This window comes from Phalangium opilio, unplaced genomic scaffold (genome assembly GCF_054372755.1).
Source record: "Phalangium opilio isolate 3A_F unplaced genomic scaffold, DU_Popi_V2 ptg000002l_1, whole genome shotgun sequence".
NCBI classification, from domain to species: domain Eukaryota; kingdom Metazoa; phylum Arthropoda; class Arachnida; order Opiliones; family Phalangiidae; genus Phalangium; species Phalangium opilio.
Window position 1 is genome coordinate 333,076 of NW_028324144.1, and position 941,247 is coordinate 1,274,322.

Genomic DNA, 941,247 nt, shown 5'->3' on the forward strand with positions numbered 1-941,247 from the left:
GGGTTTGTTATATAGATTATTTTAATTGTATTCCAGCCGTTTAATTAAAGAGATAGTCATCGCTTTTAGAAATTAATAAAGCCCCTGGCAGAGACTGACGATGACGAACGCGACGTTAAGCCTAACTCGAGTCGTAAATTTCAAATGTCAACGTCACGCTCTAAAATTTTGGCGCGAACTTAATCAAAGCCCCTAGTTTCGTGCGTGAACCCAATTTGCGTAAATTAACTGCCGACGCTGGACCAATGTTCTGGTAGCGTGGAGTAAAAACGAAGGAGGGGAAGTAGGCCTAATAAAAATGTTTTAAAATGGAAATCTGCTGACGAGTTTTCTCATTGTTTTTGCGGATCAGAAAGGCTTTAACGCGGAAAATTTAAGTGATCGATAAGTTTAAAGACAAACTCTTGGAAGGAGCCCCCTTTTCGGAAACGAGAGCGACGTTTCTGTCAACATTTTTAAAATTTTGATGGAGCTAATGTTACCTAAGCTATAATTTATTAAGATATTGATTAACTCCCTCTTAAATATTCCACTACATTAAGGTAGTAACTCGAATAAATTTACGGCGTTTTTGCCCCGAGGTCAAAGGTTTTATTGGATGGGTCGGCTCGGCTGGCTCCGACAAGCGATAAAACCTAAACGCTAGAACCCTCAATCTCTTCTAATAGTAATGATTTTTTGTGGCAAAGAGATAAAGGTTACAGTCTTGGAAGAAATGGAAAAATCAATAGAAACGCTGTTCAAAAAACGTCCCTTTCAAGATTGCCATATTTTGCTCATATTTGGCCCTGTCGCCAAAATATCACCGACCCGTTCAAGGTCTAATATCCTCGTGTCGAGTGCGGTCAACACTTTCTAGATTTGCACGTAAATTGTCTCGTTCGAGAGGAAGAGAAACACGTGGCCGCCAGTGACCGACGGGGCAAAGGTCCAACCCCCCACCCCCTTGGAAAAATATAGGCCTTTGTTGTAATAGAGGAAGTGGGTTCAAGGTTTCAATTTTTCGACCGTAAAAAAGAGGGAACAATACTTTGCGGAGAGGATTAAGATATAAGATTGAATAAGACACGGATTCGATACGCGTCTTCCTTCAAAATCGGGTTGGATCGTTGACACAAGGGGAAGCTCCTTGACACTTCCGGAAAGCTTAACAGACACTCGAGGACACGCGTTAAAAGTTTAAAACTTGAAATACACTAATTAAAACTCTGGTGAGGCGGAGGTCCTTGCCACTCGAGAGGAACCTAACGCGCAGGCGGATTCCTATCCATGTTTTAACAATCTTCGAGGCTGAAGCTAGCGGTAACTACACTCGACTAATAAGAGAAGTACCGTGGTTGCGCGGAAAAACAGGCCAAAATGCCACTAAAAGAATCGAATGAAGACAAGAAAAAAAGGGGGGTATTTTTTGCCTGGTTCTCTTTGGGGAAACAATGGATTAGTTTTCCAGGCTGCCGATTCCGCTCGAGGAAAACCTACTGGGAAGACAACTACACCCCCGCTTCCTCCTCCACTTTTTCTAACCAAACTCAATTTCTTTTTGCCAAAGTTCTCCGTTACAACCTTTCTGCCTGACTGACCCACTTTTTCCGCCTCCCTCTACGGCATCAAGAACGTTTAATTAGAAAAAGGATAGATCACGTTTCCCAAAAAGAATTTAATTTAAAGATATTTAATTATTTACTTTTCTTTGTTTTGATGAAAGTAAATGGGAAAAGCCAGCTTACAGGCTGAAATCCTCTTACGCGTTTTCCCATAGCGCCTGCGAAAATGTTTTACCCGCCGTACATTGGTGCTCGTGCTTGTGGGTGAAGCGCGGATTTAGAGGCAATGATGAATCGTATCATACGTAAACTAATAGAAAAATGTTCGGTGTAAGTATGTGAAAAGATTTTCTCTGATTCAAAGGCTTAGTTGTCAAACGAACTTTGAAAAAAAAAATATCTTGTATGTTCCTTAGTTGCCCTTTCTTTCTCAACACGTATTAAAAAAAATCTGCCTTTCATTCGGTTGTAATCTTTTAAAATCCTTTCTTGTATTTTTTTTAGAGATCAGGAACTATTTTTTCTTCCGCTGACTCGAGAAAAAGAAGCAAATTTGGGAAGTAAAAAAGAAGCGCTTTCTGTCATTGGAAGAGAAGGAAGGAAGTAAGAAAAAAACCGCGAAATAAAAGAGATAATATTTTTTCTTTTCATCTCTTATTCGAAATTGAGAGAGAGAGCCGAATTTCCCGGGAAAATCATTTGCATATGAATTTGGCGGGAAAAGCTTGCCCGTACTGTCTTCGGAGTAATGATTAATTTAAGGTTATATTTATTCAAAAGTAAAGCGGCAGTTGCTTGCCATTGAGTGACATCGAGCTTATGAGAAAATTCGCCGGAGTGCCAACAGCTAGGCAATTTTTTACTCTCGTCATTTGCGAGAGATTTTCGTCATCTGAGGTTGAGATAAAACGCGTTGAAATAGCCTCGCACTCGTTGCAAACTCCGGCTGATTATGGAAAAAGTGGTATCAGTCTGGTCGACGCCTTAAACTTCTTAATAAGCTGGCTTAGTAATAATAATAAAAGAAGCATTTGGAACAACCCCCCTCCCCAATCCTCTCTAGGCCTCCGGTTTTACCTTAAACCTTAAGACTACTTTACAGTTTGGTCCCGGTTTCCCTCCCCTGTCTCGTAAAAAAGTCTAATCGTTTTTCCCAACCTTTTAGGAGTTTTACGACTTTCCCGACCGACTAATTTTCAAAACCTTTACGAGACTCTCTTTTTTTATCCCGCGACAAATTAGTTTTAGTACAGGGAAAGGCGGAGAAGTGTTTGAAGAATAATAATTTCGCATAAGTAAAGGTTTAAAGCGTATAATCTTTATCAGAAGTATATAATACTTCTCTACTTCTCTTCTATTATCCCCTTCTATAGAGTATTACGCAACTTATTTTAGTTTATTTTACGGTTGATGTAAGTTTATCTAGTTGACTAGCACTGTACACACCAAAAGAGATTTTACAAATAGGAAAATGTAGGATGGAAACGGGATGAGAGCGGTCCGGTACTCCAAACAAAAAACTGCTTGATATTTAAAGGTCTTGAATACTGGCAGCCCTGCTCCAGCTGAGATTCTCGACTCGCGGTGGACACGCAACGACAACAATCGCTATCACTAAGCCTTTTTTTATTAACTAATTAATGTTATTTTAATTTAGATTTAGCGAAAGTAAATAAATAAAACACCAAAATGGTGTTAGCAGATTTAGGAAGGAAGATTACTTCCGCCTTGCGTTCTTTAAGCAATGCTACGATAATTAATAAAGAGGTAAGAAAATTAGGCCTACTGACGTAAACAGATGTAATCTCGTAAGCCTTGGTCAAATATTTAAAATTAATTTTAATTAATAGGTTCTAGATTCTATGCTAAAAGAAATATGTACCGCATTACTGGAAGCCGATGTAAATATCCTACTCGTCAAAAAATTAAGAGAAAATGTCAGGTAAATGAATAAAAATAGCGGAAATGTATGTAGCATGATGTAATGTAACGGTGGTGCCGTTGTTTCGTACCAGGTCTGTCATAGATTTTGACGAAATGGCCGCTGGCCTAAACAAACGTCGTATGATACAATCAGCCGTCTTCAAAGAATTAGTTAAAGTAAGTTATTAACCGGTTAATCATTTTGAAAATTTTGAAACTAACACTGTAGTTAGCTCGTAGATCCAGGTGTTAAAGCCTGGACTCCGACAAAAGGCAAACCCAATGTCATTATGTTTGTAGGTCTTCAAGGTAGCGGTAAAACTACAACTTGTACTAAAGTACGTTACTATAAAGCTTCAGATAGAAACCCCATTAAGTTAAGTTCAATTAAAATATATTTTAAAATTTAAATAGTTGGCATACTATTATCTGAAAAAAGGATGGAAAACGTGTCTAGTTTGCGCTGACACATTTCGCGCTGGTGCCTTTGACCAGTTGAAACAGAATGCTACGAAAGCTAGAATACCCTTTTACGGCAGTTACACCGAAGTTGACCCAGTTATTATCGCCCAGGAAGGTGTGGATAAGTTCAAAAATGAGGGATTTGAAATTATCGTGGTGGACACGAGTGGACGGCACAAACAACAAGATTCCCTTTTTGAAGAAATGTTACAGGTCTCCAATGCTGTGGTAAGTAAAAAATGGAAGGGGAATTCGCGCTGATCATGAATAATTTCAAATTTGGTCACAATTAGACACCCGATAATGTTATATTCGTAATGGACGCGTCTATTGGTCAAGCTTGCGAAGCTCAAGCCAGAGCTTTTAAAGAGAAAGTAGATGTAGCTTCCGTTATTGTCACTAAATTAGATGGTCACGCCAAAGGCGGTGGAGCTCTCAGCGCGTAAGATCTGTTTAAATAGATACCATTCTGGAGCTCTTTTAAAACTGTTCCTCGTTGCAGTGTGGCGGCCACGAGTAGTCCTATTATATTTATCGGTACCGGAGAACACGTGGACGATTTTGAACCCTTCAAAGTCAAACCGTTTGTCAGTAAATTATTAGGAATGGGTGATATTGAGGGACTGATTGATAAAGTTAACGAACTGAAATTAGACGATAATGAGGAGTTAATAGAGAAATTAAAACACGGTTTGTTTGTTTAAAAAAATGTTTGTAAATACACGGAGACGACGGTTTAAGTCACCTTTGTTAACGTTTTGCAGGTGAATTTACCCTTCGAGATATGTACGAACAATTCCAGAACATCATGAAAATGGGCCCTTTTAGTCAAATTATGGTAATTAAAATAAAATTTCTAATTAGCCTTATTCCTTATCAGCGCCACCTACCCATAGCGGTGACTTTGAGAACTACTGTAAGCGGCAAGCCAATCAGATGTCGCTAAAATCTGGTGACGTCATTTTTGGTAAGACCCGAGAGTGCCAGTCAGTGACGTCACCAGATTTTAGCGACATCTGATTGGCTTGCCGCTTACAGTAGTTCTCAAAGTCACCGCTATGGGTAGGTGGCGCTGATCAGGAATAAGGCTAATTAAAACGCCAGATTAAAATCATTTATTAATTTTTTTGCAGAATATGATTCCCGGTTTCAGCACGGATTTTATGACGAAAGGAAATGAACAAGAATCAATGGCGCGGCTTAAAAAACTCATGACAATCATGGACAGCATGAACGATCAAGGTTTTAATTGATTGATTGGTCTTAATTAATGTTTATTAATTATTATTAAACTTTAATTTTGTTGTATAACAGAATTAGATCATAGGGAAGGTGCCAAACTGTTTTCTCGTCAAGCCGGTCGCGTGGTGCGCGTGGCGAGAGGGTCCGGAGTGACCAGTCGCGAAGTGCAAGAACTCCTTTCCCAATATACCAAGTTTGCCCAAATGGTCAAGAAAATGGGCGGAATTAAAGGCCTCTTCAAAGGTCAGAGGGGTAAATATTCTGGGAAAACAAAAGAACCGAGTTTCTCCGTTTTTCATTTTCTTTCTATCGCTTTTTTTGGAAATAGTTTTAACGCTTTGGGCGCCACTAAGATTCTTTGGACTTTATTTTTATTTATTTTACTAATTTTAATTAAGTTTGATGCCGATTGTCATTACGATTGGGACTGATTACTAAGTTTGTTTAAATTTGAAAAAATTTCAAGGTGGAGATATGGCCAAGAACGTAAATCCAGCGCAAATGGCCAAATTAAATCAACAGATGGCCAAAATGATGGATCCGAGGGTCTTGCATCAAATGGGTAAGACTTCCAAAGAGATTTGTTCATTTTTGTGAGTATTTAGTTTAATTGAGTACCCGGCGCCTCGGAGAGTTATTCCCGAGTACCCGGCGCCTCGGAGAGTTATTCCCGAGTACCCGGCGCCTCGGAAAGTTATTACCGAGTACCCGGCGCCTCGGAGAGTTATTACCGAGTACCCGGCGCCTCGGAAAGTTATTACCGAGTACCCGGCGCCTCGGAAAGTTATTACCGAGTACCCGGCGCCTCGGAAAGTTATTACCGAGTACCCGGCGCCTTGGAAAGTTATTACCGAGTACCCGGCGCCTCGGAAAGTTAATTACCGAGTACCCGGCGCCTCGGAAAGTTAATTACCGAGTACCCGGCGCCTCGGAAAGTTAATTACCGAGTACCCGGCGCCTCGGAAAGTTAATTACCGAGTACCCGGCGCCTCGGAAAGTTAATTACCGAGTACCCGGCGCCTCGGAAAGTTAATTACCGAGTACCCGGCGCCTCGGAAAGTTAATTACCGAGTACCCGGCGCCTCGGAAAGTTAATTACCGAGTACCCGGCGCCTCGGAAAGTTAATTACCGAGTACCCGGCGCCTCGGAAAGTTAATTACCGAGTACCCGGCGCCTCGGAAAGTTAATTACCGAGTACCCGGCGCCTCGGAAAGTTAATTACCGAGTACCCGGCGCCTCGGAAAGTTAATTACCGAGTACCCGGCGCCTCGGAAAGTTAATTACCGAGTACCCGGCGCCTCGGAAAGTTAATTACCGAGTACCCGGCGCCTCGGAAAGTTAATTCCCGAGTACCCGGCGCCTCGGAGAGTTAATTCCCGAGTACCCGGCGCCTCGCGGAAATTAATAAAATTGCTAGTCTAAATTATATCGGATCATGGCGTTTGAAATTGGCCTAAAATGTAATTGAAATGAATTTTAAAAGTCCCAAACCTATAATTTGCCATTTTAGGCGGAGTAAACGGCCTTCAAAGTATGATGAGACAACTTCAAGGCGCGGGAGCCGGTGGTTTAGGCAACTTGATGGGAGGCATGGGCAAGTGATAACACCGAAGGTAATTAAAAACAACAACAATTTGGACAATTAAAGGCGGGCGGCCTAGGGGCGCCAACCAACCAACCAACTTTGTATAAAGAAATCCAATAATAAGTCTTCAAAGAAAAAAAAAGTAAAAAGGGCTATAAAAATTAATTATAAGGTGGAGAGATGATAAAAGTAAACCAAATTACGATACGATTTAAATGAAGAATGAATTTGTACATTTTAATTAATTTTTCTTCTACTTCGAATTTCTTTCTTTTCTTGAAATGGTTCAAACTTTTTCACCTCGGGACTTATGAACATTTAGAAATTTATTTTAGACTCTTGTTTTGCCCTAAAAATTAATTAACCTTAAACTGGTGGTTAATGCCAATTAACCAGTTTTAGCGCAAACCAAGTTTCAATTCTTTCCCCCTCCCCTGAAAAATCTCGTTGTACAAACAAACAAACAAAGAAACAAACGGAAACGAAAGTTATTATAAAGTAACCTTTAAAAATTTATACACTGAAAATAAAGACGGAGAAACTTGTCATTTGCAATTTGGTACAAGTTTACTTTTAGGAATGGGAGCATTTATTTTATTTTTTACAATGAGAATCGTCAAGGTCGTCTTTCGCGTTCTCTTTCACGCTGTTCTCTTGGCGACGAATTCCGAGATTGTCCGCCTATGAATACGTCCTTCTCGCGCGTTATGTTCGTCTAAGAGTTTGACGCCTTCCTCCCATGACCAGAATAAACGCGTCGTGAAACAAGCTCTGAAATATTTATACACCAAATTAACGCGTTAATTAAGTTAAATTATGACGCGATAGAACACCAGATTAACGCGTCTCGTTGTGACGCGGAAAAATTATATACTAACTTGAAATTAGCTTTTGATCCTTTGGGCCAATCGTATCGCGATTCTTTAGATTTGGTATTGAATCTATAGGAAGTGTTATTCTTCTTGCTGATGGCTTGAATCCACGGATCCGCCACTGATTTAATCAGAAAAACTCCGATTGGTAAAAAGTGATGGGTGTTGGGCATGGTGTAACATAACCGACGATTGTTACTCGACCCCTTAACTAAAGTCATTTGTAATCTAATTAGAAAAGAAAGCCACGGTTAAACGACACTGCGAATCAAATTAATTTTCAAAATGGCGTCACCTTTCGAATATATCGTCAATTTTGTGTAATTGAAAGACTTCCTTAACCCTAATTGGTACGTGATCGGTTCGAGTTGGTTTATAAACCGCCTTGACTAGTTTCTCAGCTTGCTTCATTCTACAATCATTAAAAGTTAATTACCATTTTGTTTTCCCACTAATTACCCCCTTAATTACGCAAACCTTTCTTCAAAACCTAAATGTCTAAAATTTTCTCCTCCGATGAATAAGACGTCTATGATATGAATGGCGGTGATTTTACGTTGAGCTCTGCTCTATTTTAATACATTACATTAATTACTTTGAATTATATTTAAGTTAATTTAATTTTCTTTACTTCTCCTTTTAGTTCGTGAACTATTTCTCCGTAAATTAAGGTATCAGCCGGTAATTCAAAGGTAATGTCTAGTTTCATCCACGAAGGGGTTGTCGTTGAGCAATCCCATTTGTAGATGTGATGCCTCTAAAGTATTCGCTTATTAATTGATTAACGTTAATTAAGGGTGGAAAAGGATGGTGGCGGTAATTACCCCTAAACCTAGAAAGAATCCCTTATCACTCCTGTTATTGCCAGCCCCCAATACGATGCAATGATAATCGTAAACGCTGTGTATTGTTTTGAGATTTGACAGAGTTAGTTCGTCCGCTTTGTGATTCATAAACTCGTATGAATCGCCTTGCATTAACTCGCGAAATTTGGCATTTGGGTCGGGACGCGGAGGCGCCGATCGCATTTTATCCGGAATCTAATAAGCATTAACTTAAGTTTAATACTTAAATTAAATATTAAGTTGTAGAAGAGTTTTAGAACAAAATAATTGCGGAATAGTTGGAAAAATCAACAAAGGTATAAAAGGGCTGTTCCATTTTGGGGTTAACTGTTCCGTATTAAGGGGTGTTCCATTTTGCGGTGGGGCTAACTGTTCCGTATTAAGGGGTGTTCCATTTTGGGGTGGGGCTAACTGTTCCGTATTAAGGGGTGTTCCATTTTGGGGTTCACTGTTTCGTATTAAGGGGTGTTCCATTTTGGGGTTCACTGTTTCGTATTAAGGGGTGTTCCATTTTGGGGTTAACTGTTCCGTGTTAAGGGGTGTTCCATTTTGGGGTTAACTGTTTCGTATTAAGGGTGTTCCATTTTGGGGTTAACTGTTTCGTATTAAGGGGTGTTCCATTTTGGGGTGGGGTTAACTGTTTCGTATTAAGGGGTGTTCCATTTTGGGGTTAACTGTTCCGTATTAAGGGGTGTTCCATTTTGGGGTTAACTGTTCCGTATTAAGGGGTGTTCCATTTTGGGGTTAACTGTTCCGTATTAAGGGGTGTTCCATTTTGGGGTTAACTGTTCCGTATTAAGGGGTGTTCCATTTTGGGGTTCACTGATTCGTATTAAGGGGTGTTCCATTTTGGGGCTCACTGTTCCGTGTTAGGTGTGTTTCATTTTAGGCCTAATTGTTACACGTCCACGCTTAAATCTTACCTTCCACTTTATTAGACTTTCTTTTCTTAATGCGCTTTGTCTAGCTTCGTATAAATCTCTGAAAAAGAGACATTTAAGAACCGCCAAACTTTGATAGACAGAAGTTAAAAGAGAGATGGGTTTTTACGCATTTTGAGCAAAGGCCTTTATCTTCGCCAAACTGACGACCTGCCATTCCCCGATTGTATTATTCGATTCCGTAATATAGTTAAAAAAATCGTGATCGTCTCTCAAGATGGCCATCGGAACAATTTCGACTATATCTTCTCCTTTGGGCAATTTACTTAATTGACAATTAACCTCGAACATGTAATCGTCAATATCTTTCGTCCCCTCGCGTTTCCATTTGCAAATAACGTATCTGTCAAAATAATTCAATATTAGCCCTTAATTATTCGGGGGGGGGGGGTCAAAGTTGAGAGTAACCTTTCGGAATTGGCGGGTCGACTCGTATTCGGTTTATGAATGCAAACTTTCTTAAAAGCTCGGTAAAGAAGGTAAACTAATCCGACGCTAAACGGAGTGAAGATGTCGAAGAGTTTGCAAACAAAATGGCCGTCTATAAACGCAAAATTTGCAAATTAGTAGTGATAACCACCCAGATAGAGATGAATCCAAGATGGCCGCCCGGATTGGTTTGCGGAAGCCATCCATCTTGGATTCGTCTCTATCTGGGTGGTTATCACTACTGAAATTATTTTAATAATTACTGGTTTGAAGAATTGAAAGCGCGCAAAGAAATTGGCAAAGATAAAGTTGTTTGGAAAGAATTTCTTGAATATTCTCTTGACCCTCGACGGAAAATCCGCCGTCAGCCATGACAAAATGAACCCCTTTACCACCGGTATTTTCCAAAACAAAGCGGCGAAATTCTCTCAAGTTTTCCGGTTTAAAAATATCGCCGTCCCCATTTACTCCGTTTACCCCTTTTTAAAATAATTTTAGTTAAATTTCTAATGAGTTAGGGTTCTTATTCTTTGTACCATAATGAGGTTCGAATGATTCTGGCGGCCCGGAGAAAAATTCGCCCAGTTTGAAGTCATTCGATCCGCGTAATGTGAAACCGAATCCTTTACAATGCCATTTAAGACGCCATAAAATGTATTCGGAAAAACCGCCAGGGCCCGCGCAAATATCGGCAAAGTATAATAGGTCTTCGGGACCAACTAGAGGCTTCTGTTTTTTATTTTTTTATTTAGGAGAGAACTTAACTTAATTAACGCTTGTATAATTAAGTTCTTTGGGTGTAATTTAATCACCTCGTCTTCGTCTTTCGGTTGCGTGAACATAAAATCAAAAACGGCGTCCATATTAGCCATTTTCATGGCTGCTCTATTTTGAAAGATAACTCCGCGGATTGTTTCAAAAGGGTTTGAACGCGTTCGCGCTTTTCTCATTTCTTCCGGTTCTAATTCGTCAAAAACTGACTGAAATTTACCCCAAAATTAAAATGATTAACAGGCCTAAATTAATATTATTTTAAGGTACTTAAAGACAGACTTTTAAACCAATTATATCCTTCAAAATTTGCGGACTACAAAAATTTATTTCATCATCGATAGTTAGTTTTTCCTGAAGGTGGAAATATAAATTTAGTCTTCTTAACCACGTGATTTATGACGTATCATCATTTTACCTTCCCTTCTACGACCCATTTCCTTAGATCCTTAATATTTGGGGGGTCTAAATTACATTCGGGCATCCACATAATTTCCTCATCAACGGTAACGTGTTCATCCTCGGCATTCCATTCAACTTTACTGGGCTCTAAGCCCTTTATTTTTAAACCGAGACCCCTTCTTCCTCTTTGTTGGGATGTTTCGATGATGTCCCTTCTTCCTTGACCGTGTTTTCCCAAACCTTCCCCCGGTTTGAAACCCATTTTGGCCTAAAGACCCGTGCCCTTAACGTTAGCACCCTTATTCTCAAATTCTCCGTGTATTTTGTTTGTTTTACCATCATATCTTTAGCGACTCCGTTATAAATTCCGTCGGTGGCAAAATTTGAGGTAGAATGGGAGCCATGAATGGCGCTTTTTTGAGGGGATGGACTTTTAAACCTAGCTGTTTCCCCCGGTATGGGCATGCTGCTATAATTAGGGGATGAGAACCCGCTAGCGCTACCGGTACTTTCAGACTCAGTGTTATTGTCATCGCTGTCGCTGGAAGAACCTGTTAAGGATTTATTTTTTACCATGCCCAAGTTTTAGCCCTCTTTTTTTATCATTGTAGTATACTTTTAGCGGTTTCCGTTTCAGGGGGAGGTTCGCTGTACTTTCTTTTCTTGGGTAAAGTAGCTGAGGGAATGGGGTTGTTGCTTGAGGAATCGGTACTAGGTGAGACGTGGGGTCGTTTTTTAGGAACCTGTATGATCGTCGACGGACGCGGGGTATGTTTTTGCTTTTGAGGAGGTTCGTCGTCCGAACTTGACTCTGAAGATGACAACACAACAGCGTGTGTTTCCACTTTTCCAAGTAATTTTATTAAAAAGTGAGTACTTACCACTCAAAGTGCCTTTTGGGAAAAAATCCATCTTGCTCTTTACTTTTTTATTTTATTTACTTATTGTTTTGTTAAGTAATATTTATTACAAAATAAACATTGTTTTTCACGAAAAGCAAAATATCAATATCACACGCTGCTTCTCAGGGTCAAGATCACGTGGGGTCAACAGTCAATGGTTGGTGCTGGATATAAGCCTCAAACTTCCTATCAGGTACCGTCACTTCGCGGACTGGATTAGGGAGTTTAGGACTTCGTATTAGGATAATTTTTTAGTAGTCAAATTGGCTAGTAAGCTCATGAATTTCGATTTATTTTACTAGTCAAATAAGGCTACATAAGCGTATTTTTTTAGTAGTCAAGTTGACTAGTAACTTGGGTTGATGTTTTACGTTCAGCCCTGTGCGTTACAACTCTGTCAGCTCGGCTGTCTGCTTAATACTTTTTCGTCTGCATCTTGTCTTACAACCACATGGCTTCCCAATTTTTATAAATTTCCTTAATTTGGGGTATTATTGATTAGATTAGAAATAATAGTAAAAGTCAGTCATATTTGAAGTCATTATTACTTAATATTTCATTGTAATAGTCTGTCAAATGTTTTATTTGTAAACCTTAAGCCTTGGCCATGAAAATAATTACAGTTACGAAGTTTATGCTAAATATCTCGATTAAGAATAAATTTAACTTTACAAATAAGTATCATTCAAAGTCGGGAGTGTACGGATTCAAACCGTACACGAAACAAAATGAAAGTATACGAGTGTCAAGCGAAGACATTAAAAATAGGAATGATAATTGTAGTTTGTATAGTCTGATTCAAGCTTATCGTCAACACGGACACAAACTAGCTAAAATTGACCCTTTAGGATTAAAGAGGGCTATGTAAGCTTTTATTTTACTCCTCATCTTGCGTAGTGTCTCGCGTATAACACTGTCATTATCACCTATCACTTCCAGAAATGCTCCTGAACTAGACGCGTCCCAATATGGCATAGATTCTTCTAAGTTATCGCAAAAGGTCACCCCAAATGGTTTAGTTAGTGGCTTAGATCCGAATGAAAGGCATACGGTACACCATATCGTAGAGTTTCTCAAGGCTACCTACACTGGAACTATCAGCGCTGAATTTATGCACATACCCGTAATTATTTTTCATAGCTTAATTAATTTGCGCGTAAATAAATTAATTATTCAAGAAATTCTCAATAGGATTTAAATGAAAGGGAATGGTTAGCGGAACAATTTGAATCACTACCCAACGTTGTTCTTTCTGAAAATGCCAAAAAAATTATCGCTACAGATTTAATTAAAAATCAGGTTATTTGTAATTAACACTGTAAGGTTAATGAGAAGTTTAATTGAACAAAGGTATATTGTAGGTTTTTGAAAACTTTGTGCAAACTAAATTCTCAACAGTTAAAAGGTATAGCGGTGAAGGATCTGATAGTTTGATTACCTTCTTCTCGGAATTGCTTAACGTTGCTCCTGAAAGTAAACATCGGAATTATTAAACTAATCTATCAAATTAATGTTAATTATGCATTATTATTATTTCTTGACATAAGATGACATTAATAACATTGTAATTGGAATCCCACATCGTGGGCGACTTAGTTTAATGACTACACTACTAGAATACCCTCCCGTTGCCATTTTTCAAAAGGTTAATTAATTAGCTTAACGAATTAATTGTGATTAATTTATTTAAAAAAATAAATTAATGTAAATCAAATTTAGATGAAAGGTTTCTCCGAATTACCACCGGGATCTTTTGGAACTGGAGATGTTCTATCCCATTTATGTAATTTAAATACGCGTTATTAATTATAATTAATTATATTTAATTTTATACTAAACCTTCCCATTAATTATAGTTACGTCCACTAATTTGCCAAATGGCGTCCACGTCATGTTGTTGCCAAATCCCTCCCATTTAGAAGTAATTAAATTGAATAACAAATTTAAAATTAATTAGGCTTGAACCTTATTTAATTAAATTAAATTAAATTAATTAATATTAGGCTGTTAGTCCAGTGGCAGTCGGGAAAGCCCGAGGTAGACTTCAATCATTGAAAGCCGCGGATTACGCAAGTCCGAAGGACTCTGATAATTGGACATCGCCAGTTTTACCTGTTCAAGTACACGGAGATGGTTCCTTCTCTGGACAGGTAATTAATAATTATCTCTCTTAATTTATTAGAGGTCTATTGTACTTGTACTTGTACTTGTACTTGTCTTTAAGTAAGAATTAAAGATTAGTTAGCGAGTGCGGGGGCGGAAATGGATAGTAATTAAGGGAGTTATTTAATTCTTTGCAGGGAATTGTGACTGAAACGTTAGCCATGGCTAATTTACCCCATTTTAGTATCGGAGGATCGCTACATTTGATTGTTAACAATCAATTGGGCTTCACTACGCCTCAAAATCGAGGAAATTCTTCCTTGTATTGTAGCGACGCCATGAAAATGATTGGGGCTCCCGTTTTTCACGTTAACGGAGATTGTCCCGAAGTATTAACCTTTAATTAATTTGATTTTAGTTTAATTTAATTAAACTAATTGAAAAAAAATTGGCGTTCGTTCAAAGGACGTAGCTAAAGTCGTCCAGTTAGCCCTGAAGTATCGTACTAAATTCAACAAGGACGTATTGGTTGATTTAGTTTGTTTCCGTCGCTACGGCCACAATGAACTCGATGACCCGACTTACACGAATCCAGTTATTTATTCGGAAATTTACTCGCGTCCACAAACTTGCCCCGATTTATACGCCAATAAATTAATTGTAATTAATTAACCTAATTTTAATTGTACATCAGAAAAGAAAATAATTCCCTTTAATTATAATTAACTTTAATTAGTCGGAAGGAATTTGGTCCCAAAACGATTTACAAGACGTTATTTCTTCGCATACTTCTTTACTAAATAGTCATTATAAAGAAATTGGTTCTTTTCAACCTCAGGTAAGTAAGATTAACGATTAATTTTAATTAACTGGGGCTCAGAAACATATCTAATTTAGCCGACTAAAGTTTTGGGACGTTGGGAAGGAACCTCTAATCCTCCAACGTCAATCACGAAATGGGAGACGGGGCTTCCGGAAGATTTGTTGCGTTATATCGGCGCCAAATCGGTTCAAGTTCCGGAAGGATTCGTGAGTTATTTAAGTAATATATTTAAGTTCCTTTTAATGTTTAATGTTTAATTTTAATTTCTGTAGAAAGTCCATCCTAATTTACGACGAGTTTTGTTGACGGAGCGTCCCAAAAAACTCTCGGAAGGTTCCAAAATCGATTGGGCGACCGCGGAAGCGTTGGCCATTGGTTCCCTACTCTATCAAGGGTTTAACGTCCGTCTTAGCGGTCAGGATGTGGGGCGGGGAACGTTCTCTCATCGACACGCCATGATTGTTGACCAAGAAACGGACGAAATTGTCATCCCTTTGAACGATTTAGTCGAGAATCAGACGGGTTTTCTGGAAGTGGCCAATTCCTTGTTATCGGAGGAAGCTGTCTTGGCCTTTGAATACGGAATGAGCATCGAAAGCCCAAATAATTTGATCATTTGGGAAGCTCAATTTGGCGATTTCTTTAACGGAGCCCAGATTATTTTGGATAATTTTATCAGCGGTGGGGAAAGTGAGTGGGACTTAAATTTATTGTTGTGACGTCAGTGTCTAGGGCTTAGCTTTGACAGTGGGAGTGGGTAACCATGTTTGGGTGGTTTTATTTTGCAAATAGCGTGGGTGACGTCACACTAAGGCTTCTATTAGTTCTTTTATGGTCTCTTAATTTTTCAGCTAAATGGCTTTATCAAAGTGGTTTGGTCATGCTATTACCACACGGGATGGACGGCGCCGGTCCCGAACATTCCTCCTCTCATTTTGAAAGATTTCTTCAAGTAAGCCGCTTCAACTTTGACCCTAATTAGGCAGCTTAAGGGGGCTTAAGGACCACTAATTATGTTTCCAAATGCAGATGTGCGACAGTCACGAAGAAGAAATTGACGGTGACGATCGCAATTGGAGTATCGTCTTCCCGACAACACCCGCTCAATATTTTCATCTTTTGAGAAGGCAGATGGTTCGGAACTTTAGGAAACCCTTAGTGGTTGTTGGACCCAAGATGCTCTTGAGGTTACCGGCCGCCGCCTCCCCTTTGAGCGATTTTACCGCCAAAAATACCTTTTCACCCGTTTTGAGTGACCCCCTTTGGAGTTCCAACGCTGATAAGGTGGAAACGGTCATCCTGTGCAGCGGGAAACATTTTTACGAGCTTCAGAAAGAACGAGAATTGAGAGGAAGAACTAACGATACCGCCATCATAAGATTAGAAGTAATTAATTAAGGTTTAATGTTAATTAAATTAAATTAAGATAGATATTTAATTCAATGTCCGCCCGTCCCCCCTCTTCCCCCATAAGGCATTATGTCCATTTCCAGCTGGGGAAATTTCCCAGGAGCTTCAAAAGTATAAAAACGCCAAGAGTAAGTGTGTTAATTACTTAAATTTAATTGCAATTAAGACCCGCTAATTAATGTTAATTAACAATAGAATATATATGGAGTCAAGAAGAACATAGAAATATGGGAGCCTGGACTTTTGTTAGACCAAGATTTCAGAGTTTATTAAGCTGCAACGTCAGTTTAATTATTATTATTATTTTAATTGCGATTAAATTAATCCGCATTTATCTCTTTAGCTAAAATACGCTGGAAGAAAAGAATTATCAGTCGCCGCTGTTGGTATCGGAATTTTGCACCAAAAAGAAGCTCAACAAGTCATGAATGACACATTTTCAAAGTAGTATTCAACACTTTTTATTCAATTTTGTTTCAAGGGGGTTTAGAGGGATAATTAATATTTACAATCATTAATTAATTTCCATTTTACAAATCTTTTGTAATTTGAGCTCGTTAAAAGAGTAATATGAAATATAACTATAATTAGTGCCAAAAACTGTTTATATTAATGTTTTACAAATAAAAATATATATTTTGCATATGGTTACCGAGTTAATTAATTTATTTATTTATTTAGTCTTTGGTTCAACTCGGGGGGAACATTTTGATTGGTTTTTGCCCCCCCCCCTTAGTAGAAAAAATGCGCCATTAGGGGTGACAATGTTTCAAACAATATCAAAGTAATTTAACACGCTGTAAGTATATCTTGGAAGGAAAACGTAAGTCGTGTAAGTAGACATGGCCACAAACGTTAATAGAACGGTATCTGGTTGGTTAAAGTTAAGTAAATTAAGATAATTATATAATATCATTCGTATTGCGGATTTGGGGGGGGGAAGCATGCCCCACCCACAAAACACACGACTTTTTAAGCCTTGGCTTCAATTTTTAAAGGATACTGAATAGACGTTTCTCCCATGGTTCTAACATGTATAACGCCGTTTCTAGTTCATACGTAAAATATAAAAACTTGACTTTATCGATAGCTTTCCTTATAATCGACATTTTAATTAGTATTTCGCTGTGAATCGGTTTCACGCTTAGGAATGTCACACTAACTTAATTATAGCAGACGGCAATTACGATTACCACCGATCACGTGACTAAAATGGAATAGGGGTCAAGGTTGAAACTCGAATCTCCGGTCTAGTTTGAGTTCGTCGGTGCCGTGGTACGAATGTAGTTGAATTTCAGTGTTTAATCGTGCAAAAGAAGTTAAATATTGGATTACAACTTGTAAAGATAAATAAGAACGTCTCTGTGGATTGATTCTGGTACTGTGTACTTTATTTTGTTATATTTTGGGGATTTTCGTAACAAATGTGGCCGCTTTCGACTTTCGAGTTTGGTTTTTTAAGCCTTGGCCGATGACTTTCAACTTGTTAGCTATAAATTGTTACAACCTTAAAAAACAAAAAAAATAATAAACTATCTTCCAGTACAACACACTGTATATTTTTGTAAATACTTTGTTATAGTGGTGGTCAATAGGCCATATGGGCCTTCAGACCTGCACCAACAAATAAATGAATCAACTTTATAGTTGTTAAGGTGCCACCGTGCCAGTCTTTGAAAGTTTGATCATTTTAAGGTTGTAACATTGTATAGAAAATGGAAAGGACAATATTGCGCAACACTGTGTTTGTATTTCGTAATATATAGTGCATTGGTGACGCGGCCACCGATGTCAAATTTAAAAATATAAGAAAAACTCGTGGCATGAAAAAAGTTTATTTCAAGATAGAAATTCAATTCTTGAGATTAAATGGTTAATCTTATCAGTGGGGTCTGTTCTTTCTTTCTTTCTTTTACTATAATGAAAATCAAACTGAACGAACAGGGTTCATTGGAAGTTATTAACTAAAAACTAAGGGAAATTTATAATTTTTTGTAAAATTCATTGAAATCAGGGGAATTTTTGGGGTTAGTCAGCAACTGTTTCAATAGACCAATCATTGCAGGGCCCCCCAGCCAAATTTCGAAGATATTTATAGGAATTATAGGTTTTTTTTGATGGAAATATAGGGTTTTATAGGACGGTTTTCCAGAATTATAGGGTTTAATAGGACGGTTTTCCAGAATTATAGGGTTTAATAGGACGGTTTTCCAGAATTATAGGATTATATGGACACTAAAATATTATTAAAGAACCAGTACCGCAAACGGGGGGGGGGGGGTAATTAAGCGAAATGTTCAAAAACATACCGTCCATAGGCTCATAACTCTGGTTCTACTAGAGATACGGGGATGTCCTTTGAGTATGTTATAGTCCAATTTGTCCCCCATCCAACCATACTATAAACTTAGGGCTACGACAAACAGGGACCGAGTAATTAAGCAAAACGTGAACAAACAAACCCCTCCATAGGAAAAGCATTTGACCCAACTTTGGAGGCTCGTAACTCTGGTTCTAGTAGACATATAGGGATGTCCTTTGAGTATGTTATAGTCCAATTTGTCCCCCATCCAACCATACTAAGAACATAGGGCTACGACAAACAGGGACCGAGTAATTAAGCAAAACGTAAACAATCAAACCCCTCCATAGGAAAAGCATTTGACCCAACTTTGGAGGCTCGTAACTCTGGTTCTAGTAGACATATAGGGATGTCCTTTGAGTATGTTATAGTCCAATTTGTCCCCCATCCAACCATACTAAAGACTTGGAATTAAGACAAGCAGGTGACGAGTAATTGAGCAAAATGTTCGTCAACATGATATCGTCTCACTTATTGTTATTATGTTACTTATGATTTTCAACACTAAACTTTGGAGGCTCGTAACTCTTGTTCTACTAGAGATACGGGGATGTCCTTTGAGTATGTTATAGTCCTCTTTGCTCCCCATCCAAGGATACTTTAAATTTGAGGATACCTCAATATCGTCGTCAACTTATTTTTTGTCTCACTTATTGTTATTAGGTTACTTTTGATTTTTAACAATACACTTTGGAGGCTCGTAACTCTGGTTCTACTAGAGATACGGGGATGTCCTTTGAGTATGTTATAGTCCAATTTGTCCCCCATCCAACCACACTAAAAACTTAGGGCTACGCCAAACAGGGGCCGAGTAATTAACCAAAACGTAAACAAACAACCCCCCTCCATAGGAATAGCGTTAGACTATACTTTGGAGGCTCGTAACTCTGGTTCTACTAGAGATACGGGGATATCCTTTGAGTATGCTGTAGTCCTGTTTTCCCCCCATATACCGAGCTATTTTTAACAAGGTAGCTACAATACTAAGGAAACCATCCCCATTTTATGATATATTTTAGACCAGAGTCCTGGTTTAACCGATGGGTTGCTTAAAATGAACGCAAAGTTCAAAATTATAGAATTTTATAGGACAGTTTTAAAAATATAGGATATTATAGGACAGTTTTAAAAATATAGGATATTATAGGACAGTTTTAAAAATATAGGATATTATAGGACAGTTTTAAAAATATAGGATATTATAGAACCTGTGGGGGCCCTGCCAAATCAATTAATACCAGAAGTAAAGCAAACACTATAGGGGTGGGTAATTTTTATCAGTTATCATTTGAAGTCAAACAACCTAAATGTTTCCAAACAATATGCAATATCTAATTTAGATGGGGGAAAAATGTACGGGTACAGTCAAATCAAGGACCCGATAGATAGGGATAGATAGCCGCAAACTTTAGTTTATCTTTGCCAAATATATATTTTGGGAATTGACATTTTCTGATAATGCTCGTTGTATTGTTTTACAATTAAAAGGGCACGACGAAAGTTAACTGTGTCTTCTCCTTTCCCACCCAGTCTGTCCTGACTGTCCTCCCTTATTATTATTCTCTCACTCTCTCTCTTTCTCTGTCTCTATTTCGAGTCTAAACGCGGTCCATTTTTTTACAGGACATTTCAAAATTTAAAAAAAATTAATCGTGGTTGTTTTAACTTCTCTGGGAAATTTTTCTTATTTCTTTCCGATTTGTAAAATGCGCTATCCCGCTCCTCCACTATCGCTTAATTGAGCGCAAAGGGATGGCTTCGGTCGCTTCTTCTTTCAGTCTATTTTGGTATTGGCAATATTCCTATAATATAGAAGATCAATAAAGAATAATGGAAATTCCCCAAAACTTCACTTTAATCAACTCTTTGATCTTCCGAGTTCGGTAGGGATATTTATTAACATCATCTTACCGCGGCATGATTTTAATTATTTATCATTTCTCTTGACTAATATAAATTCGCCGAATTTTGTTTAAAGTAGATATAGTTACCGTTTTAATTTATTTAACTTACGTTGAGTTTGCGTTTTAGTTGATTTAGTTTAGTTAAAGTAACCCGCTCGATAAATGAACGTAGTTTAGTTCGAAACCCGAACGGAAAATTTAATAATCTCTCGAGTTTTCTCCGAGCTTAAATCTTTTTCTGGCAAATCTTTTTTCTATCCTCTGAATCTTTGGTTTCTGTTAAAACCTTCTTGGCCCCTTCCCCCCCCCCGAACCCCCGAAAAATAAAGAATGCTGTGGTCAACGCGTTCTTTTAAACTGCACGAGTTGTTCAAGTTTTGGCGGCGCAATTCGACCACGACAACGACAACCAGCTCGTTGCATAGTTTGTTACCATCGGGACGGGCATCTTTCGAACAATCGGTCGTACGACGAAAGATACTGGTCATTTTGGAAAAACCCTACAGCGGTCAAGCCACTCTAACGCAGCCAGGACATTGTCTTTCTCAGAATCAAAGTCGACTGCTTTTGGACATGAAAGATGAAAATAATCTCTTGAACGAACATGAAGAGGAACACTCCAATTCGAGTTCTTATAAAAGAAACCAAGTTGAACTTCGTAACTCCGACGTCGAAGATAAGACGCTTGTCAAGAAATCAAAAACCACGGAAGAAACTGTAGCAAACTTTGATCCCAACAAAGTTTCGGCGTACAGCGTTGTTCAATCCATGGCCACGAACCCTTATTCCATGATGGCCGCCGGCGGAAGCTCGACTTCCGGTTCCAGTTCCAGTTTGTCTTTGGACCCCAGCAGCGTCGCCATTTACGACGGAAGTGGATTTGTCGATCCAAATGTTTATTACTTGCAAAAGAAATCTGGTAATTGTTTTGGGTGTTTTTAATTAGACCACGAACCACGGATTACAGTAAAAACTGTAAACGTTTACGTTTTTAGAATGGTTGAATGCCATACTGGAACGCGTTAGAGTTTGGGATATGACATCGACTGGTTTGAAAAACGAATCTTCTCCGAGCACCCAATCTAGTAGTTCGGGTGCTCACCACAAAAAACTGGACTTTAAATTAATGTCGTACAATATTCTGGCCCAAGAATTATTAGAACAGAATAGCTATTTGTATTATCACTGCGACGACCGCGTTCTCAATTGGGAATACCGTAGCGCTAATTTACTTAAAGAAATGATTCAATCAGACTCTGATGTAAGTTGAAGTTGCGAAAAAACCTTTGCTGCGTCCAGGTGCGCGATGTATTGAATAAATCATGTTAATTTCTTAGATTTTATGTCTTCAAGAGATGCAACAAAATCATTACGAGGGCTTTTTTAAACCCGAAATGTCCAAATTAGGTTTCGAGAGCGTTTACAAAAAGAGAACGGGCGATAAGAACGACGGATGCGCAATTTTCTATCGCCGTTCGACCTTTCATTTAGAATCCTACAAAACAATAGAATTTAATCAACCCAGCGTTAGGTTATTAGATAGAGACAACGTCGCCTTGATCGCCGTCTTCAGACCCATTTTGGAAAATGGAGAAATTTGCGATAAAGAAGATGACCCCAAATTGTGCGTGGCCACCACACATCTTCTCTTCAATCCCAGGTAAGATGTGAGCCGGTTTTTACCACCGTGGTAATTTTTTAACCTTTCGCTTGACCTTTACGTAGACGCGGAGATATCAAGCTGGCTCAATTACAGATCTTATTGGCGGAACTGGACAAAGTATCTTTTAAGAGAACTTCCTCTAATTCTGGTCGACCCTGTTATAACCCGACAATTTTATGCGGGGACATGAACAGCGAACCTTATTCGCCTTTATACAAGTTCGTTACAAAGGGACATTTGAATTATTGCGGATTACAAATCGGCGACATCTCGGGTCAAACGGAGGGCGTCAGTCGAGGACGGAAGATGGGTTACGACGAGTTTCAATTGGCCCCTTTGGGAATCACCTCCGGAAGTCAGTATCACGATATCACCAAAGATAGGGAAGTGACCAAGTGCGAAATTGAGTAAGTAATAACGCGTCCGTTCCGTTTTTAGATCGTTAGTCCTTAGGTAATTAGGCTTACAATTATGGTAATTAATTTAGCACTGAGATTCGGCCCAGTTCCAGCGACCAAGCGGGTCAATTACGTCATAATTTGAACTTGTTGTCCGCGTACGAACACCGCGATTCAAACGGAGTCCCTTTTATCACGACTCAACATACAAAAGCGCGTTGCACCGTTGATTATATCTTTTACTCCAACTCGAAAAAGTGTTCCTCTAAAAATAAGAGAGATCAAAGCAGCAGCCCCAGCCCCAAAAAGACTAGTTCAAACGACCCCTTGACCTTATTGGGAACCTATCGATTGCTATCGTATTACGACTCTGATTCCGTCGGGGGGCTTCCCAATGCCGCCCAATCTTCCGACCACATTTCACTCGTGGCCAAATTTCGTTTGAAAATTCACAACAGATCCTGAAAAGAGAGAAAATTCACTCTCTTTTTTGTTAAACACGTTCTTTTCTTTGTCAACATTTTTATTTAAAATAATAATATTTTTCATTTTTATTTTTCCGTATTAAACGTGATTTTTAACAACAAGAACAGTTTTCAGCCGGGATTACAATTATTCTTTACAAGTTAAGAATTTTCTCTGTTACAAAACAAAAAAGTGTTATGAAAACTTCGTCAATGTAAAATAAATAAATAAAGAATGCTATTTTAAGAGTTTAAAATGCTAAACTTTGTTAAAGCTTAGCTAGAAATAATTAAATTTGCGTTAAAAACGGAAAAATTTGCGCCACGTGCGTTTAAAAATGGCGGGAAGTAAGTTCCACGTGCGTTTAATATTGGCGGGAAATGAGTTCCACGTGCGTTTAATATTGGCGGGAAATAAGGTCCACGTGCGTTTAATATTGGCGGGAATATAGCTGCATCACAGCGTGCCGTCAAAAAACTCAAATTTGGCGCTTTATTATTTTCATCAATAGATGGCGTCTCTAGCTTTTCTCTCTCTCTTGGCTTCGGGTTTAAAGTCCGGTTTGAACTTTTCGCCCCCCTATTTCCCACATGGGACGGGTGCGAGGGGGTTAAATGGGGGAGGGGAAAATTAATAAAAACTCGTAATGTAACTTGTTGATCCTGTTTTTGTTTCGTCCGTCAGAACCGTAACGCGTTGTAAAAACGAAATTTCTTTGTTTTGAAAAAAAATTAACGCCAATTTATATAATTAGTATGAGCTTTTAATATCGCTTATTAAAACCTCAGTGTAATTTTAACTATTTTAAACGAAAGTGAACGCAGTTTTTTAACCTAACGGGTCGTGTGGTGTCGTGTAGTGCTGTGTTGTGTGACGATTAAGCCTCGGCTAATGAATGAATGAGATTCGTAATAGGATTATAGGAGGACCAGAGTAAGTGTGAACTTTTTGACAACAAAGATGACAGCTGATAAGACCAAGGGTTAAGACTAAGTGCCGCGACTGTGATCTTAGCAGGGATTTAAATTAATTTGCGCGTTTCTTTCGACGTTGGAGCGTAATTGGTGAGTTTTATTATTAAATTTTTGGCGATTTATGTAACGGGAAATCGGGATTGCGAGTAAAATAAAACCAACGGTGGGTAGTTCCTGCTACCAAAATATTAGTACACACCCCCTTTCACCCAACCAGAACCAAAGAGTATTACGTAACCAGTAGAGGAAGGTTATATTTACAAATTCTACGACTTTAAGCCATTGCTTTTCGTTTTTTTTTTTCAAACTGGTTCAGTATAAACTTACGAGATAGCTTATATTATGCAGGTTATAATGATTGTGGGTTACGAATTAACGCTACAATTATTTTTTGCAATATTATAATCAATATGGGTTTGCGAGGAAGTTTGCGTTTTCTTATAGAGTAGTGGCACTCCGTGTTAACTACCCATAGAGCTTAATACAGTCAAAGGCAAGTAGGTGCCATTACTCTATAAATTATCTTTCAAATTACGTCATATCATGCTTAAAGCGATAGTCGCAACCAGTCTTTCATTTATGTATAATTTTAAAACCTAGATAAATAGCAAATTAAAAATGCATATCGAGTTTGCTTCATCCATAGGCGGGCGCAGTTTAGTATCTCTACGCTCGTAACCCACGTGTTCCCTCCCAAAAAAGGCGCGGAACTATTTAACGATTAATCCCCTTAACTACGCGATAAAACCTTAATATTTTTTGATAAGACTGGCGTTAAAAACCTCCATAAAACAAAAAAAAATATATATATACCAACGGTTTTTTAGGAAGAAATTCAAGAATTCGACAGAGAAATAATTCTCAATGTAAAAAATATAACCAATTATACTTTGACCTGAACAGTAAAACTCGCGATATGGAAAACTTACTGGTACAAAACGATATGAACATTAACGGGGGGTTAAAACTCGATAACCCCGACCAAAATAATAACAATAATAATAATCGCAAAATACGCCATGACCAAATCACGCTCGGATTTGAACACGACGACACGGACGCGTTCTCGGACCTATACTTTTGGCGCCACGAAATTCCGGCCATTTCTGATAGGGAGATCGCGACGATATCGTCTATTCTAACCGACGGGAATTTTAATGATAAATCCGAAGATTGTAAAAGCGAAGAATTTAAAGAAATCCTAGGCGTTCACGACCTTGAATACCGCGAAAAATGTAAACGAAATTTCGGTGGCTGCCGCGATGGTGTTTTTAACGGGGATAATCATCGTAATGGTAATGGTAGTACCCACACGAGAGCGCCGACGCGCGATGGATTATTATTACTAGCATCGGTTGCTAAGGGCAACGGCCTTAACAACTCTACCGGAAAAGACACGCCTTCCAGAAGAGAAGCCGAAGAAGAATTAGGGAACAACAACGTTGTTCCACGCGACTCGATCGATTTCGCGGCCAGCCAACCTACGACGTATAACTCGCCGCCGCTCCTCGTTTCTTCATCGTCATCTTCAGTTCACCGTGACGCCGCGAAACAATCGGACATCGAGACGGAAACATGTAGTCCTTCTTTAGGATATTCCACGGAAACCCGGAACGCACCTTTCATACTTGACGATATGGGTAACTTGAGCAGTCAACAGGGTGATAAAAAGCACAAAGGTCACGTACAGGAGAAGAATCTAGATGGTGGTGGCCTTACCAAATCTCAGGGAAGCCCCGGACGGTTCAGGTTGGGTCGCGGAGACAAATCTCCCGGAGCTAAGAAGAAAAATGAACCGGTCGTCCCTAGTCGACTGGCCGTTAACGATAACCAATCTAGCGGTTCATCCAGAGACAGTTTACAAACGCGACAGAAACGACAGACGACAACAACAAACGCGACCACGCCTAATAACAGAACGACTTTAACGGGCAGCGAGCGGTCGCCCAGTCCCGAGAGTTCCATTTCGAGTATGTACGTCGATACTGTTAGTCACCTACCGACGCCCGATGAGGTGGCTTCCGAGAAATACGTCGACGAAGACTCGGTGTCTGACGTGACTTTACCCGAAGAATCCAGAACTCTGGAAAGTTCCCAAGCGGGCAGTTTGAGTGATATTACGGTCATCCTGGATGAACACTTGTCAAAAACAACCTATAGTTCGAGTTACGCCGGAAATAATAATTACGTCACGTGTAGTAATAATAGGTGGGTTACCGAAAAGTTCAATTGGAAAAACACGCCATTACGGGGGTACGATTGCGTCATAGCCTTCCTCCCCCTACCACCCCCACTATTCGGGAAGCATCAACACGGTTAAAATGTGTCCCGTAAATGTCTTAGCCGCTCTGAAGAAGTCGTACTCCCGTAACTACTGTACGTGCGGTTTTCAATTGAATTTTTTGACCATATCTCCATTTCGCAGCCTATCCACGACTTCTTCTCCCCCAAATTCGACGGAAGAATTATCCAGGACACCACCCCGTCGGTCAACCACCACGACAAAATCGTGTCCGGTCACCCCTGACGCGTCAGATACGTCAAATATCTACCATCCTTTATCCAGGAGAACGCGTTACAATAGCGAAAGCGATTCGAATTCGAATCAATTCGGTTGCTCTAATGGTGCTAGGACAGTCTCCCAAGAAGTTATCGCCGAAAGTCCTCGAGGATCCACCGGGGACTTGTCTTCCGGTGGCGGTAGTATCCCGTCTTCACCCTTCACGGTGACGCAGCATAAGAAAGTGGTGCTAGCCCCGCATAAATTTAGTACCCCCTCGACTAAACGCGATCGCGCCGAGTCGGACATAACGAATACTTCGGCGTGTCAATCGGAACCGAGACCCTCGGTACGAAGACATTCTTCCTACGGTGACGTACCGCCTTTAGACGGTAATGTCCTACGTAAAGTCGCTTCCTTGACATTGGACAAAGCCACCATCGAATCGAGCGTCAAAAGACCTAAAGTTGTACCCGAAAAGTTGGATTTTAGTCTCTACGAAAAGTTTGAAGGTTCGTTAAAAATCACTTAATGGTTTTGCAAGAAGGGTACCTGGCCCGGCCGACATACGCGCTGGTTATAGCTATCTTAACAGGGGGTCGCCTTTAGTTAAGAAGGCGTCTTTTTCTAACTTAATAATCGTCCCACCACTTGACACCTCCGTCTTTTATTTCTACTTAAACTATTTCTATTTCAGTGTAGGTAATATATAGTTCCTTAGATCATTGTAAAGTTCGGAAGTGTAGGTAATATCATAGTTCCTTAGATGATTGTAAAGTTCGGAAGTGTAGGTAATATCATAGTTCCTTAGATCATTGTAAAGTTCGGAAGTGTAGGTAATATATAGTTCCTTAGATGATTGTAAAGTTCGGAAGTGTAGGTAATATCATAGTTCCTTAGATCATTGTAAAGTTCGGAAGTGTAGGTAATATATAGTTCCTTAGATGATTGTAAAGTTCGGAAGTGTAGGTAATATCATAGTTCCTTAGATGATTGTAAAGTTCGGAAGTGTAGGTAATATCATAGTTCCTTAGATGATTGTAAAGTTCGGAAGTGTAGGTAATATCATAGTTCCTTAGATCATTGTAAAGTTCGGAAGTGTAGGTAATATATAGTTCCTTAGATGATTGTAAAGTTCGGAAGTGTAGGTAATATCATAGTTCCTTAGATGATTGTAAAGTTCGGAAGTGTAGGTAATATCATAGTTCCTTAGATGATTGTAAAGTTCGGAAGTGTAGGTAATATCATAGTTCCTTAGATGATTGTAAAGTTCGGAAGTGTAGGTAATATCATAGTTCCTTAGATGATTGTAAAGTTCGGAAGTGTAGGTAATATCATAGTTCCTTAGATCATTGTAAAGTTCGGAAGTGTAGGTAATATCATAGTTCCTTAGATGATTGTAAAGTTCGGAAGTGTAGGTAATATATAGTTCCTTAGATCATTGTAAAGTTCGGAAGTGTAGGTAATATATAGTTCCTTAGATCATTGTAAAGTTCGGAAGTGTAGGTAATATAGTTCTTTAGATCATTGGTACGCTCGGTTGAACTATTGACCCTTCTTGTTCAATCAATCAATCGGGAGCCGGGTTATCCCGGAGATTTAATGATTTTCGCGACGCAGGTCAAATGCTTTTAAATTGGCTGTATTCGGCCTTCCCCGATGAACATTACATTCGTAAGAGCATGAAGAAAAGAGATCTGAAAATCATTCTCGCTCAAATCTGTACTTATTTTTTGGCCGCTGGTGTCGTCAGACAAATTGAGGACGAAAATGCTCCCCTCGAAAATCTATTTAGGGTAAGTCGAACTTGAATCCAAGAACCCTTTTGGTGCTTTTTATCCCTTTTACTTCGACCAATGATTTCGCGCCGTGAAAGGGAATTTTATTTTAGACAAAAGAAGTCGTTTTGTTTTTAAGAAAATTACTTTGAAAGTCAAAAAACCTTGGATAATTTAAAGAGTTTCAAGTTCAGCTTCGTTGAGAATATCTTTTTTTCAAACTTATTTGTTTAGGTTGGTTAATCATGCCTTAATATTTGTCCCCCTTCATTTTCTGTTTTGTTCCTACGTTGTTATTTAAATTCAAGATTTCTTAGATTTCCCATAAAATCTTATCCACTTTATTTCCGTCAATTTGTTTAACGTTTAATCTAAATCTTAGTTTAATCCGAATGTAATTACCTCCTTTTGAACCGTATTAAACGGGTGCTGTCAAACGCGACCAATGCGTGTTTTCTTTCAGTGACGCGTTTTAGAGACGTCAAAGGTGTAGCCAGGTCCATTAACGAAGTGTTTCTTTGTCCGTGTTTCGGAATAGCCCGACTTAATGTATTATTGGACGCACTCGGAGATAAGTTCCTGTACGCCGACTTCGATGCCGGGAAAGTTGTCCCTGTCAGCTTGGCCTCCGCCTTGTTCCGAAGAGGATGCCAAATCCGGATTACGCTACACCGAGGCTGGTCAGTTTTAACTTTTGTAGTTACTCGGCAGTTACGGACGGTACTCTGGGGACGTTGACAAGGGAACCGCTTGGTTTATCTCGTTAGAATTTCAGAGGTTTATCATGGGTTTACGGAAAGAACATCGACAAACTTTACGTCAAGTTCAAAGCGAGCAAGACGAAGCCGTGAAAGGAATTAAGGGGAACCAGGAGTCGCTTTTAACGGAGCTTAAACGGAAGGTGGTTGACTTGGAAAGGGAGGTCGAAAAATATCAAACATTGGCTAGCATCGAAGAATTGACTAGACGTGCCACGGATGACGATTCCACTGATGAAAACGCCGCCACCATTACCACCACCAAAGTTTCGAGGCCTTTTGAAGTGGCCCGACAGTTGAGTTTCGAAAATCTGAAATCCAAACCGGAAATCGTCGCTACTTGCACGCAAACTGAATCGGTGCCGTCGTGTACTCGAGAATGCCAGACCATTGTTAAACCAGAGTTGGTCCTTGTCGAAATAGCCATTCAAACTGAGGAAGAAATTGCGGAGAAAGCGGAGGAAATCATCGCGGCGGCGGCAGTTGGAACGCAAACAGACCCATGGACTTCTTCGCCAGCCGCAACTACCTCGCCTCCTACTGCACCTCTTCCGGCTACTGTACCTCCACCACCACCACCCCCTCCCCCAATGCCTGGAATGATTCCACCTCCACCCCCAATGCCTGCGAGCAACATTCCACCTCCTCCTCCGATGCCTTCAATGATACCACCCCCTCCTCCGATGCCTGGGAGCAATATTCCACCTCCACCCCCAATGCCCGGAATGGGTGGTCCACCTCCACCACCTCCAATGCCCGGAATGATTCCGCCCCCTCCCCCGATGCCTGGAATGGGTGGTCCACCTCCTCCTCCTCCAATGCCCGGCATGGGTGGTCCACCTCCTCCTCCTCCAATGCCCGGCATGGGTGGTCCACCTCCTCCTCCTCCAATGCCCGGCATGGGTGGTCCACCTCCTCCTCCTCCAATGCCCGGCATGGGTGGTCCACCTCCTCCTCCTCCAATGCCCGGCATGGGTGGTCCTCCTCCTCCTCCACCGATGCCCGGTTCGGGACTAGCACCTGGTTTTGGCTGTCCTCCACCACCGCCTCCACCTGGTCCGACGGCTGGATTTTCCGGTTGTGGTCCACTTCCGCCACCTCTACCCGCGCAACCCACAGGTACGGCTGCCGGGCCCAATCCTCTACCGGCTCCTCCAGTGGGAGGCTGGTACGGAGCTTACGCCGGAGGTATTTTAACTATACAATTTAGATCCGAGATAGTTGGGAATGCCGTAGCGGTGTATATAAACCCCAGTGGTAAAACCCAACCCAGTCAGTTGTTCGTGTAGATTCCCGTAGTTAGATCGGACCCGACTTGAATTTTTTCAGTTAGAAGTTAAACTTTGTCAGAGGATAGAAATCTGTTTATCGTATACATCTTAGAATTTCACAAAAAAGTTCCCCTCTCTGTCTTATCATTGAAATCATAAGTTTATAAGTGATATGTTCCTTCTATAAGTATAACACTACCTATACTAGTTCGCAATGCTACTGGGAGACTTACAGTACTCGAGATAACTAGTTCGAGAAGGAGAACGACGGAAGCGAGTAAATTGAAGTCCTAAGTACGCTCGGTGGTGGTTAATTAATTTTGCATGCAGGACCAAGTTCCATCTAGGCACTCCTATTTAGTCTGCATTACTAAGCCCAAATTTGACAGCAGCGCCTCACTCACTGCAGGCCCCCCTCGCTTTACCCTGAATCTATGACCTACCTCACTCACTCACTTCAAAATTACAACAAGCTCCAGTTTCTAAGTTACCAACCAGACATTACAAACTTATGGATGGAACATATCTTATGAACTTATGTTGAAATGAAGGTTTTTTTGGCTGGCTTAGCTCTGGAGAGCCCGAAGCGAAACGTGTCGCAAATAATAATAGGCCTATAAATTTATCGCTTTTAAAATCGTTATCATCGAACACATTGTTGGGTTATAATTAATTAGGAAGGCGCGGTGCTGGCGGTGTATTTTTAATATCTTGATAAGCTTCATTAAGTCGAGGGTTCTTTCTTTCCCAGCCCATTGTTTTAGTAATTAAGGCGGGCAAAATCTTAAGGGGGCTTCGGCCTTACCACAATTCATTTATTTATTGTCTTTTCGTAAGAGAAAATGGTTAAAAAATCTTTAGTTTCAAATTTTAAATTGAACTTGAGAAAAATAAATTCGATAATAGTCTGGGATTTTGAAAATGAGCGTCAGGGTGAATCTTAGGGAGAAACGCGTGAATATTGAATTTAAGAATTCCCGTGGAAACCCTACGTTAGCGTCTAAATGACTTAAGTACTTAAATGGCTTAATTTTAACCAATTACAGCGCGTAAACCGTTATTAGAAGCCGTCAAAGATATCAAACCCTTATTTTGGACGCGAATTCAAGTTCCGTCAACAGTTGAAACGTACGACATTATTTTCCCTTAGTTTCTAGTCTCTGAGCGGCTTAGCCTCTCGGAGACTATACCGTAAAGGGGTCACCTAAAGGTTAATTAACTCCCGATTTAATAGAACTTCGGAATCGCTTTGGGTTGAACTAGACGAAACGATGCCGGATGATTTGGACGAATTTAAAACTTTATTTTCGCGTCAAATAACCGAGAAAAAACCCGTAGCTAAAAAACAGTCCAAAACGAAAGAAGTTAGTGTTTAGTTTATTTTATTTAAGTTTAATCCGGATTAAAATTAAGGCCCGATTATTGGCTTGTCAAGGTGGCTAAACTGTTAGACCAAAAACGATCTCAAAACCTGGGAATCTTTATCAATTCGCCAAATTTGCGTCTCGATTCCACTAGTCAATCGGAACGATCCATTATCACGGAAATCGAGAACGCCGTTTACAATTTTGACACGTCCGTCGTCAACTTAGACGCCTTACAACAAATTTACGAAGTGGTTCGTACCCTACCAATTCTTATATAGCTTACCCCCTTCTATTCTTACGCATTCTTGAGCGCGGTCTTCTTAACCCCTCTATAGAGAGCCACGCCCGATGAACTTCAAATGATCAAAAGTTACGTTGAAAAAAATTCCGAAGTCCCACTCGACAAACCGGAACAGTAAGTGTACTTGTGGTTTGTCGGCTTTGTTCGTTAGTGGTGTTAGGCCTAGTAATTAATCGATTTGTTTTAATCGAGGTTTCTTTACGATATATCGCAAATTCCGGAATTCGCGGACCGCGTTACTTGTATCATGTTTCAGTCTAATTTCGCCGAAACCATAAGTGGAATCGAAAACAAATTGAATAACTTGAAAGTCATTTGCGAGGTAGGTGTCTTATCTTTAACTACTCCTGCTCTGGTTGGTGTAGACGCGCGTAATTAGTACCCTTGGATAGGGGACAGTCTCGCCTACGATTCCCTCCCAAGTTTTTCCCCGTTCTGACCTTCCAAAGTCGGTCAGCAATGACCAACTGCCCGTAATTAGTACCCTTGGATAGGGGACATTCCCGCCTACACCCTTCAAGTTTTTCCCCGTTCTGACCCTCCAAAGTCGGTCATTTTGCTGACCAACTGCCCGTAATTAGTACCCTCGGATAGGGGACAGTCCGGTCTATCATTCCCTCCAAGTTTTTCCCCGTTCTGACCTTCCAAAGTCGGTCATTTTGCTGACCAACCGCCCGTAATCCGATTTCAGTTTGTTATGACGGGAGATAGCGTTAAAAAGGTCTTCGGTATTATCTTGGCGTTGGGCAATTACATGAACGCGGGTAACAGAAGTCGCGGTCAAGCGGATGGCTTCGGACTGGAGATTCTGGGTAAACTGAAGGACGTCAAGAGCAAGGATAATTCCGTGACGTTACTTCATTACATCGTACAAACCTACGTTCGCAAATTCCAACAAGAGGAAAATTTGGACAACGCCAAGTTTCCCTTACCCGAACCGTTGGAAGTTGACAAAGCGACGATGGTCAACTTTGAGGACGTGGCCAATGACTTGAAGAAACTTCAAGTACAAGTAAAGGGTTGCGAAGCCAAAGTCAAAAAGGTCCTGGAATTATCCGACGAAGAACACCAACAACCTTTTCGGGACAAGATGGAGGAGTTCCTGAAAAAGGCCAACGCAGAACAAAAAGAACAGGAGGAAAACTTGGCCGAAACGAAATCGAAGTAATTCAATTTAATAATTACTCTGATCTTTATATTGGAGTGACGTCATGTTTTTTGCGTCTACTCGAAGGTTTATGAAGGTTAAAGCGTTCTTTAGTTGGAAAGCCAAATCAAACAACGAGAATGAATGGCCCAAAGAGTTCTTTACGCCTTGGGTTCCGTTTTGTAGCGATTTTAAAAAGTTGTGGAAGAAAGAACTCGAGAGGAAAGTCAAAGAGGAGTAAGCCTTATGCCTTTTGTTGCCAGCTTGTTTTTGTTAACTCTTAACAAATGGACGTTCATTGATTGGTTTAGTGTGGAGTTGGCCAAAAAGAAGGTGCAAGAAATGAAGAGAGAAAAGAAAGCCAGCGTCGTCAAAGTGGCCGGAAAACCAACTGGACTCGTGAGTAATCTGTTTCATCATTTAATACTTGTCGCTAAGCCTACTTTTGAATCTCTAAGCCTACTTTTCTTTTAATACTAGTCGCTAAGCCTACCTTCGAATCTCTAAGCCTACTTTTCATTTAATGCTAGTCGCTAAGCCTACTTTTGAATCTCTAAGCCTACTTTTCATTTAATACTAGTCGCTAAGCCTACTTTTGAATCTCTAAGCCTACTTTTCATTTAATACTAGTCGCTAAGCCTACTTTTGAATCTCTAAGCCTACTTTTCATTTAATACTAGTCGCTAAGCCTACTTTTGAATCTCTAAGCCTACTTTTCATTTAATACTAGTCGCTAAGCCTACTTTTGAATCTCTAAGCCTACTTTTCATTTAATACTAGTCGCTAAGCCTACTTTTGAATCTCTAAGCCTACTTTTCATTTAATACTAGTCGCTAAGCCTACTTTTGAATCTCTAAGCCTACTTTTCATTTAATACTAGTCGCTAAGCCTACTTTTGAATCTCTAAGCCTACTTTTCATTTAATACTAGTCGCTAAGCCTACTTTTGAATCTCTAAGCCTACATTTAATGGTAGTCGCTAAGCCTACTTTTGAATCGCGTCTGTTAAGCACTTAAGCCTATTTATCTTTCGGAATCCTATAGTTTTAAGGCCAATTGTTAAGCCTAAATTCCCGCTGGTTTTTTACGTGTGTAGAAAGCGAAATTGGCAAAGAAAGGGATGTTAAGCGTGGATAATCCTTCGAAATAATTAAAAAGTCGTCGTAATAATTTATATTCCTGAGCAGCTAAAACAAAAAAGTGAGAGAGTATTTTATAATAGGTCACATTTTTCTATCCAAAAAAAAAAGTTTACAAAAACTAACCCAATAGCGTTCTTAACTTAAATTTTATTATTTTTTATCATTCTGTATTTTAAATTTATTGACTGTTAGTTTAATTAAAGTAAATGTTAATTACTAATCCCGTACGAAAACTGTGATATCCACGTTTGTAATTCATATGACATGACTTGTTGTTAATATAGTCGAGATTAATATATTTCAAATGACTATTAATTAATGTATTTAATGACGATTTGAGATTTTATAATTAACAATAAACGAAATTAACTCGAGAGATATAATACATTTTTTTTAACTGACGAGAGTGACGATCCCCTCGGTTTACCAACCCGTGACGTCACAAACGCAAAATATCGGAAGTTATATGGGGAAGAAACTGAACTGTTTTCGGTTTTTATTTTGAACTACTTTATTTATACCTTGATTGATATTTTTTTTTACGTTTTAAAATAATACTGACTAATTACAATTAAGCGATAATTAACGTTAATGAATCACAGACATTTATGGAATGGCACAAAAAAGTCAAAATTTACGCGTTTCTTTGTTCGTTTTTAAAAACAATGGAGTAAGACTGGTAACAGGTACATTTCTAAAGTAGCCTACTCGTCAATTAGAATTAACTCGAAAATTAAAAGCAATTTTAATTAAGAAATGAGAGAAATTAATTAAAGAGTAGAAGAAAGATCATCATAGCCAAGGCCTAGCTCGGCGAACTTAATTAATAATACGAGGAAAAAACACTGGCCTCATCATTCATAGATGGCGTAGTTGTGGTAATATTTTTATACAAACACAAAATGGCACCGGGTTTGGTTTCCGTGAAGGCGCGAGTATAGTTTCATAGTCACGTGGTCTTAATAGACCGATTAATGTTTGTACCCTGTTTTAATTAACCGTAGTCAACTTGGATTTTTACCGCGTAATTTCTCCTTGACATCGACACTTTTGTACCCTGAGTACTTTCTTAGTTCTGGTGGGAGGAACCAATCCGGGGCACCGTAAGGTGACGTCAATCCACGCCGTTTTATGCGGTTTGCAAAACGCGCACGATTGAAAAGCGTTCTTAGAAACGTCGTCGCTTCCCGTTAGGGGTATGTAGAAAGAGTTACACTGTCCGTAGCAGAAGTTATTTATTATGGTCTTTGTACGACAACCCGGTTCGCGGATTTTTTGTTTCAAAGGATCGGTTCGACACCAATCGCGTTTAACGTGACTCGCTTTCGTGATAACTAAAGCTTGTTTATTTGATTTTAACAAATCGTCACTAGGCTTAACGTTTTTCGGCTTATTTTTATAGACGCGTAGGTTTTTAGGCTTTTCCGGTTTGTCCGTCGCTAAGCCTAATCGTTCTTCGTTACGTTGCAACGCCACAAAAGCGTCAAAACTCCAACGCGCGCGTGATTTTTCATTTTCCCGCCATTTTCGGCTTCTCTGACGTCGCAGTCTTCTGATTCGTCGACATTTTTTATCGCTACCGCATCTTACACGATGTAAAGCGCCATCTGCTGGCGCCCTTTTCTTTTCATTTTGTTCTGAGACGGACTGACCGCCGCCTCCGTTCATGGTACGAATGAGGCCCGCGTCGAAGGCCTTTTGATCGAATGGACCAATTTTGACGTCGACGTTAGGGTTCGTCAGGCTGTCCGTTCGTAAAGCCGTTAAAATGACCGAACCTCCGACCTCTTCCGGTTTAATTTTAGTAGTGTCTTTCGGGAAGAAACGCGGTTCCATCTTTGAATACTTTTTTAGGGGCGCGATTTCGGGGTCAGCGCGTGTTTCGGCTACCAAGAGAAACGAGGCTAGGACCAGCTGGATCCACATGGACCCTCCGCAACTCGGATCCAGTCTCCGTAATGAAGGTAACATTGTTTTATCTGTTAATTAAAAATAAAATTTATTGACAATTAGTCTTAGTAAGGGTGCGGAAGTGTACTTAAGTAATTGGCTAAATTCCTCTCAAAATTCCTCAACTTGACCTCTAGCCTTCGGTACAACCCGTTTGACCTCTCATTGGCTTAATTTTCGCATTTACACGAATATTTTTTTTCTTTTTTAAACCAAACCCTAAATTCTCGAGCCGATTTTAAAATAGGCCTTCCCCTTTAATAATTCATTTGGTAAATTCCTCGTCCGACATTTATTAGCCATTTTACGGGTCACTTTTAATAAATATTTTAAAACAACCCCAAAAACCGCAGCGGCGCCCCATCATCTTTTTTTGGTCACGCAATAAAATTGGCGCCAACTTAAAACCTTTTTTGGCGCGACTATCTCTGATCTCTCCCATCCAAAGCAAATAGCGCGCGCCGAGCTCGCGCCTTTTCTCTCTGTATCGCGCGCGCACGAAGCATCTTCCGAGGGGTTCGACACTATTACTATTTAAAAAAATTCCCATACACTATAAAAGGTCGTAACCTTACTGACCCCGGTTGTCACTGTAGTATACGACCCCTCGATTAAGTCTAAAGCGCGCGCGATTGAACCCAACCTTCTTCGGGCGTAGGAGGTTAATTTAAATAAAGAATAAAATATACTAGCGACTTCACCACCCCGCGAGTAAATAGAGAAGGTAAGCAGCCAGCGGGGCCTGGGACCCCACCTAGGCTTTTCGTGATAAAAAACGCTTTAACAAATGTTAAGGGCCAGCGCGCGTGCCCGAAACGTTTAAAATCCCTCTTAAAACGGAGGATTTTAGGCTTAAGTATTTGTATAGTCGAAATAATTTCAAGATGCCGCGGCATTCCTAAGAAAATGCAACGGGAAATTTAACGGTTTGGCGTAGGTCACGACAAGGTGCGCGTGCTTTAATTTTAAATAAAATATAAAATTGGCATTAACGTGGAGGATGTTATTGTACATATCTCAAGGTGTTGGCACACTTTTAGCAGGCGCGGTTGTCGATGGTGTACGGGGGTAAACCCGCGGTTTGATTTGAAATGACAGTATATTGTTGTTTAAAACCGCAGCCCTCGCGAAGATGGTATAACAATTCTTTTAAGGGTATTGTCCTATTTCGTAATTGAAGCCCTACTCGTACGTAGGAAGCAGCGATTAGTTTATCCTTGTCTACAAGTTGACTATAGTTGACTACGAGTATCGCTAACGATGCTGGGTGTTGTTGTTATTACGGCCATCTTTTTTATGTTTTGGTTTTTTTAAAGATTATCGTTTCAAACATTCGGATCTTCCTTTTTAGCGTATTTTTTTTCTTTCAACGATATATAGTCTTTCTTTTTTAGTTGTAATGACGCCTACATAACCTAAGTGGATAATAACTATACACGTAGCAGCCTCGGTTAAACAGATGTGCCTTGAAAAATATTTAATTGCTCCCCATAGTTTTTTTCGCGCTGTTTTCTTTCGTTACCTATAGACACGAGAGCTCATTCAAAGTATTCGCCGATTTTAACCCCGAAATTCACCATATTTCATTCGACACTAACCATATGACCCCGTCCCCCGAATTTAACCCTTTTGCCCCCTGTATGACCACCTTGAAATGGACCATAATATACCCCCGAAAGCGACCGTAATATACCCCCGAAAGCGACCGTAATATACCCCCGAAAGCGACCGTAATATACCCCCGAAAGCGACCGTAATATACCCCCGAAAGCGACCGTAATATACCCCCGAAAGCGACCGTAATATACCCCCGAAAGCGACCGTAATATACCCCCGAAAGCGACCGTAATATACCCCCGAAAAGAGTTATAATACCCCGAAATCTACTAGAATACCCTCGAAAAGAGTTATAATACCCCCGAAAAGAACTATAATACCCCCGAAATCTACTAAAATACCCTCGAAAAGAGTTATAATACCCCCGAAAAGAACTATTATACCCCCGAAAAGAACTATTATACCCCCGAAAAGAACTATAATACCCCCGAAAAGAACTATAATACCCCCGAAAAGAGTTATAATACCCCCGAAAAGAACTATTATACCCCCGAAAAGAACTATAATACCCCCGAAAAGAACTATTATACCCCCGAAAAGAACTATTATACCCCCGAAAAGAACTATTATACCCCCGAAAAGAACTATTATACCCCCGAAAAGAACTATTATACCCCCGAAAAGAACTATTATACCCCCGAAAAGAACTATTATACCCCCGAAAAGAACTATTATAACCCGAAAAGAACTATTATACCCCCGAAAAGAACTATTATACCCCCGAAAAGAACTATTATACCCCCGAAAAGAACTATAATACCCCCGAAAAGAACTATAATACCCCCGAAAAGAACTATAATACCCCCGAAAAGAACTATAATACCCCCGAAAAGAACTATATTAACCCAAAATAAGGTACGTCCCCCCCCCCCACTATACATTTCCAATATATTTTTTCTTATACAAGAAAGGAAACTGATATTGCTTTGATATTGTACCCTTTTTTTTCTCTTCTCCAAATCTTGGTGAACTTTATGTAACGCGAACCGCTGCTATACTTAAGAGGGCCACAATAGAATTATAAAGAATTATTCAAATTTTGTCGGCGAAGATGAAAGGCGAAATATTTTAAAGCTAATCAAGCAAACCAAAGAAGAACTGGGGATTTCTTCCCATGTTTGCTTCAAAAAATTCTGATCCCAATTTGGTATGACGTAAAAAATTTCCGCCGAGGAAGGGGGGTGGGTGGGGGTTTAAACCTCGAGGTAACGGATACTCGCCTTTAAATCGTAAGTTTTCAACGTAACAGAATGAAGTAAGGAAGAGTATCCGAGCCCGCGGATTATAGTGGTCACATTGCGTGGGCATTTTGTTCGTGAATTTTTTTTTCTTCGCAAACTCTTACTACATTTAAAAAATGCGAACAGATGGTCGCCGCATTTTCAACTTAGATTAAATTAATTTTATCTTTTTTTATTATTTTTTAAAGGTATCATTTATTTTAGTTGACCATTTTTGGTGATAATTTGCTTCTCGGGTGCGTGTCATTTTTATTTGGCTAAACCTTTAATGGTTTTTCTTTTTTGTCCCGTCTTATTACGATTTACCATCTGTTAATTGTTTACACCGTGTTTTCAGTTTAATTGACAAACTAATTGTAATTATTTTTGGTTGTTTTGTTTGGATTATTATAAATGAATGCAGTTTTAAGGATATTCTTAAATCTTTCATTGACAAATCGAGATCAAATTATATAATGATCGTTCGTGATTGCGCGGTTATTGCATCCTCTACTAAATTGGTAGTTTTTAAAATATCTTTATAATTAGATAAAAACTGCAAATTATTGCTTGCAAACTAGGCTAATCTTTCCCAGAAATAATAGCGCAATTTCATATTGAAACTAATTTAATCTTTCGATAAATTGAATCTCAAATTTTTTTAAGTTGAAATGAACTCGGTTTGACGCGGAACTAATCGCCAATTGTGGCTTTGAAATTAATTTGAATTCAAGTTTTCGTTTTCCAAATTAATCGCGATTAACCTAAGACGCGAAAAATAAATTGTAAATAAGTTAAACTTACCGAAAGCTGTTGCGAATCATAACCCGAACGGTTTTCATTAAACTATACCTAACTTAAATCGCGTTAAATGCAAAAATCGCTTTGAAACTGTTCTAAGTTTTGGAATTGGAAGCGAATAACAAACAATCGGGAATATCTTTGGTTGGTCCGATCCGAATGAGTTAGAAAGAAGCTGTGTAAGATTGCTCGTCTCATCTCCTTTGCAGTTCAGCAGGAGTGAATTGAGGATGAGGAAGAATCTAGCATCCTATAGGGATGTACTGTACACACGCGGAGACAGTCTCTCTAACCCCTCTCCTCTCCTCTCCTCTCCTGAGCGCGTCTCCTCCTCCCCGCATATAGTCAGTCTCTCGGTGATCCCTGGAGACTCTATACCCTTTTCTTCTTAAAATCTTTGCCCGGGGATCTCTCATTTCCACCAGAAAGTAGCCCCGAAAAGAACACCGCCGCGGCCCAACACGCGTAATAAAAGGAAAAGAAAAAAGACCGAATTCATTCATTTCACCCATGAATCTCTCGGAGTCCGCCTCTTTGCATTTGGGACCACGAACTAATCTGTTATGGACCCCAGTAATACTGGATTAGTAATAGAGCTATCACATTTGTGACGTCAGTGCCAAGGTAAAACGTCATGTTTGGCACCGTTTGGGTTCTATGGGCAAATAGCGTGGGTGGCTCTAGCTACTCTGGCCAACAAGTGTCTGGCAACACTTTGCCCTTCGGCCGTATTCGCGAAATGTTAAAATAAATTCATACTAAAAGCTTTTAACCCAAAAAAGAAAAATTGCTCCTCACCTGTCGTAATAAAATGGAAAGGGGCGACGGAGCTCGACTGCGATTGTATTTGTATTCCTCAGTTTCTTGTAAAATCCCTGGAACTGTCGCCGGCGCGAACTGAACAAAGACGACCTCGTTGGTGGTTTAACTCCAAGGTCTCCGAAAGCGAAATTACCTTTCCATCGCAACGCCAGGAATATCCAACGGTCGAACGATGCCCATCGGTCGTTGGGGCATCGTTGGAAGACTAGGCCTAAATGTTTTAAAGGCGCTTTGACCCAAATTATCACGAGACTATCCGCGGCTAGTTTGAGTCAATTTCCGGAATGCAACGAGGACCCGAAAGTATCTTTGGGACTCTTAGAGGTTGCGAACAAAAAAACAAAAGCTAAAGATAACCGAAAAGTCTTCTATCGTGGTGTGTCTGTCTAGTCCGAAAGTCGGTCGTACCACTCTTTTAGCTCTTTCTGACGTGAGAATTCTCCGAGGAATTATTGATGCTGATCCCGAAGGATGCTCCCAAAGTTTTATCCGACTCTCGACTAGGCGCTAATAATAATAAATAAAAATTTTCTCTCTTTGCTTGGCCCTGTAGGGAGAGAAACTGAGGAGAGAGAGGGAAGGCTGGTTGGTTGGCTTATAAGCTAAGGCGATCTACTCTCTCTCTCTCTCTCTTGGAAGGTTGGTTGGTGGCGACGTGATCCCACTCATTCGTAATCCCGGCGCTCTCTCTCTCTCTCTCTCTCTCTCTCTCTCTCTCTCTCTCTCTCTCTCTTTCTCTTTCTCTCTCTCTCTCTCTCTCGTCTCGAGCAAAAAGAGAGACACGTGCCCTAGACTTTCCCCACTTTGTTAATGTTAAAAGACGCGTGCCGTAAGCGCCAAAAACGTTGAAAAACACATTTCCAACCGAGGGGCTCATCGCTACAAAACATTTTTCAACTTTATTTGGGACATCTTTTCACTCCAATACTTGGGTAACGAGTACGGAGGGGTGCATTTATTGGTCAGGCAAAATCAAGGAATTTTCTAATGAACAATTACCAGCGAGCTTTCCTTATCAGTTTCAATTTCACTGATTGTAGGCTAGTTTATACGTCGATTGGTTGATACGAACATGAAATCGTCCACATTAGTATTTACTCGTAACGGAATATGAAACCTCGAGCTCCCAAGGTTGGTGCACGATGGAGACTTAGTGTTTATCCCCTCGTGTTAGCGTCGGGCGCCAACGTTGATTTCCATAGAGGAACTACGCGTTGAGAAGGATAGGTTGGAAGTCGGGGGTCGCCCGCTCGCCGCACCCCACACACACACCGCTGCACCAAACACCAATGTTTGATTGAAGGCGATGTGACTCCTTAAATATATATAACTATAGCCTCGGATCGCGTTGCGCTGTTGCATCATGGGAAACTTTAGATTCCCTTTTATTTTGCACCACTCTGGTTGTTGTTTGCCCTTCGTAAGAGGGTTCAAAAATTGGGTAATTAAACTTTTCTCGTAATTAGGGAAGACATACTGAGGGAGATTTCTCGCCCCGCGTTTAATTTTTTGGCGGGATATTTTAGAGAGAGAGTTTAAGGTATTTTGATGGTGCGCGAATGGGCATTGCATTAGGGCCTCCCCGCTGCGTGACGCGATGGGTCCGAGGGGAGTTACCATGCAGCGTCTACCTGGGGAGGGGTGGTTTCGTTTCCTTATAGTAGATGGATCTGTAGATCTCTATCCATCCTTCCCTTCTGGTATTTTAAACATTTTTACATTATGATTATTGAGGGATTGGCGCCATGGCATAACACGCCGTCTACTGGCAACCCGCGAATCCCAGACGAATTTACCTTTGGGCCTTTTTTATACTCGGCACCCGAAAACCCCTCCTTACTTTTATAATAGGATTCCAACGCCAGAGATTTAGACCTATATAGAGGAACATGCGTTCGTCCAGCTTATAAATCCTTCATAGGGGACTAGAAAAGTCCACATTGCAAAAATATTCCACGAGCGTCGAGGAAATTAAGAATATTAGTGACCACGGGCATATCCTGATCATTCTTAATTTAATTTCAAAGTAATTAGTGTTTTAAAACTTGGTTAGGTCAGGGTAGGTACAAGTATACCCCAAGTTCACCGCGGTCTTCTCGTGGAAAGCAATTATTTCTCCGCTGGTCCTCTTTAGAATTATAAAGTCCCTGACTTTAGATATAGGAACATGGGAGTAAACGCACCGCCAAAAAGGCCCCAGGATCAAATTGGACCTTATAAGCTTTATGATTGACGCCAAACATAGAGATAGTTTGATACGGATATAGCCAACCCACCCAACCAACCAACCGCCTTGGTGACGTCGAAACAGAGCTTATCCGCTAAATCCCTACTTGTACTATATTAAACAAGGTCTTAATTTCAAATTGCACTTGACAAACGTTGGGAGGTTCAAGAGCAAACCTGAGAGAGGATGGAGAGCAAATCTGGATGTTGTTGTAGCAGCATAGCAAGGCACGTGCCACGCAATCTCCATTATTTCCTCTAGTTGATTTATTTATTTCGGGCCATAAATTCACTCTAATTCTTTTTAATGTTATTCCGATGATAAGAAAAAATAATTCCGCTTCGGGGGGGCTTTTGTTTTTGATTCGAAGAAAGAGGATGAATTTTTGAAATGATGATAGCCATAGTACTCAACACGCGGCGAAAGCTAAGTATTCTCTTTCTCTGATGCACTATTTTAAACGATTGCCGTCGGTATTTTTCAATGCTGCTGGAAGGAAGAAATAAGAGAAAGAGAAAATATATGGGGTAATTATCTCGGTAATTAGGCGTTTTAATTCTACTCTTCTTTTTTATATTATTCGTTCTATTAATTATAAGCGATACCGGTATGTCACGTGACGTAATACCCAGAGTGAGAGAGTGAAAGGGGACCTCCCCGTATTTTACCACAGAAAGTGAAAGTTTTCGGTTTAAAGAGATACTGATGGTGAAATATCTTTTAAGAATTATTTTCTAAACGTTCCAAAGTTTTAAGTTTTAATTACTCGAGATCCGATGGATGTAAGGACCGAGTCCTTGGTGGTACCTGACGTAGAGAGACGTCATACATCCGGAGCGCCTCCCATTGGCATGTCCCTAGCCTGGCTTAATTACTTATCCAAGTGCTGGTATCTTTTACAATGCCCGCGTACGTCATGATTGGTCTTAGCGTCAATATCCCTTTAAACGGTGTTTGGAATATAGCTGTCGATTTGACTTCTAAATGAGAGGTGGTTGGGGTCAAACGCCTGTCGTTAAATAAGAATTTGTCTCTTTTCAATTTCGTCATAAACTATTAATTTCAAATTTATTAGCGGCGTGTATAAATTCGTGTTTTGGTTAATCATAGACACGCTTATGTCGTATAATATTCCGTATATAATTATCGTCTTACCCGGCCCATAGAGTCAAGTCGCGCTCTAGAGTATCAAGCCAACCCCGTCCCAGGGAGACCAGGACGGCGCCCGTCTCCCCAACCAAAAAGAATTACCAATTCCATCATCAGAAGGTATAAATGAAGGAATTTGTTAATAATGCCCTGGAATTTCTGTATTAAAACATTCGGCCACGTTTAATTATAACGTTTAGACCCCCCCCCCCCCCAATATTTCGTGAAATATGGTAGATTTATCTAGGGGCCATTTTAAAGTGAATATAACTCGATGAATTAACAAGTGGTATTCTATTGGTTTTCGTCAATTTTTTATATCATTTCGTAGGGACTTGGATTCCCGGGCTCAGGAATTTTGATATTATCAAATCGGGGCGTTTAATAGGAAAATATCTTTTATATAAAAAGTTTCTTGGCGAATTCCGAATTTTTATTTACCCCTTTCGGGCTTTGTTTTAAGAAGCTGATAGGAACCGCGAACAATCGTATTTTTCTCTCTCTCTCGTCTGACTGAGAGCGAGAATTCGAATTGAATGACCTTTTAGAATAAAAGGCGCCAAACCCTGCACGGTCCACCCCCAACTCAAAAATACCATGGCGAATTTTATGATTCCGCAAAAAAACAATGAAGAGCCCGTGATGCATTTTCTCGATTGACTATAGCTTTTATGGAAATCACGTGTCACTTTCATCACGTGATGCATCCGGCAGCGTGAATTTTCATTTTTAATTTCGTTAAAATTTAGTTAGTGAGACTATAACAGGCGCCCGTCCTTTTTGGTTCGACAACTACGTCTTTACCAAGTGCTCTTGATTATGTTTATGATCCTGTTCAACGTCAAGAGCAGTTTACGGCTTTAACGATTTCCAGTATTAATTATTTATTGAATTAACTTAAGATTTTTAATTAAAGCGTTAATTATTAAGATTAAAATTAGTTTCTCGCGTTTAATAACTAAATATTAACCAAATAAGAATTTTATTCGTGTTTTAATGGTTTATTTTCTCTAGTACATGTCCTTTTACGGTATAGGTTTGAGCTATGTGACGTAATGTTTAAAAATAGCCGTGACGCTGATAAAATGGGAGGTTTTTTTTCTTCTTTTAAATAGATAATTCTAATTAATAGTTGTACAATCATTGACCCTATCATCTTTCTTTTCTCGAGATAAACTTTGAACCCCTTTCGGCCCACGCGAGCCAAACACGATGATACCAGAAAGAAGTTCTCCCTTCACCCCTCTACGCGTGGGAAAATTCAACGCTAAGCCTAAATGCCTTATTTATTAAACAATCTGATTAAATAAATAAGTTTTAAGAGCATTTTGAAGATTAGCGATTGGTAAATTCCTCTTTTTAAAAATGCCAATTGAAGTATTTGTTCTTACGATGCGATTTTGGTTGGAAAAATGTATCGCGTTACTTCTTGTTCTTTGGCGCTGGCATTTCGCCTCCCACGTGAAATTTAAAACCCGGTCGGGGTTAGAGAAAGGTCGAAGAAGGTTAGGTGACCTCCCGTGACCCCTAACACCGAATAATAATAAAAATATAGGGGGTGTTTTAAAAAACATCTTTTTTTTCTTTTTGCGAGTGGGTGAAATTGGAAAGTTAACTCGTATTGAATGGAGACTAGTCGGCGCCCATCGTGCTTGCTTGTTATTTTTTCTTTCTTACCCTTTCTGATTTTTACGATCGATACTGGCTTTTTAAACGAAAGGTTTTAAACTCCTACGTAACTTGAACCCGCGAATCGAAAGAAGATTTAAGTATAGGTAGACTTTCCCGCCAAAATACAGTACCCATTTCGATAGCAGAGACGAGTGGGCAGAAAGGTCTACGCGAGTATGTCGTTTCACCTTTCCTTGACGACCGCTTCAACTGTCCTAAGCCTAATTAGAAAGAAGTATCGGAATTAATGGCGCCCAGACTTTTGGGTGGATTGACGCGTCCCGCTAAGGGTGCCCGACAAAACAAACTGGCTCTTCGAGATTGCTTTAATTTTAATTAAAAGTTCAGACTTCTGTCGTCGGGTCGGATACGCGCCCCCCAAAGAGTTAGTTCCGACTTCCGAGTGTAAATCGTCCACTCGAACTATATTTCGAAGAAAACGCCTCGCTAAAAAATCTCATTCCTCGTCATTGACCTTTAAAAAAGGTCACGGACTATGAAATTTTCCAAATGAGGACAACTATCCGGCAACCCTTTCCTTAATCTCGGAGTTGTTACATTCCCCGAAATTGACACATTGATAAATACTAACATTGTCGCCAAAATTCTTCTATCTCTTATCGCCTTGTCTCGCATTTTGGCAACCTGTTGAACCTAGGCAAGGTGTATCCGCCATCGTAACGTTAATAACGGGAAAACCATAAGTATGACATTATGTCTTAAACCCCTCGATAACCGTCATATCATTACTTGGAGGGTGTTTATACCTATTGGTTGCGCGACGCACAATCCAGGGGTTGATCTATTCTACCCCTAAGCAACAAAATGTTTTGTCAAGTTGGGTTAGTGGGAAACATTTTTCACTCCTTATTTCATGGTGTTCACGTCGCACTTACAGTTGTTGGGTTACTTCCGCCGTAACGTATATATGCAAATTAGTTCTCGGGGGACAACCTCGATCGGGTGTTTTTCGACGGCTCCTTTAAAAATGATGGACGATATGTTTATACCAATCTTTTTAACTCGATAGTTATAGGTCAGGGTTGCTTTACGAGTTTCTATATAAAAAAGTATTTAAAACGGGATATAAATTACGTCTCGCTTTCTTCCTAATTAAAAAAGGGACAAATTCCAACCGCACCAAAATTTAAAATTATCTTTTCAATTAATAGATTTACGATTTTAAATAGGAAAATATTTTCCCAAACATTTTTCTTTTTTTTGCTTAAATATTTATTTAAAAAACTTTCTGGCGCCAAGAAACTTTACTGAATTTAGTTTTAGAGTTTAAATAAGCTCGCACGATCGCCTTAGAATTTGTTTAGATCTTAAACGCCTTTTAGAATGTTTACGAGACAACTTTTACAAATATTTATTTTTTCCCCCCCATGCAGTAGCTTTAGGCGCGAATGCCATTTACCAATTTTATCCGTATCAAATTTTGGATGAACCTGAAAACTTTGGTAATACAAACGCCTGGTTTTTAGGCCAATGTAGTGAATCTCCCCTCGGATCTCATTCGTTTAAGTCTAGGGTTTCGTTGGAAATTAACCTCGGTGGTTAAAATCAGTGTTTTTGAAGGTGTGTAAGTCGACGCGATTTTAAAACAACTTACTCGAGAACCGCGAGTAATGAAGTACTCTAAATATCAGACAAAGAGGCTAATTGTTTTCAAACGCATTCCGAAATAAACGTTTTCTCAAATGTTCTCCTAATGAGTTTGCGCGCGAGAAATAAAAACCCAAGAACGAATTTTTTTAAAACTAAAAATACTTTCGCCAAATTTTATCTCCGAGCGAAAAGGGTTAGAGGATTTAAAGGCCTAATGAAACGGCGTGCCGGTGAACCGATTCCAACTGAACCGCTAACCTTTGTCAGTCTACGGTCTCTCGGCTTAATCAACTTCCTGCTGGGAACTTAGATAGAATTCCGAGGCCGCTTCCAAATTTCCTAGTTTCTAGTGACCTTTAAACTTATTCCTAGATAATTAGCGAAAACTATTTCGCAGTGTTTACTTAGGACGTACCATTCTTTAGTTTCATACGCGGTAATGGCAATTTGTAGCTTTGATTGCGCGGTAAGATTACGCTGATTGCCATTACTCTCCGTCTTCAGTATGGGCGCGTACGTTTAATTCTTTAGAAGAATTTAATTTGGAAAATAGGCGTTTTTAGGCCTAGTTGAGGGTGGGAATCGGCCAACTCTCTAATTAAATTCTAACAGACTATCCGGGCCGCCCGAAATGCTTAAAACTAATTTTGAACATTGGCAAAAAAAAGAAAAAAAAGGGTGGGAGTAGGAGGATTGTTTCGCTATTATAAATTTCTGAGCCGTCAAAGGTTGCTCGGCTCGAGTCTGCAGGGTCTTCGTTGAAACGAGGAAGGTTCCTTTTCGAGGTGCGCTTCTCCGAGAGGCTGTTTTTGCGTTGACGCGAATACCACGGCAGCGAGTGTATCTATCTAATTTGTAAATGGTACGCGCAGTGCCCGAAATATATAGTCTATAAGTGGCGCCGTTTGAACGCGGCGTAAAGTCGCGTCTTTCCGGCTGCTTTCGTCTAAGTTGGCGCCCGACGCCGCCACCGTCTTGTTTTCATCTCGTCCGCGTCTTCTTCTTCGTCTTGTTCTTCCTCCTCCTCCAGAAGATGAGAGAGAGGAATATAATTTCCAGAGGAATTCCAACGTTTTCACGTTTATTATTAGTTAGAGCTTGAGAATCAGAGGCGGCGGGGCCAGATCCGAGGACGAAGACCCGTCCAAGTTGAGGCCGTACGTGCATGGTAGCCAGGCCTTCTTAATTCTCTTCGATTGACCGACTTATTCAGGGACATTCCCTCCCTCGATAGGTCAAGAACTGACTTATTTGTATTTCTTTGGCGGCTCCCGCGGGAGCCACTCGGAAGATACCAAATATTTCAGTGGGAATTAAGTTTCGTCTCGTTAGTAGTGTCGCGTCTCTCGAGGTCCAAATGGCCTTAAACAGTTCCTCCTTCTCTTTTAGGTGTCAAAGAAATAACTGTCTTAAAGTTGAAAGTGGCATACATAGATCGAGCGCCACATTGTCGCTCTTCAAAGTGAAAACAGTTTCCTGTCAGGCGCTCTATATCAAAATTCTTCCTCTTTTTCGCATTGTCACTAAGTTGACTCCGGTTCATTTCCGGTTCAGTTGATTTACAAGCCCCCTTTTTTCTTAATTGAATTAAATTTATGATTGTTGCGATAATTATTTTCCGCCCGCCACTTCCGAAAAAACGGACCAATTTCCCTGCAAATTTCTTCTTCCCTTTTATGTTATCTCAAATTTCTTAGAAAAACAACAAGTTTCTGAATCTAAATGTCTATTTTCCCAACGCCTAAATTAAAAAATAACTCGCGTTTTACCTTCCCTTTGGCCACGAGTTACGTCACGAAACAGACGGTCCGGCTTCTACCAACGTGAAGTAATATGATTGGTTGATTTTTCATCAAAAACGCGAGAAAAAATGGCTACCACGTGGTGAGTAATTTTTTCCCGGCGAAGTCATTAAAAACTATTTTCTAATTAATCTAAGCCTCTTAAAATAATTTTTAAGCGTTAGTTTTATTACGTAAGTCCCGAAATTTGTATAAATCGCGCTGAATTAAGCTTGAGAAATTTACACCGAGGCTTAATCGATAGATTATAAGAGTTGAGCGGGGCTTCTGACTGTTGTGTCATTGTATGTATAGTCTGATATGAGACGGAGTTTTTTTCGATACTCCCTATAATTAATCAAACTTTTCTATCGATTTCTTGAATAAATAGATAGTTCTACGTAGACACGGCGAACGTTGAAGGTTCTTTAAGCTTCATTTCTGTATTTTTCTAGCGGCATTATGAGACCTTTAAAAATATTAGCCATTTTGACTCTTTTGTGTTGCGTGAACTCCGTTGATCGAGGAAATTTTAAAACATGCGATCAAAGCAGTTTTTGCAAGTAAGTACGGTTAAAATTTAAGCCTAAATAATAAAATATTAAAACTGTTTTAAAACCAAGGCGTCATCGCAATTTACAAGCGGGAACGTCTCCTTATTTCCTACAAATGAACAGCATTCGCGAGAGTGATAAGAAAATCGAGGGTAATTTAGTACACAGCTCGTCGGGTTTAGTTTTAAAGATGGAACTGTTTATACTGGACGACGGCATAGCTCATTTACGTATTGACGAACTAAACCCGATTCGTCCTCGTTTCGAGCCAAAAGACGCCTTCGCTAAACCTCCCAAAGAAGGCTCTTATAAAGTGACTAAAAAAGACGCGGAAATGATCGAGATTACTTTCGGAGATAATAAGGCCGTCGTGACCTCCTCACCTTTTAGAGTTGATTTATATTCTCGGGATCAGTTAGTTATTAGCGCTAATCCGCGGGGATTGTTGAAGTTTGAACACTTTAGACTTAAAACTCCGGCTGGTGGCGGCGGAAACGCTGACGAAGCTGGTGACGGAGAAAATAAAGTTGAGGAAGTAAAACCTTTACCTGAGGAAGAAAATCAGGAGGGAATGTGGGAGGAAAGTTTTAAAGGTCATCAGGATACCAAACCCTATGGTTAGATTGTCTTAAAACATTTTAATTAGTTAGTTTTAATTAATTTTAACTTGTATGTAATAAGGACCGTCTTCGGTTGGGATGGATTTCTCTTTTGTTGGCTTTGAACACGTTTACGGAATTCCCGAACACGCTGATACCTTTGCTCTTAAACAAACCAAGTATGATTAATTTAAATTAATCATTAATTTAATGAAATATTTGGTTTGTTTAATAAATAAATTAAAATGTAATTCAGGGGAATGTCTGAACCGTATCGGCTGTACAACTTGGACGTCTTTGAGTACGAACTTAATAATCCTATGGCTCTTTATGGTCAAATTCCATTTATGGTTGCTCACAGGTATTAACCGTCCGTAAATCAGTAATTAGTATATAGTTAATTAACCACATTCGCGCCTCATTCGATCAGTGCCTCAAGAACAGTTGGACTTTTATGGCTGAACGCGGCCGAGACTTGGGTTGATATCGAGGCCGCTAACAAACGAGTAATTGATTTAATTTAATCGGTGTTTTTGTGTGTGTTTGTAACTAATATTTTAGCTAGGGAGAAAAAACAAAAAGAAATTCCGTTTTTCTTAATGACTAATCCATAATTAATTAATTAATTAATTAATGTGTTTTCCGATTCGTTAAGTGTATTGTTAAGTCACGAGTTAGCTGCCTCGTTTCTCTTTCCTTAACTTTGTCAATCTAGGGTTTGGTTTCATCTATCGTTGACTACGTTAAGGGCACCGAACCAACGGTGGAACGAGAAACGCATTGGATCTCCGAGAGTGGCGTCTTGAACGCCTATTTCTTATTGGGACCCGGACCCAAGGACGTCATGCGTCAATACACGCTGGATTTAAGCGGCACCACTCCTTTACCGCCTCTATTCGCCGTCGCTTACCATCAGAGTCGATGGAATTACAACGACCAAGAAGACGTCAGGAATGTCGACGCTGGATTTGACGAGCACGATATTCCTTATGACGTCATTTGGTTAGACGTTGACCACACTGATAATAGAAAGTATGACGCAATGAGAGTTCGTCAAAGATACATTTGCGTTAAAACGCGCGTACCTTTAACCTTTCGTAGGTATTTTACGTGGGAACCTCACAAGTTTCCGACACCCGAGATTATGTTGAATAATATAACTGGGAAAGGTCGTAAAATGGTGACCTTAATTGACCCTCACATCAAGCGGGAGAGTTCTTATTACATTCATAGCGAAGCCGCTTCCAAAGGATACTACGTTAAGAATAAAAACGGGGAAGATTACGACGGTTGGTGTTGGCCCGGATCTTCGGGATACCTCGATTTCTTAAACCCCGAAGTCCGCGATTGGTGGGCCGAGAAATTCGCCCTGGATCAATACAAGGGCTCAACCTTGTCTCTCTTCACTTGGAACGATATGAACGAACCCTCGGTCTTCAACGGACCCGAGATTACAATGCCCAAAGACAACCGTCACTTCGGGAACTGGGAACATCGCGACGTTCACGGAATTTACGGAATGTATTTGGTACGTTTGCGTTTGGACCTTCGTTCTGATCCTGATGAGACCGGGGTTGGTTTAATGGTACCGTTTGGTTTTGTTTCGTTAGCCAATGTCCACCTATAAGGGTCACTTACTGCGATCGAATGGACAACACCGGCCTTTCATTTTATCCCGCGCTTTCTTTGTCGGATCTCAACGTTTCGGGGCCGTTTGGACGGGAGATAACACGGCCGATTGGGGTCATTTGGCCATCAGCATTCCCATGCTCTTAAGTTTGAGCGTGACCGGGATGGCCTTCTCCGGCGCTGACGTCGGCGGGTTCTTCGGGAATCCCGATACGGAACTCTTAGTTCGATGGTATCAGGTAAATAATAACTTAGTAAGAGTTATTCAAGGTGGTTCAAGCCCCGCCCACGTTGTTGTCACTGTCCTTGTCCTTAGGCCGGGGCGTACCAACCTTTCTACCGAGCTCACGCCCATTTAGACTCGAAACGTCGGGAACCTTGGTTGTACGACACGCAGGTCAAACTGCGCATCAGAGAAGCCATTCGTAAACGCTATTCCTACTTACCATTTTGGTACACGCTTTTCTACGAGAACGAACTGACGGGAATCGCTCCGTTACGTCCCATCTGGATGGAATTCCCTCAAGACGAACAGGGATTCACGAAACAAACGGAACACTTAGTGGGCAACGCCATGTTGGTCAGTCCCGTCGTGGAACAAGGCGTCTCTTCCATAACCATTTATTTCCCTGGAGGAAGTGACGAGGTGCGTAGTAAGACCATGGTCAAGGACAGGTGGATGGACGTTGGTCATTTCTTCTTCTTTTTGGAATAGGTTTGGTACGATTTAGAGAAACGTACAAAGTTCGCGGGAGGAACGACGAATCAGTACCGTGTAACTATGGATAGCATTCCCGCTTTTCAAAGGGGAGGGACAATTATCCCCAAGAAGGAACGGATTAGACGAAGCGCCTCATTGGGTGTCGATGATCCCTACACTTTGGACGTTGCCTTGAAGAAAGTCGTGAGTATTTTTATTAGAATTAAACATCGTTATTCGTTAATGATTAATTAATTTAATTAATGTTAAAGGACGGGAGCGATTTTGCAAATGGGACTCTTTACTTAGACGACGGATTTTCAACTCATTATAGAAACGGGGACCATTTATACCTAAAACTTACCTACAAAAATAATATACTTTCTTCTAAGTACGATTTGATTTAATTTAATTTAATTTAATTCGTTTAATGTTAAATATTTAATTAACGGTGGCGGATTAATTTCTGTATAGAATATTAGAAGGACCTGGTAATTTTCCGGTGAAATCGTGGCTGGAAAGAGTCAGAATCATTGGAATTACGTCAATGCCCAAAACAATACACATCAACTCTCATAGTAATTTCATTCTTTTAATTACGCTTTTAATTATTTTTAATTTTCAATTCCTTTAATTTGTTTTATCGCGTTTTTAATTTGTTTTTTGTGTTTTTAATTTGTTTTATCGCGTTTTTAATTAGTTTTATCGCGTTTTTAATTAGTTTTATCGCGTTTTTAATTAGTTTTATCGCGTTTTTAATTTGTTTTATCGCGTTTTTAATTAGTTTTATCGCGTTTTTAATTAGTTTTATCGCGTTTTTAATTTGTTTTATCGCGTTTTTAATTCTATTAGTCGAGTTTTTAATTCTATTAGTCGAGTTTTTAATTCTATTAGTCGAGTTTTTAATTCTATTAGTCGAGTTTTTAATTCTATTAGTCGAGTTTTTGATTCTATTAGTCGAGTTTTTAATTCTATTAGTCGAGTTTTTGATTCTATTAGTCGAGTTTTTAATTCGTTTTTTGCGTTTTTAATTTGTTTTATCGCGTTTTTAATTTGTTTTATCGCGTTTTTAATTTGTTTTATCGCGTTTTTAATTTGTTTTATCGCGTTTTTAATTCGTTTTATCGCGTTTTTAATTTGTTTTTTGCGTTTTTAATTTGTTTTATCGCGTTTTTAATTTGTTTTATCGCGTTTTTAATTCGTTTTATCGCGTTTTTAATTTGTTTTTTGCGTTTTTAATTTGTTTTATCGCGTTTTTAATTTGTTTTATCGCGTTTTTAATTTGTTTTATCGCGTTTTTAATTTGTTTTATCGCGTTTTTAATTTGTTTTTTGCGTTTTTAATTCTTTTAGTCGCGTGTTTAATTCTTTTAGTCGCGTTTTTAATTCGTTTTATCGCGTTTTTAATTCGTTTTATCGCGTTTTTAATTTGTTTTAATCGCGTTTTTAATTTGTTTTAATCGCGTTTTTAATTGTTTTTATCGCGTTTTTAGTTATTTTAACGAATTAATTTCGATTATTTCAGGTTTAGGAAAACAAGAGCTTAGATTTTCCTACGATAAAGCGGAGCAGATTTTAGTTGTCAGGCGACCGGGAGCGAACATGGCTGAGGAGTTTAACATCGAACTCGGCTTTTAAATTTAATTTAGGAAAAGGGAAAAATTAATTAAAGCAATCAAGAAATCATGAAAATGTTGCGTGTCTTAATAAACGAAAACGACAAATAAATAATTCAACACCACAAAACAATTAAGAAATCATCTTCTTTTTCCCCCCAAACACTCACTTTTTTGGTACTGGCTTCTTCAAACGTTAAAACACCACCGCAATTTTGGGAAATAATTTCAAAAAATATTAATTAAATAAATGAACAACAAACAACAACAAAAATGGAACCGCTGTGATATAGTATTTCATGGTTAACTATTAATTGTTTATCCTAATTGAAATTAAACACCACGCTCCTTGAAACTTTCCGTTAATTCCATTATTTCTACCTTTTCCAACTATTTTTTCCATTTTTTTGTGTCAAACCATTGCCAATTAAATGATTATTTTAAATGGAGTGAAAGATTAATTAATGTGAAAATTATTCCCTTTTTTTTCGATTTATTTGTCATGTTATAAACTTAAAAAGAATAAAAATGACGTTAAAATTTTACAACATCAAGTTTCATCTCCCGTCTATTTTAGGGTTTATCTATCCTCCTTGGTATTAAAGTCGTCTGCTAAAATTATAGCCGGCTCCAGGCGGGCGCCGGCCGGCGTTTTGAATTTTCTTTGTTTAGGGGTTCCGTTACTGGTAGTGATTAGAGTGGGATTTAAATTATATTTAAGTTAAATATGCAAATGTTTTACATCGGATATTCGTTTGCCCTTGTCTAATCTCAGTTTTTCAAAAATGTATCGGGTAATTTATAAATACCCTGCTATTTAGTACTGAGATTGAATGCGTCAACCTAAGCCTCGGCTGACTCCTAGAGATTGGAAATTTTAAATTTTCGCAGTTAAGGTAAATATTTAAGACTGACACGCTTTATAATTACTGTTAATATTTTTTTAGTTTAAAAATATTAAGATAGTCGATTTTATATTACAGTTTGGTGGAGCAACGCGGCTTCTAACTTCGAATTGGTAATTTTCAACTCAAAAGTGTGACCGAGGCTTAATAATTCAAAAACAAAATGGTCATCAAGTTCATCGAGAACGATGGATTAGTTTTAATTCAACTACTAGAGCGAAAAATTACCATTTACGAGAAAAAGGTAAGCAAAATTTTATTTCATTTGGAATGATTAAGAATGTTCATAGTCTGAATATACGACATTGTCATTGTCAAACTTGGTATTCGCGTAATGAGGCGGTCTAGATATCACCTGGATTAATGACGCGACTAAATTGTAATTTATTTAAGCTTTTATATTAATTAAAATGAGTAACCGAAACCCATTTAGTGGTTTGCATTCGGTCAAACATAGTGTCAACTTTTCAATTAAGGTTTTTCTAAAACCCAATGGACCGTGGTAAATAATGGTCATTTATCTGGGAATTTATTTTACAAAGTACTTAAAAACCCCCGCAGTACCTTAATCCTCTCTCTCGGTCTCGGTCTCTCTGTGAAGCATTATCAATCAAGTACTTGCCATTTTATTTTTTTCCCCTTAAAATATCCGTGGGCAATATATTTTAAAAGTGTCTTTTGACAGTTTGTATAGTCTAGACCGTGCAGACTCAGAGAGTGATGTCGAGTATCTCTACACGTAATCATTCATAATTTTGAGAAGGCATAACCTTTTTTGGGTCTATATCGGAGCTTAAAAACCCCCATTTCACGCTGAAAACGAGTCAAAATCATGATTAATTGAAAGTTAATTAGATCTGGAACAAAATCCCGACTGTGAGGAATATTTTTAAAACGCGCTAGGCCTAGCTTGGCTTCCGGGAATTAGTTTTACGAATCTCACTCTTAATTTATTCCGCCAACCCGAACGCGTATAAATTCTTCAAACGGTACGGAACTGTGTAGTTCTAGTTCCTGATTAAAGACATTACCATTTTTATGGCGAAATACTTTGATCAGTTTGACGAAATATGTAAAGTTTGAATTTATCGCGATGGCGTCTTCGAGTCCTAATAACTTTCCTCCGGTTCCTTGTAAATAATATCCGACGGAAAAATATGAAATATTCATAAGGGAAAGGTAGTAAATTCAACTCGAAGTTATCGAACTTATTTTTCGGACTCTAATTTTTTTACCATGGATTTTATCAGGGATAGTTTTAATTTTAGAAGTAGGAATGGAGAACAGAGTAATGTGGGCGCGCGTCAAAGTCCCGGGCCCCCTGGTTTTATAAAGCCTATTAGGGGAGGGGGTGGGCATGAAAAACTGGTAGGTTACTTGCTTCGTGATACTCCGACAAAGACAATAAGCTTAGCGTTCCAGTATATCAAGGTCATTCTAAAATAATTTACTTCTTCGCCGTTCCTCCATCTCCGAAAAATTGCCAAGTCCAAGTCATTCTTTCTTTCAAGCATTCGTAAAAATATATATACGGCATAGATATTAAAAAAAACCGTGTCGATGCATTATCGCGTATAATTCGAGCCACACACGATGAACGACGACAATTTGGGGACCAATTCAATGATAAGTAATTTTCTAAAATCGAAAACCGATTGAAAAGTCGCGTGTATCACCATCGTGTACCCCATTCAAATACTTTGAATTTCAATCTCGATAGGGAGTTACTTTTAACAAGGGTTTCTACGAGATTCTAGATCCCTTTCAAGGTTGCAAGCAACCGAATCGAGAAATGCCTTGTATTGAATAATGAAATAAAAGAGATTCGACGACTATAGAGTATAGAGAAATATTTTGGGACTATTAAAGGTCCAATCTTTCGTGGCAATCTTTTTCAATCCGAAGGACTGAACCGCGCCGCGTCAAAAATTTAATTTGTCTGTGAACTTATCAAAATTAATGACGTTGGCTACGTTAGAGATTAGCCATTGGCCAAACACGCCTCTCGCGGTAGCCAAATCTCGCGTCTTAGTTGTCCCCGGCCATTCTAAGCGGGCAATGCTTCCCAAGTTATTTCTTTACTGTAAAGTGGGACAGGTGCGACGGCATTCGTGTATAGTAATGTGTTTTTTGGACCCACCAGATCGACTTTTTTCATTACGCTTAATAATCTAATGATTGGGTAAAAAAATGCCAGCACCAATTGAAATAAATTAGAAAGAAAACGGTCGGAGGCTCGCTTGATTCTTCAGCCTGTCAGTCCTTGTTCATGAGCTAGAGAATATGGAATGCGATGTAGCTTATTGGTCAGGAGCCCTGGGAGTGAAATAGGACTATATACTCATTAATCCTATCGAGAGGACGTTTATAAACATTTTGCTTAATTACTCGGGCCCTGATTGTTGTAACACCAATTATTTGATACCGTTGGAAAGGGGAGAAATTGGGCTATGACATACTGGAAGGTTATCCCGTATCTCTTATAGAACCAGAGTTACAGAGTGTCGTAAATATAAGTCCATGTTAGTTCTATAGAGAGGACGTTTATGAACATTTTGCTTAATATTCGAGCAATGATTGGTGTAATCCAAAGTGTTTATAGTATGGATGGAAAGGGGAATAATAGTACTGGAACATGTCGCGACATCTTATTTAGATACCTCCGATAAAAATGAGTTGGGTCCAGCAGTAGTAGATACTGAAATTGAGTGTCGGCTTTACTTTTAAGTGAGTAATGAAATGGCGGGTTAAACGCTTAGTTTCGCGCTTCTTTCTAAAATTTCGCCGCTATTAAAATTTCCCATCATCCCCAAATGAACTTTTAATTTTTCTCGCCGGCTCACCTAATCGGGCAACCGGCAGTTATCGAGTCGACTAATCTAAAGTCTTCCCAATACAAAAAAAGCAATGACTACTGTCAGAGTTTAAGCCCAAAGCCATTAACTTTAATGGATTTAGATTATCTTTATACAAACCGAATATATATATTCGAGCCAGCCAGCTTTATAATTATTATTTCGGGGTTGCCGCCGCCACAGTGACTATAGAAATCCTGCAAAAGATTTTCAAAATGGATGTTAAATGGTTAAGGAATTTTATTATAGAGCCAAGAAGTGATATCTATAGTTTATTAGGGAGAAGGTATAAATTCGCCCCACATTTATAATCTAGCTTTAACTCCAGTCCAAAAGTCGTAGGTCCGGACTGTTAATCCCCGCCGCCTTTAAATTACAACCAGCAGCATCTCATTGGTTCTTGAAAACTCACGTCAGAGCGACGCGAATGAGTACGAAAATTACTTTTATCACGGAGCTTATATCACTTCTTGATAGAGCTATCTCAGTTGTGACGTCGGTACCTAGGTAAAACGTCACGGGTTTAGCTTTGGCAGTGGGCGGCCATGTTTGGTGGTACCACTTTTGGTTCTATGGGCAAATAACATAGGTGACGTCACACAAAGGCTTCTGGGATAGCTTTATTGCCTTAAAAGTCAGGGAATTTCATCTTGGTTTGGTATTTACTATCACGAAGTATTTATTATATTTCCAAGTTCGTTTTACTGGTCACTTTTAAATCCACGACATTCTGGCCAATCTACGAGTAAAAGTGAAAGTTCAAATTGGCCAGGGAATGTTTGAAGTGAAAATTATGTGACGAAGAAAGTTTATTTAATGAAATTGAGTCGTATAATCGTTAAATGATCTAGGCCTAGTTCTAATATTTCATTCGGCAATCCGCCTTCGTCCATATTTCATCCAAAAGCGTTGATCGCTCTTAATTTAAAATTTGTTTTTCAAATTTATCCCTTATCGAGTGTATAGCTACCATATTCCTTCCAGAGGAGGCCCCTCCCCCCCCCCCCGCCGCCGGAGACAATTTTCTGAAGTTTTTTCTTAAATTTTTCAACGTAATATTAAGAATTTGCGCATCGCAAAGAGCCGATTTTATCGCGAAAATAATTTTAAGAGAAGGATTTTTTTTTATCAAAAACGAGTTTAGGTTTTAAGACGAGAGTTGTTCCAAGTTTGAAATTATTACCTCTCCGAGTGACGTATGTCACGGAGAGGTTCTAATTTCGACGTGTCTGTGTGTCTGTCTGTCTGTCTGTCCGTTGTTACACCCACGTGACCGCGTTCGCAGTTTGCAAATCGGAGCAAACGTGTATTCAATTTCCAGACCGCATATACAGTCCCGGAAATTGTATTCCACTTACAGGCTATTACTCCATTGCCTGTCTAACAACTCTGTTCATTTGTCCACCCCACATGGACACCAGTCTCAACTTACTGGCTTCTAAACACCACCATCTTCTAGTCTTTCGCCCATTCCACATGGACACCAGTCTGTACTTACTGGCTTCTAAACACCACCACCTTCTCGTCTTTGTCCATTCCACATGGACACCACCAGTCTGTACACCTGGCTTCTAACATCACCATCTTCTGGTCTTTGTTTTTGTCCATCCCACATGGACACCAGTCTGTACACCTGGCTTCTAACACCACCATCTTCTGGTCTTTGTTTTTGTCCATCCCACATGGACACCAGTCTGTACACCTGGCTTCTAACACCACCATCATCCTTAAGGTTAAGACATACGCGGCGATCGGCTAGGGTTACGAGAAACGTCTAGCCTTCCATTGGAGGGGTCCAAGGGGTGCTTATTTGCGAAAAAAAAGGTATCGCCGAAAGAAAAATTCTCTCTCCTCTCCGGGCCGTCGCGAGTGACGTAGCTGGATCCCAACAGCCTTTGGGAAGTAGATTTTTGGGGGTATTACGCGGATTTCAAAAATGTCTGTCTTAGCAAAATGCGTGAAGTGGAATATTTTTCTTCTCCCGCTTCCTTTCTTGCGTTTCACCCAGAGTAGTTAAATTTATGAATTTTATCCTGATATGCGTTCTCATCTTTATGTAATTAAAATTATTTCTCTTGGGTGTTGAGGAAATAATTTAAAAATAGACAGATTACAATTGAATTGATGTTCAATCTTAATTCTTAATGGAAAGTTGTAGCTAAGCCTTGGCCGCTATAATTTATGAAATTTAGAGTTTAATAGTAATACCACTCTTGTATTGCTTGAAATTAGCATAAAAGGGGTCCTTTTAATCCTTTATGGTTACCTTATTTAAAACTTGAAAAACTTTCAAAGCTCGAAATTTTTAATTTTCATTTTTAAGCAACCGCCGTAGGAGTCAGGACGCGGCAAGTCCCCCGGTCCCCGGCCAAACAAACTTCGCACTCGCTCGTTACTGGGTTCTCGCCTCTCGGCTTCCCGCGTTTAAGTTTCCTCCTATAGGAGGAACGGGCCATTATTCGAGAGGATGCTCAAACGCGAAGTCTTGTTTCCTTTGGTTCCCCGGGATCCAACCACGTCATAAGCAGGGAAAAAACCAAAGTATTGCCCCCCCGTTTTTTGAGCCAGATTTTTCGTTTTAAAAAACGGCTTTATAAGCCAACCTTATAATACGAAGTTTCTATAAGAACCTTGGGAGGGGTCTTCCTCCAAGGTTCACGCAATTGCGGTTGTTCTTGCTTTTAACTGTAGTTCGACACCCTTATATACTACCTAATTTAGTAAGGCGAAGCAACCGGCGTATGCTTCATTTCAAACGCCAATATTAGTCAAGTCTCTGAAGAATGTTTAATTGTTCTTTATCAAAACGATGTAACGCTCAATAAGGCCAACAACTAACGAAGAAAATATTAAATATTAATTATATTTATTTTAATATTTAAGATAATCTCTTTTCTCAATTCAAAATTAATACGGAAAGACTTAAAAAGTAGTCTATTTTTTTGTCTGTGTGTGTCTGTCCGTTGTCACACTAGTGCGCCGAGTTAACAGTTCGCGTTGTTTTGATGTGTTAAGAAATCCTACAGAACCTTGATATTCACTTTATCCATAATATAAAGTGAATATGTGGAAATCTTTTTCGTAATTACGATGCATTTAGTACTTTTGTAGCTTTAAAGCTCTGTTTCATTTTGATATTCCAAGGATGTTTTTTAATATTATTATTTGAAATGGCTGTTTATATATTACTTAAGCTATACTAATCTGTATATAGAATAATCCTTGGTTTAGTTATTTCAAGAAGGAAGCCAAGGCCTGGATTCTATCGGGTAAATCAAGTTTGATCCGCAATAAGCTTAGTGAACCAAAGAGTAAATAATTGAGACCTGAGGTGGAGTAAACTTTGGGTTTTGATTATCGTGTCTGTAATGAAGGGACATTAACGGTTCAGAGTGAGCTGAAAGTTAAATACACGTTTAAATAATCAGTTTTAGATTTTATAATAGAAGAAATCATCATGGTAGCAATTAGATCAGTGAAAGGGCTAATCGTTATCGGGTTAGTGGTATGCATCAGAGAATAAAATTTAACATTGTACTTATATTATTTGTAAATAATGATTTGAAACCTAGTATTAGCGGATGATTATATATTTTGACAATGTAGGGAAAACTATTCAATGATTTAAGCCTCGTTAGACAAAACAAAGCGAAAAAATGTTGCTCTAGTATTTCGATATTGAGTCGTATACTAGTCTTTTCCCCTACTCGGAGAGGTAATATTTTGGTTTTCCCAACTTGTATAAGTTTGATTTCGGTAGTTGGAAAATGAGCTTTAACACCACCACCACACCACCGTATTGGGGTGAAAAAACGGGCACCCAAAAATTACTTATTAAAAATATATTTCTTTCCTAGCCGGTGGTCCTAAATTAAATAAAAAGGATCTTGGGCGAAATTATAAAATTAAAAAAAACCTAATTAAAATTTTGATTTACGCGCGAATTTAAAATAAAAATAAATTTTCCGTCGAAATAATTTTTTTTTTTTTTCAAATTCCGTATCAACTTTTTTGTTTTTCTAAAAATTTATTAGTTTGAATCAGAATTAGGATTCGGTTTGTTTTTAATTTTCCACGGTAAGGAGTTTTTAGTCTCGATTATTAATGATAACGGGAGCTACTTTGAAAATCATTAATTATTATTTTTAAAAAATTTTCATTTTTTTTTCCATTGATTTTCGTCCAAATCTATTATCGCTAATATTTTTTAATTAAAATCTGAAGATGAGGCTGAAAAGTTAGAGCGTTAAGATTAAGATGGCTATTTTCGTAATCAACCCAAAGCCCCCGAAACAAAGGGAAGACCAAACTCTTTTCCTACCAGAATTATATACACCAGGGATAGATTTAATTTTAGAAGTAGTTATGGAGAACAGATCGGTAATGTTTGCGCGCGTCAAAGTCCTAGACCCCCTTCCACGGGACGGAGGGGTATGAAGGAAGAGGCGGGTCATAGCGACAGAGGTAAAAAAGGAATTACGTATTTTTCCCCGCAACGTTATCAAAACGTAGTTTAAGTGAGCAGCCAATAAGATATAAATTAAACTTTTCGTTACGTGTTGAAGGGAGGGGCTCTATACTGGGTGGTCTATGAGTCGGACTGAAGTAAATACTAACCGTTAGACTCCATTCCTACTTATAAAATTAAATCTATCCCTGTATACACCAAGCATTTACTTTTTATCTCGGGTTTTTGGCTTTCACCTTCTCTTTAATTTCTTTTAATTTCACGACGAGAGTTGAAAATAATTTATAACGGGGCCGATAATTATTTTCGATATTTTTTAGGCAAAATTGAAAAATATCGTCGGCTATTTTTATAATATAAACAGTGTCGATGATAAAATCGATTATTTTGCCCCGAAAAGAAATAGAGAGAGGCCCCGTTCCGATTGGCTCTTAATGTTTTTTAATTACAAAATGGGGTGAAGGAGGGGGGGCAGGGGGTTCGAAGAAGAAGAAGAAAATGAATTAAAAGACGAAACGTTTCTTAATGGGCGGTCTGCGGTTAATTAATCTGCCCGTCAGAAGGGTGTCACCCAAGGTCGAAAGAAGGTCACACCGCGTACCATTTTATTAATGAATTGGGTGGCTACCCCGATTTCTTCCTTCCTTCCTTTCTTTCTTTCTTTCTTTCTTTCCATCGACTTAAAAATCCTCAAAGGACCGCTACCAAATTCACGCCGTGGGTGTGGGGGCGAATTTCGCAAATATTCTGGCATTCCAAGGAATGTTTTGAATTTTGGGTTTTACTCCAAAACAAACCGCTTCAAATTTCAAAATGAAATGAATTGAATTAACCAACCTTCGGTTTCAAATTGAAATTTTGGTTGAAACAGGGATAGATTTAATTTTAGAAGTAGGAATGGAGAACAGATCGGTTATATCTGGGCGCACGTCAAAGTCCCTGACCCCCTTCCACGGGACGGGGGGGGGCATGAAAGAAGCTAGGCGGGAGGGTCATAGCAACAGAGGTAAACAAGGAATTACGTCACTATTTTTCGCCGTCCCCGTCAGTAACGTCATCAAAACGTAGTTTAAGTGAGCCGCCAATAAGATAATTTAAACTTTTCGTTATCCGTTTTTGAGGGAGGGGCTCTATACTGGGGGGGCTATATAATAACTGAAGTAAATACTAACCGTTAGACTCCATTCCTACTTCTAAAATTAAATCTATCCCTGGTTGAAAAACTGGCAATTACGAAACAAATTTGATTCAAAACTATTTTTATTCTCTATACAAATATGTTTTTATACAAAATTAGACAAATATACATTTTTTTTCGTTGACATTTTTAAATTTCACTTTAACGAGAGATCGTATATTTATTTATATAATTTTTATGTTTTTTTCAAAATGTTCTAATATTGCCTTAAAATTTACATAGTTGTTAAAAGGACATATTTGAAAAAATAAATTGACCTCGGTTTACATACAATTTTGCAAAAAACATTATGGACAAAACGAAAGGGACAAAACCACTACTTTTAAACCATAAAACATATCACAAGTTATACGACTACTTTTACATCCAACTGGCATTTTCGATACCACTAGCCAATTACCCTTCATTTGAATAAGAAAATTGGGTTCTATTAAATACAACGCGCCTTTTAATTTCTCGGATATTTAATCGAAACTTCAGAGAAATTAAAAATTAAGAACACTGCGTTTAAAAGAACGAATTTTCTTCAAATTTATTTTAGGTTCTGATAGATACTTCTACGAGTGAATTTCCCAAGTACTTGCAGGCGTTGTTTCACCCCCAAGTACTTGGGAACCTTTGGTTTGGAAGTGTCTAAAAGAACGTACTTAGGTGGTAATTGGCTACGATATCAAAGTCCCCTAGTTGGCGATTTTTATATTGCCCCAAAAAATTAAAAAGAATGGTTCGTAATTAACTAAACCGTTCTAGTTAACTTTTTTAAAAAGACCTAAATAAATAAGACGAAAGACAATATTACATTTAACTACGAAATTAATTAGTTTTAAAGGAAAGTAATTGAAATTTCTTAACGCGGGACAAACATGCAGGACGTAATTTTAATTAAATACTATTCATTTTGGTCACCGTCTTTTAATTGGTCTACTAATTGAAAAATCGAGCCTTCGTTAATTAGCCGGGATTTTTCAATTAGTGGAGGTAGTAGTCATAGATATCAAATATTTGAATATAAATAAATAAATATTTTAGATATCTATGGAGTTTTCTCACTGTTAACACGGTGATCAAAATGAATGTAATTTAAGTAACGAATCCTAAGTTTTTTTGCTTAGGATTTGGTACCTTCTAGAGTCGCTAGGAGAGTAAAGACAGACCTAATCGGTAGACGAGACAATTTCACGGATAGATCCTTCAAAGATGCCCAAAATTTCCCAGCCTATATTCCCCTAAACTACTTCTTAAAACCTTATTTATTTTTTTTTTGGATTTTTTTATTTTTTTATGATTTTATCTTTGATCAAACTTTGAGCCAATCCATTTTGTCCAATCAGAGGGAGAGAGAGAGAGAACTCGTGGGCTCTGAATGGACGAAACGAAGCGCCAAGTTTGTAAAGAGAAACTACTTTAACTAAATTGATAAAACTTTTCGTCATAAATTAGTTTTAAAACTGTTGACTCCCCCTTTGATTTGTTTTAGTCGCGACCAACTTGTTTAGTAGTAGGACTTGACGGCAACGTGGGCGGGAGCTTGGGCGTAAAGTGGGGCAGCGGCGTAATAGCCAACTGGGGCGGCGCTGTAGACGGCGGAATGGCGAACGGCTCTAGAGGTGTCGTCTCTGAAAAGTGGAGCGCCGCCAGCTTGGGAACCTTGTTGGGATTGAGATTGGCCTTGTTGTTGGGGTTCAGCTCGGACCGGAACGGCTTGTTCTAATTGTCTACCCTGTGAAAGACCAAATGGACATCGTGGAATTAATTCTTGATACTATGAGATGCCTTCCGTTGTTATATCTTACCTGAGGTTGGGGTTCGGCTGGGCTTTGAACGGCTTGAGCCAAAGATCTGAATTGGGGAACGGACGATCGGGAATTAGCTTGGGCAGCAGCCGCGGCTTCTTGTTGACGTTGGAGAGCGGTGGCCATGCGGAAAAGGGGGATACGTTGACCGAAAGGAACATCTTGGGGTTGGGCTTGTTGTTGTTGTTGGGGTTGAGCTTGGGCTTGGGCTTGGGGTTGAGGAGCGGCGGAACGGATCAAGGCTTCAATCTCTTCGTTGCGACGTTGTTGGTCCTCTTGCTGTCTTTGAACTTGCATCATGGCCATCATGGCGGCGACTTCTTGGGCGGATGGTCCGCTTGCTAATTGTGCAAAATAATATTTATTTCTTGGACAACTTTTGGAGAGGTAGACTTGTCTAATAGACTTACGAGTTGGAGCTGGTTGTGGGGCGAGAGTGGTTTGTGAGGCGGGTGGAGGAGTTGGTCCGGCAGCGCTACGAAGAGCTGGTTGTTGTTCTTGTTGTTGTTGTTGCTGTTGACCTTGAGCCAATCGTCGAAGGTTGTCAGCGGTTGGGGAAGGTGGAAGGACAAAGTTGATGGGAGCTTGACGGAAGAAAGAGTTGTAGGTCAAAGCTTGGGAGCGTTGAGACGCGGCTGGTTGGGCGGATCGGAGAGCTGGTTGTTCTTGAGCGGCTTGTTGTTGGGCAGGTTGGGCTTGAGTAGGTTGTGGGGCGGCTGATCTGTAGGTTTGGAAGGTATTTAGTACATAAGTACTAAAAAAGGATTTGTTACAGTTTACCTCAGGGATAGTTCAGCTTGGGCCTGTTGTTGTTGTTGTTGTTGTTCTTGGGCTTCTTGTTGGGATTGTTCTTGTTGAGAAGATTGACTAGAGGCGGAAGCGCTACGTTGAGCTGGTTGCTCATCAATTCGGTTGGAACGAAGGAGAGCTGGGGCGTATCCGTATCCGTAAGTAGCGTAGGCGGGGGCAGCGGCGTAGGTGGCGACAGCTGGAGCGTGGGCGTAAGTGGCCAATGGTTGGGCGGCGTAGGTAGCGACGGCTGGAGCGTGAGCGTAAGTAGCCACTGGTTGGGCGGCGTAAGCGGCCACAGTTGGAGCGTGGTAGGCGTGGGCGTAAGTGGCAACTGGGGCGGCGGCACGGACAACCGGGGTGACGGTCCTAACGGCAACAGCTGGAGCCGAGTGAATAACGGGAGTTACGGTCCTAACGGCGACAGCGGGTGCGGCGTGGACAGCAACGGCTGGGGCTACGGCCTTAACGGCTACTGGAGCAACGGCTCGAACTCCGATAGGTTCGTCGTACTTGGTAATAGCGGTTGAGGCTGGTTCGCTGGTTTGGGTTCCGGGCTCGTTGGTGTCAATACCGACACGGAAACCGCCAGCGTCGGCGATGTAACTGACTCTCCTGATGCGACCATCGATGTCGGACAAAGCGTAGGTTCCGTACTTGTTACCGAAAGAGTCTCCGCGTTCGGTACGTTCGTTGGTAGCTCCGAATGGGTCCACTATCTCGTAGTGAAATTCGTAGTTACCAACTTCCTGTAAAAGTAATCGGGGTTTCGTTGTTTAGTACTTGAGCCAGAACTACCGACTGTCCATATACTTTATTTTCTAAACCCAAAGATAAGTTAAGTACTTGAGGAAGCTACCATTAAAGGGGGCTGTCCATAAATTTAGGTTTTAAACCCTAAGATGACAGTGATAACTTCGGTTGAACTACTTTAATTTCGAGAAAAAGGGTGCCTCCAAGTCTCCCCGCGCCCCGAAAGAGATTTCTTAAACGGAGAAGGGGTACTTATTTCGTAACTTCTCATCCCCCCTCCGTCCCTCGATTGAAGAGATTTAAAAGAATAAATACTTTGTAAACTAGTATATCTGGTCACGATATCAATATGATATTTTGCCAGTAGGTAATATTCTAAAGCAGATCAAAATCTCAATTCGAAACGTTCATCTTAAATAGATTCTCGCGGAAGTTTCAATGAATATAAGGATCACTTTGTTTCGCTATTATTATAGTGTTTTTTTATTTTTTTAAAGAGAAACTCTTAAGTTAAAAGCTTTTTCGTGCCCTCGAGGTATCAGATCATTTCGAAATTGTAGTACTTAAATTTTATATATTCCGCGTTCCGATTTTGTTATTTTATTTTTTTTTTAAATTTCGGTTTTATTGGATTGGATTGTTATCAAGGTCAGGTTTAACTCCGAGCCATTTTCCCGTTTTCATTTTTATGACAATTTAATAATTAGTTGCGGTTTTGAATTTTTTTTTAATTGGGGTTGGATTTTAAGTAATGTTTTTCTTTTTACTTACGTCTTGGGTGCTGGTTCGGCTACTGACACCACCATTAGCGACAACTCCGGCTTTGGCAACGCCGGCCAAAGCGCAAAGGGCCAGTAATAACTAATGGGCGAAATTAATTAACGTAATTAATTATTGTTTGCTAAAAATTAAGTTTTATTATTTCTGAATTTTTTTTTTCATCTTTCGAGCAGTGTTAACGTAATTAACTAAAATGGGTGAAGTTTGAAGACGCGTATTGGTCTAAATTTCCGAGTTAATTGGCTATCAACTTGGTCCAAATTTTTCACATGTATTGGCCGCTAAATTAGTTTAAATTTCTAACTATATTGGCCATGGAATTAGTTTAAATTTCTAACTATATTGGCCATGGAATTATTTTAAATTTAAAATTAAATTGCTTTGGAATTATTCTAAAAACTAGAGAATTTTTCTAGAAATTCTTCTAAAACTCAAGACTTTTTCTAGAAATGTTTCTAAAACTCAAGACCTTTTCTAGAAATGTTTCTAAAACTCGAGACTTTTTCTAGAAATTTTTGTAAAACTCGAGACTTTCTAGAAATTATTCTAAAACTCGAGACTTTTTCTAGAAATGTTTCTAAAACTCGAGACTTTTTCCAAAAATTATTCTAAAACTCGAGACTTTTTCCAAAAATTATTCTAAAACTCGAGACTTTTTCCAAAAATTATTCTAAAACTCAGGCTTAATCCAAAAATTATTCTAAAATTCGGACTTGTTTCTAGAAATTATTCTAAAATTCGGACTTGTTTCTAGAAATTATTCTAAAATTCAGAAATTTTTTAGAAATTATTCTAAAATTCAGACATTACCTAGAAATAATTCTAAAATTCAGACTCAAAAACTACATTAGCTACGAAATTACTATAAAAATTCCACACTCAAAAATAATCTACATCTGAAACTAAATAAACACTTTTGCAAAAATTAAAATAAAAAGCAAATATAAAGATTGATTTTTCTCTTACCTTAAAATTCATTCTTGGATAACAAAAATAGTCCAGACCAAAAATTAATCGGCGAAAAATTAAATAAAAAAATAATAATTTAATTAATATAAAATATTTAAAATTTTAAATGAATGCAATGTTACGCACTGGGTAGAAGTGAAGGTAGAAAGTAGAAAGATTAGAGCAAATTCTCAATGTTTTTAACCGCGTCTGGTTAATTTTAAGAAAATGGGAAGAAAGGAGAACTCGCCGTTGTCTCCTTTGGTAGGAAGAGATGCTTTATTCCGAGTTGGGTCTTATGGGGGTTTATGAAGGAAGGGGTTACTCTTTATATACCCTGGCAGATTTCCTATCCCGACAATGTTTATACCCTACCACTCCCAAAAATGTCCGGGGTGGAGCACTCAGGAAGCCAAGGGGGGAAGGGGGAGGGCAAGGGGTTGAACCCACCAATTAGTTAAAATAACCCTGCCCCCCCCCCCGCTCCATTATTTCAACCATTTTTATTATTTTATAAATTTGAAATATATTAAACTGGGGGGGCCGAAAATTTATTTAAAAAAAAATTTCTTAAAAATATTTTTCTGCTTAAAATCTTTTTTTTACTCTCTTGAGGGAGAAGCACAGAGAGAGAAAGAGAGAGGGAGAGAGAATCTGATCCCGTTAGTTAAAGAGTAAATTTCTAACGGAAAAAGAGAAAGTAGAACAATTTTCTTTCCCCCATCCCAAAATCTTTACTTTCATCTTTATCTACCTGGAATATTTTTTATATAACTTTTTTTCTTTTCGCTGTATCCCAGACTTTGAGAGCGAGAGGAGGGGATGGATACATTTCTTGCCGTTACCTCTAAGAGGCTGAAATTTTAGGGGGTGAAAAAATTTATCGAAAATGTTCAGTGTAAAAAAAGTTGTTAGCGTATTAGAGCCAATACCAGAAAAGGGTTCACTGGTTCACCTTGCAAAGTGCCGTCTCTGTCTATACCCACATTGGTTAAGGGGCGGACCCCGCCGCCACCGACCAACTTATTTCAACCCCCCCCCCCAATTTATTACTTAGGTTTAAGTATTAAGTTTTAATTTTTTTTTGTTCAATTATTTCAACGTAGGCGTTTATGGGGTGAAATATTTTTTTTTATTGAAATTAAGTTTTTTGTTTAATTTACCTTCAGGGTTAATTATTTTAATTGAATATTGCAATTATTTAGATTTGATTAAAAGTGGGTGGTCATACTACCTGGGAATCGTGCATGGAAAAATCCGGAATAGTCAGGGATTTTTGAATTATTATTATTTTTAGGGAATTTTAAAAAAATTTATTTTTAAAGTCAGAGAATTTCGTTATTAGTTGTTGGTAATTTTTCCATAGTTGTCTACTAAGTTAAATTTGGCATTGGTCATTTTTAAAAACAATACTCTGATTTTTCTACATTACAAATCAATGAAAATTAATTTTATTTTCAGGGAAGGAAGGGATTTTAGACAATCAGGGAAAACCTGGAAAAGTCAGGGAATTCTTGAAGGAAAAAATCTGTGTCTGTCATATTATAGAGAAATATATAATATTAATTTTAAAGGGAACTTATGACTCTTGGTCTAAATTCTAAGTAGGATAGTGTTGCAATTTTATTTATAAATATATATGACCTTTGAACCTTCCAAAATTTTATAAAGCCCCAAAGAGTTTCCGTTATCCCACGGATAGTAAGTTTTAACAGACATAGTTGAAATATTTTGGGGGTTACACCTTCTCCGGTTCGGGTTGGTTATACTTATTATGTTTTTGTAAAGTCGATGTTCTCGGTTGGTGACTAATATGTTGAAGGAGTATGTTGCCCTCGGGTTGCTAAAGTGACGCTTGCTTGCACCTACGGCTATACCCTCACCACCAAAGTTCAAATGAATTTGTTTTTCTAATATAATGCACACAGAGAGCGGCGGCACCTTTTTAAAAGGGTAATTTTTCGTCAGCTTAAGATCGCTAACATTCGAGTGTCTTGCTTTCATAATTTCTTAAACCGGTTCTCTCAATATTAATTATCGGTAAAACCAAGCCGCTAAAAGACTATAATAACACCCGCTAATTTAGAGGTCCCGGGTTGTAGATAATAATAGGGGGTATCTTGACTTGTGGTTATTGCACCCATCTAATCAATATTAATCGAGATACCGGCTGACCTTTTGAACCCCGCTCAATTTCTCTTTCTCAAATCTTGGCTCGAGCGGAGCTTCGTCAGAGAGACAGAGATGATTGTTCTTGTACGAAGCATGGCAGGCCAATTGGATTGAATAAGCCTTGGCGTTTATAAATTTACATTTAAAAGGGTTTAACTTATAAATATGCGACGGGGATTTTATGTTCCGTAATGATAGGCTTAAGAGAAATTTCACGTGTATTTTACGAGCGTCTATGTTCGCTCTTATCATGTCAGCTAGTGTTTTAGGTTTAACCGTAATAAGGGGTCATTATAGCTTGACCCCAAACACTCCGCCAATCTATGTCGAGGCCTCTTTTTAGTTTGTTCTCAATTTTTCTTCTCCAATGAAAAGGGCCGATTTTCATTTCAAAGTGATAGTGAAATCGTTTTAAATTTATTTCGATTTGAGATTCAAGAATCTAATTACGTATAGCGCTCGATCGTAACCTCTTGAAATTATAATAAGTAAGTTAGGCTGAAGTAAAATAGAATGATTTATTAATCTTGGAAAATGGCGACTGGGTCGTCTTTAACCAAATTTCTCCGCGTAGAGTTTAGTCATTTCACTGTTCCTTTAGAACGAGGGCAAGGTATCATCTCTTTAATGGTTAGAACATAATCTTTGGCTCTCGGAGTCAGTTGAGTCGAGGAGCTTTCTCAAATTTCAACAATGGGTTGGTTTGTTTTGTTGTTAAGTGGTGGGTTGCGATGGTGTCCGCGTCGGTCCTCGATACTTATTGAACGGGAATCGATTCTTTTCATCTGTCAATCGCGATATTGAAGATAAACTATTCGCTTGATTTAACGATTAAGATTAAGATTAAGATCTTTCCGGCGGAATAAAAAACAAGACCTTGCAGACTCAAATTCTCTTATTGAAAATATTCACTGAAAATTCTTTAGCACTTTCTTCGGTCGATTCTGCATGGACTCGAATTTCCTTTCTACTCAAAATTTTGATTGATTTATTGCTTTGAAATTCGAGCCGAGAGAGAAAAAAAAAAGAATTTACACCTGTACAATAAATATCTGGAGTAATTTTGACACTAATGTAGGAGTGTATATAAGATTTTGAATTCGTAGTGAACAGCCCCTCGATGATAACCCTTGAACAGTTGTAAGCGATAGTTCAAGGGAGCGAGTTGAAAGTCTCAAATGTCAATACGTCAAGTCTTTTAAAAATATCGATTCGAGTGACGTGTACCAGTTATAATCCTTTATTAACGACCCATCCGTAACTTTAAACTTTAATTTAGATTATATTTTGTTGTTATTCTTTTGGGTGGATGGATGAAACGCTTCCTCCAAATTCGCAGCGTGGGCTTCTCGAGGAACCGGGAAAATAATTAAAAAAATATATTTGTCAAAATATTGATGATTTTGGTCCTCAAAGAATTTTATCCCTCAATATGTCACACGCTGAGATTATGAAATAATTTCGGATTATGAAATAAAACCAGTTCGTCAAAATAAGGGGGTCGAACACTCGCCCGAAATTAATATAACGTTATATTACTCGGTATCTTTAAAAAGAACATGTCCATCCTCTCGATATAACTTGAATATCCCAACCTACATTCTTTAGTACAGTATGTCAAAAAATATCAGAATGATGTTAGTTATTTTTAAAATGTTTCGTAGAGCGAAAGATACGTCTATTTTTTGGCCTATTGCCACGCCCCCCCTTTAGTTTTATCTAATCAATAATTTGAAACGTTTTAAACTCCCAAAATGCGCAAACCACTTTGTCGGTTTTGATACCAAAGAGAGGAAGGAGTTAATTTTTCTAAATTGAGACATAAGTGTCGTTTTAAAATTCGGTTTATGCAAATGGCTTATTTTATTTCCAAGTAATTACAAATGTAATTAGATATTTATATATTTAAAGCGTATGAGGGAATAATTTCAGCTGAAACTTGATATTTTTTAAAATATTATTATGCAGAAACGGCCGCTATGATATCGTTCCAAGATCGAGCGAGGCAGCACGTGATTATGTCAAGGAATCAAGGCGACATTCAACGAACTGTGTAAGTAGAAACTTTTCTCACCTATCATTTAAAGTGTTAGAGTCACCAAAAATCGCTATTTTTAAAACTGAAAGGTTTTATTCCCGTCTGAAAGATCAAATCTTTCTGATTCAGAATATCTATTTATATAATGCATTATAATTTTCCAAATATTATTAAAACCCCGACTTTCGGAACCTACTCGCAGAATTTTTTCAAACTATTTTGACAGTTAAATTTCGCGGTACCCCTGGTGACGTCACGATTCGAGCGCGCGTGAGCATGCGGCACGCGCGACTCTGCAAGTCCTATTTTTTTATTGATAGGTGGTGCTTTCAAAGCGATCGAATTTGACGCGCGCGCGATGTTTAAAAATTAGGCTTAGCTCTCGTAATGAAATCTGTCTCGCGCTGGTCAACCTCTTATGACGTCACCAGGGGTATAATTCCGTTTAAATGAGGTATGTGAAATATCAATTTTCTTTTTCATATTACAAAATGAATAAATTTCTATAAGACTTTTTACCTTGGATCTACTGTTATTATAACCCAATTGATGTTTTGAAACGAAAATTAGCCACTTTTCAAAAAACGTGGCACTAACACTTTAAAGCGAGTAAAAGAAAGTTAAGTCGTTAGCGTGAACGAAAGCCTGGCGTAGTGCCCAGTATGTTATGATGTTTACAACGCCGAGCAGTACTCTCTCACTTTGTATTTGTCATTGGTATAAAATAACCCTTAACACACACTTGACGCGCGTACCTAAACTGTAGGTTCTAGAAACGTTTACCTGAATGAACCCGGGTGACCTTTGTACTAATACCCACGCGTGCAATGATTCCCAATATTTCACCACAATCCGTCACTCGAAATTCTTCAAAATCTTAAACCCCAAGTAGGAAAAGAATTATCTCGGGGCTCTCTCTATGGTATTTGAGTTTATCCGTGTTGGTAACCGATTCCCACGTCATGATTATAGAGGCGGATCATTACGAGGTGGTTGTTTTGTGGTCGGAAATCAGACGGCATTTTTGAAAGACATATTTCCCCAGAATAATTTTTTTTTTCTCAAAAGGTGAACCGACATAGATAATTGATAAGCCGATATGGGGAGGTGCCCACTCTCTCGTATCTGGTATAGCGCCTAATTACTCATTATTTTGACAAGACTAGTGTCCGGATATACTTTAGATCTTATAGAGAAACCCCCTTGTAGATCTAGCTGCAGGTTCAGCGGAAAATTCAGTTTTAAAGGCCGAGATCCGAGTGAAAACCGATCCAAAGCGTCGGAATAACAATGGGCAGGACATGATGCCGATGCAAAATTTTGAAAGGTTCTAAATTGGCTAAATGGAAGCCGTTCAAAGCTGCTTCAGGCGAATTGTAGATGAACAATAGCCCACTTTGATGTAACTGAACTTAGAGAAGGACAAGGTGGGCGTTGGATCAACCGCCTTGTATGTCCCGAGACTGAGGCGTCGAAATGGTCTATGTCGAGTGTCCCCGTGTTAGTCCGACGCTCTCTCGGTTTTCAGTTTGCTTAGAAGTTGGAACCCTTTTCGTTGGAACTGGTCCTTAATTCACCACCAGTGGTATCAGACCCACGGAATGGATACTAGCTTGACGTAGACGTTTCCCGTTTATTAAATAAATTTCAACGTGTAGCTCTCGAGTTTGTACTAAGAGTTACCGTACACTTTTGAAGCGTAATTTAAACGTAACTCTATTGGGTGCGTACGGGTACATTACGCGTTGGCGTACGCGTTATGCGTCTCTAGTTTCTTCAACTCTCCTGTATGGTATCTTGTATGTACATTATCTTCTGGTTATCTTAAAGTTGTAACTAAGATGGATTAGGTTTTTGCGTTAGGCGTTCCGTGAAAAATAATAATATTAAAAACATTATAAATTTAACCGCCGGGTAATTATCATTTAAATGAGCTTAAGATAACCCTCTGATTAAGGAAATATTTCACGTGGTTCCTCCAATTTGAGGCGGAGACATACATACACACTTTGAATTGAATTTTTTTTAGAATATAGACATTTATGGATTACCCTAACTTTGTTTCTTATATAATTCCGATGTTATCTCGCGTAGTATTGTTGGAATCGAATTTCATTAAATTTCCAGATTAATTTTTTTTAATATATTTTTAAATTAACCCTAAAATAATGATAACTATTATAATTAGTAATACTTAGTACTTAAAGTCTTCCGACGTCTATAATTTAACAAAACAAAACTCGATGTAATATCGCGTCTTTTAAAACCATTTAAATGTAATTTAAAACACCGTTATTAACCCAAATTTAAGCTCCGAAACTGAAATGAAAACAGTGTTTAGCTAGTAACCTTCACCAGCCTTAAATTATTTTCTTTCCACCGCGGTTTGTTTAAACCCTAATTAAATTAATTTAATACTGGCTGAAACTGCGCATTTTAGAACATGTAGATAAGAATAGAATCCCCGAATGTTTATAATTTATGTTTGGCTGGCTTCATGAAGAAGAAATTTGCACCAAATTGAATTGAACCGAGTCCACGATTTTCGACTTTATAATAAATTGAAACGTGATATAGTTCTGCTGCTATAAATCTACATTAGAATAATGCAACGTACGCTATTTAAATTTTATCTGGATAAATATATACATAGGCGTAATTACCGTATTAGCAAGCGCATCGTGATTTTAATATTATTATTGTATCGCCCGAAATGGATGTAGGAATGCGCGGGCTTCCTGTATCGCGGCGCCATTAAATCATATCTATTATTCGAAGAAATTCACGAATTTCCCATAAATTGTCTAAACCTCATCGCCGATACCCTTTTCTTATCAAGTTCAGTGTTGCCAGGGGTTAGAAAAGTCGGGGAATCTAAAATGGACCGAATAGGCCTGGGAATGTTCGAATATTTACGATAAATACGTTTTAAAATATTATTTTACGAATTAAGAGTTTACTCGATCGTAATAATCTTGACAAATATACTCTTAAAATTTACGACTAATTTTTTTTTTGCCTTTAACATTCTGGGTAAATCTGAGATCAGGCAGACAAAGAAATGTCTTAACGTATATCTTAAATTGAATTACGATATCAAAATATCCTAAATATTTTGATATAAAGTAAAATAAATATGTCAGAATTGTATCTATGCAGAGATATCCATTTCGGGTTTTTAGTCTCGTCGTTTTAATACGATGGCGTTATTAATTTTGCCCGTGTCGTAGTAGTAGTAGTAGTAGATGTGGCGTTTCAGTTTCGTTTTCATTATTTTGGGAGCGAGGAAATTCTTAAAGGAAAGAATAACTACTATTTTTGCCGGAACAGTATAGAATCATTTAGAGTATTGCTTGAGTTGGATTGAAGTACCAACAATCAATGGGCCATCTTGTTAAAAGCCGAGGAATGCAATTTGTTTTGAATGTGTAAAAATGATGTAGGATCGGTTTCCATTTCCGTCCTACGCGATGTTTTTCTCAGGGAGGTGTTTTTCTTTTGACGAATATTTGGGATAAATTTGAACCCAAAAATCGCTCTTCGAAAGCTGAACACTGGAGTCGAATGCATTTAGGCTTAAATACGAATGTGTTTCGGGAGTGGCGACTCTCGGCGGGAAATCCCATTCCTGTCAAGAAAAAGGCGCCAAATGAAAGACATCCTTTACCCGCAGTGATATCTTAACTAACGCGTGCTGTTGCTGCTGTTGGATGGAGGCCCTTTGCAGAAAAACACCTTTTTTTCTTACACCCTGGGATTAGGTTTCTAGGTGGCAAAAATAAGATATCGAAGCCCATCGCCTACCCTTTACTACGCGTTGATTTTGCCTAATCATTGTAAGGAAATAGGCTGGCGATTGGCTTTGCCGCGAGTTGTTGTAATTCTTCAATTCTCATAGAAAAAATCTTGATCCCAAATATTTGACGTTTTATTTGAAAGGACTTTGAGTTAAAAATGTTTAATCCCCGATTTCGATTTCTTGGCCCACTTCTTATTTTTCTCTCTCTCTTAGATTATAATCGAAATTCGAGAAAGAGTAAACTTCCTTAGACTGTCATTGTTAAGAAAATACGTTAAAAGCCTTTTAAATGATTTAAGATTCTGTTTCAACAACTTCCGGATGCTCGATGTAAGATAATCGATGGTTGTTTGTCAAAAATATCGACTTGAAAAATCGATCTTTAGAGCACGTTACCGTTAACCGTTTTCGAAAACAGAAGCTTAATTTTGAATGACGAAAAAATTTGGATTGAATAATTTATTGTCGTGACGTAATTTACTTTAATATTTGGATATAAAATTTTATTTAATGACTAAAAACCAGTTTAATTAGTTCAGCGTGTTAAACCGTGAAATTTCCAATTTCGGTTTTTTTTTCTCTTGTACGAGAGATAGAGATACAATGCATCTTGCATGCTAATTACGCAATTTATATAATAATTATAAATCTATTAATATTTTAAAACGGAATATTAGAAGCTGCATTCCCGTTATTAGTGGTGGGGAATTTTTGGAGCCGGGTTCTCCCCAATTAAGAAAGCGAAAGGTCGTCTCATTTTACGGTAGAAAATATTTCTAGCTTTAAGAAAATTATTATTGAAATTAGGAGAGAGAATAACCTTGAAAGATAATGAGTTATTTAGTGAAAAAAACTGGTCCTCTGATTAGTTAAGGGAATTTTGGATTTTAGGCATGTCGGATTTGTAGTATAGAAAGCAACTAGCCCAGTGGAAGTAGACTGGATCTTCGCGGATTGATCCAACAACATATCACGTCCTCAATCCCCCGACCTCCATGACGTGTTTGTTTGTCGTAATCAGGGCCTCGTCAATACAGTGCCGATTGCACGTGCCTAGAGGCCCTGGAGTTCAGGGCCCCCCGATGGTCAGCCATAAGCTCTCGGCCGTCATATCGCAGTATGGCCCCGAACGCCTAGTGCCTAGGGGCCCCCGAGGGTGTTGATCCGACACTGCTCTTCGTCCCAATCCATTATGGTTTGTGTGAAAATGTCGGCGGCGTTGAGGAACGCTAGCTCGTGTCCCCGAGGGCGTCCTCGGCGCTATTCCCCAATGAATTACCAATTGGTTCGATCGATTAAAATCGCTGCTCCGAAATGATAGCGACTGGAATGATCTGGTCTAGCTTCTTTAATTACTTAATTTACGTCAACCTACGCGCCCAGATCAAACTACATTGATAGGCGCCGCGTTTAACATTACATTACGAGCGTGGGAATTTAATTAAGCATCATTTGTATATACGTTTTTTACAAGAGCCATATTTTATATCGGGCGAAAAAGAATATAATTAGACCATTCCCGAAGGTTTAATTGATTCCTTAATTATCCATAAATACTAGTAATATCGTTCTTTATAAGGATGATTGTCGATACGTGACCGATATGTCTAAATAATCAACCAAAAATTAACCTATTGCGTATGTAGAGAGTAGGTCAAATCAAGGATATCGAAGAGGGTTTATAATTAATCGATATGTATAATTTTTAAAAGAATCGATAGGACTAAAAATGAGGAAGAATTGTTTGTACAATCGCGTGTATCGTTAGTTAACCCGGTATAGAATCGATTAGGTCGATCGTGCCTCGTAAACACATTCCCACCCTATCGATTTTAGAAGAATTTTGATTACATTCGTGTTAATATCGTTAAGCAAATGAGGGAGAGGGAGAGAGTTCTAATTTTTTAATTTGGTTTAAGCGTTAACTTTTTAATCGGTAATGTCCATCTAACTCGATTATTTGCGTGAACCACGCTCGTGAAACACCACGGATATCGCGATGACCGGCGTGAATGCATGGGCGCGCTTGATAATGACTCCCTTAATTTCTTACGAAATATTAATACGGCTCGCGTATTTCAAAGCACGCACCTATAATTCCTTCCCCAAGTGCTCTTGACTTTAAAAAGTAAAAATACATTACGCGTAGAGTCAATTAAAATTATAAAAAATGATTTTTAAAAGGCGAGCGTATCCCCCGATCTGCGGCAGCTGAGATTTGACCCTCCTAAAACTATAATAAAAATAAAATCCTGGAGAACGAGATTCCACGTATTTCGCCTTGAAATTTCAAACGATATATTTCTTAACTCTACTTACATCTTTTGTTTTCATAATATTATCACCCTTACTCGATTATGAACCAAAAAAAAGTAACCCTAATCCATAATTTTCAGGGAGGCCCCCCAAACTCCCTTCTTTCTACACAATAAAGAACACACGCCATACAGACCCACGCAGTTAATGAATTGTAGCGCCGAGTTAATTTTTTGCTCCAAACTCCGTAGTTTCAATTCAGAAAAGATTCCGGGCCTTTAGATATTTCAGTTGCTGAATTTACCTGTTACCCACTCAACCCTTGCAGTTTGCACTTGTTTCCTAAAGGGGCTCACCGGAGCTGTTGGGGTCAAGTCCGTCCTAAGTTCTGGGAATGGCGCAACCGTCGTGCTAACCAACAGTTTGAGCACCCCTTTATCTCAACAGCTCCGGCGGGTCCCTTTAAACAACGCCAGCCTATGTTTAGGCAATTTGCATTGACCTTCCAACCTCTTTTAAGACAGGAGGAACCTAACCTAACTAGCACCTCCATTCAACTTCATAATGAATTTTAGTTTTACTTTTGTTCTCGACTACTTGGTGCAATTTTTGGGAATAGTCCTTAATTTAGGTAGCTTGAATATGTACTTTAGAAATATAATATAAGGTCGGTATATATTATTCTCTGGATGGATTCTCCTGGTTTGTCTTTCGTGTTTAGAATAAGGCTTGAGAGCAGCACCCCTCCCTTCATTTAATTCTGGTCTATCCGTCATTTCTTAGTTAACGCGACGAAAGCTTAGAACTATACTCTTATATTTCATCATTCCCGCTTTAATCTCAATTAACTGACTAAATAAGAACGCCACCGTCCGAAGAAAGAGTCTGAGCTGGAAACACACCCATTCCTAGTTCCTACACAATCTTACCTTGAATATAATGTATAATTTTTTTTTTATTTTAAAGAAACCATTATTGCGATATTCAATTTTTTATCCGCATTATTAAATATGATATTCACCCTTTTTGGAATTATTATTGTGGTAATAAAGGATGAAGTAGGGTATTGGGCTTAAGAATATGTATTTAATATTATACGTAGCTTAACTTTAACTCTATTAATTGGGATAAGTTGAAATTAACTCCTTTCGTGCACCTTTTTTAATATTTAAAGATAAAGAAAAACCGCAGTGAAACGTACATATGATCGATCGAATGGGTGTTGTAGAAAATTTAAGAATTTTGACTTGGAATACAAATTAATGTCTATTTTTTTAATAGTAGTAGTAGGATTATTCTACTATAATTTAGTGGTTTTCCTCCTACGTTCAGTCAATTTGTTTTATGTATGTCCTTTTATTGTTTTCGAATTTGTTTGTTTATGTTTGGAAAAATTACCTTAATTACTCGAAGTTACCTTTGACCTTCAAATAACTCGGGCTTCAGATTTTTGAAATGTCACTTGGTCACCACCACGGTGGCCGATGTTTTTAATCAGTTAAAAATGAATTTAATTATCGTCCAAGTTGCCGTGACTGAGTAACGGCTTAAGCAACATTATTATCACATTGAGCCTTTGACCCCAAAGTGACCTGTATTTCCTTATTATAACATTAATTCCAAATAGTACTAGTAGGGGAAATTATACTGAATTTTAGTAGAATCACCCCATTTAGTCTTGAAACGCGATTAAATTAATTCGCTTCGCAAATTAACATTTTAATCGGCGTATAGCGAAACTCGTGAATTTTCTTGTTTGAACAGAATTTTAAAAACCGCAGATTTCGGATAATACTTAAGTAAATCATTTTTAAACTAAAACGAGTTTGTAGGAAAAGTAACGGCGTAATAATACGCGATATAAAATCAGTTAAGAAAGAAAATAGTTCGGTTGAACCGACTGTGTCCCTCCTGTTCATTCTTGGCAAATTTTGGAGTAATTAATGGATAAATTTGAGGGCGAGTTAGAACAATGATCAAAGAAATTAATATATTCAGTCCGGGTTAACCCCGCCGCGTGGAATCCTCCCACTAAACCGCGATAAGAAGCTTTTTTGCTTTTATAACAATTTAATCGACCACATTTTCAACAAGGATTTTTTTTATTTTTTGAAACAAATTTGATCAAGGTTTTCGTTTCTATTAAAAATTGTGTGTGCGCAACGCCTAAGTTGGGAATTTCTGTGAGAGTTGTTAGGGGGGTGGAGGGGGCGTTCCCGGGCCATTGTTTCGCAACCTTTGCCTAGCTAACAACGTGTCTCTCGAATTATAATCTCTGACAGCTACAACGCGGCTGCTATATTGATTTTTAATTTTGAAAAATGACTCCTTTTAAATGGGGATTAATAGAGCAATGTTATGTTGTAGTGTTCAAGGGGGTGACCTTTCCTTGGGTGGAGTTATTCATCCCGACCGCTATCAACAGTGTTCTTATTATTAATTCTTTTCACAAATGCGCGCCGCGGTTTCGACATGATGTAGTTAACATTATTTGGGAACCGTTTTTAGGGGTCAATTTCAAATAAAAGGGAAACTGAACCTATAAGATTCTAATTTAATACAGTTTATTTCGAGACTAAAGGGTCTTTTCAGACCGTACAACTTTTTGACTCATTTAGATGAGTCAACTTGAGTTGGGTCGTGTGAACAGAAGTTATACAAGTTGAATCCCCAAATTAATAAAAAATTTATCACTGACCAATGTTTGGTGGTTCAACTCTTATACCCATCTAGTTGAGTCAAAGGTTTAGTGTCTGCATGTGGCTAAGAATTAAGATGTCAAATTAAGTTTTATTTTCATATATATAGTCAAGATGGTCGTGGATTTGTAAAAGCAACTCGTCTGCGTTCTGACTTTCGCTTTAATATATTAGATTACTTTCATCGTCTCTTTAAGTTCCATATTTGTAATAAAAAAAGTGTATAAAAGTGTATCTTTAGGGGCCAAACCCGATCTTGGGAAATAGAGTTAGTGCCGCGGCGCCTATTAATGATCGAAGTTGCTTCATTTTTTCTACAATTTTGACGTGCCCGAGAAAAAAAATCCAGGGAGACTTAATTACAGGTTACGTTACGTTTAATCTAATTATATCATACCGTAAAAAACACCCTAGCGTTTTACTTTTCCAAATTGAACTTCAATCTCAGAATTTTTAAATGAATTTCATTTCAATATATTCATTTAATGATATTAAATGGATATCTCTGAGAACGATTTATATACACTCCATCACAAACTATTATTACATACATATTTCGTACTTTTATCAGTCTCAATTTTTTGTCGAATAAAACTCGATTAATATCGTCGTCAAATCGATCTTTTGAAACTCAAAATATATCGATCAGTTTCTTTCTTTTTTACAATGAAAGAAAATTGAATCGACCTTATATATGTTCAAAAGTCTCAATTTTTAATCGAATGAAAAAGAATGACACTCGATTAATATCGTCTTTTTGAAAATCAAAATATATCGATCAGTTTCTTTCTTTTTTTACAATAAAAGAAAATCGAAACGACCTTACAAAAAGTCGAGCTTATAGGCCTATTTGAAAGAGTTTCGAGGCGTGGTTCTCGAATCTTCATTTGCGCGAGCGAGCTATAAATTTGGTGGGGGGCCAAATTTTTTTAATTATTTTCATTTGGTTTTTAACACAATTCTATAGAAAAGCGAGTGCCAACTTTTGCTAATTAAGGCAGGCGCCTACCAGGGCCTACAGGGCCCGGGTGTGTTGATACCTCCGCTTGATTTAGCGGATTCCGGCTTAAAGGGATAGTGGAAAGTCAAATGAATTACGCTTTATTTATTACCAGCATGAACTTTGGAATTGTAAACCGAAATAGAGTACGCGGTCATCTTATAGGGGAATGCATAAATTATTAACCTCAAACCCTACCTTAAGCAATCGCTGGTCACTTTGAAATTAATCAATTTGGAAATTACGACCTTGATAAAATGCGTACCCTCTTTTACCCGAAAACCCCCACGCGATCGCCAGAGTCCCAGTTGTCCTGCCCCTTATAGGCTCCTCTATAAGATGACCAAATGTACACACGTCGAGCATCTTCCCTTTGAGAAGAAGATCACGGCAAAGCCATTAAAGACTTGGATTGGATTTAATAGGAAATTGCGAGTAAGATTAATGGGTTACCTTCGCGGATAATGTTTTATGACTTTGTCTCGGCTACCCAAGTTACCTAAACCTCGACTGAACCGAGATGGAAATTTAGAAATTCTTAAATTTCGCGTCCAGTTAGTGACTAGTGTAGAAATACAAGCTTTTATGTCTAGTGAGGAAATAGTTCTATCAGCCGCAACGTGAAGGCGATAAGAACTTTGTACTTTTCAGAATTTATCGCTTGAAATAAAATGAAAAGGCTTAAAAATGCTTTTAAGGAATGGATACTCGTTTTTTATCAATACCGGTTCGAGGAGATTATTCGAATCGAGTTGACATTAGCGATTGAGAGATTGCCTAGCTCCGATCCTGTCAACCCGCTAGTTAGCGTGTATACTCTCTTAGCGTCTTGACACTCGCTATACGACCAGAAAAAAGAATTGATTTTAAAACCAACCGGTTTTCAATTTTAAGATTGGGATTCGAGCGTTTGACAATGTTCCCGGGTGAATTTGTCAAAATGTAACCGCGTATTCATTACGAGACATCTCGAAAATGTCGACAGTGTTTTGTTTATTTATTTGATACGCTCTTTCCTTAATATCCGACCCCTCGTTAATTTTGATTTCTATATACTCTGTTGAAATTTGTAAAAATGATATCTCTTGTGGAAACGCTTTTAAAATGTTTGATTTCTTTTTTCATAATTCGACCCGTTTTCTTTAAAAAGATAATTATTTTCGTAATTGGGTCTTAATCAAATTTTTTAACTAATAAAAATTTATAGATAGAATTTAAGGCGAGGTTTTTCTAGTTTGACGTCTAGTGTCAGAATTTTTATCGCGACTTGTCTTGTTAAGCCCCTCGTGACCCGCGCACGTAATTGGTCACGCTATCAAAACGAAACTTAATTTGTGCACTTTAAAAATATGACAGCTATGCCTACGAGCTTCGACTAAAATTCCTCCAAGATGAGCCCTCAACTCAAGGAATTAATAAAACTTGTCCAATTTTGTAATGCTGGAATGGAAATCTTCAAACGAAAACAAAATTATTGACCTAGTTTAAGAGTTGACTGTGTCAACATAAATTACAATATTTTGTGTCAAAAGGTTTTTCAATTCTTTTTTTTTTTATTCTCCAAAATTATCATTGTACAATTAATATTAACAATAACTAAAAAACACCACCCTCTTAAAAGTTCAATAGCGTCGGAAAATATTACGTAAGAAAGGTCTCGGCGAATTTTAGGAATTTTAACCAAGTCAGGGAATTTGATTTTAGTCAGGAAAATTTCTGGCGTTTGGGAAAATATAAATATTAAACTTTCAATAATTACTTCGTAAACGCTTGTTAATAATTATAAACAATAATATTCCTTTCAAATATACCTTTAATAACATTGACAAATAACCTTTGACCTATAAGAAAGGGTCAGGGAGAATTAGGGGAAAACCTTGAAAAGTCTGTGAGGGAATTTGAATCTATAAATTCAGATTCTGTTTCGATAACGTCAAATTAATGGACTTTACTAAGTTCAGAATTAAAACCGTACTAAACCACTCCTTTAACCGAAAAAGAGTGTGCTCGCTTTTGACATTCGGCGTAGGTCGCTAAAATACAGATTACGTAAAAAAATGGTCCACTTCACCAATCTCGCGTACCTATAGGCCTTATTCCTTAAAAAAATAAGATAGTTTGATTTCTAGAGGAGAATTTTTTTATCCCAGAAAACCTTTCGTAATATGAAATATATTTCGGGTAATAATTATACTCTATCACATATTTTTTTGGTGCCTCGTAATCATTTTCAAGGTTACGTAATAACTTCAATGTTATAGGAATGAAAATGTAGAAAGGCGATCACGTGATGTGACGTATTGAACCCCCGGGGATGTGATGGTCCTATTGGAGCGAAACGAAGCGCAGTGCGCACCCTCTTCCTTTCTTTCTTTCATCTTTCTTTTAGCCCTCCCAAAAATTGGATGAGACCAGCACTACCTCCAAGCCCGGGCTACTTTTTAATAAGAACCTTTAGCACTCTCCCCCGGTAGTTAAATATATTGTTAAAACGGACCGTGAAACAAGCTTTTACTTAACACGCCGCGATCTTCCCAGAATTAACCGCAATTTAGTCTCATCTCGCGATTTTAATTAACAAGTTCCTTCGCTTGTATTTATACTAAAGTTAATTTTAAGTGATATTTATACGTCAAGAATTTAGAGACGCGTACCTTGTTGTGATATTGGATTACCAACATTTAAAATATAATAGAAACTTTTCGGAATTCGTCGAAGTTGATTGTTACGTAAAGTTACGCCTCCCAAATTGTTTCTCTAGTTTTCGTTTAAAAAAATTGAGGTATTTACACTTGAAATTGAGTTACAATTCGAAGCGTAGACTTGAAAATTGCGAATGAACGATTGTATAGTCAATAAGAGAAAATGTTACCCACCCAATTCCGAGAGATATCGAATTGTTTATGACCTTTCCGCAAATTTAGGCGTGTGTTCCTGTAAGAATGGGAATCGTGTGGGCTTCTTCGCCCAGCTATATAGTTTAATGTCGTTAAATTAATTCTAAAACACCGTATTTGTTTTACCATAAGTTTATAAGTGATATGTTCCTTCCATAGGTATGACACTACTTTCAGCTCGACCTAGTTCGAGGAGAACGACGGAAGCAAGAATTGAAATCCTACACTCGGTGGTTAATTTTGTAGGACCTCCATTTAGGTCCTATTTAGTCTGCATTACTAAGCCCTAATTTGACATTAACGCCTGACCAGGCCTCCCTCGCTTTACCCCGAATCTATGACCTACCTCACTCACTTCGTGACAAGCTCCCAGTGACAAACTTATGGATGAAACATATCACTTATGAACTTACGGTTTTACGGATAGATTGATAAGGATGATCTTAAATTTATCGCGTTGAACTTGGTTCGGATGTAGGTTTTACAGCGTACGTGAGCTGATTTCCATATTTATAAATAACGAAAACAATGGCTATTTGTTTTTAAGCATCGGAAATAATTTGTGTGTATGTGTGTATTTGTAAGTCGGCGGCGGCCGGGGGTTAACCGTTGGAAAGGGTGTGTACCGGTTTCTGTAAATCCTTTACTCGGATTATTATGACATCTTGTACAATTAGAATTTAAGAAAAGCCACGGGCCAACTGAGCCCAACCCATCATTAACTTTAATCTTTTAAGGCACTGAAAGATCTCTCTTCGTCCCTCTCACTCCACTCTTAAAACTAAAGAGATTTTAAATGGTTTTCTAGCCAGGATCCCCCGTTTCTAAGGTTGTTTCCTTACCTTTCCCTCTCATATTTTTTCTTTCTTGTTTTTCAATGGCGCCCGCTAGCTTTTTCTTCTTTTTTAGCCATGGCGCAATTTATTCGAATCACGTTGGGACACCCGCGTAAAATTCGGTTTACCAGATAAGCAAGCCTTTTTAAACAATTCGAAAATGAATTTATTGTAGGCATACTGCCATTTAATATTAATGTACATACGAGACTTCTTTGATTTTTATTTCTTCGAAGAAAATTGAATTTATTGCACGTGCGTAAGTTTGTTTTTCGAAGAAAATTGAATTTATTGCACGTGCGTAAGTTTGTTTTTCGAAGAAAATTGAATTTATCGCACGTGCGTAAGTTTGTTTTTCGAAGAAAATTGAATTTATCGCACGTGCGTAAGTTTGTTTTTCGAAGAAAATTGAATTTATCGCACGTGCGTAAGTTTGTTTTTTGAGAAAGTCAATTTACTGCACGTGTTTTATGTTTGTTTTTGTAGAAAGTCAATTTATTGCACGCGCATATGTTTGTTTATTGAGTTTCTTTGGAACAAAAGTAATGTTTACTTATATAAACTATTGAAATTTTTGATCGGAGCTTTTTAAAGCCTTAATAGGATGTTCTAAATGTTGGTTCATTTCATAGATATATCTATAAAAGAATTTGTATAATTTTTCTAATAATGGCCGGCGTCAGTCAGGGTCGGGGAGCGTTAATGGGTATTATTAGACGATGTGTTATTAACCGTACGTGAACCACGTTTATTTCTTCTATTATAGGGAAGCTAACATTTCATTAATCACGATTTATATAAACCAATTTTTGGAGGCGTTCGTTATAAATTAGCGCTTTCATTAATAATGAATTCTATTGAATCCCCACTCTACATGTATATACACAATAGGTTGCGGCTTTCGCAAGACAGTTAATAACTTCATTAAATGCCCTTAGGTTTAACAGTTTACTTTTAAGGATTATCGTTGCCGTGTACCTTGATTATGTAGTAAGCTTACGAATATTGGGATATTCGTGACCCGAGCGCGTTTACCAACTCGATCTCAATTTTTTTATATTTTATAAATGTTGGGTCAATCTCGGTTAAGCTTAATCTCTCTCTCTTTTAAAAGTGTAACCAATAAAATAAAAATGAAATAGATTGTGTAGTAACTTAAATTAATGGAAGCGTTTTTAATCCCGTTTTTTTAAAAAAGGAGAAATAACACTTTGAGATAAATAAATTTTCCTAGAAACTTTTTTATCTTCGTTCTCATATTTGATAATTTGACTTTAAAGAGCTTTATACGCAGTTTTCTTTTATTATTATTATTAAATTTCTTGACGGGTTTGAGAAATGGCTCGTATGTCCAGATATCGAGTTTAAGATTCGACACATCAGTACATAGCTCTTCTCTGATTTGAATTTGGTTCCCAAGATGTTGACTCATCACTCTTACTGTCAGACATCGGGTTAGAATTTAGCCAGCAGCTGGCTCGCGTTAGTATCAGACATAAGGTAAGGATGGCGTCGGCTACGGGTCATACCGTATTGGCTTATAAAGACTAGCTTCAAAATTATAACTAATTCGGATCAAATATTAAATTCGAAACTATTAGAGTATGATACTTAAAAGTACTTGAAACCGGATCAATGTATTTGCGCCAGCTCTTATTTAGATACTTGAAAGGATCAAGTACTTTTTATCGTGTAAAATACTTGATAGACAAGCTTAAAATATTAAGTAAGTTGGGCCCGATTTATAAAGAACTTGAAGGGGGATCTGTTTTTCTTTGAAATCTGTTGTTGAGAAACGATTATCGCTGACTAAAGAGAATAGAAATTATCCCGGCTGTACTTTTCCCTGTTATAGCAAAGTCCTCCTCCCACACGAATCTTGAATAGGTGTGCCAACCATGTTATTAAATACAACCAAAAGAAAAAAGAAAAATCCGTTTTGGCGGTGAACAAAATGAATAGCTTCGCGTTAAACCGATGAAGTTTAGCGATTTTTCTTCCCATGACCGCAGCCTTTAGAATTCAACCGATAGCTCTCGGAAAATTTGTAAAACCATTATTTTATAAATTATTTTTATCATATTATTATTTTCAAGGTTTACTAGGCGCGTGCCCTATTGTAGTATCGGTCCCCTTTTCCAAGGGTTTCCGACACTATTTCTGTATTTGGAAAATTTACTCGTGGAACTTGGGGGTAAAAGGCTCGGTAAAAGGTCAGGGATTTTCTTTGCTCTGTCAAACCATACTAAATATGGGCTGGACGTGACCAAGTGGACTGTGGTCAACAGCTATAATTAGTCAGGGATAACTTGGAAATGTTCAAAGGTCGAATTTCATACCAAATCGTTAGTGATTTAAAATGGCAATTACCTAGTCAGGCGACTAAATCAGTTCATATTCACTTCTTAAAGGTTGGGTTTTTTAAGTATATTGAAGAGTTGAGATCTAGAAAAATGCGTGGTTATATTCAGTTTTTGTTTAAAACTATATAATAAAAAATTAATTTTAAAATTGGTAATATAATCGACATGTAGCAGCTTGCTCTGACCTTGCTACACATCAATTGCGTTTTACCTGGGATAAAATAAAGGATAATTTATGGTTTCGGTTTTATTCCATTTTATTTTTTATATTCTTTCAAAAGGGGTGCATGAATAATGGGCGGACTTAACACCCTGAATTGGCTATACTTAAAATCTAACAAGGAATTTTTATGTGTAAAGCCCAATTCTAAAGGAGCGAAAACATTTCATGTAAAATATTTGGATCTCCTTTGTACACTTATAATTTTAATAATACCCTTAGAGCATGTTATATAATATTAAATTTTTTAAAAGGCTATGCCTATAATTCTATAAATGAAATTTAAATCTAGTTTAAATTAAAGGCGTTGATTCGAAGCGTGAAATTTGCAATCAAACGTGGTTTAATTCTTAATTATTCATCGATATTTTTAATTATCATAATTAAAAATTCAATTATTGGAAGCCTTGGCTCGATACTAAATAAACGAAGCGATTAATATTTAATATTCCAAAAGACATTCGTTGAAACTACGTGTTGAATTTCCTCAATTTAGCGCCTCGTTACAAATACAAACCGAATTAAAACTATTATGAAGAAAAAAGGTACTTAATTAAATGTTAAAATAATTTGATAAAACACCTTTGGCGCAACACGTTTTCTATTCCGAAATTAATTTAATCAAAGACTATGATCGTTAACGAAGGGGACATTCTTTCTTACACCCTTTACAAGCTCTAGGACTTGTGTTTTTTATATAAAGGAAAAAAACCTCTCAAGTCCTTCAAATTGAAATCTTACAATAATATTTTAACTTCAAGGTTAAGAGATATATTTTAATTAAGCGGTTTTACAAATACGACGCGCAAAATTTGCGACCTTCGTTTGTCACGAAAAATATTCGATAATAAAATTTCGCCGTCGCCAAACAACTCAAATATTATGAATTCATTCAAAAATTGTCACTTTAAAATTAGTATGTTTTTAATTACTAATATTATTGAATTTACAATTTGCAAAGAGTGAAACTTATGGCGAATATAGATTTTCGAATAGCCTAATATATCGCCATCTTAATTAAAATAATTTTAATCACTGATAGAACGACACATTTTGATCGCGAATTTCCAAGGTTGCGGTAAAATTTGAAAAATTCATCTTTTAATATCGGAAACAACCAACGCCCAAGTTTGAATCCACAATGAATAAGTGTACAATTAACCAGGAACCTTTTCTCCCAAAAATATTAACCGTTCAAAGAAACCTTGAGAGGGAGAACGTTTTTTATGTTAAACCGCCGCGACTTCCATCATTCTCTTTTCTTGTAATTTTTCTCAATCAACGTAATATTGCGGTTGCAAAATTTAAAATACCGCCGTGGTAAATTACCCCCGAAGTTCTTCCTTCGAATTTATACGTCATTTCTTCAGTTTTTGTTCACTTTGTTTCGGTTTAATCTAGTTTAGGGCCAATTAAAGTTTCACTGTCATGTATAAACTTAAAAAATTAGATCATAATGGCTCTCTAATATTTTTACTATAAGGCGCTCACGTATTATGGGATATGGTAGACTATAATTACAGTTTCGTGGAAACTTAAATAGGGTTCGCTATCAACGCCCCGATCTTTATGGAACTTTTTAAGATGTTTTCTTCGCCTTAAATACTCTTTAAACAAAAGACTCGCGTAAAAACTCAACATCCTTGACATTACAGACCAATTTTAATTCCATCTCAACCTAATTTAACATTAAACTTAAATGGACTTCGTGGGGTGCTCGTTAGTTAACTTGGATGGGTAATTAGACCTAGCTCTTTATGGCGTCAACGATACAAATTGAACCTTCCACTTTAAAAAACATTACCTTGTTAAGATATGCGTGCAAAGTTGTATAAGCTAGCCCCGCCCCTAAAAGGACATCCGGATAATTATAGGGCCCGCGTGTGCATGTCGAAGAGGAATTGTGTCCCTTGAAAATAACCGAGTGTCCACGTTAAATGTCATCGAGTTAAGATTGAACCCCTTAATTATATAGTATTTCACTCTAATAAATTCGGGGCAAGCCTAAATTTAAATCACCTTATCGCTCAGAGCGAAACGTTAATTTTGTTGCGTAAGATTTGATAATACCGTAGCGTGGCATCGTCTATCTATTCCGAACTTGTCATCGTATGTCCGACATTCTGAACTCGATTGGAACCCAAAAAAGATCAGAAAACCACGAAGCAACGTTACTTTATCCGTGGTTTTAATCTGAAAGTTATTCCCAAAATCTTTTTGATCTTTCATCCTGGTTTTTGATGGACAAGCGTATCGCGAATCATGCATGCTTTTGTTAGACAAATATTTTTTGAATGCTAAAGATAATTTTGACACATAACTCTCTCTCTCTCGTTCTCTACGCGGTAGGTTGTATTTTCAAACATTTCAAAGTTAAAAGCTTATTGTATAGATTTAGATAAGTGATTTTTCTCTCTGTTTTTTTTTCTTAAATTGAAAGTTAAGTCCATTGTCGAGGGAACAAATTTTTTGAAAGCGAGGCCCGCGCGCCTCAAACTTATCCCTTTTTCGATTTCCCCTTCTCTTTTTCTACGTCTTTCTTTCTTTTAAAATGACTCCAGATGAAAATTGCCGATACCGATCTAAAATTTATTCCCCTTTTTTAAAAAAAAATTAGTATCTCGAGTTTAAATTGAAAATCTGACATATTGCTTGTAGATCTAATTCCGAGGGACAAACCACCAGTAGGGGTATATATAATTTCGTAATTTACACGAGGTGAATGTGAAGTATATCCATAAGTTCATAAGATATGTTCCATCCATAAGTTTGTCACTGGTAACTTAGAAACTGGAGCTTGTAATTTTGAAGTGAGTGAGGTAGGTCATAGATTCTGGGTAAAGCGAGGGAGGCCTGGTCAGGCGCTGCTGTCAAATTTGGGTAGGACCTAGATGGAAGTCCTCCATGCAAAATTAACTACCACCGAGTGTAGGACTTCAATTCTCGCTTCCGTCGTTCTCGAACTAACTCGAGCCGTAAGTCTCTCAGTAGCATAACGAAGTATAGGTAGTGGCGTACTTATGGAAGGAACATATCACTTATAAACTTATGGTTGTTTCAGAAAACTGTAAAATATATATTTCTTAAATTAATGTTGGCGTATTTTTCCAAGTCATATAACGAATTATCCCATAAGGGTATAAAATGCGAGAGTTATAGTTATAAGAAGAATGTGTCACTTGTCGTTTGCACCCTGCTGGACAATATTCGGAATATTCCGCGTCAATTCGAGGCACGTTTCGACTCTTACATTAATAATTTACATAAAATTTACATGCAAAAATTGGTTCCACGCCTCTGAATTCAAAATTTTCAATTCGTAAAATGCATTAAGAGTCTCTAACAGACCCAAAAGCAATTGGATATAAAATGAATGAAAACCAAATCTTTTTTTTTTCTAAACCGAAGGTGTAAAACGTTAAACGTTATCAATCATATCTACATCCTGTTAAGTATACATCTCTAATCACGTGATCTCTCTCACTAGCGTACGCTTTTAACAGAGTTTTCCCCCAAATTATAGAGTCTCTAGAGAAAGTTTTGAAGACGTTATTTTAATATTAATCAGAAATAGCCATAGGTGGTCCGAATTTAAAAACCATTTAAAATGATCGTAATACAGGGAGTTGGTTAACCTAGAACTATACTTAAAACGTTTCTTAATTGAAAAGTTTAAATTAATTATTTGCCATTAAAATTGTACTTCTTTAATGGGATTATTGACCGCTTAGAAAAAGTATCTTTTTAAATACCTACCTGGTTTGCTTTAAAGTTATTTAAGGCAATCTACGCTTCAATCAAGCTGTTCAAAAAGATTCCAATTACTATATAGGAAATCCTTTTAAACCGCGTTGGTTAGGTCATAGGTAAAATTTCAATTATTACACGCAAGAGCTGTCTCTCGCGGTCGAATTCACACCCTTTAATTCGTTTTAAAGGTGTTAATAATTAACTGTTAACTCGATCCAGTTTGGATTGCCAGTATATATGTTCTTTCTTGGCCCCTGACGCCATCCATGTGTTGACGCCGACTTAAATCCAAGAACAGTCAGTTGAGTTGGTGGCGGCTCTGATTTTTGTGACGGGTTAATTGGCTCGGATCTGTATTTATTTTTCTCTCTTTCAAGTGGAGTATTATTTTTTTTTGAAGAGGTCAAGAGTTCATTCTACGGTTCTATCCGAACTGTATATAAAGAGAAAAGTATATACGTTTTAAAATTTGCCCGGAGCAATTTTAACAAATTGAATTCCGTTCTCAGGAGGAGTGCATTGGGTTTATTCTTTATTCTTAAAGGATTAGATTGAATTCGTTAAGGTCGACAACTCTTGTCTGTTTCAATTTGAAATATTTAATAATTTTATCGTATGTATGTGTGGTGTAAAAACCGCAGCCTGCGACACATTTTGGGTTGGCAGTCGCTAGAAATCGTTGACCGAAAGGTTTACAAGATTCAACCAAATTCTCAATTTGTTATATATTATTTCAAAAGTAATTTGCCTATCAAATTCTTAAACATTCTGGTTCGTTCAGACATAAGTTACTGTATTAATTTCTACTAATTTGCTGACATAAATCCTTATCCTAAAATTGTTGTTTTGAAATTGTCGACTTGAGTTTGTTGATTTAATGGAATAGTCGCCTCTTTTCTGCCATTATAATATATTAATTATGTTAATATAACGTCGGCTAGGCTTCAATCTCACTTTTCTCTGTATAAAACAATCTATTGGAACGGATGAGATGTAAATTTTTGCGTAATCCGTATTTAATCCCGTGATACATCGATGATAGAGAAGAGAGCGTAATTTCAACCAAAGTGTGGCGTAACCAGGTGTATACGAAATTGATATTCTAAAATGGTCCTGTCATCTTTTAGCGCTCTCGCTCGGCGGCACCTCGAGGATTGTATCGCGGCTCCTCTCTTAAGGAAATGGGACGTCCCCGTCATTATATTAAGACTATTATCCCCCAATTTTTTCATCTCGATTTAATGTTGATGCTATATAATCTATATAGATATTCAATTTATTTTTAGCCCCTAATTTCGTTATGATGGGTCGCCTTAAATGATAGTGGTTGTTTTTCTTTTCTTTTTGAAACCCGTTTTCTAAAATATCTTCAATAATATTGTAAATGGATGTGTAATTTCAATTCGAAATATTCCCATTATTCTATCGAATATCTTTCGAATTATTAAGAAGAAACAACATTGGCCTTAATGGTTATTTCCCTTAATAAACCCTTACTCGCTTTATCATATATTTTAGATTATAGTTGTTCAAACTAATGAAAAGCTATAGATAGTTTACACGCATGCATGGTGGCTTCGTACCATTTACACCAGAATGCCATCAGGATACCAGGAGGACAAAAGCGGATGGGTTTCTGTCCTCCAGGTAGCCTTGCCTCCTGGAGTAAATAGTATGAATCCTCCTGGTGTGTAACTATCTATAATTGAAATTTTAATAGTAAAGTAGGCTTAGGATTTATTTTGAAATTTAGTAATAGATCCACGGAGTATTTTATTGAAAACTGCGAACGGTGTTTCTCTCACGGAGAACGCTACATTTTAATCGCGGGTCAATCTGACTGGAATCATATTCCGCGAATGAATAATCCGTCGTGGTAAATTTAGTTGTTTCGTGTTGTTCCACGAGATTGTTATTAAAGCGTAATATCTAAACTCCGGCTTATCGATCAATGTCCTGCAGAAACTCCTTTAGTTTTTTGCCCGATTAAACTTACTCGATAAAAGAAAGTTCCCCTAATTTCGCTCTCTTGTATAATAACTGTAATATTGGCCTGAAAAAATTTCAGAAACGTTTATTAAACTGATTATACTCTAGCGTAAAGGCGATGAGTTACATCACATCCCCCTCCTTCCCTATACTACAACACACTCCCTCGTTATATAAACCTCACCCACTAAAATTTGGATTATAAACTGGACATTTTGGAAGTTCGCAACTGGAAGTTTGACTGTTACGTCGTTTTCAAATTAAAGTTCAAATATTGGTCAGGGAAAGTGACTATATATTCTCAGTGAAAACCCAGAAAGTCAGGGAATTTAGGCTACCATGGTTCCTTTTACTTCGAGTTACGTATTTCTAAGTTTATGTTGGACGCCGTTAAGTTTGGCCCACTAGGCAATTCGTGCCGTGAAAAAGTTTTCTTGGCGAATAGAAAAAGGTTTTCAAGATAGCGAAAAATTCTTTAAACTATTCCATATTCGACAGTGATCGATTGTTAGAATCGAGTGTTTAAAAGAAAAATCAGGCTGGCAAATAAATCGTGACCCTATCGATTGAAATCATTAAGAATCGTGCGTACCTTTTTTACGCCAATATATTTGTCTTAAGAGTTAAGCGTATGATTTGCTAATTACGAGGCTTAATTAACTAAAACCTTATCGATAGTTTTAAATATCGGGGAAAAACGATTTTTATCTTATAACCTCGGTGGCCTAACAACCATTTATTTCCACAAAAATGTATCGAATTCTTTTTTGCTTAAAATTACGTGTTCTTTTAAAATTTGAAATTCGAGTCAATCCGTAGGCTAAATACGGTTTGCTTAATCTTTATTTTTGACTAAATAACTTCATTTAAAAATTAGGCGTTACTAATATGTACGTTTATAGCGAAACCGATTCTTAATTGAATTATCAATTCTTGAATTTCGAAATGAAAGAATCGACGTAGGTCGAACGCCGTTTAAAGATTTCACGGTTTCCGTAATCGCCTTAAAACCGATATGAATTCCTCTATCTGATTCACTTACAAAGATGTAACGAGATTAAACCTAAACTAAGTTGTAGATTCCATAGGCGTTTAAAGCTTCGAACGCATTACAGCATTCAATTCGAATTTAATAGGATTAAGTTTTTGTAGTTGGCATTCGAATTAAGATATAGGACCAACCATAATTCTTACAAATGTTTTTAATTCTTTTTCCCCAGTAATTATGATAGATGATCTTTCTTACATTTCCAGGGATTCATTTTACAGTTTTGTGTCGAAATGGTTGTATACGCCGCGTTGTACCAGTTACAACTTACCTGGTTTTGTAACTAAAATTGCGAGATTGAAATATTTCGTTTCGAAATTAAATTTTTTTTCCAAAACGAATAGCGTATCATTTCGAAATTAAAAATTAACACCGTAACGTCGTATGTTTAATACGGTTAAGGTGTAAAAGTTACGTGAAATTGCCTTTTAATCCGTAGTTACCTCCTTGCGTTTCTGGCAATTGTGTACATACATATATTTTAATACATTGGAACTTGTGTTTGTTGCAGGGAGATTAACGATATTTGAGCGTGTCTGTTGCGTGTTGTATAGGGCGTACTGTAATATCAAATATTCTCTCTCTCTCTCTCTCTCTCTCTCCCTCTCTCGGGGGTAATTAAGACGAAATCACAAATAGAAGTATGTTTTTCTTTTTATGGTAAAATTTGATCTCTTCGATGTCGGTAATTCTCTTTTGAAGAAGACGAGACGAGTTGACACGTGACTTCTTCGAGTTTCAAGTTTTCAAGTTTGCCTTGCTTCAAAACCCCCATTTTAATTATAGACTGAAAAAATTCTGTCAAAACTTTTTAAATGCAAGTTGTACACTAGACCGGGTCACGCTGCATGCGTGGCTCTAGCACTCTGTAATTATGATGTTTTCTCTATATGCTTTTCTTAAAACATCCTCCCCATTTCGTACCTCATTTAGTCAGAAGACAGATATCTAGCTATACTATCTCTCTATATGGCAATAGTTGGCGTTACCATGGATATTCTTCCTACAGAAGTCACTTAAAATTTTGGAATTCCTTTACAATTTAAAGTCTGCATCGAATTAGTTTTAAGTGAAAGTCAGAACAGTGTTTTAAGAGTGTGTTTGTTGGATTACTTCGGTTCCGAATAACCCTAGATAGAATCAGATATGAACTTGCAAACATTTAAATTCATTAAATATATGCAAATGAGGTCTCTAAAATAGCGGCGTGTTTTTACGAACTAGATGCATAAATTATGGTTTAAGTTTAAATTCGTGAAGTCAAAATACTTAAAATTCGAAATAAATAATTTCTTATCTGTACATACGGATCTTTGCGTGTGGATAATTACAGGTGTAATCTGGTGTAATGCATCATGGTGGTCCCCCAATTTACCAATTTATTTTAGTGTCCTTGCAGAAATATAATGAGTCGTGTGTGGTCAAGTTGATTTCAATTTGTTTGTTTTGAATATAGATTTTATATAGTGATTGATTACGGGTCCCGAGTTGGCTTAATTCACCCATGAATAGACCCTTTCAATGTTGTCTTCCCCATGGAGGGCGCTGTCACGTCAAGCCATACGCTTTTACCTAATAAATATTTAATTACTCTGATCTATAATTACTTTGGGGGAAAAAATTCGGTATTATTTTGGCGTCATCTTTGACATCGCGTTTGACAATGATTGAGAGATTAAATAAAAAAATTGCAAAACCAATCAGTTTTTAATAGATAATGATTGGAAGTTAATTACGAAGGCGGTTGTCATGGATACGAATTACTTGTCAAGATTGAATGAAAATGTTTACGTCAAATTATCAACTTCTTTTTTTCTTCTTTTCTAAAGAAATAAGTTGACGGAGACCCAAATTATATCCTCGTGACCTTTTTTGCGTAATTAACTTTAAAATCTTATCGTTAATTTTTTAATTTATGAAAACATTTCAATATTTCGTCATCGTGGCCCCTCCCTTTTTGGAAAATTTCGACCTACATGGATTGTAAATTTGATTGGTTAAAAGGATATATGCTCGGAATTCTGTCTTATACATACAAAAATGAATGTAGCGTAGGCTAAATGTACTTCTTTTTATTACAAATTTTGCGTAATCTTTTTTATCGGTTGTTGTAGCCACACCTACCTACCACGTACGCGCGCGTGCGCCCCTCTCCTCGGCCGGCCGTCAAATTTCTTTGAAACGAAAAGGGTCACTTTTGACTTATTAAGAAAGATTGACGCCCGACGGCTCCTAATTTCGCTTCAAATCATTTTGCAACCACAAGAAAGAATAGGAGAGTTAAACGGTCCACCCCTGGACCCACCACCACTCCCGAGTCCAAAGAAAGGACACACACTATCCTTACCTTACCTAAACTCTCTCCTACATTTATTACCTTCTGGACTTACGAGGTTTAATTGTGGAAGAATTGCATTTAGATTTTTCAAAGAGAAAGGTGCAACGGTTACGTAACAACATATAATCATTTGAGATGTCGTGGTATAATAAAATTGTAGACTGAAATTCATTTCTAAACATTGATCGTGCTCTTTTCACGTTGCAACATGTTTGAAATCTTGCTTTTTTGAAAATGTTCTTTATAGAAATCTAGTCTAGTATTAAATTTTGACGTTGCAGTCACGGAGCTTCGTGGACTTTTTCGTGATTAGCTGCTAACAATTGTCTTCGGTTAATTTGAGTCGGGTTCCTTTTTTTTAATTTGGCGTATTTTTAATTGGAGGGGTTCAGGGATAAATCGTGGATGCCTCGTAATTCTTGTCGATATATACATTTGGGTGGTTTCGAATTTCACTCTGGAATTAAGACACGCGTCATAACATACTCCGTAGCTGATTTGAAGGCCTAAATTCCCAACCAACAAGATGTTGAAGGTTTAATCGTGATTAAGTATGCCCAATAATAGCTTATGTCTAGCTGATCGAACCAATTTCATCACCCGCTAGTCGAGACCTGGTGTGTCTACGCTTTCAACAAGCGTATAATCATAAGTTTATAAGTGATATGTTCCTTCCATAAGTATGACACTACCTATGCTTCGTAATGCTACTGAGAGACTTGGAGCTCGAGCTATAGTTCAAGGGAGAAAGACGGAAGCGAGAATTGAAGTCCTAATGCACTCGGTGGTTAATTTTGCAGGACTTCCATCTAGTCCTATTTAGTCTGACAGCGCTGACAAGCCCTCAGTAACCAGTGACAAACTTATGGAACAGATCTTATGAGCTTTGGTATGACGAACTTGAAGATATAGTATTTATTTAATTTCCAATTATCGTAAGAGTTAACTTTTAAAAGTTATAACGTGTATAATAAGTTTCGAGCCCCAGTGCAGGAAAGGCTTAGCAATAAAGGTTTTTAAAAGTACCATTTTGTCGGTTATAAATGGCGCCCTTTTGTAACTACGCGGCTCTAGCTAACGATTATATTGTCGAGAAAATGAGAGTGGCGCGTTTTTTGCCACCACTTCGAGTTAAGAGTAATTCTCGTGGTCATTACTCAAACGCTTAAAACTAAATCACTCGATCCTAAGCGCGTATCCTCATCTCCAGCCGAGCACGTCCCAAATTCTAAAGAATGTATTTGGCGGACCCCAACCAACCTAGCTCTCTCCTTTCCTATATTACCGTGTTCGAAATTACGCCACTCCATTTCAACTCTACTTTCATTAGTTAAGTTCAAAACTGTTACGCGTTTGACTGTGAAGAATAACCCCGGCTCCTTACCAATTTACTTTAAATGATTAGTTGTTTGCAAGCTTAGCTTGGCTTTACACGAGTAGTATTGGCAACCAGCCTTATCTTACTGTTGAGTTTAATACGGTTAAAGGTAAAAGGCGGGATTACTCTTTGGTTACAGTCAATTTTAAGGGAGGGGATATAAACTGCGTTAAAAAGCTTATTAATCTTAGTGGTGATTACGCCTACAGCCAAACTGAGAGTGATTATCCCCTCGATTTTGAGGGGATAATCGCGTGGAAATTTTATTTATTACTCTGGTTAATTTTTATGTAATATTTGTTAGTCATAAAAGGTGTTTTGAAATATTTCTTCAGTTGAATTTTATCTATGGACTAAGTTTGCCTAAATACAATCTTCGTGTTATATCTGTGAACTTAATGTATTTCCACTTTATCTATTAGTTATCAATATTTGCTACCTAGAAAATAATATTTAAAAGTGTTTTAGGGCAAAACGTTTCTTTCTGGCTTCTATTTTGACCTCTTAATGTTGAAATCGTGTATTTTACGATCATTAACGCGTCTAGAAGTTATACTTTCATTTCGATTAAGTTTTAATTAATTATAAAAATACTTCATCTCCTCCCAGAAATAATATTTCAACCCCCTAAGCCACTATTACGAAATTATTGCGATTAAAAATTTAAAATCGATATTTTTTATTAATTAGAAAATATTCAATATTTGATTAATTATATTTCAATAATGGGAATTTTCCCGGGGATTTAATTGGGTGGAGTTATTTAAAATTGATAATAAATAAATAAAAATAAAACACACTTTTCCTGTTTTGGCATTTTGTATATTTTGTAAAAACTAGAACGGGTCCCCGCGCCGCCGCAAACAACTTCAACCAATCAGACAACTTTGTTTTTTATTATTTACAAATATTTTATTTTCTAATTAAACCTCCGAGGTATACCAATATTTTCAAGTTGTTTATTTGTTAGTTCGGATTCATCGTAAACAGACGCGGCTTTTTGCCTTTACCATGCAGTAAACTAAAGTTCCGAAACTCTAGGCCTAACCAGCTGGCCAGGATTTTGGATTAAAAGTGTTCCTTTATTTGGATTAAGTGTTTTTTCATAGGATATACGCGTTTCGAAATGGATTAAATACCAAAATTAAGGTTTTCACGTGGATTTAAAAGAAAAAGTTGGTGTTTAAGGATATCCTCGGTGTCTTGTGTTTTGCTAGAATATTTTTACGTGTAATTGTACAGCGATATAGTCCAGGTTTTTGGCCAAGGAAGGAAGTAATTGCGAGCCAATACGGAAGAATTCCTTTGAGAAACGCAAACGATTAGCTTTGACTTCCAAGATGAAGATATCAAAAACATATTTACCGGAGCACGTTTTTTAATCAGTTTAGAATCAATGCGTTTCTTTTGTTGCGCCGGGGAAAAAGAATTTAAGGAACGGATGCTGCGATCCGCCCACCAATTTATTACGGGAAATATTTTACTAACCACGAAAAACTAATTCAACTTCAACTCGTGATTAATGCCCCGCGTTTCCACTATAGACCCAGCCGGGGGGGGGGGGGGGTTATCCCTAGTTCTACTCGAGTAAAAAATGTGTTATTACATCTTTTCATATTTTTCCGCCTCAGTAGACCTCAATATATTAACCCCCGAATGGTTTTATTGCCCAACTAAATTGCCAACAGCATTTTACCGTTTACTCTCGCCGTTTACATCATACGCGCGGTTTTACAATTGGCGTATTCTTACTGGTATTGCGCGACTTGCATGGGTGAATATTTGTGTTCACCATATCCGTATAATACTGTTCTTCAGCGTAATTACTGGACTCCGATTGTTGGAACCCCAAGTATTTGGTATCTTTAGAAAGAGGAGAAATAGGACTATAACATACTCAAAGGACTTCCCCGTATCTCTTGTAGAACCGGAGTTAAAAGGTGTCGTTTAAATAAGCCCATTTTAATCCTATGGAGAGGACGTTTATGATCATTTTGCTTAATCACTCGATCGGACCCCGGTTGTCGTAACCCCAAGTTTTTAGTATCGTTGGAAAGGGGAGAAGTGGGGCTATAAAAGGCTCGAAGGACTTTCCAGTATCTCTTATAGAACCAGAGTTGTAGCATTCTCCAAAATGGTGTGTAAATAAGGAATTTTCTATAAGCGAATATTGATCATTTTGTCCCCAATTGTTGTAATTACCCGAAGCTAAATCCGCTCGGGATTCGGGAATTACCGAGTGTGTTTCAATGCTGACTTTAAATAGATAATAATCTATTAGTTTGTAATTAAGTAGCCTATAGTATTTTACTTCTTGGGTTTTTAGGGCGTCGATGTCTCTGATAATTTAGTAATAAATTACGCGATTGAACTTGTTAGCTAAGGAAGCAATTCTCGAGGTTATTTCGACATGATAACTGGGCGGCGGCGGTGTGGCCGGGTCAATTTGTTGTCGTCTACGTGGAACTCAATGTAATGTTCTGGTGGTCCCTCCTTAGGGCGGCTATCTATTTCGCAAATTGATTTCGTCTTGGGCCACCCATACAATTCCGTTACGCCAATTAAATCGATATTTAAACCTTGGAGGTAGACGCCGCTGCTGCCGATTTCACTTTCCAAATGTATGCGCGCAATAATACGTAATGTAAATTCCAAATGAATTAAGAAAGTAGTTATCGCCTACTAAAGTTGGGATGTTTTTTTTTTTCAAGGAGGTTTTTTGGGGGAAATAAATGGGTTAGTTTATTTTATAATTAAATGCGTAAGATGGTCATCGATTTGGGGGGAAATGTGGGCGGAAACGCCACGTTAAGGTTTTAGATGAAAAATAACGTAAGTCCGTTTGTGGCCAATTTATGTAATGGGAGATTGAGGTGTGCTGTCTGCGCTCGCCTATTACATGTCAATGAATTGCAACCATGGTACTCTAATATATGTCCTATAGAGCAATGTTTTTAAACTTGAGGACACTATAGTGTTCTACAAAAAAAGCAGCTTGTCCCACAGTCATCCTCTTCCAATCTCATTGTATTCACTGCAAGATGGCCGAACACATCTTTACTCGTCTACTAAGGCTAGGCGAATACCGTGTCGAACATTCGGTGCTCGAAAGAGCTTCGTATCTATTCAGAGAACATTTGATTTTGGTAGTTACGAGGTTTTAGCGGCTAGAATGTCCGCTCTGTCTTTATCTGTTGCGGCCCATCGTTAGAAATGAAAAATTTGTCGCGGCCTACCAAGCAACCAACTGGCTTCCAGAAGTCGAAAGGAATTCTATTTAGTTTGGCAATTAATTAAGATTAGAACGAGATCGGTTCTCATGGGCCGACTTTACAATTTCAAAAGCTTTTTTTTCTTAACTCCCTGACTTTCAATTAATCTATCGGTGAATTCGACCTTAAATGTATACGTGTAACGCGTACGGCAAGCGCCTGGCTTCGGTGTACGTTTCTCCATTATCTTGTCAAGCCTATTTTTCCCGCAAATCTTTGAAACGAATGCGCTTAGTTTTTTATTTTATTTAAGGCTAATGAATGGATTATATTCTTCTAGAAATTTTGAGCGATATCTTGTTTGGCATCTCTTTACTCGAGCAATTAATAATAAGTCCGGGTTAAGAGAGAAATATACTCGAGAAATGCGTGGCTTTTAAGCTCTTCAATCATTATTATACATGAGATATAAAACCCAGAGAATTAGGTCCATTATCTTTCCGCCGCCGCTTTAAGTTCTTATAGGTACTTAAATGCGTTCCAATAATTGTTGGCCGCGCAATCGAGGCGTTTCCACGTTTATTTCACCTGAAAAATCACTCCAGAAAATGTCCGAATTTTCACTTTTTAAATTAACTTTTTCTTTATCTTTAAACTAATGCATTTTTATTTTATTTTTTATTTTAATTTTAAAATCACGTGATTTTTGAGAAACCTTTTTAATAATGAAATAAAAAAAGATCAAATGAAAATCGAAAAGCTCATGACAAGCGAATCGGACAGTTTTCAAATTAGAAATCCATAAAATCATAGTTGGCCCAATATAAATTGATGAAGGCGCCGAGAGGCTATTCACTCCGTGTTGGTTATTTCTCCACCTAATGTTCCGTAGGCATTACTGTCAGTGGAAGAAATCGTGGTATATAGTTAGGCTCACCTTTATTAAAAAAGTTTTCACAATTTTTATGGGTTTCTAATCGAAATATTGGACTCTTTTTAAGAGTAGTCGGTCACACCCTGTCAATAAATGATTATTTTGATGTCAAGTGGGCCGATTTAGTTTTTGGGATAAAATTGATTACTTTAAATTTGAAAAGTAAATAAGGCGATGGCTTTCCAAACTAGATCTACCATTTAAGTAACCAGTAGTAGGTAGGGATGCAGGGATCATTTGCGTGGTTTGGTTTGTACTAAAAGAGTCCCAAAGTAATTAAGTCCTTGGCAATTCGAACTAATTGTAGAACAATTGCTTAAACCGAGATGTTCACGAAAAACGTCTCATTTGGATCACGCTTTGTCCCAACACTAACCAAAAAATAATTAGGTAGTCAATTCATTATCTTTGCGTTTGACCCTCGAACCCAAAATCACCATGCACGGCTCGATCCACTTCAAGCGGTCTCTGTTTGCGGAGATCAGTTAGGTAAAAGGTAATTAGGGTTGTATCGAGGCGTTGATAGGCGGACTGTCACTTTATTTATAAATTCGTCGTTGAAACGTTGGTAATCTTGTCCGGAAAGGTGCACTCCTCCACTCCTCCGAGGGTCCCTGCAGGATTAGCTATGGGAATTAACGCGCCTTGTCTCGATTTTTCCTGGTTCACTTTTGGGTGCGGTTTCCTTCTCAAGATTCTCCCGACCGATGCCTTCCGAGATTTCTCTGACAGCTATATATTAATAATGGGATCTACTTAACTTACCTTACACGGTTCTTGTATCTGAAATAAACTCATCGTCAACTGTATTCCATATGGGGATACCACCAAAGCTACAAATATTTACGTGTCCTGTTGTAAGTGGTAATACATGCTCCTAGTTGTATTACCATTACGAAGTTTTCAATTTATTTTCAATGACTCTAATGATATGCTATGGGTCAGTCGGGATCTTACAACCTTTACTGAAGGTGTCAAGTTGTAGTCGTTTTAAAAGCGTGTTGACCACAAGCTGGTCCTCAATATTCGCCAGTTAGTTATCAGATACGTTAGCGTAAATCCTTCTCTAAACTCTTGTTTCATTTAGCGGAAGGATACGGTATATTAATTTCAACGTAGTCTCCGATAATACAAGGTGAAATTGTTTTATCGTGATTATTCAATTAAAAGGGCTAAGTTATCGATAGGTTTAAATATAGCTGATTGTTTGACTTTGGATTCAACTATGAAATCTTGGCTCTCAAGGAATGCACGTACGGAAATGATTTGGGGCAAACTCACGAATTGAAGAAGGTTATAATAATAATAATAATAGAGTATCGAGTGTCTTTAATTTTCTTCTTATTATAAGCATCGTGTTCAAATAATGGCCACTCGTTTCTTATCATCCCTGGGATTTGTATCATTATCGCGATAATCATTGTAATGGGGAGAAAAGCTATCACTTTAGCGGCGTGAAAATGGTTTAACAGATTTACGTGTTTATTTTAAGGTAATTCGATATCCCCTCTAGGCCAGCGAGACTCCCGAGAGTACTTTTCCAACATAATTTATTAAGCCTAATTAATGATTCGAAGCGGACTTCGCTAAGCCTACTTTTGAATTTGTCGAGAATATTTTTAAGCCTACTTTTGAATTTGTGGAGAATATTGTTAAGCCTACTTTTGAATTTGTGGAGAATGTTGTTAAGCCTACTTTTGAATTTGTCGAGAATATCGTTAAGCCTACTTTTGAATTTGTCGAGAATATTGTTAAGCCTACTTTTGAATTTGTCGAGAATATTGTTAAGCCTACTTTTGAATTTGTCGATAATATCGTTAAACCTATTTTTAAAATTGTGGAAAATATTGTTAAGCCTACTTTTGAATGTGAGGACTGAGGCGGACTTCTCTAAACCGCCTTTTCAAAAAGAGTACCGTTTAAACTCTATTTTTAAATTTCCAAGTTTATAATTATAATTCAGTGTTGGGATTTAAAGCTAATTATTATTTATGAGTAATTTCGAGTCATTTAAAATATATTATTTATGCAAATTCAATCTATCCATCTTTTCAGAGACGATTATGAAACGTCAGGGACGAAAATAACGAATTTCTTTGGCTTCCAGAAAAGAGTTTGACGAGATTATTCACCTTGCATACTAAGTACTTCCTTCTCCTCTGTATAATCCTCCCTGTCATCTTCCCATTCCCGAGCAGCGCTACAAACGCTCGGTTTACCAGGAAAATTGAAAAATAAACATTTGACATGAAAAAACGTCTCAAATTTAATTGCCTTTTAATTTATTGTCTCAAACTTTAAGGGGGAACTGTCCTACTAAAGTTAATTTAGTTATACCGAAATAAATCTTTAAAAATAATTTCTAATTAACTTTTTGTCATCAACTGAAATTTGAGCGAAATGTTTTGACAAGATCAAAGGTTTAAGGAAAGACTTTTCGCAAATTCAAAATAAAAAAGGGTACAGAAATGACACCCCGTGTTATTTTTCAATTGAGTCTAATTAATAACGGCACGCAATTGCCATCACCCTCATATACGATAAAAATCCCGCCAATTTCATAAATATACCGTACTAATGCGCCATCTGTTGATTTTCTATTGAAACTATATTAATTACCAATTATTCTTACTTAAATCATCCGTAATAAACTAGTTATTATTATTAAATTATAGTATAAATTATTTTGCGAAATTAATTAATATATAATTAAATTAAATAGTTGCCATTTTGTTTTGCAGGATGGCGCCACAAACGTTAATAAATGGCGAAAAAATCGAAACTTTCGCTGAGAGCCGGTTACGCAATTATTTTCGCTCACGCCGGCCTTGAGCAGCTGAGAAAAATCTGGGGTTGTTCCCATCTGATCTGTCATGAATTCTACGTAATACACAGGTAAACTATTCACGCTTGAATTATCGTCTATTTTTAAGCCTTTTTTAAACAAAACCCTACTTAACAAATTTACTAAAACCTAAACATTATAAAACGCTAATTAATAATTATAAATTCTTTATGTGAAATCCCTACTACGAAAATTTACGTTAAGGTGTAGAAATACCTACCTGTAAAACCACTAATATCAACTCCTGCTAATATATATTTGCACGTTCGCTTGAATTTCAGGTACTAGGTACATGTTTAAAAATAAAAGATCCTAGATTTTATAACATTATAAAACAAAAGTTATTTAAGTCCGTACCACCACAATTAAAACCCATTTTTGAATACCGAATTATGAAAACACGTTTTGGCGTCTGTTTTAGTATTCAAAGGGTTGTTTGTACCTGCGGCTATAGGGTGTTAGTGCGCAGGAGCAGTACCGTAAAAATGCGCGCGACGCATGCTATATTGCCGGGCGACAAACGAGTTTCAGTCAATTTTATTGTTATAAGAAAAATATTTTAATTGTATCTCATATCCATTGTGTTCATTTTACGGTGTCCGATGTAAGATTTTCATTATGGTATCTTCCAATTAATTAACGTAAGTTCATGTACATGTACTCTTAGCGATGTATGAATCACTGGTGAATGTCTGTCTGTCTGCTATACCGCTATAGCGTCATTGAGCTAGTGTTTTCATTACCCACGCGGTCGTGGTCCTTCAGTCGAGAGGTCGAACGCTTGTCAAAAAAACCTAAGGTTATCTAATCTAAATAGAAGTCGTGACGAATGGTAAGTGTTCGGTCTCTCGCTCGGTTGAAGTAGCGTTTGGCGTAATCACTTAACGAGTTACGACAACGCTCTTTCTCTCTCGTACCACGAGTTGTAAGTGTAAAGTTAAATTCTCCGATGCGAGAAATCTGTTATTTATATAAGTTTTGAAATCAAACGCCATGCAGATATTTTGCGGTGGTAAACCCTTTCTTTATCTGGTAACGTAATGCAATGTGTTAATACTAATAATCCAAGCGGAACCAAAATTATATGGTGTCGTTTCGCTAAACTGATTTTAAAACGGGAAAGTTGAGAGAGAGTTTTTAAAAAAAAGGAATTAACCAATAACCTAGATCCTAAAGCCTTCCTTCCTTCCGTCAATTACCCCCAAAACGATTAGAAATTGAATTCCTTTTCCCTCATTTAAAGTCTTCATCGAAAGGGAATTAAGGGGGGATGAATATCTAATGTTAAATGACCTAAGAAATAAAGTAGTACCGATATCTATTTATTTATTTATTCGTCTATTAGATCCTGCAGGAAGATTTTTAGATTTGAATTTTTAGCTACTACAATTTTGAAAATAATCAAAATATCGTAATGGGCGTTCCGGGCTTAAATTGAGGATGGTAATTTACTTAAAAAGCATCATTTCCTGTTCGCAAAGTTCGCTAATTCAATCTTATCTCGAAACAAAACTAAAGTAACGAGTTACGAGCATGCGCGGATATTCCTTAATTCAAAACAAAACCGGTTCAAAACTTGAACAAATTTCACTCTGAATTTTTACCGTCTATATAGGCTAGGGCGTATTTAAATCTTATAGGGTTATTCCCCCGCTACGTAATAGTTTATTCTGCAAGTAGAAATTTTAAATTTTGTATTAAGAAATTTGACAGGAAAAGAGAGCCCACTCACCTTGGTTAGAGATACCGATGGCCACGTTCTAAAGGGAATGTATTCGGTATTCGTCGCTCGGCAAGAGGCGAATACCGCGGTGATTCATTATCGAATTTAAACGAGACGTCGAAACGTGCGAGTGTCTTGTTGATTTGAATATTTCCAAACCCGTTAGAAACGTCAATAAATTAGAATTAATGCGAGCGACGTACGTGCGTGTCACAGTACCTTGAAAGAACCGTTAGGCTGTCAAACTGGTCCACGGGATTTATTTGGGCGGGGGGGTATTAAAAAATTGAGAACGACCAGCTAGCAGCTCTTCAGTCCACGGACTAGGAAGTGGTCTCTTCCGAAATCCGCACCGCTACATTAAGAAATTTAACCGAAAAAATATAATGCGGTTTTAAAGTCCGCTACGTCTGGTTGAACGCGATATTCTAGAGTTGGTGGCATTTTCACTGTTTCATTTTCAGAAAGAGAAAGTATGGAGTTGTTAGCGTTGTTAAAGAGAACTTTGGGTCGCGTTTAGTTTTAACAATTCGCTTAATTAAGCATTCGTATTAAGTCTGTGTTTTCGAGGACCTTTCGAAGGTCACCACCCCTTTGGCGTTATATTTGTATTCGGTTTCTCGGCGTTAATCGCGTGCGCAGATCATGGGTTACCTTAAGATTTGGTTTCTTTGTCTCGTCGCTTTCGTCTTAGTCAAAGTCGTTAATGTGAAAATTTTGACGTTGAATTTGGGATACATTATTTAAAGGTCCCCTGTTTATGGTTGGTGACAAATACTTATGCGGCGTTGCTGATATTGTCGGGAAAAGAAGAGTGAAATTCGAGTCTGGTAAGAAATTGGCCATTGCTTAATTCAATTACGTCTTGAGCGTTTCTAAATATTCTCACAAGAAATCTCGTGTCTCGTGAGCGTTTTTAAATATTCTCACGAGAAATCTCGTGTCTCGTGAGCGTTTCTAAATATTCTCACAAGAAATCTCTTGTCTCGTGAGCGTTTCTAAATATTCTCACGAGAAATCTCTTGTCTCGTGAGCGTTTCTAAATATTCTCACGAGAAATCTCTTGTCTCGTGAGCGTTTCTAAATATTCTCACGAGAAATCTCTTGTCTCGTGAGCGTTTCTAAATATTCTCACGAGAAATCTCGTGTCTCGTGAGCGTTTCTAAATATTCTCACGAGAAATCTCGTGTCTCGTGAGCGTTTACATTCTCACGAGTAATGAATCTATGCCAAGCTTTTCTTAATTTAACCCACTAACGTAAGAGTGTAATGTTTTACGTACGAAAAACCTAAACAACTCGGAGTTATTAAGAAGCGAAGTGTTTCTCTCTCGCCTCTGTGGTCCCTACTCGGGAAAATGTGTCCCGAAATAGCATCTTTATTTTAAATAGGGCGATCTTTTCTTTAGGATTCCGTGTGGGTTGCTCCGGAAACCGCAATCCGTTGGCATTGAAGCTAGTTGATCTCTACCTGATTTCATCACGGACTAAGCGGGCCAGAATATAGCGAGACATATCTTGCCAGCACGTACGAGCCAAAGAAGCCATTCTCGGATTCTTAAAGATGGGACATTCGAAAACTTCTTGAAATTTAAACTATATATCAACAACAAAGCTCTTCTTTTCCCGGAAAACATTATCATTCGTAAGTACGTGCCTCTCTTTGCTATCACTCGAGTACCACCTACCTGTTCTTTATTTTGTCAAAGTGTCGTTTGTCTAACTGGGTTAAGAAATGTTAGGCTAGCCAATGTTTTTCTATCAAATTTTTCAGTAAGATTTCAGAGATATTTTAATTAGAAATTAGCATAATCCGGGTTGCAAAAAACTCAAGGATTTTCATAGTGGCTGTGATAAATAAAAGTACCAGGGGAAATTGATGACTTTTCGACTGTCAGGGAGTGAGTTTTGAGTTTAAAAAAATCTGTGGCAACCCTGATAATTGAATTTAACATATTTGAGAATATTTTTGTTACTCAAAGATAAGAAAGTATTTAAGTCTTTAGAAAATAAGAAGCAAGGCCGCCCAGTTTATTAATTCCCTCTTTAATCAATGACCTTCTTGCGATCATTTTTCCAAAACAGATAAATCTCCATCTCCATCTACATCTTCATTCAGTCATATCAAGCCAAGTACTTAAGTTTTTTTACAAGCAATAAAAGATGGCGTACGAGGAAAGAATAGTTCCGATCAGACTCGATCACTTGGACCACCAAGAACGGGATTTTGAAAACCGATATCAACGCATGTTAACCGACGTGGTCGGCAATTTGATTAAAGGCGCCATCAACAAGACTCTCTTCGGTGGAGGAGGCGATAATCAGGACAATAGACAATCATCAGGTGGGGGTGGATTTAACCCCTTTGGGGGAGGAGGATTCAATCCATTCGGAGGTGGTGGGGGTGGAGGAGGCGGAGGTGGATTCAATCCGTTCGGAGGAGGAGGAGGCGGAGGTGGACTACCATTCGGAGGAGGAGGAGGCGGTGGTGGAGGGGGAGGTGGATCGTTCCTGGGGAATCTGGGCAAAGGCCTTATCGGATCAATCGTGAATGAAGCCACCAAGGACATCTTCGGAGGAGGAGGAGGTGGCGGTGGAGGTGGACGGCAAGGAAACTTCCGTAAGTTCATGGGAACTCACGAGGGTTTCATTCCTCCCAAACCTCCCGCAAATACCATCAAGGTAAGAATACCCTTTTAACTCTTTATTCGCTTAATTGACAAAGGTATTTAGATGAAGATGCTAATTTAGATCTAGCTACCGGTTTGATAAAATTCTTTGGAACATAGCCCGCCTTCCTTTAAACAAGAAAAAATTAACATTGAAAATGAGGTTTTCCTACGAGAATTTTTGGTAGTTTAGCCTAATTGCCAAAAGTCTTATTCATTCAGTATGAATAAGCGCCTATTTCTCACGAATATTTTACGACAATGCATAAACCACAATCCGCGCTCTAGCAAGGGGGTCGTGAGGATTCTAGTACGATCCGTATTTTGTCTGGTATATTAAGGTCACTCTTTAAAAGTAGACGGGAGAGTGAATGGAATTAATGTGTGTTCCAAGGGGCTCACAGCGTACCCTAATATGGTCGCAAAAAAATAAATTCTTAATTTGTTGATCCTTTTTGTAATTAAAAAAAATAACTCTATTTATCTTTTTCAATATACAGTATATTAGGCCAATATTGTTACACGCAAAATTACTCTTTTATTGCGTAATGAAATCTTACCTTTCTGTGGTAACCACGAGAAACTTTGATATTAGAAAAAGGGGGGTATGTTAAACCAATTGGAAAGATAAAGACTAGTGTGTTTTTTCTTTTGCCTTAATCACTTATCAACGTCAATTAAGACTTGACTATCTCGACCATGCATTTAATATAAAGATAGAGACGAAGGGAAAACCGGTCACGAGTAAAAGGTGGAGTAGAGAGGGTGCGGGTGTGCGGGGGTATTTTCTTCCAATGAACAAAGCAATTATGAAATGATAAAAGTTTAAAAATAAAATAATAAAATTTACCCTTTGCAAGGTCGAGAAATCCACGAGTTTTAAAAAATAATAATAATCGGACCCTTGCTTCGCTGCGAATAATCAAAAGGGGGTTTGGTTGAAATAACAGGTGTTTCCGGTTGTGACGTCAACACAAAACAAACCCCTTTTCCTCCCTCCCCCCGGTACCGAACTCCACTGTGAATATTAACCTTTATTCTCAGTTGTATTGTGGATACTAGCTAATGAGCGAATGTCCTACCCCCCCCCCCCGGCTTCATTCTCCGCGCGTGAACGCATTTTCAACTATGATGTCACGCGGAGGGAAAGGATACTTACTTGCCCTTAATTGCAAAAAAAAACTACTCCTTGATTGCGAAAATTCGAATGATGTGGTTATGTTTATTCAACCAGCTAAACTACCAAGCGTTGCCTTTAATAGCCAGGGGTTCTCGGACCCAACCTTGAGGAAATCCATCGAACCACTGCAGTTAAGACCGAGACATACATACGAACCACTTCTGAAATAACGTGATTTCTGGCGAAGCGTTCGACCCCTTGTTGGTTATGATAGTAGAATAGTAAAGAAAGGCATCGCGGGGGAGAGAAATTTCGTTGGAACGCGAGCAGACGATGCTAGAGTTAGTCGGCGTTAGCTTTGATAAAACGGTAAAACGCCTGCGTGTCGGTCGGGTCGCTATCGATTTCGTCTCCGTGGTACTCGTTCAATTGTAAAGGCACTATCCAACTCCGGGGTCCCCCGTTTTCACCCGGCGCCGCGTACTTCGCGTTGAAGGTCCGTCAGGGACGGTGGTCTGCCTAAACCACTCTTAACTCGGACCAGAGAGAGAGCGAGAGAGTCCATCCATTTTGCAATGTCCTCGGACCCGACCGGACTTTAATGCAGCAGCGATAAACGCGGCCTTTAATGGCTAGGGTTAATTTAACTGTCCGTAGGCTTTCCGTTAGTATTAGAGCTTAGGAAACAGTTTTACCAACGTTTAACCGCAGCCGGAATAATTTAATCGAAATAATTTGATCGTTTAATTGAACAATTCGCGATTATGCCTTATCAGTATCAACGCAAAGGAAAACCCATCTCCGTCTTTAAGGTATTGTACCATTTATTGTATTAACGCTCGATTTCTTACGCATGCATGGGTTCATTGATAAATCCATTCAGTCAGATCGGACACGAGGGTACTGTCATCGTAGTACTTGTAGTAGTGGTGTAGTACGTGAGAGGGGGGCGTGGTTAGTAACGTATGAACAATAAGTATGGCCCTTCGGAATGCTAAACAATGTTCGTTCAATTTGCGTGAAAACGCGAACATTGGGCAATTGCAATTGCAACCCTAAAACCTTCCGAGCCATATCCTTGGGTGGGACTTAGCATGGGTTGCTTGAACCACGAAAGTCAATTGTCATGTTTTGCACGTAAACGCACTTATTGCGGTTATGTCACTTACGATAGTATGGATTGCAATTTGACAATCGTTTTTTTTATCGTCGTAGGCCAACCACGTTGCTGGTAGACGTTATTGTAGTAGTTATCTGTATCTTTTAGCCGCATTGCGAATTTTTGTTAAGCCTTTCTGGTTTTCGCTTGTTATTGGCGTCAAGTCGCGTTAGGCTTAAATAACTAACGGCTTAATGGGCCATTGTCATTCAGTCTCATACCTGTATATGCAAAATTGCGTTCCATTTTCATATTTACTCGTGATGAATGATAATTTTTCACGGGGTATACCTAAGCATACTACGACAAATAATATTTATAGCGGAAAATATGAGTCACTAGGTTTTTTGGTGTATTCTAATCTTTCCCCTAAGTGACAAGTCAATAAATTAAGCTGCGGTACTTAATCGGATGTTTAGTTTAGAGGGAAATTGAGGTTGGAATTCCGCTGACAAACAGTTCGAAATTAATTGCGTTTTGATAACGAAATTCAATTAGAAATTAATTAAACATGTCATATTCTTACAAAATACTCGAGTAATCTAATCACTCGATACCGAAGTGATGTGAATGTTTTAGAGAAGTTAAGAAACGTTTCCCCTAAGTTCATAAGGTATGTTGGCCATAAGTTTGTTACTGGTTACTGAGATCTTGTCATGAAGTGGCCTAGTTAGGTCATAGATTGGCGCTGTCAAAGGCTTCGTAATGCTGACTAAATAGGATAGGAAGATGAAAGTCCTGCAAAATTAACCACAGAGTGTAGGACTTCAATTATGGCTTGTGGTTTTCGAACTAGCTCTAGCTGTAAGTCTCTACCATATTACTTATGGAACATATCTTTTAAACTTATGGTTTCCTAAACTGACTGGGCGAAACCAGAGCTATTATTTCTAAGAATATCTACACTGTCCTTGCCAAACCCACGCTCAATGTTAAAATTTCTTTCAAATTACGGAATAAATTCAAGATTAGTGTAAGGGTATGATTGTGGCGCATTCTCAGAGGTGATATGTCATTCCCCCCCCCCCGAACCGCTTCTTTCTTTTAAATAACCCTTGTCTTAGGATATCTTTTATCTTTTCCGACTTGATTTCCATCTCATCACTCTAAACCGGAAGAACTGACGTGGGAGTTAATTTTAAATACTGACCTAAGAGAGAGAAGAGAAGAGATTCATTCAATGTTAATTAGTTTAATTAACTAATACTAAATGTGGGTGGTATAGTTTAATATTAATTATAATAAAAGAGAATTAAAACTAATTCTAAGAAGAATATGGTGGGTAAAATAAATCTGGGTTAACACTATCCTGACTTAACCTTAATTGTTGTTGGGGGGGGGGGGGAAAGGTGGAGAAATTTTAGAAAGTGAAAAACATTCTTTGTGCTTGTGAAAGTCACTGGATTCTATGTAAGTGTAATTAATATACCTGTATGTATGTACAGGCGCGGTTGTCGGCTAATGGTTCGTTGAACAGGAATTTTTTCGTGCCTATATGTAATTACGCCACGGCGGGACTGTAAACCTTTTCGACATAGATACCTCTGTAATGTTTGCGCGCATTTAAATACAAACGTCTAACGGAAATATTTTCCATAACGTTGAAGTTATGAACAATCATTGATGCAACTTCTAGCTTAGAGGACAGAGATGAGACGGAGGAGAATTGGTTATAGACTATGGTGCCGAGATGAACGTCTCCCTCGCACACGCCCCCTACTTTTGGTGGTAGGGAATTGTTAAGCGCTTCCCCGCCAAAAAGCCATTTAAAAATATAAGAGAGTTCTCGTAAATTAGCTTCCATTTTTAAGACAAAAGGGGGCATACGACCCTTTCAAAACGCCACTTAGGATGCTGGGAGAACTTTCTGAGGGTAAATGGGGGGGGACACAGGCTACGTTACAGGCATAAAGATTTCTACTCCATCTCGTCTCTTCTCTATCCTCAAACCGTCTAGGTATAGAATTGTCTACAGGAAAATGACGTGTTAAAATTTCAAAGCGATATGATTATGTTTTAATTGAAATAAAGATTGACGATCTGTTGTATACGGATTCTGCAATTCTAAAAAGAACCGGCAAATTAGTCATCTTCTTTTGTTTATCACCTATAAATAAATGATCACTTTGAAATTAATCGCGAGTGACCTTACCAGGTAACAAGACATATTGAAAATATCTACGCGCCTAGTTTTAAACGATGATACCAGAAGTTAACCCTAATCTTAATTTCATCGCTCCATCGTACCGGGAGAGAATATTTTGTCTCTCCCAGTCTTCCTATATAATGATTATGAGTCTCATAAACCCTAAAGCTGAACGTGCCGGAAATACCCATTGCAAACTAAACAGTATCCTTAAATATTCAATATCGGCTTAATAACGAGGTAGAGAGAGATATTGGTAAAACTGGTTTAATGCCTGCGGGTCTCTATTGTTTAGCCAGGGAAGATAATCAAATTTATGGTGTACATGTCGCTATGGAGACACACTCTCGCTTATCAATAAGTAAACATCCCATTGACATCGCGCGTTCTCGTGCATTTTTTTCCCTTACTTCCTGGATGTTCCTATGATTGAAGCCTACAGTTTTAGGCGAACACGCCCTTGTATCTTATGGCATCATTTTTAAACTCGATGCGGATAAAATATTTATTGGTTCTCCATTATCATCTCGCGTTGGCAGGGTTTGAGACGCGTCATACCTTCATCGTGTCTCAACGCGATAACGCGACTACATCAAAACTAAACCTATCATTTTATTAAAACACATAATATTGAATTTTGGAGTTAAAATGTAATAATTTGTACCATTCCTAAGATTTTGGTTCAAGATAACGTTGTTTCTTAGCTTCGTTACCGTTGTACTTCGCGATTGGGAACTTGGGATGGACTTTAGGGCGTTGCTTATTTTTGCATGGCGTTGTGATTAGTCAATGGCATTACTACGCCTTTGGGTACGCTAATCTCTGTGGTAGAACCACGCGGGTGCCGTATCTCCCTCGGTGTTATCGTGTCGGAAATCATTAAGTTAAAAGCGTCCCATCGAAACGGGGTCGAGGCTCAACGGGGAATTCGAATTCAACCTTTAGGCTTCCGATTGGGGTTAATTCCGCTCTGTTTTTCTTTAGTCTACCATATATTATTTCGATTTGTTTATAATATCAAACTCGGTACGGGTACTCTAAGAGCTCATTTGCCTAATTGATTAGTACCTCCTTATTTTCACGCCTTGTCAAAAGTTGAAATTTTAATTTTTATCAGAACATTGTTATCTGATATTATTAATAGGATAAGAAACATTAATTGTAGCTTTCAACGCCTCCAAAATATTTCTGTGCTAGGGTTACGACCTGTCGGGGTTCGGGTTCAGTTCGAGATCTTGCGAAAATATTACACACTTTGTGACATATTTAAACTCGTTAATTCCGTATCAAAAATGACATATTTATTCTGTTTACGGAAGCTCAAGGCGAACCGGGTGTAAATTTCCCTTAGCAAAAACAATGCCAGCACAATTTCCCGTCGGTTTGAAATCGTAAATCTTGATTTGTCGCGTTCATATGCATTCGATATATAGTTATGTCTTTCCCTCATTATCAAAAACCAGTAATCCCAATAAAAAAGCTGGTGGTTGTCAATCAAGTCTGACTCTACCTCCAGGCCTACTGCCAGCTGAGACTGGTTCCTTTAATAGTTTATAATTATTATTATAAAAAATCCACAAGGTTAATCTTGCCCGGGACTATCTATCGTAGTTCCCCCTTGGGGATGGGGGAAATCATAGGCATTTAAAATACGATTTGGGAGTGAGAAAAATCTTTTCAAATTTAACATCCTTTTGTTCGAGAAACGAGGAAAAAGTGGTAGTACCACAAATGCGGTACATGTGTGTGTGCAACTTGGAGATAAGGGTTCTTCTGGCTGGCTTACTAACTGAAGCCCGCGCAACTACATTGTAAAGTATACGGGAACCTCGTTTTTAATCTAGATTAACTTCATTTGTTAAAGCTAGTTGACAGACGCCCTGTACGCGTCAGGGAAGGGTAGAGTCGGTGCTGCTTGAGGTAATAGTTAGTTAGGTTAAGAGAAGCTAGCGGAGAAGTCGCGGGTTACCATCTGAAAAGACCGTTTTAATTTTGAGTGTATTTTAAGATTGAATTGGTATTTTGGTTAGCTCGGATTCGTAACGAGAAAAAGTGCAATTTTTTTCGATAACGTTACTGTATTTTGATTGGTTAATAGTTCTTTATCAACACCTGTTCCATCGCGAATTTCACTTGACAGTGTCGTCATAGGATAGTTTTAGTTTCGTCAATCTTTAGGTCTGTCGCAAACCCAAGCTGTAACAACGAAATATTGTTAATTTCGAAAAAACTGACAAGTTAGGCGATAGACGTAAATTTGCGCTAAGCCAGCACAGTAGATAGTTGCGATAAAGTAGACGGTCAAAATGGTGGAGAGATACAAGAATGGTTATAACGTATTTAAAAACAATAATAATCAAAATCTGAATATAAGCGTTGGTAGGCCTAGTGCCAGTATTTTTAAACCACCGAAGATCACCACCACCATCGTATCAACCAAAACCAGCCCGAAATTATTGGAATTACCTAAGAATGTCATCAAGGTTTGATTTTTACTTTTGACATTTGTATTGACAAATTATATCCATTGTCAAAAGATAATTTTTAATCGCTTAGGATTTAATATTGACAGTCGTTTTATGTAACAGCGATAAGGCGTTTAATTAGCTATGGGGTTACGGTTTCAACTCTTGCTAATTGATGATAAGAATTATTAGGGTTTTATCTCCCTTTAGAAGTAAAGTAAGGCCTTATCAAAGTTACAAATTCATCGCCAGAATTCATGGAAACGTTGTTTTTCTGGTTCGATAATATGTTTGACAACTTCGGATTGCGATGTATCGGATTATACTGTAGGGTTGAGTTAGTGTCGTGGGAAATTAACACGTCAAATAGTTCTGATGATGATGTCTCGAAGTAGCTCGCTGTTCGCTAGCTTAGAATCTCCGCGAATTTGGGTAACTTGACAAATTTGAAATTACTTAAACCAAACCCTGTATTTCTACATTGGGATAAAGTCGTTCGCATTCGTTCCACATTGGCAATTTACTCCGGGACTAATTAATTTGGAGTCTATTTGGATTCCACCCAAAATAAACTTTGACCCGTTTCCTTGGCGCACCCATTCTTTGATAAAAGAGTGAAAGGATGTCGCTTGTTAATCCGTGGCGCGTTGCCAGGCAAATCACTCAAGGGGGGCTTCCTTCGAAATTTTTCAATTAATCGAAAATCGCTCTATTTCGTTTCGATGAAGACCTTTCGGTCTCGCTGTATTTTGTAAGCTGACTTAATAGCGGACACTTGTAACAAATATATATTTTTTTACGATGTCTTTCGTACAGTTTGGCGAACGAGGGTCCGGTTTCAAAGCCAGAGGTCAAGTCCAGGATTTCGAGAAGATCCGAGAGAACTGTCTGGCCGAAGGATCCCTCTACGAAGACCCCTCATTTCCGGCCAATGACGCTAGTGTATTTTATAGTCGGACTCCGCCCAGACCTTTCGAATGGAAAAGGCCGCATGTATGTATTGTAGCTTTTAATTTGTGTTATCTAAATATGTTCGAGAAAAAAAATGGAACAAACGCTTAAAGAAGAAGTTCGGATGCTGATTTGACAGAAATGTGTAAAAACAGATTTGTTGTTCTTAAAATAGTAAAGGGGGAATATCGGTCTCGTTTTTATAAAACTACCGAGACATCTGTTCATAATCTTCCAGTAAAAATATTTAATCTTTAGGCTACAACCTCGTTGATAAAAAATACCCAGAAGCGAATTTTTTTTTGTCAGAAAACATTTAAAACAAAACCGCTAATTATCGCGCAAGTTTTACAAGCCTTATTATAAAATTACCTTTTAATACACGTCCACGGTTGCCAACGGAAAAACCTGAATCTATAACAAAGAAAATAAATGTTTTGTGATAAACTCGCGAAGGTCACTTAAGATTCGGTCTAGCGTCTGAACCTTTTATTATCCACTTTGAAAACGCGAATTCCATTTGACTTAACCTTGATCGAGGAGTAATTTTTTTATCTCAATGGATGCAGTATTAGAAATTTTGAAACTAAATTGATGCTTTTAACGTATCTAAAGGTCAGATAGGTGATAAAATCAGACTTGGCTCCAAACGATGTAGAGGCGTTTTATGACAAACTCGGTGACTGACTTTGTCATCGTGATGATGGTGGTGGTAGTAAAAGTGATCTACTTTTTTATTATTTTATTTTAGGAGCTTTGCGACAATCCTAAGTTGTTTGTGGAAGGCGCTAGTCGTTTCGATGTCGTTCAAGGAGAATTGGGTTAGTTAGGTTCAGAGACCCTGGAGTCCTTGCGTAGATAGTTGTGTGTGTTTAACTGGTTTATGGGTGATACTTAAATAGGAGACTGTTGGTTACTCGCCGCCGTGGCCAACTTAACATTAAATCAGGAATTATTCTTCCGTGTCGTCCCCGATGACCAGTCCTTCGTGGATGGCAAATACGCCGGGGTTTTTCACTTCCGGTTCTGGCAATACGGTCGATGGGTCGACGTGGTTGTCGATGACCGTTTGCCAACTTACCACGGTCGCCTCATTTTCATGCATTCTAAGGATAGCAACGAATTTTGGAGCGCTTTATTAGAGAAAGCTTACGCCAAGTATGGCTTTAGATAGTTAATTAGTACGGTCCGCGAGTACTCGAGATTTAATGTCCGGGGGTGTTTCAGATTACACGGGTCATATGAATCTCTGAAGGGTGGCACCACTTGCGAAGCCATGGAAGATTTTACCGGGGGAGTTACTGAATTCTACGAAATAGAAAAAGCCCCGCCCAATTTGTTTCGTATCATGCTAAAAGCCTACGAAAGATGGTCCCTGATTGGATGTTCCATAGAAGTAGGCCTAGATATTAATTATAGTAACGAAACCATAGCGGCGTCTTGATAATTGGTTACTCGCGCGTGTGTTTAGCCCGATCCGACTGTAGTGGAGTTAGAATTGCCAAATGGTCTTATTAGAGGACACGCGTACAGCGTGACAGCCGTTAGGATGGTGGAAGTTTCGACTCCCAGGGTGAGCGGCAAGATACCACTCTTGCGAATTAGGAACCCCTGGGGAAACGAATGCGAATGGAGGGGTGCGTGGAGCGACAAGTAAGTCAGTCCCCGACTCCAAAGACAAAAGAAAAAGCTTTTAAACTATCCAAATCCAATAAGGTCTCCAGAATGGCAAGTCGTTAATGAAAACGAGAGACAAGAACTGGGATTAGTCTTTGAATCTGACGGAGAATTTTGGTCCGTTGATTTAAATTAACTTGAAAATTAGGTTAGGCTTAGGTTTTAATGTTTTTGCGCGTGTACAGGATGTCCTACAAGGACTTTGTCAATAACTTCCAACGAATCGAGATCTGTAACTTGAGTCCAGACGCCTTGGACGAAGCAGAATGTTTGACTAGCGAGGGAAAGAACAAGAAATGGGAAACGCAAATGTTCGAGGGCAATTGGGTCAAGAACTGTTCCGCCGGCGGATGCAGAAATTTTCTAGGTATCTTAAACGCCAGCTTAAAGACGCCAGTTTACCTTCAGGGCTTAATGGATAATCATCACTTGTAGAGACATTTTGGATGAACCCCCAATATCGCATCACACTCGAAGATGTGGATGACGACGATGATGACGAATTGTGCACCGTCATCATCGGATTAATGCAAAAGAACAGAAGAGCCCAGAGGAAAATGGGTCGAGATTGTCTAACCATCGGATACGCCATTTACAACGTAAGTGTACTCCCCAAATCCCCCTTTGAAAGTAATGGCCTAAAACGTACGTCATCGTGATGTTGATGTCGCAGCTGAAAGACCCGGACAACTTACCTAAACCATTGGACCGTCGCTTCTTCAAGTACAACGCTTCCACTGCCAAATCACCATCGTTCATCAACTTGCGTGAAGTATGCGGACGATTCAAGTTACCACCGGGGACGTATTGCATCGTGCCATCAACCTTTGACCCTAATGAAGAAGGGGACTTTGTCTTGCGAGTCTTCACGGAGAAAAAGAACATCATGAAGTGCGTAATTACTTTAAGCTCTCTGATTGGCCCGGATTATAATGACGTACGCTTTTACACCAATTAGCGAATACGACCAAGACAATGAGATCACGACACCGGACGAAGAGGTCAAAACGGATGAGGAAAATGAGGAGGAGAAAGAGAAATCGGACGCGGTCAAATCCTTCTTCGCCAAATTGGCCGGCGAAGATATGGAAGTCGATTGTTACGAGTTGCAAGAGATTCTCAACTTTTCTCTTAAAAAAGGTACAACTTTTCGTCCGCTTTGTTATGTCTTTTGATACGGGGGAGGTATTTAATTTAATTTAATTTAATTAAGTTTAATTTTATCTCAGCACGGAATAGCTTTAAATGTAGAATTTTTTTAATATAAGCTTAGCATCGTACGATATTTTAAATATATTAGTTGAGTTACCGAAATCTAATTGGAAGGTTATTAATTAATTTTAATTAATTCCAATTAGATTTAATCAACTGATTTTAATTTTGTTTCTATTCGCCTTACGCCTGATCTTAATGAACCACGTAAGACCAATATTAACGGGGCAAGGGGTTGGGGGGGGGGGAGTCCGAGTTTAAATGGCTTCAGTCAGTAATTTTGTTGTTAATTTTAATCACGATTTTTAAACATTCGTTTTTTCTTTCCCAAATCCCTCTTTTTCCCGTGGATTCCGTTGGTTTAAAATTATCCCAAATTTTTTTGGCTTTTACCCATTCAAAAATTACCAAAATTTCCAAATAAAAATAAAAAAAACCAAACCAAAACCAAACAAACCAATTTTCCAAAAACCAAAATGTTTTTTATATTCAATGTCATCCCGATATCCTGACAAAAATCTTGACAGACTTTGGTAAGGTTCTTTCAACAATGTTGTTACCCAATAAACTAACATTGACTTGTCGAGTATCGTTAACCCTAAAAAATCACGTGATCACATCTTGCACGAAAATCGCGCACCGATGTCGCACGAACACGTTTCCGCCATATTGCATGACTGTGCAGTTTTTTTATTCCTTTATTCCAAAATCACGATTAACACAATTAGTTCGTCTCTTGTAGAAATAATTTCTTCTCCTTTCCCTCGTAGTTCTCTCTCTACTCTATAGTTATGATTATGACGCTTGACGAAAACTTTAATTACTATTTATTTAATTAAGATTAGTTTTAACTAATTACTCTTTTTTTATAAACTTAATTCTTCAGAGTTTACATTCGAAGGATTTTCCTTGGATGTCTGTCGTAGCATGATCGCTACTTGCGACGTAAGTTTCGTTTTTTTGACACCGACCAAGGCTTAGTGAAAAAAATTTAGACCAAGGCTTAACAAAAGTCTAATCTTTAAAATAGGTTGATAGATCTGGTAAATTAGGTTACGAGGAATTTATGAATCTATGGATCGATATTAGAACGTGGAAAGTAAGAAATTCTAAATAATAGGCTTAGTGAATATAACGTAATCGCTAAGCCTAATTATCGACGCCATTTTGGTTCTAGAACGTTTTTAAGAAATTCGATCATGACACTTCAGGCTCTCTAAGTACTTTGGAATTGCGGTTAGCCTTACATTCAGCTGGTAATTATTGTTAGGCCTATTTCAACCTACAATTTTAATGTTAATTAATTTAATTGAAATTAAATTAGGCTATCGCGTCAATGGCAGCGTTTTAAGAATATTAGTCTTGAGATACGGTAAAAATGGCCGCATGAGTTTCGACGATTTTATCACGTGCGCCATTAAATTGAAAACAACCATCGGTAGGGCTAAATTCTTATTGGTCAATGAAAAAAAAACCGCGAAATTTAAACAATTATTTCATTAATTACGTAGAAAATTTCAAGGACAAAGATCCGGGTAAATTAGGGCGTGCCACTTTTACCATGGATGAAGTAATTATGTCTTACTTATTCTTCTCTAAGAAATAAGAATTAGGCTTAACAAATTGGTTCAACTTAACATTACAGTGGATAGAGAAAACAATGTATTGCTAAAAGGAAAGGAGGGGGGAACTGAATCGATTTGAATCCAGCCACGTGATCGTTATTATTTTATTAAAACTTTATCAAAGGAAAATAATAGTTTGAAATTATAAATATATACCGAAATATCCACAACAAATTAATTAATTAATTACGATACAAATATTAATTATAAAATTCATAAAAAGTAATTAAGGTTTCTTCCAAAACAGTATTACACTTCCAAGCCAATGGTTGGTTGTTTGGTTAAATTTTTAAACCAATTACGTCGCTTGTTTAGTAACCTTTTGACCCCTGCCTTCCCGCCGCCATTTTTAAAAATCTCGCGATGTTTTTAAGCCTTAACCTTGTTACTTAGCAAGGTTATTTAATGGAGATTAGAACACGTGAAATAATTTAATTTAATTTGGGTTGGAAATGAATTAAGACTAATTGAGTGAATCAGCTGGTCCAATTGGAAGTACTTTGAATGAATTAATGAATTGTGGATCTGCCTTACACGTGATAGTGACAGTGGTGCCTGCCAATATCTATTTGTTGCCCAAATTATATATTATATTATATTTTTAACGCCCCCTTTATCCCCCCTAAATAAATTTAGCTAGAATATAGCCTAATTATAGTATAATTAATAGGAAAATTAATAGGAAAATTCGTGTATCGAGTCAATTATTTTTTAAAATGTGGACATAAATTGTTTTTCTTTGTTATTCTGTACATGTTGTTTTAATTAAAAATATATTTCACTGAAAAATTCTCCTTGTTTTGTCCCGTCATATATTTCAATCTTAGAAAGGGTAATGTTTCTTAGAGAAAACGCCTTTGTCTAAACTTGACTACACTGCCTTCTGAGGTTGAATTCAATTATTGTTAATGTTTTTCTATCATAAACTACTACTCCTTAGGTGGGGGTGTTTTTCCTAGCATAATAGGTGGGGTTTTTTTTCCCCTAGCATAATAGGTGGGTTTTTTTCCCCTAGCATAATAGGTGGGGTTTTTTTCCCCTAGCATAATAGGTGGGGTTTTTTTCCCCTAGCATAATAGGTGGGGTTTTTTTCCCTAGCTTAATAGGTGGGGTTTTTTTTCCCTAGCATAATAGGTGGGGGTTTTTTTTCCCTAGCATAATAAGTGAGGTTTTTTTCCCCCAGCATAATAGGTGGAGGTTTTTTCCCCTAACATAATAGGTGGGGTTTTTTTTCCCCCTAACATAATAAGTGAGGTTTTTTTACCCCAGCATAATAGGTGGAGGTTTTTTCCCCTAACATAATAGGTGGGGTTTTTTTTCCCTAGCTTAATAGGTGGGGTTTTTTTTCCCTAGCATAATAAGTGAGGTTTTTTCCCCCAGCATAATAGGTGGAGGTTTTTTCCCCTAACATAATAGGTGGGGTTTTTTTTCCCTAGCTTAATAGGTGGGGTTTTTTTTCCCTAGCATAATAAGTGAGGTTTTTTCCCCCAGCATAATAGGTGGAGGTTTTTTCCCCCAGCATAATAGGTGGAGGTTTTTTCCCCCTAACATAATAGGTGGGGTTTTTTTCTCCCTACCATAATAGCTGGGGTTTTTTCTCCCTACCATAATAGCTGGGGTTATTTTCCCCTTCCATTACAGGTGGGGTTTTTCCCATTTATAACAGGTGGGTTTTTTTAATCATAAGTGAATCAATTAATTCTTTAAAATTGTGATATACTTTTTATTCTCAAACACAAATTAATTTTGCATATTACAAGTAAGACTGTTTGTTTGTGTTTTTGGCCTTAAGAGTTATGAAACACAATTAAGTTCATAATTTCAACTAAACTAACCTGAATTTAGTTAAAAGACAACGAAAATACTTACCACTCACAAAATTACATAAGAAAAACAAAAAAAAAACAGGATAAGCAAGATTCTACTCTCATTTGCATTAAGAAATTAATAAATGTTAAATGTTAATTTGTTTTTAATAGAAAAATGGTGAAACTAATGAAAAAGGTATCGAGTTGTTCATTTTTAGGGGGAAAAGAGTTTTTAGTTTTTAGCCCGGTCTTTGAGCCGCTTGTCTTCTAAGCAATATGTATATCTTTTCTTTAATCCATTCTTTGTTGTAAGGGGCGTAGGTATTGGTCATTTTTTGGTAACTAAATATTACAAGTGGACAACTAAGTACTTGACCATTCAAAGAGAGAAATTTGATAGAAATACTTACACCAAACAACTGAGGTCAGAGAGTTGGTCAATGAAATCAAATAACTGACTGATGTCATAGGTAATGCTGGGTGTGTTAGGGTTCTGACGCTTGAGATGTTCTTCGTAGATATGACAAACTCCTAAGGTAGTTTAAAATCATGTTGGTTAGTTAGGGTTTTTTATGGATGGACACACAAACAAATGTTGATTGTTTATTTATTTAATTAATTACCTTCCATGCAATCATTAACTGATTCGTAATCCGTAAACGTCCGCGTCTCCGGTTTCCCCGGTTGAAGAAGTAGAATCGTGTGAGACTAAAAAAGAGTAAACACAAAGAAAAAGATAAATTTATCAGCCTTAATTCGAATTTCCCCATAAATTTAATGTAAAATGAGCCAAGGCTTAAAGTAATTTTAAACTAATACGCGTCCTATTAAATATAATCATTTTTAAATATCATGCCATTTAAATTACCATTTTGCTTCGTATTTATCCTTGTTTGCGGCTAATTTAACTACTTAATTAAACTTAAATTAAGTTTAAATTTGCAGGCGAAACTTTCAAGCGGTACAACGCGTTGCACAGCACTAACTTTGGAACATACAATGCTATCAAAATGGGCTGTACATAACCTCATTCAAAAAGATGCGAATGCGATTCTTAGATTCAAAGTTAATTTAAATTAGTTTCATGACTAACCATTTAAAGTAGTTGGTTTATTTAATTATAATATATTATTTTTTACCTTCTTTAGTTCCTGTCAATTAATATAATTAAGATAATTCAAATTTTTATAGTGAAAAGGATGTGTACTTATATTCAGCCCTTATCAAATCTATGTTGAAATTAATAGATGTCGCTGATTGGCTAACTATTTTTCCCACGCTGTCAGCTCCGTCTAGGGCCGACAACGTGTTATTTTTTCAGCAGCCAGTCACGCAATGTCGACGAATTTGATGACAAAAGTAACTTTTTTGACGAGGAAAAGTGTTAACTATCCTGGCTAGCTTACGTGTCATTTTCTAAATACGTATTATAATTAAACGCGAGTGAGTAGTTATTTAAAATTAAAATTTAAATGAATAAAAACGATAGAATGATCTAAATCATGACACGAACAAGTACCACCACCCGATGCAAAGTGTTAGGGTCATTTAATTTGACCCATAAAAACTAGTAAAAAACTGCAATAAGGATTGGAGAAATTGGACATTTTTTATAGTTTTCATTCCATATTTACGCGTAAACAATCATGGAATCGGTTATTTTCCTATTTTTCCTGTCGATCGCGATGTTTTTCGGGAGTTACGTAGCTGGTATGATACCCATCATATTCACCTTATCAGGGGTAAGTAACACCTTAATCATCATCTTTGGTTGCCATAAATGAAGTTAATTAAAATAGTAGCGTAACAAACGTAAATATTTTAGACGACACTCAGATTTGTGTCTGTTCTTGGAGCAGGTTTACTCGTGGGAACCTCCTTAGCGGTTATAATTCCCGAGGGAATAAATACCCTTTTTTCCTCTCAAATTGGTACTTATTCTGGCTAAAGTTTAACGAAGTTTCTAGAGCTAATTAACCTTAATTAACGCATAATTTAAGCGCAACCAGTGACTAAAGTTGTTGCTGCGGCCGCAATTGCTGCAAAATCAACGGTAGAAGTTAAGGGAGGGGAAGAACACCATCACGAACACGGAGATCATAATGGTGTTGCTTCTATAAAAGCTTTACAAGAAGCTCATTCTGTTATTGGAATTACGCTAGTTTTGGGTTTCATATTTATGTTATTAGTTGATCAAATTGGCAATTTTCTCAGTAATCGGAGATCTCTTAGCGGTAATTAATTAAATCTATTTATTTATTTTAAATTAATTTAATGCATAATTAATTAATGTTTTATAATAAATTGACAGATACGGAAAGCGGTTCTTTAAATAAACAAAAATCTAAAATAACAGCGACACTCGGTTTAGTAGTTCACGCGGCCGCTGATGGAATAGCCCTCGGAGCTGCCGCTACAACTTCTCATACTGATATCGAAATGATTGTTTTTGTAGCTATCATGTTGCACAAAGTAATTAATTAATAATTGCAAGTTAGGAACCTTTAATTTAATGTAAATTAATTAATTAATTTAATTAATTATTTTAGGCACCGGCTGCATTCGGTTTGGTGACATTTTTAATGCATGAAGGATTAGACCGAATGCGAATACGGAAGCATTTACTGATCTTTTCATTATCCGCTCCTTTAACGGCACTTATCACCTATTTTGGTATTAGCCAAGTAAGTCTACACCCCTTCTTCCCTCCCTGGGTTCATAAATATTGACCTATTGACCTATGAACCCCCCATGTTTGAATTTAGTCCGCAAAGGAGGCGTTATCCAATTACAATGCAACTGGGGTGGCTATGCTCTTCAGTGCTGGTACCTTCCTTTACGTGGCGACTGTTCACGTTCTTCCCGAAATCTCCAGTCATTCTGGTCATTCCCACGGGGGGCCACCCCCCTCTCCAAGTTCCGATTCCTCTAACGGGGGTTTCACCAAAATGGAACTGTTTGCCATTTGCGCGGGCGCCCTTCTACCCGCTTTCCTCACTGTAGGACATCATCATTAATACCAGAAACCAAATAATATTTTTTTAAAGCCCCCCCACCCCGTGGCCCCCCACCTTTGAAATAAAAAAATCCCCCCCAAAAATGCCCCCCCCCCTAAAAGTGAAATAATATTATTCAAAAGTAATTAATATAACCAAAATGTTTTAAGAATTTCATCCAATTTCGGTAATTAAGATTAATTAGGATTAAGTTAATTATGCGTGACTTAAAAATAATAAAAAACCAAATGAATTAATTAGAAAATTAATTTTAATTTGGAACCAAAAATTTGTTTTAAAATGTTTTTTTTTTTTTTTGGATTTAATTGGTAATTTAAATATTAATTGAAAGTAATTAATTTCCTTTCAGACACAAAGAAACGATATAAAATTTTACCAAAAAAAAATTAATTAAAAGTTTTATTAGGTTAATGTTGGTCTCATCATTTTTATTTAATCAAGACAACTTTCAATTTTTTTTCTTTCAGGAATATTGAATGAAGGTAAGGAATAAAAAAAACCACACCCATTTCTTTTGATTGTTTGAAAACTGACCAATGGGTGTGGTGGTCAAATAATGATAAATTACTATCTTCGCCTCAGCCCTCAACACGCCATCATTAATCTTTTCTTTACGAAAAAAAAAATATTTTTTTTATTCAAATTTGGCGCGGGAAATTAGTTTAATTTTTCACGGGTAGATGGCGGGCTTTTATTGTTTAGGCGGGATTATTTTTTATTTCAAACAATTTTCAAGGTCAGGAAATCGAAAGGATTTTTCAAAGTAATTATTTAATCTGGTTAGGGCTAGTTATTTCCGAAATTTTTAACATATTAGATGAATCAAAAGGCGCCAGAAAACATCGTAAAAGAGGCGCAAATCGGTTGGAATATAATTAAAAAATACGTTTTTTAGAATTAGGCTTAAGAAACCAAATTCAATTTTTAGGCCTATTTTCTATTTTCAAGGTGTGGAATACTTATTTTCACTTTCTATTGTTAGTCAGGAGTTCTTAATAACCCTTGCCCCCTTTTATGAACATCGGGGTTTAGAATTGAGCTTATCGATCAAACTCGACCTTTAACCCTTTCTTTCAACGCCAATTAAGGCTCCACGTGGATTAAGTTGTTGATTTTAAAGTAATCAAGGGATGTAGTCTAAGGTCCCCGCCATCTAATTTTTTGATCCCGGCGACGATTAAGCGGAGAAATATTTTGACAGGCGATATTTTTAGTGGTAAAACAACATGAATGAAAAAAACAACAAAAAAACGCAAAGTCTAGAGGAAAGAGAATCATCCGCCCACTAGCCAACTAGATTAAAAGTCACTACGCCAGCTATTTCGCTTTTTAGTACGATTCTTTTTAGTGGAAAATCAAAGAACCACACCCATTTCTTAGACCATCCATATTTCGGGGGTTTTTAAAGAAAAATAGGCTTAGATACCTATATGTCGCTTCTTCTGTGAGCTGATTTTTTAGTAAATAGGAAGTTAACTTAGTTCTAACTTCCCGGCATGCTTCGTCAAAACAAAAAAAAATATGCCGGGTGTGGCGTTGCGTAACGTAACGTCTTGTTTCAACGATGGCAGCTCATCCTAGCGGCCGCCGCTAAAAACACATTTCTTCCACTAGGATTTGGGTTGCTTGCACGGAGCGTCTGTCCACTATCGGTGTTTCGAGCTTGGCTTCAGTCGCGAACGCATTAAGATAGACCTAGTTAAAAATTTTACGCGAATTTCGCTTCGCGCCAACTTAAATAAGTCGGTTTTTTCGGCGGGATTTTCGGCTCGGTGTCAACGGATTAAGTGTGCCCGTCGACAATTATTTGAATTGAAAGTTTAGGACATATTTTCGTAAGTATTTTTCAAATTTATGTCGTAGTGTTATGGAGTATCGTTGCCATGGTAGTGTTTTTAGCCCAAAGTTATTTGCATTGAAAAACTGGTTTTGTTACTGGCGTAGTCTCATTTACGCGCGCTTCATTTGAAACGGCGCGAAATTTTATACTGTGAGGGGTCGCTCACTTCACTTCCCGCGCCGTTTTAATGCCCTTTCGATTTCCACGGAGTAATTTTATCGGAGTGAAAATTAAAATACATTACGTTACAGCTGGGTCTCCTTAAATATTTCTCCATGGTGGGTTAATTTATTTCAATATAAATTCATGGAAAATTTAAAAGGAGGTTTGGGACTCTCGGGGGCATTTTTTGTGTTAAACTTGTTTTAATAGGTCAACAACTTAAGATCACATTTTTTTCTACGGAATTAATTAACGCTGTTTAATTTGATCTACCGTTGTTAATTAGCGTCTTTTTCCAACAACCTAATATTATTATATTTCTAAGAACAAACGCTACGCTAACTTTTCCCCAATTATAGAAAGGATTATTCTAATTAGGCCTAATTAACCAAATTAATTTCCCTTTTTCTTTCCCTATAGATAAAAATAGAGATGCCATTTCTGAGAAAGAAACCGCCCGCTAATTTATAATTATTTATTTAATTATTAATTAAACGTTTATCAAATTACCAGATAATTTTGTAATATTATATCATCTTTTTGAAATTAATAAATACAAACTTTTAAAATTGATGATCTTTCCTTAATGTAGGTCACTAAATCTTAATTTTAATTAATATTTTACTCTTACATAACAAACAAACCTAAGATCTGGAAATTTTCAAAACGGTAGGCCAAATAAATTTTCAAAGATACGCTGAAACGTTTAGACGATTTCTAAGGTGGTTTCACTGTGGGGGCGTGGTTTAATTTCATAGCGCGTTGGAAACGTAACCGAATAACTTACTAGAGGCGGCGGTATTTATTTAAGGTCTGCCAGACCATATTTCGCTGGCGACAGTTTATTTTTACGTCAGCGAATTCCACCACGCAACGGTTTTACGACACGGCAAACTCAGCGAAACGCGATGAAAGCTACCACTGATGCGAAAAATTTTAAATTATTATTTTAAAGAATTTTTTTACTGTCTTCTAAACAGCCGGATTAACTGAGTTTCCCGTTTTGAAATTTGCAAGGGTGTAAAGGGTTAGTTTGAAATCAACAACCACACACTGGTCTTATAATAAACCATATTGGCTGGGGATAGGGAAACCGTTTATGGTATATCAAGGTCGTTCTAAATTTGATATCTCCGTGTAAAGCTATAGGCCTGGGAAGGGGGTAAAGTAAATTACTCTTAAAATGACTTATTTCGCTGGTCCACTTTGGAATTATTAGGTTAGGTCATGACAGTGGGGTCATAGGTGAGATTAGGCTTAGCTAATTTAAAAATATGATGATGATAAGAAGAGTGGCGTGTGCCTTTGAAATATAGACGCGTCAGTTTTGTTTGTCATTTCGTTTAAAAATTTCAGTCGCCAGTGCCAATGACAAAAATAACTCGAGTGCCGCATCCGTGAATTCTGTCTACCAGTAAGTCATTGAAACCGAACGACAGTAGAGGCGGCTAACTCTAGTAGTTTCGCCCTACTTCTTAATTAACCTAATTGAAATTAAATTCGCCTCGGAATCATCGCTTACTTCTAGAAGAAGCTAAATTATTTACTTCCGATTAAAGAAATTAATTACGAATTTTATCAAAAGATATTTCCGGAAATGGCTATTTGCGATTTGAGAATCGTTATCCGTTATAGTCTCTTAGAACATTGGAAAGCCTTAAAAATATGGACGCGCGTGGGCTTTTACTTAACGCGTAATTTGAAGAATAAACAGGAGTTAATTAAGTACTAAGTTGCAACTAAGTAATTTGAGACTGAAGATTGTAGCCCGGAGCCCCCTCTTGCAGTCATAATCAGATGAAACTAGTGTCAGATACGCTGTTTTCTCGTGGCTTCGTTACAAGTATGAAAATTAAAAAATAAATATTAATTATTCTTTGCAGGGTTGGGCGGTGCCTGGCCATTTATAAATAATTAACAAGCTATTAATTAGGTAACCATTAATGATTTTCTTGTACGTGGCGCGCTCGATAACGACGAGTACCGGATAATTATGTTTGGGGCACAGAAACCGTAATCAATAAGTTGTTTATAATAAGTACCATTTTATCGAACAAGTATATAATGGTGCCGCTAGAAAATGTGTATTTAATAACTAACGATATAGTCATATTTAAATTCCACCGGTGTTATTACGTTTAATTATAGAGATCTATTGGTTAATTCATTACGTTTTTAATTACAATATTAAAGAGTTAGTCAAAAACATAATTTTGTCATCAAAGTCTAATTAGCCAGGCTTGTTAATCCTCCTTAAATTCAGTGTCAAGCTCGGGCGGCACTCGGAATTATTTTTAACATTATCTTTAATTCAGAGGAAATTAAAGCCAGTCGAAAACAAAAAATTAAATGTCAGTCTGACAATATTTCTTTAATGTTTGTTAACTTTATCGCGCGTAATCCGATCCGATTTAGAGAACGTTGAATCTTTCTTGAAAAGTGATAAAAATTAAAAATAATGTGGTACGCTTTGGGAGCCTGCTGCTGGAAGAAAGTCGAAAATCCGTTAAATCTATTCGAAAATGGGAGTCGAGGGTGGAAGGCCTTTAAAAACCGAGCGTAGGTTGTAAAATCCCTCGTTTAAATATATATTTCAAAAGAAGTTAGCTATACCTTAGTCAGTCTTTCATAAGTTAATATGTTCCATAAGCATGATACTTCCTATACTTCGTGATGCTAGAGACTTACTGAAACCTAGTTCGAGAACGACTAGTCACTACACTCGGTGGTTAATTTTGCAGGACTTCCGTCTAGGTCCTATTTAGTCTGCATTACTAAGCCCAAATTTGACAGCAGCGCCTCACCAGGCCTCCCTCGCTTTACCCAGAATCTATGACGTACGTCCCTCACTTCATGACAAACTCCAGTTTCTAAGTTACCAGTGACAAACTTATGGCTAACATATCTTATGAGCTTATGGTCTTTGGGTTGGGGTTTGAAAGTGGAGATCGCGCGTAGGGAGCTCTAGAACTTTAAATCGCTTCGACGTCGAGGCAGGGAAGATGCTGATCAAAAACCTAATTTTAGCTCTCTCTTTCTCGCGCCTCGCACTCGCTATTTTTGGGGATCAGACTCAAACCTCTTTACGTAAGACCCCTCTATCCCGAAAGTCTCCGCGACTCAAAAACGAGTACGTCACCCGCACCTAGACGACTTTAATTTCAAGTTTAAATCTCGCTTAAACTTGTACCATAAAGTAACCCTTAAGCCTAATTCGAAACTGATAATTTTTCTCGAGTCAACTTGAAAGATCACGAGTTTAAAGCGCTGGCGTTGACGTACACGGTTATAATTGAGTGAGAGAAAACGTCTAGCGTATCTCTAGACGTAAAGATGGCACGAGCACTTTTTCAATTTTGAATTTCAAATTAGGCCTAACACGAAAGTTGTAGGATAGGATACTGCTACTTTAAATCCACTCTTAGCAGAACTCTTGTTAGTGTAATGATCCCTTAATTTAAACATTAGTAATTAAATGCCGCTTATCTCTCCCTTCATCGTACCATAGGAACGAAACTGCTGGGAGGTAAAGTCCCTTCCATTCTCATTAAACCAAGGTCTCCGAGACTAAACTAAATTGCTTGGACTTAAAGCTGAGACTGGCGCTTTTCTTGCCAAAATATCAAGAGAGGGTTAGGCAAACTTTCCCCAGCTCTTGTTTGTTTCGTTTAAGGTCCTCGGAGTTCATCCCTAGAAAAGACTCCACCTACAAATTAACGCGACTTCGATCGGATCTATTATAGACGTAATGACCTTCTGGGTGTGGCGCCATTTTCCAAATAAAATTGGCGCGCCCACTGTCCGAGAATTATAGACAAATTAAATCGTCTAAAGCTGACTTACACCATCTTTATTTACTTATGAGTACGCGTGTTGACTTTAGGTAGTAGTCGTTTAAGTCAAGAAGGTGGTGGTGCTTTTTAATTCTTTTTAACAGCTTTGAAATGTAAAGAGTCTTGTTCTGGCATTCTTGCACCCGGGCACTCTTGACAAATTAAGACTACGCGGCTGGAACTTCTAATACATCTTAATGCCTTCAATATTTTACTTTCAAGTCAGCTTGAAAAAACCTTTAGTAAGCTTATGGGCACGAGACGAGTTTTTCTCGTTATTTTTTTGATGATTTTTTTCTTCTTCTCTATTTTAATTTGGCAGTAATCTTTAGAAAAATCGGTCCCTTTGAAGTAAATAAGACCAAAGTTATCTAAGGAAGTAGGCCTATGCTTAAGGTGGGCGAGGGTGTTACGCGTAATGATATTGAACATTATCTTCGGTGTTATTTACTTCCGTTTATTTTTCGAGCCTCCGGGGGCTCTTTTATTTGGTGTAATTCTAAAATACATCTCGTACATTTTTTTCAGAATTTCACATCCGCCTACTACAACGAGATACTGTACCACGAGGATGTGAGATTTTCGTTGTCCCGAGGAATAATCCCGAATACTTGATTCGAGTCTTACCAATTCAAAGAATCGGATATCCGGGAAATTGGTTCTAAAGGCAGCAAGCGCCTTGACGCTGGGCAACAATCTGGCGATGTACTTGGTCCCGACGACTTAGAAGAAGAACCCGAGAGAAGGACAGTTCCCGCCACCACCATGGCGTGGCAACCGAACCGACGAGGGTCCGGATCGGGCTCCAATTACGCCAGTGACTCTGACACTGGCGGAGGACATCGCGGAAGTCCTTGGAATCCTCAAATCCAGTTCGTTCCGCCGGAACAGACCCAATGGGTCGGCTTGGAACAGGCCTACTCGACGCAGGCCCAGGATGACGAGCGAGAAGATGAACCCCAAGGACCATCCTTGGCCGAAATCGTCGCTAATCAATCCCAAGAATACGTCGACGAAAAGGAATTAGAGTTTCGACACACCATACAACAACTAGCCGGTAAGTACTTCAGCTTGTATCGATTCTATTTTGGAGCTCTGCCAAAATTGACCGCGGCTTTTTGTACCGAGAAAATTGATTGCGTGGCTAGTATCAACTGAATGTTTACGGCCAATCGACCAAAAAGAAAAAAGAGATCTAAGATAAGTTTATCGACGGAGACTCAATTGCAGATAGATTTGAAGAGAATTGTTTGACAGATATTAGTCATGTTCTTGCGGTAGGCGGGACACTGAACCGTAAATAAGGCCTAAATATTTAACCATTAGATTACGTTTAGGATATGTTAGTGACCATAAATTCAAGTGACTTATAATTATAAAGTTGTTGCAAGAAATGCAATTCAGTTCAACGCGCCCTAAATGTCTGACAAAGTATACATTCACGGAAACGTAACCTACTACGATATGATAAAAATGAGCCCTAACAGTTGTCAGACGTCTAATTAAAAGCTCGCGGAGTAAAATTGGCTCCCAATCATATTTTTTTTTGTGGTCCTGCAGGAGTCGAAAGTCCCATGTTAACTGAGAGCGTAGGCTGATGAGTCTTTTTCTCGCTACATCTTACTCTTAATTCTAGGCCCTCGATGCAAATACTGTTCCCGAGAGTGTATGCATGAGACTCTGTCATGTCATGTAGAGGTTTTTACTCTCTTTAAGTTAGTAGGAAAAGTCAAAGGCGCGCGCTATTTTGGTGGACAGCCAACATTAACCAGGTTTTCAAAAAGTTTCAACCGCGTTTTAAAGGATGGATGAGATAGTATCAATTGGACTTAACTCTTCTTATAACATCGCCACGAACCGCCGTACGCGTTACCATTACTAGAGACAGTACCCTTGGCGTAATTTCAATTATAATTAAGACTTTGAAACGATTCTGAATTATTAATTATTTTAGCATCCCTTTGATAGAGAAAGAATAGGTCTTGGGGGTTTTTCAAACTTGGCTAACTGCATCGCGTCTAAAAATGTTTTCAAGCCAGCCTAATTTCTGTAGTAAAAATGTTTCTAAAGATCTGCCAACTAAGACAATCGCGTATGGCTGCAGACCACGTTTTATAAAACGACCCATATTCCAAAGGTCTTCACACTTAACATCGCAACTTCCGGATCTTAAGCGTCGGGGATTCCTCTTACCTTATGACAACATTTGTAGTCATTGCAAACGATGCAACACGAATTAACATGATCGTGGTTGAACTTAAACTGTTTGCGCAAGTACTTTTACTACTTGTACCCATATTTGGTGGGTGCCGATGTTTAAGTAGATTCTATTTAAGGCTACGAGATTGGTGGTAATGTTGTCTCGTAACAAGGTGCACGCACGCTCTCGATGCCAGGGGGGTTTAAGTACGCCTCTAAATAACAAACAACACCCTTGTTTAAGTCTGGTTTCGGTTGGTGTTTTGTGGGGGGTTCATTCGGGGGGAGGGGAAAGCCAACGTAGAATCCCATAAATATTTGACAGAATTAGGCTTAGCTAGTTCCGACTGGCTCGATCTCTTTCGAGTAAACCCGAATCTCAGAAAGAACTATTCTATTTTAGGCCTTTTTAAGAGGACCCCGAATAGGTAACAAATTTCGTGATAAGAGGCGATAACCGAATGGTGTTTTAATTAGTTTTAAACGAACTTAGAATAAATTACGATTATCTTAAACGAACGTGCAATTTTTTGGTTGCCGCTTTCAACTTGATAAAAATCGCGAACAGCATTTTGTACACGCTAATTTGGCATGTTTAGGAAATTTATCTTTAAAGAATTAACGATATAGTCTTTGAAAGTTCTCGCCCTAAAAGTTTATTTGACGCGCATTGGCGAAAAACACGAAAGAGCAAATTCCAAAAGAGTTAAAAGTGTCTGTGTCTGATAAGCTCGCTCGGAACGTGGTTTGACTAGACATTTGCGTAAATATAACAACTTTAAAAGAAACCACTCTGGTTGCTTAAATCGAGTTCTTCCGATTCTGTGACGTAACGTATTCGGAGCTACTCTCTCGCGATGCTTCTTCGAAAAGTACATTTTTAATCTTTTACGTAACTCGCTAAAAATAGTACTAATTTCCTCCTCTTTGAAGTATAAGGAGATTAATGTCTACCCCGAGTTGCTTGCGCCGCGCGTGCAGCTTAAGCCTAACCTAAATTATAGGATAGTTTTATAGTCTGATGTCATTTACAGGGATGTAGAATTCATCAAATTGCGTCAGTTTCCGTTATAGATACGTATTAACACCCTGTACATTATAGGTTTAAAAGGTACGTTCCCTCTATAAGTATGACGCTTCCTATACAGTTCGTATACTGAGAGACTTACAGCTCAGGATAACTAGTTCGAGAACGAGAGCGAGAATTGAAGTCCTACACTAGGTGGTTAATTTTGCATCTTACTTAGTATGCGTCTGCATTACTAAGCCTTTGACAGAAGCGTCTCACCAGGCGTATGTCGCTTTACCTTGAATCTATGACCTACCTCACTCGGTTTGTAACCAGTGACAAACTTATGGATGGAGCATATTTTATTAACTTATGGTACATACATCCGTTGATGCTTTTTATTTATCCTTGAACTATAAAGTTTGAAAAAAAAATAATTCTTATCTTTTTAAGTTTGAAATAATTATCACGCGAACCGAGATTTGCCCAATAAATTCTGACCTTTAAATTGAGCAATAAAACCAACTCGTCACCTTTTAAAGAAACAAAGTCTACGACCCCATTTTAAGTGTCAAAACGTTTCTCCGATAAGATTACGAGAAAGTTAATTTATTCTGACGATTTATTCAATTTCAACACGAATATTACCTTAATTCAAACATTATGAAGTTTTTTTTTATACCAGGCGGTTTTAATTAAGAAATCTCGGAAATGTCTAGGTCGGTTAGCTATATTAAGTTGAAATCGTGATACGGTAATCGAAGCTCCCAATCACGATTTTTCTCTCTCTCATAATGGCGCCGGTATTGGGTTTGCCACCGCGTTTAAAAGCAATGAAGTACTTCCGGTTTCTCGGCCCTCACTTAACCTTTTACAGCCCTAGACTCATCACGCGCATGCACGATCGTGTTCTTAATTAAATTGAATTTAATTTCTTAAACCAATTCCAATAATAATATTATTAAATATACAAAGGACAGTATTTGAAAGTATCTTTTTAAATAGTTCAAAGAAATCAAAGTAGTAGTAGTAAAATTTGAAGTAGATGAAATATTTTGGCTGAATATCAGGTTTTTTATTTCAAGTGAGGACTGAATGTTCTTCTCTCAAACTGAGAGAGAGGTCGGTCACTTGCCCTCATCGGTGTACGCGGCTGTACCTTAGACTGGACTAAATGGATTAGGCTGAATCTTTAAAAGCCCTACATTTGCCAGAGCTTACACGAATGCCATAATATCACATAATTGATGAGTCCCTCGTTTTCTGCTAATATAAATAGTATCAGTTTATCCTCCCTTTAAACGACGGGAAGGGAGAGTACTGAGACGAAAGAAGCTCGAGATTTCGATCTCTTCTCTCCTTTCTTTCTCCAGCAGACGTTTCTAACCCTTTTCCTGGATTTTTAAGACATCTCTTTCTCTCGGTCTCTCTAAGCGGCATCCAAATGCCATTTGACGCAACAACAACCTAACCTACTTTGGGTGACGTAAATACTGTGCCACGATGTTGGATTTCCCTGGCCCCTTCCTGGCCCTCTATGGGGAGCTAAAAGTTCAGTAGGGGGTGTTTATTTACCTAACTATTCACTCTTTTGGCAAGGACATCTGCATTTTAAACGTGTCCTTTGAATAATAGGCCCATACACCAAGAAGAAGAATACCGTCTTTTTAGTACATTTGAATTCAGTCTCTCTCTCGCTCGCTACGTGGTTTGTTTGAACAAATATATATCTTCGGGTTCCAAGTTCTAACCAAACTTTAGTCTGTTTAAAATGATTACGAAATTATTTCCAAACGTGGGCGACCCTTTTTAATGATTGATAATTTTTTATACTTTATATAACCGCTAAGCCTTTTACTTTTTAGGGTTTTTTTTTTGGGCTTAAGGAAGATATGTTTCGGTTGGTTTATGGGTCGCGTAATTACCTAATAAGCGGTTTTCTCCGTTTATGATCTTTATTTGGAACGAGTTTTATTATAATTAAGTCTACAGTACGGTGGAATTTAGAACTAAGCCTAATTAGCGATACTTCAATTGTTATTTAAAATATTTTAGATGTACAAAAATTCATTAAAGTGTAGTTATTCACTTATGGTTTGATCTGAACTTTAGCCAGTGTACACTCGTTATTCGGCGAGTCGCGAGCGACCTTGCGCCGAATTTTAAAGGGATTATAAAGAAGTCATCGGTGGGTGGGTAAAAATGATATGAAATACGTGATAGGCACGTGGTCGAGGAAAGGCGTGCTGTTGCAATCTAGCGATATCTTGGTGTCACGTGGTGCCGATGCCTTCTTCGCAATCAATTTAATCTCGTAATAAATTCACTCTCACCAGCGAAAGTTCGGTACTTGGCAAGTAGCGAATGCCAATGGCGCCAACGGCTTTTTACGTTAAAGCGTTGAAATAGAAATTATATATCTACATTACGTTTAAGGATTTTTAATCGTTTTGAATTTCTTTAAGATTGTAATCTATAATTAGTCACGGATTACGGAGCTCCTAATTAAAAATGTCTCTTTGATTTTATTATATTCGACCTTCGTCCATGGAAAAAGAAAAATGAGCGTGTCCCAGCTCCGCCACCCTTTTTTGTCTTCCTTTCAACCAGTTTTTACGTCTGGACCCAAAAGGATTAGAAACGGGAAAAATTGGGGAAATAATTGTAGGCATCCCGTTCTTTCATAAAAAGAAATGTATAATTAATCGTTTTATAGAGTATCGGCACCCCAACTTAAATTCGCCGTAACCCTAATACAGTCAAAGGCGGAGAGACGACGTTACTCCATTTTAGCCTAGAGAAATTTAAACAAAGGGTGGTCTTCGTTTTCAATAATAATAATACTGGCATTTCGGAGGTCGTATAGTAACAAACTTAAAACTTCTAGCAGAAGCCTATTCCTAATCCCCCAGTATGTTAAGTATTAATTCTTATTGAGAATTTATGAATAATTAAAATTAGTGACACCATTTCAACATCCGATAATGTTGTTTAAATGGGCGTCTTGAAATTTACATCGAAATCAGCGTAGGAGTGGCGTAAAATAATCAGTCAATTTCCACGTAAAATTCAGTAACGCCGAACGCGATTGCGCAAAATGAAACCTATATCCTTAATTTGAATGAAACGTCGGGTGCAAAGGTCAAACTCTTTCGTTACGTTATACCAACTCGAGTTAAAAATTGCGTGGGTTTCGTACGACTAGGCCTAGCCTTTTCGGAATTACTTGAATGATTTGAAAGACAAGGAAATCTCGAGTCAGGGAAAATTAGCTGACAACAGAATGATTTCCCTTATCACGGAAAGAATGCATTTCGCAATTATTATTTTCTCATTAATCAAATTCGTTAAAGATGATTGTAAGACAAATGGAGGGAGTGGTGAAGACCTTATAAGCCATTTTAAACGATATGACGTGAAAGTGAGTTACATTTGGGTGAGGTTATTTATTAGGTTAGATCCGGAGAAGAAGTTGCTTTAAAAATACCTCTCCGAGAAATATGTTTAGCCAACTAGGTTTTCAACCTATTTTTAGCTCTCGCGTGGCGTCTCCGTGATAGATCAGTCTCTTAACTTAGTCTCCAACCTTACTTCTTTCCCCCCATAACACGAGAGGCTAACCAACCAATGGTCAACTATTTCTATAGTTAACTTCGTCGATAGTCCACTGATTCTGGCGAATGTCCCCTCGGCTTAGAGAATAACCCTTTTGGCTGATAGCGTTGAAAGCAATCGCGCCTATCCCTATATTCGAGTACATCTTGTACCGGTGGTCCGTGCTATGGTATCCGTCCTCAGAGGTCGCTCTCAATTTGAACTGGTCCTTCCGACGAAATTCCAAGAATGATTTTTAAATGTTTTTTCTTTATCGTTGGAAGATTGGTATCAAGGACCTGTTATTCGGGGGATGGGTGAGGGGGATGCCCATCAGGGGTTTGCGGTCGGGACCAGTAGGGTCACGTGATGCTGAGACGGCTGCTGGTAACAGGTTTTCTTTTTATACCTGACGTAACAATCGTCTAACGGAGAAATTGCATGCCCACACTTGGTAACTGGCTAAGATACCAAGTTGTAAAATTCTTAAATATTTCGTATTTCGGGCACATACACTTTAGGCGCGGGGCTTCAACCATTTCGCTCTAATAACACTGTATATTTTAAACGAGGCGTACTTTAGAAATACGTTAACCGAATTCTAAATTAACTCTAGGTCACGTGGTCTACTCGGGGCTCGATTATATATACTTTTTATTAGGACTCGGTTATCCTTCAAAATATTATTAGTCACACTCTTAATTTAATTACGATTAATTTCATTTCTCGTGAATTAAACTGTGGTTTAAATCCAGTATGCTTTCTATCATAAGTTAAGTTTATAAGTGATATGTTCCATAAGTATGACACTACCTATACAAGTTCGTAATGCTACTGAGAGACTTACAGCTCGAGATAACTAGTTCGAGAACGACGGAAGCGAGAATTGAAGTCCTACACTCGGTAACAAGCTCTCAGTAAGCAGTGACAAATTTATGGGGACATATCTTATGAGCTTATGATTCTATCAAAATTAACCATTATTTTAAATGTCAAAGTATTTGACACTTAATTAGTTTTATGTTCGGTAATGATTAAAAATAAACGGTGACGTATGTCTCTTGATATTTTAAATCTGTGTGTGGTTGTGTTGGTTAGGGTGTCACACGCGGTTTATTGAAATTTATTTGAGAACCCACGCTTTTTAAATAACGTTGATTTATCTGGCTGCTACCTCCTATTCGTTTGGGAAAAATTTAAATAGCAATTGAAATTCAAGTTGCCCTTTCTCGAATATCTGGCGCCAGAATTATGTTTCTTAACAGTTTGCGTTTCTCAAGCTGACATCAGTCAGTTTCTACGGGAAAAACCTTGAAAACCAGGTTTAAGTTAACTGTTTTGAAAAGCAATTTTAGCTTTTATTTATATCAATTAGGTCGGAGTATTTATAATTATAGTATTTCGAGTTATGATTGATTATTTTTATTTATTAAGAACCCCTTAAATTTGGCCTTTAAATCCCCCGCTTTAATTCCGTTAAATTTTAAAAACATTTACAACAAATTTTCAATTTTCCATAAAATTAGAAAATAGTTCATTATCTAATAACTAACTTAATGAATATTAACCACGTCGTACAGCGTCATTTCAAAAGTCTGCCCTACTAACAATTAAAGTACATTTAAAATTAATTTCTTTCATTTCTTAAAAATTATATAAAAAAACTCCAGTAAACTTTTTTAATTAACTAACTAATTAAAACTAAATTATTAAATATGTATTATCATTTAAAAGGCGCCCGTTTAGATGGAGCTATCTTCGCAAAATCCTCTAAACAGCTGATCCCAAATCCGAAGGCGCGAGAGATTTAAAAAATAACAAGATGGTATACATATAGAGGCCCTCTCCATTAGAGAGGGACGCTACGTTTCATCTGCCTTCCTCTCTCGACATGTAATTGAAATAACCAAACTATTCCCAATATTGAAACTGTAGATTTAAGTGACTTAGTTTAGAATTAGCCGTGTAGTTTCGCATGAACAAGTTGTCCACTCTCATCTCAAAACTCTGGTTAGGTTGCCATGTATTATAAACAACATAAGTTTATAAGATATGTTCCATGATAAGTATGACACTACCTACACAAGTTCGTATTGCTACTGAGAGACTTACAGCTCTACAGCTCGAGCTAATTCGAGAACGACGGAAGCGAGAATTGCAGACTACACTCGGTGGTTAATTTTGCATGCAGGACTTCCATCTAGTCCAATTTAGTCTGCATTACTAAGCCCAAATTTGACAGCAGCGCCTCATGCACCAGGCCTCCCTCGCTTTACCTCCTCAAATCTATGACCTACCTCACTCACTCACTTCACGACAAGCTCCAGTTTCTAAGTAACCAGTGACAAACTTATGTAAGGAACATATCTTATGAACTTATGATGGATGGTACGACGCGATCGTATTGATTCTAGTCCCGGTGTATGGGTTGAGGGTCCGTGGAGAGCGTAGTAGCATAAATGGATCGATATCATTGGAGGAGGAGAAGGAATCGCGTAAAATAAGGTCTGTACCCAGAATGTTCCGTTTCCCCGCGCAACGCGGAAGTCTTCCACGTAGAACCAGCACCACCACCAGCACCCATCCTTTCCCATAATGCGTATCGCGCTGCGGAGCATGGCGGAGCAGCCAGCTCACGCGCAATCCAAGAAATGTCGGCTACTCCAAACGCCGCCGCTCTTTAATTAAACTAAAATTAAAATTAAACTAAATCATCCTTTAAAGGTTAAAGAAGGCGATTGATTAGTCGGTGTTCGTGTCTCGGTGTTGTCCATCCAATGACTTTAAAGGGACTCGCAAGGAAGTCGGTATTTTGGGGAACACCGGTCGTGACTCGAGCGAATTAGTACCACTTTTAAGAGGCAGGTGGCGGTCAATCACGCCCGTAATTGCGACCGACAAGCTAACTTGCAGACGCCAAAAATTCCCGCCCCCTTCCTTTTGATAAGTTATTCTTCATTGTGATTTAACCCATCGCGAAAATTTTCCGGCTTAATTTTCGCTCAGTCATAAAAAACCCGCGCTAGTGAACGGTCGCTGATTCGGTCCAAACGTTGATATCGTGTTATAATGCGCTGAAATATTGTAGGTGTTTTCGTCACAGGGGGTTTGAAAATATTAATCGTCGCTTACCCCCTCCCCCTTCCTCCCCCCTGTCGTTTAGTTTCCGATAAGAAATCTCAATTTATTTATCTATCGTTTAATGACTACCGTGTTCGTACGATTTCTTACTTGGTAGGACTTCAGTATGTCGAGATTGCAAGCCGGTGATATTGTTTTATAGCTTGGCGCGAGTTATGGATAGAAATGATTTAACAAAGTCATTACCTTCGACGCCCCTAATTGACAATGCCAATTTAACCCTGGTTAATACGACGCCCAGATCGCCGCGTTTGCCCAGAAGTTCCCAAGTGGCTTCTATCATCGCCAGTCATAATATTCAGAATGGACCCATCGATGTCTGTTCCAATAGGCAATACGAAAAACACGTGGCGCAAGCCAGAGGTAATTGCCATTATATTGTCTTCTTAGTTCTTACATTGTCATTCTCAGTATTGCCTAAAAATTGGTGGGACATGCCCACATTATAGCCCAATGCACTAAAAAACTGGTATTTTTAGTCAAAATAAACACGTTAAAATCCTTAATATCTTTGCGTTAACCTAACCTAATACACGCGAAAACAAACAAGGTATTTGCAATTACTGTTTTGATAAATTATATTTGTACATTATCAAATGAAATTACGTTAAAATCAATATGGCAACCCATTTTATCATTTCATAAGGCCTTAAAACTCTCTAAACAGCGTTCCGCTGATGCTATTAAAGTAGTTGTACAAACATAATGTAGTGTGACCTACAAATTCATAGTGAAATGAAAACGGCAAATGTTCCCAGCTGTAGCAACCCTAACCCTAACGCCGGTTATAAGCTCAATCGATTTAGAAAGTGTGTACTGTTCGGTAAAATGACCCATATTTTGATCATACGACTAACCTTTCCGTAACCTGAGCTTATAAATACGCTTGTATCCTATCATTTCCAGTATAAGGATATTGACCCTCCCCCCACCTTGCAATGCCTGACTAAACACTTTCTAGTCAATGGGAAAAGACCACGGAAGCCTTATTACACTACGAATGTCGCGAGAGATTGGACAGTACACCCCTCTTAGTATGAATGCTAGCTAGTAATTCCCACTGTAGTCCTTTATTATTATTATTATTACGGTTGAAGTATCCATCCCCTCGAATAGAATGTAAAACCCTCTCCATCTCAATATCGGAAACAATCGGTTAACAATTTTCAAAGCCGGCGGCGATGGTGGTGGCGTCTACGACTGCGGTGAAACAATGTAATTGAAAGAGAGTAATCTGACACACTAACTTCCTCCTCCGTTGTTAGCCTATCAAAATTGCCGGGTTATTATTTTCCTAGGAGGGTTGGGAAAAGGTGGTACTGCTGTGTTTATTTACTATACCTGGGCTTTCGTTTTTATATCAAAGTCATTCGAGCAAATCGCGGTCGAGTCGACTACAGTTTGACAATTTAAGTTGACACTGCGAGTGAAGTTGCCCGTTTAAATACTCTGTTTGAAAAAGAGAATAGTTGACGTGACACGAGCGAGAATGTATAGGCGAAACGTGACTGGAATCTTCATTTTGCCTTAACTTTCTACTGCAAATGGACTATGCTTTTTTTTTTGAGGAATTTACGCGTCTTGCCTTTGAATTTCTCAAATGTCTTCTAGACTTTGAATGTTTGCGAAGTTTTTAGTTTCGTAATTGACGGCTTACTCAGGGTTGAACCAGATTTTTCATTTCAAAATTTTAAATTATTCATTTTGCCTGGCTACTTCTAATTTCTACTTCATTTATTTTCTGTTACTTCCTCTACTAATTACCTCTAAACTAATAAGAAATTTTCCTTGACTTTTATTATGACACACAGTCACAGTGGCAACCCTGTTAGTTATTTACTTATTTGTGAGGCAAGTTTTAGTAATATTTCACAACGCGGAACTTCGGTTTCCAATAAATATGTTTAACTTTTTTTTTTGTTAAGATTTCGATTTTTGGGTCGTCAATATTTATTGGCAGATTAGAAATATAATTGTTATTGATTGATTGATGTTATCTACTATTTTACCTTTTTCTTCATTCTAAAGGAAAGTACCATTGATAAGATAGTGACAGTATGTTGTAGATTTTCCGAACCCCTTCACTATTCAAACCCCCTCGGAATTCAACTTTAATCGAGTTGATTATTTGAATATATCATTCGTAAATGCATTACTATAAGTTTATATGTTCCTTCCATAAGTATGACACTACTATATGCTTTGTAATGTTACTGAGAGACTTACAGCTCGAGAAAACTAGTTCATTTAGAACGACGGAAGCGAGAATTGAAGTCCTACACTCGGTGGTGGTTAATTTTGCAGCTAGGACTTCATCTAGGTCCTATTTAGTCTGCATTGCTAAGCCTTTGACAGCAACGCCTCACCAGGCCTCCCTCGCTTTACCCCGAATCTATGACCTACCTCACTCACTTCAAAATTACAAGCTCCAGTTTCTGAGTTACTATTGACAAACTTATGGAAGGAACATATCACTTATGAACTTATCTCGTTACTTTTAAGTACGATAAGAATTTTTCGTTCATTAGTACAACATTAGTTATTTTCTTTCTGTTAACTTGGTTGTGTGCGACTTTCTTCGTGAACTTTCATTAATTACATCATCGAAAAATGCTTACTACACACAGCCGCCACTTTTTGTTCCTACTATAGTTTACAATTAGTCGACAAAAAAAGGTAGGCCTATGACTTGAACTTGGCATACGGACAAAAACTATACCATGGCTTTCTCCGTCATGCTGTATCCGTGAATTTCTATAGAAATGGTCCGAATGTGCTTATAAAACTAGTCTACTGTTCGCGGTTTTTACGCCAAATTAAGTTTTCCACTCTCGCGCTTCACAGTGCATTGGCCTTTAAGAGCTTCGAGGATTTTATTTCAAGTTACACGATAATGTATTAAAAATAAGCGTAGAATATAAGTTTGGGTATACATTACCAGTTCATTGACAAAATTATTATTGCGAGACTTTGCCTTTAAACCACAAAATACCTTAGACCCATTTAATTTTAGCTTAGGTTTCTTTTTTCCTAAAAATGAATTTATTAATATTAATAAAAAATCAGTACAATTTTAACGATTTTTTAATTGCTTTACTAATTAAGAGATATCTCTCAATTTTAGAATTTCACGCATGATGCCATTAGGTATGGTGTGTTTGTGTGTGGCGGTGGACGATTTTTTTATATTAAAATTGAAATATTATATTAATTTAATCTGGTTTGTCGAGGCTCGTAATTATTACAAAAATATTAAAAGATTTACGAGAAGCCGAAGTACTTCGACGTAACCTTGAGCTTGGTGTCAATCCCCACTGAAATAATATTTATAGAGCTCGAATTGGCTTTGATATTTTATCCGTTTTAAGTTAGGCCTAGTTGATAAGAATAAATATCGCTATAAATGTTTATAAGCCTCGTACGAAATTTCCAGAACTATTTTTTGATTCTTAATAACTTAATGCGGTGGTGTTTATAATATCCTTAAATTCTCCCTTATCTCACTATGAGGAATTACGTCAACCTTATACTAGACTTGATTGTAAAATAATAATTCGAGGGGTAACCAACCAACTCGCTCTAAAGTTATTATTGGTTTACGAAATTCTGTTAATTTCTTCGTTGTAAAATTTAAAGTACTAAAAAGTGGCGTACCTCTCGAATAACTATAGTTCGTATGGAGTTAAATTATAGTGAAATATCTTTGACGTTTTAATTATAACCTTGAAAAAAAAGCTTGGCTATGGAATTTAACGCTAGATTAGGTGTTAAGTGTTAATTGATAACGAAACTCGTTCATTAAAAAGCAAACTGAAATAATTATTCACAAAGATTTTTTTAATTTTAATTTTAACGCAAAATATTTATCGAGAAAAATTTATACTACTACTACTCTTTAAGGAATCTAATCTAAAATTCCAAGCTCCCTTTTTTCACTATTTGCTGAATCTCGGTAGCTAAATATGCATATTTAATTTTTGCTTTAAATATTTATGATAATTTGAATTAATTATCAACTTTTGATTATCATAATAAACCATCTGTCCCTGAGAAAAACCAACCAACGTAGATTGCAGACATCTCTGGGAGATTTCGTGAATCTCGACGCTAAAAAAGCGTGAATTGAGATTAGAAATAACAAATAAGTCTGTTAACAGATTTCCAATGATGGTGGTCATTTATTTCTAATATCACCTAATGTAACTGTACTATTGTTTTAAAGTTAACTGCTTTTTGAAGGTAGGAAGGCAAAAAACAATCCATGAATAATCATTAATGGGCTAAGTCTCTTGTTAGTAGTGCACGGTAAATATTAGAATTTAAAAGTAAAAAAAAAAAAAAAACATTTTCGTTTTCGTGATTTTTTTTCACCTGCGAGCTTCGGTCACGCAGCGGGGGTGGACCATAAACTTAAAATTAAGGTAGCTATAGTTACCTGTAGTTGCGGCCGATCCTTAGTTAGTCTTACCATTGAAGAAGTTACGTTACATCATAATTGCAAATACGAAATTGATTGGTGGTAGTTATTTGATTTAAGTTTTAAAAAATGTTACGAATTTTCCAGCCCTTTTTATCCACGAAAGCAAAGTGTACTGTATTTGAACTCTTGAAGATTTGGCACCTGCGGGTTTCCTAAAAGCGCTTCTCGAGTTTGCGTTTGATTTTAGCACGACTTTAAAATGTTTGATTAATGATTATGCAAATTGTTTGAGTAACCTTTTTAAGGGTTCAGTGTCTACCTGTTTTTTTGATAGGCTAGGACGACGGTGGCAAGTTTAATTTAACAATACGTGTTAATTGAAATTAGTTGCTTAATGACACATCGTTGATTTAGATGTTAGTTACGTTTTCTCACTATTCCTATTTGTTATTTCCATTTGTCTTAGTTATAAATGAGGTGGTATAGATGGGTGGGCCTAAAAGAAAACGTCATTAGACTAATTTGTAAATTCTCGGCAACACCCCGCTTATAAAACTAACAAACTAAATTTATGCAAAGTTGCCTGTCAAAAAGTGTATGTATGTAAAAATGTAGCGAAAGACGGCTAGTGGCTCATCAATCAGAATCTTTCGTAAGAGATTTCCGGTGAATAATTGAAAAGACGTTAAATTTTTGGGCTTTCGTAACTTTTCCACACCCTAAACTTTCTTCCATTCACGCGTTATCTAACTAACCCTTGTATTCATTCGCCTTTGGGCTTATATTGAATCCCTTAATGATTTATTAATCACTCGGCGCGCAATTATTACTTCGTATAGACCTTTGTATCGTGCCACCATATTTTCTCCTAATCGCTGTAATCGAGGGGTCTAACACTAACCAGCCTATTCCGGGAGTATCGTTCTTCTACGCAGTACAAAATCGACTTTTCAGTTTAATATCGATATTGCATTGGCGTGTTTAAGGTTTTTGCTTTTTTCGGTACAATTTTTCTGATATAAAAATGACCAGGGTTTTATAAAAAGCGTGCTTAGGGTGAATCTTCGGCTATAATATGCCCTAGTTTCCCGTTTTTACCGTGTGGTTTTTTTTTTCAATCGTTGGGATCCGCCCAAATTTTCATCATGTCCGATGGTGAAAGTTAAGAATTTATTCGATACTACCATGACAATTGAACCAAACATTCGTATGCGGAATCACTAAAACCAGAACTTTATAGGACAAGTGAAAATGTCTTTTAAGTTTAAATACTCCCTCTGAAACCTAGTCTTGATTTGCTAATAATCTTCCGTGTCTGGAACGATAAATTTATAGCAAACTCTTTGACCTTTGACCTATAGATGGTCCAAAACCTGCATGGCTATTTTAGAACTGACCCCATTGTAACGAAGGCGTTTTCCCTTTCCCCCGAAAAAAGGGAAAGATGCTGGCCCTGCGTGCCGAGTGATTTAGTGAATCTCCCCTTCATTATCCATTATCCGGACAAGCGGACCATTTGGTCAATCCCCAAATTTATTCTCTGGCCGCCAACTCATCCTTCTTATTCTATATGATAATACACCCCCCGGCTCCGCTCCGAGGACCAGGTGACTGTCTTTAGGAATAAAGGTGTGACCATCTGGCTTTGGTCCGCGCGTTTTAGTAACCTCCCACGCATTTAATGATGTCTTCGATTGTGGGAGAACAATAAAGGGCTGTTATTCTGGTTACGCGTTTATAAGTTTTTCTAAATCATTAATTATAATTCTCGCTTCGGATAATTGCTTTAATCCAAAGGGTTGTTCGTAGGAAACGTCTTTATTATTAATTAAAGTTTTTCTTATTTAGTTGTATGCCTATATCAATTGTTTTTGTTTACAGAGGAGCAAGAAAGAGTTCAAAAGAAAGTATTTACTAATTGGGTCAATCATTTCTTAGCCCAGGTATAAGTACCTAATTAATCGTTCTTGAAATTGGTGTGACACGTTTTACAACTTGGTATAATGTTTTTAGCATCAACCACCAATTGGGATATCCGATTTGGTGGAAGACTTGAGAGATGGCACCGTACTTATCGCTTTGTTGGACGTCTTGGCCAACGAAAAATTGGTCAGTTTTTAACCGGGTTAAATGTCCATTAAACTAAATTAATCTTGCTGTGGAAATATTTGTATTAATTAGCACGCTGAAAAAGGTCGCAGACTACGCCGACCACATTTTCTCAGTAACGTCAACACTGTTCTGAGATTTTTGGAACGGAGGAGAGTCAAGCTCGTTAATATAAACGCGACCGATATTGTAGATGGGAAACCAGCCATTGTTCTTGGTCTGGTTTGGACCATCATTCTATGCTTCCAAGTACCCCGGATTTTTTTTTTTGGGTTTTTTACGTAACTGTTCTAATTGGGTGATTGCGTTTTAGATCGAAGAAAATACTCGACTACTGGCGGAGCAATATGGCCGCGTGGCGGTCAGTAGTTCTAGTAGCGTTGACAGCGTCGGATTGAGCGCCCAAGCCGGTGTCAGTCCGATGCCCAGTCCAGATGCCGGTCGGGCCAAGATAGGGGCTACGCCCACCGGAGTCGCCACTTCAACGCCAGCTAAAAAAACTTCAGTAGCCGAAAAGTGGAAGGGCGGTGCCAGGAAAGCTTTGTTACAATGGGTTAAAAATAGCATTAGCCAGTAAGTAACGTTTAAAAGCCGTCATCCGGGTTGACGAGGTTGGTACTTATCCCTTTTGTTCTCGTCAGACGTTTTGGCATTCAAGTCAATGACTTTGGAAAGAGTTGGCGAGACGGAATGGCTTTCTTAGCCATGATTCAACGCATTAAACCGGGACTGGTGAATTTCGAAGCCTTAAGACAAGCCTCTAACTTGGCGCGTCTAGAGTTGGCCTTCCGATTGGCCGATACCGAATTGGGTATCGGTCGTTGGTTGGATCCCGAAGACGTCGATGTCCCTCACCCTGACGAGAAGTCAATCATGACCTACGTGGCCCAATTTCTCCAAAAATATCCCGAGACTTACGCGGCCCAAGAACCCGAAACGACCGCCACTAGCGCCCCTTCTCTGCTAACCGCTTCCCACTCGCCCACCCTTCCCACACCTCCGACCCCGAGAACGAACGACATCGATATATTGGCCAATTGGCTCGATAGAGCCGAAGCCGTTTTGGCCAACACCAATCAACCGGTTACTAACTTCCAATGGGAATACGCTGTAAGTTAAGCTAACCTACTCCCTCCCGTTTAAGAACTTGGGCGCTTCGCCTAAAGTCCTTTATCTCGCAGCAATTTAAAACGTTCGTCCAAGACAAAGAATCGCAACAAGATCTTTACGACAAACTCCGCCACAAGTCCATCCAATCGCCGAGTCACGTACCGGACTCGGCGTTGCGTCAAGCTTGGCCCAAATTGGATCAACGTTGGCGAAACGTCGAAGAAGGCATCACGCGATGGAGATGGAAACTGGACAGTAGTATCTCCGTGCCCGGTTTCCGCCAAATCGCCGAATGGATCACTCAAGCGGAGCGCCACTTGGGAACCGAGTGTCTTCCCAAAGGAAACAGAACCGATCTCAATCGGTTGGTTCGATCTCGGCTCGAGGAACATCAAGTAAAAATTCCCAACTATCGATGGTAGAGAAACGAAGTTACAAAATGTTTTTCTCTATTTACCTAGACCTTTTTCCGAGATCTCGAAGGTATTCATCAACGTTTTAGGCAGCTACAGAGCACGCCGGAAGTCCAACAAATGGTTCCGGAACACGTTCAAGATTTAGCCGATCGCCTCAGGAAAGTTACGATTGGCGCTCAGCAAAGAGGCCTTTTACTGCAATGGGAAGTCTTAAAAATAGAACTCCTCGAATTGATCTCGTCCGTCGAAACCAATCTAAAATGTTGGGATGTAAAATACGGTCGACAAGCTGATGTTCAAGCCTTATTCGAACAGAATCAGGTACTGTTAAAATACGTACAACCTTCACCATGTAGGCTAAAACTAACCTCCATTCGAATTTGATTGCAGGACCTTGTCGAAAGGAGAAAAGTCTTCCAAGAATTTGAACGCGTCTTTTCCGAGTTGGAAAGAACGGCCGAGGCCTACCAAAAAGTGGCCAGCAAAGATTTTAAAGAGATTGAAAACATGGGTAAGTTCCTGAGTTACGTCAATGATCAATGGAAAATTCTCTCGCAGCAATTGCATTCGGCCGAGAGTGGCGTCCGAGACGTCGTCATTCATTGGGAACGCTATCTCAACGGGAAAAGTCCGCTCTCTGATTGGATGACGCGAGCCGAACGCGTCGTTAACCTTACCGAAGACGAGAAATTAGTAAGTCCTACCCGAAGAGTTGTCCCTAAATTGGAAGTGAACTGACGCGTTTTTCTTGGCAGGAATTTTTTCAAGATCTTCCAACTTGGCAAGATTGCGTTGGTTCCGTCCTAGAAGCCGGCGAGTTCCTAGTGGCCGTGTGCCGCGAAGACGTCTCCTTGGAAATTAGGAAACAAATCCAAGAGATTCGTAGGCGATGGGAATCATTGTATCCCAAGATCCAAGAGTACTTAACTGCCGGCGAGGCTCTTCGAGCCAGGCACCAGTACCAGAAAGATTTAGTTCAACTACAACAGTTTGTGATAAGAATTCGTCACCTGTTATCGACTCAATTGAAATGCAACCCCGCCGAACTACGGGACGCTAGCGTCAAGTTAAAAGAAGCCACCATCGACCTCGACAATTACCATAAAGTTTACAAGGGAGCCTCGAAGAAAGCTCAAGCCTTGGTCAGGGATCTGACGCCGGTGGAAGTCGAAAGCGTCATGGAAAGCCTTAAAAAGGTACATTCATTTTAAAGGAATTTCCCCGATAGCGTTACGCTACTTGATATTATCGAAGTGCTTCGAAATTTAATTTATTTTCTAGTACTCGAAATATTCTAGAAATTTCATTGATAACGATTGATTGTGTTTTATCTTTTTTTGACGCGGGGGAAGTATTCTGATATCGTTCTTGTTTACAGACAAAAGACGAAATGATTACAATAAAGTCTAACGTGTCAAATCGCATTCAAGTCGTCACGCAGTTGATAGAAAACATGGAAGCGTTAATCCCCGGAATGGCGGAAGTTTCCGCTTGGTTGGACGAAGCGGAAGCGCTTTTGTCCTCCTACATCGTTCCTAGCAATCCTGATCAAATCAATACTCAACTCGATAAACACAAAACCTTCTTCTCGCGAGTCAAGTACTTCAAATCCTTGCTCGAATCCAAGAATAAAATTTATCGCTCGATCGTCGAAGACGCCGCTTCGACTCAAGTCACTGACACGGCCGAAGTCCAACTGAAAATGAAGTTCCTTAACGACCGTTTCACCGTAAGTACCCTTAATTATAGTTATCCTAAATTAATGTCATTGACACGTTCTGATCGTTAAAGGGATGCGTTACTTTGGCCCAAGAATGGGAGCAAGCCATGGAAGAGGCGTCCGAAAGATGGAAACAGTTTAATGACAGCGTTTTAGCTGCCAAAGAGTGGCTTCAAATGGCCGAAAAGTTGATCGTCGAAAGAGCGTCTGGCGAGAAACAAATTCAGGCCCAAAAAGACTTTTTCGATCTTCCTCACGATCATATCATGACAAACGTCTTGACTTCCGGCGGAAACGTCATGGCTACGCTACCGGACATAAGCCAAATCCCCGTCCAGGAAACTGTCAAGTCTCTTAAAGAAAGATGGGACGTAAGTAATCGTTGAAAGCGACTAAAGTTAACTCTATTTTCACGAGGCTCTTACCTATTTTTAGGCTGTTCACCGTGAAATGCCGCAACGCATACTTGTCCAGGAGTTTTACTTGATTGAACAGCAGTTTTCACGTGAAATTCATACGATAGAAGTAGAGCTTAATAATGAACAGCAACGTCTTGATCAAGGGTCCGATATGGACAGCGTCTTGAAACAGCACAAGGAGTTCTTCCAAACTGGTTCCGCAATGTCTTCCATTCAAGATAGTCTCACCAAGATGCACGAACTCTGCGAGAAGTACCAGACCATCGTCCCGGATGGCGGTACCTTGACTCAAAGTTATTCCCGATACTGTCAAGTCTGGGAGGATACTGTGAAAAGAATCGGGACTGTCCACGCTCAAATGGATAAATTAATGGAAGATTGGCAAGAGTACTGCGCCAAATTTAACGCCGTTTTGACCTGGATGGATGAAGTCGACGCTAGCGCCAAGGCCTTAACCACCGACTTGTCGACGGAATCAGAGTTTGACGTTCTCAAGGAAAGATTCGAAGCCATTTGCGCCAACGTCGACTCTAAACGCGGCGAAATTAAGTGGTTGGTACAAAAACTAGAAGCGATGTTGCCAAAGTTACCGGCCGATGACGCCGTTATCGAGAAAGAGAGACTGGACGCCTTACTCTCGAGGTACAAGACCTTGGTACCCGTTATTGAGACGACTGTATCATACACGGAAACGGTCTCCAAATGTTTCGTCTTCCGACAAGAGGTTCATCAATTTGGCGAATGGTTGAAAGGAATCAAAGAGGCGGCCGAAAACGTCGAGGACGTGGCCCACGATGACCTCGGTAAACTTCAGGAGTCGATTGAAAAGCAGCGGGCAGTCGTCTCCCAGTTGGAAGCCGAACATAATAAAATGCGAGCTAGCATTCATAAAGGGAAGGAGTTAGTTAAAGACCCCAAAGCCCCCGCTTTCATCACTTCCGACGTTTCCAATCTAGAAATGCATTGGGAGGAATTCTACCAAAAATCCAAAGAAAAACTCCAAAAACTTCAAGACGCCGAAAAGTCTTGGAACGACTACGAACAACAAAAGAATGAGATTTTACGGTTGTTGAAAGAAGCCGAGGAATTACTGAAAAGTATTCCAACAGCGCCATCCCCAACCACCTTGGACATCGACCTGAAAGCCAAACAGGAAGCCAGCATCAGGTTACGCGAAGCCACTGAAGAAATGCTCAGAAGATTAAGAGAATTGAGCGAAGATTTGAGAAAGCAAGTGTCTCCCGAACAAGTACCTTTACTCGAGAAGGAAGTAGTCGAGATGGAGCAACAAGTCCGCATGGTCTTAACCACTATGAAAGAGAGAATCATTTACTTGGAGAAAAGCACTCAGAAGTGGACCAACTTTAACTGTAAACTAGACGAGTTTATGAAATGGTTGGATAAAGCGCAAGGTGTCTTGGAAAACATCGTATCTGACGCGACGCCCATGGATGAGAAACTACTTTTAGCGGAAGCCTTGGTCGCCGAAATAGAGAAACAGAGGTACGTCTTGGACAACCTGGAAAGCGAGAGTAAGGAACTGGCCGAAGAACAACCCGACAACAGTAGCGTTCAGGAATTGAACAGCCAATTGGGAACCTTACGGGAGAAGTTGGATTTGATAGAAGTGACTACAGTCGCTCAGAAGACCACCATTTCTAGAAAGATCGCCACCGCGGAAAAGGCCCAAACAATGCTTCAACCAGAATTCACGGAAATCGAGCAAGCGGAAGCCAGAATACAAGATGGTATCCCGAAGGTCGTTAACCTCGAGGACGCTACCGAACGTATTGTTCAATTAGAGGTCAGCTTCCAAACGTCATTTTCATTAACCCGCCGTATTTAATATGATTATTATTTTCCAGGAGTTCCAAGAGCATTGTAGAAGAAAAGTCGCCGACTTATCGGACACGATTATCACCATCGAAAGCGAAGACAGCGAAGCGTCCAAAGACTTCCAAGAGTTGCAAGATCGTTGGCAAGTCTTGGTCGACACCTTAACTCAATGGATAAAAAGTCTGCGGAACACTGTTAAGCGCTGGGAGGAATTGGAGACACAAGTGGAAGAAACTACCACTTGGATCACGAAAACGGAACAGAAAGCCGTCGAGGAACCCGTTTTGGATACGGCCATTTTGAAAAAGTTGGAAACTCAAAAGGACGAGTTAAAGGTAGGCGTAATTTCATTCTTTCTCGAGTGTTATTGAACTAAGGGCTAGTAATACAATAAGTCTAGAATGCGAGAGACTCTTTGACTCGCTGCTGTCTCAGCTCAGGCGCTTAGTTTATTAAAAGATCCCCCTAATTTTTTTCTTCTTTACTCTTTGAAAATTCGCTGCGAAAGATTCTGTATGAAAGTCTATCAGATGAAGCTAGCTAGGCTCGGTTTTTTTTTGCCGAGCCACGACTTAGGCTCTTTTAAAAGCTGACACAGCTCCATACACGTCTTCCTCTCCGTCTCCTTCGCTGTTGATATATTTTTAGAAAATAAGGTGGTGGGGATGGCAAGAAGAACAGCGCGAGGCGGGAAGGCTTTCGGTTCACTAAATTTTGTTTTGAGATTTTTTTCTCATTTTGAAGCTCGTATTTTTTTTATTATAAATAAGGGTTGGGTTGTTGGTGGTTGTAGAACTATAATTAAATGAGGCCACTGTTTAGGGGAAAGGAAGCTATCATATCGTTACTTCTCTAGCGGGTTCCGTCACCATTCGACGTTCGAGACACGTGAATACTAGTTGCCGCGATTTCCGTTAAATTATGCTATTTGGAATTTAAAAACGCTAGATAAAAATGTGAAAGGGAAAGAGAAGTACGTTTATTTATTTATTATTTTTGGGGTAATTGATTAGATTTATGTCATGTTTACCATTCCTTTTCGGTCTTTCGATTCTACTTTTGTCGCAATAATTATTTTTGGCTTGTAGAATTTGGTGGTGCAAGTCACCGAACGCCAGCAGCAACTCGGCGCTCTTCAAAAATCTTGGGATGGGTTAGCGGCCGCGATGGCGCAAAAGGCGCTGGCCACCGTTCAAGGTCGTCTAGCCGATCTGCGACAACGTACCGACGAGGCTAATGAACTGTTCCAAAGTAATTTGGCTCGCGTGGCCGGAGTGGTACGGGATCGCGAAGACTTACTTCAACGTATCGCCCAATTTACCACCTGGGTGGACGACGTCAAGTCGCGAACCGAGAAGGTAGAGGGCGTGGTCACCCCTCATACGGAACCCGTCGTTAAACAATTACAAGCGCTTCAATCCGAAACGGTTGAGAAACGAGAACTATTCAATACTATTTACAATGACGTTAAGAAACTTGACGAGACTTGCGAGGAGAGCGAGTTGGTTCAAGTGCGGGATAGTTATTCGCACTTATCAGCCGCGTACCAGAAAACCGAAGATCTACTGGAAGATAAAACTCACACCTTAAACCTTCTGATCGAGTTTCAAAATTGGTTGCGCGATCTGAAGGAACAGTTGGAGTTATGTTTGCAAAGAATCGAATCGGCGCCCGTCACGCGTCAAACTCTCAACGAAGTCGAGGAGGAAGTCAAGACAATTAGGACGCAAATTGAAGAGAAACGACCCGGCGCTCTTCAGTTGGACGAGAAGTTAAACAAGGCCGGATTGAAATTAAAAGATTCGTCCGATAAAAATCAGACCGTGGTCGAGTTACTGGATAGTTTGGACACTTTCATACTAAAGGTTGACAGGACGTTTAGTGAAAAGACGCGAGAGTTAAGCAAATTAGACAGCCAATGGAAAGAGTTCCAAGATAAAGTCAAGGAAGTCAACGATTGGTTGAATAACTTGGACGATCGACTGAAAAAAGAACCAATAACGTCAGAGTCTTACGAAGAAGTTAACGTTCTCGCTAAGCGCTTTAAAGAGTTCGAAGATAGTCTACCGACTTACCAGTCCAAGAACGAGGAGGCTCACCAACAAGGACATTCTCTGATTGATTCGGACGCTTCGTCTTTCGGTACCGTTCAAAGCACTCTGTCCAGTTTGGATAAGAATTGGGAACGCGTCACCAGCGAGGTCACCGGTAAAGTTAAATTACTAACGACCATCGATGACCTGTGGAAAGAATGCAGGCGCTTGGAAGCGGAACTAAGAAAGATTCTGAACTCGGCCGAAGAAGCCGCCAAAAAACCCGATATCGTTTTGTCCGATCAGACCCAAGTTGAACAAAATTTGGAGAAAGTCAAAGTGAGTTTATTTTCGGCCATGTTTGAAACTCCCAACTAATTTTACAATTGCTATTACGTTTAGGCCGCTTGCGATTCTATGAAGTCGAAACGCTCAACGATGGAAAGCTTCGCCCAAAAATCTATGGAATTAGCCGATAAGATGACTATAGTCGAGACCATGAATCCATCTAAAGTCAGGGAGAACTTTAAAGAAGTTCAGGACAATTGGCAACGCATTTGGGATCTATTATTGCAAAAACTTCAAAACTTGGAATCTCAACTGGTTCTTTGGCAGCAGCTGGCCGACTGCAAGGAAGAGCTAATCACGTGGTTGTCGGATGTCTGCGACGGAATGTCGGCTCAAGTTGAAAGCATGTCCGATAAAGAAAATGCTCAGGGCATTCTAGACAGATACAAGGTGCGCCGCGCGATAGTTAGCGGAAACCATTTTGGAAGATTAAAATTATTTTTCATTGCAGACCGAATTAGCTAGTCACCAGCCCAATTTGTCCAACATCTCGGCCAAATGCGCGGCGCTCTCGAAACTTAATGACGACAAACCAATCGAAACCTTAAACTCTCTACAATCAGTTTTAAAATCTTATTTCGATCAAGCGGCCGAAATGTCAGCCGCCTTAGAGAAATTACTGGGACAAGTAGCCGGCGAGGAAAGCGAAATTAAACTCGAGATCGGCGCTATCAACGATTGGTTGAAACATACCAAAGAAGCCGTCACGTTGTGCGATGACAGTAGCGGAGACGACGAAGTCATTTTCCAGAGATTCGAAAAATGTCGCGTAAGTTCAATAACAATTTAGTCGGGATTTAGTTCTGGTTTAAATTTATTTTAAATTGACGTTACAGCGATTAGACTCGGACATTGTGGCTCACGCCTCGGACATCGAAGAGATTTCGAATAAGTTGCAGACACTCAAAAAAGAACATTCTACTTTAGACATTAGTGGTCTACAGAAGGAAGTTAATGGTTTGCAAAAACGGTCAGTTAAATTTGAATAGCCTGATTTGAAAGTATGAAAGTTTGAACTGAGATGATTATTTTTTATGTTTATTAAAGATACGACTCGTTGATGTCGCAAGCCCATAAAGTGCAATTCAATTTGTTCTCGATCCTGGAACGTCATTACCATAATACTTTACAAGACTTTCAACAATGGGTTCTCGGTCAAACGGAAAAGATCATGTGGTGCAAACCCGATCTGGCTGGAGATCGTTTTAGCTTGGAAGCCAAGATGACCACGCTTGAAGTATGAAATAAAATATATAATGAAATTGTTTAGCCGATGGTAATTTTGATTTTACGAATAGGAACTGGAGGGTAACTTGCCGCAAGGCGAAGAGAAGAAACTACTTTTAGAAACGGCGACTAGCGCCATTTTGAGGGCGGTTCCGGCCGAAAGGCATCAGGAACTTCGCGTTGAAAGCGACCAAGCCTTTGCCGAATGGGATTCTTTTTCGAAAAACTTGGAATCAACCAAAAGTCACTTGCAAAAGTCCTTAGCCACTTGGAAACGTTACGAGAATTCTTTGGAGTCGTTAAGTTCTTGGTTACGAGACACCGAAGCGAAGGTTAAAAGCGAAACATCGCCCCAACTTGAATTGGAAAGTCTCGAGCAAAGAATTAACAACATCAAAGCCCTTCAAGAAGACGTTACCAAACGTCGAAGCTCTCTAGAGAGTTTGACTCAGTTAAGCCAAGAAATTTCAAAGGAAAGCCCCGAATCCCGAGTCGCTTCCCAGGTTGGACAATTACAAAGCAGGTTCAACAACCTAGAGAGACTTCTGGAAGAATCTCTTAAACGAACCCACCAGTTCTTGAAGAACCAAACAGCCTACGATCAAGCCAAAACTGATCTCCGCGCCTGGTTGACCATAATGGAAAGAAAACTCGGAACTTCCATGGACACTACCGGTGATCGTAACGCCTTAAACGAACGTCTGGAGACTCTGAAAGATCTACTTAACCGCAAGGAACACAGTTTGGTTCTTCTCAACGCCGTAGTTGACAAAGGAGAATCTATTTACCCGAACATGAGTGCCGATGGACGCGACCAAGTGCGATCGGAAATCCGATCGTTGCGCGAGGAATGGGAAAGTCAATGGTCCAAGGCCAACGAAATCATTAAGGCCATCGAGTGTTCGCTCATGGCTTGGAGCACCTTCGAAGACAGTTGTCAACAGGTTACAAACTGGTTGGCCGAGATTTCCTCTAAAGTCAAGGACCAACTGGAGTTGCAACCGACATTATTCGACAAGAAAGCTCAACTTCAACAACTGAAATCGGTGTCCTCGGACGTGGCCTCTCATCAGCCTTTAATTCAAAAACTGAGAGAAAAAGCGGCGGAATTGGTCGATACCACAGCCGTACAACAAGTAGACGATCTTCAGAGTGGCTGCGATAAGATTTGGACCACTTTGAAGAGTAATATCAAAACCAGCGAAGATCACGTTCATAATCACGAAACTTACCAGGAAAAATTGGAATCGTTCCGAGAATGGATGCATTCGTTTAGATCTACGATTGACGTCACCCAAGAACATATGGATGTTGAAACTCAAAAGGCGAAAGTTGAATCCATTTCGGTAAGCCTCGGTTAAATTCTTTTTTTTTCTTAGGTAATTGAAATATAAACTTGGCATTACAATTGCAGGGCGTGATATCCAAGAAAGAAGAAGGCGATAGAACTCTGCAAGGTTTGATGTCCCACATGAACGCCATTCTTGATGAAACGAGCGAGCCCGGTCATCCCGCTATCTTACAAGAATATCAGTCCGTCAGCGACGAATGGTCCAGATTCTTGGACCAATGTGAAAAATCGAAGAAAGCGTTAACCGCGGATTTGGCCGAATTGGAACAATGCCGCGTTGACTTGTCGACTTTCGAGGAATGGTTGGTCGTCAAAGAAACTCAAGTACGCGAACAACCCTTGAAAAATACCTTGGAAGCGAAACAGCAACAAGCCGAAAAACTTAAAGCTCTGGACGAAGAGATCAGAGAGAAAGAAGGAGATACCACTAAACTGAACGGGCAAGTAGAAAAACTTCATGGCGATATAACAGTCGCCGCACAATTGTCCAAGTTGAGCAGTCGTTACCAATCTTTGAAGAACTCGGCCAAAGAACTCGTTCGCAAATGGAAAATGTACGTCAAGGAACACCAAGACTTTGAAACTAAAATACAAGAAGCCGATAAATGGTTGACTGGATTGGAAGCCAAATACTCCAAGCTATCCGAACTGGAAGGCGACAAGAACGCTCTGCAACAACAGAAAGCCAAACTCGAAGCTCTCAATGATCAACTGATCCAAGAGAACTTTGAAGGTCTTTTAGAAGCCGGAGAAAAACTCTATCCGCACACTTCCCCCGATGGTCGGGAAACTATTCGCCAAACATTGAGGTCCTTGAGGAATCGCTGGGAAGCTTTGACGGAAAACGTGGCGTCCATGCTGCGTCGTTTGGAAACTTGCCTTCAGCAACTCGAATCCTTTTCGCAAGGTCAAGAACAGTTGCAAAAGTGGTTGAAAGACACGGAACAATTGGTCGAACACAATACGGACCAGAAATGCACGCTACAAGAAAAGAAAGCTCAACTTCAATCGCACAAGGTACTCGTACAAGACGTCCTGGCGCACAAACCTCAGATCGATAACGTCTGCGAAAAAGCTGAACAACTTTGCCAAATCACCGGAGACAATCGCGCTCAAAAGTTTGTGGATAACATGAGAGAGGCTTACAAAAGCATGTGCGCCAAAGCCAAGATGCTACTCGAACAATTGGACGAATGCGCGCAAGAACATCAAAGCTACTTGGACCTTTGCAAAGAGTTCCAAGATTGGCTAGCTCAGTGTCAATCGAAACTGCAGGAATGTCGGGACACCATGGGTGAAAAGAAAACGGTTCAAAACCGATTGGAAGCCTTGCAAGAATTGAGGAACACCGAGAGCGAAGGCGATCAGAAACTAAAAGCCTTGACTGAAAAGTGCCAACGAGTTTGTAGTAACACTGCCGATCACGGCGCCGATGTACTTCGAAAGGAGGTTCAAGATCTGAAGGATTCGTGGAGCAGACACGTCACTTCTACTTCGGAAGTGCAGCACAATTTGGAAAACGTCATACAACAGTGGACGGGTTACGAGGAGCAATTGGACAAGTTATCCAATTGGTTCCGAGACACTGAAGCCGCCGTTAAACAACCGCAGTTGCAATCGACTTCCGAAGAGAAGAATAAATTACTTAAAACGATACAGGTATATTTTCCATCAGTCTCAACTTTAAGTTTAATGTCTCTAATGTAGTTGATTATCTTCCAGACCTTAAAAGAAGACATAACGAAGAAACAGCAAACGGTCGATAGTTTCACCGATCAAGCTCACGCCTTGCTGCAAGCTTCCGGTGTTGAATTAATCAGAGGTCAAATCACTCAATGCAATACGAGATATCAAGCTCTACTTAGTAACGTTAGAGTAAGTACATTAAAATTGAATTTAAATTAATATTTAAGTTAACCGCGGGTGATATTTTTTAGTCCTTGTTGACCCGATGGGAAAGCATAGCCGAAGATCACCAGAACTACTTGAAGATGGTCGAAGAATGTTCTAAATGGATCAACGAGGGCAGCGAGACGCTCAAGTTCTTGAAAGATGATGGGAAACTTGAAGATAAAATGCGCAAACTGAAACCTCTAGTCGCTGACAAATCGCGAGGCGAGCATTTATTAAACCAAACCATCAGATCGGGCGAGCGGTTGTACCAGGACACAGCCGCCACAGGCCGGGATCAGATTCGTCAAGAATTGAGACAATTGCGAGATCGCTACGACGTCTTTGTCCAAGAATTAGGCGATACTCAGAAACAACTAGAAACCCGAAACCATCAATGGACAACTTTCATTGACATCATGAAACAAATGCTGAACTTCTTAGACACGATGGAAAAGTCCGTTCAAGAAGACTTGGGAAAATTACCCCCTCTTCAGAACGTTCGAGAAAAGTTGCAAAAATACAAGAACTACAGCAACGAGATTGCCTCTTACAAAAGACTCTTGGAATCGCTGCAAGACAAAGCTGAAACTATGAAAGCCCTCGGAGACGCCGATGAAATGTTTTCCAAATTGTCTAGCGCCACATCCCGCTTCGACAAACTAGTAGAGAACGTCAAAGACTTGTCCAACAAATACGAAAAAGCTAGCGTATTGGGACAAGAGTACGAAGAACAAAAGGAACAATACGCCGTTTGGTTACAACAAGTACAGGACAAGCTACTTCTCTGCAGTGACTGTAGCGGAAGTCGCGCCGCGCTTCAAGCTCGTTTGGACAAACTTCAAGAGGTCGAAGATCAAATACCGGAAGGCCAAAGCCTCCTGACCACCTTGGTGGAGACGATTCAGAAGTTGGAAGAGTTAGTCTCGCCTCACGATAGAGACGATTTGGAACAATACAGATCGGCCATTGGTCAAGATCATTGGAGGTTAACGAGCACCATCGAATCCACCAGAAGACAAATCGAAAATTATCTTCAACAGTGGTCGACCTACGAAGAACAGTACCACAACTTAGCTGGTTGGCTAGAAGTTGCCGAAGCTGTTATCAAAAATTTCACACTGAAAACAACTTTAGATGAGAAACAAGAACAGCTAAAACAATATCAGGTAAATTTTTTATTTCTCATTAAAATCTTTAAGGTGGTTGGTTTAATTTTTGACAATAACTGATAAAGGGTTTCATTTTTGATATTAACTCACGAGGATTTATTTTTTGACATTAACTGATTAGGATTTTTATTTAACAAAAGTTTTTGGTATTATAATTTGAATTCCTACGCATGTTTTGTTTTTGAAACTTCACTGACTTTGGTTTACGGGTTCTTTCACTGGGATTTATTTCACCGATGTGGAGTGGCACGATTTTATTCTTTTGTTTTATTTATTTTTCCCCGATCTTTTGCTTTCGGCATGTAATTATTTCGGTAGACTGTAGTGGATGATTTGCAAGTGAACTACAACACAGCTCCTAAACTTTTAGAGGTAGCTGAGGCTCTAGAGAATGTGAGTAATTCAGTTTTCGTAATCAACCCGATTCCCATCAATGTCATTAGACTTAAAATCCCTGTTCTAAGTCTAATGGCGTTCTGAAGAAATAGGGTTGATTAATCAGTTTGAGTTTGGAGAGGTTTTCTTTGTACTTTGAATTGAAATTGACAGTAAAATTCGAAAAACCAACAGGACCTCCTTAAAGAACTGAAAGGCGGGGAGCACAACGTTGATAAATTATCCGACGAATCGCAAGAATTAATCGAAGCCAGCGGAGAAATTCGCATTTCCATCGCCGTGGCTCAAATCACCACCAGGTTCCAATCCCTATTAGCAACGTGCAAGGAATTGGTCCGCAAGTGCGAACAGCACGTCGAAGACCACGTCCAATTCCAACAGAAGCGGGACACTTGCTCGCAATGGCTCGGCGATTCGACCGAGAAAGCGGCCGACATTCAAGCCATGCCTTGCGGAAATCGAGAGGCCTTGCAGAAGAAATACGTCAAGAATAAGGAACTGTTGCAAATTCGTAACGAGGGTTTGAATCTATTGAACGCTACGGTGCAATGCGGCGAGCGCTTGCAAGTCGGAACTTCACCCGAAGGTTGGGATGAAACTCAAACTCTCTTGCAGAATCTACAAGCGCAGTACGAGAAAATTTTCGAGGGTTCCGCTCGACTGGATAGGTCGTTACAATCCACTCTTTTCCTTTGGTCGGAGTACGAAGAGTTGGCGCAAAGATCACTGGCCTGGTTAGACACGACCAGTAAACAATTGTCCGAAACTAAACCTCAACTGGTAACCACTTTGGACGAAAAGAAGGCGCAACTCAAAACGTACAAAGTAAGTTTGCTCTCTTATAACCGTTACGGGTTATTCCTTCGAGGCTGATGGCATTTTTATTTTCAGACTCTTTTACAAGACGTTATTAATCACCAACAAAACATCGAAGACGTTCACGTGAAAGCGGAAGCCTTGTCCGATCGGGACGAAGATGTTGATAAGATCTTGAAAGACATGATTCAACGTCACAAGGACTTATTGGAAAAGGCGACATCCTACGTTCAACAATACGAAGACATCGTTGCCCAACACGAAGAATTCACCAAGCGAGTCTCTGAAATCTTGGATTTCTTAAACGCGACTCAAACCACGATCGCCATGTGTTCCGACACGGCTCTCGACCGAATCTCTTTGCTAAGTAACCTAGAACGCGTCAAGGCCATCGAAGCTAGTTTCGCCGACGAAGAGCCGAAACTTCGCGCCACCGAACAGCAACTCGAGCGTGTCCTCGAAGGAACTTTATCAGTCGGACACAATACCGTCCGGGCTGATTTACTGGCTGTCAAACAACAATGGGAGGTGACGAAGGACATGGCCTCCGCTACCGAAGCTTCTTTAGTGGCTTTGGTAGATCAGTGGCGAGAATACGAGGAAAGAGTCGAGGAAGTTCAGTCTTGGATGCGGGACATGGAAGCGTCCTTGCATATCATTCCTTTGGGAGCCAGTCTCTTCGAGAAACGCGAACAGCTAGAAAAACTGAAAGGAGTTCAAGGCGAGATACGCGCCAAGGAGTTGGAGATTGACGCCGTAACTGACAAGATTCAACAATTACAAAGAGGTCCCAGCGCTCGGCGAATGAGTCAGTTGAGCGAATTGGGTATCCGTTATCAACAGCTAGTATCAAACACCAGGGTAACGTATCCAATTGTAGTAGTATTCGTTCATTTCCTCGTTAGACTTACGAAAATAATTTTGTAGGAGGTTGTGGCGAGATGGTCTCAGTACGTCAACGACCATCAAGAATTCGATAACCAACTATCGGAGTGTCTTCACCAGATGAACTCGGACACGGAAAAACTTCGCGGTGGTAAAATAATAGACGGAACCATCGACGAATTGGAATCTAAGTTGGCCGTGGTTCAAGACATTACCGTCAGGAAAGATGAACTTCACGCTAAAGTTCAGAGCGCCATGGAACAATCTCAAGTAGTTTTGGTTGGAACGGCGCCATTGGGTCATCAACCCATCACCGAATCCGTTCAAAATCTTCAAGAAAAGTACAACGCTTTAGTCGCCGATTTAGCCTCGACTCGAGCCTCCTTGGACGAAAGCCTCCACGTATGGCGGGCCTTCATGGAATTGGTTCGACAAACCGCCAGAACCGTTGACAACCTGGAAGCTAGTTTGAAAGACGCTAGTCAACCTCAAGCCACGTTGGCCGAAAAGAAAGCCCAGCTCGACCGCGTCAAAGTAAGTAAAATAATACAAAAATGAACCGACAAAACTTAATTCGTTATTTTTAATTACTTCAGAGTCTAAGTCACAAAGCTAATCAAGAAAAACTGGAAGTAGATCAATTAACCCATAGAATGACGGAGTTACTGGACGCGGGCCACGAAAGCAGTTACACGACCCAAGCCGCTGATGTCATAGCGAAATACCACACTTTAACCGAGTCGATTCACAGTCAAGTTGGTCAAAATGAACAAAACTATAAAGATCATTTGGCGTTCAAGAACAGTTGCGACGATTTGGTTTCCTGGATGCGTCAACTCAGAGAAAAGGTGCCACCGCTAACCAGATCACTCAGTGACCGATTAAATTTGGAGGCCAGCGTTTCCTCATTGGAGGATCTCATTGCCAAAAAGACTCAAGGTAAATTAAAGCTGGACACGATGCTGCATTGCGGTCAAGTATCGACCACTTCGAGCTCCGAATCGGGCAAGAAATTAATCGGATCCGACGTGGAAACTTTGCAAACCGACTTTAACCATCTCTTCGGAGAAATCCAAGAAATGAAAGAAAAGTTGGAGAGCGTTTTCATCCAGTTGCGCGAGTTTAAAGACGAATACGAACGCGTCGGTGAATGGCTTCAACTTATGGACGGCGAAGTTAAGGCCCAAAAGGCCACCTTGAAGTCGTCCCTCGAAGAGAAGGAAGCCGCCGCCAAGTACTGTAAAGTAAGTCGTTTGTAGACGAGTTTAATCACATGAACTGGCGCTTTAACTATCGTGATATTTCCAGGGTTTGATGGAAGAATTAGAGAAAGGTAAAGACACGGTCGACAAGTTAACTGTCCTGGCTCAAGGACTCTTAATGTCGCATTTGGACTCTTACGTCCGTAACCAATTAACAGTCGTCAACAACCGATATCAAGTCATTGTCAATTTGGCCAAGGCAGGATTTTTTTCTTTTATATTTTTTGCAAATATACTCTCGTATATTCCAGTAAAAATCCTCAAGGTTTTCAAAAAATGATCTTTTAATCCCTAAATTTTTTAACCCAAAAGACGTGATATTTTCTGACCAAATTATCAATATTTTTATGCCAAAAAAAAAAAAAGAAAAAACAATTCAATATTTGAATGAATATATTTATTTATGGTTTTTATAAAACTTTGATATTTTACTGGTATATTTTATACTCCAATAATAAATGTTTTGCTTTTACTTTTTTCATAATTTTTTGCACCATATATTTTTTGATTAAATTGCATACGTTTGAAATGAATATAACTTGTCTCGTTAATTTTTTTTAAAGGATGTCGTAAGTAAAATAGTTCAGAACCACGAATTACATCAGCAGTTCCGCGAGAAGTTGATTGAAAGTAAAAAGTGGATTGATAATGCAACGGCCAACCTCGAGAAATGTATTTCTACCAACGGTAGTAAAGAAGAAATTGAGGCGCAACAAACCAAAATACAAGTTAGTTTTTAAGCCTATTTATTTTAGTTTTTTTTCTTCTGTTTTTCTAAGCCTAAAACTCACGCGTCCACTACAGGAAATATCTAAGAAACAAGAAGAGGGTCAGGCATTGGTCCACACGACCTTAACTTGCGGTGATAAGGCCCAAAGAACAACTCATCCTTCGGGTAAAGATAAAATTGCCATGGAGATGCACGACTTGCAGTCGCATTGGGATCGATTGGTCGCTAGCATTTCGGACCGTAAAGTCTCGTTGGAGACTGCTCTACTTCAATGGGCTGATTTACGTTCCGCCGAGGCCAGAATCGCGCAATGGCTACAAGACCATCAAAATCAACTGGAACAAGTCAAGAAGATTCAAGTCACACCATTGGCCAAAGAAAATGTCACTCAACGAAGGGCCAAATTACGGAAAGCTAATGTAAGAACGCGCTTAATTTAATATCCATTAATAAGTAGTAGTTAACGATTAACTACTTATTTACAGAGCTTAGTCCAAGACATTGAATCCTTCGAACCTATGATTAAGTCCATCAACGCCAAGGCGAAGGAATTGACTCAAAAACCGACTATCAGCTCGATTGGCGAGCAGTACCAAACTTTGGCGGATAAAGCCAAAGCTTACGCCGAAGAACAAAAATCTCAATTGGACAACTTCCAAGAGTTTGTCGAAGCCTGTAACGAATTCCATCGGTGGTTGAACGCGGCCAAAGAAAAACTAAGCAAGTGTTCGCAAGCCTCTGGAGACCGCGAAATCTTGAAGGACAAAACCAACAAGTTGAAAGTACTTGAAACGGAACAAGAAGATGGTCTGACAAAATTGTGCTTCGCTTTAAAACACGGGGAAGCTGCTAAAACCGCCCTGAAAGACGACGGAGAACAGCGCATGATCGAGGGTGAAATGAAGAGCCTGCAAGTCGAGTACGATCAGTTCAAAAAGTCCGTCAACGAGATGAGAGACACTATCGATATCGGCGTTATCAAATGGAACGAGTACGAGGAACAGTTCGCGCTGTGCGCTAACTGGTTAGCGGAAATGGAGCCCTTGGTACAGTCATTCATGGCCCCCCAAAAGGATATGAATACGAAACGGGCCAAGCTGGAAGCCTTCCAGAGTCACTTGCAGACCATATTCGATTGGCAAGGAGAGTTTGACAAACTGAACTTGCGAGCTCAGATGTTGTTGGAAACTTATTCGGACTCTAGCATTTCCAACGCCTTCACCCAATTATCGGCCAAGTACAGCGCCCTTCTTTCTCAATCGAAGGAAGTGATGCACCTATTGGAACAACGCTTCCAAGAACACCAACAACAACAATGCATTTGCGGAGAGTTGGGAGAGTTTATCGAAGTGGCCCACGAAAGGTTGAAGGAATGCACCCGACCCACTAATAATATAGACGATCTCAATACCCGTTTGAACAACTTGAAAACGCTGTCCGGAAGTATGGAACAAGGGCAGAATAAGATTCAGTACTTGGTCGAGTTGACCGAAAAGGTTATTCAGAATACAGACTCGAGCGGAGCCAGTAGCATCCAAGAGGATACGGATAACTTGAAAGCCGACTTTGAGAAACTGGTCAAGGAGATTACGGAAGCCAGGGTGGCCTTGACCAATAAGGCTGGCGAATTGAACGAGTTCATCAAGATCTTAAAGTTGTTCCAGTCCTGGTTGGAAGAAGTTGAAAGCAGCATCGATACCGAGGATAAGTTGGAAGTCGGTTCCTTGTCAGAGAAAAAAGCATTGTGGGAGAAAAATATGTCGATTCAAAAAGATTTTGAACGTCACCAAGAAACGGCTGAAAAGTTGAAGGCCATGGTCGAACATAATCCTCAATTCTCCAAAGAAGCCAACAACAGTTTGGAACAGTATCGTAAACTCTACGATATCGTCAAGAACACGGTTTTGTCTCTGGAAGGCGAAGTTAAACTTTACGAACAGTACAAGAACGCCTGGAGAGACGCGGAAACTTGGTTGAGAGAAACCAGGTTGAAGTTGCAACGCTGCGCCGACTGTTCGGGCGATAGACAAGCCGTTCAAGAAAAAATGAACCAATACACCAGAATTAAGGACTCGTTACACTTCACCGAGGAAATTGTCCAAAAGGCCATAGAGTTGGGTAAACTGGTCAAGCAAAGTTTGAACCAAGTTGGCCGAGAGCGCGTCGACCAAGAAATAGAGCATCTGCAAATGGATTGGGAACTGATTCAGTCCATCATCAAGGAAATCGAGAAAACTCTTTCGCAGTGTCTTCACGCTTGGTCCGAATTCGAAGCCGCTTATTGCAACATGAACGAATGGTTGAGTCGTTTCGATAATATGGTCCGCTCGGCCATTTCCGAAGCGCCATCTCAAGGACGGGAACAACAACACTTCGAATACCTCAAGGGTTTGTTAGAGGAAGCCAACTACCACAAATCCGACTTGGAACAAGTTAACGAATCATGCGAGGCCTTACTTCACATTACGTCTCACGCCACTATTCGAGACCAAGCGGTCGCCCAAGCTACCGTTTATTCTTCGTTAGTGACCAATCTGACCGAGGCTATTTCCAGGCTGCAAAAACTGATCAACTACCAGGGAGAATACAGCAAGGTGAAAACCGACTACACCGATTGGTTGGAAACCCAGAATAGAATCCTCAATAACAACAAAGATTTGAGAGGAAGCCAAGAAACTATCGAGACTAGGTTGCAAAACGTTAAGGCTTTGACGTCCGTACTTTCGGAAGGTCAGCAACTTTTGACCGTTACCTCCGAAGCCGGAACTAGAATGTTGTCCAGTCTTCCCGAATCGGGACAAGCTAATTTACGAAGCGAGATGGACAGTCTGCGCGACCAGCTTTCGAAATTCGCCGAGAAAGTATCGGAAGTTGTTAGTACTTTGACCTCGGTACTGACCAGATGGCAGGAATTAAGCCAAAACAGCGAGGCCTTCGAAGAATGGATGAAAAAGGTCGAACAGAGCTTGGAAACCAAACCATCCACTAAAGGAAACATCGTCGAAATCAAAACCCTGCAGGAACATTATAAGGTAAATAATCCATCCTTATTCTATAGAACTTGATTAAGTACGCGTTTTTCCTAATAATTTTTATCTCGCAGCACACGAACGAAGACATTGCTATACATATCCCTCAACTGGCCGAGCTCCAAACGGAAGCCAAAGAGTTGGCGATAAAAACTGGGGAAGATATCAAGGGCAAGTATTTGGGAGATCTGAAACACAGACTGGACAATCTTGCCAAAAAATGCCAAGGTATTCTTCACAAGTTGGACTCGGAATTAAGTAACTTGCAACAATATCAACAAGCTTTGCAAGAAACGGAAAAATGGCTTTTGCAAATGTCCTTCAATTTGATGGCGCACCATTCGCTACAAATATCTACTTTACAACAAACCCAACAAGAAATTAAGAAGCACGAGGTAGATCTATTTGTTCCCAAAATTTTAAATATTTAACTATTTAACACGTACATTTTTCCTGTTAGATTGTCATGGAAGAGATACGTTTGTATCAGAATACGGTTGATGACGTGAAATCTAAGGGCCGAAACTTGATTGAAACATACCGGGTCCAAGAACCGAGCGTTGAAGAACAGATTGAGCAACAATTGACCAATATTCAACACAGTTATAACTCCCTACTGGACAGTGGCCGACAAATTCAGACGAGGCTCGATGAAGCGTTTAAGAAGTTCCAGTCGTACGAGGAAACTTTGGACATGTGCGATCAAGTACTGACCGCGATGGAGCCTGAATTGTCAGCCGAAATAGACCTATCTACCATGACGGTGGAAGCCGCCAAAGAAAAATTGGAGGGCTCCAAAGTACTTCTTAGTAAATTATTGGTAACGAAACAACAGCTGCAACAAGCCATCCAGTCGTGCGTCGAGGCAACCGCTTCCCTTAGCCGGCCTTCGAGTCCCGAGGTCGGAACGGTGGCCGCCCTACCCGAGAGAGAAGCCTCCATCAAGATTCGTTTACAAGATTTGATCGAACAGGCCGAGTCCCTTGTCTTGGCACTGACTAATTCCATTCACGAATGGGAAGACGCTGAACAACTTAAGGAAGACGTCAATGAATGGATTATTCAACAGAAGAGCGTGGTCCACGAAGTTCATGCCACTCCCGTTTCTTACCAACCGGAATTGCTGCAAGGAAAACTGCAACGTCTGGAGGAGATCAAATTAGAGATTAACGACAAGATGTCTTTGGTAGACGAGGCCGAATTGAAGGAGCAAATCATTCAACGACCCGAAGCGAAAAAGAAGGACTTGAAACAAAGTCTCAGGGAATTGGAAGAACAGCTAGCCGAAGCCTTGGCCAATCAAAACGCCAAGATCGTGGCTTTGGACGAACTGCTCTTCTTGAAGGCCGAAGTTGAGGCTAAGACGAAGAACATCGAAGAGCGAATGGAAGCCGCCGAGAAGATGGATGTCTCCACTACTCGTCAACGGCAACAAGCTCTGCGAGAAATCATGTCTCAACTCGACTCCCTATTGTCGGACATCGAGTCCTTGAAAGATAAGCTTCGAGACGTCAAAAAGTACCTCAACGAAGAGGATCAAGAGAAGCAGGAGCAGGACATCCGGTCGTACGAACGAAAGGCCAAGGACTTACAGAAACGAGGAATGAGAAGAGCTCAGAGTCTGGATTTGATTCAATCCAACTTCGAGAGTGTGACAACCGAACTTTCCGCCACTCAGGAATGGGTGGAGGAGAAATTAGCGGACTTGCAGTCTGCACTCCCTCCTGGATATCAAAGCCAGAAGGTCGATGGTGCCCTGCACAATGCCAGAGTAAGTCGTTGACCAGTTCTCTTTATTTTATAGAACATTTATTTAAAACGCTTTGCTTTCTCCACAGTCTTTACAGAGAGAAATCGAAGATAAGGAGGTCATCATCCAATCGTCTAAGAAGAGGGTCAACTCCCTGATTGCCGACCTCGAGAGCCAAGAGGTTGAAGAACTCAAGAAACAAATCGACGCGCTGAACGCCAAGTTCCAAGAGCTATGCGCCGCCTTGAAAAATCACACGGACAACCTGCTTAACTTGTTGAACAAAAGCTTGCAATTCGAAAACGCTCTTGAACAAGTTAAGCGTTGGCTCAGGGAGAAGGAAGAGACCGTCGTTAACGTCGAAACCGCAACACCCAAAGCGGAAAAGAGCAAAAAGCAAATACTTATATGCGAGGTAAGTTATAATTTTGAAGCATTTAAAGGGACTACAAAGAAGGCATCGGCGGGTGGGTAAAAATTATTTGAAATACGTCACAGACATCACGTGATGCCAAGATACAAAGACTCCTCATGGAGTGGAACTGGACATCTAGTCCTTGTTTTTCGCGAGATTGCAGCGCCAATTCCATGAAGTGATGGTTTTCGAAATAAAACGAACTGAGCTTCTTTGAACCACGCCTCTCCTTGATCACGTGCCTCTGACGTATTTCAAATAATTTTTACCCACCCGCCGATGCCTTCTTTGCAGTCCCTTTAATGTGTCAAGGTATATTTACGTTCGAATTCTTCCACCAGACGACGGAAACTGAGATAAAAACTTTTGAGGAGATGACCATTGTCGGAATCGCGAGACAGTCTAAAGATCTGGAACCACAGTGTACGGAAGAAGACCTTTCGTCTCTTCGTTCAGCCATCAACGGTAAGTTTAATCACGAATTAATTGATCCCTATGGTATTTGACTCTTAATTCGAACACCCGCTATTCAGATATCCAAGCCAAATTGGAAGAGTTAAAAGGTCTGTTGGAAAGAAAAGTCCAGGCTCTCAGAGACATTTTGTCCAAACAAGTTAAATACGAGGAAAAACTGGAATCAGTTCATAGTTGGCTTTTCCAAGCGGAAATGTCGGTGGCCTCGGAATTGAGGACCGTTTCGACAATCGAAGTTGTCGAAGAACAACGGGAAATGTATTCGAAACTCTCTGAAGAAATTCACAAGATGGCTGAAGATATCGAACAATTACTGAACTCGGCCGATGCCTTTATCAACAAACTCAAGGAATCGGATCGCTTGCTTATGGAAGACGAACTTCGCAAAGTTCAAGACAGATACAACAGGTTGAAAGACTCCATCCGCGAACGATTGTCGATGCTAGACGAGGCTTTGGCTGCCCAGCGAGAGCTTCTCAACCAAATACAAAAGAGCGCCGAACTCTTGGAAAAACTTAATTCCGAGTACAACGCTTTATGTCAACCAATCGGAATCGCCGTAGACGCCGCCAAAGAAACCATGTTGGCTTGCCAAGACTTGAGGAAACGCGTCGTCGATGTTCAATCTCAATTAGAAAACTTGAAGCCGACGCCCCAACTTGTCGAGGACCTTAATAACTTACAACATCAATACGCCGAATTGTCCAAGTCCGTTCAAGATCAGCAAACCAAGGCTAAACAATCGGTTATTCAACGTGAGCAATTCCACGCTAGTATTAAAGATATCAATGACACTATATCCAAGTGCAATGATACCATGAATAACATCGAGCAGTCGGACAAAGGAACGATGGACAAATTGAACAAATATCAGTCATTGCTGGATCAAATTACGGAATGCGAGGCGAAGTTAACCGTCGCGCGGGACAAGGGAGAACAGATAGGCAGCGAAGTTTCCGCTTCGGATCGCAACTCCATTATGGACGAGTTACAAAGATTAAAGGCGTTCCTCAATGGTTTGAAGAAGGCCGTTCAAAAACTAAAAGCCAAACACGAGAGCATCATGGCCGAGCAACAGAAACTAATCGATGATTTGGAAGCTATTTTAGAGAAACTGCACAAAGACGAGGCCTCGATCAAGAATCGACCTTTGCTGACCTTGGACAGCGAAGGTGTTCAAAGCGAACTAGCCAAACACCAAGAAGCCGCGGAAGAAATCACCAATCGTTTAGAAACGGCTAAGAAGATCGCCGACCGCGTCTTGGAAGAGCTGCAACCGGAAGTCTTCACCGAAGTACTTCAAGAACACTTGAGCGAGATTAAACTCTTGCGCGAAACTCTACCACGAGATCTCAACGAAAGAAAGACTTACTTAACGGACGCTTTGAACGATCGACAACAGTTCGTGGCCTCCAAGCAAGATTTGAGCCAATGGTTAGAAAAAGGACGCAAACGATTAAAAACGTCCGAAGAAGGAGTCGACTTCCAGGGACTCGAAGAGGAGATGAAGCAACATCAAGTGAGTTGATTTTTTTAGGTCACCATTGAATACTAGTTATAACGCTAAGCCTAACTTTGGTTTATTTTTTTAAGGAGTTCTTCTCGGACGGAAGTATTTGGGAACAACACTTGTCCGGGACAAAAGAAATCGCTAACCGAATCAGGCCGACATTACTAGAAGAACAAAAACCCGTTTTAGATCGACAGATTAGCACTTTAGCTCAAGAACTTAACCAATTATTGGTCAATGCCGATAAGATGTTCGACACTTTGGAAAAGAAGCAACGAATCTGGAGCGATTACCTTTCTGCCGTCAACAAAGTCAAAAGTATCTTAGACAACACAAAACTACCGGAAGAACGTCCGGCCACCTTAGCCGCCATCCGAAGTAGTTTGCAAAACATTACTCGTTACTTGACGGAAGTCCGCAAGAACCAGGAAGTGGTCAACGACTTAAACAACAAAGCCAGGAACGTGGACAGATTGGCTAACGAGTCGTGTCGGAATACGGTCAGTCGACAAGTGGCCGGAATAAACCAACAATGGCAGGAAGTGTACGCTCAGCTGGAATCTCAGTTAGCCGCTCTGACCGAAATTTTGAACCAATGGGAAGTTTACACTCAAGTAATGACCAAAGTTCAATCGTGGTTGAGCGAAATGGAACAAAAAACAGAAACTTTACAAGCCTCGAATGACACCACCGAAAACGACATTAAGGTAAGCTAATAAATCCCTTAATTTTAATGGAGCGTGTTGTAACTTATTACAAAATACGCGAAGCGTGCGTGGGTGATACGTATTACGGCGGAGGTCTAAAGGTCTAGAATCTTTTAATCGCGATGTTTTTCAAGCGATAACTTTTTTGACAAACTTGATTTGAAATGGGGTAAACATCCTGATGCCACGGGCAATAAACCACTTTTATAAAATAAAACTCTATGACTATATTACGAAATCTATTGAAAGAAACGGGATATTACTTTTTTTCTGGGATCTAACATTCTAATCAACAAATTCGTTTTCAAGGACACTTTTTATCCCGTCTACGATAATTTTAAGCGATGAGTTCATAGTGTGTGGGCGAACATTTCTTCGCTACGGGGTTTTAGTGTGACAGTTGATATTAATTTTAGTAAAATATCAAGTTTAGATTTGAGCGAATGGGAACAAACGAGAGAGGCACCGGCGTTGCATTCGGGAATCGGGGGTGGCCCCTTTTACAGACTTGTTGTGTACCATTTCGCAAACAGAAAACCCGTATACCGGCCCGATGAATTAATTCATTTACACCAAGAATAATTTACATTTATAATATAGATTCGTATCTCTTTATAAAAAAACCGTAAAATCTTTTTAATATACATTAATTTCCGATAGTCTGTATTGAATATTTTTGGGAGGTTTGAATCAATTCTTTGTTGTTACGCAAAAAGTGAAAGTGGGTTAGAGAGAGAAAATTCGCGCTCGGCGAATTTCATTTGGAACTAAATCTACCTAAATGAAAATATTGAAAATACATAGAGAAGAAGGGATATTGGATATTGCCTGTCTCTGTCAATATGACCGGTATGCCAAAAGATTTCCAAAGACTAATTTAATGGGTCCGGGACCTTTTATACGCGTCATCGTTTAAAAATAAATTTCTTCTTTCTTTCTTTCCTAAATTTTTTTTCTCTCGACTTTATTTTTGCGTAGAGTTTGTTGGCTGCCGCCGAAGTTCAGAAAAGCTCCGTTAGCGACGTCGAGAACTTGGCGTCCGCTGTCCTCGCTTACTTGAGCTCCGCGTCCAACGCCGGCACCGAAGGACTTAAACAAGTACAACAGGAAATACAAACTCTTCAGCAAAGATACCAAAAGTAAGTTCTCTCTTCCAATTCTACGCGTGTACGGACTAGCTTCATTCACCTGAACTCGTACCCCAAGATGGCTTTTTACCATCCTCCGCTTAGTTTAAGCTTAATTTATAAGGGACTTTTTAAATAATTCAAGTTAAAGAATGATAATTAAATTATTATTAAGGATAAGCGTATCTTTTATATTTAAAGCGCCAATTGGGCTATTTTCAGAACCAAGAAATATACGCCTATATATATTTTAATTTAGGAGTACTTTTATATTTGAAAAATGTTTATAAAGATACAGAATGTTTACGCTACATAGGAAAATCATAATTCTAGATATGTTCGGTCTTTAAAAGGACCCAGCGTGTATTTTAAAATATAAAATTGGAACGGAGTAAAATTTTTCTCCACTTTGCTCAGGCCGTAGGAATTCCCTGCTTATGTTGATGTCGCTAAAATAGCTGCACCACCGACATTCAAAACTTCTCTCTTATTGCAACTTTGAAAGTACTTAGAAAGAATCGGTGTCAGGCGCGCGCGTACCATCAGCATCTTCTAGATTTGTTTTGGCGGGTAAATAGAAGAAAGATTTTGGATGACGGCCAATCAGAACACTATTTTTTGAGGTCCTTTTTAAAAAGTTCTAATTACGTAAAGTGTTTAATTATTCTTAATTTTTCTATAATTGGGCGTAATTCCGCGGTATGTTATTATAATATATACAACCTTGGTGGGATCTTAGCATCGTTAAGTTCATTTAAAATTTAAATTAACCAGTTACCTAAATCGTGAGGGTGAATTTCACGTTATTTATTTTAAATATTTATATTATAATATTAGTATGAAAATTTATTTATTTAAACGCTGTAACGAATTTAAAATTATAAATAGATTTTAAGTTCGTAGGTACAAAGTTCGATTTTTTTAAGAAAGTTTAATAGCTACTAAAGAATAAGTTAGGGGCCAAATAGCCATTGACTCGTTGCAAGTTCGTTAATGTCGTGCCAAACGAATTTTTCAATGATACGTAATTTATTTTATAAAATCGAAGATTAGCTTTTTTAAATGACGCCTTGAATATTTATTTTTTTGGAGAAGATCCAAAGTGGTTGTCTTTGTTTTTTACGCTTCCTGGGAGCTAAGTCTTCTTTAGTACGAGGTCGAGAGAGATGAGAGAGAATGACGTGTGGGCGATGATTTAAAAAGAACCTTTCTAGACTGGCTCTTACGAGCGCTCGTTTTGTGTCTTTGAACAGCTTGCTGAGTCGTTTAGGAGCCTTCTTGCAAGAAGCGCGAGAAGAAAAGGCTGCCCTCGAGGCTTTAGAAGCTGAGCTCTCCGCCGTTAGAATCGCTCTACAAAACATGGATAGTGACGTGAAGAATTTGGACGTTTACGACGTGGACGTTGACGCTGTTGAATCTACGATTAACGTAAGTACTTGCTTGAATTCCTCGGACCTTGGAGGAAATATTCGAAGGTATTTCCGCTTTTCCCATATAGCAAATGAAAGAGCACGTCGGTGGTTTGAGTCGCCAAGTAACGACGGTAGCCGATGAAGCCCGTCGTCGTTACCAAGACAGGCGTCGAACCATCCCGGAAGCGATTAGTAAAGCCTTGTCCTCTTTGGAAATATTATCGGAATCCGTTGTCTCGGGCATGGAAGATAAGGAACGCGAGTTCAAGCGAGCGAGGACGGCGAGATTTGATTACGTCTCGGGCGTCGAAAAAATCGCCGAATGGTTGCAAAAGGCCCAAGAGCGACTTCAAGACAAGAGTTCCGTGCCATCAGTAGCCAAAGAATTGGTTGGCGAGATTTGTTCCGAGTTGCCCTCCATTAAGGACTTGATGTCCGTAGTTCGACGCGACGGCCAAATTCTGATCGACAATAGCGCCGAAGAGACTGACAGAGAAATGATCAGAGGAACTATGGCCTCTTTGACGGAACAGCTGGATCAAGTCGAGAGCTGGGCCTCCGAAAGAAGACAGGAAGTCGAGGAAGCGCTCGAATCCTGGCAACGCTTTTTGGAATGTCACAACGCTCTGACAGATTGGACAACTAAAATAAACGCCTTGCTCGATCAAGAAGTCGATATGACGACCTTAGGCCAAACGAAGTACAGACTCGGTGAATGCCAGGTAAATAAATGCTTTAGAAATTATTATTGTTTCTATTGCTTGACTAAAGCGCGCGGTACTAATTCTCGTAGAACGTGGCCAGGGAAGTTCCGCAAGCTCAAAGATACTTGACGGACATGACGAGGCACTTGGGTAAAGTTGCCGAAGCGTGTAGCGCCGGGAAATTGCCCGATCACTTGGAATCGGCGGAACATATTTTGGGCAAAACGGAAAACCGTCTTCAGGAGGAAGTGGCTCTTTTGCAAGAGATGGTCGAAGAATGGGAGCAATGCGACAAGAAGGTCAAAGAAGTGACCGCTTGGCTCGAAAAGGCGAAAGCCAATCTCGACGCGCCTCATAATAAACGAAAAACACTTCACGAACAATTAGTTCTTAGAGAGGTAAGTCCTTTTTGGTTTTATCTCTAAGCGGTTTCGGTTGTGGTTTGAAAATCTTTGACGCGTTTTAGAAAATGATGGCCGATATAACGATTCAAAGAACGAAAATCCTGATGTCGGTCGAGAAGTTGCAAGTGCACTTCAGAGCCCGAGCCATCGGGGAAACCCAGATATCCAGTCGAGCCGGTTCTCTGCAGAGCGACTTGAGTCAATTACAGACTTCTATCGCGCAACAGAGGTCCACTTTATCGGCGTGCGTCGCCCAAGAGGAACAGTATCAACAAGATGCCCAACATTTGCGCCACTTGGTGTCGCAGGTCGAACACCAACTTAAAATGGCGTCAGGTACCGCCTATACGCCCGAAGACCGAGAGAGCCAGAGGTCATTACAAAACGTGAGTACATTCCCACCTTACTTTTATAGTAGGATAAGCCCTACTTAATTAAGAAAAGCGCTTGCGTACTTCGAATTAGGATTTAGGCAAAGTGTATTGTTTTTTGTACACACGAGACATTTTTATCAGCGAATAATAGTTGAGATTTTATTTTTTGTATCTCTTCGTTCTACAATCGATGTTAAGCCTATTTCTTTTCCTACAATTGAAATAATTCTATAGCTTTGGCCTTTTTTGTCACTTCCCCCCTTTCTTTCACTTATCTCTTAAATGGCAAAATCGGAAATATAGGCGCTTAAAGATCAGATTAAGCGTTACCAAAATCAAATTCTCGTCATACAAGAGAAAATTAAGAAATTGCAACAGAGGCGAACGCCCGATCAGGATCCTTTCAAATTGAAAGTAGAACCTTCGGCGTCCGGAGGACTGTCCGTCCCTCCGAGGATTAGGACACCGTCCCCGTCTCCTTTCGGGAGATCGGCCTCGAGAGGTCCGCCTCAAGTTCAACCGGAGCGCAAAGCCTCGCCTCTGGTCCGAAAGGAGTCGCCTCAACTGCCGATTCCGCCTTCGAGTCGACGAAGGTCCAAGAGCCCCGAGGACAAGTCCAAGAAAGCCGAGAGGAAATCTAGGGCGCCCAAACCTCAAAGCGCCACTCCTCCTAAACCACCGGTAATTGTCCTTCCTGTTCAGGAAGTAGTTACGGTGGATGATATTGTTACCACCACTACCGATACGAATAAATCTCCTACGCCTCCTATAGAGGCTGAGCCACAAATGCCACAATTACCTCAAAGCCCGCCCCCAGTAGTTATAACGGAAACGTTCGCGACTGCGGCTAGTGTCGAGCCCGAACCAACACCTACAATTCCCGTCGAATCGATAATTGTCCCTAGTAGCGCGACTTCCGTCTCGACGGAAATCCCCGAACCAGTTAGTGAAGATATCGCGAAGGAAGATGCATCGGCTTTCGTACGCGTCACGCGAAAAACGGAAACCAAGAAGAGCCGATCGAGTCAGCAAGTCAGAGCCGAATCGGACGAAAGACCCCCGAATATTAGTGGAAAACCGCGAGAAGAAGGGAACGCCATTCATAGGCCCGAACCGAGTCGAAGAGGAGCTCCGATTGCGAAAAAGAAGCAAAGGAAGACTTCCGACTCGAGTGACAAGGGTCGTGGCAAACGAATTGAAGGCTTTCCGTCTCACGTCTCGGAAACGGAAACTTCCGACGATGCCAGATCCACGCCAACTTCGCCTTCTTCGCCCGAATTGACCCGCTCGGCTTCCAGCGGAAGTGGAATCAATGTATGGGCGAATATCGGCCAATTAGGCAAACCTTCTTACGCGGACATCTTGTCCGGAAGAGCCAGTCCTCGACCGGAAACTCCACCGGGAACCATCAAGGAAATACCCGAAGAGGAAATGGATTACGAAGAGAGTAGAGTAGGTGACGCGCTTCAATCGCACCATCCTCAAATTGACGACGAACCGGACGCCTCGGAATATTCCTCCGAAGCGGAATTGCATTTAGATAACCCACAGGCCGATGAAGTTACCATTACGGAAATTCCGCAAAGTGATCTGTTGGGAATCCACGAAGAAGTCGAGCCCTCGGACATTCAAGAAGTTGTCTCGAGGGACTCTCCAGCTCCCACTCACTTTCGACAATACTCGGAAAGCGTAATGACCTCCTATACTAGTACTAGCGGAGACGGTCGAACCGAATCGACCGTCAAGAGAGAAGTACATCAGGTCACTAGCTCGACTTCGGATAGCGAAGGGGGTCAATTGAAAACTATGACCTACGCCCAAGTGGCTCGTCGGCCTAGTCCCGTACCACCGTCCGTCATGCGCTCTCCCTCGCCCGGTTCAATCTTCGATTTTGGGCGTTCCGGCTCCCCGGCCCAACCACCTTCCCCGTCTCCTAGACGGGAGAAGCAAAGTGGCGGGACTAAGAGAAGACCTCAAAGCGCCCAAGGTTCATCCGGAAGGCCGGAACGTCCTGGCAGATTGTCGGAAGATACGGACGCTCGAAATAGACCGAAGCATCATCCCGAACCCAAGAAAGATTGGTGGGAAGATGTAGAAGATAAGGAAGAAGAAGAGAGGCTCCGTCAAGGCGATCAACAGCAGGATGGAGCGACCGGTTCAGAGACCGGGTCAAAAAACGCGTATAAGCCTCTGTCTAGCCAGGAGGAGGGCGCCACGGGACGCTCGCTAGACGGGGGCGGATTGGATAAAGATAAGACCACTCCTCCCTGTACCGCGCTAAATACCACGGAGGCGACGCCCGGGACTGGCGCAACCGCCAGGTCCGAGTCGAGTAGCGTGGAGGGACGCGAACCTACATCGAGTTCGCTGGACAAGCCGTCGTCACGAAAGGAAACCCCCGAAGTTGACCAGGAGTCTAAAACTGACAAAACCAAAAAGAAGAAACCACCCAAGAAACGTAAAAATAAGGATGAAGAAGAAAAAGGTGTTCAACAACAGGAAGGAGGAGGAGGAGGTGGTGGTAGCGGTCCGTCCGAAGCGGGTCCTCGAGACGGACAAGTAGCTACCGCCGGAAAGAAAGGAAGCAGGAACCGTAAGGTAAAGAAAAATCAACGGGAATCCCCTTTAAAGGTAACGTCGGTTAATGAAAAGGCATCGTTATTACTTAATAGTGAGATGAAGGAGGAAATCGGACCCGAGTCCGATAATCGTCCAGTCGACCGTGATATTATTTTCAGACAAGAGTTGAATGAGGACGAAGGAGATTTGAAAAACCAAGGAAACAACAATTACACTATAGATACCGAGCGAATTATGTCAACAAATTATGTCGATAGATCAAATTACCACCAAGATAATGATAAAGATAAGCCTAGCGATAACGATTATCTAAATATTCAAGATTTGGAAGGCGGCGGCGGCGGCGATATAAAGACGACTAACATCGAATCGGCTTCGTTAATAAACGGCAATACTCGGTTGAACGACGATAATTTAGTTAATATCGGGCTTTTAGAGGTTTGTTGTGGCGAATCCCATCTAGGAGAGGACCCTACAGATCAATCAACATTACAGGTTGGAAATCCTGCCTGCAAATTCTTAAAAAAAAATTCATAAGAAATCTTGAATCCCTTTTTTGAAAATCCTTCCATGACTAAAAATTATTAAACTCGTAATCTAGAGTTCTCGAAAACTAACAAATTAAGTGTTTTTGTTGGTTTTTTTGCAGTGATATAAATATTCTGTTGATTAATAATGTTTTTTATATACTAATCATTTCCGCGATTTAAGTGTGCCGGAAACGACGCATGCGCATTGTTTTGGCACAAAACCTATTTTTTTGCGGCATAAGTAGCAAACATCCGGTTCATTTTAATACGGATCGGAGAGTTTGAAAGTGTATTAGAGCTGCGCTTTGCGAGAGAAATTTGAGTAATAGCTAGGATAATATTACGTACAAGGGTGTGTCCGTCAATTTATCCACCAGTGACTTATGTTTTGACACACCCAAAATCATTTCAACTTGATTGTTTTTGACAGCGCTACTCAAATTTTTCTATTGAATTTTGATTTGCGTATTTTTGAAGCATTTTTGGCCGCTTTTGTATTCTTATTAGATTATAAACTTCGGAACTAACACGATTTTACGATATTTTATTTTTAGGACCAGTTTAACATATCGGAAACTGATGGCGTATCCGTAGAGTCGGAAACGGAACTACGGAAAAGCGTCGCTTTTACTAACACCGCGGCCCCTGAACCCGTAATATCGGGCGACCATTTTCCCTTAGCAGATCCTACAGAGTCATCCGAGATGTCCTCGTTCCAATATTCCCAACAAAGTAGTTCCCAGTTTGAGTCCCCTCCCGAAGATGAAGAACATCGAGAGGTTGCGAGTACCGACCTCCAAGATCCCAATGTTACGTCATCAGCTACCGTCGTTCAACTATCGCAACAAAGTTCTCGGCAAATTAAAACGAAAATTTTGACATCTAAAACGAGAGTAGTGCAACGCGTCATCAAGAGGACTATTAGAACGGTCAACGGTCAAACATTCGTCGAAGAAACGGAGGAGCTACTTCCGGCGGTCGAAACGATGTCCACCGTCGCTTCGACCGACAGCAGCGCTAGTATGTCTAGTAGCTTCAACGTTTCCCGCTACGAAACCGGTTCCGAACCTCAACACGAAAGTGTCGTCCAATCAGCGTCATCGTCTTCTAGCACTCAACTCGTCCAAGGAAGCCTCGCTTCCGGTCAATCTTTACAGGGAGAGACGACGCCGGAAGCATATTTAGTTCACGAACCAGATGACACCGTGTCCGAATCCTCGAGCCTCGAATCTTACCAAACAGCGGCCGTTTCTCAACAACAACGAAGTCAAACATCTTCCAGTTCATTCGAATCTTCCAGTTTTCAAAGCAGCCAAGTTCGAACTCAAAGATCGGTTCAAGTCACTAGTGTCCAACAACGTCGGCTTTTCTCTACGACGGCGACTGGCGAAGTTATCAATCAAGATGAAGTTGATTTCGCGCGTCCCACTTCGGGAGACCAACCGACAGTGACGTATCCCGAAGAAAGAGAAAGTTTTAACACCTTAGATAGTGATACCCAAAGCCAAGGCATCTCGACATACTTCAAGAGTGCGTCTCAGACCTTTTCGTCGTCAGTCGTTTCTAAATCTTCCACGATGTCTCCAAATAATGTTCCTGTTGAATTCACTCCCTCGGAGATGCCGGAGGTAGAAAGGGCGGCTCCCGAAGAAGATGAACAATTTTACGTCTTACAAGGTGACCCGAACAGTCAAGGGTTCGCCCATTTTAAATCCAGGCAAGAAGAGTACGAGAGCCCGGATAAGACGAGTTACGTCAAAAGCGCCGCCCAGAGTTTTTCATCGACGGTTGTAACTAAGTCATCCTCCGAAGCGAATCTGCCATTCGAAATATCCGAAATGGTCGATAGACAATCCGAGCCAGCCCCCGTTTTTGAAAGTCGGCCTTTATCTCCCAGCTTGCAATCTACAACGGGACCAAAAGAAGTGGAAGAATTCTACGTTCTGCAAGGGGACCCCAACCAACAGGGTTTCGCGCATTTAAAATCTCGCCAAGAAGAGTTTCAAAGCGAGGATAATACGAGCCATTTTAAATCCAGCTCCCAAAGTTTCTCAGTAGTCACCAGTAGCGTCGAACAACAACACCCAGATTCGGAACAAAGGACATCTCCTACCGCACCAATTCAAGAGAAAGACGGCAGTCAGACCGAATTGGATTCTCAATCGAATGAAGCCGAATCAAGCGAACAACCCAACCTTATTGCCATGCCATCACCAACGGTAGAATCTTCCACTCAGGTTCAACTACTTATTCACGTTCCAAGTAGTCCATCGTCGGAAACTTATCCTCAAGACACGGCGTCTTTAGTTATTAAACCTCCGGAGCAGACTTATTACGCCGAAGCTGTCAAATCTGAGGAGGAAGACGTGGGCTTGAAAATACGAATGTACGGCCAACCGGAAGTAATCAACACTGTTCTTACCAGCTACGAGGTTCCGGTTGAGGTACCCGAGGCTCCCGCCACGTCACTAATGACGCCCGAAGGCCCGTTATCCCCGGAGCAGAGGATTAGCGCTTCCGATAGAAGTGGTCAGAAAATTTCTTTGGAAGAAAAAATATACTCTCTCATTAAACCAACAATGGATTTGATTCAGCAAAATACGAACGATGAACAAGATTTAACTACCCAGGATTCCCAGTTGAGTCCTAAAGAACGAGAAAATCTCTCCGACTTAAAAGAAGAAGATTCCGAAGAGGCTTTGAAAAAGAAAAGAAGTAAATCTAAGAAGAAATCCAAAACGGAAGGGGTCCAAGCTACGCCTGACCTTGTCCTTGGCACTGACGGTCCCTCTACCACTGAGAAATCTCTGGAAACACCGAAGGACGCCCTTCTAGATGAACGGAAATCCAAGCCCACGAAGGACAAGAATTCTAAAGATAAAAAGTCAACAAAACCTAAGAAGAACAAGAAAAGCGAATCAGAAACGGAACCTGAGCCGGAAGTACCGCGTAATTCAACGGAAGAATGTTGGACCGAAGAACTCAATAGAAAACTGACGAATCTAAGAATGATCGAAGATCAGATATCGGCAAATTTAAAAGAGACTGAACCAGAACCCCGAGTGTCTCAAGAAGAAGCTGTTTTGACCCAGTCAGAAACCCCATCGACGAAGTCTAAAACCAAGTCAAAGAAATCTAAAAAAACTAGTCAGAAACCAAACAACGCTCTTGATAGTATGTCTTCGTCAGTACTTGAACTAGATACATCCGAAGTGGACGAGAAAATCACGAAAACAAAGATTAAAAAGTCTAAATCGAAGAAAGATAAAAACGAAGTTCCTAAACCATCTGATTCCAAAGAAATCGTAGAAACTAACGTAACGCCAGTAACTGCCCCCGTCTTTGATACTAAACCAACCGACGATATTATTCAGCAAACGGAAACCGTACCAGACTTGAAAACGCAGATAGTTGAGGATGACTTGTTATTCATAGACGAGGACACCCCAAAAAGTACACCCAAGTCTAAAAAATCCAACAAAATTAAAAAGGGTATTGCCAGAAAACCATTAGATAGTGAATCGGCGCAATCGGAAATCACTGATGTTGACGAAAAGCCGAAGGAAGTTGAAAATATCGAAACAGAGAAGAATAAAGACAAAAAGTCGAAAAAGTCCAAGAAGTTAAAATCGTCTACCGATACTAAAGAACACGCTCGAGAAAAGCTGGCAACTTCACTAACATCCCAGCAAGATATAGCCCCTGCTGAACAAGACCTGCCAGTCAAGGAGGAAACCTCGCCAGAAACCGCGATATCATCAGGACAAGATCAAAACGCCAAGGAGGAAACCCCACCAGTTACCGTGATGTCATCGGAACAAGATCAACTAGTCTTGGGCAAAATGTCGCGAGAAACAGTTTTATCATCAGAAGCGGAAAAACGAGTTAAGAAGAAAACCCCTCCGGTAGAAGAAACCTTGATACGATCGGAACAAGATCAACCAGGTAATGAGAAGAGTCCTCCGAGGACCGGAATGCCATCGCAGCAATTCAAGGATGAAACACCACCACCACCACAAACCGTGGAGAAGCCCTCGCCAGAAACCGTCTTGCCATCGGAACAAGACCAACCTCTCAAGGAGAAAACACCTCCGGAAACCGCGACACCGTTGGAACAACAACCAGAAGTCAAGGAGAAAACTCCGATAGAAACCGTTTTACCATCAAAACCGGACAAACGAGTTAAGGAGAAAACGACTGAGGAACATCAAATATCAGTCAAGGAGAAAACGACTGAGGAACATCAAATATCAGTCAAGGAGAAAACTCCCCCAATAGCCATGGAACAAGACCAACGAGTCAAGGATAAAACGCCGCCAGAAACCGTGGTACGATCGAAAGACGACCACCCTATCGAGGAGAAAACCCCTCCTGGAACGATGATACCATCGGAAAAAGAACCGGAAGTCAAGGAGAAAACTCCCTCAGAAATCGAAGTACCATCGAAACAAGACAAACGAGCCAAGAAAAAAACCAGGTCAGAAACCGTAATGTCATCGGGTCAAGATAAACCAGTCAAGGAAAAAGCCGAACCAGAAACTGTTGTAGGATCAGCAGGTGCCCACCCTATCAAGGAGAAAACCCCTCCTGTAACCATGATACCATCGGAACAAGAACCAGAAGTCAAGGAGAAAACCCCTCTTGCAACCATGATACCATCGGAACAAGAACCAGAAGTCAAGGAAAAAACACCTTCAGAAACCGTAGTACCATCGAAACAAGACAAACGAGTCAAAAAGAAAACCCGATCAGAAACAGAGATATCATCGGATCAAGATCAACCAGTCAAGGAAAAAATCCCGCCAGAAACAGTTGTACGATCGGAAGGCGCCCACCCTATCAAGGAGAAAACACCTCCTGTAACCATGATACCATCGGAACAAGAACCAGAAGTCAAGGAGAAAACACCTCCTGTAACCATGATACCATCGGAACAAGAACCAGAAGTCAAGGAGAAAACACCCTCAGAAACCGTAGTACCATCGAAACAGGACAAACGAGTCAAGAAAAAAACCAGGTCAGAAACCGTGATGTCATCGGATCAAGATCAAGCAGTCAAGGAAAAAACCCCGCCAGAAACCGTTGTAGGATCAGAAGACGCCCACCCTATCGAGGAGAAAACCCCGCCAGAAACCGTTGTAGGATCAGAAGACGCCCACCCTATCGAGGAGAAAACCCCTCCTGTAACCATGATACCATCGGAAAAAGAACCGGAAGTCCAGGAGAAAACACCTTCAGAAACCGTAGTACCATCGAAACAAGACAAACGAGGTAAAAAGAAAACCCGATCAGAAACAGAGATATCATCAGATCAACGTCAACTAATCAAGGAAAAAACCGAGCCAGAAACCGTTTTACCATCGAAACCAGACAAACGAGTTAAAAAGAAAAAGTCTCACGAAACCGCGTTACAAGTCAAGGAGAAAACTCCGCCAGGAACCATGATACCATCGGAACAAGACCAAGGAGTCAAGGGCGAAGGCCTGCCTGAAGCCGTGTTATCACCGGAACAAGAACAACCAGTCAAAGAGACAAGGGTGCCATTGGATCAAGCGAAGGAGAAAAACGCTCCTGAAATAATCATAGAGCAACCACCTGAATCGGAGGTTTTACCGTCGACAAAGTCTGTTGCTAAGACTAAAGTCAAGAAAAGCAGAAAGAGCAATCGATCTTCAGAATCCGCGCCCGAACTCGCGGAAGGCAATTTGAGCTCAGTATCAGAGGCAAAAGTTAGTGACGTAGCCGAAGACAAAGGTGACGCTAAATACCGTCTGGATAAGAAATCGGATTCTCAGAGCGAGGAAAAATCTAAACACAAGAAGAAATCTAGAGATAAAACAAAAAGCGAAAGTGGCGAAACGAAATCGTCCAAGAAATCGCGACCTCAGACGGAAAGCGACAGGGGTCATAAAGACATCGCCACCGTCGAGTATCCTTCCCTTCAACCGAGACAAGATGAGACTTACGATGACGCGTGGAAAAGTGATAACATCGCGTCCCCATTCGAACTCTCTAAGAAGGAAAAAGTACTAAGAACGGTGTCCACAGATAGCGATAACGAAAAACCGAGAGAGATTGGAAAGATGGTGGTTTTGAAGAAAAAGTCCAAAGTAAGTCGAACCAAATCAGCTCCGGATACAAACGGTAATGTCGAAGTTAAAGTTACGACCGAGGAAGAAACCAGCGATGTTACGGTCGACCCAGAACCAGAAGTATCGCTTGAACGTGTCAAAACGGAACCCGTTATTGTTGGCGAAATAAAGAAAACTGACTCAACTCCGAAACTAGTCAAGAAAAAATCCAGTAAGAAGAAGAAGTCGAGCGATCCCGGAACATCCGAAGTTACGGCTACTCATAAGCCATTAACCGTTACTCCCTCTATAGAAACGGATGAGAGTATTTCGTCCGCTGTAGTACCGGAACGTCCTGAATTGGTTCAGCCGGTAGAAATTGAACACTTGCAGGTGATCAAAGAAGGTGTTGTAGTTGATTCGGATAGCCCAAAGGAAACCGTGGTTAAAAAGGGATCTTCCAAGAAAAAGACCAAGGACAAGAAGGACAAAGACGCGATGACGTCATCGGAGGGTACGGCTGAAAAGAAAAAGACATCGAAGAAGAAGAAAACTACTAAGAAGAAGGATGAGGCATCGCCCGAAATATCGAATGGTAACTCGTTTGGAGAACACCCTGTCTTGTCGAAGCAACAATCACAAGATACCGAGTACGATTGTTTATCGATAAACTTGGATCAATCCGTTGACGACCTAAGAATCGATTCGAAACAAACAACGCTGCAAACTTTAACCAGGAAACTTGCCGAAGAAACGCTTCAGATGTTAAATCAGGCTGATAAAATAGACGTTAACGAAATTGCAGCCACACCCGAAGTAATTGAGACTAAAGTCGAAGGCATCGATACCAATCTTAAAGAAACGCTTATAAAGGTGACCGCCCCTGAAGAGGTAGCCGTCGTAAATGAAACTGCGGCGCTTCCTATTGTCGAAGTGAAGGAATTACCACGTAAAGGTGAGAAAGAAAAACTGGCGAAACCAAGCTCTAAACCTCCGTCCAAAGGATCTCTGGCGGGTATATTAGATTTTGGTGATCTGGAAAACTCCGAGTACTTGGAGACTGATAGTGTTTCTGACAAGTTTTATCAAGAACCCAATTTGGAAGAAGAGTTACAAATGGACATGTGTTTGGCATTAAAATCCGAAATATCCGAATCGATAGAAACGGACAGTCTTTCGGAAAAAGCTGTTAAGATGGCGGAAGACGTTCTGCAATCGGATCTCGTTGACTCCCTGGAGGCTCAGATTCCCGAAGACTTACCAGCTACGTCCGAAGCGAAATTTGAAACTAGTATCCCTGACGCCGACAGTTCCGACAAACAACTGGACAAGAAGAAGAAAAAGAAAAAGAAACATTCGGACAAACGCCCAACGCGGGACGCTGCAGTCAATAAGGAACAATTCTTAAAGGAACAGTACTCGTCTACCGATGAACGCGAACGGGAATTGACATCGGACGAACGTACTAGCGAATCTTTTTCAACTGGCAAAAAGAAGAAATCCAAGAAAATTAAAACCAAGGATAGGAAATCTCCAACTTCTTCCGAACTGATCGACGCTCGCCTAGAACAAAGTGAAAATGAGGAACGAAGATTGGAGTCTCTGGTATCTCCATCGAACGACTCGGTGGTTCAAGAAATTTCCCAACAACCGACTGAAAATATCGTTCATTCTAAAGAATCTGACGTGGATAGTGGCCTTCAAAGTCCCGAAAATTTTCCGGAACAATCTCAGACTTTATCCAAACCCGACATTCATAGTGAAGAGCTTGTAGTGTCACCTCCTAAAGTTATTGACACTCTTCGAGACTTTGCTCTTCCGGATGCGAAAGATGAGTTACCCGACGTTGATTTAATTGATCAGACAATATTACTCGAATCTGCGCCAGTGGAGCCATCAGCGATCGTAAGAGTGACGGAAGAAATTGAAGAAGCTTCCAAACAGGAAGAGAACTCCAAGACCGTCTCGATCGAAACGGACAGTTTATCCGAAGTTCCTGAGATGGAAGCGTCATTTTTGCCCGAAGATTCCTTGAACATGAGCAAAAAGAAAAAGAAACCGAAGAAACGTAAAAGCAGATTTCCAATTGAAGAAATAGATTTCCGAGACCCTTCCGCCGTTGATTTGCCGTCCGAAGCTGGTCAAAGTCAAACGACCTCGAAAACCGACTCCCTAAAACAAAGCTTCTCGGAGGATAAAGATGACACGACGGCCGAAAGTCTGGGACCCATCTCCGAGGATAGACCCTCTTCAATAGAATTAGAAGAACTTAAACCAAGAGAGCAGAGCGTATTATTAAAAGTCAAAACCGACGTCTCGGAAGACGCGAGTAGAACACTCGAAGGCCAAGATTATTCTGGGTTCTCGTCTCTCCAAGAATACGAATCCCTGACCGTCCAAGAAAGTGTACGAATGACGAAAGACCTTGAACATCTGGCTAATCAGATCGTTGAAGAAGCTCTGGACATAGATGCCGCTCAAATCAGGAGGGCGTCGTTGACCAGTGATACGAAAGGAGGGCTCGCGAGTGCCTACGATGACCAAAAGATTATTTCTCATTACTACAACGTACTTACGAGCGACGTTCAAGACTCGTATCGCGTTGAAAATGAATCATTAGCTAGTGTACCTCAAACTAAACGGGAAACTCTGGACGAGCACGTACAGAGATCACCACAAATTGAACTGGAAATTGTTCCGCAGTTGCTTGAAACCGAACGGGATTCGAAAGAAAATCAACGGTCACAGCAAATAGAGAAACAATTAGTTTTGGAACGGGATGAACCCAAGGATGAGTCGCGTGTTGATGAACCTAAGAAAGAACAGATTCAGAAACTAGAAGCAACATTAGAACAGGTATATCAAGTTGAGGCTCTGAAATTGGAGGAAATTCAATCGCAACCAGAAATGATTCAACAATTACAGTCTGTTGAGATTCTTAGTGAATCCATTCAACCGGTCGATTTTGGTTCTCAACCAACTGATTCGTCACCACCCGTCGATTTTACATCTCAACCAACTGATTCGTCACCACCCGTCGATTTTACATCTCAACCAACTGATTCGTCACCACCCGTCGATTTTACATCTCAACCAACTGATTCGTCACCACCCGTCGATTTTACATCTCAACCAGTTTATTCGTCACCACCGGTCGAATTTGGTTCTCAACCAACTGATTCGTCACTACCCGTCGATTTTACATCTCAACCAACTGATTCGTCACCACCCGTCGGTTTTACATCTCAACCAACTGATTCGTCACCACCCGTCGATTTTACATCTCAATCAACTGTTTCGGTACCTCCCGTCGATTCTATATCTCAGTCAGCTGATTCGTCATCAAAGGTCGATTTTACAACTCAACCAGTTGATTCTTCACCACCGGTCGATTTTACATCTCAAGTAGTTGATTCGTTACCAACGGTTGATTTTACAACTCAACCAGTTGATTCGTTACCAAGGGTCGATTTTACAACTCAACCAGTTGATTCGTTACCACCGGTCGATTTTATATCTCAACCAGTTGATTCGTTACCTTCTGTTGATCTGAAACTCGAACCCGTTGAACAACTTCATGAAATTGAACTTGAAAAAGAGCAGTTCGAACCGTTACAGCAGGTACAACTTGAAACGGTATTATTTCAACAGCAGCCAAGGGAAGAATCGCCATTAAACGAAAGCATTAATGAGAAAAGTGACGAAGATAAACTCAGCCCCGTAACCGAAAATCAGACGAAACAAATCGAGTCAGTATCCCAAAATCTTCGAGAAGCTTACCAAGCCGTCGATGAAATCAAGAAAGTTGTTCAAATTCCCGTCTTAACTCGGATGCCGGTTGAAGACTTGCAAAATAATTACCAAGAATTAAGCGCCTTAAAAGAAAAAATCCAGTTTTATCGCATTCGTCTTCAAGAAATAACTACGACCTTGGAAGAAGTCGTGACGGATGAAAACGTATTGATTATGATTCGTAAAGAGCTCTTGGTCATAACATCATACTTGGAAGAAACGTGGACTTTGATTGAGACGCGTGAGAGTGTTCTCAATCAGACCATCAAAGTTCAAATGGAAAAAGAGTTGGAGGAGAATCAATCCATGGAAGAGCTGGAGAGTCAAATTAATACCGAAAATAGCCCAGAGGGACGAGCAACTCTCAAAGAACAATTCGACCGTAAAAAAGTAAGTTATTTTTATTATCTAATTAAGTAATATGGCAATGAAAATTACCCTTTTACTTATTAGAATTTGCGAGAAAAGCGACGCCGGCAATTACATCTTCTAGCTAACATCCACGAATTGGTATCATCGAGGGATTCTATACCTAAAAAGCATGATGGCATTCAAGAACAGACTGCCGAGAAGAGATCGCAAACTGATCAGGATTTATTGGAGCATCGTCTTGCCATTCTGGCTCAGAGTGTGAGGACCCCCCACTCCTCTCGTTCAACTAATTTGCAGGTGCCTTGTTTTGACGCGCGAGCTTTTTTGTTTTTACCCTGTACAGTACTGAGAAAGCGCCGCTAGCTTAGTTTCATTTTTTTAATCTAACAAACAGCTTTCCACAGCGCTAAAGTCCTTTGTTTGTCACTGTAAAAAATATCAATGAAACGTTTTTTCTAAAATTGTTTTAAATTTTCAGGATTACGCTGAATGGCTAACAGTACCATCTCAGTTACCCGAAGCCACGACTTACGAGGACCGACTCGATACTAAAATAGAAACGCTAGAACGTTTTTTGACAACGACAGTTACCTCTACGACCATCATAGAGGAATACATCTACATACTGGAGATCGTCAAGGAATGGTTGGAAGTCATCGAATATCGTACTATCGTTGCTCAAACTACCAGCCTGGAATCGGGAATTCAACAGTTTGAAGGAATTGACAATGAAACCGCTCGGATTGTCCAGAGGTTATCGAGACTGTCGGAGGTCACTTCGAAAATCGTCGGCTCCCTCAGTGACGAGGCTAAAACCACCATCGCGGACTCTCTCGTTGGTACGCAATGTAGAATCGAACTGGTTCAAAACAAGACCAAAGACGCCTGTCAACGTCAAACCGATAATATTTGTCGTAACGATCGATTGAAAAACGAAATCGATTCGTTAAAAAGGGTGGTCGACAACGAGTTGACTTCTATCGAAGAAGCGGCTGATAGTTTTTCGGGAGCCGATGAACTTCCGGTTGTAGCGGTAAGTATCATATAATTTTTTAATCTCGTACTATAAGTTTGGCGACTAATTTTTATACTATGTTTGTCTAGAGTGTATCTGCCAGACTGGACACTCTTCAAGATCAATACGACAAAGTGAAACTAGAATGTCTTCAGGCCCAACTTCGTACACCCGCTATTCAAGTACCCGAGCTAGTAACGTTGGACAACCAATTATCGGCTTTGCAAAAGCAAGTGCTCGAAAGGAAGAAAGCCAGCTCGGAAAAGAAGTCCAAGAGAGACTTTACTCGTTACGAAGAGCAGTTCCTTACCGTCACCGATTTGTTAAGTCATTCCCAATCTTGGCTACAGTTGTCCCTGGTTGTTAATGACGCCGATGAGTTGCAAGCTTACATCGGCCAACTACAGAGGATATTCCAAAACACTCAGCTGAGAGCGGCCCAACTTCAATCTACTTTCGACTCCTTGGATCCCGATTCTTCGACGAAACGTTTGAAAGAACATCGTCAGTTAGTCGCTTCGGTTCACGAACTGTTACAAGAAGCGGGCGATCGGGCGACGCGCTTGCAAAACTGCGTCCTGGTTTGGCTTCAGTTGAACGAGGCTCTCAAAAAGGGTGTCACCTTCGTCAACGAGGCTTACGATCGCGTTGCCAGCCAGTGTCCGGTTACTTACGAGAACCTCGAATCCTTGATCGCCATGTATCAGGTAGAAATAACTTAATTATATCAACGTTCGTGCACAAATTAAAGCCTAGGTTTTTTCTTTGTATAAAGAATTTAGAGAATGAAATGGAAGAAAACATTCCGCAAATGTTACGAATTCATCGTTTGAGGAACCGATTCCTTCAACATTCGGCCAACGTGGTCAATTGTCCCAATTTGGACCGACAGATCGAAGATTTCAGATACCAATGGCGTCATTTATGCCGACAAACTCGAATTCAGCTGAAGCAAATGAGGGCCTTCAAGAGCGAATGGAACGATTTCCAACAAGATCTCGATGAGCTCGGTGATTGGCTGGATCGTGCCAACGCCAAAGCCAATCGCTCCTCTTCCTCCGCCAACAAGAAGAAAAACAAGAAACTTAAAGTGGATCATGTCGCCACGAATCTGATGGAAATCGGGGTAAGTGATAAAAGCATTTTAATTTTTACAAAACTCAAATAAGCCTAACTCTTATACCTTTACGCCACAGAAAATAAAGAAGGAACAGATAGAGAAGAACTGCCAATATCAGCAAGTAGAGAAAGCCCTGAACCTGGCGAGAAGATTAAAAATCCATACATCGGAAGACGCGTCCGAATTGCAACGACGTTTGGAAAAGAAATGGAAAGATTTGGAGAAACTTTGCGAATCCGCGGAAGAGAACGGCTTCAAGTTAATCATTGATGGCAAAGTGAGCCGCGAAGATTGTATCTCCAACGCAACCAGCTTTTTGGACAATAAAAACGAAAATATCGAAGAACTGAAAGGTTGGGACATCGGATCCTTCTCGGACGCTCAGCTATGTCTCTCAAAATGGAAGGAATTACTAGTGGAATTGGAAATTCAGTTGAGAATCCTGGAGACGTTTCAAAACACGGAAGAAGTGGACGAAACGGTGGTAACTCTTATCAACCGAGTTAATCAGTACGTTGCCACGGTGTCCACCGAGCTTAGCGCTCAAGAGAAACTCGTCTCAAAATACGACAAGTTGGAAGAATCGGTAGTTTGCCTTACTTCTTGGTTGGAAGAAACTCTGGCCTCACTCGAAAAGACCAAGGACGGTTTGTCGTCAACCAAAATCGATGGAATTAACGCGGAGTTGGATAATTTGGAGAAGTTACGTCAAGAGATTACCGATGATCGTGAGGCTCAGTACCAAGAATGTCGCGCTCTCGTCACCCAAGTCGAGGACGAAAGTAAACACGACATGATTAAAGAACACGCCAGGGAGTTACTTCACAGAGTGACCTCTTTATGGGACAAGACTAGAAGGAAAATCAACGAGTTAGAGAGCGAAGCTAAAAGATTCCAGGATCAATGGGAGGCGTATCAAGCGGCGGGAGTGGCTATGGAAGCTTTCGTTTTGGAACAAGAACAACAATATGTCGCTTGTTCAACCCCCGTGACGCGTTTAGACCAAATAGTTCTGAATCTGACCATCCTTCAAGACGCGCTCAGGCAATTCGAAGAAACTCGCCAACTTCTTGACAACTTCAATTCGGCCAACTCGGACGCTATGACCATGTCCAGTATGCCGTTGCAAATACAACTGACGAAGGAATCGGAGGAAGCAAATCGTAGATGGATGTTGGCCGAGATTAATTTAAGGACGTTGCTGCGACGTTATCAAGACTTGTGTTCTACCTGGAGTACTTTCGAATCGCAATTGTTCACGGTTGAGATCTGGATTAGCGACGTTGGATTACAATTACGACACTCGTCTTCGACCGCGGAGGAATTGGACAGTTTGGAACGTGATGGGTCAACGACGGAAAAAGAATTGTTATTGGCCGTTAGCAATCGCGAGGACATGAACGAGTCGGAGTTAATGGGAAGCCCGGCTTCCAACGAATTGGACACTCGAATTCGCGCTTCTCAGAGAAGCTTAAATCGCGTTATGAACGTTATTCAAAGAAAGGCCCTCGATTTTCGCAACGCCAATAAAAAACAGCAATCCTGGAGCGAAGATTTGAAACGTCTAGAAGATCATATAAGTCAAACTGAATCTTACGTAGCCGAACCCATTCCCGAACCCTCGGAACTTAGCCTAAAGGAAGCCGAGCATACCTTGTACTCCATGGCTGGACATCAAGCCGATCTGTTCCTACTGAAGGATATGTTGAGCAGGCAAAGACAACCGGACGCTTCTTTAGTCGCCGGAGTTGTTGATCTACTATCGCGTTGGCGAAAGCTCAGGGATAATTTAGGAGAACGCTACCAGACTATGGTCGTCAGAAACGATTCCCTCGACACGCGGGACATCCTAACCAAGTGTGAAACGTTAATGGATATTCTTAGCAGAGTTAACGAGGAATTGGGCAACGATTTACCCCGTCTTTACGGAGACGCTCTCAAAGATCTAAGTCGCTTACAGGTTTTGGAATTTATTTTCAACTGTCACGCCGCGACGCTGCAGTCCGTCCTTAACGAAGGCAATCTTTTCATATCATCTATGGAATCGGAAAACTCCAGAAACGCTTTGTCCGACGCTTTGATTCGCCTTCCCCAAGAATGGCGCGATACTGAAGCCGCCATTGTTCAGAGACTAGAATCTTTACTCGAAATTGTAAATTGGTGGCAAACCTACTTAACAGCCCAACAGAAACTAACGATTTGGATAATGGACGTTGAAACTGTAAAAGAAGATCTAATTGGTCAAGACAACGCCGTTACTTTAAGTCGGATCGAGGATGATTTAACTAAAATCCAAGTAAGTTTTTTAAATAAATTTTTACTTTGTGTGAAAATGAGTGTCAATGATTTCTATCCGTTCTTCAGAACGTTCTTCGAGAGTGTGAGGAAAAAGAGCGGCTTAACGTTGATATGAAGGACGCCGGGACGAGGTTATCGACAATCTTAGACGCTAACGCCTACGAATCTCTGGAAGCTAACCACGCGACTTTACGAGATAAACTGTTCTCCTTAACTATGCAATTAAGGGAAAAATCCGAGGTATTGCTGCTCTTAAAACGCGAGCGAGACCAACTGGAGCAGAATGTCAAGGTAGTTGAGGAGAACGTCCAACAATGTGGCGAACGATTGAAAACGAGCGCGTTTCCGGCTAATCTGGAAGAAAAAATGGAAAAATGCCAAGTTGAAAAGGAGAACTTGGCTCAAATCCATTCGACCATTATGAACCTTGAGAAGGATTCTTCGAAACTAGAGAGTTCCATTAGCATCGATGACGCGGCCCTGTATCGTTCGCGCCTCGATCGATTATACGAATTGTGGTCCATTTCGTTCCATCAACTTCGTTTGATCTCGGAACGTTTAAGCAAAGAAAACGAGGAACGCCACCGAATGACCAGTGACTGCGCCATCTTACAAAGATGGATAAAACGCCTTTTCGAAAAGATGGATCAAGCTGATAGTTTGGAATCTGACGCGCGTCAAAAAGTTCTCGAACAAGTAAGTTCATTTTTTATCTATTCCGTTATTAACACCTAATTAATTTATGAACCTATTTTTTCCCCTAAGGACCTACAACCCGAAGTAGAAGACAAAAATGACGTTTTCGAACAGATAGTGAAAAGGGGCAACCGAACGCTCCAAGACTTTGCCGGGAGTGAAGATACTTTAGCCATTCAATCGGAACTGGCGGAAGTAACGTCTTCCTGGGCTCAACTGCGGGATCGCTTGAAAATTAGCCTCGAATCAGTCAAGGGCTTGAAAGACGCTCGCGATAACATCAGAGAAAAACTTTACGAAATTCGTTCCTTCTTAGAAGAAACTGAGGTGAACTTGCAGAAAGAAATCACATTTTCGCAATGCACTGACGAGGAAGCCAATAGTCTTGTGGATGAGGCTCGGGTCAGTTCCTTTTTAAATGAACAGTTCAGCCTCGTGGAGAGTGTCGTACTAATTTCTAAACTTTTACAGTTAATTCAAGATGAAATTGGAAGCCAGGGTGAACGGCTGTCTAATTTGGAAAGTCAACTTAACGATTTGAAAACGAGATTCCAAGGCGATTCTCAAATGGACGCTTTAGACGGAGAGTTTTTGGAAATCAGAGCTAAATACGAATCCGTTTTAACTTTGAGCAGCCATAAACTCTTCCGGATCAGAGACATCTGGACAAAATTGAAAATTACCCTCGAATCTTTAGAAAAATTGGAAAATTGGTTAACTTTGAAGGAAAAAGAGAGTTCGGATCCGAAATCTGACGCCTCTTTATATACCATCGAAGTTATGAGAGAGGAACTGAAAAAATACGAGGTAATTAACGTCAATCGCCATCGGTTTTTACTTGTACTTGATGACCTCTATCTTGTTTCAGTCGTTATGCCATTCCGTTCAAGACAACGCGTCTCTCCTAGAGGAGGCGGCCAACTGTTACCGGGAGCTGACTAGAAGCGCCGGCGTCATCGCCTTCTTAGCGCGTGGCCGTTTCCAATCGGTCAACTCTCGGTGGGACGAGCTTTTCCAAAGAATTCAAACCGTCTTGGAAAGACTAAGACACAACCTGGAAGTATGGGACGAGTACGAGAATCAGAGAGAAACCTTGATGGTCTGGTTGGCGGAAATCGACCTCTACGTCACTCAAACGGAACACGAAACTGAAGTGGAACCCGAGTGCAAAATTAAAACTTTGGAGAAGTATCTCTTGGAGATGGAGAACAACGATTGTAAGTTGCGCTTTTTGGAAACCAGCGCTCTCTATTTGATCGAACGCGGTTCCGCCAGCGATTCGGACGATGTTCAAAGCAAGTTGAAAGAGGTTCAACTGTACTGGGAGGAAATAAGTCGAAGACTAATGGATGACATTGAGAAATTTAAGCTTATTCGAAGCGACAAAAGACTAGCCGAAACTATTCAAAAGGAGATAAGCCACGAGCCCTTATTTAAAAGCGAAAGTTCATCTTCGTCGACGGCATTCCCGTCTTCGGACATGACCGACGCCGAAAGTTTGACTTCCCAAATGGAAGGCGTCGAAGAAGCGTCATCACGCGCTTCCGAAGAGGATAGTCTGGCTCGCGAATTCACCTCGGCTCTCGACGAAGCTCGAGAACGATTAGACGTTCTGCAAAGAATGCTCAGATCTCCAACGCCACCCACACCCAACCGGGACTCGGATCCTTCAAGCGGTGACTATGTAAGTCAAAGTTAAATAAATTTTTGGCCAGGTTTAACCATCTTATATTCGTAGACTCGGCTACTGGCGGCTTGTCATTCTACGATGGACGTCGTTCAACACTTGGACGAGTCCGTTAAACAGCGTGATTCGAGCCCATCTTTGGTAGGAGAAACGGCCAGAGGTAAGTCGGTTCGAATTGGTATGAACGTAACGATTATCAATTCGTCTTTTTGGTTTCTTTTCTAGAAGTAATATCTCTATGGAAAAAACTGCAATCTGACGCCATTGAGAAAGAACGTCGTGTTCAGGCAGCGACTGATAGATGGAATTCAATTTTGCGAGAACTGGACGAGTTGGAAGCTTGGATTTCGTACGCGGAGAGTTTAAGGGAAGGTTGGAACAATCCACCGGGTGACGTCGAGAAATTGGATTCTCTCATTAAAATCCATAAGGAGTTCCTGTTGGAAATGGAGAAGCGTAACGGCGACACCTTGTCCATAAATTTAAGCAGCCAGGAAATTCTACGCAAAATCGCGGCGCGTCGTGACCAACACCGGGATGATGATGATGATTGCTCTTCGTCCGTGGACAGCGAAAACGAGCGCTACTTAATCGATCGTTTGAAGATAGTGAACCGTCGATGGGAAGGGATCTGTCACGCCGCCGTCGCTTGGCAAAATTACCTTCAAACGGCGCTCCTTCGTTGTTCCGAGTTCGAAGAGATGGTCCAAGAACTTACACTATGGTTAGACGACCGTGAGACGAAGGCGCGTGACATGACCATGGTTGAAAACGAGCTTCTAGACCAGAATGTCATTTCCATTCGATACAATAAATTCAAGGTAAGTGTCACGATTATTTCACGATAGATGCGAATTTATTTAAGTTTAATATCGATGGTTTGTAGGAATTACTGTTGGAACTGGACCGATGCGAACCTAAACTGGAGTCTTTAAGAAGAACGTGCGGACAACTGTTCGTGGCCACTCCGATCGCGGGTGCCCTGGCGGAGATGTCCGCCGAGGACGGCGCTACTAAAGCTAGCAGCGGCGCCTCTTTGGAAAGTGAAAGCGATCCATCTGGCGCCATCGGCAACGCCAGGTTGCAGTTGGACGTTATCACGGACCGACTCAAATCATTGCGTGACATTTGTTCCTCGCAAGTGAAAACTTTGCAGGAATTCGTCGAGGTTGACGAAAGCGATAAGGTAAGTGTACCCGAGACGCGTTAACCTTTGGCCAAAATGCTTAACAACTAAACTTTCTTTTAGTTTGGGGCAACGGGAATGGTCAGCGAACTTGCTGAAGAAGACACTAAAGACGAAAACTTGGATGAAACGGAAGAACCCCCTTCTAGATTCGCGAGGTGTTACCGGTACGTGGCGCGTGTGGCCAGAGCCTCTCTTCCAATTCAAGCCCTGATGTTATTACTCCTGGGCGTGGCCAGTTTACTTCCGATGGCCGAAGAGGACTTTAGTTGCGTTTTGACCAATAACTTTGCGCGTTCCTTCGACCCTATGCTAAGATACCCCAACGGACCCCCGCCCGTATAAAAAACATCAATTAAATTGACCTTAATGACCTTTATCTGGACTCGGAACGGTACCGTGCTCTTTCGGCGCGCCTAGAAAAAAAGAAAGGTAAAATTTGAACCTCGAGCTTGACTGTGATTATTTTTAAAAAGAAAAGAAAAAAAAAAGCGAAAAATTTCCCCAGATTATTTAGAAAGCTAAATTACTCTAATTAATTAAAAAACATAGATTTGCAGGGTTTTTAAAAAAAGGGGAGCATTTATCGAAATCTCACCTAATTTGTAAGTGCCATGAATTTTTTTTTTTTGTTTGAAATATTAATTCATAATAAATATTACGCCCCCTCCCGAGAGAAAATGGATTTTATACATTCTAGTTGAAAAAGGTTCTTGTTAGCTTGTCGAAAGAATTTAAAAAGTATAATCTATCTTAGAGAGTTTGTTTTTATTTTATTTTTGGGTGCCTATGCAATCGGATTCGTGTTAGTTGAAAATGTGTTAATGAAAAGCCGATTTGTATCATAATTAGTTTATACATTCTCGCCTTAATCTACCTACTATAGTAAGGAAATCGTGCGGGAAAATTCAACGCAATTTTGGAAACGAAAAAACCAAGTATCCACGGTCTTTGTATAATTTGTAATAAACTTAAGAATGCCTACTAACTAATAAATACGTTACAGTTTTGAAAATGTCGCTTCATTTTTACTACGGGTCGTTACGTAAGACTTCAGATGGACGTAAAACAAGTTCCTCTGGACCCTTGTTAAGTATTGGGAAAGGAATTCACTGTCAAATTTTTGGTTAATTTGATGGACAGCTGTAGCGAAGCCCATTTTATTTGGGGGAAGAGGATCGGGAATGCGATCAAGAATTTAGTGTTTTATTTTAGTGTGTTTTATTCCAGATTTAGTGTATTTAATTTTATTGTCGTGCAGCTTAGTTCTTCCATGGTTGGAGCTTCGGTGAGCGGAATCGAAATGAATGTAATGTAATGAGTTTAAAATGAACGTTTATTTTAAACGTAATAATGCGTTTGTTGGGCGTAGTTTAGGAACCTACACTAAAACTAGAATAAAATACACTAAAACTAGAATAAAATACACTAAAACTGGAATAAAACACACTAAAACTGGAATAAAATACGCTAAAACTAGAATAAAATACGCTAAAACTAGAATAAAACACACTAAAACTAGAATAAAATACGCTAAAACTAGAATAAAATACGCTAAAACTAGAATAAAATACGCTAAAACTAGAATAAAACACACTAAAACTGGAATAAAACACACTAAAACTAGAATAAAACACACTAAAACTAGAATAAAATACACTAAAACTAGAATAAAATACACTAAAACTAGAATAAAACACACTAAAACTAGAATAAAATACACTAAAACTGGAATAAAACACACTAAAACTGGAATAAAATACACTAAAACTGGAATAAAATACGCTAAAACTAGAATAAAATACGCTAAAACTAGAATAAAATACGCTAAAACTAGAATAAAATACGCTAAAACTAGAATAAAATACGCTAAAACTAGAATAAAACACACTAAAACTAGAATAAAATACACTAAAACTGGAATAAAACACACTAAAACTGGAATAAAATACACTAAAACTGGAATAAAATACGCTAAAACTAGAATAAAATACGCTAAAACTAGAATAAAATACGCTAAAACTAGAATAAAATACGCTAAAACTAGAATAAAACACACTAAAACTGGAATAAAACACACTAAAACTAGAATAAAACACACTAAAACTAGAATAAAACACACTAAAACTGGAATAAAATAAAACAGTGTTGGCTCTCGTTGCGTGCAGTCGCATGTTTTTGCTCCGTGCTCTACTTTAGTTTACTACCGTCGTTAAGCCTTAGGCTCTTTTACCGCTCTTCGTAGTTTTTTCCCTCCGGCCATGTATGTCGTTAATGGCGATGTACGCCAAGGAAAAGATCCACCTGATAAACCAAGATATCAACGTCCAAGACCGCCGGTAATGACCAGAGACCATGCGGTCATTTTTAACACCACACCAGAAATCAGTGCTATCGAATACGCGATCGCGATCAACCAAATCATCGGTAAAGCGAATACAATTCATTGCGGTAGAATATCAAAAGGTAGGGCCTTGGCCTATCTAAAAACCCCAGAAATGGCCGAAGAACTGTCAATGACAGGTTTTGAAATAAATAATATGCAGATTAATGTTGAACGTTTAACCAAATCTTCCGAAAAACTAATAATTTCAAATATAATGCCCGAAATACCAAATGACTTTATTAAACCAATGATAAACAATTTTGCCAAAATCACCTCCGAAATCACCGAAATCTACGTCAACCCTACAACAGAGCAACAAGAACTTTTAGGCGGACCGGTTTTTAGCTTCAAAAGACAGGTTTATGCGCTAATAGAAAAGGAAATCCCAGAAAGAATCAATTTCAAATATGAAAATCAAAACTATGTGATCTTCTTCGAAAAAGCGGGCTCAAAAATTTGTGATTTTTGCGAAAAGCGAGGACATTTGGCTGATCACTGCTACAAAAAGAAAACACACGACAAGGAGAATAACCCAACCATTGATGACCAAGATCCACACTTATCACAACCGGATAACGAGAGTGAAACAGAAGAGCAACAACAAACGTATGCACAAATTACAAATCCCGACACCTGCACACCCCAAGGACATAATAATTGTAGTCAATCTGATGACTCCAATTCAACAACCCCAAAAAACAACCTAATTGGAAACCCCATAAACTGGGCCGACACCCCTTTTCTGGACAGCAGCCAAAGAACCTCACCGACACCCAGAAACAAACGCCTCTTTCCACCTGCAACTCCGCCACAGGATACTATTAACCTTGAAAAACAAACTGTTAAAAAACCTAAAATACAGGTTCTTGAAACCCCCCCACCAACACTGTCTCAAGAAATGCTTACAACCTTTTTGGAAGAAGTCCGTTGGAAAAAACAACCAAAACTTTGTGCTGCAAAATACACTACTAATTATATAAGTCTAGCAAACCAAATAAATTTTGAACGCCTAGCTAAAGAAAGAGACACTACCGAGAGAATCAGACTAGCAAAACTTGTAGATAACTTAAAGAAATCCTAATGAGTTTTAAAATTATAACACATAATACCAAAGGACTAAATAATAACATTAAATATCTTAACGAATGTAATCTAATGGATAACACAAACTCCCCCTTAGCCTTCTGGCAAGAAACATTTTTAACCAAAAACATTTTTCCAAACTATTTTTTAAACAAATACTCGCATAGTTTTAACGGTTTAACAAACCATCAAGCAGGTGTTTCAGCAACACATAACAATCGTTTCTTTAATGCAAACTCGATTAAAATCGAAAGTGAAATAATTGTACAAGGTTATCTACAGTATACTTTCTTAAATTTTACCAATGTTAATTTAGTTGTCTCCATTTATAATGTTTATATGCCACAATCCAATTTTAAAGCTCTAGAACTGATTGATAAGATTATTACCCATGTTGAGAACAAGGATATAACAAATATAATAGTACTTGGTGATTTTAACTGTACATTAGATTCTACACTTGATAGGTACAATACAGCTGAAAGACGTAGTAAACTAGTCAACAAAATGAAGTGTCTTGTAGGAACCTATGACTTAATTGATGTATACCGTAAACTTTTCCCCAAAAGTCAAGAAATGACATGGCAAAGTTTCTCTGATCAAAATCAAAAAGCTCGATTAGATCGTGTCTACGTTTCACCCACCCTATGGCCAATGGTGAAAAACATAAAGATAGTCCAAGGCATGACAATTTCAGACCATTCACCAATAATCCTAGAACTAGAAATCAAGCAGTTAAATAGAAACAACTTAAGTGACACATGGTGCTTTAATAACTCTTTACTAATTGACTCTAAATTCGAAAATGTGTTTAAACACTTTTGGACCAATCGGTTAGAATTACTACCCCAATTTGAAGAAAACATGTTATCTTGGTGGGAAAAAACCAAATTTTTATTAAAAAAAATGACAAAAGAATATTCGCAAAATAGTAGTTTAAAACGAAAGGAAGAATCGAGATGCATTTCTGAAAAATTGCTAAGCGGGAGAGTGAAGTCCGAACAAGAAAAGATCTCACTCCTTAAACGACTAGAGGAACTAGAAGCAAACAAAATCGAAGGCATAATCACCCGTACCAAAATAAAGACTGCAGTCGCAGCTAAATATCCTTCCAAGAAACTAATAAGAATTGAAGAAAATCAAATTGAAAAAGTCACAAGCGTCAAAAATGAAAAAGGGGAGGAAACATCAACGCAGAAAGAACTATATACTGAAATCGTCAGACATTTTGAGTCCTGCTTCCAAGACGAAGAGACGGAGAATTGTCAGGATTACATATCAATATTACCCCGTCTAAGCGAAGAGGATACCAAGGTCTGCAATAGCGCCCTTTCGAAACAGGAAGTCGACGAAGTTGTAAAGAATCTAGCCAGAAATAAATCCCCCGGCAGAGATGGCATAACCAACGAATTCTACACGCACTTCTGGCCTATTATTGGAAATACCCTCTGGCTAATTTTTACACAGTTACTAGGCCAACAACAAATCCCTAGCTCCTTTACCATCGCTGTTATAAAACTTATATACAAAAAAGGGGACCCAAAACTTCTAAACAACTGGAGGCCGATTTCGTTACTAAATTCAGATTTCAAAATTCTTTCAAAATGTCTGGCAAATAGAATCGGTACCAAGATTAATAAAATTATCGACTATGACCAAACGTCGAGTATACCGAAAAGGAGTATTACATCCAATCTAAATATAATGAGAGATGTAATCCACCACTACAGCTTCAACTCTAGCGAAAATTTAGCGATAGTAGCGCTCGACCAAGCGAAAGCCTTTGACCGGGTAAAACACAAGTACCTATATGAAATCCTGAAACACGTTGGTCTTGGAGACAAAATAGCAAATTACATTCAAGCCGTATACTCATCAGCCGAAGCATGCGTGAAAGTGAATAATATTCTCTCGGCAAAATTTAAAGTCTCCAAAGGCATCCGCCAAGGCGACCCAATGTCAAGCTTCCTATTCAATTTGTCAATAGAACCTCTGTTATGCCATCTCCGAAGTAAACTACGAGAAGACTCTATAAATCTACCTTTCATCCCGAGACCATTAACTACTCTATCCTTCGCTGATGACCTCAACACTTTTATCACCACAGACCAAGGCTTTACGATTCTTTCAGAAGAATGTGCCAATTACTCGAGAATGAGTAACGCCAAGTTTAACCTAGCAAAAAGCAACGGATTATGGCTCGGAGGGTGGAAAAATAGAACGGATCTCCCGATAAACGTACAATGGAACAATGATCAAATAAAGTCCTTAGGCGTCACCTTCTGCACGAAAGAAAATATTCTAAACAAGCACGTAAATATGGTAGCAGACGAAATAACAACCTCAATGGAAAACATTTCTACCTCAGTCTTTGGCCTGTCATACAAAAACAGAGCGCAGTTATGTAACATCCTCCTCAGCAAACTATTCTACACCTTACCAGTACTGTTCACACCGAAAGAACTATCCAAGAGAATATTACACGAATGCGCCAAACTAATCTGGACTAACGACAGACACTGGTTAAATATGGACGATATCCAACAGAAGATAGGCCAGGGAGGTTTCGGGTTAATAACCCTAACAAAAAGATGGGAAAATTTCGCCTTTAATAAGTTACAACGTCACATTGAGGGACTTTACCACCCCATAGAAGGAGCCTTCCTAGATCATTATTTAAAACAAACGAACATATATAAATTTGGTTTAAACGTTCTTAGCTTCCCAGACATAGAATTCAACTATGATTTTTGTCCAAAATATTACAAGGATCTATTCATGTTTTGGAAAACGATCCCAATACGTTTAACAAAACCCACAAACATACAGAGTTTTTTAAACTTACCTATTTTAAATAACCCTTTGATTAAATTGGACTTTTATCATCCAAAATGGAAAACACCAGGCTTTCAACTTATCAGGGACATCTACGACCACCAAAACAATTGTTTTAGAAATCCCTTTATTGATGTAGGACTAAGACCCCAAACAGAGCGCTCCCTTACCAATCAGTTCCTTAAGATTTCAAAATTATGTAAAGAAAAGATAGAGCTTTTTTGTCTGCCGAGCAAAACTAACCCACCCCAAGAAAAGACAATTTGTGAGATGGAACTTTACTTGGATGATAAGTATGTCAGCCTTGAAAAAATAACAAAAACCCAATTTAAAGAACTTACCAACCCACATTCAGAACAATTAAAAAACAGATTTCTCGCGATTTTTGAGAGTCCAAACAATATTAAACTTAAGTTAAATCCCATATGGCATCCGTGTTTTTTCCCAAAGGAAAACAGTATTCTTTGGAGAATAACCATAGGCAATATAACGTTACCAGTTTTAGCATCTAGATTGTATAATCTTAGTCCCCAATGTCCATTCTGTGAAAAAGAGCAAGGAAATATCAAGCATATATTTTTTAACTGTGGGATAACCCAGAGCTTTTTAACAAAAATTACAACCTTTATACAAATATTCAATCCTAATTTTAAATTAATAAACAAAATGTACTGGCTGTATTGTGGTGAAGAAATAGCATATTTTAAAATCATAATCATTATTTTAAATATAGCAAAACTTTCAATTTATTTTACATATCAAACTAGAATGAATATAAAAGAAGTAGACCCTGAAATTATGTTAGTTAACTATTTTAACAAGAAACTATTACTATGTATTTTAACCGAATATGAATTTTATGAAAGAAATGACAAAATAGCTTTTAAACTTTTTATAGAATCGGGAATTTGTAAATTGGAGGGTAGGAAAGTGAAAATGAAAGTAACCTTGTAAAAGTAGCTTTATAATAAAAAAAAAAATAAAAAAAAAAAAAAAAAAAAAAAAAAAAAAAAAAAAAAAAAAAACTAGAATAAAATACACTAAAACTAGAATAAAATACACTAAAACTAGAATAAAACACACTAAAACTAGAATAAAATACACTAAAACTGGAATAAAACACACTAAAACTGGAATAAAATACACTAAAACTGGAATAAAATACGCTAAAACTAGAATAAAATACGCTAAAACTAGAATAAAATACGCTAAAACTAGAATAAAATACGCTAAAACTAGAATAAAATACGCTAAAACTAGAATAAAACACACTAAAACTAGAATAAAATACGCTAAAACTAGAATAAAATACGCTAAAACTAGAATAAAATACACTAAAACTAGAATAAAATACACTAAAACTAGAATAAAACACACTAAAACTGGAATAAAATACACTAAAACTGGAATAAAATACGCTAAAACTAGAATAAAATACGCTAAAACTAGAATAAAATACGCTAAAACTAGAATAAAATACGCTAAAACTAGAATAAAATACGCTAAAACTAGAATAAAACACACTAAAACTAGAATAAAATACGCTAAAACTAGAATAAAATACGCTAAAACTAGAATAAAATACACTAAAACTAGAATAAAATACACTAAAACTAGAATAAAACACACTAAAACTAGAATAAAATACACTAAAACTACAATAAAATACACTAAAACCACAATAAAACACTAACACTACAATAAAATGCACTGAAACTAAAATAAAACACACTAAAACTAGAATAAAATAGACTAAAACTAGAATAAAACACACTAAAACTAGAATAAAATAGACTAAAACTACAATAAAATACTAAAACTACAATAAAATACAATAAAACACTAAAACTACAATAAAATACACTAAAACTACATAAAAACCACTCAAACTACAATTTAACACACTAAAATACACTAAAACTATAATAAAACGCACTAAAATACAATAAAACTGCAATAAAACACATTGAAATGCACTAAAACTACAACAGAACACACTAAAATACACTAAATCTCGAATAAAACACACTAAAATTACAATAAATTCTTGATCGCATAAGTTTATAAGATATTTTCCATAAGTATGACACTACCTATACTTCGTAATGCTTCTGAGATACATACAGCTCAAGCTAGTTCTAGCACAACAACGGTAGCGAGAATTGAAGTCCTACACTCGGTGGTTAATTTTGCAGGTCTTCCATCTAGCTCCTATTTATTCCGCATTACTAAGCCCAAATTTGACAGCAGCGCCTCATCCACCAGGGCCTCCCTCGCTTTACCTCGAATCTATGACCTACCTCCTATACTTCGTAACAAACCCTACACTAACCAGTGATAAACTTACGGCCAACATATCTTATGAACTTATGTTCTCGGCTATACAACATGGCTAGCCCCTTTTTTTGGCCTCCGACGAAGGGCGAGTGTGCGCCCGCCAAAAACACCCCCTTCTTTGGCGAAGGCTAAAAAAAGGGACCAGCACCACTACCCGGTTCAAGGGGGTTCCGAGGAATAGCCCCTCAAAATATCTCCATTCTACAACACTCGAAGACCAGCTTCGCAAAGAAAATATTGTAAACTCACCTCTAGCATGCAGGGTTCCCATTTTCGAAAACGCTTCCACGAAAGTCCACAATTCCTTCCAATTAAGTTCATTAGGCCCACTAAAATTTCACAAGGAAAACAGTGATACAACTAAAGAGAACTCCGTGGAAAAAACCTCTTCTTTATTTGACCTAAAATTAGGCCTACAAAGCATCGCGAGTACATCCGCGTTTTGACAACAATCTATTAGATGAATAATTTTAAAATGTTAGGTTATCTTAGTTTAAACTGCACGCTTTACCTCAACCCCGGGTCTTAATCTTAATTCTTAACGCCTCTTCATGGAAAAAAGGGGTTTTATTCTGTGTCCAGTGCGGGACCCGTGGGTTTCTTGGGGAATCCCTCTTGTTCCCTAAAGATGAGTCATAGATTTTGGTATGAAAAATTCCCGTGGAAATATGTCTTTCACTTTCTCGCAAATGAGCTTTAGAATGAAGGTGAAGGTTCAAAGGTTACTGTCAGACCAAATTAGTGGCATAATTTTCTTATTTTTCGTTACGGAGAGTATCGGTTCAGTTCAGTTATCATTTTAATCCAGAGGGGGTAACGAAACAACCTAAAAATAAATATTTGATCAGTCATGCATTAAGTTAGTGAAGTAAAATTAGGGTCATGACCCTTAAATTATTAAGGCCCATTTAAACAAATACACCTTTTATACAATACTTACTAAGCGCCGGTTGTATTATGGTCCGAGTTCCTTCGTTCATCTTGTTTCATATTTCATTCTCGCTTCTCGAGTCTTCATCGCAGACGTATTTAGGAATATAGGGAATAAAACTGAAGTCAAGAAGACATTGCGCATTGTGTTTTTCAAAGGATCTTTCAGTCATATTCAAAAACGACTGTTCTCTCCGGTTGTCTCTCTTTTCCAACTTCTTTCGAATCCTTGTCCTCTGCAGCGGAATGCGAAATCCTTTTTTCCCCATAAGGAAAGCCATGGAGGTCGCCTTGACGCGCGGTGCAAACTGAAATTGAAAAACACTTTGCCTCGGATTGACATTTTTTATAGTCAAGTCGCAGAATATTATTTGATTTTATATACGTGAACCCGAGACAAAATGGAGTTACCTGAAGAGAACTTCTAAAGCGAATTCAATTTTGTCAAAGAAAATCCCAGTCGAGTCTTGAACTTCTTTCGGCTTTTTTTTTTTAAAGAACTTCTTTTGGGTGTTTTTTTTTTATTTTTTTTTGTAGATTTTTCTATTGTTAATAAACGTGCGCCATTTTGCCTATTTCTGTGTATTACAGAAATATACAGAAATAGTTACCGGCTCTCCCCACGGGGAGGTATGGCGCTCCGATTTAGAGAGTCATTTTCATAATTTACAAGGAGCATTATTATTATTTGTTTTTAAAACGCGTATTAAAATCTAATTCCCAAACGCCGTATTTCCACTCCGCGCTTAATCATCCTCGATAACAGATATTCTAATTATGAAAAACGGATTTATGTACTTACATAAATCCGTTTTTGTTATTATAAATTAAAATTGCTAAAATAGATTAAATTAGTTAAATCGCGATGTACACTAATTACAACTTTTTTTAAAAAATCTATGTAGGCCTACTTTCCGTTTAAATTTAGTTTGTAAATAACTCAAAAATCAGAATCTTAAATATTTTTCAGCAAATAAACTCGGGCGGGAGTTCCGCTTCGAAAAATACGAAATTGGAGGGGTTTTTAAATATTAAACGCGCCATGGTATTTATTAATAAATAATGATCGCCAAGAAACAACTTGTAGCATTTTTCATTAAATTAATTGAAAAGCGCCGTGGGGTTGTAGTTATACTTAATCAAATAAAACTGCACACGAAATATCACGTGACAAAGTTGGATGTATAGATCTCATTTCTTCCGAAAAAAAAAACCCGGAAATGTTTCTGAGAAAATTCCCCTTTTCTAAATACGCTTTTCCAAAATCAATTAACATTAGATAGACACTAAATAACTTAAAGGTTAACCAAACTTAACCGTATAGATTACTAGAGATGGGCCAATACCAGTTTAATCGATACCGATACATCGGTTTAGCCGTATCGGTATGGCGTGATTTTTGCCGTGTTTTTCATTAAGGAAGGTTCCTTTTTGCGGCCTCAACTCGCGAGTGGCTAAAATAATCATTTATAACATAACATAATTAAGTTAATTACTATATAATACATTCATATATTGTTTAGAAAGAAAATAAAACTAAACATTTCGGTGCTGAGATTGATACATTAAGATCTAAATAATTACTAGACACACAGTACAGATCCCTTTTTATAAAACCTACAAAGAAATATACTATAATGCAGCCATTTTGGTTTTCTTTCGTATTTCAGGTAAAGAAGACAGACTATCGAGATGCAACAAAAAAAAATGGCGATTGTATGCGTGTCCTCTTCTGGTTACCAATGTCACGCGTGGGGGTCAAATTCAGGCGGGCGGGCGGGGTTAGGAGTGAGTGCTCGGACCAGCGAAGCCGGAATGGTCCTTCCCTCTATGAAACGATGTCCCCGCCTTCTCCGTCTAGCCGCGGGGGATAAAGGCGCCCCCGATAAAGTAATCTCGCTAGCGCGCGGGGTGAAACGTACAAAAGGGGAGGACAGCCAGCCTTCTGGTCATCTCACGCCAGCGACATTGCTCCCATATACGTCTCTGGAAACGGGAAAGCCTACCCGGCCCCTCTACCTACCATCCACCAAGTACACACAGAGAGAGAGAGCCACTGGCAAAACTGGGACCGACTAAAAGCCTGGGACTTGCGCGTAAGAGTATCTTCGAGGAGAGAGGCCGAAGCCAGCCAGCAGCGAGTGGATACGATTCTCTCTAGGTTTCCCGCTGGTCACGAAACATTACGTTTCTTATAGATGGGTCGACGTTGAATCCAGCAGTAGCAGCGGCCAAGGCAACGTCGGATTCTAGCCACTAGGGGTCCCATCCTCCCATTTTCTAGACAAACTCTTTATAATGGAACAGTTACTGAATAGAATGATGCCTATAGCTCCATTCTCCTTCCAAACCTAAAACAGCAGCATAAAAAAAAAAGATATCAGAGTTTAAAGTTTCCTCGACATTTTTTTCTTACTTCTCTCTTTTCTTATCCGCAAGAAGTTGGCCTAATTCGCTCAGGAATATTTGAGGATTCTTGTTTAACCCCTTTTGTAATACCTGATATTACGACTCCCGTTTGATGTACCTAATATTTATGGAAGAAATGAATTCCCACTTAAGAAAAAGAGTAAAACGCGATTAAAAATTTCGTCATTAGTGAAAGTTACCAGGGAAAGAAAATAATCTTCTTTTCTTTAAGTAATTCTTTCTTCGAAACTATTAATGCTTCATTAGCTTCATCTACGAGTATTCCCAAACGGAAAATAACTTTTAAACACAGGTTTTTTCCTTTGTTGGGGAAGGGGTATGTTCAAGTAGAAAGCCTGTTGTGGCCCTAACAGTGATATAATTTGAAGAAATATTCAAAGTTAAGCCTAATTTTTGAGTTTTAAAAGTTAAGCCTAATTTTGAGTTTTAAAAGTTAAGCCTAATTATTGAGTTTTAAAAGTTAAGCCTAATTTTTGAGTCTCAAAAGTTAAGCCTAATTTTTGAGTTTTAAATGTTAAGCCTAATTTTTGAGTTTTAAAAGTTAAGCCTAATTTTTGAGTTTTAAAAGTTAAGCCTAATTTTCGAGTTTTAAAAGTTAAGCCTAATTTTCGAGTTTTAAAAGTTAAGCCTAACTTTCGAGTTTTAAAAGTTAAGCCTAATTTTGATGGTTGGCGCGCTTTCAACAGTTGCTAAAATTAAAGCACGTGATTAGCGAATACAATAGGACATAATTCTCTCGCTTTTATAAATTAGGGCTTTGCCACGCATGCACGTAGCAAAAAAGCAGGCGGCGGCGGTTTCTATTTATTACAGAGTGAATTCTAGTTCGGGTTTATTCTCTTATGGGAAGTCAATTTTTTTCTTCGGAGAATTATTTGAATGTTGTCATCTCGTCGACCAAGATTTTTTCCTTTTTTTTTCTTTCCTTCTCGGTAAACCCTGGTCTTCCTCCTCTGGTCCTCCTTCCTTAGTAGAATGGTGTCTTTTTCTAGAGTTTTCTTTTATAGTTGTATCGTGCAAGTACGGCGGGCTGTCGACGTCGAGGGAGCGCCAAAAGTTTGTTTCAGAGAGTGTGTGTAAGCTTTAGGAGGCGAAAATACTCCAATCAATCTCCTTTGCCCGGTTATCTCTTAAGGCGTAGCGGCTTTCTCTCTCTCTCTCCCTAGCTCTTTCTTTCTCTCTCAGCGGGTTTAGTTCACGGCGACTTTTTGAGATCACCAAAAACTGCGCACCGAGGAGAGAGAAAGAGAGAACTGACTGGAGGGGGACGAATAAGCGCGCCAAAAAGAGAATAGGATTGCAAAAGAAGAAAAAAAAAATGCCCAAGAAGAATATGAGAGTGTGTGAAATAAATTAGTTTTTTTTTATTTCTTTGGAACAGCGAAAATTTAACCCCTAGTCGTCGTGTGGTGCTTGAAAAAAAAGTTAAGATTGCACTTTTCGTCACTACACAGTTTATTTTATTTATTTGTGGTTTAATTTTGTTGACGAGGCTTAAAGAAATTTGTAAACTGTAAAGAAGATTCGGTTTTTCCGGGGAAATTTAGACAAAGCTAGTCTCGGCATTTAAAGTAACTGCGTTTAAATTTAATAAAATTCCAGAGGAGATCTCATTTTAACACTACGCAAAGATGTTAATTAAATACAATAATCCTCAGGGTATATTGCTCCTGAACTAAACTCACAACGCTTTGGGATATTTTACTTGATCTAATATAATATCTGGAATATTAAACCCAATTTTTAATCAAAATTCAGTTAGTTATAAAATACAAATACAGTGGGAAGAAGCCACCTTCCAGAGGCGAGAGTTACGTGTATTTTCCCATAGCCCCTGTAGAAATGTTTTACCCGCTGCACATCAGTGCTCAGGGAAAAGCTACCCACCAGGCGTCATTGAAAAATATTAACGTTTTGGGAAAACAAGTATATAATATAATTAAAATTTGACAAAAACAACGCTTCTAAATTCGTTTCGAATACCTTTTCAAGAATTTAAATAAGTAACCGGGAATAAAATTAAAAATATAATAGGACATGTCACTTATGCCACCGCAAAAGGGAAAAGGGAGCTAGATAGGTAAAAAGCCGACCGGAGCTCATTGTCTAAAATGAGATGGCTGGCTATTGTTAACCTGGGTGCTAATGGGGGAAATACCCCCGACTCCCCCCTCTTCTTCTCTAGCGCTACTCCGTTGTGGATTTTTTTAAAGCCTTCCAGGTTCATTTTGTTCTCATCGACACGTCGCTAACACGCCAATTTCAAAGCGAACCACCCTCTCCCCCGGTATGGCCGCCAAGAAGTTTTAGCTCCAAAGAAATAAAACTGTTCAGATGGGAAACATAAAGGGGAAATCAGAGGGGAGGTGCCCCCCGCTACATCCTCTGTCCACGACACAGAAACGCCGTACCCCCTAACTCCATGCATGCACCGTTACCAAGAAAGAAGACCAGTCACACTTTTGCCCTAGTGTATGCGCCTGTCTCTGTGAGTGTATGTGTATGAGTGTGAGAGAAAAAGTCGCCTTTAAAGGGAAGGTAAAATGAGAAACAAGTGATTTTTTATCGATTCTTAGACCAGAATTTTTTAGAATGATTTTAAATTAAAATTATAGCTTGAGATTTCGTAAATAAGTTGAAATTAGCACCTCCGACCAATCGCGTAGCGCCCCGCTTTCTTGTTAACAAAATTCACGTGATAGGCTCTATATCTCGCGCCACGATTGTCAAATCTTGAGCATGGAATTCATCAAATTCGAGACTATTTAAATCACTAAGCTTCGAATTAAATCTTGGAAATTTTGCAGGAAGAAAAGGTGATAGGTTATGCAGTCAGACGAGCTTCTCTTTGAAAACACGGTGAGAGAGAAAAGGTGTCAAACAAACACGATATAGACTGAGAGAACTCTAGTTCTTTAACTACTAATCTAGCTGGGGCGAAGTGGCTGGCATGGCGTATATTATTTTAGCTGTTGGCTGGGCTGGCTTTGCCCTTTGTTCGCTAATTAAAGAATGGGAGTGAGAGACACGACTCCGATGAAGTACCCAACCGCCGCCACCACGCACTCTTTTACTCTTTTTTTTTCTTCATCATCATCATCCTCGCATTTTCTTTCTCTCATATCTTCCGTCACAGTGACGGAGGCAGAAGGACAGGGACAGGGACAGGAGGGTGGTTCCTTTGTATTATAGGAAACTATAGCGGAGAGAGCAGCCAAATTTGGGTCTCTCTCGCGCTACCTCAATCTCAGTATAGCCCTAACTCTTACGTACAAAGAAGTGTGTTTTGTCGCGCAGGTGGTTTTGAAAACCCCCAACTTTACTATCGGCATTTTTGGGTGAAAGGGTGCATTGGGTGGGTTGGTAGCGCGGTCCCTTCCTGGGAACTCTTTCTATTAAAAGGGAACAGGTACCACCCACTTCTTTTGGGAACAAATTTTCCTACTTTTTTCCATGGAAGAATGGGATGTAATCGTTCAATTCCTTTTAAAAAAGAGCCGAGGAGAACGTCAAAAATTTCCCGAGAAAAACAGACAGAGCTGCAGAGTTTAAATTACAGTTTTCCTCCGCCTTGATGGACCACGCGTCCGTCTTTTTAACGGCACGGATTTGTTTTAACAGTCAAGGTTTTAGGGGTTTTATGTTTTTGTTTGAGGTGCGTTGGACACCAAGTTTTAGAATAAATATTATTTCCAACGTAAATTAGCATCATTTGATCATAAAAACTTGAAAGTACTCCACGTGGTCTTAGAAAATTTCTGCATGGGGTTTAATTTCTCAAATTATCCGCAATGGGGTGGATTTCCCTGATTATTTCCCGTGATTTTCCCTGACCTTTTTAAGTCGGTTGCCAATATTAAGAGGGATATTTGTTATAAACGAGTAAACTTTCAAATTGGACAACTCAACCGCGGGGCTTATCGTAACAATCGCAATCAACATTGAAATCTTCCGAAACTAGAAAAGAAATAATCCAAACTAAGTAACTAACTAACTAAAACAAATTTCGCCGAGTTTGTTAAAAATCCCTAAAACAAGCTAAGCTAACCTTTTAGAGAAATCGACCGGGATTATACAGGTATTAACTATAGCAGAATCGAATTTCAAAAACAATTAGAAATACGATTAAGAACAAGATGGCCCCGGCCATATTAACGTTTTGCCTTGGCTAGCTAAATTTATTGTAAGGTGACCCCGGCCTATATACTTTACGGTTATTTTTTCTTTTAATTATCAAATATCATTCCAATTATGAACAAAAATAATCTAGCTTGATTTTGGGTTATAGATTATGAAACAAGTAAATAACCAACTTCTGTCCTATGAAATGGAACAATTTTCTTGATATTTTTGTTGCAAACCTAATATTTGTGGGATAATTGATGCGTTTGGGTACTAAAATTATTCATTGATTGCACGCTTATGCAATATGCAATATGCAACAAGCGCTTAGAATTAGCCCCGAGTCATGTTCTCTTGAAACTTGAAGCAATAGAAATGAAGTAATTTGCATAAGCCCTAAAGAACAACGCTAGACGGGACACGGAAACGGATGGTGGAGATAAAGATCCTTTTTGTTTATGATGTACTAAGCGTTAATTAATCAGAGAAGCTGGAACCGAAAAAACTTACAAAAATCTCATAATATTTGTGCCAAAAAAGTTAATTTAAAAACAATTTTATATATTTTAATTTAGTATAAAACAATTTTAGAACTAAAAATGGGGTTGACGGGACGCCCAGCCTGCCAGCCAGGGTCGGACCAATACTTTTCCGAACCTCTAAAACGCGCGAAACTAAAAACTTAGTAAGGAAATAATTTATAAATAAAAATGTGGTAGAAGGTACGCCCAGCCTGCCAGGCAGGGTCGGACCAATACTTTTCCGAACCTCTAAAACTCGCGAAAGTAAAAACTTAGTGAGGAAATTTTTCTCAGATTCCGCGCCTAGAACGAAAAGTTTCACTAGTGCCATCGTCCGGAGAAAACGCGAAGCTTGATCTAGGTGAAACAAAAATGGCAGGCCTGAGACCTGTAGCATCAACGGCAGTGTATGTGACGTTTAAACTTATAATTAAGTGCCTAATGAAAATTAGTACTCGAAATTTTTTGCAATGAATGAACCACAATTTTCAGAAGAGAATATTTTCAAAAATGGTAAGTGTTGAAAACCTAATCACCCTAATATTAACCAGATTAGTTATGTAAACTCTTAAGCCTTGGTCATAACACGAGTATAAAATTGGTCATACTGTTTTGTTTTGTTTAGTACCTGTTGCTCTCTCTCTCTTGTGAAAATTGCTACGAGTATTACACATATTTTCCAAAAGATCCTACTGAAAAAATTCGAAAAGCTCTTCAGTCAAACTTTAAGGGAAATGAATTCACACAGTATGGAATTATAAACGAAAAAAACTCTTGTTGCTTTAAAAAAGAGTCTAATTTAAAAGTAACGAAGATTGGTTTGAAGTCAACCCTTCTTATCGATTCTTGGGGTGTTCCCCTGACGGTCTAGTCAACGATAATTTGGTCGAAATGAAGTGTCCAGTCATTGGTGAAAAAGGAAACTTAGAAACAGTCCTCAAGAAAACTCCTTACGTAATCAAGAAGGACAGAACATTTTCTTTGAAACCCAAACAAATGTATTATGGGCAAGTGCAACTTAGTTTGGCCCTTTTAGGACTTCAAAGTTGTCATTATGTAATTTATTCAAACTGGAAGATGATTGTTTTGTTATATGTGCCTAAAGACCAAAAATTTATTAACAATCAATTAACCAAGATTACAAATTACTTATTTCAAAAGGTTTTTTTGCTTATTTTAATTACTACATTCCAAATTATTTGAAATGGAAAAATAATGGAGCAAATAAGGCTGAAGTGATATTTTTAAGTTCCTTAAAATGTGATAGAATCTTACAAATTTATTAAATAAAATTGTTTTACAAAATTTCACGAGTCTTGGGTGCATTATTCATTTGCATTTTTTTTCACGGGTTTTAGCAAGCTTGGGAACTGCGTAAGAGTTAATTTAAAATGATTTGAGGTCTGAACTTTACTTATTCCAAACAAAGCTGATAGAGCGGTGAATGAAATGCCAAGTTTTAGTTTCATGAGTGTCAAAAATACCCTATCTCGAGACTCGTAGTTTCCCCCATTCTTGGCCCTCTCTACCTTATTTGTCCATGAAAAAGGGGTATGAATTTACTGTTAATATTTTTAATGATTGCATCAAATAGACCAGTACTCTTTAATCCTGTTAATGAAATTATAGAGGGGGCATTCAATATTCCATTAGAAGCATTAACATAACATGTATGATTTTCCAAGGTGTTGACCATAATGCATTTACAGGGTTGCCACGGAATATTCAAAACCAAATTCCCTGACTTTTCCAGGTTTTCCCTGACCTTTTTCTGAGATTTTCCCTGACCTTTTCGGCCGAAAGTGTAAATGTTTACAGCACGTTTTAAGTGGTGCTTATAATTAAATAAAGTCTCTACATTTAAGTTTTCCAATGTATTTTTCACACCAAAAAGATTAAGAACCATTTTCACCTAAATGATTAAGAAAAATTTTATCTAGGATATAAATAACAGTCTGAGAGATTTCTTTAGAGAGCATTAACTTTACAAAAACAATTCTAGACATTTTTTAGGATTGCTCTAGAGTTCACTCTGTGTTAAGAGAGGATGAGAAGAAACTTTCATTACTCTTTCAATAAAGACTTATCCCCAGAAATTTTACCTACTAAAATAAAATTCCCTGACTTTTCCCTGACTTTGCTGAAATTTTTCAAATTCCCTGACTTTTCCCTGACCTTTTTGGCCCATTTTCAAATTCCCTGACCCGTGGCAACCCTGATTTATCATTGGGGTTTGGAGTGGTGCATTTGTCGGTCGTAGTTTCCTCGGTAGTTTGTTGAACAGCATCAATCCCCAATCTTTCAGCTAGAATTTCTGCGTCTGCTGGTCCATTTATTTCAGCTGTTTCACTTGCATGCAAAGTTGGAGATTGTGAGAGCTGATTCCTTTTTTTTTCAGTCTTTCCAATCTCCCATTAGCCTTGAACTATTGTTGTTGATCATGTTTCCTTAACGGGAGTTTTTTGGAAGGAACAGCCAAAGGTCCAAGTCTGGGAGGGTAACTTAACTTATCTACAATAATAACTCTAATTATAATTGGTTTTAAATTAATATTATACGCTTAAAACATACCTGAATGTTCATATTTCGGAATGAAGGGAGCAGACAACCATGGACTTGGTGTGTGGTTTACCCATTTTTAAAGCTATATCCCATTGTTTCGACAATTTAACGTCGCGCGGAAATTGGTGAAAGCGGACACCTCTCATTATTTATACACCCATACACGCTGCAGTATTTAACCATTGTTTAATTACGTTTAAATAAACAGCAAATCTGACAAAAACTAGCCAAATTATCGTTGAGCAGATAGTTGAGTTGTTGATTTAATTTTATAATTATCTTTGAGCAATTCAATTTAATTAACTTTAATTAAACCATGAGTATGTTGATTGCGTTTGTCATTAATGGTATCGCCGGAATCAAGTTACATTTAAACACCTGATTAAACTAATCATCGATCATCCACCTTGCAATAGGCAGACTAGACGGAGTTCGCAAACTTCGCAGTCTATTTATGACATCTCATGTTGCCCTCTATTGAATCTCTCAACAACTATCGTTAAATTTATTACTTAAATAATATAATTTTTTTTAAATATAATAATCATATTAGCTAATTATAATTATTTAACTTTAAATGAGTATGTTTCATTGATTTAAATCGCATTGCTAAAAATTATTGGCGGGCGCTAGGCAGTCATTCTCTCTACTCTCTCTCCTCTCCCACTTACAAAATCCAGCCGCAGCTGGTTGCCGCGCGTCGGGAAGGGGAGGGTGGGTGGGGATCCACAAACTTCTACCTCTCTCTACTCTACAGTCTAACTTAACTCGGGTTTTGTACTAAGCAAGCGTGGCTTCGTGGTAACGCGCTCGCTCGGCCGTCTTCACTGACGTCTCGTATGGATTAGGACATGGCAGGTTCAAACCCCGGCACCGACGGGAAAAATAATTTCAATTGAAATTAAATACGTTACGCCACCTATGAGGTGTAAGGTGAACTACGGATGAATTTCGAGTCGAAAATTCGCGGGAAATTTGAAATTTAAAAAGTTTATTTATGAAGAATCTTATTATGCGGTTACACCAAATCCAGCCAGCCGTCCAGCCAACAGAGGGCGGAACAATAGTTTTCCAGCTCTAAAGAGCGGCAAAACTAAAAACCTGTTTTATTTTTAGAGGAAGATTGAAAGGGCAGCGCAGGCGCAACAGGCTTAAAAACAAAGTCGATTAAAACACTCTTAAGAAACGAGGCGCTAGAGATCCTTAAAGTAAAAAATGTTAATTTCGTGCTCGCTAAAAATCAAGAAGCGATCGCCTTTTAAAAAGCAAAATACTCTCGACCAAGACTAGAGCGGGGTGAAATAAAAATAACATTTATGGAGATTTTTTTTTATCTTGTCGGCTTTTGTAAGAAGAACATTACGTTAAGACTTAAGGTCGTGTTAATACCCCTCCCCCTTCCCATCATGCACCCCTTCCCCCCCCCCGACAAGCCCTTTCAAAAATAATGCCCATTTAAACGCGTAAAGTAAAATTATCCTATCTAATTTTTGACAAATTCTTATTAGATTTGATAAACACGTAACACTTTTTTGTAAACTATTTAGAAAGGTTTATAAATTTGGTAAATGTTTCGAACATTCAAATATAGTTAATTAAGTTTCCTAACGATTAATTTTAATCACGAGCCCTTAATTAGTAACTAAATTAATAAAAACTATATCTTTGCATGGACAAAGATTAGAAAAATTAAAGATGATAAGTGAACAGAAATTGAATTTTGTACATTCACGTTTTTTTTTTTTTTTTTTTTTGGCAAAGATGCCTTAAAAGGATTTCATCCATGCACTGTCTGATACAGTTTAAAAAATAATTAAGATGAAATTCTGCAAAATATATCGAATGATATTCGTACACGAGAGAGGCGTTTCGTTATAGTGTAAATAAAATATAACCCTCCCCTTCTGGATCTGGAAGGAATCCAAGGATATGTCAAAGTAATAAGATTTTGTCTCTCTCGAAGACCCGACGCTATGAAAAGGAATTTTGTATATATATATACATATATATATACATATATATACACCTAAATAAAACGTACGTGACCCTTCTACCCCATCCCCCTTATCCCCCTTCTTGACATGAAATCTTATAGAGCGACTTGAATAAATCACATATAAAATTCTTGCTTCCTAATATTTCTAGCCGTTAGGCTTAGATCCCTCGACCCTATGTCCCTATCTATACCTGAGAGTGTAGAAAGTGACAAAGCTGCTGGTACAGTGATATCAAAATACCGCCCAATAAGAACTTAGAAGACGACGACCTACTCGGTGAAGCGCGCGAGGCATTCCGGGTAAAGGTAAGAAGGGAAATTAAGCCTAGGGGCATGATGCTAGCGCGCGAATGGTATGGTACCGGCTCCTATTTCTTTGAAAGGTTTCGGATTAAAATAGAAGACAACCGCGTATAAGTTCAATCGGAGTTAGTAATAACATACTATTAGGTATTCTTATTACAACGCAACATCGTGTTTATGGCAAATTCCGACACCGTCTGCATGGTTATGTGTAAAATTACCAATTCATACTTGGAAAGTTGAATCACATATAATAATATACTTTCTTTGGTTTTTTGATTGCGATATTCCTAGTTGAAGTCCCTGCATGAGATATCTCGGTCCCTGAGTAAGGAAGGAAGGAACGGGTTTGATTCTTTTAGCGTAATGTCCCCCTATCTATACACGCTTCTCCATGCACAACAGTATAAGCGGTAAACATAAAAGTAATCCTATATGGGCAACAAGTCGCTGTGGAGAGCGGAGTATATACATTTTTCTGTATAGTACCTGTAAGATACTGACTGCAGCGCCAAGGCCCGTATAATATACACTGAGTGCGGTACTGCATTTTGCATAAAAGATGTACATACGAATTGTCGCTAACTTATGTATACGGGGAGCTAGGTGTGCAGCTTCATATTTGCGTCGTTATGTTTATACACACTGAAGAATAAAGAATACGTAATTTCGAAAACACTCTTCTCTCTCTCTCGCTTTGAATTCTTACAAATATTTATTGTTTGTTTCTTGGACTCCGTATACAGTATATACACTATATAGTCATTTTGCATTTTTAAAATATATTCATACAGAGAATATGTTTTAATTTTATTTCAAATGAGAGAGAGTGTATGTACTGATTCATTTACTTATAATTATAAAAGGGGCGGACTTCCTTGACTCGGATATATGCCTAACAACGGAAAACAAATCTCGGAAACTAAATTTTATTTCATTCGAAATTAAGAGCAATTAGGCCAATAAAATAAAGAATATACGGAAATTCAGAAATTGATCAAAAACTTGTTGTGAGACGGAAGAAGTTTGGAGTTTGCGCGAGAAAATTTATCACATCACATGACGTACTTTCTGAGACAATTAAAGACTTATTATAACTTCATTAGGCTTAATTGCTCATAATACTCTCTAATAATTATTTCTTAGTTTAGTTCTTTCAAATAAAAAATAAAACTTCAACTGCGAATCTTTACAAGTTACAACCTTTAAAATTCAAGCTACCTAAATTCAAAAAACTATATAAAAATCTTCCTTCGACTTGCGTCGCAACTTTTTAAAACATTACATTTATCCTATATAAAGCTCATCTTGAATGAATAATTCAAACGTTAGATAATTAAACTAAACTTAGAACCTAAATTTTTAACCCCTGCATAGCATTTCTCGTTTTTCCCGAACGCAGTCTGTAAAATAACACTCTTGAAATAACTCAACAATTCCATACTATTTAATAGCGTCTTCCTTTCATCTTTCAAGATTACAACTACAAGTCTATATATAGGTAACAAGATCTCCCTGCAAGTTATTTTTTTCGCTTCAAACTTTACTTCTTCGAATCTTTTCCCCCGTTTTGAACTAATTCTCTTAAAGTTAAGATTTCCTCGGAAAATCCGAAAGCTCACTTTTTTTGGTTCTTCTTAACGGGGAGCTAAATTTCTTTAAGGAGAAAGTCGCTTAAAAATAATTACGGGTTCACGAGTTATCTCAAAGTTTCCATCCTTTCATCAAATTAATCATTAAAATGTTATCCCTTAGCTCCAAGGGAATCCAAGCAACATACCAAGGAAAAAAAAGCGGAGGTTCTTTCAACGGGGAATTAAGTTTTTCAATAGAGAGTGAAATTAAGAGTGGAATAATTCAGTTCACCTTTCCTTTAGGATCTAGCTCGCTTGCTGAGTGTTTAGTTCGTACACCAATTTTATCTTGTAAACTTTTCGAGAGATTTAATACGGAAGGGAATAAAAAATACTCGAAAGAGGTGCTTTGAAAATTAAACACTGCGCTGGAAAAAAAAATACAAACAGGACTATATACACCTTGTTCGGTAATTTCCCAAGGGAAATTATTTTTATAGCCTTTACCATCGACGCTAGAAGATGCGTCGACTGAAAGAGTGGCCGGTCCACACATGCTTCGACAATATTTCACTGGTTTTCCTTTTTTTTTTTAACTATAGCAAACGACTTTTCAGAGATGCATTTTTGATTTTACGTTTGCTTTGCATTTACAGCGTGGCTCGGATCTCTAATTTCTTTTAGTTTTGTGACGAGTATGACTGTGACAATTTTAACCCCCACCATACGCGCATTACATTGAAACGTTAAGTCGTTTTTCATTGGTAAGTCGCATCACAGCTTTTGGACACGTGTTTTTCTCTTCAAAGGTCATTTACTGACGTCGACTAGCAATTTTTAATCTCAAAACTAAACAACTTCCACAAATATTTAAAATTTAAAAAACCCAGAGCTATATTCATACGCATGCGCCATATTTAGTTGATGGAAAAACTATGCCCGCCATTCAAAACGTCATCAAATGTCGTTTTTACCTTTTTTTTGAAAATCCAAAAAAAAAATAAAAATGTAATAATTAAGAGATTTTTATTACTAGAGTTTAAATCTCTTTTGTTTAAAATATCACGTTTAGGAAAAAGGAAAAAATACTTCGGCAGCCGCGGTCTCAATTTTTGAGATAATATAAAAAAAGTGTCCATAAATTTGGATGGAAATTGAGAATAGGGTCCCCGTATTTGAAAGTTTTGTCAAAAAATTGCCAATTGCGACAAAAAAGACCATACATAAAATATCAATGTCATTGACTATTAAGGGAAAATGGAACCACATATAACCGAGGGAATGGATACTAAACGTGCCTACTTTTGATCGTTCCCAGTATGTTTTAACCCCCCCCCCCCCGTGATAGCCCCCCGCCCACGATTTGTATATATATAGAATCCGTCGCAAAGTTTTCTCCATTGTCACGTCTCCGAGAATAAATAGATTCCGCGGAATATCCCTAACATTATTCTTTCAACCATCCATTCTTCGATATAGTAGAGTTAGTGTTAGACAGGCTATAGCTACGTCGCCCCAGCAGACATTGCGCGAGCGGGGCGCGATGATACTCTAATAAGCTTTTGGAATTGTTCAAAAGGTTCCCGCGCGCCTAGCTCACCCTTTTTTTAGCCTTTTATACAAAAAAGAAAACCCCCTCTCACCCCCAGAGCTGTCTGGTCGCCCACCGCGCCTGGCTGTATGCGTGGCGTGGGGATATACCCAAATCGAAAAACTTTTTTGGGGCATTTTGAGCAACGTACCACCGCATGCACTATCAATCTAGTGTAGTTATATAAGATAGTAGCACCCTTTCTACCCCGGACCAACCAGATATTCCAAGGGTGCATGCCCCGAATATCGAATGTGTCGCGAAGAGATAGACCTTTTTACGCCGAAAAAATCCCCCCAGATCTAAGAGGGGGGAGGAGGGGTTTAGTGCACGGACCCAATTCAAAGCCGAATTCGCCAGAATTAACTAAAGGTACCTTCACAATGATGGTGCACGGGGATGTAGTTTCGGATACGCAAATTTGAAATCTTTTTCATGGATAGGTGAAGAGATGTCCTTCAAATTGTAAGTTAGCAGTTCATTCGTGTAATAACAGTGGCTGTTGAAGACAGCGTGCAACATTTTGTCCATACAGAATAATTTATCAAACCTAAACTTACAAACCTCGGACGCTAACCTATCGCAACTAAGACACCATTGGTACTACGGAGTTCTCGTTGGTACCGTCTCATCTCCGTGTTTGTCAAGGCACCTTGAGTACAGTACTTAGTGCGTTGAAACCCCGAGGATAGTAGGGTACTGGTGCGCCCATTCTATAAGGGTTGAATTCGCTTTAGCTCTTTGCCCGCGCGCGCCGCGTGTCCCTGGTGGTGGTGACGGGTTAGAAAACTGAAGGAACGTTCGGTATGGAAACCTTTCTCTCTCTCCTGATTTGAAAAAAAATAAATGTAGAATTTAGAGGGGAAGGGGGTGGGGGTTGGTGAGAAGGAAATGTCTGGGGGTCAAGAAGGGAGAACTACTGCACGCGTTAAAAATCGATAGTTAAATATCCAAAGGCTTAAATCCATCGAGGAGGACCGACCCACCATCCCTCGCCCCACCGTCAACTCTTGCAAAGAGAGTGAGAGAGGAGACATCGCCCACCCTTGCTACCACCACCCCCCTCTCCCGCACACTCAAAGCCCATAGGCAGTTTTACCTCCCGCGCTAAGGTATTAGATAGTTTTTTTCTTCTTTCGTTGCTGGCAACTCTCCCCTAGCTAGCCGCTATACCATCTACTTCCTCACTCTTTCTCTCTTAGTGGCGCGCTAGCCATTAGAATCTAAAGGCCCATTCGGACTACTGGACTGACTACCACTATATATCGCGGACGTCTTCGAGGAACTAGTGCCTTGGTCGTTTCGTTTTGCACCTTCATTTACTTAAGTTTCAAAATTATGAAAAGAACTTGAAAAACTTAAGCCTAATTCGAAATGAAAACGAAAAAGCACGTGGGGTTTTTTCTCGCGCCATGATCCAAACTTGAACTTGAATGATGTTACGTCCAGTGGTGAGCTTGACATTTCGGTCAAATTCATCAACTCAGTAATGACATCGACTTTAGGGTTAAAACCTTAACTTTTAAAGTTCATCGACCTAATTGTCATTCGAAATTTGGTACATTAAGACCAGAAACTATGGAATCTTAGTTATCCAAGAATTTTACTGACAATTAGTGAAATTTCTAAGAATTTGAATGGGATATAATTATTTTGATCAATTCTCATTACGACCCAGAAATCTAGCCTGAAATCAATCCATCAATATTAATTGCTTATAATTTAAGTTACTTAGCCGCGAGCTCAATATATCGAAGTGTTTACCAAAGGCACAATGCCCTATATTTTAACTCGTAAATCACTCTACGCGTAAACAATTAATCTACAACAATCAAGTATTTACTTACGGGGTAACCCATCGAATTAAAATGGAAATTTTTAGCATTTAAGAATCATTATTTTGAAAGAAAGAAAAAAAGAGGCCAAGGATAAAGAATTTTAATGGGCAATAGTCGAGTCCGAATGGGCCTTAAAAATGGGTTGTAATCTGGGCTGGGGGTAGAGCCCCCTAGAAGGGTGAGGAGGAGAGGAGTTGAATCCGGGGGAATGAAAGGCGATGGGTGGGCGGATGGATGGGCAAAAAGGAATTGCTAGGGAAACAGTGCCAACGTCCAAGCTTCAATTTCTTTTCTAACCCTAAACTCCCTCTTTTCTCTCTCCCTCTCTCTCTCGTGTCCTCCTGGTGCGCCCCCGCTATATACGTATGTACAGTCCTCAGTCCCGAATTTCCTCACCCGTTCATTTCCCCTTCGGCTTTCCCAATCAATAAAAAACCCTTTTTTCGTCCAGACGAGTATAGGAATCTCTCATCCTAAAAAAAGAGGTCGAACATTCAGCCCAAAATGACCCGAAATTCTTCGTAAACCCTAACGAAAAGTTTCAATTACACATATCCAGCCCCTCATACATACACACACACACGCAGAAAGAGAATTGGGGGTCTGTCCTGCCTCTAAAAATCCCAAAAAACCCAACCCACCCACATCGCTCTCTCTCATCTGAATCCGCAGCACCAGTCCACCCCTTCTTTTTAGGCCTCGGTTAAAAAAAGGATTTTTGAATTCGATAGGGTGAGAGGCTAGCTATCTTTTTCTTTCTTTTTTTTTCCTACTTCTCTTTCCTAGTACTACTTTTTTTTAGTTTTTTTTTCCTTTCCAAGATTGAAGGGGTGGTATTCGGAGAGAGAGAGAGAGAAGCTCGCCTGCAATGTACCCCTTCCATCTACTACAGGGCTTCCCTGCCGTACAGCAGTGCCAAAAACTAACGCGAGAAGCTCTCTTACAATTCCTATTTTAAAACCGGCGAGAATCTACGATTTCCCGATGTATTGGGTTCATTACCCAGGGTTGGAATGCAGATTCTTTAATGCTTATGTTTTCAATTACTTATTTCTATATTTTAATGCGTAGACATATCGTGTAAAATTAGTACTCAAAGTAAAAATACTTGAAAACATTTGCTCCCCTTGACCAGGAGCTGGACAAGAGCTAGGCCTACTTTCTTCTACGTATTAATGCACCTTCGCGTCTAGCTTCACCATAAGTTCATAAGTGATATGTTCCTTCCATAAGCATGACCACTTCCTATACTTCGTTATGCTAGAGACTTACAGCTCGAGCTAGTTCGAGAACGACAAGCGAGAATTGCAGACTGCACTCGGTGGTTAATTTTCCTATTTAGTCTGCATTACTAAGCCTTTGACAGCGCCTCACCAAGAGTCTATGACCCACGTCACTTCACGACAAGCTTTCAGTAATTAGTGACAAACTTAGTTATGGTTTCACTAAAGGGTTTTTGCCAAATAATTGGCCAGCGAGCTAAGATAAAGTTTACTTGACCATTGACTTAAAGAAGGGTTTGACATCTAACATTTCTGGGGGCGAATGATGCGTTTGCTAGCTCCCCTTGTTTTTACTCCTAGCCTGGATTTCAATAGTGTATAGCTAGCGTAACGGGGATCCTGAATATACAGGGTTGTGTATACATAGATGAGAATGAGTGGAGAGAAAAAAATTTCTGTACAGAGTGCATATCAAAGCAGCTTCCTTGCTACATTTTTTTCTTCTCTTCTTTTTCGTTTTTGTAGGTGGGTGGGTGGGCGGGTTGGGCGAAGCTATGCCCGTTTAATATGCTTGGCTAGTTCTTCGGTCGCGGGTCCGAAGAAGGAAATCAGGAGTCTGGGGGGGCGGGGTAGGGGCAAGAGGGAGCCCCGAAACGAAGAGAGAGAGAGAAAAAATGCAAAAGAGTAAAAAAAGGGACCCGGCCCTAGCTTGGTCCCTTTAAAAGAAACCGACCCTGGCTCTGACGACTAGAAAATGGATGAAAAAATAGCCCCCCCCCCTTCCCCGAAACTTACAGTGAGTGGTTCGCGTATGCTGGCCACGAGATGGAGCGCGTGCGAACCGACATAGATATCGTCAAAAACGCCAGCACCATCTAGGGCCAAACACGGTGTATTTAACGATATATTCCCGATGTCTATGCCCCCAGTACAAAAGGGATAGGTTTTTTCCTAAACTGGAGATACTATAGTATAGGGGGCGAGGGCCCCAGCCTTTTACAGTACTCTGCTACAAAAAAAAATTCGGGTTTTTTTTCATCTCTTCTTATTTTTCTACTAGACATACGGCACGGTATGCTACTATGAGAAGAAGTTCCTCTTCCATTTGGGGTGGTCCGAAAGGCGTTAATGTGAAGGCACGTGGAAGGAGCCACCAATAGGGGGGGATAGCCCCCCGGGCGGCAGGCGGTGGGGACGCGACTATGCAGATCTATCGGCTGCAGAGTCCAGCCATCCGAGAGTTAGAAAGATCCCTATCGTCATCATACCCTTTTTCTTTTCCTACAGTTTTTTTAACCCCTACCAGCCCTTTCTCTCTCTCTCCCTCTCCCTCCCTTTCTCTCTTTTGCTCTGAGAGAGAGAGAGAGAGAAGAGCGAAAAAACTCTTGGTTGAAAAAAAAACTGACTTGGAGAAGTGAGTATATTAGAATACTGGTTTTTTTCATACTTAATTTTAGTAGCACGTCTAAAATTGGTAGGTTACCATCTTAAAGTGGAGCCATTTGGTCTCTCTCCAGTATCTGTGTTTTACGCTTCTATTGGTTCGCATCTAAAATTATGGAAAGTGCTTGAATTATCGGGGTTTACGAGGGGCCAGTCACTCGGAGCAATAGGTAAAAGATCTATTAGAGAGTCACAGCGATAAAATAATTTCATGAAATCCGAGAGTGATTACCCCCTCGGTTGTACTAGGAACTAAAGGGTAAAGTTACCAACCAACCAAACTTATCTTTTAAAGTTAAACTTTTGAAAAGTAAAGAAGACGCTAATATTAAAGTTAGGTAAAGCCTATGTATTCATAGAATGGTTCCGGATATTGTCGATAGATGGCGCTCGAGCATCGCTAAGAAACTATTTCTCTGGTATTTTGTCTTCAGGAAGGAATTTTGATTTTTCATCGGACTGAGAAAAACGGAGGGGGGAACATATTGTCATTATGCAAAATAGCATAGGGAACTAGCATGAATTACAAATATCGTTTTAACCACACTGGGCTTTCGGTGATAAGGTAGGTACGAAATAAATAATTAAGATTAATTTTTAGATTAAGTTTATTTAAGGTTAAAATAATTTGTTTTTTTATCAAATTTAATCTCGGTTTATTTATTTATTCTAGACGCCCTGTTGATTTTGGAATCCAATTAATTTCTCAAGTTGAATTATTAATGATTTATCTTGTTTAAGACGACCCCCGTAAGAAGTAAGCAAGCGGGGGTTCATTTTGGGGGTTCAGCGCGCTTTTTATTGAAGAAGGGTGCAGCGCCGAGCCTTGATTGGATTCGCCTGGAATGATTTCAAAGTCCAGCTGCGCGAATACGCGTTAGTTTAAACAACGCAAGCTCTTTTTTATTCTCTCCATCTACGCTTAAGTGCCATTGACCCCTTTTTATCTAACGCCTCTATTTCGGACACGTTAAATGGCTACATCCCCGCGCCTGTGCTGTAAACACGTATTCGGTACTTTACGATTAGCAAATATTCGTCTCGCTCTTCGACATAGAGTTCAGTATGTAGATATCGTAATTTGGCGAACATTTATATGGTGGGATGGACGATATTCGGGCATTACGATCACACCGAATAAGAAGGACACACTCATTTGGACGACAAGCTTTAGTTTGAAATAATTTATATTCAATTTTGTCGCTGTTGTTACAAACAAATTACATTTTAAACTTTTCTCGAATACTTCATTTACAAGTATCATAAGTTCATAGGATATGTTCCGTTCCATAAGTTTGTCATTGGTTACAAACTGGAGCTTGTCATGAAGTGAGTGAGGTAGGTCATAGATTCAGGGTATAAAGCGAGGGAGGCCTAGCTGGTGAGGCGCTGCTGTCAAATTTGGGCTTAGTATTGCAGACTAAATAGGACCTAGATGGAAGTCCAGCAAAATTAACCACCACCGAGTGTAGGACTTTAATTGACTCGCTTCCGTCGTTCTCCTTAGAACTAGTTATCTCGAGCTGTAAGTCTCTCAGTAGCATTACGAATCGTATAGGTAGTGTCATACTTATCGTGTAACATATCTTATAAACTTATTAATTATTAATAAATTCGGCTATTTGCAAAATAAATAAATTTGACCCCTTGGTATATACCTATAATTGAATTGAAAATCTATTCACGTCAGATTCCCAAATTTGACCGTTTTGGTTTGAATTTATTTATTTTTTGTCACGGCTACTTAAATAGGGGATTGTAAAAAAGAAAGAGGTCACGTGAAAGTGTTTTCAGTACTGCCAGATAACTTTAAAAACAAGGCTGGACATATTCAAAACGTCCTACTACACCCCGTCCCCCGCCCATAATCTTTTTTTTTTTTTTGGTGGGACAAGGCCTAACTTTTGTGTATTTGGATTTGGGCGCTGCAGATAATTAAACCTTTTAATTTAAAACTGAAGTTGAGTTTTTCTTTTCAATATGAAGTACGTAGCATTGCATTGATGTTCATTTTATATAAATAAAGGCAAAAACGGATTTATGGGATAAGAACGTCAGATCGTAGCTTTAGCCTCTAGTACCATCCTCGCATACTTTATTGAGAAACTTCGTCTGCTTATATTTTGACTCGACCCACAAATTCGATCTCTAGAAGTAGCTATATACAGAATTTGTGGGTAGAGTCAAAATATAAGCAGACGAAGTTTCTCAATAAAGTATGCGAGGATGGGGAGTGAATTCGCTAACTCCGACGTTCTTATCCCATAAATCCGTTTTTGATAAAGGTCCAACTATAAGAATCCATAACGATATTTTTAATCCAGCCTTGGTTCTTAAAGTTGACCTAAAGGAGCGTCTGCTCAAAGGTTCAAAGCAGCTGCACCACGTGACGAAACACTTTTTAGTGCCTTCCCCCCTATTTGTTTCCCCTCCTAATCTTTTTTACAATCCCCTATTGTACTTGACGAGGAAATTCCTTCAATCTTTTTATTACGTAGTTAAAAAATCTATCTGGGAACGAAAAAGAAATAAAGCGTATCAAAACGGACTCATTTCAATGTGTTTCTCCCACGAATGTCGCGGCCGCGCCACGCTATAATAGTTCTTACTCTTTCTTGGCGACAAAATCCTTTCCCGCTTGGACGGAAACGTTGCGTACATTTCGAGTGGACATTTTTCTCTCTCTCGGACTTTTTTCCCACGTGAAATTTAATGACTATTAAATATGAGAATGGACTCGCGGCAAAGACCGAATCGCCGCGCTTTTACCCGTTTCAATAAGGAAAAAAGACGGGTCATCCTGCTGCAAAAACTCACGCAAGGACATATGAAGCGATTCTTAAGCGCCTTGTCCGTGCTTAAGAATTTTAAATTGTTTCCCCCAAAAACATCCATTTTCTCATCGCGGTCCAGTAAATACTTTAATACACCTATCGGCTTACGATTCTATCTAGTGGTTAACCCCTCGTTGCAAATAAATAAATTAATTAAAAACAAAGGATGGACGTAATACAACGTGGCTTAAGATTTTATCTAGTGGTTAGACCCTCGTTGCAAATAATAAATAAATAAATTAAAAACAAAGGATGGACGTTGGAAGGCGATTAAGTTGGGAGAGATGGGAAGCGACGGAAAGGGACAATGGAGACAAGCCGCGGTATTTGACGGAGGCGCGGCCGCCAAAGACATTCCGAATGTCGGATCGGCCGTCTCTCCCGCCGTACACATTCGAGTATTCATCGCTAATAAACAGTTTCACGCGTCACTGAACAATGATTATACGACGCGACGCAATTATAACAAAAGTAACTCAATCATAATAAGCCAGCGGAAGTATGACAGTTAACAGAGAACCAATCAATTTAGGTGGCAACTATAGGCTATACGTAATAGCAATTAACCATGGAGGCATACTTATAACTCTCAAGTCACTAATTTTATTACGTGAGTGACATACATAAAAAGCTATGTAGTGAACAAATTCGGTTACGTTGAAAAATGGACTCTAATTAATTAAACCTTTTTGGCATGTGGTCATTAAAAAGAGATACGATGGTCAGCCCTTTAACTATAGCTATACAAAAGACGATCGGGGTTGAAACCGAAGGAATTGAATGGCTTAGCTTTTTCTATAACTAAACTCATTGTTTCAAATCTGTTATTATTTTAAAAATGTAAAGAGAGAGGGGATGCAAGGGTTTGCGGTGAGAAAGACATGGACACATGGACATTATTCTTATAACTTTTTTTTTTATCTTCCCGAAAGAAAAAGTGTGGGAAGCTCATTTTGACCGAAGCTTAAGTTTGTCCATGCGTGTAATATATAATCTTTCCTATAATTCAGACATTTCTTTTAAACTGAACCAACGACGAACCAAATTTAAGAATAGTTTTCTTAGATCATCATACGTGGATCTTAAACACTATACCCTACAAAAGGGGATCGGAATTAAAACTAGGGATCAGGATTCTAGTATTTCAAGGTCATTATGAATTTAAATATCATTTCATAGCGCTTAAGACGTTATTATTATTAGAGCTATAGAAGCGTGGATTGAATTAAGTAAAAAATGTTTAATCTGTATTAATTGTTTCTGCAGGACATAATTTCAAAAAATATTTTCAAAGTGATTGCTATTTAGAGATAGGCATGAGGGGTAGTAAAACTGTATTCCCCCTAATCTCACTGTGAATATACAGTCTGTATAGTCCTCTTCAGATATACACCTATATAGTCTATTATATATATGGTGGTATTAGTAATTAGAGACGATCACGCAATGAAGCGGTGCATGGTGGTTGTCAATTAGACCATTTAGAACGTGCACTCTCCCCATGAAGAGAAGTAATAAAAAAGTGGTGAAAAGAGTGAAATTTTGGTAGAAAAAATGCTTTTGGGATAGAGATGAGGGTAATTTAAGAAGATGTCCATTAATAGGGTTGATTATTATGAACGAGTGTTTATCGGCGTTGCCGCGCACCGTTATAATCGTCAGCTCGCTCGCTTTGATGCTTCAAGGCTTTTTAAGCCATTCTTACGCCTTCCTGAACTTGGATTAAAAGGGGTTCCAAGTGCAACCAGCTCCCTTACCCCTTTCCCACCCCTTCCCGGCAACTCCTCTAGATCGCTTCTCTTAAATTCAAAAGTATATCATTTGAAGTTACGTTCGATTTATTCGCAGCTAGTAGAAACTTGGAGAAGGTAAGTTTCATACTGGAGTTGCGTATTTAGCTATTTAAAAATTACATCGTGCATCATTCAGTGCAGCCCGCCACCTCTCGGTGGAAATATATTTACTAGGTTAGTCACGTTGCTATAACCAAGTGGCGCTTAAAGCTTACGGCCAACCTAAGCCCGAGATACTATATGCATGGACGAACAGTATTGGTTCGTCCATGCTTTATGGGTAAATTGTTTATGGCCATACGTCGGTAGAGTCCTCTCGTGTTAGAACTATAAAGTATAATTTCTACTCCGGTATCAACTTCCCTCCTCCATTGTAGAAACAAATTTTGTAACCTTTAACAAATATTAAAAGCACCGCAAATTAATGTTGTACTTATTTGACTTCAAGTTACGTACTGACGCTATTATCATAAAAGAGTTGAAAAAAAAATTATACAAAAAACAGTGGGGGAGAGGAGAGGGGGAGGAGGGGAGTGTAATTTTGCATTGGCCCTAACGAGGACGAGAATGAACCAAAAGGATGGGGAGAACTTTTCTGGGGTGATTACACCCAAGCCTGAAGATGAAGAAGAAGAAGAAAGCCCCCTGTCTCTATAGCTACCGAATTTTGAATATAAAAAAAAAATCCCAACCAACCACCCCCAAGTAGCGAAGGGGGGTGGGTTGTGAGGGAGGGTTTATTTCGCTTCTTGGTAATGAACTAGACTAGCTTCTTCTTCTTTCTACAAGCGACTGTCTCTCGAATTAAGACTTTAAACGGACTTAGATGAGCTTTAACAGAGATCGCGACCTCCCTATCCCCCTATCCAACTAGCTTCTCTTAAGTACGTGCGGGGGCACTACCCCCCTACTCTCTCCGCGCAATTAATAGCTTGTCTTTGTTGAAAACAATCCCTTAAAGTTCATATACCTCTTTTAAAATTCTCTCTATAGTTCAGTTTAATTTCAGTGAAATGCAGTATTATTTAATCGCGGTGCTAGGGGTTTTGGATGCGTTAATTATTTTATTTAATTTAAAGAGATATAATTAGTGCAATAAAAAGATGGTTGCTAAATTCTAGCAAATTTAATTTGAACTTTTAAATCAAATTCTATAACGAAATAAGCCTTAAGAGTTGACCACATGGTCATGGCAAAGATAAGGTGAGGGGCTATTCTCGCAAATACCAGTCGTTAGGCTTAGCGGAACGAATAGGTCAAATCCACCTACGCATTGGGTGACCCGTGCCCATGAAGGTTAATTTAAAAGAGGTACCTTGAAGGTCAAGGGTCGCCAGATCGAAAGACATATACCCAACCTTCGTTGTTTACATGTTAAATTTTGAATGAAAATAATTGTAAATTTGAATTCCGCGTTAGGCCTACATTCTTAAGTCTCAAAATTGAAATGTATATCTTCGTTAAGACACTACAGACCGAGACGCGGTGTCCCGTAGCGTAGCATATACTTTAGTGTGGCGATAAAAGACAACTTTACAAGTTAAAGATAACACGCTATTTTAGGGGGACGCGCGGACGCGGTTCCGGACTTCGGGCCTTGTCTATAAAATTTAACATTTTTGAACCTAAAATTGAAATCGAAAGGATAAAAAGTTCCCCATGCAGGAATAAGTGTTATGCGGGTACATTATCCAAATGAGTAGGTACACAACAGAACCCAATTAACCCGAAGACATATATATAACCCAGCAACTCCAGTTTCATTCTTCCAACTAAATTAACTTAAGGGATCTTTAAACTTTGTTTTCATTTACTTCTTATCGAATTCAATCCATGTATTTTTTTCTTGGGATATTTTGGACTGGCATTTTCCGAAGAAGTGTCTGATGGCTAGTGGAACCAATTGCACGCTTTAGCGCATTTTTTAGCAAAGTTTTTTTTTTGGGGAAAATGTTTGGTCGGTGGCGGTAGCGGGGGTGTGGGGGGGGGGGAATCCCCCGGCCAATTTCGATTCGAGTTTATACGGAAAATAAGAAAAAATTAATCGCGGCGGCGCGCGGTTTTCTCGACTCTAAATTTGCTCGGAGATTTTCTCCCGTCGGAAAATAGCCAGGGGTCATCGGTCCGTTTAACCGCCCATAAAAAACATTTATTTCTTATTTCCACGCTCAAAATTCCTCCCCAAAAGATGTGCGCGCGCCGTACGCAGCTTTTTATTTAAGAGATAATAAAATGGGCAATTTAAAAATAAATACAAAATAGAAATTGGCCGCCAAGCGAAACGTTCTTCGAACTCAAGCGAACTTTTATAGATTTTGGCCCCGTGACACCTAACTAATATTAATTCGAAAAGAATGCCCCTTTTATAATTAAGAATTGAACGCGATGCATGGTCTGCAAATATTTCGGATGCTGCATGGGATCTTTAATTGAAGGAATGTTTGAATAGTAGCGTTTTAGAGTTAACGTGGATCCTAAATTCGCATTTCAGAAGGTCAGAACTCGACTTCTATGATCTCTTATCTTTTATAGAAGCCGGAGAAATTATACTTGAGCACCGGTCACTACTTAATTCCCTTTATAAAGATACTAAATACTAGGGGTCGAGTAATTAAAGATTGAACAGGATTCAATTTTGACCGTCTGTATACAACCTATTCGTTATTATTATGAAGGCTTACGGCATTACTGATAAATATTTTGAGTTCCTTTGCATGGTATTACAAAGTAGAGTGTACACAAGGAATACGCGAGTGACTGTATAGTTACTATAGTATTTTCTAATCTTGACCCCAACGCGCGCCTTAAACACATCCCAGAAACTTCACTTCGTAATACAAAGAGCAATTTGGTTAACAAAGAAGTATTTGCGCTAATTAAGCAAGAGTTAGACTAACTCATTATAACAAACTTAAAATAATGACATCACTCCTGGGATCGAGGTTGCGATACAACGCGTTATAATTGAACCAGCACCAAAATAAACGGTAAATGACATCTTACCAAGAACCATAAGGACCACGAAGTCACTCCTTTTCATCCAGAAGATTGAGAGGGATGAATGGCCAATTGCATGCATTGTCCTGATGGTTGACCATCTCGTACGTATATAGATCCCGCATTTGGAACTGTATCTTCAACGTCCGCTCGGTTCGCTCGCGTGCCACGTATTTCGTCGCGTATCCGTGGTTAAAATCTACAGTAGATTGGAAAGTAGGTCAGATTATGAAGGAAATAGCAGACGTTCTCGTCCAGGGATGAAAAACTACCGTTAGGAGAGGAGTGGGCCCCGGTGTCCCTCGAAGCTAACGGGGCGTTTTTTTCTTTCTCTATTTTAAATAGGGGGCCCGCTAAAATTTTAAAATGTAAAGTATATAGGCCTACACCCAAAAAAATGGTAGTTCAATAGGGCTGCGTGCATGGAGTGTTTAAAATTGTATGACGGGTTTTCAGCGTACGCGGAAAGAAGCGCTTGATCTTAACATCTGCGGGCCTCGAGATTTTTTATTTTAAAGTTATTGAATGTTTTGGACACTGGTATGGCCTAAAAACGGTCCGAAGTGGATTGTCCCAGGCAGGGTCCGCCCGATTTAAGAGAAAACTGAAAATTTAACCCAAAAACGTTTGTGGGATTTTTAGGGCACAGATCCGGTGTGTATGTGTGCATCCCGGGATCGCCAGCCAGTCTTATATATTCAAATAAACGCGCTTTTGAAAGTGAGCTCGAATAAAAGAAACTCACTGTTTTTTTTGTTCAGATCTATTCACAAATAATCTATCTTAAAATAGGACAGATGCTTTACAGAATTACTTGTACTTGTTGTATATAAGAAAGAATTCATGGGAAGAAATTAACATTGAAGTTTCGAGATCTCGTGTCCGGTCTTTCTTAGAGGACGTGTGATCTTCTTGACTGTTTCCTTCAAATAATAAAGCTTAGTGATAGGTACAAGTCACCAAGGACTTTGAGATCTCATGTCCGGTCTTAGAGGACATGGTCTTGACTGTTTCCTTCAAATAATAAAGCTTAGTGATAGATAGTCACCAAGGACTTTGAGATCTCATGTCCTGATGTCTTAGAATATTGTTTAGAATCCTTTGAACAGTTATAAGGCTTCGAAGATACTTTCAAATGACCATGGTAACTTGGTAAGCCATACGGTTTCGTAACATTACGCCTTGGTCAATTGAAGATTTCAAACCAGCGATCGACTTTTTCTATATGTTATAGTATGGCATGGTATCATTAATAATTCGTTATATGTTGGAAAGATATGTCTTGATTGAGTGTGATTCATAGTGGTGGAGACCGCCGCCATGGTGCACGCGTGTTCAGTTTGAAAGGGGGCGTGTTACCGCGTATCCCCGCGTTGGTTCCCTTCTTTCTTTCTTTGTATTGACAACATCCGATATAGTTAAAAAAGATTGCGTCAAAGGCGATGCACGATTGATCATTAGTCCACCCCCCTTCTCCTTTTGACTCTTTTTCTTTTGCGTCATCAAAAGAAGGAACCAAGTAAAAAATATGCAACGAGTTATTGATGATCCAGAGCAAACAAGCCATAGTCCATCACCGCCGACTGTATTGTCCATATAATGCAGGCTCACCCCCGCGCGGCATGTATATTGAAAAGGAATTCATTCATTTGCCAACGAGAAATCAACCATGGATGAACACGAACTATTTACAATTACGTTTGCCTAAAGCTTAATTCATCCCATCACCATTTCCAGTTGAATCGTTAGTTATTTGAAGAGAGACTGTTCCCTATAGGCTATAGTTGGTATAGTTACGCGATGCAATCTGATTTAAGATATTTGGATTGGGATTTTGGCAAAGATATACGTGCATGCGCTTTTTGTTCCGGCGCCCCAGGGTAGAAGATTCGATTACGACCAATAAATTGTTAACTAAAATAATTTGGAAATGAAAGGGGTAAAGTCTGGGGTCTTCCGCGGAAACGCGTTAGTAAAAACGAAGAAAAGACAGTGAAGGGGGTTGAAATAAACGTTGGGGAGGGCCGGTCGGCGTGGTGCATGCAAGCAGGCAGAGGCACCGACGAAGCGAATTCATTTCCGGTCGCGGTGTTCGTTTCTTGAGGCGTCGGAAACGACAAAATCGCCAAATGGCAAAAACGTTTTAGGATTTGGCAAAAACTTTTTCTTCCCGGCGCGTCTAAAACAAAGTACTTTCTCCGTTGGCCCAGCATGCAACGCGCCAAGCAAAACACCCCTTTCGTACCCAACTCAACGACGACCCGACTGTCTAGGAAATTAAGTGATGGACGCCATTTCCTAATTCCTCCGATAAAAGGAAAGGGTTTTCAGCAAACCTTCAACTTAACCTACACAGTCATTTTTAGAGTCCATCATTTAATTTCACGGGCTCGACAATTAACTGAAATATCTTACCTTAATTAGAGGATGATGAACCGTCCCAAGTCTTAGCGTTCAACTTTGCAGTTAATGTCTTTAAGTTAGTTTAATTGAAATTAATCAGGTGGTAGAATCACGGCGGTTAATTAGATGATGAACAGTCCCAAGTCTTATCGTTCAACTTTACAGTTAATGTCTTTAAGTTTAGTTTAATTGAAATTAATCAGGCGGTAGAATCACGGCGTTACTGCTCGACTCGAAGGTTAGAAAGCGACTAATTAGAAAAATTAAAATTAATTTTTTCGGATAGCAGAGCGACGTGAACTGGCTTCAACGAAGTCTCGCGCTAAACTGACGAAATAGGCTAGAAATTAGGCCAAATTTTTTTATAATCGCAATTAGGCCTACTTAAACATTACTCCGTGATAACGGGAACCATAAGGATAATAGGTCAGAGACAAGGAGTAATAAATATCGGAGGAACAATTGGTGAAATTAGGCTTATAATAAATAAACTGAGGTCGGTTGTTTTCCATTCCATTATGATTTTTAATTTATAAATCTCAATCCATAAATAAAATTTTGTCTTCACAACATATTTAATATACATGTACATGCAGACATGTTACACGGGGGTAACAAAGAATAACCTCTAATACTGCGCCATCTAGCGTTGTTTTCATTAACCTGTAGCCAATCAGATATTAAAAAATTTATTTTTTTTCTTAAATTTATTTTATAAATCATCACCGTGTGGTACGGTTATACATCTTCGGATCATGAGGTTTACTGTTTATTTATTCATTTATTTATTTATTTATGTTGGATAAATACGCAATTGGTCGTCGTGAAAAATAATCAAGAAAAAAAAATAAAACAATTCAAAAAACAATTAAAAAAAAATTGAAAATACATAAAGATTTTTGCACTTGACGTTTGGCCAGAAGTTTTTTCATTTCATTTCATTTATAAGTCATTTCTCTTATAATTCTATTTATATAATAATAATAATAATAATAAAATGAATAATTATCTTAATTAATTTTTATTTAATTTTACCCTTATATTCGCGATTATTTTTTAACCAAATTTAATTTATTTATTTATTTATTTTTTTTTATTTTTTGGTTAAACGATAATGAAAAAAAAAATTACAATACATATTCAAGGGTAATTCATTCTAAATTCATATAATAATAATTAAGAGATTAAAAAGATTGAAAATAGAAAAAAATGAAAATAACAAACAAACAAAGAAAGATTACGCGGAGATAAACACGAGTAAACAAATCAAATACGATATTGAATTCATACGTAATAGAAAAACAAAAGTTTAATTAAAATTATTTCTTTTTAACACTAGAAGTTATTTTCCGTTTATAAAAAAATCAAACATTATTACGTCATGTTTAAAAAAAAACAACGAAGAAAAACAGTCTTTGAAAAAACAAAAAAAATCTATCATTTCACTCAAAATTAATTAAATTAAATTAAACACGAAAAATTAATTATATTTAATTAATTAATTAATTAATTAACTCGCGCACGCCCCTTACTTAAAAATCCAACGCGAGCTAAATTTTTAATCCTTTTTTATTTCCGTTTTATTTTTTAAGAACTATGTCTGCAAATACCTATATATATTTTATTCGGAATTATTTTAAACGCCCTTTTTACAAGTTCACATTTTTGTCTAAAAAGTCTCTCTTTGGATAGAAAATAAAAAAAGCAAATAAAAAGTTTAAGAAGAAAAATTTCTATAAATTTCTCCGATCTTTTAAAAAATTTAATTTTTTTTTATTTTATAAAAATGAGCGACCCGCGTCAGGAAAAATTAATTTTTTAAAAATAGCAAAAGGTCACCGGATTGAACAGTCCCGAATTTTTAAACGTAAACCGACACCTCGAATCGCTTAATAATATTTAAATAATAGTTGGAAGAATTTATAGTTCATTTAATTTGGCAATTGTTTCTTTTAAGCGATTAAGAGGCGGAGCTACGTTTTAATTATCGGAACCAGGGGTCTGACGCGGATCCCATTTTTATTATTATTCATTAGGAGATGTTTTAATTACGTTTTTATTATCAAAAAATTGATCTTAAACCCCTAATTTTAATTTGTTTTCTTTTTAATATATTTCTAGATCATAATGGGTTCTTTTCTCTTAAATTTGTCATCAATTTTAATTAATACATAGGAACCCTTTTTTATTTTTTGTCACAATTATTCTCGTCACGCGTTTCAAATCCATTCGATCTTCATTTTTTTAAAAAGTTTAAATTTTGTTTTTTACCAACGTTACGGTTTTTGGGAAATTTATGAATATTTTTTTTTATTTTTTGGGGGGAAAAACGGGAATTATTAGGGATTATTCGTATTTTTTCTTTTTATCTCCAAATATAATTTTTATTTCCCATTTTTTTAAATTTAATTTAAATTTTTTTTCCGGACAATTTTACGTACGCACAAACAATCAACATCCAAAAACTATTTTATTTTATTTATTTATTTTTATTAGGAATTGGTTTTAATTATTATTAATTTTTTTTCGTATTTTTTAGATCAATTTCTAAAAAAATGTTTGTTATTTTTTTTTTATTCCCATCATTTTTCATTCGGCTAAAAAATTAATTCTTTTTTTTTTTTTTGTTAAATTGAATTTATGACGTCATGTACACCCTTAATTTTATTTTTATTAAATTTTTCTTAATGAACATTGAGCGCTTTTATTTATTTTTTAAATAGATTTCATTTATCTTTAATTATTACTATGATTTAAAAATTGTTTGTTTTAATGCGGGGATGATTTGGGTTCTTAAATTTAAATTTAAACTTAAAATTCTTCCAAATCCAAAATTTAACCTATAACGTTTGTAATTTTTTTTATTATTAATTTTTCCCCAAATTTTCACGGATTAAAATTAATTATTAAATAATTGGGTAATTGGGGGGGGGTTTAATTAAAACCAAACGGCAAACATCTCTAATTAAAAACTAAACTTTACAGCGATTCTATAGCCAACAAATTGCTAAAAAACAACGGGACTTTTCTTACGTACAATATTGCTGGGAGCGGTTACGTCATCGTTCAAATTTAACTTAAAATTTTTTAATAAAATTGATTTAGAATAATAGAAAAAAAAAATTCAAACTAAACTCGAGCGACGACGCCTCCGAATTAAAATAATTTTGACGTTAACGAATTATTCAATTTAATTAAATTTAATTTCATTTCAAATCTTAATTACTTCCCTTTGCAAAGCGCAATTATTTTTATTTGCAAAAAAAATATAGCCAAGCGCGCAAAGCCTAAACATTTAAAAAACGAATTTTATTTATTAAAATTTATCACGAATATTCTAAAAATTCGCCAAGCGCGAAAAAACTCCGATGGAAATTCGACGAATGCATTCGATTCTCTCCAGAATGTTAATCTTATTCAGTTTCAATATTAGTAGAAGAATTGAATATATTCGTGGCTGGCATTCTTATTTAGCAAAAGGGGAAGCGGTAAGGGGGTCAAAGGTTATAAGGGGGGGAGGAACCGAAAGTAGAATTCTTAAATGTATTCACAGACATACGATTTCTTAATTTTAATTATTATTATTACTTTTGTACTTGATTCTTTGAAAATACACGTCGGGGAATTAAAGGCAGCGTTCGCTTTTAAAACGCTTAGAAAAAGTTTTATCTCTTATTCGCGTTTAAATTCTAACAGACAAAAATATTTGACACGAATTATTTTTTTATTTTCGTATATTATTAATTAGTAGTAATTATTAATTATTTTACAAGGACAGCTTCGTTTTAATTACGCGCACGCGCACGCCTGTCATTAATGGACAAATCCAAATAAAAACATTCGACACCGTTTACGATTCGTTACAACCGATTTGTCTTCCTTATTGAGCTTTCGTCACGTGACTCGTTTAATCCCCCTAATATTAATTAATTAATTAATTAATTCGAGGGGCTAATAACTTAAAAAAAAAACTGAGAAAACCGAGGGGTTCTTTACTATTTAAACTCACTCCCGAAATGATAAAAAACGAGATTGAAATTGATTGATTGATTGGTTTATTTATTTATTTACTTATCTCTTACGCGTAATTAATTCTAAACCCAATTAATTTAAACTTAATCTTAATTAAAGCTGGGAAGACGTTTATGACGCGATATGACGCTCACGTTATAATTTTTTGGGGGGAGAGGGAGGGGGGAGGAAGACAAATTTTAAGCAAAAGTTTTAGAAACGTAGTTGACAATGGGAAGCCTTAAAAAAAATCTTAAAAACGTGTCAATTAAAAAGGGGTTTTGTTAAAGTAAGTTGAAAAGTTGGACAAAAAAAAATAAAAAGATGGGTTGAATGTCGACTAAAGAAAGAAAGAAAGAGTTCACAATTTTTGGGAAATAATTTTTTGCTTCTCGCCACACGCGGTAGTAATCAAGCCCAACTGTCAGACACAGAGATAGCTTTTCCTTTTGAATTTGGTTTGAATAAAATAAAAAAAAGTTTAGGCATTCTCTTCCATAATATATATATATCCTTACCATTCTCTTTCACTCTTTGCGCAGTTTTTTGTTAAAAAGTGTAGTATTTTTTCTTCTTCACAGATGGGGAAAGGGGGAGGGGGGGTTTGAATTTAAGTCTTGTTATATTAAAAATTTCGGCGGTGAATTTTTCTTTTTTTTTTCAATTTTTTTCACATCTTAGTTTTTGGTAATTTCGAATATTTCCAGGGGAAGAAAGATGATCGGTATATATGTATATGTATGTATATAGTCTCTTTATAGTATTGTATTTTTTGGGGGGGATGAAAATTGTAGCCAGGCACTTACGGGGAAAAAATGAATAAAGAACGAAGGTACGACATTTTCACGTTTCATTTTTTCTTTTAAAGTTCTTTCAAGTCAAACGTTTCCGATTACGAAGTTTGCGTTTTTTTTAACCCTTTTTATTTAAGGAGAAAAACGATATCTCAGTTTTGTTTTTGAAATACCAAAAATTGGGAGAAATTTTTTAAAAATTAATTTAAACTTCGGTTATTTTATCTTTTTTGTATAAGGGGGCGTGTCCGTAGAGTTATATAACAGACGTAAGTATGACGCGTGTTGTTTTGTGGTGGTTGGTTGGTTGGTTAATTTTTTGTCGCGGACGTGACAGCGTTACAAGCCTATAATAACAGTACGAAACGTGACATCACGCGAATCCTACACAATTACGATACGAGTCGTACTTACGGTTATTATAGTACTTTCGTTACACCGAATTTAATTTAAAATGATTGTCTGGTAAATTTGGCTAGTTTTATAGGAACAGTTGTTTGTATGTATGTTTGTTTGTTTGTTTGGAAATATATATATTATAATTAAGGGAGTTTGGAAAATAAGATTTGAGGAATCTTTTAAACTATTCAAAAAAAAATAATAATAATTAGATTAAATGGTTTTCCGTAAAATTCAAATTAAGCCGTGAAATTATTCCGAATAAATAGGCCTAATTAAACGAATCAGATTGAAAGCAAGCCGAATTTAGCCCCCCCCCCTTTCCTATAAATCTTAAAACGCGAACGCGGATAATATAATAATTATATTCAAAATTGACTTCAAAATAAAAGGAAAAATCGGAAAATATCTTCTTTTGGAGAATTAATTAAAAATAAAATAATTGATTGGCACCCAAGAATTTCCGACTCGTTAATTACTTATTTAATTAAGCGAGAGAGACCAAATGAACTTTTAAATAAAATTTTTTATATTAAAACTAGAAGTCGTTTTTCTCATTTGATCTCGATTACGGCGGCGCGGCGGCATCAGAAGTTAATAATGTTTCGCGGATAAAATTCATTCGCGTCTAATCAACTTCTGACGATGGATGATTTAATATTTTAATTAAACGAAGTTACGCTTTTCTTAGGATCGTACCTTGACCGAATTTACGCGATTTTGAATTATTTAAAAATTTAATTACCGGGACAAGACGACGTAAATCGGGGAAGGCCACGAGAAGAAGAAAAGTCCACGACGTTGTTCATGTTCATGTTGCTGTTGTTGTTGGTGTCCACCCGCTCATTGTTACGAAGAGTCGGAAACGATGTGTTTAAAGATGGCGGCGGGCGGAAGGAAGGAGGGAGGTAGGGGTAGATGACGATTTGATACGAAAAGGGTTCGGAGGAGGTTAAAGAAGTTCTTCTTTCATATTATCGGAATCTCTTCGACTGTCGTCCCTGGATTCCTCCGAGTTCTGTTCACAAATGGACAGGACGTCGTTGTCCTTGTAACTACTAGAGTCTTTTCCGCTTAGTAGGGGGAGGGGCGAGCGTCCGTATTGTTGAAGAATGTCCTCGGAAGCGCGTCCGTCGTTGGAAGGTTGTCCGCTGTCGTCCTTCCCGTAATCCAAGTGGTCCTTGTCCATCAAGGCCGATCCGCTGGAGGAATTCTGGTTGACGACGCATTTCCTCATGTGTTTTTCGAGCGTGCTGGGCACCGAAAATGGCATGTCGCAAAAGCGGCACCGATAAACGTCCTTGCCGACGCGACCGTGCGTTTTCATATGACGCGTCAATTTGGAACTCTGCGCGCACGCGTAACTACAAAGCTCGCATTTGTAGGGCTTCTCGCCCGTGTGTGAGCGACGATGGACCGTCAAGTTGCTGCAATTCTTAAAGACTTTGCCGCAAAACTCGCAAGTATCGTTTCGCCGGTCCGTCTTGGGTTTGTTGGCCACGCTCGGACTGTTTCCGTTTCCGCCCGAGGAGGAGAGGCCGCCGCCGCCGCCGCTTCCGGGGAAAGTCAAGGACACGTGAGAGGTGGCGGCGGCCGCGGCGGCGGCGGCCGTTATTAAGCTCGAGACGCCGGAGCCGCTGGTGCCCGGCCTGGGACTAAAGCGGCCAGCGCCTCCCGGCGTCACCGATTTCAAGGCACTTTCGGAGGTGGTTTTGAGTCGAAAGAGGTCCGGCTCGCTAGAAGAGACGCCGTAATAGAGGTCGCGGTGTGACGAAGGAACGGACGGTAACCACAGGCCCGCGTATAAAGAGTCGCGGGACTCGCGGCTATTGTCTCTCAGGTGATGGTGGTGGTGATGGTCCAGTTTTAATCGCTTGTTCTTTTCGAGCGGCGATTCGAAGGCGCGCGCCAAACTCAGTCCGAAGTCGAGAGCGGCCGAGCTCCCTCCCACCTTGTTATTGCCTTCTTCCCGAGAAAGGGGTCCGTTTTCGTGCGGACTGTTCGGTAAGATCAACTCGGACGAAGCCGGACGCTCCAACTTGACACCGGAGTTGGCGAAACTCTCTTCGAGCGCTTGTCGATAAGCTTCGTTATACTGCTGGATGTTCGATAATCCGATTTTTTCCATCACTTCCCCCAGAACGGACTGTCTGGCTTCGTGGTGGTGGTGGCGACCCCCGCTAGCTAAACTCGAACTGAAAAGAAATTAACCAAAGACTTTATAAGTACTGGTCCAATTAAAAAATAGGAACAAAACTAATAGAAGAAGAATGATAGTAAAATTTACATTTCGGCGGGTTCCGATTTTGGTTCTTTGTTGTTACACCTCAAGTCTGCCGGATTGGACGATTCGCCGACGCTTTTGTTGGTGGTCAAGTCTTCGGCGATCAAGTCGGTCGAATTCTCGTCTTCATCTTCGGGTTCCAACTCTTCCTCCTCATCTTCTTCATCCATGTCGTCGTCATCCTCGATATCAACCGCCTGACTATCGGAATTGTTGCCGTCATCCGCTTCTCTCTCTCGATGACGTTTCCTCGAGCCATTCTCGTTTCGACCGCCCTCTTTGTCTTCGTCACGCGAAGCGCGACCTTCGCCCCCGGCGGCCGAGTCCGGCGTAGATCTGAAAAGGAACCAACCATCCCAAGACGGGTACTTTATTAGCTAATGAACGTCTTGAGCTTTTGGTGGTTTATAATTTAGTCAAAAGAATTCTAGGAGAATCTTACCTGGCGGAACCCATACTGGTGTTCTCTGATATGGTAGAGTCTCCGGGGCTTTTATTGCGATGAGTTTTCATGTGTCTCTTAAGTTTGCTGGCTTGCGTACAAGCGTGTTGGCAAATCTCGCACTTGAAGGGTTTCTCGCCCGTATGCGAGCGTCGGTGGACGACCAGGTTGCTCTGGAAGCGGAAAGCCTTGCCGCAAAACTCGCACCGCTTGACTTTGGGGGAACCCTCTTGAAGATCGTTATGGGTACTGCCGCCTCCTTTACTTCCGTTGGAAGAGGGCGAGCTCGAGCGGAGGACGATTAAGGGCGGCTTTTCCTTCTCGTTCGAGGAAGACGAGTTGCGCGATTGAGCGTGATGGTCCTTGCTTTGTTGAGACGGTGTCGGCGTAGAAGGTTCCGAAGAAGAATGGGACGAGGCGTTCGTATTCGGGCCACCGTGGTGACTTCCCCCGGAGCCGAAAGGCGGCGTGGGTTTCCTCGGCGAAGGGGTCGCGGCGGTCAACGCGGCCGTATTGGGACTAGTAGCCCCGGCTAATTGCCTGAGCCTTTGCGAATAAAAGTCCATCTGCGGTTCGAAAGAGAGTCCCAAAGGCGGGACCCGGATCTTTTCGAAGGCGTGATGAGTGTCGAAGGGATTGAGGGACGAGGGTCCCGTGGCACTAGTGGTTGTTCCGCCGCCCCCTCCACCGGCGGCCGTGATACTCAGCGATCCGTTGTTGACGGCCGACGCCTGGTTCGAAGAACTATTCAACGCCGAGGTACTACTGTTCAACCTGGAGTAATGTTCGCTTATCAGTCCAATGTCTTGACTAGATGGACGGGAAAAGAGGGCACTGGCGGTGAGCGAAGAACCGACGAATTGCCTTTCTCCGAGAGGAACCCGAAGCAGTTGAGAGGTCGTGGCGTCCAAGGCTGTGCCCGCTCCCCCCAAGAAGGGCGCCAGTGACGAGACCGATGACGCGAGCGTATTATCGCGCGAAGGAAGGCAACCGAGTACGGAAGAAGCCGATGGCGTCGAACGATTCGAGCAGTTACCGGCGCCACTCGCTGCCGCCGCCGCGGCGACAGCCGAAGCGGACGACACCAATAAACTACTGGACGTGTCCAAGTAGATCTTTAATCCGTGCGTGTTCTGAGCGTGTTGGAGCAGGAGCCAAGCCGACGGGAAAGATGACTTGCAAGTTGAGCAAATTAAAGTGGTTGGTTCTATCGAAACAAATGAACGAGAAAAAAAAACAAACGAGCGATATTAGAAATATGGTAATTAAAACAACCCAATCACTTCCAACTCGGCAACCGATAAAAAATTAGGTTAACCTACATGTCACACTTTAAAAAAAAGTTAAGATCTAAATTATAAATCTTGTAAAAAAATCCGTACAAGTTCATCTTTTGAACTTAAAGACTCCAAAATTGAAAAGTGTTTAAGAAGTTTTTAACTTGGCATAGGTACTATCTTATTATAGTCATTGTGTTCCCAGAAGTTTTATCGGAAAAGGAGCATCCCCGTTCCAAAAAATTGAGACTCGGGTAGCTCGGGGAGAATGGAGGAAGGTTTAGTTGGTTATAAGCCTACTACAAGTTTCTTCCATTGGCCAGGAAATTAAAATATTCCTGTGCCGGGTCATCAATGGAGAATCAATCAATGTCAGGAACGGCACGCGCCTCTCTCTCTCTCCTTCTCTCGTCCCACCGGTATACCAATTCCGTTTAGCCCCCCAACTATTCTCCTTAAGTCGCTTCTTCTTTGGGTTCAACCCGTAGATTAGCGCTCGGGACCCCCGCGTAAAGCTAAAACCTATAATAGCAGAGACACTACGTACTATACGAGTCGAGCAACCAGGACGCCAAACCGATAAACGAGACAGTTTTCTTAATGAGAGACCGACAGAGAAATGCCACGTGATACTGCTCAGCCACTCATAGATATAAGAAATACAACTCGGTTCTTTAGTAGACCAATATGTTCGAGAGTAATTTCCTTGATCAAAACAGAACTGTTCTTTCAAAAACGAGTGAGACACGTACGGTCCAAATGGAAGTTCATTGAAGTCGAAATCAGGGCAAGGGGGTAGGTGAACCGTCCGTCTCTCCCAATCCAAGGGGACGCGACCGTTAGGGACTAGCAGAACGGGTGGTATTAGAAAAAAGTAGGGTATAAGGGGAGTTGGATCGGTAAGTTCCCCAATGACGTATTCGCTAAGCTTTTGGGTGCGGGGTGTAGGTGAGATAGTCGTCGAGACCGGTGTGTTCCTTGGGATGGGGCAGCGGAACTATTTCTACGTCTCAGCTGGTGACACGAGGAACATAATAGATCATCCATCACCCGGCTGGACACTTTAGAAAGTGCCAGCGAAGAGCCCAAAACCCGTCGACGTCGCCGCCGAGTTTTTTGCCCTTTTCTTTTAGAACAGGGAGTCGAAGCATACTCCGAACAACGGGATCACTGTCTATAGAAAGCCAGGAGTCCGCGGCGAAGAAAGGAAGGTGGTCCTGGTATTCCTGGACAGCAGACAAGAGGAGGACGCTAGTTAGTATTAGCCAGAAGGAGAAGCCAATGAGCTAGATCTATATTTCCTTTTTTTTTCCAAGGATTTACGGCAAAATCAGGACTAACTAGAAAACTCTACAGAATGAAGACACGTTCCCATTACCCCCCATTGTTACCTAGAAGTCATCAAAGAAAATTAATATAAAGAATCGAAACTGGTCCCAATCGTTAACTATCTAACCAAATGAAGCATTGTCTCGAGGTACACCTGAACTGATTTAAATCAAACTGCGCTTGGTAACTCCGGAATGGGGTTAAAGTCGTGAAAGAGTGCGAACGGGGTCTTCGATCCAGTTTTGGTTGGGCACTGGCCTTATATAAGAGAGAAACTTTTTGGGGGACCGGGGGGAGGGGGAGTCCCTTCGAAAAACGAATCAACGATCCGCGTCAATTAAGAAAGACTGGTGCGCGCGCTAGGCATGCCGGGAAGGGATGGATACATTGGGGACGTAAGTTTCTTCTTACCAAAAAGCGTATCACCCGACCGCTTTTAAAAAATTTCCTGGCTACAGTTTGAATTTCCAAAGTTTTAGAGAGACGATGGGGGTGGTGATGCTACAATTTACTCCACGGTGTGTGTTGGTATTTAGTGACGTGGGATTTAAAATTCTCGAGGTGAACGTAAAAAAAAAATAGAAGTCAGGCGTGTCTCTGTGTCTCTCTCTCCACGCAGTCCGTGTCGGTGGTGCAGGATCGAGGGGGTTCCAGAGAATCCCGGGGAATCCGAAACGGAATTCTCAAGGGTAACCTAAAAATCTGTCCCAGCTAATGAAGAACGCTTAATAAGGGAGGCGCGTAACTCTCCGCGTGCCGCTTCTTTATGAACTTTTAAAACCCAAAACTTACGAGAGAAAAAAATAAATTTGGGGAAAAATAAATGGATTCCCAAAGCGTTCCTTCCTTTTTACGGGTGGGGTTGGAAACCAAACTTATCTACCAGGATGAGGATGGCTCTGTTTGAAGTTTAAGCTCGAGTATATACTTTTGGAAATGGGTGAAATAGCAACAACCATGGATGGTAGGTAATTAGCACAAAGCACCCTCCCTCCCCCAACCCGCGTGTGTTGTTTTATTTCATTCCATTTCCAAAAAATAAGTCAAATAATTTATTTCATTACTACGTGAATATTGAACGCGGTATATTGCAATCTTCTAATTAAAGCGTTAAGTGCTTTTAAAACTTTTAATCATGAAAAAATTCATGAAAATTTTAACTAAATTCGAGGAGTTGAAAAATGGTCTGGTTTCGTCGATCAGATGTTGATCAGTTAATGTAATAAATTATCCTAACCCAAATGAGAACTCTTCTAGGCGCCATTTCAAGTTACTAAATTGTAGTCCTAGACATTAGTTGGCAAAAGAGTTCCGTCCGTGGAGAAATTACCTCCAAAGGAAACAGAAAAAAACTGAGGGAGAATAAAAGAGTGTCGAACTTTTTGGCTAATTGGTTCCAAACTATTCCGTCGCTCTCGCTAGTGTCACACACTCGTCGTCGTCTCTGTCTCTAATGGGGTTCAGTTGCCCCCCATCCCCGAAATTATAATAAGAGGAAGTAAGTCCGAAGGTATTCTTCTATTCAGCTAGCGGGATGATGAAAGGGGGCAGTGGCGGTGGTCGCAATGGGGCCAATTTACCCCAAATCAACAATTATAATCTCTTTACGCCTCTCGATTGGATAATTAGAGGAAACTTTGTTTGACACCGGCTCAGCTAGAAGTAACTCCAACCGTCCCCGATCCAAAAAGCGACGGAGGTAGGTAAGTAGGTGGCATAGGAAAAAACTCGGAACTCGGGCTTAATGTTACTTCTATAGGCAAGGCTTAGCGATGGTCTCTGCTGGCCATTAACGCGTTAAGAGAATGAGGAGAGTATATCTCTTTTAGCTACAATGGGAATGAAGGAACCAACCTTTCCCCCTCGAACCCACCTCAGGTTATCATCAAAGTTAGGGGTCGTCTCGTCAATGATAATGACCGACAGTCCTAAAACTATTACCAAATGAATGCCCAGAACGGAATTACGAAAGGGGTACGTACATTAAGGAACCAAATTGGAATTAAGCCTATTAGAAAATTCGGTGCCCGTGTCAAGCAAGGGCTCACGCTAAATTAGTGATCCATACGAGCTAAGGAATAGTAAGTTGCAAGGGCTCACGCTAAATTAGTCACCCATAAAGGTTAGTTACTATTTCTCAAAATGGATGAATACCAAGTTTAATTCTAACGCAATTACTTGTCAAAAGTATACGGTCAAACGTAGGTAAAATTCTTTAAGTTTACTTAGTTTTCAAACAAGGAGGATTTATACCTTTCACACAAGGAGGCGAGACTAAGTATGGTCTCCACTTTGGGTCTGGCCTCATTGTGTGTAAATGGTATGAATCCTCCTAGGCAGAAAACTATGCATAATTTAATTATTAAACAAGAATGCAAGCTCGATATTGAACCAAGTGTTATATACTAAGACTCACGAAAAGACCCTGCACCTAGGTGTATCCCTACTATACATTCCATATCCCCTAATTTAAAAGCAGTTTCGTGATATTTTGGGGTGAATTTCACGGATTAAATCCCAATATGGTTCTTTTTTTCTGTTCTGGTGTCGGTGGTGGTCCCAGAATTTATGAGCCGATGACTATAAAAGATTCCGAGTGTACAAAACCGTGTTAGTAGACCCCGGGAGTGTACCACGTGACGTACTTACCGCGTTACTAGTTCAAGAGCCGGCGGCGGGGGTGGACTTGGGTCCCATAAATCGGAATATCCCGAGTAGCCCCTTGCCCCCCCCAATCCCCTCCCGTCCTGACAAGGGCGCCTATTTCTATGACAAGTATAAGTTGACATTGGGTAAATACGTCGGAGTGATAGGGAAAGATTTGGACAGGCGACAATCGTGTTGAACATATATTTGGAGAACTCAGGTTAAAAGGGCCAAGATGGAGATCGTATTGTACCATTTTTTGGGACATAAAAACGAACACGTCGTCCGCAACACCACCACCACGTGCGTTGGGTGGGTGGGTGGCTCTCGCGCCCTTGATATCTTTATCACCTCATAAATAACCTGGAATAAAGTGGTCTAAAGTACGCGGGATTTACAAATAAAGGTATCACAAAACGGACTAAGAGTTACTTGTTAAAGCGGCGTTAAGTTAATGACACTATCCCTTTGTATTAAAGAGAATTAAGACACTATCCCTTTGTATTAAAGAGAATTAAGACACTATCCCTTTAGAATCTCGCAACGTGATTTTTAAGTTGGAAAGAAAAAATTATTTGTCCGTTAAAAATTGGGAAAATTCGTCGGACACAAATTGATATGCGAATTATGAAAAGGACATCAGCACTACCTTAAAGGTAGGCATAAGGTATATTTGTTAACGTAAAAATGGGGGGGGGCGAGTATAGGGGGGTTTTTTCGGGTGTATAAATTTGTTTGAAAAATGGTTAACGTCCGTCCGGTGTATGGGTGATGAATGGTTTAAAATGGAGGTCCATCAGGAACCCAGGACGACTTTACAACAATTACCCCCCCCCCTTCTCTTTCTCTATCAGAATGGACAAAACCCCCTAAGGTCCGAGTCAAAAAAAAAAGGAAGGGGCAAATAATGTCCTTTTATAATGGTTTTCAAGTTTCTCAACCCAAAATCGGTGGTCCATCATGAATCCATATTTTTCCCCGCGCGATGCCCGCCAGCCAGCGGACAATGCAAAGGAGTTCGACGCACCAAAAGCGATTTTAAAAAGGACACCAGGTGGCGTTGGTCCATCGCTTACAAATTGGACAGACAGTACAGTATTCGAGCGTATAACCTTTTAGCGGTTGCGACCTCTCTCCTGACCGTCCGTCCAGTCAGTCAGTCAGTGTATGGTCCATGGGTTCCCAAAGAGATTTAACATTTTGACTTTGACCTGCCCGGATATAGACAAGTCTCAAAACGAAACCCAGACATGTCCATATCCCCCTTTTGTGTCCACCGCGCCGCGATCATATAAACCCTTCAAGTACGTTACCATCCATCCATTCCCTTTTGGAAACCGGACATAAATGGTCAATAAAGAACGAAGCTAATTGTCACGCGACCCTTTCCCCCATGCACCGTGAAAAACTTCCTGTTTATCAGTCTGGTTTTGTAGTTTGGCGGTCAACACCAGCTCATCGGGAAATATCAATGAAGAAAACAGATTGCGGTGTCCGAGTAAACAAACCGCTACAGTTGTTTACAATGTACATATAACAAACAAAAACATATTGTTAATCTTAATCAAATAATTACTGGTATTGAATAAAGTGCGATGTTAGGGTTCAACGTTGTTCGGAGTTGATTCCAAATTTTCCCCAACCTTAAAATCGATTTTCTTTTTTTTTTTTAAGTTTTTTTCTCTTTTAGGTTGGGTTGGGTTGGGTTGGGGGTTCTCTGGCTGCAGTCTGTACCATTAAAGTGGGAGTGGAGGGGGGAGAACCGATAAAGGGCGGGGGGAGAGGAGGGGGTAGCAAATTTGAGGTCTACTTGACGGGGATCATGAACATTAGAAAACGGTTTATCATGTTGCTCAAATTTATCTTTTTCTCAAAACACCACTGGGGGAAAATAAAAACTTTCCTCCCGGCCCCTGTAAGAGAGCTTCTCTAAAAGTCCGAGTGTCCGCGGAGAAGCCACTGCGCTGCTCTACAATGTTACAATGTTTTTTTTTTTTAAATTGAAAAAGACTCAACGCGCGGTTTTATAAATTATCCAAACCGCGTAAAATAGAGAGATTCTTTGTCAAAAATTTTCGTTATCTCTTTCTTTCTATTTCAAAACCATTAAAATGGATGGATCGTCCCTCGGTTAGTTATCTCCCAGGACAAATCAGAAATAGCCACGCATCACGTATTAAATTTTAACAAGAATCTATTTCATTTCATCATGAAAATTATAATACTACAAAGTTATTTCCTCTTAAGATAATTATATTTTAAAAAATGAATAAATAGAGTTTAATTAACAGACAGAAACGGGGCAGCCAACGTGAGGTTCGCCGAACAAATAACAATAAGAAAAATAAGGAGATTTATTTCATTCAATAAGCCTAAGCTGACCATAATTTAGAGTGTAAATAAGTCTAAATAGAATATTCTGGCCAGAATTAAATATATTCAAGTTTGTCTCTTTCCTATTTTTTTTTTTTTTTAAATTTCGGAAGGGGGAAAAAAAGATTGAGCAGTTTTAGGAAACCGGACCACGTCAACTATAGAATACAGCTCTTTTTTCTTTAAAATACACCCCGAGGTTTCTCATATTATATTCTATATATATATGTTTTTATCAGTTTCTAAAATCCGTTAGTCTTATCTCAATATTACCTCCCCCACTTCTCCATGTTGTGCCTTCCTTGGAAAAATTTTAAAATGAAAACTATATCCACGTGTATAAGAAGGATGATTGTCCAACCCCTCGGTATGGAGTAGCACAATCCAGCACGCGTAAAACTGGGGGTAAACCCCCCCTCTTCTTCTTCTCCGTGATTCGCCACAATAAACATACATCACGATTCGAGTCACAAGGATGAAAAATGATTTTACTTTCAACTTTTTTTTCATCCTTCTCTCTCTCCATCTCTCTCACTCTCGGTGCTCCTTTTCCCCCGCTACGGATCTCTTTCCTCTTCCCACCGTGTTTTCATACAGTTTTGGGCTATGAGAAGGGCATTTTTAACTTTTTAAAAAAAAACCGTCTGTCTCGGAAACTATGGGAAAATGACGGGGGCCTTTTTTTTAAATTTTTTGGAAGCCATAGCCGGAAGGAACAGTAAGGAAAGCGGGGGAGGGAGGGGCAGGGAGGGGGGTACGTGTGGGTGGTTGGTCCCCCTTGGTCAGGGACTGGACCCCCATCACGTCACCCATGGTCCAGTTTTAAAAATATATATATATAAGGAGTCAAAATTTTTAAAGTTTAGGGGACATCGTTAAAACCATAGAATTTAAAGTGATTAAGAACAAGTTAAACACTACCTAATTCAACGAACCGTGTATTTAAATTAGTTCCGCTAAAATAACGCGTCGCCCGGAAACCAACCCTTCATTACATAGTGTTTAATCAGAAGTAAATTAATTTCCAAGTTTTAATTATCTTTGTACACTCTTCTTGAACCATTTTAATTCACTTTCTTTTCCAAAAATTAATCTACTTCCCCTGTTCATTCTTTCTTTTTTTAAACTTAACCGTTAATTGAAATTAGGGCCCTAGTCTAGAATAGTCTCATATCATCAAACACCTCGTAACGACCCAGTTTAAAATCTGAGGGGATTTTCCCCCATTCGCCTCTACGCCCCCCTCCCATACTCACCCCCGACAAAAAGCTTTGTTAAAAAAGGGAGGAAAAAGATTAAGGTTTTTTATCCAGGGATACAGAGGCGGGGGGGATGCCCCCCCCCCACATCAAGAGGATGGAGGATAGCTACAACAGTTCACCCGGAACTGACGCCACTGCACCCAGAGATAGCGCGAGCGCTACCAAACCCCCTACCCCCGAGAGCCCCAGTTCAAAAGATATGGAGGGAGCGAGATGATGCTACGAAACACGGAAACGCAAAAGTACAACAGAAGCGGACAGAATAATGCAAAATACAAAGAAATTAGTATCCCCAAGTATAAGCGAATTAAATTCAACTTTCAATGATTAGTACAATGTGTCCGAGTGGACCTTGTAGTTCTCTTTGTGCGCCATTAGACACCAAGAAGGTGAACGAATACAATTGCTCTAATTGCACAATATTGACCAATTGAAGGTAATTTTTACGGCTACAATAATTATTTCTGTGGCGTAGGTATGTTAACACTGGTCTCCGCAGTGGTCAATTTAAGATTGTAAACGGACTATACGATACTCTGGCCGTTATGACGCGCGAAAAGCAATGGATAGATTCTAATATTGGAGCTGGGCCACCACCACTATACCAGGATTTTGACGATTATTCATCTTCATTTAAGTCCCTCCCGCCCGCCTGCCTCCAACAATCCCCTTCTTCCCTTCTTCATCCCTCTACCATCATATACCATTTTTTTTTAAAGTCAAAACCAAAGATTTTTTTTTAAAAAATCCTGGTTTTCATGAAGGGCCAGTGTTGTATATATACAGACCCTTTTATAGATGACGCGAATTACGCAAGATGATGCTTGGTACGAGGGGGGGGACACGAAATAAGGGGGAGAGCCCCCGCCGAGAGGCTACTCACATACCAGAAAAAGAACCATTCTAATTACATTCCCTACCCGAGCCTATAGCTGTAAACGTGAAGCGAGTTCACTGAAATAGTTTGGAATGGCCTTGATATACTAGAGAGGTTAACACTAATCGTTCCGTTATTATATCCTCCCAGTTTAGTATTTAGCGTTTTAAGTGTGAGCCACTCCTCGTCGGACACTGAGATTTTTTCAGAATTTTTTTAGAGTAGGGGCGGTTGGTTTTCTGGTACGATCGGATCTTCCCGGGAATGGGGGGGGGGGGTTTGGGTAACGGTGGTCATAGCTTTACACGGGCGCGCAAAGTGAAGGGACGAAGAGCATCAACGGGGGTCATCCTTGACGTAATGACCACATATTTTCTCGGCCAGTCGACTCGGATATACCCGAGGATTCCCTTTAAAGAAATTGAATGACAAAGAGTAATGGATTGAAATGGACCTACAACTACAACTACCACCAACTCTCCTACCCCCCCCCAACGCAACCCCCTCTCTGTTTTAAAGCACGAGCACATCCATTTATATAAACTAGATATATTCCTAAAATTCAATCCGAGTTTGCTTCGAAACAGAGCCCGTAATCGTAAGTTCAATCTGGGTTTAACTTTATTAACTATTCCGATTGGATTTAGAATCGCGGGCGGACATGGTCAACCGATAATAAATACAGCAAACTCCGGCCTGTTCAACGTGAAATATTTAATACGAACGATACCATTTCATGTACACGACTGAAATTGATCCAAACAAGTTAAGAATTTGGACTAAGCCCTATTCTTGGACAAAGTTGGACGAGGATTTTTTTTATCATTCTTTTTTCTAATGAAATGAAACGGTGTCCGAAAATAGTTGACTTAAGATTTAACCAGCAGATCCATCAAGTAGTACACGTTACTGATGGTTAATGCCGCGCATGCATTTTTTGTTTTACTCTATGTAAAAATAACCGAGAGGAGAAAGAAATTTATCACGGATTGAAAATACAATGATATCTCACGATACCACCACCAGTCACGCGAAAAAGCCGTACCCTAATTTGTGGTCCTCGCGCGACGCTCATTGCACGGAGCTCACCTTCCCATAACAAATAGCTTCTTCTCACGATATCTAATACTACAGGGGACAGACAGCCCGGTTGTTCGTTAGTACATACGTGCACCTCTATATCATAAATACCATGTACAATAATTAAAGCGTGGGTAACACGATACAAGATGGATGATAGTTAACTAGTAACCAAGTGTCCAAGTGCAGTAATTTGGAGCCATGCTAAGGAGAGCGTTACCGACTCGTGTACCATTTTAATAGGTCAAAAATTGAGTTTCGGAGCCAGACAGATCTAAAAAAGTACAACAAAAAAATAGGCCCTGGTATAAAAATTCGATATCTTAGTCTATATATGCGGGACCAGTAGGGGTAAATTCGCAAATTCTGAAGCTGATATCAGTTGAACTGCTACCGTAACCGTACCATTTTCCTAATGGAATGCAGATGCTATAAAACGGGGTGTATACTAGACGGACTTAAGACTAGAACGCCACGTGGTGGTGGTGGTAGTGGCAATGGTGTTACTTTAGGGGGTGCCAAGTTCGGATAGTGACTCGGAGCATGCAGGCTAGATCTCGTTAGGGGCTCGGGCGAGGTGGTCTCATCTCCCTCGGCGTTAGGTGGTGGTGGGGCTGGTACGGAGAAGAAGGGTGCAACGAGAGGGGTTCCCCTATCAAATAGTTGAAGGAAATCCATCCAGGGGTACGTACCATCACCAGATGCAAAAGGGGCTGTCCCCCCACGTTGACTACCACTGTATTTCTTACGCATCAAAAACCCTCTCCTTTTCTCCAGTTTAAAAAATCGAAAATCGACCCCTAAAAAGGGTGACTTCACCCCATCTCAAACCCCCACTCCAACCCCCTCTCCCTTTTGGTAGTCAGTCGTTGGATTAATATCATCTTGAGTACTCGAGCCGCTGCATGCATCGACCCCTATCACAGACTAGCTGACTGGGCACAAGCGCATGCAGACTTCAGACTTAAGAATTGAATGTTAAGCCTAATGTACCCGTGATCGGTTCCCATAGTAACCAACCATCCAACAATCAGTTCTTTCACTATTTACTATTTATCCTAAGCCTAACTATAGCTACGGTTCGAAATAAGAACTACAGTTATTATCACAGACTAAAAATGCGTTCCATCGCAAATTTTTTTTACTCCGAAAGGTCTTAAAGGTCATAACCCGAACGCCTTAAAAAGTAACCGTAGATGTCTGGGGCCCATTGTGACCCCCAGAAGACGGACTAAAGAAGAGGAGAGGAGAGAAAGCGCGGGAACCCCTACGCGTGGAGGATGGATAGAAGGGAGAGAAAACATTTTTTAATTTAGTTCTAAAATTTTTTAGAAAATCCAATTTATGTGACCCTTCTGATTCCGGGGAAGAATGGGATCTAGAGTTTTGTATTTTTGGGGCATCGTAGTTGGGGGTAGGGGTCGGTCCCTGGCGCTATAGGGATGACGGATTCTTTATACAGTCAAAAAAGTGATCATCGCTCACGTGATCCTAAATCTCTAGAGTGTCTGACGGGAGAACTATGGACGGCGCATGCGCCAGCGACGACATTGGGGATTACTATTACCGTACCAAGCGCGTGCTTACCTACAATATATATATATATACACATACACTTTTTCCTATAATAATATTGTGTCGAAACGAGGGGCTAACCACCAACCGATAAATATTTAAATATTAGTGATTATGATAATTAAATTTAAACGGGGTACGGGCCAACTCCCAGCTCTCAAAAACCAGAAATTATATAAATTCGGACCATGTAACGAAACCGAAGCTGAAATTGCAAATTCCAAAATTTCCCAGTCACGCCAAATAATTATGGGTATTATGAAATGACATGCGCAGATCAATGAATTACTTGAAAAGAATAAAAATAAGTGAATAAGAATTCGAAGAAAAAACGAACTTTCTTGCAGGGGCGTCAATACAATTATTAGGCACGTTTTCAAATACAAGATTCAACCGCGCCACGAAGAATTGTAAAAGCAAAGCAAAAAACACCAACCTCACCCCCGAAGTCCATAACTAAGATATTCTTCTTATGGAGGTCGAAATCCTACGCAAAATAAGCTCAAAACAATCGATAAATAGTTTGTGTTTTTTAAAAGAAGAAAAATCACCTGACCCCGTGAAAGGCGCGACGCTAAATTTCCAACTGTATAATTACACGAAGCGACCGCGTGAATTCACAATATTTCTCATTGAATATTGGATATGTTACGCAGAGTGAGTGTGGATAAACATTGGGGACTTATTCTATAGGGTGTGTTCAATATTCATGTTTCAATATATAGTTGGACAACCCACGTAGGACGAGCCAAGCAAGCCGTTGGGTACAATTTTTGTAAAAAAAAAATATTTGAAAGAATAGCATCTTATAGGCGATGGCTCAAAAATTAGGGAAGCGTTTTCCGTCCGTCCACCACCGCCGAAACATTTTGGAAAAACACCCTTTTAAACCCGAAAGAAGTTTAGTTTTGACCTTTTCAACTATACGAGGTCAAACTTTCAATTTTCTCGGCGGGAGCTGTTTTCGCGATTCAATACACAGCCCATGGGCTAGCTTAAGAAGAAGGAAAAAAGGGTGGCGAACTTATAGCGAGCGTCCTTGGCCTACTACTACCACTATACCACAAAGAAATGGACATATTAACTTGAAAGTTCAGTCAAAACTTATCAGTACTAAGCTTACAATTGGAAATATTGTTAGAGTTAACGTGTCTGGGTGTATTTCAGAAAAAGGTTCTTTAGCTTTCTCTTCTCGGACACGGGTAGTTTCTCGAAAGAGACGGGGTGTTTTTTTGTAGGTCCTGGCGTACGAGGGCGAAACAAATTTCAACCATTACACACCAATTTCCTTTTTTCTTTGGGCACAAAAATGGCCCGTTGGAATTTTTGGGTTTAGACAACTTAAGTTCAATCGAGAACCCAACTACATAATGGTGGGTGCAGTTTCCGGACAAAATAGAAACGCCTTAACAAGACACGGTTTCCTGGGGGCTTTGGTTGTCTTACCTGGCTCATTGTTGAAACTAACCTTCAGTGACATATTTATTTACCCTTTTTCTAAAAAGGTCAAAGTTCAAGTAGTCACGGGTTCATAAAATCTTTGATTGATAAGGAATTGTTTGCGCAGACGGTTTTATAGGCCTGTTTTACTCTTCAAATAATTACTATCTGACCTTTGGTCCACGGGACCTTCGCCATGTATGCCTTGAAGGGTCATTTCATTCGCGATAAGACAACGCGAGAACAGTTCGTGTTTTTATCGGGTTACGAGTGATTACGAATTAAATGATTCAACTTACCAGTAATCGTTGTATTCGTGCAGACGTCAACGTGCAGGGCGTTGTTGGATGTCCTGCTTGATGCCGTTCTGCACCGATTATGCAAACTGTTGAAGAAGTTTGGCGTATGAGGCGAAGAGTTCCTGGACCTGAGGCGCTCCGAGGACGAGTTGAATAGGTCGCCAATGAGGCTTCCCTTGGCACCCAGTCCTCCGTCCGCGTTGATATCGACTCGATTCCGCGCGTTGACGCGATGCGTGTCGTTGGAAGAGCCGCCGGACACGCTGACCGGGGTCGGTAAAGGCGAAGGCGACGATCGGTGAGGGTCCCGGTTCTCCAGGCGAGCCGCCAACAGGCTGCTCTTACGCGTAATTGGAGCCGAGATCGAAGGCCTTTTATTGCTAACCTGCAACGACAAAAATAACCGGGTCAAGTAAGACACTAGTCATCAGGCTGGATGTACGCCGTGTCTCTTACCCGTAGTTTGGTGTCTGCGTTGGCATCGGGACCACTATGGTCGCTGCTATCTCCGTCGCCATCTTCGTAATTATTCTGAAGTTTATAGTTTTCTTTGTTACAAAGATGGACCTTATGTTGAATGAACTTGACAATGTCAGAAAGGACAAATTCTTTCTGACAAACGCCGCAAGTCAACAGGTCTTGCAGAAGCAAGTCGGCATCCGCTTTATTTAAAAAAAAAAACAAGGAATAATATTTAGTAATTAATTTAAATAATTAAAAGTACGAAAACAAAGGTTATCTTTCCCAAAATCGAGTCTCGCAATAGCCGCGCGGTACAAGATCTATCACTTGTTTATACACTGTCAACAAACAGATAAGAACTATCTATGCCGCCATATTTTGATTAAGATACTAAAACCAAAGGTGAACTTTGAGTCCAGTCAAGGGTTCAAGTATATTTCAAGCAGTTCTCACTTTTATTTCGGCGCTTGGTTGACCGGTCAAAAAAAAGAATGCTGCAAGATCACCGGTAAATTAACAAGGCTCAATTGCGGAGTTTTTCGTAAGTACAGAAATTTGCGTAACATTTTTCAATATGAATTGGCGAGATAAGTTAAATCGATAGATAAGGTATCTTTAACTAAGGATAAAAGAATCTCCATCTAATTAAAATGTTTTTTCAAAATGTACCAGTAATTGTCTTTCTTGAAAAATTGGAGAGAAACAAATAGATTTTACAGAGCAATTGCATTGTTTTAAAATACTGGAGAAAATATTGAAAAGTATCTAAATAGAAGTTGAATTAAGATTAAACGTTTTTTGGGTCGAGGGGTTCGTTACTGCCGCAACCAAAAAAAAATGTTCAACTTATATTCTATTCTCTTTAATCTAAAATAATTAATTTCGGTGTGATTAGTCCCTCGGTCGCGTTTCAAGGACCAATAGTTTCCCCGATTAACGACAACTAAATTTGGGTAAAAAAAACGTTTGAAAAAACATAATTTCAACGGGAAAGTAGTTTGGGCTTAAAAAGCGATAAAAAATAAATAAACGGACAAAGAAAGACCAAGGCCAGCTCAGGCCGAACTAACAACGTGCGTGAAACGTTGGCTAAGGTCAATAAGAATGCCTGGTTGAATTTAAAATTAAATCCTCATCAGAAACCCTTTCAAGCGTGGGAACATTCCACAAATTTAGCCTAACTAATTTTGAAATTTGTTTATATTGGTAATTGATTGGTGCGAATAATGTTGGTAGAGGTAGACACCGTCGCTACCCTTTATGGATCGCCAAGAGGTCTTTCTTAACTCTCCGGGCATGCGCCCAGTCAGCTATTGTGAAATATCTCTCCTCTCCTCTTCTCCATCATCCTTTTTTCTTTTTTCAGGGGGGGGGGGGGGTTGCCTAGGGGGCGCTACTGGCGTTACAGTTTAAACTTTAAATCGTCCGAAAGTAAGCGGATTCGATTCTCGTGTCACAAACATATTGGTTTTGAATAAACAGTCTGTTTGCGCGCTCGCAAAAAAAATCTGTTTACAAATCGAGTTTAAACCACGTTGCCCCCGAATTTAGGCCTATTTTTGGGGTCTAATACCCTTTTGCAGAAAGAGCGCAGCGGAGCGGCCTTTCAGAGTTGCAAAAGCGATATGAAAATCAAACTATGATATCGTATTTATCTTATCAAAATGTTCCATCTCGACATATTTACCCTTAAAGTAAAACTCAAATAATAAGATTTTAGAGAACCATTTCAGAATTATAGGATTTATATGGTCGTCTATCTATTAAAAGATTTCAAATCTCGTCGAGTTGAACCGTGAGATTGCAGGTGCAAAAAGAGTTATGTTAATATGTAAAAATAAATAATTTTGAAGTCCATAAATTAAGGTAGACCTGTACGATTGGAGTTAGGAGATATTCGAAGCAATTGATTCTAATTCGCCACCCACTAAGAATTAAGTACCGACAGAGTCCGGGGCCACGTATCAGGTACATCTTTTAATATTTGGTAAGAGTATATGGTGGGCCAAACATATCATTGACCTTAGCAGCGTTCAAATTCCCGAGTTTAGGAATTAGGCCTATATCCCGATTTATTAGAATGATAATAAAAACTGTCGGGGGTGTTAAGAAGTAGAAACTGGCGCCTAAACAGTACACGCATGCACACGCTCCACGGGTGGAACTGGAAAGAAACTGATTCTGAACCAAACCGACTTAAGTTTAGTTTTCTCGCCCGCGTTTCTTTCCATCCTAAGGGAAGTCCAGCAGTGAATGAATGATTTTTAAGATTGAATACATTAAAATCGATGTTCTGGTTTAAGCGAGACCCGCGACCTCTCGTTTCACCCCCTCCCCCACCTCCCAAACGTTTTCTGAATATTTTTATAGCGTGCGGAAGTCGGGAAAATTTTTGAAAGTCAAATCAGCTAGCTTTAGAGGACTTTTGAGACGATGTCGTCTTGTCGTAAATAAGGGGCCAAATAGATTATTTTCTTGGTCAAACGACACGTTTAGTTAGATACATCGATAAGATACTTCTATCTCCGATACGGGGAAAAACCAGTAGGGTATAGAAAGATTGAAACTGTCCACCCACTTATCTATAATCCCTTCGGACAATGTGGTTTTCGACATCGCTGCTTCAAATGATTTTCTAAGACTTATTTGGTTGGGAAAATTCTATTTTACACCTTTTACAAAAAGAGATCATTTGAACCCAAAAAAACCCACGCTAATACGCGGGTGGTCACCTCATTTCCCCAAAGGTCAAAGAAGGTCGCTTAAAAATAACCTCCAGTTCTAATCCCTAGCCTATAGATTGATTCACTGACTAAACTCGTAACAAAATATATTTCCAGGATAAAATAGACGTCGATAAAGGCTTGGAAAAGGAGTGTGACAAAACTTGGGGAGGAGGGAGTGACGATTTACGACATAACGGACGGTCACCGGACAATAGAGATGTCCAAAGCGTCATCGTCCGAGCGAGAAAGACAAATGGCCGCCAGCAAAAAACCCGAACCCTGCATGCAGGTAACGTTAAGCTTTCCGCGCAATTTTGAAAACTATATAGTGACAAATTGTTTATCGGGAAAAGGTTATAATGGGAAATCTGACCAAAGTCCGAGGCTTCGTTCTAGACAATCCTCGGAGGGAATGTAGCGCGGTAACTACACTAATCCCCTCTCGGATTAACCGTATTAAGTCGTATTATATCGAACGAGCTCGAGGCCCAAAACTAAATCAAGAGAGGATCAAATTCTATAGGTACATTGTTTTAAGCATCCCCCCTCCTCCGATACACGTCAAAATTGAAAGATTTTCAAAATATTAAGCTTAAGTCCATACTGCCAGGCAGCTCTCGAGGGACCGGAAATGGTATGCCCAAAACGCTACGGATTAAGAGATTTCGGACACCCCTTTCTACAATACCTAGACTGAAAATGGCCAGGCAAAGGCTTAGGCTAGCACCTAACGTAGAAAGCAATTTAAAACCAATAAAATTCAAGCTCCAAAGGGGATTAGAGATTAAATTTTAAAATTACGATGACGATACAACGCGTTTAGACGCAATCTCAAAATGGGTTTGATAAGGCCGCTCGAACTACGAATTTTTAACCCATTCTGATACTGCTACTACTACTTTTAATTCGACGTAAAAATTAATCCGTACTAAATTAAATTTATTCGCGTATATGGCAACCTTAGTATGGGTCGAATTTAGACAACAGAAATTTTAATCCACTCTTTGAAAAGAACAATATATCTACCTTTCATGTTGACAAATCCATCCAAAATTTCACAACACGATAAATAATTAATTTTAAAAGATAATCACTGAATCACGCACGATGGCGTGACGTCATTCGTGTGTCCAGTTGTTTTTAGACAACGCCACAGTAAATAGTTACTGAACTCGCGAGCGCGAATGTTGTTAACCGGTAAGGTACCACCACCGCGAGATCGGCATTCGGCGAAGGAACGCGAAACGTGGTTGGCTTCGAACGAGATGGTTCGGGTCAAACGCGAAGGCTTCTTCTTGTACGGATAGTCACGCTTCTTTAGATACGGTACGGACCGAGCTAGGGCCGCAAATCTACCAAAAAATTATTCTTCCCCATCGCGAAGAGGCAAAAGAGAGAGAGAGAGAGATTCTTCTCGGGATGGCGATTGGGGAGGGAGAGAGAGAGAGAGAGAGAACTAGCTCTTCATCCCTTTCGGATTTGACCCGAACTGGAATCAAACTTGGGTAGAGGAGGTCAGAGGTACGGAACGGTAGGTAACCGTACCTAGGAAACCCCTCAACAAAAAAAGGTACACCCCTGTGTTCTCTACTATCCTCCGTAAAGGGGGGATGATATCCTAGTATAAGGGGGGGGGGAATATTTCGGTGGTCCTTATAGGGCAGTATGGTAATTTTCGGTTGTTGCGGACCCGGAGGACTTTTTCGTTCGTTCCCGAGTTGTTCGACAACGCTATGCGGATTAACTAAACGCTTCCGTTTTTATATACAGTTTTAATCCTGAAAATTTTCTTATCTTAAATTTTAAGACGATTTTCGATTTTGTGTATCGGGGGATAAAGACCGATTCGAGATGGACTGAAGTCCGATTTGACTGAGAAGTCGCCGCCCAAGTTGTTGAAGGGTTTCAATATTGCAATATATCAATAATGGGTTTTTACAGTCATTACGGGGGACATTTGTTATCCAAATCGCGAACAACTTGGCCCGTTACTCATACCAACCAAACTAAAAACGCGCCAGTATCATTCAATCTTAACACTCGATTATACCGATTGTTAATGGACTATTTCGATTGAATTTCGCGAGATATTTCAAACTGGACTTAGGCGCGAAGGAATCTGAGTAAACCGTCAAACTGAAATTCTACCAGAGAGTTAAAGGGGGGGGGAACAGATTTCTAGAAACAATTACAGAAATTTTCCATGTAAAAAAAGGATAATAAAGTCCGCGCAATGCGGGCTAGAGAAGGAAGCTTGAGCGGCCGTCCAATCAGAAGGCAAATGAATAGAGTTAATTTAACCAACCAAATGACTGGCTTTTCTTCTATAGGAAAGGTAGATCGTCTTTTCTATTCTTTTTACTGTAAATTAAACCCGTTTTGCGTGAACCAGTCCTTAAAGAAGCCACCCCCGAATATCTTAAGACTTAAAGAGAGAGAGATGAAGAGGGGGGATAAAAATGGGTTGGGTGGGGGGGGAATGTTAGAAGCTTTAATAAGTTTGTTAGCTCCCGTGGTTTGTTGAAAAATAATCCAGCTCGAAAAACCTGTCAAACATCATTATGCCACCCAACCAACCCACTTTTTACAAAACAGAGATATATTACATTACTTAATGATACAAAACATAACATAACACCCGATCAATTGAGGTATCAATGATAAGGTGTTGCTTCAAATTAAATTAATATTGGCCATCTTTTTTTTCTCTCTCTCTCTTTCTCTGTTTACTTGGGAACGCGTTGTCACGACACGCGTATCACATCACGACCGAGGGGTCCTGGCCCAATTAAGATTCGTTTTTTTTTTAACTTTGGTCCGATCGGTATATCTGTTTCGCATCATCGCTTAATTGTCCTTAAAAGATACCTCACTAACAAATAGTACTATAAAGAAATCCACCCGCATCTTAGAGAGAGAGAGAGAGAAAAGGTCAAACCGCCCACTTTGCCCCCGTGGTAGTATGATGGTGTAATTTTAAAATAGGAAACGCCTTACGTATATAACCCTATAGATATCGGGAATAATTCCGTATTTCCAAAGTGATTCCGAAGACACAGGTACCACGTAGCCACGAGTACGCATAGATAATTGACCCCCCGTATAACAACTTTTAACCCGTCTAATAATAATTAGGGGGTATATTATTTAGCAAATGGTTGCGTGTTTAACGAGTTAGTTTCGTGTCGTGCTAGTATACACTCTGAAATTCCTCAATCTGTTTTTTGGTCGAAACTTAAGGCATCTATATTGTCATACATTAGCCTATTTAGGAAATAAGCTGCAGTTTTATTGTCATTTGCACGGACGAACGAATCCGTACAAAGACAAAAAAATACATTTAACGCCACGCCAAGTGTTATTTATTCGTTGACACTAACTAAAACTTGCATGGAAAAGACTCTTCCAATTTATTAAGGCAATGAATGAATGAATGAAGAAAAACGATATATTTTGTCGAGGGAGCTAGTGCGATACGGTTGACCAGACCGAAAACATTGCATTTCTCTTCGCTCGCTCGATCCTTCTTTTAAATGTCTTTATATTTAAATGTTTTTGTTATTTTGCGGCGGCGTTTCCCCCCCCCCCTAGCTTATTCCACAGGTAAGTAAACACCCGACTAGCAGCACCTTTGCGCTACAATGATTTTATTATTGATCGCCAATGACCCTATAGTGTCTCTCCATATTCCCAGAGGTTACTTGGCATACTCGCATAGTATGCCGACTGTATGATTTAATATTGTCATTTCAGGTATGGATAGTTTTCACACATGGAGGATTCATACCATTTACACCAGGAGACCGGGCTACCTGGAGGACAAAAGCAGGGGGACGGGTTTTTGTCCTCCAGGTAGCCCCCGGCCTCCTGCGGTAAATGGTATGAATCCTCCATGCGTGAGCGAAGTTCTAGATGAAACTCAAATTTCCTGACTATTCCATGACCTTTTTAACCCATTTTTAAAATCCCTGACTTGACTTTAACCAAATATTTATTATTTAATATTTCTACCCCTGCCCTCTTTTGGTCTTTAAATAATAATTTTAAATAACCAATTTAAACTTAAACCTCAATTAACTGTCGTGAAAATGAAACTGGCGTGTAATTTTTTTAAACCGGAAAAGGAACTACCACAACCAGCACGAGCGTGTAAAGTTGTTTGGGGTCATTGTATCTGTCGCTAAGGTGGCTCTCAGGTACCTGACACCGATTGGCTTATAGGTAAAAACGCTCAAGACTTAAAAAAAAATAGAAAAAGAACTTAATTTTCTTCACACCCATTACCGAAGAGGTAGAATGGAACAGAACAGAACCACTTCCCTAAATATTTCAGTTCTTTTTTTCTCTTTCTCTCTCTCGCTGTATCTTTCCATGGTAAGAAGATAGTCACTAGGCGTAAGTATCTCCTAGTAATTAGCCCCTTTTACTACACTCGGTCCACTCCCCTTGGGCTATTACGTTAATTCCAACACAAGTTATAACTATTTTAAACTCGACTTAAATTCTTTCAAATGCTGTAGAGGTCAAATACGAATTCGAATTCGTGTGTGGTCAAACATTCTTACTACACAGTACACAGCGAGCTATAAAGTTACGAACAATTTTACAACAAAAAGGTTACAAAGTTTACGTGGAAATAGTTCAAAAGATACGATGTTTTTGGTATTATCAGAAATGAAAAAAAAGACCAAGCTAATTGGTTGCCAAAAAGGTTTTCGGACAAAAACGTACGGAAAAGGACACCGTGAAATATTACAGAGAGAGGATGTTCAATTTTGTTGTAAGGTATCACAATTGTATCAGCGTAAACGGTGCCAATGGTTATTGCAAAATGAATGCGAGCCTTTTAACAATAAACGCCTCGAAAATATAGCCCAAGTTGCAAAGTGACAAACACTATTCATAAATCTCAGCCTTGGAACAAATTTTAAAAGCACTTTTTCCACAATATATCACTTATGAAAGAAGTAGAAGAAGAATAAAAAGGGAAAGGACCCGATGGTGGATGGACGTTTTGTCCATTTTTTCGGCCCGATACCTCCCTCCCATAAAATTCCAAAACACTTAAAAGAGATAAACAATATTTCAAAGTGTACATATATATTGCCATAAAAATGGCCGGAGAGATAAAACTTTGATCCTCTACACTATATACTGTAGCCATACAAAAACCCATAAACTGAAGTAAAACCGTTAGGTTAACCATATAGAGGTATCAAGAGTAAATGTAAGCCCAATTCAACCGCTAGCTATCCCAAACTGATTTCAGTTTTTAGTATTCCGTTCGATTCAGTTCAGTTCAGTTCCAAACCCGTCCCAAGATACTCTAATAACAAAATACTGGCAACACTATCTAGCCCCCTTCAGCGAGCGCGATTTAAACATTTTAAGAGTGTGTGTCTTCAGTGATATCACGTTACTACACCACGTGATCATTATATATTTTTGGAATGTTTTTCACTTGCCTCGAATAAGTCGATGTTCACTTCCTCCGCGGTGAAGGAAGAACTTGTGAAACTTGTGATGATAAAATTAGGCTACTATATTTCTATCTAAAACGAAAACAGTTTAGTATGACTTTAAAATAAAGCAGGTGGGCCCCCAAGAACGTTTGAAGACGGCGAAAGATGCCTCCATAAATAAAAGGGATAGCTGGCACCCGTTTTATAACGTTTTTACAGGCGTGTCCATTCTCATTTGGGTTTTTACGACCGCTCGCGCACGGTCAAGAATGGACCCGGGCCGCCGCCTAAACAGTAGCGGCATACTTGACTTTTATCCTTTTTGACAAAAGCAAAGTGAAATTAGACCCCCTTAAAAAAGGGACCTTTTTTTTTTCGCCGAGAGGAGCGCCACTCCAACCCGCGTATAAGACCTCTTTGTAATAAATATGTGGATTTAACGGCAGAGTGAAATGGCTAATCGGTTTAAACTGAAAGGTCATTTCATTCTCCCTTCAAAGAGATAGATTACAAACATGGAGGATTCATATCAGAAGGCCAGGCTACCTTGAGGACAAAAGCAGACGCGTTTTTGTCCTTCAGGTAGCCCGGCCTCCAGGTGTAAATAGTATGAATCCTCCATGTGTGTAAACTATCCATGATTGCGAAACTAATTATTTAAAAAAGATTTAAAGATAGAAATGTAAAGGGAAATGTGAAAGTAAAGGGTTAAAATAAATAAAAATATTCCTTACTACTGTCGTTCATAAATGGGATCCATGATAATATGTTGAATAAAAACTGACAAAACACTAGCCACTTGTCGTATTCGGAAGACAACAGATTTTCCCTATTCAGAATCATTTTCAATATTTACTATTAATTATTAATTGACGTTCATAATTAAAACAGGTGCGGCCGATAGATAGCCTGAAGTACTTTCTCGCACAAAATAAACTGACCAAAACAGGCAGTTTACATTATCGGCTTATCATGGTCTATATTATCTCGAATCTTGCCTAATATTCATGTTGACATTTGAAAGTAAAGAAAAGATACACGGTATCTATAAAAAACATTACCCAGCTGAAATATTCGGAAGACAATATAGATTTTCCCAATTCAGAATCACTTTCAATATTTACTATTAATTGGCTTTCACAATTAAAACGGGTGAGGCCGATAGCCTCAAGAACTTTCCCGCAAAAAATAAACTGACCAAAACAGGCAGGTTCAGGTATCAGGTCTATATTATCTCGAATCTTGCCTAAAATTCATGTTGACTTTTGATAAGTAAAGAAAACATTCGGACAATGTCATTTTGAAGGTAGATAATTTACACACATGGAGGATTGATACCATTTACACAGAAACCCGTTTGCGTAAACTATACATTATCTTCAAATCTTTTGTTGTTTGAATTTAACAAACAAAAATACAAATAAACAATGAAGCCGCAGCTCCTAATCCCGCGTGTAATTTATGGAACAGTCCATTCCGGAGTCAGGACCCACGGCGTCCCATGCACACTATGGAGCTAGAAGATGTCCCCTCCGTTCTTTCTTATAAACTGAGCAGCTCATCGCGAGAACTTGAAGTGGGTTTTTTCCCTGAAATTCTACGGCGATGAGTCGCAGAATGCGTCAAACGAAGCCCTCGTATTAAAATTGGACGATAAGTAGACTATATTCTTGGAGTGTCCTTTGCGTTTCCCATGACTCTCCAACGGACAAGGGTTAAGTATTTTTCCGTTTAAAAGGATGACCTCACGCGCCAGTCCTCCAGAAAAACCCCGATTGAAAAATAAAAACTCGGAAAACTTTCCACAACAAATACGGTGCTGGTACGGTCTTTGGTAGCAGCGTCTAATTTACCCAAAAACCAGAGGAAGAAATATCTCGATAATCTTAGAGTGCCGTTTCCACAAGACGAGTGTTTTCGTCCAGATAAAAAAGGAAAAACCGGGCGAGAGGTCCGCGTCCCCAAAAAAATGTCGAAAAATAAGCGGCTCTAGAGGTTAGTAACTCGAAAGACCCTTCACAACCATATTTGACCTTTAAACTCGTACCACCAATCCTATCCTTCAATCTTCTCGGAGCCTCAAAAACAAGTCCAACGCACGCCCGGCTGCGATACTCCCGGATGCATTCTAGCCAGCCCGTAACCTTTTGACCCCGACTAAGTCCCCCGACAACTGACCTTGCTTGGCTTTAGGGTTATTTTTTCCATTTTCGGTTGGTTCGTCCCGGGCCTCAATCTCACGGACCGTGTGTAACGAAAGAATTAAGAGGACGGGCCTAAAATGTACCCGAACAACAAGAGGCCGCAAAGTGTAGCGGGAATTCCCGTCCTACAAAATAGCCGCAAAGTCCGTGTCGAGATGATCGCCCCGATCTAAAAGTAGAGAGATTCCTAGGCTTTGGACCAGGGGCGAAATTCGGGGTGAACTCTATCTAATAAAGGGGATTTTTGGGGGTTGAACTTTGAGGCCACTCACCATGGCGGGAGGGACGGGGGGAGAGCGGTGGCGAGAAAAGGCAGCGGAAAAAAAGGGGGGCCAGGGTTTTCGACGCCGAAGATGTTTGTTTGACCCCTGAAAGTTGACCCCCCGCTTTTACAGAGGCTAGCTTCCGAAGAAAGAGAGAGATTCCAGTAAAAAAATAAAAGTCGGACCAAGTTGTTATCGCCGCCAAGATTCCGGGGGCCAGTTTGGTCCTTTCAAGGGAGACTTAAACCCCGAATATTTTCATAGCCATAATATCGATACTAAAATATAATAATTCACCACCGTCCGTCCCTCCGTCCGTCTTGGAGAGGGGAAGAGTATACTTAAGAGTTCCCAGTCCGATGGCCAAAATTATAGTTTTCGGCGAACTTCAAATGACCTTTCTTTTTTTACAAGCATCGGGTCAGTATTTTTGGAAATTTAAAGCTAGGCAATCCTAGATAGGAGCGGTAGAAAATGACACGGCCAAGTGCAATTTACAAGCTATTTTTCGCTAGTGGGGTCTAAATTTCATAATGGCAGGGGCAAGGTCCAAAGATTGTTTTCTTTATATTTCAACTGAATGCCCTAGCTCTAGGAGGATATCTATGACTATACACAACCCGAGGCAACTTGACTTTCACCGCGGGAACCTTTTAGCGAGTCGTAAAAATAGATACCATTATTCTCCAATTGTATATTTCTTCTACTTCTTCAAGCCATGGCTATTATTCCCAAAAAGATCAAAGTTCCAATTACCGAGCAGTAGAAATGGAAAAAGTTAACCGAGAGGATAGTCACTAACCCTAAATATTTACTGCATGATGACGCGAATCGAGGGATATTTTCCAAACGTTTGGAAAAAAAACCCCGGCCATTTCTTTATTTATATAACTTTCCATGATCGTTTCTCGAACAACAATCCTCCATTAAAATTGAAACGGGAAAACAAACGTATCTCAAAACGGATGATTACCAAGGCTTAAAGAACGATGTTTACTCATTAGTCAGCTAGGGGGAATATCAAATATCAGTTTGTAGTCAAAAGTGGAGGGTTAGAAGGACTATAAAAGCGGCGTGTCTAAATGGAGCCAGCTCAGATTTATTAGCACCACCAAAAAATAAGATAAACCTTTTCCGGTGTTAGCTGGCAGGGCCAACAAGCAAAAGTTCCCCCAATCGCCAGGAAAAACACGTTACGCTTACGCTATAGTAGCAATGGGAAAGAAATAAGATTTAAAATGGCGTAACAATTTTTAAAAAGGGGTTATAGCCGGGCCGGGTTGGGCTTTAACGGGTGTTCAAAGCTCTCCCCTATGCGCCAAAGAAACAGCATTGGGGGGGGGGGGAGAAGAGACCGTGTCTGCTAAGGCGTCTAGGTCACCAGACGTTTCTTGCCCTTTTTTTCATGTCCGCGCGGGGCTATTTCTTATTTACATTCATTCCACAATGTCCCTCTCCTCACCAACACCAATGGGTCCCGGCGCTTTAATCGTTTCCCTAGTCTGCGACCAAAGGTCATCTTAGCTTGCCCCCCCTCACTCCTATGAACTGAAAAAAGTATAGAAAGAAAAAGGAGAACACGTCTAGCCAGATCGAGCCACCAGAAGAACTTCTTCATAACTCCAAAACTGTTGGAAGCGAAAAAAATTAACTTAACCCTTTAAGTGCATGTGTAGTTTGTTCTTTATAACAATAATTTTGTAAATACTCAACTGGCATACGGATTTACCGTGGTTAGGAGGTTATACCACCTAAATCTTTTAATAAAAGATGAAAATGAAAGTCCGAAAATTCTCGCTTGCAAGCACCAGATAATTGAATCCCGTGGAACCAAGAAAAAAATCCATATCCGAATAACTTATCGTTTTCGGAATTAGATTCGGCTTACATTTGATATTGTTGAAAGAAAAAGGAACTGTTTTAAAGAGAGAGCGAGGGTAGGTACATGGTACAACGTAAAGAATGCAATATCCATCATAGAAGACCATGAAGAAAAAAAATGTTTATTCTTTGGGCTCCTGCAAGATTTCTTTTTTATCGACTGAATTTTGTAGTAGCCGGCCGTTATCTTACGATGGTGGTGTTATAAGGAGTCCATTGTGTTACAACACACTCCTTTAACAAATTCTTCCGCGCGGCTCCCAAAACCAAGATAGGATAGGCGGGTCAATTTTATTGGCAGCTTGGAGAAATAGAGAAGCGCCGCGTTATGTATGGGAAAGGTACTTTAAAACTCGTTTCTCAATATAGAGAAAAACGTGGTATCCATAACGCTATAGAGCAGACTAAATTTATCATCACCCTAGCTCGGAATAAACCGTATAATAAACATTTGGTATTTCCGTGGACATGGCGCGTGCGTCATCTCTGCAGGTTAATTACCAGAGCGATTACGCGATGACGAGGGTTCAAGTATTTTGATTAGTGTAGGCAGGCATGCATGGAGGGAGGGGGGTTGGACCGGTCACATATTTTGAGGTGGCGTTGTCCCGTTTGGGTTGAAAGTTAAAAAGTTTAGGTGTGCCCTTCTTCTTGGTAAATAGTTAGGGGCGACACTAATCGTTAAGTAAAAAAAAGAAACCAACGCGTACCTAAACATTTTTGGGAGTTGAGCAAGAAAGAAAGAGCTGCAGTTAGGAGTCGGTGATGACCCCGGCAAAGAAAAAAGGTCACAAAGAGTAGTCAAAGCCCAATTCCACTCCACGCCTAAACAAAAATTTCAAACATTCTCTGTCTCTAGTCTTAGCCCTTTTCGATGATGTATAAAGGGAAGATAGTTTTGTACCAAGTTTTAATTGCGGTTCGTTTTAGAGGCGACCGCGTCGAGTGGGTGCTTCTCGTATATATAATTTAACCATGTCCTATTTTGGGGTCAGGATAATTTCATAATTTGAAGCTACCAATGCATGCATGCGTGCGAGAGTAATAATTATTATACGCTCGAGGTTTTTATTACGCCGTTGTAAAGTGGGCAGTTACAGTCGTAATTTACATAATTACAACCACTCCCATCTCTTTCTGTCTAGAGATAAGGAGATAAATTTGAATCAGGTTTGCGGTTTGATACAAATTTTCTCCGATGGATGGCGGATTACTTTGAAAGAGATTGTCGATAGACTCGGAGAGAGAGAGAGAGAGAGAGAGAGAGAGAGAGAGAGAGAGAGAGAGAGAGAGAGGTTGGGCGAGAGCCCAAGTTTAGTCGTCCGCGACGCGATTGATGGTGTTTTGATGGGCGGCAATCAGCGGTGGCGCTGCGGGCGCCCATCCAGCTACGTACGGGAACCTCGGACCAACTATCCTCTTCCTCGATGGGTCCCTGAGTCGCGGAATCAACTCTCTCTCTCTCTCGGCAGTACGTACGCGTTCTTGACAGCTTATACTCCACGCCGTAACATTTTGAAAAGGCACAAACCTTTAACAACCTAATTAACCGTCTTTTAAATTCATTGTTAATTAGGTATAGGCGAGTTTGAATTAGCTCCGCGCCATATCCATCTTTGGGTATAGTTTTAAATACACTCATTATAAAAACCCATCCAATTTTAGGTTAGGATTTCGAACCAATAGAACGACTCCATGTTACCTCACAGCTAATGTACATCGTCAACTTAACCATCTACCGTTTATTCAACTAAACCGCTATACAAAATCAGTGGTACTAACGCTACGACGTTAATATGGCGTTTAGAAACACTTGGGGGAGGCAAAAAAAAAAATGGAGAAAGAACCCGTGAATTAACACTTAGGCATTCAGATAGCATGATATCTCCCGTTGGAAGGAGGAGGATCGAGGTTGAGGAGAGGAAAAAATGGAAAAAAATTGTACTCCCAACACGTCATTTCGAATATATATGTATCCTCCCTCATATCCATCCAAGGGTTTAGTTCGTACTACCCTAGATAGTCGATATTAAACCCCAGTTATCATCAATACTAAATCCAATACGAACTCAACCATATAAGAGCACTTGGATGTATGTAGGAAAAATAAAACGCAAACCTAACCATGAAACAAAATTCCATTCTCTCTTACGAACTTACGATACTAACATGCACTCCTATCGAATGATTTCTACAGAATATTCTACATTATTCTTGGATGAAATGTACAAATTCTTATGAAATATATATATTTGTGTCGTTTCACATATCCTAAAGAGGACCGGGTGAGATGGGAGGGTGAGAGAAAAATGGGAAAAAATTGGGATTTCACTCTCTCTCTCTTTTTTTTTCTCTCTCTCTCTTCAGGGGCGAAAGGAAAAGTATGGGAAAAAGCTGTGTGTGGGGGGGAGGGGGAAAAAGGAATTGATTTTGACATTAATTGCGCGTCTTGAATTCCTCTCCCTACCCTTTTTACCAATCTGAAATGTCTCGCGTTTCTTCCGACGTGATCTCTTTTTTTATCTCAGGAATGATTCTACCAAGATTAAAGATGAAAAAAAAAACGGAGAAATGATCAAATCCATATATCCTTTATCCATCCTACATGTTTGAATACGTTAGAAGCTCGGGATGAAGCCTTAAAGATGCCGTATGATCCTTGTTAATCCCTATTCACTTTTACCAACATGGACAGAGATGGAATGGAAGAGCAGAGGAGAAGAGAGGAAATGGGGTTCTTCTCTCGTTTTTCGAATTTGTAATAATAGGCAAAGAAAAAAAAAGAGCTCGATCAGATATTCGTTGGGATGAGGAGAGGGATGGTGGTATTTGTTCCTTATCGAGTTTTCATCTTTAATACGAGTCGTCACGCGTAAACCAACAAACCAATATTGTCCGCCTACAACCCAAAACTATTCTTTTATTCCTTTCCTTCCTTAAGGAAAAAGGAATCTATCGTTGCCCAATACACCCCCCTTCCCCCTTGCCCCCACTCGCTTTCCTTAACGTTTCACTTTAGGAGACACCGAGAAAGAAATAAATAAAAAAGATCTGGAGGAAAATATGGATGCTCTCTTCTCCAATTTCGATTTTTGATTCTATTTTTTATTTTATTTTATTTCAGATTCGAGTCTTATTACGAAATATTTAGAATTCTCCCAAGAAATATAAAATAACACAAACATATATATTTATAGAAAGAAATGAACTTTTCAAATAGATTATTTTAGACAAAACCTCGCGCAAAAAATATTCCTTAAGCCTAATTTTAAATTTGGCGCGATTTGTCTCGTGGATTGATTATACGTAATACCACGTGCTTTTAGTTTTGAAATTTCTGGACTACACGTGATTACGAATACTTTAAGAAGACCAGGACAAAATCTCGCGCCATAATATTCGCTAAGCCTAATTTTAAATTTGGCGCGATTTGTCTCGTGGATTAATTATACGTAATATCACGTGCTTTTACTTTTGAAATTTCCCGCCAACACTCGAGTTACAAATACGGTGTAGGCTAAACGACCAACTAGCTATCACTGGAGAACTTTTTATCTTATTAGCACGTTAATACTTGTTATTATTATTAGGTCATTAAACGTTGTCGATAAGCGTGTATCTAAAACACGTTACCTTACAAGTTGGGGGTGTAATATAGTTATCACGGGGCCCCGGGGGTTTGGGTTCTTATAGAGGTATGGATTACCGTTACGACGCGTCTAATACCTGATGACAGTAAGTTGAAGCGATAGCGTCCGGGATATTGCCAGAGTAAACAAAATACTTTAGGGGGCCGTCCGTTAGATAGCCCCATTACGGGAATAGACCCCCGGCCGCCAAGAAGGGAAGGGGGTTACGTAAACTGACCATACCTATAGCCTAGCGCCGCGCCGGTCGATTCAATCAGGATGTTAGAGATGCAAAGGCCATTAGGGAACGACCAGCATGCACAGCAGCACCCGAGAGTCCATCCTAAATCGAAGCCTATATAGGAAGCGCGCGCCTTAGCCTAAGGAAAACGGGGCCTCGATATCTAGGCTCGATGCGCGGGGAGGGGTTCTTCGGACCATTACCGATGGGCTTTTCATCATTATTCCCTGGCATGGTCTCAGGGTCTTGTCCAGCAACGTATTGTCCATTTTCCTTCTTAGCGAGAGCGGGAGATAAATGGATATTATCTCCGTAACCTTTTTGCGTCAACGACACTGACCTGGCACCGAAGACAAAGCCTCGGTGTCTTAAGCTTCCCGGAGAGTATGGACAAGTACGTGGCGACAAGGGATAGCCAAAAAAGGTAAGAAGTCGTCAGCTTTACCTAAGGCCGAGAAAAAGCTATCTCTTTATATGATAGGTAAACGCATTAACGTCACACGTCATAAAGGCTCCCCAATGGAAGATCTTTAGCCATACCAATGACTTTATCTCAATTACCATATAGAGAGTCCCGAGATATGTCTAAGCTGGTCCTTGGAATACCTTAAGATTTAATCACCGTTCTCAGAAGTAAAATCTATTTCCAACTACTACGATGCTGCATCGCGGCGGGTCAAATTTAGCCAAGTCAAATTGAACAGCTGCTCGCCCATTAAAATAATATAGCTACCATTCTACGCGATGGTATTTTACTGCCAGAAGTAAATAACTCGCGGTATAACAACGACTACAAAATAAATAAATATTTGTTTATAGTCGCCAATAGAGTAATTTCGGTTGAGAGGGGGAGTGAACTGTGTATCCCCTACGTTAGGGGCAACTTTGTACTAGAGAATACTATTTGCCCCCGGAAGGGAAGGGGAGGGGGGATATCACTAAGGTAAGAGATAGAGGGTTATGACGTTGCCGTATATGTGAAAGAAATTACTCTATTAAGAACTTCACTTATTCTAAATTAAATATAACATGGTAGGAAATATTTATAATAATATCTTGTGTAATTGAGGAAATACATTTACTTCCTGGCGTAATTTACTTCCGAAGACCCAGCTCTCCTCACGCGAAGATTTTTTTCCTAAGAAGCCAGAGACGAGTTGAGCCATTGGAGAGAGAGAGAGGCCCCGCGTGGTCCTCCGTTTCGAAATACACACAAGTTTCGTATTTTACCCCTCTCGGGTACCTCACTAGCGAGCAACGTCGCTAAAATTAGGCCATGCGCCGCTGAAAAATCCAGAGCACCGTTCTCTCTCTTTCTCTCTCTCTGGCTTGTGGATGTGTGGTTCGGCCCATCACGGAACGGGCATGACCGTAAAAAGAGTGGAAAAGCGAAACTGCATCATCCTATAGCGGCGGCAGCATCCTTATCCATCCAGGCTATAGAAGAAGAAGAAGAAGACCGGGAGCGTGGTGGGATCAGGAGAGGAGAGGAGAGTGTATGGCTAGCTAACTCATCTGCCTGCCCCATTCCTTCCGGCTATATTTAGAGAATTCCCCCGCGCCGTATACCAAACCAACGCGACTCTAGCTGTGCCTGTGTGTGTTGGATCCCTTCTCTTTTAAAAATGGACACGCTACTATCACTACAAGATTCATTCCTCTTCGTGGAACCGAGTATAGAAGGAGAAGAAGAAAAAAATTAACTCCACGAAGTAAAGAGTGACGTCATGCCTTTTTCCAGCTACAAGCAGCAAGCGGGAGGTCGGCTCCAAGCCTCCAACTGAAGACCCTTTCCTTATTTGGTTACGAGTTAAGCCTAACATAACGACACCCCTTTTCATCGTATTAACTAACATAAGCCTAACATACTTTGAAAATAATAATCTAGTAAAATTAGTAATGTAATTAAACTAAATTGGAATATATAAGTTAGCAAAATCTTAATTCAATTTAAAGGGATACTTCACTAATCGATAATATCAATAAGAACTCTCCTAAAAGTTTGGTACATTCCCCATAAAAGTTCGAAGGTAAAACGTAAAAAAAACAAAACTGAAATAAAAAAAGTCAATCGGACCAAGTGACCTCTGGTCCCCAAGAGACAACGGACAGAACAGTACTGCTCTCTTTCTACCACTACCACCGCCACCATCACCGAGACCAACTTGGAGACTCAATTCCGATCGAGGCAGGTCAGGTACGAAGAGGGGGGGGGAGGGAAGAAGATCACGGGGAACAAATTGCAAGGTGTTTGTCCATCGTAACGTTGGTAGGTAGTGTCCAAAAAGCGAAAATGCCCACAGGAAATAAGCTCGGACGACTACTTTGGGGAATTAACACCGAGTTAAGGCCAACGGAGCGACTCCACTCCGTCCCCGATAAAACCTACCGGGCAAAGATTAGGGGGGGGGCGGTAGATGGGGGGATTTTATTCGATAGGTCCGAAAAAGGTCGCGTTCGCATTTCGTAATAAAACTTTAAATTTTACCCAACGGAAATTATTGGTCTCACTGTTCTTGGGGGTCAGGGACATAGCGCGAACAAAGCCTTCAATTTGTTAGTATGGCCGGACACATAGGTATAGATAATATAGCCGGGGGTTTAGAAGGACGAGGGGGGGAGATGAGGTGGTTACCTCTCAGGGAAATTTGAAATGGTTCGTCCGCTTGGTGGCGCGGTGAATTTACCATCTTCTTCTTCCATAGCAGTACTTAAGAGGATGGAGGGAGGAGGGTGTTGGTAAGCCTTAAAAGTAAGGCTGACCCTCGTCGATGGCCGAGCGGTGCCGCTTCAAACAGGAAGGAAGCCAAATGACGGACAGGAAATGGGGAAAGAGTCATTACTGACCCCCGGGTCGACCTTAAACCCCCCATTTTAAAGATACGACCCCCTACCTCCCCATACTGTCCAAACTGACTGACCACCCAAGGAATATAAATTTCTCCCGAAAGTGGACCGGGGCATTCTAGAGGTCAAGAGGATATATATATAAAAATCTCTAGGGTAGAGTTTCTTGCCCCGAAGCTTGGCATGTTTGGTTGCGAGTATATGTGACCTTCCTCAAAAATATATTACATTTTTTTTTCTTCTTGAAGATATTAAAATATTATCTTAGGTTAATCTTTATGGTAATATATGGATGAAGAGTCGCTCGCTTAAAGTTGAAAGACCCGCCGAGGGTTGTCCACGATGTTAACTCGAATATAGTACAAGGCCCGGATTACACATTGACTACCACCGAAATTACAAGTACATCCGTATTCAAGTTACCAAAGTGGACCACGTGTTCATATAGTAAACCCGAATAGGCTAAAAGGCGAGACTCGAATCTTAAACGCTAAGAAGAGACAACAAACAGTATAATTCGTTTCAGCTGGGTGGACACGGTTCTATTAAAGCTACCGTTGAACTTGCACCCCCGCGTCGATATCTCGACTTCTTTAAGATAATTTCGAACGCCTCTAGAGACATGTAATACTTGGAAGGCTAATTACAATTCAGACGGAATGCATGCTTAAGTTTAAAAGGCGGGATCATATCATTCCAAAGAAACGAAAATTATTCCTCGAGGGTACAAGTCCATGGATGTGGTTGGTAGGTAGGTAAGGGTTGCGCCACGCACCGAGTCTCCGAGGGGCGTTCAGTTGACCCGGGTCAGTTGGCGGGCGTCAAACAGACACGGAATGTTCCCTACTTACTTAAGTTAGAGAGAAAAAAATATTTCAACCTTATTATAGGATTATTGCTAAGCCTTGGTGTAAAGTATCACTGATTCAAGTTACCGCGGATTATGCGAGGAAAGGTTGGTGCTGGTGGTAACCCAAGCCAGCCTTTGATAGTTGTCTAGAGTAATTTTGACGCCACCAATATTCGGGAGCCTACCTGCCGAGTAATCGTTTGTAATAACGAATATCCACCCATTTTTCGAGTTCTTCTTTTTCTTTTTTCTGACTAAAATTTCAACTTTTAACATACCAAGGAAGAATTTCGGAATGCGAGTTGTAAATCCACCCCCTTGAATTTCTTCAAAAAAAAAAGAAGAATAAAAAAGGCGTATTTATGGGCGAGTTACGCAACTACCAACTTAAACGGTGTTATTTTATAAGTATTACGTAGAAATATCGACAGGTTAACCTGCGGACCAAGTTTAAACTTTACATATTTTTAAAACTCGAATGCTAAGCTTGGAGAGAAAAAAAACGAAAATAATTATTTCCAGTGTTTCGAGTGATTGCCGACACGCGTCGCCACTGTATTGTCAACGCAGCCTGACATTTGAAACAAATTATCATTTTTTTCCATTGAAGATGAGAATTAATCTTTAATAGTAGGTGTTAGACTATACTGATAACAACCAGGAAAAAATACCTGTGATTTAAATAGATTCCAAGAAAAAAAATTTTCTCCGAAGTACTAGGAAAGGAAATTATAAATTAATAAAGATTGTTTGATTAACCAAAGGTATTTTGCTGCAAGCCTGAAATATTCCAGGAACATCGAAACTGATTGGGTTTCGATTTCCTTCCAACCCACCAACACAGAAATTTAAAGAGAGAAAGAGAGAAGTAAAGGGTTACAGAGTGTGTGTGTGAGGCAACAGGGCGTTGTTTGAGTCAACAGGTTAAAAGCGCGCGGAGGTCCCTTAGTTTGGTTGCCCGCATCTACCTGGGCCTAGTAGGAGTGAATAAAAATTTAATGAAATTCGCGGCGCGTGCCAACCTCCAACAAACTTAACTTTAACCCCTTTAGGCATAAACACTCGAAAATAATGAGGCACTGACCCCACCGAGAGCTAATTTTTACAAACGCCTTCAAATTAAAACCGAGAGAGAATTAGCATAGGGCCTCCTACATCGATGCACGGGGGTCAACCCAACAAATGAACTCTGCAAGCAACAATATTATTCCCCTCTTAAACACCAGGAATTTTTTAAAAATATTCAACTTAAGTAACGTAACAATAATAAGTATGATGCGAATTTTCTTAAGATGTGATAGATTAATAATAACATATTGATACATTGATAAACCAATTTGAAAATTTCATACAGAGAAACCAAGACACAGGGGCGAGGACTGTCGCCATTGGGGAGGCTAGCCAACTGGCGCTGCCTCTAGCGGCGCTTCTTGGCGAGAGATTGAATAGCCCAATGTCGCCCTGGCCCCTGGTGTCTAGGTTTCTCTGTACGCAACTTCTCTTCGTCACCACAAGTTCATTCCTTCTAGGCTTAAGCTAGTTTATTATTGTTATAGGTTATTTCTATAATTTTTTCACCCCAAAGATAGTGGTTATCTACCTGTTGTTCACCGATAACGTAACGGTAATGTCAAGGTATTTGGCGACCGATTGTCGCTCGGTCGCATTGTACGGGTAGATTATGGGTCCTGGGTTCTTGATCCGAACCACTCTGTAACCAGTAGTGACAGAGAGAAAAATCGCGTCAAGGCGGTAGAGGCCAATGATATTAGGTGAAGGTTTTCCAGGCAGCGCTCGCACAAGTAGCGAACAAGCAAAAGCGGCCTAAACTAAACTGTACAGGTACCTTATATTACGACTAGGGTATGCAAAAAGTAAATGAAAAAAAAGTGGGAGAGAATTAAAGGAGGGGGGAGGTGGTGATACGATCCGACCTCTTTCCGGGCAAGCGTCCAAAGTCCAACGCTTCGGGCCACACAACGACGACGACTATCGCTGTTTGCCAAAGTTAAACAGCCCTAATTCCAACCAACCCAAGATCGAGAGAGCAAAAAAAATCAAGTACAGGTACATTACGATATTCTCTCTCTTAATCGATACTAAACGAGATCGAGATCAAGTACACTTTCGCTTTTAATTCGAGGCAACATTTTTCTTAATTACCTATATTTAATTTAATTTAATTTAATGAAACTAAATATGGATGGTATATAGATAAAATTGTCATCTCTCGAGTAATGCCTCAACTCTCATTACTAATTAGTAATTACACGGTCCATTTTGTGACTCAAAAGAAGTATCGACAATAGATATAGTAAATATAAACAAAGGAGTTTAAGAGAGGAACCCTTATTAGCAAAAAGAACTAAATAATAATTAGAAAATATACAGTAGATGGCGTTCTCGTCATCTTCATGGGTGTTTCAACTTTATATACCAACACAACGATAGCGAGAGAGAGAGAGAGAGAGAGAGAGAGAGAGACATGATGACGTTACGTATAGTAGTAGTAGTAGTAGATTCTCACTTCTCTCTCTCCCTCTAGCGGGCGACCTGTCACTGACCCAAACCACCTGTGCAGAGAGTCCTAACCTCTACAATGCACCGACGCCCAGAAGGGGCGAGGGGGCGAAGGGTAGGGGGGTGGAAGAGACCTGTGGGGGAAAATCGCCCACGTCGTCTCAAATAACGAATGCCTCCTCTTCGCCGAGTACCGAGTTACCAACTCACTCCATCCCAGATAGAATGGAAATTTGTGAGTCGACATAATACAAGTTCTTATATTTACCGCCAGCAGGTGTACCTTCCCTACCGGTGTGTTTATTTACATACCCAAGTAACTAAATAAAATGGCAAACAAACCCAAAAGAAATAAAGAAACGATATACAGACTATAAAAACATAAATCGTATAAATCTCTCCGTGACCTTTCACCCCCCAAATTATAAAATTTATTTTATCCTTCAAGGTATGACGTACATACGTCACCTTATACCTATCCTAAGAAAAACAAATATTAAATACAGGAGAAACCGTAGAGAGAAGACAACAAGGTCAAAGGTCACGACGCTGGGGTAAAAATAAAACTACTCCTTAAGATACGACGTCATTGTACGTGACGTCACATATCGTAAGAGGAATTCATCATCGCGTATCTCTACCCAACATTGCGAAACATTTTCAATAACTGTTATTAGAGATTTTTCAAACATTATTTGGCAAAGAAAGAAAAAAAATTCATTTTGAAATTTCACTCTAAAATTAAGAAAACTAATCCCTTGGGCCAAAAAATCTGGTATTTTCGTGAAGGGGGGGAGGTGGTAAGCATGACCAACCGTTGGGGTAAGTGACTGAGATGACTGAGAGAGAGGAAGAAGGACAAGTAATGAATCTCCCCGCTGTGCATGGTCAAAAAAGATTTTTCGAGCTAGATGAAAATTAAAACCAGGTTTTCTTGATAAAAAAAAATTATTTTGGCCCGCCAGAAGGACAACAATTGGATCGCGTAGAAGATATAGAAGAAGAGGACAATTTTTGGATCGGGCTATCCCACGGAATTTTAGGGTGCGAGAGTTAATAGAACGACAGAGAGGCCCATATAAGGGGGGAGGCAGTTTGTTACCCGGGACATACGTAACCGGACGATGAGATGAGATGGTTAAACCCCCTCGTTTATCTTATAGCGAGTACTCTCGGGGAGTAAATATTTTAAGACGCCGAACCACCTCGTCTCTTAAGTTGTCCGGGCCAGAAATTCGAAAGGGGCGAATGTAAAAAAAAAACGGGCAGTAAGTACTTAGAGAGGAGAGCGGGCGAGCAGCGTAGCCTGTAGGTCGTTCGCCTTTGCCCCACTCGTATAAACCAAGGGAGAAGAGAAAAACTCCAGCCAGTTACGCGAGACATTGTACAAGACTGGCCCCACCGCCGAAAAAAAAAAAATATCTCGCCAGTCAGCCACTGAGGTCAACGGGGTCAAATAGTGCCAGGCTACGTAGGTCGTGCACCTCTCTCTTATACACCAAACCATGGGAACCAAAAGCAACGTGGTTGTATCACGAGGTCCTTTTTTTCTCGACCTTTATTTTCTTCTCCTAAGATACAGACCGACCCACGCGCAACGCTAGTTCTGGCTGGCTGGGGGGGAGACGGGGTCAGAGGTCAAGACGGTAAAGGGGATAGTTGCCGTCGAGCGTGACGCGATAGGGAACACGTGACACGATGCCAGGGTAAAAACAAAAGTTTTTCTAATAAGATACATTCGCCAGAAAACAACTTGAAAAACGGTTTTTTATTTTAAATAAAAACTGGGCTAATGAATTTTTTAACTTAAAAACTAGGTATTTTAAAATTGGCGCATTATAATAATAAATTTGACCTCACGATTTGTTTGTTGTTCTTCATTTTTATTTAAACACGCGCGGAAGGATGTTTTCTTAATAATTCTACTAAAAATTATTAAGAACTAGGTTTAGGAACAAAATAATAATAATTATAATATTAAAAAAATTCCTAATTTTAAGCATCATTTCGTGATAATAAAACAGTGGGATGGGACACTTATTAAAACGTTATTATAAAGAATTAAAAAATAAAAACACTTAATATACTTTAAAATTTCGAGTTATAAAACACTCTCGAAAGTGAAATTAAATTTTAAAATATTTATTTTAAAAAATCTTCAATCAATCGAGTCCTCAAAAAAAATCTTAAAATTTAATTTTAATTTTAAGTATAAAATATCTAAAGAAATTTAATCGCCGTCCTCAATAAAACTCTTATTAAGCTAAGCCTAACTCTAACTCTTTTCTTTATGGCAAGGGGATCGAAAGTACAGAACCTAAATAACAATAATAATAATAATAATAATAATAATAATAATAAAGTTAAGCTTAAGTTGAACGTTTAATTTCGTGTTTTGGTAAAATAAAACAAACTTAAAATTGTGCATCTTTCAAAAGTGATATTACAATTTTGAATCGGCCCTTGTGTTGTTTATTCTGTAAAATGTTTTCGCGAGGAAACAATAAGCTGTACGCATCCTTTTCTCTTTCAAAATTTCACTTGATTCGAAATTCAACTCTCAGTGCTGCCGTCGCCGCTTTGTCAAAGAGAGAAAGAGAGAGAGAGGGGAGAGAGAGATGGCTTGACTTTATTCAAACATCAGCCCCGGGAATTGAACATTGTGTTTATTTCTACTCCAAAACAAGCCGCCGATCAATAAATACACCGTTGTTGACGCGCACTTATACCGTAAATATGAAAACGACAAAATACCCAATTCCGCCAATATCACAACAAACTATTTACTAACCCTTCTCCCCCCCTTGCCGGAGAGAGAGAGAGTAGAGAGTTTAAGCATCCCCTATACGCGTACGTGTAGCCACCTTTGACAATGCATTGGTCTAATGCACTGTGGAAGGTAGCTACACGTACGCGTTTAGGGGATGCTTAAACTCTCTAGTGTGTAAGTACTAAACCGGTACGCGTACGGCAAGAGCATCTGCTTCTACTGTTGACGTTACAGTTAAGAAACTAACCGCTAGTTAAACGCGTACGTCAAGAGTCTACTTTATTTTTATCTGATTTTAAATACAACTTCTCTTTCAGTCGGATACTTAAACGGGTAACGCGTACGGCGAGAGAGAGAGAGAGAGAGAGAGAGAGAGAGAGAGAGAGAGAGAGAGAGAGAGAGAGAGAAAACTTGCCTGGACATAGAAATGGTGAATCGCCAGCCAAAATAAATAAATAAAAACAGTTTGGGAAAAACGGTTGACAAATAATGGGTGTTATATATTCGATACGTTCCGCCAAAAAAAAAGGGGGGGGGTAGATTTGACATAACATGGTGTGAAAAATACGCTCGTAATCGTCTCCTATTGTTATTTGCTTTGCCCGAATCCTATCTGGGTTCCAAGTACACTCGCGGCTAGGGGTCACTGACTGAGCCCATGCATATCGCTCCCGCGTCTCAAAAAGGGTTTATACACCTTGGCGTGGCGTCTGACGCAAAAACAAACAAGAGATAAAACCTAAACTTATCTAAAAAGTATACTGATATATATTTTTAGGTCAAAAATAGACTTCAAATCAGTTTGAAAACAAGAATATAGTATACTCTCGTGTCCATTTGTAATAACCTCTATTCGACCTCTGGTCTTTAGGCAACCCCCTTTCAAAAAACCCCCCGCGAGGCGAGCGAGAGAGGGGCCGGACGGAAATGGCGTCAACGCATGCGTGGATGTATTAAAGGATAAGCAGAGCGTGCGTTATAGAGAAGGGGTCAGAGAAGGGTGACGTTAAGGGGTCAACCCGACTCTAGAGCGCGTTGCGAGGAGACGGGGACCATCCTTAACGTTTAGACGGCGCTCTAGACTCGAGATGAGTAAAAGGTAGATTGTAAAGAGGCCCAGGGTTGCCGGGTTTCATCCATTCTCATTACGTCGACGTCCAACGTGGTCCAGGTGCGAGCGAAATATGTTTTCCCGGTCCAGGAGCCGGGGGAAGGGGGTTGGGCGCAAAAACTGGCCAAAGAGTCCGGCATAAAAAACGCGATCTTCCAAAGCTTCCATCAAGGAAAGGTGCTCCGGGGCGCGGGAGGGGGGGGCTGTGGATTAAGGGGGGGGGGAGGAGAGGATGATAAAAAAAGAGGAGATGAACAATGGACTGACTATCTATCGGAAGAGGTCGCCATCATGGCGCATACAATCACGTGACAACAGATCGTTAATTACGTAGGCATTTATTTTGTAGCCACAGACATCGACATATAATCCGTACATACTTGAAAAATAAATATTTACGCGTTGTTTTATATATATTTCAAAATATTAGTCATTAAACCCTTTTAAATTCTCTTCACATAAATCAATATTCAATTTAGCCGGGGACCAAAATTTAAAATGATTAAATTAGGTAGTTTCTTTTTAACAAAGCAATGAGAATATTTCCCAGTAATGTTATTTGCTCTTCAATTGGGGGAAGCCCCCCACCCTCTTTAGAGTTCGTATCCGTGGCTAATTATCCAATACCAGATTCCGGATAATTTCTCCCCAAGTTTTGTCAACGACGCACCCACGTGATACGTAGGAAACACGCAACGCCATTAATAAAATTTGTAATGAATTGACAAGGATATGTCTTGAATAAAGGCGTGCGGCGTGCGGGCGCGGCTATCTCTCTCTAACTAAATTTATCCCATTTAGGTCGGACGAAGGAGGGAGGCAAGCAGGCAAGGAGTATCTCTAATAATGTACTCGGGCTTCCGTCGGCTCTCTTTAGCTACTAAATCCGAGATGGGCTGCTTCCCCTGGTGGCCACACACGGCCCAAGCAAATATTCCTCAAGATTTACTTGCTTCACCTCTCTCATCCGCTACCAAGCGTGGTGGATGGCTGGTGCCTTTTAAAAACTATAACGTTAAGCTCGCTCAAGCTCAAGCTCTCAAGTGTTACGAGCGTATCAAGTTTAATTGTTTTAAAACGCGAGAGAGATAGGGGGGTTTGGGGGGGGGGGCTTATTAAGCTGGCAGACATTTAATTAGCGGTTTTATAAGAGTTTTTACGACGACATTAGTTAGTTAAGGACTTGAGGAATTTCCTTTGTCACTCAAAATATATTTTCAGGAAATTATCAAAAAGGATTATTAGCATCTTTTATTTATATAATCTCTTCCTGAACTTGAAGCGCGGTGCAATCAAATCAAAAGAAGTAGATAGGGGGAAATAGCAATTAACGTCTAATTTTAAGGCTATCTTTGCTCGGGTTTGCTTGCCTGACTGTTTCGGCAAATTCCAAAGTTCGTCATAGCTGGGTCATATTATTAGTGCGACTCGTATCGTAATTAGGGTCAAACTTTAACAGGGGCTCCCTTCTACACTTACTGTACAGTTATGTATGCAAGAAAACACACAAAAATCCATCCATGGTGCTCTGTAAGCGAGTGCAAAGTCTAATTAAAGAAAACCTAATGGCATTCGTGGTAAAACATTATTATTATTAAACATCCTTGGACTCGACAATATTACCGAAGTCCATCTTGTACTTCAATAAAATACGAAATTCAACATTAAAGTTTAGGTATAAAATCTAAGTGAATTAAAAAAAAAATTATAATTTTCTAAATAGACAACCCCTAAAGCCGGTAGGTGTCTCTGGACAATAGGAGACGGCGCGGCGGCAGCTCTTACGATAATCGGATGGGATTTTTTTTATCAGGGATAATATTGGCGCCAATGGACAAAGGTCCAAAACCGGATTTTCACGGATGAAGGTAGCCCCCCCTCTCCCCACTCTCTCTCAACGGGGAGCAATATCTGGCAGAGAAGGGATTATTCCAGAGATGACCCCCGAAGCCATCCCATTCAAAATGGTTGACCTCGGCGTGGACCATCTAAGGCTAATTATTCCCAACCACGTACTACCCCCCTACAAAGATAGAGCCAAGTATAAAAATGACTACCACTTTTTTTATCCTTGGAATTCTTAGCCATTGTCTGGCCGGAGAGTCAAAAGGTCAGAAAGAAAACCGGTGTGTTAAGATATTTACGAAGAAATTTGCCTTCAATTTAATCTCAAACCTGCAGCAGAGGCCAAACTTTCTTTAAAGTGTCTGTGATAATAAATCTCGTATAGATACACTTTAACTCGCTGCTGACAATGTCCAAGTTACCATCAATAGGTGAATAGTATTTTAAAATGCCGTTTAGCTTGGAGCTAACCAAGTACATACGTTTTTCCCGCTGGTTGCGGTGGTGACCGGTTGTATGTACTTAGGCTTCACCGCCAATATAATCTTTGTGTAAATATATTTACGACTTAACGATAGTCCATTTGAATGGAGGAGGCCTTCACGGATGACCAAGCGCGGACAAGGCTTAAGCAAACAGACGGTCGGCGCTGGACAAAGCGTGGGTGGAAGGATGGTCAATTGAGCTCCCTGGGTTCCCGGAGCTGTCCTCGATCCATTGGACTGGACAATAGAAAACGGACGGATGAAGGGGGAAATAAGAAACCTATTTGTTCAGTTCAAAGTCCCCCGAACGGTCAAGTCAACAATACGCACCCTCGCCTCCTCTCTTTAGCCATTGTCCGGTAAGTTATAAAAAGGCCATATACGTCACGTACCGTTTGGTAAATACCTTTATACCAACCAACTCACAAAAAGGGTCAAACCAACCAGATTTATGGCCGTTGACAATGAATTGAGAATACTAAATTCCAACTATATAGTTTCTTAATTAAGTTTGAAGAAATTATTGTCTGCGCGGACCCACAACGACGTTATAATTACAAAATACTAATTACTAATTAGTTTACAAGCTCCCTTCCAACCTCCTAAATAATAATAATAAAATAAAAGAGAACATTAAAAGGTATAAACTAAAATTTACGTACAGGTTTTTCCCATCGCAGAAATAAATTAGGAATAAATTAACCCGGGGTCTAAAAATATATAAAAACAATGGACGTATGATACGCTACAATAAAATAGTCGTGTCTTCTCCCATCTGAAACCTCTGGTCCGTTCCCTCCCCCCTATTGTAATGTTTTAACATTTAATCGTGGTGTTGGACACCACACCTTTTCAATCGTATGGGGAAATTGCTCGTCTATCCAAATACTCTTGAATAATTTTTAAAATAATATTAAATAAGTTTTAAAATAATATTACTGCATTACATTTTAATTTATGCTGGGAAGTTTCCTACCCCTCGGAGAGAGTGAGAGACCAGATAGGGCAAGCGGGGTGTGATACCGTCCCTCGAACGAAACAGACACCGAGGAATAAATTAGTACAAATTGATGAGAGCTCTATCCGTTTAGATAGCAGAGAGAAAAAAAATGATATCCATCCACAACAGGACGACTATAATTAATAAAACTGAAAAAAAATTTGTGGAGAGGATTGAGCTACGGGGGGGGGGATATATCGACATTAATGATGGCCGAGGGGCCGTCCGGGGTCACTAACCCCCCTCTCTAAACGCAGAGAGAGAGACAGAAAGAGAGACCCCTTTGGCGCTATAATAGCCCGGCGTTACTAAATGAACATATCTTTCTAATGTTATGAACCGCGGATGGAGACCATTTGCAAAATATTGAGGCACCCATTTTAATTAAGAATTTATTTTAATTCCAATATATTTCTGACCCATTCCCTATTAAAAGTGGGTGTGACCGTGTTACATCAGTATAGGCGCATGCTCCGTATGCGTATAATCTCTCTCCATCCTCCCAATCCCATCCAAGGATGGTCAGAGAAAAAGAAGAGAAGAAAAAACGTCGTAGGAAAAGGGTCTCTCGGGTTGACCTTACTGGACAACAGTTAATAGCGCGAACCCCGGGGGAAAGTCAGTTTAGCGCCGACGTGGGAGCTAGCTATCGGTCACCGCCGTTCGCCACGATTGACCAGTCACGCGCTAGCCCATTCTTCTTAACAAATACAAATTTTCGGATGTTTTCAATTTATAGAAATTTCTTTTCCAAGTTGTTGGTTTTATTTAATTCTCCGAGCGATGAATGAATCCTTTCATTAGAAATATTTTTTAAAAGTTTCCAATCTTTTTGAGGTAAGAAACAACATTTTCTTCCCCAAAGAAGATAAATTTGCCTAAAAGGTCATCCGCTTCAAGGAGAGGAGTTATTTTTAGACTGCTGCCCTCCCTCTCCCCACTCGGAAGGTTTGAACTCCGTGACCCCAAACGATAACCCGGAAACTAAGCAATTTTTATAGATAATTTATAGATCCAGTTTATTTTTGTAATAAATATATTTTTTTAAAGAAAGAACTAATTTTGAAGAGGTTAAATAATTTCCCAAAAACTAGGGCTTTGATCCAAGTTGGTTGGGAAAAGGGATACGTATGTGTCCAAAGATACCATAAATATAATATAATAATTTACCAACTAACAAAATCAATAAGTTACAAGGTCTACGGCAACTTGGACAAGTACTTATTAGAGAGTGATATTTTCTTTTCAATCGAGGGTAGATGTACAACCACCTTATTCTATAAGTACTTGCGTAAGTACTATGAAGAGAAAATACATTTCAAGGAGTATCCTACGTATCAGATACGCATCTTCATAAGATTATAAGTGATATGTTCCTTCCATAAGTATGACACTACCTATACTTTGTAATGCTAGAGAGAATTGCGATTACACGCGGTTTTACAGGACGTCCATCTTTCCATTTAATCTGCATTAAACCTTTGACAGCGCCTGACCAGCGGCAAACTTATGGAACATAACTTATGGTATTTTATATAGTAGCGTGTGGTGTGTCCCAGGGATCGAACAAGTACCACCAATACCAATACCAGCACCTTATAAAGACATCTTTTTTTTTGGGGATATCTCACCTACATACCTCTAGAAGAAGAGACGGGGTTGGGGGCTATAGACTAGTCAAGCGCATCGTGTTTATCGGTCTGCGTGTGCAATGGCGCCTTTGACAAGCCCATTCTAAAAGCGACGCTATGTATTTGAGTATTGACCACTCGAAAACCCTGCATGGCTTGGGCTGGATGCAATACGCGCGTCTCAATTTCTATTCCCCAATGCATTCCAAATATTCTAGAACAGAGTGCAAAGGCCTTCCTAAACAACGTCCACCAGAAGTGCATAATTTAAATACGACAAAAAAGGAAGTATAAACAACATGTAAGACGTACCCAAAAATATAAACCGCTTCCGTTTGTTTAAATTACATAATAAAATTTAATTGAACAAATTATTATTTTAAGATAAACACGCATGAACGAGTTACATTTATTTAAATGTATGACTATATATTTACTTCAATATCAGCTAGGTAGGTATGTGTATAGAGCCCGGTTATTGTCAATGCAAAAGGTCGGATGAGCTTAAGAGAGAGATAGTGTAATATCGATTGCCGGCCTTCGAGCCACGTCCCCCCCATCTCCCCCCCCCAAGTCCGAGTCCGGCAGCATCCCTATCTCGCCCCACAAGGAGAGAAGGGGGGAGGGAGGAAGGACAATCTTATATAAGAGAGAGAGATAGAGGGGGGGGTTACATAGCTCTGGCTTGCACAGGTGCGCTTTGAATATTTGCCCATTCATCATTTGGCGCATGCTCAAATCCTTTCATTCTTGACCTCCCCCCCCTTTTTCAAACCGACCCCCCCAATCCCCCTGTTCGTTTCATCTGTCCAGCTTTTCCCTAAAACGGACGGACACGGACATGCAAAGTCTCTTCACTGTTTTTTTATACAGCGGAAAAAAACCTCCTTTTCCAAACATATATAGTTTAGACAGCGGCTCTCTCTCTTTCCAAAAAAGAATAAAGAATGAGCTAAGAGAAGGGGGGGAATGAATTGGAAAGGAAGAGAAGTGATGGGTTTGGAGGAAGAGGAAGAGGAGGAGTTGCTATAGATCCCTTTATCATTTCTAGATTAAATACTTTATTTATTTATTATTGAGTTTTCTATTTACCAAGTAGTCTTCATTATTTTAATTCACCCTTTGCAAAGGGTAAGGAGATTCCGATTTCTTTATCCTAACTTAATTTCCAAGTTCTTAAAAACATTCATTAGGCAAAACTCTCCCTCTACTTCGCAAACAATAAATAAGGTTTCGTACTTCGGAGTAACGCGCTTCTGACAGTAGTATATGTCTTTGGACAAAAACTGGTCCCATACATATAAGGCCTACTCAATAACGAATTAAATTTTAAACAATTTGAAAACAAAGAAAAGAAAAAACCGCGTCGGATTTTGATTCTAAATGATCATTATTTTTCGGAGGGTTGTTCATTATAAAAAAAAGAAAGGAGAGAGCTATAGGCCTAGTAGGGGTAAGTCCACTTCGCCACCAGTTTGGTCATGGCCAGGGGTGCCAAAGAAAGAGATCATTTGGACAGAAACCCCAGTCAGCCAGCTCCGAGAACCAAACCCCTAATTAACAACGATTTTTTTATCTTTACCAAATAACTATCATACAAGGAGAACAGTAGCGGATCATGAAGAGAAAGAAAAAAAAATTAATAATTTCTTGGGCCTTTTGCGTCGCTCGCTTGGATAACGCGTTCGCAGGCCAAAAGAAATTCAAAGAGAACATTTTAATGGCCTGGGGGTGCCATTTTTTTATTTTGGTGTTGCTGGTTCAGAACAGAGAGTTCTGACTTCATTAGCGCGCTAAAATAAGAAGAAGAAAGACCCAAGTCCACTCCTTGTCTCCTCAAGGTTTTGCCCAGTCAGAAGTGAATTAATAGCTAGGACGAAGTTATCAAAGGTATAATCTAGATTATATGTAGTTCACGTCTAATTACATTATCATAGAGTCAAATACGTTCGATAAAAACTTTCATTATATTAACAACTTCCGGTTAATTACGTTTTTAAATACCAAATATCACAGTATAACAAGGATGGCTCTTTTAAATATATTCGAAAGGTTCCATCGTCACCTTTCACTTAAGTAAGGCTAAGGAAACGGCCTGATTATTCAAAGAAGACCGGGTCAGGAGTTACCGTATCTCTTTATATATATTTACTCGACTTCCAATGTCGGTTGACACTAAGGGGAAAAGCGTAAAAAGGGTCTGGTGCGTTTAACTTTCGGTGACCAGTGGTGAGAGTGGCGTACGCGGCGCCCCCGCGTATGTTGTCCATCAAAGTATTTTTTCACGCATTGTGGGGCGGCGCCTCATTCGAATAAAAGCGGCCCTGGGGCTTAAGGGAGCGAAAAAAGAGTGCGCGCTGGTGTACACTACGGTATTACACTGGCTGTAAACTACGATAAGCCTAGCTCGCTTCCAAAGATAAGTTAAGGGGCGACCCCTAGCACCGAGCTCGATCGATATTTTAAAAAAAATTTAAAAAGGGGGGAGATAAAAAAAAGGTTTTTAAATTTTAGTCAGAGCCACCAAGGAGCGGCAGCCAATCACCTACGTAACCCTATTCGAGGGAATGGATACTGCAGGTTGATGGCTGTCATTTGGGTGTATAATATTTTCTAGATAGTGTCGTACCCCTCGGCTTAACCCGTGTGGCAATACACAACATACCGGGGTTGTTTATTAAAAATGCATGTCCACGTACTTGGTAAGGGCTGGACTCGATGGGTGAAAAATAGGCCTTTGGAATAAATATAAAATACAAAGTGCATGCCATGAAGATGGGCCTATTCGATAGCCACTAGTGTACGCTTTTCACGGCGCTTGAATTTAACTGCAATCCAATACTATTAAAGTCAGGGAGGGAATTGGTAGGTGAGTACCAGGGGCCACTTTTAAACTATTGTCGTCAATGCGCGGGGGTGAATGCCTGAAGAATAAATTCTTCAACATGGGTAGGTTGCTGTTGGGCTTGGGGTCTCTCTCTATTTCTCAATACTTGGCTTGTCATCGAAGACTGCTGTTTAATGTCGCCTCCTGAAACGCGTCACGTCATCGCGTATAGTGGTAGCGCGGCGTCAGTGGGATGCGTGTGATGCGATAGGATGTATGGATGTTTTGCGCGGTGGGGAGAGCGATTTTGACATTAAAACGTTTCGACAACAAAAAACCACAACGAGAGTGATAAAGTCACCAACTCAGGATCATACGTCGTAAGACAAGAGGTGTGAAAATACGTCATTCAAAATTATACGCTGAGAACTCGGATATGCAGTCTCAATTTAAACAAAATAATATTGGTCGATTACCGTTTTTTTTAAAAGTATATCATAGCGTACGTATATAGCTCTATCGATCTTGGTTACCCCCTTACGTATAATTTGCTTTCTAAGGGGGTGTTTTACGGGGGGGGGGAGAGAATTTGGTGGGGTTGGGGTGGAGGGGAGGCACTCCGACCTTACGCGTTTTGCCTGCGTAATCGCGCAAATTCGGATCGGACTCAAGTAGGTCTCAAAGTTCGAATACAAACCCATGCGCCCTTATATATCTATACTTCTTGTGTCCACAACGAAATATTGAACCATCAGGGAGGGGACGAGAATAAGAGGGGGGATTGAATTGAACAAGGATCGGGAGGAGAGAGACGGAGAGAGAGAGAGAGAGAGAGATGGGAAGCCCAAGAGCACGAGGATGGGAAGAAGACGTACGCTTCTCTCTTGATCAGCATCCAGGGAGATTCTTTGGTCAGTGTGTGTGTGTGTGTGAGTGAGTGGGGTTTTTGACTGTGAGGGGACAGAGGGATCATTCTCCTACTCTCGTTCAACCCCTCAACTTCAAAATATTCGACCGTTGTCCGACGAAAATTTAGATGGGATTATAAAATTTTCAAGTCTCTCTCTCCGGAGGGTTTTAAGGGATAATGCGTTAAGTTTAAAACGGTGAAGGGGTTCACCCATAAAGATCTATAGAGGAGAGAAGGGAAGCTAAGACTGGATGGAAACAAACTTTTTCAGACCCTGGAGGGGTCAAAAAGTTGGGTTGCCGCAATCCCTGATTTATACGAATACAGAATCACAAGTCTGTAATTTTCCCCGATATCCTACTTTGGCTTCCTACAACTATTTTTCCATTTTTTTTCTTTTTCTTTTTCTTTTTCGGAATTGTATTCACGCCTCCCCTTTGGTGAAACGTGCCTGTTTTAGGTAATAGATCCAGGCAGGCAACCATCACCGGGCCAAATTGCCACCGGGATAAGAGGGGGCAAGGGGGTAGGCACGGATCTAGACTGTTTATCCATTAAATAGAATTTTCGTCAGCGAAGGTATTTAAGCGCCTTTTTTTCTTCTATCACTTTGAACACTTTTCGTTATTATTAAAAGTGAGAGGGCTGTGAGTAAGACCTTCCCGTATTTAAGGAAAAAAAAAAGGTCAGCCATTAAAAGTGATTAAATTGTTAGCGCGTGTTGCCCTAAATGTCGCTAGGAAACCGAGGGGATAAATACTCGCTTTAATATCTTGAAATCAACACGAGTTTAATTCGCGTTTACACTTTAGTGTTTACCCCCTCACGGCTACCCTCTTCTACGTGAACTTGATTTCGACATAACGAGACGCTAAGTTACTTAGCCTAAATGGTGCCGCGTTTATAAAGGTCAGACACTCCAATTGACCCTATCCTAATTTCAAACCAAAAAAAAATTATTTCTCATAAAAAATCCGAGTATAAACCCATTAGGAAATTCTCTTATTATTATTATATTTATTATCAGATACAAATGACACTTTATATATTTTTTATAAACCCCTCCAGGGGTAAAACCAGTAAGGAAGGGGTAAGGGAGGGAATGGGTTTCCTTCGGGACAGTCTGGATGGAGACTTCGGCTGGCTGGACCCGGGAGGGCCATTCGATACAGTGGACAGCATCAAACTAAAGGACATTCTTGGAGACGCCAGATAAGATAACAGAATGGGGGGAAAAGAGTTAAGAAATAACTCCGGGAATCAAGGACGCTTGTAAAATGGGGAGGGTGGAACGAAGGGTAGACCGGGTGGGGGGGGGGATGAAGAGACATCGCCGAGGAGGTCAACCGTCGGGAGGGAGAGAGAGATCGTGCCTTCCAGACATTTTCACCAGAAAACGATAGAAAATCACCTCAGGTTGAAAATATTATAAATCCTTTTTTATCTCTTGACAAAATAAACTTAGTACAACTGCATTCGTTCTCTTTTTAAAGTACAACTGCACGCTTCCCGAAATTTAACTGGCAATAATAATCACGATATCTCGCCTTGATTAATAATGCGAGCAAAATTTAACCTATCCAAAAAGGAATTCAAGAAAAAATAAATTTAACAATCTTAAGATGAGAGTCGGGTTGTGTCACATGACAAAAACTGAATTGTAAGATTGGGGTAGTTATTTTTAAAACATCGCTTGGTGCCGTTGTTTCAAGGTCCTGGTGTCCTTGCGTTAAGTAAGTCTGTCCACCTTCTTAGTAAACACTAACCTCACCTCGATTGACCAAATAGACAAGTACTTAAAAGGAAGTTCAAGAGACAGAACTTTTGAAAAGGAAAGGGGACGGACGTCTGAAGAAACAGGGGACACTACGGCCTTCAGTTGGTAAAGAAAATAATCACCGTGCAACCCACTCGTTCTTGTAAACTTGTCCACCATAAATTCACTACCGCAATCCACCAGAAATAGATATCACACGCCATGGGAATTGACAAAAAAAGGAGAGATTTCGATGTCGGGAATGCTGTTGACCCCAGTCGCCATTCTGTCTGTAATACATTCTGGCTAAACCGGCCCAAATCTCGAACGAAGAATTGGAGAGAGGAGAGCTGGCTCAACTTTTCGCCTGTAACTATATCTTGGAAGCTATAGAAGAAGTAGGTCCATTGACCCGGCTAGGTACTGGTCATCCCACACGAGCAGGGGCACTATAGCCAGGTTGGCCCATGCAGGCTTCAACGTGAGAGAGAGAGAGTAGACGAGGTCAAAATATGGGTATAGGGGGACACACACTTGTACCCCGCTGGCTATTATTACGTTACCCCCTGAATATCATCCATTCTCTAGCTTTCTTAGCAAAAGATTATAAGGTCTAGGAGACGTCGAGTCCAGAAGAACGGGGGGCCCGGGGAGGGAGAGATTCGCAGGCGTACCATCAGGGGGACAGGTGGTCTTTGTTAACAGCCGTCTAGGTTAGGTCCGAAGACATGGTAAGGTAGATACGGAGGAAGCCTGACACTTAGAGTGGCGCGAGATTTGAATTAAAAATTGCGTAAAGGAGATAGGGGAGAGGAGGAGAATTAGTTTTGATAATTTTAAAATTGTGATGGATGGAGAGCCAGATGAGGTGAGGTGACGCTGAGGCAGACTGCAGCCAGAGCTCTTGTGTTTCGCCCCAACCAAAAAACCCGCCAAAACGCTTATCATTTATTAAGACGTAACACCGGCGGTCGCCTTACCATGCAAACACCTATTATTACCGAAACGACATCGTGAATTTATTCATTTCAAATCTGAATATTAAACAGATACCCAACAAATCAAATCGGAAAAAAATTTCTCAATTTCATATTTATTTATTTATTTATTCCCGGATAAACTTGCCAAATTCTTACTCTATAGGTTCATAACGGGACCCTCAGCTCTAATTAAACGCCATTAAGTATAATATTCATTATTTTAACCACAAGCCAATTAAGTAATAAACAGTTTCCCGGTTTATTTTTGGGAGGGGAGAGACTCTGGTCCCGCTATCTCTCGTTGGCTCCCAATCAATCAAACTAAATAAAAACGTATAGCTTTTTAGAAATTGGACCGCTGCAGGTAGGTAGAGGCCAACGAGATAACCAAAACCACCACCACCGTTAGTCTAGCCGATACGACCTTTTTTAAAAAATATATAATTCCCCAAGAAACTAGTCCGAAGAAACAGGTATCCTTGGTCAATATCGAATTTTTAGGACCAATATTTTACACGATCCGTTTAAGAAACTTCGACCTAATTTCCTTATCAAAAAAACTATGTAAAGGGTATTTCGAAACCAAAACCTTTTTTCTCTCCGTATCATTTCATTTAATTTAATTTCGTTTCGGAATTTTGGGGTTTTTATATTTGAAATTAAATTACTTTAATTCAAGGACGGTCAAAGATGTTTCTAAATCATGGTCAAACTATACACAAGCGGTCGACGGGTTAAGGTAAAAACTGGCAAAGGCTTAAGGGTGAATTCTTCGAAGCGGGAATCGAGTTACCACCTAGGGGTATGTAATATAATCAGATTTCTTCAGTCCGAAAAACGAGTCCAGAGGGCAAGTGGCAAAAAGAGAGAGGGGGGAAGTAACTACGAGAGAGGAGCTGGTAGGAAATGGCGTCGTCAGACTGGATGGGGCAGGTGCTATTCTATCGCTATGGTCTAAGTGAGGATACTAGCCATGGGTAGTTTTTTTTTTTTCAAACAAAGTCACGCCACTGTCCACCCCTCGACGATAACCCTCCCTTGGTCCAACAGACGATAAACGTACTCTGGAGGGTAAGTATACAGCGTGGGTTAGCTATTTGAATGTGGAAATATAGATTTGATTCCCGACTACATACTTTAATTCAATTAGAGTAATGATTTAATGGACAATAGAGAACATTACTATTCCAAGTCATCCCTGACCCCGAGCGCCTGACCCTTTAGGGTGGAACAAAAATTGCTTTAACAAGTCAACACTTAATTTGTAAATTATGTTTTAAAATATATTTATTTTTGTAGACCCAAGAACGTTACGTTTCCACAATAAGATCAATCAAATGGCCATTTCTAGCTTTTTCCCTGACCGGTGGTGCCCACGTGACGAAAGAGTTAAAACTCCCAATAAATAATTTCAGGATGTGTACACCACGTGACTCGATCAAGGGTTTTGGGGAGGGGGTGCGATATCGAATATCTAATCCATGCTGTATATCCTTGAAAAGTTAAGTCCCAAGAAAGAGCCAGCTAAAGTTCTCCGGCCCCGGGGCTGCAATCTGGCTGACCCTGAGCCATCTAGTCTCCAATTCCCCCCTCCTTCAAGACCGAATTTCCAGCCTCCCATTTTACACGATAGTGTAATATAGTCACCATCAGTGGACCCATGCGAAAATTTTTGTCTTTGGAGACACTTAAAAAAAATGGTCGTTAGCGAGAAGCCAGTTGCACCCTATCATCCCCTGGTCTGGTCTGGTCTCTCTGTCTACCAATGATATCCGTCGGACAAGCTTTAGTTAGAAGGCGGAATTTTTACTTATTAGACTTTCGACAAATTACGGACAATTTTTAAAAAAACTATTTTAGAATTTTAAGACCATTTGTTGAATTCAAGAAAAATAAAGATTTGATTTAAAAAAAGACCATAAATTGTAAAAGAAAAGAAGGGGGGAAGGGGGATCATAGGTCAATAAATTTCTTTTAAAATGGGCCAAGTTGCATTATAATTTTAAAATTAATGTGTTGTTTTCGTAAATGGAGGGACCTAAGACAACACGGGCTAACGCAATTTCGCCATCGTCTTGTTCGTAAAAGAAAAGACCGGACCGATTAATAATAAAAGATGATCTTTTAATCCTCTTAAACTATTAAAGTGACTTACTTACATTTTTCTGGATTAAATATTTTTGCTGTCCAATCGTAATTGCTTAACATCTACGACCTCCTTTATATCTAATTGGAACAATCTCTTTTCTTTTCTAGGGTTACGATGATGAAAGTAAGTAACATTAAAATCGTTTATATTTGGGAAATTATTATATAAAAGAGCTTTCCCATAGATATCACAAACAGATATTATATCCTATGGATGGCAGTATAAAGTCAGACACTAGAACTGGGGGAAAAAATGGGGAGGGGGAGATACAGAAAAGGTGGTCATGTTGTATGACAAGTGTCGCAACTCTCTCTCTCTCTCTCTCTGGAGTGAGGAGCTCAACTAGGGTATATCACGTTCTCCCGGCTCCACTTCCTCCCCCCATCTCCCTTTAAACTTCAATCTCTCTCTTTTTCTAGATATCTATTAGTATTCAAGCATCAAACTCCCAGGCTAACGATAGGGTCCTGTTCAAACTAAACTTGGTAAAGAAAAAAGAATTGTAATTTAATTACCGATACTGTTGCCCCAATTATTATATAAAAAAGGAAATTGTTATAATTAATTTCACGTGACCAATATCACGCCTTGATAAGTAATTTAAATTTAAAACCGAGGGGTAAAACACTCCGATGAGGAAATATGTAAAGGTTCTTGATGAAGATTAGTAATTAAAAACAAATTTCTTAGGTTAATTTCAAAAGTAACGTCACATTCCCATTCCCATAAATTGTAACTTGGACCATGGCGAAATTCGGATTCGGAATTCTTCGTAACTCTCAAACAAAGTAAATGGTAGGGCTGTACGAACATATCTAAAAGACCTTAGAAAAACGTGTTCTATTCGGTTGGGAAAACTAACTGATAAAAAATATCCTCTGTTGCTGGGAACTTGTCTATCCCCATCGTCTACGCGGGCTGGGGTCGTGGCTGGACCATGGGCTGACGCCAGGGATGAGGGACCGGTTATACGTAGGGTGCTTGACCCGCTTAAAAGATCTCGGCTTCTCTAAAACCCGAAAGATAAATCTATAAAAATGTACCCTATGGTGCCCCCAACCTATTTGCACTCGTACCTGGATAGCAGCGGCGACCAGGAGGGCGCAGCGCAGCGCGGTTAAAGACTTTTTAGGCAAGAGGTATAAAATCGCCCCCCTTAAATTCCGCCGCCCCCGTAACATCCGGAGGACACCCCGGGTGGCTCAGGAAGCGCCAAGAAGAAATGATTTCTAGAATAATATAATCAAGATGCGCGTTGCGATTTCTTCCCGCCTACCCCCTCCCCCAAGTCCACCTTCAACACCACGTGCAAGGTGGTCCTTATCCTTAAAAGGGAATAAGTGTCTTAGTCTGAGTTATACACTGAATTTCGGCGTACCTTTAAATTTTTCAATTCGATTATATTTTGATTCCATTTGAAAATAATTTATAATGAAATATTATCAGAGGACCGGGCTATCTTTAGGTTACGAAGAACAGAGATAGGGTTGGTTCTAGGGACAAGTGAGATGGTACGTGGGATGCTGGACTACTACAGAGTTTGAACCTATCTTTCTCTCGTCAGACAAGACGATCGGGTTTAGGACTTCATCTCCAAATGAATTTAAAAGGTTAAGACTGTTCCGCGCACCCCAAAACTAAGACGAGCCAGTACCAGTCTCTCGAGTGATAAGACTGAAAAAATAACAGAGCGGGCATATTTTCCATTCTCCCATATGATGTTTTTGGTCAGTAAGAACTTAAAGAACTATAAGTAACCCGATGAACCATTAGGAAATTGAGCATCTTCTAGACTTTCACTGCACAGGCTGATGGGCTGGCTTCCTTGGACGGAGCTGGAGCAAAGCGTCGTCCGCACGAGTCATTAGACACGGCGTCTTTTCGTTTTAAAAGATCGGTTTGCCTCGATACCCTCTAGGATATATCCTTCTCCCTATCAGGACTATCTTCCCATATAGTAATGTCCACCACGGTGGCGGCAGCGACGGTTGGTAACAAACTCTTAAATTTTAGACAGTGGACGTTTTAAAAACGTTGCCTTCCTTGGGAGGGTGAAAGATATCTTTGGAAATAAAGCTTCCCAAAGTTTTCCACGCATGAACGGGCCAAGCTTCCACGGATCTTATTGTACCACCCCTTATATTGGACGGACATTATTACCAAGAAGGTTCAGAGAGAGATAGTCCCTTCTTTTTTGCACGGTCCGGAGGATTGACCAAGGACAAAGTCTATGGAAGTATACCGTCTCAATCGCTCCCACACTCTGGGTGAAGAAAAAAAGACTTTCTATTTTCCCACAAACACTGCAGGCACCAACCACCCTCACGCTGTCCTCCTGGTTTTAAAAAAGAATTTAAGGCGCCAATCTATTCTCAATAAGGGGTTTTTGTGTTGTTGGCCTTTGTCATTGGGTCCGCATTCGTCCATAACTAGACGTCCTCAAAAGAAAAAGAAAAACACCCCGTCCGTTTTTTGGCATTTCAATCCAAACAAACTTTGGAATGGATCAACTAAAGGAAGACTTGTCAAAGACTGTCTGCCGCTCCATTAGCTCCGTGGACACACGGACCAAGTGAATCTTTTTAAAATACGTAACAAAGAAGATGCCACGAAACTGGTCACTACTACCACCCGCCATATTGAATTTGAAAAACCGGTGAACTCAAAGTTTTAAAAATTGTAGCACAACTTTAAATTTTACTATCCAGAATGAAAAAGCACTTGGAACCCATTTTTTCATTCTATTTTCCAAAAATGGATATGAATGAATGAACTCGTTGAATTAAAATATATTAATCGAACTTGGAATAAACGTGAGATATATTTTTATCCAACGGTTTGGTTATAGCTTGGGGGGGCCCCGTTAAAAAATAGAAAGAAGCAGCACTCAATCGAACCCATAGAGACAAGTGGTCGACCACATGCGTTACAGCATCGCCTCCTATTCCTGTTTTTTATCACTGCAGCCTCCAAGTACGTTGCCCGCCAACTACAACGCAACACCGGTTGGTCCAAGGTACTTGGGAAAAGAGAAAGACCACCGATAGACTACTAGTCGCTCGCTAGCCAATGGAATTGTTGAAATAAGTATTTACGCCATTATTTGCTAAATCGCCCGTGGAGATTAAACCACCGCGTCCTCAAGGTACAAAAGGTGCGCCCTCCATCCAATACCGCGAGCGGCCATTTTTACTAGTATTTGCATTAAGTAATCGCATCGCCAGAATTCATTTAATCACGCTAAGAATATTGAATCGCCAATAAATTGAATGATCCTCACTTACGAAATGAAATGCATCGCCAATATTCTTGCAAAGTTAAAATTAATTTCTTATGAAGTGTCTAGAGGGCAGATGGACTTCGGGACAGATTTGAGTTGGGGTTTTTTGCCTAAAGACATTCGCAAATAAAACTTTAAAAAAAGAAAATTCCTTAAATCTTTAGCGCCCATCCATGAGTTCAAACTAAAATATTAAGTCAACATCCGTGAAATAAAACAGAAAAACTTTTAACAAGGACTTAAGTTACTAAGAAAACTGGTCAATTCGCAATCTCGCTTCGAATTTCGGAAAAAAAAAACCTGTAAATCCAATAAAACACGTAACAAATTTATAAAATTATATTCATCGCTTATAATATATAAAATTAAAATTTATAAATTAATTTTGAACCCGAGTTACGAATTAAGTTTAATGTTTAAACTATTTTTCTCGCACGTACCAACCACATTGCGAAATTTTAAACTTTTCCAAAAAATTCCTTTAGCCGAGGTCTCAATTTTCTGTTGGGGCACAAACGGTTTGACTTTGCAGCGCTATTAAACGGGGGCTAAAAGGAGTATTATAAAGCAATGATTGCCGAGTAAGAAATTATTAACGCGTCGACGGTAATTAGACTTTAGGTAATGCATTGCGAAACGACGCGTGACACAAACCGCTTCGTTAAACGAATGACTTTCACCAAAAAGCTCCCAATAAAAAAAAGTTAAAATCGCTAACCGAGTATGCAAATGAAGCGGAGAGAAAGAGTGAAAGAATTCGATTAAAAAAAGTAAAAAGTAAAATCACTTATGAGAGGTTAAAGATATTGAATAGATAAACATTCGAATTAAATTCCGGACCAATCAACTGAACAGGGGTTTCTTTAAAAAAAAATAAACTAACATATTTTAAACAGAAAACTTATAAAATATATTTTATATATGGGATGGTTAAGGCAAATATTGATTAAAAATAATATTGGGTTTATCTAAAGTTGAGCATCTTTTTGATAATAATTTTATTCGTTAATTTAAACTCTTTTAACGCTAGCAAACGTAAAAACGATCCTGGAATGATAAAGAGCGATTATCGGCAAACGAAATAGGGCGAATAATAATAACAAAGGCTAAATTACGGGTGGGAGCGTCCCCCCTCCCCCCAAGCGCCCCCCCGCCCCCGATGAATGTATAAAAGAAGCCCCGCGATTGCCATCGACTAAAGTTAACTGGAGCCTCAAAAAAAGACAAAAACCCTAATTAGGCCTGGCAACACGCTCAAGGGTTAATCGCTCATAAAACAGAGAGTGAACGTCTGATAAGGGGAGACACCCCAACACCCCCACCCCTCTTCCAAGCAAATGCACCATCTCAATACAAACCCTCAGCTATATAAAACCCACCTTTGATACGGCTAAGTAAATTTAAAATTACAAAGTGCGACAAATTTTGTTTGAAAAAGTCTATTGTTTCTCTTTTTAGGGGGGGGGGCGAACACCGAAGCGGACGGAGTTTTGGGGTGTTTTGCCGGCTAAGGTAGCTAATTATGGTTCGAAGAGTTAGTTTTTGAAAAGAATTGAATTGGGGGAAAGAGGGGGAGTTCGGTCGATTCTAAGAAAAATTTAGGGGGCATGTCCCCCCAACTCTTTTGGGCGACAATGACAGCAAACAAGAGGCAGGAATGGTACGGTACACCCTTCGAGTGACAAACCCTTTCATTGTAAAAATGGTGAACGAAGAAGAGAGAGAGAGAATAGGATGTTAAGGGGGAGAAAGAAATTCAGTTTAGTTGAATAAACTCAGGCTGGGATTGTAAGAGGCTGAGCGAATTTATTCCTTTTCGATGGAGAGATTAAAAAACGAGAAAAAGAAAAGAGAGAGAGAAGTTCTACTCAATTTCACACCACACCTCTTTCCTCTCTAGCTCCTTTAAAAAAGTTTGCAAAGACTTTTATTCAAAGTTTGACAAAATTTGTTTTGGGAAAATTGATATCGTCATAAGCTTATCATATTCCGCGTAAGTAAAGGTCCGGATGGTTGTAACGAGCTCTTATCTATTAGGGCGTGTCGTAGCGGTGTATTTCTCTCATAAAGTTAGGGGGGAACACAAATTATTGCCTACCGCAATCTCTACCTCTACCAGAGTAAATCGACTCGACCAATAACGGTAGATCACGCCTCTATTATTTAAACGTAGATGGCGCCTCAGTCTCGTACCGACAATGCCTCTACTACAAACCGATACTTAGGAATCATACGGTTATATTATCATCGTATAGGTGAAATTTGCCCTAGAATTTCTGCAAGGTTTAATAATAAAAATAAAAAGTGTGCCAAAAACAAATATGTCAGGTAATGTAAAGGCGTTTAGTGTCACAGGCGCAAATGTTTTATGGATTCGCAGCTATTTCTAATTCCAATCGAACTAAACCTTGAACCCATCTGATAAAATCCAAGTAGTCGAACGATACAGTAGTTATAGTTTACCTTGGTTCGAATATTAAATATAACGAACGCGTTTCTCTAAGCCTAGGCCTACCTATAAGCATAAATGCAATTAGGTTGGTTGTTTGCTGCTACGCAATAATACCAGCGCGTACGAATTAATAATAATGCCTTGTCATTTACTAGGTCTAGATGTATGGGGCATTTGCTTGGAAGCTTCGAGCCATTTCGTCCGCCCCCTTTCAACAGCGATATATGAGAAATAAAGAAAGGGCGCGAAAATCGTTAAAAGGCTGCACGTGCTCGACCCAATTTTGAGATCGTCGCCATTTTAAGCGCGTGAACAAAAACAATAGCATTCATTTGTGCTTAAAGATATGGATGGAGACACGTCTTTCTCGTCTAGGTGCTGCTGCTGCTATAAGAAACTGGTTCTCTCCCCCACCCCCGGAATAAACTCATCTTGAAACGCGAGTTTGGGATGAAAGAGGGTGTAAATATACTTTCTCCATCTCCGTGTCGCTGCATGCCCTACTTTTTTTCCCAGTCAGTCCTCATCGTCTCTCTCTCTCTCTCCAAGGAGCGCTTTTCCTGACCCCAAGGTGTAGTACTTACTAGCTTATAGGGATGTTGATTGTTAGGCACCCATAAAGATGATTCGACGCGTATCCCTGCGACACGTTATAGTTATTTCTCATCTTTCAAAAATCTCTTCAAGGTTTAAGCAAAATAATTTAGTTTTAAAAGAAAGCAAGTCTATATTTGGAGACATAATTTGTTCGTTCGAATTATTCAGGGCCGACTCCTGGTGGTAAATACAGTGCAAGGCATTGTGGTCCGAGTTAACCACATAAGAGATAATGGAGCCAACCGCATTTAAACAAGGGAATGGAATGTATTTGGGTTTAGGGGAAATGAGGTCAAAGCGTGGCAGCTCGGGTTCAACAAGGGGGGGGGGAGGTCCAAAAACAAATCTATCCTTTTAAGGGGATTACTAAACTTTATAATACAATACAATAGATCTTTTTTTTTTAAATTTTGAAATAAGATATAAAGATTTCTTTATGAATTTATTTTAGCGTGATTAAAATAGTCACGAAGTTGTTACGGTTATGTATTTTTGTTGAACTTTGTTTAAACTTTAAGTTGAGGGTTATTATGATTAATTATGTTTAAAAAAAATACGTAACCAACCGTATATTTAAATTATTACCTACCTAAAGAGAGAGAAAGAGATGTATAAGAATGTAGATATAAACCTTAATAATTACTTTGGTAATTAAATACTCATTACCGAATAACAGTAATCAAAAAAAAAAAAAAACGTCAACACCTCCCATATATTACTTACTTCTGAAAACCATGTTTATATTTTTATGGGATGTTATTAATTAAAGAATAACAGTTAAAAAATAAGACTGGTTTAACAATAACAAAAATAATTTGGTGGAAAAATATGAAATTTGTTGCTTAACTAAAAAGGCGTTTCAAGCGTAAATATCCAAGCGGGGAGGAATGGCTCTCTCTTGGGTCTCCAAACATAGAAAGTGACGTGCTTGGAATAGCGTTACAAAGATTAGGCAAGGTTTGGTCTTACAACCCCCCGGCTGCCTCCCTAGTACCGCCCCTCCCCCACAGACAACATAGAGAATAAGAATACCTCCCTTTATCACACCTTGGAATGTTGTCCCACAATAAATCTCAGCAGCAATGCAGCAATTTACGCAATCAAATTGCAATAACAAATTGATTAAGACCTGTCCTGATCATCCATCCTGGGATATGGGGGTTGCAAGCATGACCTGAGTCTGACCCTACCCATTAACCCCTACAGTACCCCTTCACATACTCCGTAAAGATTATAAACAGTCAGCACTCGATCAGATCTACTTTTTAACTTCTTAATAAACCCATCTTCCTTCTTCTCGTTAAAATAAGAGTCCATTATTTTTAATCGCAGTCTGATAAGGAGGGAGGGAGGGAAGGACCGAGGCTTAGTAAAGAGAGAAAGAGGGAAATTTTTCTTATTGTGGAAAATTGGAAAAGGGGAGATCCATTATTTTGGATGTCAGCCAAACGCAACAAGTGTACGAGCGAGCGCGCTCGGTTATTCATTCCATCCTACGAAATCAAGCGTCAGAGCTTTGGTTGAGGAACAAAGGACGTCGCGGCTGCAGACTAGGACTAGCATTGCGTTTTCGCGGAAGAAAGACCCAAGCCAGACAGACTACTAGCCTAGGCAAGAGAAGGAAGGGTCTTTTCCGCTTTCAAAGACACGCGTACCAAGACACTACTACCTACACTCAAAAACTTCTTGGAAAAATATTCACTCGACTCCAGCAGTCTCGACTCTCGAGTAACATCACATCGATGAGGAACTAGCTAGCTAGAGTATAGGGTGCCTAGCTGGTTCCAGTAAACATTTCCAGTATAATAATTTATGTTAATGAGTTTTCCAAAATTCCACAACTCACTCCCTACACGTAACAATGACCTAACTAAGTCGCCAGCCAGCCAGCAAAGGGTCCACAAAAAAAAAATATGTTTTTTCTTCTACTGATTTTGAAAAAAATAAATTCTTGGAAAAATGCAAGACTAAGCGGCGAAAGATTTCTTGAACTATACAGGGTGTAACTCGAAAAAGGTGGCCCGGACGGCAATAAGTTATAAGAACAGACCTTCCATGCAGAAACAAACACCCTGTATTGGACACAGATCGGCTGGTCCTAAAATTGAAACTCGAGCGAGCATTACGCGGCTAATCGTGAAAAATTATAGCATAACAAAATGAAAGTTAACCTATTTTCTATAAATAAATGAAAACTTTCTCAATCCCAAATCCATTGTTTTCGAACAAAAATAATTCTTTCGAAACGCGTCTTTAATTTTAACGGCGCTCACTACATAGGTCCCGCATTTTATTTAATTTAACTGTAAGTAAAGGTGTACTTTAAAACAACTCTCCCTTGAGAGTAATTAACGAAAAACAAACGAAACCAATTGGTGTTAAAACCATCTGCTATACTAAACCGCGTCTCTGGGTACTACGTAGGTAGGGGCGCAACAACTTTAGTTGACAACGAAAGGTACGGGATGAAATGGGTCCCCGGGCGTTTATTCTCGATGTCAGGAGACACGTGGCTGGGCCATTCAATTCTGATTATATACGGGTCGGCAGACGTTCTTCGTTATTGGAAAAATCCTAACGGTAATTAACCCCGAGACCATCATCAATTTTATGGGGAGTTTCGATTTAATAGGGAAATAATTTTGCCCCCTAAACGGTGCCAATACTAATAATAATACACCCATTGAAGAATTACGTTTTTCTATCTCTTTAAAGTAAAATGGCCTATTTCAAACATAGCAATCGTCACAATAAACCCACATGGACCTTTCAACCAAATTACATCCCTAAAAAAAAATACATTTTGACTTATGACCGACCAATAGTAAAAATAGGGCGAAAGTTGATTTGATACTGGTACCGTTACATAAAACCCCCAATACTTTTAAAACTGCATTGCAAAGTGCGCTTGAAATGATTATATTCAGTCAAATACAAGGTCAACTCAATATAGAAAATTAAATAAAAAATATATACATTATTACTAGGTGATAAGTAGTTTATTTTAACCCAAATTTTGGGGTATAAATTCAGTATAATAACCTTGGATTGGTTTTAAATTTAAATAATATATTTATATAGGTATTTTAACATATTTAAAAGAGATAGGCATTGAAAAATGTGGCAAGAAACATTCGCAGTCAATCATTACCTAAACCTTTCAATCAATTTGGTTGGAGAGAAAGGAGATTTGGCGAGTTGCTTATGATGGGGAGCCCCACCCTCCATTAAAAAAGGGAATCTTGCAAGGCGGGGAGCGGGCGCCATTCCTAAATATTTAATAGAACATAGGAAACGTTCGTTTCGTCATCACGTGACCGCTTGCCCAGCTGCTTAATTTCCCGTTCTCTCTCTCTCTCTCGGAGTCCAACAACCCGTCGTCGGATATATTTTAGTCCAAGGCTCGAGGGGATCCTCACCAAGTAAATTTATGACCGAGTCTTCAAGGAGATGAAGAGGGAGATGCTTTGAGATGGAATGAACAATCCCTCGATTCTCTCTCTCGGTTTGGCACGCATCCCCTTTCATTTTTTTAGGGAGGCCACCGGTCTCTTAAAAAAGATGGCGGCTTCGGCAACGGAGGATTGGTGGTGGTAGGCAGGCCGGCTGCCAAGAGATCGGATGGCCTCTCTTCCTCCACCTCCTTTTTAGTCATCTTTGGGTCGCAACCCTCATCTTAAAGAGAACTTTTTTCTCCTTCTTCATTCTATCTCGTGGTCTCAACATAAATCCATCCATCCATCCTCCCAACGCACCAGGCTTTCCCATCAACCAGGACCCAAGAAGAAGAAGAAGAAAAAAATCGTGACCTCCGATGTTGACCTGCCCGCTTCATGGCGTAACCGAAAAAGTTTTGCAGCTGCGAATAGTTAAGGATGACATCAAAGGGGTGTGGGCCGTGACAACGACTTTTCTCAAAATATAATTAGAAAGCGACGATCAATTTTTATATTTTATCAATTCTTTGATAAATTTGGGCTGTTGATACCACCATCGTCAGGGCGCAAAGGTCACGTGGTGTCGAAGATGACGTCAAAGATGTAGAGGACGCGAGAGAGAGAGAGAGGAGCTATAGGACCTTGGGAACGGGAAGCGAAATTCGGACGGGGGGAGGGTGTATGGTGGAAAGTTCGAATTGGGCCAAAGTGTAGATAGAGAAGAGAGAGAACAGTTATCCTATACCCAGCAAGAGGACAAGAGTTTTTAGAGACCCACGCGGAAGCGGGAGGCGGGTTGTTTAGAAATTTAGGGGGAGCCTGTTGCAGCGTATCTGACCTCCGGACCCGACGGGGGCCAAGTCCGATGTACTTAAATATCATCACGATGCTAAGAAATACGACGATGGTACGTTGACTCTTCAAAGTACTGGGAATTGCGGGATTACAGGCGTTTCGTTTTACTGTAAAGTTACCAAGGCCTTGTTATCGGAGAGTTTAGTATACTAAGAAAATATCAAAGCTATTATCCTGGGAAGTATATTAAATTGAAGTTGTTTTTAACTCCTACGCGCCGACCATCTAAGCCTTTCAAATAGATAAAACAACCACTCGAATTACAGAGAGAAAATTCTAATGGAGCATGCTTTTTACTGATAACGAGCACTAGACCAATTCCACCTATCTACTTCCTGCCTTTAATAATCTCCAACCCTTGGCATTACTAAAGAAGGCTGAGAAAGAGGCCTTAATCTAAGATCAAAATGGTCTATGAGACAAAGTTATTTTTTTTTATATCCAAAGAGAGAGAGAATGTTTACTGCAGCTCGGCGGTCGGAGGACCCTAAAGATATTCTAGAGGAGTCGTCGAATCTTGGCTTTGAGTGCCGTTTGGAAAATAACTATAGCTATAGCCTTATCCCCCGGTCGCCCTCTCTCTCTCTCCCGTTGTACCTCTGCAATGTGACTAAGCTAAAAAAGTGAAGAGGTTTGGTACAAGTCTTACGATACGGGCCAGAGGTTATCCGCAACTTTTTCTTTTCTTACTTCTTCATACCAAAGTTTTGTCCCATTTTCTTTCCCACCTTAATGATTACGGGTCTGTCTGTACCTCTATAACCGCGTGTACCGAATTCGTATAGCTTCTTAGATTAAATCCAAACTGTAAAATAAAAAAGCCTACGCATTGAGTAAATAAAGATTGCGATATAAAAGTGTATTTCTTCTCCAGTGACAAGTTGTAATCAGATAGCTAACTGATGGGCTACTTTTAGGAACGGTGGTGGTGTTTCAAATGTAGTCAAGCGTATCGGCGAAACCCTTCAAATTCAAGTATCACCCCCCCCCCCTGTATCTCGGACGGACCAACGCCAAAGTAGCCAGCGTCCTAAACTATGAGTCATGCGTGGCAACCTTGTGAAAAAAACTATATTCATTATTATTTATTTAAATGTATGTAGACTTAGGAATATACTTGACCTTGGCGATCAAGGAATGCCGGACACTCCCTTATACGGTTGACTATATACATGTCCTTGGCTTGCTTTATATTTATTCGTGGCCTCCCCATGCACTTGTCTTATATATACTAACTGAATCTAAAGTACTCGAGTTGTTGGGATCGAACTAAATCTTCGAGTCCAAGCAACTTCATCCGATCCCCTCTCGGGTTTTTTAAAGTCGTTGGTCGTTTCGATAAAGTCCTTCTTACTAAAAACTCCCCCCAACCGATGCCAAATGATATTAAACTAGTAGGCATTGGCGATAAAAGTGGACCGGTCCGGTTTTTTCCGAAGCTTAAACCGTAAACGACGACACTTTTCAATTCACTCTCCGTAATATCAAGTCTATATCACTGACTGGGTTTCTTCGTCTCTTCTTTTTTTTTCACGGATGGCAACGTTTTTGACCGATTCCACTGGGAACGATAAAAAAAGCCAAAGCAAGAGGCCACTTGGAACTTGGAAGGGAGAGAGAAGGGGGGGGGGAATGGACCGGGCAACATTATACAACTACAGGATAAAAATTGTGTGGATATTTTTTAAGGTTTCATACTGGACACAATCCCTCCAAGGGCAGCTAGCCTAGCTATGATAAACAACGCCAGAGTTATATACCTAGTCGTGTATACTAATCCCATACCAAAGAAGCAAAAAAAGGTTGAAGGGACATTGCTGTTTAAAGAGATAGGTCAAACAGCGTGTACTTGAGACGTTACCAAAATATATTTCTTAGAAGTTAAGGGGATTTCCAATTTCGCGATTACCAAATCGGCTGATATTCAAAACCGCGTGCAGAATGGAAAACCTGTATATGGTCTTAAACAGGACCTTCAAATAGGTCAGGTTTAGGTTACGTCATTATTTATCACGTGTTTCATTTGTGAAACTACTGACCTCCCTTAATAATTTTTTTTTTTGGGACCTGGGGAATTTTTTTTTTGATTTTGAAAAAGGTAGTCGGAGTCCGGTTCCATTTCGATGTCGCCGCACCCATCCCATAACCCTTGATAAGAATGACTTAAGAACCTTCAATTTCGTCATCGTGGCTCGGTTTTCCTTTCGGGTTACGTAACCCAACTCTTACTCTTATAGATTGAAATACTGGTTAGCTGGCATGGCCTTATATGACGTGGTTCCTTCCATCTTGGCCCCGCACCTTTCCTTCCTTCACAGAGGAGGATGAGGAGGCAAACTAGTGAGGCACACACCGCTATAGCTCGTTCCCAAAATAGCACCCAGTCCAAGTACACACACCAAGCACACGCTGCCGACCTCTTCTCCTCGCCTGACCCTACCCTACCATGCCATACCATCCACCTCACCTCTCTAGCTAGACTCCCGAGCTCCCGAAAAACTTTTTTCTACTTTCTTCTTCGCTCCAGTCTAGTTTGGTTCTCAAGCCATCTTCCCCTTCCATCGGGACACGCGGAGACAACCAACGAACGACTAAGGGATCGTTAACTAAAATTGAATTGCAAACTTTATACACAATCGCCAATGAAGTTATTAGTTAGTTACCTAATTTCAGAGACAGAACTTAGGGGCTTCTTAACCTATTAAGGTAATTGATGGTCCTTGGGTATTGTTAGGTATACAGTCATTAATCAATGTCAAATTAAACCCAAACCCATACTGGTGTTGTAAGTAAGTAACCCTTAATGCTACGATAAGGGTCTTTTTAACTCTTTAGTAACGTTCCCCTCCACTCAAAGGATGATAAAACTCGAGTCGTAAGAAAAAGAAGGGAAAAAAATATCTTCCGATTTACTCTCTCTTTCTCTCTTCTTTTAGCCCGACCGAACGCCGCCGCCGCCGCCTGTGTGTGTCCAAAAAGTCGAGAGATCTCTTTCGACTTGAGAGAGAACTAAGTTACGAAAGGCTATTTTGGGCCATTCGCCAAATATCCCCTTTCCAGCGTAGTGTCAAGCGACACGGTCAAAGATTCTCTAAACGTAGTAGAGGTACTTTTTCTAAGAACCCCTGGCCCTACCAACTTGTACCGGCTTTCTTATATTGGGCAATACACAAGCAAGAAGCAGGCAGGCTGAAGGCTCGTGTCCCGTCCCCGTCGGTCGCTCTAAAATGGGATATCTCTAAACTCCCTCCATCCCACCATGCCAAGCGAAAGGATCGACTTTCTTCCGAAAGCTCCGTCAGCGTCCTTTCATGGTCCTGTTTTCTACTACTCTACAGCGTGCGACTCAATGACTACAATTCTTATTCCACGACGTCATACACCACACGTGACCAATATTTTCCTCATCGTAATTTTAAACGCATTGGGTGGCGTTATTAGCTCTTTTATTAAAATTTATCGAGATAGAGAAAATTTTCCCGACGCTGACCCATATCCCAAGGGCATATTTAAAATTTAAACAGCACTCTCACTTAAATTAGTAATTACTTAACGGTATAAATATTATTATAATTTATTTAATTACTAGAATTTAAATGCTTAAACGTAATCGAATCGGAAATTACGTCACAATTACGTCGGACATAGTTAAAATGACTCGTCGTAGTTAAAAAAGTGTTTTTGAAATTTTTAATTTTTGTAGAGAAATTAAAAGGTTCCGATCGATTTCAAAAAAACCGGTTTTAATTTCAATCGATATCCACTACCGATATTTTCTTGACCTTCGATTTAATGGGCATGCTATGTAAGTAGCCATTCGCCGTCACTTTTAAACATTTTATTTTTTAATAAAAATAATATTATTCTTTATGGCGTAAGATCAACGTTTAAATTCGACCCCGCCCACACTTTTAAAAATTCACGCCATTGCCCAACGAAATACGTAATATTAATCAAGGTCAGTTTCTTTTAACCCTTTGTTATGGCTGGTAAAAAGGGCGAAAACAAACCAAAAATGTTCACTTAAGACTAATCGAAAAATTTAAATTCCAAAAACTAAAAAAGAAAAAAGAAATAAATTAATCCTAATATTATTAAATCAGTTTTAAATTAATTCTAACCGAACAATAGTGGGCGGCGTATATCTATTATATTTAAAATAATTATTCTAAATTAAATAGGTTACGTTATACGGACCAAAACGTGACCAAAGGTCAACCCGCCTCTCATAGCTGCTACATCATACATAGTCTACCATCGAGGACGAAAGGATGGTCGATAAATAACTTTGAAAGATGGGCGTATAAGACGAAAGGGTGCTCCGGGTTTCAGAGAGCATGCGCGAGTGGCCAAGGTCCGCGTTATACACTGGTCAGTCTTCAAAGGCCGGACCCCGGCTGACTCGACAGACCGAAGAGAGAAAGAGAGAGAAAGAGGGAATTATATAGAGAATAAGGGTGTGGTCAGTTATTTGCGGAAAATACCCCGTGTATACAATGCGATATTGGGTGTTGTTAATATTCATTTAACCCCTATTGTTTTCTAATAGGATATACCCGAATTTATTAAATCCATCCAAGAATAACGAAATGAAGCACGAAAAAGGGTTAGGGCATTTAAATACCTACAGCCTAAAAACTGATGGTGAATTTATTCATGTGCCTCGCGTGATATTAATATTATTGTTGTAAAAATGGCCCACCTCCACCCCCGAAAAAATACTGGCGCTAGTTTCAATGTTACTGACGCGTAACGCGCCCCCTATCGCCGTGTTTTCCCCCAAAACAAGTTAAATGTTGGCCATTGTGTTATAAAAACGGTATAATTTTCGGGTATGGCATGCTTTTTAACGATTAGTAAATACTTAAACATAATGATAGGTCAATTTTAGGGTGGCACGCTATGAAATCTCCCTCCCTCCCCTTGTTTTTAGATAAAAGGAATGCGCTTAATAATAATAATGCGACCTGTGTATGAATATTAAATTCAGACCTGTTAATTTAAAAATAAATATCATTAATTAACAACTAAATCTAATTGGTATGTCTAAATCGGTTTGAAACAAAAAGGTGGCTCCAATAATTGACAACAATAATAAATAAAAACAAGAGTATAACAGGGGTGGGGGAGAGAAAGGGGTTCAAAAGTAACAAGGTAACAAGGCCATACCATAGATACGTATTTCATTATTTTCCCTGGAGGGGTACAAGCCCCTTGGAACACGCGTAGTGTGTTCAGCTAACCGCGAATGAAATACGATTGCAGAAAAGGTTAATTTGCGTACACCCCAATCTCTCTTTTACGCAAACACCCCCCAAACCCCCTGGTATAAACAGAAGCCGGGGGGGTGTGGGGGAGGATGGGGGATGAAGGAGAAAACCTAGTTTATTAAACAAAGGAGCGGTAAAGGAGCGAAAAATCATCTTGTCAGAGCTTTGTTTTCAAGAAGGGATGGACGATACGAGGGGGGAAAGTGAGGGGATGAGGGTTACGAAAATCACGTAGCGGCTAGCTGTGTAGTTCTCTCTCCGTACCCGGCCGTCAGGGGAGCCCCAAACGGACCCATCTCGATAAGCCCGCCAAATGATCCTGATCAATTTAGGAGAAGTTGCTATATTTATTTAAAAGTATTTATTACTGCGTACGTCCAAGACCACTACTAAAACATCTCAAGGACATTGACCACCTACAAATTAACAAGGGTATACACGCATTGGACATCGCAACACTGGTTCCTGACCCGACAGGGCCCAGGGGCGATTTTATGGGTCCACTTCTAATAAAAAGAGCATTGACCAGCATTTTCTAAGACAATGTGAGTGGGAGATTTCTCTTTTAGCGACGAGATTAGTCGGTGTTGTCCAGAATCCAACGACGCGTTACGCGGCAAAAGACGACCGTCCATTACCGTAATGAAGACGACAGAGGAATCCTGCACCCCCAGCGTCCAATCTTAAAAAGGGACATTTTCTAGCCTACCTATTAAAAGAGACCCGAGATATTTTCTCGCGAGCGAAACCGAATTAAATGTATTTATTTCTCAAGTGGACATGAATAGGCTATACTTGCTTACAAATAAAATTCTTTCAAGACATTTCATTATTAATGAGTGGTCCCTAACCCCTTCCCTTTCCCATAATACTTCAAATAAACCCGTGTTGTGACTCGCATTCCCCTTTGGCAATATGATCTTAATTAAATAGTTTTCTCGAACAATTTCGATGCGATTTCATTATTAAAAGCTTGTTGGGAAAATTTCTCGGATTCCCTAACCGTCGCGTCCTAACAAGCAATACAATGTTGCTAATTATATTACTGCGAGTCTATGACGTATGGAATGGTAAAAGGAAGTTGATATAAATATTACTAATAAATGGAAAAAAAAAGAAAATGTTTGTCGTATGGAGAGAGGAGAGGAGAGTAGACTATGATGTCGAAGGGATATTGCCAAGAAAGGGAAAAATGGCCGCCGCGTTGGGTCGCTGCTCAAATGAAGCGGAAAAATGGACGCCTTCATATTCGTCGGCCGGCCACATCCTGCCTGTACCACGCGGATATCGTAAGTAATATAAGAACCATAAGTATGATATGAACCTTAATCGCTGCCCCTTCGGCTCCTTGGAGGGTATTTATACCTATGGCTCACCAACCAGAGGTTGATCGATGGCTTCTACAAACAGCAACGAATTTATTTAACAAGTTGCAGGTTTAAAGGGAATTCTCGATCGTTTCAGGAGGAAACAACCGGAGTGTCATACTTATTTTCATTAGGTTACTTGGGCGTATATGTACGTAACATCAGGAGGGGTTGGTTAGGTTAGTCAGATTTCGACTTCCCATTTGACTTACGTAACGACAATTTACGCAACCAGAGGAGCTAGACCAGACCTCAAACACCCCTTTCCTTCCTTAACTCACCCTACCCATAAAGATGAGTACCCAGTCCTGGACCGGAAATACGTCATCATCCAAATATGAAATTCATATATATAAGTCCCTTTTCCCAGCATTGAACGTATATACCCATAATTCAGCGCGCGAGTTAGGTTCTATCTTATTTTTAGATCCATATTTTAAATTCTTGTGGATGGTATATAATTTCATTGGTTCCTTTTATTAATCGACTCGGGGTATATCTTAAATTTCAAGCCAAAGTCCATCTTAAAGAATAATTACGGCCAGCACGGCTACGACATCCTGCGGAGAATATCTTTCGTTTATAAAAATACTTATCAGTGACGTCGGCGGCTAGGCTAAGCTATACAGTGGAATATATTGGATTGCAACATAAATGGCAACAATAATTCCGTAATACGGTTTTATCAAAAAAATATATTTTTTTATAAGAGAGAAAGAGAGATTTCAAGAGAGAGTCTAGAAGTACCAAGGCACCATTCTGTTTTCGCTTATCTAGGATTCCATATACCAGCAATGAAATTGGCGCGTCCAAAGTCCAGACAAAACAAAAAACACCTCGAGAAAAACGCCAATAAATATGAAAAGGTCCGAGGTCCGAAAATTCATCCCAAAAAAGAGGCCAGGAACCAACCATTTTCAAAAAAAAAAAAAATAAAAAAATACATAGGAACTTATGGGTTCATACAACTTTTGGAAAACAAATTTCCCTGATATTTCCAGGTTTTTCCCCATATACTTCCCTGAATTTTCCAGGTTTTTCCCCGTATATGGAGTATCCTATGGAGTAAATGTTAACGAAGGAGGGGGGGGGGCAAATGGGACTATTACATACTCAAAGGACATCCCCGTATCTCTAACATAACTAGAGTTATGAGCCTCCAAAGTTGGGTGTAATGTTAATCCTATGGAGGGGGTATGTTTATGAACATTTTGCTTAATTACTTGGCCCCTGTTTGACGCAAATTTCCCTGAATTTTACTAAAAATTCGAAATGAAATTTCCCTGAGGTTTTTGTCAATTATTTATTTCCCTGATTTTTCCAGGTTTTCCAGGTTTGTATGAACCCTGTAATATTAGGGTTTGTGTCTGGGTCCTCTGGGATAATATTTGCGAGGTAGTAACTTACAGACGGATGAATTACGGCGTATTGATACATAACGCTAAAATCCATATCCATCCATAACCGAATCGCGTTTGAAACTATATTATTCTATAAATAGGGCAAGGAGAGGCCACCACCGATATGATTCGCGCCTATAATGACGTCAGTTCCGGAGCGCGGGGAGAGGGGGGTTGCGAGGGGGGTAAGGAAGAAGAAGAAGTCCCGCTATTAATAGGTAGAGACGGAAAATCAAACCGGAAATGGATGGTATAAGCAATATTTATATTATAGGGACGCCCAGTTTATGGATCGAATGTCCCAGCGGTCTCTTACTTCAAATGGGAATCGGATTCGCAAAAACGAATGTGTGTGGATGTATTTGGGAATTCCAATGGACGGAAATTTAAGCGACACGGCGGGAGTGTTACTTACAACTTAGGGGGACATTCAACTTCCCCCCCCCCTTTCGGGATAAAAAAAACGTCACTGTAGAGGTTGCAAATTTCGAGAGAAAAAAATTGATACCAGGGGATACCAGGGGTCGCTCTTCCTGTCGAGACAAATTCCCAGAAATTTATTCCAAGTATTAATATAAAAAAAAACTTCATAACACTCCTCCCACAAACAACTAAGTAAAACTTTTGGACAACTTCAACTTATAAATAATTAACTTAATTGGGTTGGGTATAATTTTAAATCAAATAAACTAACAACGAGATGTTTAAATATCTTAATCATTAATTATATTAAAAAGAGAAATAAATCAAATTCCAAAATCTAAACTCCGTTTCTCATTTAATTTAGTGACGTCACTGAGTAAGCTGAATCAACCGAAATAAAAACACCGGCGATATAAAAAAAATTGTCACGTAAAACTTTACTGTATAATCCCAATTTGGACCTATCATAATCTTTCTCTCTCTCTGTCTCTTTGGGAAAAAGGAACGCGTTAACCGTTATCCCGGGTAGAAATACAGCGGTACAGTTCAGCATGGCGGGAGTCGAGAGGTAAATAGCTATTCCAAAGTCTAACAAGCAACACCTGTTGCTGGGGCCATTCCACACCGATCACGCGCTTGCTTCTTTCTTCCTCCCCCGCTCCCCATAAATTCAATTCAAGGGGATCTCAATAAACACGCTCAAATTGTCCTTTACCTGTTTCCCCCTAAAAAACAGCTACCGAAATAAATTCACGGATACTTTTTCTAATAATATTAAAAGATCATTTTTTAAAAAATAGAGCGCGCGCGTGCGCCACGTGATAGAGGATAAAAAAAGGCGGGAAATTTGTACTATACGTGATATGGCGCCAAAATTGAAATCGCGCGGGAAAAGACCACGTGCGCGCGCGCTTTTTTTAAAAAAAATTAAAAGAAAGGCGCGAGAAATTTATCGCACGCGCGCTGGGTCGCGTGCTACACCTTAATCAAGGGGTTGGAAACTTTACTACCTACATTTTTATTAATTTAGTAATTTTGAGGTTAGAAAAGATAGGGAAATTTTAATTTTTGACGGGGCTACGAGGGTTAGGAGTTGATGGGGTGTCCAACCCTTCCTCTGTGGGTGGCTGGGGGGTCTTCTTCGTGTCTCGCGCTTGACGGCGCGTAATTAAAAGCGGGGTGGAAGGAGTCGTTGTCGTTAAAACCGGGGGCAAACCCCCCTTTCTCTCTCTGTAGGAGTAAATCAATGGCTTCCATTATAGCTGGCCAGCGAGCAGTCTAGACTAACCCTATTTAAATCTTGACAAGGTTGGCCGTGAATGAGAAGAACACAGTGGCGCGAGAGCGAGAGGAGAGTAGAGTAAGTACAACAGGCGAGAATAAACAAAACTGGCAGTGTTATATCGCTCGTTAAGGAAACCTGAGCAAGAGATAAAAAGGCTTCAAAAACAAAAGGGTTGGATTGGAAGAGGCTGAATGCGCGGAACAACCGGGATCGGGATGCGCCGAGAATGCATGCGCCAATGCGAGAGAGAGAGAGAAGAGAGAGAAAAGAGAAAACCGCGGGAAATTAAATCATCCTCAAACGAGTAAAGCTCAATGCCCCCTTCCTTCACCCCAACCCCCATTAATCGAGATAAATTCGGGGTTTTACAAGTTTACCTTCAATCCTCCACCCCCCCCCCCCCAAGAGAAACGAACTACTTTATCCAAATAAGCGGGATCAAGTTCTAAATACATACAATTATTATTATTCGATATCATTTTGTCAAGATTACCTAAAAGTATACAAGGATTAAATTTAAACTTAAATATTTCCTCAATTAAGTCTTTCTTTTTTTCCAAAGTTCTTTTTGTTTACGGTTCACGAAGACCAGGGGGACAATTCCGCGAGCAATTTTTGTGTTACAATGGACATTAGACACGGTAGGCATGCACGCACTCAGCTAGCTATAGGGCCAAAAGAATTAGTAAAAGTGTATAAACATTTTACACGCTCGAGTGATGCATGGTAACCCGGCGACTTCGTTATTATCCTTCTAACTCTCTCTGTATTTAACTATCTAAATTAATTTCGGACCACCCTTAACTATTCTATTTACAAATCCCCGATGCCAGAATTATAACCTAACAATAATTATCATTGGAAATCAAAATCCAAAAATATTTGACTCTTTGTGGGTTTGTTTCTCACGCCGAGCCCCGAGAGCAAGAGAAGATAGATAAATTCTGTTATGGCTTTTTCTTTTTCTTGGATTTTATTCTCAGAGATTCTCAAGGAATATTCTTCACCCCCTCCCCCCATTCCCGCGCCTAATATATATTTCGTTATCGCCCCCCCCCCAGCTCCCCAACTCCCAACCTTGGTCTGATCTTTCGGCGCTTCCTGAATTTTTCATGAGATGAAGAAAGTATATAGCGCGTCGCTAACCCTAACGGTGGCGGCGTGTTACACACATTTTGCGAGACATAATATCCAGGCAACAAACAAACCAGATCTGTAGATATAGATGGAAATAATACAAAATATAATATAGTTTATAGTCTATTTCCAAGAAGAAAAAAAAACCGCACACTCTTTTAACGACGACCCAAAATGAATTCATTTAATTCTGAATTCCATCACATTTTATTAAATTTTATTTATTATTTCTTAAATAAATAAATAAATAAAAGACAGATGGCCAAGCGTATATAAGATTGGTGGTTTCTAAGTCCATCGTAAAAATATTCAAATTCGGAATAACAATTAGGGGTTTAAGCGCCAATTAACGATATTATAGTAATAATAATAATAAAAAAATTCCCCATCCATCGTCCCTGAGAAATTAGAATTGAGACGACAACGATAACGGCAATTTAAACCAAAGGATTTTTTTTTAAAAAAAAGAGAGAACGAAATATATAAAAAAATGTTGGACGAAAGGCGCCGGCCGATATCTGGCATTCACATCTGTCCCCTAACGAACCAACTATTCCTGTGGTCTCATAGACTCTTACGCAACCGAGGACTTGGACACTCGTCAAATAATTAGAAAGAAACTTCCTTCGAATCCCCTAATCTTCAAAATAATATCAACCTTTCCACTGTCCAAGCACTCTTTAGTCGCACTTATAGCAAGGACAGAGTAATATTCTCTAAGCAAATATAACATATCGACGTGTCCACTATCCAACCTCTCGATTTCAGTTGGAAGTTTGGCAATAGGACCTTCGTCACGCTAGTTTTTGGCCATAGCAGACTATGAGACTATGGAATGGCTGGAGCAAAGGCTGCTTGCTGGATTGGTACGAGAGAGAGAGAGACCTCTAAACTCTTAGCCAAGTTCGCAGAAACTAATTTTCCTTTCACCCCCCTCCCCCTCCCTCAATTCTGTCTCTAATAAAAAATCTTATAAAGAATTCCGGACTAGCTAGCTGAGGGGTTAAAACGTGAAGGGGGACAACGTATAAAAGCCGCCGTGTCTCTCTCTCTCTCTCCCGCTAGCTCGCTCCCTTGCTCTTGGATTGATAAGGAGAACCAAACCAAACCAACAGCTACCGCGTCTTAAAAACGTTACCCCCGTCCTTATTTGACCCCCTTCCCTTACGAAACGTTTCGAAGGTTGGACAACGGCCCAAAGCAACTACCACCACCACCACCACCGAACCCAAAAAAAAAGGGCTAGCCATCCAGATAAAGAGAATTTTTATAAATAACGTTTTGAAGGACTTTGCCAACCAACCTCGTTCTACACTTCCCTTCTGGTTACTAGTTAACGTAGATTTCCCGCCAAACGCTCCCTTCCCCCTCCCTTGGTTGCCCGTTGCCCACGCGGATATTAATACAGACTACTACAGGACATTTGGCCCGATTGCGCAAACCCGCCTGTTTTTTTTTTTACCACCGGATAAAGTTACTAAGGCTTATACCAAGAAAGGAAATAAACACGCCCGATGCTGTCGCGTCTATTTCTCGACTAGCTCCTTCGATAACTGTACATCGAGATTAAAGATAATTTGTCAAAAACTAAACATGATTGGTTTCGTTTATAAGAAACGGGTGAAGGTTCGGATTATTAATTCTTAAGTTAAAAGTTTTAATTTCTTTTCGATTTATTTTTCTAAACCAGTTCGTAATATTGTAAAATGGCTCCCAGTCACGAACAGTGAGTTTCCTAACGCTTTAATGGTCCACCTTTTTCGAGGAAGGTATAATAACGATGTACCTTGATCTACGCAATGCAATCCATTCCCAGAAAACACCACGGGGCATTAACTATCTAACCCACCGTATAGTCCATCAGTTTTCTCTCCGTGTCTCTTATGGGCTAAAAATAAAATTGATAGCCCCTTCTTACGAACACCAACCGGAAATGATACGTGTGTTTTTACAAAAACAAAACCAAAACCGGAAGTACAGGGGTAACAGAATTGCTAATTAGATAAATTATTGAGTCATCCAAATTCTTTGGTCAGTTAGTTCCTTACCATTTTCCCTGACATATCCCAGTCTAAAATCATTTCCCAATAGGTCCTCCCTTCCCTATGAAGCAGAAATATTTGACATTTGACCCCGCTGTTTTCAATAAATCTAAGCAACCGTAAAATACCCCTCACGGATCGCAACAGGTACACGGAGGTAAACAACAACGTACCCAACACAAGGGTATACGAGTAAGTACTTGACACTACACCAGATGCTTTTGACAACAAGTCAACAATGTCAGGGACATGAAAGAAATAAAAACATACATAGGTCTGAGTGTGTGGGGTGAGAGGGGGGGGGGCAAAGATGAGGGTAGAGGTTTTTTTATATTACAATAAGGGACCCCAAAAAAGGGACCCTACCAAGGAGAGGCGCATGCAACTTCATTCTTTAGGATATAAATACACGAGGGTAACAATAACAACCAAACTCTACCTATAGAAAATATCACACTCAACGTTTATAGTGTCCCACTATCTTCACGGGGTAGGCAATGCACGCAAGTACACGGCGCGCCTGCGTGGAACGGTATTAACCCCGCCGCGTTGGTGACCTCCCACGATATATACTGATATAGCAATTACCTCCCAAGTGCCTTCGTACAATAATTCCCTAACCCTAAAACAAGACTCAAAATTATCCAAAATTCTATATAAACTACAACAATTTCAATTTTCCCAGAGTGCACTGCATTGTGGTCTTAGTGATTACCAGGAAGGAAACCAAAGCAGGCAGGCGCCTCTAGGAAGTCGAATAAAAAGATAAGGGTTGTATTCTGTTTAACAACAACAATCCACCACATTGCACCCCCTTAAGAAATGGGGGTTCTCAGAAAGAGAGAGAGAGAGAGAGAGAGAGAAAATAAAAAATATATAGGGGTCAGGGGGCCCTCGATCGGGGTTGTAGCCCCTTAAGCGGTACACGGATCGACTCAGCGGGACCCCTTCATCGGGACCATTGATCACTTAAGAAATCTTTTAAGATCCAAATAAAGACGTGACATTTCATTCAAGGGGGTGAAATTGGCGCAATGACCTCGAGTGAGTAAAGAAGAGGTCAAATTTAATTTAGTCAAGCCATAGAGGTCAAATGGCGCTATCTTTAAGATGTGGCGGAAATTTCCTATGAAGTTATATCTCTTATTTATCAAACAAAGCTAGAGAACAGAAAAAAAACCCCAATACCCGTTTGTGTATTAATTTTAGATTATTCCCAAGAGCAAAACAAACTTATTTTAGGAAAATTATTTCAGGGTTAAATTGGAAACGTTGGTAAACAACAAGAGAGAGAGAGTGGGGGGCCATCTCTAAAGCGCCGGGCGCTGCTTACTAATATGGTATTTCATTTTCGTCATCATCGTTGGCCAATCACTGACTGGACTGGTTAAAACCAAATTTCTCGACCCCCCCCCCTTCCCACTCTGGCTCGGTATACTGCGATTTCCCCACAATTCTCCTTGAAATTCTCCAAAATGTCCCGAAACATATCTCGCAACTTTAGAGAGAGTAGAGCGGCGCTTTTGTACAAGAATTGGTGTCACGCGCGCCTTGCATTATAGGCGATACGCCCGCAGCGCCAACAAACATAGTTGACCCCAATTTAAGCCCCTCCCACCCAGTACTTTCTCAAAACGAAGTAGAAAAAAACTTCTCAAAGTTCTTTGGTCGAATAATTAATTATAAGACGGCGATAATATTAATTTAATTAATTAAGGTGACCTCAAACTCAAAAAGGTCACGCGTCAATATTTGTCCAATAATTATATTGGTGTTGCTATGGTAACTCGTCTATTGGTGCCCTTAAATGAACTTAACATCATTTACATAATGAATAAAGAAGATGAGTACTATTTTAGAAGACGATAACAATCACTAGGTGGCGATAGAAGATAGGGCGCCAAATTTATGAATGAAAATTTTAAAAAGGAAAAAAAAAATTTATATTCATAGTTGTAGTATTATAAAAAAAAACTACTCCAGGAAAAATAAATTTAAAAATCGTGATCACGTGGGGGAAGTTAAAAAAAGGCGGGAAAATAGCACGAGCTTTCTCTTTAAAAAATACTTTTCCCGCGTGTTTTGTCTTTTTAAATAGGCACGCGCGCGCGCTTTTAAAAACTGCCTCTCGTATATTTGGCGCGAATGGTCAGCCGAAGTAATTATACAATACAAATACAAGCGAGACTCGATTAAAGGGAATTTTGTTTAGAAAATGTTTCGTTTACTCACAGTTTACTAGGCCTAGTCGTTTTCTAGGTTGCGGTTTGTCCTGTTTTCTTCGTGACATGGCATGGGCTTCTACCCGCCGGCTTTGGAGCTACGGCGAGATGACACTGGCGGCACTCTCGCGGGCGGGGGCTAACTCGACGAGCCCTCAAACGGACATCGTCAAAAGCGAAAGTAAAAATGGCCGCTTCTAGCAGAGGCCGCGTGACGTCGCTCCTCTACCCGATCGCCGTCCGTCCGACAAAACCCCGGCACGAATTAATTTTAATTACTTAAGTCACTGCCGGACAAGTACTCGGGGCTGGCTCGACCGGTATCGGCGTAGGATAATCCTTAATTCAAAGGCCCGGTGTGTCTTTAGCTTCCCGGAAGCTCGTCGTGTTTTTTAAAGAGAAGGATGGAGAGCCGAGGCTTACGAGAGATCGGTCTTCTCTCGGAGGAAGGAGATGCCCGAGGTTTATAAGTTTCTTCCCGCGTTTAGGATAGATACCGTGGCTCGTCGATTGATACGTTATAGCCGAGGCTTCTCTCCAAGGTTTGTCACACGTACTTTTGTTTGTACCGTAAACTTTTTTTAATCGTGGAAATAAATTTATTTTTCAAACTCCGGCGGCTTGATTTTTATATTAAATTTGGCAGACGTAGAATATTTTTGGCACTTTCTTCTTGATGGTTAATTGATTGTTGTCTCGGTTAATTAATTAAACATTTCCCAAGTTTAATTAATTATTATTTAATTATAATCCACTTCGTAATGATTTTCTTCCTAAAAAAGATGAGAAGAGAATTACACGGGGGTTATGGCTGGTTAAAAGGGGGATGAGTTTCGGGTGGGTTCAGGGGGCAAATTAGGGTAACTTTAGTCACACCCCCTTTTTTCAAGATGATCTATACCTTTTGTATTTTGGCAATAATTTGAACGAACGTTAATTATTTCCGTGTTCGCGGACTGAGTCCCGAGGTTTAAAAATTAAAATTCGGAAGAATCAACAACAAAAAAGAGATGAAACTAAAGAAGATGTTTTAAAGGCGTAAAACGCACGTGAGGCGGCGGTGCATGGGGCTGGCAGCCGCGTACGGCGGGGACCTGAGTCGTGTGTCGGCGATGGCCGACCCGAACAGCGCGGCGAGCTCGCGTACACTGGATGCTGCTGCGTATAGAGGGCGAGCGAGGGGACGAAAGAGTCCGCCGCCAGACAAGCCAGCGTCCGCGAACCCCTACCCCCTCTCCTCCCCACCTCCCCACACCGCCTCGCCTCTCCTCTCTCTCTCTAGTAAAGCGCCAGCCTGTTGGAGGGAGGGAGGGGTTCAAACGGGGGGGATAAAGAAGGGCAAACCGACGCCACTGGGGGTAGAAGCCAGGGAGGCCAAAGAGGGGGTCGCCAAAGGACGGGTGTTGGATCAGAGAAGGGGGGGGATGAAAAAAAAAGAGTGACACCCCACACCCCCAAGTAGACGCGAGCCAGCAAGGCCGAGTCCGAGGCTTATAATGTTATTATAAAAACCCAGTCCGGGGTTCAGCCCCACTGGTCAGAAAGATCAGAAAGACCAGAGGTCAAACCCACCTCTTCGGTGATTGGCAAAATCTTCCTTCGAAAGTCGCTGGCCACCGATCGGGCGGGGGTGACACGATCTCGCGCCATTTACTCCCACCGCGCGTGACCAACATTTTACCGCCAAAAATGGACTTTTTATAGGTGTATTTATTTACACGAGAAAAAAGGCGCCAAATTTAATCCACGTGCTCTCTTTCTCGCGCGCGCTTTCTAAAAAAAAGCTAACGGTAAATTTTAAATCAAATTCTTCTCTTTCGGAGAAAGAAGGAAGGAACGCGTTTCCGGATGATGCCAATGAAAAGAATAATAATAAAGCAAAATATAAAATTCAAAAAGAGGCGCATTGAAAAACGACTGACTGACTACTCTCTGCTCTTACTAAACTAGCGCCAAAAATTATGGGCGCGAAAAACGGTAGTATTAAAATGAGAGAAAGTTATTAAATACCCGGGAAGGGGGGAAACACAATTTTCATCCCCCTCCCCACTTTTCTCCAAACCTATTTAAATAAGTGGTGCGGCGTTGTGGCACGGTGAAGTCGACCCTTAACTACTAATAAAGTTTCAGTATAGCTTAAAATTCGAGCATCGCAAAGTGACGAAACAAATCCGTGCATAATTTTTCGTCTAGCAGTTTAGCGCGCCTTCTTTTTTTACAATTACGTAGCCGGGAATCTTAAAGAGAGAGGAACCAACCAACCGCACCCCTTTCTCGCCCCCCACCAAAATTTTTTATCTTCACTAAACGCTTAATTGTTACCGCTACTTAATTTCATTACAAGCCTAATGTACTTTTTTTTTAGGAGGGAATAAAAATGTAAGAAGAAGAAAAAAAGATATATATTTCAGCCCCACCCACTTTTTGTCCCCTTTGCTACTAAATTACCCTCCCACCCTCATTTTAAAATAATAGAAGGGGGGGAAGGAAAAATCACGTACAAATTTGCGAGTCAAAGATCTTCTCATCTCTCCCGAGGGGGTTAAATAAAAAAATGTGATTAACTAACTAAAAAAAAAAGAGGAAAAATCACTTATTAATAAGATCGATAATCATTAATGTTTTTAAATGGCCTCTAGCTTAATTGATACTAGCTTCTGTCCCCCCCTCCCATCCCCAACAATTTTAAAGCCAAGATAAAAATTTATTTCTTAAGATAAACGTTAGGTGGCGATACTTTACAGAGTAGAGTCTAGCACACGTGCCCAGATAAAAAGTGTCTCATTTTGTCATCCCCTTTAAATCTCAACCCCCCTCCCCCCATACGAAACATTTTTAACCCCCCCCCCTGGGTTGCCAGTTAAAGAGAATGTATAAAAACACAAGGGGGATGAAAATTTAGGGAGGGAGGAATTGTCGGGGGCGGTATTTTAGTCTAGCTGATTTGCATTTTATGTTTAAAAGATTCCTTTCTTATTTTTTTTCTACATGTTTTTTTTTAGTTTCCCGCCAAAAATGCGTCGGGGAAAGGAAAGGGCGCGCGGATCTAGAGGCACGCGCGTAAACAGTCGCGCGTGCGTATAAATCTCCTTTTTGGCGCGAGATGTTTTATATACACGCTCGCGCGTCTTATAATCTTTTGGAGAAGAAAATAAAGAAAAGAAGGGGAAGAGAAAAGCGCGGGAAATAGCGCGTGGGGGAAAATGAATAGAAAGAAAAAAAATAGAGAGGTGGAGTTGATGATTGGACGGCAATTCGCGATTGGCGCGAATTTCTTCGTGACGTTTTCCGACCGCTTCCGCGTTTCCCATAGCTGATTGGTTAGAGTTAGTTCAAGGGACGAACGCCCCGTTTTTTTTCTCTTCTCTTCTCTTCTTCTCCTCTTCCAAATCCTCTCGTTTCCCCCTGTCGGTAGGTTACTAGCTCTTGGTTTTCTTTTTGGCGACAATTTAGGGTATGGGGGTTCGATCCCCCCTGGCCCCCCGCTCGCCTATGAAATGTCCCCGCAAGAAGGTTTTCTTTAGATTTCTAGCAGGAATGTTATTCCCTCTTTGGCGACCAATTTTCGGTTCACTCTCAAAGGAGAAAGGGAGAATATTGACACAACGGGTTTCGGGGGCCAATCCCCCTTCCCCTTCCCCCCTCTTTACCTTTTACTCCTTAAAAAATATAAAGAAAATAAAGTAAAAGTTGAACTCCCCTCCCCCTCTTTTTCTTTACTTTAACCCTGTGTCGCTCAAACCTTCCTTCCCCCCCTCTCTCACCATCCTCCTACGGTATTTATTTACCAAGAAATGCAAAGTTTAGTTTTTTCCCTAAATTTCCAAGGGTTTCGTTTATATTAATATTCTAAACTACTTCAAAATGGAGGTAATTATTTTGCTTTAATTATTATATCACCTAAGTCAAAATTAAGTCTATTACGTTTAATTATTAGTTCTAAATGTAATTTGAAAGTATTTTTTTTTGTTTCTTGCACGCCTGTAGAACTGTTTACCCTGCTGAGCAGTTGTGTACTATTTTTATAAGAGAAGCCGACTTGTAGGGGTAATTTTAAATATTTTTTTAAATTCTTGTACGCCTGTAGAAGTGTTTACCCTGCTGAGCAGTTGTGTACTACTTTTTATTACTAAAGCCGACTTGTAGGGGCGAAACCCGAATTTGATTAAAATTTTATTATATGGTTTTAAAAAAGCTTGTTAATTACGAAAATAATGTACAGAGAGAGATGTTTGAGAGCCAAGGGCAGCTAACATATTTTAACAGTGTTAGACTCTATGGAAGGATAAGACGCGTGTCACTACTATAAAAGATAGTCATAATCCTATTTACTTAAGCTCCCTGAATAAAATAAACTGCATGCAGTATAAAAATTGCTGCGTGCCGATTTATTCCACATCCCGGGAAAAGTATACTACGATATGGTGGAGCTTTTTTCCCTCTATGGGCTCGTAAAAATGGCTATTGCGGGCGGGCGGGCGAACGCGGGCACGCGGCTTTAAAATAAAGAGTGCACCCTCTCCGTTTAACCTCAAAAATCCCCCAAATATCGCTTTTCTAACAACGTAACAACGTCGTTTCTCATTCTCAATATCCACTAAAAGATTTGAGCGCGAACGCGAGCCCAATACTCCCGCGCCAAAATTCGACATTTAGAACCCCGCGTCACGCGCCAAAATATAAACCCCACCCCCTTACCCTTATACAGTATAACAACCTTAAGCCTAACGTTTAAAAACGCGTAAAATGAACTCCCGCCTATTCCAAATCATCACGATAAAATTCTTCTTTTAATTTTGTGGTTTAGAAATATGAATTTTTCGCCTTAATTTTGAAAAGGAAGATTTTATTTAAAATAAAATTTACAGGCGAAATGTCTGGGTGCTAATTGATGGGGAGTTAATGTAGCGAGATGAATGGGGACGAAATTAGGCTTAGCGACAACCAGGGGAATGAGGGGGAGGGAGGAAATGAAAGGGGGAAGTAAAAAAAGGAGAGAAGCAATTTATGAGGAGAGAGAGCTTTTTAAGCATCTAACGGCAATGAACTTGAAAAATCGAGATGGTCCTATTCCCCCCCCCATCCACCCCCAACACCATATCGGAAATTAATAAATTATCGACTGTTCTTTTAAAAATACGGTTGAAAATTCACCCCCCGAGAAGCTAGCGACATCTAGAATCTAGTCTAGAAAACTGTACCCGTTTCGTTTCATGCCCTGAATTCTACTCCGACTTCAAATAGCTTTCATAAGGGAAGCGTTAGGATGCGATGCAAACTGCAATTGAGATGAAAATAGAAAAAAGATTTCATTGGAAAATGGAGTGATACGGATTATTCATTAGAGAGTTTAGAAAAATTGTACGTCAAGTTTGAAAATATGAAAACTGAAGATCTCACATTTCTTAACCTCTCTAGATAAATCGCAGCTCGAACTATAACTGCCTCGTCAATGCCGGAAACAAACGGTAATTAATCTCAAAATTAAGATGGTAAGTATTATATTTTTTCTCTTTACTTCCGGTTCCTTTTATACCGCATGCAAAAGAAGGAAGAGGAATGAAGCGGATGAAAAATGAATTTGTTAAATGAGTCGAGATGAATTGGTTTAAAGTTATTCTTGCCTGGCCTTAGACGAGCCACGTTATATATACACACGGGTTTTTGCTCAGACTCCTCAGACTGGCTACGAGACGGGGGTACAACCCCACCCCCCTGTTTACGGATAAGGAAGGCAAAAGCGATGCCCTTGGAAAAATGGCCGACTTTAAAATGCAAATTTTTACCAGGCAGGAAAAAAAGAAGGCCACCGCCTTTGTAGGGGAACTTCCGTGGTGCAGCGGGCTTAAACGCTTTTTGTTTAACATGGAACCGAGCTCGGATCGCACTTGCAACTAAACCTATCTTCCATGCACAATTATAGGCCTATTTAGCCTTTTAAATCATTCATTGTATTGTGTGCAGGAGTCTTTTTAATTAAAGGTAAGTTTATAGTAATTAATTATTGGGGTTATTTAATAAATAATTTTTTAATACAATGCGAACGGGCCCATATCCATCGGACACTTTCTTTAAAAATCGGGGGCATGCCTTCCTGAGCTGAGAGTAGGACTAGGGAGAAGCAAATTCTATTTTTTTTTCGGGGGCTATTTTTTTTTATTTTAACGTCGTCGGACGTGGGGGGCTGGGGTTTGGGGGGTTGGTAGTGCGGGGCCAGAAGGGGGTATAATACGTTGGACTGAATGTAAGCGTCATTAGGCGGGGGAGGGGGGTTTTGGAGGGAGGGGATGAGAGAGAATCTCGAGTAGATGGGAGGAATAAACATCCATCCCATCTCCATCCTCATCTTCTCTCTCCTCTCCTCTCTCCTCTTACAATCCCTGTGTCCCTAGATCCCTATATGACTATACTCCTCCAACGACATCGAGAGAGAAAAGGGGGATGGAAGGGTACATCGGGATGAAATGAAAAGAGAAGCCCAAGAGGAGGATGGAAGAGGTTGCGTCCGAAACAGCTGGCGAGTACATTTTTTAAAATTTTCCACCCAAAATCAATTAAGCTACCAGAGAGAAAGAGAGAAAGGGGGCAGAGAGCCCCGGCCACGCTTGTCTCGGACAGAATAAAAATCCTCTACGTTTTTTATACTTATTATTATTTTTAAACTAAAAGAATTGATTTTGAAGAAAATATTAATATATTTATTATATCTATGAAGTTGTATTTATTAATTTTTATAATTATTATCGTATTTAATTTAATTTTAATTTTTATGATTGTAAAACTGCTTTGAATAAAAAAAAATAATTTTTAAAAATATTTGGTGTATGCAGGGGTAAACATTTCTACAGGGGCCGATAGAAAAAGCATGGGTTTTCATCCGCCTGAATGATGGCTTTCCCTCAAAACACCATTTTCTAATATTTTCACTTAATTTCAAACTCCGAGCAATTTCCACTTATAAAAGACCCTTATCAATGTAATTAAAAAAGAAAAGAAGTAGCTCCGGTTAAACATCAAAGCTTTTAATCCGCACTTGTTAAAAACAGAGAGTTGAAAAGTTGAAAAATAAAAATTAATTAAAAAATAATAAAGAAAATGAAAAGAAATTAATTTCTTTCAAACAAATCCCATTTTTTTCTTTCCTACTTAATTCCATCCCGCAAAAATTCAACAAATAAAAGTGGTGCGTGTAGCTTTCGTCTCTGGGTAGGGAACTAGAGGAACCAGCAGAGGAAAGCCACGATGATGAAAATAATAAAAGAAAAAGAAAAACTAAAAGATTTGAGTAAAGAAGGCGAAAGGAAACCTCTCGAGCTATTGACACGCCGATTAACTTCGGGGAAGAACTCCCGAGTCGAGATGCGGATGAGAGATGATGGAGACACACGCAGAGAGAGAAGCTCGGGAGCGGGAGAGAGAGAGAGGAGATTTTTAGAAGCGTTTTAGCAAAACGCTGATAATGAGCTAAGAAAAATGTCTAATGAGATTGGTTTTTGAATATCAATTTGGCCTCGAGACTACCCCCCCTTCCTTCCTTCCCTCTCGCTTCCACCCCCACCTACTCTGTCTTTTAAGCCTTTTTCCTTCCTTTTTTTCTACGCTCTTCATCCTCACGGGGATTTTAGTTTTATGAGATGAGATAGTTGACGACAAAATTTACTTGTCTTTATATTTTTAAATAAGATATGTGAAATTAGTCTTCTTTTAAAACGGGTAATTACACTGGTAAATAAATTTCCTCAGTAATTAAGAGCAATTTAAGTATATTACAGTGATATTATCTAATATTTTGAGTGTTAAACGTACTAAAATCTATACGCCAAAAATAATAGGTTGGGAAGATTACCAACGTAAATAATTAAAATACACTACAAATTTACACCGAGGCTCCTCTATAATCCGCGTTACATCACTTTATCATATTATAAATTGGGGTATCACTACGAGTTCCAAAAATCCAAAAAGACCTGCATAATTATTTCTATCCAATTATTATTAGGCCTATTTATTTTTTATTATTTATTAATTTATTTTTTTTTGTCGGATGGCATTTCCTCAACCATCCAATCTGATAACCGGTGTATACGGCTCTTCATTTTTTGCTAGGGGCGAATCTCTCCTTAAAAACATCTCCGTTGGGGGCGGTGGGGGGGGGGGTGTTCTTGATAGCGCGTGCCTGACTGAGCTCGCTCGCGAGGATACCTAGCTTCTCCCTCCCTCTATTTCAATCCCCCGTTGCCATGGAAACCGTGAAGGCACGCATCTTTCCTTCTTTCCTGGAATATATCCCCATCTAGTTTCTATTCTTCGTAACTACCTAGTGTAAAAATACACTACGGAACGGGAGTGAAGGAGCTAGGATCTTAGAAAAAGGAGTACGTATCTTCCCTCTCTCGTCTCTCTCTTTGAAATTAAAAGATCTTCCTTATTTATTTAATGGGCTACGCGGTCCCCTATAGACTCCACGACAGGATATCCATCCGACTCTCTCTCAATCCCTTCCTCCTTAAGGCGTACATATATACCTTTCTTATTTCTTAGGCAATTTTTTTTGTTCTTTCATCCCGCACATCAAGACTTATTTCTTGTAAAAGAAACCTGGCTATACAGTATACCAGGTCTTTGCTTCTTACGATATTACAAATTGATATTCGCCCCGTCGATGTAAAAGTCTCTCATTTTAAATATGAAAAAGGTAAAAGATCAGCCCGGCCCGGGGAAAGGTGGTATGTAAGTATTTCGGTATAAGAAGAGTTGCAATTCCATCTATACCGGCATGCAATGCGGCGGCGTATATATTTCTATAATTGATTTTTAAAAGAACTACCTCCAAGCTTTTTTATTATTATTATTAAATCTATTGTATTTTTAGTATTAGATTAAATTATGTCCGTTTTGTTCATGAGTGACTGACAACAAAGCACGTCATGGAAATTGTGAAGAATTCAAATCCTAACTTAAGCTTCTTCATTGGTTTAAAAATAAAAAGAATAAGAGTAAATTTATAAAAATGGTCACTTTCCATTCCGGAAATGAACCTAAAATTATTTTAAATTATATTAGTTAAGCTAACCGTATTTAAATTTAAATCAAGGGAAAGATTAAGTTAACTATAGAGGTTGCTGTCTCTCAAAAGGTCTGTACGAAATTAATTTAACCATAATGAAATTAAACGTTAGTTAAATTATTGTACCGATCGCTTAAGAGAACATGGAACTATCTAGAATTCTGCCCAAAAGAACAAATACTTGTACAAGAAGCTATGAAAAAAAGTGTACAGACGAGTATTTCTACTTGCTACATTACATTAAGAACAGTGAATTCACCACAACCAGAACTGGAGGAAACTGAAGCGGATCGAGACTCGAATAAGGAGAACTATACTGCATGGCATCATGCACCCCCTAAAAAAAATAAGTGTTCCTAAAAATTCGGCGAGATAAAACGTAGGAAAGAGAAATTCTATATATTAGATGAAGGGGGTTTGAACACCCCAGTAACCCCGGGGCCTTAAAATTGAAAGAGGTGCACAGCGCGTGGGGTGCTTGCTGTACAGTCCTGCAGTCCAGTTACAGAATAGCGCGACCAGCACCCCCCTCCTCCCTCCCCAAAAGCCGAAGGGCGAAATAAGGCTAAAATGAACAAGGGGGGACGGGAGGTTAGGGTTCTACCCTAGAGTTACTCCAGAGGAGCGTCCCCCCTCCCCTACTACTGGCATACTGCGCCCCTTGCACCATTACCAAAGGGTGACTATATAGGCAAGGCGTGCAATGCATAAGCCTTTTCTAGTCTACATTCTCTCTACAATGCAAAGCCCTTGTGCACGGAGAAATTGGGTGGGACCCGAAAATCGATCGCTTTAAAATATTATGAAAATTCGACCCCCCAAACCAAGACCCCCGACATGGCGAACCCCTTTTGCTATGACTGTACCCCCGAGCCATCCGAAAACCCTGCTCTCGTGTATATATATATACCAAAGGTTGTTTTTACTTTTTTTTGGTCTACAAAAATAGACAAAATCTTAAATGGGTTTCAATGTTATTGTTTGACTTAAATTAGCACTGTTTTCTGGCGGGTCTACTAAAAATACCCTAGATCCATCATGGGTTTCAATGTTATCACGAGAGTAAGTATGCCAAGGCTTAAAATCATCTATATATACTTCTTAAAATGACTTTTGAATACGCATACATACACTGTAAGTAATAATTTCGTTATATGCCCCTAATAACAACCATAAAGCATTGAGGGGGGGGGACATTTATGATGGACCATGCACCTCGTTTTCTATGAAAGGAGATTTAGGTATATAGGGGTCAAGGCAGCTAGTGATCGGGCGTTGGCCGATTTTAGAACATAACCGGGGGCCCCCGCGTGCTGGACGACGTGTCAGAGAGAGAGAGAGTCAGTCGGAGAAGAGAGAGCGCTTCCCTGATTAGAACGGTCCCCAAATCCCTTGAGGATGACTCCGCAACTGCCCTAGCTGCATGCCATGTCAGAGAGAACCAGTATCCCCACTGTACGTTAACGCTAACTAGAGGACCATGCACCATCCACCTTCCTCGGCTTTAAACCCCGCTTGATTCCTTTTCAAAATCAACGCGATACCCGAAGGTACGTCACGACTATAGCTACGCCAGAGTTAATGGAAGGTGACACTATAGCTGCATGCCTGCGTCAAAACAGAGGGTTTTTTTCTAACTATTCAGTATGGTCTTCTTTATAGCTAGCTCTAAAGTTGATTATATACTTTTAAACTCTCTCTCTCTCTCTCTCTCTCTCTCTCTCTCTCTCTCTCTCTCTCTCTCTCTCTCTCTCTCTCTCTCTCTCTCTCTCTCCGTCTCTCTAGGCCTATAGTCTCTTAGAGTCTTTCTCTTTACTATTTCCATGACGTATTTTATTGAATTGGACAAGTTCGCGACGTTTTCCGACAGATGTTGAAAAGATTTAAATTTAAAGGATTAAAAATTATAACTTTTGCGTGAATTTGTTTAAAACTTTAAAAATGACTTAGTTTCTATATCCCGAAATTTTGTCAAAACTGGATTGAATTCATACCAAGTCGCTCATATACTATTTATACTCTGATTTTAAACGAATTAAGATTGTCTTGGGTTTAGAAAATGAAATTAAAATTGTTATTTCGAAAAAGTTAAGTATAATTAAATAATTCTAAGAAATTTCTAAATCTTGGTGTGAAGTTCTTAACACAAACCTATATTATAAAGTGCGATTTATACGATTGAAAATATTACTCACCGTATCTTGTTTAAACCAAGAACGCGTATAGTTAAAACATTTTTCCGTGGTGGAAATTTATTTAGTTGTAAGATTTTCGCATTTTTGAATAATTTTAAAAATCAAGAGATGAGTCAGGAATCTCTCACTCATTCGGACGAAGTGAGAGAGAGAGAAAGAGAGAAAGAGAGAGAGAATAAAAACAGGAGCTAAACGAATACCTAAAAACGTCGGGAGCTAAAAATGTAATGTCAATCTCTCGCTCTCACTTCATTTCTCCAGAGAATTTAGGAAAACCTTAAACAGAAAAATAAACCCACCACGCCAGCCTACACTAGCCCTAGCCCTGCCAAATAGAGAGAGAAAGTAAAGCCGGTGTAAAAAAAGGAAACCGCAATGATCGGACAGTTCCAGAGTATCCCCGTGAATTAATACAAATCATAACGTGAATATTACATTCCTAAAGATATATTATCAAGGATATATTAGAGAAAATGTATTGTTATAATTTAATATTACGGGGATGATGGATTAAATTCAGGGATGGTTGGTAGGAGCACGCAGCCCGGGGGCAACGGTTACTTACATCATTTAGACGATCAAAGATTTTTTTTAGGTTCCAAACACGAAATTTCACTCAATTTCAATACACGTATAGGGCGCCACTGAGAATATTACGGATGTTCTTTTTACTACTATATTTTAAAGTTTGCTCGTACTGTGGGGTTGAGCCCCCCTTTTTCCTAAATTTTTTGACAGAAGTCACCTTTTCCGATCGACAGATCCAGCACTCGCGTCAAGGAGGGGGGGGGGGTATTGCCAAGCAATTTGATTATATCCATTGGGCAAAGACGAACGAGGGATGTTTTGGTTATGTGTGGGGGCATTACACCCCGATTGTCATTATGCAATATCGCACGCACCCGTAACCCCCGGAAAGAATAGTTCCCTCTACCGGTGACAAAACACATTGTTAGTAAGAGAGATGGAGAGAGTGTGCGCCTAGTAGTAGTTCTTGGTGTGAGATCCATTTCCGGATACCAAAATAGCAACATTGTAAGTTCCGAGAAATTTCAGTTCTTTTTTTCCTTGCTTTCTTTCTAGTCCGAATCACCACTTCATATTTTTTTATAACTTATTATTGGTTATGCAAGCCTCTTCCGGTTATGGCAACATATTTCTCGGGGTTATGACCTTTCATTTGACCTCTTCCGAAATTTTGTATTATTGTTCAAAATTAATATAAATGTTAAATGCACAAATTTAATTCCAAATCAATTCAAATGATAGTTAATTTTTCTTAATGGTTTTAATTTCTCGGAGGAATTACTCCACGAAATCTTTAGGGTGGAGCAATTACTCTATGGACTATCAACGTAATACTGGTTTATAATTTAATTATTTAAATAAAAATAAATATTATCGAATATCACTGTAAGAAACTTAATATTGGTTTATCACTTAATTATTTAAACATAAAAATAAATATTGAAGGTTAGTGACACTACACGCGTGTCCATTGAACACTATAGTTTAAACCATACACGTAACCTAAAACGGAAGTAGGTTAGGGCGGAAGCTGCCAGGACATTTTTTTGGGGGGACAGTTCTGCATGCAGAAGGAGCTATAGCAAGTTGCGTAAAAAAGGTCAAGACCCCTTAGGTTCGTCGGCCTTAATCATACATATTTCTTTTGGTAAACCAGATGCGCAACATGCATACATGGGGACAGGAGAAAGTGGAGACTAACTATAGCCGTGTGAAAATAAAAGGGGAACACGCGTGTCAAACGCTAGCTGCAGACGTCAAATCTTTTAACGATAACGTCTCGTTTAGTTTTTCAATGACCTTTAGCTCTTTGACCCCGATAGCGCTCGTAACCTTTCCAAGTCATAAAATAACCTAACGTATGTATAATATCGAAATGGGTTTTGAACTTTGTGTGACGCCTACCTAAATACTTCTCGGATGTCACACGAGAAATTTGATATTGACGTATTTAGAAACCGGGATATTCCGTCCACGCAGATTTCTCTCGACAATACGCGATCAAATTTGACATAACGTTAGAAATATAAGATATTCTAATTACAAACTGACAAAACTCTACTAATTAGAGAGTTCGTCCATCCACTTAGAAACTAAGACAAAACTTCAACAAGAGCATATAGAATCCAAGAGTTAATTGAACGGAGTAAAACTTAATGTTAAAATTCATGGGGTTTTTTCCTTTCTTTGTATTGAAGAATCTGGCATTGTGTAATTCTACGTGTAGGAAGACCTGACACTAACAAAGTCTAGAACGTATTTTATATAATATAAAGGATGAGGGAAACAGCATCTCAAAAATAGATCATCTCTCGATACATCACCGTGTCTGTATTGTCGACGTGCTGTTAAAGAGTCGATGGACTCCAAACCAAAAGTAGAAGTTGTAAAGAAAGGGGGGTGGGGGATGGGGGGGTCAGGCGATGACGCGTTTTCTTACAAACATCCAGAGCGACCACGCAACTTCTTTAGCAAAAGACAGAAAAGGATGAAAAGAATAGAAGAACAGGAAGATGGTGCGAGACGAATCGAAGGATGACGATACTGGCCATGCTGAGGGAAGCTCAAGAGGAGTGAGGATGGAGACCGGAGAGAGAGAGAGAGAGAGAGAGAGAGAGAAAGGAGCGATTGTCCAGAAAGAATGGAAACTTTTATTCTTGGTCGACTCTAAATCACTTCGACCATACAAGAAGAAGAAGAAGAAGAAGTATGGGCATTAGGGCTTACGAGGGACCCGGCATGACGGTGTGACATCCTTAATACCCTACCTCCCTTCAATGATATAAAAAAAAGAACCCCCCGTATCCCATCGTCCGTCCCCTTCCCTACCTCAACCTTATACTCATCCCAATTCTCCTTTTTCTTACAAGGATTCATCTTATAAAATACAAAGCCCAGTTCGCATATAAATACATACGTTGACCAATGTCCACACGATACTCAATACTCAAAAAGGTAAAAGGAGCGTGCACTGGTCAATCTAGGTTTAAGTTTCGTACGCGCGTTTCGTACTTTGAAAAGGTCATTATTAACCTGAACTAATTGTTGAATCTGGAAAAGTCTTGGAATTTGAAAATAAGTGTAAGTAGTATGTGTTGTAATTTTGCTGAGACAGTTCAGGGTACAATTATTTTTCAGTTACGGTCGGAGAGAAGCTATCAGGATCTTTGTCGCTCTATTTGCATTCACGTCGAAAGCGCGTAAATATGACTAATGACTAATGACCATTTATGGTAAAAAGATTATAATTCAAAATAATTAAACGCACGAGTGTGAACTGGTCTTTGGAAAAGAGCGTCTTGGGGTAGGAATGGGGGGCTTTGCCTTTTCTCAGGAAAGCTTTCAATTGAAGTAGAAATGGAGTGATGGGGGTTGGGTTGAGGGATTTATCCATCGGACATGGTCCGGTTTTACTCTCGTTTTTTTCTTCTCTCTTCCTTCTAAAGACAAGGAAGGAAGGGAGGAGATGGGAGGCGCTACTGGGCCATGGTTTTATCGCTTCTTCCGCCCGCTGTCTTAACGGAGAAATAAGGAAAAAAAAGAGAAGCCGTAGAGAAGTTACCACCATTGAGTTCAGAACATATATCCCTCTAGAGTTCTATTTGGATATCGGGTTTTCGCGCTCGCGCGACCATCGTTTTTGAAATTATGGGACGGACGGATAACTTTATCATTAGGTGGTGGCGCCATCTATTTCACTTAAACACACATATTTGTAACTATGGCGTCTGCTATAATTTCTTAATATAGATAGGAAATGTTTAGAAACCGCTATGATAATGGAAGTAAATTGCTAGATTCGAGTAAAAATAGAGAAGGAACTGCGTTAACCGATAGTATATGTATTTTTGAGCTTTCGTGATAGTCAACTTGACAAAAATGATCACCGCAAATGTCTTTTTTTGGAGTCCATTCAATTCCATTAATGGCCTGACACCATTGTTTTGGTAATTCCGAATTTTTTGTAGGGAATCTTAGTGGTACAGTTCAAAAAGGGTTGAACTCTCTAAATATTTATTAATTTTCTATACGTATACACTTATGTCACAAAACATTTTTATTTCTACCAGTGTTGACACACTTTTCTACTGAGCATTTTTGACCCATTTTAAAATTTAATACATTTTCACATTATGTGTTACTTTAATAACTAATAACATATAATTCCCAAGTAAAAACACGCATTTAATAAGAAATTGATCAATATTCCATTTATTACCTAAATATCAAATTTTATTTATTAGGTTCCACTTACTGTTTTTCAATTACCTAACTTTCATATTTCGCGCTGTACTTCTTCCTAAGCCTAATTTTCAAACTCAAGCTGCGGCGATTTTGTGGGGCGCTTTCCCGCAAAATCGTGGGAAATTCTTTTAAGCTTCTCACGTACGGCGACAGATGGCGCTAACGACTAATGATAAAGTAACGAAATTCGACGAATCGAGTACGCGAGGAGGAAATTCAACAAAAACTCTAGAAATAAATATATTAGAACTCAATGGTTACCACCGAAACACAAAAGGATGCTCCGACAGAGCTACAAGAGGGAGTGGGGGGAAGGGGCAGGAGTACTCTGCTTCCGTAACAGGCCGGGGCGGGGGGGGATAAGAGAAATCATTCTATACTCTGCCTGATTCTTTTAGATTTCTAGTAAAAATCGAATTCGACCAGTGTCTCATCCCACACAATTCATCCCTGGATTATGGTATCGTTTCTCCCCTAAATCTGACTAGCTCGAGATGGATGGTAAGAAAATATAACACAAACAACAATCAAATATGTAAATAAATAATGGAACCTCATAATTAATTCAATGTTTAAATAATTTATGAATTTAAAAACATCTCGCGTCTTTACGCGAAATATGGAAATGTTCCTCAAAATACAACAAAATGAATAAATGATTTTGAATCAAAAGTGTCCCCCCAAAGTAAGTTTCGAGTCATGCCAAGTACTTCCAGGCCTAGGTTGTCTTAACCTTTAGTAACGCTGCCAACTGACAGGGTGTGACGTTTGAGGTAAGATGGTGTATGTGCAGGAGGGGTGGCGGGTTTGAAGATTGTCCTCCTCTGGCCAAAACACAATTTACTATTTTTCTGGCTCTTTTTCCGACCAATTCGATTTTCTCCGCCTGTAAGAGTATATGGACGGACGAAGGGGGGCTGGGGGCGCTCCCCCTCTTCCTCTTGCCAACCCCCTTGCTACAAAGCGACACCTTCAGTTTAGAAATTGAGTCTCTCCTACAATCTTTTAAAACGCATTCTGACCGAGACTTATCTCGTCTTTGTCACACCCGACCTAGCTCTTTCCTTTTCTACCCCAACAAGTAAAGATCCAACCGGCAAAAAGAGAAAAAGACCGAGGGGTCAAACACCCTTGAACATAATACGCTTCGAATACTAATACAAAGAGCGTAGTTGTACAAATGAAGTGACGGTCTCCTCGGACTAGCTAGGACCCACGACCAGAAAAAGGACGTCGAGGTCTTCCGGAAGTCCAACTACTACTACTACCCCCTTTGTTACTTCCCCCTCTTATTTCTAACGGTAGTAGCCTTTAGTCAGAGGGGGCCTATCCCCCCACGATGCGAGAGGGTCACCCACCTATAACGAAATGGATGATTTATATCGATTGAAAACCGAATTTAGCGGGAGTGTGTGGGGGGTCAGAGGGAACGCGGGAAGCAGTCAGTCAGAGTGATATTTCACGCTTAAGTCAGTTGGTAGGGGGCAGTGGTCATCCCCATTTATTGCCAGCCTGGTCGACGTGGGGGACAACCCCATTGGACGGACTCCATCGATCCGATCGACCAATAATAACCCAGGGGGAAAACGAGGGGATGGAAAAAAGGGGTCCAACCAAAATCGAGTTAAACTGACCAACTGGACAGAAAAAAACTATATATATATATATTAAAAGGTCAAGGGTTAAATATTTAATAATGACGTTTATTTATTTTGAATTTAACGGTACGAAAAATTATCCCCCCATTGTTGGAGGAAGAAGACCAATCTTGAGAGGGAGAGAGACTTTAGAGAAGAGAAGAGAAAAAAGGCATTCGGTAATCATTGAGAGAAAAATTTGGGGAACACGAGCTATAGGGTTTCCATGGAGATGAGACGCTGTTGGCTCGTGAAAGTGTCGCGCGCGCGAAAATCTAGCTACGTCACGTATGTCACAACGTCACTCGAGCTAGCGCCAGCTCCGGAAACGACAGACATGGCGTCCACGAAAGAGTAGAAGCAGCGAAGTTGGAAAAGAAAAAAACCAATCCAGCTCCATCCTAACAAAGTCGCGCACGCATCGAAGCTTGGCGAGGCTTAACTAGAGAGTAAGAGAGAGAGAGAGAGAAAGGAGAGAGTTCACCCCGTTCGTTTTTTGGTCCGAAGGATGAGGATGCGAAAAGCCTGACTAAGGTCCGAGCGGGAGAGAGAACGGGAGGCTCAAGAGAAAGCGGCGGCAACGTCCGGGATTCGTAACCAAGGTAACGGAAAGCTGACTCTAGCTATTTTTTTCTTCTCTCTTTTCTTTTTATCCGTGGATATACGCGGTACGTATCGACTCTTAGGGTCATTATATAGATCTATCTTCGAGGGGGGAGGGGCCGAGGGGTCAGAAATAAGGGGGGGAGAGAAGGGGAGAGGACGATTGCTTGTACAAAAAACGCATTAAGCCTCGGAGATATTTATACGTCCAAAAAGGATTTTTATTCTTTTTTCCAAGAGCGAGTTATAGGCCGAGTCTTAAGCGATGGACAGGAAGGGACGCGGAGAGAGATTCCGTCGACTGCCGTGCTGCCACCCTAAGCCTCGGTCTCGCTTGGTCGGCTAGCTGACTTTTTCTTATATAGCTCTATTCGGCATCGGGTCTTATTGGGATTTAGTTTTGATATCTTATTTTTCTTTTGTATATAAGTATAATTACTCGTGAAACTTTTATCAACCTCTCTCTCTCTTTCTCTTAGAAAGGTCAAAAGTCCACGCGTATATCGTCAAATATCAAAGGGCCAGTTCCATACACACGCCATTAAACGTGCACGTCTAGAAAGGAATTTTTTTCTCAAATTTCAAAATTTTAAATTCTAGAAAAAGAAATTTTCTCCCCTCAAAATTTCGTGCTAGTACCGGAAGTTGATGTCATTTCCCCGTGACGTAGAAGGTGAAAAATATACGATAAATAAGGCTTAGGCTTAAGCCTAATCTTAGACGTAATGTTATTGCTAAGCCTAGTTTGAAACTTTAAATTCAAGCGCGAGACTATTACGTAATTATGACGTAAAAGGGGAAAGAAAATAATTCCCGCCAATTTCGAATATTAGGTACAATCGAACCTAATTTTAAAAATGATTTCAAAAATTTGTATCTCGATGAAATCTAAACCGATTTTACGAAACTCGTTTCATTTTAAAGAGAAAAACAATCCCTATACCAGATTAAATTTGATTTAAATGAGACTTGCCCTTTAATGTTCGATGCTGAATATTATTTACTCGCGATTGTACATGATTACATACCGAATTATTAATTAGTTTATAAAATAATTAGTCGTGTAATTTTCTCCAGCAAACAAAAGATAAGATTGCCTATTAATACCGCATTAGTAATTTACACTCGTTAAATTACACATTTTTAAAAAAATATTCTTAATTAAACACATCTAGGTTTTCCAATAGATCAAATTAATAAATAATATTTAAAAGAAATTGAAAGAAAATTAAATTTATCGTAAGATGCATGCTTGAAAAGCGAATGGTTCGTCTTAACTTTTAACATCATGGATTCATAGAAAAAAAAGTATATGAAAATCCCAATAAAATCCTTTTCTTCCAAACACGATTAAAATTTTAAACTACAAAGCCAGCCGAAATCTTTTCGTGCAGACTAAATTAAATTTTTATCTATGGCTTCTAAAGTATTTCTTTGATAAACTGAGCAAAACATGACGTTTCCCATGGATGCCCCTTTCCCCCCCACTCCCCCCGGCTACAGTTTAACATTTAAACCGGAACCTAAAAAATCTACTGGGGGATTAAATCCTCGATCTCATTCTGATTTCTGATGCTGCATGGGAACATTTCTCAAGCTTCCCGGTTATTTTTAGCCTTAAAAATTTTATATAAGAAGAAAGAACTCGCCAAGTTTTTACTAAAATCCTTTAGAATAAGGGAATCCGGGGGGAGAGCCCCAAAGAGGGGGGGGAGGTTGAAATCGGGGTTAAACGTGTGAAAAAGTTTTCTATCGCTTAAAAAATGAACACCGCGCGATTTAAGAACTTTTTTTTAAGAATGTCCCCTATTTTAAAGACATCCCATTTTTGGGGAGAAACGGGACCTTTTCCGGTAGCACTTTTTTTCTTTGGAGAGTTAGGAACCGTTTGGTTTCCTTCGCTATATATTGTGCTAAAAATAGAAATTCCCATGATGGCCGTTCGACACGTTGAAGAACATGCAACATCCCCGATGCAGTTCTCAATCTTTCTTGTATGCCCATTTAAACTTCAAGAATCACTATATGGATTCCAAAGTAACACCAGGGATAGATTTAATTTTAGAAGTAGGAATGGAGTCTAACGGTTAGTATTTACTTCAGTTATACCGACTCATAGCCCCCCAGTATAGAGCCCCTCCCTCCAACACTTAACGAAAAGTTTAAATTATCTTATTGGCTCACTCAAACTACGTTTTGATGACGTTGCTGATGGGGACGGCGAAAAATTGTGACGTAATCCTTTTTACCTCTGTCACTATGACCCTCCCGCCTCTTCTTTCATACCCCTTCCCGCGTCACGTGGAAGAAGGGGGGTCCGGGACTTTGACGCGCGCCCAGATATTACTCTGTTCTCCATTCCTACTTCTAAAATTAAATCTATCCCTGCGGGGCCCAGCGCGGCTCCTCTTACAATTACTAAGACAATTACAATCTTCAGTATACAATTTTCAAACGATCTCTAACCGCTAAATTATACTTTATTGTTTGGGGAAACAATTATTTTCAAAATGTTTTAATAATCAGAGAAAACTCATTAATTATTTTAGAATTTTACATGGGGGTCCATTATTCTCTTAGACCCCTAATAGCGACCCCAAACGGGAGAATGAATAATAGTTTTAAAGAGAGTACCATTTCTTAAAGACCCCCGGTCTCCGGTCACCGGAGCTATAGTAGGGGCTTCCCGTTAAGAAGCAATATAAATGAGCGATACATCTTAAGTCCTTAGTGCATGGACCCACCGGTCTGGACATTCGCTATCTAAAGTGAATCAAAGACCCATACAGGTATAAATAGGTCTAAATGTTGGGCTATAGAAAGGAGGGAAGGCAGGGGGGGTCGAATTTCAAACTATCTTACATTAAATAATGGCTGCATGCAGTTTCTCTATATAACATACGGCGTGATATCTCTTCCCACGAAGCTTTAGAGTCCCCCCTTGCCCCCTTACCCCAAAACCCGGGGGGACCCGGGGACAATTGAATTTGACATTAAACTCGTGTTAAAACGCGCCTTTACCTTAATAATAAACCTTACTGACTTTCAAGATTGTCATGTAGCCATCCGAATTGGATACGAAATTTTTTTTTGAATTTAAAAATAATCTAGCCTAGGTACTGTAACTGTACAATAGTTGAAAATCTATTTTGGGACGTTCCTTGTCCACCGATTCTCCGACTGTCCATTCTTATTCAAATATTCGAAGACGATTTTTTTTTATATTTGGGATGGGACTTTAGAGGGGAGTATAGTGCGTGGATGAAATGGGAATCCCAAATCCAAATGCACGTTTACCATTTCGGAAAAGGACAGTAAAAAAGTTTTTCAGATCGATTGAACAATTTTGTACGTTAGGTTAAGTCTATGGTTTGCAAGGTCTCGTACCTTCTTCTCACGAATAGCACCGCGACACGGATATGTTAAAAAAGATCTTTTAGACTAAAAAACCGGTTTTCTATATTCCTTGTATTTTTTTACTCTAGTCTCTCATCGCCCCTTGCAGAAAGATAAAAAAATGGCTAAGATTTTGAACTGTTATACAATAGAAATGTATATATAGTAGCTAGCTAGCGCAAACGGGGGATGGTAAGCTAGCTGCATGGTATCCTAGGCTAGCTTCATCTTAGAATTTCAATACGAAAACTTGCTCCAAGAGAGCTATATAAGAAAGAGGAAGATGAAGGGAAGGAAAAAAAAAATACATGGCATCTTCGGGAAAAGTATCCGAGAAAAAATATATAGTGGATAGTGCATGGCTGCTATAGAGAGACACACTCCAGTTTGGAGTTTGCGAGGCTCAATTCAAGATGGGTTATAAAGTTTCCCTATATATGGTCGCGCTGGTTCCCTCTTCGGGACGGACCCCCGTGCCTTCTATCCAATAATCTACTTTTTTATATGTAACCGCTCTCCGTTGGTTCTTCCGCGAAATACTTTTTTAGCGAGGCCTGCATGCATCGTACCATTTCGAGACTGGTTTCGCAACGAACACGAACGACTGACTGTGTGTTAGGTTTAGAGAAATTCAAATGGCCGTGGAAGAATTTTTACGATTGAAATTGTACGCGTAGTAAAATTCGTATGTAGTTGCAGTCCGGTTGGTTTAAACGCGGCGCGGTGGTTAATTATATGAGAGTGCCATCAGGCGCCATTACTAAACGGATACAAACGACAGAGAGACTTGAAAAATACGGGTAAGAATTATTTGCCTAATTTGAAATATTATTTGTTATTCATTCATAAGATATGTACCCCATGAGTTTGTCACTGGTAACTTAGAAACTGGAGCTTGTAATTTTGAAGTGAGTGAGGTAGGTCATAAGATTCAAGGTAAAGCGACGCCTGGTGAGGCGCTGCTGTCAAAGGCTTAGTAATGCAGACTAAATAGGGCCTAGATGGAAGTCCAGCAAAATTAACCAACGAGTGTTGGACTTCAATTCTCGCCTTGTCGTTCTCCTTAGAACTAGTTATCTCGAGCTGTAAGTCTCTCAGTAGCATTACGAAGTGTCATACTTATGGAACATATCGTATAAACTTATGATAGAATGGAACTAATGCAAAGACTATATATATATATATTTTGAAATTCAACCGACCCTATGCATGCCGCGGCCATTTTGAGAGTAAAAATCGCCCTTTCCCATCACACGTATTAGCTCCGCAAAAGTTAATCCATTGACGATAAAGCGGCAAATTTGAATCCCCAATAGGATGAACTAAATAACAGATTATCGTAACGGTTAAAAAATTCAAGATCCATCCATATAAGAAGCGGGGATGAAGGATCTTCGTAAGCATTTTGTTGCAAAGGGAGGGAGAGAAAGAAGATGCTTTACAAAAATCTGTAATCGCCGATTTCTTGACACGGAGCCCGGAACCAGGCTGTAAGGCTAAAGGCCTTCTTGGCTTAAGAACTAGCGGGGGATGTGGGGGGGACTTCCACGACGGGGAGATTAATGGGCGTTAGGCTTAGCCAAAAAAGAAGAAGCCCAACGCGGAGATAGTGGTAGTACCGACGTAAACATTAGCCCAAGTATCCCCCCGCCGTTCATCGATAAACTACCAAAAAATGGGCAGGGGGCCTATATACCTTCTTGCAAAATGTATTTCCGTTACCTCCCAACCTTTTTTCAAGATGAATTTCGAACCAGGAGACGAAACCACGATGCTAAGTCATACTTAAAACCTTGGTTTAATTTCATCTCGAAAAAACATTTTGGACCTAACTCGAAGGAGATGATACAAATTGCTTTGGACTCGAGCATGCAAGATTCTCAAGTTGGGATTACAGGGTTCATACAACTTTTGGAAAACAAATTTCCCTGAGATTTCCATGAGGTTTTTCCCCATATACTTCCCTGAATTTTCCAGGTTTTTCCCCTATATGGAGTATCCTATGGAGCAAATGTTAACGAAGGAGGGGGGGGCAAATAGGACTATAACATAACAAAGGACATCCCCGTATCTCTAATATAACCACAGTTATGAGCCTCCAAAGTATAGTGTAATTTTAATATGGGGGGTATGTTTACGAAGATTTTTCTTAACAACTCGGCCCATGTTTGACGCAAATTTCCCTGACTTCCCTGAATTTTACTAAAAATTCTAAATATTTCCCTGAGGTTTTTGTCAACTATTTATTTCTCTGATTTTCCCTGAGGTTTGTATGAACCCTGTGAGAGAGTATAGCAGCCAGTATACGGACAAGCTGTCCGTATAAAGGCGGCATATATGGAGCCCTCATTAGGCGTTTACCCCCACCCATTTGGTGCCCCCCCTCTTTTCTATCTCTTTCCTCTGGATGGTCCCGTGACCGAAGGGGGAAAATAGGGTTAGGGGGGGGTTGATGACGTCACGTATCACGTGATGTTGTTGGCGGGAAATTTGAATTTATAGGGTTTTTTTCGTGTATTGGTATGACGTCACGTAATTTACTGGTGTTGAATGTATTCGGTGTCACTTAACTCTAGGGGTATTGTAGGATATTGTGTATATTTAGGGGATGATTTATATAGGTTCAGTAGGCCCTTTCTACACCCTTCCCGTAATGCTGTTCTTTGTACGGTTTTAAGGTCTCTCCATGTCATACTAAAGAACTAGTTTTAATTGTGATATGGTTTACGTCGTTTATTATAGTTAGCAATTAAGTTACGACGCTATGTAGGGTGTTACAGTTAGTAAACGAAATACAGGGTTAGAACAATAGTACATTTTAGTATCATAAAAGTGGTATTACGTCATTTTTTACACAACTTAGTAGTTGATTAGAAGCTAAAATGAAGCAGTACTGCTAAAACATCATAAATAAAATTTGATTCACTTTAGTTTTGATACGATTTGGCGAATAAGTACAATTACTGGAGTTAAAATGCAAAGTAGTACTAAAAAAAACATCATAAAATGCTGATCCTAACTAAAGTATACACGAATATAGCTTGACTGTTTCATATATTTTCTAATTAGCACATATTTTAAGGGATATTTTTACGAAAAAAGAATTACATATTACGTAACGCGCATCGTTGGAAACACATGATTTCTTACTAGCCTTGCCCCCCCCCCACAATTTCTCTCCAGAATTCGGAAGTGAAATGACCCTCTATAGTTTGCAAAATTCCCTTTTGGCCACCCAACAGGTATATATTACATGCCATTAAGGGGGAGGAGGTCGAGCTTGGTACATAACAAAAGTATTTATCCCCTATCTGTTTTTATTTATACGTAAACACATTCAGACGTGTCTAGATTTTTTTGAGATAGAGGGAGGGGGGGGGCAGGGCCAATTGATTCCTTGTATTCTTATCAATGGAATTTGTTTTTCTTTAAGTGGACCACCAACCAGTTGGTTTAGGGCCTTAAAAGGGGGCTTGGTCGAACCAGTTGTATTGTTAACAATGGATCTGTATTTAGAGTGATTTATGACGCACCACCCACGTGTTAAGACATTCCATCGGTTTTTTACTTATACGTAATATTTATACGTAACATCGTTCAGACTGGTCTATGGCCATAAAAGAATTTATCCCCATCCGTTTTTATTTTTACTATAAAGACGTGTCTTAATGGGTTTAGGGGGGGGGGGTTGAACCAGTTGTATTTTTATGAATGGAATCTATTTTCGGATTTATTGCTTTGTTAGTTGGTGGCCCATTCTACCACCAAAACATTTAATTGTTTCCAGGTGGTTGCCTCGAAGGCATTATCCGGACAAGTCTCAACGAGTTATGTTTTTGTAGCGTTAACAGAAACGCAATATATCATTAGACCGAAGCATTAACCTAAACGTACTATATTTATCAAAATTATCGGCAGCGTAATCAAAAATTTGTGGAAAACGTAAAACCGGTAATGTATTCGCAACGCATTTCGTGTTAGAAGTAAAAAACAATCGAAACGTTTTTAATCAACAACGTTACATTTTTTCGAACCGAAATTGATCATTTGAAATTTTTAAAATTCCATAGGAATACATGTAAAAACGAATAGACCACCGACACGAAATCAGTTGTTTAGCATACATTTAACCGAAACTAAAAGCGTAATTTGAAAAACATTTCAAATTGTTAAAAACGTGTCGATAAATTTGCACAGCATTTATCAAAATTACTCTATGTTTCACCAAAAACACTTTTGTTTTAGCAAAATTTCACCAATTATTTTCTATTTAAATAAAAATTTAACACCTATTAAGAATTTGTGATGCATTCCCTAGCGGTGTATACTCAAGCCACGGGGTGGAGGTCAATAGAGATCTTGAGGGCATAATAAAATGATTGTAAAAATAACTCTCTCTGGCAAGCTGAAGGGTCCGTTACCATTAGGTGCGGGCGGTTTCTACGTTATCCCCATCTCCATTGTATTTCATGAATTGTTATGGAGTCGAGTACACAAAGGTTGACCAGAATACGTCAGATCTTGGCGATCAACCCCCTAAAATCTACTTATTGTACTATTTAATTTATTGGTCTTGGGAATGCTGGAATTCCTTAATCTTCAGAACTTTGACATAAAAATACGCTTACAGTCTAACATTGCAATGACTAAGGACAATAAATATTTCGTAATAGCTGCTTAAGAAATTTGGTATAAAAACCCCCTGACTCAGTAGAGTCGAGTAGCATTATTCGAGAAGACCTTAAACTTACAAGATGGAAAGTAAAGAAACGGGCAAAAGGAAGATAGGTGTGACTAACGAACGTAAAATTAACGGGAGATTCCACATCTCGAAAGAGTTGTTCTTAACAACAGGATTTGTAAACGGTACGCTGGATCCTGAAGTTCGCCTCTGTAGGCAACAATCGGTAAAAAGCTTCGCCATTTCAACAAGTACATGGGAAAAGCTGATTCCACGTTTACCCGTATTAGCAGGTTGGACTGCCGCCCACGAAACCAACAATTTTGAAATCGTGTTAAACGATAACCCCAACGAAAAGACAATGGTTGTGGCATACCATAACATATGTCATATTAAAGACATGCTAAAGGAGGACTCAATTGTTTTGAACAGTATGGAAACAGCGGCCCTGAATCGCGTTTCGGGAGCTGTAAATGAGCATCTTATTAAGGTAAATGACCATGAAATTGTGTTCACACATATGGCCGATATTATCATAGAGTTTTATAACGACATTTATGATAATTTATACGGTGATTACGAACGCATACCGTGTTTGGATGGCCAACCTGAGAAATTCGACGCCGTGATAGGGTACTTCACTAACTTTATAACGTCGTACCAGGTAGTGACGAAATTCAACACTGTTCTTCAAGAAGAAAATCTTGAAAACTACTTTTATAATTATAATTTATTTTCTGTAATTTCGGGTCAGATAACTTATTTAAAAACCCGTATGCATTTATTAACTCATTTTTAATTTATATCTACTTGCTAATTTGTTTTTTTTGGTGTTTAAAATAAATTGAATTTAAATCCGAAAAAACTGGTCCATTTGTATATAACTAATACTAAGCATATCTTTTTTTCTTTTGCTGTTTAAGCCTAAAAAACTTTGACGCTAAAAAATATAAGCTTAATTTAAATAAAGAGAGAAGTATATAAAGCTAAAACAAAATTCTTTTTATTTTTAAAAAAATATTTACAAAAATTTTTTTGCATTTTATTTATTTTTTTGGGGGGGGGGCACCCTCTCGTTCACGGCAACGAGAGGGTTTGCACGAGTGCACGAAAGCCTTCGAACAATATATTGTCTCGACATTCGTACACCCGTGCATGACCCGCGGGGACTTCTAAGAAACGTACCCGGCGATACAGATGAAGCTGCGAGAGCTCCAGGATCACCCTGTAGAGAAGAGAGAAAAAAAGAGGATTAATAAAGTATTGGATAGCTAATAAAAAAATTAACTTACCGGAACCCTCGACAGTTTAAGGCCAGGAGACTGTAATAAAAATTATAAAATTAAATTTAGATAAAATCATAAAATAATGCGTGAAAACTCACTCGTGGGGGATGAAGATACAATTATTATACACGATCTGCCTAACTTGGTTTAGCAGATCGTGCATAAAATCATCGTCCACCACGACCTCGGCGAGTATCGCCAAGTACGCCGTGATTTGATAGATTAAACTACGAACAAACAGAAATTATAATTTCGCGTTATATTATCCCAAAGATAAAAGATTCACTTACAAGTCCCCATTGACGTTCAAATCAGCCTCTCCCGGCCGAGGCATCACTTGCCAAGGGTAATAGATAGCCGGGAGAGGAACGTAATGGTCTGGTGATGGAGTCCTTGGAGGCGTGGGCGGAAGTGACGGGCTGGGAGGCGGTGATGGGCTGGGTGACGGTGAAAGGCTTGGAGGCGGGCGACGCTGCGGCCCGATGACACACATTTGCGGCCGCCGCTGTGGGGGCTCGGGGGTCCCTGAACGGGATGTCCCCGATGAGTCCGAAAATTCACAGGGGGAATATGGGGTATCAAACCCGTGAACATAGCTATAGAGAAAGATTTTCTAAGTCTTCTCTTAAAAAACTAAGTTTTAAAAAACTTTTTCTTACCATGTTGATGAAAGGTCCATCGCTTCTTGTTGTTGGCTCATGGTTTGAGAGAAAGTGGTGCCTCTGGGGGGGTCAACCTCGTCGTTTTATACTTTTTACTCGGGTCAAGGCGTGTTCGAGATCAAACACGTCACTACAATATGGTTAGCATGTACAAGGGTAAAAATTTTCGCGGGCAAAATTATCAGAAGCCTTGCTATTGGACTATTTTCAGATGTCTTTCTTTTTGGATACATTTGGAAAAACAGCAGTTCTTTGATCTACCGTACAAGGGTCTTTGGTTTAAACTTATTTACCATTTCGAATTGTGACAATCAATGTTAAAAGCTTATAGAATCTACTATAGTGAGAGGTAGGATGATGTCCTTAGTTTTGAAAATGATTTCAACGCGTTCATGGCGTCTTGCGGCCCTTTTCAACTAGTAGTAATTCTATTGTGATATATTTTTTCTTGGAGGGGCTTGGTCGGGGAGATGGAGAGGGGGCTATGTGCATTGTTTGGTATTCTATTTTAGGATCTTTTAGTACAATTCATGTAAAAACATCTTCGCTTCCGATCTCGAGATTACCTAACAGGCGGATACCATAAAATTCCTATTGTAGAAGTCTAAAAATTGTTCCTACGGTGTTATTATTCCTCAGTATGCAACAGTGTTGGGAAATAAATTCGATAACAAGCTAACGCCATTAGGGAAGGCCATATAAACAATTTAAAAAATGTAAGATATATACGGACTCAGTTGTATCCTACTACAAACGCTACAGGGCCATACAAATATCGAAGCAACAGGCCTGGGGGTGGATGTTTTGTCAACGCAAGGTCCCACTCCTAAATTAGAATGAGTTCAACGCGTTCATGGCGTCCTACGACCCTTTTCAACTAGTAAAAATTCTATTGTAATATATTTTTTTCTTGAAGAGGCTTGGTCGGGGAGGGGGTGGGCTATGTTCACTGTTTGGTATTCTATTTTAGGATCTTTTAGTACAATGCATGTAAAAACATCGCCGCTTCCAATCCCGAGATTACCTAACAGGCGGATACCATAAAATTCTTCTTTTGGAGTTCTAAAAAGTTTTCCTTTATGGCGTTATTTTTCCGCAGTATGCAACCGTGTTGGAGAATAAATTCGATAACAAGCTAACGCCATTAGGGAATGCTATATAAACATTTAAAAAATGTAGGATATATACGGAATCAGTTGTATCTTACTACACGCACTACAGGACCATACAAATCTAGAAGCAACAGGCCTGGGGGGTGGATGTTTTGTCAACGTAGGGCTCTGCTCTTAACTTAAGCATACCTTTGATGTTTGGTCGATTGTAAGTTTCTTCAGCTCTTGCAACCCCTCCCCTTTTTTTCAATTGGAAACTTATAAAAGATAACACCTAGTTCTGTACACCATATGTATATCATAAACAACATTTTTTGAATCAATTACTATGCCACCGACCAAAGCGAAAATAATATTTTACATCTTCTGTAATCCTATAAATATGCAAGAAAACAAGAAGGTAGGTACTGTTAAGAAGGGGACCGGATTTTCCCAGGTCTCCTCTTTTTACCTGTCAATATTTGATTGACTGTGTAGGCTTATAGTTTTGTAAGATTATAACAAAGGATGCTTTTGTAGGAATAAAATTTATAGAGACCGTAATATAAAGTAAAATATTACTTTCTTTAAAAGTATAAGTTCTAATAAAAAAAGACATTTTTTCAATTTTCATTTTAAATTGCATTTGATTTATTCTAAAATAATTCCTTCTATCTTCGTAAGGAAGAAGATAAATCTTAATATTATTTTTAAATCTTACGTAAGTCATTAAGTTTTTATATAGAAAGCGTTTAGTTGTTTTCTAGCGTAGAGTTCCAAGACTAATCTTTCGACATGTATAGTTTTTTAAAGGTATGATAAGTTTCTTCCGTGTTTTCTAAGGGTTTTTTCCTTCAATCTTGATTTTTATATTCTTGGTGTACGCCTTTGTTTCATCAAAGCTTAAGGGGATGTTTTTAGTAGACTCACCTCTGCTAGAATGACATTTAGGGAAATGTTTCAAATGTTCTTCGTAAGGATTATCGGTGGGTTTACAGGCTAATAAAATGCAGTTGCATTCGAAGCACTGTACTAGATCATCGGTATGTAACGAATAAAATCCAGCTCTGCTGTCTCTTCCTTAAAAGTTTTGAAATTTGGCCTCTTAAGGAATTAAATATGTTATATTTAAATGCCTAGTTACTACCGGGCTGATTATTGCCTATTCCGTAAACATGTTCAGGCAAGGTCTTTGGTGGGTGGTCGAACCATTTGTTACCAATGGAATTTATTTTGGGTTTTATTGCTTTACGTAGGCCTACTTCTCGCCTACACAATCATATTCAGGACCGTGAGAAACTATCTTTTCATAGGTTAGATTTTTTTTTGAAAAGTGTACAATGTGAAGCTAACAAAGGATATTTTCATAATTGAGGATCTCTCGAAACGCTTTACGCACCCTGTTTTTTATTTATTACAAGTATTGTCTCTTATTTGCTGTGTTTGTAACTAAAATCTATTTATAGGCCACTCTTTTCTTGACAATTTATTTGACATAAAGCAAATCCATCGTTCTTTTGTGTGTAAACTATTAGCAGGCATGGGTCCGAAAATGCATAGTGAGAAAAACATCTGGTGACTGATAAGATCTAGCAATAAATCAGGCTATTGTTAAACGATTGAATAATGTGGGCGTGTCTATTAAGAAATTTCGTTTGTTAGAAAAATTCGGAACGTTATTATTTAACAGACTTTAAGATAACAAAGGATATTGTCACAATTGAGAATCACTAAAAACTTTTTACACACCATGTTTTTCATTTATTACCCCAATAAAATTAAGTATTTACAGTGTTTATAACAAAATTCTATTTATAGGCCACTCTTGTGTTGACAATTTATTTGACATAAAGTAAATCCAACGTTCTTTTGATCTAAACTATTAACAAGCGTGTGTCAGAAATGCATTGTGAGAAAACATCTGGTGTCTGCTAAGCAATAAATCAGGCTATTGTTAAATTATTGAGGAATGTGGGCGTGTTTATTAAGGAATTTAGTATAAAAGCGGCTTAGGAAATGATCAAAATACACAGTCGATCTTCAAACACCGAAAGCTAAACATGGATCCTGAAACTCTTAGTACAACGTTGAACGAACTGACTATAAATAGACCCTGGCCTTTACGGTCAATATACGAGTTTTATTTCTTCCTATGCGACTATCTGCGAATAGATCCGGTGTACGGACCTCAGACTCTACCACCAATCGTAGTACAAGGTGGCTTAAATGCTATTCGAGCTTGCCTCGACTTACTTGAGTATATGAAAACAGTTGTTCGAACACCAGAGGACTGTAATAACTTGGAAGAATTGGAAAACCTAAGGAATCTAATTCCGAGTCCTTTAAGAACTGAATATGTAGATCGCCTAGCGAACCGACAAGAAGAAATTGAGCGTGGTATACGGGAAGAGGATGCTCAAATCGCCGACTTCAACAGCTCGCAATATGACAAAGAGATAGCCGCATTTTTAGACAGAAAGGATCAACGACCACCCGTAGAGGAGACACTATTGAACGATACCTTGGAGAGGGAGCACGGTTCTGCAGCGGCGCTTTCTGACGATGATATCGACGTACAATGTGGAGGAGGAGAAACGGACCAGCCCACACCTATTGACAACATACCTTCTTGCGAGATACTAGGTCAAAGTGAGAGATTTTACGAACATTTTAACATGTATGGTCGAGAGTTAGTTCTTAGAATTACTGAAGATCCCGTCGCTAGTGTATGTACCGTAACCAAATGTGTCCTTAGTAAGTACAGACCTACAGACCACGTCCAAATTACTTTAAAGAGTGCCACAAATATTTGCAGATCCGAACTAGAATTATCTTTTAGAAGAGCAGATCAAGTTGACCCTAATATTCTTTTTGACCAGCTTAGTGTTATGCTCTATGATGACGAAATGGAAGCATTTTTCCTGGGTCCCGTTAAAATTATTTTTAGCATTGTAAGAATACCGGTGGGTAAAGGGCGTTCTGTAACCCGAGGGATTAAACCTTTTAATCTATTCTGTAAAGATAGACGAGGTATTGTACGTATAGTCAATTCAGATCATCTCTGTCAAGCCAGAGCCCTTTGTGTAGCTATAGCGCATAGAAATTATGCTAGTAATACAACCGAAGCTCTAAAGACCCATTACGAATCAATATCTAAATCTAGAGATGAGAACAAAATGCAGAAAGAAGCTGCTTTAGAACTATGTTATAAGGCAGGAGTAAGGGCTAGTGAGTGTGGGACGGCCGAGTCTTTTCAAAAGTTCAAAATTTATTTAAATCAATATTCGATTTTCGTCTACAAATTCGAAAATAGCGTTCCTATCTGTATTTTAGGCGAAAACGATCCCGATGATACTAGGCCCCGCCTCTTTTTATTGAGTGAAAATAACCATTATAACGTTATTACAAATTTAAAACCCCTCTTCAACCACGACCTATTCTGCGAAAAATGTCTCGTACCCTATTGGCGAATACAGTCCCATAAATGTAATGACTTTTGTTTTAGTTGCATGAGACCCACTATCTGCCAAGGCCCCCCTATAGCTTGTGAGTCTTGTTTACGAAAATTCTTAGGAGCTGATTGTTATCAAAGCCACTTAGCATCTTCCAGCAGTAAAAAGTCCCTATGTGAGCGTCTTTTTCACTGTAAAGACTGTTTAAATATTATCGATTTTTCCCGAAGAACGGAGATGCATAAGTGTGGTGAGATTTATTGCCAGGTCTGCAAGGAATATCAGCCTAGCAATCACTTGTGTTATATCCAGGTTATCAAAGATAAACCCCTGAAAGTGCCATCCGTTAAAAAGCCTAGACCCAATCTGCCTAACCTTATGTATATTTTCTTTGACGTAGAATGTATACAAACGAAGGTATGTCATGAAAAGGGGGGAGCCTACGAACACCAGGCTATCTTGTTAGTTAGTATAACAGTCTGTGAGCATTGCGTAGATGAAACATCCCTAAATTTTAACTGTATTATGTGTAGTCAGTTTGGTGAGCGTAAACAACAATTTTCAGGCGGTAATCCTATATCATTATTTTTAGATTATTTAATGCAATTGCATGCCGTTAAGAACGTCATCATACTATCTCACTACGGCAGTAATTATGATAATCAATTACTAATTCGAGAAATCATTAATAGGGATGAAAAATTCGTTCCATCTTTGAAAATTAACGGAACTCGAATTTTAGAAATGAAATTGTTTAACTTGCTATTTCTGGATTCTTATAATTTCATTCCTGTAGCTTTAGCAAAGTTTCCCGCTACTTTCGGTATATCAGACGCAGTCAAAGGGTATTTCCCACATTTTTTATTCAATGTAATAGAACATAAATTTGATGTAAATAGACAGGATGAAACCAACTATGTTATAGAAACTAATCTCCCCCCTATCGAAGCTTATGGTTGTCAATATTTTACAAGGAAAAATTTAGATGCCTTCTTAAAATGGCATAGCTCCGAAGATAGTAAAGGTAAAGGTTTCGACTTCTTGAAGGAACTCAATTATTATTGTGAGAACGACACAATTTTACTATTCCAAGGTTGTTTAACTTTTCGTACACTACTCTTTAAAGTAACGGGTGTAGATCCATTTAATTGTGGCGCAATTACTCTTCCTGGCGTTTGCTCTTATGTATTTCGGCGAAATTATCTTAAACCTGATACTATAGGTATCATACCGGCTAATTATTATAGGCTTAGTGAAAATCAGTCAATAGGGGCTATAGAATGGTTAGAGTGGACCGCGCACAAACGAAATATATCTATCCAATCCTCCTTTAGAGGGAAAGAAACCAGAATCCAAAAACTTAGAGTAGACGGTTTTTGTGAGCTTAACCTTGAAATATTCGAATACTGGGGGTGTTTCTATCATGGGTGTAAAATACACTTTCCCTTAAACAGAAACAAGGCTCTGCACGGAGACCCTGCTCAGACTTTGAACTCTAGATATTTTAGTAGCATGAACGTGTTGACCAAGCTAGAATCACTCAACTATAAAGTAAATGTCAAATGGGAGTGTGACTGGCAGGAAGAAAAAGCAAATAAACCAGAAATAATAGAGTTTTTAAAATGTAATGATATTAAGCCTAAAATAGTAAAAAGATTAGACCCCCGTGATGCATTCTTCGGGGGTAGATGTTGCGCAACAAAACTATACCATAAAACAACAGGATCAGAGCGAATTCATTACGTGGATTTCACAAGTTTATACCCATTCATTAACAAAACCACCAAGATACCTATAGGACATCCTGAAATCATATTAGACGATTTTCCTGACATATTTTCGTTTAATGGTCTTCTTAAATGCGACGTATTACCGGCCCAAAACCTAATTCATCCCGTTCTGCCCGCTCGTATTAATGGAAAATTAACATTTCCATTATGCTACACCTGTTGTAAAACCCAGTTTCAAGGTGCTTGCGAACATACTCCTGAAAAAAGAGAATTGAGAGGTACATGGGTAGTCGACGAGTTACGTCATGCAGTAGAGAATGGTTACACAATCACACGAATGTATGAGGCTTGGTCATACAAAGTGACACAGTACGATTCCGAAACAAACCAGGGAGGACTGTTTAAAGATTATGTTAATACCTTTTTAGAGTATAAAACCCTAGCTAGCGGCTTTCCAGCAGATTGCCAGACTCAAGAAGACAAGGAGAACTATGTCAAAAGTTTCAAAGACGTAGAGGGTGTAGAACTGGATATCACTAAAGTAGAGAAAAACGAAGGTCTCAGATGCCTTAGCAAACTTATGCTCAACTCTTTTTGGGGTAAATTTGGCCAGAAAACAAGACATACCTCTACAGAACTAATCAAAGATGCCAACAAATTGTACGGATTAATATTAAATCCAGACTTGGAGGTTAAAAGTTTACTAACAATCAACGAAAACACCGTATTAGTAAAGTACGAACACATTCTAGAAAACGAGATTGTGCACAAACACACAAACGTAGTTATCGCTTGTTTCACAACATCTATGGCGCGATTACATTTACTAAAACATCTTGAAAAGGTCGGTGACCTTTGTTTTTATTATGACACGGATAGTTTAGTGTACCTCTCGCCAGACGGCGCTCATTTGCTACCCACAGGCGATTATTTGGGGCAACTTAAAAATGAATTAGAATCCTATGGACCAGATGCCTATATTTGTGAATGGGGGAGTGCTGGACCAAAGAACTATTCTATGGACATTCTAGACCCTAAAACCGGCGCTAAAACTAACATTATCAAAGTTAAAGGATTTTATTTAAACGCCTCTACAGAAAATTATATAAATTTCGAAACAATGAAGAACCTACTGGGGGTAAACAATGAAGGTGAACCTCTAATGAACTCGGTTCAAGTCCCTATTGGCCCTCAAATCAGACGTCTGCAAGATCACACTCTGATCACGATCAACCAGACCAAAACATATCAGGTCGTAGTGGATAAAGTTAGAGTTCTACCTGATTATAAAACTACCCCATACGGTTATATTAAATAGAATCTTTGACATTTTCCACATAAGTTACTTGTATATATTTTAGATACCCAGTATCAGTATTTTAATAGGTATCTCAAGTATTATTTATAGTAATATTAACGTATTTCAACATGTGACAATATTTTAACAAATACGCAGCGTTTTTGGTAATATTTTTGCATCTAGTAAGCTTTTTTTAATTAGTATACATTAGCACTTTAGTTTAAAAATTAGTATACTTATTGTATAAGTGTAATTTTTATTTTTTGATGATAATTATAGTAACGTTTTTTTAGTAATATTTCGATATTTTTATCCGTAATCGTATATCAGTAATTAATCGTGTATGAAAAAATATATTTTTTCGTCAATCCTGTGAACATTTTAGTTTAATAACTAGCCTCATATTTGTACTAAAATCGTATAATAACCATTGTAGCTTTTAAACCATATTAAAAGTAGTATTGCTATATTTTCTATGAAGGTATATATGTACTTAATAATCTCGCATGCCGTAATATTGTTCTATTTTTATGTAACCCGTATTTTCTGATGTTTTTTTAGTAATATTTTGCATTTTAGTCTATTAGTATAAAAAATTAGTATTGTATCTGTATTAGTTTTCCATTTTAGTCTATTGTTTTGCTATCAAAACCATTGTAATTCGTATTTTCTAATGATGTTTTTTAGTAACGAGTGCCCATTTTAACTGTATATCAATATTTTAGCGTGTAGTAAAATATATATTGTTCAGTCAATCCTATAAGGCTTTTTAGTTTAATAACTACCTAATTGTGCTTATTCTCCAAATTCGTATTAAAACTAATGTAATCCTTATGTTCTGAGTTTTTTAGCAGTACTGCTTCATTTTAGCTTCTAATCAACTATCCAACTGTGCAAAAAATGACGTAATACCACTTTTATGATACTAAAATGTACTATTGTTCTAACCCTGTATTTCGTTTACTAACTGTAACACCCTACACAGCGTCGTAACTTAATTGCTAACTATAATAAACGACGTAAACCATATCACAATTAAAACTAGTTCTTTAGTATGACATGGAGAGACCTTAAAACCGTACAAAGAACAGCATTACGGGAAGGGTGTAGAAAGGGCCTACTGAACCTATATAAATCATCCCCTAAATGTACACAATATCCTACAATACCCCTAGAGTTAAGTGACACCGAATACATTCAACACCAGTAAATTACGTGACGTCATACCAATACACGAAAAAACCCCTATAAATTCAAATTTCCCGCCAACAACATCACGTGATACGTGACGTCATCAACCACCCCCCTAACCCTATTTTCCCCCTTCGGTCACGGGACCATCCAGAGGAAAGAGATAGAAAAGAGGGGGGGGGGCACCAAATGGGTGGGGGTAAACGCCTAATGAGGGCTCCATATATGCCGCCTTTATACGGACAGCTTGTCCGTATACTGGCTGCTATACTCTCTCCTGTGGGAAAAACGGGATATAGGATCTGGGGTTGGGTTTTTGGATTACCAGATCCATAATACCATCTTCTTGGTGTATACAGCGCCACACACAAACATGTACACAGGCACCCACTACAAACCTCGTTGCCCATATATAAAGCTATACATATCCTCGCTTGCAGAGTTTTTTTCCCATCAAAAATACACTTTGAAAGAAAAAAAAACATGATCAGATAACACCTGAGACCTTTCAAGATTTCATTTTAGATTGGAGGGCCACTACTAGCTCGCGTACGTGCTCGGCTCACCATGCCATCAAATGGTATAAAGTCAAGACAGCTAACGCGATTTTAGACCCCATCTTCGATACATTTATTTTTTTTACTCTACCAAAAATAGTCTTTCAGTTATAATAGTTAACGATTTTAAAGGGAGTATAAAATGCCTGGTATTGACTTTTCTAAAAAAATATCTTTGCAAGATTAAGCGTTAATTAATTGAACTTTGAAAGAGCGGGATATCGCTTAACCCCCCCCCACGGGGTACGGATTAAAAAACGGACGCGACTTAAATTCCCAAAATCCCCCGGAAACCAATTTTTTTATTTAAAAATCCCCTTTCTTTTTTGTCACCAGTTTAATCTTTTCGGAACTGCAAAAGGGGATTAAAATTTGAACTAAAGTGTGTAGGTCAACAAACTTTCACTATTTCCTTATGCTTAGTGATATATATTCTTGGGTGAAAGTGCATGAAGCTAAATTCATGTGTATATAAGGAAACAGAGAAGTAGAGGTCAGCGGCCGAGGCTTAAGTTAGTCGGGGGTTTGGTTAGTTGGATGAAGGGAGCTGAGCCCATGGACTATGCAGCCGCTGCTGCCGCCGCCTGGGCGATGGTCAGGTGTCCGGAGGTCGTCGGCCCGGAAAAGAAAGCCATATCCGCGTGGTTTTAGTTGGGTCGTCGTATATAGCGTGTTACATTTGTTATGACACCTGTTTTGGCAAACATCGGGTGCCCCCCCCCTGTCCCCCGTCAACACGCCATCAAACGTTCTAACCCCCCTCCCCCTGGTGGCGTGGTGGCAACCGTTCCGTTGTTGGGTCTTTCTCAAATAAAGCGCCCTATCCAATACATAGTAGTATCGTTTATTCTTTGTGGCAACGATAAAAATCAGCTTAACAAGGTGTTTGATATAAGAGTAACACGTTAAGTTAAAACTGTTTCCGGTTTCAATACGGAAGGGGGAGGGGGCTGCATGGAGCGTGCTAACCACTTCCGAAAAATTGATACGCGTCTTGAATTAATTATCATTTAACTAGTTACGCTGCGGGATGATTAAAATTGTTATACTCGTGACTTGATAGGCCATTTTCATCGATGGATAAAGCCGCACCTCATTAATGGTTCGCGTGCGGTTTAAAATTTAGTATAGCGAAGTTCTAACAATCACGCGCCAAGGGTTAAGATCAAAATGGTGGATGTTTAGAAATCTCGAGCGTTATAACAAGTTGATTAAGAGTAAATGTATAACTTACCGAATGTTATAATTCGACGTCGTGTGCCGGATTCGAATTCATTTGTGTAATTTCCATGAGGAACTTGAAGTCGCTTCCTCCGAGTCCAGAAATACGTCTCCATTTTAATTCGACCGTCTTTTCAAGTACTCGATACCCTAAAACACAAAAACGATTCATTAGCGCTCAAATCTTCCAAAAACAAAGGCCGCATAATTTAAAAATATGACACAAAATTAAATTAAAAACATCTTAGTTTCAAACGATATTTACTCAGGGCTAAATTAATTTTATAAAATCAATCAAAATTCATATAATTACGGTACTCAGGCTTAGATTAGATTATTTATAACGGTATATTGTATACAATGCGTATATTGGATGAATGGGGGGTTGGAAGGGGGGGCGAAGCAAGTTTAACTCGACGGCAAACAAACGGTAAACAGAATAATGTTTAATATTAAAATCCCCTCTTCTATACTTCCGACCCCCCCCCCGCCCAACCCCCTCCCCTGTCTTTGTCTTTAGCCCCTAGCTGGCTGCAGGTTTGTTGAGCTTAGAGTTAGGTCCACGCAAAGATCCTCGGGAGCAATGCACCATGGGAATCAAATTTCTCCACTCCCTAAACGACCCTTCCCCCATTCCCCTCCCACCTTTTCTTGGAGGAAGGGGGGGCAACGTCTTTCGGAACCCCCCCCCCCTCCGGTTGAATCTCTCAATTCCCAAGATCTTAGTCTGATTAGTAGAAAGATTCTACTAATTAGAAGTATTCCTTGTTAGTCGAAAACATTGACAACGTTTAGAAGAGAATTTCCGCCAGTTAAATAGGAGATTAAACGGAGTTTAACTTTAGAAGCCAAAATTCTTAAGACAGACCCGCACCGTGTCCCTTGGTATTCCTTTCCTTACGAGGGAAGCAACCCCAAATAGACTTGTAACGCGTGTAAATATTTAATACTCCCATATCCCCTAAAGATTGAATTAAAAAAGATAATTAGGCAACACGGATTAGACTTAACAATTAATATTACGTTATAGATATCAACAACAGCCTCTAATCCTATAGATTGAATTAAAAAGATAATTAAGAAACACTAATTAGGCTTAACAATTAATAATAAGGCCCTATAATATCGACTTAAAAGTGAAAACATTGTATTATTATATTAAATCTAATTTACTAATAATAATAAGAGTTAATTGGCTTATTTGAAAGTAATTTACCATATAGAAGCTAGCGTCACTTTTGAACTTAATTCTATAAAATTTATATTTAAATTTAAATGAGATTAAATATATATAATAAAGACACCAAATTATTATATAGTGTTAGACTTAAGGGGTCGGCTTAATAATGGCGTCCAAAACGAGGCCTGAGCGAGAGAGGCCGGTGGCATCGGCGGCGTCCGAGACCAGCTAAAAGGGAAGAGACGTTGACGATAAAAACAGAACTGGAGAAAAAGGAAAAAAACAGCATCCTCATCCTGATCCCGATGCGAGGTTGCCATGGAAACGGCGAAAGAAATATAGAGGGAGGAGAACTCTTCATTGATTGGTGGCCGCCGCGAGACTCTCTACAACATTCATGAGATCTAGCCTAAAGCTAGGACCCCCCCCCCACCATGCGTCCCCCCCCCAAACCCCCAAAAGAAAAAAGAATAGAAATAAAAAAGTGTCTAGCTGAAATCGATACGATAGCCCCTTACATCCCCCTGTTTTACCTAAAGTCGCATCTTGGACTCACTCAATTAGGATGTTCTTCTGACACCAATACACCTTTACTTATCACCATGGTGATACTAATTAACCCGTATATATTAATATATTATTTTTAAACTTCAAATTTACATAAATTGGGGTGTTATTTTATTTTCTTCGGGTTGGTTCATTCACTGCATGGGTTTGTTTATTGAATACTTCTTATTTAGTGGTTCCAATATAGTCAGTATGGACTCGTGGTCGTGGTGGCAAAAAGCTTAAAAGAAACTGAACTAAAGCGGGGGTGTGGACCCCTTCATTAGGACGCGGAATTTTGTCGGGGGGTTCTAGATCTCTTACAATCATATACGTAGGCCAGAACAGAGGGGAAGGAAAATCAAAATGGCGCGGAGAAAAATATACTCGCGATTGTCATGAGTGCATAGACCAAATATAAATAGAGCAAAATGTTACGTACACGGTTTGGGAATAACAAACTATAAAACTTGGCCGTGAATTTATACGCGCTCTATTAAATTAGTTAATTATTAATTAACAAGGTAACAATTAAATTATAATTTTGAATAACATTAACTTAATTATTATAAAATAATTCAGAGATTCAGTAATATATAGACGTCATAAACGTTCAGAAGGGCGTAAGTTAATTTAGTTCACAACATTCTGATTGAATTTAGTTCAGAAATCGATAAATAAAATTGTCAAAATGTTTCATACAGTTTTAGAACGAATTCTACATCTATTTTGAGCTGACTTTAATCAATTTATAGTTAATCCCGTCTCCGCAAGTTTTTCACGTGACACAAAATGGCGCCGTCCTACTCTTCAATTTTAGCCGGGCCAATTAATTGGAAATTAAACGTAATCAGGGAAAGCTCAATGTTTTAATTATTGAATAGGTCAAAGGTTAAATATTCTATTATCCCATCCCAAAACATTAATTTGCTACATATATTACTTCATACACATTCAAGGTATTTGAATATTTCAAATCCAACGCTTAACCTTTTATACCGGCTAGTTAAAAGTGACTAAAATAAAATTGGTATACTATAGAGCATTAGGAGAATAGTAATTTCGGGTGTATCACGAGGTAAGAGTCGCTTATATAATATAGAATCGCGGAAGCGTAACGTCGGCTCGGCGTTGTTGCCGAAATCCCAGGCGTCAAAAATGTAAACGGTCTCAGGCGGGCTGTAAACACGTTGCCCCAAAAAATATTACGCTTCAACCAACGTTGCCCGTTAGATAGATAGCCCACCTCGCCGCGTATACAGTGTCAGTAACTACACACACACTTCTTCCTCTCCTCTTCTAACTTCTCTCTTGTATAACAAGCAACACAGAGACTAGCTCCGCACCAGTCTATATTTTTTCTTTGACTTCCAAAAAAAGGAAGAGAGAAGATAGCGTGGTGGAAAGCCTATATAACATATCATATACACAGCAAGCGCCTCAACACACCGTTGACGCCATTTTTTAACCGCTTTAGAAGCTCGTAACATTTACGTAAATCCAAAAAATAAATAATTATTATTCTCCACTGTATATAGGGAAATGTTTTTCAACAATATAATTCGTTAAATTTAATTTATTAGGCCTAATTTGAAAACGTCTTAATTAAACACGATTAATTATGGGTCTAGGAAAATAATCTCGAAAGAATGAAGTTTGAATTACCCAGAATTCCTCTAATAAAATATTTCTGGTCTATTTTAAACAAACGAGTTTTAATCCCAAGTAAAGTCATGAGCTTACTTCAAAATGATCTACGTTCTTCTATAGAAGATCTACCGGAGTTCATAGTTTTTAAGTGCTCGGAGTTTGTAGCTCGGCGAAATTGGCGCGTTTTAGACTTTTAGCGTATTGTTATTTGATTTTAAGAGCTTCCCGTTCGCCACTGCTGTGGGTGTCACTTTGTCGCCCCTCCCCCCTTCCCAGAATCCCTGGCGAAACAACCACCACGCACTATAACACCCGAGAAAAGACTACGACAAAGTTTTATAGGTATCTAAGTCGAGCTGTAAAAAGGTTATACCATAGAGGATTAGGCCTAAAGTCGTCGAATGGAACTAGAGAGAGAGAGGACTATACTGCTGGAGAAGGCTCTGGATGTTGTATGTCTCCCTAGGTGGATGATAACCAGAGTACCACTTTGTACCGCCATCGATTCCTCTATATAAAAGCTGGTACAGACTATATTCAGAGTTTGCTTGAGACTCGAAAAATTGTTTAAGCTATATCTTTAGGCCTACACCTAAGGTTTTTTTTACTTGCACATATTTCTTTGATGGGACTATTCAATCTAGCTAGCTTTTAGTTATCCGAGCTAATGTGGAAATATGCAGGCGTATAGTTCTGTATAATAGGCCAATAATAGATCAGGGCTAAATAAAATAGGCCTAAAGTATAACAAAGACCCGAATTAACTAAAAGTACAGAATTAATCATGGTAAATAATTTGTCAAAACCTGCGGTCTAATTTACATCGCATATAATTCTCCGAAACTATATAGAAAGAGACACTTATTTTCGTTTAAACATATTGAATTCCGCGAAGAAAATATCATCTGGATTAAATTGTCAATAATTTCCGCGTGCTTTGGTTTTAATATTATAATCACCTTTTCAATAATTAGTAATAAATACTCGGAATTTAATTAATCACCGCGAGACGTACCTTAATTGATCAAAAGCGCCGTATACAATATAATAATAATAATACAGCTGGAAATAATCAGGGGGTATTAGCGAGATTCGGAAGCCCCCGACCCCCAACCCCCACTTACCCATACATACATACAACAAACCGGACCGGGTGCTATACAATATTTTAAACGGATAAAGAGAGAATTTAGGAATTAACAGGTTATTCTAATTAAAATTAGACATGCACCGGGGCTGCAGCCGAGGCCCCCAACGCCCCCTACTTCCTTTGTTGATGGAAACGAAATTATAGGAGCGGAACCAAACAAACGGATACTAAAGTATTAAACACCCAAATACAATTCACAATAATAATGTCAACACTTCCTTGGCGAATTAACTAGAGTTCTCTCCATGAATATTCATTTTCCAAACTGAACTTCTAATTTAATTGACCGTATATATCATTTATACAAAGGCTTAATTGAATGAATATTCTGACGGAGAATATAACAGATTCGCCAAGGAGTTAGTAACTTTATCTCTTAATAAAATCAATCAAGTTTCGGAAAAATTTACCGAGAGACAATTAAATAAAGATGCTTTAATTAATGGGACATTTATTAGTGAAAATAATTTCATATAAGCTATTTAAAATATAGAGTTTCCGGCGCGTACGTGTGACGGAGGATATAATTTCGTTTTCCAGACAAGGAGAATGAATAAACGGGGGCATCTCCCCCAACCCCCCGGTATTTTAAGGGGGTATATAGCCACGACGGGGTATCGCCATTTAAACGCTGTCATCCCAATTTGTTCACTGGCAATTAGATCAGACGAGAGAGAGAGAGAGAGCCCCAAAGAGAGAGAGAAAATGGGTAATATGTACCCATTTTAAACCAAAAGGAAGCACGGCCGGCAACGCCAACACACCGAGTCCTAAAGGGATGCCGAAACTATTTATCAATTTATTCTTTAAAATTTAAAATAAATTTTTATATTTTTTTTAGCCTAGCTGGAAAGCCAACATTTAGGGGCACGTTCCCCGTGTATTTCCTATGAGCCCCTGTAGAAGTGTTTCACCCTCTGAACACCTACTTTTACCATTATTAAAAATAAAATATCCATTTAAAATTACAAACAGATTATAAATTATTTAAAAAAAACTACCCAACTAAAATATTGGAAAATAATAGTGATATTCTACATTTTAATGCACCTTTCCTGGATGGCAATTAGATGAATTTTAAAATTAAATATTTTAGCGTCCCTTTTAAAAGAGGAATAGGGGTGGGGGAGGGGGAGGATACTGAAGAGTCGCATTCATCCACCAAAAGAGGATGAGGAAGAGTTGGAAGAGGAGAGCGATGGTGAGAGAGAGAAACTTAGACTCTTCATTATCGGAAAATCCACTCTCCATGCATGCACTCTTTAGCGAGTTTTATAGGCGGCGGCTAATTTTCATCGCGGCGGCAACGGCAACTAAACGCCTTTATAGTGAAACTGACGAGCTCCTTACCTCTCTTTTAACTTAGAAATTAGTGGGGCTAACCCCCTCCCTCCCCCTTCCCCCTCTACAACCCCAGATATCTTTAAGTACAATTTTGACGAGATGAGAATGTATAAACGTCATTAGCGCTCTTAATTAGTTCAATAAGACGGGGGTGGCTAGGGGGGATGAAAATAATATTCGAAATGGCAACAGACTAATTTTAACTCTTTGTTTCAAATGGGGTGGGGGTAAAACCCCCGTTTCCCCCAAACCTTTTATTCCTTGAAAGAGAGAAGAGAGAGAGAGAGAGAGAGAGAGAGAGAGAGAGAGAGAGAGAGAGAGAGAGAGAGAGAGAGAGAGAGAGAGAGAGAGAGACGCGGTTTGCGAAATAGTTTAGGTGACGCTTTGGCAACAAGCTCCGTTAATTAATGTCATTTTTAAAGGCCGGCAATGGGGGGGGGGTAGAGGCGTAAGGGGGGGACCAATTATCACCCCTTGATCATATTTCGAGAATCATTATTATATCAAAGCCCAGCTAGAGTTAAGCGTTTCGGCTTAATCGTTAAATGGCAGAGTTTATTTAATACTAACGCGAATATTTTTATTTTACCAAAAATGAATTAAGAGATTTCGATTGTTGCATGGTTAAGACAAATGTGTTTTTTACTAATTAATATTCGTGGGTAAAATGAAATTTATTCTTTGATAGTCGTAAATTCGTAATGGTTTATAAGAGAATGCTTTGGAGTGCTAACGATGATGATGGCAGTCCGAATCTTTTCAGGTGTATAAAGGTCGGACTGTCTTTCGAGAAAAATAGACCAAATTAGGTATAATTATTTAGACTTTAACTCAGTCCATTCTGAGAAGAAATTGGAGAATTTAAAAAGAAAAATGCATTAACCTTTTGAGAATTTTGGGTTGCAGTTAAAACCTATTGGAATTATACAGAGACACGTGTATAAGATGTATCGTGCGCGGTAATCTTCAAAGACGATCTGATTAATTATACAAACTGAATATCTTTCGCGAGAGAGAGAGAGGGGGGGGGGAGAGAGAGAGAGAGAGAATTTTAAGAGAACGCGCGGTTGAGACGTTGGAAAAGGATTCTTTGACCCCATCGAAATGTTGTATCCTCGATCTCTAAACTGAAATTCATTAAAATTCTAATATTTTTCACTTTAGACGTCATTAACCGCCGTGCAGCTAGTCGTCTGGCAGACAGACTTTAAATATACTGGAACTTCAACAAAGTGACCCACTTGAATTGGATTGGATTAATTTTTCGTATAAGTCTATCCTTTTAATGATTAAAATTATTTCCAAGGGAAAAAGGTTTTTATTCGAGTCCTTGTCAGAGCTAGCTGCCAGCTCCATATTTTTAAATTGACCTTAGGTCATTTTCCCTGACCAATACTAATTTCCACTTTATTTGTAGCGAGTTCAGAATGTTCACCACTTTATTTGTAGCGAGTTCAGAATGTTGCCATGAATTTATGAAAATGTTACCTTGAGCTAGTAGTACTAATCTAAATAAACTATACCGAACCTATTTTAAATTCCCTGAAACAAATGTTCAAAATCCCTGACTTTTACAGGCACTGTCGCGACCAAAATACCTTGGACAGGGTATAGACAAAAACCTTTTTTTTTAACGTACGCTTTGAATTCCAAATGCAAATCTAATTAAATTAAACTAACGTTCTCTTTTCAGATATTCCGAAGTTGGTCATTTTTGGTTTCATGGAACGCGACTAAAATGTGTAAATACATTTGCAAAAAAAAGTAAATTCGCTATCCGCATAGTGACTTCCATTAAAGAAGTCGCGTCTGAGGGTATCCATGGTAATACATATCCCTAGCTCAATCTAGGAGTAGAGACCACCACCACCATCACCATCCATGCACCACTGAGGGTTTTTTTCCTCATCTTTCTCCCCCCCCCCCCCGGGGTGGAACGAGGTGGGGGGGGGGGGTAGGGTTTCGGTGCTGCAGTGCGGATTGATGACCAGTCATTTACGTGGACAGCTCCAACCAATGGACGCTGGTCGATGGCTTCCCCGCCAGGCCCTGTTGCCATCGCAACCATTCCGACGACCATCCGAGAGGGGAAACCAGTAACGGGGGGCAGAGGGGATCGTCCCCAAACTGTACATATATATGTATATACATCGTCGGACCGACGCTTAAGGGACCAAACTGAATTGGGGGGAGAGGGGGTGGGAGGGGGGTCAGAATAAGGAAATCGCGGGGCTTGAATGACATCATCACGTGATCATGATTAATCTCGATGAAGTGAACGGTCAAGAAGCTATACCCGAACCCCCGTATGCAGATCTTCGGGAAAAAAGTTGTTTAATTAAAAGATATCGGGAAATTATTTCAGGATATCCACTTTCTAATGGTACCAAGTACTTTTACCTACAACAATTAAACCTCCACTAATTATTGTTTTAAAAATGATAAGTTCTTACGTGGAATAATTTGAAAATAATAAGATTTGAAAATCACCAATTAAAACTCAGACATCTAATTAAATTTGACATTTACTCCTACAGGGGATGGTGGTGGGAGGCTAGGGGTGTCACCTTGAAGTATACAGCCGGACAGAAGGGAGGCGCGTATTAAACGAATTGAATAGCTGAATATATATATATATGTATATAGTGAATAGCCCGAGTTACATACACCGGAGTACTCTGCAGAGTATGAGCCCGGGGGCCCCCAAACCCCACTACTATTTGCTATAGTCATCCGGCCCCTACACCGAGCTACGCCGCTTTGCACCGTGTGCAGTCCAGGGATGCACCGGAGGGGGGGGGTGAAGGACCAGGAGGGGGGAGTGAAACGTAAATTTTACTTTTAAAACTAAAGGCGAGTGGTAGAGAAATAATAATCTTAGATTTTGTTGACAATATGTATATATCTATATACACACACAACACTCTGTAAATATCCTCCTCCCTAACCGGAGGCTAGCCCCCTATGTCCCCCCCCCGACCACCTCAATTCCCGCGCATTAAACTTCTTTGTAAAATAACTGAGAGAGTAATAAGGACCTGGAAAAGGGGGGGGGGGTACGTACGACTCATTTGATTCCTACCCCCCTCCCGTTTCTCTTACACATTCTAGAGAGTGGCAAATCATCCTCTTTACATTACGAAATGAGATGGTTAAGAACTTCAATAAGATATCATAGTGGTCAATTTCCATTAGTACGATAAAGTTTGGTTGAGTTTTAAATACAAGAAAATTGTGCTAAATTCAGTGCGAACATTTTGCTTAATTATTTGAAAATTGAAACTTTTTCTGAATATAGTCAATTTGACTGGGTGTATGATGATGTCATAACTGTGTCGCCTTCTTCTGGTTGGTCGAAAAGAATTGTAACTCGTGAATGGAGTTCACTATACGTATTGGACTAATACATAGTTTCCATTAAAGGGGGGATTTAGCCGTTTCCCCCAGTGTTGCCTGGGCGTTGTGAGAGAAAAAGACTAACAGTTAATTCAGTTTGACTCAGTACTTGACTAACTTAACTCGCAGAGGGCCTGACAACACTGCACTGAAATTTAAGCTGGGGGGGGGAATATAACCTTTCTAATTTCTATTGCTCAAATTCATTCGAAAACATAAACCTATGACAGAGACGAAGAATCGCTAGCCAGATCAGTCTGACAACCATCTTATCTCCAGTACTTGTCCTCTCTTGTTTTAAGGATTGCAAGGGGACGAGGCCCGTTCGTCGGTTGGGGTAGTGGCGTGGGGAGGGGAGGGTGGCTTCGCTAACCTGGAATTCAAATAAAAGCCAGAATCTAACTAAAAGGAAAACAAACAAAGTCCGGAATGGTCGGGAATTGCGGCACGGGGGGGGGGGGGGATCCTCGTATCCCATCACTTAAAAGCTGCCGAGAAGATGCGATTCTATTTGTGTATTTACCAGCGCGCTCCATGAATCTCCTTTTCAATGTATAATGTTTTAGAAACAAACTCCGGTGCAACGTTGGGCCGCAAACCAAGGGAGAGGGGGGGGGGGACGACGACCCCAAGCGAATAACCATTTTTACCCCTTTTATAACATTTCGCGAATTATTTCTAAAGTGCATCAAAATATACTAACTTCAAAAAGAGCGTAATTGCAAAATAATATTAAAATTATCACCTATAAGAAATTTAATCAAAAAGGAAGAGTGGGAGGGACCCTTTTCACTGAAATGTTTTTATACATTTTAAATCAATGTTTATAAAGAAGTGAATTAAATTCGAGGCTTTTTCACTTCACGTAGCTTACCGTTTTTAAACAAGTTAAGGTTTAGAAGATATTTCGTAATATTTTTAAAGGTAACCTAAATATTTTAAAATTCAAGATTTTGTCAATTTTTCTGGAAATCAGATTATATTATTTTAAATATTTCTTTCCATTAACTTAAATGTATAAATACAAATACGGCGTTTAATTTTTTCCCAGACAGACTATAGTATAGTTCTCAAATTATTTAATAAAACAAGATATAAAAATCTCTCTCTAATTCTCTAAGCTATTTTCCCTTGTATTTATAATTCGAATGTAGTAGTTACAACGTATCTCTCGTAAAGCAGAGGAATTTCCCTGGTCGCTAAGCCTTGTCTCCCACCCGTACCTTACACCGTCTCTCCTCCCTCTCATTCCAAATTTAATTTATTCCTGGATTTGCAAATGTTTGTTGATTTCTATGCCTAAACCTTTCATTTTTGAATTCGCAAACTCGTCTGGTAATAAACGTATTCAAAATTTAAATATTTCATTATATTCAGTTCCGATTTTAAAATATTTCTCCCCCGGGGGGGGCGTGGAGTGGCGGGGGGAAGAGGGGGTATCCCCCTTTGATGCCTTTACTAAACCGATTACGAAATCAATTTTAGTAACAATTTATGCTATGTATGTTTTAATTTTCCGAATTTATCGCGTAAATTAATGCCGCTATAAATATAAAGCCGGTGACATGACGTCATATGGTCTACTAAAAAGGAGACTAAAATAAAAAATAAACCATGTCTTTTAAACAGAAAGGGGGGCTTATTTGAAGAGTAAATAATGAAGCGTAACTATGTAGAGATAATGAGGGGGGGGGGGGTTACAAAAACCGTCGAAACGTGAATAACGATGGGGAGAGGGGATGAGCCCCCCCTACCCGAAAGCCCATTGGACAGTAATGGGGGGAGGGTTGCCTATTAGAAGAAGTAACCTTCGTTACCTGAGAAATAAATCCTCTAGTTTTCATCCCCCCTTTACATGAAGTAAAGAGTTTTTTATTAACTCCCAGTCAGGGGGGGGCAAGGGGATAGAGCCCCCTCCTGCTCCTTTATCAGGGAGAGAAACCTACTTAAGCCTTTGTTATTCACTCATTATTATTTCTCGCTAAAAGAAACTTTTTTCCATCTTGGATTCCCACTGTCTTCCATCGTGGGGGGGGGGTTAACGCCGGGGGGGAGGGGGCGAGAGAAGAAGATGAGATCAAATCCCTTTTCTTAAGACGTTATTTCGTCTCCAAATTCCGAGATAATGAATTACTTTACTTCTTGGAAAGGGGGGGGACTGGTGGGGGGGTGTTCCCCTTCCTCAAGATAGGGTACATCAGGGAGTAAGCCCTTATAACAATCATTAAGTTACTATCCATCACTGATTTCTGTAAAGTTTCCCCACAATAACTCCCCAAAAACCAGAGGGTTTAAAAAAAAAAGAAAACCTTGCATAAAAATTTAATTTGAATTCATTGTGTATTTCTAGCAATAAAGTGATTTCTTTTAATGTAGATATTAATTTATCTAAAATTCCATGTAATCAATTTACAATATGACGTAACAAAGTCTAAACCCGGTTACCCGCCAAAAAAACGGGATCAAACGTGTCTAGACCTATTTTTTTAAAGGTGGGTTAAGAAAAAGGCCTACTCCGAACAGGTTTCTAATTTATTCATAACCAATTTCGACCGTGTTTATTCAATAAAGACTTAATTAAACAGTTGCCGTTGTTAATTACCTTAATAAACTATGTTTAAGCTTACGAAATGGTTTGAAAATTAGGCTTACCAGACCCATGACATTTCCATATCCATTTCCCTCTCTTCGCTAAGCCTCGGCTATGTCGTGCTGATCAGCCTGATCTTCATTTTGCACTTATCTTCGTAAAATATTGGGAGTCACACTTGTCCATACTAAATTTAGGCCGTAATTTACAACTATTTCGTTGAAATTAAGTTAATGACATTAATTAAATAAGATAAACTTCAGAAATTAACGTTGAAAGAGATCCTCGTCCACTTCGAACCTACCTCCGCGACTGTCTCAGCGTCGACTGCTTTGGTGGGAAAATAATTCTCCACCGCCGTTGCTCCATCTATGCTGAAAACATGAAACAGTAAATTAAAAATAAACCTGTTACATTTAAATTATGAAATTGAAGATTTAAATAATATTAATTAATATTCATTATTACTTTTAAGGCTAATACTTAAGTTTATTTCAATTTAAGTAAACAAAATACTTCTTCAGGCAGCTAGCGCCCTCTCAAAGATGGATTTTCACGGCAAGAATTAATATAAACAATATTGGAGAATGAAACACATTTGTGGATCGATCGATCGATCGATTTCTTTATTAATAAATATCGATTGTACGAATGAAATCAAGGCTTTATTTATTGATAAAGTTAATTAAAATTAACATCAATCTAATATCTTAATATTCAACGTCTGGTCCAAAAGGATAACTCTGTTGTTTAAGGGAATCCCTAAAATTATAATAATTTAGTTAATCCTAATTAAACTTAATTAAAGTAATTAACGCAAGACCTACTCCGACAGGATAAAATTGTAGAATCGCAATCCTTTATCGACTTTTTTTAATAAATCAATCTCTTCAGAGGTTAAACTAAAATCAAAAATCTAAGTGAAAACAAAAAATAAGGTAATTAAAGTTAATCGTGTTTAGACAAAACTAAATACATACTTGTAAATTCTGCTTGATTCTATCCTCATTTGAACTCTTTGGAATTACCACGATGCCTCTTTGATTTAACCAACGCAAAGAAATCTGGAATTTGAGAACGGACGGACAGACATCATTAGCAAATATTCCAAAACATAATAACATTAAAAACCCCTACCTGAGCGGGGGTCTTATTATATTTTTGGCACAATTCTTTAAATATTGGGTCCTCCAGTACTTTGGGGTTTTCGGGAAGTTCCCTAAACGGTACAACTTATTAAAAATGACAATTGAACGGGAGGCAAGTGGTGCAATTACCTTTTCCAGATGGCTTTGATGTAAGGGATCAGTTGAGGCGATCCAAAGGGGGCGTAGGCTGTCAAGGTCATTCCTAAGCCTTTGCAAAAATCCTGTAGCTTCCATTGTTGCAAGTATAGATGACATTCGACTTGAAGACAAGCCGGCTTAATCCTAGCCGCGTCATACACCCTTTGTACTTGCGCGCTGTTGAAATTGGACAAACCAATATTCTTAACCAATCCCTGATCAACCATCTTCTCCATTTCCTTCCAAGTGAGCACGTGATCAATGTCCTCGTACAAGAAACGCCCATTATCTTCGGGGTCGGTTGGAAATGGTTCAGAGTCCTTGACGTACTGTTCCAATTTAAAGTAATGAGCCTTGCCTCCTGGGGTTTTCAACTACATTCTCGTAAATCTACCTTCATGCTAAGTGGTTGATGAATCAAATACATATCCACGTAGTCTAATTTCAATTGAGACAAAGATTGGCGCAAGAAATGGCCCACTTTATCTGGTTGATGACCATGACACGGTAGCTAAACCCGTGATGGGGTTAATTAACATTATCTTCGGTGCATGTTTACCAACAAATACCTTCGTAACGATAAACATATCCTCTCGCTTGACCATTCCTCGTTGGAAGGCCATTTCTAAGGCATCTCCGATGTGTCCTTCATTACCATAAACATAAGCGGTGTCAATATGACGATACCCGACTTCTATGGCCTTTAGGATTGTCTCTTTGACTAGCTCTGGTTCTGATGTCTTTTTAAAATCATGTTTACAACAATTTTTTTTCAATATAAATAAAAGGTACTCGCTTACCATAAAGGTGCCAAGGCCCACTGTGGGCATAAGAGAGCCCGATGCTAGTAGTTTTACCCGCGACATATCCCTGGAGAGAACTGAAGAAAAGTGAAAATTTTGGAGGAAAGGCACTGACCTTGAATTTTAAACTCAGCAGGGACCTGAGTAAACTCGCCATCATCAAGATAACAGAAAAAAACGTTTTTTTCGAACTAAAATATATGTATTTGAAAAAACAAGTCCATTTATTTACTTCATTCTTTAACCATTTCGCAAGAGTCAAGACAGTTGCAGTCTTACACTCTTAATTTGACTTTATTCTCCCTTTGAGGACCAGTTTGTAGGCCTAAGTTCTAAGAAAAGAAGAACAAGTCTACAAGATACTTTTTCATATTAAAATATATATATAATTCTAAAATATTTATAATTTTATGACGTATTTAAAATTCGATATTGTAAGGATAGTTTGAATGTTCAGTAGCGCCTCTGAAACAACGAATGAAATATTTTAGAGTAAAAGGTCAAGGTTATGAAGGGGTGGGGTCACTTACTTGATAAAGTCACCCTTGAAGAATCTAATCCCTTGATCTTGAGTCGATATTTTAGACATATCTTCACTCGAAAGTTTAAAATCGAAGACCTAAACGACGTCATATCCACAATCATTAGTTCAAGAACAAACATTGAGGATCTAAATATAGAACATACTTGGAAATTTTGTTCAATTCTGGCCGGTGATGAACTCTTTGGGATGACGATCATTCCCCGTTGAATGGTCCATCTCAAAGCCACCTGTAAGTAAACAGGCCGATTAAATCGTTCATTAATTATCAAGAAGACTTAAATGATAAGTACAAATACCTGGGCGCTGGTTTTATTATACTTCTTGCCAATTTCGGCCAGAATCGGGTTCTCCAAAACAGTCGGTTGTTCCGGTAGATCCCTAATTACGGAGAGGAGACGAGTATTTAATTTATCTATCTGGGATGGGTTCAATTGAAATACTTACTTGTTGAAGGTCTTCTTGCCCCATTCGCGTACCATGGGTGATCCGAAGGGCGCGTAAGCCGTGATGGTCACGCCACGTTCTCGACAGAAATAAAAAAGTTTCTTCTGTTGCAAATAAACGTGGCATTCCACTTGATTGTTGGAAGGTTGAATACGGGCGTTGTCGCAAACAAGCTTCAATTGTTCACTGTTAAAATTTGACACGCCGATATCCTTGGCCAACCCTGCCAAGCAACACGCCTCCATTTCCTTTTAAGTAACGGCGATTCAATAACATAATTACTTCCATACACTTCAAGTACTTACCTTCCAAGTAGAGAGCAAGTCATTTTCGTAGAACAGTCCGACGCCGTCTTCAACCGGGAAGGTTTCGTCATCGGTCACGTGCTATGATTGAAGACCTTCAATACTAATCCCTCTCCGATTGTTCACAAGTACTTACTTTGAAACCCACTGGCGTATGAACGAGATACAGATCCACGTAATCCAACTGAAGCTTCTTCAAGGATGACTCGAGAAAGTGGCGAACCAGATCGGGACGGTGACCATTAGGTGGTAACTAAGGTTTGGAATGGATGCTAAGTACCGTCCGGTGAGCTTAGATAAACGGTAAATACCTTTGTGGTAATGAAGAGCTCTTCTCGTTTCAAAATTCCCTTTTGGAAGGCTTCGATTAGAGCTTGACCAATGGCCGATTCGTTCCCGTACATATAAGCCGTGTCAATATGACGGTAACCAACTTCTAACGCTTTCAAGACCGCATCCTTAATCTCTTGTTCCTTAGCCTATAAGTAACAAAATCACGTTGTTATTGAAACCCCGTTTTCTGGTGCAAGTACTTGCCATAAGAGTTCCAAGACCCAGTTGAGGCATTAAGGCCCCTGAACGTAATTTTAAGGCGTACTCGGACATCTTAAGCACAAGTTTCCAAGTCGGAATTCAACGCGAGAATGAGTTAGAAAGAATTCTAACCGACGTTACGAAAATTTAATTCGGTTCTTTGAATATATAATTAACCTATTTCCACAGTGAATTCGTTCATTTTGAAAGAAACAATTTCTGGTTTCTTACGAGAAAAATAAAATACCTTTAAAAACAACCCGATATTTAAAGTTCCAGCTGACAGGCCGTTTTTAAAGAACCGGTATATATTAACCTTGAAAAGATAACGATACTATGTTTGGCAGACAAAGTTAAGTTCTAATTTTCAAGGATAAAAGATAGCGGTGGTGTTCACGTGATGTTATTTGACAAGGGGGCGGTGAAAAGTAAGTATAGGAAAGAGGAAAGTGAGAGGAATTGATTAGTACTGGCTTATTTTACCCGCTTAATTAATTATTTTGATAAAAATTAAGTAAATAAAGTCACAACAGTTATGTTTGTTTTATTTGATTTTTAATTACAATTTAATATTCAATATTATAAGGGAAGAAAGGATTTTTAGAAATATCCCTGTAATTAAAATGAAGTTAATTTAGTTATCCGAGGTGTCGGACATTACGGATAAAACTTACGGAACGAAGTCAAAGCTGAAAAATCGTTTGCCTGAATCTAGAGATCGAATTTTTTTCATTTCGTCTTCACTCAGTTCAAAGTCGAAGATCTAAAATTGATTAATTATCCCATATTGATAAGCTTTCATTTTTGGCCCAATTAAGGTTGCTAAGATAAGATGAAGGGGGATAGGTCAACTAATCAACTTACTTGAGCGTTTTGCACAATACGATTTTCATTGGTACTCTTTGGTATGACGATGATGTCTCGTTGAAGCAACCAACGCAAGGCAACCTATTCAAAAATTGACTTAAGTATCCCTAATTGGTAGGCCTAACTATTAAATACTTGGGACGGTACCTGAGCGCTGGTCTTTTTATGTTTCTCAGCAATTTCAACTAAGACATCGTTGTCCAAAACGGATGGATTTTCTGGCACATCCCTAATGAAATCATTCTTAAGTCGTAAGGTACTTTAGATTAAGGGTTGTCATGACGTAAAACAATCTTACACGTTCATAATCTTCTTCCTCCATGCCTTGAGACCGGGAGAACCAAAAGGAGCGTAGGCCGTGACGGTCACTCCAAGTTCTTTGCAATATTCGTGCAATTTCTCTTGTTGCAGGAAGATATGGCATTCGATTTGATTGTTGGATGGTTTGATTCTGGCGTTGTCGTAAACCTTCTTCAGTTGTTGACTGTTGAAGTTGGAGACGCCAATGTCCTTGGCTAGTCCAGCGTCTACCATGGCTTCCATGGCCTTCCAAGTAGTTACGTGGTCGACATCGTCGAATTGGTACACGCCGTTCTCAACGGTGAACAATTCTCCGTCGGTTTTATGCTAAAGTTAAAATAAATTAAATTAGTTATAAATAAAATATTAAATTAACGTTAAATAACTGACTTACTTTGAAGGGGATTGGCGTATGAACCAAGTAGAGGTCAACGTAAGACAACTGCAAGTCTTGCAAAGACTTTTTAAGAAAGTGTTCAACTTTATCCGGTTGATGTCCGTTACATGGCAACTGGAAAAGAGAATTATTATTTAAACACCCCAGAAAGTAATTGTTAAGTACTAGCGCCATACCTTGGTGGTGACGAAAAGCTCCTCTCTAGTGAGAAGCCCCTTCTTGAACGCCACCTGCAACGCCTCTCCAATGGCCTTCTCATTTTTATAGGCAAAAGCGGTGTCAATATGTCTATACCCAACTTCCAATGCTTTCAAAACGGATCCAATTACTTCCTGTTCGGAACACTGCAATGTTCTCTGACGCGTTAAACGTCTATTTGTTACGTACATCTTGAATCTTACTTACCATGAAGGTACCAAGCCCCAAAATAGGCATATTGGCCCCCGATCGCAATTTAAGACCCTGGTTAAAAGACATGTTAACGAGTACAACAACACGTTCAAAGTGATTTCTGATTTTAAAATGACGCTCTGAGTTTTCTCTCTCTCTCTATCAAATTTGCCGGCCGGCTTCTCGCGTTACGTACTTGTATCAAAGCGTCTACGTCGTACAGCTGTTTACGTAAATGACGCTGCGAAAAATATCTATATTTTTACATACACCCACTATTTAATCAAAAATAAAAATCCGCTATTAATTTAGAATACGACTCGTTGCAGATAAAAATGTTATTCCAAAGATAAGATTTTAAGGACCACACACACAGACGAACTAATCTTTGAATTACGATAAGCTCAATTGGATAAAACGGCAATCAATTTTCTATTGTTGAAGACTTCTTAAGGCCTTTTCAGACGATACAACTTTTGACTAAACTAGATGGGTCAAAAACATGAGTCAGCGATAATTGGTCAGTGATCAATTTTTAATTTGGTGATTCAACTTGTAAAACTTCTGTTCACACGTCAACTCAACTTGCCTCACCTAAATGATTCAAAGCTTTCATCGTCTGAAAAGGCCTTTAGTATAGATTATGTAGAAGTAAATAAATCCAGCCGTTTTAAGCGATAAATTGTAGCTAAAGTTTCAGCGAATTGCAAGCTTCAAGTAGAATTACAACCTTGGAAGTAACGTAAAAACGGGTTAACTTTTAAATTCAATATTAAAAGTACATGCTGACCACGAGTGACCTTTATTTTTGGATTGTTAATAGTCAAGTCGTATGAGAGACAATAATCCATCAACACGATATCTCTTTCAAATCATGAATTTTATAAAAAGACAAGCTATTTTTAGAAAAAAACATTCAAGGGATACTAACACACGTTTAATTTCTACTACCATAAAATAGAAAAGACGCAAAGTTGAACGCTATTATCCCTTTAAACAAATGTCTACGGGGGTCACTAACTATACCTAGCACATGCTGAGATAGATCAATATTAATGAGTGTGTCTCCAGTACAGAGGTATCGGTGAGGTCTCAAAGAAGGCCACCTGCTCAAGTTACACGAAAATGAATAGAGCCTAACATTGTTTCTTAGAAAACTTGGATTAATAATGAAGTAGCATCTTCTCGGCAAGTGGCCGAAAAAGATTACAGGTCTTCAGAGAAGAGAGTATGACGCCTAACTGCGGACATATCTACAATGGTAGCTGTCATCTCAGAATCGCCGTCGAAGAAGTGATTTCATATCTCATAATTCTTTTTATGTAATATAAATATAATTTTTGATTTTATTGCATTTCATTCTAGTGGATCCCGTGGATAGAGGTCAAGCTTCACGAAGGTCAAGTCATTGTAAGTGGACCCATGAAAATACTACTGGATAGCTTATCAGCAAGATTAAATATCAGGTTTGCGCTTATCATATGTATTCAAGGTTCAAGCTTGACCTCTGGTTTTTTCTAACAGTTACTCGATCAGTCTCTCCCGAGAGAGAGTGTTTGGGTCCTTGAGAAATGGTACATGGTCGGGTGTCATCGGAATGATACAAAGACAAGTACGTACTTACCCGAATTCCCCCCCACAGATTATTGTTGATATTTTGGGTATGGTTTTTTCACGCAGGAATCGGACATCGCCGCTGGTCCCTTGACGCAAACTTACCGTCGGATGGAAACGGTTGACTTCAGCAACCCCATCGCTCTGGAAAACAATCGGATGTTGGTTTGGCAACAAGTTAAATCCAATGACGCTCAGTATTCGTATTTGCTGGTCCTATCGGCCACCGTTTGGGTCGTCTTGGTACTTTCGTGGGTCGTTATCAGTTTGGTGGAAACCGTTCACACCTCCGCCATGGCGAAACACCCCCCGACATCCCGGCTCAAAGTCTACTTTGATGGACTTTGGAAATATTTTTCCATCGAATTTCGACAAAGTAACTGACCATTACCTCATCATGGTAATTATTTGGGGTTAAATAATCCGTGGTTTCATTTCAGGCGTGACGCGTTTAAAGATGGACAACAGGTTCTTACTGACATTTTGGTTACTGTCCTCGACCGTCATGGTTTCGACCTTCGGCTGCAATCTCGTCAGTCTCCTAATGAGAGACGAGAACGCCCATCCCATTGGACGAGTAATCGATCTCCTCAAGTACCCCGACATTGACTTGGTCGTTTCTAAAGACTCTTCTTACGAACAATGGCTCAAAGTAATAAATTACTGATTCACATCCAAGTACCGAAATTAACCGCTTTTACAAATTAAGGAACACCCGGACCCATTGATCAGAGATCTTTACACCTTGATGATGAAGAAAGACAACTCTTTCGTTCCCCTGTCCGAATTCGATAAACGTCCATTGATGGAACGCGTCCAAAACAAGAAAGCGGTTGTCCTAACTGACAAATTCACTATATTCAACATGCTTTCTAAACGCATGGAACAACACGAGCCCTGCTTTTACCATACCGTCCCAATACCCGGAAGTCCCAAATCTTTGGCCATGGCGTGGAGTAAGGACTTACCTTTTTCTCTGAAGGATGGCATCAACCACGAGTACGTAAGAACACTGTTTAAAGGGGTTAATAATTGAATTAATGACGGTGCTATGTTTATTTTAATAGTATTCTAGTTTTCTGGGAGGCGGCCATCATGAAGGAGATAATTGGGTCAATTTTCCGCGAAGCCGAATCGTGTTTGAGAGTGACCGTCAAAGAGGAAGGCAAGGACCCTTTACTGTACAGGGACATAAAAGGCATCTTCTACACCTGGATTGGAGGTCTATTTCTGGCCACCATCGCGTTGTTTCTGGAGAGATTAGTCTATCAAATATGCAAATCAAGGGAACAAGGAATGTTTTCCAGGTTGAAGGAAGAAAAATTCGTCGAATCAATTCTGAGAATTGTTACATTGGCGTTTATTACCAGCCCTAAACGTTAACGAACGCGGTACAAAGACTATTTAAAAGTCTTCTTTAAATGGATATTGAGGATGATTATTGTAGTCCCTGTAATATTAATTAATGTAAAATTGAAGTTTAATTAATTAAAATTAACTCCGTTAACTTACTTTAAATAAGATACACTGAAATAACGAAGGGAGCGATCCAGTTTCTTGATTTCATTCATTTCCTCTTCGGTTAAATCAAAGTCGAAGATCTTTACAATTTAATTCATTTCATTTCATTAAATCATATCGAACTTAATTTAATTACGATTAAAAGTACCTGGAAATTTTCTTTTAATCTAATAGGATTGACGCTTTTAGGGATAACGGCGATTCCTCTTTGAACCAGGAATCTCATGGCGATCTTTAAATTTTAATTTAAAATTAGCATTACATTAAATTAATTAATAAGTTTAAAGTAATTTTGTTTTCACCTGAGCGACGGATTTGCCGCGATTATGGGCGATTTTTTTCAAAACCACGTCCTCCAAGAGAACGGGATATTCGAGGAGTGTACTAATTAATGAACAGTTATTAATTTTTTTAATTTAATTGGGATTAATATATTCAGCTCACGGATCAGAATGTTTTTCGGCGACACGTTGAGCAAAGGCGGGGGAAGCCAATGGAGCGTAAGCGGTGACGCTAATTCCCAGTTGACGACATAAATGAAAGAGTTTATCTTGTTGCAAATAAACGTGGCATTCGATCTATGGTAAACAACTAAATTAAACCTGCCACGTATCAGGAAGGTAATATGTCAACCCCAATCTACTAACTTGCAAATTAGCCGGCTTTATTTTGGCTTTTTCGTATAAACTTTTCAACTGTTTCGAATTAAAATTTGACACACCCAAACTCTTGACCAACCCTTCTTGCACCAAAGATTCCATAACCTATTTACGAAGAGTTTCGCAGATTTTATCTCGAATTAAGCCTATTCGTACATGTTTTACCTTCCAAGTCTCGTAATGGTCAATATCATCGGTAAGTAATTGTCCATTTTCGTCACGGGGGAAAAAATCTCCATCGGACACGTACTAGAATGGGGCAAGAGTGGACGGACGCGGTCAGCTTTTAGCGAAACTAAATTACCATAACCGCGCTTACCTTTGTAGGCACTGGCCAATGGATCAAATACAGGTCAACGTAATTGACCCCCAAGGCTTCCAAAGATTGGTTAAAGAAATGGCGGACTTTGTCCGGTCGATGACCATTAAATGGTAGCTGAAAACAACGTGTGTTTATAATAAAACCAATTTCTCAGGAAGGTCATTTCGAAGGAATACTTTAGTATTTATAAACAACTCGTTTCTTTGGACGATGCCTTTTTCAAAGGCGATTTTTAGCGCTTGACCTATGGCCTTTTCACTGCCGTAAGTGTAAGCGGTATCGATATGACGATACCCGATTTCCAAACATTTCAAAACTGAATTCCGAATTTCATCTTCCGCCGCCTTATATTAATCAATGACGTCATTATTTATTTTTTGTTGTTGTTGACCAATTAGAGGGTGTACCTACTTTAGAGGTTCCTAGGCCTATCATGGGCATTAGGGCCCCCGAACGCAATTTAACGGAATACGAAGCCATCGAAGTCTAAACTCCAACTGCGGGTGGCGGTGGTAGACCGTTAAAACAGTTGTATTTTAATCGCAGACGTAAAATGATAAAATGTGTTTGACCTTCGGATCCCCATTTGAGAATGATGTAAGCTTAACTACTTCGAAAACTTCGTCAAAGTTTCTTCTTATTTTCTTTCAAGGCTTTAATATATGGCTTTTATAGTCAGCAAATAATAGGCACGTCTATTCGTTACACTATTTCACATCTTTCAGAAAACCGTGCTTAATGAAGATTGGAAATACTCGAGTAATTTCCCAACCCAAGTATTTAATCTGACCCCCCCCCTCCCCAGGGGGGCCGTCCCAAAAAAACGAGTCGTTTAGCGTGTGGGAGGGGTTAATCATAAAGCCCGTCGAACACCGATAATTTATTTGGTGAGCGACGGTCTTAAAAGATTAGGATTATGGATTCTTTACTCACCTTACGTCTTCTGTCGTTGATCCGGAACTTGGCCCGAAGTAAGTCATTGATATTCTTCAGTCTTAATGAAAGGAACCCGTAAGACAGAAGATATTTTAATCAAAGCTCATCGTACTTTTAACCACGAATTTTTATTAAAATCGAGCGCGGATTAAATCTTCGATCAATGTTTCGATCTTTTCCCCATCCATGAAGAGAAAGAGGGTTCGATTTTCCCTCCAAAGACTAAACTACTTTACCGCCCTCTGGCGGCGTAATATCAAATCCACACTTAAAAAATAGATTAAATTAATCCACAAATTTTGGCAGGTATTTACTTTTCAAGGAGTCACGTATTAAAGTTAATTTCAAATATCAAATCCAAGTAGCTACTTAAAAGTAGTAAGAGGCACTAGTTCATAATCCTCACAATAGATGGCGCGGCCAACAACAGAGAAAACGCAACTTTTCCGAATTCGTCGGATTCCAGATGTTTTTGGAGGGAAAAACCTAAGGTTTTTCTACTCTACTATCCCCATGTCAACTATATGCAGTGACACGTAAGTAAATGGTCACTTAGTAGAAAGAACACTTTGAACATTGCGTGGTAAGGAACGTATCTTTCCACGTCTCCATCACGGTTAGTGGTTACCCCCTCGAATTAAATAGGCACAGTAAAATTTCAGCTCTAGCTCCACCGAAGTGATTTACTAGCTGCCATTTAATCTGAGACATTTAAGAGTTGATTGAAATAGTTTTGATTGATATTTTTTGACATTAAGATGTCATTTTCTTTTTCTATAAACTGGCAATAGACAATTCAATCGAAATGCGTGTTGACTCGAGATTGAAGGAGGTGTGGGGGGGAGAACTTATGGAAAGAGGGGGGGATTGGGTGCGTTCAATTGTTTTGTTTACTCGCGAAAACGTCACAAAGTCGTCAGAGCGGAAAATACTCATCGAGTGATTTCGAAGCGAGAAGAAGAAGAGTCTTCCAATCGAACTCGCTCCACGACGAAATAGTAGGGGGCGAAAGAATACCCAATGCTAATCCCATTTCGAAAGAAAGTAGTCTAGTCTTGTCAAGCGCGACTGATTTACGGTACAAGAGATGTCGAGGGCTTTGGGAACAGAGCGAGAGACAAGTACTAGAGCCCGTACTACTTCTATTGACATCTCTCAACCGTACGTGATAGAGTTGACATCTCCAACACACGGCTAAATTTCTAACTCACTGTCAGAATCGACTTTTATACGTAAGTATCCCTCCCCGTCCGCCTACAACCATTATCTTGACCACCTACTACTCATTTGGAAGTCCGAAGGCGAAACGGTGTTTTTCTAATGATTCGGTTGTAATTTAATGAAGATAGCGGACAAAAGTGACCTCGACGGAAGATATAAATACAGATCACGCGAGAGTGGACGCGTGTCCTGGGCCGTTGTCCGTTGTGATGGGTGGGTGGTGGTATGCACGCGCCGGAAATGAGTTTTTCCAGGTAGAGTGGACTGGACGATGACCACCACGGCATGCATGCACTGCAGCTCCATTATCTAACCAGGACAGATTAGTTATTAATGCGAGTCCAGCATGCTTGCTTACATCTTGGTTGGGCCGAACAATATTTCAATAATAACGAAATTTCATAAAACCATAGGCAGAGTTGATAAGAATTTAGCAGCAATTATTATACCAGTAGACATTATAGTTATTCGAAGCTAACTAAGTAACTGGTTTGAAATTTATTTTCCCGTGGGTTTTTGGTTAAACGATGATCATTAGATTATTAAATAGTTAAACGTTTCAGGGCGCGCGGGTTGACTTCCGCCGTTCATGGCCTCGAATCGAGAGAAACCGCAAAACTATCGTTAAAAAAAACCGAAGCGGGAGCCATTAAACCCCTTCCCCTTCTCCCCCTTATTTGAAATATATATTAGGAGGCTCCCAGGTATCTAGATATACACTCTATTAAGATTCTCTTATAACCCTAGAGCCTTCTGTTGTATCTCCCTCGTCGTAATGTTATCACGCGATGGGACGACACATGTATTTTTTTCTTTGAAAACGAAATGCATTGTTTCCAGGGAGGGGACTCGACTATATTTATTTCTCGAGCGACACTCGAAACCAGTGATTAAGAAATGCGTGCTCCAAGGCGATTCCCTTTCGCCAAGCAGCGAGCACGCGAACCAAGTCAATTTTTTTTTCTTTGACTTGCAATAACGCATTTCTTTTTGCTTTAATAAGTATATTTAATGAGATATTCTTTTACAGGGGAGACCGGTTCGCATTACCGTATCTATGACATTGTAATACTAACCTATTACCGGTGTAATAATTACCAATGAGAACGGGTCTGTCTCTTTAAAAGCGAAGTTATAAGCGTGTCGGCATCATTGTCTTAAGAAGACAAAATTCGGTTAGTAATACCTTAATATCGAATGAAGATGATGTACGTAGCATCCTGTTATAGATGTCTCATGGCAAATACACATACACACCCTTTTTTTGTACAATGAATGAATGAATGCCACGGGCATTGATAGCGATGAATGTCCAACACGCGATTCTTCTCGGTTACACGGTTCTAATTAAGTTTGTCCTCCAGCTAAGGAAATGGCCCAGCTCCGCACGCGCCAGAAGACTTACACTCTCTATCTCTGTGTGTACCATTTACGGATCGTGTAAAATCCTTTGCCATTCTGTTCTCAGCTAGGATATCTAGACCTTCGTCAAGGTCGTCATGACTTTCCCGTCCCACCCATTATACCTTTTTGGTGCTTCGGCTTACCCAAAGACAATTAAAACATTCCAATTACGTCCGTCCCCTTAAGATTCTTATACCGGAAGTTATCAAGGACTTACACTTACTTAACCCCTTTTAAAATATAGTCTCGATTCTCTAACCCTTGACCTTTAAGACGTTTCGACCCTAAGGCCTGATATCGTGTTTCCAGGGGGCGGCCGGGGGCAAGATGCTGGTCGTTCCCACGACAATCTGTTAAACAACTTTTAAAGATTCGTAAGAAAAGAAAACATAACAAACTTTTAGGAAATGTACAATGAAGAGACATGACGGTTATACACTAATGGCAGTGTCTTCCCTCGAGTGCCTTAGTCTTATGGAGTAATTGAACGGGACTGTCAGTACTCGGAAACTTATAGTGGTAATACAATATTTAGTTTATCTAGCTCGATGATGCTCGATCCGGAAAGAGTTTGGTTGGGGAGTATATTGTTTCTGGGGGCTAATACCCCCGGATTATAGCCCCCAATATTTTGCCTTAGTTTTTGCTTCCTATAGCTCTATATAGACTCTATAGTCGTTGAAGATAATGACAAATCCGAACACATATAGTTGACGGAGCTAGGATCTTTACTCTGGAATTGTTTGTTGAGCCTGCGTGGCAAGAGAGAGCTCTTCGTCGCACCCTTGGTGGTGCTGATGGCTTTGTTTATCTTGGCCCTAGCTAGCTGCCGAAGACAAAACCCTGTCCTCCCTTCCGCGGGGAAAAACGGAAAGAACAGTACGCTCCATTTCCTAGAAAGTTAATACGGAAAAAGTAATTCCGAACGTCTGTTATTTTCGCCTCATGGCAAGTAACGGATCAACTCAAACACATACATTGGGGGCAAAGGGTTAGCTGCATGCGAATAAAGTTTCGTCACTTGTTGTAAAACATTAATTGGCTATGGAAAATCATTTGAAACCTCTATACTGTCTCCATGTACTAATGATATTGTATATTTTAAAATATACAGTTACAAACAATCGTCTTTCCTCATAACCAAGCCAAGGACAGTATGATAATTCGAAAGTAATTCAAATTAGTTAAAACCCGAACCCAATTTGCGTGTGCTGTGTGTGTCACATGTAAATACACAATTGAATAAGCGGTATTAACGTTGAACATTGTTTCCCCAAAACTATCTACCACAGAAATCTCATCAAATTATAATAAAAAAATACGCTATTAATTTCCTCCTTTGAGAATTGAGTAATAAATAATCCTTATTAGAAACAATCATTAATTTTCACGTTAACAATAACATCATCGAATCAAGGTTGAATTGTTTACCATGCCTTCGCTTTTTACAATAGACGGTACAACTTTTAAGACAAGGAAATTCGTCTCCCGATCATAATGATTTGTCAAAAATGAACGCCATTTCCTAATGATACTGTTATTGAATTAAAGATTTTTACCGCGTTTATTCTTTATCGAGGGGCTACTCACTTAGCGTAATCGGTGTACATACACGGCTGTACCTTTGACTGCGCTAAACACCCAAGCCTGCTGAAATGATTACGTGTAATCATAATCGGTGTACAGGGTGTTTCCGAGTGGTTAGCCCCTCGATTCTTATTCTTAAACACCTTATTAGTATCGCTAGCCATGTTCATGGACAGATACGCTTCTGACAGATAACAGAACCAAAGAAATATGCGCGAGTAAACCGTTTTAGGGACATAGTAGCGTGCAAATACGTAACCTTAGTAACCTACTTAAATTTCGATTTAACTAAACTGATAATTATTTGATAAATGTTCATATTTTCAAGTTATTGAAAGTTTGGAAACCTTAATTATAAAAAGTTTTAAACTAAAGTAATAAAAACCTCAAATGATAGACTTTAAGCGTAATTAAATACGCGGTTAATATTCAAAGACAATACAGACATTCAGGGGTATGCTAATAAGTCTTAGAATTTTTATGGAAAAAATCTAGTACTGTTGCTGTTATTGCAGGTGCAGGTGGAAACGCGACTCTTAAGGTAATTCCGAATGCAATTATTAAATTAACGATTCCCCGGGTGTCTCCGCAAAAGATTAATGGCATCTTATATTAAAATCACGTAGATTTCAATACTAGCAAGAGGGGTATGTGCCATTAGCGCATAACTATAATACAAAAAAGAACGCGAGAAAAATTTAATTCACGGAAGATTGACTCGACTGCGTGTTAACTTTTAACTTGGATTACGCTAACTTTCTCCTTTCGTAATAATTGAGCGCGGTTTACTTACCGCCCTCGCGAGTAAGCTATAGGCCGCGCCAATGATGGCGTCAAACTCCGTTGAGCAGACGATTTTCCTCGTCACGCGATTTTGTCACACCGCGGCACCCCCGGCCCTAGACGGTAAGCCACAAACCAATTATCTAATACTGGTGTACTAAACAATACCCAAAATGGTACCTATAATTTACTAGAGAAGACCCTCACCTGAAGTAAAGTCATAAGAAGATATGTTCCTTCCATAAGTTTGTTAATGTCTGGTAACTTAGAAACTGGAGCTTGTAATTTTGAAGTGAGGGAGTGAGGTAGGTAGGTCATAGATTCAGGGTAAAGCGAGGGAGGCCTGGTGAGTGGGGCGCTGCTGTCAAAGGCGGCTTAGTAAGTTCAGACTAAATAGGACTTAGATGGAACTTGGTTCTGCATGCAAAATTAACCACCACCGAGTGTAGTCAATCGTCGTTCTCAAACTAGCTCGAGCTGTAAGTCTCTCAGTAGCATTACGAAGTATAGCTAGTGTTATACTTATGGAACTTATAAACTTATGCACTACCATGAAACAGATACATCTCTTCGTCAACCATTTAAGAGTGGATAGGTCACATCTGGTGATGGAGTTTTGTTCATATTTCAACTTTTATTCATAGGAATGTCAATGAATATCTGAGGAATTAATGAATGGGTTTATTTAGTTTTTTGTAAAAAGTAAAAAGGCGGTTTTATTTTATTTCTCTCTCTTTTAGGTGCGCGATTGAGGTTTTGAGGTTTTTTTTTTATTGTTGCACCTGCGCGCCTTCACAGTCGGTGCTTCGCAATTAACGCCCAAGCACACACACCTGTTAAGAGCGCGTTTATTTAAATTTTAAATAAAAGAATATGGGTGTTTTGTTATGAACAATAACAATAAAAACTGTTACAAAGTTTACAGCATACTCTTTAAGCGGTTTGGATTTCCCATAAAATCCGTATTTAAAAAACCGGTTTTCGAGTAATTTAACTAAGAATCTCAAATGGTATAATATGCTGGTTCAAAATGTTCCGTCGAAAAATATCTTAGGGTTGGCTTATAAACCTTTTGTTTTGTTTTTGAAAAATTCAATATTTGAGAAAGGCGTTGTGTTCTTATATTTAATTTAAAGTATTGTATTCTCTTATATAATTCTTATTTTATTATACAGGAACAGTATTAGTTCAACAAGATATAGGCATATGTATCTATAGTTTTCAAGATTTACCGGTTGGGTTTTCAAACCATTAAATATATACATAGTTAATTCTGATTAGGATGATTGATACCATTTACACCATGAGGCCAAGCTAAAATGCGCAGACAAGTGTTGCCAGTGCAATTCAAGCACTATCTACAACAACAGAATGAAAAGCTTGTAGTATTCTGTTCGATTCAGTTTCAAACCTGAATTAATGCAGGAGATGCTCTAATAACAAATTTCTGCCAACCCTGAAGCGCATGCGCGGTTAAAGTTAAGAAAAAGGGGTTAAGGAAGCAATTTCTCTAGTGCACACATAATATTTACGAAGTTCTTACTGTCTTTGGCCGGTGAAAAGGGATAGGTATTAATATTTGACAATATGACTGCAAAACTTCATGAGATGGGGGTTGGGAAAAGGTAGAACCTTGACAATAGATGGGCATTTAAAAGTTGGCAGGTGAAACGGAGAAGTCCTTAATACACTCCCGAAAGAGTCACGCCAACTTGCCGAAATCATCCAGCGTGAATTACCAATCACAATAATAATGAAACTAACCAAAGATGCATGGGCTATTTCGACCACAGTAATCTCCTTGCCTTACACCTAACATTGACAGAAGCCTGGAGAAAGTACAAACGGAGTTATTGGTAGAAAAGGTCCATGGTTGCGGTGGTGTACAATATGATATTATAATGTCGGGAAGAAAAAGAAGAACGGAAGTTGGTGGACGGGGGGGGGCGGGGGGTTCCAAGGGGGGGGGGCGGGTGCGCCTCGATTAATTCTTTAATAGTTATACGACAAATGAAAAAAAATTCAAGATCAACCGAGCGAAACAAATTCGATAAAAGACCGTTTTATACCTACCTAATTACCAAATTAACTTAACGACCTAACGTCGTAACTCTATACCCCGTGGTATATAGTGACATACGACGTTATGCGCCCAGAGATACCACCGGACCATATATTGAATAGATAACTTACATTCACTTTTATTTAATAATGTTTTAAGAAAAATAATAATAAAGATGTAGGTTTGGATTTATGCCTACATGGATTGATACGCTGCCTTCATGGGAAATTCAAGTTATATGGTATAAGATTACACGGCGGGGGGTAGGACAGTTCTATTATATACCCTTTTATTACGAGTGTATATATTTCAATCATTTATAAGAAAGTATTCCAACCCTCATAATGTTGTTTATACAGAAGAATCTTTGTTTTTCAATTTGCATGAAGTAATCATTAATACGCATAAGAAATTCAAATTGGGGTGTTATTAGCATAATATCATAATCTGGTAACAATCGAACTATATACTGCTTACAACTGTTATTAGTGACGGCCGGTTTAACCATAAGGAAAAAACAATATACATAAGTGTCAGTGCCTTCTTTAGAATTTGTTCTGTAATATCGCTTCATCTTTAAGCTAAGGCAGATTGAATTACCCATGCAGTATTATTTTTTAAAGTACTTAAGTTACAGGATTCATACGTAATTTTAATTTTTTATATTGAAAATCCCTGATTTTTCCCATCTTATCCCTGACGAAATTTTGGGAAAAATATCCCTGGGAACATTTTAAGTACGTGTTTAGTTTACCAGAGCCCACTTCATAATTACACCTGCAGCACATATTTATCATTTCTCGAAGCAATCATGGTTTGATATACCAAACGAAATGCCTGACTTTTAAGGAAAAATCTTCAAATCCCTGACTTTTTCCCGAATTTTCCAAATCCCTGCCTTACCCAGATTCCGTACGAACCCTGTTAACTCTTTCTTTACCCCATAAAATTATCCGTTAATTTAAAAAACTGCATTTAAACTTATAATTTAAAAGGCCGAAATAGTTTCCTTAATAGAATCTGTAAGAATCGATCCTTTTTTCCTGAACTTCTTTGTTTCCTTAAAAAGGAAAAAGAGCATATATGCGGAGGTCCAATTCAAATAAGGGTTTAACTTAAGGAATAGCTTATTCCTTCTTCTTGCATGGTGGGCTTTAGCTAGCTAGCTTTTTAGCGATTCTGAAAGGCGCTTAGCTAGACTAGAATAAGAAGAAGAAGAAATGTTAGCAAGGGCGCGGTACGGGTTCATGCACAAGCTTCATCCTAACAATTTGTTAGCGGGATAAATACGCTCCGTTGAATTTAACCCCGGCCCGGCCCGGCCTAGCTCCGATATAGTATAAAAGGGGGAAATAAGGCTTGGCTGCTGTGGCCTAAGGCCTGGAAAGAAGCAGCCTTAACTCTCTCTCTCTCCGGCGTCTGTGAGAGCGGCGGCGGTAATCGAGTTATCGTTTCGAGGTAACCTTATGCAAATTTTGAGTTCCGCAATCAAATTCTATCACGGCGTTTATTCGAAAACGAACGTATCCTACCGGAATTGCGACTCTGAATGAATGGAGGGAATAGAACCAACCGCTCTCATCGGTCTCGGTATGAGCCGTATGACATATCCTAGCTACGGACGGTTGTCGGCGGCTAGCTGCCCGGCAAGCCCATCAGCGATTGTCGGGTTCGGGCGACACCATAGGAATAGTTTCGGTAACGATACGAGAGCTTTCCGTAACAGGCCGAGTGTGTGTTTAGAACGTAACACTCGCTAACTGAATACACACGTATTTAACTTATATTAATGCCCAGCTGGGGCCCTAGTACTAGTCTCTTCCGCCTTCCCAAGTACTGTTTTCGGAAACGATACATATCCTGCATGTATGGACCCTTAATTCCCCCTATACAGTATTAAAATGATAATCTGATTAGCGCTTTTTAAAAGGATCATCTTTAGAAAGTTATATTTTAAATCAGTTCTGTAGATTTTTCAAAGGGGATATGCCCCTAGGCCGGCTGGGGTTTACCCGTCTATCTTGGATGTACGTCGCCTTTAGCACGGGGAAGTATCGAGGCCCGTAGGCCTTTTCCGCCGCGGGGGCGAGATGAGATGAGAGCAAGCTAGACCTCAGGATAGAAATTTCTTTCGGGGAAACACTTCAGTACTAGTATTTACAATACAGAAATGATATAAACAATTATGCAATCCTAAATTGCATATCTATTAACAGAGGGGGGGGGACGCCCCCAATATAAAAAGCACGCGAACTAATCGTGCCTAGCAATCGATGTTTTATCAATTTAAGCTTAATGGTTTTTGGGGGAAGGGGAGAATGGACGGATAGGGTCTTGTTTAGAGATTGAATGGTTTGAACGTTGTTGCGAGATCGAGTCAACAAAAGGCGCAATCAAAATTCATTAGGCGATTTCGTAGAGGCTGCCCTGGCCATGGCATGGCTCGCTTTTGGCCGCCGGCGACGGCAACCAACAACGTGACACGCTATATCAATTAACCATTTCTAGGAGTCCTACCAATTTCATACGTTCAATATATATACCCAACATGCAACACGCTATCCTATAACCTTTAGCTAATTATCCGATTTCAATATTGACATATAAATTCATTTACAATTTTCTCACCATGAATAAGTACTCTTTAATACGATGTCCGGGTTTTATTGGGTTTTACCCATAAATAAAAAACCCCACTTAACAAAACCCATCACTAAAATATTAAATTTTGATGAATTTAAAAGGTAAAATAATTTATTTTCTTTTTTAAGATATATTTCAAATTGAAAATTATTATTTAATTTTTATTAATTTTACGAGAAACATTTTAAGTTTTTATTTATCTTTTTTTTTCGGTGACTTTTGAATGATAATTAGTACAATTAACTGCTAAATAAATTTAAAAACACCTCCAATCAAACCCTTGTGCCGTGGTTTTAAAATAATACCCGGGTTTTTTTTCTAAACCCTCGATTCAATCGCGGTTAAACATTCACGTTGCTTTTAATAAATTTCACGATCGGCGTGAAACATATCGCTTATAGTTACCCAGAATATGAATTTTTTATACGGGCTAATTGGTTCTAAGTTCCCACGTAAACTTAATAGGCCATTTCAACGCCATTGTTCCCCTTCCTTAACTACCAACGTCATTTAAAAAGCGGTAAAAGGCGGGGGACTACTTTACACCACCTTTTAATAAATATAATCTATTTGTAAATGAGTATATCAGAGGTGCACCCCCCGAGGTTTCCGTGATCAATGCTCATAAAAAATTCGTGATACATTCAATTTTATATTTTTTTTATGGCGGTTGATATTTGAGAGAGCTAAATTGTTTTTTATAGGCAATTGTACAAAAAAGCGTGCGTGTGCATGCGCATGCGCATATGCACACGCGCGTCGGAGTCAAGAGTAAATAATTTGGGGGTCCACACGCACTAAGTAATAATTAACATCGTCTAATCTATCATAATCTTAACACGAGAAAGGCCGTACTGCCCTGCGAATACAGCTTAAAAGGGTTTTATGGGACTGTTAAAATATCATTGGATCCTCTGAAATTTATTTAACTTACAGACTTGAATTGGATGGAATAAGCAGCGGTGTTATTAGAAATCTTGGGTCCCTTCTAAGGTTACTAAAGAGCCTCAGGCGATGTTACTATATCGCCGAATTAATATTCGAAACTAAACACGTGTCCCTACGTAAATACATCGGACCAAGGCTTAAGTTATAATAGTAAATTACAAAGGGGCTATCTATCTACTATCTAGGCCTACACCGTTTGAATACTAAAATTAACACAGATACAAAATCATTAGAAAAGCTAATTTCCTATATAGAAGTATTAATTTAGGCGTACAAATACACTGTAGAATAGAAGTATTTTAATTAGAAGTTATTTAACTATCATAATGATTAAACACGCGCGAGAACTTCATGATAATATACTAAAATAATTAGGCTTAAACAAATAATATAATCGGTGAAAAACCAAATCTCCATAATTAACTTAAAATCTCTATTAAAGGCAATCGTCTATTATTACATAAGGCGCTCATAATAATTAAACGTAATACGGGTTTTTTACGTATTGTTTAAATAAACCAAATGAATCAGGGAGTAAATACTATAACTTAATACGTAATAATGGAGTTAGGCTTACCAAAAATTGGCGATTTTTTTTTTTTTTTGTCTTTTCAAATAATAAATTGGCAAAATCAATTGCAAATGCGCGCGGTTTCAGAGGAACATTTTACCGCCCCTGCAAACGTTGTCCTTCATTTGGGTACACGCGTTAGATGAACAGAAAAACAAGCGTGTCAAAATAGTAGAATATCGTATTGTCCTTTTTTACAATTTAATCATAGCTGGCAAACACTAAAAGATTACCTCACTGAAATAAAATAAAATTTAGACTAAACCCCTCCCCTAGCACGATATAAAGCAATTATATAAGCTCAATAGAGATACGGTTTTTGCTAAAAAATGAATGAATGAATTGTAGAAATATTAAACGAATTTCTTATTTTTAATTTAAGGTTTATGGATGTTATACTAGAAACTTAACGCGAGTATAAAATGTATAAGATCTTTCAACACTATAACATGAAAATGAGGAAACCAACCCATGACTCTATCAGAAACTTTGGCAGGAATATTGGCATACTGGGATTTGTATTTGTTCCCGTTGGTTCGGGGATCATTCAGGGGTGCATGCATGGCTTGGGTAGGTGAGTGGGTGGGTCTTAAGATTCCCGCGGGATTTGTCCACGTATTTGACGCGCTGGGCTGGTGGTGCGGGTGCATTGGGACTAGCTGTTCCTGCGCGCCCCTAAAAGCTGGCATTAACGGATTAATGCCCAAGAAGTAATTGAAATCATCATAATTGACGTCTATGAAGTAACATGCAGTGGGAGAAACAAGCGAGCGACCTCCTCTCAATCTCCCTGGCGGCCAGAGACAGAATTAACGCCAGCGAAGAGGGAATAAATAAATCGTAAAGGATTTAGTATAGCAGAGAGAAAGTAGCGCTCCCTGTACGTTGTCCACGAAGTGCAGTGCAATTTGAGGACAGGAGAAATCTCTATCCTGCAAACTCTCCGGGTTTAAACCGGGCTTAATGCGTGTGACGTAACAAAAATTGAGCACGGATCATTTTGGGCTTAGATCGTGTTACACACAAATGATAATTACACACACAACAAAGCTACGACTCTTCCAAAAATTTGAAGAAAAAAATTAAGTACATAAAAGATGTACTTACCGCTTCGCGTCATCAACACCACTCGTTCGCAGCACCCAAGAGTTGGTTTGAATGAAGTTGTTCAGACTATATTGGCCAGTCAGCCATTAGAGGGGATCTAGACGTATTCCCGCGCTTTATAGCTAAGGGCGTGACGTAATATTGACGTACGTTGCCGGGCTAGCTAGAGGCGCCAAGAAAAAAAATAGACCTTCAGAGCAGAGTGTTAGGATTGAGATTTGGGAAATATGTTTTTTGGGAGAACGACGACTGATTGAGCGGTTAACTTACAAATAATAGCGTAGAGGGATATACACTCCTACACCTAAAATTTTGAACAATTCTATACAAAACCTAATCAATACAGGGTGTTTCCCAAAAGTCGGTTAGAAATTAAGAGTGATGTTCTTTTGGGGGATTTCCGGACATTTTGAACTATAAACGACACAGTTTTCAAGTTACGATTGGAGGAGTATTTTACTGATAACACCTAGTTTCTCATTTAATTTAGTGGTCATTCATAAACCACTCCAAAAATATCTTGGAAACGGTGTCCATTGTAGGTCAAAATGTCATGGAAGAACTTTAAATCGCCCTCCAAATAACACCTTATTCTTCAATTTCCGTGAGACCTTTCATAAACACCCTGTATATATTTTGTTTACTTTTAAAGAAATTTCTCAAAATTTTAAATTTCATATATTTGAAAATTGAACATCTACAGTGTAATTGGGTTGGTTGGGACCGAGTTGAAAATGGAAGCAAATTCAAAACGTAGTTACAGCAGCAGGGCGGGGGCTTTATGACTTTTAAACGTTGAAGGAAATAGCCCGCGTGGGTTGGGTTTTACATCCATACTTACTTACATATCCAAGAAGGAAGGAACTGTGGTGCCTTTGCAAAAGAATAAACGAGGAATGGATTGGGGGGAGGCGGGGGCGTTTAATATTGTAGCAGGAGGGGGCGAGACGCCAGCACCTAGCTTAAAAATGATGTATTAATGCTTCTTGAATCCCAAGCAAGCAAGCCAAACATACATCCCATTTCCTTCAACCAACCTTATAGAAAGAAAGAAAGAAGTGCATGGGGGCTTTCCTCCCAAACTTTTCTCCGTAATACACCGACTGACTGAGATTAGGCCTAACTTAGTTTAAGCCTTGGCGATTAATAATGGGAGCGAATGATGACTGAAGACACTTAAGTAAATGCTATCACGGGGAAGATATATAGCTAGTGCATGCGCCCAAAAAACGAAATACTGCATTGGCGAAAAGCTAGCTAGCTAGCTAGTCTCGACGGACGGAATGAAATACGAAGTACCAAACAACCTATTTATCTATCCTGATAAAATATAGGCCTACTGTATGACGTAAACAAAATGGTTCTATAGTACGCGAGAAGAAATTTGGACACCCCCCGGGCTGCTGGGCAAGAAAAAACGTTATTACTTATCACAAATGAATCCCCGGTGATTTGTGAAGTTGCGATTTTTACTTGAAATTATATCATTTATCAACAAAAAAGGATTCTGGGTGAATGGATGGATGGGGGAGATTATCATTTACAAATGAAAATGAAAATAAACCAAGTTTTATAAATATAGGCCTAAATCCTAACGATTTTTAAAATTTCGTTAATGGTACCTAATTAAAGTTTCTCGTGAGAAAGTTTAAAAAGGAAATTATAATATAAAATTAATCTTTGCTAATAACGGTAAAATTATCTTTTAAATTTCCCAGCCTTGTACAAAATAAACGGAGTGATTTTGAACAATGGTGGCATACTATGCTTAACAACTCAGGCTAAACATCTCGAAAAACATTATTTTATTCCCACGATTTGGTGAAAATGGTTATTGTGAACTATCCGTTAAGCTTAACGCTTCCTCAACGACAAACAAGCCCGATGATTGTTTCCCCTCAACTTTCCCAAACAAGCCATAGGTACCAACACCGAGATATTTGTTGAAACGTTTTTATACGTCGCGCTTCTAAAACGGTGGTTTGCAGCACGCGACCGCGTCCCGAATATCGGTCCAAACAACCGGAAGAGCTCATATACTAGCGCCGCGACTATTATCATGCGGCTCTAGAACTACAATACTTTCTTGGAGAATTTTGGAAAAGAATAAGTTTGAAGGAAAAGTGAAATGAATTTCTTGAATCTTCAAATACGTATTTCATTACCGTCCTTAAAGCGCGAATCTGTTCGAGGGACACATTACCTTTAACGGTGAGGGGCCATTTTCGTCGCGTGGTGTGCAAAATTTCAATGGTCTTTCAAGGAATATATTAGCGCGAGAGGCAATTCACTAATACCATTTAATAAAATAATCACTCCGAATGTTTATTAAATGCTTTTTTCTTTTTTTGGAAAAATAAGGTGTGAGCTTCCCCTCGTGTATGTCTTAAGCGTGTCGTGAGGCGGACACGAACAAGACGTTAAACGTTATTCCAAAGTACTTATAACCGAAGAGACAAACTCAAATATAACACGGGGGTAACATCTGAGTACGCTGCACGCAAAATGAAATTGTTGTTTACTTATAAGACCAGGCCTAGCTCTGGTGGTATAATTTTAGGCCAAATAATCACGCGATGGACGGACGGACTATCCCGCCATGGTCAATGTATATATATATAGGATATATGCTCAAGCCTTGGATTAGTAAGTACTCTCGGTAAATGGATCTTAAGTCTTTTACGCCTGTGACATCTGATGGGGAAACTTTAGACCAAGAACGTTAAGAGAGCCGAGATAACCGAAACCCGAGATGCCAAAGAGATTGCTCTCTGGATATGGACGCGTGTTCCCCATTGTCATTCTCTCTTGACAATGAATTTTCATTCTGACAAAAATAGATTTCTAGATTTTACAATAGGCCCTAGTAGGCTTGGCTGGGAAGGAAAATGGCAACCATTACAAGGCCTAGCTATAAAAGCAATCCAATAACAGGACCAAAAGGGTTCAACATTTATTCCAAACGATAAGCGGGACCAACACCGATATTTTCAACACAAGCAGCGCACCCGACCCGGGTCACAATCGCTAGAAACCCATAACTTAAGTATTTTAAAAAGACGAAGTTTACATCCTTTTTGAGTCCCAAAACACGATGGTGGAACTTGACTGCTAGACGCTAACGCGAATTGAAAATTTCCGTACACCCATCATTTGAAAATGAGGCCCATTTTTCAGATATTTCAATGTAAAAAATTCACTATTGAATTGTTAGATGGTGGTGTCTAAAGGACACCCGCGTGAGATTTCAACGTACATTTACAAATGGGTAATGACGTATCTACAAAAGAAAGAGAGGCCCTAAGCTTGATGGGGCTTAACATTCTGGTTGTGACAGCGGGACCAAATTTGAGTATTGTATTCGTGGTCAAATGTTGGTTCAAACTGGAGGACCATCACCGCGCACCAAAAATATTACATTCAAAAAAAGGGAAATGCGGGTCCGAGAATGGGTGCACCACCGCCCGCTCTCCATGTTCAAGTACTTTCGGTTAATAAGGAGGGTGCTACGACGAGTGGGTTGTCGCGTATGCCCGCCTAATATTTGGAGCGTTGATGGTAGCCAGTTGAACACGGGAGGATTTCCAAGGATTGTCTCCCTTATTCTATTCAAGAACTGTCAAGGGGTGTTAGGTTTGACGCCGACAGACTATGAAAAATAATATTGTGTGATAAAAAAAATTGGCTCGTATGAATAAGTCGGGGTTTTAAATGAATATTGAATTATACGGTGGTAGGCCTACATTCTTATTACGAAAGAAGGAAATTGAAATATAAATATATTCACCTTGTCCTCGGTGGGGAGATTTCGGGTTAGGGGGGGGGGGTAGTACAAGTGTCTGGGCAACCACCACCGCTACAAAAAGGCCTTAATTGTCACTGGGAACGCGCGTACAAAGATTTGAATAGAAAGAACCCAACCAGGATTGAGGTGCCAAAAAGGGAGGCGGAGATTGAGAAATGCCTAAATTCGAGTTTCGCGTCATGGGGTCTATTCAATATCATTTTTATTTTCAACAATTTCATAAAGATATTAATCTGTACAACTGGCGTTCCTCCATCTTTCCAGCGAATTACGGGGGGATTAAGCGTCACGGGGGTTATTCTGCGTAATTGCCAACGACGTTGACAAGTAGACCCATTGGGGTCGGGACCGATGGTACCCGCCTTACCCGACTACCATTGGTTGACGCGATGACAAGGGGGATTTTCATTCAAACATCAACATTCGTGGACCAATATTTAATAAACTGTTCTTCACCAAGTCCCCCCCCGTCCCCTATCCCCTACTTGACCTTTGAACTACATACAGACAGTATAGGCTTGGTTCGGATCCGAATGTTTCCTACCGAAACGTCCGTCAAACTCTTTCTCATAGTTAAAAGACAGTTAACTATCAACACCTAAGACCAAGATAAGGTCAATCGGTGCCCATAGCTAGTACTTAACACTTTCCTGCCTCAATCGTGATGAACTTGATAGATTTTTAACAATGCCCAAGCACGGGTGGTTAGTTCTTGACCTAGAACGTTTTCTCACAAAAATTTTAATCCAAATAGTTAGTCGCTAATATAGTTAACACCTTCGAGACAAAACCATCATGAAGGAAGACAGTTAAGCAAATGGTATCGCTCGAATCATCCAAACCGAACTATAAAAATTAAAAATCCATTTCCTCCGATAAATAATTGTTATTAAAATCGCATTAACACCACACGGCAGCGAAGAACTATATATATATATATATATCGAATTAGATTGAACCCGTAGATCAACATAAACAAAGGACAAAGAAGGGGAACTGAACTCAACGTGTCTTCAGACATCTCTCTGAACAATCTGAGTGAGATTTTGTCGCATCAACGCTTCGTCGCCCTGACGTTAAATGTTCAATCATTGAAAGATATATCGGGTCAAAGGTTGAGAGAGGTACCGTCTACAGAAACAATATCTCTCACATACCGAATTATTTCTTACATCGATGGCACAGTAACGACACGCTCGGGCGCCTCGATGCGCGGCGGCAAAATCTATTGGAACTTTGCTGCCATTATAATTATACCCTCAGTTATCGCGTTTCATATTTGTAGGATAAGTATTTATTGTTTTAAATATACATTAGCTAAATTTAGTCCGCGTGCTGAGGACAAATGATCTTCAGGTATTTCAACCGTTTACCATTTCCCGTTTTGTTTTTAAAACTTATAGCAAAGCAATCTTTAGAGTAAGCAAATAAATGTTAAAAGATATTGAAAATTATTTCACGCAGTTCCAATTTTTTATAACCTATAAGTAAATAAAGGAGGGGACAATTAAGTCGCATTTACACGTTTTGGAAAAGCCTAACACATTCTCAAGAATAGCGATTGCATTTTCTTATAAAATATCACCGCTTTGACCTTTACAAAACGCGATTGATAACGCGGCTTTACAGAAACGTTTCAAATTTGAGATAGGACATCCCGCCCAAACGATTGAAAAGACGTAACGCGATTAACGTTTAAATCATTCGGTTGGTGTAACCATCGACTAGTCACGCTAATAAAAAATTACGACTATAGTCCTCACAATTTAATTCGATTCATTCTTTTGGTTAAATAAAAGAATAAAAGTTGAGAGCGTGTACTAGGCCTAGTTTGAGGGAGAATTACCTGAGACGATTAATTCGTATTTAGATTAAGGTAGGCCTCCGTAACGCAATCGTCCCCATAATCAAGGAAGCTAGCCATAGCTTATAAGAGAAGAAATTCAGGAGATCACGCGATTTTAACGCGTCAAAGAAAGGTAAGCCTTCATGCAGATCGTCGTTAGGCAAATTGTTGTACTCTGCTGCAGTATACCATAGATATCCGGCAAATAGGAGTTTAACCCTAAAATTTCGAATACTTCATATCCGAAAGATAGCTATCTAACTGAGAGGTAAGTTAAGGTTCTCAAAGTCGCCAAGGAGGAAAACTTGAGGATGGATAACAATGAGGCGGGACCCGTCGCTCTAAAGATGGATAGCGATAGATATCGATGCAAATTTCGAACGGATGGATATGCTAGACAGATCCGCAAATATGAGAAACTTAATTCGCTTAACTTCAAGTCGTTACGCTCACGTAATTCAACTTAAACACGCGAGCGACTACTCTCTCTTCGTTAAACTCATAAGCCTAAATTATACATAATAAAAAAATCCCAAGTTCTTTGTTTACATCAGTGTCATTCTCCTAGCTGTAGTCAGGTCGCGTTTAACATGGCGTACCGTACGCCTTTCCCCAAACACATCACTAGTTCTGGGTTCGGACGAAATTTTTATATTGAAACTCCCTGACTTTTCCAGCGTATCCCTGACCAGTTAAGGTGGTTTACCAGAGCCCACTTTATCATACATGGCACATATTTAGCATTGCTCGAAGCATGGTTTGATACACTAAAGGAAATCCCTGACTTTTAAGGAAAGAACTTCAAATCCCTGACTTTTAAGGAAAGAACTTCAAATCCCTGACTTTTAAGGAAAGAACTTCAAATCCCTGACTTTTAAGGAAAGAACTTCAAATCCCTGACTTTTAAGGAAAGAACTTCAAATCCCTGACTTTTAAGGAAAGAACTTCAAATCCCTGACTTTTAAGGAGAGAACTTCAAATCCCCGAGTTTTAAGGAAAGAACTTCAAATACCTGACTTTTAAGGAAAGAACTTCAAATCCCTGACTTTTAAGGAAAGAACTTCAAATCCCTGACTTTTAAGGAAAGAACTTCAAATCCCTGACTTTTAAGGAAAGAACTTCAAATCCCTGACTTTTAAGGAAAGAACTTCAAATCCCTGACTTTTAAGGAAAGAACTTCAAATCCCTGACTTTTAAGGAAAGAACTTCAAATCCCTGACTTTTAAGGAAAGAACTTCAAATCCCTGACTTTTAAGGAAAGAACTTCAAATCCCTGACTTTTAAGGAAAGAACTTCAAATCCCTGACCTTTTAACTCCTTTTCCAAATCCCTGACTTATCCTGGCTCCGTAAGAACCCTGTCTAAGTTATATTTTTAAACCATCTTTCTCAATCAGAAAACTAAACCAATCTGCACGAAACGAACCAAGCGTATTTGAAAAATTTTAAATTAATAAACCAAATTCTAATTTGAATAATGTTTCGATGTTAAAATTCGGTCGTCACTCGATCGAGTCGCGACAACGGAGTTGAAATTTGAACGAATTAAGAGCGGTCCGTCGAATAATTTGCGAGAGAAAGAGAGAGATAGAGAGAGGAAAGTTAGTTAACTTTGGGGAAAATTCTGGGGTCTTAACTAACGAAGTCGCGCGCGCCGATGGAGACGAGGGGTCAATCCTGGAGCGAGCCTTAATTGGAAAAGGCCTTGGAATAGATTTTCCCGGCAAAAATAGAGAGCTGCGAGTGATTAGAAGAGCTCTACAAGAAGTATACTATATGTGGATGGAGCAAAAAAGGAATTGGTCTTCGTAGGTTTGTTAAAAGAGAAATAATTTCCGGACACGGGGAACGCGAGAGTAAATACGTTTTCAGGTGGAGGCGAGAGGGGTCGTGCCCTCCCGCCTTGGCGTACTTACTGTTCCTAAAGCTTCGAAATCTAAAGTTATAAGGCGTCAGGATGGTCTGGTCGCTCGTGGCCATAATTACCGCGCCCCACGACGGAGAGAGAGAGAGAGAGAGAGGACCCAAACTCGACTTTTCCCTTCCTCGCAATTAAAGATTAGGGAATACCATACATGCAGGAACCGGTATAATTCGGATTACATATTTTTCAAAAGGAATCCACCAAGTTCCCTACCAGTACCATCCACCATTATAACAACAATTGCTAATTGCTTCTTTGAAAGGACGTACCCATCCCCCCACCTTCCTTAAATTTCAAGACATACCCAACTTAATTTCAAACTTTGAGAAAGTTCTACTCTATTTGTTAATATATACATCAAAATTTGCATCGATTTAAATACACCAGCCACTTTCTCTAAAGTTAACCTAATCACCTATCAAGTCCGGGCGTAAGGCCGCGTTAACGAAGATCTAAACCCTAGCTAAGGTAAAGTCGACTGGGTTGGTGCGAAAGACAACAAGAAGAGATAGTGCGTGAAGCGTGCATACATGCAGTAGGGGTGAGTTTATAGAGTCAATAGAAAAGCAGAGAAAGCGCGAACATATTTTTGCGACGAACGAAATTAAAGTTTGCGCCGAGTACGCCTTAATTGAGTTACTATGCCAAGACCGTTAGTTAAACACGGCCCAAACTATTGCAGCCTCCCTAAAAAAAGAAGTCTCAAAGCTACCTGTATAGCGTAATCATTAAAACTAGGCATTTGTCTTATCACAACGCGCGTGCTACCTAACAATAGATATTAGAAACATTAACGATTATCAACCATGGGCTGCAGTCCATAAAATATATCATACTCTTTTCATATATTGTCGATAACTATGGTGAGCTGCGTATACAAAAACGTCATTAAGTGCGTCGCGTATGTATGTATGTATGTATATATTTAGTTTTAATGGTGGCAGTCTAACTAAATGGCCATTGGGGATTAATACGTTCTTTATAAAGTATATTTGCACTCGTCGAATCATTAGGAGTTCCATAATATAGCTGGCTTCATCACGCAATCAACAATAAAAAGTAATTCGTATTTGCTTTCGTTTAAAACCTCAAATTTATACGAGTATATTTTTAGATATCTGTACAGCAAATAACCAACCAATGAAATTCGAATATTACAAAGAGGGAAAAAAGGGTTATTAAGATTAACGTCACGCATCGTGAGCGCGCTATTAAGGACACTACCCAAACTTATATATTAAGTTGTACACTTTGTTATATAAACAGAACTTCTCAAATACCCAAATTTCTCAAGAAACTAAGTCTAAGCCTATATATATAATTTTTAGCAGCATTTTCCAAGGTTGATTAAGGACATATTTTGAAATTAACGTAAAGGTTAAATTGTCGCCAGTAACGAAACCCAAGGTTAATTTAGGTAAAGCCGGTCGCCTACTTGTCTAAGAATTAAACTTATTTCCGAGAAAACTAACAATATCACACTCGGTATAGTAACTAGTTTGTATAGTTAGTTAATAGATGGGTTTTGGAAAAGGTGAGGACGGAGGGTACGGGGTGGTAAATGGGGCAACGGTCATTATAACTCAGCGGGAATGCTTTAAAATGTGTAGAAATATAAAAAAGCTGAGACTAAGTAGACAAACAATTGCGGGAAAGTTAAGGTGAGGCGAGCTATAGTATATAGAGTCTCGATCGCGGCTACTAAATAAAGAGAGTAAGTACAAAGCCCCCCGTGGCAAGCAGCGAAAAAGACGAAAGACGCTGTTAAAGACCCATCAGATACATCACGAAAAAAATATGAAGAAAGGAAAAAAAATACAAAGTTAAGGCATGGAGCAGCAGCAGCAGCGGCCGGCCGGCTCTCGTCTAGAAATCAAAATTTTCTTATAAATAGAGCTTCGGAAGCCCGTTGGCGCCAAAGACGTCAAAATGAAAAAGAAACATCAAAAGAGCCGTAGCCGAATAAAACTGACGCGCGGCGCTAGCTCCTTACTGCTGCTAAACTTAATTCGGGACTCGAAGATGCAGCGCCCGTAATGATGACACGACCAGCCGAAAACTGCACCACCACGAGCACCGAATACATATTTTTGTTCACATTGAACAACTTGCCCGTTTTCAGCACTCCTTCCAGGCATCGAGACAAGATGAACTGTTCACGCGTGGCCGGGGACCCATAAACAAAAGATAAGGATTTCTTAGCGAAAAAATACCTTTTCATAAGTACTTTGGTACGTGAGATGCCCAAAATAAAGGAAGGGTTATGGACCTTGTTTCAATCGCGTTTTTAAATTTGAATTTAAGGGGAAAAACAAGCCGCTAAAAGACTATAGAGCACGGGCCCGTATCCTCCAAAACTTGGTATAACTAACTATCCAAACAAAGTTTACCTAAACAGTACAGACGGTAGATAGGTTCATATAGTTGAAGAAAACTGGACACAATTTTCTATTTACAACTTGGTATCCCAAGTCCAAACAGATGGGGAAATTGGGATGGTATCGTGGCAGTGGTATTGACATGTCAAGGGGGAAGGGGGAGAGACGTTCTATAACTCAATGGGGCATGGCCCCTTTTCGCTTATTTGGGAAACGGAAAAGTCTATAGTTTGGTCCATCCAGCATGCAGCATCCCGGATGCGGCTTGGGAAGATAACAGACAGTTCTGGCTGGTGGTGGAAGGAATTCTTTCTCGACTGAGTGACTAGCGGAGGTGAGAGGCGAATGTGTAAATGAAATTACCCGAGAATGGTGCACTGCGGGGACTCGGCACTGTCTCTCTCTCTCTCTGGTTCGGTAATGGGTCCTGTCGACGGGTAATAAGACTCGTTTCGGAGTCACTCCAATAACGCGTCCAACATCCGGATGAGAGAGAGCGGGATGGAGGGAGGAGCGCATCGCCAATTTACCAGAAACGGACAAAGTTACCGGTATACATCAAGGTACCCCCATCCGTATTGGTGGGTCGCAATCGGTACGCGAGGAAATCGAGTCAACTATAGCTAGGGCCCCCATGAAAACTTAATAGACGAGATGGTTGGGCACGAAGAGAATCACTATTACAATGTACCAAAATGAAACAAAGGCTTCGTGTACATTGTCACACACTCAACCACCTTCTCAAGTACGTCTTTTGAACCAGGGAAGAAATTTAGGCGTGTTCAGTTTTCCCAATTACTTCCGCATGGGAAAAGGGGATGAAGATGAAGTTGACCCCTAGTAATGGATGGCGTAACGGGCTTGGGCGAATGCCCCGTCAAGGTGTCGGCGGCGAATACGTGACAGGAGCGGGGGGGTTTTAAGGGGGGGGGACACTGGAAGAGATTTAATTTCGGATTTTTTTTTACTTGTACAGTTACGTGTTTCCCTGGTCCAATGGGAACCCCGTCCGGGGAATTTGGTCCGACCAATAGAAAACGATGACGTGTCAGCTTACCATTGGTTTTCCAAGTGGTGGGGGAAGAATAAGGGGGGTTGAAGTAATAGCCGGGATAATACTTAGAAGATGGGAGGATTAATCCCCTGAGCGGAAAGGACCGAGTTGGGGATCGGGGCCGGGGGAGAGAGAAAAGAGGATAGAGAGCGTCAGGGATTTAATAGAGGTTTCTAGTGAAAGAAAATTGAAAAGCAACTGGCAAAATTGAATGGGAATTACCCATTTCGGGAAATTTAAAGAGACTAAAGCGGAGCCACGGGGGGGGAGGGGAATTGGGAGAGAACACCATAACACTCTATTTCGAATCATCGAGCTTCGAGTCCCTTTGGCGAATGGAACAGATACGACCCAACCCGAATGTACCATTGAAGTAATATAATCCGTGTAACGATGCAAAGGAAACTTTAAAGTAAAAACATGGTATTTACTTCGAGTTACGAACTTTAGTCGCAATCGCCTTATTCATATTAGCAAAGTGGACACACTTTTTAAAAAGGGGGGAAGAGGAAATAAGCTTTTGAAAACGGAGCGAGCCACCATCTTCTCAGTTCCTGCATCTCTCTCTCTCTCTTTATTCCATCCGAACTGGGATGGAGATGAAGAAACGATTTCGGAGAAAGAGGATTTACAAAATTTACCATTCTAACCATACAGCGCTATGAAAGCTATACCGTACCCTTCCACTTTAGAATACAATCTCAGGATAGAGTGACGTAAATGCGTAGCTAAAAAACGCTTTTGCAACTTACTCTAGGGATTTTTTATTTTTTTGGGAGGAAGATGTTTCCTGGAAAAAAATGGGAAGCTTTTTATAAATAGAATGATGCGCCAATCTCCGATAGACTTTGCAAAAACATTTTCCCTAGACGTAAATTGGATAAAAATTGCTGACGAAATAATTTACCGGACGTTTTTCAGTCAACCGCTTGGGGGAGTTTGCAAATAAGCATAACGCTTGGCGGGGGACAGGTACTCCCCAATTTAGAGGAACAACATCACGGGATAAATATATTGAATAGGAAAAACATTCGTCAGTGGTTATCCCCTCGATTTGTATCTATGGTAATACATATCAATAAAACGATAGTATTTAATAATATTGGAAAGTGGTGATGGACAGCGAAAAGCGCACGGCGTGATTTTGGGGAAGTTACAAGTACTCGCTTAAAAACTTTTAGACTTAAGAGGAATCATTAAATATCGTGCGGGTTAAGAGACTAGGAGTATTGATACCATTTACACTGCAGGAGTCGCCAGGTTACTTGAACGATAAAGTGCAGTACCAAGTAGCATGGCGACTCCTGCAGTGTAAATGGTATCAATACTCCAAGCCTGAAAACAATGATCATCTAGATTCTACAGTGAATGGCCCATTAAAAGAAAATGAAACAAAGATATTTTGGTTTTGTAAACAATAACGTACAACTAAAACAAAGTACTTGACCAACAAAGGGATCTCTAAATTGAAAATATCCCACCCGGTTGGGTCTAAAACCAATTTAAGTAAGCCTATCACGGTGATGTTATTACGGTTGTTGTTGTTTTGAAAATAACAACAACAGATGAGGCGAAGGAAGAAGGAATAGCAACAAAATGTCTAAAAATCACTCGATCATGGACAGTGGTGGTGGAACAGTCGGACCGCCACCGCTCTTCCCGAAGGCAAAAATGAAAAGAACCAGGCGTTTAAAAGTAACTAGGTAAAGAAAGCGTGGAAGCGGAAACGAGTGTTGTTAGAGCTATCCTTAGAAAGGTAAAAGAGAGAAGGGCCGCCGACGCGTCATTGCCACGGATCAAGATGTCTTTATACTGTCTTTCTTTTTTCTCATCATTAGTTACTTGAGATGATAAAAAACGGAAAGGTATAAAGAAGGGAATCCAAGTGCATGTGGGAAGGTGATACGAATGACGCCCGCCCGAGGCCTCTTTTGCCTCCTTATCCGTTAAGCCTATCTCGGGGTAAAAAGAAGAGCCTGACGGCTAGTATTTGCTGCTCGAGATTTCACACTCCAACAAACCTATTAGGCCGCAAGAATCGCGTACCATCTCGCCCACCACCACCCCATTGCCTTTTACCCCTATCCTATCCTACCCATCCGCGGAGGGAGCTCATCTCCAACAAGGTATTCAACGGGGAACTACCAGTACAGGGTATGACCAAAACTCGTCCTTGTTTATAGTACCCATGTCGCTTGCTTCAATTACTTAAAAGTATACTCCAGGTTTCTAACCTTCCACCCTGTATATAGACTTGGTAAAATTTCCAAGAAAGACATTGGGACTTACCGAGTGACGTTTCATATAAAAGCGAGATCCGCTATCGAGTCGGTACTCGGGTTCCCGGGGTTTGGAAAAAGAAGCTTGGTCCGCGTTCACGGTCCGTCGCCTACTCTTCTCTTAGCGCACCAATCCCGTGTCACGAAACTGTCAGCTACCCTTCTTCTGCCAGAGTTCTCGATAAAAAAAATAAAATAACGGACATTCCTGGATCCTGGCTTCCACGCACGAGGGTCCGAGAGTGTGCGTTTTAAGCGAGAGCCCCGCTTTGGGATAAACACGACGGGCGAACGCGTCTTGTAGCGAACCTTCTAGAATTCTAAAAGTCGAAGCCGAGCTGGATGGCTCTGACATTTTTGGTTCCCTCGTCCAAAGATTGCTGGTCCCTGATAATAAAGAAAGAAAGAAAAAAGTCACTGGTTCTTCAGCTAGCAGATTTTCGTACAAAAGAAAGTACGTAGGGATTTAACGTAAGGGGATTAGTTTTCATTTTCAGCCTTATCTCCTCCGAACGACGCGCCAAAAAAGAAATCACCTTAAGCCTTTGCAGTACGAAAAAAAGAAGGGGTTCTCTCAATAAAATTAATAACATCGGTTTAATATACTTCGGTTCGGGCTTAATTGCTCAAGTATATACTAAATGTTTTCAAAAATTCACGCCGGGTAGATAGATATTTTTCCTTTCAAAAAACTCGATGCGTGGTAATGTAATGTTTGCCCAATCTCCTTCCTTTTTAAAAAAGAGATCCTAAACTCAGGGAGAGGGAGGGAAGGGGAAGTTAAAGGAATCCTGCGGGCGAGAGAGCTAAGATGGCGTCAATCAGACACAAAATAATTTTATCTATTTACATTTTAGCTACAAAGGAAATGGGATGAATGCCGCGCGGCGAATAAGAGATTGGATGGTGGTAGTGGTGGTACCCCTTTAAGAAGGAGAAGAAGAAATACAACTGGTGCCGTCCTTCTACCATCCGTGGGTAATTAGTCTAAAAGGGATGGGGCGCGGAAGGTTACTTGGCTATTTTTTTTTCTTTTTTTCTTTTTCAATTCCCGGACCTTATCGAGGCGATCCCGGATTCGAACGAAGTTAAGGCATTTTCGTAGCCCTAATCACGAGCCATTACGTGAAAGATACAACTTCTTCCAACCCTCCCTCCCTCCCCCTCCATCCTCTCCTTACCTCCCCCTCAGGGGGGACGAAGAACATCTCCGTTCAATTGAAATAAAAAAATATATCTGTAAACCTTTAGATATGGTATATAAAAAAAACATACACACATAGACACACACCACCATACCATGGATGGCATATGTATATTCATCGCGCCTCAATCTTCAATAGATTTTGACATTCGAAGCCGAATTTCGGAGGTTGGACCCAACATTTTTCTACATACAATTCATTCGGAGTTTGCTTTAACACAGGAGTTAGATTAAAGGTAAGGGTAATGTTATGGTCAAGCGCAAAGTCCGGTTGTACATAACGGAGAACCGGGTTCATACTGAATCTGCTTGCTGAGAGCCCGGATGAAATATAACATAAAAAAATCTACATTTACCTACGTTGAAAAGATTTGGGTTGGGAAAGGATGGAGGGGGGAGCGTATTAGAGGCGCGAAAGGACGGGCAACGTGTCAAAGGTCACAATGCCGATTGTCCGTCAAGAAACGTTACGATTTCTTGACGAGAGAAGGCAACGGGAGGGACATTACCAACAGATTCCAATTTTATCCGTCGCCATCTTAACCCCAAAGTCAACAAACATTCTACGCTAAGGTACCCTTAAAAATGGGAGACGATAGCGACTTAAGCTGACCGGCTTTTATTTGGACAGGGGACCAATACCCGAACTCGAAGCCATTCCGAGGGGATAACCGCTACTAATATTAAGCAAAAGGCACGCATCCGTAAATAACATAACCAGTATTTGCGAGGAACAACGGGCAACGTGGTGGTTACCCTCTCGTTGCCAGGCTAGTACATTTTTTAAGGGGAACGTTGCTTGGTAAATCCTTGGGGGGAAAGTCGGAATCGTTGGTTGATGGGTCGCTAAATCCGGGCAAATCCCCGAAAACCCTCTTTTGTCAAGGCTTCCTAATAAAGGCGGTAGGAAAGGCGAGTAGCACGTTTCGTTGTTTCTATCCGTCAGAAGACACTAGAGCGGGTAATGGCGCGCTGTCTCTCTCCTCCCTGGTATGGCCAACATTCCTACCGAGGACATAAGTGTTTTTACCGAAGAGAGAGACCAAGTTGGTTGGGAAATAGGGTCCCGGCCGGCGCTTGATTGACGGGCGACGCCGACCCCGGGCTTAAAACCGATGACGAGAACTCCGAGCACCCGCCACTACCTACCCACTTTCCGCGCCTTATTGACTCTACATCTACAATATTATTATTATTATTCTTTCTGTAGAGTACGTAGTCTCCATTCCACGACTGCCCTATAATAGGTGCTGGTGGGTACCGCGTGTAAAACAACTCATAATGTACCCACAATAATCGTTCACCAAGAACCAGCGCCTTCTAAGCTTACAACACATTATTTGGAGTTTTGAAGCGTAGGGTAGGGTAGAGTCGCCAGATGTCACTATGGCCGTAACGCGAGCTTTGGCGCCATTTTTTAAACGCGTACGTTAGGCGACGCTTCAAAACACGCGCTAATGTGTAGTAATGGTACCTATTAAAGCGTGGTTTTCACACGACGTGACACCAAACCACAGTGCTAGAGGCAGGTCGACTTGGCTATCCACCCGCGTTTAGTCAACTCGGGTTCCGTCTGGTGTTGTTTTATGGCGTGAGGGAGAGTACCCCAATGGCGGTCTTGCCCCTGTATCTTGTTTTCTCCGTAAGTATCTTCAGAAATGGTCTTTAACGCTAGGCTGTAAGAAACAAATGTAACGTTTGTCGGTTCAGTGAAAACCTCGCTTAAGAATTTAAAACATTTTTCGCCTTAAGAAAGAAAGTACGGTACGCTAACTCGTACGAGAAATGATTAGTGTCGCTTGCTAAAACAGAATCCGTAAAAGTACTTAACTAAGACGCCACTCAGTGCGTGGTGGCTACACGCTTGGCCGCTTTGGTTAACCTTGTAGTAAAACACGGGAAGACAACGACGCGGTATTGTCGTGTTTGATTGTCTTATAGACGTCTCCCACACATTATAATACCTTAATGTTTATCATGGTTAAATTTAACGTTATAAATACGAGGAAATAAATTTAGCGCCCTTCCCCCCCCCCTCGCCCACCGAGGGGTAAAACACTCTTCCAGTAGGGGTACAAATATTTTAAGATTGGGGCGTCAAAACAGAGAAATTATTTTGATTAATTTGTATCCCAACGTTTCCTCGTTACTCGGGGATAAAGGCTGGGACAGATATCAGAATTTGAGTATAGAGGCAAATTAGTATTTCCCTCAAATCAATGTACCTTTACAGACACTTTATTATCCCTTTACCGCGATCTCCCATTGAAAGAAAAATATATTACCCGTAAAACGAATGGGGAAAAAAACAAAGATTGAAATAGGTAAGCAATTTGGCATTAAATAGGCGCTGTTGGGTTAATCGAATTCTACAACGTACGCCAAACGGGAAACTCTTATAGGATATATAGGCATGCAGACACTCGAGCGAAACCTTCCGATAATATTAAAAGATTAAAACTTAATTCGATAACGTCACGCGATTTAATTCATTCAGAAAGAAATCGTTCCATCATTCAAGTATAGATTAAACAAAGTCTAGCTATAAAAGTAATGATTAAAAAATCAGCTGGGATTTGATGGACTGGACAACATAATGGAGGAAAGGAGAGTCGAATATAAATGTCCGCATTAACCGATATCACCACCGATTATCTAGCGCTTACTCTATTCAATTACTTTCTCCTTCCAAGTATTGACACGTATTTTTGAAAGAACCTAACCATTTGGAAGTACCAGCCGTGTTAGGGACGCATTGCATCTCGTCCTCGGGGACAATGAAAGAAAAAAAAAACCCTTCCCAGAAAATTGGTGTCCGGTATGGTGGTATATATTTAAGTCCTTGCACGTGTTCGCTCCACGTGAAATGGTACCACACCATTGAAAAGAAGCTGCGGATAATCCCTTAATGGCTTTCAACGCTGACAAGCAAAATTTGTCACGCCGAGTGAATTTCTTCATTGGTATTTCTGCTACCTATATTGTTAACATTGCTTTGATGGGATAGTTTCGGGTCAAAAAGGTCGTTGGAAAGTTTTACTAAGACATGATTTGGGTTCAGGGGTTATTTCTTGGAAGGGTGTATCGCGCGCCACCATCGCAATCTCTATTGAGAAGTGCATGACGAGTTGACAAAATGCTTGGCAAACAACGCCCTCAAAAAGGGTACGCCGTAGTAAAGGCTTTAATGGACTCACGTCGGACAATGAGAAAAACCTCGTGTACTCCTCTCTCCATTTGGAATTTTGCGGGCTACAAGAGGATAATGGTAGTTATTTAGGGATAGGCCTGGTACGCATTCCTTCAAACACCTGATACCAGTATGTGGCCCAAAATTCGTTCCTACCTCGAGGCCTATTTAACTTTACCCAAAGAAACTTACAACTTAAGAATTTCTTTAAATAAACCAAGGCCACTAGATGGCTACATACAGTCAACCGGAGCAAAATCAATAATTCAATGGTGGTGGGGGACTCTAGTATAGATAGGGTCGACTCCTTCCTTGCCATGACGTGGATTTTGCAGCTATTTTCAATCGATACAACTAGCAATTACACGCCAGGGTTCCGAGAATGTTTAAAATAGGCACGAAGGTAAAGGGGATTGAATACATTCGTGGTTTAAACGAAATTTTCTTCTTCTCTCTCATAGTGATTGGTATTTGACATGATTTGTTAAAATGTTAAAATATGTTTTCTTAAAATTCACGCTTACACCTATTAGCAGGTAGCCGGGGAGGAAATAAGGTCAAACGAATTATTATTGTTGTTCGAGAATGAATATCGTGTCCGGAGAAAGGCTAAATAAACAATGTTTTCCTTTCTTGCCAAATCTATTCCCCCCTTTCGAATATGTTTTTCATTTTATTTGGGCTAAAAAGTATGGATTTGTACGATATAGGTCCTCGACGTGGGAGGTCAAAATTTTTAACTAAAGTTAAAGCTACTGGGGTTTAGAGACCCATTCTTCGATGGTGCGTGTATACCAAAAGTATACAATGATGAGATTCGAGGGATACACCACTTCGATCTCGGCTCGACATATACCCATGATTAAATCCACCAACTTGGTTGTGTACGGATGGGAGCGAGGTGTCCCTCGGTTGTGAGCTACGTATTTACGTGTATGCGTGCCCCGAGTCCAAGCTCCCAGATCCCAATTGTGGATCTTGTTTTTTAGGCCCACTATTGTCTCGCCCGTGCCAGCCATCCAGACATGGATGGTTAGGGCGCGCGCGGGGCCGCAGGTGGTCCCCCCGCTAAGAGAACGACCACCGAGACACGAGGGTGGACGGATGCCCTGGCTGCTGGGTTATGGAGGCGCCCACTAGAAGCAGGGCGCGCGAGCGACCGAGCGGGGGACCCTGTCTGTTTACGCGCGCGAATACAAACATTCTCGTTCGAGGCTCGATGAACGCGAATAATAGCTTAAACCTAATTCCTTTTTCTGGTAGCTCGTCTCGTCCACCCGCTCACCCGCCTTGTCCCCGGGATTATCCCCGTGTTCGAATAGTTACTTAAACACGGTGACCACTTTCTTTATATTCACCCCCTTCGAGAGTTTGTACGAATTCAATCCTGCGTGATAAATGTCGTGTATCCTTCAAAAACTATCAATTTCACGTTGTCTGGGTGCACCGCGTGGTGTTTTAAAACCATTAGCTTAGGACACTCGTTGCCTTAGAAGCAAACCAGCGTCGAAAGAATGTCTCGGTTCATCCGCTACGTATTTTCGTTTCAAAGAATTATTTCAAGACGTCTTTTCCTTGGATATCTTGTACAATAATGGTACAAATAAATTGATGTTTTGGCAAAGAAAGCTTTTTGTGGAAATTTCATGACGCGTGATTTGGTCCGTCTGACAAGGACGGGTTCCCTTTTTACTGGGTATTTGTACTACACAGTACGCGAAAAAGTCTTTATCCTGCCAAGCTGGACAATAGGACTGGTAGCTAGTCACCCATCTAAATCTACAAGCACCCCTTCTTTCTGTCTCCCTCGAGGACGAAATTGGACGCTTTAATACTGGGTACGGACATTGAGTTAGCGAGCTATAATTACTTTTACTAAAGAGGAAGAGCTAAGGATCCGTCCGTCCGTCTATCCTGGCATCTAGCGACTGTTCCCTAAAGACCCGTCGTGTTCTAGAAATACGATACCAATACGCCTGCGTTCAACCAATTAGATACGACGAAGAAAATGCTACGGGGATTAGTCCGAAAGGCTCCAAAGGCCACGATAATAGCATTGTCCGTATTAACTAGTCAAAGTTGAACACGGACTCTCCTAAGGGCCATTATAGGCTACTTCGATTCAGATCAGAAAGCCATCTAATCCTAAACCTTTCAATAAAGTAAAGTGAAAATTTCCTGGACGGCCAATCAATTTGACTCGAAATGGTCCATAGTGAATTACCCGCTTAGAATGTATTAAGATATGCAGTTTTTGTTGTTAAAACGTAGATCCTTCGAAGATTGCGAAAGGGTGGTAAAGGTTCATTCAGATAGGAAGACGATGGACGGCGATCGAGAGTCGGTTGCAAATCCGGTGTTGGCGCTATTTGAGAATCAGGTCTCCGCAGCTAGGCTAGGATAATGACGGACTTACATCGCCTGTCCAATTAAGAAAGGTCGAGCTATAGCCCTGGTTTCTGGTGCATGCACTTACCAGAGATCTCTCTAGAGTGAGCGAATCAAAAACCCTTTCGCCTTTAATTGGGAATAATGTCGGCTCATGGGTAAATGCCTCCTCACCTTCCTTACCCCAAGAACCGATCGATTCAAATAACAAACGCGGAAGGATAGGACATGGACCAAGAAGTATCTCGCCCTGTTCAAGGGTTACCTTTAATTTACGAATCTCCAGGCATTGCAGTCGTAGCCAGGAACGAAACGGCGTAAGAATTTCGTCGAACTAGCCTATCGTATATTTAAGATTAACCCGAAAAAGAATTTTTTGATGGGATTCGTTACGCCACGGGAGTTTCTTATTCATTTAGAAATTTCAAAAATGATGAAACTTAGCTGGAAAACGAGTCTTGAACGGGGATAACGCGTTTCTCCATATAATCGCCAGCTACGAATATTAATATAACAATACAAAAGCGTAGCGGGTAAGCAAGAATTAAATCTTGATGGTACGCATGCCAAGCGGATTTCAAATATTTTAAACACTCGAATGCTTGCAACAAAGGCAACAGCCACAACGCAAAATAAACTATATATACACTATATATAAAAGTAAATTTAACTTATTCTTATTTTAAATTAAATTAGAAAATACGCCCGGGAAAATTAATAGGAAATTTGAACCCAGTTTCGAATGAACTAAAAAAGTTAACGTTGTTATTTTTTTTATAAATCGTGGGGTTGGATACTCATAATTTATTTATTTCATTTCACGTGTAAGAACTTTACTAAATATTTATTTAGTTAATTATCCCATCTCTCGGACGGCGCAAAAGCGTGAATACCACGTACTTTGGTGGTGGTTAAATTGATTCGCAGCTGGCAAGAGAGAAGTGAGAGAAAAATGACCTTTCTAAATTTGATTAGAGGATTTTTGGGGGCCTAAGCTAACAAAAGATGATAATTCGAAAACTACGCCTTTGCAAAAATTATTTGTTGGAAATGTAAAATTCGCAGTTTCATTAATTCAAACGTAACAAATAATAGCGGGCAAACAATGCCATAAAGAAAGGCCGCGTGCACCGTGGCCACAGTTCCTCCTAGCTCGTCTGGTACTGTCTGTACATGCCAATACGGTTACAAGTACAAGCACCCTTGCCGTATTTCCGTCATGAATGAAATAAAAATACTTAGGCCTAATAATCGCGTACTGAATTTCCCCGAAATGAAAGAAAAAATTGCCGCGCATCAAAAAGACCGAAATGGTAGCCCGAAAAAGAAGGCTCCCGTAATTGGTACGATACAATCGTCCAATCATCTTCGTGTGTTTCTGGCGTACCGACCGAGCGGTACAAAGTAATTGAGACAAAACAATAATGGATCGATTGAAACGACAGCTTAACGTCGCACAATTTCAACCTCTTTTAAGGTCTTCCCTCAAACCCGAGCGTACTTTCGAGTTAAACTGGCGGAGAAATTGCACGGAAAAACGTGACCCGAGTTTTAGGGTTACCGTTCGTTCTTCGACCATCGTTCTGTTCTGATGCTACTGCAGTTGGTAAAATAAATTCCTTGGAGTTCTTTATATCATCACGTGGCCCACCCGCCGCCAAACTTCGCAAACGCAATTGGTTAATTACTAATAATTATTAGGGAGGGGGGGGGGGGTTGGCGGGTGCTAGACGTCTTGTTTTATCGGTCCGAGTACTTATCGGGATAAAACCTTGGGCGGCGCCTGACAATGACAAATTAATGGTGCTTTTTTTTCATAGATTTTTGCAGCGTTTTGTTCATGCAAGAAGATTTTTGCAAAAAATCCTTGGCTATTGAATAATTCTTCATTCTTCCACGACGCGTATCAGAGACGACGCCGCGGGATTACGATACCGAGATGCCCCAACAAAGAAACCGAGTAACGGTGTTTAAACTACCTTAGCTACGTACGAGTAAAATTTAAATTAGGCCCTGTTCGCGTTAGTTAAAATACTTCCCACCAATAGATAAATTAGTTTGTTACAAACACAGAAACCAACAATTAGGGGCGAGGTTGCCATTGGGGTATCCGTATCCCTCTCACCAAGAAGCTCCGTCAGATTCAGTGCGAGTTGGTTAGCCAAGGTAGTGAACTCCGTCTGGTGTTGCTTCTTGGCGCCAGGGAGAATACTCCAATGGCGGCCTCACCCCTAAGTGTTGGTTTCTCTGTGTGTAATAAACAAATTTGTCTATAATCGGGTATCACGACCTGATCAGCTAGCTTCTAAGACGACACAGAGAGAGTTGGAGTGCGAACGGGCTTGGTAGCCCCATTAATCCTTCATATTTTTGGGGATTGTACTACTTTTATAGTACAAGGTGTTTAAGTAAGGGGGCGGGAGGGAGGGAGGTAGTTGGGTCGGGAGGCAGGCGCCAGTTGGCTTCTTTTTCTTCACGGTTCTTTTTTGCTTTTTTTGTTGAGTAGGTATAAGTCTATCACGAATTAAACGTCACGATCCGGCGGTGGCGGCGGCCCAAAATGTTTGGAGAAGATTTCAATGGGCCAGATTTAACAAAGAGACAGCCTATATCGGTAATTTACCCGGTAAGTAGAACTTGCCAACTACCCCACCAGAACGAGAACCAGTGCCACTACCACCACTACCACCAGAAAAAGAAAACCAATTTTTATCTTCGATTAAGTAATGCCTTTAGAATAGATTGACTGGCGCTTAAAAATAATCAACGTAACGCCGTGTCACTACTCGATTTTCCTATTTCTCATTTCTCGCAACTAATTTAGCAAGTTTAGCGGATAATTTAAGCCAGTTTAGTCTACCAAGATTGAATTAAAATCAAATTTACAATCATTTAAATTAAACTTGTCGAGGGGTAGTTCACTTAATCCTGATTATATTTATTTAAGTTTAATACCCTTCTAATTTCTAACATTCATTTGAATTAAACTTGTCGAGGGACATATCACTTAATCCTCTACGTTTAATGCCCTTCTAACATTGTCACTGACTTCAACTTTCGCATCGTCTGCTTAGTTTGACATTCGCCGATCAAAACAAAGCAGACGACAAACAAAATTGCCACACCACACCATGACGTTTCTATTATCATTAAATCGATCTGGGTATCGATTCGAATGATCTCCAAATATTTTCAAATTAAATACCTTCATCACGAATAGTTTTCCAAAGCCTGAATAAAATGTTATTTTAAACCGCGGTAATTACGTTTGGGATGGGGGGGGGGGTCTTGTGGGTGATTGGAGTAGAAGCATCGTATGAATCGATGGAAGCAGAGAAGTGAGAATGAGTTCGAGAAAACATTTTAATGTAAGAAGATAAATAAACCAACTTTCTCTCTCTCACCGGCCGTCTCACGCACGTAATTTACAATATATATTTTTTTTCTTCCTTGCCCCCCCAGGTAAGTTTTTGATTCGTTTGGCAAACAAAAATTCTCCCCCAATTTTGAAAAGAAAAGCTTTGTTGCTGCAGCTTTTCTCATATCTATCTTTCTCGATTCTGTATCCGGTTAGGAAAGTGGCGTCGGTGTGAAGCAATCGCCTCCTCATTCGTACATAATCGAACAATATCCTTACCAATCTCCCACCATCAACCCCCCAAAACTAAAATTTACCCAATCGAGAATTTCATTCCTAAAACCCTAAACCTCTTAATAAGGCGATGAAGAATACGCACAGGGTGTATCAGTAAGGACAACAGTACAACCATTTCGGAAATTACATACAGAGAAACTAACAACACCTTCTTGGGTTATTTCTCTGGCGCCACCAAGAAGCACCGTTCAGTGGTAGTGCGAGTTGGACAGACCAGGACAAACAATACAATAGCCTCCCATCACGTGTAGTGAACTCCGTCTGGTGTTGCTTCTTGGCGCGAGGGAGAATACCCCAATGGCGCTTTGCGGCTTTAGCCTCTGTGTGTTGGTGTGCCAATGGTCTATTGTTAGGGTGCTGTTACAAAATTATGGGTAACTGTTCAGTTAAAGCGAACTAAAACGCGGCGTACCACTCTAACTTAAGCGTTTACAGCATTGGTAGCCAGGCTAATATCGACTAGTCTACTTTTTAGTATAGGGAGTTGCAAATCTTATAGAGCGTAATTTATCCACGCTCGTGAAAATTAAAAAAAAAACGAAATTAAAGTTTAAAAATTATGTACCCATTTAGTTTTTTGGGGTCAATTTCCTAAACTGTATTAACGCCCTGTATTTGAAGCGTTATTCTTAAGAGGCTAGGTTATATTTTCTTAGAATATTTTGGCGGGAAAGTTAAAGCGGGTCCGGCCGATTTGGCGTGGGACGAGGCTGATTGAAATGAGAAATGCAGTTGAAGAAGAAGATGAAGAAAGGGCCCGGACTGCTAGCTGCCATCGTCAACAAAATCAAAGACGCGAAAAATAAAATATTATTTAAAAACGTATGTACGTACCTACTTAGTCGTTAATATTTTGGGCGTTTAAGGCTCGGATGAAGATGTTGCCACCTGAAGATGATGAAGAAACATTCCTTGGATGAGATAGATCATTTATCAAATTGATTTTCTCTCCATTTGTGATAAATATTAAACCGCGAAGCAACAATCCATCTGTAATAGAAAATTGGAAGGCTTGCATGAAAAAAAGAAAATTTTATTAAATATCTATTTGAACGCCTGGTCCGTCTTTGATTTCTTTATAAAGTTACAATATATTGACTCCTACCTAGGCTACGGGGAGTTTCTAGTTTTTTAATAAAATCGTTACATAGCGGGGGTCGCTCTCTCTCTCACTCTCTTATACACCTTACACGCAAGAATATAAAATGGTAAAAAAAATAAATTCACTATTCGTAAATGCTTGAGATACGCCATACAGAACTGGTTTAAAGTTATTAATGGATTTTCGAATTATTCTATATCGACATTATAATATGATAGTTTCTAAAGGCAACCCTGAAACAGCACACACAGCCTCCGATTTAACTATTCATCAACCTATTTATAATTTTAAAAAGTTAAATATTAGGCCTACAATTGATTATATCAGGGATAGATTTAATTTTAGAAGTAGGAATGGAGAACAGAGTAATATCTGGGCGCGCGTCAAAGTCCCGGACCCCCTTCCACGGGACGGGGGGGGGGGTATGAAAGAATAGGCGGGAGGGTCATAGCGACAGAGGTAAAAAGGAATTACGTCACTATTTTTCGCCGTCCCCGTCAGCAACGTCATCAAAACGTAGTTTAAATGAGCCAATAGGATAATTTAAACTTTTCGTTACGTGTTGGAGGGAGGGGCTCTATAGTGGGGGCTATGAGCTGGAATAACTGAAGTAAATACTAACTGTTAGACTCCATTCCTACTCCTAAAATTAAATCTATTCCTGATTATATTTATATTTATATTAAAAATATAGAGGTTTAATCTTAACCAATCAACCGGAAGTTAGGCCAATAACTTCGTAAAGAGTCCCTAGCTGTTATTGGCCTACCCTTTAGTTGGCCTACAAATTAACAACAAAGTCCGCATGCGCAGGGGCGCGTTCGACGTCATGTTTAAAAGATCCCCGCAGCGAGAAGACTTGGTTTCTTTAAGAGTGTTTAAAAGTTTTGAATGGGAAAAAAATTAATACACCGAGGCCGATATAACATTCCCCCGAGTTTAAAAATTTTCTAAGAAAAAAGGCCATGATGAAAATGATGATGGTGATACGAATCCGGAAGAAAAACGCATCGGCGCGGCTTACAGGGATGGATGGGATGGTGGAGCAAGAGCGTACATTTCTGGTCTTCTCTTTTACCAAAGAAGATAAAAGAAGACCCGAGGCGTCAAATGCAATGAAAGAAATAATCTGGAACTGAGACGAAACAACCAAAGAAAGAAATAAGAAAAAAAAATCATCTTTAAAAGACTAGAGCGGGAAAAAGATGGATCGCGTTTCCCCGTAACCTCCGTCCTCAAACTCACTTTTCCAAGAAAGAACCAAAAACGGGGGGAAAGGACGCCTTACCCACTTGGTCATTTAACTCTTAAGCAATAATAAAGAGACCAGTACGTAGTATCCATCCCCTCGGTGGCTAGTTTTTACGTTAAAAGCATCCTCGAAGTAAAAAAATAAAAAGCTATAGTTGATCCTATACGTATTAAAGTTCTTTCTTTCTCTTGGCGGGAGAGATAAATTTCTCAGCATCTTTCTTGAGGATTTACAAGGAAAGGTATCGTACTTATAAAAATGATATCCGAATGGAATTAAAATACCACCATTCTATTCACGAAAGATGAACTACCCGAGGTGGTGGTGTCGTCGTTGTGTACAACAGGAATGTTCCGGCCAATAATCCTCGATGGTCCCCGTTGCGCCACCAAAGGACGAGTGACGCCAATTTAATCGACGTTAATATCTTCATAATGTTGAACTCGGGGGGAATGGGGGTAGTGCAAATGGCATTTAAGCCTCGGTCAAAATTATCGCCCCCCCCCTCCTCCTTTCTAGTAATATCGGGGATCAGACGACGTGCGTGCGCGTGACGAGTGGCGCCAACTCGCGAGATGTCTCTGTCGCGCGCGCTCATAAACCACCGACTATTTCGGAGCGAAAGACAACGTTGCCTTTCGTAGCGTTAGAAATACGGTCTTATCAAAGGTAAGTTTGCCCGGACGTTCAATAAAACTAAAATGGTCGATGAGAAGTAAAAAAGAAGATGTCGTGGAACGTTGGGAAGTTGGCTCGTCAAGTTGTCAAAACTCGGGCGACCACCGTCGCTGAGTTTCGACTGGCAGCTTGTCAATTCACGAAGGAAGCGAAAAGAACGTCGTCGATCTCTCGAACGAGAAAAAGCTTTTGTCTCTGGTACGTGCCCACCCCCCTCCCCCAACAACCCCAAGAAGGAACCTTCCCCAAATTAGGCTCGTCTCTTCAGCAAAACATTAAAAAAAGAGAACTTTTTAATCAATAGCGCCTCCGGGGAAGTGGCATTATAAGAAAAGTCGATGGACTCTGTTGTCGCGAAGTAAGACGACTCGATACGATGGATTCCAAACGATAAGACAATTCATGTCCCCTTCCCTCCCTCATCCAACAGAAGAGATAAGTTTATTTTTTAAGAGGAATTAAAATATGATATTCTTCTTCCTTTCCAGCCACGCGCCCCGTAAGATCAAATTATCAAACCCAAGATTTTTGGGATTTCAACTATGTAAGTCCGTCCACCAACACTATAGCACCACCACCAACCAAGCGAGTGAATGATGGTGGTCATTAGAAACCCAAATGAAAAGAGAAAAGCCAGCAGCGCTTATTGAATAGGGATGGACGGACGGCACGCGGCGAAAGGAACGTGATTGTCCTCCTTTACATATCCGCGTTCACGCTGATTGAATAAGAAAGAGCAAACGCAATGCTGGTGTTGGAAATCGTATTCATACAAGTAACATTCAATTGGAAACGTCATAGAAAGACGAATCGCTTCGCGTCAAAACGACCCCTTCGCATAGAGAGAGAGAGAGAAGACGCGAGCGTACTCATTAGGCCATCATGCAACTATAGCTACGTCGCTGGCAACCAGGACAAAGACACCAGATTCGAATTACTCCTTTAAGAAGTTATTCGTCTCTCCAACGAATATTAGACGGCCATTTTCAACCCCTCAAGTAGTACGCGAGCGCGCGGGCCAACTAACGAGATACACATTCACGAGATAAACGAATCGATTCGGGGCATGGCTAATGAAAACCCCGAACTTATTTGTAAGATCGAATTACTACGGGTCGTTATCCCTGAAAAATAATTTCTTCGCTATATTTTGTCCATTCGTTTCAGGTGTAATTGAGATTTGAGTTGATGGTGCGGTGTCAGACTACGTTTTAAAGGTACATTCATTCATTCGGCCTGGGATAGTGGACGGCTATTACCGCCAAATCGAGCGAGTAATCGGATTCGGTGGTAGCGATAGAAGCGAAGAGCATCGTGCTCCGCAGATAACCCGGAGTCGCGAAAGGACCCCGCCCGTTAACACTAATGACTCACTACATCTACCTACCTGGCAACGAATAACAGAACCGTATTACCTATGGAAGACCAAGGCTTAGTCGCGGCTGAAATTAGTACGTACGCCATTATATAATTTGTTTCTCGTTGCACGAATATGATTACTTCGAAGAAATCGACTTCCGTTTTAGCAGTAGGTATGATGAAAAATAAATGATAATCGCGCGGGATAAGGCGGAATTATTAAGGCCTTAAGAATCAACGGGGGGTTTCTGGCACCACCGTGACCTTCGACCTTTTCCCGCCCAGGGGATAAAGAGCGGGCCACATTTTTCATTCTCGATAATATTTCCCGAAATGATCCTAAACATTTCACCGGGATGTCGACGGGTGGCCAAAAACCCGTCCCCCCAACCACCAACACACGCCAAACATCGATACATCGTTCATCAAGATATTCTTAATACCAAAGTCATCATCTAACGGCCAATTCGTATTAACTTCCTTCCCACAAAGGTTTAATGAAAAGAAAGAAAAAATTGTTCAATGAAGCTATAATGAAGACTTTTTCTAAAATCCCACTCACTCCCGGCGAAATGTAATAAAATCCATCGAAAGAGCAACTACACGCGGGATATGACAGTTGAAAGGCATCTAATCGAGGGATTACGATAATGAGACAAGTTTAGACGATCTCAGTTGCATGGCCAGACAGTGACTACATACATGCATCGGCATCAGACGCGTCATTTTCAAATACATCGAATACGAACTTCGTTCTCACGAAAGATATTATTCGGAACATCTACTTTCTTTTTAAATGCCTAATTACTTATTGGGGAATCATATTTTTCGATTCCGGTTTAAGGATATACGACGACGGGTACGAGGAAAACACTCGGGCCTCAAAAGTTAATTACGACGAGTCTTAAGAACATTTAACATTTAAAGAAAACATTTCTTTTCAATGTCTCGATGACGGCCGACGAAATTACTTTTTTGCAAAATTCACGATGACTTTAATTATCTTTCGGCAGCAACAAAAATATGATTTAAACGTTGAACGTTTAACTTGCCAAGACACTAAAGTTCCAAGAATGTTTTTTAATTTTTTTTTTCACACTCGGCGAAATCGGTTTGAATGACAAGAAGCTCCTGGTAATACGAAAGATCGATTGGAATTAATTTTCGCTATTGACACCTTAAAGTTATCCCGGCACTCTTATTCATTTGTGAAGCTGTTCATTCTCAGTTTTCACTGCGCGTTTACAGTACATTCTTCATATCTTTACAGATATAATTGGAGGCAAACTTAGGATGGAGTATGGACCTATAGATACAGCAACCCTTATTAGGATCCCATAAAGAGATTAACCTTAAAAGAAGGCGACTGCCATTAGAGTATGAATTTGAGTCAGGATTGGGAGTAGGTGGGCGTACCTGGTTGGGGTTGTCTTCGTCGTTTTTGTTAATTATCGGAGGGGCGGTAATTAAAGCTCTCTTATAATCCGGAAAGATATCGGCTAGCTTGCCTTTTAAATGAAGCCAGCTATAACCCATATTGATTGCCCCCCCAAACAGACAAGCGATAATTACTCCTTTTATTTTTTATTATACCACGGGGGGTTCTTGGGGGGAGGGGGGGGGGTTCGTGGAAGGGATGATGTCTGACATTTCATCCAAGGACCCGCAAAATGTAGAGGCGGAGATGACGCCAACTGCGCCCTCGGAAACCCATCGGTCGAAGTACTTACCCAAATGCCACGAAGTTATCAAAGACCATATAAGGTACGTGGACTTATAGAGGGTGTTAAAAATTAACGGGGACAAACCTCATACATATCTTTCGGTTAATTCACTTGTATTAGTTGGTTTCACGTTGATAGGCAATGGTAGTGAAGGTAGGGGATGGGCTGGAGGAGAGTGTTGTACGTTGAAGATTGTGTTTGGTTGAGTTGGAAGCGGAATTGGATGGTTGGTACATATGTTTTTGCTTTTGGGGGCATGGAAATAGAGGGTGTTTTGGGAAAAGGTGTTGTCAGCGTGGCCTCTTCACTCCATCAATGTCCCGCTACCCGCTGAGTCCCTTTTTCGCCCTGTACAAGTACCTATCCTACAGCGTGTGATATTTTCTTTCCTATTTCCAATGGCAGATATATCCCTAATACGACAGACACGTACTTTTCAAGCGTTACCTATATGCAACTAAAACACAGCATCCACTACTCTTTGCACCACGCTCCAAAGCCAAAATAACCACAGATATGGGGGAATTTTCAGATTGGGAGTTTGCATGGCCCTTTAAGAATAAGACCTCAGGGACCTTTCCATTAGATTTCGGAGAAAATTTTTTGATAGTCAAATTTCCACTATCCTATGTGGATCGTCGAATAACCATGCATACTTGGGATTTCAATTCCTGACCTATATAGTTAAAACAATGGACGCCTAAGACCATCGATGGACTTTGCTGTATGGAGCATGGGGTATATGAAAATGTTGGGTCTTGGGTTGCCTGCCTTCTTGGGCTAAAACCGGATGCGTGAATCCCCGCGGAGTTGCTCCCAAGTCCCCAACCCCGCCATCCCCATCGGCGGCGGCGTCAATTTTGGAATGTTAAGTTTAAAGGCGTTCTTCTTTCTTAAATAAGAGAGCTATAGGCGATGATCCTTTAAAATGGCGAATGATAGACGGGGGGGGGGCGCGAGGAGAGAAGCTGGGCTCCGTTTTTTAAGCGCATCTCTCTAATGGCACCCTTAAATTCGCGCCATTACAAAATACTTTTCCCAGTCTGATACTTTGTCAAAATTTGAGTGCAGACATAAGCTTTAAACTACTCCCTTCTAAAGTTTCCTAAAGTATTCATCCGCCCGTAACTACCTTTCTCCTTCAAAAGGTTTAATATAGTAATTTATCGATAGCCCCCTTTTTTTTAAACAATTTTAAAACTATGGGGTCTTATTCGAACTGCGTACGATTCTCTTAATTTAACGAACAGCGCACGCGCCTTAACCTTTAGTTATAGTACGAACGGGCCTGGATTTTTTTTCTTTTTTAGTTTAACTGGTTCTTAGTTGATAGCTAAGGTATACTGGATGGTGGTATACAATGTTACGAGATGGGCTATGATAGTTTAAAATAAGGTTTAAATATCTACCCACACCTGGATGCCCCGACTGAATACCTAGCTGGCTTCTCTGGCCATTATTTTGACAGGGCGGTTGCTAGAACTCTCTACAAGAGTTTTTTAGGACCGCGTGCACTAACTCAAGCGATTAGTTTTTAGTAGCGGGCGAGCTATGATCCCGAACAGTCTGGCCCGGGGCTAAATTCACCCATTTCAAAATGCACTATAGCCCAAAGACAGAGTCCGTTTCTCTACCAAGCTATATTCAAATTAACTCGGTTCCTACTTGCAAGTTAAGGGTAGTTTAAGGGTGAGACGATGGTAGGGGTGCTTGAACGTGACGCGCTTCTTAAGATGACCTTTCGATAAGGGCCAACGGGGTGAAATACGACTCTCAACGTTAAGTCTTGACCCCAGACTAATAAAGCTAGCTAAACCGTTTTTTCCCCTTTCTCTAAAATACATATTTTTCCACGATTATAGAGTTTTCGTGAAAGATCCACACCATCATAAGCTCGTAAACTTGTCTCCTAAAACCTTTCAGAGAAAGTAATATATTTACTGTAAGTAAGCTCTGAAATAAAATTACGAAATAGTTGTTTTATATTTTTCTCTTGAAGAATTGTTTGTTTCTTTGGGTGAATTTCTACCAAAGTTAAAGGAAAGATAGTCGCAGTTTCAAAACCGCTATACTCCGGGCCTTGGTCGGTGGTAAAATCTAATCTCAATTTGATTGGAAGGTTCAGTAAATATGCCCGGTGTCCGCTACATTGGAGTTGACACTCTGCGCCGAGTAAAGAGGTCTCACTCGGCGCCCGCCCGCCCGCGATACGTAACCTAGGCCTTGGATAGCTAACGCGATAGTCCGAGAAGGCGAACCCATGAAGGACAGATCGATAAAGACTCTCGGTATACGGCTCGAGGCGGCAATGTCTCTATGCGGAACGCGCGCGCCATGGACCATGGTGCTGCTGCTGGGGCGAGTGGTAGGGCGGTGGGCGAGAAGACTGTTCCTAGGGTGACAATGATTAATCTGGACTCTGATGCCGAAACCTCTGGCTTGGCTCGGCTGCCAGCCAGCCAGTATTGGGTGGGTTAATACTGGCCATGGCTGAACCATGAACCTTATTTTGCCCCCATATATACACTTTTAGCGCCCCGAGGATCGCGGAAATGAAACCAGAGGGGCTACCCACTCTCTCCCGTATCCCTCTAAATATCACCTTCTAACTACTCGAGAGCGACGGGAGTGTTTGACCCCTCGGTGGTACGTATAGAACGGTCCAGAAATGAAAAGGAAGAGATGGGGTGAGAGAGGGGGAGGAGGAAATCGCTTACAATTTGGAAATCCCTTTAGGGTATGTTGTAACGCTGGTAACAATATACACTTTTAAAGTATATTGTACCGCGCGCGCCATGTTTAAAAATAAATTCGTCCGCTATAAACCTTTAAAGCCATTTTTAATGAAAATTTAACCAACACGCCGCCTTGTCCGTAAGTCCGTTTGTTAAAAGTATTATTCGCGCATCAGTTACTTTTAATTTTCTCACGATGTTTGTTATAAAGCGCATTTTCCATTTTACCAAGTGACCTTATCAAAGTTGAATTGATCAAAATAGACCATTTCGGAAATTACACGCATTGGGGTATTCTCCCTCTCGCCAAGAAGCTCCACTAGAGGCAGCGTGTAGTGAACTCGGGTGAACTCCGTCTGGCGTGACCCCAATGTAAGCCTCGCCCCTAATTGTTTTGGTTTTTCCGCGTGTAATTTCCGAATTGGTCAAGCTAGCTATTCGGTCTACGAACACGATTAGTGGACTTAAAGTGTCAGTGGCACTTTAATATTAAAGAATCGGTTTCTCATTTTTTGTTGAAACGCGTTATGGCCGTTCGAAGCGTGTCGTTTACCGTTTTCCGTCTACAGATGTCGAAATGGTTTTCTTAATTACGTTAACTCGAAGCGATCTTGACCGGTTGCCTGTAGCAGCACGCTCCGTGCATGAAGTTTTGAAAAGCAAATATCAGGTCGAAATGTAATTACTTTTTGCTTGCGGTTACGTATATAATATTAATCCGTTTCGGCCCGTTGATCACAATCAAAATGAATACATACGCGGCGTATAATAAACTTGGATTTCACCAGAACATAGCTCGATCATAAAAAATAGGGGGCTAACATTTACCCAAGATTAAGCGTATACTCCCAAAGGGAAATAGAAGGCAAATAATCCACCACGAGTGTGCTATAATGAATGCGACACGCTTTTTCCGCAGTCCACAGTCCACTCTATACATGCACGTACGCTCGACCAATACCCAACCAACTTGATGGATTTTTACAGATTTTCACTCGACCTCGTATGATACCCGAGAAAACATTACGCCAATATCTTCTTGACTCATTTTTTGGCAAACACAATCGATTCACGTATTTTGTAGTTAAGCCTTATTTACGTTTGTTTATATGAGAGATATTTTTTCCATATTTCTCAAGAACTAAACTTTTAACATCGTGAATATCTCCCCTTCATCTCGGACCTCTTCTTGACCCAATAGCCCCCCCCCCCTCTCCAATTATTCATGATTTTACTAAAGAATATATTTAACCAAAATGAATACTGGTCAACATCACACACACCCTGGTAACGGCATCAGAGATAAATCAGGGTTCATACAACTTTTGGAAAACAAATTTCCCTGAGATTTCCATGAGGTTTTTCCCCATATACTTCCTGAATTTTCCAGGTTTTTCTCTCTTCCCGTATGTGGAGTATCCTATGGAGCAAATGTTAACGAAGGAGGGGGGATAGGACTATAACATACTCAAAGGGCATCCTCGTATCTCTAATATGACCAGAGTTATGAGCCTCCAAATATAGTGTAATGTTAATCCTATGGAGGGTATGTTTATGAACATTTTGCTTAATTATTCGGCCCCTGTTTGACGCAAATTTCCCTGATTTCCATGAAATTTATTAAAAATTAGAAATTTCCCTGAGGTTTTTGTCAACTATTTATTTCCCTGATTTTTCCAGATTTTCCCGGTTTGTATGAACCCTGCATGGCATCAGAGATAAATAGAGACTCAAATATTCGTGGCGTTATGAAATGGATTCAGTATATACGAGTTGTAGAAAAAAGGAGAATTTTGAGTTCTTTCTTTGATTTGGTCGTGTCGAATAAAAATATTTTTCCTTATTACGGTACTCAAGGGGGTTTGATTTGTTATTCAGTTAACTGTTGGGGGAATTTATTACGTTCTTTTTACGTCATTTCGTTTCGGCGATACATTGCCGATCGAGTACCTATACCCTACATATTGTATAGATAGGAGTGTGTTATTTAAACGAGAGAAAAGAATATATATTTGTTTCGAGACAATAATATCCTGTTTTTTTAGCCCTAGCTGAATGCTGCTGCCGCTGGCTTCGACGCCATATCGGCCTTCGCGCCTTTTCTTCGAGTGTCGCTTCAAATCAAATACTTCCAAAAAATCGTGTGGGCCATCCTCGATTCTTTCAACAACGTCCCGTTCTCACCTCAGTCCTAAATACGCCCGCCTTGCAATTCTTACTCCCAAAGTAAATTCGACATTAGATATAATATTAAGCTAGACAAATAGTTCACGTGTTCATTAAGGTATTGTAGATAGCGGTTGAATAGTACTCGCAAATATCTAACCTAAAATTAACAGCATAAATCAAGTCCTTAAAATAGTTCAATGTTGCAATTTTCCTAAACCTAACTAATTTTCGAAACCAACATCAAATTCCCTGACTTTTTTTGGTCCATTTCTAAATTTTCTGACATTTATTGGTCCATTTCCAAATTTCTCAAATTTCCAGGGTTTCCCCGAGCTGTGGCAACTCTGGTAATCACAAAACCATTCCGAATTCGTGGGCGTTTCTTAATTAGGGAGATTTAATTCACGGAATAAATGAGAACGAGACTTTTTGGGACTAAAAACTGCAATGATGTTTCTGGCGGAGGTAAACACTAGAGAAAACTCTTCGATTGTTGGCTTTTTGGAACTCGATCGACACCTGCCTTTCAGTCTTCCCAGAGAGAGAGAGAGTACCTGTCCCCTCCCCTCCCCCTGTTCTCCCACACATTTACTTTTAATAGCTATAAAAGCCCATAGACTAAACAATACCCCCTACACCCCCCCCCGGTCAATCGCTTCTCTATTTATCTGCCTAAACGAGATCCCCACGTCTCGTTTTGATATAAAATATTATCTGATAGACTAACGACACAAATCCACCGATTCTACTGTGGATAACTGATACAACAATATTGGGGTGCCGTTTCTACTCAGGCCAAAGTTCATTCGTAATATACCTTATTTAGTTTGGGGTTGGTTTATTATGGACAGAGCTTTTCAACGGGGCAAAGTGCGGGTGAAAGTGGCGTTGAACGCGTGTTATATCCGGCGTTGAAGCGTAACGCGTAGACTGTTGGCGGGCGTGACGTTGACAGAATGGAAATAAATACTATACACCAAGCTTCATCATAATAGCGGCTATATTTGCTCGATAATGCGATGCCGATTGTCAAAATTATTAGAAGCAAGACCTTTTTTCTTTCCAATGCATACCACGTATCGTTAATACGGCATAGGGCGTAAGGCCAGTTTAGATAGCGTTTAGTTTTCGCGGCTCATCTACTGCATGCTAGCTTTTTTATTCACTCGTCCAAATCCATTATTTGCTTTTCAAAAGAATACAAACCCGCAGTATTTGATATTCAAAATATATAAATAAAAATATACATCCCAACTTTGTTGATACAAAATAAATACGCCAGGCTAATTAATCAATCAAAATGAAACAAACTCCTCCAAGGAGACCGCGTGGCCATCCAAAACACAACCTCAAATTGATAGATAATTCAACTATACAACGAACGCGGTGGTACAATTACTGGAATTACTCTCGGAAGTACTTGTCCGGAAGTACTTAATGTAGGTACGAGCGTGCTGTTAAACTATCCTGATGCAGGCGCGCGGCGTTGTTTTCGCTTTGAGATCTTCATTTTGATTCAATCTGGGCGAAACACGCCATGCCATTTTAGCGATACCAACAGCAACCTTAACAACCAACGCGCGCGAAAGGGAAGGGCTAAGGCTTAGCGCGCGAATAATTCGGGCAGCCATAAGAGAGGAAGAAGAAGAAGATCGCGTGAAAATTTCCACCGTTCCTGGAAATCCGGATCTTACTTATACCGAAAATAGGAAGAAGGGCTATTCCAACAACTACATAGCCAGCCTCGAAATAAACTGAGCTAAATAAAGAATGGCTAAGACGACCGAGATAGCTCTTGTCTCTTACCGAAACGCTCCTTATCGGTAGTTAGGCTTTCCCGCATCGCATCGCCTTGCCAAAAGAAAAGCTTCTTTAATAGGGAAACCCTCTCTCTCTCTCTCTTAGTCTAAGAGAGGTCGGTGAGTTCATCTCCGCTCCCACTCCATCCCCATTGAAGGATCAAAGTGAAGTTGGTGAATGTCCGAGCCCTAGGAGAAGAGTGGAGCTTCTAAGACGCGTAGGATGAGAAAAGAAGGAGTAATATGATGGGAATGGATGGAGGGAGGAAGCGAGGGATGAGGCGGCTTTATTCGTAAACGTCACTCTGGAAATAGCTACTCTTTCGAATCTCCGTCTGCATCCCAGCCACCGCCGCCGCGAAGAAGAAGAAGGAAGAGGAGCACTCTCTAATGGATTCTTGATAGCGACTAATGGATACGTTTACTCTGGCACGTGTCACGTGTTACCGTTCTCAGCCCTAGCTCAAAACCTATTTCTCCCTCACTCTCAAAAATATCACTTTTTCCAGCATAGAAACTCGACTCAAATTCACACTTTAAGGCTATAGTGGTCTCGTGTAATAAAACTTAGCGCGCAAATGGTAGGTACCTTAACTAAAAAGGGGTGTGTTTTATACCGCCTACCCAGCTCAAAGTGTTGCCAGAGTCAAGAGAGACACGGATAATCTAATCGACCTTGCACTAAGAGACCACAGGGGAAAAAACTCAAACAAATTAGAATTAGAAGTAATATTTATGTCAGGAAAATTGAAGATGGGTGAAGACTATCTTGGATGGACCAAATCCATGAAGACAATATCTATAGGTCGGTGTATGGATTCTTTAATTCCGTTCGCTTCTCGATCGCTTTCTGTCCAGCAACCAATATCTATGGTAACGAAATCTTGTTGAGGAGGATCGAGACAGAGACGCTCTCTCGGAAGAGCCGCCACGGACACTTATGAGATCAAGAGTCGTCAGAAACACATGCTCTATCACCCTTCCACCTCCACATCAACCCAACCAACGACAACCAGAAGGGTGCTCTCGCTTCCAAAGCTATAGCGTTAAGATTGACACCGTCGCTTTCCACCGTAGACCATTTCGGTACCTAACCCTGAACGCCTTCATTCCCAGCCATATAAACACGCCGGTCATAGGCGTCAACGAATTGGCGCCTTACTTCTAACAAAATAGTCTATTCCGTTGTATATTGGATTCATTCTCGACCATCACTTAGGGTCCGAGTGGGTTTTCCTCCTCGCGTCACTTTAACCTAAAACAAAGCCACCAACTATTATACTCAACCCCGATATCAACGCACTCGGTTTGGTGATAAGTTGTCGCGAATTGAGTGTGTGATATAGCGATGAACCAAACGTGATTTTCCTCGCGTTCTTTGATAACTTAATGTTTCCTCCGCTGGTCAAACATCACTCGGACTATATACTATACCCTACTACCAGTATAAACCCTTTTTCTCTTTCAGAGTTTTGACCACTACCTTAGAAAAATATACACTCAGTAGCCTTTGATTCTGGTCGTGTTAGGAGTTGGTTGGCCAGGGGGGATTTGCCGGCCGCGGATGTAATCTGGTCCTGAGGGGGTGTTATACCCCCGTTAGTTATAAGTGGGCGAAGGGCTTCATTTTCCCTAGATGAGATTGTCATTTATGAAGAGATTTATTTTGATCTCTTCTGATCGATTATCGTTTCGCACTCTGAGAAGGTGTCCAAATGATACAACTAATTTCAGCGATATTTTTCAAGCTAGGGTAACGATAATACGCGTCTGTAGCTAAAGAGTGCATCTTTTAAATAAAAAATATTCTTCTTTCTGGTTAAGAGAAGTGAGAATCGATATTGGGTATATTTTTAGGGTTCCCGATGGTTGGGAAAGCGATGATATAGGGCCATTACGAAACGATAGGTGGCGCGCCGGGTTTTTTTACCGAGAGTGGGTGTGCGTTATGCGCGAAAATGTATCCTTAAATAGGGGTCTAACCTTTCGTTTTGATGGCCAGATGATGGGCCAGAAAAATCCGCACCTCAAACTATCCCATATTTAAGTATAGCCTATCGGGTTTGAGCCGTAATCGATCAAAAAAAACTGCGGTTGCTATACGTAGACAGCTTAAGAATCTTCAAGGTTTGCTGCATTTTTAACAGAGGCCGTGTTGGAAAAAACCAAATGGTCCTTAACTTCACCACTGTTCTGTCGATATGAAAATATCGATACAAACGTCTTTGAAAAGAGAACCAATTGCGAGACACTTGCGAATTTAAACGCAATTAGAGGAAACAGTAGCTGCATGGTGAATAAAAAGGTTTCCTCGCAGTGTACCTAATCCATTACGTAATTCCTAGACGCGCTCACTTAAAAAATATACCTCGCGTGCAATCATTTTATCAGCAAAGGTTTATTGAATAATTTCGGCGAGTTGGCCGAGAGAGCCACGCATGCAGTTGCCTTAAATCAGGGGCTATCATAATACGTCAAGATCAGCCATCCTAACTAACAGTCTTAAGGGGGGTAGGCGAGCGAACCTCGTTGTTGTAATACACGGCAGCGTTTTAAACGTGGGAACATCAATGTCTGTTCCAAAAATTATACTTTCATTTTACATACCCGAGAAATCCCAAACCTTACATTAACGAGGGGACCATCCATGACTTAAACAACGTAACCCGAAGCAAAGCATAACTACGAATTTTAGTTATTATTACAAAATGGAGTGAAGTGCCCCTCGGAGATGGAGCCAAACGATCTAGCAAGATGTAAATATTCCCTAGCAAGGCGATGCAAATTCATCATCGCAAAATTTTAAAGGGTAGCTACCTTCCTGATGTTGCTTCACCCGCAATTTGCAACGGAAGATAGGCTGCAAGTGGGTTCCCGTGGTGGTGGTATAAAAATTGTAATTTCAAACTAGATGCATGCGCTCCCTCTTGTACTGATTTAATTATAAAGCGAGAGATTCGATTTTTCGACGGGAAAGGTGAATCCCCCCGACCGTGGAGGGGGGTACACGCGACCATCCCCCATCATGTATGATAAAATGTCAGAGCATCTCTGCATCCCCTCTCTTTCTCTGGAGCTTCACTTGGGAGTAGCTTGTTTCCAAGCATTTTATTACACACACACTTTAGTTCCCGTTTACAAGATATGGGGAGAGTCAACCCAACCAACCCGGCAGCAGTGGCACCCAAAACAAACTAAAAACCATTCATTTCTGAGTGGTGCATGTATGCATGCATGCATGCGCCACTCTTATCTCCCTATGGGGAATTTTGGGTAATGTCACAAATAGACTTTGCTATAGAGTAACCCGGACAAATTCTACGAGGTTTATTAAAAGGCGGTAAAGACCTGGCGCAAATTTTAAATGAAAAAGGTCCCTTGACTTTTAAGCAAAATTAATAATATAGGGGAAAAACTCACCAGATTTGGTTGCATCCGCAGTTCAAAGGTCACGACGTACCGAACTATTCTTTCCACAGTTTGTCCACTCGTGATTTGTATCTGTAATTAAATAAGAAGATATATTTAGTGCACGTTGCGGTCTTCTTGCATAACATAAGAATTGTAATATCCGTTACGACATCACACCGACAACACCGATCTAACCTATAACTTTTGGGTATTAGCCTACTAACGAAGAAACTATATTTTCAATTAATTATCAATATTCCCTTTAATTACTGTATTGTCTTATTTAATTAGGTATATATCATTTCATATTTCCTCCAAAAACATCTTTCTATTTCTATTGATCCACACGCAGTCTTTCTAAATAACAACCTCCCTTGGCTGGATCCGTTTTCGTTCTACTTTGTCCGGTGGTAACAACCATAGGCGAGAGTTCAATAACAAGATATTTTCCCACGCAATTATAGAGGCAACGCTTAAGTTTTATTTTCTTTTGGCACAAAATCCGATTTTACCCCCATAAAAAGAGTTTTCCAAGCGACCCCGAGTCGCCACTAAGTTTTACGACTTTGCAGTGCACTTTGTGGGGAAGTTTGATTCCTTCAAATATATGCTTTCACTGTAGTACAGTATCTCTTTGCAATTATAAGCAGGGATATTCGACAGTTATCGTATTAGTCTATAGCACTTTGTTATTCTTAAAGGTCTCTTGGGATTGAGACATTCGCGAGCGAGGAACTACCAAAATACCAAACTTCAGTGTTCAATATAATAAGTAAACCATTAAGTAGGCCTATAAATTCGAACCATAAAAAGTTAGGCATAATATGGGAAAAAATATTCTTGGAAAACCATTAGTTCAAACTACAGATTGTTGTGAAAAGATTTAACAGTGTCATATAATATTTCAAAATAGCTCTTAACATAAAAGATATTGATAGTTTGCAAAAATGTTTTTCAATAAATATTCAAAATAGGCTTATTTTAGAATGAAGGCTTTTAAAAGATCTTTCGAAAAACATTGGAATACAAGAAGTTTAGACCCGCCGACCTCAAAATAGGCCCTCTAAACCAAAGAAGCCTTTCCTTTGAGACGCAACAAAAATTGCCAAAAACCATATTTATAAATCCTATACAAATTGCGAACTCGAGAAATTAGGAAAACAGAATATATATTTCAAATATCTATGAGTGGAATTTCACGTAAGAAAAATGAAGCTAGAAATAAAATGAGAGAAACACACAGAGAGAAAGAGAGGATCAGGGGCTTCCTGAAATTGTATAATTAGGAAAAGAAAAAAACAGAGAAGGTAAAATCGTGGGAACTCGCAATCGGTTTGGCGGGGAACATTTTTGCATAACCCCGAAAATAATGGAGCGCGGAAAAAGCCGCGTAACATTTTAGGTTCCAGGGTAATTGATTAGGGGTGCTGCATGCCACTGTATGGGATGCCATGGCCCGAAAGGTACTGGTATTTAAAAAAGTTAGGCTCGTTTATAAGATAGCATCTCTAGAAAAATTTGCTTAATGCTTTTTCCAGTACAAACGCGATGCCACATTATAAATAATGCAAATGAATTCGAGCTTAAACGTAAACCATTCAAAAAATGAAAAAGATAAAAGTACACGAAGCGGATAACAATGAATTAAATACGCCTCGCTTAGTTCCCAATGTTTTTTATTGTTCCATTAACTCTGATAATTAATCTAGGGATGAAAATCGAGCATGTTTTTTTTTAAATACCGATGGTTCTTGGGGTTACGAATCATCAGCTCAGGAACGAATAAAATCTCCTTTGACGCAAAATGCGAAATCAGGAAGAATTATATTTCATCTCGACCCTGACGCGCAAAGAAGCTCAAAATAAATACCGTGCCAACCTCCCAATATTGACGCCAAACGTTTATACCACCTTCATCCCATTCCCAAAATGCAATAAGAATAAAGTTAAACCCGTAATACATTTTTTATACTTCAGTACGGAAATCTCCCAGTGAAATTAACTCAAGATGAGACTTCAATAGAAAGAAAGGTACTTTTAGGGTTGAAATTCAGGCGCCGGTATGGAAGTTTATAGGTGAGATGAGGGGGGCTAAAGGAACTCGGATGCAAATCTAATTTAATGAGGCGTGACGCAGACCGGGAGTATTTTACTACCTTAAAATGATACCGAAATGAAAGGCGGGGTATACTTATAAAGGACGATTGAATTTGGACGCTACTCAGGCTGGCTAATGGTCAAATCTAATGGTGGGATTTCACCCCCAAAGAGAGGCTAGATAAGCTTTCCGCAGATTTCTCTCATCTCCGCTACAGAGTCGGATAAGAGGCCGAATTTATTCAATATACGCCAGAATATTCAAAAAGAGAGCTATAACAGCCATAGGAGTACATCACTAAGAACGACACAGCGATGGTAGAGCATACATTCAGGGGAGAATGTTTCGATAAGTAGTCGGTAGTCGCGAAGCGGGAGAGAGGTTTTGACATTGTTGGCGAGCGGCGGCGGTGGTGGCGCTAGCTGGATGGTTGTTCCGCTTATAGAGTGCTCCCTTAAGCCGTAATTTGTGTATTAAGCAAAGGCAGGCTCCATTTGCTACTGCCCCCCTGCGCCTCCTCTATTCTTTTAGCTACACTTTTCCCCATCCTCAGCCTCTTACAATCCCTAACTTCTCCATCCCTCTCTCCGTCTGTCTCCCTCTCTCTCTCTTCGCTCGCCTTACTCCATTCTTTAACGAGGTCTTTTTTGGCTAGAAAGTGATTAGTTTTGCCGACTGCACCTCGATTGGAAAAGTCCCCCCGAGCTTTCTTAATTCTCTATGTCGATAAAGAAAGACATTCGGAGATGAAGGGATCATCTTTTCTTTTTTTGATGGTAGCATCATCATCATCATCATATATTTTTATCTTATGGTGGATAATTGTTTTAAGCAAGTATAGTTCATCTTTATCCATTCTCATCCCTTAATAATATAAATTCCAGGTAGGGTATGATGGGCGAAAATTCGTGCAAGGATACTCGTCTCTAGTTAGTCTCTGTCGTAGTAAAAGGGCCCGTTATTGAATTAAATCTTCGTCTGACAGATTTAAAAGAGAAAGAGAGAGAGAGCGAATTTTCAGGCTTCTAGCTCCTAAGAGGGAGGTAGGGAGTTTCGAATTTCGAAACGTTGTTGAACGTGGAAGCTGACATTTTGGGGCAATAGCGCGGGGGAGGGTGCGGGTACGGGTGGTCGCTAGCTATTTAAAGGATGGGCTGTTAATATTATCCGCCATATCGTTTCCGTCGGCTTTGATTAAAACGGCGCGCCCGTCACCCTTCATTTCGGGACTCCTTTGACCTTTTAGAAGACGCTCTACGTAGGCTACGTACGCCTTGCCTTGTTTGCCACGGACCTGGCCCTACCACCCCCTTGTCACTAAGCGCCAGTCCAAATTGGTTGCAACGTTAAGCGACGAAGGGATCCTAGCTCGAGGATTGAGATTAAAATGGACGATCCCCTCCACCCGCAGTCTCTTTATCAGAATCTATTCTCATCGTAACTTACACTCAAAGACATTAGAATTAGGGACTTTATGCGAAACCTTTCGATTACTTCCAGTTATGGACTACACTTTAAGATATCCCTATAGAATAAAGCCGGGGGGAAGGGGGGATGGCAGCGTGATGATAAGAGCTGGCTAAAATATCGAGTTTTCAAATGAACTCTATAAATAGAGCCGTCCGCGTCCGTCCGTCTCTTAACAATATCGCCAGAAAACTAAATTCGTTGGCAGATTTTATGGCGCCCGTTTTCCGCTCCTCATCTCATCCTCAACTCAGACGACCAGAGAGAGCGAGAGAGTTCCTCTCGTATTCAATTTCAATCTTCTTTCTAGATCTATTCTCCCGGATCTGAGGGGCTGGATACTTGCTTTAAAAATCACGTCGTAACGTACCCAACATTAATACAGGGTTCAGATTGAAAATCCCTGACTTTTCCAGCAGCTTATCCCTGAAGAAATTTTGGCACTATATCCCTGGCCATTTTAAGTACCTGTCTACCATGGTCACACCTGGGCCCATATAGCATAGTTTGATTTACCAAACGAAATCCCTGGCCTAACCTTTCCCTGACTTTATAAGTAAAAAACGTATTTAAAATCCCTGACTTTTTCCCACATTTTTCAAACCCCTGACTTATCCATGTTCAATACGAACCCTGTAAAAGGAGAAAGGGAATCATATGGATGGAGTAGGCAGTCCCTCGGAAGATTGGGGATGCGGACTTGAAGATGGAGAGTCAAAAGATAGATCCGCTTAACTCCTCGAACGGAGCTCTTTAATCTTGGCTCGGGTTTTCTGATTCCGTTCGAGACGCGTCTCTGTCAAAAGACAACCTCTCTCTCCCTCCCTCCCCTCTCTGCCCCTCCATTATAAAACTAAAAAAGCTATAACCAGCATCGTGGATGCAACCGTGACTGTTCGGGCCCGTCCCTTTTCAAAACTTCAATATCAAGAAATGGAAACGTTTAGTTGGAAAATAATTCTTTCTTTCTCGAGTGGATCTTGCTCGATTGTTGAATGCGGTGGTTCGGAAATAATAAAAGAGGATACTTCCGGTTCCTCTACAAATCACGGACCGGGGGGGGGGGAGTACGGGGGCAACTCTTAAGTGTTCTTTACACTATACTAGTCAGAGAATGAATTTTGATAGCCAAAACAAGTTGGCTAAAAAAAAACCTTTTTCATTTAATTTCCCTTCTGTTGAGAGACCCGATTCTTTAAAGTCTATTTTCTTAATAATTTCTGTTTGGAGGAGAGAGGTGATATGCAGTAGTTTGTTGGTGGGCCTACCCATAACGCCAAGCTACGTTACTACTCCATCTCATCTCTTCTCCACAAAGATTTCGGGTAAAACTTTGGAAAACAGCCCATGCACCCAAAAATCAAGAGGAAGGTACCGTAACGTTAAGCCTAATCGAGCGAAGGCATTGAGAGGGTGAAAAAGAAAAAGCGGTGGCGTTTAGGGGCGCGTGCAGGGCACTCTAGAACGATATGGAGTGGCCAACGACGCCACCACATCCTAAGCCTACAGGAGAGAGAGAGAGAAGTATAATAATGGGAGACGTGGCCTAACAACACTACTATGGCTGCACTCACTCGAAATCGGGCCCGAATAAAAAGGCGAGGGTTACTGACTGAACACTCTAAACTACTTACTCCGATCAAAGTACTCGAGTGCAAAAAAATAATGTACAGAAAAATAAATTCTCTCTTTTACTTCTCTCAATTTTTCAAGTGATTTTTCTTCCACCCCTAGTCCTTTAGTACTAGTTCATTCATACACCTTCATAAACGTTTAAAACGATACGCCCCATGGACCCATCTAGCAAACCGTAGTTGTAATAACCATGGGCTATTTTGAATGCAAAAGCTTTACTTAAAACATTTTTTTAAAGATGAAACGAGATTCTACTACAAACCGGATATGGACGGTACTCGTAAAAATATGAAAATGCTTTAAATACTTTTAATTCTTCGCCCGAAGAAGGGTTTAACCATCAAAAACGTTCAGGGGTAGCCAAGGGTTAAATTGAGAATTTAAATTAGCATTAAGAAATTGGAAGAGTGTCTCGATATCAGCCAAGGCTTAAGAAAGCGACAGTATAAATTCAATTAAAACCTGTTAAAATTAAAAGAAGCCCCAAGGTGGTATGGTATTTAATTAAAAATGACGCTTACCGTTTATTAGGTTCGAAAAATCAGCTTTAAAACTTATTAATTAAACTCAAGTTAATATAAAAAAGGTGAAATCTAAAATCTACGACTCATTGTCATTAGCCCGGTGCCTAGGGAAAATTACCGCTTGAATATCGTCAACAGATGTCGCTATGGACGTACCGGGAACTTTGGCGCGATTTTTCAAACGCATGCGCTACTGAACGATTCGAAAATACTTGGAAGTTTAACAATAAAATTGGTTTCTTTCGATCTATTACAAAATTCAGGGAAATCTCTTTGGAAAATCAATTATTTTCTTGGAATAGAAAAATAAAATTATCTGAATATTTTTGATACCAGACATAACTTACACCCAATAAATAAATAAATATGAAAGGTTAAAGAAACAATAATAATGTTTGCACTTTTAAGAGTACAAATTTGAGGAAGGAAACTTGCGATAGAAAAAGAAAAACCTGCGTGTCGAATTGTACAACACATGAATAAATTAGCATAATTCAAGAAGGATTACGTATTTCTTTTGGTTTAAAACATCCTTTTAGTAATGTCTTTTTTTTTATAATGAAATAAAAGGGAAAAAAAAACGATCATAATTCGAGATAAAGAATGTTGGCGATGAAGGTATAAGTTTTATCTTAGGGGATAAACGATTAAGTCGTCGGCTTCGGAACCCACTCCTCCGCTCAATTTACCATCTCACTCGGTTCCACGGTGCGTGAAATATAATACAACTCAACAAATATCAATTATGTATACTCGCTTGTTGAACAGTCACAAAAAATATTCAAAGCTCATAACTAGAAGTACTTAACCACCTGGGTTCTACCTAATACTGTTTTCTTTTACTTCCGCTACACGCTCCTTGGGTAAAATGGTTTCTATATGGTCACTTTGCAAGAGACCCGAAGGAGCAGTACCATCATAAGATGAGTTCCATAAGTTTGTAATGTCTGGTAACTTAGAAACTGGAGCTTGTAATTTTGAAGTGAGTGAGTGAGGTAGGTCATAGATTCAGGGTAAAGCGAGGGAGGCCTGGTGAGTGGGGCGCTGCTGTCAAATTTGGGCTTAGTATAATGCACAGACTAAATAGGACCTAGATGGAATTAAGTCCTGCATGCAAAATTAACCACCACCGAGTGTACTTAGGACTTCAATTCTCGCTTCTGTCGTTCTCGAACTAGTTATCTCGAGCTGTGTTGTGTCTCTCAGTAGCATTATGTCATACTTATGGAAGGAACATATCACTTATAAACTTATGGTACTATGGTACGAACAGAGAAAAAAATGTAGTTTACAGCGTGACAAAACCCAACACCATAGTTAGACCGAATAAATTTACATTAACATAAAGATGTGGGAGGGTTTTTTATTTTTTGCAGCAGCTATAAGGTCAATGATTTTAACTTGAAGAAGAGTTAGTCGGTACTCGTTTTACACGGTACAACGAATTTAAGACGATTATAAATATGGAGATCGGGATATGGCCGCTTCTTTTTCTTAAAAAGAGAGTAGAGAGGAGGAGGCGTGGTTAAGAGTGAATAGCCCCAGTTATTACAACAGCCCCGTAATAAACAGGGTGTTCTTTGCGCGACAGAGTTTGAGTAAAAAATATACCTTCCTCCATTTTGCCACGAGGGCCAGTGTTTTCGAGCTAAGATTGTACACAGTATTTTACGTATGACCCCCTTAAATTTAATTAAGAAACTGAGAGACAATGATTTCTTCTAATTTAATTAAGGGGCCATCCCTAAAACAGTCCAACAAATCATAACTCGAAAACAGTGTCCCTTGTGGCAAAATGGAGATACAAGTTACATTTTCGACTCAAAATCGATTTCCCAATGGCAGACTTATCCATCAGAAACACCCTGTATATGGATGTAATCAATTATACGCCCCCCCCCTAAGTATTTAGAGCGATAAATGCTTAATTCAAATAAATACGTTAACATAAGTGGAGGTACCACTATGTTCTAAGCTACTTAGATTTAGTAGCATAATTTCATTTAGAATAAATAAACACAGCCTTAAGCATATATTTAAATACTTAACAGAAACTCATAATCAAAAGCTTTAGGAAATAAACACAGATCTGTTTACATTTCGTAAGATTTCTTTATTATTTTTTCTTCTTATTCTTAATATTTATATTTATAATAAGAGTTATATTATTTAATCATTAACAGCTGTTGAACAAACGGATCTTTTTTTTTTTTCATCTAAATCGTCATAAGGGGGAATTGGCGGCCATTTTGGGGGAGGGGGAGATCAAATTTACACGAATAATTTTAGCCTTAAAAATCAGGTAAGGGGAGAGCCGGGGGGTTAGGTAGACGAAAAAATTCAATGTACAACATTAAGCGCCAAGCAAAGTCTTCGGCAGCCATTTTGGTTTTTTTTTTTAATTTCAATTCTATATACGAATTTTTAATTATTTTTTTTTATATATTTCGTATTTTAATTGTTTCGCAAAAAGAGACTGCAATCAATGTTTTTCTATCTGTACACTACATCACAATATTGGTAGGTCTTCGTCAAAACCATCGCACGGCACGCACGCCTAGAGAGAGGAAAATGTACGTTTTTCTTCGAGATCTCAAAATAATGTTTTTATCGGAGTCTGGCAGACAGACGCCTGCTTCAAGATATCGCGCCAATTTTGGCTTTTCATTCAATAAATAATATAAAATCTATTTAACTTGCCCCCTCGCCCCCCCCCCGATAACTTTTCTACATTCATTTGGAAGTTAATTCAAGCCGAAGTTATATATAGAGAAGCGGCCCGAGAAATACGTTAAAATTCTTATAACAACTTCCGATTGATTTACTTCCCAGTAAACCGGTTAGATTACTTTGAAATAATTTTAAAGAAGTGCTTATGTTTAAGACATGATCTTCAAAAAAAAAATATCGTTTTGGAAAAGTTGTTTTATTTTCAAAAGTCTACGTACTCGAGATTCGCGTAACCATGCAGTCAGTCGCCGTCTTGAAAGGGACCTTTAATTAATTAAAATTTAAGGGAATAATACCCCCTTCCAAGATTGCAACCGAGTATATATATTAAGAGTGCAGCGCAAAAGAAAAAAATGTAAAGCCAAAATCGAGAAAAACCAAAAGTTGCCAAACGATTAACGTTAACTCTGCGCGCTTATTGGTGACCTCGTCGAATACCGATTGACCCCGATGGTCTTTTATTACTGGAGGTCACTTCAGTAAGCGGCCGTGAAGTTGGGTCATTTGACATTAATTTTTTAGACGCGAGGATGCGGTAGAGAATTGAAAAAACGGAGTAAAGTTTGTAGAAATGAGCGGGCGGCGATTGTTGACCCTGTTTTGACCTTTGATCCGATGACTTGAAAAAGGTCATTTAATTTAAATACGCAGGAGGCCATCAATTGTTCTTTTTACATCTAGGCGAGGATTGCCCCGTCTTTTATAATTATATTTTTTCATATACATAAATGGTATATATAAGAGTCTAAGGGTCACGGCCTTTGACCAGGGTCAATGGGCGAATGACATCGACTGGATTCGGAACTGGTTGAGACGACGGCCGGGCTTCCCGGCTCGATACTGCTGCTACTGCAACTGGCGAAACTGCCATTGGTGTTGGTATCGTGGTCGTCAATGGGCAGGGGCCTTCGGACCCCGTGGATCGCGCTACCAGGATGATGACGGTGGTGTAAGTGACTACTGGCTTGGGCGCCCGCCCCTCCGCCCAGTCCGCTAGCGGAACTGGCCGTCGAAGAATGGTGCGAACCTCCACCCGCCGATTGACGGTGATGATGCAAATGTTGCTGTTGAATTTGTTGTTGCAATAATCTGTAATTTAGACGAAAATGACTTTAACAAAATTGCCAACAAAATAACTGAAGTGGGTATGTCTAAACACTTAGTAGGCATAGGTGCTATTCAAAGTAAATAGGCTATAGCTTAACTGGTGGGCAAAATAAATACTAACCGGGTGGTAGGTAACGTAATTTCGACGTCATGCTTGGAATTTCATTGTCCGTAAGCCACCATTCGTTCGTCCCATCAATCGGGGACACAACATAACGTCGTTCTCAACCGATAACGGTCATAAAAATCGCGTTTTATATCGCTCGGTTTCGAAAAAGGTATAGTCAATAGCGCGCGGCGGTTTATGCTCGACATATGCCCCCTTATTATGTACGCGGATGGGATGTCCCCGGGAAGCCCCATCGACAAAAAAGGGACATATCCTTATCGGAAGTTATCATCGTCTAAGGGATGGATATACTTTACACACGGAACCGGCTTTTAGGTATAAGTATAGATGGCGTATCGCTCACCCAATAATTTCGGAAGTCGACCCCGGGGGGTTGAGATTTATCCTAAAAGGCGCTTACATATCCTATCCGATTGTGGTCGTCGGTTAAGTTATACCCCTCCCCTTCCCTTCCCATAATACATTTCGGAGTTTAAAACGAATCCGGGTTTCGTTCGAACTAAGTACTTTCGAGATTTGATACGCAAAAACATAATTGTAAATCAAAGGCTAAGATGTAATCTTCGTATAATGCGAACGGGATTTTGGGATTAGAGAGGTTGAGCTTCAATTAAGCGGTAGTTGGGGGGGGGAGCAGGGGGTCATTTGTCGGTGGAGGCCCATTATGAAACCCAATAAAGTATAACCGGAGGTTTATGTGACACCAGCGGTCGCGGTGGGGTCGAATGGATGGATATCTTAGCCATCCCATCCTATAAATTCAATATCTCTTCATATTTACTCGCTTGACTACTTTTCAATTCATGGCGCGGTTTCTTTCGCTCAATGGACTCCGGCGGCGAGCCATCCCGACCCCATCCCGACGGATCGACCTGACCAAGAATGTATGTACAACGAAAACTCGCGTAGAAGTAGAAGAAAAAACCCGACCAAAAATTGTATAAAAATTGAGTGCACCCTTGTACTTAAAAATATAATACAACAGAAAAGTTTACAATGTAACGATACAGTTTTTGAAATATCGCAGACTGTACATATTTATTATAAGGGGGCTTAAATTCAAGTAATTGTTGTTGTAAGTAATAGAGGTTGCATGGATGGTGGGTCCCATCGCTACTCCATGAAGCCATCAAGTTACCGTAACGTTTCAAGACGTTAAATTTCGGCAAAGTAATTTACAGGGTCCAAGATACGTACTTGTAGAGTACAATTACAAATCAATCAACGAAGAATTATAGCGCTTTCATAAATGCGATGCAACAACATATTCGAAGATGTCAAGTAAGATTTCTCTAGCTGCACCTAGCACCTACGTGGACTTGCATCGTATAATTAACAATATGGTATCAATCAACCGCGTATTATACGATTTGATTATTTCACGCATGTTTATTTGTTCAGTGGCGTTTTTTGGGTTTAAACCTAAACCGAGCGATATATCACTGACTTTACAAAGTCTATAGAAACAGCTGCGAATTGGCGCTAATAATTTGCACAAAATAACCATCGTTAACTTTATATGACAAGTAAGGAAATTTAATCGTCAAAGGGGGAAGGAAAGGATCCATCGAGCTCAGCCTAAAAATACATCGGTGAAAATACATTTGTTATCAGGATTCCAAACGCACAACAATCACTCGAGTTAATATGCAAATAATACAGCGCGGCCCACCATCACACCGCCCGTGTTTTTCCTTCTGTCAACTATATTCTTTCCTATAAATACTAACGGCAAGAGCTATCATTTTCTCATTCAGTTTAGTAGGGTAGAAAGGAGGGTAGTTGCCGTTACTCGATAATAATATAATTTATATATAGCTTTGGGAAATATGTCGGTGGTGGTGGTAACAAACCCCAATTGACGAGTATTTTTCTCGTTACGTCAATAAAGCGAGGGTGCGGAAGACAAGTCAGCCTCGACATTTCAAAAACGTCGTTTACCAAGAGAGGGACACGCGTTATACAAAACAAAAATCGATTCCACAATATTATTCTTATTTTCATTTCACCAAGAATATTCTTTCAAGCTAAAAAGGATATAGACTATCAAATAAAATGGCGTATTAACATAAGTTATATGTTCCTTCCATAAGTATGACGACACTATACCTGTATACTTCGTAATGCCACTGAGAGACTTACAGCTCGAGAACGACGGAAGCAAGAATTGAAGTCCTACACTCGGTGGTTAATATTGCATCTAGGACTGCCATCTAGGTCCTATGTAGTCTGCATTACTAAGCCCAAATTTGACAGCAGCGCCCCACTCACCAGGCCTCCCTCGCTTTACCCTGAATCTATGACCTACCTCACTCACTTCATTACAAACTCCAGTTTCTAAGTTATCAGAATTTACAAACTTATGGGGAACATATCTTATGAACTTATAGTATTAATATTTTCGCATTTTTGTTAGGGGGAATTGCGAGTCTATTCGCAAAATCGCATCCCCGTGGCGTATATTCATTCTGTCGATAAAATGTCTCTCAGGCCTAATTCGATGGTGTTTATACGAAGCTGTCCCCGCTAAATACGTCAGCTAAAGAACAACTTTTATTACAAGTTCGAGTCGATAAAAAAAAAACCATGAATCGAAGAGTTAAAGCCCGCTGGACTAATTGATATCTCGGAGGCTCATCCCCCACCCAACCTTTAAAAAAAAAAAAAAACGAGCCGTGAGACAAAATGGACAAAGACATCATCTGGTTGCCCCCCCCTTTCCCCCTCCAGCTCTTCTGACTTCAGTCAAAAATAAATGGATAATTATAACGTTGAAAAAGACGTCAGTCAAAAGACGCTATTTTTGGAGTTTATAATATTAAGCGAAGCTAAGACTCGCCCACAATTAAAGGTTGCGCATTTTAGAACTTTGAATGTTAAGCAAGTTGTTATTGTTACATACAAAACAATAATATTCAGATTGAAATTACTGCCTGACTTTTCCATAGGTTTTCCCGTGCTTTTTAATGAACATTTTTGAAACGTCTAAAGTTGTCAATGTTAAGATTGCAATTTGTCTTTTTTAGGATAGTATTAAATCAATTATTCAATAAAAATTATGTTTTAAAACAAATCAAGTTCAACGTTGAAACTTCCGAAAAGATATTTTACGCAATTGCCTGACCCTGACTTGGTTCAACTTTCCCGAACCTTTGGTATGATTTCAGAATTCCTCGACTATTTCGGACATAATTACTAACAGGACAGAATTATGAATATTAATTCTGACGTGCATTTAGTTTTGGTGTTACTTACATCTAGCGCGAGGCCATGGGGGTTTTGGGGGGCATGTTACGTATCGTAAGTATTTAAGGTGTCAAGTCCTCGTCAAACGTCACCAATAATTGCAGGCGCTGGTTGGTAACGCCCTCGGGCCATAGACAACTAATAAAAGAGGACAAGGAAGAGAGAAATAAGGCGCAACATGCATGCATGCATACATACATACACCTTATCATGAACTAGCCCAATTCCCCCCCCCCTCCACACACACACATACTTTTTTCAATTCAATTCAATAAGTATTTCGATTTGGCAACTAGAGCCGGGCGCCTAGACACCGTGTTCCGTTATTAGCGAACACCCCTCAACTGCTCGTTTTGCAAAATTTATTTTAAAGACTGTACCACACGCGTCAACCAACAATCACCCCATATTTATCAACCAAGGAATGTAAAAGATAGGCAAAGTCGTGCCGGGTGTGCGACTGGCTTTAAAAACGGGGAAACTAAAGATTTAAGCGGTTCTCTTTTAAATAAATATCACAGTGAGGAAAAAAAAACCTTTTATATCAAATAAGAAACTAGCGCCGAGCCCCGTAATTTTCGAGTATATATAATAAAATACACCCTCGTTTTTCGAGGCGAGGTTTTTCCATGGTAATAACCCAGCGCCTAAGGCTAAAACTATTGACGTTTAAATACGCTTGAAAATACCTTTAAAGTGTAGTATTAATTTACGGTGAAAAATTTATAACGGCCTTTGAAAAGAAAAGTAGGTTGAAAAATTGTACTCCCGAATTTTCTGTCAATTAAGTATGGATAGATTTTTGGTGTGTAAGAGAAGTATAGTTGATATAATACTATAAGTTCATAAGATATGTTCCTTACATAAGTTTGTCACTGGTAACTTAGAAACTGGAGCTTGTCATGAAGTGAATGAGGTAGGCCATAGATTCAGGGTAAAGCGACGTACGCCTGGTGAGGCGCTGCTGTCAAAGGCTTAGTAATACAGACTAAATAGGAGAAGATGGAAGTCCTGCAAAATTAACCACCACCGAGTGTAGGACTTCAATTGACTCGCTTCCGTCGTTCTCTAGTAACTAGCTCGAGCTGTTATTAGTCTCTCAGTAGCATTACGAAGTATAGGAAGCGTCATACTTATACATATACATATCTTATAAACTTATGCATGGACTACTTTCACACACGCCCGTAAAGAGTGAAATCACCTTAATTTTACCGTATTAATATAAAATGAAGGGCTACGATAAAAATACCCTCGATTAAGATTGAAATCGTCCATGCACTTATTTTTGTCCCTAAAAACATTTGTACATTTTCTAACAATAAAAACTATGGCTAAAGATGGTTGATTTATTTATTACGGAAGATGTTGGTACGGGGATCACGATTTGAAATTAATTAGAGCTAGAGTTGTGGAGTAGGGGAAGAGGGAAATGTTTTAAACTCGAATGTACTTAAATATTAAATAAACGTGGCTCCTTTAAAAGTAACGTCGTCATGCAGCCAGCCAGCCAAACACGTTCACGCGCGCCTATATTTTCCCGCCCTTTTCCTGTTTTGCTTCTCTTCCCCCTCCCCCCCCCCGAATTTATTTCACGCCGAATAACTAAACGACTTTATTCTTTCAGAGCTAGAACGTGTTACTGTATTTACGGCAATTGCCTAAGCTGTCTATTTAAACAACCCAAAAGTGTGAAAAAGAAGAACAAAAACTCCATGCAAAGGAGGGAGAGGACCCATGAACACACACACACAGTAAACACGCGTGTTTATCTTATTAACACCGTTAACGTGAAAAACACGACGACGTTAGAGCAAACGTTACGTTTTTAACAAACAAATTAACAACAAAGCGCCTTCAAAGTTTACTCGAGCCACGCGATTAAAACTATAGAATCATATTTTATTTTTTTATTATTCATAGTTTTCAAACTTGGAGGATTGATACCACCATTTACACCAGGAGGCCACGCAACTTATTACTGCACTTTGCACATCAAGTAGCCTCGCCTCCTGTAGTATAAATGGTATCAGCACTCCTAGTCAGAAAACTATAATTGTTTTTATATGATCAACATGTAATCTGATTAAACGTATCGCGGTATAAAAATCAGCGTCGCTGACGTGTAAAGGTATATAATAACAAACCTAAAATGAATTAAAACGAAATGCCAATGGTATCTCGGTTGTCTTATAACATACCACATGAATCGAGTGACATTTCCTCTTACCGAGGGGATCCTCACTCCGACTCCCATAATCCGTCAAAACTTTAGCTCGAGTCGCCTGTTACAAAGCGTCCAATTCACCAGTGAGTAAAGAGCCCCTCGGGTGTCCACGGGGCAGGGGGCGTACGCTAAACATTATATATATAGTCCTACATAGTGTCTGGGAATTGGTTACTAGAAAAGCAGCTGTTAACGTTATCGAAAACGGAAGAAAACGTCATCATATATTGAGGCGCAATATATATATCCAATGTCCCATATTACCTGACGTTTGATTTGGTTAAGGGGGCTAAAGGGTCCTTGGCCCCAACGGCACTGTCGAGATACCTGGTCCTGGAGAAGTATCTCTCTCCCTCTAAAGGATGGTGAGGTCCCGCGGCTCCAGGTATACTTATTTTAAATTTGGGGCTATCGAGAACGGTATGACGCCCGCGACCAAGCCGGATGGACGATCATCCTCCGATGGCAGAGAACAGTTCGTCATCCTCTTTACCATCGCGAAGGGATGGACGATGGGGATCGCGTGCAACGGACTTTCGTAGACCGAAATACGACCCCGGTCATTTAAACGGGGGGGGGGGGGCGTGGGGATCATCCATAAATATTGTCTCTCTATTTCAACTACAAACCTATCGTATACTAAACATATTTATTGGAATGTCCCCCAATATGTTATGGGCATTTAAACCCGAAATAATATTCAATAATTCTTTTCAATTTTGTTAAAATAAAATGATATTTCCTCACGGGATATTATATATAAATACTCTAAAAAATATTTAGGTTTATATTAACGATAATGGTGTACGATATATTTTGGCGCCAAAGTAAGGCGGGACTATTAGAGCACGCGCAATGGGGTGCGGCGACAAGGTATCCGGCGAATTTTTTATCAGCTGACACGTTAATTATCGCCGGGCACTTAAAATGCCTTCGCTGGGTTTGGACACTGATAAAAAATGGAACATTTTCAAAGGAAAATGACGCTCTTAAAATAAATACGTATCCAATCCAAAAATACACGAGTGTATAACAAATTTAAAAATACCTCTGGGGATCTTTTCCTTTAGAATAAGACTTGGGTACCGTTTATTGAGCAGCACTGCATGCATGCAGGTTTGGATAAGAAGGGCTCAGGGGCTGGGAGCGTACGTGCGAGCTACAATACTAACAGAAATATTTTCACAACGAGATGAAACCGCGTTACAAGCGAGGGACTGGGCATTTCGAACTAGTATAGTGTTATCGCTTTGAAGCGTGGTCAAATCTAAGGGTGAAACATTTTCCAGTGCGATCACGCGCGTGCTAGGGTTTTGTGTCTGGAATGGGAAAAAGATGCATTCCGGCTGGACAGAGCGATGGTAACATATCCTCGCGTGAAACTCTGGGAGGTTTATTTTAAACGACGTCTCTATTCAATCCTACGATGATACCGTGGTTTACATTTCCAGTAAAGATCCATCCCATCCATCTTTAGATCAAACAAGTAAGCAAGCAAGCAAGCAAACCGTTTTCAATAAGATGGAATACCAACGCCCGCAACACGAAGCTTCAAAATCATTCTCCACCGTGTATATTGAAAAGAGTTATCATCGAGTTAAATACCTCTAAGCCTTAACCAAACGCGACAATACACGCTTCAATCAACATACATTATTTTTCATTTCGATCCCAACTCCAAACTCCGAGAGAGAAAGAGAGAAAAATCGCGGCTATGTATTTAAATAATCAGCTTTATTTTTTTATCATGGAGAGTATTTATTCGGTGATGGGTGCATGATTTTGGCTAGGGCTGAAATCAATGAGAATGTTGAATATATTGTTGGGAGGGGGGGGGGAGGATACGAGGGGTGCATGGCTAACCTCGAATAATATCTTCTTAGGGTCGTAAGCCGATAATAAGAGTTGACGTTGAGGATGGAGAGAGAGTGTATATTCTCATCTCATCCGTGGGAGGATGGATTTAGGGAAGCTCGGGAGCGGAAGAGGATAGTGAAGGGAGACACGAGCTCGAATACGCCGCAAACCTCATCACCTAATTCAGGAGGCGCGCCCGCCTTCGCCTTGGAGTATAGCCTCGCGATTTCATCCCTTTACTCGATGAGAAGCCTCTCTTCCGTACTGATCCTATTCATATGCTAAATTATACGGAAAACTGCTCGGGCCGGGAAAGTTAGCGGCCGGATTTTTGCGGGGCGAACGACTACTCGGGGCTTCGGGCTTCGTCCGTCTACGCGTCTGCAAGCCTCGAGTGAAGAGAGGCATTACAACCAGGTTGCCAAGGCGGGCAGGCAAGCAAGGCGTCTGTCTGTCTAATCATACGCTTTAGGCCCTTTTCATTCCCAATAATTTACACGCGAAATTAAATAAATTTTGAACCAGAGCAATTTTACAAGAGCTGAAGGGAATTCCCCACTCTCTCTCTATCCCTATCTCGCTCTTGGAAAAGAGGATGGGGTGGATTTTAGGGATTACAACTAAAGCGATGACGTTTAATAATAAGTAACTCGTCTGTAAAATCCCCAAAGACCGAAATAACCTCAACTTTTACAGCGGATGGAAATTAAACCACACTCTGCCTCTCTCTCTCTCTGGCAGTTTAGAAATAAGTAAAAGAAAAAATAGAACACGAAGAAATAGGCCTTCTTTGTTAGGCATAATTGTCAATCCCCATTCTCTTTTCCGATTGGTTTAGAAAAAATGTTTTAAAATCTTTATAAAAGATAAGGAATGTCGAAATTTTGAAAAGAAGAGGCGCGAGAAGATAGATGTTATATTTTAAGGGCCAATTAAGAAAATGTTCCTGTATCCAAGGAAGCTCGAGAGATAAAATTGAAAAAAAGTTGAATATCAGATTGAATCCATCGACACTCGGTCACACCCCTGAATCCTACCTAGACACACAGTAACGCCAGATTTAGAGAGAGAGGGGGGGATGGGGAGGAGGGCTTGCGATAGAGGGTGAAGAGATATAAAAATAAGAGTATATATAGAATTCTGAATGCAGCACCACCATGCACCATCATCTTTAGGTTTAGTAGGGGGGGCGCAGAGATACGAGTGGCGACGACGAGAGCTTTTATTCGGGAGGGTGGCCTGCCCAAAAGGAGGCGCCCGCTCTCCTTTTCTTAAATATAAAAGGCGCCAACAGAAATATTGACATTCATTGAAAAAGGTATTTCAGCGAGCGCAAATCCATTCCCAAATTTTTCCCGACAGAAGTAAATAAATAAAAGTAGTAAATTTCGTTTTGAGTCGTTGTTAAACATAAGATATCATTTACTAAATTATGGCGTGACTTCTGGTTGTCCCTAAGAGGATTTTTAGGCGTTTACAAGTGACTACTTGACCGTCACGTCCTGTTCATATTTAGCGTGGATCCAAGCGTTGTTGGATAGACAAACTTATCCAGGTTGCGTACCAACCTTGCACCAGCAGCACGCCATCCATATCCCTCTATGCACCATTCCAATCGATTTATATTGGAAGGAGCAGGGTCCCGAATGGAAACTATAGCAACAATCTATCCATTCGTATTAATTCTCAGCCGTAGAAATGGTAGTACGTCGAACGACGCGTCGAATGGAAGGCGATATACTGTCAATAGGTAAAAAAGCGAAGAAGGGGCAGCGGAGTGAGTAGATGGAGTAAAAGAAAAATCATCTTCAAAAGCGTCCGCCGATTAGGCCTAAAAGGAAAGGCGTCGAAACACTAGTCAAAAAAGGGCACCGTCGTTGAAAGATGACAAAGTGCAAAGGGCTGGCGAACATTTTGCGCCGCAAATGGAGAAAGCGCGCGGCGAGGACGGCATCGGGCCAGCACGGAGGAAGCTGCTCTTCCCGTCTCGATCAAAAGCGAATTTCATTAGGGATTGCGTGGACCGAAGCCCGGAGTCCCCCGTCCGCCCGTATGTCAGCGAGACAACTCCTGGAAAGAGCGTTTTCCCGCCTCGACATTTAAAGGGGGATGCGTCAATGGATACAAAGTGTGTATTCTGTGCGCCCCCCACCCCACCTTACCCCCTCTCTCCATCTGAGATAAATTCAAGTTGCTACAACACCGTCTCTCTACCAACTCTCCTCTTTTCCTGGGTTACATTTAAAGATCATAAAAACCCCATCATCTAAATACATCCATTACCTCAAAATATTATTTAAAAACTAATATTCAACGTGTCATATCGGCATACCTACTCCAAAGAATATTCATTTCAAAATAACACCAATTCTCTCCCTGAACTTGTTAAACCAATTTCCCTGAACAAATTTTCCACACTACAAAATTAACTTACATTTTAGCTCTGATCTCAACAGTAACAATTACTCAAAAACTAAGAAATTCCCTGACTTTTCCAGGTATTCCAAATAACCCTTTACTTTAATTAACATTACATTTTAAATAATTCTATATTTATGAGAAGAATTAATAATAAAAAATAATTTGGGCTACCCCTGTAGAAGTGTTCCACCCGCTACACACCCGAGTTCAGGGTAAAGCCAACATCCAGGGGCAACACCTCCCAATATTTCCCAACTAACTTCCTATTTTTTAAAAAGGAAAAAAATCATTCAACCCCCGTCTAAATTTCATTGTAACATTTAGTTCACTGTACTTGAACTAATAGTTTCGCTGGAAATTGATTCCGTGTCGAGTTCAATGCAAATAAAGCGTCAATAAACTCAAATTGAAACTTTACCTGATCTTAATCATTCTTCAAACAAACAATAATTCTTCGAAATTTGTCTATTGATATACGATTAACGGCTAAAAATGGACAATACATTAAAGTTAATACACTGATACTGACAGATAACGCGGGGGAAAGGAGGGGGTAAATCAGGGGTTAAATTAAGAAGGGGGTAGATGGCGAATAATTCGGGGAAAATCATCGGCGTTGGAGGCTCCAAAAGACTAATTTCGAATCACTAAGCCGAGTCAAAGCGAAAATATATATAAACCACAGATTATAAAATGTCGTGCTTGCTGGACACGCTTCGGGAGTCAAGCTCAAGCTCCCTTCGTGAAAATGATAATTTCACATATTTCAACCCCCCCCCCCCCCGCTCACACACCCCAGCGCGGTTACCCGTGTTTTAACACAAACAGAAACTAATTACTTCAAAGTTACGCTTTGCACATATCTTGAAAAAAAAAGCCTAACTATACATAGTTTTCAGACCGGGGAGTATGGATATCTTTTACACCAGGAGGTCAGCTAGGCTACTTAGCGGACAGAGTGCAGTACCAAGTATAGCCTGGCCTAGCTCCAGGTGGAGGAAATTTCGTAGCTCTTTAAATTATTTCACGACTTCGGATTAATCAACTTTTTAAAGTTATATTCTTTAAGAATTACGACACGAGAATTCTAAGGGAGAATACGCGGTTTTTGAAAGAAAATTCAAGGAATAAAATAATGAAATATATATAAAGGGGATGGGGGTGGAAGAGGGAAGGATACGCGACTGTACACTGTAATCGATGTTTTTATAGGCATATAATTTTACATATAAAATTACGTTTAATGTATTTATTGGTGAATCCGATTTCCTCCGTTTGTTTCCGCGTGTTGTTAACAATGCGAGACATAATCCGCCTTCCCCCCCCCAGGCCCCAACTCCCACCCCCAAGATTACAAAGGATACATCAAGAATATAGTATTTCTTGCGTAACTAATAAATTGAAAACAAAGAAAAAATTAAATTAAATAAAAAATGTTTCCTTCAAAAAATATTATAAACACAAAATTAAATCTCGTAACTAAAATAAGCTTGTTTTCCTAATTGCGTTATATTTAGGTTTAATAGGAAAATATTATACCGATTCGCGATTGATTCCCCGATAAATACTTAGTTTTTATTCGGATTAGGAGGATTCATACCATTTGCACAAGGAGGCCTGGCTTTTGAGTAAACCAGGTAGTCTGGTTTACTTTGTGTAATACCTGAAGCTTGGCCTCCTTGTGTAAATGGTATTAACCCTCCTAGTCTGCAAACTAAGTATATGCGCGTGTAAGTGTTGCCAGTGCAATTCAACTGCTGTCTACGAAACAGACTGAAATGCTTGTAGCATTCTGTTCAATTCAGCTCCAAACCCGAGATGCTTTAATAATAAAAAATTATTGGCAACCCTGAAGGGCATGCGCAGTTAAACTTAAGAAACGGGGGGGGGGAGAAATTGCTCTAGCCCCCTTTAATAGAGTACACTGTCTATAACGCAATAATACATACACACACTATACTTTTAATGCGGCAACAAGATTGTAAATATTTAATTTAATGGCAGAGGTTAATTAGTAGTTATTTTTACAATAATCCACATGCCTTATCTCGATTAATTATTAAAAGAGTTGTTATAGGTACTCATTGGGGAATAGTGGAATTTGAAAGCAAGCAGCGCCATGCACGCGATGTTATGGTCAGGGTCTACAATTGTTTGAAAGGTGCTTGGTGTTTGGTGGGTTTAGGGGATGCATCGCGTGATCGGGAAACATTAAGCTTGGGCAACGGGAGAACGGGGAAGAATTCCGTCCGCGCCGGTACCGAACCCGTCTTGAGACGGCGGCCACCGTGCCACCGTTCCGTTCTTGACGCTCAATCTACGGTCGCTGCTGGCTAGCTAGCTGAGGCTGAGTACTACACTTCTTTTCATTACCACCACCATCACCAACTGCCACCCTACTTTTATAACAATGTCTGAATTTTCCCCCTTCCCGTTATACGTGCCCCTTCGTAACATCTTCCTTCAAATCAAAATACCCAAGGGCCGACAATAACCATGTATGCATTGGATTTCAACGGCTATAGTTGAAGGTAACGTGTTACGTTAGTGATGATACACCCTGTATTTTAGTGATGGAAAGTTAGAAAAAATATATCAAGGTGTCCCGGGCTAAAAAGCAAGCGCGAGTAATACGATACCTAGATTCATTTCAAGCTTCTATGGTTTTTCGACTCCAGCCAGGTGTTTTATTTTTATTATTATTAAAAAATGATGTTATTAATATTAATTGTAATTAAATTCTTTTGGTATTCATTTCTTTCTTTTAAAATTAAATTAGTGTCTTTATAATGTTAATATATATTTAGTGTACTCTATTAAAGGGGGCTAGGGAAATTTCCACCCCCTCCCCGTTTCTTAACTATAATAACACCGCATGAACTTCATTCATTGTTGCCAGTAATTTCTTATTATTATTACAGCATCTCAGGTTTGGAACTGAATCGAACAGAATTCTACCTTCTTTACCGTTTCTGTTTAAGGATAACCATTGAATTGCACTACGCAAATGACTGGCAACACTTGTTGGCAAACAATATCAACAGAAAAATAAGATTTCCAATTTTGTAAACCAGTAAAACTTGCGAAACAAGTAAATAAAATTAATGATTTTCTTCTCGTATTTCGGGAATCTATTCGTGATTTAAAAAATTACGAAATTAATTTTTCATTTGAAGCCGGCATGGGGCTTTACGTTTGGGGTGGGGGGTTTGGTGGGGGGGGGGGTGAAGAGAGAGCTAACCTTTTACTTCTTTATATTTTCTAGAATATCATGAACGTTCACGAAGAATTTAACAATAATAACTTCAAACTTTGAATGAAACGAAAATAACTCGAGTCGAGTGAATGAGAAGGCGAAATTAAAACGGACTCAAGGATATCCATACCACGTAAAGGGAGGGGATCGCCACTACGAATAATGAGTGAAATGTAGATAGATTACGGATTGTTTCTGTATGAGTTGGCGATTAAAGGTATCGGGTTGACCCCCTCGGACAAGCGAAACGAGAGAGGTTTCTTATTATTGCACAGACAAAAGAAAAGATTGCGTTAGGGGCAAACTCTCTCATCATCATCACGTTCTCCTCAATCTCGGACACGACGGGTCGTCCGTCTAACGCGCGCGAATTATACGCGCCATTTCGACGCGAAATTCGAGATATCCATCTGGCGAGCTTTGACCACGTTGAACACCGTCTCAATAGCGAGAAATAGCCAAGCTAGAAAGAGGGGCCGATCATTTTGGTCGTAACACGCGATCGAAATGCTCTCCCCATCTGGTAAATCTCGACCCTCCCCCCCCCCAATTCCCCCGGCCCCGGGTTCTTAGAGCTATAGCTCGTCTAGGCGCGAATCACAACACAAAAGGTTTCTCTGGTGGTAATTAATGATTCTAACATAAAGCTAAAAAGTACTGCTGCTGCATGGTGCCTTTTCATTACGGCTAAATTCCAAGACTGACTGACTGACTTAAGTTGACTACGTAACAACAAGCCAGAGTAAATACATTTACTACCCGAATATCGACGAATCGATCACTGGCTACAATTGGAATGTTACCTATGAAGTTTTGCATTACAAATTCACGGTTAAGATTATTTATTCATGGCAGAATTGAGTTAACTCGCGCGGGCCTTGATCGAGACTTATCTTCGGGCTCTCATCAAAGTATAAGTAATATTCTTGTTTCAATCTTAACAATGAATAAGAGTTAGTTCGAACTGACATCATCGTCTCAAAAAGAGTTTTTTTTTTCTTTTCTACGATAGCTTTCGTCGCCTAAGAGCCCCCGGGCTTAGGCCTAACTTTATTTAGCATTACGAATGAGGAAGGTAAACAGATCTACGGTAGGCCTAACTTACTAATACTAATATAATTATTATGTAAAAATTAAATATTTGGAATTAAATGTTTTCGTTTTAGACTGACCTATTTTTGGCGGCAGCGGCCCTGTCTCTTTGCCTTCTGTTTTTGAACCAGTTGCCCACCTGGGTGGGCGTGAGTCCGGTGGCCTGAGCCAGTTCTCTTTTTTTGGTGGGATTGGGATAGGGATCCTGCAGGTACCACTCTCGCAAGAGACTCCGGGTCCGTTCCTTGAAGCAGTGCGTTTTCTGTTCGCCGTCCCAAATGGTGCGGGGCAGCGGGTACTTCTTGCGTACGCGGTATTTGTCGACGGGCCCCAGGGGTCGGCCCCGGAGTTTCTCGGCTTCTTGATAGTGCGCCTCGAGCCACATGGCCTGCAGTTTCGCGTGCGATCCTTTCGTGAAGCGATGATTCTCCAAAATATGATACAGTTCCCGAAAGTTGCCCGTGTGGAAAGACACCAAGGCTCTGGCCCGCAGAACAGCCTCGTTCTTGTTCAGTTCTCCGCAGTTGGGGTGCGCCACCGGAAGCGACCACAAGAAACGGCCCAACCTTTCGATATCGCCGCTCTCTTCCAGCGTTTCGCAGACGGCCGCCACTTGGCTAACCGTAAAGTTTAGGGTCGGTAAGACGAACATCGGGCTGTAGCCCGCCGGCACGGGCACGACTCCCGCCGTCGTTGGGGGCCCCAAGCCCAACGCCATGCCCCGTTTCTTATTCAGTTCAATCGCGGAGGACCAATTATCACCTTTCTCCACTCATTTCTCCTCCTCGTTCGAAACACCGAAAATCGAGAGACGACCTTCTTGACTCGGCGTAACTTGTTCCATTTAGTTTTATTATTATTATCGCGATATGACTTAATTATTACGAGCGCGGCGGTTGATGTTCTTGTTGGTCGGCAGCCGAGGTGGTGGCGGCGGCGGCGACGTCGTCGAGTTTTAAGGGTGGGTATCGAAGTCGTATCGGTGTTGGTGTCCGATAGCCGAGAGAAGAATAAGCCCGGTGGTTAACTAAACTCGCGAAAACAGAATGGGGGATGATGATAAAGTCCGCTATGATACTCGACAAACCCGGGGTATCGTTCGGAGAAAGCAGGGGGGGCCAGAAGAGCCGAGTTGGATATCCAGGGGGAGGGGGGTCGATTATTCGAGTGGGGCGCTCGCTCTCGCTTCCGAAGGGGGGGTGACCTAACGGGAGGGGGACACCCGTATCGGTGGTGCAACCGAGAAAAGCTCGCCGCGCGTCTCGATGTCGGTCCCGGCAAGCTCCTAGCGTCAATGACGCCTGATCCCTCTTTTACCTCTCTTTCTCACTGCCCGGATTCATCCAGGTACCCTCTCTCTCTCTTTCTCTCTCTCTCTCTGTCCAACTATCTCTCCCGAACCCTCCGCCGCTACCCCCATAGAGTAAAGTTGGCGGGTAGTATATCTGGAAGCGGGCGCGCGCTAAGAACAACGCTATTAGGGATAAACATAGGGTGGAGTTGGGCTCGCAACGATAGGGTGTCAACTTCGCAACTCCTCCAGCTATTCCAGCTAGAAATCCGTCCCCCTCCCCCCACCGATAGTCTCCACCCCCCCGCCTTCCAGCATGGAAAACGATATAGGCCTTAGCGGCGCAACCGAGAACCTATCTAACGTATATCTCTTTCCAAAATCTTCTATAGTCTTCCGAGTCCCTTTAATATCGGAAAGACGACCCCTCGAGCCAGGGGGGAAATGCCCCCCCTCGCTTTCAAATTTGTTCTAGAAGCCGAGCTCGGGTTCTCTCTCGAGTGGAGCGGGTACGCGGGGTGGATAGCGGCCCGAAATAAACAAAATAGCGAAAGCCGCCGCAACCCGGGAAGGATCGAAAGCGGGTCCAGCCCGGATGGATTTTCTTTCGGGTTTCATTCGCAGATATTGGAGAGGCGTCTCGCCCTTCCATTGGATGAAAAGAGAAGAAGGATAAGGCGCGGCCAATCGACTACCCGGAAAGAGCGAGCCGACTACCTTCAGACCGGAAAGACAACGGCCGGGGGAAATCATGCCTTCCATCCCCCTTACAAATGGGGGAAATGGCCGATCCTTTCGTTATTCGTTTCGATAATATCCGCGATAACATTGGCGGCGAGTCGGTTAAGTCTCGCGACGCCGACACTAGAGACACCCAACGGCCGACCAAGATAGTTTCGACGTATTTATTTTTATTCTTCGTCCGTAGTCCGTCCTTTTATTCTTTATCCGTGTACCGAGGGCAGGTAATTGCTCTCTCGCAACATTTATTTTTTTAAACCTCAACACTCCTCGCTGTCACCTTGCCATACACGTTGCCCTCGGGAGCCCGCGGTTTAATGCCTGGTCGTTGGGCCTTAACGCCGAAACGTGGAGAGATGGCGCCCACTAAAATCCCTCTTCAATTATCCATACACACTCCACCACCTCGTCTCCGAGGGTTAGATAGTTTAAGTAACGTTGCATGTTGATCCGAGACCAGAAATTTTCCATCCAAAGATAGTTGCGGTGGTACAATGACACGAACAGGTGGTAAGTTGACAATAACAATTTCGGCGTAGTTTTAACCCGGTATTGAATTTTCCTTTTATACTATTATTTCAGTATAGTTTCCCTTTCAAGGTGAACGAAAATTTCCGTTCTCTAAAAACAGGTAAGTCCCACTTTTGACGATTGAAAACGGTTTTCTTAAGCTTGTCCCTAATCTTCGTTATTATCGCGAGGCTCCGTGCCACGAAATTGAAAAGCTCGCTTCTCCAAGATAAGATAAGGGAGTGCAACTGTCACAATTTTCTAAATACCTTAAGAATTTGAAAGGAGTTGAACACCTGAACTCTATTTATCTTAAATAGACGGGTACGAACCCGGGCAAGACGTCCTTGCCTTGCCTCGTTGCTTTTATCACTCGCGTCAACGTCAAACGTCTCATCCCCTAGCATTAAAAAAAAAACCCGAGTAGAGCAAAATTTTCCACAAGAAGCTAGGTGTAAGGCGAAAAACCAATGTTTATTTCATTTCTATTGAACATACGCGACCACAATCGTCAGTCCAGTACGCACCGTGACTGAAAGAGCCATCATCATAGATGGATAAGGGCTTGACCGCTATTGAATAGGCGAGAAGCAGCGCTAAACGGCCGGCGCAACGCTTATATCTTTCCCATCAGCACCCCCTGAATGACGACGCTCTCTTCGCGAACATTTACCAGGTTAAGTTCAAAGCGGGATCAAGGGCCGCGAGTGTTAAACGTATATATATTATCAATAGGCCACGATACGCGGTGACGGATCACGCGATATTCAATACAATGTTCGATAGGATAGATTTTCGACCTCTCCGAATGTTCCCTTGAATAAACCACGAGGGCGGGTGGTGAGCGTGTTGACCCAGGTGGATTTACGCCTGAAACGCCTTTGGGCCTATTCGCTTTTCCCGGGTGGGTCGAGGGCAAAGGACATAATGGAGTGAGAGAGGGCTCTCTAAGCAGTCTAGATAGTATAGGTAGGGTAGGTGTTGGAGCGAGTCTAAAAAGGCGCTTTTTATTCAACGATACACGCATGCTTGGGCTTTACTATTATCCCCCTTCAAAAGCATATGCCTTCCTGGGCTATTATTCCGCTCCTAGATTTTTGGGCTTTTAAGAGCTATAATTATCGGCAACCCACTCTGACCCCGCAACTCTCACAAATAAAACAGATGGGTCAATTAAGGTTACGTTGGAAAAAATATTACAATTTTGAATTTTTTAAGAAACGCCTGTACAAGTGTTCCAACCTCTACACACCAGTGCTCTTAGGAAAAGATAGCTTACAGGGGCAATCTGACTGGCAAATATAAGCATCGCATTGTAAACATTTGAAGTTATATTATTTAAAAATTGCAAGTTGTATAACGAATAACAATTTTCCTTAGTACATTAAATCAGAGTATATTATAATAAAGAGGATCTCAATAACAGTGTAAAAAAAACCGGTAGAAAGGTGATCTGCCCCAATTGGGGCTCAAATAAAAAAAGAACCCGGGCCTTTGATTTCTCCGCGTGGAAATACATCGGCTCCGAATCTTTTGTAGCGTACGTATCATCCCCGCAAACTGTAATGAATTAATTCCATCCCGAAATGAATATCAAATTTACCAACACTCCCTAATGGAAGGAGGTAGTTAAAAAGATACGGTTACAGAATATTAAGGTGGGAATGAAATGTATTCGGGATCAGTATCATACATATAGAAGAGGGAGTGAATTACAACAAGATGAAGGAAACATTTTCCGGTTCAACAAATTCAAATCTGTCCCCTCGGGCTGCCGCTAGGTATACGAGCTTTGGACTCGCTTACAAAATGCCCTTTGACGAAACGTGTAAAAAAAAATCGGCTTGCCCCTGCAAGTATCATTGTGCTGGCATACTAATCCCTAACGTATCACCCGCCAAACTCGAGTAGGACATCGGACTATTGTAATCAATACATTTATATCGCGCCTAGCTCGCTCTTCTTTCCATGGTTCAGAACCCGAGGCGTTCTAGCGTGAGCCCTTTGAACTTTAAAACCCGGTAAAGCATATTGTAAGTAGTTGGCGACCCGGCTATTATAACCTCGGTTCGATATAAGTTTATTTTTCCACTATAACACCATTTTTCTATACTATAACTGCACCAGCAGGATGTTAGAAGCGCTATCATTATAACACTCTGTACAAAAGAAGTAGAAAATAGAAAAAACAGCGTGTTATAGGCCTAGATAAGTGACGGGTTAAGAACTCTGTGCGGAGTTTCTAAAAACATTTTTTGATTATTCGATCGGTTAATATATCGCTTATGAAAAGTAATCCATCATCGTCCGCCATCAAAGAGAGGAGAAGATGATGAAGTAGCCATTGATTTAACACCCCACCCCTCCGTGGCTCTCCAGATATTAAGCAAATTTGTCCAAAGAGACCTCGACTGCAGTTCATAGAGTGGGGTCGCGTAAAAGGCCCCTAAAGGATTCGGGGGAATCCTTTAAAAAGGTTCCTAAATCAACAAGAATTCAGGGGGGCAAGTTTTATCTCATTGCTTTATATACATTGTCAATTTATCTCATATAACGTACCATAAGTTTATAAGTGATATGTTCCTTCCATAAGTATGACACTACCTATACTTCGTAATGCTACTGAGAGACTTACAGTGGTTAATTTTGCAGAACTTCCATCTCCCTATTTAGTCTGCATTACTACTAAGCCTTTGACAAAAGCGCCTCACCAGGCGTATGTCGCTTTACCTCGAATCTATGACCTACCTCACTCACTTCAAAATTACAAGCTCCAGTTTGTAACCAGAATTTAACAAACTTATGGCCAACATATCTTATGAACTGATCAGAAGTAAATAAACGTAGAAGTAAACCCCCTAGCGTCTTTTAGAGTATGTTGTCGGGGCTAGATGAAATTGAAAGTTAATTTCCTTCTAATAAAAGACTAAGGCACCCCTATTTTTCGAATGTATACCTTTTCACTTAAGCGTCTCTACCAACTTTTAATCTATCTCAATCAATTTTCCTTTCCTTTTTTTATCAAAGGTTGGATGTCGATTGGTCGAAGATGACGTAAGGCTCGACGGACGACGAGTTTCATCAAAAGGGCAAACATGCAAACGGGGTCCGAGCAATTTTCTGCAAAAGGATTTTTTTCTTTTTTTCGATCATCTCTTAGTCGGTCCACGGAGTCAAGACGAATAATGAGAACGTAAGGAGAGCCAGATGGACAAAGGGATGGAAAAGAGCGGGTCGTTTTCCCATTGGGTTTTTCTTGATGAAACGAATCAACAATCAGAAAAGGTTCTTCCGTCGCTAAAGAATAAAGCCATGAGCCGCGGGTGCTTTTCCGACGATGATAAAAAAAATTTGGGGGTCCCCGACGCGACTAACTCTCCCTAGCGGACGAACGACGTACTCTTTCTCAAAATTAAAAGCCAATCTACTCGCTGCTGTAACTGCAAGTGGCCCCGAGCTCTAAACCATTTCATCGCGAGGCCCTCCATCGTAATCAAATTATGAAGAACAGTCGTCGAGGACGTTATTATTAACAACACGCGGCCAATCAATGTATTGTCGTCACCCCCGCCTGCAATTCATAAAATGTTTCATTCTTTTCGATTCATTTTCTGTCAGAGAAAGATATATTTATTTATTTATTTCTACTGAATGTTTAAAGATTTTCAATCTATACTTTGTGTGATATTTTCTCGCATACTCAATTTTCATACATTCTGATCCGGGCCAACCGCGAAAAAGCCCCGAAGCCGATCCAGAGGAGTATACGATTCTCGTCACATTTTCATTTCAGAGAGAGATGAAAAAGAAACTGGGGTAAAGTTCGCGCAAAAACACAATTACACAAAACTTAAATTGAAATTTTTACCGAAATCAGAAAAAATAAGCCATACTTTTATCCCCTAATCTAACGTTTCCGTGCTCAATTTAATGGGGACAAGTATCTTTATTTTAGTTTGCTTAAATTAAAATTATCAATTTTCTTAGGTATACGAGACGAGTGCGAACGGGCCTAGAGATGGAGAAGAAGAATGTATCCCGTTGGTGCCCGGGGCCCACTATTACGCGGCTTCTCAAAAATGTATAACGGGGATCCAATTTGTAAAGCAATGCCGCGATTTTTTCTTCCCTCCTCTTCTTCATCTTCTTCGTGCTCTTGGTCTTCTTTTTCTCGCTCTCGGCTTTCTGCCAGAGATGGCGAATTGAGAGAGAGAGAGGGGGGGAAAGAGGAAGTTGTAGGAAGAGAGAGGACATACATAAACCATGGATGGGGGGCCAGAGCCCCCTCTGAATATCATTTCGCCCCGGAGATAAGAAGCGTCGACGCTTTATAAGCGTATAGACCAATTTCAACCTAAGAAAGAGCGAGAACCCTACAATGCTAAGCCATATTTTCGAAACATTCAAAGATGACGAAGATATCTCCTTGTTAAAGTCGCTACTAAAATTTCTCGTTTTCCGTTTGGTGAATCTTGAATTTACATGGTGAGGGAAGGGACAGAGGATGGGGTAGTCTTAGCCTTTCTGTACTATCATAAGTTCGTAAGATATGTTCCTTCCATAAGTTTGTCACTGGTAACTTAGAAACTGGAGCTTGTCATGAAGTGAGTGAGGTAGGTCATAGATTCGAGGTAAAGCGACATACGCCTGGTGAGGCGCTGCTGTCAAATTTGGGCTTAGTAATGCCCTAAATTGGAAGATGGAAGTCTTGCATGCAAAATTAACCACAGAGAGTAGTCATGCAATTCTCGCTTGTCGTTCTTGAACTAGCTCGAGCTCTCTAGCATTACGAACTTGTATAGATAGTGTCATACTTATGGAAGGAACATATCACTTATAAACTTATGGTGCTATAAAGCGTAAATAGCGTGTGATGGCAAGATGCTCCAAGCTCGGCGGCAACAGCAGTAAGTAAAGCTTTCAATCTCTTTTATAATATTGGGAGCATGCATGCACCCAGCCCTCTCTCCTTTTCTCCTTCCTTACTTTCCCGAAAGCAATATCAGTTCTTCTTTTTTGTGGATGGGCGCGGGGGCCCAAGGGGATTCTGGGTAGGCGCGAAAGAAATCATAAAATGAAAATAGAAGATAGCTCGGCCGCTTTTCAGAATGGAAATTGAGAAGAGAGAGACGAGCCAAGCGCGTCACGTTTCTAAAGAACGTTTCATACACCCAGATTCATCCATAAAGAATACATTCAATTCTCAAAAGAATATTCAATAAAATTAAAATAGATTTAACTCTCAGGTTTTAGCGATATAAGACTATTCTATTAATTTCAGAAGAGAAGTAAACAACACCTTGGGTTATTTCCTTGGCGCCATGAAGCACCGCTAGAGGCTAGATTCCCGTGTGTATAGTGAACTGGAGCTCCCTCTGGCGTTGCTTCTTGGCGCCAGGGAAATAACCCAAGATGGCGGCCTCACAACGGCGCCTTGGTAATTCATAGAATGGTCTATTTTTTCATGAACCAAGAATTTCAAGAATTTACTGGTTTTGCTCGATATTAATTAGTATCTTAAGAAAATAGATGGGATGACCCCTAACCATGACCTCAATTAAAATTCAATGTACTTTTACATGCACTTGGTGCTTTTCTAAAAATAACCCCAAATAGATAATGTTGATAATTATCTGAAAGTTCATTTTACTAAATAATTAAGCATATTAAAGAAAAAAAATGGATAAAACAATTGGTGATGATAAAGGAAGATCCGGGCTAAGGGGGCGTCTATAATCAGAGAGAGATTAACCCAAATTATCTTAGTTAACTAACAGATAAGTAAAGCCCATAGATCAAAACAAACGCATTTAGTTCACGTAATTAGAACGACAGACACTAGACTGGTTAGTCTTAACTCGAAAATGGAATCCTATTTGCAAAAACTCGTCTCGCTACTTATATTTGTGCATCTTGCCTTCTCTCAAAATGCCGGTAAATAAATAATTTTAAACACAATATTGTTAAATCAGTTCAGTTCAAATTTACATTTGACAGATTCAATAGTTTTCTCCAAATGTAACGGTGGAGGGAGTGCGGACCAATCAGGTACGTTTCCAACATTAAATTTTTAAAATACCTGCATGGATTAATTTTAAAATCGGTACCAATTAACCAGCTTGCGACAAATTCGAATTTGTATCTCGAAGAGAATGGCAAACGGGCAGTTATAACCGTGGAACTATTTTACGTCTTCCCATACGATATGTTATTGTGCACGATATTTCCAGCCAACAACCTTGTACCGATAAAGACCAATGTCTAGAAGCGATGCGAAGTTTACAGCACCACGATATCACTCATCAAAGTATATTAACTCTATCGTAATTAAATAAAATTCTCGAAACCAATTAACTGTTATAATTTATGACAAAAAATGTAGGCAAATCGGATATTCGATATAATTTCGTCATCGGGGCCGACGGGGACAGAGTTTACGAGGGCAAAGGTTGGCGGTATCAAGGGGAACACGTGGGAGACACGGTCAACCCCGTCTCCTTGTCAATTGGCATCTTGGGGTCTTACGGGATAAGTTATCTTCCGCAAGAATTGGAATGCTTAACGCTAAATCTCATAGCTTGCGGACTCAAACAGGTACGCTAATTAGTTAATGAATATTATTAATTATGTATGAAAATCTAATTAGGGTTTGTTATTTCTCAAAGCAATATCTGCACAGAAACTTCACTATTCACGCTCACAGTGACGTCACCTGTACAAATTGCCCCGGAAAGAAATTGAAAGAACAAATGGGAAAGTGGCCGCGATACGGAAAACAACATCCGAATTACAATTGTTATTAATTAAAGAGTACATTCTTAATCAACAATCCATGAATAGTTGATTTTACAATTATTTCGCCTAATAACTCGCTATTTAAAACATTTCCCGCCAAAAATTACATTGGGAGTTGGGGAAAAGGGGGCTTCAGTAGCGACATCTATACCACCTACAATAAATTTATATTAATTAGCTTGTACAGCTAATATATTACGATTAAACTAAATGTTTCTTAGTTAAAGAGATACAGATTCAAGCAAAATAAAAAAGATATATTTATAGTTTAAATTAACTAGTAGTTAATAGTAAAATAGTGTGAAAATCTCCGATAGACGGCGCCTAGTCCCTCTCTCTCCCGCTTACTATAAACTTGGCGGGAAAGTTACAAAAATATGGCGGGAAACTCATTTTCCCTGTGGGTCGATACAACCTCACTGCAACCAACCAAAACTCAAAGCAAATTTGTAACGCCTTAACAACACCATTTTAAATAACTCTAAAACCATTTCTTCTCTCATTATTATTATTTTTTCTTTTGGCCTGAATAATTAATGGTCATTCGCGGTATGTTTTTAAAAGGCCCTGAGGCCCAAGCGTAATTTACTTCTGATTAGGAGGCGTAAATTATTTCAAATTTCGAGGAGCCCCTGACAACTAAATGATAAAGAAAAAAATCCCTGGTGTCGGCTCGAACAACCCTTGATCTTGGTTGGCAACATTGAAAGAAATATATAATTCTTATAGGGTTAAAACAGAAGCCAATTAACACCGCAAAGAAGTTATCAAAAAACTATATATTTCATCAAACTATTAACCCTTCAAGCACGATATATACGTTACTATCTTCGCGTTAATATATTTTTCCTTATGAAATTAAAAATATAGTCTTTTGAAAAGGCAGGCGGCAGTTTGAAAAATTACCAAAAACTTCGTCAAAAGATCTCGAGTTCTTTATAACTTCATTAACTTTGATATTTTATTTTTTATTATTTTTTTTAAACCATCTCTCTCACTCTCTCTTTTGGAAGAAATAGTAGGGGGGGGGGGTCGTGTACGTGCCCATAAATGCACTTATCCTCATTAGACATCTTTCAATGGCTAAAATAACATTTCCAAAAATGACCGGGGGCTGCTCGGACTGACACCGCCGCGCATGCGCAGTACCACAGGAGAGGGGAAGAGGGGGGGAATTAAAACTTTAAAACATTTTTCTTTTGATAGAAATATTTTTGCGACGGCCCCCAAAAATATATTTCTAGTCTTAGCAATTTCGAAAACGCGATAAAGGGATAGTGAAATGAAGAATAATATTTTAATTTCAATTAATAATTGATTAGTTCGTTTCGAATTGAATTGAAATAATGAAAATTGAATGAAATATAATTGAAGTAATTTGTTATGATAAGAGTCTATTTTTGATTGTAATTCGTTTCAGTCTCCCTTTGAAAAGAGAGATTGGAGGGATTCGGTGGCAGCAGAGCATCTTTCTTTAAATTAATGATGTTGAGCCGCTTGGCTTTCATTCTTCGACTTTTGCAAGGAAATAAGATGTTTTTTCCCGCAATTCGTGCGTTAAGAAAAAATACTAGTACTCGGGTATTAAATAATTTCCGTCCCTAATTGTTATTAACTTTTCTAATAATATTTCGTAGCTTCTCTTTTTTATATAAATACATCAGGGAATATTAGAGATGTTTTTTTAAAAAAAATATTTCGTGATTCCATTACGCAAAAATGCTATACAATATTTAATGTAGAACCGAGAGATAGAGAGGGAGAGGGAAAAAGCAACGCTCACTTTTCAATTTTTTTATGAATAATTAATGAGATGAACACGCGGTTGTTAAACTCCAAAGACTTAATTTAAGTTAAAATTATTTTAACCGATTTTTATTTTTTTTTTCACATCCAAGTTCACCGCGAGATTTACAGATGGCACCCAAAGCTGTCTGCCTACAAATATTGATTTTATTTGAAAAGTCATTGGTTCGAGATATTATTACTATAGCCTAAGTTCATAAGATATGTTCCATCCATAAGTTTGTTAATCTCTGGTTACTAACTGGAGCTTGTCATGAATTGAGTGAGTGTGGTAGGTCATAGATTCTAGGTAAAGCGACATACGCCTGCTGTCAAAGGCTTAGTAATTCGGACTAAATAGGACCTAGATGGAAGTTCTGCAAAATTAACCACCGAGTGTAGCCCATGAATTCTCGCTTCCGTCGTTCTACTTAGAACTAGTTATCTCGAGCTGTAAGTCTCTCAGTAGCATTACGAAGTGTAGATAGTGTCACACTTATGGAAGGAACATATCACTTATAAACCTATGCTATAGTGTCATTGCAAACACCGAAATACTGGTTAAATACTAGGGTTGAAATAGGGTCCCATTTGGTATAGAATGATCAGACCACCTATAAGTTTCGTTGTGGTATCGAGACACGGACATGACAGGCTTTTAAAAAAAATAAAATATCATTGTCGGCATTCCCCAATTGGGCTTCGATCCAAGCCATTCAACTGTTTCCAACTCAAAATATGTCAAATGCATTTTTTTTCGTTCTTCAAAAGTTGGCCCGAATTTCTCTCCCTCTCTCATTCTAGCAGCATCGGTATTTAGCGAATCCCTTTTGTTTCGTTGACACATTCCTGCGTCTTTCAAATAAAATAAAAATCATCCGCCGGTATCCTTTTCCAAATGTCAAGTATATCATTACGTGGCAGCTAGCAGATTGTCTCTGCGTCTCATTGCGATATACGACAAAATATTTTGCAAAGCCCAATTTAAAAACAGATATTGTCAGCCGCGACGCGACACGGGAAGTACCTCCTAGAGTTACTGCGAGGAATTGATTTATTTAAGAATTAAAAGTCGTTGACAGAATAAGGATTTTTCTCGAGAGAAACAAATAAAAACAACTTCTAAATGAAGAATATCTCTTTGTTAACGCGGACACAGAGAGGGAGAGAATTTCTTCTTTGAAATTAAACTCGAGAAGACAACGTTAAGGTTTTACGGGCAATTTATTTTTAAGGTTGTTTACTTATAAATTGTTGAAACGAATTGGCCGTCACTGTCTAAGACACAAGTTTTTTTTAGTTCTATAGCAAGGTTCATACAACTTTTGGAAAACCAATTTCCCCGAGTTTTCCAGGTTTTTTTCCCCATATATGAAGTATCCTATGGAGTGAATGTTAACGAACAATTTGCTTAATTATTCGGACCCTGTTTGCTGTAACCCCTGTTGGGAACGGGGGGCAAACAGGACTATAACATACAAACGACGCTTCTTCATCGTCTGCTAGGAAAGACGTGTTTTAGTTTTGCTCCCGCTCTCGAGTTTCCCCTAGCCTACTAAGCCTAGGCCTAGGCTTGGGGACTACCTTTTAATACTTTTACTGTTTTTATAATTTTTAATCCAGCTAGTTCCAGGATATATTAATATTTAGGACTGAGCTACATTTTAAACTTAAATATGACTAAAAACTGCCTCGCGGATTGTCAATTCAATGGAGGAGGAGAAAAACATGGACTAATGGTATTTTGCGGTTTCTGCGATATATGGTTTCACTCTTCCTGCGTCAAAACAAAAATTGTCGCGGGTTCCTTCTGGATGTGCAGCAACTGTGTTAAAACATTCAAAAGCTTTAAACTGGAGTTCTCTAAACACAACACGTGTAAAGAAGCACTGGACACCCAAAAGAAGACGATAGACAAAAAACTTAAAAGCTTAAACGATGATCTACAAAAAGATCGGTAGAACCTAAAAACATATGACGCCATTGAAGAAGATGTTAATGACCTCAAGAAACAATTGGACGAACTGTATGACAAAGTATCTGATGTAAAAGAATCACTAATCTCGATGGTGAAAGACGAAGTAGGGCAATGTCAAGAAAAGATAAGCTCCTTGCAGGCCGATACAACTGAAAGTATAACAATACTAGAGCGGAAATTACACACTAAAGATATAAGTTCGGGTCCTGGACTAGACCCGCTTCCCGCAAGCCATAATACTCTCTTAGATAGAGAGGCCTTGGTCGCTATCCCACCTCAACATAACATCATGGGAAACACCAAGGGAAATATACATCATAGAACTCAGACCAGCTTTAAAAAAACATCCTACACCGATATTGTTCAAAAAATGGCTTCTAAAAATAAAAAAACCAATAACACGCAATCACGCGAGTATAACCAACGTAAGAACAACCCCCAGGATAATCCCCGAAGCAAAGCAATGCTAGGAAAACTAACCCAAAACCCCAAAAACAAGACGATTTTCAACACCGGAAGGATGCCCCTCGAACGGGCTTCAAATTGTAAAATAAAAGTAACAGAAACATATAGGGATTACTATATTGGGAATTGCAATGCAAATGCGACGGAAGCCCGCATACGTAAGCACTTACTGACAAACAATATCAATGGCGCTGGCATCCGGCTGACTTATAAATCTCAACAGCTTCAAAACGGACCTAAATGCTTTATCCTACGCTCAAGCAGTGATACCAGCGACGTACTGAACCCCGAACTCTGGCCTTGCGGTGTATCATGCAGGTGCTTAACAAAAAACGAAATGAACTCTGAAGATTCTCCCAAGATATGGGGAACAAATGAAGATGAAAGCATGCTCAGCTGGTCAAATTCTCCTAAATCCCTATATTTATTAACAAACTGTGGACCTGACACCAGGGAGGAGGATATCACCTTACACCTCGAAGAACTTGATATAAGAGACGCGAAAGTGTACATTAATAATAAAGGAGATTATTGGACAACGGAATACATTATTCAGTGTAATGGAAAGCACGATAAGATAATCCTAGACTTGGAAAACTGGCCTCACCCACTGTCCATCAAGAGGCATCGGGTAACAAAGACTCATGATACTCTTGATAACGGTATCCTGGATATAAGTGAAGTGTGACTGAACAATAACAATAAACATCCTGACTTAAAAATTCCCAATCACAACCTGATAAAATCTCAAAACAAATTCGGATTAAAAATTGCCCATCTTAACATAAGGAGCTTAAAATTCAAAATTACGGAAATTGAGTATTTGTTAACAACCTATAACATCGATATTCTTGGACTCACAGAGACTTGGCTAAACGTAAGCATACCTGACGTCATTTGTACTATCGAGGGGTATTCCCTCTTGAGACGGGACAGAGCGGGAAAAACCGGAGGGGGAATTGCAATATATTTTAAGTCCAACCTACCAATACACCAAATTGAAATTCTTACTAATGCAAGACCAGTTAATTCCACTCTTGAATCATTGTGGATGGAAGTCTCTTTCAGGAACACTAGTAAATTCTTTGTGGGGATTATATATATACCCCCAACCCAACCCAGTTATGTGGACTCCATAACTGATCTGCAAGGACATCTATCGTGCTTAACTACAAACAAGAATACAGAAATCATAATACTTGGCGATACAAATTGTGACCTGCTAGTCAAGCCACCTCTGGCAAAAACCAAAGCAATATCCGCGGCTATGTACGAGTATAAGCAAATGATAAACGTTCCAACTAGGGTCACCCTCGAGACTAAAACCTTAATAGACCATATTTATACAAACCATCCTCATAAAATTATGGAAGTCCAAGTTAAAATATGCGGTGTTTCGGACCATGACCTGACATGGGTCACAAGAAGGAATGCCAGTACCAAGATACGAAAAACACAAAGGAAAAATTACAAACAAATGGACATAGTCAGGTTCGTAAATCATCTGCAGTCAAGACTAATAGTAATAGAAAATGAAATCACCGACGCTGATCATGGCCTGACAGCCCTTCAAAGCGAAATTAACAATGCCTTGAATATATATGCTCCCTTGAAAAAGAAATTTGTCCCCACGAAAAGTGCACCGTGGCTAACCCCCTATATCAAGCAACAAATGCATATTCGAGATAAGTACAAGACCAAAATTAGATTATCAAAAAATAAAGAACTATGCAACTCTCTCTACAAGAAACAAAGAAACTTAGTAAATAGACTGATATCGACCAGCAAGACGAACTACTTTAAAAATAACATCAGTAAAGAGAAAAGCACTACCGGCATATGGAAATCTCTGAAGCCATACCTGAAACACAGGCCAAAGATATTAATAACAAAACTTAACCATAAAAATGACACCTACGACGACCCTAAGGATATAGCGAACGCTCTAAATGAATATTATACCCAAGTAGCTGAAGATTTACTCACTAGCCAAAAGGACTACCCAGCAACCCCCCCACCTAATAACCCAACTCTGGACACCTTGGAGAACTCACATATAATCCTAAAAAACTTCCCACTTGTGACGGAAGAACAAACTTTCAAAATGCTGAAAAAGTTAAAGATTAAAAAAGCCTCTGGGCTAGATGGTCTTTCCCCATTCATCCTAAAGAGCTTGGCCGCCATAATGTCCAAGATAATCACGAAAATTTTTAACATAATTCTCACAACGGGCCAATACCCTTTGCAATGGAAACAGGCAAAAATAATTCCAATCTACAAATCTGGAGACATGCACGAACCTAAAAATTACAGACCAATCTCAATTCTACCGACCCTCTCCTTGCTCTGCGAAAGACTAGCCTATAACACAGTTTATAATCATCTCGAAGAGAGGCGTGCTTTGTATGTTTATCAATCCGGTTTCAGAGCGAACCACTCCACTATCACCGGAATTTTTCATCTGTATGAATCCATACTCCTACACCTTCATAATGAACAATATGTGATCCTTGTCTTCATCGATTTCTCCAAAGCTTTTGACACCGTGCAACACAGTATCTTGCTCGAAGATCTTGAAAACCATGGAATCCGCGAAACCGCTCTGTCCTGGTTCAAGTCCTACCTGACGGACAGAAAGCAAACCCTACACCATAATGATCACTATTCTGACCAACTTAATGTAAAACACGGTGTCCCTCAGGGTAGCGTCATGGGCCCCTTACTCTTCAACGTATATACGGCGGAAATTCACAAAACCTTGTACCACTCGCACTCTAATGAATATGCGGATGACACCGTCCTGCTAGCGGCTAACAAAAACATTGCACAACTCCGCAAAGATATTGAAGACGACCTCACAAACTTGAAAATAAAATTACGAACAAAGGGTTTAATACTAAATGAGGACAAAACCAAGTGTATGATTCTATCGCCTAATCGTCAAATGCGAGCTGCTGTAACAGACATAAACAGTCTGTGCGCGGGTACTATTAAAAGAGTCGCAACTTTTAAATACCTAGGCCTCTGGATTGATGAGCACTTATCTTGGCAGAATCAAATAGAATATGTCGTCCAAAAAGTAAATACCCGAATGTGGGTTTTGAGGCCTCTACAGATTCACTTGGACACCGAAACTTTGAAAATTCTCTATAATGCCTGTATCAAACCCCTGATCCAGTATGGTAATATCTTCTTTACGAACTCTTCAAAAGCTAACCTTGCGAAATTATCTGCCCTGCATAACAAATGCGCCAAACTCATCTCTAAACATAACAAACGCTCCTCAGCTACGGAAGCCAGAAACATCGCAAAAATCACTTCACCGATATACAATTACTATCATGACTTACTAATCTTTATGTTTAAAGTGAGACAAAAATATCTCCCCAATTACATAACAAGCTGGTTTGCAGATTGCAACTCGACGGGGAGAACCAGGGGCAATCTATATAACTTTTATAACGAAACTTTCAACTCATCCTTCAGAGAGAAAAGTTCAAAATTCCAGGGTGTAAAACTCTGGAATAATCTAGATATCCCCACTAAAAGTATCACTTCAATCAACCTTTTCAAAAACGCCGTGGACGAACACTTGAGGAATCAACTCTTTTAATTAATCTAATTTAACAAGGACATCACTGTAAACAAGAATTCATTCTTAATGATTGTTCCTATAAATAAAGCCTTTTTATTATTATTATTATTATTAAAGGACATCCCCGTATCTCTAATGGAACCCGAGTAGGCCTCAAAAGTATACTTTGAAATATCCCGTGTTAACCCTACCTAGGGAATGTTTATGAATATTTTTCTTAATTACTCGGCTACTGTTTACAAACTTGATCAAACCTTCCAAACTTCCCTGAATTTTACTAAAAGTTTTCCTTGAGGTTTCTGTCAAGTATTTATTTCCCTGATTTTTCCAGGTTTGTACGAACCCTGAGTTGGTAAATAAAACGACGTAACTAAGAAAACATATTTTGTTTTCCAGGAAAAACTAAAAAAAATCTAAATGAATAGATTCCTTCAAGAGGAGGTATTTTCTGTTGGAGCGATGGAATTTCGCGTCCAAATGTTGACAAGGCCGGAACAAGAGGCTGGTCATTAGCGTCGTCCCTAGATGTATATTCTGCTGCTGCGGCTAAATATACAAGGAGATGATTTGTTTCCTAGTAAGACTACCGGTCTCGATACATGGGTGCTGCTTGGGGATCAGTATGGCTGGAGCGGCTTTTTCTTTCCAAATATCTCGAATTCCTTCCATCGTGGAACGGAAAACGGTAAACGGATACTCTCTCCCGACAAAACTCCAACCCGGGAATGTCCTATAGAGAATACATACGCTTCCTAATTCGTCTATAGCGCGCCAGACGTTAAACTACAGCTCTAGACGTACGAGTTTGACGTGCGTAACGCCAACGGCAACATATTTCCCTATCTCTCTCTCTCTCTAAAAAGTCTTATATTTTAACAAAGGACCGCATCGTTAAATACGATTTGTATAATGAAGTTGAAGTGAATTACTAGAGTTGAAGTTGTTAGCGCGATACAAACAATAAGTGGCTCCCCCTCCAAACTGCGGTCCCCGGGCCCCTTATACACTGAAAGGCGTTAAAATTAAATAAATGGAGGGAGTGATGTAAAAGTTACGTTGTTTTTTTAAAAACAGGAGCGGATGCACGCGTCTATGGATGTTGGCGTAAAAACAACCTTGATTTTTATCATCAAATTGCTATTGAATCGAACAAAATTGACAGCTAGGCCCGGCCCGCGAGTTAACCGAAATATTTCATAATGCTACTTACTATTTTTCTCTCTCTCTCCTCAAAATGGGATTATATTGGAATAAAGAGACAAGCCCCTCTCCCCTCCCCTCCCACTCTTTTTCCGAACCGCTTGAGAAATTAGTTAAATAATACAAAAACGGGAAGCCCTTTGTCAAATATAGCTACGGCGCCTTAAACACAATGTTTTTCAAATTGGATATAATAATAAAAATAAGAAAAAACAGTCCGATAAAATTTACTTAATGTTTAAGGGGTCCCTATTATTATTTCGGGGAGAATGGGGTTGGGGGGAGGGGTTCGCTTAAGATGCCGGGACAATTACTAACTCATTACGGTAGCAGGGAGAGAGAGAGAGAGAGAGAGAGAGAGCGTTGCCGAATTGATTTTCTTAAAAAGAAAACCTTTTTAGCGTACCTCGTCACAAAATTATCTCCCCGCAAAAGGCTTTTCTCCTTCTTTCTATTCCATTTTTCTCGGTTTCCATAGCGACGCCAAGATTTCTCCGAGTGATGGATGAGTTATATACTCTTTTGGCCCCCACCTCCAAAAAAAAAACCGTTATCAATGTAAAAGGATGAACCCCCTATCCAAACGCACAATTTAAAATGTAGGTTTTTTCAATTTGATTGTGGTTTCTATTTTTTCTTTCTTTTTAAATAAATAAATATTAAAAATAAAAATTCGTCCAATGAAAACCATGTTATTATTAAATCGTGAATACGATTTTTAACGCCATTTTAATTTAATTTTTATTAAATGATATCGTGATTAGCGAGATAATAGAGAGAGGGATAAAGAGAGGTGCATCCGGTCCTGACCGGAAAAAACAACCATTATTCTTCTATAGTTAACCCCCTTAAAATTATTTCTATACTCCTTACAAAGTAATTTTCATTATAAACGATTGGTATACTAAAACACAGCTCAATCAACTCCTCTTATTTCCAAAAATCTCTAAAAGCTCTTTTAAAATCTTAACAATGGTGATGCGTGGACCGAGCGACAATCGACCTGCACGACCATATCATATCATCGAAGAAGACGAAAATAATCCTTTGAAAAAGTGAACCGCATCCGTGAAAAGGATTGGGGATGAATGACAACCAGGGAAGGCGGCGGTCGACACGCGTCACAACTATACAAGCTAAAGGGGTACGTACCACCACCAAGTATGGGGTTAAATTTCCAAATATAACCCATGCCCTATTCATCATCAATAGGGAATACGGAGGCCCAAGAGCTAGCTAGCGGGTTGCCATGACAACGTACCATTTCTTCTTTAACACACAAAGAGTATACTATACACGACTCGAGATTTCATCTAGAAGAGGAAGTATTGAAAAATATGGGAATTCCCGAGATCCGCAAAAGGGGGGTCCATCGATTTTCTTCAAGTTAAAATAAAATAAAATATTGGAAATTTTCACTAACGCCTGTAGAGACGTTTCAACCGCTATGCACCAATGTTCAGCGGTGAAGCCGACATAAGGGGGAATATAAACACGTGTATTTTGTACGAGCCCCTGTAAAAGTGTTTCACCCGCCTTACACCTCTCCATTTATTTCCTAACAAATCCCCTTATGATTACAATTAAATTAAATATAACAATTATTTAACAGACAATAAGTAATATAAATAGCCCTTCCAGAACCCTGTATAACCAAATTTGAATGAAAAGGCGTTCCTACATCCTTCCACCGTCATAACGCGTAGGTTTATGCGCATAAAAGGAACGAAAATTCGATTACGTCTAAAAACACATCGCCCCCAATTTGTACAAACACGGGCGGGCGGCGGGGGCGCGTTGAAGGTGGCCCCGGTTCCCCTAGACTTTTAGTTTGGGGCGCTAAAATGACGTTGCGGAATAATCAGGGCGGCAAGAAGATGGGAGAGAGAAGGAGAGAGAGGCTTTTAAGAGCATGGAGCGAACTAGTTCTCTCGGGAGACCACTTTGTCTCAGCAACGCCATTGACGGACGGACAAAGTTTGGGCCTGAGAGAGAAAGAGAGGGGTTATAGGCGCGCTGCTATAGTAGTAATTCGAGTAAAGCATGGCCCTTTCCCTTCAATTTCCGGAATAATGGTATCGGATGACAAAAAGGGATCGGGTTACCGATATCGACGGCTAGCCATCTAACATCCCCATGGCTACCGAACCACCACAGTCTCTACCAATTTTCAAACTACTTCAAATCATCACGGAATCAAGGACCTTATAACCACGCTACGGAGAAGATTCTTCATAAAACGTTCCATGGAACCCTCCTCTATTCCACGTGTTACTTAGGGTCCCTGACGGTGAAATTTGTCTATCCTAGCCCCTACGCTTAAGAAACGCCGTAATATATTTCATTCCAGTTTAAACGAAGGGTTCCTGGTGAAGATAATGCATTCCAATCCCCGTTATAAGTATAGGGTCCCTGTATGATGAAAGCCCCCCCTTCCCCCTGGTCCCCTTTTTGGGCTATTTTTAAGGTCAGACGTGGGAATTTAAAACCGCGACGCGAACATGCAGCAAACGCCACCACCCCTACGCTTCATTCAATTTGTATATAGGCAGTCGTGTAAATTAAAACCACCTAATTATCTATTTATAAAAGATAACGGGGGGAGGACCCCCCAACAAAAACTATATACATACGCAGGCCACTCACACACGCGGTATATAAGATGGTTAAGGCTTTCCTTAGGGCTTACCTAGACGCGGAGAAGGTGCACGGGCTAAATGGAATGGATTTTATAGGCGGTTCCTCAACTATATATACTCCATGGTGTTTTAAAAGTAAATGGTTTTGTAAAATACTGTTATTACAATCGTATTTTCGCCCCTGACTCAATACAGGGGATTGAAATTGCTAATATAAGGTTTTAAGTTAATCCAAAATTGTTCCGAGTTCATTTTTCTTTTCTAAAAAAGAAAAGTCGAGACAACCCAACAAATTAAAGAAAGAGAAAAGGCGTTCGTATCCGAGAAACAATTCAATCTCAGTTTGCCATAGAGTTAAAGCTAGAAACCTTAATCTTTAATAAAGCCAGTTTAACGCAATTTGGGGTAGGGAACTAGGGTGTATAGTATCTCGATTTCCAAAGTCAATTCGTGTTGATTTACGATTTGAAAATCGCCTTTAACCGCGCGCCTCGGGTTCGGCCTTTCCATGCAAGACGGTGAGGTAAGGTAAGGTAGGTGACTGACTACCCGGAGTGTATCTTCTAAAATACGGGCCAGATATCGTCCATCTTCACACCCCGTAAAAAGAAAAAGAGCGCGGCGGTATCCCATGGAGCGAAAGATTCGAGAACCAATCGCTATCCCGTCGTTTTATTCCCCCCCCCTCCCCCGATGCAACCACAAAATATATTTAAATGCTGATATGGCCAATTCGAACTTGATCAAAGACTCGCGCGCCAAATACACGCACCGTAGTAACGTCAACAAATACAACGGTAATACACTCTTACCCTGGCTATACCTTAGTTACCTCAATTAGACCAATTATCTATCAAGTATCCGTACAAGTCGTCGGATATATTTTGATGCTTCAAGAGTAACAATGGATTATTTGACAGACAGGGTTCGAACTAAATATTTTTGTTGAAAATCCCTGACTTTTCCAGCTTATCCATGACGCAATTCTGCCAATATCCCTGACTAAGTATTCATGGTCACATTTGGCCCATATTTAGCATTGCTCAAAGCATGGTTTGCCAAACGAAATTCCTGACCTATCCCTGACTTTTCCAAATCCCTGACTTATCCAGGTTCCGTACGAACCCTGTAAATTGATTCAAATAGCGATAAAGATGAAGGCAAGATAGGAGCGTATTTATTCTTTCGGTGTATCTATTTGGGTTTGAAGATATTTGGCCAAAGAAGAGACGAGATGAAATGGGAACGGGATCGTTTTCCACGAGCAGCGTATAGGGTCGTGTCGTGCGGTGAGGAATATCCTCGTTTATTAAAAGAAGAAGAAGAAAATAAGTTAAAGAAAGCCCGCGGTCCTAAGTACTTACGAACGGAGAAATAGAGAATAAGGAAGGCAATGGGGGATGTGGGGTTGGTTTCTTATATTCTCGGACCCGGGCAGTTTACACGCGGTTAAGGTGATTAATTTCGAAGCCAGCTAGACAACTGGCAGTGCATCCATCTTCCTCGCGCCCCGAAAACCGCACCACCACCACTAGAAGTATATAGAAACCTCTACCCGCCCCTGCAACCTACAATTACCTATAGGCACTTCTACCAGTCTACCAGCTAGAGGCACGTACGTATCACGCCTCGACCAGCAAGATCTTTCTCTCTCCCCGAAGGAGGGCGAAATTTACTTAATTATAAAAAGAAAAACATTGAATATCGGAAACTAATTAGTTACAAGATGGCGGCAAAGAAAAAAATGTTAAAGTATACTTGGGAATTTTTTTTCTAAATAAATCGTTATCTAAGGTCAGTATGTAATAATCCGAGCTCTAAATAAGGATAATAGTCGATCTATTCTTTTTCTCTCTGGTTGTCGATATACACGGAGAGTTTTCGGTCGACTGATCCGTCAATGGTAATCCAGTTGACGCGCGCGTCATCGTCGCGACCCAACACGACGCGGCACGAATAGACTCGATGTTAGTGGAAGGTAGGTAGGTATATCGCGCGCGGGTGGCCCGAATAATAGCCCTCTAGCTACGCGCAAGACACAGGCACAGACACACGTTGGCTGCCTATAGGGGTATCTAGGCGATAGTCACGCGGCCCAGCAATGCAAGACTAGCAGCGTACCATTGCATTTTCGTCATCATCGGATAAGAACGGGACGTGACAACCCCTCGGGGATATTTTACCAATCATTTTATAACAAGCGTGGGATATTTTTTTAGCCATCGACAACGATATTGTTTTTAATATTTGACGAAAAGATATTCGATAATTTCGGCCGCCCCCCCCCGGGCTCCCCTCCCTATACCTTTCTTTATAAACCTTACCTTTATTGGTAAAAAATAAAAACCTCAGCGCGGTTTTATTTTTATTTCTTTTTTAAACTGCCGGCGCAAAAATAGGGGTATTTTAGCACACATAATAGCCCTTGGGGTGTCGGTCAAGTTTCGGGAGGCTATTCACCGCCGCCAAAAGGTGAAGCTAAGGTTATTGATGGTTGAATGGAAGAAGAGGCAGCGGCGGCTTCCTGAATACGAAAAGCCTGCGATGCATGCACCATTTTTTGGTATATCACCCTTATACCGACCGCATAATGGCCGCCACAGCTTGAATTTATTTGCTTTTAACTTTCAAGATATCATTTCCGTTGCTTTCAAAGAATCTCGAAATCTCGACACGAAAACCGAGAAAGAGAAAGAGAGAGAGTCGGAATTCGAACAATCGAACCTTTTATCTGCTAAGGTTTTCTTGAAAGGCTCCTGAGAAATTTTGAAATTATTAGACCTGACACCAGAACATAACATCTTTGCCAAATCCAAAAATTCAGAGCTTGATTTGGAGATGTCCGTAATTTAAATTTCAAGAGTGAATGAATAAATTCGGAATTTACTTCAAAAGTTTTGAAAGCTATGAAAAACTTATTAATTAATCATAATCATTTAATATTTCAGGGTGAAAGCGATTAATCAAAGGCCTTATTACATTAAGTGGCGACCGCCGCAAATTTTTTGATAAGTTCTTTGTTATAATTCTAAACAAACAGTTATTAAAGCGAATGACAGATTTCGCTAAAGGGAGGCAACATTTTCTCAAAACGTGTGGGGGTTGCTTATATAGCACAATTTAGCTTTCGTCTCACGCTTCTCGTCGGCAGTCGGCAATATACGAGCGCCAATTTTTGTCAAGCGACACTTTTTTCATTGTGGTTGGCGATTTTCTCAAAAAGTATCCAGTTACATTACATTTCGCGCGGCGTATAAGCTTGCGCCACCCGATTATTTCAACACAATGCGAGCCTCTCTCTCTTTCTCCATCTCTTTTAATACTTTACCAGCATTTGGAATCAATCTTTAGAGTAGATGTTAAGATCACTATCAGCCAATCGTAATTCAATAGCTATAGTTGCCCAAAGTATTTCCACGCCCATGCTGTGTTTCAACCAGAGCTTTTAATATTTTTTTAAATTAAATTATTTTTTACCATGCAGCAATTCCTTAATTTTGATATTATAAAGCATGGGCGTGTGGTTATCCCCTCTCTCCACTTAAAGATCCCTTTATGTCACTATTACGTCGTTAAAAGATAAAGCGATACTCTGACTATACAGGGTGTTTGTGAAAAGTCCATCAATAATGAAAGGGCGTATTTATTGGGCCATTTTGAGTCGAAAATGTTCTATGACATTTAGCCGTCCGAGCCACGGTTTTCGAGTTATGATTTGAATATTTTAGGGATGACCCCTTCATTAAATTAGCGCTGTCTTTCAATTTCTAAATAAAATTTAAGGGGTCATCCGTAAATTACTCCAATCATAACTTGAAAACAGTGGCCCGGACGGAAAAATGTCATAGAACATTTTCGACTCAAAATGGCCCAATAAATACGCCCTTTCATTATTGATGGACCTTTCACAAACACCCTGTATAACTATTAATTAATGGTGACATATTCTTACAAGCGATTCTATTTTTTTGTTAATCTCGCGCGTGTTGCCAGATAGGAGTATATAATTCCAAGTACTTCCGAACCAGGGGGGGGGGGCTCGTGCCAATAATGACGTCATACATTTCACGCGATCTTCGCTTCGATCAAGTACACGAGAGGGGGGGGGGGGTGAAATAAAAAAAAGGCGAGGTGGGAGCGTGAGTACGCGGAGGGAGCCGATAGATCACTTTAATGGAAACGCACCTATTTTTTAAGAGAGGCTTAACAATGGGCATGCAAAGGACATCTGCCGCCTATAGCTCTGAATGATTACGTATATTACCGTCCATATAAATGGATAACCGTTCGGGGAGGGGCCGAGTAATATTGAACCCATTTAAATTTTAACGATAGCTTCAGATCTACTTTATTTGTTGAAGCGTTAAAAAAATATATATTGAACTTAGAGAGGACGGCTGCGAATTTAAATGAATCTGATATGTCAACTTTTGACAAGCGAAGGAAACTATCCCGAAGTTATGGAGCAACTTGCAGCCAAGAGTTCCCAGAAACTTATTATTGGATGTCTAATTTAGAGGAGATTTATACGCTAGTATAGAAACTTAGCTAACATCCCAAAACAGATTTAGAACAGAAACTCAAATTGATCCGTTCTGCAAATTCCCATTCAGACTAAAGACTCGTGTCAACGACTTCGCCTAAAAGATTCGCGGGTTTAGTTTGAAAACTAGTTTTCAGTTTCGTCGGAAAATCTCGAGATGGCACCACCTCGTTAACGCATTTTCTTTGCCATAGCTCACTCGATCATGCCTTACTGACGCGTGATCGAGTGAGTTTACGCGTTAGCGGATAATAAATGAAAAATGTTTTATTATTCTTGGCGCGGTATTTGTCATTTTGAATGTTCGGTTATTTTAGTATTTTTCAAAGGTCTTGGTTCAAAAATCACCATAAACGCGTTTCGTTTTAAGTCGCGTCCACTCTGGCGTCTGACCGACAGGAACGTCTGAATGGACCTTTACGGTTTCCAAGGTACTTAACCCCTTAACCTCTTCGTATATTTATTTTCATTAATTGGCGTTTATCACGAGAATGCCTAGTTTACCCCGAGTTAATTCCCAAATGAATAGCGGCGATTCCTTCGAGGAGCAATAACTATATATTTTTTGAAGCCTAAATCCGAGAAATAAAGCCCATTTTTCTTAGGGGAGAAGCGCATTGTGCCAATATCTTTTAAAAAAGAGGCAGAAAAACAACGCGTTAGTTTACGTAACTCCAGTTACGCTCTTCCAAATTGTTCCCCCACACGGAATCTTTCGACGCCATCCCAGTACATATCCCAAGAGAGAGAGAAAGAGAGAGGAAATAAAGAGTCGTAAATTAAGAAGGCTATAGCTGCACTTTGGTTCACCTGGAATCCTCAACATCGAGGTAAAGACAATTCATAAAGGTACTGGCTCTCCACGCGCTGCATTTTAAAAATGGCTGCTGGAAGGAGTCTTATTAAAGGGCCTCGGTTAACTGTACTTGTATTTTTGGGATAAAAGCGTATATATATACGGATGTGATGGAGTACGCGTCAAAGCTCGCCGCACCAGGGATAAGATGGAGAATGACACGCATACAGCCGCAGCGCCCCCAACAAGCGTACTTCCCAACAAAATAAAAATGAATTCTCTCCAACCTCGAAAAGTTCAATATCCTACATACCAATATTAATTTTTACCTAAAATACATATATTTATTTATAGTTAGAAAACATAAGAATAAGTATATAAGAACATCTTTGTATATAGTGTGAAAAATTCGGTGTGAAATTTAGCTCAGTGTCTTTTGACAAATATTTCAAAAGAATTAAGGTTAATGTCCCTTCGTCATATCGAGTATCGTCGCGCGTCGTCGCTAATTGACTTTTATTATTAATGAGGGTTCTGGGGATAAAGAGCGACATTTCATTCAGGATGCGGCGGGAAACGATGAAGAAAAAGCGCGAATCTAAATGGACTGCACGCAACTAAGTCTATTTCGAGTCAAGTGTCGGATAAGCTTCTTTCGAGGATCATTAATATTAAGAAAAGCGCGCCAAAATATCCGTGGAACGAAGCAAAGCAAGCACCGCAGCACCACCGACTATATAGACTATTACACCGAGAGAAAGTTATCTTTAGCTCTTCCGTGTCGTTTCCTAAGACTCCTACGCTCCAAAAAAATAACAAGAGTGTATCGTGAAACGAAAACGGCCATACAGCTCTAGAAACACTTAAATTTCACGCACCCTAGACATACCCTCCTTCGTCGTAACTTCGCAATATTATTAGTAATTTGAGTAAGTTACGAAATTGGTGGTGGTGGCGATTTTCCAGTAGTAACATAACATATCAAGCTGGGTATCAATTTTCGGTGATAATAATATTTTATAATAAATTGGCGTGGATATGTCCCAAACTAATACAGTCATCGTCTTGAAACTTCATCCTCCTTCATTCTTTACTATAACATATGATCCATACAGGGCTGCGACACAACACCATAACACACCATGCACTCAAGATCAAGAGGATTTCGTTACCAACAACCCCTAACTGCAGAAATCTATATCCTCATCGGCGTTGCCATCACCAGAGAGAATACAAAGAAAGAAGATCATGTTTTTTAACCAGAACTTAGAGCTCTTATTTCTCCGTCGAGTTGTAACGAATATTATTTGAATTTCTCTCTTGGTTCAACTTGGCTTGGCAATTTCGTTTTTCCACTGACTTAAATACAAAACGCCAACTAGAATCGGATTTATTTCCTGCACCACGTTTGTATAAAAAGAGAAATACAAGCGGCAAGAAACTAATATATAATATACATGACGAGCCAACCCTAACCCGAGTAAGTACTGTCAAAAAATGGCCCCCCGAGAAACAAGTAGTGGCCAGAGAGAGAGAGAGAGAGACACTACCATTGACTGCGTGACTATCCTATTCCCAAGATACGTTCCTAGTTTTTAGACGGACTATAAGAGGGAAGTCGCTAGCAACCCACACTCCATGGAAAGAAGAAAAATAAGAGAGAAAGAGAGGAGGGAGGATATTTGACAAAAGTCAAAAGTGTAAAGAAACTCAATTACGTTCTATTGTGTCTTTGGACGGGCATGAATGACTTCCAAGAGTAATGCCTGTTAGCCAAGTCTTCTCTTCACCCCAACCCTCCATATCTAAAAACATACATAAGGGAGTGAGTACAGACTACAGAGGTCCAGCTCAACAATTTTGCGGTCCAAACTTAAATGGAAAAAAAATCTCGTCTGTGTGAGAGAGAGAGAAGTTACAGTGACGTATAGTATCGTAGCAAAAATCCCGCCCCCTGCATTCTCATTCTCACTCCCAAGTACTCTCTTTTTCCCGGGATAAAAAAGTTGTCGGTTGTCGCCATTGTCAATTCAAGATTCTCTCTCTCTCTGGAAAGTGGGTTTAGCTTTTTTTCATCCAAGCATGCATGGACGGCGTCAATAGATTTGTCAAAGAGGAGAATATCCATCGAGGGGAAGCCTACTATCCACCATATCCCTCAATTGATAATAGACGAAATTCATCCTCTTTGGGTTAAGTGTCCGATTCAAACAGGGGTTGGTTCCGTTCTCCCCACTACACTCGTTTTCGCATCAGTACGCGTGTTACTCTTTCAAAATAACATTTGATCAATTGACACGGCGGCGGAACTCGGGAATTAAAAGGTGGTGGTTTGTGATGGTGTGTCCCAGCCTCCCCAAAAACGATAGTAAATACATAAGCCATCATCTGCCCCCACCCCCACCTCACCCCTAAGACCCCAGTTGGCCCCCTTTTTTAACACAAGGACGCCAATAACAAGATAACCAAGTCTGCAATATAGTTTACATAAAAAATGGGAAGCTTACATACAGGGGTACGAGATGTCATGTATTTTCTATGCGCGCCTGTAAAAGTGGCTCACCATCTGAACGCCAGTGTTATCGTGAAAGATAGCTAATTTAATTTAAAAAAAATGGATAGGCATAATTGTAGGTGGTACATCATCAATTCAAAACATAATATACTAAGTAGTATTACTAGTAATATAAATTTGAGGATAGAACTAAAAAATGGCGCTTTTATGGAAATTGAATAGTAAGTCTGTCTACAAGGAATAGCCTTTCCATTTATAGGAAAAAAATGAAGAATAGGGTTGAAGTTACGTTACACTCTTTGATACCGCTGCTGGTACCACATACACACACATACAAAAAAAAGGAGAAGAAAGGGGGCGCCTTGATTCAATAAACCAACTTATAAGTTCTTCTAACTCGCACTCCCCTCAAAAGCGTATAAAAGTGTAGGAAATTTTGTCGATCTTGTACTACACATACAGACCATGCGTGTACAATGTACTTTCTTCATAAACCCTACCCGTATATATAGCCAAAAATGTACGGAGCTAGCTGGCTACTTATGCTTATAAAAGAGCTGCGTTTTCCAGTGCACGCTGGAGCTATATAGGGGCCAAGTATTATATATCTCAATATATATAGGGATATACTGGGGAGCGAAAGAAAGGCAGCATTCAACGCTTGTTTATAAGATTTCTGTATAACGTTCAATTTTGTAGGCAGCCTACGGGGATACGTATACACCCGTACCCAAGCTGAACTGTTCCCCTTTCGAACAAATGGATGCCTATACACTTCGAACTCGATGTACTCTCAAATTGAAAGAAACAACTCCGGGATAGCGAAAAGGGGCGATATATTTCACCGAATGAATGAATGAATGAAACATTCCTATAGAGGTGATTCAATCTAACCACGAATATTGACAAGGCACGCTTTGTAAACTTCATGGATCCCTAAACTGAAATCAAACCCAACATTCGTCTTCCATAAGTTCATAAGAGATGTTCCATATTAAAGTTTGTCACTGATTACAAACTGGAGCTTGTAATTTTGAAGTGAATGAGGTAGGTCATAGATTCAGGGTAAAGCGACGCCTGGTGAGGCGCTGCTGTCAAAGGCTTAGCAATGCAGGCTAAATAGAACCTAGATGGAAGTCCCGCAAAATTAACCACCGAGTGTAGTACTTCAATTCTCGCTTCCGTCGTTCTCGAACTGGTTATCTCGAGCTGTAAGTCTCTCAGTAGCATTACGAAGAATAGGAAGCGTGATACTTCTGGAACATGTCACTTATAAACCTATGGTAGTCGTATCGCGGACCCTGAACCTTACATGGCTAAGAAAGTTCTACTTCAGTTTATTTCTTGGGACTAATTGAAGGATATTCTGGAGAGGATGCGAATTAATTCTCGAGTGCAAAGTACTTCCCGTGCCATTGGGAGAGATTGCAGACGCGGAACTATTTCGCTTTTGCTCTTTTTCTTCCTATAAATAAATAAAAGTCGTATATTCGAAAGGAATATTTATTCTTCGAGGTCCGGACGCGGAAAGGAGTGAGCCAGCCGCAATTACCCAGCATTCTCTCTCTATCATCTTCTACCAGCTCCGTGTGGCACTCTTGAAAAGATATACTTTATAGAATTGAGAGTATTTATCACTAGCAACGGAAGTGCCACGAAGTACCATCGCGAACATAAACGCCCCCTCAAAATTCCGCCGCATCCATCCAGCCGCCGCCACAGTGCAACTATAGGGGTCAACTAAAATAATAAACGCCGTGATAAACGGTTATGCTCGGAAAGTCAACTTAATTTCCACGGTTTCGAATTACGCGCATTGTAAATTTTCGGGCTTTGGTTTCTCAACGCAAACCGATAAAGAAAGAAAGAAAGTAGATCAGAGTAATTATTCACAGAGTAAGGATAAACAACCCCGGGTATGAATTTTCATTAGAGATAGTTGGCGATGAAGACTTTCAACGCGATTTCCCAATGGTTGGTTGTCCAACGCTTTTTCCGTAGTGTACACGGAGGCGCTACATAGGCGAGAAGAGTATAAAGTAACAGATGCTAGCCGTTTAGATCCCGATCCGAGATAGTACCAAGCTCTCTCTTTCAACGTCCCATCAAACTATATGGCGGGATATACGCGACCCGACCTGAACCGAAAAAAAATCTGTTAAAATGGCGAAAGAGCTATAAGCGAAGGAGCGAGGCCACGATGTCGGCTTAACTCGGTTCCCTTTGACCGCGCGCCGTGTCGTGTCTAGGGTCACGAATCGACGGATTGACTAGGATTCCCAAAAACTTATCTCAAACTCTAATCTAATACCTCGGTTCGCCAATAGAGAGAGAACATCTCTGATGTGCACAAACTTCCATCGCGAAAAAAAAAATCAAAAAATCGCTTTGAATAAGTTTATATAGACGGGAAAGGCGGAGTGCGGCAAGGCTTTCTTCAAATAACAAAAAAATACGAGGGTATTCTTCTTAAAGGAGCCCAGATTTATTAAAACATCGTATCGGATGAGACGTAACACAGAACGTACATCGAAAGCCGTTGAAAAGCGGTCCACTTGACAAAAATTTGATGCCAGTATAAAGTTGTAAACAAAGGGAGAGAACAAGATGGCTTCTTTCTAATCTTGTACTCCTTAAAATTTAAGGGTGTTTTTCAACAGACTATACAAGGTTAAGTAAGGATGGGAGACCGATTTCAAGTCGAGTAACGAGCGAAGTTTAACGCGAAACTAATGTTATTTCAAGGGAGATCCAAGGAGAACGTAGTCAAATCTTAAGCTAAGCCCGAGAGAGAGTGAAGTAAAGAAGGCTAGCAGCTGGGTCCAGCCAAGATCGAGTTTCACTTCAGCATGCAAGAAGAAGCGTGGCGTTACCCAATACCACCCTCTCCTCGCCCAAACCCCGAGCTGAACAGTCACTCACGCAGTCTTATAACCCCATGCATGCAAACCATAGTTTTCCCAACACCCCATGCAGCTATACTTTAAACTTCTCGAGTCAACCTCAATATCGTTCGAGTAAACCTTTAGCTAGTGTTTCGTAATTTAATTTTTTTCCATCTTCAAGTTAGAGGCTTTATCATTAAAGAGAAAGAAAGAAATAGAGGGAGAGAGAGGGTTATAACTCGTCGGGGACATCGCGTCTGTCGTTGCGTATTCTTTGTGGCATAGCCATATAGTTGACGTATCAAAACAGCTGGCTCGGTAATTAGGGTTGGCGCGTAGCTATCCCAGATATCCCTTCCCCCGGCACATACAGTTTGTTAATATTTTTACGAGGAATTTGACGCGCTCCTCATTGCCCCCGCTCTCTCTCTCCTACAACTCTCCAACTCTCTCTCACTCACTCTCTTTAGTTTAGAAGGAAGGAAACGGCGTCGAAAAAATGTACAGCTCTTTCTCGTTCGCGTCAAGAACGACACGCAAGAACGTCTCCGAGAAGAAATTTCCGAGCTCCGTTGCTTTCCAGGGGGTTAAAGTTCAAACGCAGTAAATCGGTGCCTTAAAAAAAACCCAAGCACCGAAACTACATGCTTCAAAGAAGTCCATTCATCGAGGTAACCAATCGACATTGCTCCATCCAAGAAGTATGGATAGATTTACATTCAAAATCAAATAGTTCAATTCTGTTTTCGTATTAATTAAGAAGGATGTTTACTTCGAGGATACGAACTTCTCGGTAATACCTCCCCCGCTCCGTGGTGTTAGGAAAATAAGGAGGCTAGAAGTTGGAGTAGAGATTTCGAGCAAATTAGCTGGGCTATAACCGCGCATGCATGCGGGGAACTCGCGTATCTCGAACAACCCCCAAGATCGTAAATATCGTGGGCCCCAAATGGAAACTCGAGAAGAACCATACCATACCATATCCCAAACGGACAAGACTCCAGTCAATTCCTTTCCTCCTTCCTTCATTCCACGGTGGATGAGAGGACGGGGGGAATCGAGGAGAAGAAATCTAGCGAATAACTTGGACCTTTCTTCTAATAATTCCAAAGAAAGAATCTGTTTACTCTTAAGGTAATAAATTATTAAGAGAGAAAAAAATATTATCCAAGGTGAGAAAATACGTTTCGAGTGCGAAGCATTCCAAAAAGGTTCATCATTCATTCAGAGAGGTTGGATACTTGGACCAGGGATAAACTATTAGGATGAATGCATGGATGTACCGGGGCGCTCGCTCTATGTCACGCAGTCTGGCTCTGGATATGAAATTACAGCTGGTCGCTTCTATTCTATCGAGAAAGGGATCGTATCCAGAGAGAGAGAGAGGGCCTAAACTGCAAAGCGATAAATTTGTGGGAAACCCGAGGATCGGGCCCCGAACACGCCAGAAATTCTAGATGGCCACTTCCCCGGCCGGCTAGGGTAGACCCGCTCACTACGAGCAAGGGCACGCGTTCAAACCGCAACCAGGGACAGACGTTAGGGACAAGGGATAAGCGAAAAACCGTCCCTTTTCAACGCCACCAAAAATAATCGCTAAATACGCCTAACTGATCGCCCGCGCCATTCTATTGTAAATTTAGAACGTACGGTTTATCGTGTAAAACACGGAAAAAGAGAGAGAGAATAAAAGATTTTAGATAAGATTGCGTCGCGAGGTTAACGTTTAACAGTTCCCTCAAAAGCGTTTCAGAGCCAAGAATGACGTCATGTTCCTAAATCTAAATTTTAAATCGCAAATGGTGGTACCGCGGCAAAATAATCAAAGGTCAATTAGCGCGATGAGGCCAATTAATAAATATAATAGGGTAAATAAAGAATCTCGGATGGATTATAGTATATTATTCGTTCGGTGCACTCCGAGGGCAAGCTATAGGAGGACGTATTTATCGGTGCGCCTATCCCCACTCTTTAATAAGGGGTGGAATGATTTTTATACTCCGAAAGTATACAGTCTTGGAGGAAGGAGGAAGGGAGGGTGGAATAATTTCGTCCGAAATACGTAAGGAAGGAAGGCGGCTGGCAGCAGCGGAGATCTGGCGGCCTTCAATTGAAAGAGGAGGGCGGCGTTACTAGCTGGTTCGACGCGGTTACCATGACGACGCTTCCGCTCCGAGAGATGGGCTGCCACGCGAATCCGACCAATGGAGAAGCCCCGGTCGACTACGACTCGGCGATTCCAACGCCTCGAAAATCATTATGTCGCCGATGGAATCGGGCAACGCGTTAAAGAGCCCAAATTATATAGCACCGAGACCATAGTGGAGAAAGAGAGAGAGATACCAAGTGGTCCCCGGCAGTGCACCACCGTCAACCCGCCGACTTATTTTCGCTTATAGCATATAGCCAGCCCGCGGATATTCGGTCCACGACGACGCAACGATCGAGCTGGGATCGGAGGGAGAGAGTGTGTGTGTGAGAGAGAGAACAGCTAGGGGAGAAAACATTCCAATTCCCCTAAGAAAAACTACTTGGCGAAAGAAAATCGAGCGCGCTCGGCATGCGCCTGCTTGCCTGGCAAGAGTAGCGGCGGCGGCCTTCGTTCTAAGAAGTCTGCTAAGAAACTAGTCCAAGAATCGAAAGAGCTAGAGCGAAAACCCAACCGAACCAAAATCGAGAGACGAGGAGGGCCTAGGCTGAAAAACACATCAACCATGCTACCACCACATATTTTAAACCGTTACTTTTTCGCGTATTCGGCCTGTGCCGCAATTGCATTTTCAAATTGTAGGTAAATTCGCGCGGTCTTCTCGAGAAGTTCGGGTTGATTCGTTAGTCGGTAGTTGACGTAGTTAAATTAGCGCGGCTCAGGGTGGCGTTTGTCGGTAAGAGCCGCGTTGGGGTCGGCGTCCGCCTCGCGTGGTTCTAGGCGGACCCGGCAAGGAAAGTCGTGGTGGAAGTCTCGAGTTTTGTCAAGGGCGGCGCCGCCATTTCGGGAAATTACCTTCCAGTCGCGTCAATTTCGCGTCTACATCCGGATCAGTCCCATTTCTACCGTCGACAGATGATCGTGGGACATATGAGCGATACGCAACTATCGTCTTTGAACAGTTTGTTGCCGTCATCGGCGGCCGGCGCCTCTAGTTGCGCGGCACCCGGCGTGGTGGGTCCGGCGTCACCGGGAGCCATGTTACCGTCCTTCGGTTTCACCCAAGAACAAGTGGCTTGCGTCTGCGAAGTGCTTCAACAATCGGGCAACATCGAACGCCTGGGAAGGTTCCTTTGGTCCCTTCCCGCTTGCGAACACTTGCAAAAGAACGAAAGTGTCCTGAAAGCCAAAGCCATGGTGGCTTTCCACCGGGGAAACTTTAAAGAACTCTATCGCATATTAGAGTCGCACAATTTCTCGCCGGCCTCCCATCCCAAATTGCAGGCCTTGTGGTTAAAGGCCCATTACATCGAGGCCGAAAGGTTGCGCGGCAGGCCCTTGGGCGCCGTCGGCAAGTACCGCATCCGGCGGAAGTTCCCCTTACCCAGGACGATTTGGGACGGCGAAGAGACTAGTTATTGTTTCAAAGAAAAATCCAGGAACGTTCTCAGAGAATGGTACGCTCATAACCCCTACCCTTCGCCGCGCGAAAAAAGAGAACTGGCCGAAGCCACGGGACTGACCACCACGCAAGTCAGCAATTGGTTCAAAAACAGGAGACAACGCGACAGGGCAGCCGAAGCTAAAGACAGGTAAAAAAAAACAACCATATTAACCCTTCTTCATTCTGCACGTATACGCAAACTCTAGTAGACAAAGTTCGGAAAGAGTGATGGGTCAAAATTTTTGGTCAAGGTTAGAATTAGAAAAACAAGTGATTCGAAATTAGGGCTTCTCTTTGAAATGGCCGTGAAAAGTGAAATTGGTTGTCGCAAATATCAGAGGCTTGGCTCGCAGCTAGGCCTTGTTATTAAGTCATAAAAATCTTTTAGCCTCGGTAGTTTTGTTCGCGAGGGACGATGGGCCACCCAAGAAAAGTATTTTATAAATAGAAACATTTTGGGCACGGCAGCCCCACCCTTGGAAACATAAAGGTTACGATTCAAAAAAGGTTTAGGCTTAGATAAAATCAATCTCAATATTACACAACCCTGGGGGTCCTTGCACAGTCATAAAACAATTACTACGTCAGGCAGGCACTGGGTCCCCGAACGTTGAGTTGGTTGGGCGTTACGTTTCCTACAGGGGATCTCCGACCCGCGACCTATAGCTTGACATTTTACGAGAGTCCCTATGCCCCAATTATCCGGGCCAATTCGCGCCCATATAATAAAACGCTATACGGATCAGCTAGTTCTCTTCAAATTCTTTTGTCCCCTTTCGCTCTAGCGGGTCAAAGGTCAGGGGCTTCCTATTATATCGTAGATTTTTTTAGTAAAGCGGCAACTTTCAAATAAAAGGTACAGAATAACTCAGCGGGTGACCAAGGAGGCTTCATGGATTCTTTACGTAAACAATCACTTGAGAAAAGCTATTTTATGGTTTAACTAGTACCCTATTTTTTATTGTAAGGGGGTGTGGACCCTTTGCGTATCTTCAGGGTGACCTGCAGGAACTTTAATGTCCACGAATGGCCTCGGAATAATGATAGTTAGTTATAAGGCCATGGAAGTATAGAGGTATAATATGCGCTGGAAAGAGCGGAGCTAGCGAAAAAAAGCTTATCAGCTATTTTGACAGTTGAAGACAACCACGCGTTAATATTGCATTATGGCTAAGATCAGATATTTCAGAATACGCGTACACTATGCCAGTTCGTCCGGAGTTCCAAATCAACAACTTGTTAGTTAAAAGAAATTATTTCTGAAAACAAAATATTACATACAGACTGGCGTATGCGTGCATACATATACGGATTAAAAAATGAGATTAGATATTTGAAAAGGCGTTAGCAACCGAATCCCCAATTTAAAAGATGAAATGATTCAAAAAAGAAAACGAAATGCTTATTCATTTAAGGGTGTTAAAAGTGTTTTAAGGGGGCGTACGTTACTGGACCACTTCAAAAGACGCGACCGAGAAGGTCAAGGCCGTGGCATCTCTCATCAAATTTCAAATATACTAAATGTATTATCACACACCGGCATGCACGTAGCCATGGTTAAAACTAGAATCTTAACCAACCCTATTTCGCAGCACGTCGCACGTTCACCTTATTTAAAGCAATAGAGATATGTTAGGGGCAGTTGAGAAAAACGGGTACCCGAAGGTGCCAACAAAATCACCCACTTACCATGGTCTAAATAATACCGGATTGAGAATGATAGCGTACTGGCATGGCGTAGCGCATGGTGCTGATTAAAATCACTCACTATACCTCCCTCGCTTCTAAATCGTTATCCCAGCGCCTTTTGGGTTTCGCGAGTAACCTACACCGCTCTTTAATGGGAAAATGAGGTATCGCCCCTTTTAGCAACCCCCCCTTTCCCCCCGGAACTCCATCGTTTCTTTATAATGAGAATAAGGAGAGATAAGAATGGAGTTAATTCATACAGGGTACTATTTTTCATTCTTCCGTTGAGGGCCCATTATTATTTAGGAAATTAGATCTACTACATATATAGATAGTATGCGCCAGAGAGGCAGGGAAATTTCCTGAACCCCGTTTCTTAACTCGAGAGCTTCTCGGGTTTAGAAATAAATGAACTGAACTGAATCCAACAGATATTCAAGCTTTCAGTTTGAAATTGTTATAGATAGCAAATGACTGGCAACTCCGTTTCTTAACTCTAACTGCGCTTCAAAGTTGTTAGTAACTCGCGAGAGCTCCTCGGGTTTGGAAATAAATAAATGAACTGAACTGAACAGAACTTCAAGCTTGTCAGTCTGTTGTAAATATCGGTTGGATTGCGCTCGCAAATAACTGACAACACTCACTCGTCCGCGCACTATCTAATCTATTATTAGGAAAATGAAATTTATTCATAAATATCATCTTCTTGGTTAGTATTCCATTATGGGATGCATGAAAACCACGATTATTTTTTAAATTTATTTAACAAAATGAATATAAGTATTTAAGCAAGGCAGGGCAGGGTAGGGTAGGGCAAGATATTGCCCGAGCTCAAGAATAAGGGCGGTTTCGGCCCTTATGTGTATATATATATATATATATATACAGAGTGAGAGATAGAAGCATTGGGAGTATGCACCCCTGAAAGTTGTTGTAATTTAAACCCTATCTATTACGGGTTCTGGTAATCGAATACTTGAGAGCGGGCGCGCGACCAGATATCGAGATAGCTAGCTCCGCAGCTAGCCGCCTAACAATAAACCACCGCGTTCGACCCACAAATCCCCTATAGCTTTCACTGAATTTAAATTTATTCCTTGCTAGCTTTTTAATTTGGGATATCCCTTAATTCGAAACGGTATATACCAAACGCCGCCAAGTATTAATTGTTGACCTTGGGGTCAAATAAAAATCAGGAAGGAGGTACTTCGATGCCATGGAATGAACTTGGGCGGTCTTTAGTTATAGAAAAGGGGGGGGGGGCGAATTAAGCCTCATAGGTCAAGGAAAGGAAAGGGGGGGGTAAGGGTATAGGTGCGTGGGAAAGGTCAAATACACTCAATCGTGTAAATTAAGACCCTAGGGTATGGCGACCGCGTGAGTTTGGATTTTAATCCCTCTAAATTCTGATCACGGAAAGTAACATACATACAAACATACTTGGGAATGAAACAGTCTAGCAAAACATTAAACGGTTTTAACCAAATGATTAATTTTGCGTTATCTTAACAGGATACGAGTAATTCCTACAGCCAATCCCCTCCTCCCCATGTTTCTACATAATGATTAAATAATCCGTTATATAGTCGGGTTTTAAATAAATTACTGTATTTTCATACGACTATTCAATTCAATTGGCCGAGCTAGCATTTTTTTAATAGATCCTAAAGAGTCGACGCAAGTTAGAAGTTAAAATCGCGTGACGATGTAATTGAATTTCGGGGTTCCTTTTTTATTTGAGAATTCATTATTTCGACGCAGTCTGGATGGATTTCCGTTGGCCATGCCTGCCTCAACCTCCCTAAAATATGCTCCAACGACAAATGGCAATTGCAGAAAGAAAACGCGACGTACCCGCGCTAACTTTCCATTGCAACGATTTCATAAACTCCTAAATCTATCAAATTACCGAACGTTTTTGAAGTAACGATTTCTGGGTAATTAAATTGAATACTGGTGGTGTTGGATTGTATTTGAGGGTGATTGGTGGTTGCGTGCCCTTGGGAGAAACCCGTACGACCTCGTGCGTAAAGAGCTAGCTTTAGATCGAGTAGAGCCGAGCTGACTTTGCTTTGAAAAATTAACGCTATAGAAATGAGAAGAAAATAACAAGTATTTTGGCACTGAAAATATCGCAGTTAGACACGACGAATCTAGTGCCAAACTAGTTTCCAGAAACTTTAAACTGTAAGACGACAAAATCGGAGATGGAATTGCCAAGGTGACTGACGCCTTTACGACACTCGAAGCTCGTAATGTCAAGTAAATCGTAACGCGTAACATCAGTCGGAGCACGCTGCAACGTTTCTTGTTGACGTTACTTTCGGTTATTTACGTCTATAGCTCAAAATTCGGAAACTAAATGGGCTCGACTTTAAATCATCGCTCTCTATTTTGGATCCAGCCATAAAACAATATTAATAAATACTAAAGGGGAATAAGGCCGCAGCTGCGAATCTCGCCTAAAAACAGTAAAAAGGGCGCTAAAACGGTTTTCGAGCTGGCTGGCAATAGAGTAGTACAGCATTTCCGGATTTTTCGGGATAGGTCGTTCGCTAAAAGCGATAGCTATTTTCCCCGAGTATAATATATATTTCTCGGTATATAAGATGACGTTTGTTGCAGGTATACACCACGCATCCTATAGCCTAGAAGAGGGCGAGAGGCTCCCCCAAAAAACAGGGGGCTATTTTTAACCTCGCCTTCCCTCGAGCAGCATTCGCGTTCTGGGTCAAACTTTAGTAGGGATATACTAGCTCTCTCTCTAGTTCTAGAGCTGCTCTAACTGATGCGGGATGCTTAGGATGATACATACATCTCGCGGAGAAAAGATGGAGATCGAGATGCGGAGACGGGAGAAGGGAGAAATAGAAAAAAAGTGTTGGAAAGTGAGCTGGCAAGAAAAAATAATACTCAAGTCCTCTCCCTTCTTTTAAACTAGGGGATTTTAAACTCGGTATACAACATACACCTTTGACGAATTAGAAAGAAAAGAGATTAAATTTGGGCGCGACGCGGTGTTTACGTTTTGATATACGGCCGACGACGAAGGAAATCCCTCAAAAAACACACGCCGCGCGACTCTAGCGAAGAAAGAAATAAAGAAATAGAACTATTAATACCGCACCATCAGACTGCATGCGAGCGAATATATACTAAAAAGAACCTAGAAAGAAAAGACAGGCCCGGAAATCTCGTTACTAAGTACTCAACGCGACATATCAAACACTCACTCCGAGCTCACTCGACGACTTTCATTTACACTATTCAGAATTAAGACACATTAAAAATAAAAAGATTCTCAGTATTTTTTACGTTGAAAAATAGCAGCCATATTGCTTTTTATCCGACATAATGCCAATTTTAATTCAAGCTCATCTGCGGAGTGAGATTTTACAAGATAAGAAAGGGGTTGCCTGGTTATCTCCGTATATGCTGTAGGTGTTAAATTAGCCCTAAAACTACGAAATTCCCTAAAACAGGGTTCGGACTAAATTTTTATATTGAAAATCACTCCCTGACTTTTCCAGCTTATCCCTGACCAAATTTTGTCAATACCCCTCTGACCATTTTAAGTACGTGTTTACCAGAGTCCACTTCATGATCACACCTGGCCCGCATATTTATTTGATATACCAAACCAAATCCCTGACCTATCCCCGACTTTTTAGGAAAAGGTTTTAAATCCCTGACCTATCCCAGACTTTTTAGGAAAAGGTTCTAAATCCCTGACTTATCCCAGACTTTTTAGGAAAAGGTTCTAAATCCCTGACTTATCCCAGACTTTTTAGGAAAAGGTTCTAAATCCCTGACTTATCCCAGACTTTTTAGGAAAAGGTTCTAAATCCCTGACTTATCCCTGACCTTTTAGGAAAAGGTTTTGAATCCCTGACAAATCCCTGACTTTTTAGGAAAAGGTTTTGAATCCCTGACTTATCCCCTTATTTTCCATATCCCTGACTTATCCAGGCTCCCTACGAACCCTGTAAAAGCAAAATGGGCCAGACTATTAAATAATTTTGGGAATGGATGAGCCAATCAATTCAATATTTCTCCCGATATATTTTCTTAAATAACGGATAATAAAATTCAGTATTTACAATAAGCAATTCGGCGTACTCTTAACAATAAGCGGCTGGCTTTCGTGACCCCAATTTTCCAAATAAAAAAAATGAATGGCTAGTTTCGCACCGGAATTTACCCGTTCATGCACCGCACAACAAACATTAGCGTGCAGCCAAAAAAAGAGAAAGTATAGAAAATAGTTTGAACGGCGATCGTGATCGATTATCGTCGAGTAATCGGAGTCAATAATCGAAATTAACGAGGCTAGAAAACACTCTTTTCAATATACTGAAAGTAATTTCCCAGTAGGAAGCCAACCGTACTCAAATTATTCAAATCATTTCAAAATAAACTAATAGGAAGTTTTATTCGATATCGATTTGACTATTTATATCGCGAATATTACTTTTAACTTCTAACATAAGCTTATAAGATATGTTCCATAAGTATGCAAGAGACTTACAGCTCGAGCTAGTTCGAGAACGACGGAAGCCAGAATTGAAGTCCTACACTCGGTGGTTAATTTTGCAGGACTTCCATCTTCCCCTATTTAGTCTGTCCGTACTAAGCCTTTGACAGCAGCGCCTCACCAGGCGTATGTCGCTTTACCCAGAATCTATGACCTACCTCACTCACTTCATAACAAGTTCCAGTTTCTAAGTTACCAGTGACAAACTTATGGAAGGAACATATCTTATGAACTTATGCTTTTGTACATTTCCAAGTATAAAACTGAAATTTTATAAGAATGATGTTTCTAAATCTCGTAATACGTTCGTAAGAGTTGGGAGGTTTTTTTTTTATTGAAAGGCCTATAACAGCCGCGTCAAGCTGTTTCCTTACATTCAACCGAAATAAAAACATAGGCAAAAGGAGGCCCTAGATTTTGTTCCGCTGTTTTCTTTAAGAAACTACAATCTGTCAAACAACTCGTAGAGAGAGAGAGAGACAGAGGGAAAAAAATCATTTATATTCTTGGGGGAAAATATTATTCATTTTAATATAAAAATATTCAAATTACGAAGATGAAGAAGTTCAATTTTGAATTATTACGAAAAAAAAACCTTCCCAAATTTAAAATTCAGAATTATTTACGATAAAGTTAAAAAAACCTAAATCGAAATATTACAAAGTGTATTTTAAAGTGAAGGTAAAATAGACGACACTATTGTTAAATAACAAATAATTTCACTCTCCCTAGGCTTAAATGAGAATTTCTAAAATAAATGAGGTTAGAAGATCCATTATAAGACGAAGGATGAATACGATTTTACAAAAATAAAAATCCAGCGTATCTCGATATTCGATATAAAAGTAAAATGGATCCTAGTTCTCAATTTGTATTTTAATGGAAAGTGCTCCAAATCTCACTCACTCTTTTGGCAACAATACTCTATGGAGCATTCAAACACTATTATTTTCTAGGGGAATATCTAACTATATGGTGCGTGAGTGGTATTGTGGAAGAAAAGGAAAGAGGTGGGATGGGTATGGAAGGGGGGTTTGCTCTAGAAATCGTACATCAAGCGGCCATTCAAGAAAAGACCCATTCATTCTCTCATACCAAATAAGAAAGACCTTAGGACGTAAAACCCTCACGCTGTTTGGAGATTAAACTGTACACCATTAGACCATTTCAATTATTAAAGATGGAAGCTTCAACGTCAGGTTTCGATGTTTAGTAATTGTCAAACGCAAAAATTCAATGGGTTAGATTTAATTCCGTAAAATTTATAGGAAATGGTATATATTCAATTTATACTGATGAGATATGACGTGTCTCTCTGGAGTGGACGCGGACACAGACAGTCGCGTGTTGGACAGAATAAAAATGGATAAATGAACCAAAGTCACGCGCCAATGTAGTTCCAAACGTCGAAGGGAAATTTGAAATTTCAGGGTACAACCAAACGATAAAAGGGAAATTTCGGGGTACAAAAAAACGTTGAAGGGAAATTTCAGGGTAGAACAAAACGTAGAAAGGAAATTTCAGGGTAGAAGAAAACGTTGAAGGCGAAATTTCAGGGTAGAACAAAACGTTGAAGGCGAAATTTCAGGGTAGAACAAAACGTTGAAGGCGAAATTTCAGGGCAGAACAAAACGTTGAAGGCGAAATTTCAGGGTAGAACAAAACGTTGAAGGCGAAATTTCAGGGTAGAACAAAACGTTGAAGGCGAAATTTCAGGGTAGAACAAAACGTTGAAGGCGAAATTTCAGGGTAGAACAAAACGAAGAAGGGAAATTTCAGGGTAGAACAAAACGTTGAAGGCGAAATTTCTGAGTACAACCAACACGTTGAAGGGAAATTTCAGGATACAACGTTCGAAAGAGGACACAATGTATATTGCAATAGCTTATCCAATTATAGTACTAAACCTAAACTTAAGTCTTCTAAGTGAAGCTAGGGCCAATTCCAATATTCAGTTCCAAGCATAGCCCCAAAAAGTCTTAACTTATAATCGTTCGTATGTTGTTTAACGTTGTACACTGATACAAACGTAATTCCAATTTAAAATATTCATTTTAGGAAAGATTTCACCCTGGCGTTTTCCTTTAACGAAGCGACATCATGCACTCTATAGAAAACCTAATCCTTGAGTTACGTTAAGGCTAAACGCGTTAAATATTAACGAAAGGTCACCGCGGCTCGCGTCGGCCTCTCTCTCTCTTTCGTTAATGTTACGATGTTGGAACACGCTAAACCTAAATATTGTCTGGTAAACAATAGTTTTAAATCATCGTGTTAAAGGATTTATTTATAGGAATTGTTTTATACGAGATATTGCATGGGTGGTCGTCGTTACGCCTTTTATTTACGGCCAGGCAAAATAGAAAATATTAATAAAATAATTCTCCATCGCGTCTTCTAGGATATAAAATTTATCCCATCTTCGCCGATATTGAATTAAAATCAAAATTTATTTCGTTTCGCTATCAGCCCGTCTCACGAGAGAAATTCACGAATACTATACGTAATATCATAAGTTTATAAGTTATGTTCCTTCCATAAGTATGACGTTAACTACCTATACAAGCTCGTAGTGCTACGGAGAGACTTTCAGCTCGAGATAACTAGTTCGAGAACGACGGAAGCGAGTCAATTGAAGTCCTACACTCGGTGGTTAATTTTGCAGGACCAATTTCCATCTAGGTCCTATTTAGTCCGCATTACTAAGCCTTTGTGATACATCAGCGCCTTACTAGGCGTATGTCGCTTTACCCAGAATCTATGACCTCACTCACTCACTCACTTCATGACAAGCTCCAGTTTGCAACCAGAATTTACAAACTTATGGAAGGAACATATCTCAATATAAACTTATGGACAATATTCTTTTAAATTCCTCAGCTCGGTGTAAGGAAACAAGTTTTCAAAATTCAAAGTAAATTAAACAACAAGTTCTCATAATTTCGGGTTTAAGATTTCCGTGGCAACGCATGAGGCGGAACTACGCTAATTAATTGCTGATTATCATCCAAATGGAACGCGTTATTCAATTTAAAATCTGGCTCGCGCCATCCTGATCGTTCCGCTAGCGAAAATGGTTCAGCCTGCACGTGTATGCGCTAACACATTAAAATTATTCAAAATCTAGCTTTACTTTATAATAAAGAAAGGGGTAGGTATGCATTAAACCTGCATACGCTATAGTCTTTGCTGCTATAGAACGCGTGATGTGATGCTCGAGCGTTCTTTTGAAATTCGGAGCTGTATGAGTAAAAAGGGGTTGAAAAAGCGCGTCTAATTCGGTATATACGATCATGCGAACTCATTACAGATAAGAATCCACAGTACAGCTCATTTGGTTCTATAAAGAAAGCGAAGCCCAGACTCTGGAAATTTAAATATATACCTCGGAAACAATGATAATGTACATACGGCTATACATACTTCATTATTTATTCGAATGCAAGTGTAAGTCAAAGATCCTCGGAGAAGTGTATATATATACACGCGGGATTAAGACACGAGTTTGTCGTAGACAAATTAACGACCGTCTAAATTAGACTTGAGGAGCTTACGTAGGCAAAATAATTTGGCCCATAGCTCTACCTCACTCGCTCTTAAGCAAAAATCTTCTTAAAATTCTAAATGCAGATTCACATTAAACCCGAGAGACAAAAGTTTAAGAAGAGAACTCGCGGTTTGCTTTTTCTCTCGAATTCTTAATTCTGGCTACGTATAGTGTACGGTGCTGAATAACTAATGGATAAATGGTGTTATTTTTGGTTTCAGGGACGGCAGTGACAAATCAAAGGGCAGTTGTAGTCCATCTTCCAATAAGGGCGACTCGGAAAAGAGTGACCGGAAGTCGTCCTCGTCTCTGGGCGAAATGCCATCGAGCCACAGTCTGGGACAAAGTCAATCGCAAAGCGGCGGTCCGTCGCAATCGCAACTACACCACCACAACCATCACCAATCCGAAGCCTTGGCCTCCTCGGCGGCGGCCATCTCGCAAATGTTCCCCGACCACTTGAAGCCCGAATCGGCATCCATCAACGGACATTTGCTTCAGTCTCAACATCACCATCACGCCGGCAACCTGGTCTCGGCCGGACCTTCTTCGGTCGGCGGTTTAAGGTTGAATCTGCATCACTTGCAGGACATGGCCAACGCCTCGCACCTCCTGGGTCACGGACCACCCCCGCCTAGCCAATTATCGGACATTCACGGGCTAGGACTGGGCGCCACCGACTACCACGCTTTATGACAGCTATCGTTGGGGTCCCAAGCTAACGTCGCCGGCACCGTGGACTCCCATCACGCGCAGTCGACGCACCAGGACCCCAAACTCAACCCCAGAATGCACTGCGGCTATCGCGGTGAGCAGAATCTTCCTAATTTATACGCTTAAAACTTTTAACACTTAAAAAATTAGAGAACAAACTCGCGTACGTGGTCGCGAATGCGATAATTCAGCCCCTTGAATAAAATTCGAAGAAAAAAACCCCAGTTACGTCATCGTGTGTGTCTATAATACGTGTTAATATAAAAAATCGCTCCGTTCTGACGTCACGGCGAAAAGTGTTCCACATAATTGTAAATTATATTTCGAAGAGACCCCTCCACCCCCAACTCACACTAAAACTCCATTTTCTCGAACTTGTAGACAATTAATTAAATGGAGGAATAACATTACGGCTTTTTCAATAATTATTTATTAAGAATCCCACCCCCTTTCGCCCCCCACCTCCTCAAACCCCACAATTAATATTTTTTGTTTCAATTGTGATAAAAATAAAAAGAAGAAATGGGGTCGCGACCTGAAGTACTTAGCAATACATATTCGTTCATCTCGAGTCGCGAGGATGAATTGAAAAATCAAAAGAAATGGTTGAAAAAATATTTAATAATATGGGTTAAAAAAACACCATAATTACGATGTATTTTTCAAGAACAACCAGAAATACTTCACGGAGCGTTAATTACGATTAAAAGAATTAAACGCGACCCCTTAATTATTGACCAATTAAATGGGTGATGTAAATACGGTAATTAAAAAAAATTAAAAAGTACCACAATAATTAAGTAAAGAAAAAAATAAATAAAAAACAACGCACCATTGTGATAAAATAAAGCGAGTTTTTTTTCTTCTACGCCCTCTTAATTAGGGTTTAAATTAAATTAAATTAATTACTTAACCTTACACCCGTAACTATCTAGAAAGAAAAAGGGGTGCTGGGCCAAAAACAATTTGATTTGTATAAAATTTTGACAAGATTATTAAGAAAAGAAAAAAACAAAATGGCTTCTCTCCCCCTTATCCGAAAAATTCAAACGAAACAAACAAATTCCATAAAATAAATAAATAAGTAAATAAATAAAATTATTTCATGGCGAATTTATATATATTTAAAAAAAAAATAAACAAACTGAATTATATTCGAGATTCGATGTCATCTCTCTATAAAAACTATCTGGGTCCATAATATAATAATGTTGAAAATTAAAAGACGGTACAAAATTTGTACAAGCAAAAATTGACTCCAAATTCACTGGTGAATGATAAATTAAGACGCCATCTTTTTTTAGGTTTTAGGGGGTCCTTTGATTCGCTAAAAGAAGATACTCCTTCCCCATCATAATCGCAATTTACTTTTTTTCTTTCCCCCCCCGTGGTTACGAAAACGGTTATCCATTCCATTTCTAGGGGTATAACCCCCACGGGACGACTGAGAGAGAATATTACCTATAGAACATTCTCTACCCGCTCTCATTACCGCCAACGCCCTTTCCCCCTTGGAAATAATAGCCCCCTGAAGAGGGGGGATAGCCCCACAAACCCCCACCCCACCCCTATTATAATGTGGCATGCAGCTTCATCCTCTCACTCTCTCTCTAGCTCCATTATCAAATTTAATACGGGATATGTCGGCGCGCGCTAGTACTTAATTCCTGGAGAGCGAGCGAGCTCGGGGTATTATAGATCAGATTTAGAGGCGCAATTTTTTTAAGGGGGCTAAACCCGGGGTGATACCACCACCACCAACGCTGGCACAATGAACGGGTCATTTATTATCGGCCTGATGGTCTCTTTCCGCCCACCTTATTCCGCGGTATAATGAATACCAAGAGCTATTCGCGATATTCGACAGTTTAAGCTCGTCTCGTATCATAGTCAAAACGTGAGAAGATTTATAAAGTTTGTTATTAAAACACGTTTATAATATATGGTACAAAATTTTGGTTAAATATTAGAAGAAAATTATACATGGACCGCCATTCTTTAAAGGGTATTGAGGGTTCGCGGACCAGATTTTGAGGACAACTCAACCACTAAATCACTTCTAACTAACCTTTCCGGGCTTTCCCTCAATTTTATCGATATCAACAATAAGAAAAATTAACAAATTGTGACCAAATTCCGAAATATTAAAAAATTAAATAAATAGGTACGACTATCATTCAAATAAATAAATCCAATTAAAACAAAGCGGTGGCGGCGGCGGCGGTTTCGAGGGAGTCAGGTACCGAAATAATTAGGAAACGGCATCGATGACAAGTATAACCTCGATCTTTCAATCAAAAAATAAAATAAATAATATTTGCCGATTATTTTCCCTAATGATTAATTCCCCTTGACGGAGAGATTTTTGACATTTAGCCCATATAGCGAGCGTATTCCCCCAAATTTATTACCGCAAGCTGCTGCTTGTATTTTTTTATTATTATTTTGTTTCGATGAAATTGCGCCAATTAAAAAAAATAAATCAAAACGCCAGCGCGGTAGGCCTACATATCGATAATATATCACGCGTTATTCCAAAGAAATAAAAAAATAAAATATTGATAAAATTGAAAATCGTGGAAATTAAGAGAAAAGATGAGCGAGAGAGAGAGAGAGAGAGAGAAAATTTTCTTATCACGAAAAGGCAGTTTTGAAAGACGCTAACACCGAGGGGATGGATAGTGATACCTTAAATGATGACGCGTAACAAACAATCTAGCCGATTTTATAAATTATTATTACTAGAAAGTGACCAGCCCCTCGGTGAGGCCTCGATATATTTATGTATAAAGAGTTTGGGAAACGATTCCTAAAGAATCTGTAGGATCAAGGAGGGGAAAACCTCTACTTGTACGACCTACTCCAGCTAATGTAGTCAATGGCAGGGTATATGAAAATAGAGGCGGTCTCTTAACCCGGTACTCGTTACCACTTATACCACGCACAAACGGTGGAAAACCTTATTTGAAAAAGAAAGAGAGAATTTCTTGGCTTATTTTCATTACTCAACATAAACAAAAATGGCGGGCCGGCTTTTGGGAAGATTCAATCCCCGTTAAGAAAGATTCGAGCTCTATTAGAATTAGAAATAAGCGTCACGCGGATCTCTGCATGGCCCCGTAAAGTGTCAAAGGCACCCAGCACCTTAAATAAGCGTGGCAAAATAGACGATCACGATTTCTTCATATCTCCTCATGATTTTAAAAGGAACGGAATCCCTAAAAACACATTGTCGACCCGGAGAGCTACAGGCCTTAGTACATTCATTATTGGTCCATGCAGGACGTGGTTACAAAATACGTTACAGCTGTCCGAGGGTCTGTTTATATAAGAACTTAGAAGACAAGGCTAAATTCTTTTCGACCTTGGCGATTTCGGAGTCGCAGTCAGGGTGGGCGCTGTCCGCTTAAGGGAGACGCGCCATGTCTTAAAGATCCCTTGTTGGGTAAATACACGGCGATGGATGGTCGGGTATTAGTATTAGGGCAACAAATGGAAGGGCCCGCCTTCGCGTCAAGCTTGTCGTATTACAAAATAGCTAGTCACGTCGCGAGCCATGTAAGTAACACCCAATTCAAATACAACCATCATTTCGACAACATATCGTTTCTAAGAAAATTTAAAAAAAATACATAATTCCTAGCAAATAGCAATCGATAAAATTTAAATAAGAATCAGCAAAGATAAATTTATCAATCAACGATATCACATCGGATACAAACAAATTCCTAGAATTATTTTAATTACTTTATTTTAAGATATAAGTATAGTTTAAGAAATACTAAGTTGCGTTGTCTGAATGGAGTACATTTTAGAGGCAGTATATCAAAATTCAACATGGGGATAATTTTACAGTTTTCTACCTTTCCAAATAAAATAAAAAACCGCGGTGGCTTGTCTACAATATGGGCGAGATTATATCCGCGAGAAAAGTAATTTGGGGGTTCCCGTTTCACCGTGGGCCACCACCGGCACTACCACCACGGAGCGCAACGCGAGCCTAGGAGGGTTATCACGATATCGGACATGAGTGTATAATCTGGTCGGCATATCCCGCAATTACGCTTGTCAAAAAGCCACAAATCGAAGGCCCGTCAAACGCGCGAGCCCGCAGCCTCTCTCTCTCTCTCAAAAACATCAAAACCTATATAGGAGTATTTTCAAAAACATACAAATTACGCCAAAGGTGTTATTATAGTGGTTTCGGATAACCGCTTATTTTCAACGCACGCTTTGCCAAGCGAAGAGCTCTTCAATTAGTATTCGAAAAACGTTCGACCAAAAACTCCCCCCCCCCTTCCGTAACGCAAATATTGTAATAGAGCCAATTCGCCCAATCGCATATACCAAAAGTGTATAGATTTAATAACAAAAAGTAAACTTTATTAACAATTCCCTGCACCCTTTAGCTGTAGACGATATGTAAACTGAGAAGCAAACTACCTTCCTCTCAACAGCCTACAGGAACTAACCAATCAGGAAAGAGAGCTTCTCGACGTCACAGGTGCACTTTTATAGAAAGTAGTACAAGATGCCGGCGATCCAAACGTTAATTTTTGGTACTAGAGCTAGCATCTTCTACTACTTGAGTCTATGCCACGGTTGCAGAGGGGGGTCGACACTATTCTGTGGTAAAGAAGGGCTTCTCATATTGCACGGCGCGAGCGAGTTTCAACGAAGTGTATACTTTTTGTTTGTATATCTATAACCTTTTGCAAATACTCATTAAATAACTATATAGCTCCGATTTAAGGAGGTTAATTTCGAGATACCCTATATTATAAAGCCTTCAACAATTATTTTGCACGATACGAGATGAAAAATAAATTTAAGACGTCTCTATCATCATGGCGAATATGAAAAATGATCACCAAAATTTTTCAATTAATTACTGTTGCTCGCGCGTGCAAGTTAAATTCAAAAACATATTAATTTGAAAGTCTATTGAAATGGGCGAGTTATTAATGATTGTTTACTAGCGAGCGAGAGAGAGATGTCTTAAAACCGAGCGAGTCTTATTTTTCCGAGCCTGTTCCAAGGATGAAGAAACGGATAATATTGCTAGCTGGCTTGCTGAATCAGTCAGTCAGTCAGTCTCTTTTTTGGCAAAATCAAATATTTTCTCCGTAATTAATCATATTTCATAAACGCGGAATAGGATGATGGGGGCCCGACGTAAAAGGAACGCCATAACAAAAGGTATTTTATGAAAAACCTGTTGGTACACTATAGCTCTCCATCTTAGATGATGAAATTTACCCTCCCCTTCCTCATCCTCCTTCCCACATCACCTTTCTCGGGCCCGTCTTCTCCTATCTAGTCATCTTATATTTTTCTTTTAAGATCTCTTATATTTAATCCAACGCGATCGAGTGTTGCTCGAAGAAAATATAATTACTAGGTATACCTACTCTTCACTCCCAAAGTTTAAAAAGAAAGAAAAACACTACGGTACATATCTTCCATCCCAGAATATTGAATAAGACCCGAATCAGAAGGGGATAACAGAAGAAGGGTGTGACACTCTGCATCCTCATAATACTTCAGTTATGTAACGTGATTCTTCCCAGGCGATGGAATTACCCTTTTGTTTGCACTACTACTCATTAAACTTTAGATGGACACCGCATCACCGTGCTCGGGTGAATTCCATAACTGTTTGCAGTACTAAATCCTCAGCAATCAAGTAGACAAACTTTGATTGTCTTGACGCGGGACAAAAATGACCACAAACGCACGCGCCTTGGTTAGCAAATAGTTTAGCGCTAATAGAGTAATGATATGGGAACTATTTATCGTGTATGTTATTCGGTTTAGTAACCTTGCCATGTTACAATTACTCCGCTTTGTGGTTGGTACACTTCTCTCTCGAAGAAAAGTATTATGCACTTCTACCCGAATGTAACTTGAACACGGCGATATTATCAATTGAAAGACGCATACGATATTCGTGTAAGAATGGTATGGATACATGGTCTGTCGGTCGGTCGACGTTGGTTTGGTGTATGCGCGGCCGGGCGAGATGATGTTTTAGGAAGTTGATGGACACTGACTGTCCAGACAGATTGCCGAGAGAATTTCGACACGCTTAGCGATGGACTTCTCCCAATTTTTTTCTTCTCTCTTTTACCACCAACGGGATACGCGTTGGTAATAAAGGCAACTTCAAATTTAATAAAAACCCGTCAAAAAAGTATACAAGTAAGCCCCGAGCGCCAAAAAACTAACAAAAATTATAATTTTGACACGCATGCCTCGAAAGTTTGTTTTCACTTTTTATAAAAATACACGTGTATAATACTGTTTATAAGTAAACACAGTTTGGCGTACGTTATTTGCTATATTAATGTCAGCCTAGATGTCATTCGAATTTTAGTTTGAATGGAACAAATCATGCAGCAGGCGGAGGAATATCAAGCTATTGGAACTGCATCCCAATTACACCGTCCACCGTCCACGAGAAGTATAGTTCTTTGCAAAGAGTACAAGAGATTTACAATCTTCGAAATTTAACGCGAGATGCGCGAGGTAGAGAGAGAGATAAAAGGTCGTTACAATAATTTAGTACCTGGATAGAGGAAATAAATTAAGATTCTCTTCCCCCTCGTTCCCCATATTAAAACTATAAAGTCTATACCTATTTTCGGAAACCCCCCCCCCCCTTGAAAGATAATCGGCTAAACTATAATATAACATCGTGGAAGGAAAAAAGTAACTGGAAAATTAACCGACTCAATTCCTAGAAAAGGGTTAAACAAAAAATCCTGTCTTTGCATGCTCCAGCACCGTCGCAACCCGCAAGTTCCGGAACTGGTAGCTGTAGCCTTTGAAAGTTATACACTTACTACTTCTTAGGAGTCAACGATACTTTCGTGGACATGTAATGTGGATGAGAGACGAGAGACGTACGCGAAAGGGTAATTGGTGGAATTCGGGTAGGTGAGATGAGATGAGATGAGATGGTACAATAACGAATTCAAATCCGTTATTTAGTGAGCTCCGGTTTGCTCGCTTAAACGGCAAAATTTAAAGTCGAGCGGCGAAATTTCAAAAGGCCAAAACCGAAATTTCAAAATTTCTGGCTGGCAGCTAGCGACATTGAAGTCACGCCATAATTAAAATTGAAAAAGAAACCGCAGTCACTTTTATAAAAAAAAATAAACAAATAAATAAACAAATGCAATTGTTCCGAAAATGAGATATCGTAAATTTTGCTCCGGTAAATGTAATAAATTGCAATTAAACGTGTCATAGAAAATGCGCAGTGACAAAATAAGAGAAGTGGGAGTGGGGGATTGGAAGGTGTGACGGATTCAGAAGCGAATTTGGCGGTTTGTTTTTTTTCAGGCGTCTAGTTTTAATACTGATATGAGAAATATCTCTCCAGGTATATAAGCAATCTAAGAATGGAGGTATTATAAAGACTATTAAAGCTACAAATTATTACAAACAGTATATCGTTGACGCGTACGTCTCTTCCCCCTCCCCCACCCCCGGGGTCTAAGTCGTCGTTATAAAATACAACAAGATGGCCCAAGGGCTGGGCCTTAATAGTAATTTTACACGGCTCACGTGACCCCCCGTATAGTTGATCTCCAATAAATCGTACAACTAAAAACATTTCTGAAACGCAATCGTGTATCCCCTTAATTTCTAATAACGTCACATTTCAAATAATATTAATGAAACTAAATTGTGCACCCCACTAAAGTATAATTTTTCAAAACCATACGAATCAAATAATGTATCTAAAACCAAATCCTGGATCCCCTAAACCAGAAATCACTATGACCGTAAACCGTCCCCTCTATTTTACGAAACCTAACCTAACCTAACCTAACCATTCAGCATAATCTCTGATGTATCACGCGCATGGTGCCGTTTCTTAAATTTTAACGGAATAAAATTCCGTGTAAAATTAAAAAAGTGCAGTAGTGCACGAAAATTATCATCTTGTTTCCCTTCACTCAAAAAAGCCCGCGAGATTTAAACTACCTTTCTTTCCTCTCTCTCCGAGCGGGATGCCCCCTCTCCCTCTTCCCCCTCTCACTAATATACCAGGCAGGCAGTTCTCTCTCTACGCGGAGCTTCGTATCGCCACCGCGTACGCTAGCGATCTCTCTCTCTCATCGTAAGCGTACGTTTCGCGGACGCGACCGGTTTCCCTCTCTCTCTCATCGTAAGCGTTCGTTTCGCGGACGCGTCCGGGACAGGGACAGGGACAGGGACAGGGACAGGGGTTTTGGTGCCGTTTCTTAAATTTTACCGTAATTAAAATTACGTGTAAAATTAAAAAACGTAAAAAGAAGCTCTTAAAAGACAGTAGGGGTCGTTAAAAAATGCGCCTAGATGCAACAGAGAAAGAAAAACAAGTTGGGAAATCAAAATAAACCTCTCCGAGTCGAGACCTATCTTCCCACTTAAAGAGGCTTTTCTTAAATAGTTAAATAAATATTATTGATATTAATTATTTTAATCGTCAGTAATTTACCTTAATTCTAGTTAAGTCGTTTTATGAAACGCTATTCGTAAAATCATCTTAAACATAGCTATTGTTAAAGTTTGACTTCTAGCGTATGCCTCTTTAGGAATATTTGTAAATTTAGAAACTTTGGTGGAAGCCCTGTCATTGGAAGGCTAAACGTTTCTCTTAACCCTAGCCGATCGCAGTGTACATCTTAACCCTTACAATGGGAGTAGAAGCCAAAAAATTACTGCGAACACGTTTGCTCCGATTTGGCAACAGAGTAGCGTCCGTACTACGTATGCAAATATCATACCCTTCTATCTCTTAGCTCAGTGTCATCCCCTCTTAGAAGAGTGCGCCTAGAGGGAGGGATACACGACATTAGTCTACTGCGAATACGTTTGACAGACACACAAACAGACACGTCCAGAGTAATAACTCTCCGTGACGTCATCGTCACTCGGAGAGAGGCAAAAAAAATGGCGTCGTTATAATTACGCCGCGTGTTCCTTGATGCAGGCGGGTCATAATAATATAATTTTGGTGGGGAGGGGGGGGAGGCGGAGGGAGGTCTAAAACGCTTGTTGCGCGCAAAAAGAAAACTTTTATAGACCACCATACGCGACTTTTATTACTAGATTTCACGGTTTCAAATATTAAATACAACCACCCTCCCTCCCTCCGTCCCTCGCTTTTGTATCGCTTTGTTTATAAACCTTTTATTATTATATATTTTTTCTTCCGCTAGGTGGTGGTGGCGGCAGCGGCGGCTGTTTCATTACTATTATTATTAGTCGGTACATACATTCTTTTATTATATGCGGATTATTACGGACAATGGCCGAGTCTTCCTCCTCCCACGACTCTATACTATCTCCCAGCATACCTTCATTCAAATAAATTGAAAATTACAAACACCATTAAATTCTATCCCATCAAATGACACGAGAAAATTATTTACAAGAAAAAAATTACTTTTTCTAAAGAGGGATTAAGGCTTAATTCCCATTGGTTAACATTTGAAAGATATTAAAACTATACACTATGTCTTTGAACCGTATAAGGCACTTTCAGACATGTTCCCGTCCGTACGCTTATTTAATTGTTCAGACGCCATAGCAGACGACTTTATGACTATTTTTGAACTACGACTTTTGAATAATAAAATAGCAGAACATCCAAAATGACAAATACCGCGCCAAGAATCCTAAAACATTTTCATACATAACCCGTAGCCCACTCGATCACGCGTCAGTATGGCATGATCAAGTGGGCTATGTCTAAGAAAAGACGTTAACGGGGTGGCGCCATCTCGACACGAAATTGAACATTTTCAAACTAAACCCGCGAAATCGTTGACACGTGTCTAATAGAGCGAGAAAAAGCGACTTCATTGACGCGGCGAACGTAAGATTTTAGTCTAAAGTCTGAATTGGCCTTTAAAAGTGTCTTATATTCAAAAATTGTACTAGGTTTATGCTTTTCTCTTGAAGTATATAGGATAAAACTGACAAACTAAGATCTCCGGCATAGATCTCTATACTCGTACTGTTTGAAGCGCAGTGAAGAAAAAAATATATACAGGCAGTGTAAGACTGTAAGAGTCGCTGAGTGGCAAAGTTTGCAAAAGCGTACACATATATATTTTTGGGGATGTTTCTTATTTTTTTTTTTTCTTTCAAAGTTTAAGTTCTCCCCGTTGGCGTGTAAGTCGCGCTGTCTTTAGAGCTAGCTGCCTCCTCGGCGTTTGAAGGCAGCTTTAGCTAAAACATTTTGAGGGGGAGTAAAGAAACCTCTCTCTCTCTCTCTCTCTCTCTCTCTCTCTGGAAGAAAGAGAGAAAGAAGGAAGGAAGCGTAGATCCAAGAAGAAGAAGAAGAAGACGCGAAAAAAGATGGTTCTCTTCTCGTCTTGGCTAGTTTGGGAAGACATTTCTCTCTCTCGTCCGCTGATTCAAGAGAAATTCGATACCATTTGGACTTTGAAAGTGACGTTCTACGCTACCACCCCGCTCCCCTCTTCCATCCACCCTCCGCGACATCTTTAGACGCCAACAAGAGGGGAGGGGGGCTGAAGAAGATGGGGGACATCCAACATGTTCTAGAGTTAAAATCGCGACGAAGTAAACGTATCCATTGCGAGAACTAGAAAGCGCATGCAGACTAGCAAAGAGACAGAGAGATTCTAAAGACGCTTGTAAAAATCTTAGGAAATGAAGTGGGCGGGTGCGGTTTAAAGATGTTGGTGGTGGTGAAATCGGAATTATTAAAAATATAAAGATAATGAAACGCGAATCTTTATCAGATCTTTTTTTTATGACTTGTTCCATCGAGGGGGTCCTTACTCTCAAAGACCATGTAGCGTTGAGTTAAAGCGTCAACCCTGTTCCCTTATATATAAGGGGGTATATGTATATATATAGGGTTAAAAGTCGTTCCGCCGAATACGAATCCGAGTATTTATTCATTTAAAACCAGAGTTTAAATAAAGTAATGTGGGTTAATGTTTTATGCTTCTTCTTAATGGTCTATAGCTCTTCTTAACTTAAGAGCATCATCTTGAATTTTGCTAAATAATCAAACTCCTAAAGAAAACTATTTGCTTAAATAAATTTTGAATTGAATTTCTCCGGATCTAATACGAATTTAATATTTAATAATATTAATAATAATAAAAAAATATATTTCAATGAATTCGCGAGATAAGATTTAAGCAAGCGGGTTGCGTTCTTTCAATTTCTCTTTTGGTTAAAAAAAACCAAAATGAATTTGCAGCAAAAGAGAAAATTGTTTTTCATTTTTTATTTTTTAGTATTAAGAGTAGCCTATTCATTTGTAGCGTGGCTCCTAATGGACATAACCTCGTGATGGAATTAATAAAATATGTATTAAACTTCCGGCGGCCGAAACCGCGAAATCACTTTAAAATCATTAACCTTTCGAGTGACGGCTATACGATTAGGGACACGCTTGATTAATTCAATTAGCGCGAATATACATAAAAATACTTCATGCACGCTCAAAAATATTTAAGAGAGAAAACTATACTGTTATAGGCAAACTTAAGATATATACCTTTTTTAATTTTAAAAATTTTAAAATAAGCTTGTCCGTCTGCTTAAACTCAATACGAGATGTCTGGTTGGCTGGAAAAACAATATTGAGGCTCAGCAATTAATTAAGGGCAAGAAATAAGAAGAAAAAAAGAGGGGGGCGTGGCCGAGCTAATTAACTTTCGAGGTTCGGAAGGCGGGTGTTTATTTTGACAAATAACAGCTGTAATTCCAGCCCCCATAGTGTTATAACACCAACAACCATCCAAATATATATAGGGAGTTAGCGTTAGGAAAAAAATGACCTCCATTATAAAGACCACTCATAGATATCGGAAATATATCTGGGGAAAGTGAGGAAATACAATAAAAATACACATGTTGTAGAAATATAGTAATATTTCATACGTCTATAGAGGGGAACATTGGCGAGGGACCTTGGTGTCGCGGTTTTTTTTTTTTTTTTTGAAGAATCAAATTACTCCTAAAAGAAAAATAAACGTGTACGTAAAGGTCTTGGCGAAAACTAGTATTACAAGAACCGACGGAGTGACACGCGAGCTACTTTAAATAAGTGTACACGCCTTTTATATTTTACCCCCAAAAACCCTTAGTATAAATACACGCCTCCCTTACCCCGTGCAGCCCGAAAGACAGACATAGTTCTCCTTATTCATTAGCCCGATATTAATTAATCAAACCCTCTGGATGAAAAATGTTATTACGAGGCGTTTAAAATCCACGTTGGCGATACAATCTATGGCATTACAATGAAAGTGCATGCCAGTTGATATAGAGTTATGTTGTATTCCGTTGAAGGGGGGGGGGGCAATCCCTATACCCCCCCGGCCCAGGCCCGATTACAAAGCGATTAAAAATAAAACGAGGGTAACACCAGCAGCTCGTTAGAGAAGCTTAAAGAGATTTTCTTCGAAGTCTGCTAGCGTACCACATATGACCAAAAAGCAGATCATATTTTAGATTAAAACCTACACAGTCTATTATACTACTAAAAAGAACTAAACAAAAGACTCGATAGAATCGAGACCTTGTTACTGTGTACAAAGGTTATAGAGTTTCCACCCCATTATTCTTATCTTAATTAGACTTTCCAAGTCGGGTAGGGTCGGGTATTAAGCGACACCTTAAAATTTAGGGGAAAATAAGATTGGGGCCCCCGAAAAAAATAAACGGGGATGCCGTGAAATTGAAAATAGCGGGATATACAAAATAGAAATAAAATTGAAGAAGAGAGAATTGCGAATTAAATTTAACGAATTCGAATTTCAATTATCAGACTAAAAAATTCCCTTCGAGAAGAAGATTGTACATGATGGTCTTTTGAGAAATTCGGAGGTGGCAGTGGGGCCCCCCTGACGTCTTATAGAGAAGAGAGAGACGAGTTAAGAAGAAAAGAAAGAGGAGAGATGAAAGGAAGCCATCTAATTGCGCCCCATTATCCCCCTGAAAACCCTGGCGCGGAATCCCAATCTGTATATACCCGACTTTTGTTACCCCGACAACGGTACCGGCATCCCATATTCCATCTATAAGACATACAAACTATCGAGTGCCATTACTTGAAGACGCCAAAGCAGCTAGCGAGCAACGAACGACTCTGGCCCGAGGGGGTAACCCAATTTCGCTCCTCTTCTTCTTCAAAAAAATTATTTTTTTTATAATATCACCACCTAAGAAAACCTATATAGCGCGGCCGCTTCGTTTTTTACAACATTGAACAATCTAATCCTTTATATGTATTTTACGAGTTTCGAAAGAAAGAACGGAGCCATATTGCTTCAGGGATGCTATAGAAAACTACATGGACTTTCAGTATTACTTCCTTCCCAGTTAGTTTAACAACCCTGAAACACAAAATAAAACCTTTTATTTATTCTTGTCAAGATAGTTGTAACTTTTTACAACTTTATGCTTAAGTTGAGCCATCCGCAGCACGCAAGTTTACCCACGGGCATAAATGACAAAATGGTTAGATATTGTTAAGGGTTGTATGAAGAAGCAACGTCAAATGTTTAATTTTAAAGCCCAGCCGGTTCAAGAGGACGTGTATACCTTCTAACATAAGTTCATAAGATATGTCGGCCATAAATTTGTCACTGGTAACTTAGAAACTGGAGCTTGTCATGAAGTGAGTGAGGTAGGTCATAGATTCAGGGCAAAGCGAGGGAGGCCTGGTGAGGCGCTGCTGTCAAATTTGGGCTTAGTAATGCAGACTAAATAGGACCTAGATGGAAGTCCTGCAAAATTAACTGCACCGAGTGTAGGACTTCAATTCTCGCTTCCGTCGTTCTCTAGTAACTAGCTCAAGCTCTAGTCCCAAGCATTACGAAGCGTCATATCATACTTATGGAACATGTCTTATAAACTTATGCTTCTAAGTAGATATGCATCATCTTATTGCGGAAAGACAGCTCGAGACAAGATTAACTTTCTTAAATATAAGTGTAGGTTGTTATTAAAAGCGGAAAAAGAGATATATAAATAAATATATTTTTAGGAGGGCAAATAAAAGATGGCATATAACATAAAAGGATTCCAAATTTCCATCGCCTCATTTATTAGGGGCTATTTACTACGCCGCGCTCCAAAACTTCAAGATGAACCCATGAACAAGACGTCGAAGGAATGCCGCTATCAAATTTCTTCCATATTTTTGCGAGCAATAAAACTAATTATTCCCAAAACTTTCTTACATACGAAGGAAGGTAAAAGGAGGGGAGGATTTTCCATTGGCGAAGGAATTATTGTTGGATGTTGGTGGTGGTTGGGTTGTTGTAGCAGCTAGCAGCAGCATCCTCTAGTATGTCTATTGTCGAAAATCTCTCATGCGTGTTCGAGTTACGCGAATATTCTTTCGCTTATATACTATGGCTTCTTAAAGATTTTTAACGAGAAAAATACGTCTTAGAAGGGGGGGGAGGACACTGTCTCGTCAACCGTCCTTATCTCTCGCGGATATCGCCATCGCGCCCTTTCAAAGATTAACAAACAAAATATACTAAAGAAATTCGCAGATATAAAAAAAATAACCCCCTCTAGTAGGAACGCCACAAAATAACAAAATTGTGACGTCACCCAGCGCCATGTTGATAACTAAATCCTTAAATACACGCGGTAAGAAGTGCCGAAGAAAAGTTAAGTCGGGGCATGCGTGGCGCGATTATCAATCAAGTTATGGAAAGAAAACTGTCGGAAGAAGCTTGGACAGCTCAGCTCCGCGTCCGCATTCTGAGATGGTGCGAAAGAGTGTTTTAGTTTTTTTAGTTTTGGAGCTCAAGTTAAAACCATGATCCCTGGACTAAATCCTCTCCACTAGAAATAAGACGGGATGGTAGGTGGTGGTGTATGGTATCTCGGGGGTCTAGCCAGCTGATCTTGGAAGAAGAAGAAGGGCATCGGCCCAAACCTACAAGATATCCGATTTCTTTCCAAGACGCGTGTAACGTCCGGATAATATTACTTACGGCCGGCTTACACCGAAATATTCCCCAAAAAGAAAAATATAATATTCAAAGGCAACAACCAGAAGAATATACTGGTCAATATTTTCGCGTACTGTACATTCAAACAACAATACAACATTTGCATGGTATAAATACCAACGATCTCCAATTTGAGTCGTAATTGACCCCGCGCGGTCCAACATGGTTGTTTATTAAATACTTAAGAACCCCCAAGGCCTAGTTATCAAATTTTAGTAAAAACAAAGGGGGTAACCCAACTCTCCCTAAAGACTAAATTTAATCTATCTTAGCGCGGCGGAGAGATTGCTATAGAAGACCCACGCAAAGTTATGACGATGAACAAAATTTCTTCAAGATCTAGGTCCCAGATAACCTCCGAGGAACCCTGGGTTGGTTGGTTGGCAAAAGAGGGGACTTCCGTTATAAGTGAAAAATACCCAATTCAATGGAGCCAAAAAAGGCTCCCATCATATTAAGCTTGGATAGATTTAACATGGAAAACCAATTCGGGGTCAACTGGCTTCTACACATGGGACCAACTTCTAAAAACTGTTCTTCATGTGGACTGACGGGGACATGTGCTTCTTTGCCGCGGCGTTGTCGGTGGCGGGATTTTAGTTGCCACATCTCGGAGACTGGGGGAAGGGGCACCTGTTGACAAGATGACCCCCCTTCAGGGGTTAAAAAAAGAGATAGCAAACCCATGCACCAAACTTTGTAGGGTTTCATTCTCTTTATCATTGAGGAAACTAGTTTTTTGAAAATGATGAGTACGTGTAAACCTCCTTAGATAAGAGACGAGAAGAGAGAGAGGGGCCCGCCACTTTTTCTTTGTCGCTTTAATCAAACTAATCTTTAAAATTTTACCTCGTGACATTCATCTAATGAGCCTCGATTACTTATTATCCCCTGCTTGACGTCATAAAGAGCCAATAACAACGGAATACTTGGCATAGGCGCCTGTGTGTGGCCATGGCACGCATGCAGTAGAGCGGTTTCTATTCTTATATAAACTTTATATAAGGCGTCAGAGCGTAAAATTCTTCTTGAACCAGAAGTAAACAAAGTAATTAAGGGTGGATGGGGAGGTAAGCCAGCTGTTAGCGATGTCAAACACTAATTGAATGTAATGAATTAACTATACATTGATAATAAAAGACGCTTTAATGTGTGGAAAATTCGGACCAATTCAATTCTTTCATCGTCGCCCCCGCGCTATAGCTCCTTATAGCGGAAATGGATGGCACAATTGGATGGATGGTGATGCGCCCTTTATACATATTTTTGATAAAAATAACTGGCCAAGGGGGCAGAACTTCTTAAAGGGAGGGTGAAAAGGAAAATCAAGTGATTTTTACCGATTCTTCAACTTATTATAAGACCAATTTGCGTAGTGAAACATCCGGGAATATACCTCCGAATGATTTTGAAATTCAAATTAATTTGAGATCTTTTAGAAATAATTTAAATTGAAATTTGCACCTCCGACCAATCGCGTAACGCCCTGCCTTGTTGCTAACAAAACGCCACGTTTGTCACATCGCGCGCAATTTTTATCAAATCTCGCGCTAAATTTCATTCGACACGTGAATTTTGTTAACAAGAAGGCCGGTCGTTACGCGATTGGCCGAAGGTGCAAATTTACTGGATGTTTCACTACGCGGATAAGTAGAAGAATCGATCAATAAATAAATAAAGAAAAATCCCTTAATTTTAAATTTCACCATCCCTTTAAAGGGGATGAAACCAAGCGTGGAAAGACGGTCACTAAACCTTAACAGACAAAATAAAAATATAGAAATTCCCCTTCAATTTTGATGAAATAAAATTTATCCCCAAATTATTTTGGAACGATCCTCGATAGATATTTCTTAAAAAAAAAAAGCATTCCGTACTCTTAGAAAAAGAATCCAATGTAGCGTACATCCTGCGAATTATAAACAATATTTTTGTGTGTGTGTGAGAGAGAGAGAGAAAAATAAAATATTTCACGCGATTATTTTTGTCAAATAAATGCGCGTTGAAGGGTCATTTTTACGCGTCGCAAAAATTCAGCAAACCGAAAAACTGAAAACTAAAAAAGAATAAAAAACAGTTGAAAAATCAGGCAATGACTTTTGACATTGAAAAGAGATTAGGAAAAAGATAGCTCGGCCAGCCACTTTCTCATTTTAGAAAATAATTTCTTCAGCTCGGCAAAAAGAAAAAGAAGTTTAAAAGAAACCCGCGTTCTACCGTGGGGGGGATGAAATAAGGGGGAGGGGGGGGGCAGAGACGAGAAGGGCAAATCCAGTTTAAATATCTTGGTAGCCCTGAACGCGGGAACGGGCCCAAAACCAAAGAGAGAGAGAGAGAAAACGATTTCTGCAATAAGAAAAAAAGAAAAAGAAAAAACTCGTTACCGAGTTTCTAGAAACCGTGTCAATATGATTTATTACGTTCCAAAACGAAATCGAATCCCCCAAAGACTCATTGTCGGCAGGTGCGAACCGCAAACGAACCCCCTTCCCCCTAATCTTCCTCCCCCCTCAAACACATACCGTCATTCCATTTCTCTCATTTTAAAAAACAAGTTCGCCTAGACTTAATTTATATCCTATTTAAATAAAAAAAACTAAAAAAAACTACAAGAACTATTTCAACAAATTTGAAATATCACTTTTTTGTCTTTAAAATTAAAAATTAGTACAATTATTTAGTTTAAATACAAGTTTTAAGATTCCTTTAAAAGTTGCTTGGTATAAATAAAAGCAGAAAACATTTCGCAGGCAAGCTTTCTTGCAGGGGCATCATTTGTAACGTATTTCCTATAGGCGCCTGTAGAAATGTTTCCCCCGCACTACACCGCAGCTCGCGGATAAGATATCTTCCAGGAGCTGCCGCTCTAAAAGATTCCCAGCTTAAAGTTGACCCTCTTGACCTTTTAAAAAAAGCGTATTAACGCCTAGAAAAATATTTATCCCTCCTTTTTCCATCGCCCCGGTCAAAAAAAAACTAATTATTTAGAGGGGGGAGAACAACATAAGTTAACGAAGTGCACGACCTCGGAGCATCTTGTTTTTTTTTAAAAAAAAAAAAGCTTGTAACTAATTGGGGAAATGAGAAACGATGAATCAAATAAGAAGCGCGAAATTAGAACTAAGAGGGGAGAAAACATCTTTGATGCAGACGACGTTGCAGACAGCGAATAATTTGGCCCGGAATCAAGGTGGTCAAAACTTGGAGGAGGGAAATTTGATATACTGGAGTGGTATAGTAGTTGCCCTAAATAATAAAGGGGTATTATGGGGTAATTTTTACGGCCATACGTGGGCTCTCGTGTTAGCGCAAAAGTGTACGATTTCTACTCAGGTATAAACATCCCTCCTTCAACCTTCAAAATAACACACATTCATGGAAGAAATAAATAACTTCAAAATACATTTTTTCTTTTTAATCTTATTGGTTGGGTATTTTTTCTCTCTCAATCTCGGGAATGTCTTTGATCAATTAAAATTATCCAAAACTTATACAAGTTAGTAGTTAGTTATTAAGCCGCGCATGCAGCAACTAGCTATAGACGTTTGGTATCTTCAATTATTCCGATGTCAGCGAGAAGCTTAAGTCTTTAAGATCTTGGGTTGAGAGAGAAGATTAGCGCGGGGAAATAACGGACGAAGAAGGATCAAGTCATTTTTAAAACCCGGTGGTCCTAACCGTTAAAACACAGCCATGGCCGCGCGGCGCGTACTATCCTATCGAAGCTGACAATCTAGAAGAGAACCGCGAACCACAAACCTCTTAAGTATTAAAAGACTACAGAGACTTTTCACTAGTCTCCGCATCAGTTGAAATAAATTACCTGGAAGTTACCACGCACGCAGTCTCACTACTACCTTGGGACACCCTTATAAGGTTAAGTAACTTCGACTTAACAGAGTATATATAATACAGGAGCAGCGAGAATACTTTTATCTGGACTTTGGGATCTTAGAAAATCTTTGGGAAGATGCATGGACCGCGCGGTAAAAGCAAACGAGGCGAAACCAAACCAGGTGCCGTAATGCGCTAACCGCGACCATCATTCTTATTCTTCGTGGCACCCATCATGCAGTGCCGGCATGCAACGACTTCAAATTATGAAAATTGTCTTTTAAAACTAACCGGGCATTTTATATACCGCAGAAGCCATGGCTATTTACTTATAACTATAGGAGTATGACCTACGAGTAATTTATAACTTTGGGGCGACGGTAATTACGTCATTGTTACACGACGGTGTATGTATGCCGCGTTCTTTAACAATAGTTACAGTACATAGACGTCGATGATCTATTACACGCTGGAGATATAGAAATGATATAAAAACCTCTGACACTCGGTCGGGAATACCTAGTTATAGCTCCTCAACGACGCGGGCGTGTTTTGTATATTTGTAATAAACTGTAGACCGTATACATCGGTAGAATGAACTTGTAACAATGGTCGATACAAACAAGAGAGAGAGAGAGACGGAAGGGAAGAGAAAGCGCTAAGGAAAGGAAGCCAGTATATACGAATAAAACGCTATCAGTCACGAATTAGATTTGGCGGAACGAGAATTGAAGAATTCTCTTACAGAATGCGAGCTGTATGACGTCGACATTTTTCAACTTTCACCTATACCTTCCAGGCCTAACTGCAGGGCTAAATAATATCCCTAAGCCAACGCCTGGTTACCACAGTTTTCCATTTAAAAAATTCCCCGATTTTCCCAAACGTTTTCCATTTCAATGTTCACCGATTTTTCCCAAAAGTTTTTCATTTCAAAATAACCCGATTTTCCCAAAGTTTTCCTTTGAAAATTTCCCCGATTTTCCCAAAGTTTTAAATTTGAAAATTCCCCGACTTTCCCGAATTTTCTCTGAAAGTCTATTCCCTGACTAATTTTAATTTCCTGTCAAATTTTTGACGGCTTCAATATTCCATGAACTTTCAAATACTTGTAGTAACTCCTTAGGCCTATTTTAACAATTTCCATCTCTACTTTCAACTATTTCAATTCACGCTACAAAACCATAACCGACTTGATTCCAATGACATTTATAATAACTAAAAGAAAAATCCCAGTCGAATTATTTCTGTCCCTACCACGTAAAGATTCGTCGCAATAACCATTACAAAAACGTTTAATATATATTTTTTTGGTCCCCTCCAAATGAAGAAATCCAATCAAATTAGGCTTAAAGTCAATTAAAAATATCGTCTAATATAATTAATCTGATACGGTGGTGCATGCGTATAGCAGTGTATCTTTTCTTTTAAAACTATATACTAAATTACAAATGAGGAGGCCAAAAAATTATATACTATATAGAAATTAAGCGAATGAAGTTTGAGAGGCACGTACTATACCTCGAGAAGAAGAACTATTAGAGGAGGACGAGATATTAAAGGTATAGAAAAAAAAGAAGAGAATGTAGCCCCTAGCAGAAAAGACTTAATATAAAAAGGGCCGACCACGAGGAGAGGAGGGAAAGGCAAGATAATCCATCCAGGTAGCTAAGCCGAACGCTAAATAAGCACCAGCATTAATTCCCAAGCTCGCGTTTAAAATAGTTAAAGGAGGAATTCGCTTTATTGCGTGGACGAAATGAGAGATTTCGTGCGACACGATCTTCGAAGCGAAACTTTATAATGATCGTTTGGGCGCCTTAAACGATTGGGTTAGCTGGAAATGGCCGCGCCGTGCCTGCTACACTCTCCTCTTCTACAAGCCGAGAATAGCTAAAGAATATCCTGGATGTCATTAATGGGGAGACCGCCTATCGCATCGTAAAATAAAAAACCAAAAAGAAGAAAAATTAATCGCTAGCCCCCCCCCCCCAAATAACCTATAAATGAGAAGCGAAACCCAGAGAAAAATCACCCAATGAACAGCACCCTCGTCTACCGGGAGATACCTTACGGCTTAAATATCTTTCGTTTATTTTTAGTCTATTTTTTGCAAAACTGCATTTTTGGCCTACAATATCTTTGGAAAACGAAAATAGGCCTAGAACAGAACACCGGCGTCTACCGAGAGATATATACCTTACGTCTAAAATATCTCTATTTCGTCTATTTTTCGCAAATGCCATTTTTGGCCTACAAGATCTTTCAAATAAATAAAATAGGCCTAAACTATATATATTTCGCGCCTTTTCGAAACACGTAAGATACAGCCTCAGGCACCCACCCCGAGATTACTGCACTAAGATGGTCGCATTGACACGGAGTTTACTGTAGCTTACGGAGCAAACTCGGACTGATTCCGATAAAGAGCGAAAGAAATAATAAGCACGAGGGGAAATCGAAGAACAAATTCTATTCGTATAAAATATGGGGAGAACGGGGGTCGGATACTCTACCAACAAACGAAAATTTTGTGTTCATTTTTAAAGCTGAAACGTAAGAAAGATATTATAAAGCGTCCGACATCTCGGGAAGGTCCGAGGCGTGGGGGGGGGGGTCAGGAGCACGCGCGAGAAAATGTTGGAGGCCGTTTTATTCCATCATCATTTTAATGGCGGGAAAGCCCGCAACCGGGGGTATAGGCCTAGAAGAAGAAGAATGAAATCGATGGTGGCTCGCGCGCATGCCCCGCGCCAAAATCGATCCGCCAATCGAACCAATCACGAGACCGCCTAAACCGGATGGGGAAAAACGAAAAAATAACCAAGAGGGTGGGGAAGGTCACGGAGCATGCGCTCTGCTCCAAGAGCGCGCGCGCGGGTTTGATATAACGTATAAAATATATATATTGCAAAAAAAAAGAATCATAATGCGGATATGGGATAAACTCCCATCTTCACGCATTACCATCCGTATCCGAACCCCAAAGACTCCACTGGGAAATATACTATACATTCCCAGTTTTCCGCACGTAAGGGATGGGGGGGGGGTCATGCCCCTCGAATAAAAATACGCACGAAAGAGAAATATGGATTTAATACAAAATAAATCCACCCCCAAAAAAAGAAATAGAGAAAATAATCCATCAATAGCAACAGAGTATGCATCCCCTGTTTGAAGTACTTTTTCCAAAAACATTTTAAATAAATTTGTAAGTAATTTATAAATTAATTTGAAATTGAAGAAGAAACTGCATGAGCCTTCTTTGGGAATAGAGTAATGGCAGTTTCCCAGCTTTGACTGTATTAAGGTGTATGGACAAATAACATGAGGTGCTACTAGCCTATACACTCACTGGTTAAGACTAAGGGGGTATCGTTGTATGACGGCGAGATTAAACGTTTGGGATATAGGTTTACGGATAAATTTACTCTCGCGGGGCTAAGAGATTGGTATCGCTAAGTAACGCGTGAGAGAAACACCTTTTCTATTCTAGATGATTGCGAAAAATGGCGTGCGTGCCTACATGCATGCATACGGACGAAAGAACCGCTGCTTCTTTTGTTCTCCTCAGTCCGCCGGAGCCGCCGCGTCATAACTAACACCATCGACTATAGCTCTCTTCCAACACCACCACCGCTAAGTACCTACGAGTCTATTAAAAATACTTCCACGCATGCACCCGGTGCTGTAAAAAATATATCTAAATGAGGGGACTATAATCCCTATAGGTAACCAAATAGAAAGCGTGACTAGAAGAAGACAGTAATATGATGGAATCGTTTTCTCATACTCATTGCCACACTTAACGCCATGCAACAAACGTATCTAAGTGCAGAGGCCTTCCATTCAATTCCACGATAAACAACACTGTACATTGGTTAATATAAACACTCTCTGGTACCATTGAGTTGAATTAAACTTAGGTCTAGTTGCGTTCAACAATTACAATGGTAGTATGGTACGCTTTAAGGTTAGGAGGGACCACAACTCGAGGTGTGTCGCTCGCTTTACCACAAGAAGTTTTCGTGCCTTTGTACACACTTTCCCGCGTTATTAAAATATAACCCAATCTTGCAGAAGAGGCGAGAAGGAGGAGTATAAGCAATGTATCCCAGAGTACCTCGCGCACGCCATTATCTTTGGTAGTAAATTGTTAAGTGCTGCCGTCTCGTGTAGCGCCATTTAAAAATATAGTTGTCAACAATAAGCTTAAATCTTTTAGACATAGGGGGCATCGTCAACGTACCAACCCTACCCTACCAAAACGCCACTGAGGATTCTGGGAGGACTTCGTTGCTGTTCAATAGATGGGGGTAGGTACAGAGGCTACCTTATAGGTATTTGAATTCTACTCCAGCATATCGCCTCTTTCAATCCAAGACCCAACAACCGCTTCAGCTCGAAACTATAGCCCTCTAGGCTCTACCCACGATGCAGAATCCCGCAGTTAGCCTAGGACTTAGACTTATACATTAATCCCTTTAATTAAAACGCAGGGAGAGTCCGGGATTACATTAATACGGGAAATTTGTCATTTTGGATTAGACCCAAAGGATTAAAGACACAAAAAACAACCATTAATGAAAATATATTCGTACTTACACCTGGAGGCAGCGCATGCGCATAATGTTAAACGAAAAATCTATTAAAATTTTGAAAATAACCCTAAAAGAAGGAATATTCATCAATCACTGAATTTAAATGGGATATGGCAGAATTAATTGTCAAAAAGGGGGACTATACCATAGTTAACATTGGAGGCGCGAGAATAAAACCGAGAGAGTCAAAATATTCATTAGAAGTCGGAGATGATATCATTAATAAGGTTAGGGAGGGGTCGCTTAATAAAGGGCGTAGTCTAATCATAATCCCTCATCAACATTATATAAAGAGTCGACCCCCTTAATCCTCTACCGCTTAAAAAAAAACCACCTCGTGGAGAATTAAGACAAATTAACCGATTCAAATCTAAACCCATAGATCTCAAAGATAGCAAAATAATCATATTGTTTAAAAACAGAGAAAAAGAGAGAAAACGTTTTCCAACTCTTAAAATTGTTTAGTCTCGCAATTCTTGTCTAAGAAATTAAGAAAATCTTTTCTTTAGTCTATGGAAGGGAGGAAGGGGATGGTATGACGTGTGGGTGGCGTATTTTAAAAATAAAAGACGCGCGGTTACACGACGTGTCCCCCGCAAAAATTCTTCCTCGGTTTCCTATAATTAGAGACGTCCTCCCATCCTCGCCGAGTATCTATCTCATCCGTGGAAGAAGAAGAAGAAGAAGCTCAAGATGAAAGGGATCACCAGAAAAAAGAAAAGATGGAGCTAGGCTCCCGGGCCGCAAGCGGTAAAGAAAGCCGAGAAGCTGAGAGGCGATATTTAACCTGGCTCATTTAGAAGGTATTCCTTGTCTGTCGGGGTTTACAACAGAAAGGAGAGAGGGATAGACGAAAAAAAGTATGTATTCAGATAGTGGTCCTCCTTGCGCAGATAAGTCTACGTCAAGAAGTGATATCTAGTTTATTAGGGAGAAGGTATAAGATGCCTAGGTATTCGCGGAAGCCATAGTCCCCCTTTCAAAATACAAGGGGGGGGCGTAAAAGGAGGCCCCGGGCTATTTCGACTCTCCTCAGTCGGAAAATACGTATAATTTTCGTACTCATTGCCGTCGCGCTGACGTGAGTTTTCAAGAACCAATGAGATGCTGGTTGTAATTTAGAGGCGGGGATTAACTCCGGACAGGCTACGTCTTTTGGACTGGAGATAAAGCTAGATTATAAATGTGCAGGCGAATTTATACCTTCTCCCTAATAAACTAGATATCACTTCTTGTCTACGTTCAAGAACCAAGCTTTATCCGGGATAGGGAGAGTATATAAGTAACGTTCTTTTCTCGCTTGTTCAGTGTAAGCGTACGGCAATCGCTAAGTACAGACAGTAGCGACTTAAACAAACTTTCTAAAAGGTGGTAGGTAAAAAGATAAAAGCGGAGGCGGCGTCGCGTTGCCAACGCAGCACGCCGAGAACAACAAACAACAACTAAGCTATTTTCAGATTTTTCAGGAAGCCATCTCTTCTCTCTCTTACTCTCTCTTCCTCTTCCGAAGTATCTTTTCACGCGTAAACAACATTCGAGTAGACGTAGGCGTTCACGTTACGACTCCTGAAAAGCGACTAAAGGCGGGAAAGGGCGGGAGGGGGGCAAAAAAATACAATAGCCATTGGGATGACACGATAATCACGTGGCCGCAACATAAAGAGAGAGTATCTTGGGTGATTCTTTCACCATTTTTTTTTTTTTTCGTTTTGTGATAAAGCAAGCGGAAGTAGGATATTCACCATGGGGAATGGCCTCTCATTTTGATACGCTCGTTTCGTTTCCCCTTTCCGCGCGGCGTCCAGGGGGTTCCAGCCCCCGGAATATATATATACACACTCGCACAATGGATTCTTGATGATCATTTCCTAGCCGCTCTAAAAAAAATGGAGCATTGGAGAAAGAGCTGAGCAAGCTAGGCGCCTACACTTTTTTATTCTCCTCCATGATCCATAAAGGAATTCGATCGAGTGGTGCTATATAGGAGACGAACGAGACTCTCCACCAGGGGGCGCTACTTTACTATCCTTAGCAGTCTTTTCTTGATACAATATTTTCTTTTTGGTAAAAACGGACGTAGGCCTATATAGATACCTTCCTCCATCCACTCGCTATACGTACAAAGATAGGCTGCATGGGAAGAGTCATTTAGAATCTGAAGAGGATCGAGAGCCAGAGAGCAAGAGATACCATTTTTTATATAAAATGTGCTCTAAGCGCGCCATTTCCCTTTTCTTTCGCGCCAAATTTCCTCGCCTCATTTAACATCGTGAAGGATATAAAGTTTGCGATCATTCGCTTTTATACAACATTTTGAAACATAAATCTCCCCACCCGAGAACCGAGAAAAAATGTCAAAGGTCAAAAGGTAAATATAACTTCTTTTTTTTCAATTGAAATATTTGCATTTTAATAATTAAAAAAATAATAATTTTCTTGTCAGGTTCAATTAGAAACACGGACGGAGAGTACGTCAACATTTTGAAACATATATCTCCCCCACCGAAAAAAAAGTCAAAGGTCAAAAGGTAAATGTATAGGCCTACATAATTTTCTTTTTTGAATTGAAATATTTGCATTTTAATGATTAGGATATAATAATAATTATTTTCTTGTCAGGTTCAATTAGAAACACGGTTGGAGAGTGATGGACCCGGGGCAGCAACAGCAGCAGCCGGAGGGCCAATAAAATGCGCAAAAGTATTTTTATTCCAGCAAGTTTTAAAACTAATACTATAGGATACAGTTATGTCAGAAACGGGAAACGTCTTTCAAAAACATTTTTCATTACGTATTAAAAAAAAAAAGGTCCAAATGTCTGTAACGAGTGCGCCACGCTTCGTGGATTTTATAGGGAGCGAGAGAGAGAGAAAGAGGAGGTAACGAGATATTTGGAGTGGGCCAAATTAGAGATCCCAACAAAAATGGATTTTTTTTCTTCTTCTCGGATCCAATTAACGAAAGAACCCGTCGGGGAGAATATCTGATCATTTGTCTTCCTACCGAGCACCCAACTGACTCCCTCCCCTGCTATCTACTTTTTTATATTAGAAAAAAAAATACGCGTACAGGGTTCGTAGGACTTATGGAAAACCGATTTCACTGATGTTTCCAGGGTTTTTTTTTCAAATAAATTTCCCTGAGATTTCCAGGTGCAAGGCCACCTTTTAACTACGGGATTGGTTATCAACTCTGACAAATTAACCCCAATTTAACTAGAAAGTATAAATTTCCCTGAGTTTTCTATGAATTTTACTAAAAAACTATAAATATCCACGAGTTTTCCATGAATTTTACTTGAAAATATAAATTTCCCCGAGTTTTCCATGAATTTTACTAAAAAAAACTAAATTTCCCCGAGTTTTCCATGAATGTAAATTTCCCTGAATTTTTACTCAACAATTTATTTACCAACATTTCTAGGTTTGTAAGAACCCTGGGGCATAACCCCCCCCCCCAAAAAAAGGTAACTCCCGCATTGAATTAAACCAAATTCCTCCAAAAATATTAAAACCAATCAGCATCGATAATCCATGGCATCCTCAAGAGAGGTTTCATTCCATTTTTAGGTATTTCTTAATAGGTATTAGACACGAAATGGATCGTTTGCTAGAACAGCTAGCCAAGTAATTACAATCTCTCGCCTAAAATGTAATTAAAAAGGTGGAAATGTTCTCCCCCCTCCCCCCTACCAAGAGAGAGAAAGAGAGAGACAATTTTAAAGAGATACGAGATACAAAAATTCCACTGTAACAAATAAACCCGAAATAATGTCGTAATATAAAGCCCTCTTCGCAAATACGTATAATTCAAGGCCTATTTTTGATATCTTCGGGATTAATTGACTTTCTTTAAGAAAAGGAGGGGGTTTGGGTATAATATACGATTTACGACTGGGTTGAAAATGAGCCTCGCCAGTTTTTTTACTTTTCTTTTTTTTCATATATATTATTGATTCCTGAGAGAGAGAGAGAGAGAGAGAGAGAGAGAGAGAGAGAGAGAGAGAGAGAGAAGAGCATCATTTTTTGGGCCAGGAATAAATGGAGAGGGAATCATTCTAACACCACTTTGCAGGTGTTAAGAGACACTGACCACACCCGACAACATAATACAAAGATAGCCGTAAGAGATTAGAATATATACCGCCAATAGATAGCGGTTGAATTGCACATTGCTAAAAGACACTGACTGGCAACACTTGTTCTCGCGCCTGAATACAGCTTGTACCAACATATATTTTCTAGTTCGATTCAGATCCAGTTACCGAGGAGAACCCTGAAGCGCACGCGGTTAAAGTTAAGAAACCGTGGGGAAGGGGGGAGAAATAACTTATCTAACCCCTTTAGTGGGCAGTCAATTAAGGTCAAGAATGAATTTTGACCAAATTAAACGTTGTCCAAATTTCGGTATTAGAAACGGATACCTTTAAAGGCTTATTTTAACTAGTAACTAACCAGCGGGCGGCTTTGGGCTGGCATGAAGGAAGGGAGGGAGAGAGGGAGGGGTCAAGAATAAGGATCTCGTTAAGAAAAGAAATGACTTCTTGGATAACTAATGACTCGAAAAACGTAAGACTTAGGGAGGCAACGTGTAAGAAAAAAGCACAAGATTCCTTTTCTAGGATCGCGAAGTAAAAAAAGTAAACCCGATAGTTCAATCCCAGTTTAACCTTGCTATTTCTCTCCTTAAGGGAATATAGTACAGGGGTAACCATCCGCTGTACTTTACGGGTGTAACGCAAAGTGGGGATATTTAATGTGGGCGAAGATTTAAGGATTTAAGTCCGCGGTCGATCTGGACTCCCGTCGAGTTACGAGTGCGAAAAAGAGCCTCGTTTAAAACAAACGGACAAGATTCGAACTCGTTCCTATAAACTCTCTTGGGGGTTAACACCTCTCCCCCCAATCTTCAATGCAACGACAGATATTTATACAGAATCCCGCCCAATCACAATAAAACAGAGAGAGATACGGAGTAAAGAAAAGTTCCGTGTAAACTCGATCTCAGCGGGGGAATTCCAATCTATATACACCGCCAATTCCTTCCTAGACAGTTCAAGCAACACCAAAATATCTCTACAGATACTCTACATCGGACTATCACGTCGAAAAGTTTCAAAATTTGTCGCCGAGTGGCGCTGCCCTAATAGGACAACGCGCCGCATCTCTTTGAAGAAGAGAGGGATCGAGTGGAAACCCCCACCTACGGAACGGCACCTTAGTCCTCCCGGGCAGCATCCTCGGGGGAAGGAAATTTCTCTACCCCCTTTACTAGTGCGAAAATGCATGAGAAAGAATTCTACGCGGCGAAGAAGCTAGCTTAACTTCTCTACAAGCTTATAAAGAAGAGAAATAAATATACGGGGGGATTGGATAGCGGATAAATTTCACGAAATGAGCTCTTTTAAAAAGATTGAGGGCGACAATTTCTCATCAAAAGCACACTTAAAACTGACAAGTAGTTCAAAGAAAATTTACCAAAAAGGAATAACGATACATAAATTGATAGGTCGATTAAAATTAAACCATAACCTTTCCTAAACTATTTATTATTCGTATTGCAATTTGAAAAAAAAATACTCAACAACCTCATGAGAGGAGTTTATTTCGAAATAGGCCTAGGCTAACTTGTCAAAAATCTCAAGGTAAAATCCAACGGAGCGCCGATAAAAAAAAATCAAAAAACACTTTCGACGGATCAAATTATCTCAGGTAAATATTTGCAACACAATGGAAACAACGAACGAAAAGGCCAGTCTCCTCCCATCAAATAATATAAAACCAAAAATGAGATAAAAACCGAATGAAAAATGGTCGAGAAAATATAAATTGTCTATCGGCGGGTGGTGATCAAATACACCTTTTCCGCGCCGAGTTGATAAAGCAGACATGGAATATCCCATCATCGAAATGAATCTACCCGCGGCGATAAACCCCCCCTCCTTTCCCCCTCCCTTATAAACTCCCAGCATCCAATTTAATCCCATCACCCGCTATCAATTCAAGTTGCGAATAATAAAAAAAATTAAAATTACGTAACTTGTAAAATACTTTGTAAATTGCATCTGCATCCAAAAACCCACACAAAATGTGATTAAAAAGACCTAAGTAATTGAAGAGAAACACTAAGTCACGTTAAGTCGCCCTAGAATAGTCTCTAACTGACCAAAGAACTTGGAACTGACCTCTACCATAGGAAGAGGTCAGTTATATTGAGGAAGGATATAGCAACCCTTGTTAGATATGCCCAAATACCATAGCGGGAATTTCAATTATTTGTTCTTTATAAATAAGTCTGCAGCGAGGAAAGTGGGTATATAGATGGTATTTTACGATCGTTTAATTTTGACCTCGACTGGTTGACCTTTGAATTTCGTGAAAATGAAAACATGGCAACGTTGATCGCGCCTGTTTGAGGAGTCGGGAAAATCCGTTTATAGCGAGAAACGAATTGCTTGTCGGATTTGAGCCAAAAGCCATTTGTAAATTTTTATGACGGCCCAAGAAATGTCTTATTGTATAAAGCTCGCCCCCCGCCCCCCCTGCAACCACGCGCTTTTTAATGGCTACGGTTATAAATGACCATTTTTCCGAAATGAATGTCTTTCCTAGCTTTGATATCTTTCCTTATATTCCTTCTTCATTCACTCGTAATTCGGTTAAAGGAGCGAACAGCAGAACCAACAAGTATCTCAATTCCGATTTAAAGGAGACGCGGCATTTAATATTAATGGTTTATCCAGATTTTTCTATCGCCGCCAACCTGTCATCGAGAAATTGTATTTCTCTTTCTCTTTCTTTCTTTGGTCTATTATGGCCTATAGTGCGTCTAAATTTACTTACAGAGACGTTACTTATAAAAATGGTGTCGTTTTATATAAGGAGAAGCATAAGTTCGTAAGATACGTTCCGTTCCATAAGTTTGTAATGTCTGGTAACTTAGAAACGGGAGCTTGTTGTAATTTTGAAGTGAGTGAGTGAGGTAGGTCATAGATTCAGGGTAAAGCGAGGGAAGCCTGGTGAGTGGGGCGCTGCTGTCAAATTTGGGCTTAGTAATGCAGATACTAAATAGGACCTAGATGGAACTTGGTCCTGCATGCAAAATTAACCACCACCGAGTGTAGTTAGGACTTCAATTGACTCGCTTCCGTCGTTCTCCCTCGGAACTAGTTATCTCGAGTACTGTAACTCTCTCAGTAGCATTACGAAGTAAGGGAAGTGTCATACTTATCTTGTAAATTCCAATTGGCTATCAACATACAAACACCACCCCCCAAAACAATCGCCCATAGTTACCCAACTTATAAAATTCCTAATCCTAAAACGCGTGGGGTCCACACCACAAAAAAACCAAACCCCTAAAATTCCATCATGTATATATAAACGTGGGCCAACGAAAGTAACTCGATACTCGGGAGTAAATACGTGAGAATATGGACAAGTTCACTCGGCTTCGAGCGAGCGAGCGAGCGAGCTTCAAAAAGGGTACGTAAAAAAACCCATAACATAAGCACGGCGGCGTTAATTACGTAGCGCCGAATGAATTCACCCCTGGACCGTTTTTACCAACAACCCCGAGCAAATTTATTCAAATTTCGGCTCTCGATGAAACTAAGCCTCTTTCTTTTTTTTTTGGCAAATTGGACCACCGACCGACAGCGAGTCAGTTACAAAATGGAAATGGGTCTTTAACCCGAGTGTGCTGGCGAACTCAGCTCACAGTCAAATAAGTATATTAAAAGGTAGAGGTAAAGGTGTCACGGATAAGTGTGTGTGGGTTCAGATTGGGAGTCGGTTACCAGTTGGGGACACCCATGATATATTCTCGGCTTGGGCGGACATATCCCGCTGTATATTGCCAAATAAATAAATAACCCCCCTTTGTATGTACATTTACCAGAGTTCACCATGCACCACCCCATCCCGTTTACAACTTAAAATTATTTCAAAATGAGGTTATATCATCAATATTATCATCTAATTCTATTCATTATTTCAGGGTTCATATTTTACATTGCAGCGCGCGTTGCAAGAATGTAAGTATTTAAGCCTAACTTTGTTCCGGATTAACTTAATTAATTTAATTGTTCGCAAAATCAAATTAAAAGAATACTTTAACTTACTTTTAATCAATTGAAGAAGTCGTTCGCGTCAAAGATCTAATAGAATTGCGTGTTAGAAAAATTACCTAATTTTTTTAATTTTAATTTACTTTAATTAAATTCTTACCAATTATTGTATATTCCAGCTAGACATTCGATTGGATTTTCTTCAAACTCCTGGATCCATTCCATCAGTTGTGGTACTGGTTACGGCCATAATTTTCATTCTTGAACGCGTACGCGCTTATATCGCGATCACGTCTTAACTAATTAGCCTAATCACGGGCGCTAATTATAATTAAAGTACCCCCCCCCCCAAGTAGCTCCCATCTCACGCGAATACACTTTGTAAAATTGCAAGTAGCAATTGCACCTCCCACGCAAAAGAATAGGATAGATTAAAAGGAAAGCGGGACTCACCAGGAACCCGAGACGTTCAACGATGTCATCAAAATCCCGAGACGTTCTACGATGTCATCAAAATCCCGAGACGTTCTACGATGTCATCAAAATCCCGAGACGTTCTACGATGTCATCAAAATCCCGAGACGTTCTACGATGTCATCAAAATCCCGAGACGTTCTACGATGTCATCAAAATCCCGAGACGTTCTACGTTGTGTAACACCGGATTTAGGCAACTGCCCTACCCCCTAATACAAATATCCTTCCCCTCGAAGAAAACCCGCTTTATATTTTCTCGAAGAAAACCTGCTTACTATTTTCGAAGAGTACGAAAATAGAAAAACCCAAAGACCACGCGGATACCTGTGGACACCTGCAAATCCGCTACCCAAGACCCACAAAGGGTTGTTTTTTGTAAAATCTTCTCGGGGTCGAAAGAATGGGAGACCCGAGAAGATTAGATTTGTTTGGAACGAGCAAAGGAGAGGTTGACTCCCTTTAGCTCTAACTTTATCATGTAAACCAATATCAATTCTGAATTAAACTTTAACTTTTTATTTTACTAAACTCAAGAAAAGTTATGTTATTTTGTACGCGCGCTCGCTATACGTCCCCAAGCGTTTCACCCACCTAAAGCCGCGCTACAGTTGTCATCAAAATCCCGAGACGTTCTATGTTGTCATCAAAATCCCGAGACGTTCTATGATGCCATCAAAACCCCGAGACGTTCCATGATGTCATCAAAACCCCGGCGAAGACGTCATCAAAATCCCCTCGGAGACGTCATCAAAATTCCCTCGGAGACGTCATCAAAATTCCCTCGGGACGTCATCAAAATTCTATCGGGACGTCATCAAAATTCCCTCGGAGACGTCATCAAAATTCCCTCGGAGACGTCATCAAAATTCCCTCGGAGACGTCATCAAAATCCCCCGACGAAGACGTCATCAAAATTCCCCGACGAAGACGTCATCAAAATTCCCTCGGAGACGTCATCAAAATTCCCTCGGAGACGTCATCAAAATTCCCTCGGAGACGTCATCAAAATTCCCTCGGAGACGTCATCAAAATTCCCTCGGAGACGTCATCAAAATCCCCCGACGAAGACGTCATCAAAATCCCCCGACGAAGACGTCATCAAAATCCCTTCGAAGAGACGTCATCAAAATTCCCTCGAAGGCGTCATCGACATCTTAATTGAAATTAAACCGGAAAATTTATTAAAAATTAGAAAATAATAATTTTTATTAAATTTCCCAATCGGCGCCTGTACAAACGTTTCACCCGCTAGACACCGACGTCAATCAGAGAAGCTAAGATACAGGGGTGCTGAGAGAAGGCATCATTTTATCCCCCCCCCCAATCCCCATTCGATATTCGGGCCCTAATTATTAATTACAATTCAAGAAGTGGTATCTCGGCATCCCATAATATTATACTTGAAAGGAACCGGTATCCCCAAATCTAAACTAAATAGATCCAATTCCATCAATGACACGAGAAACCTTCCCAATCAAGTTTCGATCCCCTTAAGACGAGAAAAAAAATCCAATGACAGGAAAGTCATCGGTTGTAATCGATAGACTGAATAAATAGCGTCTTATCTATCTCTAAGAGGAGCCGGTGTAAAATAGCCTCCTCCTAGCCCGAGTCTTAGTCTTAGTCTTACAGCATGCCCCCAAGTCCATGCCATGGATGGCCTTTTTTTATAACGAGGATGACCTCTAGCCGTGACCTTTCTCCCCCCTCTCCCTCTCTCTTCTCTCTTATGGGCGACATTAATAAACTAACAATGGAATGATAAGGAGCAGCTCAGGGCTTCTCAATATCTCTCTCTCTCTCTCTCTCTCTCTCCGGTTAGGGTGCCACTCTAGGGAGCGATGGGTGAACCTGCATGGAGAGCTAATCCATCAACGTCTCTCTTATTTCCAAGGAGAAGAAATCAACAAGAACCCAACCGCAACTAACCATCCCACCACCACCGCCACCACCATCGCGGACCCAGGACCAGTCACTCCTGGATGGCTAGCTGGCAAATATTTTACAAACTACAAGTTTATAAGACGTTGTGATAATTTCTCCCTAATCAGGGTTCGGAACAAATCCTGACTTTTCCAGCTTATCCCTGACCAAATTTTTGTAAAACATCCCTGATCATTTTAAGTACGTGTTTACAAGAGCCCATTTCATCATGATCACACCTGGATCATATTTATTTCCCCCCATTTCCCAAATACCCGACTCGGACTTATTTTCCCCCATTTCCCAAATACCCGACTCGGACTTATTTTCCCCCATTTCCCAAATACCCGACTCGGACTTATTTTCCCCCATTTCCCAAATACCCGACTCGGACTTATTTTCCCCCATTTCCCAAATACCCGACTCGGACTTATTTTCCCCCATTTCCCAAATACCCGACTCGGACTTATTTTCCCCCATTTCCCAAATACCCGACTCGGACTTATTTTCCCCCATTTCCCAAATACCCGACTCGGACTTATTTTCCCCCATTTCCCAAATACCCGACTCGGACTTATTTTCCCCCATTTCCCAAATACCCGACTCGGACTTATTTTCCCCCATTTCCCAAATACCCGACTCGGACTTATTTTCCCCCTTTTCCCAAATACCCGACTCGGACTTATTTTCCCCCTTTTCCCAAATACCCGACTCGGACTTATTTTCCCCCATTTCCCAAATCCCCGACTTATTTTCCCCCATTTCCCAAATCCCCGACTTATTTTCCCCCATTTCCCAAATCCCCGACTCGGACTTATTTTCCCCCATTTCCCAAATCCCCGACTTATTTTCCCCCATTTCCCAAATCCCTGTCTTAATTATTTCCCCCATTTCCCAAATCCCTAACTTATTTTCCCCCATTTCCAGATTCCCTACTAACCCTGCCTATTGACAGATCCCTTAGGTAATCCCCGTGATTAAGCCTTTAATACCAATTATTTTAATTAGATAAATTAAATCGTAGACAGACAACTAAAGCGGAATAGGTAACTCGTCACTTAAATTTAAGCATTTAAGTTGAAATAAATAATAAAAAAAATCATCTTGAAAAAGAGAGAAAGAGAAAGAGAGAGAGCAAAAAAAGTGGGAGTGATCAATTCAAAAAAAAACAAAAAAAAACAGGAATCGGTTGGTGATAATTGATGGCAGTTTAGGAAAATATTTGACATTTCTCAATAGACAAGCTTACCCCCCAAACCCCCCTCCCCGATCCCCCCCTAACCTCAACAACTTAAACTCAACTTAAAATAAAAAATAAAATAAAACTTCTTTGATTATAATTTCGTTATGCTTGATTTTTCAACGAGATAACTTGAAATCGTTGCCCCCCCCCCCCAAAAGGTAAGAAATAGCTAAAGATAAGAAAAAAATATTCCTCGGATTCGATTGAAAGGTAGTTGGGGGGGGGAGGTAATGTAAGGGAATTTATATTGGTAGGGTGTCACTGGTTGATTTGCCTCCTAAAGGCCCATAAAGTTTTTTAAATTCCTCTCTCTTGGACAAGTAATTGGCTAGACTATCTGAGAGAAAACCGAAAACCAAGCTGACAAAATGATATATTGTTTTTAACAATCATTAATAATCCCCAAAGTGCGCGCAAATATACAGCTTCTTTTTTCTTTCCTATTTCATTTCTTTGAATTTAAAGTTAAAGTCCGCTAACTGCATGCGGCATGCCCAACCTCCCAACGTAATTTCACTTATTTTAGAAAGGGACTTAAGAATAAGAATCCACCATTCCCATTTCCCAGCAAGATATTGGTTAAAATTTAATAGAATTTAAGAAGAAATTACCTTTTAAAGGAGTTAATTGAATCCCTCAGTGGATGAAATCCTAAAAGGAACATTAGTTGGGGTTAATTTAACAGTTAACATAAGGGTAATACGCTTAACTAACTAGAATCCGAAAATATTCTTAATTTACCTTGGTAAAATTCATAATTTTTCGTTTAAATGTTTCAAAAAACCCTTACAAAACATTAATTATACGCTTTAATTATAATAATTTAATTAAATTCATTTATAATCTTAATGACTTTTCAAAAAAGTTTCCGCCATTTCTAGTTTGAAATCTTGAAAATAGGCTTAGTGCCTGCAGCCCAAATCTTTCCCGCTCTTTTTCAGGCTGGTAGCGCCATCTGTGTCGCGGCGGTCGAACTTACAAAGTTTAAAACCGGCAGTTAATGGAATTTTCAAAGTTTTCGCGCTCGTTTATATTAAAAACAACCAGTTTTTTCCTCAATTATGAAGAATAATAAATTATTAATTAAACTATATTTTTCGATTACGTAGAATTATTACATTCCAGAAATTTCTATTGCAGGGTTCATACAAATTTAGGAAAACCGATTTCCCTGAGTTTTCTATGTTTTTTCCCAATATATTTCCATGTTTTTTCCCCATATATTTCCCTGAGTTTTCCATGTTTTTTCCCAATATATTTCCCTGAGTTTTCCATGTTTTTCCCCATATATTTCCCCAAGTTTTCCATGTTTCTTCCCATACATTTCCCTGAGTTTTCCATGTTTTTCCCCATATACTTCCTTCAGTTTCCCATGTTTTTTCCCATACATTTCCCTGAGTTTTCCATGTTCCCCCCATACATTTCCCTGAGTTTTCAAGGTTTGTATGAACCCTGTATTGGCTAATTAAGACCAAATTAGTTAACAATGTTAGAGTACATTTAAAATAACCACACTATATGGGAAATTTAACCTTTCCTATATCATCCTGGTTATTAACTTAACCTTTAATCACATCCTAGCTCAATTAACTTATTTTTAACCCATAAGTCTTTTACAAACATTCTATGAATACAGATTAGTTCCAACCTATAATTAACAGGCCTTTTCCCACCTACAAAACCTATTACACCATTTCAAATACTTGAATGGATAGAACTGGAATAATCACCTTAGTTAAGGTCAAAGTTGAGACTCACTTGAGAGTTCATCAAACCATCATGGTGCAGAATGTTTTCACATTAAAACAATGCTCAGTATGCATGGAAGTGATGTTTTTCGGAATCACCATTCTGTAATTGATAAAATTAACACAAAATATTAACGTTTAAAACATTTAACTCAAATTAAACAAATTGATTTTATTCGGGCATCAAAATCAAACATTAACGATGACCAAGGCTTAGGAACTGTCAGGAAAATTGCCTAAATCTAATCTCTTCTTTCTTTCGAACAAAGACTGTAGGCCTAGAAACGCTGGTGTTTCTTAATTAAAACTTACACTGGCATTCAATCTGTAGTGTTTTCTTTCCAAAATGTGAAGTTAAACTTAATTTCTAATTACAAACGTTAATTACTTCGATGAGCAACAAGTTCGGGCCAAATTTCACACTTTTAAAAGGAAATTCCGCCGCTTGGTAACCCAGTAACCGACTCTCTATGATACTGGTCAAATCAGTTTCAGTTCAGTTCCATGGATGAAGCTGCGTTTTAGCGGGAGAATTTAAATTATCGCTCTAAACCCATAGACTACGTGTTGTTAATATATGAAATAGGAAAAACGATTTTAAACGTATTGTGTTAAATTACGTTTTATGACAGTAAAGTAGAGGTAAACGGTTGCCATATGTTTGTTGAATTTGGTTAGATCATAGATTAGAACAGTCTATGAACTTTTTGTATTATATTGTACGAATAAAAGTTACCGGAATGGTCGAACGCAATTCAAAGTGTTATTACGTTTTCTTTTACGTACTTGAAAGTTGATTAGAAGAATTGTTTGAATTACGACAGGTGAATAGATATCGTTCCACTTTAGATATCGTAAAATAAAAGGGAACAGTAGATTAGTGAATATAAAATAACTGAAAATCGTCTGTCGGACTTCTCGTGAGAACTGTAACTTCTGTCCAGATAAAACAGACTATATAAGCAGCTATAATTTAAGCCATCTTTCTCTATCTTCCTACCACCAAAGGAAAACCACCACCATGTCTCCATTCGTAGCTGCAGCTCTACTCGCTCTGGTCGCAGTGTCGTCCGCCATAAGTAAGTACTTAAGTAATCCATAGACTTTAAGCGACTTAAGTACCGCTTTGCTTTAGCTTTGGAGGACTGTCAGGTGAAACCGGAAACGGGTATGTGCAGAGGATACTTCGTCCGTCATTTCTGGAACGCTACCAGCGGACAGTGCGAAGAATTCGTGTACGGTGGCTGCGGAGGAAACTTGAACAACTTCGAAAGTCACGAGGAATGCCACTCTACCTGCAATTGTAAGTGACCAACTATTTAAAACACTTTAGTCTTGAAACATTTCGAAGTTAAAATGTATCTTACCTTTAGCTTTGATCGAGAAGTTCAGCACCGACTGCGAATCCCAATCCGAAGTCGGTTTGTGCCGTGGTAAATTCCCCAGGTACTTCTTCAACCAGGAGTCCGGAGAATGTGAAAGGTTCTACTACGGTGGCTGCGGAGGAAACCGTAACAACTACAAGACCATCGAAGAATGCCAAGCTACTTGCCAACCCGCTGTCGTTCGCGTACCCGGTAATGAGTTCATAATTGCCTATACGTAAGTCATTTGTTTAGACCGAATTCATTGTAGTCGATGTCCAAGAAGTAGATTGCACCGCCGAACCGGAAGTTGGTGTTTGCAACGCTCTTTTCCACAAGTTCTTCTTCAACAAGCACACCGGAAAATGCCATCCCTTCGTCTACGGAGGATGCGGTGGTAACACCAACAACTTTGACTCCGAGGAGGAATGCCTTCAAAAATGCGGACGTAAGTATAAATTAATAAGCATAATTAGGCTTAAAAACAAATACTTAAATATCCTCGATGGATGATAGAAACCAAAGTGGAGCGCGTCCTATGCGGCGAGGAAAAGAAAGTTGGCATGTGCAAAGCTTTGATCCCGGCTTTCTACTACAACGCCAAGAGTGGCAAATGCGAGAACTTCTACTACGGTGGTTGCGGGGGTAACACCAACCGTTTCTATTCGTACGAGTCTTGTCAAGCCACTTGCGAGGGATACGAAGCTCCTGAAACCAACGAAGGTAAAGCCATCCGTCATTTTAACGCGTCATTAACTTGAGTACTTATCCATCTTCTTTCCCACAGTCGAAGAACCCCAACAATGGACCTTGCAGAACTGTTTCTTGCCAGCGCAAACCGGAATTTGCAATGCTTACTTCCAGAGGTACCATTTTGACAGGAGCACCGGTACTTGCAAACAGTTCGTCTACGGAGGTTGCGGAGGTAACGCCAACAACTTCCAAAGCGAGAAGGAGTGCTACGATCATTGTCTGGTCGCCTAAATATCGAGCTTCAACAATTGAACAACACCACTAACCAATATTGTTATAACAGTCATTAAATTAAATACCGTTATCTTTAAACATTATTGTCCTCAATTATTTACCCTTTAAACCCTGATAACAATCTAGCATATGCTCTTCGGAGCTTATCAGTCTGGTGAACGGCTTACCAAACTTGGGGGTAAAGCCCCAACGTTGATAAGACAAAGAAAGAATGGTTCAAAATGCAAAAATCGTTTCGTATCTCTAAAGCTATAGATAGGGTGAGGGTGAAATCACTCTTAGCATGCTCTTAGTTGACTTATCGCGACAAAAACTGTCGACACTTGTCCCTGAAATGCCGGAAAATCCCAGAATTTTTAGGCGTTAATTATTTTCGAGAGGGTGAACAAACGTACTTTGAAATTATTTGGCTCGTTACTCGAGATAGGTAAGCTTGCCTCAAATAATTACAATTATAATTAGATAAGTTTAACTGATTGAATTAAACACATTTCGACATATCCCGGATAAGAGTGTATAGTGAATTGGCGATATTAACAGCACGTAGACTTAAAGTCGAATATTATATTGATAATTATACTCGTGGTGGTATTATTTGTATTTAGCTCCCATCCCGTAAGCTTCGATTAGCGCGACGACAAACAATTAATAACATTACGAGGCTAAAACACGGAGGATTGTAAAATAAATCGCGGCGTCACTTCCTTCCATCGACTAATTATCGACCCTCAAGTTTATAAGATCACGTACATACATAAGCATACACCTATATAGCGGTAGAAAAAGGTATAAATAACAACAATTAAAGCCACGTTGTTTCATACACAGTCTAACCGAATCAACAGCCGACGTCATGAACAATTGGCTGTACATCTTGGTCTTGAGCGTAGCCATCGTCCTGGGAGGTTAGTCGCACTCGTCATTTAATAACTCGTAAATAGTTAACCGGAATTTGTTGATTGTAGTTGAGAGGAACCAAAATCCGGAATGCGACGTTGAACCGGACATGGGACCTTGCAAGGCCAACATCAGGATGTACTTTTACAACGTCTCGCAATCCAAGTGCCAGATTTTCGTCTTTGGTGGATGCGAGGGTAACGGCAACCGTTTCTACACGGAGCCCGATTGTCTGGAGGCTTGCGGAGCCAGACGTAAGAAAATTAGGCCTGCTTCATTTCTTATCGGACCTAGTTTCCCCTGGTATCCCTTTGAATTTTGGACACCAGGTACAACTTGGAATTTACCCAGCAAGAGTGACGTGATTTAACTAACCGTCTTTATTGACTTAGCGCCCATCATCCCCGTTATACCAACTGATCCGGAGAAGGACGCCTTGGAAACCGTTTCAGCCTTGGCTCCTCAATCCGACAGTGGCCGTACTGAAGATAAATGTAAATTGTCCCCCGACTCGGGTCCGTGCAAAGCCAACTTCATCAAGTATTTTTTCAACACGCTGAGCGGTACTTGCGACAGTTTCATCTACGGCGGGTGCTTCGGCAACGACAATCGCTTCAATTCCATGCAAGACTGCAACAAGAACTGCAAACCAGGCTCTCGTAAGTACCGAAACCGTTACGAGAGATAAAGATAATAACCAAATTTGTGGGTACATTTTTTGTAGCGGTAATGAAGGTGTATTTGCCCCGACGTGGTTTCGAGTTCTGTTTCCTGCCGCCGATGTTGGGTTCCTGCAACGGGAAATTGACCAAGTACTATTACGACCCGGAAACCAAAGATTGCAAAAGCTTCATACACAGTGGATGCAACGGCAACGCCAATCGATTCGAAAATCAAATAGATTGTTTGAAATCGTGCGCCAATTCTGAATCTCGTCATCCTAAACTTTATTGAGCCTCAATTCCAAGAAAACTCCAAATTACTTGTCGGTGACCAGTCCAAGAATCCTTAATTATTATACTTTTTAAAGTAATTGAACCTCTGTTCAAACGATTGAAGTCGGTGCTATTTTTTGTGGACGTTTTTATTAACAGAATTATTAAATATTCAAATATGTCAGATTTGATTTTCATTTTATTTTGTGGTCATTGAACGATTATAATATCGCGGAAATAGGACCTATTATCCTAAAAACTAATAAATTATCCGAATCGAACACATGTTTATTCGAAAATGGGAAGGTGTTTCATTTTCTTTATAAATAATTTCGACATTTGGATAAGGTTTTATTATAAATATATACTGCATATTAAAATAAACAAAAATGAAATCTCAGCACGCAAAGTTGGGAGTTGTTAGTTTAATCCAAGGTCACGGCGTATGGCACGAAATAAAGATTAAACTAATTATCGTGTTTAAATATTTAAATTTGTTATGAGGGCATACGGGTTCAACTCTTTGTTTGGATATTTTCATTTCAAAAACTGTCAACGCTGACAATCCGCACCTGTTATTAAGCTAATGATGGCCCGTTCCCAAATATAAAGAGCTTCCTCGGGAAAGATTCAAACTAATCGACATTTTGCTTTGCTTTCTATTCGTTGTACACGAACACAAGAAGAATGTTGACTAAATTCGCGTGTCTCTTGTTGGCTTTCGCCTTAATAGGTAATTAGAATAGGACTTAATGTTGCGTGAAGATTTTAATGTTATGTTGAATGTGACTGTCACGCGTTTAGGTTTCGTGATGTGCGAAGAAGACGAAGATGAAAACCCGTGCGAGTTGGAGAAAGACAAGGGAATGTGTTACGCCAATAAGATCCGATATTACTACGACCAACAAGCTAAAAAATGTCTCAAATTCTCTTACGGGGGTTGCGGTGGAAATTCAAATAATTTCGAAACCATGGCGGAATGTAAAGCAAAATGTCAACAAAAATAAGTTTTGTTTTTATTGTACTACCAAATATGAGTATGACCGAGTTATACCTAATTTTTTTTTAATTTTCTAAATAAATGATTTAAATATATCGTGGTGGCTCGATTTCAATAGAGAATACTTTTTTAAACCATCGTATATGTTGTCCAATTCCTTTTAAGTGTTAACCTTGAGCGAAGGCATCATTTTAAACCATACAAACGTCCTCCCCTCTTAGATATCAACGGATGCGGATGCAAATTTAAGAAAATAGAAAGAAGGAAATGTGTTTCTTAGAAGTCGAGATAAACAGAAGGTTCTCCATCTACATCAATCATTCAAATAGAGATCTATTATTACTAAAGTCAAACCACCAAGAGTTTCCTACGTCGTATCCAAAATGCGTTTCACGATCATATTTCTCGTAATTATGTGGTCATTCCTCAACGGTAAGTACTTGAACCATGAATTATTAATTACCGGTTGCCTTAATTACCTACCTACCTACTGATTAGCGTTGAATGAGGTCCAAGGAGGTTCGACTAACTTGAACGCGGTTTGCACTCATCGCAAGAAGAAGGGTTCTTGCAACGAGCGTCAGAAGCGGTATTACTACGACCAGGCCAGTAGCATGTGCCGGCAATTTGCTTATAGCGGATGCAATGGCAACGCTAATAGATTCAATACTTTGGCTTTGTGTCAGAGCATCTGTATGGGTATAAATACGGCTAACAGGGGTTGAAATGAACCTAAAAAAACGTGTATCTAACCATTTAAAGTAGAAATAAACGAGTAAAATAATGCAATGGTTTCTTGGTACTCTAATTACTAAGTTTGGTTTCCGGTAACTTCCGTCTTAAGCCTACAATTAGTTAGATTACTCGATAGTGATTTCCTAGGGATGTAGGCTAGGGTATAAGCGTAAGTCAGATGAAATTCGAATCATATTGCAAAAGAATTTAGACACGATGAGAGCGGAAACCATTTTCTTCGTTTTGGCTACGATGTTGCTGATCGGTGAGTCGGATTACTTGTAATATTAATTACTTAATTAAGGCATTAATCGACATTTTATGGAAGGTGTTTTGTGTCGAAGTCCACCACGAGTTCCACCACCCGCAAATTGCATTGAACCAGCTTACACTGGGCAATGCAGAGCCCTAACATATCGATTTTACTACGATCAAACCGAGGGAAAGTGTTTGGAGTTCATATACGGTGGATGCCAAAGCAATGGGAACAATTACGAGAGTCTGGAAGCTTGCCAGGAACGTTGCGAAAGACCAGCGCCCGGCAACCAAGACAACGAGATTTAAATAAATAAAGATGTAAAAACGAAACTAAACGCATTATTAAAAACATTCTTTTTCTTTCGGAATTATTGAATTTCTTTAAAACATTTTCTTATTTTTGGAATGGAAAGAGAGAAAGGTTGCGGTTTAGTTTCATCATCAAATTGATAAAAAGTAGAAAGAGAGAGAGAGTGATTTCTCCCTCGGGGCATTTCGCAAATGTTGAATCTCTAATTTGATCAGCCTTGAAAAATGTAAAACAGGATTTCCTCACGCATGAGTTTCTGAAAAGTTGCGATAACGTCCACCTCCTTGTCATTACGCTTTAAAATTTAACTTTTCTCAGAACAGAAAGGGGACAATCCAACCAGGGGGATCGAAAGAAAAAAACACAAAATCACGCTTAACAACAACTCCCTTCTCTTACAAAGAAGCATAACATTCTGCAACTTCGCGTCGAAGGTACCAAACGTGAATTCACCATGACTACCAAGCTCACCATTTTCGTTATGTTAGGTAAGAAAGATTCGATCGCTACCATTGAAATGTTTAAGACACGCTGTAATCTTTTACAGCGCTCTTAAGTACTTGCCTGGCGGTCTCGACACCGGCCGACTGCAACCTACCTCAAGTAAAGGGTCCCTGTCGAGCTAGGATGTTGCGTTACTATTACAACGCTGCGGCCCGGAAATGCGAACCGTTTTACTATGGAGGGTGCCGAGGAAACGGAAATAACTTTGCCACGTCCAGAGATTGTCGCGGTACTTGCGAAAATCAGTAATTATTACAAATGACAAGTGAAAGTATTGAAACTATACGCGATATCTTTAATTAAACGCGCTCAAATCTGTATCAAATTGAAATGCGATTGCGATGTTATTTTAAAATTAATGTTCATTAAAATTCAGTTATAAAACTGTCCTATTATTTCCGTATAACCAATTCCATTCGTTGGAATCGGCCGGTTCGATGGAGGAACTCAAGCCCATGGCCGGCCGTTCCCCATTAGCGTGAGATTCGCGGTGGTTCAAGCTACAACCGCATAAAGGAGTGTCCTCAATCATGACGTAGCTTCGACGTCGACGCTCCAAAAAGTGAACTACTATAAAGGTCAAAATCTGACGGAGGTGTCAAATACAAATCAGTCGCTTCCTCCACAGGCCACCAAGGTAGGTTCAACTTACCACTAGTGAGAAGAAACAGGCAATGAAAGTGGTAGTATCCCTGTGACCAACCATTTCGTATAACGGTCCGGTACACACGGACCCAATCAAATGCCTAATCGCGTTTAAAGACATCCAGTGTTATACCCTGTCGAAACGGGACCATGGTTGCCAAGAATACTTACCCGACGTATTCGCTGGTAAAAACGATCTTCAGGACCATGATGAAGGTGATCAGGTCATCGGGGAACTGTTGGCGGGCCGAACGTAGCAACCACGCGACGGCGCTTGAAGAGACGCATCCGGTGCCCAAACCTTTTAATATCAGGCCCAAGGCGATGGTCCCCATCTGTTTATTTAGGCCCCACGAATCGGGAGTGCCTCTGATGTCACGCTTTGTTAAAACGACTCCGTTTCAGACCTTAAATTTTGGCTCTAAGTACTTACGTCATGACTTTTAAACTGGCCGGTCCCAAACACGCTAGACCCGCCGCCAGAAGTGAGGAACCAAAACTTATCACAAGAAAATTGCACCTCTGCAAACATACCAATATAAACCTTAGTTACAATTACTTTTCAGGGTTGATTAACTACCGACCGTTTTTAGGACGACGGCCGCCGAGATGAAATCTCCCAAGCAAGTAAATACGTAAGTAACGAGGAACACGCATCCAATCGCGATGGTGTTAAGTTTGCGCTAAAATCGGGAATTAAAACTTGTAAGCCGCGCGATTAGCCTTTGCTAATGTGGTCAGACTCACTTGCTCGAGTTCCGAGCTCAATGTAATGAAAATGTAACTGTCCACGGCGGAATTGATGGCAATGACCAGGACGGTGACCCAGATGAAAGAGAACTGACTATAAATGGAGAAATCGTCCTTGCTGGGCCATTCCATCAACTCTTCTTTTTCCCACCCAAAGAAAAGTTCCATACTCAAACTCGCTTAAACTTAATCTTCATTAACTCACCATTATGTTCTTCGACGACGGCCATCAAAGCGATGGCCACCACTACAAGTATTAAGCCTAAAATGGCGAATGTGGTGAAATAGTTGCTCAACTGTTAAAAAGAAAAAAACGGTCACTAGTTTTCGAGGTTTGAATTTGGCGCGCCAAACGAACGAACCGAGTATAAGATGGTGGCTAAGGGAGCTCCGACCACCAAACCCGCGATCCCGCAAGAGTCCATCGCGGCCTACAAGATACATACCGGATGACGTCAGTCCAATTAAGTTAAATCGGCTTTGAATTAAGTAACTTACGATGAAATAAATGGCGTTTGCGTAAAAGGAGCCACCTCCGACCAGGAGGATGACGGCGTAAAACGTCATGGCCATCCCGACCCCATTGATTAGTTGAAGAAAGACATTGAGCGCCACGAAACTACCGCTACCTGGAGACCATTGCATGCACCTAAAACATATCACCCAATATTAATTACTTTTAATTACTAAATACTATTGAAAATAATATACGTATACCCGAATAAAATATTGGTACCACCACAGAGAAATACGCCAGTTACTACCAAGAACTTGGGCGTAACTACCGCCATCTAAGTAAGTAATTAAAACCAAGAAATTAATAATTACTACACTTTATCCCTTAGAGAATGTACTACATATTCAACAAGCCCATCAATATGGAGAGAGGTTGATTCGTTACTCCTTGGATTGAACGACAACCCAAAGAATCGTATTTTGGCGGGACAAGCCAGACGTGGGGGTGTGACCATGTGACACTTACAACTTTACGTTCAAATCGTCCCACGAAAATTCGTCCCAATTGAAAAGCGGCAAATGCCATGCTAATTTGCCACATTTTTTGTGTTTTCGATAATGCCTTTAAAACAAACAAACAAACAAACAAGTATTAGCCCAATATTTTAAAACGCAATTTCTAATTACGTAAAGCAAATAATTAATTACCAGTAATGGAAAGAGCGCTGGGACGAAACTTTGAGAGGCGCCGGTCAGTCCGCAAGCCAAACCCAGGGTCAACAGTAACCATATTTGACGATTGGTAATAGCCGGTTCATTATCTTGGATTCTCAACAACCCGATTAACGCCATTTTTCGTTTTAATTAATTAACTAAGCTAAGCTACGCGGCGTAAAACTAAAATTAACATCAATTAAAAAAACCTAAAACTAAACTAAATACTGATAACGTGCATCTACCCTACATCGCGACGAACAAAATTATTCACATCGTAAAAAGTGTCTAGGTATATTTACAAAATATTATTCTAACTTCACGGCGTAGTTTTTTAGGGTAGGGCCTAAATTCTAACTAAACTTACGCAACGAATTTCGATTTCTTAAAGAAAACACGTGATTTTGGCCGACATTGAGACGAGCTCGCCTTACTTAAGCGGGCCACCGACAAAACCGGAATGAAGTACTTATGGAAGTTTCCCAAAATCGGAGACTGCGTGTGTCTGTGTACATTGGCAATAGTGGTGGGTTGGTTGTGAGGGGGCTGGAAAAGGAGAAACAACTTATCTTGATACTTTGATAGAGAACAGGCTAGACTTCGCCCTTGATCGCGAGGGCCAACCTTCACTGTCAGGATAAACTGATATCAATATCGCAATCTCGGCCGATATCAAATTGAAATATTTCGAAGCTTCAAACCAAACTTTGTTACACTTTTACGCTTTTTATAAGGCGGGCCAATTAATTATAATTATGGATCTTGTTTTTTTTTTGGTTTAAAAAAATGAAAGTTCGTGTTGAAATTTTTAAAAAATATTTCTGGTTTTTTGGTCTCTGGTTGCGTCTAAGAAATCATTATGCAAAATACCTTGGCTCGAATTTCATATAATAACGTAACGAAGTTCAAAATTTGGAGAAACTTTTCTAAACACTGTAGAAATATTCGAAAAAATGTCTATAGTTTTAGCATAAGTTTATAAGTGATATGTTCCATAAGCATGACACTTCGTAATGCTAGAGACTGGCTTTACGAGAATCTATGACCTGCCTCACTCACTTCATGACAATTAAGCTCTCAGTAACCAGTGACAAACTTATGGCCAACATATCTTATGAACTTATGGATGGTTGTCATTAAATTATTTTACCAAAGTTTCAATTAAACAGGATTAGAAAAATGTTAAAAATCAATAAATACTATATGTACAAATAAACCCAAAGTTATCCGATGAGGTTTTTTTTCAAGCGCCCTTAAGGGTTGGATTTTGGGACGCGATGTTAAACATCTAAACTGAAAAGAGATTTAGTGTCTTTATTGATCAAGTGCGCTTGAAAGTACAATCGATTGGTATTCTAACAAATGAGGTACTTGTTGAGAATGGGATAAAATGACGGGCAACATGAAGTTTGATGGGGTCGTGAAAAGTAGTTTTTTTCTTTTTTGAACGAGTGGGGTATTTTCGTTTATTTAAACAGGGAGACCATCTTTGAGCGTTAGCCTTTTTTCCAAAAGGGGCTCTCTCTTTTGTCCAGAGGATTTTTACTCGCTGAGCGGAAGATTACCATGCCAAAGGTCTCCGGAAGCCCCCGATTATGCGCTAAATACAATGAAAGAAGGAAACCCCGTAACTACCTAGCACTACTACTAAAACCAAACGCAACCAGAAGTCCAGTCATCCGAGTCTGCAAAATCCCTCCGATACTCGGGTCGGTTGTTCCAATGAAACGGAACCCAGTTTGGACTTTGGGACGACTTAGGGAATGGTACTCCGAGATATGGGTTTCAAATAGAAACGTATTGGGAACGCCCGCTCCTTGTCAAAAGTCTCGGACCCGCGAACTTAAGTTCGTTTCAACTAAGAGCTCAATCTACCCAGTACGGGGCCCAACTGATTCTTTAGAATTGGGTTGTAGTGCCATGATAGTATCGCAATCTCAAAGTGGGATGGACGCCTCCGTAGATCAAAGAAGGTTGGCGCTGGCTCTTCTTGGGATTCTGTCGGATTTTGCGCTCCGTTCAAAAGGACATCGATGGAGTGACAATATTCGGGAACCCCGCGAGAAAGAAAAAAATGAAACTCGTCGTCAAACGGAAAATGGGCGTCGATTCGGAAGCAGATGCCGGGCGCCAAAGCAGCGGGACGCAAACCCAAGTTACAATACAACCCCCTTCCTCGGACGCGACAACACGACCCCCCGTCAAAAGATGTAAATGAGGTTTTAAGAGCCATTAACGGTTAGCGTGGGAGGAAAATATACCGAAACAAACACCTGAGACACGTGTGTCTAAGGAGAGAAAAACCAATCAAGTTCAAAAGATTGATAACATTGATTTAAGATATTTGGCGAAGGTGCCACAAGAGTACTTGATCAATTGGTGGGAAAATGATCAAGGATTTTCCGACAATGGAACTCGAGGTGCGTAAATGTAAAAGGTGCTGAAGCATTCACCCCCATTTCAACTGAAGAATTGTATATAGGCTTCCAAAGCCAGAGATCACTTTATCTAAATCTACCATCTTCTCGTACACGCTGAGGCTTTTTTATCTTCTTTCAGGCGCAGTTTTCTACGCCTTTCAAGGTATATATTCCATTCTTATCCAACATCACTCGTTCCCTTTCGTTATCCTCCTTGTATCGGAGCTCCCGGAATTGTCGTATTTTTGGGGATCTTTTATAAAAAGGTGACGAACGGAAAATAAAAATTTGGTCCAACTATATTAAAAAGCTTATCCATTTGGGATCGAGTTCTTGTTGTCGGGGTCAACTCTATCTGGTGCATGGGGACACTTTGCCTCTTGGCGACGACAAGTACTTAAGCGCCTTATCGCGTATCTCCCTCCGTGCAATTTCATTAATTTAATTCTTTGGGGTTGAAGGAATTTAAATAATATGATCTCGCGTCTTAACACGCAATTGGAGAATTACTTATTCGTTTAAAACGTCGAGAAAAACAATAATCTAATGACGAATCCAAAACTAACCTTCATTCCTTAAAAACAAGTAAAATTCATCCATAATAGAGTTCTATTGGAAACATACTGTTCTTTAATGGTAAAAGTATGGACGAAAGGTCCGAATGAAGTGGAAGGCATGTCTTACCATGAGTTTGTCAAACTGTCCCCCTCTCTCCCCTAATATTCCCGTATTCGGCGATTTATAGTGAACGAACTACGTACCTTCTTTCTTCCCAATGGAATTCTCCGAGTGAAACCAACTAGGATATTCGCCTTCAATTGGAAAGATGGAGAAATTTGTAGAAAGAGCAGGGTTTCGAGGGAGGAATCCTAGTTTCATCCGACAATGGACCAATCGGAGTGTCCCTCCTAGCACGGTGACGTAAGGATCCCACCATCCCTTTCCCGAAACGGACCAATGAGAAGAGAGAGAAATCTCGAATGCGGGGAAGCCCGACTCGGCGCTCGAGATTTTCCCAACCGGGAGAAGAATGTCGAATGTATCCAGATATATATAAGGAATATATCCCGATGCGAACTAGCGTGGAACAGTCCCCGATAGGACAGACATTAAAGGCGCATTTTTAAGCCAAATCTCGGCCGGGAGCTGCACGGCTAAAAAAGGGTGACTCGAGCTGCCAGTGGGGACCAAAATTCCCAGATTTAATCAAGGCACCTCTCCGAAAGAAACGCGATACCCGGGTGCCACTCGAGAAAGTGTGTAATATAGCGCCGCGGTATTACCGACCGACCGCCTTTTTATTAGATTTCCGAGGCGACAGGTACAATATTAGTTTACCAGGGAAACACGATTACGATAGCGTTAAATCAAACCCGAACCGCGATGAAAGGTTAACGCGAGAGTTTAGTCAAATTAGGCGCGTTTGACTCCAAAAATAAGGAGTTCGTTGGAATTAAGGAGATCAAAACAATAGTGTGATTAAAAGAAGGGCAAGAGAGCTATTCCCAAATTGGCAACCCCCGTTTTTAAGCGAGGGAGAGATAAAACGGAAGGTGGTGAAAGCGAATAGATGGGAGATATGTCATCAATGCGAATGACGGACGGTAACGTCGCCTCTTCCCGATTATTAAACGGCGGAGAATCGCTCTTGAAATCGATGCCGCATCAACACCATCAACATCCCGACTCCAGATCGCCCGTCTCCTCGCTCTTGACCCTTTCGGCGGCACTTTCTCCCGGAGACAATGGGGAGACCAACAGGATGATCAACTCCGTCGCCACCTCGAGACACCCCGCCAACGTCACCGGCTCTCAAACGAATAACAACCCTCATCATCATAACTACCTACATTACGGACAACACCAGCAAGGACATCACCAAAGACAGACTCTGAATAATCATTCTCAAGTGATGGTCAGCGGAAACGCTCGCGTCACTGATCACGCGCTTTCGGACCTTCAAGCTAATTTATCTCGCGATCACGCGTCTTCTAATAAGAGTGATTTCGGCAGCGGCGCCTCGAGCGCTTCCGCCAAAGATTGGTCCTACACCAAAGAACAAGTGGCTTGCGTTTGCGAGACCCTGCAACAAGCCAACGATACCGAAAGGTTGGAAAGGTTCCTGTGGTCGTTACCGGCCAGGGAACCTTTCAGAAATGACGAGTCCGTTCTGAAAGGTCAAGCCATGGTGGCCTTTCATCGCGAAAAGTACGACGAACTATACGCCATTTTACAAAGTCATAATTTTGACCCGAAACATCACGACCATTTGCAGAAGATTTGGTACAAAGCTCATTACAGGTAATTGCCTTCATTAATTTAGTTAATTAAATCTCGTGTTTCTGAAATTTAAATGAATATGTTATCGTCACATTTTGACATCTCCTTAACTAATTAAACCCTCGTGTTCGCAGGGAAGCTGAGAAACAGCGGGGTCGCGCTCTGGGCGCGGTGGACAAGTACCGACTGCGGCGCAAGTACCCTTTACCGATGACCATATGGGACGGTCAAGAAACGATCTATTGTTTCAAAGAAAAGAGCCGTATCGCGTTGAAAGAATTCTTCCAGACGAATCCTTACCCCAGTCCCAAGGACAAGAAAGATCTGGCCAAAGAAACCTGTCTGACACTGACACAGGTCAGCAACTGGTTCAAAAACAGAAGGCAGAGGAGCCGAACGCAGTAAGAATTCGTTTATCTCTCACACATATACGTAATACGGGTCATCGCTTTCACCGGGGAAGCCCATGCACCTTTTATTTGTAATTCAAACCTAAAATTTTATACATATAATAGACCTTTAAAGAAAAAAAATAGACGGGGGATTTAAATAATAATTCATTTGTTGATAAAATTAATAACGGCACGCGCACGGGACATGGCTCTATCGTTTCAATCGAAATGCCTGATGATAACAATTATCCGTTTTCCCTTTGGTTTGCTAGGTTACAATGGGACATGATAGCGGGGGCTTTTTATTGTCCTAAAACTGTCCTGCCCGATTAATTTCGCCCCAGTAACTTCGGCAAGGAGACCAAAAACCTCCCCCGCTCTTTGGGTCGACTCTATTGTCACAAATTTTTCATTCAGTTTTGCCAAACATATTTCTCCGGACTCCGCGGTTCAAAATTATAACGTAAAAACTAGCTAATTTCGTAGTAACGTTACACTCCAACCCTGAACCATCAAAATATTTAAAAATATATTATATTTCAATATTGTTTTGTAAATATTACCGATATAATTCTCAAATCAATCCAGGATTAAATAAAAACATTTAGGTAGAGATCAAATTTCAACTGAAGCGGTTTCGAGTACGCTATAGCGTATAGCGTAGGACCAACCCCCAAAAATATTTATCGTGGTATATACGAGCATTCCACGTGATATACGTGTATAACAAGGACCTATACACTACACGGGCTTAACGCCTCATTGAAATCCTGTAAAACCAAATTTCTAATAAAACAAGACTTGTCCCTTATTCAAAAGGTCCTCGACCACCTCGAAAAGCGAATAAACTGGAAGGCGAATGAGGGCGGAATTTCCTAATGATCAATTCGGTTTTGTTTCGTGAACATATCGAGGTTAAAAGTGAACTTTGGCTAAAGTTCATCTCGATTCGTTTGGTGAAATAGCTGTAACGAAGATAACTATATAAATTGAAAAATATGGGCTAGGATAATGTCCCTTAATACGGCTTTACTCTCATTAACTACAAGTTGTCGAACATTAGAACCACTCCCCCGCGTGCAAAAGAAAAAAAAAGCTAATAAATCCGGCCTCTGGGAACTAGTTGAGGGGCTTTAAACCCCTACCCCGAAAAAACTCTAGCGAAAGCGAGCGAGTTTGACCCCGTATTCGGGACATTCCTTTGACCAACGTTGGCCCGGCTCTCCTCGTTGAAATCCCCGTACAAGTAGCTGGTAATAGGACATTCCTCCGAAAGATCATAGAAGGAAAGAAGGGGCTGAAGTTAAAAAGTTTTAAGTTGTTTCGGACCGATTGACCCCTGAGACGAAAATGTTTTCGAGGAGTATATACCCCCTGTTGGGGCCGATGCACTCACTCCCTCGCCATCGCCAGTCAGGAAAGCATAAATCTGCTTGTGTAAAAAACGTGAAAGAGAAAGATTGTGCGTGAACTTTCCTTCCTGAGATGGATCGGTCGGTTGGCGGGGGAATATATAAAAATCCTCGGTGGTCGAGAGATCGTAGTAGCCTTAAGACGTATAGTACACGCCGCTCTAGGCTTAATTAGTTACACGTGACGATTCCGAGCTTCGAACAAGTGCCTCCTTTTTAAGCCCCCTGCACGCAAGTACCCCAAAACAAAAAATATATAAAAATGTGTTTCGCGGGCATGCATGGGCATTGACACTCCTCTCCTAAAATCTATGACCTCTTCGCTACCCAAACAAAGACTCTGTGTATAGTGCAGGGTCGTATATACTTTGACCTCTCGGAGGTTATTTAGACCTTTGGCAAGGAAAATAAACTTCTGGTCCCAGTCAAAGTTCCCTTGGTATAGTCAGTCAGTCAGTAGGATCGTAAAAAACTTGTCGCTAGCGATCGGGACATAAATTTTAAAATGGGCAAACCCCTATCGTAAAACGACAGACAGTCTTCCAGGAAGACTATAGTCGCAGGCGATACTGGTCATTATTTTCTCGCCAGATGGCCCGAAATGGGACTATGGTGTCGTATCTGACGCTTTCCGATTATCGGGTGTTGAAATCTCGCGGATACCCTGAGGAAATGGTCCCCCTTTCTAAATCTTAGCCCCAAATGTATTGAAAATGGGTTCGTTCTTAATTTAAGGAAAAGTTATTTGTTGGTCAACAGGGAACAAAAGAGCACGGATCCCAAATTGATTTCGCCGCAATCGTCCACTCAGGTGTCCGGCGCCGGCATTCCTCATCCGGGACAAACGTGCTCTCTTCAAGTTTGCCACCATCCTTTGTCACAGAACCACAGCCTTCCTCCCACTCCTCACTTGACACCCTCGCCTTCGCACCACGGAGGATTGCCTCAATCCGCCGCCAGTCATCTCTTGCACGCCCATCACGGTCATCATAGTCATCATCATCATCATCATCACGGCTCCTCGGCCTCCAATGACGAGATCCATCACCTTCAATCCTTGCACGCCCTCAGTCAAAAGGTGACGGAAGACCAAGCGGCCTCCACCTTGATGGCCATGGTCAAATCGGAACCCGGTTTGTACTCGTCATCCATGTTTTACCCCAGTTGCCAATCGACCTACGACGGCTCCTTCTCGCACCTCCAAGTTGCCGCCAGTCACGCCTGAATCGGGACCAGTGCTACCACCAAAGATAGATACAAACCAATTTCAGTATTACTCGTAAAAACCATCGCTAAGCCTAAATACCTACGTTTAAGGAAGCGGTTTAAGCCTAATTCCCAGCCAAAAAAGAGACTTATAATGGAGTGACGTCACAAGCCTTCCCTTTTAGAAATTAGACGTATACAGTGCTTGGCTTATTTAGGTAAGATCCTCTGTAAAAAACAAATTTTATTTAAAATCTTGTACAAATAATTAGAAGAAAGAAAAAAATGTGAAACGGATATGAATAATAAGGAATAACAATAGAAAATTTAATAGAATGATATCGTATGATATCCGCCACCAAAAGACAAAGGTTCAAAGGTTTCTATATCTTTCGAAAAAAAATGAAATAAAAGGTGCTAAAGCGAACTTTAAATCGGAGACGGATCAATTTGCTAATTTCGACCCGCGTTTAAGTCGAATAAAAAATGTTATCAAATATTATTTAAAACTTCTCTATCGATTTAATCATCGTAAGTAAGAATAACAAACTTCCAATTGTTGTTAGGCCTATCTAACTATTTGTCTAGGAAAGACGTAAACCTCGCGTTTTGTTTTTCACTCTCAGTTCAGTTCGGCGTCGACGCGGCCCTTGTAAAAACATTTTCAAATCTAGACATCCTTAAAATGGTTCGCTATTTTTCTTCCCACAAAAAAAGGAAAAAAAGTTATCATTCCAAAGTTCGTGTTTTGCTTTTAATAAAGCGTGGGCCGCCATTAATTACGACATTTCAATATTGACGTCACCGCACGAGGGAGATGGGAAGATGATTAACGAATGCAGTACCGTACCGATGTTTTAGAATGGAATCCAAGTAGAAACCCCGTTAAGGAAAAACTCGAATTAACTTACCATAACCATCTTGTTATAATACCGGTCGGAGCTTTTACTTATTAAAACAAACGAAGTAATATTACTTAGCGAAATGTAAATACACTCGTATACCATTAAGCCGCGAAGTTACCCTTTGACCCCCTTAAAACAAAATGATCATTTTAATTCAACCCGGCCCTCCCTTACTTCTTAACCCCCTTCCCCCCAGAGTATCGAATATCAATTGGTCAACGCTGTAACTCGATACAGTATAGAAAAAAAAATCATTTGTTTTACGTTGGCGACATAATTATCCTAACAACTTGGAAAGGAATGAAACTTCGGGTGGGGAAATTTTTCATAATTTTTTTTTTAGGAGAGAGCCACGCAACTCTCCATCTGTCCACTTACTTCTTCGAGGTGCCATACTGAAACAAATTTACTCTGGCTAAGGGTGAGGGGGTAAGAGGGTTGTAAATAATGGACGTTAGGGAGAGCCCGACATATTTTTTGCGTGGATTATCCATCTAGGTATAATGATGAAACATTAACACGAAGCCAACGACGTTGGAAGTCTCCATCCGTCATCTGCCCCTCCCCTCCCCCCAAACACCCACGTGATCGTTTTGACCTAGGAATGACTCTCCGTGATCCCGTTCGCATTATTAAATGCGGACAATTAAAATAATACAGTTTCCCTGATTTTAAAATATTCATAGACTGGTGGTCGGTGGTTGATCCCCACGGGGGTTTCAAGCCCCTCCCCCAATGGTACGTGTAGGAGGAAGAGCAAATAGATTAAGTCTGGATGGACTGGCACTTGGTTGGTGTTATAATCTCAACGCGGCGCATGCACGACCCATTGATAGAAAATATATATCCCAAGATTTTATCGGATTAAACCACCGGGGAGAATAGTCTCTGATGGGCCGTTTTAATCCCCGATAAGAGCTATACTATAACACGAGTTGAAATTGCAAGCTTACCAAAGGTAATGCCGGTATCCTGATTGAAAAGGCCCATGCATTTTATAAACCGTAGCTTTTGACTTTTTAACGTTTCAATCATAATTTTTTAGACGGTGTGTTATTTGTAAATCATTTCTCATAATTTTGACGTAATTTCACGCCATGTGGTCTAGGGGGGAAACCAGAAAGAAAGAAAGCATATGGTTCACTCAAACCATCAGGCATTGCGAGCCTTCATTTTAATTGTCTGACGTCATGCACATTACGTAATGGCTCATCTCAACCCGCCTAATTTTTTAAGGTCTATTTTAAAGATATTAAAATGGTTTCCGGGATAAAAAAATTTGATTTTGTAAGACGGTATGGTTCCTACTAAGCCTGCAATTTTGCAAAGAAAAAAAGGCGGTCGGGGAGGGGATAATCACTCTTTGAATTTGTTGGAAAAGGTTCCGAAGAGCGAGATAGAGAGAAAGTATATATATTTTTTGCCTGACTCTGGCCTGTTTCTCCTATAGCGTCCCATTTTGTCGTCTAAGGCGCGTTAAGGCTTTAGCCTTCGCCAGGCGAGGCAAGGCAATGCGGAGCTTGAAGCAATGCACGCGGTGTTATTAAAACTCGCCCAAGCTCGTATTTCAACGAACTGCCGTCATTACGAGATCGGGTTTCGGTTTGGGGCTCGGAGCAAGGTAGGCCTAACTTAACTGCGGCTTCCATCCAGTCGCCGCCGTCTCTTTTCCACTCCCCTTCTCTAATCACCTCCGTAGTCCACCATCCCGGAGTCATCTTACATCCACAGTTCTCCTCTTACCATCCTTTCCTCTTCCTCTTCCCTCCCTCTCATCCTCCAACGACGAGGACGAATATAGACTGCTGTTCATCCTTCGACCCCGAATTAAACCTATATTGGAATGAGTAGCCCATCTTTAAGGGTTTCCTAGATACCGACTCAATTCGGCACGCATCCGTGGACGAACTTTGTCGTGCTCGCCTACCTTTTCGTACCAACCGTTGCTGGTAAAATCAACTCGATCGTGGAATACACTCAAAGGTGGGAAAGAGAGATATAACCGGAACTAAAAATGCCTACGCTAACTTTTACGCTTATTCATGGAAAGGAATATGAACTAAGTCGACTCGAAATCTCGACGCTTAGAAACGGACGGACTATGTCATTAAAAAAGGTTTTTCTCGCCGAAAAAAATAACAAATCTTCACTAAAATGGCTGGCCAACTCAGGGGGGAGTCATTCTAAGAAAGAGAAGACTCGATAACAACCGAATTTTATACTTGGAAGCGTATAAGAAACTCCCGGATTATTTTTGGAAATATATTAATAATTATTTACCTTAATTAAAGTGGATTAATTAATTTTATTCCTCTTGGATGCGCGCGCGGCGCGACATGAGGCGGTTTTGTTTTGGTCTGAAAACGACCCTGTCCGAACGAATAGAAAGGGTTTCCTCTTTCGTCCATTATTAAAATGAAAACGCTGCCCCCTTCCTAAACCCCAAACCCCGGCGAAGGGGTTGAAAGGAGAATTGTTTGTCCGAAATCAACCGTCTGGAAGTTTGCCTTAAATGGCTTCCTTCTATTCTTATACACCTACTGACTCAACAGTCTTCAACATTTGTAATAAAAGCCAATTGTATGTACAAGTATATAGGCCATGAGTATAGGAAAGTAAATAGTTCCAAAAAGATACAAATATATATATATTTTTTGTTGGCGCAAGGATACATTTATATATTTACTCGATAGCGATGTCGGCGCAACTTCGGAACGTTTCTTGTTCGCCGCAACCCAAATCGTAGTATCCGTTTGAGCAACGACCCCAATTATTACCTGAAGTATGCAATTTATCAAAAAAAGGACACGCCCAGGTCAAGGGGGTCATCAATAAGGTTAATTTACCGCAAATCCAATTCCATTGCAAGACGCATTGCGAACACTTGACGTCCGTGGGTAAGACGACGCTAACCGTGATGTTTTTCGTCTCGAAATTTCGTCCCAAAGGATAACGGAGCTCCCCATTACTCAGTTTAAGTTGATGTTTGTCCAAACATTCCTATATAGCGACGCCCCCTAAGTACTCCCTTGGTAATTACGGTAAAACTTGGTTCCCTTACCTGGGTGGCGTCGACCTTCTTATCGTTGACGGGACAAATTCTGAACTCGAACCATCCCAAGTGATTGGTAGTGACGTCGATGGTGACGTTAATGGTCTGTCCACCCTTGTACTTCCGGACGACAATCCCCAAACCGTACAAACCTCCAGCCTCGTGTTTTCTGGGTTCTTTCTCGTCCCATCTGTCCCCGCAAATACCGCAACGATGCTGATTCGAATCGTGTTGCACCTGCAATTCTGACGATCAATTCACGATGGACGCAAACTTAATGAGATCAATAACTCACGCCAAGTCCACCGCAATTTCCCTCGTCATCCGTATAATCTTCTTTGATTTCCGGGTGTTCTTTGAGCAGTTCCGGGAAACGCCAGAGACTAGCGCGTCCAGGCGGTTCTAACATTCTACCATGGCCCGTAACGCCACTAAGCACGCCCACCAACAACAAGACGATAAATGGCAACATTTTTGGTTGAAATTACAAATTGTGTTTTGCCAATAACATCGACGATGCTAGCTTATATAGCATCCATTTGTTTTAGGCTGAATATTTTACCACCTGTCCCATTCCATCAATCTACGATGACATTGTTTGGGGAATGCTTGCGCTAGTACTTTGTTCCAATGTTTTGGTTAGTAAAGCCATAATAATAACAATAAACACTTTTTGATTGACATAATTACACGTTCATTAGTGTTTTATTATTAGGTAAAGACAGCTAAGCATTCAGTAGGTCAAACTATTCTAAAACTTGAAAGGTCAAGCCAATTAATTTAAGGCTATCGAAGTTTCAAAGTGATAAAATATGAAATAATTCGACTCTGTTAGCGGTATCACTTCCTGACTCGAAAATAAATGGATTAGGTCGTTGAATGCGTCGAGTTTTAAGACTAATAAATCAACCGATTGTTTCAAGCCTTTCATTCTCGAGCAACTCGTCAATCAAATTAAATATTAAGTTATTTTATTCATAGGTGTGTGTGTCGGAAGAGAATAAAGAATATTCGAACTATAATAAAATATGACTAGAATATTTTAATACGTCCTAAAAATTAGACAATAGTAACGTCGGCGCATCCTCGGAAGGTTTCTTGGGGACCGCAACCTTTGCCTTGTTTGCCATTCGGACAAGTACCCCAGTTGTTTCCTATATATGAAATATTCATGCAGAGAGAAGTTTCCTATAGCCTAAATAAATCCCTGAAACTTACCGCAAACCCAATCCCATTGCAAGACGCATTGCGAACAAGTCAGACCTTGAGGCAACTTCAATTTAATTTGATACTTTCCGGGTTGGAAGGCGGCGACGTTGTACTTGGTTCCGGTACCATCGGCCAGTTGAAGGACGTTCCTGTCCAAGCATTCTTGGGTGGCAATCACCTTCTTGTCGTTGGTGGGGCAAACTTTGAATTCGAACCATCCACCGTGGTTGGCGTTCAAGTCGATTAAGACGTCAATGGTCTGTCCCGCCTGGTACGTCTTAACTATGATGCCATTCCCGTAAAGTCCCCCGGCTTCGTGTTTCCTTGGTTGTGGACTGTTCCATGGGTCACCGCAAACTCCGCATTTACCACCGTTGACGTTATGCTGGGTCTGAATCGTGGACCCTGGTTATAATACCAACAGCGTGGTCGAAGAGGTACTCTCTTACTTACCCCAAACCCACCGCAATTCAACTCGTTATCAGTCCAATTGGGTGGATTATCAAATCCGTATCTCCACATGCTAGCGCGACTTGGTGGGTCCAAAAGACGACCGTGTCCGTGGACCGTCCCGACAAAGGCCACCAATAACGCCAAGAAACGGAGACCCATCCTAAACGCGATCATTTTCAAGTATGTATTGCGGAACTTCCAAGTATAACGTATTTATATCGTTAATGGTGGTTAATCTCGAAAAGATTAACTCTGAGAAAAATAAAGGGATAAAAAGGTAATCGGTTTAGTTAATTGATAACTAAGCTGTTAACCTTCGAAGTTATTAACAGATCAGGTGTTAGAATTCGCAAGGGTTGGGCCTAATCCGCGTGCGTTAATCCGCCTTATCAGTAATTAGAGTTATCGCGAGCGTGGGAAGACATAATCTGTAAGCCGCTAGATTAATCAACAATAACCTTTATTAAAAACGTAAACAATTATGAATTCATTCAGTAATGGGGTTGATTTGAATCCGGGCCAAGGTCGTTCGCTTATCCTTTAGATAATGGCGATGTCCGAGCAGCCGCGGAATGTTTCCTGAGGTCCGCAACCCATGCCCTCCTTACCGTTTTCGCATCTACCCCAACTGTTAGCTGAAAACGCGAATAACACGTTTAAACTTGAGCTAAAAACAATAATAATAATTAATAACTACTGACCAACTCTCCAGTGCCATTGGAAGACGCATCTATCACAAGTGAATCCTTCGGGCAGCTTAACCCTGATGACGTTCTTTCCACCTTTCCTTTGAGGATACCTAGTTCCCGATCCATCGGCCAATTCCAAGAGGTTCTGGTCGAGACATTCTTGGGTCGCTTCCTTCTTTAGGTCATTGACTTCGCAGACTCTGAATTCGAACCATCCTCCGTGTCCGGTAGTGATTTCCACCTCAACGTCGACCTCTTGACCCGAGGCGTAAGTCCTGGTAATGATACCCTTTCCGTATTTGCCCCCAGTTTCGTGAAGACGTGGTTCCGGTCTGTTGTAGGCGTCACCGCAGATTCCGCATTTACCTTTGTTGACGTTGTGTTGAGTCTGAATACCAGTAAGGGTTAAGTACTTACCCGCGCTACCCTTTAAGTAATTAGTCAATAATTACCCCGACTCCACCACAGTTTAACTCGTCATCGGTCCAATTGGGCGGTGTTTTGAAACCAACCCTCCACATACTGGCTCTGCAAGGCGGGTCCATCAACCTACCGTGACCACTGGTCATAACGACCAGCACTCCTAAGAGTAAAAGGGCGCGTAGAGTAACGGACAACATTGTTAAGACGGTAGGTAATTAGATAATAGGTAGGTACATTTCGCGTCGCCTCCTATTTCAACCTTTTTCTAATCTAATCTCATCGCGTTAACGCCACCCAAAAATGTAACAGCGTGAAAGATTCCCTTAAGAACATTTCTGAATATTCAATACGCCTTTTACCAGCTTCTTCTTTTTCTCTCTCGTGGAAAATATCGAGCAATACGCGCGCTGTACATCCATCTACCTTCGTAGCTAGCTCATCTACTTTCTGGTTTAGTGAGATTGTAATTATCCATTGGACTATTACAAGCCCCGGGCCAAAATTCGAAGATACGTTCTCGACTTAGACTACCAAACATCATCCCCAAAGAAGCTATTAAAATGCGGACCTATTCTCGCAAGTGTTAACGCGTGGTGACGTTGACTTCGGGAGCAATAACTCCCCGAAAGGGTTAAAACACCTAAAACCGAATTAATAATTAGGAAACCAATGTTTCTCTCTCTCTCTCTCTCTTTCATTATTTATGCAAATTTTAAGCCCCCAAAATCAACCAATCCGTACATGACGTACGAAGTTTCTTTAAACAGAAAAAGGAAATTTCAAGTCTACGTACTTTAAAAGGAATTTTATTTACCTACCCAGAACCCATCTGGGATATTAATTCCCAAGATCAAAGATGGTGCCGAAAAATCTGGCGGAAGTTGTTACACTGCCAATAAAAATGTTAAAAATAAGTCAGCGGGTTTCTACCCCCCTATTCCCCCCTTTTAAGAGAGAGAAGGACCAAGACCTAGACCCACATACCCAAAATATTTATAACCCGATCTTAGCTGATAATTACCCAAATATCCAATTACCAAATTCTTCGAAGAGATGAGATGAGATCTAAGGGAGTACCAATCTAAAAATAGACAAATGGTTGTGAAAAATCATCGAAGTTCGAAGTTCGCATGTATTTGAAGAGAGAAATATTGCGGGGGTGTTGGAGAGTTTAATTTCACTCTGTTCAGTTTTTATTTTGAAACTTTGTAAAAACGGACATCAAAATACAAGAAAATGACAAAATGGATTAATAGGCTGTCGCCCACTGAGAGAAACGTAGAGATAGAGAGAGAGTGGCGCGACAACCTTTAAAAATTTTAGTTCATCTCTAAAACTTCTTCCAATTAAACTAAAGAAGAAAGTTAACCATTTATTTCTTATATAAACACAATTAAGAAATAATTATCTCATCTCTCGCGATCTCTTGCAATCTTGGAAAGGGTCAATTTTCCCCACATTGGTACAAATTTATAAAGTTGTTTATTTGGCCATAATTTTAACCACGAAACTAAAGAAGGGAATTAATTTTCATGTTAATTAATTAATTCTAAGGGTATTTATTATTTAGTCCTATCTAAGGTTGTTAAGGTTGTTTGTTTGTTTGTTTGTTTATGAAAAATGTACATACAAAAATTGTCCCTAAAAAAACGTGTGTTCTTGTTGTTTCCGTTCCCACTGAAGGCACCTAAAGAATTCATCTAGAAAATTTCCGAGAGATAAAAAATTGGGGTTTTGGGGTTTGGGGTTCTTTTTTTTGGGCTTGAAAACATTTTTTTTCTTAATTTTCTCTTAAAAATCGTTGGGAGTAAATTTTGTTAAATTTTTTTTTTTAAAAAACTCGTATATAAATGTTATTAAATTCTATACAAAAAGTTGGCGATACAAGTTTTTTGTTTTTTTTTTGTTAAATATTACTAAAAAAATTTGGCCTTTTCTTTCTTTTTTAAAAAACATTTGTTTTTTGTTTTTCTCAGAATTTTAATTTTAATTTAATTTAAGTAAATGTTAATTTAATTTACCTTAAAAAACACGAAAACAACAACAACGCTGGTCGGCAATTAATTTCATTTCTCAATTGTTGTTTTCTTCGTTTGTTTGTTTGTTTGTTTACCAAAATTTTAAAAAAGTAGAAAATTGGTTGGGGTTCGGTAATAAAAATTACCTTCCCTTCGGATTCGTGTTGATTTGTATTTTTTCGTTTGTTTGTTCAAAAAATCGTAACAAATGATTCTCAATAAGACTACAATGACGTCATTAACGTCAAAAATTACACCTAGATACACGTCCCTTCTTGCCTTTTGTAACCAACCTAGAACTATAGGAGTTGGGATCGCGTGACCCCTTCTGTCTTTGGGGGTCAAGTTTCAACGTTTACAAAAAGGGGGGGGGCGTGGATTGGAAGGAAATCAAAATATAAGAAATTTTTTAATCCTTTTTGACCCTCGATACGCGATGTAAACTCTTCTTTTCAAAATTAGAATAAAATTAAAAAATTATAATTAGATTAATGGGAACATGGCACTATATCTTAAATAAAAATAATTCCTTTTCGTTTCTTTTAGATTTTTTTCTTTTAAATTGTTTTTTTTTAATTAATAAACTTATCGTCCAAGTCCAAGTCCAAGTAGCACCCTGTTCAGTTACGTTTAATTATTTACTTATCAATCATTTTTAACTGAAGATGGAATTATTAGAGGTCAAAGTTGAATTGGGGGGGGGGGGTGGGGGGGGGGGTTCATGGAAGATCGGGACGGGGTAGGGGCGCCACTTGGTGGGTGGGATATCATTAAAACCACTTAATTAATATTAAACGAACGATTAGGATACGAACGATAAACAAAAGGATTCATTTTGGAAGAGGGGGGGGGGAATCAAAACAAAAATATTATTATTTAAAAAAAGTTCATTTTAGCGACACTTTTGTTTTGGTAATTAATTAATTAAAAAAAAAAATAATTAATAGTTAACCAAAAAAAGGCACAAAAAAATATATTTATTCCTTCGCGGGTTTATGGATTGATTGATTGTCCAAGTAAGGGGTCTTCATTCCTCCGTTCCAGCCGCTTTCAAAAGCAAAACATTCACTTGTCCATGTTCTTCAATCTCTACTGTCGGCTGTTGTTTACCCGAAAGATTATTTTTAATTTTTAATTATTTTATTTTATTTTAATTATAATTATCTTTTCGTAAGTAAGTAGGTAATTTACTGACCAGATCATTCCTCGTGGTCCAATTACCATCGACTAAAAACTTGTAGTGATATTCGCCTTCAGCCAAATTAAGGGCTAAAGCGTGAGCTCCGTTTCTTTAAGTTAAGAAAAACGTTCATTTGAGTGTGTGTTTTCCAAGAGAGAAAACACCAGGAAAGGGTCAAGGACGGGTCCTAAATGACCACAATACTACGTAGGGACCTTAACCACAAAGGATGACAACTTACTCTTCCGTTAAAGTGACTGGACTGCTCCATTTATTGAAGCTTCCAGACACGGAGATTTCCTTGCCACCGTGGGTCCAACTGAAAAGGGCCGGCAACAAACCGGCGGCCAATTGCTTCTCACTTTTCACTGGAGACTAAAGTACCCAAGAGAAAAATTGCAAATTCTAAACCGTGTTGAAATTTTATGGTTGTCAATCAATCTTTGGGACCGAATTCCAAGAAAATGATTAACTACTGTGACTACGGTCCGTTCCGCCTGCTTTAAATATTTGGGATGCCTGACGCGAGAGTTGGCTCGTCAACGGGGATTAAGGCCTTGACGCCTATAAAGACATATCCCACCGTAGGTAATTGTTCCCCAACAGAGAAGGAGTAACTATTTCTGGTACATTTTACTCCGTTTAATTTAAGGGAGACAACTGCCTCGAAATTCTAGATCCTTCGATCAAAATGAAACAGGGAGGCGTTGCAAAGAAAATTAGAGTTGTTTGAAACATTAGATATCTCTTGTTTACATCTTGGTTTAAATCTCTTAAGTTTATCTTTGTCGGGGTAATTGGCTCTTTGACAGAAGCGGGAGGGAGGGGGGGGGCGCCCGCACGCCAACTGTCATTTCCGGAGAAGACGATCCGTTTTGGGGAACGTCCTCGTAAACTCGGTTTACTTCCCACAAATTTTTGGCAACCAAGAAACTTTCAAAGAATTAAAGAGAAAGCGGTAGTAGTTCGGGGGGAATTTAAGGCCGCCGCCGCCACAAATATTATAAACGTAAACACCCACGATTCCCGGAAAGACAACATTCCATCACGGGACGGACTACGATCTACCCACGACTTCAAGGGCGTCTCAAGGACTAGGACTATAAATGTTACTTCCGATTTCATGGATTTCGTGTTCCGTTGGTCCCGTTACTAATTCAATTAGCGCGACCCCAAAAGACAAGCGCGACTGTCTCTTTGCCTTTAAGGTGTTGAAAAACGGTAAAATGTCTTTCTACGCGTGGCGCCCTAAAAATTTGCCAAAAACCCTAAATTTAACTTTTGGGAGGGGAGGGGTGTGTTGGGACGCAGTCTGTTTACCGAAATGAAATGAAAAATTTTTGACACCATTCTCAATCTGGTTTTGATTGACGCAAACATTGTCCCTCTCAAGTTTCGCGATTTTATAAGCCTTGAAAAAAATTGGCCTACATAATGATTTTAATGGACTTACCTCTTTAATTTCTCCATTGGTATGAGTTTTGGAATCTCCGTTAAGAAGCGTCTCTCCATTGACGGGCGTTTCAATCTTTTGATTTTCTTCCGTGACGATTTTCTCTTCCGGTTTTGGAGCTTCCTCCGAGGACCCGTTCAATTTGGCTTCGACGACTGGCGAGGCTACTTCCGGTTCAACTGGCGCGGCCTCGACTGGGACGCTGGCGGGAGCTTCCTCGACCTTCGCGACGGGAACCTCTTCAGCGGCGGGGGCACTTTCAACTACAGTCTCAGCAACTTTCTCAACAGTGCCATTACTAGCCGCGGTTTCGCTTTCGGGTTTGGCCTGGTCCGGAACGACGGGCGTTTCTGGGGCCGCCACTACTTCAGGGGCAGCGGGAAGAGGTTCCTCGACTGGGGTCGGGGCAACTTCTTGGGTTTCCGCGGCTTTGGTCTCCTCAACTGGGGCGGGAGTTTCCTGAACTTTAACTTCTTCAACTGGCGCAACGGGCGTTTCCACGGCGACGACTTCGGGCGTTTTGACTTCCTCAACGGGAGCCGCCGCCTCTGTTACTGGCGCGGCTTCCGGAGTGACTACTGGTTCCTGTACTGGTGGTGGGACTACTTCGGGAATCTGAGCGGGTTCACTAACTGGAACCTCTGGAACTGGTGCCGGTACTTCAGACGTTGGTACTGGGGGAGGAATTTCGGTCGGGGCTTCTTCTTGGGGTTTGGATTCCTCGACTTTAGCGGCGGCGGGTTCAGTGGCCTGTGGCGCTGCTTCGGGTGCTTGTTGCGTTTTGACGGCTTCCTCGACGGGAGAGGGTGTGGCTGTGGTAGTTTCAACTGGCGATTCTGTCTTGGGTGCTTCGGGTACAGCTTCGACCTTTTCGACTTTGACTGGTTCTGGGATGGTCTCTTCCACTGGATTAGGAGGTGGCGGTGGAAGGTCGGCGGTGCTTTCGGTTGAGGGCGCGGCTGCTGCGACCTTCTCTTCCGTTTTAGCTTCTTCAGGGGCGGCGGCGGCTTTCGGGGCTTCTTCCGCCGTTTTTGGAGCTTCTTCCGTCGTGGGGGCTTCTTTCTTTTCTTCGGTGGTGACTGGGGCCGCTTCGGCGCTCTCAGTCGCTGCGGGTTTAACTTCAGGGGTGGCCTGAGCTTCTTGGTTTTCGGCGCTCGGAGGAGCAGCCGCGGCTACTTCTTCCGTGGTTGCCGCCTCGACTTTAGCTTCTGAACTGGCATCCTAAAATAATTCCAAAAACCAAAAATCTAAAACCCCCGACAGAAATTCATCTACAAACGTAAGTCCCAAGCCACTTTCAATTAAAATATACCAAGCAATTAATTGCTGAATTAAAAATAAGTATTTCAAACACGGGTTAGATAAAATCTGGTTGAAAATACAAACTCTCGGGCTTACCATATTGAAATGCAAAAAATTGGGAGGATGCTTCTTGAAAACAAGTTAAAATGGCCGCGAACGGGACAAGAAGGATGAATGTTTGTCCCAAACGTCGATAAAGAAAGAACTTTGGCTCTTTCCAGTCGCCTTTTGCCCCCCGAAATATATCCCGAAAATACTGTCTAACAAAGAACAGATGGTGGTGGTACTGCACCCTGCTATTTCTCCGAAAAAGGGACCAAGTATCGCGGAGAGCTAAAGTCTAGATAGCGAGTAGAGAGCAGAGGAGAGCGGGATCGCGTCCGTCCGAATCGCCAAAGAGACCAAGTTAAAGTGACTGAATAATCTGAGAGAGAGAAGACAGCCAGGAGAGTCGGGAATGCTTGGGCGTCAACCGGGGTCACGAGCTCTGGCTGATCCAGCTTTTGGGAGACTGGATACTTTCTCTAACCAACAACAGCACATCCTGGCGACGGCCTTCCCTATTTTTAGGACCAACTCCCCCTCCTTCCATCCCATCCGACCAGAAACGTGCACCGTGCTCAAGAGCAAAACAGCCTCCATCCAAGTTCTAGTGGGTGGGAGAGAGGGAGGGGGCGACGCCAGTACAAGTATACAAGTACGAGTGACTACAAGCAGCCCCAAAACTCGTGACGATGAGCCATCATCCCATTCCTACGAGTAGCATTTCATATATACGCAACAATTCCGCCATGCCATCCCACCCTCGTCCGACCTCTCGAGGAAATTTGGGCTCCCTCCCTGATAGGCTGGCTGGCTGAATAACATTTTAAGACCAATTCGCATACGCGTACGTCACTAATATTAAGCCTAAACAAAATTTCAAAATCATCCTAATTATTTGTCATTCAAAGTACTTCGATTGATTTCAATTAATTGTCGAGACGAATTTGATCCGTGGAGCCAGACGACTGACTCGAGGGATAACGCACTCCTAATATAATTTCTCACTGGCAATTATATTACAGACTTAGTAAGCAAATTACGGTGAGGGTTGGTTTATCCCTCGGAACGGGGTAAAACATTTGACCCTAGAATATATTTCATTAGAGAATGAAATGAATGACAAGCATTTCTTTCGAAATAACTTTATTATTAGTCAACGCTTGCTGAGGCTTACTCTCTAGTGCGATCTGAACTTCGGCTTAAGATAGGGGGACCCTTAGTGCGCGTAAGTAAGTACACCCTAAAAAGAATATTTTTCCAGAAAAAAAGCCCACGTCGAAGAACCAACCTTCTTCAGAGTCATTCCATAGAATGGTAGACTCTATTTCACCCCGAGACTAAAGTCAGTGAGTCCCCAACCTAAATACCATCCCATTCTAGAAATACGTGGGTCCCTGCGTTCTCTCTTTCTCTCTCTTTGGTAAAAACGGAGCGTAACTATGGATTCTTCTTCTTCTAAGAAAAAAATGGTAGCCATCTTGCTTGTTAAAAACTAACTTCAAGAAGATATCAGTTCCTTAGCTTAGAGTCCAAATCCAAAAAGTTCGTTATCTATAAACAACAAACCCCTTTTGCACCCGAGGAAAATTCCAACCTTATCTGAAATGAGAAGTACTTTCTACTTCTCAGCCCTAAAATATTTCAAAATGTTTGTTTCTCTGGTCTGGTGGTCTCTTCCCCCTTCCCTCCCTCGGAACTCTAGTCTTTTCTTAAGAATAACACGCAAACATCTGCTCGAAATTATTTTAGAAAACAATTGTAACAAATTGCTGCAAATTCTCAAGTAGTTTTAAATTCTTCCCAATTTTCAAAAAAAAAAAAAAATTAATTTAGGCTTAGCAGTTGTTTTCGTACCAAATTTCAACTTTAACCATAGGTTCATAAGATATGTTCCCCATAAGTTTGTCATAGGTAACTTAGAAACTGGAGCTTGTAATTTTGAAGTGAGTGAGGTAGGGAGGTCATAGATTCAGGGTAAAGCGAGGGAAGCCTGGTGAGTGGGGCGCTGCTGTCAAATTTGGGCTTAGTAATGCACAGACTAAATAGGACCTAGATGGAACTTGGTCCTGCATTCAAAATTAACCACCACCGAGTGTACTTAGGACTTCAATTGACTCACTTCCGTCGTTCTCCTTAGAACTAGTTATCTCGAGCTGTAAGTCTCTCAGTAGCATTACGAATCGTATATGTAGTGTCGTCATACTTATGGAAGGAACATATCACTTATAAACTTATGCTTTAACTCAATTATCTCACTTGAGAAAAATAACAAAGCGCGTGAAATTTGAAATTTTAAAAAGAAGGTCACGAGGTACATGGCCAATAAAAAAAATAAGTGGATTAAAAGTATCATTAATCTTGTCTAAAAAAGCGAGGTTGGTTACTTGTCGTTGACGTAGATTTAATAGGCGAAAACAACTCCTCGTTCTAATTAGATCACGAGAAGCGATTAGCCTCGAATGACGGACTAAATTTAGATGATATCCTTCTCGCCCTCCTCCTCCCCGCGCCTACTAACATTTCTATCCTAGGCCTAGTTTTTGAAATATTTTTTGGGAATGGCAAATACGGGTGACGATTCTCATTCCAAGGTTAAGAAAAATTAAAAATAATAATTTTAAGTGTGAATCGTCTTCTTTGTGCTTCTGTAAGTTCTGTTATTTACTTGGAGGACATCGTGAAATTGGGAGGACGCCTTAATTTGAGAGCGCCTCGACTTTGCTTGCTTTCAAAGGAAATTGTCGCGTGGGACTATATTTCCCCACTAATTGTTTTTTCTTAAAAGAAAACCAATTAGTGGCGAACAGTCCTACTTAATTATAATTTACTTAATAAAATGTTTTTTGCCACCCAGAAGCCGTGGGAATTCCGATTACGTTCATTTTAATCGGTTGAAAGAGCTTTTCAAGGTTTATAATGGGTGCGAAAGCACTCTATCGTATACGCATTATCAAGATCATGTGATTACGACGATGACAGTATCAATTTTCACCAGTAACGACTCGATTGATTAATTAATAAATAAGGGGTTAATTACCTGACTATGTAGTTCTTGCACTCCAGTGTCACCATTGGCGATTCCCGTGTCCTTCTTGCTCTTTCGCCTCTTGATCTTTTTGTCCTTTTGGGGTGGCGGATTGATTTCCGCCTTCTGTCTGCTGCCTCTCGCGCCCATGATGACGCAACCCCGAACGATGACAAGATGACTAGATCACCAATCAACAATGTATACCGAGCACCCTTTCGTTCGTCCGACTCCGAGATACCGAATACCAATATAAAATATTCGTGCTACGCTAAAAACAAATAGAAAATAAAAGAGGAAATACAGGTCAATTTTAACAGTCTCGTTTCCGGTGCAACGCGACTAGAAACTAAACCAACAACCACACACCAAACTCCTAAATCAAATTAATCCGCAGCGAGAGAACCCAATTTCAACATTTTACGCAAAACCAAAAATTTTTCCAATCAAAGTAGGCCTAACCCTGGTGATTTCTTATCACATGTTCGAGTCTTTTTTTTTTTGCTTCAAACTTTCCTCCCCCATTCGTATCATTCCCTTCCAAAGTATTTTTTTCTTTTACTATTATAACAATCTAAGCTTGAATGACGAGGGGTTCGACACTTAATCATATTAATAAAAAAATTACGATATTTTCCAAAGGAAAAAATATAATGGTGTCGAATCCCTCAGTTGAAAAATGCACCCCCGATAAAAGTGACGAGGGGTTCGACACTTAATCATATTAATAAAAAAATTACGATATTTTCCAAAGGGGAAAAAAATTAATAATGGTGTCGAATCCCTCAGTTGAAAAATGCACCCCCGAAAAAAGTCTGCGACTGATAAAAATAAAAAAAAATTGTTTAGGCCCGGGTGCTCGAAAATGATTTTTAAGACGTTACCAAAAAGAACTAAAAAGTAAAGTCCATCCATGTTAATTCAATTGCATGTCGAAAACGTATCATACACCTTTGCCTTTATTCGCCCCAGAAATGTAGCCGCGACACCCTCGAGACCTCGTTACTATTTAAAGGCGCCATTACTAGACACACTGTATATACATATATATATATATATGCACCATATAGTGGAAGTCGTTTGAGGCCCCAAATATACAGTGTAACAACGTTGGCCCTTGGTTTGTCGGGTAGAAAAAAATGGGCGCTTAGAATAGAAAAACCATGTTAGGGCAGACTTAAGTTAGTTCAGTGGAAGGGGGGCCCAGGCCAGTTCCATTCGGTTTCTCGCTTCCAGACAGCGGAAGTGGAAATAGAAAAGGGGAGGACCATCCGAGGAGGAAATAAATGGAAACCCCTCATCTTAGCCAGCCGCTAAAAATATATACACTTCATATTTCTCGCCCCACATGGAAATATTACACCCTGACTATAGAATGAATATTCTTTATTCTAAAATATATTAATAGATTTATTAAAATATAAAGAAATATATTACATATTTAAATGACTCGGTCGCCGGAAACGGAACCGAACCGAACTTAAAGTTCCACTTAAGAAATAAATAAATAAGTACAAAAAAAGGTCATTAAGACTCACTGGTAATTCAGGAGGGCGTATCCAGGCAAACTATGTCTAAAATTATTATTATTTCTTTGTCAAGTGAACAATGCTAAAGATAAACCGATCGACTCCGATCCAAAGTTTCATTTGAAAATATCCGATTTATAAAAAAAAGAAAAAAAAAATCGGAGCTAGGCAACGTTTATTATCACAGTGCGACTAATTTTCGAGATGCGATTTGGGGAAAATGATTACTAAGCCTATGCTAGTTCGTAGAATTAAAGAGAGATAATGACAGTAGCTTCCCTATCCTTTACATTGTAATTAAAGGCGACAAATAATTCAAGAGAAACACTTTGAACCCTATTAGTCTAGAAGCGATACCGTAATTGACCCCTAAAGTTAATATATTTTAAGTGATGATTCATAGGAAAAGAGACTCTAAAACTGACTAGGCCTAACTAAAATATACGCGTATTTCTACAGTAGAGGAAATTCAAATGTCTGACTAGGCTAGTCTCCAATACGTGTACCGCCAACTACGACGCGTCTGTCTATAGCTGATTTATTTGTTGATAGGTGCATTCGTCACTCACTAATGCTGCAACAACAGACTTTAATCTTCCTGTCACCGCAATTCTTGTATAGATAGAAAACAACTCAAGAGTAGACTATTCCAAGTATTTGCGTGGAAAACAAGACATAGGGACGAGGAGGCAGCCATCTTGGGTTATTTCCCTGGCGCCAAGAGGTAACGCCAGAGGGAGTCCGAGTTCATGAGGGAGACTGCCCCTAACCCAAGAAGGCCATTGGCCAGTGATTCAATTTGTCCACCTTCTGTTCACACGTCTCAACTAATTTACTCAACTCAAGTTGACTCATCTAAATGAATCCAAGAGTTGTACGGTCTGAAAGGGCCTTAAGTCGTGTGAAGCGTTATTGTATTGGAGGAGTGGTTATCCCCTCGCCATGTATATATTTATTTTCATTGAATGATATCTGGCTTTCAAGGCAAAAAATTCGCAAGTAAAATTTCGCTGGGAGCAAATAAAATAATAAATTTACGTTTCTCTAAAAGTTTAAGATTGCCAAATATTTTTGCGCCAGTTTTGCAAAATGTTTTGACGTAATAGCTGTAGGCGAAAAACGAGCAGTCGAGCTTAAATTATTCATCTCTATCGGCCGCCTTCTATTAATATCGTTACGTTTCTTTAAAGAAGGGCATCTTGGGAAAAAAAATGAAACATTGGCAAACATCCCCGGATCGAACGCATAAAGAGAGCTTTTTTTTACAACGGTTGGTTTTTTTTTCTTCCAAAGAGGGTATAAAGAAGAGGAGTTGAAAGTAGGCTATCACCTTTGGCAAGGAATTTTAAGAGTTCTCGCTTTATTTATTTCTTTATTTTCTTTCTTAATTAATACCCGGTGCAACGTATTTCAACCAATAAGAGGGCAGAGAAAGACGCGCGCATGCACATTGGAAGCTTAAGAGGAACACTCCAGACAAGCCTTCCACTCCTTCCCCTTCATACCCTCTTTGGAATTTTGGGCCAAAAACGAATTTTCGAAAACAAAGTTACGAAATCGAGAAAAGAGAACTCGTGATTTTTATAAATTATTCATGGAAAATATAGCACAATCCAAAAGGGAAAAATACAAAATTTAAAATGGATAATCTTTGATAGGATCTCGCGTTACACCACGAGTCGCGTGCGGTCCTTGAGAATCTTAAATTAACCAAGAAAACCGGAATAATTAATTTTTTGGCAAAATATAATCCGCTGAAATACTATACAGCGTGTTTCAAGTATAAATTAAGGGGGACGTTCTTTGGGTCATTTTGAGTCAACAACGCATTTTGAGGTCCAGTAAAGATTGGATTGTTTTAGGGATGGCCCCTTAATTAAATTAGAGATCAATCATTGTCTTAATCAGTTTCTTAATTAAATTTAAGGGGTCATCCGTAAAATACTATGTACAATCTTAACTCGAAAACAGTGTTCCTTAGGACAAACAAAATGGGGATAGAAGTTAAATACATTTTCGACTCAAAATTGAATTCCCAAAGAACATCCCCCTTATCAGAAACACCCTGTATACGCGTAACGAAAATCACGAGTTCAATCAGACAAGACGGCCAAGGTTACGTAAGCTAAGTCAAGGAAGCCTTGATCCGTCAATTGTTTTTACGAAAAATAAACCAAGATTTCTTCCCACAGGGTTCATACAACTTTTGGAAAACAAATTTCCCTGAGATTTCCAGGTTTTCCCCGTATATGGAGTATCCTATAGAACAAATGTTAACGAAGGAGGGGGGGCTCAAAATGGGACTATTACATAATCAAAGGACATCCCCGTATCTCTAATATAACCAGAGTTATGAGCCTCCGCCCTCCAAAGTATAGTGTAATGTTAATCCTATGGAGGGGGTATGTTCATGAACATTTTGGTTAATTAGTCGGCCCCTGTTTGACGCAAAATATCCCTCATTTCCCTGAATTTTACTAAAAATTCTAAATTTCCCTGAGGTTTTTGTCAACTATTTATTTCCCTGATTTCTTTTTCCAGGTTTTCCAGGTTTGTATGAACCCTGTTCCCACTAAAACACTTGCTCCATTTCCTTCTCGAAAAAGGAACTAAAATTTGACGACATTATTGGCCTCTATTAAACGATATAGTTCCTGAATCTTTCACGAATGACTAAAAAAACCCGCAATTGCATCACGTTGAACAAAAGCGGCAAGTCTAGACTTATAATAGCTAATAAGAATGAAAATATAAATTTCGCCTAAAAAGACGTATACAAATAAATAAGGTCTATAATGTTTTGAGGCTATAAATAAACCCAGAGTGATGGCCGGTCCGCAACAACAACCAAAATTCTTTTACAAGTTTACACGCCATACCAAAAATAATAACGTCGGGGTCAGAGCCACGTCACACGTGGCGTCTCAATAGCTGTATTCCGCGTTATAATCAGACTTCTCCCTATCCCACGTGTACCTAAGCGCGTCGTAACCTCGGAATGGGATCAACTAAGGGATGCTGCGGAGAGGGAAGATGGAGATTGAAGACGGATGTCGGCTGCTTGGAAAAGATGAGGGGCCGATGCCCCCAAAATGGAGAAGAAGATGGGAAGAGGAGAGGGAGAGAGGTCAGAAAAGCAAGCCAGTCCCGGCATTTTACAAAGAAGAGAGCCGACACCCAAGAAACCTATTTATACTTAAGAAGACAAAATATCCCCTAAAAGATGTCAAGATTTTTTTAGTACAGTTTTTTCCTTCTCCTCATCCCATCCTCCTTACGGAATTTGATCTAGATTAAATATTTCGCCAATTAAGTGAGAAATAATAACCGGAATCGAGATATTAATAGAAATACACCCAATTATCTTATCTATATAAAAATTGAGCCGAGTACTCACTCCAAGGCCAAAGAGATATTAAACTTCCTTTTTATTAAAAAAAAAATAATCATTTGCTCTGAAATCTGATGAACTTGAACGCTATATAGGCCTAGTTATCGTTCAAATACAAATACGGATCTAATTAAGTTCATTCAACTTCCCCCGACCAGAAATCACCATCGACCTCGAGACTGGAAACTAAAGGTCAAGCTGGTACGCTTTCTTCGTTCGTTAAGTTTACGCAGACAGAATTATTTTTTAAATTTTTTTAGATGTATATAAATTTAAGACCACAGTGCAGGGTGCCAAATATATAGGGAAACACTCTAAGAGGCGAGAAAAAAATTACGAAATAAATAAATCTAATGTCATTGGTGATCGATGGCCACCAAATGAACAAAGAAGAGCGGGCCAATCAGAAAACAGAGTGTGTCTTTTTAGACAGACGAGGATAGAAATCATTCTTACTAATTAAAAAAGGAAGACTGTCTAAAGTTATCTAATAAATTATCTCCAAGTGTCTCCCCTTTGTTACTTCAGGAAGCTCAACCACCCCATCTATAACGATAAAAAATCCTCACCATTTAAAGTTAATCCTCTATTAACCACTATTGTTTAAAAATCAAATAAATAATAAATAATGAAAAAAGGGGTCTAAAGTTGTCTAATAAGAATATCGGGAAGCTCAACCGTCTCATCTGTCAAACGATAAAAAAAATTATCCCCCATATGACAAAACAAGTCGGTAACACGCGAAAAATTAATTACAGTGAAAAAGTAATAGTGGGGCGTGTCTCATAATTACGAGTTAATTAGTAGATTGGTGCTTGACGCAAATGAACACGAGTTTCAAATGTACTGTACAATATAGACTATTATAATTTTGACGGGGAAAATTAACTATATATAGCTCTTTAGAGGGGAGGGAGAGTTCAAATAATATAATTTAAGTGTAAGATCGACGTGTCAGGGGGAATTTCTTTATTTACGTTATTTACGAGTTTACTCGATCGGGTTGGGGGGATACAGATGTTTAATTTTCTTATCGAAGGGGCAAACCCATAAAACAGAAAGTACTCTAGCAATTCAATGCAATGCGCGGTAAGAAATACAATTAATCATTTATAGAAGAGGGGGTGAACCCCGTATACAAAACCCAAGAACAATCTAACAAAAGATCGAGGGGAGGTACCTAACATTCTTATCGATAAGAATAGGCAATTTCGACCTTACAGACGCGCCATTTTGCGGGCATACTTCCACTAAGGTTACCTAGTAATTCTAATAAAACGACCTCCCATTGAAAAAGGAATAAGAAAGGGCTCGGATACTCCCCATGCAGTTATAACCCCTACAATATGTACGCGTATAATGATTAGAGGGAAGTGTTATACCCCGAACAGGCGCGTGAAGCGAGTATCTAAATAGGAAGCTCGGATACTCCCCAGTTAACCACAATATATTTATATATATTCGCGTAATAATCTGAGGGAAGTGTTATACCCCGAACCGGCGCGTGAAGCGAGTATCTAAATAGGAATAAGAAAGGGCTCGGATACTCCCCAGTTAAAACCACCTACAATATATTTATATATGCATATATATAATGGTCAGAATAAAGTGTTATACCCCGCTATGCACGTGAAGCGAGTATTTGTGCTCCGATAAAAGTGAAATATTCTGGCACGAGGAGTTTCAATCGATCCGGAAAAATCTTTCCTAGCGAGAAAATCCCTCCCTATGGCCGTGAGAGAAAGAGAGAGAGGAGGAGGGAGGGAGGGTGCGGCTCTCCAACACATAGAGGGACTGAGATAAGTAGCGGAGCGTGTCGAGAGGGAAAGAGTAAGCTTTAGGGGGAGAGAGAGTAAGTGCTAGTGTACTGTACGGAGGCGCCACCTAGAGACCGACGATATTAAGTTCAAAACGGAAGCTTATAACCTACACCGAAGTTGGCACCAGAAGCCACTCCCAATGAAATTTCAAATTTTGTCGGAAAAACCTTCATTGCCAATGCGGGACAAATGCATTCACTCCCTAGTAATAATCTCCTGGTTGCAAGTGGTGGGAAAAATGTAATGAGACGTATCCGTCCTAGGTTTCCGTAAAGACCTCGAGAGAGAGTCACTGTCTCTTCCTCGAGAGGAAAACGACCTCTTTTAAGCCGACAAATCGCTAAATCGACCAAAGGAGAAGCAACTCCGCCCTCAATGAAAATAGGCCTTATATACACCTCATTTTTTACAAACAAAACAATTCCTATCCTAAAATATTACTTGATTAATATTTTTCAAAATGCGATGTCAAGGCGCCGTAGAATTAGCATTATCGGCTTCTCCTTGAACACCGGTGCGAGGCAGAGTAAACATTTCTACAGGGGCCGTAGAGTTAGCATTACGCGGAATAATATCCGTTTCTCCTACGAACACCGGTGCTCGGCGGGGAAACATTGATGCAGGCGCCATAGACAAACATTAAAGATATTTATTTTAACCACATTTTAAATAATAGACTTGTATTAATTAAAATTGATCATTTATCTAATGAATTACGATCAATATTCATTATCAATCGTGTATGAAGAGCAATTACAAGCGCTTTTCTTATCAAAGTTTGCGATAGATAATGCAACAATAAATTAAGTAGATAAAAGTTGCTCTTGAAATATAAATATCAGCGGTTCTAGTTAACGAAAAGTGGCAAATATTGGCAATACAATCTAACACTCCACTCAATTTATGGAGTGTTAGTTTAGGTGGGGTTAGGGTTACGTTTAGGTTTAGGTTTGGTTAGGGTCAAGGTATGGTCAGTTTGCCAACTGCAAAATTGAAAAACAATAAAAGAGAATCATACCCAACTATTTCGTTTCCTCGAAAACGAATTCGACCCGAAGATAACGTCTACTCTAGGTCTAATGACAAGTGGCCAGCACCGAAATACAACGTCGTTCTGATGACAGAAATACAATGAACGCGACACGCGGGAAAAGATAACCGCCGCGACATTACGAGCGCGAAAAGGAAAACAAAGCGGACTACTTTTTTGGTTTATTTGTGGGAAAATGCGATTTTGAAGAAATTGGGTGTAAAATGCCCGGTGCGGGTGTGGCTGGCTTCCCGGCCAAACTAGGATACGAGAGCCGAGTCTTAACGCGGAAGAGAAGAGAAAAGGCCCCGCTACGCTACCTTCTAGAGTGACTACACTAGCAGGGCAGTTAGGATGGAAGCGTAGCCGAGGGGACTTTCCCCAATGATTCAGACTGTCATGGCCGACACGGGCCCTCTCGATCGATTCAATACACCCCCCCCCACATCCACCCCCGTCGCCATCACCTACAACAGGGATGGTTAGGAATATAATCAGGGATGCATACAGTTAATTGGAATCATTGCTTACTACCCTGCATTTTCTGAACGTCTCTAGGAGGATTTTGTGGGAGGAGCTAGAGTAATCATTAAGTACGACGAATAATCTACCTCACTGCTCGCGCGCCTGACCTCAAGTTACTAACAACCAATGAAATCACAGTTAGAAAGACGTCAGAATACACCTTTTCGACGTAAAAAAGGCGGTAGGCAACCCCAAGTATCGGGACGTACAAGGGGCTTAATACATTGCCACCCGTATCTGCGCACTGGGTGCCAAAAAGCCAGATGGAACTCAAAGTTTTACCCCAGTGTCTTTCCCTTTTAGTTGGTCTATTACGAGGCGTGACGGATACTAAGTTCTCGAGCCTTGCCCACAAACCCCGTGTAGAAAATAACATGGAAGATAAGGGACCACACGATTCATGTTATCTGTATGCATTCCTGATATAATATATAATAACAGATGAACCGTTATCAAGGAATTTCTAAACGGCATGTTCCTCAACCACGTCATCTAGCAAGACGGATGGTATTACGTTAAAGAGTGAAGTCGAGAGGGATGGAGAAAGGATGAAAGGAGGAAACTGAATCTGGCCAGCGAGGAAGAAGGTGCGGCATGGCATACCAGTCCTCCTACAAATTAAACTGCCCCTTCCATTTATTTATTCCAGAAATGGGCTCAGACGGACGTTGCTAGCAGGTGGGAGGGGGTGGGGGAATTTGAATAATATTGAAATGGGGCGTTTTGTTTCCAGTCGGAAAAGGTTTCCGGAACAAACGGATGTTTGTTTCATAGATCGGCGGCAACCATTCTTTAGAAATAACAATATTATACTTAATTCATCCTAGCTAACTTCGTTTAATCAGCCTAAATCAACTGAATCTACCCCACGAATATTTATCTAAATATTCTCATTTCTCAAACCACTAGAGAGCGCTGTAGTTCCTAGTTCCTAATACGCGCCTATTGGGTTCAAGGTCAAACTCGTTGGACAAGAATCTGACTGAATGACCAAAAAAAAAAGTTGGGGAAAGCCCCCTAATAATAATAAATCCAATCGATATATATAAGGCTGACAATGTGACTCACGTTGCGGGGGAGGGAGGGGGAAAATCCCCCGACACGCTTCTCATACCCCCCCTTCCCACCCATTCCCGCAATCGATACTGAACTGAGCTCATTTCGATTTTGAAAATAATACCAGGAATTTGTCGACTATATTTTCTGTATTTAGGGAAAGTAGTTAAAGGCCGACTTCCAAAGAAAAGGATTGATTCTAATTAACTGAAAATCGAGTATCGACCGTGCATATTTTTCAGCAAAAGTTGGAATGGTTCTAACCAACTGGTGCTAAACTTTTGTGGACTACTTGCCTGGTTTACCTAATTATTGTGTTTTGTTATAGTATTTTTATGGATTTCCCCTTCGTTGTTTATGTTTTCTAATTCTTATTTGTGTTATGTTTTATTACCTATTTATTTCTGTTTTATTATTTTGTACTTGTGTACGATGACGCGGGTCTCACAATAAGCAATTTATACTCTCTCTCTCTCATCCCGTACTAAAACCATTATCATTATTATTGAATTGAATTATTCAGTTATATCTTCAGTTCCTAATACACAACATTCCAACTTTTGCCCCGATCAGAGCGGTTGTCCCATCGTTCGATATAACCCTTTTCTTTGAACGTCGGCCTTTAAGAGGGCAAAATTCCTATTATTTATTGGCAAATATTTCTTATCAAAGGCTACGCGCATGCACCACTCAATGACGAGTGCGATATGTTAATGAGTAATACGCGGCTTTAAACTATCCAAGCTTTTTACCGAGGAAACCATAGCGCTTTTTCCAAATAAGAGAAAATTAAAATATGTTTTTAGAAATTAGTACTTTGCTCGGTTTGACCATCCTGGCCTTGACCATAATAAAACGATTCAAATTCAGCGAGAAGGTCATTAAAGAATGGAAAAGGACCATCTTCGCTTCGTGGTACGCTCGCCTGAAGAGATTCGAGAGGCAATCGGCTAATTGCCGAAAAGAATTGCTATCCGAATTGAAATCTACGCGATCATCCGATCCCGAGCTAAGGAAAGAAGGTCCCGGTGTCCTGAGAGTACTGGAGATTGGCGTGGGTCCCTGCTTCAATTTGGCATACTATCCCGACAACACTCGACTGATTATCGTCGAACCCAATAAGCACTTTGAACCCGTCATCCGAGAGAAACTAGCCAAGCACCCTCATATCCAACTGGAAAAGAGTTACCGATGCGAAGCCGAGGATATGTCTCGGATACCCGACAAAAGCGTCGACGTCGTCGTGGATACGTTCGTCTTTTGCTCGGTGGTCAACGCGGACAAGGTCCTCGATGAAATACACAGAGTCCTCGTGGACGTAAGTACTTTAAACACCGGGCAAATAACCGAATTCTTGTTAATTTTAATAATAAATTTAGGGTGGCAAATTTTTATTCGTGGAACACGTAGCGTCCGAAGATACTTGGCTATGGTTGCTTCAAGTTCTGATTCAACCGTTTTGGTACTTTGTCGGGGATGACTGTAGACTAACTCAACCTATGATGGCCCACCTGCGCAAGTCCAAGCTGCAATTGTTAGAGCACCGCGTTTACACTAACCGAGAAATCAGCAATCCTTTGATCAATCAGTTACTGATAGGAAAAGCCATAAAACCTTAAAGTTACGAGATGAAGTTATTTTAGTTCTTGTATATTAATTCTAAATAAACTTTTATGGCGGTTAATTCAGTGTAGCCTATGTCTTGCATAACTGTCAATCACCTAACTCAGTTCACGATGGACCACCTTCCAAACTTACACACTTTCGCAACCCATTGTTACGTATCATTTCCTGTGTCTTCATTTGAATCCAATATTCAAATGACGCCATTTAAAAATTTATATATCAAAAATGAAATTAGAATAAATTGAACGCTTTGAAAAAAATTCGAGTGTTTTTAAATTAAGTATATAGTCGAGATACAATAGCAATAACAAAAGGCATTTGAATCGACAAAGCGAGAACACGATGCTTTGAAAAACTATTTAGGCACTTTAGTGGGTGCCATTATCCATTCTTCTATATACCACATGGTAAATAAAGTACAGGGTGTTTCAAAAAGAGTGGCAGGACCGAAGCATAGCGCAATTTTGAGACGAAAATGCTGCTCAATGGCATTTTGTACTAAGGACCCTCGTTTAAGAGCTATGATTATAGTGTTTTTTCGGACGACCCCTTAATTAAAGAGGCATCCCTTACGACCCAAAATCGCCCATAGAGTGGAACTGAGAGGGGGGAGGGGCTAAGGGGACGTGACGTCAATATTGGTAGTCAAAATTGTATGGCCTGAGGTGACGACTTGGCCAATATGGTCGCGAAAACCGAGGTAAGAGATAGGAGGGTGTGACCGCACGAGAAAGGTCGTAATAGCAGACCACATAACAGAATGTACTTGTGTCCAACTTACTACCATGCACCCTTTAGGACCACCAGTTTTTGTTACACCCTGTACAAAAAGGCGTTGAAAAATAGACACGATCTGACGGTGGAATTAACTGGCAACAATACCCTATCGTAATTTGCCATTGTGTAAGAGACAGAGAGAGAATGAGAGAGTTTGCAAGGTCATTCTTTCGCTATCAAATTTATTCGTCCTCGACCCCTTCGTCTCTTTAAAAGGTTTCCTATTGGCACTTAAAATTGAAAGCGGCTTTTGAATAAGCCACCACCAACCACCGAGACCGACATCATATTCTCGGATATCCGATAGCTCCAAGAATCGCTGCTGGAGCGACAGACCGACAAAGAAACACGAGAGGGCCTGGGAAAAATTAAAAATTTCCCAAGTTTCGGGTTTCCATATTATAATTCTATTAAAATGCGAAGGATTTTGGCCAGGTTAATGCTAATATAGGCGTTAAAAGTCTATTCTCTTTCTTGGGCCTTGGCTGGCCATGGGACTCTTGTTTCCACCATGCAGGAAGATACGTTAGATAAGGAGGAATGAAGGAGGGTGAGGGATGGTACTCAAGCAATAACAAACTTTTATCCGAGAACCTAATCTCGGATAAGTTTCTCCGTCTAGACTAGTCTGGTCCGTGGCGTGTGCCTTAAAGTCAATTAAATGGCCGGCACTAACGCGGTCATTCAACTGGTCCTTTTGGGTTCGATAATTCGGGTCCAACTTTACGTTTAAAAAATTTAACATTCGCGTTGAAAATGAAACGAATTCGACTTCGTAACTACGAAAAGTTAAAAAAATCACTATTTGGCAACGTTTCCAACCAAACTCGAATTAATTTTGCTTAAACAGGTTTGTGAAAGATAATAACATACCTCTATCGTCATCGTAATAAGGTACGGGTCACTAAAGGTCACGGGGGGAGGGTGGGAAATTAAGAAATAATGGAATGTGCTTAGTAAAACTAAAGTTGGCTTTAATGTTTCTCCCTTTCCATATAATCATTAATGTATTTCCATTTTTGCCTTGACCTAATTTAATCTTTCTGATGATGGTATATTAAAGACTGGGCCTTCACCATGCCGCAAGTACCATAATCTTATTGAATTAAATACGAACGCGGTGATGGGAAACTAACCATAAATGATATAAATCAATTAAAATATCTTTAACAACGAAGATAGCTAGGGCGATTTCAAAACACTTCAGTCATTATACAATTAAGAACATTGCGTCACAGTCATAATATTATTACAAATACAACCAGCCCAGGTCTATCAATCATATTGGCACAGATCGTGCACCTCGCTAACAGGAAATAGAGGGCGGAAGAAACGACCCCATTTTTTAGGCAACCTTTGCAATAAATACAAAATAACTATTCCAACCCCATAAGTCGGCTTTTGGTATTAGTAATGAGGCGTGAATCACGGGCTACCTGACTCGAGGACTTTTCTTTGGGGTGCGTGATCACGCACGTCAAGATTGGTGCCGTGCACGATGGTAGCCACACGCACTCTCATATGGGTAAGTACTGTACCCACAAAGAAAAAGATCAGCTTATTTGGCCTAAATAAGTACCACCACCGTTATCGAAAGTCAAAGTAATACTTGATGACGATACTTCTTACTCTTTAAGACGTCACCAATCCAAAGAAACAACCCATACCCCCATAAATACGAATTATATCATCATGGTAATGATTAACAATGGCCGCGGATGGTTCACTAAAGTTAAGCAGCCGCCCTTTCAGCCGTTGACACTCCATGTATGTGGGAAGGGGACGCTATCAAAAGATAGAGAAGAGGACAGACATCTCTCTCTCTCTCCTTGACCCTTAAAATATATCGGAATAAGGGTCCTTCTTTCTTTCTTTCTCGGGTTGAGGGGCGCACGCCAACCATCGTAAACCGCTAACGCGAAAACCATTCGGCAATTTCCGGCATCAAAGACATTTCCGAGGGGAGTGACAATCACAATCGATTCTCTTAGAGAGACTGACAATGTTTAACCCCTCCACCACAAGGAAACGTATCACGCAACCAACCAAGTTTTAACCGAACTCGTGAAACATAATGGTCAAAGATGGACAGTGCACGAGATGCGCGTGAAAACCCAAAATCTATTCCAGGAAACGATACAAGTACTAGGCCTACCTAAAACTGGTCCTCTTTTCAAGCCAAGATATCTATGGGCGTTTGGGCCAAATGAACGGGGGCGTGTTATAAAGACAGTGTGTCAAAGGGATTCCTTGAAATTAATACAAGGAGAGATAGAGGGGCGACGGACCCCCTGAAGAAAATTTACGATTTTTGTACCGGAAACCAGAGGAAATGGCGCGGTTTAGTTACGTTCCGAGCTCAGATTAAAATTAAAGGGCATTTAGATGAGAGCATCTTTTCCGGCCGTAACTTATCCATAAGTCGACCAAAAACACGTAACAATTTCATTGGTTTAGTTTATAGGAAATGTATATAATTACATTACACGATTTCTACTACATCGGTTGGGGGGATGGACAGTAACCCCCCATTAGACAAGCAATAGTAAATGAAGCCGACGAAAGAATTTCTCAGTGCCCCCCCCCTTACTATCTTGAAAAAGAAGATAGGGCCCCCTCCTAGCTAGCTCCCAACCAATACTTAAGGCCCTTTCAGACGATACAAATTTTTGACTCTTGAGTTGAGTGAAACTAGTTTGGTTGTTGGTTACACAAGTTGAACCAGTACCAAATTAAAAATTGATCACTGACCAATTTTTGCTGTGACTCAACTTTTTGACCCATCCATTTAGTTGAGTCAAAAGTTGTATACGGTCTGAAAAGGCCTTTACTCTTTTTAAGAAATGGCAGCAACCAACTTTTTTTTGGGGGGGGGGGGGAGGGGGATATCGGTAAACGGGAACCCCAATCATTGACGAAGAATGTAAATTCCGCAAACCTCAAAGGGAAATTGAAACATTCATATCCCTTTCGGGACATACATACATTTTTCAAATTGACACAACACGTGACCCTCCTAGCGCGAAATACGTCAAATCTGCCCCCCCCCCACTTCAATATCGTCTAAAGTTACATAAAGAAAAAAGAAAGAGTTCTACGTAATCCCTTCAAATTAGGGCTGTGCGAGCCTTGATTTTTTGGTTTCGAGTCGAGTCTCGAGTATTGAAATTTTCCCTTATCGAGTATCGAGCCGAGTCTCGAGTACTCGAATCGAGTATCGAGTAGTTGGAAAATTTGTTTCGAGTATTTATCGAGTAATTGGGAATTGATTTTCTAGTATTTTTACACACTTTCTGCTAATTTATCGCTCTCATAATGGACATTAAGTGTAATTTTGATCATCTACAGATACTTCAAACAATTCCCTGATGGTATTAGTCTTCTTCCCTTTAAATTTAACAAACTTAGTTCCTCATTAGTATCTTCTTCGGATTCTCATTCCTCACTGAAGTCACTTCTAGCAATTTTTATACTTCGCGCAAATCCCAAACGAAAATTACTAAGCTGAACTTCAAAAAAAAATAAATAAATAAAATAAAAAAAAATAATAGTCCACTTGCCTTTAACTGTATTTTATTACTTTTACTTCCACTATTGAACCAGCTAGGAGCTACTACCATACTACATTACACTGGTGTTAAGATCTAAACTACTCAATGAGCACTAACTCACGTCTGTTAACCAATAAGCGTGACTTTCTAGTAGATTTTTATTGCTACTACATCCCATTTTCAGAGTTAAAGGCCTTCCAAAAGCAGGTTCGAGTATTTATCGAGCCTTGGTTTGATACTCGAAACTTTTTCGAGTCTCAGAAAATCTCTTATCGAGTATCGAGCCGAGTACTCGGCTCGATACTCGATCGAGTACTCGAGTCTTATCGAGTACTCGCACAGCACTACTTCAAATGTCGTTTTCTTTGATTCAGTCAAAAGATTGTTTGTGAAGAAGATTTGTGTGTTCTTATTTTTCGTTCACTTTGAAAAATGAAGAAGAGAAACCCGTTTCTCTCTCGAATTTCTTCCAAGAAAACACTTTTTCTCTATATCTCTCCGTATTACCATAAGTTCATAAGATATGTTCCATCCATAAGTTTGTAAATTCTGGTAACTTAGAAACTGGAACTTGTCAAAGCAGGTCATAGATTCGGGGTAAAGCGACATACACCTGGTTTTGGGTTTTGGCGATGTCAAATTTGGGCTTAGTAATGAAGACTAAATAGGACCTAGATGGAAGTCCTAGCTGCAAAATTAACCACCACCGAGTGTAGTACTTCAATTCTCGCTTCCGTCGTTCTCTCTCGAACTATAGCTCGAGATGCAAGTCTCTCAGTAGCATTACGAAGTATAGCCATAGTGTCATACTTATGGTAGGAACATATCACTTATAAACTTATGGTATGGATAGGGTTTGCGTGTAATACGTTGCTTATTAAAGATACTGAAGAAAGAGAAGGGAGACAAGTTTTGGGAGGAGAGATTTCAAAAATTCCACAAGAGATACGCGTTCAAAAAGAATGTTTTTCCGACAGCACCACGACCATGCACTATCATTTTTTTTACACCGATGTTTAAAAACAACATTCTACGAATCACTTTCGATTCAAGGTAAACTTAGCGTCGCCGCCGCCGCCGCGTTCTTTAGGTGACGACGCTTAACCAGGACGTGAGATCGTCGTTTGACCTTGGAATAAAAGGGGCGAATTAACTGGCGTACCTTATTATTCAAGGTGTATACGCGGTGCTGGTGAGGTGAGGTGATAGCAAAATGAAAATGCCGTGTTATGCCGCTACTTATTTTTCACCCTCTACTTGTCTTTACTTCATTCATAATCAATTATTATTTCAAACAGCGTTCCTATTATTATTCATGAAAATGTACTTGTACAGACCTCATTAATTTCACTCTCCCCCTATCTCTCTCTCACACAAATGAATAAATGTATCTTATCTACTCAATAAGCCAGCGAGGTATCAAAATTCACCCAGGAAATCGGCTTCTGGGTCAAAGGTTATATACTCTATAATATGAATTAGAGCATAAGTTTATATATTCCTTCCATAAGTATGACACTACCTATACTTCGTAATGCTACTGAGAGACTTACAGCTCGAGCTAGTTCAAGAATAGAGCTATTTCAGAGGGGGTAAGGGCTACGTCACCAATGCTATTTGCCCATAGAGAAACCCTCACAAAATGGCCGCCCTCTACACTCAAAGGCAGGCCCAATTTTCGTAGCAGACGAAATTTTTCCCCCACTGAAATAGCTCTATCGAAGTCCTACACTCGGTGGTTAATTTTGCAGGACCAAGTTCCATCTATTCCTATTTAGTCAGCATTGCTAAGCCCAAATTTAACATGCAGCGCCTCACCAGGCGTATATCGCTTTACCCTGAATCTATGACCTTTGACCTACCTCATTCACTTCGTGACAAGCTTCAGTTTCTAAGTTAACAGACATTACAAACTTATGGCCAACATATCTTATGAACATTATAGTCAAGGTAAGGTTTGGTTAGGGTTAAGGTCAACGGGGTCAAGTGACCTGCCGTCTTTTAGCACTCTATCTAGGTCAAATGTTATTTATTATTTCCTATTAGGCTTAGCTAATGGTGGCTGTATATACTTCGAGGTTGAATGAAAACCTAACGAAGCAAGAGCGGGGAAAACACGCCATAATAAGCAATTAGCGAATAACGGAACAGACACTAATTAAGGATAGCGGTTCCTTACACGCGTTAAACGTGTAATCAGCGTTATAGACTCAACTCATCCACAGTTTTTTCTTGTTTTAAATAAAAACTGTGACGGTAATAATAATTACATAGCTAGATTCCGAGTCTTTCTTCAATTTAATACAAGGAATAAAGACGAAGGTGGGAGAGGGATTGTGTTAGAGAGAGTGAGAGACAGAGAGAAGAGAGGGCACATGCACGGCGATGGAGGCCGGATGTCTCACCCCTTTGCTTTGGGTAACCCTTCCTATTCATTAACTCTAGCAGACTGATATTATACGCGTCAGTAATCCCGCCATCCACTTTTCAATGGCAATTATTAAACAAAATGACGATTACAAAACGCTATATAGATTCAAAATTGCGTTCCCGCTTTTTTTTCTTTTCACTTCACGTTACACCAACATCAAGGTTATATAACTGATATTCGTAATTATGTTCTTTCCCCGGGGGGGGGGGGAAACACATTTTAACATTAACATAGTCAACATTATCAATTAGGCCCAAGTAACGAAGGCGTGACGTGATTATAGCCTAAAACTAACCGTCAGCTGGACTAATTTTGACCTATTTTCTTTTTGGATAATAAATTTCGCTTTAGAAAAGGCTTAGCCTTAGACAATTTACTTTCCCCTCATTAACATAGTTAACATTATCCATTAGGCCTAACAAACGAAGGCGTGACGTGATTATAGCCTAAAACTAACCAAGCGCCAGCTGGGGGACTAATTTTGACCTATTTTCATTTTGGGTAATAAATTCGTTTTAGAAAAGGCTTAGACAATTTACTTTCCCTGATCCCTCATTAACATAGTTAACATTATCAATTAGGCCTAACAAACGAAAGAAGGCGTGATTATAGCCTAAAGCTAACCAAGCGCCAGCTGGACTAATTTTGACCTATTTTCTTTTTGGGTAATAAATTCGCTTTAGAAAAGGCTTAGACAATTTACTTTCCCTCCAAAAAAAAAAAAACACTACGCGCGTGCCGTGCACCATACCGTAATGGCGCCAAATTTGATAATATTCGTCGTGATACCTGGGTTCAATTTAGGCTTAACGCGCTCTTATATTTAAAATATAAGCAAAAATCAATATAAAAACTCACCAAACTCGTTGCCAAAGTTGAGATTTCCACTCTTGAAAAAAAGGAAGGGATGATTTCACTGTAAAACAAAATGGGAAAAAGAATCGTTTTGAAATCGCGAAAATTCCCGACGATTTCGAAATGGGGTTTTTGTTGTAACTTGTACGCGTTTAAAAACGTGATTAAGTATTGGCACTTTAAATAAACGGTATTAGACACTCGATGGACGAACCTGATATTCTAATTTTCTCATGGAATTGCTGGAAAAAGAGGCCAATTGGCTTAATTTAACGGCTGAATCGACTGGATTTCTAGCGCTGTTAGCAATGATTGAATTCATGAAGAATCCATGAAATTCGGGCTCGACGTTGGTTCAAGTACGCTAGATACGTTTCTAACAGGAGTGACTCGTCGCCATGGACGGGAAACGATGATTATCTTTCTCTCTCTCTTTCAGTCGCGTCTTTTTGCCCTCCTCCTTCACCATGGACGGGGATGCATGCAGCAGGGGCTCTCTCTTTCTCTCTCCACACTCACTAAGTCGATAGTTCGGCTTTAACCCCCCTTTTTCAAGGTGGACTCGGCGGCTCGCTTTTCGACCGCCTTGCTCTCCACTACTTTACATCCAATATCCTACCACCCCAACTTCACCACCACCGAGGGGCACCGCGCTAACTCGAGTTGATCGCGACTTGGTAAATAATTTTACCAAATACCGTGGTAAATTAAATAAAAGTTTCAGAATTTTGGTGCTAAAAGTAAAACTAAGCGTACTGGACTGCCAGATACTATAAAAATTGGCCTATTTTACTTATTAGTCCAGTTTTTCCCCCAATTTACCATTAGTTTCTAGCGCCTAAACTAGGTATAAAGTGCTGAGTTCGCAATTCAACGTGGTTTAATAGACGTGAAAATATAAATTACCAACAGAAGTTCAAAGGTCATTTTATTTTTTTTCCCCAAATTTTGAATAAGTAATTAAATTTTCCTACTAAATTACCGTATTTTAATTTAAGAATTACGAAAATTTCACATTGATACTCGTGAGTTTATTCGTAAAAGGCTTGGTTTTAAACAGCGAAGTTTCTCAAAATATTTTTCCAACAAGGAAATAAATAAATAAATTACTACTCAAAACGAAGAAATTATTTCGCGAGAAAATTATCTATAGCTCAGAGTGTCGGTTCCCTCGGTATATCGTGTAAAATTCGCTATCCCCTCGCTCGGTTTGGCTAGCAGCTGGGGCTGTCGAACGTGAGAGGGGAATCTCTCTGCAGAGAGAGAGAGAGAGAGAGAGAGAGAGAGAGAGAGAGAGAGAGAGAGAGAGAGAGAGAGAGAGAGAGTGGAAGCTCTAGGCCAAAAGAGCCAGCCAGGGAGGGATGAAGAGAGAGAGAAACGTTACCATGGCAACGGAATCAACTCCCGCGCTATTCTTTCGCCTATTCCAGCCATCCATTTTTTTTGAATCGTCCGAACCCCCCCCCCCCCCCAAATAAAAACCCGGGCTCTAAAGGGGGCAGGGGGTTTCCAATTGTCACTAGTCCTAAGAAAAAACTCTTGTGGTCACTTTCCTTTTCATTTGGACAAGTTGACAACATCCATTATCGTTTTGTATTTAAAATATTTTAGAGTTAGGCCAAGGCCTAATTTTGATCTACTGTTTCAAGGGGGCTTACGAAAATATTATTGCAAGCCTAATTTAAACAAAACAATAAAATGTTCTTAGGGGAAATGGGAGTGGGCATGCGCATGGTCATAAAAATATTTCATTTGGAATTTTTGACATAATGGTTGCTGGTTGCTGCTAGTAAGTTATATCTGAGGACCAAAAGGAAGTTAAGTTCAGGATGGGAAGGAGAGTCATAAAAATTGGGATGACGCGTGGTGCTAGTCGCTAACATCAAAGGAAAAAACGTCTTACCGCCCCCCCCCCTTGAACCCGACTATCATAAATTCAGGGGCAATAATTATACCTCACTTAATTTGAACTAATGAACTTTAAAAAGCTTGTCAGAATATTTTTGGGTGATTTGGTCCCAAATTAGGCCTATTTTTTGGGGGGTTGGGGCTTCTAAGGGTTATTATTATTATTAGTTTAAAAATCGCATTGCATTCCTGCCTTATCATTTATCATAAGGCGACAAAATTCCTCCTCTACTGGAATAGAAGGGTAATCTAATCCCTGACTCTTTAAATCTTGACAAAGGTCAAGGATTTAAGTCTATCTCAAATTGAGATAAATAAATAGAGCTATAAATAACTTGACAGCTATCATCCTTTGCTGCCAATAAAAATAATTTGCCTAATCATAAGCAATCTAATCATGCAAATATACTTATCATATGAAGGTTAAGGGTCACAGAGACATTTACAGCTGCTTTAAATTTTGATAAAAGTGGACCTACCTTTTCCCTTTCCCCAATTAAAATAATTATAGGTAAAGACAGAAATTATAAACTCAAGATATTCAAAATAAACAATATATTTTCATGCAAAAATAAAATTCAAAATATAAAAATAATAATAGATTTGATTTAACAATGATAAAGATAGTTTTTACTTTGATTAAATTTAGTTAAAAAGAAAAAAATGATAATATAAGCTCGTTCTATCTATACCTTTTAATTAGAAGCAGTCCGATCTTAATTAGGATCGATTAATTAAAACAATCCTTCAACTTCTTCAGTTTCCAAATTTAAATCCATATCATAAATGCAAGGTCTTGTTGGAAGGCCAGGCATGGTGGTCATCTGTCAACGACAAAATAACGCAATAACGACGTTAAATATTAATTATCGGGGATTATTAGTTATTAGGAATTAGTTTAATTAAGTTTTAATTAAGAATTTAACCGACCTCTCCGGCTAAGGGATACAAAAATCCGGCTCCAACACTGGCTTTGATGTCTTTTATTGGCACAGTGAAATTGGTCGGGGCTCCTTTCAATTCGGGATTATGCGACAAAGAAAGCTGCGTTTTCGCCACGCAGATCGGCAAATCGTTGAATCCCTATCCCCCGTAATTAAATTACGCTTTAATTTTAATTAACTACCATTAAAATTGACATAAATAAATGCCGCGACTTCTTTTCAAAATTTTAACCCTAACCCTAACGGTTGGTACTAATTTTTCAATTCTAAGAATCGCGGCTTCCTATTGGTCGACAGAAAAGCAATATATGGTAATGGTGCTGGACATAACCAAAATAAACTAGGAGTATTATACGAAGAGTTGAATTTGGAAATATTATATAAAGACCTTAAAACTAGGAGTATTATACGTTGAGTAGAATTTAGAAATATTAAATAAATACCTATAAACTAGGAGTATTATACGTAGAGTAGAATTTAGAAATATCATAAAAGACCCTATAAACTAGGAGTATTTTATGAGGAGTAGAATTTAGAAATATTATATAAAGACCTATAAACTAGGAGGAATTATACTGGAGGCGAAAATTAAAATACCTGTTTTTTGAAAGTTTCTATTGATAATTTGGCTTTTTCGTGAATATCAATTCCATCCGCACCATATATTTCTTTAGCAATTGTCTCAATTTTGGTTTCAATGGGCAGCTAGGGATAAAAATATATTTAAAATCGTTTAAAAACGTCTGCAAAGAATGTAAATTACCTTCAAATCATAAAGAAAGTGGAAGTTGGATTGCTTCTGTCCAGCCTTGATGACTGATTGCGCCAAATCCAGGGCTCCCTCTCCTCCTAGCTCCCAATGACGACAAATAACGGCGTCAAGGGCGCCATTTTCCAGGGCTCGTTGACGAACTAATTCCAATTCGGCTTCGGTATCGGTGCTAATTAAAATTAATAAATTAAAATAAATTACGATAAAAATAATTAAAATTAAATGCTTACTGAAAGGCGTTTATGGCAACAACGCATGGAACTCCAAATTTATTGATATTATCAATTTGTTTAACCATATTGCAAACTCCAGCTTCGACAAGCTCCAAATTCTGAAATTAATGTTTATTATTAAATTAAATCCCATTTAATTTTTTTAAACGCACGTGCCAAGGCTTATTTTTAACTGAAAAAATCTGAGTCAAAATGATCCGTCGTCTGCTTCAGAGTTCAAAATTTGAAGCGTTTTGACTCTAAAGCAGACGATGCATCATTTTGATCCAGATTTTAAGCCTCGGCACAGGCATCAGGAATAAAATTGATTAAACTAAATCATATTTAAGTCTAAATTATGTTTAAATACCTGATTAACGTATTCTTTGGCCAGGGGAGTTCCCGGGGTGACTTTGGGTCCTCCTCCATGCATTTTAAGAGCCCTGACCGACGCGACTAAGACGACGCTAGATGGCAGCAGCCCCGAATAACGACATTTGATATTGAAGAATTTTTCCATTCCAACATCAGCTCCGAATCCTCCTTCAGTCACTAATTAACGCAATTAAATGAATTAGAATAATTAGTAAATGTTAAGGATATATTAATTAATTAACTCACCAACAAAACCATTTTCTCCCACCAACTTCAACGCAATTTTATCAGCGATAATAGACGAGCTGCCATGGGCGATATTAGCAAATGGTCCCGCGTGAACAAAAACGGGCGTTCCTTCTAAAGTTTGCATTAAATTGGGGCGAATTGCGTCTTTCAATAGAACTGTCATGGCACCAGCAACGCCCTGATCATCAATAAATTATTAGTCCTTTTAAGTCCAAGGCTTAACGCGCCTTAAGCCTTGGTCACGCATCGTAATGAATTTAATTATTTACCAAATCCTCGGCGGTGACGGGATTTCCAGCTTTATCACTGGCGACCACGATCCTAGAGAGTCGTTCCCTCATGTCCTTGAGACTGGTGGTCAGGGCTAAGATGGCCATCAGTTCACTGGCCACCGCGATGTCGAATTTGGTTTCCCTAGCGTGTCCTTTCTCAGTTGGACTTAAACCAATTTGAATTTTTCGCAGAAATCTGTCGCTAGTGTCGACAACTGCGGGAAGAATTGTTCTGTTAGTTTTAAGTTCAGATTAATTAATTAAGTAGATCATGATTATACCTCTGTTCCAAGTAATGGTGTCAGGGTCAATGTCCAAGCGGGCGAATCGCCTCTTTTCCTCAGGGGTCAATTCTTCCCCGTCAGTTTTATGGATACCAAGTTTCTGTGAAGCGGTTTTTAATCAAATTATTATATTAAAAATACAACACCGAAATCATTAAGAAAAGTTATCAAATTGCTAAGCCTAACCACGTGGCCTAACGCGTGTAATTTTTAGAAAGCGCGAGAATCTTTCTGAGACAAAAAGCGCGCGCAAAAATGCGAATTAGGCTTAGTATCTAAACGGGTTGCTTTGCCATTTAATTAATTCCCTTTAATTAAATGAATAATTAATATAAATTATTTTAACTTACGGCTAATCTTATCATTTGAATCTTGGTGAAAGGTCTCTTTCCAGCCTTTTTAGGCACAAGTCTATTGAAAAGTGCCTGAAAATACAACAAAAGTTGCGTATTTTATAAAGTAGGCTTAGAAAAAAGGCTTAAAAATTGAGGCGGCCATCTTGGATACACTTACATCATCCGATTGAGTGGCTTCGTGGAACATTCTAGCGTCCAATTGGGCCGCTAAGAGGTTATTAGCGGCGGTGACGGCGTGTATATCTCCCGTCAAATGAAGATTAAAGTCTTCCATGGGTATGACTTGGGAATATCCTCCCCCTGCGGCCCCGCCTTTAATCCCGAAAGTGGGGCCTTGGGAAGGTTGTCGAACGCACGCGAAGACATTACGTTTAAAATAAGCTCCCAAGGCTTGACACAACCCGATAGTAGTTGTGCTTTTCCCTTCACCCAATGGTGTCGGAGTAATTCTGCAATTAACGCGGTTAATCCCGTTGTAATTGGTACACGATTAACTTGATTAATTAAGGACAAACCCGCAAACTAGAACGTAATTTCCGTCCTGACGATGTTTCAATCGGTCGTAAACAGCGAGGGAAATTTTGGCCTTTTTATTTCCGTAAAAATCAACTTCTTCCTCATTTAAACCAATTTCTTTCGCTAATAGAGATATGTTTTTAGGAATTTGAGCTCGAGCGATCTCGATATCGCTAAAATAAAATTATATTAATTTTAATTGATCAATTTAAGCGCAATTAAAATTAAAATTAAAACTAAGCCCAGTTAAATCACCTGGGAACCGGAATTTTTCGATTCAATTTTAAATATGTCATATTCCAATCAATTCCCGATTTCTCTACCTAAAACCGGAAGGAAGAATTAAATTAATTAGTAACGATAGTTAAAAAGTTTTTGGTCCAAAATTAATTATTTATTTATTTATCGAGTATTCTTAATACAAAACAACATCATCATTATTATCATTATAAAAAACAATTTTGATTTTAACAATCCCTAAAAGTAAAAATCTTTTAAATCTGTTAACAAAAAGCCAAAAAGTGTTTTTCCCCTTCCCCCCTCATTCCACCATTTTCTTTAGACATTGTTTTGAATATTTTGTCCTAAAAAAACTGTAAATCCAGGTGTTATACCTGTTTATTTTCCTTTTGTTCCAACTTCCATTTGGCTGAGAGAAAAGTGTTGCCAATTAATTCGGCTACCGTCATGGGACCAACTCCACCAGGAACGGGAGTAATATACGAAGCAACTTGTTGCACTTCGTCAAAATCAACATCCCCAACCAAACGGGAACCACTTTTCTTCGTAGCATCTAAAAAATAAACCATTCAAGGTCATTTAAAACCCGCCAGCCAGCCGTGAAGGGTCGGACCAATACTTTTGCGCACCACTTCTTTAAAAATCGCGCAAAAGTAAAAATTCCGAAATAATTACCGGGAATTGAGTTAATTCCGCAATCAATGACCACAGCTCCTGGTTTGACCCAATCCTTTTTGACCAATAGAGGTTGTCCAACTCCAGCCACCAAGATATCAGCTTCCCTGACCACACTAGCCAAGTCCTTGGTCCTTGAATGGCAGATGGTAACGGTGGCATGATGCCACAAGAGTAATTGGGCCATAGGAGAGCCCACAATCTTACTACGACCAATGACGACCGCTTTACTGCCCGCAATCTTGACCCCCGACCTCTTAATGAGTTCCATACATCCCTTGGGAGTACATGGCAAGAAAAAGCCATCTAATTGGCCATGACTTAACTTGCCAGCATTTTCATTACTCAATCTGTGTAAGTAATTGATTAGAAAGTGTCCTACAGTCCCTCAATAAGACCTAAGTCCCACCCATCAACGTCCTTGCTTGGAAGAATTGTATTTGTTATGAGATTATTGTCAATAGGGTTGATACTATCCACTGGTAACTAAAAAACCCCCAAAATCTTAATTAATTTTAATTTTAACATTAACATTAACTTCAAGTACTTAATTTAAGTTTAAACATTACCTGAACAATAATACCATGCACTTTATCATCATTATTTAATTTTGTAACCTCAGCAATCAACTAAATCATACGAATTAATTATAATTAAAGTAATTTAATCAATCAGTAAGACTTTAATTTAATTAAAAAGTACCTCTGATTCAGAAATACTGTTTGGAAATTTGATATGTTTTGCTGTCACACCGACTTCTGCGCAAGCCTTAACTTTCATGCGAATATAAACATTGGAATCTTCCCTACCTCCCACCTAATTATTTTTAATTTATTGATATGTATCTGATTTAATAGTGATTAAACTAATTAAATACCTGAACTATGGCTAATACAGGATCAAACTCAGGCACTCTCTTCTTAATTTCGCTAATTTCCGTAGCTAAATTGGCCCTCACTTCCCTAAAATTAAAGTTAATTGTTGCTGTTACGTGTTATGTCGCATATTTCTTTTTTGCAATTTAAAAAAATGCGGTAAAATAACGCGTGGCAATGGCCAAGGCTAAACACGACATACTTTGCGACATTGGTCCCAGACAATATTTGACCCAAATTTTGGTTGGAAGTCATTATAACTCTAGAGAAATTGAACTTTGAACTATTGCGAAGATAAGAAGACACATTCGGTTTCCATGTGCGAATAAAACGATTTATCATAATACGATTAAGTTTCTACAGGGATAGATAGACTTTTTTAAGACGGAATGGGTAACAGGGTTATTCGGGTGCGCGTCCTAGTCCACGACCCCCTTACCCGTGACGGGGGGTATGAAAGAAGAGGCGGGTCTTATTTTCATTATGGCGTTGTATGTATATCCGGGTCAAATAAACGTCGTCTGCCAAGTTGGAATGGATTGGGCTCCGATTGTAATTTTTGAAAGAACATTGTTTAAAAATGGAAGTAACACAAGACATAGGGCTTGAAACCAAAACACATTTTGAAATACGATTTATTTCTCTTTGATGAAGTTGTAGTGATGCTTTAAAAGCCTTCATAGATATTACAACACGAACAGGTTTTAACCAAACACTAAGCTCACAAAACTCCTGGCCATTCACTAAGCCTTGGTTAACTTCATCAAATTCGCTTACAAAATTATGAGGATAGTAGACATGATTGGCTTTAGAAAGAATTAGCGAACACTTTTCACCCTTACAGATGTACTCCAAATCCAAAACACCGGCAATAAATTCCCTACCTCTTAATTGCTATTAAAAACAATTCCCGAATAATTTCCGTACCCTTGCTTTTAGACAGCTTCATTTTGAACCCCTGTAAAGATGCTTTTCTGTACAACCATAGCCCACTCGATCACGCGCATCACGACGTAAGCTGCTCGCGCTATATAGCGCGAGCAGCGCAGCGTCCGGGAGCGCGGATCGAGTGGGCTCTGGTACAACGCAAGAGGGGTCGTAGTCATAGCGACAGATGTAAACAGGAATTACGTATTATTGGCCCTCCTTGTCAGCAACGTCACCAATACGTAGTTTTAGTGAGCCAATAAGAAAATTTAATTTTTTGGTTACGTGTTGAAGGAAGGGGCTATGTACTCGTCTATGAGTCGGACTGAAGTAAATATTAACCGTTGGGAATTCCGTCTTAAAAAAGTCTATCTATCCCTGGTTTCTAATCAAAACTATGGCTTTCCTCTAGTTTAGAGTTTTCAACTAGGGCGGCACTTCTTTATCTATTTTCCCAGAGAGAGCAGACAGCATCCCCCCCCTCAGTTCAGTTCTCACCCCCAAGTTGCGAGTTTTTTCAAAATCAAGGTCAAATTAATATAATATAGGCCTATGAATAAATAAAAAATTCATATTGCTACGCTTATACTTGATAGATGATGCAACAAAGGCATAGAAATTAAATTAAGGAATTTAAATTTTGAAATATTATAGACAGACAGACGGAGAAAGACACCCATTAGTTTACCCTACGGGAATCTATATTAGACATCGGAAGGGCTGCTTATGTTAATATAATTACATGTCTGTCTTTTAATTTTAGTGACAAAATTAGAAATAATCTTGATTTAAAGCGATTTTTCCATTTCTATTATTTTTAGCAGAAAAGATCTTTCGACGTGACGTATCAAAGAGTATTTAAATGAAAAATAGTTAACTTACTTAGCTACTGCAGTTCCTGATAGTAATTTTCCAAATTCACTCATGATTTAGCGTTTAAATTGATCCGAAAATTGGGACAACCTTCGATTCGAGAGTCTTTAACGAACTATGAATTGAAAAAAGAATAAGATACGGAATTCGCCCTTCAAATGTTATTAGAGACGGGCCTCTTACTGACGTCGAAAGTACTTGATTTTCCAGCCGGGGGCCACCTGATAAGATTAGATAAACGCAAACATCGCGCCAGCATAAATTTTATTTAATAAACTAAACTTTTTTTCCTTATAAATGCGCTGTACTTCACCTAGGATCCTCTAACCCACGGTATACTTATCGTCTCTACGGTCAACCTATCCGTGCCACCCTATCTGAATCTGACCTGGGTGTTACAATGGACCCATCCCTCAAATTTACCTCCCACACCAATAAAGTCTCTAAAAGGATTTATTCCCTATCAGGCTTAATTCGTCGTAATTTTAACAACCGCTCCCCAGCCCTCATTAAAACCCTCTATAATGCATTGGCCCTGCCTATTTTTGACTATGCCTCCCCTATTTGGACACCATCTTCCTCCCTTGGTACTACTGCCCTACAGAAAGCCCAAAACAAATTTACTAAACTAACTCAAAAATTAGATAAACTCCCAGCCCCTTCTCGATTAGAAAAACTTAAAATTGATCCCGTCATTATCCGCCATAAAATTAACAACCTATGTTTACTTCATGACTTCTTTAATAACAAATTGGCACTTAACGTTGAAACTTTTTTCCACCCTGCACCGTATCCCTCTACCCGTGGACACTCCCTTAAACTTGCAAAACCACGCGCCCTGACGTCTATCCGCCAACATCATTTCACCCACACTGTCATCTCAGATTGGAACGCACTCCCTGAATCTATTATTACCATCTCAGATAAATCAAAATTTCGCGCTAAGTTATCGGCTCACTTCAATAATACCCCAAATTGACCTGTAGTCATACCGTTTTTTACTTTGTTACTTATCTTTTTTCTACTTTGTCACTTATTTTTTTTTTTTTTTTACTTTGTTACTTATCTCTTTTTGTTTTTTTTTTTCTTCTTTTTTTTACTAATGTATAACTAAATCGTTAATCTCTGTATAACTAAATAATCTCTGTATAACTAAATAATCTCTGTATAACTAAATCGTTAATCTCTGTATAACTAAATCGTTAATCTCTCTCGGTTGTACTAACCAAGCTCTAATGGCTTACCTGTACTGAACTAAATAAATAAATAAATAAAAAGGCATAAAGATTAATTAAATCACTTGCGTAACACTAACTCATACTGGAAAATAAAGAACGAGCGTCTTAAAAAAACTATGAAGTTTCAAATTAATTATTTGTTCCGTTTTAGTCTCGTTAAATTCCATAACAAAAATAAAGTCTACATACATAAATTATAATGTCTAATTTTTCGCGGGCAGAAAACCAAAACTTACCCATCGGTTGCAACTCAGAACGCACTCTATTACTACTCATAGTATAATACTCCTAGCCTAGTTCCACCGGTCTCCTAACCCTCTAAAATTCAAAATTATTTTGGCGGGAAATTTTGCATTAAAAGTTATAACGGATTTCTCGCAAATCGTAACGGTTTTAAGCAAACTTAAATAAATTGCGGTGTAAGATTTCTCGCAAATTGTAACGGGTTTTAAACAAATTTTATTTATTTAAAATTTAGTTTAAACAGTATTTATTATTATAAGTCTCAAAAGAAGGCAAGAAAACACTGATTTCTTATTTTCTTTCAACATTAACTGACCATTTTATTAAAATGTGAGTACCAGAATTTATTAATTCGCAATAGAGGGGGGGATTAAAGAATACTGAGTTTATTCAATCAGAATGCAGTTTGGTAAAAATTTTTAATTACAACAACACTGTGTATATATTATAAAATATAAATTCTGCAGTTTGTTGCTTGCCTTGCTTTCACAAGTATAAAAATTATGTACTTCCAAAGACAAATTCGGAGACACAATGATAATATCCATGTTCATCTTTCTTATTCATGTCTAAAAGTTGAAGGCTTTTAACATTCTCAACTCCAAACAATCTTTCATTGAATTCTTCATAGAGTTGAGGGTCAATTTTTCGAATTCCCTATCATTTTAAATCATTAGAAACAAAGTTATAAATAATAAAGGTGTAGTGAAACTTTAAGGGATACCTTTTTGGCCAATTTGGGAGCTTGTGACAATTTGAAGAGAGTCAGATGAGGGTGAAACGTTTTCGCTTCTCGAACATTGAAACCTCGTTTTTCGTAAGAACAGTTGATTATTTCCGTCATTTGAAAGAGTTTCTCTTTCTGTTCGTCATCTTTAATTCCGGCAAAAACAACTTGATTTTTGAAATTGGAAACTTTAGATATTTCCAAATCAATTGAGTTCTCGATCAAGCTTGTAACTTGTTTGAAACTTTCCGCTAATGCTTCTGAAGCTCTGAAAATTGTTAGATTAATTTATGAATTACGGTAATTAGGAGTTAAATTAATTAAATACAGTTCCAATTGTTGATTATCTTCGGCATGAAACACCATTAAGGTTATGTGTAGTTTCTTCAATGAAACGAGGGCGGGTTTCAGCTTCGGTTCGCCCTTCAGGATGCAATCTTGTACCTCTTTTAATCCTTCCAAAATCTGATGCAAAATTACATAAATTATTCTTTAAAATACAGTAATGGCAGCTATATGCCTTTAACTGTATTAATCTCTATGGGAAAATAGTATGGAGTGCCACTACTCAATTAGATACCTGGGGATTGGTGATTTGTAAGGCGACAAAATAATTTGGACGTTTCTTCTTCTTTTTCGCTCCACCTGAAAAATACGCGAAAACAAATGTAAACGTAATTAAAATTGACGTTAATTAATTTAATTAGCATTACCTTGAGCAAGAGCATCAGCATCTTCATCCTCCACCGATTCTCTTACGCTTTCCACAACTGATTTTTCAAGTTCAACAATGTTAGTAATGTCAGCTTTGAATGATACAATGGCAGGGTTTTTCAGGGGGGAGGATTTTTTATCAGTAGATGAGACAAATACGTTTGGAAATGCCCCGCTAGTATCGACTGATTTAGACATATCTTCCGCTCCAATTTCCAACTCATCTTGAGAGGTTTTTTTAGGTGATAGGGATGAAGCTAGAAGTTTAGACCTTTCCCCAATCCCATTATCATCATCATCACCATCCTTTTTCTTTTTACAAATGGAGAAACAACATCCCGCCAAAGTTAATCCGGCGGTAACGCTATCCCTCTTAGACATGATGGCTATTTTTCGAGGTTTATACGCGTTACATTGGTATATACGAATTAAACGTTGCTTTGAAACATTCTTCGCTACATTAGTAAAGTTATTTGAGGTTGTTATTTTGTAGCAAAAACGGAGAAAATCGAATGACAACATTTGTTTTGACTTAAACGTGAGAGTTTGTCCCTGTTTTCTAGATTAGTTTTAAGTTTGTGAGTTTCTGTCATGTGATTCCCCGTGTTTCTAACCGGTTTTCTCATAATTAATAAATTTACTGGAAGATGCCTTGAGGCCATACAAGATTTTTCGTTCAAGGCTCAAGGGCATTGACCCTTTCCGTTTTGAGATAAGCACGTGTTTTCCCTACTAATGTCGTCTGCTATAAACAAGCCTTCCATTCCATTTATGCCGGTTTACTTTTACGGATTTACTGTCAAAATATTTCCTTACTATTTTTTTAAATCCTATATTTTTAGCAAGTAATTAAGAGTTAATTAGGTAAATTATGAGTTATATTGTACGAAATAAATTAGAAAGGTGTTTAAAACCCATTATAAATTATAGTAAGTAGCATCAAAATTAATTGTATACGCTAAGCCTTGTTCAGAAAAGTTCAACAAACTTTGACCTTCAAAAAATTCAAAGACAAAGTTCAATAGAAAACACAACCAAGGCTTAACTTTGCCGCCATTTTTATAAAATTTGAAACTGTGGTTCCGTTCCGTGGATGATTTTTTGTTCTTGCATGATTTTATATTTTTAGCAAGTAATTAAGAGTTAATTAGGTAAATTATGAGTTATATTGTACGAAATAAATTAGAAAGGTGTTTAAAACCCATTATAAATTATAGTAAGTAGCATATCAAAATTAATCGTATACGCTAAGCCTTGTTCAGAAAAGTTCAACAAACTTTGACCTTCAAAAAATTCAAAGACAAAGTTCAATAGAAAACACAACCAAGGCTTAACTTTGCCGCCATTTTTATAAAATTTGAAACTGTGGTTCCGTTCCGTGGATGATTTTTTGTTCTTGCATGATTTTATTGCCGTTTTTAGGTGTTTTGTCGGCAAATTCGGAATATCGACGATGTTTTTCGACAATCAGCCAGGAAATTCGAAACAAATTTCTTCAATTTGGTGGAGGGTCCGTTTCTCTTCGAAAGGATGACGCAAATGGATTAGCAGAGATTTATTTTGACCATCATGAAAGGAGGAACGCTTTTAGTGGTAAGTGGAAATTTAAATATTATTCTAAATGGGGGTTTTTACGCGACAAATATATAATAGAAAAAGTAAATTATGCAAAAATTTAAGGCAAAATGATGATTGAGTTAGCGGACATTGTTTCTGACCTTGAAAATTGGAAAGAGGGCAAATCATTATTACTCCATTCTCCCGGAGATGTATTTTGTTCGGGGGCTGATTTAAGTATGGTGACGCGTATCGCCAATCCGAAAGACGGCTTCGAAATGGCCAGCGTCATGCATGACGCTCTAAATAGATTGTACGACTTGCCTCTAATTAGCGCGGCCATCTTGAAAGGCAAAGCCATTGGAGGGGGCGCCGAGTTACTGACCGCGTGCGACTTTCGCTTAGCGACATCGCGACAAATCGAAATTCAATTCGTCCAAGTGAAAATGGGTGTCGTAACTGGTTGGGGCGGTGGTACCAGACTCAGTCATCTGGTGGGGTCTTCGAACGCTCTGGAAATCTTAATTTCCGCGCAAAAACTTAATCACGATGATTGCGCGAAACTCGGGTTGATTAGTGACACTTTGGAAGAAGGTGACGATTGTGTTGAACGCGCTAAAGAATGGTTGGTTAGTCGTACGAATGGTGCGGCTCCCGTTGTGAGAGGGATTAAAAACATTATCGCCAATTCAAGGAAATTATCCCGGGAACAATCCTTAATGGAGGAAAAGAATGTTTTCGCTTCAGTTTGGGGTGGTTACGCGCAAAAACGAATACTGGAACGAATTAACAAAACGGCAAAAAAGCCAAACTAACACTTATGGCAATAATTGCGGTTGAATCATGTCTTTGCATTGCGTAAATGCATTGAAAATTTAAAATGTTTGTGGAAACATTTGAATTTGTGTACGAACGATTGATGCGTGCACTTAACACATAACTAATATCTAGACTAATGGCACCCCATGTTATTATCCCATAGAGCTTAATGCAATCAAACCTAGGGGCTGCCATTACTATTTATATATATTTTTGTAAGCAAATTGCAAAATAGTGTTGCAAAATACAACGCATTCTTTGTTTTGTAAATTTTGAATCGAAAATCGTCCAAATTTAAAACAACTACTTTAACCTCTCTCCTAATAAAATTAGGCCTATTTTTACCATAAGTTCATAAGATATAAACTTATGCTATATATATTTTTGTAAGCAAATTGTAAAATAATGTCTCCAAATACAACGCATTCTTTGTTTTGTAAATTTTGAATCGAAAATTATCCAAAAACGTCTCTCCTAAGCTAATAAAATTAGGCCTATTTTCTCTACAAAATTAAATTTAAAAATTAGACAAGGGGTCGGACACTCACACGCACGCCATACACACGTATTTTCCCCTTCTACATTCATACATACAACAGCACCTACCATTAACACAATGCTAACAACAACTACATGTAGGTGCAATGAGAGATTAACGTTCCGTACTTAATTTTACTTTCAACCATTACTTACTTACTCAGTTGTTGTTGAAGTGTAAGTAAGTCAGGCTTAAAAGCTAGGTTGTCTGACCCCTTAGCTTCTGGACAGGAAAGGAAAGTAAGGTGCGACTTACCTGTTGAAGCGCGTCGTCGTTTCTTGTCTTTCAAGGTTCCTTTTGGGGGGGGGGGGGAATAAAATAATAATTTTGTTTTAAAGGTTTATTGAGGAAATATTAGGCGGAAAATTTAATTGTAAATAGGTGTTTTGAGGCGCGTAGATGTTAGGATTTTGTTCTAGACGGTAGGGAGCTACATTAGATCAAAGATTGGATTGGATTGGAAAAATTCAATCCAATTTATTACAGATCAATAAGAGAAAAAAAAAAGTACGTGTAATTTAATGAATTTTTAATTAGGGAAGTAATAATTATTAATATTAATTAAATTTATTGATTTCTCAGATGATTGGTAAAAATTTCCTTCATTTGATATTGGGCTTTTAATATTGATAGTCTCGAATTTTGTTATTTACCGAGAGAGTTTTGTTTGAGAATATTATGGCTTTAAGTTTTGTAACGAGGAAAATTGTACCTGCGTTGACGAAAAAGACGTTGAAAGTTTGTGGAGGTAATTTTTAATTTTGCCCGTTTTTAATTCTTGGATAATAATCGCCCCTAGGTCTATATCATTACAAATACAAATAATTGATTGCTTTAGCTAGTGGTGGTGGTGGTTGTAGTAGAAATTGCCATTCAGCCCCAGTTATTAAAGAAGAAACGGAAACGACACCCGATATCTACTGTAACGAATTTCCCATAAGAACACGTAAGTTTAATAGTTATCTCGTTTTATTTCTATTTCTATTGCTTTTCTTGTAATTATTACGCAGTATAGGTCATTTTAGGGGGCAAAATTAACTACCCATTTTAATTTTAATTCATAGTAGGTCAAATTAGCCTATTATTGAAAAAATACCTATTTTTTTTTAAATAATTTCTTTATAAATTAATTAACAACCCGTTTTTAATTAAAATCACAGTAGTCCAAATCCTTTTATTGTCCAAATTCATCTATTTTAATATACAGAGAGGAGAGTAGGCCAAATTCATCTATTTTAATATACAGAGAGGATAGTAGGCCAAATTCATCTATTTTAATTAATATACAGGATATTTTTATATAAAATTTATGTTGCTGCTATGATAGATAAAGCTTGTATCTTCTCCATTCTCTGTCTCTGTTTAATATCCACGCTGGTGGCGTTATAGTTCTTAGGCACCTTTAGAATAGTATCGTTAAAGACTGTAGTAACGTTTCCTAAATGTTCCACTTCCGATCTTATCAAAGCTTCTATGGAAGGTTGGAAATATTCCACTCTTTTATCATAGAATATCGGCAATTCTTTCGCTAGCGTGTTTCTACTATTTCTTTCCGTGGCTAAACAGGCGTTTAAAGAATGTTTGGCGTGATCTAACTTGACTAAATTATTCCCCGTTCCTTCTTTTGTCTCTAAACGTGAAACTTTAGCACGCAGTTTCTCGCAATCTTGCTTGCATTGTTCGTATTTTCTTAAAGAGAATTTAACTTCGGGGAAAACGCCATGAAACCTTTTAACTGGGTCTGTTAGCGAGTAGCGTATATTAGCCACTAATTCTTCGTCAGCTTTGGTCAAAGCTCGGGAAAAGGAATGCCATTCTTCCACTAAGGATCTTAATTCCTCTTCTTCTTGGCAAAGCGCGCTGTTCGATAAATCTTCCGTCATTTTCTTTTCGCTTTTACTCATTTCTAGAACGCAATCTTCGTATTTTTTCGAATCTTTGTACAGTTTTCTCGCGTCGCTTTCTAAACGTTCTAGTTTTTGAACGTAGCTTTCTAGTCCGTCTTCCGATTGTTCTAAATTTCCCGGTCTAAGTCCCCCTTTACTACCGGAGAATTTTTTTAAAGGATTCCAGCTCATTTTTCTCTTTAATTTTAAATTATAATTAAACTCTTAAAACTAATTTTTAAATCAATTTAAAATCCGTCGCGTAACGCTAAGCCTAATTTTCCTTTTTGTAAACAAACCCTTGTCATTGTACGCGTCATAGCTACGTCACAGTGGCTACGTAATCATTCGTAAGGAGGCCGGTAGCGCCATCTATTTTATTTAGTGAAATATTCGGCGTTTTTTGGTGGCAGGTGGGCCTCGGCCGAACTTAATTTCTAATTTAAATAAGAAGATGGCGACGGCGCCAAAATTTGAAAACGTTGTTGAAAGCGAATCGGAAATTCGAGAAGAACTAATGAAATTTAATAGCGGAGAAATCAGATTATCCAAGAATGACGAAACCGGAGTGGCCCTACTTAAATTGAGCAATCAAGAGAGAAAAAACGCTCTCAGCGGTAATTTAATTAATCCAATTCTTCCTTCCTTTCCCCTAATTTGGGATTCCCTAATTTTTTTCTTTAACTTTGTAATTGTAATAAAAATAAAAAGTGGTGTTGGTTTGGTTTGGTTTGGATTTGGGTAGGGAAAATGATGGTGGAGTTACGGGATATCGTTGTTGAATTGGAGTCTTGGAAAAATGGCAAAGCATTATTGGTTCATTCTAACGGGGATTGTTTTTGCTCGGGGATGGATTTGACGATGATCAAAGAGAAAAGTGATCAGGCCGGGGGAGACTTCTTGGCGTCGCATCTCCAAGAGACGCTGAACCGATTGCAGGCCCTTCCCCTGGTCACGGCCGCTTTGGTTCAAGGTCGAGCCATGGGGGGAGGCGCCGAACTCGTAACGGCCTTTGATTTTCGCCTTTTCGCTCCCAAAGCCGAGGTTCGTTTCGTCCATTCTAGGATGGGTGTCTCAACCGGAATTGCCGGTGGAGGAACCAGACTGGTGAGTTGTTCAATCAATCGCCGTCGATGGCGTTACTAGTCCCGTTGAATAGAGGGATTGGACAAATCTCCCTAAGTGACGTCAGAACCTCGCTTAGCCAATCGGATACGTCTTTCCCCATTAGTACTATTTCAAATTCTCCCGCCATTTTGAGGGAAAACTATTGTTAAAACGGGTCCCTCTGTATCTCCCTAAGTGACGTCAGAACCTCGCTTAGCCAATCGGACACGTCTTTCCCCATTAGTACTATTTTAAATTTCCCGCCATTTTGAGGGAAAACGAACGGATTGTTAAAACAGGTCCCTCTGTATCTTCTTTAATTAACGTCAGAACCTAGCTTAGCCAATTAGTACTATGTAAAGTAGTCCGCCATTTTGAGGGAAAATCGGATCCCTCTGTCCTCTCAATCTAGTAACTCGGCAATTGGCGGCCAGTTATTAAGTATTTAATTCAAATTTAGGTTCGTTTAATCGGTCCGACATTAGCCTTAAAGTATTTACTGAGCGCGGAAGTAATTGGCGCCGAGCGAGCTCTGGAAATCGGTTTGGCCAGCGTGGTCTTCGAGCAAGACGAGAATCTGATGGATTCGGCCATTCAATGGTTGAAACCTCTGATCTCGAATCGAGCTTGCGATATCGTGCAATCCGTTAAAAAGATCGTGTACAACGCTTCCAATCTGCCTACCCAGGATGCCTTGCGATTGGAAAAGGACATCTTCGTCTCTTCTTGGGGGGCGCCCGCCCTACTGTCCGCCCTACATGACGGACTTAAACACAAGTAGACACCGAAACACCTTTTTTTCAATTTACTCATTTTTAAGAGCGCAACTCAAACCGATGTAGTAATTAAATTTGTTAAATATACACTTATTAGGTTGTAATCTCACTCTTTCAAGGAGCGGTTGGTTCGTTTATTATTATGGCGAGTTGTTATTAAATCTTTTAAGTATTTAAAGTTAATTGTTATAAGTCATAATATACTACTACTACGAAGAAAACCAAAAAAAACACGAATTTTTCCAAATAAATTGTTATTTATCGAGTCTCCAATCTTTTCATTTCTTTTGTCTTTGCGTTTTTATTTGTTTTAATTATTGTTAGGCCTAATTATTGTTAAACCTAATTTATTGTTAGGCCTAAGTATTCTTAAGCCTAATTATTCTTAAGCCTAATTATTCTTAAGTCTAATTATTGTTAAACTTAATTATTCCTAAGCCTAAATATTATTAAGCCTAATTATTGTTAAACCTAATTTATTCTTAAACCTAACTATTGTTAAACCTAATTATTCTTAAGCCTAAATATTATTAAGCCTAATTATTGTTAAACCTAATTATTCTTAAGCCTAATTATTCTTAAGTCTAATTATTGTTAAACCTAATCATTCCTAAGCCTAAATATTATTAAGCCTAATCATTCATAAGCCTAATTAAAAACTGGGAGAGAGGTTAAAGAATAAATAATCTTTAATTTATTCCGTTTTTGAATTCTAATTAGTAATTAGCTTGGTTTAATTATTGTTAAGCCTAATTGACAACTGAGAAGGCTTAATGATACGAATTTTTCCTTCAATTTCGTGGTTATTCAATTTGTTTAGCGCTTTTCGTTCTGCGTAATTTCGTTTCAATGACAAATTAAATTTAGTTTGAATTAATTTAAAAGGCGCGTAAGTTTCCCCGGCCCTTCCACCACTCCGGTTTTATTTAAATTGTCGTCCAAGGTTAATTGGCAATTTGGAAATCTCACGGCAGCCAATTTCATTCATTAACCTAAATTGTCGCGTTGTCACCGCGGCAGCGCGCCTATATTTTTAAAGAATGACGACAAAAGAACGTCGAGCGCCGGATTCCGTCTTCTCAAAATGCCAAGGTTTAAACTTACATTCATTCTCTCTTCCGGGAGGAGCGAGAGCTCGAACACTAAACCACCATCCGAATAATTAATATTTAAAAATATAGGAATGTAGTCAATAAAGTGTCCGATCCCTCGGTGCCGGTAGATTATTAAATACTGTCGGTTTATTAAGTGTTAGGGGAGAAACGCCTTCCATGGATGATGGCATCGAGGAATGCCGGGAATTTTTTCGAGGTTTCCGCGATAAATCGAATTCCAGGGACAATTTTTACGTCGTTGTCGTCGCTACCACCCCCGCCCGCTTAGAGTGAGACAATAGGAATTTGAATATATTTTATGCTCCGAAAGAATTTATATCGGAGCCAATGTACTACGTTTTCGAAAATATGATGCCATAAAATAGGTTTATTATTATTGTTCGTGTCTACATAAAGTGAGGGTGAAATCTTAACTGTATCGCGTTAAGAATGAGCGTGAGGAAAAGCAGTTATTCCACATTTCCGGTCGCCATTTTTCAAGATGGCGGAGGATTGGGGGGAATCTTTCTTAATGCGTACCTACAACTTAAGAGTAACGTCCCTGCAAAATTTCAACCTTGTTGGTAAAGCGGTTTGGGCTGGCCGTTGATTATAAGGACTTTGAGTAGTATCAGAAGTATATAATACTTCTCTTCCAATTATACTTCTCTATTATCCCCTTCTGCTAGTATACACAGGGTTCGTACCGAACCTGGATAAGTCAGGGATATGGAAAATAGGGCAATAAGTCAGGGATTTTAAACATTTTCCTGAAAGGTCAGGGATATGTCAGGGATTTTGTTTGGTATATCAACCCATTCTTCATGCAATGCTATGAGCCAGTTGTGAAAAGTGGGCTCTAGTAAATACCTTAAAATGGTCAGGGATAACCTGGAAAACTCAGGGATTTTGGATGTAAAAATTTCGTACGAACCCTGATACAGGACATTGTCTCTTTGAGTGAAACAAAGCGGACTAGACTAGTTGAAAATATCTTATATCATTTATAAAATTTCTTAGGTTTGTACACATATATATATTATTACACGTGTCATTCTCTCCCACACCATAAATTGCTTGGGCCTTGTCGTACGCCAATGTCTGTCAAGGTTCTTTAATTAGGACTCCTTCCTAATTCCTCATTTTATTATTACACCCTCATTTAAATATTCACGCTCTGCAGTTAATTAACACGCCTTGATCATTTTGTTTTAGGGGTTGCGGGCTTCAGCTCTATTTTCATTCACGAGATTGGAGTATTATACAATAACATTCTCTTAAAATTAATGGCTCGAAAATAACGTAAGGATTTTTTTAAGATTTCGTGGCTCTCTCTCTCTCTCTCTCTCTCTCTCTCTCTCTCTCTCTCTCTCTCTCTCTCTCTCTTAGCGTTATTAGAAACAGAAACGAGCAAAAATTTGGCCTAATTAGACGACTTCTTTCTGGCCCAAGGAACAAGGGAGAGAGCGCAAAGACGCGACCTTATTCGCTAGATTATTTTTTTTGGTCCCTCCGGTGTTGCCAATGATTTTATCCGCTTCATTTTATCTTCAGATTTATCTTGGCTCCTTTTGCTCTTCGCCGTGTTTTTCTTATTGCGCTTATTTCGTCTCGAGGGAGTGTTTGCCTTTCGAGGTACTAACGAGACGTAGTTTCTCCCCTAACGAGCTTCTAACTGCAACCATTAACAAGGGGGGCATCCAATGTCAAGACCTACATGGCTCAGCTGAAATATACAGGTTCGAGGAGACCACGTAGGTGCAAGGAAATTCTTTTATTCTCGTTAGTTTAAATTCACAACTAAATTAGCTCAAAGAGGTTTTAACTTCGTGTATCGTGGCGCAGTTCGTAGCGTCATTGAATGCCAATACCTAACAAATCAATCTTCGACGAGGTCACTTTCCAAGTTAGGGTCAGTACCCAATGAAGTTCGTGCTCAGGTACCGAACTTTTTTTTTTAAAAAGTTAGTTTTTAATTCAAATGAGATTTAGTCAAGCGATCCCCGTTTCTGAACATATCTGTTGTGTAGTGGATATCTCATCCGCTTCGCACACGGAAGGCCCCGGGTTCGAGACCACGTGGGTGCAGGGAAATTTTTTTTACGCTCGTTAGTTTAAATTCTCAACTAAATTAGCTCAAAGAGGCTTCAACGTCGTGTATCGTGGCGCAGTTGGTAGCGCCATTGAATGCCAAACCTAACAGGTATCCCACAGTGTATTAGTACCCGAAGTGGTCAGTATCTCGCAGTGGATCAGTATCCCGCAGTGGATCAGTGCCCGAAGTGGTCAGTATACCACAGTGGATCAGTGCCCGGTGAAGTCGTGTCTAATGTGGTTCGTCCTCAGATACCGAAGTTATTTTTTTCATAGTTAGTTTTTAATTCAAATGAGATTTAGTCAAACGATCCCCGTTTGTACATGTATCTGCTGTGCAGTGGTTATCTCAACCGCTTAGCAACCGGAAGGCCCCGGGTTCGTCTATAAGATATAATGATCCAGTTTACTAAATATAAAAGCAATAGGTTCATTACCTTAGCTAGTCTTTGAAATTCAGATAGAACACTTTTTATGAAGGAGAGATCCCAAATAAATGGAAAACACACTTATCGTGTAAAACTGAATTTTAATTGAAAAAAAAATTGTTTGTTAATTCCGAAAACTCTTTTTCTCTCGTGAGTCCCAGCTCAATTAATTTTTTCTTGACGGTCTTCCGATCCTTTTGTCCAAAATCCGTTTCTCTCTTCCCCCCCCCTCCCGACGCTCATTAGTGTCAACCTTTTTAATCCGCGGCAACCTTATATGTCGCTCTTCGCTACTAAAACATACAATAGACAATTATTAATCCCGGCCGTCATCAGGGACATGGACAGAAATAAAATGAAATTGTCATTCTTGTAATAACTCTCATTTGTCGTATATAACATCTAATAGATTAACAACGAAGTTTTCAAATGCCTTTTGCCTGCCCTAAGATCTTTACTGAGATCTAATTCAAACTGGGAACCTGTTTTTGGGGGAATAAATATTAAAAATTCATAGCGGGCACGTTTCGCTCAAACACACGTCCTACTATGAAATATTTTTGCAAAACGCGATTCTAATCTAAGGTGTTGTGGGGATCGAGTAAACAGGGACCGAGTAATTGAGCAAAATGTTCCCCTCCTTAGGAATGACCTTAGACCCAATTTCGGAGGCTCGTAACTCATGTTCTACAAGTGATACGAGGATGTCCTTTGAGTATATTATAGCCTTATTTGCCACCATCTAACCATACTAAAAACTTGGGGATCGAGTAAACAGGGACCGAGTAATTGAGCAAAATGTTACCCTCCTTAGGAATGACCTTAGACCCAAATTCGGAGGCTCGTAACTCATGTTCTACTAGTGATACGAGGATGTCCTTTGAGTATATTATAGCCCTATTTGCCCCCATCTAACCATACTTAAAGCTTAGGGCTACGACAAACAGAGGCCGAGATATTAAGCAAAATGTTCTTCAGCTTTGGTATCGTCTCACTTATTGTTATTTTGTTACTTATGATTTTTGCACTAAACTTTGGAGGCTCATAACTCTTGTTCTACCAGAGATACGGGAATGTAAATAATGCCAACTTGACACAAATGTTCGGATAATTATAAAGGTCTTTAAATATCCCAAGCAACAAAAAAAAAGAAAAAAAAACTTCGCGGTTTCGAACCTATGGCCTTCCGTGTTTGAGGCTGATGTGTTAACCACTACACCACAGATATGTTATTATTTGTGACAGAAAAAACAGGTCCCAGTAATTAAGGAAAGCGTATTCAAACAAACCCCGCCATAAGAAAAGCTTTAGACTATACTTTGCAGGCTCGTAACTCTGTTTCTACTAGAGATACGGGGATGTCCTCTGGATATGTTATAGTGCAATTTGTCCCCCATCTTACCATACTAAAAACTTAGGGCTACGACAAACAGGGGTCGAGTAACTAAGCAAAACGTAAACAAACAACCCCGTCCCTCGGAATAGCATTACACTAATTTCTGGAGGCTCTGGTTCTACCAGAGATACGGGGATGTAAATAATGTGACCTTGACACAAATGTTCGGATAATTATAAAGGTCTTTAGATATCCCAAGCAAAAAAAAAAAAAAGAAACTTCGCGGTTTCGAACCTGTAGACTTCCGGGAGCGAGGCGGATGTGATAACCACTGCACTACAGATATGTTCTTATATTTGATCGAAAATACAGGCCGAATATTTAAGCAAAACGTGAAGAAACAAACCCCTCCATAGGAAATGCATTAGACCCAATTTTGCAGGCTCGTAACTCTGTTTCTACTAGAGATACGGGGATGTCCTTTGAGTATGTTATAGTGCAATTTGTCCCCCATCTAACGATACTAAAAACGTAGGGCTACGACAAACATGGGCCAAGTAATTAAGCAAAACGTAAACAAACAACCCCTCCATAGGAAAAGCATTTGACCCAATTTTGGATACTCGTAACTCTGGTTCTAGTAGAGATACGTTGATGTCCTTTGAGTAAGTTATAGCCCAATTTGTCCCCCATCTAACCATTTTAAAAACTTAGGGCTACGACGAACAGGGGCCGAGTACTTAAGCAAAACGTAAAGAAACAAACCCCTCCATAGGAAATGCATTAGACTATATTTTGGAGGCTCGTAACTCTGGTTCTACCAGAGATACGGGGATGTAAATAATGTGATCTTGACACAAATGTTCGGATAATTATAAAGGTCTTTACATATCCCAAGCAAAAAAAAAAAAAAAATAGTTTCGCGGTTTCGAACCTGTGGACTTCCGGGAGTGAGGCGGATGTGATAACCACTGCACTACAGATATGTTCTTATTTTTGATCGAAAATACAGCCTAAATATTTAAGGAAAACGTGAACAAACAAACCCCTCCATAGGAAATGCATTAGACCCAATTTTGCAGGCTCGTAACTCTGTTTCTACTAGAGATACGGGGATGTCCTTTGAGTATGTTATAGTGCAATTTGTCCCCCATCTAACGATACTAAAAACGTAGGGCTACGACAAACATGGGCCAAGTAATTAAGCAAAACGTAAACAAACAACCCCTCCATAGGTAAAGCATTTGACCCAATTTTGGAGGCTCGTAACTCTTGTTCTAGTAGAGATACGGGGATGTCCTTTGAGTAAGTTATAGCCCAATTTGTCCCCCATCTAACCATACTAAAAACGTAGGGCTACGAAAATAGGGGCCAAGTAATTGAACAAAACGTAAACAAACAACCCCTCCATAGGAATTGCATTTGACCCAATTTTGCAGCCTCGTAACTCTGGGTCTAGTTACGGGGATGTAAATAATGTGACCTTGACACAAATGTTCGGATAATTATAAAGGTCTTTACATATCCCAAGCAAAAAAAAAAAAAAAAAAATTTCGCGGTTTCGAACCTGTAGACTTCCGGGAGTGAGGCGGATGTGATAACCACTGCACTACAGATATGTTCTTATTTTTGATCGAAAATACAGGACAAATATTTAAGCAAAACGTAAACAAACAACCCCTCCATAGGTAAAGCATTTGACCCAATTTTGGAGGCTCGTAACTCTGGTTCTAGTAGAGATACGTTGATGTCCTTTGAGTAAGTTATAGCCCAATTTGTCCCCCATCTAACCATTTTAAAAACTTAGGGCTACGACGAACAGGGGCCGAGTACTTAAGCAAAACTTAAAGAAACAAACCCCTCCATAGGAAATGCATTAGACTATATTTTGGAGGCTCGTAACTCTGGTTCTACCAGAGATACGGGGATGTAAATAATGTGATCTTGACACAAATGTTCGGATAATTATAAAGGTCTTTACATATCCCAAGCAAAAAAAAATTTCGCGGTTTCGAACCTGTAGACTTCCGGGAGTGAGGCGGATGTGATAACCACTGCACTACAGATATGTTCTTATTTTTGATCGAAAATACAGGACAAATATTTAAGGATAACGTGAACAAACAAACCCCTCCATAGGAAATGCATTAGACCCAATTTTGCAGGCTCGTAACTCTGTTTCTACTAGAGATACGGGGATGTCCTTTGAGTATGTTATAGTGCAATTTGTCCCCCATCTAACGATACTAAAAACGTAGGGCTACGACAAACATGGGCCAAGTAATTAAGCAAAACGTAAACAAACAACCCCTCCATAGGAAAAGCATTTGACCCAATTTTGGATACTCGTAACTCTGGTTCTAGTAGAGATACGTTGATGTCCTTTGAGTAAGTTATAGCCCAATTTGTCCCCCATCTAACCATTTTAAAAACTTAGGGCTACGACGAACAGGGGCCGAGTACTTAAGCAAAACGTAAAGAAACAAACCCCTCCATAGGAAATGCATTAGACTATACTTTGGAGGCTCGTAACTCTGGTTCTACCAGAGATACGGGGATGTAAATAATGTGACTTTGACACAAATGTTCGGATAATTATAAAGGTCTTTACATATCCCAAGCAAAAAAAAAAAAAAAAAAAGTTTCTCGGTTTCGAACCTGTAGACTTCCGGGAGTGAGGCGGATGTGATAACCACTGCACTACAGATATGTTCTTATTTTTGATCGAAAATAAAGGACAAATATTTAAGGAAAACGTGAACAAACAAACCCCTCCATAGGAAATGCATTAGACCCAATTTTGCAGGCTCGTAACTCTGTTTCTACTAGAGATACGGGGATGTCCTTTGAGTATGTTATAGTGCAATTTGTCCCCCATCTAACGATACTAAAAACGTAGGGCTACGACAAACATGGGCCAAGTAATTAAGCAAAACGTAAACAAACAACCCCTCCATAGGTAAAGCATTTGACCCAATTTTGGAGGCTCGTAACTCTTGTTCTAGTAGAGATACGGGGATGTCCTTTGAGTAAGTTATAGCCCAATTTGTCCCCCATCTAACCATTTTAAAAACTTAGGGCTACGACGAACAGGGGCCGAGTACTTAAGCAAAACGTAAAGAAACAAACCCCTCCATAGGAAATGCATTAGACTATACTTTGGAGGCTCGTAACTCTGGTTCTACCAGAGATACGGGGATGTAAATAATGTGACTTTGACACAAATGTTCGGATAATTATAAAGGTCTTTACATATCCCAAGCAAAAAAAAAAAAAAAATTTCGCGGTTTCGAACCTGTAGACTTCCGGGAGTGAGGCGGATGTGATAACCACTGCACTACAGATATGTTCTTATATTTGATCGAAAATACAGGACAAATATTTAAGGAAAACGTGAACAAACAAACCCCTCCATAGGAAATGCATTAGACCCAATTTTGCAGGCTCGTAACTCTGTTTCTACTAGAGATACGGGGATGTCCTTTGAGTATGTTATAGTACAATTTGTCCCCCATCTAACGATACTAAAAACGTAGGGCTACGACAAACATGGGCCAAGTAATTAAGCAAAACGTAAACAAACAACCCCTCCATAGGGAAAGCATTTGACCCAATTTTGGATACTCGTAACTCTGGTTCTAGTAGAGATACGTTGATGTCCTTTGAGTAAGTTATAGCCCAATTTGTCCCCCATCTAACCATTTTAAAAACTTAGGGCTACGACGAACAGGGGCCGAGTACTTAAGCAAAACGTAAAGAAACAAACCCCTCCATAGGAAATGCATTAGACTATACTTTGGAGGCTCGTAACTCTGGTTCTACCAGAGATACGGGGATGTAAATAATGTGACTTTGACACAAATGTTCGGATAATTATAAAGGTCTTTACATATCCCAAGCAAAAAAAAAAAAAAAAAAATTTTCGCGGTTTCGAACCTGTAGACTTCCGGGAGTGAGGCGGATGTGATAACCACTGCACTACAGATATGTTCTTATTTTTGATCGAAAATACAGGACAAATATTTAAGGAAAACGTGAACAAACAAACCCCTCCATAGGAAATGCATTAGACCCAATTTTGCAGGCTCGTAACTCTGTTTCTACTAGAGATACGGGGATGTCCTTTGAGTATCTTATAGTGCAATTTGTCCCCCATCTAACGATACTAAAAACGTAGGGCTACGACAAACATGGGCCAAGTAATTAAGCAAAACGTAAACAAACAACCCCTCCATAGGAAAAGCATTTGACCCAATTTTGGAGGCTCGTAACTCTGGTTCTAGTAGAGATACGTTGATGTCCTTTGAGTAAGTTATAGCCCAATTTGTCCCCCATCTAACCATTTTAAAAACTTAGGGCTACGACGAACAGGGGCCGAGTACTTAAGCAAAACGTAAAGAAACAAACCCCTCCATAGGAATTGCATTAGACCCAATTTTGCAGCCTCGTAACTCTGGGTCTAGTTACGGGGATGTAAATAATGTGACCTTGACACAAATGTTCGGATAATTATAAAGGTCTTTACATATCCCAAGCAAAAAAAAAAAAAAAAAATTTCGCGGTTTCGAACCTGTAGACTTCCGGGAGTGAGGCGGATGTGATAACCACTGCACTACAGATATGTTCTTATTTTTGACCGAAAATACAGGACAAATATTTAAGGAAAACGTGAACAAACAAACCCCTCCATAGGAAATGCATTAGACCCAATTTTGCAGGCTCGTAACTCTGTTTCTACTAGAGATACGGGGATGTCCTTTGAGTATGTTATAGTGCAATTTGTCCCCCATCTAACGATACTAAAAACGTAGGGCTACGACAAACATGGGCCAAGTAATTAAGCAAAACGTAAACAAACAACCCCTCCATAGGAAAAGCATTTGACCCAATTTTGGAGGCTCGTAACTCTGGTTCTAGTAGAGATACGTTGATGTCCTTTGAGTAAGTTATAGCCCAATTTGTCCCCCATCTAACCATTTTAAAAACTTAGGGCTACGACGAACAGGGGCCGAGTACTTAAGCAAAACGTAAAGAAACAAACCCCTCCATAGGAATTGCATTAGACCCAATTTTGCAGCCTCGTAACTCTGGGTCTAGTTACGGGGATGTAAATAATGTGACCTTGACACAAATGTTCGGATAATTATAAAGGTCTTTACATATCCCAAGCAAAAAAAAAAAAAAAAAAAATTTCGCGGTTTCGAACCTGTAGACTTCCGGGAGTGAGGCGGATGTGATAACCACTGCACTACAGATATGTTCTTATTTTTGATCGAAAATACAGGACAAATATTTAAGGAAAACGTGAACAAACAAACCCCTCCATAGGAAATGCATTAGACCCAATTTTGCAGGCTCGTAACTCTGTTTCTACTAGAGATACGGGGATGTCCTTTGAGTATGTTATAGTGCAATTTGTCCCCCATCTAACTATACTAAAGACTTTGGGCTGCGACAAACAGGGGCCGAGTACTTAAGCAAAACGTAAAGAAACAAACCCCTCCATAGGAAATGCTTTAGACTATACTTTGCAGGCTCGTAACTTTGGTTCTAGTAGAGATACGTTGATGTCCTTTGAGTAAGTTATAGCCCAATTTGTCCCCCATCTAACCATACTAAAAACGTAGGGCTACGAAAATAGGGGCCAAGTAATTGAACAAAACGTAAACAAACAACCCCTCCATAGGAATTGCATTAGACCCAATTTTGCAGCCTCGTAACTCTGGGTCTAGTTACGGGGATGTAAATAATGTGACCTTGACACAAATGTTCGGATAATTATAAAGGTCTTTACATATCCCAAGCAAAAAAAAAAAAAAATAAAATTTCGCGGTTTCGAACCTGTAGACTTCCGGGAGTGAGGCGGATGTGATAACCACTGCACTACAGATATGTTCTTATTTTTGATCGAAAATACAGGACAAATATTTAAGGATAACGTGAACAAACAAACCCCTCCATAGGAAATGCATTAGACCCAATTTTGCAGGCTCGTAACTCTGTTTCTACTAGAGATACGGGGATGTCCTTTGAGTATGTTATAGTGCAATTTGTCCCCCATCTAACTATACTAAAGACTTTGGGCTGCGACAAACAGGGGCCGAGTACTTAAGCAAAACGTAAAGAAACAAACCCCTCCATAGGAAATGCTTTAGACTATACTTTGCAGGCTCGTAACTTTGGTTCTAGTAGAGATACGTTGATGTCCTTTGAGTAAGTTATAGCCCAATTTGTCCCCCATCTAACCATTTTAAAAACTTAGGGCTACGACGAACAGGGGCCGAGTACTTAAGCAAAACGTAAAGAAACAAACCCCTCCATAGGAATTGCATTAGACCCAATTTTGCAGCCTCGTAACTCTGGGTCTAGTAGAGATACGGGGATGTAAATAATGTGACCTTGACACAAATGTTCGGATAATTATAAAGGTCTTTACATATCCCAAGCAAAAAAAAAAAAAAAAAAAAAAAAAAAAATTCGCGGTTTCGAACCTATAGACTTCCGGGAGTGAGGCGGATGTGATAACCACTGCACTACAGATATGTTCTTATTTTTGATCGAAAATACAGGACAAATATTTAAGGAAAACGTGAACAAACAAACCCCTCCATAGGAAATGCATTAGACCCAATTTTGCAGGCTCGTAACTCTGTTTCTACTAGAGATACGGGGATGTCCTTTGAGTATGTTATAGTGCAATTTGTCCCCCATCTAACGATACTAAAAACGTAGGGCTACGACAAACATGGGCCAAGTAATTAAGCAAAACGTAAACAAACAACCCCTCCATAGGAAAAGCATTTGACCCAATTTTGGATACTCGTAACTCTGGTTCTAGTAGAGATACGGGGATGTCCTTTGAGTAAGTTATAGCCCAATTTGTCCCCCATCTAACCATACTAAAAACTTAGGGCTACGACGAACAGGGGCCGAGTACTTAAGCAAAACTTAAAGAAACAAACCCCTCCATAGGAAATGCATTAGACTATATTTTGGAGGCTCGTAACTCTGGTTCTACCAGAGATACGGGGATGTAAATAATGTGATCTTGACACAAATGTTCGGATAATTATAAAGGTCTTTACATATCCCAAGCAAAAAAAAAAAAAAAAAAATTTCGCGGTTTCGAACCTGTAGACTTCCGGGAGTGAGGCGGATGTGATAACCACTGCACTACAGATATGTTCTTATTTTTGATCGAAAATACAGGACAAATATTTAAGGATAAAGTGAACAAACAAACCCCTCCATAGGAAATGCATTAGACCCAATTTTGCAGGCTCGTAACTCTGTTTCTACTAGAGATACGGGGATGTCCTTTGAGTATGTTATAGTGCAATTTGTCCCCCATCTAACGATACTAAAAACGTAGGGCTACGACAAACATGGGCCAAGTAATTAAGCAAAACGTAAACAAACAACCCCTCCATAGGAAAAGCATTTGACCCAATTTTGGAGGCTCGTAACTCTGGTTCTAGTAGAGATACGTTGATGTCCTTTGAGTAAGTTATAGCCCAATTTGTCCCCCATCTAACCATACTAAAAACGTAGGGCTCCGAAAATAGGGGCCAAGTAATTGAACAAAACGTAAACAAACAACCCCTCCAAAGGAATTGCATTAGACCCAATTTTGCAGCCTCGTAACTCTGGGTCTAGTTACGGGGATGTAAATAATGTGACCTTGACACAAATGTTCGGATAATTATAAAGGTCTTTACATATCCCAAGCAAAAAAAAAAAAAAAAAAAAACTTCGCAGTTTCGAACCTGTAGACTTCCGGGAGTGAGGCGGATGTGTTAACCACTGCACTACAGATATGTTCTTATTTTTGATCGAAAATACAGGACAAATATTTAAGGAAAACGTAAACAAACAACCCCTCCATAGGAAAAGCATTTGACCCAATTTTGCAGGCTCGTAACTCTGTTTCTACTAGAGATACGGGGATGTCCTTTGAGTATGTTATAGCCCAATTTGTCCCCCATCTAACCATACTAAAAACTTAGGGCTACGACGAACAGGGGCCGAGTACTTAAGCAAAACGTAAAGAAACAAACCCCTCCATAGGAAATGCATTAGACTATACTTTGCAGGCTCGTAACTTTGGTTCTAGTAGAGATACGTTGATATCCTTTGAGTAAGTTATAGCCCAATTTGTCCCCCATCTAACCATACTAAAAACGTAGGGCTACGAAAATAGGGGCCAAGTAATTGAACAAAACGTAAACAAACAACCCCTCCATAGGAATTGCATTAGACCCAATTTTGCAGCCTCGTAACTCTGGGTCTAGTTACGGGGATGTAAATAATGTGACCTTGACACAAATGTTCGGATAATTATAAAGGTCTTTACATATCCCAAGCAAAAAAAAAAAAAAAAAAAATTTCGCGGTTTCGAACCTGTAGACTTCCGGGAGTGAGGCGGATGTGATAACCACTGCACTACAGATATGTTCTTATTTTTGATCGAAAATACAGGACAAATATTTAAGGATAACGTGAACAAACAAACCCCTCCATAGGAAATGCATTAGACCCAATTTTGCAGGCTCGTAACTCTGTTTCTACTAGAGATACGGGGATGTCCTTTGAGTATGTTATAGTGCAATTTGTCCCCCATCTAACTATACTAAAGACTTTGGGCTGCGACAAACAGGGGCCGAGTACTTAAGCAAAACGTAAAGAAACAAACCCCTCCATAGGAAATGCTTTAGACTATACTTTGCAGGCTCGTAACTTTGGTTCTAGTAGAGATACGTTGATGTCCTTTGAGTAAGTTATAGCCCAATTTGTCCCCCATCTAACCATTTTAAAAACTTAGGGCTACGACGAACAGGGGCCGAGTACTTAAGCAAAACGTAAAGAAACAAACCCCTCCATAGGAATTGCATTAGACCCAATTTTGCAGCCTCGTAACTCTGGGTCTAGTAGAGATACGGGGATGTAAATAATGTGGCCTTGACACAAATGTTCGGATAATTATAAAGGTCTTTACATATCCCAAGCAAAAAAAAAAAAAAAAATTCGCGGTTTCGAACCTATAGACTTCCGGGAGTGAGGCGGATGTGATAACCACTGCACTACAGATATGTTCTTATTTTTGATCGAAAATACAGGACAAATATTTAAGGAAAACGTGAACAAACAAACCCCTCCATAGGAAATGCATTAGACCCAATTTTGCAGGCTCGTAACTCTGTTTCTACTAGAGATACGGGGATGTCCTTTGAGTATGTTATAGTGCAATTTGTCCCCCATCTAACGATACTAAAAACGTAGGGCTACGACAAACATGGGCCAAGTAATTAAGCAAAACGTAAACAAACAACCCCTCCATAGGAAAAGCATTTGACCCAATTTTGGATACTCGTAACTCTGGTTCTAGTAGAGATACGGGGATGTCCTTTGAGTAAGTTATAGCCCAATTTGTCCCCCATCTAACCATACTAAAAACTTAGGGCTACGACGAACAGGGGCCGAGTACTTAAGCAAAACTTAAAGAAACAAACCCCTCCATAGGAAATGCATTAGACTATATTTTGGAGGCTCGTAACTCTGGTTCTACCAGAGATACGGGGATGTAAATAATGTGATCTTGACACAAATGTTCGGATAATTATAAAGGTCTTTACATATCCCAAGCAAAAAAAAAAAAAAAAAATTTCGCGGTTTCGAACCTGTAGACTTCCGGGAGTGAGGCGGATGTGATAACCACTGCACTACAGATATGTTCTTATTTTTGATCGAAAATACAGGACAAATATTTAAGGATAACGTGAACAAACAAACCCCTCCATAGGAAATGCATTAGACCCAATTTTGCAGGCTCGTAACTCTGTTTCTACTAGAGATACGGGGATGTCCTTTGAGTATGTTATAGTGCAATTTGTCCCCCATCTAACGATACTAAAAACGTAGGGCTACGACAAACATGGGCCAAGTAATTAAGCAAAACGTAAACAAACAACCCCTCCATAGGAAAAGCATTTGACCCAATTTTGGATACTCGTAACTCTGGTTCTAGTAGAGATACGTTGATGTCCTTTGAGTAAGTTATAGCCCAATTTGTCCCCCATCTAACCATTTTAAAAACTTAGGGCTACGACGAACAGGGGCCGAGTACTTAAGCAAAACGTAAAGAAACAAACCCCTCCATAGGAAATGCATTAGACTATATTTTGGAGGCTCGTAACTCTGTTTCTACTAGAGATACGGGGATGTCCTTTGAGTATGTTATAGTGCAATTTGTCCCCCATCTAACGATACTAAAAACGTAGGGCTACGACAAACATGGGCCAAGTAATTAAGCAAAACGTAAACAAACAACCCCTCCATAGGAAAAGCATTTGACCCAATTTTGGAGGCTCGTAACTCTGGTTCTAGTAGAGATACGTTGATGTCCTTTGAGTAAGTTATAGCCCAATTTGTCCCCCATCTAACCATTTTAAAAACTTAGGGCTACGACGAACAGGGGCCGAGTACTTAAGCAAAACGTAAAGAAACAAACCCCTCCATAGGAAATGCATTAGACTATATTTTGGAGGCTCGTAACTCTGGTTCTACCAGAGATACGGGGATGTAAATAATGTGACTTTGACACAAATGTTCGGATAATTATAAAGGTCTTTACATATCCCAAGCAAAAAAAAAAAAAAAAAAAATTCGCGGTTTCGAACCTGTAGACTTCCGGGAGTGAGGCGGATGTGATAACCACTGCACTACAGATATGTTCTTATTTTTGATCGAAAATACAGGACAAATATTTAAGGATAACGTGAACAAACAAACCCCTCTATAGGAAATGCATTAGACCCAATTTTGCAGGCTCGTAACTCTGTTTCTACTAGAGATACGGGGATGTCCTTTGAGTATGTTATAGTGCAATTTGTCCCCCATCTAACGATACTAAAAACGTAGGGCTACGACAAACATGGGCCAAGTAATTAAGCAAAACGTAAACAAACAACCCCTCCATAGGAAAAGCATTTGACCCAATTTTGGAGGCTCGTAACTCTGGTTCTAGTAGAGATACGTTGATGTCCTTTGAGTAAGTTATAGCCCAATTTGTCCCCCATCTAACCATACTAAAAACGTAGGGCTCCGAAAATAGGGGCCAAGTAATTGAACAAAACGTAAACAAACAACCCCTCCAAAGGAATTGCATTAGACCCAATTTTGCAGCCTCGTAACTCTGGGTCTAGTTACGGGGATGTAAATAATGTGACCTTGACACAAATGTTCGGATAATTATAAAGGTCTTTACATATCCCAAGCAAAAAAAAAAAAAAAAAAAAAAAAACTTCGCAGTTTCGAACCTGTAGACTTCCGGGAGTGAGGCGGATGTGATAACCACTGCACTACAGATATGTTCTTATTTTTGATCGAAAATACAGGACAAATATTTAAGGAAAACGTGAACAAACAAACCCCTCCATAGGAAATGCATTAGACCCAATTTTGCAGGCTCGTAACTCTGTTTCTACTAGAGATACGGGGATGTCCTTTGAGTATGTTATAGTGCAATTTGTCCCCCATCTAACGATACTAAAACGTAGGGCTACGACAAACATGGGCCAAGTAATTAAGCAAAACGTAAACAAACAACCCCTCCATAGGAAAAGCATTTGACCCAATTTTGGAGGCTCGTAACTCTGGTTCTAGTAGAGATACGTTGATGTCCTTTGAGTAAGTTATAGCCCAATTTGTCCCCCATCTAACCATTTTAAAAACTTAGGGCTACGACGAACAGGGGCCGAGTACTTAGCAAAACGTAAAGAAACAAACCCCTCCATAGGAAATGCATTAGACTATATTTTGGAGGCTCGTAACTCTGGTTCTACCAGAGATACGGGGATGTAAATAATGTGACTTTGACACAAATGTTCGGATAATTATAAAGGTCTTTACATATCCCAAGCAAAAAAAAAAAAAAAAAAATTCGCGGTTTCGAACCTGTAGACTTCCGGGAGTGAGGCGGATGTGATAACCACTGCACTACAGATATGTTCTTATTTTTGATCGAAAATACAGGACAAATATTTAAGGAAAACGTGAACAAACAAACCCCTCCATAGGAAATGCCTTAGACCCAATTTTGCAGGCTCGTAACTCTGTTTCTACTAGAGATACGGGGATGTCCTTTGAGTATGTTATAGTGCAATTTGTCCCCCATCTAACTATACTAAAGACTTTGGGCTGCGACAAACAGGGGCCGAGTACTTAAGCAAAACGTAAAGAAACAAACCCCTCCATAGGAAATGCTTTAGACTATACTTTGCAGGCTCGTAACTTTGGTTCTAGTAGAGATACGTTGATGTCCTTTGAGTAAGTTATAGCCCAATTTGTCCCCCATCTAACCATACTAAAAACGTAGGGCTACGAAAATAGGGGCCAAGTAATTGAACAAAACGTAAACAAACAACCCCTCCATAGGAATTGCATTAGACCCAATTTTGCAGCCTCGTAACTCTGGGTCTAGTTACGGGGATGTAAATAATGTGACCTTGACACAAATGTTCGGATAATTATAAAGGTCTTTACATATCCCAAGCAAAAAAAAAAAAAAAAAAATTTCGCGGTTTCGAACCTGTAGACTTCCGGGAGTGAGGCGGATGTGATAACCACTGCACTACAGATATGTTCTTATTTTTGATCGAAAATACAGGACAAATATTTAAGGAAAACGTGAACAAACAAACCCCTCCATAGGAAATGCATTAGACCCAATTTTGCAGGCTCGTAACTCTGTTTCTACTAGAGATACGGGGATGTCCTTTGAGTATGTTATAGTACAATTTGTCCCCCATCTAACGATACTAAAAACGTAGGGCTACGACAAACATGGGCCAAGTAATTAAGCAAAACGTAAACAAACAACCCCTCCATAGGAAAAGCATTTGACCCAATTTTGGATACTCGTAACTCTGGTTCTAGTAGAGATACGTTGATGTCCTTTGAGTAAGTTATAGCCCAATTTGTCCCCCATCTAACCATTTTAAAAACTTAGGGCTACGACGAACAGGGGCCGAGTACTTAAGCAAAACGTAAAGAAACAAACCCCTCCATAGGAAATGCATTAGACTATACTTTGGAGGCTCGTAACTCTGGTTCTACCAGAGATACGGGGATGTAAATAATGTGACTTTGACACAAATGTTCGGATAATTATAAAGGTCTTTACATATCCCAAGCAAAAAAAAAAAAAAAAAAAAAAGTTTCGCGGTTTCGAACCTGTAGACTTCCGGGAGTGAGGCGGATGTGATAACCACTGCACTACAGATATGTTCTTATTTTTGATCGAAAATACAGGACAAATATTTAAGGATAACGTGAACAAACAAACCCCTCCATAGGAAATGCATTAGACCCAATTTTGCAGGCTCGTAACTCTGTTTCTACTAGAGATACGGGGATGTCCTTTGAGTATGTTATAGTGCAATTTGTCCCCCATCTAACGATACTAAAAACGTAGGGCTACGACAAACATGGGCCAAGTAATTAAGCAAAACGTAAACAAACAACCCCTCCATAGGAAAAGCATTTGACCCAATTTTGGAGGCTCGTAACTCTGGTTCTAGTAGAGATACGTTGATGTCCTTTGAGTAAGTTATAGCCCAATTTGTCCCCCATCTAACCATTTTAAAAACTTAGGGCTACGACGAACAGGGGCCGAGTACTTAAGCAAAACGTAAAGAAACAAACCCCTCCATAGGAATTGCATTAGACCCAATTTTGCAGCCTCGTAACTCTGGGTCTAGTTACGGGGATGTAAATAATGTGACCTTGACACAAATGTTCGGATAATTATAAAGGTCTTTACATATCCCAAGCAAAAAAAAAAAAAAAAAAAAAATTTCGCGGTTTCGAACCTGTAGACTTCCGGGAGTGAGGCGGATGTGATAACCACTGCACTACAGATATGTTCTTATTTTTGATCGAAAATACAGGACAAATATTTAAGGAAAACGTGAACAAACAAACCCCTCCATAGGAAATGCATTAGACCCAATTTTGCAGGCTCGTAACTCTGTTTCTACTAGAGATACGGGGATGTCCTTTGAGTATGTTATAGTGCAATTTGTCCCCCATCTAACGATACTAAAAACGTAGGGCTACGACAAACATGGGCCAAGTAATTAAGCAAAACGTAAACAAACAACCCCTCCATAGGAAAAGCATTTGACCCAATTTTGGAGGCTCGTAACTCTGGTTCTAGTAGAGATACGTTGATGTCCTTTGAGTAAGTTATAGCCCAATTTGTCCCCCATCTAACCATTTTAAAAACTTAGGGCTACGACGAACAGGGGCCGAGTACTTAAGCAAAACGTAAAGAAACAAACCCCTCCATAGGAAATGCATTAGACTATACTTTGGAGGCTCGTAACTCTGGTTCTACCAGAGATACGGGGATGTAAATAATGTGACTTTGACACAAATGTTCGGATAATTATAAAGGTCTTTACATATCCCAAGCAAAAAAAAAAAAAAAAAATTTCGCGGTTTCGAACCTGTAGACTTCCGGGAGTGAGGCGGATGTGATAACCACTGCACTACAGATATGTTCTTATTTTTGATCGAAAATACAGGACAAATATTTAAGGAAAACGTGAACAAACAAACCCCTCCATAGGAAATGCATTAGACCCAATTTTGCAGGCTCGTAACTCTGTTTCTACTAGAGATACGGGGATGTCCTTTGAGTATGTTATAGTGCAATTTGTCCCCCATCTAACGATACTAAAAACGTAGGGCTACGACAAACATGGGCCAAGTAATTAAGCAAAACGTAAACAAACAACCCCTCCATAGGAAAAGCATTTGACCCAATTTTGGAGGCTCGTAACTCTGGTTCTAGTAGAGATACGTTGATGTCCTTTGAGTAAGTTATAGCCCAATTTGTCCCCCATCTAACCATTTTAAAAACTTAGGGCTACGACGAACAGGGGCCGAGTACTTAAGCAAAACGTAAAGAAACAAACCCCTCCATAGGAAATGCATTAGACTATACTTTGGAGGCTCGTAACTCTGGTTCTACCAGAGATACGGGGATGTAAATAATGTGACTTTGACACAAATGTTCGGATAATTATAAAGGTCTTTACATATCCCAAGCAAAAAAAAAAAAAAAAAAAATTTCGCGGTTTCGAACCTGTAGACTTCCGGGAGTGAGGCGGATGTGATAACCACTGCACTACAGATATGTTCTTATTTTTGATCGAAAATACAGGACAAATATTTAAGGAAAACGTGAACAAACAAACCCCTCCATAGGAAATGCATTAGACCCAATTTTGCTGGCTCGTAACTCTGTTTCTACTAGAGATACGGGGATGTCCTTTGAGTATGTTATAGTACAATTTGTCCCCCATCTAACGATACTAAAAACGTAGGGCTACGACAAACATGGGCCAAGTAATTAAGCAAAACGTAAACAAACAACCCCTCCATAGGAAAAGCATTTGACCCAATTTTGGATACTCGTAACTCTGGTTCTAGTAGAGATACGTTGATGTCCTTTGAGTAAGTTATAGCCCAATTTGTCCCCCATCTAACCATTTTAAAAACTTAGGGCTACGACGAACAGGGGCCGAGTACTTAAGCAAAACGTAAAGAAACAAACCCCTCCATAGGAAATGCATTAGACTATACTTTGGAGGCTCGTAACTCTGGTTCTACCAGAGATACGGGGATGTAAATAATGTGACTTTGACACAAATGTTCGGATAATTATAAAGGTCTTTACATATCCCAAGCAAAAAAAAAAAAAAAAAAAATTTCGCGGTTTCGAACCTGTAGACTTCCGGGAGTGAGGCGGATGTGATAACCACTGCACTACAGATATGTTCTTATTTTTGATCGAAAATACAGGACAAATATTTAAGGAAAACGTGAACAAACAAACCCCTCCATAGGAAATGCATTAGACCCAATTTTGCAGGCTCGTAACTCTGTTTCTACTAGAGATACGGGGATGTCCTTTGAGTATGTTATAGTGCAATTTGTCCCCCATCTAACGATACTAAAAACGTAGGGCTACGACAAACATGGGCCAAGTAATTAAGCAAAACGTAAACAAACAACCCCTCCATAGGAAAAGCATTTGACCCAATTTTGGAGGCTCGTAACTCTGGTTCTAGTAGAGATACGTTGATGTCCTTTGAGTAAGTTATAGCCCAATTTGTCCCCCATCTAACCATACTAAAAACGTAGGGCTCCGAAAATAGGGGCCAAGTAATTGAACAACACGTAAACAAACAACCCCTCCAAAGGAATTGCATTAGACCCAATTTTGCAGCCTCGTAACTCTGGGTCTAGTTACGGGGATGTAAATAATGTGACCTTGACACAAATGTTCGGATAATTATAAAGGTCTTTACATATCCCAAGCAAAAAAAAAAAAAAAAAAAAACTTCGCAGTTTCGAACCTGTAGACTTCCGGGAGTGAGGCGGATGTGATAACCACTGCACTACAGATATGTTCTTATTTTTGATCGAAAATACAGGACAAATATTTAAGGATAACGTGAACAAACAAACCCCTCCATAGGAAATGCATTAGACCCAATTTTGCAGGCTCGTAACTCTGTTTCTACTAGAGATACGGAGATTTCCTTTGAGTATGTTATAGTGCAATTTGTCCCCCATCTAACGATACTAAAAACGTAGGGCTACGACAAACATGGGCCAAGTAATTAAGCAAAACGTAAACAAACAACCCCTCCATAGGAAAAGCATTTGACCCAATTTTGGATACTCGTAACTCTGGTTCTAGTAGAGATACGTTGATGTCCTTTGAGTAAGTTATAGCCCAATTTGTCCCCCATCTAACCATTTTAAAAACTTAGGGCTACGACGAACAGGGGCCGAGTACTTAAGCAAAACGTAAAGAAACAAACCCCTCCATAGGAAATGCATTAGACTATATTTTGGAGGCTCGTAACTCTGTTTCTACTAGAGATACGGGGATGTCCTTTGAGTATGTTATAGTGCAATTTGTCCCCCATCTAACTATACTAAAGACTTTGGGCTGCGACAAACAGGGGCCGAGTACTTAAGCAAAACGTAAAGAAACAAACCCCTCCATAGGAAATGCTTTAGACTATACTTTGCAGGCTCGTAACTTTGGTTCTAGTAGAGATACGTTGATGTCCTTTGAGTAAGTTATAGCCCAATTTGTCCCCCATCTAACCATACTAAAAACGTAGGGCTACGAAAATAGGGGCCAAGTAATTGAACAAAACGTAAACAAACAACCCCTCCATAGGAATTGCATTAGACCCAATTTTGCAGCCTCGTAACTCTGGGTCTAGTTACGGGGATGTAAATAATGTGACCTTGACACAAATGTTCGGATAATTATAAAGGTCTTTACATATCCCAAGCAAAAAAAAAAAAAAAAAAAAATTTCGCGGTTTCGAACCTGTAGACTTCCGGGAGTGAGGCGGATGTGATAACCACTGCACTACAGATATGTTCTTATTTTTGATCGAAAATACAGGACAAATATTTAAGGAAAACGTGAACAAACAAACCCCTCCATAGGAAATGCATTAGACCCAATTTTGCAGGCTCGTAACTCTGTTTCTACTAGAGATACGGGGATGTCCTTTGAGTATGTTATAGTGCAATTTGTCCCCCATCTAACGATACTAAAAACGTAGGGCTACGACAAACATGGGCCAAGTAATTAAGCAAAACGTAAACAAACAACCCCTCCATAGGAAAAGCATTTGACCCAATTTTGGAGGCTCGTAACTCTGGTTCTAGTAGAGATACGTTGATGTCCTTTGAGTAAGTTATAGCCCAATTTGTCCCCCATCTAACCATTTTAAAAACTTAGGGCTACGACGAACAGGGGCCGAGTACTTAAGCAAAACGTAAAGAAACAAACCCCTCCATAGGAAATGCATTAGACTATACTTTGGAGGCTCGTAACTCTGGTTCTACCAGAGATACGGGGATGTAAATAATGTGACTTTGACACAAATGTTCGGATAATTATAAAGGTCTTTACATATCCCAAGCAAAAAAAAAAAAAAAAAATTTCGCGGTTTCGAACCTGTAGACTTCCGGGAGTGAGGCGGATGTGATAACCACTGCACTACAGATATGTTCTTATTTTTGATCGAAAATACAGGACAAATATTTAAGGAAAACGTGAACAAACAAACCCCTCCATAGGAAATGCATTAGACCCAATTTTGCAGGCTCGTAACTCTGTTTCTACTAGAGATACGGGGATGTCCTTTGAGTATGTTATAGTGCAATTTGTCCCCCATCTAACGATACTAAAAACGTAGGGCTACGACAAACATGGGCCAAGTAATTAAGCAAAACGTAAACAAACAACCCCTCCATAGGAAAAGCATTTGACCCAATTTTGGAGGCTCGTAACTCTGGTTCTAGTAGAGATACGTTGATGTCCTTTGAGTAAGTTATAGCCCAATTTGTCCCCCATCTAACCATTTTAAAAACTTAGGGCTACGACGAACAGGGGCCGAGTACTTAAGCAAAACGTAAAGAAACAAACCCCTCCATAGGAATTGCATTAGACCCAATTTTGCAGCCTCGTAACTCTGGGTCTAGTTACGGGGATGTAAATAATGTGACCTTGACACAAATGCTCGGATAATTATAAAGGTCTTTACATATCCCAAGCAAAAAAAAAAAAAAAAAAAAAATTTCGCGGTTTCGAACCTGTAGACTTCCGGGAGTGAGGCGGATGTGATAACCACTGCACTACAGATATGTTCTTATTTTTGATCGAAAATACAGGACAAATATTTAAGGAAAACGTGAACAAACAAACCCCTCCATAGGAAATGCATTAGACCCAATTTTGCTGGCTCGTAACTCTGTTTCTACTAGAGATACGGGGATGTCCTTTGAGTATGTTATAGTACAATTTGTCCCCCATCTAACGATACTAAAAACGTAGGGCTACGACAAACATGGGCCAAGTAATTAAGCAAAACGTAAACAAACAACCCCTCCATAGGAAAAGCATTTGACCCAATTTTGGATACTCGTAACTCTGGTTCTAGTAGAGATACGTTGATGTCCTTTGAGTAAGTTATAGCCCAATTTGTCCCCCATCTAACCATTTTAAAAACTTAGGGCTACGACGAACAGGGGCCGAGTACTTAAGCAAAACGTAAAGAAACAAACCCCTCCATAGGAAATGCATTAGACTATACTTTGGAGGCTCGTAACTCTGGTTCTACCAGAGATACGGGGATGTAAATAATGTGACTTTGACACAAATGTTCGGATAATTATAAAGGTCTTTACATATCCCAAGCAAAAAAAAAAAAAAAAAAAAATTTCGCGGTTTCGAACCTGTAGACTTCCGGGAGTGAGGCGGATGTGATAACCACTGCACTACAGATATGTTCTTATTTTTGATCGAAAATACAGGACAAATATTTAAGGATAACGTGAACAAACAAACCCCTCCATAGGAAATGCATTAGACCCAATTTTGCAGGCTCGTAACTCTGTTTCTACTAGAGATACGGAGATTTCCTTTGAGTATGTTATAGTGCAATTTGTCCCCCATCTAACGATACTAAAAACGTAGGGCTACGACAAACATGGGCCAAGTAATTAAGCAAAACGTAAACAAACAACCCCTCCATAGGAAAAGCATTTGACCCAATTTTGGATACTCGTAACTCTGGTTCTAGTAGAGATACGTTGATGTCCTTTGAGTAAGTTATAGCCCAATTTGTCCCCCATCTAACCATTTTAAAAACTTAGGGCTACGACGAACAGGGGCCGAGTACTTAAGCAAAACGTAAAGAAACAAACCCCTCCATAGGAAATGCATTAGACTATATTTTGGAGGCTCGTAACTCTGTTTCTACTAGAGATACGGGGATGTCCTTTGAGTATGTTATAGTGCAATTTGTCCCCCATCTAACTATACTAAAGACTTTGGGCTGCGACAAACAGGGGCCGAGTACTTAAGCAAAACGTAAAGAAACAAACCCCTCCATAGGAAATGCTTTAGACTATACTTTGCAGGCTCGTAACTTTGGTTCTAGTAGAGATACGTTGATGTCCTTTGAGTAAGTTATAGCCCAATTTGTCCCCCATCTAACCATACTAAAAACGTAGGGCTACGAAAATAGGGGCCAAGTAATTGAACAAAACGTAAACAAACAACCCCTCCATAGGAATTGCATTAGACCCAATTTTGCAGCCTCGTAACTCTGGGTCTAGTTACGGGGATGTAAATAATGTGACCTTGACACAAATGTTCGGATAATTATAAAGGTCTTTACATATCCCAAGCAAAAAAAAAAAAAAAAAAAATTTCGCGGTTTCGAACCTGTAGACTTCCGGGAGTGAGGCGGATGTGATAACCACTGCACTACAGATATGTTCTTATTTTTGATCGAAAATACAAAACAAATATTTAAGGAAAACGTGAACAAACAAACCCCTCCATAGGAAATGCATTAGACCCAATTTTGCAGGCTCGTAACTCTGTTTCTACTAGAGATACGGGGATGTCCTTTGAGTATGTTATAGTACAATTTGTCCCCCATCTAACGATACTAAAAACGTAGGGCTACGACAAACATGGGCCAAGTAATTAAGCAAAACGTAAACAAACAACCCCTCCATAGGAAAAGCATTTGACCCAATTTTGGATACTCGTAACTCTGGTTCTAGTAGAGATACGTTGATGTCCTTTGAGTAAGTTATAGCCCAATTTGTCCCCCATCTAACCATTTTAAAAACTTAGGGCTACGACGAACAGGGGCCGAGTACTTAAGCAAAACGTAAAGAAACAAACCCCTCCATAGGAAATGCATTAGACTATACTTTGGAGGCTCGTAACTCTGGTTCTACCAGAGATACGGGGATGTAAATAATGTGACTTTGACACAAATGTTCGGATAATTATAAAGGTCTTTACATATCCCAAGCAAAAAAAAAAAAAAAAAAAAAAAAGTTTCGCGGTTTCGAACCTATAGACTTCCGGGAGTGAGGCGGATGTGATAACCACTGCACTACAGATATGTTCTTATTTTTGATCGAAAATACAGGACAAATATTTAAGGATAACGTGAACAAACAAACCCCTCCATAGGAAATGCATTAGACCCAATTTTGCAGGCTCGTAACTCTGTTTCTACTAGAGATACGGGGATGTCCTTTGAGTATGTTATAGTGCAATTTGTCCCCCATCTAACGATACTAAAAACGTAGGGCTACGACAAACATGGGCCAAGTAATTAAGCAAAACGTAAACAAACAACCCCTCCATAGGAAAAGCATTTGACCCAATTTTGGAGGCTCGTAACTCTGGTTCTAGTAGAGATACGTTGATGTCCTTTGAGTAAGTTATAGCCCAATTTGTCCCCCATCTAACCATTTTAAAAACTTAGGGCTACGACGAACAGGGGCCGAGTACTTAAGCAAAACGTAAAGAAACAAACCCCTCCATAGGAATTGCATTAGACCCAATTTTGCAGCCTCGTAACTCTGGGTCTAGTTACGGGGATGTAAATAATGTGACCTTGACACAAATGTTCGGATAATTATAAAGGTCTTTACATATCCCAAGCAAAAAAAAAAAAAAAAATTTCGCGGTTTCGAACCTGTAGACTTCCGGGAGTGAGGCGGATGTGATAACCACTGCACTACAGATATGTTCTTATTTTTGATCGAAAATACAGGACAAATATTTAAGGAAAACGTGAACAAACAAACCCCTCCATAGGAAATGCATTAGACCCAATTTTGCAGGCTCGTAACTCTGTTTCTACTAGAGATACGGGGATGTCCTTTGAGTATGTTATAGTGCAATTTGTCCCCCATCTAACGATACTAAAAACGTAGGGCTACGACAAACATGGGCCAAGTAATTAAGCAAAACGTAAACAAACAACCCCTCCATAGGAAAAGCATTTGACCCAATTTTGGATACTCGTAACTCTGGTTCTAGTAGAGATACGTTGATGTCCTTTGAGTAAGTTATAGCCCAATTTGTCCCCCATCTAACCATTTTAAAAACTTAGGGCTACGACGAACAGGGGCCGAGTACTTAAGCAAAACGTAAAGAAACAAACCCCTCCATAGGAAATGCATTAGACTATACTTTGGAGGCTCGTAACTCTGGTTCTACCAGAGATACGGGGATGTAAATAATGTGACTTTGACACAAATGTTCGGATAATTATAAAGGTCTTTACATATCCCAAGCAAAAAAAAAAAAAAAAAAAGTTTCGCGGTTTCGAACCTGTAGACTTCCGGGAGTGAGGCGGATGTGATAACCACTGCACTACAGATATGTTCTTATTTTTGATCGAAAATACAGGACAAATATTTAAGGAAAACGTGAACAAACAAACCCCTCCATAGGAAATGCATTAGACCCAATTTTGCAGGCTCGTAACTCTGTTTCTACTAGAGATACGGGGATGTCCTTTGAGTATGTTATAGTGCAATTTGTCCCCCATCTAACGATACTAAAAACGTAGGGCTACGACAAACATGGGCCAAGTAATTAAGCAAAACGTAAACAAACAACCCCTCCATAGGAAAAGCATTTGACCCAATTTTGGAGGCTCGTAACTCTGGTTCTAGTAGAGATACGTTGATGTCCTTTGAGTAAGTTATAGCCCAATTTGTCCCCCATCTAACCATTTTAAAAACTTAGGGCTACGACGAACAGGGGCCGAGTACTTAAGCAAAACGTAAAGAAACAAACCCCTAAATAGGAATTGCATTAGACCCAATTTTGCAGCCTCGTAACTCTGGGTCTAGTTACGGGGATGTAAATAATGTGACCTTGACACAAATGTTCGGATAATTATAAAGGTCTTTACATATCCCAAGCAAAAAAAAAAAAAAAAAAAAAATCGCGGTTTCGAACCTGTAGACTTCCGGGAGTGAGGCGGATGTGATAACCACTGCACTACAGATATGTTCTTATTTTTGATCGAAAATACAGGACAAATATTTAAGGAAAACGTGAACAAACAAACCCCTCCATAGGAAATGCATTAGACCCAATTTTGCAGGCTCGTAACTCTGTTTCTACTAGAGATACGGGGATGTCCTTTGAGTATCTTATAGTACAATTTGTCCCCCATCTAACGATACTAAAAACGTAGGGCTACGACAAACATGGGCCAAGTAATTAAGCAAAACAGAAACAAACAACCCCTCCATAGGAAAAGCATTTGACCCAATTTTGGATACTCGTAACTCTGGTTCTAGTAGAGATACGTTGATGTCCTTTGAGTAAGTTATAGCCCAATTTGTCCCCCATCTAACCATTTTAAAAACTTAGGGCTACGACGAACAGGGGCCGAGTACTTAAGCAAAACGTAAAGAAACAAACCCCTCCATAGGAAATGCATTAGACTATACTTTGGAGGCTCGTAACTCTGGTTCTACCAGAGATACGGGGATGTAAATAATGTGACTTTGACACAAATGTTCGGATAATTATAAAGGTCTTTACATATCCCAAGCAAAAAAAAAAAAAAAAAAAATTTCGCGGTTTCGAACCTGTAGACTTCCGGGAGTGAGGCGGATGTGATAACCACTGCACTACAGATATGTTCTTATTTTTGATCGAAAATACAGGACAAATATTTAAGGAAAACGTGAACAAACAAACCCCTCCATAGGAAATGCATTAGACCCAATTTTGCAGGCTCGTAACTCTGTTTCTACTAGAGATACGGGGATGTCCTTTGAGTATGTTATAGTGCAATTTGTCCCCCATCTAACGATACTAAAAACGTAGGGCTACGACAAACATGGGCCAAGTAATTAAGCAAAACGTAAACAAACAACCCCTCCATAGGAAAAGCATTTGACCCAATTTTGGATACTCGTAACTCTGGTTCTAGTAGAGATACGTTGATGTCCTTTGAGTAAGTTATAGCCCAATTTGTCCCCCATCTAACCATTTTAAAAACTTAGGGCTACGACGAACAGGGGCCGAGTACTTAAGCAAAACGTAAAGAAACAAACCCCTCCATAGGAAATGCATTAGACTATACTTTGGAGGCTCGTAACTCTGGTTCTACCAGAGATACGGGGATGTAAATAATGTGACTTTGACACAAATGTTCGGATAATTATAAAGGTCTTTACATATCCCAAGCAAAAAAAAAAAAAAAAAAAAGTTTCGCGGTTTCGAACCTGTAGACTTCCGGGAGTGAGGCGGATGTGATAACCACTGCACTACAGATAAGTTCTTATTTTTGATCGAAAATACAGGACAAATATTTAAGGAAAACGTGAACAAACAAACCCCTCCATAGGAAATGCATTAGACCCAATTTTGCAGGCTCGTAACTCTGTTTCTACTAGAGATACGGGGATGTCCTTTGAGTATGTTATAGTGCAATTTGTCCCCCATCTAACGATACTAAAAACGTAGGGCTACGACAAACATGGGCCAAGTAATTAAGCAAAACGTAAACAAACAACCCCTCCATAGGAAAAGCATTTGACCCAATTTTGGAGGCTCGTAACTCTGGTTCTAGTAGAGATACGTTGATGTCCTTTGAGTAAGTTATAGCCCAATTTGTCCCCCATCTAACCATTTTAAAAACTTAGGGCTACGACGAACAGGGGCCGAGTACTTAAGCAAAACGTAAAGAAACAAACCCCTAAATAGGAATTGCATTAGACCCAATTTTGCAGCCTCGTAACTCTGGGTCTAGTTACGGGGATGTAAATAATGTGACCTTGACACAAATGTTCGGATAATTATAAAGGTCTTTACATATCCCAAGCAAAAAAAAAAAAAAAAAAATTTCGCGGTTTCGAACCTGTAGACTTCCGGGAGTGAGGCGGATGTGATAACCACTGCACTACAGATATGTTCTTATTTTTGATCGAAAATACAGGACAAATATTTAAGGAAAACGTGAACAAACAAACCCCTCCATAGGAAATGCATTAGACCCAATTTTGCAGGCTCGTAACTCTGTTTCTACTAGAGATACGGGGATGTCCTTTGAGTATCTTATAGTACAATTTGTCCCCCATCTAACGATACTAAAAACGTAGGGCTACGACAAACATGGGCCAAGTAATTAAGCAAAACAGAAACAAACAACCCCTCCATAGGAAAAGCATTTGACCCAATTTTGGATACTCGTAACTCTGGTTCTAGTAGAGATACGTTGATGTCCTTTGAGTAAGTTATAGCCCAATTTGTCCCCCATCTAACCATTTTAAAAACTTAGGGCTACGACGAACAGGGGCCGAGTACTTAAGCAAAACGTAAAGAAACAAACCCCTCCATAGGAAATGCATTAGACTATACTTTGGAGGCTCGTAACTCTGGTTCTACCAGAGATACGGGGATGTAAATAATGTGACTTTGACACAAATGTTCGGATAATTATAAAGGTCTTTACATATCCCAAGCAAAAAAAAAAAAAAAAAAAATTTCGCGGTTTCGAACCTGTAGACTTCCGGGAGTGAGGCGGATGTGATAACCACTGCACTACAGATATGTTCTTATTTTTGATCGAAAATACAGGACAAATATTTAAGGAAAACGTGAACAAACAAACCCCTCCATAGGAAATGCATTAGACCCAATTTTGCAGGTTCGTAACTCTGTTTCTACTAGAGATACGGGGATGTCCTTTGAGTATGTTATAGTGCAATTTGTCCCCCATCTAACGATACTAAAAACGTAGGGCTACGACAAACATGGGCCAAGTAATTAAGCAAAACGTAAACAAACAACCCCTCCATAGGAAAAGCATTTGACCCAATTTTGGATACTCGTAACTCTGGTTCTAGTAGAGATACGTTGATGTCCTTTGAGTAAGTTGTAGCCCAATTTGTCCCCCATCTAACCATTTTAAAAACTTAGGGCTACGACGAACAGGGGCCGAGTACTTAAGCAAAACGTAAAGAAACAAACCCCTCCATAGGAAATGCATTAGACTATACTTTGGAGGCTCGTAACTCTGGTTCTACCAGAGATACGGGGATGTAAATAATGTGACTTTGACACAAATGTTCGGATAATTATAAAGGTCTTTACATATCCGAAGCAAAAAAAAAAAAAAAAATTTCGCGGTTTCGAACCTGTAGACTTCCGGGAGTGAGGCGGATGTGATAACCACTGCACTACAGATATGTTCTTATTTTTGATCGAAAATACAGGACAAATATTTAAGGAAAACGTGAACAAACAAACCCCTCCATAGGAAATGCATTAGACCCAATTTTGCAGGCTCGTAACTCTGTTTCTACTAGAGATACGGGGATGTCCTTTGAGTATGTTATAGTGCAATTTGTCCCCCATCTAACGATACTAAAAACGTAGGGCTACGACAAACATGGGCCAAGTAATTAAGCAAAACGTAAACAAACAACCCCTCCATAGGTAAAGCATTTGACCCAATTTTGGAGGCTCGTAACTCTTGTTCTAGTAGAGATACGGGGATGTCCTTTGAGTAAGTTATAGCCCAATTTGTCCCCCATCTAACCATACTAAAAACTTAGGGCTACGACGAACAGGGGCCGAGTACTTAAGCAAAACTTAAAGAAACAAACCCCTCCATAGGAAATGCATTAGACTATATTTTGGAGGCTCGTAACTCTGGTTCTACCAGAGATACGGGGATGTAAATAATGTGATCTTGACACAAATGTTCGGATAATTATAAAGGTCTTTACATATCCCAAGCAAAAAAAAAAAAAAAAAAAATTTCGCGGTTTCGAACCTGTAGACTTCCGGGAGTGAGGCGGATGTGATAACCACTGCACTACAGATATGTTCTTATTTTTGATCGAAAATACAGGACAAATATTTAAGGATAACGTGAACAAACAAACCCCTCCATAGGAAATGCATTAGACCCAATTTTGCAGGCTCGTAACTCTGTTTCTACTAGAGATACGGGGATGTCCTTTGAGTATGTTATAGTGCAATTTGTCCCCCATCTAACGATACTAAAAACGTAGGGCTACGACAAACATGGGCCAAGTAATTAAGCAAAACGTAAACAAACAACCCCTCCATAGGAAAAGCATTTGACCCAATTTTGGAGGCTCGTAACTCTGGTTCTAGTAGAGATACGTTGATGTCCTTTGAGTAAGTTATAGCCCAATTTGTCCCCCATCTAACCATTTTAAAAACTTAGGGCTACGACGAACAGGGGCCGAGTACTTAAGCAAAACGTAAAGAAACAAACCCCTCCATAGGAATTGCATTAGACCCAATTTTGCAGCCTCGTAACTCTGGGTCTAGTTACGGGGATGTAAATAATGTGACCTTGACACAAATGTTCGGATAATTATAAAGGTCTTTACATATCCCAAGCAAAAAAAAAAAAAAAAAATTTCGCGGTTTCGAACCTGTAGACTTCCGGGAGTGAGGCGGATGTGATAACCACTTCACTACAGATATGTTCTTATTTTTGATCGAAAATACAGGACAAATATTTAAGGAAAACGTGAACAAACAAACCCCTCCATAGGAAATGCATTAGACCCAATTTTGCAGGCTCGTAACTCTGTTTCTACTAGAGATACGGGGATGTCCTTTGAGTATGTTATAGTACAATTTGTCCCCCATCTAACGATACTAAAAACGTAGGGCTACGACAAACATGGGCCAAGTAATTAAGCAAAACGTAAACAAACAACCCCTCCATAGGAAAAGCATTTGACCCAATTTTGGATACTCGTAACTCTGGTTCTAGTAGAGATACGTTGATGTCCTTTGAGTAAGTTATAGCCCAATTTGTCCCCCATCTAACCATTTTAAAAACTTAGGGCTACGACGAACAGGGGCCGAGTACTTAAGCAAAACGTAAAGAAACAAACCCCTCCATAGGAAATGCATTAGACTATACTTTGGAGGCTCGTAACTCTGGTTCTACCAGAGATACGGGGATGTAAATAATGTGACTTTGACACAAATGTTCGGATAATTATAAAGGTCTTTACATATCCCAAGCAAAAAAAAAAAAAAAAAAAAATTTCGCGGTTTCGAACCTGTAGACTTCCGGGAGTGAGGCGGATGTGATAACCACTGCACTACAGATATGTTCTTATTTTTGATCGAAAATACAGGACAAATATTTAAGGATAACGTGAACAAACAAACCCCTCCATAGGAAATGCATTAGACCCAATTTTGCAGGCTCGTAACTCTGTTTCTACTAGAGATACGGGGATGTCATTTGAGTATGTTATAGTGCAATTTGTCCCCCATCTAACGATACTAAAAGCGTAGGGCTACGACAAACATGGGCCAAGTAATTAAGCAAAACGTAAACAAACAACCCCTCCATAGGAAAAGCATTTGACCCAATTTTGGAGGCTCGTAACTCTGGTTCTAGTAGAGATACGTTGATGTCCTTTGAGTAAGTTATAGCCCAATTTGTCCCCCATCTAACCATTTTAAAAACTTAGGGCTACGACGAACAGGGGCCGAGTACTTAAGCAAAACGTAAAGAAACAAACCCCTCCATAGGAAATGCATTAGACTATACTTTGGAGGCTCGTAACTCTGGTTCTACCAGAGATACGGGGATGTAAATAATGTGACTTTGACACAAATGTTCGGATAATTATAAAGGTCTTTACATATCCCAAGCAAAAAAAAAAAAAAAAAAAAATTTCGCGGTTTCGAACCTGTAGACTTCCGGGAGTGAGGCGGATGTGATAACCACTGCACTACAGATATGTTCTTATTTTTGATCGAAAATACAGGACAAATATTTAAGGATAACGTGAACAAACAAACCCCTCCATAGGAAATGCATTAGACCCAATTTTGCAGGCTCGTAACTCTGTTTCTACTAGAGATACGGGGATGTCATTTGAGTATGTTATAGTGCAATTTGTCCCCCATCTAACGATACTAAAAGCGTAGGGCTACGACAAACATGGGCCAAGTAATTAAGCAAAACGTAAACAAACAACCCCTCCATAGGAAAAGCATTTGACCCAATTTTGGAGGCTCGTAACTCTGGTTCTAGTAGAGATACGTTGATGTCCTTTGAGTAAGTTATAGCCCAATTTGTCCCCCATCTAACCATTTTAAAAACTTAGGGCTACGACGAACAGGGGCCGAGTACTTAAGCAAAACGTAAAGAAACAAACCCCTCCATAGGAATTGCATTAGACCCAATTTTGCAGCCTCGTAACTCTGGGTCTAGTTACGGGGATGTAAATAATGTGACCTTGACACAAATGTTCGGATAATTATAAAGGTCTTTACATATCCCAAGCAAAAAAAAAAAAAAAAAAAATTTCGCGGTTTCGAACCTGTAGACTTCCGGGAGTGAGGCGGATGTGATAACCACTGCACTACAGATATGTTCTTATTTTTGATCGAAAATACAAAACAAATATTTAAGGAAAACGTGAACAAACAAACCCCTCCATAGGAAATGCATTAGACCCAATTTTGCAGGCTCGTAACTCTGTTTCTACTAGAGATACGGGGATGTCCTTTGAGTATGTTATAGTACAATTTGTCCCCCATCTAACGATACTAAAAACGTAGGGCTACGACAAACATGGGCCAAGTAATTAAGCAAAACGTAAACAAACAACCCCTCCATAGGAAAAGCATTTGACCCAATTTTGGATACTCGTAACTCTGGTTCTAGTAGAGATACGTTGATGTCCTTTGAGTAAGTTATAGCCCAATTTGTCCCCCATCTAACCATTTTAAAAACTTAGGGCTACGACGAACAGGGGCCGAGTACTTAAGCAAAACGTAAAGAAACAAACCCCTCCATAGGAAATGCATTAGACTATACTTTGGAGGCTCGTAACTCTGGTTCTACCAGAGATACGGGGATGTAAATAATGTGACTTTGACACAAATGTTCGGATAATTATAAAGGTCTTTACATATCCCAAGCAAAAAAAAAAAAAAAAAAATTTCGCGGTTTCGAACCTGTAGACTTCCGGGAGTGAGGCGGATGTGATAACCACTGCACTACAGATATGTTCTTATTTTTGATCGAAAATACAGGACAAATATTTAAGGAAAACGTGAACAAACAAACCCCTCCATAGGAAATGCATTAGACCCAATTTTGCAGGCTCGTAACTCTGTTTCTACTAGAGATACGGGGATGTCCTTTGAGTATGTTATAGTGCAATTTGTCCCCCATCTAACGATACTAAAAACGTAGGGCTACGACAAACATGGGCCAAGTAATTAAGCAAAACGTAAACAAACAACCCCTCCATAGGAAAAGCATTTGACCCAATTTTGGATACTCGTAACTCTGGTTCTAGTAGAGATACGTTGATGTCCTTTGAGTAAGTTGTAGCCCAATTTGTCCCCCATCTAACCATTTTAAAAACTTAGGGCTACGACGAACAGGGGCCGAGTACTTAAGCAAATCGTAAAGAAACAAACCCCTCCATAGGAAATGCATTAGACTATACTTTGGAGGCTCGTAACTCTGGTTCTACCAGAGATACGGGGATGTAAATAATGTGACTTTGACACAAATGTTCGGATAATTATAAAGGTCTTTACATATCCCAAGCAAAAAAAAAAAAAAAAATTTCGCGGTTTCGAACCTGTAGACTTCCGGGAGTGAGGCGGATGTGATAACCACTGCACTACAGATATGTTCTTATTTTTGATCGAAAATACAGGACAAATATTTAAGGATAACGTGAACAAACAAACCCCTCCATAGGAAATGCATTAGACCCAATTTTGCAGGCTCGTAACTCTGTTTCTACTAGAGATACGGGGATGTCCTTTGAGTATGTTATAGTGCAATTTGTCCCCCATCTAACGATACTAAAAACGTAGGGCTACGACAAACATGGGCCAAGTAATTAAGCAAAACGTAAACAAACAACCCCTCCATAGGAAAAGCATTTGACCCAATTTTGGATACTCGTAACTCTGGTTCTAGTAGAGATACGTTGATGTCCTTTGAGTAAGTTGTAGCCCAATTTGTCCCCCATCTAACCATTTTAAAAACTTAGGGCTACGACGAACAGGGGCCGAGTACTTAAGCAAATCGTAAAGAAACAAACCCCTCCATAGGAAATGCATTAGACTATACTTTGGAGGCTCGTAACTCTGGTTCTACCAGAGATACGGGGATGTAAATAATGTGACTTTGACACAAATGTTCGGATAATTATAAAGGTCTTTACATATCCCAAGCAAAAAAAAAAAAAAAAATTTCGCGGTTTCGAACCTGTAGACTTCCGGGAGTGAGGCGGATGTGATAACCACTGCACTACAGATATGTTCTTATTTTTGATCGAAAATACAGGACAAATATTTAAGGATAACGTGAACAAACAAACCCCTCCATAGGAAATGCATTAGACCCAATTTTGCAGGCTCGTAACTCTGTTTCTACTAGAGATACGGGGATGTCCTTTGAGTATGTTATAGTGCAATTTGTCCCCCATCTAACGATACTAAAAACGTAGGGCTACGACAAACATGGGCCAAGTAATTAAGCAAAACGTAAACAAACAACCCCTCCATAGGAAAAGCATTTGACCCAATTTTGGATACTCGTAACTCTGGTTCTAGTAGAGATACGTTGATGTCCTTTGAGTAAGTTATAGCCCAATTTGTCCCCCATCTAACCATTTTAAAAACTTAGGGCTACGACGAACAGGGGCCGAGTACTTAAGCAAAACGTAAAGAAACAAACCCCTCCATAGGAAATGCATTAGACTATACTTTGGAGGCTCGTAACTCTGGTTCTACCAGAGATACGGGGATGTAAATAATGTGACTTTGACACAAATGTTCGGATAATTATAAAGGTCTTTACATATCCCAAGCAAAAAAAAAAAAAAAAAATTTCGCGGTTTCGAACCTGTAGACTTCCGGGAGTGAGGCGGATGTGATAACCACTGCACTACAGATATGTTCTTATTTTTGATCGAAAATACAGGACAAATATTTAAGGAAAACGTGAACAAACAAACCCCTCCATAGGAAATGCATTAGACCCAATTTTGCAGGCTCGTAACTCTGTTTCTACTAGAGATACGGGGATGTCCTTTGAGTATGTTATAGTGCAATTTGTCCCCCATCTAACGATACTAAAAACGTAGGGCTACGACAAACATGGGCCAAGTAATTAAGCAAAACGTAAACAAACAACCCCTCCATAGGAAAAGCATTTGACCCAATTTTGGATACTCGTAACTCTGGTTCTAGTAGAGATACGTTGATGTCCTTTGAGTAAGTTGTAGCCCAATTTGTCCCCCATCTAACCATTTTAAAAACTTAGGGCTACGACGAACAGGGGCCGAGTACTTAAGCAAAACGTAAAGAAACAAACCCCTCCATAGGAAATGCATTAGACTATACTTTGGAGGCTCGTAACTCTGGTTCTACCAGAGATACGGGGATGTAAATAATGTGACTTTGACACAAATGTTCGGATAATTATAAAGGTCTTTACATATCCCAAGCAAAAAAAAAAAAAAAAATTTCGCGGTTTCGAACCTGTAGACTTCCGGGAGTGAGGCGGATGTGATAACCACTGCACTACAGATATATTCTTATTTTTGATCGAAAATACAGGACAAATATTTAAGGATAACGTGAACAAACAAACCCCTCCATAGGAAATGCATTAGACCCAATTTTGCAGGCTCGTAACTCTGTTTCTACTAGAGATACGGGGATGTCCTTTGAGTATGTTATAGTGCAATTTGTCCCCCATCTAACGATACTAAAAACGTAGGGCTACGACAAACATGGGCCAAGTAATTAAGCAAAACGTAAACAAACAACCCCTCCATAGGAAAAGCATTTGACCCAATTCTGGAGGCTCGTAACTCTGGTTCTAGTAGAGATACGTTGATGTCCTTTGAGTAAGTTATAGCCCAATTTGTCCCCCATCTAACCATTTTAAAAACTTAGGGCTACGACGAACAGGGGCCGAGTACTTAAGCAAAACGTAAAGAAACAAACCCCTCCATAGGAATTGCATTAGACCCAATTTTGCAGCCTCGTAACTCTGGGTCTAGTTACGGGGATGTAAATAATGTGACCTTGACACAAATGTTCGGATAATTATAAAGGTCTTTACATATCCCAAGCAAAAAAAAAAAAAAAAAATTTCGCGGTTTCGAACCTGTAGACTTCCGGGAGTGAGGCGGATGTGATAACCACTGCACTACAGATATGTTCTTATTTTTGATCGAAAATACAGGACAAATATTTAAGGAAAACGTGAACAAACAAACCCCTCCATAGGAAATGCATTAGACCCAATTTTGCAGGCTCGTAACTCTGTTTCTACTAGAGATACGGGGATGTCCTTTGAGTATGTTATAGTGCAATTTGTCCCCCATCTAACGATACTAAAAACGTAGGGCTACGACAAACATGGGCCAAGTAATTAAGCAAAACGTAAACAAACAACCCCTCCATAGGAAAAGCATTTGACCCAATTTTGGATACTCGTAACTCTGGTTCTAGTAGAGATACGTTGATGTCCTTTGAGTAAGTTATGGCCCAATTTGTCCCCCATCTAACCATTTTAAAAACTTAGGGCTACGACGAACAGGGGCCGAGTACTTAAGCAAAACGTAAAGAAACAAACCCCTCCATAGGAAATGCATTAGACTATACTTTGGAGGCTCGTAACTCTGGTTCTACCAGAGATACGGGGATGTAAATAATGTGACTTTGACACAAATGTTCGGATAATTATAAAGGTCTTTACATATCCCAAGCAAAAAAAAAAAAAAAAAAATTTCGCGGTTTCGAACCTGTAGACTTCCGGGAGTGAGGCGGATGTGATAACCACTGCACTACAGATATGTTCTTATTTTTGATCGAAAATACAGGACAAATATTTAAGGAAAACGTGAACAAACAAACCCCTCCATAGGAAATGCATTAGACCCAATTTTGCAGGCTCGTAACTCTGTTTCTACTAGAGATACGGGGATGTCCTTTGAGTATGTTATAGTGCAATTTGTCCCCCATCTAACGATACTAAAAACGTAGGGCTACGACAAACATGGGCCAAGTAATTAAGCAAAACGTAAACAAACAACCCCTCCATAGGAAAAGCATTTGACCCAATTTTGGATACTCGTAACTCTGGTTCTAGTAGAGATACGTTGATGTCCTTTGAGTAAGTTGTAGCCCAATTTGTCCCCCATCTAACCATTTTAAAAACTTAGGGCTACGACGAACAGGGGCCGAGTACTTAAGCAAAACGTAAAGAAACAAACCCCTCCATAGGAAATGCATTAGACTATACTTTGGAGGCTCGTAACTCTGGTTCTACCAGAGATACGGGGATGTAAATAATGTGACTTTGACACAAATGTTCGGATAATTATAAAGGTCTTTACATATCCCAAGCAAAAAAAAAAAAAAAAAATTTCGCGGTTTCGAACCTGTAGACTTCCGGGAGTGAGGCGGATGTGATAACCACTGCACTACAGATATGTTCTTATTTTTGATCGAAAATACAGGACAAATATTTAAGGAAAACGTGAACAAACAAACCCCTCCATAGGAAATGCATTAGACCCAATTTTGCAGGCTCGTAACTCTGTTTCTACTAGAGATACGGGGATGTCCTTTGAGTATGTTATAGTGCAATTTGTCCCCCATCTAACGATACTAAAAACGTAGGGCTACGACAAACATGGGCCAAGTAATTAAGCAAAACGTAAACAAACAACCCCTCCATAGGAAAAGCATTTGACCCAATTTTGGATACTCGTAACTCTGGTTCTAGTAGAGATACGTTGATGTCCTTTGAGTAAGTTGTAGCCCAATTTGTCCCCCATCTAACCATTTTAAAAACTTAGGGCTACGACGAACAGGGGCCGAGTACTTAAGCAAAACGTAAAGAAACAAACCCCTCCATAGGAAATGCATTAGACTATACTTTGGAGGCTCGTAACTCTGGTTCTACCAGAGATACGGGGATGTAAATAATGTGACTTTGACACAAATGTTCGGATAATTATAAAGGTCTTTACATATCCCAAGCAAAAAAAAAAAAAAAAATTTCGCGGTTTCGAACCTGTAGACTTCCGGGAGTGAGGCGGATGTGATAACCACTGCACTACAGATATATTCTTATTTTTGATCGAAAATACAGGACAAATATTTAAGGATAACGTGAACAAACAAACCCCTCCATAGGAAATGCATTAGACCCAATTTTGCAGGCTCGTAACTCTGTTTCTACTAGAGATACGGGGATGTCCTTTGAGTATGTTATAGTGCAATTTGTCCCCCATCTAACGATACTAAAAACGTAGGGCTACGACAAACATGGGCCAAGTAATTAAGCAAAACGTAAACAAACAACCCCTCCATAGGAAAAGCATTTGACCCAATTTTGGAGGCTCGTAACTCTGGTTCTAGTAGAGATACGTTGATGTCCTTTGAGTAAGTTATAGCCCAATTTGTCCCCCATCTAACCATTTTAAAAACTTAGGGCTACGACGAACAGGGGCCGAGTACTTAAGCAAAACGTAAAGAAACAAACCCCTCCATAGGAATTGCATTAGACCCAATTTTGCAGCCTCGTAACTCTGGGTCTAGTTACGGGGATGTAAATAATGTGACCTTGACACAAATGTTCGGATAATTATAAAGGTCTTTACATATCCCAAGCAAAAAAAAAAAAAAAAAATTTCGCGGTTTCGAACCTGTAGACTTCCGGGAGTGAGGCGGATGTGATAACCACTGCACTACAGATATGTTCTTATTTTTGATCGAAAATACAGGACAAATATTTAAGGAAAACGTGAACAAACAAACCCCTCCATAGGAAATGCATTAGACCCAATTTTGCAGGCTCGTAACTCTGTTTCTACTAGAGATACGGGGATGTCCTTTGAGTATGTTATAGTGCAATTTGTCCCCCATCTAACGATACTAAAAACGTAGGGCTACGACAAACATGGGCCAAGTAATTAAGCAAAACGTAAACAAACAACCCCTCCATAGGAAAAGCATTTGACCCAATTTTGGATACTCGTAACTCTGGTTCTAGTAGAGATACGTTGATGTCCTTTGAGTAAGTTATAGCCCAATTTGTCCCCCATCTAACCATTTTAAAAACTTAGGGCTACGACGAACAGGGGCCGAGTACTTAAGCAAAACGTAAAGAAACAAACCCCTCCATAGGAAATGCATTAGACTATACTTTGGAGGCTCGTAACTCTGGTTCTACCAGAGATACGGGGATGTAAATAATGTGACTTTGACACAAATGTTCGGATAATTATAAAGGTCTTTACATATCCCAAGCAAAAAAAAAAAAAAAAATTTCGCGGTTTCGAACCTGTAGACTTCCGGGAGTGAGGCGGATGTGATAACCACTGCACTACAGATATGTTCTTATTTTTGATCGAAAATACAGGACAAATATTTAAGGAAAACGTGAACAAACAAACCCCTCCATAGGAAATGCATTAGACCCAATTTTGCAGGCTCGTAACTCTGTTTCTACTAGAGATACGGGGATGTCCTTTGAGTATGTTATAGTGCAATTTGTCCCCCATCTAACGATACTAAAAACGTAGGGCTACGACAAACATGGGCCAAGTAATTAAGCAAAACGTAAACAAACAACCCCTCCATAGGAAAAGCATTTGACCCAATTTTGGATACTCGTAACTCTGGTTCTAGTAGAGATGCGTTGATGTCCTTTGAGTAAGTTATAGCCCAATTTGTCCCCCATCTAACCATTTTAAAAACTTAGGGCTACGACGAACAGGGGCCGAGTACTTAAGCAAAACGTAAAGAAACAAACCCCTCCATAGGAAATGCATTAGACTATACTTTGGAGGCTCGTAACTCTGGTTCTACCAGAGATACGGGGATGTAAATAATGTGACTTTGACACAAATGTTCGGATAATTATAAAGGTCTTTACATATCCCAAGCAAAAAAAAAAAAAAAAAATTTCGCGGTTTCGAACCTGTAGACTTCCGGAAGTGAGGCGGATGTGATAACCACTGCACTACAGATATGTTCTTATTTTTGATCGAAAATACAGGACAAATATTTAAGGAAAACGTGAACAAACAAACCCCTCCATAGGAAATGCATTAGACCCAATTTTGCAGGCTCGTAACTCTGTTTCTACTAGAGATACGGGGATGTCCTTTGAGTATGTTATAGTGCAATTTGTCCCCCATCTAACGATACTAAAAACGTAGGGCTACGACAAACATGGGCCAAGTAATTAAGCAAAACGTAAACAAACAACCCCTCCATAGGAAAAGCATTTGACCCAATTTTGGATACTCGTAACTCTGGTTCTAGTAGAGATACGTTGATGTCCTTTGAGTAAGTTGTAGCCCAATTTGTCCCCCATCTAACCATTTTAAAAACTTAGTTCTACGACGAACAGGGGCCGAGTACTTAAGCAAAACGTAAAGAAACAAACCCCTCCATAGGAAATGCATTAGACTATACTTTGGAGGCTCGTAACTCTGGTTCTACCAGAGATACGGGGATGTAAATAATGTGACTTTGACACAAATGTTCGGATAATTATAAAGGTCTTTACATATCCCAAGCAAAAAAAAAAAAAAAAAATTTCGCGGTTTCGAACCTGTAGACTTCCGGGAGTGAGGCGGATGTGATAACCACTGCACTACAGATATGTTCTTATTTTTGATCGAAAATACAGGACAAATATTTAAGGATAACGTGAACAAACAAACCCCTCCATAGGAAATGCATTAGACCCAATTTTGCAGGCTCGTAACTCTGTTTCTACTAGAGATACGGGGATGTCCTTTGAGTATGTTATAGTGCAATTTGTCCCCCATCTAACGATACTAAAAACGTAGGGCTACGACAAACATGGGCCAAGTAATTAAGCAAAACGTAAACAAACAACCCCTCCATAGGAAAAGCATTTGACCCAATTTTGGAGGCTCGTAACTCTGGTTCTAGTAGAGATACGTTGATGTCCTTTGAGTAAGTTATAGCCCAATTTGTCCCCCATCTAACCATTTTAAAAACTTAGGGCTACGACGAACAGGGGCCGAGTACTTAAGCAAAACGTAAAGAAACAAACCCCTCCATAGGAAATGCATTAGACTATACTTTGGAGGCTCGTAACTCTGGTTCTACCAGAGATACGGGGATGTAAATAATGTGACTTTGACACAAATGTTCGGATAATTATAAAGGTCTTTACATATCCCAAGCAAAAAAAAAAAAAAAAATTTCGCGGTTTCGAACCTGTAGACTTCCGGGAGTGAGGCGGATGTGATAACCACTGCACTGCAGATATGTTCTTATTTTTGATCGAAAATACAGGACAAATATTTAAGGATAACGTGAACAAACAAACCCCTCCATAGGAAATGCATTAGACCCAATTTTGCAGGCTCGTAACTCTGTTTCTACTAGAGATACGGGGATGTCCTTTGAGTATGTTATAGTGCAATTTGTCCCCCATCTAACGATACTAAAAACGTAGGGCTACGACAAACATGGGCCAAGTAATTAAGCAAAACGTAAACAAACAACCCCTCCATAGGAAAAGCATTTGACCCAATTTTGGAGGCTCGTAACTCTGGTTCTAGTAGAGATACGTTGATGTCCTTTGAGTAAGTTATAGCCCAATTTGTCCCCCATCTAACCATTTTAAAAACTTAGGGCTACGACGAACAGGGGCCGAGTACTTAAGCAAAACGTAAAGAAACAAACCCCTCCATAGGAATTGCATTAGACCCAATTTTGCAGCCTCGTAACTCTGGGTCTAGTTACGGGGATGTAAATAATGTGACCTTGACACAAATGTTCGGATAATTATAAAGGTCTTTACATATCCCAAGCAAAAAAAAAAAAAAAAAATTTCGCGGTTTCGAACCTGTAGACTTCCGGGAGTGAGGCGGATGTGATAACCACTGCACTACAGATATGTTCTTATTTTTGATCGAAAATACAGGACAAATATTTAAGGAAAACGTGAACAAACAAACCCCTCCATAGGAAATGCATTAGACCCAATTTTGCAGGCTCGTAACTCTGTTTCTACTAGAGATACGGGGATGTCCTTTGAGTATGTTATAGTGCAATTTGTCCCCCATCTAACGATACTAAAAACGTAGGGCTACGACAAACATGGGCCAAGTAATTAAGCAAAACGTAAACAAACAACCCCTCCATAGGAAAAGCATTTGACCCAATTTTGGATACTCGTAACTCTGGTTCTAGTAGAGATACGTTGATGTCCTTTGAGTAAGTTATAGCCCAATTTGTCCCCCATCTAACCATTTTAAAAACTTAGGGCTACGACGAACAGGGGCCGAGTACTTAAGCAAAACGTAAAGAAACAAACCCCTCCATAGGAAATGCATTAGACTATACTTTGGAGGCTCGTAACTCTGGTTCTACCAGAGATACGGGGATGTAAATAATGTGACTTTGACACAAATGTTCGGATAATTATAAAGGTCTTTACATATCCCAAGCAAAAAAAAAAAAAAATATTTCGCGGTTTCGAACCTGTAGACTTCCGGGAGTGAGGCGGATGTGATAACCACTGCACTACAGATATGTTCTTATTTTTGATCGAAAATACAGGACAAATATTTAAGGAAAACGTGAACAAACAAACCCCTCCATAGGAAATGCATTAGACCCAATTTTGCAGGCTCGTAACTCTGTTTCTACTAGAGATACGGGGATGTCCTTTGAGTATGTTATAGTGCAATTTGTCCCCCATCTAACGATACTAAAAACGTAGGGCTACGACAAACATGGGCCAAGTAATTAAGCAAAACGTAAACAAACAACCCCTCCATAGGAAAAGCATTTGACCCAATTTTGGATACTCGTAACTCTGGTTCTAGTAGAGATGCGTTGATGTCCTTTGAGTAAGTTATAGCCCAATTTGTCCCCCATCTAACCATTTTAAAAACTTAGGGCTACGACGAACAGGGGCCGAGTACTTAAGCAAAACGTAAAGAAACAAACCCCTCCATAGGAAATGCATTAGACTATACTTTGGAGGCTCGTAACTCTGGTTCTACCAGAGATACGGGGATGTAAATAATGTGACTTTGACACAAATGTTCGGATAATTATAAAGGTCTTTACATATCCCAAGCAAAAAAAAAAAAAAAAAATTTCGCGGTTTCGAACCTGTAGACTTCCGGGAGTGAGGCGGATGTGATAACCACTGCACTACAGATATGTTCTTATTTTTGATCGAAAATACAGGACAAATATTTAAGGAAAACGTGAACAAACAAACCCCTCCATAGGAAATGCATTAGACCCAATTTTGCAGGCTCGTAACTCTGTTTCTACTAGAGATACGGGGATGTCCTTTGAGTATGTTATAGTGCAATTTGTCCCCCATCTAACGATACTAAAAACGTAGGGCTACGACAAACATGGGCCAAGTAATTAAGCAAAACGTAAACAAACAACCCCTCCATAGGAAAAGCATTTGACCCAATTTTGGATACTCGTAACTCTGGTTCTAGTAGAGATACGTTGATGTCCTTTGAGTAAGTTGTAGCCCAATTTGTCCCCCATCTAACCATTTTAAAAACTTAGGGCTACGACGAACAGGGGCCGAGTACTTAAGCAAAACGTAAAGAAACAAACCCCTCCATAGGAAATGCATTAGACTATACTTTGGAGGCTCGTAACTCTGGTTCTACCAGAGATACGGGGATGTAAATAATGTGACTTTGACACAAATGTTCGGATAATTATAAAGGTCTTTACATATCCCAAGCAAAAAAAAAAAAAAAAATTTCGCGGTTTCGAACCTGTAGACTTCCGGGAGTGAGGCGGATGTGATAACCACTGCACTACAGATATGTTCTTATTTTTGATCGAAAATACAGGACAAATATTTAAGGATAACGTGAACAAACAAACCCCTCCATAGGAAATGCATTAGACCCAATTTTGCAGGCTCGTAACTCTGTTTCTACTAGAGATACGGGGATGTCCTTTGAGTATGTTATAGTGCAATTTGTCCCCCATCTAACGATACTAAAAACGTAGGGCTACGACAAACATGGGCCAAGTAATTAAGCAAAACGTAAACAAACAACCCCTCCATAGGAAAAGCATTTGACCCAATTTTGGAGGCTCGTAACTCTGGTTCTAGTAGAGATACGTTGATGTCCTTTGAGTAAGTTATAGCCCAATTTGTCCCCCATCTAACCATTTTAAAAACTTAGGGCTACGACGAACAGGGGCCGAGTACTTAAGCAAAACGTAAAGAAACAAACCCCTCCATAGGAAATGCATTAGACTATACTTTGGAGGCTCGTAACTCTGGTTCTACCAGAGATACGGGGATGTAAATAATGTGACTTTGACACAAATGTTCGGATAATTATAAAGGTCTTTACATATCCCAAGCAAAAAAAAAAAAAAAAATTTCGCGGTTTCGAACCTGTAGACTTCCGGGAGTGAGGCGGATGTGATAACCACTGCACTGCAGATATGTTCTTATTTTTGATCGAAAATACAGGACAAATATTTAAGGATAACGTGAACAAACAAACCCCTCCATAGGAAATGCATTAGACCCAATTTTGCAGGCTCGTAACTCTGTTTCTACTAGAGATACGGGGATGTCCTTTGAGTATGTTATAGTGCAATTTGTCCCCCATCTAACGATACTAAAAACGTAGGGCTACGACAAACATGGGCCAAGTAATTAAGCAAAACGTAAACAAACAACCCCTCCATAGGAAAAGCATTTGACCCAATTTTGGAGGCTCGTAACTCTGGTTCTAGTAGAGATACGTTGATGTCCTTTGAGTAAGTTATAGCCCAATTTGTCCCCCATCTAACCATTTTAAAAACTTAGGGCTACGACGAACAGGGGCCGAGTACTTAAGCAAAACGTAAAGAAACAAACCCCTCCATAGGAATTGCATTAGACCCAATTTTGCAGCCTCGTAACTCTGGGTCTAGTTACGGGGATGTAAATAATGTGACCTTGACACAAATGTTCGGATAATTATAAAGGTCTTTACATATCCCAAGCAAAAAAAAAAAAAAAATTTCGCGGTTTCGAACCTGTAGACTTCCGGGAGTGAGGCGGATGTGATAACCACTGCACTACAGATATGTTCTTATTTTTGATCGAAAATACAGGACAAATATTTAAGGAAAACGTGAACAAACAAACCCCTCCATAGGAAATGCATTAGACCCAATTTTGCAGGCTCGTAACTCTGTTTCTACTAGAGATACGGGGATGTCCTTTGAGTATGTTATAGTGCAATTTGTCCCCCATCTAACGATACTAAAAACGTAGGGCTACGACAAACATGGGCCAAGTAATTAAGCAAAACGTAAACAAACAACCCCTCCATAGGAAAAGCATTTGACCCAATTTTGGATACTCGTAACTCTGGTTCTAGTAGAGATACGTTGATGTCCTTTGAGTAAGTTGTAGCCCAATTTGTCCCCCATCTAACCATTTTAAAAACTTAGGGCTACGACGAACAGGGGCCGAGTACTTAAGCAAAACGTAAAGAAACAAACCCCTCCATAGGAAATGCATTAGACTATACTTTGGAGGCTCGTAACTCTGGTTCTACCAGAGATACGGGGATGTAAATAATGTGACTTTGACACAAATGTTCGGATAATTATAAAGGTCTTTACATATCCCAAGCAAAAAAAAAAAAAAAAATTTCGCGGTTTCGAACCTGTAGACTTCCGGGAGTGAGGCGGATGTGATAACCACTGCACTACAGATATGTTCTTATTTTTGATCGAAAATACAGGACAAATATTTAAGGATAACGTGAACAAACAAACCCCTCCATAGGAAATGCATTAGACCCAATTTTGCAGGCTCGTAACTCTGTTTCTACTAGAGATACGGGGATGTCCTTTGAGTATGTTATAGTGCAATTTGTCCCCCATCTAACGATACTAAAAACGTAGGGCTACGACAAACATGGGCCAAGTAATTAAGCAAAACGTAAACAAACAACCCCTCCATAGGAAAAGCATTTGACCCAATTTTGGAGGCTCGTAACTCTGGTTCTAGTAGAGATACGTTGATGTCCTTTGAGTAAGTTATAGCCCAATTTGTCCCCCATCTAACCATTTTAAAAACTTAGGGCTACGACGAACAGGGGCCGAGTACTTAAGCAAAACGTAAAGAAACAAACCCCTCCATAGGAAATGCATTAGACTATACTTTGGAGGCTCGTAACTCTGGTTCTACCAGAGATACGGGGATGTAAATAATGTGACTTTGACACAAATGTTCGGATAATTATAAAGGTCTTTACATATCCCAAGCAAAAAAAAAAAAAAAAATTTCGCGGTTTCGAACCTGTAGACTTCCGGGAGTGAGGCGGATGTGATAACCACTGCACTGCAGATATGTTCTTATTTTTGATCGAAAATACAGGACAAATATTTAAGGATAACGTGAACAAACAAACCCCTCCATAGGAAATGCATTAGACCCAATTTTGCAGGCTCGTAACTCTGTTTCTACTAGAGATACGGGGATGTCCTTTGAGTATGTTATAGTGCAATTTGTCCCCCATCTAACGATACTAAAAACGTAGGGCTACGACAAACATGGGCCAAGTAATTAAGCAAAACGTAAACAAACAACCCCTCCATAGGAAAAGCATTTGACCCAATTTTGGAGGCTCGTAACTCTGGTTCTAGTAGAGATACGTTGATGTCCTTTGAGTAAGTTATAGCCCAATTTGTCCCCCATCTAACCATTTTAAAAACTTAGGGCTACGACGAACAGGGGCCGAGTACTTAAGCAAAACGTAAAGAAACAAACCCCTCCATAGGAATTGCATTAGACCCAATTTTGCAGCCTCGTAACTCTGGGTCTAGTTACGGGGATGTAAATAATGTGACCTTGACACAAATGTTCGGATAATTATAAAGGTCTTTACATATCCCAAGCAAAAAAAAAAAAAAAATTTCGCGGTTTCGAACCTGTAGACTTCCGGGAGTGAGGCGGATGTGATAACCACTGCACTACAGATATGTTCTTATTTTTGATCGAAAATACAGGACAAATATTTAAGGAAAACGTGAACAAACAAACCCCTCCATAGGAAATGCATTAGACCCAATTTTGCAGGCTCGTAACTCTGTTTCTACTAGAGATACGGGGATGTCCTTTGAGTATGTTATAGTGCAATTTGTCCCCCATCTAACGATACTAAAAACGTAGGGCTACGACAAACATGGGCCAAGTAATTAAGCAAAACGTAAACAAACAACCCCTCCATAGGAAAAGCATTTGACCCAATTTTGGATACTCGTAACTCTGGTTCTAGTAGAGATACGTTGATGTCCTTTGAGTAAGTTATAGCCCAATTTGTCCCCCATCTAACCATTTTAAAAACTTAGGGCTACGACGAACAGGGGCCGAGTACTTAAGCAAAACGTAAAGAAACAAACCCCTCCATAGGAAATGCATTAGACTATACTTTGGAGGCTCGTAACTCTGGTTCTACCAGAGATACGGGGATGTAAATAATGTGACTTTGACACAAATGTTCGGATAATTATAAAGGTCTTTACATATCCCAAGCAAAAAAAAAAAAAAAATTTCGCGGTTTCGAACCTGTAGACTTCCGGGAGTGAGGCGGATGTGATAACCACTGCACTACAGATATGTTCTTATTTTTGATCGAAAATACAGGACAAATATTTAAGGAAAACGTGAACAAACAAACCCCTCCATAGGAAATGCATTAGACCCAATTTTGCAGGCTCGTAACTCTGTTTCTACTAGAGATACGGGGATGTCCTTTGAGTATGTTATAGTGCAATTTGTCCCCCATCTAACGATACTAAAAACGTAGGGCTACGACAAACATGGGCCAAGTAATTAAGCAAAACGTAAACAAACAACCCCTCCATAGGAAAAGCATTTGACCCAATTTTGGATACTCGTAACTCTGGTTCTAGTAGAGATGCGTTGATGTCCTTTGAGTAAGTTATAGCCCAATTTGTCCCCCATCTAACCATTTTAAAAACTTAGGGCTACGACGAACAGGGGCCGAGTACTTAAGCAAAACGTAAAGAAACAAACCCCTCCATAGGAAATGCATTAGACTATACTTTGGAGGCTCGTAACTCTGGTTCTACCAGAGATACGGGGATGTAAATAATGTGACTTTGACACAAATGTTCGGATAATTATAAAGGTCTTTACATATCCCAAGCAAACAAAAAAAAAAAAAATTTCGCGGTTTCGAACCTGTAGACTTCCGGGAGTGAGGCGGATGTGATAACCACTGCACTACAGATATGTTCTTATTTTTGATCGAAAATACAGGACAAATATTTAAGGATAACGTGAACAAACAAACCCCTCCATAGGAAATGCATTAGACCCAATTTTGCAGGCTCGTAACTCTGTTTCTACTAGAGATACGGGGATGTCCTTTGAGTATGTTATAGTGCAATTTGTCCCCCATCTAACGATACTAAAAACGTAGGGCTACGACAAACATGGGCCAAGTAATTAAGCAAAACGTAAACAAACAACCCCTCCATAGGAAAAGCATTTGACCCAATTTTGGAGGCTCGTAACTCTGGTTCTAGTAGAGATACGTTGATGTCCTTTGAGTAAGTTATAGCCCAATTTGTCCCCCATCTAACCATTTTAAAAACTTAGGGCTACGACGAACAGGGGCCGAGTACTTAAGCAAAACGTAAAGAAACAAACCCCTCCATAGGAATTGCATTAGACCCAATTTTGCAGCCTCGTAACTCTGGGTCTAGTTACGGGGATGTAAATAATGTGACCTTGACACAAATGTTCGGATAATTATAAAGGTCTTTACATATCCCAAGCAAAAAAAAAAAAAAAAATTTCGCGGTTTCGAACCTGTAGACTTCCGGGAGTGAGGCGGATGTGATAACCACTGCACTACAGATATGTTCTTATTTTTGATCGAAAATACAGGACAAATATTTAAGGAAAACGTGAACAAACAAACCCCTCCATAGGAAATGCATTAGACCCAATTTTGCAGGCTCGTAACTCTGTTTCTACTAGAGATACGGGGATGTCCTTTGAGTATGTTATAGTGCAATTTGTCCCCCATCTAACGATACTAAAAACGTAGGGCTACGACAAACATGGGCCAAGTAATTAAGCAAAACGTAAACAAACAACCCCTCCATAGGAAAAGCATTTGACCCAATTTTGGAGGCTCGTAACTCTGGTTCTAGTAGAGATACGTTGATGTCCTTTGAGTAAGTTATAGCCCAATTTGTCCCCCATCTAACCATTTTAAAAACTTAGGGCTACGACGAACAGGGGCCGAGTACTTAAGCAAAACGTAAAGAAACAAACCCCTCCATAGGAAATGCATTAGACTATACTTTGGAGGCTCGTAACTCTGGTTCTACCAGAGATACGGGGATGTAAATAATGTGACTTTGACACAAATGTTCGGATAATTATAAAGGTCTTTACATATCCCAAGCAAAAAAAAAAAAAAAAATTTCGCGGTTTCGAACCTGTAGACTTCCGGCAGTGAGGCGGATGTGATAACCACTGCACTACAGATATGTTCTTATTTTTGATCGAAAATACAGGACAAATATTTAAGGAAAACGTGAACAAACAAACCCCTCCATAGGAAATGCATTAGACCCAATTTTGCAGGCTCGTAACTCTGTTTCTACTAGAGATACGGGGATGTCCTTTGAGTATGTTATAGTGCAATTTGTCCCCCATCTAACGATACTAAAAACGTAGGGCTACGACAAACATGGGCCAAGTAATTAAGCAAAACGTAAACAAACAACCCCTCCATAGGAAAAGCATTTGACCCAATTTTGGATACTCGTAACTCTGGTTCTAGTAGAGATGCGTTGATGTCCTTTGAGTAAGTTATAGCCCAATTTGTCCCCCATCTAACCATTTTAAAAACTTAGGGCTACGACGAACAGGGGCCGAGTACTTAAGCAAAACGTAAAGAAACAAACCCCTCCATAGGAAATGCATTAGACTATACTTTGGAGGCTCGTAACTCTGGTTCTACCAGAGATACGGGGATGTAAATAATGTGACTTTGACACAAATGTTCGGATAATTATAAAGGTCTTTACATATCCCAAGCAAAAAAAAAAAAAAAAAAAAATTTCGCGGTTTCGAACCTGTAGACTTCCGGGAGTGAGGCGGACGTGATAACCACTGCACTACAGATATGTTCTTATTTTTGATCGAAAATACAGGACAAATATTTAAGGATAACGTGAACAAACAAACCCCTCCATAGGAAATGCATTAGACCCAATTTTGCAGGCTCGTAACTCTGTTTCTACTAGAGATACGGGGATGTCCTTTGAGTATGTTATAGTGCAATTTGTCCCCCATCTAACGATACTAAAAACGTAGGGCTACGACAAACATGGGCCAAGTAATTAAGCAAAACGTAAACAAACAACCCCTCCATAGGAAAAGCATTTGACCCAATTTTGGAGGCTCGTAACTCTGGTTCTAGTAGAGATACGTTGATGTCCTTTGAGTAAGTTATAGCCCAATTTGTCCCCCATCTAACCATTTTAAAAACTTAGGGCTACGACGAACAGGGGCCGAGTACTTAAGCAAAACGTAAAGAAACAAACCCCTCCATAGGAATTGCATTAGACCCAATTTTGCAGCCTCGTAACTCTGGGTCTAGTTACGGGGATGTAAATAATGTGACCTTGACACAAATGTTCGGATAATTATAAAGGTCTTTACATATCCCAAGCAAAAAAAAAAAAAAAAAAATTTCGCGGTTTCGAACCTGTAGACTTCCGGGAGTGAGGCGGATGTGATAACCACTGCACTACAGATATGTTCTTATTTTTGATCGAAAATACAGGACAAATATTTAAGGAAAACGTGAACAAACAAACCCCTCCATAGGAAATGCATTAGACCCAATTTTGCAGGCTCGTAACTCTGTTTCTACTAGAGATACGGGGATGTCCTTTGAGTATGTTATAGTGCAATTTGTCCCCCATCTAACGATACTAAAAACGTAGGGCTACGACAAACATGGGCCAAGTAATTAAGCAAAACGTAAACAAACAACCCCTCCATAGGAAAAGCATTTGACCCAATTTTGGAGGCTCGTAACTCTGGTTCTAGTAGAGATACGTTGATGTCCTTTGAGTAAGTTATAGCCCAATTTGTCCCCCATCTAACCATTTTAAAAACTTAGGGCTACGACGAACAGGGGCCGAGTACTTAAGCAAAACGTAAAGAAACAAACCCCTCCATAGGAAATGCATTAGACTATACTTTGGAGGCTCGTAACTCTGGTTCTACCAGAGATACGGGGATGTAAATAATGTGACTTTGACACAAATGTTCGGATAATTATAAAGGTCTTTACATATCCGAAGCAAAAAAAAAAAAAAAAAAAAATTTCGCGGTTTCGAACCTGTAGACTTCCGGGAGTGAGGCGGATGTGATAACCACTGCACTACAGATATGTTCTTATTTTTGATCGAAAATACAGGACAAATATTTAAGGATAACGTGAACAAACAAACCCCTCCATAGGAAATGCATTAGACCCAATTTTGCAGGCTCGTAACTCTGTTTCTACTAGAGATACGGGGATGTCCTTTGAGTATGTTATAGTGCAATTTGTCCCCCATCTAACGATACTAAAAACGTAGGGCTACGACAAACATGGGCCAAGTAATTAAGCAAAACGTAAACAAACAACCCCTCCATAGGAAAAGCATTTGACCCAATTTTGGAGGCTCGTAACTCTGGTTCTAGTAGAGATACGTTGATGTCCTTTGAGTAAGTTATAGCCCAATTTGTCCCCCATCTAACCATTTTAAAAACTTAGGGCTACGACGAACAGGGGCCGAGTACTTAAGCAAAACGTAAAGAAACAAACCCCTCCATAGGAATTGCATTAGACCCAATTTTGCAGGCTCGTAACTCTGGGTCTAGTTACGGGGATGTAAATAATGTGACCTTGACACAAATGTTCGGATAATTATAAAGGTCTTTACATATCCCAAGCAAAAAAAAAAAAAAAAAAAATTTCGCGGTTTCGAACCTGTAGACTTCCGGGAGTGAGGCGGATGTGATAACCACTGCACTACAGATATGTTCTTATTTTTGATCGAAAATACAGGACAAATATTTAAGGAAAACGTGAACAAACAAACCCCTCCATAGGAAATGCATTAGACCCAATTTTGCAGGCTCGTAACTCTGTTTCTACTAGAGATACGGGGATGTCCTTTGAGTATGTTATAGTGCAATTTGTCCCCCATCTAACGATACTAAAAACGTAGGGCTACGACAAACATGGGCCAAGTAATTAAGCAAAACGTAAACAAACAACCCCTCCATAGGAAAAGCATTTGACCCAATTTTGGATACTCGTAACTCTGGTTCTAGTAGAGATACGTTGATGTCCTTTGAGTAAGTTATAGCCCAATTTGTCCCCCATCTAACCATTTTAAAAACTTAGGGCTACGACGAACAGGGGCCGAGTACTTAAGCAAAACGTAAAGAAACAAACCCCTACATAGGAAATGCATTAGACTATACTTTGGAGGCTCGTAACTCTGGTTCTACCAGAGATACGGGGATGTAAATAATGTGACTTTGACACAAATGTTCGGATAATTATAAAGGTCTTTACATATCCCAAGCAAAAAAAAAAAAAAAAAAAGTTTCGCGGTTTCGAACCTGTAGACTTCCGGGAGTGAGGCGGATGTGATAACCACTGCACTACAGATATGTTCTTATTTTTGATCGAAAATACAGGACAAATATTTAAGGATAACGTGAACAAACAAACCCCTCCATAGGAAATGCATTAGACCCAATTTTGCAGGCTCGTAACTCTGTTTCTACTAGAGATACGGGGATGTCCTTTGAGTATGTTATAGTGCAATTTGTCCCCCATCTAACGATACTAAAAACGTAGGGCTACGACAAACATGGGCCAAGTAATTAAGCAAAACGTAAACAAACAACCCCTCCATAGGAAAAGCATTTGACCCAATTTTGGATACTCGTAACTCTGGTTCTAGTAGAGATACGTTGATGTCCTTTGAGTAAGTTATAGCCCAATTTGTCCCCCATCTAACCATTTTAAAAACTTAGGGCTACGACGAACAGGGGCCGAGTACTTAAGCAAAACGTAAAGAAACAAACCCCTCCATAGGAATTGCATTAGACCCAATTTTGCAGCCTCGTAACTCTGGGTCTAGTTACGGGGATGTAAATAATGTGACCTTGACACAAATGTTCGGATAATTATAAAGGTCTTTACATATCCCAAGCAAAAAAAAAAAAAAAAATTTCGCGGTTTCGAACCTGTAGACTTCCGGGAGTGAGACGGATGTGATAACCACTGCACTACAGATATGTTCTTATTTTTGATCGAAAATACAGGACAAATATTTAAGGAAAACGTGAACAAACAAACCCCTCCATAGGAAATGCATTAGACCCAATTTTGCAGGCTCGTAACTCTGTTTCTACTAGAGATACGGGGATGTCCTTTGAGTATGTTATAGTGCAATTTGTCCCCCATCTAACGATACTAAAAACGTAGGGCTACGACAAACATGGGCCAAGTAATTAAGCAAAACGTAAACAAACAACCCCTCCATAGGAAAAGCATTTGACCCAATTTTGGATACTCGTAACTCTGGTTCTAGTAGAGATACGTTGATGTCCTTTGAGTAAGTTATAGCCCAATTTGTCCCCCATCTAACCATTTTAAAAACTTAGGGCTACGACGAACAGGGGCCGAGTACTTAAGCAAAACGTAAAGAAACAAACCCCTCCATAGGAAATGCATTAGACTATACTTTGGAGGCTCGTAACTCTGGTTCTACCAGAGATACGGGGATGTAAATAATGTGACTTTGACACAAATGTTCGGATAATTATAAAGGTCTTTACATATCCCAAGCAAAAAAAAAAAAAAAAAAATTTCGCGGTTTCGAACCTGTAGACTTCCGGGAGTGAGGCGGATGTGATAACCACTGCACTACAGATATGTTCTTATTTTTGATCGAAAATACAGGACAAATATTTAAGGAAAACGTGAACAAACAAACCCCTCCATAGGAAATGCATTAGACCCAATTTTGCAGGCTCGTAACTCTGTTTCTACTAGAGATACGGGGATGTCCTTTGAGTATGTTATAGTGCAATTTGTCCCCCATCTAACGATACTAAAAACGTAGGGCTACGACAAACATGGGCCAAGTAATTAAGCAAAACGTAAACAAACAACCCCTCCATAGGAAAAGCATTTGACCCAATTTTGGATACTCGTTACTCTGGTTCTAGTAGAGATACGTTGATGTCCTTTGAGTAAGTTATAGCCCAATTTGTCCCCCATCTAACCATTTTAAAAACTTAGGGCTACGACGAACAGGGGCCGAGTACTTAAGCAAAACGTAAAGAAACAAACCCCTCCATAGGAAATGCATTAGACTATACTTTGGAGGCTCGTAACTCTGGTTCTACCAGAGATACGGGGATGTAAATAATGTGACTTTGACACAAATGTTCGGATAATTATAAAGGTCTTTACATATCCCAAGCAAAAAAAAAAAAAAAAAAAAAATTTCGCGGTTTCGAACCTGTAGACTTCCGGGAGTGAGGCGGATGTGATAACCACTGCACTACAGATATGTTCTTATTTTTGATCGAAAATACAGGACAAATATTTAAGGAAAACGTGAACAAACAAACCCCTCCATAGGAAATGCATTAGACCCAATTTTGCAGGCTCGTAACTCTGTTTCTACTAGAGATACGGGGATGTCCTTTGAGTATGTTATAGTGCAATTTGTCCCCCATCTAACGATACTAAAAACGTAGGGCTACGACAAACATGGGCCAAGTAATTAAGCAAAACGTAAACAAACAACCCCTCCATAGGTAAAGCATTTGACCCAATTTTGGAGGCTCGTAACTCTTGTTCTAGTAGAGATACGGGGATGTCCTTTGAGTAAGTTATAGCCCAATTTGTCCCCCATCTAACCATACTAAAAACTTAGGGCTACGACGAACAGGGGCCGAGTACTTAAGCAAAACTTAAAGAAACAAACCCCTCCATAGGAAATGCATTAGACTATATTTTGGAGGCTCGTAACTCTGGTTCTACCAGAGATACGGGGATGTAAATAATGTGATCTTGACACAAATGTTCGGATAATTATAAAGGTCTTTACATATCCCAAGCAAAAAAAAAAAAAAAAATTTCGCGGTTTCGAACCTGTAGACTTCCGGGAGTGAGGCGGATGTGATAACCACTGCACTACAGATATGTTCTTATTTTTGATCGAAAATACAGGACAAATATTTAAGGATAACGTGAACAAACAAACCCCTCCATAGGAAATGCATTAGACCCAATTTTGCAGGCTCGTAACTCTGTTTCTACTAGAGATACGGGGATGTCCTTTGAGTATGTTATAGTGCAATTTGTCCCCCATCTAACGATACTAAAAACGTAGGGCTACGACAAACATGGGCCAAGTAATTAAGCAAAACGTAAACAAACAACCCCTCCATAGGAAAAGCATTTGACCCAATTTTGGAGGCTCGTAACTCTGGTTCTAGTAGAGATACGTTGATGTCCTTTGAGTAAGTTATAGCCCAATTTGTCCCCCATCTAACCATTTTAAAAACTTAGGGCTACGACGAACAGGGGCCGAGTACTTAAGCAAAACGTAAAGAAACAAACCCCTCCATAGGAATTGCATTAGACCCAATTTTGCAGCCTCGTAACTCTTTGTCTAGTAACGGGGATGTAAATAATGTGACCTTGACACAAATGTTCGGATAATTATAAAGGTCTTTACATATCCCAAGCAAAAAAAAAAAAAAAAATTTCGCGGTTTCGAACCTGTAGACTTCCGGGAGTGAGACGGATGTGATAACCACTGCACTACAGATATGTTCTTATTTTTGATCGAAAATACAGGACAAATATTTAAGGAAAACGTGAACAAACAAACCCCTCCATAGGAAATGCATTAGACCCAATTTTGCAGGCTCGTAACTCTGTTTCTACTAGAGATACGGGGATGTCCTTTGAGTATGTTATAGTGCAATTTGTCCCCCATCTAACGATACTAAAAACGTAGGGCTACGACAAACATGGGCCAAGTAATTAAGCATAACGTAAACAAACAACCCCTCCATAGGAAAAGCATTTGACCCAATTTTGGATACTCGTAACTCTGGTTCTAGTAGAGATACGTTGATGTCCTTTGAGTAAGTTGTAGCCCAATTTGTCCCCCATCTAACCATTTTAAAAACTTAGGGCTACGACGAACAGGGGCCGAGTACTTAAGCAAAACGTAAAGAAACAAACCCCTCCATAGGAAATGCATTAGACTATACTTTGGAGGCTCGTAACTCTGGTTCTACCAGAGATACGGGGATGTAAATAATGTGACTTTGACACAAATGTTCGGATAATTATAAAGGTCTTTACATATCCCAAGCAAAAAAAAAAAAAATTTAGCGGTTTCGAACCTGTAGACTTCCGGGAGTGAGGCGGATGTGATAACCACTGCACTACAGATATGTTCTTATTTTTGATCGAAAATACAGGACAAATATTTAAGGAAAACGTGAACAAACAAACCCCTCCATAGGAAATGCATTAGACCCAATTTTGCAGGCTCGTAACTCTGTTTCTACTAGAGATACGGGGATGTCCTTTGAGTATGTTATAGTGCAATTTGTCCCCCATCTAACGATACTAAAAACGTAGGGCTACGACAAACATGGGCCAAGTAATTAAGCAAAACGTAAACAAACAACCCCTCCATAGGTAAAGCATTTGACCCAATTTTGGAGGCTCGTAACTCTTGTTCTAGTAGAGATACGGGGATGTCCTTTGAGTAAGTTATAGCCCAATTTGTCCCCCATCTAACCATACTAAAAACTTAGGGCTACGACGAACAGGGGCCGAGTACTTAAGCAAAACTTATAGAAACAAACCCCTCCATAGGAAATGCATTAGACTATATTTTGGAGGCTCGTAACTCTGGTTCTACCAGAGATACGGGGATGTAAATAATGTGATCTTGACACAAATGTTCGGATAATTATAAAGGTCTTTACATATCCCAAGCAAATAAAAAAAAAAAAAAATTTCGCGGTTTCGAACCTGTAGACTTCCGGGAGTGAGGCGGATGTGATAACCACTGCACTACAGATATGTTCTTATTTTTGATCGAAAATACAGGACAAATATTTAAGGATAACGTGAACAAACAAACCCCTCCATAGGAAATGCATTAGACCCAATTTTGCAGGCTCGTAACTCTGTTTCTACTAGAGATACGGGGATGTCCTTTGAGTATGTTATAGTGCAATTTGTCCCCCATCTAACGATACTAAAAACGTAGGGCTACGACAAACATGGGCCAAGTAATTAAGCAAAACGTAAACAAACAACCCCTCCATAGGAAAAGCATTTGACCCAATTTTGGAGGCTCGTAACTCTGGTTCTAGTAGAGATACGTTGATGTCCTTTGAGTAAGTTATAGCCCAATTTGTCCCCCATCTAACCATTTTAAAAACTTAGGGCTACGACGAACAGGGGCCGAGTACTTAAGCAAAACGTAAAGAAACAAACCCCTCCATAGGAATTGCATTAGACCCAATTTTGCAGCCTCGTAACTCTGGGTCTAGTTACGGGGATGTAAATAATGTGACCTTGACACAAATGTTCGGATAATTATAAAGGTCTTTACATATCCCAAGCAAAAAAAAAAAAAAAAAATTTCGCGGTTTCGAACCTGTAGACTTCCGGGAGTGAGGCGGATGTGATAACCACTGCACTACAGATATGTTCTTATTTTTGATCGAAAATACAGGACAAATATTTAAGGAAAACGTGAACAAACAAACCCCTCCATAGGAAATGCATTAGACCCAATTTTGCAGGCTCGTAACTCTGTTTCTACTAGAGATACGGGGATGTCCTTTGAGTATGTTATAGTGCAATTTGTCCCCCATCTAACGATACTAAAAACGTAGGGCTACGACAAACATGGGCCAAGTAATTAAGCAAAACGTAAACAAACAACTCCTCCATAGGAAAAGCATTTGACCCAATTTTGGATACTCGTAACTCTGGTTCTAGTAGAGATACGTTGATGTCCTTTGAGTAAGTTGTAGCCCAATTTGTCCCCCATCTAACCATTTTAAAAACTTAGGGCTACGACGAACAGGGGCCGAGTACTTAAGCAAAACGTAAAGAAACAAACCAATCCATAGGAAATGCATTAGACTATACTTTGGAGGCTCGTAACTCTGGTTCTACCAGAGATACGGGGATGTAAATAATGTGACTTTGACACAAATGTTCGGATAATTATAAAGGTCTTTACATATCCCAAGCAAAAAAAAAAAAAAAAATTTCGCGGTTTCGAACCTGTAGACTTCCGGGAGTGAGGCGGATGTGATAACCACTGCACTACAGATATGTTCTTATTTTTGATCGAAAATACTGGACAAATATTTAAGGAAAACGTGAACAAACAAACCCCTCCATAGGAAATGCATTAGACCCAATTTTGCAGGCTCGTAACTCTGTTTCTACTAGAGATACGGGGATGTCCTTTGAGTATGTTATAGTGCAATTTGTCCCCCATCTAACGATACTAAAAACGTAGGGCTACGACAAACATGGGCCAAGTAATTAAGCAAAACGTAAACAAACAACCCCTCCATAGGTAAAGCATTTGACCCAATTTTGGAGGCTCGTAACTCTTGTTCTAGTAGAGATACGGGGATGTCCTTTGAGTAAGTTATAGCCCAATTTGTCCCCCATCTAACCATACTAAAAACTTAGGGCTACGACGAACAGGGGCCGAGTACTTAAGCAAAACTTATAGAAACAAACCCCTCCATAGGAAATGCATTAGACTATATTTTGGAGGCTCGTAACTCTGGTTCTACCAGAGATACGGGGATGTAAATAATGTGATCTTGACACAAATGTTCGGATAATTATAAAGGTCTTTACATATCCCAAGCAAATAAAAAAAAAAAATTTCGCGGTTTCGAACCTGTAGACTTCCGGGAGTGAGGCGGATGTGATAACCACTGCACTACAGATATGTTCTTATTTTTGATCGAAAATACAGGACAAATATTTAAGGATAACGTGAACAAACAAACCCCTCCATAGGAAATGCATTAGACCCAATTTTGCAGGCTCGTAACTCTGTTTCTACTAGAGATACGGGGATGTCCTTTGAGTATGTTATAGTGCAATTTGTCCCCCATCTAACGATACTAAAAACGTAGGGCTACGACAAACATGGGCCAAGTAATTAAGCAAAACGTAAACAAACAACTCCTCCATAGGAAAAGCATTTGACCCAATTTTGGATACTCGTAACTCTGGTTCTAGTAGAGATACGTTGATGTCCTTTGAGTAAGTTGTAGCCCAATTTGTCCCCCATCTAACCATTTTAAAAACTTAGGGCTACGACGAACAGGGGCCGAGTACTTAAGCAAAACGTAAAGAAACAAACCAATCCATAGGAAATGCATTAGACTATACTTTGGAGGCTCGTAACTCTGGTTCTACCAGAGATACGGGGATGTAAATAATGTGACTTTGACACAAATGTTCGGATAATTATAAAGGTCTTTACATATCCCAAGCAAAAAAAAAAAAAAAAATTTCGCGGTTTCGAACCTGTAGACTTCCGGGAGTGAGGCGGATGTGATAACCACTGCACTACAGATATGTTCTTATTTTTGATCGAAAATACTGGACAAATATTTAAGGAAAACGTGAACAAACAAACCCCTCCATAGGAAATGCATTAGACCCAATTTTGCAGGCTCGTAACTCTGTTTCTACTAGAGATACGGGGATGTCCTTTGAGTATGTTATAGTGCAATTTGTCCCCCATCTAACGATACTAAAAACGTAGGGCTACGACAAACATGGGCCAAGTAATTAAGCAAAACGTAAACAAACAACCCCTCCATAGGTAAAGCATTTGACCCAATTTTGGAGGCTCGTAACTCTTGTTCTAGTAGAGATACGGGGATGTCCTTTGAGTAAGTTATAGCCCAATTTGTCCCCCATCTAACCATACTAAAAACTTAGGGCTACGACGAACAGGGGCCGAGTACTTAAGCAAAACTTATAGAAACAAACCCCTCCATAGGAAATGCATTAGACTATATTTTGGAGGCTCGTAACTCTGGTTCTACCAGAGATACGGGGATGTAAATAATGTGATCTTGACACAAATGTTCGGATAATTATAAAGGTCTTTACATATCCCAAGCAAATAAAAAAAAAAAAAATTTCGCGGTTTCGAACCTGTAGACTTCCGGGAGTGAGGCGGATGTGATAACCACTGCACTACAGATATGTTCTTATTTTTGATCGAAAATACAGGACAAATATTTAAGGATAACGTGAACAAACAAACCCCTCCATAGGAAATGCATTAGACCCAATTTTGCAGGCTCGTAACTCTGTTTCTACTAGAGATACGGGGATGTCCTTTGAGTATGTTATAGTGCAATTTGTCCCCCATCTAACGATACTAAAAACGTAGGGCTACGACAAACATGGGCCAAGTAATTAAGCAAAACGTAAACAAACAACCCCTCCATAGGAAAAGCATTTGACCCAATTTTGGAGGCTCGTAACTCTGGTTCTAGTAGAGATACGTTGATGTCCTTTGAGTAAGTTATAGCCCAATTTGTCCCCCATCTAACCATTTTAAAAACTTAGGGCTACGACGAACAGGGGCCGAGTACTTAAGCAAAACGTAAAGAAACAAACCCCTCCATAGGAATTGCATTAGACCCAATTTTGCAGCCTCGTAACTCTGGGTCTAGTTACGGGGATGTAAATAATGTGACCTTGACACAAATGTTCGGATAATTATAAAGGTCTTTACATATCCCAAGCAAAAAAAAAAAAAAAAAAATTCGCGGTTTCGAACCTGTAGACTTCCGGGAGTGAGGCGGATGTGATAACCACTGCACTACAGATATGTTCTTATTTTTGATCGAAAATACAGGACAAATATTTAAGGAAAACGTGAACAAACAAACCCCTCCATAGGAAATGCATTAGACCCAATTTTGCAGGCTCGTAACTCTGTTTCTACTAGAGATACGGGGATGTCCTTTGAGTATGTTATAGTGCAATTTGTCCCCCATCTAACGATACTAAAAACGTAGGGCTACGACAAACATGGGCCAAGTAATTAAGCAAAACGTAAACAAACAACTCCTCCATAGGAAAAGCATTTGACCCAATTTTGGAGGCTCGTAACTCTGGTTCTAGTAGAGATACGTTGATGTCCTTTGAGTAAGTTATAGCCCAATTTGTCCCCCATCTAACCATTTTAAAAACTTAGGGCTACGACGAACAGGGGCCGAGTACTTAAGCAAAACGTAAAGAAACAAACCCCTCCATAGGAAATGCATTAGACTATACTTTGGAGGCTCGTAACTCTGGTTCTACCAGAGATACGGGGATGTAAATAATGTGACTTTGACACAAATGTTCGGATAATTATAAAGGTCTTTACATATCCCAAGCAAAAAAAAAAAAAAAAAATTTCGCGGTTTCGAACCTGTAGACTTCCGGGAGTGAGGCGGATGTGATAACCACTGCACTACAGATATGTTCTTATTTTTGATCGAAAATACAGGACAAATATTTAAGGAAAACGTGAACAAACAAACCCCTCCATAGGAAATGCATTAGACCCAATTTTGCAGGCTCGTAACTCTGTTTCTACTAGAGATACGGGGATGTCCTTTGAGTATGTTATAGTGCAATTTGTCCCCCATCTAACGATACTAAAAACGTAGGGCTACGACAAACATGGGCCAAGTAATTAAGCAAAACGTAAACAAACAACTCCTCCATAGGAAAAGCATTTGACCCAATTTTGGATACTCGTAACTCTGGTTCTAGTAGAGATACGTTGATGTCCTTTGAGTAAGTTGTAGCCCAATTTGTCCCCCATCTAACCATTTTAAAAACTTAGGGCTACGACGAACAGGGGCCGAGTACTTAAGCAAAACGTAAAGAAACAAACCAATCCATAGGAAATGCATTAGACTATACTTTGGAGGCTCGTAACTCTGGTTCTACCAGAGATACGGGGATGTAAATAATGTGACTTTGACACAAATGTTCGGATAATTATAAAGGTCTTTACATATCCCAAGCAAAAAAAAAAAAAAAAATTTCGCGGTTTCGAACCTGTAGACTTCCGGGAGTGAGGCGGATGTGATAACCACTGCACTACAGATATGTTCTTATTTTTGATCGAAAATACTGGACAAATATTTAAGGAAAACGTGAACAAACAAACCCCTCCATAGGAAATGCATTAGACCCAATTTTGCAGGCTCGTAACTCTGTTTCTACTAGAGATACGGGGATGTCCTTTGAGTATGTTATAGTGCAATTTGTCCCCCATCTAACGATACTAAAAACGTAGGGCTACGACAAACATGGGCCAAGTAATTAAGCAAAACGTAAACAAACAACCCCTCCATAGGTAAAGCATTTGACCCAATTTTGGAGGCTCGTAACTCTTGTTCTAGTAGAGATACGGGGATGTCCTTTGAGTAAGTTATAGCCCAATTTGTCCCCCATCTAACCATACTAAAAACTTAGGGCTACGACGAACAGGGGCCGAGTACTTAAGCAAAACGTAAAGAAACAAACCCCTCCATAGGAATTGCATTAGACCCAATTTTGCAGCCTCGTAACTCTGGGTCTAGTTACGGGGATGTAAATAATGTGACCTTGACACAAATGTTCGGATAATTATAAAGGTCTTTACATATCCCAAGCAAAAAAAAAAAAAAAAAAATTTCGCGGTTTCGAACCTGTAGACTTCCGGGAGTGAGGCGGATGTGATAACCACTGCACTACAGATATGTTCTTATTTTTGATCGAAAATACAGGACAAATATTTAAGGAAAACGTGAACAAACAAACCCCTCCATAGGAAATGCATTAGACCCAATTTTGCAGGCTCGTAACTCTGTTTCTACTAGAGATACGGGGATGTCCTTTGAGTATGTTATAGTACAATTTGTCCCCCATCTAACGATACTAAAAACGTAGGGCTACGACAAACATGGGCCAAGTAATTAAGCAAAACGTAAACAAACAACCCCTCCATAGGAAAAGCATTTGACCCAATTTTGGATACTCGTAACTCTGGTTCTAGTAGAGATACGTTGATGTCCTTTGAGTAAGTTATAGCCCAATTTGTCCCCCATCTAACCATTTTAAATCTTAGGGCTACGACGAACAGGGGCCGAGTACTTAAGCAAAACGTAAAGAAACAAACCCCTCCATAGGAATTGCATTAGACCCAATTTTGCAGCCTCGTAACTCTGGGTCTAGTTACGGGGATGTAAATAATGTGACCTTGACACAAATGTTCGGATAATTATAAAGGTCTTTACATATCCCAAGCAAAAAAAAAAAAAAAAAAATTTCGCGGTTTCGAACCTGTAGACTTCCGGGAGTGAGGCGGATGTGATAACCACTGCACTACAGATTTGTTCTTATTTTTGATCGAAAATACAGGACAAATATTTAAGGAAAACGTGAACAAACAAACCCCTCCATAGGAAATGCATTAGACCCAATTTTGCAGGCTCGTAACTCTGTTTCTACTAGAGATACGGGGATGTCCTTTGAGTATGTTATAGTACAATTTGTCCCCCATCTAACGATACTAAAAACGTAGGGCTACGACAAACATGGGCCAAGTAATTAAGCAAAACGTAAACAAACAACCCCTCCATAGGAAAAGCATTTGACCCAATTTTGGATACTCGTAACTCTGGTTCTAGTAGAGATACGTTGATGTCCTTTGAGTAAGTTATAGCCCAATTTGTCCCCCATCTAACCATTTTAAAAACTTAGGGCTACGACGAACAGGGGCCGAGTACTTAAGCAAAACGTAAAGAAACAAACCCCTCCATAGGAAATGCATTAGACTATACTTTGGAGGCTCGTAACTCTGGTTCTACCAGAGATACGGGGATGTAAATAATGTGACTTTGACACAAATGTTCGGATAATTATAAAGGTCTTTACATATCCCAAACAAAAAAAAAAAAAAAAAAAATTTCGCGGTTTCGAACCTGTAGACTTCCGGGAGTGAGGCGGATGTGATAACCACTGCACTACAGATATGTTCTTATTTTCGATCGAAAATACAGGACAAATATTTAAGGAAAACGTGAACAAACAAACCCCTCCATAGGAAATGCATTAGACCCAATTTTGCAGGCTCGTAACTCTGTTTCTACTAGAGATACGGGGATGTCCTTTGAGTATGTTATAGTGCAATTTGTCCCCCATCTAACGATACTAAAAACGTAGGGCTACGACAAACATGGGCCAAGTAATTAAGCAAAACGTAAACAAACAACCCCTCCATAAGAAAAGCATTTGACCCAATTTTGGATACTCGTAACTCTGGTTCTAGTAGAGATACGTTGATGTCCTTTGAGTAAGTTGTAGCCCAATTTGTCCCCCATCTAACCATTTTAAAAACTTAGGGCTACGACGAACAGGGGCCGAGTACTTAAGCAAAACGTAAAGAAACAAACCCCTCCATAGGAATTGCATTAGACCCAATTTTGCAGCCTCGTAACTCTGGGTCTAGTTACGGGGATGTAAATAATGTGATCTTGACACAAATGTTCGGATAATTATAAAGGTCTTTACATATCCCAAGCAAAAAAAAAAAAAAAAAATTTCGCGGTTTCGAACCTGTAGACTTCCGGGAGTGAGGCGGATGTGATAACCACTGCACTACAGATATGTTCTTATTTTTGATCGAAAATACAGGACAAATATTTAAGGAAAACGTGAACAAACAAACCCCTCCATAGGAAATGCATTAGACCCAATTTTGCAGGCTCGTAACTCTGTTTCTACTAGAGATACGGGGATGTCCTTTGAGTATGTTATAGTGCAATTTGTCCCCATCTAACGATACTAAAAACGTAGGGCTACGACAAACATGGGCCAAGTAATTAAGCAAAACGTAAACAAACAACCCCTCCATAGGAAAAGCATTTGACCCAATTTTGGATACTCGTAACTCTGGTTCTAGTAGAGATACGTTGATGTCCTTTGAGTAAGTTATAGCCCAATTTGTCCCCCATCTAACCATTTTAAAAACTTAGGGCTACGACGAACAGGGGCCGAGTACTTAAGCAAAACGTAAAGAAACAAACCCCTCCATAGGAAATGCATTAGACTATACTTTGGAGGCTCGTAACTCTGGTTCTACCAGAGATACGGGGATGTAAATAATGTGACTTTGACACAAATGTTCGGATAATTATAAAGGTCTTTACATATCCCAAGCAAAAAAAAAAAAAAAAAATTCGCGGTTTCGAACCTGTAGACTTCCGGGAGTGAGGCGGATGTGATAACCACTGCACTACAGATATGTTCTTATTTTTGATCGAAAATACAGGACAAATATTTAAGGAAAACGTGAACAAACAAACCCCTCCATAGGAAATGCATTAGACCCAATTTTGCAGGCTCGTAACTCTGTTTCTACTAGAGATACGGGGATGTCCTTTGAGTATGTTATAGTGCAATTTGTCCCCCATCTAACGATACTAAAAACGTAGGGCTACGACAAACATGGGCCAAGTAATTAAGCAAAACGTAAACAAACAACCCCTCCATAGGTAAAGCATTTGACCCAATTTTGGAGGCTCGTAACTCTTGTTCTAGTAGAGATACGGGGATGTCCTTTGAGTAAATTATAGCCCAATTTGTCCCCCATCTAACCATACTAAAAACTTAGGGCTACGACGAACAGGGGCCGAGTACTTAAGCAAAACTTAAAGAAACAAACCCCTCCATAGGAAATGCATTAGACTATATTTTGGAGGCTCGTAACTCTGGTTCTACCAGAGATACGGGGATGTAAATAATGTGACCTTGACACAAATGTTCGGATAATTATAAAGGTCTTTACATATCCCAAGCAAAAAAAAAAAAAAAAAAAAATTCGCGGTTTCGAACCTGTAGACTTCCGGGAGTGAGGCGGATGTGATAACCACTGCACTACAGATATGTTCTTATTTTTGATCGAAAATACAGGACAAATATTTAAGGAAAACGTGAACAAACAAACCCCTCCATAGGAAATGCATTAGACCCAATTTTGCAGGCTCGTAACTCTGTTTCTACTAGAGATACGGGGATGTCCTTTGAGTATGTTATAGTGCAATTTGTCCCCCATCTAACGATACTAAAAACGTAGGGCTACGACAAACATGGGCCAAGTAATTAAGCAAAACGTAAACAAACAACCCCTCCATAGGAAAAGCATTTGACCCAATTTTGGATACTCGTAACTCTGGTTCTAGTAGAGATACGTTGATGTCCTTTGAGTAAGTTATAGCCCAATTTGTCCCCCATCTAACCATTTTAAAAACTTAGGGCTACGACGAACAGGGGCCGAGTACTTAAGCAAAACGTAAAGAAACAAACCCCTCCATAGGAAATGCATTAGACTATACTTTGGAGGCTCGTAACTCTGGTTCTACCAGAGATACGGGGATGTAAATAATGTGACTTTGACACAAATGTTCGGATAATTATAAAGGTCTTTACATATCCCAAGCAAAAAAAAAAAAAAAAATTTCGCGGTTTCGAACCTGTAGACTTCCGGGAGTGAGGCGGATGTGATAACCACTGCACTACAGATATGTTCTTATTTTTGATCGAAAATACAGGACAAATATTTAAGGAAAACGTGAACAAACAAACCCCTCCATAGGAAATGCATTAGACCCAATTTTGCAGGCTCGTAACTCTGTTTCTACTAGAGATACGGGGATGTCCTTTGAGTATGTTATAGTGCAATTTGTCCCCCATCTAACGATACTAAAAACGTAGGGCTACGACAAACATGGGCCAAGTAATTAAGCAAAACGTAAACAAACAACCCCTCCATAGGTAAAGCATTTGACCCAATTTTGGAGGCTCGTAACTCTTGTTCTAGTAGAGATACGGGGATGTCCTTTGAGTAAATTATAGCCCAATTTGTCCCCCATCTAACCATTTTAAAAACTTAGGGCTACGACGAACAGGGGCCGAGTACTTAAGCAAAACTTAAAGAAACAAACCCCTCCATAGGAAATGCATTAGACTATATTTTGGAGGCTCGTAACTCTGGTTCTACCAGAGATACGGGGATGTAAATAATGTGACCTTGACACAAATGTTCGGATAATTATAAAGGTCTTTACATATCCCAAGCAAAAAAAAAAAAAAAAAAAAAACTCGCGGTTTCGAACCTGTAGACTTCCGGGAGTGAGGCGGATGTGATAACCACTGCACTACAGATATGTTCTTATTTTTGATCGAAAATACAGGACAAATATTTAAGGAAAACGTGAACAAACAAACCCCTCCATAGGAAATGCATTAGACCCAATTTTGCAGGCTCGTAACTCTGTTTCTACTAGAGATACGGGGATGTCCTTTGAGTATGTTATAGTGCAATTTGTCCCCCATCTAACGATACTAAAAACGTAGGGCTACGACAAACATGGGCCAAGTAATTAAGCAAAACGTAAACAAACAACCCCTCCATAGGAAAAGCATTTGACCCAATTTTGGATACTCGTAACTCTGGTTCTAGTAGAGATACGTTGATGTCCTTTGAGTAAGTTATAGCCCAATTTGTCCCCCATCTAACCATTTTAAAAACTTAGGGCTACGACGAACAGGGGCCGAGTACTTAAGCAAAACGTAAAGAAACAAACCCCTCCATAGGAAATGCATTAGACTATACTTTGGAGGCTCGTAACTCTGGTTCTACCAGAGATACGGGGATGTAAATAATGTGACTTTGACACAAATGTTCGGATAATTATAAAGGTCTTTACATATCCCAAGCAAAAAAAAAAAAAAAAAAAGTTTCGCGGTTTCGAACCTGTAGACTTCCGGGAGTGAGGCGGATGTGATAACCACTGCACTACAGATATGTTCTTATTTTTGATCGAAAATACAGGACAAATATTTAAGGAAAACGTGAACAAACAAACCCCTCCATAGGAAATGCATTAGACCCAATTTTGCAGGCTCGTAACTCTGTTTCTACTAGAGATACGGGGATGTCCTTTGAGTATGTTATAGTGCAATTTGTCCCCCATCTAACGATACTAAAAACGTAGGGCTACGAAAAACATGGGCCAAGTAATTAAGCAAAACGTAAACAAACAACCCCTCCATAGGTAAAGCATTTGACCCAATTTTGGAGGCTCGTAACTCTTGTTCTAGTAGAGATACGGGGATGTCCTTTGAGTAAGTTATAGCCCAATTTGTCCCCCATCTAACCATTTTAAAAACTTAGGGCTACGACGAACAGGGGCCGAGTACTTAAGCAAAACGTAAAGAAACAAACCCCTCCATAGGAAATGCATTAGACTATACTTTGGAGGCTCGTAACTCTGGTTCTACCAGAGATACGGGGATGTAAATAATGTGACTTTGACACAAATGTTCGGATAATTATAAAGGTCTTTACATATCCCAAGCAAAAAAAAAAAAAAAAAAAGTTTCGCGGTTTCGAACCTGTAGACTTCCGGGAGTGAGGCGGATGTGATAACCACTGCACTACAGATATGTTCTTATTTTTGATCGAAAATACAGGACAAATATTTAAGGAAAACGTGAACAAACAAACCCCTCCATAGGAAATGCATTAGACCCAATTTTGCAGGCTCGTAACTCTGTTTCTACTAGAGATACGGGGATGTCCTTTGAGTATGTTATAGTGCAATTTGTCCCCCATCTAACGATACTAAAAACGTAGGGCTACGACAAACATGGGCCAAGTAATTAAGCAAAACGTAAACAAACAACCCCTCCATAGGTAAAGCATTTGACCCAATTTTGGAGGCTCGTAACTCTTGTTCTAGTAGAGATACGGGGATGTCCTTTGAGTAAATTATAGCCCAATTTGTCCCCCATCTAACCATACTAAAAACTTAGGGCTACGACGAACAGGGGCCGAGTACTTAAGCAAAACTTAAAGAAACAAACCCCTCCATAGGAAATGCATTAGACTATATTTTGGAGGCTCGTAACTCTGGTTCTACCAGAGATACGGGGATGTAAATAATGTGACCTTGACACAAATGTTCGGATAATTATAAAGGTCTTTACATATCCCAAGCAAAAAAAAAAAAAAAAAAAAATTCGCGGTTTCGACCCTGTAGACTTCCGGGAGTGAGGCGGATGTGATAACCACTGCACTACAGATATGTTCTTATTTTTGATCGAAAATACAGGACAAATATTTAAGGAAAACGTGAACAAACAAACCCCTCCATAGGAAATGCATTAGACCCAATTTTGCAGGCTCGTAACTCTGTTTCTACTAGAGATACGGGGATGTCCTTTGAGTATGTTATAGTGCAATTTGTCCCCCATCTAACGATACTAAAAACGTAGGGCTACGACAAACATGGGCCAAGTAATTAAGCAAAACGTAAACAAACAACCCCTCCATAGGAAAAGCATTTGACCCAATTTTGGATACTCGTAACTCTGGTTCTAGTAGAGATACGTTGATGTCCTTTGAGTAAGTTATAGCCCAATTTGTCCCCCATCTAACCATTTTAAAAACTTAGGGCTACGACGAACAGGGGCCGAGTACTTAAGCAAAACGTAAAGAAACAAACCCCTCCATAGGAAATGCATTAGACTATACTTTGGAGGCTCGTAACTCTGGTTCTACCAGAGATACGGGGATGTAAATAATGTGACTTTGACACAAATGTTCGGATAATTATAAAGGTCTTTACATATCCCAAGCAAAAAAAAAAAAAAAAATTTCGCGGTTTCGAACCTGTAGACTTCCGGGAGTGAGGCGGATGTGATAACCACTGCACTACAGATATGTTCTTATTTTTGATCGAAAATACAGGACAAATATTTAAGGAAAACGTGAACAAACAAACCCCTCCATAGGAAATGCATTAGACCCAATTTTGCAGGCTCGTAACTCTGTTTCTACTAGAGATACGGGGATGTCCTTTGAGTATGTTATAGTGCAATTTGTCCCCCATCTAACGATACTAAAAACGTAGGGCTACGACAAACATGGGCCAAGTAATTAAGCAAAACGTAAACAAACAACCCCTCCATAGGTAAAGCATTTGACCCAATTTTGGAGGCTCGTAACTCTTGTTCTAGTAGAGATACGGGGATGTCCTTTGAGTAAATTATAGCCCAATTTGTCCCCCATCTAACCATTTTAAAAACTTAGGGCTACGACGAACAGGGGCCGAGTACTTAAGCAAAACTTAAAGAAACAAACCCCTCCATAGGAAATGCATTAGACTATATTTTGGAGGCTCGTAACTCTGGTTCTACCAGAGATACGGGGATGTAAATAATGTGACCTTGACACAAATGTTCGGATAATTATAAAGGTCTTTACATATCCCAAGCAAAAAAAAAAAAAAAAAAAAAACTCGCGGTTTCGAACCTGTAGACTTCCGGGAGTGAGGCGGATGTGATAACCACTGCACTACAGATATGTTCTTATTTTTGATCGAAAATACAGGACAAATATTTAAGGAAAACGTGAACAAACAAACCCCTCCATAGGAAATGCATTAGACCCAATTTTGCAGGCTCGTAACTCTGTTTCTACTAGAGATACGGGGATGTCCTTTGAGTATGTTATAGTGCAATTTGTCCCCCATCTAACGATACTAAAAACGTAGGGCTACGACAAACATGGGCCAAGTAATTAAGCAAAACGTAAACAAACAACCCCTCCATAGGAAAAGCATTTGACCCAATTTTGGATACTCGTAACTCTGGTTCTAGTAGAGATACGTTGATGTCCTTTGAGTAAGTTATAGCCCAATTTGTCCCCCATCTAACCATTTTAAAAACTTAGGGCTACGACGAACAGGGGCCGAGTACTTAAGCAAAACGTAAAGAAACAAACCCCTCCATAGGAAATGCATTAGACTATACTTTGGAGGCTCGTAACTCTGGTTCTACCAGAGATACGGGGATGTAAATAATGTGACTTTGACACAAATGTTCGGATAATTATAAAGGTCTTTACATATCCCAAGCAAAAAAAAAAAAAAAAAAAGTTTCGCGGTTTCGAACCTGTAGACTTCCGGGAGTGAGGCGGATGTGATAACCACTGCACTACAGATATGTTCTTATTTTTGATCGAAAATACAGGACAAATATTTAAGGAAAACGTGAACAAACAAACCCCTCCATAGGAAATGCATTAGACCCAATTTTGCAGGCTCGTAACTCTGTTTCTACTAGAGATACGGGGATGTCCTTTGAGTATGTTATAGTGCAATTTGTCCCCCATCTAACGATACTAAAAACGTAGGGCTACGAAAAACATGGGCCAAGTAATTAAGCAAAACGTAAACAAACAACCCCTCCATAGGTAAAGCATTTGACCCAATTTTGGAGGCTCGTAACTCTTGTTCTAGTAGAGATACGGGGATGTCCTTTGAGTAAGTTATAGCCCAATTTGTCCCCCATCTAACCATTTTAAAAACTTAGGGCTACGACGAACAGGGGCCGAGTACTTAAGCAAAACGTAAAGAAACAAACCCCTCCATAGGAAATGCATTAGACTATACTTTGGAGGCTCGTAACTCTGGTTCTACCAGAGATACGGGGATGTAAATAATGTGACTTTGACACAAATGTTCGGATAATTATAAAGGTCTTTACATATCCCAAGCAAAAAAAAAAAAAAAAAAAGTTTCGCGGTTTCGAACCTGTAGACTTCCGGGAGTGAGGCGGATGTGATAACCACTGCACTACAGATATGTTCTTATTTTTGATCGAAAATACAGGACAAATATTTAAGGAAAACGTGAACAAACAAACCCCTCCATAGGAAATGCATTAGACCCAATTTTGCAGGCTCGTAACTCTGTTTCTACTAGAGATACGGGGATGTCCTTTGAGTATGTTATAGTGCAATTTGTCCCCCATCTAACGATACTAAAAACGTAGGGCTACGAAAAACATGGGCCAAGTAATTAAGCAAAACGTAAACAAACAACCCCTCCATAGGTAAAGCATTTGACCCAATTTTGGAGGCTCGTAACTCTTGTTCTAGTAGAGATACGGGGATGTCCTTTGAGTAAGTTATAGCCCAATTTGTCCCCCATCTAACCATTTTAAAAACTTAGGGCTACGACGAACAGGGGCCGAGTACTTAAGCAAAACGTAAAGAAACAAACCCCTCCATAGGAAATGCATTAGACTATACTTTGGAGGCTCGTAACTCTGGTTCTACCAGAGATACGGGGATGTAAATAATGTGACTTTGACACAAATGTTCGGATAATTATAAAGGTCTTTACATATCCCAAGCAAAAAAAAAAAAAAAATTTCGCGGTTTCGAACCTGTAGACTTCCGGGAGTGAGGCGGATGTGATAACCACTGCACTACAGATATGTTCTTATATTTGATCGAAAATACAGGACAAATATTTAAGGAAAACGTGAACAAACAAACCCCTCCATAGGAAATGCATTAGACCCAATTTTGCAGGCTCGTAACTCTGTTTCTACTAGAGATACGGGGATGTCCTTTGAGTATGTTATAGTGCAATTTGTCCCCCATCTAACGATACTAAAAACGTAGGGCTACGACAAACATGGGCCAAGTAATTAAGCAAAACGTAAACAAACAACCCCTCCATAGGTAAAGCATTTGACCCAATTTTGGAGGCTCGTAACTCTTGTTCTAGTAGAGATACGGGGATGTCCTTTGAGTAAGTTATAGCCCAATTTGTCCCCCATCTAACCATACTAAAAACTTAGGGCTACGACGAACAGGGGCCGAGTACTTAAGCAAAACTTAAAGAAACAAACCCCTCCATAGGAAATGCATTAGACTATATTTTGGAGGCTCGTAACTCTGGTTCTACCAGAGATACGGGGATGTAAATAATGTGATCTTGACACAAATGTTCGGATAATTATAAAGGTCTTTACATATCCCAAGCAAAAAAAAAAAAAAAAAAAATTTCGCGGTTTCGAACCTGTAGACTTCCGGGAGTGAGGCGGATGTGATAACCACTGCACTACAGATATGTTCTTATTTTTTATCGAAAATACAGGACAAATATTTAAGGAAAACGTGAACAAACAAACCCCTCCATAGGAAATGCATTAGACCCAATTTTGCAGGCTCGTAACTCTGTTTCTACTAGAGATACGGGGATGTCCTTTGAGTATGTTATAGTGCAATTTGTCCCCCATCTAACGATACTAAAAACGTAGGGCTACGACAAACATGGGCCAAGTAATTAAGCAAAACGTAAACAAACAACCCCTCCATAGGTAAAGCATTTGACCCAATTTTGGAGGCTCGTAACTCTTGTTCTAGTAGAGATACGGGGATGTCCTTTGAGTAAGTTATAGCCCAATTTGTCCCCCATCTAACCATACTAAAAACGTAGGGCTACGAAAATAGGGGCCAAGTAATTGAACAAAACGTAAACAAACAACCCCTCCATAGGAATTGCATTAGACCCAATTTTGCAGCCTCGTAACTCTGGGTCTAGTTACGGGGATGTAAATAATGTGACCTTGACACAAATGTTCGGATAATTATAAAGGTCTTTACATATCCCAAGCAAAAAAAAAAAAAAAAATTTCGCGGTTTCGAACCTGTAGACTTCCGGGAGTGAGGCGGATGTGATAACCACTGCACTACAGATATGTTCTTATTTTTGATCGAAAATACAGGACAAATATTTAAGCAAAACGTAAACAAACAACCCCTCCATAGGTAAAGCATTTGACCCAATTTTGGAGGCTCGTAACTCTTGTTCTAGTAGAGATACGGGGATGTCCTTTGAGTAAGTTATAGCCCAATTTGTCCCCCATCTAACCATTTTAAAAACTTAGGGCTACGACGAACAGGGGCCGAGTACTTAAGCAAAACGTAAAGAAACAAACCCCTCCATAGGAAATGCATTAGACTATACTTTGGAGGCTCGTAACTCTGGTTCTACCAGAGATACGGGGATGTAAATAATGTGACTTTGACACAAATGTTCGGATAATTATAAAGGTCTTTACATATCCCAAGCAAAAAAAAAAAAAAAAAAAGTTTCGCGGTTTCGAACCTGTAGACTTCCGGGAGTGAGGCGGATGTGATAACCACTGCACTACAGATATGTTCTTATTTTTGATCGAAAATACAGGACAAATATTTAAGGAAAACGTGAACAAACAAACCCCTCCATAGGAAATGCATTAGACCCAATTTTGCAGGCTCGTAACTCTGTTTCTACTAGAGATACGGGGATGTCCTTTGAGTATGTTATAGTGCAATTTGTCCCCCATCTAACGATACTAAAAACGTAGGGCTACGAAAAACATGGGCCAAGTAATTAAGCAAAACGTAAACAAACAACCCCTCCATAGGTAAAGCATTTGACCCAATTTTGGAGGCTCGTAACTCTTGTTCTAGTAGAGATACGGGGATGTCCTTTGAGTAAGTTATAGCCCAATTTGTCCCCCATCTAACCATTTTAAAAACTTAGGGCTACGACGAACAGGGGCCGAGTACTTAAGCAAAACGTAAAGAAACAAACCCCTCCATAGGAAATGCATTAGACTATACTTTGGAGGCTCGTAACTCTGGTTCTACCAGAGATACGGGGATGTAAATAATGTGACTTTGACACAAATGTTCGGATAATTATAAAGGTCTTTACATATCCCAAGCAAAAAAAAAAAAAAAATTTCGCGGTTTCGAACCTGTAGACTTCCGGGAGTGAGGCGGATGTGATAACCACTGCACTACAGATATGTTCTTATATTTGATCGAAAATACAGGACAAATATTTAAGGAAAACGTGAACAAACAAACCCCTCCATAGGAAATGCATTAGACCCAATTTTGCAGGCTCGTAACTCTGTTTCTACTAGAGATACGGGGATGTCCTTTGAGTATGTTATAGTGCAATTTGTCCCCCATCTAACGATACTAAAAACGTAGGGCTACGACAAACATGGGCCAAGTAATTAAGCAAAACGTAAACAAACAACCCCTCCATAGGTAAAGCATTTGACCCAATTTTGGAGGCTCGTAACTCTTGTTCTAGTAGAGATACGGGGATGTCCTTTGAGTAAGTTATAGCCCAATTTGTCCCCCATCTAACCATACTAAAAACTTAGGGCTACGACGAACAGGGGCCGAGTACTTAAGCAAAACTTAAAGAAACAAACCCCTCCATAGGAAATGCATTAGACTATATTTTGGAGGCTCGTAACTCTGGTTCTACCAGAGATACGGGGATGTAAATAATGTGATCTTGACACAAATGTTCGGATAATTATAAAGGTCTTTACATATCCCAAGCAAAAAAAAAAAAAAAAAAATTTCGCGGTTTCGAACCTGTAGACTTCCGGGAGTGAGGCGGATGTGATAACCACTGCACTACAGATATGTTCTTATTTTTTATCGAAAATACAGGACAAATATTTAAGGAAAACGTGAACAAACAAACCCCTCCATAGGAAATGCATTAGACCCAATTTTGCAGGCTCGTAACTCTGTTTCTACTAGAGATACGGGGATGTCCTTTGAGTATGTTATAGTGCAATTTGTCCCCCATCTAACGATACTAAAAACGTAGGGCTACGACAAACATGGGCCAAGTAATTAAGCAAAACGTAAACAAACAACCCCTCCATAGGTAAAGCATTTGACCCAATTTTGGAGGCTCGTAACTCTTGTTCTAGTAGAGATACGGGGATGTCCTTTGAGTAAGTTATAGCCCAATTTGTCCCCCATCTAACCATACTAAAAACGTAGGGCTACGAAAATAGGGGCCAAGTAATTGAACAAAACGTAAACAAACAACCCCTCCATAGGAATTGCATTAGACCCAATTTTGCAGCCTCGTAACTCTGGGTCTAGTTACGGGGATGTAAATAATGTGACCTTGACACAAATGTTCGGATAATTATAAAGGTCTTTACATATCCCAAGCAAAAAAAAAAAAAAAAATTTCGCGGTTTCGAACCTGTAGACTTCCGGGAGTGAGGCGGATGTGATAACCACTGCACTACAGATATGTTCTTATTTTTGATCGAAAATACAGGACAAATATTTAAGCAAAACGTAAACAAACAACCCCTCCATAGGTAAAGCATTTGACCCAATTTTGGAGGCTCGTAACTCTTGTTCTAGTAGAGATACGGGGATGTCCTTTGAGTAAGTTATAGCCCAATTTGTCCCCCATCTAACCATACTAAAAACTTAGGGCTACGACGAACAGGGGCCGAGTACTTAAGCAAAACTTAAAGAAACAAACCCCTCCATAGGAAATGCATTAGACTATATTTTGGAGGCTCGTAACTCTGGTTCTACCAGAGATACGGGGATGTAAATAATGTGATCTTGACACAAATGTTCGGATAATTATAAAGGTCTTTACATATCCCAAGCAAAAAAAAAAAAAAAAAAAATTTCGCGGTTTCGAACCTGTAGACTTCCGGGAGTGAGGCGGATGTGATAACCACTGCACTACAGATATGTTCTTATTTTTGATCGAAAATACAGGACAAATATTTAAGGAAAACGTGAACAAACAAACCCCTCCATAGGAAATGCATTAGACCCAATTTTGCAGGCTCGTAACTCTGTTTCTACTAGAGATACGGGGATGTCCTTTGAGTATGTTATAGTGCAATTTGTCCCCCATCTAACGATACTAAAAACGTAGGGCTACGACAAACATGGGCCAAGTAATTAAGCAAAACGTAAACAAACAACCCCTCCATAGGAAAAGCATTTGACCCAATTTTGGATACTCGTAACTCTGGTTCTAGTAGAGATACGTTGATGTCCTTTGAGTAAGTTATAGCCCAATTTGTCCCCCATCTAACCATTTTAAAAACTTAGGGCTACGACGAACAGGGGCCGAGTACTTAAGCAAAACGTAAAGAAACAAACCCCTCCATAGGAAATGCATTAGACTATACTTTGGAGGCTCGTAACTCTGGTTCTACCAGAGATACGGGGATGTAAATAATGTGACTTTGACACAAATGTTCGGATAATTATAAAGGTCTTTACATATCCCAAGCAAAAAAAAAAAAAAAATTTCGCGGTTTCGAACCTGTAGACTTCCGGGAGTGAGGCGGATGTGATAACCACTGCACTACAGATATGTTCTTATATTTGATCGAAAATACAGGACAAATATTTAAGGAAAACGTGAACAAACAAACCCCTCCATAGGAAATGCATTAGACCCAATTTTGCAGGCTCGTAACTCTGTTTCTACTAGAGATACGGGGATGTCCTTTGAGTATGTTATAGTGCAATTTGTCCCCCATCTAACGATACTAAAAACGTAGGGCTACGACAAACATGGGCCAAGTAATTAAGCAAAACGTAAACAAACAACCCCTCCATAGGTAAAGCATTTGACCCAATTTTGGAGGCTCGTAACTCTTGTTCTAGTAGAGATACGGGGATGTCCTTTGAGTAAGTTATAGCCCAATTTGTCCCCCATCTAACCATACTAAAAACTTAGGGCTACGACGAACAGGGGCCGAGTACTTAAGCAAAACTTAAAGAAACAAACCCCTCCATAGGAAATGCATTAGACTATATTTTGGAGGCTCGTAACTCTGGTTCTACCAGAGATACGGGGATGTAAATAATGTGATCTTGACACAAATGTTCGGATAATTATAAAGGTCTTTACATATCCCAAGCAAAAAAAAAAAAAAAAAAAATTTCGCGGTTTCGAACCTGTAGACTTCCGGGAGTGAGGCGGATGTGATAACCACTGCACTACAGATATGTTCTTATTTTTTATCGAAAATACAGGACAAATATTTAAGGAAAACGTGAACAAACAAACCCCTCCATAGGAAATGCATTAGACCCAATTTTGCAGGCTCGTAACTCTGTTTCTACTAGAGATACGGGGATGTCCTTTGAGTATGTTATAGTGCAATTTGTCCCCCATCTAACGATACTAAAAACGTAGGGCTACGACAAACATGGGCCAAGTAATTAAGCAAAACGTAAACAAACAACCCCTCCATAGGTAAAGCATTTGACCCAATTTTGGAGGCTCGTAACTCTTGTTCTAGTAGAGATACGGGGATGTCCTTTGAGTAAGTTATAGCCCAATTTGTCCCCCATCTAACCATACTAAAAACGTAGGGCTACGAAAATAGGGGCCAAGTAATTGAACAAAACGTAAACAAACAACCCCTCCATAGGAATTGCATTAGACCCAATTTTGCAGCCTCGTAACTCTGGGTCTAGTTACGGGGATGTAAATAATGTGACCTTGACACAAATGTTCGGATAATTATAAAGGTCTTTACATATCCCAAGCAAAAAAAAAAAAAAAAATTTCGCGGTTTCGAACCTGTAGACTTCCGGGAGTGAGGCGGATGTGATAACCACTGCACTACAGATATGTTCTTATTTTTGATCGAAAATACAGGACAAATATTTAAGCAAAACGTAAACAAACAACCCCTCCATAGGTAAAGCATTTGACCCAATTTTGGAGGCTCGTAACTCTTGTTCTAGTAGAGATACGGGGATGTCCTTTGAGTAAGTTATAGCCCAATTTGTCCCCCATCTAACCATACTAAAAACTTAGGGCTACGACGAACAGGGGCCGAGTACTTAAGCAAAACTTAAAGAAACAAACCCCTCCATAGGAAATGCATTAGACTATATTTTGGAGGCTCGTAACTCTGGTTCTACCAGAGATACGGGGATGTAAATAATGTGATCTTGACACAAATGTTCGGATAATTATAAAGGTCTTTACATATCCCAAGCAAAAAAAAAAAAAAAAAAAAAAATTCGCGGTTTCGAACCTGTAGACTTCCGGGAGTGAGGCGGATGTGATAACCACTGCACTACAGATATGTTCTTATTTTTGATCGAAAATACAGGACAAATATTTAAGGAAAACGTGAACAAACAAACCCCTCCATAGGAAATGCATTAGACCCAATTTTGCAGGCTCGTAACTCTGTTTCTACTAGAGATACGGGGATGTCCTTTGAGTATGTTATAGTGCAATTTGTCCCCCATCTAACGATACTAAAAACGTAGGGCTACGACAAACATGGGCCAAGTAATTAAGCAAAACGTAAACAAACAACCCCTCCATAGGTAAAGCATTTGACCCAATTTTGGAGGCTCGTAACTCTTGTTCTAGTAGAGATACGGGGATGTCCTTTGAGTAAGTTATAGCCCAATTTGTCCCCCATCTAACCATACTAAAAACTTAGGGCTACGACGAACAGGGGCCGAGTACTTAAGCAAAACTTAAAGAAACAAACCCCTCCATAGGAAATGCATTAGACTATATTTTGGAGGCTCGTAACTCTGGTTCTACCAGAGATACGGGGATGTAAATAATGTGATCTTGACACAAATGTTCGGATAATTATAAAGGTCTTTACATATCCCAAGCAAAAAAAAAAAAAAAAAAAATTTCGCGGTTTCGAACCTGTAGACTTCCGGGAGTGAGGCGGATGTGATAACCACTGCACTACAGATATGTTCTTATTTTTTATCGAAAATACAGGACAAATATTTAAGGAAAACGTGAACAAACAAACCCCTCCATAGGAAATGCATTAGACCCAATTTTGCAGGCTCGTAACTCTGTTTCTACTAGAGATACGGGGATGTCCTTTGAGTATGTTATAGTGCAATTTGTCCCCCATCTAAGAATACTAAAAACGTAGGGCTACGACAAACATGGGCCAAGTAATTAAGCAAAACGTAAACAAACAACCCCTCCATAGGTAAAGCATTTGACCCAATTTTGGAGGCTCGTAACTCTTGTTCTAGTAGAGATACGGGGATGTCCTTTGAGTAAGTTATAGCCCAATTTGTCCCCCATCTAACCATACTAAAAACGTAGGGCTACGAAAATAGGGGCCAAGTAATTGAACAAAACGTAAACAAACAACCCCTCCATAGGAATTGCATTAGACCCAATTTTGCAGCCTCGTAACTCTGGGTCTAGTTACGGGGATGTAAATAATGTGACCTTGACACAAATGTTCGGATAATTATAAAGGTCTTTACATATCCCAAGCAAAAAAAAAAAAAAAAAAATTTCGCGGTTTCGAACCTGTAGACTTCCGGGAGTGAGGCGGATGTGATAACCACTGCACTACAGATATGTTCTTATTTTTGATCGAAAATACAGGACAAATATTTAAGGAAAACGTGAACAAACAAACCCCTCCATAGGAAATGCATTAGACCCAATTTTGCAGGCTCGTAACTCTGTTTCTACTAGAGATACGGGGATGTCCTTTGAGTATGTTATAGTGAAATTTGTCCCCCATCTTACGATACTAAAAACGTAGGGCTACGACAAACATGGGCCAAGTAATTAAGCAAAACGTAAACAAACAACCCCTCCATAGGAAAAGCATTTGAACCAATTTTGGAGGCTCGTAACTCTGGTTCTAGTAGAGATACGTTGATGTCCTTTGAGTAAGTTATAGCCCAATTTGTCCCCCATCTAACCATTTTAAAAACTTAGGGCTACGACGAACAGGGGCCGAGTACTTAAGCAAAACGTAAAGAAACAAACCCCTCCATAGGAATTGCATTAGACCCAATTTTGCAGCCTCGTAACTCTGGGTCTAGTTACGGAGATGTAAATAATGTGACCTTGACACAAATGTTCGGATAATTATAAAGGTCTTTACATATCCCAAGCAAAAAAAAAAAAAAAAAATTTCGCGGTTTCGAACCTGTAGACTTCCGGGAGTGAGGCGGATGTGATAACCACTGCACTACAGATATGTTCTTATTTTTGATCGAAAATACAGGACAAATATTTAAGGAAAACGTGAACAAACAAACCCCTCCATAGGAAATGCATTAGACCCAATTTTGCAGGCTCGTAACTCTGTTTCTACTAGAGATACGGGGATGTCCTTTGAGTATGTTATAGTGCAATTTGTCCCCCATCTAAGAATACTAAAAACGTAGGGCTACGACAAACATGGGCCAAGTAATTAAGCAAAACGTAAACAAACAACCCCTCCATAGGTAAAGCATTTGACCCAATTTTGGAGGCTCGTAACTCTTGTTCTAGTAGAGATACGGGGATGTCCTTTGAGTAAGTTATAGCCCAATTTGTCCCCCATCTAACCATACTAAAAACGTAGGGCTACGAAAATAGGGGCCAAGTAATTGAACAAAACGTAAACAAACAACCCCTCCATAGGAATTGCATTAGACCCAATTTTGCAGCCTCGTAACTCTGGGTCTAGTTACGGGGATGTAAATAATGTGACCTTGACACAAATGTTCGGATAATTATAAAGGTCTTTACATATCCCAAGCAAAAAAAAAAAAAAAAAAATTTCGCGGTTTCGAACCTGTAGACTTCCGGGAGTGAGGCGGATGTGATAAAGACTGCACTACAGATATGTTCTTATTTTTGATCGAAAATACAGGACAAATATTTAAGCAAAACGTAAACAAACAACCCCTCCATAGGTAAAGCATTTGACCCAATTTTGGAGGCTCGTAACTCTTGTTCTAGTAGAGATACGGGGATGTCCTTTGAGTAAGTTATAGCCCAATTTGTCCCCCATCTAACCATACTAAAAACTTAGGGCTACGACGAACAGGGGCCGAGTACTTAAGCAAAACTTAAAGAAACAAACCCCTCCATAGGAAATGCATTAGACTATATTTTGGAGGCTCGTAACTCTGGTTCTACCAGAGATACGGGGATGTAAATAATGTGATCTTGACACAAATGTTCGGATAATTATAAAGGTCTTTACATATCCCAAGCAAAAAAAAAAAAAAAAAAAAAATTTCGCGGTTTCGAACCTGTAGACTTCCGGGAGTGAGGCGGATGTGATAACCACTGCACTACAGATATGTTCTTATTTTTGATCGAAAATACAGGACAAATATTTAAGGAAAACGTGAACAAACAAACCCCTCCATAGGAAATGCATTAGACCTTATTTTGCAGGCTCGTAACTCTGTTTCTACTAGAGATACGGGGATGTCCTTTGAGTATGTTATAGTGCAATTTGTCCCCCATCTAACGATACTAAAAACGTAGGGCTACGACAAACATGGGCCAAGTAATTAAGCAAAACGTAAACAAACAACCCCTCCATAGGAAAAGCATTTGACCCAATTTTGGATACTCGTAACTCTGGTTCTAGTAGAGATACGTTGATGTCCTTTGAGTAAGTTATAGCCCAATTTGTCCCCCATCTAACCATTTTAAAAACTTAGGGCTACGACGAACAGGGGCCGAGTACTTAAGCAAAACGTAAAGAAACAAACCCCTCCATAGGAAATGCATTAGACTATACTTTGGAGGCTCGTAACTCTGGTTCTACCAGAGATACGGGGATGTGAATAATGTGACTTTGACACAAATGTTCGGATAATTATAAAGGTCTTTACATATCCCAAGCAAAAAAAAAAAAAAAAAAAATTTCGCGGTTTCGAACCTGTAGACTTCCGGGAGTGAGGCGGATGTGATAACCACTGCACTACAGATATGTTCTTATTTTTGATCGAAAGTACAGGACAAATATTTAAGGAAAACATGAACAAACAAACCCCTCCATAGGAAATGCATTAGACCCAATTTTGCAGGCTCGTAACTCTGTTTCTACTAGAGATACGGGGATGTCCTTTGAGTATGTTATAGTGCAATTTGTCCCCCATCTAACGATACTAAAAACGTAGGGCTACGACAAACATGGGCCAAGTAATTAAGCAAAACGTAAACAAACAACCCCTCCATAGGTAAAGCATTTGACCCAATTTTGGAGGCTCGTAACTCTTGTTCTAGTAGAGATACGGGGATGTCCTTTGAGTAAGTTATAGCCCAATTTGTCCCCCATCTAACCATACTAAAAACTTAGGGCTACGACGAACAGGGGCCGAGTACTTAAGCAAAACTTAAAGGTTCAAACCCCTCCATAGGAAATGCATTAGACTATATTTTGGAGGCTCGTAACTCTGGTTCTACCAGAGATACGGGGATGTAAATAATGTGATCTTGACACAAATGTTCGGATAATTATAAAGGTCTTTACATATCCCAAGCAAAAAAAAAAAAAAAAAAAAAAATTTCGCGGTTTCGAACCTGTAGACTTCCGGGAGTGAGGCGGATGTGATAACCACTGCACTACAGATATGTTCTTATTTTTGATCGAAAATACAGGACAAATATTTAAGGAAAACGTGAACAAACAAACCCCTCCATAGGAAATGCATTAGACCCAATTTTGCAGGCTCGTAACTCTGTTTCTACTAGAGATACGGGGATGTCCTTTGAGTATGTTATAGTGCAATTTGTCCCCCATCTAACGATACTAAAAACGTAGGGCTACGACAAACATGGGCCAAGTAATTAAGCAAAACGTAAACAAACAACCCCTCCATAGGTAAAGCATTTGACCCAATTTTGGAGGCTCGTAACTCTTGTTCTAGTAGAGATACGGGGATGTCCTTTGAGTAAGTTATAGCCCAATTTGTCCCCCATCTAATCATACTAAAAACTTAGGGCTACGACGAACAGGGGCCGAGTACTTAAGCAAAACTTAAAGAAACAAACCCCTCCATAGGAAATGCATTAGACTATATTTTGGAGGCTCGTAACTCTGGTTCTACCAGAGATACGGGGATGTAAATAATGTGATCTTGACACAAATGTTCGGATAATTATAAAGGTCTTTACATATCCCAAGCAAAAAAAAAAAAAGAAGTTTCGCGGTTTCGAACCTGTAGACTTCCGGGAGTGAGGCGGATGTGATAACCACTGCACTACAGATATGTTCTTATTTTCGATCGAAAATACAGGACAAATATTTAAGGATAACGTGAACAAACAAACCCCTCCATAGGAAATGCATTAGACCCAATTTTGCAGGCTCGTAACTCTGTTTCTACTAGAGATACGGGGATGTCCTTTGAGTATGTTATAGTGCAATTTGTCCCCCATCTAACGATACTAAAAACGTAGGGCTACGACAAACATGGGCCAAGTAATTAAGCAAAACGTAAACAAACAACCCCTCCATAGGAAAAGCATTTGACCCAATTTTGGATACTCGTAACTCTGGTTCTAGTAGAGATACGTTGATGTCCTTTGAGTAAGTTATAGCCCAATTTGTCCCCCATCTAACCATTTTAAAAACTTAGGGCTACGACGAACAGGGGCCGAGTACTTAAGCAAAACGTAAAGAAACAAACCCCTCCATAGGAATTGCATTAGACCCAATTTTGCAGCCTCGTAACTCTGGGTTTAGTTACGGGGATGTAAATAATGTGACCTTGACACAAATGTTCGGATAATTATAAAGGTCTTTACATATCCCAAGCAAAAAAAAAAAAAAAAAATTTCGCGGTTTCGAACCTGTAGACTTCCGGGAGTGAGGCGGATGTGATAACCACTGCACTACAGATATGTTCTTATTTTTGATCGAAAATACAGGACAAATATTTAAGGAAAACATGAACAAACAAACCCCTCCATAGGAAATGCATTAGACCCAATTTTGCAGGCTCGTAACTCTGTTTCTACTAGAGATACGGGGATGTCCTTTGAGTATGTTATAGTGCAATTTGTCCCCCATCTAACGATACTAAAAACGTAGGGCTACGACAAACATGGGCCAAGTAATTAAGCAAAACGTAAACAAACAACCCCTCCATAGGTAAAGCATTTGACCCAATTTTGGAGGCTCGTAACTCTTGTTCTAGTAGAGATACGGGGATGTCCTTTGAGTAAGTTATAGCCCAATTTGTCCCCCATCTAACCATACTAAAAACTTAGGGCTACGACGAACAGGGGCCGAGTACTTAAGCAAAACTTAAAGGTTCAAACCCCTCCATAGGAAATGCATTAGACTATATTTTGGAGGCTCGTAACTCTGGTTCTACCAGAGATACGGGGATGTAAATAATGTGATCTTGACACAAATGTTCGGATAATTATAAAGGTCTTTACATATCCCAAGCAAAAAAAAAAAAAAAAAAAAAATTTCGCGGTTTCGAACCTGTAGACTTCCGGGAGTGAGGCGGATGTGATAACCACTGCACTACAGATATGTTCTTATTTTTGATCGAAAATACAGGACAAATATTTAAGGAAAACGTGAACAAACAAACCCCTCCATAGGAAATGCATTAGACCCAATTTTGCAGGCTCGTAACTCTGTTTCTACTAGAGATACGGGGATGTCCTTTGAGTATGTTATAGTGCAATTTGTCCCCCATCTAACGATACTAAAAACGTAGGGCTACGACAAACATGGGCCAAGTAATTAAGCAAAACGTAAACAAACAACCCCTCCATAGGTAAAGCATTTGACCCAATTTTGGAGGCTCGTAACTCTTGTTCTAGTAGAGATACGGGGATGTCCTTTGAGTAAGTTATAGCCCAATTTGTCCCCCATCTAACCATACTAAAAACTTAGGGCTACGACGAACAGGGGCCGAGTACTTAAGCAAAACTTAAAGAAACAAACCCCTCCATAGGAAATGCATTAGACTATATTTTGGAGGCTCGTAACTCTGGTTCTACCAGAGATACGGGGATGTAAATAATGTGATCTTGACACAAATGTTCGGATAATTATAAAGGTCTTTACATATCCCAAGCAAAAAAAAAAAAAGAAGTTTCGCGGTTTCGAACCTGTAGACTTCCGGGAGTGAGGCGGATGTGATAACCACTGCACTACAGATATGTTCTTATTTTCGATCGAAAATACAGGACAAATATTTAAGGATAACGTGAACAAACAAACCCCTCCATAGGAAATGCATTAGACCCAATTTTGCAGGCTCGTAACTCTGTTTCTACTAGAGATACGGGGATGTCCTTTGAGTATGTTATAGTGCAATTTGTCCCCCATCTAACGATACTAAAAACGTAGGGCTACGACAAACATGGGCCAAGTAATTAAGCAAAACGTAAACAAACAACCCCTCCATAGGAAAAGCATTTGACCCAATTTTGGATACTCGTAACTCTGGTTCTAGTAGAGATACGTTGATGTCCTTTGAGTAAGTTATAGCCCAATTTGTCCCCCATCTAACCATTTTAAAAACTTAGGGCTACGACGAACAGGGGCCGAGTACTTAAGCAAAACGTAAAGAAACAAACCCCTCCATAGGAATTGCATTAGACCCAATTTTGCAGCCTCGTAACTCTGGGTTTAGTTACGGGGATGTAAATAATGTGACCTTGACACAAATGTTCGGATAATTATAAAGGTCTTTACATATCCCAAGCAAAAAAAAAAAAAAAAAATTTCGCGGTTTCGAACCTGTAGACTTCCGGGAGTGAGGCGGATGTGATAACCACTGCACTACAGATATGTTCTTATTTTTGATCGAAAATACAGGACAAATATTTAAGGAAAACGTGAACAAACAAACCCCTCCATAGGAAATGCATTAGACCCAATTTTGCAGGCTCGTAACTCTGTTTCTACTAGAGATACGGGGATGTCCTTTGAGTATGTTATAGTGCAATTTGTCCCCCATCTAACGATACTAAAAACGTAGGGCTACGACAAACATGGGCCAAGTAATTAAGCAAAACGTAAACAAACAACCCCTCCATAGGAAAAGCATTTGACCCAATTTTGGATACTCGTAACTCTGGTTCTAGTAGAGATACGTTGATGTCCTTTGAGTAAGTTATAGCCCAATTTGTCCCCCATCTAACCATTTTAAAAACTTAGGGCTACGACGAACAGGGGCCGAGTACTTAAGCAAAACGTAAAGAAACAAACCCCTCCATAGGAAATGCATTAGACTATACTTTGGAGGCTCGTAACTCTGGTTCTACCAGAGATACGGGGATGTAAATAATGTGACTTTGACACAAATGTTCGGATAATTATAAAGGTCTTTACATATCCCAAGCAAAAAAAAAAAAAAAAAAAAAAGTTTCGCGGTTTCGAACCTGTAGACTTCCGGGAGTGAGGCGGATGTGATAACCACTGCACTACAGATATGTTCTTATTTTTGATCGAAAATACAGGACAAATATTTAAGGAAAACGTGAACAAACAAACCCCTCCATAGGAAATGCATTAGACCCAATTTTGCAGGCTCGTAACTCTGTTTCTACTAGAGATACGGGGATGTCCTTTGAGTATGTTATAGTACAATTTGTCCCCCATCTAACGATACTAAAAACGTAGGGCTACGACAAACATGGGCCAAGTAATTAAGCAAAACGTAAACAAACAACCCCTCCATAGGTAAAGCATTTGACCCAATTTTGGAGGCTCGTAACTCTTGTTCTAGTAGAGATACGGGGATGTCCTTTGAGTAAGTTATAGCCCAATTTGTCCCCCATCTAACCATACTAAAAACTTAGGGCTACGACGAACAGGGGCCGAGTACTTAAGCAAAACTTAAAGGTTCAAACCCCTCCATAGGAAATGCATTAGACTATATTTTGGAGGCTCGTAACTCTGGTTCTACCAGAGATACGGGGATGTAAATAATGTGATCTTGACACAAATGTTCGGATAATTATAAAGGTCTTTACATATCCCAAGCAAAAAAAAAAAAAAAAAAAAAATTTCGCGGTTTCGAACCTGTAGACTTCCGGGAGTGAGGCGGATGTGATAACCACTGCACTACAGATATGTTCTTATTTTTGATCGAAAATACAGGACAAATATTTAAGGAAAACGTGAACAAACAAACCCCTCCATAGGAAATGCATTAGACCCAATTTTGCAGGCTCGTAACTCTGTTTCTACTAGAGATACGGGGATGTCCTTTGAGTATGTTATAGTGCAATTTGTCCCCCATCTAACGATACTAAAAACGTAGGGCTACGACAAACATGGGCCAAGTAATTAAGCAAAACGTAAACAAACAACCCCTCCATAGGTAAAGCATTTGACCCAATTTTGGAGGCTCGTAACTCTTGTTCTAGTAGAGATACGGGGATGTCCTTTGAGTAAGTTATAGCCCAATTTGTCCCCCATCTAACCATTTTAAAAACTTAGGGCTACGACGAACAGGGGCCGAGTACTTAAGCAAAACTTAAAGAAACAAACCCCTCCATAGGAAATGCATTAGACTATATTTTGGAGGCTCGTAACTCTGGTTCTACCAGAGATACGGGGATGTAAATAATGTGATCTTGACACAAATGTTCGGATAATTATAAAGGTCTTTACATATCCCAAGCAAAAAAAAAAAAAGAAGTTTCGCGGTTTCGAACCTGTAGACTTCCGGGAGTGAGGCGGATGTGATAACCACTGCACTACAGATATGTTCTTATTTTCGATCGAAAATACAGGACAAATATTTAAGGATAACGTGAACAAACAAACCCCTCCATAGGAAATGCATTAGACCCAATTTTGCAGGCTCGTAACTCTGTTTCTACTAGAGATACGGGGATGTCCTTTGAGTATGTTATAGTGCAATTTGTCCCCCATCTAACGATACTAAAAACGTAGGGCTACGACAAACATGGGCCAAGTAATTAAGCAAAACGTAAACAAACAACCCCTCCATAGGAAAAGCATTTGACCCAATTTTGGATACTCGTAACTCTGGTTCTAGTAGAGATACGTTGATGTCCTTTGAGTAAGTTATAGCCCAATTTGTCCCCCATCTAACCATTTTAAAAACTTAGGGCTACGACGAACAGGGGCCGAGTACTTAAGCAAAACGTAAAGAAACAAACCCCTCCATAGGAATTGCATTAGACCCAATTTTGCAGCCTCGTAACTCTGGGTCTAGTTACGGGGATGTAAATAATGTGACTTTGACACAAATGTTCGGATAATTATAAAGGTCTTTACATATCCCAAGCAAAAAAAAAAAAAAAAAAAGTTTCGCGGTTTCGAACCTGTAGACTTCCGGGAGTGAGGCGGATGTGATAACCACTGCACTACAGATATGTTCTTATTTTTGATCGAAAATACAGGACAAATATTTAAGGAAAACGTGAACAAACAAACCCCTCCATAGGAAATGCATTAGACCCAATTTTGCAGGCTCGTAACTCTGTTTCTACTAGAGATACGGGGATGTCCTTTGAGTATGTTATAGTACAATTTGTCCCCCATCTAACGATACTAAAAACGTAGGGCTACGACAAACATGGGCCAAGTAATTAAGCAAAACGTAAACAAACAACCCCTCCATAGGGAAAGCATTTGACCCAATTTTGGATACTCGTAACTCTGGTTCTAGTAGAGATACGTTGATGTCCTTTGAGTAAGTTATAGTCCAATTTGTCCCCCATCTAACCATTTTAAAAACTTAGGGCTACGACGAACAGGGGCCGAGTACTTAAGCAAAACGTAAAGAAACAAACCCCTCCATAGGAATTGCATTAGACCCAATTTTGCAGCCTCGTAACTCTGGGTCTAGTTACGGGGATGTAAATAATGTGACCTTGACACAAATGTTCGGATAATTATAAAGGTCTTTACATATCCCAAGCAAAAAAAAAAAAAAAAAATTTCGCGGTTTCGAACCTGTAGACTTCCGGGAGTGAGGCGGATGTGATAACCACTGCACTACAGATATGTTCTTATTTTTGACCGAAAATACAGGACAAATATTTAAGGAAAACGTGAACAAACAAACCCCTCCATAGGAAATGCATTAGACCCAATTTTGCAGGCTCGTAACTCTGTTTCTACTAGAGATACGGGGATGTCCTTTGAGTATGTTATAGTGCAATTTGTCCCCCATCTAACGATACTAAAAACGTAGGGCTACGACAAACATGGGCCAAGTAATTAAGCAAAACGTAAACAAACAACCCCTCCATAGGAAAAGCATTTGACCCAATTTTGGATACTCGTAACTCTGGTTCTAGTAGAGATACGTTGATGTCCTTTGAGTAAGTTATAGCCCAATTTGTCCCCCATCTAACCATTTTAAAAACTTAGGGCTACGACGAACAGGGGCCGAGTACTTAAGCAAAACTTAAAGAAACAAACCCCTCCATAGGAAATGCATTAGACTATACTTTGGAGGCTCGTAACTCTGGTTCTAGTAGAGATACGTTGATGTCCTTTGAGTAAGTTATAGCCCAATTTGTCCCCCATCTAACCATACTAAAAACGTAGGGCTACGAAAATAGGGGCCAAGTAATTGAACAAAACGTAAACAAACAACCCCTCCATAGGAATTGCATTAGACCCAATTTTGCAGCCTCGTAACTCTGGGTCTAGTTACGGGGATGTAAATAATGTGACCTTGACACAAATGTTCGGATAATTATAAAGGTCTTTACATATCCCAAGCAAAAAAAAAAAAAATAAAATTTCGCGGTTTCGAACCTGTAGACTTCCGGGAGTGAGCCGGATGTGATAACCACTGCACTACACATATGTTCTTATTTTTGATCGAAAATACAGGACAAATATTTAAGGATAACGTGAACAAACAAACCCCTCCATAGGAAATGCATTAGACCCAATTTTGCAGGCTCGTAACTCTGTTTCTACTAGAGATACGGGGATGTCCTTTGAGTATGTTATAGTGCAATTTGTCCCCCATCTAACTATACTAAAGACTTTGGGCTGCGACAAACAGGGGCCGAGTACTTAAGCAAAACGTAAAGAAACAAACCCCTCCATAGGAAATGCTTTAGACTATACTTTGCAGGCTCGTAACTTTGGTTCTAGTAGAGATACGTTGATGTCCTTTGAGTAAGTTATAGCCCAATTTGTCCCCCATCTAACCATTTTAAAAACTTAGGGCTACGACGAACAGGGGCCGAGTACTTAAGCAAAACGTAAAGAAACAAACCCCTCCATAGGAATTGCATTAGACCCAATTTTGCAGCCTCGTAACTCTGGGTCTAGTAGAGATACGGGGATGTAAATAATGTGACCTTGACACAAATGTTCGGATAATTATAAAGGTCTTTACATATCCCAAGCAAAAAAAAAAAAAAAAAAAAAAAAATTCGCGGTTTCGAACCTATAGACTTCCGGGAGTGAGGCGGATGTGATAACCACTGCACTACAGATATGTTCTTATTTTTGATCGAAAATACAGGACAAATATTTAAGGAAAACGTGAACAAACAAACCCCTCCATAGGAAATGCATTAGACCCAATTTTGCAGGCTCGTAACTCTGTTTCTACTAGAGATACGGGGATGTCTTTTGAGTATGTTATAGTGCAATTTGTCCCCCATCTAACTATACTAAAGACTTTGGGCTGCGACAAACAGGGGCCGAGTACTTAAGCAAAACGTAAAGAAACAAACCCCTCCATAGGAAATGCTTTAGACTATACTTTGCAGGCTCGTAACTTTGGTTCTAGTAGAGATACGTTGATGTCCTTTGAGTAAGTTATAGCCCAATTTGTCCCCCATCTAACCATTTTAAAAACTTAGGGCTACGACGAACAGGGGCCGAGTACTTAAGCAAAACTTAAAGAAACAAACCCCTCCATAGGAAATGCATTAGACTATATTTTGGAGGCTCGTAACTCTGGTTCTACCAGAGATACGGGGATGTAAATAATGTGATCTTGACACAAATGTTCGGATAATTATAAAGGTCTTTACATATCCCAAGCAAAAAAAAAAAAAAAAAAAATTCGCGGTTTCGAACCTGTAGACTTCCGGGAGTGAGGCGGATGTGATAACCACTGCACTACAGATATGTTCTTATTTTTGATCGAAAATACAGGACAAATATTTAAGGATAACGTGAACAAACAAACCCCTCTATAGGAAATGCATTAGACCCAATTTTGCAGGCTCGTAACTCTGTTTCTACTAGAGATACGGGGATGTCCTTTGAGTATGTTATAGTGCAATTTGTCCCCCATCTAACGATACTAAAAACGTAGGGCTACGACAAACATGGGCCAAGTAATTAAGCAAAACGTAAACAAACAACCCCTCCATAGGAAAAGCATTTGACCCAATTTTGGAGGCTCGTAACTCTGGTTCTAGTAGAGATACGTTGATGTCCTTTGAGTAAGTTATAGCCCAATTTGTCCCCCATCTAACCATACTAAAAACGTAGGGCTCCGAAAATAGGGGCCAAGTAATTGAACAAAACGTAAACAAACAACCCCTCCAAAGGAATTGCATTAGACCCAATTTTGCAGCCTCGTAACTCTGGGTCTAGTTACGGGGATGTAAATAATGTGACCTTGACACAAATGTTCGGATAATTATAAAGGTCTTTACATATCCCAAGCAAAAAAAAAAAAAAAAAAAACTTCGCAGTTTCGAACCTGTAGACTTCCGGGAGTGAGGCGGATGTGATAACCACTGCACTACAGATATGTTCTTATTTTTGATCGAAAATACAGGACAAATATTTAAGGAAAACGTAAACAAACAACCCCTCCATAGGAAAAGCATTTGACCCAATTTTGCAGGCTCGTAACTCTGTTTCTACTAGAGATACGGGGATGTCCTTTGAGTAAGTTATAGCCCAATTTGTCCCCCATCTAACCATACTAAAAACTTAGGGCTACGACGAACAGGGGCCGAGTACTTAAGCAAAACGTAAAGAAACAAACCCCTCCATAGGAAATGCTTTAGACTATACTTTGCAGGCTCGTAACTTTGGTTCTAGTAGAGATACGTTGATGTCCTTTGAGTAAGTTATAGCCCAATTTGTCCCCCATCTAACCATACTAAAAACGTAGGGCTACGAAAATAGGGGCCAAGTAATTGAACAAAACGTAAACAAACAACCCCTCCATAGGAATTGCATTAGACCCAATTTTGCAGCCTCGTAACTCTGGGTCTAGTTACGGGGATGTAAATAATGTGACCTTGACACAAATGTTCGGATAATTATAAAGGTCTTTACATATCCCAAGCAAAAAAAAAAAAAAAAAAAAAAATTTCGCGGTTTCGAACCTGTAGACTTCCGGGAGTGAGGCGGATGTGATAACCACTGCACTACAGATATGTTCTTATTTTTGATCGAAAATACAGGACAAATATTTAAGGATAACGTGAACAAACAAACCCCTCCATAGGAAATGCATTAGACCCAATTTTGCAGGCTCGTAACTCTGTTTCTACTAGAGATACGGGGATGTCCTTTGAGTATGTTATAGTGCAATTTGTCCCCCATCTAACTATACTAAAGACTTTGGGCTGCGACAAACAGGGGCCGAGTACTTAAGCAAAACGTAAAGAAACAAACCCCTCCATAGGAAATGCTTTAGACTATACTTTGCAGGCTCGTAACTTTGGTTCTAGTAGAGATACGTTGATGTCCTTTGAGTAAGTTATAGCCCAATTTGTCCCCCATCTAACCATTTTAAAAACTTAGGGCTACGACGAACAGGGGCCGAGTACTTAAGCAAAACGTAAAGAAACAAACCCCTCCATAGGAATTGCATTAGACCCAATTTTGCAGGCTCGTAACTCTGGGTCTAGTTACGGGGATGTAAATAATGTGACCTTGACACAAATGTTCGGATAATTATAAAGGTCTTTACATATCCCAAGCAAAAAAAAAAAAAAAAAAAAATTTCGCGGTTTCGAACCTATAGACTTCCGGGAGTGAGGCGGATTTGATAACCACTGCACTACAGATATGTTCTTATTTTTGATCGAAAATACAGGACAAATATTTAAGGAAAACGTGAACAAACAAACCCCTCCATAGGAAATGCATTAGACCCAATTTTGCAGGCTCGTAACTCTGTTTCTACTAGAGATACGGGGATGTCCTTTGAGTATGTTATAGTGCAATTTGTCCCCCATCTAACGATACTAAAAACGTAGGGCTACGACAAACATGGGCCAAGTAATTAAGCAAAACGTAAACAAACAACCCCTCCATAGGAAAAGCATTTGACCCAATTTTGGAGGCTCGTAACTCTGGTTCTAGTAGAGATACGTTGATGTCCTTTGAGTAAGTTATAGCCCAATTTGTCCCCCATCTAACCATTTTAAAAACTTAGGGCTACGACGAACAGGGGCCGAGTACTTAAGCAAAACGTAAAGAAACAAACCCCTCCATAGGAAATGCATTAGACTATACTTTGGAGGCTCGTAACTCTGGTTCTACCAGAGATACGGGGATGTAAATAATGTGACTTTGACACAAATGTTCGGATAATTATAAAGGTCTTTACATATCCCAAGCAAAAAAAAAAAAAAAAAAATTTCGCGGTTTCGAACCTGTAGACTTCCGGGAGTGAGGCGGATGTGATAACCACTGCACTACAGATATGTTCTTATTTTTGATCGAAAATACAGGACAAATATTTAAGGAAAACGTGAACAAACAAACCCCTCCATAGGAAATGCATTAGACCCAATTTTGCAGGCTCGTAACTCTGTTTCTACTAGAGATACGGGGATGTCCTTTGAGTATGTTATAGTGCAATTTGTCCCCCATCTAACGATACTAAAAACGTAGGGCTACGACAAACATGGGCCAAGTAATTAAGCAAAACGTAAACAAACAACCCCTCCATAGGTAAAGCATTTGACCCAATTTTGGAGGCTCGTAACTCTGGTTCTAGTAGAGATACGTTGATGTCCTTTGAGTAAGTTATAGCCCAATTTGTCCCCCATCTAACCATTTTAAAAACTTAGGGCTACGACGAACAGGGGCCGAGTACTTAAGCAAAACGTAAAGAAACAAACCCCTCCATAGGAATTGCATTAGACCCAATTTTGCAGCCTCGTAACTCTGGGTCTAGTTACGGGGATGTAAATAATGTGACCTTGACACAAATGCTCGGATAATTATAAAGGTCTTTACATATCCCAAGCAAAAAAAAAAAAAAAAAAAAAATTTCGCGGTTTCGAACCTGTAGACTTCCGGGAGTGGGGCGGATGTGATAACCACTGCACTACAGATATGTTCTTATTTTTGATCGAAAATACAGGACAAATATTTAAGGAAAACGTGAACAAACAAACCCCTCCATAGGAAATGCATTAGACCCAATTTTGCTGGCTCGTAACTCTGTTTCTACTAGAGATACGGGGATGTCCTTCGAGTATGTTATAGTACAATTTGTCCCCCATCTAACGATACTAAAAACGTAGGGCTACGACAAACATGGGCCAAGTAATTAAGCAAAACGTAAACAAACAACCCCTCCATAGGAAAAGCATTTGACCCAATTTTGGATACTCGTAACTCTGGTTCTAGTAGAGATACGTTGATGTCCTTTGAGTAAGTTATAGCCCAATTTGTCCCCCATCTAACCATTTTAAAAACTTAGGGCTACGACGAACAGGGGCCGAGTACTTAAGCAAAACGTAAAGAAACAAACCCCTCCATAGGAAATGCATTAGACTATACTTTGGAGGCTCGTAACTCTGGTTCTACCAGAGATACGGGGATGTAAATAATGTGACTTTGACACAAATGTTCGGATAATTATAAAGGTCTTTACATATCCCAAGCAAAAAAAAAAAAAAAATTTCGCGGTTTCGAACCTGTAGACTTCCGGGAGTGAGGCGGATGTGATAACCACTGCACTACAGATATGTTCTTATTTTTGATCGAAAATACAGGACAAATATTTAAGGAAAACGTGAACAAACAAACCCCTCCATAGGAAATGCATTAGACCCAATTTTGCAGGCTCGTAACTCTGTTTCTACTAGAGATACGGGGATGTCCTTTGAGTATGTTATAGTGCAATTTGTCCCCCATCTAACGATACTAAAAACGTAGGGCTACGACAAACATGGGCCAAGTAATTAAGCAAAACGTAAACAAACAACCCCTCCATAGGAAAAGCATTTGACCCAATTTTGGAGGCTCGTAACTCTGGTTCTAGTAGAGATACGTTGATGTCCTTTGAGTAAGTTATAGCCCAATTTGTCCCCCATCTAACCATTTTAAAAACTTAGGGCTACGACGAACAGGGGCCGAGTACTTAAGCAAAACGTAAAGAAACAAACCCCTAAATAGGAATTGCATTAGACCCAATTTTGCAGCCTCGTAACTCTGGGTCTAGTTACGGGGATGTAAATAATGTGACCTTGACACAAATGTTCGGATAATTATAAAGGTCTTTACATATCCCAAGCAAAAAAAAAAAAAAAAAAAATTTCGCGGTTTCGAACCTGTAGACTTCCGGGAGTGAGGCGGATGTGATAACCACTGCACTACAGATATGTTCTTATTTTTGATCGAAAATACAGGACAAATATTTAAGGAAAACGTGAACAAACAAACCCCTCCATAGGAAATGCATTAGACCCAATTTTGCAGGCTCGTAACTCTGTTTCTACTAGAGATACGGGGATGTCCTTCGAGTATGTTATAGTACAATTTGTCCCCCATCTAACGATACTAAAAACGTAGGGCTACGACAAACATGGGCCAAGTAATTAAGCAAAACGTAAACAAACAACCCCTCCATAGGAAAAGCATTTGACCCAATTTTGGATACTCGTAACTCTGGTTCTAGTAGAGATACGTTGATGTCCTTTGAGTAAGTTATAGCCCAATTTGTCCCCCATCTAACCATTTTAAAAACTTAGGGCTACGACGAACAGGGGCCGAGTACTTAAGCAAAACGTAAAGAAACAAACCCCTCCATAGGAAATGCATTAGACTATACTTTGGAGGCTCGTAACTCTGGTTCTACCAGAGATACGGGGATGTAAATAATGTGACTTTGACACAAATGTTCGGATAATTATAAAGGTCTTTACATATCCCAAGCAAAAAAAAAAAAAAAAATTTCGCGGTTTCGAACCTGTAGACTTCCGGGAGTGAGGCGGATGTGATAACCACTGCACTACAGATATGTTCTTATTTTTGATCGAAAATACAGGACAAATATTTAAGGAAAACGTGAACAAACAAACCCCTCCATAGGAAATGCATTAGACCCAATTTTGCAGGCTCGTAACTCTGTTTCTACTAGAGATACGGGGATGTCCTTTGAGTATGTTATAGTGCAATTTGTCCCCCATCTAACGATACTAAAAACGTAGGGCTACGACAAACATGGGCCAAGTAATTAAGCAAAACGTAAACAAACAACCCCTCCATAGGAAAAGCATTTGACCCAATTTTGGAGGCTCGTAACTCTGGTTCTAGTAGAGATACGTTGATGTCCTTTGAGTAAGTTATAGCCCAATTTGTCCCCCATCTAACCATTTTAAAAACTTAGGGCTACGACGAACAGGGGCCGAGTACTTAAGCAAAACGTAAAGAAACAAACCCCTAAATAGGAATTGCATTAGACCCAATTTTGCAGCCTCGTAACTCTGGGTCTAGTTACGGGGATGTAAATAATGTGACCTTGACACAAATGTTCGGATAATTATAAAGGTCTTTACATATCCCAAGCAAAAAAAAAAAAAAAAAAAATTTCGCGGTTTCGAACCTGTAGACTTCCGGGAGTGAGGCGGATGTGATAACCACTGCACTACAGATATGTTCTTATTTTTGATCGAAAATACAGGACAAATATTTAAGGAAAACGTGAACAAACAAACCCCTCCATAGGAAATGCATTAGACCCAATTTTGCAGGCTCGTAACTCTGTTTCTACTAGAGATACGGGGATGTCCTTTGAGTATGTTATAGTGCAATTTGTCCCCCATCTAACGATACTAAAAACGTAGGGCTACGACAAACATGGGCCAAGTAATTAAGCAAAACGTAAACAAACAACCCCTCCATAGGAAAAGCATTTGACCCAATTTTGGAGGCTCGTAACTCTGGTTCTAGTAGAGATACGTTGATGTCCTTTGAGTAAGTTATAGCCCAATTTGTCCCCCATCTAACCATTTTAAAAACTTAGGGCTACGACGAACAGGGGCCGAGTACTTAAGCAAAACGTAAAGAAACAAACCCCTCCATAGGAAATGCATTAGACTATACTTTGGAGGCTCGTAACTCTGGTTCTACCAGAGATACGGGGATGTAAATAATGTGACTTTGACACAAATGTTCGGATAATTATAAAGGTCTTTACATATCCCAAGCAAAAAAAAAAAAAAAAATTTCGCGGTTTCGAACCTGTAGACTTCCGGGAGTGAGGCGGATGTGATAACCACTGCACTACAGATATGTTCTTATTTTTGATCGAAAATACAGGACAAATATTTAAGGAAAACGTGAACAAACAAACCCCTCCATAGGAAATGCATTAGACCCAATTTTGCAGGCTCGTAACTCTGTTTCTACTAGAGATACGGGGATGTCCTTTGAGTATGTTATAGTGCAATTTGTCCCCCATCTAACGATACTAAAAACGTAGGGCTACGACAAACATGGGCCAAGTAATTAAGCAAAACGTAAACAAACAACCCCTCCATAGGTAAAGCATTTGACCCAATTTTGGAGGCTCGTAACTCTGGTTCTAGTAGAGATACGTTGATGTCCTTTGAGTAAGTTATAGCCCAATTTGTCCCCCATCTAACCATTTTAAAAACTTAGGGCTACGACGAACAGGGGCCGAGTACTTAAGCAAAACGTAAAGAAACAAACCCCTCCATAGGAATTGCATTAGACCCAATTTTGCAGCCTCGTAACTCTGGGTCTAGTTACGGGGATGTAAATAATGTGACCTTGACACAAATGCTCGGATAATTATAAAGGTCTTTACATATCCCAAGCAAAAAAAAAAAAAAAAAAAAATTTCGCGGTTTCGAACCTGTAGACTTCCGGGAGTGGGGCGGATGTGATAACCACTGCACTACAGATATGTTCTTATTTTTGATCGAAAATACAGGACAAATATTTAAGGAAAACGTGAACAAACAAACCCCTCCATAGGAAATGCATTAGACCCAATTTTGCTGGCTCGTAACTCTGTTTCTACTAGAGATACGGGGATGTCCTTTGAGTATGTTATAGTACAATTTGTCCCCCATCTAACGATACTAAAAACGTAGGGCTACGACAAACATGGGCCAAGTAATTAAGCAAAACGTAAACAAACAACCCCTCCATAGGAAAAGCATTTGACCCAATTTTGGATACTCGTAACTCTGGTTCTAGTAGAGATACGTTGATGTCCTTTGAGTAAGTTATAGCCCAATTTGTCCCCCATCTAACCATTTTAAAAACTTAGGGCTACGACGAACAGGGGCCGAGTACTTAAGCAAAACGTAAAGAAACAAACCCCTCCATAGGAAATGCATTAGACTATACTTTGGAGGCTCGTAACTCTGGTTCTACCAGAGATACGGGGATGTAAATAATGTGACTTTGACACAAATGTTCGGATAATTATAAAGGTCTTTACATATCCCAAGCAAAAAAAAAAAAAAAATTTCGCGGTTTCGAACCTGTAGACTTCCGGGAGTGAGGCGGATGTGATAACCACTGCACTACAGATATGTTCTTATTTTTGATCGAAAATACAGGAGAAATATTTAAGGAAAACGTGAACAAACAAACCCCTCCATAGGAAATGCATTAGACCCAATTTTGCAGGCTCGTAACTCTGTTTCTACTAGAGATACGGGGATGTCCTTTGAGTATGTTATAGTGCAATTTGTCCCCCATCTAACGATACTAAAAACGTAGGGCTACGACAAACATGGGCCAAGTAATTAAGCAAAACGTAAACAAACAACCCCTCCATAGGAAAAGCATTTGACCCAATTTTGGAGGCTCGTAACTCTGGTTCTAGTAGAGATACGTTGATGTCCTTTGAGTAAGTTATAGCCCAATTTGTCCCCCATCTAACCATTTTAAAAACTTAGGGCTACGACGAACAGGGGCCGAGTACTTAAGCAAAACGTAAAGAAACAAACCCCTAAATAGGAATTGCATTAGACCCAATTTTGCAGCCTCGTAACTCTGGGTCTAGTTACGGGGATGTAAATAATGTGACCTTGACACAAATGTTCGGATAATTATAAAGGTCTTTACATATCCCAAGCAAAAAAAAAAAAAAAAAAAATTTCGCGGTTTCGAACCTGTAGACTTCCGGGAGTGAGGCGGATGTGATAACCACTGCACTACAGATATGTTCTTATTTTTGATCGAAAATACAGGACAAATATTTAAGGAAAACGTGAACAAACAAACCCCTCCATAGGAAATGCATTAGACCCAATTTTGCAGGCTCGTAACTCTGTTTCTACTAGAGATACGGGGATGTCCTTTGAGTATGTTATAGTACAATTTGTCCCCCATCTAACGATACTAAAAACGTAGGGCTACGACAAACATGGGCCAAGTAATTAAGCAAAACGTAAACAAACAACCCCTCCATAGGAAAAGCATTTGACCCAATTTTGGAGGCTCGTAACTCTGGTTCTAGTAGAGATACGTTGATGTCCTTTGAGTAAGTTATAGCCCAATTTGTCCCCCATCTAACCATTTTAAAAACTTAGGGCTACGACGAACAGGGGCCGAGTACTTAAGCAAAACGTAAAGAAACAAACCCCTAAATAGGAATTGCATTAGACCCAATTTTGCAGCCTCGTAACTCTGGGTCTAGTTACGGGGATGTAAATAATGTGACCTTGACACAAATGTTCGGATAATTATAAAGGTCTTTACATATCCCAAGCAAAAAAAAAAAAAAAAAAAATTTCGCGGTTTCGAACCTGTAGACTTCCGGGAGTGAGGCGGATGTGATAACCACTGCACTACAGATATGTTCTTATTTTTGATCGAAAATACAGGACAAATATTTAAGGAAAACGTGAACAAACAAACCCCTCCATAGGAAATGCATTAGACCCAATTTTGCAGGCTCGTAACTCTGTTTCTACTAGAGATACGGGGATGTCCTTTGAGTATGTTATAGTGCAATTTGTCCCCCATCTAACGATACTAAAAACGTAGGGCTACGACAAACATGGGCCAAGTAATTAAGCAAAACGTAAACAAACAACCCCTCCATAGGAAAAGCATTTGACCCAATTTTGGATACTCGTAACTCTGGTTCTAGTAGAGATACGTTGATGTCCTTTGAGTAAGTTATAGCCCAATTTGTCCCCCATCTAACCATTTTAAAAACTTAGGGCTACGACGAACAGGGGCCGAGTACTTAAGCAAAACGTAAAGAAACAAACCCCTCCATAGGAAATGCATTAGACTATACTTTGGAGGCTCGTAACTCTGGTTCTACCAGAGATACGGGGATGTAAATAATGTGACTTTGACACAAATGTTCGGATAATTATAAAGGTCTTTACATATCCCAAGCAAAAAAAAAAAAAAAAAAAATTTCGCGGTTTCGAACCTGTAGACTTCCGGGAGTGAGGCGGATGTGATAACCACTGCACTACAGATATGTTCTTATTTTTGATCGAAAATACAGGACAAATATTTAAGGAAAACGTGAACAAACAAACCCCTCCATAGGAAATGCATTAGACCCAATTTTGCAGGCTCGTAACTCTGTTTCTACTAGAGATACGGGGATGTCCTTTGAGTATGTTATAGTGCAATTTGTCCCCCATCTAACGATACTAAAAACGTAGGGCTACGACAAACATGGGCCAAGTAATTAAGCAAAACGTAAACAAACAACCCCTCCATAGGAAAAGCATTTGACCCAATTTTGGATACTCGTAACTCTGGTTCTAGTAGAGATACGGGGATGTCCTTTGAGTAAGTTATAGCCCAATTTGTCCCCCATCTAACCATACTAAAAACTTAGGGCTACGACGAACAGGGGCCGAGTACTTAAGCAAAACTTAAAGAAACAAACCCCTCCATAGGAAATGCATTAGACTATATTTTGGAGGCTCGTAACTCTGGTTCTACCAGAGATACGGGGATGTAAATAATGTGATCTTGACACAAATGTTCGGATAATTATAAAGGTCTTTACATATCCCAAGCAAAAAAAAAAAAAAAAAAATTTCGCGGTTTCGAACCTGTAGACTTCCGGGAGTGAGGCGGATGTGATAACCACTGCACTACAGATATGTTCTTATTTTTGATCGAAAATACAGGACAAATATTTAAGGATAACGTGAACAAACAAACCCCTCTATAGGAAATGCATTAGACCCAATTTTGCAGGCTCGTAACTCTGTTTCTACTAGAGATACGGGGATGTCCTTTGAGTATGTTATAGTGCAATTTGTCCCCCATCTAACGATACTAAAAACGTAGGGCTACGACAAACATGGGCCAAGTAATTAAGCAAAACGTAAACAAACAACCCCTCCATAGGAAAAGCATTTGACCCAATTTTGGAGGCTCGTAACTCTGGTTCTAGTAGAGATACGTTGATGTCCTTTGAGTAAGTTATAGCCCAATTTGTCCCCCATCTAACCATACTAAAAACGTAGGGCTCCGAAAATAGGGGCCAAGTAATTGAACAAAACGTAAACAAACAACCCCTCCAAAGGAATTGCATTAGACCCAATTTTGCAGCCTCGTAACTCTGGGTCTAGTTACGGGGATGTAAATAATGTGACCTTGACACAAATGTTCGGATAATTATAAAGGTCTTTACATATCCCAAGCAAAAAAAAAAAAAAAAAAAACTTCGCAGTTTCGAACCTGTAGACTTCCGGGAGTGAGGCGGATGTGATAACCACTGCACTACAGATATGTTCTTATTTTTGATCGAAAATACAGGACAAATATTTAAGGATAAAGTGAACAAACAAACCCCTCCATAGGAAATGCATTAGACCCAATTTTGCAGGCTCGTAACTCTGTTTCTACTAGAGATACGGGGATGTCCTTTGAGTATGTTATAGTGCAATTTGTCCCCCATCTAACGATACTAAAAACGTAGGGCTACGACAAACATGGGCCAAGTAATTAAGCAAAACGTAAACAAACAACCCCTCCATAGGAAAAGCATTTGACCCAATTTTGGATACTCGTAACTCTGGTTCTAGTAGAGATACGTTGATGTCCTTTGAGTAAGTTATAGCCCAATTTGTCCCCCATCTAACCATTTTAAAAACTTAGGGCTACGACGAACAGGGGCCGAGTACTTAAGCAAAACGTAAAGAAACAAACCCCTCCATAGGAAATGCATTAGACTATATTTTGGAGGCTCGTAACTCTGTTTCTACTAGAGATACGGGGATGTCCTTTGAGTATGTTATAGTGCAATTTGTCCCCCATCTAACGATACTAAAAACGTAGGGCTACGACAAACATGGGCCAAGTAATTAAGCAAAACGTAAACAAACAACCCCTCCATAGGAAAAGCATTTGACCCAATTTTGGAGGCTCGTAACTCTGGTTCTAGTAGAGATACGTTGATGTCCTTTGAGTAAGTTATAGCCCAATTTGTCCCCCATCTAACCATTTTAAAAACTTAGGGCTACGACGAACAGGGGCGGAGTACTTAAGCAAAACGTAAAGAAACAAACCCCTCCATAGGAAATGCATTAGACTATATTTTGGAGGCTCGTAACTCTGGTTCTACCAGAGATACGGGGATGTAAATAATGTGACTTTGACACAAATGTTCGGATAATTATAAAGGTCTTTACATATCCCAAGCAAAAAAAAAAAAAAAAAAAAAATTCGCGGTTTCGAACCTGTAGACTTCCGGGAGTGAGGCGGATGTGATAACCACTGCACTACAGATATGTTCTTATTTTTGATCGAAAATACAGGACAAATATTTAAGGATAACGTGAACAAACAAACCCCTCCATAGGAAATGCATTAGACCCAATTTTGCAGGCTCGTAACTCTGTTTCTACTAGAGATACGGGGATGTCCTTTGAGTATGTTATAGTGCAATTTGTCCCCCATCTAACGATACTAAAAACGTAGGGCTACGACAAACATGGGCCAAGTAATTAAGCAAAACGTAAACAAACAACCCCTCCATAGGAAAAGCATTTGACCCAATTTTGGAGGCTCGTAACTCTGGTTCTAGTAGAGATACGTTGATGTCCTTTGAGTAAGTTATAGCCCAATTTGTCCCCCATCTAACCATTTTAAAAACTTAGGGCTACGACGAACAGGGGCCGAGTACTTAAGCAAAACGTAAAGAAACAAACCCCTCCATAGGAAATGCATTAGACTATACTTTGGAGGCTCGTAACTCTGGTTCTACCAGAGATACGGGGATGTAAATAATGTGACTTTGACACAAATGTTCGGATAATTATAAAGGTCTTTACATATCCCAAGCAAAAAAAAAAAAAAAAAAAAATTTCGCGGTTTCGAACCTGTAGACTTCCGGGAGTGAGGCGGATGTGATAACCACTGCACTACAGATATGTTCTTATTTTTGATCGAAAATACAGGACAAATATTTAAGGAAAACGTGAACAAACAAACCCCTCCATAGGAAATGCATTAGACCCAATTTTGCAGGCTCGTAACTCTGTTTCTACTAGAGATACGGGGATGTCCTTTGAGTATGTTATAGTGCAATTTGTCCCCCATCTAACGATACTAAAAACGTAGGGCTACGACAAACATGGGCCAAGTAATTAAGCAAAACGTAAACAAACAACCCCTCCATAGGTAAAGCATTTGACCCAATTTTGGAGGCTCGTAATTCTTGTTCTAGTAGAGATACGTTGATGTCCTTTGAGTAAGTTATAGCCCAATTTGTCCCCCATCTAACCATTTTAAAAACTTAGGGCTACGACGAACAGGGGCCGAGTACTTAAGCAAAACGTAAAGAAACAAACCCCTAAATAGGAATTGCATTAGACCCAATTTTGCAGCCTCGTAACTCTGGGTCTAGTTACGGGGATGTAAATAATGTGACCTTGACACAAATGTTCGGATAATTATAAAGGTCTTTACATATCCCAAGCAAAAAAAAAAAAAAAAAAATTCGCGGTTTCGAACCTGTAGACTTCCGGGAGTGAGGCGGATGTGATAACCACTGCACTACAGATATGTTCTTATTTTTGATCGAAAATACAGGACAAATATTTAAGGAAAACGTGAACAAACAAACCCCTCCATAGGAAATGCATTAGACCCAATTTTGCAGGTTCGTAACTCCGTTTCTACTAGAGATACGGGGATGTCCTTTGAGTATGTTATAGTGCAATTTGTCCCCCATCTAACGATACTAAAAACGTAGGGCTACGACAAACATGGGCCAAGTAATTAAGCAAAACGTAAACAAACAACCCCTCCATAGGAAAAGCATTTGACCCAATTTTGGATACTCGTAACTCTGGTTCTAGTAGAGATACGTTGATGTCCTTTGAGTAAGTTGTAGCCCAATTTGTCCCCCATCTAACCATTTTAAAAACTTAGGGCTACGACGAACAGGGGCCGAGTACTTAAGCAAAACGTAAAGAAACAAACCCCTCCATAGGAAATGCATTAGACTATACTTTGGAGGCTCGTAACTCTGGTTCTACCAGAGATACGGGGATGTAAATAATGTGACTTTGACACAAATGTTCGGATAATTATAAAGGTCTTTACATATCCCAAGCAAAAAAAAAAAAAAATTTCGCGGTTTCGAACCTGTAGACTTCCGGGAGTGAGGCGGATGTGATAACCACTGCACTACAGATATGTTCTTATTTTTGATCGAAAATACAGGAAAAATATTTAAGGAAAACGTGAACAAACAAACCCCTCCATAGGAAATGCATTAGACCCAATTTTGCAGGCTCGTAACTCTGTTTCTACTAGAGATACGGGGATGTCCTTTGAGTATGTTATAGTGCAATTTGTCCCCCATCTAACGATACTAAAAACGTAGGGCTACGACAAACATGGGCCAAGTAATTAAGCAAAACGTAAACAAACAACCCCTCCATAGGTAAAGCATTTGACCCAATTTTGGAGGCTCGTAACTCTTGTTCTAGTAGAGATACGGGGATGTCCTTTGAGTAAATTATAGCCCAATTTGTCCCCCATCTAACCATACTAAAAACTTAGGGCTACGACGAACAGGGGCCGAGTACTTAAGCAAAACGTAAAGAAACAAACCCCTCCATAGGAATTGCATTAGACCCAATTTTGCAGCCTCGTAACTCTGGGTCTAGTTACGGGGATGTAAATAATGTGACCTTGACACAAATGTTCGGATAATTATAAAGGTCTTTACATATCCCAAGCAAAAAAAAAAAAAAAAAATTTCGCGGTTTCGAACCTGTAGACTTCCGGGAGTGAGGCGGATGTGATAACCACTGCACTACAGATATGTTCTTATTTTTGATCGAAAATACAGGACAAATATTTAAGGAAAACGTGAACAAACAAACCCCTCCATAGGAAATGCATTAGACCCAATTTTGCAGGCTCGTAACTCTGTTTCTACTAGAGATACGGGGATGTCCTTTGAGTATGTTATAGTACAATTTGTCCCCCATCTAACGATACTAAAAACGTAGGGCTACGACAAACATGGGCCAAGTAATTAAGCAAAACGTAAACAAACAACCCCTCCATAGGAAAAGCATTTGACCCAATTTTGGATACTCGTAACTCTGGTTCTAGTAGAGATACGTTGATGTCCTTTGAGTAAGTTATAGCCCAATTTGTCCCCCATCTAACCATTTTAAAAACTTAGGGCTACGACGAACAGGGGCCGAGTACTTAAGCAAAACGTAAAGAAACAAACCCCTCCATAGGAAATGCATTAGACTATACTTTGGAGGCTCGTAACTCTGGTTCTACCAGAGATACGGGGATGTAAATAATGTGACTTTGACACAAATGTTCGGATAATTATAAAGGTCTTTACATATCCCAAGCAAAAAAAAAAAAAAAAAAAAAAAATTCGCGGTTTCGAACCTGTAGACTTCCGGGAGTGAGGCGGATGTGATAACCACTGCACTACAGATATGTTCTTATTTTTGATCGAAAATACAGGACAAATATTTAAGGATAACGTGAACAAACAAACCCCTCCATAGGAAATGCATTAGACCCAATTTTGCAGGCTCGTAACTCTGTTTCTACTAGAGATACGGGGATGTCCTTTGAGTATGTTATAGTGCAATTTGTCCCCCATCTAACGATACTAAAAGCGTAGGGCTACGACAAACATGGGCCAAGTAATTAAGCAAAACGTAAACAAACAACCCCTCCATAGGAAAAGCATTTGACCCAATTTTGGAGGCTCGTAACTCTGGTTCTAGTAGAGATACGTTGATGTCCTTTGAGTAAGTTATAGCCCAATTTGTCCCCCATCTAACCATTTTAAAAACTTAGGGCTACGACGAACAGGGGCCGAGTACTTAAGCAAAACGTAAAGAAACAAACCCCTCCATAGGAATTGCATTAGACCCAATTTTGCAGCCTCGTAACTCTGGGTCTAGTTACGGGGATGTAAATAATGTGACCTTGACACAAATGTTCGGATAATTATAAAGGTCTTTACATATCCCAAGCAAAAAAAAAAAAAAAAAAATTTCGCGGTTTCGAACCTGTAGACTTCCGGGAGTGAGGCGGATGTGATAACCACTGCACTACAGATATGTTCTTATTTTTGATCGAAAATACAGGACAAATATTTAAGGAAAACGTGAACAAACAAACCCCTCCATAGGAAATGCATTAGACCCAATTTTGCAGGCTCGTAACTCTGTTTCTACTAGAGATACGGGGATGTCCTTTGAGTATGTTATAGTGCAATTTGTCCCCCATCTAACGATACTAAAAACGTAGGGCTACGACAAACATGGGCCAAGTAATTAAGCAAAACGTAAACAAACAACCCCTCCATAGGTAAAGCATTTGACCCAATTTTGGAGGCTCGTAACTCTTGTTCTAGTAGAGATACGGGGATGTCCTTTGAGTAAATTATAGCCCAATTTGTCCCCCATCTAACCATACTAAAAACTTAGGGCTACGACGAACAGGGGCCGAGTACTTAAGCAAAACGTAAAGAAACAAACCCCTCCATAGGAATTGCATTAGACCCAATTTTGCAGCCTCGTAACTCTGGGTCTAGTTACGGGGATGTAAATAATGTGACCTTGACACAAATGTTCGGATAATTATAAAGGTCTTTACATATCCCAAGCAAAAAAAAAAAAAAAAAATTTCGCGGTTTCGAACCTGTAGACTTCCGGGAGTGAGGCGGATGTGATAACCACTGCACTACAGATATGTTCTTATTTTTGATCGAAAATACAGGACAAATATTTAAGGAAAACGTGAACAAACAAACCCCTCCATAGGAAATGCATTAGACCCAATTTTGCAGGCTCGTAACTCTGTTTCTACTAGAGATACGGGGATGTCCTTTGAGTATGTTATAGTACAATTTGTCCCCCATCTAACGATACTAAAAACGTAGGGCTACGACAAACATGGGCCAAGTAATTAAGCAAAACGTAAACAAACAACCCCTCCATAGGAAAAGCATTTGACCCAATTTTGGATACTCGTAACTCTGGTTCTAGTAGAGATACGTTGATGTCCTTTGAGTAAGTTATAGCCCAATTTGTCCCCCATCTAACCATTTTAAAAACTTAGGGCTACGACGAACAGGGGCCGAGTACTTAAGCAAAACGTAAAGAAACAAACCCCTCCATAGGAAATGCATTAGACTATACTTTGGAGGCTCGTAACTCTGGTTCTACCAGAGATACGGGGATGTAAATAATGTGACTTTGACACAAATGTTCGGATAATTATAAAGGTCTTTACATATCCCAAGCAAAAAAAAAAAAAAAAAAAAAATTCGCGGTTTCGAACCTGTAGACTTCCGGGAGTGAGGCGGATGTGATAACCACTGCACTACAGATATGTTCTTATTTTTGATCGAAAATACAGGACAAATATTTAAGGATAACGTGAACAAACAAACCCCTCCATAGGAAATGCATTAGACCCAATTTTGCAGGCTCGTAACTCTGTTTCTACTAGAGATACGGGGATGTCCTTTGAGTATGTTATAGTGCAATTTGTCCCAAATCTAACGATACTAAAAGCGTAGGGCTACGACAAACATGGGCCAAGTAATTAAGCAAAACGTAAACAAACAACCCCTCCATAGGAAAAGCATTTGACCCAATTTTGGAGGCTCGTAACTCTGGTTCTAGTAGAGATACGTTGATGTCCTTTGAGTAAGTTATAGCCCAATTTGTCCCCCATCTAACCATTTTAAAAACTTAGGGCTACGACGAACAGGGGCCGAGTACTTAAGCAAAACGTAAAGAAACAAACCCCTCCATAGGAATTGCATTAGACCCAATTTTGCAGCCTCGTAACTCTGGGTCTAGTTACGGGGATGTAAATAATGTGACCTTGACACAAATGTTCGGATAATTATAAAGGTCTTTACATATCCCAAGCAAAAAAAAAAAAAAAAAATTTCGCGGTTTCGAACCTGTAGACTTCCGGGAGTGAGGCGGATGTGATAACCACTGCACTACAGATATGTTCTTATTTTTGATCGAAAATACAGGACAAATATTTAAGGAAAACGTGAACAAACAAACCCCTCCATAGGAAATGCATTAGACCCAATTTTGCAGGCTCGTAACTCTGTTTCTACTAGAGATACGGGGATGTCCTTTGAGTATGTTATAGTACAATTTGTCCCCCATCTAACGATACTAAAAACGTAGGGCTACGACAAACATGGGCCAAGTAATTAAGCAAAACGTAAACAAACAACCCCTCCATAGGAAAAGCATTTGACCCAATTTTGGATACTCGTAACTCTGGTTCTAGTAGAGATACGTTGATGTCCTTTGAGTAAGTTATAGCCCAATTTGTCCCCCATCTAACCATTTTAAAAACTTAGGGCTACGACGAACAGGGGCCGAGTACTTAAGCAAAACGTAAAGAAACAAACCCCTCCATAGGAATTGCATTAGACCCAATTTTGCAGCCTCGTAACTCTGGGTCTAGTTACGGGGATGTAAATAATGTGACCTTGACACAAATGTTCGGATAATTATAAAGGTCTTTACATATCCCAAGCAAAAAAAAAAAAAAAAAAATTTTCGCGGTTTCGAACCTGTAGACTTCCGGGAGTGAGGCGGATGTGATAACCACTGCACTACAGATATGTTCTTATTTTTGATCGAAAATACAGGACAAATATTTAAGGAAAACGTGAACAAACAAACCCCTCCATAGGAAATGCATTAGACCCAATTTTGCAGGCTCGTAACTCTGTTTCTACTAGAGATACGGGGATGTCCTTTGAGTATGTTATAGTACAATTTGTCCCCCATCTAACGATACTAAAAACGTAGGGCTACGACAAACATGGGCCAAGTAATTAAGCAAAACGTAAACAAACAACCCCTCCATAGGAAAAGCATTTGACCCAATTTTGGATACTCGTAACTCTGGTTCTAGTAGAGATACGTTGATGTCCTTTGAGTAAGTTATAGCCCAATTTGTCCCCCATCTAACCATTTTAAAAACTTAGGGCTACGACGAACAGGGGCCGAGTACTTAAGCAAAACGTAAAGAAACAAACCCCTCCATAGGAAATGCATTAGACTATACTTTGGAGGCTCGTAACTCTGGTTCTACCAGAGATACGGGGATGTAAATAATGTGACTTTGACACAAATGTTCGGATAATTATAAAGGTCTTTACATATCCCAAGCAAAAAAAAAAAAAAAAAAATTTCGCGGTTTCGAACCTGTAGACTTCCGGGAGTGAGGCGGATGTGATAACCACTGCACTACAGATATGTTCTTATTTTTGATCGAAAATACAGGACAAATATTTAAGGAAAACGTGAACAAACAAACCCCTCCATAGGAAATGCATTAGACCCAATTTTGCAGGCTCGTAACTCTGTTTCTACTAGAGATACGGGGATGTCCTTTGAGTATGTTATAGTGCAATTTGTCCCCCATCTAACGATACTAAAAACGTAGGGCTACGACAAACATGGGCCAAGTAATTAAGCAAAACGTAAACAAACAACCCCTCCATAGGAAAAGCATTTGACCCAATTTTGGATACTCGTAACTCTGGTTCTAGTAGAGATACGTTGATGTCCTTTGAGTAAGTTGTAGCCCAATTTGTCCCCCATCTAACCATTTTAAAAACTTAGGGCTACGACGAACAGGGGCCGAGTACTTAAGCAAAACGTAAAGAAACAAACCCCTCCATAGGAAATGCATTAGACTATACTTTGGAGGCTCGTAACTCTGGTTCTACCAGAGATACGGGGATGTAAATAATGTGACTTTGACACAAATGTTCGGATAATTATAAAGGTCTTTACATATCCCAAGCAAAAAAAAAAAAAAAAATTTCGCGGTTTCGAACCTGTAGACTTCCGGGAGTGAGGCGGATGTGATAACCACTGCACTACAGATATGTTCTTATTTTTGATCGAAAATACAGGACAAATATTTAAGGATAACGTGAACAAACAAACCCCTCCATAGGAAATGCATTAGACCCAATTTTGCAGGCTCGTAACTCTGTTTCTACTAGAGATACGGGGATGTCCTTTGAGTATGTTATAGTGCAATTTGTCCCCCATCTAACGATACTAAAAACGTAGGGCTACGACAAACATGGGCCAAGTAATTAAGCAAAACGTAAACAAACAACCCCTCCATAGGAAAAGCATTTGACCCAATTTTGGAGGCTCGTAACTCTGGTTCTAGTAGAGATACGTTGATGTCCTTTGAGTAAGTTATAGCCCAATTTGTCCCCCATCTAACCATTTTAAAAACTTAGGGCTACGACGAACAGGGGCCGAGTACTTAAGCAAAACGTAAAGAAACAAACCCCTCCATAGGAATTGCATTAGACCCAATTTTGCAGCCTCGTAACTCTGGGTCTAGTTACGGGGATGTAAATAATGTGACCTTGACACAAATGTTCGGATAATTATAAAGGTCTTTACATATCCCAAGCAAAAAAAAAAAAAAAAATTTCGCGGTTTCGAACCTGTAGACTTCCGGGAGTGAGGCGGATGTGATAACCACTGCACTACAGATATGTTCTTATTTTTGATCGAAAATACAGGACAAATATTTAAGGAAAACGTGAACAAACAAACCCCTCCATAGGAAATGCATTAGACCCAATTTTGCAGGCTCGTAACTCTGTTTCTACTAGAGATACGGGGATGTCCTTTGAGTATGTTATAGTGCAATTTGTCCCCCATCTAACGATACTAAAAACGTAGGGCTACGACAAACATGGGCCAAGTAATTAAGCAAAACGTAAACAAACAACCCCTCCATAGGAAAAGCATTTGACCCAATTTTGGATACTCGTAACTCTGGTTCTAGTAGAGATGCGTTGATGTCCTTTGAGTAAGTTATAGCCCAATTTGTCCCCCATCTAACCATTTTAAAAACTTAGGGCTACGACGAACAGGGGCCGAGTACTTAAGCAAAACGTAAAGAAACAAACCCCTCCATAGGAAATGCATTAGACTATACTTTGGAGGCTCGTAACTCTGGTTCTACCAGAGATACGGGGATGTAAATAATGTGACTTTGACACAAATGTTCGGATAATTATAAAGGTCTTTACATATCCCAAGCAAAAAAAAAAAAAAAAAAAAATTTCGCGGTTTCGAACCTGTAGACTTCCGGGAGTGAGGCGGATGTGATAACCACTGCACTACAGATATGTTCTTATTTTTGATCGAAAATACAGGACAAATATTTAAGGATAACGTGAACAAACAAACCCCTCCATAGGAAATGCATTAGACCCAATTTTGCAGGCTCGTAACTCTGTTTCTACTAGAGATACGGGGATGTCCTTTGAGTATGTTATAGTGCAATTTGTCCCCCATCTAACGATACTAAAAACGTAGGGCTACGACAAACATGGGCCAAGTAATTAAGCAAAACGTAAACAAACAACCCCTCCATAGGAAAAGCATTTGACCCAATTTTGGAGGCTCGTAACTCTGGTTCTAGTAGAGATACGTTGATGTCCTTTGAGTAAGTTATAGCCCAATTTGTCCCCCATCTAACCATTTTAAAAACTTAGGGCTACGACGAACAGGGGCCGAGTACTTAAGCAAAACGTAAAGAAACAAACCCCTCCATAGGAATTGCATTAGACCCAATTTTGCAGCCTCGTAACTCTGGGTCTAGTTACGGGGATGTAAATAATGTGACCTTGACACAAATGTTCGGATAATTATAAAGGTCTTTACATATCCCAAGCAAAAAAAAAAAAAAAAAAATTTCGCGGTTTCGAACCTGTAGACTTCCGGGAGTGAGGCGGATGTGATAACCACTGCACTACAGATATGTTCTTATTTTTGATCGAAAATACAGGACAAATATTAAAGGAAAACGTGAACAAACAAACCCCTCCATAGGAAATGCATTAGACCCAATTTTGCAGGCTCGTAACTCTGTTTCTACTAGAGATACGGGGATGTCCTTTGAGTATGTTATAGTGCAATTTGTCCCCCATCTAACGATACTAAAAACGTAGGGCTACGACAAACATGGGCCAAGTAATTAAGCAAAACGTAAACAAACAACCCCTCCATAGGAAAAGCATTTGACCCAATTTTGGATACTCGTAACTCTGGTTCTAGTAGAGATACGTTGATGTCCTTTGAGTATGTTATAGCCCAATTTGTCCCCCATCTAACCATTTTAAAAACTTAGGGCTACGACGAACAGGGGCCGAGTACTTAAGCAAAACGTAAAGAAACAAACCCCTCCATAGGAAATGCATTAGACTATACTTTGGAGGCTCGTAACTCTGGTTCTACCAGAGATACGGGGATGTAAATAATGTGACTTTGACACAAATGTTCGGATAATTATAAAGGTCTTTACATATCCCAAGCAAAAAAAAAAAAAAAAAAATTTCGCGGTTTCGAACCTGTAGACTTCCGGGAGTGAGGCGGATGTGATAACCACTGCACTACAGATATGTTCTTATTTTTGATCGAAAATACAGGACAAATATTTAAGGATAACGTGAACAATCAAACCCCTCCATAGGAAATGCATTAGACCCAATTTTGCAGGCTCGTAACTCTGTTTCTACTAGAGATACGGGGATGTCCTTTGAGTATGTTATAGTGCAATTTGTCCCCCATCTAACGATACTAAAAACGTAGGGCTACGACAAACATGGGCCAAGTAATTAAGCAAAACGTAAACAAACAACCCCTCCATAGGAAAAGCATTTGACCCAATTTTGGAGGCTCGTAACTCTGGTTCTAGTAGAGATACGTTGATGTCCTTTGAGTAAGTTATAGCCCAATTTGTCCCCCATCTAACCATTTTAAAAACTTAGGGCTACGACGAACAGGGGCCGAGTACTTAAGCAAAACGTAAAGAAACAAACCCCTCCATAGGAATTGCATTAGACCCAATTTTGCAGCCTCGTAACTCTGGGTCTAGTTACGGGGATGTAAATAATGTGACCTTGACACAAATGTTCGGATAATTATAAAGGTCTTTACATATCCCAAGCAAAAAAAAAAAAAAATTTCGCGGTTTCGAACCTGTAGACTTCCGGGAGTGAGGCGGATGTGATAACCACTGCACTACAGATATGTTCTTATTTTTGATCGAAAATACAGGACAAATATTTAAGGAAAACGTGAACAAACAAACCCCTCCATAGGAAATGCATTAGACCCAATTTTGCAGGCTCGTAACTCTGTTTCTACTAGAGATACGGGGATGTCCTTTGAGTATGTTATAGTGCAATTTGTCCCCCATCTAACGATACTAAAAACGTAGGGCTACGACAAACATGGGCCAAGTAATTAAGCAAAACGTAAACAAACAACCCCTCCATAGGAAAAGCATTTGACCCAATTTTGGAGGCTCGTAACTCTGGTTCTAGTAGAGATACGTTGATGTCCTTTGAGTAAGTTATAGCCCAATTTGTCCCCCATCTAACCATTTTAAAAACTTAGGGCTACGACGAACAGGGGCCGAGTACTTAAGCAAAACGTAAAGAAACAAACCCCTCCATAGGAATTGCATTAGACCCAATTTTGCAGCCTCGTAACTCTGGGTCTAGTTACGGGGATGTAAATAATGTGACCTTGACACAAATGTTCGGATAATTATAAAGGTCTTTACATATCCCAAGCAAAAAAAAAAAAAAAAAAAATTTCGCGGTTTCGAACCTGTAGACTTCCGGGAGTGAGGCGGATGTGATAACCACTGCACTACAGATTTGTTCTTATTTTTGATCGAAAATACAGGACAAATATTTAAGGAAAACGTGAACAAACAAACCCCTCCATAGGAAATGCATTAGACCCAATTTTGCAGGCTCGTAACTCTGTTTCTACTAGAGATACGGGGATGTCCTTTGAGTATGTTATAGTGCAATTTGTCCCCCATCTAACGATACTAAAAACGTAGGGCTACGACAAACATGGGCCAAGTAATTAAGCAAAACGTAAACAAACAACCCCTCCATAGGAAAAGCATTTGACCCAATTTTGGATACTCGTAACTCTGGTTCTAGTAGAGATACGTTGATGTCCTTTGAGTAAGTTATAGCCCAATTTGTCCCCCATCTAACCATTTTAAAAACTTAGGGCTACGACGAACAGGGGCCGAGTACTTAAGCAAAACGTAAAGAAACAAACCCCTCCATAGGAAATGCATTAGACTATACTTTGGAGGCTCGTAACTCTGGTTCTACCAGAGATACGGGGATGTAAATAATGTGACTTTGACACAAATGTTCGGATAATTATAAAGGTCTTTACATATCCCAAGCAAAAAAAAAAAAAAAAAAAATTTCGCGGTTTCGAACCTGTAGACTTCCGGGAGTGAGGCGGATGTGATAACCACTGCACTACAGATATGTTCTTATTTTTGATCGAAAATACAGGACAAATATTTAAGGAAAACGTGAACAAACAAACCCCTCCATAGGAAATGCATTAGACCCAATTTTGCAGGCTCGTAACTCTGTTTCTACTAGAGATACGGGGATGTCCTTTGAGTATGTTATAGTGCAATTTGTCCCCCATCTAACGATACTAAAAACGTAGGGCTACGACAAACATGGGCCAAGTAATTAAGCAAAACGTAAACAAACAACCCCTCCATAGGTAAAGCATTTGACCCAATTTTGGAGGCTCGTAACTCTTGTTCTAGTAGAGATACGGGGATGTCCTTTGAGTAAGTTATAGCCCAATTTGTCCCCCATCTAACCATACTAAAAACTTAGGGCTACGACGAACAGGGGCCGAGTACTTAAGCAAAACGTAAAGAAACAAACCCCTCCATAGGAAATGCATTAGACTATACTTTGGAGGCTCGTAACTCTGGTTCTACCAGAGATACGGGGATGTAAATAATGTGACTTTGACACAAATGTTCGGATAATTATAAAGGTCTTTACATATCCCAAGCAAAAAAAAAAAAAAAAAAAAAATTTCGCGGTTGCGAACCTGTAGACTTCCGGGAGTGAGGCGGATGTGATAACCACTGCACTACAGATATGTTCTTATTTTTGATCGAAAATACAGGACAAATATTTAAGGAAAACGTGAACAAACAAACCCCTCCATAGGAAATGCATTAGACCCAATTTTGCAGGCTCGTAACTCTGTTTCTACTAGAGATACGGGGATGTCCTTTGAGTATGTTATAGTGCAATTTGTCCCCCATCTAACGATACTAAAAACGTAGGGCTACGACAAACATGGGCCAAGTAATTAAGCAAAACGTAAACAAACAACCCCTCCATAGGAAAAGCATTTGACCCAATTTTGGATACTCGTAACTCTGGTTCTAGTAGAGATACGTTGATGTCCTTTGAGTAAGTTATAGCCCAATTTGTCCCCCATCTAACCATTTTAAAAACTTAGGGCTACGACTAACAGGGGCCGAGTACTTAAGCAAAACGTAAAGAAACAAACCCCTCCATAGGAAATGCATTAGACTATACTTTGGAGGCTCGTAACTCTGGTTCTACCAGAGATACGGGGATGTAAATAATGTGACTTTGACACAAATGTTCGGATAATTATAAAGGTCTTTACATATCCCAAGCAAAAAAAAAAAAAAAAAAAAAAATTTCGCGGTTGCGAACCTGTAGACTTCCGGGAGTGAGGCGGATGTGATAACCACTGCACTACAGATATGTTCTTATTTTTGATCGAAAATACAGGACAAATATTTAAGGAAAACGTGAACAAACAAACCCCTCCATAGGAAATGCATTAGACCCAATTTTGCAGGCTCGTAACTCTGTTTCTACTAGAGATACGGGGATGTCCTTTGAGTATGTTATAGTGCAATTTGTCCCCCATCTAACGATACTAAAAACGTAGGGCTACGACAAACATGGGCCAAGTAATTAAGCATAACGTAAACAAACAACCCCTCCATAGGAAAAGCATTTGACCCAATTTTGGATACTCGTAACTCTGGTTCTAGTAGAGATACGTTGATGTCCTTTGAGTAAGTTGTAGCCCAATTTGTCCCCCATCTAACCATTTTAAAAACTTAGGGCTACGACGAACAGGGGCCGAGTACTTAAGCAAAACGTAAAGAAACAAACCCCTCCATAGGAAATGCATTAGACTATACTTTGGAGGCTCGTAACTCTGGTTCTACCAGAGATACGGGGATGTAAATAATGTGACTTTGACACAAATGTTCGGATAATTATAAAGGTCTTTACATATCCCAAGCAAAAAAAAAAAAAAAATTTAGCGGTTTCGAACCTGTAGACTTCCGGGAGTGAGGCGGATGTGATAACCACTGCACTACAGATATGTTCTTATTTTTGATCGAAAATACAGGACAAATATTTAAGGATAACGTGAACAAACAAACCCCTCCATAGGAAATGCATTAGACCCAATTTTGCAGGCTCGTAACTCTGTTTCTACTAGAGATACGGGGATGTCCTTTGAGTATGTTATAGTGCAATTTGTCCCCCATCTAACGATACTAAAAACGTAGGGCTACGACAAACATGGGCCAAGTAATTAAGCAAAACGTAAACAAACAACCCCTCCATAGGTAAAGCATTTGACCCAATTTTGGAGGCTCGTAACTCTTGTTCTAGTAGAGATACGGGGATGTCCTTTGAGTAAGTTATAGCCCAATTTGTCCCCCATCTAACCATACTAAAAACTTAGGGCTACGACGAACAGGGGCCGAGTACTTAAGCAAAACTTATAGAAACAAACCCCTCCATAGGAAATGCATTAGACTATATTTTGGAGGCTCGTAACTCTGGTTCTACCAGAGATACGGGGATGTAAATAATGTGATCTTGACACAAATGTTCGGATAATTATAAAGGTCTTTACATATCCCAAGCAAATAAAAAAAAAAAAAATTTCGCGGTTTCGAACCTGTAGACTTCCGGGAGTGAGGCGGATGTGATAACCACTGCACTACAGATATGTTCTTATTTTTGATCGAAAATACAGGACAAATATTTAAGGATAACGTGAACAAACAAACCCCTCCATAGGAAATGCATTAGACCCAATTTTGCAGGCTCGTAACTCTGTTTCTACTAGAGATACGGGGATGTCCTTTGAGTATGTTATAGTGCAATTTGTCCCCCATCTAACGATACTAAAAACGTAGGGCTACGACAAACATGGGCCAAGTAATTAAGCAAAACGTAAACAAACAACCCCTCCATAGGAAAAGCATTTGACCCAATTTTGGAGGCTCGTAACTCTGGTTCTAGTAGAGATACGTTGATGTCCTTTGAGTAAGTTATAGCCCAATTTGTCCCCCATCTAACCATTTTAAAAACTTAGGGCTACGACGAACAGGGGCCGAGTACTTAAGCAAAACGTAAAGAAACAAACCCCTCCATAGGAATTGCATTAGACCCAATTTTGCAGCCTCGTAACTCTGGGTCTAGTTACGGGGATGTAAATAATGTGACCTTGACACAAATGTTCGGATAATTATAAAGGTCTTTACATATCCCAAGCAAAAAAAAAAAAAAAAAAATTTCGCGGTTTCGAACCTGTAGACTTCCGGGAGTGAGGCGGATGTGATAACCACTGCACTACAGATATGTTCTTATTTTTGATCGAAAATACAGGACAAATATTTAAGGAAAACGTGAACAAACAAACCCCTCCATAGGAAATGCATTAGACCCAATTTTGCAGGCTCGTAACTCTGTTTCTACTAGAGATACGGGGATGTCCTTTGAGTATGTTATAGTGCAATTTGTCCCCCATCTAACGATACTAAAAACGTAGGGCTACGACAAACATGGGCCAAGTAATTAAGCAAAACGTAAACAAACAACCCCTCCATAGGTAAAGCATTTGACCCAATTTTGGAGGCTCGTAACTCTTGTTCTAGTAGAGATACGGGGATGTCCTTTGAGTAAATTATAGCCCAATTTGTCCCCCATCTAACCATACTAAAAACTTAGGGCTACGACGAACAGGGGCCGAGTACTTAAGCAAAACTTAAAGAAACAAACCCCTCCATAGGAAATGCATTAGACTATATTTTGGAGGCTCGTAACTCTGGTTCTACCAGAGATACGGGGATGTAAATAATGTGATCTTGACACAAATGTTCGGATAATTATAAAGGTCTTTACATATCCCAAGCAAAAAAAAAAAAAAAAAATTTCGCGGTTTCGAACCTGTAGACTTCCGGGAGTGAGGCGGATGTGATAACCACTGCACTACAGATATGTTCTTATTTTTGATCGAAAATACTGGACAAATATTTAAGGAAAACGTGAACAAACAAACCCCTCCATAGGAAATGCATTAGACCCAATTTTGCAGGCTCGTAACTCTGTTTCTACTAGAGATACGGGGATGTCCTTTGAGTATGTTATAGTGCAATTTGTCCCCCATCTAACGATACTAAAAACGTAGGGCTACGACAAACATGGGCCAAGTAATTAAGCAAAACGTAAACAAACAACCCCTCCATAGGTAAAGCATTTGACCCAATTTTGGAGGCTCGTAACTCTTGTTCTAGTAGAGATACGGGGATGTCCTTTGAGTAAGTTATAGCCCAATTTGTCCCCCATCTAACCATACTAAAAACTTAGGGCTACGACGAACAGGGGCCGAGTACTTAAGCAAAACGTAAAGAAACAAACCCCTCCATAGGAATTGCATTAGACCCAATTTTGCAGCCTCGTAACTCTGGGTCTAGTTACGGGGATGTAAATAATGTGACCTTGACACAAATGTTCGGATAATTATAAAGGTCTTTACATATCCCAAGCAAAAAAAAAAAAAAAAAATTTTCGCGGTTTCGAACCTGTAGACTTCCGGGAGTGAGGCGGATGTGATAACCACTGCACTACAGATATGTTCTTATTTTTGATCGAAAATACAGGACAAATATTTAAGGAAAACGTGAACAAACAAACCCCTCCATAGGAAATGCATTAGACCCAATTTTGCAGGCTCGTAACTCTGTTTCTACTAGAGATACGGGGATGTCCTTTGAGTATGTTATAGTGCAATTTGTCCCCCATCTAACGATACTAAAAACGTAGGGCCAAGTAATTAAGCAAAACGTAAACAAACAACCCCTCCATAGGAAAAGCATTTGACCCAATTTTGGATACTCGTAACTCTGGTTCTAGTAGAGATACGTTGATGTCCTTTGAGTAAGTTGTAGCCCAATTTGTCCCCCATCTAACCATTTTAAAAACTTAGGGCTACGACGAACAGGGGCCGAGTACTTAAGCAAAACGTAAAGAAACAAACCCCTCCATAGGAAATGCATTAGACTATACTTTGGAGGCTCGTAACTCTGGTTCTACCAGAGATACGGGGATGTAAATAATGTGACTTTGACACAAATGTTCGGATAATTATAAAGGTCTTTACATATCCCAAGCAAAAAAAAAAAAAAAAATTTCGCGGTTTCGAACCTGCAGACTTCCGGGAGTGAGGCGGATGTGATAACCACTGCACTACAGATATGTTCTTATTTTTGATCGAAAATACAGGACAAATATTTAAGGAAAACGTGAACAAACAAACCCCTCCATAGGAAATGCATTAGACCCAATTTTGCAGGCTCGTAACTCTGTTTCTACTAGAGATACGGGGATGTCCTTTGAGTATGTTATAGTGCAATTTGTCCCCCATCTAACGATACTAAAAACGTAGGGCTACGACAAACATGGGCCAAGTAATTAAGCAAAACGTAAACAAACAACCCCTCCATAGGTAAAGCATTTGACCCAATTTTGGAGGCTCGTAACTCTTGTTCTAGTAGAGATACGGGGATGTCCTTTGAGTAAGTTATAGCCCAATTTGTCCCCCATCTAACCATAAATACTAAAAACTTAGGGCTACGACGAACAGGGGCCGAGTACTTAAGCAAAACTTAAAGAAACAAACCCATCCATAGGAAATGCATTAGACTATATTTTGGAGGCTCGTAACTCTGGTTCTACCAGAGATACGGGGATGTAAATAATGTGATCTTGACACAAATGTTCGGATAATTATAAAGGTCTTTACATATCCCAAGCAAAAAAAAAAAAAAAAATTTTCGCGGTTTCGAACCTGTAGACTTCCGGGAGTGAGGCGGATGTGATAACCACTGCACTACAGATATGTTCTTATTTTTGATCGAAAATACAGGACAAATATTTAAGGATAACGTGAACAAACAAACCCCTCCATAGGAAATGCATTAGACCCAATTTTGCAGGCTCGTAACTCTGTTTCTACTAGAGATACGGGGATGTCCTTTGAGTATGTTATAGTGCAATTTGTCCCCCATCTAACGATACTAAAAACGTAGGGCTACGACAAACATGGGCCAAGTAATTAAGCAAAACGTAAACAAACAACCCCTCCATAGGAAAAGCATTTGACCCAATTTTGGAGGCTCGTAACTCTGGTTCTAGTAGAGATACGTTGATGTCCTTTGAGTAAGTTATAGCCCAATTTGTCCCCCATCTAACCATTTTAAAAACTTAGGGCTACGACGAACAGGGGCCGAGTACTTAAGCAAAACGTAAAGAAACAAACCCCTCCATAGGAATTGCATTAGACCCAATTTTGCAGCCTCGTAACTCTGGGTCTAGTTACGGGGATGTAAATAATGTGACCTTGACACAAATGTTCGGATAATTATAAAGGTCTTTACATATCCCAAGCAAAAAAAAAAAAAAAATTTCGCGGTTTCGAACCTGTAGACTTCCGGGAGTGAGGCGGATGTGATAACCACTGCACTACAGATATGTTCTTATTTTTGATCGAAAATACAGGACAAATATTTAAGGAAAACGTGAACAAACAAACCCCTCCATAGGAAATGCATTAGACCCAATTTTGCAGGCTCGTAACTCTGTTTCTACTAGAGATACGGGGATGTCCTTTGAGTATGTTATAGTGCAATTTGTCCCCATCTAACGATACTAAAAACGTAGGGCTACGACAAACATGGGCCAAGTAATTAAGCAAAACGTAAACAAACAACCCCTCCATAGGAAAAGCATTTGACCCAATTTTGGATACTCGTAACTCTGGTTCTAGTAGAGATACGTTGATGTCCTTTGAGTAAGTTATAGCCCAATTTGTCCCCCATCTAACCATTTTAAAAACTTAGGGCTACGACGAACAGGGGCCGAGTACTTAAGCAAAACGTAAAGAAACAAACCCCTCCATAGGAAATGCATTAGACTATACTTTGGAGGCTCGTAACTCTGGTTCTACCAGAGATACGGGGATGTAAATAATGTGACTTTGACACAAATGTTCGGATAATTATAAAGGTCTTTACATATCCCAAGCAAAAAAAAAAAAAAAAAATTTCGCGGTTTCGAACCTGTAGACTTCCGGGAGTGAGGCGGATGTGATAACCACTGCACTACAGATATGTTCTTATTTTTGATCGAAAATACAGGACAAATATTTAAGGAAAACGTGAACAAACAAACCCCTCCATAGGAAATGCATTAGACCCAATTTTGCAGGCTCGTAACTCTGTTTCTACTAGAGATACGGGGATGTCCTTTGAGTATGTTATAGTGCAATTTGTCCCCCATCTAACGATACTAAAAACGTAGGGCTACGACAAACATGGGCCAAGTAATTAAGCAAAACGTAAACAAACAACCCCTCCATAGGTAAAGCATTTGACCCAATTTTGGAGGCTCGTAACTCTTGTTCTAGTAGAGATACGGGGATGTCCTTTGAGTAAATTATAGCCCAATTTGTCCCCCATCTAACCATACTAAAAACTTAGGGCTACGACGAACAGGGGCCGAGTACTTAAGCAAAACTTAAAGAAACAAACCCCTCCATAGGAAATGCATTAGACTATATTTTGGAGGCTCGTAACTCTGGTTCTACCAGAGATACGGGGATGTAAATAATGTGATCTTGACACAAATGTTCGGATAATTATAAAGGTCTTTACATATCCCAAGCAAAAAAAAAAAAAAAAAATTTCGCGGTTTCGAACCTGTAGACTTCCGGGAGTGAGGCGGATGTGATAACCACTGCACTACAGATATGTTCTTATTTTTGATCGAAAATACAGGACAAATATTTAAGGATAACGTGAACAAACAAACCCCTCCATAGGAAATGCATTAGACCCAATTTTGCAGGCTCGTAACTCTGTTTCTACTAGAGATACGGGGATGTCCTTTGAGTATGTTATAGTGCAATTTGTCCCCCATCTAACGATACTAAAAACGTAGGGCTACGACAAACATGGGCCAAGTAATTAAGCAAAACGTAAACAAACAACCCCTCCATAGGAAAAGCATTTGACCCAATTTTGGAGGCTCGTAACTCTGGTTCTAGTAGAGATACGTTGATGTCCTTTGAGTAAGTTATAGCCCAATTTGTCCCCCATCTAACCATTTTAAAAACTTAGGGCTACGACGAACAGGGGCCGAGTACTTAAGCAAAACGTAAAGAAACAAACCCCTCCATAGGAAATGCATTAGACTATACTTTGGAGGCTCGTAACTCTGGTTCTACCAGAGATACGGGGATGTAAATAATGTGACTTTGACACAAATGTTCGGATAATTATAAAGGTCTTTACATATCCCAAGCAAAAAAAAAAAAAAAAAAAAGTTTCGCGGTTTCGAACCTGTAGACTTCCGGGAGTGAGGCGGATGTGATAACCACTGCACTACAGATATGTTCTTATTTTTGATCGAAAATACAGGACAAATATTTAAGGAAAACGTGAACAAACAAACCCCTCCATAGGAAATGCATTAGACCCAATTTTGCAGGCTCGTAACTCTGTTTCTACTAGAGATACGGGGATGTCCTTTGAGTATGTTATAGTGCAATTTGTCCCCCATCTAACGATACTAAAAACGTAGGGCTACGACAAACATGGGCCAAGTAATTAAGCAAAAAGTAAACAAACAACCCCTCCATAGGAAAAGCATTTGACCCAATTTTGGAGGCTCGTAACTCTGGTTCTAGTAGAGATACGTTGATGTCCTTTGAGTAATCTATAGCCCAATTTGTCCCCCATCTAACCATACTAAAAACGTAGGGCTACGAAAATAGGGGCCAAGTAATTGAACAAAACGTAAACAAACAACCCCTCCATAGGAATTGCATTAGACCCAATTTTGCAGCCTCGTAACTCTGGGTCTAGTTACGGGGATGTAAATAATGTGACCTTGACACAAATGTTCGGATAATTATAAAGGTCTTTACATATCCCAAGCAAAAAAAAAAAAAAAAAAAAAAAACTTCGCAGTTTCGAACCTGTAGACTTCCGGGAGTGAGGCGGATGTGATAACCACTGCACTACAGATATGTTCTTATTTTTGATCGAAAATACAGGACAAATAGTTAAGGAAAACGTGAACAAACAAACCCCTCCATAGGAAATGCATTAGACCCAATTTTGCAGGCTCGTAACTCTGTTTCTACTAGAGATACGGGGATGTCCTTTGAGTATGTTATAGTGCAATTTGTCCCCCATCTAACGATACTAAAAACGTAGGGCTACGACAAACATGGGCCAAGTAATTAAGCAAAACGTAAACAAACAACCCCTCCATAGGAAAAGCATTTGACCCAATTTTGGAGGCTCGTAACTCTGGTTCTAGTAGAGATACGTTGATGTCCTTTGAGTAAGTTATAGCCCAATTTGTCCCCCATCTAACCATTTTAAAAACTGAGGGCTACGACGAACAGGGGCCGAGTACTTAAGCAAAACGTAAAGAAACAAACCCCTCCATAGGAAATGCATTAGACTATATTTTGGAGGCTCGTAACTCTGGTTCTACCAGAGATACGGGGATGTAAATAATGTGACTTTGACACAAATGTTCGGATAATTATAAAGGTCTTTACATATCCCAAGCAAAAAAAAAAAAAATTCGCGGTTTCGAACCTGTAGACTTCCGGGAGTGAGGCGGATGTGATAACCACTGCACTACAGATATGTTCTTATTTTTGATCGAAAATACAGGACAAATATTTAAGGAAAACGTGAACAAACAAACCCCTCCATAGGAAATGCATTAGACCCAATTTTGCAGGCTCGTAACTCTGTTTCTACTAGAGATACGGGGATGTCCTTTGAGTATGTTATAGTGCAATTTGTCCCCCATCTAACTATACTAAAGACTTTGGGTTGCGACAAACAGGGGCCGAGTACTTAAGCAAAACGTAAAGAAACAAACCCCTCCATAGGAAATGCTTTAGACTATACTTTGCAGGCTCGTAACTTTGGTTCTAGTAGAGATACGTTGATGTCCTTTGAGTAAGTTATAGCCCAATTTGTCCCCCATCTAACCATACTAAAAACGTAGGGCTACGAAAATAGGGGCCAAGTAATTGAACAAAACGTAAACAAACAACCCCTCCATAGGAATTGCATTAGACCCAATTTTGCAGCCTCGTAACTCTGGGTCTAGTTACGGGGATGTAAATAATGTGACCTTGACACAAATGTTCGGATAATTATAAAGGTCTTTACATATCCCAAGCAAAAAAAAAATAAAAAAAAAATTTCGCGGTTTCGAACCTGTAGACTTCCGGGAGTGAGGCGGATGTGATAACCACTGCACTACAGATATGTTCTTATTTTTGATCGAAAAAACAGGACAAATATTTAAGGAAAACGTGAACAAACAAACCCCTCCATAGGAAATGCATTAGACCCAATTTTGCAGGCTCGTAACTCTGTTTCTACTAGAGATACGGGGATGTCCTTTGAGTATGTTATAGTGCAATTTGTCCCCCATCTAACGATACTAAAAACGTAGGGCTACGACAAACATGGGCCAAGTAATTAAGCAAAACGTAAACAAACAACCCCTCCATAGGAAAAGCATTTGACCCAATTTTGGATACTCGTAACTCTGGTTCTAGTAGAGATACGTTGATGTCCTTTGAGTAAATTATAGCCCAATTTGTCCCCCATCTAACCATTTTAAAAACTTAGGGCTACGACGAACAGGGGCCGAGTACTTAAGCAAAACGTAAAGAAACAAACCCCTCCATAGGAAATGCATTAGACTATACTTTGGAGGCTCGTAACTCTGGTTCTACCAGAGATACGGGGATGTAAATAATGTGACTTTGACACAAATGTTCGGATAATTATAAAGGTCTTTACATATCCCAAGCAAAAAAAAAAAAAAAATTTCGCGGTTTCGAACCTGTAGACTTCCGGGAGTGAGGCGGATGTGATAACCACTGCACTACAGATATGTTCTTATTTTTGATCGAAAATACAGGACAAATATTTAAGGAAAACGTGAACAAACAAACCCCTTTATAGGAAATGCATTAGACCCAATTTTGCAGGCTCGTAACTCTGTTTCTACTAGAGATACGGGGATGTCCTTTGAGTATGTTATAGTGCAATTTGTCCCCCATCTAACGATACTAAAAACGTAGGGCTACGACAAACATGGGCCAAGTAATTAAGCAAAACGTAAACAAACAACCCCTCCATAGGAAAAGCATTTGACCCAATTTTGGAGGCTCGTAACTCTGGTTCTAGTAGAGATACGTTGATGTCCTTTGAGTAAGTTATAGCCCAATTTGTCCCCCATCTAACCATACTAAAAACGTAGGGCTACGAAAATAGGGGCCAAGTAATTGAACAAAACGTAAACAAACAACCCCTCCAAAGGAATTGCATTAGACCCAATTTTGCAGCCTCGTAACTCTGGGTCTAGTTACGGGGATGTAAATAATGTGACCTTGACACAAATGTTCGGATAATTATAAAGGTCTTTACATATCCCAAGCAAAAAAAAAAAAAAAAACTTCGCAGTTTCGAACCTGTAGACTTCCGGGAGTGAGGCGGATGTGATAACCACTGCACTACAGATATGTTCTTATTTTTGATCGAAAATACAGGACAAATATTTAAGGAAAACGTGAACAAACAAACCCCTCCATAGGAAATGCATTAGACCCAATTTTGCAGGCTCGTAACTCTGTTTCTACTAGAGATACGGGGATGTCCTTTGAGTATGTTTAAGTGCAATTTGTCCCCCATCTAACGATACTAAAAACGTAGGGCTACGACAAACATGGGCCAAGTAATTAAGCAAAACGTAAACAAACAACCCCTCCATAGGAAAAGCATTTGACCCAATTTTGGAGGCTCGTAACTCTGGTTCTAGTAGAGATACGTTGATGTCCTTTGAGTAAGTTATAGCCCAATTTGTCCCCCATCTAACCATACTAAAAACGTAGGGCTACGAAAATAGGGGCCAAGTAATTGAACAAAACGTAAACAAACAACCCCTCCAAAGGAATTGCATTAGACCCAATTTTGCAGCCTCGTAACTCTGGGTCTAGTTACGGGGATGTAAATAATGTGACCTTGACACAAATGTTCGGATAATTATAAAGGTCTTTACATATCCCAAGCAAAAAAAAAAAAAAAAACTTCGCAGTTTCGAACCTGTAGACTTCCGGGAGTGAGGCGGATGTGATAACCACTGCACTACAGATATGTTCTTATTTTTGATCGAAAATACAGGATAAATATTTAAGGAAAACGTGAACAAACAAACCCCTCCATAGGAAATGCATTAGACCCAATTTTGCAGGCTCGTAACTCTGTTTCTACTAGAGATACGGGGATGTCCTTTGAGTATGTTATAGTGCAATTTGTCCCCCATCTAACGATACTAAAAACGTAGGGCTACGACAAACATGGGCCAAGTAATTAAGCAAAACGTAAACAAACAACCCCTCCATAGGAAAAGCATTTGACCCAATTTTGGATACTCGTAACTCTGGTTCTAGTAGAGATACGTTGATGTCCTTTGAGTAAGTTATAGCCCAATTTGTCCCCCATCTAACCATTTTAAAAACTTAGGGCTACGACGAACAGGGGCCGAGTACTTAAGCAAAACGTAAAGAAACAAACCCCTCCATAGGAAATGCATTAGACTATACTTTGGAGGCTCGTAACTCTGGTTCTACCAGAGATACGGGGATGTAAATAATGTGACTTTGACACAAATGTTCGGATAATTATAAAGGTCTTTACATATCCCATGCAAAAAAAAAAAAAAAATTTCGCGGTTTCGAACCTGTAGACTTCCGGGAGTGAGGCGGATGTGATAACCACTGCACTACAGATATGTTCTTATTTTTGATCGAAAATACAGGACAAATATTTAAGGAAAACGTGAACAAACAAACCCCTCCTTAGGAAATGCATTAGACCCAATTTTGCAGGCTCGTAACTCTGTTTCTACTAGAGATACGGGGATGTCCTTTGAGTATGTTATAGTGCAATTTGTCCCCCATCTAACGATACTAAAAACGTAGGGCTACGACAAACATGGGCCAAGTAATTAAGCAAAACGTAAACAAACAACCCCTCCATAGGAAAAGCATTTGACCCAATTTTGGATACTCGTAACTCTGGTTCTAGTAGAGATACGTTGATGTCCTTTGAGTAAGTTATAGCCCAATTTGTCCCCCATCTAACCATTTTAAAAACTTAGGGCTACGACGAACAGGGGCCGAGTACTTAAGCAAAACGTAAAGAAACAAACCCCTCCATAGGAAATGCATTAGACTATATTTTGGAGGCTCGTAACTCTGGTTCTACCAGAGATACGGGGATGTAAATAATGTGACCTTGACACAAATGTTCGGATAATTATAAAGGTCTTTACATATCCCAAGCAAAAAAAAAAAAAAAAAAAATTCGCGGTTTCGAACCTGTAGACTTCCGGGAGTGAGGCGGATGTGATAACCACTGCACTACAGATATGTTCTTATTTTTGATCGAAAATACAGGACAAATATTTAAGGAAAACGTGAACAAACAAACCCCTCCATAGGAAATGCATTAGACCCAATTTTGCAGGCTCGTAACTCTGTTTCTACTAGAGATACGGGGATGTCCTTTGAGTATGTTATAGTGCAATTTGTCCCCCATCTAACGATACTAAAAACGTAGGGCTACGACAAACATGGGCCAAGTAATTAAGCAAAACGTAAACAAACAACCCCTCCATAGGAAAAGCATTTGACCCAATTTTGGAGGCTCGTAACTCTGGTTCTAGTAGAGATACGTTGATGTCCTTTGAGTAAGTTATAGCCCAATTTGTCCCCCATCTAACCATTTTAAAAACTTAGGGCTACGACGAACAGGGGCCGAGTACTTAAGCAAAACGTAAAGAAACAAACCCCTCCTTAGTAGGAAATGCATTAGACTATATTTTGCAGCCTCGTAACTCTGGGTCTAGTAGAGATACGGGGATGTAAATAATGTGACCTTGACACAAATGTTCGGATAATTATAAAGGTCTTTACATATCCCAAGCAAAAAAAAAAAAAAAAAAATTTCGCGGTTTCGAACCTGTAGACTTCCGGGAGTGAGGCGGATGTGATAACCACTGCACTACAGATATGTTCTTATTTTTGATCGAAAATACAGGACAAATATTTAAGGAAAACGTGAACAAACAAACCCCTCCATAGGAAATGCATTAGACCCAATTTTGCAGGCTCGTAACTCTGTTTCTACTAGAGATACGGGGATGTCCTTTGAGTATGTTATAGTGCAATTTGTCCCCCATCTAACGATACTAAAAACGTAGGGCTACCACAAACATGGGTCAAGTAATTAAGCAAAACGTAAACAAACAACCCCTCCATAGGAATTGCATTAGACCCAATTTTGCAGCCTCGTAACTCTGGGTCTAGTTACGGGGATGTAAATAATGTGACCTTGACACAAATGTTCGGATAATTATAAAGGTCTTTACATATCCCAAGCAAAAAAAAAAAAAAAAAAAACTTCGCAGTTTCGAACTTGTAGACTTCCGGGAGTGAGGCGGATGTGATAACCACTGCACTACAGATATGTTCTTATTTTTGATCGAAAATACAGGACAAATATTTAAGGAAAACGTGAACAAACAAACCCCTCCATAGGAAATGCATTAGACCCAATTTTGCAGGCTCGTAACTCTGTTTCTACTAGAGATACGGGGATGTCCTTTGAGTATGTTATAGTGCAATTTGTCCCCCATCTAACGATACTAAAAACGTAGAGCTACGACAAACATGGGCCAAGTAATTAAGCAAAACGTAAACAAACAAACCCTCCATAGGAATTGAATTAGACCCAACTTTGCGGCCTCGTAACTCTGGGTCTAGTAGAGATACGGGGATGTCCTTTGAGTATGTTATAGTTCAATGTGTCCCCTATCCAACCATACTATAAACGTAATGCTACGACAAACAGGGGCCAAGTAATTAAACAGAACGTAAACAAACAAACCCTCCATAGGAATTGCATTAGACCCAACTTTGCAGGCTCGTAACTCTGTTTCTACTAGAGATACGGGGATGTCCTTTGAGTATGTTATAGTGCAATTTGTCCCCCATCTAACGATACTAAAAACGTAGGGCTACGACAAACATGGGCCAAGTAATTAAGCAAAACGTAAACAAACAACCCCTCCATAGGTAAAGCATTTGACCCAATTTTGGAGGCTCGTAACTCTGGTTCTAGTAGAGATACGGGGATGTCCTTTGAGTAAGTTATAGCCCAATTTGTCCCCCATCTAACCATACTAAAACCTTAGGGCTACGACGAACAGGGGCCGAGTACTTAAGCAAAACATAAAGAAACAAACCCCTCCATAAGAAATGCATTAGACTATATTTTGGAGGCTCGTAACTCTGGTTCTACCAGAAATACGGGGATGTAAATAATGTGACCTTGACACAAATGTTCGGATAATTATAATGGTCTCTACATATCCCAAGCGAAAAAAAAAACCTTCGGGGTTCCGAACCTGTGGCCTTCCGGGAGTGTGGCGGATGTGTTAACCACTACACTACAGATATATTTTTATGGGTGACTGAGAATACAGGGCCGAGTAATTAAGGAAAAAGTAAACAGACAACTCCTTCCATAGGAATAGCATTAGAAACTTGAGGCTTCCTCTATATCGTCGTCAACTTATTTTTTTGTCTCACTTATTGTTAGAGGGTTACTTTTTATTTTTGAAAATAAACTTTGCAGGCTCGTAACTCTGTTTCTACTAGAGATACGGGGATGTCCTTTGGATATGTTATAGTGCAATTTGTCCCCCATCTAACCATACTAAAAACGTAGGGCTGCGACAAACAGGGGCCAAGTAATTAAGCAAAACGTAGACAACAAACCCCTCCATAGGAATTGCATTAGACTATACTTTGCAGGCTCGTAACTCTGTTTCTACTAGAGATACAGGGATGTCCTTTGAGTATGTTATAGTCCAATTTGTCCCCCATCTTACCATACTAAAAACTTAGGGCTACGACAAACAGGGGTCGAGTAACTAAGCAAAACGTAAACAAACAACCCCGTCCATCGGAATAGCATTAAACAAATTTCTGGAGGCTCGTAACTCTGGTTCTACCAGAGATACGGGAATGTAAATAATGCCACCTTGACACAAATGTTCGGATAATTATAAAGGTCTTTAGATATCCCAAGCAACAAAAAAAAAAGAAAAAAAATTACTTCGCGGTTTCGAACCTATGGCCTTCCTTTGAATATGTTATAGTCCCATTTGCTCCCCATCCAACGATACCAAAAACCTGGGGATCGAGCATACAGGGGCCGAGTAATTGAGCAAAATTTTCCCCCAAATAGGAATAGCCTCGCACCCAATTTTGAAGCATTGTACATCTTGTCCTACTATAGATACAGGGTTGGCTTTTGATTATGTTTTAGTCTTATTTGCCCCCCATCCAACGATACAAAAAACGTGGGGATCTATTAAACAGGAACCGAGTAATTAAGGAAAATGTTCATAACCATACCCTTCATAGGGATAGCTTTACACTAAACTTCTCCCGACGCTCATTAGTGTCAACCTTTTTAATCCGTGCCAACCTTATACGTCGCTCTTCGCTACTAAAACATACAATAGACAATTATTAATCCCGGCCGTCATCAGGGACATGGACCGAAATAAAATAAAATTGTCATTCTTGTAATAACTCTCATTTGTCGTATATAACATCTAATAGATTAACAACGAAGTTTTCAAATGCCTTTTGCCTGCCCTAGATCTTTAGTGAGATCTAATTCAAACTGGGAACCTGTTTTTGGGAGAATAAATATTAAAAATTCATAGCGGGCACGTTTCGCTCAAACACACGTCCTACTATGAAATATTTTTACAAAACGCGATTCTAATCTAAGTTGTTGCCTTAAAAATGTTGCCGCTCGTTCAAAGGCGTGTTATGTTACGTACAACTTGAAACTTTGCGGATGATTTTTATCTTATATCCGAAACATTTTCGTTAAATTATAGATATTATAATATAAAGGAAGTGATATCTAGTTTATTAGGCAGAGGGTAAAAGATGCCTAAGTATTCGCGCGCCATAGTCCCAGTCCCCCTTTCAAAATACAAGGGGGGACGTTAAAGGAGGCCGGGCTATTTCGCTAGCTCTCCTCAGTCGAAAAATATCACTGTAATTTTTTTCTCATTCGCGTCGCGCTGACGTGAGTTTTCAAGAACCAATGAGATGCTGGTTGTAATTTAGAGGCGGCGGGGATTAACCCCAGACCTACTATACGTTTGGACTGGAAATAAAGCTAGATTATAAATGTGGAGAATTTATACCTTCTGCCTATTAAACTATAGATATCACTTGTTGATAATACCTATAGCGTTAATACGATCGGGGCCCTAACATAGTTTCCTAATGCAGCTTTAGTCAAATTCGATAACAAACAAGGCACTTTCTGAAATATACATGATAGATAGATCTTTCCTTGATATCTATGGATAACTGTTCAACCCTCGGTACAATGAATATCCTTAGATTATGGGGAGTTAAATGAAAGTTTAATTTGAGGGTGTGGGGGCGGGCGGGCGTCAATTTCGTAATTTGTGGAATCCCCGGAGTGTGTAATTATTGTTGGCGTTGAACCGCGTGCTGCTGGCCAAACCCTGCTGCTTATTGTCTTATCGCCATTGCCCATCAATTCTCCCATTATTTAAGATATTAAACCGGAAATTGGGGAGTGGAGTGTAGGAAGACCAAGCCAACTCCAATTAAAAACATCACTTCTTCTTCTTTAAGTATTATCATAAGTTTATAAGTGATATGTTCCATAAGGATGACACTACCTAGCTCGAGCTAGTTCGAGAACGACGTAAGCGAGTCAATTGAAGTCCTAAGTACACTCGGTGGTGGCTAATTAATTTTGCACGCAGGACCAAGTTCCATCTAGGCACTCCTATTTAGTCTGCATTATACTAAGCCCAAATTTGACAGCAGCGCCCCACTCACCAGGCCTCCCTCGCTTTACCTCCCTGAATCTATGACCTACCTCACTCACTCACTTCAAAATTACAAGCTCCAGTTTCTAAGTTACCAGAATTTACAAACTTATGGATGGATGGAACTTATCACTTATGAACTTATGGTATTATAGCGGCATTTCAGGTCATTACGCCGTGTAGTTTAGAAATTAGAAAATTGAGGAAATACGGGAAACGCCTAGGCCTATTGCTTCGTCAAAGAAAATATTTCAAATCAATATGTATATATTTGGAGGAGTTGATTTAAGGCCCTTTTCAATTTCAAGTACTCCCCAATCCAATCCGTAATTGAAAACGCGGGGCGTAAACATGGGAGATGACGTTTGAATTGACGTCCGTGAATCAAAATGACAGACAGGGAGACAAACGCGGATGAGACAGACAGGATTCTTAATCAATTCGAGATGGGTTTAATTCAACGCCCTTTGTACAATCCCAACAGCCTTAATTTCCACCCATCCAGGGTTCCTTGACGACCTGCTTGGAGAAGTCGCATCTAACTTGGCACGCTGTACTTGTATCTTTTTCCTTTTATTTTTGAAGGATGAGGTAAGGTACTGTAGGCCTTGGGGCGGGGGTTAAAGTTCACCAACCCTTCCCCCTCCATTCCATCTTGAATAATATCGGTGTAAAGCTTCCGAGAAGTTTTTTTCTATCGAATTTTTTTTAGGGTTCGGTTCTTCTTCTTGAGTTGGGATTTAGAAAATAGAGCAAGTTCTTCCTTGAGCGGGAGAGAGGGATTCTATCCCCTCCCTCCCTCTCTCTCTGTCTCTCTTGCCCTGAAAAATGGGAAAATAATCCCTGGTGACCCCAAGATATTCCACCAACCAACCCCCAACCCACCTTCTTCACCTCTATTCGCTTTCTCTTCTTTCAGTTCGACACGAGCATCGACCAAATATAGGAAATCGACACCGGAATAAATTCACTTCTAATAATGAGCTTCTGAAAACTGAGAGGTCGAACATTAGTCTTCAAGAGAAATATTTATTTTGTTTAGTTGTAAAAGAGCTCCGTGTCACTTTCGTTGACGTTTAAGTTGAAACCATAAATTCATTCTGGGTTTATGGATTACGCTTTGCTTCTTTCTTCGTAGGCGTGGACTTTGCTTTGGGATATGTCAAGGGAAAGGTTAAGGGTAGGTTAAGCGCACGAATGCCTAGTTCAGGGTACTGACCACTCGTTTCCTATATTTTCTGACCACTCTTTCCAATAGTTTTAAGTCCTTGTTACTATTTTCTCCCATAATTTCATAATAATTTCAATATTCTCCTATAATTCCTTGTTGTGACCCAATTCATATTGAAACCCTTATTAAAATATATTAATTACATCAACAAAAACATAGGCATGAACATCATTTTCTCTAAAAACATTCTTCCTAAATTTTCCCATATTTTACACTAACTTCCACATATGTTTTCCTATTATTTCAAGGATATCTCCTTTAAAGGAATTTACAGTGTCCCCCTTGCTATATAGTGTTAAATGTCACGAGAAATAACGGCTTGAAAAATTATTTGCCTTTTCTTCTTTGTTAGTTTTCATTTCCTATGGCTGTCTCGCCTCGCATTCCGCCAAAAAATTATAAGAGAAAAATTGTTGGCGCAATCTGAAAAAGTCAAGAAACGTCTTTCTCCTGTTTTTTTCATGACAACTCTGACCTTTTCTTCCTATATTGTTCTTAAGTGAAAGCCAGTATAACTAAAACTGGCAGCCCCTCGTTCTTTCCCTCTTTCCTCCCTCTCTCTCTCTCTCTCTCTCTCTCTCTCTCTCTCTCTCTCTCTCTCTCTCTCTCTCTCTCTCATTCCCTCAATACGTCAAGTTAATATAATCATATCCAAAAATAAGTAAAACTCATCTTCTCTCGTACATTTTTTAACGATATTTCAACATCACCCGTTTCTGGGTTGACCCCGAAATCGACATCCTTACTAATGTTGGTACGCAATCGGCCAAGTATACAGGGTGTTTCTGATAAGTTTGTCATAAATCAAGGGATATATGTTCTTTGGGTGATCAGTTTTGAATCGAAAATGTAACTTCTATGTCCATTTCTTATACCTTCTCTCTAATAAACTAGATATCACTTCTTAGTCACACCCTGTATACTGTCTTCGTTATACATACGAGTTGATTAACGTTGCTAAGCGAGACGCGTCACCTTTCCCAATACAAGGACCTTGATTCCTAGCGCTCTTCTTTCTTAAGGTTAAATATCCATTTGATTGACGATTGAATATTATATTTAAATGTTTTATTTATTCTAAAACTTTCGTGGATAGATTTTTTTTTTGAATCCATATAATCTTTTATTCATGTTGGCAAATGAAAGGACCTTTTTGACGAGGCGGTAATTCGCTATTTACGATTCTGTTTGCGAATGTCTGTCTCCGCGTCCTTTTCTTTCTAAATCAGATTTAAAATCAGTTCAGTGTATCCTGGAACACATTTACGTCAAGACCGGAATTGCTCCAAATTCGTAGAGGCAATATTTTTGTTTTCGTTTGACTGCCTCTTTATAGAAAGCTTTATACGTTACACCATAAGTTCATAAGATATGTTCCATCCATAAGTTTGTTAATCTCTGGTAACTTAGAAACTGGAGCTTGTAATTTTGAAGTGAGTGAGTAAGGGTATAGGTCATAGATTCAGGGTAAAGCGAGGGAGGCCTGGTGAGGCGCTGCTGTCAAATTTGGGCTTAGTAATGCACAGACTAAAAAGGACCTAGATGGAACTTGGTCCTGCATACAAAATTAATTAACCACCACCGAGTGTAGTCAGGACTTCAATTGACTCGCTTCCGTCGTTCCCCTTAGAACTATAGTTATCTCGAGCTGTAAGTCCATCTCAGTAGCATTACAAACTTGTATAGGTAGTGTCATACTTTTGGAAGGAATATTTCACTTATAAACTTATGGTTACACACTTTATCTCGTCTTAACATTCGTCGTTTTCGAAGAAATTTTTCTTAAATTTTGTTTCAATAAACGAACTGGAATTGGAAGATAAGTGTAAACGACGATGACAAAAAATGTTGTTGACTTTAAAATGTCTTTACGAATTATTAGCGGAAGAAAAATTTAAACTTCTATTTTCGGAATTTCGCTTTAATTGGAATTTAAAAATTATATTTTTCTAGAATATCCTAATTTAGAAATGTTTTATTTCTAGAAAATCTAGTTAATTTAGAAATACTGTATTTTTAGAAAATCTCAATTTAGAAATACCATATTTCAAGAAAATATAATTTTAAAAATTACATTTTTCTAGAAAATATAATTTTAAAAATTACATTTTTCTAGAATATCTTAATTTAGATATATCATATTTCTAGAAAATTTAAATATCAGTCTAAGATATTTCCACAAATGTTGCCTAGTACGAAAAAGGATCTCTTTCGGTCTCGGACCACCGTGCTGGATTTCAATTAAATAAAAAAGATAAAGATCTTTGAATCGATGTATTATTCGTTTCGATATCTTTCAAAGTCGATCATTGATCGAAATCGGGAGAGGGTGGGTGGGTGGCTTTTAATTACGCATTCCAATCATTCCATAGTTAAATTAAAAAATAAAATAAAAAAAAGTGCAAAGCCCTTTAGGGTAATAACTCTCGAGAATGAAATAAATACCGAGGCGATTTAAGTTTCGAGTGCGCTATTTAATTGGGCCCCGCAAAGTATAATGGACTTCTATTTATTCAATCCATTTGGATATGGATACGCTTCTAATTTGAGGCTTTACGTACTCCCCGACACTTTCATTTTTATTAATGGCCTATTTCATTTTGTTTTTCTCAATTCGCGACGTTTTTAACAAGGTTCATACAAACCTGGAAAACCTGAAAAACTCAGGAAAGTTTAGACTTTTTAGTAAAATTCAGGGAAACAAGGGAAATTTCTGAGGTTTGAATTAGTTTGCTCCGAACGGGTTGCCTCAATTATTAAAAAACCACTCCCGTTGTTATTACTCCATGGGGAAAAATTCACAGCTGAATTAGCTCAAAGCGGGTTCAACATCGTGCGGAGAAATTCTTTTATGTTCGTTTGTTTAAATTGACAACTAAATTAGCTCAAAGAGAGTTCAGAGGTCGGTATTCCAATTGGGGTCAGTACTTCATGAGGTCCGTATCCCAATTGGGGTCAGTACATCATGAGGTCGGTATCCCAATTGGGGTCAGTACCTCAAGAGGTCGGTATCCCAATTGGGGTCAGTACCTCAAGAGGTCGGTATCCCAATTGGGGTCAGTACCTCATGAGGTCGGTATCCCATATGGGGTCAGTACCTTTTTTGGGTTGTCTCATCCGCCCCAAATCCGGAGAGGCCTGGGTTCGATACCGCGTAGGTGCGCCGAAGTTTTTTAAGCTTTCTAGTTCAAATTGACAACTAAATTAGCTCAGCAGCGTGTATCATGGCGCTGTTGGTAGCGCCATTGAATGACAGTGACAGAAAGATCAATCGTCGAAGATGGTCAGTACCCAATGAAGTCTTGTCTAATTAAGATAGTGCTCACACACAGTAGTTAGTTTTTAATTCAAATGAGATTTAGTCAAACGATGCCTTCATGTACATGTATCTGCTGTGTAGTGGTTATCTCACCGGCTTCACAAGCGGAAGGCCCCGGGTTCGAGACCACGTGGGTGCAAGGACAATGTTTTTATGCGCGTTAGTTTAAATTCACAACTAAATTAGCTCAAAGATGTTTCAACTTCGTGTATCATGGCGCAGTTAGTAGCGCCATTGAATGCCAATACCTAACAGATCAATCTTTGAAGTGGTCAGTATCCCATGTCGGACCAGTACCGGAAGTGGTCAGTGGCCAGTGAAGTCGTGTCTAATGAGATTCGTACTCAGATACCGAAGTTATTTTTATAGTTAGTTTTCAATTAAGAAAATCCTGTCATATCACCGATATATATATGGAAAAAAACCTGAAAAACTTAGGGAAATGGGTTTTCCAATAGTTGTATGAACCCTGTTTTAAATAGATCCTTCTCTGTGTAAGCCTTTTAATTATGATGTTCATTATTAATTAGTCTTAAATCATCGAATTAATAGTTTATTGTTTTTGGTCTATTTTATTTTCCATTCAATTATTTTTGGTCTATTTTATTTTCTATTCAATTATTTTTGGTCTATTTTATTTTCCATTCAATTATTTTTGGTCTATTTTATTTCTTTTGTTGTATTTAATTTTCTAATTATTTTTATATTTTTTTATTCTTTAGGTTCATTTCTAATTTGAATGGAATGGAAGCGTCTAGGATGAATTCGAAAAGGATTATGGGTAAGTAAAACGCGTCACGTAACTCTTTCACCAATTCACATCTCGCGCTTATCACGCAAATTGAGCCTTTCAAATATCTCGCTTCATCCAACTCAATTAAAGTTAGGCTTACCAATGGTCCTGCAAAAATGGTGCACTAGACGAGGTAGGTAAATAAATACACGGTCAGACCTTCGCGACGAGGATAATAATACAGCCAGAGATATTGCCGGTAAATTTTGCTGACGCGTCCGGTGTCATATTCGTTGGCTGTACCTAAGTTTACTTTAGTCCTGAAACTGTTCCATCCCATTTTGGTATCGTATATCTATTCCTACATTTTCCTTTAACGACCTGACAACGCGAGGATGGGGAAAAGGGTTATGTAACGTCGCCTCCCTCCGAGCAAAGATTTACGAAGTACGACTAAACTTTGTAAGCTATTGTCACCGACGACGAAAATGTTTGCAAACCAGATTATAGGGTATATCTTTATTGTTTAGGGGTGATGCAATTTGCTTTATACCGTGTAATTAGAAGGAAAAATTCGATTTTATTAAAATGAGGCTACTACATCCGCGTGTACGTAAATGTTTGCGCGCCCCTGGTTGGGGGGCGTAGGGAGGCTTGTCCCCCGCGGCAGACGTCCCATATTGATTTAGTTATAGGAAACGACGTTCTACCCCCCAAAAAGTCGATATTAACTCTAGGTCCCCCCTCCCCCAACAGCTCCTTTAATGAAAACAGTTCCTAGCGCCTTCCCTATTATAATCTGGGAACGAGGGGTTGACCACTATCCCCATGCACAAATAATTAATTGCCGTACGCGACCAACAACTTTCTTCGAGGGTACTTACGCCTCCAGGGAGGTATATCGCGTAGTAGAGCAATTAAAGATGCCCAAGTGACCTTTTCCCAACTTGAGAATATAATAGAGTTTCTTTAATAACGCGCTCGTATCTAGGGTCGTACGTGGTATCATCTCTGTACGAAAATCGAATTCATTTTTGTGTTTATTTTGGGTGACCCGGTTACCGTAGACCCCCCCTTACAATATTTCGATACTCCCTTCAGGGTTTTAGTGGTCTTTTGACTATCTTCGTGGACTCCCCAACATGCACAATAGCTATAGGGGTTATATTCTTGTTAGCTTAGCTTATAGACATCTCGGAGCTTGGGTACTGGGACTCCATACACTTTGAGTTTCAATGAGGTAAGTCCCTGGCATTGTAGGCTTGGGAAATTTAAAGAGCTGTCCTTGGCATTCAATGAGGAGAGGACACGAGATATACCCTATTCCCTGGACAGGCTTTTCATCATCTACATAGGAGTAAATATATATCTTTACACTTAAGAACATGTAACCCTGTAATCCAAATAAATCTACAACGTTTAATCGTAAGTGACATGACAATAATAAGTATCACACTCAGTTAATTAAGGTGTTTTTCCAAGTAAATCATTAATTCCTCAGATCCAACTTTTAATTGGACAATTGAAACTATAGCTGTTGGTAGAACCAGCCCCTACATGCAGAGCCAATATAGGTATAAACACCCTCCAATATGGTATGGGTTGTTGTTCCTTTTTCAACAAGTCTTAAGACATTTACCATTATCTGGAACAAAGAAAAGTATGCCTCATACACTTATTTTTATAACGTTTAATATATATATATCTCGCTAGGATTAGAATTTTTTCATGAATTTCGCATAAAAATTTATTTGAATCTTAATTAATCTACTGTTAATCTTCATCGAACAGTTTTAGGGACACAAGTGATGGGTGGGTATAGGTAGGGATGGTCGTATTAGAGACAATTGACTTCCGCGGAGAAGTATTTCCAGATAATGGGAAGGTCCTTTTTTTTAATTTGGGGCCATTAATGAAGCTTCGAAGTTATTATCTCTCTGCGGGCGATAAGAAAAATGACCTAGCTAGCGACTACGATGTAAAAACGCTAGAGCAAGCACGAGGAAATGATTGTAGTACCTATATCTATACTAATGAGGTTGCCGGACAGTCTTATCACCAATCCGAGAGATTAATAGTTCTTTAATTCGGGTCTACCATCAAGGCTAATCCCTCGCAAACACTTTCGCTCCTCTAAAGATAATGATAACGATATAATTATTGAAATGAGACCCCCCTCCCCTCCCCAACCACTCTCTCTCACTCTGCCTTTTTTCCATCGAGTTTGCAGAATGAACTAGCTCCCACGTCATAGATTACAAGTACTTACGTTTGTCAAGTACTTATTTATCCAACAAAAATTTATCAACAATATATTACAAGGTTGTAATCTGTAATAGCCTAAGTGGAAAAGTGGAGCAAGATGAAATGTTAGGGAAAGTTCGTGTAATTTCACATTGACAGTCATTTATTCCTGGTGATATTTAAGGCATTCGCGAGATGGACGACATAACGTTACCGAATTCCTGTCTCATATTGTATTTAGGGAGATGCGGTTTCTTACTTTTGATGGGGGGTCCCGCGTTTTCATTTGGTGGGCGAGCTAGGAACCCCAAGGCGTGCGCTGCTCGTCTTATCTCATCTATAATATAATATAAAATAGAGATAGGACGTGTATAGAGTGGACTAATGGCAGTCAGACGCCTTTGAGTGTATAACGGGGGGTGTTGGTATACACTGTACGGCTCTCGGACTGCGGGGGTTACGTCGTTAAGTGGCTTTCCTCGCGGCCGTCTTACACCTAACAACAAGAATAAGAAGCGAGCGTCTTTGTAGCTAGGTATAAAGTCGGTTGGATTGTACGTGACGCGAATTCCTTCGTTGCCCCGAGGACCGTCGTTACGCTATGACGTTACGTGAATATTCCCACGTCATAAATAACCCACCCAAGCTCCCATTAGACGTGCACTCTTCCGACTTCATATCAATATTTTTGGTAAAATTGAACGGATTCGTGGAGTAAGAATGGACGGACGCTTTGTGGTAAAGAATGGGACTTTTCCATCCTGGTGTAACCGACTTTGACCCTGACGCTTTATTGTTATAACTGTGCTGCTTATCGTAAAGGTAGCTAGGGATTTAAATCGAAATGGTCTATTGGGATTTGTTATAAGGATCGAGGTATTCCCTTGGAATGTTGGTGGTGGTGGTGGTCGAGTCACCGAGCTCATTCCCTTTCGTCCTCTGTTATTAAATTAAAAATTCTGGCGTTACTATCCTACCATTCGAAACAATCAATGAAGCAAAAGGGAAGTCATCGGATTCCTTCATTCTTCCACTTTCGCCCACACACTGCATGGCTTACCTCCGCCTGTCAATCGCGACAATGTTCGTCCGAGTTAAGCCGACGTCATCAGCTTCTTTTCCAAGTTCAATCTTACTCTACTTCGTTAAGGATGGAATTAAGGAGAGATGTCCCGCGCTGTTAAACCCGTGTCGCTTTGAACGGTGGCCTTCACCGGAAGTAAGCTTTTTCCGTCCAGATAAGTAAGGAACTTCTTCCTAATGAGCCCGCGATAAAGAAAGGGATAGAGCATTATGAAATCTGTTTTAACACAGAATAGGACGATATTTAATCAACGTATAGATTATTCCGAAGTTTACTTATGTTGAACATTTTCTCTCGAACTTATCTGCATTCTGTTTTGTTATTCCATTTTCTCCGTGGAAATGATTTTACAACTTTTTTTGAGTATACTTCGAAACTACTCTCGTTTAATCTTTATCTTAAGAGTGTCTCCCGGTTTTGTTCTTCCGCCGGTACGTACTTACTGTCTCTCTCTCTCTCTCTCTCTCTCTCTCTCTCTCTCTCTCTCTCTCTCTCTCTCTCTCTCTCTCTCTCTCTTCACGTATCTGCTTACCCTTCGTTCCCTTCTTAATAAAGGTCTCTCTCTCTCTGTGTCTCCTTTCGCATCGAGCGGCGCTGGTAACTCTTCTGAACAGATCGCGTTCGGCTTTCGGACGCGAAGGAAGGAACCAGTATTCATCCTGACTGAATCTTAAACCGAGTCCAGTCCAGTTCAGTGTTACAAACAGACTTCGAATCGAACTCAGTGCGGGCCACACGCTAATTCCAGCTATATTCAGAGTGCGCGAGGTTTCTGCTTTTCTCGCGAATCCATTTGGGATTTCTTAATATCGTCTCAACGGAATCTCGGTTGGCATTTCGTTATTTGTCTTTCGGGGGTTCAACCCCTTATCGTCCTTAATTCGGAGAGTATACACCCCGCGTGTGTCGCCCCCCCATTCATCCATCCCGGAATCGACAAATATTTGCGGAAGGAACCGTCCTTCGTTCCGGCCTTTCGCTTTAACGTATTATAAAAACTGAATTCTTCATTCTTAATTTCCGGTGAGTTTCAAATGGTTTCCTTCTTGAAATCTTTCACGATTTTCTTGGAATTAAGGTTTAATTAAATCAATTTGGATCAGTCGGCAGCGCGTGCGAGAGTTTAATTGATTTAAGTTGGGTAAAACCAAGGTGTGTTTACTGATATATCCAATGTTGAAATCGTGCACACCTTAAGTGCTCTGCTAGCTTACGCCTTTTTAGACGGTACAACTTTTGACTCAACTATAGATTGGTCAAAAAGTTGAGTTAGCAAAAATTGGTCAGTGATAAATTTATAATTTGGTGATCATTCAACTTGTAAAACTTCTGTTCACAATATACCCAACTAATTTACTCAACTCGAGTTGACTCATTCAAATGAGTCAAAAAGTTGTACGGTCTGAAAAGGCCTTAAAAATCTGAACTTCATTAATGAAAGTCATAATTATCATCTAATTAATCTTGTATATCCTCTCTGGTATAAACGTAACTTAGGCTTTGAAAGATAGGCTAATTTTAACTTCTCTAACTTCATACACCGCTTCCAAAATATTATTTTGAAATATTTCCCAAAATTTCTATCCCATAACTTTAACCATCTCTTCTTCTTTGGCCCACCCCAAAATATTGGATGTTCCTATATATTTTTGACGTTTTCGGGCCATTAGAGAAAGAGAAAGAAGAACTCGGGTCTCTTTAAAAATCTTTTAAAGTTATATGGAGAGTTGGTTGGTCCTTTGGTTTGGGGGGACGCTGTGCATTGGAAAGTGGAGTAAGGCCGCGGACGATTACGAACGTGGAATCGTTCTAACCATTTCCCCCGAGAAGCAATTTCTTTCGGAAGCGATGGAAATTGGTTCCGTGAATCCCTAGAAAGTGGCTGGCACTGATATTCAAATTGGGACTCACTCATCTCTCTTTGATGGCCCGAGTCTTAACCGACCACCGAAAGCCGTCTTCGCCACACGCCTCCCCCCCCATGCACCTTTTAACCACCAAGGATTGATTTGCATAACGGCCCATTACCCAACCTTGCCGCGTTAGAATCTCCTCCCTCTCTTTCTCTCTCTCTCTCACTCTCTCTTATCGTCGCTTCTCGCTTAATCTAATTGTTAGAATTCCAATCGTTTCAAAAGACTGACGTCATTCTCTCTCTCCCTGAGCTGCGTTTCTGAAATATAAATAATTTTTAAAAATTTTCAATAAAACGTTGTCTGAGTACAATATTTTATTTCTGACCCAGTTGGGTTGTATTATGTCTGGCCGGCATTCAGTTTTGGCAAGTGAACATGCAGCAACGAGAGAGAAACTTGCCTCTTTATTTTTGTTGCGGGAGTTTGTTTAGTTGAGCAAACATTGATTTAGCTCGCTCATTGATTTCGAACTGCACACACCGCGCGGCCTGCTGCAGCCAGCGTGATTCAGTAACTTTTTTTCAAAAACTACAATGTGTATGTAGGATTGGATACATTTTGCTCGTAAACATCTTTTTCTCTCGGCGGTGTCTAGTCACGTGATCGTTTCCTATATAGGAATGATGCCAAATTTCACGCTTCATTAATTTTGGCAACTTTATCCCATCGGATAGACACGCCCGCCCGCCAATAAAAAAATAAATAAATAAATAAAATAGAATCCGGTACACTGACTGACTATAAAAATCAATCGGCTGTTTTAACGCCAACGCGTACTTGTACGCCAAGCTAGTTCTTATAGTAAACACCATAGGTTTATAATATACGTCCCATAAGTCTGGCACTACCTATACAAGTTCGTAATGCTAGAGACTTCCAAAACGTCAAGCGAGTATTGCTGGACCAAGTTCCATCTAGGTCCTATTTAGTCTGCATTACTAAGCCCAAATTTGACAGCAGCGCCTCATCAGGCCTCCCTCGCTTTACCCTGAATCTATGACCTACCTGACTCACTTCAAAATTACAAGCTCCAGTTTGTAAGTTACCAGACATTACAAACTTATGGATGGCCAACATATCTTGATAGACTTATAGCGGTAGTCACTCTGATTAATGTAGTATCTTTTTTTTGGTCCATCAGCTAGGTACCTAGACAAATTGTCGCGTGTTTTTCAAGTTCCCGCTAGCGAGCACGCACGCAGTCAATGTAATGTCAGGGACAAATACGTTAGGAATGTGTCTTTAGCTGTACGGGAAAAGAGCCGCTTAATGGCTACCGATTTGTCTTTGCCGTTGGTGCCCGATACCACTCTCTCACTCTCCCTTACCCCCCCCCACGGTATTTGTAACTTTTGTCCGCCCGGGAGCTAACAATTTGTCAACTAGGAAAGAAAGTTAGTTCCGTTTTTCTTTTTTTTTAAACTTTGGTTTTAAGAATGGTGGTACAATGACGTTAACCTATATGTAATGTAATTGGCTTAGAGCTCCCTTCGTATCTTCAGGAAGGTCTCTTCTCTTCCATATAACAAAGGCAATAGCGGAAAGTAAGGCAGCAAGAAGAGCGTAACGTTGTGTCTAAGCCAATGAAAATAGTATTTACTGCCTGTCCTGGTACGTTGGGATACTATAGTCATAGTACGCGAGTACGTGGGCAAACCGACAATGGTTGGTGCTACGAAATCTATTATTACAATCTCCAACAAACCAAAAAACATTATTTGTAACGCATTCCCGCAGATAAATGCCTCAAAATTCAAATGAACAACTAGTCGAATTGTCTCATTTCGACATTTCGAAATATTAGAGAAATTAAAAGAGATAACTGGAGTATACTGAGTCGTCCATCACGTTTATTGACACTGACCCAGGGTTCATACCAGGTGACTGTCCAATATAAAGATGGACAGTGAGAAAAGCGAGCACTGCCATTTGCTATACGTATAGTTATTTCTATTTTCCGAGTTGGGAATCCGAATTAGTGTCGCGGAAATAAAATAGAGAAGGTCGCTGGAGTGAAAGTGAGTGTTTACTAGAAACGGTCGCGCGGGCCCGCGCTCCGATAAGCTAATTAGAGGATCTCTCACGGACACCGGCGCACCACTTCTCTCTCTCACTCTTTCTCATCTAGAAGAGAGAGTGCCTAGCTGCCACCGCTCCGAGAACTCCTTCTGACAGAAACTATATTATATACTTTCCTCTTATTCTTTATTTCTTTCCCTCCTCCTGCTCCTGTACTCCCCAATCTTTTCTCTCTCTCTCTTTTCCTCTTTCTCTCGGGAGTCTCTGGGCCATCAAGAGGAAAGAGGAGATGGGAGCCAATTTGGATTTTTCTCTCTGATCCTCGTAGCGACACTCCCTTAGTCCTACTACCATAAGTTCATAAAATATGTTAGCCATAAGTTTGTCACTGGTTACAAACTGGATCTTGTAATTTTGAAGTGAGTGAGGTAGGTCATAGATTCAGGGTAAAGCGACATACGCCTGGTGAGGCGCTTCCTGTCAAAGGCTTAGTAATGCAGACTAAAAAGGACTAGATGGAAGTCCTGCAAAATTAACCACCAAGTGTAGTCAAATCAATTCTCGCTTCTGTCGTTCTCGAACTAGCTCTAGCTGTAAGTCTCTACCATTACCAAGTTATACTTACGGAACGTATCACTTATAAATTTATGGTCCTACCTACATCCAGCATTCACGCATGCAGTAGGGAAAACATATAGCCAAGGTTTTCATTTCGACTGCATGAGCGTGCCGCTAAAAACAAAATTCACCTTTATTCCGCGTGTGAATTTATCCGCAATTCATCCTGAATATTGCGCATAGGCTTCTCCGGCCCTCGCTTCAATCGTTGAATTAGATATTCCGATATCGTTAGAGCGCTGCCTTTATTTGATTTTAGAATGAATGCTAGGATGGGTATATTCATTTTGGAATGGAACAAATTATAGGCGCAATGATTTGGCCGAGTTCCCTCGATTTGTAGAGCCGAAAGAATTATCCCGTTTCCCAATCTGTTCCGTCACTCGAGTTAATGAAGCGATATTCGGGGAGAAGAGACGAAGAGGGTAGAAAGGCGATTAGATCATTCCAAACCTTGACTACGTTAAATGAGATTCACGCTCTAAATAGAACACAGAACCACCTTGCACCATCACCTTACGTTCCAAATATATACTACGTACGGAATGCATTTATTTCTGGGGTCGCGCGAGCGATTCCAAGAGTTGATATCGAACTTTTATTTTTCTCCTTTTTCTTATACTATAATAGAAAAGGTAGCTTAGGGTAGAGGATGGGGTTTGTGTAAATATAGTCGCGGCGGCGCTCTTTGAAAGGTCCTTTGATGGATGGTTTCGAGGTCGAGGAGGTCAGCCGCCCACCAGTCCACCCGCACCACTAGATTTATTCTTTTCCGCTCTCAATCAACATAATCGAATTTCCAGTGTTCACTCCCAAATATTTACGCGTTGTTTTCTGTGACCATCGTACTCATACTGGCAACTTGTCCTTAGAGTTGAATTGAATTGAATTGAACTCTACACAACTGGTTATAATTGTTATAAACCAATCTAGTGGATATTTCCTATTTCAATCTGATACGTCACTGGGGTACGTACGCGAGGAATGGTATGGCTCCGCTTCGTTTATCGAAATGGAATGTCCTTCAAATTTATTAGACTTCCTTACCAGGCTAGAGGGATTGGTTATATCAAATCATTTTGGATCTCCCTTCAAGCTCAAATGGTCACTACATCACTTAATTTCGACCAGGTTGACTTAATTTGCAATGATAATGAAAAGAGCTTGTCCACGATGTCCGGTTGATAATAATAACGCGATGGCCATACATGTCCCAACGTTAGTTTCTGGTGCTAAATCAATTGCAATCTTATTCTTATCTTTGTATTATTCCGAGGAGGTTTATGTCCTCGACGAAATAGAGTTAAGAAAGCTAGCTTGTCCACGCGAAATAAATGGAAGCGGAAAACACAGAGTCTTGTATGGTTGGGGTAATCGATGGAGATATAGCCGTGGGCCATAACCAAGCTCTAGATGGCCTACTTGCCGAGAAAGGTGTATATGTATAGTACAGCCTCGCTTTTTGACGCGTGCCACTGTCCAACAAGAAAGATGAAAGAAACAAAGGCGGTAGTAATCCAGAGATGCTGGGAGGGAGCATTCCGTCTTTGTCCAAAAACTGAAAACAAAATGTCATCCACCATGCATGCACGCGCTAACAACTAAGTTTTTCACACCGGTACCACCTGTTTTTTTTTATTCAAACTCCAAAAATATAGGCCACGGAGAATAGGCCTATACTTGCAAGCTGGTAATTGACATTTAGCTTTCACATGTTGTAAGCCTACAGCAACGGTCATTTTAAACTAGGGGTTTCGAAGGTGGACACTGCTATATCAAGGTCACTTTCACGAAATGAATTATTTTCAAAGTGACCACGACGGTTCAAAGCGAAGGGGACACTGCTATATCAAGGTCAATTTCACGATATGAATTATTTTCGAAGTGACCACGACGGTTCAAAGGTCAGTTCGTGGGAGAAGTAAATGAAATTAAAGTATTCCATAAGCTTACTGATGGCCGGAAATTACTTCCGGTCTTCTTTAGAATTTCTTTAGAAGTCCAGGCGTGATTTTGATAACCTTACTCTATACTTTCTCATTCAACTTTGCTCTATTACACTGTAAGAGAAGTGAGGCTGTAGCAGCCTAGTTCTGGAAAAATCATTTGGGAAATGATGAAGGGTGTGGGGGGGGGGTAAGCGGGATCCAATCTGTCTTGATCTTGGCATATTTCCTCCATGGATGGCCGATAAGTTGGAAAACGCTTTATCACGCCGGCACCTCACCTCACCTCACTTCTTCTGACTTTCACAGCTTTTATAAGAGAGAGAATGAGAGATGCCTCCGACATCAAACACCCCCATTCTCCCCGGTCTAGGGATCAAACTCTCCTCGGGAAATATTATTATTCCCGAAAGAGGAAAACTTGGAACAATCTAATGAAGCTTAGCATCTTTTTTTCTTCTTCCTTTTCCATGATGGAGATCTATATTGGATGGAAAACGGATATTAATTTTCGCGTAATAGAGAGATCGGACACGAACATACCCGAGAGGCAAGCGTCCCACCCCTTTGCAATCTGCGTACATCTCAATTTTAATTCGCCAGACTCTAATCACAAATATGTAAACGATATATATCTTTGAGATGAATAGAAATCGTTGAGGTAGAAATATAAATCGTTGAGGTAGAAATATCGTTGAAGTCTTCACTAATTTGAATATCCTACTAATTATGATTAGTATGCTAAAGTTTATTAGACGGATTTTCTCGTTAAGCGTATCAGTGAGTTAATTTTTTCACTCCTGATAATTTTACGCGTTTTTGCGTTTTCTTCTTTCTCCTTTTGTCCCGGAGAAAATTTCATTAATTTTAATAGCCTACTAATTATGATTCATCATTAGTATGCAAATTTTATTAGACTGCGTATTCTCTCGTAAAATGTCTCAATGAATTAATTTTTACGCGTTTTTGCGTTTCGACGCTTCGTTCATTCTTTCTTCCTGTTCCACGTACTGAAAGGAAAATCGCAAGTCTGCCTGCCGGACTTTTATTATTATTGAAGGAAGAATTCCTTTTTAAAGAAAGCTTATAGCTATACTTTTAATCTCGGTTCAGAATCGTGAAAAGAAAATTCCCCAAAAAATTCTTTACAATAATTTTAAACGTCAAGGGAGCTACGGAATTTCGCTTTTATTATATTATGGACCGTTTCAGTTCACGTAACGTTATAGCGCTTAAAATCCCAAAAAGCGAATGGAATAACAACAATAAAATGGAATTGTCGACCGTTAACAAGATGGCTGTAGAAATTCTTTCGGTCGTTTCCACTCCTCTTCTTTTAAACTCTCTGGAAATGAAATATGTTTCCTATCGCGTTTACATCCACTAACTTTATGAAATCGTGGTTCAATTTTGGACGAGATTTTAAGTACACTGCGTATTCTGTCGCCTCGATCACCTTGAGACATTTCTTAATTCGGCAACTGTTTATTTACGTTTTGTTGTTGTCCTGAGGTGGGAGGTTGTATATGGGCTTTAGAATAACGCCGCTTTCTTTTCGGGGGTCCATTCCCCCGGGGTCGTTGTCGATTCCGAGGCCCCATAAAACCCCCTGATACCCGCGTGAGAAAGAATAATAACCCCCCGTAAAATCTTGAGAGAAAACTTCTAACTCAGACTGGAATCGTAATTCCGACTACTTCCTTTATCCCCAAAATGACAAAAAAATATATAGGGTAAAGAAAAGAAAATGCAATACGTTATTGCATTGTACTTTCTTTTTCATCCAATCATCGTCACTCTTAAGATCGATGTGATATATTGGGAATGTAATGTATTTAATTGGTTTAATTTTTGATGATATCTCGCTGTATTTTTAACTTGGGCAAGGGTATAACGTCACGTATGAGAGACATACGTACTACTGGTGGGACCAGGGGACCTAGGCCCCCATTTCCGCTTGCTTTTTCTGTTCATACGCGTGGGATTGATATACATATACAGGTAGGCCTCTCTATATTTGGCTTATAGTTCATGGTGGGCATGGGCCCCCGTCCATAGCGAAAGAGAAAGACTCTATAAATCTACATCTATCAAGATGCTGTCTGTCCATTTCGGGCCCGGGTTTTGTTTACCTCCCATTGTATTTCAGCCAGGCCAACTCAAGCAGCCGAGTCTCTTGATAGATGGATAGATGGGGGCTTGTTCCTCCATCTCCGCATCCTTTCGTTCCATCTCATTCCGACGAGAGCTCTTTCCTCCGAGGGGTCCCTTACTTCTCAGCCATAGATTATTTGAAAGAAAGAGTAACATTTTCCTATATAGATAGAAGATAGTTTCCAATCTCTTGGTTGCACTTATCCTAACGGATTTCCATCCGTTCTTACCGCTTCTAAGGAATACTCTAGTGTACTCTATAGGCATGCATATCCATCCGCTTTCCATATAAGTCAATATAGCAATCATTTTATGTACCACGTATCAAGAATAATACATTATTCGAATCCTCAATCCATGCACTCGCCGTCCGTATCTCTTTTCAAGTATGATTGTATTAGGAAAGTTTTTAAAATCGGTGGTGGGGGGAGTCAAGGTGACCTTTGCACCGCGCGGCGGATTATTGGTAACGGGACTTCGATCTTGATCCGATAAATTGTCCCGCATTTTATCTCGGGGGGTTTTGAAAGTAACCGTATGTCTCGTATGGTCAACCCAAGTTCCCCAAATTGACAGCTGACTTGACTCCTCTATTCGGGAGACGAGAGTTCTGCAGTTCACTCTCGAGTGAGTCTAGTCGGGTCTGGTGCGGGCGCCCACATATTAAGGGTTGATACGTAAACCTGGAACGAGCCACTGTAATCCCGACCGACTGACTGAGTGACATGGAAATAGATCAATTCGAAGTTGGAATTCGCAGTCGTTATCAAACTGGGTTCTACTTTGGAGCTAGGGAGCCTTAACACTCGTCCCGAAATGCTCCATTTCATTCCAAACCTTAGGAACCCTTCTTGCATGTTATGTCCCTTCAAGCTACAGACAGAAAGCCATTACACCAACCATAGGTTCAAGTGTTGGTTTCCAATCTTTAGCGGTTAGCACGCGTGCCAGGAGTCAATTCGAGCGACTTTTTTTTAAACAGAGTGACGTTTTTCCACTTAGGCCTCGGTTGAGAACTTGAGAGAGAGAGACAGTACTTCTCCATTCTTTAGCTTCAAGTCCTTCAGATATCTTATTGTTGTATCTTTTTCCTAAAAATACTTTGGAGCGTGTTTTGTTTCAACATATTCTCTGGAATGACAGCGATATCAAATTGCCTCGAGGTGCTTTAGCCTCCCCTCTTAAAGTATTCCCCACCAGACGATACTCTTTGTTATTTTTAAGTAACTTGACACTGCAATTTCTTCAAAATAACGTCCTCTTTTGCTAATACACGATCAAGTACTCCTAAAATAGACGCGAAATATTCATTCAAAACGCTTAGAAAATATTTCGAATGATTTTTCGATCCTTTTGTCTCCAATGTCAAAAAGGAGGATCAAAGCTATAGGCAATACCGGTTTCCGCTGACGTAGTACGGGCTTTCAAACCGGATGTGCCTATTGGTAAATACGCCGCGACTTCCTTCGACCGTCCTTATTGATATATAGGCATTTAAAATTTGCCAATTTCTGGGTTTAAAATTTGAATATCGTGTTCCCGTTTGTCGATTTTCCAATTTCATTAAGAATAGAGGAAATCGATACGGAAACGGAGCTCTACCAGTCACGCCCCCTCCACACGGGCCCAAATTTCATTTTCGAGAATCCCATTTTTAAAATCTTAAAGGAGAAAGAGTTTAGAGAAAGGCCCATAATGATCGCTTGACAGATGAGATGGCTGAGTGAGTAGAGAAACCACGGAGAATGTATAAAAGGGGAGACTCGGAGTCAGAAAAAAATGGACTTAGTCGCGCACCCCGTTTCTAAAACGGTACTGTGCCGTTCCCCGGTTAACATGGTTACCGCTCCCCCCTCACGGCAAGAGAGCGTACGTTCTCGCGCATGCGTTCAAGCCTCCTTCCTTGCTGTAGTATCATGAGCTTTTTCATAATTTTCAATATCCCTAGTTTCCTAGCCTTTACCAACGGCTTGCGCGTCGAAGTTGCGCGCCACTGTACTCGGTATCTCCCTCGTTTTTTCCTCCCCCTTTCCAGAACGAGTCTCCTCTCTTATACATCCTCCTTGGATGTACTAAATCAAGGGTAATGTTATTAAACCACTAAAAAATAAAGACACGCGCTGCACATTTTATTTCAGAGTGTATCATCACTTAAGCCTGTCATCTCCCGTGAAACGATATTGCCTATGATTCGCATTAGTAATTCTTGAACGCGCCATACAGTAGTTTTCCGTTTCCTGTGTTGACGCGAGGGTACGCAGCCCAATTTTGGGTTTATCCGATCAATTTGTAAAATCTTCTCCCCCTCGCCTCTATTGGTTTTATTCCGCTTAAGGAGGAACTGGGCTGGCGAGTACTCGCTTTATTCTCGCTTGTATGTGATGTTCAAGAAAACGGAAGCTCTCGGGCAAGTGCACGGTGGTGTTGCGTGGCTGCTTGGCTCCCTTTGGGTGGATGCCATTAATTTAAGTTGACAGTTTGCGAAGACCAAGTCCTCTCCGTCCCTTTCTCTCTCGGTGTTTCTATACGGACCTCCGGTATACGTGCTGCATGTGGGGAAAGGGTTAGGAAAACTTAATTATCCATAAAGGAAAACGTGTCGCATTCATCCCACCGCCACCACTGCCACCTCGACCTTTAAATTTGGTCTAATAAACTTCAACTATAACTGCAACTTTTCAACGACGTGATATTACCTATTACTTTTATAAATGTTTTTAGTTTTGTTTTGGTTTTCGTTTTAAGGATACTGCTGAAGGGACAGATGGGGTTTCTTCTGTGGTCCCAAAGGCTTACAAATAGGTTAATCCAGCACCAAGAAGTGATATCTAGTTTATTAGGGAGAAGGTATAAATTCTCCACATTTATAATCTAGCTTTATCTCCAGTCCAAATTAATGTAGGTCCGGAGTTAATCCCCGCCTCTAAATTACAACCAGCATCTCATTGGTTCTTGAAAACTTACGTCAGCGCGACGCGAATGACGAAAATTACGTATTTTCCGACTAGGGAGAGGCGAAATAGCACGGGGCCTCCTTTTACGTCCCCCCTTGTATTTTGAAAGGGGGACTGGGACCATGGCGCGCGAATACTTAGGCATCTTATACCTTCTTCCTAATAAACTAGATATCACTTCTTGCCAGCACTGCTAGAAAGTACTAGGTATATTTCTAAATGGATTATTTCCCCGTTGCCAAAACTATAGATTTATCTCTCTCGCTCCTTGTCTCATTTCTAATTCCATTTATTACTCACGATTTGTTTTAGGCGATTGCGTACTAAGTTAGTAGTTAATTGTCTTGTCTATCCGATGTATCCATCACTCGTCTCACGTGCCATGCATCCGTGGGTGGCGGATGGGTGGAAGAATTAAGCATCTCGGATTATATGTTTTTACTTTTTTAGAAACCGTCAAGAAAAGAAGGTTAAATAAAGTTTAGCTTTTTCACGACGAAAGTAACCCGAACTCTCTTAACGATGCTTCAAAAAGATAAATCTTCAAATTTTTCTTCGGCTTTTTTATTTTTCAAAGTTTTTTCTCTCTCTCGGGGATGGCGTCTGAATCAGCGGGTGTTAATTGAAAAGTCGCCTTCTTTAAATTTTAAATTCAACCCTTTCAGAAAAAGTTTAAGAAGGAATTGCTTCCTAGCTTCGACCCATAGAAGTTTGCGTAATAAAATAAACATTTGCTCTCTTTTTTTTCTGTCTTTCTCTCTCTCTCTCATAAAATTTTGAAACCCTATCCGGATCTCCGTACACGCTCGTCTTTAAAAATCACTCCAGATATAAATTTTGATTTACGATATAAAATTTTCGTCTTTTAAAATGCCATTTTATCGTTCCCCAATATTATTTTTCGCAATATTTTACAAACAGAGATTTACCGAGGCCTGTATCGCATATTCCCCGGTTGAATTTCCCACGAAAATCTATGCCTATGTACAGGGTGTTTCTGATAAGTCTGCTTCCATAAATTAAGGGGATAGTGTTCTTAGGGAAATCGATTTTAGAGTCGAAAATGTATGTAACTTCTATCTCCAGCATTTTGTTTGCCACAAGGGACACTGTTTCCGGGTTATGATTTGATTTGAGTGTTTTAGGGATGACCCCTTAATTAATTAAGTTAGAAATGATTGTCTAAATCAGTTTCTTAATTAAATTTTAGGGGTCATCCGTAAAATACTCTGGATGTAATCTTAACTCTTAGCTGACTTATCAGAAACACCCTGTTCCTTTTCAAGTCGGTGCGACGGCGGTGTCTCTTTTAGTAAGGCAACGCCTAATTACCGATTACGCGCTATCGCGTTGGGATACTCGTCGTAAATTACCGGCATACCTCCATGAATATTGTAAATTGCGGCCCCAGCTAGTTACGTACAGTTGCCTTTCTTTATTTGTCATTCCCAAGGCGTTTGAGCGTTACATATCGAGGGGCCCACCGTACTATAGTTGGGCTACCCCATTTTCCCCGGCGCTTTCAGGTACAGACACGATGTCATTGAAGTTGCCACCCCGTTACCGCGGGCGCGGTATAGTACACTGTGTTTTAAGCTTCCAATTAAGAATTTTCCGCTTTTTTCGGCCCCGCTCTCTTAATTACGGCGACGTTGAAATCATGGGTCGTTGGCGGTTGCCGATAAAGAGAAGCTAGAACATTATTACTTACATTTAGTCGAAACCAGTTGGGGGAGAGACTTTTGCCAGTTTGGTTCGTGACTTTCCACTTTACTCGAGTTTCCAGAAACTTCACTCCTCGCAGTTAAAGAGAGTTCTATTCTATTCTATTTCTATGATGGTGATTCAATTGGATTCGTGTAGCAAACTTGGCTTGAAATTGATCGACGCTCTAATATTTATTTATCTTCGTCTCGAGTAATTATTAATGACGCTGGTAGCTTTGACTATGACGTGTCAATCACGTTCTCGACCTCACTCAGGATTTAAGTTCATTACAGACATTTAAAAGACCATTTCTTAGCGACGTTATATCTCTCATCTCGCGCTGGAATTTCTCTAATTAAAAATGAATTTACACGGGCAATTATCTATGACGTTCGCGTTTGAAAATCTACTATAGGTTATCATAAGTTCATAAGATATGTTCCATAAGTTTGTCACTGGTTACTGAGAGCTTGTCATGCATGAAGTGGCGTAGGGAAAGTGACGCCTGGTGAGGCGCTATCAAAGGTTTAGTACGGACTAAATTGGAAGATGGATGCAAAATTAACCACTACCGAGTGTAGGACTTCAATTCTCGCTTCCATCGTTCTCTAACTAGCTCGAGCTGTAAGTCTCTCAGTAGCATTACGAAGTATAGGAAGCGTCATACTTATGGAAAATATCTTATGGTTATATGATATAGTGAAATCTCGTAGCGCATGCAGTGGCTATTTAAGGATATAACGAGGGAGGGTGGGTCTGGTCGATGATGAAAGACGATGGACGGCTAATCAAAGGATGTCCAACGTTTGATTGACGTCTGACCAAATAGAGACCACGCGAAAATGCCAAGAGAAATGGCCATTCTCTCTGCCAAGATTAGGGGAAGAGGCTCGCCACCAGAATCGATCAACTCATTTTTTATATCAAGACATCTCCCGAGAGAAGGGTCTTTCATCGTCCCTTGTCTGATGAGGACCATCTACCCAAAGTGCTCGCTCTTCTTCTTTGACCAAATACCTCTTTTTTCGATACTTTTTTAGCTTCGACTCTCAAGGGGGGAACAAAGAATATTGTCTTTGGGGTTGAAATAGCACTTTCAAAACGTGCAATACAATTATAAGTTATTGTTTTTCTTAAACAGGACAAGAATTAAGCGTGGAAGATGTCTGGGGGATCGGCGGGATCTTTCCGCTTGGTGTCGGCGCTCTTTCTGGTCATCTCGACCTCGTCGCTTCTGGTCTTCTCGCAGAACTCGGCCCACGATGACATGTCGGACATTCAGGGTAATTATTGCCGGAATAGGAGACCGGAAAGCTGTTGCGAAAACAGGGACGACGGTTGCAGCGTTCCTATCCTGGGTACTCTTTGCTATTGCGACAAGTTCTGCAACCGTACGCGTTCCTCCGATTGTTGCCCCGATTTTTGGGAACTGTGCATGGGCATCGCGCCACCGGACCCTTACGTCAGGCCACGTGAGTATATATATAACCGGAACTTTTATGCATGTTTTTGGCGCCAGTCAACTTCCCAAAATGTTTATCTCTTTAGTTTGCCCATATTTAATAATCAAGCGAGTTCTCCTTTAGGAGCTATAGGGGGGGATGGGGTGTTTAACGAAAAACAAAGTTAATAAGTTTATGGTCCCCCGAGGCTTCGTCATAACACGGGATATTGTGTTCTAGCTGGTTTCCTCTAATTGAAATTTACGAGCGTGTCCGCATTACAAAAACTGATGGCGTAAACTCGTTAAACGTTTACTTAAATCGTACGCTCGTCTAAATATGATTCTGGTTTTTGCGGCCGATGGGGTTCAACGATCCCCTATACGCCATGAAACCGAAATTATCAAACGATATATAATCTGCTCCCTCGAGACCCAAGGGTGTTTGTTCATTTACTTCTGGGATCGACACCAAACCATGCATAGTCGACAAGGGGCGATCTCCTTCGGGGGTTCAACTTGCTTGAACTAACCAAATTTGCTTCTTACTTCAGGGTATTTACGTAGATAATATTTCATATTGAATTAAACCGCCCAGAGAAAGACAGAATGAATAAAAAAAATAAGGAGCTTATTTAATTAAGATTAGATTCGGTGTCGCGTAAGTATTTCTAATTAAACATTTTCGTCGCATTCTCCCTCGAGACCCGAAATGATAATTGTTAAAAATTAATATTCCGGAGTTGATCGCCGTATAGAAAGTGCACACTCCCTTATGGTTGTACCATAAGTTTATAAGTGATATGTTCCATAAGTATAACACTATTTATACTTCGTAATGCTACTGAGAGACTTACAGCTCGAGATAACTAGTTCGAGGGAGAACGACGGAAGCGAGAATTGAAGTCCTAACTGCACTCGGTGGTGGCTAATTTTGCATGCAGGACTTCCATCTAGGTCCTATTTAGTCTGCATTACTAAGCCCAAATTTGACAGCAGCGCCCCACTCACCAGGCCTCCCTCGCTTTACCCTGAATCTATGATCTACCTCATTCACTCACTTCAAAATTACAAGCTCCAGTTTCTAAGTTACCAGACATTACAAACTTATGGAAGGAACATATCTTATGAACTTATGGTTATACTTAGACACGGCTTTAAACGAACTATATTCATGGCGCCTTTTATTAGTTTTTGGGTTCCTCCTATGAAATTTTAATTCTGGTCACCGAATATCCTTGCCGGGTTCAATAACACGTATACCATTTTACAATTTTCATCTAAATTTTTTTTTATTATTATTAAATTTTAACGCAGTCTGGTGTATGCATGCACGCATGCATATTAAAGACCTTGATGGGGGCCCGGGGCAAGGACGCGCTATCTGGCAAAAATGTTACTATCACTAGGCCTAAATTGGAATTTGTTTCAAAGGTGGCCACACACACGAGCTCTTGTTCCCAAGTAGCGACTACAAATAGTTGCTGTATGCGTACGGAATGTGTGTTTGTACTTGACTCTATGTACTGTACATTATAAAAAAATGAATTCTATGGTAAGGTCGGATGGCGTTATCGGATGGTTTTAATTACAAGGAGGCCTAGATACTAATTAAGGCGGGGAAGGAGGGTGTGCCACCGAACTAAGGGAAGGGGGCACTCACTATATCAAGCGACTAAGAGATAAGAAAGGCCTCCGAGCTATAACTTCCATCATTTTCACGCCTTTTATTTTTTATTTAAAATACTAAATTTTTTTCTATCTCTCTCTCCTCTGGGTATGATGATATAATAGATTGACTATTTTAAATAAATGAGCTATAGGGAAATGTAGCAAACAGTTGTAAACAAACAAACAAAACAAAAATACAACTACTATATCATTGTTTCAACTTCAAACCCCGGGCACTTTTGCTGTACCAACGTGCGTATAGTTGAAATATACTTGGCTGTGTCGTAAAGTTTGAAACAACTTTTGACTTGGGAACCCATATTATATATTCACGTAACTCCGATCAGCTTCCGTCCGTCCGTTGAGGACCAAAGAAATAGCTGGCGGCAAAACCGACAAATCTGTAAAAGTGAATTTTATTCATTTGACTCTGAAAAAAGATGCATTTCAAATTTGTTAAGAAAGAAGGTTCCGAGCTTTAACTTACGGGCATGGTTTTTTCTCTATGTTGAATATTCATGATGAGTTTGAATAAATTTTTCTTTCGGAGTTTGAATTTCGTATTGAAGAGAGTGAGTGAGAGAGAGGGGCAATATTTACGTTGGTAGTACAGTACTTCGAGGGGTCGGATATTAATTCCTGGTTAGAATGATATTTATGAATTTAAAGCAGGTCGTCTTAGGCTAAAGCGAAATAGTGTCTTATCCTTGGGCGTCTTCTTAGTGTTCAAAGGACCAATATATTCCCAGTACATTTTATTTAACTTTTGGAAACATTTTCAATTCGGTGCCGTTTTCTGTATAACAGAGTGAACACTTTTGTTTCCGATAGAAACTTTAATCTCGGGTGTGCGGCTCTTTCTCCTTATTGATAAAGAGACTCTTTATCACTCCTTGGAGTTTTCATCTTCATCTAACCAACTGCGTGCGTGCGGGACTCTTTATAATTACAATTTGAAAAGATCCCAACAACATCCTCGGGCCGTATGGGTTGTGTATGGATAAGTGTTGCCAGTCATTTCAGACGTGTGCAATTCAAGTTCAACCGCCACATGCAACTGCCTGAAAAGCTTGTGCGCAGATACCACAAGGTATCAACTCCCTTGTACGTCCCGATACTGAGGGTTTGTTTACCCCAGTTTTTAGGCCAAAAAGGTCTATTGGTTCGGAATTTTTATAGTATAGTAGCGCAAGCAGGAGGTTGATGGTAAACTTGTTAATCCCTTATGGTACAACTTAACAAGGCCTATGCACAAACATTTTCAAAGTTTATTAAACCTTTTGATCCCCATTGTATATACCAGAATAATATTTTAGTTGGGAAAAAAATCTTCGAGTATGACGAAACATCTTATTTCCAAATAATCCACTCATTTAATTAATCCAGCGTTTTCATTTGCCGCTCGCGTTGTTAGTGGTGCTGGTGATGGTAGGAGCGTGGGAACTACACGGAAGGCTGCGAAAAAGGCGCTAATTGAGAGAGCGAAGTGTTTTGGTGTCAACTATCTGGCGCCTCTTGGCCCGACACACAAAACATCCTCGCGAGTGTCACCAACTCCTGAATATTCAACAAATCAAGACACGTTGAAAGAGTTCTTGAGCGCGACGTTCTTAGCCTACTTTCTCAGTTACGACTTGACTAGCTGAAACATTCTCTTCGCCTAGATCTCTCGCCGGCTTATTCTAGATCTGTCCAAATTCCATTTCTTGTTTTTATTTATTTGAAATACGCAAAGCTAGCTGCGAGTACGTATCCTGAGACTCGAGTATTTTAAGATGGAAGGGTTTATTTATAACTTGAATCCCAAAACATATACTGGGTCACACCACTAACAATCAAGTAACAACATTCGAAGAGATCTTCCTTCAATATTATCGAATGTTTCGTTTAGTTTTTATTGCACTGACATGAACACGTAAAATAAATCAACTTGACCTCCCTTGCCCCCTTTCTCGTTTGGTTTCGTCATAAGCTCAACTCTTTTGACAGCCGCTGTTTCTCATTTTAAATTATTTCACGGTATCTACATTCCTATAGTAAGGAGTGTTCCCTTTTCATTTTTGACATTTGAGGCGCGTGGGTTGATTATTCATTACATCGTCATTACCAAAGACAGTGTAGTTAGTTCTCTTCCTGCCTATATCTCACGGAGGTGACCAGAACCGCGGAACCACAGAGGCTGGGCACCGACCTCGTGTATCGAAATACAATTACGCAATACAGAAATCTCCAAAAAAAATCTGGGATGGATTGAAGGTGACCTCGTTTGTTTTATGGGTTTGTTTAAGTTATATTCGTGTTTTATTACAGTCGAAAGATCTGAATGTTGTATGGTTTTAGGTGGGCGTACGTGAGCTTTGATGAATTGTCCATTGTTTTAGAAATTGATGGAATTATACGCTATGGTTCTTATACTTTTCTACTTGAAACTGAACTTTAGCCCATTTTTCCTACTCGTATTAATTACTACACGTAGTTAATCATTTTTCTTTGTAAATTCCAGTTCGTATAATTGCGAGATCTCAATGAATTCAAGCGTCCTTTATATAGCAACTTAATTATATACATATAACGCGTTATGTTGCGGGTCCACCCCTCGGGACTCGATCCTATTCTGTACTTTCTAATTTTAAATGGGGATTTACAAAAGTCTCTAAAGACTTTAAATGTCCGTGTACTAATGCAACGCTTGGAGCTCTCTTACAGTTACGTAATCCCTTTATGCCGGGACCCCCGCTAATCCCTGGTCGCTATACGAACATTAATGGTGCCCCGAATTAAGCCTTAATTAAAGAATAAAATGGGACGGGGAAAACTCTTGTCACCTTCAATTCCCATTGTCAGAACTTTGGTTACATCGAAATACTTTAGATTATATAAAATAAGCCTACTTAATTACACCAACCACAACTATATACTTATTGTTTTAGAATCGATCAGATGTTATTCAGAATCGATCAGATGTTATTCAGAATCAATCAGATGTTATTTAGAATCGAACAGATGATATTTAGAGCCGATCGGATGGTTTTCAGAATCGTTTCGCTCATATTTAGAATCGATCAGATGTTATTTAAAATCGATCAGATAGTATTTAGAATCGATCAGATGTTATTTAGAATCGATACAGACGATATTTAGTATCGATCAGATGTTATTTAGAATCGATCAGATGATATTTAGAATCGATCAGATGTTATTCAGAATCGATCAGATTTTATTTAGAATCGTTCAGCTGATTCAAATTGAACATCAACATATTAAAGAGTTTCTTGACTTTCTTTCAGATTGTATTCACAATGGAATTCGATACAACGTTGGTCAAAGCATGATCTTGAATTGCAATAAATGGTCAGTTTTCGGACCATTCGATCGAGTCGTTCTTTTTATTTCCCCAATAATTTAAGCCGTTTCGTTTCATTTGCCACCCACAGTACTTGTAAGCAGAGCAGTTACAACCAATACGAATTCTCCTGCGAGGAAAGAGCTTGTCTCGTTCGACCCGAGTTGGTTCAATCCATCAATAACGCCGACCTGGGGTAAGTCCAATAATATCTTTTAAATTAAAACCCCATGCTCCCCCCCTCTCTCTCGCTCTCGTTTCGTTTAATTTCTACTGGAAAGAATAAATAGATTCATTCAGAAAGAAGTTTCTTTTAAGGCTTAATTTTTCCGAGGACCGAGATTGAGTTCAATCTGGAATACATAAAGCTACTAGGAATGATTTTGAAAACCATTTTCACTCAATGTATCGAGGCGAATTTTGTGGGAGGAGCTAGCTAGACTAATCATTATATATGACGAATTTTACCCATAGCGAATTAATAATCTCTCGTTGCGCGTTGAACCTTGCGCACGCGCCTAGGAACTCGCGTTGCTACCAACCAATGAAATCCCACAGTTAGATTAAAGACGCCATCAGAATTATGACCTTGGCGTGACGTGTAGTAAGTTCTCAAGAACGGTATACCCACAAAACCCGCGTAGAAATTATCATGGGAGATAGGGAGTGGAGTACAATAATTCCAATTAACTTAATGTATTCCTGGTTTAATATATTAGGCGTGCCAGCAACGTCCGTTCCGTTTTAATTCAATTATTTTTAAAAAGTTAAAGAACCCGTGCTTTTTTTGTCATTTCTTTTTAGTTGGAAGGCGGCGAATTACTCTTTGTTCTGGGGTCGCACTCTGGACGAAGGAATTCGATATCGGCTTGGTACTTACAAACCCACCAGACCGGTAAGTACCTAATGAATACCTTAATTAAAGAATTAATTACTTTTTACTAGAGTAATTTGTTTAATTAAGTTTCGGCCTACCTTTTTTTCATCCCCGGAAGCAACTTCCACGATTTATTTATGCATTAAAGTGTAGGGCATAACAAAACTTATTTTTAACCCTTCTAAGAGTGCAACTGGGAAACTCGAATGTATATTGTAGGTTCGTGATTAATCTTATAATTGAGATAGTCCAAAAATAACAAATACTTTTACCGGGTTGGGTCCGGGAGGGGGAGGAGTGAATTTTGCCCAATTTATTTGTTCGGGCTCATATGCTAATTAAAAGTGGCTGTAGAATTATTTTTACGTGCTAGGGGGAGTGGGCAATTTTCTGATTAATAATTCAAATGAGGAGTTCGTTTAATTTCCGAGTTGAGCCTCTTCTCTGGCCACCCTGAGCGCCGCTATTTATCACAAGCCTATTAAACTCTCCTTAAGCAAGGAACGTGCACGCGTTACGTCTTTTTATGGGTGTTGCGGGTGGCGTAGTTGTGGGGAACAGTAACCATCATGGTTATCTCTACCCCAGCGGCCGTCTTTCTGACGGACAATACTTACTTAGGCGTCATAGGCTTATGGTATTATTTATTGTACAGAGCCCTTAGTCTCTGTCGGAAATGAATATTGTATAATTAGGCTTTCCTAATCATGGAATCCAATAATAACATCGGTTCCTCTCCCTTACCACCGGCGGAAGGCCTTTCCCGAATTGTAATCACGTTCCAGCGATACAAGCGCACCCGGACCCCAAAACATAATTAGTTCCTTTTAATTAGACTGCTGATATAAATGAGACGAATGCAAATGATTTTTTTCCAATCGATGGTGTACAACGCGAAGTGACAGCTGAGCAAACATTTTCTTTTTAGACGATGAATATGAACGAAATCCATACTGACCATCTAGTGGCTATGCCAGAAAACTTTGATTCGCGTCAACGATGGCCCGGAATGATCCATCCTATCATGGATCAAGGAAACTGCGCCAGTTCGTGGGCCATCTCAACCACGTGTAAGATAACCAACACCGACGCGTAATAGGATAGAGAGGGTGTCTTCATTTTTATTTTATTAACGGGGAGCAGCCGTGGCTTCGGACCGTTTGGCAATTCAATCTGACGGCGTGGAACGCGAGAGATTGTCCCCTCAACATTTGATCTCGTGTCAGAACCGGAAACAACGCGGTTGCGAAGGAGGACATCTCGATAGAGCTTGGTGGTATCTCAGGAAGAAGGGGTAAAAAAATTCAGATATAACCATTCATTTTATAGCGGCTAGCACCGTGTTCCAGAGACAGTTTGCAACGTAGCTCGAAGCCGGGTGGCCGCCTCCACCGGAAGTTAGGCAAACGTCTCTCAAACGGGGGGAAGTCTATGCTAGTTATTTATTATTTACTGTTATTTCCGTTCAATATAGGGTGGCGACGGAAAAGTGCTACCCCTATGATAGCGGAAATACGAGCGACGTAGGTTCCTGTCGGGCAAGAAGATTCCATCACGAGGAAGTCGTCTGCCCCACTACCGGAAGCAGAGAAAAACTACATTTCTCCACTCCTCCTTATAGAGTAGCGCCCAAAGTAAGTAGCGCCCGCTTCACCCCACCCTATCCCAAATTTAGACCTACTTTCGTTACCAAGTAGATTAAAAATAGACATGTTTTTTTAATGTTAAATCAGGAAGAAGTAATAATGCAAGAGATCTTTGACAATGGTCCCGTTCAAGCAACTTTCAGAGTACACGAAGACTTTTTCCTGTACCGGTACGGAGTATACCGACAGGCCAGAATGACCGAAAACATGCCCGAAGAATACCGACAAAGTGGATACCATTCCGTCAGGATACTCGGGTCAGTTCAACTCTAATCATCAAACGAACGAACCCTCAAACAATTAAAAATAAAATGATCCTTAATTAATTCTTTCAGATGGGGAGTTGATAGATCTAGCGGTAGACCAATCAAATACTGGGTAATTAAACCCACCAACACTAATTAGGATAGGGTTAACTTTATTTTTAAAATGTCCTTTACAGCTTTGTACCAACTCTTGGGGTCGCCAATGGGGCGAAGATGGGTAAGTCATATCTGTTCACGTAATAGTCTGCTTTCGTGACGTCACACTCTCCTATCTCATACCACTGTTTTGGCCATCATATTGTCATAAGTCTACAGCTCAGACCATACAATTTAGACTATACCAATATTGACGTCACGTCCCCGTAGCTCCTCCCCCCTATCTAAGTACCACTCTATCTGCCTATCTTCAACATAAACCCTTTCTTTTTGGGGGCAGTTACTTCCGTATCTTGAGGGGCGACAATGAATGCGAGATTGAAATGTTTATCGTGGGGGTTTGGGGCAAGAGGGACGAACCCGTTCATCGATTACGTCACAATGGACTGACCGATAACCGGGCCGACAACGAAATACGTAGAACGAGAAGGAGATTATAATTATTTCGGTGGTGCCAACAAACTGCTAAAAATATATTAAATCACCATTTTATTAACCTTTTCACACTGCCCTCGATAACCTCGCCGCCGCCCTTTTTTAGGCGACGTGAAATTTTAACACTTGGCTAATATTATTTTTATTTTTTTTTGTCCTACGTGGTCATGTGATCAGTTATCGTCAATGATCTCCTGATTAATAAACGCAGGTTTTAAATACTTTCGGTTTAAAAAGTAGGCTTATCTTGGGGATATAAACCAAGTGTACAATCACCAATCATGGCCCTGGGCTTTCAAATTTTGAATTTAGTGCCCAATAGAGGAAAATATTCTATGAATTATTTCAGACTAAACTATAAGTGTGGGTAGCGATGACCTTTATTTCTTTATTCGGGATTTAATTTCAATTACGGTTTAGGCTTATTAAAACTTTTTAACAACGCGCGTTAAAAATTAACGCATCTCCCTAATTAATTTTAAATAATAAATAATTTTTATTTTAAAGGGAAAGTTAATTCAGGTAACATAACATTATATCTTAAAGATCGGCCTTTTTCTAAATATAAAAGGAATTAAATATTTAAATGAAATAAATGATCTCTTATTACAACATAATTAGCATTTAATTAGTCATAAAAATGTGGGCTACTGCGCCACCCGCCATAGGTTTAGTGGCGTCTGCTAAAATGGAATCTTTTACGCGCGGCGTGATCGAGTGGGCTCTGTCAGGCTGTGAGAATTCAACCAATCCCCTTAGGGGTGGCTATAAGACGTCACTAAAGCAATGGCGGCGCGGTAGGCCTCGTTTTTAAGACTAATTCAATGCTAATTAATTTGTAATAAGAGATAATTTAATTTAATTTTAATATTTTCCCTTTTATATTTATAAAAAGGCCGTTCTTTTAAGGGTATAATCAGTTATGTTAGCTGAAGTTTTCCTTTAAGAATTTTTCACTGCCATTTTGAAAAAGTGTCTAAATTTTAAAGTTTTAATAATTTAATCTTAATCTTAATTAATTTTGCAAATATTTTAAGAGTTTAATTTCTAAATTCAAAACATTGGTTTTAAAATAAATAAATAAACAAACAATTTTTTTAAAGTATTTATTTTCCATTTTATTTGAAAAAACGTCTTTTGGGGAAAAAACAAACAAAAAATACAAATTTGTTGATTGTAAAATATTGTTAAAAACAAACACGACTGGAAGGATTTAAAAAATCTGTAGTTGATAATATTAAAATATAAAATAGATTTTTTTTAAAAAAATCCAAAGGAGTTGTTCTTTTGTTTCAACTAACGCTGACGGAATTGCAATCAATGCCTGGATTCAAACCGGAATAAGGTGGGGAATAACACAAACCTGAGTTAAGGAGAAAAATGGTATTAATTAATAATTAAAATCTCTAATTAAACCCTTTAATTAAACAAGAAACAAAAAAGCACCTTACCTTTCTTCTTTTCAAGATCTTTCATCTCAACAATATCGCTTTTAAGTTTTAGTTTCAGTATTTCCGTGCAGAGTTCCTCCCTGTGGGTTCTGTCGGAGATTCCCATCTTCTCGAGTGTCATGTCAGTCATCCTGACCAGCGATCGCCCGGTGATGTCGTGCTCGAAGAAATAGGGTGCGTACAGACTATGGTATTCTTGACAACATCTTCTTAGCCATTTGATAACGTCCGCGTTACTCCAAAAGAACACTGGCTTTGGTCGCGTTCGGCTCTTCCGCTGGCTATCGCGTTCGTGACTCGGACTTCCTACAGTCTAAAGTAAGGTATTTGAAAAGATTCAACAAGTTCTGGCGGTTTTTAAGTAATTTAGACTTACTTTTACGAAATTATTCGCGTCTTTAGAAGCGTTGGACGAAGTACTGACATTATTACTAGCGGATTTCCCCGTTTGAATCTTTCGTTTCAAACACCTTTGTTGTTGGTTGTCCGCCATTGCTATCTTGGTTTGTTTACATTTGATAGAGCAGACGATTCTTAAAGGAATCAGTTTTAGTTTCGAATTTCTTTAAATTTGTTCCGTTACACATCCACTCCTAGAAATAATGCTCCTTGCCCAAATTTTTCCGCCCTGTGATTGGTTTAAAAACTGAGCACGTGACTGCTAAACGTACGCAAAGTGCAGCCACCACAAGCGAGTTTTCTGTTTTGACATAGTATGGATGGAAAGAAGATCGGTCATCGCCAATTAATTTGTTGTCGCGTTAATTTTTAACATTAATTAGAGGATGTAGCCACATTCGGACGTCGTTTTACATCTCGTAAGTACCTTTTTAAGTGTTCTGTTGTGGGGAGATTCGGGACAAAGTGCTATTATAATCCCGAATACCCGATCATCGTATAGTAATTACTTAAGCCTTGGCCCAATAATTAGTCCTAATGCCGATGATCCGGGAATCCGATCCGCATTCCAAGAGCGTCGGGGCCGGCCGCCCGAGGCACCCGACCCGTCAATTTAATTTACCCACCACAATCTCCCCCCCTTGCATTAAGCCTCTGTTCCACATCGATTAGCATATTAAAATATCAGCAAACTCGTCTCTTTTCTTAATTAAAGGAAGTCCATCACTCTGATGTAAAATCTGACTAACCTTGTCCTTCACCTCCTCCCTCTCTCTCTTTGATTACTTAAAAGTAATCATCTCTAATTACTTAAGAGTAATCATCTCTGTAATCAAAGTTTATTGGTTGAAATTGTCAGATGGAATTACAGTATCAGCAAAAATAAATAACTATAAATGGTTGGAGTAAACATGGCGGTCCCTTTGTTTACGATTGAACAAGTAGAGTTGATTCGTCGTTTAAGAAATACAGGCATCACGAAAGAACAAGTGGTTGAAGCCTTTGAACAGTTAGAGAAACTAGACGGGGAAACGTCTCTCAAGAGACCATTAAACCACATTCAGAGAAATGGCAGTCTGTCATCTAATAACAACCCCAACTGTAGCGTCTCATCCTCTTGCAATTTGGAGAGCGCGACAACAACCTTGAATGAAAGTAACGCCTTGAATATCACTATCACCAAAGTTGAAAGTCTTCCCACCGGAAACACCCACACCCATACCCATCTGACCAATGGATCGCTGGAAAGGTTTTCTCCGCAAGGCAATCGTCCAAACAGTGGCGATTCTTACTTAGAGGGTGTTCAAAATGGAGGGGGTGACTGTTCCCCAGTGGGTGGCGCTTCTCCAGCCTCCAGGTTGCCCAGCGAGATCACCATCATCCCATTATCTTCCACAGCTTCATCTTCCTCCTCCTCTTCCGTTGAGCAACCAAAAGGCGCCGATATCGTCCCCTTGCAATGTCTGGTTAATCCCATGGATTTCTACCCGGATGACATGCTGCAAGAATTGGAAGAACTCAAAAGGTAGCTTCTAAAAAGAAAGAAAGAGGCAATCGAGTTAGGACTAATGAACGGGGGGTCGTTTTTAGAACGAAAAGCGAAGATCAAATCCAATCTGAGATTCGTAATTTTGTCATGAGGTACAATATCAAACAAACCATGATAGCTGAAATGACAAAGATGAGCCAGGCTTACGTCAGTCGTTTCTTTCGAGGGGACACTTCCGATATGTCTGAAAGGACAAAAAATATGTTTTACACGTGGTTCCTGACCTGCAAAAATAATCCTTGGAAGCTAGGTAATGGTAATATCATTAGCAATCATTCATAACTCGTTTTTCATTCATTCATACTGCTTAATTAAAGTGGCCTCTTTTTTGAGACAGTATCTTTAATAATCAATAAGAAAAACCTTTGTAGCGCAACTTTGTCCCAATTCTGGTGTCAAAAGGATGGTTTCCGATTCCGGTGACTTGATTCCCTTAAAGAGGGAAAGGTTCACCTTCAAAGCGGCCCATTTGGCCATTCTGGAAAGATATTACGAGAAGGATCCCTATCCTGACAATGATACCAGAGAAAAAATTATGGAAGAGTGCAATAAAGCTGTCAGCAAAGGTATAACGCTTTTAAATGCTTTCCTTTCCCAAGACCGCCCGCCCCTCAATAGCTTTTTCCCAGGATAACCGGCCCCTCAATAGCTCTTTCCCCAAGACGGCCCGCCTCTCAATAGCTCTTTCCCCAAGACGGCCCGCCTCTCAATAGCTCTTTCCCCAATACAGCCCGCCCCTCAATACCGCTTTCCCCAAAACCGACCGCCCCTCAATAGCTCTTTCCCAAGACGGCCCGCCCCTAAATACCGCTTTTTCCCAAGACGGCCCGCCCCTAAATACCGCTTTTCCCCAAGACGGCCCGCCCCTAAATACCGCTTTTCCCCAAGACGGCCCGCCCCTAAATACCGCTTTTCCCCAAGACGGCCCGCCCCTAAATACCGCTTTTCCCCAAGACGGCCCGCCCCTAAATACCGCTTTTCCCCAAGACGGCCCGCCCCTAAATACCGCTTTTCCCCAAGACGGCCCGCCCCTAAATACCGCTTTTCCCCAAGACAGCCCGCCCTTAAATACCGCTTTCCCCCAAGACGGCCCGCCCCTCAATACCGCTTTCCCCCAAGACGGCCGGCCCGCCCCTCAATACCCCTTTCCCAACATAAATCCTTGACTGTTTTGCAGATCGCTTAGTTTTAAATGAAAAGGAGAAGCTGACGCCAGCTGTTGTCAGCAACTGGTTTAATAATCGACGTAAAGAGGCCAAAAAATTGATGAGGCAACAACACGGTAAGAATAGCTTAATAGCATTAATTAGCCAAGTGGACAATCAACAACCTGTCTTCTATCAACCGCAAACAGCGGCAGCCATGGCAGCTACCTCTCCTCAAGGCATCTCAGCCATGAGTTTCATGGGAGGAGGAGTCAACAATAACGCTTCCGCCTCCCCCTCCAATGGTTGGTCGAGCGGTCTCCCACCCGGTATCAACTTTGGCAGTTCCAACTCTAGGAACAGCATTTCCTCCACTCAACAACAGTCTTCGGCAGCCATTTTGCAACAACATTTGAATAGTATGGCCATGAGCCAATCGGGAGGGGTTTCTTTAGGTCAAGAAGGACAATTGGACCTCAGTTGCGACATGGACAGCGAAACGTCGACGGAATCCAATAATGGATCCTACGATACCGATCACCTGATGATCATGGAGTTGAGAGAAGAGGAATCAAACCGCTTGGCCAATATTAAGACGGAGACGTAACCGGGCGCTCCCTAACACTGTCTGTCCCATTTAAAGGTTTCAAAACTTTTAGCAGTTTCTAAGAAACGCTAAATTTTTATCGAGGGGACAATATTTTTTTAACTTTCAAAGTTAAACAGGTAAAAGACACTTACTTACAAAGTTTCTAGCGGTATGCTTTAGAGAAACGCTAATATGTCCTGGAGTATAATATTGTTTTTAGCGGTTTTAAATTAATTCAAGAGGGCTTTGGATGGTCGGTCATTTTAGCGGTAAAAAGAATATTTATTATTGTTAGCAGTTTTAAGAAACGCTAATTTTCGCGGAAGGGCTGGAAAAAAAAGGGGTTCTTCATTCAAAGTAACGCCAGATTGTGACGGGGGACATTATATATATTTAACTTGAAAAGTTACCAACATTCGCTGTGTTATAAACAATAGCTAAATTTTTCAGCTGTTGTCTAGAAATATCCTGGAGGTTGTATCATCCTAAATGTTTAAGCGGTTATAATTTAACAAAATTGGCTTTGGAAGGCAATTTTTAGCAGTTTTAAAACGACGCTAAAAATACAGTATAAATTAAAAATATTATTTTATTACATTTAGCAGTTTTAAGAAACGCTAATTTAATTTTATTGTCGCGTTTTTTTTTGGGGGGGGGGGGTTTGGAAAACGGGGGAAGGAAAGTAAAGGGGGGGGGTTTTGTCGTTGTCACTCTTCAAGAAACAAAGAGACAAGAATTTAAAAAAAATTATTTATTTAAGCGGTATTGGAAGAACTGCTAATCAAATTGTGATTTATTTTATTAATATTATTTTTTTTTTGTGCGTGTTTGCCAACCTAAAATCTTGGGGGGAAAATTTATCAGAAATCGCGGGGAACCCCTTAATTAAATTGTTATCGCTTCCGGCCTCGTCATAATAAGGAGAAAGGCTTTAAAATGGAATATTTAATCGTAATAATTATTTAACGAAATTAATAAAGTGATTTTAAAACGCAAAAACCTTTCAAACGGCGAAAGAAAGAAAAAATAAGCGGTTATCTATTTAATAGAACCGTCTGTTTCTCTTTAGCGGTTGGGTTTTTAAATACTTCCTTTATTTGGGGGGTGGGGGCGTTACGCAAGGAGGATGTATAAGGAGGGAGGCAGGGTTACAAATACAGGCCGATACCGCTTGAACTTCGATTCGATAGGCGCGCGTCACGTGATCGTTCATGGAACAAACTCAGGCTAGTGCAAGGAGGCTTGAACGCATGCGCGAGAATTTAGGTTCTCTTGTTGTAAGGGGGTAGCGGTAACCGGGGGGGGCAAGATAGGAGGTTAAAAATACGAGGCTTGAACTTCGATTCGACGCCGCGCCAGCCAGCCGTGGCAGGGCCGTTCGACGCCGCGCCAGCCAGCCGTGGGCAGGGCCGGAAATAAGCACAGGACACTGGACATTGTCCAATAAAATTTTAAAATGTCCAATAATTTTTTTAAAATCTAAGGGGGTCACTGGACAGTTTGACCAATAAATTTTCCGAATTTATGATAGCTTGGCTATGGAGAAGCGACACTATTTTTGCAAACTCAGTGGACAATGTCCTATAAATTTCTCATTCAAAAAGGGGGTCACTGGACACTTGTCCCATAAGAAATTTTTCTTATTTCCGGCCCTGGCCGTGGGGATAGGCGCGCGTCACGTGGGAATTTAGGTTCTCCTGTTGTGAGGGGGTAGCGGTAACCGGGGAACGGCACAGTACCTACGTGCGTTTTGTCTCTGACTCAGTGTCTCCTCTCTTATACACTCTCCTTGGTTAACGGGATATTTAACGTCAATGTCTGTGTCTGTCGGGTTCCGGAAAAGAAGGCTTCACGTTCAGTTTATAAGTAAAATGGAAATAACTGAAGAAAAACTAACAAACGCTAAAAAAAAATATAAATATATATGATAAACGGTAGCATTTAATTTTGCCGCTAAACCCAACCCAACCTTAATTTAATTTATAATTAACGTTTTTTGGAAGGCGCCATATTAAAAATATGCGTCATCTTAAATATAATTAATTAATAGCGGCGGTTAATCTGCGCTCGCTTTAAAGCAAGCAAGCGTAGCTTGGGACACTAAAATGCCAAGAGCAAAATTTACGCGATGATAAATAACGCAACGTATTTATATAATTGCCACAGGATTTAAACCATTATCGCCCAATCTTCCTTATTATTATTTGGGTGATAGTCTGCCTGCCTCTCCCTCGGTCCGTGGGTGAACTGAAGAAAGTACGCGCGGGTTTAGGTCTCGCACTCAAAATGGTGGTAGACTATATTATAAAGATTGCTCTCGGGAGTCATGATCAGAACTTGATCGTCCGTTACGTCTAGCCCTGCGCCGGTACTGATTTTTGGGTACGGGGTCGCGGCTTATGGTATGGTACTTCCAACGCGGGTATAAGCGGTTCACTCCCCTCCCTACTGAAATTACTCTTATCGGGTCGAAGGTCAGGTACCCGCATTTTTGACGGGTACTATTATAATTAGGACTAGCTAAAGTATCACTCCCCTCTACTGAAATTACTCTTATCGGGTCGGGTACCCGCATTTTTGACGGGTACTACTATAATAATTAGGACTAGCTAAAGTGTCAATTATCGGGTACTTTTCAGGTAGCAAAAATTATATAGAATACTTAACGGGTCAAAATATTTTTATTTGTGAAGAAATACACTACCTAGTAGGCTAAAAACTAAAGATCTAAAGTTTTTGTAACACTATTTTTAATATCCCCCTATTCCCTGCCTTGAGCGCCTAACCAATTACCCGATTGATCTAAGCCTTGTCACTCGTAATGGGCGGGAAAATGTTTCGATACTTTCGGGTACCCGACGATCCCGACCCCATACCGGTCGGGTACTCGCGCAGGGCTACAGCCGCTACAGGAGTACGTCGCGTTTAGCTGAAAATGGCGGTCGGAGTCGGACGATGTTAAAAGTTCATTGCATTGTGCGGAAAACGATATAATATGGCCTATTACATTTTAAAAATCTAACATTATTCAGTTTCACTGATAACTAAATATATTTCCTAGTCCTATTTTATATAATAATAATAATATAACGGTCTTGTTTTTTTTTTAGGTTAATATGGTTTAAATATAGAATATTGTAAACCAATTCTTCTAGGCCTAGAGTCAGTCAAACTTTTTGGGGGTTTTTAATTTTTTAGTTTAGTTTTTAATTTTTATTTAGGAGTCGGGTCCCGGTCCCAAAAAATACCCCAATTCCCTCTACTAGTAATACAAGTACAAATAGCCTTAATAGAATATTTGGGACACTGGTTCGTTCAGGGTCTTAACCGATGACCAAAAACATAAAACATAAATAATTTAGTCGCGTCGCGATAATGAAGAATGTTGAAACAGGTTGTGTCTCTTCTTTTAGATAGAAATAAATGGCTTAAGCGTACTTTAATTTTTGGCTACTTAAAAATAATAATTACGAAGCGTAATTAAAGTTTATTTTAATGAAAATTATAATTATAATTAGTTTTTTTATAATTTTAATTTTAATTTCGGGATCTGAAAAAAATATTTTTATCATAATTTTCTATGACAGTATCGAAATTTATTTAAATTAAAAAGATACTTTAAAAAAAAAAAGAACCAATAAGCAAGCGATCGTGAGATTTTTTTTTTTTTTTTTTTTCAAAAAAAGGGGGATAATTTTCTTCATAGCCAAAAGATAAATTTAGTGCCAAGTACAGGGTGGGAAATAAGGAATTTTTTTAAACTGGACATTGGGCCAGCGACCCCTCTGGCCTGGAATAAATAAACTGGTCCATGACCACTGACCAGGGCGTGTCGTCTGCTAAATTGAAGAAGTGGATAATTAAAAAATATTAGCTAATGTCTGGACTCTGGAAACCCTTGAATTTTCTTAGTGGTCCTGTGGACCACTGACCCCCCTCCGATTTAATTTTTAAACTGGTCATTTGCCCTGTGCCACCGCCTTATTTCCCACGCTGGCCAAGTACGTTGGTTAGTAACTGAACCACAGCCCACTCGGTCACGCTAGCTGATCGAGTGAGCTGTGGCTGTACGAAGGGAGTAGCGGAGTAGCGTTTATTTGTTTTTTAAAAAAACAATTCGGCGTTTAATTATTAATTAATTTAATTCTAACCTGGGAATGGTCCTTTGAGATAAAAAATTTAAAAAACAATGGACATTTTTTTCGCGACGGGATAATTCAGGTACCAAACTAAGAAACCTCAAAACAATAATCAATGTAGCAACAGTTACAGCTTAGCCTTCTCTACAAAAACCAATAATATATTTTTGAGTCATGTCACTGTTCCTTTTAAAAAAAATACCCTTTTGTCTTTGGGGGGGATGCGTTTGTTTATTATTTTATTTCCATGGCATCTTTTGTGCCAATTGGTCAATTATTTTTGCACAGCTATAGGCCTACTACAAATTTCTGGTTAAAGGTCAAAAGGTCACACCCCTTTCCAAAAGTATTTCTTTTTGCGTCACAATGTTTAAGCAAAATTCAAAATTTTCCGTTTTTTTTTATTTAATTATATTAAGGTGATTAAAAATTCTAGCGTTAATTTTTGTTTAATAATTTAATTAATATATTTTTTTTTGTTGAAACCAAATATAATAAACACACGTAAGTTAGGTGGATGACCATTTAATTTAATGTCAATTAACCAGGTACAATGCGGCGGGAATAATTATTATCAGCTAAAAAAAAAACCATTAAATGAAATGATCCAATATATAATTAATTTTTATTGCAATATTTAAATGGGTGTTTTTTTAATTTTAATTTTAATTTAACTTTGTTTACCGATACAACCAAAAATATTAATTAAGGAAAATCTTAAGAAACTGTTTCAAAATAGCCTGTCTCTTAGAAACAAACAAACAAATAAATAAACACCATGGGCTCCGATTTTTTATACAAACAAACAAACAAACAAATAAGCTGAAACAAACAATAAAAGACTATTGTATTTGGTAAAAAAAAAAGAAAATCTTTTATTCAATTGTCATTATTAGTTTATTTACAAGAATAATTGTTAACTTAATTACAATTAATTATGTTAATTCTCCGCAATTATTAATAATAACTTTCTTTGTTGGTTTTCCAGTTTTGGTTCCGCAATCCTGTCAAAGAAAAATGTGCAAAAAAAGGTTAACTTATATTTTAGATCAACGTTAACTTATTTTTAGATCAACGTTAACTCATTTTTTAGATCAACGTTAACGTTACTTTTACCTCTATCTTTTTGAGAACTTCCATGCCACTTAGAACTTGTCCAAACACGACGTGTTTATTGTCCAACCATTCTGTGCGTCCATTGGTGATAAAGAACTGAGATCCATTGGTGTTTGGTCCGGAATTGGCCATGGAGAGCAATCCGGGTCCCGTGTGTTTAAGCTCAAAGTTTTCATCATCAAATTTCCGTCCGTAGATTGATCTGCCTCCGGTTCCATTTTGATTGGTGAAGTCGCCACCTTGACACATGAACTGCGGGATAATTCTATGAAATATGCTCCCTCGGTAACCAAATCCCTTTTCGTGTGTGCATAAACAACGGAAATTCTCTGCCGTGATTGGAACGAGGTCTTTTCTCAACATGAATCTGATTCTGCCAGCTCCTCTACCGTCTATTTGGATGTCAAAGTATACTACTGGATTCGACTTCATCTTTTTTCTCTCTGGTTCGTCATCCTGTTAAGTATTTTAATCAAAATGAACTCATTAAGTATTAATTTTATTTAATTACCTCAGCTGTAGTTTCTTCAGCAGGTCTTTTGGAGGCCACCGCTGATTCTTCACCTTCTTTAGTGTTTAATGTTTCTCCGGCATGATCTTTTAACCATTTATCCTCCGACCAAACTAAGATTAAACCAAGTTAATTAATTAATTAATCAAACTTTCAAATTAAAAGTTTAATGTTCAGTTTCTTTTAATTACCTGGACGACTCGAACCTTCTTTAATTCTGATTGGTCTGGCAATATTGACTCTTATGGTGCGTCCAAATAGCTCAGAATCGTTCTAAAATCATATTAAAATAAGTTTCAGTAAATTTAGATTAAAACTGACCTACCATGTTATCAATAGCGGCAGCGGCATCTTCCGCCAGTTCAAACTCCACAAAAGAAAAGCCCCTGTGTTTTTCTACAGAATAAAATTAATTAGGTTTGGTTAAATAGGGTTTTTTAAGGCATTTTATATTTACGGGATTCATAATCCAAAGGAATTTGAACGTCTATAATATCACCAAATGGTATAAACGCTGCGTGAAGAATTTTTTCATCAACTTCTTCAGCTAATCCACCTATAATAAACGTTAGGCTTAGCGAAAATGCTACTTTTGACAAAGAAATACTTCAAATATCAGTCTGAAACTTTACAGTATTAATGATAAACTTATATATGTGACGAAAATAACTTGATTTCCCTTAAAATATTATAAAGTTAACTAAAATTAAGTAAAATACTTACCAACGTAAACCGTGCGTTTATTCGTCACCGCCATCTTGAAATTAATTTGAAGCCGGCATGAAGCGATAACCAATCATCAATGAGATAGCCAAACCCGAGTAGCCAATCAACATATCTTAAAGTTGCAACCGGGAAGTTCGGAAGCGGACAAAGGAGCTTTCAGTAAGACTCTTTGATCGTTCCCCTTAAATTTTATTGTAAATCCACATAAATTACTTTAACTAAGAATTAATTCGAAACAATTACACATATAATAAGTTTTGTAAGTGATATATGAACTATTTATTTCGTACATGAATAGAAACTTTACAATTCATTTGTTATTCCTAAGCCTTGACTTTTAAAAAACTGACTTAAGCCTTGGCTTTCAAAAACTGATGGTTTTCTTATTAATCTTTTGATTTGTCGCGCTTTCTTCTAGATAATCTTCTTCCAAATCAGCACTAACCCCTTGAGAGATGGTCAAAACAGTTGGCTCATCATCCTCTTGGAACCTTTTACCTCGAGGACAATCACTGGCAAAATGGTTAATGGAGTCGCAAATCTTGCAGGAACCTCCTTTTGGATACTTCCCTCGGGGATTTTTGGGACAAGTGGCGCTAAGATGACCCATACCACCGCAAACAAAGCATTTGGCAAATGGTAAGCCTGATTCCTTGTCACTTTTCACCGTACACTGGCTGAGTTTATGCTCAGTTGAGCCACATTTGAAACAAATTCCCATACTTTGTTGATTATCTCCCGTTATCTCTTGGCAATCGGCAACCCTATGTCCCGGTTGTCTGCATCTAAGGCAAAGTTTTCCATCATTATCCCTCCTAAGCTTTAGTTCTTCATTTCTGCGGACTTTCCTGATTTCTTGCTTTATTTCTTCACCAGTTAAACCTTTCCTCCTCATTCCTTTCTTAATATTGTATATTTTCCTTTCCATTTTGGGGGACAGAAGTTGTATACCCCTCTCATTTCTTTTCTTGATCATTCTCTGCCGATGTTTCTCCTTATTTTGGATTCTTTTTAGTTCATCTTCTTTTGTAAGCTTAGCTTTATCTTCAGGTTTATCCAAGATTTTAGGTTTCTTTCCTGATTTTTTAGATTTATCTCTAGTTTCCTTGTCTATTTTAGCTTTATCTCTAGTTTCCTTGTCTAATTTAGCTTTATCTCTAACTTTCTGGCCTAATTTAGGTTTCTCTTCTTTTGTTTGTTCTACCTTAATAGTTTTAGAAATGTCTTTGCTAGCCACTACTACACCGGGTTCTAATGGTATAACTGTAAAAGAATTGACCCTTTTTCTCTTGGTTAAAATTCTCTCCTTAGCTTTGGGTTTAATAACTACATCTTCCAATACTTTCATTCTTTTCTGCTTAACTCCGTCTGTATTATTTTTAACTTTAACACCACTGGTAGTTACGTTGGCTTTTAATTCTGTCCATGGAGTGGGATCCTCGGGTAACTTACCGTGTTTTTGGGCACTTTTATTTCTGGCCCAACGTGTCATACTTGAATTTGATTAATTGAATGTGAAAAAACGATCGTAATTTCGCGAAAACACGTGTTGGTAACGCCACGTGTACACCAAGGCTTAAGAAACTGTCAAGGGGTATAAGTTCACCAGTAGGCGGCGCTATAAACTTATTCCCGCTTTGCCAAGGCTTAGGAAACCCCGACTTTTCGAAATTGACCGCCGTTTTATGTCAATTTATTTATAGTTTAGAGTAAATTCAAAAGAAACATTATTTAAACTGACAAAGAAAATCATTTTTTATTTACATGAAAATAGTTGAAACGTAATACATAGGCTTATATAAGTTTAAAAGGGGGGGGGCCTTAAACGAGTTGAACATTAGCACTTTGCAAATATTTTTGCAAATGAGCCATGGCTTCGGGTGGAAGGCTACTGACGATTAAAGGTGTTAACTGCCAATAAATAATTAACAAAAATATATAAAAAAAATCATGTTATATAATTTGAAAGTGTTAATTTACCTTTCCGGGATTATTAATGCCCAATTTATGAAGTGCCAAAGCCAAATTAATTCTGGCATCAGGAATGGCGCCCTTAAAAGGGTCCAATTCGCGTTTCCCGGCAAATGCCAACTGTACGTAAGAGATTTGGTAACCCGGGGTTTCCTCAATCTCAATGAAATGTTCATCATCAGGAACACTATCGTCTTCGGGAAGTTCGAACAAACCAATCAAAGTCTTTAACAAGGGAGCCCTACAGCCAAAAAATAATTAATTTGAGCTTAATATACTTTAATTTGATGGCGTTCCTCACCAGAAACTCGAATATTCCCCGTCAATTACAGAGGGCGCTTCCGTTAAAAGTTTAGTTAAACCCACGGCGCAGATTTTCCTTTCAACATTTCCTGATACTTTTTGAATATCAGCGATAACTAGTCTTTCAACAACCATAGCGAATAATCTGAAGTAGTTAATTACTATTAGTTAAGGGTTAACGATGGGAAAGAGAAGAAGTCGTACTTTGTTTGAATGCTATCAACCATTTTGACGAGGTTTTCGGCTCCGTATTTATTGATGAAAAAACAGAAAAAGACTAAAATGCATTTAACGTATTTTGTCGTTTTGGAACTTTGCAATCGAGAGAAGAGAATCATTAAAACTTGTTTCATGTAGGGCTCCAAAACACTTCTATTAACGGCAAAAAATAATAATTAGATTACCCTTTGACCCCCCCCCCCCCAAAAAAAACCAAGGGTTAAGATTAAGCCTACTTACGGATCCATATACTCTATTAAGGACTGTAAGATGTAAAAACCTTCGTGGTCGTTTGTTTTTGACGCAATAAGTTTTTGAAAGACGCCCAGTAAAGCGGACTGTCATAGAAAATGAGTCAACCGTCGCGTTTACCACAAACCTAATTAGTTTAATTATTTATATTTATTATTTACCAATTTTTCGGAGGCCATAACTTGTTGGGCTCCTCTTTCTACAAAGGCTTGTAGAAGTCTGACCAAGGGTGAAATATTTCCAGGTCTTTCCCATAAAACGGGAGCCAACAAACAAGGGAACAACATCATGTAGGGTTCGGGAACGGGACTTTCGTGTAATTCCAAAAGAAGGGATAAGATTTGAAAGACGTAAGGGATAAATTCTGAAAAGAATTAGACCTGAAGTTGGTTAAGAACTTAAGATTTAGTCGCGACGACGTTTACCTTGAACGTCTTGTTGCAAAAGTTCTTGGAAAACGGGGAACAACGCTTGCTCAAAAGTAGAAATAGCTTGACGGTTATTTTTACAAACAATGCGTACGGATAAACCCAAACATTCAAACAAATAATGATTGAAATGAGGTTTACTCGGATTCTGAATATAAAAAAAAATTGGGGTGGGGTTTTAACTTTTAAGTTAAGTTAAATTAAAATTAATTATCTTTGTTGTTAATTAAGCAGCGTACTTTGGCCACGATAACCAGTTTAGCAGTTAACTTTGTGATCATATGAGGCAAATAAGGCAACAGGGCTTCTTGCAGCAATGAAAATGTTCTCATAATTGCTGAAATATAGAAATTAGTGCTGAAAATATTAATAATCCACGTCACGTTACAAGACATACCTTTCATGACGTATTCATTTTCATAGGATCCTGGGATTTCTAAAGCGCCAAAAAGACCCTTGAAAAGACTTTCGGCCACCACTTGGACGTCAGACACCGCGATACTACAACAACAAAAACGGTAAAAAAATCTCTCTAAGTATTTCCCCCCATTTTTTGTGCCCTACCTCGGTTGTCCATTACTATCCCTGAGTGTGAAGAGACGCTCGATTGTGTAGGCCGCGTAAGTGTGAACCACGTGACTCTTGGCCTCCAAGAACTTGATAACTTTAGGGAGACTAGCCACCACTAATTCTTTCGGCAACTAATAAAGAAAATGGGGGGTGTCAGCGCGTCCATGGCGTTTATGACGCAAAAACGTAACATACCATGTTTCTGAAGATCATTAAGTACTTGAGGGCATCCGCTTTTAAAACCGGATACTCGTTAACTATAAAAGGGTGTTAATTAATGTTAAATTAATTATGTTTGGGGTTAGGAATTAAAATAATTTAAGATAGTACCATTGGGATTGTCCAAATCAGGGACAATAAAGTTAGTGAAGAATTCCACTAAGTTGACCAGTTCACTCGTTCTGGTGATACCATCCTGAAGTAATTAGAAACTCAATTAATATATCAGGGATACTAAATTAATATTAAGGGTTACCCTTTCTGTTTGTCCTTTGGCGGCCATTGAAGTCACCAAGTAAATGGCGGTGTCTTTACCCTTCCAATGATTGGAGGGATCCTTCGAGTGATTCTCCAATAAGACTTGGACGAATTGACCAAAGACCCTCATGATTTCCGCCTCGAAATAACGAGCCAGCGTTTTGACTAAATCGCAAGCCGCTCTCCTCCTTGTCTCCACGTCTAATTAATTAATTAATTAATTAATTAGCGTTATTTTAATTACAAGGATGGGTTTTGTGTCCTGATATATAATTACCGGATCCTTCAATGTCCTTTCTAATGTAATCTTCAGGATTGTCTTCAAAGAGTTCTTCGTCCGATTGACGAAATTCCATGTTAGGGATAATGACCTTTTCGCAAATAGAGCCGAGAACTGAGGGGTTTTCAAAGAGGGTTTTGTTCTGGGGTCGACCAGCCACTGTTGACAGGAATCTGATGGCGTTACTGACCAACTATTTAACAGGGAGGGGAGATTAAAATTAAAACGCAATGCAACGCATCACCTTAAGTAATTAGAATTAATTAATTAATTAATTTAATAGTACCAAATCGTATTTGGGTTGATTTCCAGTTGAGGTTAAAAGTTGCCAAACGGCAGTGACGAAATCCGCTAAATAAGGTTGAAATTCTTCATCGTATTTTTGAGCATAGAGAGTTACGTTGGAACAAATTTGAGATTTTAGTTCGTCCAATAAATCCGCTTTTTCTTCATCCTAATTAATGCCAAATTTATATTTAATTATATCCCATAATTAATTAAGGGATTTAAATTACGTCGCTCTTTAAGACGCGATTTTCGATCGATAAAAGTTTCAGGAAATTGCTCATCCATGTTGACATATTGTCCTCGAAAAATTCTGGCAAATCCTTTGGAAAAAACAAATTAATTTGATTAATAATTACTAATTAGTTTTACCTAATTAACTTACTTGAGTATTTAAACTATGAAATAATTTGGCCACCAAAACGAGCGAACTAAAGATAACTTTTAAAGCCGCTGGATTTGTTGCGTGTGTATTGGCCAGTTCTAAAGTTGCCTAATTAAGAAGAAAATAATCTTAATTAAATTAAAATTAATTGGGATGGAAATTAATATTAGTAATCATTTTAAATTTTAATTAACCAGAAATAAGTCAGTCAGGGGTTTGGCAAAATTATCCAAAACGTATTTAACTTCAGTCCATAAAACTTGAGATTTAACTTCATAGCGATATCTGTTTAATTTTTAATTAATTAAAGAAACCTCATTAGTCATTAGTCATCGGATAAAATTAATTAATTATTTAAAGGGAAAGTCTTCGTGGGTTGGGGAGTGAAAATTTAAAGGGAAACTATAAGAAATCAGGGGAAGACCTTTTAAAAAGTGAATGAGCAGTTTGTAAAACTCCATTGATAATATGAAAATCTCCGCTTTGAAAGTGAAGGACCATTTCTGGCAACAAATTGGGCCATTTATCAGGAAAATCTTCTTGACCAATGATACTGACAGCATCACTTAGCTGTGTTAAACCCGCCCCATCAATGTTAGAATATAAATTATTATACATTAATTATTCTTATAACATACTTGACGCTGAATTTGTTCGGGACTTTTTAACATCAGCCCCACAATCAAATTTTTGATTGTTTTCCTATCATTCGCGTGAATTTTGTCCACTCCTTCTTCGCCCTTTAATTAATCGAGATTAATTTTATGGGAATTAATTTAATGGATAGATTTAGGGATTTATAACGAACCAGTCTCCAATTGCGTTTAATGAAATTTTTAAAAATGATTGCTCCCGCTATTCTTAAGGTTATTTCAGTATCATTTTTATCAACCAAGTTTAAAAGCAATATGGGGTAATTTTCATTGGCTTCTAGCGACTCCAGAAACTTTTCAGCTTATAATTAATGTTAATTACCAATTAATTAATTAATTACCCATTTTAATTCGTGTTCTTTAAATTTAAAAAAAAAACGGACTTACCAGGCCTACGAACATTGATATCAGGGGATAAAGTTTGACGCAAAAATCCCGCCAAAGTTTGCAGATTAGCCTCCGTTAATTCCATCTGATCATTTAAAATTAATCTTAATTAACTAACCCAATTAATTTCGGCTTAAATTAATTTAATAAAACCGCTAATAAAATTAAATAACACTAGACATAAAGGCACGCAGACTACCAACCCTTATTATCCTTTAAATTTCATAAACTTACCACGAAAATCTCTAAAATTAAACTTTATTAACGTGTTTAAAATTTAAATTAGGCGCCGGTAACAGTTCCGGTACCTTTTCTTTGAATCAGCGCACACAGTCTGTGAACAAAACGTATTTTATACGTAATGTACGGGTGTGGTTAGATCCTAGATGGCGACACTCGCCTAAATAGCCGGCCACGTGCGTGACCTTTTTGAAATGGCGGGAAGGTTTTTGCGCCAAATATTAAAAGAGCTTTAGCGAGCACGTGCCACGTGCGTGACCTTTTTGAAATGGCGGGAAGTTTTTCGCGCCAAATGTTGAAAGATAGGAAATGGCGCGTGCTACGGCAGCTTTAGCGGGCACGTGCCACGTGCGTGACCTTTTTGAAATGGCGCGTAGCCTAATGTTGAAAGATACTATTAAGATAGGAAATGGCTGAAACTGAATAACACGAGGCAACATTAAATTTCTTTCTTTCAGTTGTTTTTATTTGAAAACTGACAAATATTTTTATATTCATTTAACAATATATCTTTTTTTTTTGTACTAAGACGACTTTGCATTTCTAACGAGGTATTTTTAATCGCCTTTTAAAACATTTCACAAAGAACAAAGGGCGAGTTTTTTTTTCTTAAAAAAGATTCGCGTACAAAGTACTAAGAAGTGGAAGGGAAGGGTGGGGGAGGGGGAAAAGTGTTTTTCAGAGGTAGGCCTATAAACCACCATTTTATTTTATGTAGAAAAGGTACAGGCAATAATTGCAGAGTTTATATACTTCTGACAAAATCGCAAAATAAATCCAATATAACAATGTCAATATATACATATATATTAGCATTTCAGCGAGAAATAAGTAACTTTTCTATAAGTAGGATCTAAATTAATTTGTCTCATTCGTTAATTAACCAATGACGCGCGGGAAATTATCAATGAAAACAAAGGGAGTGAAGTTATATCATTAAAGGGATCATAGAAAGCCCTTTTTATGAGCGCCTTTTTCTTTTTAACAAATGTAGTATAACTCGTGTTAAAACGGGCACTTTTGTATTAACTTTTATCACAAATTAGTAGTGAATTTTATATTCCACTCAAAATTGTTTTGTTTGGTGAAGTCCATTTTCCCCCATTAATGAAGAGGGTTCATTATATTTGAAGGAACTGTTATTATAAGTGTTGTCCGAACTATTAGAGTCAAAGTGCGCTCTTTGCTGTTGGGAATGATGCTGCCCTCCATTTGACTGTCCTTGATGGTGGCGATGGTGTCTGGTGTTTTGGTTATTGTTATTGTTATTGTTATTGAAGTGAGAGGAACCACGACCACGAAATCGTCCCCCACGCGCACCCCCTCGCGATCTGAAGTTGCCGTCGCCTCCCCGACCACCCCGAGGACCCCCTCTTCTATTGTCTCGCGAATGACCCCTGTAGCCCCCCGACTGTTTATTATTCGCGTCCTTGTAGAAGTTGTTGCCGCCGCCACCGCCACGTTCTTGGAAATTGAAAGAATTGTTCCGCTTTGTTCCGCCGCCGCGATTGTCTCTGAAGAAATCTGGTTTGACCCCTCCTCCGTAAGGGTTAGGGTTCGTGGGAGGAGGCGCCCCCGGGAAAAATCCGGGGGGAGGTTCAGCGAAGTTGATTTGGGGAAAAAAGTCTGGAAGGAGAGGCTGCTGCGACTTATTATTGGCGTCATTATTTTCCTGTTGATTGAAAGTGGGGAAAGCGCCTTGGTGACGATTGGCGGCGAAACTGTCCTCTACTTGAGGATCTTCCGCGAAATCTTGAATTTGAGTCGGATAATTAGTCGCGTATGTCATGGAGAGTGATGGTGGAGGTGGTGGCGGGGGAGGCACTCCTTGAGGTTGAATGGAGTTCATGAAAGTGGTATAGTCATTATTGATATCCTTGCCCGGAAGTAAAAAGCCATCCTTGAAATTCTGGTGTTGGAATGGTGAGCCCATGAAGTTGAATTCTTGGGGTAGCGTCGTGGGTGGCGGGGGCGGAACGGGTTGGGGTGTTTTAATCGAAGCCGCCGCCGCGCCACTCTGATTATTAGGAGGGACTTGAAAAGAATTTGTCTGACTAGCTATGAAAGTAGCGAAATCGGCAGGGGTACTATGGGTCACTAATGTCTTTGTCTCGGCCACTGGTTTGTCGTCGGTGACGCTACTTTGAGGGACTGGCGGCGGCGTAGTCAAGAATGATAGGTCAGCCAAGTTCTTATTGTAGTTTGGTTGCGTCATTCCAAACGGATTATAATGATGGAACATGGACGCGTCTTGATTGGTCGTGGTTGGTGGAGGAGGCGGAGGAGGCATTGTAGCGAAAGGAAAGTGTCCAGCGTAGGCGTTGAAGTCACCGCTATTGCTAACCACCGGGTATCCTCCGTAGGCCGCCGCGTTACCATCAACTTGCGGGTATAGCGCGGCTTGCGAGAATTGCTGAAAGTTGTCGATGTTGGTATTCGCGTCTGAAGCTATAAGAGGCGGCGGTGGTGGTAATGGCGGCGTATGAGAAGGAGATGGAGGTGGTTCGCTGGGTGGTAGAGGCGGAGTACGGGACGGCGAACTAGTTGGTAAAGGCGGAATATCAGCCGGTAAGGGTGGGGGTGGCGGCAAATCCGATGGTGGTAAAGGTGGTTGAAACGAGTAAGCTAATTGAGTCTGTAAGAGTGGCGGGTATTGAGCTTTATGAGATAAAGATTCTTCAGGCATGAATGAATTTTTGAATTTGTTAGGTTCAAAGGTGGTTGGTGATTTGCTAAGGGGTTGAGGTTCGTTTTGGCTTATCTGTTCAGGTTGAGGTTGAGGTTGTTGGGTGGCATCATCGGGAGGCGTTTGTTCCTCTTGATAATCGACTAGGGGTTTCTGACTCAATACTTGGACGCTTTTGATGGGGCTCGTTTTTCCCGGCATTCTCTTGGGTGCTTTAACGGATATTTTCTTCATATTATTGTAAATGCGCCTTTCGAACATTTCCATTTGTTTCTTTCTATCGGGTGTTTTCTTTTCGGGGATGGTTAGTTTCAAAGTTGCTAATGCCACTTTCTCGGCATCATCCGACGTAGTACTCTTAGCCGAGTCTTTATCCTGACTCTTATTAACCATCTCCAAACTTTCCTCTGACGCTTTAAGCGTTCCCTCATCCTTAGTTAGGACGACGGTCTGCTCCTCCTTTGTCTCTTTGACCGATTTCTCCGCTCGATCGTGTTCCGAAGCGGAAGCGGGCTTCTCGCGTCTTTTATCTTCATTCTCTTGAAGAGCCGAGAGTTTCTTGTCGAGCATTTCGGTTAATGTCGATTTCCGATCTTTAGGTGACTTTTTCTCGCTTTGACCGTCGACTGATTTGGTGTCGTGACTAGATTTGTCCTTCTTCTCGTGAGAACTGGATTTTGTCTTTTTATCATGGGACGGTGATGATTTCTTGTCTTCTCTAGCCTCCTTTTTATCAGAGTGTCGCTCTGATGATTTTTTATCCGCCTTTTTAACTTTATGAGAATCTCGTTTCTCTCCGTGATTGGCGCCTCCGTCCTTCTCTTTCCCGTAATCGTATTTGTAGTCGAATCTTTTGCTTTGGCGTTTGTTGTCGATTGAGACGGACCTTCTTTTCTTTTCCTTGGTTTCGCGCGACGAGGACGATTTCTTGTTGTCGCGTTTGCTCCTTTTCTCACTGACAATCTCTTCTTTATAACGTCGTCTATGGGCGTCGTGTCGACTGTACTCCATCTTCGATTCTCTTTTACGTTTATCTCGAAGACTTTCCTCGTATTTTTCTAACCTTTGTTTTTCGGCGTTCTTTCTGGCTAGCGATTTCTTCCGTTCGCGAGATGACGCCTTTTCTTTTTCTCTGGACTCGTCCGACGAGGAACTGGAACTACTTTCGCTTTCCGATTCCGACGATTCGGAACTATCCGTTGAGTCGGATGATTCCTCTTTCGGCCGAGAAGATTTTTCCTCTCGTCCTCGCGGAGTCTCGATTAGTACTACTTTCTCGGGTATTTGCGTCAATAATTCCGGCGGTAGTCGCGGTAACTGTTCGGGAATCGACATTGGTGACGCGTTGACGTAGTTGGGTAAATCTCCGATGGAAAATGGCGAATTGCTTCTGGCTTGTTCGACTTGGTCCGTGGCGTTCGTATGTCCGGGATAGATGTTGCGCACCGTTAATGGAGGCGTCGTAGCTTTTTCGACCTGGTCGAGACTGTAAGGCGACTTCTCCGTGACCACGCTTTCCGAGTAAAGCGTCTTTTGCAAAGCTGGTACTTCACCCGTGTGTTCCTCCAGAAAGAACAAAGACGGCGGGGGCGTCGAATTTCTGGGAGGCGATGGGTTTCGCGCGGTTGATCTGGCGTCCGACGACTCGTTCCACTCCATGACTCTTTCCGCCACCACATTATGAAGGGGCATCTCTTCGTTCCAACAGGTTTCTTCTTCTTCTTCTTCCGGTTCCGTTTCAAGAACCGTTTGTTGTTCCGGTGTTGGTTGCGGTGTTGGTGTTGGTGGTGGTGGTAAAGGCGGCGTCCTGGGTCCAATTTTCTTCCTAAAAATGGGTGGTGAAGGAGGCTCTGAAGAATCGTCACAACTTTTCATGGTCATTTCGCTGTCATTGGGGGAATTACAATCGCCTTTCTTGCGACTGAACTTGGCTTGGCGTTTCAATTTTTGTCTTTTCGCTAATTCGGCTTGTCTACTGGACCCCTTGGGTTTAGAGGCCGAAGTGGGCGGTGTATCGGGGACATCGGAGACGACGATTCTAGGATCGCAGGGTTTACTGCTCAAGTCGGGGTTTTCTAGAGGTATGACGGGACACGAGTCACCGTCCAAACTAGCGGAACGGCTAACAGTTGCAGCCGCCACGCTGGTGACACGCGCCTCGACGGAGGCCCGCCGAATTTTAACTAAGCGAGGGTCATCGGGGGCGATTCTGTTATCGTATTGAGGGGCGGCCGTCCTCGGTGGCGGCGGCGGTGGTGGTGGTGGTGGTGGTGGAGACGGTGGAGGTGGCGGTTCCTCCATTATTATTTCGTCGGTAGGCGAATCAATTCGCGCGTCATCTTCTTCCGGGACTAGAATACTTTTACGAAACGTGTCGTATTCGGTTTCCAAAGACACGAAGTTGGACTGATTAGAAGAATGAGCGTTGTTTAGGTTGGTACTATCCGGAACTTGCTGGCGAGGGCTAGTAACTCTTTCACTCGCCACCACGACAATTGCCGGTTCCGTTTGACACGTATTATCGCGTTTTTCGGGGCTCGACTTGGTACGCGACACCGCGGGGATTTCGAGAGGGATGTCCGTTTGATTCGATTTAGTTAGGGTTCTTTTAAGGAACGTCTGTATATTAGCGTCCGTCGTTTTAACCGCGGGCTTTTCCGAAAGTCGGCATTCGATAGTTTGCGTTGCCTTGGCGATATTTTTATCAGGGACCCGCGTTTGATCGACAAAGTCTTCGTAAGTCCCGCAAAAGAAGACCGTTTGAGCGATTCCCGTTCGATATTTTTTATTAACGAAATCTAAATCATCCGTCGAGTCTAATATTTGCATCGCGTTGACCAGGATGTTTTTGGCCTTGCGACTTTTGCAATAATGACGTCGAATGTTCAGTAAACGCACGCAGAAATGCACCATCTCTTCCAAAGAGACGCCTTCGGGAAGGCGAATATCCAAGTACTTGTTCGAATGGTGACTACTTTTCTTACGACTCTGAAGAGAGAAAAACAAACCGAACCGGAAATTAGATTCCAACCGTTTCGCTGAGCTTGGAAGCGCACCGAAAAATCTATCTTAACTTCGAAAGGGTCAAACAATACCATACCTGATGGGTGTTGTTTGTCGCAGCCGCGTTAGAATCCATCTTTGGTTTCTTGGCACGATTGTTGAGCTCGGGTTCCGTCGGTAAAGGCGGCGCCATAGTAACTTCCTCCGTGTCCATCGTGGACTCTGGCGTTGCGACGTCGGACGTTCGATTGTCCCCGCTACTACAATTGTCCGTTTGCATTTTCACTTGCGCGCTACCAACGACAATTAGAAAAAAATGCAAAATAAACGCGGGGACACAATTACGCTCGCTTCCCCCTTGCTTTGAGTACGTATAAGCTGAAAGTTGGTCAAGCGGCCTTTAACAATCCTCTACCAGTCGATAATGTAACGTTTCGCGCAATAGTTGGGGAGTTCGGGAGGGGGGGGGGTTAGCTTGCCAGAACAGTGATATTAAAATAGGCCAATCATTTTTGCTTGCCCCTTATCCCCTCCTACCAAGTCTTTGATCAGCTGAGAAACGTATCTTGGACCATACGCGAGACACGCGAGATAATCAACAGGTCCCCTATTAACTGACCATTACATTGACCCCGTGATATCTGTAGGATATCGACAAAAATAAGAAATTAACCGTAATTCGCGACACGGCAGTAGCTTTAAATAATAATGACGAGAAACCGTTGAAGAACGGCATAACCTAGTCTTTAAAACAATAATTGCAATTTCTCATAAAATATCAATATGTTTGACATTAAAATGTTCTATTTTGACCTGTCCAAAACGGTTGAAAATGGTCTCAAATGTCATGTGTAACCACGGCTTTAATGTACTTTGAATCAGTCAAAATTGGTCAAAATGCGACGAATCGTGACTGCAAAATCCGTCAAAAACCCGACGAATCTTGACTGCAAAATCCGTCAAAAACCCGACGAATCTTGACCACAAAATCCGTCAAAAACCCGACGAATCTTGACCACAAAATCCGTCAAAAACCCGACGAATCTTGACTGCAAAATCCGTCAAAAACCCGACGAATCTTGACCACAAAATCCGTCAAAAACCCGACGAATCTTGACCACAAAATCCGTCAAAAACCCGTCGAATCTTGACTACAAAATTGGTCAAAATATGACGAATCTTGACTACAAAATTGGTCAAAATATGACGAATCTTGACTACAAAATCCGTCAAAACCCGACGAATCTTGACTACAAAATCCGTCAAAACCCGACGAATCTTGACTACAAAATCCGTCAAAACCCGACGAATCTTGACTACAAAATTGGTCAAAATATGACGAATCTTGACTACAAAATCCGTCAAAACCCGACGAATCTTGACTACAAAATTGGTCAAAATATGACGAATCTTGACTACAAAATCCGTCAAAACCCGACGAATCTTGACTACAAAATCCGTCAAAACCCGACGAATCTTGACTACAAAATCCGTCAAAACCCGACGAATCTTGACTACAAAATCCGTCAAAACCCGACGAATCTTGACTACAAAATCCGCCAAAACCCGACGAATCTTGACTATAAAATAATCCGTCAAAAACGCGACGAAACATCTACAATTGTTTCGACTCGCTTATGCCATTTTACTTTACTACTTTCAATTCGCGTAATTGTTACGAAAGTCGCGGTCAAAACTACAATAACTACGCTATAATAAAGTCACTTACTTTCCCATGTATTAGCATGTAACAATGGTCAATGCTCACAATTGAAAATCATTGGTATTTTTTTGTTTCTTTCCAAGTATGCCCAATATGCTCCTTTATTGCTTTAAACGCGTACCCTAATTAATAACCAAGAAAGATGGCCTTTTTATAAAAAATAATAATGATGATAATATTTGGACTAAAAAAATAGGCCAGTTTTTAATGAAAAAAAAATGCGGAGAAATAAATCGGTTTAAAAACGAAAACAAATTGAATTAGGTTCAAAAATAGACTACCGTGTTTTTTATTAAAAAATATTTCGATCGACGAAAAACTTCAATTTAGGGTTTAATCATGGAATAGTTCATTTCAAAATTGGGGTGGATAGGCATTATTTTATTTATTACCCGCTTTTATAATTACGGGGGTTGGATGAATACTTCAAAATCTCAACTCGTAAGTACCTATTTAATTGAAGAATAAGAGTATTAATTGACTTTAAGTAGGTCTAGCTTTTATTACTCGAACTTTGTACGACTGGCCAAAAGCCCAAAAGTTTACCTGTAGGCAAAATATTTCGAAACGCGATCTTAGTTCTTTAAACAATCTAAAATTGCTGGAAAACAACGCTTAAAATAAACGCGTTGGTCAAGCTCCGATGCCCGCCTAAAAACTTACTAGGTCAATCGATAGTAAAAGTGGTCGCTCCAAAACTTTATTAAACTTTTATACAATATAAAGGAAAATAATATATTTGCCCCGTACCTTTTTATTAAGGAAGAACTAGCGAATGCGCGCTTTGAAGGCAAGCGTACCCTTTGACCCCTGATGACTTTTTAACCGTGTATTACGTAATTTAAATTATGTGGGAAATACCATTAACAATAGCGGATTCATCATTGAGGTGAGGGGAAATTGCGGAACCAAGTGACACTGAGCTCTTCTTTACTTTTAATGTTCTAAAATTGTCGTATAAAAGAGAGGGGCTAACCACTCTCAGAGTTTCTGTACACCGATTACTGATTATGTGTAATCATTTAAGCACTGTTAATGGTAGGAAACTTAAAGATTACGCCATACCTTTTTAGTACAGTCGCGTACACCGATTACGCTAAGTGCAGGGTTCGTACACGACCTGGAAATCCTGAAAAAGTTGGGGAAATAGGCCTTTCTATAAATTATTTCGCGGGAGGGTACGAACGCCCTTCATCTCTGCTTTTTCCCCCGACAACATTTTCTTTTCGCGGGAGGGAAGAATAGCCTTCGTCTCTGCTTTTTCCCCCGGCAACATACGGATTTTATGTAAAGGCCTATTGAAAATGATCTAAAAGGTCAGTGAAAAGTAAGGGAAATTTAAAATGGAGCTAGCTAAAAAGTCAGGGAAATGTCAGGGAAAAATATATTGGGGGGGGGGGGGAGGATTTAAAGTCTGGATAACAGTATAAAGGTGAACAGAAAATGTGTCTGCGATTTGACCAGAGCCCCAAATTCGCGAACCTCGCTCCAGTTATTTGTGATTTACTTAGATGAACGAAATAGTTGCCTTATTTTTATAACAATAACTCATGCGAAAATGATTCGAGTGAATTTAGATTGGTTTTCATATATGTTCCCATGTATGTTATTGCAAATGGTCAGGGAAATTTGTGGAATTCCAAAAATTTTGTACGAACCCTGAAGTGACTCGCCCCTCGTATGAGAAAAGAGGGCCCTAAGATGACAATACCCCCTCCCCCACATTGCCGGACCTAAATGTGATGGTCATTGGCCAAGGTCAGGATAAGGAGATCCAAGAATTAAGTACTCGGGGAAGCCCTTATCTGACTCTGACGATACGATATGAAAGTTTAACCCCTGACCTGAGACATTATTCCATTATAGCTCTTCTGTTAGATTTAGAACTTTGTTTTCACAGCGGAGAAAAAGCAAAGGAGAGTGTTGACGGTACTTGTACATAGTAATTGAAAATAATAATCGCGGTGCGTGGTTGTGGTTTCGATCCATCAACACCAATAAAAACAAAATCAAACAAAATGCGGAAGTAAACGCGGCAGTAACGTTATTTACTCCGAGTTTAACTTTAGGCCTTAGGGAGAGCGTCGAAAGGGTATTTATATTTCAGAATTAAATACTCCGCGGTGCAGCGTTAGTACCAACGAATGTACAAGTACACGCTTGCAGATTTAATATAACGGCGCCCCACCCTCCCCCCTTCATTCTCGACCCCCCCCCTCCCGACGAAATTATTTATTTCAAAACATCTGCAAGCGGCGCCATTGAGAGCGAGAGAGAAGAGATACCTGAGTAACTAACTAATAAATAATGTCTCTGAAAAGTAATTTAGTCCCAAATCGACTTGTCCATTTCCCATTAATAATACCGAGATAATAAATACTCATTCGAAATGGCCTGTGACATCTTTAGGAAGGCAGGGGAGGAGGGGGGAGGCGTTTCAAACAACAATGTTGTCGTTGCGTGCAATGAAGTCGAGAGAGTTTAATTAAAAGCGCCTCATTCAACGTGTACCGCGGTGCAATAGATACTTTTACGTTTAAAAACCAAAGTTTCAATCAAACTCTTATTATTTTTTGGCGCCAAATACTAGAGCGTTGAATTACTTAAGATTAGCTTAAACTCTCTAGCGGTGGTAAAAGAATCGACTTGTCCAAAGCAAGCAAGTACCGTCGTTGACTGTCGAAAAGTGAATTTGAAAACGCTATATTTAAAAGACAATACGCCACGCCTATGCTATTGATTCAGACACCGGTATAAATAACGGACTTGTTATTGTTGTATTTGTATCAAGTTATAACGAGGGGTTCGGATTTCTTTTGGTTTGTGAGTAGCCCCTCGATCGGTGTCCACCGTGTTTGACCCATTTTATGGGGCAAGAAGGGGCGGGGCGGGTCATCGATTCTAGATTGTTGACAGTGTCTCTTTTAAATACATTAAGATTACCATAAGTTTATAAGACACGTTACGTGATAAGTATGACACTACCTATACTTCGTAATGCTACTGAGAGACTACTAACAGCTCGAGCTAGTCAGAGACTACACTCGGTGGTTAATTTTGCAGGACTTCCATCTAGTTCCTATTTAGCCTGCATTACTAAGCCTTTGACAGCGCCTCACTAGGCCTCCCTCGCTTTACCCAGAATCTATGACCTACGTCACTTCGTGACAAGCTCTCATTAACCAATGACAGACTTATGGAACGTATCTTATGAACTTCCGCGAGTACGTAACTATTGGACATTGTTAAGGGTCAACACGCGTTAATTTACTCGAGACGGAACATTTTATCGATTACTTCGAGTAAATAAACTTCTATTGTCTTTAAAAAGATAATTCGCGTTTTTGGGTTAAGAGATAAAATCCTGATAATGGCACTCCGTTATAGTTTCGCGTAATAAAAGAAGCCATTGGAACGCGCTATTCTGCCATTAATCTATTTATAAAGGATGTTGATTCTTCTTCTTCCACTGGTTGTTTATCAAAGATATGGGAGGATCAAAATCCCTCACTTGAAGTTAAACTAAACAAAGCCGTTTCAATAACCTTTGACCCCGTAGTTACGCGAATCTAACCTAAACTAACACCTAATCTTATAGAATGATTGGCAAAATTTCTCAAGGCGAAGAGAACTTAAGAGTTTGTAGCTAAGCAAAGGAAGAAGATCCTACATTTTACCATTTAAATTTCTTCTAATACAAATTTTGGGTTTTAAAGTTTTAATATAATTTTATACATTCGTGGCGCGTTTTACGCTGATAAAACGCTAACCTAATCACATTTTGTTGTTTTTCAAAGTTAATAACAAAGTAATTGCCTTTTTTTATCTATAAAACGTCGCTAACAACAATTTTAATTGTTTCTCTTTTTCTCTCGTATTGAGGTCGGTGGGGGCATAGGGGGAGGGGAAATAGAAGGGGGGGGGGCTAGTATCGCCGCCTTCCGATCAATATCCAATAAATATATATATTTTATTTGAGTCAAGGATCAATTTAAAACCCACCGTGACCCTACTGTCGAGTTCACGATTGTAGGGTTCAAAAGGTTAACTAGTCGGTTTATTTATTTCTCAATATTTATATTTATCAATTAATGAGGTTCAAGACAACACTAGTTTTATTAGTTATATAATTTAATTTATGGTATTTTTTAATTTAATTATATTACGTAATGACTTTATAATTTGCAAACTTAGATTGTGAAATGATGGTCTACTAATTATTTACTTTCATCCCTGCCTTTGATACGCGCTTTTCTTAAGCCTAAATTGTCTTCCGACTAGGATTATAGCAACCTTGATTTTTTTTATTTACAAAAACAGTGCAAAGGGACTCACCCAGACTTTGTTTATTTAATCCAGTGTCGCGCCGGATGCTAATTGCAATATGACGTCACTTTGGTCACGATTAATGTCTTTAATCAGTTTAGAAGCCTTTTAAATCGTCACTAACACTTTCACAACATCACCCCCTCATCCGCCATTTTTTATGGTTTTTCCCTAGTGGGCCGATTCCCAGCACTAGTTTCCGCAATTTTGAGCATAAATTAGACTTAACTAATCATAGATGGCGCCACCTGCTCAATAAATCATTTTGAAGTTTCAAGTAATGTTAATAGAGGTCGCTGACGTCTCGCGACATTCCCGCTAAAATGTTCCCGCGTAAATCTGCTTGATTAGTGTAATAGCGACGCCTGTTAACGTCTCATAGACCTTATAGGGTTTTAAGCCTAAACGGCTGACATTACTCCATTTTTTTTTAAGAAATGAATTTTTTTTTAGTTGTTAAACTCTAAATTTACTTTTGTTTATACGTTTCATAGTAAATTGATCGTTTTGAGAGGAATATAAGCTTGAGATTGATTTAAAATTACTTTAATCCCGTTTAAAATTAATTGGGGTGATTATATTTCACCCGGAAATATCCCCTGCTTAGAGAGAGATGGGTCAGTTCTGGTTTTAATCATAGTTAGGCCTAATTGAATAAATATTACTTTATTAGGCCTAACTAAGAAATGTAATTTTCTTTTCTTTTGACAGGTGCCGTTTTTTATTGTAGCGAAATGATGGCGCATGCGTAGTTCCGGGTTTTCTCGGCGCCCGGTTTCTGGAGTTGTCTGGGACGACTCTGGCACTGCACCACCACTGTCTCCGTTTCGCTTTGTGAAGCCGTGGACGTACTCCTGCCGCGGTGTTCCTTCTTCTGCTAGCATTTATCGTTACATTCACCAGCGAGCGAGCGAGAGAGTTGAGTGTGCCAGTGAAGATTTTATATAACGGATTTTCGTACGCCGCTCTACGGTTATTCGTCGTCGGCGCTCGGAGCCCCGAAGAACGGTCGACGTGCTTGGCGGCGATCCACCGTTACGAAAACCGGTCCAATCATAGTCGCGTTTCCGTCGTTCGTTTGTAATATCTTAAACCGAGAGAAGTGATATTGGGACAGTCGTATGTCCGGCTCTTTGAACAACCGCGTCGTGACCATGGCTGACGAAGAGGACAGAGGTTACCACGAAGATGACGTCACCAACATCATCGACAAATCAAATCTTCAAGATTACACCCGGATGTCCGTCGAACAAGGTAAATACCACCCAATTCTATTATTTACTCCAATAATACTGATAAAAGGGGTAGGGTACTTTACACTCTCGTATCAGAGGGCAAGAGGGGTGGGATACTTCCCCCAGTCCATGACGCGCTTCTTAGTTGAATTGTTTTCTTCTGCGTTTTTCTTTGTTTCTTGACATTGTCGCGCGACTCCTTGTTTCGCGAAGGAGCAGTGATATTTTGATTTTGAAATAATAACAAATCCAATATTTCCGATTTAAAAAGAATGTAAGCATTGAATGAAGGTGGAATTTTTTGCCTTGTATAGTTTTAATCCGTTTCAATATGGAAAAGGCAGGACAGGAATGTCTGGTCCCCCCCATCCCCCTTCATCCCCTTTTAGAGAGAGGGGTGGGAAGAAAATCGCTAGCTAGTCTTGACAATCTGTCAAAGTCCACTTTAAACACCGTAAAACACAGTAAATACAAATGGTACCATTTGTTTGAATATAACACGGTGATGCACTTCGGAGTCGTCGTTTTATTTCAAGCGGAGTCTCTGACGCACTTTGTCCCTATCCCTTTAAGAGCTAAGCGAGCGCTTTCGGATTTCATAAAATGTATACAAATCTCTCTTTGGATTCGAACAAAGATAATCCTTGTTTCTCCTCCGCTGCGCCCGCCGTCGAAAACAAACGTCAACCTATCCCACCATCACCACCTATACCCCCACACCGTTTATATTCTCGGTTCGCTCCCGTTTCGTATCGGACAAACTCAATATTTATTGTAAGTTCCGAAAGTACATCAAAATACGTTCGTAATCCTACCACCACCACCACCACTGCCATAAGTAACAAAACAACGTAAGTATGAACGTTATTCGAGGACCCAAGTTAAATTGTTTAGTTTTATTCCCCAATCAAAACTAGCTTAGAATAGAAGTAGATCAAGCCACCCCCTAAAGGGCATAGTCCACTCGATCACGCGCTCCACGACGCGAGTCACTATAGAGAGCTTTCAGTGACATAATTTACGCTTCCATTTTGGTGGGTTTAAACTGCAGGAATGAAGTTGAGACCACCCCCCCCCCCCCAAATATGGCTACCAGAACAGCGCCGGTAAGACCTGGGAAGGTGTGACGTACTACTATCCATCTGAAAGCTCTCTATAGCGCGAGCAGCTTGCGTCGTGAAGCGCGTGATCGAGTAGGCTATGAAGGGCTGCAGAGCCTATAGGTGTAAACACCCTCCCAGGAGTAATATGGTTTTAGAGATTTCACAAATCTAGTACCGTTTTCAATCAAAAATTTCCATCTTAAGTGTCACACTTATTATTAAGATGTTTCTTATGTCAATTTTCTATAAACTCTTCATAGATTATATACAGGGTGTTTCTGTATCCATGGAATTTTACCACAAGGGCGGGCCGCTGTTTTAAGAGTTATGATTTGATGGGGTGTTTTAGGGTTGGCTCCTGAATTAAATTAGGATTGTCTCTCGGTTTCTTAGTTCGTAAAACACTCGACAACGGTGACCCTTAGGTCAAAATGTCATGGAATATTTTCGACTACACCCTGTATAGTTCGATTCGATTAGATCCGTTTGTCGAATGTTTATTTTAAACGTACCAACAGCAGCATGGACAGACTTAAGCCTCAGTATGTCAGATTATAGTTTCATCGAAAATTTGATTTGAAAGAAATCCTTGTTGAATTTATCGAACCAGTACATTGACACGCGTATATCCATCCAAGCCACTATACCAGCAGCACCACCATGCATACCCCTTATGATTATATCCTGATTCCTGTCAGATTAGAGATTTGAGTTCGTTCGTTCGTCGGGCGCCATATTGAATTGTATTTCAAGTACTTAGTGGCGCGCCGCTATATATACATACATCATAAGTTTATAAGTGATATGTTCCTTCCATAAGTATGACACTAGCTATACAAGTTCGTAATGCTACTGAGAGACTTACAGCTCGAGCTAGTTCGAGGGAGAACGACGGAAGCGAGAATTGAAGTCCTACACTCGGTGCAGTTTATTTTGCAACTGGACTTCCATCTAGGTCCTATTTAGTCTGCATTACTAAGCCCAAATTTGACAGCAGCGCCCCACTCACCAGGCCTCCCTCGCTTTACCCTGAATCTATGACCTACCTCACTCACTTCAAAATTACAAGCTCCAGTTTCTAAGTTACCAGAATTTACAAACTTATGGAAGGAACATATCTTATAAACTTATGATATATACATTGTATGCGAGAACACGTTCCTCGTGATGGTGCCCGTGCTGGTGGTGTAATGTAACTGTACTTCTTCGCTCGCTTTGAAGCAATCGGTTGGAATTTGTTTTTTTAAAAATAACCACATCGCGCTGCGCTCGCCGAGTGGAAGAAGGGATTTGTCTTTTCGCTCTACTCGGCACTTTCCGAAGAGAGAGGAAGAGAAAGAAACTCTCGCGCGCGTTTTTCAACTTGGGAGTTCCTTCTAGACGCGTTTAAAGTCCAACTGAAATTAACCCCCAATCTTATTTCTTTTAATGGAATATAAATCAAATCCGCGCCTCTTTCGTAGTCACTTTGGCTTAGGCTGCAATGAAATTATCCTCTTTTGCAATCGGTCCGATTTGATCGTCCCACGGAAATTTATAAATTTAGCTGGCATCATTCTAACTCTGTCTCTCACTCACTCTCTCCATCTCTTCTTCTTATTCTATCTGTAAGGCAATCTCGCCTCTTCTTTCTTTCTTTCAATCTTTTCTTTTGTGTCAGCAACCATCAACCGAGAGACTGTATACTCTCGCTCACTCGTCTAATACGTTTCAAGCTTGATTGGAACAGTTTTTAAAAGGACTTTGTTATTTTTATTTAGAACGCGAACACCCCCTCGTACCTTTACCTTTACCAACCCCGAAATCAGTCCGTCTTTAGTCCCTAGCTGCTTTGTTTTGTTTTTACTTTTAGCTAAGCCTAAACGCTTTTTCTTGTGAATTGAACGAGTATAAGTTTAGTCTGCAGTCTCACGGATGATTGTTTTCCGTTCTTTCCATCTCGAATTTCAGTATGGTGTTGTCAGTCCATCGAGTTAGTCGAGTACTGATTTGAACTGAACTGCTATCCTTTCCACAGTCTCTCGGGGAAACCCGACGGAAAACTAGTATAGACCGTTCCATTATTTACTTGCGGAGAAACCAACTCACAGGGGCTGGTGTTCTGTTGCCATCTTCGGTTTGAGGGTAGCCAACTCGCACTGCCTCTTGCGGTGCTTCTTGGCGCCAGAGACATAACCCAAGAAGGTGACCTCCCCCACCTCTGTGGTGTTTACTTCTCTTATGGAATTAATTAAATGGTCTATAGCGTGTTTATGCTAAGCCAAGATTACTGTTTAAAAAAAACCAAACAATGTTTTGTGTATAATGTCTATCGAGGTCGTTCCGCTTGTCGGTTTGTGTCAAAGCTTTCTTAATGAGCTTGATTTAACTTAAGAGAGAGAGGGTTGGTGCGGCCTGTCTTAGCGCCGCGGTACTTGGACCCTTAATACACCCACGTCCCAAAAACCAAAAACACTGGCGACTAATTTTACAACGACAATTCTTTACTCTGTTATATAATACCGAATTTAAAATGAGTTATCATCACCCATACAACCATCTTTGGCCATTTATTTGGCCCTATACTGCATGCCCATATTTTAGTTTAAAGGTAATGAGATTATCGCCGTGCAAATAAACGAGATTGCTAGCTAGCTACTCTGTTTAGGTTAATAGACATTTATTTTTAGGGTATAAAGTTGAGTACATTTGTCCCTCGTGAGTTGAGGCGCGCTCGGTTAAATTGTTGGCGACATCAGGACAATCATAAAGAGGAACCATCCGTAAATCGCGCCGGATGGCCTCCAAATAAACAAACTATAGAATTTGAATGAATGTAGTTGTCCGCCAACTTTTGTTTTGAGTTCTATTCATTCTGTTGAATGTATGTGGTCGTCCTTGGTCCCTTTCCCAATACTAGTCTAAACCATAAGTCCATCCATATAGGTTGCGCTCGGCGAACGGATGTAACTTATCATCCCGTTATACGCGATTTGAGTTTCCTAATCACGCCTTGATCTATTTCCTTTGATATTATAAACTGGCAAATCTGCACAACGCTTAATAATTCGTTCCCCCATCACTTTTGAATTGAATCCTCTCTGGCTAAAAAGGCACATGTCTTGGTAAAAGGAAGTGTCATTTGAGTTCCAACATAAACCTTACCAGCAGTGAGTGGAGTGAGTGTATTAGGCATAATAAATATGGCTGGCCGATTGACAGACATAATTATATTTTGGAATTCCGTCTGCACGCGCGCAAGGTGCCATTAGCCCGCGGGATGGAATTTCTCGTTGCCATGGCAACGCTCCTCCATCTCTATCCATCCATCCTCTCCCTCTCTCTCAGTCTTTTACCCCCGATTTCAAACAGAATAGAATTAACCGGAGGTTATATGAATAAGGCGCAGTCTTTATTGCAAATGCGAACGTTTAGCACCAAGTGCCTAGTTGCAATCTGTGTTATACGTATGTTAGGCGTCATTTGATAACTTCTGTCGTTTTTAAAGTCTATAGTTTTGTCGTGCACGCGTCCGTCGTGGTACGTTCTCGGTATAATTTTGTTTGCTTTAATTTTAGTAGTATAGCGAAATTAGGGGCTAAAATGGCTGGCGGTGCGTTGCAACCGTGCACGGGTGGGCGAGCGCCCCCTTCTTCCGTTTCTTGCCCCTATCCGCCCCCCTTTAGTCAGCGATCGATAGCAAACATATCTGGAAAGACTGGCGTGCTGTGTCTTATATCATCATCGTGTTCGCCCTATTAAACGCAATGAAAGAATGGTGGGATTACCGTGGTATCGTGGAAGGAACTCGTAGTTTGTCGCGCCTTGCTTCCCGGAAGTTGGACATCCCTTATATGAATAGGGGGAAGTCGATTTTTTTTATTTATTTTTCTTTTGTTTCCCCGCAATGAATAATGAGCGGACCAATAATCGGACTATTTTTCTTCTCTCCGTCCGTTTAATTTAGCGAGAATTATTAATTTTTCTCTTGGTTTAAATTTATGTTAACTGCCCTTCATCGGCCCAAAATCATTAAACTTAGCTCGTATACTAAAAGTTCACGTGAAGTTATGTCACGCGTATTTTTCCCGCCTTCATTAAAGGCGCGAAACTTGCACGAGCGCCTTGTATACCCGTTCATTAAAAGGCGCGAAACTTGCACGAGCGCCTTGTATACCCGTTCATTAAAAGGCGCGAAACTTGCACGAGCGCCTATACCTTTCCCCCCCCCCCTCCCTTACCCCTCTTTGGTGAAAGGGACATATCACCCATCCATGAGTTCTCCTAATTGGCGCCTTAATTCTTAAGAAATGGCATTGCCCCTGAAAAAGTATAGCGCCACGTGTTCTTCCGAGATCGTAAAAAATCAAATAAAAAAACTTACAAATATTAATGAATTCAGTTTTGAAAGATTAGGCGAATCATTTAATAGCCCCGTTCAATTTGTACTCGTTTGGTCAGGAATGCGTGCGACTACTGAGAATCATTGTGTACGTGCCATTTTAACTCATCTTTCTTAGGCGGATTTTGCGAGAACTGGACTAATCATTGTGTATGACGAATTCTACCTCTCGTTGTCAACCAATGAAATTACAGTTAGAAAGACTTCAGAATTAAAACCCGCCTAGAAATGAAATGAACATGGGAAATTTGGGGGCACAATAATTCCTATTAGTTGTATGCATTCCTGGTGTTGGAATGTATGGTTTTCAACTTTCAATCTTTGCATGCAACAGCCCGCTTTTAATTCTTTCTCTAGCGTATAATACTGGTTTGGGGATAGAGAGAGAGAGAGAGAGAGAGAGAGAGAGAGAGAGAGAGAGAGAGAGAGAGAGAGAGAGAGAGAGAGAGAGAGAGAGAGAGAGAGAGAGAGAGAGAGAGAGAGTGAGTGCGAGATAACCGGAACTGGTTTGGTGCGCGGGTATTTTATCGAGGTGTCTTTAATGATTGCCATTTTATTAAGTTAAATATCGTTCGGAACAAATGAAGCGGGCATATGATTAAAGAGAGAAAGAGAGAGCGAGAGGAATTTCTTGATGCCTTTTAATCATATTCTTTCCTAAGAATTGAATTCCAAATATTAAATCGACCTTCCTTTCATTGAAACATCTCGCTTATTAATTCCCCCGCGGGTACATATATATAACTTAATTTCATCAAATTCCATTTTAAGAATTAAAGGTAATTTTATTTCCCCCTTTCTCTTTTCATAAAACACTTTCGTGGTAAAATATAATTAATTAGTTAAACTCACTTTTAATTTTATATATTTATCTTTTTCTTGGTGGGTATGAAGTTGTATCAAGAAGTGATATCTAGTTTATTAGGGAGAAGGTATAAGATGATTGAGTATTCTTGGCGCGCCATAGTCCCAGTCCCCCTTTCAAAATACACGGGGGGGGGGCGTAAAAGAAGGCCCCGGGCTATTTCGCTACACTCTCCTCAGTCGTAAAATACAATTAATTTTCGTCATTCGCGTCGCGCTGACGTGAGTTTTCAAGAACCAATGAGATGCTGGTTGTAATTTAGAGGTGGCGGGGATTAACTCCGGACCTACGTCTTTTGGACTGGAAAGCTGGAAATGTGGATGAATGAATTCATAGCTTCTCCCTAATAAACTAGATATCACTTCTTAGTTAAGTTGTATAATTTCATATGTATGCGTAATTGCATATATACGCTTTGTGGGGTTTTTTGCCGTTACCCCAGTGTTGCCAGACCGTTGGTCAGTCAAGAGATTGCGTAGAGAATGGCTAGCAGTTCAGTTTCACTCAGTACTTGAACAACTTGACTCGTGAAGGCCTGATAACGCAGCACTTTTACAGAGGGGGTGGCATTTTCCGTAGCCCCAACAGTGAAACCCATAATATAAACTTGATATCGGGGACCCTAATTTGAGGTTATTATATCTGATAAAGATTGTTCGTCCGGGTCGCCCAGGAAACGCTTGTAAGTGATATTGGATATCATATTCTGCAATTACTTTGCTTCTTGATCGACTTACTGCGCCTAGCTCATAAGGGTTGCCAAGTCAACGTATGTAACATTGTCTCCAAATTAAGGACTCCCACTTTCCCTCTAGCGGTGCTTCTTGGCGATAGGGGAATAACCCAAGAAGGCGGAGTCCCTCGCTCGCTTCTGCGGTGTTTGCTCTCGGCCGCCGCTCGTTTCCTCTTCCCATGTATTTATTTGTTAAGAAAACAATCTTCCCTTTTATTGGCTTTATCGTTTTTTTGTGCGTGTGCAGATGTTTAAACGTCTTTGCGTTGAAAGCCTTTCATCGCGATTGGCTCTACCCAAAAACAATAGCAGTTAGCACTGCAGCGTCTAGCAGTTTAAGAGATAGTTGCGGCGCATTAATACTCCTGTAGGAATGAAAGTAGCGCGTGTCTGAGCTACGATAATGATTTTGTTCAGTTTGGTTATAGCTCTGCCTGATAAAACGGAATTCGGCACTTGGATCGAATAATCGATTGATTATTTTGGAAAACCGAAAATCGGGGGCGACGATCGACGTCTATAACTTCATTTCATTTGGAGAGTTCAGGCGGGCGTTCGAACCCTTATTAAAAACAGACCCAGGGGAGGGGACCCTTTTATACTGTGTTGCAAATTGCGATTGAGATGATCTTAAGCACGTCTTAAGTACTTTGTTCCGCGTTCTGCAGGTTATCCCGAGGCCAATTTACATCCCCCCAACCCCCCGGATACCCGATTTGATATGGTATTCTTACGCCGCGGCCGCTATCTAATTCGCTCTCTCTGAAGGTTTGTTTTTGCTTTTAACGCGATGCGATGCGATGCGATGGCCGAGCGCTGATCTTATTTAATGGAGATACCTATATCGCCTTTCTCTTCCAACAAGGGACCATTATATCCAAGATGTTTCTTGATCCAATAAAATCGCACCCCCCTCCCTCCCCTAGTACCAACCATCTCCTTTAAGACGCAAAGGGGAACTGAATGATAATGCACGCAAAAATAAGTAAAGGAATTTTAAAAGCGTGCCGCATCTGCATGGGAAAAACTTGATCTTTGCAATTATTATTATTATCATCATAAGTTCATAAGATATGTTCCTTCCATAAGTATGACACTTCGTATACTTCGTAATGCTACTGAGAGACTTGCAGCTCGAGCTATATAGTTCCAGAACGACGGAAGCGAGAATTTAAGTCCTACACTCGGTGGTTATAATTTTTGCAGGACTTCCATCTAGGTCCTATTTAGTCTGTATTACTAAGCCCAAATTTGACAGCAGCGCCTCCTCACCAGGCCTCCTTCGCTTTACCTCGAATCTATGACCTACCTCACTCACTCACTTAAAAATTACAAGCTCCAGTTTCTGAGTTACCAGACATTACAAACTTATGGCCAACATATCTTATGAACTTATGTTATTATTATTATTTTAAGAGTGTCTGGGCCCAGCCAGCAACGTCGCTGTTGGCCTCCTCAGTTGAGCCGCTTTCTTTTAATCTAAACCGTGATGCATTTCTCTGCCAGAGGGAGTACAAGTACTTAGGTCTTAATTCCCATTGTCTCCGTGCATGCTGGTTTCTCGGGAGTCTTGTAACGGTGTGATTGGGCAGTGTTATTTTCCGCGTGGCAAGACTAGCCATAGCCAAATTGCGGTTAGCCGCTTGCCCGTCCGTCTACTTTGATGGATGTCGATGGGCGCTAATGTTTGGTGGTGGTGGTATTACCTATAAGCCTTGGTGCCTTTTGGCCCCCTCTATACTGAGCAAGAAAGGCCGGCTCTCGGAACGCCTCCCTAGTTCCATTTTCTCCTAAGTAATTGAATATCACTCGAGCCTGTAAAATATATTACGCTCTCCGATAATAGCCTTGCCTACCTTAAACACGTCATCTGTAGTCCAATTTCGCGGCCAATGTTATGCCCATATTGGACGAAACAACCCGTAAGAGAATAATCGTTAAGATATGATTTGGGAACATCATAAGTTAATAAGTTATATGTTACGTGATAAGTATGACGCTAGCTATACTTCGTAATGCTACTGAGAGGCTTACAGGTCGTGATAGCTAGTTCGTGGGAGAACGACGGAAGTGAGTCAATTGAAGTCCTACACTCGGTGGTTAATTTTGCAGTTCTAAATCTTTGACCAGGCGTCGCTTTACCCTGAATCTATGACCTACCTCATTCACTTCGTGACAAGCTCCAGTTTGTAACCAGAGATTAACAAACTTATGGAAGACATATCTTAATATGAACTTGTGGTTATGGGAGTGTGTAAAATATAATTAACCGAGATGACGGTAATTGTTTTTAAATAAGGGCGCCACGATTAAAGTGAGTTAGTTCTCCAACCTCCCCTGTTAAGTATATTTATATTTAAAGGGGGTAATTTGTTAGCGTGGGTCGAGTCTACCATTATATAAGCTATAGGGGGAAAAAATAAATGTTATTAAGAGTTGAGGCCAAAGTCCTTACGAGTTTAAATTGCAAATGCGCCGGCGTCGTTGTCGAGACACATCCGGGAGATTTCCGACTCGACTTTAAATACTTGGCGTATAAATACTTGGCGCTGATGATGAGTGAGTGCGATGGACTCCAAATTAATTTCACTGTTGCAGACTTTTGAATAATTAGTCTGTATAATTAATTAAAAATATATCCTTCTCGTGAAAAAAAATTCTTTCTTAGTTCCTTTGCCATCATTTTTCCTATAATCAATAATGTCACCTCGGCCCCATCATGCTATTGCGAGTATTTGTAAATTAGCATTCCAAAGTTGAATGTTTGGTTGGCGTGACCTCCCGTAGACGAGTACCATGCGGACAAACATGCCTGTTAAGACTAATTAGGTTTAAACACGGGGTAAAAGAGATTAAGGAGGAGAGGGGGGGTAAATGCCATCATAGTATAATCTTAATTAGTACGTATTTAAGGGCATGCGTGTGCGTCTTCAATTAACCAAATTGGGAATCTTTTATTAAATTATAAGAATTCTTCGAGCGTAAATTAAGGGTGCCCCTTCTCGCTCTTCTCCCCCTTGCAATTAGCGTCAACAATTGATTACAATCCAGCTAGCCGGAATTCTTACTTCGCCGTATGAACGCAAAAGAGCACCCCAACTCTTTTTCTCTATAGTGAATATGATTAAGTATTATGGTTGCCACGCGGCTTGCAGCATGCACCCTTAACTGCATGGAACACCGCGTCTTTCGAACATAGTACGTTGCCCTGATATGCTAATACTGACCGTATTATCGATCCACGATCTATTCTATTTTGAAGAAAAATATATATTTTCAAAGTTTCTTGTTGGTTTAAAATTGCGAGCGCGCACTGGCGCCTTGTTTATTAATTATTAATAGGACGTGTTTAGGGATTGAGATAGCGGCATTTTTAATTCGCCATGTTTATGGTCTATACGTGTATCCATGCGCTTTTATTTGCATTATTAAATAAGATATTATATTTTTAAAAATTATTTCTCACGCTTCACCCCTTCTGTTCCGAAAGCTATAGTTTGGTAGAGGGGCTAATCACTGCCAAAGTCCATGTACACCGATTACGAATTACGTCTAATCATTTTAGCACAGGGCTTTTAAAGATTACGCATAATCAATTTGGTACACCGATTACACTGAGTTACCTGCCCCTCGAGTTTATTTGCCGGGGGGGGGGGGTAAACAGCCATATTTTAATTTTAAACGTCTGTTTATTGTTTCAATTTTATTATATTTTCTTCGTACGTCTGACCTAGATTGGCAAACCGGCAACGGCGGTGCTCCACAATCAAAAACTAAACAAGCCTTTCTTTTTATTTCTCATTTTTCTTTTAACGATCCTTTATGAACCCTCATTAATATGTTTTCGTTTCATTTTTTCCCTTACTTACTTAACCTTAACTTGAATAACAAATACCGCCTAGCTCCCCCGGACCCACCCTCCTCAGATTAAGATACATTTTTATAATGCATGGTACCAATTAGAATCTAGAGAAGAAAACAAATTACACTGTATATACTTTTAATTTTTTTGTCAAAGTGATATTTTAATTTGCAACGTAGCTTTTAATTAGAGTAGTTTGCTAATTCGCCATGATCAGACGCGTTAATTAAAGAGGACATCTGTTTTGTTTTTCGTCTAATTGTTTTTGTATAATCAAAGTTCAACCTGAACGTGCCACGTGCTTTACGAATCAATTAAATTTCGAAATTCTTTTCTCGTAATTATAGGCTTAGATAAATTATACTTTAATCCCTAGTGTTCGTAACTAATTTTATTTCTTTAATTTCTTTCTTTTCAGGTAAGCCTTTCACGTTGAATTCTTCCGTTTATATTGGAAATTGAAACTGGTTCGGCTGTAGAGGAAAAAGATCAGGGAAATATCAGGGAAAATTAAAATTACTTCGAAAATTCAGGGAAAATGACCCTTTTGAAATTATACCACTCCTCCTATGTAAAAAATACACCTGAAAATTTATCGGAAGTATACTCTCTGGAAAACCTGGAAATATCAGGGAAATTGACTTTGGAAATTTCGTATGAACCCTGGTGTGAAAATGTTTAAACCTGGGCCCAAGAAGGAACTGAATTAAAGGCCCGGGTTTATTTAATTGTAATTGAAAGAAATGGAGAAATATCGGGCCGTGGAAATAGCTAGGGTTTCGCGTTAAATCGTAATTAAGAAAGGCGAGAAGCCCCCGTGGGAAGTAATTCCACCACCGCTGCACCACCTGCACCTTCCCCGACTTACTTCCCGGGACGGAACTAAAATGGAAAAGAAACGCGTACTAAACCTTATACTTCCATTCATTGTCCATTAGCGACCGTCCCCAGATATATGTTTTTTTTTTTTATTTCGAGAGTTCATTTCGTGGGGACTCAATCCACGTTAACCAACTCGGAACGAAATATATACAGGGTGTTTCAGATAATTCTGCCATATAAATCTGAAATTAAGGGGGTTATGATATTTGGGGGAATCAATTTTGAGTCGAAAATGTACTGACTTCTATCTCCATTTTGTTTACCACAAGGGGCACTGTTTCCGAGTTATGATTTGATGGAGTGTTTTAGGGATGACCCCTTAATTAAATTCAGTTTCATAATTAAATATAAGGGGTCATCCTTAAAATACTCTGGATGCAATCTAAGCTCGAAAACAGTGGCCCTTGTGACAAAATGGAATGGAGATAGAAGTTATACATTTTCAACTCAAAATTGATTTCCCAAAGAACATCCCTTCTTAATTTATGGAAGCAGACTTATCAAAAACACCCTGTATATTCCCGGAGTTCTATACGGACTCCATTGTTTCTCGGGGTTCCGTTTTTTTTTGTCGTTGGTTGGGAATAGACTCTAGTCGGAAATGTAAGACGTAATCAACTTAATGAGAGAATTTTCTTTTCCCTTATATATTTTCGCCATCCATCTCTCTCTGGGGAATTTCTCTTTTTTCCCTCTCCCCCTCTCCCTCTCTCTATATCTCCATCGTCTTTCATCCTCCGCATCCCAGCCATCCAGGAAGGGTTGGTGATGGTGTGTATTTTTTTTTCCGCGTAAAGACATTGTCTCGATTCGAATACGGGCTTGTAGATTATTAGGGGATTTTGGGTCTTTCGTACTAGGCTAGGCGCTAGGCCTTGGGTCTTTCGTACTAGGCTAGGCGCTAGGCCTAGCGAAGGAAAGGAAGATTTTCAAAGAATAATCGTAAGAGAAAGCCATAGCCCATCTTCCATAGAGTATAACGAAATTTCTTAAGAAGCTTTGTCACTTCTTTTTCCTTCTTTCTTTCTTTCAAAGGCGGCTTCTTCTACTTCTTCCTTATGGGAATTGAGTTTTTCTCGTTGGTCACGTGACGTTCCTATACCCTGGGATGCGCGTGGGATGACAAAATATACCGAAATTGAAAAGGATTAACTTGAACCCGCGCACGAGATATTGCTGCAGTTTATTATTTTGATACGTGTTTGCCCATTCGCGCCTAGGCCTATAACAATATTCATTTTAAATAACTTTCCATGACGTGAGTTAACTTATTAGTGTTTTATTTTGTCGCTTTGTCCCCCCTTCCCCCCCAACGTGGGGCTCTCCCCCTCATTCCCCGTGGATCGATTAGTTATTAAAAAGTTAGTTCAGGAGAAAGATTTCTCTCTCTCTTTCTCTGTGTGATGCGCATGGCATAGAGGATATGCATTAGAGGAGTAGACACGCAGATCTCGTTAAATTTTTTGGAGGTACTTCCGGCAGAACTCGGTTTCTTGGTATACACGGCTACTCCTCTACTGTATATTCTCTATGATGCGCTGGAGTCCCTCGGCGATAAAAAGGCTAGACTTCGCTAATCCAAAACCTATTATGGCGGGATTAAAACTTGGTCCTTTTCTAATTCCCCCCTCCCCCTTTCTAAAAAGAGGTCTTAAAAGTTACTCAATTTGCACCAAGGGTTCCAATTTTTTTTGTGGTACGCTCTCGAGTCGGTCGAGGCGTTAAGACTTTTCTAATAATACTTATCGTTTATTCTAATTAAGCTAGACTGGAAACTGTAATTAATTTTTTATTTATATATATTTCCTTGAGTTTGTGTGGGTGAAATGGAAGTTGAAGTTGAATATTCTCTTTGCGTTTTAATTTTTAATTAGCCAAGGAAATAAATGAATCAATTTACCTGTATACTTCGCTCTTCCTTCCTCATTTGGTTTTAGGAACGAGTTAATGAAAATTCAAATTAGGAAACGCGCCGCGAAGATCAAAGAAGCTAGACCCACGAAGATTTGATTGCATTTTTTTAAAAAAAAACTCGTCGTCTTGAGTGTTTTCCCCTGTGAGTCCCATCCCATATGCATGGACAGACTATTTCATCACGCGCGTGCACTACACCTTTGACGCCTTTACATCTTAAGACGCTCACTTAAAATATTGGCCATACGTTAAAAGTAACGCCTGTAAACGCCTCTTTTTCCGATCGAAAAGGTCTATAAAAATTATGGAGTTTTTTTTTTTAATCTGGGGTATAGCGTAAACTTTACGGGGGCCCAATTGCATCACGGACCAGTTAACACTACCTCCGGAACTCTTCAGAGAGAGATAGAGAGGGGGGGGGGGTTACAAGGAGGAGGATATGTCAAGCTAGGGACAGAAGCACCATCCTCTTTATTTAGAATATGAGAGTAGAGTGGACTTAATTATTGGAGGTTCCTGGCTTGGGTACTCGTGACACTTTGGTGCTCGTGTAGTTGAATCTATGAGTATGTATATTCAGGGTTCATACGAAACCTGGATAAGTCAGAGATTTGGGAAATGGGGGAAAAGTTAGGGATTTAAAACCTTTTCCTTAAAAAGTCAGGGATTTCGTTTGGTATATCAAACCATGATTGCTTCGAGCAATGATAAATATGGGCCCAGGTGTGACCATGAAGTGAACACTTATACTTATACTTGAAATGGTCAGGGATATTGCAGCAAAATTTGGTCAGGGATAAGCTGGGAAAAGTCAGGGATTTTCAATATAAAAATTTGGTCCGAACCCTGAATATTGTAGGTTAGGATAGCTGAACAAAAGCAGCTCGAAACTCTTTTCATAATGAGCGAATGGCTCTTTTCTCTCGCTCTCTCTCTCGTCGGCTCGTTAAAATTATAAAAGTTTCTCATCCCTTGGAAGACAAAATCGATTTTTTTTCGGGAGGGAGGGGACTCGAGAGGGTCTTACATCTTTTGGAAACATTTTTGCGGATATCTTCGAGTAATTCCTATTCCCCCTCAGCCCATAATATTGAAGACGGTAAAAGGGACTGAGAGAGAGAGGTGAAGTGATTTCCTTGCAAAGCTTATATGAACTACAAAGGGTTATCAGAGGGCGTTGTAGTTATGGTTGGCTTAACCTCTCTAAAAATTTTAAACAAGGATTGCGGCGTCGCGTCCAGAAATTTAAATAATTGAAGTTCTTTTTCCTGAAAAAAAGTATACAGGGTGTTTCTGATAAGGGGATCGTGTTGGGAAATTGATTTTGAGTCCAAAATGTAACTAACTTCTCTCTCCATTTTGTATGCCACAAGGGCCATAGTTTTCGAGTTGAGATTCTCCAGAGTATTTTACGGACGACCCCTTTTTAATTTAGAAACTGATTAAGACAATGATTGCTAATTTAATTAAAGGGGGTCATCCCTAAAACACTCCATCAAATCGTAACTCGGAAACAGTGGCCCTAGTGGCAAAATCGTGCACCCAAAGAACATCCCCTTAATTTATTGCAGACTTCTCTCTATACAGAAACACCCTGTATAGAGTAGAGAGTCAACCAAGCTCGGGGTCGACGTTGGCATCATTTCTCGGTGGGGGTACCAACCAACCAAGGACATTCTTACGAATAATTATTGATTAAGGATAGATACAGCTAGGCGCCATTGGTATATTGTGGATGGGAATAACGTCGATAGTGATGTGAAACTGTTATATTTGCGCTCGCGTTCAACTCGGCGCAAGTCTTGTTCGATATAACTCTTCTTTCTTTCTTTAGAATCCTTTCCTATTTGTAAGATATGTCGGTAAGCTTCAGGGATGATCGGTTTTTGCGGAGGTTGCTGGATGGCCCGCGCGTTGTTTTAAGGGAGGTTTTTAAAAGCTCCATCTTTAGTGATGGATGACTGCGAGCTGCTATATTCCTCTCTTCTCCTCTTTTCTCTCCTCATCTCCTTCTCTTCTCTTCTCTTATCTTTGTTCCAACAAAAAAGGAAGGATTCGATATTCTTTTCTTTAGCTCTCTCTCTCTCTAAGGGACGCGAATAAAAGGCGGCAGGCTTTCAACGAGGAGACTATGTAGCAAGCCTTTCTTTCCCGAAAAGATACCATATGTATTCCTGATATCGCTAGGGGTCTTCTTTTAGATGACATGACGTCACCAGGGTCATTTCATGACCTGACGTCATAAAAGGTGGCTTTCATTGAGGATAGAGATCCAGCCACTCCAAGACTATGTGGACACTCTTTCCTGAAGAAACGATATATTCCTGATATCGCTAGGGTAGTATTCTTTTAGATGATATGACGTCACCAGGGTTGTTTTCATGACCTGACGTCATAAAAGGTGGCTTTCAATGAGGATATAGCTCCAGCTACTCCAAGATGTGGACACTCTTTCCTGAAGAAACGATATATTCCTGATATGCTGATATCGTTAGGGTCTTCTTTTAAATGACATGACGTCACCAGGGTCGTTTTCATGACCTGACGTGATTTAAGGGGTTTTTATCGTCCATCTTCCGTAGTACATTTACTCTGTTTCTTCTTTTTTTTTTAATTCCGGCGACGAGGATGGGTGGAGGGGTTGGACATTTGCAATCTAAGAAGGGGTTGTGTTTCCGCGCTGATAACTGGTTATTCTAAAGACATATACGTTTCCGTTCTGAGGGTAGCGGTAAAGACGCTCGTAAAATGACGATTAAATCTTCCCCCCAGCCAACCACCCGCATCCTTTCAATAATTTCCTCCCCCCTCACTTTAAATGTCCTTTTCATTATAAAACCGCAGCTATTTCACCCCCTTACTTTGATAACGGTTACGCTTGAAATTGTACAGCGGAACCAGCGAGTCTGGTTTTTATTAGTCTGTTTTTTATATAGAAAAGGTATTTTTTATACACATTTATTTAATCTCTTTTACTGTGGTATCTTTCTCTTTTGGCTAAAAAGGACAGCTAGTTCTTTCGCGATCAATCCACGAGGACATCCAGTTTTAATTGACGTTAGAACGGAATGTAGGGCGGAGAGTTACCCAGGGGTAAACTCAATGGAGGTTGAAAGTAGTTTGGGTCAAAGTAGGCAAGGAGTAATTGGCCGGTACAATATTATTATCAGTTCGTTTCTTTCTTCGGTCACGTTTTGGGTTTTATCGTTAAAGTCCGATCACTCTCTTATCTCCCAAAATAAATGAATCCCTTGGGGGGGGACACGAGAGAGAGTGATGATACTGGCTGGAGAGTGATTAGTGGAAGAGCCGAGCGCCACCGAGCGGAGAAACTAGTTCCGAACTGCATGCTCTGACTAATCAACAAGACGCCGCAACAACACAAAGACACTTCGACTCTGGTTTCTCTACTTACTAAATCAACCCCCAATTCCAACCACCCTCTCTCTCCCTCTTTGTCCCATGGTCCCTTTCGGTTGGTTATTCCTCTGGTCGTCGTTCACATTCTCACCTTTCTTAATGGTCCCATATTTTTAAGACATAATAATGGAATTGGGCAATGGCCGTGCATTATTGATAGACTTTGACGCTTAATTATAAGTTCTATCGGGAATGCATGCCGCTATAATAGGAATTATCGTGGTCACGTATCTCCCGCGTTCATGTCTATGTGGTCTAATTTTGTGGGCCGGACTTGAGAACTTACTAACCGTCACGCGTCATAATTGTGACGTGTTTCTAACTGATTTCATTGGTAGCTAGCTCTTCCCACAAAGTCCGCACCTAGATACGTTGAGAAAAATGGCACGTATACGTCCTATTAGCTTTATGCATTCCTATATTCTTTAGACACCATTATACACTTGTTAAATTTGGCCTTTATGGACAGACTTTGACGTTAATTGCATTGGCTGTCGTAAATATTCAAAGGAATATAAAAAAGGCTTCTATATTTTTTTTACCGAAAATATGTTGTCTGCTGTATTATGGTAGTCCTTGGGCCCCCGTGGTGGTTTTTTTTCTCTCTCTTCTCCAAGTTCTTTCTTTCCACAACACCCACGGATACCTTCTTAAGTTGGAAATTATTTTTTTCTTTACCATGATATTGTAATTGGCGTTAGGTAAGACAACGAGGGATCGGATACTTCACCAAAATAAAATCTCCCAACCTTGACCAGAAGTTAACAACGAGGGTTGATTGTCCGAGACCTTTTTTATGGTAGTTTTTCTAGTGGGCGTATACTGACTTTCTCTTTTATGATAGTTTAGCGCCGAGTAATGCGAAATTTCTTTAGAAAAAAAACAGGAGAATGTTTGTGGCGTAATAGTTAGTTGGCCAGATCCATTGGCTTTGGCGGTGGCGGCACTTTTTTCTTCTTGTCTAGGTCATAACGAGGGTGTGGGAAAAAATACGTACATACACGCTTCCTTTGTAAAGATTTTCACAACGACGGCGGCGTTTAAGAATTTTTTCTTCTTGAGAAAAACTTCGTCCTTGGTTTTAAAGATTTAAAAATGAAATTTATCACCTTTCCACGTCCCACGTTCGAGTTAAGAGAGTCGAGAAAATAGGAGCGTAACCCTGAACGTCAACGTGAATCTATTCTTTACCGGGATATATTCTATTCGGTTCATTAAGGTTAATTAATATTTAATTGTTCTCTTTACCCCTCCCATGCACCCGAAGGAACTGGAGTTGAAAGCGCATTCATCAGGGGGTGTTTAATTTTTATAAAGGTCGCCAGATCGCGCTCGTTCCGTAAGTTTCAGGTTAACGAGACACGGAATTAGGGTGGGTGAGGGTGAACTATACCTGTAACCTTTCTTTTCTTAATGATATTTTCTTAATTACCGTTTGGGAGTAATTAAGCTATAGCGTACACCCCTTTTATGCCTCCTCGTTATGGTAAAGAAGGGCTTGCCGCCACCCAAACTACCTTGTGTATTTAAACAAACTTTGTAAATATATTTCTAAAGCCTCGTTACGTGACAACCTCCATCCATTCCATAAACTCCAAAGAAGCTGTAGGAATTCTTCCTTTTCCATCGGGAGGAATAGATTATAATAATTCTATTTACATTTTAACGAGACCCTGGATGCTGGACTCCGGACTCCTGGCTCGAGAGTCTTGACCTCATCTCTGGTTGGCCTCAGATTCCGTTTATATAAAGTTTCCTTCTTATTGTGCTTGGGGACGTCTATAATTCTGGAATATATTTTGAGTCCAGTACGTTGACTGAATGAATTGCCTGCCTGACAGAGAGCGCGTTTACAGAATCTCCAATACGCGAGTTTCATCATGCAATAATGCTAAGTTGTCGATTCGTTTTGACGCTCCTTCGACAGTGGAGGTTCTGGATCTTCCACTCCTTTTATTTTTTGGCATAAAGAAATAATCCGAGATTATTTCATACTTCAATGAATATTGAACTAGTTTGCCCAGAAATGAGGCGTAGTTATTACTTCGGAAGATAGAGGTTGAGATGGAGTATGGTTGTGGGCCATGTGCGGCGACTAATCTTCCAGAGTACCTTTCGCGCACGGCCCTTCCTTTGGTATTAGGGGATTGTTAAGTGCTGCCGCCTAGCGCCATTTGAAAATAGAAGATAGTGTTCTCACGAACTAGCTTCTATTTTATAGACACAGGGGGCATTGTCGACGTTGTCGTACACGTATGACCCTAACGAAACGCCACTGAGGATGCTGGGAGGACTTTGTTGCCGTTCCGTTGGTATGGAGATTATTACTCCGTCTCACTCCACTCTCCTCCAAGATTTATTATTGGAAAAATTGTATGAATTCCTCAACCCTTGCGTATATATTTAAGAAATAAATTTTATTTCATGGGCAAATTGAATCAATTCGGCGTTGTAGGCGAAGGAATGGGTAGGGAATATTGTGTACGGTGTTGGCCGCGAAGGGTTCAGGGTCTATTTTCTCTATTTACAAGTATTTTTTCGTGGTGGCTCCATTGGGGGAAGATGGGGGGGATGAGAGGAGGTTGGGGTGGGGGTGTTGAGCGAGCGAAGAGATCCCGAAAGATGCGAATAAATCTTACGAAACTGGTTTTCTCAAAATCCGACTAGAAATTTTTCTTTCTTCTTATTTCCTTCTTTCGTTTTCGGATTCGATTTTGATCGCGAGGCCCGAATCTTTCCAAACGCGAGTTTGTATATATTTTGAACAAAAATATATAAATATTAAGTCATTCGGGATTTGGTTTCCCAGGCAGTAAAATATTGACGGCAAATCCATCCATCTCTATAGATATTTCTACACAAAATTTAGCCCCCCTATCCATCCACTTTGGGAAAAATTGCGCAAATATTGCAACCCCAATTTTTTTTTAAAGTTGCCTACATTTAGTGGAATTGCTTTGAAATTGGAAATTCCCATTTGCATCTCGTGCAATAAAGAAAATAAGCGGTAAAGATTTATTCCAGGAAAATGATTATTTGAAGTAAATTACTACACAGTATCTTTTCTCATTATTTCTCCAATCAATTTATCTAGTTGATTCAACGCCATTTAAATACTTAATTAAAATTTATTTTGAAACTCCCTCTGTCTCTTCTAAGTCCACGTTACGTAACGGTTCCAGGGTTGTCGTGATACCTGCAGTTCAAAAATGAGTAATTAAGCAGGGTTCGTACGGAACCTGGATAACCTGGATAAGTCAGGGATATGGAAAATAGGGGAATAAGTCAGGGATTTAAAACATTTTCCTAAAAAGTCAGGGATTTCGTTTGGTATATCAAACCATGCTTCGAGCAATACTAAATATGAGACAGGTGTGATGAAGAGGGCTCTGGTAAACACCTTAAAATAGCCGGGGATATTTCCAAAGTTTGGTCAGGGATAACCTGGAAGAGTCAGGGATTTTCAATGTAAAAATTTCGTACGAACCCTGTTAAGGGAATTTCAAAGTAGTGAAGGTCAGTTCATGACATGTTATATTGGTTTGAGATAATTACCATATTACTGTAGTAATTTTTAGATAAGGCAACATACTGAGTGGCTGGAGAAGATGTCTTTAAACAATTTTAAAATTCCCTGACTTTAAACAAGGGAAAAACTTGTTTAAAGTCAGGGAATTTTAAAATGATAAATGTGAATTGATCGACTCTTTATGAGAAGCATCACGTATCCGTTCGATCCTCTTTAATCAGTTTCCCCTTATTATATAGGCCTACCAATCTATTTTTGGAGGAATTGATAATATATATATCAATTTCCCTGCATGGGGATTACGTTTTCCCTTTGCTTAAAAAGAAGCGATATATTTTCTCTTTCTGTGTATAGGGATTTCTCCTTATTCTCTAGCTGACACGTACCTATTTCTAATCGAAATTTATTTTTCGAGAGGAGATCTTGTTGAATCTCTTTCAACTCTTCGAAGCCACCTACGATTTGTAATATCCCGTGATAATTTCTTCCGGGACCTTGTACCATGGTCCATGCATCCAAGTTCTTTCTTAATATCGTTTCCGGAACTCATTTCAAACGTACTCGTTTATAATTGAATGAATTTTCCCGGCTTGCCTAATTCCTTCCGTCAAAGAAGACTAGTACGACGGTTCTAAATAATTCGGTACACCATAAGTTCATAAGATATGTTGGCTATAAGTTTGTAAATTCTGGTTACATGGAGCTTGTAATTTTGAAGTGAGTGAGGTAGGTCATAGATTCGGGGTAAAGCGAGGGAGGCCAGGTGAGGCGTTGCTGTCAAACTGGGCTTAGTAATGCAGACTAAATAGGACCTAGATGGAAGTCCTGCATGCAAAATTAACCACCCCCGAGTGTAGGACTTCAATTCTCGCTTTCGTCGTTCTCCCTCGATCTAGCTCGAGCTGTAAGTCTCTCAGTAGCATTACGAAGTATAGGTAGTGTCATACTTATGGAAGGAACATATCACTTATAAACTTATGGTTCTACCTAGGATTCTTATCAGATCTTAATTTCCATCTATGTAAAGTTGAGCTCCGCTCTCCAAATATATCTTCTTTTCAGTTTCTCTTTCACTATTTTTCTTTTGCCGAGGAATGAAATTTAAATGCAAATTGTTTTTCGCCTATGTTTCTTTCGCTATGGAATAATTTCTCTCAAAACCAGTTTAGTCGAATCTACTTTTTTTTTCAGTTCGTATTCGGGAAAATGTTAAATATACTAGAGACTCGAGAGCATACGGAATGCGTGTAGAGCGTGGGCGAGACGCCAGAGTCAATAAGAAATATTTTTCTATACTATACCTAAAGCGAAACTAAAGGTTAGGTAGTTCTTTATGTATGAGTCTATGCAGGAAAACGTAGATTTCTTCGACTTGGAATTGTAAACAGGCCATTTTCCGAGCCTTTCTGCTTTTATTAAAGGGGAGAAGGTAAAGAAAACGTCACCTCTGACGTCATGCATAATGTATTTTGAACTTGGGAACCGCGTGACATGAACGTAGCTCGCGATCTGCGCCGTCACTCCCGCGATCTATGTGAGCCAAACACGAATGTAAATATCAACAGTGTTACCCAAAATATCAGAATCAGTTTGCAAAGGCTTAGGGTTAGAAAAAAAAATTAATCTTTCTCTCAATTATTAGAACATTTTTTTTTTCAATATTCAATTGCGAGATACCTGAACGTCTTAAGAGCGAAAAAAAGGTCATGAACTCTAAGGTTGTCCTATACTTGTGATTGTGAATAACCAGTGAAACGCCTGGAAATATAAGCGAGCTCTTAAACTAGGTTTTTGCCCTTCCTCCTAGGCTCCTACCCGCAATCATTGTGTCTAAGGCTTCTTAAAGATTCCAAGTAAAGGAAGTCCACGTATTCCTGATGAAACTGAAGAAAGGGAACTTAGGCGGAGGCGTCCGTTAGATCCGGTCATCCTAAAAGTTTATTAGTTTAACCTATAGTAATACAATGATAAAAGAAGGAACCCGCCTTCATTCGATATCAAAAGAAAATTCGTAACCTTACACGCGGAACTACCAGACAGCTAGCTGAGCTGCCTTTTTACGCTCAGATTTTTACTGAGAAAAAGGAAGTGTAGACTGCTCTTTCCTTATTTCCCTCGGTGCCATCATGAACATTGTATCTCTAAAGGGACTGGAGAACGTACGGTTCAACGATAATTGAAAGGATTGAAAATTGTCGCCCTTCCATGCAATTGTCGTCTTAAACCCAAATGTTTCTCACCCACACTCTCACAGTTGTCGCGTTTCTCTCCTGAAGGAGGACGCTTTATCGGAAAAACGCGAGGACCAAGGTCGTTTAAATTTTTGTTTCCCCCATTCGTTTATGAAGCATCACGTGACCCAAAGGCCTTCGCTGTACCCAAATTCACATCCCCCCCGCAGAAAGAGATGCGTGAAAGAGATTTTCCCCGTTTGTTTAGCCTGCGTGTTCCTGTCCCTTTAGAGATGCAGTGGCACTTTCTTTTTTTGCCCGAATATGATTGCAGTGAGTTTGGTTTGACGGTCACGCGTGTGGCGTGGGAGGGGGGGGGGAGAGGGGTGTGTAGGTGGAAGTAAACCTCGGCACGAAACTCGAGTAATCTTACGAGGAGTGGGGATGCATTTTCTTCTCTTCTCTCTAAGTAAATCTTTTCTCGCGCGGGCCGACCTCTTCTTGATCATCACCATCATCTTTCCAGTCTCTTCCACCATCCTTTTCCTCTTCACACCGCAACATCCGAATAATACTCTACTTCCGATTCCATCCCGATTCTCTTCTCTCTTCTTTTTTTACCCCTGATTTTTACGTTATTGAGTGAAAGAATTTGGAGCGTCGGAAAAGTCACGTTTCGTACTAGAACCTCCAACTCCGAGGCTCCGACTGTACGAGCTTTTTCCGCCATCATTTCTTCTTTCAATGATTTTCCTATTTTTTTATTTATTCTTTTCTATATCATAGACCTTTTTGATGGAAACCTTTTTGGCCCATAAATTTGTACTGACTTTAAGGTTAACTACTAGTTTGGGAAGCTTTGAAAGGAATAGGCCTGATATATTTTGACTGGAAAAGCTTATAAGGGAGCTTTGTTTGCTTGGAAGTCGGTTTAGGCATAACATAACCCTTAACTGGCTTTGTTTTTATTTTGTCGCCATCTATGATGTCGAAAAAATATTACGGAGACATAAAAGACATAAAAACGGAAGATTAGCTCCGCCTTCGTCGTCAGCTCCGCCTTCGTCGTCGTCTCGCCTTCGCTCTCTTTAAACTACTCCAGAGCAATGAGATAGAATATATATATGAAACCTAGAGTCACAACGTGAGATCTCGAGATCGACGTTTCGCAATACACCTTTTATCGAGCATGAATCTTTATCAAATACGGGTGGCGCCACCCTAAGAACTTTTTTATTAACGTCTGCTGCTATAATCTGTGTAACAAGCTGTCAAGATAGTTTTTAAACGTGTTAAATAAAATACGCATACGCGAGTATTTGAATTGTAACTCTATCTATCTCATAGAGATCTAACTCATTGCTCCAGAGCCGCATTGTAGCCGTAACAGGCTGAGAAATAAGGATTTTTTTTGCTGAGCGCGTGATCGAGTTGGCTTCGTTTGATTTTTGCACATAACGACTTCTAAAGCCTTCCGTTAACGGTAATCAAACTTAATTTTCAGTGATTTAAACTATTTTTCGTGTTATCGCCGTCTTTTGGTTTTATCTACTGGCAGCGTTTTGCCATAGGTCTTGGAAAAGCTCGTATTGTTTGTTCCTCGGGACTCATGACGGGGCTTTTCTATAACTGTGTTTGAGACCTTACTAAAAATACCTCCACTATCATGTTTTCGCTGTTATTCTTTGAATTTCGGTAATTAAACGTGCGGACTCGACATTTTTTGTTGCTCACTGCATTCCGCTAACGGTGTTTAATTTTTTAATTCGGTTTCATCGTTATTTGGCTCATTTTCGCCGAAAGTGACGCTGTAACGCCGACGTGGATATTGCCTAGTCCTTGTCTCAGACCGTCCTAAAAAGTTTAAAATTCATTATGCCGTCTGCTAAACACTATGATCTCATTTAAATTGTGCGGAAACGTGTTTTAAACTAATATGGGTCATTCCAAGGACACGTGTCTTTTGTGTGACCTCTTTATGTTCGGCTCCCTGTCATTGTAGCCGTAACAGGCTGAGAAATAAGGATTTTTTGGGGTTTGTTGTATCTCGGCTTTTGTTGAGGAGATATTCTTTATACGATTTCAATATTAATTAGCAATGTTACTGTATATAAGTAAGGCATTAATTATACAGTGCCTAAATATAGTTTTTGTAATAATTATCCTTTGCTATTAAATCAATATGGAGTTCATTATACATTGCTAAAATACATTAGAAAGCGCGACAAAATTGTAAGGGTTTACTTGTAACCTCTTGTTTATCTCATTTTTTTCTGTGTCGATGTTAAATTTTGAGGATAGCTCGTGGTTGTCGTTGAAATGGTCTATTTATTAGTATTGGTGAAATGTCAAGTAAGGAGTGACTTGTTATTTTGAGTAGAGAGACAAGCTCATTGTTCGATATCAATTTTTTTGTTGAACAAGTCGTTTTATATTCTTTTCTTTCGTTTTGTTTGGGTGGAAAATTGCTCGGCGAATATGGAACTGACAAACAATATTGTATACACACAACACTCTTGTTGTTGTTTGTTGTTTTTCCAAGTGGCAGCAGACAACGGGATTTGAGGACACTCGAGCCGTACTTTAGGGCCTCTTCTAAGTTAGCGGAACTATATGAAAGTATAGATAGTCACGCTGTTTTTTCCCTTGCCTGTTGAAATGTCTCTTATATTAAAAGAGAATGCATTGTTTGTTTTTTTTTGTTTTTTTGGAGGGTGTTTTGGGAAAAAGATTTAATTATATTAGCAAATTCGTTTCGCTTCCTTTGTGGGTCGAGGAAAGCTCGCGTTCCGAGAATAGATATACCCACCGTGTTCTTTAAAAACATTTCCGTATTGGGGAATATCATAAGTGCGTAAGATGTTCCTTCCATAAGTATGACACTACCTATACAAGTTCGTAATGCTACTGAGCGACTTACAGCTCGAGCTAGTTCTAAGGAGAACGACAGAAGCGAGTCAATTGAAGTCCTACACTCGGTGGTGGTTAATTATTTGCATGCAGGACCAAGTTCCATCTAGGTCCTATTTAGTCTGCATTACTAAGCCCAAATTTGACAGCAGCGCCTCACCAGGCCTCCCTCGCTTTACCCTGAATCTATGACCTACCTCACTCACTCACTTCAAAATTACAAGCTCCAGTTTCTAAGTTACCAGAATTTACAAACTTATGGAAGGAACATATCTTGTGAACTTATGGTAATATAATATTAATATCGTGCCTTTTTATGGAGAAAAGAAAGCTCATGCGTGTTTAACGTCGATTCGTCGTGGAATAAATCAAATGTGCTAATGTTATTGGCGGCTGACCTTTCACCTCTCTTTCCCCCTCCTCCCCCTCTTTGGATATTATATCACGTAACCGGGAGGGGAAAGGGGGAGTACGGGGGGTTTAGAGTATAACCCCTTACACGAATTCCCTCGAAATCCGTGATCGATCATTTTTCCTCGTAGACTTGTACGCGTGCGCAGTAGAGGATTGGTGGAATGGAAAGGGGGTTTGATCAAAACCTCGGAGATTTTCACCAGCTGCACAACTAGTCTAAAAGGCCGCGAGGAGAGCGTGGGGGAGAAGAGGGGGTGGATTTCAAACGTGAAAGTTGAAAGATCCAGGTTCTTTCCTGGATGATGGCTCAGGATTGATGAGCTTTGAAAACTGATAAATCCCGGGAGGCATATACCCCCACCCACCTACCTACCTACCTGCATGCTCCGTTTCTTTTTTTATTATATCGAACCATCATTTAAAATATTTTTCCTTTCCCTCAATTTAAAACGAGTAGCTTTTTAAGATGATGACGACCACGGTAAGGTTTAGGATACAATGTTGCATTTTGTACTTAAAAATTTGATCTCAATTATTATTGTGGTAAGGCGAAATGACTAATAGCGAATTTCATATTGGGCTGCATGCTTGGAGAAGGTTTTTTGAGTTCTATTGGTAAATAGAGATTACCTCTCTCTCGCTCGCTCTTGCTCTCTCTCTCTCTTTCTCTCTCGGATTCACAGTACGATTCCAATTAAGGGGTCTACGACAATTGGTTGGGTCAAAGACATTTGGGTGACGACGACTGGGTGGGTGTCAGACAATTAGGAGAATTTAATTAAAAATTGGGTGAACGACAATTGGATGGCAATGAAACCGACAGTGCGTCAATTGAATCATGGGTTAATAGATCATTTATTTTTCAAGAAGTAAATATTTGTTGAGAAACCATAAGTGTCATCACCCAATTGTCGTGCTCCCTGCTCGAAGACAGATCACTGCGCGGATCACTCTCTGGAAATTTAAAGTAATGTTAAAATGGCTCCGGAAATGACGTTTATAACTTAGAACCATCTTTTTGCTTTTTGTCGGATTTGATGACGGAATAGAGCAAAACGCGAACGGGTTTGGAGCAATCCGCAACCTAAAATTTCGGGATGGTAGGCCTAGCAAGATACAACAAGAGTTTGGTCTAAAACGATTTTCCACAATGTCTTTCGTAACAATGGGTACTCTTTTGCCAAGACAGTTTTAGTTTTTAATTTTACACGTAATTTTAATTACGGTAAAATTTAAGAAACGGCACCAAAACCCCTGTCCCTGTCCCTGTCCCTGTCCCGGACGCGTCCGCGAAACGAACGCTTACGATGAGAGAGAGAGGGAAACCGGTCGCGTCCGCGAAACGTACGCTTACGATGAGAGAGAGAGATCGCTAGCGTACGCGGTGGCGATACGAAGCTCCGCGTAGAGAGAGAACTGCCTGCCTGGTATATTAGTGAGAGGGGGAAGAGGGAGAGGGGGCATCCCGCTCGGAGAGAGAGGAAAGAAAGGTAGTTTAAATCTCGCGGGCTTTTTTGAGTGAAGGGAAACAAGATGATAATTTTCGTGCACTACTGCACTTTTTTAATTTTACACGGAATTTTATTCCGTTAAAATTTAAGAAACGGCACCATGCGCGTGATACATCAGAGATTATGCTGAATGGTTAGGTTAGGTTAGGTTAGGTTTCGTAAAATAGAGGGGACGGTTTACGGTCATAGTGATTTCTGGTTTAGGGGATCCAGGATTTGGTTTTAGATACATTATTTGATTCGTATGGTTTTGAAAAATTATACTTTAGTGGGGTGCACAATTTAGTTTCATTAATATTATTTGAAATGTGACGTTATTAGAAATTAAGGGGATACACGATTGCGTTTCAGAAATGTTTTTAGTTGTACGATTTATTGGAGATCAACTATACGGGGGGTCACGTGAGCCGTGTAAAATTACTATTAAGGCCCAGCCCTTGGGCCATCTTGTTTCTTTGGCTAGCTCCCTCAGTAGTAAGAGTAGAGTAGTCGCCACGTTTTCCTCCTCCGGATTTTGAAAAGGTCGATACCTGCCGCTGCCACCGCTGCGTGCTCCTGTTCTAGAGAGATGTACCTACTCTCTCTCTACCATCGTTTCTTTTTCAGGGATCACCTAGCTAGCTCGATCCTCTTTTAAACTCTCTCTCTCTTTCTCTCCGGTATCTAGTACCCAAGAGCTAGCTAGAATCTGAGCTGAGAATGTCTTTTTTTTTGAGCGCACGTTGAATGAAGATGGAATAGGAAATTCCTTTTCTTGACTCTATGATGGCGATGGCGATGGCTTAGCCCGTTTTTACAATACACTCTTGCAATGGTGAAGAAATCTGCCTATAAAAAGCTGGCTTTTCCAAGGATAAAGTCGACCCTTTTTAAGCCGTAATAGATTGGACGATGCGGGTTCATCTTAGCGGGGATCGTTTTACGACTTATTCCAGTTTCACCATCCCCCATCCCCCATCCCTCCATCTCTCTCACTGCTTATATAAGAGAAAGTTACATCGACTTGTTTTTTTTTCTAACCAGGTGATTTACAACCCTGAACGACTCTAGTGTGTGAGAGAGAGAGTGGTCCTTTTTTCTACATGCCCATTTATTAGGGAAGAAAAAAAGGAAAAACTGGAATGATCTTATTCGTATGTCAAGAACTATATTAACGCGAGGTTTTCAAATGGATGGATGGTTTTCAGGGTTATGGGATGGGGGGAAAATGTCGAAATGTCGTTTCAGCTTGTATATTTCCTTTTAAAAATGAAGGAAAAATTTGCATATAGAAGAATATATAAGATTTGAAATTTATATCGTTGATGGAAATAAGATTTTTTCTTTCCTTGAACTTTCTCGCCATAGATCTGGAGTCACTTTCCTATGAAGAGCATGTACAGGGTGTTTCTGGAAGGTGTATCAGAAATTATGGAAAATGTGCTGTTTTTTGGGTTATTTTGTGTTGAAAATGTAACGTCTTCAAGTTATAATTTTAGTGTTTTAAGGATAACCCCTTAAGTAAATTAGAATTGTGTTTTAGTTTCTCCTGTTAATTTTAAGGGGTTATCCGTAAAACATTCCAAACATTGCTTGAATACGATGACCCCTTGGGACAAAATGTCATAGAAGTTACAATTGACGCTCTGCCAGTTAAATTGACACCAAATTATCGCTCACCCAATTTTAAATTCTCCAAATTGTCGAACACCCAATTGTCGTCCGAAACACCCTGTATATATAGTTAAATTTTTAACGTGTTTTCTTTGAGCCCGGTTTTATAAAAGAACTTTGTTTGGGCGAATTCTTAATGCTTCAAAAACGACAATGCTTTCGCTATTTGGGACCTATAACTTCTTCTTCAGCGTGGATTGTATAAACAGCTAGCGTGGCCGACAGCCAAGAAAAAGAGGGAACTCGCTGCTCCGGTTGCTGCTCGACTCGTTCGCACCTTGATGCTCTCGCGCTGAACTACTTTTATTTTATTTCATTCTTGAACTAGTTTTGCCATGCCAGCTCTTTTTCATTTCTTATATAACCCCAATTCTTGATATGGTTCCTTAGTTAGTTAGGCTTAAACCGAATTACTTTCTCTGACTAAAGACAGCGCGACCATTTTTCTCGCTCTTGGGACGAAACTCAAAACCTTCCTTACTCTTTTTTTCTTTTAAATAATCCTTTAAATACGTCTTTATTATTTATATAGTTTATTCAATTCTCCCGGGAATATTTAAATATTTAAAAATGATTCAGTTTAAATGGCCGTTTCTTTTTAAATATTTATTTCCCTCCCTTTTCTACAAAATGTTTAAATTTCTAAATACACCTTAAAATTGGGTTTTTAAATGAATTAATGACACGTCTCCTGAGAATCTGCTTGCGATATCGTTTTTTGAGAAACGGTTTAAGGATAAGATTCTCGGGGTAAAAATGAACGTATTCACGAATCGGAGATTCTATTATCGCGCCATTAACCGTGTATGTGCGCCCGGATTTCGCACAGTGACAGTTAAATAATAAAACTGCGGTGTTTGTCACCTCTTTCCGCAAATTGGCCACGTCATCCTCCTTAAACCTGCACAGCCTCTCTTTCTCTTAGTATCTCTCCCTCTCCCTCACTTAGAATCGGAATTAAAGACCTCATTGTTTACAACACTTTTAAAAGTTTACGAGTTTTATCTCCTCATAGGATGGCAGTTATATCTTAGATTTTGTTTTATTAAGTTTCTATCTTGTCTCTTGGTTTCGTTGTCAAAATTGAAAGCTATTGGTTCCTTTATTCTCTTTTGTCTTATTCTTATTCTTAATTTCAAAGTTTTAGAGGACTAAGAACTATTTTTAATCGTCTCGTATTGAATTGGAGCACGTGCGAACGGGATAGATGGATGGTTGGAGGATGGATAACGTATTGGCGTTGCAGCCGCGAGGTTGTTCCTCGCAAATACTACTAAGCTATGCCTCGGTCGGTCGCTAGCAGCACGCGTTCTATAGTTTGTTCGCTGAGTTGGCATTCCTCATCGTCATGAGTGCGCCCGCCGAGTCTCTGTGTGTTCCTTAAAAAGAACAAAAGAATAGAGACAGAAACTCTTTCTCTCTCTCTCTTGTTCCCCCTCCCTCCTAAAGAGAAAGTAAGTTAAAGAAAGAGAAGAAAAAAAAACTAAAACGGAAGAAAGGGGAATAAGATGAAGCAAACAATTCTAAATCGGAGCCGCAAACACTTAGCCTTCCTCTCTCTCCCCTCTTCCCCGGTTCCATCTAGTTCTCCTAATTCTTCTTCCGGAAGCCATACAATAAGAGAGTAAAAAGGAAAAGGTTCCTTATTGGCTCTCTCTCACACAGTTTCACTCACTCTCTGTTTCTTAGCATCATGATGCGGCAAGCAAATAAATATCCATCTTCTATTTATAGCTTTTAATTTCGACCGAGAAATATTTGTCGAATCTGTACTTTTAAAGATATATTTTGAGTGAGTGTGAAATTCTTCTTTAATTGTGTCTTTGGCCATTCTTGTTCATTGGGGACTTCTTTTACTTTGGATGATGGAGGAAGGGATGGATAGGAAATAGAAAGAAGATGATCCCAGTTCCGCTAAGAGAGGAAGAAAGAGGGATGCCTTTTCTCTCATCCTTTTTCGCCTAATTTCGCTGCGATCTTCTTTATTTTCTCTTCTTTTGCCTCTTTTATTCCTCCGCCGCACCGCCAACACGTGCCGCTCCGAATGCCTTCTTAATTCCTCCATCCTTGTTTTTCTTCTTTCTTCTTTGCAACGTTTATTGGCATCGCAACCGAGGCATCCCCTACGTACTCGCGTACGTCTTTGTATAAGAATACTTATAACAAGATGGCCCAAGGGCTGGGCCTTAATAGTAATTTTACACGGCTCACGTGACCCCCCGTATAGTTGATCTCCAATAAATCGTACAACTAAAAACATTTCTGAAACGCAATCGTGTATCCCCTTAATTTCTAATAACGTCACATTTCAAATAATATTAATGAAACTAAATTGTGCACCCCACTAAAGTATAATTTTTCAAAACCATACGAATCAAATAATGTATCTAAAACCAAATCCTGGATCCCCTAAACCAGAAATCACTATGACCGTAAACCGTCCCCTCTATTTTACGAAACCTAACCTAACCTAACCTAACCATTCAGCATAATCTCTGATGTATCACGCGCATGGTGCCGTTTCTTAAATTTTAACGGAATAAAATTCCGTGTAAAATTAAAAAAGTGCAGTAGTGCACGAAAATTATCATCTTGTTTCCCTTCACTCAAAAAAGCCCGCGAGATTTAAACTACCTTTCTTTCCTCTCTCTCCGAGCGGGATGCCCCCTCTCCCTCTTCCCCCTCTCACTAATATACCAGGCAGGCAGTTCTCTCTCTACGCGGAGCTTCGTATCGCCACCGCGTACGCTAGCGATCTCTCTCTCTCATCGTAAGCGTACGTTTCGCGGACGCGACCGGTTTCCCTCTCTTATCGTAAGCGTTCGTTTCGCGGACGCGTCCGGCACAGGGACAGGGACAGGGACAGGGACAGGGGTTTTGGTGCCGTTTCTTAAATTTTAAACGGAAAAATTCCGTGTAAAATTAAAAAAGGGGTATCGTTTATTTTACAGTCTTGTCCGATCTCTCGGTCATCATTTTATCGTCGTTCTTTATCGACCAATAAACGTCGAGTGTTCCGGAGAGTACTACTTTTCTTTAAGAGCGTGATAATTACATTGGCGTCATATCGAATTATCAAACAAACGTATTCTATCAAAGACTCAAAAACTTAAAATACATTCGTGACATTGAATCCGGTTTTTGACTCCAGGTTGTGATACAAACGTTCATTGTGCCAAGAACATTCCTCGTATTTGATTAGCCAGGAAATTGAATAGACCATTTCGACGTAACTAGTAAGGGAAAGACACCGGGTAAAAACTCTGCCTTCCATCTCGCTTTTTGGCGCCTGCGCTGTAGTCTCTTTGTATCATGAGAGTGCGTTGAGAGAGTATGTCCCGATATTACCGAGGGTTGCCTACCCCATTTTTTCCATCGATAAGGTCTATTGAATTTGAGTAGGATAAACGCGTACTCCATGTGTTAAATCAGATTAGAAATAAAAGTAGCACAGAGCGGCTTATCAAATTTGCTTTTATGAACATTATGGGCCTAGTATTGAAGAAATCTTTATCTCTCGAAGGATGATACACGTCGAGTGTCACTATATGTAGAAATTGAAGTAGATAACCTCGAAGGTCAAATCTAGAATATATATCTTCTTTATATCAAACTGTACAAGAGAGGGATGGGGAATATCTTTAGAAATGAAAAGAAGTCTCTCTCTGTTAGCTTCCTTAAATTTATGATACGATTAGAATTTTACTAAAAAAGAAAAACTTAAAATATATCTTGTCTGTATTTGAAGGGCTGTCGCTCCCTCCTCAGCATGAAGCTTGACGGCGATGGTCGAACTGGCTTCGTGATTCTCACGCTTGACAGAATTTCTTCGCTCTTGTCTTCTCTTTTCGTGGGATGGGAAAAAACAATGGCGTGCTAGTTCGTTCCGCTTCGACAATCAACGCTGTGTAAAACAATTCAGTTTTTCTAAATTTAGACTTAATTTTAAATCCAATATTTTATTTAAAAAAAAAACCAAAAAGAAAAAGGTTAAAAACCTTTTAATAACTTCTAAAATTATTTACTGTTATATTAAATTTCGACGGGGGCCTTTTTAAAATATTCGATTAAATGAGGCGGAAGATGATACGCGAACATTTTATTTTTTCTTATATAAATTCCGGCAAATTTTAATAGAAAAATGTTATTAAATGATTAAATTTTTTTGGTGTTCCCACGCTTAAGGAAATTTCCTTCCTTAAACGAAATCGTCCGTTCATTCATGAATGGCGAATAAAGGACTGTAACCCTTTCAACCTCTCTTTGAATTTCACCCAAAACTTGCATCATATATTTCCTTAAATTAGTCTTAGCGTTGTGGACCAAGCAACTTTGATTAATTGGGCTACACTATAGACAGACTGTTGGTTGGTAGTGCTGGGGAAGTAGGGGGGGGGGGGTGGTACGGTTGTAATTCAATTAAGTCTCTCCTTGAACATCCGTCATTTGTAAAGAGACGCGAACGCGATCTGATATATCCATATGTTGGCCCGCGGCGCAGCTCTCAGACGCATTCGTGATACACTTTAGTTTTTTTTATAATTTCAAAACTATCCATCCAGACACCGCCTAATTAGTCCGCTAATAATTCAAGCCCCCGACATTTCGCAAGTAAAATATATATAATTAGGCTAGCCATTTTCGAAGTAACTGAATGCGAAGTAAATAAACTATTAAAACCATAAGTTCGTAAGATATGTTTCATATTAAAGTTTGTCACTGGTAACTTAGAAATTGGAGCTTGTCATGAAGTGTGGGAGGTGGTTCATAGATTCGGGGTAAAGCGAGGGACGCCTGGTGAGGCTATGTCCAAGGCTTAGTAGAAACTAAATAGGAAAAGTGATTGCCTCGGTCTCTAGCATTAGGAAGTATAGGAAGTGTCGTCATACTTAAGGAACAAATCTTTGCAAAGCTTCTTAACTTTCGATAATATCGGTTTAATTTGCTTCCCTTAAAATTTCTCCGATGTTTATTTGTTCGTTTTTCTTTAATCACGCGATTTTGAAATTAAGTGGGCCGTGTTTTTAGTTAGGCCTAGTACAACGCCGGCCATATGTCCTTATTAAATCAGCCCCATAATCCATCCAAGATCGCCTTGCAATTATCGACATCAAAGAAAAGAACTCTCATTCCTTAAATCGTGCATGCATGTTCTAACAATAAAAGCGTGCGCAAAACGGTCTTTTTAATCAGGTTGCTTAGCTTTTATTTTTTAGCAGGCATCCAGCAAGGGGCCACGTGTTTCTCTGATAGCTGCTATAGAACTTGCACTTGCTAAAAATAAACGAAATTTTTCAGTCCGGGGTAGAAAACAGCGATTCGGGGAAGGTTTTTTTAAAATCTGTTTTCACGATTTGGAGTTGTAAGAAAATAGTTTTGAAGAGAGCGGTAGCTTGATGCGGGGATGCATGCACTTCGGGATTGGGAGGAATACTTACTTAGAAAGAGATGAGTCGGCTTTTAATTCGCATCCCGGGCCTAACTGCATTCCGAATTATCCGCGACATGACACGACCCAGCTATATTTTGTTGATTACGTTTTAGTAAAGACCGCGCCATCAGGCAACATAGCCTACCAGACTGACTGATCGAGCTGGAACTTAAAAGCTGGCTTAATCTCTCTAAAAATATATACAGTAGACAGATAAAATACCGTCAAAGAGAATTACAGATTGCTCAATCTCTCTATTAATGGTTCTCCATGCTGATGACGCTAACAAAATAGAGGCCATCACGAGACTTGACTGATTGAGCTGGAACTTAAAAGCTTGCTTAATCTCTCTAAGTTCAGGCCACCAGATAAAATACCGCCAATGAGGACGCGCTGTTTAATCTCAAGTCCATGAAGCCATCATGAATATACAAATGAGACAGTGCAGTTGATCAGTCTTAATTATTCGCGTTTGTGAATAACGAATTTGCAATTCTCTGTCGTATATGGTGCACCACGCGACAAGGCGTATCTTTGGCGCTTTCGATTCCTCCATCAGTGATCCCAGATTGTACTTGTATAAACGGTACAGGTGAGGTGTATTTAGACGGAGCTACAGGGATATTTCATGGCCAAAGGAAAAAAAAATGTTTCCGAGCCAAATGTTAAATCTGCAATGGGAATGTCCTTCCTTTCCTTCCGCTTTGATGGATTCCAGGGTTTCCACGTGACATCGCCAATCCATTACCCAGAATCCTCCTAAAATCTATCTTCAACTTTTCCATTCCTGTATACTTGTCAACTCTTTACAACTGAAACCCGGTTTAGGGGTAGAGGGTAACGTTTTCCTGCATGCCGTAACTCTTAGGAAGTTCATAACTTGAAGTAATGCCATTCTAAAATAAGAAATTGTCTGTCGTAAGCTGAAGCACAACGCATCCGGCTTTGAATTAGGTTGAGTACAAACTTGTCTTTTTGAAAATGGACTTCGAGACATATTGGGAAGTTTATTATTGTCAATTTTGACGGGTCGCCCGTAGAGTAGTGAGAGTAGGCTATTGCGACAGATTTCAAGCCAAAACTATAGTCAAAATCATTCCCTTGGAAAATAACCGAAATAACTTTTTGCCTGTCCGTCGTGGACTTTTAGCGGCCAATCATTTTCACAATATTGTCAACAAGGCACTTGTCAAAGGTGTTTTTATTTTTTTCCGCCAGTATTTCAACTCCCCAGTGGTTGAGCTATAGTCTTCATCCATTTTTTATTGGCACCCTTTCGCTGTCACGTATACCGAACGTCCCTCTAGTACAAGTACTTGTGCAGTTACTCTATTTCCTTGGCACCTCACCTTTAATTGTGGCTGAAAGACAAGACAAGACAGGTTAAGGCAAAACGACTTCATTCTACGACCTTCCAATTTTATCGGAAGTAAAAAGTCCATATAGCAATAAGAGAAAGCCAGTGTAGATATATAGGCCTACAGGTTTGGTTTATTGATAAATCAGCTCGGAATAACAAGTAGTAGATCAATATCTTTTAACGATATCGGTTCATTCCTATAGGCCTAGTATGTTTGAGTGTGCTTTTCTCCAATTAGAGAGCACGATTCCTTTCTTGAAGGAATCTAGAGTAACGAAAGAAGGCAATTAGAGATCTCGAGAAAAAAAAAAAACATCATTAGGCGAGTGTACATACATAGGTGTACTCGAAAAGGAATGAGACGAGAAAAAGCTATTAGCGCGCTAGCTCCGACCCCAACGTGGAAGCATCTACACGAACTGTTCTTAATAAGCACCCCAGCTCAGAAGAAACTGAGAAATAACAGATTATAAGGCGCTAAAAATCGTCATTTTTAATTAATCGATTGATGAAGGATATCTTACTCCAGACGATCAAAGATAACTTCAAACCAGTCTTGAGTCTCGCATGCCTTTAATTGAAAGTCATTTTAAAACAATCGTTATTTTATAATTAAAGAGCGCCTTCGTATCTTAATTTCCAGGAATTAAAAATGCCTCTTTCCCTCTCCACCCCATCCTCTCTCTCTCTCTCCTCTCTCTCTCTCTCTCTCTCTCTCTCTCTCTCTCTCTCTCTCTCTCTCTCTCTCTCTCTCTCTATCTCTCGTTAAAATGATAATTGCCGCCAACTAGTAATTAAACCTTCTTTTAAAAAACAATTTCAAAATATGAAATTCAATTCAATTCGAAGCATAGCGAGCTCTGATTTTAAACCACTTTTATACCTTAAATGGAAAGTTATCCAATTTCAGTTAGGATTAAAAAATCTCTTCCTTAAAGGCTAGGCGAGGTGAGGCTTGTTGCAATAAAATCGTCATTGTTTTTGGGGTCTGTGAGGTGAAATGGGCTAAAAACAAAGCCCCATGTACCAGCATCGAGTGAGAGAAAACGATTTTCAAAATGGAAATCTCCTGGGGATTGAATCGCTCCGCTACACTCGGATTTCATGGCAAAATATATCCCTGCCCAAAAAAGGGATGGACGCTCTCTCTCTCTCGCTCGCTCGCTCTCTCTCTCTGAGATGGGCTATTTTGAAGGGGAAGCTGCAATTTCAATGAAGGACACCCTCGGGATTTCATTCCCCCTGTTTTATATTCCGGAAAAGGATTCAAAATGCATCCCTGCACTATCCTATGTACGGTCGTGCAACGGGCGCACTTGATAGAAAGAGACACTATACACTAAGGTTTAACGTAGTACACGAACCAATACGACTATAGCTCCAGCTCTTCAAGTGCTCTTAAGTTTGAGTGTAACAGAAAGCCCTAAGAACAAGATGGCCCAAGGGCTGGGCCTTAATAGTAATTTTACACGGCTCACGTGACCCCCCGTATAGTTGACAACTAAAAACATTTCTGAAACACAATCGTGTATCCCTTTAATTTCTAATAACGTCACATTTCAAATAATATTAATGAAACTAAATTGTGCACCCCACTAAAGTATAATTTTTAAAAACCATACGAATCAAATAATGTATTTAAACAAAATCCTGGATCCCCTAAACCAGAAATCACTATGACCGTAAAGCGTCCCCTCTATTTTACGAAACCTAACCTAACCATCCAGCATAATCTCTGATGTATCACGCGCACAAAGTGCAGTAGTGCACGAAAATTATCATCTTGTTTCCCTTCACTCAAAAAAGCCCGCGAGATGTAAACTACCTTTCTTTCCTCTCTCTCCGAGCGGGATGCCCCCTCTCCCTCTTCCCCCTCTCACTAATACACGGCTCACGTGACCCCCCGTATAGTTGATTTCCAATAAATCGTACAACTAAAAACATTTCTGAAACACAATCGTGTATCCCTTTAATTTCTAATAACGTCACATTTCAAATAATATTAATGAAACTAAATTGTGCACCCCACTAAAGTATAATTTTTAAAAACCATACGAATCAAATAATGTATTTAAACAAAATCCTGGATCCCCTAAACCAGAAATCACTATGACCGTAAAGCGTCCCCTCTATTTTACGAAACCTAACCTAACCATCCAGCATAATCTCTGATGTATCACGCGCACAAAGTGCAGTAGTGCACGAAAATTATCATCTTGTTTCCCTTCACTCAAAAAAGCCCGCGAGATTTAAACTACCTTTCTTTCCTCTCTCTCCGAGCGGGATGCCCCCTCTCCCTCTTCCCCCTCTCACTAATATACCAGGCAGGCAGTTCTCTCTCTACGCGGAGCTTCGTATCGCCACCGCGTACGCTACCGATCTCTCTCTCTCTCATCGTAAGCGTACGTCCGGCACAGGGACAGGGACAGGGACAGGGACAGGGGTTTTGGTGCCGTTTCTTAAATTTTAAACGGAAAAATTCCGTGTAAAATTAAAAAGGGCGCCAAAAGGTTGGAACGGACGGCCGCCGATCTCTAGCTGTTTTTCGTTCGAACTCTGAATGATCGGAAAAAGAATACGATGTTTTTCCACTGGATTTGGAGAAAGAGAGAGGAGCAGCGTCTCGCTTGATTCGCTAGCGGACCCATTCGACCAAATCCGAGAGCCCAAAATCCTGACGAGTCTATATACTTTCTTACTTACTTCTCTTTGATAGTATTTGCAATGACAGAATCACGGAGCTAGGATAGCGGGAATCTTTCCATCACAATGCTATAAGATAAATCCAACAGAGGGTTAAGAAAGATCTTCAACCAATGCAAAGAGAGAAATCTGGAATCTAGATACGTCTTCATTTGCAATAGTATACAATTCCAATTAAGGATTCGTTTCATTTGCCCCTCTATAAAAACACAATTTCCCTAACGAGATCCCTTTAGAATCAAGTATAAGATGTCTGCGAGATCTAGTTGAGATCCGAGAAGGTCAAATAGAACTACTAAGAAAAAGATTGTGGCCAAGCACATGACGAGTATGTATATCCGCTTCGGTAGCTTAGCAACCGACATTCTTATGGGTGGTTTTTCTTTTCAAAAAATCTCCTTGTGTAAGTTGTGTTTAGATCTTTCTCGCACCCAGACAGCCATTTTTAAAAGTTCAAGAGATACTGTACGATGCGAAGGTATGGAAGTTTCGAGTTAGTTCAAGGTCTAACGGGTCACGTCCCTCAGGCGCCGCCGGCCCACCCTGCACGATTTTCACTAGCTCTAAGCCAAAAACTATTACACACAAAGTCGTGTTTCATTATAATCCGGGCTGCTTTTCAAAGTATAGGTACTGGTGTCCTTCGCCCTACAGCTATCTGTATACCGCTGCACAACAACCACCGTTGAAGCGTAACTGAGCCCGCTGCATTTGGGCGTCATTTTACTAACTTATTTTAGTCTCCTTCCGCTGGGGGCGATAATTTGGCCGAAACTTTGTTACTTCTCTAACGAGTTCGGACAGTTGCTTTTTCCACCTTCTAATTTTGCCACTTTTTAACGTGTCATTCATTGTCAAGAACGTTGGTCGCGACTCTACTTTTAAAATAACTTGGACCTAACAACCCGCGGTGTCCAAAAGTGAAAGACATAGAGAGAGAATGTACTCTGGACCTGTATGGCCAAGGGACCTATAAGCACTCTACTAAATGAAACTTTTGTTTTTGAAGAGGAGTTCGGGCTTGCCCGGCTTTTAAACTGTATGGTGGTACGTGAATGTGGACTGTGGTAGCCCAAGCCAACGCGGTCTTCTTTCTAGGTTCTTTTAGAAATTCTTTATCCCTTTATATAAGAGCATCGTCTTTTATTACTCGAAAGTGGGTTATTTTGTTCAGAGGATATATACACGTATAGCAGCCCGAGGGTAAGCCCGAAAAATAATACCAACCATATCGTATACTGACTAGATGAGAATTAATCACACTGGGTGTATGTATAGGGAACGCTTTGGGTTATAAAATTACAAAGAAAGATATATACCGCCAGATAAGAAACGAGCCGTATTTAAAAGTTTCGTTGTTGTGTTCGTTTATTGCGTAGCTTCGACCGCCGGGCCAGTCAGCTTGGCAATATTTTTAATTACTTCCTTTGTATCGAGAATATTCGACGCTATACTTCAATCAGTGTCCGTACGGAACCTGGATAAGTCAGGTATTTGTTTGGAAAATGTGGGAAAAAGTCAGGGATTTAAGCGTTTTAAGTGTGATGTAGCGGGCTCTGCGGTTAAACACCTTAAAATAGTCAGGGATAAGCTTGAAAATTCAGGGATTTTTCAATATAAAATTTTCGTCCGAGCCCTAGTTGTTTAATTGAGAAGCTCGATCGCTTTAGGAATAAATATTCATGGGGAAAATTAAATACACGAATGAATAATTTAAGCGAAAAATGTATTTCTCAAAGGAAATGTCTCGGTGCGCGGTGTTTTCTCGGGCCCATAAATGTTTCCAGCTTGCTTTTCTCTTTTTGGTGTTATCGCTGGCGCTGAAACTAATTACAATTGGAAATATACGATTCTCGACGCTCCACTTTCGATGCCGGTGCATTTTCGCGGCGACGTTTGTTTATACTTAGAACGGGAAAGAATTTTAATTGCGTTGCCGTTCCGAAAGAGCGTGACTATATCATTAGCCGGTGTCTTCGGTCGAAGTGGTCCATCGTCATTTATAAATTAAACGAAGGAAACCGATAGGGATTTTGAATTGTCAAATGTTCCAACAACGTCGTCGAGTTTTGAAAGAAAAATATTTTTATTCAAAACATCCCCGTGTATTAATTAGCGCCTTTGAATCTTTTTCTATAAAACATACCAATTCATTTCTATAAGTAAGGTCTAGGAGAAATAGACAACTCGTGTTGATACTTGCGCATGCACGCATTTCCCAATTGCAATAGCATATCCCAAGTGTGTTCGCCGCCGTTTTAACCTTGCGGTAGCTTCTTAAGCGTCATTACACGAAAGTGTAGGCGTCCTCTTTGAAACTCTATGGCTAAAACGTGATTGTGGAACTTTGATTTTGCACATACTTAAACCTATAGCTGCCTACTCGAGCTAAGGTAGCCTATAGCACCGCCGGCATGCATATTTCCCACAAACTTGAATTATTGATCAGAACGGGCGAATATTAAGGGACCTTCATTAGATATTAATTAGACGAAAGCGGCAGGGGGGAGGGCAGCAACCCACTCGTGAAACTATATAAGAGATAGAGGGGGGCGTAATCATTTAATCCCCTTCTTACGTACGCAGGCTGCATGTATGCACCCTCCAGGCGAATAGCGATCGCGCCCCCTTCCGGACACACCGAGCGTGTACGGTTAATTATCAAAATACATAGTAGCCACGATCGTTTGACCAATCAAATCGAGGGGACGACATCGCCTCCGGAAGTGAATTCAACTCCAGAAATTGTTGATCCGCTGCTAGCGGTCATTGAGTTCATCTCGGTTTTAATCTACTTAATAATATTCTCTCTTCACTTTGGTGATACGTCTCGGATATCTTCGATTTGATTTATTTTTGTCAGTAGCCGATAATAGCTGCTATAGGTCGCGTGGTGGTCGCGGTATCGTTATTAATTGGTACCTGAGAAATGAACGACGACGGCGGAGACGTAATTGGAAAGCGTGTAATTCCATTGAATTCCGAGTAATTGTAACCTAATATGCGGCGGTTAATTTTGACTATGCTTATCTAAGTCAGCTTCCTGAAAGATATAGGAGCACCATTTTCCTTAATATTCATCGATGATCCTCGGTATATCTCGAGAGGAATTCAGTAAGGATGCTCATATCGGTCCCCGTTTAATTAAAGATTTTCCTTAATAAGGCCGAGTACTGCAGGCAGGGTTGAATTGGATTGGATTCAGTCTTAATTCATCAAAGTCGAATTGCTCGGAAGACATGTATAATATTGACGTTGATGAAGTCTTTCAAACTTTTTGGGTCGCGTCGTTCATGACCTATCGAGAAACAACATTCTCTTTCTTTCTCTCTTTCTCTCCATGAAACGGCAATCGTGTAACTTACGACCCAAGTTCATTTTTTCGCATTAAGAAATCTAGGCCCCCTCCAAAATCCAGTATATTATATAGCTTTGTCAGTTTTTTGAGTGCGTGACCCCAATTTCCTCGTGCATGCACTTTCTCCGTCCCCGACTTCCTCTAGACTTACAATACAACATGTTGCTTCTCTATATCGACGGGGGGAGGGGTCAGAAATAAATGACTTTTAACTATTTATTATTTAATTTTTTTTTCTTTTAAAGTAAAAGTAAAAGGGCATCTCGGTGGGTGATGAAGATTTTAGTGTTTATAAAGGTTTACTTAACTGTATTCTTCCGCGATGGTTATCAGTATTAGTTCATAAGATATGTTCCCCATAAGTTTGTAAATTCTGGTTACAAACTGGAGCTTGTAATTTTGAAGTGAGTGAGGTAGGTCATAGATTCAAGGTAAAGCGACGCCTGGTTTAGTAATGCACACTGAATAGGAAGATGGAAGTCGTGCAAAATTAACTACCGAGGGTAGTCTGCAATTTTCTTAGTAGTAAGTCTCTCAGTAGCGTTACTAAGTCATACTCATGGAAGGAACATATCTTATAGCCTTATGGTATCGGGAGTATACTCTAAACATTGTATCGGGGGGCTCATTTGAGAATCCCTTGTTGAAGTCGAGTTGTTGGTTCGTGTCAAGGATGACCGGATTCTCTTCAATTACGCACGCTGGTTATAATTTAGAACCTTTCGATTACTTATCCATCGGCTCCGGGTACTTAAGAACCTGTTGTCCGCTGTATACTCACTCACTCCTTCAATTTACTCTCTCTCTCCCCCTTTCTCTCCTCAATAAACACGTTGGAAAACCCACGCTTATTTCCTCCTCACCAGTTTGAATATTATTATTCTTCTTTTTTTTCTCAATCAAATATGAATTAAATCTCGGTGGTCTAAAAAAAGGAAACTGAATTTTTCGATTCTAGTGATTTATTTCATTTCATCTTCTTGGGCAATAATTCTGTCGGCTTCTAGAAATTGTTTTTTCACTCGAGACTCGCTCGATCTTATTGGAATTTGAAAAATGCTTCAAATCGAAAGAGGGTGCAGTGCAAGTAAAAGAAAGAAATAAAGCAATAAATTGCCGCGAGGAACTCTTGGAAAAGGATTTTTTTAAAAAAAGATGTTGAAGTTGCTTAATGCTAATGGAAGTTCGTTGAAGTTGGCTTCGTTTCTAGAGAAAAACCTTTTTACCAGAAAGATTAAGTTGATGATTATTTGGGTCTCCCTAAAAACTGTAAAGTCGTGACTCTCTCTCTCAGGAGCGAGGATAACGTATTGTATCAACTTTAATGTTGTTCGTGGCCCACGGCGAATGCTACTTCAACAAAAGAAAAACGGGGTTTAGGAAATGATCATCAAAGGCCTTTTCATTATATTATATATTAGGTTATTGCGGTCGGTCGACAGAAAGAAATATTTCTTCTTCTTGGGTTTATAAAACCAGATCCATAATTATCATCGAACCAGTTGGACCACATACAAACACACATACACAGAGAGAGACACACACATGGATAGATATATTCCACTGTTTATTATTAGATCTTTTTTGGAAAGATATGGGGCGATCACGGACGCGGAAGAAGTACCTTAGTTTCGACCGCTCGCATTATTCTGGCCCCCCAATTGATCAGTTGTTAATGAGATATACGTGTCTGAATTATAAATACACCGCATGACGGATTAGTTTCTTAATCACCGAGTCAATTTGTTCGATAACGATAATCGAGTTTAATTCCTTGATTCTTAATTTCAAAATTATTTTCGGTATTAGATCAATATTTTCCTTGTATAGCCTGTAATGAAGTATTAAGATCACGTGTCTTTATACTTCGAAATTTAAAAGTTTAATCTGAAATAAAGAAAAATAAATGTGGTGCGCGTTTGGAAAACACCACGCTTTTATAAACGTCATTTAAAAACGTAAATATTCCTTGTCTATATCCTTTTAAAGGTATGGAGAATCTAAATGCGCGTTTCATTAAAAATAAGAGCGGCGCGCTGTCTAAATGAATAATAACGGGACGCTCGGAGGGCGGAATGGAGAAAACGTGTTTTCTTAAAAGTGTCACGGACCCCTTAACTAAAAAGAAACCCATTATAGTAATTATTAAATTAGAAAAAATAATAAAAAAAATAAAATAGTAATTTGAGGCGTCGAGTTCTTTCACGGGCGGTTTTATAAATGTACCGAGGGGTTGGATACTATCCATTCTTCTTCTTCCATAATGGTTTTGACTGTTTAAGCGGTATCCTATAGAAGGTTTATGAACTATATACGCTTTAATTATAATGAATGTACGTTTAATTCCAAAAGCAAAAAGGGAAAGGGCGAGCGAGCAATTATCCATCCAACTCTCCTATATAAAAATAAAACGCTAAGCCTACTTTCAAGAATACATATATGTATATAGTTATCCAAGCCCTTGTTTAGACTGCAAGGCCTCATTCGTATCGTGAAATATCTCCAAAAATAAAACAATTCGTGTTCGCGCCCACTCGGGTGCCCTTTCACCCCTACTCCTACCCCTCCCCCTCGGAATTTCGACAAGCTTTTAATTAATGAAAAGAGTTCTAACGCCTCCCCTTCCCCCCGGATTAAAGCTCCGAGAGTTGAAAGGTCAGCAGACTCGAAACAAAAAAGAGGTCAGTTGAAAATAAAAGAAAAATTCCAAAAGTTGACATTTTATCGGAAATGAGTTGGTGATAAATTTTCCTAGAAATGAATTTGATACGCGGTCTTCGTTAATTCATTCGTTGAAAAATAATTAAAGTAATCCAACTAGTTTTTCATAAACTCGAATTTAACTTGTTTTTATTGGACTACATTAGGTTAGCTAATTTTTTTTTGTTCCAGTTGATAAAGTTAAGTTTTCTTAAAGTTAATTCATCATTGTTAGTTTTAATCCTTTTACTAGGTATATAAATTGTTATTTTAACAAGAATGGTGTTTACACTTGATGGGGTGGGGGCGTTAACTTGTTTACTCTCCCATATTCCCTTCGAGTAATTGTTCTGACACATTTTATTTAAGGACTATAGAATACCACAATGAAAGAAAGGTGAAAGTGCGTCACGTGTTGTCTTAACTCGTAATCTAACTCTTTATTCGTGCCATTATTTTCTCTTTACGCGATTATTCTTCAGTACTTTCCCCATCCCCTTCACGGTTTTAAACCAGCACCACCACCATCACGCACTCTCTCTCTCTCTCTCTCTCTCTCACCTCCCTGTTCCGATGATCATCTTCTCATCATCATAATAAGGGAATTTGCGGCAAACCAGCCTAGCCTAGCCCAGTAACGGCTGCGTTCTAAATCGAAATCACGATTTTTAAAACTTGTCTGGTGCTGCTGCTGTGTTGGTGGTGGTGGTGGCCTCTATGTTCTCAACTTGGAAAGTGCTCATTTTTTACTAGCTACGATTGAATATTTTGGCACTGCTGGAACAAAAAAATATTCTCGGAAATCAATTGGTTTGTTCTATAATTAGATTCAACTCAACAAAATATCCATGGCAAATGACTTCCGATTCTACACGCGGCGTAGTACAATTTCTCAACCTTGACACTGTGATATGTTTTTGCACAGCTAGGAATGGATTAATGATACAATGTTGCTTCTTCAACGTTGCCGCCATCGGTTATGAAAACCTTTTGATCTTTTCCAAGGCGGACGTACGTACTTGTAGCCTCGGAAGTGCCGCGTGTGTCGCTCTGAAAAGATTGTCTTTATAAGGACCCTGGCTGTGTGTACGAGGGAAGACCCATCCTATTTTTTGTTTCCATTGTCGAGTAAATTGATTGCTTTTTCTGTCCTGATCGATTGGCGTTGGTCCATCCTCCTGTATTATCGGGCCAACTCTCTTCTTAGAGAGCAGAGCGTACCAGTGCACGAGTTAGAGCTTTTCCGCTACCATATTCCATCAAGAATCTCTTCAATCGTCACCCGAATATCAGACCTTGGCCTTCTTATTATAAGATAGGCGTTGACGCGTGCGATATTCACTATTCTGGGGAGAATAGTGATTAGTGAGTGTCCCCGATGTCTCCGAGGTCCCTGTAACCCTGTTCTGTACGTGGATGGCGTATATACGTCGGAGGAGAAGGAAGAAAGATCTTTGTCCATCCCGGGGTGTGTCGCCTTCGTTTCTCCATCAGTTTTGTCGTCTCTGTTTCTATTTGGGTCTCCCGGGCGTTCGCTCGCTTCTATGTTCCCTTCTCATCAACCCTATTACGTAAGAAAGGGTGATGCTGACTACCATCTCTGGTGAAATGTAAGTGAGAATAGATGCTGTGGCGGAACGATACCCCAGCCAAAAGTAATCCTTGGGGGTTGTTCTTTGTATTGAAACGAAGTGAGTTATGGGTTGCGAAGTGATTTATTGTTGCGACCCAGCGTGTGAGACGCGGCACCGGCACCTCTTGCTTCAATAGCATCCTGCCACCCTTTTTTTCCCCGCTATAGATTACATTGGGTGTTGCTTTCTTGGAAGGGGACAGACACAATACAAGTCGCTTGTTGATTTCCAGGCGCCTTACTTCCTTCCGGCCTGGCTTCCTTTTTTGTTCTTGTAATTCTTTGTTAAGAAATGATTAATTCCAAAGACAATAAAAAAGTATATTTTTAGCAACAATTTATTGTTGAAGATAAATAGGCTTAAAACTATTTCCGTCGCGCGGTATACAAGCCAGTTTCAATTTCAAATTTTGACACAGCTCATTAACAACTTGGTTTTGTTTTCTTCAAATCTAATGATATCTCTTTGTATTTTTTCTTTTGTAGGTAAGCCATTCATTCATTGCAGCGCGACAGTGAGTTGTAACTAATTGTTGGAACGGTGGTGTGACTTGTTGTAAGGCAAGACTCGGGAGAGTCAATTCAACGTTAAAGTTAATCACCGTTTTATTGGCGTTCCATTTTGATCGTCCCACGCGCCTGTACTTCGGATGGATCTCGTGGGAGGATGTCTTTGACATTCGTTGCTCATTTAAAACATATCCTTCATTTAATAATGTCCTTAATCTTTTTATATCTAACGTATTTGACGCCCCGACATTTATTGGATGGTCCACATGAAAAAAATACTCTCTCTCTCTCTCTCTCGCTCGCTGTCCTTCAATTTTTCAAATTTGACAATTAAATAGACCCGCGGGGACGATGACTTTGAGCCCGAAATTTGGCAAACAAACGTAAAGACTTCAACAAAGTCATTGAACCTCGAAATTGTTAAGCCTAATCCCGATCTAAGAATAGTTAAGACTGAATTAGGCTTAGGAATAATTTTTTTCGTATTTCTTATTTATTTTGGTCGTGCTGGTGAAAGCGTTGTCATTAGACCCCACGCACGTATCTCTTTGAGATTGAGAATAGCACCGTTAGACAGAGGGGGGAGGGACTTAGCGCTTACATTGAGGGATTATTGGTTTATCGATTATTACGTAGCAACAGGTTCCATCTAGGCTTCAAATTTTTTTCCCCTAAGGTCCCGGGGGTGGGTGGGGGAGAGGAGTGTCACGTGGGAATTAAAGTACTTTTTTATCTACGCTCCTGATTGCAAAACGTAGATCATGGGAAGGGAGTTTCGTTTGGCCTTTAGTGTGTTTGTTGTGTTGTTTGTTTGTGGAATTCGAGTACGCGTTTTGGAGAGGAACTAGTTCAAGATCCGCTTCAAACTCAGAGGTTGTGTTGAGAAAGATTTGGTACAATTTATTGCGTTCACGCGGGGTTCTGTGTCGTCGTGCAGTTCTTGGTTAATCTCGAACTGAGATTACCGTTTCTAACTAGTTATCAGTGGCGTTTTCGAAAATCGCCTGAAGGTTGGGGTTTTTGGAACGCACGTAGATATTAATATTATTCAATCGTAATTTTTCTTGTTTATCTTCGTTGATTGGCGTCTTTTGGAGCCTGCCTGGATTTAGTAGAGGTTTTTCTTTAGGCTTAACACGAATCCCTGGCTAGATGCCGCCATTTTGCACGTCCCCTCATATAATAGTATCAGAGCTGGGCCACAGGTGGTTCCTTTCAATTCTCTTAAAGAATATATACTTGGCCTCTCGAGCTAAAAACACCGCCTACCACGGACCATTTCGATCGAGATACCCCAGCTATCCTTTCACTAGCTTTCATCGCGTCTTCAATCGTAATTCTACTAAAGGTTGACCCAACAATGGGGTTGAAATGGTCCCGACGTCCATCAACTCTTTTCATTTCATCCGTGGAATAGGGAGCCGACTTCCAAAGTCTACTCTCATATAATCGCCGCCGGCTTTCAAACGAGAGGCTCGACACTTTAACGTGAAGTTTTAGCCAAGTACGCCACGATTTCAATATGGTCGAATGTCCAAGTCCTCGCCCATTATACGAAATAAGGCACCGACTTGAACCGAGGTATTTAACACTTCCCTCAAGGCTGTGTGTTGAACATATGAATGAGTGTTGGACCCCTTGTGCGCATTTTTTTTTATTTCAATCAAAAGAGTTTACTCTGTCAGAATGGCGTTTGGGTTTTAGGGGGAACGCCTTAACCTGGATGTAAAGGGAAAGGTGAAGCGGATTGATACGTGATGTTAAAATAGAAAGAATATAGCCTGCTTCCATGGTCTTAATTCCATCTCAAGAGGTGGTGGGGGTATTTGGAGGGAGAGAGTGCGTGGCCATGTGCTTCTGACGCTTTTTAATTTTACACGGAATTTTTCCGTTTAAAATTTAAGAAACGGCACCAAAACCCCTGTCCCTGTCCCTGTCCCTGTCCCTGTGCCGGACGTACGCTTACGATGAGAGAGAGAGAGAGATCGGTAGCGTACGCGGTGGCGATACGAAGCTCCGCGTAGAGAGAGAACTGCCTGCCTGGTATATTAGTGAGAGGGGGAAGAGGGAGAGGGGGCATCCCGCTCGGAGAGAGAGGAAAGAAAGGTAGTTTAAATCTCGCGGGCTTTTTTGAGTGAAGGGAAACAAGATGATAATTTTCGTGCACTACTGCACTTTGTGCGCGTGATACATCAGAGATTATGCTGGATGGTTAGGTTAGGTTTCGTAAAATAGAGGGGACGCTTTACGGTCATAGTGATTTCTGGTTTAGGGGATCCAGGATTTTGTTTAAATACATTATTTGATTCGTATGGTTTTTAAAAATTATACTTTAGTGGGGTGCACAATTTAGTTTCATTAATATTATTTGAAATGTGACGTTATTAGAAATTAAAGGGATACACGATTGTGTTTCAGAAATGTTTTTAGTTGTACGATTTATTGGAAATCAACTATACGGGGGGTCACGTGAGCCGTGTATTAGTGAGAGGGGGAAGAGGGAGAGGGGGCATCCCGCTCGGAGAGAGAGGAAAGAAAGGTAGTTTACATCTCGCGGGCTTTTTTGAGTGAAGGGAAACAAGATGATAATTTTCGTGCACTACTGCACTTTGTGCGCGTGATACATCAGAGATTATGCTGGATGGTTAGGTTAGGTTTCGTAAAATAGAGGGGACGCTTTACGGTCATAGTGATTTCTGGTTTAGGGGATCCAGGATTTTGTTTAAATACATTATTTGATTCGTATGGTTTTTAAAAATTATACTTTAGTGGGGTGCACAATTTAGTTTCATTAATATTATTTGAAATGTGACGTTATTAGAAATTAAAGGGATACACGATTGTGTTTCAGAAATGTTTTTAGTTGTCAACTATACGGGGGGTCACGTGAGCCGTGTAAAATTACTATTAAGGCCCAGCCCTTGGGCCATCTTGTTAAAATTAATATTGCGAAACGTGATTTTGATTTTGAAAGAAAAAAGGTGCCTACCTATTATATTTTATTTTCGCTTTATATTTTTTCTTTGCAAGTATCTCTCCCTCTTCTTTCTCCTTGCTCTATATTGTTACGAAACTCGAAAAACTACTTTTCAATATAATATAAAGAAAATGCTTTGGGTATTGTATAGTCTCTCGCTATTTTACCTATTAGTGAAAGCATAAGTTCATAAGATATGTTCCCCATAAGTTTGTAACTGGTTACAAACTGGAGCTTGTCATGAAGTGAATGAGGTAGGTCATAGATTCGAAGTAAAGCGAGGGAGGCCTGGTCAGGCGCTGCTGTCACATTTGGGCTTAGTAATGCAGACTAAATAGGACCTAGATGGAAGTCCTGCATGCAAAATTAACCACCGAGTGTAGTCATGCAATTCTCGCTTCCGTCGTTCTCGAGCTGTAAGTCTCTCAGTAGCATTACGCAGTATAGGTAGTGTCATACTTATGGAGGAACATATCACTTATAAACTTATGGTCGTGCCAAGCCAAGTAGTTTCGCTATACTTGTTCTATATACCGATTTAGGCTTTACATTTCTTTCTCAGTAAAATTTGCAACGCCTTATCTGGAAGTCGCTTTCATAAATGTCAGCTTGTCTGTCGTATAATTCTCCTTTACGAGGCGATAGTCTAGCCCTTTTTAACTGCAGTTCTAAATTCTTTCCCCGCGACATAATTAAAGAGAAGCCTCTAAACTAAGTTAACTTAACCCCTTCTCCTCGCTCTCTGGCGGCCCCGAGCTCGTTCACTATCTCTCTAGGACTTTCAAGTGGAAATTGTTAATCTACTCGATGTCGCCTCGCCTTGTACCGAAAGTACTTAACAATCTTTTTTAGAAGTCTGTTTCATGCAGCTTCAGTACGTTACAGGGTGTGGTGGTGCAGGCTCGAGCTGAAAAATTATATTTGGTTTAATTTCCTACCGGATTTATTAATCTAGTTTAAAAGTGAGCTAGCCACTCCCGTATAAACAAAGACCACAATGAAGTTAGTTATTTAACAATACATCAAGGGACTAGTTTACCTTTTTTATATATGGAGTTGTTAAGTTCAACTAAGCCCGCATGCAATTTGTAAATAATCTATTTGTCAATATACTAAACTTTGGTCTCTCGGCTATCGTATGCATGTGGTCAAGTAAAGATCAATGGGGTCAAATTGAAGGGTCACCGGGCATCCTTAAAAGTAGAGCACCAGACTATTATTGTTAAGAGATGCTCATCATGGACTGAGTGTCTCGTAGGGGTGCCGATCGAGATGAGCAAACGGGTCTAGGGTCAACAAGGGTCACGACATCCATATGGATGCCTTATGAGGCATTATAGCCGAGCTGTATGTTAGCAAAGGAAGGCCACCATGCATGCACCGGCTGTCGTTCTCTATCTCTACGCATATTCTACACCCGCATTTGGAAGGAAATTAATCCCGAAGTTATCAGTGTTCAGGCTACGAGAAACTCTTTCTTATGACTGTATTGGTTTTTGACTTTTTCTTTACTTTTGACGGTAGACGCTACTAAAGAAACAAGGGCTAGAGGGAGCTCATACATATCTTCTGAATATTTATCCCTCCCCCTGTTCCCCCCGGGGGTTGGATTGGGGGTTGGTGTGGGGTAAGGCCCCCGTTACCTTCTAATCGATAGAATGGATCGAAACAATAGCGGTTCTGATCTTCCTAACAGGGTTGGATATAAAAAGAACAGTGCACATCAGTCTTTTTTCTTGCTTTCTTTCTCGCATGCTACCTAGCCACATATCACGAGTACCCCTACGCTATAGTTAAAGAAAAAAATAGTACCCTTATTCCAGAACCATCTCGGAATATTAATATCGCGGGAACCCATTTTTTCCCTGAAACAAAGTTATTCTATAAAGTGCTCTTTCCACAAAAAACTTCGTGTTTTTTCGTAGAAGATTCGTTTCACAAGGAATCAGCTATGACTCTGGGGTAAAGCCCCTCCCCCTCTCTCTACTTGAATTAAACTCGGTAAGGTAAGGAGTATACCTTTTAGCATAAGTTTATAACTGATATGTTACGTGATAAGTATGACACTACCTATACTTCGTAATGCTACTGAGAGACTTACAGCTCGAGATAACTAGTTCGAGAACGACGGAAGCGAGAATTGAAGTACTACACTCGGTGGTTAATTTTGCATGCAGGACTTCCATCTAGGTCCTATTTTAGTCCGCATTACTAAGCCCAAATTTGACAGCAGCGCCAAAACCAGGCCTCCCTCGCTTTACCCTGAATCTATGACCTACCTCACTCACTTCATGACAAGCTCCAGTTTCTAAGTTACCTGACATTACAAACTTATGGATGGAACATATCTTATGAACTTATGCTTTTAGGCTATATAACTAGAGTCTGTGAAAGTTTTTTACCTTTTGGGTTTTCTTGGAACCTATAGGCCTAGAATTACTTTTTTTCCACGTTGAAATAGTATCCGAGTGAAAGTGTATTCTTTGGTTTTGGGGTGTAATCGGATTAACGAGGAGTTTAGCTGGGAAAGGCGCTCCAATCTCCGGGTTGAAAAATACTTTCTTCTAAGAAAGTGTTTTTTGGAGGTCGGTGCATTCGGGTTTTACCCTCTTATCTGGAGAAATGATGGCGCGACGGCCGAAACGCGAACTCGTAAATTAAATTATAAAACTAGAGTGGAGTCTCGAAATAAAAGAGAGGAGAAAAAGGTGCTGGTGGTTTTACCTCTCTCTCTCGGGTTGCCACCATCGCGAGCGTGACCTGACACCAGAGGCGAACCCCTATTTCCCTGATATCAGGGAGTCAGGGACTGCCGCTTTTTGGAGTCGATCGAGTTAGAGTGAGCTGGATGAAAAGTTTAGGCCGTTTTTTTATTTTTTTTTTTTTTGTTAGTTGGTTGCTCGCTTCACACGTCAAAGAAAGTATAGAGTTCCTCGCCTTCGCTAATTTAAAGTAGAAGTTTCAAAATACAAAACTTAAGTTGCGGGATCGGCTTTCGAGTAAATGATTAGTAACACCCAAAATTAATTGACTCTTGCTCGATCGCCGATACCAATACGCGTGTATTACTCCAGCTCGACATCCTGACTGCTTCAATAGGCTCAAACCTTGGAGAAAAGAGGTAAAAATGGAGCGGTAATGGTGATGAGCGATCTGCTGCAATGAACCTATCCCAATGTACCTCGCGCACACCCCTACCCTCTGGTAGGCAGTTGTTAAGTGCTGTCGCTGAGCATGCTTGGAGACTGCAATGTTATAGGTATGTGGTTGTGGTTACCGCTCCATCATTCTCTCCTTCAATCTGAAACTTAACTCTTAAACGGGCGTAATTAGGCCGTGTTAAAAACAATTAATCAAGCCTGCATTGGAAGCCAAAATATCTGCATAGACAATTGTTCCTAAATGAATTTACGAGGTGGTTTCTTGCACTCATTCTCATCAGCTACCTTTCCCTATAGCTGGCGCAGATGATACGTTTAGATGTATGTATGAATGCGTCTTTATTTCGAATCCAGAGATTCGCATCAAGATTTCATCCTTGGCTTGTTTTTGAGTGACAGCGCTCGTATCAATTCGAACCCGCAGCATTCACCAAAAAGCGTTGACTTTGAAGATTCATATCAAATCTAATAATAGATAATACATTTGCTCGCGATGCGACCGAGGCTTAACTAGCTATCGTCTAATCATTCTCTTATAAAATCAAGATGGAGAGAAAGAGAGAGGGAAATACTTGGACCCGCTTCAAACTAACGTATAGCTGACGTCAACAAAATGACGACTGTTTTGGATTGGTACCCTAGTTCGCTCCGAATTTTTTCGATTAAAACCGTGGTTCGCGTGACTCTGGTGCCTTACAGGTAATTGTCACTTCGGCTGGCAAGGTGTCGACCTCTATAGCTGTTTTGATCGGGGCCGGAAATGGCCTTTTTGGCAATGTAGCCAGATTCTTTCGTACGTTTTTTAAATTCCATCCTATAACAGCATCGAAAGCAGTATCGCTATATTTATACGGCTAGAAATACAACGAGGGGATAATCACTTCGCTTCGGAACTAATCCCTAAGGACAGATCACCACCGTTAGATTAAGGGGTGGTCCAGTTTCGTGGTTGGCTTTGACCCTCGCGAGGAACTAATTGGAACGCGTGACTGCATGCGTAATTGTTCGGGACACGAGCCAAAAGCGAATTAAAATTACTTCCTATTGTTTAATTCTTTAAGCTCTTACCTTATGCCAAACGTATTTCAAGTGATCTTGAAGTACTTTCGATCCCCTGTGTTGTTTGTACAAACAAAAATAAAAAATGGTTATAAGTAAACTCGGTTGATTTAAAAGCAATCGAGCCGAACTTTGGAAAATCTTTGTTTCTTGCCAACATTCTATTTTCGAAGAAGCTAGTAGAGACAGTCATGCGGTTTGCGCGAAGTCTTCATTCCATTTGAATCGAGTCAGAGTCGTAGCGTTTGTTTCGTAAAGATCCGACTTTAATAATAGCCCATGCAAGACGTAAGTGCAGCGTACACAAAAACATACACGCGGCGCTCTTATCATTCGACACAGAGAGAAAGAAAGATTTGTCTTCAAAGTTCTATTTAATTCCGGTGATGAATATATTTAGGAAAATTTGTAATTCCAATTAGGGTTTGTGGGGTGCTTGCTTGTCTCTCTGCCGAGTTTGTTTGCCATTCAAATTATGGAAAGTTGTTTCTCTCATCCTTTCTGGTTAATTCGATAAAATCTATTTCTTTGATTTGATCTAACTTACTTTGATTATCATATTTAACAAGTCCCTTCCTCTTAATTAAGATACCAATGAATGAACCTTTCCCCAAAATTAATATTGAACTGATAAAGATGTGAAAATTGATTTTCACTAATCCCGGCCCACCTATAGTTTTACCTTGGACTGTTGATGAGTTAATGATTTTGGAGATTAATAGGCTCTTGTACTTGTAAGCTCTTAGTCTTAATTGACTAACTTAGCTAATTTTAGAGCGAGTAACAACACTCGGCGCTGAGAGAGAGAGATTGGGCAACAATATTATCTAAATCCGCAACACTGATTTAAAATACTCCAAAACAAGATAAATTGGGTTAACGTCTCTATCGTGACCTTTTCAGTTTGATCCATTATTGTCACCATAAGTTTATAAGATATGTTCCATCCATAAGTTTGGAGCTTGTAATTTTGAAGTGAGTGAGTGAGGTAGGTCATAGATTCGAGGAGGTAAAGCGAGGGAGGCCTGGTGAGTGAGGCGCTGCTGTCAAATTTGGGCTTAGTAATGCGGACTAAATAGGACCTAGATGGAACTTGGTCCTGCATGCAAAATTAACCACCACCGAGTAGGACTTCTCGCTTCCGTCGTTCTTCTTCTCGAACTAGTTATCTGGAGCTGTAAGTCTCTCAGTAGCATTACGAAGTATACAGGTAGTGTCATACTTACGGTACATATCTTATGAACTTATGTTGTCACGTATTAAATTGTCTCTGGGACTCAAAAGTGTTTTTCTTGACATAATAATTGAATATTTCTTTTATGGAATTTTCTTTCCCCGCGGGGTCAAAAGAGCTAGGGCCTACCATGCACTCTTATTTTATAATCTAGGGTTATTGTATACTCTAGGGCGGTTATTTAGTTTCTGGGGTCCCCGGAGCCTCGAGGGAAACGCGTCTCACAGGCGTCTTTACGAATATAATAAAGGGGGAAATCCCCTTTAAAGTTTAAAATCCCGGAATCCCAAAAAGAAGAAGAAAGAACGGATCTCGTGTAGTTGGTCTCGCTCCAGCGAACGCGCCTTTTCTATAACGAAATTAGGATTCTTTCGCCGCTCTTCCCCAAGCCCCGCCCTCTCTCCCTCCTTCAACCCTCCCCTCCCGGAACCGGGCCCAGTTTCGACACAAAAAACACACACCCGTTCCTACATAAAGGATTAACCAAGGGGCTAAACACATGGGGAAACAATTCTTATCAATGTTATTAGTTTAGTTCATAAGATATGTTTCATTCCATAAGTTTGTAATGTCTGCATGGTAACTTAGAAACTGGAGCTTGTAATTTTGAAGTGAGTGAGTGAGGTAGGTCATAGATTCGGGGTAAAGCGAGGGAGGCCTGGTGAGTGGGGCGCTGCTGTCTAATTTGGGCTTAGTAATGCAGACTAAATAGGACCTAGATGGAACTTGGTCCTGCATGCAAAATTAACCACCACCACCGAGTGTACTTAGGACTTCAATTAACTCGCTTCCGTCGTTCTCCTTCTCGAACTAGTTATCTCGAGTTGTCTGTAAGTCTCTCAGTAGCATTACGAACTTGTATTGGTTGTGTCATACTTATGGAAGGAACATATCATTTATAAACTTATGGTTATTTTAATGCAATTGGAAAGATACTTGGAGTGGTTGTCCCCTTGGGTTGAAATTTGTCCGGGAGATATTTTTTCTTTTTATTCAACTTTTTATTGGAAAAATTCCTTTTGAGCTCTTACTATCGGAATTTCCGATCCCAATTCTACTTGAACACTCTGAAGGGTAAAGCCTCCGATAATCTTTTCATTCGCTTATCTCTAACCGTCTCCCTGCCACCAGTACCATCCTCCTTCCAATGTTCCAACGTTCCAATGACTTTAAAACTGTTTAGCTGGACATGTTCTTGCACCGAAAAAAAAGAAAAAATAAACTTTTATTTTTTAACTTTGTCTTTTGGACGTGATGGGCAATGGCCGGAAAGTAAGGCGGAACAAAACCCCAATAAGATCGCTATATATCCAAGAAAGTAGTTCTTAGTTTTCTATTTCTTCTTCTTTGGGATAAGTGGGTTGATTCTACGAGTGAGAGAGAGTGAGAGTAAATTGGGGGCAATGTAATATATTGGGGGCGGACCAATATTGTCTCCATTATCAGAAAAAGAGAAAAGGAAGTGAAATAAAGCCCATCACTTTCTCTTTCTTTATTGACCTTTTTTCGGCGTTTGATGCAGCTAGCTCCTTCAAAAGTGCATGAAACGAGGCCGAGACCAACTGTCGATGAGTGCCCTATAATAGTGACGTCAAGAATATAAAACTAAAATGGCTCCAAAGGGATCATTCCGTTTCCTCCGCCCCCCCCCCTCTCTCAGCTCAGCTCAGCCCAGAGCAGTTCGGAGTGCTTACACGAACGTACTCTTTTGGAGCACTCGACGCTAGCTATTCCAATCAAATTTCAAGCTGCTCTCAAATAAAATGTATAGTCCATTTTCTCTCAAACCTCCCTCTATCGCTCGAGGGGCTAAACACTCTCGTATGTTTAATTTCACAGAGTTTAAAGGTCAAAATGTTCCGACCCCATCCGCTGCTCTTCGTTTTCTTCTCTTTCTGTGGTTGCCTGCAGATCTGGGAGCGGGGCAAATCGTATTTTATGTCGTATTTGTCGCTAAGCCTAACTTAATTTTATTCGAAGAAGTTTCCTCTAGTTAAATAATGCAAAGAAACGCGCGGCCGTATTAATAATTCAGTTCTTTCGGTGGCCAAGGGGATTATTTTTCTCTCGGAGGAAGACGAGTGATGCTTTTATATTCATTTATTAAGTTAAGAAAGTTTCTACTAAAAGAGACCAGTAGACGAAGATTATAGAAGCCTGGATAAAAAGCAGAAGCGCAACCTCCGAAAGAAACCAATTTTTTAGATTAACCATAAACTATTCCATTAAATACTTGCGGAGAAACCAACACACAGGGGTGGGAGACCATCCTCTTTTAAGTATATTTCCCTTGATGGCCCCAGACTTAGCCCGAGTTCATGACTACACGCGGAAGGCTAGCCAACTTGCGCTGTCTCTAGCGGTGCCCTAGCATATCCATTTCTATGACACAACGCAAAGTTTGCAAAAATTCGTTCAGTAGCCTATAATACGTCACATGACGCCACGTTGATTAACGGAGTTCAACGCGTTTGGTCTCTGTTAAGCGGGACTGAACGCACCCCTGGAATTACTGGAACGGTCTATAGGTTCATCCATGGGTGAACCCCCCCCCCCCTTTTTTTAAAAAAAAAGACAACTTTAGCCGCTGGATTTTTCCACAGATGTGAACAAGATCTTTATAATATAAGAGGGTAGCTATAGGGGTTTTGGGGTTTATATAGGGGCCTGAGGGGTGTTATTACATTTGGAGCATATTCATTCCATGTTTGTTTTTCTTAAAGGGGGTTTAACTTTTTCCTTATCTTCTTCTCCTTCTTGTCCTTGCTCCAGGCCCCATATTTTTTTTCTCTCTCCCTCTTAAACGCGTCTCTGGGGTCGAGTTAAAAAGGGGTCAGCCATTTCGCTCGCTCCCTCGCAAACACACACAAACTCTTCTACGACACCCCCGAGAATGGTACCGCGGACCGAGGAAAAAATTTTCAAGGAATATATCCATCAAAATGACCCTTAGGAAATGAGGTCCGTTTTCTCAACATTAAATTGGACTCTGGGATAAAAAAATCTTTTATGAAATATTAACTATATATAAAAAGATGCGGTTTATAGTTTTTATAAAGCCGTAAAACCGAGATGGATTTATACGTAGTATAAAACAATATTGTTTACATCGAGTTCATTTTGAAAAATATTCACTAGGCCTAAATTATGTTAGATTTTGTTATATATTTTAGACAGGGTGTTTAGCATAAATTAGGGGATGTTCTTTGGGCCGGGTCACAGTCTTCGAGATATGATTTGATGGAATGTTCTAGGGATGACCCCTTAATTAAATTAGAAATCAATGTCTTAATCAGTTTGCTAATTAAATTTAAGGAGTCTACCCTAAAACACTCAAATCATAACTCGAAAACAGTGGCCCTTATAGGTCAAAATGGAGATAGAAGTTACATTTTCAACTCAAAATTGATTTCCCAAAGAACACACCCCTTAATTTATTGCCAGACTTTTCAGAAACACCCTGTACATATTAGTTCAAAATTAAAGAGACCAAGCCTCTTTTAATCGCGATTAATCTTTCCTAGAAAATGCAATTAACTTGAAATCTCTTGGTCCTTGCTCAATTTGCAAATAATTTTAAAAGCAAAACGCTTCCTTCGATCATTTCTCTTCCCGGTCCCGGCCCGCTCATCCGTGAAAATGATAAAAGTTGAGGTAAAATTCGTTAAAGTTACGATAATCTTTAATAATTGGAGCTTTACTCTGTTCGGCACGCACTCTTCCACCATCACCTCATCCCTTCACAGTCTCTGGGGATTGAATACCCGCAACCCACCGCCTCTGGCGCAATTCTATTGCCCCCGTCTGCAATTAAAACTGTCGCAACTTTAAAAGTGTCACTAAAGCTCGATATGTGTTGTGGATTAACACGAAGCTCTCTAGTAATTAAACCGACGCTTATTCTTTCAAGTTTCAGTGTCTTTCGGGGTTTAATTGACTTAAGTCGTCGTCGATTCTTGATTAAAAGAAAAAGAATCATAATTCACGATCGAAAGCTGCCGAGTTAATAAGTTGTACTAGTACGTTGTAAACAGAGTTAACTAAATTCGAGCTCCCCCTCCATCGGTGTCTTAATTATTGGGCGATTGATCGATTAGGGGGTCGAGTTGGGTGGACCCCCCCCAATCGTCTTGGCTTCATTAAGGGGTCCGCGGGGGATATCTCAATTAACACTGTCGTTAAGCGCCAGTCTCACGATCAAATCAACGTCATATATATACTCTGTGTGTGTTTATTTTCACGAAATCAACTCGCGTCAAAACAAGGTCGTGCTTGGGAACGAACCGTAGGTGACAAAGTAGTTGGGGAAAACTCCTGCGTCTCTTCCCCTTTATTGTTGAACGAGCTGAGTCGGTTGGGTAAGCGAGCTTGAAGGAGTACGTACTGTTTTGTTGTCCCTGGTAATGGATTTCTGTCAGTTGGCCTTTCCTTTCCCGAGCTCGCTTGTTTGTTTGCGACGAAATTGCTTTTTTAAATAAAAAAATCAACACAAACATCCCCGGGAAACGACCTGGAATTTTTTTGACGGCTTTGTTTGCCACCAGCTGAGTCGTCCCCACACCCATACACGTCACCCGAAGTTTTTTATGTGAATTTTATTCTCTCTAAATTGGGGGGGGGAGGAGAGATAAGGGGGGGAAACCCTCCCTTTGTCTTAGGAGATAAAAACATCCGCCTTGTCTCGTTAGTTAGAAAAATAAGTCATCCCACGTTCCTTCGCTCCCAGGAGCTTAAACTTCTGTCACGCAACAACTGGAATGGAGATTTAGAAATAATTAGGCATGCAGAGCTTCTATTTTTTTTAATCTTTGATTCGAAGCTAAATTCTGCTTACGGACGGGTTTATCTCTCTCCCCCTTCCCCCCTCTCTCTCTCCCCCTTCCCCCCCCCTCTCTCTCTCTCTCATGCAAATTAGTGTGATCTACTTCCACGTTATTTTTTTGTAATTGTTTAATTACAATTAGGAACTCTCAATCCAAACGTCGGCTGGCTAATTATTTTTGTATCTCCAAGGAATAGTGGTGTATAAAAACACGTATTCAAAGGCTTAGACCGTCTTCTTCCTTTTCATTGGTCGCTATTGTTAATAAGATATCAATTTCCAATTTGTCGATATTAGTACTTGGCTGTCAAAAAAAGCGAGAACCGACAACTTGTAATTGATGGAAGAATTATTGGTCGGATTTTTGTTTCACCCCCATATAATTCCGAGTTCAATGAACCATCTCTTTCTCTGACTCTCATCCTGGCTTTCTAGATTATTGTTTTCTATTTACTTCTACGTATAGACGTCTAACACTATTAAATACGACATGTAACCAGAGGGAGGCACCCACCGAGCTAATGAACTCCTGCCCCACCTTTGTCTTTAAGCTTCTTATTTTGTGGACGATTGTTTCCCTTTTAGTTACCGTTAAGGGATTAGCCCCCCCCCCTGGCGCTGACTTTTGGCTTATCGCCAAAGATTTTCTCCTTATAATCCTTTACTTTCGATTCGTCATCATCAAATCCAATTTTGAGACTGTTTTTAAAAGAAAAGGAACTAAACGTGGGAAATTAAAGGCTAAGCCTAAATCGAGGTTACCATGGCAACGACCCCATGTTCAACCGTTTCATTTTAGTATTAAGTTTAAAATGGCGACAGGGAGCAAATTGTAATTCCATATTTGGATCTATTCTTCCAAAAATGGGTCTTGTAATTTGATTGGCGCTCGTTTTTGGAGGGAGGGGTAAGATCTATCCTCTTTCACGTGACCTCGTCGTACCGTTGCTAAGATATCTCTCGCGTTACCCGAGACTCTGCGAGAGGTAAATTCCAAAATCTCTTAGGGATTTTTGTCTAAAACTGTTTTCGTCGTATCTCCTTAAAAAGATTTATATTTTACAGAGTAGATATCGTAAATATAGGCAAAAGTAATAAAAGATTTGCTGGGATAAACTGTTTCTTAAGTTGGGGTAGTTATGGAGTATCTATTCCTTTCCGAGAGAGAGAGAGAGAGAGAGAGAGAGAGAGAGAGAGAGAGAGAGAGAGAGAGAGAGAGAGAGAGAGAGAGAGAGAGAGAGAGAGAGAGAGAGAGAGAGATAGAAGGGCTTATTTCCCCTCCGGCTGTCGGTTTTCCCTCCAGGATTTTTCCCTACCATCTAGAACCATTTCTAAATAATAATCCACCAAGACTACCCGGAGCGAGAGAGAGAGAACTGTTCTTTCTTTCTGTATTTCTTTATTCCTTGTCGTCGAAGAAGAGAGTTTGCAGTTTGTCCCCTTAAAATATTTACGTAGGGCGTCCTTTCCGTGTCCTTCCCTCGGAACAGACTTAAGCAGAAATACACTTTTTCCTTCAGAAAAATAATAAAAGTCTGTCGTTTGAAGTAGTTCTCCAGATTGATATAGCTCAGTTACCGAACGTTCTTATGGCGTATTCCATTTGCCCGCTATATCTCGAGCGGATCTCAAGCCGAGCGCTCGCTATATTGGAAAACGGAGGCCCAGAACACTCGGAGAGCGCCCCGGTGCGGTAAATGGAATACGCTAATACGGACAATTTTTACTTCTAGCGACGAATGTCTATTTAGCCGGGATTTTATAAGGGCGTTCCTGGCAACCCTCTCCTTCGTCATTCCTTCTTCCACATGCAGTGAGTCGCGTGCAAAATAAACTTTTTTAAAGTTTGATACCGGAAGTGAATAAGTTCGTCTCGACTCTCCCCCCACCCTCTCCGGATGTATTTTGCCCAACTATCTTTTCCCCGTTTCTAAAATACGCCTACCATTAACAATTCCAGCGGAACAGAATTTTTATATCCGAATTTCCGAGTTTGGACGTGTCTTACACACGGGTGTATTGCGGGGATGCCTTTGCGCAGGCGCCCGTACGAAATACGTTAGTTTGATTGCCCCTGTAAGACGGCTTCTCTAAAACAATTTTTGAATCACTCCGAAAATTGGTTTTGGAGAAACTTAACCGCGCGGTTTCCATTCCTCCCGAACATTATCGCCTAACGATTCTTAGTAGAGAGGTTAAGCAATTATTTTTCCTGTATAATTTGAATGAGTTTTGGGACCAATGGGGCTCGCGTTCCGAGCTCTCCTTTGGTTAGACGTTACGGGCTATCAATTACTTGATTCGGTTGCTATCTTAATGACGCTTCCTACTTAGTATCCTTGCTAGGGGAAGCTCGTTAAAAGGCAAGCCAATTGCGGACGTTAACGAATGAGTAAGTCGGAATGGTCCGCTTCAGCAAATAAAACTTGTAGTATAGTTAAGTTTCCAAGATACTCGCTATCGTTTAAAACGTTTCCCGCCTTTCTTTGTACTACTATTTCCCTCTAGGGGAACGTAAAACACCTATCTTAGATGGGAGGGGGGGGGGTCAAGTTTTCACGAACATCTGTTCAATTGGGATCGCGTCTCCGCCTGAAATTCTTTACTTCACGATTTTTCTTAATTTCTTTTTCTCCCCCATTGCGTCTCTCCGAATGGACCTTTTCAGAGGAGGGTTGGTATTATAATCTGGCTTGCCTTTTCCTTTACAAGTCATCTTCTAATTTAAATAAATTTGCGTATAAAGATCACCTAACCCGGGTTTAACATCGAAATAGCTCTAATATTCCGCCTTGGAGTGTTTTGGAAAGTAGTTTTTTTAGGCAATTGAAGTGCCGCCCGCCACCAACGAAAGGATTTTAATCAAATTTAGTTTAAAATGTGGCCACGTTTCCTCGTGTATTCTATATTTTCTAGGATCTGTATTTCGTTTTGAAGCTAAAAGCTTTGGGAAGAGTCTTAATCGAGAATTAAAATTATAATTAAGAAGCGAGTTTGCTATGCAGGATATCTTTTAAGGGCGTTCATTTTAATTACTAATCAGTAATTAATGAGATGGATCTGATCATCTAAAATTTAATATATTTACTATTTCGAATCCTCATTTCGTTCGTAATAAGAATTTCAATTATTTAGCTAATGAAAGTCGTTCGTCAAGGCTGCATGGCTAATCTTCCCCTATTACTGGAATTTGCTCTCAAAGTCGCGACATATTAGTTTCCTCAGGAATGCATACAGCTGCTTGGAATCATTGTTTCCGTGCCATTTTCTCAACGTATAATCTATCTCCCTGCGCGTTTTAAACTAACATGGAAGATATGTTTACACAATGTTTCCTATTATGCTATATGTATTCCTGGTTTCCTTAAGACCATATATCCATGGGTTGTTTTCGAGTCTGAATGTAGGTAATTATACATTTTTGAAAAGCGGATGAGAACTTTAATCCCAAGCAGATTATTTATTCCACTTGATATCGTGTTCCGTTCGAAGGTGATAATTGGTTGGGCACGCCGCTGCCGGTGATTGATTGATGCCTTCTTTGCCATATTATAAATGAAGCTGTCCAGTTAAATTCTCCCCGTCGGTTTTCACTCGCTGCCTTCCATTTATTTCTCTAAAATGAGGATTAACGCGGCCGAAACGAGTTGCAGCTCCCCTCTCTCACGCTTTAGTTCCTTCCATCTATAATAGAAAAGTCGATACCGATAACGATACGAGCTGAAAAATGTTAGCATCACCAGCTTCGAGCTTTTTCGCTCGCTAATCGAGCTGAAAAATTCACGACCGATCCAGTGCACTTGGATGAACGCCCCAACCCAAATTCCTTTTCCTCTTTCCAAAATTCCTCTAGAAAGTAGACAGCCAGCGAGCCCGGCCCGGCCCTGCCCGCCCGGGTGTCCATGGGGGGAAAGGGGTGACTCTTATTACTGATAAGAGCTCTCCCTTCTAGTTGCCCTTCAACGGAGTTATCGAAACTCAGTTTTTAGTTAATATTTTGATGGTGGCGTTTTAATTTCCGGCCACTGAGGAGAACGAACTTCAATTAAAGCCATACGACTCGATAAATCCACACCATAAACCAACTCGAGATATACTCTCGCTCGGAAATGGAACACGCCTTAAGAGGATCTAAGATTTTCTGTAAGGTTAACAGTAACAAGAGCGATTGGCAAATATTCCGTCGTTTATCCGTGTGTCATTCCGAATTACAATCGGACCGTGGCATGCACTAGCTCCTTTCCCCTTTGGGGCATTTTCCTTCTTGACCTTTCGTCGCCCATATCCTCCAAGTGTGATCTTGGGATTTACACGCTCCGAAAGGTCACCAGCATCAGCGCCACCTCTCTCTCTTGCACTATGTTGGGAATTTCATTTTGTTTATCCTCACTTGGACCAAACTCTCCCATTGCGAGATTTGTTGGCATGTAATGATATTCTTAGCTTCCGCCCCCAGTACGGATATAGTAAAATGCGGGTTGAAATGGCGGGATTTAATGACGTCATTAAAGAGATTCCACTCGCCTTTTCGCTCTCGTTAAAATCTAGTTAGCCTAGCTTATGATACTCCGCATTACCGAGGCCGGAGAGCTAGCTATGCTGGACCCCGCACCCATTGTATTGGGAAGCCCGAAAGATGTTCTGTTCAAAGGATTTAGAAAGTTCCTTGTCGTTATTAAGGCCTCTTTTATAATTAGGAACCCCGTTTAATACTAAATCGTTTAGTTCGTAAATAAATAATATTCTTTAATTATCATGACGAGTCCGCGTATCTCTAAAAGAAAAATACACATCTTTGCCAGTTATAAGCTGATGCGCCGTGTTGACTCTGATAAGAAGAGCTAGAACAGTATATAAGGGACACTCAAGAAGACGAGTGTAGGTTTAAGAAGATGTATTTGACTGAGGGTGGGTCGCTTACAGAGTTTTTCTGTCTTTTTTGTAAGTCGAGTCATTTTTTTCCACTTTGTTTTCGAGCCAGTTAACTCGTAAGAGAAGCGGGGAAACGAATGTCGTTTGTTGTCGGCGTGGTTTCAACTCTGCCTCCCCAACCCAGCTCCTCTCTTTAAATAATCGTTTCCGCTCGAAAACTAGTCGTTGACGACACCCTTTCACGCCCCAAAGACGACTAGGGCTGTCGCCACCCCCTTATTCGCCCACCCTAGATAAAAGAGGGACTAGTCTTTGGGTGGGCGAAATGCCCAGCTGCATCGTTCTTTATCAATTTCAGTTTGGACATGAACAAGGTGCAATAATTGATGTGCATAGTTTTCATGATTTTTTATGAGAATTGTCCATTGATTTTTGTTTGCGTGACCATTGACCATTGGTAGATTCTTGCCTACAATGAAACGCGTCGTAATTAAGATTAAAGTCAATTTATCGTTTACTAACGTAGAAACAAATGTTGCTTGCTGTTTTGCCTAAATGGTTGGTGCCAGTTGCGCGGTTAAACGATGTCACGTGTCATACTTTTAGGTTATTAATTAAATGCAACGATATTCCGGGAATTTTGACGTCCTCCTCCTGAAATGAGCTCGAAAACGGATGTGTTTTTAAAACGCGGAAAGACACGGAGAGAGAGAAGACATTTTTTACGCGTAAATAAAAAACAAGGTGTTCCCCTGAAAGACGTACGGAATGAAGAAAACTAACAACCACTTCTTGCCTAGTTTCCGAAAATGAGCGCGAGAGCGATGCGAGGGGGGAGACACTCAACAACAAAATGACTTCAATTCAATGGACCGTTAAAGTGTTAAAGCTAAAAGTGAACTAACTTGTCACACTGTCTCTCTCCTCGTCACGATGACTAATATAAGGTGCGCCATCGCAATTTTTGGCTTGATTCCAGAAAACAATTTCAACAACCACAATCCGTTCCAAACAACGGGGGCGTGGGGCAGGGAAGAATTCGACGGGATAACAACAATCACTTACTAATTAAGTTTATTTAATAATTTCTTCCAGACTTGGATCGAAGTATGACTCCAACCATGAATGACAATGGCAGCTCGAAGCAGTCACTGACCCCTTCTCCGTTACTTGACATTCACAAAGGCAGACCCGTCCGTCTCCAGGTGCGAGTGCTGGTGCCAGTCAAAGACCATCCCAACGTAAGACGTTTCTTTCATTTTTAAAACGCAATTACGGGGCTTCTTCGCAGACGGAGGAAAGAAAAACTGTTTGCTTACGTTCGGGGCCATCCATACCCCGTTAAAAGGTTTTTTTTTTCTTTTTTTTTCTTTTCTTACGGCAGTTCAATTTTGTGGGTAAACTTCTGGGGCCGAAAGGAAACTCGTTAAAAAGACTTCAAGAAGAAACTCAGACAAAAATGGCCATCCTCGGAAGAGGGTCCATGAGAGACAAAGCCAAGGTATTAAACGAGCTCCAAATGAATTTACTCGGAACACTTATCTTGATTGTATTGTTAGGAAGAGGACTTAAGAAAATTAGGCGACCCGAAACACGCGCATTTAAACGAAGAGCTACACGTCGAAATCACTTCTTTCGCGCCAGCCGCCGACGCCTACGGCAGACTGGCTCACGCTCTCTCAGAGGTCAAGAGATTCCTAGTTCCCGTAAGTATCTCCCGTTATTCCCTTCGCGGACCTTTTTTTGTTTCAAGTACTTGTCTTGTCGTTTCCTCAGGATTATTACGATGACATTCGACAGCATCAACTCCGCGAGTTGGCAATCTTGAACGGGGACCGCAAAAAGGGTAAGGGCAACGGGGGCGAGGTTTCTGACGGTAATTACGAGGAAGGGGATGACGAGCGCTCCAACGGAGCGTCACCCGGACCGGGTACGCCCGCCCCACCGCCACCGCGACCCGTCTACGGACGGCATCAAGCACCACCGTCCAAAGCGGAGCGAGGGGGCCAACAATCTGGGCGCACCATCTCCAGACAACTCAGAAGAACTTACCGACAGACGAGCGGCGGACAAACGAGGCTGACCACTTATTTGGCCAAGGAACCTAGAGTGCAGTACATCAGCGACGAGGATTACGTACGTATTACCAATGCCTTTAATCTTAATCACATTAAGTCTTGGTCTTTGACTGTCGCAGGTATACGACGAGGGCTATCCTCCAGAAACCCCCGAAGTAGTCACCAAACAATTCCCCAGACTAAGGTCAGTCCCCGGTACAACTTAATTCTAACCCAAACGCGAGGCGAGTTCATCACCCAATCTATTATTTCCGGTTAACAGATCAGCGCCTTTCGTTGACTACGAGGACCATTTGACCCCCGAAGACATTGGCGACGTCTACGAAGGTAACGGCTACGGACCGAAAGAGTTTGTGGGTAAGTTCTTACCCCCCCCCCCCTGGACGTGTTGTAGCGACGATACTTAACAAGGATTATTGACTAGGCGAAGAATGGGTATCGTCTCGTGGAATGGCGGCAGCGGTCAGCAGGTTAAAAACGGCGGCGGGTCGCGGTGTTTCGCGTCCGGTGGTTTACAGAGAACATCCGTATTTCCCCTCTTCCGCCACTCGTTACTAAAAATAATTAAATAAAAGGTCGAGATGAGCTGAGCGGCAAAGCAAATCGCGAGCGCGTCACAACAAATCAACCCACCCAATAAGAGACGAGAGGAGGTCGCGTCGTCGTCTTTTTCGTCTTTTCTAAAAAACGCGTACGTCTCGAGACGTCTGCGCGTCATTTTTCGATAGACAAGAGATAGGATTACCAGAAACAATGGACGGACCAAAGGTCAGCCTGCCAGTGGCCAGCCAAGCCAATCCAAGACATCCGAGACCCAACAACAACAACAACAACAACAACAACCAATTGGTTTCTCACTCTCTCTCGATAATTCTATCGAATGTCTATATTCCCCCAAAGTTTTTATTTTTACAACGGACGATCTTACCTAGGTAATTATAGAATTTCTTTTATTTCCTCTATTATTAATCGTTAAATGAACTCGTCGTTTAAAACCTTAATTAATTAATTAATTATACATTAAAGAACGTGTGGCTAAATTTTATTGACTTAAATACGACAAGAAAACAGTTTTACGTCATTCCTTAATCCTTAATTTCCCCCACCCCCCATATATATATTTTTCAATTATTCATTTACTTCTGGTTTTAGTAGGAAAACTACCATCGTGTTAGTAGGATCCATAAAAATGGTTAGACTTAATTAATTGACTAGTCGAAATTAACATTTACCTTGGCCCCGCCCCCATCCATTTAGATAAACGAAAAAAATTGTCTAAAAAAAAAAACATTGCCTCTCAAAACTTCAGTGGTGCGCAAAAATTCAAAAACTTATATATATGACGTCACCATTTTTTCAAAACTAAATATTATTATTATTATTATTATTACTATTCTTATTAGTGTTTATAAATTTTATTACGCATTGTCTATAATCGCCAACAACAACAACATTTCTACCCATAAACGCGATGCACGGAGAGAGATCTACTCGTTACGTTCTTCTTAACCTCTCTAGAGAACCAAGTGTGAAAGTTTAAATAAAAACCATATTTAAAAAATGTTCTAAATGTTGCGGCTAAAATTTCGGCTTTAAAATAAAAAGACCTGTAAAAGATTCTTAATTAAATGGCATTTTAAAATGAGACGCTAAAATTTTCTTCGTCTGATGAGAGAGTGGATTGAAGTTACGCGGCGGCGATTGCATCCTCCTTACCTTGGGAATGTTAAAAATCTCCCACCCGGTTTATCAGAGTATTATCTTCATTTTTTGTATCCGTTTTTCGTTCTAGAAGAAAAAATATAGAAAAAATATAGAACAAAATATATTATTATACATAATTAATTATATATATAAAAAAATTTACGACAACTTTGTAAATAAAAATCTTGTTTAAAAAAAAATTGGGCCAAAAAAAAAACAAAAAAAATCGGGCGCAACTTTTCAAGAAATCAATTTAAAAAGGTATTTTCTTAAAATTCATCCTTTATTTTTACATTTTTTAACGCGTCGCTAACTAAAAATGGCAAAGTCAGTTATTCGAAGGACGCCGCCATCTTGGATTTCCTAATATGCTTTTATACCAAAGGCTTACTTCGACTTTCGGACTTTTGTTTAAAAAATCTCCGCATGATTTATTTTCTTTCCCGGATTTTCTTTAAAAACCGTTTGGCAATTTCTTTTCTTAAAGTCAATCCCTAAAATTTAATCCAACTAAATCTAAATTTTAAAAAAACCGAAATTATTTGAAATAAATTTGGCGCGAAAATTAAGGGTATGATCAATTGCACGTTCGTTTGTGTTGCCAATTTTTGTACTGTAGTTTTGAATCTAAAATATTCTTTCCTTATTTTTCAGATACGATATTCTACGCAACTCTAATCAAATATTTCTGTATAATACGAATAAACGTTATTTTTATTTATGTTGTTGTTGAATTGTAATTAGAAAAATTAAGCCTATGAAACGAGCACATTTGAATACTTTTTTATTATGAATTAAGCCTAACACGATGGTCGAAACATTTAAGGGAAATTTTTAGCATTTTTGCCATATTTTTCAGCATAAAAGAAGATAAAAAAGCTTGAGATAACCCTCGTATTTTTCCTTTTCAAATTTTGCGCCATAATTTTCAAAACATATAGTTCCTTGGTTTCAAAAGGAAGTATCCGAAGTAACAATGAACTGAACTGAATCTATATGTGAACCTGTGTTGAAGAACTTGAAGACAAGTTGGAGCGGCTGGAAAATGCAGCACGATGATGCAAGTTTAATTTTAAACCTTATATTTAATTTAAATTTAATTAAAATAACTTTTAAAACAGGTAATTTGGAGCATAATAAAGAGCACGTTTTGTTCCTATAAAGTAAAGTAAGTCTCTGTGGGAACTTTTAAAGGGTTTTATCGTAAGCCTTGGTCTTTCACGTGGGCCATACTGTGTTTTTGTACTTTAAATTTGTATAGTACAATCCATGTTTCGATGTTTTTGTGGCGCTTTGAGGTTGTGTTGACGTAACTTAAGATTATTTATCGGTATTTTTCTATGTATTTATCGTATTAAGCACGAGAAACACCCAACAGTTTTGTCGTAACGAGTATAATTTGACGGGATTATGCAATCGTTCTTCATGTCCACTGGCCAACAGTCAGTATGCTACAATAAGAGAGGAAAATGGTAAATTAAATCGGGTTATTTATATCCCTAATTGAACTTTGATCATCAAAGAAGCTTTATTCCCGTAGGCATATGTTATTTATACATGAAAACAATAGAGAGGGCTGCATTTCCTGATCGTTTATGGGAAAAAATCAAACTTTCTAAAAATTATGAAACAGCTTTACAGCAAATTGACGAGAACTTAATCTATTGGCCCAGTTTCATTAAACACAAATGCAAACAGAGATTCACAAAAATTGTTCAGTATTTGATTCGAATGAGAAAATTGAAACTGAAAAGAGAGTAAGGAAGTCGCGTATCCCCTTGATGAGTTCGTCCTTTACTTTAACGAAGACATTTTAATTAACGATGTTTAGAAAGAAACTAGTGCCCTTACAAAGAAAAATTGAACGTCGTGAAAAGAGGCGGGAAGAAAAAGCTCTGATTGCTGCCAGATTAGATAATGCCATTGAGAAAGAACTCTTGGAAAGATTAAAGAAAGGAACGGTGAGATCTTAACGGAAAACCCAACATTCTTGGAGATTTAGGCCTAATTCTTAATTAAACTCTTTAGTACGGTGATATCTACAATTTCCCTCAACACGCTTTTGACAAAGCATTAAACAGTCAAGAAATTGAAAGTGAAACTGAAGATGAAGAAGAAATAGAAATGGAACGAGAAGACGAAGAGGTTTTTTTTTTGTTTATTTCAACTGGATTTTTTAATTTTTCATAATTATTTTATTTTAATTAATTTAATTATTATTGTCAGGATGACAGTGGTCAAGTAGAGTATGTTGCTGCGGACGATTTTCAAGAATCAGATGATGATGATGAGGATGACATTGAAGATTGGAAACATCAGGATTCCTCTTCCGATGATGATGATGAAGTGTCAAAGAAGGGAGGGGCTTCCAGCTCTGGCTCTTCTGTCGCCAAGAGGAAGAAAGCCACTCTAGAAATTGAATATGAAAATGAACCCTCAACATCCAAAAGGCCTAACTTGACCTAGGCCTAGTTTTATTTTTATCAAGATTAAAATGAAGTTGGAGTACTATATTTCTGCTCCCATAGTTACTTAAGCCTATTTTAGCCTACCATAGAAATTTAAGCCCATTTAATCTTCTCATAGTGAATTAAGCCTAATTTGGCGTCGGGTAGTGAATTAGGCCTAATTTGGCGTCGGGTAGTGAATTAGGCCTAATTTGACGGCGGGTAATGAATTAGGCCTAATATTGGCGTAGGGTATTGAATGAGGCCTAATATTGGCGTAGGGTATTGAATGAGGCCTAATTTGGCGTCGGGTATTGAATTAGGCCTAATTTGGCGTCGGGTATTGAATTAGGCCTAATTCGGAGTCGGGTATTGAATTAGGCCTAATTCGGAGTCGGGTATTGAATTAGGCCTAATTCGGAGTCGGGTATTGAATTAGGCCTAATTCGGAGTCGGGTATTGAATTAGGCCTAATTCGGAGTCGGGTATTGAATTAGGCCTAATTCGGAGTCGGGTATTGAATTAGGCCTAATTCGGAGTCGGGTATTGAATTAGGCCGAGTCGGGTAGTGAACTAGGCCTAATTTAACGACGGGTATTGAATTAGGCCTAATTTAACGGCGGGTAGTGAATTAGGCCTAATTTGGCGTCGGGTAGTGAATTAGGCCTAATTTGGCGTCGGGTAGTGAATTAAGCCTAATTTAACGGCGGGTAGTGAATTAGGCCTAATTTGGCGGCGTCGGGTAATGAATTAGGCTCAATTTGGCGGCGTCGGGTAATGAATGAGGCCTAATTTGGCGGCGTCGGGTAATGAATGAGGCCTAATTTGGCGGCGTCGGGTAATGAATGAGGCCTAATTTGGCGCGTCGGGTATTGAATTAGGCCTAATTTGGCGTCGGGTATTGAATTAGGCCTAATTTGGCGCGTCTGGTATTGAATTAGGCCTAATTTGGCGCGTCTGGTATTGAATTTTTTACGTCGCTTAGTGAATTAGGCCTAATTTTACGTCGCTTAGTGAATTAGGCCTAATTTTACGTCGCTTAGTGAATTAGGCCTAATTTGGCGTCGGGTGGAGAATCCCTGGTTGATTCATCCTAATTTTGGTGGTAAGTAGTGAGGTAGGCTTAATTTTGGCGCGCGTAGCGAATTAAGCCTAATTTTTGCTACTATTACATCAAGGGAATGAAAAAAAGAGTAAATGAGGGAGGCGCGTGGTTATTTCTAAATGTTTTTTATTCAATACACGGATTATATAAATATGGGATTCAGTTTTGGATGATTGGATTTTTGTGTTTCGTTTCGTTCAAAAGGGAATAGAAAAACTTTGTTATCTAAAAAGTTGGGGTATTTATTTATTTATTAGCCGACATTGAAAAAGATTAGTTCTACTTTTTAATCATTTCACCGAGAGGCACTTTAGTAAAAAAGCAAAAACTTAAAAAATATAAAACTTAAGTTCGTAAATGCCGCCGCCGTCGTCGCCTTTTACAAAAATATTCACTTATCGGACGATTATCGTAAAAAATCGCCAATCCATTTTTGAAAAAACATTTTCTTCCTTCTCCGAACCTTTTATTCCGTTTCTTTCTTTCTTTCCACTTATCTAGAATTAATCTAAATTAAATCTAAAGGTAAGGACAAGTACAATTACAATCTTCCTTTAAACGCGTTATTAATATACGGGGGTGGTTGAAAAAATTTCTAAAGTGCTCGCTGTGAAAAAAAAGTTACCGCTAAATTTTAATTAAAAACGTAAAATTGTTTGATATGGGTTATTATTATCCACGTATACAAATGTTCACACTCTTATATAAATCCGCTTTGGTAATTAATTAATTATTATTTTGCGATTAAATATTCGTTTTTTTTTTTGTTTTTTTATATGAAAAGTTGGGGGAAGAAAATTCCGAAGAAGTTGCGTTGTCGCTACGTCAATTTGAATTATTTAAAAACACCGGTCATTTTAATAATAGAAATTAAAGTAATTAAAATTCGCGTCTAAAACCACAATTACTTTGATAAAAAGAAGCCGCTGGGAATGATTTAATTAGAAAAAAGAGATTTGCGATGGTTTCGTTTTATTGCCTTAAGAAGGAAGTGTCTCGACGCTCTTCTTGGTTGCCACCGCTATTCTTCTTCCGTTCAATTCAATTCAATTCAAATTAAATTACACAAAAAGGGATTTGGAATGATTAAGAACAGAAATGAAAGTAGAAAAATATATAAAAAAGCCCATTGTTTTTTTGTAAATTTCTCCCCAAATATAAGGCAATTCAGGGAATGTGTATCAATCATCATCATCGTAGTACAATCATTTATAATAATTTCGTCACGAAAAATGACTGTTCTTAGTATATAAAGGATGTCGAATATTTGTTAACATCGACCAAGGGTGCGGGGGACAACTAATTTATTTATTATTTCGTCCATTTTTATTTGATGTTTTTGTTTTTTTTTTGCATAATTGTCGAGTTTGGCTCGATGTGCGCGCTCAAACGGATTCAGCCGGACTCTGAAACTCGCTGAGGGCTTTAATGGGTGCGATGTTTTTCTTTTGCGAACCTTTACGAACTTTAGCTCGAACTTCTTCGGGTTTTTCACGACGAACTAACGGTTTTTTCTCGGGAGCTTTCATTTTCCAGACTACGATCGGAGACTAAAATGAAAACCCAACGATATATTAATACCTTTATGGTCGGGATTGCGGCGTTCTCGCTTACGGTAATGACGCCTCCGCTTCGAGGATATTTGGTTGAAGCGACGTAGGAAGCCTTGACAGTCAGGACAACGGCGTTCATCAGATTCTTGGCGGCTTGAATCAAGGACGTAGCGCTGTCCAGCTAAAGAACGGAGAACGAAACACGATGGACGGTTAATCTAAAGGAAAACGAAGAAAGCGACCTGTCTTCTTACCCCAGAGACGATCAGGTTTCCAGATATATTCTGAACATCAGCCTTGACTTTGCTGGTAATGTTCAACTGATGGCAGTACAGAGCGATTCGTTGCAAGTAGGCCAATAAGTCCTTCTTGGTGTTGGATTCGGGGCATTGGTCGGCGATCAAGCGAGCCAATTTGTCCAACTTGGTACCGTATTCCGAAATTTTCTTGGCCGCGTTAATAACGTCCATCGTCGTCTTCAAAGGTCCCTTCCCCCTACAAACCCATCCAAGATTAATTAACTATAAAAGGAAGGAACGCGTCTACGAGGAACCCTAAAACGAACCTGGTAAAGTCCGTCATCTCCATCATGATCATGCACATTTGTTTGGCTAAGACGATGACGTCATTGCCGGTATCGTCCCATTTCGCCACTTCTTGATCAAATTTGCTTTTTTCAGCGCGGAACGTTTCAACTTGAGCCGCGATTTTTTGCTTTTCTTCTTCAGAAACGAATCGGTAAGCGTCCTAACCGTTAACAAAAACCCCTCCATTTAATTTAACTTAACCACGTCGTGTATTACGAATAACAACACGTTAATACTTAATACTAACCCTAGTGTTATTAACACCCGTTATTTCGGGATATTCGTCGTAATCCGTATGAGCACTCGCTACAAACAAAATGGTTTTCAAAATTAAGTTTAATGTTTTGAAATTGCGACGAAAATCAAAATAAGTTTAACGGAGGAAAAATTGCCAAGCATTTTACGGAGGGGGGGGGGGAAAAGGTAAGGCAAGCGGCGGCTTACATTTGCTTCTAGTTTCGTAAGCATTATCTTCGTATTCTATTTCCGTCTCGGAATCGAGTTCATCAGCGTCCTAAGAAGTTTAATAAAAGCCAGAACGACAAAAATAACTTAGAACTTAGACAACAAAGCCAATCTACAAAATCCAAAAAACAAAAGAACGAAGATAGGGTAGGCCAACTACTACGCGACTAAGAGCCAAAGCTGCGCGGACTTTGGAAGAAAATGCGTCTGGCGGCGGCGGCTGCCACAATCACCACAGGTTCTTACATTTCTTATCAGTGGAACGGTAAGAATTATTGGTGGCTGAACCGGATCGAACGCTAAAGTCCACTTCATCCGGATCTAATTCATCATCGTCCTAGCGTCGTTCGACCATTAGTTATTAAAATTAAATTAAGTTTAAACTGTTCTATTCTATTCTAAGATCGCGACTATTTATAAGATAACCCCTTCATGTACTACATTCTTTCAGATCTGTAAGAACAATTTAGAACGGGTTAAAATTTTACCCGGTTCATCAGGACGGCTCTTCTAATTTCGCGGACGCCATCATAGACCAGTCTGGAGGCATCGATGAAATCGTTTTCGTCTACTTCCTTGGCGCCCGAAGAAGTCAAGGATTCAACAGCCGCTTCCACGCGATGGGCGAAGTTGGGCATCACTGTTAATATAGATGTTTAGGCGCGGGACAAATGGATTTTGCCACGGAGGCCAACAAATACCTTGGTCTCTTAGGACAGTGACGGCTTCGAGGACTCGGTCTGTATAAATGCCCGGTTCGTAATTGTCCATTTCGGAGGAGACTACGTTGCAAACTCTGGCGGATCTGCCTCTAATGGCTCCCGCCGTGCGATCCAGCGTATCTCCGTCGCCTTCTTGCAACGCCAAGACGCACTTGTTGACGTCTTCCAGGATGTGGTTCTCTAAAAATTTAAATTTATTTGATTGACGCGTGTCATTCTTAATGCCGGCTCAACAATGTACGTCAAGGGAAAAGAAACTTACCAGAAACGGCCAGGAAATCGTCGATGGTGGTGATGTCATCTACAGCTTCTGTCAAAACGCGTACTTGATTTTCCCAAGCGTCTTTGAAGGCGTCCATGTTTTCTTGAGCCGGTTTGGAACGAGGTCTGGCTGCCAAGACTCTGGCGGCGTTGATGACTTGAGGACATAAGTTGTCGATCTGGGCGGCCGCGTAACGCACCATCTTGACGCCATCCTCGTTGTTTGACATGGAACAAGCCAGATTCGCGACCTACAAAGACACTTTTAACTCCGACCCCCTCTTCTCTTGGTCAACAAAGACGGAATCTTACTTCGACCAGTTTATTGGCGTGTTCAGTGAAAACTTGAGCGTATTCCTCGACTTCTCTTTCATTACCATTCTTGGCGGCTTCAATCAAGACCAAAAGAGGAACGTTTGTCTCCAAGAAGGAATCGGAGACGTGGTCCACGACCGCCTTGCGCAACTGACGACGTAAATCGCGCGTTTTTCGCGTCATATGCTCGATGGCTTTGTCCAGCTGTTCCGAAGGTTGCTTTTTGCCAGTCTGACATATCCAACGAGATTAAGTAAGTCAAGAGCGGATTTATATGAGGTGGGAATGCGCGTCTTACATTCGCCATGTACTCGGAGAGGAGATCTTGCAGAGCTTGACGCACAGCGTTGCATTCTGCTACAATTCTCTCGCGTCGTTCGTCACGAGTGCAGGATGAATCGGCCATCAAGGCGGCCCCGCTTATAATGCTCTCCAGACGCTCCTCCAAGGCTGGACGGGTTCGAATCTCGTTATATGTCAAAGGATCCAGAATTATTCGCTCCTGTCATTGTTAAAAGATTATTAAAATGCCGCGCGCGCCTCGCGTGCCGTCACGCGTGTTCATCTTACGTCAAAGTCGTCTAAGGCGGCGGCCAATTCGCCGGGTCCGTCGTAAGGCGGCTGTCCCAAAGCGCCATTGGTGGATTTTCCCTGAGCAACGTCACTAATGGTGCTAACGGCTTCGCAGACTTGTTTGAAGATATAGTCTCTGTTTTCTCTGGCCGCCGACAATTCGGGATGACGGACGTACACCTTGGAAGCCGTCAAGAGCATCATGCTGTTTTTCTTCAGCACCGCTCTGGCCGCTGCTAAATCATCCCTTAACCGAGGATCTTTCAGTTCCGATTGTCTCTTGGCGGCTTGCTGGATCAAGTCGCTCGTGTTGCGACCAAATTTTCTGAAAGACTCTAGGAGTTCCGACTGGCTCGAGGCGTTTTTCACTTTGCCCAAATCGTCCTCAACCTGCGGCGTCAAAAACAATTTATTTTCCTCAAGAGCGCGACTCCGGCAAAGAAATGAATGTGAGAAGCGTCTTTACCACTCTAAGGGACTTCAACAGTCTGTGGACGTCAACCATATCAGCCAAGATGAGGAGTCTAGTGACGGCTGAAAGCAAATTTCTGGCAGCGCGCACCATGTTTCCTCTTTTCAAGGAGGAACACGGATCCTCGGCAAATTCTCTCGAAGCTTTGCTCATTGTTTCTCCTATCAATCAAAATGTCAAAAAAACTTTCAAAAGTCAACTTTATTCCTTCGATATACTGACCAGTTTTCCTAACTTCTTCCACAGCAGCCATCATTTCTTGATGAATATCTGGATTTTCGTTGGCAATTTCTTCCCCTTTCTCGATGAAATTCTCTGTGGCTTTTTCAACGGCCGCTACCAAAACGTGAGCCCTTTTTGATCTACCTTTTTTCTTTTTGGACGGTCCCTTTGTGTTTACTAGAGTCGTCACCTAATATTTGTTCCTCGCGATATTATGAAATTGTTTCTTTTGTAGATAATTCGTATCGCATTTTTACCTGAATGACCAAAGGTTCTAAGGTTTTTTCTACGGAATGCGTTCGAATTTCGAGGTTTTTCGGGTCCCATTTTAATGTAATAGGAGCAGGCATTATGTCCGTCGTTGACATGGCTTCGTTCAATTCACAATTTGCGAACCTTAAAATTAAACTATTACATAAAAATTATCGGCCATCCGCGACTATCGATCATCCCAATTAAATTAAATAATTCTAATTAGTTTAATTAAAAAAAAAAACCCGAGCTCCATGTAGTGCAACTGTGCAATTACACTTAATGCACGCTCCCTTCCTAACCTAACCTTAATAATTTTGAAAACCCAAGGCTTACGAAAAATCAGTTGTTCACTTACTTTGTTGCTATGTAGGAAGTAAATATTTATCCGTATGATATTTTTAAATCCACGATTAGATAATTTAAAAAATTACTCGATTTAATATCGATTTCTCCTAAAAAACAATGAAATATTCAAATTAAACTGAAAAACTATTAGGCCTACTCCCAAAAATTCCACTAGGAGTCTGGGATGGGCTAGTAGTATGACCAATGAGTATGACAGAATTGACACTAGTGATGTTCCTAGCTGGGACGGACCAATTACAAAGTCGATACGATAAACAAAAAGTGGCGGGAAAATCGAATACGACAATCTTGAGTACCGACTCCGTATAAAATGTTTCATTAGTCCGAATTAAGTCTGTGATTATTTCTTTTATTTCAGTTATCAAAAGTACTGTACAATTTATCATCTTTTATCGTTAGATTTTGATGAAATTCTTCCAAGATGTCTGACTCGGCTGGATTACGTATTCTCTCGTCTGACTCCTTTGCTTCTAGGAGACTTGTATAACGAAATTCAGGCACTGTGGGATTCAGGTGTGATTTGAAACTAAGGTTTTCTAGCTTTATAGTTGCCTCTTTCAATTCCAACGCTTTGGTCACAGTGTAAAGTTGGTCTTGTAGAAAAATCAAATTTTTCCTGGAACAAACTCTTTGTTAGAAACGGGTACAGTTAATCCGTATTTTAATGTTAATTTTTACTTCGACTTTCGAACTTGGGCGTCGAGTTCACTTAATGTTCTTCGTGTCGCTTCGACTTCGGAGTGTAAAACGATCCGCGGAAAATCGTGGGTGATTTCGCCATTTGGAACCCATTTCCGGTTTTCAAGACGGGTTTGCGCCAGCTTCAGGGGCCAATTTGTTTCTTTCAAACACGTTTCCGTTTCTAAGATCTCTCGATAGAGTCTCGGGATTTCCTCTTCGAGCTAGCGTACGTAAAGATAAAATTGGATCAGTGATGGGTTCTCGGTCTTCAACTTGAGAAAACTAGGGTTATTGACTTTGTTTTTCTGGTGTTCCAAATGATCTCTCTCGGCTTCCGTTTCCGCAAGTCGTTTTTTCATGAAAGCGCGCGTTTTTTCAAGTTCCGTATTTACTTCTAGTTGGAGTCTTCTCACGGTGGTCTCCGCCGACTGGACGGTCTCGGCGCAGGTCTCCACCGTTTCGGTAACTTCTTTCAATTCAGCGACTAGTTTTTCGGTCCAAAATCTTTCGCTGACGATGCTGAGGAGAACCATTCATTAGGAACGAATGAAATTAGGGTTAAAATGGCTTACTTTTTCGGAGTATCCATGGCTGTTGGTTTGAAAGATACATCTTTCGAGTCCTTGGTTAGTTTCGCTTGAGCGCGGTCACTTTCCAGGGCCAACTGCTTACTCTTCTCCTGGTGTTGGAGAGTTCGAAGACAATTGTTCAGTTGAAAGCGAGCATCCCAAAGTTCCTGGCCTTTGAGAATCAACTGACGTTTGCTTTCACCCAAAACACGACGTTCCTAAAGATTTCGCATTGTATTTTTACTTCACTGTAGGTTGTATCTATCTAAGTAGGTATGTACTTCTAGAAGTTGAAGGTGTACTTGGTCTCGGACCAAGTCGGCATCGCGACGTTGATCTCTAATCTCCAAACATCCCAGGGCGGTGAACAGATGTGGCTCTTTTTCTAAAAGAGCATTATCCACCTGTTTCTTAGCTTCTTTAACTTTTTCAAACTGTTCCTCCACTCTTTGTCGGGCATTAGTCAACGAGGCCAGCCAACGGGATATGTCCTCGGCACGATCGCTCAAAGCCGAAACGGTTTCCTAAACCGAAGAATTGATGCTGAGGACGTGGGGCAATAAAAAAATATGATTAATGGACGTACTCGGGCGTGCCATTCGCTGGTTCGGTAAGCTCTGTTCCGAACTTCTTGACTTCGGTACCGATTCGACTGGGATTCTTCGTATAGGGCAGACGTGACCTTTCGAGTCTCTTCGTTAAGTCGGTACCATTCGTCTATCCCACGATAATCGACGGATTTAGGTGAAAAAGTTTCGGGAAGGACCATCTTATATTTCGAAACTGATCAAAGAAACCGAATGAAACTGTCCGTTTCTATGGAAACATCCAAACAAAAGATTGACCGGTCCCGGTGTTATCACCTTATAAAGCCTATCCTAATACGCTCAAAAACCCTAGTTGTGTGTTTAATCACGCTATGGACATGATATGAATTAATAGCAATTTGTATGCTCCCCGATTTAAAAGTTTATTTTTAATATATTTTTGTGGATTTTATTTTATAAAATATGTTGAGTTTATTATATTTGTGTTCAGTCCGTTTTCGGGGCTGTTTCTACTTTCTAGGTACCGGCAACACTGCCGTCTACTCTAGGGAAAATGGCGTCGCGTTCGTGTTTCTTGAAGTGATTCTCTTTGTTAACTAAGTATAATTATTTGGCAAATTAATTGTAATTAAAGTGAAAAATGTCGACGATTTCGGTTAAATATAGTCGTCACAATGTTAGGAGAACGCGTAAGAAAAGTTCCAAGAAAGCTGTCCTTTCAACTCGAGTCATTAACGAAGGTAAGTCGCTATTTCCTTAAGCCTTGGTCAGCCTATTTGATTAAATTGATTTATGGACTTCTTTTATGATCCAAGAATTATCGAACCAGTTTTTTTTTATAAATTTTTGTGAAAAGCAATTACTTTAATCTTGGGATTAGTAGAGATTAGGCGTTAATTGTACGTCAAAGAAATTATCGGTGCTACGTAAATTGGGAATAAAAATTCCCCAAAGGGCCGAAACATGGCATTGGCATTTCCCCCAAGGCATACATTAGGCTTATTGATGATGGCACAGTAACAACAAAGCTAATAAAGAAAAAGAAGTTCGCTGCCAATTTGAATTCTGGAATCTTTGTGATATTTTGTCTTTTAATTAACTACGAGTTTATATCTTTTGAACAAATAATTTCAGAAGCGGGTGATCAAGGTGATTTTTATCCTCCGCCTCCTGTGGCAGCAAACTCTAGTGGGGCTGCTGGTTCTAGTGGAGGAAGCGGCGCAGCCAGCTGCCCAATCGCTTCCGTCGCCCATCAGCCGCCTTACGACTTGAGAAGGAAACTCTCAATGTTAGACAATTCCCCCTCCAGTAACTCTGGCAGCGCTAATACCGCCAGTTCTTCAAGCGCTTCCTATTCCGCAACGGGCAATAACCCCTCTGGATGGGGAAATTCCCCTCCAACAAACCTCTCTTCCTCTTCGTGCCATACTCAAGTTCCCAGGAAAAGACAGAAAAGAGCCAATTCTTCCTCTCAAAGTGCCGCAGAAGGTAAATAATTGTTGCTAGACCCTCTCTGTGTCTTCAAGTACTAAAGTGCTCTCTTGTCTGTGAATGGCTATTGCCCCAAACACGTAAAACCAGGGTTCAAACAAACCTGGAAAACAGGGAAAACCTGGAAAAATCAGGGAAATAAATAGTTGACAAAAACCTCAGGGAAAACTCAGAAATTTCGAAGTTTTATTAAAATTCAGGGAAATTTGTGTCAAACTGGGGCCGAGTAATTGAGGAAAATGATCATAAACAACCCCCTCCATAGGAATAGCATTACACTAAACTTTGGAGGCTCGTAACTATGTTTCTACTAGAGATACGGGGATGTCCTTTGAGTATGTTATAGTCCAATTTGTCCCCCATCTAACCATACTAAAAACGTAGGGCTACGACAAACAGGGACCGAGTAATTAAGCAAAATGTTCAAAAACATACCCCCTCCATAGGATTAACATTACACTAAACTTTGGAGGCTCATAACTCTGGTTCTACTAGAGATACGGGGATGCCCTTTGAGTATGTTAAAGTGCAATTTGTCCCCCATCTAACCATACTAAAAACGTACAGCTACGACAAACGGGGCCGAGTAATTAAGCAAAATGTTCAAAAACATACCCCCCCTCCATAGGAATAGCATTAGACTATACTTTGCAGGCTCATAACTCTCATTCTACTAGAGACACGAGGATGTCCTTTGAGTATGTTATAGTGCAATTTGTCCCCCATCCAACCATACTAAAAACTTAGGGCTACGACAAACAGGGGCCGAGATATTAAGCAAAATGTAAACAAACAAACCCCTCCATAGGAGAAGCATTTGACCCAATTTTGGAGGCTCGTAACTCTGGTTCTAGTAGAGATACGGGGATGTCCTTTGAGTATGTTATAGCGCAATTTGTCCCCCATCCAACCATACTATAAACTTAGGGCTACGACAAACAGGGGCCGAGTACTTAAGCAAAACGTAACCAAACAAACCCCTCCATAGGAAAAGCATTTGACCCAACTTTGGAGGCTCGTAACTCTGGTTCTAGTAGAGATACGGGGGTGTCCTTTGAGTATGTTATAGCGCAATTTGTCCCCCATCCAACCATACTATAAACTTAGGGCTACGACAAACAGGGGCCGAGTACTTAAGCAAAACGTAACCAAACAAACCCCTCCATAGGAAAAGCATTTGACCCAACTTTGGAGGCTCGTAACTCTGGTTCTAGTAGAGATACGGGGATGTCCTTTGAGTATGTTATAGCGCAATTTGTCCCCCATCCAACCATACTATAAACTTAGGGCTACGACAAACAGGGGCCGAGATATTAAGCAAAATGTAACCAAACAAACCCCTCCATAGGAAAAGCATTTGACCCAACTTTGGAGGCTTGTAACTCTGGTTCTACTAGAGATACGGCGATATCCTTTGAGTATGTTATAGTCCTATTTGCCCCCCTCCTTCGTTAAAATTTGCTCCATAGGATACTCCATATACGGAGAAAACCTGGAAATTTCAGGGAAGGATATGGGGAAAAACCTGGAAATCTCAGGGAAATTTGTTTTCCAAAAGTTGTATGAACCCTGAAAACGGCGCTGAAAGATAATAATAGCTCTATTATATGACACTCGCGTTGTTTGTTTTGATGTTTTCTTAGGTGCGGCGAGCGCGGCCCACTACTTATTGTACGAACTTCCGGATGAAATCTTGTTGAATATCTTTTCCTATTTATTGGAGCAAGATTTGTGCCGCGTGGCGCAAGTCTGCAAGCGCTTCCACGCCATTAGCGCCGATACGGAGTTATGGAAGAGCCTGTACCAGGGCGTCTTCGAGTACGACCTTCCCTTATTCCACTTGGCCCCTTGCAAATTTGAATTTGCCCAACCTGAAGAAACCGAGTCGGAAAATCCTTGGAAGGAAAGCTTCAAACAACTCGTAAGAATATTGGCAAACGCGATAAGTAGTTAGTTACGTAACTAACACTTTATTTGGTTCAGTATCGCGGTCTTCATGTCAGACCTGGTCACCAAGAAATGCGTGATAAATACGCTGAAAGATACAAAGGCCGAAATATCATGGTGATTAATTGAGAATAACACGAAGGGGGTCCTTTTTCAAATGGGTCAACGGTAGTAATGTTTTTATTTCAGTATTTCGACACTATTGAAGCGGCTTTCAATTACTCCGAGGAATTGGAGAATCCTTTAATCTTCATTCATGGGGGAACTTACAAGGGGGAGTTTCTTATTGTTGACACTAACATGTCCATGATTGGCGCCGGTAATGAAATCTACCGGTTTTTTTAGGCTTATTTCTTTCTCTAGAACATGGTTTGTTTGTTTGTTTTCCGTCAGCTTCCGGAAACGTAGCTGAGAATGTCATTTTAGAAAGGGAAAGCGAATCAACCATTACCTTTGTCGACGGAGCCAAAGAGGCCTATTTAGGATATGTCACTTTAAAAGTACGCCGCCCCGACCTTTTTATCTTTAGGTAACATCATCAGGGGACAAAGATAGAGTTGGTTTTTTTTTAATTTATTTTTAGTTCACGCCGGATATTACGTCATCGACGCCTCATCATAAACATTACTGTCTAGAAATAACTGAAAATTGTTCACCCACTATTTGCCATTGTATTCTTAGAAGCACTTCCGTTGGTAAGTTCAAATGATGAACCGGGGGAGACGGGGGTCGTGATTAAACGAGGTCAATTTGGTGTTGATAGTGGGGGCAGCCGTTTGCGTCACGGGTGTGGGCGCGGAACCCGTCATTCGTCATTGCGACGTGAGTGATTGCGAAAATGTCGGTGTCTATATCACGGATTACGCGCAAGGCATCTACGAGGAGAACGAGATCAGTCGTAACGCTCTGGCGGGCGTCTGGGTCAAGAACCACGCCAACCCCATCATGAGACGCAACCACATTCATCACGGACGCGACGTCGGTGTCTTCACTTTCGACAACGGACTCGGATATTTCGAGGCCAATGATATTCACAACAATCGCATCGCGGGTTTCGAGGTCAAGGCGGGCGCTAATCCAACCGTCGTCCATTGCGAGATTCATCACGGACAGACGGGTGGCATCTACGTTCACGAGAATGGAAGGGGACAATTCATCGAGAACAAAATACATTCGAATAACTTCGCCGGCGTCTGGATCACGTCTCATAGTAATCCAACTATCAGGTGAGTCGAGCGATAATCGCGCAGGCGCTTCGTGGAGACAAATACTGAAGATAGTATTCGTTCTTTGTCGCGGTCATCAATAGGCGTAACGAAATTTACAACGGTCACCAAGGAGGCGTGTATATATTTGGAGATGGACGAGGCCTAATTGAGCACAATAACATTTACGGAAACGCCTTGGCTGGCATCCAGATCAGGACGAATAGCGACCCGATTGTTCGCTACAATAAAATTCATCACGGACAACACGGGGGGATATACGTTCACGAAAAGGGACAGGGACTGATCGAGGAGAACGAAGTCTACGCCAATACCTTGGCGGGCGTCTGGATCACGACGGGATCGATGCCCGTCCTCAGGCGTAATCGCATTCACTCTGGGAAACAAGTTGGCGTCTATTTCTACGACAATGGACACGGACGCCTAGAGGAGAACGACATCTTCAATCATCTGTACTCTGGAGTTCAAATCAGGTCAGATACGACTAACAATAAGCTTACAACCTCCTTCCACCCTTGACACCTTGTTGGTTAGCACTCTGAAAAGGTTTCGTGACATTGGAACGGAACTTCTTAGGACCCCCTTGATAATTTTGATAGACGGCACGTTTCTTAGGACCCCCTGATAGTTTGATAGATGGGACGTATTTATTTAGAGTCGTCGGGGGCTGAGAGAAAATGTTAAAGAGAGCGAATAAGGGGTTAGCTTGAGTAGCCAGCCGCGCGAAACGATTTGCGGTCTAGAGAATTGAGGAGGGCGGGTTTAGCGCGTCCTGGGTGTCCACAACGCGGACAGTTACGCGATGACTGAGTACGGGCGTGACGTTTGATATGATAGCCTCGAGTACGCGACTTAGAACTTCGGGATTAAATAAGTGGCGTAAGAATGAATCAAATAAGTACACTAGGTCATTGATTCTGTGACCAGCTCCACATTATTAACCTTGCAAACGTGTCGGGAAGGAGTTGGGTGAGTTTGGTGAAGAAATTGCGCGTTAAAACACGCGCCACCAGTAAAAGTGACTTACTAGTTACTGATTGTTGTCGATTCCTTGTCGTTGTCATTGTTCAGAACGGGTAGCAACCCAGTTATTCGCAAGAACAAAATCTGGGGAGGTCAGAATGGTGGCGTCTTGGTGTACAACGGGGGATTGGGTGTCCTGGAACACAACGAGATTTTCGACAATGCCATGGCGGGCGTCTGGATTAAAACTGACAGTAACCCGACTCTACGTCAGAATAAGATATACGACGGTCGCGATGGTGGCGTTTGTATCTTTAACGGGGGGAAGGGCGTCTTGGAGGAGAACGACATCTTCCGCAACGCCCAAGCGGGTGTCCTGATCAGCACCCAGAGTCACCCCGTCCTCAGACGTAACCGGATCTTTGACGGTTTGGCGGCTGGCGTCGAGATCACCAATAACGCCACGGCCACCTTAGAGTTCAACCAGATTTTCAATAATCGCTTTGGCGGACTTTGTTTGGCCAGCGGAGTGCAACCCGTATTAAAAGGGAATAAAATCTTCGACAATCACAACGCGGTGGAGAAAGCCGTGACCAGCGGTCAATGTTTATACAAGATCTCTAGTTACACCAGTTTCCCTATGCACGATTTCTATAGGTAAGAAACGAAAGAAGCCTTTAAGATGAGAAGGTAAGTTCATTTATTTATTTATCGTTTGTTTCGTCTTGTCCGAAGATGTCGGACGTGTAACACGACGGATAGAAACGCCATTTGCGTCAATTGCATTAAGACTTGTCATTCTGGCCACGAAGTAGAGTTCATTCGTCATGATAGGTGAGAATTTTGAGTCAAACGTCGCGTACAAAGAGCTCAACTCGGTTTGGGAAATAATTTGAGTTGACCATCTCTTTCTTTCTTATTTTCTTTGTCCTTGCGCGACTTGGTGGGGTATCATTTTGGCGTTTGTCAGGTTCTTTTGCGATTGCGGTGCGGGGACGTTAAGTAACCAATGCCAACTACAAGGGGAACCGACTCAGGATACGGATACTCTCTACGATTCGGCCGCCCCCATAGAATCTCACACGTTGATGGTCAATTGACCGCCGCGGCGCCCATCTACCTACCTACACGCTGGTTGTTTTTTTTTTTTAGACAATTACCTTACCGCCGATGCCACTTTTCGCGAAATAAACAAACAAAAAACAAACCCGAACCAACAAACACACACACACACCGTGTTTTTACGCGTCTTTGTGTCGTAGAGGATGCCATGATTTTTCCCATAATCGCTTATTACTGTGGAAAGAAACTGAAATGGCAAAGCGTCTGCTTCTCTTACGTTTGTTTGTTTTGATATTCATTATTTGGCAAAAAGGACGAAATGGTAAATAATTGCATTGGGCACTTGGCCTTTTTTTTTTTTTTGTCTCTCGAGAGGCAAAAACAATTTAAACAAATATATTCCGGTATCTTTAAATTAATAATTGATGGTGCGCGATTTGCATTGCATTTATCGCGTGTTTTCATCGGGCCTTAAAATCTTACGTCAACACAAATGGTGGCTACCTCCGTTGGTTTTATTGTTTTTTTCATTCACTTCACTTCACTTCACCTCCCTCGCCAAGTTCACATTAATTCTCTCTCGCCGCATTAAAAATCAACCCCTGATTCCTGAATAATAAGGCTTAGCGCCGCTGTTTTAATTTCATTCAATCATTAATTAATTAATAATTATTTAGGCTTAGCTCCCCTTTTTAATAACGCAACTCTATTAATTTTCTTCCCCGCCTTTTCTAGTCAAAACCAAAATCACACACGCCGCGCAGTTAACGAATAAATTCCATTCCAATCGTAATTAACATACATTTAATTAATTAATTAATTAAACTAATCACGTGTTCCCATCCCTCTCTAATTATTTTTTTCTATCATGTGCCAGAGACGATCCACCGAAATATTACGCCCCCTCCCCCCCATTTTAACTTAGTCCCCCCCCCCCAATTCATGTTAAAAACAAACAAACAAACATTATTTTGTCGTCGTGTAAATATTTAATTATTTTGATTTTATTTTATTTGCCCAATCAATAGTTAGTTTTAATTTTTTATCGGATGATGTAAATAAGAATTTGTGACGCGATAGCGACAAATAATTTTTCGAGATAAGACGGTGTTTGTTGATTGGAGAGTGTTGTTTGAGAAAATTTAGGGTAAAAACTTTTGAAGAACTTCCAACACATCGCTAAAACAAAAACAAAAAAAAATACTCGCTTAGTTTAGTTGTTTAGGTTTAAATTAAATCTATCTACGTTAAATCGCGATCGCGGCGGCGGTTTTTAATTAAACGCAGGGTTTTAATTATTATTATTATTAATTTTCCCTTTCCCCCCCCCCTTCGATAAAATAACAAACAAAAACAAACGATTGGATATCAAAGTGACCTTGAAAGCAATTTTAACCCCCCCCCCCCATCATCCCCCATCGCCCAAATTAGGCTTAAAAATGATTTAGAAATGCTTTGATAAATATTATAATTAAATCTAACCAAATAAATTTAAATCTTAACAAGCCAATAAATTTTTTCTACCGCAAGAATTCTAATTGAAAAAAAAAATAATTAATAAAGATCGATGCACCCAAACTCCAACTCCGTGTTAATTGAGGACAAACGAAACGAATGACGCGCTAAATTATTAACCAACGCTAATAAGTACTTGGTAATAATAATAATAATAATGAAGCCGGGTTACGGCGGCGGACACTGAAGTTTTTTTTTAGAACTACGTACTTTGAGACTAAAAAAAAATGTGTCGCCTGAATTTATTTCTGTTTATGAAAAAAAGGTGTTGTCGTCTGTCGGAAAACGAAAACAAAAATTACGGTAAACGCAAAAAAAAAGACATTAACGTTTTTAAACAATCTTTAATGAAAACAAACGGATTATAAATATATGAAAAAAAAACAAATTATTATATAAACTTCGTCTCTATTTGAAAAAAAACGAATCATGCAAACAAACAAACAAACTTTCCAAGTTTTTCCTATTTTTTTTTTTTTTTTTAACAAACTAGGGTGTTTATTATAATATAAAATTACGCTTTTAATTTTTTTTGGGTTTGAGAGATAAAAAGGCGCACTTCAGGCACGCACCACCGTTTCAATATAAGAATGAGCGAGCAACGAGCTTCCTAACATTAATAAAACGTTTAATGTTTGGGTTTTTTTTTTTTTAATTTTTTCTCTCGCCGTTGCCTCGAAACCGATATTGATTTTAATTAATTTAAATTAAATTATCGTGTTGGGCAAAAACAAAACAACAAAAAAAATATGGTTATTAAACTAAAAGATGTGTACATTTGTCTGTAAAACTATAAATAAGAGAAAAAAACAAACGTCGCGAGCCAACCAACTTTACGTTCTTTTAAGTATAATTATCGCATTGATAAAGTGTGTAGCAAATTTTGTTTTTTTTTTACCTAGTAAATTGGTTTTTACGTAACTATGACGTCATTCAAAATACTTACTCATACGTTATTGTTCTTTATTTAAAGGAAAAACACGCGTAACGTAACTGATTATATCTTAAAAGAATTACCTTTTTCTAAATATAAAAGGAATTAAAAATATTAAATGAAATAAATTATATCTTATTACCCGCCATTGGTTTAGTGGCGTCTGCGAAATGGAATCTCTTGCGCGCGGCGTGATCGGGTGGGCTATTACCTACCTTTGAGAATTCAACCAATCCCTTTAGGGGTGGCTATCTGACGTCACTAAAGCAATGGCGGCGCGGTAGTCCTTGTTTTTAAGACTAATTAAATGTTAATTATTTTGTAATAAGAGATAATTTATTTTAATTTTAATATTTTTCATTTTATATTTAGAAAAAGGTCATTCTTTAAAGCTATAATGTTATGTTTGCTAAACATTTCCTTTAAAATAAATGCATTGATTATTATGAAACAGAAGAAAATATTCGTAATAATTACTTTTAATTTACAATAATTTACAGGCAAACAATTAATTAGTGTTCTACAAACTATTCTATAATTATTTATTTATTCCTAGAATCGCTTTCTTGGCGTCATCTACAGCTTCAAAAATCAGAGGTTTGCTATCGTTAGTAATTTCCGCGTCTAATTTTTCCGTGACAAACTTACAACTTTTATCGACATGATCGTGTTCCTCTTTCTTATTGAAAAACGGAACTTTTAATTTAATGTCCTTTTTATTGTGCAGTACTCGTTCTAAATGTCTGATTTCAGCGTCTTGTTTGATGACCGTGTAACGAAGTTCATCAACTATATCGTATAGTTCGTTAAATCTGGCTTCTCTGGCCGCTTCCCTCTCTTTCTCTTTGTTGGCCGAACGGATGTACTCGAGGGTCAAGGTAATAGCCGCTGTTAAGAAGATGACGCTTTCCCCCAAGAGCTCCGCACCCAATTCAATGGCCATAGTCTCGTTCAATTTGGGGACTTCAACTGGTTTTCCCAAATTCAACATTTTCATTTTAATCGTCACTTCGAAGAAATGGTAGACTAGAGAAAGAGAGAGTGAGTTGGCTTAGTTTAATTTAATTTATTTAAAGATTTAATTTTGATGGATGGTGAAAGGGTTTTACATTGAGCTGGTGGCATGCAAATGTAAGTGCGAAAGAAGTGACTTTTCTTGGCCCTAATTTTAATTTGATTGGCGAGGGGCTTGCTGAGTTGTTTGATGGCTAAGGCGCCCAATTTCACGATAGGAAAAGCCCCCACGACCATAATTACTCCTTAATTAATTACGATTAAATTAACACCGAGTTTAAATTCGGAAAACTACATTCCCATCATTCCCTGTCTTAAGCCTTAGCTTTTAATTCCAACCGCCGAAAGGAGCGGGCGGCCATGTTTTTTTTTTCGTTGCGAAAATAATCCGCCAGGTGTAAGAAAGCATGACGTAATTTTGATGGAAACTGAAACTATCTTTCTTGCAAAGTCGAGGGGCTAATCACTCTCAGTCTCAGAGTCTCGTACACCGATTACGGATTATGCGTAATCATTTAAGTACTGTCAGGGGCAGGAAACTTAAGTACAGTTAAAGGTACCGTCGTGTACATCGATTACGCTAAGTGGCTGGCCCCTCGCGCCAAGCAGCTATCTATATTCTATAAATAAAAAATATTCCCAAGTGGGCTTCTTCCAAAACAAACTATCGCTCCATTTATAATTTATAAAAAATAGCTTTTATAGAGGCAGGCTTCCTTGGAAAATTATGAATTTTTAAAACGAAAATTTGAGTTTCATGTTCGATATTAATAATACAGACGTTGGCATCCTTGGAAAACTAGGTTTTTTAAAGACAGTTCAACAGAAAGATTTCGTAAAGAGGAGGGGCGCTACGCGTAATGTTCTATTAGAACCTAATACGACAAAGGTTGGGAGATGCCATCGCTTGCTAGAAAACAATCTAGAAGCGTAAGTTTAGGCGTAGGCTAATAGAAAGTTCATTCCATTTTATAGCTTTGTAAAACGAATAAAAGAGTGAAAGTGTTCTCCTCCTGGTGAAAATTGTCGGCCATTTTATTGTCATTTTATAGCAACCAGCTTTATTTTTTAGACTAACTATGATGATGCCATTCTCAGAATTATCTTTCAGTCTACTTTGCACTTTCGTTTCAATCTCAATCAAATTGCGTGGAGCTCTACTTTTCTGGAACAAGTTTTAAAGAAAGAGCAAGTCTTTCTTTCTACAGATCAAGTAAAATACGCGTGATAAAGAGATGGTCTCACTCGTTACCCCACTCTCCGGAGGGGCAGTCCACTTCCTAGATTCAGTGACACATTCTTAAACCTTTTAAGAAATTAGTTTAACTTTGATGGATAGGTTTGCGGGCATCGGAACCAGTACTTTGAGACTCCCTTCGCGGATATCGGGACAAGTACTTTCGAAATTGACGCGGCTTAGGGTCGTTGGTCTTTTTGAAGAAATCGGTGCATGAGTGAGTCAGCCTCACTGCGTGTGTCCTCCCCCTTTACTAGGTATCCTAGCGTGACGTCGACCTTCTTAATTCCAAAACGGAACTTGAAATTTCATCTCTTTCGAATATTATCATTTCAATCACGCGATTTCCTTTAATTAGCTTTCTTAAAAAAAAAAAAACGCGAATTGTCAAAATGGGAGTAAAGTACGAAATACGAATTTCGCAATTCGGTTCCGAAATTGTTAAGCAGAATTTTAATCGGGTCGACGAAACAATTAAAGTTGTTTCATCCTAAAATTTCAATATCATTTGAAAAGGTTCGGTGGGTTGACCTACTTTGAATTGGGTCACTACAGAACATCCATCAAGCGTAGATGGTTCGCGTAGCTGTATAATGGAACTTGAAACTGATGTACTAAGACTGACTGACCACCTGTCGCTAATCTTTTCAATTCCCCCCCCTCCCCCAATTTAGTGACAACGTGGGTTGCTGTATAAGGAACGAGTTGTCCATGCAGCTACGTGACACTTGGACGTAGATGGACGTAGACAGCTGACGACTGTCTTTACGTACTTCTTTTGATGTCCTTCGGAAATGGAGTGTTAATTCGCGAGAAGGGCTTTTCCGGAATGTCGAATTAAAACGGGCTCCCTTTCCCCCTGGAGCGTCTTGAGTCACGGTCACGCTAGCTACTGACTGCCGGCAACGGAAAGAAAGGGGGTTCAAAGTCTTTCCGCTCTAAAGAGAAGAGGGTCTCGCCATGGTCTCGCTAGGGTAGGGTTGGTTGGTTGGTCGGGGGGACAAAAGGGTTCAGCGCAAAATCCCTTTCGCTTTTACAGTTACTCTCGATTTCCCTCGAGTGGCGGCGGACGTACTTTCTCAAAACGGAAAAAGCGCGCTCTCATTTGACAACCAAAGATAGATTAAAACTAATTTGGAATCCAGAGTTGTACGCTGCTGTTCGTATTCGATTACGAGGTAAGTTTAAAACGATTCTTTTGTTTTATCAGGTTGCGATCGAGTACTTGTATTTGTCAATATTTTAAATTAAATTCACCCTTAATTATTACGCTTATCTCAACCCTGATTGATGTTTGATTAGAGTGATTTGGTGTTTTAGCTATATCGATCAAGTATCCATTAGCAAACGTTGGATATGTAACGATTATAGCTATCAGATCCTTAAAGCGTTTCGATAGACTTACGTCCTTTTGAATCAAATTTCTATTCTGACCCCCTTGACCCCGCTGGTCAAGAATTAATGAATTCTATATTATCTAATTATTATTTCGATGCGAGCATTTAGTATCGTTGGATAGAGAGGCTAGAATTGTTTGCTAATATATTTTAAATTGCACTTTTCTGACGTTTCAAAGCTGGTCGTATTTACACAAGGTGATTGATGTATCATTAGCTAGAGACTTATATTATCCGTAATATATCTGTCTTAGATATGTGACCTTTCAAAATCAATGTACGGCATCGTCCGTGAAGACGCGGCAATCGCGAATCTTAATTGACATATTTAGTGGTATGAACGGCGGGCAATTTACGAAATTAGACATTTTCTATCTCTTTTAACGATGAAGTGACGTTTTTATCCGATAGTGTATAGGCGAATTCCCTCCCGCGCTGATCTTGTTTGAAGCGAGCGCGAGCCCGATAATTATCTCTCTTCGGGGATTAATTATTTCATTAGGGTAATGTGTCCCGTCATCCTTCTCAGATATTTTAATGAGCTTTCTCCCGCCACTGCTGGCCCCGCTTCTACTCATTTTATTAACTTTGGGGTAGCGCGGAACAAATAATTGAACCTGACAGACAGACAGCCTCGACGTCTTTTCTCTTTAAAGTAGATCAGTCACCCTACGCACCATATATATTCATTAGAGACGACGCGTTTATGCTTGTAGAGGGAAATTTGTAGAACTGCTACGGCTTAGTGAGATTTAAAATACCAATACCAAACGCCTTTTGTGTGTTTTCACACTTAGGGAAGTCCCCGCTGGCGTATGGTTGGTATTGGTAACCGATATTTCGTCTTAATTCAATTCTATCAAGAGCGCACGAGTGTTAGTAATGTTTTTATAGAAGTTCTAATCGCGGACATTTTTTTCGTGAATAACGTGGGAAAAAACTTGAAAAAGTATTTCGAAGTACTTTTTTTCCCCTTTCTCTTTTTAATCGATGAAAAGTTGACATTTGATAATAATTTTGGCGGTGTTCCAAAAAATGATGATTCTCGCTTCTCTGCGTCCGATTAGATAATTTCTACTGATTACAATTTTTTAACTGGAATTTTTTTTTTCGTGATTTGTTTCGTTGTTCAGTCGTAATCGTGAAGGTAGTGCGCGTATACTGCACGCGTAGTAATTAAGTCATGTCTTTTGAATGGCTCATAAGAAAGGTCTCTTCCACAAATGGGTAATTACCTTCGGCTATCGTTCTATAGTACCCAGACAAAAAATAAATCCATTTCCTTACTGAAACTTTTAAAGTAGCTTGTTAGGAACTTTTTACTTTTACTTAGTCCTTCAAATGTTAAAATAAAATCCACTTTCTTATCTGTTAAATTAAGTAGCTTTTTATGAACTTTTCACTTTTACTTTAGAGGCCCTTTAAACGCGTTAGTTTTTAATTTCAAGTGTCTAATGTTACACTTGCCGTCACGTATGAAGCCGGCTCCCCATATTTCCATAACTAATGTAATACCATTACCAATAAGTGTGACACTTTGCATTATTCGTAAATGGCTTGGTCTGACACACTTATCTCTTTATCCACTTACGGAAGGTTTGGCAGAAATAAAGTTTTTCTCCCAAAGACACTGAGTGCTTATCATACTTATTGTTGTCGTGATATTTCTTACGCAGTTTGAAGCCGACCCTGAACCTTCCCAACTAACTTGCTGTATGTTTATATAATCTTGGTCGCGGTACGGAGCTGTATCTTTTCTTTCGGCTATTGCTTTGTTTACATCATTTTGTTGACGTTAAAGAGGTTCCCCTTTTCCCGTTTCTCGGGCTTTCCTAAAATAGTTTCCTTCCAGGTGATGTCGCTATCCCCTATAGTTTAGAGTAAGCGCGAGGACCAGTAACGATGACCCTTTGACACGGTGATTTCCATAATGGCTGCCTGCCAGGATGGAAAGGAGGCGTCTTATGATATCCAGACTAATGTTTTTATATTGGTCATTAGCGTAAGAGTACTATACATACACACAAGTAAAGCAATAAAGGATATTACCTCTTGCGCAATTTCAGGCCCTCTGCCAGCTCTGAATTAGAAAGAGGGCAGGGCGTCGGTTCCGGGTCACTATCGCTAGCTCTTCCGTCCTTGACACGATACTATGTGTATATTCTCTCGACTCCTAAATATTTATATATAATTGGTCTTTTCGAAACTTGTTAGGCATAACATTATGTATTCCCGCTCCTCTACCTTGGTTATCGTGGCTGCCTTGGCACGTCAGTTTATAAGTGTACTAAAATGGCACCTTAGAAACGCAACCCAGAGAAAAATGAAGCCACGGTTCCGTTGTTTTTCGCTTGAAAGTGCAATTGTCAGAAGAAGAAAATAATGTTAAATCTCGTAAGTGCATGCGCTTGTACAAATGCCATTACGATATGAAGAGATAATTCGCGTTGGTTTTTCTAAGGTTGGGTTCTTGTACGTTGGGGCCCTGACTAAATCAGGAAGCGCGCGTCGGGGGGGGGGAGGAAAAGGAACGATTTTGTTCCGAGTGTATTAAAGGAAGTGAAGTGGCGCTCGCGGGGAAATGGGAAAGATTGTGTTAGTCGCGGCGCCGTACGCGGTTAGGTAGGTCTATAGGTGTCGAAAAAGTTGCAGACCAAGCAATTGTCGGCATTTCGTCGAAGCGATTTCGCTAGGGAGGGTTGGAGTTCGGGGCCCCTGTACGTAATGCGCGTGGAAGTCATTTCGTTAGTCGTACAAGATGACGCTCATCTTTGGTCAGTGCTTCGGTCACGTCTGGAAGATATTTTTCTGTCCTTTCAGACTTAGCGCCCGCTATAACCAGTAAGATACAACCGCCGACGGGCAAAGCGTTCACCAGATCATTAGCGGGCAATTTAAGAGAAACAATTTTCACCGTACATTCTTTTTGGGTTGGGGTCTAGCGCCGAATCTTCTAGCAAATTCTACACGGCGGAGGATCAAGACGTCGCCGATTCCGGAGATAGTTCCGCTGGCACGATGAATGAACGAAAAGGATTCGTTCGAGTTAAAGTCTTGCAGGTGGTCGAATTGGGGGACGAAGATGAAACGGCGGGGGGACACAAGGATCCATTTTGCGCCATCAGTTTCAAGGAGACTAGCGATCCCGATGGTCAGTCCGTCTTGGAATAACGTTTTTAGTCATCTAACGCGTTTTTTCAGCAGGCAAAGGAATTTCTTTGATTCAAAAACGCGAGACACTCTACCCCGAATGGAATTCTTGTTTCGATGTTCCACTTTTCAGAGGTTAGCTTAGGCGGTCGGTGTTGGGGCGGACCTTATCGGAGGGACTAATGTGTCCTGGTCCTTAATTGTAGGTTCCTTCGTGCATATATTCGTCATGGAAAGGCCCAACATTCACTTGGCTGACTCTCTCATCAGCGGACAATCTTTGGCGGAGAAATGTCGAGCTGCCGAAGACGATGTCGTCAATGATTGGTTGAAATTGCGGCCCGGCGGTAGAATCAACGTTCAGATGCGATACATGAAAGACGAAGAAGGTGGTACCGCTACTTTAATTATCGTTAATTACAGTTAATTATAGCGAAAGAATTATTCTCGGTCGAGGCGGGAGGTTCGACGATTTCCGAGGCGCAGCTCCGGGAGGAATTGCCAAGAGACGAGGCGCCATAAAACACTTGAAAGTTCACGAGGTGAAAGGTCACAAGTTTATCGCCAAGTTTTATCGTCAGCCGACCTTCTGCGCCTTCTGCAAAGAATTTTTATGGGGTTTCGGTAAACAGGGTTACCAATGTCAGGAATGTCAAATCACCGTGCACCGAAAGTGCCACGACAAAGTCCTGGGAAGGTGTCCGGGCATCGGCAAAGAATCTCAAGCCACCATTGTAAGTCTATAATGAACGATCTTCTTCCCAGCAATATGACTTTCCCCCCTTTTCAAGTACTTGCGAGAACGATTCAAGATCAACGTTCCTCACCGTTTCCGAGTTCACAATTACATGTCGCCTACATTCTGCGACCATTGCGGTTCATTGCTTTACGGGCTCTTTCGACAAGGACTCAAGTGCGAACGTAAGACAATTTCTTCTCATTATTTTGTTAAAGGATTCGTTCGGAGACTTTACCTTATTTTAACCGACGCATTAGAGAGGTAAATAAATGGTTTGCCCCGGCTTGAAATATTAGAGATACGAAACTATGTAGATGTCTTCTTTTTTGAGAGTTAGTGGTTGTGACATAAATACCCACCCCCCACCACGCAAGGCCTGAGAATGTCCATGTGAATAGAGATATTAGGTTTCCATGAGCTCGTATATTCGCGCTGGGTCGTTATATACTTGGTATAATTGATGGGAAAGCCTTTTTTCTTGTACTAGATGCGCGCTAAATGTCTTTTTAATCTATTTGAGGACGAGAGGAACAGTCCTCGTTTATTTAATGATTCCTTCTCTATATCCCCTCCCTCAAGTCAAAGAGAACCGCTGTCCATCATCCCTTATATTCCCCCCCCCCGTCTTACCCCCACCCACCCACCTTCAATGTAATCTCATCCTCCCTCATCTCATCTCAGTCCCTTTCCGTATTTTTCCCGGCGTGCTTTTGGGGAAAAATCTCGCCAGCTCCTAATGTCATATAAAAAACAAAGGATTTAAAGGCAGTCGGCCACCAAATTCCTCCAAACTGCGTACCGTGGTGGGCGTCGAGACCTTTATTCTTCATACGTCAACGTAATTTATAAACGTAGGCAGGCGCCCACTTTATCTTTATCCCATAAAGTGAATCTTTTCTCTCGGAAGTATTGTCGGGGCGTTCAGGAATTGCCTCTTGAATGATAGCGTTGTTGTCTGTCTGTCATTTGATTCTGTTTCGCTAAAGTATACGGTTGCTACCTTTACGGAGAGTACATTATTAGAAGTTGCCCCCGTCCCCTTTTTCACCCTGCTGCGATAATCTATGTAAGGAAGAGGAAAAAAGGGTCAAAAAACGCTCGTCTTTTCGGTGTATATAAAATGTTGAGTCGTTGGCTCTCGCTCATCTCGCTCTTTCATAATAGAAAAAGCCCATCCGATGCTATGATCTAAAATTAGATCCCCTTCCCTCTTTCTTATATTTCTATTAAAGAGTAGACTGTTAGTTTCAGTCAGGGAAACGCTGTCGTCTCTCTTATCTCATTCTCGGGCTGCCTTGACACGCCCTATGTGTGTAACTTCTCCGAGGGGTGGCTCGCTTAAGGGCCATTCTTAACGACAACTAAGAATACGGATATTTTAGAGATGGATGACAGCGTATATTCATTATACCTTCTTTCATTGTTTTTAAACGGACCGCGTGTTGCACGCTGAGGTTTGTTGTGATGCGCGCCTCGGGGTCCTGGCATCCGACCAGAGATTCGCCGCCGCCCGAGACACCGTTTCTTATAAAGAAAATAGTTCGGCCTCCTTTGGCGAAAGGGGAACACCGCGAAAGACTTCGACCGACATACCGCGACTATATCCAGCGCTCGCGCTTACACAGTTACTCGACGTTCCACGGTGAACCGTTCAACTAATCGCGCGTGTTATTGTAATCATGTCTTCGCGTCCGAAAAGACGGACCCCGTCCTCGCAATACGCCAGTGGAGGAAGGTCTCTGTTGGGCAGTTCCAGCGGCGGGCATATGCCAACGCGCTCTTTGTCCTCTTTCAGCAAATTCGGTTCGGCTTCGACGTTAAGTTTGGACGCGGATTATGGAATGCCTCCGTCATTGGCGAAACGAGCCTTGGCCTCTCGAGGATTCCAAGATGACGCCTGGAGACATAATTCAGATCCAAATTTGAATTTTTCTTGTGGCGGTTCCTTCGTCACGTCACTCGGTTCGATCCCATCGTCTCGATCTTACCATTCGCCGTCTCCATCGCCCTTGACTTCATCCTTTGACTCGCCGACGCGCTACCACTCGAGTCCACGTCAGTCGTACATCTCCGGTTTGGATGGCTTACGTTCCCCCTCTAGTTTCTACGAGCGTTCGAGCAGTCCTGGCTATTTCGATAGTCGACATGCCTCTCCCGCTAGAACTTCGTCCCCCTACTCGAGTAGTTACGGTTCTTCTTACGCCACAAGTTCCTTGTACAAGAGTAGTTACGTCTCCAGTACCACCGCCTATCGCGCCGTTCTTCGCGAACGACCATTCGTGCCATTGTCCTCGACTTACGTACCACCGCGTAAATATTCATCAGCGGAGGATCGTTTTCACTCGGGTATTGGTGGTATTAAAAGGACTAGAAACGTCATCAAGTTCCGCGAGAGGATACCACCACCTAGCGCAACACCATCGCGACAAGCGTCATGGAGGGTATCGAGCCCAAGCCCCTTGGCAAGGACTGACATCTCCAGGGATAGCGGCTCTTCAATTAGGTCGTCTTCGCGGATGGGGTCGGGTAAATCAACTGATTCGGGCTTCGAAGGATGGTCTCGCAGACGTGACATCGAACTAGAAAGCGGTGAAGCGGAACTTAACTCCTTCAACGAAGACCCTCCTCGAGACATCGCCATTCAGGAACCCACCTTGAGAAGGAGAAGGCCACCCAGAAGGCAAGAGTCCGATCACATTGGAGACAATGTGGATCTGAAATTAGACGACTCGTCTTTGACGCAGGTTACTGACGTGCAATGTGGTAAAAGTGTAGCGCAATATGAGATTATTGACGCGCGTGATGTCAAAACGTTTATCGTTGAACGCGATGAAATTCACCGCGATGCGAATGAAGGTGAAAAAGTTGTGGAAGATTGTGAAAAAGTCAATTTGCATAGTATTTTGGAAAAGGAGGAAGTTGAAAGTCAGACGGTTGAGTCGGATAAAAGTGGACTTCTACTTGAAAAAGCTCCGGTTTGTACACAAATGAGCCAACAAAGCGTCACTACGGAGAAACCTTGCCTCGCTGAACCCGAGAAAACGAAAAAAGTTAAAAAGCTGAAGAAAACTAAAGCCATAATTATAGATGACATCGTCGACTTGGTTACGGACACCGCTACAAAATCTGAAGATTGCCAAAATGAACCTGAAGTTAAACTTAAAAAGAAAAAGCCAAAAGACATTCAAGTCGAATCTAAAGATATCCAGGTTAATTCTGGTGATAAGGAGACTGTCGTTCAAGAGAAACGTAAAGACATTCAAGTTAAGCCTGTTGTTGAATCTCGGGCCAAGATCGTTGAAGATACGTCGAATGTTGATGTTGTAAACAAAAAGATTGAGGATAAATTTAAAATTCAGGATAAACCAAAAGATGTCCATAAATCAATTGACAATGAAGTTAAACCCAAAGAGGCTGAAGTTAAATCCAAGGATGAACTTAAACCCAAAGAGGCTGAAGTTAAATCCAAGGATGAACTTAAACCCAAAGAAGTGAAACCGAAAGATGAACTTAAACCCAAAGAAGTGAAACCGAAAGATGAACTTAAACCCAAAGAAGTGAAACCGAAAGATGAACTTAAACCTAAAGACGTGATACCGAAAGATGAACTTAAACCTAAAGACGTGAAACCGAAAGATGAACATAAACCTAAAGACGTGAAACCGAAAGATGAACTTAAACCTAAAGACGTGAAACCGAAAGATGAACTTAAACCTAAAGACGTGAAACCGAAAGATGAACTTAAACCTAAAGACGTGAAACCGAAAGATGAACTTAAACCTAAAGACGTGAAACCTAAAGATGAACTTAAACCTAAAGACGTTGGAGTTAAACCGAAAGATGAATTAAAACCGAAATTTTCAGTTAAACAAAAAGTTGAACTTAAAACGAAAGATATTGATGTTAAAGCAAAAGAAGAACTGAAACCTAAAGAAGTTGAGGTTAAACTGAAAGATAAACTTAAACCCAAAGATGAAATTAAACCCAAAGATGAAATTAAACCCAAAGATGAAATTAAACCCAAAGATGAAATTAAACCCAAAGATGAAATTAAACCCAAAGATGAAATTAAACCCAAAGATGAAATTAAACCCAAAGATGAAATTAAACCCAAAGATGAAATTAAGCCCAAAGATGAAATTAAGCCCAAAGATGAAATTAAGCCCAAAGATGAAATTAAGCCCAAAGATGAAATTAAGCCCAAAGATGAAATTAAGCCCAAAGATGAAATTAAGCCCAAAGATGAAATTAAGCCCAAAGATGAAATTAAGCCCAAAGATGAAATTAAGCCCAAAGATGAAATTAAGCCCAAAGATGAAGTTAAACAAAAAGATGAACTTAAACCTAAAGACGTTGAAGTTAAACCCAAAGACATCCAAAAACGTAAATGCGTTAAAGAAAAATCCAAGGATAAACTTACACTTGCTGAAGTTGAACTTAAACCTAAAGATGAACCTAAACCCAAAGACGTTGAAATTAAACCTAAAGATGAACCTAAACCCAAAGACGTTGAAATTAAACCCAAAGATGAACCTAAACCCAAAGACGTTGAAATTAAACCCAAAGATGAACCTAAACCCAAAGACGTTGAAATTAAACCCAAAGATGAACTTAAACCTAAAGATGAACCTAAACCCAAAGACGTTGAAATTAAACCCAAAGATGAACTTAAACCCAAAGACGTTGAAATTAAACCCAAAGATGAACCTAAACCCAAAGACGTTGAAATTAAACCCAAAGGTGAACCTAAACCCAAAGACGTTGAAATTAAACCCAAAGATGAACCTAAACCCAAAGACGTTGAAATTAAACCCAAAGATGAACCTAAACCCAAAGACGTTGAAATTAAACCCAAAGATGAACCTAAACCCAAAGACATTGAAATTAAACCCAAAGATGAACCTAAACCCAAAGACGTTGAAATTAAACCCAAAGATAAACCTAAACCCAAAGGCGTCGAAATTAAACCCAAAGATGAACCTAAATCCAAAGGCGTCGAAATTAAACCCAAAGAAGAACCTAAACCCAAAGGCGTTGAAATTAAACCAAAAGACGTTGAAATTAAACCCAAAGATGAACCTAAACCCAAAGACGTTGAAATTAAACCAAAAAACGTTGAAATTAAACCCAAAGATGAACCTAAACCCAAAGACGTTGAAATTAAACCCAAAGACGTTGAAGTTAAACCCAAAGGCGTCGAAATTAAACCCAAAGATGAACCTAAACCCAAAGGCGTTGAAATTAAACCCAAAGATGAACCTAAACCCAAAGGCGTCGAAATTAAACCCAAAGATGAACCTAAACCCAAAGGCGTCGAAATTAAACCCAAAGATGAACCTAAACCCAAAGGCGTTGAAATTAAACCCAAAGATGAACCTAAACCCAAAGGCGTTGAAATTAAACCAAAAGACGTTGAAATTAAACCCAAAGATGAACCTAAACCCAAAGACGTTGAAATTAAACCCAAAGACGTTGAAATTAAACCCAAAGACGTTGAAGTTAAACCCAAAGACGTTGAAGTTAAACCCAAAGACGTTGAAGTTAAACCCAAAGACGTTGAAGTTAAACCCAAAGACGTTGAAGTTAAACCCAAAGACGTTGAAGTTAAACCCAAAGACGTTGAAGTTAAACCCAAAGACGTTGAAGTTAAACCCAAAGACGTTGAAGTTAAACCCAAAGACGTTGAAGTTAAACCCAAAGACGTTGAAGTTAAACCCAAAGACGTTGAAGTTAAACCCAAAGACGTTGAAGTTAAACCCAAAGACGTTGAAGTTAAACCCAAAGACGTTGAAGTTAAACCCAAAGACGTTGAAGTTAAACCCAAAGACGACAAGGTTAAACTTGTTAAAACTAAAGCTAAAGCAAAAGTACTGGGAGTTAAAGAGAAAACCGAGGTTAAAGGCGATGAAAGTGGCGTCATTCAAGTTAAAGTCGACGGCGACATTAAACCTAAAGTAGAGGAGGATAAACAGGTGGTAGTGCTTCAAAGCACCGTGAATAATGAAAACCATAAAACTCCAATGCAGGAGCAACTCAAAACGGAAGACACTAGCGTACAAAGTGAACCAAAGAGACTAGAAATCGTTCAACCCATAGTTGCAGACGCTTCCAAGCTAGTTGAACCAAAAGATGTCGTGGTAAAAGCCCTGCCACTTGAAGACAAATCCGAGCTCAAAGACGTTGTCCAAGCTAAAGATGAAACCAAAGCGAAAGTCGAAGATGAGCTTATTGAATCAAAATCTGAGGTTGGAGAGGGGAAACCCGTCGAACCACCCCGAGATGTGTCGGCGCCAATTCAAGGCGAGAAGACCGAAACTACGAGCGAAAAACCCAAAAAGAAGGTCAAGAAAGTGAAGAAAAAAGTCAAAACAGAGCCCGAACCTGAAAGCTCAGTTGAAGGTCAACCCCAGATTGTCAAAACTGAAGCGGGAACGATTGAACCCGATATGCCGGCACTCGCTTCGAAAGGGGTCGATAGTGACGAGTCCGCCCAAATTAATGCCCAACAACCCGATGCGCCGCTGCTCACTTTAGAAAGCGCCGATAATGACGAGTCCACTGTATTGAAAGTCCAAGATGAAAACCACGATGCTACGCCACCCACTTCAGAATCCGCCGATTGTGAGGAGTGCGAAAAATTAAATTCCCAAGACGCAATATCCGACACCAATATTGGTAAACTTAGAGAACAAAAATGCTTCGTAGTATTTTTAACTTTATTTTGGGATTTATATTAAGCTCTTTATTAACTCTTATTCATAATGATTCAAAGAATTTTTTTTATTAATTTTTATTCTTAACTTAAAGAAAATTTGCTTCTTTTATGATCAGGTTTATTTTATTTCAGAATGCAGCGCGAATTGCCACAAAAAATGCGAGAAGCACGTTCCAAACTTATGCGGAGTCAATCAGAAACTGTTATCTGAAGCGCTAGCCACAGTGAAAAGAGAAATTGTTGAAAATCCGTCGGAAAAGCGAGATGATGACTCGTCGCCCTCTAGCCACCAAATTCGACGTTCCAGTTCCGTCGGTTCCGATTCCGACGAAAGTTTGGACGCGATTTGGAAACCGGAAAACCGCGGGGCGGCCGTCAACGCGGGATCGGAACCGCGGATGCCGACGGTGGACATGAAAATTCGTTTCCGTAAATACACGGTGGACGACTTTAACTTCTTGAAAGTCTTGGGCAAAGGGAGCTTTGGCAAGGTCATGCTGGCCGAGATGAAGTCCTCGCGACAACTCTTCGCCGTCAAGTGCCTGAAGAAGGACGTTGTCTTGGAAGACGATGACGTCGAATGCACAATGATAGAGAGGAAGGTCCTCTCCCTAGGCAGCCATCACCCGTTCCTTTGCAAACTCTTCTGCACTTTCCAGAACCAAGTATGACCGTAAGACATGATGGTATCATCTTCGTTATTTACTCTCTCTCGCTTCCCATCTCAGTCTCACCTGTTCTTCGTTATGGAGTATTTGTGTGGTGGCGATCTGATGTACCACATTCAGATGAGCGGTAAATTCGACCAGGATCGAGCTAGGTATTACGCGGCCGAAATTATCTGCGCTCTCAAGTTCTTGCACAAGAAAGGAATTGTTTACAGGTAGGTCAGGCTAAGTACAATGGATAGGCGGTCTCTGTGTTTCTGGGAGGGTGGGCTTGGCTATCGGCGAGTGCCTTTTGAACCTTTCTTCTTCCGCTTCGTGTGCCGGGGTCGCTTAGGGACCTGAAGTTGGACAACTTAATGTTGGACGTGGAAGGCAACGTCAGAATCGTCGATTTCGGCATGTGTTTGACGCGAATTTACCGGGAATTGCCCAGTAATTTTTGCGGCACGGCCGAATACATGGCCCCCGAGGTTGGTACACACACTGCGCTTGGCTTTGCCCAGAGCCCCTTTTAAGTAGCACTCCAGACTAACTCGGTGACTGACCTTGACTAAATAGTTCGAGTGGCACGTTTACTAATTTCGAGTTTTGTCGCATTAATAAAGCGAAAAAAAAAAGAGTGTTATTTTTGAGCCTTTCCCTCTTCACCTTCCTTTTTAACGATTAACAGAGATTTAAAATTGGACAACATCCTTCTAACGGAGAATGGCGCCGCCAAAATCGCCGACTTTGGAATGTGCAAGCGCGGCGTCGGGGGCGATAAAAGGACGTCGACCTTTTGCGGTACCCCGGACTACATCGCCCCAGAGGTAGTCCATTAGATTAACATTTAACATAGTTAAAGCTCCCGTTTGCACTAATCGACGATGCACAGTTCACGCACTCGCGTCATGAGAATAGTTTTCATCCGGTTTGACTGACCTTACAGATTATCAAAGGCAATCATTACAATCAGTCCGTGGATTGGTGGTCGTTCGGCGTCCTTCTCTACGAAATGTTGGTAGGCCAATCGCCCTTCAACGGCACCGACGAGGAGGAACTCTTCTGGTCCATCTGCCACGAAGAGGTTTTCTACCCCAGGTTTCTCAGCAAGGAAGCCAAACAATTACTAGTCTTAGTATGTTCGCGACGATTCTTCTTTTTGGCACGCTTACAAAAATTATCGTTGCCTTTAGCTCTTGGACAAGAAACCCGAGAAGAGGTTAGGTATGCCGGGATGTCCGGCGGGTGATGTCAAAGATCAACCCTTTTTTAAGCCAATCAACTGGGAAAAGTTGGAACGAAAAGAAATCGAACCTCCATATAGGCCAAAACTGGTAAGATTATGGTTCGGAAAGTGAGCGGCCCCTCGAATTTTCCGCTCCGATCACCTTATCTCAATCTTCTCGCTTTTCTCTTTTTTACTCTCTTGGCAACCCTATCAGAAATCAGCTTCTGACGTCAGCAACTTTGACAGTGATTTCACAATGGAAAAGGCCGTTCTAACCCCGATTGATCCGCAGATCCTCATCTCCATGGATCAGACGCAGTTTGGAGGTTTCACCTACACGAACCCCAACATGACCGACTGATTTTATAAACCCTTCTCCCCATCCCACCGTAATTTTAACCTCGAGGTGTAAAAAACATAATTTCAAACATTATCTCCACTTAATTATTGGCCCCTAGCAAACATTTTTGTTGTAAATAATTTTTCCCCAATTTCTTCCTAAAGGAGTAATTTATGTACAGATAGTATTAAAAATTTTGCCAGTTTTAAACCGAAATCAAAATGTGTCCCTTTTTAATACTATAATCCCATCATGAAAGTCCCGAAAATAATTCGTAGGGAAAGCAACTTGAAATTATCACTTCAATCAAAAATTGCAACAAGTGTCCGACGCCTCCGAATACCTTCTATCCCCGGGCATCTTTTTCGGAGAGAGAGAGAGAGAAAATTGAGAATCTCCCCCACTGGCAATGACCTCCAAGTCGCTGACTCCCAGCCTCTTCCAATCCCTCATTCCATCGCTCATCCTCAATTCCTCATCCATTTCTCTGGGGCGGGAGCTTGGGCTATTCGTCGTCAGAGGACGCTTTACGCCTACCTGGTTGCGTCACTGGAGACGATCTCCACAATGGAGGAGTGTTTTGCATGTACAGTGGCAGAACGGGAGTTTGCGCGAATGGAAAACCTAATTTCTTCTTTAACGGTTGGACGTTGCAAAAATTATTAGGTTAGTGGAACTAATTTTCCGTTCCTTTCAAGGGTGGGAGTTTGCAAAAATATAACCTTAAGACTTTTGCTTTTTACAACTTTGTTGCCAAGGTACATCGGTAAGCCTAAATTTTTAAGCCTACCCTCCCCTCTGTTGTACGTAGCGTCTCGTAGTCGTAGGGTTCCTGGAAAACTCCTGCAAAGTCTTTTTCGCCCGCTAGCAGTTGCTTCGCATACCCGCACCTTCATTCCTTAGCCATAGCGTAACCACTGCTGCTGTGCCATGAGCCTGTGACAGTGACACACTGTACTGTGTCTCCGTTAGTCAGTACTCAGTGGGTTGTACACTTTAGTGATAGTGCGTGTAGCAGTTTTAGAGTTTAAGCTTAGATATTTTCATTTATTTAACCCTTTCCTTACACCACAAGCCTAATTAAATATTGGTTATTTGCGTAATAAATTAAACCTTGAAATAGAACCCCAGGGTGCTTTTAGTTTTAAAATGATCTCCCTTAAAGCTAAGCCTAGGCTTTTAATTTCAAAACAAGTACTTGGCCTATCACTATAGTGATGAACGGGAAAGCCAAGGTCTGTCGCGTTTGGGAATGAATGACGTTTAATTACGGAATGATTTATTTATTGGCGGTGGGTTTTTAGAGTCGGGCCACTTTGAAATGGCTATCCTTGGACGACTGGAAGAAGGCACGATTGGAATATTTTGGCCACAAAAATTTTCCTCGCATTTCTTTTGCCCAGAATGGCTTAAAGGGGGGCGTCTTTGGGACTCGCGATTATAATGTCGGGGCTCCATTCCGCCTCGAAAGGCCAGCAGCCGCCAGAAACGGAAGGAGCCTCGAGTCGGAGCCCCGCTTCCCTCCAAACAACTCCACAAGGCCTCTTAAATGTTGACAAGATTCTGAAAGAGTCGGCCGCTCACAGAAACGCGCTTCTCGCCGCCACTGGACATCAAAGTTTCGTGACTCTTCATCCCCACTCTGCCTTGAACATTCCTCAGGATCTCCTAGTAGAACCTAATCTAGAATTTTCTCAGAGCGATTTTAATACCCATTACGGTACGTCGCGTTAAATAAAGTTTGTTGGCGGCGCGTCATCCACTCTCGATCCTAAAGAGACGATTTTGTATTCAGGCGACCAACAAGGGATGTTCATATTCACACAAAACACGTTTCTACCGGAATTGGGCAACAAATTTTATCATCAACGCGATCATAATCACGGTGGCGAGGACAGAGACAAGTTCCTGAAAGAAAGACTAACCCCAATGACTCAGGGCGGTGGTCACCACCCTCAAAGAGACCACAACAACCTCAAGGCAAACAACAACAACAACAACAACCATAGCCAGAACCACGCCGCTCAATCAGTCATCCACCCTAGATACAACAACAATACAATTCTCAATTCTTCACAGACACCCTCAGGTCAGTCAGTTTAAATTTGCCCATCATTTCATTCCGACCTAATAGACTAGTGTGTGTCGTTAGACTCGTTATAGAGGGGTGGGGGTGTAGACAATGTGTATCCCCCTCTAGACGCGCGCTCTTGTAAGAGGGGATACTGTACGCTCCTAGTAGGGGGGGATGACACGGCTAAGAGATAGAAGGGGGTATGAGTTTACACACATAGACTACTGACACTAATCTGTTGTTACCAATGGAATACTGACACTAATCTGTTGTTAACAATGGAATAAAGTTTTGTTAAAAATAAAAAGTTTAATATTTGGTAGGGGTCCTCCAATTATATCCATGTATATATAGAGTAGTGGCACTCCATGTTAACTACCCATAGTAGCTTAATACAGTCAAAGGCAAGTAGGTGCCATTACTCTATTAAAAATAAAAAAAAATTAAAAAAAGGGTGGTGGGAATTGTTTGAAATTTTATCAGTCCATAAACCATAAAAAGCACAATATGTTTACCAGTTCGGAAAATTTTCTTCTTATCACAAAATATATTCACACTTCGTTCTTTGCCTATTTCTGCAAATTGCGCAATAGCAGGGAGGAATGTTAGCTCTCCTTTGAGGTTGGATTGGAGGAGTGGTTTTTCGGGGAATTTTTGAAACGGGAATTTGTTTGGGATAGACCAATCCATTAATTACCTGTAGAGAGGCCAACAAAAGTCGTCCTGGCCCTCTTAGGTTATTTATTTCCCTCTCGCCAAGATGCAACGTCGCCGGACTAGTAACTACACGCGTTAGGTAGGCTAGGCCCACTCGCGGTGCTTCTTTACGTCAGGGAAATAACCCAAGAAGGCCAAGGAACCTCCCCCCCGGCGCTCCTGTGGTCTTTGCTTAGCTTATCTTCTGGAATTAATGGAATGGTCTATGATGACGATGTTCCCTATAATCGTAGTTTTGGCCGATCCTTATCAGTTTGAATGACATATGGGCGGGATTGAAAACGGATTGGTCATTGAAAGGGGTAATGGGTAAAGGTATCCACAGGGGTCCAAACTGCCGCTGCCATGTAGGTAGCTAGATTAATTTTTGGTACATATTGGGGGGGGGGGGGGGGTCATGTTGGCCCTAATGTCGACCCGTGACACAGACACATTTCTTGGGGTTGCGATTTATGGTGCAATCGTTAAATTTTGTACTAAGGCCGGAGGTTAGGCCTAAACCTGTCAGTTTTAAAATATTTTTGGGCAATTGTTGATTTAGCTATTTTAAGAACCTTGATAAGAAGAATTGAAATTCTTCGACTTTTAGGTATTTTTCTATAGAATTTGAAATATATTAAGTTGAATGTTTTTCTTTAGTTTTGGGTTATTAAAATTAATTAAAAGAGCTAGATGGTTGCAGCGTGTGATGATTGTAATAATTTTTAAAAGTCCTACACTTAATTTTGCATCTAGGACTTCCATCTAGGTCCTATTTAGTCTGCATTACTAAGCCTTTGACAAATTATTTTATATAAATTTTATGTTGTATAGATATGATGTATTTATCGTATGGTGACATTGTTTATTCTATCTAGGGTTGAGTCGAGCTTCTCAATTTGTCGGGGGGAGCGGGGGAAACGCCATGTTGAGTTCGGCGGTGTACGCGGGGGAGGGGGAGCTGTTGAACGAAGGCGGCTTGGTGGAAACGCCCAGCGCCTTCAACTCCTTCGACAGCCTCTTGGGAAATTCATCCAATTCCAACGGTTTGCGTCTCCCGGATCTTCTTGACTCTTCAGCCTCGCTGCGCCTGTCGCCCAACGCCTTTGACCCCTCTCTCTCCTCCCCCTTCGACGAGCGCCACCCTCTCCCGATCGCCATTCCCTTGTCGGAAACATCTCCCCGAGATGGCGGAGCCTCGGTGGACAGCCAAATGGTTTCGTCTTCCAATCTTTCTTCCTCCAATTTCTCGGCGACTGAGAAGTTGAAAGCCAAGGCGGGTGGTAAGGGGGTACCAAAGACGCTTTCCCCGGGACACGCGGGCGTTGGAGGTAGAGTGGGCGCGCAACCTTGCCCCACTTGCGGCAAGGTCTTTGGCAACTCTAGCGCCCTGACCAAACACAAACTGACCCACAGTGATGAAAGAAAGTTCGTTTGCCAACTATGTGCCAAAGCCTTCAAAAGACAAGATCATCTGTAAGTCAATAGCGTTCTTTACACATTTTCGCGCGTGTAACCGTGGGGTTTTTGGTGTTTGTTGCAGTAACGGGCACATGTTAACGCACCGCAACAAGAAGCCTTACGAGTGCGACGTGGGTGGCTGCGGGAAAAGCTACTGCGACGCGCGATCACTGCGACGCCACAAAGAAAACCACCATAATAACAACCAGCCCCCTAGCCAACACCCTTTGCAACAAGGGAAGTCGGCTATCTCCACCTCCGGAGGTCCTCCTACCAACGCCTTGATTCCACTTCAAGTTGGCATTCCGCGCATCAATAGTCTAAGTCTGAACAGTCTCCAAACAGCCTTCGCGGCCAGCGCACCTCGCGAAGCTGTGGCGTCTGTCCCTCAAGGCAACCGTATTCGGTACGCGCCTCCCATCCCTCAAGATGGTTCCTCGGCCCTCTCGCAACTCTTGGGCTCCATCTTGCCTTCGGCCGCCACCCAACTCCAGTTCTTGGCCTTTCAACAAGCGCCACCTCTTCCACCACCCCAACAACAACAACAACAACAAAGGTTGACTCCGCAGAATACTGGTACTGTTGAAAATCATTTGAGAGAAACTGCTGGGAATGACCTCGAAGGCAAGGTCCTCAGAGATGGCGGCGCGGATTCGTCCCCCACGAATTCATCACACGCTGCTCCCATGGATTTAACGTCGGTGGCGCCGCCGAGTACGACAAATACGCCCGCTTCCACCATCATTGCTCCTTTGAGCAACACCCAAGGTTCCTGGTTACGGTAAGTTTTTTGTCTCTATTTCTCCCTTGACGTCGTGCTTAGAGAATTTCCTGTATTTCCCCCCCCCCCCGGCATTTTTCTAATACGCAAGCGCACTTCATAGAAATAGTATGGATTTGCACACATCGCGTTGTTTAAAATTGTCCTTGAGAGCTATATTTGAATCTGGTGGGGCGTTTTTTCCGTTAGCTTCCATACATTAATGAATGAGGCGTTCGACGAGAGCGTGGAACGAACGAAAGAAGCCTCGTCTTCGGACAATGACGACCAATTACAATTGTCTTCCAAAATGAGGGAGAAATTATCTTTAAAAGCGGTCGATGAACGAGCGACTGTTGTCGAGATGGAAACCCCTTCGCCCTATCACCAACAAAGTCAGGCGTCTTTCCACCACCAGCTCGCCGCCACGAATGGTTCCGTTTCACCCGTCGCCAATGACTTTTCCCACCATGACTACGGTAGCGCGTCTTCCGAAACAATCAAACGAGAGAACGCTCCCTCTGACGGGAATGACGCGTTTCTCGTCAAGGAGGAGCTGGAGGAAAAGGAGGCGCCGTTATTGCAACGTTTATTGACTCCCGATAATAGCAACCAAAGAGTGAAAGAGGAAATGACGCCTGTTAGTACTCCTTCACAAACGAGCCACGAAGCTCCTCAGAACGAAGATAGACTCTTCGCCTCTTCGGACGACTGGAATGGCCTTTCCACGACGGGTTTTTCTAACAATACAGTTTCCACCGCCGCCGATCAACCCCAACGGGACTCGAGCGACAAGTCGGTGGAGTGCGCGCTTTGCCAAAGGAAATTCAAAACAGTTCCTGCCTTAAACGGACACATGCGCCTTCATGGCGGATACTATAAAAAGACCACCGCCGACAATAAACTAAGCGACAAAAGCCTTCCTTCTCAACAAGCGTCGTTACAAACGGCCAGCGTTAATGTCAGAGCCCTAATTGAAGAAAAGATCATACAGAAACAGATGAGACAAGGAAACCCGGTCGCTCACCGCCCTAACGAAGCGCTCGGACCCAGTCCCGATGCCGAAGTAAAGAGACCATTTACTGGCGAAGAACGGAGCGGAACTAGCGATTTACCATTTATTTCCGAAGAGAGTTACACGCTGTCCATTCCAGAGGAGGTGACGCACCATCAAGAGAATGACCCCGGCGGAGATTGTCTTTTAGAAGGCGGACTGGTCGAATTTCGAGGAGAGACGGGCGACGATAGTCCGTTCGACGCTCCACCCATCGAGGTGGAGACGGAGATGGGAGGAGTTGAGGAGCAGGAGGAAGCGCCCCCAACTATTGAGGAATCCGCCAATAATGCTAAGATAGGGACGCCGAATCCATTTCGTCACCAGTTTCGCGTCCCCCGACCCGTAGTTGAGAAACATCGGCGTCATTCTGATTCGGACCATTTCGCGGCGGCCGCCTCTAAGCGTCCTTGCAACGAAGCGGCCAACAACGCCGTGACTTCCTTCTTAAGGCGGAAAGTGGCTTCGCGAAGAACGACACGTACGGGTTCCGACCCGACTGATTTTAATCAGTTTTTTGGATCATTTTTACCCGATTTCGATTTGGATTTGGTGGTCGACTTGAGCGCCACGCTCCACGGCGGCGGCGCGCCCGAATCCGAATCTTGTCCTAACACGCCCCTATATTCTCGCACCAACGCGACAACGGATATCTTTAGTTCGTTCCCCGCGTTAGGCAACGATCAACAGTGCCACAATACGCACTTTTCATTCTTGGAACGCGACTTGGTTTTATCGTCGCTCGATAACCCGCAACAGGATTCCGAGTTCCTCGTTTACGCGAATGAAACGACGGACCAAAGTATGGCCGTCGATAACGATGGCTCCGCCTTCCAGGCGAATGACTTGATGGATAATTCCTATTCCTCGCTCTGTCCCAGTATTAACGCGCTACTCGATGAAACGCCCGATCAAGTGACCACCGCCAACCTCGTTGAAAGAGTTAACTCTCCGGCCCAGCCACAAACCGCGGTAGAAATGGAAATAGAAGTGCCAATAGAAGCGCCAAAGATGGAGCAGTTGGTCGAAATGGAAGAAATGGCGCAAAACCGCCCGAAAACACCGGTAGTAACTGAAACGGTTAAAGAGGGAGAAATCGGCACTGCCAATGGTTGGAACAATCTAGTCGACGACGCCGAAGATGACGTCTTTCTAAGTCCCATAAGCGTGCCAGCCAGTCCGGTCAAACCTCGAGTCAAACACAGACCCGAAGTAAGTTTTTTTGAAAAGAAGACGCGATTTTTGACTAATTGTAGTCCGAATAGGCCTTTGGTTAGTAAAATGTCTTCTTGTCTCGTATAGCCCCTCTTCATCCCCCCTCACGTCAACACCGGCGTCTTTACCAGTCGATTACGGTCGCCCCGTTTGCGCGAGTGTTCCATTGAGCAGAAAACACTAAGTCCTCCGCCCTACACGCCTCCTCCTATGCTCAGCCCGGTACGCAATGGACCCGGTCTCTTCTGGCATATTCTCTCGGCTTCTTCGGGGGGCAACGTCACCCCCAAGTCGGCTCCCATCACGCCAAACTTGCTCAGCAACAGAAGTAAATCATTCACTCCGACTACGAACCGTTTAGAACGGATTCCAACGGAACCTTGTTCTTCTCTTTCAGTCAGTCTGTCGGACGAAGCGCCTTTGTTGGAAGACCAAGTTTCCGATCCCCCAGAGACGGACGTCCTTCCGTGAGTTTACTGGCCTTTCCAATGTTTGTAACGCTTTGTACGAAATATATTTTCGTGTTGTTTAGTCACGTCAATATCGGATCTCAGTACCAAGCTCAATTACCGCGTTGTCGGGAGCGCGAGACGCGATTATCGCGTGTGGCCGAGAAAGCCGACCGACTTTGGCATCCCGCCGTGACGGAAGGCATTCCCCAAGAAGATGGTACATCCCTTCCCTTAGAAGGAACCCATTGTCGTATCTATTTAACCTTTCTCGCGGATTTTAGTTGAAGCGTACTTAGAGTTGGCATGCAGCGCCTGCGTCGTTGGAGGAGGTCGCAACAAGGAATACGCGCTGCACGTCTTGCAGTTAAGCGGAGGTGATATTAGGGAGGCTGCGCTGCGGTTGATGCAACCAGAGCCGCGTTTGGCCCACGGACATCCCCTCTTAAGCTATACTTACTTGGAAACGGAAAAATGGTTGACTGAACAGACCGAAGCCTTTCATCGCGCCCTTATGAAATTCGATAAAGACTTTTTCAGCATATCCAAAGAGGTAAGTGACCCGAAGAGGGAGCGAGGTCTTCCGTGGTCCGTAATTAAGGAGGGTACACTGCCACTTCTACTATATATTTTATAGTTGGGGTCAAAGAGTGTCAAACAATGCGTTGAGTTTTATTACGAGTGGAAAAAGATGCACGCGGAGGAATACAAGAAACTTCGGGTTCTACGGCGTAAGAGGGAACAAGAGTCGCTTTACTACAATCTCCGACCCAAATCGAGTAACAACAACAATAATAATAATAACGAGGAGGAAATGGATTCCCCGCACCTTCTTGATGTACGTGACTTCACTCCAACCCCTTCCCTATTTTACCGTCGTAGTTTGATTCTTCTACAGATATGTCTTCCCCCTTTTTTCTCTTGAGCAGGATTCAAATAACGCCAAAATGTCGTTCGCCTTGCCGAGTCCGGCTGGATCTCCCGGAGGACGCTCGGCCAGTCCCGCTTCCAATACCGGAGAAAACACCGTCTATCCTTGCAAGATATGTGGAAAGTAAGTCATCTTATAGGCCTAGGAAGAGTTTACGTCATTAAATGGCATCGTTTTATTTTATTTTAGGATTTTTCCAAAAGTGAAGAGCCGGAGTGCCCACATGAAAAGCCATCGTCAGACGGAAGCGAACAAAGGCGGAAATCATTACCAATCCAATAACTACGGGGGCACGCCCTCCTTTAAATGACACGCTTACTCTCTTTCCCCCATCCTTAGTTTTGACGCCTGACTTGACCACGACTGCAAAAATTAAAATTGGACTCTTGGTTTTTCAAAATGTTACTGACATTATCAGGAACTCTTACAGAGAACCCGAGTTTACGGAAGATGCGGAGGTCACTATAAGGACACAGTAAGTTGCGATCGCGTCATTTTCCAACATCACGTGACGCGCTTTACATTTACCAAGATCACGTGACGCGCTTTACATTTACCAAGATCACGTGACGCGCTTTACATTTACCAAGATCACGTGACGCGCTTTACATTTACCAAGATCACGTGACGCGCTTAAGATTTATCAACATCACGTGACGCGCTTAAGATTTACCAACATCACGTGACGCGCTTAAGATTTACCAACATCACGTGACGCGCTTAAGATTTACCAACATCACGTGACGCGCTTAAGATTTACCAACATCACGTGACGCGCTTAAGATTTACCAACATCACGTGACGCGCTTTACATTTTCCGACATCACGTGACGCGCTTAAGATTTACCAACATCACGTGACGCGCTTTACATTTACCAACATCACGTGACGCGAACAACAAGTTGGTAAGATAATCGCAAAGTAAATTATCCGAGGTCGGCCCAATATCAAAACCGTAGACTCTCAACTCCGTGTTCCCTCCAAATGGCCCCGCCCCCTTTTTTTGTTTTTCCTTAAGCCAATTGTATATAAGTATTGTATTGTACATAATAATGAATCAGGCGCAAAGTTTTAATTATTTTTACAGCCCCCCAAAACCCCCAACCTAATAATGGGAACGAGACGTGAAAACCATTTAAAGGTATAAAAAGAAATATTTGACGTTGCTTCGTTAACAGTCTCGTTAATACGTTTTTAAAATTCAATCAGTGCCATTAATTAGCCAATTTACTAGAATTTATCTCCATTATTATTAATTAAATTAATTAATTATTATTAAAGTGTTAAATAAAATTAAATACATATATATATATATATAACGTTGAATATAAAAAAAAAAAAAAGGCGGAAGAATATTTTAAACGCTAGCAAATAGTAACGAACGCTTTAAAGAAATAAATAAAATCATGGACGCAAACTCTCTAGATAGGATGAGATTTCAAACAAATTAAGGAATGAACTATAATCTATTTTCAAAAAATTATAAATGGCGGCTGAAAAAAGTGCTGCCATCTAGGGGTTAATCCCGTCACCAAGGTCAGAGATCGTTCGTATTAGGGAACCCCGGGACGGGTTCGGGGGAGGTTAAAGGTAGGTTAAGAAGAGAGAGAGAGAGAGAGAGAGAGAGAGAGAGAGAGAGAGAGAGAGAGGTCAATCGTTGTTTCAATAAAATGCTCAAATCGATCTCCTTATGTAAATTAAATACGTAGTTATAAAAAGAGGAATGACGCGAATTGACGAGAAGAACAAACAGGGACGTGATAATGTATTAATCCGCTGGCCATCTTATCATCATTAAAAAGAATTCGTAACAAGTACAAATTTTTAACAAATAAAACTAAAAAAAAAAATACAAAGTTGTTTAAAAATAGGGCTCGTTGCGTTAAGTTTCAAAGAAATATCTAAATAATCATTCTTCGGTATTATTTGGTTAATGGCTCGCGTAATCAAGGATGATGGTGGGGGAGGAGGCGTAGTCGGAGAGAAAATGGTGGGCCCGCTAAGTGTGGTGTGGAACCGCTCGGGTCGGGTGGGACGGTAGAAAATGGGGGAGGAATACACGGAAAAATGGCGGTCGGTCTCCCCGATTCGTTTGACCAAAGAGAATAGAGGGGAGGAGTGGAAAGTGGAGGCAAAACTTGTTGCTCTTTTCTACCGCGCATCTTCAATGCGCAGTACCGAGGCATTTCCGTTTGAGACATTAAATGGTATCGTAGGTGGCGCGACTGAGCCGGAAACTCCCTCATACCACTAGTATAATTTAGGGGCAACATTGTAATTTAGCCTTGTGGAGCGGGAGAGCTTCGACTCCTCCCCTATATTCTCTTTGGTTTGACGTAGACCGCTCGCCATTTTTCCGTGTATTCCTCCCCCATTCTCTACCGTCCCACCCGACCTGAGCCGTTCCACACTTTACGCATATCCCCTATCATCCTTGGGTTACAGGCGCCATTTATTAATTAGGCTTAGGTCGTTGCGGCAGGCGCCATATATGATGTATCGGCGTCGTTAAATTTGATTCGATTTTAAAGGATCCATAGCCTAGACGTAAAATATTTTAGAGGGCGTGTTTCCAGCGCCGAAATCGTTAAATAAATAATTTTTAATTTTTTATAAATGAAAGAATCGTAGATTAAGATTAAGATTAAAAATTTAATTCTCGCTCAATTCAGGGTAAAACAATGTTAAACATTTCGTCAAAAAAAAAAAAAAAAAATCAAGACCGTGTTAAATAGTTATATCGTAAAAAAGAAATATTGTTGTAAATATATGATCACGTTTGTTCAGATTGTACATGTTTATAAATATATATTATATATATATCTATATATAAGAAGACCTTGTCAATACCACCACCACCTCCGGAAAACAGTTATACAATTCTTCGGCCCAAATAACCCTTTTAATCGCGTCCCCTCCTGGTGGAAGATTCCGGGATTCTCATAGAGAAGCCGGTTTTTCACTTTGAATTCCGGACTCTTCCAATACTTGAAAAGACCACTATGTTTATCAATTTTTAACAAGAAGCGATATAAGACTTGAGAATGTTCAAAGATAGAATCCACCTTATTCCCTTTCGCCGGAAGTTAGGCTTAGCTCGGGGTTAATGGGGGTGAGTAACGGGAAGAAATTGGTCTGTCGTCCGGTACAGTAGTACCATGGATGAAGGATGCGCGTGAGGAAATTAGTTTTCACGCTATAGGATAGGCAACTCCCTATCTCGAACGACAGAATATTCTGTATATACTCTGTTACAACGTTGGTTGTCAGCACGCGCAAAGCTATTTCTCTATGTAACGTAGCTTTGTACGTGCTGTCAAGAGATAAAAAACTTCAGGATCTTCAGGATTTAAAATATCCGCGAGTTTTTTAGCTCGAGTGCACGGACCTCTAGGCCTTAGTTTCAAATACGTGTAAAATTACCTACAGCCTACTACACTTATTTGAAACTAAGGCCTAGAGGTCCGTGCACTCGAGCTAAAAAAACTCGCGGATATTTTAAATCCTGAAGATCCTGAAGTTTTTTGTCTCTTGACAGCACGTACAAAGCTACGTTACATAGAGAAATATATTTGCACGTGCTGACAACCGACGTTGTAACAGAGTATATACAGAATAAGCTGTCGCCCGAGATAGGGAGTTGCCTATCCTGTAGAGTGAAAACAAATTCCCTCACGCGCATTCTTTATCCATGGTAGTACAGTACATATTTTTGGCTTTTGTAGCAGACGACAGACGAATTTCTTCGCGTTACTCACCCCCCCTGAATCCCGAGCTAAGCCTAACTTCCGGCGAAAGGGAAGGAATAAGGTGGATTAGGGTGTAGTGTTGTGATCTCAGGTTTTTATTCCCCTCCACTATTCACTTTTGCATTATGATACAACCCAGTGCAAAAGGGTGAATTCTCGGGTCTTATACCATGCAGTTCTTGGACCCAAATCCTTGGCCTTTGTTAGAAACGCCTCTTTTCGCTAGTTATTTGTATACGAAGCCGATAAAAATTCGTCAAGGCCTAACATTAATATTAATATTTCGGTGCTCTGTACTTTTGCTCATAATGGCCTGAAATAAGACATAATATTTCTCCATTTTATTTTTTAAGTTTTTCTTTTTATCTGGCGAGGACAATATTTTTCTATCGGACATATCGACTTCGTACGATAATAACATAACGTAGGCCTAGTAATTACCAAATTCCCCCAGAAAGAATCGTTCTAAGTAGTCGTCCGCCCTTAAAAAAAACTGTCTTCTTTGTTTCTCGTTAATAACTCTGTAAATATTACTACCAACACAAAATGATTGCCAAACGGAACGGGAAATCTTTATTTTTAATTGTCACAAATTGAAATCCCCGAGTGTGTAAAAATTAAAAAGAAACTAAGAAGAAAAAGAATAAATAAATAAATGACGTTTATTTGGTTGTTTCGCTTATTTCCTAGGCCTTATATCTCTATGGTCATGTGCAGTCTTGGAAATAGCACAGGTCCACACTACTCACCCCCCGAGCTAAGCCTAACTTCCGGCGAAAGGGAATAAGGTGGATTATTTAAGGTTAATTAGTTAAATTTCGTAGATTAAAAGCTCAAATTTCGCGCCTTTTTTTGTCCTTGAGCTTTTAATCTACGAAATTTAACTAATTAACCTTAAATAATCCACCTTATTCCCTTTCGCCGGAAGTTAGGCTTAGCTCTGGGGTGAGTATTCATGTGGGTTGTGGACCAAGGTCGTTTGAATTTCCCGCATACCACCAATGATGTTTCCTTTCTCGAGTTCTGATTGGCTGCTGCCACGCGTCTAGAAATCGCGTATTTCTGGGATTCAATTCAATTGGCTGTTGTTACGGAGGACATCATCAGGTATTTTTATCACCATTGCGATTAAGATTTAAATTTTAATTATAAACCCAAACTGAAGATATTAATTAAAACCCGTAACGTATTAATGAACGTTTCCCGAGTTTCCAAATAAAGTGGTTGTTTTTACGCATTTATAACGAAGAGGAAAGAAAATATTGTTCAAATTCCGCTAAGCCTTGGTCATAATAACCGCTGCATTTCTGCATGAAGTGGCGATTTAGGCCTATATTTAGAACTCTGCCACCTGTACCATAGTCTGCCTCTTTCGAACGCAAATACGTACGTCTCGAAATCCTCGCGAGAAAGTGTCGAGAGATTATCTTTGATGATCTTCTCGTAATTGACGCTTTTAATTTAAAGAAACTGTTCAAAAATATAGCCAGGATGGAAAAAGGTGAGAGTAGAAGACACACTGATGAGGGAGAAGCCGTCCAAATAGTCACAACGGGACCCGATCACACTTTTGAGTTGAATGTAGAAGCGCTGGAAGAAATTTTATCCAGAGAAAATGTCAAAGATAAGAAAGTAGTCGTTGTGTCTGTGGCAGGAGCTTTTCGCAAAGGAAAATCATTTTTGCTAGATTTCTTTTTGAGATATATGGCCTCCCAAGTAAGACTCGTAGTCTTTACTTTAATCGGAGGCTGGTTCATTTGACATTTGGTGGTACTTAGGGTGATCCAGATTGGATGGGAGACGATTCTACTCCTTTAACTGGATTTTCTTGGAGAGGAGGATCCGAAAGAGAAACAACTGGCATTTTGATGTGGAGTCGAGTATTTTTAGTGCCAACACACGAAGGAGAAGAGGTGTGAAATGCTCTAAGGTCACGTGTTGTTGTAGGTTACTTGATAGCCATTCTTTCAAAGGTTGCCGTTTTATTAATGGATACACAAGGGGCCTTTGACAGCGAGTCAACTGTGCGTGATTGCGCGACTGTCTTTGCTCTAAGTACCATGATCTCTTCCGTCCAAGTGTACAATCTGAGCCAGAATATCCAGGAGGACGACCTACAACACTTGCAGCTTTTTACGGAATACGGACGTCTGGCACTTGAATCTTCCCAAGACAAGCCTTTTCAAAAACTTGTCTTCTTGGTCAGAGATTGGAGTTTCCCTTACGAAGCTCAATACGGATTTGATGGGGGACAGAAAATTCTTGATCGAAGGTTACAGGTAAAAGTAGTGGGATTGAAAGGCGCGGCGCGCGAATACGCGATGCTTAATATAATTTGGGATAGATATCAGAGCGTCAACATCCTGAATTGCAACAATTACGGAGACACATTCGTTCTTGTTTCTCCGACATTGTTTGCTTCTTGTTGCCACATCCGGGCCTGAAAGTGGCCACGCACCCCATGTTTGACGGTCGTTTGGCCGACATTGAGACTGACTTTAAATCGCAATTAAGGATTCTGATCCCGGCATTGCTTCAACCTCAAAACCTGGTCCCCAAGGAGATCAATGGTCGCCCAATCACCGCTCTGGAACTGTTAGAATACTTCAAGGTATAATGTTACAGACGCCCCCATTGTTAGTGATGTAATCGATTTGGATTGTTGGGTAGGCGTACGTCAACATCTACCAGGGTAATGAATTACCGGAACCCAAGTCCATGTTAGAGGCAACTGCGGAAGCCAATAATCTCGGGGCGGTGGCCAGTGCCAGGGACTCTTATACAGCCGCCATGGAAAAGGTTTGCGGCGGGGATCGCCCATTTGTTCACCTACAAAGACTGGTGGAGGAACACGCCAACTGTAAAGAAGAAGCCCTGGAAATATTTGACTCTAGGAGGAAAATGGGCGGAGAAGAATTTTCCATGAAATACAGAGAAAAACTAGAAAAAGTCCGTGAAAAAAAAATGATTCCGTGATTCATTCTGACGCAATTAGATTTCTCTTTTTCTTTCAGGACTTGGAAGAAATGTTCGTCAGTTTGAGCAAACAAAATGACTGTAAGAACATTAGCTGGGCTGCCAAGACGCCAGGATGTCTTTTAGTCGTCATTGTGTCTTTGTACATTCTCTCTGGTCTCTTTGGCTTCTTTGGCGCCTATTCAATGGCCAATTTCTGTAATATGTTGATGGGATTTGGCTTCATTACGCTTGTTCTTTGGGCCTACACGCGATACAGCGGCGAAATGACTGAAATTGGACAACAGATTGACACCTACGTTAACCTAATCTGGATTCACGTAAGAATAAAATACTCAATTTATAAAATGGGGGCGACGTCGGGGATTCATAAAATGGGGGCGGACTCGGGGATTTATAAAAAGGGGGCGACGTCGGGGGTTTATAAAACGGGGGCGGCGTCGGTTATTTATAAAAAGGGGGGCGGACTCGGGGATTTATAAAAAGGGGGGCGGACTCGGGGATTTATAAAAAGGGGGGCGGACTCGGGGATTTATAAAAAGGGGGGCGGACTCGGGGATTTATAAAAAGGGGGCGGACTCGGGGATTTATAAAAAAGGGGCGGACTCGGGGATTTATAAAAAAGGGGCGGACTCGGGGATTTATAAAAAGGGGGGCGGACTCGGGGATTTATAAAAAGGGGGGCGGACTCGGGGATTTATAAAAAGGGGGCGGCCTCGGGCATTTATTAAAAGGGGGCGACGTCGGGGATTTTCAATATAAAAATTTCGGCAGAACCCTGAATTTGTAAGTAACTTCCTTTAACGGATTGGCGACGGTTTTCAGGCGTTGAAACCAGTTTACAAAGCTGTCAACCCAAAAAGGGATGAAACGGACGGGGATTATCAGGGGGAAGATTCGAACGAGAACATCCCAATGCAATCCTTACCTTCGTATTCAAGAAGCAATTCCAGAAAAGGTTTACCTCGCTCAAACTCGACAATAACTTCCAGCAGTCCAAACGGTAAACCTTACAAAGCCTCTTAACCCTAATAAGACGTAATTTATACCCCAGTTAAGTTTATTATTTCTCACCGAATGGTACAACTTAATAATTACCCCTCCACGTTTAAATCTGATTAAATAAATAAATAATTAAGTTAACTATCCCAACCCCCCCAACCCCCCAAATGTAATCGTTAATTTTTGGGAATTATAGGTCAATTAATTAATTTTAGAATTTTATTTAACCAAATAGAGAAGAATTCATTTCATTGTTAGGGAACCTGAAATATCTCCGCGGAAAGTCAAATTAAACGTTTTTTACTCAAAAATGTTATTAAAGTATTAATAAGGTTCTTTTAACGTTAACGGAAGTATCAGAATAGTTTGGAGGTGTTTCATTTTCCCTTATTAATTATTATTATTATTATTATTATGAGATTATATTTCAACCCCCCGGGCCATTTATATAAATCTCTCTCTCTCGGAATATTTTACCGTCGTTGGCTCAAATCTTACAATTTTTGACTCGTTTATTAATAATACTACCGCGGGGAAAAATAAATCTATGCAAGACAAAACAAAAAAGCCCATTTGTGATAACGTTAACTCCCCCCTTTCCCCTTCCCTGCATCCCCACTCGTTAATCAACTTTAATTAATTAATTAATTTAAAGAGAATCCCAAAGAATCAAGTGTCAAAAATTTTAACAACAATTAAAAAAAAAAGTTCGAGTGTTTCGGAAAAATTAACATTTTTTTTCGTGACACTTGTCCTTTAAATGGAAATCAATCTCTGGCGGATTGTATAGTGCCTATTATAGACTCCTCCTCCTTCTCGGTCCGGCGGCCAATCAGAGACTGGGGGAGGAGGAGGAGTGACGCCCCCACTGGTTAAGACGACGGAATGTTATTCTCAAGTATATACAATAAAACTATTCTAAAATAATAATTAATTAAAAAAAAAGAATTTAATACTAACGTTGATGGCCGTTTTTAACTTTGGGCCTAAATCTTTAAAAAGAAATAAATAAATAAAAACAAACAAACAGCCCATGTTATTGCGATTGTTTACTTGTAAATAAAAGTTTGCGACTAACTGGTTATTCCTAAAAATCATCGAGTGACTTTATTTATTTCCTCACCTATCACCCTTCACTGATCATATCTCTATCACGCTTTACCTTTAATGACGCGTTCGGTTTTAGGCAGACAGACAGACATACCTAGACGTTTTATAAGCCGTAAGTAACTCGCGACAATTTTCCTGTATTGACACGAAGGCAGGGTAGGCTTTGATTTGTAGCGAGGGGCAGGTCACTCAGTGTACACTGCTGTACCCTTGACTGTTCTAAATTTATTACGCGTATTCTTTAGAAACCCTGTACTTCTT

The 941,247-nt window shown here is 39.9% G+C and overlaps 54 protein-coding genes and 10 long non-coding RNA genes across 113 annotated transcripts; 34 read left to right on the plus strand and 30 right to left on the minus strand.

The window, feature by feature from the left end:
- The first annotated feature begins 2,512 nt into the window (after positions 1–2,512).
- Positions 2,513–7,312, plus strand: Srp54k (signal recognition particle 54k). Of its 2 annotated transcripts, none has more exons than XM_089867317.1 (12): positions 2,513–3,311; positions 3,395–3,486; positions 3,560–3,644; positions 3,701–3,805; positions 3,882–4,157; positions 4,223–4,371; positions 4,432–4,619; positions 4,694–4,767; positions 5,063–5,171; positions 5,244–5,423; positions 5,638–5,733; positions 6,683–7,312. In XM_089867317.1, the coding sequence occupies exons 1-12, from the start codon at positions 3,234–3,236 to the stop codon at positions 6,772–6,774; spliced, it is 1,524 nt and encodes a 507-aa protein (XP_089723443.1). In that variant the 5' UTR covers positions 2,513–3,233; the 3' UTR covers positions 6,775–7,312. The 2 variants fall into 2 exon arrangements, with proteins under 2 accessions (XP_089723443.1, XP_089723444.1); XM_089867318.1 differs by having other exon boundaries at positions 2,995–3,311; positions 5,244–5,414.
- Positions 7,313–7,323: 11 nt separating this feature from the next.
- On the minus strand, positions 7,324–12,042 carry Cmtr1 (Cap methyltransferase 1). The gene is made up of 17 exons (XM_089867308.1): positions 11,899–12,042; positions 11,634–11,828; positions 11,354–11,568; positions 11,034–11,285; positions 10,898–10,969; positions 10,657–10,824; positions 10,381–10,573; positions 10,108–10,323; positions 9,824–9,956; positions 9,525–9,758; positions 9,398–9,455; positions 8,454–8,669; positions 8,261–8,386; positions 8,107–8,198; positions 7,925–8,041; positions 7,636–7,857; positions 7,324–7,528 (listed from the first exon to the last, which is right to left on the minus strand). The coding sequence occupies exons 1-17, from the start codon at positions 11,927–11,929 to the stop codon at positions 7,399–7,401; spliced, it is 2,670 nt and encodes an 889-aa protein (XP_089723434.1). The 5' UTR covers positions 11,930–12,042; the 3' UTR covers positions 7,324–7,398.
- Positions 12,043–12,295: 253 nt separating this feature from the next.
- LOC149718094 (2-oxoadipate dehydrogenase complex component E1) lies at positions 12,296–16,903 on the plus strand. Its single transcript, XM_089867307.1, has 18 exons — positions 12,296–12,783; positions 12,859–13,042; positions 13,111–13,218; positions 13,281–13,392; positions 13,467–13,564; positions 13,639–13,702; positions 13,776–13,840; positions 13,923–14,069; positions 14,220–14,411; positions 14,488–14,682; positions 14,759–14,860; positions 14,920–15,051; positions 15,118–15,535; positions 15,697–15,797; positions 15,875–16,231; positions 16,320–16,383; positions 16,451–16,536; positions 16,599–16,903. The coding sequence occupies exons 1-18, from the start codon at positions 12,527–12,529 to the stop codon at positions 16,701–16,703; spliced, it is 2,787 nt and encodes a 928-aa protein (XP_089723433.1). The 5' UTR covers positions 12,296–12,526; the 3' UTR covers positions 16,704–16,903.
- Positions 16,904–17,242: 339 nt separating this feature from the next.
- On the plus strand, positions 17,243–23,303 carry angel (protein). Of its 2 annotated transcripts, none has more exons than XM_089867313.1 (6): positions 17,243–17,633; positions 20,106–21,440; positions 21,517–21,782; positions 21,859–22,181; positions 22,247–22,591; positions 22,672–23,303. In XM_089867313.1, the coding sequence occupies exons 2-6, from the start codon at positions 20,852–20,854 to the stop codon at positions 23,045–23,047; spliced, it is 1,899 nt and encodes a 632-aa protein (XP_089723439.1). In that variant the 5' UTR covers positions 17,243–17,633; positions 20,106–20,851; the 3' UTR covers positions 23,048–23,303. The 2 variants fall into 2 exon arrangements, with proteins under 2 accessions (XP_089723439.1, XP_089723440.1); XM_089867314.1 differs by having other exon boundaries at positions 21,071–21,440.
- Positions 23,304–23,395: 92 nt separating this feature from the next.
- Positions 23,396–34,368, plus strand: capu (formin protein cappuccino). Of its 4 annotated transcripts, none has more exons than XM_089867298.1 (16): positions 23,398–24,111; positions 24,849–26,229; positions 26,447–27,033; positions 28,142–28,317; positions 28,838–28,979; positions 29,067–29,861; positions 29,970–30,245; positions 31,375–31,456; positions 31,563–31,692; positions 31,764–31,946; positions 32,031–32,110; positions 32,189–32,318; positions 32,688–33,160; positions 33,231–33,380; positions 33,455–33,542; positions 34,239–34,368. In XM_089867298.1, the coding sequence occupies exons 2-16, from the start codon at positions 24,938–24,940 to the stop codon at positions 34,290–34,292; spliced, it is 4,638 nt and encodes a 1,545-aa protein (XP_089723424.1). In that variant the 5' UTR covers positions 23,398–24,111; positions 24,849–24,937; the 3' UTR covers positions 34,293–34,368. The 4 variants fall into 4 exon arrangements, with proteins under 4 accessions (XP_089723423.1, XP_089723422.1, XP_089723424.1 ...); XM_089867299.1 differs by having other exon boundaries at positions 30,006–30,245; XM_089867297.1 differs by having other exon boundaries at positions 23,396–24,111; positions 29,067–30,176.
- A 45-nt stretch (positions 34,369–34,413) lies between these two features.
- On the minus strand, positions 34,414–41,007 carry LOC149718097 (uncharacterized). 3 transcript variants are annotated; one of them, XM_089867320.1, is made up of 3 exons: positions 40,828–41,007; positions 40,671–40,769; positions 34,414–36,263 (listed from the first exon to the last, which is right to left on the minus strand). In XM_089867320.1, exon 3 carries the CDS (start codon positions 36,253–36,255, stop codon positions 35,302–35,304), a length of 954 nt encoding a protein of 317 aa, XP_089723446.1. In that variant the 5' UTR covers positions 36,256–36,263; positions 40,671–40,769; positions 40,828–41,007; the 3' UTR covers positions 34,414–35,301. The 3 variants fall into 3 exon arrangements, with proteins under 3 accessions (XP_089723446.1, XP_089723445.1, XP_089723447.1); XM_089867319.1 differs by having other exon boundaries at positions 40,671–41,007; XM_089867321.1 differs by lacking the exons at positions 40,671–40,769; positions 40,828–41,007 and adding an exon at positions 39,876–40,362.
- On the plus strand, positions 36,110–54,778 carry GCS2alpha (glucosidase 2 subunit alpha). 6 transcript variants are annotated; one of them, XM_089867305.1, is made up of 14 exons: positions 36,110–36,248; positions 49,589–49,696; positions 49,757–50,304; positions 50,369–50,465; positions 50,543–50,647; positions 50,717–50,792; positions 51,002–51,318; positions 51,388–51,814; positions 51,897–52,154; positions 52,232–52,561; positions 52,631–52,819; positions 52,888–53,006; positions 53,090–53,193; positions 54,140–54,778. In XM_089867305.1, the coding sequence occupies exons 2-14, from the start codon at positions 49,596–49,598 to the stop codon at positions 54,250–54,252; spliced, it is 2,784 nt and encodes a 927-aa protein (XP_089723431.1). In that variant the 5' UTR covers positions 36,110–36,248; positions 49,589–49,595; the 3' UTR covers positions 54,253–54,778. The 6 variants fall into 6 exon arrangements, with proteins under 6 accessions (XP_089723431.1, XP_089723426.1, XP_089723432.1 ...); XM_089867300.1 differs by lacking the exon at positions 36,110–36,248 and adding an exon at positions 49,072–49,236; XM_089867306.1 differs by lacking the exon at positions 36,110–36,248 and adding an exon at positions 49,075–49,236 and having other exon boundaries at positions 51,035–51,318.
- A 5,215-nt stretch (positions 54,779–59,993) lies between these two features.
- On the minus strand, positions 59,994–60,577 carry LOC149718099 (uncharacterized). The gene is made up of 3 exons (XR_016366615.1): positions 60,257–60,577; positions 60,105–60,162; positions 59,994–60,040 (listed from the first exon to the last, which is right to left on the minus strand). It is a non-coding gene; the product is annotated as an uncharacterized LOC149718099 (long non-coding RNA).
- Positions 60,578–63,700: 3,123 nt separating this feature from the next.
- LOC149718100 (uncharacterized) lies at positions 63,701–68,749 on the minus strand. Its single transcript, XM_089860750.1, has 6 exons — positions 68,738–68,749; positions 67,763–67,852; positions 66,230–66,987; positions 65,860–66,170; positions 65,450–65,790; positions 63,701–65,376 (listed from the first exon to the last, which is right to left on the minus strand). The coding sequence occupies exons 1-6, from the start codon at positions 68,747–68,749 to the stop codon at positions 65,149–65,151; spliced, it is 1,740 nt and encodes a 579-aa protein (XP_089716876.1). The 3' UTR covers positions 63,701–65,148.
- A 3,879-nt stretch (positions 68,750–72,628) lies between these two features.
- Positions 72,629–124,028, plus strand: LOC149718101 (calpain-B-like). 4 transcript variants are annotated; one of them, XM_089867309.1, is made up of 17 exons: positions 110,677–110,897; positions 118,591–118,767; positions 119,477–119,546; positions 119,628–119,883; positions 119,953–120,121; positions 120,197–120,378; positions 120,442–120,519; positions 120,588–120,769; positions 120,838–121,001; positions 121,076–121,293; positions 121,361–121,542; positions 122,501–122,559; positions 122,645–122,713; positions 122,792–122,870; positions 122,939–123,052; positions 123,126–123,184; positions 123,260–124,028. In XM_089867309.1, exons 1-17 carry the CDS (start codon positions 110,844–110,846, stop codon positions 123,284–123,286), a joined length of 2,139 nt encoding a protein of 712 aa, XP_089723435.1. In that variant the 5' UTR covers positions 110,677–110,843; the 3' UTR covers positions 123,287–124,028. The 4 variants fall into 4 exon arrangements, with proteins under 4 accessions (XP_089723437.1, XP_089723435.1, XP_089723438.1 ...); XM_089867312.1 differs by lacking the exon at positions 110,677–110,897 and adding an exon at positions 112,325–112,816; XM_089867310.1 differs by lacking the exon at positions 110,677–110,897 and adding an exon at positions 117,128–117,792.
- A 910-nt stretch (positions 124,029–124,938) lies between these two features.
- Positions 124,939–126,072, minus strand: e(r) (enhancer of rudimentary). Its single transcript, XM_089867379.1, has 4 exons — positions 125,916–126,072; positions 125,671–125,755; positions 125,458–125,578; positions 124,939–125,389 (listed from the first exon to the last, which is right to left on the minus strand). Exons 1-4 carry the CDS (start codon positions 125,916–125,918, stop codon positions 125,287–125,289), a joined length of 312 nt encoding a protein of 103 aa, XP_089723505.1. The 5' UTR covers positions 125,919–126,072; the 3' UTR covers positions 124,939–125,286.
- Positions 126,073–126,347: 275 nt separating this feature from the next.
- On the plus strand, positions 126,348–128,475 carry Zip102B (Zinc/iron regulated transporter-related protein 102B). The gene is made up of 6 exons (XM_089867327.1): positions 126,348–126,789; positions 126,873–126,978; positions 127,048–127,281; positions 127,359–127,519; positions 127,597–127,731; positions 127,813–128,475. Exons 1-6 carry the CDS (start codon positions 126,694–126,696, stop codon positions 128,062–128,064), a joined length of 984 nt encoding a protein of 327 aa, XP_089723453.1. The 5' UTR covers positions 126,348–126,693; the 3' UTR covers positions 128,065–128,475.
- Positions 128,476–129,713: 1,238 nt separating this feature from the next.
- On the plus strand, positions 129,714–202,250 carry Msp300 (Muscle-specific protein 300 kDa). 7 transcript variants are annotated; one of them, XM_089867388.1, is made up of 60 exons: positions 129,714–129,899; positions 134,428–134,956; positions 150,144–150,205; positions 150,276–150,371; positions 150,444–150,620; positions 150,685–150,944; positions 151,013–151,481; positions 151,553–151,876; positions 151,943–152,218; positions 152,288–152,590; positions 152,653–153,093; positions 153,276–153,626; positions 153,689–153,988; positions 154,053–155,840; positions 155,902–156,207; positions 156,961–158,244; positions 158,308–158,643; positions 158,705–159,022; positions 159,090–159,223; positions 159,301–159,490; positions 159,552–160,826; positions 160,895–162,490; positions 162,554–162,706; positions 162,769–163,890; positions 164,212–164,286; positions 164,464–165,114; positions 165,181–165,966; positions 166,033–166,524; positions 166,587–167,234; positions 167,299–167,451; positions 167,816–167,980; positions 168,057–168,401; positions 168,468–171,014; positions 171,086–171,406; positions 171,472–172,782; positions 172,850–173,176; positions 173,518–173,641; positions 173,710–175,169; positions 175,244–175,867; positions 176,846–177,006; positions 178,248–178,422; positions 178,493–179,128; positions 179,200–179,508; positions 179,577–179,900; positions 180,192–180,569; positions 183,553–187,852; positions 187,907–193,251; positions 193,315–193,530; positions 193,712–194,266; positions 194,338–194,955; positions 195,024–195,374; positions 195,445–197,664; positions 197,733–198,362; positions 198,432–198,764; positions 198,834–199,169; positions 199,231–200,046; positions 200,101–200,209; positions 200,275–200,870; positions 200,936–201,235; positions 201,299–202,250. In XM_089867388.1, exons 2-60 carry the CDS (start codon positions 134,665–134,667, stop codon positions 201,578–201,580), a joined length of 40,872 nt encoding a protein of 13,623 aa, XP_089723514.1. In that variant the 5' UTR covers positions 129,714–129,899; positions 134,428–134,664; the 3' UTR covers positions 201,581–202,250. The 7 variants fall into 7 exon arrangements, with proteins under 7 accessions (XP_089723514.1, XP_089723513.1, XP_089723511.1 ...); XM_089867387.1 differs by having other exon boundaries at positions 183,553–187,636; positions 187,691–193,251; XM_089867385.1 differs by having other exon boundaries at positions 183,553–193,251.
- Positions 180,579–182,689, plus strand: LOC149718105 (uncharacterized). Its single transcript, XM_089867392.1, has 2 exons — positions 180,579–182,486; positions 182,561–182,689. The coding sequence occupies exons 1-2, from the start codon at positions 180,675–180,677 to the stop codon at positions 182,561–182,563; spliced, it is 1,815 nt and encodes a 604-aa protein (XP_089723518.1). The 5' UTR covers positions 180,579–180,674; the 3' UTR covers positions 182,564–182,689.
- A 4,193-nt stretch (positions 202,251–206,443) lies between the features above and the next one.
- Positions 206,444–207,025, minus strand: LOC149718106 (uncharacterized). The gene is made up of 3 exons (XR_016382493.1): positions 206,947–207,025; positions 206,746–206,879; positions 206,444–206,672 (listed from the first exon to the last, which is right to left on the minus strand). It is a non-coding gene; the product is annotated as an uncharacterized LOC149718106 (long non-coding RNA).
- A 3,228-nt stretch (positions 207,026–210,253) lies between these two features.
- LOC149718107 (uncharacterized) lies at positions 210,254–214,312 on the minus strand. The gene is made up of 4 exons (XR_016382512.1): positions 213,416–214,312; positions 213,223–213,333; positions 210,817–213,157; positions 210,254–210,702 (listed from the first exon to the last, which is right to left on the minus strand). It is a non-coding gene; the product is annotated as an uncharacterized LOC149718107 (long non-coding RNA).
- Positions 214,313–217,372: 3,060 nt separating this feature from the next.
- On the plus strand, positions 217,373–219,187 carry LOC149718108 (uncharacterized). The gene is made up of 2 exons (XR_016382569.1): positions 217,373–218,392; positions 218,505–219,187. It is a non-coding gene; the product is annotated as an uncharacterized LOC149718108 (long non-coding RNA).
- On the minus strand, positions 219,139–221,536 carry LOC149718109 (uncharacterized). The gene is made up of 2 exons (XR_016382562.1): positions 220,451–221,536; positions 219,139–220,390 (listed from the first exon to the last, which is right to left on the minus strand). It is a non-coding gene; the product is annotated as an uncharacterized LOC149718109 (long non-coding RNA).
- Positions 221,537–230,432: 8,896 nt separating this feature from the next.
- On the plus strand, positions 230,433–230,969 carry LOC149718110 (uncharacterized). Its single transcript, XR_016367909.1, has 3 exons — positions 230,433–230,579; positions 230,659–230,747; positions 230,844–230,969. It is a non-coding gene; the product is annotated as an uncharacterized LOC149718110 (long non-coding RNA).
- A 9,968-nt stretch (positions 230,970–240,937) lies between these two features.
- On the minus strand, positions 240,938–367,331 carry LOC149718111 (B-cell lymphoma/leukemia 11B-like). Of its 4 annotated transcripts, none has more exons than XM_089867502.1 (7): positions 367,195–367,331; positions 328,851–329,613; positions 262,981–263,186; positions 262,525–262,909; positions 248,367–249,573; positions 247,928–248,260; positions 240,938–247,835 (listed from the first exon to the last, which is right to left on the minus strand). In XM_089867502.1, exons 2-7 carry the CDS (start codon positions 328,906–328,908, stop codon positions 246,593–246,595), a joined length of 3,432 nt encoding a protein of 1,143 aa, XP_089723628.1. In that variant the 5' UTR covers positions 328,909–329,613; positions 367,195–367,331; the 3' UTR covers positions 240,938–246,592. The 4 variants fall into 4 exon arrangements, with proteins under 4 accessions (XP_089723628.1, XP_089723629.1, XP_089723627.1 ...); XM_089867503.1 differs by lacking the exon at positions 367,195–367,331 and adding an exon at positions 330,413–330,433; XM_089867501.1 differs by lacking the exon at positions 367,195–367,331 and adding an exon at positions 329,742–330,030.
- LOC149718112 (uncharacterized) lies at positions 263,468–266,489 on the plus strand. The gene is made up of 3 exons (XR_016382662.1): positions 263,468–263,527; positions 265,827–266,001; positions 266,066–266,489. It is a non-coding gene; the product is annotated as an uncharacterized LOC149718112 (long non-coding RNA).
- On the plus strand, positions 350,447–376,030 carry LOC149718113 (uncharacterized). Its single transcript, XR_016382653.1, has 3 exons — positions 350,447–350,810; positions 374,216–374,317; positions 374,745–376,030. It is a non-coding gene; the product is annotated as an uncharacterized LOC149718113 (long non-coding RNA).
- Positions 359,791–363,996, plus strand: LOC149718114 (uncharacterized). The gene is made up of 4 exons (XM_089858609.1): positions 359,791–360,484; positions 360,752–360,958; positions 361,304–363,756; positions 363,836–363,996. Exons 1-4 carry the CDS (start codon positions 359,791–359,793, stop codon positions 363,866–363,868), a joined length of 3,387 nt encoding a protein of 1,128 aa, XP_089714735.1. The 3' UTR covers positions 363,869–363,996.
- Positions 376,031–379,680: 3,650 nt separating the features above from the next.
- LOC149718115 (aldo-keto reductase family 1 member A1-B-like) lies at positions 379,681–381,282 on the minus strand. 2 transcript variants are annotated; one of them, XR_016382570.1, is made up of 8 exons: positions 381,124–381,282; positions 380,893–381,063; positions 380,718–380,834; positions 380,315–380,652; positions 380,175–380,256; positions 380,018–380,101; positions 379,865–379,939; positions 379,681–379,799 (listed from the first exon to the last, which is right to left on the minus strand). XR_016382570.1 is itself a non-coding variant. In XM_089867511.1 (8 exons), the coding sequence occupies exons 1-8, from the start codon at positions 381,187–381,189 to the stop codon at positions 379,748–379,750; spliced, it is 999 nt and encodes a 332-aa protein (XP_089723637.1). In that variant the 5' UTR covers positions 381,190–381,282; the 3' UTR covers positions 379,681–379,747. The 2 variants fall into 2 exon arrangements, 1 of the variants encoding a protein (XP_089723637.1); XM_089867511.1 differs by having other exon boundaries at positions 379,865–379,953.
- A 64-nt stretch (positions 381,283–381,346) lies between these two features.
- On the minus strand, positions 381,347–383,025 carry LOC149718116 (aldo-keto reductase family 1 member B1-like). The gene is made up of 9 exons (XM_089860760.1): positions 382,957–383,025; positions 382,731–382,898; positions 382,556–382,672; positions 382,420–382,500; positions 382,115–382,362; positions 381,967–382,048; positions 381,814–381,897; positions 381,657–381,745; positions 381,347–381,591 (listed from the first exon to the last, which is right to left on the minus strand). Exons 1-9 carry the CDS (start codon positions 383,023–383,025, stop codon positions 381,546–381,548), a joined length of 984 nt encoding a protein of 327 aa, XP_089716886.1. The 3' UTR covers positions 381,347–381,545.
- A 447-nt stretch (positions 383,026–383,472) lies between these two features.
- Positions 383,473–543,955, minus strand: LOC149718117 (uncharacterized). Its single transcript, XM_089860769.1, has 26 exons — positions 543,818–543,955; positions 442,246–442,326; positions 426,842–426,997; positions 418,249–418,450; positions 415,581–415,957; positions 402,286–402,448; positions 389,435–393,477; positions 389,200–389,367; positions 389,021–389,137; positions 388,867–388,950; positions 388,690–388,806; positions 388,487–388,620; positions 388,345–388,426; positions 388,191–388,274; positions 388,034–388,122; positions 387,927–387,971; positions 387,434–387,533; positions 386,627–386,737; positions 384,923–385,066; positions 384,694–384,861; positions 384,515–384,631; positions 384,119–384,447; positions 383,968–384,049; positions 383,818–383,901; positions 383,628–383,716; positions 383,473–383,565 (listed from the first exon to the last, which is right to left on the minus strand). The coding sequence occupies exons 7-26, from the start codon at positions 389,501–389,503 to the stop codon at positions 383,520–383,522; spliced, it is 2,259 nt and encodes a 752-aa protein (XP_089716895.1). The 5' UTR covers positions 389,504–393,477; positions 402,286–402,448; positions 415,581–415,957; positions 418,249–418,450; positions 426,842–426,997; positions 442,246–442,326; positions 543,818–543,955; the 3' UTR covers positions 383,473–383,519.
- On the plus strand, positions 385,052–388,025 carry LOC149718118 (glutamate receptor-like). Its single transcript, XM_089867509.1, has 7 exons — positions 385,052–386,200; positions 386,273–386,373; positions 386,432–386,519; positions 386,588–386,897; positions 386,962–387,173; positions 387,231–387,520; positions 387,589–388,025. The coding sequence occupies exons 1-7, from the start codon at positions 386,138–386,140 to the stop codon at positions 387,902–387,904; spliced, it is 1,380 nt and encodes a 459-aa protein (XP_089723635.1). The 5' UTR covers positions 385,052–386,137; the 3' UTR covers positions 387,905–388,025.
- On the minus strand, positions 450,053–467,394 carry LOC149718119 (homeobox protein SIX6-like). The gene is made up of 2 exons (XM_089867512.1): positions 466,107–467,394; positions 450,053–451,779 (listed from the first exon to the last, which is right to left on the minus strand). Exons 1-2 carry the CDS (start codon positions 466,742–466,744, stop codon positions 451,443–451,445), a joined length of 975 nt encoding a protein of 324 aa, XP_089723638.1. The 5' UTR covers positions 466,745–467,394; the 3' UTR covers positions 450,053–451,442.
- Positions 468,427–475,396, plus strand: LOC149718120 (peptidoglycan recognition protein 1-like). 3 transcript variants are annotated; one of them, XM_089867662.1, is made up of 8 exons: positions 468,427–468,568; positions 468,641–468,689; positions 471,596–473,475; positions 474,335–474,502; positions 474,566–474,616; positions 474,687–474,875; positions 474,951–475,162; positions 475,234–475,396. In XM_089867662.1, exons 4-8 carry the CDS (start codon positions 474,433–474,435, stop codon positions 475,369–475,371), a joined length of 660 nt encoding a protein of 219 aa, XP_089723788.1. In that variant the 5' UTR covers positions 468,427–468,568; positions 468,641–468,689; positions 471,596–473,475; positions 474,335–474,432; the 3' UTR covers positions 475,372–475,396. The 3 variants fall into 3 exon arrangements, with proteins under 3 accessions (XP_089723788.1, XP_089723713.1, XP_089723849.1); XM_089867587.1 differs by having other exon boundaries at positions 471,596–474,502; XM_089867723.1 differs by lacking the exon at positions 474,335–474,502.
- Positions 480,643–483,204, plus strand: LOC149718121 (uncharacterized). The gene has a single exon (XM_089860777.1). It carries the CDS (start codon positions 480,643–480,645, stop codon positions 483,202–483,204), a length of 2,562 nt encoding a protein of 853 aa, XP_089716903.1.
- LOC149718122 (homeobox protein ceh-32-like) lies at positions 498,570–513,093 on the plus strand. Its single transcript, XM_089867500.1, has 2 exons — positions 498,570–501,505; positions 511,349–513,093. The coding sequence occupies exons 1-2, from the start codon at positions 500,829–500,831 to the stop codon at positions 511,821–511,823; spliced, it is 1,152 nt and encodes a 383-aa protein (XP_089723626.1). The 5' UTR covers positions 498,570–500,828; the 3' UTR covers positions 511,824–513,093.
- Positions 543,956–548,937: 4,982 nt separating the features above from the next.
- Positions 548,938–554,032, plus strand: LOC149718123 (papilin-like). The gene is made up of 13 exons (XM_089860783.1): positions 548,938–549,833; positions 549,890–550,057; positions 550,128–550,331; positions 550,390–550,566; positions 550,635–550,841; positions 550,906–551,101; positions 551,232–551,283; positions 551,399–551,532; positions 551,934–552,010; positions 552,071–552,331; positions 552,395–552,661; positions 552,727–552,950; positions 553,684–554,032. The coding sequence occupies exons 1-13, from the start codon at positions 549,776–549,778 to the stop codon at positions 553,942–553,944; spliced, it is 2,286 nt and encodes a 761-aa protein (XP_089716909.1). The 5' UTR covers positions 548,938–549,775; the 3' UTR covers positions 553,945–554,032.
- Positions 554,033–554,149: 117 nt separating this feature from the next.
- LOC149718124 (kappaPI-actitoxin-Ael3a-like) lies at positions 554,150–554,731 on the plus strand. Its single transcript, XM_089867819.1, has 2 exons — positions 554,150–554,369; positions 554,436–554,731. Exons 1-2 carry the CDS (start codon positions 554,321–554,323, stop codon positions 554,660–554,662), a joined length of 276 nt encoding a protein of 91 aa, XP_089723945.1. The 5' UTR covers positions 554,150–554,320; the 3' UTR covers positions 554,663–554,731.
- Positions 554,732–554,834: 103 nt separating this feature from the next.
- Positions 554,835–556,133, plus strand: LOC149718125 (thrombin inhibitor hemalin-like). The gene is made up of 4 exons (XM_089860791.1): positions 554,835–554,937; positions 555,001–555,213; positions 555,675–555,728; positions 555,788–556,133. Exons 1-4 carry the CDS (start codon positions 554,889–554,891, stop codon positions 555,991–555,993), a joined length of 522 nt encoding a protein of 173 aa, XP_089716917.1. The 5' UTR covers positions 554,835–554,888; the 3' UTR covers positions 555,994–556,133.
- Positions 556,011–558,839, minus strand: LOC149718126 (MFS-type transporter SLC18B1-like). 2 transcript variants are annotated; one of them, XM_089867508.1, is made up of 12 exons: positions 558,304–558,839; positions 558,122–558,217; positions 557,857–557,930; positions 557,638–557,788; positions 557,502–557,570; positions 557,345–557,435; positions 557,137–557,276; positions 556,974–557,072; positions 556,823–556,911; positions 556,561–556,758; positions 556,397–556,490; positions 556,011–556,330 (listed from the first exon to the last, which is right to left on the minus strand). In XM_089867508.1, exons 1-12 carry the CDS (start codon positions 558,445–558,447, stop codon positions 556,121–556,123), a joined length of 1,455 nt encoding a protein of 484 aa, XP_089723634.1. In that variant the 5' UTR covers positions 558,448–558,839; the 3' UTR covers positions 556,011–556,120. The 2 variants fall into 2 exon arrangements, with proteins under 2 accessions (XP_089723634.1, XP_089723633.1); XM_089867507.1 differs by having other exon boundaries at positions 557,137–557,279; positions 558,304–558,837.
- Positions 558,840–561,801: 2,962 nt separating this feature from the next.
- LOC149718127 (uncharacterized) lies at positions 561,802–566,528 on the plus strand. Its single transcript, XM_089867505.1, has 3 exons — positions 561,802–563,030; positions 563,144–563,410; positions 565,573–566,528. The coding sequence occupies exons 1-3, from the start codon at positions 562,300–562,302 to the stop codon at positions 566,036–566,038; spliced, it is 1,464 nt and encodes a 487-aa protein (XP_089723631.1). The 5' UTR covers positions 561,802–562,299; the 3' UTR covers positions 566,039–566,528.
- Positions 566,529–569,321: 2,793 nt separating this feature from the next.
- Positions 569,322–570,469, minus strand: LOC149718128 (uncharacterized). Of its 2 annotated transcripts, none has more exons than XM_089868627.1 (4): positions 570,272–570,469; positions 569,986–570,192; positions 569,771–569,924; positions 569,322–569,701 (listed from the first exon to the last, which is right to left on the minus strand). In XM_089868627.1, the coding sequence occupies exons 1-4, from the start codon at positions 570,446–570,448 to the stop codon at positions 569,607–569,609; spliced, it is 633 nt and encodes a 210-aa protein (XP_089724753.1). In that variant the 5' UTR covers positions 570,449–570,469; the 3' UTR covers positions 569,322–569,606. The 2 variants fall into 2 exon arrangements, with proteins under 2 accessions (XP_089724753.1, XP_089724685.1); XM_089868559.1 differs by having other exon boundaries at positions 569,986–570,213.
- Positions 570,470–571,013: 544 nt separating this feature from the next.
- LOC149718129 (uncharacterized) lies at positions 571,014–571,812 on the minus strand. Its single transcript, XM_089868744.1, has 3 exons — positions 571,639–571,812; positions 571,195–571,576; positions 571,014–571,130 (listed from the first exon to the last, which is right to left on the minus strand). The coding sequence occupies exons 1-3, from the start codon at positions 571,810–571,812 to the stop codon at positions 571,036–571,038; spliced, it is 651 nt and encodes a 216-aa protein (XP_089724870.1). The 3' UTR covers positions 571,014–571,035.
- A 323-nt stretch (positions 571,813–572,135) lies between these two features.
- LOC149718130 (uncharacterized) lies at positions 572,136–573,767 on the minus strand. 2 transcript variants are annotated; one of them, XM_089868837.1, is made up of 4 exons: positions 573,565–573,767; positions 572,780–572,910; positions 572,340–572,715; positions 572,136–572,273 (listed from the first exon to the last, which is right to left on the minus strand). In XM_089868837.1, the coding sequence occupies exons 2-4, from the start codon at positions 572,894–572,896 to the stop codon at positions 572,179–572,181; spliced, it is 588 nt and encodes a 195-aa protein (XP_089724963.1). In that variant the 5' UTR covers positions 572,897–572,910; positions 573,565–573,767; the 3' UTR covers positions 572,136–572,178. The 2 variants fall into 2 exon arrangements, with proteins under 2 accessions (XP_089724963.1, XP_089724942.1); XM_089868816.1 differs by having other exon boundaries at positions 572,780–573,767.
- Positions 573,768–573,910: 143 nt separating this feature from the next.
- Positions 573,911–581,923, minus strand: LOC149718131 (uncharacterized). 2 transcript variants are annotated; one of them, XM_089868316.1, is made up of 5 exons: positions 581,786–581,923; positions 577,402–578,622; positions 576,190–576,323; positions 575,964–576,057; positions 573,911–575,867 (listed from the first exon to the last, which is right to left on the minus strand). In XM_089868316.1, the coding sequence occupies exons 1-5, from the start codon at positions 581,921–581,923 to the stop codon at positions 575,796–575,798; spliced, it is 1,659 nt and encodes a 552-aa protein (XP_089724442.1). In that variant the 3' UTR covers positions 573,911–575,795. The 2 variants fall into 2 exon arrangements, with proteins under 2 accessions (XP_089724442.1, XP_089724468.1); XM_089868342.1 differs by lacking the exon at positions 581,786–581,923 and adding an exon at positions 578,800–579,099.
- Positions 579,172–580,178, minus strand: LOC149718132 (uncharacterized). The gene is made up of 2 exons (XR_016382944.1): positions 580,037–580,178; positions 579,172–579,456 (listed from the first exon to the last, which is right to left on the minus strand). It is a non-coding gene; the product is annotated as an uncharacterized LOC149718132 (long non-coding RNA).
- Positions 581,862–609,963, minus strand: pug (pug C-1-tetrahydrofolate synthase, cytoplasmic). 3 transcript variants are annotated; one of them, XM_089868062.1, is made up of 23 exons: positions 609,351–609,763; positions 608,245–608,395; positions 608,045–608,129; positions 607,870–607,983; positions 607,737–607,796; positions 607,577–607,653; positions 607,168–607,517; positions 606,867–607,045; positions 606,508–606,575; positions 606,252–606,425; positions 605,894–606,185; positions 605,731–605,805; positions 605,378–605,480; positions 605,094–605,311; positions 604,822–605,002; positions 604,571–604,752; positions 604,219–604,319; positions 603,980–604,157; positions 603,814–603,921; positions 603,203–603,355; positions 602,965–603,096; positions 600,368–600,425; positions 581,862–582,044 (listed from the first exon to the last, which is right to left on the minus strand). In XM_089868062.1, the coding sequence occupies exons 2-21, from the start codon at positions 608,382–608,384 to the stop codon at positions 603,007–603,009; spliced, it is 2,928 nt and encodes a 975-aa protein (XP_089724188.1). In that variant the 5' UTR covers positions 608,385–608,395; positions 609,351–609,763; the 3' UTR covers positions 581,862–582,044; positions 600,368–600,425; positions 602,965–603,006. The 3 variants fall into 3 exon arrangements, with proteins under 3 accessions (XP_089724188.1, XP_089724334.1, XP_089724264.1); XM_089868208.1 differs by lacking the exons at positions 608,245–608,395; positions 609,351–609,763 and adding an exon at positions 609,852–609,963; XM_089868138.1 differs by lacking the exons at positions 600,368–600,425; positions 609,351–609,763 and having other exon boundaries at positions 608,245–608,397.
- Positions 591,793–592,808, plus strand: LOC149718134 (thiol S-methyltransferase TMT1A-like). Its single transcript, XM_089868457.1, has 2 exons — positions 591,793–592,442; positions 592,504–592,808. Exons 1-2 carry the CDS (start codon positions 591,921–591,923, stop codon positions 592,741–592,743), a joined length of 762 nt encoding a protein of 253 aa, XP_089724583.1. The 5' UTR covers positions 591,793–591,920; the 3' UTR covers positions 592,744–592,808.
- Positions 609,964–611,516: 1,553 nt separating the features above from the next.
- Positions 611,517–613,694, minus strand: LOC149718135 (A-kinase anchor protein 7-like). Its single transcript, XM_089868844.1, has 5 exons — positions 612,764–613,694; positions 612,631–612,695; positions 612,379–612,515; positions 612,048–612,318; positions 611,517–611,980 (listed from the first exon to the last, which is right to left on the minus strand). The coding sequence occupies exons 1-5, from the start codon at positions 613,284–613,286 to the stop codon at positions 611,825–611,827; spliced, it is 1,152 nt and encodes a 383-aa protein (XP_089724970.1). The 5' UTR covers positions 613,287–613,694; the 3' UTR covers positions 611,517–611,824.
- Positions 613,695–613,922: 228 nt separating this feature from the next.
- LOC149718136 (ethylmalonyl-CoA decarboxylase-like) lies at positions 613,923–615,136 on the plus strand. Its single transcript, XM_089860792.1, has 3 exons — positions 613,923–613,980; positions 614,187–614,357; positions 614,445–615,136. The coding sequence occupies exons 1-3, from the start codon at positions 613,923–613,925 to the stop codon at positions 615,134–615,136; spliced, it is 921 nt and encodes a 306-aa protein (XP_089716918.1).
- On the plus strand, positions 614,257–788,031 carry LOC149718137 (putative peptidase C1-like protein F26E4.3). 2 transcript variants are annotated; one of them, XM_089868843.1, is made up of 13 exons: positions 614,257–614,357; positions 760,275–760,333; positions 778,069–778,399; positions 783,327–783,390; positions 783,474–783,578; positions 784,187–784,277; positions 785,188–785,329; positions 785,403–785,553; positions 785,734–785,893; positions 785,993–786,162; positions 786,241–786,283; positions 786,348–786,388; positions 786,608–788,031. In XM_089868843.1, exons 3-13 carry the CDS (start codon positions 778,090–778,092, stop codon positions 786,765–786,767), a joined length of 1,437 nt encoding a protein of 478 aa, XP_089724969.1. In that variant the 5' UTR covers positions 614,257–614,357; positions 760,275–760,333; positions 778,069–778,089; the 3' UTR covers positions 786,768–788,031. The 2 variants fall into 2 exon arrangements, with proteins under 2 accessions (XP_089724969.1, XP_089724968.1); XM_089868842.1 differs by lacking the exons at positions 614,257–614,357; positions 760,275–760,333 and adding an exon at positions 764,199–764,636.
- LOC149718138 (ethylmalonyl-CoA decarboxylase-like) lies at positions 616,504–619,715 on the plus strand. Its single transcript, XM_089868838.1, has 4 exons — positions 616,504–616,624; positions 617,978–618,181; positions 618,310–618,671; positions 619,132–619,715. Exons 2-4 carry the CDS (start codon positions 618,019–618,021, stop codon positions 619,450–619,452), a joined length of 846 nt encoding a protein of 281 aa, XP_089724964.1. The 5' UTR covers positions 616,504–616,624; positions 617,978–618,018; the 3' UTR covers positions 619,453–619,715.
- On the minus strand, positions 616,820–617,875 carry LOC149718139 (bridging integrator 3-like). The gene has a single exon (XM_089868839.1). It carries the CDS (start codon positions 617,754–617,756, stop codon positions 616,986–616,988), a length of 771 nt encoding a protein of 256 aa, XP_089724965.1. The 5' UTR covers positions 617,757–617,875; the 3' UTR covers positions 616,820–616,985.
- ave (sterile alpha motif domain-containing protein aveugle) lies at positions 787,855–788,746 on the minus strand. The gene is made up of 3 exons (XM_089868846.1): positions 788,590–788,746; positions 788,214–788,526; positions 787,855–788,125 (listed from the first exon to the last, which is right to left on the minus strand). Exons 1-3 carry the CDS (start codon positions 788,704–788,706, stop codon positions 788,055–788,057), a joined length of 501 nt encoding a protein of 166 aa, XP_089724972.1. The 5' UTR covers positions 788,707–788,746; the 3' UTR covers positions 787,855–788,054.
- A 129-nt stretch (positions 788,747–788,875) lies between these two features.
- On the plus strand, positions 788,876–792,536 carry LOC149718141 (homeobox-containing protein 1-like). 2 transcript variants are annotated; one of them, XM_089868840.1, is made up of 6 exons: positions 788,876–789,031; positions 789,472–790,137; positions 790,203–790,417; positions 790,533–790,727; positions 791,339–791,443; positions 791,516–792,536. In XM_089868840.1, exons 2-6 carry the CDS (start codon positions 789,509–789,511, stop codon positions 791,911–791,913), a joined length of 1,542 nt encoding a protein of 513 aa, XP_089724966.1. In that variant the 5' UTR covers positions 788,876–789,031; positions 789,472–789,508; the 3' UTR covers positions 791,914–792,536. The 2 variants fall into 2 exon arrangements, with proteins under 2 accessions (XP_089724966.1, XP_089724967.1); XM_089868841.1 differs by having other exon boundaries at positions 790,203–790,411.
- A 4,007-nt stretch (positions 792,537–796,543) lies between these two features.
- cyp33 (peptidylprolyl isomerase cyclophilin-33) lies at positions 796,544–798,439 on the minus strand. Its single transcript, XM_089869217.1, has 7 exons — positions 798,385–798,439; positions 798,119–798,217; positions 797,987–798,057; positions 797,853–797,934; positions 797,662–797,774; positions 797,151–797,606; positions 796,544–797,038 (listed from the first exon to the last, which is right to left on the minus strand). The coding sequence occupies exons 1-7, from the start codon at positions 798,416–798,418 to the stop codon at positions 796,970–796,972; spliced, it is 924 nt and encodes a 307-aa protein (XP_089725343.1). The 5' UTR covers positions 798,419–798,439; the 3' UTR covers positions 796,544–796,969.
- Positions 798,440–798,638: 199 nt separating this feature from the next.
- Positions 798,639–799,970, minus strand: LOC149718143 (uncharacterized). The gene has a single exon (XM_089869128.1). It carries the CDS (start codon positions 799,877–799,879, stop codon positions 798,752–798,754), a length of 1,128 nt encoding a protein of 375 aa, XP_089725254.1. The 5' UTR covers positions 799,880–799,970; the 3' UTR covers positions 798,639–798,751.
- Positions 799,971–800,114: 144 nt separating this feature from the next.
- On the minus strand, positions 800,115–804,990 carry Cse1 (chromosome segregation 1). 2 transcript variants are annotated; one of them, XM_089868848.1, is made up of 23 exons: positions 804,832–804,990; positions 804,598–804,682; positions 804,366–804,511; positions 804,196–804,297; positions 803,982–804,127; positions 803,752–803,842; positions 803,558–803,665; positions 803,403–803,495; positions 803,174–803,341; positions 802,885–803,080; positions 802,606–802,808; positions 802,461–802,545; positions 802,326–802,387; positions 802,125–802,261; positions 801,958–802,061; positions 801,800–801,897; positions 801,558–801,708; positions 801,294–801,496; positions 801,121–801,218; positions 800,866–801,033; positions 800,660–800,806; positions 800,368–800,599; positions 800,115–800,298 (listed from the first exon to the last, which is right to left on the minus strand). In XM_089868848.1, exons 2-23 carry the CDS (start codon positions 804,680–804,682, stop codon positions 800,209–800,211), a joined length of 2,913 nt encoding a protein of 970 aa, XP_089724974.1. In that variant the 5' UTR covers positions 804,832–804,990; the 3' UTR covers positions 800,115–800,208. The 2 variants fall into 2 exon arrangements, with proteins under 2 accessions (XP_089724974.1, XP_089725053.1); XM_089868927.1 differs by having other exon boundaries at positions 804,801–804,951.
- A 291-nt stretch (positions 804,991–805,281) lies between these two features.
- LOC149718145 (uncharacterized) lies at positions 805,282–816,780 on the minus strand. Its single transcript, XM_089868847.1, has 3 exons — positions 816,585–816,780; positions 810,624–810,819; positions 805,282–810,511 (listed from the first exon to the last, which is right to left on the minus strand). Exons 2-3 carry the CDS (start codon positions 810,804–810,806, stop codon positions 805,904–805,906), a joined length of 4,791 nt encoding a protein of 1,596 aa, XP_089724973.1. The 5' UTR covers positions 810,807–810,819; positions 816,585–816,780; the 3' UTR covers positions 805,282–805,903.
- Positions 816,781–817,177: 397 nt separating this feature from the next.
- On the plus strand, positions 817,178–886,703 carry LOC149718146 (KH domain-containing, RNA-binding, signal transduction-associated protein 2-like). The gene is made up of 9 exons (XM_089869019.1): positions 817,178–817,192; positions 817,287–817,829; positions 884,074–884,219; positions 884,363–884,479; positions 884,538–884,684; positions 884,755–885,114; positions 885,176–885,240; positions 885,319–885,413; positions 885,481–886,703. The coding sequence occupies exons 2-9, from the start codon at positions 817,697–817,699 to the stop codon at positions 885,612–885,614; spliced, it is 1,197 nt and encodes a 398-aa protein (XP_089725145.1). The 5' UTR covers positions 817,178–817,192; positions 817,287–817,696; the 3' UTR covers positions 885,615–886,703.
- Positions 841,638–842,867, plus strand: LOC149718147 (uncharacterized). The gene is made up of 2 exons (XR_016383203.1): positions 841,638–842,365; positions 842,474–842,867. It is a non-coding gene; the product is annotated as an uncharacterized LOC149718147 (long non-coding RNA).
- Positions 886,704–887,769: 1,066 nt separating the features above from the next.
- On the plus strand, positions 887,770–889,268 carry Rbm13 (RNA-binding motif protein 13). The gene is made up of 7 exons (XM_089869324.1): positions 887,770–887,820; positions 887,882–887,928; positions 888,120–888,232; positions 888,301–888,517; positions 888,592–888,721; positions 888,789–888,905; positions 888,987–889,268. Exons 1-7 carry the CDS (start codon positions 887,806–887,808, stop codon positions 889,224–889,226), a joined length of 879 nt encoding a protein of 292 aa, XP_089725450.1. The 5' UTR covers positions 887,770–887,805; the 3' UTR covers positions 889,227–889,268.
- Positions 889,269–890,421: 1,153 nt separating this feature from the next.
- Positions 890,422–896,269, minus strand: alpha-Cat (catenin alpha). Of its 3 annotated transcripts, none has more exons than XM_089869828.1 (16): positions 896,093–896,269; positions 895,740–895,878; positions 895,483–895,672; positions 895,255–895,421; positions 894,786–895,178; positions 894,514–894,717; positions 894,213–894,446; positions 893,902–894,151; positions 893,619–893,819; positions 893,406–893,557; positions 893,164–893,254; positions 892,700–892,758; positions 892,431–892,612; positions 892,120–892,360; positions 891,927–892,046; positions 890,422–891,862 (listed from the first exon to the last, which is right to left on the minus strand). In XM_089869828.1, exons 2-16 carry the CDS (start codon positions 895,848–895,850, stop codon positions 891,698–891,700), a joined length of 2,760 nt encoding a protein of 919 aa, XP_089725954.1. In that variant the 5' UTR covers positions 895,851–895,878; positions 896,093–896,269; the 3' UTR covers positions 890,422–891,697. The 3 variants fall into 3 exon arrangements, with proteins under 3 accessions (XP_089725954.1, XP_089726024.1, XP_089726084.1); XM_089869898.1 differs by having other exon boundaries at positions 895,740–895,890; XM_089869958.1 differs by lacking the exon at positions 893,164–893,254 and adding an exon at positions 892,897–892,966 and having other exon boundaries at positions 896,093–896,268.
- Positions 896,270–896,435: 166 nt separating this feature from the next.
- LOC149718150 (tektin-B1) lies at positions 896,436–898,320 on the minus strand. The gene is made up of 7 exons (XM_089870061.1): positions 898,217–898,320; positions 897,940–898,136; positions 897,635–897,877; positions 897,357–897,571; positions 897,081–897,303; positions 896,782–897,005; positions 896,436–896,719 (listed from the first exon to the last, which is right to left on the minus strand). The coding sequence occupies exons 2-7, from the start codon at positions 898,120–898,122 to the stop codon at positions 896,458–896,460; spliced, it is 1,350 nt and encodes a 449-aa protein (XP_089726187.1). The 5' UTR covers positions 898,123–898,136; positions 898,217–898,320; the 3' UTR covers positions 896,436–896,457.
- A 97-nt stretch (positions 898,321–898,417) lies between these two features.
- On the plus strand, positions 898,418–907,026 carry FBXO11 (F-box protein 11). Its single transcript, XM_089869723.1, has 12 exons — positions 898,418–898,641; positions 899,036–899,389; positions 901,036–901,313; positions 901,376–901,456; positions 901,529–901,658; positions 901,733–901,839; positions 901,923–902,034; positions 902,103–902,565; positions 902,649–903,038; positions 903,637–904,185; positions 904,264–904,362; positions 904,499–907,026. Exons 1-12 carry the CDS (start codon positions 898,542–898,544, stop codon positions 904,626–904,628), a joined length of 2,793 nt encoding a protein of 930 aa, XP_089725849.1. The 5' UTR covers positions 898,418–898,541; the 3' UTR covers positions 904,629–907,026.
- Positions 907,027–907,502: 476 nt separating this feature from the next.
- On the minus strand, positions 907,503–908,446 carry LOC149718152 (putative OPA3-like protein CG13603). 2 transcript variants are annotated; one of them, XM_089870243.1, is made up of 3 exons: positions 908,149–908,446; positions 907,688–908,065; positions 907,503–907,621 (listed from the first exon to the last, which is right to left on the minus strand). In XM_089870243.1, exons 1-3 carry the CDS (start codon positions 908,288–908,290, stop codon positions 907,578–907,580), a joined length of 564 nt encoding a protein of 187 aa, XP_089726369.1. In that variant the 5' UTR covers positions 908,291–908,446; the 3' UTR covers positions 907,503–907,577. The 2 variants fall into 2 exon arrangements, with proteins under 2 accessions (XP_089726369.1, XP_089726296.1); XM_089870170.1 differs by having other exon boundaries at positions 907,503–908,065; positions 908,149–908,445.
- Positions 908,447–908,790: 344 nt separating this feature from the next.
- LOC149718153 (putative protein kinase C delta type homolog) lies at positions 908,791–923,731 on the plus strand. 7 transcript variants are annotated; one of them, XM_089869531.1, is made up of 12 exons: positions 908,791–910,468; positions 913,630–913,838; positions 913,889–913,972; positions 914,044–914,226; positions 914,294–914,571; positions 914,629–914,758; positions 921,424–921,956; positions 922,020–922,174; positions 922,630–922,768; positions 922,888–923,076; positions 923,135–923,275; positions 923,384–923,731. In XM_089869531.1, the coding sequence occupies exons 2-12, from the start codon at positions 913,706–913,708 to the stop codon at positions 923,528–923,530; spliced, it is 2,112 nt and encodes a 703-aa protein (XP_089725657.1). In that variant the 5' UTR covers positions 908,791–910,468; positions 913,630–913,705; the 3' UTR covers positions 923,531–923,731. The 7 variants fall into 7 exon arrangements, with proteins under 7 accessions (XP_089725657.1, XP_089725656.1, XP_089725658.1 ...); XM_089869530.1 differs by lacking the exon at positions 908,791–910,468 and adding an exon at positions 910,571–911,914; XM_089869532.1 differs by lacking the exon at positions 908,791–910,468 and adding an exon at positions 912,839–913,081.
- A 290-nt stretch (positions 923,732–924,021) lies between these two features.
- Positions 924,022–936,564, plus strand: LOC149718154 (uncharacterized). 3 transcript variants are annotated; one of them, XM_089869635.1, is made up of 13 exons: positions 924,023–924,175; positions 924,814–925,229; positions 925,305–925,598; positions 927,158–927,755; positions 927,823–928,521; positions 928,711–930,766; positions 930,857–931,097; positions 931,167–931,236; positions 931,302–931,438; positions 931,503–931,771; positions 931,856–932,056; positions 932,148–932,272; positions 932,339–936,564. In XM_089869635.1, the coding sequence occupies exons 2-13, from the start codon at positions 924,953–924,955 to the stop codon at positions 932,457–932,459; spliced, it is 5,088 nt and encodes a 1,695-aa protein (XP_089725761.1). In that variant the 5' UTR covers positions 924,023–924,175; positions 924,814–924,952; the 3' UTR covers positions 932,460–936,564. The 3 variants fall into 3 exon arrangements, with proteins under 3 accessions (XP_089725659.1, XP_089725761.1, XP_089725691.1); XM_089869533.1 differs by having other exon boundaries at positions 924,022–924,175; positions 930,857–931,236; XM_089869565.1 differs by lacking the exon at positions 924,023–924,175 and adding an exon at positions 924,615–924,744 and having other exon boundaries at positions 930,857–931,236.
- Positions 936,565–936,876: 312 nt separating this feature from the next.
- On the plus strand, positions 936,877–940,970 carry atl (atlastin GTPase). 3 transcript variants are annotated; one of them, XM_089870472.1, is made up of 8 exons: positions 936,877–937,005; positions 937,385–937,614; positions 937,677–937,811; positions 937,872–938,177; positions 938,243–938,509; positions 938,569–938,847; positions 938,913–939,194; positions 939,700–940,970. In XM_089870472.1, exons 2-8 carry the CDS (start codon positions 937,390–937,392, stop codon positions 939,898–939,900), a joined length of 1,695 nt encoding a protein of 564 aa, XP_089726598.1. In that variant the 5' UTR covers positions 936,877–937,005; positions 937,385–937,389; the 3' UTR covers positions 939,901–940,970. The 3 variants fall into 3 exon arrangements, with proteins under 3 accessions (XP_089726598.1, XP_089726551.1, XP_089726476.1); XM_089870425.1 differs by having other exon boundaries at positions 936,959–937,284; positions 937,366–937,614; XM_089870350.1 differs by having other exon boundaries at positions 936,959–937,284.
- The last annotated feature ends 277 nt before the right edge of the window (positions 940,971–941,247 follow it).

Coding starts and splice junctions, on each gene's coding strand:
- Srp54k (XM_089867317.1), top strand. CDS start 3,234: ATGGTGTTAGCAGATTTAGGAAGGAAGATTACTTCCGCCTTGCGTTCT. Junction 4,158..4,222: donor TACAGGTCTCCAATGCTGTG/GTAAGTAAAAAA, acceptor GGTCACAATTAG/ACACCCGATAATGTTATATT. Junction 5,172..5,243: donor GGACAGCATGAACGATCAAG/GTTTTAATTGAT, acceptor GTTGTATAACAG/AATTAGATCATAGGGAAGGT.
- Cmtr1 (XM_089867308.1), bottom strand. CDS start 11,929: ATGGATTTTTTCCCAAAAGGCACTTTGAGTG. Junction 10,324..10,380: donor ATCATTCGAACCTCATTATG/GTACAAAGAATA, acceptor TATTTTAAAAAG/GGGTAAACGGAGTAAATGGG. Junction 9,759..9,823: donor CGACCCGCCAATTCCGAAAG/GTTACTCTCAAC, acceptor TTATTTTGACAG/ATACGTTATTTGCAAATGGA.
- LOC149718094 (XM_089867307.1), top strand. CDS start 12,527: ATGAAAATAATTACAGTTACGAAGTTTATGCTAAATATCTCGATTAAG. Junction 13,219..13,280: donor CAGATTTAATTAAAAATCAG/GTTATTTGTAAT, acceptor GGTATATTGTAG/GTTTTTGAAAACTTTGTGCA. Junction 15,536..15,696: donor TTTTATCAGCGGTGGGGAAA/GTGAGTGGGACT, acceptor TTAATTTTTCAG/CTAAATGGCTTTATCAAAGT.
- angel (XM_089867313.1), top strand. CDS start 20,852: ATGCTGTGGTCAACGCGTTCTTTTAAACTGCACGAGTTGTTCAAGTTT. Junction 21,441..21,516: donor TTACTTGCAAAAGAAATCTG/GTAATTGTTTTG, acceptor TTACGTTTTTAG/AATGGTTGAATGCCATACTG. Junction 21,783..21,858: donor TGATTCAATCAGACTCTGAT/GTAAGTTGAAGT, acceptor TTAATTTCTTAG/ATTTTATGTCTTCAAGAGAT.
- capu (XM_089867296.1), top strand. CDS start 24,938: ATGGAAAACTTACTGGTACAAAACGATATGAACATTAACGGGGGGTTA. Junction 32,319..32,687: donor ACTTGAAAGTCATTTGCGAG/GTAGGTGTCTTA, acceptor ATCCGATTTCAG/TTTGTTATGACGGGAGATAG. Junction 33,381..33,454: donor GAGAGGAAAGTCAAAGAGGA/GTAAGCCTTATG, acceptor TGATTGGTTTAG/TGTGGAGTTGGCCAAAAAGA.
- LOC149718097 (XM_089867320.1), bottom strand. CDS start 36,255: ATGTTACCTTCATTACGGAGACTGGATCCGAGTTGCGGAGGGTCCATG.
- GCS2alpha (XM_089867300.1), top strand. Junction 52,155..52,231: donor TCTTAGTTCGATGGTATCAG/GTAAATAATAAC, acceptor CCTTGTCCTTAG/GCCGGGGCGTACCAACCTTT. Junction 52,562..52,630: donor TCCCTGGAGGAAGTGACGAG/GTGCGTAGTAAG, acceptor TTTTTGGAATAG/GTTTGGTACGATTTAGAGAA.
- LOC149718100 (XM_089860750.1), bottom strand. Junction 66,988..67,762: donor GCCGAACCAGCACCCAAGAC/GTAAGTAAAAAG, acceptor TTACTTTTACAG/GAAGTTGGTAACTACGAATT. Junction 65,791..65,859: donor CCCACAACCAGCTCCAACTC/GTAAGTCTATTA, acceptor TTGCACAATTAG/CAAGCGGACCATCCGCCCAA.
- LOC149718101 (XM_089867310.1), top strand. CDS start 117,616: ATGGTGGAGAGATACAAGAATGGTTATAACGTATTTAAAAACAATAAT. Junction 117,793..118,590: donor TACCTAAGAATGTCATCAAG/GTTTGATTTTTA, acceptor TCTTTCGTACAG/TTTGGCGAACGAGGGTCCGG. Junction 121,002..121,075: donor TCGGATACGCCATTTACAAC/GTAAGTGTACTC, acceptor TTGATGTCGCAG/CTGAAAGACCCGGACAACTT.
- Zip102B (XM_089867327.1), top strand. CDS start 126,694: ATGGAATCGGTTATTTTCCTATTTTTCCTGTCGATCGCGATGTTTTTC. Junction 126,790..126,872: donor TCATATTCACCTTATCAGGG/GTAAGTAACACC, acceptor TAAATATTTTAG/ACGACACTCAGATTTGTGTC. Junction 127,520..127,596: donor TAGCTATCATGTTGCACAAA/GTAATTAATTAA, acceptor TAATTATTTTAG/GCACCGGCTGCATTCGGTTT.
- Msp300 (XM_089867385.1), top strand. CDS start 134,665: ATGGCGTGGCAACCGAACCGACGAGGGTCCGGATCGGGCTCCAATTAC. Junction 198,363..198,431: donor GTCAAAAAGTTCTCGAACAA/GTAAGTTCATTT, acceptor TTTTCCCCTAAG/GACCTACAACCCGAAGTAGA. Junction 199,170..199,230: donor AGGAACTGAAAAAATACGAG/GTAATTAACGTC, acceptor ATCTTGTTTCAG/TCGTTATGCCATTCCGTTCA.
- LOC149718105 (XM_089867392.1), top strand. CDS start 180,675: ATGCCACAATTACCTCAAAGCCCGCCCCCAGTAGTTATAACGGAAACG.
- LOC149718111 (XM_089867502.1), bottom strand. CDS start 328,908: ATGTCACGAAGAAAACAGGACAAACCGCAACCTAGAAAACGACTAGGC. Junction 262,910..262,980: donor ACGCAGACACCAAACTACGG/GTAAGAGACACG, acceptor TTGTCGTTGCAG/GTTAGCAATAAAAGGCCTTC. Junction 247,836..247,927: donor AAATCGGAACCCGCCGAAAT/GTAAATTTTACT, acceptor ATTTCTTTTCAG/TTCGAGTTTAGCTAGCGGGG.
- LOC149718114 (XM_089858609.1), top strand. CDS start 359,791: ATGGATCCTGAAACTCTTAGTACAACGTTGAACGAACTGACTATAAAT. Junction 360,959..361,303: donor TAAGGCAGGAGTAAGGGCTA/GTGAGTGTGGGA, acceptor GAAAATTCTTAG/GAGCTGATTGTTATCAAAGC. Junction 363,757..363,835: donor TACTAAAACATCTTGAAAAG/GTCGGTGACCTT, acceptor TGCTACCCACAG/GCGATTATTTGGGGCAACTT.
- LOC149718115 (XM_089867511.1), bottom strand. CDS start 381,189: ATGTCGCGGGTAAAACTACTAGCATCGGGCTCTCTTATGCCCACAGTG. Junction 380,653..380,717: donor ATCAACCACTTAGCATGAAG/GTAGATTTACGA, acceptor AAATTGGAACAG/TACGTCAAGGACTCTGAACC. Junction 380,102..380,174: donor ATAATAAGACCCCCGCTCAG/GTAGGGGTTTTT, acceptor CTCAAATTCCAG/ATTTCTTTGCGTTGGTTAAA.
- LOC149718116 (XM_089860760.1), bottom strand. CDS start 383,025: ATGTCCGAGTACGCCTTAAAATTACGTTCAGGGGCCTTAATGCCTCAA. Junction 382,673..382,730: donor AGCTCTTCATTACCACAAAG/GTATTTACCGTT, acceptor TCCAAACCTTAG/TTACCACCTAATGGTCACCG. Junction 381,898..381,966: donor ATAATAAAACCAGCGCCCAG/GTATTTGTACTT, acceptor GTTTACTTACAG/GTGGCTTTGAGATGGACCAT.
- LOC149718118 (XM_089867509.1), top strand. CDS start 386,138: ATGACGCCTAACTGCGGACATATCTACAATGGTAGCTGTCATCTCAGA. Junction 386,520..386,587: donor TCGGAATGATACAAAGACAA/GTACGTACTTAC, acceptor TTTTTCACGCAG/GAATCGGACATCGCCGCTGG. Junction 387,521..387,588: donor AAGGATGGCATCAACCACGA/GTACGTAAGAAC, acceptor TTATTTTAATAG/TATTCTAGTTTTCTGGGAGG.
- LOC149718117 (XM_089860769.1), bottom strand. CDS start 389,503: ATGGCTTCGTATTCCGTTAAATTGCGTTCGGGGGCCCTAATGCCCATG. Junction 388,123..388,190: donor GATTAAAAGAAAATTTCCAG/GTACTTTTAATC, acceptor TAAATTGTAAAG/ATCTTCGACTTTGATTTAAC. Junction 387,972..388,033: donor TTCAGTGTATCTTATTTAAA/GTAAGTTAACGG, acceptor TTAATATTACAG/GGACTACAATAATCATCCTC.
- LOC149718119 (XM_089867512.1), bottom strand. CDS start 466,744: ATGGCGTTGGGCTTGGGGCCCCCAACGACGGCGGGAGTCGTGCCCGTG. Junction 451,780..466,106: donor GCCGCTGCCGCCAAAAATAG/GTCAGTCTAAAA, acceptor TCTAAATTACAG/ATTATTGCAACAACAAATTC.
- LOC149718120 (XM_089867587.1), top strand. CDS start 474,433: ATGGAATCCTATTTGCAAAAACTCGTCTCGCTACTTATATTTGTGCAT. Junction 474,503..474,565: donor TGCCTTCTCTCAAAATGCCG/GTAAATAAATAA, acceptor TACATTTGACAG/ATTCAATAGTTTTCTCCAAA. Junction 474,876..474,950: donor CCACGATATCACTCATCAAA/GTATATTAACTC, acceptor CAAAAAATGTAG/GCAAATCGGATATTCGATAT.
- LOC149718121 (XM_089860777.1), top strand. CDS start 480,643: ATGGAAGTCTCTTTCAGGAACACTAGTAAATTCTTTGTGGGGATTATA.
- LOC149718122 (XM_089867500.1), top strand. CDS start 500,829: ATGATCGTGGGACATATGAGCGATACGCAACTATCGTCTTTGAACAGT. Junction 501,506..511,348: donor GCAGCCGAAGCTAAAGACAG/GTAAAAAAAAAC, acceptor TTTTGGTTTCAG/GGACGGCAGTGACAAATCAA.
- LOC149718123 (XM_089860783.1), top strand. CDS start 549,776: ATGTCTCCATTCGTAGCTGCAGCTCTACTCGCTCTGGTCGCAGTGTCG. Junction 549,834..549,889: donor CGCAGTGTCGTCCGCCATAA/GTAAGTACTTAA, acceptor GCTTTGCTTTAG/CTTTGGAGGACTGTCAGGTG. Junction 552,011..552,070: donor CGTAGCCATCGTCCTGGGAG/GTTAGTCGCACT, acceptor TGTTGATTGTAG/TTGAGAGGAACCAAAATCCG.
- LOC149718124 (XM_089867819.1), top strand. CDS start 554,321: ATGCGTTTCACGATCATATTTCTCGTAATTATGTGGTCATTCCTCAAC. Junction 554,370..554,435: donor TATGTGGTCATTCCTCAACG/GTAAGTACTTGA, acceptor CCTACTGATTAG/CGTTGAATGAGGTCCAAGGA.
- LOC149718125 (XM_089860791.1), top strand. CDS start 554,889: ATGAGAGCGGAAACCATTTTCTTCGTTTTGGCTACGATGTTGCTGATC. Junction 555,214..555,674: donor TTGCGAAAGACCAGCGCCCG/GCAACCAAGACA, acceptor TTCGCGTCGAAG/GTACCAAACGTGAATTCACC. Junction 555,729..555,787: donor CACCATTTTCGTTATGTTAG/GTAAGAAAGATT, acceptor AATCTTTTACAG/CGCTCTTAAGTACTTGCCTG.
- LOC149718126 (XM_089867507.1), bottom strand. CDS start 558,447: ATGGCGTTAATCGGGTTGTTGAGAATCCAAGATAATGAACCGGCTATT. Junction 557,280..557,344: donor CGTCGTCGAAGAACATAATG/GTGAGTTAATGA, acceptor GGTGGGAAAAAG/AAGAGTTGATGGAATGGCCC. Junction 557,073..557,136: donor TGAGCTCGGAACTCGAGCAA/GTGAGTCTGACC, acceptor TCCCGATTTTAG/CGCAAACTTAACACCATCGC.
- LOC149718127 (XM_089867505.1), top strand. CDS start 562,300: ATGGGAGATATGTCATCAATGCGAATGACGGACGGTAACGTCGCCTCT. Junction 563,031..563,143: donor TGGTACAAAGCTCATTACAG/GTAATTGCCTTC, acceptor TCGTGTTCGCAG/GGAAGCTGAGAAACAGCGGG. Junction 563,411..565,572: donor AGGCAGAGGAGCCGAACGCA/GTAAGAATTCGT, acceptor GTTGGTCAACAG/GGAACAAAAGAGCACGGATC.
- LOC149718128 (XM_089868559.1), bottom strand. CDS start 570,448: ATGTTGCCATTTATCGTCTTGTTGTTGGTGGGCGTGCTTAGTGGCGTT. Junction 570,214..570,271: donor GAAATTGCGGTGGACTTGGC/GTGAGTTATTGA, acceptor TCAGAATTGCAG/GTGCAACACGATTCGAATCA. Junction 569,925..569,985: donor AGAAGGTCGACGCCACCCAG/GTAAGGGAACCA, acceptor GTCGCTATATAG/GAATGTTTGGACAAACATCA.
- LOC149718129 (XM_089868744.1), bottom strand. CDS start 571,812: ATGATCGCGTTTAGGATGGGTCTCCGTTTCTTGGCGTTATTGGTGGCC. Junction 571,577..571,638: donor TGAATTGCGGTGGGTTTGGG/GTAAGTAAGAGA, acceptor TCCACGATTCAG/ACCCAGCATAACGTCAACGG. Junction 571,131..571,194: donor GCAATGGGATTGGGTTTGCG/GTAAGTTTCAGG, acceptor TTTCATATATAG/GAAACAACTGGGGTACTTGT.
- LOC149718130 (XM_089868816.1), bottom strand. CDS start 572,947: ATGTTGTCCGTTACTCTACGCGCCCTTTTACTCTTAGGAGTGCTGGTC. Junction 572,716..572,779: donor TAAACTGTGGTGGAGTCGGG/GTAATTATTGAC, acceptor ACTGGTATTCAG/ACTCAACACAACGTCAACAA. Junction 572,274..572,339: donor CCAATGGCACTGGAGAGTTG/GTCAGTAGTTAT, acceptor TCGCGTTTTCAG/CTAACAGTTGGGGTAGATGC.
- LOC149718131 (XM_089868316.1), bottom strand. CDS start 581,923: ATGGGCGCGAGAGGCAGCAGACAGAAGGCGGAAATCAATCCGCCACCC. Junction 576,058..576,189: donor CCAGTCACTTTAACGGAAGA/GTAAGTTGTCAT, acceptor CTTAACTTAAAG/AAACGGAGCTCACGCTTTAG. Junction 575,868..575,963: donor GGACCACGAGGAATGATCTG/GTCAGTAAATTA, acceptor GGTAAACAACAG/CCGACAGTAGAGATTGAAGA.
- LOC149718134 (XM_089868457.1), top strand. CDS start 591,921: ATGTTTTTAGAAATTAGTACTTTGCTCGGTTTGACCATCCTGGCCTTG. Junction 592,443..592,503: donor TACACAGAGTCCTCGTGGAC/GTAAGTACTTTA, acceptor TAATAAATTTAG/GGTGGCAAATTTTTATTCGT.
- pug (XM_089868062.1), bottom strand. CDS start 608,384: ATGATAAATCGTTTTATTCGCACATGGAAACCGAATGTGTCTTCTTAT. Junction 606,426..606,507: donor CGAAAAATTCCGGTTCCCAG/GTGATTTAACTG, acceptor ATTTTATTTTAG/CGATATCGAGATCGCTCGAG. Junction 605,806..605,893: donor AAGCCACTCAATCGGATGAT/GTAAGTGTATCC, acceptor TTGTATTTTCAG/GCACTTTTCAATAGACTTGT.
- LOC149718135 (XM_089868844.1), bottom strand. CDS start 613,286: ATGTTGTCATTCGATTTTCTCCGTTTTTGCTACAAAATAACAACCTCA. Junction 612,516..612,630: donor TACAAATCACCAATCCCCAG/GTATCTAATTGA, acceptor ATTTTGCATCAG/ATTTTGGAAGGATTAAAAGA. Junction 612,319..612,378: donor GATAATCAACAATTGGAACT/GTATTTAATTAA, acceptor AACAATTTTCAG/AGCTTCAGAAGCATTAGCGG.
- LOC149718136 (XM_089860792.1), top strand. CDS start 613,923: ATGAGTTATATTGTACGAAATAAATTAGAAAGGTGTTTAAAACCCATT. Junction 613,981..614,186: donor AAAACCCATTATAAATTATA/GTAAGTAGCATA, acceptor TGCCGTTTTTAG/GTGTTTTGTCGGCAAATTCG. Junction 614,358..614,444: donor AAGGAGGAACGCTTTTAGTG/GTAAGTGGAAAT, acceptor CAAAAATTTAAG/GCAAAATGATGATTGAGTTA.
- LOC149718139 (XM_089868839.1), bottom strand. CDS start 617,756: ATGAGCTGGAATCCTTTAAAAAAATTCTCCGGTAGTAAAGGGGGACTT.
- LOC149718138 (XM_089868838.1), top strand. CDS start 618,019: ATGGCGACGGCGCCAAAATTTGAAAACGTTGTTGAAAGCGAATCGGAA. Junction 618,182..618,309: donor GAGAAAAAACGCTCTCAGCG/GTAATTTAATTA, acceptor GGATTTGGGTAG/GGAAAATGATGGTGGAGTTA. Junction 618,672..619,131: donor CCGGTGGAGGAACCAGACTG/GTGAGTTGTTCA, acceptor ATTCAAATTTAG/GTTCGTTTAATCGGTCCGAC.
- LOC149718137 (XM_089868843.1), top strand. CDS start 778,090: ATGTCTGGGGGATCGGCGGGATCTTTCCGCTTGGTGTCGGCGCTCTTT. Junction 785,330..785,402: donor GTGGGCCATCTCAACCACGT/GTAAGATAACCA, acceptor AACGGGGAGCAG/CCGTGGCTTCGGACCGTTTG. Junction 786,163..786,240: donor CATTCCGTCAGGATACTCGG/GTCAGTTCAACT, acceptor TAATTCTTTCAG/ATGGGGAGTTGATAGATCTA.
- ave (XM_089868846.1), bottom strand. CDS start 788,706: ATGGCGGACAACCAACAACAAAGGTGTTTGAAACGAAAGATTCAAACG. Junction 788,527..788,589: donor ACGCGAATAATTTCGTAAAA/GTAAGTCTAAAT, acceptor ACCTTACTTTAG/ACTGTAGGAAGTCCGAGTCA. Junction 788,126..788,213: donor AGATCTTGAAAAGAAGAAAG/GTAAGGTGCTTT, acceptor TCCTTAACTCAG/GTTTGTGTTATTCCCCACCT.
- LOC149718141 (XM_089868840.1), top strand. CDS start 789,509: ATGGTTGGAGTAAACATGGCGGTCCCTTTGTTTACGATTGAACAAGTA. Junction 790,138..790,202: donor GAATTGGAAGAACTCAAAAG/GTAGCTTCTAAA, acceptor GGTCGTTTTTAG/AACGAAAAGCGAAGATCAAA. Junction 790,728..791,338: donor CAATAAAGCTGTCAGCAAAG/GTATAACGCTTT, acceptor ACTGTTTTGCAG/ATCGCTTAGTTTTAAATGAA.
- cyp33 (XM_089869217.1), bottom strand. CDS start 798,418: ATGGCGGTGACGAATAAACGCACGGTTTACGTTG. Junction 797,775..797,852: donor AGAAGGTTCGAGTCGTCCAG/GTAATTAAAAGA, acceptor GTTTAATCTTAG/TTTGGTCGGAGGATAAATGG. Junction 797,039..797,150: donor AAGTTCTCAAAAAGATAGAG/GTAAAAGTAACG, acceptor TTTCTTTGACAG/GATTGCGGAACCAAAACTGG.
- LOC149718143 (XM_089869128.1), bottom strand. CDS start 799,879: ATGACACGTTGGGCCAGAAATAAAAGTGCCCAAAAACACGGTAAGTTA.
- Cse1 (XM_089868848.1), bottom strand. CDS start 804,682: ATGGAATTAACGGAGGCTAATCTGCAAACTTTGGCGGGATTTTTGCGT. Junction 803,496..803,557: donor TTCATAGTTTAAATACTCAA/GTAAGTTAATTA, acceptor TTTTTTCCAAAG/GATTTGCCAGAATTTTTCGA. Junction 802,546..802,605: donor CCAAAGGACAAACAGAAAGG/GTAACCCTTAAT, acceptor TAATTACTTCAG/GATGGTATCACCAGAACGAG.
- LOC149718145 (XM_089868847.1), bottom strand. CDS start 810,806: ATGCAAACGGACAATTGTAGTAGCGGGGACAATCGAACGTCCGACGTC. Junction 810,512..810,623: donor CGACAAACAACACCCATCAG/GTATGGTATTGT, acceptor TTCTCTCTTCAG/AGTCGTAAGAAAAGTAGTCA.
- LOC149718146 (XM_089869019.1), top strand. CDS start 817,697: ATGTCCGGCTCTTTGAACAACCGCGTCGTGACCATGGCTGACGAAGAG. Junction 817,830..884,073: donor CCGGATGTCCGTCGAACAAG/GTAAATACCACC, acceptor AATTTCTTCCAG/ACTTGGATCGAAGTATGACT. Junction 885,414..885,480: donor CGGACCGAAAGAGTTTGTGG/GTAAGTTCTTAC, acceptor ATTATTGACTAG/GCGAAGAATGGGTATCGTCT.
- Rbm13 (XM_089869324.1), top strand. Junction 887,929..888,119: donor TTTTGTTCCTATAAAGTAAA/GTAAGTCTCTGT, acceptor TATCGTATTAAG/CACGAGAAACACCCAACAGT. Junction 888,233..888,300: donor TACAATAAGAGAGGAAAATG/GTAAATTAAATC, acceptor TTATTCCCGTAG/GCATATGTTATTTATACATG.
- alpha-Cat (XM_089869828.1), bottom strand. CDS start 895,850: ATGTCAACGACGGACATAATGCCTGCTCCTATTACATTAAAATGGGAC. Junction 895,422..895,482: donor GGAAGAAGTTAGGAAAACTG/GTCAGTATATCG, acceptor TTTGATTGATAG/GAGAAACAATGAGCAAAGCT. Junction 892,759..893,163: donor CCGTTCCACTGATAAGAAAT/GTAAGAACCTGT, acceptor TTTTGTTTGTAG/CGAGTGCTCATACGGATTAC.
- LOC149718150 (XM_089870061.1), bottom strand. CDS start 898,122: ATGGTCCTTCCCGAAACTTTTTCACCTAAATCCGTCGATTATCGTGGG. Junction 897,572..897,634: donor TACACCTTCAACTTCTAGAA/GTACATACCTAC, acceptor CGAAATCTTTAG/GAACGTCGTGTTTTGGGTGA. Junction 896,720..896,781: donor GCCCAAGTTCGAAAGTCGAA/GTAAAAATTAAC, acceptor AGTTTGTTCCAG/GAAAAATTTGATTTTTCTAC.
- FBXO11 (XM_089869723.1), top strand. CDS start 898,542: ATGTCGACGATTTCGGTTAAATATAGTCGTCACAATGTTAGGAGAACG. Junction 899,390..901,035: donor CTCTCAAAGTGCCGCAGAAG/GTAAATAATTGT, acceptor ATGTTTTCTTAG/GTGCGGCGAGCGCGGCCCAC. Junction 904,186..904,263: donor CCTATGCACGATTTCTATAG/GTAAGAAACGAA, acceptor TCTTGTCCGAAG/ATGTCGGACGTGTAACACGA.
- LOC149718152 (XM_089870170.1), bottom strand. CDS start 908,290: ATGGTCGTGGGGGCTTTTCCTATCGTGAAATTGGGCGCCTTAGCCATC. Junction 908,066..908,148: donor TTGCATGCCACCAGCTCAAT/GTAAAACCCTTT, acceptor CTCTTTCTCTAG/TCTACCATTTCTTCGAAGTG.
- LOC149718153 (XM_089869418.1), top strand. CDS start 916,256: ATGTCTTCGCGTCCGAAAAGACGGACCCCGTCCTCGCAATACGCCAGT. Junction 922,175..922,629: donor AAGAAAGGAATTGTTTACAG/GTAGGTCAGGCT, acceptor AACGATTAACAG/AGATTTAAAATTGGACAACA. Junction 923,077..923,134: donor CCAAACAATTACTAGTCTTA/GTATGTTCGCGA, acceptor CGTTGCCTTTAG/CTCTTGGACAAGAAACCCGA.
- LOC149718154 (XM_089869533.1), top strand. CDS start 924,953: ATGTCGGGGCTCCATTCCGCCTCGAAAGGCCAGCAGCCGCCAGAAACG. Junction 931,439..931,502: donor AGGCATTCCCCAAGAAGATG/GTACATCCCTTC, acceptor CGCGGATTTTAG/TTGAAGCGTACTTAGAGTTG. Junction 932,273..932,338: donor CCTTGCAAGATATGTGGAAA/GTAAGTCATCTT, acceptor ATTTTATTTTAG/GATTTTTCCAAAAGTGAAGA.
- atl (XM_089870472.1), top strand. CDS start 937,390: ATGGAAAAAGGTGAGAGTAGAAGACACACTGATGAGGGAGAAGCCGTC. Junction 937,615..937,676: donor TGAGATATATGGCCTCCCAA/GTAAGACTCGTA, acceptor GGTGGTACTTAG/GGTGATCCAGATTGGATGGG. Junction 938,848..938,912: donor ACAGAGAAAAACTAGAAAAA/GTCCGTGAAAAA, acceptor TTTTTCTTTCAG/GACTTGGAAGAAATGTTCGT.